Source organism: Pleurodeles waltl, chromosome 2_1 (genome assembly GCF_031143425.1).
Source record: "Pleurodeles waltl isolate 20211129_DDA chromosome 2_1, aPleWal1.hap1.20221129, whole genome shotgun sequence".
Lineage (NCBI taxonomy): Eukaryota > Metazoa > Chordata > Amphibia > Caudata > Salamandridae > Pleurodeles > Pleurodeles waltl.
The window spans coordinates 486156369-487309801 of NC_090438.1; the positions used below are offsets into that span (position 1 = coordinate 486156369).

At 44.8% G+C, this 1153433-nt stretch overlaps 1 protein-coding gene across 2 annotated transcripts; it reads right to left on the reverse strand.

The window, feature by feature from the left end:
• Window positions 1–150261: 150261 nt before the first annotated feature.
• Window positions 150262–753319, reverse strand: LOC138265741 (gamma-aminobutyric acid receptor subunit beta-4). Of its 2 annotated transcripts, none has more exons than XM_069213752.1 (9): window positions 752494–753319; window positions 751257–751345; window positions 630325–630392; window positions 373818–374038; window positions 270315–270397; window positions 208921–209061; window positions 201967–202119; window positions 198293–198537; window positions 150262–153734 (listed from the first exon to the last, which is right to left on the reverse strand). In XM_069213752.1, the coding sequence occupies exons 1-9, from the start codon at window positions 752586–752588 to the stop codon at window positions 153363–153365; spliced, it is 1467 nt and encodes a 488-aa protein (XP_069069853.1). In that variant the 5' UTR covers window positions 752589–753319; the 3' UTR covers window positions 150262–153362. The 2 variants fall into 2 exon arrangements, with proteins under 2 accessions (XP_069069853.1, XP_069069845.1); XM_069213744.1 differs by having other exon boundaries at window positions 198281–198537.
• Window positions 753320–1153433: the final 400114 nt, after the last annotated feature.

Genomic DNA, 1153433 nt, shown 5'->3' on the forward strand with positions numbered 1-1153433 from the left:
ACTGGAAATCGACGCACAGCCGTCCCTGTGTGAAAATGAAATTACGCATCGCGTGTGCTGCCTGAGAAACCGAACGCACACCCCCTTGCTTTCCAGGCATCTCCTCCTCTGTGTTTCTTTGCAGAGATTTTGAATGGGAACCAAGTACTTTGTGCTTGAAATAGACATTTATTGCTTTTGAAAGACTAAAGACACTTTATATCACTTTTACAGTGCTATGACTGCATATACTTATTACATTTTAATCGTTTTGACCTGCATCTTATCAGATAAATATTATTTATTTTTCTAAACGCCGTGTGGTGTATGTTTGTGGTGGTATACTGCGTTATGGCATGATTTGTTGCACAAATACTTTACACATTGCCATCTAAGTTAAGCCTGACTGCTCAGTGCCAATCTACCGGAGGGTAGGCACAGGATAATATGGATTGTGTGTGACTTACCCTGACTAGGGTGAGGGCCCTTGCTTGGACAGGGGGTAACCTGACTGCCAACCAAAGACCCCATTTGTAACAGGGAGTATTCATAAACAATCCCCATCAGGTGATGTCCATCCTCAAGAGGACTGAAAAAGCCAACAGCAATTCTTTCCCATCCATGCTTGGCAACTCTGAAATGTTTAATTGGTGTTTACTGATTTTCCATGAGAGGCAGTTGCATAGATGACAGGCTTTAAACTCTTTTTCAAATCTTTCATCAAGATGAAGAAACCAAACTCGGTCTCAGAGAGCTTGATTTGTATCAACTATTCTACAAATTCGTTCATGGAATGCTTCCATTATCTCTTGTCACAGACTCTCTGGAATTACAATACTGAAACCTCTCAGGATTATGCCTTCTTGAGTCATAAACAGTTCATCTTTGACATTGTTGAACTTCTGGTGTTCTTTGGCACTGTCAAGAGGTCGAGAGTTTTCCAAGACTGATGTGTAATAATGTCTTTCAGTTTTAACATGTCACCATCTTGACTCATGGCAGTGATAATTTGCTCCAACGATACGGCAGCTGGTGTGTTTGATTTCATAATGAAGTTTATGTAGGCTTCAGTTATCTTGGAAGGCGAAACCTGATATTGTATAGGCACTCCGGAGAAGTAGTCGGCATGGTTTTGATCTTTCCCTGGATGATGCATAATTGAGTAGTTGTACCCTTGCAATAATAGGCGCCAACGTTCAATGCGAGGAGGCATCTTGGCTTTTGGATTGCCAAGGATGGTCAACAATGGTTGATGATTTGTCACAAGCGTAAAAGGCTTCCGTATAAGAGCACTTGGTACTGTTCATAAGCCCATACCACGGCTAAGATTTCTTTTTAGGTTGTGAATAGGCAAGTTTAGTTTGGGGCAAACTTTTGATTGCATATGCACAATATGTCTTCAAGCATTTGGGTGTCTGCAGTGCTCGGATTGCTCATAACGCAAAAGGGCTAGTGTCAGCAACAACTTTTGTTTGGAGTTTTGGATCAAAATATGCCATTTTAGAAGCATTCTCAAAAGCTTGTTTGATCCTCTAAAAGCTTTGCTCGCATTCACGTTACCAATGAAATGAAACATTATTTTTCGTCAAGTCTCTAAATGGAGCGCTCACTGGGGCAAAGTCTTGTATTACCTGGAATAGTATCTGGCCATGCCAAGAAATAAAAATAACATGGAGTCATCTTTTTTTAAAGAGAGTTTTATTTAAATTGTCCAAGAGTAGTACAGCACACAAGAGAAGGCAGATAACTGTGCGTTTTTCTCTGTGAGCATACAGCAATAGGACACCATTCAATTTGGACACTACGAATAGCGTTCAAATAGTATCACAGAACATTCCCTCTGATACTGTACAGGTCAGAAATGATCTGTGAAATCAGTATTAATGGGCTGTATCCATACTGCATAAACATAATAAAACCCTTTTAACACCCCGGTCTTTTGCAAGGTCCTGAAGGTGGTAGCACTCATAGCTCAATGTGGAAGATTTGTAAAGGCTTACAGTGTATGCAGGTGTGGATTATAGAATTTCCTGCCGTCATTTCTCTCGGCAGACTCCCCAAACTCCACCAAGAAGGGGCTCATCCTGCTGCTCATTTAAAATCCAACAGCATAGAGGACCAGGCACGCAGGTCGTCTTCCAACTTATCATCTCTCCGAACATGCTTCATTCGTACCTCCTCTGCAATCACCCATTCAAAGACATCTCAGCGCCAGGCTGCACATGTAGGTGGCAGTGGACTCATCCATTTAACAATAATGTGTCACCTCGGGTATTGGAGGGCCATATTAAGCAGTGTCAAGAAGATTTCAAAACTCAGCGGTGTGTCAGGGAAGGATGGCACAGTTCTCACACAGTAGCTGAGATCTTAGTATACTGCAGACATTGTCCTGTATCTAATGAGAAGGAATCCTCTGCCCCTTCCTGGGTAATAAACTGGCCTCTTGGGTAGTGGTCCCCCATCATTGTGCATTCCCCATCTCTCCACCTCCTCACCTACATAAAGCCAACAATTTTTCAAAAGGGCTGGACAGCCCACAACAGCAGGTTTGGGTCATAGGGTGCTTGGCGTACCACCTTCCGGACACCTGTTCCCATATGTCAACCACCATTCATACAGTATTGGTTACTGAGCTATCCAAATCCTCAGCGTAACTTACAGTTCCTCAGGAATAATGCAGGGGTAGCCCTCAGTCTGAGCCTTCATTCGCCATGTCTTGCTCCATTTGACATGTTTGGGATACATCCCCAGAAGCTTGTCCAACATCCGCCTCCTGCAGGTTGCCATCAGGGCAAACCATTATTTTCCCTCATCTTGTGCTTTTCTCTTAGCCCTTCTATCGTCCACCACGACACCCCATACCGCCATCCTGTTCCTGGCGGGCGGCCCGCCAGGAACAGGATGGCGGTATGGGGTGTCAGAATCCCCATGGCGGATTCCCATGGGCAGCGGAAAGTCGGCGGTACACCACCGGCTTTCCGCTTCTGGCCGTGGCTGTACCGCCGCGGTCAGAATGCCCGGCGGAGCACCGCCAGCCTGTTGGCGGTGCTACCGCCGACCCCGGCCCTGGCGGTATTTACCGCCAGGGTCGGAATGACCCCCTAAGTGCCCTCTCAACTGTAAAGAATTTGGAGAGCAGTTTACGGAGGATGACCTTGGTAATGCAGTCTTCCATGAACAGCTCAGGGGAGTGTCCTTCCGCCTTCTCTGGAAACTCCTACGAATCATAGGTTATTCTGGAGGGAGCACCTTCCGCGTCCTCCACTCGATCATCTAGGTGAGCCGTCAGTCTTTGTAAGTTCATGACTGTGTCACAATGCAAATTAACTTACAGCTGTAGGGTTTCCACATGGTGCTCTGTCATCATTACACCGTCCACCATTTTACATAGGTCAGTTCATAACAGGCTGACATCGGTTGCAACAGACACAATCTTGTGAACATTTGTTATTGGAACTCTGGATCACCGCCATGAGGCCTCCAAGAACAGGGACGAGCCCGTCCCTGTGATCAGTTGCTCAGTAGGCCCACCTCTTCCTCTTCCTGGTTCAGCCCTTCTGAGGATAAGGGACATGTAGATTACAATTTTATTAGTTTGAGCAGCGTTGGATGTTTTGTTTTTCACCATGATTATAAGAATCCTCCAAAAGCTTGTGGACCATGACTTTTATACACACTGGGTGGGGGGATTGTGCACCTGAAATCCAGCTGTGAATAGGGAGAAAGTAACGGCCGAGGCTGCCACTCACAATGCCTACAGGGCAGTAAAGTGAGTTGGTAGTAAACCACCAGGTTCCAGCCCCTCCATGGAGTCAGGTCCCAGACCTTAGTCCACAGTGTGCAGGAGTAACAAACAAGTATGCCCCAAAGTCTGTGCTGGGTGAGTCTCCACGACTTCAACGTGATGGGGGACAAACGATGAGGGCTGGAGAGAAAGAGTCGAAGTCCAACAGGGAGCCCACCAAAGGGGTGGCACTTTGCCTCCAATCCACATCAGGGCAAATGCCCTCATCATCACTTCAGAGCCACAAAAACTCATGGGGACCCCCATGTGCTGGTGCCGGGGAAAAGACTGAAACCTCAGGTGCAGGGCCTCTCCAAACACTCAGGGCATGGGGCCCTTGCTGACCGGTCCTCCATAACAGGAGTGATGTAGGGCATGTCCCTCAGTCCTCTCTTGGAAAGTCAAGCACACCCCCAGGACCCACTAGGACCGATGCATTGTGGCAAGTCTCCAGGTCCTCCTGCAGGGCATCTCCTCAGGGAAGCAAATACCATTCGGCACAGGAGCCAGCCATTGTTTTCTCAAGGTGTTTAAGAATATATGCAGTGTGTTGACACGTGTGACAATTGACATAATCTATCATACAGTCCCTGCAGAAACAGGGTGAGGCAGATGGCAACCCGTGCAGGACAAGCCCCCACCCGGCACCAAGGGGACTACACCACAGGGTTTGAGCACCTGAGGTGCGGTACACGCACATCCCGGGCAGCATGTAGGCTCTTAATCCTTGACTCAGTGCCCGTCCTGTCCTCTGCTGCCCTAGAAGGGAAACCCAGAGGCACCCTGATAGATCTCCACACCAGGCTGTCACCACTGGAGCTCGCAGCTGTCACTGGATGATGATCCGGAGAGGGCCGTGCCCAAACCAAACCAGAAGGGCTCTGGTACTCTTTCACGGGTCACCACATAAATGTCATCATTGGGGTACAGGACCCTTATGTCATGGGGCCGTCCCTTATTTCGGGTGCCAGAGGCCTCTTGCATTAGCCCAGGTCAGAGTGGATATAGGCTGATGGCACCTCGTCACACTGCCACCAGGCCGCCCCTCTGCTGTTAGTCACTTTAGACTCCTGGGTTCCGTCCAAGCCCAGATTTTGCACCTCACTGTGGTGTGGGCATGGGGGTGTGCGGGACAGCTAGGACAGGTCACTGATGCAGGATGTTTAGGGATTGTGGCAGGTTTTTTTGGCTCCTGGGGAAGCACTGGCAGGCATGTGTACACAGCCATCTTGCTTGGTCATGTCCCTGACATGGAAATGTCATGTGGGGAACTTGCAGCTGACAATGCTTGCACTTTAGTTGGATCAGGTGTCATACCCCATTAGAAAACATATGGCCAACGAATTTGAGCTTTGTCTTATTGAATTCACATTTGTCAGCATTCAAAGTTAAGCCTGCATCAACCAGCAAATGACATACTTGCCTGAGAGCTTTATTGTGCCTCTTCTGTTTAGCCCCTATGACTATTATGTCATCACTATTCATGACAGGCTGCATGATACATCTAATGGCATCCTGAAGAATCTCTGCAGCTGATGACACACCAAAACTTACGGCCTGATTTAGATATTGGCTGATGAGTTACTCCGTCACAACAGTGAAGGATATCCCGTCCACCAATATCTAAATCAGGCCGTTAGTTTTTTATAACGAAATGGACCAACATGTTAGAAAAGATTGTAATGCATCTGCAGTTCTCCTCAAGTTCTAACTGATAATTTTCTTTATGTAAATCGAGGCAAGAGAAGACTTTCACACCATTCAGTTGTGTTATGTCAGCAATGTGGGGACCTGGATGTCATTCTCATTCAATCACCTTGTTCGCTTGACACATATCCACGCAGATGTGTACAGCTCCTTCAGTGTCCAATTTGGGTACTATCACTATGGGAAAAACCCATAGTGTTGGACCAGTAGAACGCTCAATGATATAATGTTTAAGTAATGACTTTTCAACAGCTTTTTGTAAATGAAATGGAATTCTTCTGGGTCTTTGCCCAACAAGATGGGCATTCTCATTAATATGCAATTGTACTTTCATAGCCTTAAGTTTTCCTAACCTATCAAAACAGAGAAGGGAGCCCGAATTAATATTTCATGATGAGCATTCATGTTGTAGTTCACTGAGATCAGTCCCATATCAGCAGCTGTGCAAAAGCTGAGTAAACAGGCACTTTGCAAAGTACCTTATAGCACATGAATTGGTGCTTGCACCTTTGTCTTCATGTGTTTCATCGTCGCTACGAATGAACATTGACTTTTCAATTGTGTTGATGCAGCCTATGTATATACTTTAGTTTTCGTTGGCATGAGTCATGACAATGGAGATTGCTCATTAAATTCCTCCTCAGGCATAATGTTTATTGATGCACCACTGTCGATCAGAACAGGTATTGAGCAACCATTTACTTTCAGTGTAATCTTCAGACAATTCTTGAGTGAGTTTGGTGCTTTTTCATGTTGACTTTTCTTTGGTATTTTTCTTCACATGTGGCTAGTCCAACATGCGAACATTTTTCTGAGGTAAACATCGACATTGCACAATCATCTTCTTTACTTCTACTTGATTCTGAACTGAAGGACTTTTTGATGATGATTTAGATGATGATTGACTATATTTGGTGTTGATTTGTTTCAGTTGGTGTTGTCACTTAGCCTTGTGGGCCTGCGCCAAACATCACTTCTGGAACGTTCAGGGAGTCATTTTGTCTTCTTGCTGTGATGCACTGACTTTTTCCTTCACCTTGCAAACCATTACAAAATGGTTCTCCATCCCACAGCGGTTCTAGTTTGTCCAATGGTGGACATTTATCTTTGTGTGGAAACAATACACACCTGAAATACAACTTATTTTTCCATGGAGACATCACCTTTTGTCCTTCAGCTTTGTGTTTCTGCCTGCTATTCGTGTTCATGACTGACTCACTTTGGGCACCTGCGGTCTCCAAGTCAGCAGCTTGTCAATCGCCATGCTCTTCAGCTCTAGCAGCCATGAGAACCTGCTCCAGACTAAGAGTTTCTATCAGAATTCCTTGTCTGATTAAATTTAACAAGCATCTCTCAATAACTCAGAGACGTATTGCTTCCTTGTCATTAAATTAATTGAACATACAGTGTTTGATGAATGCATACAGTCTCTCAACAGCTTTGGCTAAGGTTTCAACAGCACTCTGTTGGTCTTGACTTAAAATGTACATTTCAAAATCTACATTTGGTATTGGAATGAAACTGAGATCCAAGGTTTCTTTAACTGACAGTATGTAACTTGCAGTATTTACTTGATGAATCCTTTCATAACTTCACCAGCAAGATTCTTGATGTATTTGTTGATCTTCTTGTTATCTTTTTCTTCTAGTGCATCAATGAAATCATCAAATGTATCTATCAAAGCAGGCCACCTGCAATATTCAGCTTTTTGGTGATATTGAAAGGTGGTGGTTTCAGAAAAGGAGCAGCATTATAACTGTTTAAAGGGACTGGATGACTCTGAAAATGGAGTTCTTTCTGACACTGTCTGCTCTCCACTACGACCTGCTTTATTCATGCTATCTCTAAGGCCTTTCATAGTGCTGGCTTCTGGGTCATCTTTGATAACTGCAGGAAACATGAACCCTTTCTTGGTCTCCATTAGAAGGACAGCCTTTGATTCTCCCGCTCACCTCTTCAGGTATGAATGGCTCTGTAAGCACAGCTCCAGCCACTGATTTTTGGGCCAACTCACCCAACATTGTGATATGGTTACTCTCTTTAATTGGTTGTAGTAAGCAGATGATTGTTTCTTGTGTCTTTTACTTTAGGTGCCTCTTTGTACTCTCTGACACCTGGTTGATCACTGCCTAGCTGTGCTTCTGATTGCAGCGTTATTTTGCAATTTGCCATCACTAGTTGCTGCATCTTTCCAAACCTGGTTGTATCCACCTTTGTCTTTATAATTTTGTATGCACAGTAGTGCAGTACCTCTGTTTATGGCTTTACCAGCAGGCTCTTGGCCAACAATTTGTAGGTTTTTCAGTGAAGCTTTCTTTATCTTCAAATGCTGCACACTGGCTGGAGCTTTGCTTGGGCGCCACGTACGCCAAATGTAGACTCTACACTTTAAAGGAGGCACACGTGGCATAGATGAGCAATTTCCTTGGACCATGACACACTCTCAGGAAGAGCACTGTCAATCTTCGGGCTACTTATCCCTGATCTCTTTGCCAGTTGTAGCGTCTTCCCCATCTAGGGTACCCGCCAATAACTATGCCACACACGGAGCTGTATATTACATGTCTTTGTTCGTCTGTGTCATTCTAAACCTGCATTCATTTTACCACATTCTATCTCTTCTGCCACAGTTCTACAGAGTCATTCAGGAGCCAAGAGGATTCTGTCATTCATAACTCACACAACAAGCACTACAATTACTATCACAAAATAGTTTTTTCTTTTGTTGGCTTCTTTGCACATAATTCTTTGACATTTAGTTTTAATTGTTGATCTTCTAATGTCAACAGTACATGCTACCTTGATTAAAAAATCACCATTTAAGAAGAGGGAGACAATTCGACTCAGGAAACAAGGAAACAAGGGAAGAGGCAAATTAGTGATTTAGAAAATCTTTATGGTTGGAACGGCAGGTCAATGTTCATTTCCAACCCAGATATTCTTGTAGAATCTCCCACAAGTTTGCTTGGGGAATGGGTGCCTGACTTGGAAGATGCACGGCCAGTTTCTAGAAAGCTCTGGCAAAGGACTTGTTGACCCTAGTTCTGTGGCTTCCTGGGTGCCAAGCATCTCTAATTTGGAGAACTGATTCAATGAGAACAGCAGTATGGAACTACGCCCTTATCCAGGTTAGCAGAAGTGAGTGGCTAACTCAACCACCTACAGCCTACCTTGCAGCCTATTGCATGCATGATTGGAAACATATGCAGCAGAAGCCCAGAACTCACCCTGGTTCACCATTTCTGTACGGCTGGTTGCGTCTTGCACCAGTGAAGATGAGCCAAGTTAGGTTGCTTAGGGGTGCCAGTGCTGCAGCTGCAGGCCCTCCTTCCACTGCATCCTCTTATTTCATCTTGCTCATAGAGTGAACCGGTACTGTCCAAGATGGAATATTCCTCCCAGCCCATTTCATTAGAGCCTGAGGCACAATCCTTGTGACCCCATCCACTACTGAGACCCATAGCAAGAATATATGGACAATGGCCATGTTGAATTGGGGAGCTTGAAAGTCCATAGTCCTTTCATGATTTCATGTTACAAGTGCTGAGAGTGATCATATATTGACATGTAGTTTGACAGGAAGGAATAGCAGCTGTAGAACCTTATTCATTGTCAAACAGAATCCTCCTCATAGCCTACCTTTTGATCCCTGACTATGTCACTTTTAATTATCTGAAAGAATTATTTATGTGGCATTTGGGACACTATCAGTGAAGTGCTCCGATGTCTCAAGGCAAAGGGGCTTATTTACAAGTCCTGCTGCACCACCGGCTTGTCAGCTTTTAGTGACGGTCCGGCAGCGCACTCTGCAGGGCCATATTTACAAGGCCATGTAAAGCCACCATGTGCTGCTTTAATTGGCCTTGTAAATATGGATTGAAGCAATGCAGCGCAAGTTACTGTGTTACCTCGCCCTGTGAAAGGGAGGCGTGCCATGGGCATTACAGTGGATGTTCCCATGTAACACCCATGGCATGGACTCATTCTCAGATTTACAAGATTTTGTAAAGCTGGGAATGTGTCAAAAGCCTATTCCTCCCCAGGGGAGGCAGAAAGGAGGTGCAACAAAGAGAAATATCTTTATTTCTCCTTGTTTTTCCTTTTTCTATGATTGCTGCATTCTGCAACACACATAGAAAGACGAAAACACCTCTTGTGATTTTTTTTTGTGTACGAAGGTGTCCCTTCCTGCACAAAAACAATCATCCCTGCAATGCAGACACCCTTGCACCATGGTGCAAGAATGCCTGCTTTGGCACATACCAGCTAATTGTGCACCATTCAAGGTAAAAGGACAGGAATGCACAGTATCTTAGAGATAGGGTGCATTCCTGCCTTTTCTTTTGATGCAGCACAACATTAAGGCTTGCGGCACTGCCCATGCCAAAAACATTTAAATGTGCCCCCAGTATCCATGCAGCTCTCATAATTGAACACTTTGACCAGAGGCAAAAAAAAAGCGGCCCAGACTTCCCGTGACACAACAATGGCCTCAATGGTGGTGATGCAAGAATTAAAAGCTACCCATACAGAACTCTCCCTCTCCTTTTCCAAGGTTCAACTCAGCATCATTTAAAAGCGTGTCAAAACCCTGGAATGCAAAGTGGAGGAGAAACCAGACTGGGGTATTGGTGAGAGGCACTTGTAGAGAAGGCTAACTGACCTTGAGAATAGGAGATGAAGGGACAACATCATAATTTATGATCTGCCAGAGTCGGAGGACGGATAAAACCTATTGGGCTTCCTGACATCCATTTTAATGTGGCTGCAGTAAATAAGTTTCACTCAGCCACAGGAACTCCAGCAAGCACACAGAGCCAGATCGACAAGGCCTTAGCGCCACCCTAGAGTCACTTTTTGTGATGCTCTGGTGGCGTTGTGCAGTGTGCCATGTTTACTAGGCAGCCCCAAGACACTTTTGTGGCTTAACACCACCTTATAAATATGGGCCTCTCGGACGCAGTTTTCTGCATCAGAGGGGCATGTAATGGGCGTTGCTGTGGGTGATCCTCTACAACCCCCATTGCTTTTGATGCTGCCCCAGATTTAAAGATGGCTTAAATCTGTGGCAGAGTCAAAAACTAATGCCACCATGATGAGAAATTATTTTTATTCCTCCTCGTTTTTGCTTTTTCTATGAGTTCTGCATTCTGCAGCACACATAGAAAGAGCAAAAGGACATGAATGAATGTTTATCTGCAGGAAGGTGTCCCTTCCTGCACAAAAACAATCATTAAAAAATGACAATTTGCTACTTCTATGTGTGCTGCATTCTGCAGCGCAGAAAGAAGTGCCAAATGGCCATTGTAGATTGTTTATGTGCAGGAACAGATACCTTTTTGCACATAAACAATCAATCCTCTCAACGTAGACACCCTTGCACCTTGGTGCAAGGGTGTTTGCGTTGGTGCTGGCTGCTCAATTTATCACTGGCACAATCAATCAACCAATCAATCAAACATTGTGAAGCGCACTAGTCACCCGCTAGGGTCTCAAGGTGCTGAAAAGGGGGGTGGGAAGGAACTACTACTGCTCGAATAACCAGGTCTTGAGGCATTTCCTGAAGTTCAGGAGGTCCTAGGTCTGTCGTAGGTGGGAGGGGAGGGCTTTCCAGGTCTTGGCGGCGAGGTGGGAAAGGATCTGCTGCCAGCTGTAGTTCGATGGATGTGAGAGACGGCGGTGAGGGCAACCTTGGCGGAGCTGAGCGGAGCTGGCTTGAGTCGCTCATTGAGGTAGACAGGGCCTGTGTTGTGAAGATCTTTGTGGGTGTGGATGAGGAGTTTGAAGGTAATTCTATTGGTGTCTGGAAGCCAGTGTAGGTCTCTGAGGTGGGCAGAGATGTGGTCATGGCGTGGGATGTTGAGGATGAGGCGTGCGGCGGTGTTCTGGATACGTTGTAGTTTCTTCTGGAGCTTGGCTGTGGTTCCTGCATAGAGCACATTGCCGTAGTCCAGTCTGCTGCTGACAATGACGTGGGTGAAAGTCCTTCTTGTTTCAATGGGTATCTATCTGAAGATCTTGTGAAGCATTCAGAGGGTGTTGAAGCAGGAAGATGAAACAGCATTGACTTGATGGGTCATGGTGAGCGATGAGTCTAGGATGAAGCCTAGATTGCGTGCGTGGGAGGTGGGTGTAGGTGCAGTTCCTAGGGTGGCTGGCCACCAGTAGTTGTCCCATGCAGAGCGGTTGGAGTTGAAGATGAGGATCTCTGTCTTGTCCGAGTTAAGTTTGAGGTGGCGCTTCTCCATCCAGTTGGCGATGGCATGTAGTCCGTCGTGGAGGTTGGTTTTGGCGGTGGCGGGGTCCTTGGTGAGTGAGAGGATCAGCAGGGTGTCGTCGACATAGGAGACGATGTTGAGGTTGTGGGATCAGACGATGTTGGCAAGCGGTGCCATGTAGATGTTAAAAAGAGTTGCGCTGAGGGAAGACCCTTGGGGAATGCTGCAGATGGTCTTGGTGGCTTCCGACAGGAAGGGAGGGAGGCGGACTCTCTGAGTTCTGCTGGAGAGCAAGGATGTGATCCAGTCCAGGGCCTTGTGGCAGATCCCAGCGTCGTAGATGTGAGTGTATGGGGTGTGGTGGCAGACGGTGTCAAAGGCAGCCGAGAAAGATTCAGGAGGATGAGGGCTGCGGTTTCACCTTTGGGGGTTTCGCACAAGAGGAAACACAGGGATGCATCGTATTTTCGTAATACGGCCCATGCCTGAGTTTCTAAAGTGACGCAGTACGGCGCTGAAAATTTTAGAGCAGCACAATGTTGCAGCACTTTTAAGTAAATCTGGCCCACAGTCTGCCTTCCTGGCGCAATGCAAATTATAATGCCCCACAACCCATCACCATGTGTCGCTCACCCTATCAACAATTGTGAGCTATTTTGCAAAGAGCTGATCAATTGAATACACAATCTTTATTTTTACAAAGGATTCTGAATACATTTTGCTGCAGATTTTGCCTACAAACTGAATTTGATCAGCAAAAAGTTTCTTGTTCTCTGTCCAATATAAAGCATATAAAGTATCAGGCTCCTCCGTTCGGGTGGTGGAGTGTCGCCCCCCTACCAGCAGCAACCGCTGCAAATCCTTTTACATGGAAAGGATAATAAACTCTGGCCCATATTTATACTTTTTTAGCGCGGCATTTGCGTCATTTTTTTATGCAACAGCGGCGCAAACTTGCACTGTTTTTGCATCAAAACGCGGCGCAAATGCGGCACGAAAAAAGTATGAATATGGGCCTCTGTTTATTATGCTTTCCATGTGAAAGGGGTGGGGCATTGCGGGGGACAGGCAGAGGGGAGTGCACTGTGTACTCCCCTCAGAGCACATGTGTGTTTTGCCGACAGTCTCTGGCCAGCCAAACACACCTGCGTAGAGGGCTCTTTCTAGCCCAGCAACACAGTTGGGCGCTTCCAGCCCATCCTGATGAGGCTCTGAGCAGCATCAAGATTGGGCTCAGGGCAGGCTGGGATCCTGTGCATGCAGCAGTGACAGAAGAGCAGCGTCACAGAAGCAGAGCAAGTAAGTGATACATTTTATTTTTTCTCCCGTGCCCCACTGCACCCCTCCAAGCCCCCACCCAGCCCCCCCTTGCCTCCACCCAAACAAAGCCCCATGAGCCACTCCTGTAAAGCATAGATGATGTCAATGCCAAGAAGGTATTTGATCATGTGGAATGAAACTGCCTTTCCAGCACCATGTCCTAAACTGGCATTGACCTGTAATTCATCCAGATTACACAGTAGTTTTATAACTCACCGATGCCCGTAATTAACTGCAAAAGCTTCTTGTCACACAACATACCTATTTGATACAGCTAGAGGAAGGGATTACATCTTTCTATAGAGCACTTCTTGATAGACTTAGAGCCCCTCCCACTCTCCATATGCAGGTCTGAAGACATCCAGGGAATTAGAGTCTTTCGCTGGCAACCTGAAAAGTATGTGGTATGCAAACACTATACTTCTCACATTAGCTTCCTCAGCACATTTGCTGCCAGCGTTGATGTCTATGATATTGGCCTTTATTAGAGTTCTCTGGTTATAAAGTCAAGTTGACCAAAAGCAAAGCCTTACCCTTGATGATCAATACTACCAGAGGAGTCCTCCATACACCTACATTTCGGTGGATGCTCACTGTTGGACTTGCCATACTTGGCGTGGTATTCTCCCAAACATTTTGCCTTTACTCCGTCACTTTGATTAACTTTGCTGAACTAATTTTTGTTGGCATTAGGACTCTGCTTGACCCCTGCTAACCTGTGCTAAAGTGCTTCTATTCTTGCTTTAAAAGATGGTAAATTTGGACTACACATATTTGGCACATTTCATTTACTTGTAAGTTCCTAGTAAATGGGACTACATGTACGAACAGCCTGTAAATTAAGGGGCTTATTTATCCTGCTTGTGCGTTGCCCTTGCACCATGAAAGAGGGTGCAAGGGCAATGCAAGTTAAATTTATTAAGCCATGCAGGGCCACCTTGCGTGACCCTGAGTGGCTTTATAAATCTGGAGTAACACAAGGCAGCACAAATTGCTGCCCTCCTTTATTCTGCTCTGGGTGGCGTTCCATGGGTGGAGCGTGGGTGGTCCCACGCATCTACCCTTTGATTTTGGCACACTACCAGGTTCACCAACACTGGTAAACAGAAGATTGGTCAAAATGCTACGCCTTCCCAGGAAAGGCTTTACAAGGAGAAATATCTTAATTTCTTCTTTTTTTCCTCTTTCAAAGGATGCTGCACTGTGCGGAAGAAAATGAAATGCCTCTGAGGGTTGTTTTTGTGCAGGAAGGCACTCCTTCCTGCACAAAAACAATCCTGCTGCAAGGCAGGTACCCTTGCACTTTGATGCAAGAAAGCATATTGTGCATCAGTGCAAGGAAACAACAGGAATGCATTGTATCATTTTAAATATGATGCTTTCCAGCCCTTTCATGCAGCGCTGCAAGGTGGCTTGTTGTATTGCGTGTAATAATGATAAATCTGCCTGAAATGGTTATAATGGGAATCAGCACTCATTGGGCCACCCACTAAAATAGTCTTTTTAACCCTCAGGGTGCCTGGGGCGAGTGCTCACCCTTGGGCCTCCCTCCCACACACCCCAGTCAGGGGTCCTTCCACCCCCGACCAACTCTCGGCAATCTGATGACATCAACGCGCTCACAGCACACCAACGTCACCAAATGCTGCAGAGGATGCGCTGGAAGCCATTTGTTTCCAGCATGTCGAGAAGAGAGGACATTCAAAAGGTGAGTCCTTCTCTTTTGGTTTTTTTTTTGGGGGGGGAAACAGACACAAGGTGAGAGGAAAGAGTTTTTCCTTTCCCCCTGTGCCTGTTTTCAATGGATTCCTGCTCCACGATCGCAGGTGAGGCCCATGATCGTGGAGCAGGAATCCACCACTAGGCACTGGGGATCTTATGTTTGTTTATTTGGGGAGCGACCCCTTGGGCATTGTTTAGGCTGATCTGCCCCCAAGGTGGGGGAATCAAAACTCACTAGGAACCAGGGATTATGTTTTTTATGATGTTTTCGGGCAGCGACCCCATAGGCAAGGGTCGCTGCCCTGGGGGCAATATTTTTTATATGTTTCAGCCCCCCCCCGGGGCAAGAACGGGCATGTTTTTGGCCGATCTCGCCCCCCGGGGGGTCAAAATCCACTAGGTCCCAGGGATTGTGAGATGTGTGTGTGTTTTGTGTCTTTGGAGCACCCCTTGGGCAAGGGTCGCCCCTCCAAAGGTGGGTAGAAGCCACCAAGACGTCAGGGTAATTTGTTTTTGTTTCCCTTAGGTTTTTTTGTGCTGGGGTGCCCCCTTTGGTTGGGGGACGACCCTTGGCAAAGGGGGCACAGAATTGTTGGCCAGATCAGCCTATTTTTTTAGGCCCCTCTGCCCCCAAGGGGGGCAGAATCCACTTAGGGACCAAGGATTCTGTGTGTGTGTGTGTGTGTGTTTTGTATGGGGGACGGCCTCTTTGGCAAGGGTCACCCTCAAAGGGGGCACATTACTGATGGCCATTTCTGGCCCCCATGGGGGAAGATTGGCCTATTTTTTTTTAGGCCCTTCTGCCGCCAAGGGGGGCAGAAGCCACTTAGGCACCAGGGAAAATTTGTAAGTTCTTGTTGGCGGGGTGTTTGTCAACTGGCAAATATTTGTATTTGTGATTATACCAGTTTATTTCTTCTTTTTGTTCAAGTTTGCTTCTTTTGCTGTGGATCCTTGCGGTTTTGGCAGAAGTTGTCCTGCAGTTTGCATAGTTGCATGTTTTAGGTAAGTAAAAGCAATTTACTTCAAAGGAGTATTGTTGACATGCATGAATGATATGTTTATAGATGGTGTACTAAATACAGGATTGTGTGTGGAATAGTCCTTAGATTTGTGCACAATGATATGTGTGTTGTCTTATGTCTAATTTGCTGTTTTCTTTTTTCTTTTAGTTGGATATCATTGGTGATTGCTGTGTCTGTGCAGAGTAGTTGCTGGTGAGTTTAGCTTTTTCAGGCAAGTGAGTGGTATAGTTTTTTAGTACATAACTCTTTGTGATAAAGCTACACTTTGTTATAACTTATTTTAGACAGAGGTGGTTGTTGTTGGCATCCATTTGTTGTTAGAAAGGATCATGGCTAGCATCAGAGTGACGCTTAGCAGGTTGTTGGCATGCTTTTTGAGTCATCTTCTGATCATGATTATGAGACTGACTCTGCATCTGAGGCAGAGGAGGAAGTGAGAGATTCTGGCAGTGAGTTTTCTGTCTGAGGGGATTCTTCTGATGAGGAAGCCACTCTCAGTGCAGATGAAGGGCCTGTTTTAGAGGAGGACATTGATGTGCCAAGAGTGCAGCAGCCAGGGGCTGAAGGGTTTCCCACTGGAAGACCTGACACCTGGATTGCCCGAAACATGGAACAGCCACAGTTACCTGCATTTACTGGTCTCCCAGGGTGTAGAGTCAATACAGAAAACTTTTTGCCTGTCAATTTCTTTCAATTGTTTATGGACGATGTATTTTTGGAAGGGATTGTTGACCAGACTAATTTGTATGCGGAGCAATATTTGAGAGACAATGCTGCCAGACTCAGTCTAGAGCTACCCAGTGGGTTCTCACAAATCCGGAAGAGATGAAAAGGTTTTTAGGTTTGACTTTTTTGATGGGGTTGATAAGGAAGCTGTCACTGGCTTCTCATTGGTCTACTAGTTTCTTGATGGCAACTGCTAATCGTTATTTGCTTCTTCTTCAGATGCTGCATTTTGTTGACAATGCTTTAGCCTTGCCACGAGATCACCCTGATTGTGACCATCTTTTTAAGATTAGGCCTGCCCTTGATCATTTTGTAGATCGTTTTTCAGAGGTGTATGTTCCAGGCAAAGAGATAAGTGTGGATGAGTCTTTGGTCCTGTTTAAGGGGCATTTTTTGTTTAAGCAGTACATTCCTAGCAAGAGGGCACAGTATGGAATTAAATTGTATGTGCTGTCAGAAAGTAGTACAGATAGGTATCTAATTTTCGGGTCTACACTGGTAGGGATTCCAGTATTGACCCCCCCTGGTTGTCTGCCCACTTTTGGAGTTACCGAGAAAATTATGTGGGAACTTGGTAGATGACTGTTTAACAAAGGTCACCATTTGTTTGTAGATAATTTCTACAATGGAGTGCAGTTGTTCAAGGAGTTGTTTAGAGTGGACACTGTTGCTTGTGGCACAATACATTCTAATCAGAAAGGCTATCCAAGGGAGTTTGTCTGTAAAAAACTTGAGAGGGGACAGTGCAGTGCCTTGTGGAATAATAAGCTGCTAGCTCATACATTTTCAGATAGGAGGGATGTGTACATGCTAACTACCATCCATGATGAGAGTACTTCCACTGTGACTGTTTAGGGTCAGGTTGCTGAAGTGTACACACCTGCGTGCATTTTGGACTACAGTAGTCACGTGGGTGGTGTTGATAGTAGATCAGAGATTGGAACCTTACCATGCTCTTCATAAGTCTTACCTGTGGTATAAAAAGTTGGCCATACATTTATTTCATTTGGCAACTTTTAATGCTTTTATTGTGTTCAAGGATTGTTCACCTGAGTCAAGGATGAAATTTTTTACATTTCAGGAGTCAGTGATAGAGAGCCTTTATGTGGTGGAACAGGCAAGAGTTCCTTGAGTAGCAGTGGTGGAGGATGTGGCTAGATTGAAAGATCACCACTATCCAGATTACATTCCTCCCACTCACAAAAAAGACTTGCCCACTAAGAAATATAGAGTATGTGTCCGAAGAGGTATCTGGAGGGAGAGCCGGATGTACTGCCCTAATTGCCCTTCAAAGCCTGGGCTGTGTGTGGCCGACTGTTTCAGGTGCTACCACACTAAAAAAGATTTTTGGGAAATATCGTGAGTGTAAACTGCCTGTTTTATATTTTCAGATGTTCAGTTTCACATTTCTGTCATGTTTCGAGTTAGAGCTTTTGTGTTTGTAGTTTTGTACTTATTTTATAATTAGATAGTGGTTTCTTTGTTGTTTAGAAACAAAAAAAGGTGATGGCGGTGTGTGTGGAATGGTGCTTGGCTGGCGGTGTGTGTGGAGTGGCGTTTGGCTGTTTGTGTGCATGGGGTGGCGCTTGGCTGGCGGTCTGCGTGGCATGACACTTGGCTGGCGGTGTGCGTGGGATGGCGCTCGGCTGCCTGTGTGTGTGGAGTGGTGCTTGGCTGGTGGTGCCAGCCAAACATCAGTCTACACACTTCCATCAGCTAGTGTGATTGCTGTATCAGGCATGTGGGCATATGTAAGTGATGGGCCCTTGACTGGCGCTGTCTGTCGATGTGAGTGTTGTAATGTGCTGGGCCCATGGCTGGCGGTGTGAATGGTCTTGTGCATGTCATGTATGAAAGGTGTGTGAATGGACTGTAAAGTGGTTGGTGCCTTGACACGGCTTTACAGCTCACGAGCTGTGAGTTATTAGTTCTGTTTTTGGCCTTTCAGTTATTAACAGTGCATTTAATTTTTGTGAAATGTCTTGTTAATAAAATTTGATCTACTGAACCATCACTCACCCTCGTGCCAAATCCAACCAGTATGTGTGGTAAAAATAGCAAAACCTGCTCCGCTGTAATCAGGCGCTGCAGCACACCTGTGACACGCTAGGTGTCTCAGGTGGGAACCCGATGATGAAGCATGCCACCAACTTGGTTGGTGGGTGAGGGGTCTTTTTAACATAACCAAAGTGTGTTTCTTTTCACAATTGTAGTGTTTGGTACATCACAGACATATGTGGACACATCACAATGATGTATTACAAAACTACCTGTGTTTGGGGGGAAGGGGCAATCTATGCTTTTGGTCCCGAGTGCGGCCTTCATCTAGGGAAACCTACCAAACCCAGACAATTTTTTTAAAACTAGACACCCCAAGGAGTCCAGAGAGGTGTGGCTTGCGTGGATCTCCCAACATTTTCTTACCCAGATTCCTCTGCAAACCTCAAAATGTGCTTAAAAAAGCATTTTTTCCTCACTCTTCCTTGTAGGATTACCGCTCCAGCACAAATTTCCTACTCCCAAGCGATCCCCTAAATCTCCCAAGTAAAATGATACCTCACTTGTGTGGGTCCCCAGAGCAGAGCCAGGCTAAAGATGTATAAAAGAAAATATGTGCTCATCAACTTGCTGTGCTATCCGCTCAATCTCTACAGGGTTTTGGCCTTTTTCTGTTGCAGGCACCTAGGCCCTCATACAAGTGAGGTATCATTTTTAGTGGGAGACTTGGGGAAACGCTGGATGGAAGGAAATTTGTGGCTCCTCTCAGCCTCCAGAACTTTATGTCACCGAAATGTGAGGAAAAAGTGTTTTTTTAGCCACATTTTGAGGTTTGCAATGGATTCTGTGTAAGAAAACACTGCGGGATCAACGCAAGTCACACCTCCCTGGACTCCATCGGGTGCTAGTTTTCAGAAATGTTTGGGTTTGGTAGGTTTCCCAATATGGCTGCTGAGCCTAGGACCAAAAACGTAGGTGCCACCCCCCCCAAATAAACAGTTAGTTTTGTATTTGATCATTTTGATGTGTCCACATAGGGTTTTGGGGCATTTCCTTTTGCAAGCACTAGGCCTACCCACAGAAGTGAGGTACCATTTTTATCAGGAGACTTGGGGGAATACTGGGTGGAAGGATGTTTGTGGCTCCTCTCCGATTCCAGAACTTTCTGTCACCAAAATGTGAGGAAAAAGTATTTTTTTAGCCAAATTTTGAGGTTTGCACGGGATTCTGGGTAACAGAACCTGGTGAGAGCCCCACAAGTCACCCCTAGGTGTCTATATTAAAAAAATGCACAGGTTTTGTAGGTTTCCCTAGGTGCCAGCTGAGCTAGAGGCCAAAATCCACAGCTAGGCACTTTGCATAAAATAGCTCTGTTTTCTTTGGGAAAATGTGATGTGTGCAGGTTGTGTTTTGGGGCATTTCTCGTCGTGGGCGCTAGGCGTATCCACAGAAGTGAGGTACCATTGTTATTGGGAGGCTTGGGGGAACGCTGGGTGGAAGTTAATTTGTGGCTCCTCTCAGATTCCAGAACTTTCTGTCACCGAAATGTGAGGAAAAAGTGTTTTTTTAGCCAACGTTTGAGGTTTGAAAAGGATTCTGGGTAACAGAACCTGGTGAGAGCCCCACAAGTCACCACATCTTGGATTCCCCTAGGTGTCTAGTTTTAAAAAATGCACAGGTTTGGTAGTTTTCCCTAGGTGCCGGCAGAGCTTGAGGCCAAAATCCACAGCTATGCACTTTGCAAAAAACAGCTCTGTTTTCTTTGGAAAAATGTGATGTGTCCAGGTTGTGTTTTGGGGCATTTCCTGTTGTGGGCGCTAGGTACCATTTGCATCAGAAAACATCGGCGAATGCTGGGGGGAAGGAAATTTGTGGCTCCTCTCAGATTCCAGAACTTTCTGTCACTGAATGCGGAGGAAAAGGTGTTTTTTTAACCCAATTTTGAGGTTTGCAAAGGATTCTGGGTAACAGAACCTGGCGAGAGCCCCAAAAGTCACCCCATCTTGGTTTCTCCTAGGTGTCTAGTTTAAAAAAATTCACAGGTTTGGTAGGTTTCCCTAGGTGCTGCCTGAGCTAGGGGCCAAAATCTACAGCTAGGCACTTTGCAAAAACCACGTCAGATTTCAATGTAAAAATCCGATGTGTCCATGTTGCGTTTCCTGTCGTGAGCATTAGGCCTACCCATGCAAGTGAGGTACCATTTTTATCGGGAGACTTGGGGGAATACAGAAGAGGAAAACAAGTGTTATTGCCTTTTGTCCTTCTCTACATTGTTCCTTCCAAATGTAAGACAGTGTGTCAAAAAGACGTCTATTTGAGAAATGCTCTGTAATTCACATGCTAGTATGGGCACCCCGGAACTCAGAGATGTGCAAATAACCACTGCTTATCAACACCTTATCTTGTCCCCATTTTGGAAATACAAAGTTTTCTTGCTACCTATTTTTCACTCTTTATATTTCAGCAAATTAATTGCTGTATACCCGGTATAGAATGAAAACCCATTGCAAGGTGCAGCTCATTTATTGGCTCTGGTTTCCTAGGGCTCTTGATCAACCTACCAGCCGTATGTATCCCTGCAACCAGAAGAGTCCAGCAGACATAACGGTATATTGCTTTGAAAAATCTGACATTGCAGTAAAAAGTTACAGAGTAAAACGTGAAGAAAAATGGCTGTTTTTTTACCTCAATTTCAATAGTTTTTCATTTCAGCTGTTATTTTCTGAAGGAAACCCCTGTAGGATCTACACAAATTACCCCTCGCTGAATTCAGAATTTTGTCTACTTTTCAGAAATGTTTAGTTTTCCTGGGATCCAGCATGCAGTAGTGGATTGTGCTCTCTTGGAAAACTGGGAGTCACCCTTAGAGTGTCCATGCTGTTAGCACTCTAAGCATTTGGGGATGAATTTTCCTAATGTTCTATCAAAGAACCCTGGCTTCTTCCCAAACCTAGAAGAGGAATGGTTACCACCACCCCCCTTGGGAATTCTTTTGGGGGCCTTTTGAGAACTCCTTATCTTTAAGGTTTTCTCCCCCCTCTTTCTTCTGTTGGGAACCCTGATCACCTTTGTGGGTGCCCCCCCCCCCAGATGCCTTCTTGGATGCCTTGTGCCCAGAGTAGTTCATCCTGCCAAGGACTGAGGAAGTGGATGTGATACTCCACTGGTTCTGGAAGGGGCTTGGTGCCCAGAGTGCTTCATCCTGCCAAGGACTGAGGTAGTGGATGTGATACTCCACTGGTTCTGGAGGGGGCTTTGTGCCCAAAAGTGCTTCATCCTGCCAAGGACAGAGGTAGTGGATGTAAATCTCCACTGGTTCTGGAGGGGGCTTTGTGCCCAGAGTGCTTCATCCTGCCAAGGACTGAGGTAGTGGATGTAATATGCCACTGGTTCTGGAGGGGGCTTTGTGCCCAGAGTGCTTCATCCTGCCAAGGACAGAGGTAGTGGATGTAAATCTCCACTGGTTCTGGAGGGGGCTTTATCCTGCCAAGGACTGAGGTAGTGGATGGGATACTCCACTGGTTCTGGTGGGGGCCTTGTGCCCAGAGTGATTCATCCTGCTCGTGGCGGCCTCAGTAGCGTCGGAAGCTTTGGCGCTCATTGGCCTGCGGTGCAGGTGGCGGCGGTGTCCTGTTCAGCGGTGCTGGTGGCGGCGGTGTCCTGTTCAGCGGTGCTGGTGGCGGCGGTGTCCTTGGCTGCGGTGCTGGTGGCGGCGGTGTCCTTGGCTGCGGTGCTGGTGGCGGCGGTGTCCTGTTCAGTGGTGCTGGTGGCAGCAGTGTCCTGTTCAGCGGTGCTGGTGGCGGCGGTATCCTTGGCAGCAGTGCTGGTGGTGGCGGTGTCCTTGGCAGCGGTGCTTGTGGCGGTGGTGTCCTTGGCAGCGGTGCTTGTGGCGGCGGTGTCCTTGGCAGCGGTGCTGGTGGCAGCGGTGTCCTTGGCAGCGGTGCTGGTGGCGGTCTTGTCCGGCATGCAGGTTTTCGCCGACTTGCCTGTTTTTCTCTGTCCCTTCCCCACCTTGGATGGTGGCGCAGCTGTGTTCCCACTCCCAACTGTACCCCTGGAAGAGGCTTTGGTGGTAGATGTTTTGCCTCTGTACCACCGGGCACTGGCCAAATATTTGTGCTTTTGAGGTGGGGGACTGTCCTTGGTCTGGCTCCTCGGCACACTGCCTGCCCTGCTGTTTGGAGCACTCCAGAAGCCGGTTACTACTGGCACCACTGTTCCCGCAGATGTTGTGGCTGAGGTGCTGGGTTGGGACCAGGAAAGGCGGGCCCTAGGAGACTGAAGGGGTGGGGGAGGTGAGGGGAAGAGGTCAAGGTTGGACAGGAAAAGTTTTTCGACACACTGGTCTGGGTAGATGGAGGGGGTTTGGGAGTGGAGGAAGAGGTAGTGGTTGTAGGAGGTGTACGTTTGCTGTCTTTGGGAGAAGGTGCATGGGCTGGAGGCTGTTGTGAGGTGGATGGCTGTTGCATGGGTGTGTGGCTGCGTTTGTGTACCTTGGGAGGTGGGGTCACAGACACACTGGGAGAGGACACAGGGGATGTGTGAATGGTAGTAGGGGTAGTGACTGCACGTGAGCGGGGTGTGGTGGTGGGTGTGCTGGTGTTGGAGGTAGTGGCTAAACATTTAGTGCATGCATGTGTGAGTGGAGACGAGACTGGGAGGAAGGAGGGAGACAAGGAGGAGGGGGACGCAATGGAGGCAGTGGATGTTGGTATGTCTGCATGTGTATGATTCTTGCGTGAGTGCCTGTGGGATGTGTGGTGCTTATATTTGCCTGAGCTTCCCTTGTGTGTTGACCTGTGTGCATGCTGGTCTGATGGTGTGCTTGGGATAGGCTGAGGTACAGGGGTTTGGGTCTGGGTGGAGGAAGTTGGAGGGGGGAGGCTACAGACAGGGACAAAGGCTGCCATCAGTGCTGAGGCCAGAGTCTGAAAAGCTTGCTGTTGGGCTGCCTCACCAGAATGAATGCCCTCCAGGTATGCATTGGTCTGTTGCAACTGCCTCTCTACACCCTGGATGGCATTCAAAATTGTAGACTGCCCAACAGTGAGGGACCTGAGGAGGTCAATGGCCTCCTCACTGAGGGCAGCATGGCTGACTGGGGCAGGGCCTGAGGTGCCTGGGGCGAAGGAGATGCCCACCCTTCTGGGTGAGCGGCCACGGGACACACGCTGAGGGGCTGCTGGGAGGGCGGTGCTGGTAGGGGAGTGGCGGCTGTACCTGTAGATGCGGTGGGCACAGAGGGGCCCGCCACTGCAAGGGAGCTCCCATCAGAGGAGGAGTCTGTGTCGCTGGTCTCAGCTCCTGTCCCCGCCGTGGAGCTTCCCTCGCCCTCCGTCCCACTGGTGGCTTCTGACTCCATTGTGTCGCCCTCCAGGGCCATGTGGGATGCAGCCCCCTCCTGCTCTGGTGGCACTGCTCCTCCGCCTGATGATGCTAATGCACACAAGAACAGGGAGACCACAAAAAGGGGGGGAAGACAGAAGAAAGAAATGTTGTGAGCATCCAATACTGCTACCGTTGGCGGACACTACAGACACAGAAGCCCCCTGCACTATGCCGTGTACTTAGAGTTCCCTAATTAATCACAGGGACATGGGGTACAAGGCCTATGCCCGATTGCTGCACACATGGAACTCACATGAGTCTGACTAGGTGTAGTTGGCTCTGAACACAGGTGGGGTGGGGTGCCACAGGGCCTGCCTTAAGAAGGGACCTTGCCTACTAAACTCGCCCTGGCCTAGGGGAACCCACAGCCCACCTCCCCCACCCAGACACCTACAATGCGCGCTGAATCAGCAGAATGAGAGTGTTCTCACCCCCTTGGGGCTGCTGTGATGCCCTCAAGTGCTCATCCAACTCTGGATACGCCACCGCCAGGATCCAGAACATCAGGGGTTCCATGGTGCGACGGGCACCCCTCCCACATTGGGAGGCCATCCCCAGCTGGGCCTCCGCCGTCTTCTTGCTCTTGCTGCGAATGTCCTCCCATCTTTTACGGCAGTGGGTGCTCCGTCTGTGGTCGACCCCCAGGGTCCGGACTTCCTTGGCGATGGCACACCAAATATCCTTCTTCTGTTGGGCGCTAACCTACACGAATAGTACAGGGGAAAAGGAGAAGATATAACCGTCCGCACCGTCACAGTCATTGGCCCGCATCCCTACCCTTGCCATGAGGCACATGCACTCACCGTCGTATCATGCACGCCTCATTCTTATCCCCCTATTTTTCATCAACACCACTCCACACAGGCATTGCCCATTCAGCATGCTCACAGTGTACTTACCTGTTTGCCTGAAGGACCGTAGAGTAACGTGTACTGGGGGATGACACCAGCCACTAGTTTCTCCAACTCCTCTGTGCTGAAGGCAGGGGCCCTTTCCCCAGACATATGAGCCATTGTCTCTTCCAGACTGAGGTCACAGCAGCACTTGCAGTGTAGGTCCTCTCCTGTCAATGATCAGGTATCAAGTGATTGAACAGAGAGAAAATGGCAGTGACGTCCGCGGCGGTGCGTACCATCCCCACCGGCGTACATCGTCATTGGCTCCTCGGACCCATAGGGTCCAATGTTAACCAATGCAGGATTGTGCCGCGGTCTTCGACCGCCTACCGCGACGGTGTACAACGCCAGGTTATTTACCTCATATCCCCTGTCCCACATTACAGATCAGGGAGCTGCCATTTCAGGGGGCCACATGGCATTAATTCTGACTGCGTCACACATATCTAGGCCTTGCTTAAACACTAATACAGCCATATATCGATTTTCAAACATTTTGCTATAAAGTTGTGTTGACGTACCTCAGTGTTGGTTGACTCTCTGCTCGCTGTTCTCCTCCATAGAGCACGTCCGCTGGGGCAGGTGAGGAGATGGCAGCATCCTCCGGTGTACAGACCGCTGGTGGACCTGTCAACAATGGAGGAGCGACATGTAATTGTCACATACAGACTTGATCGTACCACAATCCTGGAACTGTGTGCCCAGTTGGAGCCAGACCTGATGTCAGCTATCCGCCATCCCACATGAATCCCCCCTCTAGTGCAGGTCCTGTCAGTACTCAATTTCCTAGCATGTGGGTCTGTTCAAACAACAGTGGCCATTGCATCAGGGATGTCCCAGCCTATGTTCTCCATCGTGTTGTTCAGAGTGTTATCTGCCCTGCTGAAACACATGCGTAGATGCATCGTTTTCCCTCAGGTGGAGGATTTGCCTACAGTGAAAGGTGACTTCTATGCCCTTGGACATATCCCCAACATCATAGGTGCCATTGATGGGACACATGTGGCCTTGGTCCCCCCGCAGGAGTGAACAGGTGTACAGAAACCGGAAGAGTTACCATTCGATGAATGTGCAGATGGTGTGTTTGGCAGACCAGTACATCTCCCACATGAATGCCAAATTCCCTGGCTCAGTGCATGACGCTTACATTTTGAGAAATAGCAGCATCCTTGACTTATGTGATGGGGCAACTCGAGAGGCACCGTGTGTGGCTATTAGGTGAGGACATGGACCCAATACAGTGTGAATAGTTGTCTGGGTCTGGGGATGTCCCTATGAGTTAGTGTGTGTCTAACAGTTGTCCCTCGCCATTTGCAGGTGACTCTGGTTACCCAAACCTGTCATGGCTACTGACACCAGTGAGGAATCCCAGGACAAGGGCAGAGCAACGCTACAATGAGGCCCATGGGCGAACTAGGAGGGTTATAAAGAGGACCTTCTGTCTCCTAAAGGCGAGGTTCCGGTGCCTCCATATGACAGGTGGGTCCCTAATCTACTCACCAAAGAAGGTGCCTTTTCTGCAGGAGGATGGTCCAGATGGAGGTGTTGTGGCAGCTGTGGAGCCTGTGGGCAAGTGAAGACGAGGAAGCAGAAGAAGAGGACATAGACAACAGGAACACGGTGATCCAGCAATACTTCCAGTGAGACACAGGTAAGAAGACAACACTGCCTGCTACATCTGATTTAATTCTTCTACCTCTCATGTGTCTGTCATTTTCACCCAGTGTATGGACACTGAGTTGTCACTTTCCCTTTTGATTTCACAGATATGGGTCCCACTGTGTGACCTCTGCTTTGTTTCCGCATGGACTAGAGCTGTGTGACATAGGTATGTTGACATTACATTGGATATAGCATTTTTCCACAGTTATTGCAAATACACATTTTCGAAAGCACAGACTGACTCCACATTGTTTTGAGATTTAAGGGTGTTTATTTAAGTGCTAAATAGTGGAGGGGGTTGTAAAATGGTCAGGGGTGAGGGTGGAGGGATGTCCATGGCAGAGTCCAGTCTATTAGTCTCACAGGTGCATTGTCCAAAGGGGCATAGGAAGTGGAGCTAGGGCAGTTTAAGCATGGACAGGGTGACAAAGTGGGACAGAAGGATGACAATCAGGGTGGTCTCATTTCTTGGCGGGGGTCTTGGCATTGTTCTCTGTCTTTGTCCTGGATCTCAGGGACCGCTTGCGGGGTGGTTTTCCATCTGCAAGGGGTGGGGTGCTGGTGTCGTGGTCCTGTGGCGGTGCCTTCTGTCCACTAGCGCCGGCAGAGGTGGTGGGCAGTTCATCGTCCAGGCTAGTGTCAGGGGCCCCTTGCTGTGCCACAGTGTCCCTCCTGGTGTTGACGAGTTCCTTCAGCACCCCTACAATGGTGCCCAGGGTGGAATTGATGGATTTGAGTTCCTCCCTCAACCCCAAATACTGTTCCTCCTGCAGCCGCTGGGTCTCCTGAAACTTGGCCAGTACCGTTGCCATCGTCTCCTGGGAATGGTGGTAGGCTCCCATGATGTTGGAGAGGGCCTCGTGGAGAGTGGGTTCCCTGGGCCTGTCCTCCCTCTGTCGCACAGCAGCCCTCCCAGTTCCCCTGTGTTCCTGGGCCTCTGTCCCCTGAACCGTGTGCCCACTACCCCTGCCCCTAGGTCCCTGGTGTTGTTAGGGTGGTGGGTTAGCCTGGGTTCCCTGTAGTGGTGGGCACACTGCTGCTTGATGTGTCCTGGGGACAGAGGGATGGGCCCGCTGGTGGGAGGAGCCATACTGCATCTTCAGGGCCTCACAGGAGTAGCTGGAGGAATGGACTCTGGTAAGTCAAACCTTTAACTACCATATCCCCCACCCTACCTGCACTAGAGGGGGGATGTCTGTGGGTTGGCGGATGGGTGACATCAGGTCTGGCTCCAGCTGGGCACACAGTTCCTGTATAGTGGCTCTGTCAAGCCTGTATGTCAGTATGACATGTCTTTCTTCCATTGTCGACAGGTCCACCAGCGGTCTGTACATGGGAAGATTCCTCCATCTCCTCGCAAGTCCCAGCGGACGGTGCCTAGGAAGGACAACATGGAGCACAGAGTCAATCAACCCACAGGTACCTTCCCACAGCTTGCACAGTACACGATTCTCAATGCATTGAATGGCTTGTATGAGTGTTGATGCAAGGCCTAGGCATGTGTGACTCAGTAGAAATTAAGATATGGGGTCCCTTGAAATGGCGGCTGCCTGACCTGTGAAGTGCGACAGTGGGATGTGAGGTCAATGCGCTGGCGTGGCACACCGTGGCGGTAGGCGGTCGAGGACCGCGGCGCAAAGCCGCATTGGTTAACATTGAGCGCTATGGGTTTCAGGAGCCAATGACGATGTGCGCCGGCGGTCGCGGTACGCTTAATCACTCGATACCTGATCATCCACAGGAGAGGACCTATACTGCAAGTGCTGCTGTGACCTCGGTCTGGAAGAGACAATGGCTGCTGCAACTGGGGAAAGGGCCCCTGCCTTCACTTCTGAATAATTGGAGAAACTCGTGGATGGGGTCCTCCCCCAGTATGCGCTACTCTACGGTCCTCCATACCAACAGGTAAGTACACTGGGACCATGCTTTGTGGCCAATGCCTGGGTTGAGTGGGATGAATGAAAGATGGTGGGGAGGGGAGCGAATGAGGCATGCATCAAACGACAGATGAGAGCATGTGCCACATGGCAAGGGTGGGGATGGGGGGCCACTCACATCGAGCATGCAGAAGGTGATGATTTTTTATTTTCTTCCCCTGTACATGTCACATAGGTCAGCGCCCATCAGAAAATCGACATTTGGCGTGCCATCGCCAAGGACGTCCGGACCCTGGGGGTCCACAACAGACGGGGCACCCACTGCCGGAAGAGGTGGGAGGACATCCGCCGCGGGAGCAGGAAGACCACGGAGGCTCTGCTGGGGATGGCCTCCCAACGTAGGAGGGGTGCCAGTCGTACCTTGACCCCCCTGATGTCCCGGATCCTGGCGGTGGCCTACCCCGATTTGGATGGGCGCGTGAGGACATCACAGCAGACACAAGGGGGTGAGTACAAGCACATTCTGCTGATTTTGCGCACATTGGAGGTGTCTGGGTGGGGGAGGAGGGCTGTGGGTATCCCTAGGCCAGGGCGATTTCTGTAGGCTAGGCCCCTCCGTTAGGCATGGCCCTGTGCCCCCACCCCCCCACCTCTGTAGGTTGCCTAGTACAGCCATTCATGGCCCTGTGTCACCTATGTGTGGAGTTGTCGTCCATAGGCTTGTAGGCCATGTCCCACGGATTGAGTAGTGTACCCCAAGTGTGCGGCGTAGTGCAGGGGGCTTCTGTGTCTGTCCTCTCCGCCAACGGTGTCGCCAATGCATGCACTCAACATGTCTTTGTTTCTCCCCCCCCCACTTTTTTGGTGGTCTTCCTGTTCATGTGTGCATTAGCATCATCAGGCGGAGGAGAAGTGGCATCGGAGCACGAGGGAGCTGCATCTCACATGGCCATGGAGGGCCATGCAACTGACTCTGAATTCATCAGTGAGACGGAGGGCGAGGGGAGCTCCACAGCGGGGACACGTGGTGACAACAGCGACACAGACACGTCCTCGGAAGGGAGCTCCCTTGTGGTGGCGGCAACATCCGTGCCCACCGCAACAATAGGTACAGCCGTCACCCAGTGCACCAGCTCCGCCCTCCCAGCAGACCCTCAGCCTTCGCCCCGTGCCCGGTCACCCAGGAAGGTGGGCATCTCCTTCGCCCCAGGCACCTCAGGCCCTGCCCCAGTTACCCCTGCTGCCCTCAGTGAGGAGGTCATAGACCTCCTGAGGACGCTCATTGTTGGGCAGTCTACCCTTTTGAATGCCATCCAGGGTGTAGAAAGGGAGGTGCACCAGAGTAATGCATACCTGGAGGGCATTCATTCGGGTCAGGCTGCCCATCAGCGATCGTTCAACGCTCTGGCCTCAGCACTGACGGCAGCCATTGTCCCTGTCTCCTGCCTCCCTCCTCCAACTTCCTCAACCCAGTCCCACTCCCCTGTACCTCTGCCTATCCCAGACACACCTACAGACCTGCCTGCATACACCTCAACACCCAAGGGAAGCTTATCCAGACATAAGCACCACACATCACACAAGCATTCACCCAAGCAACATCCACATGCAGACATGCCAACAGCCACTGCCTCCTCCGTGTCCCCCTCCTCCTCGTCTCCCTCCTCCCTCCCTGTGACGTCTCCACTCACACTTGCATGCACCACATCTTCAGCCACTACGTCTATCACCAGCACACCCACCAGAACACTCCGCACACGTGCAGTCACCACCCCCACTACCATTTACACGTCCCCTGTGTCCTCTCCCATTGTGTCTGTCACCCCCTTTTCCAAACCACACAAACGCAGTCAGCCACCCACCCAACAGCCTTCCACCTCACGACAGCCTCCAGCACAAGCACCTGCATCCAAAGACACCAGACTTCACTCTCCTACAACCACATCCTCTTCCTCCACTCCCATACCCACTACAACTACCCGTCCCTGTCTTTCTAAATTGATTTTCCTTTCCAACCTTGACCTCTTTCCAACAACTGACCCACCCCCTCATCTCTCAAGACTCCAATCAGCACCTCAGCCACCACAAAACCTGGACCTACAAAGACAATAGTCCAAGGATTTTGGAGTCCACCACCTTCAAGGCCAGCTACTTCTGCCAGGAGTAAAGAGATGGCCAGCCCACCCCCTGAAAAAAAGCCAAGAAAGCCAGTGCCCGGTGCGACAGGCCAAAGACAGCAGGCTCCAAAAGCACTACCCTGGCACCGTCAGCTAGTGGGGTGCCACCTGGCACACCGCCAAAGGGAGGAAAGGGCCACAGACGAGCAGGGAAGGGTGGCAAGGGCAGCACACCCGACAAGTCCGGCAGCAGGCGAGCTGCCCAGGAGGGCCCCACCAGCCCCATTCCAGGTGTGCAGGAGGACACCCACGGGCCTGGGACGGCAGCACAGGAGGGCCCCGCAAGCGAGAAGACAGATGTGCACGAAGGGCCCGGCAGCCACATGTCAGGTGGCGAGTGAAATCCATGTAATGGCCGGATCTGGTGACCTGGACACACATGTCAAGCACCGCTGAACAGGGCCCTTCAAGTCAAGCATCGCTGAACAGGGCCCTTTAAGTCAAGCACCGCTGAACAGGGCCCTTCAAGTCAAGAACCGCTGAACAGGGCACCGCCGTCTCAAGAACCGCTGAACAGGGCCCTTCAAGTCAAGCACCGCTGAACAGGGCCCTTCAAGTCAAGCACCGCTGAACAGGGCACCGCCGTCTCACGAACCGCTGAACAGGGCCCTTCAAGTCAAGCACCGCTGAACAGGGCACCGCCGTCTCAAGAACCGCTGAACAGGGCCCTTCAAGTCAAGAACCGCTGAACAGGGCACCGCCGTCTCAAGAACCGCTGAACAGGGCCCTTCAAGTCAAGCACCGCTGAACAGGGCACCGCCGTCTCAAGAACCGCTGAACAGGGCCCTTCAAGTCAAGCACCGCTGAACAGGGCACCGCCGTCTCAAGAACCGCTGAACAGGGCCCTTCAAGTCAAGAACCGCTGAACAGGGCACCGCCGTCTCAAGAACCGCTGAACAGGGCCCTTCAAGTCAAGCACCGCTGAACAGGGCACCGCCGTCTCAAGAACCGCTGAACAGGGCCCTTCAAGTCAAGCACCGCTGAACAGGGCACCGCCGTCTCAAGAACCGCTGAACAGGGCCCTTCAAGTCAAGCACCGCTGAACAGGGCACCGCCGTCTCAAGAACCGCTGAACAGGGCCCTTCAAGTCAAGAACCGCTGAACAGGGAACCGCCGTCTCAAGAACCGCTGAACAGGGCCCTTCAAGTCAAGAACCGCTGAACAGGGAACCGCCGTCTCAAGAACCGCTGAACATGGCCCTTCAAGTCAAGAACCGCTGAACAGGGCACCGCCGTCTCAAGAACCGCTGAACAGGGCCCTTCAAGTCAAGAACCGCTGAACAGGGCACCGCCGTCTCAAGAACCGCTGAACATGGCCCTTCAAGTCAAGAACCGCTGAACAGGGCACCGCCGTCTCAAGAACCGCTGAACAGGGCCCTTCAAGTCAAGAACCGCTGAACAGGGCACCGCCGTCTCAAGAACCGCTGAACAGGGCCCTTCAAGTCAAGAACCGCTGAACAGGGCACCGCCGTCTCAAGAACCGCTGAACATGGCCCTTCAAGTCAAGAACTGCTGAACAGGGCACCGCCGTCTCAAGAACCGCTGAACATGGCCCTTCAAGTCAAGCACCGCTGAACATGGCACCGCCGTCTCAAGAACCGCTGAACAGGGCCCTTCAAGTCAAGAACCGCTGAACAGGGCACCGCCGTCTCAAGCACCGCTGAACAGGGCCCTTCATGTCAAGCACCGCTGAACAGGGCACCGCCGTCTCAAGCACCGCTGAACAGGGCCCTTCAAGTCAAGCACCGCTGAACAGGGCCCTTCATCTAAAGCACCACTCCGCTGGGCCCTTCATCTCAAGCACCGCTCCGCTGGGCCCTTCAACTCAAGCACTGCTCTGCTGGGCACCGCCGTCTCTGCACCGCTCTGCTGGGCCCTTCATCTCAAGCACCGCTCCGCTGGGCCCTTCAACTCAAGCACCGCTCCGCTGGGCACCGCCGTCTATGCACCGCTCCGCTGGGCACCGCCGTCTCTGCACCGCTCCGCTGGGCCCTTCATCTCAAGCACCGCTCCGCTGGGCACCGCCGTCTCTGCACCGCTCCGCTGGGCCCTTCATCTCAAGCACCGCTCCGCTGGGCCCTTCATCTCAAGCACCGCTCTGCTGGGCCCTTCATCTCAAGCACCGCTCCGCTGGGCACCACCGTCTCTGCACCGCTCCGCTGGGCCCTTCATCTCAAGCACCGCTCCGCTGGGCCCTTCATCTCAAGCACCGCTCCGCTGGGCCCTTCAACTCAAGCACCGCTCCGCCGTCTTTGCACCGCTCCGCTAGGCACCGCCGTCTCTGCACCGCTCCGCTGGGCACCGCCGTCTCAAGCACCGCTGGCCCATTGGCAGAAGGGGCAGGCCCGCATCTGTGTCGGGCAGGGCTGCACAAAGCACTCTGGGCACCATGCCTCCTCCAGAACCACTGGAGTCTGTAATCCACTTGTGAGACTGTGGCTTTGCACTCCCCAGGATGGCACAGTGGGCAATCCACCCACTGTAGAGACTTGTGAGACTGTGGCTTTGCACTCCCCAGGATGGCACAGTGGGCAATCCACCCACTGTAGAGACTTGTGAGACTGTGGCTTTGCACTCCCCAGGATTGAACAGTGGCCATGGAGGCCCCTCGTGGATCTGGCATTGTGGACTCATCTGGCTGAGGTGCCCCCCCTTCCCTTCCCCCTGAGGTGCCTGTAGTTTTGCTATCTGATGCCCCTGCAGTGTTCTCTCCATTGGAGTCGGGTATCCTATGTGGGCTTTGCCCATGTGTTTAGGCCCATTGGTCCACGAACAATGGCTGATACCCAATTTGGACAGGACAATTTACCTATGTATATATAGTTATAGATGTTTGATATATTTTTTTACTTAGCCGTACAATATACTTCAAATTTCATGTTCATTTTATTTTGTCTTTGCATTCTTCTGGGGGATTTGGGGGTGTCACTCTGAGTTGTTGCTCTGCATTGATGTGTATGTAATTGAGGGTGAGGGTGGGTGTGTCGCGTATGTGTGTCCCCGTAATTTTTTGCCTCCCGCCTCCCCTGTGTCGTAGGTGCAGTACTCACCGTTGTCTTCTGCGCCGGTGTTCGTGCTCCTGGTAGAGGAGCAGGAAGACAATAGCTGGTAGGATGTGTAGTTCGGGTTCCATGCTGTCCAGATTCCTCGTGGAGTGTGTAGAGGTGAGCGTTTCCCGTTCGTAATGGCTGTTTCCGCCGTGTTTTTATCGGCGGGGCTACCGCCCCAGAAAAGGTGGCGGATTGGTGGGTTGTGATAGGGTGGGCGGTACATTGTCTCCCGCCTGTCTGTTGGCGGTGACCGCCGCGCTGTTTGTTTGTCCCGCCGTGGCGGTCAGAGTGTTAAAGTGGCGGGCTCTGTTTTCCATTTTTTTTACCGCCTGCCTGTTGGCGGGTTGGCCGCCACTTTAACACCGACCGCCAGGGTTGGAATGACCCCCTTTGTCTCCTTTCGAATAAATGGGTCTCTCTCTTTTTTTTCTATCCTGAGTCTTATATGAATCTTTTGCTTGAATGATGTTTTTTCTAGCCTTAACTAACGTGGTCTGCAAATCCCCCACCATCTCTTCTACTGCAGGCACTGAATCATCTTCTTTACCCAACATTACATTAGGATGTCTACCATGGTTCAGATAAAAGGGGGTGAACCCAGTGGTGGAATGAACAGCATTATTGTAAGCAAATTCAGCTGCCCACATCAACTCGGGCCATTCCTTCTCTTGATCAAATAAATTGAGTCTTAAATACTGTTCTAACTCTTGATTCACTCTCTCTGTTTGCCCATCGGTTTCAGGATGGTAACTGGTAGAGTAACGAGAATCAATTCCTAATCTTTTACTAGAGGCCTTCCAAAAGCAAGAAACAAATTGGGACCCCCTGTCTGAAACTAGAATTTTTGGGATACCATGGGCACGTACTATGTGTTGTGTAAACAACTGTGCAACCTGTGGGGCTCGAGGGATTTCTTTCAAAGGAATGAAATGCGCCATTTTAGTGAAAGTGTCTACAAAAACTAGGATAGTGTTAAAACCTTGGCTACTAGGGAGGTTCACTATAAGGTCCATAGAAACAGTATTCCAAGCATGGGGTGCAGTGGGCAAAGGTCTTAACAGACTTTGTGAAGCTGTTCTATTTGATTTCCCCCTTTGACATTTGTCACAAGTTGACACATATTGTCTTATCTGAGTTTTAATTTTTGGCCACCAAAATTCTCGTTGTATCAGATTTTGAGTTTTTTTAATTCCTTTGTGTCCAGCCAATTGATCATCATGATAAGCCTGAAGAATTTTTTCTTGCAGCTCCACAGTTGGAACATACAGTGCACCTTTAAAGTATGGAAAACCATTTTTGATTTCTCTTCCTTGGCCTTCTTTGGACCACTTCAGCATTCCTTCGAATGTTTAGTTTTCTTGAATTTCTTTGGTTAAATCTTCATACAATATGGCAGATATGAACTTCTCTTGTGGAATAATCAATTCTTTTTCTGGAGGCTCTTTAACTGCACGGTATCAATTCAAGATAGAGCATCTGCCTTCCCATTTACTTTTCCTGGTCTGAAAGTGATAACAAAATCAAAGTCTGCAAAATATAGGGACCAAAGCAGTTGCCTAGCTGTTAGAGTTCGAGCTGATTTTAAAAACTGTAAATTTCGGTGGTCCGTGTAAACGGTCACTTTATGCTTAGCTCCCAAAAGGTAATGCCTCCACTCACGAAAAGTTTCTTTGACTGCCAATAGCTCCTTATCCGCAATTGAATAATGTATCTCTGGTGGTGTTAATTTTCAAGAGAAATAGGCCACTGGATGTAATTGACCTGAATCTTTATGACGCTGGGAAAGGATACCTCCTATGGCAACATCTGAAGCATCTGCCTCCACCTAATATGGCTCATCCGGATTGGGGTGGAGCAAGATTGTAGCTGAGACGAAGGAATTCTTCAAAAAACTTAAAAGCATTTTCAGCTTTTTTTGTCCACTCAAACTTCACTCCTTTCTTCAACAATCGAGTAATGGGTGTAACTGTTTGAGAAAAATTGGATATGAATCTTCGATAAAAATTAGCGAACCCCAAGAAACTCTGGATCTCTTTGACATTGCAAGGAGAAGGCCAATGCTGCACTGTCTTTATCTTGGTAGGATCCATACTAACTCCTTCTGGTGACAAAATGAATCCTAAGAACTCAACTCGTTCCACATGAAATGCACACTTCTCCAATTTTACATAGAGAAGGTTTTCTTGCAACCTTGTGAGGATGGATCGAACATGGGAAATGTGCTCCTGTAGATTGTCGGAAAAGATTAAAATGTAATCTATATAAACCACGGCAATCCGGTCGAGGAATTCTCGTAATATATTATTAATTAAATGCTGGAAAGCAGCGGGAGCATTGCATAACCCATAAGGCATCACTTGATATTCAAATAATCCGTATTGAGTCCGAAAAGCGGTTTTCCATTCATCCCCTGAAGCCACTCATATCAAATGATATGCTCCTCGCAGGTCCAATTTGGTCTAGATTCTACCATTCTTTACTTGATCTAATAAAACTGGCACTAAAGGCAGTGGGTATCGATTCTTGATGGTAACCTGATTGAGGGCTCGATAATCAATGCAAGTTCGAAGTCCCCCATCCTTCTTTGGTATGAAAAATAGTGGGGATGACACTGGGGATTAAGAAGGACGAATAAAACCAATGGCAAGATATTGATCCAAATACTCCTTTAAATGTTGCTTCTCTGCTTCGGTCAATGCGTATATTCTGCTACATGGCAATATCGCACCTGGCTCCAGTTCAATTTTGCAGTCGTAGGGTCGATGTGGCGGCAATTTCTCAGCCTCCTTTTCATCAAAAACTGCGACTAAATCCTTATATTCTTTTGGGATTTCTGTTGTTTTTAGTGCACAGATCATTGAAGAGTGTAATGATAAAAAGGCCGCTTGGGACTTGGTGGACACTTCCACTCCATCATGAAAGCAATTCTCTTTGCAGTAAGAGGAATTCATCTTGATCGTTCTCTTGCTCCAATCAATTTGTGGATTATGTTCTGTGAGCCAGGGCAGACCCAAAATGAGTTGAAGTTGTGGAGCATCTATCAAATTAAAGATTATCTGCTCCTGATGCCCACCAAAATCTTGCATCTGAATTGGTTTGGTCTCATGGGAAATGGGTCCTGAAGAAAGATTGGTTCCATCCACAGCTCTTACTACTTCCAAAGTAGATTTCTTGATAAATCAAATACCCATTTTACGAGCGTATTTGATATCACAGAAGTTGCCCGTAGCTCCAGAGTCTATCATAACTGAGATCCCTTGAATTTCCTTCTCAAGGGTCTTAACTGATACTGTTTGTACCAAATGTGGCACTGCGGTTTGTAAGGTATTTGCCACTCATTGATCTAAAGGCGTTGTCTTGGGTTCTGCTTTCATCAGGGCAACTCCCTCTACTGATGAAGCTGGCCTTTTCCCGACTGAAGAGTTTTGGATTTCTTGGGATAGTTTTAAAAAAAATGCCCAGATGCACCACAATATAAACATAGTTGATTCACTCTTCTTTTCTCTTTTTATTCCTTAGATAAAGGACCTCGGATGGAACCAATTTGCATTGGTTCTTCTATCGTTATACCTTCTCCGGCTCTCGTATCATAATTTCTTACACGATCAATTCTCAGGGGAAATGGTCGATATTCTCTTCTCTTTTCTGCTCTTCGTTCGGTTAACCGGTGGTCAATCTGTAACACAAGATCAATTAACTCCGAAATTTTGGTGTGTCTATTTGGAACTTGTGCTAAGGCATCTTTCAATTCATCTCTCAGTCCACGATAAAATATGGCGGCTCTTGTTGACTCCGGCCAGGCAGTCTCTACAATGAGTTTATTGAAATGAGCCAGATAGGCTACTAGATCTTTATTACCTTGCCTGATTTCCAATCGTTCATTGTCAGTGGCTTGAGCTGCAGTTCGCCGATCAAATATTCTTAAGAACTCTTCCTTGAAATTTTGGAAATTATATAAAACAGGATAATTTCTGGAAATTATTGGCATGGACCATGCGGCCACATCACCCGTCAGATAAGACAATATAAATGCCACTTTGGACTGGTCTTCAGAAAACAAATCACTGGTCTACATAAAAAATACAATGAGCATTGGGTCAGAAAAATCTGCGCCTTATTTGGATCCCCACCGAAGCGCTCGGGTTGAGCCAAAGGAATAATAGGGGAAACCGCATGAATTACTTGAGTGGATATACCTGCAGACTGTGAAGGGCTAGGGATTTGTGAAAACACAGATTCATTTGATTTAGCGGTGTTCCCTAACTCATTTATTCGCTGTTTTATTTGGACTGTTTCTTCTATGGTGTTATTTAATTGTTTCTGTAACCCTTCCAAAACTGTGGCTAATGCTTGTATATCAATTCCTTCTGCCATTCTGCTCAGGAGGAAATCTGTTTTTTCCCTAAAATTAGGGTGACGGCACTTCAATCTGTCAGGATACTTCAATTCGATTTCCTAAGAAGCAGAAGATAACTTCTCAGTCCCGACCCGAGCTACTCACAACAAATTTTAATCCTTCGTGTTGAGTACCCTGGAGGGGGAAAGGGGAATGGGATTGTAGAGAGACTGCCACAGAGATGAACGTCAGTACTCAGTCTGCCTCTTCACGTCTAAGATTGTATGCAGCACCTGCAAGAGTCACAGTCGCAATTACTAGGGACATGCACCATCAGTTTTACACTTTCTACTCTTAACACTTAATTCTCTTTAATTCTATTATTTCTTCACTCACCCTGAGTTCTCTGTAGCCTTGCTTCTCTCTATGAATGATAAGCTCTTCTTAAAAATGCTTATTACTGATTCTGGAAGAACTTCTCAACCTTTGTTAGAGATTGGTTTTATGTTGCTATATATACATATATATAGTTGGTGATAATGCGTTCTCCAAATCAGCTGATGTTAGTTGATTTCTACTTTACATTAGAGAGTTTAATTACGTTTATTGCATTGGTAATTCCTGCTTGTGAAAGTTTGTTTCTCCTGTCTTATTTTGACTTCTGTCAATACTTGTATTTGTAAATGCTTGTTTATTAAAGTTCGCTTCTTCTTTCTTACTTCGACATGTGTTGATAACTTGTATTTGTAAATGCTTGTTTATTAAAGTTAGTTTCTCCTTTCTTACTTCAACATCTGTTGATAACTTGTATTTGTAAATGCTTGTTTATTAAAGTTTGTTTCTCTTTTAAACTCTACTTTGGTTTATTACCGTTACATTTGTAAATGCTTACTTGTTAACATTCATTTCTCCGTTAAACTCGGCCTTCGTTTATAACCTTGGTATTTGTAAATACTTGCTTGTTAAAGTTCGTTTTTCTTTTGACTTTGGTATCTCAAACAGGAACCTTGTAAACATAAGGTTTATTCATACATTAAACTCTGTAGCCTTGCCAAACCTCCACTGGAACGGTCTATCAAACTCCTCAAATAAACCTTGCCAATATTTATCACGTTTTCTGTAAAATAGTCTTCAAGTGTAATTTTACCTCACAGGAGTTTCTTCTATGAAGCGCACTCTCTCTCCATACAGCTGATTCCTGTCAGACCTCAGTTGAAGTGCCAAGCTTCCAGCTGGTAAGCTCGTAACCTAGCAACCAATCGATTGCAAGACTAGAACTGTAACTAACCTTCAGGACTCACGACGGCCATCTTGAATCTTCTCTTCTTGATTCTTCCTTTGAAATAAGCGCAAGATTACTCTGCATACCTTCCAGTTTGGGCTTTGCTGTCTCCACTGAGGATATCTCTTTGCTTTTCTCAAGCATTTCTTTGATTTGATTTGGCAAGTTTGTGTGGTCATGACACCAGGACAAAGACAGAGAACAATGCCAAGACCCCCGCCAAGAAATGAGACCACCCTGATTGTCATCCTTCTGTCCCACTTTGTCACCTTGTCCATACTTAAACTGTCCCAGCTCCACTTCCTATTGAGCACTTAAATAAACACCCTTAAATCAAAAAACAATCTGGAGTTAGTCTGTGCTTTGAAATGTGTATTTGCAATAACAGTGGCAAAATGCTATTTCAAATGTAATATCAACATACCTATGTCACACAGCTCTAGTCCATGCGGAAACAAAGCAGATGTCACACAGTGGGACCCACATCTGTGAAATCGTAAGGGAAAGTGACAACTCAGTGACCATACACTGGGTGAAAATGACAGACAGATGAGAGATGATGGACCATTCTCCTGCAGAAAAGGCACCTGTTATCGCAAAGCCAAGTTGTGAAGCACACAGCAGGCCACGATGATCTGGCACTCCTTCTTTGGTGAGTAGAATAGGGAACGACCTGTCACATGGAAGCACCAGACCCTGGCCTTCAGGAGGTCAAAGGTCCTCTCTATAACCCTCCTAGTTCGCTCATGGGCCTAATTGTAACGTTCCTCTGCCCTTGTCCTGGGATTCCTCACTGGGGTCAGTAGCCATGACAGGTTGGGGTAACCAGAGTCACCTGCAAATGTCGAGGGACAACTGTTAGACACACATTAACTCCTAGGGACATCCCCAGACACAGACACCTAGTCACACTGTATTGGGTCCATGTCCTCACCGAATAGCCACACGCGGTGCCTCTGGAGTTGCCCCTTCACATAAGGGATGCTGCTGTTCCGCAGAATGTAAGCGTCATGCACTGAGCCAGGAAACTTGGTGTTCAGATGGGAGATGTACTGGTTGGCCTAACACACCATCTGCACATTCATAGAATGGTAACTCTTCCGTTTTCTGTACACCTGTTTACTCCTGCGGGGGGACCAACGCCACATATGTCCCATCAATGGCACCTATGATGTTTGGGATATGTCCCAGGGCATAGAAGTCACCTTTCACTGTAGGCAAATCCTCCACCTGAGGGAACACGATGTAGCTACGCATGTGTTTCAGCAGGGCAGACAACACTCTGGACAACACGTTGGAGAACATAGGCTGGGACATCCCTGATGCAATGGCCACTGTTGTTTGAGAAGACCCACTTGCCAGGAAATTGAGTACTGACAGCACCTGCAATAGAGGGGGATTCCTGTGGGATGGCGGATAGCTGACATCAGGTCTGGCTCCAACTGGGCACACAGTTCCAGGATTGTGGAATGATCAAGTCTGTAGATGACAATTACATGTCGCTCCTCCATTGTCGACAGGTCCACCAGCGGTCTGTACACCGGAGGATGCTGCCATCTCCTCACCTGCCCCAGTGGACGTGCTCTATGGAGGAGAACAGCGAGCAGAGAGTCAACTAACACTGAGGTACGTAAACACAACTTTATTCCATAATTTTTTAAAATTTATATATGCCTGTATTAGTGTTTATGCAAGGCCTAGATATGTGTGACGCAGTCAAAATTAATGCCATGTGGTCCCCTGAAATGGCGGCTGCCTGACATATAAGTTGGGACAAGGGGATATGAGGTAACTGCGCTGGCATTGTACACCGTCGTGGTAGGCGGTGGAAGACCGCGGCGCAATCCTCCCTTGGTTAACATTAGACCCTATGGGTCCCAGGAGCCAATGACGATGTACCCCGGCGGTGACGGTATGCACCGCCGCGGATGTCACCGCCATTTTCTCTCTGTTCACTCACTTGATACCTGATCTTCGACAGGAGAGGACCTACACTGCAAGTGCTGCTGTGACCTCAGTCTGGAAGAGACAATGGCTCATGTGTCTGGGGAAAGGGCCCCTGCCTTCAGCACAGAGGAGTTGGAGAAACTAGTGGATGGGGTCCTCCCCCAGTACATGCTACTCTACGGTCCTCCAGACAAACAGGTAAGTACACTGTGAGCATGCCGAATGGGCAATGCCTGTGTGGAGTGGTGTGGATGAAAGAAAGGGGGGGGAGAATGAGGTGTGCATGAAACGACGGTGAGTGCATGTGCGTCATGGCAAGGGTAGGGATGCGGGCCAATGACTGTGATGGTGCGGACGGCTATATCTTCTCCTTTTCCCCTGTACTATTCGTGTAGGTCAGCGCCCACCAGAGGAAGGATATTTGGCGTGCCATCCCCAAGGAAGTCTGGACCCTTGGGGTCCACCACAGACGGAGCACCCACTGCTGGAAAAGATGGGAGGACATTCGCCGCTGGAGCAAGAAGACGGCAGAGGCCCAGCTGGGGATGGACTCCCAACGTGGGAGGGGTGCCCGTCGCACCATGACCCCCCTGATGTTCCAGATCCTGGCAGTGGGGTATCCGGAGTTGGATGGGCGCTTGAGGGCATCACAGCAGCCACAAGGGGGTGAGTACACTCTCATTCTGCTGATTCAGCACGCATTGTAGGTGTCTGGGTGGGGGAGGTGGACTGTGGGTTCCCCTAGGCCAGGGCGAGTTTAGTAGGCAAGGTCCCTTCTTAAGGCAGGCCATGTGGCACCCCACCCCACCTGTGTTCAGATCCAACTACACCTAGTCAGGCTCCTGTGACTTCCATGTGTGCAGCAATCGGGCTTAGGCCTTGTACCCCATGTCCCTGTGATTAATTAGGGAACTCAAAGTGCACGGCGTAGTGCAGGAGGCTTCTGTGTCTGTAGTGTCCGCCAACAGTAGCGGTATTGTATGCACTCAACATGTCTTTCTTCTGTCTTCCCCCCACTTTTTGTGGTCTCCCTGTTCTTGTGTGCATTAGCATCATCAGGTGGAGGAGCTGTGGCACCGGAGCAGGAGGGAGCTGCATCCCACATGGCCCTGGAGGGCGACACAATGGAGTCAGAAGCCACCAGTGGGACGGAGGGCGAGGGGAGCTCCCCGGCGGTGACAGGAGCTGAAACCAGCGACACGGACTACACCTCTGATGGGAGCTCCCTTGCGGTGGCGGGCCCCTCTGTGACCCCCGCATCAACAGGTACAGCCGCCACCCCCCCTTCCAGCACCGCCCTCCAGCAGCCCCTCAGCGTTTGCCCCGTGCCCGCTCACCCAGGAGGGTGGGCATCTCCTTTGCCCCAGGCACCTCAGCCCCTGCCAGCCCTGCTGCCCTCAATGAGGAGGCCATTGACCTCCTCAAGTCCCTCACTGTTGGGCAGTCTACCATTTTGAATGCCATCCAGGGTGTAGAGAGGCAGTTGCAACAGACCAATGCATACCTGGAGGGCATTCATTCTGGTCAGGCAGCCCAACAGCGAGCTTTTCAGACTCTGGCCTCAGCACTGATGGCAGCCATTGTTCCTCTGTCTAGCCTCCCCCCTCCCACTTCCTCCCCCCAGACCCAAACCCCTGTACCTCAGCCTATCCCAAGCACACCATCAGCCCAGCATACACACACCTCAACACACGAGGGAAGCTCAGGCAAACATAAGCACCACACATCCCACAGGCACTCATGCAAGCATCATACACATGCAGACATATCAACATCCACTGCCTCCACTGTGTCCCCCTCCTCGTCTCCCTCCTCTGTCCCAGTCTCGTCTCCACTCACACCTGCATGCACTACATCTTCAGCCACTTCCTCCATTACCAGCACACCCTCCACCACACCCCGCTCACTTGCACTCACCACCCCCACTACCATTCACACATTCCCTGTGTCCTCTCCCAGTGTGTCTGTGAGCCCACCTCCCAAGGTACACAATCGCAGCCACACACCCAACCAACAGCCATCCACCTCACAACAGCCTGCAGCCCATGCACCTTCACCCAAAGTCAGCAAACGTACACCTCCTACAACCACTACCTCTTCCTCCACTCCCAAACCCCCTCCATCTGCCCGTCCCAGTGTGTCCAAAAAACGTTTCCTGTCCAACCTTGACCTCTTCCCCTCACCTCCCCCACCCCTTCAGTCCCCTAGGGCATGCCTTTCCAGGTCCCAACCCAGCACCTCAGCCACAACATCTGCGGGAACAGTGGTGCCAGTAGTAACCGGCTTCTGGAGTGCGCCAAGCAGCAGGGCAGCCAGTGCCAGCCTCAAAAGCACAAAAAGTTGGCCACTGCCCGGCAGGAGAGAGGCAAAACATCTACCACCAAAGCCTCTTCCAGGAGTACAGTTGGGAGTGGAAAAACAGCTGCGCCACCATCCAAGGTAGGGAAGGGGCACAGAAAAACAGGCAAGTCGCCGAAACCCTGCACGGCGGACAAGACCGCCACCAGCACCGCTGAACAGGAAACCGCCGCCACCAGCACCACTGAACAGGACACCACCGCGACAAGCACCGCTGCCAAGGACACCGCCGCCACAAGCACCGCTGCCAAGACACCGCCGCCACAAGCACCCCGCGGCCAAGGACACCGCCGCCACAAGCTCCGCTGAACAGGACACTGCCACCACCAGCACCGCTGAACAGGACACCACGGCCACCAGCACCGCTGAACAGGACACTGCCACCCCCAGCACCGCTGAACAGGACACCGCCGCCACCAGCACCGCAGGCCAATGAGCACCAAAAGCTCTGACGCTACTGAGGCCGCCACGAGCAGGATGAAGCACTCTGGGCACCAAGCCCCCTCCAGAACCAGTGGAGATTCAAATCCACTACCTCAGTCCTTGGCAGGATGAAGCACTCTGGGCACCAAGCCCCCTCCAGAACCAGTGGAGAAAGACATCCACTACCTGAGTCCTTGGCAGGATGAAGCACTCTGGGCACCAAGCCCCCTCCAGAACCAGTGGAGAGATACATCCACTACCTCAGTCCTTAGCAGGATGAAGCACTCTGGGCACCAAGCCCCCTCCAGAACCAGTGGAGATTCACATCCACTACCTCAGTCCTTAGCAGGATGAAGCACTCTGGGCACCAAGCCCCCTCCAGAACCAGTGGAGATTCACATCCACTACCTGAGTCCTTGGCAGGATGAAGTACTCTGGGCACCAAGCCCCCTCCAGAACCAGTGGAGAAAGGCATCCACTACCTGAGTCCTTGGCAGGATGAAGCACTCTGGGCACCAAGCCCCCTCCAGAACCAGGGGAGAGATACATTCAGTACCTCAGTCCTTGGCAGGATGAAGCACTCTGGGCACCAAGCCCCCTCCAAAACCAGTGGAGATTCACATCCACTACCTGAGTCCTTGGCAGGATGAAGCACTCTGGGCACCAAGCCCCCTCCAGGACCAGTGGAGATTCACATCCACTACCTGAGTCCTTGGCAGGATGAAGCACTCTGGGCACCAAGCCCCCTCCAGAACCAGTGAAGACTGTGGCTTTGCACTCCCCAGGATAAAGCAGTGGGCAACCCACCCACTGTAAAGACTTGTGAGACTGTGGCTTTGCACTCCCCAGGATGCAGCAGTGGGCATGGAGCCCCCTCGTGGATCTGGCGTTGTGCACTCATCCAGCTGAGGTGCTCCCCTTCCCTTCCCCCTGAGGTGCCTGTTGTATTTCTATCTGTTGCCCCAGCAGTGTTCTCTCCGTTTTGATCGGGCATCTTGTGTGGGCCTCGTCCATGCATTTTGGGCCCAGTTGTCCACGGACTTTAATGGTGGAATACCTTGGACTTGTATTCTTGGTGTATATATTTGTTTATAGTGTAAATATATATATATATTTTTGATTACTGTATTTTAATAGATTACAAACGTTCAAATCATTTCCTTTTGTCCTTGCATTCTTCCAGGAGGATTTGGGGATTGTAAATGTAATGTATCAACATGTACTTGTGTGTGTGTTGTAGTGGGTGAGGGTGGGGGTGGGAGTGTTGCGTGTTGAGTGTGTGTGTCACTCTTTTTTCCCTCCCCCCTCCCCTGTGTCGCAGGTGCAGTACTCACCGTGGTCTTCGCCGCCTACTTTGATGTTCCTGGTAGAGGAGCAGGAAGACAAAGGCTGGGAGTATCTGGAGCTCGGGTTCCATGGCGTCCTGGTTCCTCGTGGGGTGTGTAGAGTTGAGCGTTTTCCCTTCCAAGTCCTGTTTCTGCCATGTTTTTGTTCGCTGTGAATCCGCCCCTGAAAAGGTGGCGGATTGGACTGTTGTAATACAGTGGGCGGAACCTTGTCTTCTGCCTGTCTGTTGGCGGTTACCACTGCGGTGTTTGTTAGTACCGCCGTGGCGGTCGGAGTTTTAAAGTGGCTGTCTATGTTGACGGTTTCCGCCACGGTCGTGATTCAATTTTTTTTACCGCCGGCCTGTTGGCGGTTTTACCGCCGTTTTAACACCGACCGCCAGGGTTGTAATGACCACAGAAGTCTTTTTGGTCCTGAGACTTCAGGGAACAGGAGGCAAGCTCTATCCAAGCCCTATAGAGCACTTCTTCACGACAGCCAGAGAGCAGCAAAGCAGCAGTGCAACAGCAAGGCAGCAGTTCTTCTTGGCAGGATGCAGGTTCTGGTTACAAGTTTCTTCTCCAGGAAGTGTCTGAGTTGGAAGGGGCAGAGGCCCAGTAATATACCCAAATGTGCCTTTGAAGTGGGGGAGACTCCAAAGAGTGGCTTAGAAGTGCACCAATTCCCCTTTCAGTTCCATCCCGCCTGCCAGGGTCCCAGTAGGGGGTGTAGCAGTCCTTTGTGTGAGAGCAGGCCCTCCACTCTCCCAGCCCAGGACGACGCATTAAAAATGCAGATGTATGCAAGTGAGGCTGAGTATCCTGTGTTTGGGGTGTGTTTGAATGAATGCACAAGGAGCTGTCAACTAAACCCAGCCAGATGTGGACTGTAAGGCACAGAAAGATTTCAGTGCAGAGAAATGCTCACTTTCGAAAAGTGGCATTTCTAAAATAGTAATATTAAATCCAACTTCACAAGTCAGCAGGATTTTATATCAACATTCTGGCCAAACTAAGTATGACCTTCCTACTCCTTTCAGATAACCAGCTACCACTCAAACAATGTATGAGGGCAGCCCCAATGTTAGCCAATGAAGGAAGCAAGCCTCACAGCAATGTAAAAATGAATTTAGGAGTTTTACACTACCAGGACATGTGAACTACATAGGGACATGTCCTGCCTTTTTCCTACACATCACCCTGCCTTATGGGTTACCTAGGGCATCCCTTAGGGGTGTCATATATGTAGAAAAGGGGGAGTTTTAGGCTTAGCAAGTACTTTTAAATGCCAAGTCGAATTGGCAGTGAAACTGCACACACAGGCCTTGCAATGGCAGGCCTAAGACAAGGCTGAGGGACTACTTAAGTAGGTGGCACAATCAGTGCTGCAGGCCCCCTAGTAGCATTTAATCTACAGGCCATGGGCACATATAGTGCACTCTACTAGGGAGTTATAAGTAAATTAAACAGTCCAGTTGGGTATGATCCAATGTTACCATGTTTAAAGTGAGAGAGCATATGCACTTTAGTACTGGTTAGCAGTGGTAAAGTGCACAGAGTCTAAAAACCAGCAAAAATTGTGTTCAAAAAGTGGAAGGAGGCAGGCAAAAAGGTAGGGGTGACCGCCCTAAGGCTGTCAGGTCTAACAAAGACAAGCTATGCTTGGTGCAAAAGTACTGCCCCTGGATGTCCCATGTGTTTGTAAGAAAAACTGATCTTCATATTGAAAATAGTTTATAGTTATAGTTTATAAAAAAGGAAATCAATAAATGATTTAATAACCAAAGTTGACCCCACTGTATGATGTGTGTAAAAAATATATAGAGGCTACGCTAAAAACAAAGCATTAAGGCCCATATTTATACTTTTATAGCGCCGCAAAAGCGTTGCAAACTTGCAAAATACAATTGTATTTTGTGAGTTTGCGCCATTTTTGCGTCAAAAAGTGGCACAAATGCGGCGCAAAAAAAGTATAAATATGGGTGTAAGTGGGATTAAAGAATGTAGCCCCAAACAACATAAGGTATCGCCCATTACAGGAACGGTATGTCAAAATGTACACACAAAAATCACCTAAAATCAGTATAGAGAAACAGCCCACACACAATCAACACTCCCTAATCCCAAAGGGAGAGCAAACTCACTGGAAAGTCCAGATGTTACAAACAACAGCGTTCGAATTCTTGAGAAACACCATATGCCTCTCCCATTTAAATGCATATACCAGTTCTATAACAGAAGACGGTGGGCCCATGGAAGCCATGGCGCATGTCGGGTGGCCATATTGGTAGAGAAATAACAACAATAGAACTGCAAAACCTGATCCTAAAATGTAAGCGAACCACACAAAAATTATTCCCAAACTGGAATAATCACAGAAAAATTTAAAACACGGCATCCAATAACCAAAGGTCAATAAACAAAGCGCAAATCAACGATTATGAAACATTCAGAGTGACTAGTGCAACACCCTAAATAGTCCAGAGACAGCTGTCATGGTTGTCAAGTCACTCCAAGATAAAGTGTGAAAAACAAATATCAAAGTGCACTAAGAGAAGTAGAGTCCCTAACAGATAACTCCAACCAATAGGAGCTAAATCATATGTTACTCAGTAAGAGAATGATTCCAGTATGAATAGAGTACGTAAAAGAAAGTAAAGACCAGCACCTGTATAGAAGATGATTGTTGAGGAAAGGAAAGGAAACACAACAGCAAGGATGTCTAAATACAAGCAGAATCATATGGGTATACATTGTATGATGATCAAGGACATACATCAGTGCATGTGAGAATGAGAGTTAATAAAGCCGGCAGATGTATGAGTAAAAACTTACAACATGCATAAGTATATCAAAAAAGTACTTTTGTTTGAGTAAGCCATATAAATAGTTTACACCAATTATTCTATATGTACATCTCAAGAATAGGCCAGATCCCAAATGAGATGGGAGAAAAGAAGATAGAAACCAATGTTAAAGAAAGACATGTAATTCCCTGTCAGCATTGAGACCTTTGTACACTTCTCGCAGTCGACAAAGTCCATTTTGCTTCACACATTCTGAGTCTGTCTATCCTATTGCCCCGTACATTATTCACAATGTGTGCTAATCCATGAAATTTAATGCTGATGACCTCCGACCCAGCATGAGCAGTATTGTATGAGTTGCTAATGGGTAGCTGATGTGGTCGTTCTTAATAGTCCTGATATGTTCTTGAATCCGTTCCTTCTGAGGTCAAATAGTGCTACCCACATCGATAAGCCCACATTTGCATATAACACCATATACCGTAAATTTGCTATTACAGTTAATGAACTGACGTATGGGGTACACTCTAGCAGAATTATATGAAAAATCAATATTCTTGTCCATGGCAAACTGGCAAACATTTCAACCCATGCATTTATAGAAACCTACAAGTGGACTTCTGTTCCTGAGAGTCATTCTCCTGCTATGAGTGACCTGGGGTGTGTTGCTTACAAATTTACACAAAGTTTTATCCAACAAAAGAAGGTGCCAGTGATTTTTCTGAATTTGGTAAATTAAAGAACTTGATGTACTGAATCTTGCGATTAGGGACATGGATTTATCACAACTGTGCTTGCTAGTTTTGAGGACCAATAGGATTCCCGGGAGATGTTAATAATCCTATTCTTAGCGTTAGATAGTACACCATCAGTGTTACCCCACTGGCTACATCGTTGTTCTAGTGAAACCAGTTCCTGGGTGAAGATTTGATCATCACTGCAATTGCGGCATATCCTCATTTTTTCCCCTAGGGGCATAGCATTGATCTGTGCAGTGGGATGTTCACTGTGAGCATGTACAATAGAATTACAAGCTGTAGGTTTTCTATATAATGTAGACATGATTTGGGACATTCATTGTACAACATAACATTCAGAAACTCAATTTGATCAAAGCTCATATGCAGAGTAAAACTGATATTGTACAGGTTATCATTGAGATGCATGTATAATCTTTGCATTAATGCCTGACCACCAGTCCAGATGACAAAAATTTCATTGATATATCTACCCCAGTATAAGAAGTGTTCCAATGCCTCCCTCAGGGGGACAAGCTTTTGAAAGTGCAGAGATGTTTCGTATTTACAGAAATATGACTTATCCCTGCACCTTCCTCTGTGCTGGCTCACAAACTGCTGCCTAGCGCCAACGCAGGCCTCCTTGCACCATGGTGCAAGGCTGCCTGCATTGCAGGGATGATTGTTTATGTGCAGGAAGGGACATCTTCCTGCAAGATCACTGCTTGTTCAAATGCCACCAGTTCAGGTGGCATGGCACTAGAGGGTGGGTTGAAATTAGATTTGTTCTGGAGGCTCACATTTATTTCTTTTTCATCACCTATCATGCTGTGCTATGTTATAGTATGCTATGTGGATTTCTAAAGCGCATGGCTACCTGAAGGCTTCCCATCGATGTTCAATTCAGGACCTATGCATGCAGGGATCATGTAAACAGGATAGGATTAGTAGGGGTATAGCAAAGCATTGAGCTGTTTCATAAACTGTGTTTCATTGTCTTGGATTCTTAGTTCTACCAGCATTTTGTTCCACAGCTCAGGTACAATATGTGACCAGGATGTGGATTTGCACTGATGATGAATCATGCCACAATGCGAAGTGGATTAGGCGTTTGTTCCACAATCATTGCATTCTTCATGAGACCGACCTCACAATCTACACTTAGTTGCCTATATCTAGTGAAGATATCAGGACTTTGCTTTTAGTTGATTTTCATGTGAGCCAGTGTTTTGGGAACTTATGGTAGATCTCAATGGAATGCCTAACAGATTCTTCTGTTCCATGTTTTGGTCAGAATAATTTCAGCATCATACCATTTTTTAGGTCAAGGCAAAATCAAGGACTTGGACTCAGCTAGTTTACTCATAGCCTCCCTAATGTCACAGAACAATTTTAGATATTCCTCCTTGGTTTTCTGATGAACATAGGTGTCTTTGGCTAATAAGATGTTGTTCAATGCATATTGTCCCAGTTTTTTGTTTCAGTGTCGTTTTTCAACCCTTCAGGCAAAGTGTTTACTGTTGCTATCTCTTGTGCCAGTCTGCTTGGTGGCACATTTGGTACAGTAAATGTTCCCTGGGATCACCTACAATGACACTGTCCATGATTCCTGTAGGATTAGGATTTCATGAATGATCAGAAACTCCTTCAGGTCTAGGTCTTCTAATTTTGGGGGAATGCTGGCCACCTTCTGTGATAGGACTGAGGTTTTCTTTCCCAATCACCTTGTCTATCATGGTATTTTATGGCCAGCTGCTAGTCAGCACTGAGTTACTTTTGTAGTCATTATGTATTCTTCATAGGTGTGTCTCCTGGGTTTATTAGGGTGCTTTGCTACTTTGAGCAACTTGGTCTTGCAGGAGTGACTCTCAAGGGACATTGTGTCTCTTGGTCTCTTCTCTTTAATGCTGGCTGCATTCATATTTGTTCACCTGTGAAGACCTTGCTTGGTAGGGGCTCCTCCTTTGCCTGTGACATTCCAAATTGCTATTCACATCTTTGAGAAAAAAATGTGTGTGCTTAGTGGTTTTCAGGAGATAATGGAAGCGGTTTACTTTGCTTGTGCCATCAAGGATTGTCTTGCCATTTGCTGTGTTGCTTTGCCAGGTCTTTTTTCCTGTTTGGAGAACATTCCATTTTACTGATCTGTCTCCTAATGTCTCTGATAGCGATCTCAAGATTTTGTTTTCAATTATTTTTTTCCTCATTGTTGATGTTTTTGGAACATTCCTGTCATTGCATAAATATGTTTTACTACATCACTTGGAGATATGTATGGTATTTGTTCATTAGCTTTGTCTGGTTTGTTTCAGGCATGTTGGGTTTGATCACCATTGTGTATTGCCACGTAGATAAGAAAATCAAGTGAAGAATTATTAACTGTGGTGGTGTTATTCTTTGAGTGACTCCACAAGTGATATCCAGATATGTAGTTTCTTTGGGTTTTCTATCTGAGCTAGCTGTCTTCTTGTGTGGACATTTGCTGTCTTTCGGTGCTGAAGGCTGGACAATTACATTGGAAATATGAACATCTCTGACCCTGCCATTGTTCCATTTGATGGTCTTACTTGTTGCATCAGTGGTATTTAGCACGTCTTTTACTCGTATCATGTGCAGTTCTGTCAATTATATTGATTTGAAAAAATAAGTTGACTTGTGGATTATCTACACAGCTATTTTTAAAAGAAAAACAACCTCTAGTTGCAATTCTTCCACCTCTTCCTTAACTTGTGCTATTGTATGACTAGCTCTGTACAACAATAGGATGTTTTTCCATTCAGTGTTTTCTCTGATGACTTATGCAGACATTGTTTTGTTAGCCCAGTTTTCTCTGTTATGTTTCTTGATTTCCTAGTTCATCTCATTTTGTACTTCTCACCTGTTTAGAGTGTCTTGTACATCTTTTTCACTATGGCTTCTCATTTTGTGGAGTTCATATGTTGCACAGTTATGTTTCGGGTCTGGGCTTTCCTTTTTGGAAAAGGCATGGTTTAAAACCCTTGGGCACGATGATCTGTCTTCTTTGTCTTCTCACAATGGCTGCCATAAACCTTTGAAGTGTTTTACTCTGGGTATGTGCTGTATGATTGTTGATTAGATGGATGAGTTGTTGGTTCAGATTGTTTAGGTATGAAAGGTGAAGTGGATGTACCTGAATCTATCATAAGGGGGGCAGACACAGGCTGTGAAAATGGTGACTCTCTCACGTTTCATCTATGTGCTGGTCATGCTCCTCTGTTGACGCCCCTTAATGTCCTGCAGCAGGTTGACAAGGGCACCAAGGGCCTCATTACAACCCTGGCGGTCAAAGACCGCCAGGGCTGTTTCAGCGATTGTACCGCCAACAGGCTGGCGGTACAATCTGGCGAATTACGACCGTGGTGGTAGCACAGTGGTTGCACCGCCGGGACCGGCGGTTTCCCACCAATGGTTGTCCCGGCGGTTTTAATCCGCCAGGGCAGCGCTGCTTGCAGCGCTGCCCAGGGGTTTACGAGTCCCCTTCCCGCCACCCTGTCCATGGCGGTAGAGACCACCATGGAAAGGCTGGCGGGAAGGGGAGTCGTGGGGCCCCTGGGGTCCCCTGCAATGCCCATGAACTTGGCATGGGCAGTGCAGGGGCACCCAGGTACAGCCCCACCCTGCTTTTCACTGTCTGCACAGCAGACAGTGAAAAGCACGATGGATGCAGCTTCACCCGTCGCACCGCCACAACACCGCCGGCTCCATTAGGAGCCGGCTCCAATGTTACAGCTGACATCCTCGCTGGGCCGGCGGGCGGAAACTATGTTTCCACCCGCCAGCCCAGCGGGGATGTAATAACATGGCCGGCGGGATTGCGGCCGCATAGGTGGCCGCTCGGTGGTGAAACCTTGGCGGGCGGCCTCTGCCGCCCACCAAGGTTGTAATGAGGGTCTAAGGCGGTCATTCTGACCGCGGTGGGCGGCGGTCGCCGCCCGCCATGCGGTTACCGCCGAATGACCGCCCCGCGGTCAAAAGACCGCGGCGGCCATTCCAACTTTCCCGCTGGGTCAGCGGGTGACCGCCAAAAGGCCGCCCGCCGGCCCAGCGGGAAAGCCCCTGCAACGAGGAAGCCGGCTCCGAATGGAGCCGGCGGAGATGCAGGGGTGCGACGGGTGCAGTGGCACCCGTCGCGATTTTCACTGTCTGCTAAGCAGACAGTGAAAATCTGTATGGGGCCCTGTGAGTGGGCCCCTGCACTGCCCATGCCAGTGGCATGGGCAGTGCAGGGGCCCCCAGGGGCACCACGACATCCTGGTTCTGGCGGTGACAACCGCCAGAAACAGGCTGGCGGGAAGGGGCTCGGAATCCCCGTGGCGGTGCTGCAAGCAGCGCCGCCATGGAGGATTCCCTGGGCCAAGGGAAAACCAGCAGGAAACCGCCGGTTCCCCTTTTCTGACCACGGCTTTACCGCCGCGGTCAGAATAGCCCAGGAAGCACCGCCAGCCTGTTGGCGGTGCTTCCGCTGCCCTCCGCCCTGGCGGTCATGGACCGCCAGGGTCGGAATGACCCCCTAAGTCCTTTATTTGAGGATCTATGCAGCCCGCTGGATCATTGGGAAACATTGCTCATAGAACATCCAGCGGTCTTGGACTCACCATTGTTGAGCACTATTGTACGGGCTTGCCTTCCACATAACTGGCCTATATGCATCCTTTTGCTCGGGAAACTCGGATGTGGGTTGCAATAGAGCAGAGTATCCTAGGTGGCTCTACAGGGCTGCGTGCCCTGTATATGCCAGGTCTCCCCCACCACTGACAGTGAATCCCATACTCGTGGCCATATCCAAGATCTGGTGCTAGCCCACAGACTCCTCTCTAAAGGCACACATATGGGGAAACTATAGCCTGTGGGTTAGAGGTGAATTGCTTAATTGAGGCTCTTGGCATGAGGCAGAGATTCACAACCAGGATCACTTAAACTCCCAACAATAGCTCAAGTCCTTCATGATGCTTTGAGATGAAGTTGGCCTCCCCTTAGCCAGCACTGGATATACACATAACTACGCTATTGCCTGATCCACAGACTGAGCCTGCAGCCCTGGGATGTCCCCTCCTCCCAGGTGCTTACCTACCTCTAACCCTTTGGACAGTTTAAGGGTGTTATGTCCGGCATATACAGTATACTGATTCAACAATTATGTTCCCTAACACTGGCAGCTCGAGGTGGAATGGCCCACTATGTACTGCACTCTATAAGTTTACTGGAGATATCTTTTGGATTCTATTCCACTCCTCTGTGCTCCTTGCTCACTAGCTCATGCTTTTCACCCCTACTACCCTTTGGTGACCACTCCTGCTGCAACCCCCCCTTGTCTATGTACATGTTTGCAGATTCTGCCTGTTTATGCTCAGATCACAGCTCCTGGTGATGTTCAGCAGAGGATGTTAAAATGCTGTAGGGCTAGAGACATCTAAACTCCTTCAGCTTGCTTGAGTATGCCTGCTGTCTCTGAGAGGAGCTGCCTTGGAGATCTGTGGTTTCTCTTTGGATCCTCAGGGCCAAAACGAGCAACAAGTGTGGCAAGGAAGCGTGGTGGGGGAATGATGTGGTACAATCAGGCACAATAATCAGGTGGACAGAATGCCACTGAGAGATACATGTGAGTGCCTCAGAGAGTAACCTGTGAGACCTGTCTTCATCAGCTATGCCTGATGCCTCCATCCAAAACGAAGGTTCTCTACATCAAATGTTGTTACATCCTCAGTAAGTCAGGCTGTTCTTAGTAATTAATAAATCAACATTGCCAAAGTACCATGTGAGGACATGATCTCTTTGAAGAATAGCAATGGGGCTCACATCTACGATTACAGCAAATTTAACTACATACAGCAGTCATATTATAGATCTTCATGCATCCCACCATTAAGAGTGAGTGCTCAAGAGGCATTTGACTAGCTAACCAATGGTCAGTTTGCACCATTTTTATAATAACGTTTCTGCACCTGTGGAAAGGCACAGTGATCACTATATCACCGCTAACGGTAAGTACTGGCCAGATAATGGACTGGTTTACAGTGTCACATGTGACCACACTTTCAGTGATAACGTATTTGTATTAGTTTTGGATTTAATGCCACAGCAAAACAGGGAGGTACGCTTACCTAAGTATATATTAAAAATGCTGAAATGTATTCAGCCAACAATTTGATGGGAGTTGAGCATCAAACCTGGTTTCTCTTTCTGAAACAAACTGCTTGCGATAATCTACTATAAACATAGTACCTTTGGGTCACAAACTCTAAACCTGTTAGTTATTCATGTCCCTTTGCTAGCCAATAGCTACCTAGTCAAACATTCCTTGTAAGGGCCTGAGAACAAATGGTATCAGGTACAGTCCTTCAGGTTTATTGTGAGGGCTCTAACAATAGCTGTAGTCCTTCTTCAGTACTTCCACAGGCCCACAGAGTTCTGAAGAGGGTGCCAGGGGTACGACATATATGCCTGCCTGACACTAGTATGTGAGTGTGGGTGAATTTTGCCCACCCTAACTCGGAGAGAAAAAAATCCCAGGACTATCCTGCCCATTTTTGCAGTAGTCCCTGTGTGCCCTATGACAACAACTCCCACAGCGCCTCTCTCTGCCATAACAGTGAAACACTTTTCCCCTTCTGCAGAGTCGGTGTGCCAACCCAGAGATGAAGCCAGGAAAATGAGCAACTGCTCCTCTGTCATCACTTCAAACCAGTTCCGGGAGCAATTCCCACCCTACTGTGATTGGAAAAATTTAAAGTTTTGTCCAGGTGTCAATCAACATTTTTCTGTTACAGGGGATACCCCTTTAAAGTTAATAAAATTCTTGGGCACTGCCCAAATAGCCATCCTGCCAGAGGAATAGAAATACCTCCCTGCTCCCAAGCCTTTTACTCCTGCTCTGGGAGCAGTTTCACACCTCATTGAGGGCTAAGCACTCAGAGGACTGCAGCTGTGAGCTAATGTAAGTTAGCCTCCAGAGGCTTTAGGCAGGTAAAAGGTAACTTTAAAAAGCACCTTTTACCTGATATGTGTTAATAGCTTTTCACTTCACTAGTGAATTGGATTTTAACAAAATTCATAGGGAGTCCAAGAATTAAATTTCTAGGTATTTACTAGCTATAGATAGCATCATTAAAGGCAATATTGCAACCCAGTTTTTTCCTATATAACAGCTGGCCTTGCTCTAGTAAAAATAACTTTTGAGGCTTTTTTTCAGTGTCAGAACATGTGTAATAATAAATTTCTTCATGTCCTACTTTTTAGTACCATGCACTTAGCATTCCGGGCAATAAGGCTTGCCTAGGCACGATTTATTAATATTAAAATGGAAGGTTTAGGTCTCAAAAGGTTTTATTTTGATTGGTCAAATTGTAGTTTTTAAATTGTCACAGTTAGTCTACAATGATAGACCTGAAGCCATATTTATTTTATCATTGTAGTAAATGGCACAAAGATGTTGCAGCCTACTAGTGGCATTTACCTTGCATGCCCTGGTACACTTTCATACCATACACTAGGGACTTATAAGTAAGTTACATATACTAATTAGGAGGAATGGCAATTTTGGCTTGTCTTAGGGGTCAGAGCAGACTGGGATTTATTAGCTGAGTCCAGCACACATAATCAAAAAACCAGCAGCACCAGTACTCAACATTTGAGATGAGCACGTAAAAAGAGGCCTTTTTCCTACACTGGCCCCTCCAGATGAAACGTGAGGAGCAACTCAGCCATTCCATTCAAAGGTATCATCTAAGCAGAAGGCCCTCTGCTTAGTGGGGTCGGTACCAGGTTCTGTGTTCCACTATAAAGTCCATACCCTGTGGTAAAATGGACCACCTCAACAATTCAGGATACTCTCCTCTCATCTTCACAAGCCACATGAGAGGTCTGTGACTAATTTGAATACAGAAGTAACTGCCAAACAGCTGGGACTTATCTTCTTAAGTAACCAACTACAGAAATGGCTTCCCTCTATTTGGCACTCCAAGCTGCTCTGTGGGGAATAGTCACTTGCTGATAAATGCAATGGGTTTGATTCTGACACTCATTATTTATCTGTGATAATGCCCCACAAATGCCATGCTCAGATGCTTCTGCACAAAAGCCTTGTTGAAATCAGGTGCCTTGAGAACAGGTGTTGTACACAGCACCTCCTCCAGGATGTTAAAGGCTTTTTGTTGCCTTTAGTTTAAATTACCTTCTTGGGCTGCTTCTTAGGGGTCAGAGCTATAATGGTGCTGTTAAACCTGGCAGCCTTAGGGTGCAGGGTGCTCTTCCCCAAACCTTTTGCCTACCTCCCTCTATTTTTCTGATCTAATTTTTGCTGGTTTTAGGACTCTATGAACTTTATCAATGCTAACCACTGCTAAAGTGCTTGTGCTCTCTCCCCAACATGGTAACATTGGCTTCTACCCAACTGACATATAAGTCCCTAGTAAAGTGCACTATATGTGCACAGGGGCTGTGATTTAAATGCTACCAGTGGGCCTGCAGCACTGATTGTGCCATACTCATAAGTAGCCCCTTAACCATGTCTCAGGCCTGCAATCGCAAAGCCTGTGTGTGCAGTTTCACTGCTACTTCGAATTGTCATTTAAAACCTCTTGCCAAGCCTTAAACTCCCCTTTTATCACATATAAGTCACCCCTAAGGTAGGCACTAGGTAGCCCATATGGCAGGGTACTTTGTAGGTAAAAGGCAGGACGTGTACTGGTAAGTTGTACATGTCTTGGTAGTGAAAAACTCCCAAAGTCGTTTTTCACTAATGTGAAGCCTGCTCCTGTCATAGACCAGCATTGGATCTGAGAGGAGTATCCTTGTCAAATTTGGTATGCTTGGAATGGTAGTGAGAAATCCTGCTTACTAGTGAAGTTGGATTTAACATTTCTATTTTATAAATGCCACTTTTAGAAAGTAGGCATTTCTCTACACTTGCTGCTCTCTGTGCTTTACAGCCTGTCCCCTATCCACGTTTAGTCTATGCTGGTTGACAGCTCCCCTTGTGCATTCCACCCAGACAGCCATAAACCAGGACACTTATTTGCATACTGATGGGTCTTCCTGGGCAGGAAGGGTGGAGGGGCTCTCACTTACACGTCAAGGGCTAGTGGTTTGACCTCACACAAAGGACTGATAACCCCCACAGATCTCCGGCCAGACTGGACTGGGTTGAAAGGGGAACTGATGCACTTCAAAACCACTCTTTGACGTTTCCCCAACTTCAAAGTAATAGTTGAGTATATATACTGGGTCTGTGACCCCTTAAATCCGACACTTCTGGATCTACAACTGGACTCCGTCAGAAGGACTGCTGTGCTGGCCAAAGGACTCATCTGGGCTGCTTTTCTAGAAGTACTGCTCTCTTGCTTGTTGCCCTGCTGCCCACTGACACCTGACTCTGGTGGAAGGACTTTATCTTCCTCCACAAGTCCTCTCCAAGGGCTTGGACTAAGTTTGCCTTCTGTTAAGAAGTCTCAGGGCCACCAAAGATTTAATCTGAGGAGAAAATCTACTGCACCGGAAAAACCAACGCACCTGCTGCAAAATTTGCAGAAAAGCCTACAGAGTCGATGCAGCAAATTTCCTGCATCACCTTCTGGATCAACACAGCACCTGTTGTCTCTTCACATTACATTTTTGGATTTCCCACACATCGTCCCTGGGCATCAAATATCCCCCGCAACGCAGTGAGGAACCAAGGCTGTGCGCCCCAAAATCTATGCATCGCCTTGCCACGAGGAAAAAATGAATGCATCATCTCTGTAGCACAGGAAAAACAAATGCTTTGCTTTACTTTCCGATGCATCTCCTCCTCTGTGTCATTATTTTTTTACACATCCCAGGTACTGTGTGTTAAAAGGCTACAACCACTGATTCATATGGATTGACTCATCTACACCTTTAAAAAGTGATATCTTGACCTGTGCATCTTGGATGGTTGGAGGTTGTTTTAATCAGATAAATAATGTCTATTTTTCTAAACTGGTGTGGAGTACTTTTTGTTGTGTTTTCACTGCGATACTATATGTGTTATTGCACAAATACTTTACACATTGCTTTCTAAGTTCAGCCTGCCTGCCTGCTCTGTGCCAAGCTACCAGAGGGTGAGCACAGGATAATTCCAGTTGTGTTGTGACTTAAACTGACTAGGATTGTGGTCCCTTCTTAGGACCATACTTATGTCAACTAAAGACCCTATTTCTAACAGATGTCACACTGACAACTCTTCTGTAGTACCTTGTTAGACCCAGGAAAGCTCTGACCTCAGTTTGAGATTTGGGAGGATCCCAAGCCATGATAGTTTGGATCTCGGACTGGAGAAGCTGCATGTGATCTTCGCCCACTTCATGGGACAGGTACACTAAAGATCTCTACCCTGTGGGCTGGCCCATGGTCTACTAGGCACTACCCTGCTAATCAGACTCTTGAAAGTGGCAGGGATATTGTTCAATCCAAAGTACACGACCTTAAATTGGAAGCGGCTCTCAATGATCTCAACTGAGCTCCCTCAGTCAGGGTAATCTGCCAGTACTCAGAAGTAAGATGAAATGTGCTGAAATACTGAGCAACCCCTAACCAATAAGGGCCAGATGTAGGAACCGGTTTGCATGGCGCAAACTGCGAAAATCGCAGTTTGTGCCATGCAAAACGGCCATCGTGATGCTCATTCAAATGTGAATGCGACTCGCAAATAGGAAGGGGTGTTCCCTTCCTAATTGAGACTCGCACCGCAATTCGCAGTTAACACCCACTTGAAGTGGGTGGTAACTCATTCGCAAAAGGGAAGGGGTCCCAATGGGACCCCTTCCCTTTTGTGAATGTTGCTAAAAAATAAAAATCAGAGCAGGCAGTGGTCCAATGGAGCACTGCCTACTCTGAAAAAATTAAACCAAATGGTTTCATATTTTTTTTGTATTGCAACTCATTTTCCTTTAAGGAAAACAGGCTGCAATACAACAAAAAAACTGCTTTATAAAAAAAGCAGTCACAGACATGGAGGTGATGTGAGTGCAGGGACTCGCTATGGGGTCGCAAACAGCGACCCACCTCATTAATATTAATGAGGTGGGTCTTTGCGACCCCATAGCGAGTCGCAGACGGTGTCTGAGACACCGTTCTGCATCCTGAATTGCGACTCGCAAATTGCGAGTCTCACTGACTCGCAATTTGCGAGTCGCAATTCATGGATTTCCTGCATCTGGCCCTTAATGGGTTGTGTGTCTGTTTTGGTGGCAGCATTAAATCCTCTGTAGTACATGCAGACCTTAGTTCTGGAGTTCCTACTTTCGGGCTAGCATAGGACACTAGCACCATTGGATTGGATGAGGGTCTACTAGAGGGCTCAATAACCCAATGAACATAATTCTGAAAACTTCATCCTTTATGATGGCCCTTGCTTTGCCTGACAACCTGCAAATTTTGTTTTTGACAAGTAAGCTGTCACCAATGTGAATGTCATGAGCGCATTACTGGGTCAGTCCAGTTGTCAATGAGAACAGTCTAGCAAACTCCTTCAACAATCGGCAACATTCTCTCTGCTACTGCTCTGTTAGTGTAGGGGGTATCACTACTCCCTTTACTGAACCATTCTTGGACTTGTGAGACAAGAGGTACAGGTTCACTCTCATCTTCCTCTCCTCCATCAGTGATCATCAGAATGGTCACATCTGTTATGTCAAAGAGATGCTTCAGACGGTTGACAGGAATCACTCTATAGGGGTATCTAGGGGTATTAATGTCAGCCAGGTACTTCAGCTCCACATCCCTTCCAGTACTGTGTAGGGCCAAGTCCATTTGCCTTTGAGGGCCCTGGGTGCCACAGATCCCACAAACCACATTTTCTGACCTGGCTGGTATGCCACCAAGCTTTCATTTTGGTCATATCTTGTCTTGATAAGCTCCTAGCTGGTCTCCACGTTTTTGTTAGCCCTTTTTATGGGCTCGGCCATGTGGGAATGCAGGCCCATCACATAGTCAACAATGAACTGCTTGGGTTCATGGAGAGGTTTCTCCCATATGTCTTGGACATTACTTAAGGGACCTCTAACATGTTGCCTATATACAAGGTCAGAGGGTTGAAGTCTACTCCCTTTTATGGCATCTCCCTGTAGCAAATAATAGGCATGGCAGTAGGACATCCCACTTTCTATGGAATTTTCTAGACAACTCCATATTCATGCCTTTTTAGGGTCTTGTTGAACCTCTACACAAGTCTATTGGATTGGGGGTCATAATAGGTAGTGAACCTGTAAACCACCTCACTCGTCCCACCTTCACGTAAGCAGACATGACATTTTTATACCTTTCTAGGATTACCTCTTTGAGGAACCCTACTTTGGTAAACCAAGCATGGTTCTGGCCACTAAAAGCACAGTTATCAATCCCTGAGGTATGTCTTCAGGGTACATAGAGCATGTTCACCCACCAGTAAGGCGAACCTGTTCTGAGAAGTGATTTTAGGATCTAGGGACCAGACATTGTTAACCATCACCCTTTCAAAAGGTGCATAGTCACAGGTAGTGGGAGCAGGTAAGCCTTGGATTACCCTTATGTTGTGCCACTGGCTTGGCAGGTGGTGCAGGAGTGACATAATTCCTTCACCTTCTCACACATCTGGTGCCAACCTGTCCCAGGGTTTGGTCCACAAGAAGTGCCCATCAAAGGGATATCATGAGGTAAGTGTGAGAGGAATGCCCTGTGATGCTGGGAGACTAATCATCCCATGGTTTCTCTAGGCCTTGAGCCCTTAGCCTCACTGTACAAGATACCCTCTTCTGATCCTTTGGGTTCCTCTGCTCTTGTTCTTCAATCTGGTACTTAAGGCCATCAAGGCTTGGCACTCTTTCTTTCTGTACTTGCCAGAATTCATCCCTGGAAGATCCTCTAGCCCATGCAACTTGGAGAATTCTGCATGGTCCCTCAGGGTAGATTCTTCTTTCTCTTTTGGCTCCAGATCTTCCCCTTAGAGGTCACTTTCCTTCTGGGCTGTGGAAAGTTTTGAGGGTGGTTTCCCAAGCCTCTTGCCCTTACGATTGGTTATGGGAACCTGGGCCATTGTTGCAGACTCAAGGCACCCTAGACTTCCATGATGGACTGTCTGGGCCCTTGTAGCCACACTCTCCCACTAAGGTAGACACAACATTACCACATTCGTTCTCTTTTTCAACTCATCACATGCAAACATTTCTAGTTTGCTTCTCCACAGACATTCCACTGGTTTGGGGGAGCTCACACCTACCTTCTTTGGCCCAGTAAACCCTCTCTACTCAAAGGTGACCATTGATATGGAATGAACTTTCACATTATTGGCAGTATAGACTAACCTATGGAGGACATCTTGGCTAACCTACTGTGGGGAAATTAGCCACTCCACCACTAAGGTCATGTTAGCTAATTTCTCCCTCAGAACCTCTACTCTAATTTGGTCCCATTGATGACTGGCCATAGTCTGTACTTCACCATGTTCGGAGGCATGGTGGACAGGTCTTTAACATCCACAGCATGCATCAGGACTAAGGTGGCTTCAGTCCTAACCTTGGGTACAGCCAGGTCAACCTCCACCTGTGGGGGACTTCTACCATCCTTGTTGGACAAGACTTAAGGGATCTCTGACATGATGCCTATACACAAGCTGAGTCTGAGACTCCTTTTTTGAGTCCTGACTTGTAGCAGTACAGGCATACCCCAGCCCTAGATGGGTCACATGATTTCTCCCTTGTACCCCTCTCACTAGGATTTTGGAAAAGGCATGGGACCTATCTTAGTAACACTTTTGGAGACCTTGTGAAAACTCCTTCTTTTTATCCTTGTAGCTCCCCTCTTTCCCCTGAAGGGGAGCTGGACTCCTTACTTTTGATCACCTCCATGGGCCTTCTTAGACAACCTAGTGTGGACCCACATATCAGCTACTTTTCCAAGCCACCTGGGTTCAATCAGCTTGGACTGTACTAGATGATAGTGTAACTCTGAATGACAATCAATCAAAATGTAATCCTTCATGATGGGATTATATAGCCTATTGCATGTAGTGGCTGTATTGCCTTTCATGCAGCCCACTAGTGCTTTTATTTTGGAAAGCATAAGTCACCATAGGATTATTGTTATGTTTTGTTGTATGTATTTCTAACGCTCTCTATCCTTCACAGGGGTACCCCGCCCCTCAGCAGGTGTGTGTGCCTAGCTCTGCCTATGGTACCTTTTGTTTTTTTCTTTTTGTATGTCACAGAACTTCTTATGGTTCTCCGCCAATGCCAGTCTTTGTTTTCCAGTGCCAGTTTCTCCTCCTCTGGTACTGTGGCTGACGGTTTGGCCTGCAGCTTCCTTGTTGGTTGGTTGTCAGTGAGCTTCATCTGGCAGCTCGCCCTTTCAAATGGGCTCATGCTGCTAGAACCTGCTTCACTCCCTGAATGGTCCCATCTTGGGACAGGTGCTCCCCTGCTCCTTTCATGCTCTTGGTTGATTCCATTTTTTCCTCCTCTTCTGTGCTTGATAGACTTCCCCCTAGGCCCTCAGGATCTTTTCATATCTGCCTTCTTGGCATTCTGTCTCAACTTCAATTGCATTTTTCTGTATTGGGTTTTCATTTCCACCACTCTAAGAATTGTCAGTGAAGCCTGATCCAACTCCATGATCATTTAAGCTTTTAAAGATACAAACATTGGTAATCAGAAATAATTTGGACCCAATAAAAATTATCCAATCAGAGACCTGATTATCGTTAAAAATATATATATTTTTTTTCAATTTAATTTAGGGTTTTGTAATTACCAACTTACTACTTGAGTGGTACCACTAAACACAAGTTTGAGATACCACTGCTGAGCACCCATGTGAGAAAGTGGATTATTAGTTGGTGTAGACAAGATTTCTACCACAAGTATTAATGTCGCTATCCTGATAAACTCAGTATAAATTTCAGTAATTTAAACTTGAGCTCAACCTCTGGTACCTATGGCACAGAGCAGACAGGCATATGAAAATATACAAAGCATTTAAAAATATTAAAACAGTTAAAAAATTGAAAACACAACAGAATAAATAAAAAAACTCCAATTAAACATAGAAACAAATATAATGGACAAAATTACATCAAAACAACAAAAAATACATAAGGGGAACCGATCTATGAATTCTTAAAGTTATGAGTGAAAATAGTGCCAACAAACATTTAGCACTAACTGAGTCAACTGGGCATGATAGATGGGGACCTTGGCACAGCTTGAGGGCAATCTCGATAGAGCATGGGTCAGGTGCATGAAGAAGGTTCAATCCTATCTGAGCCCTTCACTTTGGGACCAAAGGGCATATTTATGAGAGGCTTGTGCCCTTTACCGTGCCATGTATTGTGGTGTAACGGTCTTGGAAGCAGTTATATTTATAAAATGATGCATTTGCACAAATTTATCATCTTTTTAAGGATTGCATGGAGCAAAAGCCTTGCTGAAAGCAGCTGTGTCACACAACGTTTAAAGTATGCAGTGTAGGCATTCCCTCGCAAGATTTGACATAGCTGTAACTAATAGTATTTATGGTTATAGCAGTGCATCACACATCATTAGGTAGAACAACGCAAAGTTTGAAATGCACCAGAATTGCTTAGCATCGGCAAACCAGGTATAAGAAATGATGCAGTGGCTGTAGTATAAAAACATCAACATCACAAAACACTTTGGACAGCTCAACTATGCCATGGAGGTCATCATACTGCAACTTGGAGTAGTTAAAATATGACCAGCACTACCACCACCACCTCATGGGCAGCAAAGGAAGCAGGAGCGTGTTTGCCTGTCGCACATATCCCTCATTGGCCTCAGGGAGGAGGAGGTCATACAGTTCTACAGTCTCAAGAGGAATTGCTGGAGAAGATTGTAGCAAGTTTCCAGCCACCGACTTCAAGGCACAACAACGTCCTGCTACATATAAAACCTATGGTTGTGCTCTACATGCTGGCATCAGGTTCCTTCCAAGTCACAACAGCCAGAATGGAGGGGATCTAACAGGGAGAATGTTCTGCCTTTCTCCCCTCTATTTTGGATGCCATAAATAAACTCACACCCCAGTACCTTTTCTTCCTCAACGCTCCCCAACAATAACTGGATACCAAACAAGGATTCTATGCCATAGCTGGATTTTCTCGTTTGCAATTGGTGCCCCCTGCTGCAACATTCCATCTGCACAGAAATTGCAAGCACAAATTCTCTTTAAATGTAAAGGTCACAACACATCTTTAGGAAATGTTCATAAATGTTCTGGCTAAATATCCTGGGATTGCACATGATGCCTTCATCTTCTTCCACAGTACAGTCAATGAGCTGTTCCAGGATGGTACATATGAAAATGGCCTATTCATTGGTAAGAAAACCACAAACATACTTAATACCATCTAGTAAGTTGTAATGTATGACATAATAGCCACCTCTATGTTTGTTTACAGGTCTTGTGTCATATGTACATAGCTGGAATAACTTACTGCAAAAGGTAGACACTGTGTCATTCCTTCACTAATCCTGCAATGGAAGTAGGAAAAAATTGGCTGTGAAAAGTATTGTGTCATCTCACACTGTGCCAGTGGACAGAATCACATTTTATGCACTAGTTAACAAGTCAACACACAAATAATAGGATATACAAGTGAAGTCAATATGAGTTGAAACGGTACAGATTAGCCAACTGTGAGATGAGTGTATTTTTCAGTGGTGTATCTAGTCTTGGTAACTAGTTAAAGTTCTACTATAATGACACATGTCAAACAAATCATGTGTTCCTAAATAAGGGCGTCATTATGACCCTGGCGGTCACCAGACCGCTGTGGTCGTGGCGGTCCGACCGCCACGTTATTACAGTGGCGGAGCTGTCACAGTCCAACCGATGTCACCACCAGGCTGCGGCCAGCCTACAGCCTGGTGGTCCTGGTGGTTGTAGTCCGCCTGGGCAGCGCTGCCCTGCCGATTACGAGTCCCCATCTGCCAGCCTGTCCATGGAAAGGCTGGTGGAATGGGAGACTCAGGGTGCCCTGGGGGCCCCTACACTGCCCATGTACTTGCACTGCAGGGGCCCCCATGCACAGCCCCATTGCGCATTCCACTGCCCGAATTACGGGAAGTGGAATGCGCAACAAGTGGTGCTGTACCCGCTGCACCACCACATTGCAGCCGGCTCCATTAGAAGTTGGCTGCAATGTGAAGGCCCTGTTCCCCACGGTGCTGGAGGGTGGAAATGCTGTTTCCGCATGCCGACCCAGCAGTACAGCCATAATAGGGCCGGCGGGGTTCAGGCCGCACAGGTGCCCTGAGTGCAGTATGGCATTGGCAGGCAGCCTCCGCCGCCCACCAATGTCATAATGAGGGCCTAAATGTGTCCCACATGGCAGAATATTTTTATGTTGACTAAAGTATCAGGAGCACTAATGGAAGAGGTTCTGAATTCGATTGATGTCATGCACTGTAAGTGTAGCTTCAAATCATGTGCAAATGACAAATCAAGGTATATATGTGATACCAAATTTACAAAGTACATATGTCTCAGCTAACCCAACAGTCTAGGTCCAAACAAGCGCATAGATACCAACCCACATTGATATACTTCATCAATGTGGTAGATGACCAGTTTGGTTTCTCAAGTTGCCTTCATTCCTGCATCTCAGTCCATAAATATAAAACTGACAGTCAATTAATATGTTGTCAAATATGTCATACACCAGTAAAATGTATAGAATGAAAGGCAACCAAGGTAAGGGATCACAGTGTACTCAGGATCCTAAACTGAGCACTCTCTTGCCACATCAATGATGCCATATTCAAAGCAGATAGGTACTAAATCACCAACAAGGCAAAAGACACACATACATGTGAATTGCTGAAAATGTTGTGTATACGTCTGTAGTATAAAGTTACCTTTATCTATATCAGTTTGTCCCATATGAACTTTTGAAAATGGCCTATATTGCCCTACCCATGCGTCAATCTAGGTTCTGTGTGACACCTTGCCATACAAAAAGCATTAGCTGTTGTTTGATTAAAATTTAAAACGTTATCCATGTCATGTGTCAGAACATCATTACATGTGCTAAGCAAATAGCCATGTTAACTTAGGTAAACAAGTCAATTGCAATGCTACTATAATGTAGGCAAGGAAGGATATCACAGGTGAGAAAAAGACAAATGTGTGTTGGAGTATCAAACATGTTGCCACTGTCACTACCTACTTAGGGCTGAATACATAGATGAGATTCTGCTCATAAATTTCTAACTTAGCACACATAGTGAGTGCAAATAACATAAGCTGTTAAGAATGTTCCAACGTACTTATCATGGTTATTTACTGCCTAAACATTACAGTTAGCATGTAGAAGTGTCCTATGCATCAGGACATGGACAATATGTGTAATGTCACATAGAACTTGAAGATACATGTGTAAACCAATGGTCAACAATATCTAACACATATCTGGTAAAGGTTTTAGAAATGTGTATTAATTTGTCAGCATACATAAGACACATGGTAAGTTATGTGTAAGAAACAACGTACAAAATAATTTACTGTTGTCTTTTTACACTTTTCAGATTACCAACGACATGGGTTTCAGCCATGGCGCTTGACCCCATTGAACAATCTCCAGAGGGAGGCAGAAAAACGATATATTAGTGCACTGACCAAGACAAGGAATGTTGTTGAAAGGAGCATTGGGGTTCTAAAATCGAGGCTCCTCTGCCTCGACTTGTCAAGCGGAAGACTATTGCACTCACCCCCTGTGGTCTGTAAAATCACCTTTGTGTGTGTAGTATTGCACAATACCTGCTTATGAATAAATGTGCAGTGGGACTATGATCCGCAAAATGCTGAGGAACTGGATTAGGATGCAGACAATGATGAAGATACCTAGCACCCAATGGCTGGTGGGGGAGACAGAAACAAGTTGTGGCCAATTTTTCTGGCTAAATCAACAGCACTTGATGGAAATAGTGATAGAAATAGTGACAGCAAATATGTCAGTATAACAACCAATAAATTATTTTTGGAACTCATGCATTATGTTGTGTATGTGCAAATGATATTGTAAAAATGTAGTCACTCCATTCTTTTCAACCAGATGTAGGCCTCAGCATGTATGAATCATGCTGTCTGAGCTGTTGCTCAACATGGGGCCATTACTCCCAAAAAATAATTAATTGCAGCAAGCCAATGTGAGGCAGTCCACTGTATGAAAGGGACAGGCCAGGACTGTCAAATATCTAGATAGTAAAGAGCAATTGGACAATAATCATGATTATATTATTGCTCATTAGAGTGTGTTTCATGTAATACTCAGAGTATGATGGATCACTTATCTCCCAAAATGTTAGTCCCTCAGGCAAACTCCTAATTGTAGTGTGTCTCAAATATGGACTAGCATGCAGAAAGGCAGCATTTTGTAGGAAAAAATATCCCAGCAGATACCATCACAGATCCTGGGTGACAGTTGCGTTGTTCAAAGGCCTAGTTTCAGGTGTAGATATCAAAATGTCATTAGTAAAGAATGCATTCATGTATGTGTAGGGATCCATAAACTAGCAAAAATCTAACACCTTTCCTGGACAGATTAATGTAAATACCGTATCTGGCCACAGTTGATGAAATAAACATTTGCCATGCTTTGCACATCAATGCAAGGAAGCTCAAAGGCCTGTAACAAAACATAATAAACTGATGAAGTAGCAAAGAGTGTAATTGACCAGAGAAGTAAGACAAGGCAGATGTTTGCCAACTAACACATCACATCACATCACATCAGGAAGACAAAGATGGTTAATGTGTTAACTGTCCATGTCAAAATTCAAGCACTTATACATGTGTACAGACACAAATAAATTGAACATGGTGCTATGGAGGTGTTTTGTAGGATTTTTCCCTTGCATGGTAAGAGTAGTCTCCCCTCCCCTGAGTGCCCAACTGCATAGTTGTGTCGCTCACTGGTACTGGTATTGGTATAATGCCAAAGGGGAACATGGAATATACCTATGTGCCATGACATAGGACTGTGTCATGGATTGTACTCTGCTTGGACCTTGAGGGCAACGCAAAGACCTTCTCTCATAGCAGATTTACGCTACCACTTTCCTCAGGAGCAAGAAAGAGCTAAAGTCGGGGTGGCAGTAGGCTGTGCAGTGAAGAGTAGTAGAGAACATGACCATTTAACCCTGGTTCACTGCAGTGAAGCCTACTGGCTACTTCACTTATTCAAAAGTTCTGTTGCGGTGTGCTACACTCACCATAGCCCAACATCAGGGATCATCAAGAAATGTAAGAATGATAAAACCATTTGCAGAATGTGTGTGCCTATGCAAAACATACACAACACATAGGTTGAAATGTGGAATAGGGTGCACATGATTAATGTGTGTGTGCTGATATACTGTAATACAATTCAAAGTGAATGTAGAACTAAACAGTGTGCACAGAGTGTGTGCGCAGCATGTCAGTATGCTGGTGGTAGCATGATACATGTGGACCACAGTATAGGGCACTGAGGCGGTCATTCTGACCTAGGCGGTAAAAGGCGCTTACCGCCGGTCAGAAGACCGCCATAACACCGCCGCGGCCGCGGTAAACCGCCACAGTCATTCTGACCCGCAACTGGCAAACCGCCAAAAACCCGACATCCACAAAAGTCCGCCACACCAAAGGTCAGCGAAAAAATGTCGATGACCAAACCTCCACCGTCACGCCAACAGAAATACGCCCATACCATTCCGACTCACAAATCCACGCGGCGGTCTTTCAAACGCGGTATTCCATTGGCGGTACACACCGCCGCTGTCAAAATACACACACACATAGAAAACTCAGCCACATTGGTCAGTTTGAAATACACACACCTGATACACATACTAACACCACTCCCACACACCCAACACAATATAAAACACACACCCACATCACCCACATACCCCTACGACCCAGAATCATTGACGAAGGCTAGAGAGAGCACAGAATAGACAATCCCACAACACAGAGGCATACAACACCATCACCCACACAGAATCCACGCACCAAACACCACACACCACCACACGCACCACACTCATCACCACAAACGCCACCCCACACCTCAAGCACATCACCCCATGGCACCCCAAAGACACCCCAGGTTCAGTGACGCAGAACTCAGGGTCATGGTGGAGGAAATAGTCTGTGTAGAGCCCCAGCTCTTCAGGGCACAGGTGCAGCACACCACAATTGCCAGGAAGATGGCGCTATGGCAAAGGATAGTGGACAGGGTCAACGCGGTGGGACAGCATCCACGCAATCGGGACGACATCAGGAAGAGATGGAACGACCTACGGGGGAAGGTGCGTTCCATGGTATCAAGGCACAACATTGCGGTGCAGAAGACTGGCGGCGGACCCCCACCTACTCCCCCAGAATTTACTGCGTGGGAGGAGGAAGTCTTGCACATCCTGCATCCTGAGGGCCTCGCAGGAGTAGGCGGAGGAATGGACTCTGGTAAGGCAAATCTTCACTACTGCTTCCCACCCCCACCCCACCTGCATGCCAAACCATACCCCCACCCTTACCCCCTCCCCCATCACACCAACCCCTAGCAAAAGGCTCACCATCACAACCCACCCATCCCAACACCAAGCCCTGCATGCGACCACAAAGCATGGACACCCATCACCAAAGCATGCCCACTGCACACACACATCACCCCCACAAGCCACCCTCACAAAAGCCCCCACAAGGAAATGCCTGCACTTGGGTACACGGACACCCACCCATCACACGAAATGCCACACACAGAAGCAATAACCATACCTTTATACCCCTGCTGGACCCGAACGCCACCACACCGCCACAGAGGGTCCCGAGATGTCCATCCCACCCCCAGAAGAGGCCCCCAGTGACGACAGCAGCTCTGTCTCTCTGGAGCCAGATGACCAGCCCGGCCCATCGGGGACCTCTGGACAGTCGGTTCCCCACAGACAGCCACAGGCTACACCAGACCCAACCCCCTCTGGGAACACCAGCACAGCTCCCACCCAGCGGGCCCATGCCTCTGTCTCCAGGACACGTCAATCAGCGGTGTGTCCACCACTACAGGGCACCCAGGTTGACCCACCATCCCAACAACAACAGGGACCTGGGGGCAGTGGTAGTGGGCACACCGTCCAGGGGACAGAGGCCCAGGAACACAGGGGAACTGGGAGAGCTGTTGTGCGACAGGGGGCGGACAGGCCCGGGGAACCCACTCTCCAAGAGGCCCTCTCCTCCATCATGGGAGCATACCACCGTTCCCAGGAGACGATGGCGACGGTACTGGGCCGGTTCCAGGAGATCCAGGAACTGCAGGAGGAACGGTACATGGGGTTCAGGGAGGAACTGAGGAACAATGTGGTGACGATCTGGGTAAGGGCCACGACGATGGTCCCCATTGCGGGACCATGTGGCACCCCAAAGGGCCCCTGTCACTAGCCCAGGCCAGGAACAGCCTACCACCTCCGCCGGGCAAGTGGACAGGAGGCCCCCACACAACGACAGGCCACCAGAACCCCAGCTCCTGCAGAAGAAGAACCACCCCGCAAGCGGAACCTGAGATCTCACAAGAAGACAGAGTAGGATTGCAAGACCCCCGCCAGCCTAAGATACCCCCTGATGTCATCCCACTGTCCCACATTGTCACCCTGTCCAACTTTGAACTGCCCCTGCTCCATCCTTCCCCAGGCATATGGACAATGCACCTGTGCGACTGAGAACTGGACTCTGCCATGGACATTACTCCACCCCCACCCATCACCGTTTCCCAATCATGTACCTATATGTAGCACTTAAAATAAATCACTTATTGCACTTAAAAAAACAGGAGTCTGCTTGTATTTTCAACAAATGTATTACACATAACGGTGCAATAATGTCCAGTTACTTTGTGATAACAACATACCAATCTCAATAAGCTTTAGTCCATGGGCAAACAAAGCTGATGTCAGGCAGTGGGTCATACAGCTCTGAAAAGGGAAGGGAAAGTCACAAATCAGTTAACAGGAACTGGGGGGAAACACAGACAGTGGAGATGCATGAGGCCTTCAGTAAATGTAAAATGGGGTGGGTGATTCTTACCTGGGTGCTACTGAAAGTATTGTTGTATGACTGTATCCCTGTTGTCCGTGTCGTCCCCGTCGTCTTCCTCCTCTTCACTCTCCACAGGCTCCACAGCTGCTACAACACCACCATCTGGACCATCCTCCTGCAGAAAAGGCACCTGGCGTCGCAATGCAAGATTGTGAAGCATACAGCAGGCCACGATGATCTGGCACACCTTCTTTGGTGAGTACATGAGGGATCCCCCTGTCATATGCAGGCACCTAAACCTGGCCTTCAGGACCCCGAAGGTCCTTTCTATGATCCTCCTAGTTCGCCCATGGGCCTCATTGTCCCGTTCCTCTGCCCTGATCCGGGGATTCCTCACTGGGGTCAGTAGCCACGACAGGTTGGGGTAACCAGAGTCACCTATTAGCCACACACGGTGTCTCTGTAGCTGTTCCATCACATAAGGTATGCTGCTATTTCGCATGACATACGCGTCATGCACTGACCCAGGGAACTTGCCATTTACATGGGAGATGTACTGGTCAGCCAAACAGACCACCTGGACATTCATCGAATGATAACTTTTTCTGTTTCGGTACACCTGCTCACTTCCACTGGGGGGAACCAAAGCCACATGGGTCCCATCAATGGCACCAATGATGTTGGGGATATGTCCAAGGGCATAGAAATCACCCTTCACAGTAGCCAATTCGCCCACCTCAGGGAAAATAATGTAGCTCCGCATGTATTTCATCAGGGCAGACAACACTCTGGACAAAACCTTAGAAAACATAGGCTGAGACATCCCAGATGATATGGCCACTGTTGTCTGAAAAGACCCACTTGCCAAAAAATGGAGTACTGACAGAACCTGCACCAGAGGGGGAATCCCTGTGGGTTGGCAGATGGGGGACATCAGGTCTGGCTCCAGCTGGGCACATAGTTCATGTATGGTTGCTCTGTCAAGCCGGTATGTAAGTATGATATGTCGTTCTTCCATTGTCGACAGGTCCACCAGCGGCCGGTACACGGGAGGATTCATCCTTCTCCTTGCAAGTCCCAGCGGACGGTGCCTAGGAAGGACAACATGGAGTACAGAGTCAAGCAACCCACAGGTTCGTTCACACAGCTTGCACAGTACACGAATCGCTATGCATTGAATGGCTTGTATGAGTGGCAATGCAAGGCCTAGGCCTGTGTGACGCAGTATAAATCATGCCATGTGGGCCCTTGAAATGGCGGCTGCCTGACCTGTGAAGTGTGACAGTGGGATGTGAGGTCACTGCGCTGGCGTGGCACACCGTGGCGGTAGGCGGTCGAAGACCGCGGCGCAAAGCAGCATTGGTTAACATTGAACCCTATGGCTCTCAGGAGCCAATGACGATGTGCGCCGGCGGTCGCGGTACGCACCGCCGCGGGCGTGACTGCCATTTTCTATCTGATTAATGACTCGAGACCTGATCATCCACAGGAGAGGACCTATACTGCAAGTGCTTCTGTGACCTCGGTCTGGGAGATACAATGGCTGCTGCGACTCGGGAAAGGGCCCCTGCCTTCACTTCCGAAGAATTGGAGAAACTTGTTGATGGGGTCCTCCTCCAGTATGCGCTACTCTACGGTCCTCCAGACCAACAGGTTAGTACACAGGGTGCACGTTGAATGGGCTATGCCTGTGTTGAGTGGGGTGTATGTAAGATCGTGGGGAGGGGAGCGAATGAGGAGTGCAACGCACGAAAGATGAGAGCATGTGCCACATAGCAAGGTTGGGGAGGGGGAGGCCACTCACATTGACCAGGCAGAAAACTGATGCGATTTCTTTTACCACCCTGTACATGTCACATAGGTCAGCGCCCATCAGAAGATCGACATTTGGCGTGCCATCGCCAAGGACGTCCGGGCCCTGGGGGTCCACAACAGACGGGGCACCCACTGCCGAAAGAGGTGGGAGGACATCCGCCGCGGGACCAGAAAGACCGCCGAGTCTCTGCTGGGGATGGCCTCCCAACGTAGGAGGGGTGCCAGCCGCCAATTGACCCCCCTGATGTCCCGGATCCTGGCGGTGGCCTACCCCGATTTGGATGGGCGCGTGAGGACATCACAGCAGACACAAGGAGGTGAGTATCAGCACATTCTGCTATCTTTGTGTGCAGGGAAGGTGTCTGGGTGGGGGAGGAGGGCTGTGGCTATCTCCAGGCCAGGGCGCATGCAGTAGGCTAGGCCCCTCCGTTAGACTCGGCCCTGTGCCCCCGCCCCCCATCTCTGTAGGGTGCCAAGTACAGCTATCCATGGTCTGGCCTCACCCATGTGTGCATTTGTCGTCCATAGACCCGTAGGACTAGTCACAATAACTGAGTAATGTACCCCCATTGCGCGGCCTAGTTCAGGGGGCTTCTGTGTCTGTCCTCTCCGACAACGGTGTTGCCAATGCATGCACTCAACCTGTCTTCATTTCTCCCCCCCCCCCCATTTTCTTTGTCTTCCTGTTCATGTGTGCATTAGCATTATCTGGCGGAGGAGAAGTGGCATTGGAGCACGAGGGAGCTGCATCTCACATGGCCCCGGAGGGCCATACGACAGACTCCGAGTACACCAGTGAGACGGAGGGCGAGTGGAGCTCCACAACGGGGACCCGTGGAGACGTCAGCGACACCGACACGTCCTCGGAAGGGAGCTCCCTAGCGGTGGCGGCAACATCCGTGCCCACCGCCACAACAGGTACAGCCGCCACCCAGCGCACCAGCCCCGCCCTCCCAGCAGCCCCTCAGCTTCACTCCGTGCCCGCTCGCCCAGGAAGGCGGGCATCTCCTTCGCCCCAGGCACCTCAGGCCCTGCCCCAGTTACCCCTGCTGCCCTCAGTGAGGAGGTCATTGGCCTCCTCAGGACACTCATTGTTGGGCAGTCTACCCTCTTGAATGCCATCCAGGGTGTAGAAAGGGAGGTGCATCGGAGCAATGCATACCTGGAGGGCATTCATTCGGGTCAGGCTGCCCATCAGCGATTGTTCAACGCTCTGGCCTCAGCACTGACGGCAGCCATTGTCCCTGTCTCCAGCCTCCCTCTTCTGACTCCCTCCACCCAGTCCCAGTCTCCTGTTCCTCTGCCTTCCCATCCACACATCAGACCAGCCTGCACACACCTCTACACCCAAGGGCAGCTCATCCAGACATAAGCACCACAGATCCCACAAGCATTCACCCAAGCAAAATCCAGATGCAGACATGCCAACAGTCACTACCACCTCTGTGTCCCCCACCTCCTCATCTCCCCCCTCCCTCCCTGTGACGTCTCCACTCACACCTGCATGCACACCACCATCAGCCAGTACTTCCATCACCAGCACACCCTCCATTACAGTCCGCACACGTGCAGTCACCACCCCCACTGCCATTTACACGTCCCCTGTGTCCTCTCCCAGTGTGTCTGTCACCCCCTCTTCCAAAGCACACAAACGCAGGCAGCCACCCACCCAACAGCCATCCACCTCACGACAGCCTCCGTCACAAGCACCTGCACACAAAGACAGCACATTTGACTCTCCTACAACCATATCCTCTTCCTCCACTCCCAAACCCACTACACCTACCCGTCCCTGTCCTCCCCAAGTCCTTTTCCTTTCCAACCTTGAACTCGTTCCAATCACTGACCCACCTCCTCCATCTGGTAAGACCAAAAAAGCACCTCAGCCACCACCAGCCCTGCATCTACTGTGACCATAGTGCAGGGCTATTGGAGTCCACCAGATCCTAGGGCAGGAACATCGGCCAGCAGCAAGGGGACAGCCAGCCCCCCCCCCCCCCGGGAAGAGGACAAAGAAGAAAAAGGCCTGGCGCGACAAGCCTGAGACAGCTGCCACCAAGGACAGTAGCCTTGCCCTGTCACCTGCCACATCATCCAAGAGAGGCAAGGGCCACAGAGCTCCAGCGAAGGAGGGCAAGGGCAGCAGGGCGGAGAAGTCAGGCAGCAGGCGAGCTGCCCAGGAGGTCCCCACCAGCACCATCCCGGGTGTGACGGACGACACCCACGGGCCCAGGACTCCATCACAGGAGTGCGCCGCGACCGCAAGTTCGGATGGGGAATGAGCGGGAAGTCTTGCCCAGGTCTGGCTCCCTAGACACACAGGACAAGCACCGCTGAACGGGCCCCGCTGGGAGAAGCACCGCTGAACAGGGCCCCGCTGGGGCAAGAACCGCTGAACGGGCCCCGCCGGGCCAAGAACCGCTGAATGGGCCCCACTGGGGCAAGAACCGCTGAATGGGCCCCGCCGGGAGGAGCACCGCTGAACGGGCCCCGCCGGGCCAAGAAACGCTGAACGGGCCCCGCCGGGCCAAGAACCGCTGAACGGGCCCCGCTGGGGCAAGAACCGCTGAACGGGCCCTGCTGGGGCAAGAACCGCTGAACGGGCCCCGCTGGGCCAAGAAACGCTGAACGGGCCCCGCCGGGCCAAGAACGGCTGAACGGGCCCAGCTGGGGCAAGAACCGCTGAACGGGCCCCGCCGGGCCAAGAACGGCTGAATGGGCCCCGCCGGGAGGAGCACCTCTGAACGGGCCCCGCCATCTCAAGCACCGCTCCGCTGGGCCCTTCCTGTCAAGCACCGCTCTGCTGGGCCCTTCCTGTCAATCACCGCTCAGCTGGGCCCTTCCTGTCAATCACCGCTCCACTGGGCCCGCCGTCTCAAGCACCGCTCCGCTGGGCCCTTCCTGTCAAGCACCGCTCCGCTGGGCCCTTCCTGTCAAGCACCGCTCCGCTGGGCCCTTCCTGTCAAGCACCGCTCCGCTGGCCCCTTCCTGTCAAGCACTGCTCCGCTGGGCCCTTCCTGTTAAGCACTGCTCCGCTGGGCCCAGCCGTCTCAAGCACCGCTCCGCTGGGCCCTTCCTGTCAAGCACCGCTCCGCTGGGCCCTTCCTGTCAAGCACCGCTCCGCTGGTCCCCGCCGTCTCAAGCACTGCTCCGCTGGGCCCTTCCTGTCAAGCACCACTCCGCTGGGCCCTTCCTGTCAAGCACCGCTCCGCTGGGCCCCGCCGTCTCAAGCACCGCTCCGCTGGGCCTTCCTGTCAAGCACCGCTCCGCTTGGCCCTTCCTGTCAAGCACCGCTCAGCTGGGCCCTTCCTGTCAAGCACCGGTCCGCTGGGCCCTTCCTGTCAAGCACCGCTCTGCTGGGCCCCGCCATCTCAAGCACCGCTCCGCTGGGCCCTTCCTGTCAAGCACCGCTCCGCTGGGCCCTTCCTGTCAAGCACCGCTCCGCTGGGCCCCGCCGTCTCAAGCACCGCTCCGCTGGGCCCTTCCTGTCAAGCACCGCTCCGCTGGGCCCTTCCTGTCAAGCACCGCTCAGCTGGGCCCTTCCTGTCAAGCACCGCTCCGCTGGGCCCCGCCGTCTCAAGCACCGCTCCTCTGGGCCCTTCCTGTCAAGCACCGCTCCGCTGGGCCCTTCCTGTCAAGCACCGCTCCGCTGGGCCCCGCCGTCTCAAGCACCGCTTCGCTGGGCCCTTCCTGTCAAGCACCGCTCCGCTGGGCCCCGTCGTCTCAAGCACCGCTCCGCTGGGCCCTTCCTGTCAAGCACCGCTCCGCTGGGCCCTGCCGTCTCAAGCACTGCTCCACTGGGCCCCGCCGTCTCAAGCACCGCTCCGCTGGGCCCTTCCTGTCAAGCACCGCTGGCCCATTGACAGTGCCGGTTCAGTGTCGAGCAGGGCTTCAGGGAGCACTCAGGTCACCATGCCTCCTCCAATCACAGTGGAGTCGGTAATCCATTGGATGGACTGTGGCTTTGCACCCCCCAGGATGGGACAGTGGGCATGGAGGCCCCTCGTGGATCTGGCGTCGTGGACTCATGTGGCTGAGGTGCCCCCCCCTTCCCTTCCCCCTGAGGTGCCTGTACTTTTATCATCTGATGCCCCTGCAGTGTTCTCTCCAATGGTGTCTGGTCTCCTGTGTGGCCTTTGCCCATGTGTTTGTGCACATTGGCCCACGGACTATGGAACTTTGACGGAATGTGCAGGACTTTTTGCCTATGGATATCTTGTTGACTATCTTCATTCCTTATTTTTGTATCTTTTATATGGCATATTTGCCATATCTTCTATGGAGCTATTTATACACATATTTTTTCGAACATTTAAATTGTGTCTTTGCATTATTCCGGGGGGTTTGTGTGGTGTCACTCTGACTTGTTGCTCGGCAATGGGGTGTAGGTATTTGTGGTGGGGGGGTGGGTGTATGGCGCATGTGTGTCCCCGTAATATTTTCTCCTCCCCCCTCCCCTGTGTCGTAGGTGCAGTACTCACCGTTGTCGTCTGCGCCGGCGTTCGTACTCCTAGTAGATGAGCAGGTAGACAATAGCTGGTAGGATGTGTAATTCGGGCTCCATGCTGTCCTCCTTCCTCGTGGAGTGTGTATAGGTGAGCGTTTTCCCGTTCAGTGTCTGCTTCCACCGTGTTTTTATCGGCGGGGCTCCCGCCCCGGAAAAGGTGGCGGATTGGTGAGTTGTGATAGGGTGGCGGTACATTGTCTGCCGCCTGCCTGTTGGCGGTGACCGCCGCGCTGTTTGTCGGTCCCGCCGTGGCGGTCGGAGTGTTAATGTGGCGGCCTGTGTTGGCGGTTCCCGCCAGAGTTAGAATATCATTTTTTGGACCGCCGGCCTGTTTGCGGGTTGGCCGCCGCTTTATCACCGACCGCCAGGGTCAGAATGACCCCCTGAATGTCCTGTGATTGTACACTGAGGGGTATATTTGTGTGATTTGTCATGCAGTGCAGCAAGTCACCTTGTTGTGCTGAAAAGCATGACAGGTAAAGGGCAGGAATGTGCTGTGTTGAAAAGAATAAGATACAGTCCTGTCTTTTCTCCTGCCCTGGTGCCGTTTTGGCTGCCTAGCACCAAACTAGGCACCCTTGCACCATGTTACAGGGGTGGGTGCCTGTGTTGCATGCAGGATTGATTTGTGCATGAAGGGGCACTTTCCTGCACAAAAACAATCCTGAGAGGCACATTACCCTATCTACCTGGGCTGCAGAATGTAGTGCACATTAAAAGATGATGTAACAAGGAGAAATAAAGATATTATGCCTTGTTACACCTCTCCTAGGTATCTTTTTGGTGCATTCCCAGGTTTAACAGCTCTGGTAAATCTGGGTATGCGTCAAATCCAGGAGAGTTGTGTGGGAATTCCCATGCAACACCATGGAATGCCTCCCTAGCGTAGATCAATGCAATGCAGCGATTTGTGCTGCTTTCCTTTACTTGAGATGTTTTAAACCAATCAAGGCTACGCAAGGTGTCCTTGCTTGGCTTCATAAATCTTATTTTTGAGTTGTTTTGCACATGTTCCAAGTAGCATGACGCAAGAGTCACGCAACTGGGGTCATAAATATAGCCATGAGTGAAGAAGTGGACGGCCCACTACATTAAATGGAGGACCTTGGCTTCCTTTTTCTTGTGCATAAGACATGGCTGCCTGGAAAAAGCATGATAATTATTGGTATTACACCAGATGGAGGCAGGCAGTCCAGCAAATCATCAAACTGGGTGGGACATACAGTGGAGTATGTAGGAGCCACCCTCTCTTTGTGCTTCCCTCGGTATATGAGCATTTGTGATACATCACAAAGAAAGGGTCTGGTCTGGAGAGAGCTTGGGCTCATTAAGGAATCAGAAATCAAAAATAGTGGGGCATAGGCCCAAGGATCAATCTTGCAATGTACGTATGACTGTGGGGTCATCCAGGTGTGTACCCTTGCAATGCATGTGACAACTGATGTGTGAGCATTCAGCTCTTGATTCCTGTATTGCTGTGCTGCTATGCTGCCTGCTGTTCCCTTGGCTGGGTGATAAGAGCTGCACATGCATTCCTTGAACCCAGAGTGACTCTAAGGGGAATCTGCTTGGCCTTCTGTCATGAAGTCTCAGAGACTTAAAACCATCCATCATGCTTCAGTACCTGGACACTGCTATCTGTTACTCTTTTATCTGCCAAGTGGTGCAACCCCAGGCTCGGCTACACTGTGTAGCTCACATAGACAGATAAAAATGCCTCATGCAATTGTTTTTGTGATTGAAGGTGCCCCTTTCAGTAAAAACAAACACAAATCTGCTGGTTTGCATGCACCCTTGCACCATGTTGCAAGGTTGCATTAATTGCCACTAGTCATAACTTTGTGCACCAGCACCATAAAAGTCTGATATTGTCCTTACAGTGTTACATATGATGTACACCTTTCCATTCCCATCGCAGGGTGGCTTTGATCCACCTTGAGCCAATGGTTCCATCATTCTGTCATGGTGCAAGGGGGCCTGAGATGACGCTGCCCAGCAGTACAGCTTCAGGCATGTGATGTTCGATACCTCTGACCTACAACATCCGGCCCTGCAAGGTGACTAACTGCATCTTATACTCATGCAACCTATACATATGTGTGTCAAGAGAGTTGAATTTTTGAAATACACTGAGATGTCATAGTATTCATTATAGACTTTGGACGGTGTGTAGCTGCCCTATTTGCAATGCAATGTTTAAATATTTGTCTTGTAGGTAGACCTGTCCCATTCACCTGGGAAGAAGTCAACACCTTCCGGAATCCTAATACAACCAGTAAATGTAATGAGTACATGGTTGTAGCTCTGTGACGTCTGTGTGTGAGCCATGGTACTTATAACATTGTGATGTTGTTAGACCTGGCATCGTTGACGTGGTTTCCCCTGACTTTTTACCTTCTACCTACCTGTTTTGCTGACTTCATTTTTGCTGGCTTTCGGACTGTAGGCAGTTTTACCACTGCTGACCTGTGCGAAAGGGCATGTGCTTATTCCCTAAAACATAATAATATTGGCTTACCCACAATTGGTGTGAATAATCTACTTATAAGTTCCCAGTAAAGTGCACAACATGTGCCTAGGGTCTGTAAATTAAATGTTACTAGTGAGCTTGCAGCACTGATTGTGCCACCCACTGCAATAGCCCTTTAAACAAGCCATGTTGATCTGGCAAGTTAATCCCCTTGCCAGGCCCAAACCTTCCTTTTAATACATATGTCACCCCTAAAGTAGGCCCTTGACATCCCCAAGGGCAGGGTGCAGCGTATCTAAAAAGGTGGACATGTACTTTTAAGATTTCCATGTCCAGATAGTGAAAAACTCCTAAATTCATTTTACACTACCTTAAGTCCTATCATTCCTATAGGTTAACATTGGAATTGCCTTATTGCCTTTTAAACATGTAATTTCCAGTTGGGGAGAGATGGGACACCTAAGTTCAGTGTCTCTGGAATCACAATTTAAAATCACAACTTATGGTGAAGTTGGACTTTAATTTGTAGTTCTGAAAATGCCACTTTTAGCAATGTGGCATTTTCTTACTTTAAATCATCTAGTGCCCTCTGCCTATCTCTGAGTACACGTCTGGGTGGGTGACAGCTGGTCTCTTGTGCATTTCCTCCAGACAGCCACACACAAAGAGAGTTTTAGGTGTGACGGATGGACCATCGAAATCTGATGGCTCATGCTGGGCAGGATGGGAGGGAGGAGCTGACACGCCTCCATGGGCTGTGTCCTGTGCCCACACAAAGGGCTGCATAACCCTTGTCTGGAGCCAGCGAAGGAAGGACAGGGACTCTGTGTACTCCAAGGTCCTCTTTTTGAAGTCTCCTCCACTTTAAAGGCAACACTCAATATAAAAACTGGACTTTCCACCCCACCAAATCATTACACTTCTGGACCTTAGGACATTCTGCCAGGAAAAAGGACTGCACTCTTCTGGACTTCGCTGGACTCATACTCTGCGTTGCTTGGCCTGCTGCCCTCCTTACCTTGGAGTGAGAAGGACTGGACCTGCATCTCTACTTCCCCAAAACCAAAGGGGCTCCAAGGGCTTGCTTGCTTGCCTCCTGTTTTGAAGTTCAGGGACATCAGAGACTTCATCCAACCCTGCTACAGCTTCTGGACTATGCCAGCTGTGAGTCCTGCTCTGCCAAGAGGTGCCAATCCAGTCCTGGGCCCTCGGAAGTTGCTGTCATTGTGCTGGTCAGAACCAATGCATCTCCTTTGACGTTGATGCATTGTTGCTTCAGGAGACATCACATCGCCATTTGAGCGGCTTGACAATCATGCATTGCACACATCTGAGGGGTTCGCCACTGACACATTTGCGATTGCACGGTTTTGAACACATGCATCACCTACATCTCCAAGATCAACAATTGCGCATCAACAGAGCAGCCCTTCATGCTGATGTAACCCCACAATTAAGGTACTGTTTTTAGCTGGCTAAGGCTGATCCCTGTATCCAATCTGCACTCCATCGTGGTCGGCCTTACTTTTCAGATTTGATCTGGTCTAGTGCAACCGGATAGCCCTGGTTGGTGCTTTATGCTTCTTAGCGCTACAACTAAGTTTTTTCTTTAAAAATCCATATCTCAACTTCTGTTCATTGCCTACTAAGCTAAGCTTGCCTGCTCTGTGCCAAGCTACCAGAAGTTGATTACAGGTTGATTTATGGTATCCCCTGCAGCCCCGGACGGCTGACCACTGGTGCTGCAGCTGCTGGTGGTGGTGCTGGTGGCGGAGCTGGTGGCCATGGGGGGAAGCTCCTTCCCATCCCCAGCAGCCTTGGGTGGCTGCACCACCATGGTTGGTGATGTGGGCTCTGACAGAGTCCCAGCACCAGGCACCTTGTCCTTACTGCCTGCTTGTGCAGGCCCCTTGCCCTTCCTGCCAGCACCAGGGGATGGCTCCTTGTTCCTTTTGGCAGCAGCTGGGGATGGCTCCTTCCTTCTTTTGGCAGCAGCTGGGTATGGCTCCGTGCTCCTTTTTGAAGCAGCTGGGGGTGGCTCCTTGCCCTTCCTTGCATCAGCTGGGGGTGGCTCATGTTCTCCCTTGCAGCAGCTGGGCTGGCTCGTTGCCCTTCCTTGCAGCAGATGGGAGTGGCTCCTTGCTCCTTTTGGGAGCAGCTGGGGGTGGCTCCTTGCCCTTCTTTGCAGCACTTGGGGCAGGCACCCTTTCTGTCTGGCTGCCTAGTGCCTGGGATCATTTCCCACCTGGAGTTGCTGGGGACACTATTGGGCCCGTGGACTGGGTGGCTGAGGTGCTCGTCTGGGTTTTGACTACCCTGGCCTGACGTGAAGGACAGGGGGGAGGAGATGTAGGGAAGAGGTCAACGGTGGAAAGGAAAAGCTTATTAGGTACATTGGGCGGGAAGAGGGAGAAGGTATGGGAGTGGAGGAAGAGGGAGTGGTTGTAGGAGGTGTCTGCTGTGTTTGGGTGCAGGTGCATGTGCTGGATGCTGTTGTGAGGTGGATGGCTGTTGGGTGTCTGAGTGCTTGTGTTTGTGTACTTTGGGAGGAGGGGGCACAGACACAGTGGGAGAGGACACAGGGGATGTTTGCATGGCTGTTGGGGTGGTGACTGCCAGTGGGTTGTGTGTTTTGATAGGTGTGCTGGTGATGGAGGTAGTGGATGAGGATATAGTGCATGCAGGTGTGAGTGTAGATGCAACTGGGTGGGAGGGCAGGAGGACGAGGAGGAAAGTGACACAGTGGATGCAATGGATGTTGAAATGTCTGCATCTGGATGCTGTTTGTGTGAGTGTCTGTGGGATGATGTGTGGTGCTTGTGTTTGCCTGTGCCACTCTTGTGTGTTGTCCTGTGTGCATGCTCGTCTGCCTGTGTGGTTGGGATAGGTTGGGGTTGAGAAGAATGGGATGGGGTAGAGGAAGCTGGAGGGTGGAAACAGGGACAATGGCTGCCATCAGAGAGGAGGCCAGAGCCCGGATTGATCTCTGTTGGGCCGCCAAGCCAGTGTGAATGCCCTCCAGAAATGCATTGGACTGTTGCATTTGGGCCGCTAGCCCCTGGGTGGCATTCACAATGGTTGACTGCCCGTCAGAGATGGATCAGAGGAGGTCAATAGCCTCCTCACTCAGGGCAGCAGGGCTCACTGGGGCAGGGCCTGAGGTCCCTGGGGTGAAGGAGGTGCCCACCCTCCTAGGTGAGCCGGCATGGGAAACTCGCTGAGGGGCTACTGGGAGTGCGGTGCTGGTACAGGGGGTGGCAGCTGTACCTGTAGCTGGTGTGGGCACAGAGGTGTCCACCATCACCAGGGAGCTTCCATCGGAGGAGGTATCCGTGTCCAAACTGTTCCCTCTAGTCTCTGCTGTGGTGCTCCCCTCACCCTCCGTCCCACTGGTGCCCTCACCGTCGGTAGATTCTGCGTCCTGGGTCCTGTGGGATGCAGCTCCCTCCATCACCGGTGCCTCTGCTCCTCCGCCAGAAGATGCTAATGCACACAACACACTCACACACAGGGAACACCCCTACGCACTAGGCAATGCACTACCAGTTATAATGCTAGCCACCAAGTCATGGGGAGGGGCACATACCGCCAAATGCAGCACACCTGGGACCCACACAGCCCTGACCATTTGTGGATGCCTACGAGTTAGGTAGCAGAATTATCCCTTATGGACCCAAGACACCAGAGGACCTATGCTGCAATGTCAGGCCTGGCATAGGAGCACCCACTGACACATCCCCCACCCAGATACAACCCCACCATGCATAAGTTATAATGATGGACACTGTGCTCACCCCTTGTGGCTGCTGTAATGCCCTCAAGCGCCCATCCAGCTCCGGATAGGCCACTGCCAGTATGCGGGCCATCAGGGGGGTCAGGGTTCGACGGACACCCCTTCCTTATTGGGAGGTCATCCGCAGCTGGGCCTCCGCCGTCTTCCATACCCAGCGTATCAGGTCCTCCCACCATTTCCGTCAGTGGGTGCTCCGCCTGCCATAGACCCCGACGGTCCGCACGTCCTTGGCGATGGCACTCTATATACCCTTCTTTTGATGGGAGCTGACCTGCAGAGAAATACACACAGGAAATGGTATTAGTCACACCATCCTGCCTGTTACACTTATGGCCCACCATACCCCTTCACATCATCATTTACACACACATGGCCCAGCACACAAGCTGTACGCCACCCAGGGGACATCCACCCACCCTCTCTACACAAGGCCTTCACACACACTACTCCATGCATTCATGCCACATGCACCGTGCTCACAGTGTACTCCCCTGTTTGTCTGGAGGCCCATACAGCAGTCCGTACTGGGGTAGGACCCCATCCACAAGTCACACCAACTCTGCTGAGGTGAAGGCATGGGCTCTTTCCCCAGTCACACGAGCCATGGTAGGTTCCAGACACAGGTCACAGCAGAACATGCAGTGTAGGTCCTCTCCTATGGAAGGTCGGGTAGCAAGTGAGTGATCAGATAGAAAATGGTGGTCACGTCTGCGGTGGTGCATACCGTCACCGTCGGTGTACATCACCATTGGCCACTGTACCCCATAGGGCCCAATGTTAACCAATGAGGAGTTGCATGGCGGTTCTCGACCACCTCCCACAATGGTCACAACGTCAGAAGAATTACCACACTTCCACCTGTCCCTCCATACAGGACAGGCAGACGCCATTTCCGGGGGGGGGGGTCAGGCCATGGATCCTAACTGCGTCACAGTTCACAATTCACATTCTGGGCATATGTCACCAATAAATTGTATAAAGTCACATTATGCATTGAACTTTAGTGGTTACAATATACAGATTATGACCAGCGGCTACCTCTTTTGCCCCATAGATTGCAACCGCTGCGGATAAATAGGAGATGGAGACATCCCCCTGTGTACAGACCTCTTGGCAACAATGGAGGACAGGCACATTATCCTCACCTGCAAACTTGACTGGGCCACAATCACAGAGCTGTGTCCCCAATTGGAGCCTGTCCTGATATCTGCTATCCGTCACCCCACTGGGATCCCCCCTCTTGTGCAAGTGCTCCATACCTTGGCAACAGGTTCTTTCCAAGTGACTATGGGCTTGGCAGCAGGAATGTCACAGCCAATGTGCTCAATAGTGCTGACAAGAGTTGTCTGCCCTGATTAAACACATGTGCAGCTAGATCGTTTCCCCCCCAGGTGGAGGATTTGGCCACAGTGAAGGCGGACTTCGATGCAATGGGACATTTCCCCAACCTCACTGGGGTCGATTGATGGAACACATATTGCATTTGTCCCCCCACCCGGCAAAATGAACAGGTCTTTAGAAATCGAAAAAGATTTCACTCGAGAAATGTGTAGATGGTGTGTTTGGCGGACCAGTACATCTCCCATGTCATTGCTAAGTATCCAGGATCGTGCATGATGCTTTTATCATGAGGAATATCAGTATCCCAAATGTGATGGCCCAACTACAGAGGCACAGGGTGTGGCTAATAGGTGAACCTTGATTCCCACTCAGTCAATGTTGGTGTATGGGTATGTTGTGAGCCATAAGGAATGCCAGGACAAGGGCAGAGGAATGTTACAATGAGGCACATGGTCGAACAAGAAGGATTACTGAACGTACCTTTGGCCTCCTGAAGGCCATGTTTCGGTGCCTCCATGTATTCAGGTGGCTTCCTGTGTAACTCACCCAAGAAGGTCTTCCAGATCATTGTGGCATGCTGAATGTTGCACAACCTTGCCTTGAGACGCCATGTGCCTTTTCTGAAGGAGGAGGAGGCTGGAGATGGCTGTGTGGCAGCAGTGGACCCTGTGGACAGTGAAGATGAGGAGGCAGAGGATGAGGATGAGGACAACAGAAGTGCAGTGATTCATCAATACTTCCAATGACACACAGGTAAGACAGTGTTATTTCACATTTCATTGACAATTTCATGTTTGACATTGTGAATTCCTACTTCGATGCCCACTCACTGTATCCTTTGGCATCTCTTTTTGCAGATATTGGTACCCCACTATTGTTCCTGGTGTGTTCACAGCAGCCAACTACAGTTCTTTCCTAGGTATACATTGCTGTACAGTTGAATTGCAATGTTTAAACCTTCTTAAACGAATACATACTTAAAATATTTTGGCATACTTTCAAAGTGTGTTTATTGCAGTGCTCTGACGAAAAGGGGGAAGTGCAATGGGCTGGGGTGATGAGATAGGAAAGTCCAGGTTAGAGTCTAGTCTATTTGTAGCACATGTGCATTGTCCCAGGGGGCATAGGAAGGGGAGCAGTGGCAGTTCAAGGTGGACAGGTTGACAGAGTGGGACACCAGGGTGACATTCAAGAGAGTCTTATTTCCTGTCGGGGTCTTGGCAATAGTCTCTGGCTTCTGCCTGGATTGCAGGGAACGTTTGCAGGGTGATTCTCTTTTCCAGGGGGAGGGGTGCTGGTGGCCTGTTGGTCCGGTGGGCGGGCCTCCTGTCCACTAGTGGCAGCAGGGTGGAGGGTTGTTCAGTAGTCTGGTTAGTGGCAGGGGCCCGCTGGTGTGCCATTGCCTCCCTCATAATGTTGGCCATGTCTGCCAGCACCCCTGCAATGGAGACCAGGGTGGTGTCAATGGACTTCAAGTCATCCCTGATCCCCAGGTACTGTCCCTCTTGCAGCAGCATGTTCTCCTGCATCTTGTCCATGGTCTGGCCCAGCATATCCTGGGAATGTTGGTATGCTTCCAGGATCGCGGTGAGTGCCTCCTGGAGAGTCGGTTCCCTGGTCCTGCCCTCCCCCTGGAGCACAGAAGTTCTCTCAGCTTCCCTGTTGTCCTGTTCCTCTGTCCCCTGAATGGTGTGCCCACTGCCATTGACCCCAGGTCCATGATTATCTTGGGTTTGTGGGGTGGCCTGGGGTCCCTGTAGTGGTGGACACACTGCTGATTGAAGTGTCCTTGGGACAGAGGTATGGGCCCACTGGGTGGGTGCTATGGTGGTATTTCCTGAGTGGGGAGACTCTGTGGTGGTGTGAGACTGTGCCTGGGAACCGACTGTCTAGAGGTCCCTGATGGGCCAGGTTCGTCATCCAGATCCATGCGACCAGAGCTGCTGTCATCACTGTGGGCCTCTTCTGTGGGGGACTGGATAGTGCTGGCACCTCTTCTCCGGTGACATTGGCTGGGATACCTGTGGGGATGTAAATGCAGTGTTATTGTTTCTGTGTGTGACATATTGTGCATGGGTGTGGTGCCCTCTATGTTTGTTATTGCCCTGGCAGCTTTGCCTTGTGTGAGTTGTTATTTGGTGGGCTAGCTGATTGTCTCTAGTGTGCATGCTTTAGTGATAGGTGTCCATGCAGGTCTGTGAGTGGTGTCCATGCATTGGTGGTGCATGCAGGGCTTGGCATTGTGATGGGTGGGTTATGATGGTCAGGTGTGTGGGAAGTGGTGGAGTGATGGGAGTGAGGGTGGAGGTATGTGATGGCATGCAGATAGGAGGGTAGTAGTAGTATAGAGTTGACTTACCAGAGTCCAGTCCTCATCCTAATCCTGCCAGGCCCTCAGGATGCATGATTGCCAAGACTTGCTCCTCTCATGTTGTTAGTTGTGGGGGAGGTGGTGGGGGTCCACCACCAGTCCTCTGTACAGCGAGTTGGTGTCCTGCTGCAATGGACCCCATAGGTCTTTCCACCTATTCCTTATGTCGTCTCTTGTTCTGGGGTGCTGTCCCATGGCGTTGACCCTGTCCACGATCCTCCGCCCTAGCTCCATCTTCCTAGCAATGGATATCAGCTGCACCTGTGCTCCAAATATCTGTGGCCCTACCTGGATGATTTCCTCCACCATGACCCTTAGCTGCCCCTCAGAAGATCTGGGGTGTCGTTGTGGTGCCATGGGTGTAGTGTGAGTGGTGTGGATGAGGGTATGTAGGGTGATGTGTTGGAGTGTGTGATGTTGGGTGCGTGAGTGGTGTTTAGGTGATAGTGGTGTGGGTCTCTGGTCTTGTCTGTGGTCTTGCTGTCTCTATGGTGGCAATTGTTTGTATTTGTAAAGGGTTGTGGATAGTGTGGGTGTGTGTTTTATAGTGGTGGGGTGTGTGGTGTGTGCATGTGTGTCAGTTGTGCGTAGTTTGAATTGTCCAATGTGGTGTAGTTTTGTATGTGTGTGTATTTTGAGCGCAGCAGTATGTACTGCCAATGGTTTACCACCATTGAATGTCCGGCGTGGTGATTCGTGGGTCGTAATGAGGTGAGCGTTGTTCTGTTGGGGTAACAGTGTGGGTTTTGCTACCACCAGTTTATCACTGACCTTTGGGCTGGCGGATTTGTGTGTGTGGCTGAATAGTGACAGATTGGTGTGTGTGTGTAATAATATGGGAAGCGGATATCCATCGCGGTAGCGGTATGTTGGTGTTTGTCAGCATATCGGTAAGTGGGATTTACCGCCAATGTCATAATGAGGGCATATGTGCAGATGTCAATGTTGTTAAACCTATGGATCACCAGTAGGCCTCAATCCATGGATACAGTGTCATTTCCATGGTGTGGCCAGCTGAACAAACACATTAGTCTGTACATGGATTGGCATTGAAATCCCAGTATCATATCATGTATATCCCCATGTGTAATTTCTACAAGACATTCATACAATGCAAGGTATAAAGCCATGTTTCAGCATTGTCTAAAAGTTCACATGTGGGAATGCACAGAATTAGCAACATACATTGCAGGGAAAAACTTCACCCATGGACCAGAGAAACTTGGCAGGGCTGTACTGGACTGAATAAATTATCAATGGGCAATGACTTAACAGGTATAAGATGGATGAGTTCACATGTGAGACTGTTAGAAATTGGGTCTCTAGTTGGTAGAGGTATGCAGCATGTCCAAATAGGGACTACAATCCAAGTCGGGCAAGTCACAACACAAACCAAATTATCCTGTGCTCACCCTCTGGTAGCTTGGCACAGAGCAGGCAGGCTTAACTTAGAAGGCAATGTGTAACGTTTTTGTGCAATAACTTATACAGTAACCCAATGAAAACACCCCAAAAAGTACCCCACACAAGTTTAGTAAAATAGATATTTATCTGAATAAAACAAGACCAAAATGACACAAATCCAAGCTGCACTAGTCAAGATATCACGTTTCAAAGGTTTAAATGAGTCTTAAACCACAACAAAGAGTGATTTTTTCCTTTTAACACACAGTACCTGGGATGCCTAAAAAATAATGATGCAGAGGGTCCACAGAGGCAACGATGCAGTGGAAAATAAAGTGATTTATCAGTTTTTCTAGAGCTTTAAGGGCGATGCTTTGCTTCTTTCCACACGGCAAGGTGATGCGTCAATTTCTGGAAGTACAGCCCTGGTTCCTCAATGTAACGCAGGGATATTTTGATGCCCAGGGGCAATGTGCTGAAAGTCTAGAAAGTGCTGATAGGAAGGACCAGGGGTTGCGTCGATCCAGAAGGCGATGCAGCATTTTCTCAGCCGGGAGGCAGGCGCTGCATCCATTTCTGCAGGAGTTGTGTTGATTTTCAGGCGCACAAGATTTTCTTCTCCTTAGTGAAGTCTTTGATGACCCTGAGCATTCAGAACAGGGGGCAAGCTCAATCCAAGCCCTTACAGTGCACTTGAGAAGGAAGGCAGAGTCCTTCCAGCATAGGCAGGGGCCAGCAGGCAGCAGGGCTACAAGCTGGAGAACCGTCCTTTCAGGAAAGCAGCCCAGATGAGCCCTTTGGGCAGCCAGGCAGTCCCTCTGATAGATTCCACTTGTAGGATCAGAAGTGTCTGATTTAGTGGGGTCACAGACCCAGTATATATACGCACCCAATTGTGCTCTTGAGGTGGGGCAGACTTCAAAGAGTAGTTTTGAAGTAGTGCACATGTTCCCCTTTCAACCCAGGCCTGTCTGTCAGGAGCTCTATAAGGTTTATCAGTCAGTCCTTTGTGTGAGGACAGACTACTGGCTTTTGAAGTGTAAGTGAGAGCCCCTCCACCCTTCCTGCCCAAGAAGACCCATTAGTATGCAGATCAATGCAGATACAGCTAAGTGTCCTGTGTTTATGGCTGTCTGGGTGGAATGCACAAGGGGAGCTTTCAACCAGCAGAGACCAGATGTGGATTGGAGACAGGCAGTAAGGCACACAGAGCAGTAAGTGCAGAGGCAGAGCGATGCCTACTTTCTAAAAGTGGTATTTCTGAAATAGTGATATAGAATCCAACTTCACCAGTAAGTAGGATATCTCCTTACCATTCAAACCAAGCCAAACATGGCAGGTCTATTAGTTTCAGATCAGAAATTACCCTAAATAGCATATAAGGGAATTTCTAATGCTGGTCTATGAAAGCAGCATGCTTCACAGAAGTGAAAAATGACTTTGGGGGGGTTTCCCTACCAAGACATGTAAAACTTATAAGTACACATCCTGCCTTTTACTTACATAGCATCATGTCCTGTGAGTTACCTATGTCCTACATTAGAGCCCTAAAATAAAAGGTGAATTTAAGGCTTGGCAGGTAGTTTTAAATGCCTAGTCAAGGTAACAGTGACACTGCACACACAGACCTGGCAATGGCAGACCTGAGACATGGTTAAGGGGCTACTTATGTGGGTGGCACAATCAGTGCTGCAGGCCCACTAGTAGCATCTAATATACAGGTCCTGGGCACATCTAGTGTAGTTTACTATGGACTCATAAATAAATCACATATGCCAATTGGGTATGAGCCATTTGTACCATGTTTAGGGGAGAGAGCACAAGCACTATAGCACTGGTAACACTTTGCGTCATCCTTCACACCGATTAGTGGGAATTTTTGACTCACCTTCAGAGGGTCCTTGTTTCATGATGCATTCTACCATAAATACAGCAAATCCATGAGGCAAGGAAATGTCGCAACACAGCGCAGTTTTTTCTAAAGCATCACTGATGCAATACAGCATTTCTCATGAATATGCTCAGTGATCTTTTTTCTCAAGTCCAATACCTAATTTGGAGCAAGGCAGCATGCTGTATCTGAGAAGGGTTGCACAACATCAAACAGGCATTGCACGAGATGCCAGTGAAACCATTAGTTTAGGCAAAAAAAGCTCTGAGTGAGAAAATTAAAAATGTGCTCCCAGGGAAGCCCTCTTTCTGGTCAGATACTTTTGGCGCCTTCGCCCGATCATGTTTTTTGAGTTTGGACTTAGGGCCTGATTTAGAGTTTGGTGGCTGAGGTTACTCCGTTACAAACATGACAGGTATCTCGTCCCCTGTATTATGATTCCTTTAAGTCTTAAGGACACTGTAATATGGTGGACGGGTTTTCTGTCATGTTTGTGACAGATTAACCTATCCACCAAACTCCAAATCAGGCCCTGAGTCCCTTTTTCGGAGCTCAGATTCCTCCAGCAGGGCAAGGATGCAATGTTTAGTGGAAGAAAGCTTCAAAAGGCTGGAGAACATTTCTGTGAGGTCCTGCTGATAAGGATATTGTACTGTGGAAAAGCTCAGAGCAGGAGGAGCCTAAATCTTCAGCCCAGCAGCAATGCGAGTTGGTTGGATTCACTTGGCAGACGTTTTCTGGTCCTCCATAGGTCATTGAGTCAAAAAATGTTTAAGTCTTTAAGTCCCAGGTTTTTTAGAATGTTAAGAGTGGTACATTTTGACACAGCCAGTGGTCCTAGGACATTAAGAACAGCAATTGGGGGTCAACTCACTGAAGCTGAGGTCATCAGCAGGGTCCAAGGCAAGCCCAGTTGGAACTGGTCAGCTAGGCTTTTCAGGAAAAGGGTTCATTTTAGTATGTTGTGTCCCTGTAGCTTAACAGGATTCAACCAGGTGAACATTGGAGCTCACTTCTTTGTCTTGGGTGCAAGTCACCAAAGAAACACTTCAGGTCACAGTGTTGTAAACACACAAGAAGTGCCTCTGGTGGCACCCCTGTTCACAGTTTGTCAAGGAATCTTAGCCGTGGTCTGGTGCTTGGGGTAGACAGTTCATACCTTAGTACACCTTCTCCACACGAGACTGTCACAGAGATTGAGGAGGCAATATCCACACAATGGTAGTAGTGACATAAAGGTTTAAGTACAATTTTTGTGATGACATGTTCTGTAAATAATGTAATTTGTCAATATTTAGATTTTTGGTAACAGTTGTGATTTAATTGTTATTATAGTGTATGGATTGACACTTGACTGTGTTATTGTCTTGAGGACGCCTTTACTCATAGGTCGAAACCCTTCAACACCTGGTAATAGGAACATAGCAGCATACCCATAGGGATATAAAAGACATGCATCTGGAGAATATTAGGACCATTTTTGGGTGCTCATATACCTTCGGGCTTGGTTGCTGCTCAGGAAACATGCCAAAATCTGCTGGAGACACATTTGGAAAAAGAAGTATCAAAAACTATTCCAAAATGGCCACCAAATTCTCTGTTGATAACCCTTTTCATCATGACCTCCTTAGGAGATCACATGGAATATTATGTTTTGCAAGTGTGCAGCCTCCGGGAGTTATTTAGTTATTGTAGTTTAGTTATTAGTTATTTTTATTAGTTATTGCAGTCCCTACGTTCTCTTCTCTCTCCTTTTTTGCCTTAGTCCAATTTCTCCAGAGCTCCTAATACTCACTTTGGAGGAGATTGTAAGCATCAGCTTCGTGAGATGTGACTGAACTAGAAGGGGCTTCCAGGTGAGCAATGCTTCTTGTTGCCTCATTTGCGACGGTCCTTGGACCTTCATTTTCGTTTTTCCATTTTATAGTGACTCCAGTCACCACTAAGTAGTTATAGTTAGGACCTAGTTTCCATAGACAAAGAGATTTTTGTTTTGCCAATAACTTTGGCACGGCTTAACGAAACGATTACATTTTCAGAATGTATACTTTAGTCAGTTCAACTGCTGTCTTAAAAGTTTTGGGGTGATCTGTCAAGAAAGGGCCGGGAAAAAGGGGGGTCCCAAAATGTGTTATCCCCATTCATTTTTTCATTGGTTCTTTAGACCTGCTTGCAGCCTAAACTACTGAACAGAATTACATCAAATTTGGCAGGATGGTAGAAGCTGTACAGAAGATAATTCTTATTGTGGTTTGGTATAAATCTGTTCAGTCCTTTTGGAGTAGCTTAAAGCCAAAATATATAGATATATAGGGACATGGATCCTCTTCTGCTCCACTGTGCATCAATCAGTGGATCTATGGGCCACTGGAAGAATCTGATTGGCTGGCACAAACCTCACAGAAATGTTGCAACAATCCACAGGGCTGAAATGTGGGGGGCAATCGAGCTGATGGGGTCAGGGTAGATGTTAGACCTGGCATCCTTGGTGGCCCCTGTCTTTTTTGCCTCTGCTTTCTATGTTTTGACTGTGTGCTGGACTTTGTCTTTGCTGGTTTTGGTACTCTGGGCACTTTAGCACTGCTGACCAGTGCTAAAGTGCAATTGTGTAAATTGTATGTGTAATTGGCTTTTCGATAATTTGCATATTTGATTTATTAGTAAGTCCCTAGTAAAGTGTGCTAAAGGTGCCCTGGGAATGTACATCAAATGATACTAGTGAGCCTTCAGCACTGATTGTGCCACTCACATGAATAGTCCTGTAGACATGGCTCAGACCTGCTTCCGCAGTGTCTGTGTGTGAGTTTACACACTGTCAATTTGTCAACAAACCTTCCATTTTTGTACATGTAAGGCACACCTAAGGTAGGCCCTAAGTAGCCCCAGGAGCAGGGCACAGTGTCTGTTAAAGAAAGGACATGTGCTGATGCGTTTTTACATGTCCAAACAGTGAAATACTGCCAAATTCGGTTTTCACTGTTGCATGGTCTATCTTTCTCATAGGTTAACATGGGGGCTGCCTTTAAATACCTTTTGCGTGCTGTTTCCTTTTGGGAGCAACTAGAGATACGGAGCTTGGGGTCTCTGAACTCACAATTTAATAATACAGTCTTTGGTAAAGTTGGATTTTAGATTGTCAGTTTGAAAATGCCACTTCTAAAAAGTGGGCATTTTCTTTTTAAACTCCTCTAGACAGGGACACATGAGTCATCTGGGCTAGAGCTGACACACCTGAATGGGCTGTGTCTCCCTCACACAATGCAGTCTCCACCCCCCTGGTATGTGTCTAGGACCAGGCCTGGGCAAGGCACAATCTTGTGAACAGCAGAGACTTTCATTTGAAGTTTGCCTGCTTCAAAGGCAGAAATGGGTATAAGTAGGGGACCCAAAACACCTGATGTGTAGATTATTTCTGGAACCAAGGAGAAGAGCTGAAGAGCTGCAGGAGGAGTACTACCCCTTTGCCTGTGACTGTGCTTTGCTGGGGTGGCCTGCAGTTGTTGCTTCTGTCTAAAAGAGGGCAAAGACTGGACTATGTGGTATGTTCCTGCTTGTTAAGTGTCTCCAAGGGTTTAACTTGAGCTTGCCTCCTGTTTTGAAGTCTCGTAGCCATCAAAGACTTCGTCTGCCAGAACCTGGACTCTCTGCTGAGACTCCTACCCTGTCAAGTGGTGCCTTATCCAGGCCCTTGAAAGGTGAAGCTGGTGGAACTATCGTAGAAATTCATGCACAGGAGCTGTGCAGGGAACATTTTGATGCACCACCTGCAATGCGGCGGTAAAAACAATGTGCCACCTGCATCACGGCTGAAATCGATGCACCACCTGCATTGTGGTTGGGAAATCGACGCATCACCTGCATCGCAGCTGGAGAAATGGCTCAACAACCACTTGCAGCTTCTGAAATTGACACAAACCATAGGCAGCACAGATTCTCGTCCTTGTGCGGCTGGATTTCGCACGCAACATCGCTGGTTATCAAAACAAACATCAACCTGCCCAGACCTACTATACCATGCCATACCCAGTAGGAAGCCCTACTCACCAGATATGGGCCCTCATTACAACCCTGGCGGTCGATGCTAAAGCGGCGGTAAGACCGCCAAGAGGCCGGCGGTAAAAAAAATGGAATCATGACCATGGCGGAAACTGCCAACATAGACAGCCACTTTAACACTCCGACCGCCACGGCGTTAAAAACAAACAGCATGGAGGTCACCGCCAACAGACAGGCGGAAGACAATGTACCGCCCACACTATCATGAGAGGCCAATCTGCCACTTTTTCTGGGACAGAACCAACGCAAACCAAAAAATACAATGGAAACAGGACTTGGAAGGGAAAACACTCACTCACCTCTACACAACCCACGATGGACCAGGACGCCATGGAGCCAGAATTCCAAATCCTCCCTGCGATAGTATTCCTGCTCCTCTACCAGGAGCATGAATGATGGCAGTGATGACCACGGTGAGTACTGCACCTACAACACAGGGCAGTGGGAAAAGACACACACATGCAACACACAACAACCCCCCACTCTCACCCACAACAACATACACACTAATACATGCTGCAACATTACATTTACACCCCCCAAACCCCCATGGAAGAACGCAATGACAAAAGCCAATGAGTTGAACGATTGCAATCAATAAAAATCCATTAGTCAAAACTTGAAATAAAGCATAAACAATTATGTACACCAACTATACAAGTCCCTATAGTGCACCATTCATGGTCCGTGGACCACTGGGCCCAAAATGCATGGGCGAGGCACACACTCGATACCAGACTCCAAACGGAGAGAACACTGCTGGTTCATCAGATCGAAATGAAACAGGCACCTCAGGGGGAAGGGAAGGGGGGCACCTCAGCCAGATGAGTGCACAACCCCAGCTCCACGAGGGGACTCCATGCCCATTGATGTATCCTGGGGAGTGCAAATCCACAGTCTCTCAAGTCTCTCCAGTGGGTGGGTTGCCCACTGCTTTATCCTGGGGAGTGCAAAGCAGCGGACTCTCAAGTCTCTCCAGTGGGTGGTTTGCCCACTGCTTTATCCTGGGGAGTGCAAAGCCACAGTCCCTCAAGTCTATACAGTGGGTGGTTTGCCCACTTCTGCATCCTGGGGAGTGCGAAGCCACAGTCTCTCAAGTGGATAACAGTCTCCCCTGGTTCTGGAGGGGGCTTTGTGCCCAGAGTGCTTCATCCTGCCAAGGACTGAGGTAGTGGATGCCTTTCTCCACTGGTTCTGGAGGGGGCTTTGTGCCCAGAGTGCTTCATCCTGCCAATGACTGAGGTAGTGGATGTGACACTCCACTGACGGTGGTGCAACATGCAAGCTGCCCAGGCTCCTGGAACTGACCACCAGCCTCGGACAACTGACCACTGGGGATAGCAGCCATGTCTGGGTTGTTGCCACTGGCTCAGGATGTCGCAGGGCCACTAGCGGTGCTGGCGGCAGTGTCAGTCGCGGCGGTGCTTGCAGCTGCCTCAGTGGCATCGGTGCTGGCAGCGGTGTCAGTAGCGGCAGTGCTTGCGGCCGGCTCTGTGGCATAGGTTCTGGTGGCGGGCTCTGTGGCATCAGTGTTGGCGACGGCCTCTGGGGAATCTGTGCTGGCGGCGGCCTCTGTGGAATCGGTGCTGCCGGCGGTCTTTGTGGCTGCGGTGCTGGTGGTGGTCTTTGTGGGGGCAGTGTTGGTGGCAGGCTCAGTGACTGTGGTGCTGGTGGCAGGCTCAGTGACTGCGGTGCTGGTGGCGGCCTCAGTGTCTGCGGTGCTGGCGGCGGTCTCTGTGGTGGCGGTGCAGGTGCAGGTGGCGGTGCTCGTGGCGGTCTTGTCCGCCGTGCAGGTGGGCTCGACGTTGACCTGCCCTTGATTTTCTGGCCCTTCCCTACCTTGGATGGTGGCGCAGCTGTCTTGCCACTTTCCACTTTTGTTTTGCTTGAGCCCTTGGTGGCAGGTGTTTTCGCCTTCTCCCTCCGGGATGTGGGCAACTTTTTGACTTTTGGAGGTGGCGGAATGTCCTTGCCCTCGCTCCATGGGACACTGGCAGCCCTGTTGCTTGGTGCAGTCCAAAATCCCGCTATTGCTGGCACCACTGTGCCTGGTGATGTGGTGGATGAGGTGCTGGGTTGGGACCTGAAAAGGCGGGCCCTAGGGGATGGACGGGGAGGTGTAGGGAAGAGGTCAACATTTGATAGGAAAAGCTTTTTAGACACCTTGGGACAGGTAGATGGAGGGGGTTTAGGAGTGGATGAAGAGTTAGTGGATGTAGGAGGTGTACGTTTGCTGAGTTTGGGTGAAGGTGCATGGGCTGGAGGCTGTTGTGAGGTGGATGGCTGTTGGGTGGGTGTGTGGCTGCATTTGTGTACTTTGGGAGGAGGGCTCACAGACACACTGGTAGAGGACACTGGGGATGTGTGAATGGTAGTGGGAGTGGTGAGTGCACGTGAGTGGTGTGTGGTGATGGGCGTGCTGGTGATGGAGGTAGTGGCTGAAGATGTAGTGCATGCAGGTGTGAGTGGAGACGAGACAGGGAGGGAGGAGGGAGACGTGGAGGAGGGGGACACAGTGGAGGCAGTGGATGTTGGTATGTCTGCATGGGCATGATGCTTGTGTGAGTGCCTGTGGGATGTGTGATGCTTATGTTTGCCTGGGCCACTCTTGTGTGTTGATGTGTGTGTATGTTGGTCTGATGGTGTGCTTGGGATAGGCTGATGTACAGGGGATTGGGTCTGGGTGGAGGAAGATTGAAGGGGGAGGCTGGACACATGGACAATGGCTGCCATCAGTGTAGAGGCCAGAGCCTGAAATGCTCGCTGTTGGGCTGCCTGGCCAGAATGAATGCCCTCCAGGTATGCATTTGTTTGTTGCAACTGCCTCTCTACACCCTGGATGGCATAAAGAATGGTAGACTGCCCAACAGTGAGGTATCTCAGGAGGCCAATAGCCTCCTCACTGAGGGCAGCAGGGCTGACTGGGGCAGGGCCTGAGGTGCCTGGGGCGAAGGAGATGCTCACCCTCCTGGGTGAGTGGCCACGGGACACACGCTGAGGGGCTGCTGGGAGGGTGGTGCTGGTAGGGGGGTGGCGGCTGTACCTGTTGATGCAGGGGGCACAGAGAGGCCGGCCACCGCAAGGGAGCTCCCATCAGAGGAGGAGTCACTGTCACTGCTGTCACCTCCTGTCCCCGCCATGGAGCTCCCCTCGCCCTCCGTCCCACTGGTGGCTTCAGACTCCATTGTCTATCCCTCTAGGGCCATGTGGGATACAGCTCCCTCCTGCTCCGGTGGCACTGCTCCTCCGCCTGATGATGCTAATGCACACAAGAACAGGGAGACCACAAAAAGTAGGGGGGGGACAGAAGAAAGACATGTTCAGTGCATGCAATACCGCTATTGCTGGCAGACACTACAGACACAGCAGCCCTCTGCACTATGCCATGCACTTAGAGTTCCCTAATTAATCACAGGGGCAGGGGGTACAAGGCCTGTGCCCGATTGCTGCACACATGGAAGTCACAGGAGCCTGACTTGGTGTAGATGGCTCTTACCACTGGTGGGGTTGGGGTGCCACATAGCCTGCCTCACGAAAGGACCTTGCCTACAAAACTCGCCCTGGCCTAGGGCAACCCAAAGCCCACCTCCACCACCCAGACACCTCGTAATGCACGCAGAGTCAGATGGATGTGAATGTACCCACCCCCTTGTGGCTGCTGTGATGCCCTCAAACACCCATCCAACTCCGGATACGCCACCGCCAGGATCTGGACATCGGGGGGGTCATGGTGTGACGGGCACCCCTCCCACGTTGGGAGGCCATCCCCAGCTGGGCCTCCGCCATCTTCTTGCTCCAGCGGCGAATGTCTTCCCATCTTTTACGGCAGTGGGTGCTCCGTCTGTGGTGGACCTCCAGGGTCCGGACATCCTTGGCGATGGCACGTCAAATATCCTTCTTCTGGTGGGTGCTGACCTAGAGGAATAGTACAGGGGAAAGGATAATCTTTAACCGTCCGGACCATCACAGTCATTGACCCACGTTCCCACCCTTGCCCTGATGCACATACACTCACCGTCCGCTCATGCAGGCCTCAGTCCCCCCCGTATCTTCCATCCACACCACTCCAAACAGGCATTACCCATACAGCATGATCACAGTGTAGTCACCTGTTTGTCTGGAGGACCGTAGAGTAGCGTGTACTGGGGGAGGACTCCATCCACTAACTTCTCCAACTCCTCCGAAGTGAAGGCAGGGGCCCTTTTCCCAGACACATGAGCCATCGTCGCTTCCAGACTGAGGTCACAGGAGCACTTGCAGTGTAGGTCCTCTCCTGAGTGAACAGAGAGAAAATGTCGGTCACGTCCACGGGGTACATCGTCATTGGCTCCTGGAACCCATAGGGTCCAATGTTAACCAATGCAGGATTGGGCCGCGGTCTTCGAACGCCTACCGCAACGGTGTACAACGCCAGTGCAGTTACCTCACATCCCCTTGCCCACATTACAGGTCAGGCAGCCGCCATTTCAGGGGGGCACATGGCATTAATTTTAAATGTGTCACACCTATCTAGGCCTTGCATACAAACAGTGACAGGCACATTGCGGATTGACAAATGTGTGCAATAAATACTTTTTTTAATACCTCAGTGTTGGCTGACTCTGTGCTCGCTGTTCTTGTCCATAGGGCACGTCCGCTGGGGCAGGTGAGGAGATGGCGGCATCTTCCGGTGTACAGACCGCTGGTAGACCTGTCGACAATGGAAGACAGACACATCATTATCACTTACAGACTTGATTGTGCCACAATCCAGGAACTGTGTGCCCAGTTGAAGCCAGACCTGATTTCAGCTATCCGCCATCCCACAGGAATCCCCCCTCTAGTGCAGGTCCTGTCAGTACTCCATTTCCTGGCAAGTGGGTCTTTTCAAACAACCATGGCCATTGTATCAGGGATGTCCCAGCCTATGTTCTCAAACATGTTGTCCAGAGTGTCGTCTGCCCTGCTGAAACACATGCAGAGCTACATCGTTTTCCCTCAGGTGGAGGATTTGCCCACAGTGAAAGGTGACTTCTATGCCCTGGTACATATCCCCAACATCATAGGTGCCATTGATGGGACACATGTGGCATTGGTACCCCCCGCAGGAGTGAACAGGGGTACAGAAACAGGAAGAGCTACCATTCGATGAATGTGAAGATGGTGTGTTTCGCCGACCAGTACATCTCCCATGTGAATGCCACGTTTCCAGGCTCAGTTCATGACGCTTAAATTTTGAGGAATAGCAGCATCCCTTATGTGATGGGGCAACTCCAGAGGCACCATGTGTGGCTAATAGGTGAGGACAAGGACCCTCTACCGTGTGAATGATTGTCTGGGTCTGGGGTTATCCCTAAGGGTTAGTGTGTGTCTAACAGTTGTCCCTCAACATTTGCAGGTGACTCTGGTTACCCCAACCTGTCATGGCTACTGACCCCATTGAGAAATCCCAGGACAAGGGCAGAGAAACGCTACAATGAGGCACATGGGCGAACTAGGAGAGTGATTGAAAGGACCTTCGGACTCTTGAAGGCCAGGTTCCGGTGCCTCCATATGACAGGTGGTTCTCTCTACTACTCACCAAAGAAGGTGTGCCAGATCATTGTGGCCTGCTGTATGCTGCCCAACCTGGCTTTGTGACATAAGGTGCCTTTTCTGCAGGAGGATGGCCCAGAAGGAGGTCTTGTGGCAGCTGTGGAGCCTATGGATAGTGAAGAAGAAGAGGCAGAAGAAGAGGATATCGAAAACAGAAACAACGTTATCCAGCAATACTTCCAGTGAGACACAGGTAAGAAGACATCACTGCCTCCTACATCTCATACAATTGTTAGACCCATCATATGTCAGTCACTTTCACCCAGTGTATGGACCCTAACTTGTCACTTTGCATTTCCATTTCACAGATGTGGGTCCCACTGTGTGACCTCTGCTATATTACCTCATGGACTAGAGCTGTGTGACATAGGTATGTTGACAATACAATGGCCATTGCTATTTTCTTTAGTTATAGCAAATACACATTTGCGAAAGCACAGACTGACTCCAGATTGTTTTTGCAATTCAAGGGTGTTTATTTAAGTGCAAAATAGTGGAGGGGGTTGTAAAATGGTCAGGGGTGATGGTGGAGGAATGTCCATGGCAGAGTCCAGTTATTTGTCTCACAGGTGCATTGTCCAAAGGGGCATAGGAAGTGGAGCTAGGGCAGTTTAAGGATGGACAGAGTGACGAAGTGGGACAGAAGGATGACATTCAGGGTGGTCTCATTTCTTGGTGGGGGTCTTGGCATTTCTCTCTGTCTTTGTCCTGGTTCTCAGGGACCGTTAGCGGGGTGGTTCTCCATCTGCAGGCGGTGGGGTGCTGGGGTCGTGGTCCTGTGGTAGTGCCTCATGTCCACCACAGCCGGCGGAGGTGGTGGGCTGTTCATCATCGAGGCTAGTGTCAGGGGCCCCTTGTTCTGCCACAGTGTCCCTCCTGGTGTTCACAAGGTCTTTCAGCACCCCTACAATGATGACCAGGGTGGTGCTGATGGACTTGAGTTCCTCCCTGATCCCCAAAACTGTTCCTCATGCAGCCGCTGAGTCTCCTGAAACTTGGCCAGTACCGTTGCCATTGTCTCCTGGGAATGATGGTACGCTCCCATGATGTTGGAGAGGGCCTTGTGGAGAGTCGGTTCCCTGGGCCTGTCCTCCCCCTGTCGCACAGCAGTCCTCCCAGTCCTCCCAGTTCCCCGGTTTTCCTGTTGCTCTGTCCCCTGAACCTGCCCATTGCCACTGCCCCCAGGTCCCTGATGTTCTTGGGTTGGTGGGTTTGCCTGGGGTCCCTGTAGTGGTGGACACACTGCTGCTTGAAGTGTCCTGGGGACAGAGGTATGGGCCCGATGGGTGGGTGCTGTACTGGTGTTTCCTGAGGGGGGAGGCTCTGTGGTGGCATGTGCCAGTGTGTGGGGAACTGACTGTCCCGAGGTCCCAGATGGGCCGGGCTGGTCATCTAGATCCAGTTGGACAGAGCTGCTGTCATCACTGTGGGCCTCTTCTGTGGGGGGTGTGGACATGTCTGGAACCTCCTGTCCGGTGACGTTGGGTAGGGGTCCTGCAGGGGTGTAAAGGCATGATTATTGCATCTGTGTGTGCCATTGTGTGCAATGGGTGGGTGACCCTGTACCCCAGTGCTTACATTCTTGTCTAGGACCTTGTGTGATATTTGGTTTGGGGATCTGTGTGGGTATCTGTAGTGGACATGCTTTGGTAATGGGTGTCCATGCTTTGGTGTTGCATGCAGGGCTTGGTATTGGGATGTGTGGGTTGTGATAGTGGGACATATGTGAGGTGTTGGAGTGATGGGGGTGAGGGTGAGGGTGGGGTATGTGATAGCATGCAGGTAGGGTGGGGAATGTAATAGTTAAGATTTGACTTACCAGAGTCGATTCCTCCTGCTACTCCTGCGAGGCCCTCAGGATGCAGTACAGCCAAGACCTGCTCCTCCCATGTTGTTAGTTGTGGGGGAGGAGGTGGGGGGCCACCGCCAGTCCTCTGAACTGCAATCTGGTGTCTTGAGACCATAGAACACACCTTACCCCGTGGTTCGTTCCACCTCTTCCTGATGTCATCCCTCGTTTTTGGATGCTGTCCCACTGCGTTGACCCTGTCTACGATTCTGCGCCATAGCTCCATCTTCCTAGCTATGCAGGTGTGCTGCACCTGTGATCTGAATAGCTGTGGCTCTAGCTGTTTGAACAGAGTAAACTGACTGCCAACCACAGACCCCATTTCTAACAGTAGAGGTTTCCTGACCCCATAAGGGTGATTAAGCACTAAATAATGTGCTTGAAATGGCAAAAAATATATTTGTTTGACGTTTCATGAGATCCACAGATCCCCCCGACAGGCTGAGCGTGGCCCCTGGTGTGAATTCACATGTGGATCCGCAGATCTCACAAAATTTAAATAAATATATATATATATATATCAATTCCAATGCGATCGTTCCAGATGACGCGCTCATCAGCTGGTGCATGTGCTGGAGGGTAGACTGATCCCTCGAGTTAACTATATACAACAAAGAAGTCACACAGCACTCCGTGAATGTAATAGTTTCTTTATTCCACTGAATGTGCAAACAACCAACGCGTTTCGCTCTGGTCGAAATGCGTTGGTTGTTTGCACATTCACTTGAATAAAGGAACTATTACGTTCACGGAGTGCAGTGCGACTTATTTGTTGTAATATATATATATATGTTTGTGTGTATATTCATACAGCTATACACCTACTCCACCACCCAAACACCTTCACATCCACTTTCACACTCAGAGAGACACTGTCACATCCATTCTCACACCTACTCAGACACTCTCATATTCTCTCTCATGCTCAGAGAAGACACTGGGACACCCACTCCTACAGCTAGATAAACACTCTCACACTCACTGTCACACCCATGCACATACTGCCACATCCACTCTCACAGTGACACAGACACTTCCATACCCCTTTCAGAGCCAGAGAGACACTCACACATCCATGCTCACACCTAGACACACTCTCACACCCACTGTCACACACATAAAGACAGTCACACACCCACTCTCACACCCAGAGACATACTCTCACACACTGTCACACCCAGAGAGACACTCTCACACTCACTCTCACATCCAGGGAGACACTTAGACATTACTCTCACACCTATATAGACCCTCACACACACTCTTACAGCCAGAGAGATACTCTCACACCCATTCTCACATGCAGAGAGACACTCTGACACCCACTATCACACCCAGAGACACTCTCTCACAGACACACACTGTCATACCCATAGAGAAACTCTCAGCCCCACTTTCACATCCAGGCAGACACTCACACTCATACCTAGAGAGACACTCTCATACCCACTGTCACATCCAGACAGACACTCACACACCAGAACATGCTTTCTTAAACACTGTCAGACCCAGAGACACAGTTACACACCGACTCTCACACCCAGAGACACACACTGTCACACTCAGAGAGATACTTTCACACCCAGACAGGCACTTACACATCTTCTTTCAGATCTAAACAGACTCTCAAACACACTCTCACAGCCAGAGAGACACTCACATCCACTCTCACATCCAGGCAGACACTCAGTCTCACACCCAGAGAGACACTCTCACACCCATACTCACACCCAGAGACACACTCTCACATAACACTGTCACACCCTGAGAGACACTATCATACCCATTGTCACATCTAGGGAGACTCTTAGACACTCACTCTCACACCTAGTGAGACACTCTCACACCCACTTTTACATCTAGACAGACACTCACACATCTACACACACTCTCACAAACATTGACACACCCAGGAAGACAGTCACAGATCTACTCTCACACCGAGGCAGACTCTCACACCTAGAGAGATGGTCACACACTCAGTCTCACACCCAGAAACACACACCGGCCCCCAAAACAACTACACTGGCTCCCTGTTAACAAAGTCATCACCTCGAAACTCCAGACCCACGCATGGAAGGCCCTCCACAACGACAGACCCGCCTACCTCAACCACCGTCTGCCTTTCTATACCCCCTCCAGGCAACTCTACTCAGCGCAACTGGCCCTCACTACCATCCCTAGGATCCAAAAGAACACAGCTGGAGGAACATCCTTCTCCTATCGTGCAGACCTGGAACACAATGCCTCTCCAGCTCAGGCAGTCGCCATTGCTGGCTCAGTTTAGGAAGGACATCAAGACCTGGCTATTCAACTGACCTGAGTCCCTGGCTAGCATCTTGAAGCCCAATGAGTGATAAGTTGCGATCTATAAATGCGGCTGATTGCATGATTGACACTCAGACCCACTGTCACCTCCACATATATCCTCTCACACACAATGTTACACCCTGACCAAGACTTTTATTCTCACAGCGATACTCATGAAGTATTATATAGGTGTGACCTGAGAGGGTAAATTGTTGCTGTCATTTTGTTGTACTAGGAAAGGGTCCCGGGCTAATATGTGGGAACTGATGCAAATGAAGGGGTCAGGGTAGGAGTTTCCTGGCCACATGGATTTAAAATGAGAAAAACATGTGTAGAGAATCTCAGAATTATTTTTGTTGTTTTCGAGATCCACGGTTGGATCCGTGGATCCAAATATCATTTAAAAATGTAAATATTTAATAATAAATAGATATGTGCATGGCTAAAGCATTGGCCCGAAAAGATCCTTTGTGTTTAGGAGGTGTAGCTGATTACTACAGATGAAAGAGGATGCAGTCTCTTAAGTTATGCAGTAACACCCTGTTGCCTTTTTCTGTTAGGGTAACTCCATCATTTCTGTAGATACCATCCACTTCAAATCGTAAATTGTTGAGGTATACATACCCCATATTATGGTCTCTGAGGAATGCAGAAACAGTTTTATTAGCATGTTTCCTGCATTTGTCTATTTGTTAGCAGAATTGAACTGACTAATTCCACTTCTATCTTCGGCAAATGTTGTAAAAAACAAAGGCACTATGTAGGGAAGTGTCATTAGTTTTCCAGAGGTATCCTTCATTAGAATTTCAAAACCTACCCTTGCAATTGTGCCTAGGTCATTGCAACCACAGTGGATAATCTTAAGGTCTGGATGTTGGCAATCCTTAGTAAGTTCAACCAAAGGGAGCAATTGATACTACTTTAACCCTATCTGTCTAACCCAAGTAATATCCACATTAGATAAACTCAGGTCTCTGTCAATACCACTTTTTTGCACTCTCCCTGGCCCAAAACCAAAGCTGTGTCCCACAATCCACACTGTGAACATTTTGGAGGGAAGCTGGAGTAGCACTTGGGAGAAGACTGCAATTGAATGAGGCAGATTTGAAATTAAATGTAGTTAAAAGGGAGGGTAGAAGGTAGAATCTGAAAGAACACATTTCATTGGCTGTTATATGTTGGATTGGCTTTAGACAATTTGGAAAACAGTATTGGTATCTGTGATATGTTTATTGTGAAAGCTTCAACCACACCTGCTAAAGATGGGTTGAAAGTAAACATGCTCTACTCAGATACTGTTATGAACTTGTGACCTGCTGCAGCAGAATGTTGCAGACTGTGTTACCATGGTAACGAAGCTACAGGAGCATGAGGGGGGAGGAAACTGAAAAAGACTAGACTGTGACTTTGTAGTCACAAATCTAGTGGCAATAATTAATTAAAATCATTATTTGGTGTGGATATTTCTTTTTGCTGAAGAATTCATAGTAGCTGAATGAAACTGAGCAGTTTGTTGATAAAATGCCACAACAAATATAAATAGTGGGTTTGTGATTCCTGCAAAGAGTTTATAGAAGTTATCTAATAAAAAACTAAAGGATTTAGTTGTAATTAGAAAAGTTCTTGGTGAGTGTTTGTGTTTTCTTTCAATATACTAAACTGGCCCCTGAGCTATGTTGAAGCTAGTATATAGAATGCATTGGTTAGTCATTAAATAATTAGGAATGTTGCACTGAGTTTTAAAAACTTAAATGTGTATGGCTATACTGATATGGATATTTATATTTGCAATGTTGAACTCATGAAGCGATTGGCATATACATCTACAAATGATAGAGAATTTGTTTTACTATCACTTGTACAAAGACATGATTGAACTGTACTACTTGAAAGGCTAGGGGGCAGATTTACAAGAAACTGGTGCATCAACACTGATGCGCCCGTTTACTTGCATAGCCCCTGCCCCACCGAACAACACCGTGGGTATGTCATATTTATAATACGGAGCACCATGGCACACATAAGGCCAATAACGTAAATATTTTTGACGCTATAGTGGTGCTTTGCTCCACTAGTGTAAAAAATGTTGAGGCTACTGGAGCAAAGTGCAAGGAGGCCCATAGGTCAATATGGGTGCGTCATTTTAATGCCTGTTCTGAGCAGGCAATAAAAATGACAGCAAAAATCGCGTGGTGAAATTTTGTAAGCCTCCTAACGCTGAAACAACCCCCTTGCATACATCATGCCCGGTGAAGGCATAATGTGGCATGAGGGGGTGCAAATGAGCCACTTTTTAACCCTTTGCTTTGTGCTCCATTATGCCTTTGCCAGGCTTAATGTATATAAAGGGAGCATTCCCCCATTTGGGGGGCTGGAAAAATGGGGCAAAGAAATCCAAAAGATTTCTTTGAGGCATTTTTCTCGGCACTCTTAATGCCTGGTCAGAACAGGCGTTAAAAGGAGGAATGCCTTTGGTTTCAGTGGGCTTCAATGGGATTTGCAGGCTTAGCATCGACATTTTTGATGATAACCCTGCAAAGCTCTGAACTAGCGTCAAAGATTTTGACGCTAGTTCCCCTAACTACTGCCATGGTGTGCCGTATCTAAGATATGGCACAAACATGGTGGGAATAAGGGCGGCGCTAAGGGGCGGAAGAAAAGTGATGCTGCACTGGGTGGAGCATCACTTTTCCTAAATCAGGGCCTACATTTAGACCAAAAGTCTAACTTTACTCATAGTAAAGTTAGACTTTTCGAGTAAAGTTAGACTTTTGGTTTAAGTTGAGGCTTTTGGGCTAAACTTGTGCCAAAAGTCTAAACTTAGACCAAAAGTCTAACTTTACTCAGAGTAAAGTTAGAATTGAGGTCTAAACTTAGACTTTTGGTCTAAACTTAGGCCCTCATTACAACATTACAACCGTGGCGGTCGGTGATAAAGCGGCGGTAATATCGCCAACAGGCCGGCGGTAAATCAAAATGGAATTATGACCACGGCGGAAACCGATCAGACAGACAGCCACTTTAACACACCGACCGCCACAGCAGTATCAACAAGCAGCACGGCGGTAAACACCAACAGTCAGGCGGAAGACAATGCACCTATATAAACACTAAAGGTGTGGGATAGTGGGAACTGAGGGTGGAACTGGTTTAGTCTCTGTTCAGTGCCCGATGTCGGTTGGAATGCTAAAATCCTGAGATGGGATAGTAATGGTTGGAGACTGTCCAATCATGGGGGTGCTGTGTAGTCCTGCAGGGGAAGGGGGAAATTTCCTTTACGGACTAGGTGGTCTCACACACATAATAGTGTCTTGCTTCATCATTTGACCACCTAGCCCCACCCAAGTAAGATGATACTGCTTGGGCGGACTCAACCTCTTGGTTAAAAGAACCAGAGGGAGTGCTGAAATTTGATTGCCTGGATAATTTACAGGGATCCAGAATGGGTGAATAATAAAGTAAAATTACCGAACATGTCACCAGTGATTGCTACTCATTTTAATGGTGGTGCATGCTGGTAAGACTAAAAATAAGGGGGAGAGGCTCATTCAGAGAATAATGTCTCTTTGAGTCTATAAAAAAAGTGTATCAGACCAACATGTTTCTGCCCTCACTGAGTGCTGGTAGGTCAGGGGCATTCGTCAGGGTCGGAGCACACGTAAGAAGTGGGGTGCTCAAAGTGGATAAAATATGGCCTACCTGAACAGGTAGTTCGCGGTGGGGTAGGCCCCGGAGTCGGGGGCGATTGGCCTCTGGTCTGGCTAGTGCCGGGGGGGGGGTTTCCCTTGTAGTCACACTCACTCCAAAGGGAATACCATGGGGGGTACCTACATGCCGGAGCCAGGCCGCTCTGGAAGACAATGTACCACCTACGCTATTGTGACACACCTATCTGCCACATTTTCCGGGGCGGTACCTAGGACATCAAAAGCACAGCGGAAACAGAACACAGAAGTTAAAGGACTCACCTCTGGAGACTCAGGGAACAACCACAACGCCATGGAGCCCGAGTTGCATATATTTACCATGCTCATCTACCTTTTCTTGCATTACGAACACCAATGCTGGCGAAGACAACCACAGTGAGTACTGCCGCCTAGCACACAAGGGAGGTGGGAGGAAAAAGAGAGTGACACACACGCAACACCCCCAACACCATACACACAACCAGATGCGGTAACATTACATATCCACCCCTTACCCCTCAGGAATAATGCAAGGACAAAATGATTGGAAGAAAGTGAGTGTAATACAATCTAATAACATTAATAAGTGCATCAAAATACAAACGCATACACATATTTACAAATGGAGGGACACTGCCCAGTCCTCAATGTCCGTGGGCCAGAGGGCCACATCACATAGGCCAAGGCCCCACCTCACTCCTGCAACAACACAGAGAGAACACTGCAGCGGCATGAGGTCAAAAATATACAGGCACCTCAGGGGGATGGGAAACGGGTGTGCACCTCAGCCAGAAGATGGTACAACACCACTGGTCCTGGAGGGGGCTACATGCCATCACTCTGTCCTGGGGAGTGCAAGGCCACAGTCTCTCAAGTGGGTGGTTTGACCACTGCTTGGTCCTGGGGAGTGCAAGGCCACAGTCTCTCTAGTGGGTGGCTTCTCCATTAGTTCCGGAGGGAGTCTTATGCCCAGTGTGCTTCATCCTGGGAAGGATGGGGTGAGTGAATGGCTTCTCCACTGGTTCTGGAAGGGGCCTTGTGCCCAGTGTGATTCATGCTTCATCCTGGGAAGGATGGGGTGAGTGGATGGCTTCTCCACTGGTTCTGGAAGGGGCCCTTTGCCTAGTGTGCTTCATCCTGGCAAGGATGGGGTGAGTGGATGGCTTCTTCCACTGGTTCTGGAGGGGGCCTTGTGTCTTGTGATGCAGCTCTTGGGGAGTGCAAGTTCACAGTCTCTCACCTGGGTGTCACACCTACAGGATTTGCAGGGTCCAAGACACACTACAGCCCATGGAAGCAGTGGCGGGGCTGGTGTTGAAGCTGGCAGTGGTAGGGGGAGGCTTCGGCCCTTCCCCTGCAGCCTCAGACGGCTGCCCTCTGGGGCTGCTGGCAGTGGTGCTGGTGGCGGGCTGGCAGTGGTGGGAGGAGGCTCCAGCCCGGCAGCCTCAGACGGCTGCCCAGTGGGTCTGCAGCTGCTGGCGGCGGTGCTGGTGGCGGTGCTGGCAGTGGTGGGGGGAGACTCCAGCCCTTCCCTGCAGCCTCGGACAGCTGTCCACTGGGGCTGCTGCTGCTGGTGACGGTGCTGGTGGCGGTGCTGGTGGCGGTGCTGGTGGCGGTGATGGTGGCGGTGATGGTAGCGGTGGGGGGAGGCTCCCGCCCTTCCCCTGCAGCCTCGGACAGCTGCCCACTGGGGCTGCTGCTGCTGGTGGCGGTGCAGGTGGCAGTGGTGGGGGGAGGCTCCAGCCCTTCCCCTGCAGCCTCAGACAGCTTCCCTCTGGGGCTGCTGCTGCTGGTGGTGGTGCTGGTGGCTGTGTTGATGACGGTGCTGGCAGTGGTGGGGGGAGGCTCCAGCCCATCCCCTGTAGCCTCAGTCAGCTGAACCACCATGGTTGGTGGTGGGGGCTCTGAATGAGTGCCAGCACCAGGCCTCCTGTCCTTCCTGCCTGCTGGTGCAGGCCCCTTGCCCTTCCTGTCAGCTGACGGGGATTGCCCCTTGCCCTTCCCTCCTGCAGCTGGTGGTGCCTCCTTGCCCTTCCTAGTCGCAGCTGGTGGTGCCTCCTTGCCCTTCCTAGTCGCAGCTGGTGGTGCCTCTCTGCCCTTCCTTGAGGCACCTGGTGCAGGTACCCTGTCAGTGTTGCTTCATGGTGCCCGGGATCCTCTCCCAATTGCAGTAGCTGTCGGCACTACTGTGGCCGTGGACTGGGTGGCTGAGGTGCTCGTCTGGGTTCTGACCACCATGGCTCGATGAGAAAGATGGGGGGGGAGTGACAGGGAAGAGGTCAAGGGTGGAGAGGTAAAGCTTCTTAGGGACACTGGGGCAGGAAGAGAGTGAAGGTTTGGGAGTGGTGGAAGAGGAAGTGGTTGTAGGGGGTGTCTGCTGTGTTTTGGTGCAGGTGCATGGGATGGATGCTGTTGTGGGGTGGATGGCTGCTGGGTGTCTGAGTGATTGCGTTTGTCTACTTTGGGAGGAGGGGGCATCGACTCAGTGGTAGAGGACACATGGGACGTGTGCATGGATATGGGGGTTGGTGACTGCCAGTGAGGGGCGTGTAGTGATAGGCGTGATGGTGATGGTGGTAGTGGATGAGGATGTTATGCATGCAGGTGTGAGTGTAGACACTACTGTGAGGGAGGTGGACGAGGAGAAGGAAGGGGGCACAGTGGAGGCAGTGGATGTTGGTATGTCTGCATCTGGATGATGTTTGTGTGAGTGCCTGTGGGATGATGAGTGGTGCTTGTGTTTGACTGAACCATTCCTGTGTATTGTCTTGTGTGCATGCTGGTCTACCTGTGTGCATGGGATAGGTTGCGTTTGAGGGGAATGGGATTGGGCAGAGAAGGTTGGAGTGGGGGGGAGGTTAGAAACAGGGACAATGGCTGCTATTAGGGAGGAGGCCAGAGCCTGGAATGATCTCCGTTGGGCCGCCATGCCAGAGTGAATGCCCTCCAGGAATGCATTTGTTGTTGCATATGGCCTGCCAGCCCCTGGATGGCATTCACAATGGCTGACTGCCCAACAGAGATGGATCTCAGGAGGTCAATAGCCTCCTACCTCAAGGCAGCAGGGGTAATTGGGGCAGGGCTTGAGGTACTTGGGGCACAGGAGATGCCCACCCTCCTGGGTGAGCGGCCACGGGAAACTCCCTGAGGAGCTGCTGGGAAGCCGATGCTGGTACTGGGGTGTCAGCTGTACCTGTAGTTGGGGTGGGCACAGAGATTTCCGCCACCACCATGGAGCTTCAATCGGAGGAGGTATCACTTTCAGAACTTTCCCCTCCAGTCTCCGCCATGGTGCTCCCCTCGCTCTCAATCCTAGTGGTGTCCTCAGCGTTGGTGCATTTGGCCTCCTGGGCCCTGTGGGATGCAGCTCTCTACGTCGCCGGTGCCTCTGCTCCTCTGCCAGATGATGCTAATGCACATAAGGACAGGGTGACAAAACAAAAAGGGGGGGAGAGACAAAGGATACCCTTGGTCAATGGCGCCAACAACTCCACTATTGGCGTACACGACACACACAGGGAACGGCCATACGCACTAGGCAATGCACTAACAGTCACAATGCTAGTCACCAGCCCATAGACAGGGATACCCAACCCCAAATGCAGCAAACCTGAGACCCACAGATACCTGCCCAGTAGTGGAGGCCTACAAGCTTGGTTGGAGGAGGTTCACATCAGAACCAGACCAACATGGGCCCTACCCTGCACTGTCTGGCCTGGCCAAGGGGCCCCCACAGGCCCACATCCCCCACCCAGATGCCACCCCACCACGCACAAGTAGTATATTAGGGCACTGTAATATCCTTGTGGCGGCTGTGATGCCCCCAAGCACCCATCCAGCTCCGCCCCCAAACACCCATTCAGCTCTGGATAGGCCACCGCCAGTATGTGGGCCATCAGGGGAGTCAGGGTTCAACAGGCACCGCTTTCTCATTGGGAGGCCATCCCCAACTGGGCCTCCGCCGTCTTCCGTGCCCAGAGTCTCATGTCCTCCCACCGTTTGCGACAGTGGGTGCTCCGCCACCCGGAGACCCCCAGGGTCTGCATGTCCTTGGCAATGGCAGGCCTTTATTTGTTGGGTGCTGACCTGCAGAGAAATACATATAGGAAAAAGTATCAGTCAGACCGTCCTGCCTGTTACACTCATGGCCCACCATAGCCCTCACATACCCTTACGCACAGACATTGCCCACCATACACGCAGCACACTGCCCAGGGCCCTTCCACCCCCCATACAAGGCCCTCACACACAGCACTCCATGCATTCATGCCCCATGCATCGTGCTCACAATGTACTCACCTGTTGGTCTGGAGGCCCATACAGCATTCGGTACTGGGGTAGGACCCCATCCACCAGTCTCTCCAACTCTGCAGCGGTGAAGGCAGGGGCCCTTTTCCCAGTGACATGAGCCATGGAAGGTTCCAGACACAAGTCACAGCAGCACTTGCAGTGTAGGTCCTCTCCTGTTGAAGGTCAGGTAGCAAGTGAGTGAACAGATAGAAAATGGTGGTCACGTCCGCGGCGGTGCATACCGTCACCACCAGTGTACATCACCATTGGCCACTGTAACCCATAGGGCCCAATGGTATCCAATGAGGAGTTGCACGGCGGTTCTTGACGGCCTCCCGCAAAGGCACACAACATCAGCGGAATTACCTCATTTCCACATGTTCCTCCATACAGGACAGGCGGACGCCATTTCAGGGGGGAGCAGGCCATGGCACCTAACTGCTTCATAGTATACATAGGCACCATTTGGGCCTATACAACAATATACTGTTACATTCACAACATGCAATGTAGTGTAGTGTTTGAAAATATGGAATACTGACCAGCTGTTTACCGTTTGCCCTCTAGATTGCAACTGCTGCGGATGAATAGGAGATGGAGACATCCCCCGTGTACAGGCCCCTGGTGGACTTGGCAACAATGGAGGACAGGCACATTATCCTCACCTATAGACTGGACAAGGCCACAATCACAGAGCTGTGTGCCCAATTGGAACCTGACCTGATATCTGCTATCCGTCAGCCCACTGAGATCCACCTCTTGTGCAAGTCCTATCTATGCTCCATTTCCTGGCAACTGGCTCCTTCCAAGTGACTGTGGGCTTGGCAGCAGGAATGTATCAGCCAATGTTCTCAACAGTACTGACCAGAGTGTTGTCTGTCCTGATTAAATACACGCATAGCTACATCGTTTTCCCCCAGGTGGAGGATTTGGCCACAGTGAAAGTTGATTTCTGTGCAATGGGACATATCCCCAACATAATTGGGGCAATTGATGGTACACAAATTGCATTTGAGTCCCCCCGGAGAAATGAACAGATGATCAGAAATCAAAAGAGCTTTAACTCCATGAATGTGCAGATAGAGTGCCTGGTGGACCAGTACATCTCCCATGTCAATGCAAAGTATCCTGGGTCTGTGCATGATGCCTTTTATCCTGAGGAATAGCAGCACCCCATATGTGATGGCTCAACTCCAAGGGCACCGGGTGTGGTTAACAGGTGAACCCTGGTTCCCACCCAGTGGATTTTGGGGTATGGGTATGGTGTGGGCCCTAAGGGTTAGTGTGTGGCTAACAGTTGTCCCTCAATATTTTCAGGTGACTCTGGTTACCCCAACCTCTCATGACTACTGACCCCTGTGAGGAATCCCAGGACAAGGGCAGAGGAACATTACAATGAGGCACATGGGTGAACAAGAAGAATAATAGAAAGGACATTTGGCCTCCTGAAGGCCAGGTTTCGTTGCCTCCATCTAACAGGTGGATCCATGTACTACTCACCCAAGAAGGTCATCATGGCATGCTGTATGTTGCACAAACATTGCCTTACGTCGCCAGGTGCCTTTTCTGCAGGAGGATGAGGCTGGAGATAGGTGTGTGGCAGCAGTGAACCCTGTGGACTGTGAAGATGAGGAGGCAGAGGATGAGGATGAGGACAACAGAAGTGCAATAATATGACAATACTTCCAATGACACACAGGTAAAACACTGTAATTTAACTTTACATTGACAGTTTTGTGTTTGACATTGTCACTGGCAGGCTGAGTTTCCCATTTCTATGGCCACTCACTGTACCCTTTAGCATCTCTATTTGAAGATATTTGTGCCCCAGTATCGCTCTAGGTATGTTGACTTAAGCCAACTACAGGTCATTTCTATGTATACATTACTGTACAGTTATGTTGCAGTGTTTAAAGCTTGTTAAACAAATACATGGTTAAATCATTTGACAGACTCCATACTTTATTCAAATGGTGTTTATTTAAGTGCTAATGATTAGAGGGGGATGTGCAATGGGCTGGGGTGAAGGTGGAAAAAATTCCAGGATAGAGTCCAGTCTATTTGAATCACAGGTGCATTGTCCAAGGGGGCATAGGAAGTGAAGCAATGGTAGTTCAAGGTGGACAGGGTAACAGAGTGGGACACAAGGGAGACAATCAGGAGAGTCTTATTTCCTGGAGGGGTCTTGACAATAGTCTCTGGCTTCTCCCTGGATCGCAGGGACCATTTGCGGGGTGGTTCTCCTTCTGCAGGGGATGGGGTGCTGGTGGCCTGTTGTTCCTGTGGCGGGGCCTCCTGTCCACTAGCAGCGTCGGAGGTGGAAGGTTGTTCATCTGTTTGGCTAGTGTCAGGGGCCCGGTGGTGTGCCACTGCCTCCCTCATGGTGTTGGCTATGTCTGCCAGTACCGCTGCAATGGTGACCAGGGTGGTGTTGATGTCCTTCAAATCCTACATTATCCCCAGGTACTGTCCCTCCTGCAGCCGCTGGGTCTCCTGCAACTTGTCCAGTATCTGGCTCATCGTCACCTGGTATGTTGGATAGTGCCTCCTGGAGAGTCGGTTCCCTGGGCCTGTCCTCCCCCTGTCACACAGCAGTCCTCCCAGCTTCCCTGTTGTCCTGTGCCTCTGTCCCCTGAACCGTGTGCCCAATGCCACTGACCCCAGGTCTCTGATCGGCCTGTGTTTGTGGGGTGGCCTGGGGTCTCTGTAGTGGTGGAGGACACACTGCTGATTGACGTGTCCTGGGTACAGAGGTATGGGCCCGCTGGGTGGGTACTGTGCTGGTGTTTCCTGAGGGGGGAAGCTCTGTGGTAGTATGGGGCTATGCCTGGGTTACCTACTGTCCGGAGATCCCTGATGGGCCAGGTTTGTCATCCAGAGCCAGGCATCCAGAGCTGCTGCCATCACTGTGGGCCCCTTCTTGGGGTGGACTGGATGTTGCTGGCACCTCCTCTCTGGTGACGTTGGGTGGGGGACCGGTGGGGATGTAAATGCAGTGTTATTGTTTCTGTGTGTGTCATCTTGTGCATGGGTGTGTTGCCCTTTATGGTTGTTATTGCCCTGCCAGCTTTGCCTTGTTTGAGTATTTTGAGGGCTAGGTGATTCTCTCTAATGTGCATGCTTTAGTGATGGGTGTCCATGCAGGTCTGTGATGGGGGTTCATGCATTGGTGTTACATGCAGGGATTGGTACTGTGAGGGGTGGGTTGGGATTGGTGGGGTATGTGGGAGGTGGTGAAGTGATGGGAGTAAGGGTAAGGGTGGGGGTGATGGCATGCAGGTAGTGGGGTGAAAGTAGTAAAGAGTTGACTTCCCAGAGTCCAGTCCTCTTCCTACTCCTGCCAGGCCCTCAGGATGCATTATTGCCAAGACTTGCTCCTCCCATGTTGTTAGTTGTGGGGGAGGAGGTAGGGGTCCACCGCCAGTCCTCTGTATAGCTATTTGGTGTCTTGCTGCTGTGGAATACACCTTCCTCCATAGGTTGTTCCACCTCTTCCTGATGTCATCCCTTGTTCTGGGGTGCTGTCCCACTACATTGACCCTGTCCACAATTCTCTACCATAGCTCCATCTTCCTAGCAATGAACGTCTGCTGCACCTGTGATCCGAATAGCTGTGGCTCTACCTGGATGATTTCCTCCACCATGACCCTTAGCTCCTCCTCAGAGAACCTGGGGTGTTGTTGCGATGCCATGGGTGTAGTGTGAGTGGTGTGGGTGAGGGTGTGTGGGGTGCTGTGTTGGGGGGTGTGATGTAATATGGGTGTATAGGTGATGGTGGTGTGTGCCTGTGGTCTTGTGTGGTCTTGCTATCTCTCTTTCCGCACTTGTTTGTAGTAGTAAGGGTTGTGGGTAGTGTGAGTATGTATTTAATAGTGGTGTGAGTGTGTGGGTGTGGTGTGTTTATGTGTGTCAGGTATGTGTTATTCAAATTGTCCAATGTGGTATTGTTTTGTATGTGTGTGTGTATTTTGAGCGCGGTGGTATGTACCGCCAATGGTTTAGTGCCATTGAATGTCCACTGCGGTGATTCGTGGGTCATAATGCTTTGGGCGTTGTTCTGTTGGCGGAACGGTGTGGGTTTTGCTACCGCCAGTTTATCACTGACCTTTGTGCTGGAGGACTTGTGTGTGTGGCTGTGTAGTGACGGATTGCTATGTGTGGGTCATAATATAGGTGGCAGTAATCTGCTGCGGCGGTGGTATGTTGGCGGCTGTCAGCATGACGGTAAGCGGTACTTACCGCCAATGTCATAATGAGGGTCTTAGTCTTTTGGTCTTAGTTTACCTTTATAAATCGGGCCCTAAGTTTAGACCAAAAGTCCAACTTTATTAAGCGTAAAGTTAGTCTTAACATAGGCTTTTGGTCTAAGTTTACCTTTGTGAATGTGGCCCACTGTGATATATACACTGACACATCCAGGCATACATTGAAGGATACACTGTACTGTACTGCACTGATCCAGGTGCACACTGATGCATTGACAGAGACACTCTCATGTACACTGATGAATGTACTGAGACACCCAGTCAGAGACGGACGCATACACTGACACACCTAGGAGCACACTGCTGCACATAGTACGACAACCAGACACACACCAAGTGTCTACACGTTTGTAATAACTGTAGAGTGAGTTTACGTCAAAATGTAAATGTTGAAGAAGGATTAGTTAATGGAGTCATGGGTAAAATTGATTGAGTTTACGTCAAAATGTAAATATTGAAGAAGTATTAGTTAATGGAGCCATGGGTAAAAATGATTTAGTTTTGTATCCAACCAGAAACGAGGTTGAATACCTAGCAATCCAATTTGATGATCTTAAAGGTGTAAAACAGATAGCAAGATCTCTTGTGCATTTCTGACTTGGGAACAACCTCTACGTTCGCAGAAAAAGTTCTAATATCTCTAGCATGTCCTGTAACAATACATAACTCTCAAGGATTAAGTATAGATGCAGCAGTTATTAATATTGGTAAGACTGTATTTAAGGAAGGTATGTCACACCTTAGAAGTTTGTCTGGTTTGTATCTTATAGAGTTTGATGAGAGTAAAGTAAATGCTGATTCCAGTTGCGTACTTGAGTACAATGGTTTGCAAGGACTGTATGCTCCACATTTAGGACAGTATCCAGTTTGCAAAAAGCCTACAATCTTACCAAAACAAAAGATTTCAAAGAATCAGAGTGATGTTCCTGAGAAAAAGAAGAAAGTATTGGAGAAAAAGAATACTAAAAGTGATGCTGACATTATAAGATACCAGATATTATTTTTTTTAGAGTCACCTGCTATGCTAATGTAGTTCTCAATGTACTGTTCTGTTTACATACCCTGGTTCATGAAGTTAAACAAAGAAAGAAATACAAATATGCTCCGCACTCTTGAGCTTGTAGGAAAGCTTGTGTAGTGATAGAACAAAAACATACTCTGCATCTTCTATTAGAGATTTTGCAGGTCTGTGCACTGGATCAATACAGTTCACTCAAAACACTCAAGAAGATGCACAAGAAGTTTTGATGGTCCTAGTACATATTTTAGAAGAAGAGATGGTACCTATTGAGAAACTATTTGGAGTAAATCCTTCATGGTAGCATGATTGTGAAAATCACTCTTTAAAAACAGAAATAGATTGAAAGCCTAAATCTACCAAACTCTAAAACTGTCAGTTTTTAAAAATTGTCTAGAGATGCATCACAGAATACTACCTGCACAAAACGTAGCTCAGACTTTCTATCAACTTTCAACATCAGAAGAACTGGCAAGTATATTATCTTAATGCTATCATGATGCAAAGCAGATGGAATTAAATTGGAAACTCAAATTACAGATTTTAAATCTCTATTTGCAGTAAAACATGTACCTGTACAGCTATTGTTTTCTATGACGGGGTAACTGTTATATCTGGTTATTAAACTTTCTACATTAAAAAAAAGAACTGGATGGAAAGAGTGTAATGATAGTAATCTTTTTTTTAAATTAAATTGCCAGATTATTTTCTTCTGTTTCTGGAACCAAAGTTCTAAGGAAGATTACCACTACAAAAGTGAGATAATACATCTCTGGGAAATTTAATACACCAATAGAAGACATCATACAGCCTAACAAGGATGATGTCTTTATAAGGAATTCCACATTTTCAAATCTTCTTACTATTGGAAGAAAATCAGAAATATACTATTAAACTGGAAATATAGATCATAAGGTTTCAACCAGGACAAATATCTATAGAAGAAAAGAAGGAACACTGCTAAATATGTGATTGAACAACAGCTAGAAAATAATAAAAAATAATAATGCCAGTGATATCCTCCACTCTTCTTGTTTGGATTACCAGACTTTATGACATCATATGGCCTACCAAGGGTGATGTCTTTATAAACCTTTTTCTCTACTTTTATGATTCTTAGACGTTAATTATATGGGAAAACTATATTGTATTTCATAATATTTAACATGTATAGGTAAAACAGTTTGGTAAATATTTGTAGTGAGTGCCATACAAAGTAATGTTAATTTGAAATAACATGACTTGTAGTATTGGAGGTTTTTTTTTTACAGTCCATATGCCTCTTTCTTTCTGCCCACTGTTCAAGGATGGGTACTCTTTATTTATAGTACAAAATGATAGAAGCTGAGAACAGTGGAGAAGTGAATGTAACATGCTTAAAAATTATTTCTTATTGCTATACAGTAATACAAATTTGTTGTGTCTTGTAATTAACAATATCATTTTTATTACAGATTGTAAACATTTAATTGATACCTTAATAATATGAAAGTTTAACTTTTAAGTATGTTTTGTCTCCTTTTACACAGATTGTAGGACTTATTTATTTGAGTAATGTAGATTACTAATTACATATTTGTTCATTAAGAGGCCATTCATAAACATAACCAAGTTCAAATAGTTAGTTATAGTGATGGACGAACATAGTAATATCAATACAGCTATGTATACTAATAAGTATACACTAACACACTCAGAAAACACTTATTCATAAAGTTATACACCCAAGGAAACACTAATGCATACAATAACACACACAGAAACACACTGATGCTTACACTGACACATGCATGTACTCACCCATACAGTCAGTGACACACCTAAGCACACGCTGATTCATACAGAAACCCACCAAGGTACATACTGATACATATACTGACACACCCAGGCTCACACTGATGCACACAGTGATACACCCAGGCACACTCTCATGCATACACTGAGCTACCCAGGCACACACTGATACATACATTGAAACACCAGGCAAACACTGATGCATACACTGACACACTCTTAGGCATACACTAACATATCCTAGCACACACTGTCACTTACACTGACACATCCAGGCACAAACTAATGTATACAGTAATACATCTAGGCACACACTGATGCATACACTGATGCATTCAATGACACACCCAGGTACACACTGATGCATCCCTTGACACACCCTGGCTCACAGTGCGGCACACACTGACACACCCAGGCACACTCTCATGCGTACACTAACATACCCAGGCACACACTGGCACATACACTGACACACCCAGGGACACATTGATGCACACAGTGACACACCCCAGCACACACTGATGCATACAGTGACACACCCAGGCACATACTGATGCACTTAATGACACACCCACCTACACACTGATGCATGTAATAAGAAACTCAGGTGCACACTCATACATACACCAAGCTACCCAGACACACACCGATGCATACACTGACACACTCAGACACACTCTCATGCATACAATAACATACCCAGGCACACACTGACACACCCAGGCACACACTGATGCATACAGTAACACACCCAGACATACACCGATGCATGCACTGACACACCCAGGCACGCACTGATGCATTTAGTGACAGGCCCAGGCAGCACACACTGATGCATACATTAGCATACCCAGGTACACACTCATACATACACTGAGCTACAGAGACATACACTGATCGATATACTGCCACAGCCAGGCAAACTTTCATGCATGCAATGACATACCCAGGGACACACTGATTCATATACTGACACATCCAGCCACACACTGATGCTCACAATAACACATCTAGGCACATATTGATGCATACAGTAAAATACCCAGGTAAACAGTCATGCATACACTGACACACCCAGGCACACACTGATACATACACTGAGACACCCATTCACACATTGATACACACAGTGACACAACCAGGCACACACTGATCCATAGAGTAACATACCGAAATACGCACTAGTGCATACAATGAGACACCTACAGATACAGTGATGCATTTAGTGACACACTAATACAAACACTAGCACATGTAGACATTCACTGATGCACACTGTAACATACCCAGGCACAAACCGATACATACATTTACACACATGTTGTTAGAAAAAAAACACAGACACTTCTTTGATTAAAGGGACTTGTTCTAAGAAGAGCCTTTTTTTTTGTTTGTTAAGTTTTCTAAACTTTTTTTGTTATTTTCTTTTTAAAGGTAGCTCTAAAAGATAGGAGTTATAGAAGTAACACATAAGGAACATGCGTCAGTGTCCAAACACTAACATGCTCTCAAACGTATATAAAAATTCAAAAAAACTAGCAGCGATAGTTGTGAATGGCTGCAAAATATTATGCAACAGGTGACACTTCCACAGAGATGAGCACATGGCATTTTGCACAGCAACTGACTGTGCTTCCCAGTTCTTGGCTCACCAATGGTATTGTGACAGTTGTTCTTGTCTCTGCTTCTCCATCAGTGGATGTTGAAGCACCGTCTTCAGTTTCCCTCTCCCTCATCATCCTGGTGTAGATTCTCTTGTGGATTGTTCTAAGATGCTTCCACATGGAACTAGTAGAATGAGAGTATTTTTTCTATGTGCCACAAGAAAGGTGATTCCTACAAATATTGCAGGTAACAAAGTTTGCAGCTACTTTCTTCTCACCTGGTGCTATGATAAACAAATGTATAAATGTGTATATATTTATATATATATATATATATATATATATATATATATATATATATATATCCTCCTGACCACAGGGGGTCGCAATAGCAACAGTCATGCTCCCCACAATAATGAAGTACAAGGGCGGCACACCTAATGGTGTGAGAATATTCAGTTTATCATACACAAATGACGGAAAGCACCAATGCATTTCAGTCACAATGCTGACTCTCCATAAGAGCACCAGTTTAAGAAAACACAAGCTGCATTGTATGAGCAAATAAAGCTCTTGATGACACTTACCCTACGGCCCGCCCATTCAAATTAGCTCACCAGTTGGACCAGGCTAAACTATCTTACAGAGTGTTATACTGCATCCTGAAGTGTCAGAAAAGAGGTAACAGGGAATTACAACCAAGAAGTTTGGAGCCCAAACTCATTTTTAAGTTTTATACTAAAGAGCTGAAGGGTCTTAACATTGATGAAAACTTTATACCCATTTGTGATTAAGATTTGTTGCAGCGATGTATATATTCTTTTAATGTGTAATACTCTCTTCAACTTGTTTTTAATTGTGATTGTTTTTTATGTTTACTATTACAGAAATACATTTGGGGTAGAGGTAGACAGCACTAAGGAGTACTTGACAATTTAAGAAGATAGTAAGAATGGCTACATGGAGGGGAAGAGCCCATGTAGGTCGGTTAATATTTTTATTTATTTATTATTTATTATTTGTGTATTATGTTTTTGTCTTGGTTACGTGTATGTACAGTGGAGACATTGCCCACTGGGGCCACTATCAGATATGATATGAGCATTGGTGTACATTTTATAATTTTCAAATTAACATTGCTTTATATATTGAATGGTGATTAATTATTTGAGAAGCATACCATTGGTTAGCCCACTTGGGCTTTCATATGAAATGCCATATTTATTGAAGAATTCCTTTTGTTTACATTGTTTATGGTTTTCAGTGATAATTTTATTATTATTTGTTTGCTTAGTTATAACTGTGCTTACTAGAGAGAAACATGATAATAAGGAGCATTCACTATTATTTTCACTGCATTGCCTAAGACATTTTGACTCATGGTGCAATGGGCGATAGGCAACTATTTTCAGCATAGAAAGTATGAAGAATTCATGGATTATGGAAATGTATTAGTTGTCTTCAAGAACAAATTACAGAATTATTTTATTTCTAATATATTTTACTTCTTGTTGTAACATATGATTAATAAGTTGTATGGATGCTTGTCTTTGATTTTGACAATATCGACAAACATAAGGCGAATTAGCTTAAAATGGCAACTGCCACCTGAATCTATGCTCAGTCCTTTGTTGATACAATGCAGCTTGTGTTTCCTTAAAGTGGTGCTGTTACGGAGGGTCAACATCATGAGCAAGGCCTTCTGGAATCAAAACGCATTGGTACTTTCTGTCATTTGTGTACAATAAACAGAATTATTTTCACACTATCAGGAATGCCGCCCTTGGTCTTATTTATCGTGGGGAAAAGGGGTGATGATATATATATATATATATATGTATATATATATATATATATGCATTCAAAGGGTACATGAACAATAATACATAGTTCGGGATATCTGTATTAGAAGATGAGATTGGAGTATCCTTTGTCAAAGAAGAAACAAAAAGGAAATTGATAGACAAATATCCAAGAAAGGAAGGTATCAATAGAAGGCGGAAATGAACCTTAGAAAACAGGGAGAAGTTTCTTCTTAATCCCACCCCCCTTGAATTCCTTTGGACATTTTCCTCTGTAGCTCATTGAGGTAGTCTGAAGGGGTAGAAAGGCACTGGGAGGCTATGCCCTAATGTACAACTGGCTAGAGGAACAGAAATCTCTTCTCTGCACCCAAGCCTATGTTTCTTGATCTGGGAGCAGTCTCCACACCTCATGCTGGGCTAAATACTCCTATGGCTGCATCTGTGGACTAACGCTTATTAGCCTCCAGAGGCTTCTGGCAGGGTGAAGGTAACTTCCTAAAAAAAACCTTTTCCTTAATATGTAATAAAAATCCGAAGCCACCTGTGAATTACTTTGGAAAAGTGGAGTATTATGTGATGTGTGGGTTAGTTCTCACCATGTAACACTCTCACAATACCCCAGAAATGGTCTTCAGATTCACACTAGTAGATCATAAGCTCAGTTCTTGTAGTGTGGCAGAGAGCAGTCAGGCTTTACTTTGAGGAACTTGTTAAGAATTTCACAGCACAAATATGGACAATGAGTAATTGACACAACTCTAAAAAAAATCCAACAAAATTTATGAAAATAGGGCTTATGTTTATATAAATTTAGATACCAAAACAAATAGTATTGGTTCAGAAATACCGGAGATAGCAGTTAGAGAAAAAATAAAAAATCACTGCAGAAATGGCATTTAACGCTGCATTGAAGTTACTGGGAAAATTTCATATATAGCAAGAATGCACTTCACTAACAAGCTGGATTGAACCCTTGGGGGGTTAACAGTTAGAGCAGCTTTACCTGCAGAGTGCAGAGTGGTTCTGGCTGTCCATGTTGATGAACGGGACTCGTGTTGAAGACAATGGCAGTGACAATACTGGTGAGAAACGACCACTTGGGGGTCGAACTGTGGGTAACCTTTGAAGAGTTAAGCTAGTGCAGGCCCTGGGACCAGGGCACAACAGTTAGTTCACTTCGACCAGGTACATGGGGTCAGGGTGCAGAGGTATCCTGGCTGTCTGTTGTGCTGAATGGGGCTCGCCTCAAAGCAGTTTTATCACCGGAACGATGTTGCTGACAAGGAGATGCAAATTCTCAGCTGGGGCTGGGTTGCTGATTTCAGATGGGGGTTGCACGCTGTGCCCTGCACCTGCAGTATCTATTAAAGGTGCCAGTCACCGGGCTGGTGACAAACAAGCCCTAGCAGCAGTAAAGGTGTCTGAATCCTTTGAAAAGCAGCAGGAGCCCGAGGGAGTGAGATAGCAGCCTGGAACGTGGTGGAAGGCTGGACTACAACTTCTCAGTGGAAGACTTGGTTTTCAAAAATCCCACAGTGGGCCCAACGGCTGGTGCATATTCAACAGTCAATTTTACCTGCAATTTAAAGGGGACTAGTGTCACTGGTCCAATGTAGACTGACGGTGCTTCTGGCTTCCACAGTTGTCCCTCTGGTCAAGACTGTTGAGTTTCAGCCAAGGATGAAGGTTAATCATGCAGTTCCCAGTCTGTTGCCTCAGGGACTGAGTTTCCCTCTTTTGCTTTGCACTGATGGACAGAGTCCAGTGATGCAGAGCTTCTTCTGGTCCCTCTTTGAAGTAAGTTGATCAAATCTGAGGTTCTGGTGTCAAGGGTGTCCCGTAAGTCCTGGATTTAATGGAATTTGGCAGTGGAGGCTAGTAGCCAATGGGCAGCTAGCTCCTACAGCTAATCCACCCATGAAGTGACCACATCCAATGGGATAGGTTACCTTAAACTACCCAGAACCCTCTATTTTGCCACTTCTAAGATGGAAGAAACTAAAAGTTAGTGCACAGACCGGGCTACTCACCACAGAGGTGTGATCAGCCTGTTTAGTGGTGCGCATAGTCCTGCATACCTAATTTCTCACCTGGCCACAAGCAAATGTGCCTGGGGGCAGAAGGAGTTCTACTTCCTTGCTGGAGGACAGTGCTCATGGCTGTAAGGGGTGGTGTAGCTTTTGAAGCTCTCTGTCCTGATGGCCTCATTCACTAGTCCGGCTGAGGGCCAGGAAGTGTGACCTCCTGCTCACCTCAGCCCTTTGTTCTGACCCCTGGGAATGCCCAGGCTGCCTGGCAGGAGGTCAGAGCTTTGTCTTGGTGGCAGCAAGTGTGGGAAAAAGTGGCAGCTGCTCGGTCAGAGCATAAAGAAGGGTAGCAAACAGGTGTCCAAGCACTAGCATACCACCTGGGTGCATGGCAGCTGTCTCACAACATGAAAATCATGTTAGGGAAAAGAAGAATGTTGTTTGATACCAAACTCAACATATCTAGGTGATGGCATAATGGAGCTAGCAGCCCTGGTCATCCCGGGGCTTAAGTCCCATGTTATCCTCCTGACCATCCTGCACTTATAGTGTACCTTAATAGAAAGAATGTTGTAGAGACATAGAAGCCTGTGCATGTATATCTGTACCTTATATATAATGCACCCTGCTTTCTGGGTTACAGAGGCCTACCTTAGGGGTATTGACATATGTGCAAGGCAGTGCATGGGATTGTGCCACTCTTGATGAGGGCACAATCCAACTCAAACAGTTTACACCACTCTGGCAGTCTGCAATGGCACATCTGCCATCAGTATGTTGTGAGGGTCACTCAGGGTGGCACAAGCTTGTGATCCCTTTACCACCTATCACCTGGGTACCCTTGGTCCCATTTACTAGGGCCTTTTAAGGGGGTAAAGACTTGCCAATTATGTAATTACCAAGCTGACATAACAATTTAGGGAGAGAGCATAGGCACTGGGGCCTGGATAGCAGGCTTCCAGTACACTAACAGAGTCATAAACATCAGCATTGGGGGCAGGTCTGGGGTGTCCATGCACAAAGGGGCACTTTACTACAATTGGGCTTTTAATAAATATGATGGATAGTCCAAGAATGACATGTCTACGTGTTTTCTAGCTGTAGATAGCATTTGTTAAAGGTGATATTGCATTCCAATGTTTTCCTATGTAACAGCTTTGTGTCCGTGAAAATAGCTTTTGGGACTTTTGTAGTATAAGCACATGTGTAACATTAAATATGTACATTTTCTACACTTAAATAGCATGCACAGCTTCTTTTGGTCTGTAAGGCCTGCTTGGTGAGGATGTATTTATATTTAAAAGGAAGATTGAGGCCTGTCAAAAGGATTAATTTTGAATGGTCGAATTGCAGTTTTTTTAAAGTGCCACAGTCAGGTTCCTCTGGTAGACCTGAAGCAATGTTTACCCTGTAGTGAATGGCACAATAGGTGCTGCAGTCTACTAGAGACATTTAACTTACAAGCACTGAGTATACTTTTGTACCAATTAATAGAGGCATATATGTATGGTAAATATGCTAATTAAAAGTATAACCAATGTTGACAATGCTTTAGGGGTCAAAAACCATAAGCATAAGTCCATAAACACTGGGGATGGCCACACAAAGTCCATAAACACTGGGGATGGTCACACAAAAATAGACATTTTCCTACAGCCTCTTTTACCAGAGATATGCTAGCTACATATCACTACAGAGAGTCTACAGATATTACCATCAGAAACATGCCTCTAAACAAAGAGAAGGTAACTTTTTTAGTAGCATAGTAGCCCTAATTATGAAAGTAAAACCATTTGGTAATGTTATTACTACCTGCCTGTACTATTTTAGGTTTTGCAATAGGCTCAAAATGAGCTGCTTAGTCCTGCTAACACCCATGATACCTTAATGAAGGTAGTAAGTCACATCTAAAACTTGTCATTTTGGTGAGCAATCGTTCACTGATACAGAGTGTAAATGTCAATTTTTATTGCATGTGTCTGAAATTTAAGAGGCGATTATGCCACAGGGTTAGGTGGTACCAGGTGAAATCACCTGCTTTTTGGGAAGGAGTCACGCCTCGAGAGATCAGGAAACGCCCACTGGAATGAACTATTAGAGGTACATGCAAATTTCTGTGAATAGCATAGAGTTGTTTTTTTATAGGTTTAGGTTCAGCCCTTAGAAGCATTTGCCTTCTTTTCCATTTGCCAAATAGCATTGTCACATCCAGGCGGTAAAACAGTGACCCCTCTAGAGAGATTAATCACACCAAGCTTTTGGTCAAAACATGCTATGAAAAGACTTAAAACTATTCTTGTCACAATGGTAGCTATTACGGCTTGCTTCTTGTGGGGTTGTTGTAATGTTTACAATGCATTCGTGGATTACATTTAAATACGACACCAGTTTTGGTTTGTTGGATAAAAAATAGTTTTCTTTTAAACAGTAAATAATATATTTAATAAATTATAACATAGTATTATAACCTTATTCTCATTAAATGTAATTAACCTTTCTAAAGGGTTAATTTCAATTTGTTTTTCATTTACCCTAGAATCATTCTTCAAAGGTGAATTTTTAAATATCTTGTTGTGAGAAAGTCATTTAGAAAATAATAAAATGAAACACGAAATTGGTAAGAAAGTGCAGAGCAAAATAAAATGGGCAGGATTAATTAGGAGCTGTGATAGAAATGGGTATGATGGTCTGGTAGATACGAATAGAAGCGCAACATGACAAAGGAATGTCTCTGTTACAGAACACTATGAATAAAAGCATTTCTGTGTTACAGAGAAGCAGAAACAAAAGCATAATTCCTTTCAGTATTCATCGACTTAATTTACCACAAACACACCCACTGTGAAAACCAAACAATTATTGACAGACTTCAACCAGTTGGTTAATTTCTCCTTTCTTACCACTTTCCTATTTTGTGTCTAAGACCATAGGGGCCAAATCTACAAAGCAATTTTACAGTCTCAAAGTTCAAATGTGAGCCTTTGCAACTGTAAAAAAAAAATTTTTAAATGTACAACACAAATTGTGATTTGGTAACTTGCCACCAAATCACAATTTGGGTTGTAGACAAACACATGCCCAGCATTTGAATGGAGTGTGTAAAGGGAGTCCCTTCCAAATATTGATTCCTTAACTTAAGTATGAATATTTTGTCACTGAAATCCGGTCGCAAAACAATATTATCTTACCACGAAATCCAAATTGGTGGTCACAAGAGGGCCATAGGACAACTGCCTGCTCCAATATAACTGTTTGAAACTATTCATTTTCATTTCAAACACTTCCAGTATGGGCTGTATTTACAAAAAAAGTTAGCTTTATTTAAAAGTAGTCACAGACATGTGGATCTGCTGACCTCCAGCAGGTCACCCTGGCTCTGACTCCAACCAATTGCAGTGGGTCCCAATTTGCGATCTATCTTGTCCATTTTAATGAGGCAGGTCGGATTGTAACTCACTACAAATCGATATTTTGTGAACCAAACTATAAATACATAGACTGGTTCACAAAATATCAGTGAATTCAGTAGAAGTCAGTGTGCAAGTTATACCCACTTCTACCATATCCATTTTAGCAGATTTTAGTAGATTCCTAACAAGAAATCACAAATTCTAAAGCATTATATGATGCAATTTACAATTTCAAATTAATAATCTTTATACATCAGGTCCCTAAATCCTTACAAACAATAATTAGAGATATGTCCCACAGCTCCGCACACACTTTCAAACTGTTCCTCCAGCAGCACATAAGAATAAACATCATACAATTCATGTTCTACTGTATCACTGACAGATAAATCCATGTTCATGAAGATCATAATTTTCACTCTTGATAACCAATAGTATCCAAAACAACCACACCTTGAAATAGATCTCTAAACAGATAGATTCACACCTTTCTTCCGCTACCACCAACAAAGCCCTAGGGTACAAATCCTGAGAGCATGATACACAGTGTGTCACATTCAAAAGCACCCAATCATAAGTAAAATAAGGAGCAGTACAGAATACTCTAAGATCTCTTGCACAAAATAGATGCATGGCTGCAACATATAGTACAATCTCATCTTCAACAAACATCAGATAATGCAAAACCATATCCACAGATGAGTAATCGAACCTGCAATGAAATACCACACCATGCCAAAGCAGATTAATGCAAAACACTTCCACTGAATGCTATTGAAATCCATCTGCCCAGCTATGATCAAACACTACCACATAATAATGACATTCATCAGGATTGCAAAACCTCTTACAGGAATTCCTCCACGACAAACCCTTTAGCCACTTCCTCTCTCTTTGAAGAAGCCATGTCGAAGTGAGAAATACAAGCGACTCATGCTCAATCATATTACCCAAATCCTTGCAGAAGGCATGACAATAGTGTTAGGCATTTCAGATATAAGTCCTTCGAAAAGAAATAGTATTGGTTACTGTCAAACCAGTCATTATTGTCAAGCCACTTACAATCAGCCTTCTACCACTTATCAACTCAATAATGTCAATCATAGTTTAAAAATATTAGTTTCAATTTTACAATTAAAATATTTACCTCTTTGCTATGTTGCAATTACCTCCTTTAACCCTCCAACAGCTAAGGCACTCAACTTATCTCAGCTCTAGAGATATGCCTGTCTATCACAGAGGCATGAATGATTATTATTATAATTGAACTAATTTGTTCCTGAAAAAATAACTACATTTGTTAGTACCAAATGCACTAATCACCCCACCACTGAATAAATACTTCAAAACTCCTAGGTCAGTCAATCTTTCAAAGCGATTCAGATGCCTGGGGATCACCCACTCTTGTCAACAACGTTTCTTGGCAACAACAGTAAGCCTATTTAATGGGCAACTGGTCAGCACATTTTACCATTCCCTGACAGGTTACTGACAAATTTCATTTATATCATTACCAAAGCATCCATTTGTGGAAACTCTCATTTACTGCTATTTCAACATCGGTGCCTCTCTTCATACAAATCTGTAAGACAGCATATCTTCCATCTCTGAGAAATCCAAAATCTTGATTATAGACGGATAATCAGGAAATGCTGATGAACTCTCAAGCCCTCTACCTCACCTACACATGCATCTATTGAAAAACACCTTCACACCTCAGAAACAAAATCAAAAACTTCTTTACTGTTTACCATCCACAATAGGAAACAGAACTTGTTGCACATCCCAGATACCTCTTACAGATGTGAAGAAAGTAGATGTTAAGGCCCTCATTACAGGCAGGCACCACACCCATTGGAAGAATAAGACCCAATGTGTTTCTACAGATCTTTTTATTTCACAGATATTTTAGCTGTCGAAAACAGCAGAAATCTTCATGTGGGGCAATCAGGAATTACTGTGGGAATCAGAGTCTAAAATTAGAGAATCATCAATAATTTTTCATTTCTAAGGAGGCCCTCAATGTCCAACTTGTTATGCCCCAGATTTTCACTTTTTCCATTGTTAAAGATACCCTCAGTATCTCTAACTCCATGTCCTATGAAAATCCTCACTTCTAATTAGGGCCTCAGTAGTCCAATGAGTCACTCTTTGAAAGTAAAAGAAACATTTTCTGATTATTCTGTGACCCTCTACATTAATCCAGAAGGTTCTGCTAGGCTATTCAACTTTAGAACTGTGCCCTGCATTTCTTTTCATTCATCTATCAATGATTCTGAGAATGGGTAATTGGACAGAGAAACTGAAAGCAAAAATGCGCACCCTTTATAAAAAGAATTAAAAAAACTATCACTGCTCAAATCCACACACATTTATGTACTGTATACACTGTGAAGCAAGCTTATGAATACCTATTGGAAACTGTGTCTACCAGCAATCCTTAGAGCTTAGAAGGACAACATGTAAAAGACTAGCTGCTATTGTCGCTTTAGTCATTTAGAGATATAGTAACCTGTACAGCAAAGTATCATTTCAGTGTCATGAGAACCTAAAATGCAGGTATGAGTTGAAAGTAAGTGCCAAAGCCTAAAAGCATTGCAGTAGTGTTTGAACATGGAATATTTCTTTATTTTTTATTTTAAAGGATAAGCGCATTTCTACCTGAAATGCTGTACAAGACTGTATTGTGATGTCTCACCACTCAATCTGAGCCAGTGGTAAGCTGAGAAAGTCAATCATCACAAATTAAAATTTGAGGCAGCTCATTAGAATGGTATGGAACAATACTTCTGTGTGAGTCTCCAGGGGGCTGGATGATGTCCAAATGAGGTGGGGCACTACCATGTCTCAAATATATGATGAATTTCGTCCACAGAGGTGAAAAGAATGGAGGGAGGTAGCTGGAAATAGTATTAGCGAAGTGGTCAAAGTGAAAACTAGAGAAAGGAAATGGAGAAGTTCTGGATGCAGAAAATGATGAAGGACAAGATTCATATGACAGGCCAGCAAAGACTTAGAAAAAGAGAGGAATCTCTAACAACTCAAAACAACTAAATATCATCCTCACAACATTATTTTCTTTTACTTTTTTTGTTATATTTCTGCATTAAGGTCATATGTCTGTAATGGGGTATTTTTGGTGAAAAGCACAAAAAAGTATAGAAATATACAATTGTCCATCAGAACATTAAGCATTTAACCAGGGCTCTGTATAGTGCAAATTCCTCTAGCGTCTCATGAAGAAAAGCGAAATTTTAATTATCACATTTAAAAAAAATGTATTTTACATAATTAAGATTCCATGAAAAAAATAATACACTCTATGTTTATAGAAAGTAATATTTCCAATAAGTAACCTTTTTTTAAGGATCATCTACAGCCTGTGTTTTGAATGCAGATTTTTAATGTTGCTGCTTCACTATGTTAAGTCTCAATGAATTTCCAATCATGGAGACGTGAACATCAGTTTTCATGAATACAGCTATATATGTACTGGATGACCCAGCCCTACTGACTCCTACGCATAAGCTCCACCATTTCTGTCCCGGACAAGACTTATCATTTTAGATTTAAATGGAGTCATTCTTCCACTTCTAAAGATTTTATTAACTCACCCCACCAGGGAGTTGTTATTTCTCCTCTCTTCTACATTGTGAGGTATTTTTTGCTTATTACTTTGGTGTTTTCTTTTTCTTTCTAGATATGAAGCAATTTATGCTAACCATGAAGAACTAAAATGTGTTTTAATTATAAAATTACACTGTTTTATAATTTAGTACCTGCTTTATGGTGAATGAACACAGAGGAAGCTGACATTAAAAAGTAGGCATATAAAGTAGGTACAACTACAGCATGCCGAAAATATAACATGCCTGGTGGGAGAAACCCGGGTTGTGTAGAGTGTTATTTTTCTACAGTAGGTGATTATACTATGATGCTACATATTTTCATTGGTGTTGTGTCTTAAGTTACCTCCGTAAGGCCTCACTTCATTATACAACTCCCTGTATAACTGAATAATTGTATGAGAAAATATTATGATTTAATTGACAATTTGTTTATATGTTAATACATAGTTTCTTTAGTTGCTGCCCGTTCTTGAGAAGTTTGTTTTTCAAAATTAGACGTTGCTCCAAATTGACAAAGAATGACAGTAAAACAGAACGCATCTGCATTCAAGCCAGCAATATCAATCGATATTTTAAAATAGTTTTTCGGTTCTAGGTGAGAAAAAAAGAAGATTACTAACCAAGTAACAGCTTTCAAGTACATTTATATCAACATACATTTCCATTTGCTAAAAAAGTTTTACTTTTTTCTGAAAGAAACAAAATGAATGTTAATGAACACATTACATTATTTTGGCACTGGCATGATTTTGTTAAAAAAAACATTTTTAAATACTTAGGACGGTTTGTACAAAACTGTAAACTATTTTCAAGTTTTTCTTTTTTGATTTCCACTTTCAGAAACTGTTGCTGATAAAAAGAAAGGACTCCGTTTTTAAAGGATGCAGGAGTAAGATCGGCAGATGATTTGGATCCACCAGGAATCGATGAACCAATCCTGTTGCTTTTTAAAGACTTATCCCATTGCAGTTTGGAAAGTAAAGGTTTTGCACACCCCATTTCCCACAGTTCAATGGGGCCCAATTAAAAAATGAAATGGCAACAGATTGGTCATCAGTGTATGATCACCTAGAAGCATCTGGCAACCTTACACAAGGAGCAACTGATGAAGAAGCACTTCTTGAAACAGTAACTTCCTGCAGCAGAATGTAGATTCAAAATGGCTGTCCAAGATGGAAAGTGGCTGCCTACAGGAAGTGCCTGGTCATCAGTCACTTTATCATACCTGTAGAGTACACAAAGATGGCTCTTTAGGTCATATTATTTTATTTCTTTGATCTTTTTAGTTTCTTTTTTTTTACAAAATTCTCTACATCTAAATCACTTTGCTAGAAACATTTTCTTTACATTTGTTAAGCAGGACCTGCTCGGTGAAAAAAGACAAGGATCAAGGTCTTATTTCATGCATAAGATGCAAACAAAATGTCATAAAAATGGGTGTTGGCTTTTCTCTCTTTTTTGTTGGTGTCTATACAAGATGAAATGCAGCCACTTGGAGTGGGTTGACTTCTTTTAACAGCAGTTCATTCTTAAATGTACACTAATGTAATGAAGTAATGGTGAAGGCATTGGTCTCCTATCTTTTAAAAAGTTAATGTTTTTGGCCACATGACCCAAGTACCTCTCCTCCCCTTCATTTCGATAGTGGCAGAGGAACATAGTAAAATGACACATTAACTCAGAAAATTAACAATGTAGTACTGGCAAATTCAATGGCAACCCAACCCCAATCATGCCAGTTACTGTCCATCATCGTTACGCATGTCCACAGTGCTCAGTCTAATTATGTCTCACTAAAAGGTGCAAACTGCTCTGCTGTAGCAGCATAGGAGAGTACGCTGGCATGCATTTGAAGCTCATCAGTATGATTACGCTTGTCAGTATAATTTCAGTAACTCAACAAACAATAGATAAGAGTCAGACTTGAATGTTCTTCTGTTTCTTAGAAGGGCATATATGGCATCATATACATATATCACATAGCCTACAAACTGTCTAATATCAATGCTATAAACTGTCTAATATCAACCAAGGCAGCGATACTATTAGCTGTTGCAAGATCAGTAGCTCACACACCACAAATAACATTTAGTGTGGAGTGAGATATAGACTAACTGGAGGGTATAGTGTATTTACAATCCAGACAGCCTACATTTGTAAAGTGTGTAAAGCAAATAGAAACAATGAGATCATGAATCAAGATATGATATTATGATCTCTTTCAGATCGAGACCTGAATCAGAAACGCATGTACTGAATACCTTCATATACGTTTTCCTGTGTGCATGCTTACTTGGAAGTATATGCACAATGTTTCATTTGTAGTACCTAAATAAAAATAAAACATGATTTTCATATCAATTGAAAATAATTTCAATATAGGATCGCTCTAATGTTTAAGAAAATCAGCACTTGACTGGTTAACGTTGACTGTTGTATCAGTAAACATATGCTTTAAAGCTACTCTTATACTCCATGGTAGTACAGAAAATAATAATGATTGATGATCATATTTCCCTCTGTGCAAAAACCTGTTAGGTATTGTGGAGGTGAATACTGGAAGTGTCTTCAAAGCTGGAGATAGGCAAAGAAAGTAGATGTAAAGCATAACAACCACTCCCTTCTTTCTAGCACAGGACATGAGGGGATAGCTCCAATTAACGAGTTCTTCAGATACATTACATCAGCTCGCAGCTATTTATGTTGGTTTCCAAGGAACGTTCAAATGCAATGCCAACATAATGGTGTTTATGCATCCACTGCATAGTAAGAAAAGTGTGTCGCACTAAAATTCGCACTGTACAAACTGGTTAAAGGTGGCAATTTTTCCACTTGAATTCACATTATGTAGGAATGTAAAGTAGCTTGTTATTCACTTGCAGATAAAGGTGATTTCTCCTTTTTCCCCTTTAGTGTGTATACACTTTTGCAAGTATATTGAATTTATCCATAACAAACGTGCATTAAAAACACGGTTTAGTGTATGAGCCAAATAAACTCTTTAGAGAAAATATTAACACTGTAAAGAGTTACAATTGCCAGAGAGAAATGTTTAAAAAATATAATTCTGCCAAAGAGTGGACTAAAAGCATTAGAGAGTTGATGCCCCATCACCTCATGAATTAAATAACACAGGTGTGGTACAACACGACAATACAACTGTCTGCAAAAAAATAACATTATCATATGAAATATTGGTTAAAACAAAAATGTTGAGCTGCAGACGTATTACATGAACTGGGGGTATCTTGCCATTAATCAGTGTGGGCATAAGTGATGCATATACTCCTGGTTGGACCATTTTGGGATTCCAGTATACAAGGAGCATTGCCTTTCTTTGGATCACCAAGAATGATAGCTGTATAAAACTAAATGTGGAGGATAAATTTGATGAGCTAGGGTGACCTTAGTGAGTCTGAAATAGCTATTTACATATAAGAACATTGAGAGAAGTGCGAAAAAGGCACAGTCCCAGCAGGATAGAAAGAAATCGTGCTATCTGAAATTGTTGAACCACTCAGTCATGAATCATCAAACTATTGGTGCAGCTTGCTATGCATATATTATTCTGTGGAGTGTAGCTGAGACATGCAGCACCAGTCAGAGATGGTTGACCACCAAACACCTCAGGAGGACCAAGTGATTGGATAACTTGGTGCCTTAGCACTATATACATAGCAATTCTGTAGTATAATATATAGTTTGCAACACATAAAAACTTTATTAGCCCAGTTACTAATCTTGAGGCCAGCTGAATTTTCTACGGTGGGCTCTATTCTAAGTTATTTCAACATTTCATGCCCATCTTGGCTATTTTCTATACTTCTTCTACAAGACACACAGGAGGACAGAAACCAAGGCCTGGCTTATGCCCGATATGTTTCTCAATGCAGGCTTGTAAAAATACCAAGCAATCATGAATGGTAACTTTTGTGTAGAGGCACATAAATAGGAATGGCTCATTGACTCTCCCCACCGTCTTGATTTCCCTGAGTCAGGGTAAAAGTTATCACAAAAGTTAGAATGGACTGACTGGCACCCAAATTATGTTCACGTCATATCGAGATCAACGTTTTCAACTAAATTTAGACATCTCTATGCTAGCAAAAACTAGTGCCTTAAAATGCTATTTTGTGTGGTATTTTTTCAAACGTTTTGGTGCACACTGAATAGAGTTGATTTTTCCTGATGCACAGTAATACAAAATCAGCTTCTATTTAAGTGATGTGTACAGTATTTAATTTACACTTTTAGTGGTTCTGATTTTCATATCCGACTGCAGTCATTATGCTTTTAAGTTAATTTGAACACGTTGGGAGGCATGAGATTCATAAGAACAGCTCAGCCCTCTTTTCCAGGCTTAGGCCTACATTTACGCAACCACCCATGTAAATTATGAGTAACTAAGTAGGTTAGTGGTTAGCAGGAAGAACGTATGCTAGACTGATTTCACAACAAAATACTGCAAAAATGGTATACTGAACTCCTTATCAACAAAGATTTAATTCACAATATTAGTGATGTGTTGTTATAAAAGTGACAGTCAGCAAAGGTGGTGGGGTATTCCTGATTCAGAAAATAAAGGCTGAACCTTGCAAGCCACCCTAAATAATGACTTTCTTCAAGGTTTTTCTTCTTTTGTCCATATTTCACTATTATCTATTAGGCAATATACAAACTCATAGGGTTCTAGGTCAAAATCTAATGGTTGCAAAATGTCCGGCCCTGGAAACAGAATTGGTTCAATATTGGCTATTATGTCATTCAGACAATCCCAATGTTGCACTAAAAGTCCAGCATAGTGGTACACTCATCTCCAAATCAAAATACAAATATATAGAGATGTTGCACAGTGACTCCTGTCTCTGCAAGTTAGTCCACATCTACTCAAATGTATTGTACCTGTTCTACATCCAGTAGTTATCAAGACAGAGAGGACATAATGTCACAACAATAAGCTGGGGTTATTTCTATGTCTATATGTTTTCCAACTTAAATGCTACATACTACAAGACCCTAGTCAATCCCTTAAGTTGGCTAATGACGACACACAATTGATACATGCAATGCACATGTCTACAGTTACAGAGGCTATGAAGTTCACTTCCTTCCCTGCTTTCGTGTTAATGCCCTAACTGCTCAGCAACAGGTACAACAATTATCAGCCAAATATTTAGCAAGGTGATGGAGAGCTGGATCAATTATTCATGTAACATCCTAGATCAAATTCAACTATTTTCTGGGTAATTTCCACAAATACATTACCACCAAGAATAATGCAAAACAAAATAATTTCAAACCATATTAATTTGAATTAGACACATTGAATCTAATTGTAATTTGTTAAGTGAGATGGAGCCAGCTTTAATTTTTCTCCTACTTTTTTCTAATCCTTTTTACATGTATTTAGACATAGCAACTAGTACTACTGTTTAGGTTTGGGCTACAGTCCCAACTTCCTTAGCAGAGGTCTTTGATATGCAGCACTGCCTCTCTTTGTATATGAAACTGGGACTGTAGTTCTGCTCAAAGGAATGTAACATTTCGGTCACCTTTGAGCTCCTAAAATTTGCAGCTATCCACCACAGTTTTTTTGTGATGTAGACATCAATCTTAGTCTTCTGTGTGCTTTACATGAGCCATTCATCTTCTAAATAGGTACTCATTTTTCTAATGCTGATACTGTCAGTAAATAGTATGATTCAGCTGTTTTACTCCTTCTCTGTAGAATTTCCTTCATTCCAAAAGCAAATTTCTTGCCACCCCATGATTCTCCTAACTAGTCAGCAAATACTCAAAGTCAGTCTTTAATAAATTCTGACTATAGGTGGTTGGCTATATCCATCAATCCCTTGCCACTGGCGATTAAAAAAAACAAAGGTGTTTCAGAGTGAATATCATGTTGCATGGCATATGTTGTGGCCATAACATCAACCATGCATAAAGAGCAAGAAAGGACGGAGGAAGCCTACGAAATCCTACACTCCAGGTTAGTTCATGCAGTGTAAACGTAGCATCTGTACACTAAAGATGGGCTAATGAATAAACAAGCAAACTGGAAACAAAGATATACTAGTGCTTCACTGACCAAAGACCCTCCCTCTTCATTGACTAGTTTTTCCTCATTTGAACAGGCTGTAACATCATCACGCTGGATACAAAAATATGAAGAAACTATTGAATAACAGTTTCCCAATATTAATTCATATGCTGCCATCCGATGCACTATAGACATTTGCAAATTATTTTCTGCTTAGACGTAAGGCATAAGAACTAGGTCTTTCTAAGCAGATGCTCGCTTGAGAACATCCTCTTGTTCACTTCATTAGCTGCATCAAAACCTACAGATTATGTATTTCTCTACAACAGCACAATTCTTTAAGAAGACTATGCACCGCTCTAGAAGAACTCAATGTTTTGAGTATTTGACCATTTCACCAACATTTTATCGGAGAAATTTCAGTCTTTAGAACATCTGCCTCAATACCCCTTTTCTGTACCTTAGTTATAGGTAGAACTTCCTTTGAAAGGGCCGTGGTGCAAGGCCGTACAGTAGAAATGATTAAGGGCAGCATTATAAAATTATATAAACAGCAAGTCCCCGCTCCTGCTTATTCTAGTTCTCTTAATTAGGAGCAGTTCACAGTCCCAAGGCCTCTCTTGGATTTTGTATCAAACGTACTGAAGGCTGTCAAGCAAGAAGGAAAGAATTTGACCTTGAAATGGCTTTTTTGTCTCTAATAGTTGACATATTATTCAGTAGAACTCTCAAGTGTCTTTCATAAATAACATTTCTGTCGAATGTTAAAAATATAGTGGATGTCAAAGAACCTTTGTTGAAATGTGGAAATATTGGTTCATTTAGGACTGCTAAAAATGATCCTGTTACTCTATTTTGTAATTAAAATGTAAAAACTACTTTCAATAGGTTTTATAACAGAATATCAAGGACATATATATCATCCTGCCAAAATATTGACTACCACAAAATATATCTTCAAGGTAAATATATGCTGAGTTGATTAAATCATTGCTTTTCTTCACAATACATTTGTGGTTGATACCTTGACCACAATATTTTGACAGAACAATATTAAAAACTTGATAGTCTGGTAGAATACAACTGAGCTAACATATTTTCTTACATAATGTTATTACATTCTAACTACATTATCAGATATCTCATACAATTTCTTCAAAGTCAAATTCCTACATAAATGTCTGCATGGAGATGGCAGGCAAGTCATTTCCCAAGGAGGAGAAAATAGGTTTTTGATCACGGAAACATTGATCAAATACATTATTTAACTACAAAAAGGATGTGTTTAAAGATGTGAGAGATATTGATTGCTGATCCCAACCTTCTATCAAGAAATGCACATTGTTTGATTGTAGGCAGAATATAGCAATTGTTCATATTATTTTTCAGCAAGCCCATTTAGTTGTCTTTTAGTATATACAATTCATCATATCAAAGCCACAGGGTTTTCAGTTCTCAAATACACATACAGATTTGGACAAATATACCATTGCAGCATTCTTTGCTTTAATACTTGGTGTCTATATTTGGTTGGCATGTGTGGGAGTTTGTACAACATTCAAGCATTTGATCACTAACTGTGCTATGGATTTAAAGTGTAGCGTTCTGTCATATTCAATGGTTTGAGATCAGTCTATCCTACACTTTTATTCTAGTCACTATTCCTTGCAGCATGGACAGTCTAGAGTATATTCCAAGAACTGGACTAATAAATTAGATGTTAATTGAACAGAATACGTAGATCTTCCTCTGAGGGGACCACTGCCGACTTTAGTGTAGTAAATGTACATGAGCAGACAAATCTACTACAGGGTTTTCATTTTACGATGGAAAGCACTTAAAAAGAACCTTGTTTGGCACACCCAAGCTCTTGCCTTAAGTATAGTCTAATACCTACTATTCATACAAGCTACTTATATTTAAACAAACAGTACAAATATTTGTTCTCATAGAAGAATAATGGGCACCTTGCTTGCTTATTAATGATTATGTTAAAGGATCTATGAGAATAAGGAGTTACAGAAGTTGCAATTACATCCTTAAGCAGAAAGAGTTTTGCAATAGCTCTATGGGACAAGAACTTCAACTTGCAGAAGGGATATTTTTCATAGCAGTCTAGCTGTGATTGAGCCCATAGTCTTTCACATAAGTTTATGAAAAGGATAACGTAAATCCTTCCAAAGAGGAAAATTTTACTTAGTCTTAAATTTAATATAATGTTGTAATGTTGCACGTTTTTTCCATTGGAAATGGTGTGGAGGGCTTATGAGGGGCAATGGTTAGCCACAGCCTTGGAAATGATATATTAAAATCTCCACTGAATTAAATTATATTTGAAGCATAGGTCTGCTTCTCATTTGTCAAGGACACTTTATCTTCAAAACACAATCATTTCATGAGGTACAACATCAGCATCTGGAAAGTCTCAGAATGCTACGCTTGGGAAAACAAATAGTTTCTATGGAGTTTGAAGGGGGAAACAAACAGAAACGAGGTTTCAAGCACCTCAGACATCGGAAAGTAAGAAGTTTACTCATGACTTCAAGATTGATAAAGTGTTGAAATCAATCAGTTTTGAGGTGTATTAGTGGGAAAGATCTAAGAAACACCTTACCTTTCTAGCTGTCAGATACATACCAGGAAGGGGTAATAGATGGCATATGTGATTCAGAGTGGGGGGATAATTTTATTAGAATTTTCCTATGCCTAAATATCAATTGGCCCAATTTTTAGAGTTGTATGTATGCCTCAAAACATTTCTGAAGGTAAAACTACATTTCTTATTCACAGAATCATGAATGGTGGAATTTAACTCTCTCAACTCAGACTTGCTAGCACAGAAATTCAACAAATATGGTTGAATGTTTTCATTTGTAAATCTGGGTTTAGCTTTGGGGTTTTGATCAGTACTGGAATGGTCCGCCTGCAAATGTCAAAGAACAACCACACACGTATACCTAGGTATTTACTAATGAATTGCATGTAGTTTCTCATCCTGGAAATAGACACAAATGTACTTGTCTCAAGGGCAGTAGTAAGTGTGGCTCCAAGAATGGAAGATGAAAGAGAAGGCATTGAAAAACAAGTATTGACATCCAACGACCTATATAGAAAGGGATTGTCCTATCTTCCAGAGAAACAAAGTCTAATATGCAAATGAAATAAGCATCATAGCCTAGGTTTCTATTTATACTCCTAGTTGTTTGGTAAATTTCCAAAATGTCAGGCTTTTGCTCAAATGTAGGACTAACAACACAGGACCAAATTTCTTTTTCTTTTAATAAAATGTTATTTATGAATCAGACTCACAGGTTTCAAGCTATTTAAATACTTTCATATTTGTTAAATCCTTTCAGTACTATGCCACAGTCATTTTACGACTCCAACTTGTCGAAATGTTAAATAAAAGGCACGAGCCTAAATAAATAAGTTAATATTTCCACACTTGCCAAAGGGTGGGGGGAGGTACAGCAAGAATTAGATTCTTTTCTCCAGATAGAGCATTTATCTATTGAGAGATAGCTACTTTATCCTCCCCTTCAGCACCCATTTCTCCATCAATTTGCACAAGTGGTACATGGGGTGCCTATTCTCTGTTCCTCCTCCTCATGCTCATCAGGCAAAATATTCCAAAAATAAATGGAACCACCATTGAAAGCAGCTAATGGCAGAATATCTTTCAAATTTAAACATTCTGACCCTAAATTTCAAAACTCTTTCCTCACAATCATGGTTTTAACAAACCCCTTCTGAAAACATTGAATGAATGACTCATCTTATAGTTATTTACAATTAGAAAATCGTATACATTTTTAAATAAATGTAGTTTTTTTTTAGATTAAAAGAATGGCACTGACTTATGAATTATCTACAATTACTTCACTAATCAGCTCTGTGATGTAAGTAACCAGTTAAGATATCTAATTATTTATTATAGTGTTCACATGATTGTATGACTTGCTGTGAAAATATTTTTTGATCAAATATCATCCTTTGTCAAACATTTTCTGATGGAATATCTAGCGTTTTCATCGTTATATTATCAGAAATTATCTCAATCATTCAAAAATAATGTAATCATTCTAAAAAATATCCCTCATTCTCTCAAATAAATCTATTACCCTAAATCCAGCTCCATGATTACCCTCTCTCTACCAGCAGCTTATATTTAAGATACCCAACTGATGTGGGATGTGACGAGTGCTCCTAAGAGCATAGCACATGCCCCAGGGCGAGTACTTATCACCCACTTAGTTACCAATTGTCTTGAAGGTTCATGATATAAAAGATTGTGTTATCTTGTGTTGCAGATTATCAAAGCTCTGTATGGCTATATTTTCAACATATGAATTGTGGTGCTACAAATTTAAATTACCTACCATCTTTTTTATGTCAACATTGTGTGTAAGAGATAGTTGCTTAGTCACGATAATAAATAATGCAATATTCTAAATGACACAGGTAAAGAAAAATGTACATATTCTATGCAAGTGGGCTTGATATTTTGAATGTCAAGATGTGTTAATTGACAGCTATATTTTAGGTGTCTTTAAAATAAATGATTGCCCCTTTCATCCAGATGGCTATGTTTTCAGCTTTTTGCTTTTGAATTAAACTGTGGCTAGTTGAAGTTCAATGAATTTCAAAGTCCTGTTTCAGAGAAGATCTGCAATATAATTTGTTCCTCTTCATATATGTTATGTTATCTCTACCAAAATTCATAATCCTGAACAAGAGGATTAATAATTTAAACATCTGTGAAGATTGTCATAATTATATATAAGGAAATAAGGCAATGATGTTGCGAATAAGCCAGGATGAAATTGCACCACTCAAGACCATATTCCATTTAGATAAACTTAAAAACCTTTTCAAAAGAAAAAGATGAGCAAAATCTGAAGAATGCTATCAATTGCACAGAAAATACACTGACAAAAAATTGAGGTCAAGATGTTTTCTAATTCGCTCACAATAAGTTTTATCTCAGGTCTGCTCATTCTTCACTGAACAACAGTAAATAAATTATTAGACAGGGTTAGGCCTCTAAAGAATATAGTGTGTGAGCAATGGATAAAGTGCAAGAAGTATGATCATTGTGCAAAATGAAAGCTGCTATCTATAAAGAGTAAAGGATGTTGTCACCAACCTTCGATGTAAGATGATAGCACATGCCATTAATGCAAAGAATGGCCCTCCAGGCAAAAAGATAAAGGCAAAGAGTACTTTTAGAGATCCTGGGCTTTTCTCATCCTTTCTGATGATAGACCACAAATATGACCCCAAGTAATCAAGTCAATTATACAACCACAATTCTGAGAGTGTTCACTAGTCCATCAGCCTAGGTTTTTTTTTTAAAATTTTCTAGAGAGACTGTAATTTAGTAAAGGTTTTAACCTTACACCTCAACTTTTCAGGTACTTTGGCCCTCATTATGAGTGGTCTGGAATATCAGCTGGCATTCCCCTCCCTTCTAACCCTTCCGCAGTTAGTGATATACAAGATGGTCCACTATAACATGAGCACTAAACAGGTAAATCTGTGTTCAGTTCCTCCAATAATTCCTAATTTGTGACTGGATTTTTACATAGGGAGTTCAGCTTCTTTCGACAACCAAAGTCTCTGACTGAAAGTAAACAGATATGTAATGTGGGGCTGGGAGCTATTGATACTGGCCCCAGGGGAAGTAAGTGGCCAGTTATCATGAGGCCTTAGTTGTCCTCTAAATTGACAGTGTCTTAATATCTCCTTTCAGCTGTCAAATGGCAGTTTATATGTTAATAAATACTTTTAAAACAGACAGCGTCTGTATAGAAAGCAAAATCTCACTTTAATGCAAAATCTCACCTTCATGACTAGTATAGTATTGAGCTTCTAGTGCAACTGAGTTGCACACTTTCTATTCAATGAAGGAACGGCAGAAGATGTTGGACCACAGATAAAACTCAATCTAATTATCTGTCTAGCAGGATGTAATGATTTTTGTTAATGGTATGAAGCTTCCTTTGTGGTTCAGCTGACCTGATATTTATGGATAATAATCTTCTTTGTGTTTGAAATACTGTTTGCAAAAGCAAAATTGCAAATGTGTCTTGCTTATTACTTTTCTATTTTGAACTGATTACAGGATTTACAATTGCAACTGGTAAGTGTTGAAATTTCATAATTGTGAAATAATTTAGTTGTGTTCTAAAATGGAGATTTTTCAAAATTAGTTGATTGATAACATTGTAATAGAAATTAGGATTTGAGGAAAAAAAAGCACAAGTATTATTCCTGCTCTAATATGTCTTTTATAATTCAAGGCAGTGAAAAGTGAGGAAAAGGGCTATTATTGAATTCAGTTGATCTCTTATATTTGGATTTTATAAGACCATTGAAGTTCATAGTGCTATGAAGTTTTAAGTAAAGAAGTTTGACGTTGTCTATGAAGAACATGCATTTCTCATCAATAAGAAAACTCATTGGTTTATATGAAACTACTCTTAGGACTCTATAGAGTTGGAGTTTCTTTTAATGCACTTTTTAGAAAATTGTATACAGGTTTGTGACTCAATATCTAAATTTAACAGCTAGTCTTCTCTTTTGTCATCAAACATAAACAAATACTGTCTCATTCTGCTTCACAACCCTGTGAGCTAACACATAACTTAAGAGTTGGGTCTTAAGGTTGAAAATCTCGGGGCAAGATGTAAGAAGCATTTTTGCATTCATAAACAGCCCAATTTGCAGAAGTTGGCCATTTGCGACCGCCAAAATAATTTTCCTGATGTGCAAAGCCCAAATTGTGATTTCGTAACTTGTTATTGAATTGCAGTTTGGGTTTTGTCATTCAGTATTTGGAATAGCAGTGTTGAGGGTGTCCCTTCCTAATTCCAAATTACAGCATTATGCACAAATGTTTCACGACTGAAATACGCTTGCAAAACATTTGCAATTTACCACCACCAACTCAAAGTGGGTGGTAACCCATTCGCAAATGGGAAGGGGTTCCCAAGGGACTCCTTTCCCTTTGAAAATGGTTGGAAAAATATTTTTTAAGAGCAGGCAGTAGTCCAAAGCAAAGTGAAACTTCAAAGTCCCCATTATTTTCTTTTTAAATGCATTCCATTTTCCCTTAAGGAAAACAGGCCATATTTAAAAAAAAGATCACTTTCTTTTTTAAAAGCAGTCACAGACATGGTGTTCTGTTGACCCCAGCAGGCCAACATCTTTGTGATGGCAGTGGGTTACGAATTGCAAACCTATCTCATTTACATTCATCATGTAATTCTATTTCACCCTCTATGAATCACTAATGAAACTCAAAAGAGTTTCATACATTAAGAATAGCCATATCATAATTGCTAGTCGCAAAAAATTGCAATTAAGTGATCACTATTCCTATTTTTGTACATCTGGCCGTAAATGTTTTGAAGAGTGCTCTACATAGGTAGTAGGTAGGTAGTAAAGCAACCAACAAACAACCAGCAACTTATGCAAATTTAAGTAATGTGTGTGTGTATGTGTGTGTGTGTGTGTGTGTGTATGCTTCACAAACCAGTGTTTTGCATGGTCACATCAACTTGTTGTTGTTAGTGCTTTTAAACATGTGCAGGAGTCGACTGTAACTGCTCAGTATAGCTCAATTTGGGTTGCCTGCTCATATGTTCCAACTACTGTGGAGTATTTCTCAGGGCAACTGATTGCTTTAAGATTGTATGGGAGTTGGAAATCGTGTGCAGGTGTCCCTGCATAAATACTGAGGAATTACCCTGGAGTGCTTGCTGTCTTCTTTCAAACAAAAGGTTTAAGCACATTTTATACTGTGGCTTATACCTTGGATGGTTATAAAAACCATTACATATGTTCAGCAGTTAATGCTTAGTAACGCTTTCTAAAATCTGTTTTTCCAATCCCCATAAAAAGCTTTTTTTAAATTAGGAAATGATTAATTTGAATGCAGGTTTATATAACACATTAAAGTACAGCCAGATCAATTCCTCACGTTTCCTGGGTTGAGAGCTAAAACCAGAGGGTGACTGAGTCAATACCTGGTACAGTAGGGGACAGCATAGAAATAATCCCTATTCTGACATCAGAGAAGTCACATTGCCTGTGTGTAGATTTTGGACTGAGTTTGAATTGCTGAAGAAAAGAGGAGGCATAGGATTATTGTTACCCACATATAAGAGACACAATTTAAATAATGCTACCTAGCCACAATTAAAACCAAAATTGTCCTTACTGTTATGAAACGAAAAATTTAACGTTAGGGCCAAAATGCACTGCAGTTGAAGCTGGTTATATACTTGAACTCCCTCAAATGAATATCCCTAAATTAGTGAACAAAAGGGTATTACAAATCTACCATGTAGTGAGGAGAAAAACCTTTCCATAATTAAAGATAAGTCATTTCCGTTTACCCTGGCAAATTTGAAGTTTATTAAAATATGTCAACAGTGCCTTCCAAAGAGCAATTGAATTTGTGTGCTTGTGGTCTAATAGGTTTGGTTTTAGAAAGCGGACTGCAGAATCCAAACACATTGACTGGGAGACAGCTCTATTCTTGCTCTGTTTGACCAAATACTCCTGAGATCATGACATTTTTGGTAAAAGCTTCACCTGAATGTTATGTGCCAGTTGTGCCATCAAAGGCACCTGTAACAGGAAAAGCTGCCTAGCACAGCCAGCATGATAGAGCGCTGGGGTTTGATTTCTTATTGAACCTAATATCATTGGACTATTTGATTTGGTTCCTGCATATCATTTGTTTGGGCTCCAAAGTTCCAATATGAACTGTGATGCAGTCACATTATCTGCATTGTAGTACAATTCATCTGCCCTCCTGCCACTGTGAAAAACGCAAAAGGGTTAAAACCATAATGTGTGTCGTAGAATGCCAGAGCTAAAAAGTGCATATCTCTCTGCATCATTGCCTACACAATAGAAGAGGGTAGCTGAAAAAAAGGTAAAGGAGAAAATACACTGGCTTATCCTCTCTTAGAAAAGACTGTTCACAAGCCCATGCTTTTTTGAACAACTAAAAAGATGGACCTTCTTTGTGCTTTTAAATAGCCTGCAGCTGGAAACGATAGCAGTAAAGGATTTGCTATCACTTAGGAGATCTCTAAAAATGAGACTGATTGGCAAACTGTTCTGATGAATTATTCCAGTAGTTGATCCCAAGCAGCTGTTTTTTTAAATATGGTGGAGGTGATGTCTTACTATCTAAACTCTTAATTAATACATTGTTATGCGAAGGTGTGAAAGATCTGGATATACGGAGAATGGGAAATGTATCTGTTGTGTGGATAGGTGGGTTAGGATTTAAATGCTATGTCAAGATATGTGAACAATAATTATGTGCACACTTTTCGTATCTATATACTCAACTAAAAAAAGGAATTCTCAAGTACATGTCTATAGCACACATGAATTGAAGTTGGGTTAATCTGTCAATGTATGTGATGAGGCCTATGGAAAAGGGATACAAAATGCAACATGTTGATATTTTACCAATAAATGACGATCTACATATGGAACATGTCTTAATTAATTAAAATGAGAAAAATAGAAATCACACCAAAACATATATCCTAATAGCTGATAGAGTCAAAATCCCTTGCTGTTATTCTGTTCAGATAGTTAGAGGGAGCAGCATTTTCTCTCCTGGTTGCTTGTAGTCAAATAATAAGGATTAAAGAATAAACTATTCAAGGACCACCCAGGTCCTTATCTTCAGCAAGTTAATGCACCTAGTCAAGTTGACAAAAGTGTGTGGGATTCTGATCACAGTACAAAAGACCCCACTTACGTCTTGTAAGAGAGATGGAGTAGTCCAAATATTGTGTATCATTAGGGTAACACGCTGCTTTTGAAATATCAGCTTTCTGCAGTCTCTTGAATGCCTACACACTTGGTAAGATTTGGAGTAAGGTTGGTTAAAAACGTATTCCTAGAACCATAATGGGGATCCACTGTTTCCTATAGTTGAGGTTCTGGGATTGTTTTTACTTGGCAGAGGATACCTTGCCTTAAGTGTCTCCACATAAAGATGTCTAGCTGTGAAGTATTTGGCTGTGAATGAACTTCCATTTTTAACAAGTACTGCCAAATAGTTGTATCTATGTGTCAAGAAACACAACGAATGTTAGAACATTGAGGCTTCGGCAGTGCCAGTCTTAATTTGTATGCATGAGTAGCACTGATCTCCTCTAAATACTGTATTTTGCTTTTATTGTTTTTAAAACAACTGTTATTTGTGCATTTATTTGCTAAGGGTATTAATGTCTAATGAATGAATCTTGTTATGAATCATCTTCAAGTTATCAGTACGTTTTCCATTGCTCATTTGGGATTTTGATGAGAGTAAGCAAATCTTTTACTGTATTTCTAGCATTGTTTAGATGTGCTCCCTTAGATGCACCTCTGAATTTCCCTACATACACTACTTCATCTTTTGGTGTGCCTTTGGAACTCACTAAATACATTTAATTAAAGTTTCACTTTCTAATGATATCTTTAGGCGGGCCTCTGGAACGCTTGAGTTGCACTGTTAGAACGCTTTTGGTGCACTTCTAGTATATGCTTTAGAGGCATTTTTACAGCTCTTTTGCCATGTTTCTGGTATGCTTTAGAAATTTTGTAAGAACAGTTTTGGCATGCCTCTACTATGCTGCAGAGTTCAGAAGTATTGTTAGAATTCCTTTGACATGTCTCAGGTAGACATATTGTTAGAGCTTATTATGTTTGCCTCCTAAAGTCTATAGTTGTACAGCTACATCTATTCACTTGTGTCTCTGGAACCAATTAGATGTATTGTTATTTTCCTATAAGTGTGCCTGTGCATTGCTCCAGACATATATTTCGAGCTCTCTCAATGTGCATCTGAAGCTCTTTAGGTGTACCACTAGAGCTCCCTGGATAGCATGATTTCTATGGAATATTCAAAGTACTGACTCCTTTAAATAGGGCTCACAGATTGAACTATGATCACTTCCCTGAAATGTTGCTATTGTGGTGTGCCTTATGTCCTTGCTTTAGGACTGTGAGCTCTTGACAATTGGGTTTTAGGCCCATATTTATACTCGGTTTGTGCTGAGTTAGCGTCATTTTTTTATACGCTAATTCAGCACAAACCTAACTCCATATTTATACTTTGGTGCTAAACATGTCTAGCGCCAAAGTTATGGAGATAACGTTGTTTTCTGGACGTGAAAACCTGCCTTGCGTCAATGAGATGCAAGGTAGGCCTTCCCATCCAGAAAAGGATATGGCCTTTGCACTATAATTATCCCCCCATGCTAAAATCCAGCACAGGGCATGGGGGCCTTAAATAATGGCGCTAAGCTTGCTTAGCGCCATTATTTAACGCCTGTGTATGGACAGCTGTTAGGGGACCTGTAGGCATATTTCCATGGTCAGAGACCATGGAAAAAGCCCACAGGAGCCCTTCCCTGGTCCTAGGGACACCCCCACCCACCCACACCAGAGGGACACCACAGGATTGGGGACCCATCCCAGGTAAGTCCCAGTAAGTTTTTTTTTTTTTTTCACGCCCGGGCGACAGGAGCCATGACTATGGGGGTTGAGCACCAGAAAATGGCGGTATACTGCTTAGAGGCATATTTTTGCCTCTAAACAGTGTAGTGCCATAATTCAGCGCACAAGCTCCGGTTTACCCTATGTCTCCCCCACCCTGTTTGCATCCTTTACAAGGACACTAACAGGGCATTAGCACCGGCTAGCGCTATTCCATAAATATGGCACCTGCCCGGCATCTTGGAATGGCGCTAGCCGGCACTATACTTTTCACGCAGAACTGCGCTAACACAGTTTTGCATGAAAAGTATAAATATGGGCCATAGTGCTCACTAAGCAATGCAGAAATGTTCACACTGTAAGAATATATACTACGTTGTCAAATTCTTTAATTCAAATCCTCTTGGATGTGAGTAATAAGTTTGTTTCATAAAACAGGTAGTTTTGAGACATGATGAGTGCTGTATTAAAATTATGTGTTCAAATGCTACTCTGATATATAATATTCTACATTTATATGGCAAGCACTAAATTAGTCTATTGTATTTTTGTGAGATAAGAGAAAGTCTTGACTGAGATTTTGGGTAATTTGCAAATATGAGAAATGGCCCCATTTTGAGGTGCTCAACATTTCTTGCACCATAACTTCATAAGTACATAGCTGTCTCGAGTTTCCGTTGTCTGCTTCTTTTCTGCTCATGGGAATGCTCTTTGCAAGTCACTAGGGTGAGGTTTATTTTTGGTCAGGTTCGGTATGTGTTCACCATAGCAACTATCTCTGTACTCTGTTTACTTCCTTATGCATTGATAGCCTAATTCATTAAGGGCCTCGCACTCTTGGCAGAGGTCCCTCAGTGGCGGGGGAGTCTCTGCAATCGTGGCAGAACCTCTGTAATGAAAATTCTCATTGCGAAGATTTTGCCAAAAGTTCGGAGACTGCCAAGACTCTGTGAATTAGGCCCTTAGACCTTATCTTTCAATAACGGATGTGTACATTTAGGGGGTTATTCTGACTTTGGAGGAGTGTTAATCCGTCCCTAAAGTGACGGATATACCACCAGCCGTATTACGAGTTCCATAGGATATAATGGACTCGTAATACGGCTGGTGGTAAATCCGTCACTTTTCCGTCACTTTTGGGACGGATTAACACCTCCTCCAAAATTAGAATAACCCCCTTAATCTGTCTAGGGCAGTGTGTTCTGACTGTATGACTGAAATGCTGATGTATCATTCCTTCTCAATGGATCAGTAGCTTTGTACTCGTCTCATTTAAGGCTATAATACTAAACCCAACAATATTGTGATATTCATAAAGTTGGATCTAAGTTAGAGCCTAAGTCTAACACAAGTTCAAACATAGCCAAGAGCAGCTTCAAGCGCCCAGAGATACTCTAGGGCAAATTGAATCAAGACTGGACGAGCTAATAGTGAATGCTCATATAACCTTATTAGTGATACAGAATAAGTCAACCAATCAGTCGTGTTTCTATAGCACTTTCTGTTTACTCTACTGGCAACCAATCTACATACTTAAAATGGTAATCTGTTGGATTATAGCCACTGGATCATATATACTGTCCCAGTTGGTGCCGTTGTTTTAGTTTGCACTAATTTGTACAAAGATGCTATGTACACCACATTGCATATTTGTAAATGCTGACATTCTTTCCTCAGTTTCTTTTTTTTGTAGCAGCCAGTTATAGCAGGATAAATCGAAGCTTGAATTTGACCTAAAACAAACATTGATTTTTGCATCTGCTGCACAGCAATGACCTCGTTAAAAAATTAGTGTAAACAATGTAATGGGGTAATCTCACTGCCCCGGTCGTAATCCAGCCCCAGGAAAGCCACTGACATATTTCACCAATGTTATCTTAGATAGATAGGTGAACAATAGACATACATCCCCACCTCAGTCATTCACTTACACTGCTCCTGAATTGGATGTAATTCACCTTTCACACATTTCTCTGCATCTCTTCAAAATATTTGTCACCTTGATTTAAAACCAGAGAGATGAAAGAAGAGGAGAAGATATCAACTGAATGCATCTCAAAGAAGTGGGCGGACTTTCATCAAATTTATGAACTGATTCTCCAAGGAAGGCAGGACCTGTTAAGATCATGAGAGCTCCGTCTACCCATGATATACTCTTAAGAATTGTGTGCCAATTCCCTCGCTATGTCTGCATCATCTTGTGAGATCACCACTGCAAGGAACCGAACAGAGGTCCCTGCTTTGTTGCACTCGACTGCACCCTGATGCAGCCCAGCTATACATCATAATACTGTGTGTGAACGTCATATGTGTTGTTCTCTTTCTAGAAAAGACATTACAAATCCCCTCCTCCCCCCAAGACAACGCGCCATGGCACATACATATTCCCACACAAGCCAAGTACCTTATGTACACTTTTCTTTGCACAGAAACCCCTACAAAGTCCTGAAGGCTGAAAAAGGCAGCTTGCAAACACGCTGTGCTTTTCAATGCACATACAACCCCCCCTCCACCCCCATGCCCGCAGTGAACCTCAACGCCCCATAATTTGCCCCAAACTGCCCCATTTTTTTTAAAAAGATATCTTTGTCACTTATATTATAAGCAAGAAAAAATAAAAACATGCACTGTAACATTTCCCACCTCGTTGGATCCCTGCAGGATTCAACGAGAAGCGGGTGAGGGAGATGAAATTAAAGGAAAGTAAGGAAAAAAAACATACAAAGACGAAGATAAGTATGAAAAAAGAAAGGACAATGGTAATGTGGAGTAGATGCCAGCATACACAGTAAGTAAAGCATTGCACATTCAAATATACCCTATTTGCACCCCCATTTCTGACCCCTATTTAAAGTTATTTTTAAAAACATTTCTGTTGGATTTTTTTGTTTTTGTTTTCCCCAAGGATGAAGTCCTTCTGTAAGAAATTAAAAAAAACAAATGCATTTGCATTGAGAAGTGATACCCTCTCTGTGTTTCTGTGTGCTGAAAGGGAAATAAAATTCCAAACGACCTCCCCCCAAAACAAAAGGAAAAAAGGAAAGAAAATAAGCACTCCTCTGTCATTGCCCGAGTGTTTTTCTATCTCTTCTGGAGTTGACAGAGATGCTGGATCAATTGACATAATATAACCAGTACACGAGGTTGAAAAATCCAAAGGTGATTGGAAAAATGATCCGTGACCACTTGTCAATGGTGCTGACGTCAGTCAGGTCAGGGATTTTGAGCTTCAACTTGGAGGATCGCCGACGTAGGCGGCAGTTGGCGCGGTTGCGGTGGGCAGTGGCAGTCATTGGGGGATGGCGGTCCAAAGTGGCATGGCCAAAGCCATCCCGAGAGGTCAGCTGTTTCCGGAACTGGATTCCTGAGCTGTCAAAAGACATGACGGAATTCCTGGAGTCGCTGACGCTGCTTGCCACATCCGAAGGCATCAACTCGTTGTTCATATCTAGAGTGCTCAGTAGGATGTTACCGTAGGGGTCCACCTAGAGGAAAAAAAGAGAGAAAGAACGAGTGAAACTGTCATACAAAATAAAGCACGTCATTCACGCCTAAACAAAACTTAGGAAAGCCTTTACCTTACATAACTTTCTATACTGTTCAATTGCACTTATCAAATATTTAACTTCGATCAACACATTCTAAACTTTACAGCAGCACTTCTTCGAAGGTTCCACCTAACATTATAATTCATGCTCTAGCTTTGCTTGCTAAATAGTTAAGCTACTTCCAGGTCTGTTTTCAAGTTTTATTTCTGTTTTGCAGTAGAGTCTGCTGACCAGTCTTTACACAGTAAACATATACTACATTAAATATCCACTAAAGTGGAGCTACAACCCCAATTGTCAGATCTAAAAATGATTTTTTTAAAAGTTTATACTTTTTCTTGACGCCTTTGCAAAGTAATGTATGCGTTCAACCCATTGCAATTCTTCTGATGTTCCTGTTCAATATTTAAATCTGACTCTGACTTTTTAGTTACACTTAAAAACTAGCAACATAAATAGGATTGGTCTGTTGATAGTATTTGCAATCAGTTAACTTTTTACTTTATGAGCCTATCCTTCTAGAACAAGAGGTACATTCTCGGACGTTTCCTTATTCATTTAAATGCTAGGCAGATTCGTTGCTCTGAATAAATTTGAAAGATTTGCAAAGATAATAAGGCTTTGTTACAGCACACACTACAAATCGAATAAATTACTCTGAACTAACACAAGAGCAATACCTTTATTGAAAGGATAAAATGTGGAAAGAACCAATTGGGGTTTAAACCTATAATCTTGTGTGTTTCGAACTGGTCTTCATAGCATGTTCATTAAGCCAGCAAACTCATCTTAGAAATACAAATGTTATGTCCATAGGAGGTGTAGTTTATTACATCTAGGGTCAAAAATAGGAAGCCAATTTGCGGGCGCAAACGATGTGATTCACAAATTCAAAAGGTTTGTGACCACAAAATGGCTTTTAGCTATAAAGAATAGAAAAGCATAGCAGACTCACAAATTAGGTTTACAAACTCATTACGGTCCGCAATTGTGAAGGGGCATGTCCTAGCTGTGTTTTTGAATGGTATGTATGAATTTTTTGCAACCAGTATTGCTGTGTTCAAATATTGAAAATGCGCAGGCTCCTCAAAATATGTGGTAAAAGATTTGCAAAGGGGAAGTTGTCCCTTTTGGACCAGTTCCCCTTTTGGAATCCAATTTCTCAACCTGACTTGAGTCCAAGGGATCACTGCACTTGCCTTAATACGCTCCTAAGAAGGATGTTTTTAAAACTTCACCAGCACTTTGAAGGAACACCAGCTGCTTAAAATTCCCATCTATTTGGGAATGCAGAGAAAACAGAGATGGTGGTCTGCTGTTCATTGCAGGCTGCCATCCCTGTGCTTGTACCCACTTGCAGTGTATCTCAAATAGCGACCTGCCAAATTAATGTTCCTTAGGCAGGCTGTGTGCAGCTGAGCATTTTAATGATGCAATCTATTGATACATGGGTTGCATTATAAAATTAAAAACTGGTCGCAAAAAGTTGATGTGCAATTTACAACCACATTTTACAGTTAGTGTTTTATATGTCTAGCCTCTAGAGTCAATGTTAGCAATCGAAAGAAAAAAGTCTATTAGCTGAATAGGAACCCTTTATATTGCAAAATGTCTCTGTGTGTGCTGCCTCTGGAGCCCAGAGGCTTTAATGCCGCTTGGCAGTCCAACAAAAGTACACATTTATCACATAGAGTGTGCTCTCTTGCTTCCCTTCTTAAATGCATTTCATCTGAATGATGTAAGGAGGGAACACGCATTAAGGGAGACTACTATTACTATACTGAGGGAAAAAACTAGAAATGTCATTGTAGCCTCTTGCAATGCATAACAACAAGGAACTCTAGCTGACTTGATTCCCACTGGAGTGTGGAAAAAGTAACGTGAGAATCACACAACTGCACTCCCAATCCAGCATGGTTGGGGGTCCCACAAACAGCTCATTTATCGAGAGACGGCCCACTTTTATAGGAACAGCTCCTGTGTTGGTTGAACCAGTAGGGAATTAACGGTATGAAAATGAACATAACGCAACTGGGGTATCCCCTATTCACAAAACTCACTTGCATATGATTTGTGACTTACAGAACTTTAATGAAATATTCTATCTCTTGCTCCTGTAGAATGCCTTACGGTTATTGTCCAAGTGGCTATTGCTTCTCCCCTGGCAACTTCTTATAGATTGGCCTTCACGAGTATCTGATTAAAAACACTTCAAATGATAGAAATCCTTGCAGCCAGCGTTGTGCCATTAAGGCATCGGTTAGCTAAATTACACTCCCTCCCTCCACTGAAATGGGTATTATTTAAAAGTCTGCGTGTACGCTATAAAGCAATAAACAAGTAAGGACCGGATTCTTTCTGTAAAAAGTTCACACAGATATTGTAGAGAATGCAACAGCAGCTCATCCAGTGGCCATCTACTTTTTAATAGCTAAGATCAAGAAGACGTGGGCATTCGGATGACATGCCTTATCATTCCTCATAGCGAAGGCTTGGAATAAACATAAACTACCCTTGTACATTTGTAATGAATCCCATTAACAAGTTTAGGAAATATTAGTAAATTCAGCTATTTAGTTAACTTTAGATAGGACTGTTTAAGGTTTTCTGACGTTTTTCTTCATCAGGTGAAGGGAACTCACAATTTCTTTAGTGCCAGAAATACTCTTTGGGGCTACTATGTGCCCAACAAATAAACATTTTATTTATTTTAATTTAATTTACTTTAAATCCAGTGGTACTGACAAGGAGAAAGACAGTGGTGACAATGAAGAAGAGAAGAAGCATCAAAAGAGACATAATTGAGAAGCACACATGGCACTTCCTTGCCTGGTGACCAGCTGTCCTGTGTGCATAGATCAGAATCTATTCACGCCTGATGTCTACAAAAGTAGCAATGGTATTCAAGCCTCATAATTATGATATGAAATGGGGTTCTGTGTATATGGCAAGGAGGAGACTGAAGCATGCTTGTGATGAGATTCCTTGGGCATTTATGGATTGACAGTCATCAAGCAGTTGTGTTGCTGCAGATGCTTAGAAATATTCTAAAGGAGATGTTGACTCATAAAGACGTATCATAAACAAATTACTAACATAATTTTTTTAGCCCTAAATAACAATAGCCTGAGTTTCTTTAGGGACCACTTCTCAAAGTTGACCCCTAGAATAGTGAGGGTAAGTTCTTGTGATAAGCCTGCAACCATTCAGTCAGAATTTGCAAACACTGAGCTAAAATGTTAGGAGTTTAAAGGTTGCAGAGGTTACTTTTAAAAATGATGAAACACTTGTGGTGCCCTATTGAGGACCCAAAAATCCTAAAACAATTTCAACCAAGCCCAAATATTTACTTAGCCAACCATAGACACAGATAGGCAAACACATACAATAAGCTGCTATAAAACTAAAAGGCACACAGCATACCAAAGTAGTGAACAAAGACAAAGCTTTTCAAGACTACGACCATCAACCTAGAATCATTAATAAATGTACTTGGGTATTCTATACAGATCACCTACAGTAACAACAGATAGGAGAGAAGGTCAACAGAAATAATCTTAAACTCGAAATTGAGAGGAACCACTAGACTAGCATAGCAAAGTGGGGACAACAGCACGGACAAAATTCCAGTTTATGTTCTATTTAGCTTTTGTAAAGGATCATACAAGAGCTGACTGATGAACCATAGGTTAAGGGCCAATAGACAATGATATTGCAACCCACAGCTGTTTTGTGGTGCCTACATCACATATCAATTGATAATGGTGAACAGCATTTGTACCAGAATTTGCTTAGCATATCTTTCTCTGTGTAAGCCTTAAAACTAATTATAATACTGTACTGCCTCGCTACAAAACATCCATGTAAATGAAGGACAAGTGGTACATCCCCCAACTAGCTGTATGCAAAATACATTTTATTTAAGCTAAAATGTGAAATTCATGCAAGAACCTTCACTACCTGAAAAACGTTTGTGAGTGGGGCCCATAGTACACATCCTTATCGTTGGACTTATGGGAAATTAAGACTGAAATTTATTGACACAGTTAGAAGATTCTTTATGGGGAAAAATATTTTTCCAAGGTGGTTAAGTTTCCATGTTCCAGAAATCTAAAGGTGACTGGGAAACACATTTGATGTGGAACCTCTGGAAGACATTTTGTTGGTTCATTTTGGTATAATAACAAAAACACGCTTGAATATTGATACAGTGCGCACACTGCAACAAACGGTTAAATACTAATGTAGGACACTTATGAAGGTGTCAAAGTTTGGATTGAAGGAAGACAGCTTGTTTGAGGTGAGGATCACCTCAGGCTATTCCACATGTTGGTGGTCTGTAAAGTGGTAGATAAAATTGTGGAACAGTATACCGGAAAAAGCATTACTGGTTTTAAGGCTAGACCTTGTTCTGGTCCTTTCATAGGTTCATAATTGTCCACTTCTCTTCATCAAAGTCTATGTATTTCAGAAGTAGTGGCTTCTCAAAGTCGTAAAACTGTAGAAATCATCATTGTTCAAAACCCAGAAATTCTTCTGGAATAAGTTGGGTCATTTTCTTCAAATATATGTGCACCTTACCCACTGGACTGCTGATTATCACAATAAATTTGAGTCATTTTTGTTATCCTTTCTGTTAGACCTGACAGCCTTACGGTGGTCTTCCCCCCAACTTTTTGCCTACCTCCTCCATGATTCGGATATTGTTTATGTTGGCTTTAGGGCTCTGTGCACTTTACCACTGCTAACCAGTGCTAAAGTGATTGTGCTCTCTTCACTGAACATGGTAAGATTGATTTATCTCCAAGTGTCATATGTCATTTACTTATAAGTACTTAGTACATGTGCTCAGGGCATGCAAATTAAATGCTACTAGTGAGCCTGCAGCACTGGTTGTGCCACCCACTTAAGTAGTCCCCTAGGCATGACTCAGGCCTGCCATTGCAGAGCTTGTTTGTGCATTTTGCCCTGCCATGTTGACCTGGAAAAATAATCCTCCTGCCAGGCCCAAACGTTACCATTTTATGGCTATATGCCACCGCAAAGGTAGGCCCTGGACAACTCAGAGGGCAGTGTGAAACATTTTTAAAAGGCAGGACATGTACTTTAATATTTTACATGTACTGGTAGTGAAAAACCTTCAAAGTCATTTTTCACTACAACAAGGCCAATCACCCCCACTGGATAACATTGGGATTAATTTGTTACATCTTATAAGTGTCATTCACAATGTGGAAGAGACAAGTCTTCAAGTTTGGTGTCTCTGGAATCATAATTTAAAATCACAACTGTTAGACATGGGGTCTTTGGTTGGTAGTCAGGTTACCTCTTCTCCAAGCAAGGACCCTCACTCTAGTCTGGGTAAGTCACACACAATCCAAACTATCCTGTGCCCACCCTCTGGTAGTTTGGCACTGAGAAGTCAGGCTTATCTTAAAAGGCAATGTGTAAAGTATTTGTGCAATAAATCAAACGATAACACAATAAGGCACCACAAAAATACACTACACAGTGTTTAGAAAAATGTATAATATTTATCTGGTTAAATGCAGGTCAAAACGATCAAAGATGCAATAAATAAATGTTGAGATATCACTTAAAAGTGATATAAAGTGTCTTAAGTCTTTTAAAAGCAAACAAAGTCTCTTTCAAGCACAAAGTACCTGGTTTGCGTGAAAAATCTCTGCAAAGGGCTGCAGCGGAGGAGAAGCATGGAAACAAAGGGGTCTGCGTCGATTTCTCGGGCCGCACACTGCGATGCATCATTTAGTTTCCACTCAGGGACGGCTGTCCATCGATTTCTGGCGCTCGGTCTGGGATCCACTTTGGGGTGCGGGATTTTCAGACGCGCAGGGGACGGTGCGTGGATTCCCTGCGCTGCCAGGATGAAGTCACAGGAGCTGCGTTGATCCGGTGGGCGTTGCATCAAATTTTCTACCGTACGGCAGGCGCTGCATAGATTCCTCTCTGGAAGTTGGGCTGCGTCGTTCCACCTCAGCTATGCGTCGATCCAGTGGGCCGTGTGTCGAATTTCCAGTCGCTACTCTGGCACTGTGTTGATCTTCTCTTTGCAAAGTCGGGCTGCGTCATTCCGGTTTGGCGTGCGGTGAAATTTGCACCAGGGTGCAGGCTGTGCGTCGTTTCTGGCAGGCTGTGTGTCGATTTTCGCCGCACAAGGAGTCCCTCTTGAAGAGATTAAGGCCCTCATTCTGACCTTGGCGGGCGGCGGAGGCCGCCCGCCAAAGTCCCGCCGTCAGATTACCGTTCCGCGGTCGAAAGACCGCGGCGGTAATTCTGACTTTCCCGCTGGGCTGGCGGGCGGTCGCCTTCAGACCGCCCGCCAGCCCAGCGGGAAAGAGGCTTCCACGATGAAGCCGGCTCGGAATCGAGCCGGCGGAGTGGAAGCTGTGCGACGGGTGCAGTTGCACCCGTCGCGTATTTCACTGTCTGCGCAGCAGACAGTGAAATACATGTAGGGGCCCTCTTACGGGGGCCCCTGCAATGCCCATGCCAGTGGCATGGGCACTGCAGGGGCCCCCAGGGGCCCCGCGACCCCCCCTACCGCCATCCGGATCCCGGCGGTCCGACCGCCGGGATCTGGATGGCGGTAGGGGGGGTCGGAATCCCCGCGGCGGTGCAGCAAGCTGCGCCGCCGCGGAGGATTCAATGGGGTGGCGGTACACTTGCGGGACCCCGCCAGTGGTGCCGGTCCGACCGCGGCTTTACCGCCACGGTCGGAATCCCCATTGGAGCACCGCCGGCCTGTCGGCGGTGCTCCCGCGGTCCTCCGCCCTGGCGGTCAAAGACCGCCAGGGTCAGAATGACCACCTAAGTCTTTTTGGTCCTGAGACTTCAGGGAACAGGAGGCACGCTCTATCCAAGCCCTTGGAGAGCACTTCTTCACCTCAGCCAGAGAGCAGCAAGGCAGCAGGGCAACAGCAAAGCAGCAGTCCTTCACAGAAAGCACTCAGGTGAGTACTTTGGGCATCCAGGCAGTTCTTCTTGGTAGGATGCAGGTTGTGGTTACAAGGTTCTTCTCCAGGAAGTGTCTGTGAGGTAGAGTATCTACCCCAAGAATTGTCTACAGTGGTTGGGGGAGGGACCCTGCTTAAATACCCAAATGTGCCTTTGAAGTGGGGGAGACTTCAAAGAGTGGCTTAGAAGTGCAGAAGGTCCCCTTTCAGTTCCATCCTGTCTGCCAGGATCCCAGTAGGGGGTGTGGCAGACCTTTGTGTGAGGGCAGGCTACTGTCCTTTGACATGTAAGTGTCAAGCCCTCCACCCTCCCAGCCCAGGAAGACCCATTCAAAATACAGATGTATGCAAGCGAGGCTGAGTATCCTGTGTTTGGGGTGTGTCTGAGTGAATGCACAAGGGAGCTGTCAACTAAACCTAGTCATACGTGGATTGGAAGGCACAGAAGGATTTAAGTGCAGAGAAATGCTCACTTTGTAAAAGTGGCATTTCTAAAATATTAATATTAAATCCAACTTCACCAGTCAGAAGGATTTGGTATCACCATTCTGGCCATACTAAATATGACCTTCCTACTCCTTTCAGATCAGCAGCTACCATTCAAACAATGTATGAGGGCAGCCCCAATATTAGCCTATGAAGGAAGCAGGCCTCACAGCAGTGTATAAACAAATTTAGGAGTTTTACACTGCCAGGGCATGTAAACTACACAGGTACATATCCTGCCTTTTGCCCACGCAGCACCCTGCCCTATGGGTTACCTAGGGCATGCCTTAGGGGTGTCTTATATGTAGAAAAAGGAGAGCTTTAGGCTTGGCAAGTACTTTTAAATGCCAAGTCGAATTGGCAGTGATACTGCGCACACAGGCCTTGCAATAGCATGCCTGAAACAAGGTTAAGGAGCTACTTAAGTGGGTGGCACAACCAGTACTGCAGGCCCACTAGTAGCTTTTAATCTACAGGCCCTGGGCACATATAGTGCACTCTACTAGGGACTAATAAGTAAATTAAATATTCCAATTGGGTATGAGCCAATTCCTCTATGTTGTAAGGAGAGATCAAATGAACTTTAGCACTGATTGGCAGTGGTAAAGTGCGCAGAGTCCTAGAGCCAGCAAAAATGAGGTCAGAAAAAGAGAAGGAGGAAAGCAAAAAGTCTGGGGATAGCCCTGCAGAAAGGCCATTTTCAACAACAACTTATAATAAAGTCAGATTGATTTAAACTGTAGTTCTTAAAACACCACTTTTAGAAGGTTGGCATTACACCTGGCAGCTCTTGGCTTGGTTTCCCTGTACTTTTTGCTTCTGACTTCCTGTTTTAGGACCCGGTGATGGAGTTTGTTTTTACTGGCTTTGATACTCTTTGCACTTTACTACTGCTAACTAGTGGTAAAGTGCAAGTGCTCTCTGTCTAAAAGATATTGGTAATTGTTTTTCCATTATTGGTGCATTTGATTTGCTGGTAAGTCCCTAGTATAGTGCACCATGTCTTCCCAAGGCATGTAAATCAAATGCTACTAGTGGGGCTGCAGCACTGATTGTGCCCCCACATGAGTAGAACTGTAAATATGTCTCAGACCTGCCACTACAGTGTCTGTGTGTCCATTGTTGTACTGCCAGTTCGACCTGGCAAGTTTACCCACTTGCCAAGCCCAAACCTTGTATTTTACTACATGTAAGTCACCCCTAAGGTAGGCTCTAGGTAGCCCCATTGGCAGGGTGCAGTGTATGTAAAAGGTAGGACATGTACTGGTCTGTTTTACATGTCCTGATAGTGAAATACTGCCAAATTTGTTTTTCACTATTGCAAGGCCTTTCTCTCCCATAGATTAACATGGAGATTGCCTTTACATCTCTTTTTAGTTCATTTTCCCATTGGGAGCAGATGGAGAGTTGTAGTTTGGGGTCTCTGAACTCACAATGTAAAAATACATCTTTTGATGAAGTTTGTTTTTCCATAGTAAGTTTAAAAATGCCACTTTTAGAAAGTGGGCATTTTCTCGCTTAAAAATTCTGTGCCTCTGCTTGGCTGCTGAACAGACTGACAGTTGGGCTTTTTGTGAATTTACTCTAGACAGTGATACAGAGGTAGTGGAGGTGTGTCCTGCATATCCTGATGAGTCTTCCAGAGCTAGAGTAGGAGGGAGGAGCTGACACCTGCAATTAGAAGGGCTGTGCCTGCCCTTTAACAATACAGTCGCCAACGCCCCAGTGTATGTCTGGGGCGGGACAAGGTAGAGACATTCCAACACTACAAAGATGTTCCTTTGAAGTTTACCTACTTCAAAGGCAGAAATGAGTATAAGTATTGGACTGCTGAACCCACAGTTTTATATTACTTCTAGATCAAGAGGAACCTCTGCCAAGGAGAAGAGATTGATGCTTGAGCAGGACCTGTCACTCTGCCTGTTGCTTTGCTGTGCTGGCCTACTGCTGCTTCTTCTGCCTGAAAAGAGAAAGGACTGGACTTATCTTTCTGAAAAACTGGTTGGGACTGACCTTACCCCCGTTCTGAAGTCTCAGGGACATCAAAGCCTTCATCTGCCAGTGCATGGGCTCGTCTTCTGAGAGTCCAGACTTGCTAAGCTGTGCAAAATCCAGTCCCTGGGCCCTTAGAAGTGGAAGCTGCTAACCTTTGGGGGAAAATACATGCATTGCTGTATTTACGCCGCACGCGTCCCATAGCTGAAAATTCAACGCAATGCCTGCTGATGGCTGGAGAATCGACACAACATCTGTTCTCAACACGGACCCTTTGCACAGCATGTCGGAATTTTACACACAGTGATCCTGGGCATCAAAATCTTCAACATCACCGCACAGACCTGAGGCTGCTTGTCCAGAAATCAACGCATCCCTCCCCTGCAAGGAAAGAATCGACGCATCGCTCACCCGGGGGAGAAAGATTTGAGGCACTGCCTCACTTGCGAGTAAGGAATCAAAATATCACTTGCTTTTCTAAAGCACGCTCGCCCCAGCAGCTTTATTTCTGGTGCATACCAGGTACATTGTGCTAAAATAATGCATACTTTGATTTCTATGGATTAAGACTCTTTCAACTTTAAAAATTCATATCTTTGCTTGTGTATGTTGGATTTTGACATTTTGGTCTTGTTTGATTTAGATAAATATTGGCAATTTTTCTAAACTAGTGGGGAGTCCTTTTGTGGTGTTTTCACTGTGTTACTGTATGTGTTTATATAAATACTTCACACATTGCCTCTGAGAAAAGCCGGACTGCTTGTGCCAAGCTACCAAGGGAATCCAAGCTACCATGGGGGTGAACAGGGGTTATCTGAGCTGTGTTGCTCCCTTACCCTAATAAGAGTGAGGGTCCCTACTTGGACAGGGTGTAAACTGACTGCAAACTAGGGACACCATTTCTTACAGTTAGCATGTTCTTGCTTTATCCATTTGGCGCCAGCTGCCTATCTCTGAGTACACATCTAGTGTGTGGGACAGCTGGGCTTTGTACATTCCCTTTAGACAACCACACACAAAGGGAGCTTAGGTGTGACTTGATTTACCATCAACAACCTAGTGGGCCATGCTGGACAGGATGAGTGGGAGGGGCTGCCATTTATACCTGAAATGGCCATCTCCTATCATACACAAAGAGCTGTGTACCCCCTGTAGTGAGTCTGGAGCCTGTGATGGGAGCAAAAGCCTCTGTGCACTTCAGAGACCTTTCTTTGAAGACTCCCCACTTCAAAGGTACAACTGGGTATAAATACTGGACCTCTAATACCACCACTTCATTACACTTCTGGACCTGTGGATACTCTGCCAGGAAAAAGGACTGCAGTGGTGCTACAAGGACTGCCCCTCTGCTGGTATGCTAATAGGCAAGACTCCTGCTTTGCTGTGCTAATGTGCTGCCTGTTTCCCTCTTGCCTGGGAGTGAGAAGGACTGGACCTGCATCTCTCCAATGCAAAACCCAGAGTGACTCCTAGGGCCAGCTGACTGGTATCCTGTTTTCTGAAGTCTCAGGGACATAAAGAGTTCCAACTTACATGTATCTGCACCTACACTGCCAAGTGGTGTCATCCCAGGCCTGGACCCTTGGCAGTGAGACCTACCCTACTCGGGCCCGTCGCATCTTCACCTTTGCATGGATCGGAACTGGTGCATACTTACAGCTGAATGGTGTGGACTGGCACATCGCCTTCGGAACCAGCTCATTGCCCTCAGAATCAATGTATCCTTAACTACAGGAGTAGAACCAACTCATTGTATTTGGGACCAGTGCATCACCCTCGGAATGACACATAGCCAAATTTGCATGGAGAAAACCAACACATCACCTCAGCTGCACCCTGCATCTTCATTGATGTCAATACAACCAGGATCAAGGCACTTTTATTCAGCAGGCATAAGTGGGTCCCTGTATCTGGCCCATGCTCCATCATGGTTGGCCTGAAGTGACTTTCTTATGGTCTGGCACAATCAAACATCCCCGATTGACGCTTCTTACTTCTAAGTGCTATTTTACAGTTTACTCTTTCAAAATTCATAACTCAAGTTCTACTTATTGTATGTTTGTTGTTTTGGCCTTGGTTTATTTGTTAAATTAATGTCTATTTTTCTAACCAGGTGTGGTATGTTTTGTGTGGGTGTTTACATTATTTTACTGTTCGGAGTGTTGCCCAAATACTTTACACAGTACCCCTTATGTTACCCCTGACTGCTCTGTGACAAGCTACCAGAGGGTGAGCACAGGTTAAATTAGGGTGTGTTTGTGACTTACCCTGACTAGGACTGTGGTACCTGCTTGGACAAGGTGCATACCTCCGCCAACCAGAAACCCAATTTCTAACAATTTCTATGCTGTTTTCTTGATATTTATTCTACATTTGCCTCTCATCTTTGTTTTATGTTCAGTTTGTGCTTGCACTCGCCTAACCCATTTATCCCATTATCAATATCTATTTTGTGATTCATTAAAATGAAATTAAGTAATTTCTGCAGCTACAGCTATTGGTCATTATTTAGTGTTACTCTGTGTATTTTCTTAATAAAGATGTTCATAAATTAAATATATGAAATATTATTCAAAAAAGGGTGTTGATCACAACATTTCTGTAGAAATATCCTCTGATACACTTAAAGAAGACTGGTGAGAATGAGGTAGTATTAACATGAACTATGGTTACTCTGTTACTCACATAATGATTGTGAAAATAATCTCAAATAGTTTTGTCACCCTTTTCCACTTTGCCATCAGTTTTCTCTTCCCAGTCTCTTTGCAACTTTCTAGCAACTTTCTATTGGTTGTTGTTAGGCTTGAAAAGGGAATGGAGGCAGGAGTTCTTCTTTACTCAGCTACGCATCACAGCAAAAGTGGAAAGTATTATGACAGTGGATGGGAGCAGGAAGGAGAAAGCACTGGATGGCTTCTCTGGGTCGGCCACAATTGTGACTTTCATTGAGCTTTTCAGCAGCAAAGCTCTAACAGGACTACATGGCCTTATATGCAGGTGGTGGAATCTCACAAAAGTCTCTTGCCTGCCTGATGTGTTGGGATAGTTGAATGCAGGCATTTAGCCTAACTCACTTCACAGAAGTGGACATTTATCTACCTTCTTCAGTGAAGTTCTTATGACTGGTGGTACAAAATTTGTATTGGGAATATATGCTTTTGAGATTTTGTGGACTTTACATCCTGCAAAATAGTCACTAATCTTCACTTGCATTTCACTTGCCTAAGCACAGTTGGCAAAGTACAGAAGTCACCTATATAATTAGTTTAGAAGTGTCCATTGTTCTCTTGTGGCCCTATCAGTTATCATAACTTGAAGGTCAATTTAGTTGTCCTAGACAGTTGAGGAGCCAGCAGATACAAAACAAAGCAAGACAGACAAAGGGATATCCAAATAATCCTAAGGGAAGTGTACAGAGCAGTGAGTCTAACTATAATAGACAGGCACACTTACAAAATGTTACCTAGAATTCAGGAAACAAGTAGACACTTTGGGGCATATTTATACTCCGTTTGCGCCGGAATTGCGTCGTTTTTTTTGACGCAATTCCGACGCAAAACTAACTCCATATTTATACTTTGGCGTTAGACACGTCTAGCGCCAAAGTCCATGGAGTTTGCGTCATTTTTTTGCGTGGACACCTACTTTGCGTTAATGACATGCAAGGTAGGCGTTCCCGTCTAAAAAATTTACTCCAAGGCATGTGCGCCGTATTTACACTCCCGGGCAAAATTCACGCCCGGGAGTGGGCGGGTCAAAAAAAATGACGTACGGCCGCTTTTGCGCTGTTTTTTAGCGCCTGGGAAAGGCAGGCGTTAAGGGACCTGTGGGCTCTGAAGGAGCCCAGAGGTGCCCTCCCATGCCCCCAGGGACACCCCCGGTCACCCTTGCCCACCCAAGGAGGACACCCAAGGCTGGAGGGACCCATCCCAGGGACATTAAGGTAAGTTCAGGTAAGTCATTTTTTTTTTTTTTTGGGTGGCATAGGGGGGCCTGATTTGTGCCCCCCTACATGCCACTATGCCCAATGACCATGCCCAGGGGACAAAAGTCCCCTGGGCATGGCCATTGGGCAAGGGGGCATGACTCCTGTCTTTGCTAAGACAGGAGTCCTTTCTATGGGGGTTGGGAGTCGAAAAAAATGGCGCAAATCGGGTTGAGGCGAAAAATTTGCCTCAGCCTGATTTGCCCCATTTTTTGACGCCCAAGCTCCATATCCCCCTACGCCGGCGCTGCCTGGTGTACGTCGTTTTTTTCCACGCACACCAGGCAGCACCGGCGGCTAACGCCAGCTAACGTCATTGATTAAATACGGCGCCCGCACGGCGCTTCAGAATGGTGTTAGCCGGCGCTCATTTTTTTGACGCAAAACTGCGTTAGCGCAGTTTTGCGTCAAAAAGTATAAATATGGCCCTTAAGATTTCAGAACTGCTACGGATCTCTGAAAATCTTAATACTCTACCAAATCAACCACAGAAAAGGCCAGAGAGATTTGCTTTTAGGAACTAAAGTCTTATCTCTATTCCTTAAATGGATGAAAGCGCAAAGTTTATGTGGGAGCTCCTCTGGTTCTATGTTCTATTGCTCTGATTAGTTCGAAGTGAACCCTTGCAGTGAGAAAAAGGAGAAAAATGTGCTCCCATGTTCTGTGGCACCTGCTTCCATTGAAAATAAAGAGCTCTTATCTGTCCAAATATGTATGCTGTGTTCTTATATACTGAAATTCCAATGCAGAAGTGCACTGAGGTTTCCATTACCATATAGTGAAACTCATAATCAATTGTTCCTCTAAATGAAATCAAGCCTACCTCATACCATTTCTTGTATATTCCTCAAACTCTGGTTTGAATTTCAAGAACCATTTTATGAAATTTTTTAACAAAACACTTAAGGAACAATAATGCAAAAACAAATATAGGTGCTTGGAAGAGTTAATGAAGATTACATATACTTATAATTGTTATAAATATAGCTTTCATTATCAGAGAAGTAATTGTTTATTATTTACTATTAAAGGCTACATTTGATACACTCGCCTGTTAGCACATTGAGGGGCTAATGTTGCCCAACGAGGCCAAAATCGCAGTGCCAAATTTAGAAAGTGTTGCATGCATTGCGCCACTTTGTACACCTTTGCGCTACATTATGCCTGCGCCAGACATAATGTATGCAAAGGGGGCATCCCCCGTTAGGGAGCCCAACAAAATATTGCAAAGAAATCTAAGAGATTTATTTGCTTTATTTTTTTTGCCACTTTTAACGCCTGTTCAGAGCACACCATTGTTTTCAATCAGCCTCAATGGGCTTTACAGGATAATCCTCAAAAATTTTTAGGCTAATCCTAAAAAGCTCTGAACTAGTGTCAAAAATTGTGACTCTAGTTCCCCTAATTACCGCCCTGGTGCGCCATATCTTAAATATGGCGCACACATGGTGGCGTTAGGGTGGCGCTGAGGGGCACAAGAAAAGTGGGTGGGTGCAGTGCCACTTTTCTTTAATCTGGCCTTGAGTATCTATGGTGATAGAAAGAGGTACCTCTGATGCAAAAATATGGTAATTGGGGGAAAACAGCTTTAATCTATAGTGCGCCATTTTAAGTATCATATTTCTCATTTATCATACATGTTAATTTTGCATACATTATATAAAGATGTTTCCCTGTGAATGTATTACTGATCCAACGTTGGCATAGCCTTTTTCTTGCTACTATTGTGTTTTGCTCTAAGGTGTTCCTAGATTAAGGCTGTCATTATCACACTGGTGGTCTACAGACCGCTTTTGGCGGCACTCAGACCGCCACATTATGATCATGGCAGTTCAGCCACGATCAAACCGTCAGTACCGCTAATTTCCCTCCACTGGAGGGACTGGAAGTGCTGGCGGGATTTTGAGCCCCCTCTCCACCAGCTTTTACATGGCAGTTGCACCACCATGTAAAAGCTTGTGGAGATGGCGTGCAGGGGGCCCCATGGCCTGCCCCATGCCAAGTGCATGGGCAGTGCAGGGACCCCATTATGCTTTTCACTGCCTGCTATGCAGACAGTGAAAAGTGCGACGGGTGCTGTTGCACCCTATGCACCACAACATTGCCACTGGTTCCATTATGAGCTGGCATCAATGTTGTGGACTGTTCCCTGCTGGGCCAGCTGGTGGAAACACCCAGTGTGGAACTTGTAATGGGGCCCGCAGGAAGGCGGCCGCAATGGGTGGCAACCTGACTGCGGTTTTTCAGCCCGCCAAACTCAAAATGACCCCCTAAGTAATTTATGATTTATGAGACCAAAGTAGAGTGTTCTCTATGAATCTACACTTTTCATCCACTCAACTCATTCCCACTCATCACTGGTTATAAGCTGGAAGAGACAATTCAGGTGTGTCACAAAATGATGATTGGTCACTAGTTCTTAATGACAATTCCAAGAACACAGTTATTACCATTGATCATTTTTCAGCTACCTCAATTCTGTACAAAAGTAATTGCGACCATAGCATTTGTAGAACAGTCAACAGTGTTTGACAGTAGATACAACTCTTAGTTGACAGATCTTTTAAATTATATGAAAAAGAGGATGCATAGGTAAATAAAACAGTACAGGTTTAACAAGACACCTAAGTCACTTTCTCACCTAAAAGAAAATAGAAGGACATATAAGCTTGAAGCAAACTCTGTGAATGCCCAATTTTTCAATCCAATATAATCACCCAAAATAACTATTCACATTAGTTAATCTTAATACATAGATGGAAATCCCTCTGTTAAAGAGATCCAAAAATTACCCAAACAGAATGGCTAGCTACCGTCTCATAACACATCTATCTTGGCTGAGTAAGATCCTTGATAAATGTCTGGCCATCCAAAACAACACTCACTAATGCCAATACCAATGTGGTATTGGAAAATGCTGCAGCACATTCAAAATCCTGGAGGGTATTCACTGCATGTTGTATGGTGGCATCCCCCGCCTCCTTGTCAATCTCAATTTGCTGGTGTCCTGCAATAAAGTTGATCATTATTTGTTCTTAAGACATCAATGGCCTGAGTGGTGAGGTCCTGAACTGGTTTTCCACCTTCTTCACTAATTATAAAGAGCTGGTCTGGCTAGGAAGTTTGACTAATTACTTTATGTATGGACCCACAAGAATGCTGATGAAGTGATGGGATGGCTATTTACCAAATATGCAGACTACACACAGATTTCTTAGAGATCTTCTCTAGTGCCACATTTGTGACCAGAAAGAAAGACTGTGGAACGTGAAAAATAGAATGTTTGCAAAGTATTTCAAGCTGACCCCACAGAAATCAGAATTCATTCTTATGCAATAGTCATATCTGTATTTGTGCAGTCTCCACTTGTATGTACACAATCTTGTAGATCATCTACCAACCCTCCCATGTAATGTACAGTCCCCTGTTACTTCCTAGCTAGATTTGCACTATATAACTACCAATACATACATACTTACATCTAAACAGTGCTTCACAGATCTGCTTCATAGGTCTGCACAGTGATGACTTTGTTCCCTGTTTGTCAAATGGAGTCAAATTGTTGTGCATGTGAGTTAAATCTTTATTTAACTACCAACTCCCTTTCAATCACATAGCAGTGAAAGCAAAAGTCAAGTTTTGCACTGTAAAGAAAAACATGTCTCCAACCAGGTGTCTTCGAGTGCATTGCACACACCCTTGCGTTGTCCAGTAGAGATGGTCTCATATAAATTTTGTGATGTCGGATGATTCATCAAAAATGCGACAAATATACCCTTTATCTTATTACAAGAGCATTATATCCTATTGTAATACAGTGAATGGGATATCTGCAATGTTTGTAATGGAGTATCCTGTCCGCCGAAATATGAAACAGGCCCCCGTGTAAGGAAATTCAATGTTGTAACGTGTTCTGACAACTTTGGTAGTGTGCTATCTGATAAATAAATAAATAATGGAAGAGTTTACTTGAAGAGTTTACCATTCTAATAAAAAACACATGAGGGATTAGGCAGACATACTGATCTAAGGCTTTAATTTAGTCAAACAAATAGGGTGTAAGAAAGACAAGTGTTTTGCTGCTCCTATCGAAGCGCATTATTCCTTATGCAGGCCACTGAAAGAATGTGGCAAGCAGCAAGGAAAACCAGCGCTGAGAATGTATGTGTATACGGAGTTGGCTGGCTGGCACAGGCAATCTGTTGTGATCGGATAGGGAGGCAGAGGACTGCATCAACATTAAAAACGCCCTTTTAATTTTCAAAATAATTTGTACTGCTTTAATTCATAGTCTGTTTCCAGGTATGTGGCAGCCTAGCAGAGTGTCTGGTGGAGTCATGTGAAAGCAATGTTTTTTTCTGTTTAGTGATAAAAAAAAATCTCTCCCATGCACGTGCAACTACGAGGCAGTAGCAAAGGCGGTCAGCTTTAGGTGTATAGTGGGGTCTCAATAATCCATCCAATAAGGGCAAAGGTAAAGCAACTGGGGGTTGTGTGAATGATTTAGCTTTGTTACACCAATTTCTTTCAGAGGCAAGCTCCCATGTTTGATTCCTCGGTTCATACAATAGAAGAATGGCACGGTTTCACTATGGCTAAATCCCAAGGAATTGCTGAAGATCTTTTCATGTTTGTGAGCAGAAAGTGCTCTATCTAGTCCATTGGGCGTGCAAGTAGGGACGATGGGGCAAGGTTATGCCTTTGGAGCAGACCATCTGTTTATTTTGGGGAGTCTGGTTGACCCAGTAGATCAAAACTGAGAAAGATAGGGTGTTCTAAAAAAAAACATAGCTTGCCTCGTACATAAGTGCCTTTAAAAACATAGCTGTCATCTACTGAAAGCTACAAGGCTGATTCACAAAGGTATTTATGAGTATACGAAAAGTTCTCCTCTTCTACCCTTACATGCCTTTGAGAATTGGCTGCAAAAAAATCCAAAATTGGATTAAAGTAGGAACTTTCCAGGAACAATTGTACACAATTAACACGAACAGCATGAACTATGCCCTCTTTGCATTTTTACTAATGGGGAGTTGGAAATTTCCGGGCCAATTCACAAAGGCGTGCAAGAGTACAAAAATAGTACTCTTTTAGTAATACTTCCCTGACTTAAATCGATTTGTTTATCGGTCCTTTATGAATATGTAAATTTGAAAAGTTAGATGATCATCATTGGTATGTCTGAGATAGTTGCTGTGCTTCCCTAATAATTTCCCAGCATTTCCGAGGCACATCAAACAATTTTCAGCTCGTCATTCTTCATTCATAACTTTTTTGCATTTGGCTTCATATGCGCTCTGGTTTTACAGCGTTAATCCGCTGCTACACATTGATTTAGCAATGGTATATGGCGAAACTTTTCTTTCCTTAGTTTATGAGGTATAGATACTATTTCAGCCATAAAATTCGCAATAAATGCCAAGTGCTATTGTTAAGATATGATTTCTGTATGCATTCAAATAACCACAGAAAAACAGAGAGCGTTTAGACGGAAAAGACAGATAAATGCGATTTGAAATGAGAAACGGTGCATGCAGAAAGAAGAGATGAGCAATGTCCAGGCTACTGCCTCCTAGCCTCCAGAAGGCGCAGTATTCGGTGATTTCTAGCGATGATTTCCAGAAACAAAAGCTAATGCAAAATGCTTTGAAAAAAGCATTGACATGCGATACAAAATGCGAGAAGAGCAACAGCACACGAGACCGTCTTGAGTTAAGCTAATGTCTTGTAGCAGTTCTGTGATCAATTAAAAATCGTTGCAGGGGAGTGAAAGTCAGCGAGTCATGAGAATGACAAAACCTGCCAGCATGGCTTTGAGGAGATACTGTATTGCAGTGCTGATTCAGGGGGCTCACATAAACAGACACAGAAAATGAGTCTTAAAAGTAAAAAAGAGAAAGCCAGAATTATAAAGGACTGGAAAGGCCAAAAGTACGAACAGTAAAGACTTGGTGTGCTGCAAAGAATGACAAAAAACACCGAATGTGATGTATTACATTTCAGAAAGGCATCAGGGTACAGAGCCAGCAGTTGCAGGAATTAAGAATACAGTTCAGATGTTATGGTTTTATCAATACTACTTTACTACATACTTCAAACACCTAGGGAAGAAAATACTCATGACAATCACCACATGACTAAAACACAAATGGACTCATGATTTTCATCTGAGCTCATCAATAACCACCATAAACATTGACGACCAATGATATGAGATCTACATTGTTTCGACGATAGCACACATAACACTTATCCTAGGAAAAAAATCTAAAGCTGTATTTCCCAAACTGTGGCCTGCAAGCCGATTTTTGGGGGACCGTGAATGTCCAAGCAATACACAATGATGCCTTTAAATACTGCATTTATCTTGTCATATTTCCTGCGCTTTGAAGACAGAGGTTAAATGTCAGGCTATGGCTGATGCACCAGAGAACCGGCGTGCAAGATTACTGTACATACATGAGGCATCAGCGGTCGGATGGGAAAATCCTCAATCTCTGGCTGGATGATAGAGCGCTGCTGTGGTGGTGGCCTCCTTGCCTACTCTTCTTTAAGCACAATGCCACTGTTGCAGAGTCGTCCCTGCACTGTGGGAGGCCCGTCACCTCCACACCGGCTCTCTGTGATGGCAACCGGACTTGGCTGGTCGCTGGGCTGAGCCACTGATGGGACCTGGTATCGCCACCCCAGCTGACATGCAGGAAACTGTACCACTGAAGGCTGGGGGCTGTACCTCTGTGTCCTGTGCTGCAACGGACAGCCCACTGCACTGACTTGCGGGCCAGTGCTTGGAGATGAGAGTGACAAGGAGAGGGGGTGTGTGGCAGGGGCATGGTCACCACTCTTATGTCAGTCTCCCAGTTCATTAGATCATCGATGAGCACCCTTCCTTCTATGCATCAACGGTGGGGGTGCCCTTAGCTAGGCCCGCTGCTATTATGTTCATTAGCCAGGGTCTTTGAGGGGTTTGTGCAGCAGCTGTGTTGTGGGGATCTTGATCTGCTGCAACTACAGAGTCCGGAAGTGCTTCATCATGGCGCACACCGCAGAGCTGGCATCTCATCCGAGCTGCATGTTTGTGGTGATGAGGTCACACTTCCCTGTGAAGTCTTCCCATCTGTTCATCAGTGAAAATCACATATGTGAGTCTGCCCTGCCCATACTTCAGTTATTGGAGTGAAGGGTCTGCTCGTGCCTCTCCTTGGTTCTCTACTCTGACTATGTATGGGGTGAAATGGGACCTAATTTAGTGCCATCGCCATCAACACAAGTGTCCAGCACTCCCATCACACTGCTGTGCCCCTCCTCTCAGCCCATGATGACATTCCCTATATAGAGCTGCTTGGATTGTAGAAACTGATAGCCTGCAACTAATGGTCCCCTTCGACCTTTAGCCTGAAATTAAGGTGATTCCGGGATGCATTACACAGATCATGTGGGTGACAGCCAGTATTACATGATGGGGATGGTTGATTGTTGGAAGTGGCCCTTCTGCAGGGTTATCCCCAGACTTTTTGCCTTCCTCCTTCTCTTTTTCTGACCTCATTTTTGCTGGTTTCTAGACTCTGCACACTTTACCACTGCTAACCAGTGCTAAAGTGCTTTTGCTCTATCCCTTTAAACATGGTAACATTGGATCATACCCAATTGGAATATTTAATTTACCTATAAGTCCCCAGTAATGTGCACTGTATGTGCATAGGGCCTGTAGATTAAATGCTACTAGTGGGCCTGCAGAACTGGTTGTGCCACCCACTTAAGTAGCCACTTCCCCTTGTCTCAGGCCTGCCATTGCAAGGCCTGTGTGTGCAGTTTCACTACCACTTTGACTTGGCATTTAAAAGTACTTGCCAAGCCTAAAACTCCCCTTTTTCTACACATAAGTCACCCCTAATGTGTGCCCTAGGTAACGAGAAAATCACCGCACACCGACGCTGATCAACGCGACGCCTTCGGGGCGACCGGAACTTCGACGCACAGCCTCGCAAGGACAACGCCGCCCGACTTCCGGAGGGGAAATCGATGCGATGCCTGCCGTGAGAACGAAACTTCGACGCACAGCCTCCCAGAACAACGCGCAGCCGGAAAACAAGCAGAGGAATCCACGCACAGACCCCGGGACATCTGGTAATCCCGCGAACCACAGAAAGAGGCTGTCCACGCACCAGAAAACGACGCACAACTTCCCCGCATGAAAAATAACAAAATAATTCTGTGTGTGCAGGGGAGAAATCGACGCACACACCATTTTTCCACTTTAAACCAGGTACTTTGTGCTTGAAAGAGACTTTGTTTGCTTTTTAAAGACTTAAGACACTTTTTATCACTTTTCAGTGATATCTCTACAATTTCACATTGCATTTTTATTCGTTTTGACCTGCAATTATCCAGATAAATAATATATATTTTTCTAAACACTGTGTGGTGTATTTTTGCAGTGCTATATTGTGTTATTGTATGATTTATTGCACAAATACTTTACACATTGCCTTCTAAGTTAAGCCTGACTGCTTGTGCCAAGCTACCAGAGGGTAGGCACAGGATCATTTTGGATTGTGTGTGACTTACCCTGACTAGAGTGAGGGTTCTTGCTTGGACAGAGGGTAACCTGACTGCCAACCAAAAACCCCATTTCTAAACAGTCTAAGCTCCATTTCCATGCATGGAAAAACACCTGATCAATACCAACTGAATCTTGAACACCTGCTGAGCGGAGCCACTAGATGGACGCCGCTGAGAGCAATTAGGACAGGAGGCCCATTCTTTGCGCAATGCAGGGTAGTCTGGTATTGAAAGAATCAAAAGGCGACTCACTAGGAGTAAGAATGAATACCATTTCACATAAGTTGAAATATGTTGGCAATATACAGGAGGGGGAGCACTGCAGTTTCAATACAATGGATCATTTAACTGCAAAAACCAAAACACTCTTTAATATGGAACAAAAATGTTGATGGTTATAACGGCCAAAAAAAAAGATTTGGAAGAACGCTTCCACCACAATAATATACAAATACAGGGAGTGCTGAAGTTCACAATTATGGGTAGGCTAGAAGCCTGTGTGGAATGGATGCTAGTGCCTCTATTTGCCTTGAGTGTCTTTTCTCGTATGTTGATAGTGCAAAGGGCACAAAGATCCCTTGCTAGTAAGCCACTGCCTGGAGCATCTGCCAGGTCAATCCTCAACCGCCTCTTAAATTTCAGAGACCATGACAATGCACACAGTTTAGCTTAGAAGAGGTGCCTTCTGTCTCGTGAAGGCTTCTTCCTGTCAAGAAGAAACAATAGCAAGTGAATATTCAATATATTATGCTCTACTCTGCTTAGCTCTGTGTTTTCTACCAAGGGCAACACCATAGCTTTCAGATCCCTACCAACTCCACAGACTTCGTCCGGAAGATTCTTGGTGGTGACTTAAGGAGGAGTCAGTGACCGGTAACCTCTGGATCCTTGTCTTCCTTAGCAGACACCATCTGAAGTCTCACTGACACTACATTCTGGCATACAGAGCTGAATCAGTATCAATTGTTGTTGACTTGTTTTTCTACTTGCTACGCATTCTCTCTTCATTATTGCATTTTGATCTACTTGACTTTGACTACATGTTATTTTTTCAGCTCAATGCTTTTCGTCATCTCCATGTTCTGGTAAACTGGTGGTCTAAAGTAATCACAGTGCAACTGGGTGGGGGCAGATAGCTCGTCGTTTGGGGCACTCCAGTCCGGCAACAAGGAGTTACAAAGTCGATGCCATCCACACCCTTAACATTAGTAGATGATCCTTAACCGGCTCTGTTTTTTCTGGTGGGCAACCCCCTTGCAATGGAAACTATAGTAAATGCAATTTGGAGTACTTTCTGTTTCATTAGATCCACTATCTCAAAAATGTTGTGTTGGTTCAGTTTTCTGTTGAGGTTTGGCTACCAGTGTTGGTGGGGCGAGTGTTTAATACAAGGGAATGTTATTGACTTTTGTTATTTGCTGTTTTGTCACTGTACACTAGTCATGTTTTGAATAAATAATCCAATGCTCTGTCACTATTCCTACCCAGGCAATCCCCTTCCCATTATTGTGCTATTTGGTGAGGTCAGCTAGAGCGGGGCTGAGCAAGCCACTAGTCTGCATGACATAAAATGTAACAGGCTTCAAAACCCCTATAAGGAGAAACTGGTCTTACTGTTTCTAGATCTCCATCAGGTCCACTTTGCACTTTTGCTGGGTATTAATTCTGCCTTGCGCTCAGAGTGCAACTTCCCTTCCACATGGGCTGTACACAGGTTGCTATCATTGTACCCCTCTTATCTCTGTGGGGTAGCCATTTTAATCAAGAGAGTCCATTATCACCCATTAGGTTCCCTTACTAATGAATAGGGACACTATGCGATTACATGGGAAACATCAATTATCACTTTTGCGAATTGCTACAGCCCTAGTCTAGACAATCCTATTTTTTTTTTACTGACTTTGGGGGAAGGTCCTCTCATCCGATCCACATTCCTTAATATGGTGAGGAGATTTTAACTGCATTTTGCAAAAGAACTTCAATAGGTCTCATGTCCCTCCAAGCTACAAGAGCCTTAGCTCTGCACTCCTTATGGAAATGATAAATTAACACTATTTGGTGGACATGTGGAGATTTAGGGGCCCCAAAACAAGAAGGGAATATTTTACTGTGGGGTGCATGGTTGTTGGTCAAGGCTGTATTAATCGGCTGCTGTCTCAGGATATAATAACATAGGCACATGATATCCAGCATTTGATGTGCACCCTCTAAGATCATTTATCAGTGCAGCTGAGTCTAAGAAATCCTGGGTTTGCTCCAGCACTGTTTAATTGGTGTCGCGCACTGAGCACTCTGTCAGATACGGTTTTCGCTGATGAGCTGCAGGTTAGAGCTGCAGAGTTCCTTAAATGTAACAAGGGTACGTTAAACTAAGTGGGACATTATGTTTGGCATTTAAGGTTACCATCCAAGGTTGCCACATTGCTAAGCATGGCGGAGTCTTACGTACATTCCAGGATCACCTGACTCACACAGAGAGAGAACTCAGGTCACTGGAAATTATGCTGGCTTAAGTAAACAATAAGGCCACTCTCAAGCAGATTAGAACTCAAATAATCAAGTATGATGAGGTGGTGTTAAGAGAATGTAACTACAGGGGGAAATATGCAGATGCTAGAGTGTATGTAGAGGGAGGGAGGCTGAGAAAAGTGCTAGCTGCTTTCATTAAGTGCCCAAGGGCTGAAAATTATATCGCTGAGTTAGACAATCCACAGGGAGAGAATTGTTATGACTCTACATCGATCCTCACTCTGCTCACAGTTTTCTTTAAATTACTATATACCTCACAGTTTGCTCTGAACACTCAATGTAACAATATAATACAATGTTCAGTGTTCCAGTAGTAAAAGTTATTTGAGCTCTATATAAATAACTCCTCATGACAGTATGATATATCCAGCATAAATTTCTTGATTAAACCTGGCTAATCCTTATGTAGCACACATCATATCAGTGTTCCATATAGCAAAACAGCCACAAGTGTCTCCTTTTCTTAGTGCTTTTTTTCCAGACATCTTTAATACAAGTTTCTTGATTAGATCAGCCAATAATCCTTTTTGCGACACAAATCATATCAACGTTGCATATAACAAAACAGCCACAAGTACAGCCAACACGAGTTTTGTCATGGCAATAAGCCTGAACTTCCTCAGGGCTGAATGTGGTCCAAAATATCAATCATCAACTTCACAATCTAATAGTTATCCAGTAAGAAGTAAACATAGTTATCCCCATATGCATTATTCCTATATGCCTTCACTAGCACTATCCAATGCAAGAATGTCACAAAAAACCTTGCGAGGTGAGACTTGGGTGGCTGAGTGATACCCACAGATGATTTTTAGATAAGCCATTTACTCTAAAGGAAATCCTTGCAGCTGTTGGTACGCTCCCCATGTGTAAACCCTCAGGGTCAGGTGGCTTCCTGGCAGAGGAGATATGGCCTGTTACTATCACCCCCCCCAGCTGCTTGCAAATTATGAAGATGCTCAGCAATGAGTACTTCTCCACAAACCATTGGCCTCATTTACTACCTTTTGTCGCAGGGCTGTGCCGCACGGCTTCTTGCTGTGCTGCTCTGTGTCAACATGAAAGGGCAGGAATGGCACGTATTAATGACATACAGCACATTGCTGTCCTTTCTGCCTGTGCCAGTGCATGAATTGATGTTTAACACCAAAGCAGTTACTATGTCTGCGTTGTTGGCACAATTGTTCTTGTGCAGGAAGAGACACCTTCCTGCACAAAAACAATCAATGAAGGCATTTTCCTTTTTCTATGTGTGCTGCAAAACGCAGCTCCCCCATGACTCCCACCAGAAACGCCCATGGCACTCCTACAAATCGCAGTGTGAGGTAAGGCAGCGACTTGCATTGCCTCACTCCATATTTATAAAGCCATGAGAAAAGCCATGAAGGGTGGCTTTACATAGCCTTTTCGACATGGCTCTGCACTGTGCAAAGCCAGACCGTCATTAAAAGTGACGTTGCAGTGGCGCACAGGGGCTTATAAACAAGCTCCCATGTGTGAAGGTGTTAGCATAACATTTTTGAAGCCAAGAATGATCCCTTTACTGTGTGACTCATAACAGCCCCACTCTCTTAAATTGTAAAGCCAATACTTTAATTACATTGGTTGCAAATCCATTAACAATACTGCTACCACACCTGGTGCAACCTGACTAGTCTGGTTTTATCCTTGGGTGGTCGACTGCCAGTGATTTGTGTATGTTATGTGCTCTCCTACAGGATTTAAACCCTGATCTTGAGGCTGCTGCAGTCATTTTAGATGCCACTAACACATTTGAGGGGGGATTATCTCTTCCCAACATTTTTTAGAATGGCTATTCCTCAAACATTTCTTGGCTGGATAAGTCTGCTGTATGGCCAGCATATTGCCAGAGACTCAGAAAGAATGCTGTCTGGGTCTTTCAGATTATCGAGAGGCAATCGGCAGGGCTGTCCACCTTACCCTCTCCTGTTTACATTAGCTGTAGAGCCACAGGCTGCCCATCTCAGACAGCGTCATTCTGATTATGTACTCTGCTACACAAATCAGCACATGTCAAATTCACTCTGTGGTAAAGGTATAACCCTCGACTAACAGGAACCTAGCATAAGCCCGAGTGCTGTATTACAAGAAATTATAATGTCTGGGGCACTCTTAAGTGTACATATACACCGGGGGACCATTCAGATTGTCCCTTTAACTGACAACTTTCCACAATTTGTGACAAAGAAGTGGCTATGTGGGCCAACTATGCCATTGCAATTGTTGCTATTACTGACCAGGTTACTAGATGGCTGTCACTTTGTGGGTGAAATTACGAAACCTAGGTGTCTGGCTGGGCGTAGAGGTCTTTTTTAAGATGGTACTGCTCCTCAAACAGCTGTACGTATTTTTGAACATTCCACTTCCACTCACAACTGCGTTCTTTTCTACACTCAAAACTCAATTGGTTTGGCTAGAATGGGCAGGAAAACAACGGACCATAATGTGAGACACTTATGTCGCCATTCCATTAGGAAGGGGTCAAGGCCACAGACATGGAAATGTACTACGTGCACTAAGGCGCACTTTGCCATCCATTGTTAGCAATCTGCTCCCTACCTTCCTCATTTAGCTGTTGAAGTAGACTGTACATCCTCTGTAACCCCTCCCTCCTTCATTGAAACTCACTTTAAGAACTCTCCCAGAGTCATCTCCATAGTGGAATGCATGACTAGGGTCTTGGAGCACCTCTGCAGAAAGGTGGGTGTGAAGTTTATTTATTCCTCCTGCCTCCCACTGAGCTATCATCCCCTGATGCCAGCCAAGCACAAGCAGCTCGTGAGAGCCTGCCTCCAGACTAAGGGTCTTATCCATTGGGGCAACATTTATCAACAAATTTCTTTTCTCTCACTGATGGAATTTTCTAGGTGGCTCCCTGGAAGTTTAACCCCTTCGCTGCCAGGTCTTTCCCCCACAGGTGCTAGGCCTATTTTTGGCTATTTGAGCCAGTTCGTGCTTAGCCCCTCATAACGTTTTGTCCACATAAGCTACCCACGCCAAATGTGTGTCCTTTTTTCCAACATCCTAGGGATTCTAGAGGTACCTGGAGTTTGTGGGTTCCCTTGAAGGAGACCAAGAAATTAGCCAAAATATTGCGAAAAGTGAGTTTTTTTAAAAAAAAATTAGAAAAAAGAGCTGCAGAAGAAGGATTGTGTTTTTTCCTCTGAAAATGGCATCAACAAAGGGCTTGTGGTGCTAAAATCACCATCTTCCCAGCTTTTAGGAACAGGCATACTTGAATGAAACACATTTTTCAACACAACTTTGGCATGTTACTGGGACATGCCCCATTTTAATATCTTTTTGTGCTTTCAACCTCCTTCCAGTTAGTGAAAGAAATGGGTGTGAAAGCAATGAGGAATCTCAGAAAACTAAACATTTCTCAAACATAGAGAACATTCTAAATTCAGAAAGGGGTCATTTGTGTAGATCCTACAAGGTTTTCCTACAGAAAATAACAGCTGAATTAAAACAAATATTGAAATTGAGGTGAAAAAAACAGCTATTTTTCTCCACGGTTTACGCAGTATTTTTTTTCTGCGATGTCAGATATTTGAAAGCAATATACCGTTACATCTGCTGGACTCTTCTGGTTCCACGGATATTTAGGGCTTGTAGGTTCATCAAGAACTCTAGGTACCCAGAGCCAATAAATGAGCTGCACCTTGCAATGGGTTTTCATTCTATGCCAGGTATGCAGCAATTCATTTGCTGAAATATAAAGAGTGAAAAATAGGTATAAAGAACACCTTTTTATTTACAAAATGGGAGCAAGATAAGGTGTTGAGAAGCAGTGGTTATTTGCATATCTCTGAATTATGGGGTCCCCATGTTAGCATGTGAATTACAGTGCATTTCTCCAATAGACGTCTATTTTACACACTGTCTTACATTTGGAAGGAACAAATGTTGAGGAACACAAGGGGCAATACCACTTGTTCTTCTATTCTGTCTTCCCCTAAGTCTCCCGATAAAAATGGTACCTCACTTGTGTGGGTAGGCCTAGTGCCTGCGACAGGAAACGCAACATGGACACATCACATTTTTGCATTGAAATCTGATGTGTTTTTTGCAAAGTGCCTAGCTGTGGATTTTGGCCTCTAGCTCAGCCGGCACCTAGGGAATCCAGGATGGGGTAACTTGTGGGGCTCTCATCAGGTTCTGTTACCCAGAATCCATGCAAACCTCAAAATGTGGCCAAAAAACACTTTTTCCTCACATTTCGGAGACAGAAAGTTCTGGAATCTAAGAGGAGCCACAAATTACCTTCCACCCAGCGTTCCCCTAAGTTTCCTGATAAAAATAGTACCTGACTTGTGTGGGTAGTCCTAGCTCCCGTGACAGGAAACGCCCCAAAACACAACATGGAGACATCACATTTTCCCCAATGATAACAGAGCTGTTATTTTGCAAAGTGCCTAGCTGTGAATTTTGGCCTCTAGCTCAGACGGAACCTAGGGAAAGCAACCAAACCTGTGCATTTTTCAAAATACACAAATTTCCTTCCACCCAACGTTCCCCCAAGTCTCCTGATAAAAATGGTACCTCACCTGTGTGGGTAGGCCTAGTGCCCGCGAAAGGAAATGCCCCAAAACACTATGCAGACACATCAACATTATCAAATACAAAACTACCTGTTTTTGCGGGGGGGACACCTGTGTTTTTCATCCTGGGCTCAGCAGCCATATAGGGAAACCTACCAAACCCAAACATTTCTGACAACTAGACATCCAAGGGAGTCCAGGGAGGTGTGACTTTCATGGATCCTCTAGTGTTTTCTTACCCAGAATCCTCAGCAAAGGATCGGTCCGGGGGGCAGAAACTACTTAGGCACGAGGGATTGGTGTGTGTATGTGTGTGTTTTGTTCGGGGGACAGCCCCTTGGGCAAGGGTCACTCCCCATGGGGGCACATTATATTTGACCATATATGCCCCAATTGGGGGCAAATTAACTTATTTTTGGAAGGTCCATCTGCCCCAAAGGGGGCAGAAAGCCAACCAGAGACAAGGGAAGATTTTTTTTTCAAAACAGGAGGATAGGGGTATGGCCATACCCCCACCCCAAATAAGTGGGTAGATGGGGCAACTGGCCCAATTAATTACAACACTCTACCGGGTAGCCCAGGAGGAATCCACAGTGGTGCCCCAGGGTGCTCAACTACAATGGGAAAAAGAGTTAGGGCATGACATTTCAGCTGAGGTGCGATGATTTACCTGTGCACAAACTGAAATGATCTCATCCAGCAGTGAGGGCAGGATTATACACTGTAAATTCTTACAGTGCGCCTACTGTCCCCCTGCTCGATTATGTGTATCCAGTCTGAGGGAGGATGACTGCTGTGCTAAATGCGGTCATTTCTCCACTTGGCATGATCCTGTGCCAGAGTGGCCCTGAGCCATATTGGTGGGAGGTCACAGTTGTACTGTCCACTATGATAGATGATACAGTACAACTAGATCCCATAATCACCTTTTAAGGCTGTTTATAAAGACATAGCAGCACTGCATTGGATGTTTGCGGCCTTAGCCATCTTGATGGCGAAATAATTGGTGGTTCCATCTTGATGGCGAAATAATTGGTGGCTTGCAGATAATGTAGGGAAAAGTCCCTCAAGTTAAAACAATGTTTTGCTGATTTAGTATACTGTAGTAAAAAAATGGATTTGTATGATGAATTGTTGCCTCTAATTTCTTTTCCTTGAGACATCTGGCAGCCTCCTAACTTATATTTATTACACAAACTGAATAGTGTGATATCAGAAAGTTTTTGAGGTCAATGACGGGAAGATATATTGTGGTCATCAATGGGACTGCTGCGACGCCTATTATGGATGCTGCAGACGTGAGTGATTTACCCATGATCCCTGCCTACTTGGTTTTCGTCTAACTTGTAAGACCACAGATTTAAAATGTGCCAGTATTCATTTCCGTGACTTGGAATTTACATAACACTCTCCATGGTCAACGATTGTACTAGTGGCATGCCAGTGTTCAATATTTCTTCTTTAGTCTATATTGGTTTTTGTTTTAGGAAAACTGAAAATAAAGATTTAGAAACAAGTTAATAAAGCCAGGCTACTTCTTCTGACAAAGTGCTGCTTTTTTATATGGGGACTGGTATCTACAAACGTCTCTCATCCTTCCAGCAAGAGAAAGAATAGTAACGTGAATTATATGACTGAAGTACAGGAAGTGTGCAAGGAAAGGCTGTAGGCTGTCATCTCTTTACATCACACATCAAAATGTAAATACCTGCAAATGCATTGCCACATTCAGCAGTTAGGAACACAAACATTAATTTTGAAGTGTGATGGAAACAAAGATTTTAATAGGACCAGAATAAATCAAGACACTTTACTTGGTGCTGCACAAATGTAAATATTCACTATTCAATATACAATATTCAATGTGATTTCCACACAGTGTTATGTTATAATGATTTGTATAGTAAGTTAATCAGACATGTGTATCCAGGTGCTTGAGCAGGTGTGTAGCCTTTCCTTCAGACTCTTGCAGAAGTCAATAAGTAAGGAGAAGGCCCTGATATGCCGAGGGAGGATGTCCAATGTTTTTGGTGCAAAGGGGCGGGTGCTAATAGAGCCGGCCTTAGCACTGGTGGTCCTAGTGCAACAATCTTTTTTGGTGCCCCCCCCATTATGACCTCCCCCTCCAATTCCCTCACTACCACCTGGCAAAGGAGCCCCTCATCTCTCCATAGCCCCGCTCTCAAATACATTTCATTTGTTTTAAAGTGCTGGTACAGGATGGTTTTACAAATCCACTCAGCTATCTACATAAAATGCAGATCTGTTCTTTGCAGCAAGCATAATAACCCTCTGTGTTACCTTATAGCAAGTCAAATATAGCACTATACAAAACTCCATCTCTCTCTCTAGCAACAACATTATGACAAGAGTTATCATTACATTTTGTTTGCTGCCTGAAACCTGGATGCACAAGAAACGTTGTAGCAGATGCTTTTAAATCATACATTGTTGCTAAATATGGCTTCTACCTTGAGATCAGTGCCCCCCATCCAGGTCAGCAGTGAGACTGCACTAGTCTCACTGCCCTGAGCCGGTCCTGTGTGCGAGTAGGTGTGAGGCAAAGCGTAGGTGTCTGCGTAGATGTCTGGAAGGCTGGTGAAGGTGTATGCGGCTCAGGTATGTTGGTCCAGTGCTGTGTAGGACTTTGTATGTGTGCGTGAGAAGATTCAATCAGCTGTGCTTGTGGATGGGAAGCCAGGGAAGCTCCTTGAAGTGTTGTGTGATGTTGGTGTGTCATGGGAGGCTATGTATAAGTCTTGCAGTGGCATTCTAGGTGGTTTAAAGTCTGAAGTCTGTGTAGGAGTTACTAGGGGACCACGTCGGGTGCGTTGCCTTAGTCAAGCCTGCTTGTGATGACTGGTTATGTGATGGTCATTCTGGTGTTCTGTGCTGGACACTTGAAGATCTTTCGTAGGATGCGTAGGAGGGGGAAACAGGAGGAGTTCACTGTGCTGACTTGTGCTGTCATGTTGAGCTTGTTTTCTAGGATGATCCCCACATTTCCGTGTGGTCGGTGGGTGTGAGTGTTGGTACTACACTTGGAGGCCCATGGAGAGTTCTTATTTCTGAAGACCAGTACTTCTGTCTTGTTGAAATTTAGGCAGTTGGTTCTCACCCACTCTGCTACAATGCTCATGCAGATGGTGAATTTGGTTCTAGTGGTGATTGTTTTGTCCATCAGGGAGGGTATGAGTTGGGTGTCATTGTTCTAAGAGAATATGATGAATATGATGATACCTGTCATCGTTCTAAGAGAATATGATGATACCTTGGGATCAGCTGATGCTGGCTAGCAGTGTCATGTAGACCTTTAGTAGAGTGGAACTGGAGAATGTTCCCTGAGGGACTCCACAGATCAGGATCTTGGTCTCTAAAATGAAGGGGGCAATCCTTCGGGTACTTCCCATATAGAATGGAGCAGACCCATTTGAGTGTGGATCTTTGGATACCAATCTGTGAAGTTTTCTGATGTGCATGTTTTGGAGACAGTGTCAAAAGTTGTAAAGAGGTCGATGAGGATGAAAGCTACTGTTTCTCTTCAGGTTAGGATGGTCTGGATGTGATCAGTGGCCATGAAGACTGCTGTTTCAGTGTTGTGGATCTTTCTGAATCCTGATTAGGTGTTGTTTAGCCAGGGGTGAATCTCGAGGTGGTTTGAGAGCTGTTTGTTGATGGCCTTCTCAATCACTTCAACTGTATAGGGGAGTATCCAGATGAGAAGAAAGTTGGTTCAGGTCGGCTGATGGTGTCTTCAGGAGAGTGTTAAGGTCTGCCTGTTTCCAGTCATCTGTGAATATGGCAGATGTGAAGGACCTGTTAATGATGTAGTTGAGGGTGGTGCTGATTGGTTGAGCTCCCAGGTTGTAGACATGGTGGTGGCATGAATACGTCAGGTCACTGAGTGGTTAGTCTACTGCATTGTCTCTGGTAAGGATAGTTAATTCGGTCAGGTGACCATCTTGATTGATGATGAGTAGGTGGCAATGAGTTTGCCAAGGTCATTTTGGTGTGCAAAAATGCTGTAGATCTTTATGATTTTGCTGTGGAAGACGTTTGGTTTGAAAGGTTGTCACAGAATTTTTGAGGGGATTTGATGCTGTTGAAGGAGGCTAAGGGTCTACTGAGCTCCCTGACTATCAGTCTTGGGATTAAGTGTCAGTATCTGAACCATATTGCCATGAAACCTTCCTGGTTGTATTGTTCCATCTTGCATTAGTTCTTTCACCATTTTGTTTCCCCAGCATTTGTTGTGTTTCACCTTTCTCTTCTCTTGTGGTTTCCATCTCCTTAACCCTTCAAACCCTCTATTCTCAACATTGCTACTTGTATTTACCTAACAAATATTCTTACTGGAATTCATTGACTTCAGATTCCTGACATTTCATCTACTTTGTTGTCCTCTTGCTGCTGAGCCAGGCTGATTTTCAAGGTACCCCCTGGGGTCGTTAATGGCTATAATAATTGGAACATAATCTAAAACTTTACTCTTGGAGAAAGAGATTGAGATGCACATATCTAAATCTTTCACTCTCTCTCTATATATATGCTATATATATATATATATATATATATATATATATATATATATATATATATATATATATATATATATATATATATATAAATACATGTATGTATATATATATAAAAAACTATATATTTATATATATATATATATATATATATATATATATATATATAATTATTATTATTTTAACAGAAAGTTTAATTACTGTACGTTAATCCAACCACCACAATGCACGGCCTTTGGTATGGAGGCTTGTTGCAGGATCTGGCCCTGCAGCCAAGCCCCTATAACCACCCAACCTTGTGCCACCCACGGCCTTTGGCAGTGCCCAGCAGGGGGTTGGCTGCAGGATCTGGCATGCAGCCAAGCTCCTATAACCACCCAACCCACTAGTGTTGTTTCATTTGTGGTTTCTACTGACTGAAGTGTGTTTATGGGCACAGCACACATGGTTTATCCTCAAGCCTGCAGGTTTGTAGGTATTGAAAACGTTCTTGCAGTGAGTCACCCAGAGCCCCAGCTGCCAAAAAGAGTAAATCCATTTTCCGACCAGAACCTCTCCAAATTGATGGAGGGTAGTAGAAGGGGTTTCCACACATGAAAACATGTGCCCCATGAACACATAAAAATAAAGAACCTTTAAAAGTATGAATGCATTTTAGAATTTCGATTCCACTTGCAGAAATTTACACCTTCTGATTGACAAGTGAGCTGTGGGTAAAAGTGTGAGATCACTCAGAAATATGTGACTGTTGCAGATTCCCATCTATACTCTAGGAATGCTTTGTGAAGTCCACTAGGGTCGACAATTTTATAAAAACACAAGTGTTAGCCTAGGAGGCGTGGTGGAGGGTTACATTTCCAACCTTCAACACAAGGGTCTTGTGACATGGGCCCTATTACAAGCTGTCTGAATAATATCCTTCTTGTACATACTTCTTCAGGCAAGTACAGGTTTACCCTCTGTGTCCGTTCTAGAGTTATTGTGTCCCTATACCCCAGAACTGATCATTCAAGGCCCAGAGTACCAATTTAAATAAGTTTTTGCGTCACCACACCCATTCTGCAAAATGGGAGGAGCAGAATAAGCTTCCCCAGCTTGACTCGCTCTGCCCTGCTATTACACCCCTCCACACCCCTCCCTAGCACCACTGAACCAGGGAAGATAAAAAAACCCTGCACAATATTTTGCCCAGTTATTTCCTCCAGAAATATTTTTACAAAGTTTTTCTCTATTCCGCTTCCTAGCAACAATGTACATATCTTCCGTCTAAGTAACATTTGAGAATGCAGCACTACAGCCCATTACTAAGTGCTTTTATTGGGAGCTCTGAGATCCAGACCAGGTTCAACTGCACTCTGGGGAGGTTTACTCAGACCGCACCAGGTGCTGACGTGAACCACAAGGCAGCGAAACATGGCAAAGTGAGTCTATTGGTTGTTCTGAAGAGACAAACGCCAAATTTAGGAAGACACATTTGGAAGAAAAGCATAGCACTAGAAAGGAACAAACCATTCCATTTCAGTAACCTGTGAAGTAAACCAAGGAACAAAACACTAGGTCAAACTCTTCACACAGGAGTGGAGTTTCTTTTTCAAACATAAAATGTATTATAGCATTCACATCAGAGCTCCAGCTGTACTGCTTGTTTTAAAGAGTTGACACAATATTGTGCACCTTATTAGAGCACACCATCTGACAGTGCAAATATGCACAAAGGCTCAGTGAACACATTTGTACTGGTAGATCCCTGTATAAAAATCCATTTGGCCACTTAGGAGTGGTTTCAATTAATATTGTTGCTACAATATTGCATTTTGAGCATGTGATGAAGTGTTATCAAGAAAAATACAGTCTACATATGTACAGGTAACAAATATCACTCAATACACTTCAGGTTACGCACTGCATCCCTTGCCTGGCATGGATAAATACATGTAAATGCTACTCACTGAAGTGCCTTGGGAGAGTACAGAAAGGACCAGGATGATGCTACCCTCAGTAATACCAAAAAAATGTGGTGATGGTGCGCACTCATGAGTCACAAGAAAAGCATGCAGCTGCGGCCATTCATGGTGGTTTACTCCCTGAAATAACATGTTATTAAAGAGCGTCAGGTGGGGATACAAGGTCACTGACCTTTACCTTGATACATTGAGAGAACCAAAGTGGCGGGAGCGAAAAGTGTCCCCGGGGCAGGGGCTACCTGGAATGGCGCAGCCTGTGCGCCATCTGACAGCGGTACAGAATAACTAAACAGAGACATGAGAAAGAGACCTGCGTGATACATCCTCGATGACTGCTGTGCTGGGGGCATTTAATTAACATATTACCTCAGTGGAAGTGGCGGCCCCAGGTCTGCAGGTGGGCAGGGAAACCTCGCCCCGCATTCAAATTTACAATACCCCCAGGACCTGGCCCACCTGGGGACTTCACTGAAACAAGTGTGGAGCCCGTGCTTGTTTTTTTGGGGGAATTTTTCGCAGATCCGCAAATCTGCCACAACTCCTGCTGAAATTGTTTTAAAAAGGCTTTTTTTGTCCCAACACCAGGGTGTCTCTACTCTGGCCCCTTGTTTTTTTTAACCTTTTTCTGGGACTCGGATGAAGCCGAGTCCCATGGTGGCTGCCAACAATTCCTGATGAAAGTGTTGGCAGCCAATTAGGTCTTAGCAACAGAGCAAGTAGCTCCGCAAACCCTATCTTATGCTGAGATCTGATTGGCACTTCAACAAGGAAGTGTTGGCAGCCATGTTGGGACTCAGCTTTAGAAAAGGGCCAGGGTAAGGACACCCTGACCCATTAGCTCTGGTGCTGGGGTCGCAGAGGGACACTCCCAGAGCGAAAAAGCATTTAAAAAAAAAATTGCAGCAGGGCGTCACAGTGGATCCACTGAAGATTTGAAAAAAACTAAAATAAGCCCAGGCTCCTGTGCTTTTCTCACTAATGCCTCTGGGTGGGCCAGGTCCCGCAGGCATTGCCATAGTGAATCCAGGGGCCCTCAGATCCTTCAACAGCCCCAGAGACCGATGTCTCCCTGTAGATTTGTAAAACATAATGTAAGGGCCACACAGCCCCCTGCAGCCATGGCGACTTCCACCTCCTCAGGACAGCTGCTTGAATTTCAATGGAGAGGGGAAGCCCACCCCCCCTTTAGGCCAGAGGACTGCCCCCTCCCCAAGGAACTTCTCTAAAACTATTCCAGGGGTGCAGCCTGCCCCACTCACAGCCCCAGGGACCGACACCTCCCAGGGAAAATCTCTAAAATGAATGCGAGGGGGCTGCCTGGACCTCCCATAGCCCTGGGGACCACCAGCTTCTCATGACCAGTGTGCAAAACCAATGCAGGGGTCCACCTGCCCCGAGGCCTGGAGACTGTACCATCCCTGGGGCACATATTTAAAAACACATAGGGGGTCTGTTGTGGACCCCCAAGCCCTGGTGAACACCACCTCCCTGGAGATATTGATGTTGGAGGGAGTACCGTATTCGCCCCCCTCATGGAGCTACTGATGGCCCTGGGGATCACCACTCCCCCAGGGCCGGCTCCTGCTTTGTCCCGGCTGCCCACCTATGGGACATAGCTGTTTGCTATGACTTGGGCCGAGCTGACAGCTCCCAACAAGTTACAGCAAGCACTCTGCTAGCAGTGAGGGAGAGCTGTTAAAGCCCTCACTGCCAGAGGAGGTTTCCTCTGTTTCCCTGCCCACGGAAATGCATGCAGGGAAGCAGAGGAAACATTGCTTTCACAGTGAGGGAGCTGCTTTAGCAATGCCTGCACACACAGGAGGTGGGGAGCCAGCTGGGACCATGGGGCCTTCAGGCTCCCCCCATTGTCCTCAACTTTGCCACTAGCTGCCCTTTGTGGCACCCAGGTCACATGGCTGGGCCCTAGGGGATGGTGTCCCCGGGGTCAACATGGGCCATCAGGAGAGGGGGCCACATGGCCTCTCTCCCCAAAAACAATTATATAATGAGGGATGAGGTCCCCTGGGGCCAAGATTGGCCTGAGCCCCTCTCCAAAAAAATAAAATACATGTTTAAGGCCGTGCCTCAGGGATGGGGTCTCTAGGGACAAGATAATCTTGCTGAGGGGGGGCACATGGCCAAGCAACACAGGGTTGGGTGGTAATAAGGGCTGGCCGCAGAGCCTGGCTGTAGCCAACCCCCACTGTGCACAGACAACGGCCATGCGCATCATGGGTTGGGTTGTTATAGGGGTTGCCTGCAGGCCATGTGGTGAACTGCTGCCATACTCGGCCATGTGTGACAGTAGCTGGATTAACGTATATTGATGAAAATTACTTTATGTTAAAAAAAAACATAGAAATTCACTGAAAAAACAAAGGTACAGGGACATTATGGTTAGGAAATACAATTAAAAATAAAACATTGAAATTCACTTAAAAAAACAAAGGTTACAAGGATGTTATAGTTAGGCTGACATTTTAATCGTAAAAAAGTATCTCAGGTAACAATAACTCATGCCCTATGGTATCTATAACTAATGCCCTCGACATGCACTGCTAATTAGTCCTCAAATTACGACACTCGTGACACCACTGATAGTGTAATTTATAATATTAATGTAATAAGACAAATCACCACCTCCTTCCTTTAGGAACAAAGATTGGCACTCTGGCAGTGTTTTACCTCACTTTATTTTCTAGCATTAAAGGCAATAAAGATAGGATGGTGACCGCTTTTAGGCAAAAATGAAAGTACTTTTGTAATGTCAATGAATTGTATGGGAGAAGAATAAGCTGGGACATTATGGTACGGTGAACAAGCTCTTCTTAGCCGTAACATGTTTGTATTTTAATTTATTTTTTGCCTTTAATGCTGGAAGATAAAGTGATGTGAAATGCTACCAGAGTGCTGATCTTTGTTCCTAAAGGAAGAATGTGGTGATATATATATATATATATATATATATATATATATACATATATATATATATATATATATATATATACATATATTCACTGAAAAAAACAAAGGTGACAGGGCCGTTATAGTTAGGAACTGGAGTAGAGTTACAAAAAACCTTAGAAATTCACTAAAGTGCAAAACCATATAAATTCAGCTTTTATAGTTAGTTATTTGAAGTAACTATAACTTGTGCCATAGGGTAACTATAACTCGTGCCCTCGCAATGCATAGTTTTCTCATCAATAGTTTTACTACAAATATGACAGTGATATTATCAATGACGTCATAGAAGATATCATGAGCGAGAGACCATATCTATCTATCTCTATTTATCTATCTATATGTGTATATATATGTATATATTTATATATATATATATATATATATATATATATATATATATATATATATACATATATGTATATATATATATATATATATATATATATATATATATATATATATATATATATATATACATATATATATATATATCTATGGGGTGGGCAAAGAATTCGGTTCCTCCATGAGGAGTGCAGAGCTCCAAATAATCCTGCAGTGATGCAGAGTGAAGTTTTTTCTCTCGCTCACCAACAACGTGAAGTGTGCAAGCACAAGAAATCGCTAATTTGGTGAGCGCGAGGGAGTTTTCTCAACATGAGCATTCACTGTAGGCCACGACCGCTCATGATGAGAAAGCTGCCTTTCACGTTGAGTAAGCTGCTGCTTGAGTAGAAAATCTACTCGAGTGGCAGAAAGAAGTTAGCGCCCTCTGGCTCTCTGTGTGATGGAGCTCGCACTAATTTTATAGCGTGGGAGAAGCTCTTGTACTGAAAATCAGTGCGAACAGCGCAACTCAGAGGTCATAGAACTCCGGGTAGCGCGGCAGAGATTTTTCAGCACTTCGCAGAGTTCTGCGACTCTGCAAACTCCGCCCAGGCCTTATACATATATATATATAAATTAGCAAAAACAAACAAAAAATTAAGGTGGTCATTTTGACCACCAGGGCCGCAGTGGTGGTCTTCCACCAGATTACGACTGTGGCAATTGGGCCTGTGCCAAACCGTCACTTACACGTTTCTACGACCAGGGCAGTTGGACCCACTGGGCCAGAGATGAGCATCTCCGACCCAGCGGTCCACCCAATACTGCCGGCAGTATCACAAGTCTCCTTTCCGCGTGTAGCACTGCCATGAAATCCCTGGGGGAAAGGCTACTGGTATTCCTGTTGCCAGTAGACAACTTTCCCATCCCCCCCATCTACCCAAGATCCACCCCACCCCCTTCCCTTACAATCCCCCACCCCTCGCTCCTTGTACTTACCCCCACACCCGGTCCCTGTAGTTACCCCCACCCCAAATTCCTGAACTTACCCCCATATACACGCATGCACCCACACACACCCACAGACACACACATCCTACACTCACTCACTCGTACTCACAACACCCTTACACTCACGCACACACACACACACATGCAACACCCCCAAATCCATACACGCACAACACCCCCACTCACGCATGCACTCACTACATTCACCCCCATTGACACATACAAACTCCATCCCCACCCCTCCTTTTCTCAACATACATACACACACAAACCCCAACCCTGTCTACATGCATACACACACACACACACACCCTGACCCAGCATTCACATTCATCCACACACGCATCACCATCACCACATTTACACACAGACACACACGCAGGACACTTACCTTGTCTGCTGAGATGCTCCTCCCTGAGGGGACAGGGCCTGGCGATCCCACCTCCGGCAGCGCCCCACCATCAGGACACCACCAGGCCGTATTACTGCTCATAATATGGCTTGAGGAGTCCTTTTGGTGGGAAGGGGCTGGTGGTGGAACCGCCTATACTCCTCTGACCGCCAGCACGACTACTGGAGGATTTCTGCCCAAACTGTGGTGGAAATCCTTCAGTACTTGTAATATTGTGCGGCTTCGGCGGTCTAAGGAAAAGACTGCCAAAGACGGAATGACCATCTAAGTGTATTGCACCCTTTTGTCACTGGGCTATACTTGGGAACATTTGGGTAATATTTGTGCTACATGTGGACTATTTTATCTCTAGTGGCCATCTTGGGAAATGTATTGTTATGTAGCTCCCTAATCACCTAATTTACTGCAGTATCCTAAATAAAAAATGCTTTCAGTTTTCCACTTTGATTCCATCAAGATGGCAGTCAGATGTGCCACACGTTTTGTAAAAATTCATAATGTTGGCAGTCTAGCTGCTCATTAGAACACTTTAGTAAACTTCTGATCACCAGGGAGTTAAATGACAGACTCAGCTTGTGTTGAAAGTGTGTGTTTCAGTCTACATGTGAGACTGTTTTTATGAAATAGGCAAGGAAGATATTTGAGAACTCACTTAAAATGTGTCCTAAATTTTCTTTCTACAGCACTAACCATAATTTCTATGACAAAATAAAACCCCTCATTTTGATCCTCTCTAAATTAAATGTTTTAAGATTTACCAGTTTAGTTCAATCAAGATGGCTTCGGGTGTACCATACTTTTGTCATAAGTAAATTTGTTAGTGCTATAGTTGTTCTTTAGAATACTCTAGGAGGCTTGAGAAGAACACAAGGGAATCAACTGACAGGCTGCTCCTGTAGGACGTGCATGTTTTACTGAAAATGTCAGATTTGATTCTCATATGGCTGAGAACGATAATGTGGATTTACAGAAAAATGCTCTAATATTAGCTTCAGGAGCACATTTCATAATCTCTATAGGATAATCATGAGAAAACAGTTTTCTCTCAAACATGATTGATAGAATCCCAGCAGAAGGCTTTTTGACATGTAAGATCTCCTAAGCAACCAATAATTTAAATTGCAACTAAAATCTGTTATCACCCTTTATACATTCTCCTTTTTGTGACCCTTACACCCTGCCATTCTCTACAATACATTCCAAAGCAGTCCTATCATGTATATTGGTCCTACACTGGCTGCCAGCACTTTCTGGATAAAGTGCTGACAGCCAATCAGATCCCACCATCAAATCTGTGCTTAGACTCAGCCCACTTGTACAAATGTATTTTTCCTTTAATATCTCAAAAGCTACTCAACAGATGTATACCAAATCACATAAAGGACGCTTTATGGATCAAAGGCTATCTTTCTGCAAAATTTGGTGCACTTTCATACAGCGGTGTGGGCTTCAGTTGTGTCTTAAATCTCGACAGACATTAATATCAGAAACATGCTTTTTTGACCCACTCTCTTTTTCTCGCCCCCTCTTGACAAATCACCCTGAAGCACAACAAGACCCTTGAGGACTCTGTGTTTTGAAAATGTAATTAAGATTCATCAAACGGCTCTAAATATATAGCCAACTCAAAAAACGAAAGAGAGAGAGATGTCAAATATATATACCTCACAGACAAACCACCATACTGATGGGCGTAGCCTAAGTGCAATGTATGTGGGAGACAAGCCATGACTCCTGCATTTCACTGTTCTTTCTTGTACCCAGTTCACCGTTTTTCCTGGGGAGATTGCACTTTCCATCCTGTCCCTAGTCTTTTTTATGTAGAGGATTGGAGAATTACCAACAGAATTCATGTCACCTCCTTACCAAACCAATTCTAGAATCATGACACCATAACACAAGAGACCAGCTTCCTTTTTTAAACGCTTGAAAGACTCTCACAACTGTTAAGCCTGATTGTTGATCGCTTCGGATTACACATCTAACCTCGGAGGCATCTCACACAGTCACAACACTGAAAAAAAGAGACCACTACCAAGTAAGCAGGGTGTTGGAGATTAAAACAAATGTGAAATTGGGTGCTATCAAAAACATTTGCAATAAATATATATTTAAAAAGTACCCTAATGTAAGCCATCTTTACTTCCATGGAAACGGCTCCTGTTTGAAAGGCAAGAGAGTGCTTATTTGGGACCGTTCTCAGAAAATGTGACTATCATCTGGGTATAATATGATCTTATTGGTAAATTAAAAATATATTCTTTCACTAAATTAACCTAAATCTTTCATGTTCGTGGAACACTGACTCAAGTTAATGAGTGTGCTTTTAAGTACAATGTGTGAAGAAATAGTTAGAAATACACACAGCCTTTTAGTAGAGAACCAGTGTGCCTAGAATATCTTCTAGTGATGGGACTCAACAGTTGTATTGCATGCACACGAGCCTCCACTGCATCTAGTTGCATCCATATGTAGAAGCACATTATTTGCACTGAGGGTATTCTTCCCCTAACCCCTCATGATGATATGAAATGAGGTTCCCATTGTAAAGAAAAAAGAGGCTTACAATTCCTGTACTCCTACAGGACATTGCATGTGAAGGAATAGCTGTCAATTTTCTAAAGGATGTTCATATGATCTACTGTGTTATTGTACACCAACTCAGATCACATGTAGTTCCTTTTTTATATTAAACATCAGTTCTATAACACACACAAAAAGCACAATATATATGTTCAGTCAATGTAATTTCTCTAACAGAACATAAATGTGAAATAGTTTTAAAAGCTGCATTTTGCTGTGGACCTTCTCTAAACAAATTCCTGTTTATGTTATCCTCACTGGCCCATTCACAGTCTGTTTTTCACACTGCTATACCTTAAGTGGTTGTATTTCTGTGGACAACTGTGGGATACATAAAGACAATTGGATACTTTGTATTCCTTTTCACTTTCTGTAACTTAAATCCTAATCGTGAAGCATCATTGGATTTCTTTATAACTTGTGCATGTTTATTTCTAGATCTTCCCTAAACACTTTCTGGCATTGTAGATTATTTAATAATGTAGAATGTGGGGCATTTAACGTAGAGGTGGTTTACCCCATACTTGTGTTTTATGGATGGCTCTAAGGTTGTATGTCACTATGCCCACCTCAGGAATCCATGCAGTACACTTTACTAAACTACAGGGTGTTGTCCACAGGGCCTGACACAAAGTGTTTTTAAAGTGGCATCTGTACACCTGTGAAACTCTTTAATTATAATTATGAGTCATCAGAAGTCCTTTAGAGTATTTGAATTACTCCATGTCCACAAACCCTTCAGGGCTTTGTCACAATAATTGTACAGTGACATCAGTGATGTCTTTTGAGATGTAATTTGAGATTTCATCAATGATGTACTTTTACATGTCAAGAGTGATGTAATATGTGAAGTTATAAGCACTGTAGTGTTTTTTTCAGCGAATATTCAGTGAATTTCTAGTTTTTTTTTTTTTTTAACATGAGTTAAAACCTTAGTAGTTTACTAAAATATCACTTTAACCTTTGTTTTTTTTCAGTTTATTTCTAATTTGTTTTTAATTTAAAGTAAGATCTTATTACCAAATATAATTATAATATCACTTTAATCTTTGTTTTTTTTCTCTGAATTTGTACGTTTTTATTTAGGTTAAAGTAAGATCTTATTACCAAATCTAACTATAGCATCACTTTAACCTTTGTTTAGTTCACTGAATTAGTAAGTTTTTTTTAGTTTAAAGTAAGATCTTATTACCATATCTAACTATAACATCACTTTAACCTTAGTTTTTTTTCTGTGAATTTCAAAGGTTTTAAAAAAAATGTAAAGTAAGGTCTTATTACCATATCTAAATATAACGTTACTTTACTCTTTTTTTCCCGGTATATTTCTGGGGGTTTTGATCATTTTAACCTAATTTCCCAACTGAGTATAGTTTTTTACAGTGTGTGGCATGGGGTACGTAGGAGGGACTGGCCTCGGGCCAAGCCCTGCACCAAATCCCCCAAAGACACGGCCAACCTGTAAAGTTGCAATATAATGGTACTCTAGATGTACTGAGAAAAAATACAATATTAAATATGTAAAGGCACAGATTTGCCATTTAGAGTCACATGAAATTTGCATTTGTGAACATGAGTGAAGAAGACAAACCTGTTCTCTCACCCTCTTTTCTTCATATCTGAGTCTTTCGTTGTTGGCTTTGCTCACCCGTTCACTCAATTTCTTCTGTTGTTGTGGACCACGGCCAAAGAAAACATAGTTCACAAAAGCATACTCAAGTAAAGCCAGGAACACGAAGACGAAGCAGCCCATAAGGTAGACGTCAATGGCTTTGACGTAAGGGATCTTCGGTAGAGTCTCCCGCAGATGAGTGTTAATTGTAGTCATGGTGAGTACCGTTGTAACCCCTAAAAAGACAATTGATGTCAAAATTCTGCAAATTCTGAGATGTTCAAAAGGTTACTGCACTTTGTGTGATAATATAATTTGATAGCCACCTCAGTGTGTGGCCGTCAACTTTAATAGCAGTCTACGGATAGTACTAAAAATCATATGCCACAAACATCAAATTTCTTGTCTTTCTGACAGATTTCTGAAGAACAGGTCAGTTGAGTGTATGGAACATAAGCAATCAGAATTTACTATTCTGGCAAGTGTATATCTTGGGACAGTTGTGCAGATGATATAAGGGACAACAGGTTCCCTAATGCTCATGCGTGTCGGCTCTACTTGCAAGCTGGAGGGTAAATAGCAAAAATGTTTAACTGCCTGAGGCAAGTCTCCACCCACATATTTGTGCAACCAACCCCAAATGACCACAATATCAGGATAGTGAGCTTTGCGATTACTATGATATTTAAAAATGTGCATGTTGGTAACTCTTGCAAATGCTAACATTAAGTGGCATGGAGAGCTCCAAAAGAGAAAGAGATAGTGAGTGTGTGATAAAAAGACTTCAAGAGATGCTTAATGAGCGTATCATCTATTGTCCTATATTGTAGTCAGCAAGTGTATCTTCTGTGGTCCTATGTTGTAGGTCTTTCTAAAGGTATTTAAATGCCTGTAGAGGAAGAGTATTAGTTGAACTCCCCTCTCACTTTTCAGCAAAGCATGTACCACAGAGTACAAAAGTTGTCCAGATCTCCCATCCTTTGCTCGCTCCATCTACTAAGGAGCTCATCACAACACCAGTAGGTTTGTCTTGGTCTGATTTCTGTACTAGAAAACCTAAGCTCATGGGTTAAATCTGTGCAATCTCAGAACACAAATTTACCTTAAAATGTCCAATTCATTTTAATGTCAGAATGTTTATACTAGAAACTTTTTCCAGCTTCCCTTTCAGTCCTTACAATTTAAATTGACACTGTTTAATGTACATCTCCTGCCTCATTAGTCATTTACAATTCAAGATGGAACTGTGAATTGCTGTACTTCTTATAATGCTTACCTGTCTACTAGATGTCCTTTCCATCTTAACCGTGCGGATGTGAATGCTTGGGTGCTTGTTTGTGAAGAACGATCTTCTGAACATTTAATCTGTTTATCTATCATCTCACTCCAAATAGACAGATCCTCCGCTGCATTTCCATCTGTTCTAACCTCCCAGAATCACCATTCTTTAGCTAAGGCCCATTCTGATACATGTTTTGCCCTTGTCAAGATGGTAGGTCCTTTAGGGGAGAGCCAATGTATTGTTATCTTTCTTTTTGCCAACAATAGTCAGAACTGAGAGAAAAATGTTCTTCAGTATTTAATAAATTAAGTTGGCCTAAGTAGGCTACAAATTTAATTTATTGGGGCTAGCCTGGTTGCATTAAAAAGAAGGCTTTTAAAGGATGAACTGTGCATCACGTTCATGATTTCGTTCATACAGTATTTTCTCCTTTACTTTATTAGACGAAATGTGTTTATGTGAAGATGTTTATTTCAGCTGTGACAGAGCATTAGCTCATTGCCTGCTGCTGGAGGAACACCATACAATGTTGAAACATTCAACAGTGATATCTTCTTGTAGAATGGTGGTTCATTCATATTTTAATGCAACTATTGTTTAGTAATGCAATGTTGTCTCCCCTGTGTATTTAGCTAAAAGTGCTGATTGGTTATTTAATTAGAGAGGGTTTTAGAGCAAGTTTGTTTTACGTAGTGTAGCTTCTAAATTACGAATCGTTTGTATATCAGCAATTTTAGGTGTACAGCCCACGGTGCCACTTCATGTCATAGATATAGCATGGATTTCAGTTGCTAAAATGTTATAAGGAGTGTTGTTTTTAGAATGTGAGCCAGTGTTCTTTCCCTTTCTCTTAGAGACAAAACCCATGTTAGACTGTCATTTGATCTTATATTTAAAGTCTTCAAAAGGTTTTTCTGTAGCTTCAAGGCAGACTCTAAGTCAGTCTTCTATTGAATCAATAGTTTCCATGATTCCCTCCTGCCTTTAAACTGAGTTGCCCTGTGACTATTTGTTCTATGATTTAATATGTGTCTTAGCTAGAACACATTTGGTTCTTGCTATTAATTTGAATAGGATTCAGCTTTCATTGTATTTGCTGATTCAGATCTATTTTCATTTTGATTATTTTGAACTGAATTGACTAACCAATGCATTTTGCCTTCTGTAATGATTTCTAATAATCCTTCATGGTTTGTGGTTGAATCTTGCCCAGTGTGGATTTACCACTGTGGATTTCCTGTGAGGTGTTTGCTAGGTGGGCTCTTTGCTTTTCCTTGTAATTTATGTCAAGGGCTCTCATCCATTGGGACTCACACAGGGCAACAATCCAGGTAATCAGGCCTTTTAATGGTAAAAAGCAATGCCCCATATACAACAATGCATATTTGATCGAGACGTATGGTAGAAATCATTTAGGGGCTGATTTAGAGTTTGACAGATGGGCTACATAGAATGTAATGGGATTATAATACTGTGGACAGGCTATCCATCACGTTTGTGATGGCGTAGCCACATCCGTAAAACTCTAAATCAGGCTCTTAGTCTTGAAGCAGATTTCTCATTCACCTGCGGATCAGGCTTAGCACAGTCTTCCTTCCACCACCAGAGTAAAAACTGCAGATTATCATTTATGCCTTCTTTACGAAATACGGCTGTTTTGCTCTGCATCCTTTTTAAAAGGATTAACTACCCCCTGCCTATAATATTCTTATCAGAAAATCTCCAGCACTCAGTCATAATCAGGGGTTCAGCAGTTTGCCATCCATTGTTTAGTATAACTTAGGCACCTAAACACTAACACTGATATTCAAGCAGTTGTTGCCTACATTTATCACACGTGACACCAGAGGGGATAAAATGCATTTTCTGAGAAGTATAAGCTGGAAGTATGAGGCTTCTCTAAACCTATCTAGGCCTTTTTCTGTCACCCGACCCACTGCATAAATTCTTCTGTATTGATTATTTAATAGTTTCTGCGGAAGGTTTGGTTGAAAATATGACCACATTATCTACTATTACTATATTGCACATCATTATCTCTTTTAAGCTACAATTGTACTGATTACATTATGTTCTCACTACATCTAGAAGGGAGTAATGCTTTGAGGTCAAATATAACTGCTAGAAGAAAGTTAATGAGCATCACCTCCTTCATTGAAGATCATCAAGGATTCTTCTAAAGTAGAGTTTCTGTATTTCATATGTAGCTGTGAATCCGTACAGTACCCCTAAAGGCACCAACACTCTGTAAGGTGAGGGGAGGCCACTGGTGCTTTAGGGCCCTTGAGATATTGGGTAGGCTTGCAGCTCTTGTCTCAGACTACAAAAGATCCAGGTAGGTATTGTTCTGTGATCTACAGTGTGCTCAAGGCAAACAACTTACCTAATGCCACCCTGGCAGCAGAAGCATCATAATTGATCCAAAATGAGACCCAAGACAGAATGGTGATGAGTATCGATGGCATATACGTCTGGAGGATGAAGTATCCTATGTTTCTCTTGATTCTGAAACTCAGTGATAGTCTTGGATAAGAGCCTGCCAACCAAAAGACATTAGAAAGTATTAGTTGATTGTAGTGTCAAATAAGCCAATAAGTGACACTACGTTTATGATGGAAATGGTAGTAGGAAGCTTTTCACACTGATAAGAGTAACACTAAACAAAGTCATGCTATTGTCATGTCTCTATCAATACTTGAAAGCCTGTGTTCCTCTGGATCATCAAATAGAGATCAACTCTACTGAAATAATTATAGAGATGTGTTCTATTGTGATGATCCCTCAGCATTAATGCATAAAAGTTTAGTTTCAATGAAATAGTTAATATGCTATATGTTTAGTTCTCGATGCAACATAAGAAATCACATCACAGGTGCTGCACAGTAGCTGGAGCATAGGATTCCCTACCTCGCACAATACAACATTCAACTCTTTTACCAAGAAGGGTCACACAATAATTTCCCCACAATATACTTTTAAAGTGAGTAACAACAACCCAGACTTTACATATTTTGAACCCTTTGGTTATAATACATCAAAAGACTATAGACTTATGACACTAGATGCTCTAGAGTCTCCTTTCGCAAAGAGTATGCCTTCAAACATTCTCTTTAACTAAAACCAAAAAGTATTAGCACATTAAGCTTATTGGTTACCAGATTGTTTATTGTGGTTTGTGAAAAATGATAGTGCTTTACCATGTGATTTTGGAACAATTAATTGAAAAATGGTTATGTTTCATTAGCTTGTGGTCTACCCCTAGCTGTGTGAAGTGGAACTTCTTTTTTAAAGAAGCATGTTAAGTACCATACTATGATGCAATGTATACAATGCACAGAGAAAAGATGTATGTGGTGGCAGTGAGAAAGTGGGTTCTGACCTGTAAAATGACAATTTTTTCCAGAGTTTAGAACTTTGCTAGCAGTATATCTCCCTAATGGAGACTCACTTACTGTAAGCTTCTGTCTAAAATCTTTATAAGCTGTAACTGCCAGTGCCCATCTTTTAAAATAAATATTGCTAACTGACAGTGTTGGCCTGTTAAAATACCAATAATGCCTGCCTTTAAAAATAATGTCCTCTGCTGTGCATCTGGATTAAGAACCTTTAAGAAGGTGATGTGTGAATTCTTTTACACGCATGTTCAGAATATGTGAGAAAGACTGCTGTCTGACTTAGTCTGGAAACTGCACACAGGTAGCAAGATGGGAGATGTGACCCAGAATAAATTGTTTATGGGCTGCTAGGCTGTGTAATACAATTAGGAATGCAAAACAAACTGTTTCTCATTGTTTTCCTTTGCTGTATTATAAAATCAGTAATGTTTAAATTGATTTTACACTTCGCTTAAATTATGCTTAAATCAAACCATTTGATTGGAATGAGATATAAAGACAATTGATGTGTTTTTAAACAATTATTGGGTCCCAAATGCATATTCAAAGTGTTCTCAATGTATTCTGTTTTTGTACTTTAAGACTGGATATATTTCCTTGAGCCTGTCTTAATTGAACTCAAGGCTTTGAGCTACCATCCAGGGCCTAGTTAAATACTCTGCTTGCATTTACCCTGAACAATACATCCATCCTCACGTATTAGCCTTATCCTTGGAGAGGAAGGGGAGGAGAAAAGTCCCCATAAGTTAATTAGCTGCTTCTCTCTGACAAGTTCAGGCAAGGTCCCCACAAAAGGGACCACAATAGGGCAGGCAGACCTCTGCCACCACATTGAGGTTTGTTTGAAGTCTTTGATGGAAAATACACAGATCTGTTTGGGAGAAGTCTGGCTCAGAGGAGAGACATTTTCTAAAATTGCCTGAAGCTGCCATGTTCAAGCATTTTGTAAGTGGGTGTACAGCCAGTGACTTCTTCCAGGAAATGTCAGTCAAAGGTGGAGAGCTTATATGGCTTCTCTGGATTAGGTAGTGACTGCCACTTTCTATAAATATCTACCTCTATTTTAAAATACCAGGGAAGGACAGTTGAAAAGCAGAGGAAAAGAAGGATGATGGATACACTTTCTGTATGAGCCACTTTCTGGAATTAATGGAACTCCTGAGTTTGTACTTCTTGGACTTTTTTTGGACTGTGTCTTCAGAGCTAGTGCTACTAGCTACCCACCTCCCTTTATTAGCATTGATAGGGATGACCTGCGGGGGATTTCTATGGGCTATTCTTAGCTGTTGATGGTCTTTACGTGGCTACCACAGGCTCCAGTTGGACACATAGGAATCCCGCAAGTGGATGAAAGCCAGCGTACTTGTGGAATGAAGATAGGGAGAGTGGTCTGCACTAGGTCTGTTGGGTGCTGCAGCAGGAATAGTCCAGGTCAGGATACTACCAAACGTTAGGTCAGAAGAGCACATATAAAATTCTGTTAAGCCCACTGATGATTGAAGGAGCAAGCAGCAGTGACTAAGAATGTAAAAGATGCCTGTAATAATCAAGAAAATGGCATCAAATATTTGGGGGCTAGGTGGCTATGACACACTTATGCTAACTGGAGAACACCATTAAGAGCAAAACAAGACCATTAACTAAAGCAGTGCCTGGTGTACTGCACATTAGAGAAATCCAGTGTGTAATCTACTTAAACCTCCTCAGCAGCCATTGTGCTGGCACCCCCTGCCTTTCCCAAATATAACATGCAAGAACATTAGCACCACTACCCTATTCTAAAACTAATCACTTTTTAGTGTTGAAACAGTGATCCTAATCTCCCTGATTATCCCCTGGTCACTGGCCATGTGAGTACTACTGCACTTGGTTTCCTGATCATTGCATCAGTATCTGGGAGGAGCAATAGCAGCAAATATACCAGCTCACCCCACTGGCAATTCAAGAGCAAGTGCCTGACTAGGTGGTAGGGGCTAATGAAGAAAGCTATGAAAGCATTGTTCAAAAGCAACCATGTGTATTTCCTGGGATGTGCATGGATGGACCAAGAAGCAAGAAGTGTCACACACAGTTGTAGACATACTGGTGGATGCCAGAAACAATTCTAGAAAGAAAAAAAAATCTTGAGAGGCGCAACCACATTAAAGGTTTTAGAAACCCAAGCCTTTTTGTTAGAGAAACCTCGCATAAGACCGCGGGGCTGGTGAAAAATGTTCATATTTTGCCAGGTGGTGCTCTAAAAGGTTAGAGGAACACCAGGAGTATCAAAGTGCTTATGGGACATACCAGAACTGCGCAGGTCCCCACAAGTACTCCCCAACATGTATTCAAGAACTGCAAAACCCGAGGGCACGGCGTCACTGAACACAACAGACATTTTTGTGTTTTCCGAGCAGTTCAATGACTCACACTTTTTGTTGTATTTAAGAGGTGCATGGACCCACTGAGTTTCTGGCTCTTCTGTGGTTGCTAGTTAACATGCTTTAATGATAGACATATACCGTTCACTGAAGTGTTCACTATTCTGTATTGTTTGCTGTAGAAATTATACTTAAGCTCATAGGTATAGCTCGTTTTAGAATAAAAATAATGACATTTTCATATCTTATTGTTGAATGTATGATGACACCTTGTGAGAAAGTCAGTATCCCTGACAATTCATAACTGCATATCCTGATTTGTGTAATTATTTAGAGGTATTGCGATTTTAGGTATTAGGCATGCAAGTCTCAGACCTATGTGCTCTAGTCTGCATTTAGATTGGTATGTAGTGACTGTGACCTGTGCTTACCGTGTAGCTCTTGCATACTGCAACTGCATTTGGAGGGTGTTCCCAATATTTGTGCCACCTGCCATCTTGTATATATTTGAAGCGTTGTGCACAATGATTAGATTTGAGTGTATGAAAGTGCTTTTCCTTTCCAAAGTAAAATCACTGTTCAGACATGTATTGAGTGTTATAGCTTCTGGGTCTCTAGCCCACAGCATGTCATCATCATACAGGGGCGGCTCCTCTGCTATGGTGGAGGAGTGTTGCCCCCGCCAGCAGCAGAAGCTGCAAATCTTTTATAGTAAAAACATAATAACCTCCATTCATTATGTTTTTATTATAAAAGGGGTGGGGCCACAGGCGTGACAAGGACAGAGAGGAAGTGCCGAGCACTCCTCCTCAGTGTGCATGTATGTTTGGCCAGCCGTCTCGGGCCGGCCGGACACACATGCGCACTAGGCTTTCTCCAACCTGGCACTGCGTTGCCGGGTTGGAGAGAGCAGGCAGATTCTCCCACTCTACCTCGGAGCACCCTGGCTGGGTGCTCCGTCCAATTCTACTGCTGCTTTCATGTTACTGGCAGCATGAAAGCAGCAGTAAGACTGGACGCAGGGCAGGCTGTGAGCCTCTGCCTGCAATGCAAGATGGAGCAGAGTGGATGAGAGTGGCGCAGCACGGGAAAAAGGTACTTTTAAAAAAAAATATTGTCATTGTTTTTGGGTACCCCACCCCCCCGCCACTTGCCGCGCCGCCCCTTTTCCCACCTGCGAGCCGTGCCTGCCATCATACCTTAGACTTCCTTACTTCTCTACCGTAACAGTCAGATGCTAAAAGGGGTGCTTGGTTCCCAGTTTGTGGGTGCACAATATAGGGGTCAAAGGACAACAGAAGCAAAAGACCACCGTTGTTATCTTTGGCGCCCAATAACATCTGATTGCCCTGAAACCTTCAAATCCGGATTTCTTACAGAGACACACCATATTCAACTTAAACCTGCATCTTTCCCCAGCAGCCCTAACTTTTCAAGGAGCAAAGAGTTGACCATTTTCATTACAGACTATTATAACTCAAAGCTGCAGGGACTGGCATATTCTGGAATTCTAGAGACCGAGACATGGAATAGGGTGTAACAAAACATTTCCATTCACTCATTTATGCCATCAAAAGTCAGTAACTACAGTCTCAGTAAATTGATTATTTTTAGAAGTACAGTGAAACATCCTCGTGATCCGAAAGCTCTATGTGCACTTACTGTACCCCTCGTCCTCACTGAGCTTGTAATGTAGTGGTCCCGCTCAATTAAACAATATGGAATAAACCTGTTCACTAAGAAATACAGTTCTGCATTCTCAATAAGGCTAGGATCACTCAATCGGCTCTTGCCAAGAGCTGCAACCTTTTCTACAATTTTTTTTAAAAGTTTTATTAGTTTTGGTTGTCAAGAGGTGTTAAATTTGAGAGCACTCAGCAACGAAGAAAACTGGGTTGATAGAGTGAAACGTGTACTATAATACTTCAACATAGCTGAGCTCTCAGTGCGTGCACTGCTTCTTTGGCCCAACGTAAAATGTCCAAGCACAAACCAATTTGAACATTAACTGGTTTGCAAATTGCAATTGGCAGTGCTATTATGTACTATAAGGTTGCAATGCAAATTGTCTATTCGCAGGAGTTGCAAAATTACATGCTTAATAAATATGAATTTAGCTGGTTGAAATTTATATTCCCTTTTGATTGACTCCCAATTAAGGGATAGAGGCCTGCAACGGACAACAGCCATTCTGGTTAAAGGCACAGGAACTGCTTTTAAAAAATTGTTTCCCATTTAGGAATATTTGGGGGGCTCAGTGACCCAATACCGCTGACAGGATTACCTAAGGGTAAGTGTCCAGAGGGGATGCTTTCTTCCCTTTTGTGAACTATTACCACTCTATCAGGTGGGGCTGAAACTGATCAATATTTAGGGGCATATTTATACTTTTTGGTGCAAAGCTGCACTAATGCAGTTTTGCACCAAAACGTTTAGCACCGGGTTGAGCCATTCCTGAGCGCTAGCTGGGCACCACATTTATGGAATGACACAAGGTGATGCAAAGGGTAGGCTAGCGTAAAAAAAAAAAAATGATGTCAGCCAGGTGGGGCTGGCGGTATGGGAGAAGGGCGTTTTGCACCAAAAAATTATGATAGGCTGGTTAGAGTAAAAAAAGATTACTCTAACCAGCCTAGTATCATTTTCTGATGCAAAACCATCCATACCACATGGCTCCTGTCTTAGAAGAGAAAGGAGTCATGCCCACCACCCCAATGGCCAGACAAGTGTCCCCTGGGCATGGCCATTGTACCATGTGCCATAAGTTGGGCCCCTGATGGCACTTTAATTAAAAAAAAAAATTACTTACCTATACTTACCTCCGGTGTCCCTCTGCTGTGTGTGCGGGTGTTCCTGGGGCTTGAAGAGGGCACCTGTGGACCCATTCTATGGTGTTTATCCATGGAAATGGGTCCACAGGTCCCTTAACGCCTGGTCTGACCTAGGCGTTGGATAATGGTGCAAAGCAAGCATTGCACCATTATTTAACCCCTCCTCCCACCCGTGTGTCATTTTAGCACGGGAAGATAAATATGGGGCTATGGAGTTACTACCATTTTCTAGATGGGAACGCCTACCTTGTAAATCATTGATGCAAGGTAGGTTCACACATCTAAAAAGTGGTGCAGACGCCAATATTTTGACGTTAGACGAGTCTAATGCCAAAATATAAATATGGAGTTAGTTTTGCGCCGTATTTGCATTAAAAAAAAAAGACAGCACAAATGGGGTATAAATATGCCCCTTTGCACCCATAGTTGAAGTTGCAAACCTTTGATAAATTCCTTTACAAATTGTAAACAAAATGAACACCTCTTTTACAACTTTGTGATTTGGAAAAAATGCAAAAGCCCTTTTATGAGCCAGAATCTTTTTTCAACAAGGAGGGCTTAGTTCATTAATAAAAGCTCTTTTGCAACTGCAAACCCTGTGATTTTGTGAATCATATAGTTTGCATCCCTAAATGGGCTTTGTACATCAGACCTTTACTTATCTATGCCAAGATAGCTCCAAAACATGATTTGCTTATCCTTCATACAAGATTCACTGTGGTGGTGGTGGTTGTGGAGGTGCCACACCCACCTGTTGTAAAAACCACCTTTCTTGAGACCAGCTTTTGTTCGATGATGGTGAACTGGGGCAACTCCAGTGCTTCTACTCCTGTCACAGCAGTGTTGTCTTCTCCTTGCCAGAAAAATTCGATGTCATCCGTTGTGTAGCCATCTGAGGGAACAAAGTAAAAAGTTAATTTGGACACGGTCAAGATTATCAAACTCACTCCTTCTTGTCCTTTTGTTCACCAGTTTAGAAAATAATTTGCTACTACATCTAGTGGTATAAATTCAAAGAAAGGTAAAAACTAATATAAAGAGGAAGACTAGACATGCTAAAAGTCAACCTCTCTACTCTGAGAAACCTTCTTGTGTTAACCCACCCTTTCAACCAGCAGGCACACTCAGACAACCTTTCTTTGTCTTGCAATCAGAGTTTAGCAATAGTGCATAAGAGAAGAAACACTTGTGGTACTCAGTGTCTTCAGTAGTAAATCAAATCTCTTTATTTGATTATGAAAAACAATCATAAAAGAACACACACCACATTCAATGTGCAATCAGATAACAATAAATAGGCTAAAAGTATAAGTTAAAACACACCAAAAACATTACATTTTAAGAGAAGCTCCCCCCGCAAGACAAACTGTACCACCCACTGTCATTAGGAGAAAATAAAAAGCTGGCCTGCACTGGTGAAATCCTTGCCCTCTTAAAATAGGTAATAAAAATCTTTGCCTAAAAGGTTCATAAAATTAGCAAAACAGGGTAAAGTGCAACTGTATTTGAGGGGAGTTTTCGTCAGAAGGGCACACAAGAATACATTTTGAATCAAATTGCCCCAATGGGAAAGAAAGATTACACTTGCTGAAACCCAACCGGAACCTGATTAGGAGCGTCTCCTCCCATGCATTGTTGATCTGTGAGAGGTAGGCTCTAAGCCCCAGCAGGTCATCACCAAAGCAGTCCATCATAGATGGTTTCTCCAGTTGCTATGATTCCCTAGCAGCCACTGCTATCTTCTGGAACTCCTTCTTGGCCCAACCCTCCTCCCTTTTATTCAATAGTTTTGGGGAAGAAAATAGATTGGGTCAACCCAGACTATTAACCCTATTTCTGATAAAATTCAACCAGGGTATTTTCAATCCCAGATTGCAGGACAGCTAATCAACGATTATCCCCCTGTTAAACACTGCAGGAGTATTCTCCATATTGAAATATACAGGACCAGGGGAGCTAGCTTTACCTGGTCTTCTACAATGTCTAAGCCCAATTTTTCACGTACTGCATAGCATGGACTATTGGGCTCAACTCCAAGAAAATGTCTGCAAAAATAATTTCCTTTCAGGTGCATTACATAACGATTACATGAAGATTTCGGTGTCCACAAATGGGGGGCCATAAAAGTTAGAATGGGTAGGCATTTTAGTTAACATACCTCCAACAAGGTCAAAATTGGATTGTTGCCAACACTAGATGCGAGGTCGAAAACAGCACCCACTGAAGTGTTAAAACAAGCGCACCACTGAGAGATACATGATAATCAATTTCCACTGGCATCAAAAGTTACTCCCAGGTAAGAGTACTTGGGGACATGGATGATTATTTGTTCTTTAATTACCACTAAACCTGGCTTGCTCTGGGGCTCATCACACACCATATAGTGTGTTTTAGATATATTAACCTCTAACTCCAGGTCGTCCATATATCTGACAAAGACATCAACAGCTCCTCAAAAGCCATTCGGCGTTCGAGAAAGTAATCTACATCATCAGCATACAGCAGAGCCGGCATGCCTTTGCCATTCACAACTGGTAAGTCTTTACACTGGAAGATTAAAAAAAGAGTACAGACCATTAATATATAAAGGAAATAAAATGGGAGCTAAAACACACACTGTCAAGCACCCAGAAAAAGGTTACAAAATTCGATGCACTCACCCTCCGTGCCATGCCTGATTGAAGCTCTAACTCAGTCAAGGAGCACCTTTAAAAATCCAATATAGGACGGGGCAAACCTAGGTTATGTAAAATTCCCCAGAGTTTAGCATGGTTAACTCTATCAGATGTACTAATGAGATCCATAAATGCAAGGTATAATGCCTGTTTCTTGCCAATTGAGTACTTCTCAATTAACAAATGAAAGTTTAAACATTGTTCCTGAGTCCAAAAACCTTGGCGAAACCCATACTGTACTGGACTCATAATGACATTATCTTGAGCCCAACTCTCTACCCTGCACAAAATAATGTGCCCCAAGATCTTTATCATTAAGTCTAATAATGAGATCGCCCTGTAGCATGTAGGATCTGGTCTGTCACCTTTTTTTTTTTATAAATGGGAACTAAAGATTCGCCAGGAGTGGGAAATGCCCTGAACTGCAGCAGCATTTAGGGCCTTATTTATACTTTTTGGTGCAAAACTGCACTAAGGCAGTTTTGCCCCAAAAAGTTTTGCACCGGCTTGCACCATTTTTTAGCACCAGCTGGGCACCATATTTATGGAATGGTGCAAGCCGGTGCAAAGGGTAGGCTAGCTTAGAAAAAAAATGACGTTAGGCAGTTTTGAGTCAAAATAAATGATTCTGACCAGATTAACATCATTTTTTGATGCTCATGGGCATATTTATACTCTGTTTGCACTGAATTAGCGTCATTTTCTTTTTTACTCTAATTCAGTGCAAAACTAACTCCATATTTATACTCTGGTGCTAGACCTGTCTAGCACCAAATTTATGGAGTTAAAGTAATTTTTTGGAAGTGGAAACCTACCTTGCCTTAATGGATGCAAGGTAGGCGTTCCCGTGCAAAAAAATGACTCTATGGCCTTAACACCATATTTATACTCCCATGTAAAAATGGTGCAAGGGAGGGAGGAGGGGTCAAAAAATGGGGCAAAGCTTGCTTTACCCCATTTTTTAAGACCTGGGTCAGGGCAGGTGTTAGGGGACCTGTGGCCCTATTTCCATGATGGAACATCATGGAATAAGCCCAGAGGGGCCCTCCCTAGGCCCTAGGGGCACCCCCACCCACACTAGAGGGACTGCAAGGATGGGGGACCCCATCCCAGGTAAGTACAGGTAAGTTTTTTTTGTTTTTTTTTTAAGTGCCATAGGGGGCCCTGAAATGGGCCCCCATACATACCACCGGGTGCAATGGCCATGCCCAGGGGACCCCTGTCCTCTGTGCTGGCCACTGGGGTGGTGGGCATGACTCCTGCCTTTTCTAAGGCAGGAGTCATGTGGCATGGTAGGTTTAGCACCATAAAATGACGCTAATCTGGTTAGAGTCATTTTTTTTACTCCAACCTGCCTAAAGCCATTTTTTGGTGCTAAACCCTCTTCTTCTATACTGCCAGCCCCACCTGACTAAAGTCATTTTTTTAAACTCTAGCCTACCCTTTGCACCGGCTTGCACCATTCCATAAATATGGTGCCCGGGTGGTGCACAGAAATGGTGCAAGCCGGTGCTAAACTTTTTGGTGCAAAACTGAGTTAGTGCAGTTTTGCAGCAAAAAGTATAAATAAGGGCCAATATTTTGTAAGTTTGCGCCACTTTTGTGTCATAAAATGATGTTAATGCGGTGAAAAAAAAAGTTTAAATCAGGGCCTTGGTGCTAGATGGGTCTAGCACCAAAGTATAAATATGGAGTTAGTTTTGCACCGAATTAGAGTAAAAAAAAAATGACACTAATTTGGTGCAAACAGAGTATAAATATGCCGCAGAGTATAAATATGCCCCTAAATATGGCGTTAAGGCCATAGAGTCATTTTATGCAACGGGAACGCCTACCTTGCATCTCATTAAGGCAAAGTAGGTCTCCACTTTCAAAAAATGACTTTAACTCCATAAATTTGGTGCTAGACGGGTCTAGCACCAACGTATAAATATGGAGTTAGTTTTGCACCGAATTAGAGTAAAAAAAAATGACACTAATTCGGTGCAAACAGAGTATAAATATGCCCCTTAGTACTTTGGTAATAATAGGTGCCCACAGGGGAACATTTTCTGAAGTCACTTCTCAAGGAATAAACTAACTTCCACACCCTCTGGGGACCAAGTCTCCTGCACCATTACAATGTCAAATTGACAAATATATACCACCCAGTCCCCATTGTGAAGTTTGGGTTCATACTCTGCAATGTTCCAACAAACAAACTTGAACAAGAAATGTACCTCAGTGAGAGTATCAGATGGTGGGCAGTTTATCACACCACTTTTTGTGGAAATTGGAGTCCCACTGACCGCTGGATGATTACAGGTGGATGATAGTCAGTCATTGTTCTCTGGGCCAGACAGCAAAAAAAAAATGTTGCTGATCCTAATGGGGGTTTCACTGCAGCATCCCTAACCATAAGTGATGGATGTTACATCAACAGCTTCCCCAATGGCTGTAAATGCTTATAGAAAAACCCCAGAGGCACCCAGTTAATCACATAAGGCAACGGGTCTTGCTGACTATAAGAAGCAATTAGGCGATGTGCCAATATGTGGCTAACGCCAATTGATTACAACACAATCCTTCTCCATCTGCTTAGCTAAAGGCCCAATCCACCCTATTTTCCTAACAAATAAGATGCTCCTGTGTTCCCCTGGGAGAATATCAGAGTTTTTGCTCAGTCAAAAGCGGACTTTGCTTTTCAGTAGCTCCTTTGATTGCTTTTTCTCAGCTAACAATGGTGGCACATTTGCTAATACAGCAACATAGGGGCAACGCTCTGGAGGGAGGTTTAGCCATGAATAAGTTCTAGTAAATCAATCGGCCCCAGACCTGGCTCCCTAAAGGTGAGGTTGAGTATCTTTATTTCCCTCGGTCAAGCTACCTTTCCCATATTGCAGCGTTACAGAAATGGCCTTTCAATGTGAAGGAGGAATAGACCTGGATAGGTTATCAGAGCCCACTGGGTTGGATGGGCCACCGCATTTCTGAGGGATTGTCCACCTCAATGGGTAGACCGTTAATAGAAACCATACTCACTGGGTCAGACAAACTTCTTGTCAGTCCACCAACTTAGAGACCATGGACTCCAGTGAACTCAGCTTTACTTTCAGAGGGGCTAAACACATCCCAATCAGGACCTTAAGTTGCTTCAAGAGGTTATCTGGAATATTTTTGAGGCAGTTATCATTAAGAACAGGGATGAACACATGAAAGGTCTCAGCTTGGACATCATTAGCATTGCCAGACTATAATTCCCCCTTCTTCTTTTATTACAAAACCTTTTAGTTTGATGCTTGCTTTTTGGCAGCGGAATGTTTTCACTTGATGGTGGATGAATTGAACAGTTTACTTCAGCCCTTGACAAGGAATCATCCTGACCCTCAAAAGCTGAACTGGTACCCTCCATAGAGCTAGAAGGTCCCCCAGATGCCAAGTTAACTTGAGAGTACAAGCCAGAGGAACTTGCTGTTCACTAAGCTCAAGAGAAAGCCTTCTTTCCACCAAATCAATTTGTTTTGAAATCACCCCTACTGCTCTGGCCAGAAAAGAGTCCAAGTTTGGAGGTTCCTTCTGGGGCCCAACTGACTACTTAGCCCCTAACAACTCTCTCTTCTGCATCCTAAAAGCCGGTGTGGAGTTTATGCCTTGAAGAAAGTCTGAACCTAATGAAATCTCTCACACAACCAAAGCCATCACTGGAAGTGGAAGAAATGCAATAAATTAACCCACAGTTCGCTCCATGTTTAAGGCAAGGATAGTCTAATGACAGTCACAGCCAAGTTAATATAAACAAAGGACAGGGGAGAGCCACTCCCCAGTATGTCCTAAAATCAGCAACCAAAAAAGATGGCCCAGCCCTGCCTCAACTGGCAGCAGACGGGTGCAGACGGGCCCGCTCTTGGCCCAGTCTTCATCCAGGCATGCATCTGGGTGTGTCTCGCACATGTTCTGTGCCACATTACACAGCTGGCCTTAAATGACTCCCAAACAGTGTTCTTAGGCTTCCTCCACCTTCTCTTGCTCTCTGTGGCACTCGGGGACTTTTAGTGCAACCCGTCTGCAACTCCTTCAGTGTTCCCCCACGCCATAGTACACACCTAGCTTTAAATGATGCCCAACCAGTGCTCTGAGGCTCCTGCCTCCTCCTCCTCCTGTTCTCAGTGGCACTCTTGGACTTGTAGTGCAGCCCCTTTGCAACTCCTTCAGTTCATCCCCATGCTGCGGTTCACAGCTGGCCTTAACTGATGCCCGACCAGCACCCTGAGGCTCATTCCAGCTCCTCCTGTTCTCTGTAGCACTCTGAGACTTATAGTGCAGCCCCTCTGCAACTCCTTCAGTGCACCCACCTGTGGCACTCTGGGACTTGTAGTGCAGCCTCTCTACAAGCCCTTCAGGTAGACTTTCAGAAGAAGACATGGATTTATGTTTTTTTGAGAGAAACTTCCCCACAGAAGAGTTGTTGACTCATCAGTTTGGAGGAATCTGCAAAAATATCCAAAACATATCTGTACCCAATGTTTACTTGTCTAACTTTTAGTTGTGGCTGGGGGTAAATCCTTCTTGGTTTACTGTTGGTAGGGAAATTTCTCATTCATTGATTGTGCATTGTCACAAATCTATATGTGTTATGTTAAAGCCCCTATTCCTAACATGGATAGGGAAAACTCTGCAATACCTCATTGTACGGAAGAAGGATAAATACATGAGTGGTAGACAAGGAAGCAACAATAAATGAGCATTGCTAGATCCTAACCATCATTAACTGTTGTAGGAAGGGATGAGCATAAAAAACTGATCTTGGAGGGTCAAAACCCAATAACCTTCACAAAACTGAATCTATTCTTCCAACAGCCGACTCTGGTGAGAGCTACTGATAACCATTTATTAAGGACAGTTCTCAGAGAAAATTGATATATTTTGTATGTCTCCATAACATACACAAATATTTTAAAATAAGTCATTATACTCTTAAGCAGTTTGCTAAAAACATAGAGGGGGTTATTACAACTTTGGAGGAGGTGTTAATCCGTCCCAAATGTGACGGATATACCACCAGCCGTATTATGAGTTCCATAGGATATAATGGACTCGTAATACGGCTGGTGGTATATCCGTCACTTTACCGTCACTTTTGGGACGGATTAACACCTCCTCCAAAGTTGTAATAACCCCCCGACTGTCCTAAATGGGCTGCTTTCCATGAAAGTGATATTTATCCTTACAGTATGCACAATTCCATTATAGGTGGAGGACAGATATACAACAATCACATATGGAATCCAATCATAAATGCTTGTGGCTATGCAAGCGGCACTGTTCAGACACATATGTTAGCAATCAACGTTGGCAACTAACCACCCAGACAAAGACTGCCCACAATTAGGTCATCCTGACATTGACTGCATGGATTGCCCCCCTTCAGAACTATGACAAAATCTGAACTTCTACCTGCCTGCAAATAAAGATTATGTTATCATGTCACATGTGGAACTTTGGACAACAACTTTGGAGAGAAGAGATTGAAAAGTTACACTGAAAACCACTTAGTTCAGAGAGAAATGCAAATTTGATTGGCTTGCTAAGAAATATTGTTTTTATACAGTTTCTAAATGTACACAGTGTCATCTTTTTGCCATGCCTACCCTTTTCCATCAGATTTGGTTTAGTGCATTCTTTTCTTGGAGATCAATCAATGCAAAAGGGACAAGTCACAAACAGTTCTATTTGAGCATGTACGTACAACTTTATTTCTTTAACAGAAACAAGCATTGGCATGTGGGATAATTTGAAAAAACAGCAAAGAAAAACTATTGAAAAGTCATAAGATACGGATAAAGTGACATATTCCAAGATCACAATAATAAAAATAGTGATAATGGTTTTTAGAATTTATATGACGAAAATACTGAGTTTTAAATATTGTGGTACATGAATATTGGTAAAAAGATATTGTTAATACTGAAATATTGTGATGCAGTACACCGTTGGAAAGAATATTGTTTTTTTGGTAAATAATACTACTGTCAAGAATATTGTTGCTTTTAATTTTCATATTTGTTTGTTCAATATAGTTTTTCTAATTATATTTTTTTAATTAATTTAATGTTTGTAGTTAATATTTTAAATTTAGATCTTAGTATTGGTAATATAATTTTTATTTACTCTTTAATATATAGTTTGTAAATTAAAGTATAATAATAAATATTTTTACATGTAATTCGTTATTTATAGTGGAGTGGTGGGTTGTGGGCTTGGCAGAGTATTAGGGTGGGAAGTTAATTGAAATGTAAATAAATTATATTTAATTTTGATTCGATTTTAATTGTAAATTAACTATTTAATTGATTTTTTAATAGGTTAATTTCATAATTGTTATGGTAAGTTTTATTTTAATTTGCTAATTTTAATACATATTCTAAGTTTATTGCTTATAATAGTATAATATGAAAGCAGGTTGTTGCTTATACGCTTATTTCTTAAAATAGTATAGCATAATAGCAGGTTTGTAGGGTAAGAGGATGGGAAGTTAATTAAAATCAAATTAATTTGCATATAATGTTACATTATTTTTAATTTTAATGAACATTTTCATTTATTATTATTTGTGAAAATCATCAATTGCTTTAATGTTTATTTTGCAAAATGTTTTATGCGTATCATTATGTTTAAATGTTTAATATGAATGCTTTCTTTCTACTTTGTTATTTTTGGTAGTGGTGCATGATGGGACAATTTTTAAGTTATATTATTTTGTATATTAATTGTTTTTCCATGTAATGAAGTAATTAATAGTTGGTTATGTATAATGTCAATGGTTTACTTTTATGATGTTTTTGCTATTTACTAGTTTATTAATTGATTTGCAAGGTTTGCTGAAATTTTGAGCGTGTTTTTTAAATTTTAATTCAGTAATAATATAAATTAAATATTTTGGCGTTTATTTTTGAAATTTTGCATTTTTTCCAGCTAGGTAAGTGAATGTTATTGTAAGCTTTCAATGTTTTATTTTATGTTTTACACATGTTTCTCTTTTTATTACGGAATATAGTATTTATTTTATATGTTCTATAATTTATTTTTTATATTCTTTAGTGACATATTTTAGGTAATTATTAGGACTTCTTTTTATTAATTATAACCCTTTTGAAGTCCAAGAATTTCCCTATTGTTGCTTAGGCTGGAGTGGGAATGGTAATCTAACCCTTCCAAAGTCCAATGCTTTCCCTACTGTTACTTTAACTGGAGTGGGTATAGTAAATCTAACCTCTCTTAAGTTCAACACTTTCCCTACTGTTGCTGAGAGTGGAGTGGGAATAGTAAATCTAACCACTCCAAATTTTAATGTTTCCCTACTGTTGCTTAGACTGAAGTGGGAATAGTTAATGTAAACCCCTCCGAAGCCCAATGCTTTCCCTACTGTTACTTAGACTGGAGTCAGGATAGTAAATCTAATACCTCCAAAGTCCAAAACTTTCCCTATTGATGTATACACAGGAGTGAGTATGGTAAATCTAACCCCTCCGAATTCCAAGGCTTACACTTCAGATATTTAGACTGAAGTGGGGCATACTAAATGTAACCCTTGTAAAGTCCATCACTTTATCTACTGTTGCTTAGAGTAGATTTTTTTTTTTTTTTAATGTTTATGTATATTTTTTGGTTTAGATTCACCAATATTTTTAACACATTTTTGCACTTTACATTATTATACTTGGATATTTTTATACAATATTTTTGTCTCTTGATACTAAAGTTTACAATAAGCTTCAGGATCCTACAAAGAACTTGTGGGGAGCAAATGCGTCAAAATAAATATATGGTTTTACTGTCATGAAGGCTGTACAAAGAGCATAATAATGATAAAGGGTAAGTTACAAGTATCTTATCAATTATCACCGTAGGTATTGTTGTGTAGTTATGATTATGGTGCAGGAAGGAGTATGGAGAGATGTGTAATTTTTCCCCGTCTTTGATCTTTGTAAGTTAACTGGCACGCTTTATTCTGTATAACACTCTAGGGTAATGTCAAAGCCACTATTTTATTGCCAACTATTAGATGTACTTACAAGATGACTTGACAGAAAGTACCAAAAATTCCCATCTGGTACATGTATAGCTATAATATTTTGTGTTCATGCTAAGTATGTTGAAAATTACCTATTCTGGCCCGATTAAAATTTCTCTGAATGTGTATCGTTAGGCATTTTACAACAGCTCTCCATGCATGTTGCTTAGCAACACACAGGATACAGGGTTACAAAGGTTTACATTATTAGTAGTTAAACTCGGGAGTTTACAACAGTGCATGTATACAGGAGCCACCACAAAAGAGATTTGCAACAATAGAACAGAGGACATGAACAGTTAAAACTGAGGTAGATCAGGGTGCAGTGGTGAAAGTCAGTCTGGTTGACTGTGAACTAACCAATATGTCTGTCAAATAGGAGGAGCTTGAGGTCCTTTATGAAGGTTGCTATGTGGGTGGTTAGATTAAGTAAGGGAGGCAGAGAGTTCCAGATTCTAGAGCCACTGCCAGAGGACTGGGACATGTATTGTTCTCGCCTGAAGGTAGTGGGTTCCAGGGCCAGGGTTTGAGCCTTTCTGGAACCCCTATTTGCTCTGGAGATTTTCAGATTCTCATTTAGATAGGACACTGAGAAGGAGTGCAGTCCTGAGTGGGTAATGCAAGCGATTTTTAATTGGGCCCATGCTTCAGTGGGGTGTCATTGAAGGATTAGCAAGGCAGGGGAAATGTGGTCAAATTTCTTGAGACCTAAGACAAAGCGTACTGCAGCATGTAGTGTTGCTCTCAATGGGCATAGTTGAACTGTAGGAATGCCTGAGATAAGAGCAATTCATAGTCTAGTCTAGACAGAACGAGAGAGTGCACCACTGTTTGCAGGTCTTGTTCAGGAATCAACTGTCTGATGCCCAAGGCTGCCTAAGTTTGGTTTTGTGCACTGTTGGCCATGGCTGCAATGTGGCTGTGAAGATTAAGACAATTATTAAGGATGATGCCGAGTGAAATGGCACCCATGACAATGGCGGGGCTGCCTTCGGAGCCAAGAAAGTTGCCCATCCATTCTTGTACATGTGTTTTTGCTTCCGGGGGTGAGATCAATAGAAATTTTGATTTAGTTGGGTTGAGTTTAAAATGGTGGTTGGACATCCAGTTTTGAATTTTTAACAGTGTATTTGAAAGCAGGGCAACGTCCTCCAGGGAAGAGATTTTCAAGTATATTTAGGTATCATGAGTGTAGAGGTGGAAGAGAATCCCAGAGTACCTGAGAATCAAACATAGAGGTTTTAGCTAGAAGTTCAAGAGGGTTAGGGAGAGGATTAACCCTTGAGGGACACCATGGTGTACGCTGACTGGTCTCGAGAACGAGTTGCCCATTTTTGCAATTTGGGAATGGTTGGATGGGTAAGAAGAGAACCAGTTGAGGACAGTGCCTTTGCATCTTATGCATAGTACAAGAATACGAAGGAGGTCATGATGGTTGACAGTGTTGAATGAGGTGGATAAATACAAGATGAACAGGAGGCAGGAGTTGCCAGAGTCGAGGATTCTAAGAAAGTCCTCAACTATTTGGAGGATAACAATTTCTGTACTGTGACCCTGGCAGAAACCTGAATTGGGGGTGTCTAGGAGGTTGCTTGTTTGGATGTGTGAGGCTAGTTGGGAAGCTAAGCAACTTTGGATGACTTTGCCTAAGAAAGGGAGTGCTGAGACTGAGTGCTAGTTGTTCAGGTTCTTCAGATCAAGAAATTGCTTTTTTAAGAGTAGATTGATTTGATACATTTTTAGTCGCTCATGGAAGATGCCCTGTTTGAGGTAGGAAATGATCATGGTGGTGCAAATGAGGAGTAGGTGTGTGGCAAGACATTTGCTGATAGAGCCTGGAATAGCATCCTGATGATGGTTAGAGGGTTTTATTTTGGATGTAGTTCATTGTAGATCCTGCTCAGAGACTGTAGAGAAAGATGACCATGATTGTAGTATCTTCCATGGTACAGACTCAACCATTTTAAGGGAGCCAAAGAATTGAGGTATGGACGTCTCCAAACTTGTTTATGAAAGAAATCCATAAAGTTGTTGCAACTGGCCACAGATGGCTTAGGAGATGAAGTGATAGAGGGGTTAGTAGATTGTGCAATAACCTTGAACAGCTGCTTTGGTCTTTTCTTTGCAGAATTCATGAGGGCTCCGATATGGGAGAATTTAGCTCTAAGAATTTGGACTTTGTATAGTTTTCTCGCTTTGTGAAGCATAGTCATACTCAAGACAGATGGTGCTTTTCTCCAGTCTTTCTTGTATTTGGTAATAATCTTTTGTTCTCCATAAAGCTGTTTAGAGAAATAAGGCCTGGTGTGTTTTGGTCTGGATAATTTGCTCTTCAGGGGTATGCATCTGTAAATAAGGGATCCCATGCAGGAGTTGATCTTGTTGGTGGCCTCATCGATGTCAAGATAAGGTGAAATCACAGTTAGGGTAAGAAGGGCCATGATGGCCAAAACTTCTGTATCAAGGATGGATGTGTCTCTGAACCTTATTTTCTCTTTCTTGGGTTGCCCATATGTTTTAGTGTAAGAGCCAATTAGAGAGAATGGGACCTGCATTTGATCGGACCAGTCAACTGGGATGAGGACATATGTGTTTAGGTAGGAGGAAATGTCAATTATCAGATCAAGAATGGCCCCTTTGTGTGTGTAGATTTATGGCAGTGTTGTTGGAGATCGTTGACAATGAGAAAGGAAGTAACAGGGACCAAATAGCTGTCACCCATGAATACCCAGTGGATGTTGAAGTCACCAAGGCAGATATTGTTGTCAGAGCTTATAAGTTGAGAGGTGAAGAAGATGTTTTGACCTAGCAGTAGTAAATCACATTCAAACTAGGGTTGGAAGTATTAGATGTGGACAGTTCCACAACAAGCTTTTGAAAGACTGAAAGTGAGTTGTTCGGAGGGCTCAGCACATCAGAGAGTTTCAGTGAATATGTGCAAGACCTCCACCATGTCTCTCTTCCCTGTCGCGGTGCAAAATGGAGTAGTTGGGAGGAAGAGGAAGGTCTAGAGCATGGTTAGATGACTATGATAATCCTTATTAGTCCTTCTAAGTAAGGGTTTTATATTTTTTTGATAATTCTAACTTTGTAAATACTTGTCATTTTTTTACAGTATACCTGATGGGTGCCTTTTGGGAAAGATTATGCTCAGTACAAGGTCTGAGCTGGTCATGGTGACATGCCAACGATAAAAGTTAGAAAGCTATAGACCTCACTGATTACAAAAAAGAGCTTTCAAAAGTAGTACTAAGAAAGGGGCTTAGGTTCCATCTATGAGCTGATTCCCTTGAATATAGCATTTGATTGGGAAGATGTGTGTTTTCATTGGAAAAGAGTGCTTGTATCTCAATTTTTGGCTTGTGGGAAACCTTATGCCTAACACAATGTAGGGGTGGATGGATATTACTCTGTTGTAAAGCTTTGTGAGAGTTATTTTGTTATATGGAATCTCCTGGATACCAGTAATTACCCCCTTTGATGGCCTATGGGGACAGACAAATGCATTGTGAAAATCCTTTATAGACTTGCTTTCATTTGTAATTTTATAAGTCTAAGACTATTGGTAGCCTTGTGAGAAAGCTTATGTTCAGCACTGCAGGCCTGAATTGGTTATGCTGACAAGCCAATGATAAAGGCTCTAGGATTGATTGGTTCAGTATAAAAGGTAATATCTGATACCATAGGTTTGATCTGTTTACTATGGTAAAAATATGAAAAACACAACAGGCTTGATGTATTTATTTTCTGAAGAACGACTTGAATTCAATAGGACTGCAACAGTACATTATTATCTCACAGTAATGCACATTGTGGACAACAGGTATTTTATTACATGAAATATCACACATTACTGTAGCAGTCAAGGGTGTTCATCACCCACTCTAGCAAATTCTGAGGATAGAAGATTTCCACTGTGATAATTATTGTTAGGCCCTTTTGAGATTGGTTGTATATTATTTTGCAAACTGTTACTGCGTACATATTTAGAATTTTAAAACTGTATATACAATTTTAGACAGTTTATGCACACTAGGGTTGCATTGGGCAGTGTGTTAAAAGAAGGGCAAAAACTATTAGCTCATTGGGAAAAGTTATGCCTGATGTGATAGGATGATCTGTTTATTATAAAAAGTTATAGCAAAGCCAGTAGGCCTCATTTACCTATTATGAAAAGCAGATGTTAAAGGCCATTGATGTTTAAGACTTAATTGTGATTACATTATGCTACAGTTATATTTATGTATTTTGTTAAATTGAATATCACAGACTGCCTTAGTGAGCTAGGGGTTTGTGCTTGCGATCGTCTCGAACAAAGCAAAAGGATGCAAGACTTGAATTATGATAATCCTCATTAGTCCTTCTAAGTAAGGGTTTAGTATTGGTTTGATATCTGTAATTTTGTTTGTATTTGTAATCTTTTTACAGTATACTTGATGAGTGTCTTTTGGGAACGATTGTGCTCAGAGCAGTAGGTCTGAGCTGATCATGGTGACAAGTCAACAATAAAAGCTCTAAAGCTGTAGGCCTCAATGGTACTTGAGAAAAGGTATTACAGATGACATAGGTCTGATCTGTTTGTTTTGAAAAGTTGTTTATTGTGAAAAGTTAGAACAAAGGCTGTAGGAAATACATATGTTAAAGTGAATAGGCCTTCAAGTTTGGATTGCTTTTGCACCGATTTAAAACCTGCAAAAAGGTATTTTGTTACATCACATATCACGTAGTATGTTTGTCGGCAATGATTATGGTGTGATTACATCCCTTGGTAAACTAGAGGTAGAAGAATTGCAATGTAATAATTCTTGCTGAAATCATTTCGGAAGGTCTTGCAGGGTTAGTTGTCTGAAATGACCTTGTAGCAAAAAGTCATTCCCAAATACATAAATGCATACATATGCAAAAATGTATACATATACTCAGATAGAGGGGATTAGGGTGGCTCCTCTCCTGCCATTGGTCTGTATGAGTGTAATTTATACTTTGCTTCTATCTATATCCGCACACTGCATAAGGCATTTGATCAGCTCACTCCAGAAATGATGGCATGTGTCTGATCACTTGTGCACTTAATGCCTGAAAATTAGTATGCATCACTACTGGGACTGGTGGGCCAGTTCCTCCTTTTATAAACCCCCTTTCATTTCTTTCCTTCTCCTCTTTTTATTTTCATGTCTGGAGCACACAACAGCTCCTCAGACAGTGTTAAAGGGCCACTTGATTGCTGCAGATATTCTCTGCAGTGTGCAGCATCTCAACAATCTCTGCGTCTAAATCTGGCAACCACAGACGTACCACATAAATTTCCACAGTTAACAAACCAGCTACTTCTACTATCACTCGCTGACTTTATGCTTGTCTTTAAACCTGCGGATCGCTTCTGCTGCCTTTTGTTTAAGTCTGTGCAATAAAAATACTGCGTATGTAAATTCATGCTATTCTCTCTAATGTATCATTATTTTACCATTCAAAGACAGCAAACACATTGGTTTTAAATGTGGTAGCCATGTAGGAACTTACAAACAAACATACAATATCTACAATACCATTACAAGAGTGACACCCACTGCTATGTTTGATTTTATTTGTTATTGTAAGCATATGCCCATCTTATTTAGGCAGCTTGTTTTCTTTTTTCTATGTGTATTATTTTACTTTATCATGTATATGTTGTTGAGTTTGTGTGGTTGTTTTATTGTGGTTGTGTAAGTGGGTGAACAGCTCTTTAAACAGGCTGGTAGTGTCCGGTACTGAGTACCGGCACATTTTTACTTTGCAAGGGAGAGTACCTGCACTTCTTGTAATACTTTTAATTGGAGAGTACCAGCACTTCTCAGAAACAAGCAGGTACTCCTATACAGAGAACCAGCACTTCTATTATTCCACTTCAAGCACTGTGGGTGAATTCAAGAATGAGCCACTGGGAGTATGAATGGATAAGTGCAAAAATGACTGACAGAGGGAAGGTATTATCATTTACTGAGTACCTAAATTCATCAATGACAGAAGACAGACTTTGATGTATAAGTCAACTCCACTGGCATTGTCAATGTTTGTTTTTAAAAAATCCAGATGTATTTCATCTCTGTGTAGTTTCCAACCTTAAGTTTTGCTTATTTTAAGTAACTCCTTTGGTAATTATTGATCTGTTTAGTTCCTACATGACTATTTTTTAACTTAATTCTTTGGTGTTGCTATTCATGTACCAAATATCTCTGAGGAAAAACTTCGGACAGGAACATGTTCACTTACTAAGAGTGAAATTGCTTTGTTTAAGGCACAACTCACATCCAAATGGTGCCCTCTCGTAGAGTTTAACACTCTGATTTCCTACATGGGCAGACAAAGCCACCACTTCTGCCACCCCAGTCCTGAAATCACAAATTACAATAGGAAAGCTTCTTCCACACATGATAAGCAGAAGTAGTGCAGAGTAACTTTGCATGTAACATGCTCACTATTAAGACATGTTTCATCAACTCACATTATAAGTCGCAATGAGGTAAGCATACTTCACACATAACAGGAGCAGCAGTAGTGAATGATTCATACATACACAGAAAGAGCAGCACAGAGTAAGTTTGCTTCACATATTGCATGACTGGAAGATGGACAAGCTTTCTCTATGTACTGCATGAGTAGAAGCAAGTAGACTTGAGAAAGGAAGCAAAGCTGCTTTGGAGAAATGTGTGATCTCAAACTCAAATTGGTCCATGCATGCAAAATTAGTGTTTCATGCCCTCTTTAATGATGTTTAGGGAGGGGTTGAAATTGGGACGTTCCCACACAATCATTCTAATAATGGGTATACTGTACAACGGATTCTACCACAGTATGCAGAAACATCAGTTATTTAAAGCAGAAAAACAGATGTATATTTTGTAGCACCTACAGGAAAGTCTTATGCCTTTTCTGGACCCAGCCCAGGCCATACAGCAGGGACGCTTCCTTCCCATAGCACAAGCGCTTTTAAGACAGACCCTTTCCATACAAAGAAGATAGGGCCATATGTACCAACACATTTTCCAATAGATACAGAACGGGTAAAACCCTTTGATACATCTGGCCCATAGTCACAAGAGCAGATACATAGGCTGACATCATGGGCAGCACTAGTAAACATGTGATCCACACCCAGAAGTAGTGAAATCTTCTATCATAGCAATTGAATTGGTATGACCAGCTTCAATCACACGCAGCATGAAGGGAGAGTACTGTTTTCATACAGCACAAGTTGTAGCTAAGATTGATTTGTACACAGCAGGTGCAGCAGTAGTGTTATTGGCCTTTACCAGCTGATAGCAGACACCTCACAGACATATTTCTGCCAAGAAGCAAGGAGGTAGCACTAGGTGTGGCTTGTGCTAAGAGCTTCCAGAGAGTCATTGACGTATCACTATAAAGTGTGAGCCCATCACATCTTTGATGTTTTTTGTGCACATGAGAAACCCTTAAACTCAGCCTTGCCAATGCCAGTGCATCAGCAGATACATGCAATTGGCCCATACCAGTCGAAATTACTACCACAATTGTGAAAAGCCAGGTAATTGAAAATATCACAACTTCTCTATATGAACAGTGATGGCGTCTTCATCCTGCTAATACTGATTAAAATACTCCCTATACATACATGAGGCATGGGTCCCGGACTCACTATGCCACTGGCTTCAAGCTAGCCTGGCTGATGAAGGATGATCCCCTGACACAGGTCCCAGAATGCTTGTTTACGGTCAAGAGAGGATCTGGCCTGGCAGTTCCGGCTAGACTGGTCCCATGGGGAACAGGGTCAAGACTGATTTGCATATGGCAGGGTCCAAACTGGGGTGGCACCGTGAGCAAAAGAACTGATGGATTAAACCCAGATCTGTGACTGGGGATTAATGTTTGATTGGTTCAGCATTCCATCCAACATTTGTGTTTGTTTGCTTTTATCGTCCTAAGTGCACCGGGCATGTCCAGACATGGGTCCCGGGCTCATAATGTCACTGGATTCAAGCTAGCCTGGCTTATGAAGGGTGATACCCTGAAGCTGGTCCCAGGATGCTTGTTTCCCGTCCTGGTAAGACCTAGCCTGACAATTCAGGCTGGATTGTTCCCATGGAGAACAGGGTACAGACTGATTTGCATATGGCTGGGTCCAAACTGGGGTGGCGTGGTGAGCTAAAGAATTGATGGATTAAACCCAGATCTGAGACAGGGGTAAATGTATGAATGGTTCTGCATTCTGTCAAAAATGTGTCTTTGTTTGCTATTCCAAGACTGGGCTGGAGTTCATCTACACCTGGTTTGACTCTTCTGGTGCTGTGGTAACTCTAAAAGTGTAGCTTGTGAAAAGCAATACATAGTCTCACTCTTCTGTGGATCTTTGCTTGCATTAACATGTCCCTCCTTCATTTTCTAAACTTCTTCAATTTTGTAATAAGTATTCTTCATTTTCCAACCACTCCACCTTGTCTCTCTCACATTTTCTATTAATGTATACCAAAGTAGCAGGGATCGCCAAAGAGATAAAAGAGGTGAGGCAGAGGCAGATGCATAGCATTTTGTAGGACATGAATAGAGTTATTTTAGTACTAGCTTATGTACTACAAAATGCAGTTTGTTAATAGGAAACCTTAAGCTGTTTTCTTTATTTCATAAATGGCCCTTCAGAAGAAACGCCTGGAAGACATTTTGCTTTTGGGGAAAATGATTAACATAAAGTTGTCCTGTAAAAAATGGAAGAAACTTCTAAGAACTGACCTTCTTGCTGTGCTCACTGGGTGCCCTTGAACTATGTTTCAAAGTGTGGGCATTTTCATTTTCTGCATGCCCTTTTGCTGATACCCATGAAAATACGATCGTTCCTTCGCACTGAGCGAATGTGCAGGTGCAGGGCTGCATGAATAAGAATAAATGAGCACTGGTGGACGGCACTGGTGGCACTGGTGGAAGGGCCTATAAAAAATCTAATAGGATTTATAATGTAATACCAACCGTAACTAAATATCGACAGGCAATAAATACATTCAGGTGGCAATAACTAAAACATACTCAGGGCTGCAGGGCGATTTTTCAATAACCGGTCTTAAAATGTTTAATTGAACACCACAATGTTCCCTGCTGTGTACAGCTGAAATTGAAAATCCTGGTCCCTGTCTGCATGAACTTTCCAGTTATTCATTTATTACTTCCCCATTACAGCTTGGATAACTGGTGAGCCGCGGACCCACGTCTCCCTCAAGGTCAATTGGAAAGTCAGGGCCATGTAATATTCTTGGGAGTACAGGGCACTCAAAATAACTTACAGGAATACCTGCCACTTAACATATGCGGTGTTGCCGACGCTGGAGTGTAATCTTAGCTTTAAATCCAAGGTACTGAAAAAAAGCAATTACAGAATGACTAGCAATGACACTGTATCTCTTCTGTACGTAATTTATCGCTGCTCCTCTGAGCATCAGTAGTAGAGTGTATAAATAATGTTCACATTGGACGTGGTGCAAGCTTTCACCTTGTCCTTAGCAATAAGATGGAAAAAGCCCCCTTCCACCGGGGGAAAAGTGGTGCAACGGTAAAAAGCAAGCAAGTTAAAACACTACAGTGGCAAAATGCATCACAGGCACATGTTACTGTACAGACAACCATCAGTGGTCAGATTCATTGTAGTTTTTTTCCTGTACCTTACAGCAGCAGTGGCCATCGCAAATCTAAAGGGGACAGGGTGGGGTGGGAGGGAAGGTGGAACAAGGGGATAAATAAAAAATAAAAAAAATAATAATAAAAAAACCTTACCTTTTCCTGTGGCCGCCTCCACCTCCTGCTGTGTTGCTCCTCTGGTCTTCTTGTGGTGTGCACCAGCGCAGGCTCCACAGCGATCCTGGTGCTGCTTTCATGCTAAACCTAGAATGAAAGCAGCACCAGGATTGGTCTGAGCAGCTTGGATTGCTGCTCAGAAAAAACCCTAGGGTCTGTGCAGTTTCTCCACCTCGGCTGCTAAAAACAGCTGGGCTGGAGAAACCTAAGTGTGCATGTGTAATTGGCTGGTCAGACACGGCCGGTCAGACACACATGTGCACTTAATGCACTCCACTCCTCCCCCATCCCACAGCCCAGCCCTGCCCCACCCTGAACACGCTGCTGTCTGAGGCATCAAATAAAAGATAAAACGACAATCATCGTTTTATCTTTCATCTTCTGTCTTAGCCACGGGGACGACGCTCCTTCGCTGTTGCGAAGGAGCAGCCCCTGCCTTACAGATTTGGTACTTCTTGTTTACTCATGAATTCTATGAGTAAGTCAGGAGTGCACTAAGCTTCCTCTCAGTAATCAGTGGGGAGCCTAGAGTACTACAGGAGCAGAGTGCATCCAGGGTCAGACTGGGATGGAAGACATGCCTGGACAGCAAAACGAAAGAGCACCCCCATTAGTGACTTAGATAGCTTAAACCGTGGCCTATGCTTAAAGAAAGGGTAGTTTTGAGGTTTTAAAGACAGGCTGTATAAGTGTTTTGGAAAGTATGGAAGAATACATACATTTGAGCTTGCTGCCGGCAAAGTTTGTTGAAATATCAGGAAAATTACCAGTAAAAAACGGTCCACCCGACCATATAACGGGCCCCATCCGACCATATATTGGGCCCAAAAACAGCCCCAAAAAATGCCCACACACTTACCTGTCAGTCTATTCGTTCAGGCACTGTCTGATTGCCCTGTAGGCCAGTCTGACCCTGGGTACACCAGCTCATTGCAAAATCAATGCAAATCCTTGGAGGTTACAAATCAGTGGTGAACTAGTTTGAGTACAGTGACAAAGATGGTGGCTCAAAGAGGTGACTCATGTTTGACTTTGTGCAGAAGTTGATGGAATTTGAAATGCTGTGGAGAATGTGCTCATCATCCAACTAAGTGAAGAATGCAACACTAGACAGTTTCTGCCAGGTTATGGGGTGGGAAAGGTCCATGCTGTGAAATGTCATCAACAGTTATGGCCAAAAAGATGTTTTTAAGGAATAAACACGGATCTAGAGCTATGTGAATGATATATTATGGACTTCATAATTGAAGCAACACTCTAATATTATGTCATACTGTGCCAGTCACTGTTTTCACTTTAACCACTTTACAGGGCACATTTTTGATCACACTGTGTTCAAATCTTATACTGAGGATGCATACGTCAACTTGATGTTCAATTTATTGACTTGTCTATACTGCACATAAAACCATCAGAAAATCAGCAAATTCTATTTGACTCTCTGGCCTCATGGTTTTTATTATATGTGATGTTTATTAATTAATTTTTTGATATAATAAGTATTTCTTTTGAATGTGGAAAGTTACATTTGAATGATACTAAGTTGTCTGTATTTGCCTATGTGCATTGACGTGCCTCTCACCACTTATGCATACATTTTCTTGAAAAACAATCTCTTCATCACCTTCTTGTTTCAAGAAAGTCATGTTCTATGCAGAGCTGGGTAGCATTTAATTTGTACAGGTGTAGTTTGTGTCATTTGAAGAATTTCACATTACACTTGCTATGCAAACTTCCAAAATGTATGCCATTTCGCATGACCACACGCCATTCTATGTCAGGACCGGCGGTGAGGATTATGCTTACCTTTCTCCACTTTTATAAATAGCAGCCAAGAAAGATAACAATAACAAACTACTGATCCCACGAACACTAGAGACCAGGAAGTAAAAACAGGCATATCCAATAACATGGAACAGAATGGTAACAGCCAATCAGCATAAATGAGCCCCAATGCAGTCCATCGATAGTGTCTGCAACTCATTTTTCTTTGCTGCTCTCAGCCTAGATAAGTGTCATGTTCTGTATTCTCTTGTATTTTAACTGTTTTTGCTATATATGTACACTGTTTATTAATATTTTGCCTTGTTTATATGTTCTGTATTGAATTTCGTTTTACAGTCGCAGGAACACTTCTTTCATCTCCTTCGCAACTGCTTTTCTTTCGGTGCAACTCGCTGTAGAATGTCGGGCTCTCAGAGGGCATTTTCACTGCTGACGTGCTCGAGCTCGGGTGCTCATCTTAGAACGCTTCCCTCAGAATTGAGCCGTGCAAGGAGTCTGCTGTTGCCTGCAGTGATGCCCCTTTTTAGGTATCTGTACTATTTATTTCCTTTATTTAATAGACGCCCTGTACCACAGGATCAGTATTTCAGACATTAATTTCTCCTGCGTCCTTCTCAGTGTCTATAATTCCCAACACTTAATATTAAAGTCCCATTAACTGAAAACCTTACAGATTTGCTTCCTAATAATACAGACTGACACCCAGTCTCACCATATTAAACCATATTAAAGCCTCCTCACTGTTTAAATACAGTTATATTTATATGTAAAAAAAAAATACATAATGGAATTGAATGAAGTGGAGGAATGTTTTGATGTGGTAGATGCCTCTATTTACCATGCAGTATCTAAGACTGTTGCTCCTCTGGAGCAAAGTTTACAAATTCTGTGAGAGTGTGCTAAGTTGTCTATTGTTTTACCTCTCCCTTCAGCCCCTGTTCTTCAGAAACGTCCTGAGGGATCTGCCCCTGCAAAGCATCGTCACGCAGCAGGGGTCAATCAAGATATGTTTGAGAGAATCAAACAAGCTTTCATGTCTGATGATAAAAACCCATTTATGGATACCTACTCGTCCTTTACTTAAGATCAGTATTTTGATAATTATTTTGATCCTGATTGTTAGACTTGACATCCTTGGTGTGGTCTCCTGTAACTTTTTGCCTCTGTTTCCCAGGTTGTTGATGTGTGCTGGACTCTGTTTTTGTTACTTTGGACACTTTACTACTGCTACCCAGTGCTAAAGTGCAAGTACTCCTATACAAAATGTGTATCTAATTGGATCTCCATTACTGGCATATTTGATTTACAGGTAAGTCTCTAGTACAGTGCACTAGAGGTGTCCAGGGCCTGTAAATCAAGTGCTATTAGTGGGCCTGCTGCACCGGTTGTGCCACCCACATTAGTAGCTCTGTAATCATGTCTCAGGCCTGCCACTACAGGCCTGTTTGCAGTTTTAAACTGCCAATTCGACTTGGCAAGTGTACCCACTTACAAGGCCCACACCTTCCCTTTTCTTACATGTAAGACACCCCTAAGGTAGGCCCTAGGTAGCCCCATGGGCAGGGTGCAAGATATGTTTAAGGTAGGACATATAATAATGTGTTTTATATGTCCTAACAGTGAAATTCTCCCAAATCCGTCCTGTCCCTCTCATAGGTTAACATGGGGGCTGCCTTTAAATATGATTAAAGCGTAGATTCCCTTTGGGAGCGGATAGACATGTGGAGTTTGGGGTCTCTGAGCTCACAATTTAAAAATACATTGTTTAGTAAAGTTGATTTTAAGATTGTGTGTTTGAAAATGCCACTTTTAGAAAGTGAGCATTTTCTTGCTTAAACCATTCTATGAATCTGCCTGTTTGTGGATTCCCTGTCTGGGTCATTTTGACAGTTGGGCTGTTTGCACCTCTCTCTAGACAGTGACACAAAGGGAGCTGGGGTGTAGTCTGCATATCCTAAGGAGCCAATTGAGCTACGAGGGAGGGGAGAAGTGGTCTCTCACACCTGAAAGGGCTGTGCCTGCCCTCACACAATGCAGTCTGTAACCCCCTGGTGTGTGCCTGGGGCCTGGCCTGGGCAAGGCAGTATTTCACAAACAAGAGAGACTTTCATTAGAAGTAAGCCTACTTCAAAGGGCAAAATGGGTATAAGAAGGGCACCCAAAAATAGAGACATTAGATCACTTCTGGACATCAAGAGGAACCTCTGCCTGGAGAAGAGCTGAAGAGCTGAGGAGAAGTGCTGCCCTCCCTGTTACTGTGCTTTGTGGAGCTATCCTGCAGTTGCTGCTTCTGCCTGGTGAAAGGGGACAAAGACTGGACTTTGTTGTGCATTCCTGCTTGTGAAGAAATCTCCAGGGCTTGTCCTGGCCTGCTTCCTGTTGTTGAAGTCTCAGGACCATCAAAGACTTCGTCTGCCAGCAACTGGACTCTCTGCTGAGACTCCTGCCCTGTCAAGTGGTGCCCTGTCCAGTTCCTGGGGCTTTGACAGGTGAAGCTGGCAGACCAAGCTTGAAAATCCAAATACAGACCAACATGCGGGGAAATTTCCAACGCAACCTTCGAGAGCGGCTGAAGAAACAATGCTCCGCCAGCTCTGCAGCTGAAATCGATGCATCGCTTGCAGTGTGGCTGGGAGATCAATGCATGCGGCTGGAGAAACGACATGCTGCATCGCTGACGGAGGCTGGTAATGTCACAACCCACACAGTGCGGTTTTCCTATCACTGTGCAGCAGAATTTTTGACACAAACCTTGCTGGGCGTGGAAAAACAACGCAACACCTGCCCGGACCCCAGTGCTGCCCGTGTTGACGCATTGCTCCCCTGCAGGGAGCAAAAACGATGCACACCGGCCAGACCGGAGAAGGAGAAACAACGCACGATCTCACTTGCGGGTGAAAAATCGACACACCGCTTACCTTTATCGATGCACACTTGCCCGTGCGTGTTATTTTGATGCTACCCAGGTACTTTTCAACGCTAATAGTGTTTTACCTGTTTACATAAGAATTTAAGACTCTTTATGCTTTTTAATTAATAACTTGACTTGTGTATGTTGGATTTTGTCGTTTTGGTCTCGTTTTGTTTAGATAAATATTTTCTATTTTTCTAAACCTGCGCTGTGTCATTTTGTAGTGTTTTCATTAAGTTACTGTGTGTGTTGGTACAAATACTTTACACCTATCACTCTGAAGTTAAGCCTGCCTGCTCGTGCCAAGCTACCATGGGGGTGAGCGGGGGTTAGCTGAGGGTGATTCTCCTTTACCCTGACTAGAGTGAGGTTTCTTGCTTGGACAAGGGGTAACCTGACTGCCAACCAAAGACCCCATTTCTAACACTGATGAAGAACCTGGCCCTTCCAGACCCTGGCTTCCTTCTTCTCAGGTTCCCCCTGATTGCATCCCTGAGTCTACCAACAAGTTAGACTCGGATGACATTCTTCAACCTCGGTCTTCCGACTGGGACCTATCTGAAAAAGTTGCCACGTATGTAGCAGGTCGCATTCGGAAACCGTTGGAAAAGAAATCGTGCAATTGCCTAAGAGCAGAATGTCCTTGCTCCTTCTTTATCAGAAAAGGTTGCCGAGACCCCTGATTTAGACCCCAGAATGTCTATCTTTTTACAAAAATTCATCAAAGATCCTAAAAAAGGTATTGACAGGTCCGGTGGGCATACCAGGACAAATTATTAAATATCCTCGGTTCATTAACAAACATTTTAGAAATGGCTGATGATGCGAAGGCTTCAGGGTCGGTTATTTCCCCAGATGTTCTGTCTGGTTGGGCACAGCGTGCCGTGATTTTCCTGGGTAACGCTTAGTGAACTCTATCAACTGAGCGCCGCTGGTCTCTTTGAATTAAGGTGGACCCTAAGTTGGGTGATCTGGCAGATTCTGAAGGAGGACCTTTAGCTCATGGTGGCCTGTTTGGTGAGCCATTTATCAAAGCACTTGGGAAATTTGTGAATACCTTCACATCCTTAGACAAAGGTCAGTCTTCAATCAAAAAAGATTTTCCTTTCTGTGTTTTTTATGGGGCCAGTCGAGGCAGGGGCCGTTTATCCGGCCACCCATATTCTCAAAAGTCCTTCAGAGGACAAGGGCCCCTGTCAGGGCAACCTCAAGGCCAAACTCGATTTGCAAATTTGTACCGGACCAGACGCCGGCGTTTTAGAAACCAAGGAAACAGAGGATCATCCACTCCTACTTAGTCAGGTAAGAGTTCTCCCTTCTTCTCTTCTAAAAGTAAGGGGTCTTCTGGCAAATTGTATCCAGGCTTGGGAGTCAATCACATCACAGCGTATGCATGCATCTTACAAACAGTCAGAGGCTTTCACATAGAATTTCATGGGAACCCACACAGATTGTTTCTCCTTGACCTATTCAATTTTCCTCTCAAGATGTCGCTCTAGTGGACGCTGAGGTTGCAGCTCTGCTTTCAAAAGAAGCTATCTGTCCAATACATCCTCATCCTCGTGGCTTCATAAGCAACCTTTTCCTGGTCGAGAAGGCAAATGGAGGCCAACGGCCTGTCATAAACCTTTGCGACTTTAACGATTGGCTTGTCTATCAACACTTCAAAATGGAAGATAATTCACCTCCTTCACAATGTTCTGTTCTCTCTGGACTGGTTAGCACAGTTAGATCAAAAGATGCTTACGTGACCATTCCAATTTTCCCTCCTCACAGGTGTTTTCTCCACTTCTTTTGGCATCAACAAACTGTTGAAGGTACCACACTTTTGTTCGGTCTTTCCTCAGCTCCTTGGTGTTTCACCAAGGTTCTCAAACCAGTGTTGGAACACCTTAGAGCTCAGGGTATATGCCTAATTGTTTATTTAGATGACATTCTTCTTTTGGCCCAGTGCCCTCGAAAGTTGACTCCTCATTTGCAAATCACTATTGATCTCTTACAACGACTAGGTTTCATTATATACAAATCCAAATCTCTTCTGGTTCCTCAAAAAGCTGTTTTCCTAGGCTTCATAATAGATTAATTCTCAGCCACTTTGAGTCTTCCATCCTGGAAAATGAAGAAAATTTGCCAAGAGCTAAGACGATCCTTAGCCAGACAGCAGATTTCTTTGTGCCAAATTGCCCGTTTGGTAGGCCTTTTCTCTTCCACCACCTAGGCGATTTTTCCTGGCCCTTTCCATTATCAAACTCTCCAACGTCTCAAAGCTGTGCATTTACGCAGGGGGTTTTCTTACGCTCACATGATTTCCCTTTTCAGAAGAAGCTCGGGGGGAAATTTGTTTGTGGCTCTCCCATATGGAGGCCTGGAATAGCAGATCAATTTTTGGGTCAGCACCAGATCTAATCATAGAATCCGACGCCAGCAGATCAGGCTGGGGCACTCTTTGTGGAGAGTTTTCCACAGGCTGATTCTTGTCTTTGGAAAAACAGAGTTTTCACATAAATTGTCTGGTAATCTTAACTGACTCGTTTGCAGTCAAGTGCTGGACCAAAGACTCTATTCAGACATATATCCTCCTGAAGATGGACAATATTTCTGCTGTCCATTATATCAACCATCTAGAGGGCACTTGATCCAAAACCTTGTCAGATCTCACAACCAGTTTTTGGCAATATTACTTAGACCGTCAAATCTCTGTGACAGCAGTGTACCTCCCAGGTCATTTTAGCCAGGTGGCAGATTTTCAATCCAGACACCTTCGAGACTCCAGTCTCTGGAAGCTCCATCTAGGTGTCTTTTCCAATCTCAAAGACTTTTATGATCCCTTTTCAGTGGATCTTTTTGCTTCTAGGATAGATCATCAACTTCCCAAGTTTTACAGCTGGAGGCCAGACCCTTTAGTGGCTGCCACAGACGCTTTTCTTCAGAACGATTTTCCTACTTTCGCGATGATCACTCGCACTTCCTCTCAGATTCGATGCGAGCAGGCCAACATAGTCCTTTTCACTCCCATTTGGAGATCTCAAGTTTGGTTTCCAGTTCTTCCTGAACTTTCTTGGGATTTTCCAATCCAGCTCCCCCTATTTTGCTTCTTATTGCTCTCAGAAAACTGCATAAAGTGGTTTCATCCCCTACCATTGCACGTTGGGTTTGATGGGTAATGCAAGAGGCTGGAATTGATCTCTCTATTTTCGTAGCACATTCCACTTGTGGAGCCATGGCCTCCAAAGCGTTCACTTTGTGTGCTCATTTGGAAGATATCCTGAATGCTGCTGATTGGTCTTCGGACTCTGTTTTTAAAAGGTGTTATTTTAAACCAGTTCTTCACATGGCTCAGCTCATAGTGGATAAGCTTTAAACTAGCATAATCCTCGCCTCCGGTCCTGACATAGAATAAAAAGTTTCCTAGCTATCGTATTGGATAGTTTCAATTCTGTTAAGGACATGGAGGCGAGGATTATCCTACCCAATTGCATACATGATCCCTTCCCCGTTGCTAGTAAGTAACATCATAGTATTATTTTCAATTGATATCAGTAACAGAATATCCTGTACCTGTTTCATTGTTTTTATTCTGATGGTTTTGCCTTTCACGAGGTTTTTTATTACTACTCATTGGTTATTCTAACATTCATTGTAGTACTATTTTCTTAGGATCGGACCCGGGTAAACAAGATGTTTGAACACACTTCACAGCCTGTCTCGCACTACGAAAGAGGAGTTGCAGACACTATTGATGGACTACAGTGGGACTCATTCATGTTGATTGGCTGTTACCATTCTGCTCCATGTTATTGGATATGCCTGTTTTTACTTCCTGATCTCTAGTGTTCTTGGGATCAGTAGTTTGATATTCTTATCTCTCTTGGCTGCTATTTATTAAAGTGGAGGAAGATAAGCATAATCCTCGCCTCTGTGTCCTTTATAGAATTGAAACTTTCCATTACAATAGCTAGGAATTTTTTCATTCATGCTAATAGTTTACTGCAAATGCATGTGAATAAAACAATGCAGTTGGCTGTTTTTTGTTGTGATTTCATAATTTTTTATCTTTTTGAGGACAAAATGCAATAAAAAGTGACACGCGGACACATTACATGTCCAAATATAGCTTTAAATTGCAACTTTGCATTTTGTGTAATTACACGGAATTTTACTCACTTAATTATACAAAAGCAAATTACACAAATTTCACACACAACTAGTTCTACATCATCATGTGGCCTCCATTGTTCCTATGACGATACCAGTAAATGTTTGGCCATTTCAGTTCCTGCTGCTTCCCTCACAAACAAAAGAACTCAGTGCCAAATGTCTTCTTGATGACAATGTAGTCGACCAGTAAGAAGAAGCCATTGTGCAGTATTGAGCTTCAGTGCAGTGCGAGCAAGAGCAGGTGCCACCTTCAGATCTGCATCTTCATATTTCTGCGTTCATGCATCAATTTAGAGCTATTCAGCTAACGATTCTGTATTACTCTCGTGCATTGTGACCAGGACTCAATCAACAGTCCTGATAATGTGTTTTTCTCTGCACTACTTGATTTCCTTATTCTAAGGGAATGCGCCCACCTACTGAGACATTTTTACTAATTTGATCGTTAATTCCTGTATTCTGCTCTTTTTCTGTTTATGTTAGCATTCTGCTTACCTTTTTTAAGGGACACAAACATATTGGTATGGGCTGAGACATATAAGCTCAGCTTTGAGGTTAAACTGTCATATGCTTCCTGGTTTGTTCATGCTTAGTTGAGACAATGGGACTGCAACTCCCACTAGTAAGATTGTGAATATACACAAGAGCTTTTCTGATTTGTTCTTTGAGGAAAAATTCTAGTGGAGGTACGAACTCCACCCATATTTATACTTTTTTGAGCCGCATTTACGCAAATGCGGCACAAAACAATTATAAATATGGGACTATATTTTGTACGTTTGCGTCTTTTTTTGTGGCAGAAGATGACGCAAATGCGGCGCAAAAAAAGTATAAATATGCGTCTCACTGGAAGTACATGTATACAGGAGTGATTTCCTTTTTATGGAGTATGGACCAAAGCAATCTGCATTGGCAAGTATTCTCTACTAGTTTTTTTTTTAAATGAAACCTGGCTCTGAACTGAAGCAGATATTTAATTTGGTGTTTTTCTACTTTATTTTCATTTTGCATAAGAATCAGACAATAATGACACAGCAATCACTGTCATAGAGGACAGCACATGAAAGATAAGCATTACCGACTTGCAGTGCGTGCAGTCAAAAGAAGAATATTTCGGACAGCTTGATGAATACAGGCAATGACTAAAGGGCATTTCCCACTGTAAGTGCTAATTCCCAAACAGCATCATGCCCGGAGGCTCAATGGTTGATTCTTCATCTGGTAATGGCCCAGTAGGGCAGACGTGGGAGCGGATGTCACTTCGATAATCAGCGCTCCATTCTCCAACAGGTAGGCACAGCAGCGCCCACCATCTCTAGAAAATGATCAAGAACTTTACGGTGCCACTAAGATTCAACTTCATTCCCAATCAGATCCACAACATCATAATTCCTGGAGTGCAGAAGATACATGTGGTATGGGCCCCAAATTACTTTTTGACAATTCCAAAGTGGCATAAGATCATAATAGGCATCGGTTTGAGTAATGCATTACGCAATACCAGTATTCCATTCATGCAGCGTAGGAAGAGGACTGTTCATCCAATGTAGTGCTATTTGATACCACTCTAGTGGTAATCCTATAGCCACAAGTCAACTGCAGGCCCCTGGGATGCATCCTGTCACAGCCTAGATGTGCCAAAAGGGGTGAATCTGCCACTGCCTTTCCCGTGGTCTCCTGCAATCCCCGGAACACTGTGAGACAGAAGCACTGAATGCCTGGGCAATACCATGCCACATGTGCAAATCCAGCAGTATGCACCCTGCAATGTGGGCAGCAGGTGACATTGTGCAGGTCATACCGGAATAACTGAGCTGGGGTGTAGTACATGCGGTTAAGATATTTAAAATTTAGCAAACTATGGCAGTGGTTCAGGTGGACAGTCTGGACCACGGTGCAAAAATATGTCCATTGCTTATCAGTAATTTCTATGCCCAGGTTTTCATGTCACTCCAGCCAAACTTTGGTAACCCCCAGCTGTCGAGGCTTTTGTGCGAAATATAGGATTTAGCAATCACTTGCTGTGGTGACACCACCTATAACAGGTGAATCAGAGCCGGCAACTACAGTGTTTCAGTTTTGAATTGTCCAGTAAGGTGTGCCATGCTTGTTGTGTCTGATAGAACAGAAACTTCGCTAGGATGGTTGTGCATCACACTGGCCACTTACTTGAGCTAGGCCATGGAGAACACTCGCCTCGAACAAAATCACCCATGCACTGTATCCTGAAACCATGTAAAGCAACTGCAACCCAGAGGTTTCAACTCATACAACTCCAGTGGGATCTGAGGGGAACAGAACAGTGACTCGGTCTTTGAGTCTACCAATTTTTGCCACTGGCATTGTGTGCTGCAAGGAAAATCTATGGTATGTAAATGACGCACCAGTCTGCTGAACAGGAACTTGCGGCAAAGATAAAGGTAGTCTGCCAGGCTTTTTATCCAAGGACGGGCAAACAAGCATTGTGCAGTCGTGTAATATGCTTCAAGGTCCGTCACATTCAATCCCCCCATACCATGCAAGAGCATAAGGGTATCCCAGCACACTCTTGGCTGCTTTTCTGCCCACTCCAGGCGCACCATCAGAGCATGCAATGTCCAGAAGACTGAGCTGGGCGGTAGCATAGGGATCTTCGCAAATAAGAACAAAAAACTGAGAAGTATAACCATCTTAATGATGGTGATGGTGATGCGGCCACAGAGAGAGAGGGGCAGGCGGATCCATCAATGTATATCCTCTGTTAAGCGTTGCACTGCCTTCCCATAATTCTCGAGCATTACTGCACTTGGGTCTGAGTGTACCTTGATGCCCAAATACCAGACTGGGTTAGTCATCCATCCTAAGGGATATTCCAGCCGTACCTATATTGTGTCCACTGCAAGAGGGAATATAAGCGATTTGTCCTGGGTTAATTTGCAGTCCTAAATAACCTTCGAAGAGGACCACCTCTCTAATAACTAGTGAGAGATTATGTTCTAGGTCGCAGACATATAATAGTGAATCATCAGCATAAGTGGATACTGTCAGATTAAAGTGTTGAAAAGGCATGCTTGATGGGCATGATATTAATGCAAGGCACAGGCCAGCAGTTCTGCGATGAGCTCATACAATCGGAGAGGGAGGGGGGCAACCCTGATGTGTACCTCTCCTGAAAGGCATGGAGACTGATACTATACCGCTAATGCACCTTCGGCTCAGAGTAAAGAACCTGGATCAGCTTCAGGCAGACCTCTCCCACCCCCATGCGGTGCAACACTGAAGCATGAATCCCCACTCAACAGAGTGTCACGATTTCTCTGTGTTTATATAGATTGCAGTGGCATGGACCTCAGGGTCAATGTGAGAAATTGCACCAAAAAGGGTGCACAGATTTTATATTAAAGACCGATCAGGTATGAAACCAGATTGTTCAGGACCTACTAAGCGTGGGAGTAAAGGGGCCAAATGATTCGCGAACAGTTTCACAAAATGTTTGTGTTGGTATTTAAAAGTAACAGTGGATGGTAGGAGGAGCAGAGGCCAGCCAAATTACCCAGTTTGAGCAATGTGACCAGTAATGCCTCACTCATCGATGGAGGCGTATGTCCCTCCTTGATCATCTCTTCGAATAGGCTGACCAGATAGGGCACAAGTTTATCCTGCTGGGCCTTGAAGAAAACAATCACCACATGGTCTGTGCCTGGTCTAGTTCTGCATGTCCTTCAGAGCAGCCACGATTTCCGATTTCAAAGGGACAGAGAGGGACCATAAGGTGTTCCCTGTGTGTCACAGTAAGCCACTTCATTGTAATGTGAGACAGATAGTCCTTGCAGCCTGCTCATCGTGAGTGACCCAAGAGGGATGTAGATCCGAGTAGCAACGGCCGAAATGGTCTGCTACCTGATCTGCTCCGTGAAGAGACGTGCCACTCTCATCTTTGATCGACAGTACTGTGCTGTCTTCCTGGATGGGTCAAAGGAGGTCAGCCAGAATGATGCCCAGCCGCTCACCCTTGCCCTCTATCTGTGCTATTGTATATTTGCCCAGGTGCGTCACTTCACTTTGGGCTCAGTCACTTTGATCGACCAGTGATGTCACTCAGCAGGCCCTTCTCCGCTGTGGCTCTGTGAGAACACTTTATTCCAGAGAGTTCTGTCTCCAGTCACACTAAGCTACCACAGATAGAGCAAAGCACATACGTATACTTGGAGATGGTAATCTCTCAGATGTAGGCCATAAAGGCCTGGTGTCAAACTTCTCCACAGAACACAGATTAGTGTGAAAATATTCATCTATTGCCTGCTCAAACTCTTCGTGAAACACAGCATCTAGCAGAGAGTACTGAGGGAGTCCGCCAGGTGAACACAGGTGGCCATGGATCATCCAATTCTAGTACCAGCAATACTGGGGAAGGGTGGGATTATGTGTGCGGTAAATGTTCACAGTGTCAGACCCGAAACAACAAGCTGTGTGACAGAAGCCAATAATATATGTATGTGTGAATGTCATGAGCAGTAGAATAATGTGTATAACTTCTGCCTGTGGAAGTGTGGTTGCGCCATGTATCCACTAGTCTACGTTGCTCCACAATGACTGTGATAGTGTGTGCCGCAGCTGAGTGCTGCGTAGGTGGGCCAGAGAGCAGTCTAGGTCTGGAGACAGTGCAAAATTAAAGTCCTTGCCCTAAATCTGGAGTAGATCGCCGCACCATGTAAGTCTATCGCATAGGTCATAGTAAAATTGTGGGTCATCATAGTTGGGTCCATACATCCCCAGGAGAACTGTGAACTGATTTTTAAGGCAGCCTGCCACTACAAACCAGTCCACTGGGCCAATGCAAATTTCCTGCACTTGAACACCTAAGCCATGGCGTATCCAAATTTAGACTCAATGTGCAGAGACAGTGAAGCCCGCGGCACAGCAAGTGCACCTCATGGATGTCCACGTAAGCAGCTTGCTTCCTAGAGCTAGGTGTGTTTACTGTAGTATGGCCACATCAACATGATGATGCTGCAGGTATAATGCCACTTTGTGAATTTTTCTGCTATCACTTAACCCCCTGACAGTCCACATGAGAAAATTTAGTAATAGTTGGTGCCCAACAGTATCATCAGCATCCATCGTACTGTCAACCATTACCGCACTGTTCTGTATAGTAACAGCAATAATACTGCAAGTCTCTCCATGCAAACATCGCTCACCAGCGCTGCATAAACAGGTGAACAAAACCCATTCCCACCCCTGCCCATGTTGCACCCCAACAGTTTGTCTGACAGCCCAGTTCCAACACCAGACCCTCCCTGATCCTGTAATTAGGAACCCCAAAACAACCAATGTGGGGCACACATGGGGACAGATGCTGCCCATCAAACATCCCCGCTACGGAAAGTGACTCGAGCCACATTATAAATTGGGTGTGCTCCATTTGTTTTATACGCAGAACACAAGCTCCTAAGACCCTCTTACAGCTAAACACCAACTGCATGACTCAATCAACCTATTCGGGCCACTCCAGCCACCATTCCGATTATGTCACCTGAGCACAGATGAGACCTTAGATCTCATTCTAGACAGAGCTAACCAGTAAATCGCCAGTGGGTTTTGCATACACACAACCATTTCCAAACATGTGGTGTTAGAAATGACGTCTTTGGTTGGCAATCAGGTTACCCCCTGTCCAAGCAAGGACCCTCATTCTAGTCTGGGTAAAGGAGAATCACCCTCAGCTAGCCCCCTCTCACCCCCTTGGTAGCTTGTCACGAGCAGGCAGGCTTAAGTTTAGAGTCTAGGTGTGAAGTATTTGTACCAACACACACAGTAACTCAGTGAAAACCCTACAAAATGACACAACACAGGTTTAGAAGAATAGGAAATATGCATCTAAACAAAACAAGACCAAAATGACAAAAATCCATCATACACAAGTCAAGTTATTAATTTTAAAAGCAAAAAAGTCTTAAATCCTTTAGAAGACAGTAAAAACACTGTTAGCGATGAAAAGTACCTGGGTAGCCCCAAAATAACACGCAGGGGTAAGTATGCATTGAAAAAGGTTAGTGATGTATTGATTTCTCACCCGCAAGCAAGATCGGGCATCATTTCTCCTTCTCTGGTTGGGTGAGAGGAATGCATCGATCTGGACAAGCACTCTGTTCCAGGCGGGCGTGGCGTCTTTTTTCCGTACCCAGCAAGGTTTGCATTGAAAATCCTGCCTCACGGTATCAGCAAAATGGCGTAATGTGGGTTGAGACATTACCAGCCTCTGTCAGCGGGTGTGGAGCGTCGTTTCTCCAGCTGCATGTGTTGATCTTCCCGCCGCGCTGGAGCGTCGATTTCTGCCGCAAAGCCAGTGGCGCATAGTTTTTCAGCTGCATCTCGGAAGGTTCATCAGTATTTTCCCCGCACAGCAGTCTGTGCATAGATTTCAGTCTTGGACTGCCAGTTTCACCTTCCAAGGCCCCACGAACTGGATAGGGCACCACATGGTAGGGCAGGAGTCTCAGCAGAGAGTCCAGGTGCTGGCAGGAGAAGTCTTTGATGGCCCTGAGACTTCAACAACAGGAGGCAAGCTCAGGACTAGCTCCTGGAGATTTCTTCACAAGCAGGAGTGCAAAACAAAGTCCAGTCTTTGTCCCTTTGCACATGCAGAAGCAGCAACTGCAGGATAGCTCCACAAAGCACAGTCACAGGCAGGGCAGAACTTCTCCTCAGCTCTTCAGCTCTTTTCCAGGCAGAGATTCCTCTTGATGTCCAGAAGTGATCTAAAGTCTGTGGTTTTGGGTGCTCTTCTTATACCCATTTTGGCCTTTGAAGTAGTAACAGAATGGTTTAAGCAAGAAAATGTCCACTTTCTAAAAGTGGCATTTTCAAACACACAATCTTAAAACCAACTTTACTAAAAAGATGTATTTTTTAATGTGTGAGCTCAGAGACCCCCAACTCCACATGTCTATCTGCTCCCAAAGGGAATCTACACTTTAATAAATTTTAAGGGTAGCCCCCATGTTAATCTTTGAGAGAGATAGGTATTGCAACAGTGAAAACTGAATTTGGCAGTATTTCACTGTTAGGACATATAAAACACATTAGTATATGTCCTACCTTAAACATACGCTGTACCCTGCCAATGGGGCTACCTAGGGCCTACCTTAGGGGTGTCTTACATGTAAGAAAAGGGAAGGTTTAGGCCTGGCAAATGGGTACACTTGGCAAGTCGAATTGGCAGTTAAAATCTGCACACACAGACACTGCAGTGGCGGGTCTGAGCCATGTTTACAGGGCTACTAATGTGGATGGCACAACCAGTGCTGCAGGCCCACTAGTAGCATTTGATTTACAGGCCCAGAGTACCTCCAGTGCACTGAACTAGACTTACCAGTAAATCAAATATGTCAATCATGGAAAACCAATTTCATACACATTTTATACAGGAGCACTTGCACTTTAGCACTGGATATCAGTGGTAAAGTGGCCAGAGTAACAAAATCAGCAAAAACAGAGTCCAGCACACATGAACATCCCGGGAAACAGAGGCAAAAAGTTTTGGGAGATCATGCCAAGGATGCAAAGTCTAACACATTTTATAATACAAAGCACCCATTCACCAGGTCAGAATGAGCAATAACATCAAGGCCCATACATGACTACAAGAAATGAAGATACATTAAACATTATCTCAGACAGTATGAAAGGCAATAAGATGCCAGTCCTGCTACTCAAGATCCTGGGAGGTCACCAGTTCACTCAACTCTGATCACAGAGCTCCCGCCGTCTCCCTTTGCTTGATGAATTGCTGCAGGAGCTTTGGATCGCTAAAGATCATGGGGGCATATTTAAGAGCTCCTAGCGCCACCAGAGTGTCTGGCGCAATGCCCTGCACCGTACTTACAAGGTGACATTAAGCCACTTTTCATGGCTTAACACCACCTTGCAAATACGGCCCTTTCACAGCAACACCCATTGCATTTTGATGCTGCCTCAGATTTATGAGTTTTCGTAAACCTGATGCAGCGCCAAAATCTAACTACACCCCAGGGGTAGCATTAGCATGGCGCAACGAGGAGAAATGCTTTCATTTCTCCTTGTTTTTTTGCTCTTTCTATGTGTGCTGCATTCTGCACAAAAATAATCTCCCCCTCAATGCAGCCATCCTTGCACTATGGTGCGAGGGTTGCTGCATTGGTGCGTGGCAGCAAATTTAGTGCCTGCGCAGGGAGAAACACAGGGGTGTGAGTATTTTATAAATATGGCGCATCCCTGCGTTTAGAAAATAATGGTGCATGATGCTGCCCACCATTATTTTCTGTTTAATCTGGCCCTTGGTCTTCCTAGTGACAGTCACACAAAAGCAGGCAGGATAAAGCAATGCATAATCTAACTTCTGTCCTTAAAGGTCACGTTTAACATGGAAAAACTGTTGTCATGCCTCCTAAATTTGGAGCATATAATCTGGAAAAATTGAAAGTTCTGCACCCTCACAATGCAGTGTTTGCAGTTCTCGGGATCACAGTTGCAGTAATTGAGCAATCTGGCAGTGATCAGACGGAGTCTGGCCTCCTTATTGCCTGGGCGCTAGGGAGTGGTGGGCATGTCCCAGGATGAAAATGTCAGAAAAAGTCTCTCTGCCCAACAACTCGATCAGCAGACGTTCCAAAAATGTTTTCATGTTTCGTCATTAGTGGATTCTGCCAGGCCAACTATACGCAGAATATTACACTGGGAGCACGCTTGTAGGTCCTTAGCTTTGCTTGCAACATAGTGAGTGCCTTCTCCAGCTAGTTCTCTGTCCCCGAAACAGAGACTTGCTCATCCTCTAACACTCTCTGCTCCACCATATCCAGGCGGTCTGCACGCTTGTCCATATGCCCCAACATTTTTTCCATTTGATAGGTGAGAGTGTCAATCTTCCGGTCAATCTTGAGACTCAGCTGCATGGCAGTTTGGATTTGGTGCAGGTTGCCCCCCATCTCTGGTCTGGAGGCGTCATCACTCGATTGGGGAGCTTTCCGCTGTTCAAACTGCAGCTTTGCTTGAGTCTTATCCACCTTACCACCCATACCGACCAATGATCCCACACCTGCCAAAGGGGCTGAGCAGCACTTCAGTGGGCAGCTTTGGTGAGCAAAAGAGAAGGGCAGCAGATTGCCCCACAGGTCAGGAAAAGTATAGATACTAGTGGTGGAGGGCCCGCAGCAATAGAGTTAAAGACCTCAAGGTAGGGGGCTCAGTTCATAGGATCAAAGGCCATCCTCTACAGGTCTGTCCACGATCCTGGAGACACCAGGCCACTCGGGGGGGTCCCAGCCTGTGCATTAAATCAAGGAAGGGTCCAAGCTCAGTCTATTGTTATCTGTGCATCCACAGAGGGTGCCACACCCGGTGCTCCCCCCTCCTCCACAACTTTGTGATTTGGATGGCCCCTCACCTCATCGTGATGCTTGGCATAATGCTAGTACCCCCTTGAGGCCCCAGACAGTGTGGTCCAGTACTACACATCCACGGCTCATAATCTGGTCCAAATTGGGATCCTGGTCCGCAGTATCCATAGTGGTGATGTTTAGAGTACCACGACACCCGGCCTGTCTCTCCGTATCTCTTGTGTACAACACAGGGAATACAGGACTGCGTTCAGCCACAGCGGGGCAGGCAGAATCAAGCAGTGCCGCCCGGCTTCCTCGGTGGTCTCTCCAAAGTTGTCTAAGGGCAAAGCAAGCACAACTGCAGTGCACACCAGCTGGGTCCCAGTCTCTCAACTTCAGGATCTCGCCCAAGGCCCACCAGAGAAATGCATCCTCATATGCAGCACCCCTCCACTGGCATCACAGGCTCCAGCAACCGCAGACCAAGCTGCATCATGTCCCAGCAACCACTGGGATGCCACAGTCCTCATGCGTGCCCCTCTTTCCCTGGGGTGATGCAGATGCAGCAAGGGGGTCACCATGCAAGCAATGGGACTTTAGTAACCGGTTCAGGTGCACTCACAAGACCTCCAGTCCTCTGACAAGCAATGCAGCACACAGGCAACGCAGTCCACACAGTACACTCCAGCAGGTGACAGCCGGGTCCCTGGGGCCGATTTCTGGGGAGATTTCAGTGGATGCGATATCCATGCATCAAGCAACAGGCAGGATGGGGGCAGAGGCTGCTTCTGCTGAGTTTGTGGTACTGGATTATGAATGCGGCCGAAGGAGCTTGCCTTAAAGGTGGCCATATTAGAGCCAGGTAATCCCCGCCCCCAGGTGTTTCATTTGTTAAATAAATAAATGAATAAATACATACATTCTAGCAGGGGTCCAAAATTGTTTTTAGAAGCCCACCACCAGCAACGTTTAATGCCAGGGTTGCTGAATTCCCAGGATACCTGGTCTTGTTTCTATCTAATGTTTCTTTCTTTCACCAACAGGTTTGTTATCTTACTCGTGTAGGTTCATTTTCAAACCTCCTTTATCTCTTGGCCACTCTTTTTCTTTCTTTGTCTCTGTTGGAACTGGCCTCTCTTCAGGGTCACCCCTAAACTTTTTGCCTTGCTCCTCTTCTTTCTCTGACCTCATTTTAGCTGTCTTCGGGACTCTGGACAATTTACCACTGCTAACCAGTGCTAAAGTGCATGTGTTCTATCCCTAAAACATAGTGACATTGGCTCACACCCGACTGTCATATTTCATTTACTTGTAAGTCCCTAGTATAATGCACTACATGTGCCCAGGGTCTGTAGATTGAATGTTACTAGTGGGCTGTAGCACTGCCTGTGCCACCCACATACGTAGCCCCTTAACCATGTTTCAGGCCTGCTATTGCAAGGCCTGTGTGTGCAGTCTCACTGCCACTTCAACTTGGCATTTAAAAGGTACTTGCCAAGCCTTAAACGCCCCTTTTTCTACATATAAGTCAGCCCTAATGTAGGCCCTAGGTAACCCATAGGGCAGGGTGCTATGTAGGTAAAAGGCAGGAAAGGTACATGTGTGTTTTATCTGTCCTGGTAGTAGAAAACTCCTAAATGTGTTTTCCCCTGCTGTGAGGCCTGCTCCTTTCAAAGGGTTGCACTAGGGCTACCCTCATATACTGTCTGATTGGTAGATTCTGATCAGAAGGGGTAACCAGGTCATATTTAGTATGGCCAGAATGGTAACAGACAATCCTGCTTATTAGTGAGGTTGGTTTTTATATGACTATTTTAGAAATGCCACTTCTAGAAAGTGGGCATGTTTCTGTACTTAAAATTCATCTGTGCCTTATAGCCTGTCTCCAATCAACATCTGGGCTGGGCAGGTTAACAGCTTCCTTGTGAATTTCACCCAGACAACCACAAACACAGGATACTCAGTCACACCTGCACTCATCTGCATACTGAATGGGTCTTCCTGGGCAGGGAGGGTTGAGGGCCTGGCACTCACATCCCAAAGGCTAGTGGCCTGCACTCACACAATAGACTGCCAAACCCTGTAATGGGACCCTGGCAGACAGACCTGTACTGAAAGGGGACCTTGTGCATTTCAAAAGCACTCTTTGAATCCTCCCACACCTCAAAGGCATTTTTGGGTATATCACTGGGTCTCTGACCCCACCAAATCAGACACTTCTGGACCTTAACCTGCAACCTGTCAAGCGGAGCTGCCTGGCTACCCAATGCACTCATCTGGAATGTTTTGCTGAGAAGGACTGCTGCCCTGCTGTTGCCCTGCTGCCCTGTTACCTTTGACTTTGGTGAGAAATGCTCTCCAAGTGCTTGGATTGAGCCTGCCACCTGTTTTCTGAAGTCTCAGGGCCAAAAAGACTTAATCTCTTCAAGGTACTCCTTGTGAGCTGAAAATCAACGCACAGCTTGCCAGAAACCATGCACAGCCTGCACTGCATTGTGACAAGAAAAGTGCTGCACAGCTGAACCGGAACAACGCAGTCCGACTTCCTGAGTGAAGAATCGACCCAGCACCTGCCTTGGGACTGGAGGCCCAATTTCTAACAGTCTCTCTTCTTTTTTTCCCTTTTCTTCTTTCTCTTGCTTGCTCTGGGTTAAGGTCTGATGATTTACTGGTGCCTTTTATGTGTTTTGTCTTTTCAAAAATTCGGATGTCCTTATATGATAGCCCCTTTGGCACTTTTTGTGTCTCAGTTGTACCCCAGGCATGGACAATCAGTTCTGACCAGCATATTTATTTCCTCCATCCTTCAGCTTGCTTGTTCACATGATACAAAGGCACTACATACACAGCATTAAGATAGTGAACGATCTTATAGCAATCTCCTAGAAAATTAGCAGCTATAACTCTGGAGGCTATTACACTTGCTGCCTCTTTGCGGACTGTAAAGAATGCTGAATAGGGAGGCCTCAAGGCTGTATTGATTGAAGTAAGCCACTGTTTGACTTGACTAGGCTACGAGCTTAGATAATATTTCTTTTAGGGAATCCTGATCCATCGGGCAGCTTGATCTAGATAACGTACTCCTATCGCAGAAGTTAGTTAAATGATGCACTGTTCGACTACTATGTGCATCTTGCACTGTGTAATTAGGACAGAGCTCTTCCATTCTATTTACAAGGCATGGTTCTCTGTTGACAGGTGTCAGGAAATGCCTTCCTTGGCATGGTTACCCCCTAACTTTTTGCCTTTTGTTGATGCCAGTTATGATTCTAAGTGTGCTGGGACCCTGCTAACCAGGCCCCAGCACCAGTGTTCTTTCCCTAAAATGTACCTTTGTTCCCACAATTGGCATAGCACTGGCACACAGATAAGTCCGTTGTAAATGGTACCCCTAGTACCAAGGGTCCTGTGGCCAGGGAAGGTCTCTAAGGGCTGCAGCATGTATTATGCCACCCTGGGGACCCCTCACTCAGCACATGCACACTGCCTCACAGTTCGTGTGTGCTGGTGGGGAGAATATTACTAAGTTGACATGGCACTCCCCTCAGAGTGCCATGCCCACAACTCACTGCCTGTGGCATAGGTAAGTCACCCCTCTAACAGGCCTTACAGCCCTAAGGCAGGGTGTACTATACTATAGGTGAGGGCATAGTTGCATGAGCAATATGCCCCTACAGTGTCAAAGCCAAATCTTAGACATTGTAATTGCAGGGTAGGCATAAAGAGTATATGGTCTGGGAGTCTGTCAATTACGAACTCCACAGTTCATAATGGCTACACTGAAATCTGGGAAGTTCGGTATCAAACTTCTCAGCACAATAAATCCACACTGATGTCAGTGTGGAATTTATTGAAAAATGCACACAGAGGGCATCTTAGAGATTCCCCCTGCATGCCAGTCCGACTCCTAGTGTTAGGCTGACCAGTTTCTGCCAGCTTGCCACAACCAGGTGAGTTTCTGGCCACATAGGGTGAGTACCTTTGTCACTCTGTGGCCAGGAACAAAGCCTGCACTTAGTGGAGGTGCTTCTCACCTCCCCCTGCAGGAACTGTAACACCTGGCGGTGAGCCTCAAAGGCTCATGCCTGTTGTTACAACGCCCCAGGGCATCCCAGCTAGTGGAGATGCCCGCCCCTCCGGACACAGCCCCCACTTTTGGCATAAGTCTGGAGGAGATAATGAGAAAAACAAGGAGGAGTCACTTACCAGTCAGGACAGCCACTAAGGTGTCCTGAGATGAGGTGACCCCTGCCTTAAGAAATCCTCCATCTTGGTTTTGGAGGATTCCCCCAATAGGAATAGGCATGTGCCCCCTTACCCTCAGGGAGGAGGCACAAGGAGGGTGTAGCCACCCTCAAGGACAGTAGCCATTGGCTACTGCCCGCCAGACCCAACGCACCCCTAAATTTAGTATTTAGTGGTGACCCGGAATCCAGGACATCAGATTCCTGCAACCTACAAAAAGAAGAAGGACTGCTGACCTGAAAGACCCGCAGAGACGACGGAGACACCAACTGACTTGGCCCCAGTCCTACCGGCCTGTATCCGGACTCAAAGACCAAAAAAACAAAAGAACACAGTTCCAGTCAATAGACAAGTACAAATGTATACAGTAAGTAATAGAGTCTATGAGTCTGCTCTTATTAGAACAAGAGCCCTCACTCACCAAATGGTGACATGCTTCATCGGGCTTTTGCTACTCGTCAGGCCGGCACTGCAATGCCTGACGGGCCCCTCGTGGGGGCTCTTTGCCGGAGATCCTTTAAGTGTAAAGAATGCCGGTAGCTGAGTGCTAGTATGTGGGATTGGTATATGTGTATGTGAAAATAAAAATGGCTAGAGGTCTGGAAATATCGTATTTAATCAACCCAGACCCCTCTCATGATTAAAAACAGAGTGTGGGTAAGGATTAGAAGTAATGTCTAGTCCACCCTCAGAAACAAAAAAAACTGTCAGTCCCTGAATTGGGGGAATGTGGAGAGTTAGTGTACAGAACTAACTATACTTCTATCATCAGGGCCAGACTCAAAGAACCTGCACAGTGGCTCATCCAGTGGGACCAGCGACCTCTGAGGACTCAGAGGACTGCCCTTCATCTAAAGGACCAAGAACATCCTGATAACAGTGGCACTGTTCAGAAACTGCAACAAAGAAGCAACTTTTAAAGAGCCAGAAGCGTGAGTCTTCACATTCTACACCCAACGCCCCCAGCTCGAGTCCTGGACAGCCAATACCGAAGAGAGGACTCCCAGGCGACTCCAGTGACATGGACACCCTGAGTCAACCTCCCTACACCCCCACAGCAACGCCTGCATAGAGGATCCAGACTGCCTGGTAACAAAGGAACCCGATGCCTAGACCAAGCACAGCACCCGCAGCCCCCAGGACCGAGAGGAACCACCTACCAGTGCAAGAGTGACCCGCAGGTGGCCCTCATCCTAGCCCAGTCGGTGGCTGGCCAGAGAAGACCCCCTGTGCCCTTCCTGCATCGCCAGAGTGACCCCGGGTCCCTCCATTGTTTTCAATAGCAAATCTGACGCCTACTTTGCACACTGCACCCGGCCATCCCTGTGCCACTGAGGGTGGGTTTTGTGAGCTTGTGTGTGTGTGTCCCAGTGCTCTACAAAAACCCCTGGTCTGCTCCCTGAGGATGCAGGTACTTACCTGCTAACAGACTGGAACCGGGGCACCCCTGTTCTCCATAGGCACCTATGTGTTTTGGGCCCTCCTTTGACCTCTGCACCTGTTGCTGGTGCTGTGGCTTTGGGGTTACCTTGAACCCCCAACCGTTGGCTGCCTATGCATAGGGGACTGACGGTGTAAGTGCTTTACTTACCTGAAAAACTAACCAAAACTTACCTCCCCCTGGAACTGGTGATTTTTGCAGTGTCCACTTTTGAAGTAGCTATTTGCTATTCTAACCACAACTGTGTGTACTATTGTTTTAAATCAAAGTTCTATACTTACCTGTGTGAAGTACCTTGCATTTGATGTACTCACTTCACATTTGAATCTTGTGGTTCTTAAAATAAATTAAGAAAATACATTTCTCTATATAAAAACGTATTGACCTGGAGTTAAGTCTTTGAGTGTGTGTTCTCATGTATTGCCTGTGTGTGTACAACAAATGCTTAACACTACTCTCTGATAAGCGTACTGTTCGAGCACACTACCACAAATTAGAGCATTAGTATTATCTAATTTTCATTGTCAATTAAGTTGGGTTAGGTGCTAGCTCAAAGGATCCTCTTATAAAAGGTCTGTTTTGATATCTGGCAAGCCCTGATTGGTTCTTAAAAATGTTGCTCTGTGCCTGAAGTTTAAGGGAATACTACACTATTTGATGTGACAATGTGGGCAAAGGATTATTGATTGCAAAAGAGAAACAATGCAATTTTGGACACGGATTGGTATTTAAGGAATATGGAAAAAGAAGCAGGTGAGCCTTGAAATATTCCTGTTCCAAATTTCATTTAGACTGTGTCAAATAACAAAGGCTTTAAATGCAAATTGTTGACACATTTGTTTCTGAGAATTAGGATAATCTGAAGAAAAAAAATCATTAAACTGCCAACTGCATAATCAATTAGTGAAGCATAGATTCTTTGATACACTTCTTCAACAAGAATGGGTGGGGGTTTGAGGGGTGGGGAGCCTTGATTCAGATGAATTGTTATCCTCATTTCAAAGTTTAGAAGGTATATTTGTAAGCATCACTATTCTGAATATTTAAATCCGATGATGGTTGGCAGCATTAGTTCAACAGATTCTAATGTGGAAAATAAAGAGATATAAAGTATGACAGCTCTTCACAGGCTACTTCTACTACTATTACTACTACTACCACTACTGCTACTCTTATTACTACTACTAATAATACTAGTAATAATAATATTTTAAGTGATCTGAGTATCAAATTTTTATGATTCTAACGTGGACAAGGAGCAGAAAATAAAGAAATACAAAGTATGACAGCTCTTCATGGGCTACTTCTACTACTATTACTACTACTACTGCTTCTCTTATTGCTACTTCCAATAATACTAGTAATAATAATATTTTAAGTGATCTGAGTATCACATTTTTATGCAGGTCAAAAATTTAGAGCACTTGGGTTTGATGGCTCAAGCGGATATCTTAGCACTACTTTGTACGGAAATGACACCCAGAGACATAGCTTTTGTTTTTTTAACCTTGCCTATGATTGTTCCTTTTGATAACGTTTTCAAAAACTTGACAGACAGCTATACCTCGGTCTTAGACCTGGCATCCTTGGCGAGGTTCTCATATCTTTTTGCTTCTGCTTCTGCTTCCTGTATGTTTGACTGTGTGCTAGATTTCATTTTTGCTGTTTTTTGGTACTCTGGGGACCTTACCACTGATGACCAGTGCTAAAGTGCAAGTGCTCCCTGTGTAAATTGTGATTCTGATTGGTTATCCATGATTGGCATAGTTGATTTACTAGTAAGCACCTAGTAAAGTGCACAAGAGGTGCCCAGGGCCTGTAAATCAAATGCTACTAGTGGGCCTGTAGCACTGATTGTGCCACCCACATGAGTATCCCTGTAAATATGTCTCAGACTGTCACTGCAATATCTGTGTGTGCAGTTTTGCACTGCAAATTCAACCTGGCTAGTGCACCCACTTGTCAGGACCAAAATTCCCTTTTTCTACATGTACATCATCCTTAAGGCAGGCCTTAGGTTTTTACGTGTCCTGGTAGTGAAATACTGCCAAATTCGTTTTTCTCTATTGCAAGGCCTATCTGTCCCATAGGCTAGCATGGTTATTGCCTTTAAATGTTATTTAAATGCAGTTTCCCATTGGGAGCAGATGGAGATGTTGAGTTTGGGGTCTCTAAACTCACAATCTAAAAATATATCTTTTGGTAAAGTTTGATTTTAGATTGTCTATTTGAAAATGCCACTTTTAGAAAGTGGCCATTGTATTGAGTAACCATTCTGTGCCTCTGCTTGGCTGCTGAATACATGTTTGGGTCAGACTGACAGTTGGGCTGTTTGTGAATTCACTCTAGACAGTGACACAAAGGGAGCTGAAGTGTGCCCTGCATATCCTGATGAGTCTTTCTGAGCTAGAGTGGGAGGAAGGAGCTGACACCTGCACTTGAAAATTGGTATGAGCATTAGACTGCACACCTCTGGATCAAGAGGAACCTCTGCCAAGGAGAAGAGCTGAATAACTGTGAGGAGGAGTACTACTGCTTTGCTGTGTGTGCTTTGCTGGGTTGGCCTGCAGTTGCTGCTTCTGCCTTTGAGTGGACAAAGACTGGAGTTTGCAGTGTATCCTCCTTGTGAAGATTATCCATGGGCTTGGACTGAGCTTGCCTCCTGTTAAAACATCTCAGGGACATCAAAGCCTTCACCTGCCAGTACTTTTGCTGAGACCCCCTGACTTGCCAAGTGGTGCCACATCCAGTCCATGGGCCCCTGGAAGGAGAAGCTGTCAGAACCAGAGTGAAAATCCATGCACTGGAGCTGAGTGGCAGAAAAATTGAAACATCGCCTGCATTGGGGATAAAAAATCAACGCAGTGCCAGTGAAATTGATGCATCAGCAGCTGAGCGTGGATTCATCACTGCTGCACATCCTGATTTTCCATGCATCATCCCTCGGCGTCAAATCTTCAACATCATCGCACAGACCCAAGGCTGCTTGTCCGGAAACCTATGCATCACTTACCCGGTGGAGAAAGAATCAATGAACATCCTCATTTGCGAGTAAGGCATCAACCCATTGCTTCCTTTTTCAATGCATACTAGCTAGTGCAGCTTTATTTGTGACGCATACCAGGTACTTTGTGCTAAAACAACGCATCCATTGATCTCTATGGATTAAGACTCTTTTTACTTTAAAAAGTCATATCTTTTCTAGTGTATGTTGGATTTTTGTTGCTTTGGTCTTGTTTGATTTAGATAAATATTGGCTTTTTTTCTCAACTGGTGTGGAGTTCATTTGTGGTGTTTTCACTGTGTTACTGTATGTGTTTGTGAAAATACTTTACACATTGTCTCTGAGATAAGCCTGACTGAAACTACCAAGGGGGTGATCAGGGGTTATCTGAGCTGTCTATCTCCCCTACCCTGACTAGAGTGAGGGTCCCTACTTGGACAGGGTGTAAACTGAGTGCCAACTAGAGACCTAATTTCTAACACTCGATTTAACTAAAACACTCTAAGTTGGCATAGCTGTTCACATTACATATGCAGGCACCTGCTCAGGAGCATAGGAAGTGAGGTGGGACTTAGGATAGCCTAAAAAATGGCATCTACTCAGAAAGCGACTTATTTACAGGATTTATCAGATTGAAGTGACACTTACTTTTGGTGTTTCCCAACTAGGAATAAGGTAAGGATGGCAACAATATGAGACTCATATTAGCCTTCTTTTGACATCTTGTTCATGCTATATAACTTGTAGGGAGCAATAGTGGGTTTAACATATGTCAGTTTAAAGGAAATGTGGGCTCACTGATGCAGCCCTCTCCAGCTAGGCTCCCTGATACTTATCACACCTTAACACCGATTAGGATGTGTAAGCAAAGTGATACAATGTTTAAAATGGTATGCAGGACTTTATAGGTTGATAAGCTTATTAAATGGTTTTAGAATAACAATAATGTCTGTCCCGCTACTAAGCGAAAAAGATCCCCATATCAATATGCGATGCTGGTGAGCAAATGTGGCTCTATTACAAGTATATGTAGACCATCTGACATCCGCCCCTGGCTATATATGTTATGGTCCTCTTGTTAGCTATATGCCTTTGTTTCCTTGCTGGGCTGGTTGGAAATTAGAATACGCATCTCAGCACCTTTTGTTGAGAACTGTGATAACTGCAGAGCAGTGTTTCCTTAAGCTCCGTAACGTGATGTTAATGAGCTATGGCATTTCAATATGATTTGGTCTGGCACAATTACATTGGTATAGTGTCTCTGCATACCTCATGTGATTTTTAACTCTTTGATGGGTTTTACACCATAATTAGAATATGAATCCCCCTTAAACATAAATAGTTTTTCTTGCAGATTATCAGACCTATTATTTGATTTTGCTATTTACCTACGTGATCGTATTATATTCCTAATATGCATCCCCCATTTATTTTTATTTATTTTCCTTGCAGGGTATTAGAGACCTTAGTTCTATAATAATATTTGGATAGAATATCGAACAACATAGTTAATTACTGAAATTGAACACAAGGAATTTGCCCTAGTTGCCACATAGAGCTAAGTCTATCTCTACTTGTACACTTACTTAATGGCATGTGACACAAGGAATTTTAGATTGAATGTTCTTTCTCTTCCTCTATACAATTTTCCTTTCTTTGGGATTAATTCTTGCACTGAATAGATTTAGGGGCTTATTTACAAGGTCCTTGCGCCGCAGTATAATTGTTTTTTACACTGAGTGGTTGCAAAACGACTCCAAGTCTACAAAGTGATGCTCGAGACCTCTAGTGTCACTTTTCACCCCTGAGCAACAGCTACCAGCAATGATATATAAGGTTAGCGTTCCCAAGCAAAAAGATGTGCAACTCAGATGCAGTGAAATTTGCATTTCACTGCATCATTCTGCAATGTCACTGCATTAAAAGTTTCACGCCTGCCCAGAGCAGTCGTTAAAATGATGCAGAGCTTTTATCCTATGGGGGCCTTCCACGCATTGTGAAGTAGCATACTTTTTTTACGTTAGTCCAGCAATGCATCAGTTTAGTGCCACATATGCATCAGAATTTCTGGTGCATCTGTGAAAATGTGTGCCATCGAGCTCTGTATTGTAAATACTGTGCATCCATGGCATCATTGGGCGATCGTTAGCCAGCACAAGTAATCTGATGCACCAGAGCATCCATTTTTTATAAATGAGGCCCTTTGTCTGTTAATAATAAATTTGCTTAATGGGTTAAAATGCAACTATGCATGATTCCTAAAAGACATTTGGCACAATGAGCTCACTATCAAGTCTTTGTCACAATTGTTTTTTGAGGATGTTTTTTGGTTCAACAAGTTCCACCATTATAACACACATCCTTTTCTCTGTACATGGGTCACAAAGGTGATCATCTTCGGACTATAAAAGACTGCTATTTAAAGAAAATGTTTCTTAAATTTGCAGTCTTATCATAGCCCCAGTTTTTCAGGCACTGTGACGGGATGAAATACGTGTTGGCTGTGCCAGCCTGATATGAATGAAATGCAGGATAATTTACAAAAACTTCAGGATTCATTAAAAGACAATTAGATGTTCCAGTATTTCTGTTTTCAAATGGCTTTTTTCCTATATACCAGGATGTAACAGAGTTCAAAATTCACTCAAAGATTGAATAACAAACATATGAATTGGAAGACATGACACACAGCTAAAAAACATACTTTTTGTATTGTGTAAGAAAATTGAATATTATTTAGGATGCACATTTAACTACCTCAAGGAATAATAACATTAACTTGCTAGGGTGAACCCTAAACATCTCCTAATGAACCTGAGCTCAACCTTCCGGTCACTGTATCACAAGGCAGACTACCTTAACCTAAGGAAATGTGTAAAGTGTGTATGTGGTACAAAAACGTAATAATGGGAAAATATAAAACAATATAGATTCCAAACTGAATTAGAAAAATAAAGTACATTTTAATTAAAAAGAATGACACCCAAAACAACACAAGTTCAATAAGGGAAGCCAGCGCAATGACATTTTAAAAATGTAAGTAAAAATAGAGCTAAAAATCAGTAAGCGACAATGATATTGTGTGAATGAGGTAGACCTGGACATAGGGAATATTCCAGGCTTGACTGCAATGGAGCGTGGGTCATATACACCAAGCAGGTTTGTACTGGTCAACAAATTTATCTTCCAGTGGGGCAAGCCTGAAGCTGTGTCCAAGGAAGTCACATTGAAATCGGACATCTCTGCTGCAATGTCCCACTGATGCTCCAGAGATCTTTTGAAATTGTATAAATCCTAACTTTTCTGGATTTCCTGGAGCAGCTCCTCACTTCTAAGACTCCTAGGACTTCATGAAAAGCCCTTGGTGACCATGACTCACTCAAGCGGAGGCCACCAGTAGGGTCCAGTCCAGGTCCAGTTGGTATTGGTCAACTTATCATTTCTAGAAAAAGTCCTCTTTAGCTTGCTGTTTCCCTGTAGCCATACCAAGGGCCTTCCAACTGACCATTTGAGTCCACCTGCTTGTCCTGGGAGCAAGAGGTACTAACTTCAGTCCTTCATGGCTCATCCTAGGTGACAACAAGCAGTGTCCAATCTTCTTTTGATCTTCCATGGGTCCAGAAAGTGGTCTGAGGCAGGTTCCTTGGTGTGCAATATTGAAGGTCTGCACTACCTAGTGGGTGGAGGGACTCCAAACCAATGGGGTAAAAGCTCCCTGGGGTAACGTTACCCACTTGTTCAGCAGTTTCAGCGTGCCCTACTGTAAACAATCCCACATTAAACCATACTCCAAAATTCAAGATGGAGGAACTCTACCACCCTTGTGCAGAGCCCTTGTTTGACTTCAAACTGGCTCTGGAAGTAGCTGCCCTCCCACTGTCTTCAGAGTTGGCCTGACTAGTGTGGGCCCTTGGAACAAAGGCTTTCCCTTCATCAGGTTTCCCCTTACAGTAAACTATGAATAGTCAGTCTTCACCCTGTCCCGTTCAATGTAATAAAATTCCTGAACGCACCCCAAATGTCCTTACTGAGCTGATAGGGATTACATGTCCCACACCCAGCCCTTTCTGTCCTGAGAGCAGTTTTCACTCCTTTTTAACGTCAAGGACTCGTTGGGCAGCTGATGGCATGTTAATGTGAATTAGCCTCTAGTAGCTTCAGGCCGTGAAAAACTAACTTTCTAAATATTTATTTTCCTAAATATCTAATAAACATTCAACTTCACCACCAAATTCATTTTTAAATAAATATTAAAAAGAAATGGTCAATGAATATTCTAGCCATTTCCTGTAAAAAGTTACAGATGAAAGATTATAATCTTTAGTTTGCCATTTCCAGGATCCAGCTACAGTCCTGTCTGTAAAAATAACTTTTGAGAATGAGTCACTGGAGCAACAGGCTAATTTTAATTTTGCACGAGTTCCACTGTTATATATCAGGCACACTAACTTCTGGGCAACAATGGATACTTAGGGGTGACTTATTAATATTTAAAAGCAGGGGTTCCCGTCTTTGCCAGATGTTAGAAATTGGGTCTTTGGTTGACAGTCAGGTTACTCCCTGTTCAAGCAAGGCCTCTCACTCTAGTCAGGGTAAAAGAGAACCACCTTCAGCTAACCCCTGCTTACCCCCTTGGTAGCTTGGCAGAGCAGTAGGCTTAACCTCAGGTGTAAAGTATTTGAACCAACATGCACAGTAACTTAATGAAAACACTACAAAATGACACAACACCAGTTTTAAAAAAATAGGAAATATTTATCTAAACAACACAAGACCAAACGACAATAATCCGACATACACAAGTCAAGTTATGAATTTTTAAGGATTAAATAAAAAAATAGCGCTTAGAAACACAAAGTGCCTTGATAAGGTGTTAACACAGAGTCGTTCCCAACAAGCTGACACCAGCGGCGCCGGACACGGAGTCGCATAGCCCCCCAAGTACAGTCCCTTGGGGAAGGGTGAAATCAAGTCAATGAGCGAAGTCGGGGATCTGTGCGAAGCGCTGAATCCGCGCACTTTGAGCGGCATCAGTTACAATGTGGTGCAGTGACTTCCACAGAGTCGCGGACTTCAGCGGGGCTGCAGCGGCATCAGACCTGCGAAGGTCATTGCATTCCAACGAAGATCACAAAGTCGGTTGCAGGCGGCGTCACCGGATTCAGCAGCGGCGTCGGTCTGCAGTCGTCCAAAGTCGATTTCCTTGGATTTCCACCAGCTTTCCTTTCAAGGGCCCAGGGACTGGATAGGGCACCACTTGTCAGAGCAAGAGTCTCTCCAGAGGCTCCAGGTGCTAGCAGAGAGAAGTCTTTGCTGTCCCTGAGATTCCAAACAACAGGAGGCAAGCTCTAAATCAAGCTCTTGGAGATTTCTTCACAAGATGGAAGGCACACAAAGTCCAGTCTTTGCCCTCTTACTCTGGCAGAAGCTGCAACTGCAGGATAGCTCCACAAAGCACAGTCACAGGCAGGGCAGCACTTCTCCTCAACTCTTCAGCTCTTCTCCAGGCAGAGGTTCCTCTTGTTTCCAGAGGTGTTCTAAAGTCTGTGATTTTGGGTGCCCTTCTTATACCCAATTTCTCCTTTGAAGCAGGCCTACTTCAGAGTAAAGTCTCTTTTGAATGTGAAATCCTGCCTTGCCCAGGCCAGGCCCAGACTCTCACCAGGGGGTCGGAGACTGCATTGTGTGAGGACACGCACAGCCCTTTCAGGTGTAAGTGACCACTCCTCCCCACCCTCCTAGCACAGATAGCTCATCAGGAAATGCAGACTACACCAAAGCTCCCTATGTGTCACTGTCTAGTGTGAGGTGCAACCAGCCCAACTGTCAAAATGACCCAGACAGGGAATCCACAAACAGTCAGAGTCACAGAAATGGTATAAGCAAGAAACTGCTCACTTTCTAAAAGTGGCATTTTCAAACACACAAACTTCAAATCAACTTTACTAAAAGATGTATTTTTAAATTCTGAGCTCAGGGACCCCAAACTCCACATTTCCATCCGCTCCCAAAGGGAATCTACACTTTAATCATATTTAAAGGTAGCCCCCATGTTAACCTATGAGAGGGACAGGCCTTGCAACAGTGAAAAAACGAATTTAGCAATATTTCACTGTCAGGACATATAAAACACATTACTTTATGTCCTACCTTAACCATAAACTGCACCCTGCCCTTAGGGCTACCTTACATGTAATAAAAGGGAAGGTTTAGGCCTGGCAAGTGGGTACACTTGCCAAGTCGAATTTACAGTTAAAACTGCACACACAGACACTGCAGTGGCAAGTCTGAGACATGATTACAGAGCTAATTATGTGGGTGGCAAACCAAGTGTTGCAGGCCCACTAGTAGCATTTGATTTACAGGCCCTGGCACTTCTAGTGCACTTTACTAGGGACTTACTAGTAAATCAAGTATGCCAATCATGGATAAACCAATTACATACAATTTACACAGAGAGCACATGCACTTTAGCACTGGTTAGCAGTGGTAAAGTGCTCGGAGTTCAAAAGCCAACAGAAACAGGTCAGAAAAAATAGGAGGCAGGAGGCAAAAAGATTGGGGATGACCCTGCATAAGCAAAAAAGTCCAACACCAGGTTTAACAGCAGGTTTTAGGTTGCTGCAGTCTTGTTACACATGGTAAGCTTGAATCAATATTTTATAGGCTTGCTGTGTGGAATCCATAATAAGTGCTACAGTCCGCATGTGGCTTCCAGGACCTGGATGCCTTTTCTACAGCACATGTTAGGCAAGATGTAGGAAAGATAAATATGTCAATCAGGGATACATTAATTTAACGATTTTTAAAGGGGAAGCATAGGGACTTTACTCCTGTTTATCAGGGGTTAAGTGTATAAAGTTCCAGCACTAGCAAAAAGGGGGGCATAAAGTTGGAAGAAATTACATCACAGTTTGTAATTTCCTACAATTTGTTTTGGAATAAACTTTGGTGTGCAAGGTACATTACCAAAATGCTGAGTTTTAAACACTATGCAGCAAAAGCATTGTAGCCAGAATGGCATGATAGTGAGTATAGATATTTTAGTATGTATACTCCTAAACTTATTGTAATGCGGGCACCTACATAGAGTGTTGTCAACTCGTTATCCAGACTAAATTCACTATAACTCACATCTTCCTGATGCACTTCTTATACCCTTTCACCTGACATCCCTTATAACATGTTAAGTCAAATTATTCACAACAAGACCAATGATATCTCAAATGACATCACTTAAGATAACGTTGTGTATGGTGGAGGGGTGAGTTATGATTAATTTATGGTTGCTAGTGAGTTGACAACACTATGTTGGAGGGTGTGATTTATAGTAAGTCTTAGCAGGCTGTAAATTGTAAATGTATGTTATAATTATAAAATAACAATAATAACTTTAGGATTTCTAATATTTGTGAGGTTTTTATGTTGTTTTTGTATAGCATTATAAATGAAGTTTTCCTATCTATAGCTAATCACAACCCTTTGTTTTTTAATAGAAAAACAAATATATGAATGAATGTATTAGACGCTAAGCATAGTAAATTTATAGTTACCTTCAAATACACAGTATTTTGGTTGTTGATATTCTGGCTATGTTTTCATTGTAGCACAATATGGTTGTGCTTAATATTCTGACAAAAAACTGTGCAAGAAATGAGAAGCTTTGAAACGTATTTTCTGTGTTGGGAAGAAGTGCTAAAAGATTTCAAGGAAAGTGTAGAGAATGAAAAATATTTTTAAAACAACTATTCTACTCAGTTTGTGACATCTAAATGTAAATAAAGAAATTTCTGAAGTAATAATAAGAAACTGTGGGCCTCATTTACAAGAATCTGATGCATCAGCTCCAATGTGTCAGCTTTCTTGTACTGCGCTGCAACCCCCTAATGACACCATATGTGAGCTATATTTACAATACAGAGTGCCATGGTGCAAGTTTTCCCAGATGCATCAGAAATTCTGATGCCTCTGTGGTGCTAGACTCATGCATTGCTGGACTAGCATCAAAAAATTATGCTACTCCAGCAATGCCAGGAGGCCCCCATTGAGAAAAGTCATGTGTCAGGTTTATGCCTGCTCTGAGCAGGCAATAAAATTCTGATGCAATGAAGTTGCAGAATGATGCAGTCAAACATTGTAAATTTCACTGCGTCAATTCTGCATGGCCTTTTCCATGCGAATGCCTACCTTGCATACAATATACCTTGAGCAGGTATAATGTGAGGCAAGGCTTTAAAAACTGACAGACTGGGCCAAATTCTTCAGTTGGTAAGTGTGAAGCAGTGTAGAGCCATGCCTGGGCCACTGTTGCATCAAAAAATGACATAATGGCAGCGCAAAGGCCTTCTAAATGAGACCCTTTGATTTTACACATGAATGCAAACATGTAATATATAGAATACCTTGGATCAGATATTAAGACAATATCATGGTCATCTTGACCCATTGATATTTGGTTTATTGGCTGCTTCCTAGGTTGCAGATTTATATTTAATTAGCACATCTGTGTGTGTGTTTCCCTTCTTATAGTGCTTAGATGATTACACTCATTGATTTAAGGATTGGCTGTTTTTGACATTGAGTTATAGAAGCCGTAGACGCTGTTTGCACACATTTTATTGTTCCCTCCTTGTTTTCTTTTTTTGTAACATTTGTACTTTTAGATAGCTATTTTTAAATGGTAAAGTGTATGATGGTGCACTAGTAATTACTATTTAAACATTTTCTGTGGAGCATAAGGATATTTGTCATGCTCTTTTACAGTCCTTTGTTATTTTAATGGTGAAATATCTTGAGAGGGACATATTTTATTTTGAAACAGAGTGATTACATTGTGACCGTCTCTATTATTATATTCTATGAGTAAGGGTATAGGCGTAGTCTATTGTTGATGTACTGGGGTATTTAGTCAACTATGTATTATTAAACTTGTAACCATAAGTGTTCTTTAGTAACAGATGTATAAAACTCTCATTACAATTGTTGTGCCATTTTAAAAAGAATGCCAGTAAACTATTTACAGTGAGTCTTTATGGTATTATAAAATAAGTCAATTTATTTTTTTACCAGGCCATTTTTTAAGAACATAAACTCTTTTTTACGAACATAAACTGTGAGGTTTTTATGAAATGACTTTGTATCCAAAAACATGAATAAGAATTGGATAATGACCTGACAGTAGCCGTGGTGAAAACACAACTTTAAAAAAGCCCATCAATTCAAGGGACAATCCCATTTAGCAAAACGAATGTGTTCAATTTTGAAGTGATCACTGACAGGTATATGATTACACATCCACCTGTAATACACTGGTAACATTAGGCTTTGTAAATCTTTACTCTCTTGCAAGGGTAAAGATCACGAATTAGTATTCCCAAATTTAATGGAGCAGGAATATAAAGGATTGGGTTTCTCTGAAACACATTTTCTCTGTGAAACATAATATTCAGTTTGTAACTACACAATTTCACATGATTTCCTCAAGCCTTTTTTCCGTCTAATACAAAACCTTCACTAATATAAATTTATGGGTACATAAAGATGTATTGTTCTTAACTGTACATGAATGGTATCTAGACAATATGTGTTGAAGCTGCGTAGATGTGGAGTTAAGAAGAGTAAATCTATAGTTTTATATATATATATGTATATATATATATTATTTTTGTAGAACAATAGGATTTTGCTTGAGTCTGAAATACAAGCCACCAGAACATTAAAATCCATCCACTGAGAATCAGACATACTGATTTTAGTGACTAATATGTGCCTCTTAATAATTTTCTATGGTTGCACCTTTGTGGCTAAAATTTATTTTTATTGACCTCGTTATCAAGACATATGTATTTAGCTAACTCATTCAATGCCTTCAGGGACTTGCTGAATGAATACCTGTTAATCACAGTTCCAGTTCAAGTAGCTAGGGACCAGCTGTTGTATCTAGCAAGATACAAATACTCACTTGGATGGTCACATGAAAATAGAGCACTCTTGCTGACACTGACTGAAAAAATAATATATTGAGGTTGATGTGGGTGAGGAGTCAAACTAAAAACAAGGGTCCAAGTGCCGAAGATCTACTGGTGTGCTATTAATGTCATAAATGCTAGGAAAGCTCTTAACACAATAAAAAAATGGACTGAATCTTATTGATATTCTTGAGTACTGTGCTACAGCTGGCTCAGACTGCATGTATGATATTAAAGAAAAATGTTTTAGAGGGTCTTAAAAGATACTCAGATCTGAACACCCACACTTCATAGTAGAAAGTTTTTCAAAATCTGAGATTGTAGCTAGAGAAGAAGATCTGGAGGTTGGGTTGCATAAATTGCCAGTAGCATAATTAAACCGGTTGTTGCTGGCATGATGACTGGATGTTAACGAAGTCTAGCAGGAGATTGATCACTAAATGAGAGGGAAAGGAAATGATTTAGGATATTTTTTAATTTAATGTATTTTGTTTAAATAGAAATTATCTATTTGGGCACTTGCTTAACATGAAGCAGGAACCAACAGCTGAATGTTCAGAAAAACTCAACATTCAACAATTTAGGAAATTATACAATAAGGGTTACAAAATAGAGCACAGAAATTGGCAGCAAGGTGCAATATGTGGATGAATAAGGAAAGATCTTTATACAGTATCATTCACAAACTGTGTCAGGTAATGACTTAACAGTATAACTTTCGGGTCACTTCAAAAACCATGCTCGAGATGGTCAGATGGAGCTCTAGGGGAAGGAATTTGCTAATTCTGTGGGCACACCCTGAGAAAGATTGGGCCAAGTTTTATTTATTTTTTTAAATCTGGGGTCTCTGGGCTGAGCATTTCACCAGAGATTGTCAACTTCTCTGGAAGGTACTGATGAGATTCACTTTGAATGGTTTTGTATACCAAGTAGGCAGTTTTAAATACATATATCATCAATTGAAATCCATTCCAGGGAAGTAACAACCAGGTTGATGTTTTAAAAGGGTGATGCTCTGGAGACCAAGCTAAATCAGGGTACACAGTTGGGAATGGATAAGGACATTTTAGTAGAAACACAAAAATTATTTTTGGGGTTTATTCTGATGGCCTTGCTATCCATATTTGTATATTTTCTGTGACTTGTGAAACCTATAAATAGTTTTATTCACAGGTTATTTTGGGGGAATGAGGGAAACCTTGGCTGAACTCTGCAAGGTGGCATAGCAGCTCAAGGAATTTGGGGCCAGATGTACAACAGTTTTTGGCTGTCACAAACAGAGATTCGACCCATTTACGACCGCTAAAACAGCCTCTGGCATGTACAAACCCTTTTTTGTGAGTCAGTAACCTATTAACGACTTACAAAAAGGGGTTTATGAGCCACTATTAGGAAGGGGCGTGCCAAGCGCGTCCCTTCCTAGTAATGGGTCGCGGGGGAATATACAACTGTTTTGCAATTGGAATGCGGTCGCAAAACAATCACAGTTTACCGCCTACTTCAAGTAAGTGGTAAGCCAGTCGCAAATGTGATGGGGTCCCCACGGGACCCCTCCCCTTGCTGAATGTTAGCAGATTTTTTAAGAGAAGGCTGTGGTCCCACAGACCACTCCCTACTCTTAAAAAAATGAAAAGAAAACTTTTCATTTTTCTTTTTTGAAACACATCCCGTTTTCTTTTAAGGAAAAAGTTGCTTTATTTAAAAACAAACACGGACATGGTGGTCTGCTGCCCCCAGCGGGCCACCATCCCTGTGTTATTGCCCATTCCTAGTGGGTCACAAATAGCGACCTGCATCATGAATATTGATCAGGCAGGTTAATTGCAGCCCCTATTGGGAGTCACTAAATGTGTCTGTGACACATTAGTACATTTCCTTTTGCAACTCGCAAATTTCGAGTCGCAAAAGGAAATGAACGTACATCTTGCCCATGGTTCTCAACCCCTAATTGTCCAGAAAAGAGGAGATCTAGTTGAGTACGTGTCATTCAATACCATGGCAATATTTTAAGGTGCTCAAACAGGATGCCTTTTCCCACCAAATCGACACTAAGGTAAGATCGAAAGCTCTATGAGGATTTGAAGACATGATCCTCCTTTATCCAAACCAGTGAAAGCATTGTCAACCATTTGGTACATGATCATCTTTGCATTGTATAATCTCCTGAATATAAAATGACAATCAAATACTATCATTAAGAAGACAGAATCTTGTTTATGATTGACAGAATTAGGAGAAAAATTGTGGATTTTTACCCTAGTAAATGTATTTACTCACACTTAAAAAAATAGTTAAATGTGTCAATTGTGGGCATCTCAGGGTCTGGACTCTTACTAACGGTAGTGAACACCCACAGATTTGCAAGCTTATGCTTATACAGAAACCGTTTCCACTGGGTTTACCACCATGAAAACAATTGTAGGTATACTGCTGTCAAGAACAGTATTAAATGTTGTTTCGTGGGGGAGAGGGCAACTTTAAAATTGGTGGAGTTGTAGGGGAAGGGATTTCTCAAGAGAAATCTTTGCCCCTTTTCTCATGCTCTGCTCCTCCTTTATCATCTGTATATCCTCTCTCATAGTCCCCTAATTGTACCATAGTTTAACAACCTGTGTCCTAACTTTTTTCATCACTCGCTCGCTTTTCCACTGTAACTAGTTTGTTGCCCTTCACTACAATTCATTGTCTATTTCCATTCACATTTCTGTACTGGCAAAGATGCCAGAAGTATGCGGTACTCTGTGCTCCTACTTACCATGATGGGTGTGTGGCATTTTGGGACTGATTTCTCTTCTTTCTGCAAAGTACTGAGAAAAACAATTCAAGGTGGTGTGCTCATGTATTTTCTGTAACAACTTGAAACAAAGCAGCAGATGATACTAGGATGAACTCCTCACAATTGATGGCTTGTAAACTTTACATATAGGGAAGTGTAAATACCCACTTTGAATTGCTAGCTTGTGTTCCTTTGGAAGGATTGGAGAAGTTCAGAGATGCTCTCTTACCAAGAAACTATTAGTGCACTCAAACCATGCATAATTTTCACCTACATTGACTAAAAGCCAGTTGCTGCGAAAGAGCAGTTATTAAACATTCCATCCATTTTATGGTGCGCCAAGCAAGCCCAACCCACTTTAACTTAATGATAGCAATGGGCCCCTTAATGCCAGAAATTTTTACAATATGGCAATAATTACTACACCATGAAACATGTCATACCAGTGAAGGGCTACATCAAGTGAGAAATCCTTCAGTCTGTCAAAAAATAGGAAGTATATAAGGACTCACTTCATGGCAGTGGTGGGTCCCGCCATGCCAAAGATGTCTGCAGTGAATCAGGGGTCGCTAACATTATGCCAGCTGTGTGTATTTCATGCTAGAGATGACAACAATTACATTATATTACATAATGGGTAGGCTCGATTTCATTCTGAATTGCCCCATTAGACTAGGAGTGAGCTCCATTATGTTAGAGATGGTCCTTCTTATGCACAGGAGAGAGAGGTGGCACTAGACACTGTAGGCCCTGGAGAGGCACTTTATTACTCATAAATGCACACTGTCCCACAAGCAAAACCTGCGCGCGCACACACACACACCCACAGATATGAGCACATTCACAAGCACACAGACACACTCACTCCTCTGCAGTGCAGCACTCTCAGGCGATAAATCATCCTCAGTCAAGGCAGGACCCACTGGAGACATCTTGCTTCCTGCTTCCTTTTGCGATGATGAGGCCAATTGCCATACTGGTTCCACTAGACTGTATGGTAAAAGGCCAGTATTCTTTGTTACACTATGTGTGACCATAGGACGTGAATGATCATTATGACTGACTGAAAAATGGTTGGCATCTCCCATTATTGTTTGGTGTGACCTAGCTGCCTGGAAACACCAGGCCTCAGACCCTTCCATCCGGGACCATTTCGTGCTCGAGTGCCACTATGCTCCGTTCTTCCACCCCGGGCACGTTGATTACCCTCTTGTGTTTCTGGGGGCTTGCCTGCTCAACAATGACTAATTGAATGATTTGATATTGTAAATGGGTAGCGCTTGGTATCCTTTGGTGCTTTGTCAGACCTCACAAAAAGATGAAAATTGTTTCCGACCTTAGAATGAACCTTCATGTGAGAGGTGAATGACGGTCTTAATTATAATCCAATGGAGGCGCTTCCAATGTCTTTTTTTTGCAAGGATATGTTTCATTTAATGTGGAATGTATTGACAATCTGACAGCTACTTGCACTCTGCCTGTAATGGCTTCCTTGGCGTCATCGTTTGTTTACATTTCTACTTGCATTTCTACTTTCTCCTGCTCCTGCCCAGTAACAGCTACCCATATGTGTTCTGCATGTAATGGCTTCTGTGCCGTCATCGTTTGTTTACATTTCTACAGTGTCCTGTCCTGTATAATGGACATCTTTGTTTCCTGAAATGGAGTTAGCGGCCTTACTTGAACATATCTCATTTGGCGATGACTATGAATCGTTTTGTTTCTCAATTTACCAGGCGCTTCGGAGCTCCGTTTGGTGACATCACCTCTTCGTCTATGTGCTCTACACAATGAGAGTTGGGTGTGTTGTACCGAAATCTCGCTTCTCCCAACATACTTCGCCTTAAAAGGAAATCGCGTGCCACGAAATGCAACAGAATACATGAATGTTAAACGGTTGGCACGTCTACGTCTCTCCCCACGTCACCTCTCCCCTAATACACACATGGTACACATAGATAAAGGGATGGTGTGAGCTGAATAAACAATGAATACCCACAACTCTCAATTTCCAGCGTGCAGTTCTGTTGGTCCAGAGGGTATCTTCGCAGGTCCATCATACAAGCTGCTGTTGTCGTGATTCTGAAAGATGAAAAATAAAAGGAAGAAATCAAAGTCGGCAGCAAGAGGGGCCACTGTTTCTATAGCAACCTGAGAGAAGTGGCTGGGTGGGGGTGAAGGAGAAGCTAAAAGGGAGGAGGAAGGGAGCTCTCTTGCTGCCGCACGGCTTAAATCTTTCGTGACTCACTTCAGCAAAAGCTTTTTTTTTTATATTCATAGAAGGAGGGCGGAGGGAAACGCCAGGAGAGCAAGGCCACAAAGAAGCTGGATCAGAAGAAAAGCAAGAGGCAGGGGAGTGTGCGTTTCATTTATTGTGTGTTTGTATGTGTGTGATGCATTGCATTCCGCTGGCCGAGCGCGCAAGAATAGAAGCAAGAAAGACCAGGTCTTCTCAAGTAAGAGACCACATGCCGTTTCCATTGAAAAAAACAAAAAAAAAGTCTAAATTTCAGCATTTAGATCTGTTTTATAGTGTATGTTAATTAAATATCCAGCTGATTACCGAGCCCTGAGTTCTTACACATTTTATACCTAGCCACAGCGTTTTATCAATGGAGGAACATGTGTGAAATCAATGTGCCCGTATACCCTGTGACTATTCTGGCATCATGCTCCACTGTCTTTCCGCCATGTTCAAAAAAACAAAATGCACTTGTGGGAGGAACTTAAACAAGCACGATCCCTTTACAAGAGAATTGCTTTATTCTACTGTACGCTATACATGAAGCTACCTTCATCTACTCAATCACTATACCAACAGAATACAATAACATTAAGAAAATAGTTATGTTGGCACCGGGCGTGAATACAGAGATATCAGCGGTAATATGTATTTATATGTGTCTATGTAGTTATTTTATTTGTTATATTTGTATAGTATTATTATACTATTGACCTGACTCCGATTTGATCGTTTAATCGGTTGCTTGTTTTCATGCTATTTCCTAGTTGATTTGTTCTCACCACATTCTTCAACAGCTGCACTTTCTCTCTTTATGTTTCTCTCAGCCACAGTCCTAACCACTTCTCGTGTACACCTTTACAGTATTCTCGTACTAACTTTATGCAGGTCCGACCAGCCTGATACCAATTAGATCATCCATGTTGGTATTAAAACAAGAACCTTTACAGTCATCTCTATTGGTCAAACCATTATATAAATACCAACTTGTTTCACTTTCAATGCAGAGATGGACTATGTCGACAATTATATGTGCTGAGGGGCCCACCGTGCATAATGTTGCTTTAAATTAAGTAATTTCAGATAGTGCATTAATAGCATGAATGGTGTCACAGAACATGTCATGAAGACGTAATATTTGAGGTAATTAGCAGTGCATGGCAAGGCACGAGTTAGTTACACCAGGGCATGAGTTGCCTTATAGCATTGTTGAACAGCTTTTCTTTTTGCCCATGCTGCATATCAGCAGCAAAAGGTTTTGGCTGACCCAACATTGCAAAAAGGCAAGGCCTATTTGCTTTGCCAGTGCTAGTTTAATAATGCATTTCATTCCCAGCCGTTGCTTTGCACGGCCTTTAGCCATTTCCAGTGGAGATGGCTCCAGGTCTGGCCTGTGGCTTAGCAGTGTGTCAACTCCCCTGCAGCTAGCCACCCCATGCTATGCACGGTTGTGCGCAGTAGGGGTTGGCACAAGGAGTGTGCCATGGGCGCCCACCCCCCAGTGTTCACAACCTTTAGCCCCACTCAATAGGGGTTGTCCACAAGGCCTTCCCTACACTCAACCTATCACATGCACCAAACACCCGTTGTGCAATGTTTTGTCTTTGCACCAGGGGCATCGGTATCGATAAAAATAAATATGCTAAGAAACTTGCGTTGAATGAACAATGTAATTCTGCATTTAATACTACAATACAGTGGTCAAATTGAATGCAATTTCCATAGTGAAGAACAATTTAAGCAACCTTAAAGTATCCTTAAGGAAAAGGAGACAACTGCGTCCACACTCACAGCCCTTACTTTAAGAAAATGTCACCTCAATTCTTCTTGTTCTCTGGCTTCGATTAAGTCCCACATATGTGGATGGGCAGGTGTAATTATCACTAATGTTCTGGGGTTGGGGATTCATTGTGACCTACACGAGGCTTCGCCTGTCGTGAGTCTTGGCACTGGGCAACATTCAGTTATGGAAATGAATTTCAGAATGATAAATCAAAATTACGGAACGATAAACAACTCAAATGACATTGAGTTTTATGGCTAGACGCAGACTAGGAGGAAAAGCCCACAAGATGGGAGGATGATGCTAATGGCGTAAACAGAGTACGAGGAGGGTGAGAAACTGCATCAGCCAGGCCCTGTCTCTTTAAGAATCCTTGAGTGCTAAATTTATCTCTCTGCTGTCTGTGAAAACTGTTTGTAGAAGATGAAGCCTGGAGGAGCGCCTTTGCCACTGCCTGCCTCGCTATAAATAGACAGCGCTGTAGACAAAGGGATGCTTTATACATCCATACTGGGCTCAGAGGCAGCCGTGCACCCGCGCCTAATCGCTAGCGTGCCCACCTCTAAAAAGGACATTTATCAGCAACGACAGACAGGCACAAAATGGGAAACACGGGGAAATCCTCTGCTAAAAGAAATGCATATTATTCCACAAGCTGGGCATCCTCTCTCGCAGAGCGACACGTCGACAAATATATCAGACACAGCGCCGACTGCCTATTTTCCAGCTTCTCGTCTGAATGGCATATTGAGCGCTGGGGCTGCAGGAGTTTCCATCATATGAAAATGTGACTTAAAACTCTGAAGGAACATCAATGGATATAATCCCTCCAACAGTAGAAGGCAGAGACTTTTTCGTGGTATTGGTCTGTGCACCTTAAGATATGTAGGCAAGGGACCAGCGGCCTTGAATAGAGCAGTACACCGCCTTTCCTCTCCCAACAAATGGAAATCACTGCCTCGGACGGTTTCTCTCTGTAAACATAGGACAGAAACCAACGCCACCGAAAACTGTAGGTTAACAGGTAGCAAAATAGGGCCGAAATGAACCAGGAGAAATGGCGCACGCTGTCTGGTTGAACACAACATCTCTGTCGCTTTTTGTAGTAATTTTGGGAAATTCCACTGAAAAAAATATTCTTTACGAGAGCATTTGAAACTGTTTTCATAAAAGGCAGCTTTATATCTGCCAACGACAATAAGACCGTTCACTGCTTCAAATATCATGATCAGTTCGATTTATTTTGCTCAGTTAATGCATACATGGTTGATAGGTCAGTTAATTGCTAGCATTTTATTTTTTCACCCACCTCCTTTTACACGCCTGCCTATCCATCCGTCTACCATCCATCCATTAATAAATCCATCAGTCTGTTCTTCTGACTGTCCTTCCTTCCAGTCGTCTGTCATTCTGTCCATCCATCCACTGACTTACCCCCCTGCACATCTATAAATGTACATATCCCCACTATTAACCGAACTTATGGTTGTAGCATGGTCACTGCTTCACAAAGCTGAGTTCCCAGCAGTGTGGAATGGCCCCGAGATTTCTAAATATTGGTGATAGAAATCAACCTTTTACTGAAAAACTTGTGCGCAATCTTGCACTCTTTCTATATTTGTTGCGTTTTATGCAGTTGTAAAGCGATGGTAATATTCCTAAGGAGGATACATACGACAAGAATTTAAAACAAATATTGTCGGTTCCACAGTTAAGGGTAAGTGCAATGCCAACTCTCCCAGGCTCAGGTGTACCTGCAATATGTTTGTCTATTGTTCCAGAAGTCAGGGAATCCATATTCAGCGGCAAGCTCACGGAGCTGTCAAACTCCTGTTAACGCTTTTAGTTTCAACGTGAAGAGGAGCTGAACAATCACAATTTACTCTTAAAAAAATGATCGAAGAGCTGAAATGCCTAAAAGCTTAAATAGTACTCAATATATTAAATTGTCCTGTCTGTTGTCTTTCTTTTGTGACTATAATTGGACGTTTATTCATTTACATTCAATAACTTAACAGACATGCGCCTGATTATCAGTAAATACAAGTCTGTACTTAAGGGAACACCTGGGCAGCGAATCAGCGGGCAGACCTGGTGAAGTATGTCTGATTTGTTGCACAAACAGTTCTGCATGTTCTGCAGTTTGTGGTGTCTGGATACGCTGAAGTGTTCCATGGACTTGTGGTGGTTTGCGTGTTCACAGACCTTTCTTGATGTGTTGCCCTGGAGACGGGTGATCTGTGTTGCAGACAAACGAGAAGCTGAGGTGCATTGTCAGGCACCAGACTCGCGCTTCATCCCATTACCGCATAGAGTGGAGACGGCCTAGGATGTGGAGCCATAGATGCACTCCCCTGTAGGCGTTACCGTGGCATCACAGCCCTATCTCAGGCATAAACGCATAGATCAGGGTGTGCCTGTATGTATTCTATGGTACCTGTCTGAAAGTGCCTGTGTTCGTCCTTTGAAAAGATGATACAGGTAATTGCCTCTTCCTTTCTTTGGACCTCATTTTCACAGTAGGCCTCAACATAAATGAAAACACAATACAAAGGGCATACTCATTGATATAGAAAAAACACACATTTTAACCTTAATCAGACAGGGACTCGATTCACATCTCTGAAGAGCGTGTGCATGCAGCTGCAGTGCTTTATGGTTTTCGCTTTTCCTTTGTATGTCCACCACGACTTCTAAATATCAAATTACTTAGTCTGCCATAGTGGTGTTCATGAAGTGCTTTTAATCAAGAAACATTGTATTTAATTATCGGTATACAGCTCACTAAACATGGTCGAATAAAGGCTTGCTTGCCTTTTTAGGTATGAGTGTTGACACAGTAGCTATGAAACTTACCTATTGTATTAAACACAGGTGGAGTGGGCTTTGGGACCTCCCCTGTCAACTATTAGCTTTCTTCAACCAACCTCTTTAAGTCATGGTTTGAGACTGTTGATCAGGTCTTGGCTTAGCCCTGTAGGGTACGCATCTCTCACCTAATGCTATTGGCTGTTGGGTGTGTAATTCCACTTTTACTTGTGTGCTTGCACTGAATTGCATCAGAACCTACTTTACACTGGAAAATCTTCAATACAGTATGCCTTCCGTTACCTGTCTGTTTGTAAAATGCTTACACTGCACGTGTTACTATATTCAATCCAAACCAATTGGCTGTGTTAATGCTTGTTCTATAAATCTCGGTTTGCATTTTTGTTTTTAGCACGTAAGCTGAATCTGTATTTCTGAGTTGTGTTTGGTCTAAAGCGTAAAGACAATTAGTTCATAAATATACAGAGAAAAATAATATTAAAATCAGCAGGTGTTCTAACTAAAGAGTTTTGAGTTGATTAGCAGTACTTCAGTTAGTCTGAGGTAGTGGGCATAACATGTAAACAGAGTTGGCAGACCAGTCTTGACATTTGTGGCCATTAGCAGATGTTAGTGTTCTTTTAGTTTGTGGAACAAAATGTTATTTATTGAAATACGTTTGGCGACAATAAAAAATGCATAATATAGTGACAAATTATTTTATAGGTGCCATGTGCAAATATCAAACAACAAAGGAAGAGAGTGAGGACAATGAGCGTGGTCAATTACCTAATTTTCCCAAAGGATCTATACCACATTAGAAAGAGAGGAAACCCCCAGACTCATTGATTATTGCAAAGAAGTGGAAATTACTCCTGATTTTTGTAGCTGACTCTCACCCACATATTTCTATGTGGCATGATTCAGCATTGGGTGGACTCAAAAAACACCCTTGAGAGACAATTTTGTTATCTTTCAGTTTATTAAAAGGGCACTCTTGGCACGTTTAGAGGTTAGAGCTGGACATGTATGGAGAGGTTAATGACTTTTGGATCCCGAGGTCAACGTGCTTCAGCTAGTTAGGTCGAGCATAGCAGTGCACAAGCGCTGCTTTTCCAACATGTTGGTATGTATCTGGGCTTTTAAAAATGCCCACATCACGTCCATCACTACCACTCGTTCATGGGTTTGCCCTTCAAAAATCCTTTGATGAAATTGGTAAATAGCTTGTGTTTGTCCCTCCTTGGGGTGGTTTTGTTACCGCCTTGGCTATTGCCCCTGTTACACGGCTAATTGCACTTTTGCCGATAAGTTTGACTGCAAGCAAACTTGTTTTTCCTTTTGTGTGTCTCTTCACGCTGATGCTCATGGCGGCTGTGGCGCTTATGTGAAACTGTTTTACTTTTAATGTTCAATTTATGCAGCAAGAAAAGCCCGGTTAGGAGTATATAGCGCTAATAGCTCTAACTCGAACAAATGAGAGACCCGTTGCATTGCAAACGCTTGTTTTTAATCACCAATCAGTCATCCAGCTTTCATCAGGACCAACTTAAATAATTTTCAATTCCAGTGTTTTTGTTTGCAGTGGCCTTAAAATTATATTATGCAAGCACACCATGCAATCTCTCATGCAATGTACTGATACCAGGTTTTGGACACCAGTCAATTTTAAGGAACTGGAAAATCCCTTGGCACCTCAGGTTCATAGTTACAGGTAGTCACAGGCAGGCTGACCTCAGCATCCCACTTTCATCAAGAGTGCAGTGTATAAAAAGCTAGCTCTTTATATGATATATCAAAATGAGAATTATTGTGCAAAGAGTCCAGGGATCCCTTACTATTGGACTGGGCTTGCTTTAGCAATCCCAAGGTTCTCTTTTAAGGAGTAGCGTGGTCAAGCAGTCTTAGGCTTATCAGAGAGGAGCGTTAGACATCTTCAAATACACAGACAATCAATAAATGTGACATACTACTCAAGAAGGAGATCCACACCATTTTACAAAAATAACATTTATCTTTATATATGTTTAGGCACCAGAATCAATACAATCAGGTAAGTAAATTTTGCAAGAAAAATATTTTCAGGTTTCAAAAGTCGACAATGTATTTCGCAGAAGCGGTAATGTTATCCTATTGAGAGAAAAACAAGTACTGCATTCAGGTATAGTACAACGATTTACAGGACCAGTCTCCTGGACCTATGGTAAGTATTGGACAAGGATCAGGACCACACCAACAGGTCACACTGGGCAGCTGGGTGCAGAGGTGTAGTATGGCATCGGGTGCCCAAAGTTAGTCAATGAGGATCTGTCCAGTTGACAAGAGGCAGCAGGTTTGGACAGGGGGTTTAGTCGAGGAGAACAAACAGCTGGGTTCAAGTCTAGAGATGCTTGGTAACATGACACCATCTTAGGTCCTCTTCTCCATGAGCCAGAGGTGATGGGTGCGGAGGTGCCGTGAGGCATCGGGGTTTCTTCACCGGGAGCACTCGAGGTTGAGGGGGCCTGTGATTAGAGGCTGCAGGTGGCATCGGTTGAGTCCACAGTGGGCAAGTCCAAAGTGGGCTCTGTCTCTGTAGGGCTTGGGGATCACGTTGGCACCATTGCCCCACTACAACTCCAGTTAGGTGGTACGGGTGCAGTGGTGCTTTTCAGTGTTAGGTTTTTGCAGTCTGAAGTCTTCTCAGGTTTCTTCGGGTGCCTGCAAGAGCAGGGAAGTAGCTCCACTACCCCACTGGAGTTCCTGGGTCTTTGTTGAAGGCAGGCAGTCCTCCCGGGCTTTTGGAGGCACAGAAGCTTGCAGGATGAGTAAACTTAGGAGCAAATCAGCAGGAACAGGAGACAGCCTTACAGGGCTGCAGTCAAGTCAGGTGCTTTTTCCTCGGGCTTTGCGTTTGTGGCTTTTGAATGTCCTACTTTGTAGGTCAGCAGGAATCAGATTTCCTGGTACCAGGGTCTCCCCTAAATACTGAATTTAGTGGTATTTTGGGGAGTGAAGGATAGCAGCCGATGGGCTACTTACCCTGGGGTCACTACACGAGCAATATGACCATTTCCTGTGGGAAGTGGGCATAACCCTGTCCCAGGGTTCCGAAATCTGCACCAAAATGGTAGATTTCTAATTGTTGTGTCACGTCAGGCAGTGCACCCTAGGGGTCGGACTGACGTCAGGGGTGGACACACAACTCTCTGAACACTAGATTTACCACCTGTCCATGTGCCAAATGGGCCAGTGGGTGGAGGCGGGGCGGCATTTCTCCTTAGTTGAAGCCACATCTGCATACCAAAGGTGGTGTGCTTCTTTGAAGCCCCCTTCCTTGGAATACAGATTCACAGTCATCTTGTTGGGTGGAGTGTGTAAGCACCTCTCCCAGAGCGGGCTGTGTATCTGACCACCTGAAAGCAAAGGCTCTCACTTTTGGGGGTGAGAATTGTGTCTGGTGGTGGCAGGCTGGCTAAAACTAATTAGTCCGCACACTGGTAGTTGGTAGGTTTTCAGAGGCACCTCTAGCGTGCCCTCTGGATGCATGTATAATAAATCTGTCACCGGCATCAGTGATGGTTTATTGATATGAGGTATTTGATACCAAACATCCCTATTTTCAGTGAAGCCATCATGTAGATGGGGACCTTGTAGTGACCAGTGTCCAGCACATGTACCTAAAATTGTTTTCCTTTTCACTCACTATGTCTAAGAATCGACAAAGATATAACAGGGGCATTTCTGCTCTTGTATATATGTCCTCACATGTAATAGAATTCAACCTGCCTTAGGGCTGTAAGGCCTGCTGTAGGGGTGACTTACCTATAAAGCATGCAGTGTTAGGGGACAGGACACATAGGGGGTCATTACAACCTCGGCGGTCTTGGAAAAAGACCGCTGAGGCTGCGGGAGACAGAATCCCGCCATTGCCAGGGGTATTCCTGGCTCCCTATTATGACATTTCCGCTGGGCCAGCGGACGGTAACAGTGTTACCATCCGCTGGCCCAGCGGAAATGTCACATCAACATTGCTGCCGGCTCGTAATAGAGCCGGTGGCAATGCTGATGTGCAGCGGGTGCAGTAGCACCCGTCACACATTTCACTGCCCGAAATTCGGGCAGTGAAATGCTCGACAGGGCTATGCCTGGGGCCCCTGCACTGCCCATGCCAAGTGCATGGGCAGTGCAGGGGCCCCCAGGCGCACCCCAAGTGTCCTTACTGCCAGTCGTTCCATGGCGGTGTTTACCGCCATGGACAGGCTGGCGGTCAGGGACTCATAATCCCCAGGGCAGCGGTGCTTGCACCGCTGCCCTGGGGATTATGACCACCAGGGGGAAGCCTGGTGGTATGTTGGAGGGGTCGGCGGTATGGCCGTGGCTATAGTGCCACGGTCATAATTGCTGGCGGAACACCGCCAGCCTGTTGGCGGTACCACCGGCCGCCAGGGTCGTAATGACCCCCATAGGCTGTTTGCCATGTTCTGTTTTCACTTTTAGTCGCACCAAGACACAAAGCCTGCAATAGCAACCTCTATGTGCTAGGGGAGGATTGCCTGACAATGGCACAATACATGCTACAACCCTTAGGGGACCCTTCATTGGTACCCATGCCCCATGTACCAAGGGTACCAGTTACTAGGGACTTATAGGGGGCCAAAGGTATTTACCAATTGGGGAACAATTGCTTAGTTTTAGGGAAAGATATCTATCACTGGGGACCTGGATAGCAGAAACCCAGTGCACGTTCAGTCAAAATTATATCATGTACCAGGTAAAAAGTGCGGGTGACCATGTAAAAAAGGGGCACTTTCCTACATGAAACCCCTACTTTGTTCCTATGACTCCTGCTTGAAGCCTCTTGTATGGTTTAATCTGCTCAGCACCCTATTTGGTCCTATGATGCATCCTCTTGATGAAAGTATCACAGTGTCATGGTCTATATGGTCTATATTCAGACATTGCCAACTCAAATCTGTCTATGAGACTCTCTCCTATGTAATGATAGCTACATAACTACAAAAACAACATTGTAAAGGTACATTTATAGAAATTGAAGCATACTAATCATTATCATTTTGAGGCTCACCCCTGAAAAATATTGCTGACATGTATGAGAGGACCATCAGATTTTTGTAAACTTTAATTTTGTTTAACTTGCAATCCAGATGCAATGCACCACGGTTGATGTACCTTACAGAAAATTGTGTTTGGGGGACACTAAGGTGTGCTTCAAGAATTTCTGTTCTGGTGTCTGTTCCTAAAACCTGCATCAGTAGAAAAGACAGTTATGTGGACTGCCTTGAATGTGGGAAGGTAGATACAGGTCAACTTATAGTAGTAGAACTTTTACTTTAGTGAGCTCTAACATAGCTTAACTCATCAGGAGTAACATGGGACTAAACTGTAATTCCAGAAGTATACTAACAAATATAATAATAAAGTTCAACTGCTTGAAACAAAATTACACAAAAAGGCTTTGGGAGGGGGGCTACACACCCCCTCCCCATATTAAAAAAGCAGTGAATGTGAAATGAGCGGAGGTTCATGTGGCCTACTAATGGCTTATAGAGGGTAGGTGCATGCACCCTTCGCTAAAAAAAGAATTTAAAAAACAGCCCCGCCCTGGTCCACCATGAGAAGATTAGAACTGGACCGTGGCTTCATGGTCCCATTGGAAAAAAATAAAATTTTTGATCCTGGGAAGGAGTCCCTCTGGGATACTTCTCCATCAGGTTTAGGTGGCAAGATATCCCCATCTGCCATCCTATATTTCTTTTATACTTTTTACAGGGCAGGGACTGAGCCCCTGAGTCCCAAAATTACTGCAGCCACATCCTTGTTGCTGTGGTGGCAGTAAACCAGATCATATCTTTTGCTCAATTTCTGGGCCAAGATGTAGCTTTCTGCCACATTTGGTGTCATTCCCCCATTCCACCGCCCTGTTGGGACAGGAATGGCTCCTGCATGGCTGACAAGTTATGTTCCCCTGTCCGGAGTGCCCAACTATGAGTATCTTTTGTATACTGTTTTTTTAAATTCTGATCCCAGCCTCACACTCACACGCATGTGTGCAAATGCCAAGGATTGTCCTTTCACATGAGAGTTCCTGGACCTGCGCTAGTCCTTGGGGGTGCAGTTGCACATAGGTGTGCTCTCATTAGTTAGGTAGTGGACTACTGTAATAGGTTTAGCATGCTGACCAGTGGTGGAGTGTGCCGTGTTTTCTGAATCTGTAGTTGTGACCAGACCTTTTTTTATCTCTATCACCGGTGTGGAGGGCTACCAGCCTACTTATGTAAAATTCCACTGCTACACAGTAGCTAAGGTCATATCACTAGCATCACCATGATATGTAGCAAAACAATACTACCTTAATCAACACAGTACCCAAACAACCCTTATAGGACTTTTTGTCACGCCGCGGATGACCGTGGTGCAAGCCGAGCATTCGGCTCAGGGCGCGACAGGGATCTGTGGTGGCCCGCGTGCCACGCCCCTGCTATACTCTATTTTTCTCGAGACCCCAAATAGGGCATGGGGCCATGGCGAGTTGTGTGCGCGGCGCGCCCTCTCTATTTTCCTGGAAACCTCCCCCCACACCTCTCACTTACCTCATGAGCCTATCCTTTTTTTCTTTTTCTTCCTTTCCTCCTGTATTTATGTACTTCTCCAGCTGCCATGTTCTTTCTTCTTCCCAGCATGCCTTCTTTCTCCCTGCATGCCTTAAGAACCCTTTCAACATGGTGTCTTTTCTCTATATGTTCCTATGTTTGTTCACAATCCAATATAGTGACTTTCTACTTCCTGTTGGTCATTTCCTTTTCTTGGGTATATAAGGTGAGTGATTCTTGTTCTCCTTGCGCTGCAACACTTCCTTTGGTGGTGATCTTCGCTCCTGCTACTTTTTTCGTAGTTATATTTTTCCTCGCCTGTTCCAGCTTTTTTCAATATTATTTTCCTGTTGGAAAGACTTACCTTTTTGCTTCTTTTTTGTTCCAGGGAGTTCCTGCTTAGAAGTTTTTCCCTTTTGTTTTTTTTCCTCTGGGACTCCTTCTGGAGAGCACGGACTGCTTTTGGAGTTCCTCCGTCGGCAACACCGTGGCTACCAGAAAGGTACGCCCCTACCTAAGTCAAGGCAGAACCTGCAAAAATCAAGACCTCTCTGCACTTCCAGTGGGCCAAACACATAAATGAAGAGTAGCCTGCGACAAGTCTTAGTTATGGCTAAAATTGGTAAGTAATATTTTGAACGCTTTACTGTTTGGATGAAACATATTTGAATAGGATTGGGTATAAAACATTATGTTAAATGTACAAGGATGGTACACCATGTTAATGAATGAACTTTGGAATTTCTGTTAACAATGAGGAAATTATATTGACATCTGTATTCAATTTGGTAATTAAATTATATGTAAATATACACTGATGTAAGAGACAATCACTTTAATGTTTGTACCTACTAACTTTGTCTGCAATACGGACTGTAGATCTTTGAAACACTTAACAAGAAATAAAATAACACAACAATCAACCCTGCTGCAGCAATTCATTAGCTGAATAATACTAGTTTATGTTGTTTGAAGTATTTGCTTGTTTTATCTGTATGAAATGCTACAATATACATTTGAAAGTGCCATTATCAGTGTTCTAACCTTTGTATTACAAAGGGTCATGGGGAGGGATCATGCCCACTTCAAAGAGATACATAGGCACACCACAAACTAAACTACTTTTCTTTTGAGGATTTAAAATAGAGCAACTAAGTCTGGAGGCCATTACTTTACCTGGATGTGCTTTAAACCACTGGATCCAGTTTGCATAGAGCTAGAGCAGACAGTAATACAGATTGTAGATTGTAGAAGCTACTGGGCAAATCGAAGCAATATAATAGATGAAGCATTCAGTTTGAACAATATAGGACCAAACACTTCAACAAAACCCTTTCCTTTCTCATCAATAAGCATCTTCCAGACATTGGAGGAAGCCCTTGAGAAAGAAATGTCTAATTGGTGTGAATAAACTTCCTTAAAGAAATATATTGAAGCCGATCAGATACCTCAAGGACTACAAATCTTTCATCCACTAAAACAAAAGACCCTACCAAAATAAGACAACAGAAAACTAATCTCAAAGAGGCATGCAATAACATGATCAAACAACTAAGAGAAGGAATGAAGAATGTGACAAATTCTCCATTTAGGTTGATAAGTTAAGTAAGATGACTGAGGATGCAAACTGGGGAGATGTGACAAAGTTCAGAAGAACTTTGAAATACTCAACAGGGTGATTGATTAGTTTGAAAAAGATATCATAAGGAGAAAAATAGAAAATACTGACAGGACTAGTTGGATTACCAACTGGGACGTGTTTACACATTCATAAATAAAAATATACAAATACAACAACCTCCATAAAACACAAACAACAGAGAAAATAACATACCCCACAACCCAGCCACCAACCAGCTCAGATACAGAACCACCAGGAAGTGAATTAGAATTGCTTACATCATAAATCAGAATATAGTTTTAGATACATATTACAGAAGAGGCTAAATGGCACAGATTAGGGATAAGAAAGCCAAACACCCAAGATACAATAAATCAGCAGGAAACACATCAGACCAAACTGGCATAATAACCCATGTAAGAAGGAAGGAAAAAGAAAAGGACACAGCAAACACAACCAACTAATTGTGAAGGTTTCCAATATGAATCTCACAGAACATCAAATTCAGGTCATCAACCAGGGTCTGAAGATTTGTCCAGTGGCCTCTTGCAACCTAATGGATACTAAAACAGATTATGTCAGCATGCTCACTATACAGGATTTAGAGGAAATGCATTTCCTATCAACACTACCGAATATGGGTACCAATATGGAAGCAACACTTACTCAGGCTGCTTTTAACAAAGAAAGAGATACAACCTACACTGTGAGCAGCAATAAGGGTAAGAAACAATCCTTCACCTAACAACTACCTTCAAATAATACTATTGATACATTTTATACCACCACTAAACAGAAAATAGAAAAGGAATATATCAAATATACAAAATAAGGACATTTATACAGACAAACATAAAAAATAAAAGAACAACATGCTATTCTCACACTCACACAGGACATAGAAATCATCATTAAATAAACAGATAAGGATGGAAATGTATTTACATTACACATCAATGATTATATCCAGGAAAGGACAAAAACACCAACAGGATACTCACTTCTACAAGAAACAAACCATGAATCCAACCACACAGATCAGTTCTGAATTACAAGTTAAATTGTGAGAATGGTAAAGTCAGGGACGCCTGACATTTGAGAAAAGGAAATATTCATAGAACATCCAACAATGACAACATTTTAACTACTTCCAAACATTCACAAAAATAGTATTTACTCCTCTGGGGTGATTTTCCAGTGCTTGGGAAACTATATATACCCCAACAGCTACATCCTTCGACAAAGAACTTACCATCATACATTAAGGGCATGGGATAACATTGATTAGCAAGAAGACAATATCCAATGAACCATAAATGTTGTAAGCCTCTATATATCAGTACAACATGAGCATGGGATGCATGCCGCTAATGTTCTGTTGAGCAAGTCAGTACACTACTTGGAATCCAAAAACATGCTCTTTGAAATGTTTCCTTACTGCCAGTCTAACAATGCCTTTTTCTTCAATAATGAATACCACTTACAAATACAGAGGACTGTGATGAAAGCAAAATTATCTCCCCCATATGCCTGCTTCCTAATGTGCGAAGTGGAGAAATATTGGTTATGAGCTGATAAGTTCCAAGAGTTTACTCCACATATTATACTTTATGGACTTTACATAGAAGGCATTCTATGCATCTTGTGAGGACCATCAGGAAGCCTCAAAATTTACCTTCAACTAATAGCCATAAATGAAATGAACATCAAAACAACTACAAAATTATCAACCAAACAGAGTAACGTCTTCAAACTCACAATCTACATTAAAAACAATAAAATCCAAACTGACCTACATACAAAGGAAACTTCAGCAAATTCAATATTACAGGCTGTAAGAAAATGCCCCCTTTTGCCCTTATTGCTAGTTTTTTTAAAACTGCAAATTCAACATGTCAAAATAACATCTTTTGACAGGCATAGAACTCTCCTTTTTCAATATTAACAAAACACCCCTAAGTAGACCTTAATGTCCAATATGGCAGATACATGATATTCAAAGGTAGGACATATAAATGTTTAATGTAAAGCTTGTACTTATGGTGCCAAAGCTATTTTCACTGTAGCAGGGTGAACTGTTCCACAGGAAAGCATCAGGCGTTCATATTAAAAATAAATAATGTTATCTCTGCCAAGAACCTGCTAAAAAGTTAATTCAATTAGTTTTTAATATATTTATTGAAAACAAAATTCATAGGTAAAGTCATATCTGTGAAAATATGTTAGAAAAGGTACTTTTAAAAGTCACATTTTGCCTCCCTAAAGTCTAAAGAAGCCTATTTGTATGAGCTTCCAACTGTCAACCAGGAATAGCTCCTTGATGAGGTATGAACTTACTCTCAGAGGTGTTACAAAGGTCTTGGGAGTAAGGAGGTGTTACGTTCCTCTGAAAGGATGATCATCTGGGCAATGCCTACCCTCTCACAGGTTGATGTACCACTTCAGCCTTCCCTCTTCCCGCAGGCCTATTGGGAATGGAGTTGCCCCACAAACCAGTTTTAACTTACCACATAGGAGATGTTGCTTATTTTCCTATTCCAGCCTCTAGGGAGGGAACAAGGGCTCTGCACACGGGATGAAAGGTTCTGCCATCTTGATTTTAGGGAGAGAGGGGCACTGTGGGTTTGTTTTTCTTAGGGCACACAGGAAATGTTGTTAACGTAGATAGGGTTACTCTGGGAACATTTAGCCTATTGGTTCAGAAGGGTCCAGAAGTCACGTACAGGCTAGTGCCAGGCATAAATGTGGCACCCCTGGGCACCCTCTTAAAAACACTACTGTAGTAGTGAAGGCAGAAGAAGGATTACATCTGCTGTATGAAGAGATCTTAGAGGCTGGACCTACTCCCAATGGTACCCAGGACAAAGTTGTGGACCTCAGGGGTCAGCTGGCTGACCTCTTGTTAAGCTACAGGGACACAACAAGATAAAAGAAGCCCCCCCTTTTCCTGAAGAGTCCAGCTGACTAGTTCAAATGTGCCACCCTGGACCCTTCTGGTGGCTTCTGCTGACATGAGCCCTGACCACACAAGTGCTGTTCCTAAGGCCCTGGGACCCTTTGTTGTGTCAAACACTACTCTCCTAGGATCCTGAAAAACCTGGAACATAGAAACCCTTTAACTCTTAAGACATCCAGAGGACTGGGACAAACCTGCCATGTCAATCCAACAAATATGCATTGCTGATGGTCGTAAGATTTAGGTAGCTCCTGCTTGGAGCTTTTCCACAGCAGGAAAAGCAGGAAAATGTTGTGGAGATGCTATCGGGCCTCGTGGAGCCCCGTCCTGCTAAAGCTTTCGCTGGAGGAATCTGAGCTCCAACAAAGTGACTTATTCCAAAGGTAGAAATTTGTACAGTACAAAGACACCCAAAGTTTCCAGATGATGAGAGACCTTCTCTGGGGGCAAATATTGAATTTTTTCAGCTCTGAGCTTACCCACCAGTAGTTCATGGTTTCACCCTGACTTTGTTGACAGGTATCTGGCCTTGTGTCGGTCTTCTCAGCCACAGACGGCTGCCGTGCCCTGCTGAGAATGTTTGACTTCCATTTCAGATAGTAAAACCTCCCACTGGGAGGAAAGTGGTCTGGTTATCTAAAAATGCTTCATCACGGTCTGCTTTAAATCGTGTCTAGGTACCGTTTAAGTGCTTCCTGATAGCTGGGGTTGGCGCTTACCACTTTTTGATGCTATTTTCATTTAAAACTTTAAAAATTCACAGCGCTACTTCCCCTTATCAGATTTTTGTCACTTTGTTCATTTAATTATTCTCATTTTTTATAATTTGGAGTGTGATTTCTATTGTGTTGTTTTTTTTTACTTTGAACTGTTTCACTACTTCTAAAGGCTTTACAAGGTTTTTTAAGTTAGGCCTGTCTGCTCTGTGAAATAACTACCATGGGTTCTACTTAGGTTTACATTTCTGAAACCTTTAATGGGCTTTAGAGGAATGCTGCTATTATTGCTTGTGGTGGACTACCATCCACCCTAACTGATAATCCAATTTCTCACACAGGCTGATAGCTGTCATCCATTCAGTGTTATACAAAATATTTCAAGAGACGGAATACTAATAACTGAGAGAAATTGTGACAAAAAATACAAACACAAAATGAAAGAACTACTCAAGAGACTAGAACAAAGTCACAATTTGAGAATATTGCAAGTGAGATCCCATACATCTATTGTAGTTATCTGGTTTGTGGGACTATGAACAAATCAACACATTTAGAATGGACACCGTCAGTTTCCTACCCAATTCTCAAAATGGACACCATAGAATCACTTGAATACTAAAAAAAACATTTTCAAGCAATCCTTCCATTAGTAACGGTATGTCACCAAACCATTAGATGGCCATTTGATGAGCCAAGAACTTCAATGAGGTACTTTGCTGTTCAGAATTGTTAGACCAAAGGAATATATCAGAAACTTTCCTTGACAAACCCACTGGGTTCTATGCCTGCCAGGACTATTCAGTATGCATATTAGGATAAAACACATGCTGGATATTTAATGCCAATGGCAACATTAAAATATCAATAAGGCAGTGGATTCATTGCAACAGAACCTATGTCATATACATCATAAGCCCTGTCATAAGTTGTCCATGCAACAATCTATGTTGGAAACACAATAAGACCAATAAAAAGAGAGTCAAAAACCATTACAGAGACATACATAAATTGTATAGGGGGATGACACTGAATGGTCATTATTTAAAATGTCATGAGCATTATCAGAATTGTACATATTTTGGACTGGAGCACATCACCCACACCTTCTGAGGGTGAGACCGGGAACTGTAAATGAGAAAACAGGAAAGTGTGAATATAGTACAGCTTTGCACATTCTGTCATGGCCTTAAGAAAGATGCGGAAAAGCACTTCTAGTTGAAATAAAAAACAATAATAAAAAGGCCCCATAGCCATGCTCCCAGCAACTAAAGACCTTTCCAACCCAAAGTCCCATCAGTCTTAAGGCATGAGTTAGAGTTTGGTGGACGGGTTACTCTGTCACAAACGTGACAGATGTGCAATCCACCATATTACAAGTGCCATTTGATATAATATGATGGATGGAACATAAGTCACATTTGTGATGGAGTAACTCATCCGCCGAACTCTAAATCAGGCCTTTAATTGCAACTAGCATCCACAACTTAGAGATGATGTGGGTAACGTTATAACTCCATGTCATTCACCATGGGACTCCAACTCTGTTATGAAACTATAGAACTACACATGTCCACAGTGAAATCACCAATTCCACTATTAATTTGCGTTTACTGTTGAGTGAAGCAGCAATGGCCATAATCTCCCAAAATGTCCAAACATTTGTAACATAAGTACTAAATGCATTTTATGAACTTTAAAATACAATATGCATGCAACTGGAGTTACATGTCATGATGTGTAGCAAAACCATATTACTTTAATCAACCCCAATCACCCTTATGAGATTTGTAGATTACATTTTGAACACTTTATTATTTGATTAAATTATGTAGAGTATAGAACTTTATGTTAAATGTACAAAGATGCCACACCACATTAATGAATGAACTCAGGAGTTGTTAATATTGAGGAAATTGTATGAACATCTTTATTCAACTGGGTATTAAACTGTATGGAAAAACACAGGGTTGTAAGAGACAATCACCTCAGTTATTGCCTATACTAACTTTGGCTTCAATATAGGCTGTAGATCTGAGAACCACACACCCAAGAATAAAAGATTACAATGAGCAGCTGTTAGAAATGGGGTTTTTGGTTGGCAGTCAGATATCCCTCTGTCCAAGCAAGAACCCTCACTCTAGTCAGGGTAAGTCACACACAATCCAAAATTATCCTGTGCCCACCCTCTGGTAGCTTGGCACGGGCAGTCAGGCTTAACTTAGAAGGCAATGTGTAAAGCATTTGTGCAATAAATCATACAATAACATAATATAGCACCACAAAAATACACCACACAGTGTTTAGAAAAATATATAATATTTATATGGGTATTTGCAGGTCAAAACGATCAAAGATGCAATACGAATTTGTAAAGATATCACTAAAAAGTGATATAAATTGTCTTAAGTCTTTAAAAAGCAAACAAAGGGGGTCATTCTGACCCCAGCGGGCGGCGGGAGCCGCCCGCCTGGAGGGAACCGCCAGAATACCGCTGCGCGGTCAAAAGACCGCCGCGGGTATTCTGGGTTTCCCACTGGGCTGGCGGGCGACCGCCAAAAGGCCGCCCGCCAGCCCAGTGGGAAACACCCCTCCATGAGGATGCCGGCTCCGAATTGAGCCGGCGGAGTGGAGGATGTGCGACGGGTGCAGTAGCACCCGTCGCGAAGTTCAGTGTCTGCTGAGCAGACACTGAAATTCAAAGTGGGGCCCTCTTACGGGGGCCCCTGCAGTGCCCATGCTGTTGGCATGGGCACTGCAGGGGCCCCCAGGGGCCCCACGACACCCCTCACCGCCATCCTGTTCCTGGCGGGCGGAACCGCCAGGAACAGGATGGCGGTGAGGGGGTCGGAATCCCCAAGGCGGCGCAGCAAGGTGTGCCGCCATGGCGGATTCCCATGGGCAGCGGAAGTCGGCGGTACACCGCCGACTTTCCGCTTCTGACCGCGGCTGTACCGCCGCGGTCAGAATGCCCGGCGGAGCACCGCCAGCCTGTTAGCGGTGCTACCGCCGACCCCGGCCCCGGCGGTCCTTGACCGCCGGGGTCAGAATGACCCCCAAAGTCTCTTTCAAGCACAAAGTACCTGGTTTAAAGTGCAAAATCTCCGCAAAGGGCCGCAGAAGAAGAGATACGTGGAAAAATGGTGTGTGCGTCGATTTCTCCCCTGCACACACGGACTTGCGTTGTTATTTTTCACACGGGGAAGTCATGCGTCGTTTTCCGGCGCGCGGACAGTCTCTTTCTGTGGGTCGCGGGATTACCACGTGGATTCTTCTGCTTGTTTTCCGGCTGCGTGTCGTTCCGTGCGGCTGTGCGTCGAAGTTTCTTTCTCACGGCAGGCGTCGCATCGATTTCCCCTCTGGAAGTCGGGCGGCGTTGTCTATGCGAGGCCGTGCATCGAAGTTCCACCCACCCCGAAGGCGTCGTGTCGATCAGCGTCGGTGTGCGGCGATTTTGTCGCTGCGGAGCAAGCTGTGCGGCGAAATTTTCGGTGCACGAAGAGTCCAAATGAAAAAGAGAAGTCTTTTTGGTCCTGAGACTTCAGGGAACAGGAGGCAAGCTCTATCCAAGCCCTTGGAGAGCACATTTACAGCCAGACAAGAGTTCAGCAAGGCAGCAGGCCAACAGCAAGGCAGCAGTCCTTGGTAGAAAAGCAGACAGTGAGTCCTTTAAGCAGCCAGGCAGTTCTTCTTGGCAGGATGTCATTTCTGGTTCAGGTTTCTTCTCCAGCAAGTGTCTGATGAGGTAGGGCAGAGGCCCTGTTTTATACTAAATTGTGCCTTTGAAGTGGGGGTGACTTCAAAGAGTGTCTAAGAAATGCACCAGGTCCCCTTTCAGTTCAATCCTGTCTGCCAGGGTCCCTGTAGGGGGTGTGGCAGTCCTTTGTGTGAGGGCAGGCCCTCCACCCTCCCAGCCCAGGAAGACCCATTAAAAATGCAGCTGTATGCAAGTGAGGCTGAGTACCCTGTGTTTGGGGTGTGTCTGAGTGAATGCACAAGGAGCTGTCAACGAAACCTAGGCAGACGTGGATTGTAAGGCACAGAAAGATTTTAGTGCCAAGAAATGCTCACTTTCTAAAAGTGGCATTTCTAGAATAGTAATATTAAATCCGACTTCACCGGTCAGCAGGATTTTGTATTACCATTCTGGCCATACTAAATATGACCTTCCTGCTCCTTTCAGATCAGCAGTTGCCACTTCAACAATGTATGAGGGCAGCCCCAATGTTAGCCTATGAAGGGAGCAGGCCTCACAGTGGTGTAAAAACGAATTTAGGAGTTTTACACTACCAGGACATATAAACTACACAGGTACATGTCTTACCTTTTACCCACACAGCACCCTGCTCTAGGGGTTACCTAGGGCACACATTAGGGGTGACTTATATGTAGAAAAAGGGGAGTTTTAGGCTTGGTAAGTACTTTTAAATACCAAGTCGAAGTGGCAGTGAAACTGCACACACATGCCTTGCAATGGTAGGCCTGAGACAAGGTTAAGGGGCTACTGAAGTGGGTGGCACAACCAGTGCTGCAGGCCCACTAGTAGCATTTAATCTACAGGCCCTAGGCACATATAGTGCACTCTACTAGGGGCTTACAAGTAAATTAAATAGCCAATCATGGATAAACCAATGAATAGTACAATTTACACAGAGAGCATATGCACTTTAGCACTGGTTAGCAGTGGTAAAGTGCCCAGAGTTCAAAAGCCAACAACAACAGGTCAGAAAAAATAGGAGGAAGGAGGCAAAAAGTTTGGGGATGACCCTGTCAAAAAGCCAAGTCCAACAGCAGCCCTGCTGCATCAATTGATTAATTGAATAATTGAAAATGTATATACTATGCTGTTCTTTGACTTATCTGTAGGAAATGCTAGGTAAATTTGAAATTGCCATTAACCCTAATCTAGTCTTTACCTCCATGAGACGTCTGTAACTGCTCGCCATTGAGAACTTTTGCCTCTGCTTCCTGTGTTTTGACTGTGTATTGGACTTTGTTTTTGCTAGTTTTGGTACTCTGGGCACTTTGCCACTGCTGACCACTGCAAAGGTGCAAGTGTTCCCTGTGTATATTGTATATGTAATTGGCTTTTCCATGATTGGCATATTTGATTTACTAGAAAGTCCCTAGTCAAGTGCACTAGAGGTGCCCAGGGCCCATAAACCAAATGCTACTAGTGGGCCTGCAGCACTGATTGTGCCACCCACATAAGTATCCCTATAAACATAGCTCAGATGTGCCACTGCAGTGTCTGTATGTGCAGTTTTAAACTGCCAATTCAACCTGTAAGTGTACTCACTTGCCAGGCCCAAACCTTCCTTTTTTTTATACATGTAAGGCATCCCTAAGGAAGCCCCATGGGCAGGGTGCAGTGTATGTTAAAGGTAGGACATGTACTCATGTGTTTTACAGTCAAATACTGACAAATTCAGTTTTCACTATTGCAAGGGCTATCTCTCTCAAAAGGTAACATGGGGACTGCCTTTAAAAAACTTTTAAGTGCAGTTGTCCCTTGGAATCAGATAGAAATATGGAGTATGGGGTCTCTGAACTCACAATTCAAAAATACATCTTTTGGTAAAGTTGGTTTGTAAACTGTCAGTTTGAAAATGCCACTTTTAGAAAGTGGGTATTTTCTTACATAAACCATTCTGTGACTCTGCATGCTTGAGTATTCCCTGTCTGGGTCAGACTGACAGTTGGCCTGTTTGTAAATCTCCACTAGACAGTGACACAAAGGGAGCTGGGATGTAGCCTGCATATCCTGATGAGCCATCTGGGCTAGAGTGGAGGGAGGAGTGGTCGCTTACATCTCAAACGGCTGTGCCTGCCCTCACACAATGCAGACCCAACCCACTGGTGTGAGGCTGGAGCCAGACCCGGCGAGGCAGGATCTTGTGAACAACAGAGACTTTCCTTTGTAGTTTGACAACTTCAAAGGCAGAAAGGGGTATAAGTAGTGGACCCCAAACCCCAGATTTTTAGATCACTTCTGGAACCAAGAGGAACCTCTGCCAAGGAGAAGAGCTTAAGAACTGGAGAAGGAGTATTGCCCCTTTTTCTGTGACTGTGCTTTGGTTGGTTGGTCTGCAGTTGCTGCTTCTACCTGAAAGAGGACAAATACTGGAGATTGTGGTATAATCTTGCTTGTGAAGTGTCTCCAAGGTCTTAGACTGAGCTTGCCGCCTGTTTTGAAGACTCAGGGCCATCAAAGATTACCTCTGCCAGCACCTGTACTCTCTGCTGAGACTCCTGCCCTGCCAAGTGGTGCCCTGTCCAGTCCCCGGGCCGTTCAAAGGTGAAGCTTATAGAACCAAGGTGGAAATCACGTACAGGAGCCGTGATGGAAAAATTTTGATGCACCACCTGCAGCGCAGCTTTAATAAAAACACACAACCTGCATCACGGCTGAGAAATCGATGCACCACCTGCATCTCAGCTGGGAAATTCATGCATCACCTTCATCACGGCTGAGAAATGACGCAACACCTGCTTGCGGCTGCTAAAAACGAATCAACCTCCATGCAGTGTTTTTTTCCATTACAGTGCACCAGGATTTTGCACGCATCATTGCTGGGTGTCAAAATCAATGTGAACCTGCGCAGATCCGAGGTGCCCCATCTGGAAATTGATGCATCGCTCTCTTAGGGGAGAGAAAAATCACGCATCGTCTGCCCAACTGGAGAAGAAACGACGCACGACCTCACTTGTGAGTGAGGAATTAACGCATCGCTGACTTTTCTGATGCATGCTCACCTGTGCAACATTATTTTTTATGCAAACCAGGTACTTTGTGTAACGTTTCCATTGTTGTCTATGGATTAAGATTCTATTTTCTTAAAAATTCATAACTTGACTTGTGTATGTGGTATTTTTGTCATTTTGGTCTTGTTTGATTAGGTAAATATTGGCTATTTTTCCAAACTGGTGTGGTATCCACTTGTAGTGTTTTCACTGTATTAAGGTGCATGCTGGTACAAATAATTTACACATTGCCTTTGAGGTAAGCCTGACTTCTTGTGCCAAGCTACTATGGGGGTGAGCTGAGGTTATCTTAAGTGAGTATCGCCCTTGCCATTATTAGAGTGAGGGTCCCTGCTTGGACAGAGTGCCTGCCAACCACAGACCCCATTTCTAACATTGGTGACCAGCGGTGAGGATAGAACTTGTATTTGTGCTTGATATACAGTGATTAAGTGAACACTAGTGTTTTCAGTGCAGACCATTATGTGACCACATAATATTTGTTTTTGCTTTTTCCCTTTTCCCTTTTTGAACTTCTCTTGGGAACTCTCTGAACTACTTTTGGAACTTTGCATTTTTTAGTACTCACCAACATGTCTCGATCTGGGGATGCACCAGCTGTGGCTACAAAGACAGTGGCTCAACTGAAAGGATTTTGACTGCCCCATGAGGAGCTCCACCAGGAAGGATGAGCTGCAAAAGGCATTGAGGTCTTGGGTGGCAGCCAAGGAGTAGGGAGCACACAGAGGAGGAGAATGAGTGTGAGGAGGAGGTGCAAAGCAATCCAGGTGGTGTGTTGGATGTCTCTGCTATGCCTATGGGGAGGGTCTCCAGGGCAGGAAGCAGTGTGTCATCCAAGGTTCTAACTCCTGAGGAGCTGAAAGACAGACAGGCAGAGAGGGTGCCCCAATTTGAGCTACAGAAGCTTAAAATAGAAATGGAAGAGAAGAGGCTGGCCATTGAAGAGAAGAAGATGCTCTTGGCTCATGAGCTCAGTTTAAGAGAGCTGGATCAGAGGAGCCATTGTAGCAGAGATGATGGCAGCCGTACCTCAGTGCATCCTAAGAGGAGGGTGCACATTCCAAAAGACCTGGTGAAGGGTTACAAGAGGGAGGATGACATCTATCTGTGGTTCAAGGGGTATGAGTCTGCTCTCCACATAAATATGGTCCCCGAAGCCCATTGAAGGTTGGGTCGGTGGAAGCACTTCGAGGTAGAGGGGAGGGGCTCTCTGACATCCTCTGGGGATTCTAGGCGACTCACTTACTCTATAATGAAGGGTGTCCTACTCACAAGAAATGGTCTCACACCTGAGCAGCATAAGGAACTGTTTAGGTCCTATAAGAAGAAGGAATCCCAAACTTGGTTGGAATGTGTAGATTCTTTCTGCAGATCACTGGATGGTTGGGTGAAGGGCAGTAAGGTAACAACATATGAGGGGCTGTACAATTGGATTGCTTGGGAGCACTTGCAGTCTTTGTTTTCCAGAGTTGTGCCAGCATCTAAGCACCTAATTGACAGCAAGCTGAATGACCCAGGGAAGCTTGCTCATGAAGTGGACCGGTGGGAAAGCATCAGGGTCCAAAGGAGGTATGGGGGAGACTCCGCCAAGGGTGGGCAGGGTCCCCATCAGAAGAACTGATGTGTTGTGGCTGAGAAATCAACGCATCACCTGCATTGCACCTGGAGAAACGACGCAACACTTGCTTACGGCTGCTTAAAATGAAGCAACCCCCACGCAGCATGGTTTTCCATCACTGTGTGGCCAGATTTCCCACACATTTTCGCAGGGTTTAGAATCTACGTGAACCTGCATGGATCCAAGGTGTCCCGTCCGGAAAGCGATGCATCGCTCTCTTGCGGAACAGAAATAACAATGCGTCGTCTACCCGACTGGAGAAGGAACGATGCAGAGCCTCACTTGTGAGTAAGGAATTGACGCATCACTGACTTTTCTAAAGCACGCTCATCTGTACGGCTTTATTTTTTACACAAACCAGGTACTTTGCGTAACAGTAACATTTCCATTGTTTTCTATGCAGTAAGATTCTATTCTCTTAAGAATTCATAACTTGACTTGTGTAAGTGGGATTTTCGTTATTTTAGTCTTGTTTGATTTAGATAAATATTGGCTATTTTTCTAAACTGGTGTGATGGCCATTTTCTAGTGTTTTCACTGTATTACTGTGTTGTGTTGGTACACCTACTTTACACATTGCCTTTGAGATAAGCCTTACTGCTTGTGCCAAGCTACCAAGGGGGTGAGCAGTGGATATCTTAAGTGAGTATCTCCCTTGCAATGACTAGAGTGAGGGTCCCTGCTTGGACAGCGTGCAAACTGACTGCCAACCAGAGACCCCATTTCTAACAAGAACCAAGTGCGGAGGGCATAGTATTTGTAAGGCGGACCCCAGGATTCAAAGGCAAACAACACCTGTCCCCACAACTGTGGGCAGTACTCCCTGCTTGCCACATAGGCCCCCAAACAGGGTCTGACACACAATTAAAAAACACACAGTATACACCTGAGTTCTGGGTCAGGCTCAAAATGCACAAAACAACTAAAATTTAGCAGTTGTGGAATACAACATAACTCAATGCACTCATATCTCGCATCACCCATCATTTTTAAATCTTTCTCCATTAACTATTTCCACTGTGATTTGCAAATGTTTTTTCTTGTTCATGGCAGGAGACATAAGTTATGGTGTGAGTTGTGTGCATTCACTATCATAACTGGTGAATTCCAGTAGTTTTGTGTGTTTGACCCAGAGATATAATGTAGCTTTTAAATGTGCTTCTTTAAGTGAATTTCTATTTTTTTCAATACTGTTTGTTACCAACACCCACTATACATGGCTTTTTTGGCTAGACAAACTTAGGGGCATATTTATACTCCGTTTGCGCCGACTTTGCGTCGTTTTTTTCAACGCAAATTCGACGCAAAACTAACTCCATATTTATACTTTGGCGTTAGACGCGTCTAGCGCCAAAGTTCATGGAGTTAGCGTCATTTTTTGGCGTGAACACCTTCCTCGCGTTAATGAGATGCAAGGTAGGCGTTCCCGTCTTAAAAAAAGACTCCCAGGCATGTGCGTGGTATTTATACTCCCGGGCAAAAATGACGCGCCTCTTTTTAACGCCTGGGTCAGGGCAGGCGTTAAGGGACCTGTGGGCTCAGAATGAGCCCAGAGGTGCCCTCCCCTGCCCCCAGGGACACCCCCTGCCACCCTAGCCCACCCCAGGAGGACACCCAAGGATGGAGGGACCCATCCCAGGGAAGAAAAGGTAGGTTGTGGTAAGTATTTTTTAAAAAAAAAATTGTGGCATAAGGGGGCCTGATTTGTGCCCCCCTACATGCCACTATGCCCAATGACCATGCCCAGGGGACATAAGTCACCTGGGCATGGCCATTGGGCAAGGGGGCATGACTCCTGTCTTTGCTAAGACAGGAGTCATGTTAATGGCGTCTGGGCGCCCAAAAAAAATGGCGCAAATCTGGTTAAGACGATTTTTTTGCCTCAGCCTGACTTGCCCCATTTTGGGACGCCCAAACGTCATTTTTTCCTACGCCGGCGCTGCCTGGTGTACGTAGTTTTTTTTCACGCACACCTGGCAACGCCGGTCGGCTAACGCCGGCTAACGCCATTCAATAAATACGGCGCCCGCATGGCGCTTCAGAATGGCGTTAGCCGGCGCTAATTATTTTGGCGCAAAACTGCGTTAGCGCAGTTTTGCGTCAAAAAGTATAAATATGGCCCTTAATCTCAAACCTTGGGCTGTAGCTAAGCCCTGTGCCCAACCCACCATGGTCACCCAACCACAGCGGCGCACGGCCGTGCAAGTCGTGTTAGTATTAGGGTCTGGCTTGTGGCCAGAGCGTGCCCCAACCCACTGCACCTGACCTCTGCTGTACACAACCCCCTCTGGACATGGCGTTTGTCTCTCCTCTTGTCTTTTATTTTTCTTTCTCTTTGTCTTTATGCCTCACATCCCTTCTGTCTTTCTCACTTTTTTATTACACTGTTAGAATGTCCTGAATCACATCCGATTTGCTATTTTTTCACAAAATAAACAGTGACTTTCATGGTCATGCTTTAACTTGCTAATAGGATGCTGTTCTCTCCTTTTTTACTCGTCTGTTTCACTCGAGTTTTCTGTGACTGGGGTGACCCTCAGCACTCTGCTAGAGTAAGACCTGTCTCATGGTGCACCCCCTTGTTGTGGAAAGGTTTGTCCAACAGAATCAGAATCTATGTTTGATTTTTAATATAGAGGTAATAAATCTACAGGGCTCTTGTCCAGCCAATCACATTTGTCAAATGATTCAAATGTGATTGGCAGGAATCATAAATTACTGAATCGTGCCTTTAAATGGCAGATGTATACAAAAGCGTTTACTCTTTCAAGTCCCCCTCACATCTTTTTTAAACACATATATCTCATAAGTTACTGAATGGATTTACAAGAAACAAAGAAACACATGTTTTAAAAGGAAAGTTCTACAATCATACCACGTTTGGCAAAATCCCTTCAACAGTTTTAGATGTAGGCATGAGCAAATTACCTATGGGAGCAAAATAGGTAAAATACAACTCATTTTCACACCTAACACTTTAACTTGTTTTCTACTGCATAGAAGTGCACGGAATTTGGCAGACTAGACCAAAATTGACTAAACCTTTCATATGCCAAACACTGTGTAAATCCATCCACAGGCTGCAAATCCTAGGCAAATCAAAAATGCATTTGCAGTGCAAAGTGTGCCTGAGCTATAACGACATGGTTGCAGCATGTATATATCCGTAGCTACTTTTTTTGCATAACAAGTGGTTTGAAACCTATATTTCACAGAGATGGTATCACAGAGATGGCAGATTTCCATAACTGTCAGAAATGTCATTATTCCTGTGAAATTGGGATTTTGGCCAATGGCAGAACTTGACAATGCGTTTAAACACTGCTGATTCCAAATTACTCTACTAAGCTTCATGTATCCATTATTTAATTGGTATCTCTTCTGCTGTGTGTAGCAGGGGGATAGCCATAGGGTCTGGCCTCCTTTAATCACACCCTATTGGGCTGAAATATTCCTTCTTTGGGTAGATACCAAATTCCTACTCAATTCTAATAGTCAAGCATGAAAACTATAGTCACAGATAAAGAACTGTTCATTTTCTGGTAAAGGCATTCTTTAAATTTTTTGAAGTATCCTCTCATCTTCAGGCAAAAATACATTCCTCAGAGAAAAATAGACTTTTATGCACATACAAACTCAAAAAGCACTGTTGAGAAATTCTAAAAGCGCAGTTGAGAAGAGGTTCACTCTGTGGCTCAGAAGATCAAAAGAATGTGCACCCCAACGTTGAGTTCTCCATATGTAATTCTCGATCAATTGTTCATTTTTAGGTCCCACACACATGGGAATCATACATGTATGCTGAGGGCCAGTTCTAGGACCATACAGGGAACCCCTCAAGGATCTCTTGGCTCTCTCTAAGTTCAAGATATACCATGGTTTATATATGTCAGGTCAATGCTCAGGAAGCTGGGGATGGAAAACTTCTGGGCAGCTCTGTAGTATCTTACCTCCATATCTAAAATGGACATTAAGTCAGCCTACTGGCAGCATGCTCAGTGTTAGACCTGATAGCCTTAGGGTGTTCATCATCCAACTTTTTGGCTGCCTCCTCCCAATTTTCTGACCCTTTTTTGCTAGTTTTCGGACTCCTCATAGTTTGGCACTGCTGACAACTGCCGAAGTACATGTGCTCTCTCCCCTAAACATGGTAACATTTGCTTCTACCCAATTGGCATATGAAATGTACCTGTAAGTCCCTAGTGAAGTGCACTAGAGGTGCCTAGGGCCTATAAATTAAATGCGACGAGTGGGCCTGCAGCACTGATTGTGCTATTCACATAAGTAGCCCCCTTAACCATGTCTCAGGCCTGCCATTACAAGGCCCACGTGTGCAGATTCACTGACACTTCATCTTAACATTTAAAACTACTTGCAAGCCTTAAAAGTCCCCTTTTTCAACATACGTTACCCCTAAAGTACGCCCTAGGTAACCCATATGGAAGGTTGCTATGTAAGTAAAAGGCAGGACATGTACTTATGTGTTGTATATGCCCTGGTACTGAAAAACTCCCATATTTGTGTTTCACTACTTTGAGGCCAGCTCCACTCTTAGGCCAGCATTATAACTGCCCTTATATACTTTTAAGTGGTAGATTCTGATCTAAAAGGAGTAGCTTTCTCATGTTTAGTATGGCCAGAATGGTAATAGAAAATCCTACTTACTTGTGAGGTTGGATTTAACATTAAGTTTTTAGAAACTGCACTTTTAGAAAGTGCTGTATTAATGGGTTAGGCCAATATATTTCAGCTGGGTTGGGCCTCCTTAAAACTCATAAAACACAAATTATCCTCACTGAAATCTATAGCTATCAACTTGACATTGACGGGGAAGTAAATTAATTTTATTGATCTGTGTATTTAGTCACTTCTTATTTTATAATGTTCTATAATATTTTTTAAAAAAACATTAAACACAATTCAGAGATAACTTCTCACAAAATTACAAACATCAATACTTATTCCTATGACCAGTCAATAAGTTAATGCAGAGGTTATATTTACTACAGATATTAATGCATTTCCTCTTGCCCTTAATGTCCATTGGGGGTTCTAAAGCAGTTATGTTGAAGTAGACTTCTACAGTTCATGTAGCATTTTTGATTGTCTACTGTACAACATAACTCCAATAAAGGATCTCCTCAAGTATATCTGTCAATGCATTTCGAACCTCTTAATCCTTTTGGGTTCTCATCGGGACCCTGACTGGTTCAAATTCTGTGAAATGATGAACAAAATCAAATCAAATATAAAACCTTTCCTTCAATTCCTCTATAGAGCCAATAGTACTTCCCCTACTTTGATTTAAGTAAATTACCTCAGTCTTTTGGAAAATGTGCACATGCAACTTGTTTTTGCAGAGTTTTTTCTTTCTTTCAATAGTGACTCCTTTCTGGCCTCCCTTTTAATTTACATGCTGCAAAGAGGATTGTATATTATTATAACACTGAGCTAGTGTTTTGCTTGGCACTATGTGAGGATTGCATTCACAATCAACAGATCGGATGATCTCCACTGAGATTTAGGTTGGGTACTTTGCTTTGTTTGGATGACGGGTTTGAAATAAGAGCCAAGGAAGCACCCCTGTAGGAAGACACACCCTTCCCCATTACCTGAAGGAGAGCAAACTCACTCCCAATCTGCTCCAGGCCTCCTCACCTCTCAGTTTCGGAGAGAATGGGTCTGCACTTTAGCAACTGTAGTCGAATGAAAACAGTGACTTCAGCTCAGTTGAAATCAATACAAGTGCTTTCTGCAATCAATGCATGCCGAAGAAACAACAATGCCACGTCTTAGCCAATGGGAATGATTCAGGCTGTAGAAACTTCAATACAAATACTGATCAGTGATTGTGAACATCAGGGCTACAAGCAGACTACTGGGACACCCCGCTGCTGGGACACAGCATCTACCCAAAAAAAGAAGGGGTCACTTGAGAACAAAGAGAGCATTCTCTGCTGTTCAAGTCCTCTAAGGCACCTTTCCTTTCATGAGCTGCCTGATACCTAAAGGGACTATTGGTGGGTTCCACAGCCCAGAAGTTATTCCTTAGATATTATTGTGTCCATTCTAATAGCCTGCTGAACATTCTGTACAGTTTTGAGCTGCCTGCTTAGAATGAAATACTTTTACTATTTAAGAAAAAATACTGGTTGGACAAGATGTTTTGACTGAAGTTCTACATCTTGCTGAATTCTAAGTACCTAGTCCACACCACTAACCTGAGAAATTCTTGGACTGCTCAACTTTGCTGCTCTGGCACTGAGGAAGGCACTCTGTAACACACCCTGTGGTCCTGCCCTAGAGTGCAAGGCTACTTTGAAGAGATAATCGAAGAGCTAAAGGTGGTGATGGGGGTGGACACCCTGAGAACACCCCACTTGGTTATTCTGGGAATCCCCAATGATGTCGTCCTCCAGAGGAAACAGACACTATTTTTCATGCTGGGATTCATGGTGGTGAATCAGGATCTGGCCAAGAGGAGGGGCCAAGCTCATCTTCCAATGACATGTGGCAAGAGGTTTTGAACAGATGTATGGAGGCAAAAAGGGTGGTGTACGATGTTCACGGATGCCCCAAGAAAATCAACAAGGTCTGGGAACAATGATGCATGCATTACAGTTTTCAAAACACCATAGACAGCCAAGATGGGCATGTCAGGCCGAACAGCACATAAGGTGGACATAAGTAGTGGACAGCTGAAATACCGGAGCCCCGGCTGGTGGGAAGGGAGGAGGCGGGAGAGAGGGGTCTGTGAAATTCCAATCAGATATTATAAGACTATTTCATTTTCTCTGCAGTGAGAAATGTTTGGTGCAAAAAAGCAATAACACAAGTTCTAAAAAAAACCTTTGCTGCAGTGAGGATCAAGTACTAACACGGTCTACCTCTTGCTTGATGTCGGGTTCAGTAGTAAGGCAAAGCCCCAGGGCACTAGCAGTAAAAAGCTCTGATTGTTACAGCTTGAGACCAGGCCACCTGACACCTCTGGTACTCCTGAATAAATTGCCACAAGCACCAAGAGTTACGATAAAATGAAATCTAGAACTGAACAGCAACTTGATGGCTAAAATGAGGTTTCCATGGGTACATACTTTAAGGACCCAACCAAGAAGTCTTTCAAGCAACAGAGCGAAGCTTTGATTTGTGTGGGATTGTCTGTAGTTGTCTGGTAGTGTCAAACATGTGAAACCATAAAAGCGTTAAGCTACAGTATATGAGATGCTCTCTAGAGTGATGAACAGTTGCAAGAGGCCCAATTTCATTTCAGATGGTAACGCCATTAAATTGCTGCCTTCTTAATCAACACAATATTGCTTCACCTACACATGACCAAGAACACACACTGACACCAGGAAAGAGTGATAGAGCTAGGCTGGGTTACAATGAAGTAGAGGGACATGAAGGGCATTGTAACAACTAGATTTAAATAAGGACTATCATCAGCACCTAATCAATATTCATTACTAATCAAGCATGATGAGGATAACAATTGGAAAATGACTTCCCTTAGTTCCTATACGCTCTACTTTATGCAGTAGTAACAAGAAGTATGTTGGAGGCACCACAATTTTACAGCCCACATGGACATCTTGTTTCAGAGGGTTCAAATCTCAATGTCACAGGAGAAGTTACTGGCTATGTAGAGGTAGGCCTCCATCCGAGGATCTATAGAGATATCCAATTCAGGATACTTGAATCCTGTCCAGAGAGGACCTGGCTTGGCAGTTCAGGCCAGTTCGGGTCAAGACTGATTTGCATATGGCTGGGTCCGAACGGGGGAGACTTGGCAAGCAAATTAATGATGGATTAAACCCATATCTCTGATGTGACTGAGGGTGAGTTTTGAAAAGTTTCAACACTCCGTCCATCATTTTATTTTGTGATGTTGCCTCTGGTGTTTATCAGTCTTCAGCTGCTGCACGGATAAATATTTTTTGAAGGGATGTGTTTGATAAAATACAGGTACTTCAGAAATTAAGACCACATGGCACACCAATATATCTTGCAGCAACAGAACTGGCATTTTGCAAGTGCCCTCTTCTGCATTTCTGCATGCTAATTGGCCAGGGCGTCTCAATAAGCATGCTCGCCCAGGTATTATGACCAAGCATCTACGAATTCCTAATTAAGTATCACTTCAATGTAAAGGTTAAATACCAGCATTGTGTTTCAGCAAAATAATAAAGTATGTAGAGAGATGTCTGCCTCATATTTAGGTTTCCGCAGACAGCGGGTTATGACATATTAGTATTGCTTGTTCTTCTCAGTGGCTGTATTGATGAGGAAACTTCTTAAATTAGTATCCGAATTAAGACAAATGGGGAATTTCCAGCACTGAATGAAAACAGACCAGAAGAGAGGGGACCCCTGGCACACAGCAGGACGGGTTCTATGTTGTTAACTATCCAGCACTCTGCCGACGTAAACATGATCTCTTAAAGACATTTTGACAGCAGTGTGCATTTAAATGTAATTACTAGACTCTAAACTGAGAACATGAAGAATGGCAAACACATTTCCACGAAGAGAAGATTATGGGATCAATATTGCACATCAAGTTTATTCATCTACTTTGCGGAAAGCTGTGGGTAATTTATTTATGAAAAATGTAAACATCATCTGACTAGCAACTTGAAAGATAATTTAAGACTAAAGTAATTTTAAATAAACGTGAAATGGGAGGAGAAACATAGATTTCTGCTAGAAGAATTTGAACAAATTTGAACTTGAAGTCTTATCGTGTCATCGTGCTAAAGGTGCATTCAACGGGACTAGACATGTGCTCAAAGGTGAAAAATGAAATACAGGTAGAGAGTAAACTAATGACTTGAGGTCGGTTACCACTATTACGATTTAGTCCGAAGGATGTTCACACTCTTGTGAAAGTCATTTCATTTATACAGCTCGTGACACTTAGTGGACTTTAGAAACAGGAGTCTGTCCGGGCTCCCAAGACAAATAGGGCTCAGTTGGGCCAAGGGTTTCGGCTGCAATAAATCACTGAAGTTAAAATAAAACAGAACAAGAACATGGGTTATGTGGAAATAACAGCATTCAGCTTACCCATCTGTGTGCATGGAACAAGTGCATATGGCCTCAGGTACTGCATACATGGCTGACGATCGTGAGGCAAGGCCTTCTCCGCGTGTCTCTCTGCAACTCTGCTCACATGTGGTGTAGTGTGCTATATTTTGACAGGAGAATGATTATTCTACCAATCTGATAGAAAAATGTATCTCAAGTGGAGATGTGAGGGATAGAAAAGATACCTGGACAGGAGAGCGGGCAGGGAATCGGTAGGACCTGAGTAGTGTTGGAAGAAAAGGGAATTAGGTACTGGGAGCCAGCAAAACAGTGAACTGGGTACGAGGAGGAGGCGGTAAAGGTACTAGGAGGCGTGATGAGTGAAAGAGACGACTGGTCACCGGTAACGGGTGTGGTGGGGAACTGGAAATAGGAAATGGGCAAAGAACGAGTGGAAAACAGGAAATGGGGGTGGAGTCACTGAGCCAGATAAGAAGCACCAAAAAGACACGCAGTGGAAAGAGTTGGGGTCTGGGTTGGGGTGCAAGTGTGATGTAGGGATGAGCCCCGGAGACAATGAGCGCAGGAAGACAGTAACACGGGGCAGGAGGGGCTCAGAGATGGGCGCCGGGGTGGGAAGCTACATGGAGATGAGTAGCAAGTGGTGGAGGAAGAAGTGTATCAGAGGCAGAGCGGGGCATCGAGGTGGCTTTAGAGGAGAAAGAGAAGGAAATTGACAGGGTCGCTCTGGTGTCCCCCAAAGACTCTTCTGAGAAAGCAGCCGTGCGGTGTTGTGGAGGGAAGGGCATGGACTGAAGAGCTGCACTGAAGGCGCTGAATAGAAAACTGACCCACATTAGATGCAGCGTAGAAAATTTGCATTATGAAGTAACGAATTCAAGTTAACGCAACTAATTTATAATGTCTGTCTGTTCCATTTACTTGACACTACCATAGCTGTTTTTCGGCATGTAGCACAGTATTACCTTGAATAAAGTACTTGATAAATTATATAACCCAGTAACGAATAAAACACACAATTGAGGGCTGGTGCTTGAACAATAGGCCTCATACTGTGCCATCGATTGGACATGGGACATTACAAGATGAACACAGTAGTTCTAAACTCAACATTTACACTCAAAACAGACATACAGAACAGGGAGGCAGTGAATTTAGAGAGTGGGATGAATGTGTGCATAGTTGAATGGAAATAAATCATTGGACATATACGGTGGAAGTGTAATTGACTTATTTCTACAATTATTTAATGTTAGAAAATCATTGGTATTCAACTGATATTTGCAGGCAGTATATTGGACACTTAAAAACTGAATGTATCTGGTTATGAATATATTATCATTAATTCAATTGTGAATTAAATGTATTGTTAACAAGACATCTCCGAAAAAACAAGTTGCTACAGTGCAAGGTAAAGTCAACAGCAGAGTGCATAATGCAGTGAATAGTGAACAAAATAATGCAACACAAATATAACAAGCATTTGCAATGCTCGAGTTAGAGCTGTTAACGTAAATTCTTGACCTTTTGTTGGCACTTAAATTGAAATTGAAAAGTAAAACAGTTGACATAAGCGAGCCGATTCATAGCTCCATGGCCACCATGAGCATGAGCGCAAAGGAGAGACACAAAAGGGAAAAGAAGTTGCTCGCAGTCAAAGGTATATGCAAACGTGCAATTATCCATGCAACAAGGTCGATGGCCAAGGGGGTAAAAAAACGCCCCGAGGAGGGACAAAGTAAAGCATTTACCAATGATAACAAAATATTTTTGAAAGGCAAGCCCACGAATGGGTGACCGTGATGGGCATGTGGTCGGCGTGATCAAAAGCCCACGGATAGATTACAAGAGGCCAGAGTGCTTGCACCCTCGACCTAAATGGCTGTCCATCACACTATTCACTTCTGCCCCTTCCTGATGCAGACTCAGATGTACTGAGGCAAACTGCCATTACTCGAGATGACTTATCATGCTATTACCAGGTAGGTATAATGTGGGCTTATCCAAAATATGATAGATACTTTTGATAAAAGCATTGGTTGAAGGAATCAGACCCTTTCTCCCATGCTAAATTGTGATTTAAACTGATCCAAAATGCGATTGACACATCCAGCAACCACGCAATAGCGGATGATCCAAACTTTCTCTAGTTGTATAATTTATAATGCACTGATTTCGAAAACTCTGACAGACTGCTAACACTGCCATAAGGGACCTAAATGTCAGTCGAGAAATTCACCAGTAAAGGTGAGTAAGTGGAAGACAGTCAGGCCCATATTTAGACTCGGTTTGCACTGAATTAGCGTCATTTCTATTTTTACGTTAATTCAGCGCAAACCTAACTCCATATTTATACTTTGGCGCTAGACACTTCTAGCGCCAAAGTTATGGAGTTAACGTCGTTTTCTGGATGTGAAAACCTACTTTGCGTCAATTAGATGCAAGGTAAGCATTCCATCTAAAAAACATTGTTCTTTTTGTTTCATCTGGGTCATCAGTCTCAATAGTACTCTTAACGGCAAAGAACACCATTTTCTGGCCAGCTCATGGTTAGAAACCCTTCTTCAAGCCTTGTGCACAATGAACCCATGTGCAGAGGCATGAACGTCGAAACCCTCTCATTCAAAGCCTGAAGAGCATTTTTTCTATGCATTTCCATCAATCCCCCTCTTTCCTTGCCACTCAAAACGTTTCAGAAGAAGAAGGTACAGTTACTTTTTTTACTCTTTAGGTCTCACTTTTTGGCCATTAAAGCACTGGATTGCCCTGGAAGTTCAAAGGTCCCAGACTGCTCTAAGAAATCTAAGAAACTTATATCCCCTCAGTGTAGTAGAGAGGTGCAGAGATGTAGGCAAGAATATAGATTGCCCCGAAAGAAAAAGAACAATGATTTAAAGGCCTACACCTGGGAGGTGCTAGTTGATGCTAGTTTAGGTAAAGACAGCACATATTTTTGCACGTTTAAATGGTCCATTTTTGCGTGATGATTGGGCTCCGCAAGGTGAGGTTGCCATCACTGAATTCGATTGGGTGGCACACTTTGATAAAATGTATTCCAATCCCACCTCGCTATTGTTGGGGCAGGAGGACTCCACCCTAACTGTCCCTATGGACTTGCCGTACAATGCAATCAATCTCAAGTTTAATTTAGATGAAGTAAACAGGGCCCTTATGTTAAGCAAGGGCGGTAAGACTCTAGGACCAGATGGTATTCCGATTGATCTCTATAAAGAAAATAAATTATTATGGAGACTCATTCTAACTGTGGTGCTAGGAGCATGTTGTAGTTCAGGGTTTCTGAGCACTTGGTCAGACTCTTTAACTGTTCCTATTTAAAACAAGGGTGATCGCTTGAAGCCAGCATGCTATCATCCAATCTCGTTACTCGGTTCTTTGGTAAAGGTCGCAGGCAGAAGTATATTCAACAGGATGGCGGAGTGGGTAGAAAAAAATGAGATATTATGTGATATTTAATATGGCCTTAGTAGAGGTCTAGGGATGATAGAGCCAGGTTTAAATCTCTATTTATTAATTGGGAAGTACACACTGGGCAAGAAAGGTCATATATTTTGCCTTTGTAGACCTATCTAGTTTGACTTTGTTATTCATGACAAATTGTGGTCCATTTCAGAAGAACTAGGAGTAGGCCAATCTATAATAATGTTTATTATATTCACAGAGTAGGGCCAGAATCCACTACGACCTGAGGGGTAAATGTACTTCACTGTTTGCTGTGGAGAGAGTGGTTAGTCAGGGATGTGTCCTTGCACCTCTTCTGTTCATCCTGTATAACAACAGTCTGGGAAATGTGTTTATCCAAGGTTGCAAGGTTCTCCCTCAAATTGGACAGCTTCCAATTCCAGCTCTCATCTACGAAGATGATGCCGTTCTTATGGCTCACACCCACATGGGCTTACAACACCTACTAATTTTATGCAGGATCTGGGCTTAGCAACTCATTTGGACAAGACATTTAAAATGAAGTGTGGGAATGGTCCTGTGAGATGTCGTGACTTATTTGTCAACAATACTTAACTAAGTCTTACCACCTCGTTTTATCTGGGGGTTATGTCTTCAAAAAGTGGGACATGGAAGGACTCTTTCAATCTCAGGAAGTTAAACTTTATAAAATCCACTTCTGCACTGTTTAATTTTGCTCACAACCTCAGTAGTAAACTGATAATGAAATGTTAACTATATATATGACTAAGGGCCTCACTGCAAGTCTGACGGTCCTGGGACCCGCAGACTCGCGATGGCGGTCGGACCGCCACCAAAGCAACTGTCCGGCCTCCATATTATGACCGAGGCAGAGCCGCCACGGCCTGACTTTCGGCACAGCCAGGTTGCCGGCGGTCGACAGCCTGATGGTGCCGGTGGTCTTAATCCAACAAGGCAGTGCTGCGAGCAGAGCTGCCCTCAGGATTACGTGTCCCCTCTCTGCTGGCTTTTGCTTGGTAGTTACACTGCCATGCAAAGGCTGGTGGAGACGGGGTGCCGTGGGCCCCATGGGAGCCCCTGCATGGACAGCCCTGTTGTGCTTTTCACTGTCTGATATACAGGCAGTGAAAAGCACAATGGGTGCTGTTGCACCCAACTCACTGCAACATTGCCATCTGCCCGGTTACGAGCCGGCGTCAATGTTGTGGCCTATTTCCCATGGGCCCAGCGGGAAACTCCTACTAGGGCCAGCGGGCAGTGGCAGTTTTCTGTCCGAAAGATTTTGGCGGGCTGCCTCCGCTGCCTGCCAAACTCATAATGAGGGCCTAGGTGTGTATCCACAGCACTGCATGCGGCAGAGTTATGGGGATACAACAACACTAATTCTCTAATAGTGGAGAACACTTTCTTTAGATCTTTATTATCAGTACCCCGGAGCAGTTTGTCCCACGTTTGCCACTCAGAACTGGATTGCCATTCCTATTTCATACAGTGCAATCCTGCTCTATGTTTTTGTTGCATAAAGTATGGTCCTGCATCCATACACACTTAAACTGCAAGGTGATAGACAATTGTCCTAAAATGTTGACACCTTTTCATTTTCAGTGGCTGAAAAATGTTAAGCAGATCTGTTCAAACTTGCGGCAACCATAATGTTTTGAACACCTTTATTCATTACAGTTTATTTCTAGGAAAGAACTAAAAAAGATGTGCTTTTCAATGTTTGAAGGAGCAGTTGGCCAGAGAATTAAAAAAAAACTGTGTTATTAAGAATCTACTGACCTTGATCACTTTTGATCTGCAACCTTATCTTAAGTTTGTCCATACTAGTCATCATTACTTTGTCTTCAGTCATTTTAGATTAGATATTTTTCATCACTATGTGCTAGATGTATCAAACTTTTTTGCACTCGCGAACGGTGCGAATCGCAAAATTCAGCCATTTGCAAATGCAAAAAATGCCTTTCACAATGTATGAAAGGCATTTGCAGTGCAACTATAAGGAATCACTAAAATAGTGATTCCTTGCAACTGCAACATGAATTTGTGTGTCGCAATCTGCGTATCGCAAACTGCGATATGATTTAGTGAGTCGCAATTTGCAAATTGTGACCTAGATGTGCGAATCACAGATAGCGATCTCCAAAATCATGTCGCTATTTGCGATATGCAGATTGTAACACGCAAATTCCATCTCGCAATGCTAAGCATCAAAAATTCACAAATAGCGATTATTCGCAGAATGGCCTTTTGCACATGCAATTTACTACAAAGTGAAATCAGGTGGTAACCAGGTGCAACCTATATAAAGAGGCCCAGAATGACTCAGCCCCTTTTCCACAATTGACACACTCTACGTGATGGCCAGGAGGATGAGGATCCTGGCAGGTTTGAGGAGAGGGAGGAGGAGACAGGAGCGCATTTTCAGAGTGTGCCTAACCCTTTTTGACCAGACAGAGTAGGAGATATATGAGAAGTACAGGTTAAGTTCAGCCATGATACTTGACCTGATAGCTGGTCTACAACCCATATTGCAGTGCACCAAACACAGGACTAATAGTATACCCACCCATGTGCAGGTATTATGCTCCCTGCACCTATTAGCCTCAGGGAGCTATCAAGGGGCTATAGCAGCAGCTGGAGGGGTCTCACAGAGTGCCCTCTCACGATTTTTCAATGCATTTCTTAATGGCATGCTGAGCAAAATTCAACAGCACATAAAATTCCCCAACACCCCACAGGAATTACTACGGACAAAATTTGATTTCTACCAGAATGCCTGAGTCCCACATGTAATAGGTGCCATCGATGGGACACATGTAGCTTTCTGTCCACCATCGGCTACAGAGTATTTTTATCAGAACCGGAAAAATTCACATTCCATGAACATACAAGTAATTAGCAATGCCTCCAACATTATAACCGATCTCGTGGCCAGATATCCAGGTAGCACACATGACTCATACATCTTTCGACACAATGGAATTTACACAAGACTACTAGCTGGGGAGTTTGGCGAAGGATATCAACTGGGTAATGTAATAGTTGACAATGTTGCATTGATGTAAATGTGACGTAACGTATAACAAGTACTCATTTTACTCTCCTGTCATTCCAGGAGAAAGTCCCTACGCCATGCGGTTATTCATACTGACGTCCTACCTGAGTCCTGCAATGCCAGCTGAAAGAATGTATAATGCTGCTCACAGGACAACCCGCAGTGTTGTGGAGAGGACCTTTGGCCTGCTGAAGAGCCGCTTCAGATGCATCCACAAGAGTGGTGGTGCACTACAATACAGCCCTGAAGCAACATGCAAAATCGTGGCTACATGTGCTATGTTGCATAACATTGATACAACGAGGGGCATACCTGTGGAACCCACCGAGCGGGACTCAGATGAGAATGGTGATCCCTTGCCACCCCTTCACCCAGTAGACAGAAGCAGTGCAGCAGAGGGCAGACAAAGACGTGCTGACATCATGTGCAACAATTTCTGATGCAAGTAATGAAAATACCATGCCTATTATATGTATTGCTGTAGGTAGCATCTTTATTGCCTTGACTTCAGGTAATATATGTGTGATTAGGACATAGCTATGCACTATACACAAACAGGTGCAAGTAACAGTGTCACACTATTAGCATCATAGTATAACTGTTTTGCTGCATGTTAAGCTAGTCCACTACACCCTTCATCATCACTTCCTACGTCCATGCACTCCACTTGAGTTCTAAGTGGCCTCGTGGCACCTCTTGTAGCGGGTTCAAAGACAGTTCTGTGTCTGGTACTCTGACGCCTAGGATCCATCACAGGGGCTGTGAGACTGCTGAGGCTAGAGAGCTCCTAACTATCCCCACCACCAAGTTTGCTGTTTGTAGCACTCTGTGCTGTCTGCATTGTCTCTAAAACATAGTTATTTGTACCAATCCTTGTGCAACGCCCCGACTGCAATGTGCCATCTCCACTTGTATGCCCACAGCATGTCGTGACATCAAGGCAGTTGAGGTAGCGAGTCGATTGACAGATCTGCCGAACCCATCCAACCTGCCCATCAAATATTGATGGCACCTACGGTGGCTGACACGCTCCTGCTGAATCACAGTGCAGAGTTTTCTAATGCCGTTTGTCATCTCCTTTGTGTTTTCTGCTGCTGTTCACTGTCCCTCATGCAGCTCGCACATGTTTTCATTAAGAGACTCCAACTGCTTGTGCATTACTCCCATGTTGTCATTGTGAGACACCAACTGCCTGTGCATTGACCTCATGTGTTTACATTGCAGGCGCTGCACTTTCAGCATGGAAGCTTCAAGGCAGCCAAAGAGTGCACTGTCTGCCTGCATCGTGACACCTCCTGAGGGGAGTGGACTGATGCAGGGGCAGGGACTGCTGTCTTACTGTGATTCTAGCCTCTGAGGGTGGTGCGGGTACTTCATCCAGCATTTCATCAGAGCCCAGGTTATACTCTGGGATATGTAACACTCTTACCCTGTGTCTAGTTGGTGCACTGGTGTTTGAGTCAGACTGTGGCTGTGTTTCGTTATCCCCCACATTTCCACCTTCTGTTGCATTAGGGCCCAGAACATCTATGACGACAATGTGCAGCATGTCATTTTTGATTATTTAAAAAATAGTTTCATAATAGTATTAAATGTACACTGACATAGTATCACTGTGACTCTTTTGTGTTGTTTCTCTATTTGGCTGAACACTATCTTGCTAGTTATGTGGTAGTTTCACTTTAGGGGTGTGGACTACTACTCCCCTAAGGCATTGTTGCGTTGTATGCAAGATGTGGCATGGACTATTTTTCACACTGCATCGTGCTAATAGCTATTTTCTAGGGGGCATTTGTACATGCACATACGGGGAAACACATCATTACTGCCCTTACCTTTGCTGGTGCTGGTGCTGGTTGTGCCTGAGGTGTCAATGTCAATGACACCACTGACAGCTTCAGGAAGCAGAGTGGACTCCACCATGTCTTTCATTGGTGTGGACGGTGTCTGGTGGGTGGTCCTCCTCTGGTGCTCCTTGCCTCCTTTAGCCTGCTGGGTACCCTCTCTTTGGCATGGGGAAACCAAGTCATATCATTGTTTGCGTATCTCCTCAACGGAGCACTATGCAATGGCCACTGCGCATATTATGGTCTGGATGTCTGACCACAGTTTCCTCTTCTCACTTTCTGGTATCTGGAGTGAGTTCTTCCCAAAAAGTTTGTTTTGGTTCCTGACCACCTCCTCAGTGAGCACCTCAAATTTCTGCTCACTGTAATTGGGCTTGCGCTTCCTGTCACCTTTCTCCTTCACATTCCCATCAGTGGCCATGTTGCTGTTTGGTGCTGGCTGGCTCACAAGGCTGCCTCCCTGGTGCTGGGCTATGTCTCTCTGCCTGCTCCTGTGGGTGTGGCTCCTGGAAACAGCATGGGATGACTCACTTCCTGGTTGTGATGTCATCAGGCTGTTCACTATTTTTTTGCGATTTGGTATTTGCAACTTGCAAAGAGTGTTTGCGAATTTTAAGAAATCCGTATTACCAACTTGCAATTTTGATACATCCCATTTTGCATTTCTTAAATAGAGATTTCTTAAAATTTGCTATTTAAGAAATGCAAACCGGGAGCTTGATAAATCTGGCTCCTAGTAACTTTTCCGATTGTAAATGATTGCTCCAAAAATTTAGCCAAATGCCTAGTATGTATCTGCATAAAGCACTCTACATACCTTGCTCTTTTGTATCTTTCTCAAGGATCTTAGGAAACGTTTTATTTTATCAATTTTACGTTAACTTAACTTTAAGCAATATCATGCCATCTTTTGGTGTTACCATCTCTGTCAATTTGCTATTCTGTGGCTAGTTATTTGTGTACAGTTTTTTTACACAGAAAAAATCTGACCTAGTATGGTTTCATGATGGTGATATATTTCTTTACTGCTGTTCTTAAACCATGTATGCTTTTATGATTTTAAACATTAAACACAATAAAGTTGACTTTGATTGATTGATCTACTTAAGAAGACTGCAGAAGACAAAAAGGCACCAAAAGCTTTTTGTAATCAATCTAAAAAAACCTTGATCTTGGGACTTTATTTATACATTCTGCATATGTAGTGATCTTTCCTGATAAGGATGTGTTTAGACGTGGTCTGGGATTTTGGCCATATATAAATTCTTCGTTTCGCTTCGAAATTGTTTTATCAGTTTCTTTTTTCCAAACACTTCAAGTTTAAAGGAAAAGGCTTTCCATATTTCTATTTGGGTCAACCATTACTTATTTTAAATGTACAGAGGCATTTTGGTCCTGCTTTTTTTTGTTGCCCACTTTAGAAGTAGGTGGAAAAGGAAAGAAACAATCAACAACAATCATAAGTGAATTATTCAAGTTTGCTATTGTCTCAGTCTACGATTCCACATGTCAGAAAGTGCCATTTGGTATTCAAGGTTGTTGTATGAGAGGAGTTACAACCTCTTGAGTAGAAGCACAAGGAATTTCGACGTGAGAGATATGTAAGTCTGCTACAATGTGTGTTGTCCTGTATTTATGCTCTTCATTGATAATCATGCTGTATTTCTGCTTGTTCTCTGGAACTAGAATAATTTTGTGCTTGGTATGTTAGTATCTCAGCATCTTATCTGTGGATCTGCCTGTATTTGGTTTATTCTTGGTAAATTTGCATGTGGTGAGGACTGTGAAGAGGAAGACAGGTGGAAGAAATTAAGTTCCGGTAATCTTCACTAATCTTTGCTCATGTCTCCCTAGTTACAGTCCTCTATCACTTCACTCCTTACCCATATCCTGCCATCTTATCCATGGTATTACACACCTTATGGCTGGGTGACTGGACATTTATGGGTAAATCTGGAGGGTTCTAGAGAGCAGAAGAAACTAAAACAGGACAACAAAATTGGTGATCTTTGCATTTTAGGTAAAGGTGAAAGAGTAAAACTAGGGGACATAGGGTAAAGATTTGCCCAGCCTGACAGTGAAACTTCATCATGCAGTAAGGATTGTGAGGAGGAAGATCTAGACTAGACATATTGAAGATTATAGACAAATAACTGTGGCAGTTGCATCCATAATGCTTTTTGACAAAAATGATGAAGTGGGTGGAAAGTCAGATCACCACCCATGTGAGACTACCTAAGCAATACATCAAAGGAGTTGTCGGCTAATAATGACCTGAGTAAATGAGCAAGTGAGATACAAGGTCAAGGTAGAGGTATGAGAACATTTCAGCACAGATTGCCATGAATAATGATATCAGTTACCCAAGGATAATAGAGGCTATCTTGTTTGTGTCACATTAATTCAAATGCAACAGCTTCAAGGAGAGACTACTAAGAACAGCAGAGGCCTGCTGCATTGGAATCAGCAGAACACACCACAGAGCTTTATGCCTTTTAAGGGAGACAGAGTATGTGTCCCTTGTTAGTAGCCAAGTATTTATCTTGAGAACCTCCGGGGCTTGCTGGTATTGCTGCCAGATAGAAATCTAAACAAATCCATGTTCTGTAAGGTGTTCTACTTCAAAAGGCTTCAAATGATGGACCAACGCATTGTAATTAGCCAGGATCTTGTTAAGAAAAGGTAAAATCAGAAGTCATCTCTTTCTTCTCAACAGAAAGGACAATAGACTTCTGATTATCAAGGCTAAAACCTTGAAGGACAACTACAGTGACTTCCACAATGCCTCAGTAGGGCAGATGATGTGAAGCATATAGCTGACACTGATGAATTTCTCAGATTGACCCAGTTGAGTAAACCATACCTTTTTTGGTTGGATGTGAGAATGCCATGCGTGTACCCTGATCAGAATTTGAAGTGTAATGAGGTGCTTCTATATTTATTTTGGGAAGCAGAGCAAAGTGACTTAGAGAGAAGTAGTGAACCTTCTGCTCCCAATATGGCTCATGTTTAGGAGCAATGCAGGACCTTAATAAGACTGTTTGCACATCTTTTCTTGATCACTGTTAGAAATGGGGTCTTTGGTTGACAGTCAGGTTACCCCCTGTTCAAGCAAGGACCCTCACTCTAGTTAGGATAAAAGAGAATCACCCTCAGCTAACCCCTGCTTACCCCCTTGGTAGCTTGGCAGAGCAGTAGGCTTAACCTCAGAGTGCTGGGCGTAAAGTATTTGTACCAACACACACAGTAACTTAATGAAAACACTACAAAATGACACAACACCAGTTTAGAAAAATAGGAAATATTTATCTAGACAAAACAAGACCAAAACGACAAAAATCCAACATACACAAGTCAAGTTATGATTTTTTAAAGGTTTAAAATAAAAAGAGTCTTTAGGTAGTTGTAACACCACACTAGCGCTGCTAGCGTGAAAATGTACCTGGTTTGCGGCAAAAATAACCCCGCACGGGCGGTGTGCGTCGAAAATAACCCGGCACGGGTTTATGCGTCGAAAACAGCTCGGCTCGGCGAGGCGCGTCGAAAAAGCCAGCCACGCGACGGTCCGAAGTCCCGCGGCGCTGGTTGCGATCTCTCAGCCTTCGTCAGCGATGCTGCGCGTCGTTTCTCCTGCTCCGGGCGTCGATTCTCCGGTCGCGTTTCCAGCGGCGTCGTTTCTCAGCTGCGGAGCCGGCGTCGCGTCGTTTTCTCAGCCGCGATCGGATTCGCGTCGATCTTTTCTCCGCACGGTGCTCGGTGCGTGTATTTTTGTCCTTAGGCTGCCAGCCTCTCCTTTCAGGGTCCCAGGAACTGGAAGGGCACCACAGAGCAGAGTAGGGGTCTCTCCAGAGACTCCAGGTGCTGGCAGGAAGAAGTCTTTGCTATCCCTGAGACTTCAATAACAGGAGGCAAGCTCTACATCAAGCCCTTGGAGATTTCTTCTTCAAGATGGAAGGCACACAAAGTCCAGTCTTTGCCCTCTTACTCTGGCAGAAGCAGCACTGCAGGAAAGCTCCACAAAGCACAGTCACAGGCAGGGCAGCACTTGTTCCTCAGCGATCAGCTCTTCTCCAGGCAGAGGTTCCCCTTGATTCCAGAAGTGTTTCTAAAGTTTGTAAGTTTGGGTGCCCTTCTTATACCCATTTTAGCCTTTGAAGTCACCTTTCTTCAAAGGGGACTCACACCTTCTTGTGAAATCCTGCCTTGCCCAGGCAAGGCCTCAGACACACACCAGGGGGTTGGAGACAGCATTGTCAGAGGCAGGCACAGTCCTTTCAGATGAGAGTGACCACTCCACCCCTCCCTCCTAGCAGAGATGGCTAATCAGGAAATGCAGATTACACCCCAGCTCCCTTTGTGTCACTGTCTGGTGTGAGGTGAAAAACAACCCAACTGTCAAACTGACCCAGACAGGGAATCCACAAACAAGGCAGAGTCACAGAATGGTTTAAGCAAGAAAATGCTCACTTTCTAAAAGTGGCATTTTCAAACGCACAATCTAAAAATCAACTTTACTAAAAGATGTATTTTTAAATTGTGAGTTCAGGGATCCCAAACTCCACCTGTCCATCTATTCTCTAGGGGAATCTACACTTTAATCATATTTAAAGGTAGCCCCCATGTTATCCTATGAGAGAGAGACAGACCTTGCAACAGTGAAAACGAAATTGGCAGTATTTCACTGTCAGGACATATAAACCACATTACTATATGTCCTACCTTATCCATACACTGCACCCTGCCCTTGGGGCTACCTAGGGCATACCTTAGGGGTGCCTTACATGTAAGGAAAGGGAAGGTTTAGGCCTGGCAAGTGGGTACACTTGCCAAGTCGACTTTACAGTGTAAAAATACACACACAGACACTGCAGTGGCAGGTCTGAGACAGGATTACAGAGCTACTTATGTGGGTGGCACAACCAGTGCTGCAGGCCCACTAGTAGCATTTGATTTACAGGCCCTGGCACCTCTAGTGCACATTACTAGGGACTTACTAGTAATTCAAATATGCCAATCATGGATGAACCACTTACATATAATTTAAACAGGAGCACTTGCACTTTAGCACTGGTTAGCAGTGGTAAAGTGCCCGGAGTAACAAAAACAGCAAAACCAGAGTCCAGCACACATCAACAACCTGGGGAACAGAGGCAAAAAGTTAAGGGAGACCATGCCAAGGATGAAAAGTCTAACACGTGTCCCCCCCAGCTAAAAGTGGGGAGCAACTACCCAACCTCATGGGAGTTCTCATCACTAAGGCGGAAGAACCTGGACAGACCATCAGCATTGGCGTGTTCTGTACCGGGTCGATGTTCCACCGTAAAGTCCATCCCCTGTAGGGAAATGGACCACCTCAACAGTTTTGGGTTCTCACCCCTCATCTGCATTAACCATCTGAGGGGTCTGTGGTCGGTCTGAACTCGGAAGTGAGTCCCAAACAAGTAGGGTCTTAGCTTCTTCAGTGCCCAGACCACAGCAAACGCTTCACGTTCTATGGCACTCCACCTACGTTCCCTGGGTAGTAACCTCCTGCTAATGAAGGCTACGGGTTGATCTAGGCCCTCTTCATTCAGCTGTGAGAGTACTGCTCCAATACCATGCTCTGAGGCGTCTGTCTGTACAACAAACTCCGTGGAGTAGTCAGGTGCCTTCAGCACAGGTGCTGTGCACATGGCAGCCTTCAGGGCATCAAAAGCGTTCTGGCAAGCCTCTGTCCAGATCACTTTCTTGGGTTGCTTCTTAGAAGTCAACTCAGTTAAGGGGGTAACAATGGTACCATATCCCTTAACGAACCTCCTATAGTATCCTGTGAGACCTAAAAAGGCTCTCACTTCAGTCTGGGTCTTGGGAGGCTCCCAAGCCAGAATCGTGTCAATCTTAGGCTGTAGGGGTGCCACCTGGCCACTCCCCACCTGGTGTCCTAAGTACACAACAGAACCCTGCCCTATTTGGCACTTGCTCGCCTTAATAGTGAGGCCTGCCTTCTGCAGGGCCTCTAACACTCTCCAGAGGTGTTGCAGGTGTTCCTCCCATGTGGAACTAAACACAGCAATGTCATCCAGGTAGGCGGCACTGAACTCATCCAGTCCTGCCAACACCTGGTTGACCAACCTCTGAAAGGTGGCAGGGGCATTCTTCATCCCAAAGGGCATCACATTGAAGTGGAAGTGCCCATCGGGGGTAGAGAATGCTGACCTCTCCTTTGCCCCTTCAGTTAAGGCAATCTGCCAGTACCCAGATGTTAAATCAAACGTACTGAGGTACTTGGCAGCTCCTAACCGATCAATGAGCTCATCAGCTCGGGGGATGGGGTGTGCGTCAGTCTTGCTGACCGCATTGAGACCCCGGTAGTCCACACAGAACCTAAGTTCTGGAGTGGCACCAGGAGCAGTAGCCTTTGGGACCAAGACCACTGGGCTGGCCCAAGGACTGCTGGAGTGCTCAATAACCCTTAGGGCTAACATTTTGGAGACTTCCTCCTTAATGCAAGCCCTCACCCTGTCAGTCACCCTGTAAACCTTATGTTTAACAGGTGTACTGTCCCCAGTGTCCACATCATGTGTGCACAGGTGTGTGACTCCTGGGATCAGGGAAAACAGTGAGGCGAACTGTCCCAGCATGTGGCGACAGTCCCTCTGCTGTTCCTCAGTCAGGGAGGGGGAGAGGATCACTCCCTCCACAGACCCATCTTTCTCTCCTGCAGACAGGAGGTCAGGAAGAGGCTCACTCTCTTCCTCCACCCCGTCATCTGTCGCTAGGAGCATGGATAGCTCAGTTCGCTCAAAGTGGGGTTTGAGGCGGTTGACATGTAGGACCCTCAAGGGGTTCCTGGGGGATTGCAAGTCTACCAGATAGGTGACCTCGCTCTTTCTTTCCACCACCTCAAAAGGCCCAGTCCACTTATCTTGGAGAGCCCTAGGCTCTACTGGTGCCATGACCCACACTTTTTGTCCAGGCTGAAACTCAACCAGAGTGGCATTCTGGTCGTACCACCGTTTCATGTCCTCCTGGCTTGCTTCCAGGTTCTCCTGAGCGAGACGCCTGAAGCGGGCAGTCTGGTTTCTTAGTGCCAGCATGTAGCTAAATACATCCTGGGGTGGTTTACTAGGAGCTTTCTCCAAAGCCTCCTTCACCAGACTGAGCGGTCCCCTCACAGGGTGGCCATAGATGAGCTCAAAGGGGCTAAAGCCAAGTCCCTTTTGAGGCACCTCCCTGTAAGCGAACAGAAGGCATGGCAAGAGGACGTCCCACTTACGCCTCAAGGGCTCTGACAGGCCCTGAATCATGCCTTTCAAGGTGCGGTTGAATCTCTCAACCAGACCATTACTTTGGGTGTGGTAAGGGGTGGTGAACTTGTAGGTTACCCCACACACCTTCCACAGAGACTTCATATAAGTGGATATGAAGTTTGTACCCCTATCAGATACTACCTCCTTGGGGAACCCCATGCGGGTAAAAACCCCCATCAAGGCACGTCCCACCACGGGGGCGGTGACCGTCCTTAGAGGAATAGCTTCTGGGTACCGTGTGGCATGGTCCACCAAGACCAGGATGAACCTGTTGCCCAGGGCTGTCTTGGGATCCAGAGGCCCCACAATGTCAATTCCTACCCTTTCAAAGGGAGTACTGACTACCGGTAAAGGTTGGAGGGGAGCTTTGCATTTCCCCCCACTCTTGCCACTTGCCTGACAAGTCTGACAAGATCTACAATAAGCAGCTGACTGCTTGTTCATCAAGGGCCAGTAAAAGTGGGAGACAAGCCTCTTATAGGTCTTGTCCTGCCCTAGATGTCCTGCCAAAGGCACATCATGAGCCAAACCCAGTAGGAAGGTCCTGAAGCCCTGGGGTACCACCAGCATACGAGCTGACCCCGGCTCAGGAACCTTAGGCTCACTATACAGGAGGCCATCCTCCCAATAAATCAGGTGAGTACCTGGCGCCCCGCCAGCCGCCTGGGCTGCAGCCTGCTGCCGCAGTCCCTCAAGAGTAGGGCATTCCTTCTGCGCTGTGCAGAATACTTCCCTGGTGGGTCCCCCTTCCTGCTGCCACTGCGACAGCTCAGGGACCTCCCCCAGTTCAGCCACCTGTTCCCCTGTAGGTTCCGGGGCATCACCCTCAGGCTCTGCCTCCTCCCGGACCGTGGGAACTTCTGGGGCGGGTTTCCCGCGCCTCCTGCCTTTCCTCTTCTTGGCGGTCCCCTGGGCCACTGTTTCAGGCTCCAGGGGCTCTTGACTACCCTGATTGGCTGCCATAGACCGGGTGGATACGCATACCCACCCAGGCAGACCCAACATCTCCAAGTGAGACCTGTGTTCCACCTCCTTCCAAGGGGAATCTTCCAGGTCGTTGCCTAGCAAACAATCAACAGGCATGGTTGGACTCACAACTACTTTCCAGGAACCTGAGACCCCCCCCATTCAAAGGGAACCTGCGCCACTCTGCAGAGGCGCTCAGAGTTGTCTACTGCAACTACTTGGTGAAGTACCCGGGGATCAATCTGCTCTTCAGACACCAGGTGACTCCTCACTGTAGTCACACTGGCTCCTGTGTCTCTCAGAGCCTCCACCCTCTGTCCATTGATGGTCACCCATTGCCTGTACTTCTTAGTGTTATCAGGCACTAGGTTTCTCTGGACCATCTCACTGTCCCCTAGTGAGACAAGGGTCATTTCTGCTGGTTCCCACCCACCTGAAACCAACTCCTCCCCAAGCGCTACACTGGCCAAACCCTGGGACGGTGCACCAGTGGGTGCCGGTGTACTTTTGGGGCATTTGGGGTCCCCCCTCACATGACCCACCTGGTCACATGAATAGCACTTACGTAGGGGACCACCTGCCATTGGCTTCCCTTTGGAGAACCATGGCCTCTTTTCACTGGGGGGTTGGGAATCCTTACCCTGGGAATCAGTTTGGGGCCCTTTAGAGAACTCATCCTGCTTGCCCTTACCCCCCCCTTTCTTCTGAGAGGGACCCTGCCCACCCTTGGCGTGGTCTCCCCCATACCTCTTTTGGACCCTGGTGCTCTCCCAGCGGTCCGCTTCCTGTGCAAGCTTCCTGGGGTCAGTCAGCTTGCTGTCAATGAGGTGCTGGCGCAGCTCTGGAAAACATAAACTGTACAAGTGCTCCCAAGCAATTAAATTGTAAAGCCCCTCATACGTGTTTACCTTACTGCCCTTCACCCAACCATCCAGTGACCTGCAACAAGAATCAACACATTCCAACCATGTTTGGGATTCCTTTCTCTTGTAGGATCTAAACTTCTCTTTGTACTGCTCAGGGGTGAGACCATACCTGGTAAGTAAGGCCTCCTTCATGGCAGGGTAGGTGAGACTCTGAGCATCCCCTAAGGCCGTCAGTGTGTCCCTCCCCTCTGCCTCAAAATGCTTCCACAGGGCTGCCCCCCAATGAGCTTCAGGGACCAGGTTCATGTGGAGAGCTGACTCATAACCCTTGAACCACAAGTAGATATCATCCTCCCTCTTATAATCCCTCACAAGGTCTTTTGGGATGTGTACCCTTCTCTCAGGCTGCACTGTAGAATTGCTGCCACCATCCCTACTGGACTGGCTTCTATGATCTATCTCTTTCAAGCTAAGCTCATGAGCCATTGTTATCTTCTTCTCCTCAAGGGCTAGCCTTCTCTGCTCCAATTGGTACTCCCTTTCTGCCTGTCTGTCCTGTAACTCTTCAGGTGTCAGACCCTTGGAGGATACACTGCTACTTGCCCTAGAGATTCTCCCCTGAGACATAGCAGGCCCACCCACTACATCAGTGTGAGTGACTTGCAACTCCTCTTCCCCCTCTGGCTCCTCATCTGTGTGCCCCTCAGCTGCTTTGGCTGTCACCCAGGCCCTCAGCGCCTTTTGCAGCTCATCCTTCTTGGATGAGCTCTCAATGGGACAGCCAACATTCCTACAAAACTGCTTCAACTGAGCCACCTTGTAGCTCTCCAATTTCTCCAAATCAAAAGCAGTTTCAGCTAGGGCATCTCCAGACTGAGACATGATGAGAGGTTAAAAAAAATATGCACAGTTCCAAAAACAGAAAAGCAAGTTCTCAAATGAAGTTTCAGCAAAGTCAATCCCGGGATCAGCGAAAAAAAGAAACTGAATGCAGAGAAAAACAGTCCAAGTAAAAAAACAAAAATCACAAGACTAGTAGTATGTGGTCACGTAGTGGTCTGAGATCAAAACAGTAGTGTACACTTAATTACTGTATGTCAAGTACAAATACAAGTCCAAATCCCGACCGCTGGTCACCAATGTTAGAAATGGGGTCTTTGGTTGACAGTCAGGTTACCCCCTGTTCAAGCAAGGACCCTCACTCTAGTTAGGATAAAAGAGAATCACCCTCAGCTAACCCCTGCTTACCCCCTTGGTAGCTTGGCAGAGCAGTAGGCTTAACCTCAGAGTGCTGGGCGTAAAGTATTTGTACCAACACACACAGTAACTTAATGAAAACACTACAAAATGACACAACACCAGTTTAGAAAAATAGGAAATATTTATCTAGACAAAACAAGACCAAAACGACAAAAATCCAACATACACAAGTCAAGTTATGATTTTTTAAAGGTTTAAAATAAAAAGAGTCTTTAGGTAGTTGTAACACCACACTAGCGCTGCTAGCGTGAAAATGTACCTGGTTTGCGGCAAAAATAACCCCGCACGGGCGGTGTGCGTCGAAAATAACCCGGCACGGGTTTATGCGTCGAAAACAGCTCGGCTCGGCGAGGCGCGTCGAAAAAGCCAGCCACGCGACGGTCCGAAGTCCCGCGGCGCTGGTTGCGATCTCTCAGCCTTCGTCAGCGATGCTGCGCGTCGTTTCTCCTGCTCCGGGCGTCGATTCTCCGGTCGCGTTTCCAGCGGCGTCGTTTCTCAGCTGCGGAGCCGGCGTCGCGTCGTTTTCTCAGCCGCGATCGGATTCGCGTCGATCTTTTCTCCGCACGGTGCTCGGTGCGTGTATTTTTGTCCTTAGGCTGCCAGCCTCTCCTTTCAGGGTCCCAGGAACTGGAAGGGCACCACAGAGCAGAGTAGGGGTCTCTCCAGAGACTCCAGGTGCTGGCAGGAAGAAGTCTTTGCTATCCCTGAGACTTCAATAACAGGAGGCAAGCTCTACATCAAGCCCTTGGAGATTTCTTCTTCAAGATGGAAGGCACACAAAGTCCAGTCTTTGCCCTCTTACTCTGGCAGAAGCAGCACTGCAGGAAAGCTCCACAAAGCACAGTCACAGGCAGGGCAGCACTTGTTCCTCAGCGATCAGCTCTTCTCCAGGCAGAGGTTCCCCTTGATTCCAGAAGTGTTTCTAAAGTTTGTAAGTTTGGGTGCCCTTCTTATACCCATTTTAGCCTTTGAAGTCACCTTTCTTCAAAGGGGACTCACACCTTCTTGTGAAATCCTGCCTTGCCCAGGCAAGGCCTCAGACACACACCAGGGGGTTGGAGACAGCATTGTCAGAGGCAGGCACAGTCCTTTCAGATGAGAGTGACCACTCCACCCCTCCCTCCTAGCAGAGATGGCTAATCAGGAAATGCAGATTACACCCCAGCTCCCTTTGTGTCACTGTCTGGTGTGAGGTGAAAAACAACCCAACTGTCAAACTGACCCAGACAGGGAATCCACAAACAAGGCAGAGTCACAGAATGGTTTAAGCAAGAAAATGCTCACTTTCTAAAAGTGGCATTTTCAAACGCACAATCTAAAAATCAACTTTACTAAAAGATGTATTTTTAAATTGTGAGTTCAGGGATCCCAAACTCCACCTGTCCATCTATTCTCTAGGGGAATCTACACTTTAATCATATTTAAAGGTAGCCCCCATGTTATCCTATGAGAGAGAGACAGACCTTGCAACAGTGAAAACGAAATTGGCAGTATTTCACTGTCAGGACATATAAACCACATTACTATATGTCCTACCTTATCCATACACTGCACCCTGCCCTTGGGGCTACCTAGGGCATACCTTAGGGGTGCCTTACATGTAAGGAAAGGGAAGGTTTAGGCCTGGCAAGTGGGTACACTTGCCAAGTCGACTTTACAGTGTAAAAATACACACACAGACACTGCAGTGGCAGGTCTGAGACAGGATTACAGAGCTACTTATGTGGGTGGCACAACCAGTGCTGCAGGCCCACTAGTAGCATTTGATTTACAGGCCCTGGCACCTCTAGTGCACATTACTAGGGACTTACTAGTAATTCAAATATGCCAATCATGGATGAACCACTTACATATAATTTAAACAGGAGCACTTGCACTTTAGCACTGGTTAGCAGTGGTAAAGTGCCCAGAGTAACAAAAACAGCAAAACCAGAGTCCAGCACACATCAACAACCTGGGGAACAGAGGCAAAAAGTTAAGGGAGACCACGCCAAGGATGAAAAGGCTAACAATCACCCTGAACCTGAAACCACTGTAGACACATGGTATAATCACTGTGGAGATTCAAAGACATACAGGACATCATAAAAGTTTCAGAACTGCTAAGAAGCCAAGATCCTGCTGCTAGGAATGACTCAAAATCATATAGGTATGCCAAGTGGCCTATGTTCCTAAACAGTGTTGAAAGGCTTTAGTGTTTGAATGGACTTCTGGGTTCATCATAACTACCAAGGTTCATTTCTATGCCTTTGCTAGACATGACAGGCTTGTGGATAAGTTGGAAGATGCTATGCTAATGAGCAATTTAACATAACCAGATATTCCTAGATTGTTTTACATCCTGGTTCCAAGGGGAAGAATGCATGCTCCACTCATAAAATCTCTATGGATTCACTGCATGACCTTCATATTTACAAATGCCCTAAAACATTCTGACCTTTGCAACAGTAGGTCTTGGCTAGGTTGGACAACCAAGTTTTACTGTGTTCCGCAGCAGGTGAAAGGAAGATGTTGTGTATCTGTGAAACACATTGTGGAGAGCTAAGATGCCTTTGAACACTTTCAAGTGTTGGATTAATGTGTATTTGCCAGAAGCTGGGTAGTGAGAAGATTCAGTCACTCAATATAATGTTCCAGGTGCTGGACAGTGATATGGCTGGTACTCAGACCCTTGTAGTAGATGTCCTAAAACTCACTGGTTAGTACAACACTTTTGAAGTCATATTTTGCTCTTAGTTGCCCCTTTAAATTACAGCAGCCTAAGGAGTTCATTTAAATACACTGTCTGGATAATCTGATACAATCCTTGTGTGAAATAGCAATGCTGACAGCACATTACTTCATTCAGCCATTATCATTTAGCTAGATGCCTCTGACAAAGGAAATTGGGCCACGTTCAAGCAAAATAATGAATCTGCAGTTGGACTGGCAGAACACCTTTAGGCCCACTTCCTGGGGACCAGGACTAGGGTGGCACCAACTGATAGGTGAGGACTCAGAGATGGCAGTCCAGGTGCTGGGTTCAACGTTGTTGGAGCCTTTTGTCCCTGAAGCTCTAGTCAGGAAGCCAGACAACTAGGTGTGGAGTCTCGCTTGGGGCCTTGGTTCAACAGATGCAGGTCGAGACCTTCTCATCCAGGCAGCAAGTCAGCACGCTAGGGCAGCAGTCCTTGAGATCTGGAGTCCAGCAGAGTGGCAGTCCTTTCAGCATCTCAACAGGGTTGCTTTCTGGTAGAGTCCACAGGACTGGAAGTGAACGGAAAAGTTGGGGTCTGAGGTCTAACATTTAAACCTGGTGCTCACTTTGAAGTGGAGGAAACTTCTAAAGGTTTCTGTCCCCCTAAGGCATTAGGCATATACTTTCTTTCTATTGTAGCCCTAGCTTCTCTGAGGTCAAAATAGACTAGTGTCAAACCCTTTGTTAGAGTGCTCAGTTAGAGCTATTGTGGTGTGCAAATGTGGTAGGTGATAGCCCCTCCCCCAAACTAACTCAGCGTGGCCCACTCTCCCAACACCCAACTTCCCTTTGTCTCGCTGATTGGGAGAAATACAAAATGACCAACTGTCAACTGCATCTAGTCATGTGGCCCAGGAACAGGCTGCAGTCACTTAATGGTTAGGAGAAGAACATGACAACTTTCTAAAAGTGGCATTTTCAGAACTGAGATTAAACATTCTACTTTACCATTAAAGAGAGCCTCTAATTTTCTTTAGACACCAAATGCAACTTGTCTAAGGCTCACAAGTGGAAGTTACAGCTTATTAAAAACAAATATAGGAGTTTTTCACTATCAGTACATGTAAAACTTAAACATTCATGTCCTACTTTTTAAATGCACTGCACTCTGCCCTCTGGACTGTTCAAGGCCTACCCTAGGGTTGGCATATATATTGAAAAGGAAAATTTAAGCCTGGAAAAAGGTTTATTTTTCCAGGTTTACATGGTAGTTTACAAACTACGCACATAGGCTGCAATGGCAGGTTTGACATGTTTAAAGGGCTACTTAAGTAGGTGCACAATCTGTGCTGCAGGCCCACTAATAGCTTTTAATTTACAGACCCTGAGCACATGTAGCACCACTGTATTTGGGACTTACAAGTAAATCAAATTTGCCAATTTGTTGTAAGCCAATTCTTCCATGTTTAAAGGAAAGAATGCAAGCACTTTAGAATTGATTTGTAGTGGTAAAGGGTGCATTGGCCTATAAGCCAATACAAATAGGTTCAGTAAACAGTAGGGTGAAGGCAACAACTCTGGGGATGATCCTGCAGAAAGGACCAAGTCCAACAATATATACACGTTTTACTTACCTTAGATATACTTACCATGCATGGTAAAGGCATGCGTGGTAAAGCTATCTGTGTGGTAAAGGCTGCTTAGAAAGGGCATGCATGTTAAAGATATGTGCATCGTACATCCAGTATCTTTCATTAGCCATTTAGCAAAAGGACATAATTGAAATAGGCAGCAATCAATTGAAGAAAAGTGCGTCAGAAGCTGGTCCTTTAGAATTTTCTATCCCTATTTATTCACTCCAACCTTGATTGTGCACATGGAACAGAGGTTGTAATTCTCTGACAGAATGAGAAATGTTCCATCCTCATTTTATTGAACAGTTGCTTTTATTAACATAGTTAAGTGGACTTTCTGTAAGAATCTCCTTTTTTACCACTATTAACCCCACCCTAAAACTAATAAGCCCATTTGATTACCTTTTAAACTCGTGTCCTGATGACGGCATTTTGAAATCAGGTGAATGGAGCCAAAACATTGACAAAGAAGTACCTGGGTTCTAAATCTGGAGCTGCATATCTGATACCACTTAGTAAAAGGAACTAAAAGGACCCACCCATTTACCCACCTACTCCTCATGAAAATATGGCAGAACTTGAATATGGCTACAATTCATGTCTTTCCGAATATTTAAACTATTGTAAACACCAACCTGAACAAAACTTTGTTTCTGCTGCTATCCTGAAGGACAGGGTACAAGAAAGCTACCCTGACGTCCACCCCAGAGTCACCAAAACAGGGAGAGATTTGTTCCGCTTAAATGAGACCAGAGATAGTAGATTGAAAAAGCTCATGTTGCAGTACAGCCGTCACCGGGGGGAAGGTGGAAAAATAACCTCCAAGAGATTTCTATCACATTTTGTATTAAGCCACTGAGTGTGATCTCTATGTACAATGAAGACATACTTTGGATAAGGTGTCTCGGTTACGGCTGACCAGCGATGTGCTCTACATGGTAGCTTCCCTGCTCCCGCACTCCCTTCAAGTATAGGATTGTGCGTTCTCTTTAATCCCCCAAGTGGCTCTTTCAAGACCTTCATGGTTACACCTACGTTGTCACTATAGGATATTTCCCCACTCATAAAAATCAGTAAGACTGTGGATTAATTCTAAACTGGTTGTGGTACAACACAGTGGCCTTGACCACAGATCACTGCAACATCATCTGCCTGAGCCAAGGAATAGGGAAGAAAGTGAAAAACTAAAAGAATCCAAAGAGAAGAAAGCACAGGAATTGTACTGACAGGGTCTATGAGGCTGAGAAAGGAGAATCCAGTCCACATCGGTTGTGGTAAATAGAGAACTGGCAAATGTGCATACACGAGCAGACAAGCAGGTGTGAACGTGTTAGCTGACAGAGCAGCTACATCAATGGTTGGAAATCGATTTCTTGTTCCCCCACATGGTGGTGGGTATTCACAGATTGGGTCCTTCCTTTTATGATTAAGGCAAGCCACAGGAACGGTATTTATTATTGGTCAATAGCCTACGCAGAATGCCTATTTCAATTTACGAACTGACATAGTAGTTTTGAGTCGTTTGGGAATACAACAATTAAAGCTCACGTTTGGTTGTGAACACGTCTGCATGCAGGGCCTCTAATATGTTGGCACTGCTATTCATGTGCAACTGTCATTAAGTGAAAATTCTGATTTAATTATTGTCACAGTTTGTAACAGTGGCCAATGTCAAATGAAGCCTGTACCCCTATGCAGTTTGTATTGATCACCCAATAATGTGACTTGTCAGTAATACAAAGTCTGAAAGCAGGTACTTCTTCGTTTGTCAAAGACTTGTAATATCCCCCCTGAAGCGGGTCTGACTAGAATTCTACATTAGACCTAATAATAACAGAGGACTTCTTAGCTGCAATGGCCCATCGTTTTGTATCTCTTAAGTCCCTACATAATACTATTTAGGCAACCTGGCGTGGCTTTTCAATGTACATACTACAGTGCTTAAATTAATGCACATCTTTTAAAGAAAAGTTAATTGAAGCTTTATAAAGCCAAACCCATGATATAAAAATGTATGTCAAAACAATAAATAATTCTAGAGCTAGTCAAATGTAAGATAAGTATGTCGCTGAAAGATTAAAAATGATATACAGTACTTTTGATTGAATAACATTAAGAACATTAGTCAAAGGCAAGTCAATAGCCAGGTACAATATGAGAAACAAAGTACAGCCTCTTATCCTCAGGGTTTTTATTTATTTATGGAGAGAGAAAGCAATCAAGGCAGTGATGTTGGAAATAAAACCAACGAAGGAGAATTCCATTAGATCGTTTGGCATGATCTCAGATTAAGCACATGCTTTGTAATATTACTCATCTGACTCTTTGCAAAGAGGAAAATTCCAACTGCAAATAAAGTAGCCCTCCCTCAGAAAAATGCAGTGTCATCTGAAAAGCTCATCGGAATATCTGCCTTTGACCAACGAATAATTCAGAGGAGCATAACATTGAAGCCTAAGCACAGAAAGGGAGCACCTGCCGTTTTGTGGTGGAGAGAATTTCTACATCGCCTCAGAATTCTGTGGTGGCCTGAGTTGGTGCTCAGTGCTGGCAGCTAGAAAACAAGCATTTGCAATGTGATGGGTCTCACGTTTGCTCGAGTTAGAGCTATTAGCGCTGAAAACTCCAAACTGGACTTTTCTTGCCACATAAACTGAAAATGAAAAGATAAACAGTTTCACATAAGGGAGCCGACGGCCGCCACGAGTCTGAAGCAAACACATAAAAGGAAACAGAAGTTAGTTCACAGTGAAACCCGTCGGCAAAAGTGCACTTATCCATGTTACCGGCAAAAGTGCAATTATCTATGTAACAGGATCGATGTCATGCAAAGCGTGTGACTACTGCCCAAAGAGATCACGCTGCCTACTAAATAAAGAGAAAAAGTAGTTAAAAAACCATATGGAAAACATCGAGCCTCATATGTTTTCAGTAGTTGGCCAGTGCGCTTGAGGAGGGCTAAACACCGGAAAAGGCATGACGAATGCATGCCTTTCACTAATCAAACCAAGCAAAGTTTAAAAGGCAAGTCCACGAACAAACCAAACTGATGGGCATGGTTGCAAGCTTGTAGAGAGATAACAGGGACAGAGTGCTTTGCGCGCTCAACCCTAAACACACCGCTTAAGGCGATACTTTCATAGGCCCCACACCACAATTTTGCTGGCATCACAATGTTGCATTACACCAGTGATCCTTGGAACAGGAATACAGGCTACAACAGCATCAAAAGAACGGAATAGCTGCTGTGCATCCATAGTGAGGCTTCTGTGAGGCTGTCTAGTAGGGAATTAACTTTGCAGTGACATCATGACCCAGGAACATCCCCACGCATTCCATTGATGGACCTGCCCATGCTTGCACTATTATCAAGGGAATCTCTGGGGATTCCACTAGCACTGCTAATCAGAAGTGTTACTTATATATGCACACTCACCTCTGCTAAGGCAAACTTTGAGATTACAAATTTGCCTGTATGTGCCCAAGGCTGAACAAGGGGGCTACCACCAGCTATGAAATGACAGACACCAGAGCCCCTGCAGCACAATCCATCAAACACACCAGACCATACCACCATTGGGTGGTGACATTCACCCCCTAATCGTACCATGAAGGGGGATTGCTGAGCTGTTGGCAGAGACATAGGCATCAAAAACACTATTGGGTGTGTGCTATACTTGCAAAATTGGCGCACAGGTGATGGGAGTTTGATGGTAGGTGGCACCAAGTAAAATAAATAAATTAGAGTGAAAGATGGAAGGCACACAGGCATACACCCTTTATAAAATACACCTCACAGACACGAACCTAAACATAGACCTCGCATAGAGATACACTTCATCTATAGATAAACCTCATGCAATGGTACACCAAATATTGAGATGCCACACACAGACAACTGGTGAGAGAAAAGCTAGTGGGACAGGGATTCTCCAAACAACAGTCAGCATTGTAAATACCAGTCACTTTCTTTCCTGGTCATCATCTGGGACCATCCCTGCACATATCAATAAGTTTTTTTTTTAAATGATGCTCCGTGGTGCAGTGCGCAGCTAGAGCCTTGTAAATGAGGCTCAAAGGCCCATATTTATACTCTGATTGCGCCCGATTTGCGTAATTTCTTTGATGCAAATTCAGCCCCATATTTATACTTTGACGCTAGACCCCACTAACGTCACAATATCTCAGTGTGCGTCATTTTCTGGATGCGTGGAAACTGCCTTGCGTTAATGACATGCACGGTAGGTGTTCCCGTCCAAAAAATGACTTAAACACCTGTGTGCCATATTTATCCAACTGTGCATAAATCACGCACAGCTGGTAGGCGGAGTCGAAAAATGACACACATCCCGATTTGCATCAAAAATTAACGCCTGGGTCAGGGCAGGCGTTAAAATGGGGCAAACACACCAGTACTTAAGGAAAACCCACAGAAGCAACATCAGAGCTCCAAAAGGAAGACATGGAGGTACTATTCATCCAGCATGCACAAAATCGCAGAGCACAGGAGCATCAGCAGCAGCTTCCACCACACCAACAGAGACCCCAAAGCAACGCCGAAGGCAGGAGAGGATATTCTGGACCAGAACAACCCTTCAGGGCCTCAGGGAACATGACATCATCCAGAGGTACAGACTAAACTGGCAAGCCATACAGCAGCTGCTGCGCCACATTGAGCCAGAGTTGGCACCCAGCTTGCAGACACCCCACATCATTCCACCAGAGACCAAGCTGCTAGCTGTCCTCCATATGTTGGCAAGTGGCTCTTTTCAAATCACTGGCGCCCTATTTGCCGAGAGCCCTCATTCTCTGCCTTTCTACCCAAGGTACTGGATGCCATCATCTCCCTCACACCCCGCCACATCAGCTTCTCCAACACAGAGGAGAAGCAGCAGGAGACCAAACAGGGCTTCTATCAAATCAATGGCTTCCCACACTTGATTAGTGCCATTGACTGCACACATGTACGGATTATGCCACCTGCTGCACTGGAGCATCTATACCGCAACAGGAAGCACACACACTTCATCAATGTGCAGGCCATTGTGGATCACCGGGGATTGATCACCAACATCGTGGCAAAGTATCCTGGGAGTGTACATGATTCATTCATCTTCCGCCACTGCACCATCAATCAACACTTCCAGGATGGATGATATGGCAATGGCCTACTTGTTGGTAAGTACAGAAAGCTAGTTATATACACACTGCACAGCAACCCTGTAGGACACACAACACATACACCACTACATTGACATACGTGGCCAGGAAGACACTGAGGTTGTGACACTGCTAGTCAAGTTTGATATCCTGACCCAATGGGATACACACCTATGGACAAATGACAGATGCAAATAACAACAGATGCCACTCCAGAGCCACAGGGGACCAATTTAAACCACACAGTGACAATGACATGGCCTTAACTGGCAGTACAACTTGGAAGATGAATCTTCCAATATCACATCAATAACACTCAATCACACACCCTTCCAACTAATATGTACTGTGTAAGGGGTGTGTAATGTGTTTTGTTGCAGGTCAAACACCATGAGACACACAGCATGATGATGCTGACTCTAATGAAGGAGACATGGAATCATTGAGGCAGCACCAACATCTCACATCACTCCTGAGGTAATATTGCCCGCTACCAATAAGCAAGTGGACTGTGCTAAGAACACATATTGATGTGACAATATTGCAAAGTGCACACTGCTACACATACGGATTGAGATAATTACACATATACACAACAAAAGTACAGGCACATGGACCTTCTGACACCTAAACCTTCACCCCCACAACCAAGTTAGCCAGCTTACCTGGAGCAGGTTCAGTAGTGTAGGTTCACGTTTGCACATGACCCAACTCGGTGAGGGCACAAAATATAGGGTTGCATAGAACTTGTCACACATGGGATATATGTGCATTTTCAATTGTGAACACTTCAGTGCTGCCAACGTATGGAGATGTGTTGTACATTGTTACCTAGCCAAATCAAAGGGCCTCACTGTTGATTTTCACATGCTATTACATATGTTGAATTAGATGGGATGTTCAGCCCATATAATGCAACTGTGTTACCACCACAGTGGAATCAATTCTGTGTGTGGAAGTATCATGTCACCACCAGTGAAGGCACATGGACACATCTTTCATATGACATAATACATGGGAGGTACCCAATGAGCTGCAAGTTTACAAATATACCGCTGCTATCCGGTCAAATCAGCTAAACATCAGTTTTGATAATCAAACAACCCAATGCTGAAAGAACATCCTAGAACCCTAGGATCCCACGCGATAACAACTGCCATGCAAAGTGATAATCAAGGTGCAAGCAACATCCAAATATTTACACTCATTTTGATTAGGGTTATGGGATCCAGCCATGGATTATGACCCCATTTGCCAACCCAAGCACAGCATCAGAACGTGCCTATAATGAGGCACATCGCGGACACGGACCATAGTAGAAAGGACTTTTGGCATCCTGAAGTCCAGATTCCGGTGCCTCAACACCACCGGAGGCAGCCTCCTATATTCACCTGAAATGGTCTGCAAGATCATTTTGACCTGTGCCATCCTGCACAACATTTGTATAAGGAGGAACATTCCCCTCTATGAACTAGACCTACAAATGCCTAAAGAGGAGGAAGAGGAGGATGCTGTTCGTGAACATGAGGGGGACCATCCAAACACTGCAGCAGGATTGTGTCGGAGACAACACATTGTACAAAACGTCTTTTAACTATAGTCACCACCACCACGTTGTTAGCATATGTCATTAAACACATACCTTTATAACTCAATCATGTTCTGAGTAATTATTTATGCATCACATGATCCCTAGGAATCATAATCAGAGTTTAGCCTGATGGAGCATTGCAGAAATACAGATTAGGATACTGAAAAAGCCACATCACATTTGATGGGTATGAATGTACACCCAACATCACACACAGTGTAAATGACATATGTGCTGTCTATTTCACATGTGAAGGCCAATATTAGAGGACCACAGCTATGACACACATGCATGTTGCCAACATGGTTCATTGCAGCACATGAAACACAACTAAGACACCATCAATCGTAAGGTAAAAAAGTGTTTCATACATGAGGCAGTGGATGTGCTATCGCATTGGTAACAGGAATGTCTGACCAGATCCTTGACAGCAGTAAGTGTGACATCAGCTATCTTTGCAAAGAGCATGTGTGACAAGGAGTCCATCTAAGCTTAAAATGGATAGCACGAGTGCCCCAAGTATGACAAGCATTGCTCACATGGCGTGCCCTGCACAGTCCATCCCAGGTAATGAGTCCTGCCACTGCCATGTTTTAAGTCTCTCCCCACCGTTCTCTATGGGGTCCTGTAAATAGACTATCTGTACCCTGATAACCTTCATCTACACACACCCATACTCCCATTCTGACTCCTGTGTGCTCCCCTCTTCAGTATGGCATGCCATAGTCATAGTTCACCAGTCTGCATGGACTTCCAGTCCGATAATGCACTGCCTTGTAGTCAGTAGGACCTGTAATCAGCTGTCCATTGCTTCCCATGTGAAAGGTCCAGTTGGCCCTTTGAACTTGATTCTCAACTCCAGGACTGTGAGAGACTGAAGCTGCACACACCTGTGAGTACTTCCATGCAGACCAGCCATTTGAACCTGCCCTGCCCTTCCTGCTGCCTGGAACTGCTTCGAAGCTGCCATTTTCTGAATCTCCTTGTTGTGCATTGGCGTACAAATCACTTGTGTAACAGAGCCCTTTGGGGATTGTATAACGTTGCAGACCACATCAAAAATACAGTTTTTAGTTCCCATAGTGTTGTTCCAGCTTTTCCCAGTCAGAGTCTGCTCACTGTGTATTTACCTTGTTCATGTTTGTTCCTGACAGAGCCTGCATCCTGTTAGCCTGACTGGTTTCTGCCTTTGCGTTAACCATAGAGGGTCCCTGTGGCTACATTTGTCTCATAGATGCTTTCCATGCCCTCTCTTTCCTCATAGGGTATTGTGTCTGGTAGGTCTACAATGAATCCTCAAACATATAGTATAGTTTAATCAGTTTCCTTATAGTAATCTGTTCTGGGACATGTATTCATATAGCCTAATCTATCCCCCATCCTTTGTCTGGTTTTGCATGTATTCATTAGTGCCAAACAGTGACAGTGTGTCATGACTGTATGCATGGATTCGGTACGGTGCTTCCAGCATAACAAGGGTTGCCAATGTGTATGTGAGGACAAAACATGTTTGTGCCCTGGCAATCGACACACAGATTGACTTCTGCCGTCACCTTTTGATAGGGCTTGCGTGATGACTAGCTGTGACATTAATCAGCACAGAGGCAGTGATGTTCCCTGTTGCAGTGTGAATTTTAGAGACCACCTTGTGTACAAATGTTGTGATGAAACCTGCCTGTTTCCTATTACTGATATAAAATGTTTTTTAAGCACACCAAGCTTGCCCTGTCGTCTGCCTCATTAATGGTCTTTTTCTGCTATAGCTGGACAATCCCCATGTGTGTAGTAGATCTTTGGCTTTAGGTCAAATCTGCTTTGAATTATACTCTGTTAATTCAAGTGTTGGCTACACAGACTCATGGCTAGACCTGCACGTAACTGTGACAACATTGAGGCCAATACTGACAGAGGGTACACATGGCCACACACTTGAACTGGACACTTTTGTACAATGAACCACTGGAAATATGTGAACACATGCAGCATGGGCTGCTGGTCCTCCACAGCCACAGGAGAAACATAGGTAATGTACATGACTCAAACTGTGGTGTACCATAACTTTTTTGGATTGGAGTTGGGACTCTGTGTCACAAACACTGTACCTCCCTACCATGTTCAAATGCCTGACTCATGAGTAGTATACACACAAGTGACCATGAAGTGGTATCCAACATTCCAGTACATGTGATGGCTTACTTTTGTAACATTGCCATTATCAACCGTCCTCTATCTATTCTATGTATAGTTTGTCATGGGAGATGTTTTGTCCCCAAAGTCAGGGAAGTTCACACAGCATAAGACACTAAGGGTATGACAAACACATATCCTGACTGATGTACCTCAATGAATGGCATCTGATGGTTTCCCACAATTACAACACATGCATACAAGCACATAATGCAAAACACGTCTTGTGACGTTCACACAGAGGCACAACAACATTTGAAATAGCCAATTCACAGACATAAACACACAGGCCATATGTAGATGTTTTAAGTTGCGTAGCCTTGCTATCCTCTATTGACGCACCACCTGCTCAAACTAGGGAATACAAATTGAAATTGCAAATGTTTGGGTTTCTGTTGCGTCAGTTAAGAGTGCTAATCCGGCACAACAACATGAGTATTATGTTCCACGGTAGTGTGGTCTGCCATATGTGCCCAAACACTGCAACACACACAGCAGGCCCTAACAGCCTATCTTTGTATAGTTATAGCTCTCATATACGTAAAAAATTAGAAAAATTACACGAACACAGTTAAAGACAGATATTTTGATGCAAATGTGTCAAAAATGCTGCATTTGCGTAAAAAAATGCTGCATAGGCGTTAAAAAATGATGCTCACAGCCATTATACATCGATTGGTCCCTAGCGTTAATTCCAACACCGCACCCCATGAACTTGGTTATCCATGAAAAATATATTGATCTTTGAATGGGGGATCATTTTTAAGCATATGCGTCAATGAATATTGACACAAAGCACGTAAGCGTCATAAAATTTCACGCATCATAATCAAAACGCACCGCATTTGAGACAGGAAGTGATGTAATAGGATATCCTATTTACAGAAATGGTACAGTGGGTGTACTTTCACTTTCACTTTGCAGTCTGTGATTCTTCTAGACTTTGTGGCTGTGTTGCGAGTTGTGTCTGTCCAAATTGTGCTCTTGTCTCCTCTGTGCCATTCCAATTGTCATCTGTTGTTTTTGTAATTGTCTAAGTGATTCAGTGTAAATGTGTTTTTGTCATTTTTTGTGTCTAATTTTGTCTTTGTACTGTTGGGAGTGTCTAGTGGGTATTGTTAGTTGGAGTATTGTTTGGCTGTTTGTAGGTTCTTTAAGTTTCATTTTCCGACCTCCTTTCCCTGTATTTCCCTCTTTTCCCTTTCCTATCCCTATTATCTGTGATGTTGGGCAGGCCATGTCTGGGGAGAATGGGTGAGGAGAAGCTGATGGCTTTCATTTGGCTGGTGTGCCACTTCCTCCCCATGATGTTAGAGGCTGGTGGCAGGGTGATACAGGGGTATCACACCGAGGCGAGGAGGCTCAGGTGATCCAAGGTGCTGTTCCACCTGAAGAGGGTATTCAACAGCCAGCGCAACGACCACCAACTCAAACGTCGCTGGCCTGACCTTGTGGCCAGAAAGCAAGACCTGGTGGACCACCTGGGTGTGGTGATTGGTGGCACTGTTGGAGAGTACAAATCAAACTAATGTGAACAGTAAAATGCTCTGTAGTGACAGTAGCAGATTTGGTGACATGGTGCATACAAGGTTTGTGGATGTGTGGAATGCAAGTTGAACATACAGTGGCCCTGATTTCTACAATATTTGCTACTCATTACCGTCATTTGTTGACACAAAAGATGCACAAACTTACAAAACACAACTTGATCTTGTAAATTAGTGCTGCTTTGACGTCAATAGATGATGGTAATGCGACACAAACAAATGTTGTATTCATGGTCTGTGAGTGTACAAGGAATAAGATGTATTTCACGCGCTAAAGCAAGGAATTAATGTAGTCCCCAATTATTTGGAATACATGTCTGAACTGTATTCTTGGCCATACATACAAAGATCTTCCTAATCTCTGGTAATATCTTAGGCTGATATTTTGACTTGGTTTGTGCAGCATTTAAATTAATCATGGATGCAACAGTAATGCACACTAGATAATATCTAAATGTTTGGTGCTACTTTCCATAGCTGTAGTGTAAAAAAAGGAAGCAAATGCTACACATAAAAAAAAAAAAAATCTGCCCCTATGTTCATTGTTCCTGGGTGTTTCACTTTGCCTTGGGAACAATTGCTGGTACAGAGCTGATGCATTTTCCATCTGTGTCACTTAATAGCCAAGCAATTTTCATAAGTTAATGGGTCATCATGGGATCCCTGAACTTTGTGAAGACATGGTCACCATTTATTTGTTTGCATGATGTTGTGCAAGGGAGCCCTGACTGCTTCCATCATACATTTAAAGTGACAAAATAGTTTGCTAGTTTACGTTTGGTACACCCCTGCTGATCTAGTGCGGCATATGTACAATAGTTAACTTCTCAGTATGAAGGCTATCACAGACATGGGTGTATGCCAAGATCAGCAGACCAGCATTCCTGTGACTGCTGCCATTCCGAGGGTGCATACAAATTGAGACCTACTGCATCAAGATTGCCACAGTAGAACATTTGCTAAACTATGTATCACTTAGGGGACAGTTTCAGTTCGTTGTATAACACCCAACTTGGCATATGTAAGATGATGACTGGGGCTAATTGTGATCTATAATACCTGATATAGGTACACAGGGCTCTGAGTAACACATTTCAGGTGCAATGACTACACTTGCACCCGTGCATTCTGTCACGGATGGTCAAATTAGGCACTGTCAGCATGTATTTCTTTGTTGTTTTGATTCAGATAAATGACCTATCCATGTTTAGCATAACATTGTCATCAAGTAACACACAGGATGCCTGCCATCATGGTGTCATAGGGGGCATGTACGGCTGTGGGTACACTGGCAATGTGGCAATGGTAACCTACAGACAACGCAGTCCCACATATGATGGACCATAGGAAGCACAATAATTCCTGAACTAAACCCAACCCACATGAGCATCAAACTTTAACTGAGTGTCCCTTGACGTACAAGCCACAATACCTGAGTGACTGGTATTGCAGTGCACCTTTAATGTGGCTTTCCATTTCTCTCATAACAACAAATGAAGAAATGGAGTACCCTGTAGAAAGAATTCTGCACAAAATTGAGTAATCATGTTTATCACAACATGATTGTTAGGGCCAGTGCATGTGTGCATATGTGTGTAAATCAATCACTGGAGTGACAGGGTCAATACATGTTTGCAGTGGTGTGTCTACATGCCTGAGATGCTGCTCTATCATCTAAAATGTCCCACACAGTGATTTTCTGTTCCAAGTTTTGTACAGTGAGCAGACATTGAGCACATTTCACCCTTCCATGTGTTACAGGTGGACCAGCCCCCTACACAATTGGAGAAGTGGCTCGATTTGCGGACCAAGAAATATCCAGTAAGTGTTGATATGTTAGTTCTGTGTTGTGTTTGCAGCTGTTGTGTGATTGACTCCTGTGTGTTGGCCTCATTGCAAGGCATGATGTGCTGGCACATGTTCTGATGTGTGACTTGTCTGGCGTTTGACATTTTGTTCCATGTTTGAGTTGGACAATCAGTGGCAGGGAGTAATATTTTGGGATTCTGGTGCTGCACTATAGGCATGGGCAGGTGAACAGAGTGATATTTGTTGCTACATTTATGCCAATGATAAATTAGGAGGTGGCCATGTTCATGATTTAGTCAGCAAGTCATACCCTGATACACACAGACCAGTGATGCCGAAGTATTACCCACAGACTTGAGCCTCCCTGTTAACTAATGAACATGTAGGACTGTATGTTTGACTTCCTGGCAGCATCTGGCTCCACATGTTGTTCTATGTTTATGTAGCACCTGAATAGAATGTCATAGGTGTGCATGCAGGTCAAGCCTAGATGGCTGCTTGAATCTATGTGCTTGTTGTTGGAAAGGTATTAGTGAGATCAAATGATGTTGACAATTGTCAGCAATCAGAAAAATAAATGTGTATGTGATTATCCAATGTTTGAGTCAATCCTATTTGGCAGCCCTCCTTACCTGTGGTGGACTGACTAAACCCATGGACAGCTGTCCAAAGCTTCCTGGTTGTCCTTGATGTTTGAAAGTATGAGTTGCATGTCCATCACCCCGTGAGGCACAGGGTTAGCGTTATGAAATATGGGTACCGAGGTGTGAGGATCCCAGTGTAGAAGACAGACATGTAATTCCAACATTCATTTGTTCCAACCTAGGATACCCCCTCAAGATTAGCAACTGCATACCGTTCAGGCAATTCCATTTACAAATCAAAGATCTTGTGGGCCTTGATTGTCATCCAGAAGATATTCATTAGTTGGCTTGTCACATGTGGAGTTCTTGCAGCGTTTGTTAAGTGACTAATGGCAGAACAATGATGCACAGATCATTTAAGTAGGTACACAGCAGTTTGAGCATTGCTGGGCTGTTAGATAGGAGATGTGTAGGCTGCGTTGGCATGTCATTCCCCAGGGACATTCTATGATCTGTCCTGTGATTTGGACTGTTTAAGCTTATTTTGAGAAAGTGTTAGAATATCATCAGTAGATGTATCAAACAATAATGTCACTAATGTTTGGCTTTCTCTATTTTTACAGCTACCAACATGAATACCCATCAGATCAGGGAATTTCAGAGGCGGGCGTTGCGTTATCGCCACATACTGGATGTGGAGTCTAGGTTCCGCAATATGGCACGGCGTTATCGGCATGAGAGAGCCACAGGGGTCTGGAGGGCATTTGCCCAAGGGGGGCCATCCTTGCCCGCAACAGCCAACAGCACATGCACTCCGACCACAGTCCCACAAAGGATGACAGCCACTGTTGCAGGTCCCTCTACCTCATCAGCTCCAGGCCTTCAGACAGCAGCTCCTGCACCTCCCCCTCCAAGCACGGCACCGGCACCAGCACTACCATCCACTAGTGTCACACAGATAACCCCTGCTGCAGTGATAGACAATGCAGAATTCCAACAAATGAGATGTGATGCAACGGATGTTGCGCAGGATGGACAGGCTGCAGCAAGAGGTGTCCCGCAATAGCAGGAGACTGCGTGGAATGAAGAAGAACCTGCGGAGGGCAAACTTGTGGCTTTGTGACCCTCAGCCATGATTCCCTCCCCTCCCTCCTCTTTCCTGGTTCTTATATTTAGTGGGTTTAGTGGGCTTAGTGTTAGGTTAGAATAGGCTGTTAGTTTAGTTAGTATAAGTGGGTTGGGGGTGGAGGGGGTTATATTATTACATGTGTTATTTTTGTAGGTGGGTGGGTGGGTGATGTGGTTGGGGTTTATGTGTATAAAAAAAAAAATATATATATATATATATAACAAAAATACCAAAAAAAGAAATATTTGTTTAGGATAAGATAGTATGTGTTTAGGTTAGTATATGTTGTCCTACATGTGTCCCGTCATATAAGGGGGGTGCAGGGTTGATGTTTAGAGTGTTTAGTTAAATGTGATAGGTAAGTTTAGCTTAGGATAGTTAGGGCCAATTGTGGGTAATGTGTAGTTAGGATATGTAGGTTAGTTAAGGTGTTTCTCCTAGTTTTATTATCCTTTTGTACTGTTAAATAAATATTTAGGTACTCCTTTACAGTATGTGTTATATGCTTGGGGATCAGGGCCTTGGCATGGGTGAACAGTGTCAATTTAGTATTTGCATTTATGTACCATCCTCCATCCGAATGTCATTTTTGACATGGTTATTCACAATTCCTAATATGCAGTCACATTGGTAGCTACATCACAGCTACTTCTCAATGCCTCTGCCATCCATTGCACCCACCACTCAAGGTAACCATGGTTCCCAATGTGTCGTGAAGTTTGGATGTGTGTTTTAAATCTGTCATCATTTGAGACCTGAGTTGGAATCTTGGACACTGTGGGACGTCTGCCTGCAGCCTGATGTCCATGTGAACCCTGAAAAGCTGAATGATGTTTTGATATCATGTAGTATTGTATACATAACTCACACCTATCATTTCTGACATTGTACTCCCAGGTTACATAAATGTTCATACACTCGTACACATCCACTCCTGCTGTATGGTGTGTGTGTGTGTGATGAAAGTTTATAGTCAGAGGTCACATACATAAAGATTGTCTTGACGGGAATTTTGAACACATTGATTTCCTGCTTAAACATCCCTTGAAGCGGACTTTTTCAGTCCAACACAGCATTATACTGTTAGTTCTCAATGTACTTCAGAATTAAGCCTCAGGAAGCGCAGATGATGATACAATCCAGACCCCAGTGCATAGTTATCAGCCCACATTATTTCAACACTGTTGTACTGACATTCTATGGCCATTGACGTGTGACGTACATCACCAATCTCCTACATAGTTGATGTGTCACATTACACAGAGAGAAAGTGGTTGTGTAAGTGCTATTTATTTGAAAGTGCTGTATTGCAATATTTACATATTCCAGGATTTTGAGTCCATTAGTGTGACACATTCTATTGTGATACTACACAAGTGCAATGGGACATGTCATTGGACATGCTGGGGTGAAGTGTCATACAGTGCAGAGGAACATGAATTGTCTATAAGATAGTGAGAGACATTCACAGAGCATACTGTCAAGGTAAGCAGTTTGCTGGAGAACAGTGCATGTGAGCAGCTGTTGCAAGACTGGCATGTTGACAAGCACAGGACCTAGGATATCAGTGCTCATGTGGCATGGACTTGGACATGAACTGACCCAGTCTCTTATATTTCACATCCACCGAAATGTTACTGAGACCTAGCATATACTATGTATAGCATTGGCATGGCACGATATGGGTGTCATCATTGGTAGTGTGTACTGCTGATGTTGGGGAATGTTTGCTACATTGGATTGCACTGATGGTCCTAGCAGTGTTCCATTTCCTCTTCTGACTGTGCAGGTGTGTTTCACTAGCTAGAAACATATGTCCTCTCCCTTAATGCTGTTGTCTTAGCACTATGACACTTGAGATGTTGCATGGTGGCATTGCAGCTATTGTAACACAGGCACAGGGTAGACGCTGACAATGTCAGCGTGGGTATCACATTATTGCTGTGTACCTCATAGTGTTAATTACAATACCTGATGTTTGTAGCACCAATAGAAATTAGCATTTGACAGGAATTGCAGATTTTTATTAATTACAGGGGATTGATAACGTTGTCATCCTGAACCCTCTATTTTGGGTGTGTTTGATCCATGGGCACGTAACTGCCATTGGCTACTTGACCTGCACACACAGCAGAGGTGGTAGTGGCAACTGTTGTCAATGGTAAATACCACTTGCGGATATGCCTGAGACTGGAAATTGAGCCCTAGTGCATGTTGTGACAATACCAGCTGTTGTGTGACAGCAGGCCTGTTTTATGTTGTACCCTTCCCTCCTGGACTGGCTTTGCCTTTCCAAGATCCTTGGCATGGCAGAGTACCCCCATGCAAAGATTGTTGGTGTAGGGTTGTGCTGTGCCCCAGGTTTCCCCTGCACAGCCCATGCACCTGTGCTGTGCCCCTTTGCCCTTTCCACTACCTGATTATCATGGCTGACATGCATTGTGTAGTAGGTATGCCCCCCCCATGCTTGCAGTTAACAATTAGGCATTTTTGTTCCCCATGCCACTTACCCTGCATCTGTGTTGTATCCTGGTAGTCTGCACTGTCCTGTCCTTGAATCCCTGTGATGATCTCCTCTGGGATGACGGCTGCCACCATCTACTCCATGTGGGCGAGGGCCTCCAGCGGTGCTGGACTCCCACCTCCAGTCTGCAGTGCTGCCTTCCTGTTCCTTGCCATCTTTTCCTTGGTCCTGTGCTTGCAGTCATGCCAGCGTTTCTTGCACTCGGTGACTGTTCTCTGTACTTCTGCCACACTGTTGATCTTAGTGACAATTTGTTGCCAAATTGCCTCTCTCCTACCAATTGGCAATTTAGAGGTGACAAAAAGTTGATGCTGGTGTTCCCTCACCTCTTTCATCAGTATTTCATGCTCCTCTGCACTGAACCAACATTTCCTTTTCTTCTTCTCCCTCTCCTGGGTCTTGTGTGGGTCCTCCTGGCTGGTTCCTGATCGGTTGTCATCTTCCTGGGGTCTCTCATGGCTTCTGGAATCCATTTTGGGGCTCCTTTGAACATTTTGCTGTGTTTGCGCCGCTTTTTGACGCTATAGTGGCAAAAAAGGCACATCTCTGGTTTGCGATGTCGTAAAACGGATTAAAGTCATATTCGCCACGTTAACGTTGTTTTTCTTTACGACGTGGTGCATTGGTTTGAGTAAAAAAAAAATGACTCTAACCAGTGGTTTGCGCCGTTGAGCGTCAAAGTATAAATTTGACACCCGGGTGGGGCAAACAAATGGCATTAGCCGTCTTTAAACTTTTTGCGCAAAAACTGCGTAAGCGCACTTTTGCATCCAAAAGTATAAATATGGCCTATTATGCCTAAAAAACATCCACACAACCCTGTACCAGGGCCTGCTTCAAACATAGACTGCTGAACTGCAGACAGCACATCTCATAAAATGTCAGTAACACTCAGAGGCACTGTTCTGTGTTCTTGAACTGCGCCTGATGATCATGATCCAGCTCTGAGTTAAAATATGCGCTGTAAATGGAGGCACTTTATGAAAAACATAAGCACAGATCTTTTGTGATCCTTTGATCAAGCACAGAGCGGGGTCATGTTACATGCCCGTGACAGACTGGGTCCCATGACACATTAAGGTAACGGTGCTAAATGGCTGTTTATTCGGTATACGTAAGAGTGGAAAAACCGCAAAATTTAACAGAATAAAATAGAACACATCATAAAGAATCAACTGTGCAGCTGTCGATTTTCTCTTCTTACATTTTATTGAATGAACCAGCTAAAAATACTCGCTTAACAGACTGATTGGGTCTTCTTTAAAATGCCCCAACCCAAATGTCAGTGTAAGCTGCCAAATAATCGCTTCTCCCATTGCTAACTTCACCATTTAGAAGCAGCTATCCATCCAAGAAAACGCCTCCATTTTGATGCATTTTAGAAATATGTCAAAATAAGCATCTCTATTTTCATGACCTAAGCACAATATTAAATAATTAACTGTCATAATAATGAGAATGTGTAGCTTAATCCATTATGTAGTGGAGAAGTTTTCAGGTCACTGGGCCATACAATGCTCAAGACCCCATTAATTGTTTTACCATTCTGAATTGCGTCGCCTTTAAATCCCTCGCTTATACATTTATATCACTCACTGGAAATAATGAAGAGACTGCAACAAAGCTCGGCACTTATATGGAATCTGTGGTCATTTTTGTCGTTTTTCTTCTTTTTTCATTCAGGTTTGTTAAATCAGGTGCGATTCAAGTATTCACCATTGAATAGATAAGCATAAACAACTTCTATTACTTGGGAGACACAGAAAAGAGAATGAGCAGTATAAAAGGAAGGAACAGGCTTAGAAAGAGAAGCCTCACTGTGAGAAATGCATACACCCTGATTTGGCACACATTATACCGGTACTCTGATTTCTGTGTCATGTGCAATTTTCAGCCAAGATATTTGGCGGCATACTTGGACAAAATAAGCTGAAATGGCATTTCACCAGAACAAAAACAATGGAGGGCATGAAAACTGCAGCGTATCTGCACCAGGTCTCGTCAATTGCAACACTTGAGGGGGAAAACTAATCTAAAAATAAACCTCAGAACAACCTACCGTCAGCAGGAAAACACCAGTAAATCTTTGTTGATATCTTATAGGGTTCAATTCGGAGACACCCTAAGGCAGCGGAAGATTATGGAAGGCTAGGATGTAGGTCTTTACCCTGCACGGCCCCTTTCATCCTCTTTTTGGTTTCCTAAAGTCCTCGCCTCAGAGACAAAAAAAACCAGGAGGATGCTGGGAATGCTAACACCTTACATGGTACCCAGAAAGTGTGCCCCTAAATATCGAATCAACATTATCAATGGAACAGAATATTGAGGATAGAATATTGAAAATAAAATACAGAAAGCTAAGAAAGTACAGATTTTCTACATCCATCTCCATATATGAATATGTACATTGTACATATGTCTTTAAATTACGTAGATGTGGAGTTAGGAATAGTAAATCTAGACTTCCCCATATTCACTTACCTTTTGATGAATGGCTCCTCGATATTCCCTCCTTAATATTAATATGCCACAATATCTACCCATATTAGGTTGTCTGAGGCTTTCATTTTATCGTTCATTCCTGAAGTTTTTCCTGTTTCAGTTTTGTAAAATCCACCACACGAGTACAAATAGGTACAAGGACAGGTAGGACTAGAAGCAATGAAGATTACCAGTAAGTAATCTGGATATTGTAACAAGGCAGAGAATTGTCAGACACTTACATATACTGAAGCCTGGTAATAGAGGGGGAGAAAATAAAGATGCAGAGCCCACGGGGAGGGGCAATTCCAGTGAGATATAGCCAGCAGCTTGGGAGCGATGGATACTGAAGAATGGATGAAGGCTGGTTTAATTTAGGGATCCTGGAGACTATTTAGGGGATATGGGCATGGATGTCATTTAGGGGTTGCCAGGGGTCATAGCTGCAACCCCTGGCTTGCCCTGTGCAACCCCTGACACTGCCCTTGACATCCCTTGCCTCCGGGGTGGCAAAATCAGTGCCAGAAACACATAGGCAGCTCTTGCCTATGGACGACCGATGGACTCTACTTTCCTTGTTTTTTTGACAATTTTCTATTACACTAATAGTAAATCATGCTACTTATAATAATAATAATTAGCTGGAATATGACCCTAGCAGCTGGGGTCAATAAAAATGCTTTAAATTGTATGTTGTGTGCGTGCTTGCTGGTGAGAGTGTGTTTGTGTGAACAATAGTATGTGTATGTGTGAATGTGTGCGTGTATGTAAGCGTATGTGTGAGTGAAAGTAAAGCTCAAATGGCGTGTCATGTTACTTACACTACCTCCGGCATTTTGATGAACTGACATGCATGGGTAGGGGTACAAAAGAGTGAAACATTATTCAGAGACTTGGAGAGAAGTGATGGAGAATGTAGAGGTTGAGAATGAAGAGCACTAAAATAATATGAAAGCTGCCTTCTGGGCAAGGGGTGCCGGAATTAAATACAATGGGGACTGAATAATGGTCTGTAGCCATGGGTGAGAATGAATAAAATCAATGAAGTGTGAGGGAGGAGAGATAAAGAATCTTCACAGGATGGAGGGTAGGGGCATCAAGGCTATGACGAGGAAGTTGAAGAATCTACAGAGGGTGGCTGTAGGAAGCTTGCCTGGTGTGTGGTGGGTACCTAGGGTACTAACACCTTATAGCAAGTCCAGGTATCCCCTATAAGTGTAGTGTAGGCAGTGTCTAGAAGCCATGCTCTCTCTAGAGGTAGCTGTGGATGGGAAGCCAAGGCTTATATAGGAGACATGCAAAGCTCATGAAAATAACACTGTAGTCACACAGCACTTACACACATGAAAAAAACCACTCAGTGTTACAAAAATAAAGGTACTTTATTTTAGTGACACAATACAAAAAAGAACTAGAGAGGCACCCTCCAATAGAAGGTAAGTAACACACAAAATATATACACTAGTTATCAGCAATAGGCATAGAAAGTGATAGAAAACAGTGCAAATGCAATTAGACAATAGTGTCCCTAGGGGGAGCCCAAACCATATACTCAAAAAATGGAATGCTAACACAGGACCCCCACCTAGGTAAATGGAAAGTATAGAGGGGAGCTGGCGGTACTTGGAAACCCCAAAGTACCACAGTGCCCCCTAGCGACCAGGAGGGAAGGAGTAAATTACTAGATTTTCCCCACACAACCCAAAAGAGGTAGACTTGTGGAAGAAGAGGGCCAAGTCCAGAAGTCATAGAAGAGTCCAGGAGGAGTAGGATCTACCACCCACCCAGCTGTGAATGCAGCAGTTGGTCAACAGTGAGACAAAGACTGTCAGGAATGCAACCCTGGAGCAGGAGAAGAATTTCTGGAGGATGGGGTCGACGTCCTATGCTGGATGGAAGATTTCAGTGGGTCAGTGGCAGTGGCAAAGCAAGAATTTGCAGTGAAGCAAAAGTGGAGCTACCGAGGACCAGCAAGGTCCAGCAGGAGTCACCACATGGGGGAGTCCAAGGGGGACCCTCAGCAAGACAGAGAGTTCACAGAAGAAGAGGCAGCCCCCACAGGAGACCCACTGGAAGAGGAACCAGGAGTCACAGAGGAGCCCACGCAGCGCTACTGGAGATGGGTCCCACGCCACAGGAGAAGCAAGCAGAGGGCTGTGCATTGCAGGAAGGAGTGCTGGGACCAGGTGCTACAAGGGGCCTGAATATCCCTTGGAGCAGATGCAAACAAGCCTTGGCAGCTGCAAGAGATGCGGTGCATGGGGCACTTTCCTGCATGGAAAGGCAAGGGCTTACCTCCACCAAAGTTGGACAGCTGGCAGGGAGGACCAGGAGCACTACTCTGGACCATGACTTGTGATACAGGATCCATGAAGCTCAGAATGAGAGGAGATCCACACAGCCCGTCGTCATTGCAGTTGCTGCTTGTGGATGCAGGGGAGTAACTCTTTCACTCCAAGGGAGATTCCTTCTTCCTTCTCATGCAACTTGAGGACTTGCTGCCCTCAGAGGATGCACAGCTGGGGAAATGTTGCAGAAGCCATGGAAACAATGTTGCAAGCAGAGTCTTAATCCTGGATGCGGATCGTCAATTCCTGGAGGATCCAGTCGCGGTTCCAGTAGCTAGAAGATGAAGTAAGGTTGTAGAGGAGTCCTGCTGAAATCTTGCGAGCCAAATCTGAACACCCACCCAAGAGAGAGACCCTAAATAGCCCTGGAAGGGGGATTGGTCACCTAGCCAGGTGACCACCTATCAGTAAGTGACTCTGACGTCACCTGCCTGGCCACTCAGATGCTCCCAGAGGTCCCTGCCAACCTTGGATTAAAGATGGCAGAAATCAGGGACTCTCTTGAGGAGCTCTGGACACCACCTCTGCTGTGGTGATGGACAGGGGGATGGTCACTTCCCTTTCCATTGTCTAGTTTCATGCCGGAGCAGGGACTGGAGGTCACTGAACCGGTGTAGACTGGTTTATGCATGGGAGGCACCAAATATGCCCTTCAAAGCATACCAGTGGCATGGGGAGCCTACCCCTCCCAAGCCATGTACCACCTATTTCCAATGGGAGAAGGCATTATCCCCCTTTTCCAAAGGAAATAATTTTTTCTGCCTTCCTGGGCTTGAGCTGTTCCAGAAGCAGGAGGGCAGAAACCTGTCTGAGAGCTGCCTGAAAAACCCTAGAAGGCTGGTAGGACCAATGCAGGGGTCCTCGAAGGAGCCCCCAGAATGCATGGAATCATACTTCCAATACTGGCAACAGTATATGGGTATGATTCTGACATATTTGATACCAAACATGCCTAGGTTTGGAGTTACCATTATGTAGCTGGACATAGGTAGTGTGACCTATGTCCAGTATATGCATAAAATGGCATCCCCACACTCAAGAAGTCCATGAACATGACACTGGAGTTCATAGAGGCACCTCTGCTAGTGTAGGGGTGCCCTCACACACAGGAACTGGCACCCTGTCCTCTGGGCTAGGAAGGCCTGCCTTAGGGATGACTTATAGTGAAATATTTCAATGACTTTTTGGTGAAAAAGGGTGCCTTCACCCTTTCACGCAGGCTGCAATGGCAGGCCTGCAGAACACTTTGCATGGGCTACCCAGGGGTGGCATAGTGCATACTGCAGCCCATGGGGATCCCCTGGTACCCCAATGCCCTGGGTACCTCTGTACCACATACTAGGGACTTACATGGGGGCACCACTATGCCTAATGTGGGGTGAAAATGGTATAAGTTACCAAGTTAGAAGGGAGAGAGCATAATCACTGGGGTCCTGGTTAGCAGGATCCCAGTGAACACATTTAAACACACCGACAACAGGCAGAAAATGGGGGTAACCAGGCCAAGAAAGAGGGTACTTCCCTACCCTGGCAGATGAGGGAGGTTGAAGAATGAATGGAGGCTGTACGACAAGGGAGGCTGAAGAATGAATAGAAGCCGGAGAGTGAGGCAATAGTTAAAAGTGTATAAGATGTACAGTTTTGAGCATTAAAGGTTAGAGGGTGTGACAACCTAAAGCATGTACAGTGGATCATGCTAAGATGTATTTTCTGTTCTATGGTCTGTTATCTTTTATACTTTACTCAATGCTAGATAAACAGTGTCAATATTTGGTAAAGTACTTGGTGCAATGAAGCACACATGCAGGTCAGGCATGTACCACCGCACATAATAAAGAGAAGTGCATGTCCAATCTGGGAGACATGCAGATGGGGAAAAAAGCTTTCTTCTGATTGTCATAGTTTTTCTTTTACAATCAGTGTTTTTGTTACCCACCACTTTTACACGCAATGTGATATTAAATGTAACCCCAGAATTCTGTCAACTCTTCATAACCCTTCATTATGTATATGTCCCCGGGCTGAGCTTCAATGATTTCCACCCTCATGCCTCACCTATTGGAATATTCAGAAAATGCTAGGGATAGTCCTAAAATGGCCAGCTAGCAAAAAGACTGGAGAAAAATATTCCTCAGGCAACATCACAAAACAAAATAAAATGATGGATGGAGTGTTTTCAAACACTCCCCTCCAGTCACAGATCTGGAAGTAATCATATGTTACTTTGCTCACTACGTCACCCCAGTTTGGACCCAGCCATATGCAAATCAGTCTTGACCCTGTTCCCCATGGGAACAGTCCAGCCGGAACTGCCAGGCCATGTCCTCCCTGGACAGGAAACAAGCATCCTGGGTGCGGTCTCAGGTTACCACCCTTCATCAGCCAGGCTAGCTTGAATCCAGTGGCACAGTGAGCCCAGTACCCATGTCTGGGCATACCATAGTCACCAAGGGCGCACAAGGTAACATCACAATGAATAAAATAAAATGATGGACTGTGTTGAAACTTTTCACTCACCCCCAGTCACAGATCTGGGTTTAATCTATTGTTATTTTGCTCGCCACATCACCATCACAAAGTTTTCTCTGGAACATGTTTTTGCTTCCAGAAACGCTATGACAATGATCACGGGAATAAGGTGACTTCATTGTCAGCCCCTTCTTCCTATCCATTCTATCTGCTATGTCAGTTTTAGGTCTCGATAGAAAGGATGTTTCAGAAACGTAGAATACTGATTGTTTGGAGCTGGCCAATGGTCACAGTCTCAATTGCTTTGTAATGGTTACTTTTTGAGGATAATCTCCTGTTCTTCTCCAATATCACTGGAACAGCACATTTCTGTGAGAAGCAATCATGTCATATACCAGTGCATGAAGGACTCCCACCTGTCTTTTTCTTTACGTTCCAACATTCTTGTCCCCCATCAGTAAATCATTCATATATTGCCATGTATCCCAACCATCACCACATAAATCATTATGACTAATACATCATGGCGTCTCTAAAACCCAAAAGGCTACCTCAGTGAGTCCATCACAACAAGTCTGCTTCAAATAAAAGTGGAACTATTTGCCACAGCTGACTGTCCATCATTAACACTTATCTGCACCACAGCTTTTTACAAAGTACATTAAAGTTAGGCCCGGATCACTCTCCGTTAAAACAACACTTAAAACCACAGTAAGTCTTTACAAAGACATCATGAGTCTTTTGTTTTCTCGGAAGAGTCATTGTAAAGTACGTAAAGACATAACTGCAAAATTTGATCAAAACAGTACAAACCAGACTTCTGTTACACCTCTAGCACAAAGAGGCACATTTACAGGATTCTTAGCAAAGAACACAGGAGGATTTCGATCCCACTTCTCCAACATGTTTTTTTTTTTGGTGTATTCGCCATAACTCCGTTTCCAGCATCATCCCTATCATCATGGGTCAAACAGGAGGTTCTACGAATGGTGTTCCTCGTTTTGATCTCAGGAACTCACCTTGTCCAGAACAGAACTTCATCCTCAGCATTGAGCCAATCACCTTGTGAGTGTCTTCAACTGCCCCTACGCTGCACTATAGAGTTCACTCTGTACATGGAGCTCTATTACTCCCTTTTGGAAGTAATTGGTTCTGTAGTGATCAGTTTGCAAATGAACCACTGATTCACCTCAAGATTGCCACTTATGTGAAATCCATCCTCCCATGCATTGCCTGATTGTCATTAGCAATTGGATGTGACTGCATTAGCACCCGTTTGCATTGGGTAATAATGAACTGAAAAGTGTTACGTCATATTTGGCCTAAAATGAACAGCCCCCAAACTGGAATGTTGCTTCTTTATCTTTTTGGATGTCTCTGAGCTGAGCTATCAATGTCAATTTTTCCAATCCAAGACCCAGAAGAGGCCTAGATTTTACTCACGATATATCTCTAGGTACATTTGACAGACATACTCAGACCTATCCAATACGAACTACAATTTTAACTGTAAATAAAACACTGCCCCTCTCACTAGCTTACAAAGTCAAGTCTCTCCAAAATTCCCTCTAAAACCCAAATTAGTCTTAATCAGTGCCACATTCTTTCTTTCTACTTTAACTACAAAAATCAAGTATTTATACTGCATAATCCACAGTCTTTTTACACCATATCGAGCTCCCATTTCATGCCTGGCTTTTTCTCAAACTAAACTGCATCTTCTGCAGTGCAAGTGCCAGAAACCACTCATGAAGGGAGACATATTCACATTTAGGGGCTGATTTAAGAGCCCCTAGTGCCACATTAGCATCATTTTTTTACACTAATGTGGCCCAACAATGCCAAAATTGCAGTGGCAAATTTATAAAGTGGCGTAATGCATGCATTACACCACTTTGTAACCTTTTGAAAATCATTATGCTTGTTGCAGGTATAATGTATACAAAGGGGTGTAAAAAAATGGTGCAAAGAAATCGGAGAGAATTATTTGCGTCATTTATTTAGGCACTTTTAACGCCTGCTCAGAGCAGGTGTTAAAAGGAGGCATGCCATTGTTTTCAATGGACCTCAATTGGCTTTGCAGGATTAGCATTAAAAAAATTTATGCTAATCCTGCAAAGCTCTGAACTAGTGTCAAAAATTTAGAAGCTCGTTCCCCTACCACCATGGTGCCCCACATCTTATATACGGCGCACGCATGGTGGTATTAGGGAGGGCGCTAAATGGCACAAAAAAAGTGGCACTGCACTGGATGCAGCACCACCTTTCTTAAATCAGGGCCTTAGTTCCTCTTCTGGGACGGTGCCGGTAATCCTGAAATGAGCACAAATATTAGTTTGAGCTTAAATCAAGATTACAAATTGTTTGGTAAAATGGCACCCAATGGATAAGTCCCACATGTGATACTGACATCTATCACGTATGACTTGACCAAATACTGGGACACTCAGAATGAGCTCCACAAAACACCCAGCTTTGCACAAGATCATTACCAGGTCCTGACACTCTTAGGAAAAGCCGAGCAAACAACCAAACTTACTTACTTCACAAACTAAACACATCCTCTTCCAAAATACTTTCACTGATCTAGCCTGCCTAGATTAAAAGCAATAAATACAAATAATATTCTTTAAGTTACCCATTGAGCTTTTGGATCAAAGTGTGGCAAAGCGTTGCTCTTCACTGACTATTCTTTCAGGAATTATCTACAATGAAATGAACTTGTCAGGCTCAGGCATTTATGTTCTCTCTCTGTACCACCATGCTCTGTGACCTTTAGTGTTTTTACCCTGTACAGAAAAGATGCCTATTATAATTGCAAAGGGATTGGGTGCCCTGCAAAATTCTGTTTCTTCTATGGAAAAGCTTTCACATTAATACATGAATGAATAAAAAGTAAACAAGCACTGGCAAAACAAATAGGACTGGATTGACTTTTGAGTCCTGATTAAAACATCTTAAAAGACTGTGTGGCATTCTCATGGAGTCTTGGCATGGAATCCCTGAATGGAATGTAAGGTGGAAAACATAACAATATCCCAGGAAGCAGTATTTAGCCCAGGATTCCTCTTCAGAGAAAGAACTAATCTTTATAACTCCCAATAAATATCCTTACCTGAATCCAGCGACATACGGACTTCTTATTAACAAGGTACGGCCCCGACAACAAGCACATGGTAGGACAGAAGCCTGGACCTTGAAGTCGGAGAGGCTTCTGCTAGACAACAGTGGCTGTAGAGGATCAAGAACACAAGAGTGCTTTGGGGCGGTGAGGTGGATGACCCAGAAATGTTTTAACATTTAATGGAAGAATTCTGGATGCTGTTCGGGTCCAGTAAGTAAAAATGTTGAGAAGCAAGTGGGAAATCGGGCACTTACAGGCCGGCAAAGTATTCTGAATGCACAGTACCCTGTGTGCCCATGAGCACACAAAACAATCAGGCATGAGCTAGCTGGCGAAGTATTCTGCATGTGCAGTATCATCAAAGGACAATCATGCTTGACTCAGCAAAATACCTGCACAGACTCACGTATGAGCCAGAAGAGCAGCAACAGCCCATGGGCTAAATTGATGCACAGCAGCCTAGTATGGTATTGGCAAAAAACTCTATTGCTTATGTTTGTTGTTGGCGGCCATAGTGGGGGAACAATCAAAAACTATTAATTCTAAAAGTCATAATTTAGCAATTTGACCTTAAAGTTATTGGAGTGAATCAACTACCAGTGATGCGCACACTAAAAACATTTTGTTATATGGTGATTTAAAAATGCACAAACTATTATTGGGCGGACATGCTGATGATACAGTGATTTGCATACCACAACCGACTTCAAACAGTGTTTGATATATTTCTTACAATGTTACTAGTGTGAACTAAGCTGACAGCACACTATAAGTTGAATCATATGTGACTCACACACCTGCAAAACCAAATGTGAAATTAATTTTAAAGACTATTAAGGAATTGCACATCTGTTTTGATGTTAATAATACAGTGGTTTGCACACCTCAACAGTTTAAGTACGAGCATCAAGGATCAGTGATGCGCACACTTTAAAATGTGTTAAGAACTCGCAGTCCTTTGACAAATAACCTTTATATAAGAAACAAGAAGATTTACAGTGTAGAGTAATTCATTTATATAACAAGGTTAATTTTTGTTTTTGAAAGAGATATAGAGGATATTGTTGTGTCTGCACCTTATCTAGTCCAGGGGAGCCAGCTCTCAAGTGGGTAGAGTGGAAGGATGAATTTGAGACCTATATAGAGGATATTGTGGGTGATGTATAAACTGATTGTTAGAAATGGGGTTTCTGGTTGGCTACGGTATGCACCTAGGCCAGGCAGAACCCACCCACTCTAGTCAGGACAAGGGAGTTACACGTCCAAGATAACCTCTGCTCACCCTCTTGGTAGCTTGGCACGAGCAGTCAGGCCTAACCCGGAGGCAATGTGTAAAGCGTTTGCACAACACACACAACACATGTGACGCAAAATGTACACCACTAGGTAAACACAACACTGAGCTATGTAAAAAATAAACTGGATTGCACAAAACATAATTAGACCAAACATTACACGTCAGTAATACCCTGCTACCTTAGCAGTTGTCAGAATGTTACACAAGTTACTAATATTCTGAAAGAATAAGCAGTTGTCACATTAGAACACGTAAGTACTCAGGATTCTGCAACATAAGCAGTAGTCAGGAACTACAATAAAGAAATATATGTACTTGTCATGAACACATCATAAATATCCATAAAAGGAACATTATAGAACTTATGGCAAGTCATGAAAGCATATATCAGGAGGCCAAGCCCATAAAATGAACCTCAATACTTACATGTGCCCTCATAAAAACAGGTTTGTATGATAATTCTAGCCAGCCCAGCATAGGTAAATAAGAATTATATTATGTCTGTGACAAAGTACCTGTTTTATGGTGAAAAAGGCACTCCTAGTGCCTAGAAGAGGAAGGTAGGGCCCCTAGCGCTCCCATGCGCTAAACAGTGGCCACGTTCAGCTTTTGGGGGAGTGGGGTGGTCTGCACCCTCTCTGTTGTCTATAACGGGCCCCTCCTGTGGCTTGTGATCTCTGGAGGCCCCCCCGGACCTCCGCTGGCCCTCCAATGATGGGGGGGCAAGGGAGCCCAAGAAGCAATAGGGGCGACAGGAAGGGGTCTCCGGTGAGGCCTCTATTCCCCGTTCACCAAAGTAATGCCCAGCTAAAAATAGGAGCGTCCCGCTTCTATGGCAGTGACCGATGGTAGGGGGGACTTTCCCCTCGCCTCCCCTGAGTCCTGCTCCTCAGAGTGGCCCTGGGATCTGGAGGAGATCTCCGATGAGGTCCTTCTCCCTCCTGGGGCCGCTGCCGCACACTCGCCCGCACCCGAGGCGGTGCGTGAGTGTTTTCTGCAGCTCCCGGGCTGCAGCGGTGATCTGGTCCAAAATGGAGGACGGCTGGTGCCCCGGGGGTGCTCTATGGAGTGAGCCATGCCCTGGGGGTACTGATAGGACACGCTTACTCCAGTTACCCTTTACTTGTGCGCCCCTGGTGGAACTGGGGAGCGCGCAACGCTCGTGCTTTGTTGGAATGAAACGCCCGGGTTGCGGAGGTGATACTTGGTAACCAGAAAGCGCTTTTAAAAGCGCACAGAGCAACACTGAAGTCCCAGGCTGCGGCAGTGATTTTGGGCAGCCAGGAAGCGCTTTTCAAAACGTGCAAGACAATCTTGTCAGCCCAGGTTGCGGCGGTGACCTTCTCAAAGCGTCTGCGTTTCTAGAAAGCGCAGAGGGGCACTGCCAGTGCTCTCCTCTGGTTTTTAGAAAGAACAGGGGTCAGGGGCCACAGCACCCGGCTCCTGGAGACACAAATGAAGAAGGGACACTGGGCTGGCGAACCCAGCTACAGGCCAGCGCAAAAAGTGGATGCAAGCAGTGGCCGTTCCTCATAGTGACCAGGCAGGTCACAGGTCAGCACAGCAGCAGCAGTCCAAGGTGACTCCTGGTCAGTCCATTCAGCAGTGTCCAGTGTCCAGCTTCAGGTAAGCTTCTTCAAGGTTCAAGAATTCCCCTGTACTTATACTAAGTTTGCATTGTCTCTTACAATGAGGAGGAGAGGGGGTTCCAACCAGTTACAACTGGTTCTGGGAGTGCCCCTTCTCTCCTCCAGCACAGGCTCCAAACCTCAGTGGGGGGTAAACAACCCTATTGGGCGAGGCCAGGGCACAGCCTTTACAAATGCAGGTGCACCGCCTCTCCCTTCTCTCTGCCCAAGAAGACTATACAATATGTAGATGCACCTCGGTGACACCTCCACCCTCCCTGTGTACAGGCTGTCTGAAAAGTATGCACAAAGCCCCAACAGTCAGTCTGCCAGGACATGGATTGGAGGCAAGCTGCAAAAACACCAGAGTCATAAGCACACAGAAATGCACAGTTTCTAGAAGTTGTGTTTCTGTAATAGTAATAAAAAACACCTACACCAGTAAGCAGCATTTCTCATCACTATCACAATCATACCAAACATGCCTACACTACCCCTCATAAATCAGACAATACCCCCTAAACATAAGGCAAGGCATTTCTAATGCAATCCTATGAGAAGGCAGCACTCACAGCAGTGAGAAACCAAATAGGCTGTTTGTCACTACCAGAGCAGGTCACGCTATTAGGTACATGTCCTGCCTTCTACATACATGGCACCCTGCCCATAGAGATAGCTAGGGCGTACCTTAGGGGTGACTTACATGTAGTAAAAGAGGAGTTCTGGGCCTAGCAAGTAACTTTAGATGCCAGGTCCCTGTGGCAGAAAACTGCGCACCAAGGCCCTGCGCCACCAGGCCTGAGACAGGTTTGAAAGGCTACTTCAGTGGGTGGCTCAAGCAGCGCTGCAGGCCCACGAGTAGCATTTATTTTACATGCCCGGGGTATAGGGATACCACTTTACAAGGGACTTATAGGTAAATTAAATATGCCAATTAGGTATAAGCCTATCATACCAATTTTACAAGGGAGAGCACACCCATTTAAGCACTGGTCAGCAGTGAAAATGTGCTCAGAGTCATAATGTCAGCCAACAAAGGTCAGAAAAATAAATTAGCTATTTACATACATTGTTGAGGTTGTGAGGGAAGAAGAGTTTTGCTTAATTCGCCAAAAGTGTTACAAAGTGAGGAAGATGAAGATGAGGTAGATGTATATGAAGCTTCAATGGAACAGTTGGATTTACATTACAAGAAAAAGACTAATGAAGTAATAGCTAGACATAAATTTCTAGGAAGAGGTTAGTTAACTACCCAGTGAACTGAGTGATGCATTTGTCAGCGATTTAAGGGTAAGTGCAACTATAGATCTTTAAAGGATCAGATGATAAAGGATGAGTTAGTGCATAGAGTATGTGATGTTAAATTGCAAGGACGATTGTTGTTGCACAAAGCTATGGATATAGCTCACCAATATGAGGACATTAAATTGGGTATGAAAGATTTATCACACAGAACTACTGAGGATGTACATGTAATAAACAAAAAAGGTGCAGCTAAATCGAGTAAAGGGGCAGGAAAAGATGAGGTAATTAAACCTTATACTTTGGGGCAGGGCAAAGTCATAATGGAAAGAAAAGGTGAAGTGTGTTTCAAGTATAGGCAATAGGGCCATTTTGCTAATGACAGATCATGCCCTGTCATTGGACAAATGCACAAGTATTGAGAAGTTAGAGGTTAATTTGGTAGGGTATTTAAACCAAACATTGAAGTAGTATTGACAGAGTTGATATTTCTAAAAATAAATGTAGGTCAGATCAGAGACATCATGCAGATTGAAGATGTAATGTAGGAAGAGTATATACATGGCGTGTATGAAGTAATGGAAAATAAAAAGGATATTCCATTTTGTGTACTGGAAATTGGGGTGGTTGATACAAATTTCATGGCAGATTCAAGGACAATACACACTTTAATTGGCGTTGGATTATTAAATTTTTTTCCGAATGTAAAGCTGTTGCCATCTGATATCAAATTGATGGAGTATGGAAACACACCAATTGATGTGTTCGGTTGTATTCCAACATACTTGGCTTATAAGGGAAAAACTATTGAGGCAAATATATATGTGGCCAGGGAAGGATCTGGTTTATTAAGATGGCCACAACAAAGGGATCTAATGCATACACTTGATCCCAATCATCCTGATCAGGTGTTGGGATAGGAAGATTTAATTGACCAGTTGTATGAGGATAAAATTAAGGAGCAGGAGAATTTAGTCCCTAAAGTTTTTTTTCATCTGAATAAGGTTTGTTAAAACAATCCATGCACAAGATTGTTCTTTAGGAGGTGGCAGTAGCTAAAAATCATAAAATCATAAATGCACCCATGTCAACGAGAAAAGCATAAAAAAATAACCTGGAAAAATTATGTAGAAAAGACATAATTGAAGAAATTACATTTTCTGAATAGTTATCAACTGTTGTGGTAGTACATAAGCCATATAGAAAGATCAGGTTATGTGTAGATCTAAGAGATCTAAACAATTGTGCATGGCTGGATATTTACCTTTTACCTAATGCAGGTGAAACGTGTGCTATATTAAAAGGGTCCATATTGTTAACCATTTTAGATCTTTCTAATACATATCATCAAATTGCACTTCATGAAGATAGTAAACGTTATACATCTTTCATCACTCAGAATGAAGCATATTGCTACAAAAGGATGCTGTTTGGTCTAATTTTGGCATCCGTGGTGTTTCAGAGAATAATGCATATGTTGTTTAAGGATGAATGAAATGTAATTTATTTCCAAGACAACATATTGGTGTTTGGAAAATCAAAGAAAGAACATGCTGAAATATTGGTAATAGTTTGGAACAGGAATCTGTTTAGTTTATAATATTGGTAAACAAGGAATTTCTCCCAAAAGAAGCTTAGTCAAAGCTCTTGCAGAGGCACCTAAACCAAAAGACAAGGACCAAATTACATCAATTTTAGGTTTGGTGGAATACTGTGCCAAGTATATTCCTACTTTTTCTGATAAGACAATGGATATGAGGGAACTAATGAAGAATTACAGAATTTGTGGGGAGTAGCAGTTATAGATCTGAATTCATTAATTAAAAAAAATATATAGTATTACAAGTGCACCTGCACTTGCATCATTTTATACAAAATGTAGATCAATAATCACTACTGATGCCAGCAATGTTGGTAGAGGTGTGGTGTTAATGCAAGAACATGATAGACATGTAGTAAACATTGCTTTCCCATCTAGACTGTTGAAAGGAGCAGATATAAATTATTCTACACTAGAAAAAAAACATCAGCATGTTGGTGGGGGATGGAATATTTTGGAAAATATGTGTATGGCACGCAGTTTGAAGTAAGGACAGATCATCGTCCTTTGGTGGATTTGTTTGCCACTAAAGGATGTAGAAGAACAATGCCCAGAGTGGCAAGACAGCAGTATAAATTGCAGGATTTACATTTCCATGTGAAATATATTCCTGGTGCTAGAAACGTACTAGCAGTTTGCTTCTCAAGACTTCTTATGACAGACAGTGAAGATTCTCAGGTTAAAGACATAGATATGGAAAATGTGGTATTTATATGTGAAATTTTGGAAGGATACATTGCTGAAAGATCAATAGAAAGAAGAGAGTGAAGAAGATATAGAAATACAGTACATTTTAAAATACATTACATTGAATTGGCCAAGGAGGAATTAATTAGAAGAGAATTCATTGTTGTATTTTTATGTTGAACATGAGCTATCTGAAGAGAATGCCATATTAGTCTGAGGTGAACAGTTAGCTGTACCAAATCATTAAAAAAAAAGAATTCTGAATATGACTAATGAGGTGCATTCTGTGATAAGCTACATGAAGAGAAGAATCAGGTGTGATTTTCTTTGGTGGCCCAATTTGGATAGGGATGTTGAAGAGAAGGTGAAATCTTATATAGAATGTGCCACAAGTGACAAGTCCCAGAAGGTAATCTAGCACGCTGGAGTACCCATTTCTAGGCCCACTAGAGCGTGGGAGAGAATAACTTTAGATGTTGCAGGTCCTATGTGTTTATACCAAAGTGAAGTATTTTGTATTGCTTTGATTGACCAATTATCTGAGTGGCCTGAGGTAAAAATTGTCAATCAAGTCACGTGTAAAAATGTGATTTTATTTTTGAAAGAGAAGGTTTCCCCAAGAGTATTGTAACAGAAAAAAGCGTATAGCTAATGACAGAAGAAATAAAATTGTTTTCGTCAATGCATGAGATTGGACATATTTGTACATCTGTATATTATCCACAAAGTAATGGTATTGTGGAAAGGTGGATAAAGGTATAAAAAAAACAGCTTGCATTTGGCAATAGTTTGTGTGAAAGACTGTTAGCAAACAGTCAAGGAACTACTTTGGAGTTATTGCAACACTTCAAGAGATATGGATGAGGATTCTCCCAGAGCAGCAGGTTGTAATATGAAACAGATGTGGATGATAGATGTAATGGATAAAGTTGAAGGTAAAAGTAAACAAGCATGTGCAGTACAATGGGTCTTGTGTTTACTTGAGTTAAAGCTATTAGCGTTGTAAACACCTAACCAGACTTTTCTAGCAAGGAAACAGAAGTTCAATTTCAGTGAAACGTATCGACAAAAGTGCAATTATCCATGTAACCAGAAAAAATGCAAATATCCATTTAACAGGGTCGATATCATGTAAGGCGTTCGACTACTGCCCAGCGAGATCGTGCTGCCTACGAAATAAAGAGAAAAAGTAGTCCAGAAACCATACCGAAAACATGAAACCTCTTATATTTTCAGTAGTTTGCCAGTGCGCTCGAGAAGGGCTAAACACTGGAAAAGGCATGATGTATGCATGCCTTTCACTAATAAAATCAAGCACATTTTAAAAGGCTAGCCCACCAACCAACCAAACGGATGGGCATGACACGGATATGGTTAAAAGCCCACAGAGAGATTACACCACGGACAGAGCGCTTTGTGCTCGACCCTACAAAGGCAGCAGTAACAATGGCGGAGTGAAATGGTTGTCAATCAGGGATGTTGTAAAATTATCACTGTTTTCAAAGAGGGGGGCTGGATCCATGAGAAAAAGCCAGATCTGTAAAAGTATGAAATTCCAAGATTCCATGGAAATAGTGAGGGTAGGTAACAATGTTGTGGAATTATCCGAAGGTAATGTGTGTCGATAAGCAAAGTGTCAAAGGTGCCAAATGCTTATGACCCAGAGAGGAGATGAAAGTGAAAAGGGCTGCGTCATCTGAAACGCAAAAATCTAGCAATGAAAATGAAGGGGTTAACCATGTAGGCATTCTCCTGTATGGTGTAAAGATTATGGGGGTCATTCTGACCCTGGCGGTCCATGAGCGCCATGGCTGAGGGCGGCGGAAGCACCGCCAACAGGCTGGCGGTGCTTCCTGGGCGATTCTGACCGTGGCGGTAAAGCCGCGGTCAGAAAAGGGGAGCCGGCGGTTCCCCGCTGGTTTCCCGCTGGCCCAGGGAATCCGCCATGGCGGCGCTGCTTGCAGCACCACCATGGGGATTCCGACCGCCTTCCCGCCAGCCTGTTTCTGGCGGTGTCCACCGCCAGAACCAGGATGGCGGGAACGGGTGCCGTGGGGGCCCCTGCACTGCCCATGCCACTGGCAGGGCTTCAGTGAAAAATGTAAGTCTTTTTATAGTTTTCTGTAGTAATAAGTGTTCTGGAATTTATTTGAATTTTATTGGCAATATTTCTTATAAGTTGGTTGCTTGTACAGAATATATCCTTCCTCCACTTTGGAGTTTCCAGAGCTCCCAGGGGATAACGTCTGATATTTGGGTTTACTGACTGATAAACACACATTCAGGTCCTGTACAACAGCAACACCCTAAGTTCTAGACACAAGATGCACATGGTCTTGAACAGGGAAAGTTTCTCGATTAGAAACCTTCAACATCAAGCCAGGACAGTTCAGGCATGTTTCTCATGCGGGGGACCGATGGATAGCCTACCTAAGACGTTTTACAGCCTCAATATTGATTTCAACACATTGGAATAGTGTGATAAAGGCCTTGTGCCAGGTCTGTCCTTCACTGAATTATCACAATTGCAAATTGCATTTTCTGCATCAGTCGTGAAATAAAATATAAAAATGCCTAGCACCCTCAAGTTAGCAGAACTCGGCTTTCACCATGTGAAATTTCTGAATCTAAGTACAGCCTACGAGTACTCCATGAATTCTAACCATTGTCATTGCATACAGGGCCACACAGCCTTTGGATTTCAAGAGGATTTCCCCCCCATCACAGGACTGTGAAAAAAGGCATTATCAATTCCCTAATACTTAAAAAAATGGATATTGTAACTGCCACCTCGCTGGCCTTCTAGGAAACTACTTTCCTCGACTTGACAAAAGTACTGCATTTTGCTACCAATACCTGATGTACTTGCCAAGACAATCACTCACAACTCCTTTTTGTTGTGAAGTTGAGTGATGGTCAGATAAAATCAAGACCCCCTACAAGTTATTGACCATTCTATTTATAGTGGTTTGTAATATTTCCCCACTCTACCTCACTGACATCATGCCCTACTAAATACCTCCACCCCAGTAACATGTGATTTGCAAACAAGACCTTGCTGGTTACACTAAGACCTGTGTGGGCGGCAACACGATTCTTATCTTTCTACATTCTAGGACCCATTACAGGAATACACTGCCTCCTAACGTGCGAGCCTGCCCTACACTTGATGAGTTCAAAACAAATGTAAAGAGCCAACACACGAGACTGGACAGAAAAATGCCTATACACACATCAGGATATATTTAAGGAACGTGGCGCTGCACCCAGTGCACCACCACTTTTCTTGCGCCCCTTAGCGCCCCCCTAATGCCACCATGTGTGCACCATATTTGAAATACGGCGCACCATGATGCAGGGTAGGAGGCAAGAGCACCAACATTTTTGACCCTAACGCTGTACTGTTGAGGGTTAGCACCAAAGGTTTGTACATAAGGGCCCATTATAAATAATGATGTGCCCCCTTTTAAAGCCTTCTCTGAGCAGGTGTTAAAAATGATGAAAAAAATGGCACAAAGAAATCATTTAAATTTGTTTGCACCATTTTTCGGCCCCCCAAATGGGTTAACGCCTGGCACTGGCATAATGTGGAGCAAGGTGTTACAAAGTGGCGCAATGCATGCATTGCACCACTTTGTAAATGTGGCGGTGCGATTTTGGCCTCGTTGGGCTACATTAGCGTAAACAATTACGCTAATGTAGTGCAAGGAGGGGCTAAGACCTCTTAAATCTGGCCATCATAACTAAACTGTGAACACAGTCGATCATCAAATCCTATCATCTAAACTTTCTCTGTTGTATTTGTTTTGCTACATTCGTTTAGCTGTTAATTTTTCCCAGATAGGGTTCTTTTACAGTACCGCAGTCATTAGCTCTGTTTTGTGTTACCTATGATAGCTGTATTTCACTCTAAGTACTGTTTTTATGTCCTTATGTACAGAAGTCTGTTCGAAATGTCAGACTGCTTATGTAAATTTAAAAAATAAATAAAAAGAAAGAATAAACACTTTCTCCCCTGCAAACAAATTGTTCAGCACATATTCCTGAACTCCAACTTAAAACAGGCCAGGCCTCATTTACTACCAGACTTCAATTGATCACAATACATTTTATTTTAAGGATTGTCATTTTAAGTGTGATTTGAAATAACTAGTTCTTGCATTGCACAAATGATACAGACAAAACGCCACCCCCTTGTACAGGAATGACCTTGCTCATTAGTACATCTGAAATATATTTTCAATAGAGCACTAAGTCAGCTCCGTGTAATGATGCATTCCACTAGATTTTATAAATGACTCAAGTTTAAATTCCTTCCAAAAGATGTGTCTGGATCAGGCCAGGATTACATCCATTATCACTGACAAAGCAATGACTCAATTCAGAAGGTGGATGCATTTAAAAGACAAAAGCAAACTAGCAATCACTATGCACTCATCATAACAGTGTTGGTTTTTCGATAAATTATATAAATTGTTTCCACAGCTTTTTAGTTGTCGAACTGTCTGCTTTTTCAAAGATTGCTGCCTTTATTTTTCTGTTACACCATCTTTCTAATTCTACTTTTTTTTTTACTTAGAACCGATGTTGCTAATGGCATGACCTCAGAAATTGCATTTCCAGCGGTCATCATATAATAGAAAGAAAATTTATGTTTATGATTTGCAAAAGAAATATGAAAAGTTAGGTCCAGTGAAGGAGAAAATGTGAAATGTTATAAAACTGCCTTTCTGCTGCACCATCTGGCAAATTATATTTTGAAAGGCACAATGGCTGTTAATGAGAGGTCGCACGTTATGTAGAAACAGGTTATCAACTCTACTTGTGAACTTGCTGGCTACCTTGAAAGATGGCCTTCTGAAAGATGACTATAACTGGAATTAAGAACAAAAGGCCAAGCAAACAAATACAATAAGGCAGAAGAGCATGGAAGGGGAAGCTGCATGCAGCTACTTTCAAAGATTCATGGTATTAATATACCTGATAATGAGATACGTTCCATAGCCAAAGGTGAGCATGCCCGTAATCCACACTTCTATGGTGGTTGTAATCAAACATTATAGCACTCAAGCAATAGGCAAAGATTTACTATCCATGGGAACACTGCGTTTCAGTCTCGGGAGGGTGAAATGTTTTGAAGAAAGAAGCATAGGTAATTCTTTTCTGAACTGTAGTGAGATCACAATGGCCATCATTAGGATTTTCTCTGATGTTTATCCCTGGTGGGGGTACCACTTTGGGCAACTTCAAATAGCTGTTTCCAAAGCTAAAATCTGGATATAAAAACACCAGACCCAGTTTTATCAGGTGAGGATCTGCACTCATAAATACTACAGCTGGGGACAAGCAGGTGCTGTGGGAAAAGGCAGAGACCGAGCTCCACCTATCCTCTTCAGTACTACAGGGAAGCAGACAATGATCACCCGAGTAGCTTAGGAACAGTGGTCTCCAAACTTTGTTATGCTGAGACCCCCTGATTCCAATGTTTTGGCGTTGGGCTCCCTTCAAACTTTGAAATGGGGCAGATGGAGTTGGGGTAAGGATTACCAAATTGTCAACACAGTGAGAACTCTACTTGGCTAAAAGTCACTTTCAAGTACTCATCAGAGCCAAATTTACATTTTGAAAAACATCCTTCTGGGCTCTCTCAACAAAGTTGTATCCTGAACTCTCTATAAATTTGCATCCAAAGAAAGTCTACAAAACTCTCATTTATGAGAAACCGTACATCGACTTCCTCTGTGAAACACCCCCAGGCACCACTTGCAAAGTCCTACTCAGGCCACATTCTGCAAAGCACCATTCAGACACCACTCTACAACACACAGTTTAGGGCCCAGATTCAAAACTAAGATTGACGTCTCCCATGAAAATCTCCAACTAAAACTCCTGAGGTGTCTTCATAGGAACCATAACCAGCCCCTAATATAAATGGGAATCTACCAGCACTTCCACACAGCGGTGTCATATTTTTACTAGGAGAGTACCCATACTTCTCAGTAGTGAACAAACTCACTTTGGTATAGTGCATACCTGCACTTTTATATTTCCATTTAACACTGTCAGTACTGAAATCCCATTCTTGAAATTCAGACCAAACAGCCTCCCCCTCTAAGTCCTATCCAGTTCTTTCCCTGAAAGCCGTGATTGATGCGTCTCTTCAAGTTTATGGTTGCCACAGGGATATTTTTTAACCTCCTTGACCAGTTCAGGTAGTACAGAAAATGTGTAAAATCACCAAACGTTGGTAATGTTTCCCCTTATCAGTACATACTTTAATCTGTAACTATAAGAAGAAAGCACTTTAAAATGTATTACAGAGCTCTATTAACGATACCTGGCTGATAATTGAAGTAAATAAAGACAGAACAGTCCCGTGGAAAATGAATACAGGCTATTTTATGAAATATTCTTTTGAAATATTATGCCCAGGCCTTAGCAGAATCTTAAAACATGGTCATATGAACGGTGTTTTACCTTGGAAAAGGTGGCATCTCTAATTACATCATAATATTTCCTCCCTTCAAGCCTCATCCAGACTTCAGCTCTCTGCACACAAGTTGGCATAATCCCACTAATCTCACACTGTTTTACATTTTTACAATACATCAATTTTTGGGTTTAAAAAAAGTCTGCAGACACATATGGAAAGAGTTGCTAACTGTTTCTCAGCATAATGTGCCAACCCACCTAATTTTTGTATTGGCCACTGTACATATTGAGCATTTGTGAACTACAATACAAGCCTAATTGTCTCTAAAAAATACGTCAAAAACACACAAAGACAGTGATGCAGTACACACAATCCACAAGAGAAAAAGGTGGCTGAGTTTCTTTGTTTTGGGACTAGCTCAATCATTAAGGGTGTGTGAACTTGTGCCCCCCTCTTCAGAAGATGGACACACTTTCCAGTTTGAAGACAACTGCTCTAGAACCTTCCCACCCACAAGACACATTTCCTGACCCCCACCCAATGCCCCTGGCCCTCTCACAGACATGTAGCATCTGCTCAGAGCAGGAGATAAATATCTGCATTGAACTCCTTGGGAAAAATTGTTGTAAAGGACCCAGTAATTATGGGTCCAACAAGTTAATCCCTGTTTCGAGGACTCTAACTCTTCACCTTTGTTAACCCATGGAGAGATACTATCTGGTTACATTAATTTTGTCCTTTGTACTTTCCTATGGAGTTCAACAGAGCTTGTAATGAGGGCCAAAGTGTTCATTTAAAACCACCCATGGTCAAGTGAGACATATCTTTATGTATAACTGAACAGGCCATCCAGCACAGTCCTGCTCCATAAGGTCATTATAGCTGTATTCAAGACTTTCTGACATAAATACCAGGCACCAGTTTTCAACACCTAGACCTAAAAATATGCTCCTGTGATCTATACTTACACCTATCAACATATTCATGCAGCCCCCTTACTAATCCAAAATACACATCCCTTCATCAATTGTAAAAAGCCACAACTATACAAAGGATTAAAGTGTCCAAAGCAAACATCTTTTTCTCTTTCAGTTTATTTCTTGACACCATCCAAAGTGGTGAACACCCATCAGCCAGTCACTGGTGCTTGGTTTTCTATTTTTGTCACTCCACATTTGATGCTTTGAGATATGGTGCAGTAATGTGTTTAGAATGAGTACCTCTATGCATATAATTCCATATTTCACTTTTAACCTGAAACCTCTTTTGAGCGTGAGCCAGAAGCTCAATAACTTCAGGCAATTTCATCCACAGCATGACACCTACACATTCACATAGTTCATATACTTCGCCATACATACACAACCAATCATTTGCACTACTTCCACAATATTGCCCCTAAGAACATTTATTAGCACATTCTCAACACTATTTCATGTACAAACAGCATCTGCAAAACACTGCACCCAGCCCACTGTACTTTGGCTGGAGGCAGGGCCAGCTTAAGGGTGGCACGATTGGTGCAGAGGCTCCTGGCCCTGACCTTGGGGTCGAGAGTGCTGTGATTAGACACAACACCGCTACAAAAAGCACCTGTTGCAGAGCTCTGTGCTTCCAGCAGTTTTCCAGTAACAATAAAAATGGCAAGATAACTCTGGTGATTAAAGTTCCTGCTGGAGTGAGATCCGGAGTTTTATTTATTGCAGTTTCCACTCATGATAAAGTAGCACAGAAGGTTAATACTCCTATTGCAAAGAATGTGTACCATGCAGATCACAGAACTGTATTTTAGGTGCAAAGCTCAGTGGGTTACTGCTTTTGTCACAGAGAACCCTTTGGTACGTGGAGTTGATAAGTTGCAACTTTAATACAGCACAGTGACCTATGAACAGTCATCGAAAAGCTGTATGCAAATACCTTTGCGTAGGTTAGAACATTATGTTTTTACCTCAGACTTTCATTGTCCTAATATTGCTACAAAGTGATTATTTAGGTAGAATTACTTTATTATTGGTAAAACCAACCACTGTGGTACATTTTATATCCCAAGTTTGTGCTTCTCCAGATCAAACACTTAACATATACTGCTGACTAGTATCAGTGACCTGTGACTCCTACACCTTACAATCCTTGTTGTGCTATGTAACATTTCCTAAAAACTGATTTATAAGTATGATTCATTGGCTTTGTATGCAATGTAAAGTGCTCTGACACCCTACACTGGTATGAGTAGCAATATAAAACAAACTAAAAGCATGTGAGAGAGTAGCTATGGGGAGATTAGAGGCACTGTTGGAGTGTGGTAATGAGGAAATTTGTGGAGAATGAGGCTTTTTGGGGGGAGCAAAGATTGTCACACTGGGCACCACCAGAGCTGAAGACGGCCCTGGCTGGAGCACTTTTTCACCAATCCATCAAACAACATCTTCCACTGTAAACACAGGTCACTGCAACAATGCCTTTTGGTCCATAGAAGCATGCACTTGAATGCCTGTGAGGAGGGAAACAAGAGTGCATAGGGACCATACTAGTGGAAACACATAATGTAATATACTAACGCATACTTTTTAACTACTATGTTATGCACACAGTTATATATCTTGCTGAGGTGTGAGGACTCTGAAGCTAAACATCTAACAAAAACGGTATTATCAAAGCAGTCCTCAGTAGGAAGCTTTGATGCCACTTTAATTCTGTTATCTTTGAGCTCAACATTTTTTTTTTGATCATGCAACATTCATTCAAAACAAAGACAAAAGAACAGCAGATTTGAATAAGCTAATAAATTCCCAGCATTTCGATTAATTGCTATAAAGTCTGAGGTTCAATACTGAGGAACAATATATGTATATACAGTGGCAGGTGCTGCCAGGAAGGCTTGGTGGGGCAGCGAGCAGAGCAGGGGGATAATAAAAAAATAAAAAGACTTACCTTACCTGCTGCTAGCCCTCCGTGTTCCTCTGCTCCTGCCTCTTTAGTTCTTCTCTGCTTGCTTCCCTTCCCACCCTATCCAGACGTTTCTCTCATGCTGTTACTCAGCATGAGAGAAGGGCTAGGATTGACATGAGCGGGCTGAAATGCCGCTCAGTTAGGGAGCCTGCGTTGGTTCTCCACCCAGCTATGAAACACAGCTTAGCTGGAAAGTTCTAAGTGCGCATGTCAGTTTGGCCGGCCTAAGAGGCCTTGCCAAACGATAATGCGCACTTACAGTGCACCGACTCCTCCTCCTCCCTCTGCTGACACAGAGGATGCTGGCCCTGTCCCGCCATATACTCGACAGACTGGTAGTGGTAAGGCGGAAAAATAAAATGACTAAAAAATACTTTTATTATCAATGTATTTTTCTGCTGCCTTTCAGCAGTGGGGAGGTGCTCCTTAGCCACAGTGGAGAGGCTGTCCCTGTGTGTGTGTCCAAAGAAAAGGCTCCATCTCACATGTCATGGCCACACCCCATGAGTGTCTCAATTGTGTTTTATCCTCTAGTTCCATGTTAATTTGATTGTAACACATTTAATTATGGGATGGTCATATTTTGTGACTGTGTAAGTGAGTGGCTTATTCTGTGTTCCAAATGGGTTTCGAACTGCAGTATATCACAAACTCTCATATGATACACATTGTAATCACTGAAAAATGTGCTCTTTTTGGAACTCCATCTTGTACAGAAGGAAATGATTTACTATTGAATTGCTCCAAGATACATGGAATTTCACAATTACTAGAGGTAAAACTTTGGAGGAACTAAAAGTCTCAAAGTCTAGGCCTAAACAAGAATCAATCACTATACCCGTTGATGTATTTTTTTAAACCAGAAATTGGTCTGAGGTGTGTGAAGCTCTAGAAGCACTGTTATCACATAACTCATTCATTAACATAGCTCTGGGATAAATAATCCTTTCTCTTACTCTACTTCTGTGGTTGCATCTACACTATAATGAGCTCATAAAATGACCCTTAAATTGTTTGGCTAAGATGTGCTTTCAATCCAGTGTTACAAATGTAACAAAAATAGTAGGAGAAAGGGGGAGGAGATCAGGGACTGAAATGTGTAAAAAGAGTCTTGCCAATACAATAATTTCCTCACAGTGAGTAGGATCTTAAAGGGTGTACTGTACAAACATAAATTTGATCCTGTTGCTTTACCTATGCATTATTAAAATCGGCTCCTGACCATCTGAGTGGACCTTGGCAAACCTGCAGCCATGGAAAAAGTTAGACAATCTGACCCTACGTCCTGGACACCCATACCCACTTCTATAAACAAGGTCAGAAATAATACCCTATGTTTGGTCCAACAACAAGTGTTGTTAGTCTGCTTCTTAGTCAACTCCTTCCTGGTGCCCTCCATGCTGTTATTCTTGCTAGGTTTCAGCCAAGCCAAGGCCTGCTAATACTTTGTCAAAAGAGTACTTGCAGCCATCGATAGTCTTCAAATTTATCAGAAAGCTTATGCAAGAAACACTTGCTGCCATAGAATGTATTGCTATGTTCAATGACAATTAAGGAAAGAAACCCACAGAACACATCATGGTACCTATTACAAAAAATAGGAATAACAGGGCAAGGTCCTTCTCCCCTTGCTAACATCCTTGCTAAAGCCAGATGTCTAGCAGCAGAGATGACAAATATGACTTCACCATCCTGTGTCCAATGGAAAATGGCATTGTAAATACCTTGAATTTAGGGAGGACCATTTATCCAAAACTTTCCAAAACTCCATGGCCAGCTCCATGCATACCTAAGGTTGAGGACCCAAAAAGATCTACTCAAAACTAATGCATTCTCATTCCAATTTTGTCAAGCAGATAGACCTGCTATCCCTTTTCACAAATTTGAAGTATTAGGCTTGTATTAATCGAGGAAAAGAAGCACCTGAATATCCATGTTAAATAGACTGACAGCATTTTTCAGTTCATTCCCCCCAAACACAGTACTGCATTGGATAAGGATGGAAACCTTCCTGATGTGCTGTAATAAACAGTAATCTAGTGTAAACCTCCAGAGACAAGTTGCATTTTTTTTTTACCGCAGCGAACATAATAACTGGGCAAAAAAAATGACAGCTGGGTAAAATGTGAATAACAAGAATGTTATTCCCCTCGGGGTTCTGAGTGACATCATAAACAACGCAAGCTTCACTCTCGTTGTATATTCAATGTCACTCAAAATCCTTTGGAGAATAACTTACCCATTATTCTTCAGAATTTGCACTCAGTAAATGGAATGGAGTTTACTTTTAAATCTATATTTTGTATGATGTTCTTCTCCTGTGTGTCTCACTGGCTCCTTGGTCCGACTCTCTTCTGTTAAACCATAGTGCTTTTACAAAAAACCCAGTTTACTGCCCTTGTTTCCAACTCTATATGTTTTATAATTCCTATTTTCATTTTGGTCACACCCTTTATGAAGATAGACATGTTTTATTAGTGGGCTTCCAATCCTAAAAGCTGGGCCACCAGAGATTAGTTTAAAAGAGGCTGGTGGAGACCTCAAAGGTTTACCTATTCGTGAGCATGGTCACAATGCTCTTCATACTATCGCATCTGTTTCGTTCCAGCCATTACTCCAGCAACTATTATTAATGAGCTCTGAGGACCTTATTTACGGGGTTTTGGCAAATGGCAGCCATATTGCTGTGCTGTCCTACGGAAAAGTGAAAGGGCAGGAATGCATCATACTTAAGCAATATTGTGCATTCTTGTCCTTTCCCTCTGCACTGGTGCTGTATGGCAGCCTAATGCTAATGAAGGCACCCTTGCACCATGGTGCAAGGGTGTCTGCTTTGTATGCAGGATTATTTTTGTGCAGGAATGGTAGCCTTCCTGCACAAAAACAATCCCAAAAAAGGTTTTTCCTCTTTCTATGTATGATGAAATGCAACCACATGGAAGGAGGAGAAAATAAGAAGAAATAAAAATATTTCACTTCGTTAGGCCTCACCTCAGGAAGCATAAGGTTTTGAAGCTTCCCCGGGTTTACATGATTAAGTGGATCTGTGGTAGCGTCAAAACTCACAGGTAGTGCATGGGAAAACTCACCACAACAGCAATAGAACACCTCCCTGGTGCAAAGAAAGGCAACGTGGCAACTTTGCTACTTTGCCTTATCCCCTATCTATGAGGCCATTCAAAGCCATGCAAAGTGGCCTTGCATGGCCTTATAGACATGGTTGAAAGGTTTGTGCCCCTGTAGCTTCACAAACAGTGAAGCTCCGGCGGCACAATACTCTCATAAATAAGCCTCTAAAGTTCTAGGTGTGGGGACCAAATGTTGAAGATCATGCACGATGCTGCATTACTATAAATACTTTATCTGATTCTGTCCCATAGAAATAGTAAAGATCATTCACCAAAAACTGTTCGAGTCATCAACAAGCATTTCAGCACACAGGTTCCAATACATGTACGGCAACTACACCCCTGCAACAGGTTTGCCAAGGTAAACTGCCATCTGTGAATACAAAGATTCACCCACCTGAGTCCATACAACACAGTTCCGTCAGGGTGTAATCGTATCATCCGGTTCTTCACAGTAACCCCGTGCAGGAAGGACTTCTTGTCATTCAGGAAGTAGGTGTCAGGAAGCCAAAGCTGGTCAGCCACTCGGTTGTCCAGAGTAAGGTTCAGGGGAATAGCTGTGTAGGCAAGTCTCTTGTCGCGCCAGCTCTGTTGAAAGTACATGGTGATAGTGTAATCCTAAAAGAGGGAAATTATACTGCTGTTAGATCGACAGAAGATTATGAAAACCAACATTCGCACTTTCAGTGCATCTGACTGGCCACGTGCACTCGATAAACTCAAAACACATCTGAAAAGTATCGTATGGAGTGTGTGTTAAGTCAATCTTAGAACTGAAGACTCAGAATTACTTGGATAAAGAACACGTCATGTATATGAGATCTAGAGCTGAGGCATAATTTATATCGGAGCAAATCCCCAGTTTGCAGTAGACAGTGCTGGGGTATTTGGTTCTTCATCAATTGTCAATCAAGTTAAAAATCCGAATACAATTTTAACAGTACAAAATGTAAAGCAGTTAAGGAGACTTGGAACAGAGCATTTAATAATGAACATATAAAAAACACATTTACATCGACCAAAAATATTCGGATTCAACAAATCTGAATTCTTTTTAAGTGGGATATAGAATTGCAAAACACTACTTTCACAAATTAATTATTGTGTTCATTTGTAAAAGACAATCAACAATTAAAATATATCAACACACATGCATTGATAGATGTTGCACTTATGTACAAATCTGGACAAAAGGATATCATCTTGTTACAAATCCATAATAATGAGCTGGTCAGAAGATTTTATTCCTTGCAAACGGTCCAAAGAGGTCAGGTTACGTTTCATCATTTCTTTGAGGTACTTTATATAATAGCAGAATTCTGCTTACTACATACACTGTTTGATAAGTACAATATTATGTGTTCGCAATGCAATCATATTGTAATAGGACAAATTAAGAAAGTGTTAAACCTTTGCTCACGTGGATGATGACAAGGTGAGCTTGTCTAAGTCAATCGCTTTATCACAAAGTTACAGGCCAGTTGCGTACAATACAACAGAGTTTGTGGTCGTAATTCACATTATTTGCCAGACAATCTCATTGCACTTAAATGTTGTTCCTGTATAGTCCTCTATCACCACTTCAGAAACTTGAAAATGGTTACTTAAAGTTGAACAAGTCCCTGAAACCTCAACTTTTCACCCAGGCCTACAGTAACCTTCTTATTAGTACACTCTGAGTAGTTATGTGGTGGTTTTGAAATATCTGCACACGCACAAGGGCTAAAAGGGGAGTGTTTAAAGACCTAGGGGTTTAGTTATAAAATACTTGCACTGCTGGAGCGTCACTTTTTTAGATGCTCCAATGGTGCAGCCCTCTCAATCATATCTGAGGCATAGGCACCAAATTGTGTGCTGGTTGAAAGGACAGGGATGCACCATATCTCGTAAATATGGTACATTCCTCCCCTTTCGGTTTGGCGTAGGGCAGTGCAGCAAAAAGACTTGCAGTGTTGCCCTATGCAAAATCTTTGCAATTGAGACACCTGGGCCCTCATTTTGACCCTGGTAATCCGAAGACCGCCAGGGCCGCAGTGGGGTTCACACCGCCGACAGGCCGGTGGTGAAGACCACCACATTATGAGTGTGGCAGTATGGCCTCTCCCAATCTGCCACATCCCCGCTAGTACGGCCAGGGCGGTAGGACAGCCGGGCCGGAGGACAGCACCTCCAGGCTGGCTGTCCACTGAACAGCGGTATTAGGAGTCACCTGCCAACCAGGGTTTCTGTGGCGGTAGAACCTCCACGAAAACCCTGGTGGAAAGGCTGTCGGTGACAGGAAATTGCTTTCCTGTCGCTGGCAGACGACTTCCCCCAAACCCCACTTCCAAGACAGCACCTCCTTCCAAGACAGTATCCACTCCCCTCAGCCCCCTTCCAATACATCACCCCCCTTCCAAGACAGCACCCTCCTCCCCCGACCTCCCCACATACACGCACACACACCCACATGCACCCTTCATACACGTACTCACCAACATGCTTACATACATGCATTCACCAACATGCATACATACATGCATTCACCAACACACATATATATACACGCATTCACTCGCATCCAAAGATATGAATTCACACAAACATACCAACTTGCACTCACTTCAGCAATCACACACGCAGACATGGAAGAAAAGCTGCCAGTGACAGGAAATTCCTTTCCTGTCACTGGCAGATGATTCCCCCCATTCCCCCTTCCAAGGCAGCCTCCCCTTTCAAAGATAGCATCCCCTCCCACGCCACCCTTCCAATACATCACCCCCCACCCCTTCCGAGACAGCACCCACTCCCCCACCCTCCCCGCATAACACACACCCTGTGAAATTAACTTCAACCGCATAATGCTACAGAGATCAACATGTTTCTGCACAGCTAAAGCACCCTATAATGAGGTGTAGTGGCATTCATCATTTATGCAAAGTAAATATTTAGAAAATAGATATTTATAACCAGTAATCCACCATCATTGTGGCTGAAAGTAGCTTTGTCAGCACCCACAAATATTGGGAGATAAGCATCATCTCATAATCCCTAAGGGCAGAAAAAGCATGTCTGTACGAGGTTCCGTCTGAGTGAGAAGACAATGTGATTGGTTATGAGATTCCGCCGCCCGCCAAGGTTTTACCATTGAGTGGCCACCAATGTGGCTGCAATCCCGTCAGCCTCATTCTGAGATCCCCGCCGGCCCAGCGGGGATGTCGGCCGTAACATGGGAACCGGCTCCTAATGGAGCCGGCGGTGTTGCGGCTGTGCGACGGGTGCAGCTGCACCCGCCGTGCTTTTCACTGTCTGCACTTGGCATGGGCAGTGCAGGGTCCCCCAGGGGCCCCTCGATTCCCCTTCCTGCCAGCCTTTGCATGGCGGACTCTACCGCCATTGACAGGCTGGCGGGAAGGGGACTCGTAATTCCCTGGGCAGCGTTGCCCTGGTGGAATAAAACCGCAGGGACAACCATGGCGGGAAACCGCCGATCCCGGCTGTGCGACCGCAATTCGCCAGATTGTACTGCCAGCCTGTTGGCGGTACAATCGCCGAAACACCCCTGGCGGTCTTTGACCGCCAGCGTTGTAATGAGGCCCTATGTGTATCGTTGTGTTCGGTGTTTATGAACTCTCTCTAATACTATATTGTTATTCTCCAGCTGGTAAGAAACGTAAGACTGGACAAAGCCATTAACACAAGAGCATTTATATATTTGTGGTTCATATATCCAAGACTTTGACAATAATCCACTTAGAAGAAGGGAAGCTCCAACAAGCAGAAAACAATGTGACTGACTTGATCCCCTGAACTGTAATTGTTAGACTTGGCATCCTGTGTGTGGTCTCCCTTAACTTTTTGCCTCTGTTTCCCATGTTGTTGATGTGTGCTGGACCCTGATTTTGCTGTGTTTGTTTCCCCCGGGCACTTTAACACTCCTATCCAGTGCTAAATTGCAAGTGCTCCTATGTTTAATGAATGTGTGATTGGCTTTCCATGCTTGGCATATTTGATTTACTGGTAAGTCCCTAGTACAGTGCACTAGAGGTGCCCAGGGCCTCTAAATCAAATACTACTAGTGGGCCTGCAGCACTGGTTGCGCCAACCACATTAGTAGCCCTGTAAACATGGCTCAGACCTGCCATTGCAGTGTCTGTGTGTGCAGTTTTAAACTGCCAACTTGACTTGGCAAGTGTACCTACTTGCGAGGCCAAAACCTTCCCTTTTATTACATATAAGACACCCCTAAGGTAGGCCCTAGTTAGCCCCATTGGCAGGGTGCAGTGTACATTTAAGGTAGGACATGTACTAATGTGTTGTATATGTCCTGACAGTGAAATACTAACCAAACTCGTTTTTCACTGTTGCAAGGCCTTTCCCTCTCATAAGTTAACGTGGGGGCTGCCTTTAAATATAATTAAAGCATATATTCCCTTTGGGGTCAGATAGTCATGTGGAGATTGGGGTCTCTGAACTCACAATTTAAAAATACATATTTTAGTAAAGTTGGTTTTGAGATTGTGTGTTTGAAAATGCCACTTTTAGAAAGTAGGCATTTTCTTGCTTAAACCATTCTGTGACTCTTCCTGTTTGTGGATTCCCTGTCTGGGTTAGTTTGACAGTTGGGCTATTTGCACCTCTCTCTAGACAGTCACACAAAGGGAGCTGGAGTGTAGCATACATATACTGATGATTCATCTGTGCCGGGAGGGAAGGGAGGAGTTGTCACTCACACCTGAGAGGGCTGTGCCTACCCTCACACAATGCAGTCTCCAACCCCCTGGTGTGTGTCTGGGGCCTGGCCTGGGCAAGGCAGGATCTCACAAACAAGAGAGACTCTTCTTTGAAGTAGGCCTACTTCAAAGGCAGAAAGGTGTGTAAGAAGAGCACCCAAACCCCAGAAAAATTAGATCACCTCTGCGAAGGCCAAAGCTGAAGAGCTGAGGAGAAGTCCTGCTTTGCCTGTGACTGTGAAAGGGGACAAAGATTGGACTTTGTAGTGCATTCCTGCTTGTGAAGAATCTCCAAGGGCTTGAACTGAGCTTGCCTCTAAGACTTCCCCTGACAGCACCTGGACTCTCTGCTGAGACTCCTGCCCTGCCAAGTAGTGCCCTATCCAGTTCCTGGGCCCTTGAAAGGTGAAGCTGGCAGACAAAGACTGAAAATCCAAACATAGACTGCTGTGTGGGGCAGTTTTAAACGCAGCTGCATTGCGGCTGGAATATCTATGCAAAGCGGCTCGAGAAACACCATGCAACACCCACTAATGGAAGCTGATAATGACGCAAACCCCACGCAGCACCGTTTTGTGATACCGTGTGACCGGATTTTCAATTCAACATCGCTGGGCACGGCAAAACAACGCAAATCCTGCCCAAACCCGAGGTGCATGTCCAGATCGACCCTTCGCTCTCTTGCGGGAGAGGAGAAACTACGCAAGCTGACTATACCGGAGGAGAAACGAAGCCCGGTCTCGCTTGCGAGTGAGAAATCGACGCAGCGTTGCCCTTTTCCGATGACCACTCACCCGTGCGGTGTTATTTTGACGCCACCCAGGTACTTTTGTACGCTAACAACATTCTGACTGTTTTCTAAACGATTTAAGACTCATATTCTTTGAAAATTCATAACTTGACTTGTGTATGTTGGATTTTTGCCATTTTGGTCTTGTTTTATTCACATAAATATGACCTCTTTTTCTAAACCTGTGTTGTGTCATTATGTAGTGTTTTCACTGAGTTGCTGTGTGTGTTGGTACAAATACTTTACACATTGATTCTGAAGCTAAGACTGCCTGCTCGTGCCAAGCTACCAAGGGGGTGAGTGGGGGTTAACTAAGGGTGATTCTCCTTTACACTGACTAGAATAAGGGTCCTTTTTTGGACAGGGGGCAACCCATTTCTAACAGTAATTATGTGCTTTTTTTGTCCCCTTAATGAGTGCACTGATTCTAGGGTAGGCAGCATGCAGCGCTTTACACACTGTATAAAATAAATACATAAACAAGTAAATAAGTAAGAAGGATATGCCACATCATTGAAAGATGTGCTCAGATAGGTATGAAGGAAATCCAGATTTCTGACTTTTGGATCTAGACACATTTAAGATCATCAGGCCCACCCAGGAAGGTATTTTACAAAAAATTTGAATGGAGGGTCTTCGTTTTACTACGTGTTTGTTATTTGGATTACATTTCATTCACTTTATTTATTTTTGTGTTTTTTTTTTTAAATATTGTGGACATGGCCTGTAGAACACTTTACAACAAAGCAGAACATATCAATATCTAAAAGAAAATACACATGTAAAATTAAAGGTGTAAAAAACATCAGTTAGCCTCCCTGTGAGGAAGTGCGCGTTCCACTCATTCATTGAAAAACATAGCAGTGACACGCAGGCCCCGAGCTGGACATCAATTGTTTACGCTGGTTGAGGTTAGTCTTCACTTGACAGAAGAGTAAAGGGGTAGAAGCTTGTTAGGCCAGGTGTTGTTAAAGAGAAGAGCTTTGAAGTCTTTTTTTGAAAGTGACATGACATGAATTCATGTGCAGGCTCAGCTAGAGTGAGTTCTTTTATTTTGTGGCACTTCTGGAGAATGACTGGCTCATGAATCACTCATGATTTAAGGTGGGGGTTTCGAGGAGGGTCAATTTAGAGCCTTTAGACCTCCATTGTTTGCTGACTTTACTGGCCTTAGGAGTCTGCACACCTTGCCGTGGCTAAACAGTGTGTTCAACCTGGCCCTTTTTGCAAGATTATCCCCAAACTTTTTGCCGTCTTCATCCTATTTGTTCTGACCTGTTCTTGTTTTAGGACTCTGAGCACTTTACCACTGCTAACCAGTGCTAACATGCATATGCTCTCTGTCTAAAATGTATTGGTTTATCCATGAATGGCCTCTTTGATTTTCTAGTAAGTCCCTAGTAAAGTGCACTATGTGTGCCAAGGGCCTGTAAATCAAATGCTACTAGTAGGCCTGCAGCACTGATTGTGCCACCCACCTGAGTAGCCCTGTAAACATGTATCAGACCTGCCACTGAAGAGTCTGTGTTTGCCGTTTGAAACTGCAATTTAGACTGAGCAAAATCACACACTTTCCAGGCCCAAACATTACATTTTACTACATGTACGTCACCCCTAAAGTCAGCCCAAGGCAGCCCCATGGGGAGGGTGCAGTGTATTTAAAAGGTAGAACATGAACTGGTGTGTGTTACATGTCCTTATAGTGAAATACTGCTAAATTTGTTTTTCACTATTGCAAGGACTATCTCTCCCATAGTGTAACATGGGGATTGCCTTGAAGTATCTTTTCAGTGTAATTTGCATTGAAAGCAGACAGAGATAAGGAGTTTGGGGTCTCTGAACTCACAATTTAAAAATACAACTTTTGGTGAAGTTGTTTTTGGAATTGTAGGTTTAAAAATGCAACTTTAAGAAAGTGGGTATTTTCTTGATTAACCATTTTGTGCCTCTGCCTGTCTGTGGGATACACGTCTGGGGCAGGATAACATTTGGGCTGTTTATGCATTCACTCTAGACAGTCACAAAAAGGGAGTTGAGGTGTGTCCTGCATGTCCTGATGGCCCAACACCAGGCTGATGGGTCTTCCTGAGCTAAAGTGGTGGGAGGAGTTGACACTTGCACTTGAATGGGGCTGTGTCTGTCTTTACACAAAGCAGTCTCCACCCCCCTAGAGTGTGTCTGGGGCCAAGGCAGGGAAAGGCAGGGTCTTGTGCATTACAAAGACTTCTCTTTGAAGTTTACCTACTTCAAAAATAGAAATGGGTATAAGTACTGGACCTCTGACACCATAGAGTTAAAATGCTTCTGGACCTGTTGCTTTCTTGTGCTGGTCAGCTGCTGCCTGCTTCTGTCCTGGGAGTGAAAGGACTGGACTTGGCTTCCTACATCCTCCTTCCAAAGGTTCTCCAAGACTTGGATTGAATTTGCCTCCTGTTAAGAAGTCTCAGGGACATCAAAGACATCAACTGCCAGTGCCTGGGCTCTTTTGCTAAGAGTCCTGACTTGCCAAGTGGTGCCAAATCAAGTCCCTGGCACTTTGGGAGTGAGTTCTGGTGCAACAAGGAAAAAACTAAGGACATCGACTCCAGAGTGGCTTCAGAACTAATGCCACCCTCTGACTACATGCTGCTGTCTCCGCTGGAGCCATGGTCTCTGCTGAGTGCAATGGCTGTGACCTGCAACACAGGACTAATGCCGCCACAGTGCCTGCAAAGTCCCGCCACAATGTGAGTCTTCAGTGGTGTCTCATTGATGTCCATAACATGCCATGTAACTGATGCTTCACCTCCCCAGTATCAGTAAAGAACCAACACCTCACCAGCTCCAGCTATACCCAAATTCCCCGACTACGTGCAACCTCTTTGTTTCCTAATTGTTTTCCAAGGTACTGTACCTGGGCTCCGTGCGACTCCGTGACCAGCTCACACTCCCGCACGAGTGGCGTTGGACTGTTGCGAATGACTTCTTTAAGACGCCGTGATAGCCCCAGTTGGAGCTATCGTGTTTCCAAGCACTTTAGTAAGAATTAACCTTTGAAAATTTGTATCTTTACTTGTGAATGTTGTTTTTTGTCATTTTGGTCTTGTTTTAATCAGATAAATATTGCCTATTGTGCTAAACTGGTGTGGAGTACTTTTGTAGTGTTTTTTACTGTGTTACTGTGTGTGAACAAAGTCTTTACACATTGCCTCTGAGATAAGCCTGACTGCTTGTGACAAGCTGCCAAGGGGGCGAGCAGGGGTTATCTTAGCTGTGTGGCTTCCTTACCCAGACTAGAGTAAGGGTCCTTACATGGACAGGGTGCAAACCACTGCCAACATTTTTAACACAGTACAAAAATGCTTATGCTCTTTCCCTAAAACATGGTTAGGTTGGCGTATAACCAATTGACATATTTATTCTACCTATACATCCCTAAACAAATGGCACTACATGTGTCTAAGGTCTGTAGTTTAAATGCTACTAGTAGGTCTGCAACACTGATTGTGCCACCCACTTAGGTAGCCCTTTCAACATCACTCAGGCCTGCTATTTCAGAGCCTGTGGGGGCAGTTTTGAGTGGCCATGTCGACCTGGCAAAAAATCCTTCTGCCAGGTCCAAACCTTCCTTTTTAATACATATAAGTCACCAAAAAGGTAGGCCCTAGGCAACCCCAAGGACAGGGTGCTGTGTATTTAAAAAGTTGGACATCTACTTTTAAGTTTTACATGTCCTGGTAATGTAAAACTCTTACATTCATTTTTCAGTATTGCAAGGCCTATTTCCTATAGGATAACATCGGAGTTGCCTTATAACACATTATAAGTATAATTTCCAATTGGTAAGAGATAGATTTTCCAAGTTTGGTGTGTGTGGAATCATAATTTAAAATCACAACTTATAGTGAAGTCAGATTTTAAATTGCAATTCTGAAAATGCTACTTTTAGAAAGTTGGAATTTTCTTACTTTAGCCATTTGGTGACAGCTGCGTATATCTGCTTCTACGTCTGGGGTTGGGCGACAGCTTGGCTTTGTGTATTCCTCCTAGACAGTCACACAATGGGAGCCTATGTGTGGCTTGATGGCCCATTCATGGCAGGATGGGGGGCAGCTGTGAACAACATCACTTACAACTGAATAGGCTGTGTTCTTCCCCTACACAAAGTGCAGCATAGCCCCCTATAGTGAGCATAAAGCCTGGGCAGGAAGGACAGGAACTCTGTGCAATTCAAACGCATGTCTTTGAAGTCTCCCCCACTTCAAATGACAAGCTAGATATAAGTACTGGACCTCTGACACCATCACTACAGTACCTGGACCTGTTGATGATCTGCCAGGAACAAAGACTGCTATGCTATTGAAGGACTGCCCCTCTGCACGACTGCTACTCTGCTGAACACCTGTCTATTTGCACTGTCCTGCTCCCCTCTTGTCTGGGCATGAGAAGGTCTAGACCCGAGTCTCTCCAACCCAGAAACCATAGTGACTCCAAGGCCTAGTTTGCTGGTCTCTTGATCTAAAGTCCTACAGACATAAAACACTTCCAAGCACCCTACTCTGAAGCGGAACTCTGCCATCTGTGAGTCTACCCTGCCAAGTTGTGCCACCCCAGTCCTGAACCCTTGGAAATGGGCCTAATGTCTTTGCTCCAGAAGAACCAATGCATCCTCTGCTGCGGGAGCAGAACCGATCAACGCTGCTGCTGGGTGGGGCAAAACTGATGCATCACAGCTACTGCGTGGGTCAAAACCAACAGAACAGACTTGCATTGCCATACCTTGGGACCGGCGCATGACCTTCAGACATGCCCCTGCATGCGCTTTCCCTGGCTCAAGCTCCTTGCATCCCTCGCCGACTGCAGTCTCTGATGATGCTACCACTCTGTATTGCCGCCTTAGCCCTCATTGGATCCAACACTTCACCTCAGTGGCACAACGCATTCCTAACACCAATCCTTTCATCGCAAGCCCTGTCATGCAACAAGACCTCGCACCGCAGCCTCACTGCATCTCGGAACCAACTCATTGCATCGACTGCACAATGCCTCTTTGTTTCAAATCCACAGAATGCTCCACAACCAGGATTTAAGGTACTTAGGTTCAGCTGTCCTGACTGTGTCCCTATAGCCAGCCCGCAGTCCATCATGATCAGCCTGAACTTTTGACTTTGTCCAGGTCCAGCGCAAGCAGCTATCCCCGGTTGATGATTCTTGCTTCTATGCACTATTTTACAGCTCTTTAAAAATTCATAACGCATGTTCTGCTTCTTGGATTTTTGCTGTTTCGGTCCTGCTTTATTTATAAAACAATAAAATATTTTTCTAACATGGTATGGGGCCCCTTTTATGTGGTGCTTTCACTTTTTTACTCTTTGAAGTGCTGCACAAATACTTTAAACATTATCTTGAAGTTAAGCCTGGCAAGCTACCAGAGGGTGGGCAGAGGTTTATTTGGGGCTTGCTTTTGCCTTGCCCTGACAAGAATTGTAGTTTCTGCTTGACCAGGGCTTACACCCCAGACAACCAACAATCCAATTTCTCACAGCCGGAACCTGAGATGTTAAGTTTCCTGGAAAGGTACAAGGGTAAACAGAAGTGCATAGCTTTATGAGTGAGGAAGGCAATTTAAATTGAGCTCTTGCTTATATGGGAAGCCACTGAAGGGAGCATACAAAGGGGTAGGGATATTATCTAATTTCTTGTGCCATGTTCCTAAGTGGGCTGCCACATGTAGGACTGCTCTGAGAGGACCTAGGTGAACTTTGGGAATGCCAAAAAAGACTGGCATTCCGTAGTCAAGTCTGGAGAGCACAAGTTCCTGGACAACAGATTTAAAGTCGTGGGCAGGAATGAGGTTCCTGATTCCCCAAAGAAGCCTTAGTTGGAAACGGACACTCTTAGCCATGGAGGAGAGATTGTTCTGGAGGTTCAGACACTTGTCTAGGGTGAATCTCAGAGATTGTTCATTCTAAATGATGGAAGTGGGGCCTTCATGTCCGGGAGGAGGTGCATTCAGTCTTGGATCGCTGGGTTAGCTTTCTCTTGTGAGATGAGAGGAGTTCTGTTTTCTCTGGGTTTAGTTTGAGGTGGTTGTTAGGCATCCAAGTTTGAACCCTATTATTAGGTGGAAGAGTACTCCTGAGTTTCTGAAGGTTGTACAGAGGAATTCGAAATAGAGCTTGAAAATGCTTGGGGAGAGAATTTGACTTTTTGGGACCACTTTTTGCATGAAAACCAGTCCACCAACCTAAAGCAGCTTATTTTGTGCCTGTGTTTCAGAAGCCTACAATTGACAGCAGGGAAGGAAATATGCTGCCAACAATACTAGTCTATCAAGAGACACAATAACCATGCTTTGGTGTGTCTGAGTCTCTAGTTTTGTGCCTCACTAGATGTATACCTCGCCAGCATCTCTTGTTTAAGAAGTCTATGATTAGAGAAGCTATGTAGTGTCTAATCACTAATATATGAAATGTTTTCTTTCTTTAATTTTGAATGTATTGCCCCTTTGGCAGATTTATCATCATTGCACCAGGATGAATCATATTTAGACCGTAAGATCTGAGCCAAAAGAGTCTGAGAGTCAGAAAGTCATTTAGATTTGTCTGATTGGCAGCTTCACTCCAATCCAGTGGTTCTTTCAGTTGTCTGCAGCCTCGTAGAGAGTGGGGGGAACTAACATCTTTCTAACAGCAGAGCCTTAGCGGGCTTACCTTTTGGGAATTACCCACTGGCAGCATGCCCGCTACAGGGCTTCCAGTTACTGAGCATCAGAAGGTCTGCTCTATTTAGGACAGGGTTCCGCAATCATTTTTTACTGTTAGCTGTCACTGTGATGGGAAGGCCCACGGTGCACAAGAAATAAACAGCTCACATGCAGGAAGAAAACTCCATACACATCAGGACCAGTGTTATTTTAGTTTATTTTCAAAACAAACTCCTGCTTTGGGAGTATATTTCAGAAAACCAATTGGAACATCAAGTTGGGCCACGTTTAGTTTGAAAATTCAGGGAGGTTTAGTAGCCTCCTCAGTACTAAATGATTTATGAAAAACATTGCAGTAAAATTGGATTTAACCCCCCAAAAACATATATGCGTAGAAACTGAAAAAGAAGCATTCAATGGTGACTGACCACACTATCCCACCCAACTTCATATTATTATATATTATTACATTGTAGATAAGATCGAATTCTGCACAAAACTGACCATCTTGATTGGTACCGGCTTTTCACCAACACAACGATTTCACACCTTCACCCCAGTTCTTCCCACACTGTCCAGATCGTTTCCTTATACATTCTAAATTTGTGAGGTGATTTACATTTTTATAGTACAACTAATGAGATTCTCCAAACCCACAACAGGGAAAGCAGGGAAGCATATTTATTTAAAACTCGAACAGTATGTTGATGTTTGCTTTATTCTACACTTGAAATATCTTACAAGTCAAAGCGTTCTTCCTGGGGGAACAGGCCTAATGGAATGGCAGCTTCAGTCCGAAGTACCCCTGCTAGTCTTTTGTCATTGGCTCTTGCAGGATACTTCTCCGGGCATCTTTCACTCTTCCTTACTATCAACAACTGTCCCAGAATTAATGCACCAACGTTGCACAGACAGCGTAAAGTTCCTTCCTTCTAGGATCCAGGCCACTTATGCAGGATACGACCTACCACATGAGGTCCCAAATAGGCACTGCTACACACCAAGGGCTAAAGTAGGCTAAGTTTATGAGTTAATATACATCAGTGGTTAGTTAGAGAAGTGCTGTGCCAAAGAGGGGTTGTCTAATCCTTGAATGCAATGTCCAGGCCCTAGAGCCAGGTGAATGACGCCCTCTATCAAGGCCAGGCCAGGGGATTGGATAATTATTTATTATTAATTGGCCTCTGCATTGCATACTATTGGTGGGCACAGCTCCTGCTTGGGCATTTTAGAAATGGGGTCTTTGGTTGACAGTCAGGTTACCCCCTGTTCAAGCAAGGACCCTCACTCTAGTCAGGGTAAAAGAGAATCACCCTCAGCTAACCCCTGCTTACCCCCTTGGTAGCTTGGCAGAGCAGTAGGCTTAACCTCAGAGTGCTAGGTGTAAAGTATTTGTACCAACACACACAGTAACTTAATGAAAACACTACAAAATGACACAACACCGGTTTAGAAAAATATGAAATATTTATCTAAACAAAACAAGACCAAAACGACAAAAATCTGACATACACAAGTCAAGTTATGAATTTTTAAAGATTAAACTCAAAAATAGCGCTTAGAAACAAAAATGCTTCGATGAGATGTTAACACGGCGTAGTGACGGAGTCGTTCCCAACAAGCCGACACCAGCGGTGCCTAACACGGAGTTGTGTAGACCCCCAAGTACAGTACCTTTGGTGAAGAGTGAAAACAAGCCGATGCGCGAAGTCAGGAATCGCGGCGTCTGTGCGAAACGTTGAATCCGTGCACTTCGAGCGGCGTCGGTCACGATGTGGTGCGGCGACTTCCACAGAGTCGCGGACTTCAGTGGGGCTGCTGTGGCGTCGGGCCTGCGAAGAGCGTTGCGTTCCAGCGAAGGTCACGGCATTGGGTGCAGGCGGCGTTACCGGATTCAGGAGCGGCGGCGGTCCGGAGTCGTCCGAAGTCGATTTCCTTGGATTTCCACCAGCTTTCCTTTCAAGGGCCCAGGGACTGGATAGGGCACCACTTGTCAGAGCAGGAGTCTCTCCAGAGACTCCAGGTGCTGGCAGAGAGAAGTCTTTGCTGTCCCTAAGACTTCAAACAACAGGAGGCAAGCTCTAAATCAAGCCCTTGGAGAAGGCACACAAAGCCCAGTCTTTGCCCTCTTACTCTGGCAGAAGCAGCACTGCAGGAAAGCTCCACAAAGCACAGTCACAGGCATGGCAGCACTTCTTCCTCAGCTATCAGCTCTTCTCCAGGCAGAGGTTCCTCTTGGTTCCAGAAGTGTTTCTAAAGTCTGTAGATTTGGGTGCCCTTCTTATACCCATTTTAGTCTTTGAAGTCACCTTTCTTCAAAGGGGACTCACACCTACTTGTGAAATCCTGCCTTGCCCAGACAAGGCCTCAGACACACAGCAGGGGGTTGGAGCCGGCATTGTCAGAGGCAGGCACAGTCCTTTCAGATGAGAGTGACCACTTCACCCCTCCCTCCTTGCAGGGATGGCTAATCAGGAAATGCAGGTTACACCCTAGCCCCCTTTGTGTCACTGTCTAGTGCGAGGTGAAAAACAACCCAACTGTCAAACTGACCCAGACAGGGAATCCACAAAAAAGGCAGAGTCACAGAATGGTTTAAGCAAGAAATTGCTCACTTTCTAAAAGTGGCATTTTCAAACGCACAATCTTAAAATCAACTTTACTAAAAGATGTATTTTTAAATTGTGAGTTCAGGGACCCCAAACTCCACATGTCCATCTACTTTCTAGGGGAATCTAACCTTTAATCATATTTAAAGGAAGCCCCCATCGTTATCCTATGAGAGAGACAGGCCTTGCAACAGTGAAAAACAAAGTTGGCAGTATTTCACTGTCAGGACATATAAACCACATTACTATATGTCCTACCTTATCCATACACTTCACCCTGCCCTTGGGGCTACCTAGGGCCTACCTTAGGGGTGCCTTACATGTAAGAAAAGGGAAGGTTTAGGCCTGGCAAGTGGATACACTTGCCAAGTCGAATTTACAGTGTAAAAATACACACACAGACACTGCAGTGGCAGGTCTGAGACATGATTACAGGGTTACTTGTGTGGGTGGCACAACCAGTGCTGCAGGCCCACTGGTAACATTTGATTTACAGGCCCTGGGCACCTCTAGTGCACTTTACTAGGGACTTACTAGTAAATCAAATATGCCAATCACGGATAAACCAATCACATACACATTTTACAGAGAGAGCATATGCACTTTACACTGGTTAGCAGTAGTAAAGTGCTCAGAGTTCAAAAGCCAACAGCAACAGGTCAGAAAAAATAGGAGGCAGGAGGCAAAAAGATTGAGGATGACCCTGCATAAGCAAAAAAATCCAACAGGCATGCTAAGGTTCCTTATATAGAGGGCAAGCCCATTCCATAAACTATGCCTTCTCTCTACAATCCAGTCAGTTGAGATAGATGACAGCTTCGATTGCCCCTATGTGGACAAAGGACTCTGAGGCCAACCAAAGTAGCTTCATGGACATTTTGTGCAAGTATTTTAATCGTTGGCTGTTGTCCAGCCAGAGTCAGAGGAAGGCATTAGGTTGTTTGTGGTTATAAAGATAGGGCTGGCGCTAGGCCACATATAGCCACATCATGTAGGTGACCTCAGGTTGAAAAGTCTCCAAGGGTGTAAGCATGCTCTAGGGTAAACATGATATCCATTTTGGAGCTTTTCTTACCTGACAGGAATTCACGTGATAGAGCTGACACTTTGAAAAGGTGACACTATGTAGGAGATTGCTGTAAAGGCTATGTCTGCTTCTTTAGGTGATATTCAGAGAGGGAGGACCTGCTGCTATGGGTTTCTTCCATCGGCCTAGGTCCTTCCCAGGTCAATGCAACTTTGATGGATGGTATGTAATATGGAAAAGCCTTTCCCATCTGCTACTAGGTACCTTGCATTGCGCTCCTTCCCAATGGGTGGTGTTCGACAATTCTGCTTCCACATGCATGCTTCCTTAATAGTGTCTAGTAGCTTGAGGAAATTTCTGTTGAAGGAGCCTGGATATCGATTTAAGCTGCTGCATCCTGCAGGATTATTTATGAGTCTCCATCAGCAATGCGGTTATATGTTAAGGTCTTTCTTGCCGACCTCTCTTCGGTGCCTTGAATAACTCCTGTCTCCTCTCTCTCAGTGGACTCGGTAGTATGGATCTGCCCCACTGAAGAATTTGTCATGTGATATGTTTAGGATTCCTGTAAGTATGAGCTCCTAAACCATGAACAAGATATACTTAGAGCACCTAAGGGTTCCGGTTGCTCGTTAAGTCATGGAAGCATGACCATCGCCCTTTAGCTGTACCCGTGCAATAGCGGGAAGTAATTCTGCTACCATTTTTTTCCCAAATTGCACAAATTGTATTGTATTGTATTGTATTGTTATAGTATTTATATAGCGCTTACTACCCCTGACGAGGGATCTAAGTGCTTTTCGTCGAGTAGCACGCTACTCCGCAACCCAACAAGAATTAGTGATGGATTAGTATCGGGAAATATGAGTACAGTTTTAGTATTAATATGAGTTCATTTGAGCCGTGGATATGAGAGTTTGCTACTTAGATTGACAGGAGTAATGGAGGAGTGGAGGAGGAAAAAAATCCAGAAGTGTTAATTGGGAGTACATCCCTCATTTACTCACCTCAGGGGCTAGGGATGAGTAAAGGGGATGGAGGCGGGAAGATTCTGTGGAAGGGTTAGGGAGATCATAGTAGCATGCACAAAGACTGAGTGATACTTCAGATTACAATGCAGACACATCTTTCATTTAGCTTTCGACTACACATCAAAATGTTTATTGCTTGGCTAACATACCACAGCGTCTACCCAGATTTCAAGTACTTCCGGTCCCACTGCTGTCATGTAAATGTTTCTGCTCATAATAAAAACTGCTCGCTGTGGCGTTACTAAAACGCACTCATTGACAAGAATGAGGTCACTGCCCTTCAGCGTCTTCGCAAATTCCAGAATGAATATCCGTGCATGAGAGATGACCGTTAATCTAACCAACAGACACGGAAAACTGGGTAGCGCGATAGCCGGCATTAATACTTCAGCTTGATATTGCAGCATTTCTATTTTTACACGAAACACTAGAGGCGTTTCCCACTTACGAGGCACCTCACCCCTTTCGGGCTTCAGAATACATGACTTTAATAAGAGAAACCTTTCCCGGCTCAATTTCTCTCTGCGGCGTTTCTCCCTCTCGCTTCCCACTTCATTCCCCAGTTCATTCCTGACGAATGGCGTGCGTGCGCGGCGAATAAGGACCCAAAGAAAGGGAGAAGCGTGCAGTCATGCAATATTGATAGGTCAGAGTGCTCTTCGGAGAAGGGGGCGACACAGAAGCATTAATGGACTCGAGCTTTTGGCTGAGAGCGCAGACAAGCAGGCTGACGAGAACACTCTCCACAGTTCAGCCTGCAGCCCTGTACAAGGCGAGGGCTTGTTCCCGTCTCGTGTCCTGCCATGATATTGTATCACAGTGGAACAGAAGGCTGTGGTTGTTGCGTCAGGTACTTAAGGCAGTGGCAGATTTGTAACGTGGTTATTCTTTCAGAGATATGTAACCGTATGCAATTATTTATATCTGTGCTTCCACTACCATTCGAATGCACACCTTAGGTCTAGCATGCAAATTAATGGTAGATGGCAGCGAGACAAGGACTCTATTGCATGACATTTAGTTAGTACAGTAAAATACTAATCAATGTATTATATTTTGCCTGGTTCTGCATGCTTCGGGTGTCCGTCTGATGCATGTAGTGCAGGTGCAAATTCATGATGGTTCTCACAGTAGACTATTAGTTATATCCCACACTCAAAATGCAGGTACAGCTGACAAGATAAGAACACACATCTGGTCATCACATAGGGCTCCTAAACACTTCGTGCAAAAGCCCTTCAGTAAAGCCACACCATGCAAACCATGAATGTCCTACAGCATTGGTTCTTAACCTTCTAGACTTCTGTGGTCCCCCACTTTATCAATATTTTTAACCCGAGGACCCCCACTGAATCATTACTGGAAGTCAGGGACCCCAGCCTACACATTGGTGATGATTTGATCTGTAAAACTATACACACAAAAATATAGAAGCAAGCATTCCATCAAACACACACATAGATGATAACGCATTTTATTTGATTTGCCATCACATATAAATAAAACAAATAAAAATGGTAATTTTAATGTGAAGGTTGGAGCTTTCATAATTCAATTGAAGACACCCATTTTCCATACTACATTCTGTTTGATACACCTGCACCGATCCCACAAATCAATCTGAGGATTCTAATTTAACTTTTAGCCTCCAGTTTCAAATTCCTTGACATTTACATTGTTTTAACATTTTCAGTTGTACATATACCTACTTAGATACTTTATTAATCTGTTGATATTATTTAATTTTCTAAGAAGCCACCGACCCAATGAGGAGGCTTTGCGGGCCCAGAGGGGTCCCCAGACCACAGACTGGGCACCACTTTCCTACAGAATAGCATGTGACTCCTCCATCAAAAGTACTCTGCATGTATCCAGCCAAGACAGCAGACCAGTGTACTGGGTCAAGGTCAAGAAACAGTCAACATGTGATTGGAGAGGTAGCTTGGCTCAGGGAGCAGACGTGTACTGTTATTGTATTGTAATGTTTTGTTCTTTGAAGAGGTGCATCTTCAATTCTTTCTTACATTGAAACAGGTTGTGGTGGTTTTGATGGATACAGGGATTTTGTTCCTGGTAACTGGTGCATTGATGGAAAATGCCTGCTGTCTTTGTCTCGCTTTAACACTTCTAATCTCCAGGCTGATGGTGTCATGTCTGTGGGTGTGCCTAGCCTCCAGAGATGGTCGGCATGTCTGCAAGATAAGGGTGGTCATTGCCCGTGATGGCTTTGTAAATGATTCAGCTCACAAATTATAATTGTATTTTGTAAGTTTACGCTGCTTTTGCGTCAAAAAATTATGCAAGTGCAGCGCAAAAGAGTATAAATATGGGCCTTAATATGTAGTTTATGCTGCAAAACTCTTTGTTGCAGGAGTTGTTTCACAGCGAGCTGTTTTAAACTGCCAACCTAGCTCTGCCAATTAAACTAGTAGCAAAAGCCAAACCTTTATACTTTTATGTGTCCTAACATTTCAAATCCTCTACCGTCTTTTTTACTGTGGAAATGTTAGCAGCCCTATTGCAGAGTACAGGGTTACATGCTGACAACCCAGCTGTGCTAAGTTCTAAAAGAAACTACAGAAGTTCATACTTGCAGATATCAAAATGATTGCTGCATTAAAACCAACTTGATGCCCAAGCCACATTTAATTTAACTTTTTAAGAAACGCAGCATTTAGAAAGTTGTCTCTCTGTTGCCAAAGTCTTTCTGTGGACACTCACAGAAGTTGAGATGTTGGCCACAAGGTAGCCTTCTGCCCTCCTGGGGAGAAGTGTGAATGACTCTGAGGAGTAAAAACAATAAAGGCCTGGCACTGGAAGAGGTGTCATCTCTCCCTGGCAGGAAGCCACATGGGGTGTGATCCCAAAAGGCGAGCTTCAGAGGGGAAGTCAACTATGAAGAGAAAATGGTGATCACACAAAAGAAGTGGTGCTCTTTTGATGAGGTAGACCGGTTGGAGTCTGGGACAGAGAGAGCAAACCAGTTGTCAAACTGTTTTTCTGTGGGTGTTTAGCCCTTAGGTAGTCACACCTCTAGGGTGGGCAATCAGGCCCCACTCAATGAGAGAGAAGAGGTCCTGCCACCTTGGGACTTGGCAGAACAGTGCCCTCTGGCATACCTAGATGTCACACATTGCAGGATGTTGTCACCAGGTGGGTAGTGTCCTAGTAACCTATTGGCTAGTAACCACTCAAGCTCCTAAGGACACTTTCCAGGCATAAATATGACACTCATGACGCCCAGACCTAAGATCACATCTGGACTGGAGAGAGGACTGAAGAAAGACTGCCCTCCTAACCCCTACACCTGCCAAAGAGAGGCTACACCTAAGACTTGACTCACTTGCTGATCCATGGGCTAGCAAAGAGAGGACTGTGCTGTAGTGCCTGGTTCGTGGGAAAGTTACTCCCGAGCCCCAGACTAAAGAGGTGAACTCTAATGGTGAAGTTTCAAGTTCATTTTATTAAGTGCACAGTTAAGTAAAACCTTAACAATAAGAGCTTATATACAACCTTTACATGGAAAATAGCATAGTAACTTCTACATTATTAACAGTGAATAAAACATGATAAAATGTTAAAGAGAAAAAAAATGTAAAAAAACTGAAGTGCCATTTGTGGCCATTTTAGCCTTTAAATAAAATACTGCTATTGCCCCAAATTATAGTCCCAGGCTGCCTGATTGTTGTAATATGTCACTACTGCACAGGCTTTGTAAAGGCACTTAATCAGGGCCTTAATTTGCCACAGGGGTAAAAAAGAACAATGCACTTGTAATTTTATAACTGAGCCTAATCAGATGTTTTGTGAGCGTGCGGCTGAGCTACATGTCCGTTGCATTAAAACAGGCTAATATCGCAAGCCTACAGTGACGTGGACCCCTCTGTTTACAGGCTGGTCTTAAGATAGATCTTCTATCTTTTATATGAGTTTTTCAAATACAAATCTGGTGGACCAAGGTCTCAGGATCTTTTCTGCAGAGTGGCAAAGCTGTCAAGCTAGTACACTTCCATGGGGGTAGATGTAAAAGTGAGGGCAGGCAGCCCATACTGAACCTCATGAATGCCATTTTAAGTTGGGCATTGATGGCTATGCCCAGATGTAGCTGAGTTGCTAGCTTGATGTAAGACACCAATGTGAGCCAAGCATGCCGTCTCTGTGCTAATGCCGCTTTGTCTGGAAGCAGAGAACGGGTCTTAATGCACTTGTTGACTGTGATTTTGGTCTGGAAGTAGGAGGCAAATGTCTCCCATTGTTCTGTTCAGTCTAGTGATGTCAGGGAGTTAACAAGATAGTCTCTGGCTGGCAAGTACACCTTACCTTTAATTTCAGCCCATAGATAGAAGTGTAGTAGATGGAAGTGTAGTGTGTTGCGGCTAACTTCCTTTAGTTTGTAGCAGAGTTTAACATAAGCTCCCTGCCTTACAATGGTTTGCTTGACTAAGCTGAATTCAAGACGCAGCAGAGCTGTAGATGCATACGCTGGTAAAAGAAAGACAGCCTTGAAGGGTTTGATAATGGCTTTATCCAGATGGACAACATCTATCGCCTGTAAAAATGTACTTCCGTAACCAATGGTGGGAATTCATCTGACCTGAATTATTTTCTGCAGTAGAAAAATGGAGGATACTGTGGCTCCTTTAATGCGCCTAAAGGTGACTGTGAGAGCAACTGGTTTCTGGCACATAAGCTCCAAGTGTGATTTAAAGGAGCCCTGGCTGTTGACAAGCATGCCCAGGTACATGTATTCTCTTACCATCTCAATTTTGTCATTGTCCATATATCACTGGTGTGGACTCTGAGTTGGTTTTCCTTGGATTATTATTTTGGTCACTTGGCTACTTCCTGTTACAGCACCAGGGCACAAAAGATGAAGAAGCCCTTTCTGGCCAGTCCGTAACCACAATCACCTGATCACCATTGAATGCAGATGTGACGCCTGTATGACAAAGTCCTGACCTGAGTCTGCCAGGCCTGGGAGCATTGTCGGAGTGTAATTTGGTTGTCTAAAACGGACACTAGCCTTTACCAAACGGAACCACTGGTTTCGCTGTAGCGGGAGACCAATAGTCCAGAGGCAACTGAACATTTAGTGAACCAAAGTGATCTTCGAGAGTCATCATTCCCTGTAGCCAAAAATGACCCACCTGGACCGTGGACAGAGAAGTAGCCCCAGGAAAACTCATGTCGACCACATAGCATCCTCAGCATCTTACAGCATCTTCAACATCCTGTTTCCCTTTCATCAAGACCACGTCATTGAAGTCTATGGCTGTTCACCCAAGCCAGCTGGAACTGGTCTTGAGACAGCTTTGGTGCCCACTTAGGTAACTATCCTACTACTCCTCATTGCCTTCCATGACCTTAGCTTCCCCCTGTCAGATTTGTGTCACCCAAGCAGACAGGAGAAGCCAAACACAGCTCTCTTAAAGTTTTAAAACGTTTCCAGCCTTTGCAGTTACCAATGGTTTTTCATGTTTTAGAATGAAAAGCTGAGATTTATGTTCTGATAAAAAATCTGCATCTCTGAATCCCTCCAGTGAGTATTTTTTTCATGTTGGTGTCTAAAAATTCATAGAAATAGGACCGATTTTTTTAGTGGGTGTTGGATTTCTTTCATGTTGTTTGACTTTCTTATTTCGTTGTTTCGGTATTTCTAAATGCCTTACATGTGCTCAGTTGTTTCAACCAGACTGCTTGTAATCACAGCTAACCACAGTTGATTTAAGGTTTAGCAAACAAAGCCTGGACGCAGGTTGGCTTTGTGAGTGTATTCAATGGTGAGGTCACACCATCACATTTCCTCACACACCACATAATAGCAATGATGGTACAAACCACAGGGGTGGCTATTATTGGAGAACCAAAGGGAGTAGGCATCAATAAGCAATCCTGCTTGATAGAATATTAGAATTACAAAGATGAGAGGAGAGTAGGGGTGCCATTCAGGCGAGGATAAGTGGAAGGCTAATCAGGCCGAGTGGTTCTGACAAGGGCCTCTCCTTGCCCTAAGAGACCTCCACAAGAAAGACACGAAGGTAGATACACTTAACCTCTTCACAGACTTTATGAGAGAATAGATTAAGAATAAGAAAGTGACCTGTGAGACAGCTCAGTACAATCCGGTCGTCACGGAATGAGAGCGCAGTTCTTGGAACTACATGTTCTTTCAAATCGAAGTAGGCTTTGTTGGGTGGATGGCTTGATCTGGCCTAGGAGAAAATGTGAGGGGGGAAGGTCCAAAGAGCGAAGACTGACTCAAAGGAATTATAATGGATGGGAGTATAAAAGAGATGGCCAAACTGTCCAGCTACAGTAAAAGTTAGTACAGATGTACATTAAAATACACACGGCAACCAGTGCTGCATTCGTACAATTTGAAAATGAAATTACAAACATCTTAGAAGCACTGGTCTCATTTCAAGGGCGAGCTCATGTGTAGTATCTTTTTCACCAAGAAGGGTATCAACATGTATATTGGTATATTTGTGAGCAGCTGTGGACCTCGTTAGATTTTCAGGTGTGAATGTGTTTTTTAATTGCTGCAGATCCTGTGCATTTAGTCTTGTTGGTTCATAATAATTCACCTCACCAGGAATTATATGATGTGACTGCTTTTTACACGTGAGGATTCAAAATTTGCAAGTGGGCAAGAGCCTTACAAAACAATTGAAACAATATTTGGTTATAAAATATTGCTCAAAGATAATAATTGACATGAATGGTTTTGGCTGATTCCTTTCCTGCCTCAGGATCTATATGAATACAATATCATTGTCATTATTATCATTCAGAAAAATGCACCATAGGAACTACATGTTGCAATTGATTTCTATACAGGTTTAATCGTTGCAATTTATGCAAATAAACAACATAAGAAACAAATGGCATTTTACAAATTTTACTGTTTTTAAAAGCAAGAAGGTAAAAAACAATTCTCACTTCAGGACGAAGAGTTAAGACGCCATGTTTCATTTCAATAAAGTTTTATATAGAAATATATCAGTCATTTTTGCCCCTCTCTCGCCAAAATCAGCTTGTAAGAAACGCGCGGGGCTGCTAATTTGTTTTCTAAGTGCAATGTCCCTCTAGATGAGAAACTGAAAATATGTGTTTGAAAATTGATGTCTGAATATTGTCCCTACCCTAAAATGTGACTTCAGTGAAGCATTTTAATGGTGGGTTTAAAATGAGGATACATTTTGGAAAGGTAAGAGAGTGTGCATTCTCAAATTAAAAGCGAAAAAATCGTAAAACATAAATTATTCACTCCAAAATTATAGTTAGAAAACATGTGCACACAGACATCACTGACGTATTGGTAATTCTGACCTCTCCCTACCACGTGGCATAGAATAAATTACACATGAGTTGCATTACTTTACAATTTTACAATAAGTATTATGAAAAATTAGGAAGTTAGGGCACTCTCTTTTGCCATACGAATGTTATGTGAGTCTAGAGGAACTCATGATGCTGAAATAGATACAAATTTATTTTTCAAAATTTACAAAACAATTAATTGCATTGCGCTAATATTATTCTTGTTTTTGTTTCATTTGGTAAAACTTTCCATCACATGAATGACATGTAGGTTAACTTTATTTGACAGTTATATATTTATTTAAGTTTCATGCTAAAAGAAAATGATTTTATGCAGTTAAGAAGAACAATTATGAGGTCTGCCTCAGCTGCAACATCTGCATACTTCGTGTGATTACAAAAAACTAGAAATCATTTTGCCATCATAATTTAAAGAGGAACGGAGAAATATGCATATTATATATTTATATAACAGGATCATGGCACTGGGATAAAGTTTCATGTGGGCATGTTTTCACATATTAGATTTCAAGTCATTTTTGGTGGCAATCATAAGTCATAGCACAGTGAAAAAACTAGAGCAGGATACTACATACTAAAAAGAGAGAAAAAAATGGTTTGGAAAGATGTGTATACATGACACGACTGTTAGTATTTAAACTTCAGCACGAAGCTCACAGCTGATACGTAATTAACATATTTAACTCTATAACCATATTAAGACCCCGTCCCTTCATCTTGGTTCTCTTTTGATCCAACGAAACCTTAGCACAACGTAGGTCACAAAATATGTTGGCAAAATCCATACTAAGTTTTGCGATCAGTTTTTACTTCGCTTCGAGACCTATATACTAATAGGCTGCAGCACAGAATGTGCAGTCACCTGGTAGGGGGCACAGAATTGTAGGCCATACAGACTATGGCAGTGGTTCCCAACCTGTGGTCCGGGGACCCCTGGGCTTCCTCGAAGCCCTTTCAGGGGTCCACAAATGCTTAGAAAATTAAATATTATTAACAGAATAATAAAGTGTATGTAAACAACGTGGCTACATGGACAATTGAAAATTGCAAAACGTACTGCAAATTTCAAGGAATGTGAAGGAGGCTAAAAATGAAATGAGTATCCTCAGATTCACTTGTGGGAGCAGTGCAGATGCATGAAACAGAATATGGTATGGGCGATTTGTGGCTTTAATTGCATTTAGGAAAGCTCTCACCTTCATACTAAAAGTATTGTTTTTTTATTTATGTTTGCAAATTAAGTCAAATCTTTTATCACTTGTGTATGTGTTTGAATAATTCTTGTGTCCGTATTTTTTGTGTATTTATCTGCGTTTCAAATCATTCACAATGTGTAGGCTGGGGTCCACGGCTTCCAGTGATGACTCAGTGGGGGTCCCTGGATTCCAATAATGATTCATTGGGGGTTCCCGGGTTCCAGTAACCATAAACTGGGTGTCCACAGAAGTCAACGTTTGGAAACCACTGAACTATGGCAAAGCGTTAAGTTCAAATGTCATAACGAAAAATCTGCATATCGCATATTGTGCTTTCCTCAGTACCTCACTGTTTCAGGTGTCTGCTACAACTTTAATGACGACTTCATCAGGACCAACTGAACATCTGTCTCCTTTTGACAATAAAATAGCCTTTCAGCCTGACTACTCATGAGACAATCCCATTGGTTTGTAAATGAAGGCCCGTATTTATACTCCGTTTGCGCCGAATTAGCGTCGTTTTTTTCTACGCAAATTCGGCGCAAAACGAACGCCATATTTATACTTTGGCGTTAGACGCGTCTAGCGCCAAAGTATGGGCAAATAGCGTCATTTTTTTGCGTGAACGCCTTCCTTGCGTTAATGAGATGCAAGGAAGGCGTTCCCGTCTAAAAAAATGACGGCGACGCAAATGCGTCGTATTTATACTCCCGGGCAAAAATCACGCCCGGGAGGTGGCGGGTCAAAAAACCCCGCATTTGCGCCACTATTTAACGCCTGGGTCAGGGTAGGCGTTAAGGGGCCTGTGGGCACAAAATGAGCTCAAAATGAGCCCACAGGTGCCCTCCCCTGCCCCCAGGGACCCCCCCTGCCACCCCTGCCCACCCCAGGAGGACACCCAAGGATGGAGGGACCCACCCCAGGGACATTCAGGTAAGTTCAGGTAAGTATAATTTTTTATTTTTTTAAAATAAAATTGGGTGGCATAGGGGGGCCTTATTTGTGCCCCCCTACATGCCACTATGCCCAATGCCCTGGGCATGGCCATTGGGCAAGGGGGCATGACTCCTGTCTTTACTAAGACAGGAGTCATTTAAATTGCGTCTGGGCGTCGAAAATAATGGCGCAAATCGGGTTGAGGCGCTTTTTTTCCCTCAACCTGACTTGCCCCATTTTAAGACGCCCTAACGCCATTTTCCCCCTACGCCGGCGCTGCCTGGTCTACGTGTTTTTTTTCCACGCACACCAGGCAGCGCCGGTCTGCTAGCGCCGGCTAACGCCATTCCATAAATACGGCGCCCGCATGGCGCTTCAGAATGGCGTTAGACGGCGCTAAATTTTTTGACGCTAAACTGCGTTAGCGCAGTTTAGCGCCAAAAAGTATAAATATGGGCCTAAATGCGCAAGTCTGTTTTTCCCAAATGTGGCACAGCCTATTGTCCTCTTTTCAATCGCGCTTGAGGTGTTATTCGCCTTCTCCCATTTTCCTGTCAGTTTATTGAAAGATTAATCAAAGCAGAAAAGCTTGAATCATACGAGTAGAAGTGAACGTTTTTGGAAGGAAATAAAAAGTGCACTAACCCACCTTTTGTTCCTGCGCATGTAAAGGTTAAGTTGTTATCACAAGATGATGCGGGCCTGTAACACATATCAAGGCCGATTTTTCACACGATTCGCTGTGTTCTGTTTTGATAGCCAAAGACGAAACTTTGCTGTACAAATCAATGGGAAGCTCTGGAGGAGACTTTACCATTCGTCATTAGTTAATGTTTTCTGTGAATCGGACTTTTTAGTGAAACGGTCTTACCAACCTAAAGTGATTTTTTTTCAACCTTTTAACTAATTCATCTGAACGCAGTCACAGGTGAAAACAAGCATTGACAACGCCAATAGGTTTTGCCTGTGCGAGATTTATTGGCTTTGTTAATGTTTTTTTAGACATGTTGCACAACTGAGCTGGCCACTGTGCAACACGGCTTTAGGTAAATAAGAACAAAGCGCTATGATGCAGCCAGAATTGACCAAGTCATATCAAATGTTTTCTTTACCTTAAGCCATGTTTCATAGTGGCCTGCACTGCTCAAAAACATTTAAAAAGTCAAATAGATGTCATGTATGAGGGTGCTATTTCGCTTTGTTAATGTTTTTATTGGTGGACTGCATGGTTGCAGAGGGCAGGTGGAACTAGGAATAGAGAGCAGCAAAATATCGGACAGCAGAAGGTGGGCAGAGGGGCATGCATGACTGTGGATGGGTGGGGAAAGGAGTTTGGGGCAAGGGCATGGACCGTGGAAGGAGGGAGGAGCAGCAGCACAATAGGTGGAGGATGTGGGGTGGTCAGCAACATGAGGGTGAAGTGGGGGAGGAAGGTTAGGGCAAAAGCATGCATGTTGAGAGGAGGAATACAAAAGAGAGTAAGCTAAATTACTGACAGCGGTGGGATGGAGGATGACTGTAGATACATGCACCCATATGGAATGCATGCAGAATTCTTTTTAAAAAAGGTACCTGCAGAGGTGCACAACCAGTGAAAGGACATTGGGCGCATTCAGGAAGCCGTAGTTGGTCCATGTTCCACAGCAGGGACAAACACTCAAATTCTCAGGAAGAAGCAGGAGGGGAGCAGAAGACGGTGACCAATAAGAAGCAAAGAAATGAGAGTGATGTTGAAGACAACCAATGGAAAGTAATGGTAATTAATGGATGGGCTCTAAACCCCCTTAAAGCTTTTCATCTACAAGAGAGTTCACAAGTGACAGCATAAGTGTTGTCTAAAAGCAAAACTTAAAATAGTTGATCCAACCTATTAAAAAATGCAAGCATCATTAACACCAGGGCCCCTAGTATATAAAGGAAGTAAGAAACAAATGTGGTCTAATTTGCCACTCGTATACTTGGTTGTTTGTCCTGTCACATCGTAGGAGCCCTTCAGGATCAGACTGATACAGAAAATAGGCTCAGGCACCAAACTAAAAGTGACCCCACATTAGTGAATTAGACAGCTAAACGTTTGAGTATGGGGTTATTTTGAACTTCTAAAGAAACACTATATAAGTGTTTTGCAATTTATGGAAGACTTCATGGGTTTTAACTTGATGCAGGCAATGTTTGTTTTAAAATCAAATAAATCAATTGTAAAAACGAGCCCAGCAGATCATAAAACAGGCCTGCAAGCAGCTCAAAAACCGGCCAACACACTGACCTGGCAGTCCAGCCCTTCTGGCACTGCCTAGTTGCCATATAGGCCAGTCCAACACTGCCCTCTTTCAGTATCGTAGAATATACCGTCAATGGTAACTCAAGAAAATTGGCTGCGTCATTTTACATGGTGTGATTACCCATGAAAATGATGCACTCCTCACTTTCGGATATGCATATCCTATCATGAAACATAGAATGACAGTGCTTCTTGAAGATTGTGGTTTGTAGCTTACCCCGTAATGAGCCACCGTTTGAGCTTCTAGATGAGAGGGTCTTGGCTGGTGACTTTAATGTGAGCCATTGTTCTCAGCAAAGGGCGTGTTTTGGCTTTGGGAAAGACAGTTGTAGGTAGGCCAACCTGTTTGTAATGTTCCAACACACAATGACCTTTGGGAAGGAGACTGGGTTCCCCTGAAAGAGAGGTTACAGGCTGGGACTGCACCTATGCTAGGCCTAAGGTCCTCCACACAGACACATGAATATTCCATACAGAATACCAAAAATATGCATGGAAGTTCCCCTCCATAAATGTGTTCTCAGTGCTGGGGACTTTAAGTACATAAAGAAGCAGTGTCTACTTGGGACCTTCAGCAAAGTGCTTATCTAATGACTTATCATAACCTAGAACACACCAGATTCAAGTGAGTTTGCCTTTGGCCTAAATTAGTATACAGCTGTTGGCCATGTTGGAATATCAAAGTAAAAATCCCTGCAGAGTCCATGGTGAACCATAATGCAGGCGCACCAAAGCAAACAAGCACTGACAAAGCAATAGCTTGGCAGTCATTTTTTAAAGGTGATACCTATTTGCTTTGCCAGTGCTTCTTACCACTTAACATTCATGTTTACTCTACACATATTTTTTTTATATTTTGAGGGACTAATAAAGTGCTGTTTTTGTACAGCTCTTGCTGTCCATGCACATCCTCGTTAAAACTCTCATAATTGTATTGTATTTCACTTAGATTCAACCCTGCAGCATCTGATTTGATATAGGACATCACTGTTTGTCCATATCTACTCATAGATTCAAAGAGGCCTGGTTGGACATCTTTCCGGCCCGGGCATGACAACAAGTCTATTTATGCATTGGTAATTACATAGTGCAAACCTATCTATGAACCAATTTAGTTCAGTACATTACAGGTGGGGGCGTTGAGAGACAGTCTTACACAGCTACATTTCACTTTTTTAGGCACAGGGAGATTAAGTGATTTGCCCAGATTCACATAATGCCAGTCCTACCACTCAGGCCAGGATTCAAATATGGATCCCTGGGTTCCAAGGACAGCAGCTAACCACTGGGCCACACGTTCGCCCCTGGACCACCTCTCCAGTATCCTGGTTACAGATTAATGCCAGTACTCTCACCTTTGATAGTGCTTACTTTTCACTGTGACTGCAATGACCTGGAGAATACCTCTAGATTAAAATGTTCCATAGGCTGTGATCAGAAACTTCCTGCTTGGTACATTTAAGCAACACTCTTCAACCAATTTGTAGATTTCTGTACAATCTTTGAGTTTCAGTCCTGGTTTTTGCATAGAGTGTGTTAGACCTGACAGCCTTAGGGTGGTCACCCCTAACTTTTTGCCTGCCTCCCTCCACTTTTTGGACACTGTTTATGCTGGCTTTTAGGCTCTGCGCACTTTATCGCTTCTAATCAGTGATAAAGTGCATATGCTCTCTCCCTTTAAACATGGTAACCTTGGATCATACCTGATTGGACTATTTAATTTACTTATAAGTCCCTAGTAATGTGCACTATATGTGCCTAGGGCCTGTAGATTAAATGCTACTAGTGGGCCTGCAGCACTGGTTGTGCCACCCACGTAAGTAGCCCCTTTACCTTGTCTCAGGCCTGCCATTGCAAGGCCTGTGGGTGCAGTTTCGATGTCACCTCGACTTGGCATTTAAAAGTACTTGCCAAGCCTAAACCTCCCCTTTCTCCACATATAAGTCACCTCTAATGTGTGCCCTGGGTAACCCCTAGAGCAGGGTGCTGTGTGGGTGAAAGGCAGGACATGTACCTGTGTAGTTTACATGTCCTGGTAGTGTAAAATTCCTAAATTCGTTTTTGCACTACTGTGAGGCCTGCTCCCTTCATAGACTAACATTGGGGCTGCCCTCATACAGTATTGGAGTGGTAGCTGCTGATCTGAAAGGATTAGGAAGGTCATATTTAGTATGGCCAGAATGGTAATACCGAATCCTGCTGACTGGTGAAGTTGGATTTAATATTACTATTCTAGAAATGCCACTTTTAGAAAGTGAGCATTTCTTTGCACTTAAATCTTTCTGTGCCTTACAATCCACGTCTAGCTGGGCTTAGCTGACAGCTCCTTGTGCATTCACTCAGACACACCCCAAACACAGGGTACTCAGCCTCACTTGCATACATCTGCATTTTGAATGGGTCTTCCTGGGCTGGGAGGGTGGAGGGCCTGCTCTCACACAAAGGACTGCCACACACCCTACTGGGACCCTGGCAGACAGGATTGAACTGAAAGGGGACCTGGTGCACTTCTTAGCCACTCTTTGAAGTCTCCCCCACTTCAAAGGCACATTTGGGTATAAAACAGGGCCTCTGCCCTACCTCATGAGACACTTGCTGGAGAAGAAACCTGAACCAGAACCTGCATCCTTCCAAGAAGAACTGCCTGGCTGCCTAAAGGACTCACCTGACTGCTTTCTACAAAGGACTGCTGCCTTGCTCTTGCCCTGCTGCCTTGCTGTACTCTTGTCTGGCTGTGAAAGTGCTCTCCAAGGGCTTGGATAGAGCTTGCCTCCTGTTCCCTGAAGTCTCAGGACCAAAAAGACTTCTCTTTTTCATTTGGACTCTTCGTTCGCCGAAATTTTCGACGCACAGCTTGTTCCGTGGCTAGAAAAACGCTGCACACCGACGCTGATCGACGCGACGCCTTCGGGGCGACTGGAACTTCGACGCACGGCCTCGCAAGGACAACGCCGCCCGACTTCAGAGGAGAAATCGACGCGACGCCTGCTGTGAGAGCGAAACTTCGACGCACAGCCCGGCGGAACGACGCGCAGCCGGAAAACAAGCCGGAGAATCCACGGACAGACCCGGGACATCTGGGAATCCCCACGACCCATAGAAAGAGAATGCCCGCATGCCAGAAAACGACGCACGACTTCCCCGCGTGAAAAATAACGCCGCAAGTCTGTGTGTGCTGGGGAGAAATCGACGCACACACCATTTTTTGTCGTATCTCTTCTTCTGCGGCCCTTTGCGGAGATTTTCCACTCCAAACCAGGTACCTTGTGCTTGAAAGAGACTTTCATAGATTTTTAAAGACTTAAGACACTTGATATCACTTTCCAGTGATATCCCTACAATATCACATTGCATCTTTATTCGTTTTGACCTACAATTATCCTGATAAATATTATATATTTTTCTAATCACTGTGTGGTGTATTTTTGTGGTGCTATATTGTGTTATTGTATGATTTATTGCACAAATACTTTACACATTGCCTTCTAAGTTAAGCCTGACTGCTCGTGCCAAGCTACCAGAGGGTGGGCACAGGATAATCTTGGATTGTGTGTGACTTACCCTGACTAGAGTGAGGGTTCTTGCTTGGACAGAGGGTAACCTGACTGCCAACCAAAAAACCCATTTCTAACAGCGTGCATTATGCCCCATCTTTGGGAAAGAAAGACAACGGCCTTGTAGACATCTTTTCACATACTATATGAAGGCATACCGTTTTGGATGTGCACATTTCTGCTTCACACTGTCACCACAAATGTCACCAATGTTTTTTAAAATTTCTATTTATATGCAATGGATTAGAGGGACCATTTGGTATTGATATAATACTTGCAACATTTTTGGTTGAGTGACCACTGTTCCTCTCTGCAGAAGTTCACCCAAGGTCCCGGATGACACTCGGCTTCCCTTGTTACCTACAACTCTGCTATCAGAAACTAAGCAGCTGGGTAAATTTAAACAACACTCTTGAACCATTTTGTAGATGTTGTTGAAGCAGATATGTTAATTAGAAATTATTAATGAATGTTTATGCGTTTTGATTAACAAGAAAATGTTAGAAAAATTAAACGTAGAAAAGTAAATGTGCACGTTGAAAATGTGCCCACGAAGAGTGGCTGTCAGCTCATATGAAGTTGTACTAAAATGATTCAAAATTTATGAAATATTGAAAATGTGCAATAATAATGTAGTAATATGTCATATTAAGATGTATAACGTATGTTTTGCATTATATTGTAGAGCTAACTTAGCCGAAGTTGTGGCCTAGTTTTGCCAGGCCTCGTGCAGCAGCGGAATAACTATGTACTGTAGAGAAGCAAAAGTGTTGAACTGACCCTGAACTACTGGATGTTAATAAAGTCTGCTTAGATAGAATTTTCTGCAATGTACCGACAGACAGGAGATGAGGGAATAATGTTGCAACAAGGACTGTGAAGAGCAGGCTAGATGTACTTTCCCAGGACTAGAACAATAGAGACACTGACTGGAGAAGAAGATGCAACTTTTTCGATACCTGATGAGCCGGATGATGAGGACATCGTACAGTGAACCAATCAACGAACTGAGAACTGCGTAATCTTAGAACTTATGGATTCGTAAAATAAGCATTATTGGTTAGGTGTAATAACTAGTGATTGACTGACCAATTCGGAATTAGGGGGATGGACTGGGTAATCTTAATAAAAAGTCATGACAAGGGGGAAAAACTTCAGATGACCGATGTTAGGCGTGGACGTTCGAAGAGATTCGAGATTCTGTCATTGGGCTCATGCTCTTGAGAGCCTGATGCATTGCTGATCGATTGATGACCTGAAGACGAAGACTGACTTTGTTGCTGATCCATTCCGTGGATAGGTAGCTATGACAATGTGACTGATTAACTTTTGTGCCTTTTCTTTCTAGGTACCAACTGTGCTGTTTAAATAGTTTTCTTTCTCTTACCTAGATGTTTTCTAAATTTATGTTCCAAATTGTTTTTGAATGAAGTCCCACATGCTGATACTAATCTCGGTTAGGTAAGGTTCCTTGAGGGGACGTTGACAGTGACAAATGATTGACGAACCGATTGCTGAACTCTGCTATTAATGTTGATATATTCATCTTTATTGGCTTATGTGGTAGCATTAGAGCATATGCTTTCCCAAGTTCTGATTAGATTATGTTATTGGTGGTCACTAATGAACTAATTCTGAGCTGATTGAATAAAGTTTGAATTAACCATATGGATTAGTATTGTAACAAATAGGGAAATAAAATTGTTTAAAACATATATTGAGTTGTGGTTATTCATGATACGCTGATATAACTGACTAATGATTGATGTTTTTCTTAGTGGTTATTGATTGGTTACATTGATTATTGATAACATTGGTCACTACATGGCTAGGATACTCCATGCAAATCAAAAGGTTAATCGGCCTATACGCGTCCCCTTGTAAGTTTACTTACTAAGGACCACGCGTGCTAGCAATGCTCTGTACACGCTTTCAGCTTCAGTCCTAGATTTTGAACAACTTGCATTATTGCCTGCATTTGGGAATGAAAGACAACTTCCTTACATACCCATTTTCACACAATACATGAAGGCATACAGTTTTGGATGTCTGAACTTCAGCTTCACACTGTCACCACTTTCCATAGCTTAGCTTCAATGACCACCTCAGTCCCATGGAATCAGTTTTTAAGAAGAGTAGAAATTGATTTTTAAGTGTTATTCTGTTCATGCTGTTTCTGGGAGAAATAGGTGAAATGGGGTATGTGAGGGGGTGTTCTTGAAAGCTTACGAGATCTTTCTAATACTCATCACAAAGGTTTATGTTTAAATATGATTTTGTTTCGTAGCTTCATCTCACATTCCTCTCTTCTATGCGGGTTATTCTTTGGAATTTAGTAATGATATCAACAACCAAAATACGATTCATACATGAATCAGAAAAAGAACATGTGGCAGACATTCTATATTTTTGCTCAGAAATATGTCCAAAAGGTCTCCCATGCCGTAGGAAACGTACATGGTAGAGTAAGTCTAACAAACTGCAAGATTTTGCTTTGTTTTGGTATTCGATAAGTGTTGTGAGGTCCCTTTCTGATACCCAGTGCACTTAGGGCTGGTAAGTGGGGATGCAGGGGTTTAGAGGTGTTTCTTCATTTAGATGAGTGCTCCCATGCAAACAAGTGATTTAGGGCCATATGTACGAACACTTTTTCCCGTAGACACAGAATGGGTGAAAACCTTTGCTACATCTGGCCCTTAATGTTTCCATAGCGTAGGTTTCTATTACGAATCATGTTGAAGAGCAACAAAACTGCCTGGATTTGTCCCAGTGCACGGCTACTACTTTGAGGAGGACCATTCTACTCCGGTCAAAGGCTTGCAGACCTCAAGCAGATCCTGATGGGGTGGTGGGGCACTCAACATCCAGTGAGACACAACTTGCCCTTGGAAGTGCAGGGTGCCCTGGTGCAGTTAACTCCTGATCAGAGCATGGGTTACACAATGCAACCTGCAGTAGGGACTGGCACCAGGCAGCCACTGAATTATTCTTCGGATCCATTGGTTGTGCCTCTTGCTAGAGTTTCCTTGCCAATATTCCTGGGGATCACATAGATGAGTGTGAAGGAGCACAGCATGTCACGAACATCTCTGGTTTCTTACTTCAGTGAGCTGATAGCACTTCTATTGAGCAATAGAATGGTTCTTGTTCTTATCATTTGCGTAGCATGAGCCCTAATGAAAGCAATGAAATTGGGCCCTCACCACCTGATTTCATAGTAAAAATCATATTTTAATTAGAACAAAATGGTCCCTTCACACGTCAGGCCCCAGTGTCACTGCACCTGCTGCACTATTGATATATACGACACTTGTTCTCATCCAATCTACATTTTCAGGTTTTGTCAGTTACAGCTCTACACGCTTGTTTCTGGGCTCAGCTGAGCCTAATGTTAGAACTGAGATACACTATGCAAAATGTCCCCTTCAGAAATTAGAGTATAATATGTGTTCCAATCCGTGTTTTCTCAGCCTTTACCGAGGCTTCAGCGGCGGTGCCATTGGAAAGCGTTCTTTGTGTATTTTACTTAATAGTCTTCTAGTGCTTTCAATTCTCCAGAGAGGAGCGCGAGACATGCCACAGAATACAGAACGTTCTCTACTCTCGGGAAACCATAAATCATGCACCAGTGTGGATTACACTGTCAGCAGCTGCTAGCAGAAAACAGGCGGAAACACAAAAAGCACTGCAACTGTTGCCAGAAAAAATATTAAACCTTTCCTACCTGTAACACATTTGTAATACGGGATCGGGCACTGTTACTCTTTGACCCGTACTGTGGCAAACTCGGGTAAGGCTTAATGAGAATGTAATTGCCATAGAAAGAAAGTAAAAACTGCAGAAAATGCTTAAACCAGGCTTGTCCTTCAAAGCACCGGACACGATGCTTGGCAAGGGGTTCCTGAAGGCCCTTTATGTCAAATGCTCCCAAGGTGAGCCCCGTAATGTTCTAACTGCAGTAGCTGAATTACAAACAGAAGTCTAAAGCAAGCTCAGACTTAAATCTGCACTCATAAGTGCTCGTTTCTCATTGTACTATTGAAAATTGACCCCCAGAATTTCGTCCTAGAATACCACTACCAGAATATCGAGGGACAAAATATTGAAATGTAAATGCTATGGGGAAGTACAGATTTACAATTCCTACATCTATGCACTGTGAAAATATATGTACGAATACGTGCATATATGTGTGGTTAGGCAGATTTACCTAGTTAAGTAGACTTACCTGTCACAATATTTTGGGGATATTATGTCCTCGAAATTCTGTCTAATCAAAATGCAGAGGTTGACATTTAGGGTACACTCCAATGTTTCCGATTTGGTTGAATGGGGGAATCACCATCAATCTGTGGTTCTCCCATTCCCTTAAACCAGAAGAAACACCATCATAGCTAAAGTTGGGTCACCTGCTATAATTCCTCAGGCACAGCCGCAGCTGGCTTTCCCGTCCAAAATGACCTGCTTGCAGCTCGTCTGCCACAGGGCGACCTGCTTCTGGATTTCGGAAGGCTCGCTCTTTCAAGGCCAGGGTTTCTGACACACGTATCCCCTGGGTGCAGCTACCATGACAGGCATGGTGGTTGAAAGCAAGAAAATAAAGCAATTGCCACGAGGCACAAGGAGAAAACTCATTGCATGTCGGGAGCAATTATTTGTTTTTCTGAAGCAAACTTCCACTTTGGGAGCTTGTTTGAGGAAAACAAAAAAGGAATGCTGTCCATGACAAACAGACATGGCCAAGGCACTGAAGGCACAGCGATCCATGAGGCAGGCATGGATGAATAAATATGGAGGCTGGTCCACCATGAAGGAAACTGATGCCATGGTCTTGACTGATCTAGCATTCCGGTGAGCTGCTTACCAAAATGTAACGAAGTTGTTAGCTTTCAGTTCCTTTTGAGACTCAAGTCCAAAACATATTATTGCATTATAACCACATTGTGTTTAAAATCCATACATGTCTAGTTCTTTAAAATGACAGCATTTTCTCATTAATAATCATTGCTTTGAAAAACAAAAATGTTAGCTTTACTTATTGTGAATGCCATGTTGAAATCGTTTTTTTCAACTGTATGTAAAGCATAATTATCTAAATGTACATAATGTTACTTTCTGTTCATTTGTGATGCTGAATGTCTGGTTTTAATAGCTTTTCAAAAATCTATTAATTTTGCCAGTTATGAATGTTTTCTTATTAGCAGCTGATCACGGCTGCTAAGATACCAATGCGTCCATGTAAATAACATCTACAGACTTGTAGCAATTGAAAGCCACGAAACATAAAGACAGTGCTGGCTCACATTATAATGTCTGATGCCATTTTTGGTCTCGGTTCATGGACTATCCAAAGCAGCAAATCTATTTCTATTATCTACACTATGCAACCTTCCACTAGTGTCCAGCTCCATAGGGTGATCCACTGTACCAAGAGGAAAGGCAGGATCTTTGTGATGGCTTCGAAAAAAATGCTCAGTTTTTTTAACCAGTAGGGAAAGAATGTGGAAAACAAGAAAATACTTTTGAAAGGCATGTGTTTCTCTGAACTAGAGTACAATTTAAAACAAATTACTCATATAAATCATTTCAAGCTGTCAATCAGATGTAGTGGCTGAAGGTATTGAACAAATATGCTGTCCTTTACTGAGCTCTCTTATGATCTGGATTAAATCCTCACCATCAAGCTCTTATGCATCTCTGGCTCCCCATCAAGGAATTCTGGCACCAAGATCGCCTTTTGCAATCCAAGTACATTTCCAGTTATTCAATTATTTCACTGAAGTCATGGTGAAAGAATTTACAACTATTGTTTTCACAACTAATTTCCTTCATAGTGCATCAGGAAGTATATGACTGCTGGACACCACCCTCAGCCCTCACCCATACAAAGGTTTCTCTAATAGACTTATCAATCAATCAGCACACAAGCTGGGACTCTTACTTTCAGCACACCTGGGAAGAATAAGGCATTCTATTATAGAGAAGTTTAGCTACAGCTATTGGTACGTCCTTCAGCAATCTGTCATATCATTCATTGCCTGGTCTTCAAAAAAAACAATTGGACAACTATTAATACACTTTTCTTCCTGGACTACTGTTGCTCTGGCTCAAATATTTTTCTTCAGCATTGTGAAAGTGATTATTTCCTCCCGAAAAACATTATGGGCTCAGAGCTACTATGACTTTCAATCGGGGATGTGCCACTTTTGTGGCAAAACCATTGTGGTTGAAGCAAATCCTTTTTTGGCGTCTACTAAGCCACACAAAGACATTTTGCATGGCTTTGCGAGGTTTAGTGAATACAAATAATGCAAGGCATTACATAGGACAGCCTGGCTTTAACTTACATTGGATAGGCATTACATGGGTGGAGCATGGGCGGCTTTATTTCTCCTCATTACTTCCTCTTTCCATGTGTACTGGGTTATGCACATTCAAGTAGGCAGTTTGACGCAAAACTCCTTTCAAATACTTTGCCACAATACAAACGTATTATGCATACTTAATGTAAACACCTACATTTAGAGAATGCTCACTTGACAAAGCGAAAGTTATTAGCTGTCATTAATTACACTTAAGGTGTCAATGACATTGCAAAGTACTATTCTATCCATAATCACATACAGTAGCTGACGTTTCAGCATTTTTTCACATATACCTTTGAAAGTATCTAGCACTTCTGGTCAACCCAGGTCTTCCAAACTGTGAGTTGATCTTCTCCATCTAAATGAAGGCAAAACCATATCCTCAGATATCTTTGTAGGAATTTCTCCATTGTAAATTGCAATTAATTTAGATAAATATTGCACCTCTAACCACTAGATTAAAAAAAAAACTGTTTTCAAAATCCACCCCATCGTTTGGGGTCCTTTCTGTTCCCTGCCCAGGGCTGAAAAAATGTACTCCACTTGGAGTGTGACTCTACAGTAGAGCAGACACCTTCTATATGTGCTTCTACCTGTAAGGGAAAATTTTCACAACACCAACTAAACAGACATATGGGGATATCTGGATCAATAATGCTACATGGATTCAGGGTTACCATTGTCTACTGCGGGGAAAGCTGGATCTCAGCGGAACTGTCACATCTACATGTCTCCTGCCAGAATTAATCAGACTCAAGACTCTCTACACACCCTGTATAAATGACTGCAGCTAATGTACTACAAAGTACTTACATTTTGAATCCTAGACCAAGGTAAAAGCCACCACCCCTGGAAAGTGTAGGCATGTGACTACCCACTACAACATTCCATGTGTGTGCTATCATCATGTCATGATTTTAAAGGTGACTTGTCTATTTAATTCAGATTTTGTTCCCCAAATTACTCTGATGCCTCACTTCAGGCCCTACCTCTAAAAGTAATAAATTAGCATAATTTTTTATGCAAGTGTTGCACCACTTTGTAACCCCTTGCGCCACATTATGCCTGTGCCAGGCATAATGGATGCAAGGAGGCGGGTTCCCATGTTAGGGGGACCACAAAAATGGCACAGAGGAATCTAAGAGATTACACTGTGTCACTTTTAGCTGCTATGTTTAATGCCTACGCAGAGCAGGCGCTAAAAGGGAGCCGACCATTGTTTTCAACGGGCCCCTATGTACTCTGCAGGATTAGGCGCCAACATTTTAGCACTAATCCTGCACAGTACATCAATAACGTCAACAATTTTGATGCTATTGCCCCTTCTCTTCGCCATGGTGTGCCATATATTAAATACGGCACACACATGGCGGCCATAGGGGGACACTAAGGGGCACAAGAAAACTGGCATTGCATTGAATGCAGCACCATTTTTCTTAATTTCGGGCCCTGGTGTGCTAACTCCAGGCTGTTGATTGATGTTAGCATTGTTCTAGACAGCTGTAACAGACATGAGCCGTTCAGGCAAACCAGCTCCAGTTTTAGGAACTATCTAGTAGATAATAATTGGAAGGGAACAAAAATAATCCTAGAATCTCAAATTCCTGTTTCCCACTTGGTGGACACAACATAATGTCATGACCCAAAATGGCCTGATAAAAATCAAACCATATCACTTTATTCTAATATTTCGAAATTCAGGTAAGTACTCCTGTACCATGTTTCTGTAGGCCAAAATTCAAACTTACTTACGAACATTGCAGAAAATTCCACGTATAATGGGAGCCTAATGAATGGAATAAATATATGACCTGTAAAACAATTCCTATACAGTGATTACATCTATCTTTCTAAAGTTAGAAAATAAGCACATTGTGTCTCTATTGTGTGACTAAATCTGATTCTTGTTAACTATTTATGTAACAAAGTGAAGAGTGCAACGGCAAGGAATAGCCAAATTGCCTCCCCGGTCTCATTATGAATGGCCCGCTAATCGCCCAGTAAATTCAGTCTTCCCCTGAGAGTTACCAATTCCGGGATTCACGTATTTGTGGAAGGCTAGAGTTATGTGGGGATTATTAGGGGGAGCATGAAGCTCCCTCAAAAAGCAGAAAATACTGAATTGGTAACTTCTCATTTTTCCCTGGATTTTCATATTGGAAAATAATTGGAGAATAAACCAAGGTGTTTTCGCAGACCTCATCAGCCCTATCAGAATTCAAAGACTACGGCAGGCATCTGACGATGATCGAAGCTTTTTATCACTCTCCTGGTTTGTTGAAATCTGATTGGGTGTTCAGGATCATGGACATTCTTTGTCTTATATAAATGTCAGAGGAATGCACCCACATATTCTTAAAAATTTAGCAAGCAGCAATATGTGTTAGTCGAATTAAGGTATTAGCCTAGCATGCGTTACCATGTTTTACTTTTTAAGAAACAATAATAATATACTTAATAACTGCATCACATGATACTCAGTCAACTCTAAAACATCTGCATTCCATGTAATCTTATACCAATGCATTTTTTAAAAATCAGCATAAATAGAGGACCATAATATAAGACACTATGAAAATGTCGTAGTAATTATTGAATATAAATTTATCATATGAAAGACATTTGGGGCTCAGCATCAGGACATAACTTGCAGTGACTATGCACCAAGTGTAAAGGATGCAAACACCCAGAGAAGGATTCAGTGCCGAGCATGGGTTCCATCAATACAGACAAACAGTCCAAGCTATTGATGGTCAACTGCAACATAACATATTAGCTTCTGCCCTGTTCTGTAAGGCAGAAGAAAACATGAAAACTTTCTGCACAGACACGGAGAACCAAAACATAATGTGCTTCAGGACTAAGGCTCATATTTATATTTTTTTTGTCCCACATTTGCATCATTATTGGACGCAAAAGCAGCGCAAACACAAAATATAATTGCATTTTGTAAGTTTGTGCCGCTTTTGCATAAAAAAATTACGCAAATGAGGTGCAAAAAAAGTATAAATATGGGCCTGAGTGCCATGGAGTTCAACCAATTCTGAACACAGCTGAAGGCTGTGTAGAGTAGGGATTAAGCAAAAATGGTGGGCTGGGCGCAGTGCCAAACTGCAGGCCAGACTCTACAGTCAACCCCTACAATGCATGGCCAAAGGCAATGTGCAGCGTGGGCTAGGCAGCCATGGTGTTGGAAGTAGGCCTTGACCTCAGCTAAAGTATGTGCGGAGCAGTGGTTGGAAATCAAGTACAGCTAAAAATGTTACAATATTCACTCAAATAATCACAGTAAAAAACGAGTTATGGTTCTGGCTTCAATGCATAAAAAAATGGTGTGTTCCAGTGTGGGTCATGAAAGCACACACCACTTGCCATAACTCATTATGTCAGCCATGATTTTCTCCTGTTAATTGTTGTGGTTTGTCCATGTCATCGGCTAATAGGTGTTTTGTGCATGGGAAACACCATGAGTTATGATATGTGTTCTATGTTTTCATAACCATAACTGGCAAATTCCAGAATTTTAATGCGTTTGAAGGAGGACCATAACTCAGTTTTTAACTGATCTATCTAAAATACTATCTATCTATCTATCTATCTATCTATCTATCTATCTATCTATCTATCTATCTATCTATCTATCTATCTATGTTTACACTTGCCTGCCCATAATTCCTTGCATTTGCCTGTTTCTCCCCAATGTTTTTCAAGTGTTAGGTTTTTCTTCTTTTCTGTCCCAATTTTTTTATTGTCTGACATTTTTATACCAATGATCTCACAGGTCACCAGTTAGTTAAGGCTTTGTAGATGAAGAAGTGTGCTCTTAACCAGTTCTGTGCCGGGGACATAATGGTTACATCCCGGCACCGGAGCTCGGAGGGAGGGCTAGCGCTCACTCCGTGGGCTTCCCCCCTAATCCCCCATGGCAGGGCTGGAAGGGGAATCATTTGCCCCCCCACCCGACCCCTCCAGTGATGTCTGATTACGTCAGTGTGCGATTGCTCACTGACCTCATCAGAGGCCGCCTCCCATCGCGCTCGAAGCTCAAGCTTTGCATTTCTCTTCCGATCATGTGATGGGGGCCTGAGAGGCTTCAAAGAGATGGAAAGAAAATTCTGCTGCACTTGTCAGCCTACATTTTTTTTTTCAATCTTCCCTTTTGGACCCGCTTTGGTTCCCCCTTAATTTCGACATGTTTTTGGCTCTTCCCTGTCACAGGCACTTGGCCTACCTACACAAGTGAGGTATCATTTTTACTGGGAGACTGAGGGGAACGTTGGATAGTAGGAATTTTGTCCAGGTGCGTTGATCCCACACAGAAATGTGGGAAAAATGTGAATTTTTAGCTAAACTTGAGGTTTGCTGAGGATTCTGGAAAACATTGGGGGATCCACACAAGTCACACCTCCCTGGACTGCCTCAGGTGTTTAGTTTTCAGAAATGTCTGGGTTTGGTAGGTTTCCCTAAATGGCTGCTGAGCCCAGGATCAAAAACGCAGGTCCCCCCGCAAAAACAAGTGGTTTTGTATTTGATAATTTTGATGTGTCCAGATAGTGTTTTGAGGCATTTTCTTTTGCGGGCAATAGGCCTACCCACACAAGTGAGGTACCATTTTTATCGGGAGACTTGGGGGAGCGCTGGGTGGAAGGAAATTTGCAGCTCCTCTCAGATTCCAGAACGTTCTGCCACTGAAATGTAAACAAAAGTGTTTCTTTAGCCACATTTTGAGGTTTGCAAAGGATTCTGGGTAACAGAACCTGGTGAGAGCCCTACAAGTCACCCCATCTTGCATTGTCCTAGGTGTCTAGTTTTAAAAAATGTGGGTTTGGTAGGTTTCCAGTTGGACTTTTTTGCTTATGCAGGGTCATCCCTTATCTTTTTACCTCCTGCCTCCCATTGTTTCTGACCTGTTGCTGTTGGCTTTTGAACTCTGAGCACTTTACCACTGCTAACCAGTGCTAAAGTGCATATGCTCTCTGTCTAAATTGTATGGTTGATTGGTTTATACATGTTTGGCATATTTGATTTACTAGTAAGTCCCTACTAAAGTGCACTAGAGGTGCCCAGAGCTTGTAAATCAAATGCTACTAGTGGGCCTGCAGCACTGGTTGTGCCACCCACATTAGTAGCTCTATAATCATGTCTCAGATCTTCCACTGCAGTGTCTGTGTGTGCAGTTTTAGCTGTAAATTCGACATGGCAAGTTACCCACTTGCCAGGCCTAAACCTTCCCTTTTCTTACATGTAAGACACCCCTAAGGTAGGCCCTAGGTAGCCCCAAGGGCAGGGTGCAGTGTATGGTTAAGGTAGGACATATAGTAATGTTTTATATGTCCTGACAATGAAATATTGCTAAATTTGTTTTTCACTGTTGCAAGGTCTGTCCCTCTCATAGGTTAACTTGGGGGTTACCTTTAAATCTGATTAAAGTGTAGATTCCCTTTGGGAGCAGATAGACATGTGGAGTTTGGGGTCTCTGAGCTCACAATTTAAAAATACATCTTTTAGTAAAGTTGATTTTAAGATTGTTGTTGCTTAAACCATTTCTGTGACTCTGCCTGTTTGTGGATTCCCTGTCTGGGTCAGTTTGACAGTTGGGCTGGTTGCACCTCTCACTAAACAGTGACACAAAGGGAGCTGGGGTGTAGTCTACATTTCCTGATGAGCCATGTGTCATAGGAGGGAGGGGAGGAGTGGTCACTCACACCTGAAAGAGCTGTGCCTGCTCTCACACAAGGCAGTCTCCAACCCCCTAGTGTGTGTCTAGGGCCCGGCCTGGGTAAGGCAGGATTTCACAAACAAGAGATACTTTGCTTTGAAGTGGGCCCTCAAAGGGAAAAATGGGTATAAGAAGGTCACCCAAAACAACAGACTTTAGAACACTTCTGGAAACCAAGAGGGGCCTCTGCCTGGAGAAGAGCTGAAGAGCTGAGGAAGAAGAGCTGCCCTGCCTGTGACTGTGCTTTGTGGAGCTATCCTGTAGTTTCTGCTTCTGCCTGTTCTAGAGGATAAAGACTGGACTTTGTGTGCCTTCCATCTTGAGAGGAACTCTCCAAGGGCTTGATTTAGAGCTTGCCTCCTGTTATTTGAAGTCTCAGGGACAGCAAAGACTTCTCTCTGCCAGCACATGGAGCCTCTGCTGAGACTCCTACTCTGCTAAGTGGTGCCGGTGCAGTTCCTGGGACCCTGAAAGGAGAAGCTGGCAGGACAAGAGTGAGAAATCCACGCACAGACCGCCGTGCGGGGAAAAGATCGACGCAACTCCAATCTGTGGCTGAAAAATCGACGAGCCGCCGGCTTCGCTGCTGAAAATCTACGCTCGCCTGCAACGTGACCGGACGATCGACACCCGCGGCTGGAGTAAAGATGCACAGCATCGTTGACGGAGGCTGGTGAGATCGCAACCTGCTCTGCGTGGTTTTCGGATCATCATGCGGCTAGATTTCTGATACAAACACCGCTGGGCATGTAAAAATGGCACAAGGCCTACCAAGACCCGAGTGTGCTGACCGGATCAACGCATCGCTCTCCTACGGAGAGAAGAAACGACGCACACCGACCCGACTGAAGGAGAAACGATACAAGGTCTTACTTGTGAGTGATTTCAATGCATCGCAAGCCCTTTTTGACGAACACTCGCCCGTGCGCGGTTATTTTTGACGCACCCAAGCTACATTTTCATGCTAACCCTGTTAGCGTTGTGTTTAAAACTACATAAAGACTCTTTTTGCTTTTTAATTGATAACTTGACTTGTATATTGTGGATTTTTGTCATTTTGGTCTTGTTTTGTTTAGATACATATTTTCTATTTTTCTAAACCTGTATTGTGTCATTTTGTAGTGTTTTCACTGAGTTACTGTGTGTGTTGGTACAAATACTTTACATCTAGCACTCTGAAGTTAAGCCTGCTGCTCTGCAAAGCTACCAAGGGGGTAAGCAGGGGCTAGCTGAGGGTGATTCTCTTTTACCCTGACTAGAGTGAGGGACCTGACTGCCAACCAAAGACCCAATTTCTGACATTTACTGAGGTGCCGGCTGAGCTAGAGGCCAAAATCCACAGCTAAGCACTTTGCAAAAAACAGGTTTGTTTTCTTTGGGAAAATGTGATGTGTCCACGTTGTGTTTTGGGGCTTTTACTGTTGCGAGCGCTAGGCCTGCCCACACAAGTGAGGTACCATTTTTATCGGGGAACGCTGGGTGGAAAGACATTTGTTGCTCTTCTCCGATTCCAGAACTTTCTGTCACCGAAATGTGAAGAAAAATTGTTTTTTTGCCACATTTTGAGGTTTACAAAGGATTCTGGGTAACAGAACCTGGTGAGAGCCTCACAAGTCACCCCATCCTGTATTCCCCTAGGTGTCTAGTTTTCAAACATGTTCAGGTTTGGTAGGTTTCCCTAGCTGCCGGATGAGCTGGAGGCAAACATCCACAGCTAAGCACTTTGCAAAAAAACAGCTCTGTTTTCTTTGGGAAAATGTGATGTGTCCACCTTGTGTTTTGGGGCATTTTCTGTTGCTGGCGCTAGGCCTACCTACACAAGTGAGGTACCATTTCTATTCGGAGACTTGGGGGAACGCTGGGTGGAAGGAAATTTGTGGCTCCTCTCAGATTCCAGAACTTTCTGTCACTGAAATGTGAGGAAAAAGTGTTTTTTGTCCGAATTGTGAGGTTTGCAAATGATTCTGGGTAACAGTACATGGTGAGAGTCCCACAAGTCACCACATCTTGGATTCCCCTAGGTGTCTAGTTTTCAAAAATGCACAAGTTTGGTAGGTTTCCCTAGGTGCCGGCTGAGCTAGAGGCCAAAATCTACAGCTAGGCACTTTGCAAAAAACACGTCAGATTTCAATGTAAAAATGTGATGTGTCCATGTTGCGTTTCCTGTCGCAAACATTATGGCTACCCATGCAAGTGAGGTACCATTTTTATTGGGAGACTTGGGGGGACACAGAATAGCAAAACAAGTGTTATTGCCCTTTGTCTTTCTCTACATTTTTTCCTTCCAAATGTAAGACAGTGTGTAAAAAAGACATCTATTTGAGAAATGCCCTGTAATTCACATGCTAGTTGGGCACCCCGGAATTCAGAGGTGTGCAAATAACCACTGCTTCTCAACACCTTATCATGTGCCTATTTTGGAAATAGAATGGTTTTCTTGATATCTAGTTTTCACTCTTTATATTGCAGCAAATGAGCTGCTGTATACCCAGTACAGAATGAAAACCCATTGCAAGGTGCAGCTCATTTATTGGCTCTGGGTACCTAGAGTTCTTGATGAACCTACAAGCCCTGTATATCCCCACAACTAGAAGAGTCCAGCAGACGTAATGGTATATTGCTTTAAAAAATCTGACATCGCAAGTAAAACGTGGAGAAAAATGGTTGTTTTTTTTCAACTCAATTTCAATATTTTTTTTATGTCAGCTGTTATTTTCTGTAGGAAACCCTTGTAGGATCTACATAAATTACCCCTTGCTGAATTCAGAATTTTGTCTACTGTTCAGAAATGTTTAGCTTTCTGGCATCCAGCATTGGTTTCATACCCATTTCTGTCACTAACTGGAAGGAGGCTGAAGCATAACAAATAGTAAAAATGGGGTATGTCCCAGTAAAATGCCAAAATTATGTTGAAAATTTAGTTTTCTGATTCAAGCCTGCTTGTTCCTGAAAGCTGGGAAGATGGTGATTTTAGCACCATAAACCCTTTGTTGATGCCATTTTCAGGGGGAAAAACACAAGCCTTCTTCTGCAGCCTTTTTTCCCATTTGTTTGAAAAATCCGAAATGTTTGCTGTATTTTGGCTAATTTCTTGGTCTCCGTCAGGGGAACCCACAAACTCTGGTTACCCCTAGAATACCTAGGATGTTGGAAAAAAAGGACGCAAATTTGGTGTGAATAGCTTATGTGGACAAAAAGTTATGAGGGCCTAAGCTCGAACTGCCCCAAAAAGCCACGAAAAGGCTCGGCACAGGAGGGGAAAAGGCCTGGCAGCGAAGGGGTTAACATTTTTGTGGATAAATTCTACCCTCCCTTTGCACTCACCTAAAGACGAAATGGTTGTTCTTGGCCAAACAGAGATAACCCTAGCAATAGGTGTACTACAGGTAGATGTAATCCAACCTCCAGTCATGCACGTTCTAATGTTCTGTATCATTTTATCTAGCACAATCGCATAACGAGCATGAACATTACCATTCATTATAAAAAAACAATCAGTAGCACCCTTGTGTCCACAGGTCTTAGGACTTATTTGCATGGGTGCCAATAGCCATCACGACAGGATGCACTTTACTGCACTCCTCAAAAGGTTTAATTGACATCATATCCCAGCCTAAGGATCAAGCAGAAGGGTATCCCATTCGGGCAATAGGTGGGGGGCTAGTTTAGGGAATCTTTTGTCTCGGGGTCAATAGACTTGAAGTTGGGGTTTTCTTACAGTACTCTGAGACTATAGCTTGGTGTTTTGTAGCATTTTATAATTCCCCACCCCCCATATAAAGGAACACAATTAGGGGCCCTCAAACACAACCAATAAAAAGAAAAATACATGGAACTCAACAGTCAAAATGAAAGTGCAACGTATATGGAATTTGAAAAAAAGAGATAGAAAATGTCAGCTGAGCTTGGAGTTTTTCAAAATCTCGTCAGAATGGGGTTGCAGCTTTCAGGATGTAAATCTGTTTTCATAACTGCACAGGGGGCAAGAAATTGAAATATGTGTCAAGAAAAAGGTACAAGTGTTCTGCTTAAAGCAATTCAGAGCAAGGGTACCATTTAAGAGCCTCGTTTATTTCGCCCTGCAGCACAATACCTGTCAGCGTGCAACGACAATTTTATGCTGCACTAAATATTGCCTTTGCTGTGTTTTTAAGTATTTAAAGAGGATGTAGAACCAATGATGTTAATTTGAAACAAAATGTAGCATGTGTCAATTCTAAAATTGGATATAAAATACTACTCTCCTGATCTTTGTTTTTTACTCTGTTTCTGAAACTGCGACTTACAAGGAAAGAAACAGGGAGTTCACATTAGGTTTAAATGCCTAACTTTAGTTATAGAAAGGTTTTATGAGCTAATAGTGAACAAAGAACTACTGAACTAAATAACACTCAACCACCTGTAAGCATATTAAACTTCCCCCACCCCCTCTCTACTGTATCCCATTTCTTATTTTCTGTTCAGCACTGTGTTGTTTTACAATTAGGCTTTAATAAATTCGCTTATATACATATACATTTTATATTTCTATTATACCCTATTTTAGTCTAACTTCTGCAAGAATGTGAACATTACTTAAAACTATAAAAACATACCCACACTAGTTTTTAATATTTAGCATAACAATTCTTTAGCCATCCTTTCGCTGGCACACTTCTGTCAAGAACCATTTGTACCTAAAATATAGACACGTTTTGAGGGATGTAGGGCATTGTCATCAATAATTTTAACTCTCCTCTTTTTCTTCATCTACTACTATGTGTTAGAAAAGGGGTCTCTAGTTGGCATTGGTTTGCACCCTGTCCAAATCGGAACCCTTGCTCTAGTCATGGTATGGGAGTCACACAGCTAAGATAAACCCTGCTCACCCCATTGGTAGCAGCCTGGTGATGGGTCATAAAGATATGCAGGACACACCTCAATCCCCTTTGTATGACTGTCTACAGTGAATGCACAAACAGACCAACTGTCATCCTGACCCCGATGTGTGCTCTGAAGACAGGCAGAGGCACAGAATGGTTAATCCAGAAAATGCCTACTTTTAACTTTTAAAAGTGGCATTTTCAAACTTACAATTAAAAAAGTCACTAAAATATGTATTTTTAAATTGTGAGTTCAGAGACCCCAAACTCCTTAACTCTATTTGCTCCCGATGACAAGTTACACTTAAAGATATTTCAAGTCAATCTCCATGTTACATTATGGGAGAGACAGGTCTTGCAATAGTGAAATATGAAATTAGCAGAATTTCATTATCAGGACATTCAAAACACACCAGTACATGTCCTATCTTTTAAATAGACTGCAACCTTCTCATGGGGCTGCCTTGGGCCTACCTTAGGAGCGACTTACAGGTAATAAAGGGGAAGGTTTTGGTCTGGCAAGTGCCTGCACTTGCCACGTCAACATGACAGTTTGAAATTGCACACATAGACACTGCAATGGCAGGCCTGAGACAGGTTTGCAGAGCTTCTCATGTAGGTGACCCAATCAGAGCTGCTGGCACACTAGATTTAGATTTACAGTCCCTGGGCACACCTGGTGCACTATACTAGGGACTTACTAGTAAATCAAATATGCCAGTCATGGATAAACCAATCACCAATACAATTTAGACAGACAGTTTATGCACTTTAGCCTTGGTTACCAGTGGTAAAGTTCCTGAGTTCTAAAGTCAACATAAACAGGTCAGACAAAATAGGAGGAAGATGGCAAAAAGTTTGGGGATAACCCTGCAAACCTTTGCAGATCTTTTCTTGATACAATTATGTCAACAAGGATGGAACTAGTGATTTCATTTATGATGTCATCAGGGATATCTTCGAATATGTAATGCATGATATATGTGATTTCATCAGTGATGTGATCAAATTAGCAAATTCAGATGTTATAAATGATATCATGTATGAGGTCCCGAAAAACGCATGACAGAGGCATAAGTTCTGGTTTGCATAGCTCAACAACTCCAGGTAGATTTTAGTTATGTGTATGGTTTTCTGTGCAATCATTACCTCACTTTAATTGTAGTTTTTAAAGGGCATTTCTGGATTTATAAATATGCATTAATGGTAAAAGGAAAGACCATAATTCTTCTTTAACACATTTTCAGTCCTTTTTTCTGGGGTTTGGTGCGATGGACCTAAGAATCATACCACAGCAAAGTTTTGCTCCTCATGCCCTTAAGTTATGTGCATCAGGCTGTGAACCCCCTAACCTCTATGCACAGTGTGACTCCTGCACTTGGCATTCATCCATCCACAACAGGCTACTGATGCAGTCAACATGTGACTTTGTGTTATATAGGCTTGGCACAAGACTTGTCCTCTGGCTTCACTCAATGCCCAGCACCTAGACCTCCCAAACGAGCTGCCCCAGTTTTTTGGCCAGGCCCTGAAATTAGCCCTAAGTCCACTGAACAAACTGCAACAATGTTTGGCCATACAATGTAGAGTCAGGGCAAATGGCACTGACCTAGACCAAGCCATACATTCCGACCCCTTTGAAACCCAATACCAAGAACATTTGCAATTGGGTCTGAGTGCCTGAGGAGGTCTTTATCAAGTCATGTATCCAGCCTCATCTCAAACAAAACAGTTGTATTCTGTCCTGTTTTTGTGCTCCACTTGTCAGCTGCCTGCATGATATGGATTCATGTGAACCATGAGATATCTAGGTATGCAAATGCACTGACATCCTTGGATTAAATACCAAATATTGGTACAATAAGTATTGTCACCAGTTATGTCTTACCATATTTGCATAGCAGTTAATGCTATAATGCGCATGTAAAGAAAAAATGCATGTTCAGAGGTGATAGCAGACACTGCACTTTGTAAAGTCTATTATCAATGTTATAGCAGCATTCCCATTGTATATTTCATGTGTACCTATTTCATATCAAGTTTCTTCTTTCTTTAGCTACACCACTCCAGACTACCCAATTCACAAATCAGGAGACCTGAGGAACTGGCTGTTCGTTTGGACTTGTCTCATCTATTTCCCATTTTCTGTCTACCCTAAGTTTTCTCATTCCCCATCTATTACTTATGCTGACTGAGAGAGATTGAGGACATTGGGATCTTACGTCGTCTCTAGAGAATCGTGCTTTCTTCCTGACTTGCTTTGATTCTTTCTAATTAGGTTTGTGCTACATAAATTTATTTTTGTACTTATTAAATGGATTATCAGAGCTACTGGTTTCATTCAACCTATTTAGATACGTGTTAAAGGAGTGTACATTTTTCTACAATTTGTGGATGATGAAACTGTTAAGTAAAAAATTGAAGACAAAAAACAGAAACAAACTACAAATGTTGTCCAGAAGCTAGACAAATATGTGTTGGAAAACAATATGAGAATAAACATGGATGAATGAACAGCCTAGAAAACAAAAATATGGTATGTGACACTGAGCTATACTGGCCACTAATCCCCGCTCCAGAGACATTGACCTGAGACAAAGGTGAGGGCCAATAACATGAGCATGATTTGCCAGAGAAAGTCTTCTTAAGATTTCTACTTATATTTCTGTAGAATGTCAGTTGGTTTTTAAAGTAGCCTGTTGACTGGTCACCAGTGCTGTGCTTTTTATAATGCTCCAATATGCAGTTATTGGATTGGAAGGTGAAAATATCTTTGGTAGGCTAATTTGATAGAAATGTTGATGTTCTGCCGGATCCACTGGTAGATGGTCAAAACTATTTCATTAGGGTGAGATGCTGAAGAGATGGGACTGAAATGTTCATGAGATATTCAAGACTTGCATGGTACAGATTGGTGTAGTGAAGTGATCAACTTTAGTGAAGACACAGATATCTGGAACTCTGTGGTAGTGTGGCTCTGCCAAATGTGTCAATAGTATGAGGAAGTGCTGTGTTCCAATTTATTCCAGCTGTTTGCACAACAGTTCAGTACAATCAACACAAAATCCCCCAAACTTAGAGGAAACAGCACTGTCAGCTTTTGGACAAGTCTCCCCTTACTTGAGAAGAGCCATTAGCCATCCAATGGACTTAAGGAATGAACATGCTCTGAAGCAGATGAAAGATGGTAAGTTTATTTGCAATACAACTGTATCTTCTTTAATACGTAGCATGAAAGCACTTAAAACAAATAATGAAATGGATGAGCTAGGTGTAAGAAATTGTGTTATTGGTTGAGGGGGCAAAGCCCTTCTCAAGCAACAATGGCAATTCTTTTCAGAGTGAAGTCAAAGGGAACCCTAAATTAGCGTATGCTCAACCCTTGGGTAGCTTGGAAGAGAGCAGTGAGGCTAAAATCAGACGCAATGTATTTGTACAACAATTCAAACAGTAACACAGTAAAAACATGCCATAAAAGCAGCCCACAACAGATTTAGAAAGATAATACATGAACCAAGACCCAAGTAACAAAAATCCAATTAGCATAACCTAAGATATTACATTTTGAAACTTTTAGTAAAATTGCACCAAAAGGAGGAAAGCGCAAACTGTGGATATCTAGTTGTGCCGGACCGTGACACAGTCACAAGATCAGGCTTAGCATGATGGAGCACAGACAGGCTAAAAGGTACCAGTTAGGCCTGCTGAACAAAATACCTCTATCCTGGTTTTTGGAGCTTGGCGAGGATCTGCATAAGAAATGCTCTGCGCAGCTGAAAAGATGCCTTGGTTTCAAGATGCATTGAAACTGTGATTTGAGGTCCTGATATGTCATTATCGTAGGTTCCACTGATGAATGGGGTGGCAATGCGAAGTATGGAGCATAGAGCATTTAGGGCAAAGCGTCAGTTCTGTGGAGCTGCGAGGCTGAGATGAAGAGTCCAGAATCATTGTCGAGGCTGTCGACAGGGAATGCAACAGCCTGCACCAAGGACGGTTAGCACATCAGCGGGTCTGATGCAGCAATGACTGCAATGCAATGCAGGCCTCTGGAGGGGTCCAATCCATGTAGTAGTGGAGCTGTGTGTGTTCTGTTTAGGGTTGTACCACACAGCAGAGGAGATGAATCAGTTCTTCTGGGTCCACAGAGGCTAGCAGGGCACCTTAGGCCCACTTCCACTTCCAAGGATCCAGGACTGGGGTGGTTCCACTTGTCAAGGTAGACTTACAGATGGCAGTGTCCAGGTGCAGGTGCAAGGTGGTTGGGGCATTATGTCCCTATGGCTCATGTCAGAAGGCCAGCCAACTCCCAGGCAGGAGCACAGCAGGTCAGCAAAGCAAAGCAGCAGCACAGCAAGGCAGTAGTCCAGCAGAGTGCAGTCCAGCAGACTGGAATTCCTTCAGCAACACAGCAGTCCTTCTTCCTGAAAGAGTATCCACAGGTCCAGAAGTGTACTGAAGTGGTGGTGTCTGAGGTTAAAATGAGGGAGAAGCTTATTGAGGTTTCCTTATGAAGTCCCCAGGCATTCTCTCCCAGCCCTGGCTTCAGACAAACTCCAAGGGGTATGCAGGTCTTTGTGTGGAGGCAGGACACAGCCTATTTAGGTGGAAGTGGGGCTGTGTCTAGCTCCTCTCTCCCATCCTGCCAATGGTGGCCCATTCAGGCAAACCTAAGCACACTATTGTGTATGGCTGACTAGGAGGATTACACAAAGCCCAATTGTAAGCTACATCTAGTCATGTGACCAGAGATAGGCTACAGGAATTAAATGGCTAAGGCAGGAACATGTTACAGTTATAAAAGTGACATTTTCAAAATTATAATTTGAAATCTAACTTCATCATGTTAGGATTTTAAATTAGGATTCCAGAGACACCAAACATGAATTAGTTACCTGTTTCCCTTTGGATATTATACTTATACTTCTAGTGTCAGTCTGTGGAAGAGGTAGGCCTTGCAGCAGTGAAAAACAAATGTAAGCGTTTTTCACAATCAGGATGTGCAAAACTTAAAAGTACATGCCCAACTTTTTGAATACACTGCACTATGTCCTCTGAGCTGTCCGGGGACCTACCCTAGAGGTGACTTATATGTACTAAAAAGGATGGTTTGGGACTGGCAAAAGGTTTATTTTGCCCAGTTGAAATGGCAGCTTAAACTGCATATACTGGTTGCAGTGTCAGGCTTGAGACACTTTTAAAGGGCTACTTAATTGAGTGGCACAATCAGAGTTGCGGGCACACTAGCAGCATTTAATTTACAGGCCGCCCTGGGTGCATGTACTGCCACTTTACTGGAGACTTATAAGTAAATTAAATATGTCAATTGGTTGGAAGATAATTTTACCATGTTTAAGAAGAGAGCACAAGTACTTTAGCACTGGTTAGTAGTGGTAACATGCACAGAGTCCAAAGCCTGGCAAAACGTTTGGTGGTGACCATGCAGAGACAGCTGGGTCTAACACCGGGCATGAAGCTACACAGAAAATAGTAGAGAAGGAACAGAAATGAGAGAAAAACACGGGCAAAAGAGAGAAACTTGGGGAGAGAGGCACATAGGTGAGAGAGAGAGCGGGGGAGGGGTGGAGAAAAACATACAAGATTGACAACTGGAAAATATATTCACTCTCATGAAGGTCAGTTCCCTAAAATTGAGCAGGAGGTTTGTAGAAGTCAGCCAATCAAATAGATGGTAAAGAAGCTGTACTCCATGAGGGGGACAAATGCAAGATTGACAAGTTGAGACATGTAAACATTCAAATACGAATCAGGGAAATGAAAGTGGCAGTAAAGCCAACCAAGGGTAAGCAATGGGTGGGCTCCACATCCCTGTGTGTTTTTGTTCAGCTCACAATATGTGTTTCACAAGTAAACTTTTGCATTGTCTGGCAGCCTATGTCTAAAAAGGACCCAAGCAAGGGCCACTGGCAATGCACAGCCCAAGGGCCCATCCAGCACCTCACACGTGCTTCCAATGAAGTCAAAGCAGCATCCATTCTCAGCTCAGAAGAGCAGAAATGTGACTATAATGTGTGCAAAACACTCGCATTTCCTACATTAAAAACACAGTAGACACAACCCTCTTGGATGATACAGAGCTTTCTGGTGGAGGGCCACAACAAATCTACAACTTGAGCATTCAACAAAGTTTACGTGCTACTCCGCAGTCTCTATAACTTAATTGCCAATCTTGCATATCTTATTGCAATGGGCACAACTTGCAGAAAAAACCCTGTACACTCCACACATTGCACCATCCGGTTGGGAGAATATATCAATCAATCAGTCAAGTATTTGTAAAGTTCTGCTTGCCACACATGTGGGTATCCAGGTGCTAGGAACAGGTCTTCACTCGAAAAGCCAGGTCTTGAGCCCTTTCCTGACGTCAGTCAGCATAGGGGTGGTACGGAGGTAGAGGGTGTTCCTGGCCTTGGAGGCGTGGTGGGAGAAGGAGCGCCCTCTGGTGTGGCAGCGGGAGATCTGTGCGAGGGTAGGTGTGCAGCGCAGAGGTTTTGCGGGTGTGGTGGAAATTCAGATGTTGGTTCAGATAGGTGAGTCCCTGGTTGTGGAGGGCTTTGTAGGCATTGGTGAGAAGCTTGAAATGCATCACTTCTGGACCAGGAGCCCGTGGAGGTCTTTCAGGTGCTGGGAGATGTGGGTTCTCTTGGGCAGGTCAAGAATCAGTCTGTGACCATGTTTTGTACTGAGTGAAGTCTTTGCATGAGTTCAGTGGTGGTGCCTGCATAGAGTGTGTTGTCATAGTCAAGACGCTGGTGGTAAGGGCCCAACTGACTGTCTTTCTGTTGTTGATCGGAAGCCACTTGAAAACATTCTGGAGTGTGCATAGCATGTGGAAGCAGGCTGAGGAGACGGAATTGACCTGAGGTCTCATGGATAGCTCACTGTCTAGGGTGATGACGAGGTTGCGGGCATAGTCTTTTGGCGTGGGGGTAGGGCTGAGCTCCAACAGCCACCAGGAGTCGTTCTAGAGGGTGGTATTTTTGCTAAAGATGAGAACTTCTGTCTTGTCCAATTGAGCATGTCATTGGTGATTCCTGTCTGGTGTAGGTGATGGATGAGTGTGTTGTGGGAGATCGTGTTGAAGGAGGCTGATAGGTCAAGAAGGATGAGGGCAGTGGATTCTCCTTTATCGAGTATGGCTCAGATGTCATCTGAGGCAGCAATCAGAGCTCTCTTTGTGCTGTGGTTGCTCCTGAAACCTGATTGAGATGGGTAGAGTAGGGTGTTTCTCTTCAGGTGTTCGGTGAGTTGGAGGTTGGAGGTCTTTTCCAGGACTTTGGCGGGGAAAGGGAGCAATGAGATAGGTTGGTAGTTTTGTAGTTTGTTAGGGTCATTCAAGGGTTTTTTGAGGAGGGGTCCGACCACAGCGTGTTTCCTGGCATCTGGAAAGGTGACCGTGGCCAGTGAGGCATTGATGATTGTGGTGAGTTGGCAGCTGATCTCGATCTTTCGAGGTTGATGAGTCGGTGGGGACAGGGATCGGTGGGTGCTCCGGAGTGGATGGAGCTCATAAGGGCTGTTATGTCTGCGTCACTGAGTTGCTTCTAGGCATTAAATGGGTGGTCGGTAGTGGTGATTGGTTGGAGGTCGGGGTGTTGGAGAGGGGGGGTTAAAGTTCTTGTAGATGCTTTCCATTTTGTTGTGGAAGTGATCGGCAAGGGTGTCGCAAAGCTTCTGTGATGTGGGGATTGCATGTTTGGTAGCTGCAGGGTGGGCAAATTTCTTTGTTTGGTTGGTGCTAGTGTTGATCCAAAAGGTCAGTGCCTCCCTCTTTGCTGCTCTGATCTCTCAGTGGTAGCTCTGAGGGCTGATTTTAAAGTGGCTCTGTCGATTTCGTTCTTGCTGGTGCGTCATCTTCTCTCAGATTGTTTGCACCTGCGTTTAGTGGAGCTGAGTTCAGGGGTGTACCAAGTGGATTGCGTGGCTAGTCAGGGAGCCTTAGCTGGTTTGGTGGGAGTGACTTGTTTGGTGGCATTGGTGATCCAGTCGTTGAAGTTCTGTACTGTGTGGTGCAGGTTGAGGGGTTAGCTGAGGTGAGTGGTGGCGAGGGCAACTGCCCATTGTTGTTGAGAGACCTTGTTCCAGCTGCATTAGAGTGTGCTGTGGAGATTGGGGATGGCACGGGTAAGTCCGGAGATGGTGAAGTGTACAATGGAGTGGTCTGACCAGGTGAGGTCCGGGGTGTGGGTGCACCTGATTCTGTTGCTAGAAGAGAAAATGGGATCCAGCATGGGTCCTGCTATGTGCTTGGGATCAGTGATTAGTTTCTTGAAGCCGATATTATCTAGTCTTTCCAGGAGGTGGGTGGAGTTGGCGTCAGTGGAGTCATCAAGGTAAAAGTTGAGTTCTTTCAGGAAGGTGAAATGTTCCGATTCTGTGACAAGTGTGGTGATTAATTCAGCAATAGTTTTGCTAACTCTAGTCCATGGTCCTGGTGATCTGTAGGCGATGGCGCCTTTGATGGTTGTGTTGTTGTCGGTGTGGAGCTGAAAGTTCATGTGTTCCATGAATGGTATGGTCTGGTCGTCGGTGATGGTGCAGGAGATCAATTCCTTCTATATGATGGCGATGCCCCCTCCGTGTTTGTTAGTGTGGTTCCGGTGTTTCATCTTGTAGCCAGTGGGAATTGCTGTAGCGATGTCCAGTGTGGAAGCTGTGGTGATCCAGGTTTCGGTGATTAAGGTTACGTCAGGGGTGAGGGTGGAAATGGTGTCCCAGATTGCAGTGCCGTGCTTGCAGAGGGATCTGGCATTGAGTAAGATGCAGCTGAGTTGGTCCAGTGTTGTCTTAGACGTGGTGGCGACGCAATAGGGGAAGCTGCTGGGTAGTCAGTCCTGGCGTTGAGGTGAAGCAGCAGTGACAGCAGCTGAAAGGTGCTGCTGTCAAATTGAGCTATGCCAGTAGCAGTTGTTGATACAGCCGGGGTGAAGGGAGTGAAGGTCAGCGACTGAGTATCGGCGGCAGTCCTGAGGACCAGGGTTTCTGGCACTGGGCGCGGTCCAGACATGGACGGGCACAGACAGGCTTGCCTTTGCCGTGCCAGCAGCATGCCCTCTGTGTGGCAGTGCGATGGCCTTCATTAAATAGGTCCTGGGGGAGGGTTGTGGAGAGGAGAGAGGGTGGAAAAAAGAGTGGGAATCAGGAGTGTGGGAAGGGCTCAAACCAGAACAGTGGGGGTGCAGGACCCCAAGGGCAAAGCAGCTGACTGGGCTTCTGGGGACAGGAGACCTTGGTGCTGCTGGAGGGGGCAGTCTATGGAGGTGACCTGGCAGGGAGGCAGGTCAAGACTGGCCAGTGGTGCCCGCAGTTGGCAGAGCTAGTCCAGGACCTGCTCACTGGACATTAAATAGGTCCTGGGAGGGGGGAGGAGTGTGGGAAGGTGAGAGGGTGAGAAAAAGAAATGGAACTAGGAGCGTGGGAAGGGCAGAAAATACACAATAACAAAGCTTATCAGTGTTCTGCACTGTACTTTCTTCTGTATTATCTTCTGGAATCAAGATTCCCTATAAAGCCTTAACCACTTTAGAATCTGCTGCAATTGCTGTAATCTCATCACTGTACACCCGTTCACTGCAGGCAGCCCACTGTCTTACAGTCTAATGCTACAATAGCAAGCAGGAGTCATTCTCATATAGGAAAGCTCAGACAGTGACCTGTAAGCGTACGCAACAAACACTGCTGTTTAATACTTTGTATGATGCAGTTATACCCCCCCTCCCCCAGTTCAGTGAAGTACAGAGAAGCATGCATATGCTTGAGGCTACACTGCAATTACTTGCACATCTCCCATCCACAAGACAGATTCATATAGCACCTGCGTAGTAATGAAGTCCCTGCACTGTGTGAACAGTTGATACAATCCACTCTTTTTTTAAATGTAAATTTCAAGTAGCTAGGAATAGCAGCCGCTATCTCACCTTGCACTGGGCTACCCCAAAAAATGTCCTTGCCATATCTGCTTTCGGGGGTCTTGAAGGCCTTTTTAGGGACAGAATCTAAATGTGCCGAAAAGAGGACTGTTTACTGTCTGTGGTTTCAGCAGTTGCCCTCCCTTAATCATTCTGCAGCAAGCATGACTTTCCCGAAAAGTGAGATGGGAATAGGTGGTCACACCTAGATTGTTCTCAGATTAAAATTGTTCTCAGAGTAAAATTGAGATTAACGCCGGTCCTATTACTGCTTGACTTTCGGCGAACAGATGTATCTCATGTTTTGTTTGGGGAGTACCATGCTATACTGGACAGGAAGTGCACCTAAAGTATACTGCCTCCTTGACGCAGATTGGATGAAGACCGATGGTTGCGGACTGTTGAATAAGTAGATTTGTGAACAGGTCTTTTTAACTGCCAGTTTGGTAGGGAAAAGATGTAACACTGGCAGTGAAATATCCTCAGTGCCCAAAAATGAGACTCTTCACTCCCACTGTTTCATGTAGCAGACGCACGTGCTGTCCACGGAGACAAGATGAAATGTGAATGGTGTCTTCATGCACAACAACCTGGTGATTCCCCAGCACATGTTAATACCAATATACCCCATCCATCTGTGGAGCAACTCTTTGGGTTGCCCCTCAGAAACGCCACACATATTTCACTCCTCTGCGGACTCTGGCTGCAACTATTTTTTTCTCGTAGATACCTGTCTGAGAACAGCCAGATCTACAGCTTGGCTTGAACACTGGGTCTGGGGATCCACCCAGAAAAAAGTATACTCCTACTCTAGGGGTCAGCTTTGCGTGGAGCCGGTCCATCTAATGTATCTCACCTTACTTCGCTCGCACTCATACTGACTATCTGGAAATGACAGAAGTCCATCCAAATCTTCATGAGATGGCACCCTGACTTTGACTCATGGAAAGAAAGAACACCACAAAATAACATCTCTGTTTTTTCAGTGCCAAGAAACCAAGTAATGGGCTTTACAAAAAGTTATGTTCTGTTATTATCCCACCAATGTAATTTCTAATGATTCATTAAAGGTGGCTGAAACTTCATCAATCATCTTGAGTAGTTTCAGTGCTGAACCTTGGCATTCCTGCTCATACAGCGTCTGCAGAATTACTAGGAATCCCGTCTCCCCTGTTTGATCCCATCTATGATGAACTACGTAAAGTGTCGGTCACCAATAAGCTACTAGTGTGATACATATATTCTGGCGTGACATTACTTGATTAAGTGTAGCGCTGTGGTGGATAAGGAGTGTGTGGAGTTTAAATTTTCAGGCCTGTGAACCTTTTCTCACATGGGTGCAAAAGGGTGCCTAGTTTACAGAATTACCCATGCCATACAGTAGATGAGGAAGTCTCTGTGTAAGAGTCGAGCTTGAAATGTATGCTTTTTTAAAGACGCTTTTCCGATTATAGAACATTAGGCATGTATAAAGTAGCGGGTCAGGTGTTTTTTAGGAGGCTGAGCACTCCGGATCTCAGTGTGTGTTTGTTAGACATCACTGGCCCCAAAAGGGAATACCTAGAAATGATGAAAAGCTAAGGATGAGAGAAAGCCAGCTGCATAAACGATGCAATCTATCTAGAGAGCCAGCTCCAAAAGGGAGATACTGTCAGAGGAGGTGTGTTTAGTCTGCAGGGAAGAAGTAATAAAACACTACAAATCACTTTGTAGGGATCTCAGTAGCAAGGATTTTTGAAAAATGAAAACCTTACGATTGCTGTATAGGTAAATGTGCTCTTTAATAAAGTACTGGTGATACACCAGAAAAAGATATGAAGACATTCACACGGTCGCCTTCATTTCACATTTCATATAGTGGAATACTTCCCTGTGCTGTAGATCTGCCCACCCCGATGCTGTCATTGAGCTGCTCGTGTTTAGGGCAGATTAAAAGTTAGATTGATTGAATGATATTCAATGACAGGTTTGTTGGTAGTGATTGGATGGTGACCTAAGTACCCCAAGTTCTACTAAAGCCTATAAAAAGTTGAGATTGTACTTTCCATGGGAATAGACCATACTGTCAAATGTGTTTGATGAAACCCAGTTCAGTAGGCATACTGTGACACAGATTTACAAAAGTTGCTGCTCTGCAATGCATGAGAGGAAGAGACCAGGAAAGCACCATTACTATCATAGACTAACTTTACAACTTTTCCCTCTTCAGGTGTGTGCTGTACAGTACATGACAAATGCAAAGAGGGAAAAGTTTGGACAAATAATAGCATGCCTCCTTTTTAATGCTACTTCAAATCGGCGTTATTTTTTACTGCAAAACCATGTCTACTATTGTTTGCATCGGAACGCCTAGGTTGCCTGTCATGGAAAGCAAAACAGTACTTTGTAGCAACTTTCCAGCATAAAACATAAGTTTTGCACAGAAAAGTAAATAACAAAAAAAGCATTTCACACAGGTTAGCATCACTTTTGTGACGCCAGCCCAGAGCAAAATGCTTGTAAATCTGGGCTGACATTTTCAAACAGAACCAAAAGAATAATGAATAGGAATTTTCACACTATGCAAAGACTGGACAAGAACCAGTTTGGTCAGGGTTGCCATCATTATGAGTTAGGACCCACTTCGTGGTTGGGGCCTTTTTTAATTTAGGTAATATGAAGTTTCTTACTCAGATTTTGTGAACTGATTTTAAAAAAACTCTTTCATGTAACCCCCGCCAGAAAAACTTCAGAATTCGAAATCAGATAATATTAATAGGCTAAGATGTCATTTCAGGTGCTTTGTAAATCCTGATTGGATAAATAAAGTGGACTTTGTGCCTCTGTCGGGATTACAAGTTACACGTCTTCAACATTTACCCATTTTGCCGGGAGACATGTCCCTAAATATGAATGGAGAAAATTGTAAGAAAGAGTTCAAACCTTTGTTAAACGGATGTGCATACTGCATGTCATGGCTGTTTCTGAACTATGGAACGCGTAACTGGTAGGGAATATAATACCTGGTCATTTCCGCACCCTGCAGTATCTGTATTTTGTGGGTTTAGTGCTAATGCTCAAAATACGGGTGCACACGTAATGAGGTCTTGAATCAGGATTTTGGGCTTTGCGGTACCCACTGGGCATATGCAATTTTCTTAAGAAACACAGGCCCGTAATTATACTTTTTGACGCTAAACTGCGCTAACGCAGTTTAGCGTCAAAAAGTTTAGCGCCGGCTAACGCCATTCTGAAGCGCCATGCGGGCGCCGTATTTATTGAATGGCGTTAGCCGGCGCTAGCAGACCGGCGCTGCCTGGTGTGCGTGGAAAAAAACCACGTACACCAGGCAGCGCCGGCGTAGGGAAAAATGGTGTTAGGGCGTCTTAAAATGGGGCAAGTCAGGTTGAGGCAAAAAAATCGCATCCACCCGATTTGCGCCATTTTTAACGACGCCCAGACGCCATTTACATGACTCCTGTCTTAGTAAAGACAGGAGTCATGCCCCCTTGCCCAATGGCCATGCCCAGGGGACTTATGTCCCCTGGGCATGGTCATTGGGCATTGTGGCATGTAGGGGGGCACAAATCAGCCCCCCTATGCCCAAAAAAATTATAAAAAAAAAAAAAAATTATACTTACCTGAACTTACCTGAATGTCCCTGGGATGGGTCCCTCCATCCTTGGGTGTCCTCCTGGGGTGGGCAAGGGTGGCAGGGGGGGTCCCTGGGGGCATGGGAGGGCAGCTGTGGGCTCATTTTGAGCCCACAGGTCCCTTAACGCCTGCCCTGACCCAGGCGTTAAAAAGAGGCGCAAATGCGGGGTTTTTTGCCCCGCCCACTCACGGGCGTGATTTCTGCCCGGGAGTATAAATACGACGCATTTGTGTCGCAGTCATTTTTTTGGACGGGAACGCCTACCTTGCATCTCATTAACGCAAGGAAGGCGTTCACGCAAAAAACTGACTTTCATTCCTCATACTTTGGCGCTAGACGCGTCTAACGCCAAAGTATAAATATGGCGTTAGTTTTGCGCCGAATTTGCGTCGAATAAAACGACGCAAATTTGGCGCAAACGGAGTATAAATATGCCCCACAATATTTTCCCAAGGCATCACTACCAAATGCCTTTGAAAAGGCAGATCCTGTGGCAATTGACTATGGAAACTCCAAAACAGCACGTTATGACCTACGTAACTTGGTATACAGCACTGGTATTAGTATGTTTTGTGTATTGTATTACCACCCAAAATTAGGAACAAGACCCTGGCCCAGATTTTTTAAGATGTCACGCAATGCAGCGCAGCACCCAAAGTTACTGCGCTGTGTTGCGTGACAGGGTGAGAACTGGAGAGCGGCATATCGCCAAAGAAATGGCTCTCTCCTCCCCTCTACCTAGTTCTGGTGCAGAATTTTGCTGCTGAGCACCACACACACACTCTTCCAGTACAAAATACTATGACTAGACGAGCTCTAACTTTTTTCCTAATTTGTAGCAATGCTCTACAGTGCAGCACACATTGAAAGTCACACAAAAAAGGAGAAATGAAAATATTTCTCCTTTTAATGCCTGCTTTCCAGCAGCTTTATCTTTTGGCGCAAATCCTATCTGCTAATGCTAGTAGATAGGATTTGCATCAAAAAGCATGGATGGTTGCATGAGAACGTCCATGTATCACCCATGTAACACCCCCTTGATGCTAATTAGGGCAAAGCAGTGCTTTGTGCTGCTTTGTGTTATTCCTTCTTACAAACCACTGCAAGTACTAATTTACACTGGTTTGCAAATCTCCAAAAAGGTTTTGCATTGGGTCTGCATTAAAAAGTAAGGCAAACCCGATGTAAAAGCCTTTGTAAATCCTGGCCTCATAATGTAGCATTTTCTATTCTGTTATGAAGATGGAAAGGACAGATAAAGAAGGCACATTTGCTCACTCAGCTACCCTGGTAATAAGATGGAATGCAGTCTGTGGAGAACAACTGTATTCTGACTGTTTGGCAAGAATGTATTTTGCTCTATTATGAGGTCAGCTGTCAAGTGCAAAATATTTCAATTAGTCTCTGGGAGCCAGAGCTAAAAAAAGAAATTGAAGAAGGAGAATAAGGGCCTGACTTAGTGTTTGGCAGATGGGGTTACACTGTTACAAACCTGATGGATATCCCGTCCGCAGTATTGTGATTCCATTATATGCTATGGACATCGTAATACGACAGACAGGATATCTGTCACATTTTTGATGAAGTAACCCATCCCCCAAACTCTAGACCAGGCCCTATGTGTTGTTGGCTAACTAAATATCAGATGGAATAAGAGTTTTATGCCTAATCACTACAATATAGAGGGATGTGAATTTCAAACATTGAATAGGGAAAGAACAATTTATCTTTCACCACTGTGATTCCTCATGAGTGTTCATATTTATTGCAGATTCTAAAAAAGATTTGTGTAACTTTCCTTGTTATGATAAAAAAAAGTAGGAGGATCCAAGTAGCCTCACCAGTACGTGTCTGCAAACTCTACACTAGCTTCCTGTCTCAGTTCAAAGCCTTGCACATATAGTGCTGCATCGTTACACACTGAACACCTCTCCAATATGTTCCAAGCATGCTAAATTTCCAGTACTTTGAGGTCATCTAATCTCCTCCCATATATTTAGATGTAAACAATTTGGCTGTATTTATGTATTTACAAGATTCCTGAATGGGGAGCAGCATTCAGATGCATTTAAGGCTTGATAAAAATGGTTTGATGTTCCAGAGAGGTATGAAATCGTACCTCCTCTGTGCATCCTTCGATTTGAGCTTCACTTTAGTCCTACACCCTTTAAAAATATGCTTTGAACCTCTGTCTAATCAGAAATAAAGCCTAAGACCAGGCTAACCAATTAGTAATTCAAAGAATGGTGCTCATCTTTAGCCTTCACAAGACTTTTCCAAGGGAGGGTACCAGAATATTGAGGACTAAATATTGTCTGGAAAAACTATTGTGTTCGAAAAATGACTTGCAAAAATGTTGCCCATTTGAGTTAATAATTGAAAATGTACACCCAATGGGATGATTTATGTCAGACAATATTTTTGCCAATCATATTCTTATGTACAACCTTACAAATAGGAGCTTGGGAAATAGTTTTCTCACCTGAGGAGCTTCTTTTCCTCTGAAGCTTGAACTGACTGAAGTTAATCATTTTCAGTCTGCCACGGACTTTTTAAAAAGTTCCTCAAACAGAGTGCCAAAAAGTGTGGAACCTGAAAAGAGCAGATACATTAATAAAGATTTCTGAGGAGCGTTTGTCTTTCAAGAATGCGCCCACAAGTGTTTCCTGGCCGCTACTGCATTCCAGATGATGCAGCTGCTGCCTCTAGAAAGTCAAAAGAGACTTCGGATAGGAAGCTGTTGCATTAGTGCCAAACTCACAAACTAATCAACTCCGTTCTGCATCTGATCAGACAGCAATTGGAAGGCTTTCAACAAGGAATGATACGCTCAGGTACTTGCTAGTATTGAACAATTTGAGGCAATGTGCAGCTTTTTAACTACTGTCTTCACCTTCTTATCCACTCCTTTTTCGGAAGTAATCACCCCTTTGGAGGATAAGCTCACCATCAATGAATACACTCTCAGAGGAAAATGGGATTCCTTAGCAAAGTTTTGCAGGTGAAATCTTCGAATCGGGAATCTTAGAAAGGACTGGCAGTCAACATCTTTCCTTTCATTAGAAAGTGTTATTTTTGTGGCAGCATGTAGTGATTATGACTCTGGTTCTTTTTTATGGAAGTAACACGAAATAACACTCATACACTAAATCCGAAGCCCTAGGCAGTGCAAGGTTGTCTCCTAAATGCTGCAACTGTTCACGGAGTTCTTGACCCTGCACAAAACAACCTCTGCTATCTTCTTCATCAGCCCTGCCGGCCGCCTCTTCATCACGTTCTTTAGTCACCCTGCGAAGTTTTCGGAAGAGGTGGCCCTTGTCCGGCCACACAAGCTGCCTCCGCAGCCTGTTCAATCATACTTTGAATTCAGAACAATATAATGTTTCCCTCAGGACAGCAGCAGAACCACGCTGCTCCTCATCAGGTGAGGAGGAATGGAAATGTAGGCATTTTCCACTTTAGCCTTCATCCCTGTGACAAGTATAGAGTGCAGAGTGGAGAGACAACCGACATGTATTCTGCACTTCCTATTTACGTGGTTGCCAGGCAACCCACTCACGTGGATACTTGAGCTCTCATGAAAAAGAAAAAATATAAACAAAAGATGGAAAGAGCTAACATTGGAGACGATGTATACCAACCACCCCAGAACACACTTCAATATTTCCAACAGTGGTAAGTTCCCTCAGTGACAGCCAGACCACTAGAATAGTAACAAGGGTCGCCTGCTTCCTTAATGCATCTGCTTCACAATGATACAGACGCCCGAAGAAACGGAAATACCTTTGGGATATGAACACAATAAATAGCTATCACAGTGCCTGAAATCAAATAAAAAATAAATAAAACTTAAAATACTCACCCTCTGGACAGATATGTTTTCTGGTGCAAAAAGAACAAACAGGATATTAGTCACGCTCAAGCGTCTTTTGTGTTGGAAAACAGACAAAAAAGGGCAGCCGTATTTGTTGTTTTATAATAGACTTGTAAGCTTTGGGACCGAGAAGTCAACTCAGGCAGTAAGGACTGGGATGAGGATGATGGGCGAGAAGATAATAAGTAAAGCCTCCTTTCCCAGAAAAAGGGACAGATCACCGTTTATCTGTGGAATGACCTCTGATGAAGATAAGCCCTAAATTAACCTAAATTAACCATCAGGTATCCCAACATTTAAGACAATCCCAGACAATTATAATATCTCTGTTGGACTTTTTTGCTTATGCAGAGTCATCCCCAATCTTTTTGCCTCCTGCCTCCTATTTGTTTTTTACCTGTTGCTGTTGGTTTTTTAAATTTGAGCACTTTACCACTGCTAACCAGTGCTAAAGTGCATATGCTCTCTGTGCAAATTATATTGTTGAGTGGTTTATCCACGATTGGCATATTTGGCTTACTAGTAAGTCCCTAGTAAAGTGCACTAGAGGTTCCAGGGCCTGTAAATCAAATGCTACTAGTGGGCCTGCAGCACTGGTTGTGCCACCCACATAAGTAGCTCTGTAACCATGTCTCAGACCTGCCACTGCAGTGTCTGTGTGTGCAGTTTTAACTGTAAATTCGACCCACTTGCCAGGCCTAAACCTTCCCTTTTCTTACATGTCAGACACCCCTAACGTAGGCCCTAGGTAGCCCCAAGGACAGGGTGCAGTGTATGGTTAAGGTAGGACATATAGGCCCTCATTACAACCTTGGCGGGCGGCATAGCAGACAGTGAAAAGCTCCATGGGGCCATGGCAGGGGGCCCCTGCACTGCCCATGCCAGTGGCATGGGCAGTGCTGGGGCCCCAAGGGGCCCCATGACTCCCCTTTCCGCCAGCCTTTTCATGGCGGTTCTTAAAGGCTGGCAGGAGGGGGACTCGTAATCCCCTGGGCAGCGCTGCAAGCAGCGCTGCCCTGGGGGATTTAAACCGCCGGGACCAATGTGGCAGGAAACCGCCGGTCCCGGTGGTGCGACTGCGGTGCTTCCTCCACGGTCATAATTCCCCTGGTAGCACCGCCAGCCTGTTGGCGCAGGGTTGTAATGACCCCCATAGTAATGTGTTTTTGTATGTCCTGACAGTGAAATATTGCTGAATTCGATATTTCACTGTTGCAAGGCCTGTCCCTATCATAGGTTAACATGGGGGCTACCTTTAAATCTGATTAAAGTGTAGATTCCCTTTGGGAGCGCATGGATGGACATGTGGAGTTTGGGGTCTCTGAGCTCACAATTTAAAAATACATCTTTTAGTAAAGTTGATTTTAAGATTGTGTGTTTGAAAATGGCACTTTTAGAAAGTGGGCATTTTCTCACTTATACCATTTCTGTGACTCTGCCTGTTTGTGGATTCCCTGTCTGGGTCAGTTTGACAGTTGGGCTGGTTGCACCTCACACTAGACAGTGACACAAAGGGACCTGGGGTGTAGCCTGCATATCCTGATGAGCCATCTGTGCTAGGAGGGGGGGAGGAGTGGTCACTCACACCTGAAAGGGCTGTGCCTGTCCTCACACAATGCAGTCTCCAACCCCCTGGTGATTGTCTGGGGCCTGGCCTGGGCAAGGCAGGATTTCACATTCAAAAGAGACTTTACTTTGAAGTAGGCCTACTTTAAAGGAGAAATTGGGTATAAGAAGGGCACCCCAAACCACGGACTTTAAAAACACTTCTGGAACCAAGAGGAACCTCTGCCTGGAGAAGAGCTTTATAGCTGAGGAAGAAGAGCTGCACTGTCTGTAAGTGTGCTTTGTGGAGCTATCCTGCCGTTCCTGCTTCTGCCAGAGTAAGAGGGCAAAGACTGGACTTTGTGTGCCTTCCTTCTTGAGAAGAAATCTCCATGGTCTTGATCTAGAGCTTGCCTCCTGTTGTTTGAAGTCTCAGGGACAGCAAAGACTTCTCTCTGCCAGCACCTGGACCCTCTGGAGAGACCCCTACTCTGCCCTGTGGTGCCCATCCAGTTCCTGGGACCCTGAAAGGAGAAGCTGGCAGCCTAAAGACAAGGAAATCCACGCACAGAGCGCCGTGCGGGGAAAAGATTGATGCGACTCCGATCTGCGGCTGAAAAAATGACGCGGCGCCAGCTCTGCAGCTGAGAAAACGACACTCGCAGGAAACGCGACCGAAGAATCGACGCACGGAGCAGGAGAAATGATGCTCAGCTTCGCTGACGGAGGCTGGGAGATCACAACCTGCGCTGCGGGGATTTCGGATCATCGTGCAGCTGGATTTCCGACTCACGTACCGCCGTGCGGAGTTATTTTTGACGCACACCCGTCTTCGCGGGGTTATTTTTGATGCACACCAGGTACATTTTCACGCTAGCAGCACTAGTGTGTGTTTAAAACTACTTAAAGACTCTTGTCGTTTTGGTCTTGTTTTGTTTAGATATATATTTCGTATTTTTCTTAACTGGTGTTGTGTCATTTTGTAGTGTTTTCATTAAGTTACTGTGTGTGTTGGTACAAATACTTTACACCTAGCACTCTGAAGTTAAGCCTACTGCTCTGCCAAGCTACCAAGGGGGTAAGCAGGGGTTAGCTGAGGGTGATTCTCTTTTACCCTGACTAGAGGGAGGGTCCTTGCTTGAACAGGGGGTAACCTGACTGTCAACCAAAGACCCCATTTCTAACAATCTCCATGTGAAAGAAGATTTGCTTTAGACTTGATCTCCCTCATTCAGCTGCTGCAGCACTACAAAATGATTATTCTCTTCCATGACCATCTCTACAGTCCTGCCTCAAAGAGCCTCACTTTGTCCCTGATTCCATCACACAATGTTTTTCTTCTTCATACTATACCTCCGCCAATTTCCTCCATGTCCCAGGTATTCTAGACACATCCACTGCCCTCCTACTTTGCCCACTTTCCTTTAACCATCTCATACATTATTCCTTTGCTTACTTTCCTTTAGTTTAAAAAAACAAAAACATTTACTGCTTTCTTTCAGATATAGAATGTTAACATAGATTGCATTGCTAGTCACGTGGTATTGTTAGAGCAGGAGTTTTAATAAAAATATTAATGAATATTCATGTAATCTGAGTAATGGATTTGCGTAGAAAATGTAATAACTTAGAGAACAATAATGCACATATTTGAAAATATAACCACGTGACTGGCCACCAATGTCCACAAAGTGTACTTATTAATGGCTTATTAATATGAAATAAGGGGCTTTTGTTTGACTAATGTAGTGATATGTCATATTAAGGGTTATGCATTTTGTATTAGCTTTATAAATTGTAGGCCTTAACTTAGCGGAGGTCTTGGCCTGGTTGCACAACCTCATGTCAAGCTGTAGTTCTTAGGCATTTAATAAAATGTCTGCTTAGAGAGTTAAATTGTGATTTTCCACTGAGCTGAACAATAGTGCTTGTGACTAAAAGTCTTTCTCATGAGAACTGCTTGCTAGAAGATGCTGTTCTTGAGACTGCAACATTGTAAATGTAATGTGTGTAAGACTGACTTTCTCAGGAGAGAACAATGACCATACCGACTGGAGTATAAGCAGCAACAATATTGTTACCTGATGATGAGAACGGGACAAGAGGAGCCAATCATCGACATGTGAACCGTGTACTAGTAGAAACTGTAAATTTGAAGTTTTTGTTTTATTGGACAAAGTGTAAACATCCGATCCCCTTACCAATAGGGACTTGGGAAGTAGTTTTAAGAAGTGTAACTTAGCCGGACTACACCAAGAGGAGATGAGCTATTATCCCAATTCTTCTTGAGGGTTTACCACTATTCTTTCAAACTGCTCAAAGACTTTGCATTTTCTGAATTTGATGCTGAATCCTGATGCCTTGCTGACCGAACCAATGTCCTGATGATGAAGACTGTCACAGCTTGCTGATCCAACTGAGGATAGGTACCCTGACTATCAGATTGTTTGCTATGTCTATTTGCTTTTATTTCTAGTTACTAACCACGTTATTTTGATAGAGCCATAGTTAGAGGTTTTTCCAAATTTGTGTTGACTAAATTGTTTTGCATGAAGCCCAACATGCTGATGCTAATCTGGGGTTAGTTAGGATTCTCACTAATGAAAGTTCGGTATATGGAGTAACAATCAATGCCTTTCCTGTGCTGAATCTAAATGTATGTAATATTGTTTGCGCAATTGCTCTTGTTATTATTTTGCACTGTAACTTTAGAATGTGTAGTGGCTCAAGCTTTGATTAGGTTATGCTTCTTTAGCCGCTTTGGACAGCCAGTGTTGTTCTTATTTGTTTATCATTTGATTTTGAGTTTATCTTACGTGGCATTAGCATTGTTAATATAGGGAAATAAATATTCTTACTTTTACCTAAAGGTGTGCAATTACTGACTCCAATTGATTACTAATGCTAATTGATTATCATTGGTTATTGATTATTGATCTGCATGTACTGGAGACATGGTGGGAACATCTTAATTGTGAGTCAAAAAGTTAATCGACCTATTCCTGTCCTCTTGTAAGTTTACTTATTAGGGTCTGACGTGCCAACAGAGATGATAGCAGGCTGATGGTTTGTCTCCTTAAGAGTCCATCACATGGTCCAGAAAAAGAGGTAGCAGAGTACTTGGTCATGGAGATTGTAAATGAGAAATATCAGGTGTTCACAGAGATAGTAACAACTTGATGGTTCATCTCCTTAAGAGCCTATCATACAGTTTAGAAAGAGTGATGGTAGCAGAGAAATAACTGGGGTTCCTAGAGATGGTGATAGTTTGATAGTCATGTCTGTTAAGAGTTTATTATCACTGAGATATGGATTTAGTTTTTCAATGATACAAATTGGAGAGAAAATGTTCCCCTAAGTCCTGAAATGACTTTCCCAGAATCTTGGAGCCCGCCAATGGTTGTTTGAGGATGTTCTCGGCATTCTAGTGACAGTGTGAATGAAGTAGGTTTTGAGCTTGCACAGCTTATGCAAATCGCAGGTGAATTGTGATGTTTGTGAGGGTTTAGGAAGTTTGGTACTCCAAATGAAGTTGTAGAAGGAGTGTGAGTACTCTGAAGTGTGAGAGCAGGGAAGCCGTCGAACTTCACATGTGTGTGGCGCTTTGTGCTAAAAAATTGTCCACATGGTTGTTGATATAAAGACAATGTGTGATCTAAGACTCCGGAGTATATTGAAAAGTGTATGAGACACAGGATTTTTGTTGAAATTTGTCTGGTTCAATAGGTCGATTTGAGTGTGGTCGACAAGTCAGAGTGTGAGTCAAAGTGAGTGAAAGAAAATTTAGACTGAGATCTGGCGAGTCCTATGTGCACCAGGACAGTCCGACTGATCAGTTGAGAGTAAATTTAGCAGGTCGAATTTTGCTTGCAAAAGGGGACCGAGAAAGAAGGAGTAACTGCAAGAGTGAGAGCCATAAGTGAAAAATCCGTAAAGTTTCTGAAGCGATTGCGTTACCCTTTCCTGTAGTAAACCAGCAAATTGGGTTTTGATTTTGTTTAGTGCTCACAATAATTTTGCATTAGTTTCATGTGAATCGAAGTTTGGGAGGACAAGCCGCAAGACTTTGTCAGATGCAGTACGTGTGAGTGTGATGTCATCGAAGCGGCGCTGGGATAGGTTGGTTAGTGAGAAGGGTTACGCACGCATTGGCATCCGTCCATGAGGCCCAATTGATTGAGAAGGTGGGTGAAGAGAATTCTGGGATCCTGATTTGATTTTGAATAACATAAAGGCCAAAGAGATGAAATTCTTCAAAGCTTTAAAGAGTGTTTTAAGGGGAGATACGTACATTACAACAAGCATAGGGGAAATTACACCACCCCACCAGAAGGTACACCAGCTTATATTGTAACGGGGAGAAGGGTGTGGCGCCATGTCTTTGACTAAAGCAGTGGTGCAAAGTGACAGAGAAAGATGGGAGCTTAGCATTTCCTGCTAACAGAACATTCAATTTGAGGAGCTTAGACCATTTGAGGAGGGCGCGGTATGATCTGAAACCCCCTCCAAGACCAGCACAATTTGAGGCATTTGCAAATTGGGAGCTAGTAGCCAGACAACAACAGAAATTTGAGAGGAGAATGAGTAAGGCAGAGAAGACAGTAGCGGAGGCTAGATGGGATCATGCTCAGAAATTTTGGAGAACTGAGACTTTGCAGGGAATTAAGTTGTTGCCTCCGATCATGCAGGACAGTGGGAAAGAAGGGAGGAAAGCTAATAGAAAGGCTAATAAGAGCCATTCCAAGAGCAGGGTGGTTACAATGTCTTCGACAGTGGAGGAAGAATCAGATGATGATGAATTTATTTTACAGTTATTGAGAAATTATCTACCACCATATGCAGCACACGAGAGTGGTCAGAACACCAGTGCTGATCCTTCAGCTCTGACACAGGTTAACGGGACAGCGAGTCCAGTGCGGGTTAATACTAGCCTGACACAGAGCCCGATGTAGAGCAGTAATAATGCACCTACTACTCCAGTAGTACAAAATCAGGTTCCACAGCCAAATGTCCAGATAATTTACCCTGATGTGCCTATTGTGGAAACTGCCACAAACTCAATAGTGCCTACAGGACATGTTTTCCCAAGACCGACGTTGGTTCATTCAGAGCCGACTCCACTCTTACTGCTGCAGGTGCAGCCACAGGTAATGCGAAGATTCACGCCAATAACAGGGACACAGTCAGATGTGTCTGCACTGATGAATCAGAACATGGGAGTTACTCTCCCACAGAACTTAAGTGTCAGACCAAGCGCAGATGCTGCATCTGTACCTATTACTATAGGTCCGCTGCACAATTATTTGTGCAAGAGAAACCCAGTGTAAGGGGACAGGTAGTGCTGAATCAGAATGTAATGAGGGAGGACTTAATTAAAACATTTGAGTAGTCTCTCCTGTGGGACAGACTTTTGACTGGTCCAGATCCTTGTAAGTTCTTAGTCCGTTTTGGCGTTCCCCCGGATATTGTGATAGGATCGAACGTTAGTCAGAGCCTGAAATTATTGACACCTCAGACTCCAAATATAGTTGCGCAACAGGGACCACCTGTCCAGCCAGCAACATTTCGCTGCAGGGGTTGACAGCCCAGCAGTTGATGGACTGGTTAGACAAACTGAATACCCCGCAGAGTGCTCCTAAGGGAGAGGAGTACTTGAACTACACTAGACTAAGCATGGAAGCGAGTGAGCTCATTGAGGGAACTATAGGGGTGAACAGGTTAGAGTCCTAAACAGAAGCAGAATTGAGATATCTGTGCCCAAAGATTACGAGAGAAGTGAGCAATGTGCACCAAAAGCTAGAAAACCTGGCAGAAAAAGACGGCATTGAAATAGAGAAACTGAAACATCTGAAAAGGTGTTACAGATTAGATTTTAAGACTATACACTTTGAACACCCGAGATCTGCCGAAATGAAGGCACGTCTTGGAGAATTACTTCAAAGTGCTCAGACTTGGGGAGCATTAGACAAGTGGGAAGGCAGATGGAGAAAGAAAAGAGATAAAAGAAAAATGGATTCTGCAGAGTTAACTGCAAATGTGCAGCAGGACAAGGATCCAGTGAATTTTTTTTAGCAATGAGAGCGATTCCAGGAGGGAATTGTGTTCAGTCCCTTGGAGCAGAAGTGCCATTCTGTCACTTACAAATGATTATCCAAAACCGAGAGAGAAGCCAGTAGAATGGTACCAGCAGACAGACAGATTTGTGAAACTTGCAAAGTGCCTGTGGGAGGACTTGAACACTTTATTAGAGATAGTGGTTATAGCTGATCTGTGGATGGATGTAAGAGGAGTATTGATTGGCTGACAAAAGAACCAGAGAGAGATCATGTTATAGGTGCACCGTCTCCTGAGGTAATTAAATATTACTATAAGGTGATTGAATTTTTGAAAATGAGAATTTCACCCAAGAACATTGACTGGCAGAGAATTGACAGGACAGCGCAGGAAGCAAAAGAGTCGATACATGCGTATTATGAGAGATTGTTGCAGGCATTCAAGCATTACAGTGGTACAGAGACAATTGAGCTGAAAGACATGATTCATTTTGTGTTCAGATTTGTGGAAGGATTGAGACCTGAAATTAGACAGATGATTAAGAATCATTTGATTTGCTGGCAAGCAAAGCTGATTGATGAGGTGTTGCAGTGTGCAAAATACTGTAGTGATGAGATTGAGTTGAAGTAAAGAAAACTGAAAGAGAAGGCAATGGGGATGCAGATTAAAGCTGCACAGACAGGGATGCAGGGAAATTTTCCACAACAGCTACCACAGCAGCAGCAGGGAAACATGGTATTTCAAACAAAGATGATAAGTAGAGGTTGCGGAGGTAATGTGAGTCACGGTCCAGACTTGGGTACTGTAGACGTGCAGGGAATGAAGAAATTGTTACCTTGTCACGCTGGCAGAGCCATTGGACATTGGAAACGGGAGTGTCTGATGTTGGTGCAGGAGGGTGTTGTTCACTAAACTAATGACATCAGTTAATTCCAAAACATGAAAGGACCGAGAATGAGAGGTCCTAATCCAAATTTTCAAAAAAAATTGAATTGTTAGACCTGACAGCCTTAGGTTGGTCACCCCTAACTTTTTGCTTGCCTCCCTCCACTTTTTGGGCAGGGTGCTATGTAGATAAAAGGCAGAACATGTACCTGTGCAGTTTACATGTCTTGGTAGTGTAAAACTCCTAAATTCGTTTTTACACTGCTGTGAGGCCTGCTCCTTTCATGGTGTAACATTAGGGCTACCCTCAGATACTGTTTGAGTGGTAGATTCTGATCTGAAAGGAGTAACAAGATCATATTTTGTATGGCCAGAATGGTAATACAAAATCCTGCTGGCTGGTGAAGTTGGATTCAATATTACTATTTTAGAAATGCCACTTTTAGAAAGTGAGTATTTCTCTGCACTTAAACCCTTCTGTGCCTTACAACCCACATCTGGCTAGGTTAGTTGACAGCTCCCTTGTGCATTCCACTCAGACAAACCCCAAATGCAGGATGCTGAGTCACACTTGCACACATCTGCATATTGAATGGGTCTTCCTGGGTTGGGAGGGTGGAGGGCCTGACACTTACATGTCAAAGGACAGTAGCCTGCCCTCACACAAAGGACTGCCACAACCCCTACTGGGACCCTGGCAGACAGAATGGAACTGAAAGGGGACCTCATGCACTTCTAAGCCACTCTTTGAAGTCTCCCACACTTCAAAGGCACATTTGGGTATTTAAGCAGGGTCTCGGACTCTACCAACTCAGACAGTTCTGGACAAGATACCACTGGAGTAAAAACCCTGAACCAGAACCTGTAACCTGCAAGATGAACTGCCTGGCTGCCCAAAGGCCTTACCTGACTGCTTTTCCTCAAAGGACTGATGCCCTGCTGTTGCCCTGCTGCCTTGCTGTCCTCTGGCTCTGCTGAGACGTGCCCTCCAAGGGCTTGGATAGAGATTCCCTCCTGTTCCCTGAAGCCTCAGGACCAAAAAGACTTCATTTCTAAAAAAGAACTCCATGTGCGGTGAAAATGACGCACAGCCTGCAAGAAACGATGCACAGCCTGCATCGCAGTGAGAAAATCACCACACGCTGAGCCGGAACGACGCAGCCCGACTTCCCGAAGAGGAGAACAATGCAGCGCCAGTGTGGCGATTGGAAATTTGACACACAGCCCACTGGATTGACACAAAGCCGAACCAGAATGACGCAGCCCGACTTCCTGCGAGAAGAATCGACAAGAAATTTCCACGCATCGCCCACCAGATTGACGCAGCCCCTGCGACTTCGTCCTGCATGCCCAGGATTTCAACGCATCATCCCCAGGGTGTCCGAAAACCCCGCAACCCAAAGAGGATCCCAGTCTGCGTGCCGGAAATCGACGTAAAGCCTGCCCTGCATGAAAACTCAATAACGCATTGTCTGTGTGTGCCAGAAAAATCAACGCACACCTCCCCGTTTTACACGCAACTCCTGCTCTGCAGTCCCTTGTAGAGAATTTGAACGCACACCATGTACCTTGTGCTTGCAAGAGACGTTTGTTGCTTTTTAAGAACTAAAGAGTCTTTATATAATTTTCTAAGTTATATTTCAACGTGTACTTATCGAATCTTAATCATTTTGACCTGGTTTTAACCAGATAAATAATATGTATTTTTCTAAACACTGTGTGGTGTATTTTTGTGGTGTTATACTGCGGTACTGCATGGTTTATTGCACAAATACTTTACACATTGCCTTCTAAGTTAACCCTGACTGATCTGTGCCAAGCTGCCAGAGTGTGGGCACAGGATAATTTGGATTGTGTGTGACTTACTCTGACTAGAGTGAGGGTCCTTGCTTGGACAGGGTGTAACCTGACTGCCAACCAAAGACCCCATTTCTAGCATGAATCAAATGCAGAATTTTTAACCCATGTAACAGGTGCAAATGCCACGTGTACAGGTGACACAGTTGCAGCCAATGCAACAGCAGGTTCCCATGGTACCTAGACAGCAAATCCAAATACCTAAAGCCCCAATGGAACAGCAGCAGGTGATGCTTTCTCAACAGGCCACAGGTCAGAGGTTCAGTCAAAGAAATAACACCGTACACCAATTTCCGTTACACAGTGAGAATTGATTATACAATGATTGAGTGAGTGAAAGTTTGGATGAGGAAGAGTGTGTGCTTGTCGCTTCCTTAGAAGTAGATAAGAAAGGTCCCTATATGAAAGGAAAAGTCATGGGTCACAGAGTTTCATTCTTGTTGACACAGGAGCTACACGCTCTACAGTAAGAAGTGCAGAAGTTCCAAACTTGCCCCTTTCAGGAAAAACAGTCCAGATTGTAGGTAGCGAATCAGTATTTGACCAACCCAATTACAGTTCAGTATCCCTATTGGAAAGAGACTTGCTGTTTAAAACAAGATGCTCGAATACTTGCTCAAATGACTGAATCGAGATACAGACAAATAGTGATGATGAAGATGACCCAGCTCCTGAGACAGAATGTGAAACTACAAATGAAGAATACCTGCTGATTTATTTTTTTCCAGTGTTCACAGTGAAGGAGCTTCATCCTAATTTACAGGGAACTGTTAAAGTGAAAGAGTGGGATCTGACAGGGAAAGAGATAGGTCTGATAAAGGGAGTTGAACCAGTTGGAGTTTCTATGAAGCCAAATGCAGTTTTTCCTCAAATTCCCCAGGACCACATGCCACAAGATGTTCTTATGAAGGTCGCCCAAATAATTGCAGAATTTGTAAAACAAGGGGTTCTGAAGGAAGTGTTGAGCAGCCTATGTAATTCACTGATAATGGGTCTGAAAAAAGCCCTGTGGGAAAGGCAGCAGAAGAGCCTAGTCACATGAGGGCTTTCCCAGAAGCAGACAATTTTGAGAGACAAACAGAACAATTGCCAGACCCCGAGGGGGAAGGAGTTGAGGCGGATCAAAGCCATTGTGATCTGACTCCTCCTGAACCAGTTGCAGGTCCGTCAAGAGAAAACACCACAGAGCAAAGAGAAGTTACCAGTTCAACACTGAAAAGAACATTGACGAAGGGGCCACTGAAAGGAGATAAGTGGCCGGAGTCACAAGCAAAGAGAAAGGAAGCAGTTGTTGAGACAACAATCGAGAAAGGAATAGATACAACAATGACAGAAAAGCTAAGTGAAGGAGAATTAAATGGTGATCGAATGTTGAAAAGAAACAGAATAGAAAGTCGAAGATACGCAGGATCTGAATGGGCATTTGCAACTACAAGTGAATAGCAGAAAGAATGTTTGTCTTTTTGTTTTGATCGAGACATTCCAGGTCAATATTTTGGCACTTGAAGGAAGCTAATGAACTAAACTATTGAAACAATCTGAGAAAAGTGCTAAGAGAAAGAGACTGTTGAAATACTTTGATAACCTGATTTGACTTTGAAACCTGATTTTGACAAGCTGCTAAACTGTTTTGTGACAAAGGATCATGGAAGTGAGACTGAAAGCTGTAAATAACTGCTGAAAGAAGAATTTTGTTTTGTTTTTGATTTTGCTGCATTTTTCCAAAAATTTTCTTTTGCTTTCTCGTTCTTTACAGATCATGACTAACATTAGCCAGCAGGGTAGGAAGAATAGGTGTTGTAAGTACATGAGTACTGGTTTGGCAATTCTATGTGTGATATTGTTTGTGATATTGATTGTGAGTATGACTGTTCTTGATGAGAGCAAAGCCAACCATACTTCTGCTTTTGAGAAAACTCCTGCATTAACAGCGAAAGAGAAGTTTAGATTAGATGAAAAGTATTTGCATGAAGGTAGTAATTCCCAAGGGAAACTTTTTTCTAATGTCTTCTAACGCTAGCTGAGTGAGTATGTTGAGATGATGGATGCAAAGAATTGTTATGTGTGTACGCAGATTCCTTCATCAGTTGAAGAAGGAGTTACTTATCATAGTTTGCCTCTTACTTACGGGATACGTTGTAGTTTTTTTCTTTTGAGATTCTATAACCAAGAGTACATACAGAATTTCTACTCCAACTATGATGTTGTGTTTTCGTTTGGCCCTATAATTAGGTATCTGAGTAGAGTAGCTAAGGATAATGACATAGTATTAGTTAGAGGTTTCTTTGAACCTACATTAACATTTGGCACAGCTTATGCTCACAAGAATAACCTAACATGCTTGCTTACACCTTTAGAAAGGAGCTTCTTAGAACATATTGATGACAGGAGAAAAGCATTGAAGGAGAAGTTAGAAAAAGGTTTAGAGAAAAGGACATACACAAATTATTATGTGTATAGACAATAAAGACACAGGGGAAATTTGCTTTGGATGTGCAACACTTAGGGAAGCTTTGTATATATAGGCCTAAATCACGCACTGACACTTTATTTGTGGGAATGAGTGAATGTAGACATGTGTTTTTGTTTCAGAGTAAATGGACATTTATGTTGAATGGACAGGATTCAGCGATTCCTGGGATATAGTACATCTGTGGTCCTAATGCTTATTACCGTCTTCCAAAGGGATGGTATGGGATATGTTATTTAGGGATAGTTTTCCCAAAGATATTTCAACTAGACGATTTAAAGAAATTTCCTAAAGTGATTGAATTACATCATTTTAGACCGAGGAGACTACTTCTGGTAGAGTGGGAGATATATTTGGAGCAATGATACCCTCAGTGGGAGTTGTTCTGAATTTGATAAAGATTCAAAAGTTGTCTACTATTGTGGATAACATGCTGACAAATTTTTCAGGAGCCATACTCCTGATAGATACTGAATTAGCTGCTGAAAGACCTATGACTCTTCAAAATCGTCTTGCTTTAGACATTCATTTAGAGAAGGATGGCGGAGTTTGCAAAATGCATAATTCTAGGCATTTCTATTCGTTCAGTCCTGATAATAGTAAATAAATTAGAAGCTTACTAATCTGACTCATGAAAGTGCTGAGTTGAAAGAATTGAAAGAACCACGTGTTTGGGAGAACGTTGGCAAAGGTTTTGCTTCAGTAGGAAATTGGCTCTGAAACACTGTGAAAGGAATTTTATTGAAAATAATACAGGGAATATTAATTATTGTGGTTTGCTTCATTGGATTATGGGGAGTATGTAAAATGTGTAAAAAAATAAAATTGAAAAAGACAAAGAATAATCAGAGGAGGGAAGAAAAAAAAGGGCAAAATTGATAAGGGAAAATTTGAAAAGGGAACAAAGATTTGAACGGGTTGAAATGACAGAATTTTAGCTGATGCAAAAATTTGTGAGTGATAATTTAGTGTGATAACATATTTAGTCATCAGAGGAGGGATTATCAGAGCAGGTGTTTTAACAAAAATATTAATGAATATTCATGTATTCGGAGTAATGGATTTGCATAGAAAATGTAATAACATAGAGAAAAGTAATGCACGCATTTGAAAATATGACCACGTGACTGGCCACCAGTGTCCACAAAGTGTACTTATTAGTTGCTTATTCATATGAAATATGGAGCTTTTGTTTGACTCATTTAGTAATATTTCATATTAAGGGTAATGCGTTTTGTATTAGCTTTATAAATTGTAGGCCTTAACTTAGCGGAGGTCTTGGCCTAGTTGCACTACCTCATTTTGAGCTGTATTTCTTAGGCATTTAATAAAATGTCTGCTTAGAGAATTAAATTGTGATTTTCCACTGAGCTGACCAAATGTGCTCGTAGCTAAAAGTCTTTTTCATGAGAACTGCTTGCTAGAAGATGCTGTTCTTTAGACTGCAACATTGTAAATGTAATGTGTGTAAGACTGACTTTCTCAGAAGAGAACAATGACCATACTGACTGGAGTATAAGCAGCAATAATATTGTTACCTGATGAGCCGGGTGATGAGAACTCAAATCAAATCAAATCAAATCATTAACATTTATAAAGCGCGCTACTCACCCGTGCGGGTCTCAAGGCGCTAGGGGAAAAAGGGGGGTTATCGCTGCTCGAACAGCCAGGTCTTTAGGAGTCTCCGGAAAGCGGAGTGGTCCTGGGTGGTCCTGAGGCTGGTGGGGAGGGAGTTCCAGGTCTTGGCCGCCAGGAAGGAGAAAGATCTCCCACCCGCAGTGGAGCGGCGGATGCGAGGGACAGAGGCGAGTGCGAGGCCAGAGGAGCGGAGGAGGCGGGTGGGGACGTAGAAGCTGAGGCGTCTGTTGAGGTATTCCGGTCCCTTGTCGTGGAGGGCTTTGTGTGCGTGGGTGAGAAGTCGGAAGGTGATCCTTTTGCTGACTGGGAGCCAATGCAGGTGTCTCAGGTGTGCGGAGATGTGGCTGCTGCGGGGTACGTCGAGGATGAGGCGGACCGAGGCGTTTTGAATGCGTTGCAGGCTATTTTGAAGTTTGGCTGTGGTCCCGGCGTAGAGGGTGTTGCCGTAGTCCAGGCGGCTCGTGACGAGGGCGTGGGTCACGGTTTTTCTGGTGTCGGCGGGGATCCAGCGGAAGATCTTGCGGAGCATGCGGAGGGTGAGGAAGCAGGCAGAGGACACGGCGTTGACTTGCTTGGTCATGGTGAGAAGAGGGTCCAAGATGAAGCCGAGGTTGCGGGCGTGGTCTGTGGGGGTCGGTGCGGTGCCGAGGGCCGTGGGCCACCAGGAGTCGTCCCAGGCGGACGGTGTGTTGCCGAGGATGAGGACTTCCGTTTTTTCAGAGTTCAGCTTTAGGCGGCTGAGCCTCATCCAATCTGCGACGTCCTTCATACCCTCTTGTAGGTTGGTCTTGGCGCTGGCGGGGTCCTTGGTGAGGGAGAGTATAAGTTGGGTGTCGTCGGCGTAGGAGGTGATGATGATGTCGTGCTTGCGTACGATGTTGGCGAGGGGGCTCTTGTAGACATTGAAGAGTGTCGGGCTGAGCGATGAGCCTTGAGGTACGCCGCAAAGGATCTCGGTGGGTTCTGAGCGAAATGGAGGGAGGTAAACTCTTTGGGAACGGTTTGCGAGGAAGGAGGCGATCCAGTCCAGGGCCTGGCCTTGGATCTCGGTGGAGCGGAGGCGGGTGATTAGGGTGCGGTGACAGACGGTGTCAAAGGCAGCCGAGAGGTCGAGAAGAATGAGGGCGACTGTTTCACCGTTGTCCATCAGGGTTCTGATGTCGTCTGTGACTGAGATGAGGGCGGTTTCAGTGCTGTGGTTGGTTCGGAATCCGGTTTGTGAGGGGTCGAGCAGGTTGTTGTCTTCCAGGAAGGTTGGTAACTTGTTCTTGACGGTATTCTCTATTACTTTGGCTGGGAAAGGCAGAAGAGAGATGGGGTGGGAGTTTTTCAGGTCGCTCGGGTCAGCCGTAGGTTTCTTTAGGAGGAGCCAATCATCAACATGTGAACCGTGTACTAGTAGAAACCGTAGATTTGAAGTTTTACTTTTATTTGACAAAGAGTAAACATGCAATCCCTTGACCAATAGGGACTTGGGAAGTAGTTTTAAGAAATCTAACTCAGCCGACTGCACCAAGAAGAGATGCGCCATTCTCCCCATTCTTCTTGAAGGTTTACCTCTATTCTTTTGAACTGCTTAAATACTTTGCATTTTCTGAATTTGATGCTGAATCCTGATGCCTTGCTGACCGAACTGATGTCCTGATGACGAAGACTGTCACAGCTTCCTGATCCAACTGAGGATAGGTACACTGACTATGAGATTGTTTACTATTTCTATTTGCTTTTGTTTCTAGGTACCAACCGCACTATTTTGATAGAGCAATAGTTAGATGTTTTTCCAAATTTGTTTTAACTAAGTTGTTTAGCATGAAGCCCAACATGCTGATGCTAATCTGGTGTTAGTTAGGATTCTCACTAATGAAAGTTCATTATATGGAGTAACTATTGATGTCTTTCCTTTGCTGAATCTAAATGTATGTAATATTGTTTGCATAATTGTTCTTGTAATTTGCACTGCAACTTTAGAATGTGTAGTGGCTCAAGCTTTGATTACATTATGCTTCTTTCACCGCTTTGGACAGCCAGTGTTGTTCTTATACATTTATCATTTGATTTTGAGACTATCTTACGTGAACTTAGCATTGTTAATATAGGGAAATAAATATTCTAACTTTTACCTAAAGGTGTAGATATTCATGATTGAAAGGTCATGGCGTGTGACAATTACTGACTCCAACTGATTACTAATGCTACTTAATTATCATTGATTATTAATGTTAGTGATTGGTTATAGATTATAGATCTGCATGTACTAGAGATATGGTGGGAACATCTTAATTGTGAGTCAAAAGGTTCATCGACCTATTTGTTTCCCCTTGTAAGAATAAGGTCTGACGCTCCAACAGTATCTGTGCTTCAACATTCCTGCAAAACTGTCATAACTCTCATTCAGAAATCCCATTCATTAGAAGCAATATCTCCCTACATAACAAAGGGACTATCTTGTGAATTAAATTGGATTACATTTGGGACAGTTTCCTTAGAGTAAAATCATTTTCAGACCCTCTTCTCTTCACTTAACAAACTTTCATCGGAGGACAAACACTGAGTTGTTTGTGTTTAGTATATTGATTCCTTCCTCTTGCTTAGGCCAGAGAGTACTTTAGTCTTTATTGTAATTGGATGTAAGTGTTTCAGTTGCTCTTGTTTGACACCCTTTTTAACCATATTTTATTCACCAATGGCACAAAAGAGGACTTCCTAAAATGGATATTTGAGTACTTTGCCTGTGCTCACTTTCAGTTCCTCTTAGAGGTGTTACATCAGCAATTTAATATATGCTGAAATTTCATGATTACTCTTACCCCCTTTATCTCACACTCTTATGACTTCCTTTCTACATTCAATCCATAATCTCTCCTTCCATTCTCCTTTTATACTAATTAAGGACCAAGAAACCAGAAGGCGAGGAATAAGAAAGTGACAAAGACATTCTGTTGAAAATGGGGTCTTTGGTTGGCAGTCAGGTTACCCCTGTAAAAGCAAGGACCCTCACTCTAGTCAGGGTAAAGGAGAATCACATTCAGTTAAACCCCGCTCACCCCCTTGGTAGCTTGGCACGATCAGGTAGGCTTAACTTCAGGGACAAAGTGTTACGTATTTGTACAAAGACACACAGTAACCCAGTGAACCACTACAAAATGACACAAAACAGGTTTAGAAAAATATTAAATATTTTATCTAAAGAAACAAGACCAAATACGATGAAAATCCACAACATACAGTTAAAAATATGAATTTAGCACTTAAAAGCAAGAAAATAGTGATCTGAGGTGAAAACACTGTAAGTTAGTAAAACACAGTCGGTCGACCTCCAAGTACAGTACCTTTAGAACAAGTAGAAAACAGGCAGGTGCATGGAGTCGGGGAGAGCTGCTTTGCTGGATTTGATGTGGCCTCAGTTCCGGTGCCACTGGGCAGGAATACTGTGGCGTCGCGCAGCGATGTCGGATCCTCTCTACAGGGTGGCGGCGGTGAGGCGGCGGCGGATACGAAGTCGGTCCCTCGGTTCCAGCAGATGGGCAGTCCGGCGGAATTACAATGCTTCTGGGCGACCTCATGGGGTTGCGATGATGTCACAGGGCCAAAGGCTCTGTGATGGCATTGGATCATCACGGTCCTCGGACTTACGACACTTCAGTGTCAGCGAAGTCAGTCAGGATCAGCGATTGCAGCGACGCATGGCCTACAGGGTCGTCGGACTTCTATGTGGTCCACATTCCCTGGTGGAATCGCGGTTCTGGGGTAGCAGTGTCAGCTCCAGGATCGTCAGATTCACATTCGCACTCAGTGAGGTCCACGGCCTCGGGGCAAGCAGCGTCATGGTTCCGGGCAGCAGCGTCCTTCACAAAGCCGCACGGCGACATCCAACATCGGTAGACTGGTTTCTCTCCAGGAATTCACTTTCAGGGGTCCAGGAACTGGAATGGCACCCTCTGACAAGATAGAGTCCACAGCAAGTAGACTCAGTTCTGGTTGGTGAAACCTTTGCTGTCCCTGAGGCTTCAAAACAGGAGGCAAGCTCTACTTCCAGCCCTTGGAGTTACTTCTCAAGCAGGAATGCAACAAAGTTGAGTCTCTGTCTTCTTTCAAAGGCAGAAGCAGTAACTGCAGAACTGCAGGATAGCTCCACAAAGCACAGTCACAGGCAGGGCAGCACTTCTCCTCAGCTCTTCAGCTCTTCTCCAAGCAGAGGTTCCTCTTGAATCCTTGAAGTAATCTGAAGTCTGGGGTTTGGGGTGCTCTTCTTGTACCCCTTTCTGCCTTTGAAGTAGGCCTACTTCAAAGTAAAGTCTCAAGTGTCTGTGAAATCCTTTCTTGTCCAGGCCAGTCCCCAGCCACACACCAGGAGGTTGGAGACTGCATTGTGAGAGGGCAGGCACAGCCCAGCTAGGTGTGAATGCCCACCCTCACTTGCATTCTAGCACAGATGGCCCATCAGAATATGCGGGCTACATCCCAGCCTCCTTTGTGTCAATGTCTAGAGAGAGGAGCAAGCAGCCCAACTGTCAAACTGACCCAGACAGGGAATCGAGAAAACTCAGAGTCACAGAATGGTTTAACCAAGAAAATGCCTCTTTTCTAAAAGTGGCATTTTCAAACACACAATCTAAACACCAACTTTACTACAAGATGTATTTTTAAATTGTGAGTTCAGAGACCCTAAACTCCACATGTCTATCCGCTCACAAAGAGAATCTACGCTTTAATCATATTTAAAGCCAGCCCCCATGTTAACCTATGAGAGAGATAGGCCTTGCAACAGTGAAAAACGATTTTGGCAGTATTTCACTGTCAGGACATGTAATGTCCCACCTTTTACATACACTGCACCTTGCCACTGGGGCTATCTAAGGCCTACCTTAGGGGTCCCTAATATGTAGAAAAAGGGAAGGTTTAGGCCTGGCAAGTGGGTACACTTGCCAAGTCGAATTGGCAGTTTAAAACTGCACACACAGACACTGCAGTGGCAGGTCTGAGCCACGTTTACAGAGCTACTAATGTGGGTGGCACAACCAGTGCTGTCAGCCCACTAGTAGCATTTGCTTTACAGGCCCGGGGCACCTCTAGTGCACTTTACTAGGGACTTACTAGTAAATCAAATATTGCAATCATGGAAAGTCAATTACACACACATTTTATATAGGACCACTTGCACTTTAGCACTGGATAGCAGTGCTAAAGTGCCTAGAGTAACAAAAACAGTAAAAACAGAGTCCAGCACACATCAACAACCTGGGAAACTGAGGCAAAAAGTTAGGAGAGACCACGCCAAGGATGCCAATAGTCATGTGAGTGAGATATTGATGCTGAGTTTGTCAACTCACTCAATAATAAAATCCGATTGTAAAAATGATTTTTTTTAAACGTACATTATCGCCACTGAAGTTCAGTGTATGTAATATTGACACACAGACTTGTTGATACCAGGAAACCCTGCATGGGTTGTACTGTTTCGGGGGTAAATGCTTCAGCGATTGTAGGTAATTTACAGTAAACCAGAATATATCAAGTTTTTTTGTGCGCAGATCAAAACATTTTTCATGTAAGTAACAAATTATAGATATTTATTGCTGTCATTTACTAATGTTGCAGCACTTAGAAATAATTTAAGATGTAATTGGTAGAAAGCTGAATCAATAGCAACTAAGCAACACAACCAAGGGTAAAACGATGTCTTTGCTTAAAAATTAGTTATTCACCTTTGCAGCGTCAGACAAAGACCAATTTATACTTATATATCAGTAGTTGTCAGGGCCAGCAAAGGAAAGAAAAAGATGATTCGTCCCAGTGCCTCTCGTCTGGTAAGAACCAGTTTTTATTTTTTCAAATTACTCTTGGCCTACGGGGCCAGGGTGCAATACATAATGCTCCCTGCCATGGCAGAGGCCCTGGAGAGTTGCGTCACTCTTGCCCCCCTTCCAAAATCCTATCCCCCTAGCCTCATCCAAAGCCTAGGAAAGTCTGGTGCCCAGTTCCAACTTCTTACCACATTAACTCTGCCGAAGGACCAGATGAGGACAATTTGGCTCTGTTTGTGCTTACTGAACACCGTAGCTTCGCCATAGACAAGGTGCTGAAGGCTACATTTGTGAAAAGGATATCACTGTCGTTCGTAAGCCACCTGCTTTTCCTAGAAAAGAAGAAATGTCCATATGACAGCTGTACTGGTTCTTTTTCTCTTTCATGTGTTTTGTTTTGGGACCATTGACTCGGGCAGATGTTCACAGCTCTGCTGTCACCGGATGCATTACTCCCTCTCCGCACCTTGAGCAAGGCAGAGGGAACTAAAGGGCAGTACCAGAGCCACCCTGGCCCTTGGACGTGGCAGTTGTTTGCAGAGATGAAGGGGTACATTAAAGGCCTGGAGGGCTTGTTGAGAATATGGGGGAACACGTAACCCTTCCACCCCACATATAAAGCCAAACACCATCCTTCTTACACTGCCAAAGCAGAACCTGAATTAAAAATAGTCTTATTCTATGGTATCCTTTTCATCTTTAAGGACATCCTCTGATATAGTTGCCTATAGCCCAAGCCCCCATCTTTTTATTAGAACACAAATTTCCTTTTCTCTGGCCATATTGCTGGCTTTCAGTACACTAATGCACCGCATTCAAAATAACCTTCATTATCCTGAAAACTCTCTAATGTCCAGGAGAATTCATTTTGAAGGAAATGTTCTGCCGCAGTAAACCTGGAACAGTTTGAATTGCTAAACAAACCAGCTTTCAGATCTTAGAGTCTTTCACAGTTTTGAAAGCAGTAAACAGCTCTCAGGTGCTTTATGTGGTTATATGCTTAGAATAGGTACACAATCTATTGGATGTCATTCCTTTTATCAAATGTGTTCTCTGTGGAAAGGGAATGACTAGTTGTTTTTATAGATTGATAAATGTCCCTGTACTGCGCTTCTAAATATAAAAACAAGCAAATTTTAGGTTGGGTTTTTTAATTTTGCATATTTTTCACAATACAATTATCTATATAGTAAGTTACCTAGTGTGGTGGTTTATGCTATTATGTGTAATGAAGACATTAAAACCCATCAAGGCTAATTATAACAAGGAAAAGATTCAAATAAACACCTGGGGCTGATTGCACTGTGTCACACCTTTAAATGAATGTGCGGGTCACAAATGGGACAGTACACCTGCTTACAGTAAATGTGCAAGCCTCAGAGCAGCTGCAAAACCTCTGTATGCTGTGGAGGCAACCCTTTAGTGAAAGGCGGACTTTCTGTTTGAAGACACTGGTTCTCCTTTCACTCTGCAGGTTGCAGTTAGACTTGCAATTGAAAGGGGGGCAGTGACCCGACTGCGGGGAGGTGCAATTACAGACTGCACCCCCCTGAAGGGGCAAATCTGGGTGTCCCTGGAACCCACTTTTACACCTTTCCTCAGGAGGTATAATGACTGTATATCATCCAAATGTGGTTGTTAGTCAGTGTGCCTCCCATCTGGAATATGGCACAGGTTCAGACACAAAGTGTTTCGTCATTTACACAGGGTCACATCCCCATGCAAAGGAGGAAATGACCCCTTGAGATGTGCTCGTTTGCAATCATTGTTACAAAAGGGTCACTACAAGCACCTGTGCTTCCTTCTGTAATACCAAAGTGCCCCAGGTGATGCAGAAAATATGCTCACATGCCCATTCGTCCCCCAGGGCACTCATTGTTAAGATTAGTGCTTGTGGCAATAAACTGTTACATTCCCATACAAATTGTGATTTTCTTATGAGAGCTAGATATTTTAGAAAACTCATAGGATACTTGTATAATAATGTCTTGAATTTTCAGGCTGCTTTGGTCCTCCATAGATGTATTTATCTTATTAAACTGGGGAATTACTGCACTCGTTGGTTAATATTCATTCCTACAGGACCTCTTGCAACCTTTTTAGATAAGTTACCTACTGTTTACCTGGAGATTCTCTACTCTTCCCTTAAGGAACCCAACTAGTATAGCTATGAAAAATATCAGAATAACTTCTAAAATATTAATCTCTGTCAATTGCTTTCTAGATGGCGACCTGGTATACTTCTTGTCAAGATATCAGAGATTTAAAGTCTGAATTTAGAATTAATCCAGGATGTACATGGGGAGAAAAAGTTGTAGTGCTTTACATGTGAAGATTAAACAATGAACCAAACTCACTAAAAATTTTAACTGCGGGGGAAAGGCACCATGCTCAGCTTTGCAGTCTTGTCATGTGCATGAAATGGGTTACTATGGTCAATAAAAGCTTTCCAGAGCGAAATGTCCGTCAACAATGCAAGTAGGAAATATGCTGATGCTCATTAGCAATAACAGAAATGAGCACATTACTTGATAAAATTGAGTCAATTGTACAATGAGCAATTTGCGCATTAGCAAATATCTTTCATTTCAATGAAAGATCAGATTTTGCTCTCTCATTCCTAACACACTTGCATAGTGAATACATGTATTTCTCAAAAACTCTTACACAACTAGACACAATTGTATTCAGTCATATGTAACGTTATGCTTGATTAGCGCTATTTTTCACCAAGAACGTTTGTGCATGGGTTAGGAGGATATAGAACCTCATGTTTGCATGCCATATCGATATTTTACTTTAACCTATTGATGTTTGTGTAATTTTGTCTCACAAAATACAGCTCCTTGGGCCAAACCTTTGCAACACTATGCCATCTGGATTTCTTACTAAGGTTTGTGGTAGAATTCATAAAGTGACAACAGGGGGATCTTCAAGGAGTTTCTAAGTGCAATTTGATGCTTGTGCTTCTGGATATGTGTTGGAAATAAATTTAAAAATCAAGGTACCAGACACAGAAAGGTCTTCTGCTGTTTTGGATTTCACAAATGCCATTTCCGGATTTTTAACCCTAGGTCTTTTTAAAGGATTCATGTTAAAGCCCCAAAATGCACTATGGTGCATGATTCCATATTTACAGATGATGGAGTAAAGGGCCACGATTAAGAAATGCTTAGTGCACCATGCAGAACATTTTTAACTAATTCCTCTCTTTCATAGGTGGCTAGGAAGGAGAATAAAGTGCAAGTCTAAATGCTCACCATACTTCAAGGCTAGTAATAAAAAGGCTCCTGAATTTTACAGTCTCTGGAAATTAACTAATTAATACAATTAATATTCAAACAGACCTAAATAGTCTTTGTTGAAGATATTTAGTTAAAAAAATACAGGGGCCACAATAACCACCGCTCTCTGTAAATAATCTCTTCAGGGATGATAGATGGAATTTATAGGATGACCAACTTCTGAGATCAATTGTTAGATATGTATTGAAGAATGGTGGTATAGAAGGCCATGATGAACACCACATCATAAATTCACAATTGAGGATCTTACTCGGGGATCTGAATTACAAAGATATGACACTTATCTTCGATCTATTAGAAAATCTTGACATTTCAGAACCTTACTACTACTGCCTAATTGTAACAGCCATCATTTAGGATCAAGTGGCCCAAAAGAGTGCTCAAACTTCAAAAAAGCTGCTCTGTTGAATTTGGAGTTTTCGGTAGAAATGTGTGGGAATAGCATTGCTTGGTTGATGGATATGAAAATGTACCTCAACCCAATCTTTTCCTTGGTATGAGTCAGTCAGCTTTTTCCCTGCAGCTAATTGCAGGACAGCAGCTATTTTGGAGACATCCCTCACATTTCCGGTATAAATATTGGCCAGACTGCAGGGACAATGGCGACTGGTGACCGCAAAGAACCTTTTTTCATGCCACAATCCTCAGACATCTAAATTACTATTTAGGAGACAAGCTTCCTGAGTATATGTGATAATATCTTGGCACTGGCTGGTCTTGCCTCCTAGACTTTGGTGCAGAACAATTCATGCCTTTAAAACTGCTTCATTATTTTTACCAATGCTTTCAATAAGGTTTATAGGAACAACCTATGGTGAAAGCTGTATAACCTAGAAATAAACGAGGCCATACTATTAACCTGATTATAGGCCTACCTCACAAACCATGGGTTAGGGTGCAACTTGGTCAAAATGGGGCTCATATTTATGGAATAGAATGAGGCTTATTCTTGTAGAACAGAAACTAACTATTGCCTCAGCCAATATTGTATCCTATCCCCACTGTGATTAATGTGTGTATGCATGATTTACTTTTATTAGATAATGTTAATTCTCATCTACCTTGGATTGTCTGCTCCTCTAAAAACTTTAGCTTATGCTGATGAGCTAGTTTTTTTTAGAGGACCCTGTAGGTTTGCAGTGCATGCTAAAGGCATTACAAAATGTTAATAAAGGTTACTGTACGTGCATTAGTGTTGGTAAAACCAACATAAAGTCCTTTAACAAGATGATAAAAAATGCAACTGGCTTATTGGCAGAAAGATTACAGGCAGCAAAAGTGATCATTCAGCACAATCTGATTACATAGGAATCATCATTTATGAAAAGTTATATTTAAGGCAGCAGTTATCTAAACTTAAATTGATCTGAAGCAGAATGAAGGGTCTAATAAAAATATTCTATTATTCTTTGGCGCAATATTACCAACATGGTCCTTATGGCATTTTGGATAAAGCAAAATTATGTTCCAGACTATACATCTAATGTATGACACCATTAACCATGATGAATTGAATCCTGTGGTGGCAAATTCTTTAAGATTCATTTTAGATCTTCAAATTAGAAATGTTAGGCAAATGCACGTTGAAACCCTTTCAAAAACACATTTGATTGCTAATTCTTGTTATTAGATTTATCTGATTAATGCGTTTTTAAATTTGTTTAAATGCAGGGTAATTAATCATATTTTTTTAGCTTCTGATGCATAGCCGTCCTTCTCTGTTGTGAGAACTGTTATTAATTGAGTATAAAGTATTGTCTGCATTTAGCATACTGATGTATATCTCATGCAGAATGCGGTTGATTCGAATTTTATCCTCAGAGTGGCATGTTTGTGCACAAACGAAAGCATTAGTTCATGAAGCAAATGCCATTTTCACAAAGAGGCAGCCTACTGAGAGTCACATCACAATCTAACCTTTACAAAAGAGTTTGGGTCCAGCTCTTTGTAGTGAATACCCCTTGAGCAGCACCCTAAAGGGCATCATCGGCGCAAGTTTTATTGAACTGCCAGATTTCGGTTGCAAAACATTGATACATAACACTTCAATACTATATTATGAAGAGACGCCCTTAACACACCCCTTCTAAATACCGAATTACAAAACCCAAATTGCGATTTGGTAAAAAGTTACTATATCGCAATTTGGAATTTGGACTTTGTACATAAGAAAAATAATTTTTATAAAACCGAAAATTCTCTGTTCATCCAGCTCAACGTTCCTCATTTTGGCACGAGGGACTACAACATCAATTACTAGGTGGATGAATGACAAGTTAAATCTCAGTGTTTGTTACACTTGGCATCCTTGGCGTGGTCTCCCCTAACTTTTTGCCTCTGTTTCCAAGGTTGTTGATGTGTCTGGACTCTGTTTGTGCTGTTTTTGTAACTCTGGGCACTTTACCACTGCTATCCAGTGCTAAAGTGCAAGTGCTCCTATGTATGTAAAATATATATGTAATTGGATTTCCATGATTGGCATATTTGATTTACCTTTAAGTCCCTCGTACAGTGCACTAGAGGGGCCCAGGTCCTATAAATCAAATGCTACTAGTGGGCCTGCAGCACAGGTTGTGCCACCCACATTAGTAGCCCTGTAAACTAGGCTCAGACCTGCCACTGCAGTGTCTGTGTGTGGAGTTTTAAACTGCCAATTCGACTTGGCAAGTGTACCCACTTGCCAGGCCTAAACCTTCCCTTTTCTTCCATGTAAGACACCCCTAAGGTAGGCCCAGGGTAGTCCCAAGGGCAGGGTGCAGTGTATGGTTAAGGTAGGACATATACTAACGTGTTTTATTTGTCCTGACAGTGAAATACTGCCGAATTCGGTTTTCACTGTTGCAAGGCCTGTCTCTCTCATAGGTTAACATGGGGGCTACCTTTAATTATTATTAAAGCACAAATTCCCTTTAGCAGTAGATGGACATTTGGACTTTGAGGGTCTCTGAACTCACAACTGAAAAATACACATTTTAGTGAAGTTGGTTTTGAGACTGTGCGTTTGAAAATGCCACTTTTAGAAAGTAGGCATTTTCCTGCTTAAACCATGCTGTGACTCTGCCTGTTTGTGGATTCCCTGTCTGGGTTAGTTCGACAGTCGGGCTGTTTGCACCTCTCTCTAGACAGTGACACAAAGGGAGCTGGGGTGTAGTCTGCATAGCCTGATGAGCCATCTGTGCTATGAGGGAGGGGAAGAGTGGTCACTCACACCTGAAAGGGCTCTGCCTGCCCTCACACAATGAAGTCTCCAACCCCCTGGTGTGTGTCTAGGGCCTGGCCTTGGCAAGGCAGGATCTTTCAAACAAGAGAGACTTTCCTTTAAAGTACACCTAATCAAAGGCAGAAAGAAGTATAAGATGAGGACCCAAAACCCCTGAAAATCAGATCAGTTCTGGAAACAAGAGGAACCTCTGCAAGTAGAAGAGCGGAAGAGCTGTGGAGACGTGCTGCCCCGCCAGTGACTGTGCTTTGTGGAGCTATCATGCAGTTGCTGCTTCTGCCTGTCGAAGGGGACAAAGACTGAACTGTGAAGAATCTCCAAGGGCTTGAACTGAGCTTGCCTTCTGTAGTTGAAGTCTCAGGGCCATCAAAGACTTCCTCTGCCTGCACCTGGACTTTCTGCTGAGACTCCTGCCCTGCCAAGTGGTGCCCCTATCCAGTTACTGGGCCCTTGAAAGGTGAAGTTGGCAGACGAAGGCTAAAATCCATGCACAGACCGCCGTGCGGGGACATTTTTAACTCACCTTCCGTGACGCGGCTAATAAACAATACGTCGCCAGCTTCGAGGCTAAAATCAATGCTCCACCCTCATCGCGGCTGGAAGATTGACGCAACGCAGCTAGAGAAATGACACACAACACCCACTAACGGAGTCTGATAACAACGCAAACCCCACGCAGTGCGGTTTTGTGATACTGTGTGACCGGATTTTCAACGCAACATCACTGGGCATGGAAAAACAACGCAAAGCCTGCCCAGACCTGAGGTGCCTGTCCATATCGATGCATTGCTCTCTTGTGGTAGCGGAGAAACGATGCACACTGACCCGACCGGAGGAGGAATGACGCACTGTGTCACTTGTGAGTGAGAAATAGATGCATCGCTGGGCTTTTCCAACGCACATTCACCCATGCGGTGTTATTTTGACGCTACTCAGCCACTTTTGCACGCTAACAACAGTCTCACTGTTTTCTAAAGGATTAAAGACTCTTATTCTTTGAAAATTCATAACTTGACTTGTGAATGTTGGATATGTGTCATTTTGGTCTCGTTTTGTTTAGATAAATGTTCCCTATTTTTCTAAATCTGTGTTGTGTCATTTGTTAGTGTTTTCACTGAATTACTGTGTGTGTTGATACAAATACTTTACACATTGCTTCTGAAGTTTAGCCTGCCTGCTCATGTCAAGCTACCAAGGAGGTGAGCAGGGGTTAACTGGGGGTGATTCTCCTTTACCCTGCCTAGAGTGAGGGTCCTTGCTTGGACAGGGGACAACCTGACTGCCAACCAAAGACCCCATTTTTAACAGTGTTAAAGACAGTGAAAAAAAATATTAAAACATTTCTTAGATTTCATTGTTTTATGATGTATTACATTGTGTACTGTAATTGAAGGTTTTTTATTAGGCTGGACTACAATTAGAAAGCATTAAGCGCACCTATATATTTATAGAAACAAAGGGGCATGTTTACAAGAAAGTGGTTCAGTATAGATGATGCACTACTTTTCTTGCACCCCCTCTACCGGCACATAACAACACACTGGGTGTGCTGTATTTACAATATGGTGCACCATGGCAGTCGTTAGCACAATAGCATCAAACTTTGTGATGGTATTGTGACGCTTTGCTGCACTAACATCAAAAATAATGACGCAAGTGCAGCAAAGCACAGGGAGGCCCAATTAACATAATGGGTGTGTCATTTTAACACCTGGTCTGAGTAGGCATTAAAACTTACTCAAACAATAGCACAGTAAAATCTTGTAAGTTTTACTGCGCCATTTTTTTGGGCCTCCTAGCACCGGAATGTCCTCCTTGCATACATTATGCCTGGTGCAGTCATAATGTGATGCAAGCATTGCACCACTTTGTAAATATGGTGCATAAGAAATGTCTACCTAGTACCACATTAGCATAAAAAAATGACGCTACTGCGGTGCAAGGAGGCGCAGCGGGCTTTTAAATATTCCCCATAGAATGTTAAAGTATGTTCTGGTTTGGCAATATTTAATGATCAGTATGCAAGATGAGAAGCTAAGTTCAGAAATAAAGTGAGATTTATATGTGGCATAAACAAACCTAAACTTATAAGGGGTTGTCTTGAACATTCAGACATTTTGGCCCTCATTACAACATTGGCGGTAAGTGCTGCTTACCGTCATGCAGACTGCCGCCAACATACCGTGACCGCAGTGGTATACCACTACCTGTATTATGACCCACACATAGAAATCCGTCACTACACACACACACACACAAGTCCGCCAGACCAAAGGTCAGTGATAAAATGGCGGTACCAAAACCCACACCGTTACGCCAACAGAAATACAGTACACCCACAGCATCATGACCCACGAATCACCGCAGTGGTCATTCAACCACTGTAAACCATTGGCGGTACACACCGCTGCGCTCAAAATACGCACACACTAACAAAACAACACCAGATTGGACAATTCAAAATACACACATCTGACACACATACACACACCACACACCCATACCAATTTAAAACACACACACTACCCACAACCCTTTACGACCCAAATATTTTGGCAAGTGAGAGAGAGACAAGCCAGGAGCACCCACTGAATCTGACCCACAAAACACCATCACCCATACACCATCCACGCATCTCACAGCACACACCTCAACACATCACCCTACACACCCTCACACACACCACTCACATTACACCCATGGCACCACAAAGACACCCCAGGTTCTCAGAGGAGGAGCTAAAGGTCATGGTGGAGGAAATCATCCGGGTAGAGCCACAGCTATTCGGATCACAGGAGCAGCAGACATCTATTGCAAGGAAGATGGAGCTATGGAGGAGAATCGTGGACAAGGTCAACGCCATGGGACGGCACACAAGAACAAGGGATGACATCAGGAAGAGATGGAACGACCTACGGGGGAAGGTACGTTCTCTGGTAGCAGGGCACCAGATAGCAGTACAGAGGACTGGCGGTTGACCCCCACCTTCTCCCCCACAACTAACAAAATGGGAGGAGCAAGTCTTGGTGATCATGCATCCTGAGGACCTGGCAGAAGTAGCAGGAGGACTGGACTCAGGTAAGTCAAATCTTTACTACTTTATCTCCTACCTTATCTGCATGCCATCAGAAACAACAACCCCTACCCTCACCCCCATCACCCCACCACCTCACATATACCCCACCATCACAACCCACCCATCCCAATACCAAGCCCTGCATGCAACACCAATGCATGTACCCCCATCACAGACCTGCACGGACACCCATCACCACAGCATGCACACTAGTGACAATCACTTAGCCAAATCAAGCACAACTCACACAAGCCAAAGCTGCCATGCTAATAACAACCATTGAGGGAAACATATGGCCCACAGTGATGACAGCGGCTCTGCACGCCAGGGTCACGGTGACCAACCTGGCAAATCAGGGACATCTGGACAGTCGGTGACCCAGGCTCAGTCCCAACCCACCACAGAGCCTCCCCCTTAGGAAACACCACCACAGCACTTACCCAGCGGGCCCATCCTTCTGTCCCCAGGACACATCAATCAGCAGTGTGTCCACCACTACAGAGACCCCAGGCAACCCCACAAACACAGGACAATCAGGGACCTGGGGTCAGTGGCAGTGGGCACACGGTTCAGGGGACGTAGGCACCGGACAACAGGGAAGCTGGGAGGACTCCTGTGTGACAGGGGGAGGACAGGCCAAGGGAACCGACTCTCCACGAGGCACTCACCAACATCCTGGGAGCATACCACCATTCCCAGGAGACCATGGGCCAGATACTGGTCAAGCTTCAGGAGACCCAGCGGCTGCAGGAGGGACAGTACCTGGGGATCAGGGAGGACCTGAGGGACATCCACACCACCCTGGTCACCATTGCAGGGGAGCTGGCTGACATGGCCATCACCATGAGGGAGGCAATGGCACACCAACGGGCCCCTGACACTAGCCAAACTGAAGAACAGCCCTCCACCTCCGCTGATGCTAGTGGACAGGAGGCCCCGTCACAGGCCACCAGAACACCATCCCCTGCAGAAGGAAAACCACCCCGCAAACGGTCCCTGTGATCCAGGCAGAGGCCAGAGAACATTGCCAAGATCCCCGCCAGGAAATAAGACTCTCCTGATTGTCACCCTTCTGTCCCACTCTGTCACCCAGTCCACCATGAACAGCCATTGCTCCCCTTCCTATGCCCCCTTGGACAATACACCTGTGATACAAATAGACTGGATCCTACCCTGGACTTTCCTCCATCAGCAACCCAGCCCAGTGCAATACCCCCTACACTTATTATCACAGAAATAAACACCCTTGGAACAAAATCAAATATGGAGTATGGCAATTGTTTGTCAAATGTATTAGTTTCACAAACTGTAAACATTGCAATTCAAATGTACTGTAATATTTACATAGGTATGACCTATAGTGGGCAGCAGTAAACACACCAGGAGCCAGAGTGGGGAACAGAGATCTGAAAATAGAGATGCCAAAGGGTACAGTAAGTGGCCACAGAAACGGGGAAATCAGACTGCCATGTTCAATGTCAAATGCAAATCTGCAATAGAAGGTGAAGTTACAGTGTCTTACCTGTGTGTCACTGGAAGTGCTGTTGAATTAGTGTACTTCTGTTGTCCACATCTTCTTCCTCTGCTTCCTCTTCGTCACTGTCGACAGGCACCACCACTGCCACACGACCATCCTCAGGCTCATTCTCCTGCAGAAAAGGCACCTGGCATCTCAAGGCCAGGTTGTGCAACATGCAACATGCAACGATGATCTGGCACACCTTCTTGGGTGAGTAGTACAGGCATCCACCTGTCAGATAGAGGCACCGGAATCTGGCATTCAGGAGGCCAAAGGTTCTCTCAATGATCCTCCTTGTTCGACCATGTGCCTCATTGTAACGTTCCTCTGCCCTTGTCCTGGCATTCCTCACTGGGGTCAGTAGCCATGCGAGGTTGGGGTAACCAGAGTCACCTGAAAATATTCGAGGGATACCTGTTAGCCACACACTAACCCTTAGAGCCAAACCCACACCCATATACCTACATCAACTGGGTGGGGACCATGGGCTCACCTATTAGCCTCACCCGGTGCCTCTGGAGTTGAGACATCACATATGGGATGCTGCTGTTCCTCAAGATAAAGGCATCACGCACAGACCCAGGATACTTGGCGTTGACATGGGAGATGTACTGGTCCACCAAACACACCATCTGCACATTCAGAGAGTGAAAGCTTTTCCTATTTCTGAACACTTGTTCATTTCTCCGGTGGGGGACAAATACAATATGTGTACCATCAATGGCACCAATGATGTTGGGGAAATGTCCCAGTGCATGAAAGTCAGCTTTCACTGTGGCCAAATCCTCCACCTGGGGGAATACGATGTAGCTGTGCATGTATTTCAGCAGGGCAGACAACACTCTGGTCAGCACGTTTGAGAACATAGGCTGTGACATCCCTGATGCCATTACCACTGTCGCTGGAAGGGACCACTTGCCAGGAAATGGAGCACTGACAGGACCTGCACTAGAGGGGGGACACCTGTGGGGTGGCAGATAGCTGAAATCAGGTCTTGCTCCAATTGGGCACACAGTTCTTGGATTGTGGCCCTATCAAGTCTGTAGATCAGGATAATGTGCCTGTCCTCCATTGTTGCCAGGTCCACCAGGGGTCTGTCCATGGGGGGATGTCTCCATCTCCTATTCATCCTCAGCAGTTGAACTCTAGGGTGAAAAACGGGGGGCAAAAGGTCATATTCACACATTTGTCGCAATTAATATGCAATTTTTGCTTTACAGAAACAGTATGTGTACTCGTCAGTTGATGTGCCAAGGTCTGCTGTGACGCAATTAGGTGCCATGGCCTGTGCCCCCCTGAAATGGCAGCTGCCTGACCTGTGAGGATATACAAGTGGAAATGAGGTAATTTCCCTGGTGTTGTGCGCCGCTGCGGTCGGCAGTCGATGACCGCCGCGGAACACCGCATTGGTTATCATTGGGCCCTATGGGTTCCAGGACCAATGGCAATGTACGCCGCGGTGACGGTACGCACCGCCGTGGACGTGACCGCCATTTTCTATCTGTGCACTCACTTGCTACCTGACCTTCAGCAGGAGAGGACCTAGACTGCAAGTGCAGCTGTGACATGTGTCTGGAAGCGTCAATGGCTTGAGTGTCTGGGGAAAGGGCCCCTGCCTTCACTTCGGAGGAGTTGGAGAGACTGGTGGATGGGGTCCAACCCCAGTACACTTTACTATATGTTCCTCCAGACAAACAGGTGAGTACACTGTGAGCGTGATGAGTGGGGCATGAATGTATGGATTGCTGAGTGTGGAAGCCTCGTGTTGGGTGGGGTCTGAGTAATCCTGGGCAGAGTGCTGCATGTATGGTGGGCAATGTATGTGCGTAAGGGGATGGGAGGAATATGTTGGGCCATGAGTGTAACAGTCCGAACGGTATGTCTAATACCTTTTCTGCTGTATTTTTTCTGCAGGTCAACGCCCATCAGAAAAAGGGTATTTGGCGTGCCATCGGCAAGGAGGTGTGGACCCTGGGGGTCTTTGACAGGCAGAGCACCCACTGCCGCAAACAGTGGGAGGACCTGCACCGCTGGGCAAGGAAGACAGCAGAGGCCCAGCTGGGGCTGGCTTCCCAACGAGGAAGGGGTGCCCGTCGTACCCTGACCCCTCTGATGTTCCGCATCCTGGTGGTGACCTATCCGGAGTTGGATGGGCGCTTGAAGGCATCACAGCAGCCACAAGGGGGTGAGTAAAGATTCAGAATCAAGACTTTGCACGTGTTAAGGTTTAACTGGGTGGGGGATGTGGGCTGTGGGTGTCCCTATACCAGGGCAAACATGGCAGGGTATCTTCAATGATGGGCAAGCTCAGATGCATTCCAACCCCAATAATGTTAGTGGGCATCTACTACTGGGCAGGGTCCTGTGGGTTTCAGGTGTGCACCTAATGGCGTTAGGCATTGTACCCCATGGGCTGGTGACTAGCAATATATCCGGTAATTCATGGCCTAGTGCATAGGGCTGTTCCCTGTGAGTTGTGTACGCCAACTGTAGTGTTGTTGCTGGCATTGGCCAAGTGTATCCTCTGTCTCTCCCCTCTTTTTGTTTTCACACCCTGTTCTTGTGTTCATTAGCATCATCTGGCGGAGGAGCAGAGGCACCAGCGACAGAGGGAGCTGCATCCCACATGGGCCTGGAGGCCGAATCCACCGACGGTGAGGGCACCGGTGGGACGGAGGGCAAGGGGAACACCATAACAGAGACAGGAGGGGACACTACCGACAGCGACACCTCCTCCGATGGCAGCTCCCTGGCGGTGGCTGACACCTCTGTGGCCACCCCAACTACAGGTACAGCTGCCACCCCCATACCAGCACTGCACTCCCAGCAGCCCCTCTGCAAGTTTCCCGTGCCCACTCACCCAGGAGGGTGGGTATCTCCTTCGCCCCAGGCACCTCAGGCACTGCCCCAGTCAGCCCTGCTGCCTCAGTAAAGAGGCCCCTCTCTGTTGGGCAGTCAACCATACTGATTGCCATCCAGGGTGTAGCAGGGCATTTGCAACAAACAAATGCATACCTGGAGGGCATTCACTCTGGCGTGATGGCCCAACAGAGAGCATTCCAGGCTCTGGCCACCGCACTGATGGCAGCCATTGGCCCTGTCTCCAGCCTCCCTCCTCCAACTTCCTCTACCCAGTCCCAGTCCCCTCAACCCCAGCCTATCCCAAGCACATCTTCAGACCAGCAGTCACCCAAATCAACACACAGAAGTGGCTCAGGCAAACACAAGCACCACACTTCATCTCACAGGCACTCACACAAGCACCATCCACATGCAGACACACCAACATCCACTGACTCCACTGTGTCCCCCTCCTCCTCATCATCCACCTTCCTCCCAGTAGCATCTCCACTCACACCTGCATGCACTACATCCTCATCCACTACCTCCATCACCAGCATGCCTATCACTACATGCCCCTCACTGGCAGTCACCACCCCCACATCCATGCACACATCCCCGTGTCCTCTCCCACTGTGTCTGTGACCCCTCCTCCCAAAGTACACAAACGCAAGCACACAGACACCCAACAGCTATCCACCTCACAACAGCATCCAGCCCATGCACCTGCACCCAAACACAGCAGACTGACACCTCCTACAACCAATCCCTCTTCCTCCACTCCCAAACTTTCACCCTCTTCCCGCCCCAGTGTCCCTAAGAAGCTTTTCCTCAACACCCTTGACCTATTCCCTACCCCTCCCCCCATCCTTCACTTCGGGCCAGGGTGGCAGAATCCAGCCCAGCACCTCAACCACCCAGTCCACAGCCACTGTGGTTTCTTCAGCTACTGCAGGTGTGAGAGGCTCCAAGGAGGCACCCGTCAGCCCAGCCAGTGTGCCAGCACCACCTGCCAAGGCCAAGAAGGGTCCGCCACCTAGCACGGGCAAAAAGGGGACACCATCCAGCAAGGGGAAGGAGGCACCACCAGCCAGCAAGGGCAAGAAAAAGACACCAGCTGGCAGAAGCAAGGAGGCACCACCATCTGCCAAGGGCAGGAAGGGGCACACAACACCAGCCATGGCACTTCAACTGTCCGAGGCTGCAGGTGAAGGCCTGGAGGCTACCACCACCAGTGCCAGCACCATCAGCTGCACCACGGCCAGCACCGCCACCTGCACCGCGGCCATCACCACCACATGCCCCACCGCCAGCAGCACCACTGCCAGCAGCAGCGCCAGTAGGCAGCCGTCCAAGGCTGCAGGTGAAGGCCCGGAGGCTACCACCACCACTGCCAGCACCACCACCTGCACCATGGCCAGCACTGCCACCTGCACCGCGGCCAGCACCGCCACCTGCACCGCAGCCAGCACCGCCACATGCCCCACTGCCAGCAGCAGCAGCCCCAGTGGGCAGCCGTCTGAGGCTGCAAGTGAAGGCCTGGGGGCTACCTCCACCATTGCTAGCAGTGCCACCTGCACAGCGGCCAGCACCGCCACCTGCACAACGGCCAGCACCGCCACATGCCCCTCCACCAGCAGCACCACTGCCAGCAGCAGCAGCCCAGTGGGCAGCCGTCCAAGGCTGCAGGTGAAGGCCTGGAGGCTACCACCACCACTGCCAGCACCGCCACCTGCACCGTGGCCAGCACTGCCACATGCCCCGCCAGCAGCACCACTGCCAGCAGCAGCAGCCCCAGTGGGCAGCCGTCTGAGGCTGCAAGTGAAGGCCTGGGGGCTACCACCACCATTGCTAGCACTGCCACCTGCACTGCGGCCAGCACCGCCACCTGCACAACGGCCAGCACCGCCACATGCCCCTCCACCAGCAGCACCACTGCCAGCAGCAGCAGCCCCAGTGGGCAGCCGTCCAAGGCTGCAGGTGAAGGCCCGGAGGCTAACACCACCACTGCCAGCACCACCACCTGCACCGCGGCCAGCACTGCCACCTGCACCGCGGCCAGCACCGCCACCTGCACCGCAGCCAGCACCGCCACATGCCCCACTGCCAGCAGCAGCAGCCCCAGTGGGCAGCCGTCTGAGGCTGCAAGTGAAGGCCTGGGGGCTACCACCACCATTGCAAGCACTGCCACCTTCACTGCGGCCAGCACCGCCACCTGCACAACGGCCAGCACCGCCACATGCCCCTCCACCAGCAGCACCACTGCCAGCAGCAGCAGCCCCAGTGGGCAGCCGTCCAAGGCTGGAGGTGAAGGCCTGGAGGCTACCACCACCACTGCCAGCACCGCCACATGCACCGTGGCCAGCACTGCCACATGCCCCACCAGCAGCACCACTGCCAGCAGCAGCAGCCCCAGTGGGCAGCCATCTGAGGCTGCAAGTGAAGGCCTGGGGGCTACCACCACCATTGCTAGCACTGCCACCTGCACTGCAGCCAGCACCGCCACCTGCACAACGGCCAGCACCGCCACATGCCCCTCCACCAGCAGCACCACTGCCAGCAGCAGCAGCCCCGGTGGGCAGCCGTCCAAGGCTGCAGGTGAAGGCCTGTAAGGCTACACCACCACTGCCAGCACCACCACAGGCAGCGCAAGTGGCATCCACTGAGCAGCCATCACTTCCAGTGAGCAGTGTGTAGTGGTGATTACATGGGCTGCAGTGCGTCCTGGCCCCTGCAACACCTATCGGTGTGACACCCAGGTGACAGACTGTGACCTTGCCCCATCCAGGATGAAGCACACTGGGCACAAGGCCCACTCCAGAACCAGTGGAGAAGCCATCCACTTGAGAAACTGTGGCCTTGCACTCCCCAGGACCAATCACTGGGCAAACCACCCACTTGAGAGACTGTGGCCTTCCACTCCCCTGGACCAAGCAGTGGGCAAACCAGCCACTTGAGAGACTGTGGCCTTGCACTCCCCAGGACCAAGCAGTGGGCATGGAGTCCCATCCAGGCCAGTGATGTTGTACCATCTTCCGGCTGAGGTGCCCCCCATTCCCCATCCCAATGAGGTGCCTGTGTGTTTTTGACCTGATGCCCCTGCAGGTTTCTCTCCGTATTGAGGCAGGAGTCAAGTGTGGCCTTGGCCTCTGTGGTTTGACCCAGTGGGCCACTGACATTTTGTAGTGGGCATTGTCCCTCCTTTTGTATATATTGTATATATTGTACATACTGTTTATTGCTTTGAGAACGTATTTTGCAAAATGTATAATATTACACTCATTTTGTTTGATTCCTTTTGTCCTTGCGTTATTCCTGAGGGTTATGGGGTGTATATGTAATGTTGTTGCATCTGTTTGTGTGTATGGTGTTGGGGGTTGGGATGTGGGTGTTGCCTGTTGCATGTGTGTGCAACTCTCTTTTTCCTCCCCCTCCCTTGTGTGGTAGGTGCAGTACTCACTGTGGTCGTCTTCGCCGGCGTTCGTGTTCTTGGTGTATGAGAAGGTACACCAGCATGGGGAACACCTGCAGTTCCGGCTCCAGGGCGTTGTGGTTCTTTCTTGAGTGTCGAGAGGTGAGTTGTTTCCCTTCAGAGTACTGTTTCTGCCATGCTTTTGAGGGTGTTGGTACCGCCCCGGAAAAGCTGGTGGATAGTTGTGTTGTAATGCAGTGGGCGGTACATTGTCTTCCACCTGGCTGTTGGCGGTTACCGTCGCAGTGTTTGTTGCTACCGCCGTGGCGGTCAGTGTGTTAAAGTGGCTGTTTGTGTTGGCAGTTTCCGCCGTGGTCATGATTCCAATTTTTTTTACCACTGGCCTGTTGGCGGTGTTGCCGCCGCTTTATCACCGACCGCTAGGGTTGTAATGAGGGCCTTTGTGTTTTAGGCAAGGGGAAATTTTTTCCAATGTAGTAGGTCAAATCTTGCATAAAGTTTCTTCACATTTTTGTGGTCCTTAGCTTTGATTTGCTTTAGTCCTTATACTATAGGTAAGCTGCTCTGCTCCTGCCATGTCTTATGACAATAAAAATTCCAAAATGTATATGGAATGGGCCACAACGGTGTGCTTCTGAGTCTAATGACAATAACAAGTAAAGATGCAAGACTATCTATTGTAAACTGTAATTTCGGAAGAGAATCATTAAAGATCTCATCTTTCCACCTTATGTTCCTGATTGTCATGCAACAAAGGCTGAGACCCTAAATTTGGGATGCGGTGCATGCAAGAGTGCTGAACCTTCAAGAATGTATACCATTTTTTTGTGAGGATACTTATTTATTATACATATATATAAAATGCCAAGTTCACATCATCCCTCTGCGTTGCAAACTGTGAGTTGAATAACTAAAGGACAAAGGATTGTTGATCATCAACAGCAAACTGGACATGAGCGCAAAAGTCAATGCTAAAATGCATCCTGCTTCCACACCCTGAAGCTGTTGAAGAAGATCTTCAAATGGCTTTCAAGTAACACTGGAAAAACTGCTAATCATGCCTTAGTCACCTGCAAGTTGGACTATGGGAACATTCTCTACACCAGGATCTTCAAGCAACTTTTTAGAAGATAACACACCATCCACAAATCTGCAGCCGTACTCATCCTCAACCTCCCACATAGATATCACATCACACCACACCTCAAGGAGCAGCACTGGCTTCTGACACACAAACGTGTTCAATTCAAACTCCTCACACACACATTGAAGGCTCACACAGCTCGGCTCCACCTAGATGCACAGTCACATCTCGTTCCACCAACCACTCAGACACCTCCACTCTGCAGGACTCCTACTCTCACACATCCCACAAATACACAAAACCAGATTAGGAGGGCGGGTGTTCTCTGACATTGATCATAAAGCATGGAATGTCCTCCCACTCCATAGCGGAGCCTTCTCCTCTCTTTTTGAAATCCACAAGAAGCTGAGGACCTGGCTTTTCAATTAACCAACCTCTGATAGGCAGGGCTAGGCACACACACTTGCTCAGTGCCAGCATACCTTACCGGGTGTTAGTTCAATTTACAAATATGCATAAAATAATTGAACATAACACATTTGGTTGCTTGCAATGCAGAACAATACCTAGCTTGAATGACTCAGGTGAGAGCATTTGTCTTATCCCTACATACGTAAAAATGTAAACTCTGTTTGGTGGCCTGCTGCCTTCATCGTGGCAATATTTCATTGCTAATGAAAATAACAACGATGTCTGCGCTTGAAACCAATTGTATTGCTAACATTGAATATCACACATTTCAACAACTGAATGCAATATATGCAGTCATCCAGTTAGCTGCTGATTCAATTGAGTAACATTGTAATTGTTTTGGGATTGTCAGTGATGTGAAACGGAAGATTGTGCAATAAAATAAATTCAATAGCTCTAAGCTGGTTTGTTTATCTCTAGCGTATTTCGACTGTGGAAGGAAGCAATATAATGTAGTGATCTAACCTTCGACATGTACTGTTCTTGAACAAGGACTTAGACGTTTATATATACTGTGGCAGGAAGCGGTTGAAAGAATCAGTGCTCGCTGTACATGCACTGCATATGAGAATTGAATGGCTCTAAACTGAGCAAAATTTTCATAGTTTTCTACAATTTGAAAATCCTTGTACCTTTGGATGTGTGTGTATCCAGGAATGAAAAAAATCCAAAGGTATCCAGTACACCATATATTAGATCAGAATATATTAATAAAAGTGATTAGTAGGTCCAGGGGAAATAATAAAAAAATTCAAATTTCACATAACGTCTTTTATGTGAAATTCCCGAAATTCCATCATGGTATATATTGTAATTATGCTATATTCGTGAAAACAATTTAGGCATAGGAAGAACATGAACGACTATAAGCACAAGTGGCTATTGTTTGCACAACTTGTGTTTTTTCATAATGTTTTTATGCAAAATGCATTCTCGCATTCAAAATGGACGCAGACGCATATCATGTTAAAGTATAAGGGTTGCTGCCAGCTTTAAATATCGCATATTTTCATATAATTTTACAACATTTTGGCATAAGCTTGTGTAATTACATAAAAATAAATTACATGACTCTTATAGATCCATAAGAACCATGTGGTGGAAATCATGGCACATATTGGGAAAATAATTGGATAAATCGCAAGAGGTAAGTAGACAGTGGTCCAGATCTGGTATATTTGTGCACATTTTCTCACTAGTAGGTGAACAGTTGTTGGTTGAAAAGAGTGCTCGGGTTCTTATGTGATCGTCCTTGCAATGCATAACCTTTACTTGCCATTCTATGTCATGAGTTAGCCTCCGCACCACCTCTGGGAGTTTTTTTTAGTAGTCTGGTGTGCATACATGAATATTTAAGAAGATCATTCGAAGAAAGGCTACACTAGAATGTTAATAGTGAAACTGTATTCTTGTGACGTCAAGAAGACTGTTTTCCATGCTGCAAATACATATTTGTTTTATTTATGAAATTGCACTGTATATTTTAATAGTTTAAAAATCGCCACAGTTTAGATTTTTTGAACTCGAATATATCCTTGATCTTTTTATTGCTTTGTGTTGTAGCATTCTCTGCTTCAGTCTAGTAAATGCCCTTGTGGCTGCCCTGGCTTGTGAGTCAAGCTCAGATTACGCTAGTAAGTAGCTCGCGACAAATGAACAGTGCCTTTGCATGTTAATGTCTCTGGGGTTTACTCTGACACAATTGTAGGATTTTGCGCAAGGTTAGTTGGGGTCCAACACTGTTTATTGATTGTCCAAATTAACATGTCAGTATGATTCATGACTGGGCTAGGCCTTTTTCAGCTTTGAGCACCACAGATATTTCCGTAAAATTTATCGAAATTTTCAATCTATGGTGGGGTGTCTATGTCAAGAAACGAAGAGTAATGTGTAATTGACGCTTTACGGTGAAACTGTATCGCATATGATACAGATGAGTTCTACATCTGCAAGATTATGTGCAGAAATATGTCAGTAGAAAAAATAGTCCTGTTTCACCGTACTCTTATAGCACAACATATTACTGAGTGGAGTTCAGTTGGAAAATATTGTTGAAACTGAGCATTGGAACTTGATCCTTAGAAAGGTTTTTGCAGGACCCCAGAAGAGGGGATAAGTCAATATTTCCGTGAATGGAATGGTCAGGCATCTATGGTTCTATGCGTAGGCTCAGCCTCTTTCTGTGCACATCCTGAAAGTTAAGCAAAGATTTTTACAGTGTAGACATTTACCTACATGTTGAGCTGAATCAAATTATGCTATATTTTCAGTGCCTGAGCACTGATGCCTCTTACTTCCGTTTCCTCAATCTAAACTATCGAGTCCATTTTACTGCAGAAATGATTAGAAGCTGAATTGTATTGCTCTGCAATAATGTTGTCCATAGGGCCCAGACTTGTATCCAGTTATTGCCAACAATGTGAGACTTTTACCTTCCGGGTCAGGAGACAGCAAACACTGAGAATGCTAGGAGTATATAGAATCTAGAGCTCTGAGTACTGCATCTGTGATGGAAAGATGACCTCCCTAAACCTTCTTCGTCAAATGGCATTCAAGGTCTACATCAAATAAAGTCGTGTAGAGCAAGTATGTTATCAGAGTTGCAGTAAAGATGAGGATGCCAGCCAGAGTTGACAGTACAAAACCCTTTATCAATGACTAAATAAGAAATAACTATATTTAGGGTATAAAGAGGAGACAACCCATGAGTCTCCACTAAAAACCCAACGAGGAGAAAGACCTCCAGTCGGCAGCTTCTGATTTCATGGAGCAACTATTGCAAACATCATTGCCCTACTCTCAAGGAATCCGACCGAATTGAACTGAATTTATGAAAGTTCTTTCTGCCCATGGTATAATACATAGCTGCCTTTCACACAAAGCATTGTTAAAAAAATACAAATATTACAAAACACTTGACTCACAGACATCACGCACTATACATTAATAATAAAGTTAAAAGAAGAGTTTTATTAAAAACCCTAAGGAATCACACTGAGAGTATGCCATCAGGCATACTGGAAGCATGCGGTTTTGGTGTTGGAATCCATTCTGAAGTAGAGGGTGACGTCAGGCAGGTTTGTCGGGCAATCTGGCTCATATTGTATACCAAAAATGTCCTTTGATGGCTTGTGCTATTGTTAACTTGGGTGATTAGGAGATCAGAGACATCTCGTCAGCATCTTGAGACACTTTCTCTTTTGTCTGCTATAGTTTGTAAGAGAACAACTATTGGATTTTTATTACCAACTGACTTGAGAGGATGAAAACGTGTGAAAAAGCTATCAGGGACCAATTACCAGGAGAAGTAACACTAATTCAACCCGTGTGTCAAACTGAACTAAAACGCCAGTCAATGTCAGACTATGTAAACCCTCAGTAATTAACATCAGATTAAAGGGCACAGAAGACATATGGAAAGTCCTGGGTTACTCCTTCACCAGTGTTTTTTTAGTTGCCCACCAATTACACCACAGTCTTACACTGCTGTAGAAACACAGTCTGAGGAGCCCAGGTGAGTAATCGAATCAATATGGTTGAAAGAAGTGGAAAGGTTAGAAAACGGAACAATAGTTTATCAATGGTAATTCCAATGCGCTACCCTCATTTATAGGTAATCAGCTAAAGCAGTGGTTCCCAACCTGTGGGCCGGGGACCCCTGGGGGTCTGCGAAGCCTCCTCAGGGGGTCCGCGGCTGCTTAAAAAATTTAATAATATTAGGTCCCAGCTATCAGTAATGACTCCTTGGGGGTCCCCGTGTTCCAATAATGATTCAGTGGGGGTCCCCGGGCTCCAGTATTGATAAAATGGGGGTCCACAGAAGTCAAAAGGTTGGGAACCACTGAGCTAAAGCATCTCAAGACCTCATGAAATAAAGAGAGCCTATATGAGTGCGTCACTCCTTCTCCCGTATGAAGTTCTCCATGGTTCCATTTTGTCAGTTCCCTGTTTCTGGTCTCTTGTTCCCAAGGTAGGAGGTGAACCCCTGTAGGAAGTGTATTTAAAGCCCATGTGAATTTCTAGTTTGAGTTCCAGTGCTTGGATGTCGACAATGTTGACAGCTGTTGAGTTTCTGATTAGGATTATGAGCCAGTAGTCGTTCTCATCAGTGACCTGAAGGGTATTCTTAAGTAATTCAAGGGGAAAGGTTCTCGTGGGCTGGAGTTGAATGGAAACTACTTTCCCAATATTTGTTCCAAAGTATGCAAAGTGTGTGCCTTTGAGAGAGTTGCTGAAACTACTGTCTGGGTTTAGGATGTTTCTTTTTTAGCTGCCAGCATCTGTCCTGCTTTAGAAATAGTTGCTTGGATGAGGGAGACTTTGATGGTGCTTAGGATGGGTGTGCATTGTCTCCATTAATGCTTTCATAATTGACAAGAGTAGACTATCCTCTCCCTGCGTTGGCGGTTGTCTGGAGGGAGAGAACGTCAGTGAGCTCAGTGTGAGGCAGGAAAATGAGGCCTGACGATTTTGAGAGACTTGATGGGAGATTGGAGGCAAGGTGGATGTCTGGTAAGTACTGCTGATGTGTGTTCTATCTTGTTTTAGCTTCTCAGTGGATACGTATTTGATGTGTAGCATTTGTGAAATAAATATGAATTAATTTGAAACTTGAGGGTGCAGTGGGAGATTGATGCAATGTTTGCTTTCGTTTGAGTGTGCTTTGCTTCTATTGGAAGCCTCATTGGTAGTGGACTTGCAGAAGGTGGGTTTGGCTCAGATGTTGAGTTGGCATGTAGAGTGGAGTATTTGGAGCAGAGTGAAATTGTTTGGGGCTTTGGTCCGTCCCAGTTTCTGATTTTGCGTTTGTTCTCAGTGTACTCTTTAGAGTACCAAGGGACTGAAGCTCTTACTATGAATGTTTAGTGCTTTGTTGAAGCCCACATGACCTTAGGACTGTATTGTATACATTGGAGAGTGTTTGGATGTCAGAATTCTGCTGGCAGGTAAAGGAAAGCTTGATGATGTTTTTTCTTAAAGATAGTTCCTGGAGAAGACTTTGAAGGTATGATGTATGCTTTTCTCATTTATGTTGGCCTTGAAGTCTGGATGTCTCATGCTGTTAGAAGAAGCTTTGTGAAATGGCCCTTCAAATCCAGAGACTTCTGAGGCTTACATTGGATTACTGGAGAGGCTGTTGTGACACTGAGGTTATTGGCTTTAGACACTGTTAAAATAGTTCGCAATCTGTACAAAATTAATGATGCCTACATATAATCATACCATCTATTTAACTCCAACAAGTCAGTTAATTTACCTGACAGAAACGTGGTGCAAATACCGGCGACCCGGTCCACAAAAAATAGGAAGCACCTTGACCTACAAATGCCTGCACTCACAAGCGCATTTATTTTGAGATGTACCACAGCTTTCTGTTATGACTTGGTAGCTGGACTGTGTCTACATTATGAGAACCCTATGGATTAATGCAAAGAATTCTGTTGTTAACATGCTAATACTAGAACGTTAGGCTTTCATCACAAAAGAATGCACTGATGGCAGATGAGTTGTGGCAATAAAGAAAAAGAACAGTTTTAAAGTCATCTTCTTTCCACGCTAGTCACATAAACTGGAAGAGAAAGTGCTATCCTTTACTCTTTCCTGCTCCACCAGGGCTAATAAGCAGGATTTTGTGGTTGTGTTCCCGCTAGCTAATATTCTCAGTGTGCAACAACAAAATTGTTGCGGTTACATTTATGTCTCATGCGCAAAGCGAGATGTGTAGTAAGTCACTTTAAAATACATGTTAAAGAGAAGTATTCTGGTTCTGAGAGATATATGGTGCAGTGCTGTCATCTGTAATCAGAAACTGGGGGGCTTCTTTACAAGCGGCTTGCGCCACCGGTTAGTCACTTTTTGTGGTGCACTGATGGCACAAGCTGCAGATCCATATCTACAAGGCCACGCAAAGCCACAAAACACACAGTTCCCAGTGCTGCAGGTCAAGGAAACTGAAGTCTTTGGTGTCCCTGAGACTTCCAACAGGAGGCAAGCTCTACTCCAGGCCCTTGGAGAATTTTCTCAAGCAGGACACACAGCAAAGTTCACCGTTTGCACTCTTTTCAGGCAGAAGCAGCAACTGCAGGCCAGTCCAGCAAAGCAACACAGCAAAGGGACAGCACTCCTCCTTCAGGTCTTCAGCTCTTCTCCTGGGCAGAGATTCCCTTTGGTTCCAGAAAGATTCTAAAAGTCTGGGGTTTTGGGTCTTCTTTTTATACCCAGTTCTGCCTTTGAAGTTGGCAAACTTCAAAGCAAAGTCTCAAGTGTTTGCAAGAGCCTTCCTTGTCCAGGCCAGGCCCCAGATGCACACCAGGGGTTCAGAGACTGCATTGTGTGAGGGCAGGCACAGTCCTTTCAGGTGTGAATGACCACTCCTCCCTCCTCTCTAGCTCAGATGGCTCATCAGGATATGCAGGCTACACCCCCACCCCCTTTTGTGTCACTGTCTACAGAGGTGCAAACCAGCCCAACTGTCAAACTGACCCAGACAGGGAATCGACACAAACAGACAGAGTCACAGAATGATATAAGCAAGAAAATGCCTACTTTCTAAAAGTGGCATTTTCAAACAGACAATTTAAAAAACCACTTCACTAAAAGATGTATTTTTAAATTGTGAGTCCAGAAACCCTAAACTCCACATTTCTATCTGCTCTCAAAGGGAATCTGCGCTTAAAGGATTTAAAGGTAGCCCCCATGTTAACCTATGAGAGAAATAGGCCTTACACAGTGAAAATCGAATTTGGCAGTATTTCACTGTTAGGGAATATAAAACAAACTAGTATATGTCCTACCTTAAACATACACTGCACCCTGCCCATGGGGCTAGCTATGGACTACCTCAGGGGTGCCTTGCATGTAGTAAAAGGGAAGGTTTAGACCAGGTGTTAGAAATGAGGTCTTTGGTTGACAGTCAGGTTACCCCCTGTTCAAGCAAGGACCCTCACTCTAGTCAGGGTTAAAGAGAATCACCCCCAGCTAACCTCTGCTTACCCCCTTGGTAGCTTGGCAGAGCAGTAGGCTTAACTTCAGAGTGCTAGGTGTAAAGTATTTGTACCAACACACACAATAACTTAATGAAAATACTACAAAATGACGCAACACCAGTTTAGAAAAATAAGAAATATTTATCTAAACAAAACAAGACCAAAACGACAAAAATCCGACATACACAAGTCAAGTCATGAATTTTTAAAGATTAAACTAAAAAATAGCGCTTAGAAACACAAAATGCTTCGATGAGGTGTTAACACGGCATCGTAACGGGGTTGTTCCCAACAATCCGACGCCAGCGGCACCGGACACGGAGTCGCGTAGACCCCCAGGTACAGTACCTTGGTGTAGAAATTAAAACGAGCCAATGCGCGAAGTCGGGGATCGCGGCGTCTGTGCGAAACGTTGAATCCTAGCACTTCGAGTGGCGTCGGTCACAACGTGGTGCGGCAACTTCAACTGAGTCCTGGTCTTCAGCAGGGCTGCTGCAATGTTGGGCCTGCGAAAGTCGTTGCGTTCCAGCGAAGATCACGGAGTCGGGTGCAGGCGGTGTCATCGGATTCAGCAGCAGAGTCGGTCCGAAGTCGTCCGAAGTCAATTTCCTTGGATTTTCACCAGCTTTCCTTTCAAGGGCATAGGGACTGGATAGGGCACAACTTGTCAGAGCAGGAGTCTCTCCAGAGACTCCAGGTGGTGGCAGAGAGAGGCCTTTGCTGTCCCTGAGACTTCAAACAACAGGAGGCAAGCTCTAAATCAAGCCCTTGGAGATTTCTTCACAAGATGGAAGGCACACAAAGTCCAGTCTTTGCCCTCTTACTCTGCCAGAAGCAGCAACTGCAGGATAGCTCCACAAAGCACAGTCACAGGCAAGGCAGCTCTTCTTCCTCAGCTCTTCAGCTCTTCTCCAGGCAGGGGTTCCTCTTGTTTCCAGAACAGTTCTAAAGTCTGTGGTTTTGGGTGCCCTTCTTATACCCAATTTCTCCTTTGAAGTAGGCCTATTTCAAAGTAAAGTCTCTTGTGAATGTGAAATCCTGCCTTGTCCAGGCCAGGCCCCAGACACTCACCGGGGTTTGGAGACTGCATTGTGTGAGGTCAGGCACAGCCCCTTCAGGTGTGAATGACCACTCCTCCCCTCCCTCCTAGCACAGATGGCTCATCAGGATATGCAAGCTACACCCCAGCTCCCTTTGTGTCACTGTCTAGTGTGAGGTGCAACCAGCCCAACTGTTAAACTGACCCAGACAGGGAATCCACAAACAGGCAGAGTCACAGAAATGGTAAAAGCAAGACAATGCTCACTTTCTAAAAGAGGCATTTTCAAACACACAATCTTAAATTCAACTTTACTAAAAGATGTATTTATAAATTGTGAGCTCAGAGACCCCAAACTCCACATGTCCATCCGCTCCCAAAGGGAATCTACACTTTAATCAGATTTAATGGTAGCCCCCAAATTAACCTATGAGAGGGAGAGGCCTTGCAACAGTGAAAAACTAATTTAGCAATATTTCACTTTCAGGACATATAAAACACATCACTATGGGGGTCATTTTGACCCTGGCGGTACGGGACCGTGAGGGCTAAAACAACAGAAGCCCCACCAACAGGCTGGCGGTGGTTCCAGGCGTATTGCCGTGGTCGCACCGCCGGGGCCGGCGGTATACCGCCATTTTAGCCCCGGCGGTGATAATCTGCCAGGGCAGCGCTGCAAGCAGCGCTGCCCTGGGGATTATGACTCCCCTACCGCCAGCCTGTTTCTGGCGGTTTGCACCGCCAGGAAGAGGCTGGCGGTACGGGGAGTCGTGGGGCCCCTGGGGGCCCCTGCACTGCCCATGCCACTGCCATGCCACTGGCATGGGCAGTGCAAGGGCCCCCTGACAGGGCCCCATGCGGCTTTTCACTGTCTGCACAGCAGACAGTGAAAAGCGCGACAGGTGCAACTGCACCCGTCGCACGGCCGCAACACCGCCAGCTCCATTTGGAGCCGGCTCCCATGTTGCGGTCCACATCCCCGCTTGGCCGGTGGGCGGAAGCTTGGTTTCCGCCCGCCGGCCCAGCGGGGATGTCCAAATGGGCACCGCGGGAGTACGGCTGCATTGGCGGCCGCCCAGCGGTTACAGCTTGGCGGGCGGCAGTAGCCGCCCGCCAATGTTGTAATGAGGCCCTATATGTCCTAACTTAACCATACACTGCACCCTGCCCTTGGGGCTACCTATGGCCTACCTTAGGGGTGTCTGACATGTAAGAAAAGGGAAGGTTTAGGCCTGGCAAGTGGGTACACTTGCCAAGTCCAATTGACATTTAAAACTGCACACACAGACACTGCAATGGCAGGTCAGAGACATGATTACAGAGCTACTTATGTGGGTGGCACAACCAGTGCTGCAGGACCACTAGTAGCATTTGATTTACAGGCCCTGGCACCTCTAATGCACTTTACGAGAGACTTGCTAGTAAACAAAGTATGCCAATCATGGATAAGCCAATTACATACACATTTTGTAAAGGATCACTTGCACTTTAGCACTGGTTAGCAGTGGTAAAGTGCCCAGAGGAACAAAAAGAACAAAATCAGAGTCCAGCACACGTCAACAACCTGAGGAACAGAGGCAAAAAGTTAAGGGAGATCACGCCAAGGATGAAAAGTCTAACACCTGGCAAGTTGGTACACTTGCCGAGTGGACTTGGCAACTTAAAACTGCACACACAGACACTGCAGTGGCAGGTCTGAGCCATTTTTACAGGGCTACTAATGTGGGTGGCACAACCGGTGCTGCAGGCCCACTATTAGTATTTGATTTACAGGCCCTAGTGCGCTGTACTAGGGACTTACCAGTAAATCAAATATGCCAATCATGGAGAACCAATCAACAGTACACTTTACACAGAGATCATATGCACTTTAGCACTGGTTGGCAGTGGTAAAGTGGTTAGAGTCCTAAAGCCAACAAAAACAGGTCAGAAAAAATAGGAGGAAGGAGGCAAAAAGACTGGGGATGATCCTGCAAAAAGAGCCATTTTCAACAGGGCCTAATCTAATAAACTGTTTTGCAGTGACTGAGAATGTAATTCACATAATCACAGCCCTTGCAACTGCCAAATAGTGTGCTGCAATTCACTAACGACACACTGTAAATCTTCCTGACTTACAAATTAGCTTCTACTGAACACACCGACCAAAGAAAGGGAACATTTAAGGAATGCCTCCCTCTCCTCTGGAATTCAATAGCAAAAAGACTGACCAGATACCCAGGGCTGAAAGGGATAGTAATAGAGTTGAAAAATCGAGACTGCCCCGATGGATAGAAAAGGGGTGCTTCTGGCATTAGGGAGAATCACGGAGCGCTCTAGAAGACCACTACATGTTTCCTCCAATGCCATTCTTTCCCTGGATGCCAGGTGTCATTTTCAAAAACTGTTGCTGTCCTTATTTGCATGGGGGATCTCAAAAGGGCTCATACGTATTGATGAAGCAGGAATTTTTGTGACCTCCTTTGCATGGGCATTCTGCATTGCCACTTATTAGTATCAGTCGTACTAAATAAAGGAGGAGGTAACAAATCTGTTGGTTTAGAAAAACTCTGAGGGCCTGATTCACAAACTGCCTCTGCAGTCAAGGCGAAGGCCCCACAGTGGTGGTGGGGGTCCCACACTTGTGGCAGGACCTCCATATTGCAGTCACCCATTGTGGAGGTCCAGTCACAAGGGCGGAAACCCCACTGTGACTGTGGAGGCCCTTTGTGAATCAGGCCGTGACTCGTTTGCCATTTCACCTTTGTTCGGGAGGCCTTTAATTATTTGATGGTGGGAAAGTCACTCTCTTATGCAGGAGACAGAGGAATAGCAAGAAGGTACTATCGATCCCTGCCCCTTGGTTGAGTATTAACAGACATGCAGGAGTAGTGTGCAGTAGGTCCCTTGCAACATCGTCCCTGGTACCATTGTACTTGCTGCACCAAATAAAGCTATAGCCTTGAAAAGAGAGGTTGCAGAGCAATAAGAACCTAAGAAAACCATGTTCAATTGGTCTGTTAATGACAATATAGGTGTGTTGTTGGCCACTTCTTCTACTTGGCATGTAAGCCAATGAATTAATCAGTGAATTTAAATTGAACCCTATGCACAGTCACATTAGGAGTTGTTTACTAAGCAATATTTGCTGGGCTGGGGGCCATGAAGTCCTTCTAATGAAAAGCAAGACACGTATAATTTTGTTTAACATGTTTTCCCATGAATTAAAAAGGAAGTGTTTTTAAGATGATCCGGTGTGTGCTGTTGGATAATTGGTGAATAAATATACATAGAACCAATGTAGATCAACAATGCAGAAAGCATTCAAAATATATCCCAAAACAGAAAAGTACATTTCCAAAGAAACTTGACAATACGATATCCATGAGCAATACATTTTCATACCCACAATTCTTTGAAAACGAAGCCTCATAGTCATAGGGAATAGTGTAGGATCTCATGAAATTATTTAGTGATAAATCCTTTTCACTGCAGATCTTCATTTAAACATGGAGAACTAAGGGAAAAAAGATCAGATCTTCCCCTTCATATTCAAATATCGGGCTTTTACATCTGGATGCTCTGTGAATTAATCTGCAGACAACCAAGGTAGTAAAATGTTGGTAGCCAGTCAGCAGAACCCTTATGTTCAGTTTGTGATTTACATGTATATTTGGGGCAGGCCGTTATTCTTGAAGCGATCCATGGATCACTATTGCAGTCCTCCTTTTTAGCAGATTATAGGTGGAAGCAGACCCTACAAAAATTACAGATCTTCCCGGGGACTCGACTGCTTGTACGACATAAAAAAGAAGAGAAAAAAAATAGCTCACACCTGTTAAACATAGTGAGTGACTCCAGCACTTTTAAAGGGGAGACTGCTCCAAGCACTCTATGGTGCTGCCCACACCAATGCCCCATAACGCTTTGCAATGTATGAGATGAAGACCACATGTGAGCAGCTCACATTCCTTCCTGCACCCTGTGGACATCATACACAAGTGCTCTTGTTGTACTTTAGGGTACGAGGAGAGCGCCACACAATAAAAGAAAGCCGTATAATAGGTATGTGAGGGAATATACTGTATTGTAGAACATAAGGCCAAACGTCAAGCTGAAGAAATGTTCAAATGTGCATTCAAATGTCCATTCACAGCAAGCAAGTACAAAAAGACAAACCCTACTATGGCAAGATGAGTGCCAAAGGAGCCCAAGAAAATGTATGAGCCAGTTCACAATATGAGCCATTGCACTCATCAGCCACAAAAACACATATCAAGCCCAGTAATGATATTTTAACCTGGCATGAACATGGTACATTCAAAGAGAAATAGATTATTGATATGCCATGCAGAACTAACATTGGTCGTGGCTTGGCAGGTACAGTAAATATGGATGCTAGTGCTGGTGTGACTTAACAGGATGAGGACCTTGTTCCCAAACTTTGCACTCCTTTATTAAAGAGTATCATAGTCTACACATTTATCCAACACACGATAGATTGGTTAGGCTGTGAATGTGGCATGAACTGTGTTATGTCCTCAGCCCTTATAAGGGCTGGGACATATGTCGGGAGTATCGCGCGCCGCGCGGCAATAAAACAAATGAAAACCGGCCTTGCTTTTTAAGGCGCGGCCGAGTGCGTGCACGCTGTATTAAGCCCGTCCGCACGGGTCTTAGTATCGGAGCGTGTCTCGGTGCGAAGCTGCCGCACCCAGCCACGCCCTTCTTTATTTATAGCTCCCGGCCGCCGGCCGAGGAGCAAACCAAATGCACACTGTAACAGAGGGGAAATGCCCTCAACACATCCGGGCATTTCCCCCACCTCGTTGCGCCCCCACAGCGACACTTGAATGTGCTGGCCAGTTACGTCACTGGCCAGCGACATAACATTCCTCCCCAAAAATGCAAAACCACACAAACACCAATCTAAGTATCATCATGAAATGACAATCAATAATCACACACATAATCCCGGAGACGGGATGAAGGACAAGGATTGCCCCACAAACCATATCCAGCAGATCCAGATCGCTTAGACACTAAGTCAGTGGAGGAACCATCAGTCTTGGAGTCAGACTGGATTGACACTCTACCATCTCCACCACCAATCAGCGACCCGTTCATTGGGGTATCCGCCTCAGGCCCGTCACACACCGGAATGCTGGCCTCAGCATCTTCGATACATTCCTCCCGAAAGTCACTCTCACCATGAAACTTTTTAAACAATGACACATTTCGGGTCACTGTGTCATTTCCACGCTGCGCAACCACAGCGGATCCATGTCGTCGAACAACTCTCCACGGGACTGTCGAAAAAGGTGTACGAAACTTGCTACCAGGCAGAGTTTGCTTGAGTAATACCTGATCACCAACCTTCAGATCAGACGGTGTGGCGTTCCTTGCACGGCTGACCCTTTGATTTGACATCCGCCTCTTCTCTTGGACCACACCCCGAGCCATTCCAGGAGGACACCATGAAGAATGATGGGGAATCGCATCAATAGACGCCCTTCCAAACGCCACATGACCAGGAGCCAAACTAGTGGTGGAATGAGGTGTTTGGCGATAGTTCTGTAAAAACGAAAAAATCGCATACTCCACAGACTGGTCACTAGCCACTGCAATTCTTATCACCTTATTTAAAGTCCGCATGAAACGTTCCACCTCACCATTGGCCTGAGGCCATCGCGGAGTGATTCGGCGATGACGGGTGCCAGTAATTTTCAGGTACTCCGCAAACTCATTGCTCTGAAACGGCGGTCCATTGTCAGTCTTTATCTCAGCAATGAGACCATGAGTAGCCATTATCTTTTCCAGTCTAGCGATCACTACGGCAGCAGTGAGGGCCGGAATGATTTCAACCTCAGGATACTTTGAAAAATCGTCGATTACCACCATGGTGTGGTGACCATCGGGCAGACTACCAAAATCCAGACTCGCCGATACCCATGGGCCGGTAGGGGTTGGTTCAGTTTCAACAGGAACAGGCCTCGCTGATTCACCAGTGGCCTGACACCATCGGCATGACCTGACCACCTGCTCAACCTTCTCGTCCATGAGAGGAAACCACACCTTGGATCGAAGTCGGCTCTTGGTCTTGACCATACCCTGGTGGCCATTGTGTGCCAAGTCAATCGCCTTGCTGGTAATGGAGGAAGGGATGACCAGACGACTTCCTCTTAACAAACAGCCTTGAGAGTCAATGGTAAGCTCACCCTTTACCCCAAAAAGACTTTCCATGACGCGTCGAGCTTCAGAGTTGACTAATGGTAACTGATTTTTGATTCGGTACCACTGACCAGTCTGGACAGCCTTCATTACTTTCTGCAGACTCTCATCCGACTTGGTCGCTTGTATGATTTCTTCCATGGTCATAGGTAAGGGCCGGGAACGATCAGCTATGTATCGGACATATTCTTCAGTCTCTCTGGCTTCCTCGACCTCTACTTCGGATGCACTTCTGGGATGCCTCGATAGATAGTCAGCCGGATTTTCGGATCCCGGGCGATACTCCAACTGGCATCGATAGTCTTGCAATTGTAGCATCCATTTCTCTATTCTTGGTGGGGGTTTAGAAGCAGTTCCGTTGAACAACGGAAGCAAAGGCTTGTGGTCAGTGGTAACTACAAACGGGCGACCATATACATAAATGTGGAAGTGCTTGCACCCCCAATGTACCGCAATGGCTTCCTTCTCAATTTGCGAATACCGCTGTTCAGTGTCAGTCAGCAAACGGCTGGCATATGCGACAGGAGCCCACATTCCTTCACGTTGCTCCTGCAACAGTACAGCTCCCAGACCTTTGGGTCCTGCATCAACAGCAATTTTGGTATTTCTTTTCAGGTCAAAGTACTTCAGTACCGTGTCACTGGATAAGGCCTCTTTGATTGTTTCGAACGCTGTTTGTTCAGCAGACCCCCACTGCCACGACTCAGACGCTTTGAGAAGATTCCTCAGGGGTTGGGTCAGATTAGATAGATCTTTTATGAATCGCCCACAGTAGTTAACCATTCCTAAAAAACTTCTAACTTCCGTGACAGTGGTGGGCGGTGATGCCTCCTTAATGTCATTGACTTTCGCAGGATCAGGGGCCACTCCTTTCGCTGAGAACAGATATCCAAAAAACTGTATCCTGTCTCTCAAAAACTCACATTTTTGTCTGTGCAAAGTCAGTCCAGAATCCTGGATGCGTTGTAAGACCTTTTGTAATCTTGCGTTGTGTTCCGCAACAGTGGGAGCATGTACCAGGATGTCGTCACTGACATTTATGGTTCCCGGTAAACCCACCAACAGCTCCTGAATCACATTTTGGAATACTTCGGCCGCACTTGATATCCCAAAACTTAAACGCTTGTACCTCCGGAGCCCAACATGAGTCGAGAATGTTGTTATGTAGCGGGACTCCTGTGCTAATACTAGCTGGTGGTACCCCGACCGGAGGTCCAGCTTCGAGAACCATCTCGAATCACTTAGCTCCCCCAGAATGTCATCGATCGTAGGTGTCAAATGCCTTTCTCTTTTGATAGCCGCATTTGGGAGACGCATGTCCACACAGATTCTTACTTCGCCTGGTTGTTTGGGCTTCCGAGCTACTACAATGGGCGACACCCACGGGGTAGGCCCAGACACCTTCTCAATAATCCCAGCTTTTTCCAGATTCTCTAATTCTTTCTCCACCTGGGGCCTGAGATGGAACGCCACTCGCCGTTGGCGGAGAGCTATCGGTTGGATGGTGTGATCAATGTGGAGTTTGATCTCCCGTCCCCGTAGACACCCTATGCCATTAAACACTCCCTCGTACCTGGCAACCAATTCCGTCACCGATTCTTGGTGAATGCTGAGCGCAAATGTCACAATTTGTAACTCCTCCGCCGCCTGACAACCTAACAGCATGCCAGCCCCTCCTTCGGTCACGTAGACCTTTGCTGATATTGAGTTTTGTCCATGAGTGATCGTAGTGTAGAACATACCCCTTAAGGAGAGGGGGGTGCTTTGTCCATAGGCATACACCTTGACATTTGTCATGGTCAGAGGTGGGGTCGGGGACATCTGGCGATGTTCATCAGCCGCTAATAGATTTATAGATGCTCCCGTATCCACGACAGCTACCACCTCATGATGACCCATCCGTATCGGGCACTTCGGAAGTTGTGCTTGGCGATAATTGGTAGGTGTGGTCGCAAATAAAGAGTGAATGACATGAATCACTGTTTCATCATCGTCCATGTCACTTCCTTGCTCTGATTTTTCATGAGGGGCGTCTTCCAGCGCAACATTCACAGTTGCTGTTCGGGCGTCTTTGGACCTGCATACCTTTGCGAAATGATTCATTTTTCCGCAGCTCGCACAGATCTTTCCCCTCGCTGGGCACTCAGACGCTCGGTGTGGCACACCCCCACAGTATCCACATTGTCTGGGTCGCGGACCGCTCCCTTTTTGTGGAGTTTTCTTCCGGGGTGTCACAACCGCGTTGACGACCTCTTCTTTTATAAGACGTTGCAACGCCGCCTCCATGTGGGAAGCCCTGGCTTTCGAGAGCTCCTTTGTTCTGCCTAGTTGTAGAATGTCCGGTAGTGATTTTCCTGATTCTTCTAGGATGCGTTCCCTGAGGGGAAGGGAAGCACACCCTTGTATTAACTGTCCTCGGACTTCCTCAGTCTCATCATTAAATCTACACGTGCCCGCTAGCTCTCTTAACCTTAGGTGAAAAGCATCCAGCGACTCATCTGTCTGTTGTCTTGCCTGTCTAAATATGAATCTTTCATAATCAGTGTTTACCATTGGCTCAAAATGTCGGTTGAGGGCAGCTATGAGTGTCTTATGAGTTTTGGGTGTATCTTCCGCGATGTTTTTCACAATTTTGTATATGTCCTTGCCTCCTATATGAATGAGCAGGGCGCGTTTCTGGTCATTCGCTACATTTGTGGCTTCAAAAAACAACAACACTCTTTCCACCCATTCTCTCCACTTGGGCGCTTGTGTTGAGGGAGCCCCTTCCACCACAAAAGGCTCTACTGGGGGTATTGCTGACATTGTGGTTGGGGTGGTGTTGGGCTGGCTACTTGTTCTTGTGCTCACACTGAGGGTATATTCTTTTACTCACTGTTTCTTGTTGATTTCTCTTTCTTGCCAGTCTTGGCGAAGGTGCCTTGCTCCAAAATTGCCTTATTGCCTTGGATACATCCTGTTAAGCACTTTTCTTATGTTTTTTTTTTTTTTTTTTTTTAAGACTGAGTGCCCCACAATTCTTCCAGGATTCCTGCCCTGCCGCACGAGCACCGTAGTAAACCCACGGCCGCAGCAGGGTCCGACCCTCGAGGCAGGGTTCTTACTCCCTCGTCGCCAAATGTTATGTCCTCAGCCCTTATAAGGGCTGGGACATATGTCGGGAGTATCGCGCGCCGCGCGGCAATAAAACAAATGAAAACCGGCCTTGCTTTGCTTAAGGCGCGGCCGAGTGCGTGCACGCTGTATTAAGCCCGTCCGCACGTGTCTTAATATCGGAGCGTGTCTCGGTGCGAAGCTGCCGCACCCAGCCACGCCCTTCTTTATTTATAGCTCCCGGCCGCCGGCCGAGGAGCAAACCAAATGCACACTGTAACAGAGGGGAAATGCCCTCAACACATCCGGGCATTTCCCCCACCTCGTTGCGCCCCCACAACGACACTTGAATGTGCTGGCCAGTTACGTCACTGGCCAGCGACATAACAAACTGCAGCAACAGATACTGCACATCTCTGCACGCAGCCAACCGACCATTGACATGAATGTCAGTAAAGGCACTTTCACAGATGTTGGCTAGATTGAAAATGCAGGAAGTAATCTACACCTCTCAGTTGCAGAAAAAGAGATTGAGATGGCAGTTTAGGAAGCAGAAAACATGGAAAAGATGTCATATCACCGGCCTTATGGCAGCGACGATATGCAGTGAGGACCTCCCATCCTCGTTGCCACGATTCATGTCCAAGTGAGGAAGAAAGATGGCAGTAAAAATCTCAAATTTTTCTCTGTATTCCATGCCACTTCCATTTGATACTTGTTTCCAAATTTCTTTATTTTTCGTTTCTTCTGCTCCCTCGTAATTTTGATATGATTTTCCTCCTTATTATAAAATGTCGTTAAATATTTTTCTTCTCTATTTAAACAACATCCTGAAAATAACGATGTACAGTTGTGCAAATATGAAAAGAATGATCTTTATGAGGTATATCAATGTGTAGGCAGCAGACAATAATGGTTTACTTGTTTTTAAAAAGGTTCTGAAAGATAGTGCAGCACACACTCTTAAAGGAAAACGACAGATGCCGCAAAAACAAAACTCGCTTCTCTACTGGTCAGTAAATTCATAGCCACATTTCCAATAATGTATGCATTTTGAGGATTTAATCTTTTTTTAACGAGGCCATAAAGTAGAAAATACAAACAAAATAAAACATAAGAAAAGTATCTACATTAAACATGGTGAGCATTTGGTATTATTGTTTTTGTGTTAGAAATCCCACAATGCTTTTAAAATAGATAACTGCAGACAAAACGCGTCTTTGAAATCCTTCAAACATAAAAAAGTGGCGCCAAAACCATATATTTGGGAGCGAGTAATGTATTGTTTCGAATATACCTTGCTAAGAACGTGTCATGGTCAGTCACATTCTTCTCTGGCCTCTACCGGCCGGAAGTCTGCTTTGTTCTGTCTCTTCACCATTTAAAAGTCAGTGTTCTAGAGAGAAAACCACAGGGATGGTTCCGTTTTTGGAAGGCCATGTTATTCGTTTTCAAGCATATATGAACTCAGTGCATATTGAAAGGGTGTATGTGCTTTCTGATTATTGATACATTGAAGTCGTCTCGGTAAAGCATTTATCCAAGGTTATAACAGATTTTTTCTAACTTTGGAGCTATTATTTTCAGAGTAGTAGGGGTATGCGAATGCATGAACCAAGTGTAAGAGTATGGGTGCACTTTTCCAATACTATTTCTTCTTGGGCAATACCTTTCAAACAGAACTTCTCTGTCCCATTACACTAAGGGGCATATTTATGAACCCCTGCGAAACCAGAGCATTGCTTTTCGTGACGCTCCGGTGGTGATATGCCTTATTCACAAGGTGGCGTTAAGCAACTTTTTGTAGCTTAATGCCACCTTGTAAATACGACCCCTTCACATGCAGCCCTTTGCGGGAAAGGGGCTTGCAATGGATGTTGCTATGAGTGTGCCACAGCAACACCCATTGCATTTTTATGCTGCCTCAGATTAACTAGTTTTTGTAAACCTGAGGCAGTGCCACCGAAGGGGTAGCGTTAGCAAGGCACAACAGTGCAGGGGACAACACAGGGGTGCGCCATATTCAAATAAATGTGGTGCATCCCTGCGTTATGAAAATGATGGAGTGTGTCGCTGCCAATTTTGGCGCAGCATCGCGCTCTATAATTTTCCTTCAAATATGGGCCTAAGCTTCTTGCAGGAGGATATTTGAATAAAAAATTTCTAAAGATCTTCGCTGGACCAAGTGTCCCGAAGAAGCCATTCAAGGAAACATTGTTTCAGTTGAATTCTGCAAATTCTACTTGTTGATTGAATGGTGGTGTAGGTCCATAAGGGGGCATTTCTTTTCATTTTCTTGGATCATCTATTGCATGAATATATATCAGACGGTCATATGATTTCCACCTTCAGACTTGGATCTTTTGAGTTGTATCATATTCAGCAATACTGGGGACTCACAAGCAGGGCTGGGAATTGAGATTCTTTGGAATCAGGTTGAGTGGCATTTCAGAACTAAAAGAAGAGGCACAGCTCTGGGAGTGAATTACATGGAGGATGGCAATCATACTTCCATATTGAGACTCATCTACTTTGCCACTGCTGCAACTTATCTGCATCTACTCCCCACATATAGGGCCTCATTTACAAAGCCCCAGCGGCACACTGCTCCACTGGAGTGTCATTTTTTTATGCTCTGGTGGCGCAGTGTGCCAGCCCATATTTATAAGGCCATACAAAGCCACCTTGTAAGTATGGATCACTTTCACGCATAACAGTGTGTGAAAGGTGCTTTTCATGGGTGTTGCTTGGAGTGTTCCCATGCAACACCAATGGAACCCATAGGAATCTGACGGATTCCCAGATTTACAAGTCTGGGCATGCGTCAGATTCCTATGCCACCTCATGGGTGGCATAAGAATTATGCAACGGGAAGATATATCTTTATTTCTCCCTGTTTTTTCCTCTTTCTATCTCACATAGAAAGAGGAAAACACCTCTTGTGATTATTTTTGGGCAGGAAGCAGTGACGGCGAGTAATTTTTGGAGGGAGGGGGCGGGCAGCACACTCACACATTCATTCACACATGCACGCACATCCATTCATAACACTCATCAACAATCAAACATACACGCACACAGCAAACATTCATTTAAAAAACACACACACTTACCTTCTGCTCGGAGGTCCCCGGAGGGTTGGGACTGCTGCCTTCCCTCACTGGCTGACCTTAGGTCAGCCAATAAGGGGAGGCAGCAGAACCAGCTTCGTCACAGAGTGGGATGGGGTTAATGAGACTGCTGACCCCACCCCACTCTGTGATGAAGTGTCACTGATTGACATTCGCCCTGGGCGCTTCAGGGCTTAAGCCTGAAGCGCCCAGGTCAAAGTCAATAGGTGCCGCTTCCCCTCGTCACCGAGGGGAAGGACCTTGAGGCACCTTTGCTGAGCTAAGGAGGTCACACCCATAGGAGCTGTGACCTCTTCAACCCCAGCAACATTCAGCTCAGACAGCCAGGAGTCAGCACAAATCGTGCATGTCTCACTCCTGGCTGCCTGAGCTGAACATGAAGAGTGTCTGTCAGGCTAACCTTTGGTCAGCCTGAAGGCACTCTTCATGAGAGGCAAAATGTGTGGGGGGTGTGGCCGTTCCACCATAAAGGACAGGCCGCGGCAGGCAGGAAGGTGTCCCTCCATGCACAAAAACAATCATCCTTGCAATGCAAGCATCCTTGCGCCATGGTGCAAAGGTGCCAGCGTTGGCGCACAGCAGCAATTTGTGTGCCAGTAGATACAGTATATTTCTGCCCTTTCCTGGTGGTGCAGAGTAGCGCAGCAAGCCACTTGCTGTGCCACCCTGTGCCACATGCCTCGTAAATGAGGCCCATAGTGTGTTACATCTTATCAAACCACTAAAGGAATTCCGTGCTTTACACAGCATTGCTTCTATGTGACTTTAACGTAGGTGATCTTCATAAAAACATCCAAATATTTGTATTTCTGAATTGATTAGAATTTCTCCCTACCTGCCAACTACTATGTGGTCTTCTATGCACAAAAATAAGACTTTAGGTTTTCTGCAAATTGATTTGCAATGTGTTAGTAACACAATACTGCAATAATAAGTCCAGTTGACGATGTAAATTTAATATGGTTATATCAAGAACAAAAAAAACCCTCGCCATATAATAAAAATGTTACAGGTTTCTATAGGACCTTTGGTGGGCAACTATTTTGGGTTATTATAGTGCCAGGGAGATCATCTACAAACAATGACTAAAATGAGAGGAGCCAACAGGTATCCTTTTTAATGCCACCTGCTATAGGGATAGGGCTGACCAGGCCTACCCAACTGAATTTGTTTCCAAGTCATGTTGTGACGCTTTTTTAGCAAAAACAATAGCCCTTAAGAGATCCTAAGCCCTTCCAGTTTACTCCACAGATGGTTCTTGTCCACTGTGTTGAACATTGCCCGGAAGTTCACAAAGCACACATACTTTTTCCCAATCCTGGGCGAAGGATCATAGAGCAAATGTGTGGCATTGAATATTGGATCCAGCATGAAAACCTCTTTGTTCCCAAAGGATCAGGTAATTAAAAGTAACACAATTATCTAAATAAATCAAAATATGTTTTACACAGAATTACCACCTACCCCAAAAAGGGAAATGAACAGATTTGCAGCAGCGTCAGATCTATCTCCTTTTCTCCATCTCTTGTCCGACCTATAAGGAAGCCCGTCCAATCTGAACAACGCTACTTGTGGGCCATTTTTCAGCGCCACTAAAGTTCCTCTTTGATCAGCAGTCTCTTCTCTCCTCGGACTTTAATGACTGACTAATCTTTTCTGAAGAAACTTTTAAATAACGTTTGAGTCCTCGATCAGCCGTTTCCTATGAGCTATATAACGTGTTTAGCAGAAAGATTGGTATGTAGCGAAATATACAGCTCGAATTTCTGAGCTCCGATGTCAATCGATTTTGACTTTCTTAAAAAGTGCTTTGCACATGTCGCTTTGCTTCATGTGGCCCACTGCTCTAAATAAAATGGATGGATAAAACTGCAAGTCTCAGATTGCAAAGTAACTTTTGGATAAAAATATAGTCTGGAGCTATCACACAAGATATGAGACCACTTCGTAGGTGTGACTCCCTGTGCTTCTTGCCTTCCTGCACAGCAAACATTGATAGCGCCTCAGAGCCTTGATAAGTGAACTTAAAAGGAGACATGCCTAGGTCGATAAACCTTTGGACCACGTTCGGGGACTTCCCAGTACGAGGTGTCTCTTTGGCAATACAAATCAATAGATCAATAACCCAATCGATAATCACAATAACTAATTGTTAGAAATTGGGTCTTTGTTTGGCAGTCAGGTTACCCTCTGTCCAAGCAAGGACCCTCACTCTAGTCAGGGTAAGTAACACACAATCCAAATTATCCTGTGCCCACCCTCTGGTAGCTTGGCACTGAGCAGTCAGGCTTAACTTAGAAGGCAATGTGTAAAGTATTTGTGCAATAAATCATACAATCACACCATATAGCACCACAAAAATACACCACACAGTGTTTAGAAAAATATATGATATTTATCTGGGTATTTGCAGGTCAAAAACGATCAAAGATGCAATAAGAAAATGTAAAGATATCACTGAAAAGTGATATAAAGTTTCTTAAGTCTTTTAAATGCAAACAAAGTCTCTTTCAAGCACAAAGTACCTGGTTTGAGTGAAAAATCTCCGCAAAGGGCCTAAGTGGAGGAGATGCGCGGAAAATGGTGTGTGCGTCGGTTTTGCCCCTTCACACACGGACTTGCGTAGTTATTTTCCACGCGGGGAAGACGTGTTGATTTCCGGCGCGCGGACGGCCTCCTCTTCGGGTTGAGGGGTCTTCAGACGCCCCGGGGTCTGTGCGTGGAATTCTGGGCTTGTTGGCAAGCTCTGCGTTGTTCCGGTGGGGAAATGCAGGGAAATTTCTCCCTCACGGCAGGCGCGGCGTCGATTTCCCCTCTGGGAGTCGGGCGGCATCGTCCCAGGTCAGCTGTGCGTCGATCTGGAGGGCTGTGCGTCGAAGTTCCGGTCGCACCGCAGGCGGCGCGTCGATCTTTTCCTTGCGAAGTCGAGCGGTGTCGTCCCCGGTCGGCGTGCGGTAAATTTTTCACCACGGAGCAAGCTGTGCGTCGAATGTTTCGCTGCACAAGGAGTCCAGTTGCAAGAGAGAAGTCTTTTTGGTCCTGAGACTTCAGGGAACAGGAGGCAAGCTCTATCCAAGCCCTTGGAGAGCTCTTCTTCACCACAGCCAGGGAACAGCAAGGCAGCAGGGCAACAGCAAGGCAGCAGTTGTTCATAGAAAGCAGTCAGGTGAGTCCTTTGGGCAGTTCTTCTTGGCACGATGCAGGTTCTGGTTACAAGTTTCTTCTCCAGGAAGTGTCTGAGGTGGTAGGGCAGATGCCCTGTTTTATACCCAAAGTTGCCTTTGAAGTGGGGGAGACTTCAAAGAGTGGCCTAGAAGTGCACCAGGTCCCCTTTCAGTTCAATCCTGTCTGCCAGGGTCCCAGTAGGGGGTGTGGCAGTCCTTTGTGTGAGAGCAGGCCCTCCACCCTCCCAGCCCAGGAAGACCCATTCAAAATGCAGATGTATGCAAGTGAGGCTGAGTACCCTGTGTTTGGGGTGTGTCTGAGTGAATGCACAAATAGCTGTCAACTAAACCTAACCAGACGTGGATTGTAAGGCACAGAAAGATTTAAGTGCAGAGAAATGCTCACTTTCTAAAAGTGGCATTTCTACAATAGTAATATTAAATCCAACTTCACCAGTCAGCAGGATTTTGTATTACCATTCTGGCCATACTAAAGATGACCTTCCTACTCTTTTCAGATCAGCAGCTACCACTTCAATAATGTATGAGGGCAGCCCCAATGTTAGCCTATGAAGGGAGCAGGCCTCACAGTAGTGTAAAAAAGACTTTAGGAGTTTTACACTACCAGGACATGTAAACTACACAGGTACATGTCCTGCCTTTTACCCATACAGCACCCTGCTCTAGGGGTTACCTAGGGCACACCTTAGGGGTGACTTATATGTAGGAAAAGGGGAGTTTTAGGCTTGGCAAGTACTTGTAAATGCCAAGTCGAAGTGGCAGTGAAACTGCACACACAGGCCTTGCAATTTTAAGGGGCTACTTAAGTGGATGGCACAACCAGTGCTGCAGACCCACTAGTAGCATTTAAACTACAGGCCCTGGGCACATACAGTGCATGTTACTAGGGACTTATAAGTAAATTAAATAGTCCAATTGGGTATGATCCAATGTTACCATGTTTAAAGGGAGAGAGCATATGCACTTTAGCACTGGTTAGCAGTGGTAAAGTGCGCAGAGTCTAAAAACCAGCAAAAACAGTGTCCAAAAAGTGGAGGGAGGCAGGCAAAAAGTTAGGGATGACCACTCTAAGGCTGTCAGGTCTAACACTAATCATTAAGCTAATCAATAACCCTTAGTAAGAATCAATAAGTTGAAAACACCATGACCTTTCAGTCACGAATACCCACACCGATTTAGTTAAGTATTAGGATATTTATTTCCCTATTGGTTACAATCTAAAATCATTTCTGTTAATCTCATTAGTAATTCATCTCATTAGTAACTCTTCAGATTTGCAACTAGAACTCAATTAGTCAATGCATAGAGAATATTCATTCAGTATTAGCACGTCATTAATAAGAAGCAATTTAGCAAAGTCTCAATAGTACATGATTCAACAAAGCAAGAAATCAGTCATTTGTCTATTTGCGTAGGATATTTAAGATCACCTTAACTAACCTCTAATTAGCATTAGCATGTTGGGCTTCATGCAAAAAATTTAGCAAACACCAATTTGGAAAACATCTAGACTATGGCCTCTATCAAAAGAGCAGTTGGTACCTAGAAAGAAAAGGCAAACAGACAATTGCAATTTTGCATCAGATAGTTACTAATCCAACAGATCAGCAAACAGCCTCTGTCTTCGTCCTCAGAACATTCGTTGTTTTCATCATCAGCGAAGATAGGACGGGGCAAAGTCTCAGTATAGCATAGCTAGGGAATAAGACCTTCCCTTATATGGAGGAGAAGTAAGTATCAGGTAAGGAATAGGTAGAGGATGGTTCAGAGTATCAGGATGAATAAACGGCAAAGTCTCAAAAGAATGGCCCCCTTCTCCTTGGGTTGTGCGGTTAAATCAAAACTGCCTAATTTGCTCTTAATTCCTCATTGGATAATAATTGGTGCATCATTATCTCTGTCCAATAATTCTCCACACACTTCACCAGAGCTTTCCACAAAACATAGTTCTCATGTCGCTGATTGGCCCATGTTATTGACGTCTTCATCGGTTGGAATGTGAAGTAAGAAATGTTACACTTTACGCTCCCGTCAGTAGCTCTATTATTTTCTCCTACTCCAGGCAGCCTTGCACCTGTTACGAATTACACTGTTGCATTCAGCAAGAATGTCTCCTTGAGCAAGTCGGGTTTTATGAGAAATAATTTACTACGGCTACACACATAACTTCTGGAAAAGTACAGCTGCGTGTCCTTCAGGAAAACAGCACATTAGAAAAATACAGTTTAATATGAGACCAGGCAGCTAGGCCCAGACCCTCGCTATGCTAAGGCCTAATGATTAATGAGCAAACTCCTAATACATGACTCTAATTATGATATGCTAATATAAATTCAAAACATTAGTACATAATCAATTCAGCATTAATAACTTTCATTAGTCTTCATATACATTGGTAGCCACTTCCCGTGGGCACATTTCAAACGCGTACATTATTTTCTATGTTAACACATTTTCTATCCAGCTTCATCACACAATATATTGCAAGCTTTCATGATAATATTGCTTTTAAAGGACACACTGCAACAACATGCCTTTGTCATTTTTTGTTCTATTATGAGTCAATTCAAGGGAAGATAAAGTGCCTGAAACGACAGAAGTGAATACAACCCACTTTCCGAAACGCAAAATAATACATCAAGCCTACACAGCATATGTCTCCAATAAAATTCACATTCAGGTTAATCTCATCACAGTCACATGAAATATTTTTGATGGACGTTAAACAAAATGTGTCAGGATCCTGCCAGGGGGGCTCTTGTGAAAGGGCTGTTACAGGAATGAAAAAACGGCTGGTCTTTTTGAATTGCACTGGAGCTGCACACTGGGATCATTGAAGACATGCTGAATTGTACTTGACTTGAAGAGGTCCAGGATGCTTCGAAGACCTGCATGAAAGCAAACCCAGCACGGTGCACTGCAGGCATTGTAAGAGGAATGATGAAGCAAAAGCTACAGTATCCCCACAGGGAATTCCACTATTTCAGAAGCGGGAAGGAGACAACCATGCGTCAGCAGAAAAACTGGCGGTGACACATAGAATAAAGTAGCTTTTAGTAGATAATCTCCTCGCAGGAACAGATGTTGGAACCTCCTTGAGATGTATTCAGGGCACAGCAGCCCGAGCTTCTGCTATTTGCATGGTGTAGGGACATTGAGACAATGACCGATGTCTAGTAATTAGCTTTCTTTAACAGGTAGTGCGATAAGGCGCCTGCTACAGAGATGAGAAGAAACAACGCCACGGCGAGTAAGTACTTTGAGGTGGAAGCTTAGCACTTGCATTGAATCTTGGGCAGCAGCGCATAGAGATTCTGGTGGCAATATGAATGAGAATGACTGATCCTGATCCACTCCAGATTGAGCACGGATTATTCAACTATTGATTCTTTGAACTGGGTCAAAGAAGAATGCTCAGAACATGATAGCTGTGAAGTTGTCCTGTGTAATGTGTGAAATCTTCAGGCAGTCTTGACTTTTTTATGGACAACATTCCGCGTTCAGAGTCTTATAATTATTTTTCTTCCTATACTACGAACAAGCCAATAAAGCCTATCGTGTAATATGATGTTTGCTTGAGTGACCAGAAGACTCCTTGCTCTTAGGACATCATATGTATAGGTCAGGGATTTAATCATGGTGACAGAAACTGTCTAATCATGCAGCTATGGCGTTTTCTACCTAATTATGGGGGTCATTCCGACCCCGGCGGGCGGCGGGCGCCGCCCGACGGGCGGAGACCGCCAGAAGACCGCACCGTGGTCAAATGACTGCGGCGGTCATTCTGACTTTCCCGCTGGGCGGGCGACTGCCAAAAGGCCGCCCGCCCGCCCAGCGGGAAAGCCCCAGCAACGATGAAGCCGGCTCCGAATGGAGCCGGCGGAGTTGCTGGTGTGCGACGGGTGCAGTTGCACCCGTCGTGATTTTCAGTGTCTGCTAGGCAGACACTGAAAATCATTATGGGGCCCTGTTAGGGGGCCCCTGCACTGCCCATGCCTGTGGGTACTCATGCCTGTGGCATGGGCAGTGCAGGGGTCCCCAGGGGCCCCACGACACCCGTTCCCGCCATCCTGTTCCTGGCGGTTTTTACCGCCAGGACCAGGATGGCGGGAAGGGGGTCAGAATCCCCATGGCGGTGCTGCGAGCAGCGCCGCCATGGAGGATTCTTTGGGGCAGGGGTAAACCGGCGGGAAACCGCTGGTTGCCCTTTTCTGACCGCGGCTTTACCACCGCGGTCAGAATTGCCCATGAAGCACCGCCAGCCTGTTGGCGGTGCTTCCGCGGCACTCTGCCCTGGCGGTTTTCAACCGCCAGGGTCAGAATGACCGCCTATGCGTTTACAGTAGTCACTATAAGATTCACCTTATGATGCGTGATTTCAAGGTTAGAACAAAACCAGTTTCTAGCCGATGTGTGTTAAAAATGACCAAACACTGTTATAGTTGATATCCCCTGTTGCATAGTTTAACTGGTGGCATCTTAGTTGCTTATTGCTATATTTAGATGTTCACCTGGTACTAGTACGGTGAATCTTTTGCCCGAACACTATTAATGTGTGTTAAACTGATAAAATAGTGAAATAAAACGTACACATAATGCATTGGATTTTACTGCATAATTTGCCTATTTTTAGCACACAATTTAATCAGCTCTGCTGTAGAGTGTGAAAAAATCAATGCATTGTGGGAATTATAGTTTTGGGGCCTATTAGAAATGGGGTCTTTAGTTGGCAGAGTTATACACCCTTGCCCAAGTGATTCACAATCCAAGTCAGGGTAAGTCACAAAATACAATCCAAATTATCCTCTGCGCACCCTCCGATAGCTTGGCACTGAGAAGTCAGGCTTAACTTAGAAGGCAATGTGTAAGGTATTTGTGCAGAACTTATATCATAACACAGTGAAAACACCGCACAAAGACACCACAAATATAGATAATATTTATGTGAATAAAATATTGTTGATACGAGGAAAATCCAATGTACACAAACAAATTTATGAATTTTTAAAGATCAAATCCAACTAAAGCACCTAGAAACACAATAGCTCTGACTGGGCTATCACAGCATCGTTGACGGAGTCGCTCCTAAAAATCTAACACCACCGGTGCCGGTCATGGAGTCACACGAACCCCTAGGTACAGCATCTTTTGAAAACGAAGAACAAGTACGCCTCATGGAGTTGGAAAGAGGCGTCACTAGAGTTGGTGCTGCATCAGTCCCTTACAGTTTCTGAGGAAAGAGGCATCGTTTCCGCGCTGTGAAGCAGGTGGAGGTGTGGTGTCATTTCCGTCCAGATGCAGGGGTAGATGATGCATCGCCGTCTGCAATGCGTTGATTCCTTTTGACCCAGTGAGGTCTCTGGTTCCGGTCTGTCAGGAGGTGATGTGTCGACTTCACAGTGTCGCGATGACCCTGAGTAACGTCAGCAGAGTTGCGGTAATGTCAGCCTTGCATTACAGGCCACAGTTGTTGCGTGCAGAGAGGTCCACAGAGCAGGAGCAGGCTGCAGCATTTCTGAAGTCATTTCAGAATAGGAGGCATGCTCAATCCAAACCCTTGGACAGCACTTTTGGGGGAAGGCAGAGTTCTTCCACCACAGTCAGAGGCCAGCAGGGCACCAGGGCTACATCAGTGCAGCAGTCCTTCTCAGAGCAGCAGTCCAGAGAGTTCTTTAGTCTTCTGACAGAGTTCAGGTGCAGGTCCAGACGTGTCTGGGTTGGTGGGGTCAGAGACCCAGTTTATATACCCACAAATGCCTTTGAAGTGGGGAAGATTTGAAAGAGTGGTTTTGAAGTGCACAAGCTCCCCTTTTAGCCAAGTCCTGTCTGCAATGGTCCCAGTGGGGAGTTATCAGTCCTTTCTGTGAGGGCAGGCCACTGGCCTTTGAAATGTAAGTGTCAGGCCCCCTACCCTTCTAGCCCAGAAAGACCCAGTCAGAATGCAGATAAATGCAGATGTGACTGTGTGTCCTGTGTTTGTGGTTGTCTGGGTGAAATGCACAAGGGAGATGTCAACCAGCACAGACCAGATCGGTTGTAAGCCACAGATGATTTTAAGTGTAGAGAAATGCTCACTTTCCAACAGTGGCATTTCTAAAATAGTAATATAAAATCCAACCTCACCAATAAGCAGGATTTTCTATTGCCATTCTGGCCATACTAAATATGACTAGGTTGCCCCTTTCAGATCAGAATCTACCACTCAAAAAGTATATCAGGGCAGGCCTAATGCTAGTATATGAAAGGAGCAGGCCTCACAGTAGTGGAAAATGAATTTAGGAGTTTTTCATTACCAGGAAACATTAAACACATATGTACATGTCCTACCTGTTACCTACATAGCACCCTGCCCTATTGGTTACCTAGGGCCTACCTTAGGAGTGACTTATATGTGGAAAAATGAGTGTTTAACGCTTGGCAAGTACTTTTAGATGCCAAGTCCAAGTGGAAGTGACACTGCACAGACAGGCTTTACAATGGAAGGCCCGAGACATGGGTAAGGGGCTACTTATGTGGGTGGCACAATCAGTGCTGCTGACCCACTAGTAGCATTTAATTTACAGGACCTGGGTACATGTGATTCACTTTACTAGGGACTTATAAGTAAATCAAATATGCCAATTGGGCGTCAACCAATGTTGCCATGTTTATGGGAGGGAGCATATACACTTTAGCACTTGTTAGCAGTAGTAAAGTGTGTAGAGTGCTAAAGCCAGAAAAAACAGTGTCAGAAAACTGGAGGGAGGCAGGTAAAACATTAGGGGATGACTACCCTAAGGCGAACAGGACAAAGAAGGACTCATTATGAGTCTGGCAGGCTACGGACTGCCAAACTCGGGGTAGTGGTTGGACTGCGCCCCTCCTAGCGGTCTGACCCACAGATTATGATCCTGGGGGTTGGACAACCAGGAGACCATCACCACCACCAGGATCATGGATCCCAAAAGGTTGGCGACAGTCAAAGTCATGGTCAGCCACAGCGGTGCTGAGTACGGCACCACCATGTTGATCACAACTTCACTTTCTGCCACCCCTTTCATGGTGGGGTAAAGGCTGGCAAAAAGCCAGTGCTGAGGGCCACAGGGAGACCGCTGCACTGCCCTCGACCATGTCACGGCCAGTGCAGGGCCCCCCTTGCCAGCAACCTAGGAATTCACATTCCAAGAGTGCTTGTGTGTGACGGCATTGACCTCAGCTGCCTAAGGGAGCCGAGGCCAATGCTGCTGCACTACTTCCACCGGGCTGACTGGCAGAAACATCATACTGCGACAGGGGTGAGTCTGCTGGCTTGACAGTCGTGTTGGCGGGCCCGGCAGCAATAAAGCCAAGATCATAATCAGGCCCTTAGGTAGATCCTATTAAGTGGATTAATGCAACTAAAATCTGTGGTTTTGAAAGGGAAGCCCATTACTGCAAAAAGAGTAACTGGTGCCATTTGGTACACTACTGCTTTCTAAAATGCCTGAGCTAGCAGAAGGTGTTGCACTCTACATTGTGTTACTTGCCCGCTATGATCAAAGCTCAAAGTGATGAGATTGAGAAATGTGTAATTATAAAAACAGAAAACATTTACTTAAAGAGCAGGCAGAAATTCCAGTATTAGACGTTGTTAAATGAAAAAGGCAGATAATCAATTCAGGCCACGGCAGATAACGAGTCAAAGACAAAGACTAGTGTTGGTTGAAACCCTCAAATAGAGAGTCACTCAGGTGTAGCAGGAGTAGGGGTGATGAGCAGTGGTGAGCAGAGGCCTACCTGCTGGGAGACAATGTTATCAAAAGCAGGCTTCTCCACTAAGCTGAATAGCCAAGTACCTTATTCTTGGCAGCACCTTAGCAGGTGAAAGCAGGCTTTCTAGTACTCACACAGGAGGCACAAGAATAAGGTTACAAGATGACTCCAAGATATTGGTGACCCCATCTTTCAGTCCTTGGCTCTCCTTTTACAAATCATTGTTTTCAGGTGTGCTAGTACTATTGGCTTAGTTCACGTGAACCAGAACTACTACTCCAAAAATGCAATATGGTATTAAATTAAAGCCCAGAGCTGAATAATGATGTACTGAAGAAATAAAGTAATCTAGCAACCTTACAGGGAGTGCAGCATGTGATGCCCACTTTTGTCAGCCTTCTACTGCTCCATGATTGATGCTTTCAGTGAGGTCCTTACTGACTGAGTATCTTTTGTGGTATGATCCCAACTAGAGCACCCCAAGAAATCAGCTGAGCTGACTGACTGTAGCTGGTTAACAGCCTGCAACACAACAGGTGCTCTTGCAGGGGCATGGCTAGAGAGGCAGTCTGATTTGATTGATGTGTCAGGAGCAGTTCACCTATGGTGGAAAAACTGTTCGCACCTACCCTTCATTTTTCAATCTAAATGTTTTAGGCACCATCTACCCACAAATGAAACTCTGTGCACAAACGGTGCAGGGTGTACCTTTTGAATTTTATCACTGTATTGATTCTGTCAGAATAAGAACAAAAGTGTTCCCTTGCATCAATATTGTTGGAAATGGCCCATATTGAAAGGTTGAAAGGTTATCCCTAAACTTTTTGCCTCTGACTTCCTGTTTCTGATGTTTTTGTTGGGCTGCACTTCGTTTTGCTGGCTTTAGGACTCTGTGCACTTTACCACTGCTAACTACTGCTAAAGTGAAAGGGCATCTTGTCTAAATTGTATTGGTGATTGGTTTAGCCATGATTGGCATATCTGTTTTATTAGTAAGCCCTTAGCAAAGTGCTCTATGTGTGCCCAGGACCTGAAAATCAAATGTTACTATTGGGCCAGTGCTGATTGTGCCACCCACATGCCTAGCTGCAAACATCTCAAACCTGCCACTGCAGTGTCTGTGTGTGCAGTTTCAAACTGCCATTTCGACCTGGCAAGTGCACCCACTGTTAGGCCTAAATCTTCCCTTTTACTACATGTAAGTTACCCCTAAGGTAGGCCCAAGGCAGACCCATGGGCAGGGTGCCATGTACCTAAAAGGTAGGACATGTACTGGTGTGTTTTACATGTCCTGATAGTGAAATACTGCTAATTTCGTTTTTCACTATTGCAAGATCTATTTCTCCCATAGGATAACATGGGGCTTGCCTTGAAATAACTTTTAAGTCTAATTTCCAATTGGGAGCAGATAGAGATATGAAGTTTGGGTTCTCTGAATTCACAATTTAAATATACATATTTTGGTGAAGTTCTTTTTTTAATTATAAGCTTGCAAATGCCACTTTTAGAAAGTGCATTTTCTTGCTAAACCATTCTGTGTTTCTGCCTGTCTGCTGAATACACGTCTGGGTCAGGATGACAGTTCGGCTATTTGTGCATTTACTCTAGACAGTCATACAAAGGGAGCTGAGGTGGACCTGCATATCCTGAAGGCCCATCACCAGGATGATGGGTCTTCCTGAGCTAGAGTGGTGGGAGGAGCTGACACTTGAACCTGAATCGGGCTGTGCCTGTCCTCACATAAAGCAGTCTCCAACCCCCTGGAGTGTGTCTGGGGTCAGGGCAGGGAAAGGCAGGGTCTTGTGCACTACAAAGACTTCTCTTTGAAGTTGCCTTCTTCAAAAACAGAAATGGGTATATACTGGACCTCTGACACCACAAAGTTAGAATCCTCCTGGACTTAGGAAATTCTGCCAGTTGTGCTGACCTGCTGCTTGCTGCCTTTGTCCTGGGAGGGAAAGGACTGGACTTCACTTTCTACATCCTACTTCCAAAGGTTCTCCAAGGCATGGACTGTGCTTGCCTCCTGTTAAGAAGTCTCAGGGACATCAAAGACTTCACCTACCAGTTCCAGGGCTCGCTTGTTGGGAGTCCTGACTTGCCAAACAGTGCCAAATCCAGTTCCTGGGCCCCTGGGAGTGAGTTCTGGTGCAACAAAGAAGAAACTAGTGCATCAACTTCCTGAACAACTTCAGAAAGCGGCAACCCTCTAACCACGCACCGCTACCTGCAACGAAGCTGTGGTCCCTGCTGAGTGCAATGAAAGCGACACACCATGCAGGCCACAACGCTGCTGCAGCATCTTCGAAGTGCTACCACAGCATGAGTCCAAAGTGCTGTGTCACCAGTGTCCATGGCACCTGTCTCCGACTCTGCCACAGCATCTTTGGCTGCATGGTGTGATCCAGGCACTGCAAAGTCGTCGCCTCGCATCCTGACCTGCTGGATTCATCAACCCTGCCTTGTTGTAAGGAACTGACACCTCGCTGCCAATGCCACATCACCTCCCCTACAACCTTTAAGGAATCGACGCCTCACTCCTCGTGCCTAGCTATAAGGGACCGATGCTTCACGTCCCTGGTGGCAGTAAGGAACCAACGGCCCACCGGCTCCAGCGACACCTCACCTCCACGACACTGTGCAAAGTCTTTGTTTCCCAATCGTTTTCAAAGGTACTTTGATGGGGTCTATATGACTCCATAGCTGGACCACACTCCCTCGCGGTTGGCGCCCGACTGTGGAAGTGACTCCATCAAGCTATTTTGAAAGTCCCAGTTGGAGATATTGTGTTTCTAAGCGCTATGCTGCATTTAATCTTTGAAACTATCTTTACTTGTGGATGTTCTATTTTTGTCATTTTGGTTTTGTTTCACTCAGATGAATATTGACTATTTTTGTAAACTGGTGTGGGGTCCTTTTAAAGTGTTTTCGGTGTGTTACTATGTGTGTTTGTGTGTACAAATACTTTACACATTGCCTCTGAGATAAGCCTAACTACTTGAGCCAAGCTACCAAGTGGGTGAGCTGGGGTTATCTTAGACGTGTGAGTTGACTACCCTTGGTTACCCTGACTAGAGTGAGGGTCCCTACTTGGACAGGGTGCAAACCACTGCCAATTAGAGGCCCAATTTCTAACATATCATGGTCTGAATATAGGGAATAAAAACAAGACTCCATTGGATGCTGATTATCTAATAAATTCCGAAGGGATGACATTTTTGTACATGATATTAAGCACACTAGATTTTTGTTAAACAGTACTTAGGCCACAATATTCGGGTAAAATAACCATGATATATTTACTCTTCTGCTGAGGTAATAGTATTTCTTTCTCTCTGAAATAATGCAGTTTCTTCCTTGAGTTACTGAGGCTTAGTAGGCCTTATGTTTCATACACATGTCTCATCAGTGCCATGCACAGCCGATCATTACCCACAGGAGGTGATAGTTTAAAGACTGCAAGGACTGAATGGGCCCCAATAGCGTCCCTGGCAAAAATGTTGAAATCAGCCCCAAAATTTACCTTGCGAGTGAGCATAGCGGGCAAACTTGACGATATGACGTGGTTCTTCTAAAAAAGAAATTATAAAACATTGGGACAAATTGAAGGAATTGATTTTGAGAACATATTGCTCAGCGATGGAACATGGTGGCTCATTCAGAATGCCTGTATGGCAAGTCCGACAACTGCTCTACAGTGGTAAGTCTGAATACACGGTCTTAGGAGAGGGGCATGAGTTAGGTCACAAGCCTGGAGTTTAAGGGAAGTGGGGTTAGTCAAAAAACATTACTTTTCTTGTATTAATGCCCAAACTCAAACTAATTATCTTCTTCTAGTGATTTAATTGGGGCTATACAAACGAGAATCAATTAAATTCCTGAAAACTGTGACTGGCGCCTGGTTTTGTGTCATTTGACATTCCGTGATGCCAGAATGAATTGGTTAAAGGGACCGTCAGCAGAGTACAACTAGGTTTAAAATAATACTAGGTTTACTTATGTTCATACGGTAGAGCAAATCTGCATTCATACCTTAGTTATACACGTTGGGGCTTTAAGCACGTAAAACAAAAACTTCGTGTCGTGTTTGAAATCCAAATAAAATACATCGACTTCAGTGTTACATACCCCAAAACGTACCTCCCTAAATTCCACCCTAAAGCAAATCTCATTGACGAATTCCAAGTGACCCTGTTATGAGGTCAGAGAAATTGGCTAGACCGTAAAATCTCATTTTTCCCCAGTCCCTGCAATGAAAATGTATTGCTGCGTTGCCTAGTAACCCAGTGCAGACTCGGAATATCAACATCCCCCTCCCACATCTGATTCTCCAGGGACCTAAAACATGATGCTTAGAAATGGAAGAATATAAAGGGAGGCTCAGACCTTTTTTAACAAATGCATATCAATTTTGTATGCGGGGGGTGTCGGGAAAACATGAGGGATAGTGCGGAGAAAGAAGCAGAACTGAAGGAGAAAGCGAGGCAGAGGGGGGGAGGCAGGTTTTAGAGAGATGGGGGAACAAAGGGAAGACCCAACGAGTCGAGAGAAAAAAAGGGACTGGTAAAATAGAAAACGATATGGAGCGCATAACACAGATAAATGAAGGACAATATAGAGGAGTAAGAGAAGAGAGGAGGGAAACCAAGAGCGGGGACAGCGAGAAGGGAGAAAAAAAGGTAATAGGGCCTGCTAAACAAAGGGGTAACGACCATTCTGTACATCCCTAAAACGCTGCATCTTTCGTCACTTGATCCTTAGCAGACTTGTACATCTCTATATATTGGCGCACACAAAAAAATGTCTCTTAAAGGGTGAGTGGCTTTGTTTAATGTCTCTTTGTTTCCATGGAAGTAGACGTGACTGCTGGTATGGTTGCTGGGTCCTATCGTCTGACATAATCCACGTATGCAAGTCTGCTGTGCCTGTGTTTCTGCATGCTGTGATTTCGCCTTCAGATTTTAGGAGTGCCTAGCATCTGTTACCCTCAAACACAAGACACATTTGAAAAATGCGCTGTCCTGAAATGCGCTACCGCACTAATGAACATCCCTAGAAACAATAAGGCGTGTAACTGCTTTGGGTAGCAGTAAGAGAGGCCGACTAGACACTACTGCGTTGTGTATGAGAATGGGATTTAGCTGCAATAGGTCTGTGTAAGGTGTGTACGTATGTACCTATGTATGCTTGTAGATTTTCTGTATATATTGTACGCACTACAGTTTTCTTTTATTGTTAATGGGAGTTATTTGGAAACTTCTCATCTTACTCTGTGTTTCATTCCAAGTTCTTCATATTACGCTGTCAGACAAAATAAAGAAACAAGAAAATACAATTAAACAAATAAAAAATTGCGGGTGCCCCTCGCAGGCGGGGATAACTGACGTGGTTTTTGAGGGTGCACAGCGCAGGTGGGGATAACTGAGGTGGGTTTTGCGGGTGCACAGCGCAGGTGGGGATAACTGACGTGGTTCACCATACATTTAAGCCTAGGTCTAAGGGCGACCCTGCTGGGGCGTTGAGGCTAAATGTGGAGAGAACAAGGGCAGTTGCCTCTTTGGACCTGTTCAGGACTGGTTGGTCCTAGGGCCAGAGATGCTGTCTAATTTAAAAATTTCCAGAAAGGACCTTGATACCTTCACATCCTCCAACATCCAAACATAATATCAGCTAAGACATTCTACTCATGTGCCACAAACAAACCCTACAGATTTCAATGTCTCAACAACCACTACAAAATCACACAAACCACACCTACACACCATTCTACCCCAACTACAGTATGGCACCTTCATTCTCATATAAAACACAACTCTGTCCTATACCATAAACACATCCACACATTACAAATGTGACACAAAGCCACATTATACAAAACATTAATGCATCCAGACACACGCTCCCTGTTCATACAAAACACCAGTTCTATCCTCTACTTACTCATAACAGACCCCTTTTTATCATGAGGAAACCTATACTCAGCCATCACACCATCCACCACCACCCTCCTCCTCTTTTCACAGATTACACACAACTATAGATTCCTTGCACTGTAATTCACCACGCTTATTACCTCTTTCAGTGATCAAATCTAACACAAACAATCATAACTCTTGCCCATCCCCTATTACTAACAGCATACATTCTTCTCCAAAACACATCACCACCCCCTGTACTTTTCAAATACCACTCACCAGCAGTAAAGCACACACAACTCCTTCACAGAAAACCACTACACCAATATTTCCTCTCACTATTCCACAAAAACAAAATAACACACAATGCAGTTCGTATGATTGTGGACCTTCCACGTTTAGCCTCGGCTTCTCTTAGCCTGAAATATCTTCATTGGCTTCCGGTTGGCAAGAGGATTATTTTTAAAGCTCTTTGCCTAACTTTTAAAGCGCTCTATGGCGGCGTGCTGAACACCTGGCTGAGAGACTCAGGTGGTATCGCCCAGGGCGCGTCCTAAGATCGAACAATTCCTACTTGATTCAGGTCTGTCGAACTCGCAGAGTCAGGTGGGGAGACAAAGCCTTTACAGTGGCGGCTGGCAGACATTGGAATGCTCTACGGTTGGGCATTAGGAAAGAACATAATTTCCTGACATTCAGGAAGCGAGTGAAAATGTGGCTGTTTCCACAGTAATGTTGTTTGGCCTTGGCCGTTCCCTCTCTATTTATGTCCTCGAGTGCTTCGATGCTAAGGCCGGAGCGCGCTATATAGATATCCATATAGATACATACATACTTACTAGCACATCAAAATCAAACACACTTTCAAAAACCTTTCCATCACACCAACCCTCTAGACTACACAAATAATACAAATCCTAAACCAACTTTACTCCAAAATTCTCATTCTTCACCAACATCTATCACAAACACTCGAACACTGCAACATTCATTTACACGCCTCTCCTCCATTGCACAATGTTGAGCCTTATAATATGACCCACATTTTCCACCACCAAACCTTACCTATACTCCATCCACACTCAAAAAGCTGCACTACTTCTCCTGGACCTCTCAGCTGCCTTTGACACAGCTGGCCATGACACTCTAATGCAAAGACTCTACAAAGCTGGCATAGAGGGGACTGCTCTCAAATGGATCACATCCTAACTTCAAAACAGAACTAATGTCATCCATACTCTTCAGTCTCATCCAAACTCTACGTCATGAAAGCAGCGGTCCCTCAAAGCTCAATCATCTCACCCGTGCTTTTCAACATCTACATGATGTCATAACTGATAATGATCAATGAATTTCAACTCACATGCTATAACTATGCAGATGGCACACAAATGCTTCTTATACTGGAATGCCCCAAAGCCGTAGCAAGCTCACAAATCTTCAGTTGCCTCCGAGCCATTGATCAGTGCATGACATGGAGCCATTTCAAAGGGAATGCTTCCAAAATGAAAATACTCACATGTGGCGATTGTAAAACTTATGACCCACTCTGCGTCTGATCTGATGATCTGGGGCCACCTCCTAAACTATGTAAGAAAGTAAGAAACCTAGGAATTACCATGGGCTCCAAGATAACAATCAATGCTCAAGTGGACAAATTAGCAAGATCAAGCTTCATCACCATCGCCACACAAGGCGCAGGCTACTATCTCTCTTGTACTATCTACACTGGGTTACATGGATGGCCTCTACCATGGATCATCACTATCTACTATGAAAAAAAAACTTCACATTCAGAACTTGGCTGCCAGACTACTCCAACATGTAAAGCCGATAACTCATATCTCCCCTGCATTGAGAGCCCTACATTGGTTACCAGTTGCAAGAAGATCCACCTTCAAGCTGCTTTGTATCACCCTCAAAACAATACATGAAACAGGACTGCTTTTCATCTTGTTGGAAATGGCCCTTCTGCAGGGTTATCCCCAGACTTTTTGCCTTCCTCCTTCTCTTTTTCTGACCTAATTTTTGCTGGTTTTTAGACTCTGCGCACTTTACCACTGCTATCCAGTGCTAAAGTGCATATGCTCTCTCCCTTTGAACATGGTAACTTTGGATCATACCCAATTGGACTATTTAATCTACTTATAAGTCCCTAGTAATGTGCACTATATGTGCCTAGGGCCTGTAGATTGAGGCACAGATGTAGCAACTTCCGCATTTGCGATTTGGAAATTGCGAGTCTGTGCGACTCGCAATTTCCGAATCGCAAATGCGGATGCAGAACGGTGTCTCAGACACCGTCTGCGACTCGCTATGGGGTTGCAAAGACCCACCTCATAAATATTAATGAGGTGGGTCGCATTTTGAGACCCCATAGCAAGTCCCTGCACTCACAAGGATAGTGGCCTGCTGAAGTCAGCAGACCTCCATGTCTGTGACTGCTTTTTAAATAAAACAGTTTTTTTTATTTATTTTGCAGCCCGTTTTCCTTAAAGGAAAACGAGTTGAAAAATAAAAAAAATAACGAAAACATTTGGTTTCGTTTTTTCAGAGTAGGCAGTGGTCCATTAGACCACTGCCTGCTCTGAAAAAACCTTTTGGGCAACATTCACAAAGGTGAAGGGGTCCCCTTGGACCCCTTCCCTTTTGCGAATGAGTTACCACCAGTGTGACACTGGTGGTAACTGCGAATTGCTTTGCGACCGCATTCGCAGTCACAAAGCAATTCTGCATTGCGATGCGAGTCGCAAATAGGAAGGGAACACCCCTTCCTACTGTATTTGCGAGTCGCATTCACAATTTGCAAGTCGGTACCGACTCGCAAATTGTGAAGGTGCATCGCAGACGGCTGTTTGCAATGGCGCAAACTGCGATTTTCGCAGTTTGCACCATGCAAACAGCTTACTACATCTGGCCCTAAATGCTAAAAGTGGGCCTGCAGCACTGGTTGTGCCACCCACTTAAGTAGCCCATTTACCTTGTCTCAGGCCTTCCATTGCAAGGCCTGTGTGTGCAGTTTCACTATCACCTCGACTTGGCATTTAAAAGTACTTGCCAAGCCTAAAACTTCCCTTTTTCTACACATAAGTCACCTCTAATGTGTGCCCTAGGTAACCCCTAGAGCAGGGTGTTGTGTGGGTAAAAGGCAGGACATGTACCTGTTAGTTTACATGTCCTGGTAGTGTAAAACTCCTAAATTCGTTTTTGCACTACTGTGTGGCCTGCTCCCTTCATAGGCTAACATTGGGGCTGCCCTCATACATTATTGAAGTGGTAGCTGCTGATCTGAAAGGAGCAGGAAGGTCATATTTAGTATGGCCAGAATGGTAATACAAAATCCTGCTGAGTGGTGAAGTTGGATTTAATATTACTATTCTAGAAATGCCACTTTTGGAAAGTGAGCATTTCTTTGCACTTAAATCTTTCTGTGCCTTACAATCCACGTCTGGCTGGGTTTAGTTGACAGCACCTTGTGCATTCACTCAGACACACCCCAAACACAGGGTACTCAGCCTCACTTGCATACATCTGCATTTTGAATGGGTCTTCCTGGGCTGGGAGGGTGGAGGGCCTGCTCTCACACAAAGGACTGCCACACCCCCTACTGGGACCCTGGCAGACAGGATTGAACTGAAAGGGGACCTGGTGCACTTCTTAGCCACTCTTTGAAATCTCCCCCACTTCAAAGGCACATTTGGATATAAAACAGGGCCTCTGCCCTACCACCTCAGACACTTGCTGGAGAAGAAACCTGAACCAGAACCTGCATCCTGCCAAGAAGAACTGCCTGGCTGCTCAAAGGACTCACCTGACTGCTTTCTAAAAAGGACTGCTGCCTAGCTGTTGGCCTGCTGCCTTGCTGAACTCTTGTCTTGCTGCAAAAGTGCTCTCCAAGGGCTTGGATAGAGCTTGCCTCCTGTTCCCTGAAGTCTCAGGACCAAAAAGACTTCTTTCTTTCAACTGGACTCCTTGTGCGCCGAAAAATTCAATGGACAGCTTGCTCTGCAGTGAAAAATTCACTGCACGCCGATCCGGAAAGACGGCCCTCAACGCCACGCCTGCGGTGCGACCGGCACTTCTACGCACGGCCTGCCTGGACAACGCCGCCCGACTTCCAGAGAGGAAATCGACACGACGCCTGCTGTGAGGAAGAAAATTCCACGCACAGCCCACCGGAACGACGCGCAGCCGGATAACAAGCCTAGGATTCCACGCACAGACCCTGGGACATCTGGTAATCCCGCCACCCACAAAAGGAGACGGCCCGCATGACAGAAAACGACGCACGTCTTCCCCGAGTGAAAAATAAAGACGCAAGTCCGTGTGTGAAGGGGCAAAATCGACGCACACATCATTTTTCCATGCATCTCTCCCTCTGCGGCCATCTGCAGAGATTTTCCACTCCAAACCAGGTACTTTGTGCTTGAAAGAGACTTTGTTTACTTTTTAAAGACTTAAGACACTTTGGTGGTCATTCCAACCCTGGCGGTCCATGACCGCCGGGTTGGAGGACCGCGGGAGCACCGCCGACAGGCCGGCGGTGCTCCAATGGGCATTCCGACCGCGGCGGTAAAGCCGCGGTCGGACCGGCAACACTGGCGGTCTCCCGCCAGTGTAACGCCGCCCATTGGAATCCTCCAAGGCGGCGCAGCTAGCTGCGCCGCCGAGGGGATTCCGACCCCCCCTACCGCCATCCAGTTCCCGGCAGTCCGCCCGCCGGGAACCGGATGGCGGTAGGGGGGGTTGCGGGGCCCCTGGGGGCCCCTGAGTGCCCATGCCACTGGCATGGGCACTGCAGGGGCCCCCGTAAGAGGGCCCCTAAATGTATTTCACTGTCTGCTGCGCAGACAGTGAAATACGCGACGGGTGCAACTGCACCCGTCGCACAGCTTCCACTCCGCCGGCTCGATTCCGAGCCGGCTTCATCGTGGAAGCCTCTTTCCCGCTGGGCTGGCGGGCGGCCTGAAGGCGGCCGCCCGCCAGCCCAGCGGGAATGTCAGAATTACCGCCGCGGTCTTTCGACCGCGGAACGGTAACCTGACGGCGGGACTTTGGCGGGCGGCCTCCGCCGCCCGCCAAGGTCAGAATGAGGGCCTTTATATCACTTTTCAGTGATATCTCTACAATCTCATATTGCATCTTTTATCGTTTTGACCTGGAAATAACCAGATAAATATTATATATTTTTCTAAACACTGTGTGTTGTATTTTTGTGGTGCTATATTGTGTTATTGTATGATTTATTGCACAAATGCTTTACACATTGACTTCTAAGTTAAGCCTGACTGCTCAGTGCCAAGCTACCAGAGGGTGGGCACAGGATAATTTGTATTGTGTGTGACTTACCCTGACTAAGGTGAGGGTTCTTGCTTGGACAGGGGGTAACCTGACTGCCAACCAAAAACCCTATTTCTAACACATCTAAAATACAATCACCAAATACATTCAACAAAGAAACCTCTGCTCAAGATTTACACCCCACCTCAAAATACCAACATACAAGAAAAAGACAATAGGTGATACATCTTTCTCTGTTCAAGTGACCAAAGTAAGGAATTCATTATCTCCAAATATAAGATCTATGGATGACAATCTTATCTTCAGAAGACTACTTAAGAGTAGGCTCATTCCTACATAACCACCATACTCAAACAGCAATGGGGTTAATTAAACATGTTATAATTTGATTTTGAGTTTTTTTCTAGATATGTGTATTTCTTTGTACAAGTACATATAATAATTATTTTATCTGAAAATATATCCATACTCTTTAGGCCTGTATATTTTACGTCAGTTAAAGTGATACGTCAGTTAAATGTATATATGTATGTATTTATATGTATATATATATATATATATATATATATATATATATATATATATATATATATACATATATATATATATATAATTCTTGGGTCATTGCATATTTTCTATATAGGATGCTTGATTAGATACTTATCATAAGTGTCTGTAACTGTCACAATAAGTAAATATTATCTTAACTATTTATCTTCAAGCATTTCACTATTGAAATATGGAGAAAAGATAATATAATGTTATAAAACTAGACAAATAAATTAACATCAAATACTGTAACTCTTGATAGCCTGTGTTTATACGATACAACTTTAAATCTCAATATATTATATTCTTCACACATTTATTCCCTTAATTATGTAATCATGGATCTATATATGTACTACTTTAATCCTACTGTACAAGAAGAAAAAAATATTTAAAGAAATGTTATTCTCTGGAAAGCTTTACTCTATCTGACCATCACCCTATACCTCTAGCAATCTATCCTTTATCTCCACTCTCTGACTCATCCCAAACCCATTCAACTATTATGATCTCTAAAATAACCCTTACTAGACTCTTCCCTCCTATACCCTTCCTGGTTCACCCAAACCTCAGTTTAGGACTATGATCTCCCAAACAGGCATTCTAAGTTCTCACTCTTTTATCTCTCCTTTGACTCATCCCAAACCCCATTTAACTACTATATTCTCCCTAATCTCTTTCTACAGACTCTTCCATCCCTCACCTCTCCTTTAATCATCCCAAACCTCATTTTACTACTATAATCTCCCAATTAGCACTTCTGGATTCTTCCCTCCTCTATCCCTCCATTATTCCATTCAAACTAACTAACAGACTCACGTGCACTCCACTCAAATTAACTCATACCTTCCTATACTAATACTAATATTGCACTCATATTTCCCTATACTAATCCACCACTAATACTTTTGGGTTCCAAAGTAGCATGTTACTCACTGAAAAGCGCTTCAGCACCTCGTCAGGGCTATATAAATACAATTACAATTACAATAACAATACATTCATTCTCTGAATCAGTTGAGAGCAGAAATAGAATTCTTAGCACAGACTTAGTATCATCATCAGAAAACCCAAAGTCACCCTGCAGAGCAATCCTAAGTCCAGCCCATTAAGCCCATCTCAGCAATATCTTACAGAGTAAGCAGTGTCCAGAGTCACTCTGCCAGACAGAGCACGACCGTCAGACTCTGCATTCATGCTATGTACTATCTAAAAGGCCCCATATGTTATTGTGCAAGGGTGTAGCTTTGTTAGTAAGTTCGGGGACTGTGAGCTTCAAATTTACCCAAAATTATGCAGGTTAAAATTCATTACACTAGAAGCAGGAGAGGGCCCTTAAGGAGCAGTAGGAAGAGGAGGAGTGCGGATTTTGAGGGATGCTTATAACTCACCATTTTAAAAAATAACTATTTTTAAGACCTTTAAAACGCAGGCAAGTGTGTGTGTGTTTTGGTCTGCATGCGTCTGAAAAACTCCAAAGTGAAATCCAACAAACACCTCAGCATACCCGACTTAAAGCACCGATACCCAACTATTTACTGCAGAGTACATTTATTAGGGAATGTAACACCCCAAACAACCCCACTAAATATGCCCCTGGTCTTTTGGTCAAGATCTGGGAACCAGTAAAGTGGCGTTTCTGCCTCCTCATTATTGAACACTGCACCCCACGCCAATCTTCAATCTTGGGTATGGGGCCTTTGAGCCAGCCTTTGGCTACTCTCCACTTCACCAACACTAAAAGCAGCAAAACTAGCCCCCCACTATTCTGAGCGACATATGCGACAAGGTCTGATAATAAAATGAGCATTGTACAGGTCAAGAAGGTTTCAGCGATCTCATTGAGGATAAGTACTTAGTTGGCCCAAAATGCTTGGATTGGAGAGCAATGCCAGACTAAATGCACAAAGTCAGCAGGATGAGTGGGACAGAGAGTACACGTTGAAGTATGGGTACCATCCGTGAGGTGTAGTTGCATTGGGGCATAGTATGCTCTAATGAAAATGTTAAAGTGGATGAGCCTACTCTTCTGGTTACTGGAAACCATCCAAGTTTGCTCACAGCAAAAGCACCAGGTTTTTAATAGGAGTGGTCCACTTAAGACTCCCTCCCACCTCCCTTAGACTTCTTCGTCCACTCAGGTAGAGCATCTTTAGCCATGTAAGTCTGACTATCCAACCCTTTTGCGTGAGTGGTACGATACATATATGTGAGTGGCAGATACTCTTGTTGGCGCCAAAATCATGCTGGGGAAGGAGGCAGTTTTTTTCAATCAAGTCCAGACGAAGGCCAACAAAATAGTTTTTTGGATACCACGACCAACATCTCCAGCTCAGGTTCGTTTAGAATTGGGTCTGAAAAACTATGAATTTCAGAGAAGATGTGCCTTCATTAAATTATGCTGGAGGATGCGTGCAGCTGAGATTGGTACTCTAAACAACCTATTTTGGATGGAAATTGAGGAGCAATAGCGTCACAAGGATAAAGGCACCTGGGGTCATCATTTAAATAACTGCATTAAAGTGCTAGCTTTGCTATAAGCCTGGGACCGGAACCCGGACAAAAAGGAGTTTTTTCAGAAAGCAAACGCTCTCACTGGGATGAAAGTTGATGGAAACAAAGGATATGGTCTCTTCATGGAGACAGCAGGATCTGACACATTCCTGTTGACTGTGTGGGTACAGACAAGAGTCATTAGAACACATTTTGTGTGTGTACCCGGCTTTGCTAGGCCACAGGACATTATATCTGAAAAAATGTTTTAAGACACTGAACATACACTCATGAAGGCCGGCCATTATTAGCTGGCTTAGCGGACTTTCAATTCCGTTTTCTTGTCAAGGGACCAAATTTATGGTACAGGCCCAAAAAGAATTAGTGAATAAAGTTGAAGCCGATTGTGCATGGGCCATCATTTTATGATTAGTAAAGCTCCGAAAGGTTAGTTCCTGCCAGGAATCAGCCTTAGGTACAACTTGGATTCTCACTGAGCTTCACTCATCCACAATTATAGTGTTCGTAAGGGAGCAAGAAAGTCCTAAAGTTAAGTTCAAGACCAAGGTTGGAATCAGTGGAGAACATTTTAGCTACGCACAACTCTTTACCATGATATGTTTTAGTTTCAAATAAGCTTTATATGTTTTTATTATGGGTCTCTATTATTATAATGAGTAAGCAAAGTATTTATATTATTATGTATGTCAGAATTTTGATGGTTTTAATCAACTGTGTCAATAAACTTAAACTTGAACTTGACTTGTTGGTTCATCGGGAAAGCTGGCCAAGCAGGCAGAGGCTGCAGGTTTCAGTCTTTAAGATGCAAATAGACCCAGCATGTTGACATCTCCAAGGGAGTGAAATTCCACAGGTGATATAAATTTGCCTGCAATAAACAGGGGTCCCAGTTTTGTGAGGGTCAGATTTTAAAGTGTGGCTTGCACTGCTCAGTCCATTGTGGAGCTCAGAGCTGGGTTATTCAATAACAGCATCTCAGGGGAGTACATCACCTCACATACCAAGCACTTCGAGAGGGTCATAAACACCCAGAGTGTACAGCAAATTGACTCAATGGTGTTACATGGTCTAGGAAGAGATGTTACAAGGCACCGTGGCAAGGATTGTGTTCGGTGCACCGGTTTCTACCTAGTGCTGATCGATAGGAAGGTGAGGTGCAGCAAAGTGCACGTGAACTCAGTAAATAGCGAAATGTGGTTGGGCTGCTAAAGTGTAACATTTCGGACTGGGAACCGTAGATCCTCCCTGGCTGTATGGATGCCTCCGTTTGTCTAAGTAGACGCAAGCTCTGATAGAAGGCGAATGAGCAAGGAGCACACCGTCATGATGAAGTACTTGCCTGTTGGTATGGGGATGTTGGCAAAGAGATATAGTAATTTTGACAAGACAAGCATTTTATTTAGTGTCATTCAACCTGTCATGGAAAGCAGAAGAGTAATCTACTGATCCACCTGCTACTCCAGTCTGTCTAACAGTGGGCTATAGTCATCGTGCCGTATCAACTCTTTCCCCCTATTAATTAGGATGCTCAGATGTCGCACCGACTCCTCACACCAAGACAAGTGAGTAGTCCAGACGAACTTGCATGCGTAACCTGTGCTTCAAATGGAAATATGGAAGTGTAGGTGCTCACTTTATAGAGTATCTGTTTTCCCAGGAGAAGTGCAAGTACTCTTCCATTAAATGTATTGCAGATGTGCTGAGGAAGGCAGGTACCCTCCTCTTTACATTAATGAAGTCAGGTACTCAGCACTGGACAGAACATGCTCATTTAAAGTACTGTGCGTAACCCATCAAGGCACATATCTCTGATTTCTCCAAGTTAATTCAGAGGGTAGAATAACCTCCGAAGCAAATGACATCCTGAATAATAGGGTTTACATTTTCTCCTGGGTTCTTGATAAAGGGTAGGATCTCATCCACATACATGGAGACCAGGTACCTTCGTGAAAGAAACGTTGTACCGTGTTCAATGTGTTGTTTATTTCAGTAGTGCTGCCAAAGGCTCCATTGTGAGCTCAAAAAATCTTGGTAAAAGGGGAAACACTGAAATGTGCCTATGCATAACTTGAAAATGTCAGAAAATAGTGTTGGAAGCTCATTCTGCCTAAGACTGTAAAGAGAAATGGGCCCTCGAAGGAATCAGTGCCTTCTCTGCATCTACAACACTGATACGGCCTGCATCTCTGGCCTGATTCAATAGTTCAAGGCCGGAAATGTCCACAGCTTTCTGACTGATCAGGCAATACCAACCCCAACATTAGTAGGTTCAGTCTACTAGCTTGTGCATAGGCGGAGTTTTGTTGTCTGCATTTAGTAGTGAAATTGGTCTACAGGATCCCACCCTGGTAGGGAGCCTGCCTCATAGGCATTTTGGTAGAGCTCCACTAGTCATGTCAATGACTCTGAATTCTTTAAAGAATTCAAGCGTTAATCTATCTGAACCAGAGGCCTTTCCACCTGACAGGGTGTCTATGGCCACTGTTTTCCCCTGTTGTGTAATAGGGATAAGAAAAAGCTCCCAGCCACCTCTATCCACTAAGGACAGGCTATCTCCTCCAGAAAGTCATGGAGGTGTCCAGTGAAAGAGTCGCCCCCACACATGTGCAAAGTTTGGTAATATCCCTGAATGGTCTGTATTATCCATGCATATCTGATGATCAGCTCCTCTTCCACCACTCTGAAGGCGAGAACCACTGTTTCAGGCTATGCCCCCTTCAACAGCATCAGGCTGGGTTGATCATTCTCCCTGTATGTCGAGGCTTAAGAATTCTTCCTGAGGCACAGGATCTCAACCTCGGCCAAGTCCTTAAATTCGGCCAACGATGTGTCTAATGACCCCAACTTGAGTGGAAGCATAGAGCTGTTGTTCATCATTCAGCTCAGCTTCCAAGATCTGCAAAGGAGTGAGTAAGGATTTAAACACCCCAGTCTGTTTTGAAATCACCATCCCTGAATATAGACTTGGAATGCCTTCCAGACTGCTTGATAGGATGCTATTGAGCCCATATGTTTGCTGAAATATTCTTCTATTGCCTCAGTGAGCTCCACACTGAACACCGCATCATACAGGACCCCGACTGAAACTCCCATGTACTGTGCCTTCACAGGTGGTCAGGCAGCTCAATAGTGAATAGAACTGGGGAGAGTTGTGAGAGTGTATGAGGAAGGTAGTCAATGGATTGGACTCCAAGGGCTGTTTCAGGACTCTGGAGTCAGACACTGATTCTCAAGCGTGAAATATGTGCTGAAGAGTGATATGAATAAACTCACTTCCCCTGTAGCTCGTGGCATACATTCACCATGCTATCATGATCAAACATCTGCCACAGGGTGCGAAACGCATTGGGGGCACTGAGCCTACGCTTATTTGTACTCTTGAGCTCTGAGTCCAGAACTAGGTTAAGGTGGCCCCCCTAGATAACATTCACATTAAACGATCTGTGGATACATTGTACAATTACATCAAAAAAACCTGGGTAGCTGTGATTGAGCTATAAGAATGTATAAGCAAAACAGGAGAGTTGCACAGTAGTCCTTTTAAGTAAATATATATTTCCTTTGGGTCCAGGTAGACATAGTTGATGAAAATTTCAATGTTTTATTGATAAAGATTGCTATCCCTGCAGTAAATAAACAATAGAATGCAAACTGATTAGAAGTCCCCCATTGCAGCATAAAACTGGCTCTGTCACCCTGGGTCAAGTATATCTCCTGAAAAAACCCACCTCCATCACATGCGGTTCTAGGTATGCAATGATTAATCTACACTTTTCAAGGTTTCCGAGGCCCCAAGTGTTCGAAACCAAGCACCAAATCACCTGCATAGTGGCACTGACCCACAACAACAACAATCCTAATAAAGGGCCCTATTTCTTCCCTCACACCTCTAACATTGACACCCAATCATCGTTGATGGAAACTCCATAGGATTCCCCCAATCAAAGCAGAACTAATGCTTAACACAGACAGTAAATTGGCCAAATCCAGCTATCCCCACCCACTTATAGGCTACAGAGGCACAGCTGTACCTAGTAGCTGTGGGTGGTCTACACTGAGCCCTGAGTGCAAAGGTCTCCAGCAAAGTCACTGCTTGTGCAATATTAGCAGATGAAGATGGAGTTCATGGGTCTGGGGACAGTAGCTTCTGTTCATACAGCCATCTTAGCTGGCTGGTAGTCTCACCCCCTGTTACTGTTTGTTATGAGTGATTTGTGGCATTTTCTTTGCTGCACAAAGGAATTTGCACACATCTTGCCTATAAATTAACTTTAAGGAACTTGGGGCAGAGAAGAGGTAATTTTCTAAAAGTTGTTTTTCCTTAATATTTATTTAAATCCAACATTAATTTTGTATTGTTTTTTTTTTTTAAACTATGACAAACAGTTGTTTATTAATTTTTTTAGCAAGGTTGATTCCCAAGATATAGATGTAGTAATCAATACTGCTTTCCCATGTTTCCCTATTTTTATTATTTGATTGTTTTTGGATGCTAATCACTGTAAGCACAAGTCAACATTAAGTCATTACATTTCTGCATGTCCCACTTCTAAATACCATGCACTCTCCTCTGGGGGCAACAAGGCCCACATAGGAGTGACCTATTAATATTTTAAAGTGAGATTTTGACCTGTCAGAAGGGTTTATTTTGACAGGTTGAATGGCAGATTTTACCCTGCCACTCTCAGGCTACAATGGTGGGTCTGACACCAGGTTTGTACTGTCACTGTGGTATATAGCAGAATAAGTGTTGCAGTCCTCCAGTGATGTTTAACTTCCAGGCCATGTATACACTTTTTACCATATACTAGGGACTTATAGGCAAGTTAAAAATGCCACTTCAATCATGTTTAAATAGGAAGTGCAGGTACTTAGCTACTGGTCAGCAGAGGCAAAATGCACTAACAGCAGCAAAAATATAGGGGCCAGCAACAGGCTAAAAAATCCAGGGTGACCACAGTGGATAGATTTCCTACAAACTCTATGTTCACATTGAAATTGTAAAAGTAGTTTTATAAAAGTGAATTTTCATGTGTTTTGGGAAGAAAATGTCCCCTGCGAGGTTTTACAGACATACACTTCTACTATGTGTAACTCAACTGCAGTTTTCAAAGACATCCTGATTGTATGGTGTTTATGACAATCATACACATGCACTAAGGCCTGGGCTCTGTGAAAGGTTCTGAAATCTAGAGTGTGGCCCTGTGGTCTGTAGGGGCACCAATATTGCCTTCTTGGAAACAGGACTACTGTTTTTGTCCTGTGGCAAAATTCTGGAGCCATAACAGCATACAATTTTGGTGGCCTGTGATACAGGACTGGCCTTTTGCATCTCCACGCAGAGTGATATGGTTACACACTTCAGTCAGGTAAATTTCCACTACTGTGGTGTGTCTGGATTTTTGGGCGAGTTGTGTGTGCACACTGAGTATATATGGTGAAGGGTAGCATGACTCCTCGTTGAATGCAAGTGTTTGACTGTGAGGGCAGCCCTCCTAAACATGCAAAGCATTTTGTTGGAATTCCTAAGCTTTGGGTCTTAGAGAATGAAGGCAGGGGACATTAGTTATGCAGCCATTAACTTTGTAGCAGAAGTCTTCAGATTGTGTTTTTGTGAGCACTACCATTTGGCTTGATGGAGAGTGTGGGACTATGAAGACAATGATCTGTTTTATTGTGCAGAGGAAATTATCCATCCAAATACTGCCTCATTATTTCTCCCAGAAGTGCGAATCCCAAAGGTATTTGGCTTCCAGGTACATGTGCTCTTGCGTTAGGTGCTCCAGTTTGAGACACCCATCATCCCTACCTGCTGTGGAAAACATTACCTGAAACAAAGATTGCATCAGCGCTGCAGAAGAGGGGCAGATTAAGAATTAACCACTTTGGATGTGTTCCAGAACACTGACAATAGAATAATATCCTGATGCAATGTGACTATAAATTTCCCTCCTGGTTCTTAATTTCTCGATGACCAAACAGGCGGTGTGCCACATAGCGCCAAAAGGATTCCTGAGATACAGGACTGTTGTCACTGACAGCCAGTGTCTAATTTGACGTCACCCAGAACGTCTGAAAGAAACTACTAGATAAGCTGTGGGACTGCCTTCGTACTGGAGGATGCCTAGCCTGCTGAGAGAGTGGAGATAATTGTAGGTCTGCAGCCAGACACTTCCCAGATGGGGCTAGCCATTGTGCCCAAATGAAAGGCATGGCTCAGATATGTGGACTTGTGTGGGAGTGATGAGTTTAGTGATGAAGTGGGTCTACCTATTTACCTGATCACAGTCAAATTCACATCTGCGTGCTGCAACCAAGAAGAAGTGAAGGGAACAATGCAGGAGTCAACCTAGTGCCAAAGTGGGTAATCCTGCATTCCGAGCACTGCTTATACCATAACCTGCATGCTGCAGCAACCAAGGAGGAATGAGAGGAAGAGGCTAACCACATCCGTGGCATGGTGTCCCCACACCAGATGTACTGTGTTGGTTCTATTGGTAAGCGGAGGATTGCCAAGGATTAAAGAATAACTGGTACTTGAGGGTGGACTCTTCGCATGTTAGAGAGGGGGGTTTGCTTTGGGTCTTTTCCTTTGCTGTGGTCTGAAACAACACCTCCTGACAAGTCGCAGTCTGTCTGAGATCCTAATCAACAGTAGAGCAAGGTTGTGCCATCACAGAAATACCCTGCAGTGAAGACCTTGCACTACGGTCCACTATGGTCAGGTACATCCTACACTTTTGAAATCATGCTCAATATACACTGGGACTCTTTGAGCTTTAGAAAAAGTTACAGTGGATGTTGCCATTGACTAGGGCATAGAAGGACTGGCATATGGGACACTGACTTATATGGTACACTGCCACAAAAGTCTGCTTTTGTTAATCACAACAAGCCTTCACTCATAACAAGAGTATTCTAATCATGATAAGATTTTGCCTGTTTTCACTGTAATGCCATTTACAGAACCTTATGCCCATGAGCATATTCATGTGTGTGGTGTTGCATTTTTGAAATTGTAATATACTTCTCTTTTACAAAGATAAGCACTGGGTTGGGCAATCAATATTTCATGCTATTTGATAGCTGTTAAGCTCTAAGTCTCCATGCCACACACAGTACACCCTCAGACTCAGCTCTTCAGTGCACATCTTGTCCTGTAAAAGACTCAGAAGAAGGACTGCTGTGCTGCTCTCCTTCAAGAACTGCTACTCTGCTGCCGTTCTGTTTGAGTGAGAAGGACAACTTAACCTGTACCTTGAATTCAGGACCACCAGAGTGACTCCACAGGCTATTTGGTTGGCCTCCTGATCAGAACCTCAGGGACAGAAAAGGCTCCAACCCACTCTGAACCCTCCACAAGGACCCTGCCTGCTGCAAGTACGCCCCCCCCAAGTGGTGCCACTCCAATCATGGACCCTTGGAAGTGGACCTGAAGGTGCTCTGCTAGCCCAACTGTGACCCTAGCAGATGTGACGTAGAGTGACACACCGCTTCACAGCTCCCCATTGGAAGCACTACTGCGCAACTCATCCCCAATGCAGGACCTCAAAAGCCCCTCAAAATTGCAGCTGCAAGATGCATCCTTGATGCAGGGCCTCACATCACAGCCCAATGACCCAGAACCGCTGCTCCATGACACAGCCTCAACAAAGGACCTTTCAATGCTCCGCAATCAGGATTTAAGCTACTTGGTTCATCGGGCCTAACTTGGTCCCTATATGCGGCCCGCCCTGCACCACATTCTTCCTGAACTTGTGACTTTGTCCAGGGTGTCCAGAAAACCAAAGTTGATGCTTTGTGCTTATAAGCATTATTTCTACTTAAATTTAAACAATTGCATATCTCTGGTTCTACTGATTCGATTTTTGTAATTATGGTCTCAGATAATTTATTAAATTTTACTATATTTTCTCAAACTGGTGTGGGCATTTTCTTGTGTTGAATATTTATTTTATTATCATATAAAGTGCTGCATAAATACTTTACAAATTGCCTATAGGTTAAACTTAACTGATTTTGTGCCAAGCTACCAGATAGTTAAGCACAGGTTAATTTGGAGCTTGCTTGTGTTCACTCTAACAAGAATTGTGGTGGTTGCTTGAGTAGGGTTTTAGCCACTCAAACAGTAACCCATTTTCCTACTTGGTATTCAGGTTTTACTTCTGTAGTAGGTCAGGCCCCAGGACAGCAGTGGTAAAACGCCTCCACCTGCCCGGCTGCAGCCCCATAATCCCTGATTGCCCTGGCTTACTTGAATGGATTCTGACAATGTAGTTAAGAAATGTTGCCTTTTTTCAACTTATACAGGGACTCTATGTGGATCTGAGTCTGGACAATGTACCCCAAATGCTGATATGGCCTTTGGGGTGCTTCAACAGTACTTTGCTTTTTGCCACACCACATGACAAGTTGTTAGCTATGAATTTAGATGAATCAGAGGACAAGAGACAATGGGCCTTATTACAACTTTGGAGTCCATTATATCCTATGTAACTCGTAATATGGTAGGTGGTGTATCCGTCACATTTGGGACGGATTAGCACCGTCCTCCAAAGTTGTAATAAGGCCCAATGTCATCAACATATTTAGAGGAACTCTTCTCGAACTGTGCATAAATGTGTTAGAGGACTTTGAAGTCCATCAACTGCGAGAGGGAACATGTCCCAGAAGGTTTTGCACAAAAGAATGCTAGCGCAGCTGGATTTGGGTAAGGTGTTGCATTTAATTTTCAAAGCCAGAAGGTGAATTTGCCAAAAAGAGTCCAATGCCACACTTCAGGAAAATGTCAGTTGGGTGTATACAGAATGAGTAAAACCAGTCACTGGCTAACTTTAAGGCTTGATATTGTTCCCTAAATTGCCACAGGAGCTTAATATAAAATGCTAAGTTGAAGAGCTGTCCTGTTTGCTTTAGCCTGAAGTGAGCTCAAGATTACTTTCGGGACTGATACGGTTATCCCACTGATACAGTCCACAGAAAGAGTGGGTTCTCTCTTTCACGCAAAAGCCTTTGATGCCCTTACTGTTGGAAGAAGCAGATATTGCTAGCTGTGTTACCACTACCTCAAAGTCATAGGTTATCTAATCAAACATCACTTCAACCAACGGAATATTTTGGGTAGACCCAAAGAAGGAGTTTTATTCTGTAAAATATGTTGCCTTGATTTGCTCTGCTGGGAACATTGCAGGTACAGGAGATTGGCATTTTTACTGATGAGTTAGGACACTTGATGTGCGGAGGATCAATCATCTGAAAATTGATTTTGAACTAAATTGTAAATGTTGAGAGCCTGCCATTTTGCACCAAGAGCTGTAAAAAGGAAAATCAGCAAAAAAACTTTATCTTGGTATAAGCATGCCACAGAAACCTTAGTACTACATTTATTCTTCACCACCCTAAAGAGGACAGAGCACAATTTTAAGGAGGCTCAGTGTACTTTCCTTTGCTTCATTATTGTCTTCTCCATTGTTAGACTTTTCATCCTTGACGTGGTCTCCCTTAACTTTTTGCCTCTGTTCCCCAGGTTGTTGATGTATGCTGGACTCTGATTTTGCTGTTTTTGTTACTCTGGGCACTTTACCACTGCTAACCAGTGCTAAAGTGCAGGTGCTCCTTTACAAAATGTGTATGTGATTGGTTTATCCATGATTGGCATATTTGATTTACTAGTAAGTCCCTACTAAAGGTGCCAGTACCTGTAAATCAAATGCTACTAGTGGGCCTGCAGCACTGGTTGTGCCACCCACATAAGTAGCTCTGTAATCATGACTCAGACCTGCCACTGCAGTGTCTGTGTGTGCAGGTTTACCTGTAAATTCGACTTGACAGGTATACCCACTTGCCAGGCCTGAACCTTCCCTTTCCTTACATGTCAGACACCCCTAAGGTAGGCCCTAGGTAGCCCCAAGGGCAGGGTGCAGTGTATGGTTAAGGTAGGACATATAGGTGGTCATTACAACCCTGGCGGACGGTGTTAAAGCTGCGATAATACCGCAAACAGGCCGGCTGACAAAAAAAGTGAATTATGATCGTGGCGGAAACCGCCAACATAGACAGCCACTTTAACACTCCGACCGCCACGGCGGTACAGACAAGCAGCGCGGCAGTCACCGCCAACAGACAGGCGGAAGACAATGTACCGCCCAAAGTATCACAACCCACCAATCTGCCACCTTTTTCCGGGGCGGATTCACCGTGGATAAAAACACGGTGGAAACAGCTTTTGCAATGGGAAAACGCTCACCTCAACATACTCCACGAGGAAGGAGGCCACCATGGAGCCCGAACTACAAATACTCCCTGCGCTTGTCTTCCTGCTCCTCTACGAACACCAGCAAAGTAGGCGCCGAAGACAACGGTGAGTACTGCACCTACGACATAGGGGAGGGGGGAGGCAAAAGTCACGGACACACACACGCAACACCCCCACCCCCACCCTGACCCTCACCCACTACAACACACACACCAATGCATTTCCAAACAGCACAGTAACAACCCCCAACCCCCCTGGAAGAATGCAAAGACAAAAGGAAATGAGTTCAACCATTGTAATGTATCAAAATACAGTAACCAAATATATACAGATATATAAAAACAATCGAAAATCATACATCACGATTAGAACTGCAGGTATGCACATATCAATGTCCGTGGACCACTGGGCCCACAATGCATGGGCGATGCCCACACTAGATACCTGTCCACAAACAGAGAGAACACTGCAGGGGCATCAGATAGAAATACAACAGGCACCTCAGGGGGAAGGGAAGGGGGGGGGCACCACAGCCGGATTACAGCACCACGCCAAATCCACGACGGGGCTCCATGCCCATTGATGTATCCTGGGGAGTGCAAAGCCACATTCTCTCAAGTCTCTACAGTGGGTGGGTTGCCCACTGTACCATCCTGGGGAGTGCAAAGCCACAGTCTCTCAAGTCTCTACAGTGGGTGGTTTGCCCACTGTACCATCCTGGGGAGTGCAAAGCCACAGTCTCTCAAGTCTCTACAGTGGGTGGTTTGTCCACTGTACCATCCTGGGGAGTGCAAAGCCACAGTCTCTCAAGTCTCTACAGTGGGTGGTTTGCCCACTGTACCATCCTGGGGAGTGCAAAGCCACAGTCTCTCAAGTGGATAACAGTCTCCACTGGTTCTGGAGGGGGACTGGTGCCCAGAGTGCTTCATCCTGTGAAGGACAGACAGAGTGGATGCAGGTCTCCACTGGTTCTGGAGGGGGACTGGTGCCCAGAGTTCTTCATCCTGTGAAGGACAGACAGAGTGGATGCAGGTGTCCACTGGTTCTGGAGGGGGAATGGTGCCCAGAGTGCATCACGCTCCCTGTGACGGTCCCAGTTCGGTCACTGTCCCAGCTGCACATGGGCTAACGATGCTTGATTTGGCGGTCTTTGCCCTGTTCAGCGGTACTTTGCCATGGCGGTCTTTGCCCTGTTCAGCGGTGCTTGCCTTTGCTGTGTCTGACCTGTTCAGCAGTGCTTTGCCATGGTGGTTTTTGCCCTGTTCAGCGGTGCTTGCCTTTGCTGTGTCTGACCTGTTCAGCTGTGCTTTGCCATGGCGGTCTTTGCCCTGTTCAGCGGTGCTTGCCTTTGCTGTGTCTGACCTGTTCAGCGGTGCTTTGCCATGGCGGTCTTTGCCCTGTTCAGCGGTTCTTTGCCATGGCGGTCTTTGCCCTGTTCAACGGTGCTTGCCTTTGCTGTGTCTGACCTGTTCAGCGGTGCTTTGCCATGGCGGTCTTTGCCCTGTTCAGCGGTGCTTTGCCATGGCGGTCATTGCCCTGTTCAGCGGTGCTTGCCTTTGCGGTGTCTGACCTGTTCAGCGGTGCTTTGCCATGGCGGTCTTTGCCCTGTTCAGCGGTGCTTTGCCATGGCGGTCTTTGCCCTGTTCAGCGGTGCTTTGCCATGGCGGTCTTCGCCCTGTTCAGCGGTGCTTGCCTTTGCTGTGTCTGACCTGTTCAGCGGTGCTTTGCCATGGCGGTCTTTGACCTGTTCAGCAGTGGTTTGCCATGGCGGTCTTTGCCCTGTTCAGCGGTGCTTGCCTTTGCTGTGTCTGACCTGTTCAGCGGTGCTTTGCCATGGCGGTCTTTTCCCTGTTCAGCGGTGCTTTGCCATGGCGGTCTTTGCCCTGTTCAGTGGTGCTTGCCTTTGCTGTGTCTGACCTGTTCAGCGGTGCTTTGCCATGGCGGTCTTTGCCCTGTTAAGCGGTGCTTTGCCATGGCGGTCTTTGCCCTGTCCAGCAGTGCTTTGCCATGGCGGTCTTTGCCCTGTTCAGCGGTGCTTGCCTTTGCTGTGTCTGACCTGTTCAGCGGTGTGTGGCATGACGGCCCTCAGTGCCCAGCGGGGCTGTGGCTGCCGGGGCCCTCCAGGTCACTGACTCTGGCGGTGGTCTCCGGACCAGTGACGATACTGCTGCCCTCCAGGGCACTGACTCTGGCGGTGGTCTCCGGACCAGTGACGACAGTGCTGCCCTCCAGGGCACTGACTCTGGCGGTGGTCTCCAGACCAGTGACGATACTGCTGCCCTGGTCTCCGGACCAGTGACGATACTGCTGCCCTCCAGGGCACTGACTCTGGCAGTGGTCTCCGGACCAGTGACGACAGTGCTGCCCTCCAGGGCACTGACTCTGGCGGTGGTCTCTGGACCAGTGACGACAGTGCTGCCCTCCAGGGCACTGACTCTGGCGGTGGTCTCTGGACCAGTGACGATACTGCTGCCCTCCAGGGCACTGACTCTGGCGGTGGTCTCCGGACCAGTGACGACAGTGCTGGCGGTGGCGTCCCGGCCGGCGGGGAGGATGGCGGCCTTCTCCGCCGTGCTGCTCTAACCAGACTTTGGAGACTTCTTCTGCCCCTTCACCACCTTGGGAGGAGTCACAGCTGACTCAGCACTCCCCCAGGGACCCTTGTGAGCTGTTTTGCCAGCAGGAGTCTTCACCCTCTCCCATCGGCCACTTTCCAACTTAAGGTGCTTTATAGGGGGTGGACTGGCAGTGCTTTGGCTTCGTGTCACACTGGCTGCCCTGGTGGCCGGTGCACTCCACACACCTTTAACACGCACCACTGGTACCTGACTTTTTTTGGCTGAGGTGCTACTACGGGACCTATGAATTGTAGGGGTGGGGGTGGTGGGAAAGAGGTCAACGTTGCTGAGGAAGAGTTTCTGACGAACACTAGGACGGGTAGCTGGAGGGGGTCTGGGAGTGGAGGAAGAGGAGGTGGTTGTAGGAGGTGTAACTTTAGGTGATTTGGGTGCAGGCGCAGGTACTGGAGGCTGTCGTGAGGTGGATGGATGTTGGGTGTGTGGGTGCCCGCGTTTGTGTACTTTGGGAGGGGGCATCACAGACTAACTGGGAGTGGACACAGGGGATGTGTAAATGGTAGTGGGGGTGGTGAGTGCAGGTGAGCGGGGTGTGGTGCTGGGTGTTCTGGTGCGAGTCCTAGTGCCTGTAGATGTAGTGCATGCAGGTGAGAGTGTAGACGACCCTGGGAGGGAGGAGGGAGACGACGAGGAGGGGGACACAGTGGAGGCAGTGGATGTTGCTGTGTCTGTATGTGGGTGATGCTTGTGTGAGTGCCTGTGGGATGTTTGGTGCCTATGTTTGCCTGAGCTACTTTTGCGTGTTGAGGTGTGTGCATGCTTGTCTGATGGTGTGGATGGGATAGGCTGGGGTACAGGGGATTGGGTCTGGGTGGAGGAAGTTGGAGGGGGGAGGCTAGACACAGGGACAATGGCTGCCATCAGTGCTGAGGTCAGAGATTGCAGGGTTCGATGATGGGCAGCCTGACCAGAATGAATGCCCTCCAGGAATGCATTAGTGTGTTGCAACTCCCTTTCTACACCCTAGATGGCATTCACAATGGTAGACTGCCCAACAGTGAGTGACCTGAGGAGGTCAATGGCCTCCTCACTGAGGGCAGCAGAGGTGACAGGGGCAGGGGCTGAGGTGCCTGGGGCGAAGGTGATGCCCACCCTCCTGGGTGAGCGGGCACGGGGCGAAGGCTGAGGGGCTGCTGGGAGGGCGGTGCTGGTAGGGGGGGTGGCGGCTGTACCTGTAGAAGTGGGGGGCACAGATGGTGCCGCCACCACAAGGGAGATCCCATCGGCGGACGAGTCCGTGTCGCTGTTTGCTGATCCGGTGACCGGCGTGAAGCTCCCCTCGCCCTCCGTCCCCCTGGTGTATTCAGAGTTTGTGGTGTGGCCGTCCATGGCCATGTGGGATGCAGCTCCCTCGTGCTCCGGTGCCACTGTACCTCCGCCTGATGATGCTGATGCACAAACGAACAGGGAGAGCACAAAAAGGGGGAGGGGACGACAGAAGAAAGACAGGTTGAGTGCATGGCTTACCGCTACCGTTGGCGGACAATACAGACACAGCAGCCCCCTGCACTACGCCGTGCTCTTGGCCTCTACAGATGCAATTCTTGGGATATGGCCTACATGGCTATGAGTGTCATCTGTCCACATAGATGACACAGGGGTATGTATACCTGTACTTGGCACTCTACAGAGGTGGGGTGGAGGGTCACAGGGCCATGCCTTACGAAGGGGCCTAGATTACGTAACTCGCCCTGGCCTAGGGAAACCCTTCAGCCCTCCTCCCCCACCCAGACCCTTCCACTGCGCGCAAAGTCATGAGAATGAGACTGTACTCACCCCCTTGTGTCTGCTGTGATGCACTCAAGCGCCCATCCAACTCAGGGTAGGCCACCGCCAGGATCCGGAACATCAGGGGGGTCATGGTGCGACGGGCACCCCTCCCACGTTGGGAGGCCATCCCCAGCTGAGCCTCCGCCGTCTTCTTGCTCCAGCGGCAAATGTCCTCCCATCTTTTACGGCAATGGGTGCCCCGTCTCTGGTGGACCCCCAGGGTCTGGACGTCCTTGGCGATGGCACGACAAATGTCCTTCTTCTGGTGGGCGCTGACCTACATGACATGTACAGGGGAAGAAGAGAAGTCATTAGCAACTGCACCGTCGAAGTGAGTGGCCCCCATCCCTACCCTTGCCATGTGGCATATGCATTCACAGTCCTTCATGGTCGCAGAACTCTGCCCCCTTCCTACTGACATCCAGCCCTCTCCACCCAGCATAGCCCATACAACGTGCTCCCGGTGTACTTACCTGTTGGTCTGGAGGACCGTAGAGTAGCGTGTACTGGGGGAGGACCCCGTCCACGAGCTTCTCCAACTCCTGAGCAGTGAAGGCAGGGGCCCTTTCCCCAGACGCAGCAGCCATTGTCTCTTCCAGACCGAGGTCACAGCAGCACTTGCAGTGTAGGTCCTCTCCTGTCGAAGATCAGGTATCGAGTGATTGAACAGATAGAAAATGGCGGTCACGTTCGCGGCGGTGACGTCCACGGCGGTGCGTATCATCACCGCCGGCGCACTTCATCATTGGCTCCTGGGACCCATAGGGTCCAATGTTAACGAATGCAGCATTGCGCCGCGGTCTACGACAGTACAACGGTGTACAACGCCAGCGCAGATACCTCACATCCCATTGTCCCAGTTTAGAGGTCAGGCAGCCGCCATTTCAGGGGCCCACATGGCTTCATTTATTACTGCGTCACACATACCTAGGCCTACACTCAACACACATACAGGAAGAGTTTTGTATTTGGTGTCGTGTTCTGTGTAGCAGTGGGTACATACCTGAGAATTTGTTGACTCTGTGCTCGCTGTTGTCCTTCTTAGGCACCATCAGCTGGGACATTTGAGGAGATGGCGGAATCCTCCGGTGTACCGACCGCTGGTGGACCTGTCAACAATGGAGGAGCGACATTTGATCATCACCTACAGGTTTGACTGTGCCACAATCCAGGAACTGTGTACCCAGTTGGAGCCAGACCTGATCTCACCAATCCGCCATCCCACAGGAATCCCCCCTGAAATGCAGGTGCTATCAGTGCTCCATTTCCTTGCAAGTGGATCATTTCAAACAACAGTGGTGATGGCATCAGGGATGTCCCAGCCTATGTTTTCCAACGTGTTGTCCAGAGTGTTGTCTGCCCTGCTGAAACACGTTAGGAGCTACATCGTTTTCCCTCAGGTGGAGGATTTGGCTACAGTTAAAGGTGACTTCTATGCCCTGGGACATATCCCTAACATCATAGGAGCCATTGATGGGACCCATGTAGCTCTGGTCCCCCCGCAGGAGTGAACAGGTGTACAGGAACCGGAAGAGTTATCATTCGATGAATGTACAGATGGTATGTTTGGCAGACCAGTACATCTCCCAGGTAAATGCTATGTTCCCTGGCTCTGTGCATGACGCCTAAATCCTGCGGAATAGCAGCATCCCTTATGTGATGGGTCAACTCCAGAGGCACCGTGCGTGGCTATTAGGGGACACTGGTTACCCCAACCTGTCATGGCTATTGACCCCAGTGAGGAATCCCAGGACCAGGGCAGAGGAACGCTACAATGAGGCCCATGGGCGGACTAGGAGGGTGATCGAACGCACCTTCGGCCTCCTGAAGGCCAGGTTCAGGTGCCTCCATATGACCGGTGGATCCCTATTCTACTCACCAAGGAAGGTGTGCCAGATCATCATCGCCTGCTCGATGCTTCACAATCTTGCTTTGCGACGCCAGGTGCCTTTTCTGCAGGAGGATGGTCCAGATGACGGTGTTGTGGCAGCTGTGGAGCCTGTGGACAGTGATGAGGAGGATGCTGAGGAAGAAGACATAGACAACAGGGAGTCAGTCATACAGCAATATTTCCAGTGACACACAGGTGAGAACAATTTTTTTACTATTACATTCACTTTCACGCTTCTACCTCTATCATGTCTGTCAATTAGAAGAATTATTTGGTAACTGAGTTGTACATTTCCATTACGGTTTCACAGGTGTGGTTGTCAACGTGTGTCATCTGCTTGCATCCTTCATGGACTTGTGATGTGTGACATAGGTATGTTGGCATTACATTTGAAAACGCATTTTGTCACTGTAATTGGTAATACACATTTTCTAAATCACAGACTGACTCCAGATTGTTTTGTGGTCCAAGGGTGTTTATTGAAGTGCTAATTATTGGAGGGGGTGGCAAAATGGTGATGGGTGATGGAGGAGGAATGTCCATGGCAGAGTCCAGTCTATTAGTCTCACAGGTGCACTGGCCATATGGGCATAGGAAGTGGAGCTGGGGCAGTTCCAATCTGGACAGGGTAACAAAGTGAGACAGTGGGATGGCAATCAGGGTGGTCTCATTTCCTGGCGGGGGTCTTGCCATCATGCTCTGTCCTGTTCCTGGATCTCAGGGACCGCTTGCAGGGTGGTTGTCCGTCTGCAGGGGGTGGGGTGCTGGTGTGGTGGTCCTGTGGCGGGCCGTCCTGTCCACTAGCGCCGGCGGAGGTGGTGGGCAGTTCATGGTCCATTCTAGTGTCAGGGGCCCCTTGGAGTGCCACGGTGTCCCTCATGGTCTTTTGTATGTCCTTCAGCACCCCTACGATGGTGCCCAGGGCGGAGCTGATGGTTCTGAGCTCCTCTCTAAAGGCCAAATACTGTTCGTCCTGCAGGCGCTGGGTCTCCTGAAACTTGGCCAGGACCGTAGCCATCGTCTCCTGGGAGTGGTGGTAGGCTTCCATGATAGAGGAGAGGGCCTCGTGGAGAGTGGGTTCCCTTGGCCTGTCCGCCCCCTGTCGCACAGCAGCCCTCCCTGTTCCCCTGTGTTCCTGTGCCTCCGTCCCCTGGACCGTGTGCCCACTACTACTGCCCCCAGCTCCCTGTTGTTGTTGGGGTGGTGGGTTATCCTGGGTTCCCTGTGATGGTGGACACAGAGCTGATTGACGCGTCCTGGGTACGGAGGTATGGGCCTGCTGGGTGGGTGCTGTGCTGGTGTTACCAGAGGGGGGAAGGTCAGTGTTGGGCTGTGCCTGTGCGAGGGGAACCGACTGTCCCGAGGCCCACGATGGTCCGGGCTGGTCATCTGGATCCAGTTGGCCAGAGCTGCTGTCATCATTGTGGGCCTCTTCTGTGGGTGGAGTGGAGATGTCTGGACCCTCCTGTGTGGTGACGTTACGTAGTGGTCCTGCAGGGGTATAAGAGCATGATTATTGCATGTGTGTGTGTCATGGTGTGCAATGGGTGGGTGGGTGTGCGTGTACCCCAGTGCAAGCATTCCTGTGTGGGGGCTTGTGTGATGATGGTTGGGGGGTTGTTATGGGTATGTGCAGTGGCCATGCTTTAGTGATGGGTGTCCATGCTTAGTTGTGTCATGCAGGGCTTGTTGGGATGTGTGGTTTGTGTAATTAGTACATTAGTGAGGAGTTGTAGTGATAGGGGAGGGGGTGAGGGTGGGGGTGTGTGATAGCATGCAGGTAGGGTGGGGGATATGATAGTTAAGATTTGACTTACCAGTGTCCATTCCTCCACCGACTCCTCCGAGGCCCTCTGGATGCATGATGGTCAAAACCTGCTCCTCCCATATTGTTAGTTGTGGGGGAGGCGGTGGGGGTCCGCCGCCAGTCCGCTGAACCGCGATGTTGTGCCTGGAGACCACGGAACGCACCTTCCCCCGTAGGTCGTTCCACCTCTTCCTGATGTCCTCCCGATTTCTTGGATGCTGTCCCACAGCGTTGACCCTGTCGACGTTTCTTCGCCATAGCTCCATCTTCCTGGCTATGGAGGTGTGCTGCCCCTGTGCTCCAAATAGCTGTGGCTCTACCCATAAGATTTCCTCTACCATGACCCTGAGCTCCTCCTCGGAAAACCTGAGGTGTCTTTGGCGTGACATGGGGTGGTGTAGGTGATGTGTGCGGTGGTGTATGTGTTGATGAGTGTAGTGATGTGTGGTGGTGTGGGGTGTTTTGAGCGTGGATGTTGTATGGGTGATGGTCTTGTGTGCCTCTGTGTGGTGGGGTTGTCTATTGCTGTAGTCTCTGTCTGTCGCCTTCGTCTTCAGTTTTTGGTCGTTGGGGTTTGTGGGTGATGTGGGTGTGTGTTTTATATTGTGTTGGGTGTGTGGGAGTGGTGTTTGTATGTGTATCAGGTGTGTGTATTTGGAATTGTCCAATGTGGCGGTGTTTTGGAGATGTGTGTGTATTTTGAGCGTGGCGGTGTGTACCGCCAATGGAATACCGCGATTGAAAGACCGCCGCGTGGATTCATGGGTCATGATATCATGGGCGTGTTTCTGTTGGCGTGACGGTGTCGGTTTTGTTTTCGCCAGTTTATCACTCACCTTTGGTGTGGCGGACTTGTGTGGGTGTCTGAATTTCGGTGGATTCCGAGATGTGGGTCATAATAGCTGTGGCGGAATTCCGCGGCCGCGGCGGTGTATTGGCGGTCTTCTGCACGGCGGTAAGCGCCTTTTACCGCCAATGTTGTAATGACCGCCATAGTAATGTGTTTTATATGTCCTAACAGTGAAATATTGCTAAATTCGTTTTTCACTAATGCAAGGCCTGTCCCTCTCATAGGTTAACATGGGGGCTACCTTTAAATCTGATTAAAGTGTAGATTCCCATTGGGAGCGGATGGACATGTAGAGTTTGGGGTCTCTGAGCTCACAATTTAAAAATACATCTTTCAGTAAAGTTGATTTTAAGATTGTGCGTTTGAAAATGCCACTTTTAGAAAGTGAGCATTTTCTTGCTTATACCATTTCTGTGACTCTGCCTGTTTGTGGATTCCCTGTCTGGGTCAGTTTGACAGTTGGGCTGGTTGCACCTCACACTAGACCAGAGGTCTCCAAACTATTTAATGCCGCGCCCCCCCAGTTGAAAAATAAAAATCATTGGGCCCCCCTCAGAATTTTTCACAATTATTTTATAAACATGGCAATGTTTAAATATATCTAAACCTATTTAAACATTGCAGTTAGGTACTGTTACCTTTTTAAAACTGCAATAACATCCTCCTGCTTAAAATAAAGGCCTGTTATCTGTATAATATTTATTTTGGCCAGAATCTGGGCCCCCCCCTGGGATCACTTCAGGCCCCCCTAGGGGGGCCCGCCCCCCAGTTTGAAGACCTCTGCACTAGACAGTGACACATAGGGAGCTGGGGTGTAGCCCGCACATCCTGATGAGCCATCTGTGCTAGGAGGGAGGGGAGGACTGGTCACTTGCATCTGAAAGGGCTGTGTCTGCCCTCACACAATGCAGTCTCGAAGTGAGTGAGTGAGTGAGTGAGTGTCGGGGGCCTGGCTTGGGCAAGGCAGGATTTCACATTCCAAAGAGACTCTACTTTGAAGTAGGCCTACTTCAAAGGAGAAACTGGGTATTAGAAGGGCACCCAAAACCACAGACTTTAGAACACTTCTGGAAACAAGAAGGAACCTCTGCCTGGAGAAGAGCTGAAGAGCTGAGGAGAAGGGCTGCCCTGCCTGTGACTGTGCTTTGTGGAGCTACCCTGCAGTTTCTGCTTCTGCCAGAGTAAGAGGGCAAAGACTGGACTTTGTGTTCCTTCCATCTTGTGAAGAAATCTCCAAGGGCTTGATTTAGAGCTTGCCTCCTGTTGTTTGAAGTCTCAGGGACAGCAAAGACCTCTCTGTGCCAGCACCTGGAGTCTCAGGAGAGACTCCTGCTCTGACAAGTGGTGCCCTATCCAGTCCCTGGGCCCTTGAAAGGAAAGCTGGTGGAAATCCAAGGAAATAGTGACCGACGCCGCTCGAAGTGCGCAGATTCAACGTTTTGCACAGATGCCGCGATCCCCGACTTCGCGCATCGGCCTGTTTTCACTCTTCACCAAAGGTACTGTACTTGGGAGTCTATGTGACTCCGTGTCCGAAACCGCTGGTGTTGGCTTGTTGGGAAGACTCCGTCACGACGCCGTGTTAACACCTCATCGAAGCATTCTTGTTTCTAACCGCTATTTTTTAGTTTAATCTTTAAAAATACATAACTTGACCTGTGTATGTCGGATTTTTGTCGTTTTGGTCTTGTTTTGTTTAGATAAATATTTCCCATTTTTCTAAACTGGTGTTGTGTCATTTTGTAGTGTTTTCATTAAGTTACTCTGTGTGTTGATACAAATACTTTACACCTAGCACTCTGAAGTTAAGCCTACTGCTCTGCCAAGCTACCAAGGGGGTAAGCAGGGGTTAGCTGAGGGTGAATCTCTTTTACCCTGACTAGAGTGAGGGTCCTTGCTTGAACAGGGGTTAACCTGACTGTCAACCAAAGACCCAATTTCTAACATCCATCCTGGACTTTTTTAATCTACATAACTGTCCTTCAAAGCAGTTTTCCACCAAGTTAGTTAAATTTTGTGGAAGCTGTTTTGGATTTTGCAAGTGCCCTATAACAAATCAGTCACTTTGCACCAGTGAAAACCTGTGGCAGGAGACAATCTTAGGAGAAATTCAATATGTGGATGAAGCTTATCATTCTTTGGCCTTTAGAGTCTCTTTCCCTCTTCTGGACATGTTTTGTTATCCTGTTCCTAATTCAGTGCTCTCCATGGAATTAAAAAAGCAGGGGAGTTAAAAAACGGGCATGACCTAAGTAGCTTATCTACCAAACATTCACAAGAACAAGGCCTAAGTAATTAAAGGTACGGCCTACTAATTGTGCCCTAGAATCATGTGTTTGACAAATTCACAACCAGAGTCTTAATGAACACAAAATAACCTAAATCAACAGTCAGTAAGATATGCATGTGGCAGGTGATATAGCATTATTACCCAGGGCACAAGTATTAAAACACTTAGCAAGGTATATTTAACAGTAAGCAGCAGTAATTTTGGATTAGTCATGTCTCAGACCTGACCGGCCCAGGGCTATTTAGAGCACTGCTCAACTCCATAAATTGTACTAGATTGACACATTAGTCCTTTGGAATACGTGTCAGATCTTAAATGTGACGAGTCTGTAAAGGTGTGAACTTGAACTCCTTAAAAAAATTCCACTGGGCCAAACCTGCACCTACAGTCTACCAGGGCCACCTACTGACAGCCTTTTAGCATCCTCCAGGAGACCTATATTAATCAATTTGAAAACATTTGTATTAACATCCTAACTGCTGTATCTTAAAATTGCTATCTACTTTCTATGTATTTTTCACTGCTGACTTTTCAGTGACGTCTAACTAATAGCTTTTGTATTTTTATATCAACTATACTTTGCACAAAGAAACATATGACTTTATATCGAACCGCTTGCAGTTGCAATTCGGACACAAGACGAATCTTGGGGCATACCACTAGGTGATGGAATCATACCATTTCTCTTTATGCCAACGATTTATTGCTATATATAAAATATACATACACCATCCCTGATTCTATCGCCTTAACACTCTATTACTTAGCGTCTCTTTCGGGACTGAAGGTCAATGGGGTGAAATCATACCTATTTCCCGCTTACACCTGACATGCCCAATCCACACTTTACCCTTAATGAGGCACAAATCACCTGACAACCCCACATGTTCGGATATCTAGTCTACCATTCTGTGACAGACCTTATAAAAGGGAGCATTACATGAGCCGCCATGTCCCTACAGTCCCAAATGACATTCTGTGGTGTACTGCCAATAACGGTGACTGGACACGCCGCACTAATGAAGATGGTAGTATTGCCACGCTTACTTTACTATTTTACTAATTTCCACATATATATCGTAGCCACTTGTTTTGTATATTTGAGAAACACATACAGGAATTCATTTGGCACACCTCTCATCACAGAGTAGTCTTAGCAAAATTATGTTCACGTCTTAGCCAAGGTGAACTAGCAGTGCCCCCCCTGGAACATTACTACCTTGCTTCTCAGGCCCAATGGGTGGCCCGATGGATGCCTTCCGGTACCTAGCGACACAGCCATGCCCCACCCACCTGGAATCTAGCTGCTACCTTTCATCTATTTAACCCATGCTCCTGGTCTAGGGCTCCTGAGTCATTACTCCTGGGGGTTGCTTATCACTGCAAATGTAGGTGCTTCCTGCTCACAAGATCCCAAACTCTTAAGCACCTGTTTTGGTGATCCTTGGTACTCCTAGAGGCAACACCTTTACTCCTAGAGGCAACACCTTTATGGAGCTCACTATATGGCACGCCTCAGGCATACACATACTCGGTGACCTGTACCAGGAACAAGCCCTTCTTCCCTATGCGTTGTTGACAGCAAACAAGGGCTTGTCCTCAGGCCAGTTCCTGCTGTATAACTCCTTACTAGCCTCATTGGGAGATAGATGGGGTGATTTGTCACAGAAGCCTCCTATTCACCTCACTATCTAGTACTTCCATGTAATGAGAACTGGTCTGCACCTGATATGCTGGTTTTCCAACTCGCTATGTATCCACACTGCCTTCCCACTAACGACTCTTAGAAAGCAACGGGAAATCAACTTAACCCATCCTTGTACAGACAAACAATGAGCTGCCATACTGGAAGGCCCGGTGCAGCCTGGACCCCAACATTGTTGATCAAACATAACTATTAAGGGCCATCCCACATAACAGAATAGTGCTCTCTATATTGGGTGTGGGAGAACCACCTTTCATCGATGGACTAGCAGAAGTATCTTCTTTCACACATAACGTGAGCTATATTACTGGATGTAACAGCACTATGGGAGTAAACCTGGTGGGAGTAATGCTGGGATCCTACCAGGAGTTATTGCAGTTGTTCTTTATTACAGTTCAGATTTGTTTTTTGAAACCAATGTAAAATAATACTGTTTAATGCTCTTCTTGATCTCTCTTCACTGTACTAAACATACACATTTATTTGTAGTATTCAAGGTTCAAATTCACTCAGCTCTACTTTTAAAGACACTGTGTAAACGGCTGTCAATTTCTATGATTATTGTTCTGCCATATCCCACTGTTTCTACATGCTTAATTTCCCTATGAACGCATTCAATAATGCAATATCCGGTGACGTTAACATCTACAAGGCATTTGTATTTAAGTTCTCACTGTGATTTATTGACACCATGCTTCCTTTTTGATTTCTCACCTGAATGTATAATCACTACGATATGTTTATTTTTCTTTTTTGTTAATCAAATAAACATATGACTTTATAGTTTTCCATTGCTCTATTCTGTATCAACACTGGCAGATTTTAAATTTCTCTTTTTCTGCTGTGCTACTGAAAGGTGGGTCAAGGGTACCCCACTGAGACCTTTGACTTGCCTCTGTTTTTGAATAACTGGATTTAGGCTCCTGTAGAGGCTCACAGATGATCATTATGCCTCTAATCTCTGACCTACTTTTACTCTGCCAGTGAATTCCTAAATTGCCCCCTGGTTAAACAAGTAGGGGGTTCCTGTCCACCATGACCTAGTCTCAGACACAGAAACATTATTCAGATGACTAGGTGAGCTGAAGTAGTAACCCTTAGTGACGTTGGCATCTATATTATCTCAGGTCCACGTTCTATATCAACTGACCTCCAGAGCATCATCTGAATCCTTAAGCATTCTACATTGCAACAGAGCAATCTGGTCTGCTCCAGGGTATACACTCTCCTCCTTTATAGAGAAATAGCCAGCAACATCATCCATACAAACCTGTCTATAACATATAACTAAACATTTAATTTATATAATATAGAGTATTTAAACTGTTTGTGTCTTCATACACTACTGTTAGATGTCCACGACCTCAGTGGCTTTGAATTCTTGGTATGATTCTGACATTATTAGAAATTATGATTTCCACATTTGTTGCATTTATACTTGAGCTTCACAGCCCTGTTCAAGTTACAGATGAGAACGTCTTTTGTCTTGATGGCATTCCTGAAAACTGTTATGACCCTTGTAGGTTTATTAACTTTATTAACTTCTCATGACTTACAGAAGCCTTCTTTTAGACCAAATCACCAGCATTCATATTTAGCTTTTTACAGCATTCCGTCATTCTTAGTACTTTTTTTTCTTAACAACTTTCCTTTCTCTCTTCTGTCTCCACATGCCATCTTTTCCAACATCATCAACAGTCTTTCCTTCATTTATCTATTCAGGTCATAGAATAGTGTTGACTTTCCTCCATCTGAATAACTTCAAAAGAGCATGCCCTGTAGTACCATGTTGTGTGACCCTACTTGCACCAATCCACTTTCTCGCTTCTAACTTTCAAACTCTACCACTATATTTAGGAATTTTTATTCCATTGTTTCAAAATTTTATTGAGTCTTTTCACCACATCATTCACATCTGGATGGTAAAGTGAATATCGTTTATGAACTATGACTCTCTCATTCATAAAAATGTGTCATCACCATAGGCGTGACTTGCACTCCATTATCAGTAAACACTGACTCTGGAAAACTCTCCCTGCTAAATATTTCAGACAGAAAATTAATGATACTCTTAGTGTTCCATCCTTGGCACCAGCGTAATGAAGGAGTATCAAACTTAATGTAGCTGGTTTAGAAGTACATATTTGTTTGATCCATTCAGAAATCATGATCTGAATCATGGAACATTTTACATTCTATGATATAGCAGTCCAATCTACTCTGTTTCAAATACACTAATAGGTTAATCTTAGATGTTATTTCTTAAAAACACATGTATTTTTTTAATGTACTTCTTAGTTTAAATGTCAATGTAATCCTGAAACTGTGTCAGTCCCACTACCAATGCTGTGATGTTTATTATAGCGTATGTCAGCAATCTTGTTGCATGTCAGCCGAGTTCAGATGGCATCCTAGTGCAGTCAATTAAAAAAATATATTACTGATGAAGATACAAAACCCTGTCTTGAGTCCTAACAGTGCTAATACTTAACTGAGGTCAAAATGGAGTTTTGGCAAAAGAAAATTGTATGGAAGCTCACACAACATACTACAGAATATTTGTATTAACATTGTAGAAAAATACATACCTATCTCAAATGGACTTCTTCATTGAAAACCTGTAGATTATTGTAACAAGACAACTCCAGGAATGTATGAAATATCACAACCTACACTGTGAAGGGCAAGGGAGACCAACAAGATCAACAGAAGATATCTCAGTGAACATTAGGGCAGATCTGCTTCAGTGGTGTAACAAAGCCCCCCGCAGCCCCCACAGTGTGGGGGCCCCCTCAGCACAGTGCACCATGCAGGGGAGACAGGCCCCTGAGTGCCCCTAGTGGGGATACTTTGCTGGGGGGGAGCTCAAGTTTCGTTACACCACTAATCTGCTTATTTCCAAAATTGAGGCTCAGCAAGTCACTCTGAATTTCTCCGATCTTTACAAACCACAATCAAAGGCATTTCCCTGCAGCGAATGCAATGATCTCCCTGAAATTAAACCCAACAAATGAAAATTAGAAACACTAGCTATCTCAGGAAGTTGTATCCTGCTTTCTCTATCATCCTTCGATTGTAATATCTGTAGTCATATAGGGCCAGATGTAGGTAAAACCAGCATTGCGACTCGCAAATTGCGAGTCTGAGCGACTCGCAATTTGCGAGTCGCAATGCCAGATGCAGGATGGTGTCCCTGACACCATCTGCAAATCGGAAGGGGATCGCAAAGACCCACCTCATTAATATTAATGAGGTGGGTCGCAATTTGTGACCCCCTTGCGATTCGCATCACTCACAGGGATGGTGGCCTGCTGGAGACAGCAGACCACCATGTCTGTGACTGCTTTTTGATAAAGCAGGTATTTTTTTTTTTTTTTTTTTATTGCAGCCCGTTTTCTTCAGAGGAAAACGAGTTGCAATACACACGAAAAAATGAAACGTTTTTGTTTCATTTTTTCAGTGCAGGCAGTGCTCCATAGGACCACTGCCTGCTCTGGAAAAATGTTTTCAGAGCCATTCACAAAGGGGAAGGGGTCCCATAGGGACTCCTTCCCCTTTGCGAATGGGTTAGCACTCATTTGAAATAGGTGCTAACTGCGAATTGCTTTGTGACCGCGTTCGCGGTTACAAAGCAATTCTACATCGCGATGCGAATCGCAAATAGGAAGGGGAACACCCCTTCCTATTTGCGAGTCGCATTCCCATTTTGCGAGTCGGTAACCAGGTTATCGACTCGCAAAATGGGAATGAGAATCGCGATGTGCTTTTTGCATGGTGCAAACAGCGAATTTCGCTGTTTGTACCATGCAAAAAGCATAGTACATCTGGCCCATAGTATCTTCATACAGGCTCCCGCAGCCAGGCCCTTGAGGATGGCGATGAAGGCAGTCAATGTCTGCACCTAAAAAAATTGAGGTTTTCAGGGAGCCCTCAAGTGTTGGCAGGGTTTCTTGAGCAGAATCGACGTTCAATAGATGTATGAACTCTCGGGCCCATAATTATACTTTTTTAGCGCCGCATTTGCGCCGCTTTTTGACGCAAAAACGGAGCAAACTTACAAAATACAATTGCATTTTGCAAGTTTGCGCAGCCTTTGCATCAAAAAATGACACAAATGCGGCGCTAAAAAAAGTATAAATGTGGGCCTCAGTGTTTCTGTGATTGCTATCTACAACATATTTGCACTCTGTTTCAGTTACAATGTGCGCAGTAGATCATGCTTTTTTTGACAGTGGTGCACATAGCCCCTGCCAGGATCAAGGAGCAGATAATGCGGGTGCATACTGGTACAATCCGAGGCTGTGAACCTCTTTATTAACCTGGGCACTTGTCTTCTATCTTGCCTAAGAATTTCATGAGTAGCAACTCAGAGTCTGAGTAAAACATTCCAGCCAACATCTATAGGGTTTTAAGAATGAAGTGGATGCAGGCACGGGTATTGAACATGAGCGTTTAATACCGCTCAATTTCACAAAGTGACTCCTGGCAGGGTAGAGACCTTTTAAGATTACTGATCCATGTCTATTTTGAGCTTTCTAATTGCCCACTCAGGAAACCACAAGGGGAAATGTCTGGTCGCACAGCACAAGTGCAAGACATGTCTCCATCACATCACATCATTGTCAGTCACAAGCAATAACAGTAGTGCAATGGGTTTCCCTTTCACACCACTTTACTTGCCTCATGTTTGCTTGTGAGAGAGCATAACAGGTGAACATGTGCATATAGCTGGCTGCTACGAAAAGAGATAACATGTTCAACAGAACGGACACAAAGGATTGCATTCTTTCAAGAAGAAAGAGCAAGGCTACCACCTAGTTGGAGGCATTGCCTCCAGCCTATTGTAAAATCTATCTATCTATCTATCTATCTATCTATCTATCTATCTATCTATCTATCTATCTATCTATCTATCTATCTATCTATCTATCTATTTAACTATCTATCTATCTATCTAGATATGTGTATATATATATATATATATATATATATATATATATATATATATATATATATATATTTATATATATATATATATATTTATGTATATATATATATATATATATATATATATATATATGTATATATATATATAGATAGAGAGAGAGAGAGAGAGAGAGAGAGAGGAAGAGAGGGAGACAGAGAGAGAGATCAACCCTACTGATAAGCACCTCATTTGTTTCAACACTGCAAAGGTCATATTCACGTTTACTACAGCAGTGCAGCAAATCTGGCATGACTAAAATAGTTGTTACTGTTTCACAGATTGCACATAAAGGGGGTTACTATATCTGATCAAGGTCTTCCTGACCACCGCAGGGAGCTAAAAAAACACAGGAACTAATAAGTTAACTGATCTTGGAGAAATTAACTTGTTTGTCCTGCAACAATTGTGTTGGTGTTTATTTTTTTATTTCTCTCACATAACCTTAGACTAGAAGCTAGAGTAGGAAAATGAAAAGGTGGGCATAATTACAATGATTTGTCTGTGATTTGTGATGTAGAGGTAGGGGCAGAAATATTTCCACAAATAAAGGCACGAATGGTCATTCTAGCCCAATTGTTACAACAAACACATTTGTTTACAGGCCTTTTGGTAGTGACAAGAAGAATAGCAAGTTGAGGCGATGTTACAGAGACACTCACAGAGACACTCATATTTGCCATCAATAGACTTTAGATTTTCTAATCCTACAATTTCAGGGTCCTTTTTGTCTTCCAAAATATGCAAGTGAGCTCTGATGGAGAACACCATAGAGACGGATCTGTGGTAAGCAGCACACTCCACGATGAAGCAGACCACCTGGCATACGAGGGGGTTTGAAGTTCAGATATATCACACACCTGCCAAGGAGAGTGTAATACTGTGATGAATACTGTGATGATGTAATACATTCTGGTGCTGGGCTGTGAGCAGGAACATTCATAGAATGTTGATATTGGAAGTGTTGAACAGTTATTGTATTAACTGAAGGTGCTCTAGATGTTCGCTGGCTGTGCTGCTCCACAACGGTGTAGCCTCTACTAATAAACCAGTACTTATCTTCATCCTGTAGTCAGTGTACTTACTACAGAGAGCAGCAATCAATGAGAGACCAAACTGTCAATTGAGAAGTGTTTTTACCCTTCATATAGGATGGCTTTCAGTAGCACTTAGGGTGTATCGACAAAACAGTACCATTATCTCTTCAAGTGTACATTTACATATGTGGACTGGACCTTGAGGTAAGGATATTATGTCATGTGTTATTGTATTTAAATGTAATCTCAAAAAAGAAAAAGGGTGAGTCCACGGATTTTATCCAAGAGTTTGTTGCATGTTCTGTTAATTCTTTTAGAAGGGCATCTCACATCGATGAATCAGAGCTCTATTTGTGACCTGAAGCAATGTAAAATAAAGAAAGATCCAAAAGACGAATTAAGAAAAGAGAGGATATCATGCTCTTACCAATCAGTGGGGATCTTCAAAAAGGAGAAGTGAAGAAGTCATTTGATCTAGAAGGTGGCAGGGAGCAAAGGAAAAGGCTAAGGAACCTATCTGGATTTTGGCAGGATACTCTGACCAAAGATGACAGATTTGCTGTCCGCTTAATTACAAGTGCATAATATCCTATGGCCACACTCTAAACAAGTCTTTAAAATACTAGGCAGTCTGAGAGAAAAATATGAAGGAGCGGGATGAGCTGTGAAATAAAATATTACACTGATTGAGGGGAGAAACTGATAGGTGTTGAGTGTTTGGTGGGAGCTAAAGGCCTGACCTTTGAGAAAGAGTGAGTTATCTGGCATCTGGGGGTCAGGATAGTGCTGCTTTCATTACATTAGTCTCAGACATATTTCAATGCTGCCTGGGACATTGAAAATCCTCCAATTATTCACAATTATTGAAAATCAAAGTATGTTGACTCTGATTGGGTTTATCTGTCAGCTGCTCAGGGTTGGTGTCTCTTTTATATCCTTCCAAGCAGTCACTCCAAAGGCAAACTCAATGCTAGATGAGCCTGCGAGTGTAGACAGAGCAGTCAATTTGTGATGCCAGCTGTTTTGTGTCAGTTTGTAGTTGCATGTTACTTGGCAGGCTCTACATTGTGAGAAATTACATCACAGGAGTAACATCAGAACCTATGCATCACAGGAAGGTTTTCAGTCTTTTACATCACGGATAAAAGTATTGTTTTAAGGGGCATATTTAAGGCCCCCGTATCGCCACTGGAGCAACACTTTTAGTGACGTTCTGGTAGCGCTATGCACTGCACCATATTTAAAAGGTGGTGTTAAGCCACTTTGTAAATACGGCCCCTTGACACGCAGCACTTTGCATGAAAGGGGCGTGGAATGGGTGTTGCTGTGGGAGTGCCATAGCAACACCCATTGCATTTTGACACTGCCTAAGATTTACCAGTTTTCGTAAACCTGAGGCAGCGCCAAAATCTAATGCCTCCCCAGGGGTGGCATTAGCAGGATGCAATGAGAAGAAATGCTTTCATTTCTCGTCGTTTTTTTCTCTTCCTATATGTACTGCAATCTGCAGCATGCATAGAAAGAGCAAATCACCATTTAAGATTGTTTTGTGCAGGAAGGTGTTCCTTCCTGCACAAAAACAAACTCCCCCTCAACGCCGCCATTCTTGCACAATGGTGCAAGGATTGCTGCGTTGGTATACAGCAACAAATACAGCACAGGCACTGGAGGAAACACAGGGGTGTGCTGTATTCTTTTATATACCTGCATCCCTGCGTTTTGAAAATTATGGTGTGTAATGCTGCCAAATGTGGAGCAGTGCCACGCACCGTCATTTTTTGTTATATATGGCCCTAAGTGTTTTAAGTGATTTACCATAATGATATATATATTTATATATATATATACACGAGTAAATGTTTGAAGGGATTGCAATATAGGACAATATTACACATATTACTCATTATGTAATTTTTAATATTACAGGTTTTAATAACTGATTTTAGTACTCACTAGAAATATTTGAATCATGTAAGCTTCATCCATGTTGGATTCAATTCTTCCCTCAGACTGCATATATATCTGTCAATATTTTGAGAAATGTGTGTTTTTGTTGTGGATAATGTGTAAGTATCTAAAATGTGTTTTATGCAACAATTTGTGTTATTATAAGTTACATTTTAAATGCAAAGCACAGAATAAGTGTTAGACTTGGCCCTCTCTGCCGGGTCACCCTCAAACCTTTTGCTTTCACCCTCCTGTTTTCTGAACACATTTTTGTTTGTTTGGGACTCTGTACACTTTACCCTTCGTAAAGAGAGCTAAAGTAAGGTGCTCTCTCCTTTAAATATTGTAAAACTGGCTTACACATAATCGGTATATTTAATTTAACTGTAAGTCCCTAGTAAAGTGGTACTCTACTTACCTAGGGCCTGTAAAATAAATGCTACTAGTAAGCACTTATTGTGCCACTCACTTAAGTAGCTTCTTTAAACATGTTTCAGGCTTGCCATTTATTTGTAACCTGAAAATGTTGCACAACCAAACACTGCTGCTCATAGCTTTCATCTGTGTATGGCAGTGATGGCTGCAGGGCCTTCACCGAATCTCCCATGTGGTCAACCCCTGCTATTTGGGGTTGGCTGAATAAGCCTGACTTGTGGGAGACCTACTGTGCAACCAATACTTGTTGTAGTGGCCTTTGCCTGTGGACAGACTGATTAGCCTGTTGCAACCATTATATTTGGACAGTAGGCTTTGGCAGCAGAGCCTGTGCCTTCTTCCTGTATGGTAAATCCTTACTGCATGGGGGTTATCTGCCAGAACTATGCTGGTATCAAGTCCTGTGCGAAACCCACTTTATGGAGAAAGCCTGCTGCACACTGCCTTCAGACTTGCACAGTGGGGGATTGCTTCTGGACCTGGACTAAAGACAGGCACTGCATCCAACCTCCTTGCCATATGACCAAACACCATTGTGTATGGGCACTATGCCGTTGCATGACCCATGTAGGTGCCTGATTTTTAAAACTCATTTTTGGCTTATAGAGTACGAGATAGGTGCAGAGCCCGGCTAGCCCAGCGTCACGGGACAACCTGTGCATGGCATTCAATAGTGCACAGCTTACTTTAAGTGCATGATGTCCACAGGCAGGGACTGTAACAGTCTCTGTGGCAGTCAGCACTTAAGCAATCAAATAAGTTGTGTAGGATCTGGGTGTAGACCCTGTACCAACCCTTGTGCCACTCAACCAGCTTTCATCTGGATGCAGGGGTTTGCCATTGGACCGTTCCTGCACTGGCCCTCATGCCACTGAGCCGACTGCCCACAGTAGGCTGTGGGCACAGGGATTTAATTGTTTTCAGAGTGCCCTACCAAAAACAAAATACATTTTTAAAAACTATAGGAGACTCACCCTCGGTTTTCTGGATCAAAGGATTGAGTTCCGCAGGATTCAGTTCCTATTTTAGAGGTCAGTATCTTTCCCTCTGTCACATCACCAGATCTTCCCTAGGGTCTTATTCTGATTTCTAATCAGACAGTCCGTATGGCAAGTCCTTTGAGGAGCATGGATAACATACTGAATGAACGGGAAAAAAATCCCTTGCCAATGGAATATGTTTACTTTTCAAAATTCGAATATAACATTCACAAAGGGCACTACAAAGTAACACACTACAGTCTAAAAAACCACCAAGCACATTTTCAAGACAAGTACTATGTAGCACGATCAAACAGAAATACATTGAAAATGTCTAAAGAAGTGTAAGTACAATATGTGTCTCTTGGATGTAACCTTTGTAAAATGTTACCTAATACAGCATTTATATCAAAACAAAGGCAAATTCGTGTGTTCTTCCATCATGATATTGTTCTCAGTAATATACAATTATTATCTGTAGCACTGGATGTGAGCAATCTATGGAGGTTATAAAAGATGGGGAAGTTCCCAGCTGTACTGTCTTCTCCAGATATAAAATGTGCAAGTAAACTTAGGTGTGTAACAGGTCAACTAAGGAAATAAACTTAACTACACTATTAGCAAGTATGCAAATACAATGAAACATTGCTATTTACAATAGCACAGATGATGTACAAACACTGCAAAGGCATAGTTAAAAAAAAAAAAAAAAAAAGAGAAATATAACATGTTTATGTATATAAGTGGATGGGACGCGTTGGTGTAAATGTGGATGCTGCTGCTGTAGGGACGGCTCCAAGGACTTCCACTCTCATATTGCACTACCCCAGGAGGAGTAGAGACCACCACCTGTTGCTCCTGTGCCATGCACTTTAAAGTACCTGCTCCACTCCAGCTGCGCAGGATGCGTTGTTGTGGATGCAGCAGGATTGGCTGCAGGGACTTCCAGTCCCATATTACACTTTTCCAGGAGGGGGCTACTGCCTGTTTCTCCCATGCCACGCACTATAAAGTGGCTGCTCTACTCCTGCAGCATGGGAGGTGCATGGGATGCGCCTGGGCAAAGACCTGGACAAGAGAGGGGCCATCTGCAGTCGTCAATGTCTCTCAGCTCTTTCACTGGGGTCACACATGGATTGCTGTCTTTCAATGTCTCCAAGGAAGTAATTGTTCCTTATACATTCCTTCCTAACGTTGACCGCCTATTTCTGCCTTCCAGCCCCACTTAGAATCATGTTATTTTCTATTCTAGGGCTCTTTTTCTTACTTTATGGGGAAAAGGAAAGTTCCTATTTCCAAACTCACCCTGTGCCCCAATAGAAGGACCATAGACAACTTTCTGGCTCGAGCCATGGGCGTTATCTCCAAAGAAATTGATTTGGCAGAAAGACGTCTGTCCTTTGGCCTTGTTGGTTCAACCATCATTCCTATACCTTCTGAGGTCTTCAGGGGAATCTTTAGTGCCTCGGGATGTTGAGGAGGCACCACCTAATGTATCTGTCCCTGGTTCTCCCCAGGACTCCTGGGATCCATTGTCCCAACTGTTACGTCTCAGATGAACTCCGGCTACTAAGCACAAGCAGATGTTTAGGCATGTTGAGCACAGGGCTGATGATACAGGTGACAACATTCCTGGTACTTCGCTACCCTGATTATCAACCTCCTGGATGTTATCAACGACTCTGTAGGGGCCCCCTATTTTTCTAAATTTACTGCTGACCTTAATGAATGTCTTGTGCCGTTAGGAGAGAAACTGAACAAGCTTGATGCTGAAGCTGATAAAATCTCTATACTTTGCGAACGTTGTTTTAAGATCTCTCCAGTTGAGCATTTGTCTATTGTCACTTCTGGGGTTGGGGCTGTGTCTTATTCTCAGCCGCCCAAGTCTATTGTAACCAGCAATACTGCTCACCGTTTAGTTGGTAGTCCCCCTCGGAGCCCTACTGTCACAGTAATTCAGGAAAGATCATCCACTGCTCCTATATCTAGCCGCTCTCCTTGTTCTACTGCCCCAACTCCTAGGCTTATACCTCTTTTGCCACAGGTTAACTTTCCCCCTGCATGTTGTCCTTCTGTTGTAATCCAACAACTTACACCAGTACAGACTCTCTCAACCAGCCTATTAATAAAGCGTGCCACTGACTTGATAACAATTCAGGCTTCTTACTTAGGATCATAAGTACATCTTGATGGCCTGGCGAGTGGCATGGGTTGGTCCTACTGCAAATTTATTTCAAGGGAATTGCATTATTATTCATTTTGGACATTTGGCCATTGCAAGGAGTATCTTGGATCACCACTGGTTAGTAACATCAGTGTCTTAAACCTTGGTTTCTTTTACAGACATCTGCCAAAGGGTCAGAACCCAAAATATACTTAAGGGAAGCAAGGATTCACTCAGCCAGGGGGTTATCATAGCCCATGTCACAATCGCTTCACTCCTTTATCGGACCATAATGAGATGTAATGATGCCCTCAGCACTCCAGTGACCTGATCCGGGGTGTGACCCTGTGCAACTTCTCACAGATATTGAAGTGTGTAGCTCTGTCCCCCCAGACCATTAATGCTATATCTTCTGTTACTGTAAATTCATCTTCCAGGTGGTCTACAGTGACTTCATCCCCTACTAGCCTAGCCATTTCCAGCACCCTTTCTAGCCCTTGTTGTGGTGACGCTCTAGGCCATCTGCTGAGTATGATTTGTTGGAATGTGTTTGGGCTGATGTTGAAGTTGGGTGATGAGGACTGGCTTAACTATGTTAAAAGGTTTGACTTGATCATGTTCCAAGAAACCCAGAGGCATATTTACAAGCCTCTTGTGCTGCCTGTGTGTCACTTTTTGTGATGCACCAGTGGTGCATAGTGTAGACCCATGTCAATGAGGCCACGCAAAGCCCCTTTGCGTGGTCTTCATTGCATCATAGATATGGTGTCAGGAAACACAGTGCATCAGGGAAGCGTACCAATGGCATTGCAGTGGGTGTTCCCATGCAACACCAATAGATTTTGATGCATTCACAGATTTACAAGACTCTGTAAACCTGGGAATGCATCACAACTGTATGCCTCCCCAGGGGCAGACGCAACAAAGAGAAATATCTTAATTTCTCCTCACTGTTTCCTCTTCCTATGTGTGCTGCATTCTGCAGAACACATAGGAAGATGAAAATGCCTCTCTGGATTATTTTTGTGCAAGTGTCCCTTCCTACACAAAAATAATCCTGACAACAACACAGATACCCTGGCACTATGGTGAAAGGGGGCCTGCGTTGGTAGTAGGCAGCAATTTGTGCACCAGTGCAGGAGGAAAGGATAGAAATGCACCATATCTTGTAAATATAGGTGAATTTCTGCCCTTTCAAATTGGCGTAGGTTAGCACAACAAAATGGCTTGCGGTACTGCCCTATGCCAAGTCCTAGTAAATATGTCCCTTGGTGTGTGGAGCAACTTACGTGGGATTCCTCTCAGAGTTTCTGTGTCCCTGATGTAAAAGTGAACAGGGGTAGGGCACGTGGAGGTCTTAAGATAATTGTTAGCACTACATGTGGTTTTAGGACTCTCTCTGTGCCGATAAAGCACGCAGGGATCCAGATCCTCGGGTTGGTGCACCCCAACAATTTTACCTTTTGTATTGTTATTTCATATAATGCGGTTGGCCCTTTTCGTAGCACCTGCGATATTGATTATTCGTTTTACATCGTATGGTGTCTATGAAAAAGGTCACTCTTATTGTCTAATAGTTTTAGCATTAGAATTGGGGTGATTTTAATGCAAATCTGGGGTTTACTCACACTGTGATTCAAACTTTTCATGTTTTCCAGGATAGGGTTGCCTCTGGGGCTACAGATTTTAGGGGAGAAAGACTTTACAACCATATTCTTGAATTGTGGATTGCGAATTGAATGGAACTGTCGGGTCCAGATGATTATGTTGTCTCCACCTTCACAGGCAGGGGCCAGGGCACCACTATTGACTACATACTTGTTTTCTCATCTATGGGTAGATTTGCCCACTCTGTAGCTACTCCCACCAGTGCTTTTAGTGATCATAACCCACTTGAGTTACCCTTCCATTGTCTGCTCAGAATCCTTGTCTAAGTAGAACTACAGGCATCTCTTTACAAGTTCGGGGGTTAAGGATCAGGTGGCGAGATAGTTTTTCTTAAACATTGTAATACGTTGATTAAATCAGATCTTTCTCTTTTTATAGAGTTTCTCCTGCTACCAGATCAGTCTAGCCACCCAGTAGTTTCAGCATTGAGCTCCGAGTGTCAGCATAAAACATTCTCTATTTTGTCCTACTTTCATGGGCAAAATCTCTAACCCGAGTTGGTTCAATGGAATGCAGGGAGGCCAGTAGTTACGTGCAGCCTTTAAGACATAGGATCTCCTTAGCCAGTCGTCACGCCGAATACAAGAAAGCCATACATGCCAGAAAGGGCTATTAAACAAGAAATGTGGAATGACTGAGTTTCAGCCATTACCAGAAAGGATACCTGTGTCTTTTGAAAAGATATTAATCAGTACAAGACCTTTGAGACTCTGACGGACTGGGATCAATATAAGTGTTGAGCGGTGGATCGATCACTTTGAATCTATCTATTCATACCCAGACAACATAGCCTGTGATTATGCTGAGCTACCAATCACTTTTCCGTTGAAGATTAGATTTGATATCCTAAAGGTGTATGAGTCAGTTATAGCTAGTCTTTCCAGGAAGGCATCTGGGCCTAACGAGATCCCGATGGGCTTTTTTAAACAGAATATAGAATATTGGGCACCTGTCAGAGCTAACGTGGTCAACTGTGCTGTTACCAGCAGCCTTCACAGTTGCTGGCATACAGCAGTGATATTTCCTGTTTATAATAAGGGTTTCAGCCAAAATCCACAATGGTACAGGCCCATCTGCTTGTTAGACTCTATGGTTAAAATCATCAGGCGTGTCCTCACCAGAAGTGAGGAATGGGCAAGCCTTAACTCTATGTTTTCTCCCATGCAGTATGGATTTAGAGAAGGACTTGGCACAGAGGAGCAGTACCTTAAACTTTATCTGATCATTAATAAATATTCAACAGCCAACGGGGGACACTGCTTCTGTCCTTTATGGATTTAAGCAGCTCCTTTGACAAAGTTAACCACAGCAAATCATGGGAAATACTTCTGAAGTTAGGTGGAGATGAGGACTTGGTTGTTTTCTTGCAGGCCCTGCATAGTGGAGTGAAGGCTTCTGTAAGGTGCGGACCAGGAGGGGAATGCACAGACATTTTCAATTTACAGGGTGGTGTGGCACCCATTTTGTTTCTCCATTATATTAACGGATTAAATGCCATCCATCAAGCATCATGGAAGGACCTGCCTAAGATTAAGTCCCCCTTAGTTCCAGCTCCGCTTTACGGAGACAATGCTGTTTTCATATCACATACCCCAATGGTCTGATGGCTCTAATTAGAAATGTTGTTGCCTTTATGGCCAAATTAAATTTGGAAACAAACATTTTTAAAACTAATTGTATGCTATGTAGCCCAATAGCCACTAAAACAGACTCTTTTTGGATCAAGGGTATGTGCATCGAGCAGGACACTAACTTTCCCCATCTATGATCCTGTTTGATTCTAAATGCTCCTGGCTACCACGTTTTGTAAATTGCTGGCTGCGTGGGGGCCTTGTTTGATTTTGCTAAAAGAGTAGGCAACAAGCCAATTCAGCCTCTTTTAGAGGTTTTTAAACAAAAGTATTAACCGGTTTTATTGTACGGCTCTGAAATATGGGTTTACCCGGACGCCACTAAGGATCAGGTGGAGGAGAATTGTTTTGTCGGAGTTGTCTCCTTCCCCTATAAACCACACTTCTTTCTCACAAGGAATTGGGTTTGGACTATGTTTCTGACATGATTAACGTGGCACCCTACTTTGCTTGTTCTCCATTTGGTCTAATAGCCACACAGCTCTTAATCTGGAGATCGTTTTAGACTGCATGAGTTGTGAGAAGGATATTTATGTTCCATGGTTACATTATGTGCAATGTGTAAAGGCATAGGCTGTCAGGAGCTATTTACTTTCCCATTTTCATTGACTTAAGTGAATATTCCCAGGGTCAAAATACTTTTTGTAAAGCACATGGTGGCCTCAAGGGAAGTAGAGATACTTAGGAACTTTTACTGCATGACGAAGTCATGGTCCAAACATCACCTCAACTTGAACCATATTTGATGTGTATTATAAGGCCTTGGGGAAGAGCTCTTCTGGCCAAATTGTGACTAGGAATTATCAGGTCACTGCTCTGTTTCCCCTGGGGCCAGTACGATAATACATCTGTTTTAGTGTGCCTGTGTGATGAGTCCTCAGTACAAACATTGGATCATTTCCTTTTTTCTTGTAAATATTACGAACTCAAAACTAAAAAAAATGTAAAACCTGTTCTTATGTTAGATGAGTTTTACCAGTATAAGTCAGCTTTGTATTTCCGGCATTTGTTAGGGAACCCCTTAGTCTATTTTCATGTTGGTTGTTTTTCGATGTCAGCTGTACGTCGGCAAAGCTCGACTTTACAACTGTGTAGCTCACATAACTGTGCCTTTTAGATTCACATGCGACTAGGAAGACCTGCAGAGTAGCATTGATCTCAATGTTCTGTACCCAAACATATGCTTCATTTGAATGAACATTGGGTTGCAAGACAATAGATCCAAGTCTGAACAAGCAACCATTTAACATGCACAAAGAAAACAATCAGAAAGCATTTGTTTGTGGAAAAAAACATTTTAGATAATATTTACTTTTACACTCTTTGGCAAAAAACTAAAAAGCACACCTCCAACAATGATGATATTAAAACCCATAAACCTGATGGCATTCTTAAACCCTATGGTTGGCATAACAATTCGCATCACCATCAGTGCATACCATTTTCTTCTGGGAAGCAAATCCTTTATTTGTTTACAGAGTGTATCCCAGCTCCCCTGCCAAAGAGCAAACAGATTTTTTCAATGAACTACTGTACCTGAGTACGGCAAAACAACCCTACAGCATCCTTTTGTGGATAGGACCCAGGTAAATAACCTAAACACTGAACCATTGACCCAGTCCTGTGTCTAACAGCAGTAGCAACCTTCCCCTTGAGACCTGAGGAACATTTAAATCAGACAATGCCTGATCTCTACTGGTAAGTCATAATTACATGTTTGAATCACCAAAAAATGAGAATTTCTCACTAACTTTTACCTCCAGAATTCAACCAAATAAAATCCTAACATGATTTCCAAAACACTAAGGGCCTGATTTAAGAAAAGTGGTGCTGCTTCCAATGTAGTGCCACTTTTCTTTCGTCCCTTCACGCCCCCTACTGCCACCATGTGGGTGCTGTATTTAATATACCATGGTGCAAGATAGGGGCAATAGCATCAAAACCTTTGATGCTATTGATTTACTGTGTAGGATTAGTGCCCAAATGTTGGCGCTAATCCTGGACAGTGCACAGGGGCTCATTGAAAGCAATGGTATGCCCTATTTTAATGCCAGCTCTGTGCAGGTGTTAAAAGTAGCCACAAAAATGACACAGTGGAATCTCTTAGATTCTACTGCACTATTTTTGCAGTCCCCCTAACTGGGGAACGCCACCCCCTTGCATACATTATGCCTGTGGCAGGCATAATGTGGTGCAAGGGGTTACAAAGTGGCGCAATGAATGCATTGTGCCACCTTGTGAACATGACACAGCAATTTGGCCTCGTTGGGCCACAATAGCGTAAACAAAAATTACACTAATGTGGCACAAAGAGGTGCCATGCCCTCTTAAATCTGGACCTAAGGGCCTCATTTACAAAAAACTGAAGCATTGTCATCAATGCATCAGATTTCTTGCGGCTGCCACACATCCCCTAACAATGCCATGGATGTGCTGTATTTACAATACATAGCTCCATGGTGCTCGTTTTCACAGATGCGTCAGAAATTCTGATGCATCTGTTGGAGGTAATGTGACACATTGTTGGAGTTGCGTCATTAAACTGATCCAACTCCAGCAATGCGAGGAAAGTCCTATTGGAAAAAGCCCTGCATCAATTTTACACCTGGTCTGACCAGGCGGTAACATTTTGAGGCAGTGAAGTCGTAGAGTGATGCAGTGAAAAGTTGTAAACTTCACTGCATCATTTCTACGTGACTGCTGCCATGGGCTCGCCTACCTTGCGTACATTATAACTGGTGCAGGTAGAATGTGACAAAGGGCTTTTCAGACTGAGATATTGGGCCCATGGAGCAGTGTAGTGCACTGCTAGCGCCTCTGCTGCCTAAAAATAAAATGAAGCAGCAGCAGTGCAAGGGTCTTGTAAATGAGGCCCTAAAACTCATCAGAATTCTGCAAATACCCCAAAATGGTCACTTCTTATAAAAGTTCACAGGAGAGTAGAAAAAGCCTAGAAACAGCCGCAGGGATCTGGTGTGATAAGCAGTTGTTGAAATTGATGACTTAGAGGTGATACGTGGCAGGAGCTACGGGAACAAAAAGAAGAAACTGCCATGCCCTATGTTTTTAGTCAGGATTTCCCCTTTTCTATTTCCCACAATGCCACACGCATTCGTACTACTGCCGGGTCCTAACCCTAAACGCCCCTCCCCCCACACACGCACTTGGTGGGGGTTTACTCTACAGTTGTGTGATTTTTTTAAGTGTGGGACGGACCAAAATGTCAATACAATATGTTATGAAAAGCAATATGGATTGATCCGAGACCGCATAACTACTATATTGAAATGGCAATGAATATAACATAAAATATGAAAATACATTGAAAGTGTACATGTAGATCTCATTGCGTCCCAAAGAGTGATATGCATAACCAAATTGCTTGCACACATGTCCTGCAAATGCACATCTAAAAAGGGAAATATAGCTAGTGATGAAGCAGAACTTTTGATACGATGGCTGATTAAAGCGGCATCTTTAGAGTGTGCACATATCAGCAGCATTAACCTGCCGTGCGCATTGCTTTCTATTAAACAATTTATTTAACGGTTTTGCTAATCGTTTCAAGCCGCAGATTTGTCATGTAGGAGCACTTGGCGCTCATAGAAACAGTCGTGCCTTAAAAGTGTTTTAAGAATGAAGATAAACATTAAGCACCCACTGGCAACATTACCGGCATCAGCACCTATGTCGTGCCACAAAGAAAGTAATTAACGCAGATACATACACTTTACTCATGTTCCAAGGAACCCTTATCTTGTCACAATCACCAGCTTGAACGTATGTAAGGATAACAGTAAGCTACACATAATGCTACATAACTACATATTTTGTGGGAAAATGCAAAACTTCCTTGCTACAGCACACTTCGTTCATTGTAATGTTTCTGTTGTTGCAAAACCCATAACGCATTTGTATTTTACATGCTAGGCTAATAAAACCACCTTGCATTTACCGCAGGTTAATGTATTACCTAACTGCAGCTCCAAAGAGCATTTCAAGCACTACTTTGTCATACACCTAACACGAGCATCTCCTGAACTGCTACTTTTATGCCAAAGTGACATCATGACTCTCCCGCCATTTGACCCAGCTCTGGTGGCCAATGCAAACTCATTTCTGGGTTGGAGTGAGTGCTTGCTGGGTGCATGACCATAGGTTGGAATAAGATTGCACATCCTACTACAAGGATGAAAGTCTATGATAACCTCTGCAGCTGTATCATTTCTACTATATTTTGCTTATGCTTTCACATTCCACTGTTTTGGCAATAATGAATAGGACCCCTGATCATCAGTGATATGCAAACTCCGTATTTATTATCTCTTCCTATGACACAGTGGTCTGCACTGACAGGTGGAGACCCTTCACTGGTCTACCAATCCTTTAGTCACGATGGAATACTGCCCCCCGACCTCCGAGCCCCAAAACCTCTGTCCTCAAGATTTTGGCAGAGAAGCTGCACCCAGAAATAATGCTTTCGATCTCTATATGTAAATTAAGCCCAGTAGCCTGGGGCAGGTGGGAGCCCTTGATGTTTATTTTTTGTGTGTTTGAATATGTTTGCAAAACGTATATCTGCACATAGATTTCAATTAAGACCTTGAACATCAGAACGTGTGGGAATAGAAGACGAGGAGAAACATTCAGATCACTAAAATGATGTTTGACATTGGGGTGACCCTTAGCTGTTCACTCACATCTCTTTATGTGTGAGAATGGCTTTTTCTAACTTGGAGGGTGGATGATGACCAAGAAAATCAGCAAGGACAGCTCCACTCCCCATATTCCTACGTCCTTCCGTGGTCCTTTGTTAACACCTTCTCCTTGTTGATGAACAATTTTTCCCACTAGATCAGGCAACTGGAGGTTGTACTCGGGCTGCTGCTGCCTATTTCCTCTTGTCAGGGAAGAAACCTGAAGGCTCTGCTGAAACACTACAAACCCGCCCTGCTGCTGACCCTTCCTGTGTAGAGGCCCCGTTGAGTCCTAAAACATGAACACAGGGTCTAGAAACCCTCTCAGACCTCTCCAGATTGTTGGAGGACTCGTTTAAGAAACTATCTCTACATTTACATGTGAGCTGAGAGATGTCTTCCAGATGAGCACACTCTTTCCTTGTATGAACTGTACCGTTTTATTTTTGTTGACTCTGCTCTTTGTTTATTGGGGCAGCAGCCAGATGAGTTGCTTGCTCAGAAGGCCGGCACGGGGATGCATCGTTCAGTGTAAGTCATTTGGACTTGTCAGCTTGCACACCATTGCCTGTGAGTATGACTACAGTCTGCTGTACTTTATCATTGTAGCCGGTCTCCATTAAATGTGAATCATCTGACCCTGGACATGAGATACCACCATTTTAAGGCATTGACACCACCAACCCCCTTAAACAAGAAAAAGGTGTATCTGCCCAATGTGATTCTACTTCCCAAACATTCATATCTCGTTTCATTTTCAGGCTATTGTTGCTCTGTGTGTTAGTGTTTCTCTTTGTTTCCTCATAATTTTGACATTTGAGATCATAAGGATGCCTAATGGTAAATCTTTCTCAGCCATAAGCAAGCAACACAGCTGTGATCTTAGGTTTGGAATCGTCTGTTTTGCATTGTGTTTTTGCGATCAAGTGTGACTCCTTAATTGTGTATGTTTGCACACATTGCTTGAATCAAACCACTGATATAGTAAACTCCATTGGTACAGAGTTGTGTTTCAATGTTCAATGTCATTTATCGTTTGCAAACAATACATAATATTCATTTACAAGTGTCTTAATTTTATATTTTTATTATTGCTTATGTGTTTCTGAAAATACTTGGGAGGGGAAAAGCCTGAGACTTTCCACCGCCCCGGATGCACAGAGCACAGCTACATCTCAGCATAAGGCACTGTCCAAAATTTGTTTAAAGGTTTGTGTTTATACTGTATCATGAGCTCCTCTAGTCTGAAAATGAAGTTGTTGTTCTGTCCACATCAGTCCAGGGCATCTACCTAAGTTGACCATATATGAAACACACATAGAATTTTTAATTTGATAAAGTGGTAATGTGTGAAGCCTCAACACACATATCGGCTGTACTTGGATATTTTTGCTATCTTTGACATTTGTGTTGAGTGAATCAACATGAGGGGACATTGGAAATAAAAGATATAGGGTCAGATTCATCAAAAGGTCTTTACCCGTTCTGTGTCTATGGGAAAATGTGTTCATACATATGGCCCATGGAAACCTGAAAGTCAGCTATGCACTACATTTTGTAATATTTTTTCTCTTGTTCAGTAATTGTAATGCCTTATTAGAGTTCCTCCTACCTGTGATTTTTCTAAGGATATTTGTGTGTAAAGTAAATATTAACAAAGTTGCTATCTGTTTGACACAGATGTAAACTGTTTTAGATGTATTTTATGCAGAGAAGATTTAAGTACATCTAAAGTTCGAAATTTCCATGTGACTATATTTGCATGTAAATTATTCTAGAGTGGTGATTGTTTGTACACAAGAAAGAAACGTCTAATTTACTTAGGGATCAAACATGAGCAGGATCTTAAACCTCTTAGGGCATATGCAAGGTTGCATGGCTGCATACCAACTTCCATATTTTACTTTGAATTTAGCATAAATGTAATGCAAACCTAATAGTTTACACAAATGTTGCCTGGTTGTATGGGTGGCAGCAAATAGCTTGGACAAAACTGGGCAGGTAAATTAATGGTTAGGCCCATTAAGGCTAGACCTTTCTGGCTTTAAGACAAAACAGACTACATGAAATAGATTATTTTTTAGGACAATGGCATATCAGCAGCCAGTTCTTCCATAGCTAACAACATTTCTCCAAATGGCCTGTGTCAGATAATCCTTTTGGCGGTTTGTTGCCAATTGATGTAAATTATTCGGTTCTCAGGAGCTTTTCTATAAGTGTTAAATTCAAAATAACACATGTTAAATTAAATAAAATGCCTGTCAAGTGGACTGGTCCTGGGCCCAGTCAGCATCACCTTTGAAGTCACCCACAAATTACAGGATACACTCACTACTCACTGCAAAAATGGCGTTACTTTTTAGCTATCAGTGGAGTATTTCAATAGCAACACATTTACAATAATGTACTTTATTGCTAAACTCAAAGGAATCCACAATAAAACAGCAGTAATGTCTTTACCGAACACCCCAACATCACACACAAAGCAGATTTAAAAGCAAAAGTAGTTAACTCAATAGTAAATAATCTACAGGTGACTCTATTTTCTTTTACACTACTAGTAAGAAAAGGTCAACTTTGGATGGTGATGTGTACTCTTTAAGGATCTATTTCAGGCTTCTGCAACGAGTATCTCGTGAGCTACTAGTAGCTCTCCAGCTACCTATAAGTAGCTCCCTGGGGGACAGCCCAGCCTACTAAATTAGAAGCTTTTGCTTGGTTGATATAAAAAATTGAAAAAGCGGGTATACAAGACAAAAATGTGTGCATTTTCAGAACCCATATGCTGACGATTGGAGAAAAATGGTTGAATTTCCAAAATATATTTAAAGCTGATATTTGAGTGATACATCTTGCAGCATTAGGGGAGGCTTATTAGTCAGTATCTTGGAGCCAGGACCAACGCATCTGTTGCTGTTATATAGTACCCAGGTTGAGGCATTCCAAATTGGCAAATCTTTTTTGACCTTACAACTGGTAACCGAATGTAACCCCTAAGGCGATCACTGTTGGCAATCTTGCACATGGGCTCCACCAATGTAATCATGCCTGATGCGGTCACTATTACAACATTATTAATATTAGTAGCTCGGTACGATTTTTATTGACCATTAGTAGCTCTTATTAAGAAAAGTTTGGAGACCCCTGATCTATATAGTAACAACAGTTCAGCATTTGCAACAGTGACATAAGAATGCACCCAACCAAGGTCATCTGAAGTATTACGAGGACACTTCGAAATGTGCATATTGGGCAGGTTAAAAGAGTACATATTTTATTAATGAAAAACACTTTGTAAGAACTCCATGTAGTGGAGGCCTGTAGTTTAGCAGATTTGACTATAGTTCATGTATTGCATCAAATGAGCCGTCTTATCAACTGGTCAAGTTCCAACAGAATAGCAGTCATGACTTTGTATCAAGTAGAGCATCCTAAAACTGTTAAACCAGTCGTCACCAGAAAAAATACTTCCAGTCTAACAAATAGCAATGTTTTTAATTTAAAAAAAAGCATGTGAGAGAATATTAATAGCATAAGACAAATCAAAACATTATGTATGCACCACCACAAGAACTAGGCAGGTTCCTAATACAGTGCCATACATGTGCAATTAACTGCACACTTTCAAGGACAGCAGATAATTCTTCAAGTTGGCCTCAGATATAAATCACAAACCATGTTATACTGAGCAATTAAACCTCAAGATGGGGAGAAATATGCTTAATATAAAATGCCAATACAGAGAAACAACCATAAATGGTAAAATATGTAAAATTCAGAAGTTACAAAATCAAACAAAGAACAACCAGGGCTGCCACTGTTAGGAAGCAAACGTTCTGCAGTGCAATGCCATGTTTATCCTCCAATTATCTGAGAGCAACGAACACATTACGTTTTTTGCTGTCCGTGCTGAAAATGCTATTCTTTTGGTACTTAAACCATCTTCAGAATTACACTTGAGTTTTACAGCTCGCAGGTCTTAATCGCTTCATCTTACTGATTGTTGTATGAGTTCTCTGAGTCTCATAAAGGAAGACGATTAAATCGTTACGTGTACAGTAAGAGACGTCTGTATCCAAATTCCTACAGAGCAGTCTTTCACAATTTTTATGAATTCTTGCTTGAGCCCGGCATATTTTTTTGTATCACAGATGATTCAAGTCACAGGTGGTTTAGACCCCTTTCAGCGTTGAGGCCAGCAGAAAAATGAACTCTAATGGGATTAACTCTCAACCTCCCTGGATACTCCTCCCATATCAGTCCAGCGAAATGACTTATGTTTGCTAAGCAACTACCTACATCTGTCAAGTAAAATGCCATTTGAATGCTACACAGTGGTGGACCGCACGAGTTATTCTACTGAAAAATCGTTAAAAAAATATTGTACCAGCATAATATTGTGAGAAAAATATGATGGAGCAAAAATATCAACAAGGCAAGAATATATAGGTAAGTGTAGGTTTACTTTACTTGACTCCATGTTCACTATGTATATATATATATATATATATATATATATATATATATATATATATAGATAGATAGATATATATATATATACAGATACACACACACACACCTATGTATATATGTATATTCACTGAAAAAAAGCAAACATTACAAGGATGTTACAGTTGGGTTCTGAATTTACTCCTACAAAACCATATATATTCACCTGTTAGAGTAAGATTTATCTAAAATAACTATAACTCCTTAAAGCCCTAAAGTAACTATAACTCGTGCCCTTGCCATGCACTGCTAATTACCCCACAAATTACAGCACTCATGACATCTTTGATAACATCATTGATAAAGTCACTGTAACAGCTGCAGTAAAATTATTGATCACATACCTGTGCATGGCGGGGACACAAGTTATAGTTACCTTAGGGCACATGTTATAGTTATTTTAGATAACTCTTACTATAACAGATGAATTTCTATGGTTTTGTATGAGTACATTCAGAACCTATCTATAACGTCCCAGTAACCTTTAGTTTTTTCAGTGAATTTTTAAGTTTTTTTTAGTTCTATTACCTAACTATAACATCACCATAACCTTTGTTTTTTCAGTGAAATTCTATGTTTTTTTAAATTCTATTTCCTAACTATAACTTTCTTGTAAGCTTTGGTTGTTTCAGTGAATTTCTATATTTTTTTAATGTATAGTCATTTTCATTACTATATGTGAATCCAAGTGGGTCTGATTGGGTCTGTGAGAGGGTGTATGAGGGTCTGAGTTGGGCTGTGAGAGGGTGCACAAGGGTCTGAGTAGGTCTGTGAGTGGGTGTGCAAGTGTGTTAGTGGGTCATATAGGTAAGAGTGGGTCTGTGAGTGGGAGAAAAAGATTAAAAGAGAGAGAGAGAAAAAATAGAGAGAGAGGAGATAGATAGAGAGCTTTAAGGCTTTAATGGATGACATACCAAGGATGAGATATTTCTGCACAAATTGAAAAGAAAGATGTATTTGTCAATTAAAAACAGTGAGATCACCTTTCGGTATGAACTATTACACATATATATATATATATATTACTGGTGGTCGCTAGTAAGTAGTTATATTTAGGACCTAGTTTCCATAAGAAGAGTGTTTTTTGTTTTGCCAATAAGTTTGCCGCCGCTTGATGAATCTTCATGACATATTTAAAACATTTACTACTGTCAGTTCAGCTGCTGTCTTGAAAGTTTTGGAGTGATATGGCAAGTGGGGGCTGAAAAAAAGGGCCCCCCCAAAACGCACTTTCCCCATGCATTTTCCCATAGTGATTTTGAACACGACCACAGCCCGAACCACTGGATGGAATAATACATTTGGCAGAATGCTAGATCTTGGTAGAGGAAGCACACTTTTTGTGATTTGGTGTAAATCAGTTCAGAAGTTTATGAGATATTAGAGTTTAAAAATATAGATACATAGAGATGTGGTTCCTCCATGGATCTGGATCCGTATCCAGTCTCAGATATGCAGACCCAGGGGGAAAAGAAAGGCCCTGATTGGCTAGCCACAACCTGACTGAAAATTAGCAGTCACAATTTTGTTTGTCGCATCGACTGGGAGGTGGGAAAGGAAGAGTGCAAAAACACATAAGGGGTCAGGAAACAGGTATCCGGACCCAATAGGATACATAGAGGGGTTCCTTAGGGACCCCTCGTGGACATGAAATTGCCCAATTTTTTTCTTCATTCGATCTGTGGATCCACATGGTGGATCCATGGATCCAGAGAAAAATTGGAAAAACACCCGCCCACTGTATTCAACCTCATGCTGCGCATGTCCAAAGGCCATGCACAGCTTGGGTTTGGGTGCATACAGGAGGCTTGGCTGCCAGGCTTGGCCATGTGCCAGGCCCTGCGGCCAACCCCTGCTGTGAAACGGCAAAGGCTGTGCGCTGGGCTGGTTGTACTTACATGTGTGCGTGTAAAAAAAAAACCATAGAAATTATTGAAGAAACCAAAGGTTACAGAGACTTTCCAGTTAGGTTCTGAATGTACTCGCACAAAACCATAGAAATTTAGAAGTTATAGTTGTGGTTAACTCAAGTAACTATAACTCACGTCTTAAGGTAACTATAACTTGCACCTTCACCATGCAAAGCTAATTACTGCACATATTAGATCACTGATGACAACTTCTATGGCATCATTGATATTATTACTGCAACAGTTGCACTAAGATTATTGATGAGAAAACTGTGCAAGGTGGGGGTGCGAATTATAGTTACCTTAGGGAGCGAGTTATAGTTACTTGAGTTAAACATAACTACACGTGACCAAGGCTCCTAGTCAGCCGAAACGCGTAGTGTTAAATAAACTATCTCTGATTTGACTTCCTGAGTGTGCGGCTGTTACAAAATAACTTTGATGTTGGAATATATATATACATATAAATATATATATATATATATATATATATATGGTGTATATATGCATATATAGTCTATATATAAAGATATATATATCTACATTTCTTCATATATATGCATACATAGTATATATATATATATGTATATATATATATATATATATATATATATATATATCGTCTAGCGGATAAGTAGCTGTATAACGGTAAAACTATAAGTACTTAACCTGTCAAGATGTTAGTCTCTGATATTTTGCCCATATTATTACAGTAACATGATATTTTTGCCAAGATATTCTGACATACAATACCAGCAGGTCAGTGGTGGTGGATCAGTTTAACAGGGCGATGAAGGCCCAATATCCACTGTCCATTACAAATCCTCAAGATCACCAAAAGAAGCAACTCCATCTAATGATAAATGCAGAATCCTCAGTGCACAGATGGAAAACAATTTTATAAGTATTACTGTAATTTACAACAAACCCTTCAATATCTGCTGCTTCTAGTGATGGACGAGTAGTGTATCCTGCTTTCAGTGTTTCATTTTAGTGAGTAACAATGATCATTTTTCAGTGCTCTAAAAGTTCTCATAAGCAGTGGAAATCAGTGTTTATATATTTCAACTCCACCCAACCCTGCAACCTTATAATCCTTGTGTTTACACAACTTCTGTCACTGCTTTACATGGCTGTGATTCCAGGTGATTGAAAAATGAATTCTGGTTGGTCCGTTTTGGGTCAGCTCCTGTTGCTGTCCTCCAAGAAAAAGTAGAAGGTAGGTCGGAAGCAGTTTCTTATGCTTCTTTGGTTCTGCTGCTGTTTTGGGAATTCGCACAAAGGAGAGGTGGCCTTCTTCCTTCCTCCTAGCTTCCTCCTTCAGCCAGGATTCACAAGAGCAAGCTTTGTGATAACAGTTCTCTCTCTCTCTCTCTTGACCTTCACTGTGGGCCTCTATCATGGTGAGGATCTGGTAATGCCACCTTGAAATGCATCAGATTTCCTAAATATTGTTAGTTTTCAATTTGAAATGGACGTGCGTTTTTGTTTTGCCAAGATAAACTCATACTTGTTGGTTTAAACCAAAATCAAAAAGCCTATTGTTAGAGAATGGCCCTCTCTGAAGGCTCCTCGCAAACTTTTTGCCTTGCTCCTCCTCTTTTTCTGACCTCATCTTTGTTGGCTTTAGGACTGTGGGCATTTTACCACTGCTAACCAGTGCTAAAGAGAATGTGCTCTCTCTCTAAAACATGGTAACATTGGCTCATACCCAATGTGCATATTTAATTTCCCTATAAGTACCTAGTAGAGTGCACTAGATGTGCCCAGGGCCTGCAAATTAAATGCTAGTGGTGGGCCTGCAGCACTGATTGTGCCACCCACATAAGTAGCCCTCTAACCTTGTCTCAGGCCTGCCATTCCAAAGCCTGTGTGTGCAGTTTCACTGCTATTTCAACTTGACATTTAAAACTACTTGCCAAGCCTTAAACTCCCCTTTTCTACATATATCCCATCTGTAAGGTAGACCTTTGGTAACCCATAGGACAGGGTGCTATTTAAGTAAAAGGCAGGACATGTACTAATGTGTTTTACATAACCTGTAGTGGAAAACTCATAAATTTGTTTTTCTCTACTGTGAGAACTGCTCTTATATACTTTTAGTGGTAGATTCAGATCTGAAATGAGTAACCCTGTCATGTTTGGTATGGCCACAATGGTAATAGAAAATCCTGCTTACTGGTGAAGTTGTATTTAATATTACTCTTTTAAAAATGCCATTTTTAGAAAGTGGGCATTTCTCTGCACTTACTGCCTTCTGTGCCTAACAGCCCAACAGCCTGTCTCCAATCCAAGTCTGGGCTATGCTGGTTGGTGTTTCCGCTTGTGCATTCTACCCAGACAGCCATAAACACAGGACACTCTGACACATCTGCATTCATCTGCATACTGAATGGGTCTCTCCGGGCAGGAAGGGTACAGGGGCTCTCACACTTCAAAGGTCGGTGCCCTAACCCCACACAAAGGACTGATACCCCCCACAGGGATTCTGACAGGCAGGGATGGGTTGAAAGAAGTCCTTGTGCACTTCAAAATCGCTCTTTGAAGTATCCCCCCTCAAAGGCATTTTTGCGTGTATGTATACTGGGTCTGTGACTCTCCAAAATCAGATACTTCTGGATCTACAACTGGACTGCTTTTGATTGAAAGACTGTTGCCCTGCTTGTTGGCCTGCTGCCTGATGGACCTGGCTCTGCAGGAAGGATTCTGCCTTCCCCAAAAGTGCTCTCCAAGGGTTTGGATTGAGCTTGCCTTGTGTTCTGAAGTCTCATGGCCACCAAAGACTTCATCTACTAGCTCCTAGCAAGTTCACTAACTCCAGTGACTCCAGAACCCATGCCACTGTCCGAAACTGCACTGCTGCCTGCTCCAGCTCTGTGGACCTTGCTAAAGGCAATGACTGCAGCCTGCAACTCAAGCCCGACCGGACTCGGCCTGCAAATCAAGCCCATCATTGCCACGATGCCACTGAAGTCCCGCAGTGTGGTTTCAACACTGCAAAGTGGATATATCACTACTTACCCGACTGGACTCACAGACCCTGTCCGGTCACACGGAACCGACGCCTCACCACCGACACGCATCAGCTTCCCTGCAACTGGACGGAATAGATGCATTGTCTCCCCTGCTTTGCAGTAAGAAACCAATGCCTCACCACCGCAGTAGCCATAAGGAACCAATGTCACACCGGCTCCAGCAACGCCTCACCTCCCCAACTCCATGCAACATCTTTGTTTCATCGTTTTCAAAGGTACTTTACCTGGGGTCTGTGTGACTCCATGACCGGTGCTCCACTCCCTTGTGAGTGGTGTGAGACTGTTGGGAAGGACTCCGTCACCGACGTCGTGATAGCCCCAGTTGGTGCTATTGCATTTCTAAGCGCTTTATTGGGATTTATTCTTCAAAACTTCATATCTTTACTTGTGTAAGTTGGATTTTTGTTGTTCTGGTCTTGTTTTACTCAGATAAATATTGCCTATTTGTCTAAACTAGTGTGGAGTACTTTTGTGGTGTTTTCACTGAGTTACTGCATGAGTTATTGCACAAATGCTTTACACATCGCCTTCTAAGTTAAGTCTGCCTTCTCTGTTCCAAGGTACCAGAGGGTGAGCACAGGATAATTTGGATTGTGCTGTGACTTACCCTGACTTGGATTGTGGTCCCTACTTGGATAGGATCCATATCTCTGCTAACTACAGACCCAATTTCTAACACTATGTATAAGCAACTAACCACAGTGTGAAGTGACTATGTATAATGTTTCCGAAAATTATATTGTCATATGTAAAATATGCATGCCATATGATATATTAGAACACAGGACTGTTGAGAGCTCCACTGAAGACAATGCAGCAGCTTTGGGCTTATAATCTCTGGTATAAAACCGGAGCTCCAACATTCCAGTGTTTGTCTGGATGTTTCTCCCTTTTCAATTTAGACAGTTTAGGTGGAATATTTTAATAGCCTTAGTCCTTCTACCTCAGATTATACATGTTGTTAAAGGCCCTCACCCTTGCTATAGGCCAGTTCCGCAACTTAAATTCAGAGCTACTGATAATGGGTATAGCCCTCTGCACTGGGCTTGAAGGCAATACCATATCGTGGGATGCTAAAACAGCATCATTGAGTATGGGATGAAAAGCATTATTGAATAAAAAACAAGTGCATGAGCAGTTAGAGTAGTTCTAATAGAAAGGGGTCTAAATAGTTGTGGAATCATGAAGAAATATCTGAAGTGTGTCATTGTTAAGAAGAAAAGCAATAAAATAATAAATATTAAGTTACATTTCCTGTAGCAATCATGGTTCAACAATTTAGAACTCAAAATCAATATTTGCCTTTTGGAACATGGGAATCAACTCGCGCTTTAAGTGCTGACGTTATTCATTGACGACGCATGGCTACTGACGGGTAAGATGGCAGGAAATTGTAGGTTAAGCTTATCACAGCTCCACTGTCGTCAGTGATGACAGCAGACGTTGACAACAGGGATAATACAAGCTACAAACCCTATCACATCACAGGAGGGGGAGGGGTGGAAGAGAGAAAGCAGAAATCTACAGCTACCTTCTTTCTTACTTTTACCTTTCATATCCGTTACCCCCTCCATCTTATCAGTTTATCCTCTTTTCACTCTCCCTTTTACCACCTTCCTTCTCTCCCCTGTTTTGTATCATCTTTAATTCTGCATTTCCCTTCTTCTCTTATCCTCATTACCCCTCTAGACCTCGTTTTTACACCAACCTCTCTTTCCCATTGTTCTCATCGTCCCCACCTCGCTTTTATTCCCTAAAGCTTTTAGCTGCGCTTCCCTCGTGTCCCATCCTCTGCTCCCCACTCTGTATTGTTCTTCCCCTTCTGACGTGCTTCTTACGGTTTCACTTTTCACTCGCTCCCTTCTTCCTCCTAACCCCGTCCACGTGGCGACTCAAACACCTACCGCTACGGCAGGTATTGTACACCACATACGTACAAGGTAGAAATAAAAGATCAATCATACCAGCCATGTGTCACATCATCACGATGTAGAAAATACGTCTGCAAAAATATTAGTGGTTTACTTTTACTGGGAAAGCAGAGCCGAACTCGGTTGCAGGGTCAGCCTTTCATGCTTCTGAGCTCAATAAATTGATGACCATGAAACTGGGCAATAGAGACATCTGTTAAGTGCAATGTTAAAGAACGGCAAAACTTCAGTGTAATCAAAAATAATAATAACATAAATAATAATAAGAGTAATAGCAGTAACAACAACAACACTAATAATAACAATGATAGTAGTATATTCGTAGTAATTGTAGTAACAACAATAAAATGTATAATAGTTATTATTACTTTTATTGTAATACTATCCATCAATATTATCACAGCGCAATATATGTTTCCAGTTTGTCATGGAACTCCAGTCTTTCAAACTGTTGTCTGGTCAGACACGCTGTACATTTTCTTGCATGGAAAGTATGTCTGCAACAGCAACACAGCACAATTTCAACGAATCGACGAACCCTGCTTCGTAGTTCACCAGCATGGCCCACCAGCTGGAGGTTAGGAATTCCGGCATACTGGCAACTTATTTTATTGTCTTATGTAGCGCAAACGTGGCCCGAGGCATTAGAGCCCTTTACGTGAGCGAAGTCTGATTCCTGTTTTGCGGGCAGGTGGAGACAGTGATTTGACCAGGATCACAGGATGTGGTGCTCACACAGCAGGATTCCAACTTATTTTCCCATTCCCAGGTCGAGAGCTCTGCCCCTTAGGTCACATCTCCTCCCTCCTGCAAAGTTGCAACAGTAGCAGGATTAAAATCTTTCAGTTTCCGACTATGATAATACATATTTTTAAAAGCTGGGAACAATGTGATGTTTGCCTTAAGAAAACACAGTTTTGAAAACCTACAAAAATGAGGTCACGGTTAAATCGAAGAACATGTCTGTGGAGGAGAGATGCAGCTTACATTGAATTACTAGCACTTTCACAATATAGCAACGTGGCATCTGGGAAATTTCAGGAACGTGCAAGCAAGTTAATACTCCTCCGTATTTCCACAGAGCACGGGGCCAGATACGTGCAGCTAGAAGTACTTCAGGGATGCTGCATTCTTCAGGTCATCACCGAACCGACAGTGCTGAGAAACGGATGTGCAATCTATCCACGCCGTCAAGGAGCACAGTGTACAGAGGCACACATAGATTGGCCCCAGTGCATGTCACTACATGCATCACCACTCTGGGCCAGGCAGCACTAGTAGATGTTTAATAAAGCTCTTGATTCCAGACTTTTCTTTAGACTCTGTCTGGAAGGTGTGGCACCAGATTTTCTCCAAGCAAAGGACGAAGATCTTGGGGCCGCACTAGATCTTCTCAAAACAAAGGGCAACTGCCCTGTTTTAGCCATTGCCGTATTGGATATGCTAGGGATCTTTACTTCTCAGTGGAAAAGGACACTGATTTGGCAGAATGTAAAGTCCTTTTTCAGGCTTTACATTGTCAGTTGTCAGTAGTACCAACAGCATGATTGTTTGTCTCCATGTGGCTAAAGCAGATTAGGCTAGAGTGTGTATAGCAGAATCCTGGTTTGGAGATGCTACATTTCTTGTCCTGTCATGTACCCACCTCTTTCTGCTCCTGGCCAAGAGCCATTGCCCCTGTCTGTGTCTAGAACGAGTAACAGAAATGTAATGCCTTATAGGGCATGTTACCTTTTCCCTTGGTAAGGAAGCATCAACTAGTGAAAGTAGCTTATATCTGAGTACAAATTTGCCTGTTTAGGCATTTACTTTCCCTTTACTGTTTAACAGCTCCCTGTGGCTTATGTTGAAAAAACTGCCAAAAAAAGTATTCATCTTCTAAATTCATAAATCTGTCACTTCTCCGAAAGAGCTCACTGAGCTCAAACTTGTCTCTATTGCTGAATGCAAGGATATACCGCTTCTTCGATAGTGACCAAAGAAATCTGCAACCTCAATATCAGAAGAGACTGGAGAGCATGGCCACATTGTTTATAGAATCTATAATACGTGCTTCCAGTTACATTATCTTTAATTATTTTTCTTCATTTATGTTGTTGAGTATACTATCGTTTTTTTTTGTTTGATGTAATGTTTCGTACTGTTTACTCTGACCTTTATGGGTGAGTGATTGACTGTAAAACAAATATTGCGTTTCTGGTGCGGCCTCTTCCTCATATCTTACATTGCTAGCATCTGAGGTTCTTCAACTATAACTAGTAATTTATAATTGCTATTGTAGAGGGTTTCCTTAACGCAAGTAGTGATCCTTAGCTGCAGACTGTGGGGGCTCAATAGTCTACAACAGGATAAAAGCCGACCAACTTACCCTCTGACCCTCCACAAATCAAGAGATAGAGGGTGCTTCCAGTCTACCCTCTTCACGCCCTCTACTTGCCATTTTTAGGGTCGAGGGTGCAAGCACTCAGGCCTCTGATGCAGTGGTGGCTGGTAATTTTAGGAGGGAGGGGGCGGGCGGGAAGCACACCCACACTTATTCATTCACACACGTGCGCACGCGCACATCCATTCACAGCAGTCATCAAATATTCAAACATACATGCACGCACCAAACGCTCATTTTAAAAAACACACAACCACACACACACACTCACACACACACTCTCTCTCTTACCTTCAGCTCTTCCTTGGAGGACTCAGGAGGGTTGGGACTGCTGACTTCCCTCACTGGCTGACCTTACATCAGCCAATGAAGGAAGGCAGCAGTCCCAGCCTCCTCACAGAGTGGGATGGGGTCTGTGAGACTGCTGACCCCACCGACTATGTGACAAGGTGTCACTGATTGACACTCGCCCTGGACGCTTCAGGGCTTTAACCTGAAGCGCCCAGGTCGGAGTCAATGGGTGACGCTTCCCCTCGTCCCCGAGGTGATGGGCCCCGAGGCACCTTTGCTGAGCTGAGGAGATCACGCCCATTGGAGCTATGACCTCTTCAGCCAAGCAAAGTTCAGCTCTGGCAGCCTGGAGTCTGCACAAATCGCGCATGTCTCGCTCCTGGCTGCCTGATCTGAAAATGAAGAGTGTCTGACAGGCTGACCTTTGCTCAGCCTGACAGTCACTCTTCATGAGGGGTGTGGCCCCTCTGCCCTAAAGGACGGGCTGCGGTTGCTCTGATGTAATCTCTGAGGGCTTTTAACCACACCCATGTCACACCCATCAGTTTCATTGGTTTGTGGGCTTGCCTTTTAAAATTTGCTTGATTTCATTTGTGAAAGGCATGCATACGTCATGCCTTTTCCAGTGTTTAGCCCTCCTCGAGAGCAGCAGTAAACTATTGAAAATATACGAGGCTCCATGTTTTCCGTATGGCTTCTGGAATACTTTTTATTTTTATTTCTTACGCAGCGCGATCTCGCTGGGCAGTAGTCAAGCGCCTTGCATGACATCGACCCTGTGACATAGACAACTGCGTAACTGCTGATACGCTTGACTGCGAGGGAACTTGCGCATGGCGTGGCGCTTTAAATCGTCTCACTTATATAAAACTGTATTACTTTTCATTTTCAATTTATGTGGGAAGAAAAGTCCGGTTAGGACTTTACAACGCTAATAGCTATGAGTCGAACAATCGCGAGATCCATTGAATTGCAAATGCTTATTTTTAATTTAGATCCATCACATTGTTCTCCCCTGGATAATCTTTTGTGGACTAGCTTTTAAACACCAAGTCCTGTATTGCAATAACACAATAATTGTACATTGTTCAACTAAATCAAGAAAAGTTTTAACCAGGGTTGGATTGGCATGAAAAATAGGCCCGGGCACCCTAATAAAAAAGTGTCCCACAACTGCGGATTATGCCTTTTCGCATAGCACTGCTTCATTGTTTGAAGTAGTAACAAAATAAGGAGGGGTGTTCTCTGAAAGAGACATGTCCTAAAAACAGAAACAGAATGATCTGTCTAGCTGTCATGATCTATGAGAATAACTTTTGTTTCTTTTCTTAGCTCCAATGAGATTTAAAAAAAGCAAACATTGCCAGCTCTCCTTGCGCATGGATTTGTTCACACTAGTGAACCACAGTTGAATATCAGTGAGGTCATTTTCTGTTCAGGCCCGCTGCTCAATCTACATATACACTGATGTGCCCATAGCTGGCTGAAGTTGGCTTTTTGTATCAATGTGCCGGCCCAGCGGGGGGTGGGATTGATGACTCCTGTCTTGTTGGTGAAGGGGAGATAGCAAGGCCTCCAGAAAGACCGCTTAGACCCCCACTGGGCCACTGGTAGCATCTGAACAGGCACAGATCAATCTCAACTCGACCAGAACTCTGCCTTAAAAAGCGGCCCACGGCTGCATCTAAGACACTGGCCCATCGACCATTGCCCGAGTGCCCGCCTTACCAATCCGACCCTGGTTTTAACATTTTCACCTCTGTGGAGAATGTTTTGGCACTGACTGTAGCACTATGCACAATTAAGAAAAACCCGACCAAGCATTTTGATAAATATGTGCGCCCGAATTCAAACAGGATCTTTGATGTACCTCACCAAAGGTTAAACACATTTCTCAACAAATTGCATTCCAGCCTGTCTTGACCTTTCGTTATTTATTTTAAAGGACTGGTGCGCCAAATGACATTGTGGGCATATGTTTGCAGAGACACAGCTCCGAATTTGATCACAAAACTCTCAGCTCCGCACATGTCTGTAAGATTAATGTGTCCAGACAGGCTAGATAATATATCCACGTCATGCTACAGGACAACATTGAAACAACAAATACATACTTACTAATTGTCTTTATTTTTAGTCTTGTTCAAACCATATGAGATTAGTATCACCTTTACCCAGTATCATTACTTTGGTTTACAGGATTTGTATCTTTAAAAAAAAACTACAGTATATGTGGTCAACAACTTCAATAGAGATTGTAGTCCAGTGAGTATTTTCAACAAGTATCAAGCCATTGGTGTTTGAATGCATTGACAATGTTGTATCACCCAAGACAGGTGGTGATTTTGCAATTGACGTTTTAGACTTATCGGTGACATATTAAATGTATACAATATTTCTGTTAAAGAACCCAAGGACCTGTGAGTACTTTGAACCTCATGTTTTCATTAATGTCTTACATCAACTGCAGGGAAGGTGATTATATATACCCATCCTATAAAGAATCTAACTACGGAGCCTACCCAGCTGGTTGAAAGATGCATGGAACCTCACAAAAAAACTGTAGGGCAATTGAGCTACGGCCAGAAATAAGATGTAAGTATACTCAATGCGACTGCTTTGTCTCTTGTAATGGATTGCTTTTAAACCCTGACTCTGTAGATTAGTCCATTCTCTTCTATTCATGGCACAAGATGATTTAGGGGCAACTTAGTGAATAGTTTACTTTCACTATCACACAAAACGAACATACTATAGCATTTCTGCTGGGCCACATCTTTATATTTCTAAAAGAAGTGTATATTATAAAACAAAACGAGACAGTCAAGTTATTGGTGAACTCCTAAGTTTGCTAAAAATTGAGCTGGTGGATTTTGAGGCAATTTGACCATGTTGCATTTTTTTTATTTTTGTCTGTCTTCCTCTCTTTTTTACTCCCTCATTCTCTTTCTTCAACATATTTAAATATGTGTACCACCTACATTTTATGCTTACCCTGTGAATGTATATATTACTAATGTTAAATGTTTTTTTCTTTCCAAGGATCAAGGTAAATATGTGTAAATAGGTAAACAAATTAAAATTGATTCATGGTATTGCCCATATTTAGAAGGAGCCTGGAATGTCTATTGGCTGCGAAAAATGTACTTGCCATGTGCATCACTGATCCAACAAAAAAGTATCTCAACACCAGAGTGGAACTGTACCTCCACAAAACATCAAGAGACCAATGAGGCACTCTTGGCAATGTGTGAGACCAATTGCCCAGAGACTAGCTGAGAGCCCACCCACACCTGGTTCCTGTTGGCAACCACACTGACCAATTTTCATCCACCCTTTCAGTTGCCCAAACGAATTGGCCATGGCTCCTTTCGGAGAGCCTGTAGTGGCCCGCAGATGGCCCACATGCAGCCCAGCACAGTCCCAGTGGTCCCGTGATGACCCATCAAAGGGCCTCAAGGGAATCCCCATACAAGAGATGGTCTGGAAGCAGCTCTGCTGACAAGATAACAGGACACACCAGGGTTTCAGACGGGGGCATCTTATTGCTGCCAATATCTTCCCAGTACTCGCGGGATTAGCCTTCATGACGTGAGGATGTCTCACGAAGTATCTCTGCAGTCGACTCCACCCATGCTCCTGATGCACCAAGTTTGAATTGTTTACAACAACCATATCACTGCTAGAGCTTGAAGTGCATGAGTGGACATTGAACCAACCAACCGGCTGTCACCGAATCCAGATTCCATCTCCACAGTGTTCATGCCCAGCCACAGCTGGTTAAATCATGGATGCATGCAGAGATGCCCGGTTACTCCTAGCAGTGCCTGTCCACTCCCGTCAAGAGGACTGCCTCTCGAGCTGAGAGACTTAGTTGGTGTTTTATGTGTTTTGTTCTTACAGGTTGGACTTATTCTATTTTCAATAAAGTTTGGGTGGAATGTAGTGTCCTGCTGGATACACACATGCATTTCTGTGTGTAGTAGTTTGTCAACCACTTCCTGAGGGCTGGACTTTACACCCATCCAACACAGGCATCACCAGTCAGGTGACCCAGCCAATAAAGGGGCCCGAATGCATGTACTCGAGGTCAGTTCTCCACACTACACACTGGTGTAATCTTTTACTGCAGCATGCGGGCCCAGAAAACTCCAGGCGTCAGGGGTATTGATGTATAATAAACTGTCTGTGTGTCCGTTCATGAAAGTCTTTGATATTGTATTTGACTATCTATATTTCTTGTGCTTTGGTTATGGTTTGGAAGAGGGCGTCCAAATGCGGTACAGATACTGCTGGTGGTTGATACATATAATTACATTTTACATGAACGGAGAGACAGGATCCCAACCTATGAAACCTACAGATTAATTTTCAATAGTATTTCATTTGAACGGTCTGCAAAACTGTCAGCAGTAAGGCTGAACTAGTATGAATTGGTATGGAATTCAACTAGAGAAACATTCATAAAAAATAAATCAAGTAAGGCAAAGTAAATTGAATCTGAGAGATATTGGAAACGAAAAACTGTGAGTGAGGTCAAGAGGTGAAACAGGACATTTCTTACCTTTGGGTGATTTTACTGTATTTTATTTCCAATAGTAATTATGTAGCAGAAAATGATGTTATTTTGCAGCCAGCAGTTTACTTCGATTAGCGCATTTATTTAGTTGTTTATCAATAAAACAATTGATTTTTAATCAAACCATTTAAGGTCAAAGTTGCTAGCCTGCTCAGCTCTGTTTAATGTTTTGAAAGCCACCCTTAGACAGCAGAAGACAACCTGATGCCGTTCCAAAGTCAGAGCGTCTGACTATACAAAGCTGACATAGCATGTAATGAATTCTGTATTTACTGGACAGAGAGAAAAATACCTCTTAAATATGTCATTTTATATTTCGTTGTTCTCGTCAGAATTTCCTGGCTTTACAATTATCACCTCAACATTTAGGAAAAGCTATTATCAAATATTTTCATCTTGGATGTGAACGTTTTATACGATGACACTTTTTGTCCTCTAAACATGTATTATATACCTTGTGTAGTAGTGGCCAGAGGCCTAGATGCCTGTGAATTATTGTGATTGTACATGGCCAGATACTTGTTTGCATCTGAATTCATGTGATTTTTCAAATGTTTTCTAAAGTATGCACAAAGCAAATTGTTCTCAAATGCGTGCATTAAACTGTTAGTCTGGGATTCGAAAATTTGGTCCTGGTTAAACAGCCAAATAATCTATAGTGCATTCAACTCTTCAACTTCCTGCCTAGGCCTTTTCTTTGGGGTGAGGTTCATCTTGTTTGTTGGGACTACAGCTGACTTCACATAACTCAGCGGGTGATGTCATTTGAAAGATAGACAGAGAAGGTGTTTCCCCTACCTTTTTGCCTCTGCTTCCTGTATTTTTGACTGTGTATTGGATTTTGTCTTTACTGCTTTTTTTGGTACTCTGAGCACTTTACCACTGCTGACCAGTGGTAACGTGCAAGTGCTCCCTGTGTAAATTGCGATAATGATTGGTTATCTATGATTGACATATCTGATTTACTAGTACGTCCTTATTATAGTGCACCATGTGTGCCCAGGGCCTGTAAATCAAATGCAACTAGTGGGCCTGCAGTACTGATTGTCCCACCCACATGAGTAGCCCTGTAAACATGTCTCAGACCTGCCATTGCAGTGTCTGTGAGTACAGTTTTAAAATGCCGATTAGACCTGGCAAATGTACCCACTTGCCAGGCCCAAACCTTCCCTTTTACTACATGCAAGTCATCCCTAAGGTAGCCCAAGCCAGCCCATTGGAGAGGATGCAGTGTATTTAAAAGGCATGGCAGTTCGGGCTGGACTGTTCCCTTGGGGCGCAGGGTCAAGACTGATTTGCATATGGCTGGGTCCAAACTGGAATGACATTGGTAGCAAAAAAACGATGGATTTAGCCCCAGATCTCTGTACTGGGGTTGAATGTTTGATATTGTTCAGCCTTCCGTCCATCACTTGTTTTTTTGCATTTGTCGCCTTAAGTGGGAACAGTATGCCCAGATGTGGGTCCCTTGCTCCCCGTCCCATTGGAGTCAAATTAGCCTGGCTGGTGACGGTGATACTGTAGTGAATCCTAGTTTGTTTTAATGGGATACAGTAGTTAGTTTATCATTCACCTTGCAGACTCGTGCCCCCGTCACCCACTGACTTTTACCCTACTTAGCTTGCTCTCTTTTAGCGCATTTATTTAATTGATTCTTTCTAAGATGGCTGCCTTGTTTTGACTTAGGCCTGTGTTTTGATTTGCATTATCAGTGCCACCGCGCTAAGGCGTCAAGATCAGGCGACAAATACAGAAAAACTGTAGATGTTCACTTTAAGTACTTTCCCTCTTCATGCTGTCAAGGAACGTGTTTATACTAATTACCATCCCAAGCACGCCTTGTTATCTATTGTTTGGGAACAAACCTACATCAGAGTTCCAAGTAGATCTGTATAAACACTCCTCACTTTATCAGATAGTCAGAGGGATTCCGACCAGATGCCATTGCTGCCATCGATGCAACACATCGCCTTGACACTGACCCAGTCTTCGTGTTCCTGCGGAGTCTGAGCTAGAGACCTCATTCCAAGGCAACAAGGGTTGGGGGCTCTTCTCATAGACATGGCAATGGCAGATTGAGATTTAACCTACCTAGCTCTCTTCTAGGTTAGGGGTCAGGCCTTTATGCTCGGGTATTAGGACATATCGCACACTTTATTTATTTCGTAATATTGCAAGATGGTGGGGGTCTTTGTATTAATGACTCTTGTCTTTACCATTCTGTTTCTTGCACTGTTCATTATCCTAATCATTGCAGACCATGCAACTTATCGCAGATTGCAGTTTTACTAAAATAAACCTGGTTGAAACTTTACTGCATCTTCTTCATTGCCTGTGTGTGATTGAGACATATTGTTAATGTGAGAAAGGGGTAATATCCGTTTAACCACTACGCTCCCTGAGATGTCACACTTTTGAGTCCATGCGTAAAGGCTGCCACAAATCACCTTTGACTGTTTTGGGTTTTTGGTGAGGTGCTGCTTGTGAGCCGGAACGGTTGGGACGACAGTTGCGTTTTGTTGTAGGATTGGCATAGTCACCTACAAACATAAGTACTGTCATCCTTAAACCGGACGTCTTGCCTAGAGCAAGAGTTCAACTACGACAATACCCTGAAACCAGTCCCAGGATGCTTTTTTCCAGTCCAGGGACGATCTTGCTTGGCAGTTCAACTGGACTGTTTTCATGGGGATCAGGGTCAAGACTTTTTTGCATATGGCTAGGTCCAAACTGGAATATCATGGGCAGCAACAAAATGATGGATTTAGGCCCAGACTTCTGTACTGAGGGTGAATATTTGACATTGTTCAGCATTCCATTCATCACTTGTTCTTTTTGTATTTAAAAGGTAGGACATGTACTGGTGTGTTTTACATGTCCTAATAGTGAAATACTGCCAATTTCGGGTTTCACTATTGAAAGGCCTATCTCTCCCATAGGTTAACATGGGGATTGCATTGAAACATCTTTCAATGTCAGTTTCCCATTGGGATCACATAGAGATATGAAATTTGTGGTCTCTGAACTCACAATTAAAAAATACATCTTTTGGTAAAGGTGTTTTTTTGGGTTGTCTGTTTGAAAATGCTACTTTAGAAAGTGGAGATTTTCTTGTTTAACTATTCTGTGCCTCTGCTTGGCTTCTGAATCCACGTCTGGGTCAGACTAACAGTTAAGCTGTTTGTGAATTCACTCTAGACAGTGACACAATGGGAGCATCCTGCACATCCTGATGAGTCTTCATGGGCTAGAGAGGGAGGGAGGAGCTGCCACATAGACATGAAAGGGCTGTGCCTGACCTTAGATAATACCATTTCCAACCTCCTAGAGTATGGCTGGGCAGGGCAAAGAAGAGAAAGGGTCTTTTGAACTACAAAGATTTTCCTTTGATTTTTGCCTACTTCAAAGGGAGAAATGAGTATAGGTATTGGACTGCTGACCCCACAACCTCAGAGCACTTCAGAACACTTCTGGATCAAGAGGAACCTCTGCCAAGAAGAAGAGCTGAAGAGCTGTGAGGAGCAGTACTCCACCTTTGCTGTGTGCTTTGCTGGGTTGGCCTACAGTTGCTGCTTCTGCCTTGGAGAGGACAAAGATTGGACTTTTCTGTGTATCCTTCCTGTGAGGTTTCTCCAAGGGCTTGGACTGAGCTTGCCTCCTGTTAAGAAGTCTCAGGGACATCAAAGACTTCACCTGCCAACACATAGGCTCTTTTGCTGAGACCACTGACTTGCCAGTGGTGCCACATCCAGTCCCTGGGCCCCTGGAAGGAGAAGCTGGCAGAACCTGGGTGAAAATCCACACACCGGAGCTGAACATCAGAAGAATTGATGCAGCGTGGCTGCAGAAATGGACACATCTCTAGCTCAGCATGGCTTCACCGTTGTCGTGTGTCTGGATTTTCCACTCATTGTCCCAGGACGTCAAAATCTTCAATATCACCGCACGGACCCGAGGCTGTTCGTCCGGAAATCCATGCGAGGAAAGAATCGACGCATCGCTTACCCAGTGGGGAAATATTCTACGCACGGCCTCACTTGCGAGTAAGGAATTGATGCATCACCAGCTTTTCTGATGCACCCTGGCCTTTTGTCTTTATTTTTGATGCATACCAGGTACTTTGTGCTAAAACAACACATCCATTGATTCTTATAGGTTAAGACTCTTTATACTTGAAAATTTGATATCTTTACTTGTGTATGTTGGATTTGTGTCATTTTGGTATTGTTTGATTTATATACATGTTGGCTATTTCTTTAAACCTGTGTGGAGTCCTTTTGTTGTGTTTTCACTGTGTTACTGTATGTATTTGTGCAAATACTTTACACATTGACTCTGGAATAAGCCTGGCTACTTATGCCAAGCAACCAAGGGGGGTGAGCAGGAGTTATCTGAGCTGTGTATCTCCCCTATAGTGTGAGGGTCCCTACTTGGACAGGGTGTAAACTGAGACCCCATTTCTAACAAAAGGGCCAACTAGAATCACCTGCTAGGGGTGAAGTACTGGCCATTAATCAATACATGCAGACTTCGACTTTGAAGGAGGAGCTGTGGGCTACCAGTAGATACCCCATCCAGTGTCTCCCAGTTTTATATTTAGACAGGGCTCCATTTCAATAATTAAAAGCTCTCAACCAACTCTTGAGGCATTTTACGTCATGCTGGGACCACAAAAAGGCAGCTTTTTCCTCTGAAAACCTGGGGAAAATCCTTTCTACTTATACTGAAGGACATTGTCGGAACTGGTTGAAAACCTATACCAATGATTTACATATGGTTCAGAAAAAAAGATTCTGCATGAAGACAAAATATGCTGTGTTATACAAACGAGCCAAACTTTGACGAAATCTCTCTTAAGAGGGCTCCTGAGAGATGGAGCCCACTGACGTCACGTACAACAACTAATCACCCGTGCTGCATCGGACTTGGGACTCCTTGCAGCTGGAGCTCCATCTACAGCAAAACCTGCTCTGTTCTCCAGTGAAAGAAAGACACTCTAGTGGCTAGATTGTCTGGACTACCCCAGTGTATTCACTAGCCAGTAGTACCTGGATTCAAGGTACTCAGACCACAGTTCCAGATAGAGCCCTGCTTGCTTCTGCAACAGCAATCCGCAAGGACTACTAAGGAGTAGGGAAACAGTAGTTACTCACAAGCTTGTTATTTTTTGTAATTTTTCCTACAAGGTGATTATTTTTCATATATATGGCACCTTTTCCCCAACAGATTCTGTAAATGCCAGATAGAGTGGTGAAGGTCAGCATTATTTTTGCACATCATAGTCCAGTTCCAGTGATATTTAAATTAGAAGTGTTGCAAGTGTTTTTTAAAATCATTTATAATCTACAAAAATTGATTTTTATTTGTGATCCAAATTTTCATTGCATGCCCTTTGTCCTTTGGCATACATTATGCAAACATGAAGTGCATGCACAAATTGTAGCGATTTTACCCTGCCTATCTTAGATGTATCTGTCTGTGTGAAGTAGTAAGTTAAGTGTTCATAAATTTTGTTTTCCTGAGATACAGCCAGAAAATTGTTGTATGAATCAGATTATCGATGCACGCTGAACGTTGTTCTCCATGTTGATGATAAAGGCCTGCTGATCAAAATAATTTCTGGGTCTCAGTCAACATTTTAAATTTCTTAAACATGATACATTTTATCACATTTTTCATTCGGGTATCTCATTAACCATTTTGCACATTTATTCTGGTTGTGGTATTTTAGTGTTGGTTACTTTATTTTAAATTCATCATGTACACACTTTAGTCAGTCCATATCTTTAAAGGCATTATGTATGATTTTCCATTATATTTGCATATTGTAATAAAGAGCATTGACTAAAGTCTAGTTCACCACATCCATTGAAAATAAGAATTGCTCGCCCTACTACTAACTGAGCAGACTGATGAAGGTACTTTTGCATCTTGGGACCACAACTGAGGGAATGTGCTCATGTTGTGATGGAAGTGAAAAAGAATGGCGTGTTCGATCTAGCCTTCCAAATAGAAAATGAAATGAAAAGGTAAAGTAAGAAAAATTTAAGATACCAGAGCAACCAAAATGCATTTAGGAACACTCAGGCCATGATCATAATGATGTGTTACTTGAACCAAGTTATACCCAGCGGATGGGCCTATATAAAGTGTTCAGTTTCAGGAAGCACCTGGCGAGACATGGGGAGCAAAATAACAATGTACTGGAATGTGGCCTGAGTAATAACCAGTGGCTGAGATTAATTAAAGCATTCCATCCATCACTTTTTGTACACTTTAATTTGTCACCGTAAATGGGACTGGTATGCCCAGTCATGGGTCCTGTTCACTCTGTGCCACTGAAACCAAGTTATACAGAGCAAATGAGTCCATAACAAGGGCAAATTTGGTCTTGGGTTGCTTGTGTTGCCGTTAAGGGAGGACTTGGCTTGGCTGTCTGGGCTGGACTGTTAGGGTTGCAGCAGGTTCAAGACTGATTTGCATATTGCTGGGTCCAAACTGAGGTGGCATGGTGTGCAAAATAATGAAGGATTGGGCTGAGGCCCCAAGTAATTACCAGCAGCTGAGATTGCATCACTCATGCCAGCCATCATTTTTTGTATACTTTAGCATGTTGCCCTAAGTTGAATGGGTATGCCTAGACCTGAGTCCCATGTATGCAGTGTCACTGGAACCAAGTTACTTTCAGCTGATGAGCACATAACGAGGGTGAAGCCTGTTCTGGCTTGCTGGTGTTCCGGTTCAGAGATGATCTGTCTTGGCAGTTTAGGAAAGACTCTTCCCATTGGAGCACGGTCACGCTTGATTTGCATATAGCTGGGTATAATCTCAGGTGGCATGGTGTTCAAAATAACAGTGAATTAAGATACAACCTCAAGTAATTACCAGGAGCTGAGATTAATTCACGCATTCCATCCATTAATTTTTGGATACTTTACTGTCAGACCCCTAGGGCAGTGGTTCCCAACCTGTGGTCTGGGGACCACTGGGTGTCCCCAAAGCCTCCTCAGGGGGTCCACGACTGCTTAGAAAATTAATTATTATTAACAGATTAGGTCCCCAACTTTTACTAATTACTCAGTGTGGGGTCCCCGGATTCCGATAATGATTCAGTGGGGGTCCCCAGGTTCCAGTAATGGTAAAGTGGGGGTCCACAGAAGTCAAAAGGTTGGGAACCACTGCTCTAGGGTATTAGAACTTTTAAACATTTTCAAACCTTTTGACTTCTAAACTTTCACCAGGACCAATCCACTTGGTCTATCCAACCACGATTCCATCGCAGCTGGCCTCAAACTGTTCCTATGTTACGGTCTACTGCTTCCATAGACTATCATTGGTGCTTTGTGTTTTTATGGGGCTATTTTCACTTAAACCTTTAAAAATCATATTTTGGGTTACATTTATTGAATTTTTATCATTGTACATGAAAATGCGGGTGGACCACCCCTCCAGTTAATGATCAGAGGTTTACAGAGAAGTCACAGCTGCTGCTCTGTCTTAAGTGCGATTGGTTAATGCAGATTCCAGTCAGGTCTTTCTTTCTTGTTGGTGATGTTTTTTTCTATATTTTATGGTCTTAGTTTATTATACATTTTTGTTGTATTATAAAAGTGTTTGTGAAATTTCTTTGTGTTTTTCTGTGTTTTTCTACTGCATATGCACTGCTTAGCTACTTTACACATGCCTTTTGAATTTATCCTGACTGCTTTGTGTCACATTAACAGGACTTGAGCACAAGTTTCTTTTATTTAATCTGTGTGGCATCTAGAAGAGGGTGGCCTTATTGTTTGAGGTGAACACCCGTCCTCCCCTAAAAAAACACTTTCCTACACTCACTACAGTTATATTTCAATAGAGTTACTGAAATATCTCCTGCACTGCACTAATGAAAAGGACAATCCAGGCATTCAAGAAGTTTGTATCATGCTGATCAGAGTATGTTCAACTTAAAAATGCAAACTCACATCCACCCAGACCATCATGCATAGGACCCAGACACAATGTAAAACGCTATACTTTGTTTATGACTACCAATCCTAGATTTGTCTTCGTTATCCACCAGCTAGGCACCTAAGATCATCCAACATGGACCTTCCACTCCTCTGCACTGCAAAAAAAAGATATAGCTGCACAAAAAAGGGTCTACACTTCGGAGCACTTCTTGATCACATCACAGACTTGAGGAAGGCATAAGATTTTTTTAAAAGGGAATATATTTCTCTTCTGCTCCTTACATGTCTGGCATCTCTCAAATGTAAGTCTATGTTTAGTAGGAAATTGTTGGATATGTTGCAGGGTGATGATATGTTGGAGAATGTGATGAAAATGGCATATTGGATTATATAAACCCAGTGACTTTAAGGTGGCTACATCAATGAGAACTTTTTTTGTGTGCTTCCTGTATTTGGAAACCTAACGAAGTTTACTTGTAAATGGTAGTGGCAGTAGGATGGATTCTGTTACTGTTGCAGTATATCCAGAGTTGCCTGCATTGGTCACTATAAAGATCTTCATATATTTTAACTCATATATGAGGCCTGTGTATTTTTAACAGAACAATGAGTCACTAAAGTATTGAAGGAGCATACCAAGTATAAGGCCATCTGCCTCAAACCGCTTAACTAATAAGGGCCTTTCTTTCCATGCTTATACTGAATTGAAAGTAGTGAAAGTGCATCTGGTACCTTTCTGAGTTGCCTTAGCTTAGATTTTTTCTAACAGTAATGTTAAAAAGCTAACATTTCTTTGAAAAAATTGGCCTCTCACTTCAACTGACTTCAAGACTCAAACACTAAGGTCCAAATGTGCTAACATTTCAGTTTGTTATTACCAATTTGCAATTCGCAATTAGGAAATTTAAAACTGCCATGTACAACAGTGTCTCAGACACTGTTTGTGATTCCCAATAGGTTGCACATGGACCTGCCTCATTAATATTCATGAGGCAGGTTGCAATTTGCGACCCTTTGGGAATGGCCTGCTCTCAAAGGGATGGTGCCCTGCTAGGGTTAGCAGACAACCATGTCTGTGATCGCTTTTCAAATGAAGCATTTTTTTAAATGCAGCTGGTTTTCCTTAAAGATTAATGGGTTACATTTCAAAATGAAAAATGAAAGTTTCCTTTTTTTTTTTTTAAAGTAGTCAGTCGTCTGTGGGACTACTGCCTGCTCTTAAAAAATGTTGGCACCACATTCACAAAGGTGAAGGGGTCCTTCCAGGATCCCTTTCTATTTGTAAATGGGTCACCACCTCTTCTACGGAGTCAGTAAAATATGAATGTTTTGAGACAGCATTCCTGTCACAAAACATTCATACATACCAGTGCTATTTGGTATTAGAAAGGGTCACCCTAAACAATCCCCTTCCTAATATCGAATCAGAAAAGCAAAATGCGATTCAGTAACAAATTACAGAGGTGCCTTTTGCCGTGGTTCATGGCAAAAAACATTATCCCATAGGTCGTCTGCGATCGGAAAAATTATTGGTACATCTGGCCCTAAAACATTTGTTAAACACAACATACGCCTTTTCAAAAGGTGAAGGGTTAAGATTAACATGTACACAAAGAGTGGACTAGCTGTTTCTGCTGGTGGACAACATGTTATTAAAAATAATGACAATTATGATGTGCAATATATTTATGGTTTACTGGATGATTGCATATTTGTGAATAACCTGTCCAGAATTTTCACTGTATGATTGTAGACAGTGGTTCCCAACCTGTGGTCCAGGGACCCCTGGGGGTCCACAAAGCCTCCTCAGGGAGTCTGAGACTGCTTAGAAAATTAAATAATATTAACAGTTTAACAAAGTGTATATAAACAAAGTGGCTAAATGTACAAATCACAAATTTTAAAATGTACCGTAAATGTCAAGGACTTTGAAATTGGAGGCTAAACATTTTATTAGAATCCTCAGATTAATTTGTGGGAGAAGGTGCATCAAACAGAGCATAGTATGGTCAATGTGTGGCTTCAATTGAGCTTAGAAAACCTCCAACCTTCCTAATAAATTATTTTTTTTATTTTTTTATTCATATTTGCTTGCAATTTAATAAAATGTGTTATTCTTTGTGTATGTGTTTGATGGAATGCTTGTTACTGTATTCTTTGTGTTTTCTTTTGAGGTTCCAATCAGCTGCAATGTTTAGGCTAGGGACCCCGGCTTCCAGTAATGAATCAGTGTGGGGAGGGGTTACTCAGTTTCCAACAATGATTCAATAGGGGTCCCCAGATGCCAATAATGATAATGTGGGGGTCCACAGAAGTCAAATGTTAACAACCACTGATTTTAGACCGAAAAATCCTTCAACGTCATCTGTGCATTACAACCATCACATACTTTTAGGTCAAACGCTTTTGTCTTCATCTACACTTGACATACACTTTAGGCAAATAATGTTCACTGTTGTTACATACATTGCCCAGTTATTTTGTGAAAAGTATTTCTGCATGTTGACCTATGAAATTAGGAGCGTTTAGCTACTGATCACGGCATTTCTTTTGTTTTTCCTGCACTTTGCATTACTCAATTTAATTTGATTTGTGATTCATATCACACTGGTCTTGCAGTATTTTTGTAAAACTCACAGATAAAGAGAAGATTAAATGCAAAAAAAAAAAAAAGAAATGTTAAAATCAGTGCAATATAATTCTTCAGGTAAAACCAAACACCTTTAAGAGCAGAAAGGCAATACAAGTCGAAAGTAAAATAGCACTGAACAAAGTATAGCCTACATAGAATTTGGAGTCATGTAAAGTCCAGAGGCTAAAAGTGACAGCAGCACCCGTCAGTTGCTTACATTTGAAATTTACAATCTAAAACCAAAAAAATAATTGCCATGAAAAAACACAAGAAAAACATTAACAACAAATTAAGGAAGTGTAAACTATTTTAAGAATATATAGGAAACTGAGAGACAATTTGAAGTAATATGGGAATGTGTGTAGGTGCTCTCTTGAACAAGAGGTTCCTAAATAGAGAGAACAATTATTGCTTAATGAAATCTAATGATCTTGCCATTGTCTTTGGATATGATTGCTGGTGGTCCTGTAGGATTGCTATAGTGTAGCTTCTTGTTTCTTATTTTTCTCCTTACTTATCTTCTTCCTCGGCTCTCCCTTGGGCTTTATTTTCTCTCTTCTCTTTATTTCTCCCTTTCCCAAGATATGATCTATACATACCATTGTATGCTTTTGTGATCTATCACTGATTGCCTCGGACTTATAGAGATCTATATCTCACACCCCTCCTAGATCTATATGCTGACCACTTACTACACCATTTGCTTAAACGTACAAGTTGCAGCGTGTCATGTCGTTATTTAATTGCATGATCTCTTTTAGGCAATATGTAATCATGGTCTCTATAAGTATTCACAGTATTCTATGTATTGTAACAGAAGTGTAGTGTGGATTCCTCATCATGGCTTTACTTTATGAGAAATAACAAAGTGCCTGAAAACAAAAATATATGGGAATATGAACAATAAAAATGCTTACATGCTAAATATGATTTAATAAGAATATGAATAATTGCTAAATATGTAACAACCATTTTACAACAATAATAGTAGAATAACATTATATTGTCACATTCTTCTTATTTTCGTTAGTGGTAGTAGTAATAATAATAATAACCATTTGATAGGAACTAAAAGCTAACGACTTTAGAATAATATATTCTAGACATTTTAAAATTTATGAATTTAAAATAAATAAGTTCTAAAAGAGTCAAAAATGTTAGTTTTTTTATGGCCTCTGTGCTCTTTATTTTGGATTTGTGATTTAGACACACCATATGTAACGAACGTTATGTGGAGATTACTTCTTTGTTCAGGATCCGTGTTAGTGGATTTCTTAATTTTACTATTCTTTGTTTACATGCAGAAGGTCATGAAGAGGTAAAGTTGCCCATCCATATCAGTGAGCAGTGCAGTAGGGGAGCAGTTTCTGCCAACTGGGAAGGGTGGTTGCGTAAACAGACACGGCCCTAGCCCTACCAACATTGGTGCAGTCTCCTGCTGTACCTCCTGGTTGGCTAAGACCACGAACATGCAGTTTCAGGAGGATATGACACAGATCTTTGATACCACTTTTGTTGATGATACAAGGATACTTAGGAAGTCTGAAGGTAATTGTCCCATTCAGGGTGCTAGTGTTTCACTATGGTGGGATGTGGGCAAGAGATTTATGAAATATATTTAACTTTACTAACCTGTCTGGAAACATATCAGTTTCCAGCATTTGCCGTTTCAGGAAAATCATGCAACTACTCCTGCCCCATGTTTTATTTTAGCAGCATTCACCCACATTTGGAAAGTAACTAGGTAATTCTCTGACAGTGCTGCAGCCCATCACAGATCCTGAGACGTGGCATGGTTAGCAAGTGCAGGCAATGAACTTCAAAGTATAGATTTATAATTTACTTTGCATAGTTCTGTATGTCTAAGTAAGAAAGGCAGACACCTGTATCTGTCACTAATGCTACATCATTTCTTTATTGATGTATTAAACTATGTATTTGTTTATAGTTTAATACAGTGTATCAATGTCAGCTACAGAGTCCTGATAAAACAGTTGAATGAGCATGCTGTAGTGGAAATAAAGGTTGTGTAGAGTCCAATTGAGTATCTTGGCAGTACATGACAAAGTTTTTAATGGTGTGGGACCTATAATTGTTTCTATTTAAAAGAGTATGGAATTAGCAGTGATCTTTTAAATCTAGGGTGTATAAAAGTAATCTTAAACGGGACTATAGTCCTCAAGGATTAGAAGTGATAAGACCAATTGATGGGCCAAAGTTAGAAAGCCCCATAAGCCTAAGCAGATAAAATCTGCAAAGGCAATCACAGGATCCTAAAGCACTCCTAACCTCCACCAGTGAGAACATGCAATATACCTAATTTCTGAAAAGGTTCAAATCTACCTTTTCTTTCCTCCTAAACAAAGTGTTGTTACATCTGAATTAGAGGGTACGACAGAAAAAGAGCGAATCCCTGCAAACTTCACAAGTATCAAGAAATGTTTCAAAATCGTTATAAATCAAACGGTGGAATATAAGAACACAGGGCAGTGTGATAAAAGAGCAAGCGAAGCACAGTGCCAGATTTGTATTTCTCTATAGAAAATGTAAAGATGAGAGTGAATTTTGGTAGTTTCAAGGTTTATCAAGGACTGCTAGATGCTTATATAACATGAACTATTGTGCCATTGTTAATCCTGTGGCTTTAAGGGACAGGAGTCACAAGGGGGCATACATTGTGAGGACAATGCAGGCGAGGATGTCTAAAATCCCACGGAGGCCTCCATGCTCACAACTGCAATTGCATGCTAGAAGTCAGGTGCTCAGTGCCTCCTTCACAAAAATTGAAATTCATGACAAGAGCATGACATCAGCAACTGTACACAACATCTTTAGCACAAGATTTTATATCCAGCCCTGAGTGTCACAGATTGTAGTTGCAGTGCTGTGATGGAAATGTACTATGTTGCAAGTGTTCTTTGTATAGCGCCTCATTAATCATCACATCTCTTTAAGGACCGTAACACTTTGACAGGAAAGTCAAAAAGAAAGGGCAGAGGATCATGCTGGCAGTCTTGGATACTAGATTCTTCTTTAAAGATGTGTGGGCTTTAGCAGTCATTAGAATTTTATTTGGTTTCCCCGGAGGAAGCGGGAGAATTGAAAATCGAAACAGGAGAATTGGCCCCCAGCATATCCTGCCTCCATGTCCTTGCTTTGAAAAATGGGCCAGTTTTAACTTGTGGTTCCTTGATGAATGCCGTTATTTGCCAGCGATAAGTGTTAATCTGGTTCTCGGGATAAGAGTGTCCCTCCTCCTAGAAATTGTAAGTGCCAATTGTATGCATAATCAGTTTGTGGGCAGGGTGGGATACCAGTGAGTAACCCTACCTGCCACTGGATGTGGTCACTAGCTTTTTTTTTTTTTTTAACAAAAGGTCATTCACAGCCATGTTTTAATGTTTACTAAGTGAACCATGTTTAGTAGCTCTGTCATGTAAAATTATGAACCAGTCACAATGAGAAGTATAACATACCACGACATAGCCAATCATGATTACTTTTGCTGCCATTTGTTTAAAGTGCGGCACAAACTACTTCTTAAACAGTGCACAGAACCTACCATAAAAAAAAAAAACTTGGCAAATTGCATTAAGCAGAAATTGCTCTCAGAAGAATGCACCAATGACAGGTCTGCAGCGCCCATGTAGTGAACATAAAGCGCACCACGTGTTGCATTAAGCTTGCTTTGTTTGCTCAAGGACATACATTCTGCATCATGATGACAAGACGATTGTTTATAATATGTTAGCCAGCATCCAAAAACACAACAGAATGAAAAAACAATATTATTTTTGTATGCCCTAATGAACTGGTTTTAAAACTCTAAAAATAATCACGTGTTCACGTGTGCGTTACGTCATTCAACGAATGTGAATTACTTTGTAAATGCTACAACACCATAAAAAGGCATAAAAAAGGCAACACCCCCTTTGTGTACATACAGTATATCACTGCCGACCACTCAGCATGGAGAACTCTCAGTATCGTATTACCGCTGTTATTTTGGTTAAGCAACATCTGTGTTTCTGCAAACATCTGTGTTTCTGCTGTGGCACATTATTCATCACTTTATAGCAATGAGTTATAAATGTTGTCGTGTGTGTGTGTGGCACTTTCAACGTGAATGGCTGCCATGTATGTTTCTGTGTGGTAGGGCACAATAATTTTCAGTAATATAATACAACTCTGTGTGTGGCACATTCAACGTGAATGGCTGCCATGTGTGTTTCTGTGTGGCAGGGCGCAATCATTTTTAGCTTACACACTGAGTTTTCACGAATCCGTTTACAAATTCCTCCATGGGCACAGAGATCAAGAGCTCCTCGTCTATGTTATTAGTTACAACGTACCAATAACAAGTGCAAAACATCTGGCAGTTCTTATAGACGATGACCACAGTTGTCACATAAATTAACGGCGTGGTAAAGTTTATTTGTTCATGGTAGGGAACATCTTTCCGCTCCTCCGTCAGACCATTGGGTTGAATTGGTGATGGTGTGACTACATAACGAATACATATTGTACATGAAATAAATTAGAGGTTTTGCTGACTTTCTGAAACTGACATTTTCCTCTTGAGAAAATCGTGTTTAGATGTATTTATTATATGGATGCCAAGGTATAGATCCTTTAATCAAAAACAGAACAATAGGTCCTTTAGATTCACTGTTATTAGTCACATACCATTTCAAATGTAAGAATGAAACACCGTTTTACATACTTAATCGAGAAAAACGTATATGGATTATAGAGAGAATCGATTTGAAAGAGATCAGCTATCTATATGGTGTTAACGTCCATACCAGACTTTATCCGAAGTACTGAAATGCAGAGATATGCACTCCAAAATTAGGCCAGGAGCAGTGTAAGCGTAAATAGGATTTCATATAGAACCAGACCTACGAAAGAAGCCTGGCATGCCTTTGATTGAATCCTAATGCCAAATAAGATTTGTACTGGCGAGTGCAATTGCTACATAATATCCCATCTAGTACGACTATGCACTTTGGTGCTACATTTACACTGAAAAAAAAAAAAACCCAAAAACATTTTTTACACGAACATGGTTGTGACATCATAAGTGTGAATCTGTTTGCTCCTGTGGTGCTGCACACATTTACATCGTGTGAAATGCATGTCTGCTGATTGTCTTTATATAGCGCTGCACTTATTAGCGTTATCTCCTCCTTCTAATACTTAGGACCATACTTAGATAGGTAGAGCAGGAGCACTACTGTAAATTGACAGGGCTCCCGCTCTACCAAACATGCTGTTTGTACACTGAATTTAGTCCGGGGACACAGCAGGTTTACACCAGTGGAGCCTCCGTTGACCCCATTAGTGTAAGCTTCATACCTGGAGAAATGTCAGCCAAAGGGTGGCTAAGACACACTGTACTACTGAAGGCACACATTTTTCCAGTGTCTCTAATATGGTGCACTCCATGGCAGACAAGGGCAGGGAAAATGCTGAATGGCCGCCTTGTGCAGGGAGAAAACTCTCTCAATGTTGGTGCCATTTCTTTTTCTATTTAGAAACTACCACCTGAAGAGTTTATCTTCTCTACACAAAGATGTGCCACAGTTGCAGATCCCCTCACAAAACAGAAACTCATGACAAGCACATGTGACAAGTAGGAAAAATGGTCAGGGCTTCCAACCACCTGGGAGACCTTCCAAAAGCATCTAAATGACTCCCTTTGCCACGTCCCAGTACAATCACTAGAGTACAGATTAAATATATTGTTTTATTGTTAGGTTTCTAAAATACTGCAGACTACTGCAATTAAATTGATGAGGACCACATCCATTTCTCTTCCTTGAGCTGAGCCTTGTTTGAGCTAATCAAATATTTATCTTTTGTTACGGTCTTCCCCCACAGACCGTGCTGACATGAGTCTTGCGTTCATTTGGAATCAGGGACTTTCAATAATAATTATGTGGTACATTTTCCCTTTATTTCCACCATACAAAATGTGGGATTTAATGGCTTTAAGCTTCCATTCCATTCCTCTCCACACTTTCATTTTATAAATTGGGGTTACATCTGGTTTATCCCTTGTCCTTTTTCAACAATCATCATGCAAGAATGGATCTGTATATGGTTGACAGTGGTGATAAAAGATCAACAAATGTTCCCTTAGATTTCCACAATATGTATCTAATGTTTGACCTTGCTTCCTTATCCACGTTTATGTCACCTTGCAACAATTGAATAGCATAGTCCTCATCACTTGGAGAAACTCAGCTTACAAGATCCAGCACCAAGCTGCTGCTGTTGTTCCATTATTTCTGTGAGTTCATGCAAGTTCAAGCTATCTGCTTTTCAATGCCATACCACCTCCACAGAGCACGCGCATCATAACCATCACATTTTCTTTGATGATTTAAAAAAATCATTAATCAATACAACTATTACATATATAAAATTTACATCGATAAAATATAAATATATAAATCACTCGATGGTGCAGTTTATCCATAAATTCATATTGGCCTAGAAAATGTATGAATAAAAAAAAATCCAATGGCAAAGGGCAGATTTTAAAAAGGAGCAAATGCAAGAGCACACTAGAGGTGAACTAAGCTGCTGAAGGAATTGCAAAGCAAGCTTGCATGTAACAAAGCCAGATCTTCGTTTATTCAATAAAATATGTTACAACTTCATTGCTGTTTATGTGGAATAGAATTAGGCACAGAAAAACTCTTGTTGATTATGCATATTATGATCTCTTATTCTTTGTTTTTCACACACAAATGTATTTGCGAAATTGTTTAATAATGAATCTCTTTTAAATTAGCCTACCTTAACATCATAATAAAAAATGTATTTGCTTGTCAAAATGTTGTAGAGAGTAGAAGCCGGATGTGTTAACACTTTTGCATTCCACACCCTAAAATTCACAAAATCACAAGTCTTTCCAACTTTAAACCCACTTTGTATCGCAATAAGGAGTGGTTATGAAATGAGCACCTTCTACTAATTCTGTGTCTCAATGGTATGTATCAACAGTTACCATGTGGAAATAGCTTCAATCCATTGATAAGTTACTGACACCTCAAAAGAGCTGGTAACTAATTCCCAAAAAGGAAGCTGTCTTGCGGCCCAGCTCCTCATTTGGAGTCATGTTCAGTGCTATTGACAAGAGCATACACTGCACTAGGAGTCCATTTTATACGCCACATGATGTCTTCACACATGGGAGACATTTCTGTTTTTAAAATTGATCAGCACCTGCTATGTTAAGGGAAATGAGCTGCTTTACAAATGTTTCCAGGTGAGAATGCGAATGCAATTATGAAGGTCTTCTATCCCTTAAAGGCAAAACGACCTGCCTCATTGATGTTCATGAGCCACATTGTTCAGAGACCCCCCTATGAATTGGGAATTTGCAATGAGAATTATCAGTACATAGGCTGCACCACAAGTTGCATCCTCATCCTGAAACCTGTATGCACATATCTGGTTTGCAAATAGCGATAGCACATTGTGCTTTAGATATTGTATTGTGATGCTAAATTATGAGCCTAATATTCATGTCTCACTTCTTCTTCATGCATTCATTATTGTATGGATCTGACATAGACTGTTTGTTAGACTTGGCATCCTTGACGTGGTCTCCTCTAACTTTTTGCCTCTGTTTCTCAGGTTGTTGATGTGTGCTGGACTCTATTTTTGCTGTTTTTGTTACTCTGGGCACTTTACCACTGCTATCCAGTGCCAAAGTGCAAGTGCTCCTATGTAAAATGTATGTGTAATTGGATTGCCATGATTGGCATATTTGATTTACTGATAATTCCCTAGTACACTAGAGGTGCCCAGGGCCTGTAAATCAAATGCTACTAGTGGGCCTGCAGCACTGGTTGTGCCACCCACATTAGTAGCCCTGTAAACATAGCTCAGACCTGCCACAGCAGTGTCTGCGTGTGCAGTTTTAAACTGCCAATTAGACTCGGCAAGTGTACCCACTTGCCAGGCCCAAACCTTCCATTTTCTTACATGTAATACACCCCTAAGGTAGGACCTAGATAGCCCCATGGGCAGGGTGCAGTGTATGTTTAAGGTAGGACATATACTAATGTGTTTTATATGTCCTGACAGTGAAGTACTGCCAAATTCATTTTTCACTGTTGCAAGGCCTATCTCTCTCATAGGTTAACATGGGGACTACCTTTAAATATGACTAAAGTGTAGATTTCCTCAGGGAGCAGATGGACATGTGGAGTTTGGGGGTCTCTGAACTCACAATTTAAAAATACATATTTTAGTAAAGTTGGTTTTGAGATTGTGTGTTTGAAAATGCCACTTTTAGAAAGTAGGCATTTTCTTGCTTAAGCTTAAACCATTCTGCGACTCTGCCTGTTTGTGGATTCCCTGTCTGGGTTAGTTTGACAGTTGGGCTGTTTGCACCTCTCCCTAGACAGTGACAGAAAGGGAGCTGGGGTGTAGCCTGCATATCCTGATGATCCATTTGTGCTAGGAGGGAGGGGAGGAGTGGTCACTTACACCTGAAAGGACTGGGCCTGCCCTCACACAATGCAGTCTCCAACCCCCAGGGGTGTGTCTGGGGCCTGGACTGGGTAAGGCAGGATCTCACAAACAAGAGAGACTTTCCGTTGAAGTAGGCCTACTTCAAAGGCCAAAATGGGTATGAGAAGAGAACTCAAACCCCTAAAAAATTAGATCACTTCTGGACATCAAGAGGAACCTCTGCCAAGGAGAAGAGCTGAAGAGCGGAGGAGGAGTGCTGCCTTGCCTGTGACTGTGCCTTGTGGAGCCATTCTGCAGTTGCTGCTTCTGCCTGTGAAAGGGCACAAAGGCTGGACTTTGTTGTGCATTCCTGATTGTGAAGGAATCTCCAAGGACTTGTCCTCAGCTTGCCTGCTGTTGTTGAAGTCTCAGGGCCATCAAAGACTTCCCCTGCCAGCACCTGGACTCTCTGCTGAGACTCCTCCCCTGCCAAGTGGTGCCCTATCCAGTTCCTGGGGCCTTGAAAGGTGAAGCTGGCAGACCAAGACTGAAAATCCACGCACAGACTGACGTGCGGGGACATTTTTGACGCACCTTCCGAGACACTGAGAAACAACATGCCGCCGGCTTCGTGGCTAAAATCTATGCTCCACCTGCATCACGGCTGAAAGATCGACACATGCGGCTGGAGAAACGATGCGCAACACCCGCTGATGGAGGCTGATAACCTTCCAACCCACATAGTGCGGTTTTTCTGATACCCTGCAGCAGGATTCTCAACGCAAACCTCGCTGGGTGCAGAAAAACAACACAAAGCCTCCCCAGACCCGAGGTGCTTGTCCGGATCGACACATCTCTCTCCTGCGGAGAGGAAAAATGACGCACGCTGACCCGACCAGAGGAGGAATGATGCACAGTCTCAAGTGAGAAATCAACACATTGCTGGCCTTTTCCGACGCACACTCACATGTGCAGTGTTATTTTAATGCAACCCAGGTACTTTTTCACACTAACAGCGTTAGCACTGTTTTCTAAAGGATTTAAGACTCTTTTTGCTTTTAATTCACCACTTGACTTGTGTATGTTGGATTTTTGATGTTTTGGTCTTGTTTTGTTTAAATTAATATTTCCTATTTCATTGTTCATGCTCATCTTCAGTAATTGGAAACACAGCAGTTTAAGCATTATACTTTAGAATAATTCAATATTTTGTATAGGATGTTGATGCTCCAGACTATACATCATTAAAAAGGTAATTTAAAAAAAGACATAGATCAGAGATAAAATGCTTATGATAGGTCACTGATAATGAACTTGATATACACATTACAATTTAAGATCTACACTATGACTTCATGACCTTGATGCAAATGCAGTGTATGCATACGTATTTTGTGACTAGCAACTATACCATGTATCAGAATGGGCCATATCACAAATCATTTGACACTAGCCCTATTGCATGTTCTTGATGTCAAGAAAGGCAGTACTTGGTGCAAACACCCTTTACCACCGCATAATGAAAGTGGGTGTCTAGATTTGATAATGTTGAGAACAATGTTTGTGTATATTTTTTGTGTGATATTTTGTTGAAATTTGATAGTGAATCATTGTTGTGCTTTTGAGCTGCATTATTGCAATTTGATATTGTTGTGTTGTACTGTTGTGTTATGTTCACATTTTTGTTGTGCTGTGTCCTATTACATTTTACCATAAGTAAACAGTACAACACTCTTCTACTAATTCCTAAACGAAACTAGTTCCCAAAAAACAACTTTACTGATATTCCAAAAAATGTTTTAATTAATCATCCAAACATATCTACATATGTGTATATATACATCATTATTTTCAAACTGTACAATTCCTAAAGTAGACCATCAAACACCTATCCACTCAAAAGACCCTCAAAACACAAAACATATAAATCAACATATCAAGACTGGACAATCTAATACACATAACACAACATATAAACAAATACTGAAACATTTCAAAGACAGACCAATTCATCAACAAATATTTATAATCAACAAATATATGTTAAACAATCTCAAATTTGAATATTGAATACATAGCAAATTAAGACATCACACCCATATACCCAAACATTGTTTTAAAAAAAAAAAAACATTCTCCACAATGATGAGGGTTAACTCATAATAAGTACATAAATATTCACTAGATTCAGTAGGTTTTTATAAATCAAAGTTCACATCAAAGGATGCTTCTTCATCAATTGGTAAATCCTCCTAATTGCAAAATTGATAAATCGTCTTTACTGTGTTTTAGTGAAAGATCAGAACTGAGATCAGAACTGCCGACGTGCGTTTTGGTGGACTTGTATTTCCAAATATATTCATAATATTGCCAACCACCTTCATCAGGGCACTTCTTCACATGCTGCGCACTGCGTCGTCTTTTTTTAATCTGTGCATAGATTAGAGACATAATTACTTCTATGTCGAGAAGATGTCACATGATACAGGCTTATATTTAATCTGTACCCATGTGTAGGGGGGGCCCGTTTGCATAAGTGTGGGGACCACTCAAAACACCACTGTGCAGATATCCTGTAACATACAAAGAAAACACTCCAAACTGCGTGCTGAATAAAGAAATATAAAAACGACCCTCATCTCTGTTCTGTCTTTTTCGTGCGCAGCGCGCATGGAAGTGCACCGGCCGATCGGGGCTTTACATTCTGGTGAATAACGCGCGGGCCACAAACGCGCGGTTGAAATGACATGGACACGGGACACACAGGTAGATCGTTACGCTTCCTCGGCCGGGGGTCTTAGTCCCACCCACCTGCCGAGTCAAACACTTTATTAGCTCCCTTGCGTCACGGCGCCCATACCATCTCGCTCACATAAACAGGGAGGTTGGAACCTTCCGGCCTGCATGGGGTTTAGACATACAAAACACCCCTGTGCGCCGAGAACTGTGGGGCGCCCCCCCCAAACATAACATTTCTCCTCAACTATAAATTAACTTACAACTAAACAGCAGTGTGTTCTTCCTTGAATACGTGGTTGTAACCTTGCACACACTGACTTTTCCACTAGCATTTCGACCACCATAATACACACCCCTTACAGTGTCCACTTTACTCACACACATAGGGGGTCATTCTGACCCTGGCGGCCGGTGACCGCCAGGGTCACCGACCACGGGAGCACTGCCAACAGGCTGGCGGTGCTCCCGAGGGCATTCTGACCGCGGCGGTTCAGCCGCGGCACCTTGGCGGACGGCCTCCGCCGTCCGCCAAGGTCAAAATGACCCCCATAGTCCTTCAGCCGCTCTGGGGGTGATACGCGGGACCTCAGATAATACCTTCCTTCTCCTCTTCTTTGACTCACCACCGGCTGTCTTTCTCCACCAGCCCCTCTGCAGATAGGCTCTCCTCAACCGGGGTTGACACCCCCGTAGGTGCCAGATCTCCCACTCTGACATCCTCCCCGTTGCCGGTATGACTAGTCTCAAGTTCACTCCCCAGGAAAAACCCTGGTCGCTCTATATCTTCATCTTCTACCTCATGGCTGCGATCACTTTCGCTCCTGTGATGAATAAAATGATCTCCGTGGTATTTTTTGAAACAAGAAATGTTCCTGGTTACCATCTCGCTTCCTCGGGTGACGGTCACTAGCGTCCCCTTTACTCGAGTTACAGTCCACAGGCCCGATTCGAAAGTTGTTCTGAACTTCCCGACCAGATGTCGATTTTTCATGAGTACCACATCCCCTATACTCAGACGTCTGGGATGCGCTCTCCTTTTCCTTGACATTCTCTCATTTTGAACCTGTCTCTGTCGTAGTCTCGCTTCCACTTGTTTGTGCCTATTCTTTGATTGTCCTGATGCCTCGGTGAGGGTTTCCACCTGGGGAATCGTATCCCTTATTTGTCTTGGCATGCAGATCTGGCTCGGGGAGACACCAGTTGTACTGTGAGGGGTCAGTCGATACTCTCTCAAAAACTCAAATATCGCGCAGTCTATATTTTTCTCCCTCGCTACCGCAATCCGCAATACCTTATTGAGGGTCCTCATAAACCTTTCGGCCTCACCATTGGCTTGAGGCCATCGTGGAGTGATTTTTCTGTGGTGGATGCCATACGATGCCAGATATGCTGCAAACTCATTGCTCGAAAATGGGGGACCGTTGTCAGTCCTTAGTTCCTGCATCAAACCATGCGTAGCCATTATTTTCTCTATACATGGTATGACCTTTTCCGTGACTGTCGATTCTAAAACTTCGACCTCCGGATATTTGGAGAAATCGTCAATCACAACTAGCATGTGTCTTCCATCCGGCAAACTTCCAAGATCCGCGCTGGCTCTTTGCCAGGGCTTTGCCGAGATGGATTCGGTGATGATGGGGGGCGGCGGATCCGTCGGCCCTACCATTTGACATGCGTGGCACCTCTGTATGATCTTCTCTACCCAGATGTCTAGGTCAGGGAACCACACTTTGCTCCTCAGTCGAGCTTTTGTTTTAACCACGCCCTGGTGAGCACTGTGGGCCAACTCAACAGTTCTTTGTCTCAGGCGGTCCGGAATAACTAACCTACTTCCTCTCAGCAGGCAGTTTTCCGGCGACACGGCCAGCTCTTGCCTGACTCGAAACAAGGCCTGCATATCGTGGTTGGCTTCCTTGGTTCTTAGATTCAGATTCTGCTTCAACAAATGCCATCTCCCATCGCTTACACAGGATATTGCCAATTGCAATACCTCATCTTCCTTTGTTGCCTCTTGTATTTCTTTTAGGGATATGGGCAGTGGCCTCGACCTCTCCACTATCAACCTCACGTACTCCTCCGTACTCTCGATCTCCTCCTTTTCCCGTTCAGTAAACGGTCTTGCATGCCGAGACAAATAATCTGCTGGGTTTTGTGCCCCTGAGCGATATACCATTGCAAACTGATACCCTTGCAACTGGAGAATCCATTTTTCAATTCTAGGGGGAGGCTGTGAGGCTGTCTTGTTGAATAATGGTATCAGCGGCTTGTGATCGGTGTATACCGTGAATGGGTGACCATATATATATAGATGATAGTGGCGACAGGCCCAGTTGACTGCTAGTGCCTCCTTTTCTATGTGTGAATATCTTTGTTCCGTTTCTGTCAATGCTCGACTGGCATATGCCACAGGGGTCCAGTCACCTTCCTTTTTCTTTTGAGACAACACTGCTCCAAGACCTGTTGGGCTCGCATCCACTGATATTTCTGTTTCTTTTGCTGGGTCAAAGAAAACTAGCGTCGTCTCTGCTGATAGTGCCTGTTTTGTGTCCTGAAATGCCTTCTCTTGTGTCTCATTCCACTCCCACAGAGTGTGGGCCTTAGTGAGCTCCCTGAGGGGGGCCGTGAGGGAGGTTAGATTGGGAATGAACCTCCCGCAGTAAGTTACCATCCCCAGGAAACTTCGCACGCCGGTGACTGAAGTGGGTGGTTGTGCTGATTTTATGTCTGCTACTTTCTCTGGGTCCGGCCGAACTCCTTTTTCTGAGAAATGATACCCAAAGAAAGCAATGTCTTTTCTCAAAAACTCGCACTTCTCGCGATGCAAAGTTAGTCCATTTTCCTGCAGTCGTTGGAATACTGCCCGTAATATCTGCATGTGTACCTCCACTGTGGGTGCATGTACCAAGATATCGTCACTCACGTTTATGACTCCCTCCAGGCCAGCTAGAACTCCTCTGATTGTGTCCTGGAAGACTTCTGCTGCGCTGGCAATCCCAAAACTCAAACGTCGGTACCGGCGTAGTCCCACATGGGTAGAGAACGTAGTGATCGCTCTAGACTACAGAGCCAACATTATTTGGTGGTATCCTGCTCGTAGATCCATTTTTGAGAACCACTTGGACCCGCTGACCTCTGCCACTATATCGTCTACCGTCGGGGTGAGGTGGCGCTCCCTCTTGATGGCTACGTTTGGGAGGCGCATGTCTACGCATATGCGTACCTCCCCTGGTTGCTTCGGCTTTCTAGTGACCACTATGGGTGACACCCATGGGGTTGGCCCTTCTACTTTCTCAATTATGTCCGCCTCTTCCAGTTTTTTTAGTTCCGCCTCCACTTGTGGGCGGAGATGAAATGCAATGCGTCGGTGTTTCAGCGCGACTGGTTCTATTGATTTATCTATATGTAGCTTTATTTGGCGGCCTTTTAGGCAGCCAATTCCTTGGAAGATGTCTGCGTATTCTTCCTGTAGACTGACTAGCCCCCCGACGTGAATGCTAAATGCGAACGTCACTAATTTCAACTCTTCTGCAGTGCGGCAGCTGAGCAGCATTCCGGTTCCTATTTTGGTGACGTACACCTTGGATTGTACCTTTTCTTCCTCATGATTGATATCCATCATGAAGACTCCCGCCATTGGGAGAGGCCTGGTTGATCCGAATGCGAAGACTTGTACCGTGGTGCGTCGCAAAGGGGGGCGACATGGCATTTTATCGAAGTCAGATTGTGCCAGTATATTTATTGACGCCCCTGTGTCAATGAGGGCCATAACCTGGTGTCCCGCTACTGTGACTTGGCATCTGGGAATTTTTTTCCGGCTTGTACAGCCTGGTTTCGTTGCATGGATTATGTACACAGTGTCTTCTGGCTCATCATCATCATCCATGTCAGGACTGAGATCTGGTGGTTGTATCGCCTTGGCCCCTTGACTTGTCTTTTGTCTCTCTCCTTTTGTTCTGGTGTTTGATCGACACACTTTTGCAAAATGATTCAGCTTTTGACAATTGGCACATTGTTTCCCTTGAGCTGGACATTTTCCTTGGTGTGGGAATGATCCTCCACACATGTAGCATGATCGTTGCGCCCCTGTCAGTTTTGTTCTGTCTTTCTTTTTTGTCATGCTGTTTGATGCTATGACGTTTACCGGTTCTGTTTTTATAGTTTGTGCAAGCGCTGTTTCCATGTGTGCGGCTCTTACCCTGGACAGTTCTTTTGACCTGCCCATCGTCAGCATGTTCGCCATCGTCATGCCTGGGACCTGAAGGATGTGCTCTCTTAGCTTTGTTGAGTGGCATCCTTGGATAAATTGTGCTCTTATCTCATCATCTGGGTCAGGCAGTGTGCACGTGCTTGCTAATTCCTTTAACCTTGCATAGTATGTATCTACTGATTCATCTGAGCTTTGTTTGGCCTGGCGCAGGAGGAATCGTTCATAGTCTGGATTTGCCATTGGTTCAAAATATGCAGTTATTGCCCTTTTTAGCGTTCGGTACGTGAATGGGGGCCCTTCATCAGCTACTGTCTTGCTGACTCTGTGCAGCATCGCTCCTCCCATGTGCAGAAGCATTGGTCTTTGTCTATCCGGGTCTAGTGCAACCGCTGCAAAGTAGTTTTCTAACCGTTCCACCCATGATTTCCACTTTGCTGCCTGTGCTGATGGGGGTCCTTCCATAATAAAAGGCTCTATGACCGGGAATGTAGCCATTTTTTTTTTCTTTTTTATATATGTGTCCCCTCTTTATGTCCTTAACTTTTGTCCAACTTTTCCGGCCTTTTATTGTTGTTCCCCTTTTGTTTTCTCAAAATATGCTTTGTTTTTCTTTTCCTGTCCCTTCGACTGTCAATTCGACGTTTATTTATTTATTTATTTTTATTTATTGAAACCCAGATGTCTGTGCCCCTTCGTTCGTGAGCCGTACTCTCTCTCACCTTCTTTCTGTGCTCGGGCTGTCGACCAGTCTCCACAGGCCGTTGTATTGTCTTAGGACACCGTCTACTTTCTTTCTTGCTGAGCGCGCGTTTCTCCGGGCCTGCAGCTCACTCCAGTATGGGCATGTGGAGGATTAATTTCGCCTCGCGCTGATTTGCTTCAGCGGCTCTTTTTTTTTTTCACACCGCCGCTTTCGCCACGTGGGTTCGCCGCCTCGTCGCCAATTTGTTCTGTCTTTTGCGTGCGCAGCGCGCATGGAAGTGCACCGGCCGATCGGGGCTTTACATTCTGGTGAATAACGCGCGGGCCGCAAACGCGCGGTTGAAATGACATGGACACGGGACACACAGGTAGATCGTTACGCTTCCTCGGCCGGGGGTCTTAGTCCCACCCACCTGCCGAGTCAAACACTTTATTAGCTCCCTTGCGTCACGGCGCCCATACCATCTCGCTCACATAAACAGCGAGGTTTGAACCTTCCGGCCTGCACGGGGTTTAGACATACAAAACACCCCTGTGCGCCGAGAACTGTGGGGCGCCCCCCCCAAACATAACAATCTCCAACATAAAATCAGATAGAAAAATTATCTGACATAGAGAAATTCCATATTGTACCTGGTGGTAATAGAAATCACATGAAAAGCAAAACTGCCGCTATTCTAGGGGAACTGGAGGCCGAAGCACCGAAAACTGCACCCAAAAGTAATTTAGAGGAAAAAGATGAACACCAGTAATCACATCGCTTTAGAATTCAAAGAACCGCATTGCAGAGGTCATTTTACCCAAAGAAAGCATACATTTGCGTATTGATCATGGAAAGCTCTGTTATAATCCATACGGACGAGCCAAACTGCAATCACTATCAAGCACGATAACGAAAAGACGCTACCTGGACGCCCGATGTTAAACACTTAATAGTGTGGAAATAAATAGGGGACAATAGCTCCTCTTCGTATGCTGCAGAAATTCAAGGGAAACTGGCGGCCATCTTGGAAATGGGTAGTTCTATTATGACTAACATTGGTAAACACATAAATAAACAAATAACTGCGACCACCCACCAAACAAACACACAATCTAACATAATCACAAAGCTTACATTCAAGTAATGCCTGTAATAAACACTTAAATAAACAATTAGCTACAACCACCCACCAGAAACATAATCATCATAATCACAAAGCCTCAATTGAAGTAATGCCTTTAAAGAGTAAAGAGATCATGGCTCAAGAGATAACTACTAATACTCTGTACCTTCTTTTGTGTGGCTAAACACCACAAGAGTGACAACCTACTCACAGGGCATTATGCCAAGGTATGTCTTCGTTCAATCCACTTTTCAAGGAATCTAAAAAGAAAATCCAAAACACCTCCTTCTTTTTTCTAAGTCTCTCAGAAAACAAATCATTTCTTGCAGTTATTTTTTCCAAAATGGTCCATCTAATTTCTAATTCTTTGTGATTCAATGTAGCCCAATGTGTGACCAGGGGAGCATTGAGTTTCTGAGTTCTAATAGAAGATTTGTGTTCAGACAGTCTCACTCTAAATTCCCTTGCTGTCTCACCGACGTATCCTAGATTGCACGGACATATAATGAGGTAGATCAAATTTTTGGATCTTCAGTTAGTCATGGAGTTAAGGGCAATCGTTTTTCCGTTATAGATGACATTTTTAGAAACTATCGCTGTATCGCCGGCATGACAGTTGCCACACTTAAAATTGCCTTTAATGGGATCCATACCTGTGATTGATCTTTTTTTCATTTCTTGATGACAGGAGACCGCAGATCGAACTAAGATATTGCGCAAGTTTTTATTTCTCTTGAACGCAAAAAATGTTTTCTCTAAATGTACAGAGTCCTCGCTCGTATTTAAAATATGCCATTCTGAATTGATGATTTTACGAATTCTCTCATTTAAACTGGAATGATGAATCACACATGCCAGCCTATCGCTATTCTTATGCTTGTTACCCTGAAAAAGTGATTCACGATTGTAATATTTCGCTCTCTTAAGTGAATCTTTAATCACTCTTAAGGGGTATCCTCTCTGTAGCAGTTAATCTGAAAGGACCCCCACGTGTTCAACAAAATCTTTCATCTCTGTGCAATTCCTTCTCAAACGCAAAAACTGGGAAAAGGGAATGGCCTGTCTTTGACTCCTGGGGTGGAAACTATCATAATGTAGAAGGGTGGTTCGTGCTGTGGGTTTAGTGAATAGGGACACCAGAAGGCGCCCATCCTGATATTGATATAAACTTCTAGAAACTCTACCTGATTGTAATCCCACTTAATGGTAAATTTTAGATTATCATCACAGAGGTTTAGCCATAAGAAAAAAAAATTCAATTCTTGTTCATCTCCTCTCCAGATGAAAAAAACGTTGTCTATGTATCTACACCATAGATGGATGTTTTAAAAAAACAGAGCAATTTCATTATAGATATGTCCCTTCTCAAAAGATCCAACATATAGGTTTGCTACACTGGGAGCGCACGCAGCACCCATACTGACGCCCTTGATTTGTTGGTAAACCGTTCCATTGAATTCAAAGTAGTTGTTAAATAAAACTGTCTTAAGACATTCTAGAATGAATGCATGAAGAGGATCTGGGCCCAGATCTGCAAAAAAAGCCTTGACACAGTCAAGTGCCTGTTGTTGGGGAATGTTAGTATACAGAAACTCTAAGTCCATGGGATCACTGCCTGCTCTAAAAAAATGTTTTCACATGCATTCACAAAGGGGAAGGGGACCCTTGGGGACCCCTTTCCCTTTGCGAATGGTTTAACACCAATTGGAAACTGGTGCTATCTGCGGTTGTTTTGCAACCTCATTCACAGTCACAAAACAATCATACATACCATTTAGATTCCAGTTTAGGAAGGGTCGCCCTTCCTAATACCGAATTGCATAACTCAAATTCCCATTCGGTAACAAGTTACCGAATCACAGTTTGGGCTTTGTACATCCCAAAAAGCATTTTTCTAGTTGCAAACAGTTTGCGACTAGAAAAAAGCTTTGTACATGGGGCTTTATCTGTCAAATAGTGTCATCCTTGTTTATCTGCGAACTTGTGAACATTTCTTCTTTCATCGATACCAAAAAATCACCTGGGAACGGCCGAAGCATGTGCCAATTGTATTATCTATTCAATTGAATGTACTGCTTAGGGGCTGACGCATCATGGTCATTCATTACCTGCACTTGCATGCATTCCTTCGCAGAAATACCACACGTTTTGCAACCCTGGAACATAGATGAATGCAATGCTCAGTGTCAAATAATGGGATTTGAAATAAATTGAAGCCTTTGAAGCTAGGTGTGATAAAAGCTCACAAATGGGAGTGATGTCTAATTGCTTACAGACAATTATAGTGGGAGAAATGCCGACCCTTCACGTGCAATTTGCAGGAAGAGTGCTGCTGTTGTTTCTGTCAAACTTAGGGAACTAAGGGGTTAATAAACCCATCTTGTGATGCCTTGCCAGTACTAGTGTTCATTGAATAACAATGAAACCTATCTGGTTGCCATGGAAACTCAATCCTACAAGAGCTCTTTTATTTTTTTTTCCTGGTTTCTTCCTGAACACACAGGAAGTAGAAAATGCTGCACTGCTTTGCACACTTAGACCTTTTGAATTCTCGTTCAGGGATATGAACCCTTTACCATTACATTTGCATCTTGGTATTTATTAAAAATCTCTGGATTATTGTTAAACCCCAAAGACGCTCTGTATGTGTATTTCCAATGCGTCATGTTAACTGGAGAGTGCAGTTGCCTAGCTGCAATGAAAATACATCTCCAAGACCCTGCTGAAATACCTTCCAGCAGTCACTGCACGGTCTCTTATTTTGGCTGTGCTGCATGTTATAAATCGTTCCAGGGATGCCGCTGTTACAAAGAAAAATGTTCTGCTTCCATTCGGTGGCTGTGCCTCTTTGTTTGGAGTAGCACAGTCTGCAGCATTGTCCTGTTCTACCTTTAAATACAGCAATTCACAGACCATGAATATATGTATCCACAATGTCCTATTGAGCAAAGAAGACCCACACGCATGAGCAGAGGAGAGGTTCTTTATTTACCCTACCCCACCAACAAAACCTTCACTTCTAGAGACGTTTCAATTGCTACCTCAGACCATCCAATCCAAATATTGTAAATTCCACAGTCGGCGCCACTCAGCCTAGAAGAAGAGAGCGACTAACACGCATTTCCATTTTAAAAGAAAGAACAACAATGAAGAGGCTATTTTGCTTGTAATGTACATAACTCATGTAAAAAGTAAATAGGAAAAGAGATACTCATTCATGAGTGCCCAGCACTACCCCCCTCCTCCAAGGCAATCATTTGCATCTTTACAGTCCTTCTTTGCCCCCTTAATTTACCTCATAAGCCCCCCATACACATCCAGATCCTTCCCAAAAGGATCTAATGTGCCTTACCCTCTAAAGGGACGTAGGATACTTTCAGGGACGAGAGTGAATGAAGCCCCTGCTTCAAAAGTCTCATCTTATATCTCTCCACCATAATCAAGATCCCACTCTAAGTCTTAGTTCCATTTTACACTCGTGTTCTCGGGACAACATGTTTTATTGGCACCTCTAAGGCTGCCTTCTTTGTCAACATACCACTGCAAATTTTTTCACTTTGCCACACTCCTTGCAATTTCATCTACAGCAGAAAGACACTTATTGCACAAAATATGCATGTGGTCCTTGTAACAGCAATTTCTTCACAAAATCATCCTTTGTTCACTATGACTTCTTGATTTAGAATATAAACTCCACACTCCCCTCCCCTTAATTATACCAGTTGAGCCCTTAAATATTATAGACATCAAATCTCATTTCTGTGCTCCTTATATTTTATTGACCTATCTCATTAACTGCTCAAAACTGTTGGCTATTGATACTGCCTTCAGAATTGTAACACATTGTTCCATTTACAGGATATTTGGGGCTATCTTGAAACACTTATAATATCAACGATGAGCTGTTCCCTCATGATCTGTTCTAAAAAAATGCTCTTTTGTATTATAGATGTCAACAAAAGTTGCATATTTATGGTCTTGCTGGTTATTTCTGTCTTTCCACTACTTTCTCACTGCAAATTACTTATTACATACTTTTCTATATGCCTTCACTATTTTTTCTTTAGTGTAACAAAGAAGAATCATATGGAGAACTAGAAAATGGTTCCCTACTGCCTCCAGCCCACCAGCAGCATCCTTCCTGCTTCAACAGCTTTCATGTCCCAATCTATCTACTTACTTCCAACCACCACACTCTGCATTCCACTCAGGGTTTCATTGAGTCTATTTACGAAGACAATACTTAACAAACTCCTGTACTTAAGAAACACCTCACCCACTGGCTGCTTAGACATAATCAAAAGCATCAAATCAATGGACTTTCTTAGTTCAACAATAGCAGGGACCTTAAAAAGGACCCTAAATTCCTCTTACACTCTCTTAATTATGTGAAGGCAAAGGGATCATATGTGGAGGAACAGAATTCAACGCCCACGTTAAGTACACACATGTGCAGCATCCCTGTCTTCCTGTCTTCTGCTCAGGCATTTCCTGCACAAAAGAAGATTTCTGCATGTATTTAGCATAGCAGCCAAGAGTAATAATAAGACCATGCCCACCACACATAGATTTAATGAAACCCTGTATATGCTTCAGGGCTTAAAGCATGGCCTTTAATTGTATCCCTTTTGCACATTTTCATAAATTAAAATGTAACATAATTGCTGCTTCACTACAACCATTCACTGATCTAAATAAGTCAGTGGTCATGTCATTATCTTTCATATTTCCACTAATAATTCTTGGGACATCTTCCATTTAATACCTAGAACAATGGGGTAACATTGTATGCAAGTATGACGACTATGGAACAATAATCACTGCTTACTCTGCATTGTCTAGTAGCCTGAAGATGAAACATAAAGAAATTTGAAAAAGACTGTATGCTATTTAAATTTATCATACAAATTGTTTATTTTGACATGCTATATCATAAAAAATCACAATGCAAGTGAGCACATTATACAAATAAAATCAACACCAATGCAAATAGATCAGATACAGTAAAAAAAAGTGACAACATATTCAAATATGTGTGTAGATCCCAGTACACTAACAATAAAACAAATTAAAATAGATTAACAATATTTCTGAGAAAAACTGCCATCCCCTATTACCTTTCTTATAGATACTGTAGGAAATTGGGTCACTGGTTTGGGGAGCGTGCAAACCCCTACTCAAGCAACAACTACAACGTCTTTCAGAGTGAAACACAAGCAAACCCAAAATAATCCTGTGCTTATCCTTCTGGTAGCTTGGCACAAAATCAGTCAGGCTTAACTTAGAAGCAATGTGTAAAGCATTTATGCAGCACTTCAAACACTAATAAAGTGAAAAATAACTCAAGAAAAATCTCACACCAATTTTGAAACATACAGTAAAACTTAATAAATTGTTTGGCACCAAAATAACAAAATTCCAATGAGTAGAACCAGAGATATGCAATTTCAAAATATATGAGTAAAACTAGTGCCTGAAAGCACAAAGTACCAACTGTATTTATCTGATAACAAAACATAAAGGTTTTGCCCACATAACCCAACAAAACCTGGGCTACATATAGTGGAAAAACATAGGGCTTCACTCATAACAAACTGCCCCATCAATCACGATGTGCCAGTTTGCTTGTGCCGCCTTGCGCCCCCTAACAACACCATGGTAGAGCTGTATTTACAATACAGTGCACCATGGTGCTTGTTAGCACAGCTGCATCATAAAATCAAGACGTAGTTGTGGTGTTACGCTGAACTAGCAAAAAATGTTGATGTTAGTTCAGCAAAGCTCGGGAAGCCCATTTAAAACAGCCTAGTGTCACCTTGATGCCAGCCTATGAATAGGGTTTAAAAATGATGCTAAAATGACGCAGTGAAATTTTGTAGATTTCTCTGCACCATTCCTGCGGGCCTCCTAGCTGTGGAATGCCTATTTTTCATACATTATACCAGGTGCGGGTATAAAGTGACGCAAGGGTTTAAAAACTAGCGCAAAGCTCCCATGGCACCAGTTTGTAAATGCAGCGCTTTGTAGGGGACTGTAAATGAGACCCATAGAGTGGAATACTGTGCGTAAAAATTGACAGTTAATCATTTAAACCTCAAACAAACAATTTCTTATCACTGAGTATTCAATTTTATTAATGACCGAGATTGGTCACATTTACATAGTACACAACGCCTGTCCTTCCATAATCATCCAAAACACAATCATGATTGTAGTTCTCTGACAAAGGCATCCTGAAGAAAGTTCTGGTATGTTTCATATTAAACACCTGTCCACCAAGGGCAGGAACATGTGAAGTCAGTCAGTTCCTTGTTATTTCCTTTCAATTTTCAGAAACATGAGGCATGAAGGAAGTAATAGGGAATTTATTTGAGTGTAACACTATTTCTCTATCTTCTCTTAATCAGAAGTTAGCAATATTAAATGTCAATGGGAGAGATTGGTCTTGCAGCAGTGAAAACTGACTGAGAGTTTTATAACGTGATGACATGCAAAACTTAAGCACACATGTCCTACTTTTTAAATGCCATGCACCCCGCCCTATAATCTTTTAGGGCCTACCTTAGGGGCGACCTATAAATATTAAAAAATAGATGTTTGGACCTGATAAAAGGTTTATTTTGCCAGATCGAAAGGGCAGTTCAAAACTACAATACAGGCTGCAGCAACATGTTTAAATGACAACTTTGGTGGATGGCACACTGAGTGCTGTTTACTACTACTAGCATTTAATTCACAGGCCTTGGGTACAGGTATATCCAGTCACTTGAGATTTACAAGTAAATTAAATGTACCCATCAGGTGTAAGTCAATTGTATCATGTTTTAAGGATAGAACAGAAGCCCTTTAATACTAGTTAGCAAGGGAAAAATGCACAAATTGATGAAAGCCAACAAAAACGTGAAATTTGTGGTGACCCTGCAAAACAGGCCAGGTCCAGCACATCCCTAAATCCATATCTAACAAAAAGAAAGGGATGCTCACGTAGCACATAAGCAAATGCACCAGCTTAGAATCTACATAAATTACATCATCACAATGCTCCACAGTTTGGACTGCCAGAACAATTGCTCTTTTTCAGTTTTACATGTCTGTAATAAGGAAAAATAAATATATGTGTTCCGAAGACAAACGCTGAGACCCATGGGGGGCAGCAGAAATAATAATCTAGTCTGTGACCATGTTCTCAGTCTACATTGCAGAACTCTGATCAGAAGATTTAAAAACAGTCAAGAAGAGAGATGTTCCTGCAACAACATGCATCAGAGTGATTCCATTTTTTGAATGTGGGGAAACATATGCATATGTGCCATGTTACAGGGAAGTGTAATGTATACTAACTGAAAAAAACATTGCACTTATTAGATACAGGGCCAAGAGCTCACAACTACCTTTGTAAAGATCTATTGGAACCCCATCTGGGCCAGGTCATTTACTGGTGGGTTAATTTATATTGCCAAATTTACTACACTCAAGCAAATGTAATCCTTTGAGTGACACATTCAAAACAGTAGAACAGGAAGGACAATAGTAACATGAGAACTGTATAACTTTGAATAATTATCAAACCACTACTGAGCTGGTATTACCACTTCTAAGAAGAGCATAGTGATTGCAAATTCCAGGAATTACATATGACATCCAGATATTCCCAAGTCATCCTATCAGCAATTATATATTGACTCCTCTGGCCCTATCGATAGTCTAGACATGTGTCCAATATATTTGCTTAATCACAAGAAGAAAATTTAAGTTCTCTTATTAAGTCGTACTTTAACACAGTCTGAAATGAACCAATTATTAGACTTACTATTTTCCTGGGCCGTTACCCTATCCTGACTCCTTATTATCAGAAACCGAGAAATGCTCTCTCTCGCTCAGACATCATAAATTACTGGAAACCTTCCCCACTCATGTGCTCACCCCATCAGAGAGTATTAATGGGAGGAGAAAGCATTTTCAGAACCAAGGCAAGTGCATTATGATCACTATCAGATTTCATATCGTAGGAGCTTTTACGTTTAAATAAAGTTCCAGGGATTAAAATGTGATCAATAGTGGAAGCTGCTTTTCACATTTCAAAAGTGGGCAGACCTGGCTAATCTGAATCAAAGGTCTCTGAAGGGGCATATTTACAAGAAAGTTGGGTATCAGTCTACACTTTTCTTGTGTCGCCCCTGCCTCACATAACGAATCCATGGTTGCTCCATATTTACAATACAGCGCACCATGACGGTTGTTAGGACAATAGCATCAAAAATGTTTACGCTATTGTGGTGCTTTGCTGCACGAGCATCAAAAATGTTGACTTTAGTGCAGCAAAGCACAGGGAGGCCCATTAAAAATGCTGTGTTATTTTAATGGCTTCTCTGAACAGGTGTTAAAAATGACTGAACAAATGGTGCAGTGAAATGTTGTAAATTTCACAGAGCCATTTTTTAGGGCCCCCTGCATAAGAACGACACCTTGCATACATTATGCCTGGCACAGGTATAATGTCATGCAAGGGTTTACAAAGTTGTGCAATGCAAGCATTGCGCCACTTTGTAAATACGGCGCAGAAGAAAGGCCACCTTAACTCCACCTTAACGTAAAAAAAGGGAAGTGAGGGCAGTGCAAGGCGGGGGTTGGAGCTTGCAAATCTACCCCCAAATGTGCCATTAAAAAGCACAAAATCCAAGTGAATATGTTCATGCTTTTCTCTGCGAGTATTTATCTGCACCATGTCTTGGGCATCACCTTCTGTATATTCCAGATGTAAAACATAAAGACCCTAACCATTACCTAGATTGGCATTTCTGTCTCCCATTATTATAACTGAAGTTGGGTTAGACACACACTTCATTGTTCTATCCTTTGAGTAGCTATTGGATTTAGATAAATGCTCTAGACTGGGCACTATAGATCATCGAAAATAGTTTTTTATGATTTATTAACAAAAATGACAACCCATACTTATATTTTTAGAACTACCAACAGATCAAAGACCTAACAGAAATGAAAGTGGCAGTATAGGCCAAATCTAGGGCCCTTGGATGGATGCCACTGCTCTGAATGTATAGCAGGAACATAAGAAGATTGGTGTCCATTAAGAGGTTGTGCATTAACTGTCTAAAGGACTTACTTTTATGTGGGTGAATGCAGGACATTCACCAAAACATGATGGATGTTTTGTCCGCAATATCATGAGTGACATTCACACCAAAGCACTCATAATCACCATGTGAATTCACTGCTCGAAGCCAATGAATGTTGGTGTTTCTCGAGAGGGAGACAACAGTTATACTGTACAAATGAGGATGCTGAGATCATGATCTAGTTTCACAGCATTCAATGTTTGAAAGCGATAACGTGGGAGGTAGTTTGAGCTGAGAAGATTTCCTGATGATTCAATTGCAAATAGGGTCAAGAGCTTGCTTTGTGGTTAAAAGACAACTACAATTTTCATCCAAAGAAAAACAATTTTTATTCAAAACACAGAAGCCCTTCCAATGGCATGAAAGCTGGTTTGTATGTGTATCTATAATATTATTAATATTTAGCAGGAAATTAAATCACGAATAAATATCTGACATTGCCACAAATGTATAAATATATGCAAAATACTGTATATGTCAATAAAATCATCTTGAAGTTCACATTTGGGGATGGAAAAACAAATGAAAAAAGCAGACAACACATATTCAGCGACTTCAATGGTAATAAGAAGTTTGGGTTGCCCAGGATTCACAGAAGTGGCATCTCCACCTAGTACCTTTCGAAAGCTTGATAACTGCTGACAGGGTGCATTGTGGGTGAGCCATTTGCGTTAACACAGACCACTAGACCTTAACATAAATTTTGTATGTGAACAGCGGATATGAATAAGAAGCCACAGTGGACAGACTCACTAGCATGCCAAGAATAGGACTGTCCTATCTTTTTATGTGAAGAGACTCAGAAGTCGTCAAGACTCCACTAGTAAAATACCTTTGTGAATAGGAAACAATCATGACCTTACACAAACGTATAAGTTTACCTTTGTGATTTAGGCCCATTGTGTTTAGGTGCTTTTTAAATACCATCAATGCAAACAAACCTTATACATCCCAAATAGTGAAAATGTTCAAACAAATGAATACCCATACAACAGAGTCCACAATTGCACTGCCTGTGATAATGATTTATATGCAATGTCAGTAGTCAGTGACTTCAATTGCAATGAACATTAACATTTGAAATGCAAGGCTTTTGACTTTCTAGCTATTTTACCACAACCAACATTTATGATAGAATTCAGCTAGTGTGTAAAGCTTGTTATTACAGTCAGTCATGTACAATTGACTTCCAATTTTGTGTTTGTCAATGCCTTCTTCTAAAAGGTATTTGATGTCTTAGAACATATAACAAACTATGAAGTCCTCTGTAGCTGGACTAACATTAGTTAGCAGAAAACAACTCTAGGTGACTTGATGGCCATACCTGTTCCAAATGACTGAATTTAGCTAAGAAATTGCCTCTGTGACAAATATAACAAGTGAATGCTATAACAATCATGCTTTCAAATCTCCTGGATGGTAGAGACACCTGGGCAATAATGGTGCTAATGATGGAAAGAGGATTGAAAGAAATCTTGAACCACAGAGACCCTAACATTCTATTGGAATCCCCGAGGGAATCATCAGCATATTCATTAAATCGCTACATGTAAACAAATGCTGAGCTATTGCAAGTTCGTCAAATGAGAAAACAATAGATGTTGCTAAAGACCTACCTCCTAGCCACCCAGCATCTCGGTGGGCACAGACTAAATTACAAAAGGAGCTGTGTCCAAAGGCAACATTAAATCCTGGTTTTCCCTCAAAACCAAAGAAAAGGAAAGCCAGGTCCACTGGGATTATTTGTTTCTGTGGATATGTCGTTTTCCTTATAATTTTGAGTCTACCACACGTGTCTGATAATCCATCATCTAATGTATATTTGCATATATGCAAAGATTAACAGTCACTTTTCAGTTGATAATTGATGTTTTCCGTTGTTAAACCTGTACTAATGAGGAAACATTTGCAAAAGCAGTATTAACGTGTACTAAAATGAGAAAATTGTGAAATAATACTGCCACAGAACGTACTGCATTACTGTGCATAATGTGTCCTTTCTTGCTCAATAATTTAGTCAACCCTGAGTCATAATTTGGTCCCCCATATATGTCGTGTGCCCTAGCCGTAGGAGAAGCTCTCGCTGAAGTAGAGAAACAAGCTTCAAAGACAGCCTCCTGTGCAATAAAGAACAGAATATACTGCCCATATGGCTCCTGGTATTACTATGTGGAAGGATGGGCATACGGCAGCAGTGAAAACAACCTTTATAGTAACGTCTGGCAGCTTGGATTCCAACTTTATCAGCCAGTGCTGAAAAGCATCGCAAAGACACACATCCGTCTTGGGTGCCATTTTAGCCACTTAAATGCTAAAATGTTAAAAGTTGCTAAGCTCCGGGACTGCATGTCCGTTGCCCACGTGTTAATGCACCATCGCACAACCACCTTTCATCTCTCCATAGTTCGAGCTTCCGGAATGCCGAGATTTATTTTGCAAAGGAAAATGGCATTCTTCTAATGCAGCAAGTTAGTATCAATAATGCATGCTCACCATCCTACCTTGGAGAACTGCGGTGAAAGCGAGAAATGCAATTTGCTGGTATCCAATAACTGAAATATGAAAGGCCCTTTCATGTTGTTTTCTTTCAAAGTTGTTTAACAGAAAAATGCTTGAAGCTCTATGTTCCCCTTTCACAGCAGTCACACTCATGCCCCCGAGACAACAACTGCTCCTGCTTTCTAAGCCGGCTATTGATTTTAATGATTCCATCTTGGACCAGAAGCTGAAACAAAAAATCCCTTATTAGCTATAATTATCAGGGTTTTTGTGTTTTTGTTCCCGTGAAGTCAGCATTTTGACGCGCGACTCTTTTCCCAAATGTAAAGGTTTCTCGGCACAGGCTGAGCGTAGTCTCTCAACCATGCCAAATTCTGAATGACTTTATTAATAGGCTGCACACTCCTCCAACTCGAAGGGTGGGAGGTCGGTAAACAGCTGAGGTACTTGAGAGCCCCCCAGTAAGGTTAGCTCTGCACTCTGGCTTGCAGACACAGTTCGGGTGAGAGAAAAGTTTCTAAAACCAAAGCCGAAGTTTCAGTGTTTACCTCTGGGGGCACCATGCATTGCGAAACTCAAGCACATGCAGCAATAGATATTTAAGAATTTCCACTCGATCAAACAGCACCTGTATTGCACAGAGCTGGGCAATCTGGGTTTGATCCGGAATGATACAGGCTGGTCAGAGGGATCAGGGGCCATGTAGGGGCCTATTTTCCGAGTCGAGAAAGTGCTCGGTCAGGACAAAAATTTAGGTCGTATTGTTGGAGTGTGACGTCAACCAATCTTGACAACGCTATATGGAAACCGTAACTGACTCAAATGAAATTGGTATTAGCAGATCTGTTTGCCTCTCAGGGCTCCAGGAGCAATCACAGTATGCTAATGAAGAAGAGACTAACTACATTTAAGGAATGCAGATAAATTGCATAATATTGAGTAGGTTTACTGCTGCAATACTTTTACTTAAGGGTAGCTGCGGCCGTGGGTTTTCGTTTTCGGGATCAGGATACCATGCTCAGGTGCACCACAAATTTTAAAAAGCAAAGCAACGAATACCATTTGCCTCACAAACCCATCCATTTACTAAGGCGTTGGTGCAGCTTGCACATATTTTTTTAGACTGGCAGCTGTCACCTGACCTCATGAGATAACATAAAAAGAGCTTCTATAAGTTCTACTGAGCGAGAGGCTTAGGCTCCGCCCACGTTTGTTTTCTTGAGTATACTATTTGATTGGGCCGAAGCTGTGTGCTTCAATTAAAAAAAAGATCGTTTGTATTACACGTTTTTGCTTTGTGGGAAAGTTTATACTCCATGGTGTAGGATTATGTTAGTTAGGGCGACAAGCAGTGATAAAATCTAAAGGCCTGATCTATTCATCGAATGTATTACAAAGGCAGTAGGCCTGGCTTATTTACTGTGAAAATAACATTTGTTAAAGCCAATAGGCATTTAATGGTGGATCATAACACTGTCTTATATGTGTAGGTAGGTATTTTGTTACATGAAATCACACAATTCTATAGCAGGCAAGGATTTCGCTGTTGGACCCTTTGCTCCCCCAGAAAACTAATGATAATCCTCATTAGGCCATTTTGAGATGTGCTGTTTATTGTATTATCAACTGTTATGTACATATTTGTAATTGTATAAATGTATGCAAGATTCTGCCAACTTATGTGAACTTCAGTAGAACTGTCTTGGTAATTGTGTAAAGCCACAGGTAAAGGCTGTAGGTCCTTATTGATGCATTCATTACAGTTACGTTAGAGTTCGTAAATTTAATTGGTTTATTATGGAAAGTTCTGACAAAGTCAGTAAACCTGACTTACTGTGAAAAACATATATTAGTGGCAATACACTCCTAAGGGTGGAATAATATTACATTGTGCTCAAGCCTGTAGGCAGGTATTTTGTAACATGGAATCTCACAGATTGCATTAGTAGCCAAGATTGATGGTGGTGATAAATCACTCATACAATCCATGGGGATATAAGATTTGCACTCTGATACTCCTTATTAGCCCCGCTTAGAAGATATATATTGTTTTGGCAAATGTGATTTTATACATATTTTTAACTTTAGTGTGGTACATCCCATGGTTGCTGTGTGGAAAAACTTATGCTTAATACAGGAGTTGGTTATGGCGAGAAGCCAATTTTAAATGCTGTAGACCTAATTAATTCACTGGAAAAATGAATGTTTTTCGGTGACTGGACTGGTAAGCCAGTCCTTTGTTTTTTTAAAATCCTTTTATAGTTCAGCTTTTTTACTTTCTTCCTCGTTTATTGTAATTTTTGGAGCATATTGCATCTCCTCAGACCATGCTAACATTTCTAGACGCTCATTCCATCTGCATTCCATCTGCAGTATGCCACATCCGGCGTGGCCACTGTCTCTAAATCAGGTGACCATATTCTAATTGTACTGTCCAAAGTGTATCATTGTCTCATCATTCCAATATGTGCAATATGTTGTTTTTAAGTGTTGAATCCGTGCTGAAAATTTACAATAATGATACGCTATATACAAAACCATTTGAAGATAGTCATATGCTGCTATGTTTAATTTTATTTGTTATTACAAGAATATGCCCACCATGTTGAAGTGGCAGCATGCTTTTTCTGTTTTATTTTGTTAAATTTATCTTGCACATTTTTTGAGTTTGTGTATGTTTTATTGTGGTTGCATAAGTGGTTAAATGCAAGAATGTATCTGTGAGGTGGATGAATATATGAATAAGAGCAAGGATTAGTGACAGAGTGAATATGTGGTTACTTACTCAATGCCTAAATCTATAATTGAGTGAAAAGGCACACTCATTTGTAAGCTAGGCCTGTTGGCATTGGCAGTGTTTGCTTCCTGTGGATGACCAATCTTGGAATATTCTCAGTTTTTTAATTTAGTTTATATGCCCAGATCGGTCCAAGTTGTATGAATGTTTAAATGATTAAAGACAATATCATTGAAAACAACATTTGTTTTAAACTTGTATGCAGTCAGCACTTGGACTACTTTTCACCTCCCATCATAGGTCTATGTACACACTTGCATTTAGTCATTTTTGCATTTTGAGTGGAAGGAAAAACATATTCTGTTTCTTTCTAATATACACCCCAAAGGATTTTCTAGGTCTTATTTTTACAGTTTTAGCTGTTTGCTGGAGCTACTGCCAGACAAACATACTATATAGAGAAAAGATATCTGTGTCAGTCCCCTTCCGCCTCTGGCATGTGAGAAAGAGCACTTCAGACTTTGGCTCAGTAGGGTGTCTGTCATCTTATGATATCAGCACACATTGTATGAGTGTTTATATTTTGTTGTATTACATTTTGAAGTTATTGCTAAAGTAATTCACATCCATTATTTGTTGTTTAGCTGCACTTTGTGTTTGCACAGACACACAAACACTAATCTTAACTGTGGCACTGTTTATGGAATAAGTGATGCATTGGGAAAGTGGGGTTCCACTGGAGCAAAAATGGTGGTGTGGTGAAACAGCTGCAACATTAGGATGGTGCCTGACTCTGGCTGTGCTAGTCAGAGGTGTGTGACTGCTGGCATCAAGTGCACCCACCACTACTTTCTTTTAAGGTGGCATAGTTCAGAACAACCGTAACTAATGCTGCTCTATATTTTTTGAATCTTCAAGATTTCACAAGAGTACTGTAGAAGACAGTAAGGCACTAAACAGAGGCCTCACTGCTGAGTGTTGATTGGCACTGTTCCCCACTTTCCTTCCCCCTTTAAGGCTTCTGCTCTCTTAAGTCTCTAGCAATGTATTTCGCCATTAGTGTCTTGTGCGAGAAGAAGACAAAGGGAACCATCAAGGTTTGTGGATGTGAGGTCAGTGAGATCTGGGGTGGAACAGCAAGAGTAACCAACAGCAACAAACGTTCAAAGCTTCATGACATGCTCACTTCTGACTCTTTTCATTGTACATTTAACCACACTTCACATCAGCATTTGTTTCTATTTGAAACATTGCTGTTTGGCAAGATTGCACTGTATTGTCAGTGTCTGGTGCAGTAACCAGTAAAAGAAAAGCAGTTTTCCTTCTTCAGTCCTCTCTCCTTTCCTGCTATTTTCCTGTTTGCTTTTTTTCCCTTTATTCTTCTTTCTTCCAACAATATCTATTACTCAAGCACAAAGCCCTTTTAGGCAAAGTCTGCAAGTGAGCCAGAAAATCTGTGTAAGTAGGATGAATTAGGGGAAGTGTTTTCAGGAGAGGCAACACTAAGCCAGTCTTTTGTATCAGTCTTCCAGAGCTTTTCTATTGCAGGCATTCAAATGCAACCCAGTTAAATGAGCCTATCACCATGGTGGGAAGATGAAATCCATTGACAATGATCTATTACATTTGACACTGTCTGCTGCTTTTCCTTTTCCACTATAACAAAACACTAAGGACAGTCAGTAGCAGAATGACTATGTTTAACTTTTATGTGATTGGTCATGCAAACAGCAATTGTGTATTCCCGTGTTTACCTGGACTAACATAATATAGCTGAGCTTATTGACTTTGCCAATGCTTGCCTGGTGGAGAGGGTGTAGAATGCATTAAATAGCAACCATGTTGTTCAGGTTATACAAGTGCCAACTTTGCCAATAAAAGAGGTTCATGCAGAAAAGGGAAACAATCTTTCAAATAGTTCCAGGGACTTACCATGTTGACCTCTGAAATCTGGTCAATACTGGAAATGTGGATGCTCATTCCTACTGTCACCGGTGGCCCTGAAATAAAAGTGATAGTATTACAAGTGGGCAAAAACACACTGGAATTAGACTAGATAATGTTTTTGTGTATTTTAAGCTCAAACAGAATGAATAACTACAACAAAATGTAAAAGGAAGAGTTGAAAAAGATAAAAGGGCAAATTTCAAAGCTTCAATGCAATTGATGCAATCCATGAATGCTCAAGCGAAAAGGCATCTACACAGACACAAAAAAAAGTACAAATCACGCATAAGAAACAGCACTTGTTTAGTGGGATTAACAATACCAAATGCCCACCCAAGGCATTCCACAAAACCTCTTAACTAAGAGAGCTGCCAAATTTCCTCGCCACTTTTAAAAACATCTGCAATAACCTAGCAACAATAAACTAGACACACTTCATTCTTATATGACTACCAGGAGAAACAACTGCTCCTCTTTTACAAAGTTGAAAACATTCAAAACTAATAAACAATCTCAATCTATATCATCCGTATAAGATATAACAACCTCAGGATTTGTATATCTGCTGAAATCTCACAGCTCAGGCACTTATCTTCAGGCCCATGCCCTCCACAAATTTTAAAAGGGACTTTCAATCAACATCTGCCCCATCCCAATTAGATATATTTCAATATCTTCTCAAACACATGAAGTCTCCCAGATATATTGAAAAATGTATATATACACCAACTACTGAAACCCCCAGGACCCCAAAAGCTATAGAGTACTCTCAAATATACTTTCCTTTAGCAAATGTTTGGTGACAGAACCCTTTTCCCTGCTTTCAGCATTCATAGAAGAAAACAAACTACTCTCAGACTAACACAAATGATCCCGACCAGAAAGAGCAACCGAATTAGCCCTAATCGCAATTTCAGCTGAAATAAAAAACACAGTTGGCAAAATTGATGTAGCTGCATTACTACTCTTCGGTGGTTCGTCAGCTTTTGATAAAATACACAATGATACATTACATATTAGACTGAAAGAACTCTGCACAGATGGCATCCATCTAAATTGGATTTCTCATTACCTAAAAGAAAGGTCCCAATGAATTTCACAAGAATCTATCATCTCACCTCTACTTATTAACATATGCATCAAACCACCAGTTAAATGTATCAACTGTTTTAAACTCATCCGCTACAGCTATGTAGATGGCTCACAAACAATTCTCAAACTGGGAAACATTGCAACATCTGAGCTCAACACATGCCCTGTAAATCAACGCATGACACAGGATCACCTGAATCTAAGTGCTTAAAAATTTGAAATATTGACCACTGGTGAATTAAAAAATCCCTGATCTTTCTAGCCAGATGTACTGGGACTTATGCCAAACATAGCTGAAGATGTGAGATATCCTCACATTGTCTGTGATTCTTTGACACTTTGACACTTTCCATGATTACTGAAGTGGACAGGCTGTCTCAATCAACATATTACAAAGCGAAAACAATTAGACACATCTTTCCTCCTCTTGGACTCCTCAAAAGGTACAACCAACAGCATAATCAATCCGCTCAAAACTTGATTATGCTATTTGATTATACAACAGCATTCTCCTTTCACTATCACAAGGTCCCAAAGCATACAAAACACAGCCTTAAGACTACCTCTGAGTGTCACTATACAAACCCACATCTCCACAGTTCTGAAGGCTTTACATTGGCTCTCAATTGCAAGAACACTCTGTTTCAAACTACTATGCATCAGACACAGAGCAATAAATGGCAAAGGACCAAACTTAATTCAAAGAAAATGTAAAAAATATTACCAGTCCAAAAATCTATGCTCCAGGTTTGGTACTGTGCTGAATAATTCCTGCTTTCAAGAAGGAAAACATTGATGGCACTACATTTTCCATTCAAGCTACAAAACTATCGAATAACCTATCTGCAAAGATCGGAACCACTAAGAATCACTTAGCATTCTGAATAATGGTTAAGACCTGGTTATTCCAAGCACAATCGAACAGCTAAAATGCATAATGTTAATGTCAATTTCTGGCCTATGTGCCTACTGAGAGATGACCCTCCAGGACCTGATAAGATCAGGAAACACCAAAATCAGCAGACTTGCTTTATAAACAACATCTTACTAATTTCAGGGAGTGCAACATCTCCTGCGCGATGAATATAAAGGACCAGCTGTCTGAATATAAGATATATCTTTGTAACTTATATTGATACAATCCAGTACTAAGTCACACAAATCAATATAATCTTTGATATCTATGTAATTTACAAACAGATTGTGTCAACACTATTAACAGCCAAACAAAACAACTAAATAGGAAAAATTACATATCATCTACCCAAAAGTAACAACCCTCAACCCTTCGTTCTAATATTTATGCATCCTCAGATTACATACTGTGTCAAACTCTATACAACCATGTTCCTAAATAATCCTGCATGAAAATCAACCTTGATTCATAGCTAGTGATTATTCTCACTCTTTCCCTTTTATTGAATGGTCCTCTCCTAAGACTACATCCTTCATATACCTTAAAGCCTATGAGTGCAGCCTTTTCTGTTGCATGTCTGTTTGACTTACTCTCTGTACTACAATACAGAACATACAGATCAGGGGTCTGCTGTCACTATCATGTCTTGGAACATCGCTGGAGCAAAAACTATTATCACTGACGGATTCTCAGCATTAACCAGCTGCAACTATTCTATAATTATACTGCAAGAAACTTGGCTAGTAGATCCGGTCAATCTAGGAGGCTACTTATTACACCATGTTAGTGGCAGCAACAGGCAGCCAAAAATGCTATATGGGCCGTGCTGCCTCAACTCCTACCTACACGGAAGAGATTGGTTGCAATGGGTAAGCAACTGGTAGAGGCATTAGAGCATTTGAGTATGATGGTTTTAAATGGCAGGACTAAAGATGACATGCCGGCAAGTTATACTCATTACAGCACAAAGTCTGCAACCATAATAGACTACATGGCTGTGTCTCTCCACTTGCTACCTTGCTGAGTAAGTTCAAAATTATAACTACTCTCTACAGCGACCATTCATATCAACATATAGAACTGGACTTGAATGCCCCACATTTTCTCCCAGATGTGGTTGAACTAGGAACTATAGCATCCATAAACCTAAATCGCTTGACCTGGTCTGAGTCCTTATTACCACTGCTGTGTGAAAATATAAAAACTCTGTTTCAATCAGCAACATGTCGGGAATCGCCAGTAGTGGAAGTGTGGGCTGCCTTTTTACTCTCAGTATCCTCGCTTGGCACTGCCAGGCGTCGATCACCAGCTTACAATCAGAAGACGTCATCAAGCCTATCAGTGAAAATTCTAAAATTAAGAAAGGAACTGAGGATGCGAGCTCAGAGTAATTAAAGATAGACCATTCACAGAATCTTCATGTGCCCAAATAAAGGCTCTTCGAAAGCACTATAAAAATCAGGTATGGTGTGAACGCATTAAGCAGAAGGACAACTTCTGGCTTAAATTACTCTATAACTCTAGAAGGGCCAATTCCAGGACCTTTTGGGAAACAGTCAACAACATTGACCGGCAGTCAATAGTAATAAATTGTTCATCAATTTCTGAGAACAAATGGGTGGACTACCTGGCTAACATCGTTTTTTAAACCATCTGAAGCAAAGTTACATCTGAAGGAGTAAGCAATCCCTAAAGTTTTCTGTCCGATTGATGCTGGATACAGTGCCAAGGCAGTCTCCCGCGTAATCAGGAGGGGCAGTAGGGATGGGGCTCCTGGCCCCAACAGCCTTCCACAAGCAATATTTAAGGCCGACCCCGAGTTTTGGTCAACGTCACTGTCAATTCTTTACACTGAAGTTGAGTGTAATACAATCATCTCAGACAGTTGGAAAGGATCCATCATTAATCCGATATTCAAAGGGGGTGACAGGACAAATCCGATTAACTACGGATTGATTGCTTTAATTGATAGTGAGGCCAAATATTTTGCCACCCTAATTTTGGACGACCTGCTCAACTGGTCTAATTTAAATAACCTTGTCCCCTAAATAAAATTGGTTTCCGTAAGGGTTATGGCACAGTGATTAATATCCTTGCGCTAAGTGACATTGCCCACAAAGCAAAACGCCTAAAGAAAAAGTTACACTTATGCTTCGTGGACTTTAAAAGCGCCTTTGATCGGTTAGACAGAGCAATACTTTGGTGGAAACTGCGAAGCTGGGGTTTGCAGGAACAGATTCTAAGGAGCATTGAAATGTTATACGATAAGACTTGGGTACAGATCAAGGTATCAGATGGATCAAACATTTCAAGGAAGATACCAACAAATATTGGCTTAAAACAAGGATGCATTCTGGCCCAGCACCTCTTTAACCTTTTTATGGCGGATCTCTCCTCAAAGCTAGATGCGACCAACTCACACTCTCCAAGGATGGGTGACCTGATTATATCACACCTCTCATACGCTGATGATATTGTTTTATTGAGCCACATGCAAATGGGGCTACAGCTGCTAGTTAATACCCTGAGCGATTTCACAACAGCAAATACATTAGAAATCAATACTATGTACAAAGAACATAACTATGTCTATGGGCCTGATTCTAACTTTGGAGGACAGTGTTAAACCGTCCCAAAAGTGGCGGATATACCACCTACCGTATTACGAGTTCCATAGGATATAATGGACTCGTAATACGGTAGGTGGTATATCCGCCACTTTTGGGACGGTTTAACACCGTCCTCCAAAGTTAGAATCAGGCCCTATGTCTATAGGATGCCCCTCTAATTTTGTAAACAAAATTAAGTTGGACGGCACTACCCTGGAAGTGACTCGCTGGTATAAGTAGTTGGGGTTTGCTATAGACAACAAGGCTAACCTTGTGCCGCAAAAGCAGCATATTACGCAGAAGTGTAAAGCCTTGTCGGTCGCCTTCTGTGCTCTAGCCAAGCGGCTAAAAGGCCCTTTGTTTAAACCATTACTGCCCGTCATATTGGCCAAGTTTCTTCCAGGTATAACATATGGAAGTGCAGCACTATACAGGAAAGATGATTTGCTCTTGGATCAGCAGGAAATTCAAATTTACAAACAATTCTTTAATCTTCCCCGTACTGCCTCCCCTGCACAGGTCAGGTTAGAATTTGGGCTTAAACAACAACAGTTGGACAGGAAAGCACACACAATAAAGACCTGGTATAAAATAAGTAGAAACACTGCTAGCCCTTTAGTCGTGGATTTATGTATGAAAACAATGATTCAAAGTCAGTATACAACAGGTATTTGCAGCATTCCCTGCAAGAGACACAAATGATGCACCTATGGGAACACCAATATGTCATATCCCCTCCTGTGTCGTGTGTTAAAAAAGGAAATAGGTCTGCAATCTTTTTTAGATGATAAATCTAAATTTGCATGACGTTCACATGCCTGGTTTCTTATGCATCCTTACACCACCCTGGCTGGCTCCATCGCAATTTCTACATGTAACATTTTCAGTATACATCAAACGCTACCTGCTTATGCATCGTATAGGATCTCTACCATAGAGCGGATCAACCATCGTGGAAGAATGGGGGTGAGTCGTCTTGCAGGTTATGCAACGCCGACAGGGAGGATGTGGTCCATCTGATCTGTGTCTGTCTGGCCTTAAAAGAAGCACGTTGCCAACTAGAAATGGGATTCGTTCTTGTCGGCCAGCAGTGATGAAAATGTTTGACCCAACCGATCCGCAGACAAACTGTAGACTTGTCAAATTCTTGATTGTGCACACTAAATGCGTAAACTCGTGGCTTGGGTCCGCGAACTCACTTTAAGGATGTAGGTATGTTCTAGTAACAAATTGAAGTAGACAGATCGATCAGTTTGTGCCTAATAATTGTCTAGTCATTTTATTAATTGTTTATATTAAAGTATTTTGATTTTATTTTTTTATATTTGATTGTTTGATCATTGGCTATTTCTTTTGCTAAGATTTGAATTAATCATGCAAATAAATAAAGACTTACTCTCTGTTATACTTCAGCAAACTAATCATACCTCTCCTCACAAATCACATTCCTAGCAGTGTAACAATTTCTAACATTTTCTAGTCTATCTAACCATCCATTTTTGTCACAAAGCCACAGACTCATATGTGTGACATCTCCTTGCAATCCTACCTGTTTGTTCAGTGTTCCACCAGCATGAATTATCTTTAATAATCACATATCAGTCCTATTAACTTAATCTGCCACAAAGAACTGGAAGAAATGCCTCTATTAGTTTCCTAAGCATGCAGGTCTTACCCAATAACAAAAAATATAAAATAGCGAATAATCACTTGATTTTACCACTAACATGGGGCTAATGAGTAGTGCTCTATTCAGTACTAAGCACTTCAGTTCCTTGTGAGGGGGTAGTAAGTGCTATATAAATCCCCTCACAATACAATACAAATTCGTTTTGAAGAAAGCAGACTTGCAATCTGGTATATAATGCTACTAAACGTGAACATGTAATTTGAAAGTACACATTGAAGAGCCATGTTTATCAACCTTTAATTTATTAGAGAAATATTGTAAATGGTTGTGCCGAAATGTTTTCTTACTGGTCTCGTAAATGCTGTTTAATAGGGAATTCTATATATCATCAAGGGACCACCTAGCACACCTGCTAGAAGGCTCTAGACAGCTATTTTGGACTAGTGCCTCTGGAGTACAGGCAAACCTTGATGCTGAAAGACTAAGCCTATGAACAACTGCAAAAAAATTAAGAATGCCCTAACTACTTGCCAGGTAACTGCATTACTCAGATTCCTACTTCCTTGCTTCAATTCATTACACATGAGGCAGCTTTGTGCCAAGAGGCATCCATTCCAGTCGATTAGCTGAATTAAAGACCCCCCACCACTCTTCAAGATTGGTTAAAAAGCTCAGACTTAAACAACTCAGCTGTCCTGGCCTGTAGATGGAGGAGGTAAGGAAAGTATGAATTAAAGGGACAGAGTGTGACTCAGAATAATGCAATTAGCAAGTAAGTAATTTGATCATTACCCCTTCATTCCTCCCTCACTTGAATTCATTGCACATGAGAGCTAGCAAGCAATAAAAGCCAGATGGCTCAACCGCCATAAAGGGCCTTTATTGAAAGAAAAGTAGTATTGATATAAGGCAAAGCCATGTATTAGGCCATAGGGGGCAGTACTCTAGACTCAAACAGCTTTTAATTTCACCTCCTGTGAAATTATTGGAATGAAACAGGCTGAAGGAGATGCACGTGTTGCTACCCTACAAATTTCAGAAATTGAGGCACTCTGTAATTCTGCCATAAAGGAGGACATACCTCTATGGGACCTTCCTTGAATACTTGGAAGGGGTACCTGTCCTGAAGATTTATAGGTCAGGGCAATCAGAGATCACACCCATCTGCTTAAAGAGGTGGTAGTTGCTTTTTCACCCTCTCTTGTTGGCCCAAAATAAAAAAAAAACAGATTCAACCACTCCAAAAAAGCCACCATTTGTAAGCAATAATATAATAATAGAATGATTCACCTAGGCAAAGGGAAAAGGAACAAATGTAATCAACAAGAAGATATGAAAGCCCAAAACGGGCTTCCCTTAGAATTCTATATGACTTATCTGTCAAAATTGGGACCTAGACTGGTCGCGATGTTTGAGGCGGCAATTTGCGAGCCGGATATTGCCGGCATCCGCCCGAGAGGCCTTCATAATAGCGCTCTTAAAACCAGGGAAGGCACCGACGGATGTGGCTTCCTACCGCCCGTTGTCGATGCTCGCAACAGACTACAAGATACTGAGTAAAATACTAGTGGTCCGACTCATGCGACGCATGCCACATTTAATACACGGACCAGGCTGGATTTATATCAGGACGTCAAACGGCGCAGAATATACGGCGCCTCCTAGCCTTAATGCAAGATGATGGATATAAAAGTAGAGCAGCAGTCTTCGTTATTGATTTTAAAAAAGTGTTCAACAGTTTGGAGTGGCGATATCTGTTCGAGGTCCTCCGCAGGTTTGGGGTGGAAAACCGTTTTATAGCCTGGACTAAATTACTATATACTGACCCGACAGCTAGAGTCAGAACGGGTACCACCATCTGTGATAGCTACAGGGTGGCGAGGGGCACTAGGCAGGGCTGTCCCCTTTCCCCTCTGCTATTTGCATTAGCAATCAAGCCATTAGCTTGCAAAGCTCGGGAGGGTGGAACATACAGAGGTATCACTACGATGGATCAGACCAATCATATAGCATTATACGCAGATGACCTCCTGCTCTTCTTGAAGGATACAGAGAGCGATCTGCAGAGCGCTCAGGTGCTGGTAAACAATTTGGCGATTTCTCTGGATTAAGAGTCAATTGGCAGAAATCCAGTCTTTTTCCGGTGGAAGAGAGGTGTCTAAAATACCTGGGAGTCCCCGTATACCACGACTGCCAGAATCTATTTGACGGTAATATTCAGCGGGTACTGAGGGGTATTAAGGGCTCAATGGAGTTTTGGGCAACACTGCCCATTTCGTTTGGGGGCAGAGTAGCACTCCTGAAGATGGTAACCCTCCCCAGACTACTATATTGTTTCACGACACTGCCTGTATGGCTCCCACAGAGTTTTTTTAAAGACTTGGACTCACTGATAACGGGATTTATCTGGGGGACGGGCAGGAGGAGACTAGCACTAACAGTAATGAAACGGCCTACTGAAGAGGGAGGACTGGATGTGCCAGATTTCGAAGTATATTATTTAGCAGCTCAACTGATAGGGCAGTGGAAAACAGGTGAACTAAGGTGCAATACAGTTATTAAAAGGACATGAAACAAAGGTTAATAGGCTGCATTAGGACACATATTGTATGGTATTTTTTCAGAATCTGAGAAACACTACTGAGCCTATGGCAATTGCAGTTTCTGTGATCACATCTGAAGATAGGGCTGCCAGTAGGTTAGTCTGCTGTTCCATTGCCACTGAGAATTTCAAACATTCAGTTCCTTGTTGGTTGGCTACTGCTAAATTGTTGAAGTCTTTGGTCACAAATTGCACTGTATAAGCAGATTAAACACTAGCCTTCAATGCTAAATGCACTGCTGCAAATGACTTATTTGGTGCTGTGTTACCCTTTCTAACTGTTGGATCATTTGTAGCACAGTCCTCTGTATTTACAGAAACTCTACCTATCACGCTACATAGAATAGCGACTACTTTGATGTTGTGGGACAAGGATTACACTACTTGCCTCTGCATACAATTTCTGAAGGAAGCTAGGAACAGTCACTTTATCCAAATCCCTTCATTCACCCAATACCACATCCTTAATTTTCCATGCAAGGGGATAGCTGAAGCAGAAGGATAAGCATATGGTGGAAACAAACCCTGTTTGTCCTACTTCCAGTGGAAAGATAGAAATCCTAAGTCGTCTCTGGTGTGGACATAATATCTGGCATCTCCTCCCATCTGATATATTTCCCAGAACAAGTTGAAGGAGAAGAATCTTGGGGGCAAAGGCGAGCCAGCAGTCTTTGAACCCTTTGATTTCTTGAACTTATGTTAGGCCTGTGCCTTAGCAACTGCTCTTACAATTATCTGTTGGATCCCGGCCTGCGTCATCAGAGGTGGCATATCTCTGGAGGAACATCTGGTGTCTGTTGACTGAGATGTCCTAGCTAAGACCGACCCTCATCATCAGAAGAAGTAGTAGAATATGATCCCTCTTAGATTAACTTTTGCCTTCCATGGCTAACCAGAAACTGGTGAGGTAAGACAGTCACACTGTTAAAATCGCCACAGAAAGGTTAGTGAAATAATAATAGTCTGTCCCTGTCAAGATAAAACACAAATTACATTTGAGGATGGGTGCACCAATCCCTCATCTTCAATAGTAGGCAACTGAAAGGATAAATATTGGAGGAATACAATGCATGGTGGCGTACCCCTCCCATGTATACTGTCTCGGTTGGCGAAACAGCCCTACTTCCTCCCCTGCAACACAATGTTCCAGAGCAACTGTGCTGCTTCATTTGCATCGGAAACCCCCCGGCGACTTCTGAGCCTTTGCACTCTTGAACAGCGGCTTTAGCAAGCTCCTGTATCGACCACCTCACTGCCAGGAATTTGACGCTGCTCTGCTAGGTCCTCCAATCTTGCCCTGCAGGTGGCCAGAGAACAATCTTTAACTCCAAAACACAGTATTTTTAAAAATATGGCTCCAAAAAATGCCACCGAGGCTCTACAACTACTGGCAGGTAAGAGTGTTTCCAGGACATAAACAAAACAGGAGCGGCGAGGGGAGGACCTATTATTTCAGCTAATTTATTGGAATGGGTGTCTTCAGAAATAGAGCTGCCTCATGTGTAATGAATTACAGCAAGGGAGGGACAACAGGGTAATGTGAACTTGTGTGACTATTGAGAAAAGGTGCAAAACTGGCATTTTGCAATGGAAGGCATATTGCTCCAATGCATCCAAATAATCTTATCAGCCTCGAGTCTTCTGACACTTATGAACTCCACTTCACACATATGTCCTGGGCCAATACGCATGATGCGTTTCACTTACTCAGGAGTCAGCGCATATATTAGAGGACATAATTGTCAATGCAAGGCCTGTTGCACATGGTGATGCCTAATAGGACGTTCCCACCATAAGGTTATTCTTACCATTCTCTTGATTGTTAGTTGAACATTAGCATTTTTTTACAAATACCTAAATTGCATCCCTTCTCCTAATATCCTCTACCTGTCATAATTTAGTTGCATCAGTAGCTTAAAAGCAACTTCACATGCCTATTTACAAGGCTACAGCTCTTATCATCTATTTAAACATGAATATATTTGAGGGGCAATGCTTGCTAATCATATAGACTGACAGGCTTTCTTGCTTCTTATGTCTCTTATGTCAGTGCCATTAAAAATATACAATGTTGGAGACAGGCTGATATTATCAATGCCACTTCAGAAATAAGCATTAAAATGTAGAACTATTTAGGCCCTGAAAATAACCCAGTGCATATGACTATGTTTTATCATACAAATTTTACATTTATAGCTGATTTGGGTGTAAATAAAGTAAGGTGGTTTAATTTTCGTATGTCAAACCAAGCATGGTAGGGAAATAGTGGCTGTGTTTGCAGCTAAAACGCAGTCAACAGAAAATGTAAAACAGATATGTCTAACGTAAGCCCAGGGGGCTGAAACAATGGCAAATTTGGAAGACAAATACTGATCGTGTAAGTAAGCTCCATTTAGAATGACAATATTCAACTATATTTTAGGTGTGGTATCTTGAATCATTTGCAATGGCTCCCAAAATCCTACAATTGATTACACTCTAGTAAGACCACCAATAGGTGTTACTATTGCAATGCACATGTGTGAATACCCATTAGTAATTCTGGTGGTGTGAAAGGTCTAACTGCACCAGGCTGGTGCCATGCCCTTGAGAAAGAAATACACAACAGTGTCACTTGCATGTGGGCGGAGTGTACAGATATTTGTGCCTCATTACTTGATCACACCTATTAGCCTATTGTATCATTATTTTGACACAGGGACTTAAGCACATTGTTTCGTACAATGAGAGCAATAGTTCTATAACATCTTTGGAGCTGGGCCATGCCCACCATGTTTCCCTATGTTTTGAAGTTCCACTCCATTTTTTCTACTTAGGGACGGTTTGGGTGTCTTTGATCATAAGGGACTCCCCACCTGTTGGTCTGGTTATCCTCAGTGACAGTCTAGGACTGGTGAAAATATCATGTGGTGTTCTACCATTTGTGATCTATAGGGAATTGTATTTTTTGTGTTGCAATTCTTTATTGGAAGCAAAGTAAAAGAACAATACAGAAGGTATACAGATTGGACACTGAAGTAGAAAAGAACTTGGGGCGGGTATTACAAATTCAGCAGTCATTGAAACATCAGTGGTTTGAGACCAAGGTGCTCGAGCTGTCAAGAGTCCCTAAACCTGGGCCCCAGCTCCACAAGTAAGACTGTGACAGGGAGCATTGGCCAAGGAGTGGCTGGCAGCAAGCAATGAGGTGGTATAAAATGATCAGTGCACAGTTATGCCAAGTAACTCCACAGCGTCTGGATACCCTCACGGGTGATAAGTAGTCCTCTACAAATCCACTGATTGATTGACCATTACAGCATGCCTGGGGTACAAAATGTATAATATACTGTGAGGGCGTATGAGAGCAATAGAACTGAGGTCCATAAATTTACATCTTATACACCAAAACCACAGGAACAGTAACTGCAGGGGAGAGGGTGAGCTGGGAGGGAGGCATTAGTGCGGGCATGAAAGTGTGTGTACTACAGGACCATTAACAGGGAGGGCGTACAGGCAGAGTGCCAGGATTTGTACCCTCGGGGAGGGTGAGTACAGTCACCCTATGAGGTGTGGTAGTCAGGGGGGTGTAGCAAGGGAAACATCAGATTGTTGGGTGGGGAGAGGAGGCAGAAGGGGAGGGTAGAGTGGGGCCTACCAGACAATGGACTTTATTCCAGGGGTTTAACCTATGAGTAATCCCTTTTGTCTTCTCTGGTAATCTCAGTCCCAGGTGCATATCGGGTGCAACAAGGAGTAAGGCCTATACTTTGGTGAACATCTCTTGCCTGTCCTGAATCTTGTAAATAAGGTGTTTGTAGGTCCCAGTTCGATACATTTCCATAAGCCATTCCAAATGGGTTGGCTTTTGAAGGGATCACCAGAGCATTCTGGCCGAGAAGGCTGTTGACAATAAGCATCTCGCTGGGTTAGTCAGGTTGGGTTGGTATGTTGTGTCATGCAGAATGACTAGTTTACCAGAGTGGTAGTTAATGTGGTTCCGAGTACGGACCAACACATCCTCACCTTCATACACAGGTAGAGGATGTGAAATGTATCACAATCAGAGCTGTCACATCACCAGCTCACTGCATGGTATAGCAGACCAGCGGGGTGGAGCTTCTTGGGCATCCAATACCAGTCCTGAAGTGTCTTGAAAAAGGTGAGCTTAGTCCACGATTTCTGCACTCCTCTGCTCAGTTTCCCAATAACAGCCCTCTAGTCCTCCACTGTATAGTCCATCTGTAGCAAGTCCTGCCGTTTAATGTGCAAGTTCGCTGAGATGGGTTAGAGGTGCACTATAAAATTGTAAAACTCTGAGACCACGGCTTTAAAAAGACCCCAGTACATCAGGTATTGAACAATGGAGGAGCCAGGGAGATCCCACAGCAGGGCTCCAATAAGTCGCAGACAGCATGTCTTACTTGTAAGTATCGCCATTCTTGCATCTGGGGAAGGAGGAACAAGTCGTGCAGAGACAGAATACTGGCATTGTGCCAAATCAGGGCATCTTAATGAACATGGACATTTGTGTAAAACAGTTTGTTGGGAAGTGGTAAGGAACATCAGATTACAGTTGAAAGACGGGTGTGGCACGGACCATAGATCAGGTGGCGACTGGGGCTCCCGTGCCTGAACTGGCACTCAGTTTGCTCCCAGAGGGGCGGGACCTTGTAATTTGGCAAGACGTAGATCAGTTATGATAGAAGGCTGCAGCACAGAGCTCCACACTTGGAACACTGAGCTCTCCACAGCTTCTGTGGACATCTGTAATGGATTTTCAAGCTGCAAATCATGCAGTGACGTATATTGGCAATTGGTTACTGCACATGTGCCAGGGCTTGGAAACATAAACAGATGATTCCCCTCCAGGTTGCCAAGCACTGGATTTGATAAAGATTTGTGTGAGCCCTGGTGTGGTGCTTCTACATTATGTTGATGAATTTTGCCATTTCATCTAGTCTAAGGAGAAGTTGGAAAGCCCTACTGAACTGTTTCTGGCTTGCCCTACTACTGCTGCTTATATTGGGTGCAGGAGAGCCCAAAGCCACTATAGAAGGATTTACACAGTGCCTAGAATTCCTCTTGGCCCTGCACCAGGGACTGGAGGAAATCCACCTAAAGAACCATCTTACAAAATTGAAAGGTAAACTGAGTAGTGAACCTGTATGTTCAGTACACTTCCTCCCTGCACTTGCTATTTATTAGTTTCGTAATCCTCTCACCCTACCTTTTAGGCCACAGATTCAGCATCTGGTTGACATGTATGCTAGCCTGATTGAGACAGGCCCGAGTTTTCCCAGTCTTTTCATCCTGCTGTGCTCATGCACAATTTCCCTTATGTGTCATACGGCAGTCTATCCCCCTCACTCATTGATTATGATCATCAGTCTGATTTGCCATTGACGTAGGGTTGGTAATAGCCTCAGGTTGCAAGATATCCATATTTTTATGGCCTGTAGCCAACACCCCTAAACTAGGATATTATTTAATCTTCCTGAATAATTTTACCTTGATGCAGTTTGCATTTCCTTTGCATCGTTATTGTTACACTATTTTATCATGCCAGTGATGTTCTTTGTTTCAGATAGATATAAATGTTTGTGAATACAGTGCTCTCAAATGCGTAGCAACTGCAAGTGCTAAATGTTGACGAACATTGCTTGAGGCAGCAACCATTTTACAGGAACTGTCTTGTGTTACTTTTTGTCTCTTGTTTTGAGGAAAGTTCTGGTGTTCACGATGAGTTGGTATAGTATAGTGTTTGTACACAGAAGCCCCAGGTCTGTACTGCATTGCAATTAAATCTGCTTCTACTATTTGGGATCCCCTTTTCCCTTAAATATGTTTATATTATATGCATTACGGACGTCTTTTTTGCAAAAACCACAGTTCTTTTTGGACATGAATATATTTATTGCAAATGTGATAACTGTGTGGTATAAAACATAAGCTTAGCTTTATGCCACCGCTTTTCAGCTAAGCTGTGACACTTCTCAATAGCTACCTGGAGAACTAATGTGGATGGGATGACAACTTTCCTTTAGCAAAGCTAATACGGCTCACCTACAAGAGAGAGTTATTGGCTTAGTAAATCTATTTTAGCCATATTGTACAGCAGCACTGCTATTGTGCAGCATGAATGTAAGTTAAAAAAAAGGTGCTATGGCTTGGCCTGCACTGGCAGCATAAAAATGTTTTTTTTATTGCTGATGGGGAGAAGGACACAAGGAGGGAAGGAGCAAGGGTGTGTGGCGGGCAAGACAGATACCGGGGGTTGTGGGGAAAATGTGCTATGATGTGCGGCAAGTTAAACAATTTATTCACCACTGAAACTCAAGTGTAGCTTGTCAGTCAGTCAGTCAGTCAGTCAGTCTTCAACTGCCCTTCTTGGAATGCCAGCTCTCATTTATAACATAGAACACTACCACAATTCTAACTTACATAAATACTGTATAACATATCCTTCTCTCTTTTACACATGAATCATACTTAAAGACATACCTAATAAATAAAAAGTTAAATAAATGAATACCGACTGAAATACAAATTATAAAACACAAAGAACTCAAAGGTTACCCTTCAAAATAAGAACTATCTAATGAATTTAATAATTTAAGAGCATAGGTGGTCTACAATTTCTAACACTTCAAAATAACACTACACTTTGACTTGATACTATTGGAACTCCTGACATAAAATCACCTCCTTCACAGGGCTTGGTTACAGTATTGTCAGTTCCTATGCTGTCAGACATAATTCCTCATCAGACATCACATGAAACCACTACATTGTTCTTTCTCATCCCTCAAATTACACTCACTACCTTTTTGGTACAAAGCCACCCCTCTGTTATTCCAGTTCTCCATATTCTCCAGAATCACTTAGTGACAATAACCATGTTTTACCCTGTATGGTCCTCTGAACTTAGTCAAACCACCTGCGTGTTGACCACATCTAACCTTTACCCAATCACCTTCACCGATCTGACTAGTAGTCTTTTCTTTTTTCTTCCTTTCAACGCACCATGCATCACCCATTCCTTCATCCATGGAGGTACAAATTGTCTACCATACATCATCTCAAACGGAGTCTTAAGGGTAACATTATGCTCTGTAGTATGATAAGCCCACACCATCTCCAAAACCAATTTATCCACAGCCAGTCCGTTTGTCAGAGCCATCTGAATTGTTCCCTTGATCATTCAACAACACCATTGGCTTGTAGATTATACAGGAATGTTGATTTACACAGGACCTCAAAAAGGCCTGCATAGTATTAGACATCAAATGTGTGCCATTATCAGTTAAGATTACAGAAGAAATTCTTTACTCTATCAAAACCTCTTTTTTATCTGTGTAATAGTTAATCTAGTGTTGATTTGCTTAATGAATTTCACTATTAACGACTTCATATGATCATACTCCTCAATTCACTCATGGGCCCAATGAAATCCATACTCAGCATGTGCCATGGCTTACCTGGTTCTGTAATACGTACTTAAACAGCTTGCACACCCACTTTTAACCGGTAGTCTCCCCCTTGCATTTATTCAACTTTTGCACCCACACAGTAAATTGATCATCCATTCCTGGCCACCAATACTCACTTTTCAATCTTTTCTTTGCCCTATATTGTCCCAAGAGATCTTCATGCACACCTTCAATTAGTCATGACAGTAAACCCAGAGCTGGAACAAATCTTTCTCCTGTCTTCACCAGCAACTCATCAAACACCAACAATTCCTCCGACACCTTAATCTGATAACTAGTCTCCTTGTTGTGGGTTCATTTTAAACTCTGCTTGGGCACACATATTTTAGCTTAGCTTAGGCCTGCAGACTGTGCCTTTTCACCTACAGATGTGCTCTGATTTCATTTATTCACTTTTATTAATTTTTAGTTAGGGATGTTTTATTTTCTAATCAGCTGTAACTCTGTAAATCTGTGAAAGCATTGTTATTATTATTCTGTGCACGACATTTCATCATGTACTTATTTCCAAGGCCGAGAAGAACAGTTTGTGATAATCAAGCTAGCAATCTTCGCCACAAGAGTATGTAAACAGTCTAACACTCAGGCACATGACAATGTCAGGCCTTGTCACGGAACATAAATATGTTTCTTACGAAAGCATTGTACAGGCCAAGGGACAACAGGAAGACTATTTCGACCAGGAAATCCATCCACGCTGCATGCCATTTGACTGCTGACCTCAACCCTGTCCCTACAACCAGTCAAGGAGACAGCGGGCAAGCCCCTTTCTTCCAGGTAATGGGAGGTGGGTGATCCTCTCATGGACTAAGTATGAACAGATTGGGCTATCACCGATATGCTCTTGCTTAGGAGTTACGGGGTAGGTAAAATTCACATAGGTATGTTATTCCAAAATGCTGGGACTTTTTATTTTCTTCTTGCTGGACACCACAATCCTAATCATGTTATGTCTCAATGCCCAAACAATTGCAGCTCTTATATTTTACTGTAGGTTGCAGTCTTTTCATTAAATATATTGAAAACCACCCTGCATTGTTTCTTTGGCTTTTGTGTGCATATAATACTTTTGATAACAAGAGAAAGGGGTGAGATTTGTCACCCACGACTTCCCCTCTGAGGTCATAGAGTATCATGCATCACGCTGTCACAAATCACCTTTGCTTTCTATGTTTGGGTGGGGTGCTGCTAGCTAGCTGAAAGGGTTAAGCTGACAGCTGCCAAAGCGGTGTGAGGTTAGCTCAGCCACCCACAAACAGTGGTGCTGCTTCCCTAAATTCAGCAATGACAAGGGTCCTACAGCATCCTCTTTGCCTCAATATACTCATCCTGTATAGGATCACTATTGAATTCCATTACTATCGGCAAGTACTGAAATAAATGTTGACTTTCTTTCCTTACCAGTTAAAACATAAGGTCTTCTTCCTAGACAAATGAAAATTCAGTCCCTCTGGTGCCTCAATACATTTCTCAAACATTCTTATCCATTCCTCCCATTCATTACAAAAGTAACAGAAGTTTAACAATGGAACTATGTGTTTCTGTGTTGACAATAAAAGTAAACACTTAAAAAATATATACAAAGCTGAAATTTGTATTAAAATATACCATAAATGTAAATGATAAATTATAGTTAAATATAATTTAAACAGTACTTAAGTAGTGTGGTCTCCTGTGCACATCACTGATAAATAGAGAAAAGAAAAGTACTTCCTTACAAAGTCATCCATCAAAAACCAATGTGATGAAACACAGATGGAATGGACTAATGTCTAAAAACTGTTGTGCACATCACTGTTAATGCACACACATGAATGCATTACTGTCTAAATGCGGGTGTGCTCATCACTGTTAATGTTCCTAAACTATAATTGATTAATAATAAATATATGCAATGCCAAAGTTAGCTGGTGTGGGTATTGTTGATAACAGAGACTAATATGGCTATGCAATGCAACGGGTTTAGAATTACGTCAAGTTAGAGCTACTAGCATTGGAAACTCCTAACCTGTCTTTTGTTGTCACATTAAATGAAAAAAAAAAAAAGAAAACGATGTGCTGCGAAATAAAGAGAAAAAGTAGTCCAGAAACCAGACAGAAAACATGGAGCCTCATATGTTTCCAGTAGTTCACCGATGCTCTAGAGGAGGGCTAAACACCATAAAAGGCATGACGTTTGCATGCCTTTCATGAATTAAAACAATCGTATTTTAAAAGGCAAGCATACGAACCAATGAAAGTGACTGATGTAACATGGGCATGGTTAAAATCCCCCTAAAGAGAGATTAGAAGAGGGATGGAGCGTTTTGCGCTTGCCCCTAAAAATGGAGATAGGGAGGGCAGGTGGGAGCAAGCAACACACATAAGGGAGGGTGTGTTTGGTGAGCAAAATGGATGAGAAAGGGTGGTAGAAACCGAGAGAAAAGAGAAGTACATGAGGGAGCCAGCTGAAAAATATGCTGTATGGTAGAGTGATTAACCACAAAGGAAAAAGTAGTACATACAAAATGAGCAGTAGAAGTGTCCATGCTCCAAGGGAGGGACAACACAAAGAGGAAGGAAGCATATGACATTTGACCAACAATAATTAGGCAAATAAGAAGACCAATGAAGCCAAACAATGGTAATCAGCTGGTGGACTCTGTGCCCACAGTTAGAAGCAAAAAGCCTTGAAGAGGGGGACCATATGCTATCCAGGTGAGGCCTGAAAGGCACTTGTCTAATTTAAGATCAGAGGCATCAACATTTGAACACTTGGGAAGTAGTTATACTTGAAAACATGATTAATAGTATGCCTCTTGTCTAATGAATGTTTGCTTTTATTTTGCATGAATAGAACACGGAAGACACATTTCCCAAATACATTACTTTGTCAGAATGGGTCCACTGACTACCGTGCTAATTGTTTCCCAAAATTTAAAGCTGAATGAGGAGCTGATGAAATTTTCAGCCATAACCTTCTCCTCTGAGGCAGCCATGCTGGAAAGACATAACTGTGATGACAAAGCGTACATTCCTGTGCATATGTGATGGGCATCTCTTGTGCATGGTAAGTGCAAGGCAATTTAGTATGATATGGTAGTGTTAATTTCAAACTTTCAAGGCAGGAATTGTAGTTGCAACCAATACTGTCAATTTTCTTCCTTTTGTCTTAAATGAAGAAAACCTTACATTTCTCTTCCCACTCTTGCATCTTTTCATGCCAGCTTACAAACATGCACCCCAAGTTCAGAGCACCTTGCCAAGGTGCACTGTATGTATGAAAATGCCAACCAACGTAACTTTAAATCTTCCAAATCATTTTGCACTGCCATCTAAAAAAAATAGTTGGTGAAAGCTTGTGCATTGTAAATTGCTTACATTTAATTTGTAAGCAGTCCGATAAAACGTATCCTAAGTCTGATCCTACACCGTGTGACAGCTGTCGGCCTATCCCTTCCGGTTAGCTAGCAGCACCTTACCAGTACTAGAGGTAAAAGTGATTTGCGGCAGCCTATCTCATGACACTCTAAGACTCTGCAGGGAAGTTGTGGTAGAACAGATCATCCCCCTTTCTCTCAGTTATACGAGTCTCATACATGCAAAGACAAACAGAAGCAGGATTTGGTTTAATAGGTTTTATGAAAGCACGGGCGTTCTGTGTAAAAGGCATGAGTTGCGATTGAGGATAAAGAAGCACAACACTATTACAGCAGTGACCAAGAATGTGAAACACAGGAAGAGTCCCACCATATTGTGTGTATCTAATGTCCCAACATACACTACTGAGTTTCTACATGAGAGCAAATAGCAGTAGTAGCCCATCTAGTCACAGGAAGGAAGCCCATTCCGATACCTATGTTCATATGTAAAGAAGAGGTCTGTTAGTCTGCTGGGAGTCCTCCCACATAAACAAAGGGGAAGCACAGACTTTAAGAAGAAACTATGACAACATGCAGAATGAGGTTTCAGGCTCATTAAAATGTCCCCTTTAAGGAGGTGGGGTCAGCATGTTGTTTTATAATAAAACATCTTGTTGTTCTGAGACTGTCCTGATCTGACAACACATTTTTTACTTTGCAGGGTAGGCATTGTACTCTCTGAACCGGGAATACCCAGTAAGCTATTGTGTGCAGTCATGGAGTGAGCACATTATGAAAATGTTGTGCAAAGAAATGAATAACAAATTCTTCATGGAAGGGCTACTGATAAATATACTAAAACATCAGCACTAAAATGAAGCCTTGTTAAAATATTAAATGAAATACAATGACAAGTGACTAAGTGAGAGGGCATAGGCCTCAGACCCAAGCTAAAATAAAGGTGCCTACATAAATGCTAAAATAACCCCACAACAGTAGATCAGTGGCCTACAAAGAACGAACAGTGAGGCACAGCCTGGTAAGCACATATAGGACTGGGCCTACACAGTAATATACAACTAAGAGTTATCACTGATCAGTCTCTACATGAACACACCCTCGCTGAACAATCCCTATTTTCCAATAGACTGACAGTCTGGCCTTGCAGATAATGGAAAACATCAAGATATGGGGAGATATATACAATGTTTATTACTCAAAGAATACCTAAATAAACAGATTAATGAGGAGCTGGTTCCTATTATGGTTCAAGAAAATCCTCTTAGTGGATCCCTGTCCTGAAATTTAAGTCATGCATTGTCTTTCAATTGAAAAATAAAAACCAAAATTATTATGAATCCAGCCAATAACAATGAAACCATTGTAGGTATAGTTAAAGTAAAATATAAATTAGAAGCTTACAGATAACTCATTGAAAAAAGTTATTACTGAGTAGTCAATAATGACCGAATGATAGATCAACTCTAAAAGAAAACATAAGGTGGGTTATTTGGAGGTTGATGGATTTCAGATATCTGCCAAATATTGGTGGATGTCGTGTCTGCCCTAATTAGAGTTTATACCTGTGTATACATTCTAAATCGGGCAGATGAGACATCCAATAATGTTGGCAGATTTCCCACATCTGGCAAATGCTAAATAATGTCCCAGGTCCTCAACAAGCATTATCCTTGCATTACAGCAACGTCTAATACCAGCAGCGCAACACCTGAATCATTCAATATGCTCTCAGAAGTACACAAGCATGAAATCTTGGCATGTCCGTTGATCTTGGGTGTCAATACATTGATCAAAGCTGCATCCAAGTGAACCAAATCTATATTACACTCTAAAGTGATGAATTAGGGCCTCATTTCTAGCTGGACCTGTCCTTTTTTAAATTGTTTCAATTAGCTGTTTTCTCCTTCCTCTGCATTCACTTCAGACACTTGTAGAGTGGATAATTGGTGAATTGTCCATTGTTATCAGGGGAATTTAGATATACTACATGTTATGCTACATGATGTTATTCAAGTGCACTGTATGTGAGGATATTGTTTAATGGTTCTGAAACTATGATCAACATATCCAAAGTAAATTTAAAGAGTTCTTTTAAGATATAGTCAGAACATTCAAATTAGGCAATGCTGCCTACTAAATCTACATTTCATCATTAAAGATTACATCAAATAATTTGATATTATTATTGATTTGTAAGTAATGAGTTGATTTAAGCAGGTTATTTTGGTAACTTCCTATAATGGAAGTTATTCATCCGTGGTATGGAATCCCAAGTGACATGAGACTTTTGTGGTTGTGTAAAGAGGTGTCTAAAATGATCAATGCACCTTGTGATGATTTCACACAGATAATTCATACGTAATTTTTGTAATATGTATGTAATCAATGTATTATTACATTTATTTGAAATATTTAAGAATATGCATTCCTTTAAAATATATGTATGATACATTTATGCACAACACTTCCAAATCTAAAATCAGATTATTCAGTCATCTAACTTGTTTAAAGTTATACTTGGGATATGTCTGATAAATGTATAAAGCCAATGAACAATAAAGCAACTTCTGGGAGGAGAGATTACACTTTCTGTAACCAGTTTGCCATCTTAGCTTGAAAAGACTCCATAAGCAACAAAACAATTCTGTGGGACAGATTCATGGCCATTGTCAGGACCCTCTGAAAAAGGCTTGAACTGAATCCCATGCTATATGTTTTTGTCCACTCTGAGGCTCTCTGTATATTGTGGCTCCATGAACCAGGTAGCCATTATGCCTCCTTTTTAGGAAGAGGAGTGCAGTCTCAGGTCTGTTGTAGAGATTGATTTTGAGAGCATAGATCAACCTGAATCATGAGGAGTCCTGAACATTGGTGATGCTGCCCATTGGTAAGGATTCGTTTGACTATATTGCTTGACTGAGAGACTGGAATACCTTTGGGACTGAGGAGAAACCTTTGAGACTGTGAACAACTGCCCCATTCATTGGAAAGAGTTCTGAAGAATTAACACTAGCCAAAAAGGTACATCTTCAATAATGTAAGGATTTTATTTTTATTGCAGGCTGGAAATGTTTAGCAAACATTCATTAGAGGATTTGGGTTAACTTGTGGAACTTGTCCTGAAACAAAGGAACTGCCAGATAGAGACAGTCGCCCTCATTTACGAGGCCCTAGCGGCACACTGAGCCACTGGAGCATAATTTTTTTAATGCTTCGATGACGCAGTGTGCTAGCCCATATGTTCAAGGCCACACAAAGCCACCTTGCGTGGCTTTCCATGGCCTTGTAAATATGGACTATTTTCACACATAAGACTGTGTGAAAGCGGTGTTCCTCTGGTGTTGTTGGGGTGTTCCCACGCAACACCCATGGAACCCGAAGGAATCTGGTGCATCTCCAGATTTGCAAGTTTTGGAATACATCAGATTCCTATGATATCTCCAAGGTGGTATAAGAACGACACAATGGAAGAAATATAATTTTGCAGTACACATAGAAAGAGGAAATCACCTCTCATGATTGTTTTGGGCCAGGAAGGTGTACTTTCATGCACAAAAACAATCGTCCCCACAATGCAGGCACCTGTGCACTATGGTGCAAGTGTGCCTGTGTTGATGCATGGCAGGAAACTGTGCACCAGCACAGGGGGAGAGTACAATGCACTGTATCTTGTAGATATGGCCCATTTCTGCCCTTTCCCGATGGGGCATGTTGGCGCAGCAAGGCACTCGTAAAGGAGGCCCAGTGTCGTGTACCACTGAGAGGAGTTCCATCTCTACAAAAACATGGTCAGAATTACAGCTGGCCATACAAAGCTTTTGTCAATTACAACATACCAGCAGTACCCAATGTACTACAAAAACACCAGGAATATCAGGTCTCTCATTTTCTGCAATGCAAGCCTCAGTCACAACTCACATTAAGGTTGTGACTTTTCCCCCTTGACATGCCTGTTGAGTTCCCTGCAGGAACTGGCATTCTTCTGTTGAGAAAGGAACCAGCATCCTTCTCTTGAGATTTATAAGTGCCAAGAAACCTCAAGATTTAGTGTCTGTGAAGTGCACAAGGACATAGGAATTTCCCCGAAACTGAAAACCCCTTTTGTTTGGCTGTGCACAAGAAGAGTGAGCAGGATTTTGACATCCATATGTTAGGGGTTGTGCAGGGGGTGATTGTAAGGCAACCTGCCTGAGGGGCCTGGGCCATTTAAATTCTACAACCTGAAGTGTGCAAAACCATCAGCACTAAAGCATTAACATTATTGAATTAAACAATTTTCTAAAAGTCGAGTTAAAACCTGATCATCACTCTGTGCCTCTCTGTAATTCCAAAACTGCTTAGCCATTTGAGGCACAGGAACTTTTTTCTATGTCTACTGAAGGGAGATAAACTCTGGCAGTTCTGCGTAGCAAGGAGGGAAGCCAATAAGAACATCTAACCTCTTAATATTCAGCATGAGCTTGCAAGAGGCTCTTTCTGCAACCTCATAGAACTTTCTGTAGTTTCTGTAGTTTCCTTTCCTATTTAAACTGGTTCCAATTTGCCAATTTAATGTTGTGTTGGATTAAGTCTTGACCACCACTGGAAGTAATTTAGCATCACATCTATGTCTGCAGGGACCATTGCTAACTATAGTACATCTCCAAGCCCTATACAAATAAATTAATGTGCAAATCGCACTGCCATTTGTTTTGATCCTACTAAACAAATATCAATAGTCAACAAACAATATTCTAACTTTATTCACCAATGTTTCACCATTCTCACAAAATGGTACTGGTTTCCATGGACAGAGATTGTTCCCATTGGCTGTGACTCGTCACTGTTGTCCTGCTTTTCTTTTAGGGATTTTTCTCAAAACAATTATCCACAGCTTTCTAGTAAAATCTTGCTTTTTATTAGGTTTGTTAGGATCTTACTGCCTTCATTCAATTAGGTGCATTTCTCTTTAATTGTTTTGAATCTAGTATCCACTAACACATCCCAAGTAGCATCTGTGCTCATTCTTCTCATGGTGTGACAGGGATACTTTGTTTGGAGTCTGTAGAGTTTCCTTGACATCGCAGCTGTAGGAGCCCATCCATATAGCACGTAAAAGTAATGTCCACTCTCATTTCACAGTCTGCCATTCGGATATTCCACACATACATATTTATAAAACCATTTAAAGGGTAACTGAGGGCACATGGGACTGGTAAACAATGCTTAACGTAGAGACATGCTCGGATGAAAATGTTCTATTTACCCTATTTTATTATTTGCAATGCCTTTAATAATGTATAAGTTGTGTGACTGGGGGAGGAGTGGAAGATCTGGTTTTGCTCTATGTGGATGATGTCCTCCTCTTTTACGAGAGACCTCAAGACACCCTGCTGAGGCTTATGACCATGTTAGATATTTATGGGAAGGCTTCTGGGCTTAAATTCAATTGGAATAAATCAACTCTGGTACCCATTCGGGGGGCGTTAGACTGGGAGTGAGTGGATCCTTGACTGTGGATGTAAATGACTGGTTCCAGGCTAATGGGGAAACCTGGCCCACAGACTACAACTAACCTTGCTCCATCCTCATGGACTACTTTCTTTGTTCTACGGTTGGGCACCCCCTCAGTCTTTGCCATCAATTAAACAGCTCCCAATAAGCTGCTGCCAAGCAGCACTTCACCATATGGCAGACACGGAAGGCCTAGTGGGGTTTTGACCATAGGGCTTGATTGGCATCTCTACACTGGAAGTTGTCTGGAGGGATGGGTGCATGCAGTCCTTCAAAGAATTGACGGTGGAGTTCCACCAACACTCCTCTCAGTTCTTTCATTATATTCAATTGCCACACACTGTCGAGAGCTAGACTGGAGGTTCTCCCTGAATTCAACTCAATTTAATGCAGATTGGTTACGGATGATTTGGGTGAGGGGGCATAACTAGACTGTACAAATAACTAGTCACTAACACACCAGATCCCATGGGGTACCCTGAGAGCATGGTAGGAGGAAGACATGGGAACCAGTGAGGATGAGGAGTAGGCGGAGATGAAAATGCCCTGAAGATGCTTGCTATTTCCATGCACTTCTGCTTGATCCAGTTCAAGTACTTTCATTGGATTTACTACTCCCTGGAGCAACACTGGCACATGGGACCTTCTAGGGACTCTGCATGCCTGCAATGTAGTTTTTCTCCATGCTCCCTCTATCATGCACTGTGGCCCTGCCCAGGAGCCTAAGCTATTGGACTGCAATCAATAGTTGGTAGTTGGAACAGATGGAGGGTATAGCTCTAGGTCTCAACCCCAGGATTATCTTCCTGGTGATCATAGACATTTAGCAATGTATTAATTGTGTCCTGACAGTGAAATATTGCTAAATTAGTTTTTCACTGTTGCAAGGCCTGTCCCTCTCATAGGTTAACATGGGGGCTACCTTTAAATCTGATTAAAGTGTAGATTCCCTTTGGGAGCAGATGGACATGTGGAGTTTAGGGTCTCTGAGCTCACAATTTAAAAATACATCTTTTAGTAAAGTTGATTTTAAGATTGTGTGTTTGAAAATGCCACTTTTAGAAAGTGAGCATTTTCTTGCTTATACCATTTCTGTGACTCTGCCTGTTTGTGGATTCCCTGTCTGGGTCAGTTTGACAGTTGGGCTGGTTGCACCTCACACTAGACAGTGACACAAAGGCATCTGGGGTGTAGCCTGCATATCCTGCCCTCACAGTCTCCAACCACCTGGTGAGTGTCTGGGGCCTGGCCTGGGCAATGTAGGATTTCACATTAAAAAGAGACTTTACTTTGAAGTAGGCCTGCATCAAAGGAGAAATTGGGTATAAGAAGGGCACCCAAAACCACAGACTTGAAGAACACTTCTGGAAACAAGAAGAACCTCTGCCTGGAGAAGAGCTGAAGAGCTGAGGAAGAAGAGCTGCCCTGCCTGTGCTTTGTGGAGCTATCCTGCAGTTTCTGCTTCTGCCAGAGTATGAGGGCAAAGACTGGACTTTGTGTGCCTTCCATCTTGAGAAGAACTCTCTAAGGGCTTGATTTAGAGCTTGCCTCCTGTTGTTTGAAGTCTCAGGGACAGCAAAGACGTCTCTCTGCCAGCACCTGGAGTCTCTGGGGAGACTCCTACTCTGCACTGTGGTGCCCATCCAGTTCCTGGGACCCTGAAAGGAGAAGCTGGCAGCCTAAAAGGAGGAAATCCACGCACAGATTGCCGCGCGTGGAAAATATTGACGTGACTCCGATCTGCTGCTGAAGAAACGATGCGCTGCCGGCTCAGCGGCTGAAAATCGACACTCGCTGGAAACGCGAACGAAGAATCGACACACGGAGCAGGAGAAACGACGCACAGCATCACTGACGGAGACTCGGAGATCGAAACCCACGCTGCGTGTTTTTTTTATCATAGTGCGGTTGGGTTTCTGACGCAAGTATCGATGGGTATGTAAAAACAACGCAAGTGAGTAAAAGGTTGATAAAAATGGCTGTTTTTCACCTCAATTTCAATATTTTATTTCAGCTGTTATTTTCTGTAAGAAACCTTGTAGGAGTTACACAAATTACCCCTTGCTGAATTCAGAAATCAGTCTACTTTTCAGAAATGTTTAGCTTTCTGGGATCCAGCATTGGATCCATACCCATTTCTGTCACTAACTGGAAGGAGGCTGAAAGCACAGAAAATAGTAAAAATGGGGTATGTCCCAGTAAAATGACAAAATTGTGTTGAAAAATTGGATTTTCTGATTCAAGTCTGCCTGTTCCTGAAAGATGGGCAGCTGGTAATGGTAGCAGAGCAAACCCTTTGTTGATGCCATTTTCAGGGAAAAAAACACAATCCTTCTACTGCAGCCCTTTTTTCCAAATGTTTTGAGAAAAACGAAATGTTTGCTGTATTTTGGCTAATTTCTTGGTCTCCTTTCAAGGCAACCCACAAACTCTGGGTACCTTTAGAATCCCTAGTATTTTGGAAAATAAGATGCAAATTTGGCGTGGGTAGCTTATGTGGACAAAAAGTTGTGAGGGCCTAATCGCGAACTGCTCCAAATAGCCAAAAAAATGCCTGGCACCTGAGTGAAAAAAGGCCCGGCAGCGAAGGGGTTAATTGGTGCTTTAACGCAGCCCTTTAGGACTGAGCTTTGTTGCTGTTAAGTTTTCTGTACAAGTGAAAAGAATAAAATGTGCTATAAAAAATAATATATAGGTTGAGGCTGCTGGAAAAGAAAGGGTCATAAACCTCCAGCATATTTACTTATCATGCACTGCATAGAGTGTTCAAAGCATCATCAAAAACATTAGACAAGCCAGTATATTGCAAAGTGAGTTCCGAACGGCCTATGAAATGTCATTATGATTTGAAATGTAATTATTGAATTGCTGTGGTCAGGCTAATCAATGGGGCATATGTGTCTATTATAAAATTCATGGTAGTCTACAAGGCACTCACATTTTATTTCTACACACATGGGAGGAGGCTACTGTAAAAAAATTATAAATGTAGCCTGTAATGGCAAACTTGTTCCTCAATATAACTCATAATCTTACAAAAGATTCTGACAGGATCTGGTATGTTCTTTTGGGTTTTGTTTAAGATTTCATTTACGAAATACTACTAAGATATTCACCAGCTGTAATGTGGTTATAACATTGCAATGCAGACAACCACCATGTTCTCCTCAATGGATTCACAACTTCCTTCAAAAGACCTAAGGAAAGACTATTTTTGTAGTGCTGTGTTTCCTCTTTTTGTGATGTGAACATGACACTCTTGAAAAGAAACTGATCTTCAAAGGAAGGTAAGGACATTTGGAGCAGCTCAGGACCTCCCCCATTTCCTGCAACCAAAGACTATTAGGTGCCTTCGTCATTAGATTAGGAGAGGGCAGGAGAGGTGAGTGTTTAGGATGTTTAGCCACACCAGTGGGTGGGCTCAGCCAGATCTAACCTCCAAAATTCAGTTCCAGCCATGTTGGATTTTTGAAGAATGTTGCTCCCTGGGATTGATTTTTGCCACACTACCCAGGAAGTGGTCATCCAAGGGGGAAGTGGCTTGCCTGTGGTTGGACAGTCGGGCCCTCTGGTGCTCCTGGAAAGGCAAGCCAATGACATTGACTCAAAATCGGCTTACTGTGGAGGGTCGTCTGAAGTCGGATAGAAAAAGCTCCAAAAAAGTGACTAAGTCCGAAGGTAAAAAGTTGACCGGGACTTTCTGCGCAGCGTATCCGAGGAGGGCTCCTGGGACGATAGATCAAGATTCAGCTTTGGCCGAGATGAAGATTTTCTTCCCGAAAAATCATCTAAGTGCAAACGTAGAAATCTTCACTTCCTGTGATGCGCATCTCAAGAGGGCTCCAGGGAGGTCGGATTGGATTGGTGACTACGTCCCGCTAAAGAAAATCTTCAAGGAAAGGACTAAGGGGGTCATTCCGACCCTGGCGGTCCATGACCGCCAGGGCCGGGGACTGCGGAAGCACCGCCAACAGGCTGGCGGTGCTTCCAGGGCCATTCTGACCGCGGCGGTAAAGCCGCGGTCAGAAAAGGGCAACCGGCGGTTTCCCGCCGGTTTACCCCTGGCCCAAGGAATCCACCATGGCGGCGCTGCTTGCAGCACCGCCATGGGGATTCCGACCCCCTTCCCGCCATCCTGGTCCTGGCGGTAAATACCGCCAGGAACAGGAGGGCGGGAACAGGTGTTGTGGGGCCCCTGGGGGCCCCTGCACTGCCCATGCCACAGGCAGTGCAGGGGCCCCCTAACAGGGCCCCATAAAGATTTTCAGTGTCTGCTGTGCAGACCCTGAAAATCGCGACGGGTGCCACTGCACCCGTCGCACCCCTTCAACTCCGCTGGCTCCATTCGGAGCCGGCTTCATTGTTGAAGGGGCTTTCCCGCTGGGCCGGCGGGCGGCCTTCTGGTGGTCGCCCGCCGGTCCAGCGGGAAAGTCAGAATGACCGCCGCGGTCATTTGACCTCGGTACGGTCTTTTGGCGGTTCCCGCCAGGCGGGCGGCTTCCGCCACCCACCGGGGTCGGAATGACCCCCTAAGTCTGAAGGTGAACTTTTGACCGAGGCCTCCCGCTTGCTTTCTCTGAGCAGGGTTCCATCAAGGTCAGCCTAAAACCTTGACTTTGCCCTCGTCGAGGTGCGACCAGGTGACCAGTTTGGCGATTTTGGTTTCTAAGCACAAAAACTCTTTAAAAATTCATATCTTCGGTTCCCCTTATCCGATTTATTTGTTTCGGTGTCAAAATAAAGATACAAATATTTCCTATTTTTATAAATTAGGTTCTGCGTCAGTATCGGTGAAGGCTTCAATGCAGAGCTGCACAGTGGTGTGACAACCTGTGATGCTTTCCATAACGTAAGATTGATCCTTGAGTTAGACAGATAGAAGTACACTCTGACTCCACTTAAGCATCCAGGACCTTGAGAACAGCATTTGTGAGGGCAAGACAAACACAGAGGCCAACAGAGTTAGTACTGGACGGCTGAAAAGCAGGACAAGCCTCTGGAAGCTTGTTGTATCCCTGTAGCTCAAATAGGAGGTCATCCAAAAGAACCTTGTAGGCACCTCTGTGATCCTGGGTTCAAGGCAAGCAAGTCCATTCTTCGTTCTACAACCAGGCAGCCCTTGTTTGGATCTTCTCCAGGAGTGTTCTAATTTCGGATTTTGAGGGTGCCGCTTGTACATTCAGTGCTACACTGTGGGTGGGGCGGAGGGGTTGTGTCCATTTTGCCTAACCCTTAAACTGATTCTGGTTAGTTCTTAAATTTCCTCTGAGTTTGGCTCCAGTCTCCCTAGGGATACAAAGGACAGGCATGCTCAGGTAGGAACTCCATTTGCCAGTGACAGGGTAGTCATCTTAGATGTCAGGAAGGGTTGTGTACAGCTCTGAGGCTACCCTTTTATTGTGTAGTCAGTTCAGGGACATAGCTCCTCCCCAGTATTTTTTCAAGAAAACCCTTATCTCTTCACAACCAAGTCCTTTGCCAACTGTCTAGTGCTATAAATTGGGTCTCTAGTTGGTGCACCCTGTGCAAGTAGGGACCACAATCCTAGTCAGGGTAAAATGCAACACAGCCTAATTTATGCTGTGCTCACCCTCTGGTAGCTTGGCACAGAGCAGGCAGGCTTAACTCAGAAGGCAATGTGTAAAGTACTTGTGCAATAACTCATACAGTTACACAGGGAAAACACCACGAAAAGATTCGACACTAGATTAGAAACAAAGAGAATATTTATCTAAGTAAAACAAGACCGAAACAACAAAAATCCATCCAGTGGAAGTCAAGATATGAATTTTTAAAGATTAAGGGGGTCATTATGACACAGGTGATCACCAGACCGCCACATTATAACCGTGGCAGAGCCGCCACAGTCCAACCGCCAACACTGCCAGGATGCCGCCAGCCTACAGCCTGGTGATCCCGGTGGGCATAATCCACCAGGGCAGCGCTGGGGATTACAAGTCCACATCCGTCAGCCTGTCCACAGCGGTAAACACCACCATGGAAAGGCTGGTGCACTAGGGGACTTGGGACCCCCCTGGGGGCCCATGAACTGCTCATGCACTTGGCAAGGGCAATGCAGGGGCCCCATGCACAGCACCATTGTGCCTTCCACTGCCCGAATTCTGGGAAGTGGAATGCTCGATGGGTGCTGCTGCACCAGCTGGACCACCACATTGCAGCCGGGTCAGTTAGTGGCCGGCTGCAATGTTAAGGCCCTGTTCCCCACTGGACCGGCGGGTGGAAACACTGTTTCTGCCCGCCAGCCCAGCAAGGAAACCATAATAGTGCCAGCGGGGTTCAGGCTGCCTGTGTGGCATGATGGCAGTATGGCACTGGCGGGCCGCCTCCACCGCCCACCAATGCCATAATGAGGCCCAAAATGTGAAAACAGTGCTTAGAAGTCACTAGTGGTCAAAAGGTTACTTGAGGTTGCGGGACTAGCGCAAATCCAAATTCCAAACCCACCACGATGGAGGGTAGGCCAGTTACAGAACTGATATTACTGAATTCCTCCTCATAGCAACAATTATAAGTCTCCTTGCACTTCTCTTCCAAAATAACTCACATCACACTGAAATAGTTGAATAGAAAAGGAAAAGAGGCTATTTTGATTCAAAGCTTTAGTTTTCCTGTACACCTGTCAGAAAAGAGTGCAATGGTAGCAGTTTTGTCTATAATTCCTGGTCATAGCTAGGAGTGGGCATTACTCACGTGGTTCAGTTGAGTGTAGCCACGCAGAATTAACTACAAATTCTGCAAAAATATGCTGAATTATGCAAGAAGAGTAATTCTGCTTTTGTAGCAATTTTCACTACACAAGATTGTCTCCTCTCATCCAAAATGGATGCAGTGATGCATTTTGCACCAAGAAATAGTACTAAATGCAACAGAACATAAATAGCAGCATGAGCAGCTTCTCATCTTCAGTAAATGTGCACTATGGTTAAGATTTTCCCCCATTTAACACCCTGAGCTTAGTTCCAGTTTCTATCGCAAAATATACTTTCCCATTAAAAATGGATGCAAGGCTGCATTTTATGTTAAGATACTAGCCCTAAATACAATAGAACATACACACAATTGCACATGCTTGCTAATTGTGCTCCTGTGGATTTCTCCTAATTTACTCTTAATTACGCAAGTGGGCTTAATCAAGTGATTATTGGTAATTTAGAATCAATGAATAATGTGGAATTACTGAAATTACTCCGATTACTCCAGCATCATTAAAATTACTCCCAGGCCTAGTCATAATTGTAACTGAAAGTCATCCAGAATGGCATGATTTCTGGTCACTCCTGAACCAAATGTGATACACCGATCTAGATATTGATAGCATGTTGTGACAAGGTAGGATTGCCTTGGACCAAGAGATAGGAAATGTTGAAATAGGTTCAGCTCCCAATTTAATGAATCTCATCCACCACAGCAGCCAGCGAATTGACCACAGTTTGAATACTACAGTTCTACTCAACATATTCCCATGGCATAACTGAAGTGACATCACTTGTAAGTCCAAAAGGCCAGGTCAGAGACAGATAACACCTCTTGAATTCAGGTCCAACTCTTCAGTCTTCCTGGTGTCTTTGACAAGGTTATAAATGTACCTATAATCTACTAGTTTAACTTTGGGTAAACATGGTATTAATCACACTTTTTTTAATCAAGAAAAGACAATCCAGCTACGCTTAAGTGCATGTAGCCAATCGTTTTAAGCAAAGCTGTCTGCCTATTTCCTAAAGGCAAATTATGTAATTATTTTTTTACAGTAGCTAGAGCTGACAAGCATACCACACATGTGTGCTCAAAGCTGCACTTTACAATATATTATTTTAACTTGCATTCCATAATGTGTTGAAGAATTAAGAAGTTTTACTCTATTTAAAACACACGGAACCACAATTTTGCATCCTGCAATGGATTTTATGGAAGCACATTGAATAAGATGTTGATAGCAGTTAAGAAAAGTGGTGAAGAATGTTTATAATTTCCTTGCTAATTTCTATAATATTCATTAAATGAAAAAATATATCAGAATGTGGGGGGGGGGGCGCGCAAACTCAAAATTAAATTATATTTTAATTATCAGTTACTACAAGCAGTAAAGTATCATTAGTGATTTCTAGTGACTGGATACACTGTTACTGAGACCCTCCACTGCAAATTAGATAACATTATCCTTTAATGAGACATTAATAAGACTGAAAACATGGAAACCAATGAAATCTGTAATGAAGAGCATCAAAGCCAATCATCGTAAGCAGACAGCATGCCTTTTCTGTTCTGCACAGGAGCAAACACGGCTCAGCGTCATCGAGTGCCAGATCAAAATAGGACTTCTGTTTGTGGACACTAGCTTGCAAAGCATGCCAATTATTACTCGAAACACCCAGAGATCACATTTCAGAGACCAAATAGATTCTCTCTGTCTTAAGTGTAAGTATTTCTTTAGCAGCTGCATACTGATGGGATTGTTAGGAAGTAATCCTCCAGGACTAGCACGGAAGCCATTAGGCACCCAATTCACAAACTTGTCTGCTGTGAGTAGATGCTACTTAATCATAGAAATCTAGGAGTGTGTTAAGAGGAAGTTCAGAGGAATACACAGCTTCTCACAGAAAAAGGTTTGCACATCGATATCTAGAAGATTGAAGATATAGCATCAGAGTCGACAGAACAGCTTCTGTGTAAAGCTTAACATAAGGGTAAGAACTGTACACTTGGCATTAACCCTACGTAAAACACCCTTGTACAGTAAGGTGAAGTGAAATCGTTGAATCACTGGTATCATACTGTGAGGGGCACAGTTTCCATCAATTCACAGGTACAATGGACATATATAAATTATGTATACATTGCTAAACTTATTTGAAGTGCAAACAAGAGCACACATTGGAGTAATAGTACAGCCACATGTATAAGTATGGTTAATCATTAATTAAAACAAACTGAAAACGGGCGATATTTCGCAAAGATGAAAGGTAATCATATTGTGCTTTAATGGTATATTACCTAATTTAGAGTCGAGTGTTAGAGTTCAGTAGTAACTAAAAAATCCCCAGTGTCGGGAGGAAACAAGAGGAAACACTATCTCATGTTTCTTTTACTGTAGCAATAGTATGGGGGAGGAAATTCGGCAGATGGTTTTTAACCTGTATTTAGCATTTGCAAAAGAAAGTGGAATATTTTCATGTACCACCCAATTCTAAATCATGGCCAATCTGGGAATACGTTTTCTGGGCTCAGAAACCCAACAGACAGATTTGCTCAGCGTCATAAATAGATTTACCTCTATTTAAGGTTACATGGGTTACATAGTTGTCTCAGGAAACAGATACAGGCCCTCGAAGTATCCTTACAATATCTTGACATAGGAGGGCGGTTGCACGATTCTGATTTGTTGTAAAGATACACTCAAGAATTGACTCATTGTGCTTGATAGAAGTCCCTGATATGCAGACCGACTTGGATGTTTGGACTGATGGAGACACGTCTGGTTTTACAAACATCAGAAAGCCAGGATGAACCCAGGCAACAAGTGTCATGGGTTGCAGCACAATTTGTGCCTCAGTGAGAATGTTATTGAAAATTGGTGGCCATATGACGATTCAGTGCCCTCAGCTAAAACTCGAATATTTATACTATTACTAAAAGAAGTCCGCCATGTTCTTCACTGCTACAGTTAATATACTTGAATCTATGGGTCTGAAAATTGTTGTACGTCTAAACGTCTTCACGCTCTTACAAGGATGAATAATTAGGTTGTGTCAATAGGAAAGGTGTCTTAATCATTTCTAAAAAATTAAAGCATTATTTGAAAATATGTTCTCATGCCAAAATCGTCTTCTGTTTGGGCGTTAAAACTACTTCGTTTCCATGTTAGAATCGAATCAACCACTTTCTCACATGCAAAAATATGCAGACTTTTGTGATGACACCTACAGAAAGTGTTCTTTCCCACATGAAATACATTGTTTATGCCTATCAAATAACTACCTATACAATGATATCACAGTGGAAGGGGTGGGCTTGCATGCACTGTGGTGCTCGCTAGAATGCAGAGTGGGCTTGCATGACTTGCCAAGCGATACTTTGCCTAGCATAGTGTGAAGGCAGTGCACTGGTGATGCTGTGAGTCAGGTGGTCACTGTTGGGGGATGGCTTGTGTCATTAATTTCTTTCTGCACCTGCCTTGCTGACTGAACCCAGGAGATTTGACTAACAGGTTGTGGAATCACCAGAACCACAAATGAACTCCTTGTGCTCCAGCGCCATTGGACAGATGGGCAGTCACAGCAGATATATATGAAGTATGTGTAGGAAGTGGAAACTTAACTTAGTGATTCATTTTTCCCCACTGCACTATTTGCATTCAACATTCACACTATCTGTGGTGGCGATCTACACAGAGTCGTTGGCCACTCTGAAGAAGGGAAGGGGCTAGTGCAAGACAAGAACGATGCAGGGTCTGCCACGCTTCGCAATGGTTTGCATATACCCATAGTTTTACTTTCATCATCCCTTATTGCACATCCTCATCATCTGCTCCCTCACACCCCTAGTCTGTTGAATAGATAGAGTGATTAAGATCACATGGGGAGAGAATATTTGCAAAATCTGAACTCTCCGTAGTGTTATACTGAGAAGTAGTGGGTGATCCAGACTACCTGTTAGAGGGAAGCAGCCTGAAGAATGACACTGGAACAACTAGGGTCGTTGTCCACGAAAGCGGAACAACGCTTTCCTAAACAACGACCTTGTTTTCTTCTGCCTTAACCATGCATGTCCGGAACAACGAACATGCGTGGTTAAGGCAAAGGAAAACAGACTCGAGATCAGAGAGGACGCGGTCAGGTAAGTGGGGCTGGGGTAGGGTTGGTGGGTAGTTTTAGGGGGCGGGGTTGGGATAAATTTTAGTTTTTAGGGGCGGGGTAGGAGTAGTTTAGGTTTTAAAGGCAGGGGTGGGGGGGGTCGGGATGGTTTTAGGGCTGGGGTTGGGGTGGTTTAATGTTTTAGGGGCACGGCGGGGTGGGGGGTTGTGGTAATTTTAGAGGCAGGGGTGGAGGGGTTGGTGTGGTTTTAGGTTTTAAGGGAGGGGTGGGGGATCACGTAAATGTTAGAGGCGGGTGGGGTTTGGGGTGGTTGTTCGGGCGGGGTGAGAGGCCGTGGTAATTTAAGGGGCAGTGATGGTTTTTGGGGTGGGGGTCGCTTTAATTTTAGGGGCAGGGGTGGGGGTTGGGGTGGTTTTAGGTTTTAGGGGCGGGTGGGGGTCAGGGTAGTTTTAGGGGCCGGGCTGGGGGGTCGGGGTAGTTTTAGGTTTTAGGGGATGGGTGTGGAGTCACTGTAATTTTAGTGGCGGGGTGGGAGGTTTGGGGTCGTTTTAGGGTTTGGGGTGAGGTGGGGGTTGCGGTAATTTTAGGGGTGTGGATGGGGGAGTTCTGGTGGTTTTAGGGGCAGGGTGGGGTATCAGCGGGGTCCCATGCTGGAACCATGCATGGCATTTCACGCATGCCTTTACCAGGAATGCCTTCACCAGGAAAAATCATTGTTAAGGCATTCGTGGTAAAGACATTAGTGGTAACAATGCAGTTGTTGTTCCGACCCCATTGTTCAGGCATGCATGTTTCCAGCATGCGTGTTCCGACATACATTACCTGCTAGAACCCAAAGGAAATGAATCCTCTCCCCAGTATATGTAGTATCTTATATGAGGGCCCTGGTAATAACATCCCTAGGGATGCATACAATATTAGCAAGGAACAGCTACCAAGACCCAAAGCCACATTTTAAAGTGACTAATAGGACAGCAAGCAATGAGCACTGCCTCAGTTGGGCCTTGAGATAATTCACTTTTTCTTCAAACCTCACTACAGACCACACTGCATTTTCAGGCTGAGGCACTTACAGGGAAAAATAAATACATGTCTACTTCTCCTGGTGTGGGGAGGAAAATCTGAGTATTATGCCAGATGGGGAGAGCATACCTGAATGTTTTTTATTTTCTCCAGCGGTTAAGATATCTCCATCAAAATATAGATCATGGGAGAGGCCTTGCCTCTCAACCCCAAATTTTTTCTCAGAAGTCTAAGGTGATTATGAAAGTACTGAGGTTTTCTTTTGGCCTGCTCTTCACCACCTGATTCAGATATTCTAGAGGGAAGCTCCATAAGATGAAGGAGATTGGAATGAGAACGAAAGGAAGAGCTAAACTATCTGGAGAATTCCTACTTAGAGTAAGGAAGTATGTCTGTTAGGATAATAAAACTTTCACAAGTACCAGAGTCACCTCTCCATCCCCAAGGAATGAATGTCAGTGCAATAGCAACTATGGCTGTCTGCAATACTTTTCCTCTTTATACAGATCTGAAACAAGAAATGTCAGTTCAAATGAGAAGGCCTTGGTTACAAATGCAAACAAATATCAGGGATCCACAACTCAAAGAGAGGATCACTGTAGCTTGATCAATCAAGAAAGCACTTTCTAAGATGAAGGTGACAAGAAGGTAGGAACCAGTGCCACTCTTTGCCCAAAAGGCAACCCACTGTATTGTATTGACACAAAAAGGAAGGAAGCAAGAGTTGCTCAATTGTCTCCAACGCACCCGACATTATGCTGAAACTTACTGATGACAACTGAAACACAAAAGGATGTCTGCATATATTAGATACATTATGCACCTGAGGGATAAATTAAGCCAACAAACGTTGATGAAGCTTCGTGGAAGATTAAAGCTTCCCAGAATAATTGAATAAATCAATCTACTCCAGCCTAAAGAAATCCCCCCCTTCAGCTGAATGGTAAATTAGTGAGTAGAAGTGCCAAGGATAACACCATTAATCTCTTTACCTCTTCTCAACATATCATTGAAAGTAATCCTGCAGCATATCCAGCAGGACTCGGTCTGTGCAACTAAGACTCCCAAATAGATGTGCCACAGAATGGAATGATGACCAATCCTAAATTGCATAGCAGTCAATAGAGTCCCTGTCGTACAATAAAGATGTGTAGAAAATATGGCCAGTATGCAGCATGAAGTGCAAGGAACATAGCTAAAACTCCATGATGGTGTCCACATGTTTTACGATCCCAAACAGAAATAGAAAGGTCTGGCCTTTTGATAACCAATTCAAGGAACCCCTGATCAATAATGCATCCACAGCTACAATGAAGGAATCATAGGAAGCTCTGTGAAGCAAAATATTAGGTTGGTTAAAAGAGAAGGCTATCTACATTCTTGTCTGGGCTTGCAATTCGACATGATGTTCTTGACCTGAACATGGATGATTTTGGGTACCTGTCACCTTCACATCCCCCACAGAAAAAAACAAAACAAAATCAACAATAAAGCCCCACTGTGGTATTCAGTACCAAAGGCTGTATTTTCTCTGTTCCATCTAAAATGTGTTTTCATGTTTAATTTTGTTTTTAACTAGAGGCCTGGTGGCAGAATGCAGAATGACCTACCTTTGCATGTAATGTGGTAAAAGCATAGGGTGCCTGAAATCAGAACATGTTGCAGAGTGCTTCATAGTGCCAGACAATATCTTTTTAGACTTACTTTTAAGGATTTGTCACACATCAGGTCAGGAAATTATTAAGTTTTTGACTTCTGATCATAGGTTAGGTAAACTTCACAGTATTTTTGTTGTGAGAGTTAAAGTTCAGGTTACTGGTCAGAACATATTCTAGCAATTTAGTAAGAGCAACAGGGGCTGTGTAGATTCTAAGACATGCATAAGATAGCATCCTGTTTTAGATAAAGAATTTAAGAGGTGTTGATGATAGGAATGGGAAGTTTGATTCTGCCGATTGCATTTTAAGTAATAATGAAATACCAACTCTGTCTAAATAAGAGATTGTTATATTTTCTGTGATAGCATTTAGGCATAGTTGAGTAATATTAGTCAATTGGTGAATGGTTAAGGTCATCTCTCTTTTGAGCTCTGCTAGCGGCTCCTTGTACTTGTTGAACAATCATGGAGAAACAACAGATCCTTATTCCAAAATGTGAGAGAATTGGAGAGAAATGGAGTTTGGATCATTTAATCACAACCATTAATGTATGGTCTTGATGAATCAAGGTAAACCATTTTGAAACCTTTCCATTAACACCAAATTATCACTTCATTATGTGATGAAGAGTCTAGTAGTCCCTTGTATCAAATGCCCTTCAGCAGTCCATTAATCTGACTGCTTACACCTCGTATGTGTTGTGGATGTGAAATGAGTGATCCTGTAGAATGGGAGTTTGATTATCACATCCTGATATGAAGCCTGGTTGGTACTCCTTAGAAAGTTATTTTCACAAAGAAAAGTGTACAATGGCCACACAGTTACCAATGTTTTTTATGAATAAGAGACAAGTAATGGTAATGGTACAGTAACTCTATACGGTGGACAAACCATCAGGCGTCCTTTTCATCAGTGCTGTTATATTTCCTACAGTCAGGCTCTAAGGGAGTTCTTCTAGATATAATGAGTAACTGATCAGCTGGAGCCAGGCAGGAGACACCGAGTTTCCAATGTGGTTTGATAGTTTGAGGGAGAAAACATTTTTGGAAGAGTCTGAAGACAGTTTTCAAAATAAAGATCTTGTGGTCCTTTGGTCAGTTTTGTTCTCAGTTGAGAAAGACAGCTTTGCAGTACTTGGTGTCCCCTTTACATATATAGATTTTCAAAGGTCTTTCAGAGTATTTTAGGTGGAATTATATATCAATATTCTATGCAAGGCACCTGATTATTTTCTCTTACTGGTCAAAGGTAATCAAAAACGATGTTGACAATTATTTCAATTTCTCTCTTACTTCAACATGAGGAGCACCAATAGATCAGTAATATCTGTCATTGTGGTGTGGTACATTCCTCTACAGAGCATGCTGTGATCATAGTAGTTGCCTGAACCTGGTCACAAATATGTTTTAGATTACTGCTCCATTCTTTCTATAAAATATAGTAAATTAGAAGATATTCTCATTAGTCAAATGTAAATGGATCTTTCATTGGTGAGTGTCTGCCTCTGAGATGGCGATGTAAACATCCTCATCATAGGTAAGCCTATTGTTGCTACAACATAGAGGTAGGTATTTGATCATCAGCAGCTTCACACCATCAGTGAGTGTGGTCGTCAAGAAAATATTTAATATATGTTCAATCAGCTGAGTGTTTAAAAGGTTCTTTTCTGGGGATCAGGGTAACATCACTCATGGCTTATCTTCCCAATTGAGATGAATGAATGACAATCAGTGGGATTGGAGCAAGTCTATGATATTGCTGGCTTAACCAGATGTCTGTGAAAAAGGATTTTTATGTTGTAATAAAATACCACGTCCAGTAGTTCTAAGTCATGCAGTATGTTCAATCTGCAGTTGTGGAGCAGGTCTAGCAATAAGATATTGTAGGCCTTTAAACTGTAATTAGTATTAATTCCTAGAAGAAGTGAGATAATTTAGATGGATTTATCAGAATAGTGGTTTTTGATGGTATTCTGTGGTTATCAAATTTGAATGTCTCTGGAGGAGTTGATGACTTGCCATGGAATCTCACTGGGCCACAGATCACATGTTTAAATACTTGAATTTTGTAAAATAGAGATCATCAATCAAACAGCAATCCAGTGGTATACAGATTGCTGGGCATTGTTTTTCCCAGAATTGCTTCCTAGCAGTGAACACAAATCCTTCACTATGACAGCCCTCAGCATTAATTTCATAGGGTGTGTTCTGGGTGGTGCTTAGGTCCTAACTCATTCACGGTTTTCTGTCAGTAATGACCTTAGAAAAAGAAACTTAACTAAAAAGCGAACCACAAAGGTTCTTCCTAAACTCAAAACTGAGCCCAAGACATATGCCTATTGTTAGAAATGGGGTCTTTGGTTGACAGTCAGGTTACCCCCTGTTCAAGCAAGGACCCTCACTCTAGTCAGGGTGAAAGAGAATCACCCTCAGCTAACCCCTGCTTACCCCCTTGGTAGCTTGGCAGAGCAGTAGGCTTAACTTCAGAGTGCTAGGTGTAAAGTATTTGTACCAACACACACAGTAACTTAATGAAAACACTACAAAGTGACACAACGCCAGTTTAGAAAAATAGGAAATATTTATCTAAACAAAACAAGACCAAAACGACAGAAATCCGACATACACAATTCAAGTTATTAATTTTTAAAGATTAAACAAAAAAATAGCGCTTAGAAACAAAAATGCTTTGATGAGGTGTTAACACGGCGTCGTGACGGAGTCGTTCCCAACAAGCCAACACCAGCGGCGACAGACACGGAGTCGCGTAGACCCCCAAGTACAGTACCTTTGGTGAAGAGTGAAAACAAGTCGATGCACAAAGTCGGGGATTGCGGCGTCGATGCGAAACGTTGGATCCGCGCACTTCGAGCGCCGTTGGTCACGACGTGGTGTGTCGACTTCCACGGAGTCAAGCACTTCAGCGGGGCTGCAGCGGCGTCAGGCCTGCGAAGATCGTCGCGTTCCAGCGAAGGTCACGGCGTCAGGTGCAGGCGGCGTCACTGGATTCAGCAGCGGCGTTGGTCCTGAGTGGTCCGAAGTCGATTTCCTTGGATTTCCACCAGCTTTCCTTTCAAGGGCCCAGGGACTGGATAGGGCACCACTTGTCAGAGCAGGAGTCTCTCCAGAGACTCCAGGTGCTGGCAGAGAGAAGTCTTTGTTGTCCCTGAGACTTCAAACAACAGGAGGCAAGTTCTAAATCAAGCCCTTGGAGATTTCTTTACAAAATGGAAGGCACACAAAGTCCAGTCTTTGCCCTCTTACTCTGGCAGAAGCAACAACTACAGGATAGCTCCACAAAGCACAGTCACAGGCAGGGCAGCACTTCTCCTCAGCTCTTCAGCTCTTCTCCAGGCAGAGGTTCCTCTTGATGTCCAGAAGTGATCTAAAGTCTGTGGTTTTGGGTGCCCTTCTTATACCCAATTTTTCCTTTGAAGTAGGCCTACTTCAAAGCAAAGTCTCCAGTGAATGTGAAATCCTGCCTTGCCCAGGCCAGGCCCCAGACACTCACCAGGGGGTCGGAGACTGCATTGTGTGAGGACAGGCACAGCCCTTTCAGGTGTAAGTGACCAGTCCCCCCCTCCCTCCTAGCACAGATGGCTCATCAGGAAATGCAGACTACACCCCAGCTCCTTTTGTGTCACTGTCTAGTGTGAGGTGCAACCAGCCCAACTGTCAAACTGACCCAGACAGGGAATCCACAAACAGGCAGAGTCACAGAAATGGTATAAGCAAGAAAATGCTCACTTTCTAAAAGTGGCATTTTCAAACGCACAATCTTAAAATCAACTTTACTAAAAGATGTATTTTTAAATTGTGAGCTCAGAGACCCCAAACTCTACATGTCCATCCGCTCCCAAAGGGAATCTACACGTTAATCAGATTTAAAGGTAGCCCCCATGTTAACCTATGAGAGGGACAGGCCTTGCAACAGTGAATTTTTTTTTTAGCAATATTTCACTGTCAGGACATATAAACCACATTACTATATGTCCTACCTTAACCATACACTGCACCCTACCCTTGGGGCTACCTAAGGCCTACCGTAGGGGTGTCTGACATGTAAGAAAAGGGAAGGTTTAGGCCTGGCAAGTGGGTACACTTGCCAAGTCGAATTTACAGGTAAAACTGCACACACAGACACTGCAATGGCAGGTCTGAGTCATGATTACAGAGCTACGTATGTGGGTGGCACAACCAGTGCTGCAGGCCCACTAGTAGCATTTGATTTACAGGCCCTGGCACCTCTCGTGCACTTTACTAGGTACTTACTAGTAAGCCAAATATGCCAATCATGGATAAACCAATCACATACACATTTTGTAAAGGAGCACTTGCACTTTAGCACTGGTTAGCAGTGGTAAAGTGCCCAGAGTTACAAAAACAGCAAAATTAGAGTCCAGCACACATCAACAACCTGGGGGACAGAGGCAAAAAGTTAAGGGAGACCACGCCAAGGATGAAAAGTCTAACACCTATACTGAAAATTCACATTACAAACGTCTAAAAATGCTGATTCTGAAACAATGGAACAGTGGTCTACTTATCTGCAAAAACATTTCATAGTAGCAAAATGCCTCAGAAAAGAGCCTGTCTCTGGCTTTCTTGTCTGACCGTTGTTCCTGAATGGACAGAGTGACCTTGGCACCCAGTTAGTTCAGCTGAAGAGTTATCTCTTAAAGTCCAGCACAAAGAGTTCTGTTCAGATTGGAGGGAGCCAAGAGGAAGAGGCATTTGGTGCAAACAGAAGGTCCAGCGTCATGGACAGTTGTAGTGGTATCACAAAGAGTTTGTCATCGCTGGGGCTTCGTGTTGGTAGTCGCCGCAAGCTGTTGTTGCAGTAATGTGAAATGCATTTTTTGCATTGTCAGGCATCACAGATAGTCACTGTTTGCACAAAGAGTAGGTCTCAACAGAGCTTTTCATTGGTGGACATCACTGTTGGCACAATTGTGGCTCAAACGGGTCTGTTCCTGGTACTAAGGAGCCCAAGCTTCAGGATTTTCAACTTTTACTAGAGGAGGAGCTATCAGTGATGCCAGCCAAGGATCCAGAACATGGGGGCACATTTTGAGGATCAGAACTCACTTCAGCAGAGGCCAGCACTAAGGGTCCGGCAGGTAAAGGAAGGTCCAGGTAGGTCCAGTTGCAGCTGCCCAGCTGGGCAGATACAGGAGGTCTCTGGAAGCTTGTTGTGTTCCTGTAGCTCACACAGGAGGTCAGCTAACTGACCCTTGGAGTCACTATGGGTAGCCCAATCGTTCTTCTTCAGACAGCAAGGCAGTCCTCCTGACAGCAGGGCAGTCCTTCTTCTGACTCTTCCACAGATCCAGGAGCATTCTGATGAGTGGTTTTGAAGCTTTTCTTTTTATACCAGGTGCCAGACTTTGTATGGGGAATTCCCTGAATTACCCACAAAACTGGTCCTGGTCAGTTCCCCTCCTTCCCTGGTTTTGACTCCAAAATGTCTAGCCGTGCAAAGTCATGGGCAAGTCTGGTGGCAGCTTCCTTTCTGCGTGCTGTGGTCAAGGTCCTTTGAAATGTATTCAAGGGAGGGTGCAGCTCCTCCTAGGCCCTCTTGCCAGGATGAACCTCTCTCAGCTATACCAAGGTCCCATTGTTCACTGTTTTGAAATTACGATCTAAAATTAGGCTTTACTATTAAACAGGATTTTAAATCACAATACATTTGTGTCTAAACAGCATATCACTAGCTACTCTTAAGCTCACGTTAACACTTCTTAATTGAAATAAGTTAACCCAGTGCTGCCCTTCAGGGGAGATAGGCCTTACACCAGTGAAAAAGACTGTAGGAGTTTTTCACTTTCAGGACATGTAAAATATAAACACACAAGTCCTACTTTTTAAATACCAACCAGCCTGTCCTTTAAGCCTTTAGTGCCTACCTTAGGGGTTATTGACAAGGAATGTTTAGGCCTGACAAAAGTTTTATTTTTCCAATACTTATAGTTTAAAACTGTGCTACAGGCTGCAGAGAAAGGCCTGAGACAGGTTTTAACAGGCTACTTTAGTGTATGGCACAATAGTGCTGAAGTTCACTAGTATCATTTAATTTACAGTCTCTGGGCATATTTATTACCATTTACTAGGCACTTACAAGCAAATTAAATGTGGCAATTAGGTATTAGGTGTAACCCAATTTTACCATGTTTAAGGTGGTAGCACAGTCACTTTAGCCTTGGTTAGCAGGATTAAATTGCACTGATTACTAATCCTAACAGAAACCAATTTGGCAAAATAAGGGAGTAAAGACAAAAGGTTTGGGGCAAATGTCATGTCTAACACTCAAATGTCCTATGTTTTCTTGTATAGTACTATATTTTCATTGGAACCTCAAACCTAACAGTCAAGACACACATTTGATAACACACACTCAACATGAAGGTTGCGCTGGTGCAATAGTCAATCAGGAAAAGGTGTTTGGTCAGCCACACCCCCATGCACACAGATTTCAGTTGACAACTCATTCATGTGGTTATGATATGTGATGTTTCTCAAATACACCTTTGTTCTTGCCATGCAAAATGCAGATCACACCTAAGATGCCACTTCTATGTTTGTGATGATGTGACATGCTGTTCACTGCTCTGACCTAAGAATCTCATGCCTCACCTGTAAGAGTGGAACAACTATATAAGCATCCTTACAGTTAATCCTATCTCTCAAACCTGATCTTTTGGAACAAACACACAGCTTCTTCCTGCACTGTTTTGGGATGATCCATCCATTGAGGGCTGCGAAAACAGCATCTCAAAATGAATGTGTCCCATGCAATTTTTAATAGTGAGTAAGTAAATGTATTGTCTGATTACTAAAAATCATTACAAAGTATGTAAATAGAACAATTGGAGCACTTCTCACAAAAATACTTCAATCACAATCAGAATCAAACCATGATAAAATTGAGGCCCTCATTACGACCCTGGCGGATGTCGTTATTTTGCAGAAAAGTACAGCCAAAGGGCTGGCGATACCTTTCCCCAAAATATGACATTGGCAGTTTGGCTTTAGCCAAACTGCCAATGTACCATTCCGTCCGCCAGGGTGGTAACAGCCGCCAGGCTGGAGACTTCAGTCTCCAGCCAGGCCGCCGTCACAATCCCACCCTTGGGATTATGACTCTACCTACCGCCATGGTTTACGTGGCAAACTTACTGCCACGAAAACCATGGCGGTAGGCACTATTCCCTGGCACTGATAGGGGTCTCCCCTGCCCCACTCCCCAGAGTCTTCTCGCAACCTCCCCATCCCCCTCCTGACCCCCCGACATACATACATCTACATGCACAGACATACACACTCATACACACATGCATACCCACATCCACCCATGCATGCATACATTCATACACACACACCGCAACACACATTAGCATACATAAAAGCACACACTCATTCACATGACCAAACATACACGTACACTCACACCCATTCATGCAAACACGCATTCCACATGCCTCACACACACATGCACACACACAAAAACAGTCACACAAAAACAGTCACACACACCCACACACACACACAACACCCCACCGTTGGAGAACCCGTCTTACCTGCTTGCAAGGGGTCCTCCAGCAGTACACGGGATGCAGCGCTGCTGCCAGCAGCAGCGTCAGCCAGTGGAACACCGCCAGGCTGTATCATGTGTCATGATACTGTTGGCGGCGTTCTACTGGCGTGGCACTGCTGCTGGCAGCAGCGTCACCTTACCGCCATCCGCCGCCATATTGTGGTGGACGGTAGGTAGCCACGGCAATGGTCTTTTGGAGGCCATCACCATGGCAGTAGGCGGGATTTACCGCCAATGTCATTATAAGGGCCTAAATATTTTACTACAACCACATCATGTCTAAAAAGAGAAATTTAAAAATTCATCAAGTCTGTAAAAATTAGTTTCTAGAGTAATGTCAATCATTAAACCTTAGAGCAAAGTTGCACTGAGTTGCTTCAGTAGTTATCAGCTATTCTGAAACATTGTAAAATAAAACAATCAATTAGCTCCTAAAAACAGTTTCAATAGTAATCAACAGCAAATGCTGGTGGTAAAATGAATTCAAAAGTTAGTGTAAATTGACGCTATGGTGCTTAAGCCATCAGTGCAGTCAAGGCATTGTTAAGTAATAATAACCTCTCAAAAACAATGACAATCCAGGTCACCAAACAGTACAAGATAGTGTTGAGGTGCTTAGAGGTTATCAAATCAGTCTAGGCATTGTAACTAGTATCTTCATCTGTTGTAATGCAGGACTGAAGAATATTTCTTTAATTCAAACAAAACCAGTAGACTGCTACTTAGTAATAATAATGTTAAAAGTGTAAATATAGTAGCACCAAGATGCTAAATGCCTTCTACTGGATTCAGCAGAATGAAGTCTTCCCTTCAGGGTTGGCCAATTATGGTTCGGATTTCAACATATTATCTGCCAGGTTCAAAAACTTGACAAGTCTGTAAATTAAAGGAATTGACCGGCCCGATAAACAAAGCAGAACAGCCTCTCAGCAGGTTAACCCACCTGCTTCTAAGAAAGGTAGTTTTAGTAGAGTTTTGCATGCTTTTTGTTAGGAAAATTAGACACAGCTACAGCCAAACGGCTGAACGAAATTACACCAAATTTGAAAGAAAGCTAGAGCATGGTCCACAAAGCATGTGCTTTGTCATTTGGTGCAATTTCGTTCAGTAGTTTTAGAGAGATTAAGTTTAATATATATTAAAGTTCAGAAACTATAATTATTTCATGCCACAGAAGATCTGTGGAGTCTATAGATCGTAACATAAGATCTGTTTGGCTGCCACCACATCAACAATGATTTGATGGCAGCCTTTTTAGGACTCAGGGACTAACTACTCTGCCCTGACCAAAAGGGGAAATACATCTCTGGGGCTCCCACCACAGCCACCAATGTGGTAAATGTTGTGGGGTGTCATGGGTGGGCACTGGTGACCCTGACTATTCAAAATAAGGAATGTAGCCGGGTCCGGCGTTTGAAAGACTCAAAGATATGTTGATCTATTTTTTAGAAATCTTTAATAAAATGTTTTTATTACAATCACGTTTATTAAACATTGCAGTGCATGAATTAGTGAAATATTAAATTGATTACAATTATTGGTAATGTTTTGCAAAAGACATTGAGTCTACTGTGTATACGTTGATATGCTGACACCTTGATACAGCCAATAGGCTCACTTTGTATATTTTGGAGTTTTGATCTTTTAACAAAAGTCAATGAGTCTGTCTTAGTTAAAATAACATCCTTTATAATGTAACATCACATAGTCATTCTGCAAGGACTGCACCATCCCCACACTATGCCAAAAGCTGTGCACAAAGTGAGGGTGGGTGTAAGAGAGAGGTTGGGTGCAGGGGCCTGGCCATGTACGTACATATGTTATTCACCACTGTATTGATATAGTTAAGTCTGAGTTTCTATGGGAAGACCATCTTTGTTGCTATTTGATGAATGTGTACACAACTTTCCATAAAAGATTTCAGACAAATTGGCTTCTTCATTGAAAGTACCACAACGATCAGTCAGGTGGAAGAAAAGTGTAATATTCTTTGTTAATTCCCACAGAAAACATTGCTCTTGGACATACAAAAAGCAGCTGAATGGAATTTGGCAAAACGTTAGAATTTAACTCAGAAAGCAAGCTTTTGTCATTTGGTGGAAATCTGTTCAGCCTATTTTCAGAAATTGCTGTTTACAAAGGTGCTCTGTGGGCATGAAGGGGTTACTGCTGGTATAAAGTTAGAGGTATCTGGACTGTTGGCGACCCAATATGATCTGGTTGGCCCACTCAAATTGGGTAGGTGGATTCTGCTTGTCTGGCTATAACATTGAGAATTTGTTGTTAGAGTCATTAAAGGAAAAATGAAAGGCCATGCCACATAAAGAGGCACAGTAGGCACAGTGGGAACACTCCAACTCCCAGACCATGTAGGGGAGGCAAAAGGCTTATGGGGCCCCTCCTGATGGCCAGGAACAACAGAAAATCAAAAGCATAGAAAACAGCCCACTGGGGGTGAAGAAAATGTTAAAAGAAACTCGGTCTCCTGGCGAACCAGTCAGGTATAGGTGTGAATAACACTTTACTACTAGAGCTTTTGGAAACTCCAGGGAGGGTCAATCCCATAGGCATCCATACAAGCAGAAAATTAAATTAAAATTATATAGGGTGGGAAGAGGTGCATGTGAAGCACCCTCCACACTACTCTGTTAACTCCCTGTGGCCTGTATCAACCCAGAAGAAATGAAAAACAAAATGAGCACCACCATCTTCTTTGTGTATATGTCCCCATGGGCCCCCTATCACCCCAGCAGCCTGAAGGATTAGATTGGGTTTGTGTAACTGCATGCCCGTGCCAGTGTATGGCAGGGTGAGAATTCCAGGCCTCTAGTATCTAACACGTGCTGACTCTGGATAGGAAGAATAGTTTGTTGCTGCTCCTGCCCACAGTTGGCATAGGTGGGTGCTTGGAAAGATACCAGATCCCAGGCAACATGTGCAGACACCAAGGGCCAGATGTACCAAAGGGTTTTACCCATTCTGTGTCTATGGGAAAATGTGTTTGTACATATGGCCCCAAATTCCCAAAAGTATGCCATTACTGTGAGTGTGTTATAATTATGCCATTCCTATGAGTGTGTGGAATTAACACGAACAGCCAATATGCAAGGGGTTGTTGCTCATGCCACTTGTGTTTTCTTGCTATTTTTGCCACACAATGCATCCTTGTGCTCAGTACTGAACAAGGATTAATTTTCCTCAAAGAAAGAGGTATAAATGATGGATTTTCATTTTGCATAATTTTGCATAATTTCCCCGAAACTTCACATAATTACACAAATGCAAATTATGAGAGTTTTATACACCTGTAATTGCAAGGTGGAGACATTGATAGTAGTTTTAATGGTGGTGTACTGGTTCGTTATTGTATGTTTCTGCCTTTATGAAGGATTGAAGCCCTGACAAAGGTAGTAGGCCTACTCTTTGTCTAGTATATGTGGGGGGGGGGAATCATAATCTTAGGGTTCAGGTCTCTCTACAGATGTGGATTGATAGGACAGAACCACCATAGGCATTTCCAACTCCCTACTTGTAAATATTTGTTAATTAACATGTAGTATTAAGTAGGGTGTGTAAAATTGTAAAATAAAGTACTTTTCCTTTTTATAAATAAAATGATTGGGCAATGATAGACAATTACTTATTAGATGTTTTTGTTCTATATGTATGGACAGGGGCACTAGCAAGTGCAGGCCTCCATGAATAGGCTTTGGAGTACTCTGTCTCACAACCCTGAGAGAATGAAGTATTACAAAAAAGTGGTACTTAGTTTCTAATAGACAGAATTTTGTAACGTATTGCTTGAGAAGGACTCACATCCTTTCCAACTAATAATACACATTCTAACATAGTGGGAGGCAACAAATTGCTCTGCTCATTCCCAAAGGCTATGCACAGCAGGGTTTTTGGCACACAGTCTGGCCAGAGGTCAGTGTCTATGTTCATTCCCCCACTGCAGACGGCCAGGGCCAAGTGCAGTAGGGGGATTAGCTGCAGGTTGCCTAAGGGCATTGGGTGTATAGTCAACTTTAAATATGATGCACAATATTATGGGGCAGCCCTGTATTCCTGGGACCCTATGCAAATTAATAGGTAAGTATGAACAATGGTCGCCTCGAAAGTATAAGCCTAGACTTTCTTGTATAATCATACACAGATCTCAAGTGTTTAAAAATACAGTTAGATGTACTCACAATATTTTTTCATTAATTATATGAAAACACATTGAATTGCACAACAGGTGCTCCAACAAAACTGTGCAGTGAACATTGAAATGTGACAAATGTGAATGAATGTACAATAATGCTATATGCAAGCACATGTACAATACTAGGATCTGGTAAAAAAATATATTTTCAACAACACTACTCCAAATAAAAGTACATGGTCTACCTTATAATAATTCATATCAGTTCACTAGTGCAGTTTGTAAACGTTTCGATCAAAACAAAACAATTTGTAAAAGGGTCATCATCAAGAGCAAGGTGTGGTAGCAACCAGAACTAGAGCAGTGAATCGATGTGAATTATTGTGTAAATGCTAGTCCTCCAATGTCAGGACACTATAGGATGGGCTCCAATTGGATAGAGAAGCTATACTATGAAAGAATTAGTAGCAAATGCCTTCAGTAAATCGTTTACAGGCGGCTCACTTTTATTGGGTATTAGCCAAGAAAGTCTACTCTTATACTTCCTCTAATGGGATCATTGTCCATGCCCAACTTTAAATATGATTTTTTTTAAAACGGAACTTCACCAAAAAACAAAGGTTAAAGGGATGTTATAGTTAGGTCTTGAAATGAGATAACAACTAAAGTTAAAAATAAAGAAAACAGTAAAATTCACCACTTTTATTTCAATGAATTAACTATAATTCGAGCCCCCGTCATGCACTGCTTATGACCTCACACATTACTTCACTCATGAAGTGTTAAATTACAGCTTTGATGACATCATTAATGATGTAAACTATCATCATTGATGGCATCACTGATGATATAACTAAACAACATCCTATTGGGGGTTGTGGACTTCAAGTAAGTATCATGCATCCTCAGGACAGAAAATACACTTACTATTCATACATACATCACACCCATTCCCAGACTGAACTACTTTTTTATACCAGCCAAAATGCTCAGAAATATTGATCCTTATGGATACTCCCAAGATGTCTACTGGATCACTTCCATACAGAACTAATAATGGAATGGAGGGGAAGAGGGGCTGGACACAATGGAAAATGAATGATTGGCAACTTTCAAATAAAATTGTCCTCAAATTCCTCAAAGATAAAATTGGCCAATTTATTCTTATTAACAGGAGTTCGTCCCTCAGGTCCTCCCTGATCCCCAGGTACTGTCCCTCCTGCAGCTGCTGGGTCTCCTGCTACTTGGCCAGTATCTGGCCCATCGTCTCCTGGGAATGGTGGTATGCTCCCAGGATGCTGGTGAGTGCCTCATGATGAGCATCTGGTCAGTTTTCAACATTTCCTCAATGTACAATGCATTGCATGTTGTGACAGAAACAGTCTGTTTATGTTTATTCCCAAAATGTGCTTATGTCGGCTGTGACACAGTTAGGTGCCATGGCCTGCCCCCCCTGAAATGGCAGACGCTTGTCTTGTGTGGAGGGACCGGCAGAAATGAGGTAATGCCGCTGTCGTTGTGCGCCATTGCGGGAGGCAGTCGAGTATCGCCGTGCAACTCCTCATTGGTTATCATGGGGCCCTATGAGTTACAGTAGCCAATGGTGACGTACGCCGGTGGTGACGGTACACACCGCCGCAGACGTGACCGCCATTTTCCATCTGTTCACTCTCTTGCTACCTGACCTTCAACAGGAGAGGACCTACACTGCAAGTGCTGCTGTGCCTGTGTTTGGAAGCGACCATGGCTCGAGTCACTGGGGAAAGGGCCCTTGCCTTCACCACTGCGGAGTTGGAGAAACTGGTGGATGGGGTCCTACTCCAATACCGATTGCTTTATGGGCCTCCAGAACCAACAGGTGAGTACACTGTAGGCACGATGCATGGGGCATGAATGCATAGTGTGATGTGTGTGAAGGCCTCGTGTAAGGGGGGATGGTGGAGGGGTCCTGAGCAGCGTGCAGCATGTATGGTGGGCAATGTATGTGTGTAAGGAGATGGGAGGGATATGGTGGACCATGGGTGTAACAGGCTGGACGGTATGACTGATCCCTTTTTCTATTTTCATTTCTCTGCAGGTCAGTGCCCATCAGAAAAAAGGTATAAGGTGTGCCATCGCGAAGGACGTGTGGACCCTGGGGGTCTACAGCAGGGGGAGCACCCACTGTTGCAAACGGTGGGAGGACCTGAGACGCTATGCAAGGAAGATGGCAACAGGCCCAGCTGGGGATGGGGTGACCATCGAACCCTGACCCCCGATGTTCTGCATACTGACAGTGGCCTATCCAGAGCTAGGGGGTGAGTGCAGTTTCGAAATCTGCAAATTGCGGTGGTGGGGTGGTCTCTGGGTGGGGGATGTGGGCCTGTGGGTGCCCCTAGGCCAGGCCGGACATTGCAGGGTAGGTTCCATGTTGGGCAGGGGCTGATGTGCTCCAACCCCAAACATGCTAGTGGACATCTACTACTGGGTAGGGATCTGTGGGTCTCAGGTATGCTGCTATTGGCATTAGGTATTACTGTACATGGCTTGGTGACTAGCACTGTGAGTGGTAGTGCATTGCCTAGTGTGTAGGGCTGTCCCCTGTGTGTTGTGTACGCCAATGTGGTGTTGTTGCAGGCATTGACTAAGTGTATCCTCTGTCTCCCCTCCACTTTTTGTTTTGTCCTCCTGTCCTTATGTGCATTAGCATCATCTGGCAGAGGAGCAGAGGCACCAGCAACGGAGGAAGCTGCATTCCACATGGCCCAGGAGGCTGAATCCACCGACGCTGAGGGCACCAGTGGGATGGAGGGCGAGGGGAGCACCACAGCGGAGATAGGAGGGGACAGTTCTGACAGTGATACCTCCTCCGATGAAAGCTCCCTGCTGGTGGCGGACACCTCTGTGGCCACCCCAACTCCAGGTATAGCCACCACCCCCGTACCAGCACCGCCCTTCCAGCAGCCCCTCAGCGAGTTTCCCATGCCAGCTCGCCAAGGAGGGTGGGCATCTCCTTCGCCCCAGTCACCTCAGGCCCCAGGTAGCCCTGCTGCCCTGAGTGAGGAGGCTATTGAGCTCCTGCAATCCATCTCTGTTGGGCAGTCAACCATAGTGACTGCCATCCAGGGGCTGACAGGGCATTTGCAACATACAAATGGATTCCTGGAGGGCATTCACTCTGGCGTGGCGGCCCAACATATATCATTCCAGGCTCTGGCCTCCTCCCTGATGGCAGCCATTGTCCCTGTCTCTAGCCTCCGCCTTCCAGCTTCCTCTACCCAGTCCCATTCCCCTGAGCCCCAACCTATCCCAAGCACATAATCAGACCAGCATGCACCCAAGACAACACACAGGAGTGGCTCAGGCACACGGTTTAAGGGACAGAGGCACACGACAACAGGGAAGACATCATCCCACAGGCACTCATACAAACACATCCAAAAGCAGACACACCAACATCCACTGCCTCCACTGTGTCCCCCTCCTTTCGTCGTTCACCTCCCTCCCAGTAGCATCTCCACTCACACCTGCATCCATTACATCCTCATCCACTACCTCCATCACCATCATGCCTATCAATACACGCCCCTCACTGGCAGTCACCACCCCAACATCCATGCACACGTCCCCGGTGTCCTCTCCCACTGTGTTTGTGCCCCCTCCTCCCAAAGTACACAAACGCAAGCACTCAGACACCCAACAGCCATCCACCTCAAAACAGCATCCAGCCCATGCACCTGCACCCAAACACAGCAGACAGACACCTCCTACAACCACTCCCTCTTCCTCCACTCCCAAACCTTCACCCTTTTCCCACCCCAGTGTCCCTAAGAAGCTTTTCCTCTCCATCCTGACCTCTTCCCTACCCTTCCCCCTGTCCTTCACTTCGGGCCAGGGTGGGCAGAACCCAGGCCAGCACCTCAGCCACCCAGTCCACAGCCACTGTAGTTTTGGCAGCTACTGCAGGTGTGAGAGGCTCCAATGGGGCACCCATCAGCACTGACAGTGTGCCTGCACCAGCTGCCAAGGGCAAGAAGGCACCACCAGCTGCTAAGGGCAAGGAGGCACCACCAGCCACCAAGGGCAAGGGCAAACAGCCAGCCCTTGCAGGCAGGCGGGACAGGAGGCCTGGTGCTATGACAGGATCTGAGCCCCCACCCCCAACCATGCCACTTCAGCCATCCAAGGCTGCAGGGGAAGGGCTGGAGTCTCCCCCCACCACTGGCACCACCGCCACCAGCACTGCCACCAGCACCACTGGCAGCAGCAGCAGCCTCAGTGGGCAGCCGTCCAAGGCTGCAGGGGAACAGTTGGAGCCTCCCTCACCACTGGCAGCACAGCCACCAGCACCGCCACTGGCACTGGCACCACTGGGAGCAGAAGCAGCCCCAGTGGGCAGCCGTCCGAGGCTACAGGGGAAGGGCTGAAGCCTCCCCCCACCACTGGCAGCTCCAACACCAGCACCGGCACTGCCACCACTGTGCAGCCATCGCTGCCGGCGGATGGACTGTAGTCCTGCCTCCATAGAGTGTCAGGCACCTTGCCCATGGCAAATATCGTGGATCTGACACCCAGGTGAGAGACTGTGACCAGGCACTCCCCATGTGCTGCATCACAGGGCACAAAGCCTCCTCCAGAACCAGTGGAAGAAGGCGTCCACTCACCCCCTCCTTGCCAGGATGAAGCACACTGGGCACAAAGCCCCCTCCAGAACCAGTGGAAGAAGGCATCCACTCACCCCCCTCTGCCAGGATGATGCACACGGGGCACAAGGCCCCCTCCAGAATCAGTGGAAGAAGGCATCCACTCACCCCCTCCTTGCCAGGATGAAGCACACTGGGCACAAGGCCTCCTCCAGACCCAGTGGAAAAGCCATCCACTTGAGAGACTGTGGCTTTGCACTCCCCAGGACCAAGCAGTGGGTAAACCACCCACTTGAGAGACTGTGGCTTTGCACTCCCCGGACCAAGCAGTGGGTAAACCACCCACTTGAGAGAATGCGGTCTTCCACTCCCCAGGACATCGCAGAGGGCATGTAGCCCCTTCCAGGACCAGTGGTGTTGTACCTCTTCCGGCTGAGGTGCCCCACCCCTCCCCTTCCCCCTGAGGTGCCTGTGTATTTTCAACCTGATGCCCGCGCAGTGTTCTCTCCGTATTGAGGCAGGAGTCAAGTGGGGTGTTAGAAATGGGGTTTCTGGTTGGCTAGGGTATGCACCTCAGCCAGGCAGAACTTACCCACTCTAGTCAGGGCAAGGGAGTTACATGTCCAAGATAACCCCTGCTCACCCCCTTGGTATCTTGGCACGAGCAGTCAGGCTTAACCCAGAGGCAATGTGTAAAGCATTTGCACAACACTCACAACACATGTGACGCAATATCCCCACCACAAAGGAAACACAACACCAGATTATATGAAAATATACTGTATTGTGCACAAGGCAATTATCAGACCAAACATCACATATCAGTACTATCCTACTACCTTAGCAGTTGTCAGAACGTTACACATTAGTTATTCTGCAACCTAATAGTAGTCACACATTACACACAGGTTACTCAGTATTCTGCAACATAAGCAGTAGTCAGGAAAACACGTTATTACATCACAGCACTTGTCAAAAGAATATCATAAAATGCCCATAGTAGGAACATTAGAAAACATATGGCAAGTTAGAAAAACATATTAGCAAGCATGTCCATAAAAGGAACATTTGCATACACATATGTAAAAACATCAAACGCAGGTAGGTAATATATGAATCAAACAAAAGTCTGTAGAAAGAACTTTGGATTGCAACTATATTGGTCCTTTAAACAGTACCTGGTTGGATCAAGGCACCTCCAGTGCCTAGAAGGCGAACAATGGGGCCCGACGCTCCTATGCACAAAAGGGGGGGCCTCCCTTATACTTTGGGGTCAGAGGATGGCGACATGCACCTCCTCTCTTTTATAGACAGGCCCCTCCGGGGACCGTGATTACTGGGGGCCCCCCAGGGCCTCAACCGGCCCTCACGAGGGGGGCCAAAGCCAGCAAAAACAACTTAGGGCAGGAGGGGGGCACCACGCACCCCCTCTGGTCTAATGACAGGCCCCTCCCGGGACCCGTGATCTCTGGGGGCCCCCCCGGGCCTCCACTGGCCCTTCCACCAAGCTGAGGGGGGCACAATAATGCCCGTTTTACCTAACAGCAGAAAAGGAGCATCCTGTTCCTAACGCAGAGGCCAGGCGGCACTCCCTGCGCCTTCCCCTGGTCCTGCCGTGAAGCCACAAGAAGATCAGACCCCTCCTGGGCCCCGAGCAGACACTCGCCTGCACCCGATGCGGTGCGCGAGTGTTCTTCCAACTTCCCGGGCTGCTGCGGTGATCTTATTTAAAGGGGCACAATGCAGCAAGAAGCCTACGAGCTCCCAAAGCTCCATAAGCGCGCTGCAATCAGCGCTATGGCAGCCGCAACCACGGAGAAGCACCCCTCGTGAAGAAATGGATGCAGGGGTCAGGGGCCAGAGCACCCTGCCCCTGGGGAGCAGAATCTGAAGACAAGGTCCTCAGGTGGAGGGCCCAGCTACAGGCCAGCACAAGGGAAAGGCAGCAAGTGGCAAGTCCTTCACAGTGACCAGGCAGGTCACAGGTCAGCACAGCAGCAGCAGTCCATGGCGGTTCCTGGTGAGTCCTTTCAGCCTTTGGTGTCCAGTTCCAAGATGATTCCAAGAGTCTCCAAATTGTGGGGAAAATTCCCCTGTACTTATAGTCAGTTCTTACAGTGTTTTACAATGGTAGGGAGAGGAGGTTCCAGCCAGTTACAACTGGTTCTGGGAGTGCCCCCTCTCTCCTTTCAGCACAGGCTCCAAACATCAGTGGGGGGTTAACGACCCTATTGTGTGAGGCCAGGGCACAGCCTTTACAAATGTAGGTGTGCCCCGCCTCTCCCTTCTCTCAGCCCAGGAAGACTATTCAGTATGCAGATGCACCTCTGTGACACCTCCACCCTCCCTGTGTACAGGCTGTCTGAAAAGTATGCACAAAGCCCCAACTGTCACTCTGCCCAGACGTGGATTTGAGTCAAGCTGCAAAACATCAGAGTCATAAGTACAGATGAATGCGCACTTTCTAGAAGTGGCATTTCTGTGATAGTAATAAAAAACACACCCACACCAGTAAGCAGTATTTATTATCACCATCACAACCATACCAAACACGCCTACGCTACCCCTCATAAATCAGACAATACCCCTTACACATAAGGCAGGGAATTTCTAATGCAATCCTATGAGAAGGCAGCATTCACAGCAGCGAGACACCAAGTTAGGCTGTTTGCACTACTAGGACAGGCCATGCAATATGGCACATGTCCTGCCTTTCTACATACATGGCACCCTGCCCATAGGGCTAGCTAGGGCGTACCTTAGGGGTGACTTACATGTAGTAAAAAGGGGAGTTCTGGGCCTGGCAAGTAAGTTTAGATGCTAGGTCCCTGTGGCAGAAAACTGCGCACACAGGCCCTGCGCTAGCAGGCCTGAGACAGGTTTAAAAGTCTACTTCAGTGGGTGGCGCATGCAGCGCTGCCGGCCCACTAGTAGTATTTAATTTACAGGCCCTGGGTATAGAGATACCACTGTACAAGGGACTTATAGGTAAATTAAATATGCCAATTAGGTATAAGCCAATCATACCAACTTTAGATGGGAGACCACCTGCACTTTAGCACTGGTCAGCAGTGATGAAGTGCTCAGAGTCCTAGAGCCAACAGCGAGAGGTCAGAAAAACCAGGAGGCAAAAAGACTGGGGATGACCCTGCGTAAGGCAAAAAGTCCAACATGGGGCCTTGGCCTATGTGATATGGCCCTGTGGCCCACGACATTATGGACTGGACAGTGCCCCCTTCATTTGTATATTTGTAAATAATGTTTTGATTTTTGAAGACGTATTTCTAGTAGTTTATCTTATTACACTCACTTTCGTCAAATCATTTTGTCCTTGCATTACCCCTGAGGGGTACGGGGTGGATATGTAATGTTGTTGCATCTGAGTTTGTGTATTGTGTTGGGGGTGGGGGTGTTACGTGTGTGTGTCACTCTTTTTTCTCCCCCTCCCCTGTGTGCTAGGCGGCAGTACTCACGGTGGTCGTCGTCGCCAGCGTTGGTATTCCTGATGTAGGAGGAGGTAGATCAGCATGGGGAACACCTGCAGTTCGGGCTCCATGGTGTTGTGGTTCTTCCTTGAGTCTCCAGAGGTGAGTTCTTTGCCTTCTGTGTACTATTTCTGCCGTCCTTTTGATGGCATTGGTACTGCCCCAGAAAAGGTGGGGGATAGGCAAGTTGTAATATTGTGGGCAGTACATTGTCTTCCGTCGTCTTGGCTGTTGGCGGTTACCGTCGCGGTGCTTGTTGCTACCGTCGTGGCTGTCGGTGTGTTAAAGTGGCTGTATGTGTTGGCGGTTTCCGCTGTGGTCATAATTCTATTTTCTTTACCGCCGGCCTGTTGGCAGTATTACCACTGCTTTATCACCAACCACCAGGGTTGTAATGAGGGCCTATATTCTTAGTCAGACTCCCCAACCTTTGTGACCAAAAAGATTATAATACACAATCTTCTCCTGTCTAAATTGCCATCCGTCGGATCTTCCCATCATGGCGGAAACAATTTCAGGAGTCATTTGACACTTACCTGTGAGCAAGATACACAGCAAAAATGGAGTTCCAGTAAGTTCTTTAAACTCTATGTTGCCAGGCAAATCCCACAGATATGTTTGATGTTTGAGGATGCCTGCAATTTGGGACTTTGTTGTGAGATTTGAAGGGAGCCGCAGTGGTGTCCTTCATAAACAGGGAAAGCCACCGTTCCAATGTACCTCATATGGGCCAATTTCACAAATTAACACTGAAGCCAAAATATTGTGTTGTGGTTCTTCCTTGAGTCTCCAGAGGTGAGTTCTTTGCCTTCTGTGTACTATTTCTGCCGTCCTTTTGATGGCATTGATGGCATTGGTACTGCCCCAGAAAAGGTGGGGGATAGGCCAGTTGTAATATTGTCGGCGGTACATTGTCTTCCGCCGTCTTGGCTGTTGGCGGTTACCGTTGCGGTGCTTGTTGCTACCGCAGTGGCTGTCGGTGTGTTAAAGTGGCTGTATGTGATGGCGGTTTCCGCTGTGGTCATAATTCTATTTTCTTTACCGCCGGCCTGTTGGCAGTATTACCACTGCTTTATCACCAACCACCAGGGTTGTAATGAGGGCCTATATTCTTAGTCAGACTCCCCAACCTTTGTGACCAAAAAGATTACAATACACAATCTTCTCCTGTCTAAATTTCCATCCGTTGGATCTCTCCATCATGGCGGAAGCAATTTCAGGAGTCATTTGACACTTATCTGTGAGCAAGATACATAGCAAAAATTGAGTTCCAGTAAGTTCTTTAAACTCTATGTTACCAGGCAAATCCCACAGATATGTTTGATGTTTGAGGATTCCTGCAGTTTGGGACTTTGTTGTGAAATTTGAAGGGAGCCGCAGTGGTTGTCCTTCATAAACAGGGAAAGCCACCGTTCCAATGTACCTCATATGGGCCAATTTCACAAATTAACACTGAAGCCAAAATATTAGCATAATTACTGGCAAATCAGCTAGTGGAAGTGATTAGATCCCTAGAACATCTGGGCCACAATTATATTCTTCCAGACAGGGGAACAATACATTGTATAATAAACTTACAGGTTGAGCTTACCTACAAGGAAATGTAAGCAGAGCATATGCTTCTGCTCTTGATTGATTTCAACAAAGCATTTAATTCAGTTGAATGGTTCTTTCTACATGGGGTACTTGAAAAGATTAATTTTGACCAGCTATTCAAAGTGTGTAAACCTGCTAAACAATTCCCCATGGGCTACAGTAAGGATGAATGGAGTCACATTAAACTCTTTGGAAATAAAGCAGGACACAAGCCAGGGCTTCTTCCTCTCCAAACTCCTGACTGCCTTAGTAATTGAACCATGGCTGAATGTGTTGGGACAGATGCTCAGATTTGGGGTATGCATGGGACTAGTGATTATGAAGGCTGTATTGCATTAACAATCACCTCTAACTTTAAATACCTGGGAATTCACATATTTCTGGACCCGCACAGGTGCTGGGATACGAATATCACCCTTCCAAATCTGTCAACTGAAATTTCAGTTGGAAGGATGGGGCTGTCGCATGGGTTCTCATTATCCTCATGAGACTATTGGATTTGGGTGGCAGAATCACCTGTACTGCGGGGGACTGTGCCTGAACCCACACCAGGTGACACCTGTCAGCCTAATCCGGGTTTTCTTCAAGCTAGCTAGCAGTGCCTCATCTCCACCCAAGAGCAGGGATGATTGGGCAACTGGGCGCATGACACAAATAACTCCTCAGGAAAATCGCGGTCACTCAGATCTCATCCGTTTCTCTCAGTTACATTAGTCTCACGTATGCACGGACAATTAGAGGAAGAGTATAGTTCAATAAGGTTTTATTGAAGTAACTGCATCTTAGGTAATAAAACATGTATTGCAATAACTAGGACGATGAAGCAAAACAGGATTAAAATTGTGACAAGGAGAGTGTAACACAAAAATATTGCTAACATGGTGTCACTAAGATTGTGAAGGATAGTTCCTACCTAGGCTAAGTTATAACACAGCATATTGAGCTCTAATTCTGCCCTTCAGGTTTCCCCTGAGAAGACATCATCCCTCATACCTGAGCAAGATGCCTGTGGTCTACATAAGCACCTGCAGAGAAGCAATCAGCATACAGTCGTGGTCATCTGGCTGGAATCTCCCTCTAATGTACATGGGTCAAAGTAGTGTTTTTATAATAAAATAGCTGATGTTCCATTAGAGTGTGTATGTTTCTTGAACATGAAAGGCAAAGCGTACCACTTTTGCCGAAAACCTATCCTACTGCAGCCTTGAGAAAAGCACAGAGTGAAAGAAATGTCTTGTTTAAGATCGCAGTGTGCTGACCTAGGCAAAGAACAGCTAGCTAGAGAAAATAAAACAAGACCACCAATGTAGCTATTGTTAAAATAATAAAACAAAGCTGAATAAAATATATCTAGGTTAAAGTGCACAGCGGCAGGCCTAGTTTGCTAAAATAACATGTGTACAATTACAGCTAAAATGGCTACACAACAGAGCAATATGCCAATCTCAATGATGCGCATCCACTGGCGTGTTCCTGGAAATCTTCTTAGATTACCAATGATGTTGCCAATATTCCTGGATCAGTCATCCCAGATCCATGCTAATAAAATTATGCAAAAACAAAGAGGCAACAGTGACAACAATACTTTAGATCCACAGAATCAAGGGAGTCCAAACTTCTTATATATATAAATGTTGTATTCTTCTTCCAAATAACAGCATAAAATTCAGGAAGACAGCCAACTCATTTTGCTCATATGTCACAAGCTTCATTATGGCTTGTATTTTGAAAATAGAATACAAAGGACAATAATTCTCTTTGGATAAACAATCATGCTGTTGATATTTACTCATTTGCAGCCGGTTGGAAGGTGCATTTATTACTCCAGATCATTCACCATTTTTTGCATTCTGCAGGTCTAATAGTAGCTAAGTTCTGTTGGGCAAACAGTCTTCTTCGCTGCCCTGCAAAAGTTGATCACCAGCTACTTGTGGGTTGGTAAGACCCCTAGGTAGCCTAAAACAAGCGCATACAGTCACCATATAATTGAATTGGGATTTGCTGAATGCAGACACTACTACCAGACTTCACAACTATTCCCAATAAATAATTGGCTGTTTTCGGATCAAGCAGTAAAATTGTAGCTCAATACCACAGAGCTACTACACCTCCAGTCTCAGCTATGTGGCTACAGATTGTCCAGGGGATTGTGCTCAGTCACCACGATACCCTCTGAATGCAGACACCAAGCCCTGAGAGAGTAAAGTGGCAAGGTATGACAACGAAAAAAACCACTCTCTGGCATGATAGGTGGACCTCATTAGTGCCCCAGATGACTGGTTTCTTCGGATGGGATACTATCCAGATATCCAGGGTGATGGATGTTTGGGAGACCTCTTGTATCAAAATATTTAGCCAAGTACAGGAGGAATTTAGGTTACACAAATAACATTTCTTTAGTTATCTTCAGATTGTACACACCCTTCAAATTTCATACGTACACCTTACTGATATCTCAGAGTTCAAAACAATTGAGTCAAAGCTAGTCTTGAGCAGGCTGTGAAAAAAATGTGGAATATATAGAGCCCAGGTGATAAATATGCTAAAGCAGAAAGGGTGGAGGGAGCTGATGATACCAGCCAGGTTCATTCTTGTCCAGTTCAAATCATTTCAGAGTCTCACATCAGAATGCCTCCATAAAATGGGTAGAAGCCAAATGCCTATATGTGACAGATGCCAAAGAGAAATGGGGACCTTCCTTCACATAGTGTGGGACTGTTCGGTGCTTCAAACATATAGAGTTGGAATTCATAACATTCTCACTCAAGTGGTCAGGGGCCACCTTCGAGGGAAACCAAGATGGCACTGCTGGTGATAAACTCACATCACTGATCCCAATTGACATCAATGATGTCAACATTATAGCACACATGCAAATTTTGAAAAGTATGGACGTAGAATTGTAAAACATTTCTCCTCCATTGCACCTGCATCAAGGAGGCATAAGGATTTGATACAAATCCCTCTCTAACACTGCTATTCCATGGAGATTTGCATCAAAAGTCAAAACCCATGTACCACCCATGGAATGCCCTTGAAGCAAAGCAGCATAAAGTAGCGATGTTTGGCATTTCTTTGGCCAGCTTTTCAATGGAAATCCAGATTTGTGTTGGAAAGTAAATATCACCACAATATGAGGGGGCGGAGCTTGCCTGGCTGCAAGATGGCCACTTACTAGTGGAGCTTAGCTGGCCACGCTCTATCCGGCATACAATACTGAGGCCGTAGGGACATATGACCCCTATCGCACATACCGCCACCAGCTACTACATGCGGGGCACTGCAAAAAGTGAAAATTGTCACTTCCGGGGCACTCCTGAGATCATGGTGCTCAGGGATGTGGACGCAGCATCGGAGGCCTGGAGACAGCCCACGCGGGATGTGGCAAGGTCGGTACAGCGCTGGGGCCTTCAGAACGCGCAGAAAGACCCAGACAAGTAAGACGCTGCATGCTCCTCGCTGAGTGGCCCAAGAGGGCTTCCATAAAATAGAAACTGCTGTGATCGGCCCGATTCAGGCAGATGGGAGGTGAGACCGGCAACAGCACATCGGCACGGGAAGGGGCGCTCAACAAAGGGGCAGTGGAAAAGCTTGAAGTGGCCTGCGCAGCTTGGGGTAGGGCTGGTTCGGTGCAGAGGTCCTCAGACCACAAAAAGAGGTACCAACAAATAAGACGCTGCATGCTCTTCACTGTGAGACCACGGAGGGCTTCCATGAACTAGAACCTGCTGTGTTTGGTCCGATGCAAGCAAGCGGCGGGTGAGACCTGCGACGGAACTTCGACACAAGAAGGAGCGCACTGCAGTGGGATAACGGAGGTGCTGGAGGGGGCCCGCGGAAGGCCAGAAAGGGTGCTGGCACGACACTGAGCAGGGGAACCTGAGGCTTTCCCCTTGAGTTGAGCTGCAGTGGCCGCTCACACAGGAAGCACCCGGGGCACAGATATCACCGGGCAGAGAATAACAGAGCCCACCATCAATGCAGGGATGTAAAGGGTCAGGAAGATTGCCCCAAATATGCCATTCTGACAGGGGAATCTCCCTACAACATCACTGACATGAAGATATCCCACAAACCAAACGTGAGCCATGGGCAAAAACAACAAAAAAACAAACTAAATTGCACTTTGACCAATGCAAAACACAGAAAACCACAGGGGAGCGATTGGCGGCAACACCACCTGAGAGAGGACATGACACAGGATCACCCGAGGGATTACCATAGCAAAACATGCAGGGGTCCTGAAATCAATCAACGGGTGTTTGGCCCATCTGGAGAAAGAAATTGTGCATCTAGAGGAGGAACACTTGCTCCCAGCAGACAGACACCTCCTAGGCTGTATACACACCACAAGTTAGTAGAATTTCAAGACACAGCACTCATGGAAGTAGAACACATGGGGAAATATGCGACAGCCCATATCTATGGGGAGGGAGAGAGACCGAGGGGGTTATTCTAACTTTGGAGGAGTGTTAATCCGTCCCAAAAGTGACGGTAAAGTGACGGATATACCACCAGCCGTATTGCGAGTTCCATAGGATATAATGGACTCGTAATACGGCTGGTGGTAAATCCGTCACTTTTCCGTCACTTTTGGGATGGATTAACACCTCCTCCAAATTTAGAATAACCCCCCGAGTGCTGTACCAGGGTGCATAACATGCCCCAGTAGAAAGAAAGCCACGATTATAGCAATACAAGATGACATGGTAGCAGGATCACGGATCATGAGCAAATTGAGAATAGGTTTCGGGAATATTATAGGGGCCTCTATACATCTAAAATTGCCCCAAATTCCGACAGAACATCGGATTACCTGATGCACGTCGAAATGCCATGGTTGTCAGATGCGGATAGGGAGTCCCTTATGACACGTCTGACCACTGCTGAGCTGAGCAGGTCCTTCAAGGGTATGGCAGAGGGAAAGGCCCCAGGACCAGACGGACTAACAGTAAATTTTTATAAAGCCTTCCAGGATCCAGTGCTGCCACACCTGAAAGCAGTGTATGAAGAGATGGCAGGAGCTGGGGTGTTACCGCCCTCAATGCGAGAGGTGATGCTCATTGTGTTGCTGAAGCCTGGCAAATCTCCATTGCAATGCACATCCTATAGGCCATTATCATTAATAAATGTTGATACCTTAATCTACGCTAAAATTCTAGCGGACCGATTGGCCAAACTTATACCCAAATTGACCAAACCAAAGCAATCAGGGTTTATCACAGGCCACAATCTCACTGTGAATCTCCGCATTGTGTTCGGCACCATGCAGAACTTTAACCCTAAGATGAGAGCTGTGGCGGTCTTCCTGGACGCAGAGAAGGCCTTCAATTCTGTAGAGTGTCATTTTTTGATGGCAGTCCTCAGGAGCTTGGGTTTGGGAGATGTCTTCTTACAATTAGTGCACACTTTTTATGAAAAGCCATTGGCTAGGATGAGAATTAATGGCTGAGTATCGGATCCACTAATCATTACCAGGGGTACAAGACAGGGGTGTCCGTTGTCGCCCCTGTTGTATGCAATTGTCGTGGAGCCACTTGCATGTGTATTACGGGAGTACCATGGACATGGTGGCCTCAGATTCCAGAGATACAACTTAGTGATCTCTACATATGCGGATGATACATTACTATATATTCGAGACCCGAATCGCAACCTAGCACTGATATTGCGAGAGATTATAAAGTATGGCGCCCTCTCTGGTCTGCGGATCAACTGGGACAAATCCATTGTGTTCCCCCTGATGCCAGCCATGGACTTTCTGCTTAAGTGGAAAACAGGATCAGTTAGGTATTTAGAAATCCAAATCCACACGGACCCCAAGATAGTAATGATGGATAACTATGATGCAGCAATTAAAATGCTGACAAGAGATGTGGAGAGATGGATCAGATTGACGCTCTTATTGATGGGACGAATAGCCTTCATGAAAATGGTGGTGCTCCCGAGATTTCTATTCCTCTTCCAGAATATCTCTATGATATTGTCGAGGGCAGTGTTTGCAACCTTGCGGACCCTGCTCATAAGAGGAGCCTGGGGAGGAAAGCAGCCGAGAGTGCAGTGGCGGGTTTTGACCCTCCTGTACGACTTGGGTGGACTCAATGCACCTGATCGAGAGGTGTACTATAAGGTAACCCATGCCATGTTTCCCACACCTGGATACATGGCTCTCAGGAATTGCCATATCAAAAACTAGAACGTGAGATGGCTGCCCCAAAATTCCTTGCTCAATAGGATATTTCAACCCCCATTCCGCCGTTATGGGGAGTTTCCTTCCTTAAACACTACAGTAAATGCCTGGCATGGTCTAATGATCAAACAGGGGCTCTCCCTGTTGTACTCCCCTCACATGCCTCTGGAGTTGTGTGCATGGTATGCGTTGGGGGGGGGCGACAAAGCAGTGGAGGAAATACACAAATTAAATATTACGAAGATGGGAGATTTTTTCCAGGAGGGCAGTATGCGCACCTGGACAATTATAACAGAGCAGGTGCAGGCACCGACCCCACTTATGCAATATCACTATTATAGAGCCAGACACACAATGGATGCTATTTTAGGTGAGGAGCTGTAGGAACCACCAGAACATGCAGTCTCTCTCTAAGATTATTACAGATGCCAAACCCAGTCAGTTAGTGTCTAGACTTTATACACATTTGCAGAAGACACGTGAGAATGAAAAGGCTAGAATGGAATGGCAGAGAGATTTGGGGATACAATTAACTGACGAGCAGGATCTCCCTAAATGGCAGGCACCGCTTGATACACTTCAAATACATAAATAGGATATACTTTACACACCTCAAACTTAATAAATATGGATAGCCATAAGATGGGATCGAGGGCCGCTACTGACAGTAAAGGAATGGCACACCGACATGCTATACTGCAACACACAGACAGATACATATAATGAGCTAACACCTCCAACCAGCAGACCTAAACAATATTGGGAGGCTGATAAGAAATACCTAATTGGTAAAGAAACGGAGGAACACGAGGGAAGCGGAACTCAGGGCACAGATAGAGATTGCCCAATGGATATGCTACAAGTTTCTAATGTGCTCTGGGCGCCATAGGATGAAAAAGACATAAACTGTATCGAAGGTGGAGGGCTCAGGAGGATATCAGGTGTGTCCTCATTGTATCGTACTGCTTTTGTCTGAACTCACTGATGTAATAAGAGACACTACAGGTTGGATAGTATTTGATCCTTGGATATACACTAAAACTGTAATGTGTGACGACGTAATTGCATCTTATTTAAGAGTTACAACATAAAAGCATAAACAAAGATACAAAAAAAAAGATGGGACAAGAGGAGAGATAGTTGTCAGCACAGATGATACTTCTTGGGGAAAGCCACAAGATCCCTCTCAGCTCTTGACCGTAGAAAAGTCCACAGTGGCAGGACATATGCAGGGCCCGGTTTATATTTTTGTGGACCACCCACTAAACTGTTGTACTGAAAAAAAATATCACCACAATATGACACAGTGGGTTTGCAAACCCTGTACAAAGTGTTATGAAATCTGGGCCTGGTTTATGGATCCAGGTTCAGACACAACAAACCTTTGAAATTTGACATGGTTGCATTGCAATCCATAACTCGTGGTAACTTGCTTGAAAAAGTTGTTTTCTTCGGTGTTCATTTAGCAATGAGCACACATTAATCACTGATGTTTCATTTGTTGCAGCTTTCATAAATACATTTTTACAAAAAGAATGGCAATGGTGAAGGCCACTGGATTCACGTAATTTTGTAGTTGCAGCATTTACTGCATAATTATAGATTTACCTTATGGCCATGTAATTAAGATAACTTTGCCAAATAATTTAAGTCTCCATCCTACATAATCCTAGTAGCTGTTAGACTTGGCATCTTTTGGCATGGTTTCCCCTGATATTTTGCTTTCTTACCTCCTGTTTTAACTGTGTACTGAACTTCGTTTTTGCTGGCTTTAAGACTCTGCACTTTTTCACCGCCAACCACTGCTAAAGTGCATGTGCTCTGTGTCTAAAATGTGATAAACTGGATTTCTCCATGATTGGCATATTTGATTTACTGGTAAGTCCCTGCTAAAGAGCACTATGTGTGCACAGGGCCTTTAAATAAAATGCCACTGGTGGGCCTGCAGCACTGATTTTGCCACTCAATACAGTAGCCTTTCAAACATGTCTCAGGCCGGCCACTGCATGGCCTGTGTGTGTAGTTTTAAACTGCCATTTCTACACTTGCCAGGCCCCAACTTTCCCTTTTATTGCATGTAAGTCCCCCATAAGCTATGCCCGGGTAAGCCCCAAGGGCAGGGTGCAGTGCATTTAAATGCTTGGACATGTACCTTTAAGTGTAAGATGTCCAGATAGTGAAAACTCTCAAATCAATTTGTCACTATTGCACGGACTATTTCTCTCATAAGTTAACCTTGGAGTTACCTTAAAACATATTTTAGGAGACATCTCTAATTGGGAAAAGATAGAAAAGTGGAGTTTGGTGTCACTGTACACGCAATTTAAAAACACATCTTTTAGTAAAGCCGGTTGCAGATCTGGAAATGCCACTTTTGGAACATTGGCATTTTATTACTTTAAACATTCTGTGCCTTAGCCTATCTTTGAATACTCATCTGGGTTTAGGTGACAGCTACTCTTGCGCATTCTCACTAGGCAGCCACAACAGAGGAAGGGCTTTGTAACAGGGGATAAATCTGCATTCATCTGCATCTTGATAGTATTCCTGGGCAGGGAGAGGGGGAGGTAGTTCACACTTACATCTGAATAGGTTGTGTCCAGGCTGATTTACCCACTACTGGTACTCTGGAGCCAGGGCTGGATTGAAAGGGATCCTTGTGCACTCCAGAGAGTTCCTTTGAAGTCACAGCTACATCAAAGGCCTTTTTAGGTATAGGTACTGGATCTCTGACACCATATACTCAGATTACTTCTGGACTGAGGACATTCTACCATGAAGAATGACCGCTGTGTTGCCAGGAGAGGCAGCCACTTTGCTGTTTGCTTTGCTGTGTTGGCCAACTGCCTGCTGCTCCTTGCCTGAGTGTGGGAGGAATGGTCTTAATGCTACACATCCTGCACCTTAAAGTTTTTCCAAGGGCCTGACTGAGCTTGTCTTCTGTTTCTGAAGTCTCAGGGACATCAAAGACTTCACCTGCATATTGCTACCAGCACCTTGGCTCCTCTGCTGAGAGTCCTGCTCTGCCAAATGGTGCCAGTTCCATTCCTGGGCTCTTGGAGGTGAGTGTGGTGCTGCAAATCAAGGAACTGATGCATCAATCACCAGTGCGTCAATTGGAACAGACACATCAAACCTGCCACGTCTTTTGGAACCAACGCATCCCACTGTAGAAACTATGCCTCGCCACTGCCTGCATCAAAGCCACAGACACCACTCGCTAATGGGCTACGCAACCATCCCAACTTACAATGCAGCCCTGACTTGGCTGATGCAGCATGATGCATTACAACAGGTACACATTGCTTCTGGACATTGACGCATCAACAACATTGCCCAAATCAGGAAAGGACGCATTGCCTGCAATTACGATGCATCCCCTTCTTTGGATCAACCCATTGACGTGAGCAAGGCACTGTCAGTGGGTCTGCGTGACTTCTGTATCCGGCCCATGATTCATTGATCAGACTGAATGTTTGGCTTTGCGCTGGTCCAGCAAGACCAGATAGCCCGAGTTGTAGATTAACTTCTAAACACTGTATTTTGATTTAGGGCCCTAAGGTAACTATAACTCACGCCCCAGCCCTGGACTGTTTTTTTGTCAAAAATGTTACTGCAAATATTACATTGATATTATCTATGATGGTATCAAAGATGTCATGAGTGCCGTACTTTGTGGGTAATTAGCAGTGCATGGTGAGGGCGTGCGTTATAGAGTTATAGTTACCTTAGGGTGTATATATATATATATATATATATATATATATTGGGAGGTGGTCACCCAAGAGCGAGATCCCACTTCATCGATGACCAACAGGTTCTACGCATAGGGCCAGGCTTGCAGCCCACTGCCGAGAGCCTCTCTCTCTCTCTCTCTCTCTCTCTCTCTCTATATATATATATAAATATATATATATATATATATATATATATATATATATATATATATATATATATATATATATTTATATAAAATATCAATGCCTTGGTGCACCTACTTCGAACCCTCTGAGTGGGATTTATGCATGCAGACTTCTCTCCACTTTTGAAGAGATCGGTGCCTTTTCAGTAATCTTTTATTGAATTCCTGGTGGGTATAAAAACGTTTTACTCAATAGTAAATGTTCATTTATGACTGAATTTACCTTTGTGAACCGGACGCATAATCTATGTTTATTTATCTATGTTTATTTGAAAGCACTTGGTTCTGGAAGAAACACATTTATGCCAGATACATTTTCAGAGTGAAGGTGATGTGACTAAGAGAAAACTACAGATAACGTCAAGCCTAACCAGAAATTCACTCTTACATTACCAAAAGCCATCCGAAACTGATGACTCACATTACTGCCGTGCGTACGCTGATAGAGCTGGCACTGAGCCCCAAACATTGACTGAATGTGATCAGGAAGCCACTTTGGAAACACAGTAAGACACAACATTAAAACAGGTCTATTCACGAGGATATGTGCTTTGTTACGCAATCGAGTTAGACAAAGCTGCAGTGATTACTGAAATACAGTTATCTTCCTGCACTTAATTAAGGGCATTTCTCAATGCTGATGCCATACCTTTCGTGAAAAGCAACACGCTTCAGAATACTCATAGAAGAATCTAAAAAGAGCTGCTGGCGAAAATATCCTGATTTGATAAAACACATTTTTAGTTTCAATGATGAAACTATTGTGTATGCCTGTCTAATAAAAATACATTACTCAAGGTACATCCCAAATACGTAGCTGGTCGCATACCTTGTTATGCCTCGCGATACAGTGCACAATGAACTGGTATGAAGTATTGCAAAGGTTATTTTTATTGCTAACTCATATTTGCGTATGTACGACCGCTGGAACTATGCATGAGGACCACATTATATGAAGCATGGCGCTGCTGGGAGGGGGAAAACTCCCACAGAACCCAAAATGCTTGAAGAAATCTCCCTGCACATCAGAACTATTGTCTTTTTGTTTCACGTTAGCGACTCTACTTTTGAGAGCTTGTTTGTGAAAAGCAAACAAAAAAAGAATGCAAGACAGGCCAAAAAATAATAGCACCTGCTCAGCATTTATTTATAACAAAATTGTTAGCAAAAATATCTCCTTTCATATACATTGTGAGGCAAATTCTAAAAGCAAGTGAAATTTTCCAGTTATAGTGAGCAATTGAACCATAAAAAATCCATGTTAAAATACTAACAATGTCACAAATGAATTATGTCACCGGTGACATTTCAAAAGACATCGTTGATGACATCACATGTGGAATTACAAATTACATCGTCAATACCATCACAGGCAACATTAATTAAGAAATCACAATTGACATCTTTCATAAAACCACTGAAGGAGCTCTATGCCTGTACAACTCAGAATATGCTAGAGTCAATCTCTGAGTATGCTCTGCAGCTATGGTACCAGCAAACGGCCATGAAAAAGCCCTGGTTGCATATGAAAGATTGTTGAGGCCGAAAGAGGGACCACCTCACTCCAGATCATTAGGGGCACTTTCTCCAGCCTTGAACCTTTCACCTGAGAATCATTGTTTACAGGTTTGTTAGTCGAAATATTTGAGTGGAAAAAAACCATAAGTTCAAGGACCGGAGTGCATTAGGTTACCACACAGATGTTGAAGACTTCAAGCAGTGTCCATAATGATCTGGCGGAAGATGGTCACCCAAGAGCGAGATCCCATTTTATCATGAACAACAGGTTCTAGGCCCAGGATCAGGCATCGGATCAGGCTTATAGTACTCCTCCCCATAACCACAACGCCCATAACGACCCTTCTATTGAAACATTGATTGGCTGATTGTATGGAGAGTATTGATGAAGCTGATTTACGATCTGAATAAGGGAAACATTCTCAAATTGTTTTATTTATTGTTTGCATGTTGCTATGAAAGAATGCAATAAGCCAAGTAGTGTTGAGGCTCAGTATGCAAAGCATATATTAACGCGGACGGACCCATAACTGAGTGGAAGGTTTGTAGGTCAAAGAAGGGGACAGGAAATAGTGGCACCACCTTCCCCCCAACAACAAAAACAAGTGTAGATGTACACCAGAAGGATACTCCCAGGAACAAGGAGCACCAAGACAAAGAGCCCCAAGAGTTCTTGACCTCAGCCGGCTGAGGCAAGGTCAGGGGTAATTTTTGAATGTGCCCATGGCACACCCATGCGGGCAAATAAAGCCTGGAGGCCAGTCGGGAACCAGAGCAGCACCTGTCTGGCACATTGCGCTATTGGAAGACTCTGTTGGAATCCCCTATCTCATTAAGAACTGCCTGAAGTTGCTGGAAAGTGAGTGGGAAGCAGAGAGTGCAGCAATCAGAGGAAGGCATCAGGGAATCAGCATGGAAGCAGCTGCTGTGATTGATTTTTGTGCAGGGAGTTCGGCTACCTGAGGAAACAGCAAGGCACCAGCAAGAAATGCAGCCAACAGCGAGAACAAGGTGACCAGGAAGCTGGTGGAGTGCAGTGGCGGCTGGCAGCTTTGCAGTGGAGAGGTGGGTGAGTAAAATATTTAGTTTAAAAAAAGAAAAATAATTCAAAAGTCACTTACCTACTTGTGCAGACATGTCCTTCTTGCTCTGATCCTCTTCTTTTCCTGAGGTCACGTCCAGAGCCTGAGCTAACCTACTTACCAGTCCTAGCACTGCTCTCATGCTGTTAACCAGCATGAAATAAGCGGCAGGATTAGACAGAGTGGCCTATCTCTGTGCTCACGAGGGCACTGCAGGCTTCTGCAGGCTCTTGTAGACACGTGGCGCAGCGCTCTGAATAACCACGCGTAGACCTTGTTAGTTGCTGCCACACTCGGAACTGCGTCACCGCAGTTCCTTCTTTATTTATAGGCTCGTGCTCCATGCCCCTCCCGGACACGCCGAGCACGCTGTTAAGCACGGAGAGCCCGCATGGCTCTCCGCTCAATCTTTACATCTCCCCCATGTTTTACTCCACATGGACAGGGATTAACAAGATAAACTTAAGCCATCAACGAAAATATTATCGCACGAAAAGTTCCAAAATAAAATTGAAAGAAATATCCCAAACAACGAATAACTGAAAACACACTAACTTTTGTTTCTTAACTCCCTAAATCCTCGTGTCACTCACAGAGTCGGCTTTAAACAGCTGGAGGTCAGTTCACACTGTCTACATCGTTCTTCCCACAGTGTGCTTGCAATAACAGACGACCCCGACACTTACTTTCCAAGCAATCATATTCGACAAACAAAGTCTTTCAGCTGACTGCTCGGCACAGGATTAGGGCGCAGGTCATATCTCGTACTTGTAGTACTACCACTTCCATGTTCAAGAACAGAACTAGGCCGGGTTTGCTCGATCACCATTGGCTCAGCAACACCAGTCCCTTCTTCAGTCAATGGCGGTGAATCATAGGTCATGTCTTCGATTTCTCCTTCTTCACTAGTTGACTCTCTCAGACCAGCCCTCTTAAAATGTGATACATTTCGTGTCACTCTTTGTCTCCCTCTGGCTGCAGTTATCATGGATCCCTTTATGCCAATTATTTCCCACACATCAGGTTCAAATGACATTCTGAACTTTACTCCTCCTCGCCGACATCTCACTACCACTCGATCTCCTTCTTGAAACCCTCGATACTTAGCTCGCCGTTGGGCACTCGCCCGCAGATTAGTAGCTTCTCGCCGGTTTTGAGTGGCCTTTGCGTCTAAAACAGGAGGTTTCCATTTAGGACCTGAGGGAATACAATCACGTGGAGATACTTTGAACATCAAAGAGGAGGGAGCACAACCAGTGGTGCTATGAGGCGTTTGACGGTAAGCACTCAAAAATTGATACAGACATTGTTCACTGTTTTCCTTTTGTTCTACTCCAATCCTTAGAGCCCTGTTTAGAGTTCGCATGAACCTTTCCACGTCCCCATTTGCCTGAGGCCAATAAGGCATTATCTTCCGATGACGAATTGCTAGACCGTCCAGGTATGACCTGAACTCTTGCCCTTGGAACAGAGGACCATTATCAGTTCGAATCTCATCAGGTAGACCGAACAAAGCAAAAGTTTTTTGTAGAACTGGCCGTACATTTTCAAACGCTGTTGATGCTACAACTTCCACCACTGGGAATTTGGTATATGAATCAATCAGAACAGCAGTCAATCTCCCATCTGGGAAACTTCCAAAGTCCATGCTCACTTTAGTCCAGGGTTTCAGAGTGGCTGGTTCAGTTACCACTGGACAACTCGGAGGCTCTATTGACGTAATGATGCAGGAATGACATCTCCCTACCATCTCATCAACCTGAGTATCCATACCCGGGAACCAGACCTTAGCACGTAATCTCGCTTTGGTTTTAGCAGCCCCTTGGTGCCCTTGATGAGCCAGCTCGATCACCCTCGACCAGAGACATTGTGGAAGCACGATTCGCCTTCCCCTCAGAACCAGCCCATCATTATCGGTAGACAGCTCATCGCGCACTTTCCAGATACTCTGCATAGCCACCTTTTGATCAGGGCAGGACATGTGGGTCTTCTCTAGAAAATACTTCCACCTTTTGTGACTTAATGCTTCTTTGACATGACTCAACATGGCATCTTCTTGGGTAGCATTTACAATGTCGGTTATGAGAAGAGCATTAGGGCATGCCGACTGCACAACCATGCTAACAAAAACTTCAGTACTTTCTTCATCTTGTTCTTGATGAACATCAAACACCTGCGGAGACGGGTGTCGAGACAGATAATCTGCAGGATTATTAGCACCAGGGCGATATACAACTGTGAACCTATAAGGTTGAAGTAGAACAGTCCATCGCTCAATTTTCGGAGGTGCAAGACGTGTGCTACCTGCAAACAATGGGACCAAAGGCTTGTGGTCAGTCACTACTTGAAATTCATGTCCATACAAATACAGGTGGAAATGGCGGCACGCCCATCGAATGGCTAAGGCTTCACGCTCGATCTGTGCATACCGTGTTTCCACCGCCGACAATGCCCGGCTGGCGTATGCAACAGGGACCCACTCTTTATACCTCTGTTCCTGTAAGAGCACAGCTCCAAGCCCGACGGGGCTAGCATCCACCACCACTTCAGTTTTCCTACTGGGGTTGAAATAAGCCATAGTCGACTTATCAAGCAACGCATTTTTAATATCCATAAACGCCTGTTGCGCGTCTGGAGTCCAGTCCCAACGGTGTTGCCCTTTTTTGAGTTGTCGAAGAGGTTCAGACATGGTGGCAAGTTGTGGTATAAACCTTCCGCAATAAGTGGCCATCCCTAGAAAACTGTGAACTTCCGTTGGATTTTGCGGAACAGGCGCCTGACGGATTGCTTCAGCTTTCCGTGGGTCCACTTGCAGACCATCTTTTGAAAACACATATCCGAAAAACTCCACCGAGTTTTGATAGAAAGCACACTTCTTCTTATGAAGTGTTAACCCTGCTCAGTCAACCTTTTCAATGTCGCCCTTAGATGACGATGATGCTCTTCTCTAGTCTTGGAGTATATCAAGATATCATCACTTAAGTTGATTACGCCCGGTAATCCTGACAACGTTTTTCGAATCGCGTTCTGAAATACTTCGGCAGCCGACGACACTCCAAAACTTAGTCTCTTGTACCTTCTTAGCCCCACATGTGTCGAGAAGGTAGTAATATTCCGGCTCTCAGGCTCCAGTTCTAACTGATGATACCCCGCATTGAGATCCAATTTTGAAAACCACTGGGCCCCAGTCAGATCCGCAATGATGTCGTCCATAGTGGGTGCTATGTGCCTCTCTCTCCGGATAGCATTATTTGGCAGGCGCATGTCAACACAGAGACGAATCGCTCCAGGCTGTTTCGGTTTCGGTGCTATCACCAACGGCGACACCCAGGGGTTAGGCCCATCCACCTTTTCAATGACTCCTTGTTCTTCCAACAACTGCAACTCCTTCTCAACGACCGGCCGTAGATGAAATGGCACCCGACGATGTCGTAAAGCTACTGGAATCACGTTATGGTCTATGTGCAACTTGATGCGTTTTCCTTTCAAACATCCTAGTCCCTCGAATAATTGCGGGAATTCATGGAGAAGGCGTTCCACTTGAGTGTCATATATTTGACGCGCAAAGAACACTAGCTCTAACTCTTCAGCCGTGTGACATCCTAGCAAGATGCCATGATCCCTAGCCACGACATAAAACTTTGCCTTTGTTGATCTATCTCCACTACTTACAGCCACTTCCACGGTTCCTTTGAGGGGAAGGGGGTCTCCCCCCCCATAATTATATATTTTAGTAGCTGTCAAGGTGAGTGGGGGGGCGGGTATTAACTTTTTGAAAAGGGTTTCATCCATGACATTGACAGACGCTCCTGTGTCAATGAGTACAGAGACCAGTGTGCCATTGACGTGAACATCACTCATGGGCGGCGGTCTTTTTTTTCCTGGTTTCCCCCCGTAAAGGATATTACAAAAATGTCCTCTTCTTCATCTTCCTCCAAGACCGGACCACTCGCTGTCGCATGATCCCTTACTTCCTCCGCACTTTTGGATACAGCTCTGACATTCGTGTCTCTTCCTTTCTGTTCTCCTGGCTTGGTCCTCCTGGACCTGCACACTTTAGCAAAATGATTTGGCTTACCACAGCGGTTGCATGATTGCCCTTTGGCTTGGCACCCTGCGTTCGGTCGATGTTCATAGGCACAGCTTCCACAGGCTCTATCACTGGGTTTAACAGGGTTTTGCTTACGAGATGTTGCCTGACGTGTCTGGACAGCATCCACTTGTTCCTCTTTGACTTGAAACTGCACGAGTCGATGATGCAGCAGCTAACGACTGACCTCTCACTGCAGCCATAGCATCTGCTCGCACTGATGACAATTCATGTGACCTCGCCAGAATCAGAATCTCATCCAGGGACATGCCCTGTTGCCGAAGAATAAGCTTTCTCAAAACATTAGACCGACATCCTTGAATGATCTGTGCTCGGATCTCTTCTTGTTGGTTGAGTCCTGTGCACGAACTCACCAGTTTTCTCAACCTGGCGTAAAACATGTCCATTGACTCGACCTCGGTCTGTTGCGCCTGTCTCAGCTTAAAACGTTCGTAATCTGAGTTAAGTTGAGGATCAAAATGCCTATTCAAAGCGGTCACTGCTGCGTCAAAATCGGCTTTATCCCCTGTATCAGGGAGAGAATCAAAAAGCTCCTGTAGCTTATCTCCACCCATCAGCAGCATTACAGACCTACGCACTGCTCCATCTGTCTCTCTGGTGGCGCAAAAATAGTTTTCTAGGCGATTTATCCACAAACGCCACCTTGGCGCAGCTGTGGCTGGGTCAATCAGTTGGCTAAACGGTGGTAATGAAGCAATTGAAGAGTGAATACTATTATTTAGCTGTGCTGGGAGTTGCGGATTCCCTGGTGGTTGAGGAGGATTGGCATTATAAGCATTGTCTTGCTGTGGGGCGCTCATTTTTGCACTCTCTCAACGCCGTGTTTTGCCAGCATTAATAATGTCTCCTTATGTGTTTATCTTTTTTTTCTGAAACTGTTTTTTTTTTTTCCTTTAAACTGTTCTTTACTACTATTATTATTATGTTTTTCTCTCTGGGGGCCCACTTGGCAGCTACACCCCCTCCTTTGCACTCCCGTGGTCTTTGTCTTTGCTTTCCGTTTTTTTTTTCCTCTACGCGCCTTCCCCTTCCTTAACGAAGGCTTTCTTGGCCTCGGGGAAGGCGCGAGTCGAATTTCCTTGTCCTCTCGACATAGAGACGCTCATAAGCAGAGCGCTCTGCTGAGAGAACACACGCGTCAGCTACAGTGCGTCAGTTTCAGCTGTTTCCTCAGCAAGGAGCACACGCCCAAAGGCAGGGCGCCGTACTGAGCGATCAGCTGTTTCCTCGGCAGCCAGTACACGCCAGAAGGCAGGGCGCTGTACGGAGCGATCCGCTCCACGGGCCAATCCTCGTCTGGGGGCGGGGCAGGGCTCACCGTGTTAGGCTTCCCCGACTGTGAAGCCGAGCTGCCACCTTCTTCAGACGCGATGTGCAACACAAGGCGATCGGGCTCCACCGGCGGCCTTCGCCTCTTCACCGCGGCCTTCGCCTCTTCACCGCGGCCGACACCGCACCACGTGTTTTTTTTTTTTTTTTTTTTTTTATAAAGTGGCCGACACTACACCACGTTTCGGGTACGTTTAATCACCGCTATGCCTTCCTCCTTATATTGTCATTATTGCTAGCGCGATGTCACGGATCCCGCTCGTCGCCATTGTAGACACGTGGCGCAGCGCTCTGAATAACCACGCGTAGACCTTGTTAGTTGCTGTCACACTCGGAACTGCGTCACCGCAGTTCCTTCTTTATTTATAGGCTCGTGCTCCGTGCCCCTCCCGGACACGCCGAGCACGCTGTTAAGCACGGAGAGCCCGCATGGCTCTCCGCTCAATCTTTACAGCTCTCAACAGCTGTCTATGACAGCTGCGTTGAGAGGTTTACAGTGCGCTAGTCAGGCTGGCTGTCGCAAGACGGTGGGTCAAAGTGACGTGCACTATAAACTAGTGCACAGGCGGACCACCACTGCTGCCACTCAGCAGGCCCCATACCCGACCTTACTCTCGGTTCACGACGAGTTGACGAAAAAGAAAATGGTACTGAATTAACTTCGATACCATTTTATTTTTCGTCTTGGGGGCATTTCTGGGGGCATTTTAGTGGTGTGACTCTCCTCCGCAGTGGAGGAGCTGCCCCTGTTGTAGTGGTTTCGAAGTCACGGAGCATGGCATGGAGTAGGAAGAGGGTCCCAATAAAGCATGTGCCCCCATGAAATAGCAAGATCACAGCAGCGAGACCTGACTGAGAGCAGAATGCAAGAGCAATTGACGAAGCAGTTTGGCAGCTGGTGAGCGAAACAGCAGTGGCCACAACCAATTGAAAAGCAACCTGACTGCGGACCACTGTGACTGAGGCAAGAAGCTGCACATAGTAGTGCAACATTACTGCTGTGCCAGAGGCCACAACTGCAAGTGGACGTGCAGCAAGGAAGCAGCCCATCAGTGCACGAGCACAGGCACCAAAGCAGGGCAGCCTGATTGTTAAAAAAAAGGAAACCACAACATGGGCAACATGAGGCTCAGCTGGAAGGGGCACATCTAAAAAGAAGGTCAAAGGTCAATGAGACAACCTGGTAAGTGGCATGCCAGAAAAAGGCACAGCAAACAAATGGGGACAAACAGCAAATCAAGGAGCAACAAGGAGCAGGCAAACCAGGAAGCAGCATAGACACGATGGTGTGCTTCATAAAGAGGACAAAGAAACCAGCAGTAAAATAGGTAAGGACTGCTTCCTGCAAAAGCTTTTGATCAGAAGAGGTAGAGACCCCAATCGCACCAGGAAGGAAGGAATACAAACCAAGGAAACTGCCAAAGGAGATATAGGCCTGAAGAATTGGGCAAGCCAAAAGGATGAAAAGCATAAGGAGTAACATCAACCTCCCAATAAACAGAACAAGGCTTTCTAAAGAGACCTGAAAGGCCAAGCAAAAGGATAAGGACTGAGTAAGTGGATATATGAGATCTGCAGTCACAATGGCGATGGCAGGAACCAGCCCTAACATGCAGCTACCAAATGGTGAGCATATAAGTGCTATTGTAGGGCAAATTATCAGATTGATTGAGGACTCTGGGCTAGGGGGAATGGGAAAAGGCATATGCATTGAAGCTATTATAGAATGTGAAAAATGGAAAGACTCTCGAAAAGGGTATTTATTTGTCTGCATTTTTTCATAGAACACTCGAGGCCAACTATGGCTCATCTTTTACCTATCACAAAAGGATACCAAAGAAGCATGCATGGTTTTATTACTGTGTAACTGTATGCCACAACAGTGTCCTATTATATCACAGTAAATCCAAAGCAAGTGGTGGGCTAGTGAAAGAATCAAAGCATGGTTTGCCTTGAGAGTTTCTGAACCCCCCAAAAGCTTGTGATTTTTTGCATTCACAAACTCCTCTCTCACCCTTTCCCACCATGGAAACTGTAGGGGACTTACTTTCCCAAAGGACTGAAGTGAATACTCGCCCATTGTGGGTAGGGGACTGGGGTATTCTCGGACGTTCTGGGGTGTAGGAGAAAGGGGTTCTCCCCTGAGGAAAATGTTTTTCCACTGAAGGAAAAAAAGAGAACTTTATGGTCATAGCTGCAAGCTGCGATTTCCTCAGTGCAAATGTGTAACCTTTGTTCAGCTCCACATTTGTGAAATTGCAGACGTCACATACAATTCCCAGTTGTGCAGCTAAAAATCTGAGACTGATGCTGCTTTTCAGGCATACTACTGCAAATGTGTATGAATTGCCAAAAGTCACACGTTTACACCCTCACACAGGGCTACATTACAATTTAAATATATGCTTGTTTTTGTGATTCGGGTCCATTGTCAATACTGAGAATGAAACATTAGCGATGAAGATACATCTGGTAACCATTTTACCAAAGAGGGATTGTGCAGGATTACATTTATGAGACGTAAAGGCGGCAAAAATACTGTTGGCCTCCCAGGAGTGTTCATATGTTCATGCGAAGGAGCGGCTGGATAGAGACAGGTTCTCTGGGCCTCTGCCTGCTCCTCTCCTCCTTTTATGGTTTGGCATGATTTCTAAAGGTAAAGCTGTCCATTGGGGTCAGCTTCCCATTTGCCTACTCAACTATGGGTCAGTAATTGATCAATGGTTTGCAACTGCTAATACAGTCACAAACCACTGATACTTTCAGAACTGCAAATCTGTTCAATGTTGCCCTTTGGAAAGGATCACAAAAGGCCTTGTACAGTAGGAAAGACTTTTCAGACTTCCAAAAGGGCATTTAGCCCATTATAAAAAGCCATTTGGCAGTAGTAAACGCTTCAATTTTTCAAACTGCAGTATGACGTTCTGTAAATCGCAAAATATTAGCCTCAAGTTACTAACTCAGTCATGAGGACATCCCTCTCGCACTAAACAACCCAATGAACGCAACTATTTTTCTTTCGTGACCTGCTTTTGCTCCTTTTAACTTTCTTGTTTAACTAACGTGGCAGACTGTCTAACCACGTGGAGCCCAAACTGGCATTTACCAGTGCTGAATTAATTTTAGGACAAAAAGAGCGCGTTATTTGCAGCAACCTCTGCCTTGCAATTAAAGTGCACTCGCAACAGGAAGGTTTTTATTTCCTGTTCTTCTATATCACAAATGCACTAGTGATTGGAAAAAATATGTATATAGCAATTAGAGCAGATGTACTATCGAGTACGCTGTAATCCAAAATATCTCACTCCTGCAGAATAATATTGTCTAACGTATATATGGTGACTTGCAGTCACCCAGAGATGATAGGTAAATTCAATGCCTACTGTCACACCTTATTCGCAAAATACATTTTTCATAACTGTGACTGCATTCCCTTTTTTCTATCTATGCTTATGTGCAGGAATTCTGTTGGCAAAGTATTTAGTATCCTTGCTGTTTCAGCATTTGTACATCCAGGAGGCAAGCTTAAAATTATTTTTTCTCAAACTAACTGCCAGTTAAACGATCTTCTAGCAGGAATAATATGCTCTTTTCTAGTCATACTCTTGATAAGTCTAATACAGTCATTTCCCTGCTCTTTGTAACTCACTGATCTGTAATGAAGGAAGTTCAGCATACCATTAATTGTAGTAATAAAACCTGGTATTAATAGCAAAGCCAGACCCCAGCTCTCTATGGGAAAGGAGAATGGAGTGACAGAATGGGTCATTGTCTATCCAGTTGATGAAACATCCCAAGCAGGCAGTCTGTCCTTTCATTCACGAACCTGCGAGTGTCATCTCAAAACATGATTAAAACTCTTTCTGTAGTATGAGAAAGTTGGAAAACAAACTGCATTGATGACAGCCTTCAGTGTGTATCCAGAAAGGACTAAATTTGCTGGGCATGAACTTTTCAAACATTTTTGCTAGCATCAGTAAATGGGTTATGGTCCTGAGGATTGATAAAATGAAAAGGTTTAAATTGGCTATTTCAGAAGGGGAATAAAGGTAATTTTGTTTTAGTCCAAAGGGACATTTCCTTCTGTGACTTTGAGTCTGATAATCTGGGCATCCAGGGGAGCCAGAAACGTGTGTGCAATAGTCACCAAGACTCCAGCCTGAAGACTGGGTCAGAAGTCACACCAGTGAGTTTCAGATTACAAAGAATTGGTATGATCTTTTTGGAGTTAATTAGAGACATAGGATATGAGAGTAACAATAATTAGGGAGAGACAAATAGGTTTTGGAGATTTTGTAGTTGTCAATAACCCCTTTGGGTAGTATTATTAAATACTAAAAAATGGGTTGAAATTTCCACAGTTTCCGAGTTTGAGTGACCCCTGGGAAGCAATGCACTGGTTTAGTGTCTGAGGTAACCAGATGAAATGCCCTTCCTGCATAAATGCCATGTCTGCCTTGTCTATAATGAGAGTAGCGTAATTGTGTTTAGATGATATTATGAATTTTACAGTATTAGAGGAGACTGTGACTGCACATGGTATCCCCGAGAGCTACAGTTCCTCAAAACGCCTTTATAAGATACCCAGACCTTATCCATAATGGGCAGAAGAGAAAGACCAACAATGCTAAAATGGTATTTCAATGTCATTTCATCTTACTTTCATAGTGTGCCATATAAATGATTTTTTCCACAAATTGACCAACATGTATATTCACTAAAAAAACAAAGGCAACATTGATATTATAGTTATTTATGGTAATATCTATATATGTTTTTTTAACTATCAGAATTGCACCGAAAACAAACAAAGGTTAAAATGACATTATAGCTGGGTGCTAATGCCAGATAAAATGTAACATTTTAAACAAAAAAAGATGAAATTCACCAGCTACAATTTAGTGAGCTAAGTAGAAGGTACACTCCCACAACACTGGCTAGCATTTTGGACTCAAAGATATTAATTATCTGTAAAGCCACAACAAATAACCCTAAATCTTCATCATATACATGCACACCCTTGCTCCAGTTCTTGCTATCTTCCACCACATAGACCTGAATGAGTTGCTGAAGGTAATAAATAAGATCAAAGCTTGCAGCATTGCCCAGCATTGCACTTCAAAGACCTTTGCATCACATTTTCGCCTCACATCAGTGAACACTGTTCGCTAGGGCCTGGTCCATGACACCTTGAAGCATTCAATTATCGACCATCTTGGTGCAACTCAGTGAAGACTTCTAAATGACAATACTTTAATGTTTTGCAATTTTAGAAATAAAACAATATGGAACATTAAAACCTTCTTTGTGATTGTCATTCAGTTCCCAGACATCTACAATTGGAGGAAGGAACTAGTTGATGGATTAGCTGGTAATCAGAGGGTAAGTGATATGATTCACTTGGCCACCAAACTGTCCAACAGCTGTACACCTAATAAAACATGTGAAAGAGCTGTTGACAAGCCAAGACTCAGATCGACCATTCTCTCCTCAAATATTCAGTAGTCAACAGGGAAAATTATAAAATTGTCATTGTTTGATAGGTCCCTCCATACCTAGCAACGATGTGTCAATCCCTATTCTTAGCTCACTACTCTTACACTACTGCAACTGCCATATCTACTTGATCTACCTGAATTTCTACATATACAAAAATCTTCAAAAATAGAATAACAGTGTAGCGAAAGCTAAAGTTACGAGATGGATTTCGACATGAAAAACCAAAGCACCCTGAAAACTGCCTCAAATGCATTACATTGGTTTATAGTTTAGAGAATAGTGTCCATAAGATCTAGGAAATCAAAGGGCGAGGTAACCACTAAAGGTGGTCCCTGCTATGGACTATTTTGGAACTTTCAATCATGTTACACCACATCTGTCCACAAATTAAAGTTGACAAAAGCAAGTCCGCAGACTACTCAGGGGACAATTCTCAAACATGGATATGAGGGAACCAAGCAAAGCTAAATGTAAAAGTAAGCAAAAAGGACATTTCTAGGTTAATTAAATCAACATATGGATTAACATGGCGTGGCCTGACCTTATATTATTGCCCACTAGTTTAGAAGTAGCTTCACACATTGTTTTTTAATTGACCTAGGCTCTTTTTGATTTACTGAATGACACGAGCATTGGAGATTTTCAGGTATGGCTGCATGTCATCAGAGTACTGAATGATCATGATGTTTTAGCATTGAGAAAGAATCTGAAAGGTTTAGTGCAGAGTCTGCAATTTATGAGAGACCAGATGGAGCACTGGATAATCAGCAGAAAGAGGGATCAAGAGATTCTCATGTGGAGGATTTGGTGATGGTTGGCGAGCTGTGGACACACTTTGACTGCTGCTGATGCATTATTCATAGGTCAAAATGGGTAATATAATTTGCAGGTGCTGCATTTTGCATAACGCAGAAGTATTCAAAAACGTGATGGGTAAAATGCTTGAATTAATCCCAGCCACTGATATTTACTCTTGGCTGGATTCCAGTCCATCATTATTTTGCACACCATGCCACATCACTTTGGACACAGCCATTTGCAAATCACTCTTAACCGTTCAACACAACCTTCCAGGTCTTCCCTGAACTGGAACACAAGCTTCTCAAGACAGGATTTACCCTGGTCATGGATCTTTATTTGGGTGTAGCTTGGTTCCAGTAGCACAGTGAGCATGGGACCCAGGACTGGGCATACCAGTAACACTTAGGACATCACACTGTTGTGTTAAAACATTAACCTCAGCTGACTCTGCCCACATCCCAGTCCATCATTATTTTCCATACCATGCCACTTTACTAGGGACTTTTGACCTAGTCACATGCAAATAAGTCTTGAACCTGTTTCAACAGGAACAGCCCAGTTCGGAGTACATTTTCCATAATAACAGGTCATAGTAAACCACTAGTAAAGGCTCTAACATGTTTATTGTTGCTCCAACTAAGACATATGTTACTTAATATTTGATTGCCAGATCACCCAGATGTTTAGACATCCATAGGAGATATGTATTGGAGATTATAAACTGGATAATCAGCTTGGTCAGGAAATATTCAGATTAGTTTTAGAACCCTGATTACCTCAGCATAACATTAAATCTACAGATAATTACTTATAGGGTACTTGCTCCCAAATCCAACATAAGAATCCCTTGCCTGCATAATTTCCCCTTTATGATGGAATGTATTTTATTTTCCCTCCTGTTGGCTAGATTTTTATAGCATTCCATGTGTTGCTCCATGCATTGTCTTAGTATGGCAAGCTTTCAATTTGTTACATATGGTATTTGATTACGTCTTCTGAACGAAAAATATGTTTACACCCTTACAAATGGTCCTCCGGGTACCATTTTCACAAGGATGACATTAAAAGAAGGGGGTTCTTAACAATGTTGTTTCTTTTGTCACTGAGAATAGCACAAGTCCTTCTTGCAAACAGCCTTGTTTACTATAGGGTTTAGCCACTATGTTTGCCTTTGTCAGCAAAAGTGCAATATTTCAGGTTGGTATGATTCCATAAGTACATCTGAATTGGAAAATCAAGTCTGTGGGTGTCAGTAGTAGGTGTTCATGGGCCACAGCCATAGTAGTTGGGGTCATTTGACCCTAGTGCCCTAAGGCTCATCCCACTATGGCTCTGCGTGCTGGATGAAGTTCACCCTTTCTGCACTTGATTCTCAGGGTATCAGGGCGAGCACTCAAAGACTTCTTAGGAAGATAGTATGGGGTTAGAGAATCAAAATCAAACAGTCTAACAACAGGCACAATAATTTACTGTTCATTTTGGTGCTTGTCTTTTTAGTAAAAGGAGAAGTAACAAAACAGAATGCTAGACAGTTAGATGGGACCAACTGATTAATTAATTATCATATTCGTTGGCTCTTAGTTAAACACTACACCCTCTATGTTGTCCTTCTCCCAAACAATGATGTCCCACGATGGCTATGATGGCTTCCCCATTACACAGGATTAGGCAAGGTTATCCACAGGTGGAAGTTCACTTATCTATCACCACATACTAACTTGTAGGTGAGTTCAAACAGTTCTTAGGCCCAAAGGCCCAAAGGTATCTTCCTATTGCAGGATTATCTTTGTGCATTTGTGTGGCAGTCGTTCAGTCTTCTGACGTTGGGCCTTGCGTTATCTGCTAAAAGGAGACATGGCTTAGCTGGCACTATATGGTGCACTTAACAGACTCACAGCCCCAGCATCGCTTGACCATGGCAGGGGCCTCACTGATCACTTGGGTTAGTGGTGGGATCAGTGAGGAAGTAAGGATTGATGGGTGCTCATCTTCCACAGTAGTGACCTCCAAGCCAGGTGCGAGTCTTCCCCATCGGTGATGACAATGGTCCTCAGAAGAAAATGCCACACTTAAGCAGGGACAGCACCTGTCCTTCGGATATGCTGAAAGGGAAGCATGCTGTTGTTTGGCTTAAAGTTTACTTATGCAGTTTACCACATGAATCTTTCTCTTGGAGACCAGGTAACCCCTCACGACTAAAGCCAGTGCCAGCCAGTGTCTGTATGTGCAGTTTTAAACTGCCATGCCGACCTGGCAAGTGCACCCAATTGCCAGGCCCAAACCTTCCCTTTTAGTACATGTAAGGCACCTCTAAGGTAGTCCCAAGGAAGCCCCATGGGCAGGGTGCAGTGTATTTAAAAGGTCAGACATGCACCGGTGTGTTTTACATGTCCTGATAGTGAAATACTTCCAAATTTGGTTTTCACAATTGCAAGGCCTATCCCTTTCATAGGTTAGCATCGGAATTGCCTTGAAATATCTTTTAAGTGTAATTTCCCATTGGGAGCAGATAGAGATGTGGAATTTGGGGTCTCTGAACTCACAATTTAAAAATACATCTTTTAGTGAAGGTGGTTTTTAAATTGTGTGTTTGAAAATGCCACTTTTAGAAAGAGAGATGCAGCAGCCATCCTCTGGGACTGAAATACAAACCATATGGAGGTTTACAGGGAGAGGACAGACCAATAGGATCTAAAGTCAATGGATGATGAGATGATTAAACAATCACCCTAACACAGAATACCATGACTGTCTGTTGCTACCTATAGCAAACTAACAGTCCTGATGATGACCCCGGATAGATTGATCTACATAAATGGAGTCAAAACGTCGACATTTTGATAGTGTGGATTTTTCTTGAGAGACTAAAAAGTGACTTCTGGACCTCTGGAGTAATATAAGTCCACTTATAGAAAATCGCAGAGAATTTATGTTTTAATCACATCTTGTATATAGTGTTCAGTGCACATTTGCACAAACGGTTTTCACTAAATTCACTTTCACCGCGCCATCACTCACTATAGGAGCACCTTAATTTTGAATTCAAAATGAAGAATGACTGTGTTTTTTAGTAAAGATATAATAAAATATGAATTGTTGACAAAATTTACACATGTTTAAAGGTTGTTTAAAAATTGTTTACCAGGAAGACAAGGGTTTTACTCCCCCATTGTTTAATTGCTTACTTTTAGAAAGTGGTCTTTTTCTTGTTTATCCATTCCATGCCTCTGCTTGGCGGTGGAGTACATGTATGAGGCAGGATGACAGTTGGGCTGGTTGTGAATTCACTCTAGACAGTCACACAAAGGGAGCTGGGGTGTGCTCTGCATATCCTCGTGGGTCTTCCTGTGCTAAAGTGGTGAGAGGAGATGACACTTGTACCTCAATAGGGCAGTGTCTGTCCTTACACAATGCACTCTCCAACCCCCTGGAGTATGTCTAGGACCAGGGCAGGAAAGGCAGGGTCTTGTGCACTACAAAAGCTTTTCCTTTGAAGTTTGCCTACTTCAAAAGCAGAATTGAGTGTAAGTATTGGACCTAAATCCCCAGACTTTTAGAACATTTCTGGATTAAGAGAAGACTCTGCCAAGGAGAAGAGCTGAGGAACTTTGAGGAGGAGTAAGGCCCCTTGGCTGAGTGTGCTTTGCTGGGTTGTCCCACATTTACTGCTTCTGACTTGGCGAGGACGGACTAAACTTTGCTGTACATCCTGTTTTGAAGTTTCCCCAAGGGTTTGGACTGAGCTTGCTTCCTGTTAAGAAGTCTCAGGGACATCAAAACTTCACCTGCCAGCCCCTGGGCTTTCTTGCTGAGGACCCTGGCTTGCCAACAGGTGCCCACTCCAGTTCCTGGGTCCTTGGGAGTGGAATCTGGCATAACATAAGAAGAAACAGGCACATCGACTCTGGACGACTCCAGAACCAGCACCACTGCTCGACTCCCGGCCGCTGTTTGCACTGGAAGCTGTGGTTCCCACTGAAGTGTGACGAACGCGACCAACACCATAGGCCTGACGCCGCCGTAGCGCTTCTGAAGTCCCGCTACATCATGAGAACCGAGTGTCATGTCACAGGTGTCCATGATTCCCAACTCCTCTGTGACAGGTGTGGCCCCCACTAGTATGACCAGGACACCGCAAAATTGCCCCATCATGTCTTGACCCACTGGACTCATCGGCCCCGCCGGATCTTAAGGAACCGACAGCTCGCTGCTGATGCCACCTCACCTCCGTTCCCTCCATAAGGAACCAACACCTGATCTCCCCTGTGTAAAAGTAAGAAAGCAACATCTTACTTCCTACATAGCAGTATGGACCCGACCCCGCACCAGCTCCAGCGATGCCTCACATCCCCTCCTCTGAACCACATCTTTGACTCTGCCTTCTTTTCTAAGGTACTTCCCCATCGGTTCATGCGTGCCCATGACTGGTGCCTCACTCCCTCGCAAGTGGCGTCACACTGTTTGGAACAACTCGATCGCAATGCTGTGATAGCACCAGTTAAAGCTATTGTGTTTCAAAGCACTTCATTGCGATTTGATTTTTTAAAATTCATATCTTTACTTGCGTATGTTGGATTTTTGTTGTTTTGGTCTTGTTGTACTTAGATAAATATTAGCTATGTTTCTAAACTTATGTGGTGTCCATTTGTAGTATTTTCACTGTATTACTGTGCGTGGGTACAAATACTTAACACATTGCCTCTGAAATAAATCTGACTGCTTGTGCCAAGCTACCAAGGGGGTGAGCAGGGGTTATTTTAGGAGTGAGATTCCCTTATGCTGACTAAAGTGAGGGTCCCTACTGTTACAGGATGTAAACTGACTGCCAACTAGAGACTCCAAACACTAGGAACACAGTGAAGGCAAGGCACTCCCTTTTCCTCTCGGAGCAAGTATGTGTGCTTCTAATGATCAAGAAGATTCAGAGCTTCTTCGACTACTCTGCGGAGCAATCCCTTTAACAAATATTGTGAACTCATTTCTTGTGTCTTGTTGGGATTTTGGAATAGGGATTGTTAACTATTCAACATTGATGGGTAAAAAGAAAAGGTCATAAAACCCAAAAAAGAGTAAAAGATTCAGGTGCTTTGTGTGTAATCTTCCGTTGTCTATGAAATGTGTCTAATTCTTTATATGTGTTTTTATAATATGCAAATACATTTACGTAGTTACAATTTAGCTAAGAAATTATTTTTTTCTGTACGCTTGTTGCATTCTGAAGTTTTGTTTTGTACAGCTTGTATAGTCCTTCATGTTGAACCTCTAACACCCAAGGGAGTTTCAGCTTTTTGAAATTCTTTCCTTGGTCAAGAAGAATGTGAAAATGTGACAAAGTGGGGTTGTTTGAGTCCCACATTTATGCCCATTTTCCGAGGAGGGGATGAGGATCCACTGTCTAAGGTACTGGAACCAGTTTGGGGTACTACCCTTTCGGTTGTCATTTTCTGACTACAATGCTCACAAAGCCTTTGTACAAAGCAATGGCTCTCACAACAGGCAGGAAGGATGCTTGTTCCAACCAGGAGAATAGAAAACATGGACATAATTAAGTGTGAAGTCTGTACATCTGGCTAACATCAGCCTTTCAAAAAAAGATATCTGGGAAAGGAAATAGGGCAAGGTCTGGGTAGAATTTGCCCCACCTTTAACAATATAATCTGCTGTCTTAACTATCTTCATATACTGAATGGCAGTGCTCAGGAGCAACTAATCAGCAACCCAATTGCTAAAAGGTTGTCATAGAATTTCTAAGGTGCCCATGTATTCATCATTTCCTCATTTCAGTATCTGGATTTCCACCCTCCACCCACAGAAATGCAAGCAATACTTTTTCACTGTCTGGGAAATATGTGTTTATCCTCCAGCTTGTGTCACGTGAAACTAGGAGTCATCCAAAATGGATACCACTTGTCCCACCAATTTCCTAAAATCACACAGATTCCTGCTGTCATGTAAGTGTCTTATACACAATGTACACATTCTTGACCGAGTGAATGAATGAAAAGGTTTTGTATAGCGCAGCTGTCACTCCCAAAGGAGCATTCTGGCACTGAGATATGTATAAGGAACATTCTCTCAAGGCACTAGGGGCCATATGTAGGAACACTTTTTCCCATAGACATAGAATGCGGAAAAACCTTTGCTACATCTGGCCCTAGGTGTCACACTGCATCAGAACATTTACCTGAGTGGACCAGTATGAAAAACGTTTATTTTACACTGTCAATTCACAAATGGTTGGTGTGTTGAAACCACAGCTTTGTGTCAAGAGTTCAGAACATGGACCACAGTCCCATATTGACAAAAGTGAGCAGCCTTGGTTCACCCTTTCAGGTCATAGAACCAGTTCTGGACCTTGGTGTTACCATGGATATGTTTATGGCACAACATGCATACTAGATTAGTGTGTTAGATGAACCAGTAAAACGCCAGTATATCAGTTTCACATGAGGTGGTGTAACTCAAGGCAAGATTGCATGTTTGTATAATATGCAGGGGACATTTTTCCCATCCCAACAGCTAACTTTTAAAAAATATTGTAAAGTCTGTGAAAGTAGTGAAAGAGGAGCCACATACATATAGAGTTCCTGAAATTAGTTATGGGAGTATAATGTCTAAACCAGGAATCATTTGTTTTCAGTGTTGTTTAAGACTATATTATTATTCTGTGAAAGCCAAGCTTTGCCTGATAGTTTATGATATAAAAGAGATCCAGATTTTCTCATGTGTCTCAGGGGTTGAACCACTTCTTAGCTATGCCAGTCATGATGAGAGAAGATTGTAAACGAAAAACATACTATCAGCACATATTTGGCATGCATTTAGCAATGAATATACATCAGTAATGAAGTACATGATATAGGCCCTCATTACGACAAGACCGCCGAAGCCGCGGGCACCACAATACTGCCAGTGCTGGTGGTATGCGTGGCACCCTATTTTGACATCTCCACTGGGCCAGCGGATGGAAACAGCGTTTCCGTCCGCTTGCCCAGCAGAAAAGTCACATCATCATTGAAGCCGGCTCATAATAGAGCTGGCGGCAATGTTGATATGCAGCGGGTGCAGCAGCACCCGTCGCACATTTCACTGTCCGAAATTCGGGTAGTGAAATGTGCAATGGGGCTGTGCCTGGGGGCCCCTGCACTGCCCATGCAAGTGCAGGGGCAGTGCAGGGGCCCCTAGGGGCACCCAGAGTCCCCCTTACCACCAGCCTTTCCATGGAGGTATTTCCCGCCATGGACAGGCTGGTGGTTGGGGATTATGACCGCCTGGCGGAAGCCTGGTGGTATAGAGGAGGGGCCAGCGGTATGGCCATGGCTAATGCGCCACTGTCATAATACACTGGCGGAACACCGGCAGCCTGTTGGCAGTGTTACCGCCAGTGTTCCGCTGGCCGCCAGGGTCGTAATGACCCCATAATGTATCATACAGTCTCCCATTCTCCATTTGCTCTTAATACTGCAAGAGTTCTCTACAAGATATATATTTTGCCAATTTAGGATAGGTTTGATCTACCACGATAGGGCAGTAGACATTCTGCTGGCTCCATTATCGTTTCTGCCATGGGCAGGGGTAAGGATGCTGAAAATGGTGGTAAAAAGTGCAACATCTCAAGAGCAGATAATCCAACAACATGCTGGATGATTGGGCTCTGAAAAAACATGCAACAAATACTTGGCAAAAATAGCAGAAAAAGATGAACATCGGAATGCTGAGTGAGCCCTAAACCCAGAATATTTAAGGGAAGGGTTATGGGGCACTGTCGATGCACCACCTTTTTGGAGGTACATTTCTAGAGTTTACACCGATAGGAAACATATTCCAAACCAGGTCCAAAGTCAATTTGAGTCTCATGGAAAAAGACAAGCAACAATACGATCATTCCTGCCAAATAAATATTTATCTAAAAATATCAAAAACTGCAGCTTCTCTACTTGCAGACCTTTTCAGCATCCTTACAAATCTCCCTTGAGATAAAGAGACGATCTTGCCATTCGGCTAATTAACCATTTAAAGACCTTAACATAAGTAAAATATATACACATTCCAAGCTTTAAGGCATTCAATGAATACTTCAAAATAACAAAAGTCCTAGGGAAAACACAAGAACTTAGGAAAACCTTATCATTTTTACTTGATGATGTCCAAATGTCCCTATGGATCTTTTACAGCTCAGTGACCATAAAATACTTAATATCGGGTTTCAGGTAAACTGTCAAGAGGTACAAAAGTCACTTTCATATGTAAAAATTCTAGTCACACTTCCCCAAATATTATTAGCCGGCATCATGAAAGATGAGTAGTTGCTGAGCAGTTGCTTGAAAGTAATAAGCGATAAAACAAATATGCAATATCAGACAGGACAAGCTGAATCAAACGACAAGAATTTTAAAATGTATTTCCTGCCCATTTTACGTCACCATCAATGGAGGCAGGTATCGTAATATCTTTCTCTTTGCCTGTGGTACTTGTTGCTGCCTGGACATATACTCCAATTCAAACCACAGATGAGACTCCATCGCCCCAGTTCTTACCAGGAGCATAGCACCACAAGCTTGGAAGCTACAGCGATGCCAGGGAAGGTGGAGAAGATGCCTGTGATTCTTCCGAGGTGAACTATACTTTGTTGCAATTCTTCTACAACCTTGCTTTTCAGCTAGTCCTTTACAACCTGAAATAATTGCTCATTTTTTCGAGAAATCAATAGATTACTTTCTCTAGCCAGGTTCATTCACTTTGAATTAATAAATGTTAAATAATTTTTAATATAACAGATGTTTAAGCTTTCCTTACAAAGGTCTTGTGTTGGGTAGCCTGTGCTCCTAAATTGTTTTCAGCATTGTTCCTCAACGCTGCCCCTTGCTCAGAAAAAACAGAACATCCTTACTGAAGACCAGGGAATACAGAATTCTCTCTCTCGCTCTCTCTCTCGCTCTCTATATATATATATATGTATATATATACACACATATATTACGCAAAACTCAATGAATGATAGAAATCATTTACTGGTTGGGTTTTAATGAATAAAACATATACATTTTTACAAACCATGGCACCCTGAAAGAGTGACACGGATTTGAGTCATACAGTATTCTGTAATAAGGATTAAGGTGGTCTCATTAATTGAAAGTTCTAATTAAGTATGACGCTTTCTTATGCTATGTTGCTATCTTTAATGTAGACCTGAAAGTGTGAGCCATATAAGAATACCTTGGGCAATCTAAATGGCAAGATCTCCTCGTCAATTCAGATCAGTTTCTGTTGCACAGCTTCAAAGCAGCGCATTAACCACTTATTGCGGTATCTGCATTCAATTTCTGTTGCATAGCTTAAAAGTAGCGCATGAATCACTTATTGCGGTATCTGCATTCTCCACCTTTCCCTCCGCTTTGTTTACACACAATTTCTGGGGATGAACATCAAATACCCAAATAAGAGGAACCTTACAGACTTTGCAAAATATTTTTTGTTTGTAATTTACCTTTTCTTGCCAGTAGACCCCATTGTATAATTGTAGATGTTCTGGAGCTAGTATGAATCTAGTTATTACTGAAGCACTCTATCACTATACCATGGACGTTTTGTCAACATTACTGAATCACCTACAAAGAGCTTAATGCTCTCTTTTTTCCCACCAGCTCTTGTCACCTCATTGGTAGCGGAATTTAATACCTCAATTAGCTCATCTAAGTTGGCGATGAAGAAAAGTGGGCACTTAAACAACCTTGCTTGACCATATTTACAGTGTTACATTAAGTCAAGAGTTTACCTAGAATGAACCTGCAAAGTGGTGATTTCAGTGAATTCTGTATCCAACAGGCCTGATGGTAAGAAATTGTTGTCACTCACAGTAAACTCACCCTACGTAATTTCTGAAGTCTTTTCTCACAAACTTTACCTTTGTCACCTTCATTGACTTGCGGCATGACCAAGCATGTTATGAATATGAGGAGGGAATTTCAAAATGTAATCTGTGATTGAACCTCAGCTCATGTTTTTAACTCAACATCTAAGTATTTACTAAACTATCCTTATATACTGTGGGAATAGTAAGTTTATTTTGTTAAAAAAGGGTTTCTCATTACAAACAATATCTCGTTCAGGTAGTCATAATAAAGTCCTCGTGCGATCAGCATAACTACTGCTCTGTTTCAATTCTTCCCTTTTTAAATAAAAAATATCAAAATGGTTGTGTCTAACTAGTGCTAGCAAAGATTTGTAGACAACTTGTTTCCTGGCAAGTGCAATCATGTTACATCACAAAAACGATGGCCACCAATGCGTTTGGAGAACGTACAACTTGTTTTCCAACATGGGTAGGGTAAAGGCTGTTGTCTTCTTCAACATCAGAGCCACATTTGAAAAACAGACAATGACACCTTTCATCAGATTATAAAAAGCCAGCACTAGCCGAAAAAGTGTAGCATGAGTCTACTCATTTCTCACTTAGAGAAAGTGAACTAGAAATGTAGGGTGATCAGTGTTTCCATTTACATTTCTGCATATTTTCCCAGTGTTGTCGTCATCTTTACTGCATGATTACTTAAAATGGTTGCAGAATACACATAATATAGCAAGTTAAATTTAAAAAAAGTTGTGTATACATTGTGCTACCCGCGGAGCATGTTATCGTGGCAACTCATGATATGTTTAGGAAAAGAAACACGCTTTCAGTATTGATCATCAGCTAGTAATTCAAGAAGTGAGCCACTGTTGAATAATATTAACAATTCTTAACCTGTAAAACCGTTAAAATGAGAGCCCCTTATGTAAAAATAAAACTTGAGAAATAGGAGGTGCAAAGAAAGATGCTAAAACTTAATGAGTTCCTGGCTCATACTTATGAAATAAAATATTAATTTATAACTGTTAAAATAGTTAAAAATTGAATCAAATGGATGTGCAATTTTCATTCAGTTTTGCTTGCAGCTGTGAGATAAATTTCCCCAATTTTGCCAGTTCTGCTGGCTCCCTTAGAGTGAATACCAAAGTTCTAGCTTCAGAACAAGATCTTATGCCATGGAAAAGGAAGAGGGGTCTTAGTAAAGTGCATTGTGCATTCAACAGTACCGGGCAGCAGCTTAGAAGCATAGTAGATGGATGAATTTCTCTTTTTTATAGCCGCAGAGCCTACAACAGTTTATGTTGGTGAGAGAGCACCATTTTGTGTTCAGTTACTTTATTTTTAGGCCGAGAAGTCTGGCTAAAGCGCATTGTGTCACAAAGGCCTTACAAATTGTGCAAGCTAGATAGGGCTGAGGTGGCAGATACTATGGGCCATATTTATACTTTTTGACGCAAAACTGCGCTAACGCAGTTTTGCGTCCAAAAAATTAGCGCCGGCTAATGCCATTCTGAAGCGCCATGCGGGCGCCGTATTTATTCAATGACGTTAGCCGGCGTTAGCCGCCGGCGCTTCCTGGTGTGCGTGAAAAAAAATGATGTACACCAGGCAGCGCCGGCGTAGGGGAATATGGAGCTTGGGCGCCAAAAAATGGGGCAAGTCAGGCTGAGGCAAATTTTTCGCCTCAACCCGATTTGCGCCATTTTTTTCGACTCCCAACCCCCATTGAAATGACTCCTGTCTTAGCAAAGACAGGAGTCATGCCCCCTTACCCAATGGCCATGCCCAGGGGACTTCCGTCCCCTGGGCATGGTCATTGGGCATAGTGGCATGTAGGGGGGCACAAATCAGGCCCCCCTATGCCACAAAACAAAATATACTTACCTGAACTTACCTTAAGTTCCCTGGGATGGGTCCCTCCATCCTTGGGTGTCCTCCTGGGGTGGGCAAGGGTGGCAGGGGGTGTCCCTGGGGGCACGGGAGGGCACCTCTGGGCTCCTTCCGAGCCCACAGGTCCCTTAACGCCTGCCTTGTCCAGGCGCTAAAAAACGGCGCAAAAGCGGCTGGACGTCATTTTTTTGACCCGCCCTCTCCCAGGCGTGAATTTTGCCCAGGAGTGTAAATAAGGCGCACATGCCTCGGAGTCACTTTTTTAGACGGGAACGCCTACCTTGCATATCATTAACGAAAAGTAGGTGTCCACGCTAAAAAATTACGCAAACTCCATGGACTTTGGCGCTAGACGCGTCTAACGCCAAAGTATAAATATGGAGTTAGTTTTGCGTCGGAATTGCGTCAAAAAAACGACGCAATTCCGGCGCAAACAGAGTATAAATATGCCCCTATGTGTCATTCATATAGGATGCAGTCACTGCTATTTGCACTGGAGTATTGCTTAATTGTCCCAAGTCACATGCGCAGGAGAGTGTTTTTATCTGCCTTTTCAAGACCGTATTGATGGATATTTGTGTCTGTGCCTTTTTTATCAATTATGCTTGATCAATTTGGAGGCTAGTTAGTGCTGTAGTTAAGTATTGTGACCAAGTATTTGTCTTTATTTCAAAAATGTGGCGAAGAGCTGATTTCACAGTATTAGTTGGTGCCATGATTATTTTGTGGTAGTACTTCAAGAAAGCCCCCATATGTGCCCAATTTTGACCATCCAGGCCAAATTCTAACCTTATCAGGTTGCACCTCAAATATTGTGAAAGCTTGAACACTCTTTTGCAGATCTTCACTTGGAGCTTTTCTGTCAATGTGGTGAGTTGGCCTTGATAGGCCTTGTGCCCATAATTTAATGCTGGACAAAAAGAAGCTTTGAGAACTTGGAGAATTAGTCTGGAGGTCGGGCTTGTTTAGCTGGCATATTCTAGTTATTATGAAGTCAGCTTTTGCCTTTAGATGGTGAAGGTGAACTTTGGATTTTCCCTTTGCTAATAACCAGACCCCCAGGTAGTTGTAGGTGTCTGTACTGCTGATGGTGAGTGGCCCAATTTTCCAGTGGGAATGCCGATGTTTCAATGGCCTGCCAAAAATTATTAATTTAGTTTTTGAGGTATTCGCTGTCATTTTGTTTGCAGTGTCATAACTATGCAAAGCAGTTAGTGCTCTTTGTAGGCCAGTTTTTGAATGGTCCAACAGGATGATGTCATCTGCATATTGCAGGAGGGTAGGTCTGAGGTTCCCAATTTTTGGTGGGATCAGGTTTGGGTGATTTAATGCCTGAGACGTGTCTGCTGTGTAAAGGCTGAATAGAAGGGGTGCCAGCACACACCCTTGTTTTAACCCGTTGCTGGTGGGAATCTTCCTGCTAATAGCAGAACTCGACAGCTTGACCCTTACCCAGGTTGATGTGTAAAGTAGAATTATTTCCCTTAATAACTTGCTTGGAACTTTGGAGCTTTCTCTATAGCAGGTTCCGATCCACTGCGTCAAAGGCTGCAGAATAGTCTACAAAGCAGGCAAATAGTGGAGTTTTTTTTTTAGTGGTTGCCTTATGTATCAGAAAAGAGAGAGCCACTACATTATTTATGGTCACAGATTTTGCTCTGAAGCCGGTTTGGCAGAGGGGCACTACCCCAGTGTCTTCTACTCAGTTTTGTAATTCACCCAGGACTGAAGCAATACCTTTTGCTTTGATGTCTAATAGGGCCATAAGACGGTAGTTGGCTGGGTTGTGCCTATCCCCCTTTTTATAAATTGAATGCAGTATGGAGTCTCTCCTGGCTGAGGGTATTTCCTCTGATTCTAGGCAAGAGCAATAGAGTGCTGAGAAAACCAGGAACCAAAGCTCTTTGTCTTCATTGAAGGTTTGTGTGGGCTGGGGCCTCTGGCAATCTCATGCTTTGCAAGATGATGGAACTTTCCTCTTGAGAAGGTGCAAGCTCCAGAGCCAGAGAGGTATCATGTGTACCGGATTTAACCATTTGATATTCAGAAAAAGGTAGGTTGGCTGTGTACAGATTTTTGTCATGTTTTATCCATTCTGCTTCATTTGTCGCGTTGTTTCGAAGGTCACTCTGGCCCACCTTGTTTTTGAAGTGCCTCCATAGGTCAGCATGATTGTGTTTTTTTATCAAGGAGTAGATATGAGCATCCTCACTTTCTGCATGTTTATGTTTTAACAAACAAATCAGCTGCTTGTGTTGTTTAATGTGTGCCCCTAGCTTTGTGGTTAGCGCCATTTTTCCTACAGCATTCCTGGTTTTATTATGTTGTGCTCTCAGTCTGGCAAGTCTCTGTTTGCTTTCCATTATGGAGCATTGACGGAGAGTTTTAGTAGGACTCCGTTGTGAGATGTTAAGTGATCCTGCTTGTTGCAAGAGGGTATTGGTGATACCTGACCAGGTAACCTGGAGTGTGCCATTGCCAGCAAAATGGGGCCATTTAGTTTCATCCAAGAGCTGCATAGCCGAAATGCCACTGGTCCCCATTTTATCTGCCTAATTAGTTGTAATTCTTGCTCTCCTCATGAGGTTTCTATTAGCTTTTGTGTTTCCATGCACCTTGTACCTGTTTTGATGTTTGCTATGAGTGGATGATGATCACCAGCGTTTACTTGTAGGATTTTGAAGGAAACCAGGTGCTTGATGACTTCCTCTGAGGTTATTTATAGTGAGGTTATTAGGCAGTACCTTTTTCATAGTTTCTGGTCTGCAGCAGCTGCGGCCGCCAGGATTCCCGGGGCCTCCATGGCTGTGAGCTAATTGGGCTTAGGATCCCTGGGTTCACTTGCCGAATCTTCTCTCAGGGTTTTTTTTTAAATCTCTTAAGCGGCCCCGGGTTGAGGATCCGATTTGCCATGAAGTACCTTGCCTTCTGTTCAGTTCATCTGCGGAAAGATAGCAGGTTCGATATTTTCCAGGTGTGTAGTAGGAGATGTGGCCCTTTTAGTTGGTGTGAGCGCCTTCTTGAGCTCAGCCTAGTGTCCCTGTCTTTGCGCAAGATAAGCATTGCTCAGTTGTTATATTGACCTGCCCCTGAGGCTAGGATTGGAGGGATAAATAATGGTGGAAGTATATTCTGTGATATGATGTGTTGTTTAGGTGGCATACCGACGACTTGCTGCCGGAGCTCGCTCTGAGGGAGGTCTAAATAGAGTCTGGCTGCCTGACTGGGAGAAGGTAGAGAGGGATGCGTGTTCAGCTGGGGCTGGGGTTCGGAGCTAGGCTCTCCAGTCCCTTGCAAGCCGCACCCAGCGCTAGCCGGGACCCTTCCGCAGGGTTCTTAGGGCAAAAGCTTGGCTGAGGCTGACTACAGCCTCAGCGCCCCACACCCTGCTCTTCCTAGACTTCCCTTGGCACCCCAACCCCTTGCGCTTACCTCCGCTCCGTTCTACTCTGTTCGATCCGCTCAGCCCTGCTGCTCTGTGTCTTCTTCATCTTTTCTTTGACTCCCCTTAATCTCCACTTGATCTTTCCTGGAGCTGGGTGCAGACTGCAGTAGGTGGTAGGTTGGTAGAGCGCTGGGCGGGCTGGGTGCCTGAGTGCTGTTTTGCTGTTCCATGGGGTACGTTGCTGCCTCCTCGTCCCTTCACCACCTGCCAGCCTCTCTGCCTCCTTTGCGTTCTGGGTGACTACTATGCACCACTAGGCACCCAGCCTTCTATCCACCCACTGGCGGGTTCCACGTATGTCCTGCGGCAGCTGGAGGCCTCTGCAGAGAGCTCTGCGGAGTAAGCTGGACCATAGCAAACGAGTAGACTTCCGCCGAGGAGCGCCACACAGGCTGCACACTGCATCTGTGTCTGCGTCTGCCAGAGCACCTCAGTCAGCCAGTGTTTTACATAGAGTGTGCAAAACACAAAACGTGTAATTCGATTAATTCGATGGATCGGGTAACTGCTTGTAATGAGGGCCTAAGTGTCTCACTCTGTATTCATGCACAATGTGAAGATGGACTTATGGTTTTGGTACGAAAAACATAATGGAATTTGACAGAAAGTCTCAATCTCTATTAATTTCAGCACACCTTTTATTCTGTATGGAAGGTAAATCAGTTGCCATTGTGTTTGACCTATTAAGTGAATTTTTGCGTGGATTGTTAATGTGTGTTTTAACAGGCACAACCTGTGGTATTCCCTACATTTGCCAAAAGTAACACTGTATAAATTAAGCCCTGCAAAATTTAGAGGTGTTTCCATATAAGAAGTTGTGGTTGCATAGCAGTCTCAAGATTTTATGGCGGTAGCCTTAGTCTGTGTTGGTGGCAGTGTTATTCGAGTTCACAGTGGTAACTAATGGCTATAATATTTTTGCTTGTAACTTTGTTGGCAATCAGGATCTACTACAGCGATTGGGATGTGGCTGTGTTTTGGATTAGATCAGTTTGTTAATTTCTGACTTTCATATCTAAATCAGAATCTTTGCCTAGTGTCAAGACACTTTTATTACTCTCTTTCACCTCCTCGTCCCTGCTGTCAGGATTCACTCTCTTCCTGTTTTATATGCAGATCCTTTCTGACTTGATAGGATGTGGATATGTGAGATATGCAATGATTAACTTGTGCTTGTTGTTTCAGGTGCAGAGCACTGCCACTTATTTTTGAGGGCCAGCACTTATTTTTCTGCCTCACGCATTTACTGCAAGCAAAAGACACATATAAGAAAGACGGAGGATAAGAAAAACGAAAAAAAGCATCACAATGGGAGAAAGCAGAAAGCCGCAAGAGTGAGCTGAAGGGGCAGGGAGTGGCTGTAGATAGATTAAAGAGGCCCGAGAAGGCTCCAGGATTATGCTGCCTCAGTGTTCCATGCTCGCACATTTAATTGCAGCAGCCGCGTGTTTAAGACGAGAGCGTTGGGTACCAGAACATTTTAATTTACAAATTAAGCACTGGAGATATGTGAGAATCCACGTTTGGAACAAAATAAAAAAAATATGCCACCTTATGTACAAATATCACAGAGCACATAGCTCACTGTTACATATTTCTCTTAATATTTACCTTAATGCCAGTGTACTCCTTGGCCCTAATGCAAATCTGTATTTAGTTGCAGCAACCCCAAACTCTGTAGTTCTGGTGTCCTACATTTAATAATTAAAATTAATTTAGTGAGGCACTCACTGCATTTTAACGTGAAACCTGAAGCAATTTGACTTATCTTTTATACCTGATGAAGAGGTCAACCCCATATGAAACTGGCTATGAAAATGACCCAGACACAAGTTGTCTTTAAAAACTTTTCAACTTTTATTTCTCGGGAAATTACTTCCTTTATAAAAGCATCATATCGAGGTGGCTACGTGCCCTAGAAGTTGAAATAAGCTGCCATGAATTTAGACCATAACTATTATAATGATTAAAGGCCAATCAGATGTCTCCTTCCTCTTAGAAAGTTTTGGAAAATGGTTAGAGAGCTACTGCAATCTCTTCAGCATTGATATGGCACCTTGGATGGTAATCAGTCTAATATCTCTGATAGACATTGGGTTGATATCTCACTTGTCATTGTAGACAACTTGCTGGACCTAAAATAAAGGATGGGGTCTTTCTGGTCCTCTGTCATCTAAGTTTTTGCTAGGATACACCATGCTATTATGGTCCAGCATTACATGGAAGACACCAATTTAGATGTAAATCTGATGCGTTCTTTATTTTCCCTAAGATAACAACCATCGACGAGGGAAGCTCAGAAAATTCACATGTGAGGGTTACAAGGGTCAAACATGTGTTGACTTCCATACTGTTTATTTCAAGCCACTTATGAATATTATTAGAAAAGCAAATCTGGAACTTTAGTCACGCCTAAATGACACACATATTCTGATAAGACTGGTGAAAGTATAGAAAAGTCTCAGAGGCTTCAATTATGTATGGGTAAAATCCAGTTTTTGTTGAAAAACACTTCTATGCAACTTAATTGCAGCATGAATTGATGGTCCACAACCAACATAGGACTGTCATATGTGCTCTGCCTGCAATGTAGCACTGTTTTGCATTGAAGGTGCTCAGCCATACATGAAACAGGTCACCCACTGCACCTAGTTTTAATTTGGAGGATCGGGAATAAGTTGCTTATCAGATACTCTGTTCCTGGAGACCCTGCTGCACTTCACCTTGTTTCGTTGAAGGGCTATTGTGTTTACAGCATGAGGTTTAAAACAAGACCCACCCAGTTATCTTCTTCAACTTCCCTTCGCCCAACCTGAAGGTAGCAGGAAAATTCAGCATCACTGACTTTCATAGGTTCTCACACTTGGAGTCCACCATTTCAAAGGGTCTAGTTTAGTAGCATTTTGGCCAGTCCCAGTAAAGCAGTATAGTGTTCAGGGACCTACTATAAATCAAAATAGGGAAACAGGGAGGAATCAAGGCCCATATTTATACTTTTTTTGCACCGCCTTTGCGTCATTTTTTTACGCGAAAGCGGCGCAAACTTGCAAAATACAATTGTATTTTGTAAGTTTACTCCGTTTTTGCATCAAAACGCTGCGCAAATGCGGCGCAAAAAAAGTATAAATATGGGCCCAAGTTTCTTACTGTTCCTCGTAGGCTCACACAGTGTGCCTCGAGTTCTGTGCAAGGAACTGGGATTGAGCCCTGATGCCTCCTCGGGTAGTCCTTTTCTAGGATAGAGACCAAGAAGGTAGATTAGGTGATAGTCAGTGTATGTGCTTTTTTGAAAAGACAATTCAGAAACAGCCAAGAATGCAGAATGCAGTTTTTAGACTGTAGTTAAACTGCAGAGAGAGGTTGATTCATCGGCATTGTCTACTTTTCACTAGCTTCCGTTTGCCAAGTGAATGACATAACAACAACCTGTCCTGTGAACAATGAGTTTTAGACAGATGGCCTTTTTTCTCTTATTTAGTACGTTATGAGCCTCAGTCCCGGGAAGAAATGACTGCTCCTCATTCCCAAAGTGTGCAAAGGGCAGTTGGGAGTCAAGCTTTTCCAGCAGTACGACACAATTGAGGAATTTTCCCCTTCAAACAGTTGGGAAATTATTATTTTAAACGTTATGAAGAACCATACAAAATCTGATTGTGTCTCCATAAGAGCATATTATTTTCATAGGCATTCCCAATAGTTTTATCCCCATAATTCTCAATATTTGTAATTGATAATATGCTCAATAACATACTCAATATAGACATATATGTCTTCTTTCTTTGTGTGGTAGTTAAGCACACAGAAACCATAGAAATGGTGAACGGTGTGCTTTGCAAATAGCTATACATTAAGAAAAAACATTTGTCTGCTAGGAAAAGGTCAGTAGAACAAAACAAAGGAACTATGGCATGTGGTTGGGAATTTACATCACAGTCGCTCCCTGTGATGTAGCTTGGGTGCCTGCTCCGCATTGATTTTGTTTCATAGAAACAAGAGCGAGAGAGCAGGGAAAGAGATAGGTCGAGAGAAAGAGAATGGAGAGATGGGGAGAGAGAGAGAATCTACTCACAATTAGTTCTGGATGGGGCACAAACAATCCTTGCAATTCCCCCAGTAAATAATGCCTCTGCCGTTATTTGGCACACCATATCCATACACAAAGTTAGGGGCATATTTATGAGAGCTTTACATCATGCTTGCACCATGCAACGTAGCACATGCCTTACGCAAACCACTATGTCACATTTTTGAAGCCATTCAAACCCACTATGAGTGGCTTTGAATGGCTTTAAAAATCTGGAGTATTGCAACGCAGTGCAAGTGGCTTCATTGCATTACTCTGCACAAGTTTAGGTGTTGCATGGGTGTTCCCTCGCAACTACCATGGTTTTGATGCATTCCCAGATTTACCAAACCTGGTAATCCTGGGACTGAGGCAAAAAAATACTCCTACCCAGGAGAGGCATATTTTTATTTCTCCATATTACTTCCTCTTTCTATGTGTACTGCATTCTAAAGCACACAAAGATAGCAAAATATACATCTAAGGATTCTTTTCATGAAGGAAGGTGTTCCTTCGTGCCCAAAAACAATCCTGCACACAATCGAGACACCCTTGCACCATGGTGCAGGGGTGCCTGTGTTGGAGCTAGGCAGCCCATTGTGAGTCAGCACATGGGGAAAGGACAGGAATGCACTGTATGCCTTAAATATGGTGCATTCTGCCCTTTCCCAATGATGCAGTACAGGGCAGCAAGGTGACTTGCTGGGCTTCACTGCGCCACTTTGCCATAAATATGGCTCTTAATTTGTAGCAACAGTACAAACTGGCCACTTTCACATTAGCACAGATACTTGCAGATCAGAATATGAAATTCCCTAGGGCAAATCTGCAGTTTGCACATTTGTAAGTGGCAAATTTGCTGAAATGCAAGTCATTTTTATGCTCCCGAAATTCATCATCAAATATGACGCTTGCATTCTGATATTTAGCTTTGGCATTTATGTATGGATACAGTAAATACATCTTCACAAACTGACATCATCATTGCTGTCCTGAGCCATAAAAAAACATTAATCGCAATGAAATTGCTGCAGCTTAAAAACCTGAACGCCACATTTCATATCCACGAGACACGAACATGCTAACTATTTACGAAATTTGCTTTCCACTAAAACTATGTTCATTTGTATATCTTGCCGATTGTGGTGATATAAGATGATCAAGCACAAATATTTCAAATCAAGCCAAATGATTTCAGGGACTTTATTATTGATTATAGCTCAGTGAGGCAATGGGAAATGTCAGGCTATGAATAATCATGATTTGGAAAGTACCTGTTGGTGGTAAAGATAGGACACTGAAATTTAGGAGAGAATTATTCATCTCATCTCTGTGTAGCCACCCACGATAACAAACTCTGGGGCATATTTACAAGAAAGCGGCGCATCGGTCCCGATGTGTCACTTTTCATGTGTCGCCCCTGCCCCACCTGACGACATCATGGTTTCTCTGTATTTACAATACAGCACACCATGGCGGTCGTTAGGACAATAGCGTCACCATTTTCGGCGTTTTTGTGGCACTTTGCTGCACTAGCGTCAACATTTTTTTATGCTAATGTAATAAAACACAGGGAGGCCCATAGGTTAATATGGGTGTGTCATTTTAATGCCTGCTCCGAGCAGGCGTTAAAAATGACGGAAAAAATGGCGTAGTGAAATGTTGTGGATTTCACTGTGTCATTTTTTCGTGCCTCCCTGAGGGGGAATGCCCCCTTTGCATACATTGTGTTTGACGCAGGCCTAATGTGGCACAAGGATTTACAAAGTAGTGTAATGCATGCATTGTGCCACTTTGTAAACATGGCACAGGGAAATCGTCTCCTTGATGCCACATTAGCATAAAACAATTACGAAACTGTGGCGCAAGGAGGTGTAAGGGTCTTGTAAATATGCCCTTCTGTTTGTTGTCCCACTAGGATTAAGATGTTCCAGTGTAGAGGTTAGCTAATCCTCCATAGACACCTTTTTAGAACATCAAAAACTGAAGGTACACCAGGAGACTGGTCCATGTTGCTGCCTAATCAATCAGGTCCTCGCCAGCTTGGTTTCCTTTAACTCCTGTTTTACAGGGTCCCCATGTCTACTGGTATTATCCCCTAGAAGTCTTTTGTTGTGTGCCTGTGGAAAGGGAAGGGGAAAAGAGGGAAGGCTGAACAACCTTACGTACCACATGGATTACAGAAGCTTTATTCACACTTCACATCATCAAAACAGATGTGTCTAAAATGGACTTGCCTCCATAGTTATACATAGTCCATGGCAGGCTAATAAAAGTAGATCCTGGACTCCCCAGCAATGTTGAATGCCATGCCCCACCACCTACCAACCAACAGTTTGTGTGGGAGCATGCAAATAGAAGCCTCTCTTCCTGTCAAACAGCTGTGACATGACTGAAATAGAAAGTCTTAGGTGGTCAGCAAAGGTAGAAAAGGAAGCTGTATCAAGACTGGAATTGAGGCTTGCACTCCTCCTCCCATTCAACAGTTGTGGCACAGCAGAGAAGATGGGAAATTCCTTGCTGGTCAGTGGGAGAGCTCTGCTTTTCTACGAGGTTACCTTCTGCCTCTCTACTCTTTTTCTCCTCCTTTCTCTGCTTTGCTCTCTGCTCTTCTGTCCCTTTGTGCTCCTTTTGCTTCCCTACTGTCTTCCTGGTTTTTCTCTCACTCCACTCTCTCTCTCACTTTCGCTCTCCCCCATCTCTCTCTCCACCGCTGCTGCTGCTCCTGCAGCCCCATCCCCTTTTGCGCCCCCCCTTTTTCGTGCCTTTTTTGCCCCTGCTCCTGCCTCCTAGCTGTCCTCTCCTCCCCCCACCTCCCAACTTCATGGCGCTCGCTGTGCAGCCGCGCTGCTAGCACACCAAAGGTAAGCCCATCTGCGCCCATCCGTGCCTGGACCACGTCTAACTCCAGAACCCCAGGCTCCCGTCCCCCCCACTGCCACCACCCATGTCTTCATTACAACACCACCACCCTCCATGCCCTCAACACCGGCTGCTCTCCCGCCTTCCTTCAAACCTCCCTTCAGACCACCCGCAGACCCTTCTCCTGCCGGAACTGCACCTTCGCTAGCCTCCACGCCAGCGACCCACCCACCAAGGCAGGACGCAACCATCTCAGATGTATCCTCCTCAACACGCTCTCCGTTCACAAGCACGCAGTAGAGCTATGGAATCTACTCGACTCAGCCTCCACAGACGTCTCCTTCATGACCGAGACCTGGATGAACCTCTCCTCAGCACCTGACTTCGCCATAGCCATCCCAGATGGCTACAAGATCACCCAAAGGGACCGCTCCAACAAACCAGAAGGGGGCATCGCCATCGTCCACAAGAACACCCTCAGGATCACGACCAGCACCAAAGACACCCTCAACACCACCGAACACCTGCACTTCAAGATCCACACTGACCCAAATACCACCCTCTGAGGGACCCTCATCTACAGGCCCCCCGGCACCCAACAGCAGTTCAGAGACTCCATCACCGACATCATCAGCACTCTCGCATCCACTGACTACAGACTCCTCGGGGACTTAAACTTCCACCTCAAGAACACCAACAACACCAAGACCGCCACCCTGCTCGACAACCTCTCCAACCTCGGCCTCAAACAGCTCGTCACGACACCAACCCATTCCGCAGGACACACACTCGACCCTATTTTCTCCACCAGCAATCACATCTGCTTCAGCCACACCACCGAACTCCACTGGACAGACCACCGCTACATCCACTTCTCCTTCGAGAAACCCACAATACACCACCACCGACAACGGATACTCCACCGCAGTTGGAACAAGGTCACCAAAGACCAACTCATCTCAAACCTCTCCCGGAACCCACCCATCAACACCACGGATACTGAAGCAGCTGCCTGCAACTTCTGGCAATGGGTCAACACCAGTGACAATATTCTCACCCTAATCAAGAATCCCTCCAACAGACGCACTGACAGAAAGGCCTTCTGGTTTACCACCGAACTCCGCGATTCCAAGCAAACCTGTCAAAGACTCAAAAGAAAGTGGCGCCAAGATCAGACTCTGTACAACCACACAGCCTTCAAAAACGCCATCTGCAGACACCACCAATTCATCTGAGCCGCCAAGAGAACTGCTTTCAAAGACCGACTCAACAACAGTGCACACAGCCACAAGGAGCTCTTCAACGTTGTGAAGGAACTCTCCAATCTCAGCTCCAACGCCAATGCCATCCCACCATCCCAAGACCTCTGTGACTCCCTAGCCTCCTACTTCCACCGCAAGATTGCTGACATCCACAAGAGCTTCAGCACCCAGACCTCCCTGGCAACCACCAACACCACAGATTCACCTCTGACCAACCTCCTGCTCTCCTGGACCCCCATCAACAACAACGATACCATCAAAATCATGAACACCATCCACTCTGGCTCTCCGTGTAACCCCTGCCCTCACAACATCCTCAACAAAGCAAGCTCCATCATTGCACCCCATCTACGGAAGATCATCAACAGCTCCTTCGAGTCCGCCACCTTTACAGAGAGCTGGAAACACACCAAGATCAACACCCTCCTCAAAAAACGCAAGGCGGACCCAAAGGACCTCAAGAACTTCCGACCTATGTCCCTGCTCCCCTTCCTGGCAAAAGTCATCGACAAGGCTGTCAACAGACAACTAACCCGCTTCCTAGAGGAGAACTGCATGCTGGACCCTTCCCAATCTAGATTCCACAGCAACCACAGTACCGAAACTGCCCTCATTGCCGCTACAGACTACATCAGAACCATAATGGACAACGGCAAAACTGCGGCCCTCATCCTCTTGGACCTCTCAGCCGTGTTCACACCGTCTGCCACCACACCCTACGCTCACACCTCAGCAATGCAGGAATCCGCAACAGAGCCCTGGACTGGGTCACCTCCTATCTCACTGGCAGAACCCAGAGAGTCTGCCTCCCCCCATTCCGCTCAGAGGCCACCGAAATCATTTGCAGCGTCCTCCAGGGTTTGGCCCTCAGCCCGACCCTCTTCAACATCTATATGGTCAGCTCGCTAACATCGCCCGATCCCACAACCTCAACATCATCTCATATGCTGATGACACCCAGCTGAACCTCTCCCTCACCAAGGACTCCGCCAAGACCAACCGCCACAAAGGAATGAAGACCATTGCCGAATGGATGAAGATCAGCTGCCTCAAATTCAATTCCCACAAGACTGAAGTCCTCATCTTCGGCCCCACCCCCTCCCCATGGGATGACTCCTGGTGGCCTGCCACTTTGGGAGCCGCTCCTACTCCCACTGACCACGCACGCAACCTAGGATTTATCTTGGACTCCTTATTATCCATGACCCAGCAAGTCAACGCCATCTCCTCCTCCTGCTTCAACACCCTCCACATGCTCCGAAAGATCTACAAATGGATACACACCGAAACCAGAAGAACCTTCACCCAAGCCCTCCTAAGCAGCGCACTGGACTACAGCAATGCCTCTACGCAGGAACCACGGCCAAACTCCAGAAGAGGCTGCAACGCATCCAGAACGCCTCAGCATGCCTCATCCTGGACATCCCCTGCCACTGCCACATCACAGACCACCTGAGAAACCAGCACTGGCTCCCAATCAACAAGAGAATCACATTCAAACTCCTCACCCATGCTCACAAAGCACTGCACAACACTGGACCAGAATACCTCAACAGATGGCTCTTCTACACCCCTACCTGACATCTCCGCTCTGCCGATCTCACCCTTGCAACCATCTCACGCGTCCGTAGAACTACAACCACTGGTAGATCATTCTCGCACCTTGCCGCCAAAATGTGGAACACTCTTCCCACCCACCTGCACCAGACCAAAGACCTCCTTACCTTCAGGAAACTTCTCAAGACCTGGTTGTTCGAGCAGTAACAGCACCGCCCTCCTTCCCTCCCCCCAGCGCCTTGAGACCCTCACGGGTGAGTAGTGCGCTTTACAAATTCATGATTAATTGATTGATTGATTGCTATGGGACATGGTGACCCTTTGAAAGCTAATGCAATTCCACCTATTCAGAATCGCAATATTGGATAGATTTGTTTGGAACAGTACTCAACAACACAACTCATGATTATCACACTTTATTTCAGTTAAAACTTCTCTCTTTGGCACTGGGTTATACTGCCCCCATAAAACAGGTGAATACTATCCACGGTAAACAATGGGGAAAAGGTCCCTGTGTGACCAGAGTAGCATAAATATAAAGGTACATCATAAAATTAATGACGTTGTTCAGTTTGTTCTCCAACAACTCTGTATCATTACCTTGCCAAGAAGTGAGGCAGGTTAATTCTGACTCACATTGGTAGAATTGATAGTCAAAAAAAAATAGTGCCCCCATGAAGCTCATCTGCGTCTAGTTGACTTCAAAATCATGGGCAAAAATATGACATTTACCAAATTTTAATCATATGAGAATGTCCTAATTTATAGTCTTTGGATATGCAGTGTTTGGAATACCACAGCAGAGGTAAGTGCCTTTCAGTAACTGTCATCATCTCAAACAGACCAACACCAACATCATATTCTTGCCAAATGGAAGTTGAGCATACACAACTATTAAGCAATGAAGAATCTCTTCTGTTAGGCAGGATCAATGACGAATAAGCGTTCAGCAAACTGTGAATCCATGAAAGATATCACATAGGAGAAAAACAGCGTTAAGAATGACAGTAGAGAACTTTGGAGATTCACATATTGTGTGAGAGGGGATATGAAGTACCGTGTTGGAAGATTAAGGAGGGTGAAAGAGCAGAAATCCACTGCAGAATACCAAGTAAGTGGCCCACAGCTTCTACAGACAAAGGCGACAAAGCTAGAAGACACAAATAATGCTAAGGTGCAAAAACAAATGGGAAATGTAAGATGTTGCTGTGCATGGAGAGAGGCATATCCCACAGGGCCACAACATCAGCCTATATTTTGTAATTTTTATATGTGGTAATTTTTTGTAAATTTCAGCCCACTACTACAGGGATAGAGCCCTTCAAGCAGATTGTTGAAACTATTTGTTGGCTGAGATTTGATATAAATCTTTGGTCTCTCCCATTGACACTGCTTAATGTAGCAAGGCCTATATAGCGATGTCAGGTGCAAGGATGCACCCAATAAACACATGTATGTCAGGAATAATGGCCAATTGCACAGAATGGAGAAACTAAGGTAAACATTTATTAAAGGGCTGTGTCACTTTTGCATCATGCAACACTGTGCAAAAGTGATGTAACCCTCAAAATGCAATTTATCAATCCAAGCAAGGCCAATTTGTGTGGTTCTGAGTGACTTGACATATCCAGAGCAATGTAACACACCACAAATTGCTGTTTTGTGTTACTCTGACCCTGGGGACATTCCATGGGTGGTGTGTGGGTGTTCCCCCCACAACACCCATGGATTTTTATCCATTCCTAGATTTACCATAAGTGGCAGACCTGGGAATGCACAAAAACTGCTACGTGTTGCCAGGTGAGGCTTAATGAGGAGAAGTATGTTTATTTCTCTTCGTTTTTAACTATTTCTGTGAGTGCTGCATTCTGCAGCACACATAGAAATAGGAAAACCCCTCAGGTTATTGTTTTGTGCAAGAAGGTTCCCTTTCTTGGACAAAAACAATCCTGCTCACCACTCAGGCACCCTTGCGCCATGGTGCAGGAGTGTCACATTGGCGCCAGTTAGTACATTGTACACAAGTGCTGGAAAAAGGCAGGACTGTGCCATATAATGTTAGATATGGCACACTCCTTCCCCATTTCTTTGCACACAGCACAGAAAGGTGATTTGCAGCACTGCGCTGCATGACTTATTGGTAAAAGTGCCTCTAGGAATGTCCAACCTCAGGGATGCCTCATCAATGTTAATGCAGTGAAAGATGTAATCAAAATGAGAGTAGTGCTCCAACACCTTTAGTCTGATCAGCTCAATATATAGGGCCTGATTCTAACTTTGGAGGACGGTGTTAAACCGTCCCAAAAGTGGCGGATATACCACCTACCGTATTACGAGTTCCATAGGATATAATGGACTCGTAATACGGTAGGTGGTATATCCGCCACTTTTGGGACGGTTTAACACCGTCCTCCAAAGTTAGAATCAGGCCCATAATTGGTTCACAAGCTACACTTCATTTAAAAGAACTGAAAAACATTATTTCTTACCTAGGTTTACTAAACACTGCTAAACATTAATAATTGTGTTATGGAAGCATGATACATTAGCCAGTTTAGATGATTTTTTCACATCCCAAACTTTGCCAAATTAAGTTTTTCTCTTAGTGATTGTAGCTAACTACTCCCATTCACAGACAAATTAGCACCTGAGACCTACGTTTTCACCTAGAGAATGAATAGGAGTCATTCCAAGAATCCCTCAGAGAGAGCAACCCAGAGGGACTCACTATAGGTACTCTTGAGTCTCAAGGAGGGAACAGTTATGTCAATGAGAACGTTGTGGCCATTAGAGAAAGCTTTTTCATAGGCCGAAGCAGGATACAGAAATAGGCAAGATTGGGCTATTTCCAAAAAGAAGGCATTATTAAAATATCAGCAACAAGCTAGGAACAGGCCTCGCCATTTGACAAAGGAGAACTAAGATACTTACATGTTCTCCAAGAAATTCTACTTAGTCACTTTTACTGCTAAATTAGAGAATACAAGAAAATGTTAAAGAGAGAAAAATTGGTGACCTTGCTGCTGAAACAGAAATTTGAGTTGGATTGGCTCGCTTCATCAAAAATACTGCTGGCTGAACCCTACCGACAATGGTAATCAAAAATTCCCTACAGATTGTGCTGTGAGCTGTATGGTTACACTAGGTGGCCGTTATTAATCATACTGGTGGTAAGGATTGACCCAATGCTTTTGCACACTAATATGTCTCTTCAGTCTTTGGCACTATATTCACATAAAAAACACTGACTGTTTGCCTAGAGAAAATATATAATACTGAATCAGTATATTGTGAGGGTGATGTGATACGCTGAAATATGGATCTGATGAGGAGATGTGTGACACCTCTGTACAATATGTATTCTATTCTCTGTTCAGGTGGTCTACATTACTAGATGTACACCAGAAAAAAATTAAGGTGCTATATTTTCTTAATGGTTAGGGTGACAGTATAATAAGGTCCTGGCCTGATGGATTTCCTTGACCTTTGCTCAGATTGAGTGAAGGCAGAAGCATGTTGACTGACTCATAGTCTGCTTTACACAGACCATGCATCGCCCACCCGATTGACGCAGCTCCTGTGACTTCGTCCTGCATGCCCGGGATTTCAACGCATCGTCCCTGGGGCATCTTAAAACCCCACAACCCGAAGAGGATCCAGTTCAGCACACCGTAAATCGATGCAAAGCCTTCCCTGCGTGAAAACAACAACGCATCGCCTGTGTGTACCAGAAAAATGGGCGCACACCTCCCCATTTTCCACGCATCTCCTCCTCTACAGTCCATTGTGGAGAATTTGAACGCAAACGAGGTACTTTGTGCTTGCAAGAGACATTTGTTGTTTTTTAAGATCTAAAGACTCTTTACATCATTTTGTAAGTGATATTTCAACGTGTACTTATTGTATCTTGATTGTTTTTGACCTACATTTAAACAGATAAATATTCTATATTTTTCTAAACACTGTGTGGTGTATTTTTGTGGTGTTATTACATGATGTATTGCACAAATACTTTACACATTGCCTTCTAAGTTAAGCCTGACTGCTCAATGCCAAGCTACCAGAGAGTGGGCACAGGATAATTTGAATTGTGTGTAACTTACCCTGACTAGAGAGAGGGTCCTTGCTTGGATAGGGGGTAACCTGGCTGCCAACCAAAGACCCAATTTCCAACAAATCCCTACCAACTTTTGCTCCAAACGAAATTGTTGAAGATAACACGGGCAAGATGAGCTATGGGAAACGTACTGTTGATTCCCAATGAATGCTATTTCATACTGAGTGGTTGTAATAAATTTGGAGAGTAGGTAGTGAATGAAATCTGCTGAACCTAACAACTCTTACTTTGAAAAATGCTTCGAGCTTACTATGCTCTAGTGCCCTTTGCAGAAATATTCTAACAAGTACTGGTAAATGATCTTAATGAGCTGATTAGAAATAATTAAGTTATTTTAAAATATGCTTTTAAAAACCCTATTTTGATTTTTTTAGCTGGTATTTCATAAACCATCAATCCAATAATTATATAAAATATAAAGCAAAGTCTTGGAACCAGGGACATAGCCTTCCATGTTTTGATCCTTTATAGCCTTAGCTTCAACATATATTTTTTGGCTAAAGAAGCTACTTCTATTTTCAAGCTTCTTGAAAGAAAAATTTACTCTTTTCTCCAAAGGTACACAGAGAATTCTTTCAGAAGAAATAGATCTCTGGCATTCATACATTAATATATAGATCTCTGGCTTTCATCTGGCATTAGGAATACGTGTACAGGGCTATGAGCTAGGCGTAACGCTTTTGCCTATTGGCAAAGGCTGGAGATGACAGAAAAAGTTTTAATCTCTAAAACAGAGGTCAATATTTAACTACAACACAATCTTGGAAGATTCTTCTAAACTACTATCTCTCTAGCCCTACCAACATACTAGCATTGACCAAAGACCCCTAGTTTTATCCACATGTACAGACAGGCATGAGAGACACAGAATACAGCCCTTGAATGCTGCTGGATATATGTAAATGTCAATGTTCCATACTCTGTTACCTACAATGTCAAGGATGTATAAACCATTCATAAAAACACAGAAACATTACAGCACTCCTCTTATATCTTCAGAGCAAAATACTGATTCACGCTTCACATGATCCTCTTTCAATTTTGTTTACAAAAATGTATCATGGCCAGATTCCCTGACATTCAAGCCCTTTGTAACATTATTATACTGTGGCTTGAAATCCAATACCCTAGGATATGCTCTTCAAAATCATTCATCCAGCAGACGCCATCATCAGGTTGCATGAGCCAAGATGTTCTATTTCAGTCAAAAATTATCCTGGCCTCCTTCAAGCAACTCTCACTTATCAAAACAAGAAACTTCTCAAGGCCAGTGGCCCTTTTGACTCTCCCATGTACCCCATTCTGCCTTAGGTATTCAAAAATATCCTGAATAAAACTGCTGTTGTCTTACTGGCAAGAGACCTTCATCAACTGCTACTTAGCCTCAGACAGTTTTGCTTAAGAGCTCAATACATCATTCATAAACGTGATGAAGGAGAAGTCAAACCTTGATCCAAAAGATAAGATTGTCTATTGACCAAACTCCAAAGGCCCATTTCTTACCAAACTCATTCAAATTGCCACTTTGACCCAGGGGCCAAATTTCTTTGAAGAAAACATCATGACCTTGCATTACTAAACAGGTTTCTTACCTTCCACAATTAAGGAATTCGCTTTCATTTCCATCTGGGATAATCTGAGGACCACAGTCAATTGAACTACAGTTGCATATTATGGGCCTGATTTAGATATTGGGGGATGAGTTACTCTCTCACAACTGTAACAGATATCCCATCCACCAAAATCTAAATCTCATTATATCCTTTAGGATTTAGATATCCGTGGATGAGATATCCGTCACCATAGTGATGGAGTATCTTGTTCATCAAGATCTAAATCAGGCCCTATATCATTTGGACTTCTCATCCATATTTGACCAGTACATCACTAAAGGGGCCAAGAGATCTCTGTACTCAAGTCACATTCCTTGATTGGAAGACCTCTTTCCTCACGCAGATCCAACATTGTCTCACTCCATCTGTTTCCTTCATCTAATTTCTATACCAACAGTAGTGTTCAGCTAAGGTTTCTTAATTTTTCAACTCTTCTTGAATGCAGATATCAGCCCGTTAACTGACCTTATCAGATCTATCAATCAAATATGCTATAACTATGTGTGTTTAATACCTATATCTTCCTGACAGTATATAATGCCACAGAATTGGACTTCTGTAGCCTAGAAAAGTGCCTCAAACCAATGGATGCTACTTGACTAACAAAAACTCACTTGATCAAGAACAGAGGTCCTTGCTGCATAAGTAGGCAAAGTATTACCATACCATCATCTGGCCCCCGCAACTTGGTCCACCTCCAACTACATTGGTGTAAACAAGGATTCGGAAATGGATAATGAACTTTTATCTGTCTATAGCTTGTTAAGTACATCAAGTTACCAGGAGTGTCTTTTTACCATAAGAACACTGTGCAACATTATCCCTCATCTTAAAACTGCTCAGGGGTTCTAGGCCACCATTGGTTTGGTGCTATTACACTTATGATATGCAAATAATCTATACATTACAGAATCACTATACCTACTACATGGACTAGCCTCCATTTTGAGCATGACTCCTAGATAACTCCTACAAGTGAAAGACCACATCACATCAGCACAGCAAGTTCAACTTCGGATCAAATAGCCAAATGTAACTGTTTCAGGGCTATCAGCACCTTCCTCAAGGCCATCCGGGGGATAAAATTGTGCTTCATCTAATTAGAATATTGGCTATACAATTAAAATAAAATCCTTTATTCAAGACTAACCCTCAATCCACCCTTCAAGAAAATATATTTTGGTCATACTTCTTTCTCTGTTTACAAGACTTTGGAACACACTGCTGGTAAAGATAAAGACCATTCAGGATCACCTGAAACTCAGAAAGATGGTAAAGAGATGTCTGATCCTTACAGAATGAGTCTTACCTTGAGAGGAGGGTTATACTCTCATATAATTCAACTCTCCCAACATGTCAACCACATCTGAAGCTAGAGGACCAAGCTTCTTGGAAGGAGCACCATAAAGCCTCTGCTTGGCCATGTGCAAGATTAGCTTGAGTTTTCTGTGACACATTGGAAGCATTGATCCAGGGCTCACACTACACCATCACAAACCACACAAAAAAAACAAAAAAGCATACACAAAGATTATAAATATTCACAACACAAAACTGTATCTGTTGCTCTGCTTCGCTTCACTTCATGTGGAATTGTAGCTACCTTATGCAAAAACAAAATTGGAGCACCACTCCTGTACTTTCCCATGACACCAAACCTCTTCAAATAAAGGCCACATTGTAGACCCCTCACTCTTTAAAACAAGCACAAGAAATGTAGTGGCTGCTTACTTGTCCACCCAACTGTGTACTGGAAATGTATTTATCTAGAATGTGGCGGCTAATTGACCAACAATTAAGAGCAGATGGTACATTGCTATAGTGCTAGTTTAGGATGAAGAGAGCAGATGAAAAAAAGCCATGATGGACTTTATTTGTCAAGAATTTGAAAACGCATCCTACTGAGGCATGACCCCCTTACACAATACATTTTCAAAGATTTAAAAATATCAAAACCATAAGAACAAACACTTTTGTTATCTAAGGTTAAATGCCTTTTGGGGAAACATGTATACAGTCTCTGGATAATGACCTTCACAAATTTGCCAACCACACTCATTATTGCCTGTTCAAACAGAACTCAGCACAAAATCAATTTGACACATATCCTGCAGATTAAATAGCTTGGGCACCAAGGAACAAATAGTTAACATTATGCTTTAGATCTTTTGATCTTGGAGAATTAAATTAATCATGGAAACAAAAAAGAGTCTTCCCAGCCTGCAGGGTCTGTGATTACCACAAAGAAAGCCTATCTCACGTAATATGTTATTGTCAAGCATTTGCCATACAATATAGATTGTTTTTGCTATCAATTTTTAGGAAACTGTGAGTATGATCTGGTAAAGAAGCGGTCTACCTCTGTTTCAAGAATATGGAAGGTTTCTTCATTAGCATCTTGCTATTTGTGAATTTGTTACAAATCACATTGGAAAATTAACGAGCACACCATCAATTCATTGCCAGTAAAGAGTTAAGATTAGATAATCTGCTAGCCCCTACAAAGAAAAGGTAACTGACTATCGAAATACATTTTCCACCATAAGACAGCAATTAATTAACAATGTTGGTGATGGGCTACCTCCTATAGTAGAACTTCTTTGAAATGTAGGTCTGCATTCAATGTTGTCCACTTCTCATTACCACTTCAGGCAGGTCAGTGAACCAAGTTCATCCGAAATGTAAAACCTCACCTGAGATCAGGATCCTACGACCAAAGCTAATTTACATGATCAATATTGGACTAAACTCACTTGCAGAGCTACTACAAAGCACTCTATGGTTTTCTATACTTATTGGATGAATGTTAAAGATTGTATCAAATGAGGGCATCCATTTTTGTTGTAATGGTTTTATCTGAATAATAAAACACATTGGATCTTTGTAGATTTGGACTCTGATCCATATAAACATATTGGTGCATAGTGGAAGGTTAGGGACCAAGAAGACCCATCTAGGTCCACATCTAAGTATAATGTACTGCAAAACCAGTTTGGGACTACATTGGTGGACTCACATCTGCATATCCAGACACAGCTTTATGCAAGTATGCTTAGATATGCGCACATCTGTGTAGATGTACAAAGATCTAGACAGACAGAAAGAGATCTGGGTACAAGAAAAATACATCCAAATAGCTGAATATAGGATAACATAGACACTGACCCTGGTCTGCATAAAAAGAGCCTAGTCAATGTATCCATGGCTGGGTCTGTGTAACTAAACTGACATTGACTAAAGTGAACCTGAGTCTATGGAAGTTTGTAGAAATGGCTTTGACCTGTCTGAGCATACCCGGTCAATATGATCCATGGAGATAAGCCCAGGCAGGCTTGGGTCCACAGTGGTAAACTTAAATCTGTGAGTGCATTCAGGATAGTACAGGCAGACTCATATGTAGGTAGGTTTGGCGGGATTTCAAATGTGTGCCTTGGAGGATCCCTGTTCATAGAAAAAAGTGTATAGATATTTAAACAGAATGTCATTAGAAAACCAAATAAATTCACTAACATATTTAGGTAAAATAAGGAGTATTATTTTTTTTTTAAACCGAATTATTAAAATACTGTTCTTTTTGTAGCTGCACATCCTTCGTCCCTGTTCAGGAACTGCTCTCAACTACTCATAGGGGGTTGCAAACAACCAGATAATACAAAAACAAAGAAGGGCCCTCAGCTCATGGAAGTTGATAGACAGGAGTCACTATAGCCTTGTTATCAAGTTCAGGAGTGTTGTGTCTGTGCGAATCTCCTGCTGAGTTGAAGTTGTTTTATAGCCCTGAAATAAATGCGTTGTTACCGGTGCTGTAGTGCCCGTTGTTGGCTCAGGCAATGGCATTTTATTGAAGTGGTGCAGAAAGGGATATTGACCGAAATATTGGCACGAGCCTGGGTGAGGTAGAGGCTGCGAAGTGGTGAAGGGCTTTGAGGTGGCAGCCAGAGGTGGAGAGAGAAAGAGACAAGGGATTGTGAGAACAGGCGAAGAAACCATATCTGAATTTTAATACTAGTGTGAGCAATTAGTAGAGACTCTTATTTTGTATTTCCGATAACTTTCACACTCTTGTTTGTCAAACATTTTTCCTCGGTTCCACTGTTCCAGAGATTATACTCCTACACATTGGTTTCTCCGCGGAAGAGTTTTTCACGTGTGATTGGTTAATTGTGGGCTCACGTGGACATATATATACATATACACAATATGAAACACTGATTTTAGACTTCAGTCATACATACATAAATAAATTACATTTTACTTTTGTAAATGGTTGTCTTTTGTTACCACTACTCAGTATGTTGGTGTTCATTTGAATCCAATCATATTTTGAATCAACCCTTTACTAATTCCACACATTTACTTAATGGTCAATTCAGAAGTCAGTGAAAATGTGACAGGTGTAATTCAACTAACATCAGTAAAGGTTGATTAGGGCATAAAGATACAGAGAGTGGAACAGAGACAGAAAGAGAGAGAGGGAGAAAGAGGCAGAAAGGGAGGATGAGACTGAAAAGGAGCAGGGGAAGGGGCAAGGAGGTATAAAGAAATAGGTAAATGGAGAAAGATAGAATTGTAGGTAACTTCCTTTTCATTATTTCACTTTTTTGTTTCAATACTTCAGAAAGTATTCGTCCTTAATGTTGCTATCATTCAAATTATTTTTCTTTGTACCAGGCTACATTTTATATTGAGCAAATGGTTCCAAAAAGTTCAGACGGAGCTCAAAATGTTATTTCTGCAGATGTAATCTAACCTGCATACGAGGCAGCGTGCTCAATGGTACAGGCCTCTGGCTTTGAACAATGGGGCTAGGTTTAAATGTATGCTCTTATTATTGAGATATTTTACGAAGAAATTACACCAGAAGTTCCCTGGGTATATATTGTAAGCGTGAGCCACTCGAGTGCAGTTTATTGTGGGTTGTCCATTTGGTGTCAAGTTTGTTGAACTCAACTCCATCGATGATGCGTGAAGCCATCGTAAGTCAACTTTTTAGAACCTCTATTTACTGTAAATCAAAGTTACCGTTGCTCTAAAGGCAACATTTTAAAATAAATACATGCTGACACATAATCTTATTTAAGGAGAAAAATCGAACAGAGATACGAAGCTACAGAGATGAATTCATAGATAGATAGATAGATAGATCGATAGATAGATAGATAGATAGATAGATAGATAGATAGATAGATAGATAGATAGATAGATTTGGTAAAGGAATACAGAGTATGGTTTGTGAGAGTGCAGGTAAAGTTGGAGGAGAAAGGGAAGGAGGAAACGGAGGTAAAGACAGAGAGAAAGATACATACTGATCGAGGAGGAGTGTGCCAGAGAGACAGAAGAGAACGCGTGTATGTGTGTACACACACACACACACGGATTAATATAAATAAATGCATACATATATATGTAAAGTATACGTGTATATGTAAAGCAAGATAAGAAAAAGAGGAGAGAAAGAGACTGAGAGAGGTGAAGGAAAGACAGAGGAGATGTATAAAGAGATGTGACGGAGAGGGAATGGAGGGAGATTGAGAATAAAGAAAATGGATGTTTTTCAAATTGACAATGGATGCCAGGTGCGTGGTCTGACTACTATGGTGCTATTGGACATCTCGCGACCTATCAAGTGCATTTCAACGGAACCTCAATGTAAGAGAAAGGAGTCATACTTTACCTCCAAAATCTGGTCTGAGTCGAATGTCATACCCCTTCAGCAATTTGTCCACTGTCTTTTTCACCACAGAGATATTCCCAGACGACGGGCTAAAATGTATAAAAACAATAGAAACGATTATTCTAATCATATTTTCGAGGACAGGACCATGGAGAGCAGACAGGAGACGAGCACAGTGCGGCCAAAGCGAGTTTCACGGCGCGCGGGCTGAGCACGCCATCTCTGCCGTCGAGCTCGCGCACCTCACACGAGAGCTCCCCCCATCCCTTACTCGGGGGCCGGGCACACAGCTGCGACCTGGGCGCTGACTAGAAGGGCCAGGGGTGCGCCTCGCTCCATGTCCCTCTCTGCCCTGTGGGTATTCGGATTTCTAAGTGCTTCTGCCCTTCTTCGTCCATAGCGCTTTGAGGCAAGGGGAAGCCCTCTGCCGAGCCCATCACTCGGAGTAGGAGGGGTGCTGCCGATCCCAACTATCATTACACCCGCGAGGAACAGGGCCAGCCAGGGGTACCCCAACTCGACCAATCCAGCACCCTTATATCGTTCTGTGGAGAGGGCTGGGGTGACTGGCATCCGCATTTATAGGTCTACCTAGGGCACACATGCAAGTGTCGTGTGTGTGTGTGTGTGTGTGTGTGTGTGTATATATATATATAAATATATATATATATATATATACACAAACATATGCGCGTTAAATTCAACGAGCCCCCTTTTCTGTTTAACATAATAGCTCTATATTCAGAACTGGAGGGGGAGACGCACGACGTCTGATTAAGCAGCACGCACTCAGGCTGCATTCAAGCAGCAGCCCCCACGACCCAAAACCTGCAAAGCGGCAGCAGCCCTGCCAACAATGCCTGGCTGCCCAGGGCTGAGGGGGGCTCTCCTGTGCTGGCATGCCAGTGCCACGCAACAACCATCCTTCATAGCAGGCATGCAACAGACCGGGTGCATGCACTGTTTGCACATAATCTGCCTGGTGACAGCTCTGCAGGGCACTTTTTGATGCAGGTGTTCCCCGGAGCTCTACCTTCCATAGAACCCAAGATTTATAGAGCCCATTATCACCCCTTTCTGTGTCAGTTTCACATAGTATATCGAAATATCACGACTCCCTATGCGCCCCAACCCCCCTCAGTTCACACACACCCATAGTGAATAAAAACATGGCACAACAAATGCATGCACTAAAAACACACCAAGCGGGACCGAAGGGCTTAAACAAAACACTTACCTTTGGGCAGTACAGATGAAGCAAAACGCTGCTAAAGCAGATACAATTCCACTAAAGCTGCCTGCCCGAATTCTCAACATTTCCACAAACACCATTGAGAAAAAAAATATGGAGGGGGGAGGGAAGGGTAGATTTTCTGGAATCCCCCTCCCAAAACACCTCCTCTCAGATTTTATAAAAGTAAAAAAAAAGAAAAAATGTGAAAATTCCTATCAGTGCCAGTCAAAGAATTCGCCTCTTTCTTTCAGCATCCTCTCCGCCAGAGACATCTTCTGCCGACGAAGAATCCCTCAAGACGGATCAAACGAAATCCCCCCCGATAAAAACGGAACGAAAAAGGTGGACGAAATGTTGCCGATGGTCTTTTCCTATTCACTACTCTTCGGTTTTTTTTCCTGCTATTTCGCCATCCGGTTCTGCAGATGTTGCATGGCTCCTGCTATCCACCTTCGGAGGAGGAGGGGGAGGAGGAGGTGGAAGAGAAGGGGAGGGGAGGAGGGTGAGAGATCTAGCAATGCAATTTAATCGTAGATTTTCACCCCCTTTTTGCCTGTCCCCCTTTGATTTCACCGAAGGTACTCGTTCTTTCCCTTTTCGCTGACTCCCTCTGGCTCGCCGGTGGCTTGGTTACAATTATTCCTGAGAGAGAGATGACGGCAGAAAGAAACCAGTAGACGAAGATTTCCTACAAAATGCAGAATTGCATCTCCCGTATTGCTGTTGCTGCAGCTCCTGTACATTTGGCACCGCTCGTTGCAAAGCCTCAACTGGAAGGGATGTGGACAGACACGGGTGCTTTAGGATTTAAAATGTCCATCTAAATATACATTTAAATACAGTTTCTCAGATTGAATTATTATTCTGATGTCATATCTGACAGCATTAACCCTTTCTGGTGGGGAAACCTTAATTTGTTCTAACTTGATTCCTGGAAGGTTGGTCTTCGTACGAAATACATTGCCATCATTGAGAAGCTTTACTCTTTTCAAAATTCTGCAATATTTTCGTTTCATTTCCTCCTCTGACATCTATAGATATTCTGGTAGGCCATTTTTGCTAAATGTATAAGTAAGGATTCTTTTGCTCTTTTACCATTTTAGCTGTGTTATTTCTTTCTTGTTAGCTTGGGCTGGAATAGTTTTCGTCTAAGTGATGTCACTTCCTCTGCTTTGTCACCAATGTGATACCGTTTCTTTTGATACGGGTCCTGTCTGATGGTGTGAGGGATCTCACTCCCTGATTGTTTCTGGACTTTCTTTCGCGTGAGAGCTCGTCTGCTCAGGTAGGGTTAGTGAGTGTTTAGAGTCGCACAGCTCTACACTAAGGGATGAATCTCTTCTGAGCTGACACAATTTGAATTGCACTTCAAGATCGTTAGCGATTGCCTTGAACCGTCTCCATTTCCCTCCTCTTGCCTGGCCACCTTCAAGGCCACATTGTCCTTTTTCATCCCTTTGAACCTAGTAGAAACCCTGCAAAGAGCCCGCAACATCAAGGCTTGAAACCTGCCAAATGATCCTAACAGCTCAGTGAACTCCTTCTCATCCTACTGCCTCACATCAAACATATCCTAAATGCATCACTTTCTCCCTTTAGAAGGCATGATGATCATTCCCCTCCGCAAGAAGCCTAGACCTTACCTTAGGAACATCATACCTTACCACCCGGACAACTTTGCCCGTCTGAGCCAGATGTGGAAAGGCAGTTCTGAAAGTATCTTTATGAACATGTTAACTCAAAAAAACTGCTCAGCAACTGCCAGTAAATCTTTAGCTCTTGAAGAGACAAGGAATCCATACTGGTGAATGTTGGACTTTTTGCCTTACGCAGGGTCATCCCCAGTCTTTTTGCCTCCTTCCTCCTGGTTTTTCTGACCTCTCGCTGTTGGCTCTAGGACTCTGAGCACTTTATCACTGCTGACCAGTGCTAAAGTGCAGGTGCTCTCCCATCTAAAGTTGGTATGATTGGCTTATACCTAATTGGCATATTTAATTTACCTATAAGTCCCTTGTACAGTGGTATCTCTATACCCAGGGCCTGTAAATTAAATACTACTAGTGGGCCTGCAGCGCCGCTTGCGCCACCCACTGAAGTAGACTTTCAAACCTGTCTCAGGCCTGCTAGTGCAGGGCCTGTGTGCGCAGTTTTCTGCCACAGGGACCGAGCTTCTAACCTTACTTGCCAGGCCCAGAACTCCCCTTTTACTACATGTAAGTCACCCCTAAGGTACGCACTAGCTAGCCCTATGGGCAGGGTGCCATGTATGTAGAAAGGCAGGACATGTGCCATATTGCATGGCCTGTCCTAGTAGTGACAAACAGCCTAACTTGGTGTCTCACTGCTGTGAGTGCTGCCTTCTCATAGGATTGCATTAGAAATGCCCTGCCTTATGTGTATGGGTATTGTCTGATTTATGAGGGGTAGCGTAGGCGTGTTTGGTGTTGTTGTGATGGTGATAATAAATGCTGCTTACTGGTGTGGGTGTATTTTTTATTACTATCACAGAAATGCTACTTCTAGAAAGTGGGCATTTATCTGTGCTTATGACTCTGGTGATTTGCAGCTTGACTCCAATCCACGTCTGGGCAGAGTGACAGTTGGGGCTTTGTGCATACTTTTCAGACAGCCTGTACACAGGGAGGGTGGAGGTGTCTCAGAGGTGCATCTGCATACTGAATAGTCTTCCTGGGCTGAGAGAAGGGAGAGGCGGGGCACACCTGCATTTGTAAAGACTGTGCCCTGGCCTCACACAATAGGGTCGTTAACCCCCCACTGATGTTTGGAGCCTGTGCTGAAAGGAGAGAGGGGGCACTCCCAGAACCAGTTGTAACTAGCTGGAACCTCCTCCCCTACCATTGTAAAACACTGTAAGAACTGACTATAATTACAGGGGAATTTTCCCCACAATTTGGAGACTCTTGGAATCATCTTGGAACTGGACACCAAAGGCTGGAAGGACTCACCAGGAACCGCCATGGACTGCTGCTGCTGTGCTGACCTGTGACCTGCCTGGTCACTGTGAAGGACTTGCCACTTGCTGCCTTTCCCTTGTGCTGGCCTGTAGCTGGGCCCTCCACCTGAGGACCTTGTCTTAAGATTCTGCTCCCCAGGGGCAGGGAGCTGTGGCCCCTGACCCCTGCATCCATTTCTTCACGAGGGGTGCTTCTCCGTGGTTGCGGCTGCCATAGCGCTGATTGCAGCGCGCTTATGGAGCCTTGGGAGCTCGTAGGCTCCTTGCTGCATTGTGCCCCTTTAAATAAGATCACCGCAGCAGCCTGGGAAGCTGGAAGAACACTCGCGCACCGCATCGGGTGCAGGCGAGTGTCTGCTCGGGCCCCAGGAGGGGTCCGATCTTCTTGTGGCTTCACGGCAGGACCAGGGGAAGGCGCGGGGAGTGCCCCCTTCCCCCTGGCCTCTGCGTTAGGAGCAGGACGCTCCTTTTCTGCTGTTAGGTAAAACGGGCATTATTGTGGGCCCCCCCCTTGGTGGAAGGGCCAGTGGGGGCCCAGGGGGGCCCCCAGAGATTGCGGGTCCCGGGAGGGGCCTGTCATTAAACCGGAGGGGGTGCGTGGTGCCCCCCTCCTGCCCTAAGTTGTTTTTTCTGGCTTTGGCCCCCCTCGTGAGGGCCGGTTGAGGCCCTGGGGGGCCCCCAGTAATCACAGGCCCCGGAGGGGCCTTTCTATAAAAGAGAGGAGGTGCATGTCGCCCTCCTCTGACCCCAGAGTATAAGGGAGGCCCCCGTTTTGCGCATAGGAGCGCCGGGGGCCCCATTGTTCACCTTCTAGGCACTGGAGGTGCCTTGATCCAACCAGGTACTGTTTAGAGGACCAATATAGTTGCAATCCAAAGTTCTTTCTACAGACTTTTGTTTGATTCATATATTACCTACCTGCGTTTGATGTTTTTACATATGTGTATGCAAATGTTCCTTTTATGGACATGCTTGCTAATATGTTTTTCTAACTTGCCATATGTTTTCTAATATTCCTACTATGGGCATTTTATGATATTCTTATGACAAGTGCTGTGATGTAATAACGTGTTTTCCTGACGACTGCTTATGTTGCAGAATACTGAGTAACCTGTGGTTTATGTGTGACTACTGCTAGGTTGCAGAGTAACTAATGTGTAACGTTCTGACAACTGCTAAGGTAGCAGGATAGTACTGATATGTGATGTTTGGTCTGATAATTGCCTTGTGTACAATACAGTATATTTTCATATAATCTGGTGTTGTGTTTCCTTTGTGGTGGGGATATTGCGTCACGTGTGTTGTGTGTGTTGTGCAAACGCTTTAAATATTGCCCCCGGGTTAAGCCTGACTGCTCGTGCCAAGCTACCAAGGGGGTGAGCAGGGGTTATCTTGGACGTGTAACTCCCTTGCCCTGACTAGAGTGGGTAGGTTCTGCCTGGCTGAGGTGCATACCCTAGCCAACCAGAAACCCCATTTCTAACATTGGTTGTCAGCGGTGAGGATAGGACTTGCGCTTGCGCAATACCATTGTGACTCATTATTTCACTACAAGGATTGCGTTTAGACCATCACATGTTTGGCTTCTCTTAACTTTCTCTCTTTGGTCATTTTTCCTGTTTTCAGTTTTCACGCTTGGGTATTGTGGTTGTCACATTTGAGTTATTTGTACCTTTTCAAGATGGGGCTTACCTTTGGTTTAGAGGACCTGTCGTTTTACACACAGGAGGAATTAGAGGGGTTCTGTAGAGAGAGAGGGCTGCCCGTAGAAGGGGACCTCAGGAGATCTCTGAATTTCTTTGAAAGGTTTGTGACATATACCCAGGGAGGGAGTGTGCTTAGGGGGTACCCAGAGGATCCTGAGTGTAGCGAGGGTTCCCAATGGGAGGGCTCCCAGACCTCATCCCTAGAGAGTGGTAGAGAGACTGATCAGGAGGGTGAGAATGACCGGTTGTGGACACCAGTTGACAGGGAAGGCCCCAGTGATAGGGAGTCCCTTGCTGGGTCCAGTGTAAGAAGCAGGGCTACCTCTCATTCCTTGACGCCTGATGAGCTAAAAGATAGGCGGGAAGAGAGGGACCTGAAGTTACAGTTAGCGCGCCTAGCTGTTGATGAAAGAAGGGCTGAGGTAGAGAAGGTCTTAGTACAGGAGAGGATGGCAGAGGCGGGGAGGGCCTTTGCCAGAGAAAGACTCGCTCTAGAGCGCAGTCTGAAGGTTCTGGACTCACCAGCGCTGCAGGTGAAGTCCAGTGGTAGCAGCAATGTACAGTGCTGTAGCAAAGATGTTCCTCACATACCCATAGATCTGGTACCTAGGTTCCAAGAGGGGATGACATACGTCAGTGGTTAAAGGAATATGGGAGGGCTCTGGTAGAGCGCAGGATCCCTGAGAAGGATTGGGGAACTGGCCTAGGGAGCTTTATTTCCGAGGAGGGGAGGGATGCCCTACTGACTCAAGAAGAGAGTAACAGGGAGGGGTACTCCGCTGTAAAGAATGCACTGATTGTGAAGTATGGTTTTTCCCCTGAGGAATACAGAAAAAGTTTTAGGGGTGGTAAGAAACTGTCCCACCAGTCCTGGGAGGAGTTTGTGGAAGATTGCTGCATTGCACTAGATGGATGGGTGAAGGGTAGCACAGTAAACAATTTTGAAGGGCTGTTTAATCTGATTGTCAGAGAGCACCTGCTTCGTTGTTGTTTTTCAGAGTTACGCCAACACTTGTCAGTGTGTGAGCTCTCTGACCCCAGGGAGCTTGCAAAGGAGGCAGACTTCTGGTTGCGTACCAGAGGGTCTGGTGTGGCATTAGGGGGTGTTCCTAATGAGAGTGGTCTAGGTGTTTCCCAACCAGGTGTGGTGGGAAAGGCTTGTGTCCCAGGTAGGTCCCAGTGTATTGGGGCGGGTAAGGCACCCCATGTCCAGTCTCAGAGGAGAGGGAATGGGGTTGGGCTGAGGCCTAGGGTACCCGAGCTCCAGTCCCAGGTCCTGGAGGGTTCCATGAGTGAACGCCAGGAGGTGAGCCTAGCCTGTGCCGTAGAGCCAGCTGTTCAGAAGGATCCCATTTTGTCATTAGGACTTGGGCGGGTGGCTGGTAATGGCGTTCCGCCGGTCCTGGTGTCTGGTAGTCTCGCTCTACAGCGGAGGAGGCGGTAATCCAGGCATAGGGTTGAGAGGGGGCTGCGGGCCCCAGTGGAGAACCTGGAGGGTCAGGGATCCGCTCTGAGAGCAGAGCCCCCCAGGAATCACCTTGGTGAGACCATTTCTGGGCTGGGGGGATCCAGACTCTGTCAGATGGGCAGAGGTCAGGAGACCTGCGCCAGCCAGACTCTTGTGTGGCCCTTGGGGAGTGTGTTTCCCTGGTGGGGGGTAGCTGTGCCCCACAAGAAGTCCTGGTGCGCCAGGCAACGATTCAACCGCAGGGTGGTGACTCTGGGTTGAATGATCAGGTTCAGGGGGTAAACTCTGACCTGATGGGGAGTAGGTGTGCTCCCAAGGAACTCCTGGTGCGCCAGGCAGTGGTTCAACCGCAGGGTAGTGACTCTGGGTTGGATTGCCAGATTCAGAGGGTAAGCTCTGATCTGGTAGGGGGTAGGTGGGCTCCCAAGGAAGTCCTGGTTCGCTGGGCAATGGTCCAGTCTAGGGGTGGCGTCCCTGGACTAGATAGACAGGCTCAGGGGGTAAACTCTGACCTGGTTGGGGGGCGGTTAGTGTGCTCACCCCGTATGAAACTTCTGGTGGCTTCTCCCGAGGTGGGGAGACGCAGGACTCTGGAAGTGGGGTTCAGGGAGGGGGAAGCCCACCCCGGACCTCGGTGCAACCCAAGGGTGTCGACCCTAGGTTGGGTGGTCAGTCGCCAGGCAATGATCCTGGGCTGGCGAGAGAGTTGTGCAGGGCTGCTGTACCCGGCACCCTGGCAAGTGTGGATTCTGGTGATACCCCTCCTAGGAGAGGAGGGCGGTATCCTAGAAGGAGGGGTAGAGGGAGGAGAGCCTCACCTCTAGCCCCTGTAGAACCTATGGGTGCGGACCCTAGGTTGGTGGATCAGTGGCAGGGTAGAGCCCCTGAACTGATTGGAAGTGGAGTGGAGACAGGTTGCTGTGCACCTGAGGCTACCGCCCCCCACTCGTTATGGTTTCAGAGACCAGAGGCTCCTAGATGGCCTGGGGCCTGGTTCTGGCCATTGGCAGCTAGAGAACCCCAGTGGGTTGGTCTAGGCTGCCTGGGAAGCATTGACAGAGAGATCCAAGTGGAGTCAGGAAGGCGTAGAACTGGAACATGCCCCTGCTGTTGTGGGCCTGGGTCCTTGTTCTATCGCCCCAATCAGGGAAGTACATCAAGTTATTGATTGTTCTCCCCTGGCTTTTGGCTGGTAGGGGGTTGTGTTGGACTTTTTGCCTTACGCAGGGTCATCCCCAGTCTTTTTGCCTCCTTCCTCCTGGTTTTTCTGACCTCTCGCTGTTGGCTCTAGGACTCTGAGCACTTTATCACTGCTTACAAGTGCTAAAGTGCAGATGCTCTCCCTTCTAAAGTTGGTATGATTGGCTTATACCTAATTGGCATATTTAATTTACCTATAAGTCCCTTGTACAGTGGTATCTCTATACCCAGGGCCTGTAAATTAAATACTACAAGTGGGCCTGCAGCGCTGCTTGCGCCACCCACTGAAGTAGACTTTCAAACCTGTCTCAGGCCTGCTAGCGCAGGGCCTGTGTGCGCAGTTTTCTGCCACAGGGACCGAGCTTCTAAACTTACTTGCCAGGCCCAGAACTCCCCTTTTACTACATGTAAGTCACCCCTAAGGTACGCCCTAGCTAGCCCTATGGGCAGGGTGCCATGTATGTAGAAAGGCAGGACATGTGCCATATTGCATGGCCTGTCCTAGTAGTGACAAACAGCCTAACTTGGTGTCTCACTGCTGTGAGTGCTGCCTTCTCATAGGATTGCATTAGAAATGCCCTGCCTTATGTGTATGGGTATTGTCTGATTTATGAGGGGTAGCGTAGGCGTGTTTGGTATGGTTGTGATGGTGATAATAAATGCTGCTTACTGGTGTGGGTGTATTTTTCATTACTATCACAGAAATGCTACTTCTAGAAAGTGCGCATTTATCTGTGCTTATGACTCTGGTGTTTTGCAGCTTGACTCCAATCCACGTCTGGGCAGAGTGACAGTTGGGGCTTTGTGCATACTTTTCAGACAGCCTGAACACAGGGAGGGTGGAGGTGTCACAGAGGTGCATCTGCATACTGAATAGTCTTTCTGGGCTGAGAGAAGGGAGAGGCGGGGCACACCTGCATTTGTAAAGACTGTGCCCTGGCCTCACACAATAGGGTCGTTAACCCCCCACTGATGTTTGGAGCCTGTGCTGAAAGGAGAGAGGGGGCACTCCCAGAACCAGTTGTAACTAGCTGGAACCTCCTCTCCCTACCATTGTAAAACACTGTAAGAACTGACTATAATTACAGGGGAATTTTCCCCACAATTTGGAGACTCTTGGAATCATCTTGGAACTGGACACCAAAGGCTGAAAGGACTCACCAGGAACCGCCATGGACTGCTGCTGCTGTGCTGACCTGTGACCTGCCTGGTCACTGTGAAGGACTTGCCACTTGCTGCCTTTCCCTTGTGCTGGCCTGTAGCTGGGCCCTCCACCTGAGGACCTTGTCTTAAGATTCTGCTCCCCAGGGGCACGGTGCTGTGGCCCCTGACCCCTGCATCCATTTCTTCACGAGGGGTGCTTCTCCGTGGTTGCGGCTGCCATAGCGCTGATTGCAGCGCGCTTATGGAGCTTGGGAGCTCGTAGGCTCCTTGCTGCATTGTGCCCCTTTAAATAAGATCACCGCAGCAGCCAGGGAAGCTGGAAGAACACTCGCGCACCGCATCGGGTGCAGGCGAGTGTCTGCTCGGGCCCCAGGAGGGGTCCGATCTTCTTGTGGCTTCACGGCAGGACCAGGGGAAGGCGCGGGGAGTGCCCCCTTTACCCTGGCCTCTGCGTTAGGAGCAGGATGCTCCTTTTCTGCTGTTAGGTGAAACGGGCACTATTGTGGGCCCCCCCCTTGGTGGAAGGGCCAGTGGAGGCCCGGGGGGACCCCCAGAGATCGCGGGTCCCGGGAGGGGCCTGTCATTAAACTGGAGGGGGTGCGTGGTGCCCCCCTCCTGCCCTAAGTTGTTTTTGCTGGCTTTGGCCCCCCTCGTGAGGGCCGGTTGAGGCCCTGGGGGGCCCCCAGTAATCACAGGCCCCGGAGGGGCCTTTCTATAAAAGAGAGGAGGTGCATGTCGCCCTCCTCTGACCCCAGAGTATAAGGGAGGCCCCCGTTTTGCGCATAGGAGTGCCGGGGACCCCATTGTTCGCCTTCTAGGCACTGGAGGTGCCTTGATCCATCCAGGTACTGTTTAGAGGACCAATATAGTTGCAATCCAAAGTTCTTTCTACAGACTTTTGTTTGATTCATATATTACCTACCTGCGTTTGATGTTTTTACATATGTGTATGCAAATGTTCCTTTTATGGACATGCTTGCTAATATGTTTTTCTAACTTGCTATATGTTTTCTAATATTCCTACTATGGGCATTTTATTATATTCTTATGACAAGTGCTGTGATGTAATAACGTGTTTTCCTGACTACTGCTTATGTTGCAGAATACTGAGTAACCTGTGTGTTATGTGTGACTACTGCTAGGTTGCAGAGTAACTAATGTGTAACGTTCTGACAACTGCTAAGGTAGCAGGATAGTACTGATATGTGATGTTTGGTCTGATAATTGCCTTGTGTACAATACAGTATATTTTCATATAATCTGGTGTTGTGTTTCCTTTGTGGTGGGGATATTGCGTCACGTGTGTTGTGTGTGTTGTGCAAACGCTTTACACATTGCCTCCGGGTTAAGCCTGACTGCTCGTGCCAAGCTACCAAGGGGGTGAGCAGGGGTTATCTTGGACGTGTAACTCCCTTGCCCTGACTAGAGTGGGCAGGTTCTGCCTGGCTGAGGTGCATACCCTAGCCAACCAGAAACCCCATTTCTAACATTGGTTGTCAGCGGTGAGGATAGGACTTGCGCTTGCACAATACCATTGTGACTCATTATTTCACTACAAGGATTGCGTTTAGACCATCACATGTTTGGCTTCTCTTAACTTTCTCTCTTTGGTCATTTTTCCTGTTTTCAGTTCTCACGCTTGGGTATTGTGGTTGTCACATTTGAGTTATTTGTACCTTTTCAAGATGGGGCTTACCTTTGGTTTAGAGGACCTGTCGTTTTACACGCAGGAGGAATTAGAGGGGTTCTGTAGAGAGAGAGGGCTGCCCGTAGAAGGGGACCTCAGGAGATCTCTGAATTTCTTTGAAAGGTTTGTGACATATACCCAGGGAGGGAGTGTGCTTAGGGGGAACCCAGAGGATCCTGAGTGTAGCGAGGGTTCCCAATGGGAGGGCTCCCAGACCTCATCCCTAGAGAGTGGTAGAGAGACTGATCAGGAGGGTGAGAATGACCGGTTGTGGACACCAGTTGACAGGGAAGGCCCCAGTGATAGGGAGTCCCTTGCTGGGTCCAGTGTAAGAAGCAGGGCTACGTCTCATTCCTTGATGCCTGATGAGCTAAAAGATAGGCGGGAAGAGAGGGACCTGAAGTTACAGTTAGTGCGCCTAGCTGTTGATGAGAGAAGGGCTGAGGTAGAGAAGGCCTTAGTACAGGAGAGGATGGCAGAGGCGGGGAGGGCCTTTGCCAGAGAAAGACTCGCTCTAGAGCGCAGTCTGAAGGTTCTGGACTCACCAGCGCTGCAGGTGAAGTCCAGTGGTAGCAGCAATGTACAGTGCTGTAGCAAAGATGTTCCTCACATACCCATAGATCTGGTACCTAGGTTCCAAGAGGGGGGTGACATACGTCAGTGGTTAAAGGAATATGAGAGGGCTCTGGTAGAGCGCAGGATCCCTGAGAAGGATTGGGGAACTGACCTAGGGAGCTTTATTTCTGAGGAGGGGAGGGATGCCCTACTGACTCTAGAAGAGAGTAACAGGGAGGGGTACTCCGCTGTAAAGAATGCACTGATTGTGAAGTATGGTTTTTCCCCTGAGGAATACAGAAAAAGTTTTAGGGGTGGTAAGAAACTGTCCCACCAGTCTTGGGAGGAGTTTGTGGAGGATTGCTGCATTGCACTAGATGGATGGCTGAAGGTTAGCACAGTAAACAATTTTGAAGGGCTGTTTAATCTGATTGTCAGAGAGCACCTGCTTCGTTGTTGTTTTTCAGAGTTACGCCAACACTTGTCAGTGTGTGAGCTCTCTGACCCCAGGGAGCTTGCAAAGGAGGCAGGCTTCTGGTTGCGTACCAGAGGGTCTGGTGTGGCATTAGGGGGTGTTCCTAATGAGAGTGGTCTATGTGTTTCCCAACCAGGTGTGGTGGGAAAGGCTTGTGTCCCAGGTAGGTCCCAGTGTATTGGGGCGGGTAAGGCACCCCATGTCCAGTCTCAGAGGAGAGGGAATGGGGTTGGGCTGAGTCCTAGGGTACCCGAGCTCCAGTCCCAGGTCCTGGAGGGTTCCATGAGTGAACACCAGGAGGTGAGCCTAGCCTGTGCTGTAGAGCCAGCTGTTCAGAAGGATCCCATTTTGTTATTAGGACTTGGGTGGGTGGCTGGTAATGGCGTTCCGCCGGTCCTGGTGTCTGGTAGTCTCGCTCTACAGCGGAGGAGGCGGAAATCCAGGCATAGGGTTGAGAGGGGGCTGCGGGCCCCAGTGGAGAACCTTGAGGGTCAGGGGTCCGCTCTGAGAGCAGAGCCCCCCAGGAATCACCTTGGTGAGACCATTTCTGGGCTGGGGGGATCCAGACTCTGTCAGATGGGCAGAGGTCAGGAGACCTGCGCCAGCCAGACTCTTGTGTGGCCCTTGGGGAGTGTGTTTCCCTGGTGGGGGGTAGCTGTGCCCCCCAAGAAGTCCTGGTGCGCCAGGCAACGATTCAACCGCAGGGTGGTGACTCTGGGTTGAATGATCAGGTTCAGGGGGTAAACTCTGACCTGATGGGGAGTAGGTGTGCTCCCAAGGAAGTCCTGGTGCGCCAGGCAGTGGTTCAACCGCAGGGTAGTGACTCTGGGTTGGATTGCCAGATTCAGGGGGTAAGCTCTGATCTGGTAGGGGGTAGGTGTGCTCCCAAGGAAGTCCTGGTTCGCTGGGCAATGGTCCAGTCTAAGGGTGGCGTCCCTGGACTAGATAGACAGGCTCAGGGGGTAAACTCTGACCTGGTTGGGGGGGCGGTTAGTGTGCTCACCCCCGTGTGAAACTTCTGGTGGCTTCTCCCGAGGTGGGGAGACGCAGGACTCTGGAAGTGGGGTTCAGGGAGGGGGAATCCCGCCCCGGACCCCGGTGCAACCCAAGGGTGTCGTCCCTAGGTTGGGTGGTCAGTCGCCAGGCAATGATCCTGGGCTGGCGAGAGAGTTGTGCAGGTCTGCTGTACCCAGCACCCTGGCAAGTGTGGATTCTGGTGATACCCCTCCTAGGAGAGGAGGGCGGTATCCTAGAAGGAGGGGTAGAGGGAGGAGAGCCTCACCTCTAGCCCCTGTAGAACCTATGGGTGCGGACCCTTGGTTGGTGGATCAGTGGCAGGGTAGAGCCCCTGAACTGATTGGAAGTGGAGTGGAGACAGGTTGCTGTGCACCTGGGGCTACCGCCCCCCACTCGTGATGGTTTCAGAGACCAGAGGCTCCTAGATGGCCTGGGGCCTGATTCTGGCCATTGGCAGCTAGAGAACCCCAGTGGGTTGGTCTAGGCTGCCTGGGAAGCATTGACAGAGAGATCCAAGTGGAGTCACGAAGGCGTAGAACTGGAACATGCCCCTGCTGTTGTGGGCCTGGGTCCTTGTTCTATCGCCCCAATCAGGGAAGTACATCAAGTTATTGATTGTTCTCCCCTGGCTTTTGGCTGGTAGGGGGTTGTGTTGGACTTTTTGCCTTACGCAGGGTCATCCCCAGTATTTTTGCCTCCTTCCTCCTGGTTTTTCTGACCTTTCGCTGTGGCTCTAGGACTCTGAGCACTTTATCACTGCTGACCAGTGCTAAAGTGCAGGTGCTCTCCCTTCTAAAGTTGGTATGATTGGCTTATACCTAATTGGCATATTAAATTTACCTATAAGTCCCTTGTACAGTGGTATCTCTATACCTAGGGCCTGTAAATTAAATACTACTAGTGGGCCTGCAGCGCTGCTTGCGCCACCCACTGAAGTAGACTTTCAAACCTGTCTCAGGTCTGCTAGCGCAGGGCCTGTGTGCGCAGTTTTCTGCCACAGGGACCGAGCTTCTAAACTTACTTGCCAGGCCCAGAACTCCCCTTTTACTACATGTAAGTCACCCCTAAGGTATGCCCTAGCTAGCCCTATGGGCAGGGTGCCATGTATGTAGAAAGGCAGGACATGTGCCATATTGCATGGCCTGTCCTAGTAGTGACAAACAGCCTAACTTGGTGTCTCACTGCTGTGAGTGCTGCCTTCTCATAGGATTGTCTGATTTATGAGGGGTAGCGTAGGCATGTTTGGTATGGTTGTGATGGTGATAATAAATGCTGCTTACTGGTGTGGGTGTATTTTTTATTACTATCACAGAAATGCTACTTCTAGAAAGTGCGCATTTATCTGTGCTTATGACTCTGGTGTTTTGCAGCTTGACTCCAATCCACGTCTGGGCAGAGTGACAGTTGGGGGTTTGTGCATACTTTTCAGACAGCCTGTACACAGGGAGGGTGGAGGTGTCACAGAGGTGCATCTGCATTCTGAATAGTCTTCCTGGGCTGAGAGAAGGGAGAGGCGGGGCACACCTGCATTTGTAAAGACTGTGCCCTGGCCTCACACAATAGGGTCGTTAACCCCCCACTGATGTTTGGAGCCTGTGCTGAAAGTAGAGAGGGGGCACTCCCAGAACCAGTTGTAACTAGCTGGAACCTCCTCTCCCTACCATTGTAAAACGCTGTAAGAACTGACTATAAGTACAGGGAAATTTTCCCCACAATTTGGAGACTCTTGGAATCATCTTGGAACTGGACACCAAAGGCTGAAAGGACTCACCAGGAACCGCCATGGACTGCTGCTGCTGTGCTGACCTGTGACCTGCCTGGTCACTGTGAAGGACTTGCCACTTGCTGCCTTTCCCTTGTGCTGGCCTGTAGCTGGGCCCTCCACCTGAGGACCTTGTCTTAAGATTCTGCTCCCAGGGGCAGGGTGCTGTGGCCCCTGACCCCTGCATCCATTTCTTCACGAGGGGTGCTTCTCCGTGGTTGCGGCTGCCATAGCGCTGATTGCAGCGCGCTTATGGAGCCTTGGGAGCGCGTAGGCTCCTTGCTGCATTGTGCCCCTTTAAATAAGATCACCGCAGCAGCCTGGGAAGCTGGAAGAACACTCGCGCACCGCATCGGGTGCAGACGAGTGTCTGCTCGGGCCCCAGGAGGGGTCCAATCTTCTTGTGGCTTCACGGCAGGACCAGGGGAAGGCGCGGGGAGTGCCCCCTTCCCCCTGGCCTCTGCGTTAGGAGCAGGACGCTCCTTTTCTGCTGTTAGGTAAAACAGGCATTATTGTGGGTCCCTCCCCTTGGTGGAAGGGCCAGTGGAGGCCCGGGGGGGCCCCCAGAGATTGCGGGTCCCAGGAGGGGCCTGTCATTAAACCGGAGGGGGTGCGTGGTGCCCCCCTCCTGCCCTAAGTTGTTTTTGCTGGCTTTGGCCCCACTTGTGAGGGCCGGTTGAGGCCCTGGGGGGCCCCAGTAATCACAGTCCCCAGAGGGGCCTGTCTATAAAAGAGAGGAGGTGCATGTCGCCCTCCTCTGACCCCAGAGTATAAGGGAGGCCCCCGTTTTGCGCATAGGAGCGCCGGGGGCCCCATTGTTCGCCTTCTAGGCACTGGAGGTGCCTTGATCCAACCAGGTACTGTTTAAAGGACCAATATAGTTGCAATCCAAAGTTCTTTCTACAGACTTTTGTTTGATTCATATATTACCTACCTGCGTTTGATGTTTTTACATATGTGTATGCAAATGTTCCTTTTATGGACATGCTTGCTAATATGTTTTTCTAACTTGCCATATGTTTTCTAATATTCCTACTATGGGCATTTTATGATATTCTTATGACAAGTGCTGTGATGTAATAACGTGTTTTCCTGACTACTGCTTATGTTGCAGAATACTGAGTAACCTGTGTGTTATGTGTGACTACTGCTAGGTTGCAGAGTAACTAATGTGTAAAGTTCTGACAACTGCTAAGGTAGCAGGATAGTACTGATATGTGATGTTTGGTCTGATAATTGCCTTGTGTACAATACAGTATATTTTCATATAATCTGGTGTTGTGTTTCCTTTGTGGTGGGGATATTGCGTCACGTGTGTTGTGTGTGTTGTTCAAATGCTTTACACATTGCCTCCGGGTTAAGCCTGACTGCTCGTGCCAAGCTACCAAGGGGGTGAGCAGGGATTATCTTGGATGTGTAACTCCCTTGCCCTGACTAGAGTGGGTAGGTTCTGCCTGGCTGAGGTGCATACCCTAGCCAACCAGAAACCCCATTTCTAACAGTGAATATATGGGATTATCCTCTCAAATTGCTTGATGAAGAGTTGTGAGCAGCCATCTCCCATCTTGATAGTGATAACACCTAATACGGTTGATTAATCATTGGGAGATGGTAAAGGTCTATTGGGCTTGGAACTGGAGTGGATAAGTCTATATTTTTAACCACAACCATTGGGTTCAAATTGGTAATTCAATCCCAAATACCAATTTTCATAGGCAATGTACCCTCAAATTCCGCCATATGTGCACTGCCCCTTGTCCCTTATATTTACTCTCACTTGCCCTGTTCATCAGACTCCACGCTGTCAGCTCAGAATTATGCCAGTGACATTCAGATTTCTCAACTGCTATAAATGGGTATGTGAATTGAGGCAGCATTTTAGAAGTCCAGGAATCTATTGGTGCAGCAAATGTTTATTTGTATGAAAGGAGGGAAACCTAATGTGCAGACTTCAAGTAATACCTTTCCATCTCTGAGAGACTGGCTGTCACTCAACCACCAGCCCTGGTTGCATAGCAACATTTCCACCACTCTGTGTAACATTCCCTTTCTTAGTTAAGAAAAACATGGGGCTGAAACAAAGTGGAACAGTTTGGGTCCCACTTTGGGCCTCATTACAAGTATGGCGTCTAGACTGCTGGACTGCTGGAGCAGTCCTTCGAACGGTTCCAGACTGATGGTCCCAAGACCACTGGATTATGAGTTTTCCACGGGGCTGCCGTGACTGGCAGAGGGAGGCAGGGGGAAGTATAATTGAGCTACTGTCGGCCACGCATTCCTACTTGTCAGCATAGCAGGCGGGTGTGCCTATGCACCACATCATGCCTGCGACACTGCACGCCTGAACCCTACATTTTTGGGGGGCCCCACATTGGCCCCCATCTCACCCTCCATGGGGCTGTACCTCCTGGGGCCCCTTGTTTTGGGCCCCCTAGCTGCATGACCACCAAGCATTCCATAGGGGTGGGATCGCCATTGAAAGCTTGGCAGTCCTGCATATCGTAATAGATATTGTGTGCCCAATGCTGGGATCTCCAACATTGGATGCAGTGGTCCCCAGTGCACTGACTATGGTGGTGCTGGCAGTCCGCTGGTGGTCCGACTGCCAAACTCATAAACCGGTGGTCAAACCGCCAAATTTACTGCAGTCAGACCACCACCGCTACCATGGCAGTCCACGGACCGCCAAACTCGTAATGAAGCCATTTGATGCTCATTTTCTAGACAGGGGATATGGATTCACTGTTAAAGGCTTCAGTATCGATTTGGGGTGCTTCTTTTTCAGATGTCATTTTCAGTCTGCTCCTCAGACACAGCCTTCCTGCAAAGTTATGGTTCCATAGAATGTAGAAATGGGCTGGCTTTCATCAAGAGCGTACAAAACATAATGAAATGTGAGATATATATGCACTTGGCTGTCATCAGCCTTCCTAAACACAGACAACAGGGCAGACCTTGCATAGACACATCCTTGCCTTGAACCACAGAAACTGCAGTCCTATTCCTCACCACTACCATCTACCAAATCACAGTTCTCAGTGAGAAAAGATCAGCAGCCTTTAGATAACAAGACTTTCATTACATTTCTAAGAGAAGTTCTGTCTCCATCCTCTTTCACTTCCTTGTCTGAGACTCCACCCTCCAACCACAAGAATGTAGGCATTACACTCCACTGTCATTGGAAGCTGTCCTCATCCTCCATCTAGCATCATGATAAATTCTGGCTACCCAAAATGGACCCCCTGTCCCTAGTTCTTAGACTCACAGAGTCTTAATATCATACACTTGCTTCACACTCACTTCTCATACACATGCTCATCATGCACATCGCTTGTCAGCTTCAGGGCCTGGGGTTCCATTACAGCTGAGCTTTACACAAGAGAGGCTAGAAGACAACCCTTTCACTGACAAAGAGAAAAAGGCCTGGAGTAAGTAACTGGGTGATTATTTGGGGGGATTGGAAGCCCCAATCTGGCAACAAGTGTTGTCAGGGTGAACCACAAAAGTCACTAAATTAATCTGTGCTTAACCCTTTGATAGCTTGTCACAAAAGCTGCCAGGCTTAACTTAGAGGCAATGTGTAAAGTATTATATAGCACAAAAACAATAATAAAGTGAAAAAAACAAATCCCAAACCCATTTAGAAGAATAGAGTACATTTTAATAAATAGAATGCTACCAGAACATCAAAAATCCAAGCAGGTAAACCTGAGACATTATATTTTAAAGTGATAAGTGAAAAGAATGCCTAAAAGCCTAAAGAAACACTCACATTCATATGGTTGTGTTAGACCGGGGAAAATCACAATTTCAGGCCAAAGATGATGATGTGAGTGTTGTGTACAGGAACCAAATCAGTTCAGCTGAAAAGTTATCTTCTAAGTCCCGCATGAAGAGTTCCTTTTACGTTGGAGAAGGCCATGTGGAGCAGGAGCGGACGCTTGTTGCTGTAGCATGAAGAGCTGGTCGAGCATTGCAGGCGGTCATCTTTGTAGTGTGAATAGTCAGTCAAGCATCGCAGACGGGCATTGCTGTAGCTTTATGTTGGTGGTTGTCATTGGCTGCCATTGCTATGGCATGAGTGAGGGCCTTGCTTTTACAGTTGTGTGTCACTGTTTGTGTGAAAATCAAGTCTCAACCAGAACTCTGAGTTGGAGGTCATGATGAGCAACATAGTCTTGGTGTAACTGGGATCGTTCACAGTTGCATCGAGCCCAAACTTTAGGATTTTCAATTGTTTTTCAAGAGGTGTACCAACTGATGCCAGTCAAGGGTCCATGACTCCCAGTTTTGTCGGTAAGGGAAGTGAGTCACTTGGGAATGACAAGATGTGTCTAAGATCTGTGGCTATGTCACTAGACTGCATTTTACTCACAAGGCACCTCCTTTGCCTGAGTGCTGATGGGTAGATGCCCTTGACTGTTCATAAAGAGAAGTCCCTTCTACCCTGTTTGAGTCATTTTGTGTTTGGTTGCTGTTGGAGTGTATCCCCTTTTGGAGGGAATTCATCAACTAGATATTCCTGAAATTGCGCTATTAAACAAATAATCAATGAAAATAAATGTCGGAACATCTTTCAGAAGCCCAAGGGGCAAGCACTAAATAGTAGGTCCAAACTTGGTGGCTGAGGCCTTTCACTCCTGTTGTCCAGGGACACAGCCTACTATGGGATCTGAGCAACAGGGCTAAGTAATCCTTCAGTACTTGAGTATTAGTGGTAGCATTTGGTTCAGGAGTCCAAGGATTCTCGGGGAGGAGGTAGGTGTAGGGCAAGCACAGACTCACATCTCAAAAAAGGAGCCTTTACCTACTACACATAGTACAATTCAACACACTGTAAACATTATACACAGCCTTCTTGAGGCAAACCCATGAGTGTTACATGGGTCAGATTTCCAGTCTACTCTTCCAATTTTTGGCTAAGGGTCATTCCCTAGTCACATGGTGACATCCAAGCTTGGCCCACTAAGGTGCCCGAGTCTCAGCCGTCTTATGGAGCCTCAGTATTAAGACTCCTGAGCCCCCGTGCTAGAGCCATCAGTTCAGAGGGAATTCTCCACGGCCACCATACCCATTGGTCAATCTTACCCACACTTGCAGAAAAGCAGTTCAGAGTCCCAAGGCACCCCTTAACAGCCTGGCTGTGCTCAGATGGCAGGAAGCATTCCTCTGATGCAGTAAGTCTCTCATGGGATCAAGGGGCAGGTCCCCGATGCTCTTGGATGAAGGAGTTGAAATCATCACTCTCACACACCATGGGTCTCACTCCTGTGTTTTCCTAGCTGCAGGTGGGGTCAGGGTGTTAGCCCTCTTCCTTCTTAACAGCTCCTTCCTCCTGACACACAGGTAGGTTAGCTGCAGCAAATACAGGGCAATGGCCCTACGTTGCATAAATGGTCCTGGATTGTGCATACAAGGTAACAACCCTTTTTGAGTCACATTGCTGTCTCAGGCAGTGGCCCTTTGTCCCCCACAGTGCAGTGCCAAGGGTGGTAACACTTTACACTTTATATCCATTGGGTTCTTCACCAGGCTAGGACATCACAAACTTTGGCACATCCACTGGCAGCCCAATGGCTGCAGTGGTGCTGATGGACTAGAATCTCATACTCTGCCCCTGGATCCACGCAACAGGATTTCCACTGTACCTCACTTCACTAAACCGATCGCCTTTTCCTCACAGGACCCACTGGTCTTAAGTCAGGAAGAAGCTGTTGCTATAGGCTCCAGGTGGGGAGCTTGATCCTTATGGAAGATGTCCTCTCACACGGCATGGGAGACTGGCAGGCCCTTAGTCCCCAGTCCTAGTCACAACAAGCAGAACTCATGCTGAGATTTTCCACACTGAGGTACAGCTTCAGTTTAACAATTTGGGAATCTCAAGCTCCTCTTTTTACAATTCATTTAAAGAAACACTTGTGATTTAATGTTTATGTATTTGAAGTTCATTTTGCAGGGGTTGCTCACATATAAGTGCCCACTCTTTCGTTGTGCTCTTTCTCCACAGAACAATTTATCAAAGCAGGACAGTCTCCAATCTTGGTAACCTCAAACACAGGCCAAAGAGTGATGAGGCATTTACACCTGGATGTCAGTCTCACTGTTATGTGCTACTCATAATGATTCTCTAAGGCACATTTCCTTCAGCAGTCGCTGGTCCTGTGACCTCCTTTCAGAATCAAAGAGCTCCCATTGAAGTGCACCAAAGAGTCTTGTTCTTCCTTCTTCCAGTGTGTGTCCCACCCAGCTCTCGGAGGTATTTGGACAAATATCACAAAAAAATACAAAAATATAATGTCAAGAATATCAGGATGTCAAAAATAGCATCAACAGGAATATCAAAGGTAAAAATATCATTTTCAGTGTTTTTTTAATAGAGTTGTACAAAATATCAATTTAGAGAATATTGTAAGCAATTTTGTTTGTAAGTGTTAATCAGTATATCATTTATGGTAGTGTGTTTGATTCTGAGTTTATATTTTTCATTTGTGTGTTTAGTAAGGTAATGTGTTTGTCATGAACCTGTTGAAATTTGTATTTTTAGTTATATTAATGTTTATAAATAATGGTTTTGTAATGATTCTTAGCAGCAGTATATTGTTTTTTAGGGCATAAGGATGAGGAGAATTTAAAAAAGTGTATATTTCAAAGTAACTTCTATGTTAATTATTTGAATGCTATGCATATTAATATTTTACACATTTTAAACGTATTCTCTAATTATTTCTTTAAATGAATTTAAATGTACAGTATACATTATTTTAAATTTAAAAACATTGAAATATACAACTGTATTTAAATAATAAAAATGTTAAAAAACAAATTAGATGAACATTCACTCTAATAGAGTAAAAAATAAAACTATTCTAAAGTTTTTAAATGATAATTAAAAAAAATATGTTTTAATTTTTTTTATTTGAAAATGTGTTTTTGTATTATGATTTTGTATTATTTTTTTTTAATTATTTTATGGATTACAGTTTAAAAATGGTAGGACATATTTAAAAAATATTTTAATTATTTATAGCAATAAAATATTCTTTATATGTTAATGTTTACATATGGATATATAGGTTTGTACTTTTGGTTAGTGTGTTTTTAGATTTAATTCTAATTTATTTTATGTTCAAAAATGTGTTTAGAGTATTGCTTGTGTGTATAAAATGTGTAATTTGCATTACCTTTTGTAAAATGTTTTAGATTGCAGTATAAAATGTAAATTTAATCTCTTTAGTAACCAACACCTTCTTCAAACAGGAATTGAATTGGAGTAGGAATAGTGAATGGCACCCCTTTAGTGCTCAACACGTTACCCCAGCAGTTTGATTGGAGTGGGAAGAGTAAATGTCACAACTTTAGTGTTCTACATCTTCCTCCAATATGGTTGATTTGTAGTGGGAGTAGTAAATTTCACCCTTTTAGTGTCCAACATCTTCCCTAATAAGGTTCGATTGGAGTGGGAACAGTAAATATCATCCTTTACTGTCCAACATCTTCCCCAGTGTGGTTAGATTGTAGTGGGAATACTACATTTTAACCCTTTTAGTGTCCAACATTTCCCCTAGTGTGATTAGATTGGAGTGGGACTAGTAAATGTCACCTCTTTACTGTCCAGCACCTTTCCCCAATATGGTTACATTATAGTGGTAGTAGTATATTTCTACTCTTTTAGTGTCAAACACATTCCTCCAATATAGTTAGATTGGAGTGGGAATAGTAAGTGTTACCCATTTATTGTCAAAGAACTTCTGCTAATATTGTTAGATTGTGGTGGGAATAGTAAATGTCCCTTCTTTAGTGTCTAATACCTTCTCCAAATCAGTATAGATTGGAGTGGGAATAGTAAATATTACCCTTTTAATGCCCAACACCTTACCCAAATTGGTATAGTTTGGAGTAGGAATAGTAAGTCACAGCCTTTTAGTGTTCAACACTTTCCCCAAATTGGTTTAGATTGAAGTGGGGATAGAAAAATGTAACCTCTTTTGTGTCCCACAATGTCCACAAATTGTTCTAGATTGGAGTGGGAACAGTATTGTCCACCCCTTTAGTGTCCAGCACCTTCTTCAAATGGACATTGATTGGAGTGGGAATAGTACATGTTACCCCTATAGTATCCAACACCTTCCCCAAATAGGTATAGGCTGGAGTGAGAATACTAATTGACACCTTTTTAGTGTGCAACATTTTCCCCAGATTGGTTTAGATTGGAGTGAGAATAGTCAGTGTCATCCCTTTAGTGGCCAACACCTTTCCCAAATTAGTATAGGTTGGAGAGAGAATAGTCAATGCCACTCTTTCAGTGTGCAACATTTTCCTCAAACTTGTTTAGATTGGAGTGGGAATAATAATTGTCCCCACTTTAGTGTTCAACGCTGTCCCTATATTGATTTATATTGGAGTAATGTATACTATTTTACACCCGTTAAGTGCCCAATACTATTTTCAAATTGGTATAGATTGGCATGGGAATAGTAAATGTTACCCTTTTTCTGCCCAACACCTTCCCCAAAATGCTATATGTTGGAGTGGGAATAGTAAATGACACCTTTTTAGTGCCCAACAATTTGCCTAAGTTCTTTTAGATTGGAGTGAGAATAGTATCACCCTTAAGCCTTAAGTGTTGAATACTGTCTCCAAAATGGTTTTGATGGGAGCGTGTATAGTAAATGTCACCACTTAAAAATGGTTTATGTTAGAATGTGATTATTTACTTTTATAACTTTAGTCGCAAATCTTTTGTTTTAATGTTATTTCCATGTATTGAAAGGAGTTTGTGTTATTTTGTTTGTACTGTTGGTGTTTAGAAATGTAATAAAGTATAGTTGTATGTTTTCTGGGGCACTCAGGGCAGAGATACATATCCATAACCTTGTGATGGACTTTTCCATTCTAACAATCAATAAACATATGTTGTATTTGCAAAAGTTTGAAAAAGTCTATGAAAGCTGACAGTGTAATTCACTAAATCCATTGAAAAGGAAGTTGGCTCAAGTACAAAGAACAAATTGAGGCAAGATATGAAATGTAGAATGGAAGCTCTTTATATTGATAAAAAAAGTGTGTTCAAATTATCTCTGAGGAATAAGAAACATCTGCTATTTGAAAGGTGAAATTTGCCCTGAACACTCAATGCTTACTAAACCAGGACTTCCTTGTCAAATTATATGGCCAGGATAAACAACATAAAAGAAGATCATCAGTGTGTGAACAATGAAAAAATAAAAAGATCTGTGTTTTAGTAAAGAAAAAAACAATAAAAGAAGGGGAAAAAATTACAGAATTTTCATTGGGCGGCACATTTTTGCAGCATTAATTGTGATAAACATGCAAGCAAGGGGTAGCTACCTATATAATTGAAAAAAATGTTCCCAGGCATTGGTGCCTGAATGCAGAATTTGAAGCTCGGCATAGGATTGCTGAAGCTCATCAGAGGATTACTGAACATAAAATGAACTGAAAGGCTAATCCATTTTTGATACAGCGTGGACAGAAAATAAGGCTTTCCCTTGTTGCAAGCTTTAATGTGACACAGCAATGAAGTGGCCCTGGACCGCCAAAGGGGATGCTTGGGGGCATACCGCCCTATTCAAGAGGATGGAATAGCTTGGGCAAGATCACATAAATATTTAAAGATCATGTACTCTATCTTGCAAGGGACCCTGTCCCTCACAAGGAGCCAGTTGAAGGATCACCTTGTCCCACACGGTTGATCACTTTTTCAAAGATAACTGACTAATATTAAAGCTGCATTTTAGTCTAATTGCGATGTGTGCAATAAACATTTTAGATGTTAGAAAGCATTAGTATAGTCTAAACAAACAGTTTCTACAGTGCCAACATCTAGAGCCTTAAGTTGCAGTGAAAGTGGAAACTTAGGGAGACCCCTTGTAAGCCTTACTTATAGACAGCATTAGTCGTCTGTTGTTAGAACACCTATTGTGTAGAATGGTAATACTTGTAGTGGGCTTTGTGTCAGCCCATTGCTTCTGATTGGCTGGCTTTCTTCGATTTTATTTGTTTATTTCTTATTCAATGGTTTTATTTAACCTTCTTGTTTGTTGTTGTCACTCCTCTGAAGCAGAGACGCCCTTTTCCCATCCATTTATAAGATGATTTACATTCTTCCCTTCAGAATGTTAATTTACATTAATGTACTTTGTTATTTTGCCTTCAGCAATTCATTCGAGCAGGTGTCTTCTGGCCGTGCCCCCTCTTCGTTGTGTACTGCTGTGCACTGCCTCTGCCTTTCCATCCTAATCCCTGTGTGGTCTTCTTGTTTCCATCCCACATCCCCACCTTGTCTGTTGCTACCCCATCCCTTTCACTCCCGCTCAGCTTTTTTAAACACCTTCCAACCCTGGACTCCTCATTTCCTCCCTAACTCGTCCCCGCTCACTGCCACATGTCATTTGCATTGACTTGCTCGTGGTATCCCTACCCAGGTTCCTCAGTTGCTATATTACCACTATGCGTTTGATTGCTTTTTCTGCTTTAACCCCTTCCCCGCCACGGACGTAATGGTTACGTCCATGGCAGCGCCCGTGTGGCGCCATGGACGTAACAATTACGTCCTGCATGCTGCCCTCAGGAGAAACGCTAGCGACCTTGTAGGCAAGGGTCGCTCCCAGGGGGGTAGGGGGGTTGGGGGGTGGGGGACAAATTTATTTGAGGCCATTTCTGCCCCCCCAAAATCCACAGGTAGGCACTGTTTTCTATGAAAAAATGTGATGTGTCCACGTTGTGTTTTGGGCCATTTCCTGTCGCGGGCGCTAGGCCTACCCACACAAGTGAGGTATCATTTTTATCGGGAGACTTGGGGGAACGGTAGGTGGAAGGAAATTTATGGCTCCTCTCAGATTCTAGAACTTTCTGTCACCGAAATGTGAGGAAAACTTGTTTTTTTAGCCAAATTTTGAGGTTTGCAAAGGATTCTGGGAACAGAAACTGATCAGAGCCCCACAATTCACCCCATCTTGGATTCCCCTGGGTTTCTAGTTTTCAAAAATGCGCTGGTTTGCTAGGTTTCCCTAGGTGCCGGCTGAGCTAGAGGCCAAAATCCACAGGTAGGCACTGTTTTCTATGAAAAAATGTGATGTGTCCACGTTGTGTTTTGGGCCATTTCCTGTCGCGGGCGCTAGGCCTACCCACACAATTGAGCTATCATTTTTATCGGGAGACTTGGGGGAACGCTGGGCGGAAGGAAATTTGTGGCTCCTCTCAGATTCCAGAACTTTCTGTCACCGAAATGTGAGGAAAATTTGTTTTTTTAGCCAAAATTTGAGGTTTGCAAAGGATTCTGGGTAACAGAACCTGGTCAGAGCCCCACAAGTCACCCCATCTTGGATTCCCCTAGGTCTCTAGTTTTCAAAACTGCGCAGGTTTGGTAGGTTTCCCTATGTGCCGGCTGAGTTAGAGGCCAAAATCTACACGGTAGGCACTTTGCAAAAAACAGCTCTGTTTTCTGTGATGTGTCCACGTTGTGTTTTGGGGCATATCCTGTCGCGGGCGCTAGGTCTACCCACACAAGTGAGGTATCATTTTTATCGGGAGACTTGGGGGAACATAGAATATCAAAACAAGTGTTATTGCCCCTTGTCTTTCTCTACATTTTTCCCTTCCAAATGTAAGACAGTGTGTAAAAAAGACGTCTATTTGAGAAATGCCCTGTAATTCACATGCTAGTATGGGCATCCCGGAATTCAGAGATGTGCAAATAACCACTGCTTCTCAACACCTTATCTTGTGCCCATTTTGGAAATACAAAGGTTTTCTTGATAGCTATTTTTTACTCTTTATATTTCAGCAAATGAATTGCTGTATACCCGGTATAGAATGAAAACCCACTGCAGGGTGCAGGTCATTTATTGGCTCTGGGTACCTAGAGTTCTTGATGAACCTACAAGCCCTATATATCCCTGCAACCAGAAGAGTCCAGCAAACGTAACAGTATATTGCTTTCGAAAATCTGACATTGCAGGAAAAAGTTACAGAGTAAAACGTAAACAAAAATTGATGTTTTTTCCACCTCAATTTCAATATTTTTCTTTTTCAGTTATTATTTTCTGTAGGAAACCCTTGTAGGATCTACACAAATTACCCCTTGCTGAATTCAGAATTTTGTCTACTTTTCAGAAATGTTGCGGTTTCTGGGATCCAGCGTTGGTTTCATGCCCATTTCTGTCACTGACTGGAAGGAGGCTGAAAGCACAAAAAATCGTAAAAATGGGGTATGTCCCAGTAAAATACCAAAATTGTGTTGAAAAATTGGGTTTCTGATTCAAGTCGGCCTGTTCCTGAAAGCTGGGAAGCTGGTGATTTTAGCACCGCAAACCCTTTGTTGATGCCCTTTTCAGGGAAAAAAACACAAGCCTTCTTCTGCAGCCCTTTTTTCCCATTTTTTAAAAAAAAACGAAATTTTCACTGTATTTTGGCTAATTTCTTGGCCTCCTTCTGGGGAACCCACAAAGTCTGGGTACCTCTAGAATCCCTAGGATGTTGGAAAAAAAGGACGCAAATTTGGCTTGGCTAGCTTATGTGGACAAAAAGTTATGAGGGCCTAAGCGCGAACTGCCCCAAATAGCCAAAAAAAGGCTTGGCACCTGAGGGGGAAAAGGCCTGGCAGCGAAGGGGTTAACAAGGACCCAGTCTTTGCTACCAGGCCGGCCTTCTCTCTTAATGTGTTCGCTCACATTTTTGTATTTCTTTAACTTGAAGCTTGATGGTGGACATACCCCAACTTGGAATGGTAAATTAACAATAAATTGAGCCCATCACAGCATCGTAACACATTTGTATACATGCATGTTGGTGCAAGCACAGAGGTGTGATCAAAAGGATAGCAAAGGTTGGCAAATACAGTTCAAAGGTGAGACCTATTGGCTTTGCCGGTGCTTATTTAAGGCATGCATCTGTAAAACAAATCTCTAGACTAAGGCACTAAACTGGCCCTAATACGTCATGTCAGCAATGACATTAATACCGAGGTTAGTTACATTCTCTGAATAAGCAAGCTACAAATTCAAAAGAGAAGGTACAGTAATGTTGTGCAACCAAAATTATTGATCTCTCTCTTGGTCACTCAAGGTTGCAGGTAATTTACCTGTATAAATGATTCGAGACAGTAGAGTTAGAATTACGGGGATGATCATACTAAGAAAGGCCTCATACACTGATTAAAGGCCGAGCATTAATGGCTTTTGACTGTCAATTAAGTGATAATTTGATAATGCAGGTAATAAGGGAGACACATATTGTATGAGCTCATCAACAGTGCCACTACTGTTGCACTCAGCATGTACTATTTTATTTTTAAGATGAAAGGGAGCCATGCTTTTAATTCGTTGGAACCTACATATAAAGAACAGAAGAATACAATTTTCAGAAAGGAGCAACTTAATTCCCTGGTGACTACTGATTTTTCAAAGTAACGAGTAGTAAATGTAAGCCCCAAACTGCACTAACCAATGGAGGAAAGGGAGTGAGTCGAAGTTTCTCTAACATAGAATGGGGGGCTTTCTTTCCAACTAACGCTAGAAAAAAAAAAAGTCACTTTACTGCACAATTGTATCATAGATTTACCATAGAGACGTAGGTTACGAAGGCTCTGAATATGCACCAATGAAATATTTCAACACGTTCCTGGTGTGCCAGCTGTGCGTGAATGAACGTATTGGAGTTGTTGGTTCAAATGGCCCAAGAAAAACGTCGACAAGATGGTGGGAAAAGGGTAACATCTACGGCAAAAGTCCCATAGAAATGTCTGTTCATTAAATGTACTTTTACATGGCCATCATTTGTCATAGAATCAATCGTTCCTACTACATTTTGCTACATTTCATTTTTCATCTAGCTCCATCCATTATATTTCCCACCATATTTTATCACTGAATGGTATGGATGACCACAATGTGCTAAAAATTACCGCAACAGAATGACAGGGTCAGCATTAGGTGCACTCTCTCTCTCTCATACTCTAACATAGTCGTGCTGCATTCCCCCCCATCCACCAATTTCAGGATATGGATGAAGATCTCACATTAGGACATTAAGGACTGTAATTTGTTTTTATCAAAGTATTGTCCTACTTCAGTGTTCTAGGAATATCATGGATTTAGATCCTTCTCGTGACTAGCACACCTATCAACCATGTGCTCAGACACTTTGCTTACCCTGGACACAGGGCTAAGGGGATATTATGGGTCTGTCCCGTGTACCAGAATGAAATTTATGGGCAAAGGGTCTTCTAGCTCTGTCCTGTGGGGATGGAAGTTGCCCAAATGCTGGATATCTAACTCTGAAGGTAAAAAGATCAGCATAGGCTCTTGATTCATGGAGGATGCAGACTTTGTGTAGCCATTTTAGCTATAGTTTTAGACACATTATTTTAGCAAACTAGGCTGCTGCTGTGCACTTTAACCTAAATATGTTTTATTCGAGCTTCGTTATATTATTTTAACAATCGCCACATTTGCAGTCTTGTTTTTATTTTCTCTATCTAGCTGTTCTTAGCCTAGGTCAGCACTGGGTTCTTAAACAAGACATTTCTTTCACTCTGTGCTTTTCTCAAGGCTGCAGTAAGATAGGTTACCGGCAAAAGTGGTATGCTTTTTCTCCAATGTTCACAGAAACATACACACTCTTACGTAGGGATCCTTTCTTGGAACGTCAGCTGTTTTATTCTAAAAACACTACTTTGATCCATGTACGTCAGAGGGAGATTCCAGCCAGATGACCACGCCTGTATGCTGATTGCTGAGCGCTTCGCTACAGCTGCTTATGTTGACTACAGGCCTCTTGCTCAGGTATGAGGGATGATGTCTTCCCAAGGGAAACTGAAGGGCAGAATTAGAGCTTAACGTGCTGTGCTCTAACATAGCCTTGGTAGGAACTATTCTTAAAAACCGTAGCTACCACATGGTAGCATTATTTTAGTGTTTTACTCTCCTTGTCACAATCTAATCCTGTCATGCTTCATCGTCCTATTTATTGCAATACATGCTTTATTATCTAAGATGCATTTGCTTCAATAAAACTTATTGAACCTTACTCTGCCTCTGATTGTTCTTGCATACATGAGACAAATGTAACTGAGAGAACAGATGAGAAACAGATGAGATCTGAGTGACCACGATTTCCCTGAGGAGTCATTTGTGTCACGAGCTCGGTTACCCAATCATCCCTGCTCTTGGGTGGAGATGAGGCACCACTAGTTAGCCGGAACAAAACCGGATCAGGCCGACAGGTGACATCTGTTGTGGAATTAGGCTCGGTCTCCTGCAAAACAAGTGATTCTGCCGCCCAAATCCAGGAGTCTCATTAAGAAAACTTGTCGTGCCCTTGAGAAGGCCTGGCGCAAGGACCACACCGCTGACAACATGACCGCCCTCAAGAACGCTACACGCGAACACCACCACCTGATCCGCACTGCCAAAAGGAACTTTTTCACCGACAGACTAGACAAAAACAGCCACAACAGCAGAGAACTCTTCAGCATCGTCAAAGAGTTCTCCAACCCCAGCGCCAGCGCCAACGCCGTCACGCCCTCACAGGATTTGTGCGAATCCCTCGCCACTTTCTTCCATCGCAAGATCAGCGACCTCCACGACAGCTTCGGACACCAGACCCAACCATACACCACTGAACCCGCTTCCCCGGACATCACCCTCAACAACTGGACCCACATCAACACGGAAGAAACCAAATCCATCATGAACTCTATCCACTCCGGCGCCCCTTCGGACCCCTGCCCGCACTTCATCTTTAACAAAGCCGACGACATCATCGCCCCGCACCTCCAGACCGTCATCAACTCTTCTTTTTCTTCTGCTACCTTCCCCGAATGTTGGAAGCACGCTGAAGTCAACGCCCTACTAAAGAAACCTACGGCTGACCCAAGCGACCTGAAAAACTTCCGCCCCATCTCTCTTCTACCTTTCCCAGCCAAGGTAATAGAAAAGACCGTCAACAAACAGCTGACCACCTTCCTGGAAGACAACAACCTGCTCGACCCTTCACAAACCGGATTCCGAACCAACCACAGCACGGAAACCGCCCTCATCTCAGTCACAGACGACATCAGAATCCTGATGGACAACGGTGAAACAGTCGCCCTCATTCTCCTCGACCTCTCGGCTGCCTTTGACACCGTCTGTCACCGCACCCTAATCACCCGCCTACGCTCCACCGGGATCCAAGGCCAGGCCCTGGACTGGATCGCCTCCTTCCTCGCTAACCGCTCCCAAAGAGTTTACCTCCCTCCGTTTCGCTCAGAACCCACCAAGATCACCTGCGGCGTACCTCAAGGCTCATCGCTCAGCCCGACACTCTTCAATGTCTACATGAGCCCCCTCGCCGACATCGTACGCAAGCACGACATCATCATCACCTCCTACGCCGACGACACCCAACTTGTACTCTCCCTCACCAAGGACCCCGCCAGCGCCAAGACCAACCTACAAGAGGGTATGAAGGACGTCGCAGATTGGATGAGGCTCAGCCGCCTAAAGCTGAACTCTGAAAAAACGGAAGTCCTCATCCTCGGCAACACCCCGTCCGCCTGGGACGACTCCTGGTGGCCCACGGCCCTCGGCACCGCACCGACCCCCGCAGACCACGCCCGCAACCTCGGCTTCATCTTGGACCCTCTTCTCACCATGACCAAGCAAGTCAACGCCGTGTCCTCCGCCTGCTTCCTCACTCTCCGCATGCTCCGCAAGATCTTCCGCTGGATCCCCGCCGACACCAGAAAAACCGTGACCCACGCCCTTGTCACGAGTCGCCTGGACTACGGCAACACCCTCTACGCCGGGACCACCGCCAAACTCCAAAACCGCCTGCAACGCATCCAAAACGCCTCGGCCCGCCTCATCCTCGACGTACCCCGCAACAGCCACATCTCCGCACACCTGAGACACCTGCATTGGCTCCCAGTCAGCAAAAGGATCACCTTCCGTCTTCTCACCCACGCACACAAAGCCCTCCACAACAAGGGACCGGAATACCTCAACAGACGCCTCAGCTTCTACGTCCCCACCCGCCCCCTCCGCTCCGCTGGCCTCGCACTTGCTGCCGTCCCTCTCACCCGCCGCTCCACGGCGGGTGGGAGATCTTTCTCCTTCCTGGCGGCCAAGACCTGGAACTCCCTCCCCACCAGCCTCAGGACCACCCAGGACCACTCCGCTTTCCGGAGACTCCTAAAGACTTGGCGGTTCGAGCAGCGATAACCCCCCCTTTCCCCCCTAGCGCCTTGAGACCCGCACGGGTGAGTAGCGCGCTTTATAAATGTTAATGATTTGATTTGATTTGATTAGGATAATGAGAACCTACGCAACAACATCACCTTGAAGAGAGCCTGGGCAAAAAAGAAGAGCTAGCTACTCACAATATTTTGGAAAAGGATATCCTCAGGTCTGATGCACCCACAGGATGAAGCTTCCCATTTATAGAGAGGAGTTCAGTTGATACACTTAAGGCCATGTTTCCAAGAAATGACACATCACTCCATTGTACAAGTAATGCATCAATATAAATTGCATTACAGTATGACAGAATCCTAAGCCATGGATGCCTCATATTTACAATTTGATGCACCATGGCAGAAGGATCCTGGCTGCATGATAAAAAAATGACTCATCTGTGTGTGTCATGTCATAGGGAAACCTGATGCTTCTGCTGCAAAGTGATGCAAGGCTGACTTACAGCACGTAAAGTGACGCTAATCGACCCTGCCTCACTTTTGAGTGCGGAATGTTTGTAAAAAGAAAGGCACACTTTACAGAAGGCAGCCATGGAGCAGGGATCAGGCAACAGATGCAGGACAACATTCCCATCACCAGCCAGGGCATTCAAACAGACTGCCAGGGGAAGAGGAAGTGCAACTTTGGTGAGGAGGAGAATGACATCTTGATCACTGAGGTGACAGAGCACCAACATCAGTCCTTTGTCACCTCTAAATTGCCTCTAGGGAGGAAAGTGGCCATTTGGCAGGCCATTGTCCATAAAATCAACAGTGTGGGACAAGCAAAGAGGACAATCACACATTGCAAGAAGTGCTGGCATGATTATAGGCGGCAGACAAAGAAGAAACTGGCCAACAACCTGAAGGCAGCAATGCAAACCGGGGAGGGAGCCCAACACCCCAGGAGGAGCCGAATGCCTTGGATGAGCGGGTGGCAGCTGTCATCCCATGCAAATTGGTAGCTAGAGTACCAGGACATGACAGTGCAGCACACGAGCGACAGCCACAGGGTAAATATTAACAAGGGGCAATGTGGACAAAAAGGTTGTGTTGTGCAGTGCAACCAGGTATGACCCAGCACTCAACTGTGCAAAGCAAAGTTCAGGTCCCATTAAGTGGCTCAGAAATATCAGTCACACTGCCCAGTTACATGTGGCACAGCTCAGTCATGCTCCGTCACAATTTTCCATTGCATGTGTAAAGTGCAGCAGCAGTCCAGGTACACCTTTGTATCATGGCATACCTAGCACCGATACAAGCACCTTTGCACCATGTTGCAAGGATGCCTGCTTTGCAGACAGGATTGACCCTGCGCAAGAAAGGACACCTTCCTGCATAAAAACAATCATGTCAGATTTGTCCTCTTCCTATGTGTGCCGCACAATGCAGCACATATAAAAAAGAGGAACACAAATATATTTCTCCTTGCTATGGCTCCCCTGGGGATGTGTATGATCTTGCCGCATTCCCCGGTATACAGATCCTTGTAAATCATGGAATACAACAAAACCCATAGTCATTGGAAAACCCACAGCAACACCCATGGTACGAGTCCTGATGCAGAGTAAGGCAATGCAGCGACTTGCGCTGCCTTGCCTCACTAAGGGGGTCATTCTGACCCTGGCGGCCGGTGACCGCCAGGGTCACCGACCACGGGAGCACCGCCAACAGGCTGGCGGTGCTCCTGAGGGCATTCTGACTGCGGCGGTTCAGCCGCGGCCAGAAAGGGTAAACCGGCGGTCTCCCGCCGGTTTACCACTGCCCTTGTGAATCCTCCATGGCTGCGGAGCGCGCTCCGCAGCCATGGGGATTCTGACACCCCCTACCGCCATCCTGTTCCTGGCGGGTCTCCCGCCAGGAACAGGATGGCGGTAGGGGGTGCCGCGGGGCCCCTGGGGGCCCCTGCAGTGCCCATGCCCATGGCATGGGCACTGCAGGGGCCCCCGTAAGCAGACACTGAAATACGCGACGGGTGCAACTGCACCCGTCGCACCCCTGCAACTACGCCGGCTCAATTCTGAGCCGGCGTCCTCGTTGCAGGGGCATTTCCTCTGGGCCGGCGGGCGCTCTTTTGGAGAGCGCCCGCCGGCCCAGAGGAAATGTCTGAATGGCCCCCGCGGTCTTTTGACCGCGGTGCGGTCATTCAGCGGCGGTACCTTGGCGGACGGCCTCCGCCGTCCGCCAAGGTCAAAATGACCCCCTAAATGTCTACAAAGACATGAAAAAATCCAAGCAAAATGGCTTTGAGTGGCCTTATAGATATGGGTCAGCAGCCTGCTCTGCCATTGTGTCACAAGAAGTTTCACACTAGCAGCAGAAGCTGCATGAAAAAAGCCCCATGGACTGGAGCAACACATCATGCATGAACACCTGAACTCTATACAACCTGACGGTGATAATGCAGGCCACCTTGCACCACAAGGCCACAGTGTCTTACATGGGCCCATGCACACAAATGCACTGTAAAGGAAACAAATGGGATGCGCTTGTCAGAGGAGAAACAGCTCACCTCAAAGGGTATCAGGTGTGGGGCATGTGAAGTATCAACACATAGCACCATGCCAAGATCCACATTTATAATAGCTGGCATGAAAATAAATAGCACACAGCTGTCCTGATATGAGTGGTAAGACCACACAGGTATCAGTAGGGACCAACAGAACTCATGTCATGTACTAAGTCTGACTTGTTCAGAGTTAATGCAAGTGATGCACATCAGAGGACCATGTGTGTTGCAGCCAAAGCTAATGTATGGCCCTGGTGGTTACATGGTTTTGCAGTGCAGTGTAAGTGATGTCAGAGTAGGTTGAAATGACAGTTGTCTGAATGTGGAAACACTGCATAGCAAGGAAGTCAGAATGGAAATGTGTTCTGCAAGGAAGCTTAAGTAATTCACATGCACTGCTGTGTCTGACAGTGTCACACTTGTGTTGCAGATGGGAAGGGATGACAGAGAAGAGCCTATCGGGGTACACCATTGTACAGGTGATGTGGTCCTGGGTGAAGGTGTAGCATGTGTTGGGTGGAGTCTGAAGGGGAATAGTCCCACCATGCCACATCTGTCTAACTTGGAAGATGTGAAATAGGGATCTCTCAAGGGACATGAAAAACTAGTCTACCACCATAAAGGGCAGGAGTCAGTGATTTTTGTAGACTGAGGTGAATGTGCCCAATTATGTTGCAGACCTGGGTAGGTACATGTCACCAATTCCATCACTGCTACTATGTGGGGCACAGCTTGACACATAGCCCTCAATAATAGGCAGACATGTCAGTACATTGGCTATGGTCACACATATTGTTGGTGTTGTAGGCACATGAGAGTCAATGTATGATCTGGGTTACATCACTGTGTGGCATTTACATGTAAAAGTGAGCAGGCCTGAGTCAAAGGATGTATCATGCTATGCAGATACCCAAATAAGGCAACTATCAACTGGTGTGAGTGTCCGTGCTAGCAATCTACCTAGTGTGACAGGGCCCATTATTGCAGATTTGGCCCACAGGGCCCACTGTCCACAATGATGAAGCCAAAAGTGTATCTAAAACAAAACAAATGAGTAGACATTAATAGGAAATACATGGTAAGTGCATGACCTTACAGATTCCTGCAGTGTTGCAAGGTTGTTTGGTGTATAGAGTTGTACAGGATATGTGTTACAAAATCAACCCTTGACCACATGAATACGCAATGTGCATGCAAGGCAGCACAATAAGGCAGAGTACCATAATGTGGAGTGTGAAAGCCAGATGGCTGAATCATTACAAATGCATGACCAGACCCACATAACCTTGCACAAGGGCAGTGGACTGAATACTGGCCACAGGGAATGCAGGCACCCTGGGGATTAGGTGCAATCTGAACAGTAGTTGTGTCAATATGTTAAAATACAATCACTATAGGCACCATGAAAAACACTGCAAATCACCCTGGTTGATGTGGACTTGACCTTTGATCATACATTCAGGAATGGTAGGCCCAGTGACCCTTGTAACTGTGCTGCAATATGTGCCATGAGACACAAAAATCTGGATTGACACACAGTGGTTGTATGTAGAATGCAGAGATACTGCCATATGAAAGGCAACTACAGTGCAACTTGGACTCTATACCTCCATGTAACAGAAACTCTATGCATCATTGTTGTACTGAAAGTCAAATATTAGCAAAACAGATTACTCATGTCAATATCTAACATAGGACACCATTAACATTTCTCTCTATCCTTGCAGAGGATGTGCTTACACCTACTGAGCAGCTGCATGGCCGGGATAGTGATCTGGCTGAGAATAACAGCCTGCCAACCCTTGACCAAAACACGCTCTAGCAAATCTTGGCCTCCTTTGACACACCATCGCTAGTGGTGGGAAGGGCCAACAGCGTTGCCGGGTCACTAAAGGATCAACCCATCACCCAACAAACACCATCTGCCAGTCCATCCCCAGCCCTGGACTCTGAGGACCTCCTACTAGAATTCCAATGTTTTGTGATAGAAGTCCATCAAAAGATGGTAGATGTGGTGCAGGTGGGGATGGAGACCATGGTGGGCACCCTAGAGGCTGTCCATAGGTGCCTCAGTCCCAATAATGACACCTGGACCACCGTATGAGGCACCTACCATCTGCTCTGTTGGCTCGAACAGCCCATGGCTGACATTGCTGGTGTTATGAGGCAGAGGTACGAGCAACTGCCCTGCCAAAGTGGCATCAGCGAGGTTGTGAAACAGCTGGGGACAATCCGTAACAACTTGGAGTCCATGGAGTGGAAGCAGGACACATACATCACCACAATGGGTGCCTACCACTGCAACATTAGTGCTGTGCTGGCAAACCAGCAGGCCCTTCTCTGTGCAGTGCTGCCTCACTTGTTGGCACAGAGAAATGATGCTGTGGGCTGGGGCTCTATATCTTCAGCCCCTGATGTGTGTGATTCCACCACCTCTGTCAGCTACAGCACCCCCTCACAGGAAGCACCACAGACATCAGAGGAGGAAGATGTGGACTTCACCTCTTTCCAACCTAAAAAAGCCCAGTAGCATTTCTTTGTGCCAAATTGTCACTTGCTCTTTTACCCATTGCTGATGACCATCCCAATGTACTTCTCAACTGGTACTGTCCTCAATTTGCTCTCCCAACTATTGTTCTCACCCATTTGTGGACTGTCAGTGTAGCATATCTTCCATATTGGAAATTTGTTAATTCTCTTCCCCAAGGAAACTCTCCTGTCCTCCACATGTCCTATGTAGTGTATCCCCCATTGACTCTGTCTGGACATCAAATTGCTCAAATAAACCTTTGGGGTTGTTGCTGTAAGAACTGTGCCTGTGATCTTACAAATGTGTTCACATGTAAATAAATGTTCAACCTGTATGTTGTATGTCTGTTGGAGTCTGGACAAAGTAGACCATGGTAGATTTTCTGAGTCAAAGACACCAATTACCCCCCAAAGGGACATGTGTGTAATGGATCTATGAACAAAGCTGAACTGGCTGAGGGAAGTATATTTGGCGAACCCTGTTTGTATGTAGACTAGCAAGTAGTTACTCAAGGACACTAGCATGAAGTGCAATAAGTAGCATGCAGGCAATGAGACCCTAACGGGTGATTAGTGCGCTTTATAAATCTTATGATTGATTGATTGATTGATTGATTGATTGATTGAATGATAATGGTGAATGAAGTCACAGCACTGGTGGGGAGAGTATCCATGGATACTAGCAAGAAAACAACACTGCTGTGACAAACAAATGATGCAAGAGTGAGTGTGTGAGGAGCTGGCATCAGTGTGTGACCCTGAATTCCCTTAATTAGTTACAATGGTTTGACATCACCATCCCTACAATGCATGTCGCATGACTTACAAGCACAGAGCAACATTATGTGAATACCCATTTTGGTCTGTCTATCTATTCACATCAAGAGTGACACTTACAGTACTCAACTATGTTTGTAGATCCCTTATTTGATTCCATGCCAAACGTGACAGATTCCTCCCCATACGTGTTAACAGAGTCACATATGTCTACAAACACTTCTAGCAAAGCCTACTGCATGTATTTAACACAACTGAAGCAGATATGACAACTCCTACACAGTAAATCATGAAGTAGACTTGTATGTAGAAAAAACTTATATTTAATGTAAATATCAAACGTAACCTACTTAAAACTACCTAAACTACACTAACTGAATTATCTAACCTAAACTACACTTAAACTGCACTATGCTCCCTAAACTACACTACTTATTCTAAAAACTATCTGAAACTTATCTTACTCCACGCATATTGTGGTAGGACTCTGGTTGTAGTAACGAGACTGCTGGATGTTTGGTGGCAGCACCACCGAGCATGGGGCACTGAGGCTGATCCCACACCATGTGACAGCTGTTGGCCTAACACTTCTGGTTAGCTAGCAGCACCTCATAAATACCAGCGGTAGAAGTGATTTGTGGCAGCCTATTGTATGACACTCAGACTCCTCAGGGAAGCCTCGTCTCTCCCGAAAGGTAGAGATGATTGGGCAGCCGAGCGCATGAGATATCATAATTCTCAGGAAAGTTGTGGTCGCTCAGGTCGCATCAGGTTCTCTCATTCCCAATTCAGTCTCATATATAAATGACAATGAATGCAGTATGAGTTTTAAAGACTGGTTCAATAAAACAACTGCATTTTAGATAGCAAAGCGTGAACTGCAATAACCAGAATGACACACCATGACAATATTAAAATGGTGATGATGAGAGTGAAGCATAAGAATAACGCTATCATATTGCCACTAGAATCAATGGACTATTTTCTATCTGAGTCATAATTTGAGCACAGCATGTTAAGCTCTAATTCTGCCTTTCAGGTTCCCCCGAGAGGACATCGACCCTCATACCGGGGCAAAGGCCTGTAGTCTGCGTTAGCTTCGGCAACAAAGCATTCAGCAAACAGCATACAGTTGTGGTTCCCTGGCTGGAATCTCCCTCTTAACGTGTAATGGGACTAGGAAGTGTTTTTATAATAACACAGCTAATGTTCTAAGAAAATGCCCCTACGTAAGGATGTGTCTTTTCTACGAATGTTGGAGACTAAACTTCTACCACGTTCACCGGCAATGTACCAAACTGTAGCCTTGACTGAAGCACAAAGTGATCAAGAATGTCTTGTTTGAGAACACAGTGGGCTAAGCAAAACTGTTAGATAGAAGAAATTAAAACAAGACCGTAAAACTGGTTATTGTAAAAATAACAATGCGAAGCCAAATAAAATATATATCTAGGTCAAAGTGCACAGCGGCCTAGTGTATTAAACTAACGTGCATGGAGCTATAGCTAAAATGGCTACACAACAACACAACTGCCTTCTATTTAACAAGGCATGAATTGTGATTATGAAGATAATGAACCACAGCATTATTACAGCAGTGACCAGGAAAGTGAAACACAGGGAGGGTCCCACCATACTGTCAAAATAGTGTATCTAATATCCCTAATTTCACTACTATGTTTCTACCGGAGAGCAAATAGCATTGGTAGGCAAATCTGACAATCTGGTCCCAAGAAGGAAGCCCAATCCCCATACCTGCGTTCAGAGGTAAAAAAGAGGTCTCTTAGGGCCTGACCGCCAGCCAAGCGAGAACCGCCAGAAGACCGTACCGCGGTCAAAAGACCGCGGCGGTCATTCTGGGTTTCCCACTGGGCTGGGGGGCGACCGCCAAAAGGCCGCCCGCCAGCCCAGTGGGAAACACCCTTCCACCAGGAAGCTGGCTCCGAATGGAGCCGGCGGAGTGTAAGGTGAAAGACGGGTGCAGTTGCACCCGTCGCGAATTTCAGTGTCTGCTATGCAGACACTGAAATTCAAAGTGGGGCCCTCTTACGGGGGCCCCTGCAGTGCCCATGCTATTGGCATGGGCACTGCAGGGGCCCCCAGGGGCCCCACGACACCCCTCACCGCCATCCTGTTCCTGGCGGTCGAAACCGCCAGGAACAGGATGGCGGTGAGGGGGTCAGAATCCCCTGGCAGCGGAAAGTCGGCGGTGTACCGCCGCGGTCAGAATGCCCAAAGGAGCACCTCCAGCCTGTTGGCGGTGCTCCCGCGGACCCCGGCCCTGGCAGTTTTTACCGCCAGGGTCGGAATCACCCCCTTAGTCTGCTGGGAGTCCTCCCACATAGACAAAGAGGAAGTGCAGAGTTGTAGCAGAAACTGCGGTGACGTGCAGCACGAGATGGCAGGCAGGCTGGAATGTCCCCTCTAAGTTGGTGGGGGAAGCATATTGCTTTATAATAAAGCATGTTGTTGTTCTGGGAATTGCCCTGATGTGACAACACATATTTTCTGTGTAAGGAAGACATTCTATTGTCTAGACCAGCATTACCTGGCGAACTGTCATATACAGCCTTTGAGTGAGCACAGGATGAAATATTGTCAAATAAATAAATAACAGATTCTGTATGGAAGGGCAAGTGATAAAAATTCATAAAACATTACCACTAAAATGAAGCCTTGCTAAACAATAAGAGAAATAAAATGTTAAGTGACCAAGTGAGAGGGCACAGGCCTTAGACCCATGCTAAAATAAATGTGCCTACAAAGATGCTATAAGAACCTCAGGTCACCCTCTCCATTGTCAGTTCGAGAGTGCTAAAGTCTATAAAAATATAATCTACTACTAAAATCACATGCCTACAACAATTCGTATTACAAGCAATCTAAATATGTGCATAAAAGGAGATAAAAATGTCCATGTTGACAAGCATGACAGACCAAAATCAAGCCAAATTTAAAAGGTCAGTTTAGAAGTTTGATAAAAAAAATTCCATCAAATTCAGGCCAAATGTCAAGAATAATCATGATCCTTTAAAAAATTCCCAATGTCATCAATGGTAATTAAATCCAGGAAAGATCCCCCTTCGGGTGGTGACAAATGTATCAGGTTGTTGACAAGGAAAGCAAGGGAGCACTCATGTTCCGGTGTCTCAGCCATAACTCCAGCTGAGGCAGCAGCATCCCCTGAGCTGCCAAGTATTGAAGCACCGGGAGCCACTCGATCCACAAAGCACGACTCATAGGAAGATTCTCATAGCAACCGCAATCTCAGTGTGCAAGTCTGGTAAAGAACCCTCTTCAAGAACTTCAACAGAAATGCATCCAAAGAAGGTATGTGCTGCATAGCTAGACACACTTCCGATGCGTGTTCGAATAGGCATCTCAAGCAGTGAAAGCCGAGCTGCACACAATTCAGAACTGGTCTGAATGACAAAGATCGTCCAGGAGTGGTGGTCCCAAATACTGAATTATGTATTCACAACACAGTTCGGCTGGTGGAAGCACCATCAGTCCTCCATGTTGAGATGAGGCAGCCATTGTGAATGAAAAACAGCAACAGCAACAGCAACAGCAATAGCATAATACCACCAATTAATGCCCAAATAACAGGAAATCCCCTCAAAACACTTGAAAACATAGAGTGTATGGTTGAAGGTGTTATGCCAAATACAGAGGAAAAGGTGCTGACAGAACCAACATCCTTAAAAGAAATGTGCAAACCCAGCAGTGTTGGACATGTTAGAAATGTGACTTATAAGTTCATCGAAATGTTTTGGGAAGGTTATATTTAAAAGGGACTGTATCTCTGTGGATGATCTCACCACTTGAAGAGCATAGGTCTTGCAGATGTGAGTGCTGTTTTTTAAACAAAAGAGCTTTCAGTCTGCTTAGCTTGTTAAAACTTACATTTGAAGTAGCTATTGGAGGCCATACGTCTGCTACTTTTATCTCTTGTGTGGGGAGAAAAAGTAAATTTCTGCAACAAGTTACCATTTGGGAGACCGAAACTATGTAGGCAATTCAGTCTCCATTCCACAACAGCTATCTCCGTTCAGCATCACATAAGTCCATTCAAGAGCACCTGTCATGACTGACGAATCAAAGGGACAGGAACACACTTCAGATACAAGCTAAATTTGCAGCTGAAGCTTTACATGCCCTGTGCAAGTACAGCTGCTTACAAATCATGGAACAACTTACAGAAGTCTCACATTCACTTCTGCCAAGAAAGACCTCTTTCATGACATTGTAACATTTGGGGTAAAGGGTAGCTCCCTCACCTCTTGGATGTAACTATCTTCTAGCTTGTCAAATCTGCCTGCAGGATTGTGCTTCAAACACAAGGTGAACTGAAAAATTTAAATGGGAAGATTCATAACCCCGTATATTAACCAAATTACAGATGATATTTCCGCCAGAGTGAAAGGCAACGTTTCGATGTTTAACATAATATAAGTTGCTTCTTTCTTAGCAATAATTTGTTGCTTTCTCATCATACTAAATGCTGAAAACAAGTCCCTGGAGCTGACATGTTGCCAGAGTACATGACCACTTTTCAGAGCTTGTAACATCCAACCTCACTGCATTATGAACCTGAGTTGACTCCATGGTGTAAAAATGACATATAATTTTTTATGATGTCAATTCAAGTGAAACAATATTATTTAGGGTGCAAATTGTGGTTGGACAAAGTGTTCATGCCATTATCTACAAAGGCCCAAGCTTTCTGGAGGTTTTCCCCAATATATTTGCCTTAACCGGGTGGCAGCTTCTTTTTTTGAAAGCTTCCAAATTTCATTATAAATTTCACATGAGAAGCACTTTGTGCAAGTTTTTTCAGGACCTAACAATAAAGTTTGTAAGTCTGTGTTTTCTGACATGCTGCTAAGGTGTTCTTAGGTGGCTGCTAGCGTGGAAGATTTTAGCCATTCTTGACATAATTTGCTCACCCTGTATGTGGAGCCAATAGCAGAGTGTTGTGATGATATGTAATGAGGGTCAGGACTATTCACTCTAAAACCCCCTGTGAAGTTTACAAAACATGCAGACAGCCATTTCTGTCAACTGGCTACAATAACCATCTGTTTGGACCTGAAATCTTTTAATTAAATGTTCCATTTTATATCCACCCGCCCAGCTGTTCTTCAGTGACATTTAAAATCTTTTGCCATTTTTCAAATTTAGCTGGTGACGGATTACTGGGCGCATTTAATTCCTTAATCTTTGCTAAACCTAACCAACTTCTTTGTTGCACAATTTCGTTTAAAAATGTTATTTGCAACAAAATAAGACATGTTCTAAACAAAGCAACCCATCCCTGTATTTGCCAATTTCTAGTTCCCTATACACTCTTTAAATCAATCGACTTAATTCAATATTCATAGCCTTCAATAGCCAACTGGTAAACAAAAGAATCAGAGAAGATTAATTTGGTGTCTGTTAACAGAACTTTCTTCAATTCCATAGGAGGCAGTTTAAAATAATAAGACTCAGCATTTTTAACATCATACCCTGTAGAATATACACACTTTTCTACATTTGTTTTAGAACTCCCCATTGGTGGAGTTGGCCAATGTTCCCATTGTGGATAATTGTAAACAGTTCTCGGGATGTTGGCTTTATGTATAAAGGCGTGTCTGAAATGATGGCATTTCCCCATCATTTGCTGTTGTTTGGTAAACATCTTAACTTTATAGTATAGTATTCAAGCTCAGCAAGCATAGAATAAACTGTTTTTACATTTCAGTCATCAGAAACCACGCCAGTTGTTATTATACCATTCATAGAGACTGTGAATATATATGGAATTTGAATAATTTCCGTCGGCCCGAAATATCAAAAGTAACTTTAGCCCAAACAATCCCTTCAGGAATCCAAATAGCTGAAAGGTTCACTAGGGACAAGTCTTTGCTAACCTTATGTGAGGATAGGTGAGGCTTCAAAACGTAATCCACCGGTTCAACAGCAGAGCGTTCAGAAAGATAATGGCCATGTATCAGCAAAAAGAAAACAATGACAAAACCAATCCAAAGAAGGAAGGCAAGCACAGTTAACAGGACCCATAGATAACTCCCTGGACGAATTAGATAGTTTTAGGCTAATTGAATAGCGTATGTGCTCTTGATACAGGTGTATTTGAAGATGCTGAAGAATTTAACAAAGACTAATTGAAGTCAGCAAAATATCCATAAGCAGTTCATGCAAATACTGGAGCCAATGTCAGAGAAGAACTAGCAGATGTATCCCTTGGTGTTTCTTAGTAAACAATTTCATCCATTTGTGTTGAATTAGAGTAATATATCTCAGAATGTTGGGCATCTCTTGTCCATGATGTAGAAACAGGTACTAATGAAAGTTCATTTTACACCCTCCCCAAGCTCAGGGAAGTCTTATCACTGTTTTGAAGTGACACATCCTGACTGGCAGTGAGAAGGGTTCAGAAACTGCTCAGGAGTCCTCATGGTCCTCTGTGTAGGTCTGGCCACATGGTGTAACTTGACATTTTCAATTGATACAAAGCGGTTTTCTTTGGAACCAAGTAGCAGTGGTAGAATGACAGTTCTGGGACTGTGTATTCCCAGGATTGGAACCAGTGCTCGATATGCAGGGCCAAATTCTTTTTTTACAGCAATCTTTTCATGCATTAGATCCCCGACTTTTGGAATCCAGCCGGTGGATGTTGTTGGTGAATTCCTCATTCCCAATGTGGTGGCACATGCAAATGAATTTTCACCACAGAACTGATGTAATTCCTGCAAGACAGAGACCCGTTCATTTATGTCAAAAGGTGTGTCTGCTGTCACTGCACCAGGTCTAGCAAAATCTGGGACATAGATAGGTATGCTGAACAGAACCTCATATGGGGTGCGCCTTGCCAAGGACCTTCTGGGCAGATTATTTAGTGCTCTCTGGACTCCATATAGGTGGTTAAGCCAACTTTGAACTGTACCTAGTACCCTTGCTATGAAGGATTGCTTTAAGTCTCAGTTTTTCTGCTCTAACACCGTGTTTCCCTCAGGATGGTATGGAGATGAGAAATGGATTTGGACACCCATTGTCACCATGGTGTTCCTGAAAGCCCTTGAGGCAAAAGCAGGGCAATGGTCCGAATGGAATGCCGTATCTGTGTATGTCCTGGTGAAGATTTGCAAAACTTTAGTAACAGTATGAGCGTCAGCTGATTGTGGTGGACATACCCATAGAAATCTGGAGCAAGACTCAACAGCAATTAAGATGTATTTGTTTGCACCATCAGGTGTTAGGAGACCACAATGGTCCAGGTACACACATTGTAGTGGTTTGTTAGAAATGATGAGGGGTGTTTAAGATGGGTATTTTGCAGTGGACCCTCTTATTTGTTGGCAAATGTCACAACAAAGGACATTCTGGCCCCCATTTTGACATTGGCAGTAAAATCTGCCTACTGCCGCGGCAAGGGCCGCGAAAAGACCGTCACCGCAGCTACCAGCTGCCTGCCGTATTATGACCACAGCTGGATTTCTGCCACAAGAAGGGCAGAAATCCGGCTGTGGCCATGCCGGCGGATGGCGGTAAGGTGGCGCTGCTGCCGCCATCCGTATTATGAGAAATAAGACGGCCTGGTGGTGTTTTGCTGGCGGGCTCTGCTGGTGGTAGCATCGCTCCGCCCCACCTCCTGCTGGAGGACCTCCTGACTACAGGTAAGTCAGGTCTTCGACAGGGGAGGAGGGCGGGGGTGTTGTGTGTGTTTTTGGGGTGTATGAATGTTTGTGTGTGCATGGTTGCAGGTGTGTGTTGCGTGTTGAATGCATGTATGCATGTATGGATGTATGAGTGCTTGTATGTTGTGTTATATGAATGCGTGTCTGCGTGTATGTGTGAATGTGTGTGCGGATGTGTGTGTGAATGGATGTATGCATGCGTAGGAGCATGTTGGAATGGGTCTGTGTATGCATGTGTGTGTGTGTGAAGGGGGAGTGAATATAGGGGGTGGGCGGGTTTGGAGAGGTAGGGGGTGAGGAGTAACTGGAGTGGAAGGGGGGAGACCCCTATCAGTGACAGGGAAGGAATTCCCTGTCACTGATATGACGTACTGCCAACATGGCGTTAGGCGGGGTCATAATCCTGCAGGCGGAACAATGACGGCCACCAGGCTGTAGATGGATATCTCCAGCCCGGAGGCTGTTACCGCCATGGCAGTCGGAGTGGTACATTGGCGGGTTGGCTTCAGCCAAACCTGTCAATGTCATAATATGGCAGTAAGTACCGCCAGCCTGTTGGCAGTACTTACCGCTATATTAACGCTGACCTCCGGGGTCGTAATGACCCCCTCTGTCTGGTCTGTTTGTATATACCTAGTCCCCAGTATCATTTTTGCAGTAATGAAGTTGTAGCTGTCACACCTGCATGGGCAGAAGCAGCCCCTTCATGTGCTGCTTTTATTAGATCTAATGTTTGGTCTAGGGGGCATTACACAATCACCCACCCCTGGTATTGTTACAAATGCAACATTTTGGGCATTTAGAAGGTAGGAGTATTTGGAAAGATACACCTTCAGCAAGGGCTTGCTGTCAGTCAAAGCTTTCACAGTAGCTAGTGTGTCATCATCAAATCTCGTCCTAGAACCAGTAATCGAAGCAACAGAAGTCATGGCTACTGCTGACTTGGCTACTTCATCAGCGGAAGCGTTTCCTGCAACGTGTATTCCTACACATTAATGGGCCCTTGTATGTACTACCTGGGTATATGGAAGTGACTCCTTTAGATGTGCTACCTTCCCCCCACAGAAGTCTGTGTTTGCTGGTGTTTCCTTTTGAATTGCTGAACTCATTCTGGTGCTGGGAATGCGGGTATTCATTAAAGGACTGGACACAATAATACAAATCACATACAATGAGTGTTAGAAGGTAAGGATCCGTGTGTTCCAGTGCCAATAATAGAGCCTTATGCTCTGCCAATTATGCAGGGCAGTCCCTAAAGTTTTGTGTATATGTGTTTTGGGGCTGGAACTTGATATCCCTCACAAATGTGCACACAGCTGTACAAGCAGCAGAGTATTGCTGTTTTGTGCCTACTGCTGGTTGTGCTGAACCATCAGTGTAAATAACCATTTAATATTCATCAAGAAGAAAAATGTTTGTAGGTGTTGTGTATTCAAGTTCATATTGAAGGAACTCTTGTGTCTGAAGTTTTGGGTCAAAAACATAATCAACATCAGGGGTAGTCAGAGAGGTGGCCCAATTGTATCCAATGTGTATGTAATGCTTTTGTGTTTGGAATGCTGGCTTTTGTCACAGCCTCTGAGGCTGGTATTGGGGTCACGACAACAGTGTGCTTCTCCTGGGCTAGAGAGCTCTCTTTTATGACCGCCATCTGAACAGCAGTCATAATTTTCTCAGTGGGAGCAAAGCGTTGTTCAGCCATGGAATATAAATGTGATTTATATGCTGTTAGCACAGGTATCACCTTCATTGAGTATTACATAGGTGAACCCAATGGCACCAGCAATTACTCCGATGACCAAGGTTATTTTGTTATCCCCTGTAGGTAGCTGTTTTGCATCAAGCATGTCCTGCAATAATGCTCTGTGAAGGCGTGTGTGTTCAACCATCCAATAAATACTTAAAAAGTCCGGACATGTCAAGTCATAAAGTGGTTTTATACTGCATAATCTGGGATGTATGTTCTGACAAAATTGAAAAAGCCCAACAATGATTGTAGCCTTTGATAGTATTTATTGGTTGCAATTGTGCGCACTTTCCCTGAAAGTGGGGCACTGTCAAGCACTAACCTGTTCATCCCACGGAGACACAGGCCCTCATTATGAGTTGCCGCCTGCTGGGCCTATTACAAGATCTGCACTGGGCAGGCTGGTGGAAACAGTGTTTCCACCCGCCATCCCAGGGGGGAACAGGGCCTTAACATTGATGCCGGCTTATTATTGAGCCGGCAGCAATGTGGCGGTGCGTCAGGTGTGACAGCACCCATCGAGCTTTTCACTGCCCGTAATTTGGGCAGTATTAAGCGCAACGGGGCTGTTCATGGGGGCCCCCACACTGCTCATGTCAAGTGCATGGGCAGTGCAGGGTCCTCCATGGGGCCCCATCACCCCCTTTCTGCCAGCCTTTTCATGGTGGGGCTACCGCCATGCCAAGGCTGGCGGAAAAGAGACTCTTAATTCCCAGGGTAGTGCTGAAAGCAGCGCTTCTCTCACGGATTCAGACTGCCGGCACCGCCAGACTGTCTGCAACCTGGCAGTGCCAGCGGTCGGACCGTGGCTGCTCTGCCAAGGTCATAATAGGGCGGTCCGACCGCCCCTTTTGGTGGCGGTCCGAGCACCATCGCGAGTCTGCCAGACTCCTAATGAGGGCCACAATGTTGTCCAAGCTGCGTGCTCCCAATTCCACCTAAGTGTTGCATGCTGCCTCCCACTTAAATACACATGATCTGCACTGCAACATCCTGAGGGGGAAGGGGATGGATGAGAGAAAGAGAGAGACACTGGAGTCGCAGGGCAGGATCGAGACGCCTGATGATGGTTCTTGAAGAGCAGGCCTTTCTGTGATAAATTACACATCAGTCAAACAACTAATGTCTAATAACCTATGTATAACCTACTGTTAAACTATGATATGCAAGCTGGATGTACATGTTGGGGGTCCCCTTTCCCATTGAACCTCCTATACTGTCTATACCTACTCCCGCTGTGATCCCGGATTGTCCCTCCTCACCTCAATCAAGCCCATCTAGATGTTCCTTGACATTCAGTGGATATCTTGCATGTTCCACCTTGATGAGATTTTTTAAGATGCTGACTCACTCGACTCATAGACATTTACATAGGCAACAATTCTAAGAACAAACTCTCAAGGAATTAGATTCTCCAGATATTCATGGGTTAATCATCGTACTGTGCTAGTAATGCAAGGAATGCAATTCAGGGCCTGATTTATACTTTTATAGCATCGCATTTGCGTCTTTTGTTATGCAAAAGCGGCGCAAACTAACCAAATATAATTGAATTATGTAAGTTTGTGCTGCTTTTGCGTCAAAAAATGACGCAAATGCGGCGTTACAAAAGTATAAATATGGGCATTTAGTGTTTAAATCACACTGAAAACATAGGATTAGTATCAAAGATTACAGTTCACGTTGTACTACTATATAAACATAGGGTTAATCAATAGTGTTCAACTTCATGACTAACCAGCTTATCACTGTTACATCACAGCATCATTTTGAGCATGGCAAAGATATGCTTCAACTTTGTTTAAGCAGCAAACGCAGAATGTTCTGCATCACCATCAACAATTTGAAATAATGCAAATGCCACTTGAAGTCATTGATAAGAACAGTATTCACAGTACATCATTGTGCTAACAACAATAGTAGTGGCACATTAAACTCAGCAATAATAAACATATCCACAGTACAACATTTTTATAATAAATGTTCAATAGAAACTCCCTTCTGTGCTACAATGCAAACAACTACAATAAGTGTTTTACGTGACAAGTGGCAAACATCCCAATGACCTTAAAACCCAAAGATGTGCCCTTTTAAGTGCATCCCATCCTGGAACTTTCACTTATCAAGTTTCAAGTCAGCAAGTATCAGATTATAGGGCCATATGTATGAAAACATGAGCTTGCGAATCGCAAATAGCGATTTTTAAGAAATCGCTATTTCCGAGTCGCAATTGGCCATGTGACAAAATTGCGATTCGGAATTAGCGATTTCTTAAAAATCGCTATTTGTGGTTTGCGAGGCCCATTTACCGAATCGCAATTTGCATTATCGCAAATTGCAATTTTTTTGCGATTCGGTAAAAAATCGCAAAATGCGAGAAAGTTCGAGAATGCACACCTGGAGGAGCCTGATGACATCACCAGCAGGAAATGAGTCATCCCAGGCAGTGTCAGGTGCCACACCCAAACCAGTATCCTGAGAGAGAGCAGCCCAGCCACACAGAGCAGCACTCAGAAGGAGCAAGAACACCTGAGCCAGGATGGACACCCCAGGCCAAGCACAGGAGAAGGCTGAAAGGAAGCGCAAGCTGAAATTCAGTGAACAGGAGCTTGAGGTTCTAACTGAGGAGGTGGTGAGGAGCCATGACCGCCTTTTCGGAAAAAGTTCACTCCAGGTGCCTGAGAGTGAAAAGAGGAGATTATGGCTGGACATACAGTCCAAAATCTGCGCCATTGGAGTGGCACAGCGCTCCATCGAAGAAATCCAAAAAAGGTGGTACGACCTGCGCTCCCGTGCAAAGGAGAGGGTGGCAAGGAGACTTGCAGAGGCCAGGGGTACAGGTGGCGGACCACCAACAGAAGCACCATCAACACCATTGGAGGACCTGGTGGAGTCCACACTCCTCCCTGAAGCTGTGACTGGGGTCACAGACATCGACACCTCCGGCACACCGAGTACCAGCCAAGGTAAGTGCAATTATGTTTTGTAACTCTATATGTGTATGCACAAAAGCCCCTTAGGAATTAGCATGTAATGTGAAGCAGTGTGTGAAGTAGTCCAGTCCACATCTTAGAAGCAGCATAACAATGCATTATGGGAGTGGCAGTCCACAAACTAGTACTGACAGTAGCACAACAATGTAATGAAGTATAGTGACACCCAAGGTAACACAACACACACAACACCGTGTAGAGCAGTACCTGTACCTTTATTGCCATTTTCTGACAGATAATGTAACATACTGAACTGACATGCTGCATATTGTTGTTGCAGGTGGGCCAGGCCCAGCAGCCACACCATCTACATGTGTAGGAGAGACGGACACCCATCAGCCCTCTGATACAAACACCAGTGGGTCCCTCCACATGTCCACTGTCCGACGCAGGCCCAGGGCACTGCCACTGCCAGAGTTCAGCGGCGACTCTGATGAGCAGCAGGAAGGGCCAAGCACACCATCAGCACCAGACAGGTGCAGCCAGATTCTGGACGGCAGGGGTCATCCAACAACTGCACCACGCAGGATTGCGACGGAGTCCCGGGCACAACATCATGAGGCAGATGAGGGTCCCTCCTTATTCGGGGGCCTTGAAGCTGCTATGTTGCAGCAGCAGTGTCTGCAAAATAAGCGGATCCTCAGTTTAGACAGAAACCTGCGCATACACAACCGCAACATGATGGGTCTGCATTGCCAACTGGACGCACTCAATGGCAATATTTTACAGCTGCGTGAGGGACAGGTGCAGGCTTCAGAGGACACCAGGGACCTAACAAGTGCTGTCCGTGACCTCTGCCAGGAGCTGCGCCATGAGAGGGTTAGCCGGCGCAGACAGGAGCACAGATTCCGGACAATGTTTGCCAGCTACTGCAGGTCCTCTCACAGGATGGCAAATTCCACTTCATTAATCGCCCGTCACGCAGTGGCGGCGCAAGTGGAGGCTGCACATAGCAGCAGGGACGTTGTCCAGGGACTTGTTCAAATCACAAATGTAATAGAACAGATAATGGGACAAAGATCTGCCACTCCAAGTGAGGTAGCCTTGGGGGACACTGAGGATAGTTCAAGCCTCAGCAGTGTTGCTGTACCAGCAGCAGACACCAGACGGCGCAATGCCAGGTACAGCACTGCCACTGAAGGTGACAATAGAGGTGCCAGTGACTTAACTGGGCACCCGAGTGGTGTGCATGGGAGAAAAAAGTGACTCTTGCTGCCATTAGACTGCTGTTGCCACTATGAGGAAATAGTGCATGACTCTGGTCATTAGTTTATTTGCGTTTGTCACATCACCTGTTTCATTTATTTCTCAACCATACATTACCTGACGTAAGGTAATACATTTATATCACTGCAGGTACATTTGTCAGTGGATTTGTGTCATTCATACTCACGTCTGAAATGGTTGTGTGTGATGTCGGCACGCCTTTGCCTTCCCTCTGCTGCACTGGTCCTGTCTGCTGGCTGTAGAGGTGGTATGGGATCGTCATCCTCATCTGATTCAGTGTCACTGATTTCTATAGGTATGCCCCTGGTTGTAGCTATATTGTGCAAGATTGCACAAGTAGCCACTATTCTACATGTGGTCTCTGGACTGTACTGTAGTGCCCCTCCACTTTTGTGGAGGAACCGGAAGCGACTCTTCAGCAGTCCAAATGTGCGCTCCACCACGTTGCGGGTTGCACTGTGTGCTGCATTGTATCTCCGTTCTGCTGGTGTTGTGGGATTGAGGTAGGGCGTCATCATGTAGGTGCGCAATGCATAGGCACTGTCTCCTGGAAGGAACAGAGGGTACAATGAGTAAGTGAACCATCAGACGTCACAACTGCATAAATGCACCAGTAAACAGAGTGAAAATACCTAGTAGATATCCTTCACCAAACTCCCCAGCTAGCAGTCTTGTGTGAATGCCGCTGTGGTGAAAGATGTACGAATCATGTGTGATCCCTGGGTACCTGGCCACGAGATCAGTTATGATATAGGAGGCATTGCATATCACCTGAATATTCATGGAATGTTGGTATTTACGGTTTCGGTACACACACTCTGTGGCTGATGGTGGACAGATTGCCACATGTGTGCCATCTATGGCACCTAGGACGTGGGGGAACTGTGCTATCTAGTAAAACTCGATTTTTGTCTGCTGTATTTTCTGTGGGGTGTGGGGGAATCTGATGTACTGTTGGAGTTTGCTCAGCATGGCGTTGATGAAAGAATGAACAAATCTGGAGAGGGTACTCTGTGATACCCCTCCAGCTGCTGCTATGACCCCTTGATAGCTCCCTGAGGTGAGTAGGTGTAGGGAGCATAATACCTGCAAATGGGTGGGTATGCTGTGAGTCCTTAGTGTTCTGCGCTGCAGTATGGGTTGTAGCTCAGCTATCAGGTCAAGTATCATGACTGAGTTCAACCTATACCTCTCATATATTTCCTCCTCTGTCAGGTCAAAAAGTATAATGCACACTCTGAAAATGCGCTCCTGTCTCCTCCTCCCTCTCCTCAAACCTGCCAAGATCCTCATCCTCCTCGCCATGACATAGAGTACAGCCATTGTGGAAAAGTGTCTGAGGCATTCTGGGCCTCTTTATATAGGTTGCACCTGGTTACCACCTGGTTTCACTTAGTGGTATTTTGCATGTGCAAAATGCCATTCTGCGAAAAATCGCATTGCGACTCGCAAAACCAGCTCGCAACGCAAAATATCGCAAAAATTGCGATTTCTTATTTTTGGTCTGCGAATGCAATTCGTACATCGCAGACCACGTTTTTGCACTCGCAAAAGGCCGATTTTTGCGAATCGCACCGTTTGCGAGTGCAATAACTTTTCATACATCTGGCCCTTAGTTCTTGAATCATGCGTAGCACATCACTGCCTTTTTAAGGGATAATTCCCTCAGTCTCATCTTGTTCCAGAAGCAGCCTCCAAGATGCTGGACAGAACATGAAGATCAAAAGCAGAGGAGCAAAGATTCCTTCTCTGAAGCAGATGACCTTTATGGTAAGCAATTCACTCAGGCCAGTTTCGGTTTAAGTACCTGATGCATCCAGCCACACCCAGTCTGAGTCATAGGGAGCTGGGGGTTTGTGCAACATGTGTTCCCAAACAAGCATTGGTCTGTAACAAGCATTAGTTCCAACAAATCATTGGTCTCTGTAAACAAGCATTTATCCCTGCAAAGGGAAATGATCGACTCAGAAGCTTTTTACTGGGGCATATCTGGATTTGCAGGCCCGATAGGCGCCAGGCTCTTCCCTTCAACTGATAACTCACATCCCAAAAACTTGACACTGGGAAAGGACATTTTTGATTTCATCAAATGAAATTTGTAGCTTATCTCAGTGAAACCCATCACAATGCGGTCCATCCCTCTTAGTTGTGTGACCAGGTCATCATCTGTCAGGTAGATGTCATCTACAATAGAAAACGACTCAGGGTCAATGTTATGTAGTATAGATGTTACACATGCTGAGAACAGTCCAGGACTGTTCTTATACCTTTGTGGGAGACGACAAAATTATCTTTATGAACATAGCACACTGATGGTGGTTAGAACCCTGCTTTCAAGCACTATAATTTGGCAGAATTGTTTTTGGAAAAATCCAAGGTTATTTTGTATTTATTGTACATTAGATTGTTGATAAGTGCTTTTCTGTGTGTATTTAATCCAGCAAATGTGCGTGTGTGACTATTTAAGTGTCTGTAGTCTAAGACTATTTTGTATGAATGGTCTGGCTTAGCTGTGGGGAGCAAAGGGTTGTTCCTTGGTGATATGCAGGGTTCTATTACAACCTGGTACTAAAGTTGTGTGAGTATTTCTCTCAATGGTGCTTTAGTCTCATGTTTAATGGGGTACTGTGTTTGTGGAAGTGGTGCTGATCTTACTGGTATTGTGTGGAAGGGGGAGTCTTTGTCTCATCCAACGTGGTTGTGATAGAGTGCTGGTGCTTGTGCCAATGCCCAATCTACTGCATAAGCCTGTCTTAATTCTTCAGGAACAAGGACCGAGAAAAATAGCATAATGACATCTTGCCCTAGTGGGAGTTTACAACAAATTTTGGTAGAAAATCTTTTTCTGCCTATAGGATGTCATAACACACTGTTAATTTTTCATGCCCGCAGTTATAAAAAGTTGTTAATTGCTGTCACATCCAGAAGTTCTTGAAGATTCTGGTGAACTATTGTGACTTCTGCCACGCTGTCTAGCAGAGTCAGTGCCCATGACCTGTACTTCAGTAAAGTTCTCATTATGTGTGGCATTCTTAGTCAAAATTGCTGCAATCTTTTTCTTTTTAAATTGTGCTTTCTGTTGTGGAGTTTTCGCTTCCTTTTTTATGGAAGGTTCAGATGAGCTTTGTGAATCTTTTCTTGATTTCCTGTACTCATTTCATTGTTCGGAACGCCCACCTCTTTCACTGCATTTATACGGTGAGTCCTGGAAGGAAGGAGATTAGAGTGTATCAATATATTGGTATTTATCAGGATTTTTTCATACTATTCCTATTTCTCAAAATATAGCATTTCTGGGAGGTCTCCAAACGCTGAGATTCTCCTCGTTGTTTACATTATTTTAATTTTGTTTTTCTTTATTCCAGCATTTTCTAGAACCCTCTTCTGATTGCTTGGTAGAATCCTTATTGGATTTACCTTGAAGTTGTGGTTTACCTGGTCTGGCTCCCAGACTACCCCAACCTCTTCTAGAACAGGTCTTGGCGATTATCTTTGGCAGCTCACATTCTTGATCCTGTACAGGAACATCTGAGAGCTGTTGGCATACTGCCAATGCCACTGATTCCCTTTTAAGGTTACTCAGAATTATCGAGGATACTGTTGCAAAGTTACCCATTGATTGCATCCCCAGATCTAGGGCCGGGGCAGCCCCATATTCAACCTGAATGTGTTTCAACACTTCCAGGAGTGTTGGTGTATGTATGCAGTAGTGCAGAGTTCAGCAAACACTGCACAGCATGTTGCACAGTTGACCACTGAGTGAAACATCCCAAATGGCAAGCACATGGTGAAAATTCTGCTTTTATCTTGGGGTCCCGTATTGGGAAACACTCCTTTCAAAGTGCTAACATTTTGTGCCAACCAAAACAGAGCCTCTTCATGACATTTGGTGGGCCCTTTGCTCATAATTGAATGCACAGTAGCAGGATTAATGCCCGCTGTGGCCACATGTGTTTGTGCTGGAGCAGCCCTTGCTGTGGCGGTATTCAAAGTCTGCTTTGCAAATTGTATTAATCATCTATATATTTCTACTAAATTAGTGTATGTCTGCTATCGCCATTGTACCTAAATTAGGGTGCGTAGCCAGTTCAGGCAATTTAGGTCCGTCTTTACTTGAAGGACTTATTCTAACATTCTGTGGAACGTGTGGTAGAGTGCCATCAAGCCAATTTTGGTGTTCTTGATAAGATAGTGCTCTTTCTATATACGCATATGTTCTATATTGTGCAGGTGCATTTGGTGCAGTGTAATGATGACATGTATTTGTGTTCCATCTGCTGCTGAAAAGGTGACCCAATAGTAAATAAATTCTGCTCTGTATGCTGCGTGTGCCTCAAATGTAACCTCCCCTTCCTCTTGTGTGAGGCCATTATTTCATGTGTGTTGTGAGGGGGTTCTTGTGTTTGCTGCTAGTATGACCCTGTTTTGGTCTGCCATTTTTTAAAATGGATTTGAATTGTTCAGAAATAGAAACGCCGATTGGGGAGTTCCTTTTAAAGGTTCAAGTTCGAACAACCTACAGTGGCCAATAGTTATTATCTATGTAGCTGAGGAGGGTATTCCCTAGCACCATGGATGTCTATGTGTATGGTAATTTTGCACATACTGAGACAGAGATACTTGGCGGCACCAGGTCGTAGGATTCCTATTGTAGTAACGAGACTGCTGGATTTTGGGTGGCAGCACCACAGAACATGGGGACTGAGTCTGATCCCACACTCTGTGACAGCTGTCGACCTAACATGTCTAGCTAACTAGCAGCACCTCTTCAGTACCAGAGGTAGAAGTGAATTGAGGCAGCCCAATTCATGACACTCAAGCTACTCAGGGAAGTTGTGGTAGAATAGATTGTACCCCTTTTTCTCAGTTAGACAAGTCTCATATATGCAAATACAAAACAGAAGCAGGATCTTGGTTCAATAGATATTATTGAAGCATCTGCATTCTATGTAAAAAGGCATGAATTGCGATTATGAGGATAATGAAATATACCATTGCTGCAGCTGTGAGCATGAAGGTGAAACACAGGAAGAGTCTCACCATATTGTCACAAAAGTGTATCTTATATCCCTACCTACACTACTAAGGGCCTCATTTACAAAGCCCATAGCACAGGGCAGTGCAACAAGCAGGTTGCTGCACCACCCTGGACCACCGGAAAAGGACAGAAATGTGCCGTATTTACAAGATACAGTGCACTTCTGTCCTCTCCCCCTGTGCTGACACACACATTGCTGCCTAACGCCAATGCAGGCACCCTTGCACTGTGGTGCAAGGGTGCCTGCATTGTGGGGATGATTAAATTTTGTGCAGGAAGGGACACCTTTCTGCACAGAAACATTCACAAGAGGTGTTTTCCTCTTTCTATATAAGCCCCTTTCACCCAATGTTATGCATGAAAGGGGTCCATATTTACAATCCCATGAAAAGTCATGCGAGGTGGTTTTGCGTGGCCTTGTAAATATGGGCTGGCACACTGCACCACCAGAGAATTAAAATAAATTATGCTTAGGAGGTGGAGTGTGCCACTAGGGCCTCGTAAATGAGGCCCTAAGTTTATACTGGAGAGCAAATAGCAGTGGTAGCCCTCATTCTCTTTTCCGTTCATGAGCATGAAGCCCATCACCATACCTGTGTTCAGAGGTACAGGAGAGGTGTGTTAGTCTGCTGGGATTTCTCCCACATAGACGAAGAGGAAGTACAGAGTTTCAGCAGAAACTACGACAAGCAGCATGAGATGGCAGGCTGTCTGGAATGTCCCCTCTTGTTGTTCTGGGAACTGCCCTGATATGGCAACACATATTTTCTTTGTAGGATGGACATTGTACTCTCTGGACTGGCAATATCCAGTAAACTATTGTGTACAGCCTTGGACCCAATATGGAGGATGAAATGTCTCTCAAAGAAATCAATAACAAATTGTGCATGGAAGGACAACTGATAAAAATTATCAAACATCACCACTAAAATGAAGTTTTGGGGGGGCGTGGCCAAGATGGTGGCGCGCTAGGATGTGCCCGTCCGAGCTCTGCCGCCCTGGCCTGGAAAACTGATGTCTGGCCTGGCGGGGGAATGCCCTGAGGCCCCCCCGAAGTGATGGGCACTCCCGTGGGCTGTTGGCTGCCCGGCGGGGGCTCTGAGGCGCGCTGCTCCTGTTGGGAGAGGAGCGGCCGGCCCGAGAAGCGATCGGGCCGCGGAGTGGCGTGGGTGGCGGCCTGGGCCGCGAGGCGGGCCTTCCTCTGGCGGCTTCCAGGGCCCGGTGCCGGAGCGGCCGAGGGCCTATAGGGCTCGGTTTGGGCCCCGTGAGCAGCGGGACCGCAGTGGGGGCTTCGACCCCAGGACATACGAGCGCCTTGGTCGCGGAGGGCACCCCCGCACACAGGATTTGATCAGGGGCTGGAGGTCGACACCCCCCAACCTAGCGCGCCTCTGAAGGACGGAGGAGAGGACTGAGGCCCCGGGCGAAGATAGGTGAGGCCGTCGCTTTGCCCCAAGTTTGCTATACTCACCCACAGGGAGTTCAAGTAAGTGCGGGCCCGTGCATAAGGAGGCAGAGGCTATAAAAGCGGAGCTTCGCAAGAAGTGGCTACCATGTGCTAGGTCCAGGCGCAGTCTCTGACACGGCGACACCTGGTGATCTGTCTCAGACGGAGCTTTTGGAGAGACTTGAGGGGCTGATCTGGCGAACTGAGACTGGGCCGGTGAGCCATGGCGACGTCCAAATCCAAGCGAGAGCGCTCACTGAGAGAAATGCTGACAGGGACCCACTGATATCGGGTGGTATGGCTGAGGACTCACCGGTGACGAGACCCCTGGAGGGTCGGATGGAGATGGATCCAGAGGAGGGTTCACCGGTCACGAAGGGCTTTTTGACCTCCCTGTTTGATTAGCTTCGGAGCGACATTCAGGAGCTGCGTAGGGACATATCTCAGGAGGTGAAGGAGCTGCGAGGAGAGGTTACCTCCATGGGAGAGCGAGTTTCGCAGCTGGAAGATGGTGAGATTCCCCCTGGTGAAGAGGTGGCGGGCCTGCAACAGGAGATAGTCCGCCTCCGAGAGCAGCAGGATCTCCTCCAGGCAGCGGTCGAGGATTTGGAAAACCGCTCGAGGAGACAAAATATTTGCATCAGAGGGGCTCCGGTGGGGGCGGAAAAGGTTGACATTGGGGACTATGTGGTGGGCCTGTTTCGCTCCCTGCTTGGCCCGGACGAGACACAAGAGATAGTCCTGGATAGAGTTCATCGTGTCGGCCACGCTGGTGGCCCTGGAGACCGCCCTCCGGACATTCTAGCCTGTCTCCATAATTTTGTCCTTAAAGAAAAGATCCCACAGCAGGCTCGCAATCTTCAGCAGGTACTTTTTAGAAGGCATGAACTCCAACTATTTCACGACCTCTCTGTGTGGACCCTGCAGAGGCGGAGAGAATTTAGACCGATCACGGACCACAAGCGAACACACAATGTGTCTTACTCTTGGGGCCACCCTTTCCGCCTGGTCTTCCACTGGGAGGAGCAGCTCCGGCAGGTGAAATCCGTTTTGGAAGCAAGTCGGATCCTGGGTCTGGAGGATATATGCCAGGAGGCGAGAGAGAAGGCTACCTTGCCTATGGGGGGTCCTCCGCGCTGGCGGCGAAAGGAGAAAAGAAGGAAGCTGCAGCGCCCAACGGCCTCGGAGCTGAGGTCGGAGAGGGAATCTGTTTTGAACAGCGTGGCTGCCGGAACTTCAGCTTAGAGAAGGGGGGGCGGGGTGTCCCGAACTGCATTTGGCCTTGCTGTTAACGGCATGTTGACCGTTGATGAGGGTCGGGGCGGCGGGGGCGATGGACCTGGTTTACCAAACATGGATGGATCTAATGCCCCGTGGAGACTTTTCCTTGTGAAGATGGCATTCGAGGACTTCTGGTTGTATGCACCTGTTGTGCGTATTGGTTGAATGTTGTTGGGTTTCCCTGTGATGCTGGCTTTTTTGTGGAGATATTCTCAGGCCCTGGTGCTATAGGTGGTGTAGATTTTGGCACAGGGAGTTCTTCTTGCGAGCTCCCTTCCTTCTTGCATGCTGCCCTCTTTTTAGGATATGATTATTAAATGTACAAGCTTGAATGTCCGTGGGCTCAATAACCCTACCAAGAGGCTAGCCATCCTGTCCGCCTTAGAGAGATCAGGGAGTCATATATGCCTGCTGCAGGAATATATTTATCCCAAAATATATTTATCGTATGCACTCTAAGTGGTTCCCCAGGCAGTTCTGGTCTTCGGCACCATCAAAGCATGCAGGGGTGGCGATTCTATTAGCGCGCTCATTCCCTGGTGAAGTGGTATCAAAACTGCATGAGGTGCAAGGGAGGCTTCTAGCTATGAGAAGGAGACTGGGTTTTTTTTCCTTCACTATTGCTTCCCTATATGCGCCTAACTCCCAGCAGGAAATCTTCCTAAAACAGGCCTTGACCCCGCTGCTGCAATCCCCTGATGGTGCCATCCTGGTGGGGGCGATTTTAACCTGGTGATGGATGGTGATCTGGACCGTTCAGGTCACCGGTATGGGCAGACAGGGTCAATGACGGTGGCTGGTCGTCAGTGGCTGGGTGAGTGTGGCCTGGAGGATGTGTGGAGGAGGGCGCACCCCACATTAAGAGACTTTTCCTTTTACTCGGCAGCGACTAAGACATATGCTAGGCTGGACCTTTTCTTGGCCTCGCAGGAGTTTCTTCCCCGGGTCAGGGAGTCAGTGATTGAGCCTCGAGCCCTGTCAGATCACACCCGGGTTACAGTTGAGGTTCACATGTATATGGAGCGCGTGGGTGCATCGGGGTGGCGATTTAGGGACTCAATGCTTCAGAATGGTGCAACAGTAGAGGCGATTCGTAGGGCAATAATAGACTATCTTAGCCTTAATGACGACGGGACTACTGGCATGGCGATGCTGTGGGAGGCACTGAAGGCTGTTGTGAGGGGTGAGGTGATGTCGCTGTCCGCTAGGGATAATAAAGCAAGGAGACTACTCAGAGAGGATTTAGAACAGTGAGTGAGGGTGTTGGAGCGTTCACATAAGCACACCGCCGCACCAAGAGTATGGCGAGAGCTTGAGAAAGTAAGGAAGCAGTTGAGGAGGTTGGACTGGGACAGGGCAGAGTACGCGGTAGTTCGCCTTAAGCATAAGTACTATACGGGAAGTAATAAATGTGGGAAGCTACTGGCACATAGGTTGCGAGCGCAGCGCGTGGCGTCAATTATAAAAATGGTTTGCTCTCCCTTGGGAGCGGAAGCGCGTACGAGCGACCAAATTGCCGAGGCCTTTGCGGAATTCTATCGGGGACTATATGGGGCTGAGGAGCCCGGTAATTCAACTCCAGAGGCATCCTAGAGGGTATAGCACTTACTTCCTTGACCGAGAGGGAGGCGACTTTATTAGATCAACCTATAAGGGCGGAAGAGGTTATATCAGCAATTGCGCGCTTACAGACCGGGAAGTCACCGGGCCCGATGGTTTCTCCACGCTTTTTTATAAGACCTTCTGTATGGAACTTGTAACCGTCTTAGTGCGACTCTTTAATTCCTTTTGACATACGGGGGCTCTTACGTCTAGCATGTTAGATGCCACTATCATGGTTATTCCGAAGCCGGGGAAGGACCCCGAGGAATGCGCCTCATACAGGCCGATCTCCCTCTTGAATATTGATGCCAAACTGTTCACTGGCATACTGGCACACTGTCTCAACTATTACATGCCGGGACTTGTGGATCCCGACCAAGCGGGATTTATACTGTATAGGCAGTGTAGTGATAATACCAAGCGACTGCTTCATCTATTGGATAAAACTGATCGCTCGCGCAGGGAGGCGCTCTTCCTTTCTATCGATGCCGAAAAGGCGTTCGATAGGGTTCATTGGCCATACCTGTTCAGGGTGCTAGAGCGCTTTGGTCTGGGCCCGGGTTTTATGGCATGGATCCACTGTATCTATCAGGCGCCTCGGGTGGTGGTCCGAGTTAATGGGAGGCTCTTGTTGCCATTCTCAATTCAAAGAGGGACCCGGCAGGGTTGCCCTCTTTCGCCCCTCTTGTTCGCGCTCTATATGGAGCCCATGGCGCAGCGGCTCCGGGATAACCCTCGGATTACGGGCATGAAGTTTGGGGGAGATAAGCATATCATATCATAATATGCGGATGACGTGATTCTTACTTTGGCGGAACCTGCGACCTCACTGCCTGCACTAATGGGTGTACTAGAGGAATTTGGACGGGTCTCGGGATTCCGGATAAATATGCTAAAGTCACAGGCTATGAGCAGGTTTATCAGTGCCGAGCATGAAAGAGATTTGAAGACCCAATTCCACTTTATATGGTCTTCCTCAAAGCTCCCGTACTTGGGGGTTGAGTTAGGGTCCACGGTCACTCATACGGCGACGTTGAATTACACTAAATTAATCCGGGAGGTGCAGCGAGACTTAGAGACCTGGGGAAGACTTAAACTGTCTTGGTTGGGTAGGGTGGCGGCAGTGAAGATGACCATCCTATCACGCGTACTGTATGTGCTTCAGGCACTTCCGGTAGAACCCCCGCCACGAACGATAGCAACCCTTCAAACAGCGGTTCTAAGATTTATATGGGAGGGAAAAGCGACGCGGCTACCACGACGGGTGTTGTATCGCCCTAAGCAGGAGGGTGGACTGGCGGTCCCCTGCCTTCTACGATACTTTCAGGCAGCACAATTGCGTTTAGTCTTGGAATGGAGTCGCTCGTCTTCCGGAAACATTGGTGCTTCATGGATCAGGCGGTGGTTGGCTCTCATATATGGAAGGAGCCCTGGCTTAGGCGCCGTCACAGAGCATGGGGGTTGTACGTATCCCCGGTCACGGAAGTGTCAATGAGGGTGTGGGACCGGGTGGCCAGCAGAATGGGCTTGACGACTTTCCCGTCCACCATGACCCCCCTGGGTGCAAACCCTGATTTTAGTCCGGGCCTTCAATTGGAGGCACTGCGTCGGTGGCATGAAGGGGGCTGTAAAAGGGTAGGATATATTTTTGATGAGCAGGGGGTGATCCCCTTTGACCAGTTGAGGGAGACGTGTGGCTTAACCGAGGGTGATAGGATGATGTATTATCAAATACGACACTGGGCCCTGCTACCAGCCAACAGAACATTAATATATAGGCTGTTAACATAGTTTGAAAAATGGATTCTAATGAAAAAGGACGATAAGTGGGTGATCTCGGAGCTTTACGCTCTCCTGCGGGGGGAGACCCGTTCGCCTAAGACTAAGGGCCAGCTGAGGTGTGAGAGGGAACTGGAGAGGAAGCTCTCGGATGTGGAGTGGGAGAGCATCTTTTACAGGGCACACCACACAGCTTACAATGCAGCAGGTACAGAGACAGCTTATAAAGTGGCTTCCTATTGGTACTACACCCCAGCAAAGATTCACGCTTGGGATCCCGCTAAGTCCAGCCTTTATTGGAGGGGGTGTGGGGGTGGGGGGTCGCTTGTCCATCTACTATGGCACTGCCCTTAGCTTCATCGGTACTGGGAGAATATAATAGACATTATTGACACGGCGTTTGATACTCAGATCCCCAGATTTCCTGCGTACACTTTGCTAGGCCTGCCCAACCCTCTCACTTTCCCCCTGAGATCATTGAAAGGACGGCAGATGGCCTTGGCTTTAAATGCGGCACTACAGCTGTTACTAACCGTGTGGGGGACTGCCCAGATCCCGACAGTAACATCATGGCTCCATAAGCTTTGGTTTATCCTCGCTATGGAAAAGCTCACTTTGACTTCACAGCAGCGTAGTGGGGACTTTAAGGATCTTTGGCAACCATTCTTACAAATACTGTCTGTGGAGTTCACAGAATTGACATGTCCGGCCTATTTGAGGGTTCTGGATTTGAATTGAGCGAGTGGGAGCGAATGTGCAGTAGAGATGTATACATAGGGCCAAGATTGCATTGGAACGAGGCCTGGGACCGCTTGATTGTAGTATGGTATGCCAGCTGCGGGGAAACAAAGTTGAAGTTGTACTTAGGTTTTCTATCACTGCGCATGGAGCATGCTCTATATTAACGCAATTGTATTTTTCTGATGCATTGCATATGTGATGTTTTATCATTGAAAATGCCAATAAACAGATTTGATCCATAAAATGAAGCTTTGCTAGATATATAAAGGAAATAAAACAGCAAGTGAATAGGTGAGAGGGCACAAGCCTCAGACCGGACCTAAAATAAATGTGCCTACATAGACGCTAAAATAAACTCATAAAAATATAACATGATGTGTTAAACATCAACCACCACACCTATTCATACACATCTTTGTGCAAAAAGAACATAAACTACACCTATTTAAAAACTACATAAACATACTAAACTAAATAGATTTGTTTGTATTGTGTAAATTGTTTTTTTAAAATTAAAACACATATCCTAAACTTCAACCACCGCACACTCTAAATAACCTATCCACTACTGTACACAAGGAATGAACCAAACTCACCTAAAATATTAAAACTACCATACCTAACCTAACCTATGCTTCCACTAACTGTACCTAATATATGCTATAAAAACAGTACAATAAAAACACAACTTAAAACATGCGAAAGGGAAGAAAGGGTCCTTGTGGCCTACAATTGCTCCCCAAAGTGGCCCACAGGCTGCTGCACCATTTCAGAAAAAGTATTGCTTTGTCCACTTTGTGTTTCAGGGCTGCCACCCAGAACTTCAGGTCCAACATGTCCTTCATCACCAGTTGTCAAGAGTTGAACCATGTCCAGTGGGTTGGGATTGGGGCTGTGTCGATCCTGCGGGCTGCATGGTCGATGTGCTGGGCATTGTGGATGAGGCTCTTCCCTGGTCTGCAGCGACATCCTGGCTCGGCCTGACTGATCATGTGCTGCTGGTCTCTGTGGGGTTATGCGCCAAGTGCCGGCAGCCCTCTTCTCAAATAATTGTTTAGCCATCCTGTGGTATGGTATGTCTTGGCCATGTGGCAGATGTGCCTGCACTGCTCCAAACTGATGAGGTGGTTCTTCTTTCTACTCTGGGGTCATGTTCTCTATTGTGACCATCCATCTAAAAATAAATTTGCTCCTCCAAAATTGACAAGGCCAAAGTACAAAGGAGTTGCCAATGTCGGCTATTGCAATTGCATTGTCTGGTCAAATCTAGGTATAACCATGTAATACAGAGAATGCTTAGGAGCAATGCTATTCTGTACACATGGTATGGTACACATGTTCCTAGTAATTGATCATATGAGCTCCTTTTGCAGTCTCTAACGGGCTTAAGGCCATGACCATTAACTTAGATAAGATGAGCAATGTCTGGCAAATTCAAGTATTGCGAGACAACATTGTGAACCAAATATGGCAAAAAAACACAACTCCAGACACAGTGCCACGTAGACTTAGTATGTCCCAGGTGTTAGACACATGAATGGAGGCTGGCTAGCTAACAAACATCAAACAGAGATGTTGGATGCATCTAATAGTTGACTAAGGTAAATACCTGGATGACCATCCTATGACTCATCAAATGTAGTTAAAGCAGCCTAGCGTCTGTCTCTACATGTCAGCTATTAATGTCACATTGCTGCACATCATCACTCATATCCATGTGATGGGTGTGTGCATGCATGCTGTACATCTCACATGTACAAGTATCTTGTGATGTAATGTTAAAATTTTGGCCAAAGTGTAATCCTTGGTGACATTTTAGTTGCATGCCATTTTACGTAACACAATCAGGAGGTGGATTATGTAATGGACTTTCAAATGACAACGCAGTGCAGACATGCCTTTGGTTAAACACACTTTGGCAATTCAGGTAAGAAGACAGTTCAAAGGTATGACTATGTATTCAGTACGGAAAATGAGGCATTATACAGCATGATTGAGGCCTTTAACTTCATTACAATGTGTGAAATGCTGACATCTGGGCCAGCTAACCTTACCTATTCTGCCTTCACTGAGGTATGAATCCTCACATCTTGTCTGGAATTGACATACAAAATATTGTACATAGAAACAATGTGGACACCTCCACTGTCAGAGTCACCAGATCCTCGGGGTCTGCGCACGTTCCCAACACGTTGACCACAAGACAGCTCCAATACTCTGATTAGAATGTCACAGAGTTTAAGAGAGTCCAAGTGGGGAAAAGGGGATTAGGTAGGGAACAGCTGGGAAGGAGACCTGTAGGAAGCAAAAAGGTTAAAACACACAATATCAAGATTATATCACATTAATCATTACTAGACTATAATTCTAAGCATTGTCATAGTAGAAACATGGATAACTTAGGCATGGACTAAATAGCTAGGCCTCAAGATGTCTGGTTACCTGTGAAGGAATCAAGAAGGATTAATACAACTGTTCAATGAACCTCTCAAATGAAATGTTACACATGGATTAGAAAACATCAGAACCTTCTAGAATTACGTTTTCAAATTCAAGCATAGTGTGTTGCATAAGGACAAGAAAATAATCTGAATGAATTCTATAACACCATGACAAATGTACTTAAGGGACTTATTATACACACACAATATAACATCTAGAATTCTGGCACTTTAGTTTCTTAGAATGCAGGAACATGAATTACGCACATTGCGGATTTCCACAAGAGTATGTAAATGCCATGAAATGGTTGTGCACAATGAATAACATGAATTAAACACAAGAAATGAATTGCGCGTCTTGACGATTCGAATGTCACCACGTAAATGCCAGGAAATGGTAACACACAATGAATATCATGAATTAAGCACAAGAAATGAATCGCGCGTCTTGCCGATTCGAAGGCCACCATGTGAATGCCATGAAATGGTAGTGCTCAATGAATAAAATGAATTAAGCACAAGAAATGAATTGCGCGTCTTGCCGATTCGAATGCCACCATGTGAATGCCAGGAAATGGTAGGGCACAATGAATAACATGAATTAAGCACAAGAAATTAATTGCGCGTCTTGCCGATTTGAATGCCACTATGTGAATGTCATGAAATGGTAGCGCACAATGAATGTCAAGAGTTGTACACGAGCAATGAATAACGCGTCTTGCCGATTCGAGCGTTCAGCATGTAAATGCCATTAAAACACCAAGCGCACATTCACACGCACAAGAACCAAAATGTTTCATCATGCAAATTAGGCCCAAGAACTTGAAAGCCTTCAAGAACGGGATCGGGGGCCCAGCCCGACCTCCGTCTTACCGCCCTGACCAAGAATCACCAACAAAGTGAAAGGGCAAGGTCTGGAAGATCAAAGTAGGCCTCCGGAACAGGAGCTTAGGAAGTTGCTGGGTGCTCTGCACCGGGACCTCTGAATAGTGAGCACGTGGAGCTGGGCTGACTCCCTTATATAGAGTCGTGGCCCAGCCCACAAACCACACCAAGGCATGCTGTAGGGAAAGCTTCTAGAAGGCCCAGGAAAGGAACCACACCCTGACACACTCTGAAAGCCTGCAGCAATACATTGCAAATGAACAGTATTTATAAGCACCTTGAAAATAAGTCTTCAGGATTAAACTCTGCAATGCAAAAGGTTAAACAACAGCATATCAGCACAATGCATAAGCTACGTTATCTTGAAAGTGCTGGGTTTTTGCATTCTAGTCGCCCGTAGAGCACGCACTGCCCTGATGTTGACAGAAGGTTAACCATCCCAAGCCATGTTCAGCTATAGATCCGCTCACATATACTTTAACAGGCTACGGCATTTTGGTAATTGCTCCTGGGTCAACCAATCTATCACGTGGGCCTGCAGAGATTGAAAATACATTCACCTTAACATTAGTCACTATCTAACGCACATGCAACTTTTAAATGTTTCATTTATGATGTACCATGTCTGGAACAAATTATTCCATTGGAATTGGGATACCATGTGAACATGCCATTGCAAACATTAACCAACGTCACGCACAATTCTTGCACAACACAGTAACCATTCAGGTGACACTCACTAGTAGCATCCGGATCCTTAATGCTGGCTACCTCAGCTGTTGTGTATGGTTCGGTTCCACCTACAAGACATAACATGGTACATTGCACTGTGAATGTAGGACACATATACTGTGGACATAAGAAGCGAGGTATATTGAATTAGCTATGTAAGTCTGCGTGCTGAACATGAAGCAAATGGCAGAGTTGACATGGCTCAATGAAACACATAGGTAAGCCAGGTTGAAGTGTGCACAGATATGATGTGCCTAATCAGGGATCTGGTGCACAGATTGCAAACCAAGTACAAATACATAATTATTTGCAAAATGGCTGTCTTTTCATGTGTCTGTGCCCCTAATGATTTGACATGCTACACTTTACAAGGTATTACATTAGCCCTGCCTTTTTTCATAACTATACATGTCCATGACAATGCTATACACATCATACAGTAGCCATGCTTGTTCCTTGCCTTCACTGAGCTCAGTACATGTCAATGCTGCACAGCAAATAGACATTGTCCATACAAGCTCTGTACAGCCACAATGAGGAATTGGGAACATCTGAACACCAAAATGTATGAGAAATGTTCAGATGTGGCCTAAACAGCCTTTCAAACATTTGGACATAATTACATGTGAGCTTGTATTCATCTGTAACATAGATTGGAGCTCATTTACAAGAGGCCTGTTCCGTTGGAGCATCACCTTTTTTTTACACTCCTGTGGCACAGCGCTCTCAATCATATCTATGAGGTGATGCAAAGCCACTCTGCATGGCTTGGCATGGCCTCATAGAAAAAAGCAAGGCAAGGCAGCACAAAGCGCTGCATAGCTGTACTCTATGGCTAGGAGGCATTCCATGTGCGTTGTGGTGGCTTTTCATAAGCAACACCCATGGATTTTGACACATTCCCTGACTCACAAGAATTTGAAAACCTGGGAAGGCGTCATGACTGCTGGTCTCCCCAGGGGAGGTATAACGAGGAGAAACATCTTTTTTCTTTTTTAGTTTTACTGATTGGTATGTATACTGCATCTGTAGCACACATAGAAAGAGGATGATGCCTCCATTGATATCTCATTAATATGGCACATTCCTGCTCTTTACTTTTGATGCAGGGCAGAACAGCAAGAAGCCTTGCTGAACTGCTCTGAGGCTGAAAATTAGGAAATGAAGCCTATAGACTTTGGCACACACATTTGGAAGTCAATAGGGACGGCGCTCTGTGCATGGATTTCCTTTTCTTTAGGCTGCCAACTTCTCCTTTCAGGGTCCCAGGAACTGGATGGGCACCACAGGGCAGAGTAGGAGTCTCTCCAGAGACTCCAGGTGCTGGCAGAGAGAAGTCTTTGCTGTCCCTGAGACTTCAAACAACAGGAGGCAAGCTCTAAAGCAAGCCCTTGGAGATTCCTTCTCAAGATGGAAGGCACACAAAGTCCAGTCTTTGTCCTCTTACTCTGGCAGAAGCAGCAACTGCAGGATAGCTCCAAAAAGCACAGTCACAGGCAGGGCAGCTCTTCTTCCTCAGCTCTTCAGCTCTTCTCCAGGCAGAGGTTCCTCTTGAGTTCCAGAAATGACCTAAAGTCTGTGGTTTTGGATGCCCTTCTTATACCCATTTTGCCCTTTGAAGTAGGCTTACTTCACAAGAAAAGTCTCTCTTGTTTGTGAAATCCTGCCTTGCCCAGGCCAGGCGCAAGACACACACCAGGGGGTTGGAGACTTCATTGTGTGAGGGAGGCACAGCCCTTTCAGGTGTGAGTGACCACTCCTCCCCTCCCTCCTAGCACAGATGGCTCATGAGGATATGCAGCTTCCTTTGTGTCATTGTCTACAGAGAGATGCAAACAGCCCAACTGTCAAGCTGACCCAGACAGGGAATCCACAAACAGGCAGAGTCACAGAATGGTTTAAGCAAGAAAATGCTCACTTTCTAAAAGTGGCATTTTCAAACACACATCCTTAAAATCAACTTTACTAAAAGATGTATTTTTAATTTGTGAGCTCAGAGACCCCAAACTCCATGTGTCTATCTGCTCCCACAGGGAATCTTCGCTTTAATCATATTTAAAGGCAGTCCCCATGTTAACCTATGAGAGGGATATGCCTTGCAACAGTGAAAACTGAATTTGGCAGTATTTCACTGTTAGGACATATAAAACACATTACTATGGGGGTCATGACCGCCAGGGCCGGGGACCGCGGATGCACCGCCAACAGGCTGGCGGTGCATCCAGGCCAATTCTGACCGCGGCGGTAAAGCAGCGGTCAGAAAAGGGAAACCGGCAGTTTCCCGCCGGTTTTCCCCTGGCCTGAGGAATCCTCCATGGCGGGGGATTCCGACCCCCTTACCGCCAGCCTGGTTCTGGCGGTTTTGACCGCCAGAACCTGGCTGGCGGTAACGGGTGTCGTGGGGCCCCTGGGGGCCCCTGCAGTGCCCATGCCAATGGCATGGGCACTGCAGGGGCCCCCTAACAGGGCCCCACCAAGATTTTCAGTGTCTGCATAGCAGACACTGAAAATCGCGACGGGTGCAACTGCACCCGTCGCACCCTTTCCACTCCGCCGGCTCCATTCGGAGCCGGCATCCTCGTGGAAGGGGGTTTCCCGCTGGGCGGGCGGCCTTCTGGCAGTCGCCCGCCCGCCCAGCGGGAAACTCAGAATTACCGCAGCGGTCTTTTGACCGCGCAGCGGTATTTTGACCGCGCAGCGGTATTCTGACTGCGGGACGCCGCCCGCCAAAGTCAGAATGACCCCCTATATGTCTTACCTTAAACATACACTGCACCCTGCCCATGGGGCTACCAAGGGCCTACCTTAGGGGTATTTTAAATGTAAGAAAAGGGAAGGTTTAGGCCTGGCAAGAGGGTACACATGCCAAGTCGAATTGGCAGTGTAAAACTGCACACACAGACACTGCATTGGCAGGTCTGAACCATGTTTACAGAGCTACTAATGTGGGTGGCACAACCAGTGCTGCCGGCCCACTAGTAGCATTTGATTTACAGACCCTGGACACATCTAGTGCACTGTACCAGGGACTTACTAGTATTTCAAAGATGCCAATCATGGATGAACCAATTACATACACATTTTGTATAGCAGCACTTGCACTTTAGCACTGGATAGCAGTGGTAAAGTACCCAGAGTAACATAAATAGAAAAATCAGAGTCCAGCACACATCAACAACCAGGGAAACAGAGGCAAAATGTTGGGGGAGACCACACCAAGGATCCCAAGTCTAACAAGAGTCCCCCTCAGCTGAAAGTGGGGAGCAACTACCCAACCTCATGGGAGTTCTCATCACTAAGGCAGAAGAATCTGGACAGACCATCAGCATTGGCATGTTCTGTACAAAAGTCCATCCCCTGTAGGGAAATGGACCACCTCAACAGTTCTGGATTCTCACCCCTCATCTGCATTATCCATCTGAGGGGCCTGTGGTCAGTCTGAACCCGGAAGTGAGTCCCAAACAAGTAGGGTCTTAGCTTCTTCAGGGCCCAGACCACAGCAAATGTTTCACGTTCTATGGGACTCCACCTACGTTCCCTGGGAAGTAACCTCCTGCTAATGAAGGCTACATGTTGATCTAGGCCCTCTTCATTAAGCTGTTAGAGTACTGCTCCAATACATTGCTCTGAGGTGTCTGTTTGCACAACAAACTCCTTGGAGTAGTCAGGTGCCTTCAGCATAGGTGCTGTGCACCTGCAGCCTTCAGGGCATCAAAAGCGGTCTGGCAAGCCTCTCTCCAGATGACCTTCTTTGGTTGCTTCTTAGAAGTCAACTCAGTCAAGGGGGAAACAATGGTACCATACCCCTTGAAAAAACCTCCTGTAGTAGCCAGTGAGGCCTAAAAAGGCTCTCACTTCAGTCTGGGTTTTAGGAGGTTCCCAAGCCAGAATGGTGTCAATTGTTGGCTGTAGGGGTGCCACCTGGCCACTTCCTATCTGGTATCCCAAGTACACCACAGAAACCTGCCCTATTTGGCACTTGCTTGCCTTAATAGAGAGGCCTGCCTTCTGCAGGGCCTCCAACAATCTGCAGAGGTGTTGCAGATGTTCCTCCCATGTGGAACTAAAAACAGCAATGTCATCCAGGTAGTAAGCACTGAACTCATCCATCACAGCCAACACCTGGTTGACCAACCTCTGAAAGGTGGCAGGGGCAATCTTAATCCCAAATGACATCACTTTAAATTGAAAGTGATCCTTTGGGGTAGAAAATGCAGACCTCTCCTTGGCCCCCTCAGGCAAGGCAATCTGCCAGTACCCAGATGTTAAGTCAAACGTACTAAGGTAGGTGGCAGCTCCCAACTTATAAATGAGCTCATCAGCTCGGGGATGGGGTGTGCGTCAGTCTTACTGACCCCATTGAATCCCTGGTAGTCCACAAAGAACCTGAGTTCTGGAGTGGCACCAGGTGCAGTAGCCTTTGGGACCAATACCACTGGGATGGCCCAAGGACTGTTGGAATGCTCAATAACCTCTAGGGTTAACATCTTGGATATCTCATCCTTAATGCTAGCCGTGACCCTGTCAGTCACCCTGTAAACTTTCTGTTTAATGTGTGGACTGTCCCCAATGTCAGGGAGGGGGAGAGGATCACTCCCTCCACAGACCCATCTTTTTCTCCTGCAGACAGGAGGTCTGGAAAAGGCTCACTCTCCTCCTCCACCCCATCATCTGTTGAAAGGAGCATGGTCAGTTCAGTCCGCTCAAAGTGTGGTTTGAGGCGGTTGACATGCAGGACCCTTAAAGGGTTCCTGAGAGTCTGCAAGTCCACCAGATAGGTGACTTCACTCTTGCGCTCCACCACCTCAAAAGGCCCAGTCCACTTGTCTTGGAGCACCCTAGGCTCCACTGGTGCCATCACCCTCACTTTTTGACCAGGTTGAAACTCGGCCAGAGTGGCATTCCGGTCATACCACCGTTCCATATCCTCCTGGCTTGCTTCCAGGTTCTCCTGTGTGAGACTCCTGAAGCTGGCAGTCTGGTTTCTCAGATCCAGCATGTAGCTAAATTCATCCTGGGGGGGTTTACTAAGAGCTTTTTCCGAAGCTTCCTTCACCAGACTTAAAGGTCCCCTCACAGGGTGGCCATAGATCAGCTCAACGCAACTAAACCCAAGTCCCTTTTGAGGCACCTCCCTGTAAGCGAACAGAAGGCATGGCAAGAGGATGTCTCACTTCCACCTTAAGGGCTCTGACAGGCCCATAATCATGCCTTTCAAGGTGAGGTTGGATCTCCCAACCAGACCATTGCTTTGGGGGTGGTAAGGGGTGGTTAACTTGTAGGTTACCCCACACTCCTTCCAGAGAGACTTCATATATGTAGATATGAAGTTGGTACCCCTATCAGATACCACTTCCTTGGGGAACCCCATATGGGTATAAACCCCCACCCCCATCAAAGCATGACCCACCACAGAGAAAGTGATTGACCTCAGAGGAATGGCTTCTGGGTACCGGGTGGCATGGTACACCAAGACCCATGGCTGTCTTGGGATCCAGACGCCCCACAATGTCAATACCAACCCTTTCAAAGGGAGTACTAACAACGGGAAAAGGTTGGACGGGAGCCTTACATTTACCTCCACTTTTACCACTTGCCTGACAAGTTTGGCAAGACCTGCAATGTGCATCTGAGTGCCTGCTCATTAGGAGCCAGAGAAAGGGGGTGACAAGCCTCTCAAAGGTTTTGTCCTGCCCCAAATGTCCAGCTAAAGGCACATCATGAGCTAACCCCAGTAGGAAGGCCCTGAAAGCACCAGGGTACCACCAGCACACAGGCTGACCCAGGCTCAGGAACCTTGGGCTCACTACACAGGAGGTCGTCCTCCCAGTAGATCAGGTGAGATCCTGGCTCCTTCCCAGCCACCTGGTCTGCAGCCTGCTGCCGCAAACCCTTCAGAATAGGGCATGTCTTCTGTGCTGACGATACCATTTCTCGGTGACTGGGAACGCCGTGAGATGATTTGACCACGGCTTCGATGTTCCCGCTGATAATACTAGCACATTGAAATTAAGATTACGTGTAATGTTTCCTGCACTATTTACTCTGATATGAGAAACATAAGTTGTTCATCACACAAGATTGTTCATACCAGGAAAAGTGTACTTTTGATCACAGGACGTACCTGATTTCAAGCCCTGATGAAGTCCGTGAGAGGGATCTCTCATTGGACGAAACACGTGTTGGCTGTGGTGGTTAATTGTATATGAATCTCGAGGACGTTGTTTAATTATGAACGAACTGCTTCAAGAAATAAATTTATCCTGAACCAATCTTGGCGTGATTGCTTCCCATACTGAAGATCTGTTACATCGCTAAACTCCGAAATTTACTTTCATGAGTGCCCTGACAGCTGTTTGTTGTTGCTGTTAGTTTCCCTTGAAACATTGGAGGAGTAAGGAAGATCCTCCTGTCAGGAGCACCGTGACATATTTGATATGTGGACTTTACTATATGGACTCACTGTGAGCGCCCATTGCCTATGACCTACTTCCTAGTTGCTTTTTTCTGACAGAATGCTTCCCTGGTGGGTCTGCCTTCCTGCTGCCACTGCGACAGCTCAGGAACCTCCCCTAGTTCAGCCACCTGTTCCCCTGTAGGCTCCGGGGTGTCACCCTCAGTGTCTGCCTCCTCCCGGACCGTGAGAACTTCTGGGGCCGGTTCCGTGCCCTCTGCCCTTCCTCTTTTTGGTGGTCCCCTGGGACACTGTTTCAGGCTCCAGGGGTTCTTGACCACCCTAATGGGTTGCCATTGACCTGGTGGATATGCATACCCACCCAGGCAGACCCAACATCTCCAAGTATGACCTGTGTTCTACCTCCTTCCAAGGGGAATCCTCCAGGTCATTGCCAAGCAAACAATCTACAGGCATGGTTGGACTCACAGCCACCTTCAAGGAACCTGAGACCCCTCCCATTCAAACGGAACCTGCGCCACTCTACAAAGGTGCTCTGAGTTGTTCACTGCAACTACTTGGTGAAGTACACGGGGATCAATCTGCTCTTCAGACACTAGGTGACTCCTCACTTTAGTCACACTGGCTCCTGTGTCTCTCAGAGCCTCCACCCACTGTCCATTGATGGTCACCCACAGCCTGTACTTCTTAGAGTTCTCAGGTACGAGGGTTCTCTGGACCATCTCACTGTCCCCTAGTGAGACAAGGGTCATCGCAGCTGCCACCAACTCTTCCCCCTCAAGTGCTACACTAGCCAAACCCGTGGACTGTGCACCAGTGGGTGCTGGTGTACTCTTGGGGCATTTGGGGGACCCCCTTCAACTGGCTTCCCTTTGGAGAACCATGTCTTCTTCTCACTCAGGGCTGGGAATCTTTACCCTAGGAATCAGATTGGGGCCCTTTAGAGATTTCCCCCTGTTTACCCTTACCCCCCTTTCTTCTGAGAGGGACCCTGCCCACCCTTGGCGTGGTCTCCCCCATACCTCTTGAGGACCCTGGTACTCTTCCAGCCGTCCACTTCCTGTGCAAGCTTCCTGGGATCAGTCAGCTTGCTGTCAATCAGGTGTTGGCGCAGCTCTGGAAAACATAAACTGTACAAGTGCTCCCAAGCAATCAAATTGTAAAGCCCCTCATACATTGTTACCTTACTGCCCTTCACCCAACCATCCAGTGATCTGCAGAATTAATCAACACACTCCAACTTTGTTTGGGATTCCTTCTTCTTATAGGATCTAAACTTGTCCTTAAACTATTCAGGGGTGAGACCATATTGTGTGAGTAGGGCATCCTTCATGATACAGTATGTGAGCCCCTGAGAATCCCCTAAGGATGTCAGAGTATCCCTCCCCTCTACCTCAAAGTGCTTCCACAGATCTGCCCCCTAATGAGCTTCAAGGATCTGATTCATGTGGAGAACAGATTCATACCCATTGAACCACAAGTATATGTCATCCTCCCTCTTGTAATCCTTCACTAGGTCTTTAGGAATGTGTACCCTTCTCTCAGGCTGCACTGTGCTGTTGCTGCCACCATCTCTACTGGCTGGCTCCTAGGATCTAACTCCTTTAAGCTAAACTCATGAGCCAGCAGCATCTTCCTTTCCTCAATGGCCATCCTTCTCTCTTCCATATCTAGACTGAGCTTCTTCAGATCCAATTGGTATTCTCTTTCTGCATGTGTGTCCTGTAGCTCTTCAGGTGGCAGACCCTTGGAGGACACACTGCTACCTGCCCTGGAGACCCTCTCCTTGGACATCATTGTGGGTGACTTGTACCCCCTCCTCCCCTTCTTGCTCCTCCTCTGTGTGCTCATCAGCTTCTTTGGCTGTCACCCAGGCCCTCCTTCTTGGAGGAGCTCTTAATGGGACAGGCAAATTCTTTACAGAACTGCTTCAACTAAGCCACTGTATAGGTCTCCAATTTCTCTCAGTGAAAAACAGCTCCAACTGATGCATCTCCAGATTGAGGCATGATGAAGAGTTAAAAGTACAAAGTTCCAAATGCTGAAAAACAAGTTCTCAAATGAAGTTTAAGAAAAAGTCAATCAAGGGATCAGCAAGACGTAGAACAAAAAGAAGTCCCAAAAAGAAAAGCAAAAGTCGTATGTGGTCATGTAGTGGTCTGCACTGAAAACAGTAGTGTACACTTAATCACTGTATGACAAGTACAAATACAAGTCCAATCCCCAGCAGCAGATAACCAATGTTAGAAATGGGGTCTTTGGTTGGCAGTCAGGTTACCCCCTTTCCAAGCAAGGACCCTCACTCTAGTCAGGGTAAAAGAGAATCACCCTCAGCTAACCACCGCTTAATCCCTTGGTAGCTTGGTACGAGCAGGCAGACTTAACTTCAGAGTGCTAGGTGTAAAGTATTTGTACCAACACACAGAGTAACTAAAAAAACACTACAAAATGACACAACACAGGATAAAAAACAGAAAATATTTATCTAAACAAAACAAGATCAAAATGACAAAAATCCACCATACACAAGTCAACTTATTATTCAAAAAGCAAAAAGAGCCTTAAATCCTTTGGTAAACAGATAAAACACTGTTAGCATTGAAAAGTACCTGGGTCGCATTAAAATAACCTGCACAGGTGAGTGTGCGTCGAAAAAGGTAAGCGGAGTGTCGATTTCCCACCTGCAAGCGAGCTCATGTGTCGTTTCTCCTTCTCCGGTCGGACCGGCGTGCATTGTTTTTCCTCCCCACAGGGGAGCGATGAGTCGAGCCGGGCAACACTCAGGTCCAGGCAGTCGTTGCATTGTTTTTCCACGGCCAGCAAGGTTTGTGTCAAAAATCCTGCCAGACGGTGATAACAAACCCGCGCTGTGTGGGTTGCGACAATACCAGCCTCATGAGCCATGCAGCAAGTCATTTCTTCATGCGCGTGCCTCGATCTCCCAGCCGCGCTGCAAGTGATGCATTGATTTCAGCCGCAGGGTTGGCGGCACGCCGATTCTTCAGCCGCTCTTGGAGGTTGTGTCGGAAACTTTCACGCACTGCGGTCTGTGCGTGGATTTTCAGGTTTGGTCTGCCAGCTTCACCTGTCAAGGCCCCAGGAACTGGATAGGGCACCACTTGGCAGGGCAGGTGCTGGCCCAAGTCTTTGATGGCCCTGAGACTTCAACAACAGGAGGCAAGCCCAGGACAAGCCCTTGGAGATTTCTTCACAAGCAGGAATGCACAACAACATCCACTCTTTGTCCCCTTTCACCAGGCAGAAGCAGCAACTGCAGGATAGCTCCACAATGCGCAGTCACAGGCAGGGCAGCTCTTTTTCCTCAGCTCTTCAACTCTTCTCCAGGCAGGGGTTCCTCTTGATTTCCAGAAGTGATCTAAAGTCTGTGGTTTTGGGTGCCCTTCTTATACCCATTTTGCGCTTTGAAGTAGGCTTACTTCAAAGAAAAGTCTCTCTTGTTTTTTAAATCCTGCCTTGGCCAGGCCCTTGACACACATCAGGAGGTTGGGGACTGCATTGTGTGAGGGCAGGCATAGGCCTTTCAGGTGTGAGTGACCACTCCTCCCCTCCCTCCATGCACAGATGGCTCATGAGGATATGCAGGCTACACCCCAGCTCCCTTTGTGTCGCTGTCTAGAGAGAGGTGCAAACACCCAACTGTCAAGCTGACCCAGACAGGGAATCCACAAACAGGCAGAGTCACAGAATGGTTTAAGCAAGAATATGCTCACTTTCTAAAAGTGGCATTTTCAAACACACAATCATAAAATCAACATCAACTAAAAGATGTATTTTTAAATTGTGAGCTCAGAGAACCCAAACTCCACATGTCTATATGCTCCCAACGGAAATATATGTTTTAATCATATTTAAAGGCAGCCCCCATGTTAACCTATGAGAGGGATAGACCTTGCAACACTGAAATCCGAATTTAGCAGTATTTCACTATTAGGACATATAAAACACATTAGTATATGTCCTACCTTAAACATACACTGCACCCTGCCCATGGGGCTACCTAGGGCCTACCTTAGGGGTGTATTACATGTAAGAAAAGGGAAGGTTTAGGCCTGGCAAGTGGGTACACTTGCCAAGTCGAATTGGCAGTTTAAAACTGCACACACAGACACTGCAGTGGCAGGTCTGAGCCATGTTTACAGAGCTACTAATGTGGGTGGCACAACCAGTGCTGCCGGCCCACTAGCAGCATTTGATTTACAAATGGGCTCCTCTAGTGCACTGTACTAGGGACTTACCAGTCAATCAAATTACTTACTAGTATATCAAAGATGCCAATCATGGATGAACTAATTACATACGCATTTTGCATAGGAACACTTGCACTTTGGCACTGGATAGCAGTGGTAAAGTGCCCAGAGTAACAAAAATAGCAAAAAAAGAGTCCAGCACACATCAACAACCAGGGAAGCAGAGGCAAAAAGTTAGGGGATACCACACCAAGGATGCCAAGTCTAACAGGTTCTAAGGGTGATGTGCTGGTTTCGAGATGTGAGGTACAGAGGCAATGTGATCATGGTTGTGTCGGGTTCCGACCCATGCAGTAAAGGTGATGTGTCACTTTTCTCCAATGGCGATGCGTAATTTCTGCTCTAGGGGTGGGCGCTGAGCAACGTGCCACTGGCAGAGTTAACAGAGTTTTTGGCACTCTGTGCTCCACTTGGAGTTCGGTCAAAAACTCCTCTAGTCCCAGCAGCTGAGCTTACCGGCATGCGCACTGCAGCCCAGTTGTGGGCCACACAGCACAAGTCCCCACTCCAAAGGGTCCTGAATCACTTGGCAGGACAGACTCACAGATGGCAGAGTCCAGGTGGAGGAGCAGAGTGGTTGGAAGTTTATGTGCCTGAGACTTCAGATCAGGAGGCCAGCCGAGTAGCTCTTGGACTCACTCTAGGTTCAAGTGATGCAGATCTAGTCCTTCTCACCCAGGCAGGGGAAAAGCAGGCAGAAGTCCTTCTTCCTGGCAGAGTAGTCACAGGTCCAGGAGTGTTCTAAGTTGGTTGTGTCAGAGGTCCAGTACTAATACCCAGTTGGGCCTTTGGAGTAGGGGAGACCTCAAAGACAGGCCTTTGAAGTACACAGAAGTCCTGCCCTTCCTGCCCTGGCACCAGAATCACTACAGGGCATTACACAGCAGCTCGTGTGGGAACAAGACACAACCTATTCAGGTGTAGTTGAGGCTGTATCCATTTTCTCCCTTTCATCCAGCCCGGGTGGCCCATCAAAGCCCATCAAGTCACGCCTAAGCTTCCACTGTATGCGGTTGTCTAGGGGAAATACACAAAGCCCAGCAGTCACCCCACCCAGACAAGTGATTAGAGACAGGCAGCAGGCACCAAATGGCTAAAGTAAGAAAATGTCAACCTTGTAAAATTGCATTTTCAGAGTTGCAATTTAAAATCTGACTTCACCAAATTGTGATTTTAGATTGTGATTCCAGAGACACCAAACACAAAAAGTTGATCTTTTCCAAATTGTGAATTAAGATGTAATAAATTAATCCCAATATTATCCATTGAGAGAGGTAGGCCTTGCTATAGTGAAAAACGATTATGGGATCTTTTGTCTACAGAGACATGTAAACTTAAAAGTACATGTCCTGCCCTTTAAAAACATTGCACCCTGCCCTCTGGGTTCCCAGGGCCTAATTTAGGGGTGACCTATGTGTATAAAAAGGGAAAGTTTGGGCTTGGCAAAAGGGTTACTTTGTCAGGTTAACATGGCAGTGTAAAGCTGCACATACAGGCTATGCAATGGCAGGTCTGAGACATGGTTGCTGGGCCACTTAAGTGGGTGGCACAATCAGTGCTGCAGGCCCACAACTAGTATTTAATTTTCAGGACCTGGCACATGTAGAGCACCTTACTAGGAACTTACAAGTAAAATAAATATGCCAACTGAGGATAAGTCAATATTACCATATTTAGAGGAGAAAGCACTTTGGCACTAGCTAGCAGAGGTAAAGGGTAAAGTCTTAAAGCCAGCAAAATGAGGTCAGAAAAGTGGAGGAGGTAGGCAAAATGTTGGAGGTAAGACCACCCTAAGGCTGTCAGGTCTAACATAAATCCCCTATAAAATGGGAAATAATATGTAGACATTGGTGTAACTGCAATGATTGTACTTATTGATACACAAATTATTGGTTATTTTTGACATGTTGGATTGGTCCCCTATATTCCCCAGTGTAACTCCACATGCTGCCTGACCACATTCCTTTTTTCACTGATTTGCACATAAAGTCCTAAATTGGTAACACAAGCATACTTGTAAGGTGTATATTTCTATAGAAATCAATTACATTTACGGCGTTCTCAATACGGTTTAACTGTACAACATATTCAGCTTCACAGTTTTTTCAATTGGGATACTTGTTCCTACACCTGAAATTTGATGGAATTCAAGGAATTTTCATCACTGTGATGGTTAATGTCCTAATGCTTCTGTCCCTGGCTGCATTAGTAACTTGACTTTTGCCAATCAATAAAAGACAGTCGATGGATATGAGATGAAAACCTTTCACTTTGATTATCAACGCTCTTGGGCGACATTAACGCACACAGGAGTCCTGGCGTGTGTTCACTGTTACCACACGTTTCCAGGAATCATCAATGTTGCAAATTATTCAGGGGCAGGAAAATGCGGTGGAGGAGACGAAATTAAAGGGCTCGCTCTAAGCACAAACTTTTCAAGTGTCACATTTTTTATTCCGGTGTGCATGTTTGTAGAGCTGTATTTAATGAATTTCCGACACCTGTAAACATGAACCAAAATGTCAAGGGTAGCGGAAGTAACATGACAAGCTCTTTCACTCCAAAGACATCACTTGGGGCCAGATGTATCAAAGCCTTTTGCATTCGGAAACGGTGCGAATGCCCATTTGCGAATGCAAAAAGCCATTTGCGAATGTATCAAAGGCATTCTGAATGCAATTTTAACGAATCGCTAAAATAACGATTCCTTAAAATTGCGACCCTGTTTGGAGAGTCGCAAATTGCGACTCTCTAAATGAGAAATCGCAAATAAGGAATCCTTATTTGCGAATTCTAAAGCACATGTAAGAAGCAATTCCTTAATGCGAATTGGGCATTAAGGAATCGCTATTTACCACCAAGTTGAACTTGGTGGTAACCATCTGCAAATTTAAAAAATGCATTTAAAATGCATTTTTAAAAATTTACATGTAAAGCACAAATGCCCTTTTGGCATGTGTGCACCTTACATGTTGTAAAAAATATTTTGGGGTGCAGCAGAGGGGGCCTAAGGCCCCCAGCACCCTGGACTTTGCATTTCCAAAAATTGCGAATTCCAGTTAAGAATTCGCAATTTGGGACATGCAAAATATTCGCAAATATGGGCCTACAAGCCCATAGATGCGAATGGGGGCTGTATTGCAATTTGCGATTCAGTAATAGCATTTGCAACTTTTAAGAATTTGCTATTACCGAATCGCAAATATGATACATTGCATTTTGCAAATCAGAAATAGCGATTTCTTAAAAATCGCTATTTCCGACTCTCAAAATACATTCTTGATACATCTGCCCCCAAATCCTTTATATTTTTCCAAAAGGTGATTTCCCTTGTCCTTTGCCCCTAGCCACCTCACATGAAGTGCATCACTAAATCAAAAAAGTACAATTATCGTTAAACTAAAAATATTCAGATTTAATTTTTACTTTTATCATATGATCCCATCTCACTTTCACCATCTCACCCTCTCTCTTATCTATTTTTCCTTAGCCCTATCACCTTCAAAGATACCATTTCATCACCTCTTTTACAGATTTTGTCTCACCTCCTTTTCTTCCTCTGCCATAGTTATATATATTTTTGGCTTCCTTCCTCACCCTCTTCTGCTCACTCCTCTTTCCCAGTTCCCCTCTTAGTGTGTTGTGAGAAATTTGGCTGTTGGTTTTGGGATGAGAGGGTGGAGGGGAACCCTACTCAAGCAACAGCCACATTACTTGTCAGGGTGAACTACAAAAAGTCACTAAATTCTCACATGCTTAACCCTCTAGTAGATTGGCACAAAAGCAGTCAGGCATAACATGCAATGTGTTAAGTATTTATGAAGCACGTTAACAATAATAAAGTAAAAACGCACCACAAGAAAAATCCCACACCAACTTAGAAAAATAGAATAACATTTACTAAATTAATTGACACCAAAATGATGAAAAATCCAATCAGTAGAACTAGAGATATGTAATTTTAAAGATTTAGCTAAAAATAGCTCTAAAGGCGCAAAGCACCTACTGAGGGTACGCTGAATTAGAACAAAGTCACACCGCAAGGGAGCACAGGCTGGGCATAGGACCAAGTGTGGCCCACAGACAGTTGTACCTTATGTCCTTGGTGCACGTTCTGTGTAGGTGTTGCTGTGCGAGGTTACGTGTGGCTTTGCGTTGCATCAGTTCTAATGAAGCTGGAAGCGTGCAGTGAGACTTTGTGGTGCTTTGTGTTGATCGACATTGAGATTTGCCACATAGCTGAAAGCTTCATCAGGACTGTGTGTCACTTTGGGTCGGAGTTGGTAGATCCTTCAGTTAGGACAGGAGGAGCTTTCTTTGATGCCAGCCGAGGGTCCAGGTTCTGGGAGGCACCAACTGGGAATCAGAAACTCACTGCAGCAGAGGTCATCAGGGCTCAGGCAGGTCCATTTCAAAGTTCAGGCAGGTCCAGTGCAGCAGATCAGCAGGGAAGTTGCAGGGAGGTCTCTTGAGCTTGTTGTGTCCCTGTTGCTCAGAACAGGCGATCAGTCAGCTGACCCTTGGAGTCACTCAGCCTGGGATAAAAGGAGCAGGCCCAGTCTTCCATCTAAGCAAGCAGGGCAGGCCTCTTCTGCAGTATCCACAGGTCCAGGATTGTACTGAACTACTTATTAAATGTTCTAAGGGAACCCAATGTTATCCTTTGTGAGTGGTAGGTCTTGCAGAAGTGAAAACGAATCTAGAGATTTTTACTAGCAGGACATGTACAACTTGAAAATACATGTCCAACTTCTTAAATATAATTCACTCTGCCGTATGGGCTACTTAAGGTCTACCTTAGGGGTGGATTATGTATTAAAAGGAAGGTTTATGCGTGGTGAAAAGTTTTTTTGCCACGTCCAAATGGCAGTTTACAATTGAAGACTCATACTACAATGGCAGGCCTGAGACATGTTTTAAAAGGCTACTTAAGTGGGTGGCACAATCAATGCTGCATGCCCACTAGTAGGATTTAATTTACAGGCCCTAATTACCAGTGGAACCACTTTACCACGGACTTACAAGTAAATTAAATGTGCCAATTGGGTATAAGCCAATTTTACCATATTAAAATGAGGAAGCACAAGCAGTTTAGCACTGGTTAGCCTAAAGGCCAAAAAAAGGAAACCGGTTAAGAAAACTGGAGGGTTAAGGCAAAATGTTTGGGGATTACCCTGCAGAGGCAGCCAAGTCCAGCATATATTTTATCTGTTATTCTGCTACAACCAACTCTGTCTTTCTAATTAAATCTCTGTGATATATTCTCTCCCACTGCCATCCCTCGTTCTCTCACTCAGATCATTTATCCACTTCTGTACACATCCACTTCCCACTCTCTCACCTCTCTATCTTGCAAACTTAAATTTTTCTCTATTTCTCCTGGATTTCTTTGCACCCCCACCACACTCATCCAAGTCCCTTACAATTTGCTTTATATCTCAACTTTATCATTCTTGTTTCTGCACATGTATGTCTACCTATCCCATGCACACCAGTATCTTTCTCTGTTTCCACTCCAACTCTGCCTCTCTCACGCTCACTTCCATTCCCTGTTTCACATTGGAATGAAGGTCTTGTGTTCCCTCATCTCAAGCCCTATATCTACCCCACTAGTCCACCTGCTTCACCTTCAGAGCAAACATTTCTGGCATCCATCTTCAGGATTCCATCCTCCCCTGTTAGGTTGGTTCTTCATTAACTCCCCTCTTACTTTTGCCTTTTCCAGTCTTTATTACGGCAGTCAGGCTGGTTCTTCCTTATATCCTCTCTTACTTTCAGCTTTTCCAGCCTTTATCTCAACAATTAGGCTGGATCTTTGTTAACTCCCCTCTACCAACCTTCACCTTCTCCAGTCTTTGTCTCAGCTGTCAGCTACTGGATCTTCATTAAATTCCTTCTTACCTTCACCTTCTTCAGTTTTTATCTCACCTGTCAAGCTAATTCTTTGAGACTTTTCTATTATCTTCCCCTTTTCCAGTCTTTATCTCAGCTGTCAGGCTAGTTTTTCGTTAACACCAGTCTTACTTTAATCTTTCCAGTCTTTAGCTCAGCTGGCTAATGTTTCTGTTATTTTCTTCTCTACTGACATTTGCTTTTAATAGACGTGCTTCACACCTACCCCCTCCAGCCTGTCATTCCTTTTTCCAGCCTATCTCTCCACTGCAATATCCTATGACTTGGTTCATCCTTTCCTGCCTTCTCATCCATCGTGCACTGGAGAACTCCATTCCCCACTCCTACTGCCACCTGCTCTGTCTTGGAATCCCTTTCGTGGCCTTACTCTCAAGGTTTCCCTCTCATTAATCATTCTTCAATATTTCCACTTTTCTCTTACTCAGTCTACCGTTCCTGCTCTTCGCTTTTCATACCTTTACCTTGGCTCTCAATCACACAGGGTATTTCACTTTAGTAAATGAAACGGATACAGTCAGCAGAAGGCACAGTGGATTGGGGGTAAGGTCAGTTAGTGGTTCTCAGCATATCACGCACACGCTAGCACAGGACCTGGATTTGTTGCGCTCCATGCAACCCTACATTCCTGTCAGGCAAGCAACTCATTACGAGTGCCTCAGAGTCAGTCCTAGTGCCAGTGTCCTACTTAGCACTAATGAAACCATGGCATTGGTAACTTGGGGCAGGGGGAATTACTCTGCATTACTTGATGTGCCCTGAACGTACGAAATAAGGAATATGGTAGCTGATTTACCTGATAATTCTTGATTTCTCCATGGAGTTTCATCCAGACATTTTGGCTGTTTCCAGAAGTTGAAGTACCTGGAAAAACTGCATTGGATTCACAGAGTTACTGTGACCCTGTAATCCCAATGAGGCTAGTTTCTCTGATTACTCGTTGGGAATGCCACAAACTCTTAATAAGGCCCTCATACCCTTGTCTTCCTGGACTAGCATTTCAACCCTGTTTACCAGGTCAGACAGAGCCAGAGCGAGTGAAGCAAACTCTGCTGACATAGAGCACCGAACCGCAGAATCCTTGCAGATGGTTTATTGCTTAGCCTCAGAATGGATCTCCACATTCCATATGAATATTACCCAAATCTCTCTCTGTCTCTTTCAGGTTCTGCTAAAGTGACAGAGTCCAGCCTCATTTCAAAGTGTGCTTTGATTCCCACTAACAGGGACACCAGTGAGTGAGTACTTCAGAGTGTAAGTGCTTTGCAAAATAAATTTAATATTTAATACACACTTCAATAACTTAAATTGTTCTGGTTCTGGTGGACCAACAGAAACTTAACAAAGTTAATCAGAGGTTGATTTCCCCTCTGCTCTTGTCACAGTATTTATATCTATGTGGCTATGGGTCGCATATATATCGGGACATAAACACTTGACACCCTTCTCCATAGTGCAAAAGGCAATTTATTAGGACAGGCATGCCATCATAACATAAACATTAACATAACCGTAACTTGATTGAACACTTCAAACTTTTCACTTTGAACTCCCCTGTTTTCCAGTCTCACTTCCTTCCCCACTTCTTTGTTCACCCAGCATCACCCTTTGCACTCATCTCCTGCCTGAAAACAGGCATCCCACTCTGTCATCCTTCATCTGCTTCTTTTTCCCCGGTGGAAGGGTGGCCAGGCCCGCATCTGACCCTCCACCCTCCCCCTCTACTGCCACCCAGCTTAAACCCTCTAGGCGTTTTGCTGCCCCACCAGTGAACCCACTGCAACTCGAAATCAGACAGGCTCACTCCTCCATAGCTTCTCCCCCCACAAATTAGTCAGCAAAAAAAGCAATTACATCATGTAATGCGCATTCCCCATGTTCGACAAATGTACTCCATCATCTCTGAAAAGACAATGTTCACTCTCTTTAATCCCTTCGCGCATCAGCACTTTGATGTCCTGCATCCCACAGAACACCCGCATAGCCCGATTGAGCTTTCTCCTGGCCCGATCAATGGCCCCATGCTTCAAAGCTCTTCTCCACTTCCTTCTGGGCACAAACTCTGTTTATACCAAACAAGTCTCATGCATGTTGTGCTTCAGAAGTGCCAGATCCCTCTGTATGTTTGCAGTAGGGTGAGCCCCGATAATCGAACCAAATCATTTTCCCCTAGGTGCAATACCAGAACATCCGGACAACCCCATGTCGGCAACATTATAGTTATAAAAGGAAGCAAATTGCCCCACCTCATGCCGCTCTTCCCCCACCACAACACCTCATGTCTGCTACTCGGAAGTCCCAGTGATCGTCCGTAAACTTGCTTCTCAGCATATTTTGCCACCCAGTAAATAAACGAATGCCCAACCAGCCATGTAACCGCTTTTGCTTTCTCCGGGCCTTACACACAACCTAAAAGATAAACATATATCAATGTATGACACAAATTCCCCCCCACCCACCCATCTATAAAATTGTCTTGTCCCTGACAATACTCCCACTCAAGCCCTGACATATCTCTCGCAACACTTCAACTTTCATTCTGCCACTGCGCCAGATTCGGTCCCAATCCCAGCCTAAAGGAGCCGCCTCAGTAGCTGCACCAATCTGGAAAGAATGAGTTCCAAAATTACCCGGCTGCCTTCCGACCCGCCTCAAAGCCATTCTGATCACAGCCAACAACTGAAAAGCCATAAGCTTCTTCCCGTTCATGTGGCAAAACACACCCCTTGCCTGCTTAGAAACATGTGTCTGAAAGGAGTCCCACTCCCCCACTGGACATGCTTCCCCCTCTCCCCTTTTATCCAACCAAACCCACTTCCCCTCCCCAATTGGTCTGTCTTTAAGCGCCTCAACCAGATGCCCAAACGTGCTCCCTGCTGTCGCACATCATCCTTCCGAATTCCGCAATCTTTACACACTCCCAGCAATTCAGACACTCGGAATGCCATACAAAACATCCATATCATGCATAAACGAAAAAGTGCTACTTCATACGCATCCACACAACAAATTGGAAACACATGTAACAGTTGTACCAATAGCTTGAACGCAATAGCCTCACGCACCATCCTTCCTGGCCCTGAACGCGCCCTGTCCCACCCTTTCAACATTTTCGTCAGAATGTCATTTTTTGCCGGGTCCATACCAAGAACAACTTCCCATAAAAGGTCACACCCGCCAGTTTAACCCCAATCGTGGCTGGCGACAAACCCTTGTGAATCAGAAATAACACAAAATGCACCACACAAGCTTCAAGCACACCCCTCCCTTGCCACCAGAAATGGTCTCCATTTGCCTCAAAATCCTGAAATTCCAACTATGCTAAACGGTAACTCCTCAGAGTGGATTCAGCCAGCGACATCTCCACCAGTTTTATGACCATCACGCCCCCCCCCACTCCCAAATGTCTGCTGGAACCGCAGTGTTGTGCTCCTCTGCACCCGGTGCCAATGCACGGAAACGCTGCCACTGTGAACGAGACAGGGAATCTGCAATAGAATTGTTGACCCCAGGAATGTGTGCAGCCTTAAATATGATGTTCAAAGACAAGCAGCGCAGCATGAATCTTCGCAAAAGGTGCAGCACCCTAAGATCCCTTGCCCTCTGTCTGTTCACCAAATCAACCACTGTCAAGTTGTCAGCCTGAAACATTACAGTCCTGTTTGCCACCTCGTCACCCCACACCATCAAAGCCAGCAACAGTGGGAAGACTTCCAAAAACGCAATGCTCCTGCCCTGGTTTAACAGGTGTGCTGGCAAAGGTTCCGCGCACCACCGTCCACCCCAAAAAAGGCCAAAACCAGAGGCCCCTGCCACGTCAGAAAAAATTTGCACCTGCCACACTGTGCCGGTCTGTCTTTTCACGCTGGGCTGGCGGGCGACCGCCAAAAGGCCGCCCGCCCGCCCAGCGGGAAAGCACCAGCAACGAGGAAGCCGGCTCTGAATGGAGCCGGCGGAGTTGCTGGTGTGCAACGGGTGCAGTTGCACCCGTCGCGATTTTCAGTGTCTGCCAAGCAGACACTGAAAATCAATGTGGTGAAAACCGCCAGAACCAGGCTGGGGGGAAGGGGTCGGAATCCCCATGGCGGCGCTGCTTGCAGCGCCGCCGTGGAGGATTCACAGAGGCAGCGGGAAGCCGGCGGGAAACCGCCAGCTTCCCTTTTCTGACCGCGGCTTTCCCGCCGCGGTCAGAATAGCCCCAGAAGCACCGCCAGCTTGTTGGCGGTGCTTCCTCCGTCCCCTACCCTGGTGGTCTCGGACCGCCAGGGTAGGAATGACCCCTTGTGTCCTCTTCCCAAAAAGCCATGAAAACCCCATTAAACTGTGCCAGGAAAAGCTCCCGTACTCTGATGTCTTCTCTCAAACCTACCGTCAGCCGAATCCGTTGATGAGGAAGGGGTGTGCCAGATATCGCCAGCCCCATGCGTCTACAAAATGTCCTTCTTCCCCGTACCACCCTACATGCAAAATTAAGGTAGCCCAGGAGCTGTTGTGCCACATGCAGCTCTATCCTCTGTCTCAACCTGACCTGTCACAGGAATTGCAAGATTTCAGCAACCTTATCCGCCAGCAAAGGTGCCATGAATGCCACTGTGTCGAGCTCAATGCCCAAAAATGACAACACGCAACTAGGTCCTTCTGTCTTTTCAGGTGCCAGAGGCACCCCCAACTCCAGCGCAAAGTTCTCGAAACACCGCAAGGCCTTCCCACACGGTCCCGAATGTGGTGCCCCCACAAAAAGAAAATCATCCAGATAGTGTGGCACCATCCGATGTCCACTCAGTTGCACAAAAACCCACTGCAAGAAGGTACTGAAGGTTTCAAACAATGCACAAGAAATTGCATACCCCATTGGTAGCACCCTGTCCATGGAAATAGCCCTCCCAACTGCATCCCCAGCAAAGAGAAATCCTCAGGGTGGATAGGAAGCAGCCGGAAAGCTTCCTTGAGGTCACACTTGGCCAACCCTGCACCCTTACCGTGTCCCCTTATGAGCCGTGTAGCATCATCCACAGAGGCAAATACCACCTTGATATCATCAGGTGAAATAAAATCATAGACTGATGCCCCTTCTGGCCATGACAAATGATGTATCAAACGAAACTCCCCCTTTACCTTCTTGGGGACCACACCCAAAGGTGATACCTCCATGGGCCACCCCTAAAAGGGGCCCACAATTCTGCCCTCTGCCACCTACTTGGCCAGTTTTCTCGCTGCCACGTCAGGCATGGGCAATGCTGACTGCAAATTCTCCACCAATCTCCTCACCCGTGGCCGGTGGTAGCCTACTCGAAAACCCTGTCTGAAACCCCATTCCAATTTGCACGCCACATCCATATCTGGGTACATGCGCAACCAGGGCAGTAACCTATCCAATTTAATTGGAGTGGGAGTCCTTTGGCCCAGGAGCGCCTTGGCCTGTTCTACCCTTGGAAGATCTCCACTGCTCCGCCGGACTGGCCAATGAAAAACACTGTGTGACTGGATGTCTCCCCCCATATTTGGCACTGTCATGCTTGAATTTGCAAGGGTGCCTACAGCAAAACCCCTTGTTGAAGTTCCAACATTCTCCTGAGTTAGGTAATGGTGGCCTTGGTACCTGACCCGCCCGACTGGAGCGGGACGCTGTTGAAAAGGCCTATAGACCACTGGAAGACCACTAGCTGTATGGGTGGATGCAGCAGACTGCCAAGAAGCCATCCACTGCATCCATAGCTCCGGGTCTGCGTCCCCCAACGTTTTGTCAGGGTTAACACTCCCTCAAGTCCGAAACTCCTCATCATAGCTCAACCATGCAAAACCTCCAAAATGCATTTGGGCCTTGCGAATAATATCCATGTATTTAAACATGGCGATAGATCTGTCCGCGTATTTTTCACAGTAAATACTAGCATATATCAGGAATCCCGAGGTCCAATCATCCATGGTGATAGATACTTTTGGCCTACATGCCAGCTCCCACTCTTCCTCTTTTTAGCCTTCCTTAGCCTGAATGTCTCTATGCAAGAGCCAAAATATGTCCACATACCCATGCTTCCATATCCAAGCCTTCATCTTCTCCGCCACGTGAGACCCCAGCGGCATCGCTAAACCTATGTTGGATAGATGCTTCTTATGGGTATCCCCTTCTTTAGCATCACTTTCCTTGTCCCCGCTCACTACAGCGTCCCCCTTTACGCCCTGTGGTGACGCAACCTTCACTGTCTCTTGCTCCTACCCACTCACAGATACCGCACTGGTATCCAATGTGCCATGTAATGAATCATCCTCCACTCCAATAGAGTTATATTGGGCCCTCAGGACCCTCCACTATTGACTCTCCCAGCTCCTTATTGGGCTCCTGGACAGCCTCACTCGCCCTGATCTCACTGCCACCCACCTGGGCCCTGCTCTCTGCCACCTGGGCTTTCTTGCATTTGGCCTTTCCTTTGCCCCCCTCCCCATCCCCCCTGTTAATCTCTTCCTGCCAGCCATGCCTGAATGGCTGGCCACCGACAGGTCCCGAGGCATCTCAAGGCCCTCAGGCCCACTAGGCCTCAAAACTTCAATGGAGCTCTCAAGCCCTTTTGGTAGGCCCAAGGCATTGGGCTCAGGCGCCTCCCCAGCTGCCTCACCTGGCTGCCCCTCCCCCATCTGCACTGTCTGAACATCAGGCTCCCCGAATTCCCCACTCACAGATTTGGGCCCCTTTTTTACTGCATTTTCCCTTTGAAAAATTCCTTACCCTCAATGCCAACCAAATTTTGGGTTGCTCCCCTCCCTTTCAGAATTTTCTCCTGCCTCATCAAGTATACATTTCCAATCTTTTGCATGATGGGAAGAGGTTGGAGAGAAGCGGGTGACAACCCACAACATGTATGTTTGTGGGTGTATATAACTTCAAATGGTATTCCATTGTGGAATGCCCACTTGCTGCCCATTCCAGAACATTGGAGGTGGTTTACTCACATGAAAATCATTTTACAAGTGGAATACAACCTTTGATCATTTTAAAAGTAGGTTTGCACTTCTAAAAGATTCTATATTGTACATGGGAGCCAAATGTACATGTGCATAATTATGTGAATCAGCACCATCACCTTTTAATAAATGACTAACAAATGGGCTATCCATTTCAGGCCATAAACTATTTTGTTAGTTGCAGACATAAAAATACAGGGTTACATTCCAAACTGTTTGTTCACATTGTCATGTAATTACTGTGATGTCTGTCAGTGCTATATAATGTAGTACAGTGCCATTTTTACACACAATAATCATGTGACAAGAGAAGTGAAGCAACTTGAGCACGACACGTACTGCCTAGCAATCCTTCTGAGTAGTATGCCATTCCAAAGTTTTCTACCTCTCCTGACACATTACAGAACGGAATAGATTATATGAAAATCTGTATTGATCCCCATCCCCAAAGAGCTGTGCAGTCTGAATTACTCTGCATCTGAGCTGAAAAACTCCATACTAGGTATGGCCTTACTTGGCCTAATCACTGACTACTCCTGAGGTGTACTACGAGTCCCCTTGGCACAATAACTTCTGAACACATTTCTACATATACCTCCTCCAGTTCCCGTTGAGGAAGTCACAATTGCAGTCCTCTGTAAGCCAAAACGAGAATGGGCCGATATAATTGCCCACAGAAGCTACATAAATAATGAAATGGAGCTCCTAACAGCACTTAGATCATTCATTTCCAGTGTTTCAGTGATGAGCAACATTGATAAAACATTTGTATGTTTTTTCCTTTAATAATATTGGTGGCATCACTCGTGTACTGTATCAGTTTTCGGTTACTTCTTTTAGAAAGAATGCCATGTCTCGTGTTCTGTAGTACTTGCTGCTCCCACATGGTCAGAAATAAAAAATAAAAAAAGAATGAAAGATGATGAACAATTGCAGCGATGACAAATAACAGCCATATCAGATAATAGATAGGTATATATTTTTTGCAATGATAATTCATTAGTGTTTCAAGAAACAATACAGCTTGTGTATCCCTGTAGGGTTATGTTAGACCTGGCATCCTTGAGGAGGTTTCCTCCTAACATTTTGCCTGTGTATCCCTGTAGGGTTATGTTAGACCTGGCATCCTTGACCAGGTTTCTCCTAACGTTTTGCCCTTTTCAGACTTAATTTTTGCAGGCTTATACTCTGCACTTTACCACTGCTGACCAGTGTTAAAGTGCAGCTGCTCTGCACTGTAAACATAGTAACATTGGCTTATCCATAGTTGGCATATTTAATTTACCTGTAAGTCCCTAGTAAAGTGCACTACGTGTGCCCAGGGCGTGTAAATTACATGCTACTAGTGGGCCTGCAACACTGATTGTGCCATCCACTACAGTAGCCCTTCAAACTTGTCTCATGCCTGCCACTGCAGAGCCTGTGTGTGCAGTTTTAAACTGCCATTTTGACCTGGTAAGTACACCCACTTGCAAAGCCCAAACCTTTTTTTTTATTACATATAAGTCACCTCTAACTGAGGCCCATGGGCAGGGTGCATTGTATTTAAAATGTTGGTCATGTACTTTCAAGTATACTATATCCAGGTAGTGAAACACTATTAAATTTGTTTCTAACTACTCAAAGGCCTATCTTTCCCATAGGTTATTATTGCAGTAACCTAGAAGCAACCTTTAAGTATAACTTCCAGTTGGAAAAAGATAGAAATTTAGAGTATGGTGTCTCAGGACTCACAATTTAAAATCACAACTTAAAGTAAAGTCGGATTTTAAATTGCAGGCCGGAGAATGCCACTTTTAGAAAGTTGGCATTTTCTTACTTTAACTGTTTTATGCCTCTTCCTGTTTCAGAATACACGTCTGGGACAGATATCAGCTGGGCTTTTGCATTCTCTCTAGACAGTCACACACAAAAGGGAGCTTGAGTGTGATATTTGCAACCTAATGGCCCATCACAAGGCTGATAGGTCTTCCTGGGCTAGATGGGAGGGAGGAGCTGACACACCTGAATAGGGCTGTGCCTCTCCTCGCACAAAAGGCTGCTTAACCCCCAAGTAGAGTGTATGGAGCCAGGGAAGGAAGAAGAGGGACCTTGTGCACTTCAAAGGCCTCTCTTTTAAGTTTCCTGCATTTTAAAGGCTCAACTGGGTATAAATACTGGACCCAAACATCACTAAATTAGAGCTCTACTAGAATCAAGAACATTCTGCCAGGAAGAAGGACTGCTGTGCTGCCAGGAGGGACAGCCACTCTGCTAACTGCTGATGTAGGTGATAATTTAGTGCTGTCTCTCATGTCACAGAAGTCATCAATATGTGACAATATATACCAAAGTACTAATAGTTAGATGTATAAAGATGCACAGAAAAAGTGTTTTAAACTGTGCATTACTTTTGACTAGTGTTAGAAACCATGGTGGTATCACTTATAAATCAAATGTTTAATAAATTGTATTGGTACTATGATATAATTTAGAACCTAGACTAATAAAATGTATTGAAACAACATTGAATTTCTAATGATTAATAACTTAAGTATGTGTGCAAATATTGAGAAATGCAATTCTGTGTAATACTGATTGAAATGTAATAACAAAGTTTTTCCACTTAAAGTGAATGTAACATGAATATTATTGAAGCATTATTAATGTTAATTTCATAAGTCTGCATATTAAAATGTTTTCAATAGAATGTATTAGTTAAATGCATTGTTTTAATTCACTTGCATTAGCCTAAGTGAGGCCTGCTATGCTTGTATTTTTGAGTGTGCAGGAAATGCTGAATCATTTTCATAATGTAAGCTTTCTTTCAGACTTCGTTCCCATGAGAAGACTAGCTGTGGTAATAGACCCCTATTGTTTTAGACATAGCAAGAAATGTCCTTGAATGTGGAACATCCTAATCCATGGACTGGTAAAATATACAATTGTTTGAATCCTGTGTGGAGCTACATGGATGGATGAGGTTCCCATGACAGATCTGGGAAGATATGTTGATGTTTCAACCTGGAGTTGTGTGATCGATTGCTATTGGATGACACCCCTTCAACGTAATGTGGACTATCTCTCAGAGAAAATAAGATTGTTGTATGAACTTTTATATGTCCTTGATCACTTGGAGTTTCATCAGATTCCCACTTCGAACGACAGACAGATGCCTTACTAATGAAGAACCCTGGATGCTGAACCCCTTGGAGAGGTATCTTCCTCTCTGCTTTACCCTTTGAGATGCCCCACTGAGACTTAGACATTTTTCTTCTTGACTCCTGTAGAAGACTCTTGATCAAGCGTCTGACATGCTGACGCTTTCACTTTTCACCTATCTTTTTTCCACCTTAGTTAGTACCTTATTGACTGATATTAACTTTTTCCAAATTCTTTTTGGACATTTTTTTTGTCTTTTGTCTGCATGTGTTTGCCTCACTTATGTTAATCCTTAATTTGGCAATGGTAGGGTTTTCCCTGTGCTCAGCTAAATTAAAACTCTGATGATTTGAAATTGACTGAAGCTTGTCAAGCCTGAACAACGCTTAATTTTTGTATCACAAATAATCTTAGTAATGTTTCATATTCTTCTTATTGAATGCTGAGGTTTATTACTGTTAGTACACTTGAACTTATTTCATCACCTTGCCCAACCCTTGGTAGTTCAGTATCTTTATAATTAGGTTTTGAGAGTTGTCTACATAACTTTGAGCTTGAGTTTGTAATATATCCCCTAACATTGTTTCTGACTGGAGTTTTTCTTGTATGGCCAAATTAGTCATTCTGTGTAAATAATTGGCTTGCATTGAAATTGTGTTAATGGTTCTTCCACACCCTGTTGTCGGGTCCAACGATCCGTCGAATTCGATGAGCATTGATTCCTGCAAAGAATGAAAATACTCAAGCAGATGTATAGTTTGTCTCACAAGTGGGGGAACAATTAAAGTGTAGTGCTAGGGAGATGGGATTGACCCCATCAAATTTCCCAGTCCAAAAATTAACGAATTGTGTCCCATGGTCCATTTTGATTTGAAGACTGATGAGGTTTCAGCGTCATGTCTACAAGGGACAATTGGTAGAGTATTAATAGGATTTTGGGCTTCTCTTTTTTTGGCCTGAAGATTGCAGTAAAGTGTGGGTTTGTGAAGTGTTTTGCAGAGTTGTTGTACTCAGTTGATTGCGGCCCATTTTGGTCACTCCCCTTTCCTTTGTCCAGTTTCACGCCAGAGTAGGGCTAGGGGATCCCTGAACCGGTGTAGACTGGCTTATGCAGAGATGGTGCCCATCAAAGCTTTTCCAGAGGCTGGGGGAGGCTACTCCCCCTCAGCCCTTCACACCTATTTCCAAGGGGAGAGGGTGTAACAACCTCTCTCAGAGGAAATCCTTTGTTCTGCCTTCCTGGGACTGGGCTGCCCAGGCCCCAGGGGGGGCAGAAACCTGTCTGAGGGGAGACCCCGGAAAGGCAGTTTGGCAGTACCCAGGTTCTGTGCTAGAGACCAAGGGTGCATGGAATTGTCACCCCAATACCAGAATGGTATTGGGGTGACAATTCCATGATCCTAGACATGTTACATGGCCATGTTCGGCGTTACCATTGTGACACTACATATAGGTAGTGACCTATATGTAGTGCACACGTGTAATTGTGTCCCCGAGCTCACAAAGTCTGGGGAATTTGCCCTGAACAATGTGGGGGCACCTTGGCTAGTGCCAGGGTGCCCACACACTAAGTAACTTGGCACCTAACCTTCACCAAGTGAGGGCTAGACATATAGGTGACTTATAAGTTACTTATGTGCAGCGAAAATGGCTGTGAAATAACGTGGATGTTATTTCACTCAGGCTGCAGTGGCAGTCCTGTGTAAAAATTATCTGAGCTCCCTATGGGTGCAAAAAAATGCTGCAGCCCATAGGGATCTCCTGGAACCCCAATACCCTGGGTACCTAGGTACCATATACAGGGGAATTATAAGGGTGTTCTAGAATGCCAATCTGAACTGGTAAAATTAGTCACTAGCCTGCAGTGACAATTTTAAAAGCAGAGAGAGCATAAACACTGAGGTTCTGGTTAGCAGAGCCTCAGTGATACAGTTAGGCACAACAAATGGAACACATAGAGGCCACAAACTTATGAGCACTGGGGTCCTGGCTAGCAGGATCCCAGTGACACATATCAAACACACTGACAACATAGGGTTTTCACTATGATCACTGGGCCCTGGCTAGCAGGATCCCAGTGAGACAGTGAAAACACCCTGGCATATACTCACAAACAGGCCAAAAGTGGGGGTAACAAGGCTAGAAAGAGGCTACCTTCCTACAAGCCTGACCTGATATCTGCTATCCGTCAGCCCACTGGGATCCCCCCTCTTGTGCAAGTGCTATTCAGTTCTCCATTTCCTGGCAACTGGTTCTTTCCAAATGACAGTGGGCTTGGCAGCAAGAATGTCACAGCCAATGTTCTCAATAGTGCTGACAAGATTGTTGTCTGCCCTGATAAAACACATGTGCAGCTACATAGCATTCCCCCAGGTTGAGGATTTGGCCAAAGAGAAGGCTGGGTTTTATGCAATGGGACATATCCCCAATATAATTGGGGCGATTGACGGAACACATATTGCATTTGTCCCCAGCCAGAATGAACAGGTGTTCAAGAATTGTAAGAGTTTCCACTCTATGAATTTGCAGATGGTGTGCTTGGCGGACCAGTATAACTCCCAGGTCAAGGCTAAGTTTCCTGGATCGGTGCATGATGCCTTTTTCCTGAGGACTAGTAGAAGCATCCCAAATGTGATAGGCAAACTGCAGAGGCACAGGGTGTGGCTAATGGGTGAGCCCTGGTTCCCAACCAGTATATGTTGGTGTGCCTATGCTGTTGGCCATATAGGATAGTGTGTGACCAAATGTTGTCCCTTAATATTTGCAGGTGACTCTGGCTCCCCAAGCCTATCATGGCTGCTGACCCCTGTGAGGAATGCCAGGACAAGGGCAGAAGAACTTTCTAATGAGGCACATGGATGAACCAGAAGGATCATTGAAAATACATTTGGCCTCCTGAAGGCCAGGATCCGGTGCCTCCACCTGACAGGTGGATCCCTGTGCTAATCACCCAAGATGGTCTGCCAGATAGTGGTGGCATGATGCATGTTGCACAACCTGGCCTTCAGACGCCATGTCCCTTTTCTGCAGGAGGAGGAGACTGGAGATGCCCCTGTGGCTGCAGTGGACCCTTTGGACAGTGGGGATGAGGAGGCAGAGGAGGAGGATGTGGACAACAGAACATCTGTAATCTGTCAGTACTTCCAATGACACACAGGTGCGACAGTGCAACTTTACATTTCAATGACTTTGGTTGTATTATGTGTGGCATTGGCATGCTGGTATTTCCCACTTCTATGCTCACTTACTGTTACCTATGGCTATTCATTTTGCAGATGTTGGTGATTTGACAAATACTCCTGGTATGATCATAACAGCCAGCTACAGGTCATTGATTCTATGCTTATGCTATGTACAGTTCATTTGCACTGCTTGAACCTGTTTCAATCAATACATATTTGAAATACATGACATACTCAAAATTGATTTATATCAAAGGGTGTTTTTTGTAGTGCTAATATATAGAGGGGGAAGTGCAATGGGATGGGGTGATGAAGGAGGAAAGTCCAGGGTATTGTTCCAGTCTGTTTGTAGCACAGGCGCATTGTCCAAGGGGACATAGGAAGGGGAGCAATGGCAGTTCAAGGTGGACAGGGTGACTGAATGGGACACAAGGGAGACAATCAGGAGAGTCTAATTTCCTGGTGGGGGGTCTTAGCAAGTGTCTCTGGCTTCTTTCTGGATCGCAGGGAACGTTTGCGGGGTGGTTCAACTTCTGCAGGGGGAGGGGTGCTGGTAGCCTGTGAGTCCTGTGGCAGAGCCTCCTGGCCACTAGCGGAAGTGGAAGGCTGTTCAGATGACTGGCTAGTGGAAGGGGCCCGCTGGTGTGACACTGCCTCCCTCATAATGTTGGCCATATCCGCGAGCACCCGTGCTATGGAGATCAAAGTGTTGTTGATGGCCTGCAAGTCCTTTCTGATCCCCTGATACTGCCCCTCCTGCAGCCGCCTGTTCTCCTGCACGTTGTTTAGGATCTGGCCCATCGTGTCCTGGGAATGTTGATAGTCTCCCAGGATATCAGAGAGCGCCTCCTGGAGATTCGGCTCCCTGGTCCTGTCCTCCCCCTGGCACACAGCAGTCTTCCCAGTGTCCCTGTTGGCCTGTGCCTCTGTCCTCTGAACTGTGTGCCCACTGCCACTGACCCCAGGTCCCTGATTGTCTTGTGTGCGAGGTGTGGTGCTGGGGACAGACGTTTGGGTACGCTGGGCGGGTGCTGTGGTGTTATTTCCTGATGGAGGAGGCTCTGTGATGGTCTGTGACTGGGCTTGGGTAACTGGCTGTCTAGTGGTCCCTGATGGGCCAGGTAGATAGTCCAGATCCTGAAGACCAGAGTTACTGTCATCACTGTGGGCCTCTTCAGTTGGGGGACTGGATAGTGCTGGCATCTCCTCTCCAGTGACATTGGCTGGGGTACCTGTGGGGATGTAAATTATGTATTATGCTTCATGTATATGACATATTGTACATCCCTGGCTTCCCCTCTATGGCTGGTGTTGTCCTGCCAGGGTTTTACTTGAGTATGTTGGTGTATGATGGGATTGTTAGTTTCCCTATGCTGTGCATGCTTTAGTGACGAGTGTCCATGCAGGGCTGTGAGGGGTGTCAATGCATTGGTTCAGCATGCAGGGCTTGGCATTGGGATTAGTGGGATGTGATGGTGGAGTGTGTGGGATGTAGTGGAGTGATGGGAGTGAGGGTGAGGGTATGTGATGGCATGCAGGTAGGGGGTGATAATTGTTGAAAGTTGACTTACCAGAGTCCAGTCCTCCTCTGACTCTGGCCAGTCCCTCGGGATGCAGTATTGCCAAGACTTGTTCCTCCCATGCTGTGAGTTGTGTGGGAGGAGGTGGGATCAACCGCCAGTCCTCTGTATCACAAGCTGGTGTCTTGCTGCTATGGAACGTTCCTTCCCCCATAGGTCGTTCCACCTCTTCCTGATGTCGTCCCTTGTTCTGGGGTGCTGTCCCATGGCATTGACCCTGTCCACGATTCTCTGCCATAGCTCCATCTTCCTGGCTATTGATTTCTGCTGCACCTGTGCTCCAAGAAGCTGTGGCTCTACCCAGACAATTTCCTCCAGCATGACTCTTAACTCCTCCGCAGTGAAACGGGGTGCCTTTGTGGTGCCAGTGGTGTTACGTGATGTGTGTTGGTGAGGGTGTGGTTGGTAATGTGTTGGGGTGTGTGAAGTGTGGTATATGAGGGATGTAAGGTTGAATGTGGTGTGTGTATGTAGTTGTGGCAGTGGTCTTGGTGTCAGTCTCGTGCCAATGATTCGTAAAGGGTTGTGGGTAATCTGGATATGCATTTTATATTGGTGTGGGTGTGTGTATGGGTGTCAGGTGTGTGTTTGAATTGTCCAATGTGATGTTGTTTTGTCTATGGGTGTCCATTGTGAGCGCGGCATATATACCGTCAATGGCTTACCGCTGTTGAATGTCCGCCGTGGCGATTCGTGGGTCATAATGTGATGGGTGGTGTTCTGTTGGCGTAACGGTGTGGGTTTTGATACCACCACTTTATCACTGACCTTTGGGCTGGTGGATTTGTGGCTGTGGCTGTATTCTGTCGGATTGGTGTGTGTGTGCCATAATATGGTGAACGGATATCCCCCGCCGCAGCAGTAAGTTGGCGGCCGTCAGCATAACAGTAAGTAGGATTTATTGCCAATGTCATAATGAGGGCCGTATCCAGAAATAGGGAGCTGTAGATAAGTGGGAAGGCATAAGGGCGAAGAAGCAAGATCAGAAGAATGCAACACCAAATGGGTTGCCAGCAGGAGCAACTCAAGTTGAGGACAATGGAAAAATGTTACCCATAAGAGAAATACCAGGTAGAGGTTATATTCATGTACCCTGGAATAGGAGTGATATTTTGTCATTCACAAATGATTACCTGAGGTTGAGGGAAACCAGTGGAGTGGTACAAGCAGACAGAGAGATTCATGAAACTTTCAAAATTTCTCTGGGAGCATTTGAACATGTTGTTCGACATTGTGGTTCTGATTGATTTGTGGAATGAATGCAAAGTCAATGTTGATTAGCCTGATAGTGAGTCTCAAAGAGATCCATTCACGGGTGTACCATCGGAAGAGGTGGTAAAATAAGTATTACAAGGTAATTAAGTTTCTGAAATACAAATTGTCCCCGAAAGATATTGCTTGGCAGAATATTGACAGGACAGCTCAGGAGTCCAGGGAGTTGATCCATGCTTATTATGAAAGACTGCTGCAGGCTTCCAAACAGCATAGTGGTACAGAAACAATAGAAGCTAAAAATATGGGTCATTTTCTGTTCAGGTTTGTGCAAGGATTGAAGCCAGACATTAGTGAGATGACTTAGCCGCACCTGATTTATTGGCAGGCTAAACCAATTAATGATATCATGCGATACACCAAGTTCTATAGTGATAAGTTAGTACAGAAGCAGAAAAAATTAAAGGAGAAGTTAAAGGTGATGCAAATGAAAGCTGCACAGAAAGTTACTCAGATCCTACAGACGATGATGAATATTAGTGGAATGCAAAATGTGCCACAGAAGTTGATGTTGTTCAACCTAGAGGTAGAGGACCCAGTGTTCATATAGATCAGAGTGGAGGTGCTGTTGATGTTCAGGCTTTGAAGAGAACGAATCCATGTCATTATTGTGAATAATTAGGTCATTGGTGAGGGGAGCGTTACTTTAATAATGTGATTAACAAAGTGCAGAATATTAGAGGTGCTCATGAACATGGCATTAATAAAGTTTAAATTTAGAGAGTACAATGATCCCGAAAACAAAATGTGAATGTGTCCCCAGGACAGCAGATGTAGGTACCACAAGCCTCAATGCAGTTGTTTTCCAACTGAGTCTAAACCATATCACAAATTCAAATATGAATGAGATAGCATCACAGTTTCCTCTGATGGACCTAAGTGATTAATAATTTTCAGAAATTCTTTAAGCAGACAGCTCAGATGATGAAGACTGCATATCTGCTGCATACTTAGAAGTAGATCAGCGTGGTCCCTATGTTAATGCATTTGTTATGGGACATGATGTGTCATTCTTGGTTGACACAGGAGCAACATGTCCCGCTGGCAGAACAGCAGAAGTACTGAGATTGCCCCTTTCAGGAAAGAGAGTTCAGGTTATTGAAGTTGCAAATAAGAAGTTGATCAACCTTGTAACAGACATGTCACTGTTGTTGGAAAATGGGTTATTGGTAGGGCAGGTAGGTACCTACACCTAGCAACAAGCCACTAACCTCCACCTAGGTACAGTTAGGTCTCAGTAAATTAATGCCAGCTCAACCCTTGGTAGCTTGGCAACGAGCGTCAAGGCTTAACTTAGGAGACAAAGTGTAAAGCATTCAAATATCACAAAACAGTAATTAAATAAAACACAGGAAACAGTTTAAAAATCCAAAACCAATTTATAAAAATAGTTTATATTTTTATCTTTAAAATGACACAAAAACGATTAAAATCGGTTCAGGGGAACCGGAGATATGAATTTTTAAAGAATTATTACTTTTCTAGCGCTTAGAAACAAAAAGCGCCAATCGGGTCATCTGGTTGCACCTCGACCGGGGCAAAGTCAAACTTTCAGGCCGACCGCGATGGAGCCCTGCTCGGCTACAGGTCGCGGGAGGCCTCGGTTAAAAAGTTACCTTCTGACTTAGTCTTTATTTTGAAGTTTTTCTTCACCGGGACGAACCTGCCAGTTGAATCCGACCTCCTGGAGCCCTTGTCCGGATACGCGATGTGGGTTTCCTCGGTGGAGACTTTTACCTTCGGACTTAGTCGTTTTTTCGAGATGAAAATCCTTCGACCGGGGTAAACCTGGATCTTGATCCGACGTCCATGGAGCCCTTCTCGGATACGATGGCTGGGAGGTCCCGGTCAACTTTTTACGTTCGGACTTAGTCTCTTTTTTGGATGTTTTTCTTTACCGGGACGAACCACGAAGTCAGGCCGGGTCGCGGTTGAGGCAAGCCGGCTAGAATTTCCGCGTCGGGTCGGTCACTTTATGGAGCTTTTTTTCAAAAAATTCTCCAATCTTTTCCAAACTTCTGGGGCTTCACCCAGATGTTCTTTCAAGGTTCTTTTGGGGTCCACAGCTCACCCCAAGGGTCCAGAAGTTCTGTGATGGTCCTTGGGGGTGCGGACTTCAACTCCCAGAATGCACCTGGCGCAAACTCCTTTTTGGCCACTGGACAGTGGTCAGCTGGTCGCTTTCTTCAGGAGTTGGTGCAGGGGACTCTGGTTTAGCAATTTTTCACCTGTAGCAAACAGGGAGTCCCTCCTTGAACCAGTTGAAGCCAGGCAAAGTCCTTCTTGTGGTGAAGCCCAAGTGTGCAGCTGGTGCAGTCCTTCTGAGTGCAGGTTCCAGGTGCAGGCCAGGGGTCCAGCAGGGCAGTCCTTCTTCTTCTTTAGTTCCTTTCTTGTTGAATTCTGGAGGGGATCTGAGGTGTGGGTGCAGGTCTGCCAGTTTTATCCTTGCTCCTGGGTGAAAAGCAGGGGGGCCCTGGTTCTCCAATCAGGGACAGGGTCGTCCCCCTGTGATGACCACTTCCTGGGAAGTGTGGCAAAAATCCATCCCAGAAGGCAACAGTCTCTATAAATCCAACATGGATGAATCTGATTTTTGGAGGTTACATCTGGCTGAGCCCACCCACTGGTGTGGCTAAAAATCATAAACACACCCCTCTCCTGCCCTCTCCTATTCTAATCAAGGGGGCACCTAGCTGTCTGGGGTTGCAGGATGTGGGGGTGTTGCTGGGTGCTGCAAATGTCCTTCTCTGCCTTTGAAGACCAGTTTGGCAGCCCTCCCCCTTCCTGCCTCACCATCTGCTGAGGGGAGATTCTCTCCCCCAAGCACATTCCTTTGTGTGAAGCCTGGCCACTTCACACCTCATCAAGGCAGCCTGGCAGAAGCTGCTGCAGACTGGCCAATCAGAGCACAGCAGCAAAAACAATGCAGAGCTGAAATTGGCAACTTTTTAGGTAAAGTCTAAACTTTTTACCTGAACTAGTTATATTAAATCCAACAACTGGAAGTTGTAGGATTTATTACAACAATTAATTTGATACCAAATTCTTGGTATGCAACATTTAAGGAGACTTTAAAATTTAAAATAAAGTCTGCCCATTCTAGCCTATGAAGGCCATTTACTTCAATGAGGGAAAAACAAATTTGGCTGTTTTTACCTCACCAGGGCTTATAAATCTATTTTTATAAAGTCCCTGCTTATAGTTACATGGCACCCAGCCCTAGGGGCACATAGGGCACACCTTAGGGGTGACTTATATGTAAAAATAAGGTAGTTTAAGACTTTGGAAGTACCTTTAATTCCAAAGTCGAATTTGCATATAACTTTAATTTAAAAGCAGCCAGCAAGGCAGGCTTGCTTTTAAAATGACACTGGGCACCTCAGCAATGCACCTAGGTGTGCACCACCTATGCTGTGGTCCCTAAACCTACATGCCCTATCATATACTAGGGACTTATAGGTAGGTTAACTTAGCCACTTATAATTAGCCTAATTTGCATATCCATTTTACACAGAGCACAGGCCCTGGGACTGGTTAGCAGAACCCAGGGCACCTTTAAAGTCAGGAAAACACCAGCAAAAAGTGGAAAATGGGGGCAAAAAGTTATGGGGCCTCTGCAATCAGCCCTGTTTTCTCACAACTGTAAAATTAGGTTCATTTAAAGATGAGCACCAATTTGTAGTTTGCAATTCAAGTCCTGTAAGTTTACTTGGATGTGACCTGCTGTGTAAGCTAAACTGTTCTATTAACTGCACACCTTGAGGAATTGAAATACAGACAAATGAAGATGTGCTCTGTAAAACTGTGAAGCAAAACCAGTGTCACATTGTACCCAATGCTGACACATAATGATTTGCCCGAAGACTTAAAAGACACAGTGACACCTGAGATTTGGGATTTTTCAGGAAAATAAAAAGGACTCATCAAAGGAGTTGAGCCTATTAAAAAAAACTGTGATTTCAAATGCAGTGTATACAAAAACGCCCCAGTATAATTTGTTACCTGAGACAATTGCTGGAATAACTCCCCTGATAAATAGTTTATTTGAACAAGGTATTTTGGGAAGTCCATAAGCACAATGGAAAATACCGCATAGTTGAGGACCTGAGAAAAGTGAATAAGATTGTTGTTCCATATTGTCCAGAAGACAGCTTTACTGGCTCCCTGTAAGGAAGTGAATCGCTTTTAAAGCCCTTTGCTTAACCCATAAGGCTTCTCATTCTCAGGGATCAGGGTACCTTCAATCCGCAACTAAGTGGTACATTCCTAGCCACCATTTAAGATCGGTTGGCCTTCATTAGGTGCTTGTCCAATGTCGTAAGAAAACTAGATGGGGAGACCGGGCTTTTTCTGTGGCTGTGGCAAAGCTTTGGAACTCACTTCCAGGACACATTAGTAGGCTTGATGCTTATGTACTTTTTTGCAAGCAACTTAAAACTTGGCTTTTCTCTCTGTAGTTTGTTGTAATGTTGCTCTTGCTCTCCTCGCTCCGCTGTCAGCGCTTCAATGCCTATGGCCGGAATGCTCTTTAGAAATTCCCAAATACAGTGGTACCGAATCCTGAAGTGATATTATTCCAAATTACCTGGCCCTCATGCAGGAGAGATATAGCTCTCTTGAATCATTTAAGATAAAATGGAGATAAGGGTTCCCCAGCAAAATTACAGAATTGCAAGAAAGAAGTCCTGTACTTAGATCACCACATTGAGAAAGGTATACGGAAGGTGTCACAAGAAAGAATCTCAGCAAATTAAACGCCCAGTCACATTGAATGAAGTCTGAATATTTTTCAGAATGGTTGGCTACTGTTGCAAGTGGATTCTAAACTTTTACCTTTTGACTATGCCTTTACAGAATCTGACACACAAGGATGTATCTGATCTGGTACCATTGGATGACAACTGTATGCGTGCCCTCACAGATATGAGAAAAATATTATCCCAAGCCCCATCTCTGGGAAATCCTGATTGCAAAAAAATGTTTTTCTTTTTTTTGCTATGAGAGGAATGGATGTGCTCTCTCAGTTTTGATACAGCTGTATGGAAATGCGAGCAAGCTTGTAGCTTATTTTTCCACCATTCTTGATTCTGTGACTTCAGCACTGCCTGGTTGTTTAATGGCAGTTGCCAGTTTGAGCGTCAACATAGAACAGTGAGAAGGCCCTGTTATGGGTCATCCCCTGAACGTTTTTATTCCCCACTCAGTGGAAATTTTGTTAACCCCTACAAAGACCAATATTTAACATTTGCACATTTGACCCGCTATGAGCAAGTTATATTTGCATCCCCAAACGTTAATCTCAAATGTTGTAATGTTTTAAATCCTGCCACATTGTTGCCAAATCCTGTTGAAAATGTTAATGCCCATGAGGATGATGCAGAGCATGACTGTCTTGATGTGACTGAACTGTTCACCAAGCCAAGACCTGATATTCAAGATGACTCCCTAAATGAAAATGACTATGTTATGTTTGTTGATGGCACCTCTTTAAGAGATAATGATGGTACCTTGAGAGCTGGTTATGCAGTTTGCATGGTATCAGGTGTGATAGAAACCTCCTGGCTTCAAGTAGTCTTTTCTGCCCATGTAGCCAAATTGGTCACGCTTATCAGATCAAGCTGTGTTTCTGAACAACTTAAAATGATCATCTTTACTGATAATCCTCTGGATCCCCTATCCGGAATGTTGATAAGATTTACAGTTTGTTGACTGTATTAGAGCTGCTCGCATAAATCACCACTGTGAAGTGTACAGGACACAGAAAATCTACTGACTATGTAATCTTAGGCAATACATATGCTGACGAAGTGATGAGATGTCGTGCCCTTAGTTGCACCTTCTTTAATGGGCAATGGAGCAACAAAACAAGTGATGAGACAAGTCAAGGGTTTCTGTTAACTGCTATTGATACTTGGGGAGAAATTAAGAGATTGCAGGAAGAGGTGATAGAGGAAGAACAGCAGAGTTGGGTCAGAGCAGGATGTGTCAAAAGAAATGAGGATGGTGTTTGGGTTTCAAGCAATGGAACAACAGTGTTGCCAAATAGTTTGTTTTCCCCTCTGGCTGTAAGTAATTTTAAACACACACTAAAGCTGTCAGCGTGAAAAAGTACCTTGGGTGCGTCAAAAATAACCCCGCACGGGCGAGTGCGTGTCAAAAAGGGCTTGCGATGCGTTGATTCCACTCACGCGCAGGACCGTGCGTCGTTTCTCCTTTTGCCGGGTTGGGGCGGGTCATTTCTTCTCTCCGCAGGAGAGCGATGCGTAAACTCGGTCAGCACTCTTAGGTCCGGGCAGGCCTTGCGTTGTTTCTCCACGCACAGCGGTACTTGAGTCGGAAATCCAGCCACACGATGATCCGAAAACCCCGCAGCGCGGGTTGTGATCTCCCAGCCTACGTCAGCGATGCTGCACGTCGCTTCTCCTTCTCCGTGCGTTGATTCTTCGGTCGTGTTTCCTGCGAGCGTCGTTTCTCAGCTACAGCGCGTCGTTTCTTCAGCCACAGATTGGAGTTGCATTGATCTTTTCCCCGCACGGCGCTCTGTGCATGGATTTCCTTGACTTTAGGCTGCCAGCTTCTCCTTTCGGGGTCCCAGGAACTGGATGGGCACCACAGGGCAGAGTAGGAGTCTCTCCAGAGACTCCAGGTGCTGGCAGAGAGAAGTCTTTGCTGTCCCTGAGACTTCAAACAACAGGAGGCAAGTTCTAAATCAAGCCCTTGGAGATTTCTTCTCCAGATGGAAGGCACACAAAGTCCAGTCTTTGCCCTCTTACTCTGGCAGAAGCAGCAACTGCAGGATAGCTCCACAAGGCACAGTCACAGGCAGGGTAGCTCTTCTTCCTTCAGCTCTTCTCCAGGCAGAGGTTCCTCTTGTTTCCAGAAGGTTTTCTAAAGTCTGTGGTTTTGGGTGCCCTTCTTATACCCAATTTCTCCTTTGAAGTAGGCCTACTTCAAAGTAAAGTCTATTTTGAATGTGAAATCCTGCCTTGCCCAGGCCAGGCCCCAGATACTCACCAGGGGGTTGGAGACTGCATTGTGTGAGGGCGGGCACAGCCCTTTCAGGTGTGAGTGACCACTCCTCCCCTCCTTTCTAGCACAGATGGTTCATCAGGATATGCAGGCTACACCCCAACTCCCTTTGGGTCACTGTCTAGTGTGAGGTTCAACCAGCACAACTGTCAAACTGACCCAGACAGGGAATCCACAAACAGGCAAAGTCACAGAAATGATATAGGCAAGAAAATGCCCACTTTATAAAAGTGGCATTTTCAAACAAACAATCTTAAAATCAACTTTACTAAAAGATGTATTTTTAAATTGTGAGCCCAGAGACCCCAAACTCCACATGTCCATCCACTCCCAAAGGGGATCTACACTTTAATCAGATTTAAAGGTAGCCCCGATGTTAACCTATGAGAGGGACAGGCCTTGCAACAGTGAAAAACAAATGTAGCAATATTTCACTGTCAGGACATAGAAAACACATTACTATATGTTCTACCTTAACCATACACTGCACCCTGCCCTTGGGGCTACCTAGGACCTAACTTAGGGGTGTCTGACATGTAAGAAAGAGGAAGGTTTAGGCCTGGCAAGTGGGTACACTTGCCAAGTCGAATTTACAGGTAAAACTGCACACACAGACACTGCAGTGGCAGGTCTGAGACATGATTACAGAGCTAGTTATGTGGGTGGCGCAACCAGTGCTGCAGGCCCACTAGTAGCATTTAATTTACAGGCCCTGGCACCTCTGTGCACTTTATTAGGGACTTACTAGTAAACCACATATGCCAATCATGGATAAACCAATTACATACACATTTTGTAAAGGAGCACTTGCACTTTAGCACTGGTTAGCAGTTGTAAAGTGCCCAGATGAACAAAAACAGTAACATTAGAGTCCAGCACACATCAACAACCTGGGGAACAGAGGCAAAAAGTTAAGGGAGACCACACCAAGTATGAAAAGTCTAACAATTATTATAATTTCTTTATTCAAATCATGACATAGTGTTATCAATTGTCCTCATCATGAAACATTAGAGTAACATTGCAAAGATGAACAAAATTGAGAGAGGGAGGTTTCTTTGAGCCTACATGGACATTTGATACAATGTATGACCACAAGACCAATTGGCCTGTATTCTTAGCCCAGTAGAAAAGGAGTTCTATGGACAAGTTGAGGAGAAAAGAAGAGCTATGAAGGCTAAAATAGAAAAGGGAATAGTTTCACAAAATTGTGAAAATGATGTAACACATTCAGTGAATGGAAATCAAGGATTTCTGGTCTTAGATTGGAAACATGTAGGGAAAGTATGTATATATAGACCTAGATCAAAGACTGACACACTTTTTTAGGGACTAGTGAATGTTGACATGTTTTTATTCAAAAGCGTTTGGACTTTTATGTTGAATTGACAAGATCCCGCCATATCAGGTGTTTATGTTAAATGTGGGAATAATGCCTATTACAATCTGACGAAAGGCTGGTATAGTACGTGTTACCCGGGAGTAGTTTTTCATTCTGGAATGAGCAATCAATCTCCAGAGTCAAAAGAGGAGCTAGTGGTTCAGTGATTGTGGGAGATGTTTTTTGGTGCCATAATTCCATCAATAGGTGTGATCTTGAATGATATCAAGAAGATAAGTTATCTGCAGACAATACAGGTGCCATATTGCTAATGTACATGAAAATGGTTGCTTTGAGATCAATGATTTTGCAAAATCACCTTGCATTGCCTTAGGACCCTCATCATGGGGACGAGGCTGCTGGATTCAGGCAACAGCACTACCACATGTGGGGGACTGAGTCTGATTCCACACAGTCTGATAGCTGTTGGCCTAACCCTTTCAGCTAGCTAGGAGCACCTCACTGAAACCCAAGAGTAAAGGTGAATCAAGGCAGCCTGACTTATGATGCTCTGTGACTTCTCAGGGAAGTTGTGGTGGAACAGATCTTACCCATTCGCTCAGTTGAACAAGTCTTATGCAGGCAAAAGACATAAATTAGCAGGATATGGTTCAATATATTTTATTGAAACAACTGCAATCTATGTAAAAAATTATGGATTGTGATTATTGAGACAATGCAACACACTATTATTGTGGTGACCAGAAAAGTACAATAGATGAAAAGTTCCACCTTACTGCCATAATAATGAGTCTAAAATCCCTACATGCACCACAAAAAATCTACATGAGAGCAACCGCAGTGGAAACCCTAATCTGACCGTTTAGTCCTTGCAAGGAAACCCAATCCCTATACCTGTGGGATAGGGAGAGAAGAACTCTGTTGGTCTGCTGGCACTCCTCCCAAGTGGATAAAGAGAAAACACCAGGTTAAGCCGAATTGCAATGACACGTGCAGAATAAGATGGCACAGACAGAGAAAGAAGGAGATTGAAATGGAGACCAGGAGAAGTATATGCTATAGTACCCTTAAGCAGTTAGAGGACTACAGAAGACCTTACCTGAATAAGCCTCTGAAACTATGAGTTGTCTCATTAAAATGAGAGTTGAAGTATTTTGTGATGACCTGATTTGCCATCAAACAGAATGTATTGAAACAATATTGAATTTCTAATGATTAATGATTTAAATACGTGTGGAAAGATAGAGAAATGCAGTGCTCCGCTATTTTGACTGAAATATGTTAACAGAGTTTTTCCATTTGAAGGGAATGTAACATGAATAATAATGAAGCATTATTAATGTTCATTTCATAAGTCTGCACACTAAAATGTGTTTAATATAATGTATTAATTAAATGTATTGTTTCAGTTCACTTGCATTAGCCAAAGTGAGACCTGCTAGGCTTGTATTTTGTGACTGTGCAGAGATGCTGATTCATTTTTGTAACATGAGCTTTCATTCAGACTTCATTCCCTTGAGAAGACTAGCTTTGGTAATAGATCCCTATTGTTTTTAGACATAGAGAGAAGTGAAACAGTGTCCTTTAATGTGGATATCCCTGAATAATGGACTGGTAAAACATTCAATTGTTTCAGTCCTTTATGGAGCAGCATAGATGGTTGAGTTTCTCATGACAGACCTGGGAAGATATGATATTCCAACCTGGAGTTGTGTGATCAATTGCTATTGGATGATGCCCCTTCAATGTAATGTGGACTGTCAGAGTGAATCAGATTGCTGTATGAACTTTAATATGTCTTTGACCAAATGGACCTTGGTCAGATTCCCACTTCCAATCCAGACAGATGCTTTGCTGATGACGAATCCTGAATGTTGAGCCCTTTGGAGAGTTATCTTCCTTTCTGATTTTCCCTTTGGTTGCCCCACTGAGATGTAGAGATTTTTTCTCCCTGACCCCTGTAGAAGACTCTTGATCGAGCTTCTGACATGCTGACACTTTCCCCTTTTTACCTATCTTTTGCACACCTTAGTTACTACCTTGTTGCCCGGTATTTTTCCAAATTCATTTTGCCCTTTTTGTCTTTTGCCCAGATGTTTCCCCTCATACATATTAATCTTTAATTTGGCAATGGTAGGGGTTTCCCTGTGCTTAGTTAAATTCTAACTGAAATTGAATGATGCTTGTCAAGCCTGAGCAATACTTAACTTCTGTACCAAAAATTGTCTTATTAATATTTTGTACTCTTTCTATTGAATGCTTAGTTTTATTGGTGATTTTGTATCTTTATAATTTTATTTTGAGAGTTGTCTACACGACTTTGAGCTTGAGTTTGTAAAAAACCTCTTAACTTTATTTCTGACTGGAGTTTTCCTAGTGTGGCCAAATGGGCCATACTGTGTAATTAATTGGGTTATATTGAAATTGTGTAAATGGTTCTACCACACCCTGTTGTAGGGGCCAAATATACGTTGACTTCGATGAGCATTGATTCCTGTGCAGGATAAAAATGTTCCAGCACTGCATTGCTGTGTTGCCCATCTGCTTGCTGTTTGACCTGTTCTCTACATCCTTGAACCCAAGATTCTCAAGGGGTTTGTTGGCTTGCCCCCTGTTCTCACAGTCTCAGGGACATCAAAGACTGCCCTCAACTCTCCTGTTGCGGCTAGACTCTGCCATCTGTGAGTTATACCACAAATGCCAACATTTTGTTGAAAAATTGGGTTTTCTGATTCAAGTCTGCCTGTTCCTGAAAGCTGGGAAGCTGTTGATTTTAGCCCCGTAAAACCTTTGTTGATGCCATTTTCAGGGAAAAAAACCACAAGCCTTCTTTTGCAGCCCTTTTTTCCCATTTTTTTTTAAAAGAACGAAATTTTCGCTGTATTTTGGCTAATTTCTTGGTCTCCTTCAGGGGAACCAACAAAGTCTGGATACCGCTAGAATCCCTAGAATGTTGGAAAAAAAGGACGCAAATTTGACTTGGGTGGCTTATGTGGACAAAAAAGTGATGAGGGCATAAGCCCGAACTGCTCCAAATAGCAAAAAAAAATCCTGGCACCTGAGGGGGAAAAGGTCTGGCAGCGAAGGGGTTAATGTGCAGGTTGTAACGTCATTCCTGTAGAAAGGTGTGAAGTGCTCCTCCAGTTAATGGTTACATCAGATTCCTTTAAAAAAGTTGTGTTCTCTGCCCTGCCGTGCAACATACAATTTTATTGGCCTTTCATCCCTGCCTCACAATCATTTGTATCGAATATTTTATTAGGGTTTCAAGAATACAACTGTGATTACATTCAAAAGCGTTCATAGACCAGACATGTATTTGTAATATAAAGGAATTCCAAGGTGTATGGCCATATGGAAATAAACACTACATCTGACTGTCTTTTTCTGGCACATGTTTAAGTGTGTGCCCAGCGAGCAGGGACTTGCAGTATGCTGGTAGATATTGATGGCCAGAAGGACGTTTTTAAAATGCTGGCATTAAAAGTGGGTTTGTTGGCATTTCTGTGCCATTTCATTACTTAAACCATATACCGTTCGGTACTTTCGATGTAATTGGGAGGTGATAATATGAGGCGGGAGCAGTCGCTTATGTTGAGCACATATTTTCCTGAAAGCAGCAAACGTCCCAATTATTAGTGGGCGCCTGCCACGCAATATCAACCAATTTGAAGTTTAGACCAGCGGTTTTCCAAGACACAACTTTCATACAACCCAATACTATATCCAGCATGACCCGCTCTAGACCTCGGCAACTGTTCTATTTTTGAGTTGGAGACATTGGCGGCTTACTGATAAATATTTCAAATAATACCTCTACAAGATTTCTCCTCAAGGGACCAAGGCGGCCACTAGCCATGCCTAATTTCCACTCCACTCCACATAATTCCACTATAAACAACATAATTCCACTACATTCCAAATAATTCCACTCACCTCCAATTGCAATCCAGGCCACATAATTAGACCTCATGCCATATAATTCCAATCTGCTCAACGCCACAGAATATTGTGCCACACAATTCCATGATACACAGATCCTGGCAACATAACCCCAATGCCCGACAGATAACTTCAGTTCACACCACATTACATAATTTCGCTACATACCACATAATTAAACTCCTTGTCACAAAATTCCACTCAGTGCTACAAAATTCCACTTTAGGTCACATAATTCAACCACACTCCACATAATTTCACTTCAATCTATGCCAAATAATTCCACTCAACCCAAAACAATTATGTCACACAATTCCGTGTTATAATTCTACTACAATCTACATAATTCCATTCCACACAATGCTACATAATTCAACACAACACAATTCCACTCCATACCATGTAATTCCAGTTCCATACTGTCACTCCAAGCTACACTATTGCACTCCATGCCACATATTTCTGTGCCACACAGTTCCATGCCACATAATTCCATGGCACGTAATTCAACAAAACATAATTCCACTTCATCCCACATAAATGGACTCCACTCCACACATATCCATTATATTCTGCATAATTCCACTTCACACAACATAATTCCACGTTGCACCACATCATTCCACTCTGTGCTGCATAATGCCACTCTGTAAGGAAATGCCTCCTTGGCATGGTTACCCCCTGACTTTTTGCCTTTGCTGATGCTATGTTTTGAATTGAAAGCGTGCTGAGGCCTGCTAACCAGGCCCCAGCACCAGTGTTCTTTCCCTAACCTGTACTTTTGATTCCACAATTGGCACACCCTGGCACCCAGATAAGTCCCTTGTAACTGGTACCTCTGGTACCAAGGGCCCTGATGCCAGGGAAGGTCTCTAAGGGCTGCAGCATGTATTATGCCACCCTAGAGACCCCTCACCCAGCACAGACACACTGCTTACCAGCTTGTGTGTGCTAGTGAGAACAAAATGAGTAAGTCGACATGGCACTCCCCTCAGGGTGCCATGCCAGCCTCTCACTGCCTATGCAGTATAGGTAAGACACCCCTCTAGCAGGCCTTACAGCCCTAAGGCAGGGTGCACTATACCATGGGTGAGGGTACCAGTGCATGAGCACTGTGCCCCTATGGTGTCTAAGCAAAACCTTAGACATTGTAAGTGCAGGGTAGCCATAAGAGTATATGGTCTGGGAGTCTGTTTTACACGAACTCCACAGCACCATAATGGCTACACTGAAAACTGGGAAGTTTGGTATCAAACTTCTCAGCACAATAAATGCACACTGATGCCAGTGTACATTTTATTGTAAAATACACCACAGAGAGCACCTTAGAGGTGCCCCCTGAAACTTAACCGACTATCTGTGTAGGCTGACTGGTTCCAGCAGCCTGCCACACTAGAGACATGTTGCTGGCCCCATGGGGAGAGTGCCTTTGTCACTCTGAGGCCAGTAACAAAGCCTGCACTGGGTGGAGATGCTAACACCTCCCCCAGGCAGGAGCTGTAACACCTGGCGGTGAGCCTCAAAGGCTCACCCCTTTGTCACAGCACCGCAGGACACTCCAGCTAGTGGAGTTGCCCGCCCCCTCCAGCCCCGGCCCCCACTTTTGGCGGCAAGGCCGGAGAAAATAATGAGAATAACAAGGAGGAGTCACTGGCCAGTGAGGACAGCCCCTAAGGTGTCCTGAGCTGAGGTGACTCTAACTTTTAGAAATCCTCCATCTTGCAGATGGAGGATTCCCCCAATAGGATTAGGGATGTGACCCCCTCCCCTTGGGAGGAGGCACAAAGAGGGTGTACCCACCCTCAGGGCTAGTAGCCATTGGCTACTAACCCCCCAGACCTAAACACGCCCTTAAATTTAGTATTTAAGGGCTCTCCCTGAACCTAGAAATTAGATTCCTGCAACTACAAGAAGAAGGACTGCCTAGCTGAAAACCCCTGCAGAGGAAGACCAGAAGACAACAACTGCCTTGGCTCCAGAAACTCACCGGCCTGTCTCCTGCCTTCCAAAGAACTCTGCTCCAGCGACGCCTTCCAAAGGGACCAGCGACCTCTGAATCCTCTGAGGACTGCCCTGCTTCGACGACGACAAGAAACTCCCGAGGACAGCGGACCTGCTCCAAAAAGACTGCAACTTTATCCAAAGGAGCAGCTTTAAAGAACCCTGCAATCTCCCCGCAAGAAGCGTGAGACTTGCAACACTGCACCCGGCGACCCCGACTCGGCTGGTGGAGAACCAACACCTCAGGGAGGACCCCCGGACTACTCTACGACTGTGAGTACCAAAACCTGTCCCCCCTGAGCCCCCACAGCGCCGCCTGCAGAGGGAATCCCGAGGCTTCCCCTGACCGCGACTCTCTGAAACCTAAGTCCCGACGCCTGGAAAAGACCCTGCACCCGCAGCCCCCAGGACCTGAAGGACCGGACTTTCACTGCAGAAGTGACCCCCAGGAGTCCCTCTCCCTTGCCCAAGTGGAGGTTTCCCCGAGGAAGCCCCCCTTGCCTGCCTGCAGCGCTGAAGAGATCCCTTGATCTCTCATTGACTTCCATTGCGAACCCGACGCTTGTTCTAACACTGCACCCGGCCGCCCCCGCGCCGCTGAAGGTGAAATTTCTGTGTGGGCTTGTGTCCCCCCCGGTGCCCTACAAAACCCCCCTGGTCTGCCCTCCGAAGACGCGGGTACTTACCTGCTGGCAGACTGGAACCGGGGCACCCCCTTCTCTCCATTGAAGCCTATGCGTTTTGGGCACCACTTTGAACTCTGCACCTGACCGGCCCTGAGCTGCTGGTGTGGTAACTTTGGGGTTGCTCTGAACCCCCAACGGTGGGCTACCTTGGACCAAAAACTGAGAACTGTAAGTGACTTACTTACCTGTGAAAACTAACAATAACTTACCTCCCCCAGGAACTGTGAAAATTGCACTGTGTCCACTTTTAAAACAGCTTATTGTGTTTTATGACAAAAGTATTCATGCTAATGTAATGATTCAAAGTTCCTAGAGTACTTACCTGCAATACCTTCCAAACAAGCTATTACATGTGAAATTTGAACCTGTGGTTCTTAAAATAAACTAAGAAAAGATATTTTTCTATAACAAAACCTATTGGCTGGATTTGTCTCTGAGTGTGTGTACCTCATTTATTGTCTATGTGTATGTACAACAAATGCTTAACACTACTCCTTGGATAAGCCTACTGCTCGACCACACTACCACAAAATAGAGCATTAGTATTATCTATTTTTACCACTATTTTACCTCTAAGGGGAACCCTTGGACTCTGTGCATGCTATTCCTTACTTTGAAATAGCACATACAGAGCCAACTTCCTACATTGGTGGATCAGCGGTGGGGTACAAGACTTTGCATTTGCTGGACTACTCAGCCAATACCTGATCACACGACAAATTCCAAAATTGTCATTAGAAATTGATTTTTGCAATTTGAAAAGTTTTCTAAATTCTTAAAAGTCCTGCTAGGGCCTTGTGTTAGTCCCTGTTAGCATTTTCTTTTAGAGTTTAAAAGTTTGGTAAAAGTTTGAATTAGATTCTAGAACTAGTTTTAGTTTCTTAAAAAGTATTCCAACTTTTAGAAGCATAATGTCTAATACAGATGTGAATGTGGTGGAACTCGACACCACACCTTACCGCCATCTACAGATGAGAGAGCTAAGGTCACTCTGTAAACTAAAGAAAATAGCAATGGGCTCCAGACCTTCCAAACTACAGCTCCAGGAGCTGTTGGCAGAGTTTGAAAGAGCCAACCCCTCTGAGAATGGCAACACAGAGGATGATGATAGTGACTTGGAGGGTGATTCCCCCCCACCAGTCCTATCTAGGGAGAACAGGGCTTCTCAAGCCCTGACTCCACAAATAATAGTCAGAGATGCTGGTTCCCTCACAGGAGGGACCAACAACTCTGAAATCACGGAGGATAACTCCAGTGAAGAGGACATCCAGTTAGCCAGGATGGCCAAAAGATTGGCTTTGGAAAGACAGATCCTAGCCATAGAAAGGGAAAGACAAGAGATGGGCCTAGGACCCATTAATGGTGGCAGCAACATAACTAGGGTCAGAGATTCTCCTGACATGTTGAAAATCCCCAAAGGGATTGTAACTAAATATGAAGATGGTGATGACATCACCAAATGGTTCACAGCTTTTGAGAGGGCTTGTGAAACCAGAAAAGTGAACAAATCTCACTGGGGTGCTCTCCTTTGGGAAATGTTCACAGGAAAGTGTAGGGATAGACTCCTCACACTCTCTAAAAAAGATGCAGAATCTTATGACCTCATGAAGGGTACCCTGATTGAGGGCTTTGGATTCTCCACTGAGGAGTATAGGATTAGATTCAGGGGGGCTCAAAAATCCTCGAGCCAGACCTGGGTTGACTTTGTAGACTACTCAGTAAAAACACTAGATGGTTGGATTCAAGGAAATGGTGTAAATGATTATGATGGGCTGTACAATTTATTTGTGAAAGAACACCTATTAAGTAATTGTTTCAATGATAAACTGCATCAGCATCTGGTGGACCTAGGACCAATTTCTCCCCAAGAGTTGGGAAAGAAGGCGGACCATTGGGTCAAGACTAGGGTGTCCAAAACTTCCACAGGGGGTGACCAGAAGAAAGGGGTCACAAAACCTCCCCAGGGGAAAGGTGGTGAGACAGCCAAAAATAAAAATAGTAAAGAGTCTTCTACAGGCCCCCAAAAACCTGCACAGGAGGGTGGGCCCAGAGCCTCTTCACAAAACAATCCTGGGTACAAGGGTAGAAACTTTGATCCCAAAAAGGCCTGGTGTCGAAACTGTAGTCAGTCTGGACACCAAACTGGAGACAAGGCCTGTCCCAAGAAAGATACCACTTCTAACTCCCATCCAGCTAAAACTGGAATGGCCAGTCTCCAAGTGGGATCAACAGTGTGCCCAGAGCAAATCAGGTGTCACACTGAAGCTACATTAGTCTCTGAGGGTGGGGTGGATTTAGCCACACTGGCTGCCTGGCCCCCTAAAATGCAAAAATACAGGCAGCAGCTCTTAATTAATGGGACAAGTGTAGAGGGCCTGAGGGATACATGTGCCAGTGTCACTATGGTGACAGAGAAACTGGTTTCCCCTGGCCAATACCTGACTGGACAAACTTATCCAGTCACCAACGCTGACAATCAGACTAAAGTACATCCCATGGCTATGGTAACTTTAGAGTGGGGAGGGGTCAATGGCCTGAAACAGGTGGTGGTCTCCTCAAATATCCCAGTAGACTGTTTGCTTGGAAATGACCTGGAGTCCTCAGCATGGGCTGAGGTAGAACTGAAAACCCATGCAGCCATGCTGGGTATCCCTGAACTGGTGTGTGTCAAGACTAGGGCACAGTGCAAGGCACAGGGTGAAAAAGTATAGCTGGAGTCTGGAAAAATGGCCCAGCCTACCAAGAGACAAGGAAAGTCAGCTGGGAAACCAGCTGCAACACAACACCAAAAAGAGAACCTCTCTTCTCAGGAAGAAGTTCTGCCCTCTGAGGGAACTGAGCCTATGGAGCTGGAACCTTATCAGGTTGAGCTCTTGGGCCCAGGGGGACCCTCAAGGGAAGAGTTGTGTAAGGGACAAGAAACCTGTCCCTCTCTTGAAGGCCTTAGGCAGCAAGCTGCTGAAGAGTCCAAAGGCAAGAAAAATGGAACACATAGGGTCTATTGGGAAGATGGACTCCTGTACACTGAGGCAAGAGATCCCAAACCTGGTGCCACTAGGAGAGTGGTAGTGCCTCAGGGTTTCAGAGAGTTTATTCTGACCTTAGCCCATGATATTCCCCTTGCTGGGCATTTGGGGCAAACCAAGACGTGGGAGAGGTTAGTCAACCACTTCTACTGGCCCAATATGTCCCAGAAGGTTAAGGAGTTTTGCCTCTCCTGCCCCACCTGTCAAGCCAGTGGTAAGACAGGTGGGCATCCAAAGGCCCCCCTCATTCCACTTCCAGTGGTGGGGGTCCCCTTTGAAAGAGTGGGTGTGGACATAGTTGGTCCACTAGAACCTCCCACAGCCTCAGGAAATATGTACATCCTAGTAGTAGTGGATCATGCTACTAGGTATCCTGAAGCTATTCGCCTTAGGTCGACTACTGCCCCTGCAGTAGCCAAGGCCCTCATTGGTATCTTTACCAGAGTGGGTTTCCCTAAGGAGGTGGTTTCTGACAGAGGTACCAACTTCATGTCAGCTTACCTAAAACACATGTGGAATGAGTGTGGAGTGACTTATAAATTCACTACACCATATCATCCACAAACTAATGGCCTTGTTGAGAGATTCAACAAGACATTAAAGGGCATGATCATGGGGCTCCCAGAAAAACTCAAAAGGAGATGGGATGTCCTCCTACCATGTCTGCTTTTCGCTTACAGAGAGGTGCCTCAGAAGGGAGTAGGATTCTCACCCTTTGAACTTCTGTTTGGCCACCCTGTAAGGGGACCACTTGCTCTTGTTAAAGAAGGCTGGGAGAGACCCCTTCATGAGCCTAAACAAGACATAGTGGACTATGTACTTGGCCTTCGCTCAAGGATGGCAGAGTACATGGAAAAGGCAAGTAAAAACCTTGAGGCCAGCCAACAACTCCAGAAGTTGTGGTATGACCAAAAGGCTGCACTGGTTGAATTTCAACCAGGGCAGAAAGTCCGGGTTCTGGAGCCTGTGGCTCCCAGGGCACTCCAGGACAAATGGAGTGGCCCTTACCCAGTACTAGAGAGGAAGAGTCAGGTCACCTACCTGGTGGACCTGGGCACAAGCAGGAGCCCCAAGAGGGTGATCCATGTGAACCGCCTTAAGCTCTTCCATGACAGGGCTGATGTAAATCTGTTGATGGTAACAGATGAGGACCAGGAAGCTGAGAGTGAACCTCTCCCTGATCTCCTCTCATCAGACCCTAAAGATGGCTCAGTAGATGGAGTGATCTACTCAGACACCCTCTCTAGCCAACAGCAGTCTGACTGTAAGAAGGTCCTGCAGCAGTTTGCTGAACTCTTTTCCCTAACCCCTGGTCAGACACACCTGTGTACCCATGATGTGGACACAGGAGACAGCATGCCTGTCAAAAACAAAATATTTAGACAGTCTGACCAAGTTAAGGAAAGCATCAAGGTGGAAGTCCACAAGATGCTGGAATTGGGAGTAATTGAGTACTCTGACAGCCCCTGGGCTAGCCCAGTGGTCTTAGTCCCCAAACCTCACACCAAAGAAGGAAAGAGAGAGATGAGGTTTTGTGTGGACTACAGAGGTCTCAACTCTGTCACCAAGACAGATGCTCATCCCATTCCTAGAGCTGATGAGCTAATAGACAAATTAGGGGCTACCAAATTCTTAAGTACCTTTGACTTAACAGCAGGGTACTGGCAAATCAAAATGGCCCCTGGAGCAAAAGAAAAGACAGCATTCTCCACACCTGATGGGCATTATCAGTTCACTGTTATGCCCTTTGGTTTAAAGAATGCCCCTGCCACCTTCCAAAGGTTGGTGAATCAAGTCCTTGCTGGGCTGGAATCCTTTAGTGCAGCTTATCTTGATGATATTGCTATCTTCAGCTCCACCTGGCAGGATCACCTGGTCCACCTGAAGAAGGTTTTGAAGGCTCTGCAATCTGCAGGCCTCTCTATCAAGGCATCCAAATGCCAGATAGGGCAGGGAACTGTGGTTTACTTGGGACACCTTGTAGGTGGAGGCCAAGTTCAGCCACTCCAGCCTAAGATCCAGACTATTCTGGACTGGGCAGCTCCAAAAACCCAGACTCAAGTCAGGGCATTCCTTGGCTTGACTGGGTACTACAGGAGGTTTGTGAAGGGATATGGATCCATTGTGACAGCCCTCACAGAACTCACCTCCAAGAAAATGCCCAAGAAAGTAAACTGGACTGTAGAATGCCAACAGGCCTTTGACACCCTGAAACAAGCTATGTGCACAGCACCAGTTCTAAAAGCTCCAGATTACTCCAAGCAGTTCATTGTGCAAACAGATGCCTCTGAACATGGGATAGGGGCAGTTTTGTCCCAAACAAATGATGATGGCCTTGACCAGCCTGTTGCTTTCATTAGCAGGAGGTTACTCCCCAGGGAGCAGCGTTGGAGTGCCATTGAGAGGGAGGCCTTTGCTGTGGTTTGGTCCCTGAAGAAGCTGAGACCATACCACTTTGGTACTCACTTCCTAGTTCAGACTGACCACAGACCTCTCAGATGGCTGATGCAAATGAAAGGTGAAAATCCAAAACTGTTGAGGTGGTCCATCTCCCTACAGGGAATGGACTTTGTAGTGGAACACAGACCTGGGACTGCCCATGCCAATGCAGATGGCCTTTCCAGGTTCTTCCACTTAGAAAATGAAGACTCTCTTGGGAAAGGTTAGTCTCATCCTCTTTCGTTTGGGGGGGGGGGTTGTGTAAGGAAATGCCTCCTTGGCATGGTTACCCCCTGACTTTTTGCCTTTGCTGATGCTATGTTTTGAATTGAAAGCGTGCTGAGGCCTGCTAACCAGGCCCCAGCACCAGTGTTCTTTCCCTAACCTGTACTTTTGATTCCACAATTGGCACACCCTGGCACCCAGATAAGTCCCTTGTAACTGGTACCTCTGGTACCAAGGGCCCTGATGCCAGGGAAGGTCTCTAAGGGCTGCAGCATGTATTATGCCACCCTAGAGACCCCTCACCCAGCACAGACACACTGCTTACCAGCTTGTGTGTGCTAGTGAGAACAAAATGAGTAAGTCGACATGGCACTCCCCTCAGGGTGCCATGCCAGCCTCTCACTGCCTATGCAGTATAGGTAAGACACCCCTCTAGCAGGCCTTACAGCCCTAAGGCAGGGAGCACTATACCATGGGTGAGGGTACCAGTGCATGAGCACTGTGCCCCTATGGTGTCTAAGCAAAACCTTAGACATTGTAAGTGCAGGGTAGCCATAAGAGTATATGGTCTGGGAGTCTGTTTACACGAACTCCACAGCACCATAATGGCTACACTGAAAACTGGGAAGTTTGGTATCAAACTTCTCAGCACAATAAATGCACACTGATGCCAGTGTACATTTTATTGTAAAATACACCACAGAGAGCACCTTAGAGGTGCCCCCTGAAACTTAACCGACTATCTGTGTAGGCTGACTGGTTCCAGCAGCCTGCCACACTAGAGACATGTTGCTGGCCCCATGGGGAGAGTGCCTTTGTCACTCTGAGGCCAGTAACAAAGCCTGCACTGGGTGGAGATGCTAACACCTCCCCCAGGCAGGAGCTGTAACACCTGGCGGTGAGCCTCAAAGGCTCACCCCTTTGTCACAGCACCACAGGACACTCCAGCTAGTGGAGTTGCCCGCCCCCTCCGGCCCGGCCCCCACTTTTGGCGGCAAGGCCGGAGAAAATAATGAGAATAACAAGGAGGAGTCACTGGCCAGTCAGGACAGCCCCTAAGGTGTCCTGAGCTGAGGTGACTCTAACTTTTAGAAATCCTCCATCTTGCAGATGGAGGATTCCCCCAATAGGATTAGGGATGTGACCCCCTCCCCTTGGGAGGAGGCACAAAGAGGGTGTACCCACCCTCAGGGCTAGTATCCATTGGCTACTAACCCCCCAGACCTAAACACGCCCTTAAATTTAGTATTTAAGGGCTCTCCCTGAACCTAGAAATTAGATTCCTGCAACTACAAGAAGAAGGACTGCCTAGCTGAAAACCCCTGCAGAGGAAGACCAGAAGACAACAACTGCCTTGGCTCCAGAAACTCACCGGCCTGTCTCCTGCCTTCCAAAGAACTCTGCTCCAGCGACGCCTTCCAAAGGGACCAGCGACCTCTGAATCCTCTGAGGACTGCCCTGCTTCGACGACGACAAGAAACTCCAGAGGACAGCGGACCTGCTCCAAAAAGACTGCAACTTTATCCAAAGGAGCAGCTTTAAAGAACCCTGCAATCTCCCCGCAAGAAGCGTGAGACTTGCAACACTGCACCCGGCGACCCCGACTCGGCTGGTGGAGAACCAACACCTCAGGGAGGACCCCCGGACTACTCTACGACTGTGAGTACCAAAACCTGTCCCCCCTGAGCCCCCACAGCGCCGCCTGCAGAGGGAATCCCGAGGCTTCCCCTGACCGCGACTCTCTGAAACCTAAGTCCCGACGCCTGGAAAAGACCCTGCACCTGCAGCCCCCAGGACCTGAAGGACTGGACTTTCACTGCAGAAGTGACCCCCAGGAGTCCCTCTCCCTTGCCCAAGTGGAGGTTTCCCCGAGGAAGCCCCCCCTTGCCTGCCTGCAGCGCTGAAGAGATCCCTTGATCTCTCATTGACTTCCATTGCGAACCCGACGCTTGTTCTAACACTGCACCTGGCCGCCCCCGCGCCGCTGAGGGTGAAATTTCTGTGTGGGCTTGTGTCCCCCCCGGTGCCCTACAAAACCCCCCTGGTCTGCCCTCCGAAGACGCGGGTACTTACCTGCTGGCAGACTGGAACCGGGGCACCCCCTTCTCTCCATTGAAGCCTATGCGTTTTGGGCACCACTTTGAACTCTGCACCTGACCGGCCCTGAGCTGCTGGTGTGGTAACTTTGGGGTTGCTCTGAACCCCCAACAGTGGGCTACCTTGGACCAAAACCTGAGAACTGTAAGTGACTTACTTACCTGTGAAAACTAACAATAACTTACCTCCCCCAGGAACTGTGAAAATTGCACTGTGTCCACTTTTAAAACAGCTTATTGTGTTTTATGACAAAAGTATTCATGCTAATGTAATGATTCAAAGTTCCTAGAGTACTTACCTGCAATACCTTCCAAACAAGCTATTACATGTGAAATTAGAACCTGTGGTTCTTAAAATAAACTAAGAAAAGATATTTTTCTATAACAAAACCTATTGGCTGGATTTGTCTCTGAGTGTGTGTACCTCATTTATTGTCTATGTGTATGTACAACAAATGCTTAACACTACTCCTTGGATAAGCCTACTGCTCGACCACACTACCACAAAATAGAGCATTAGTATTATCTATTTTTACCACTATTTTACCTCTAAGGGGAACCCTTGGACTCTGTGCATGCTATTCCTTACTTTGAAATAGCACATACAGAGACAACTTCCTACACACTCCACATCATTCTATTCCACACAATTGCACTCCATGTCACACAGTTGCACTCCATGCCATAATATTGCACTTAACACAATAGCACTCTACGCCACACAAATCCTTGTCTAACAATTTCACTACATTCCACACAGTTCCACATCAACTAATTTCATTCCATGTCACATAATTGCACAGCACATAATTCTATTAAACATAAGGCCAGATTTGCAAGAAAGTGGTGCACCAGTACTGATATGCCACATTTCTTGTGTGCCCCTTGCCCCAGCTAACGACACCATGTGTGCCCCATATTTATAAAATGGTGCACCATGGCAGTCGTTAGAACAATAGCGTCAAAATTTTTTTACACTACTGTGGTACTTTGCTACACTAGCTTCATCATTTTTTATGCTAGTGTATCGAAGTGCAAGGATGCCCATTCATTTCCATGGGTGTATCCTTTTAATGCTTGCTCTGAGCAGGCATTAAAAACTATGCCAAAAACGGTGCAGTGAAATCCTGTAGATTTCACCCAGCCATTTCAGTTGGCCTCCTAACACCTCAACACCCCCTTGCTGACGCGGGCATAATGTGCCGCAAGGGGTTGCAAAGTGGTGCAATGCATACATCGCTCCACTTTGTAATTATGGCACAGTGAAAATTGCCTCCTTGAGCCACATTAGCATAAAAAATTATGTTAATGTGGTACAAGGAGGCTCCAGGGCCTTGTAAATCTGTCCCATAATTCTACTCCACTCTAGGCAACATAGTTCCACTCTACTACACATAAGCCCACTCCACTCCACATAATTCCACTCCACTTTGCATAATTCCACTAAACACAACGCAAATCCACATGCCACACAATTTTACACCATGCCACACAATTCTGTGCAACACCACTCAATTCCACGCCAGAGCATTTAATTCCGCTCCAGGTCGTATAATTCCACTCCACACCACATAATTCCAGTTCGCAACACAATTCCACACCACAACACCTATTTGCACACCATGCCACCTAATTCCACACCATGCCACATAATTCCACTCCATGCAACATAATTCATCTCCACATAATTGCACATCACACCACAAAATTGTACTGCACGCCACACAGTTGCACTCCCCACCACACAATTCCATCACATAACACAATTTCACTCAACTCCGTGTCCCATGATTTCACTCTGCAACATAATTGCACTGCACACCACATAATTCTACTCAAGAGCACATAAATCAAATCTTCTCAATGCCACACAATTCAACACCACACAATTCCGTGCCACACAATTCCACTGCACACCATGTAATTCCACACCATGCACCTAAATCTACACCACATCATTGCGTACACATTTCAACTCTGTAGATAACAGTTATCAATACTACATCCTTGCATCAACACACCAATTTATTTTAAAGAAAACAACAAATATTACTTAGACTGAGGCTCTTGACTGTATTCCTCCAGGCTACTGCACTCAATACCACTGTACTCTATACCACTGTACTATAGTCTGCAACACTGCATTCTACAACACTGCAATCTATGCCACTGCATTCTAATCTTTAACTCTGTACTCTATGCCACTGCACTCATATTGCTGCACTACACTCTATGCAACGCTGCTGTGTTCTAAGCCACTCCATTCTACACCACAGAACTTTATTTTATTAAATTCTACTTAAATCAACACTAGTCTGCACCACTCTACACTACTGCACTCTAGGCCACTGCAATATGCGTCACTACACTTTATGCCACTATACTCTATGCCAGTGCACTCTATACCATTATAATCTACTGTACATCACTATACTCTATGCAACTGCACTTTACACCACTCTACTTTGCACCACTGCACTCAATGACACTGTACTCAGCAATCTACACCTCTGCACTCTTTACCTCTACACTCAATGCTACTGCACTCTACTCCACTCTCTGGCACACACTTTATGCCACTCTACCCTATGCCACTGCACTCTGCACTGTTCTATGCTGCAGTGTACGCTATACCACTGCACTCTCCTGTGTACCACTCCAGTCTATGCTACTTGCCTCTTCCATTCAACTCTACTGCACTCTTCAGATTTTAATTCTTAACTCACACCATTGCTCTTGACTTAATAATGAAACAATAATAGTGATTTTATAGTATTTAATATAATTTTCTTTTAACACACTGTACAACCACAGTGCTGCACAACACAGCTAAAAAAGTCTTAATCAGTAGCTCTCGCAGAGGCAAGACCTATTGGCTTTGCCAATGCTTGTTATTACTTATAAGTCATCCCTAAGGTAGGCCCTGGTTAGTCCAAAGGGCTGGTGCAATGTACTTAAAATGTTGGACATACACATTTAAGTTTACCATGTCCAGGTTGTCAAAAACGATTACATTTGTTTTTCACTATTGCATGGCCTATCTCTCCCATAGGTTAACGTGTAGTTTACCCTGAAGCAACCTTTAAATGTAACTTCCAATTTGGAAAAGATAGAAATTTGGAGTTTGGTGTCTCTGGACTCACAACTTAAAATTACAATTTATGGTGAAGTCGGATTTGAAATTGTAAGTCTGAAAATGGCACTTTTAGAAAGTTTGTCATTTCTTACTCCAACCATTCTGTGCATCTGTCTGTCGCTAAAAACAAATCTAGGTTGGATGACAGCTGACAGTCACACACAAAGGGATCTTGGATGTGACATTTGCATCCTGATGGCCTATCACCAGGCTGATAGGTCTTCCTGGGATAGATGGGAGGGAGGAGCTGACACTTACACCTGAATAGGACTGTGCCTCTCCTCACACAAAAGGCTGCATAACCCCCTCTAGAGTGTCTAGAGCCAGGGAAGGATGGGCAGGGACCCTGTGCACTTTAAAGGCCTCTCGAAGTTGGTGCTTTGTTCCATACCGGTTCTTTTGCAGAGGACACTGCATGAATTCTGTAGCTGGCCTGCTCTCCATTGCGGTTGGCCTGAAAGTTGGATTTGTTCCAGTGCCTCGTGACCTCAAGTAACCTATTGACCGCTAGTGACTTCTAAGCACTGATTTTACATTTAGGTGGTCATTACAACCCTGGCGGACGGTGTTAAAGCGGCGGTAAGACCCCAAACAGGCCGGCGGTAAAAAAATGGGAATTATGACCGTGGCGGAAACCGCCAACAAAGACAGCCACTTTAACACTCCGACCGCCACGGCGGTACAAACAGACAGCACGGCGGTCACCGCCAACAGACAGGGGGAAGACAATGTACCACCCACAGTATCACAACCTACCAATCCGCCACCTTTTCCGGGGCGGATTCACCGCGGATAAAAACACGGCGGAAACAGCCATTTCAAAGGGAAAACGCTCACCTCTACCCACTCCACGAGGAAGGAGGACACCATGGAGCCGGAACTCCATATACTTCCTGCACTAGTCTTCCTGCTCCTGTATGACGATCATCAACACCGGCGGCGAAGACAATGGTGAGTACTGCACCTACAACATAGGGGAGGGGGAGGCAAAAGACAGGGACACACACACGCAACACCCCCGCCCCCACCCTCACCCACTACAACACACACACCAATGCATATCCAAACATTACAGTAACAACCCCCAACCCCCCCGGAAGAATGCAAAGACCAAAGGAAATGAGTGGAACCATTGTAATATATCAAAATACAGTAACCAATATATACATATATATATATATATATATATATATATATATATATATATATATATACACATTAAACAAAATATACACCACGATTAGTAGTGCAGGTAATGCACAAGTCATTGTCCGTGGACCACTGGGCCCAAAATGCATGGGCGAGGCCCACACAAGATACCTGACCAGAAACGGAGAGAACACTGCTGGGGCATCAGATACAAATACAACAGGCACCTTAGGGGGAAGGGAAGGGGGGGCACCTCAGCCGGATGAGTGCACGACGCCAGATCCACAAGGGGGCTCCATGACCATTGATGTATCCTGGGGAGTGCAAAGCCACAGTCTCTCAAGTCTCTACAGTGGGTGGTTTGCCCACTGTTCAATCCTGGGGAGTGCAAAGTCACAGTCTCTCAAGTCTCTACAGTGGGTGGTTTGCCCACTGTTCAATCCTGGGGAGTGCAAAGCCACAGTCTCTCAAGTCTCTACAATGGGTGGTTTGCCCACTGTTCAATCCTGGGGAGTGCAAAGCCACAGTCTCTCAAGTGGATAACAGTCTCCACTGGTTCTGGAGGGGGACTGGTGCCCAGAGTGATTCATCCTGCCAAGGACAGACTGAGTGGATGCCTTTCTCCACTGGTTCTGGAGGGGGACCGGTGCCCAGAGTGCTTCATCCTGTGCAGGACAGACTGAGTGGATGCCTTTCTCCACTGGTTCTGGAGGGGGACTGGTGCCCAGAGTGCTTCATCCTGCCAAGGACAGACTGAGTGTATGTCTTTCTCCACTGGTTCTGGAGGGGGACTGGTGCCCAGAGTGCTTCATCCTGCCAAGGACAGACTGAGTGGATGCCTTTCTCCACTGGTTCTGGAGGGGGACTGGTGCTTCATCCTGCCAAGGACAGACTGAGTGGATGCCTTTCTCCACTGGTTCTGGAGGGGGACTGGTGCCCACAGTGCTTCATCCTGTGCAGGACAGACTGAGTGGATGCCTTTCTCCACTGGTTCTGGAGGGGGACTGGTGCCCAGAGTGCTTCATCCTGCCAAGGACAGACTGAGTGGATGCCTTTCTCCACTGGTTCTGGAGGGGGGCTAGTGCCCAGAGTGCTTCATCCTGCCAAGGACAGACTGAGTGGATGCCTTTCTCCACTGGTTCTGGAGGGGGACTGGTGCCCAGAGTGCTTCATCCTGTGCAGGACAGACTGAGTGGATGCCTTTCTCCACTGGTTCTGGAGGGGGACTGGTGCCCAGAGTGCTTCATCCTGCCAAGGACAGACTGAGTGGATGCCTTTCTCCACTGGTTCTGGAGGGGGACTGGTGCCCAGAGTGCTTCATCCTGCTAAGGACAGACTGAGTGGATGCATGTCTCCACTGGTTCTGGAGGGGGACTGGTGCCCAGAGTGCATCACTCTCCCCGTGACGGTCCCAGTTGCGTCACTGCCCCTGCCGCTCATGGGATAGCGGTGCCTGAGTTGGCGGTCCTTGCCCTGTTCAGCGGTCTTTGCCATGTTCAGCGGTGCTTGCCCTGTTCAGCGGTGCTTGCCATGGCGGTCTTTGCCCTGTACAGCGGTGCTTGCCCTGTTCAGCGGTGCTTGCCATGGCGTGTTCAGCGGTGCTTGCCCTGTTCAGCGGTGCTTGCCATGGCGGTCTTTGCCCTGTTCAGCGGTGCTTGCCCTGTTCAGTGGTGCTTGCCATGGCGGTCTTTGCCCTGTTCAGCGGTGCTTGACTTGGCGGTCCTTCATTGCCCAGCTGGGCTGGGGCTGGCGGTCCTTCATTGGGCAGCTGGGCTGTGGCTGCCGGGGCCCTCATGGGCAGCTGGACTGTGGCTGGCGGTGGCCTCCTGGCCACTGACGATTGGGCTGCCCTCCTGGGTGCTGACTCTGGCGGTGGCCTCCTGGCCACTGACGATTGGGCTGCCCTCCTGGGCACTCGGGCTGCCCTCCTGGGCACTGACTCTGGCGGTGGCCTCCTGGCCAGTGACTATCGGGCTGCCCTCCTGGGCACTGACTCTGGCGGTGACTCTGGCGGTGGCCTCCTGGCCAGTGACTATCGGGCTGCCCTCCTGGGCACTGACTCTGGCGGTGGCCTCCTGGCCACTGCCGATTGGGCTGCCCTCCTGGGCACTGACTCTGGCGGTGGCCTCCTGGCCAGTGACGATTGGGCTGGTGGTGGCCTCCTGGGCAGCGGGGATGATGGCAGTCTTCTACGCCGTGCTGCTCCTCCCAGACTTTGGTGATTTCTTCTGCCCCTTCCCCACCTTGGGAGGAGTCATAGCTGAGTGGACACTCCCCATGGGACCCTTGTGAGCAACTTTGCTGGCTGGAGTCTTCCCCCATTCCCGCCGGGCACTGTCCAACTTCTGGTGCTTCACAGGAGGGGGGACTGGCTGTGCTGTGGCTCCGTGTCACACTGGCTGCCCTGGTGCCCGGTGCACTCCACATACCTCTAACAACAGGCACCACTGGTCCCGGAGATTTTTTGGCTGAGGTGCTAGTACGGGACCTATGAATTGGAGGGGGGGGAAGAGGTCAAGCTTGGTCAGGAAAAGTTTCTTAGGAACACTGGGACGGGTAGCTGGAGGGGGTCTGGGAGTGGAGGAAGAGGAGATGGTTGTAGAAGGTGTAACTTTTGTGGCTTTGGGTGCAGGTGCATGCGCTGGAGGCTGTCGTGAGGTGGATGTATGTTGGGTGGGTGTGTGCCTGCGTTTGTGTACTTTGGGAGGGGGCGTCACAGACACACTGGGAGAGGACAGAGGGGACGTGTAAATGGTAGTGGGGTGGTGAGTGTACATGAGCGGGGTGTGGTGGTGGGTGTGCTGGTGTGGGACCTAGTGGCTGTAGTGGTAGTGCATGCAGGTGGGAGTGTAGACGAGACTGGGAGGGAGGAGGGAGACGACGAGGAGGGGGACACAGTGTGGTGTGTCTGTATGTGTGTGATGCTTGCATGAGTGCCTCTGGGATGTGTGGTGCTTATGTTTGCCTGAGCTTCCCTTGTGTGGTGAGGTGTGTGCATGGTGGTCTGATGTGTGCTTGGGATAGGCAGGGGTACATGGGATTGGGTCTGGGTGGAGGAAGTTGGAGGGGGGAGGCTAGACACAGGGACAATGGCTGCCATCAGTGCTGAGGTCAGAGTTTGCAGGGTTCGATGAAGGGCAGCCTGACCAGAATGAATGCCCTCCAGGAATGCATTAGTGTGTTGCAATTCCCTTTCTACACCCTGGATGGCATTCAAAATGGTAGACTGCCCAACAGTGAGTGACCTGAGGAGGTCAATGGCCTCCTCACTGAGGGCAGCAGAGGTGACAGGGGCAGGGGCTCAGGTGCCTGGGGCGAAGGTGATGCCCACCCTCCTGGGTGAGCGGGCACGGGGCGAAGGCTGAGGGCCTGCTGGGAGGGTGGTGCTGGTAGGGCGGGTGGCGGCTGTACCTGTAGAAGTGGGGGGCACAGATTTTGACGCCACCACAAGGGAGCTCCCATTGGAGGACGAGTCCGTGTCGCTGGTTGCTGATCCTGTCCCCGCCTTGAAGCTCCCCTCGCCCTCCGTCCCACTGGTGTATTCTGAGTCCGTGGTGTGGCCCTCCATGGCCATGTGGGATGCAGCTCCCTCGTGCTCCGGTGCCACTGTACCTCCGCCTGATGATGCTGATGCACACAAGAACAGGGAGATCACAAAAAGGGGGGGGACGACAGAAGAAAGACAGGTTGAGTGCATGGCTTACCGCTACCGTTGGTGGACAATACAGACACAGCAGCCCCCTGCACCACGCCGCGCTGTTGGGCTCTACAGATGCAGTTCCTGGGATATGGCCTACATGGCTATGGTCGACATCTGCACACATAGATGACACAGGGGCATGTATACCTGTACTTGGCACTCTACAGAGGTGGGGTGGAGTGCCACATGGCCTGCATTACGGAGGGGCCTAGCCTACGGAACTCGCCCTGGCCTAGGGGAACCCACAGCCCTCCTCCCCCACCCAGACACCTTCACTGGGTGAAAAGTCCACAGAATGATGTTGTACTCACCCCCTTGTGTCTGCTGTGATGCCCTCAAGTGCCCATCCAACTCCGGGTAGGCCACCGCCAGGATCCGGAACATCAGGGGGGTCATGGTGCGACGGGCACCCCTCCCACGTTGGGAGGCCATCCCCAGCTGAGCCTTCCCCGTCTTCTAGCTCCAGCGGCGAATGTCCTCCCATCTTTTCCGGCAGTGGGTGCTCCGTCTGTGGTGGACCCCCAGGGTCCGGACGTCTTTGGCGATGGCACGCCAAATATCCTTCTTCTGGTGGGCGCTGAACTAAATGAAATGTACAAGGGAAGAAGAGAAGTCATTAGCAACTGCACCGTCGAAGTGAGTGGCCCACATCCCTACCCTTGCCTTGTGGCACATGCATTCACAGTCCATCATGCACGCAGAACCGTGGCCCCTTCCTTCTTACAACCAGCTCTCTCCACTCAGGCATAGCCCAAACAACGTGCTCCCTGTGTACTTACCTGTTGGTCTGGAGGACCGTAGAGTAGCGTGTACTGGGGGAGGACCCTGTCCACAAGCTTCTCCAACTCCTGTGCAGTGAAGGCAGGGGCCCTTTCCCCAGACGCACAAGCCATTGTCTCTTCCAGACCGAGGTCACAGCAGTACTTGCAGTGTAGGTCCTCTCCCGTCGAAGATCAGGTATCGAGTGATTGAACAGATAGAAAATGGCGGTCACGTCCGCGGCGGTGACGTCCGCGGCGGTGCGTACCATCACCGCCGGCGCACTTCGTCATTGGCTCCTGGGACCCATAGGGTCCAATGTTAACCAATGCAGCATTGCGCCGCGGTCTTTGACCGCCTACCGTGACGGTGTACAACGCCAGCGCAGTTACCTCACATCCCATTGTTCCACTTTAGAGGTCAGGTAGCCGCCATTTCAGGGACCCACATGGCTTCATTTTCTTTTTTTATAACCAAATTTCATTGTTTTTAAAGAAGATACAGGTGAAATATACAGGTAACTTACAAACTTTGGTCTATTTGACATCGACTGGACAGTTAATTCTGGTCTAACATTTCTGTGTTCGAGATACCTAGGAAGTTCCAAAGTACCATAATTTGGCAGTACAGAGAGAAAGGGAAGAGGAGCATGTGTACACATTTGTCTGAGCCCCTTTAGCTTAGCAGACCTGCCCATTTCCCCCATATTTTCTCATATTTATGGGGACATCCCCTTGATTCATACACCACTTTTTCTTGGGCTGCACACCAGTCCACCCCGTCTCCATTTCTGAAGGGAGGGACCCCTGGTGGTTTTCCAAGCGGCCGCTATGTCTCTCTTGGCCACCATAGTTGCTGTTCCGACCAACATCTTATCTGCTCTAGATCCCTCCATGTCATTCACCACTCCCAGTAGTACCATTTTGGAGGTCAATACCTGTGTTGATCCCAAGGCATTGTTCAGCTCGTGATTTACTCCCTCGCAGAACTTTCGAATCACGGGGCAGGACCATATCATATGAAAGAAATCAGCCTGGTCCTCCCTGCATCGTGGGCATTGAGCAGAACCGAGGGCACCCATCTTGTACAGTCTGTCTGGGGACAGATATGCTTTATGTAAAAAATAGAATTGTGTCGCCCTCAGCCTTGTCGACACCACCAGCATCCGGGGAGCCATCAGTGCCTCCGTCCAGTCTTCTTCCTCAAGTGGTCCCACCCACTTCTCCCATCCCTTCCTAAGGTGGCCTAGGTCCCCGGGTGCATTTGTAACCAGCATTTTATAGATCTGGGAGACACCTTTCTTCCCCATGCTGCCCATGAGTGTTTTGGCCTCGACTGGATTGAACTCCGGTACAGGGGACGTTTCTTTCAGGTGCCTAGCAAGGGCATGCCGGAGCTGGAGATATCTAAAGAATTGCTTCGGGGATAGTTGAAACTCTTGCTGCATTTCTTGAAAGGACTTCATCAAACTTCCTTTCCACACGTCCCCCACCAAGGATATGCCCAGTGTGTCCCACTTCCCGAATCCCTCCAATTTGGCTGTCTCTCTCAGCCAGCTACCGTGCCACAAAGGTGTTTGCCGGGTAACTACTTTGTTCCAGCCAGTATGCCTTAGGGCCGCTCTCCATGCTAAGAAGACCGCCTTGGTGATGGACTCCAATTCCTTGGGGATCGGAGCCCCGTATAACACATCCAGGATACGGAAGTACCCCAGAGTGTCTAATTCTACCTGATATGCTGGGTCTGACCAACCCCCGTTGAACCAATCGTGCACCACCAAGAGTTGTGTCGCCAGGTAGTACAGGTAAGGATCGGCCATGCCCAGTCCCCCATCATATACCTCTCTTCGACAGCTCCGGGACGCTACTCTATGTCTCGCTCCTCCCCACATGAAGGAGGTGGTAATTCCATCCAGTTTTCGAAACCACGAGCGCGGGATCGTGAATGGCAAGTTCTGGACCACATATAAGAGACGCGGTAGGACCATCATCTTGTATAGAGCTATACGGCCCAAAATATTCAGTGGCAAAGAGTGCCAGTGCTTAAGGTCTTCCCGTACACGAGACACCAGTGGATTGAGGTTCAGGGACCAGGATAAATCAGGGAGCAGTGCGACCCATATCCCTAAATATTTAAAACTTAGTCGGCGCAGTGGGACCACCTTCTGCCAGTCGAAGCAGTCTTGTGACCGCGTCAGAGGGACCAGTACCGATTTGGACGGGTTCATTTTGAGCCCCGAGGCCTCCTCGAAGTGCTGCAGTAGATGGAAGCCTCGGGGTCCGGTCACTCCCGGGTTTGCCATGTATAACAGGAAATCGTCCGCATATAAGGCCACTCGGTCTTCGCAAGAGAGGCCCCACCTCCAACCCTGGTAAATCGGGTCTTCTCTCAACAGTCCTGCCAATGGCTCAATGGCCAGGGCAAAAAGGAGAGGAGAGAGGGGACAACCTTGTCGGGTTCCCCGATGAATCGGAAAGGCCGAGGACAAGACTCCATTGACCCGCACTTGCGCTGTGGGCTTGGTATACAAGGCCTGTACCAGTCTGCGGAATCTTGGCCCGAAACTGGCGCGCCGGAGCACCGCAAAAAGGAATTCCCAATTAACTGAATCAAACGCCTTTTCGAAGTCGATGAATAGGAGAGCCAAGTGCTGGGGCAATCGGTGTCGTCTTTCGAGGGCCACCTGGAGCCTTCGTATACAGTGGCGCGTGCTACATCCGGTCATGAATCCACACTGATCCTGGTGCACTAGTAGGGGCATCACCCTCTTGAGGCGGGAGGCCAGCATTGTGGCATAGATCTTTACTTCACTGTTAATCAGAGATATGGGTCTATAATCTGCGCAGGAAAGGGAGGGGGGTTGGGTCTTAGGCAGTACGACAATGGTGGCAACATCTAGCCCGTCCGGAAAGAGGCCTTTCTGATCTACCTCGGCATAGAGATTCAGTAGGTGTGGGACCAGTTCCTCCTTAAATCTCTTGTAGTATTCTGGAGGAAACCCATCAGGCCCAGGAGTTTTCCCAACTCCCAACGCCGCTATAGCCTCGCCGATCTCCGATTCCGTGAACGGTTCCTCCAGTGCCCGTACGTCCGCCGTGGGCAGAACCGGGAGTGAAGAGTTTGCCAGGAACCGGTCTGGGGAGCCCGTATTCTCTGGACTTGTCGCTCGGTATAAGGCCTTGTAGAATTCAGCGAACGTTTCGGCCACCTCTTGGAGTTCAACCACCCGTTTCCCCTGCTCATTGCTTATCTCAGGGACGATTCGGGGAGCCTGTTGTTGGGAAATCAGCCAATATAGTAGTTTCCCTGTCTTGTTGCCCCAACCGTACACTCGTGCCGTGGAGGTGCGCCACATGTGTTTTGCCGCCTCTATGGATAGACTACGAATCTCCCACTGAATCAGCAAGAGGTGTCTGGTTCTCCGTTTGTTCGAGTGTGTTTCTTGCTTTGTTTCAAGAAGAGTGGCACGGGCCTCCAGTTGGGCGATTCGGGAGTCCCGGGCGTGTTCCCGTGCACGGACTAGGCCCTTAGCTGTCCCTCTCAGCACCACCTTGCTTGCTGCCCATAGGGTTCCAGGTGATCTCACCGAGCCCTCATTTATATTAAAGTAATCGCGTAACGACTCCCTCAAGCTATCAACAACTTCTTCGTCCTGTAAATACCATGCGTTTAGCCTCCATATGGGGCGGATCAGCGGGTCTGTGAGGCCCATCTTGAGCCGAACCGGCGCGTGGTCTGAGATCCCACGTGGTAGAATCTCAATGTGGGAAAGGTGACCACAGTCCCTGGCCGACACGAACACCAGGTCTATCCTGGATTGTGTACTGTGGGCTGCCGAAATATGCGTGAATTGTTTGCGTCTAGGGTGCCATGCCCTCCAGGCGTCACAAAGCCCTGTTGATGTCAACCATCCTTCCAAACTAGTGGCCAAGGCCTGTCTATGGGCTGAGGGTCCCCCGCTCGTATCCAGTCCTGGGTTTGGGACTGCGTTGAAGTCGCCCCCTATTACCGTGTTCCCAGGGGGCAGTTCCGCTAATAGTCTTGTCAGATCTCCTAGAGTCTTACGCACCATGTCCGGGGGAGCATATGCGCTCACAATGTTCATTGTCTGGCCCTCTACCGTACCTGAGACCGCCACATATCTCCCTTGCGGGTCTCTTCATTCTTGTCTCACCACCAGAGGTAGTGAGTGATGCAGCAATACTGCAACCCCTCTTGAGCCTCTCATAAACCCTGCGTGAAATACCCTGTCAAATCCCTTACGGGCTAAGAAGGGGCATTGATTCCCCATGAGATGTGTCACCTGCATCAGGAGTATATTGGGTTTATGTCTGTGAATGTAAGCAAGCACCGCTGACCTTTTTATCTTATCAAGGAGCCCTTTAACGTTCCATGATATTATGTGAGTCGTCCCCATTCCTCCCCCCTCGTCCATCCATAAACTGACCTCATTAATCCTTCCCTCGGTTCCTTCTGTGCGAACCCGGGCTGACAGAATTCAGCTCGGTCTGTGTGCATTCTTTGTCGGAGCGACCTACTACTATTATTTCCAGCCGATAGTGGAGACCATAGACCTACATTAACTATAAAGAACAATAACAACAGCCTGCTGGCTGGGTAGAACCAAACATGTCCCCCAACTCCCCGCCCACCCCATACTTCCCCCCAGAAGCATCTGTCACCCAATACCACCAGCTCATTCCCAAACATAACGAGCTGATAACTTTTAGTGTCTGAGCTATGGTGGACCCCTCCATACTTGCGGATTAAGAAGTGTTGTGTTTTGTTATGCTTAAGCATAAGCGCCGTGACCTCGTCTTGGTTTCTGGCCCTCTTGGCCCAGTTTTCCCCTCTCCGGAGGGGGGCTCACAACACTGGGCTTCGTGAGAGGTCAGTGTCTTCTGCTGTTACAGGAAGCAGTTCCCCAGAATCTCCAGGTCGCCGGTCCCCTCTCGTGTCTCTCGGTCTCCCTTCTGCCGCAGGCCCCTGGGTTGTCTCCTCTGCGGATCCTCGGGGGGAGCCCGAGATCGAATCTCCCCTCTCCTTGCGCCTTCTGGAATGAGTTCTTCGGCGGGACCCCCATGGTCGTCGCGACCGGCTGTTCCCCTGCTGCCCAGCGAGTGCCAGCCGCCGCTTCTACCCACCAAGGCCCATCGGGACCTCTTCAGTTAGCCATTTCCAAGCCTGATCGGGGGATTCAAAGAAGTAGTTCTTGTTGTTGTGAACCACCCTTAGTTTGGCTGGGAAGAGAAGGTGGTACGGCACCTCCACCGCCCTTAGCTTTTGTTTAACTTCTGTGAACGAACGGCGTTGAATTTGAACGTCTTTTGTATAGTCTGGGAACACCATGACTTTGGTTCCATCACAGTGCAGGTCTCCTTTTGATCTTGCCGCTTGGAGTATCGCATCCCTGTCTCTGAAGTTGAAGAGTCTAAGGATCACTGGCCTCGGTGGGGAGCACGGGGGGGTCTAGCCTGCAAGGCCCGATGGGCGCGTTCAATCGCAAACCAGGGTGTCAGCAGGTCTCGGGGCATCCAGGACCGGAACCAGTCTTCCAGGAATATAGCCAGGGAGGGGGCGACGGTGTTTTCGGGCAGTCCCAAAATTCTGCGGTTGTTGCGGCAGGATCTGTTTTCGGCATCTTCAGCCCTTCGGTATAGTTCTGCTGTCCGGGTTGTTAGCGTTGACACCTGTGTTTTGAGGGCAGCCAGGTCGTCCTCCACCGTGGAGATTATGGACTCCGTCTCCGCAATCCTCGCTGTCGCATTGCGAAGGTCCTGGCGTTCCCAGCCTGCTTCCCTTCGCCACTTTCTGCCTTTCGGTCATCTTTCAGGGCTCCACCGGGGCCCGTGGCGAATTGGTCGATGCGCGTCTGTTCCGCAGCGGGCGGGTTTGTCTATCTTTGCCCACTTTAACTGCCTTCTGGGACCTGCTTGTGGGTTGTCCCCTTACAGCGTTTCTCATCAACTTCTGCCGGAATGCCCACTTCTGCCGGTGTGCCCACCTCTGCCGATGTGTCTTTGGCCGTGCTTCCCCTCTCGTGGCACAGATTAGGGGGCGGAAAGGGGGGGAAACACTCCTCACCTTTGACCACTGTCTCCTTTCAAGCCAGCATCCCTAGTAGGGCCTGCTCCCCTCCTCGTCCGCCTAACACTGGGCCTCCCGGCGTCCGAAGGTTATTAGTCACGGAGGGGGTGGGAGGAGAAGAAATCGCTCCCTCCGTCTCTCAGGGCCCGGCGTCTTCTCCGCTGTGTCTTCCAGGAGGGGGGGGGGGCCCTGGAGGTGCATCCCGGGTCGATGGAGCCAGGGGCAGCAGTCACTCACCAGCGCGGGGGAGGGAAGAAGCAGGGAGGCCACCGCGACGTGTCCTCGTCCTTCGGGGCGCTCCCTGGTGCTCGCCGGGCCGTCGGATACGCCCCAGCCTATAGGTGTTGTATGTGGTGATAAGTGTGGTGATATGTAGTGATGTCTGGTGTTTTGTGCGTGATGGTGTTGAATGTCTGTAGATGGTGGTTTCTCTCTCTGTGCTTCGTTCTCAATTGTTGTCGTAGGGGTTTGTGGGTGATGTAGGTGTGTGTTTTATATAGTATTGAGTGTGTGGGAGTGGTGTGTGTATGTGTCTCATGTGTGTGTTTTTCGAATTATCCAATGTGGCTGTGTTTTGGAGATGTGTGTGTATTTTGAGCGCGGCGGTGTGTACCGCCAATGGAATACCGCGGTTGAAAGACCGCCGCGTGGATTCGTGGGTCGTGATAGCATGGGTGTATTTTTGTTGGCATGACGGTGTCGGTTTTGTTTTCGCCAGTTTATCACTGACCTTTGGTGTGGCGGACTTGTGTGCGTGTCTGAATTTTGTCGGATTTCGGGATGTGGGTCATAATAGCTGTGGCGGATTTCCGCGGCCGTGGCGGTGTGTTGGCGGTCTTCTGCACGGCGGTAAGCGGCTTTTACCGCCAATGTTGTAATGACCCCCTTAATCTTTAAAAATACATATATCTACTTCTACTTATTAAATTTTTGTCATTTCATTCCCCACAGACACAACTAAGACAATTTTTATTTTAAATCTGAACAGGCTCTTGTTATTAACAGTAATAAGTTACCCTCAGGTATGTTTTGCAGATCGCCTTTTAGAGCTATGCCTAAATATTTATTTCCTTTGGGAACCCATGTCACATGAAAACTCTATATTCTAGTGCGTGGTGTAGCAGAAAACAATGGCATCACCTCAGTATTTCCCCAAACCACCTTGTATCCTGAAAAATTTAAAAGCACATCAAGAAGTTAAGTATGTGCAGGAAGGGATTAACGTTGTTTGATCACTGTCGTTAGTGTATTATCCACATACAGAAATGATTTGGTTGACCAGCTCCTGACGAGATACCCTGATTATCTGATGATGATCTAATGGCAATGGCCAGAGGCTGCAAGAGCAACAGTAATGGGGAAAGAGGACATCCCTGTTGAGTGCCTCTTTGTATACTTATAGTTCAAGACAAAAACCCCTGCAGTAAATCTGTGTTACTGCTTCGTGATAAAACCATCAGACTTTGTCCATGAAAATCTGACCCAAACCAAATTTGCTCATGAACTTAAATAGGTAGTGCCGTTACACCATGTTGAAGGCCTTCTCTGCCTCCAGTGATACAGCCACCACCTCCACCTCTAAGTCCCTAGACTCCGGTAGAAGGTGAGTAAGGGCTCCTATGTGATTCCTTGATAAACATCCAGGCACCAAACAAAATTGGGATGGATTTTTCAATGAGGACTAACAGCTTTGCTAGTATCTTGAGATGAACATTGATATGGGAAATGGACCTATAGCTCCCACAGTCCACTAGGTCTTTCCCCTCCTTGGGCAACAACATTATAATGACCTTGTTAGACATAGGACCAAGCGACCCAGAGGTCTTTTCCTCTTTGAAGGTCTGATAAAGCATTTAGGTCACTTGTGATTTGACGGACTCGTAGAAATCTCCAGGGAATTGATTTTCACCTGGAGATTTATAAGTGAATAGGCTTGATATAAACTCATCTATCCCTACAAAGAGATCGCCCCATCTGATAGTCCTTTTCCATGTGCTGACAAATTAGGCATACACATGGAATCTAGAAATACCCTCTCAGTTTACAAATCTACATCCTGATGTAATTTGTATAGTGACTCATAAAAGGATACAAAAGCTTCAAGGATGCCCTCCGCATGTGTAAGAAATTTAATAGTTTGTGTTCTGATCGCCGATACAGTGATTTGTACTTCTCTTTGACAAAGTTTAATGTCTAGCATCTGTCCTGCCTTCTCACTCCATTCACAATGCTGGCATTTGAGTTTGATAAGGGCTTTTTTCGGCTGCTGAGGTGTATAGATTATTATAAGCAATTTGTTCTGCTTCTAAGAGGCAACATAACTGGAGAGAGGGATGCAAGTATATTGAGATGTGAGTGTACGGTACACTATAGGCTTTTCCTCTTCATGGAGACCTTTTGTTCCCTTCTAGTCAAGTCCTTCACATGTAAGTCTCGCCATAGTTCCTTAACTGCAACCCACTCTAGCTGGATGGAAGAGACTGATTGCTTGTTCTCAGCCCTGTAAAGTGATACATGAGCATTCAGCATGTGCTTTTCCTCTGAGAGCTAGTATTTGGTGGCCTTTAGTCTCCTAAGTCTGGCGAGGGGAGGCCTGCAACTTATGGTTATGTTATTTGGAGTTGGGTCTGGTAGCCCACCAGACAATATGTCCAACTGAAAAGGAAATGATAATAAAGCACTGCGGGCCAAGAAGTCTAATCACAAAGAAGTACAATGTGTTTAAGAAAGAAATTAGAAGTTCTTGCCTATGGGATGTTCGAGCCACCGTATATACATGAATGCATGATCAGAAATTACATCTTTCTAGATTAATCCTGGCACTGCATCTGTATATTGGGTCTGGGTCAGGGCTAGCTTCCAGTCTTTACCCACAATCAGTTTGGTTTTGCAATTTCCCAAAATACACAAAAAATCTGGGCTATAGGAAAGGACTTATTATTAATGGGGGCATGCACTGAGCCTATGAAAAGTGTTTGAGCAACAGTTTTCTGCTTAGAAGAACATATCTGCCCCCTGGACCGGACCATGTCTTTAGTATTTTAATTATAGAAATGTTTTTTAACTAAAAGCAATCCCTGACTTTCTGGAAGTGTTAGCTATGTTGAAGCAGATATGCTAATTAAGAAATTATTAAGGATGTTTATGTGCTTAATAATAAAAAATGTGTAGAGAAATTTATCGTAGAGAAAATAACGTGCACGTTTGGAAATGTGCCCTCGGGGTATGACCGCCATGTATACGAGATTGTACTAATATAACTGAAACTGTATAAAATAATGAAAAATATATGAGGAAAATGTAGTAATATGTCATATTGAAATGTATGCCATATGTTTTACTTCAATTTGTAGTGTTAACTTAGCCGAACCTAAGGCCTAGTCTTCCTAGGCCTCGCACACAGAAAGCAGAAACAATAACTGCGTTTGCAAGAAGCTGCCACAGCCTGTCCTTGACTCACCCGATGTTAAAGTTGCTTAGCTAGAATTTTCTGCAGGATACCGGTGGACAGGAGATGATGAAGACAAATTGATACAATTATGTGTAGAGTAGGCTAAATGTACTTTCCCATGACTTGAACAATGAAGGTACTGACTGAAGAGGAACATGCAACAATTTTGATACCTGAAGAGCCGGATGATGAGGACATTGTATAGCGGACCAATCCACATCTTGCGAATGGGCTGATATTGAAATTGGTAGATTGGTAAACAAATACTATAGGTTAAAGTCATATCTGCTGACTAACTGACCAATTAGGAATTAGGGGGATGGACTGGGAAACCCTAATAAAAAGTCATGACGAGGGGCTAAAACTTCAGATGCGGGAGAATTTAGGAGATGCGGAGGGATGCGAGGGGAGAATTGATGACGTCAGGAGACGCTTTCCGAGGTTCTGTCATTGGGCTTATACTCTGTTAGACTGATGCGTAGCTGACTAATTGATGACCTGAAGATGAATACTGACTTGTTGCTGATCTATCCTGGATAGGTAGCTATGAAAATGTGACTGACAAAATTGTGCCTTTTCCTCTAGGTACCAACTGCTCTGATTATAGAATTCTCACTGAGATAGATCTTTTCCAAATTAATGTTTTTCTCTAAATTGTTTTGCATGAAGGCTCACATGCTAATGCTAATCTTGGTTAGGTAGGCTGGTAAGGGTGTCGTTGAAAGTGACAATTGACTGATGAGCTATTTGCTGAACTCTGCGATTAATGCTGGTATTCTTGGCTTATGTAGATGCATTTACGCATATGGTTTCCTTCAAGTTATGTTGTGATGTTTTTCGTTAATGAATTAACAATTGAGTGGATTGAATAAAGATTGAACTAATGGATAATTTAGAATTGAAATCAATAGGGAAATAAAAATTGTTTAACTCTTTACCAAGTTGTGGTTATTCACGAGTAGATGGTTTTTGAGCTGTTTTATCATAGAATGTTTCTTGATTATTTGATGTTAATTATTGATTCAGTGGTCACTGCATGACTGGGATACTCCATGTGATTCAAAAGGTTCATTGACCTATACGCGTCCCATTGTAAGTTTACTTACTAAGGACCAGGCCCGCTAGCAGTTTTCGGTAGCAGCTTGATGGTTAATTTCCTTGGAGAACTAGTTATGTGGTGATTACTGGTTATGAGGGTAGTTTAAGTTAGGATTAGTTGTCCGTATTTTATGAGGTTTGAATTTTATTTTTCTGAAATGGCAATTGTAGCAAAGACGATGTCCCTTTAAGCCTAGAAATGACTTTGCCAGATCCTAGATCCTGCTAGCAAAGATGGGTATGTTCTCGGCGTTCTTGTGATAGTATGAAAGTGGTAGGTTGTGCTTGCACAGGATTGAGCAAATCGCAGGTGAATTGTGATGTATGTGAGGTAAAGTAGGGAGTCTGTGTACTCCAGTTGAGGTGAGTAGGAGTGTGCGTACTCCGCAGTGTGAGAGTAGGGAGGTCCTTGAACGTCATACATGTGTGGCGCTTTGTGCTAAAAAATTATCCACATGGTTGTTGATGCTGTACGGACCCTGCGTGGTCTAAGACTTCAGAGTATGTTGACAATTGTAGGAGACACTTGGTTATATGTTGTGATCTGTCTGTTTTAGTAGGTTGATCGGGCGTGGTCAACAAGTCGGTGTGTGAGATAGATGAGTAAAAGAAAATTTTGACTGAGATTTGGCGAGTCCTATGGGCACCAGGACAGACCCACTGATCTGTTGAGAGTGAAATTTTGCGGGTCGAATTTTGCTTGCGAATGTGGGAGACTGAGAAAGAGGAATAGCTACATGAGTGAAAGGGCCATTAGTGAAAATCCGTATGGTCTCTGAAGCATTAATGTTCCTTCCTGTAGTAAACCAGCAGGTTTGTTTTAGTTTTTGGTTTTTGGTTCAAGTGCTCGCAATAATCTGCATTAGTTGTGTGAGTTGAAGTCTAGGAGGACAAAGCCGCAAGACTTTGTCAGCTGCGGTGTGTGAGTGTGACGTCAGAGTGTGCTGCACTGGGATAGGGGATTGGCAGCCGTCTGTAAGAGGCAATTGGTTGAGTAAGCGGGTGAAGGGAATTTTGGGATTAAAAGTAATTTCATTATTGAATCAAAATAAATACAACAGAGAAAATGAAGTTTTTCAAGGCATTCAGAAGTGCTATGAAGGGTGATACTTACATTAAGGCGTCAGTGGGGGAGCCAACTCCACCGGAAAATTCTCCAGCTTATATTGTGATGGAGGAGCGAGGTGTCGCACCGTGCCTTTGGTTAAATCAATGGTGTAAGCTAACAAAGAAGTTAGGAACCTTAGCATTTCTAGAGCATGGAACATTTAATTTGAGAATTTGGGATGAATTGCAAATGGCATTATATGAGATGAAGCCTTTACTGAGGCCAGCACAGTTTGAGGCTTAAGCGGTTTGGGAGCTGGTGGCCAGACAGCAACAAGAGATGAAATTCAAGAGGAGAATAAAGAGAGTAGAAAGATCCTTAGCTGAAGCTAGGTGGGATTGGGAACAGAAAAGGTGGCGAACACAGACGCTACAGGGAATTAATTTGTGCCCTGCAATCACAGAGGAAGACGAGACAGAGAAGGAAAATAACGCTAAAGAGAGTGAGAGTGCAGAGACAAAGAAAAAGCCTTATGTAGACGATGAGGACTCTGATGTTGATGACCTTATTACACAGTTGTTGAGGGCTCAACCTCCACCCTTTGGGAGTTATTCAGGGGGTCTGAGTTCTAGTGCCGCTACAACTGCTCCAGCACAAGCATCGGGAACAGAGGGACCAGTGCAAACAGATAGTGGACAGATACCAGGGGTAGTACAGAGTACATCTAATACAGGGACAACTACTGTGGTCCAAGCGCAAATGCATCCACCATCAATACAGAGAATTTATCCAGATGTGCCATTCCTTGAAACGATTTCGAACTTAGTGGTGCCATCGGAGCAAGTGCTTCCAAGGCCAATGCTAGTTCAGACAGAGCCGACTACAATGTTATTGCCTCCGGCAGAGCCACAAGGTTTGCCGAAGTTTACACCGATAACAGGAACACAGTCAGACGTTACACCAGTCATGAACCAGGCGATGGGGGTAACTTTTCCACAAAGTGCGAGTGTCACAGCAGCTCCAGATGCAATATCGCTATTGATTACTGCTGGTCCAGCGGTACCTTTATTCGCGCAAAAGAAAGTGAGTGCAGGAAATCAGAATGAAATATCACAGAGTCTTGTGTGAAGGGGAGTGAATGATCCTGTGCAGATGATGTCATCTGTGAGTCAGACTTTTAATGGATCCAGAACGTTAATGGATCTTAGTCTACTTGTAGCACTTCCAGATGCAATTAATGCCCGAATGCGAGTCAAAGTTTGAAACGTTTGACGCCGCAAACTCCAGGTGCAGTGATGCAACAGGTACCAGTACCAAATGCAAGTAACCTCTCATAACAGGGATTATCAGTACAGCAATTGAGTGAATGGTTAGACAGTCTAAACACACTTCAAAATACATCCAAGGGTGAAAAACTGATAAATCGTGTGAGGTTAACTACAGAAGCAACGGAGCTAGTTGAGTAAACAATGGGCGTGAACAGGTTAGAATCCTACACAGAAGAAGAGCTGAGGTATCTGTGCCCCAGAATTACAAGGGAAATGAGTAAAATACATCAGAAATCGGCAGAGCTGGCAGAGAAACATGACATCGAGATTGAGAAAACAAAGCATTTGAAATGCAGTTAAAAGTCAGATTTTGAGGCGAAGGATTTTGAGCATATGAGATCAGCGGGAATGAAGGTTCACTTGAAAGAATTGTTGCAGAGTGCTCAGATCTGGGGAACATTAGAAAAGTGGGAAGGTAGATGGACCAAGAAGAAGGATAAGGAAAACGAGATTCACAAGATGGGTCTGAAGATGTTCAGAAAGAAAAGGAATCAGTAAAGATGCTTCTGATGAGAGAAATTCCAGGAGGGCAGTTTGTTCATGTCCCATGGCACAGGTGTGATATATTGTCATTCACAAATGATTACCAGAAACTAAGAGAGAAACCGGTTGAGTGGTATCAGCAGACAGACAGGTTTGTGAAACTTTCTAAATGTTTGTGGGAAGACTTGAACACATTGTTGGAGATAGTGGTTCCAGACGATTTGTGGGTTGAGTGTAAGAGAGCGGTGGATTGGCCAACAAGTAAACCGGAAAGGGATAGAGTAACGGGTGCACCCTCACCTGAGGTGATGAAACATTACTATAAGTTGAGTGAGTTCCTGAAGACAAGAATTTCTCCTCAAAAATATTGATTGGCAAAGAATTGATAGAACAGTTCAAGAGTCTAAAGAGTCAATACATACCTACTATGAAAGATTGTTAAAGGCGTTGAAGAGTCCATTGGTAAGGAAGTAGTTGAGCCGAAAGACATGTTGCATTTTGTGTTCAGGTTCACCGAAGGTTTGAGACCAGAAGTAAGACAAATGATTAAGAGTCATTTGATTTGCTGGCAGGCAAAGCCGATTGATGAGGTGTTGCAGTATGCAAAATACTGTAGTGATGAGATCGAATTGAAGCAGAAAAAGCTGAAGGAGAAAGCAATGGTGATGCTCAGACAGCAGCTCAGACAGGAGTACAAGGAGCTTTAGTACCACTTCTGCTGCCACAGCAGAGAACTATTATGTTCCAGCCTCAATTAAGAGGCAGAGGTCATGGAATGGACATGATGCGTGGCCCAGAGTTGGGTACTGTGGTTGTTCAGAATGACGTGCAGGGAATGAAAAGGATGTTACTGTGTCATTTGTGCAGAAACGTGGGACACTGGAAGCGGGAGTGTCCATCGATGGCGCAGGATGGTGTCGTTCAGCAAGGAGGTGATGTCAGTACATTTCAAACTGTGAAAGTCCCAAGAATAAAAGGATGTATTCTTAATGTCCAGAATTTCCAACCCGTGCAGCAAGTGCAAGTGCAAGTGCACAACTAACACAGTTGCAACCAATACAGCAGCAGGTTCCCATGGTACCTAGACTGCAAATGCAGATACCTCAAGCCCCGATGGAACAGCAACAGGTGATACTTACTCAGCAGGTCACAGGTCAGAGGCAAGACAGAAGTAATGACACAGTACACCAATTTCCATTTTACAGTGAGGATGAAATAAACGAAGAATGGATGAGTGACAGTTCGGGTGAAGGACCATGTATGCTTGCAGCATCCTTAGAAGTAGATCAGAGAGGTCCTTTTGTGAAGTGAAAGGTGATGAGTTACAAGGTTTCATTTTTGGTGGACACAGGAGCTACACACTCTACAGTAAGAAGTGTGGAAGTCCCGAATTTACCTCTTTCAGGCAGAACAGTTCAAGTTGTGGGAGTTGAGAATAGACAGTTGACAAACCCAATCACAGAGCCAGTGCAGGTTGAGATCGGTAATTACCAGGGACTACATAGGTTTGCAGTATGTGACTCGAGTCCAGTATCCCTACTGGGAAGAGACTTACTGTGTAAGACAAAATGCTCCATTAATTGTTCAGACACTGGAATAGAAGTGCAAAGTAATAGCGATGATGAAGAAGAACAGGTGGCTGGGACAGTGATCAACAATGCTAGAGGGAATACACATTAATTGAGCTTTTCCCAATGTTTACTGCGGAGAAATGCATGCGGATTTACAAGGAACAGTGAAGGAAGATGTCTGGGACCTGACAAGTAAAGAAGTGTTTTTGATTAAAGGAGTGGAACAGATTAAGATCACTTTAAAGCCAAATGCAGTGTACCCGCAACTTCCACAGTATAACATGCCACAATATGTTCTAATAAAGGTAGCGCAAATAATTGGAGATTTTCTAAAACAAGGAGTTTTGAAGGAAGTGTTAAGAAGTTCATGTAATTCACCAATAATGGTCTTAAAGAAGCCATGTGGGAAAGTGCATATTGTACTGAACTTGAGAAAACTGAACAATCTGGTGGTGAAGTGTTGTCCTGTGGTGCCAAATCCAGCAGTGATATTGTTTCCGATTCTTTGCAATGCAGAGTGGTTCATAGTGGTTGACTTGTCACAAGCTTTCTTTTCCGTGCCTCTTCATGAGGATAGTCAGTTTCTTTTTAGTTTCAAATTCCTAGACAGAGTCTACAGCTGGTGCAGGCTTCCACAAGGGTATAGGGACTCACCATCACTGTTTAATCAGATCTTGAAAAAGAATCTGGAGTCATTGGAACTACTATATCGATCGACTCTAGTGCAATACATTGATGATTTGCTGATCGCATCCAGAGCAAGGGACGAGTGTAAGTATGACTCGATTGCCCTGTTGAATCATTTGGGAAATTCTGGACATAAGGTGTCACCTGTAAAACTGCAGTATTGTCAGAAATCAGTAAAATACCTGGGACATCAGATTGAAAAAGGGTTAAGGAGAATCTCCAGAGAAAGAATTACCATGATATTGCAGAGAAGTCCTCCAACTTCGCAGAGAGATGTCAGAATGGTTCTGGGAATGGTGGGGTACTGTAGACAGTGGATTCTAAACTTTGCCGAGATTGCAAATCCCCTATAGCAGTTAACACATAAGGAAGTTACAGATCCCATTACCTTAGATGTAGCTCAGATGAAAGTGTTACCTGAACTGAGAGAGAATTTGTGCAGAGCTCCAGCATTGAGAATGCCTGATTACACAAACCCATTCACATTGTTTTGTCATGAACGTGATGCTTGTTCTTTGTCTGTTTTGACAAGGTCCATGGAGGAGCTTATCGCCCAGTAGCCTATTTTTCAGCTACCTTGGACCAGGTCGCAGCAACTTTACCAGGTTGCCTGCGTGCAGTCGCCGCAGTTGGTCAAAGACTTTTTCAATGTGAGGGAGTAGGCATGGGGTATCACATTCCATTGAAATTTTACTGACAAGGACGAAAATGCAATATTTGACTGGTGCAAGACTGACGAAGTCTGAGACAAGCATATTGGGTGCTTCAAATGTAACATTGAAAAGATGTACAGTGCTAAATCCAGCGACATTGCTTCCAAGTGATACTGTTGAAATTGAAAAAGAAGAAGAAATTGAGCATAATTGTCTTGAGATAACTGAGCTGTGGACAAAACCAAGACCTGATAATAGAGACACGCGTTTGGAAGAAAATGACCAAATTGTTTTTGTTGATGGTTCATGTCTCAGAGATGGAACAGGGACATTGAGAGCAGGATATGCACTATGTACAATTACAGGCACATTAAAAGCTTCTTGGCTTCGAGGTGTACACTCTGCACAAGTGGCAGAATTGGTGGCTCTTACTAGAGCATGCCATGTTCCTGTGAGACTGAAAGTCACAATCTATATGGACAGTCAGCATAGATTTGGAATCGTTCATGATTTTGGTCAATTGTGGTCGCAAAGAGGTTTCCTGACCTCAACTGGTACACCAGTGAGAAATGGCGACAAGATAAAAGAGTTGTTGTACGCAATACAGTTACATGAAGAAATTGCAGTGGTAAAATGCAGTGCACATCAAAAGACACAGGATTACATTTAATTGGGAAATGGATATGCAGGTCAAGTAGCAAGGTTTTGCGCATTGAACTGTATATCGTTTAAAGAAAAGTGGGAACTGATGCCTGAGGAAGAGAATAATTGCACAAGTTTTGCCTTAAAAGTGATCAATACTCTGGAGGCGTTGAAAACATTGCAAGAAAATGCAGATAAGGAGGAGAAACGACTCTGGGTTAAGTTAAAGTGTGTCCAAAGACCTGACGAAATTTGAATTTCTGAAAAGAGTCAGATGGTGTTGCGACATAGTTTATTGTCCCAGATGGCCAGCTGTTACCATGGGCAGGCACATATTGGAAGGGATGCCATGGTCAGGTTGTTCAAGGTTGATTGGTTCAATTCTAAATTCAGAAAAGCAGCAGAGGCAGTGTGTTATCGATGTGTAATTTGTCAGCAACTAAATGTGGGAAAAGGGACAGCAGTGAATTTGAGCCACATTGGAAGAGCAGGAGGTCCATTTAGAAGAATGCAATTTGATTTCTTTGAGATGCCTGCATGTGGTGGTCTGAAGTATGTGTTGGTGATTGTGTGCATCTTTAGTCATTGGATTGAAGCATACCCCACACGAAGGAATGACAGCCTTACAGTAGCAAAACTGTTGCTTAGAGAGTTAATACCACGGTTCGGATTTCCGATCTCTTTAGAATCAGATAGGGGAACTCACTTCAATAACGAGGTGATCAAACTCTTGTGTGCAGCATTAAACATAGAGCAGAAGTTGCATTGTAGCTATTGGCCTGAAGCATCAGGACTAGTGCAACAAATGAATGGTACATTGAAATCAAGAATTGCCAAGATGTGTGCCGCTACCAATCTGAAATGGCCAGACGCATTACCTTTGGTGTTGATGTCAATGAGAATCATACCTGACAAGAAGACAGGGCTGTCGCCCCATGAGATCCTCATGGGCAGAGCAATGAGATTGCCAGCAATTCCAGCCAATGCACTTGTCAATATTACAAATGATATGGTGTTGGACTACTGCAAAAGTCTGGCTGATGTGGTTTGCTCTTTCTCTCAGCAGGTGCAGGCCACTACCCTGCCACCCATTCATGACCCAGATCACAATCTGAGAGCTGGAGATCGGGTCATCATTAAGAAACATGTTCTCAAGACCTGTTTGGAACTGCGTTGGAAAGGTGCCTACCAGGTGGTGCTAACAACTACGACAGCTGTAAAGAAGAAGTGTTGCTTCTATTTTCTGATTCTTTACAGATCATGGCTGAGTTAAATAACCAAGTTAGGAATGTTAGGTATTGTAGGTATTTGAGTGTTGGAGTAGCAATTATGGGTGGAATAATGTTTATAATAATGATTGTGGAAATGTCTATTCATGATATGAAAATGGCTACTATTGTTTCTGATCCTGAAACTACTACACTACCAGCTTTAGAACGTTTTAAGTTAGATGAGAAATACTTGCATGACTATACTAATGCTCAAGGAGAGCTTTCTTCTAATGTATTCTATCACTTGCTGAGTGAGTATGTTGAGACAATGGATGCAAGGAATTGTCTTGAGTGTATGCAAATTCCTTCCTCAGTGGAAGAAGGGGTTACTTACCACAGTCTGCCATTAACATATGGCATAAGATGTAGTTTGCTACTAACATGATTCTATAACCAAGAGTATATACAATACGTTTACTTCAATTATGATTTAGGCCTTTATGACAACATTGGCGGTAAATGCCACCTACCGCCGTGCTGACGGCTGCCAACATACCGTGACCGCGATGGTATACTGCTATGGGTATTATGACCCACACAGAGAAATCCGCCACTATACAGTCACCCACACAAGTCCGCCAGCCCAAAGGTCAGTGATAAACTGGCAGTACCAAAACCCACACTGTTACATCAACAGACATACACCCACAGTATCAGGACTCACAAATCATGCAGCGGTCTTTCAACCGCTGTAAACCATTGGCGGTACACACCACTGCGCTCACAATACACACACACTTACAAAACTACACCACACTGGACAATTCAAACTACACACACCTGACACACATACACACACCACACCCACACCACTATAAACCACACATCCACATTACTCGCAACCCTTTACCATTTCAAACAATTGCCAACAGAGAGTGAGACAGCAAGAGCACCCACACAACCAGAGCAACAGAGCACCATCACCCATACACCATCCACGCACCTCACAGCACACACCACAACACATCACCCTACACATCCTCACACATACCACTCACACCACATCCATGGCACCCCAAAGACACCCCAGGTTTTCAGAGGAGGAGCTAGGGGTCATGGTGGAGGAAATCATCCAGGTAGAGCCGCAGCTATTCGGATCACAGGTGCAGCAGATGTCCATTGCAAGGAAGATGGAGCTATGGCGGAGAGTCGTGAACAGGGTCAACGCCGTGTGGCAGCACCCCAGAACAAGGGATGACATCAGGAAGAGGTGGAACTACCTACGGGGAAAGGTGCATTCTGTGGTTGCAAGACACCAGGTATCCGTAAAGAGGACTTGCAGTGGACCCCCACCTCATGCCCCACAACTAACAACATGGGAGGAGCAAGTCTTGGCAATCATGCATCCTGAAGGCCTCGCAGGAGTAGCAGGAGGACTGGACTCTGGTAAGACAAATCTTTACTACTACATCCCGCACCCTACCTGCATGCCATCACAAACTCCTACTCCCACCCTCACCCCCATCACTCCACCACCTCACATATACCCCACTATTACAACCCACCATTCCCAATACAAAGCCCTGCATACAACTCCAATGCATGGACACCCATCACAGACCTGCATGGACAACCATCACTAAAGCATGCCCATTAGAGAGAATCACCTAGCCCACAAAATCCCCACGCACACAAAACAAAGCTGACAGGGCAATCACAACCATACAGGGAAACACATTCATGCACAAGATGGCACATGCAGATACAATAACACTGCATTTACATCCCCATAGGACCCCCACCCAATGTCACCGGAGAGGAGGTGCCAGCAACATTCAGTCCCCCCACAGAAAAGGCCCACAGTGATGACAGCAGCTCTGCATGCCTGGATCACGATGGCTAACCTGGCCCAACAGGGACCTCTGGACAGTCGGTTACCCTGCCTGTGGTATGGGACTCTGGACAGTCGGTTACCCTGCCACAGTCCCATACCACTATAGACCCTCCCCCCTCAGGAAACACCAGCACAACACCCACCCAGCGGGCCCATACCACTGTCCCCAGGTCACGTCAATCAGCAGTGTGTACACCACTACAGGGACCCCAGGCAACCCCACAAACCCAAGACAATCAGGGACCTGGGGTCAGTGGCAGTTGGCACACGGTTCAGGGGACAGAGGCACAGGACAACAGGGAGCAGGGAGGACTGCTGTGCGACAGGGGGAGAACAGGCCCACCGAACCCACTCTCCACAAGGCACTTACAGGAATCCTGGGAGCATACCACCATTCCCAGCAGACCTTGGACCAGATACTGGCCAAGTTGCAGGAGACCCAGGGGCTGCAGGAAGGACTGTACCTGAGGATCAAGGAGGACTTCAAACACCTCCACACCATCCTAGTCACCATTGCAGGGGTGCTGGCTGACATAGCCAACACCATGAGGGAGGCAGTGGCACACCAATGGGCCCCTGACACTAGCCACACGGAAGAACAGCCCTCCACCTCCGCCGGCACTAGTGGACAGGAGGCCCCACCACTGGAACAACAGGCCACCAGCACCCCACCCCCTTCTGAAGGAGAACCACCCCGCAAACGGTCCCTGCGATCCCACAGAAGCCAGAGAACATTGCCAAGACCTCCGCCATGAAATAAGACTCTCCTGATTGTCACCCTTCTGTCCCACTCTGTTACCCTGTCCAACTTGAACTGCCATTACTCACCTTCCTATGTCCCATTGGACAATGCACCTGTGATACAAAGAGACTGGACTCTAACTGTACATTCCTCCACCATCACCCCAGCTCATTGCACATCTGCCTCAACCTCTTAGCACCTAAATAAACACCCGTGGAACAAATACAAGTCTGCAGTCTGTCAATTGATTGAAATATGTATTAGTTCAACAATCTGTAAACATTGCAATTCATATGTACAGTTATATAAACATTGGTATGACCTGTAGTGGGCAGCAGTAAACACACAGGAGCCAGAGTAGGGCACAGAGATCTGAAAATAGAGATGCCGAAGGGTACAGTAAGTGGCCATAGACATAGGGAAATCATGCTGCCATGTCAAATGTCCAACAGAAAACTGCAATGTAAAGTGAAGTTACAGTGTCTTACCTGTGTGTCACTGGAAGTACAGCTGTATGAGAGAACGTCTGTTGTCCACATCTTCATCCTCTGCCTCCTCTTCCTCACTGTCCACATGCTCCACCGCTGCCACAAGACCATCTCCAGGCTCATCCTCCTCAGGAAAAGGCACCTGGCATCTCAAGGCCAGGTTGTGGAACATGCAACATGCAACGATGATCTGGCACACCTTCTTGGGTGAGTAGTAAAGGGATCCACCTGTCAGATGGAGGCACCTGAACCTGGCCTTCAGGAGGCCGAAGGTTCTCTCAATAATCCTCCTTGTTTGCCCATGTGCCTCATTGTAACCTTCCTCTGCCCTTGTCCTGGCATTCCTCACTGGGGTCAGTAGCCATGAGAGGCTGGGGTAACCAGAGTCAACTGCAAATATCGAGGGACAACTGTTAGACACACACTAACCCTTAGGGACAACCCCATACCCATACACCAACATATACTGGGTGGGGACTTTGGGCTCACCTATTAGCCACACCCGGTGCCTCTGGAGTTGGGCCATCACATATGGGATGCTACTATTCCTCAAGATAAAGGTGTCATGCCCAGAGCCAGGATACTTGGCATTCACATGGGAGATGTACTGGTCCGCCAAAAACACGATCTGCACATTCAGAGAGTGATAGCTTTTTCTATTCCTGAACACTTGTTCATTTCTCCGGGGGCAAGACAAATGCTAAATGTATACCATCAATGGCACCAATGATGTTGGGGATATGTCCCAGGGCATAAAAGTCAGCTTTCATTGTGGCCAAATCCTCCACCTGGGGGAATACGATGTAGCTGTGCATGTGTTTCAGCAGGGCAGACAACACTCTGGTCAACACGTTGGAGAACATTGGCTGAGACATCCCTGATGCCATGGCCACTGTTGTTTGGAAGGAACCACTTGCCAGGAAATGGAGCACCGACAGGACCTGCACTAGAGGGGGGATACCTGTGGGGTGGCGGATAGCTGAAATCAGGTCTGTCTCCAATTGGGCACACAGTTCTTGGATTGTGACCCGATCAAGTCTGTAGGTAAGGATTATGTACCTGTCCTACATAGTCACCAGGTCCACAAGGGTTCTGTACATGGGGGGATGTCTCCATCTCCTATTCATCCTCAGTGGTGGAACTCTAGGGTGGAAAACGGTGAGCAGGGAGTCATATTCACACATATGTTGCAATAAAAATGCATTTCCTTTACAGAAACAGTATATGAATTTGAAAATCAGTTGATGTGCCAATGTCTGCTGTGACACAGTTAGGTGCCATGGCTTGTGCCCCCCTGAAATGGCGGCTGCCTGACCTCTGGGGAGAGACAAGTGGAAATTAGGTAATTCCGCTGGTGTTGTGCGCCGTTGCGGTCGGCGGTCAATGACCGCCGCGCAACTTCGCATTTGTTATCTTCGAGCCCTAAGGGTTCCAGGAGCCAATGGCGATGTACGTCGGTTGTGACGGTACGTACTGCCACAGACGTGCCCACCACTTTCTAACTGTTCAATCACTTGCTACCTGACCTTCAATAGAAGAGGACCTATACTGCAAGTGCTGCTGTGACCTGTGTCTGGAAGCAACAATGGATCGAGTGTCTGGGGAAAGGGACCCCGCATTCACTTCGGAGGAGTTGGCAAGACTGGTGGATGGGGTCCTACCCCAGTATACTTCACTCTATGGTCCTCCAGACAAACAGGTGAGTGCACCTGTGAGTATGATGCGTGGGCCATGAATGTATGGAGTGTTCTGTGTGTATGCCTCGTGTAGGGGGGCTAAGGGGTCCTGGGTAGAGTGCTGCATGTCTGATGGTCAATATCTTGCGTAAGGGGATGGGAGGGATATTGTGGGACTTGAGTGTAACAGTCTGGACGGTATTACTAATCCCTTTTTTCTATGAATATTTTCCTGCAGGTCAGCGCCCATCAGAAAAAGGGTATTTGGTGTGCCATCGCCAAAGAAAGTGTGGACCCTGGGGGTCTTCGACAGGCGGAGCACCCACTGCTGCAAACGGTGGGAGGACCTGCGCCGTTGGGCAAGGAAGGCGGCGCAGGCCCAGCTGGGGCTGGCCTCCCAATGAGGAAGGGATGCCATCGTACCCTGACCCTCATGTTGTTCCGCATCCTGGCGGTGGCCCATCCGGAGTTGGATGGGCGCTTGAAGGCATCACAGCAGCCACAAGGCGGTGAGTACAGATTCAGAATCATGACTTTGCGCGTGTTAAGGTTTTACCTGGGTGGGGGATGTGGGCTGTGGGTGCCCCTAGGCCAGGGCGAACATGGCAGGGTAGGTCCCTTGTTGGGCAGGCTCTGAAGCACTCCAACCCCAATAATGTTAGAGGGCATCTACTACTGTGAGGGGTCCTGTGGGTTTCAGGTGTGCAGCTCATGGCGTTAGGCATTGTACCCCCTGGGCTGGTGACTAGCTGTGTAACTGGTAGTGCATGGCCTAGTGTATAGGGCAGCTCCCTGTGTGTTGTGTACGCCAAAGGTAGTGGTGTTGCTGGCATTGACCAAGTGTATCCTTTGTCTCTCCCCCCCTTTTTGTTTTGTCACCCTGTCCTTGTGTGCATCAGCATCATCTGTCAGAGGAGCAGAGGCACCGGTGACGGAGGGAACTGCATCCCACATAGGCCTGGAGGCCGAATCCACAGATGGTGAGGGCACCAGTGGGACAGAGGGCGAGGGGAGCACCACGACAGAAACAGGAGGGGACACTACAGACAGCGACTCCTCCTACGATGGAAGCTCCCTGGCGGTGTTGGACACCTCTGTGCTCACCCCAACAACAGGTACAGCCGCCACAGCCCCTACCAGCACCGCCCTCCCAGCAGCCCCTCAGCGTGATTCCCGTGCCGCTCACCCAGGAGGGCCTGTCGACGACTGTCAGAGGAGCAGAGGCACCGGTGACGGAGGGAACTTCATCCCACATAGGCCTGGAGGCCGAATTCACAGATGGTGAGGGCACCAGTGGGACAGAGGGCGAGGGGAGCACCACGACAGAAACAGGAGGGGACACTACAGACAGCGACTCCTCCTACGATGGAAGCTCCCTGGCAGTGTTGGACACCTCTGTGCTCACCCCAACAACAGGTACAGCCGCCACAGCCCCTACCAGCACCGCCCTCCCAGAAGCCCCTCAGCGTGATTCCTGTGCCGCTCACCCAGGAGGGTGGGCATCTCCTTTGCCCCGGCACCTCAGGCCCTGTCCCAGTCAGCCCTGCTGCCCTCAGTTTGGAGGCTATTGACCTCCTGAGATCCCTCACTGTTGGGCAGTCAACAATTCTGAATGCCATCCAGGGTGTCGAGAGGCATTTGCAACACACAAATGCATACCTGCAGGGCATTCACTCTGGTGTGGTGGCCCAACAGAGAGCATATCAGGCTCTGGCCTCCGCACTGATGTCAGCCATTTTCCCTGTCTCCAGCCTCCCCCTCTAACTTCCTCTACCCAGTCCCAATCCCCTCAACCCCAACCTATCCCAAGTACACTTTCAGACCAGCATTCACCCAAATCAACACACAGAAGTGGCTCAGGCAAACATAAGCACCACACATCATCCCACAGGCACTCACACAAGCACCATCCAGAAGCAGACATTCCAACACCCACTGCCTCCATTGTGTCCCCCCTCCTCCTCCTTGTCCTCCCTCACAGTAGCTTCTACATTCGCACCTGCATGCACTACATCCTCATCCACTACCTCCATCACCAGCCCCCTTACTGGCAGTCACCACACCCACATCCATGCACACGTCCCCTGTGTCCTCTCCTACTGTGTCTGTGACCCCTCCTCCCACAGTACACAAACGAAAACACACACCGACCCAACAGCCATCCACCTCACAACAACATCCAGCTCATGCACCTGCACCCAAACACAGAAGACTGACACCTCCTACAACCACTGCCTCTTCCTCCACTCCCAAACCTTCACCCTCTTCCCGCCTCAGTGTCCCTAAGAAGCTTTTCCTCACCACCCTTGACCTATTCCCTACCACTCCCCCCCCCACGTCCTTCACCTCGGACTGGGGTGGCCAGAACCCATCCTAGCACCTCAGCCACCAAGTCCACATCTGCTGTGGTTTCTGGAGCTCTGAGAGGCTCTAAGGAGGGACCCATCAGCCCAGCCAGTGTGCCACCAACACCTGCCAAGGACAAGAACGTTCAGCCACCAGGAAAGGGCAAAAAGGAGAGAGCATTCAGCAAGGAGATGGAGGCACAACCAGCCAGCAAGGCCAGGGCAAAGACTCCAGCTGCCAGAAGTAAGGAGGCACCACCATCTGCCAAGGGCAGGAAGGGGCACAAAACACCAGCCTCAAGGAGCACCGCCACCAGCAGCAGAAGCCCTAGTGGGCAGCTGTCCAAGGCTGCAGGGGAAGGGCTGGAGCCTCCCCCTACCACTGGCAGCACCGGCACCTGAACCGGCACTGCAACCACTGTACAGCCTTCCCCGTCGGCGGATGGACTGTAGTCATACATCCATGGTGTGTCATGCTTCCTGCCCACAGAAAATCGTGTGGATCTGACACCAAGGTGAGTGACTGTGACCTTGCACACCCCATGTGCTGCATCACTGGGCACCAACCCCCCTCAAGAACCAGTGGAAGAAGGCATCCACTCACCCTATCCTTGGCAGGATGAAGCACACTGGGCACCAAGCCCCCTCCAGAACCAGTGGAAGAAGGCATCCACTCACTCTATCCTTGGGAGGATGAAGCACACTGGGCACCACGCCCCCTCTAGAACCAGTGGAAGAAGGAATCCATTCACCCTATCCTTGGCAGGATGAAGCACACTGGGCACCAAGCCCCCTCCAGAACCAGTGGAGAAGCCATCCATTAGAGAGACTGTGGCCTTGCACTCCCCAGGACCAAGCAGTGGGCAAACCACCCACTTGAGAGACTGTGGTTTGCACTCCCCAGGACATCACTGTGGGCATGGAGCCCCCTCCACGAGCAGTGACGTTGTACCATCTTCTGGCTGAGGTGCTCCCCCCTTCCCCCTCCCCCTGAGGTGCCTGTGTGTTTTCGCCCTGATGCTCCTGTAGTGTTCTCTCCGTATTGAGGCAGGAGTCAAGTGTGGGCTTGGCCTATGTGTTTTGGCCCAGTGGGCCACAGACATTTTGAGTGGACATTGTCCCGCCTTTTGTACATATTGTATATTTGGTAAATACTGTTTTTGAATTATGAACGTATTTCTAACTATTTCTAATATAACACTCATTTGAATCAATTACTTTTGTCCTTGCGTTATTCCAGAGGGTTACGGGGTGTATATGTAATGTTGTTGCATGTGTTTGTGTGTATGGAGTTGGGGGTGAGGGTGGGGGTCGGGGTGTTGCGTGTGTGTGTCACTCTCTTTTTCCTCCCTCCTCCCCTATGTGCTATGTGCAGTACTCACCATGGTCGTCACCGCAGCCGTTGGTACTCCTGGTATATGAGCAGAAACACCAGCATGGGGAAGACCTGTAGCTCGGGCTCCATGGCGTCCTGGTTTTTCCTTGAGTGTCGAGAGGTGAGTGGTTTCCCTTCAAAGTACTGTTTCTGCTGTGGTTTTGATGGCGTTGGTACCACCCCGGAAAAGCTGGCGGATGGGCGGGTTGTAATGGAGTGGACTGTACATTGTCTTCCGCCTGGCTGTTGGCGGTTACCACTGCGGTGTTTGTTGCTACCGCCGTGGCGGTCAGAGTGTTAAAGTGGCTGTCTGTGTTGGCAGTTTCCGCCGTGGTCATGATTCCATTTTTGTTACCACGGGCCTGTTGGCGGTATTACTGTTGCTTTAACCCCGACCGACAGGGTTGTAATGAGGGTCTTAGTGTTTTCATTTGTTCCTATTATTAGATATCTGAGTAAAATAGCTAAAGAGCATGATATAGTATTAGTTAGAGACTTCTTTGAACCAACATTAACGTTTGGTACCGCATACGCTCACAAGAATAATTTGACATGTTTACTTACACCATTAGAAAAGGGCTTTATAGGACATACTGATGACAGGAGAAAGGCATTGAAGGAGAATTTAGAGAAGGGATTAGAGAAGAGGACTTATAAGAATGATTATGCTTATACTGCAGCTTTAGATGCATTACATGTAGGGAAGCTTTGTATATATAGGCCAAAATCATGCAGTGACATTTTATTTGTGGGAACGAGAGTGTAGGCATGTGTTCTTGTTTCAGAATAAATTGACTTTTATGCTGAATAGTCAGGACCCTGCGATTCTTGGGATTTACTGTAGTTGTGGACTTAATGCTTATTACTGTCTTCCTAGAGGATGGTATGGAACATGCTATTTGGGGATAGTTTTCCCCAAAATGTATCAGATAGATGATTTAAAGAAGTTTCCAAAAGTGACTGAATTACATCATAAGTGACAGAGGAGGGAAACCTCTTCTGCAATTGTGGGAAATATTTTTGGTGCAGTAATTCCTTCTGTAGGAGTTATTTTGAATGCAATCAAGATATGAAAGTTGTCTGCTATTGTGGGTAACATGCTGGCGAATTTTACAGGGGCAATACTCCTGTTAGATACTGAGTTAGCTGCGGATAGAGCTATGGCGCTTTGAAATAGGCTTGCTTTAGACATACTTTTAACGAAAGACGGCGGAGTCTGTAGGATGATTAATGCTAGGCACTGCTGTTCTTATATACCCAATAATGATGAGGAGATAAAAGACGTACTAACTAACTTAACTAATTCAAGTGAGGATTTGAAACAGTTGAAGGAACCAGGGGTTTGGGAAAAGGTTGGAAAAGGATTTGCTTCTTTAGGTAATTGGTTTAGTCAAATTTGGATAGGGTATTATTAAAAATTATACAGGGAATATTAATTGTGATTGCTTGTGTATTAGGACTATGGGGCATATGCAAATTATGGCAAAAGATACATTTAAAAAGGTCCAAAAACAATCAGAGGAGGGAAGAACAACCTAGGGGAAGAATATATAGGGAAAATTTGACAAGAAGGCAAAATACATCAGAAACAGAATTGTAAAATGATAGTAAAGAAAGATGTGATGACATATTTAGTCATCAGAGGAGGGACTCTTGAAGCAGATATGCTAATTAAGAAATTATTAATGATGTTTATGTGCTTAATAATGAAAAATGTGTAGAGAAATTTATCGTAAAGAAAACAATGTGCACGTTTGAAAATGTGCCCTCGGGGTACGACCGTCATGCATACGTGATTGTACTAATATAACTGAAACTGTATGAAATAATGAAAAATATATGAGAAAAATGTAGTAATATGTCATATTGAAATGTATAAACTATGTTTTACTTCAATTTGTAGTGTTAACTTAGCCGAACTTAATGCCTAGTCTTCCTAGGCCTTGCACACAGAAAGCAGAAACAATAACCGCGTTTGCAAGAAGCTGCCACGGCCTGTCCTTGACTCACCCGATGTTAATGTTGCTTAGCTGGAATTTTCTGCAGTATACCGGCGGACAGGAGATGATGAAGACAAATTGATACAATTATGTGTAGAGTAGGCTAAATGTACTTTCCCAGGACATGAACAATGAAGGCACTGACTGAAGAGGAACATGCAACAATTTCGATACCTGAAGAGCCGGATGATGAGGACATTGTATAGCGGACCAATCCACATCTTGTGAACGGGCTGATATTGAAATTGGTAGATTTGGTAAACAAATACTATAGGTTAAAGTCATATCTGCTGACTGACTGACCAATTAGGAGTTAGGGGGAGGGACTGGGAAACCCTAATAAAAAGTCATGATGAGGGGCTAAAACTTCAGATGCGGGAGAGTTTAGAAGATGCGGAGAGATGCGAGGGGAGAATTGATGACGTCAAGAGACGCTGTCCGAGGTTCTGTCATTGGGCTTATACTCTGTGAGCCTGATGTGTGGCTGACTAATTGATGACCTGAAGATGAAGACTGACTTGTTGCTGATCTATCCTGGATAGGTAGCTATGAAAATGTGACTGACAAAATTGTGCCTTTTCTTCTAGGTACCAACTGCGCTGATTATAGAATTCTCACTTTGATAGATCTTTTCCAAATTAGTTAGGTAGGCTGGTAAGGGTGACGTTGACAGTGACAATTGACTGATGAGCTATTTGCTGAACTCTGCTATTAATGCTGGTATTCTTGGCTTATGTAGATAAATTTACACATATGGTTTCCTTCAAGTTATGTTGTGATGTTTTTCATTAACGAATTAACAATTGAGTGGATTGAATAATGATCGAACTAATGGATGATTTAGAAATGTGATCAAATAGAGAAATACAAATTTTTTATTTACTGAGTTGTGGTTATTCATGAGTAGATGGTTTTTGAGCTGTTTTATCATAGAATCTTTCTTGATTATTGATGTTAATTATTGATTTAGTGGTCACTGCATGACTGGGATACTCCATGCAAATCAAAAGGTTCATCGACCTATACGTGTCCCCTTTTAAGTTTACTTACTAAGGACCAGGCGCAGTAGCAGTTACAATCCTTTGTTATGTGATGTTTTGTCATCACAGCCCATGCAGCAACTGCTGACCACGCTTTCCACCCAATACCTCTTCCGTTTCTCAGCTTCAAAGAGTGGGATATGTGTTCCTGGAGAAGAACTATACTGACCCTATTATGGTGCAAGTAATTCAGTATATTTTTCCTCCTGGTAAAATTTGTGAGACCCTTTACATTCATGGATAAAATCTGATTTGGGACAGTCTATGTGCCCGTCTGAGCCATTTGGCATCTGTTGTGGTCAGCGGTAATAGGCAAAGAGATAAACGGGGAAGAATGAAAGTGGTAAAGAGAACTAAATGAAGGGACTGTATGACACTACCTGGGCCTGACTTGTAGATATAGCCTGAAATAGATCATCTGGGCATTGATCGCTGGGATGACGGATCTCTATTTCCTTCCAGTAGTTTTTCCACTAAACTTGACTGTAACTGAAACCTACAGGTACCACTCCATGGCCTGGTCCCCGGGGATGCAACTCAAGCTTTTGAGAACATATTGACAATAAAAAATCACCAAATTGTGGAGTGAATATGTGAGGCATAGGGGAGCAGACAAACATACATGCAAGGAGCAAAATTGAGTATTAAGGGTCCTAGGAGACCAGCTCACCCTTTCCAAATAACATCTACAAATAAAGTTAACATGAAAGATTTTAACCAGTCTTTACAGGTATACCTCCCATTGAACCTCCTTTTGCAACGTGCCTTACCGGTTTGTCATCTTGTGCATATTCACTGCTTTGCACTGTTCTAACATCCACCAATGATTCTCCAATTGTATCTAGAAAGTTGGTTAGCTCATCCAGGTCATCAAATTCATATGTGTGCCAATTCAGAGACACAATCATACTTTCTCAGTCCAACAGACCATATTTTATATTGCTTTTTCTCAGTTTAGACTGAAGCACAAGGAATTTCTACTGCTTAATAGCAGTAGCATAGGAAAAACTACTGTCATATATACAAGTAAGACACTGGGTCTAATTGGGCTACAATTTTGTTTTGGTATCTGCAGGATGAGCTTTATGTGCTCACTTCACCATAGGCATGCAATAAATGATCTGTGTTTATGAGTATTTTTGTTGTGTCTGGATAGGAGTCAATGAGTGAATGCAATAATATCTCCCCACACTGTCTCTTTCAGTATTCAATAAATTTGAATATTATCCCAGTGGGTTCGGTCTTCTAACTCAGTTACTTAGCAGTGCAGCCACCACATTTCAGGGCCCCAGTCTGGTTCCTGACCTACCATATTCTCTAAATCATCTATTCATTTGTCTATTGCATTCAGGCAGCGATGAAAAGCTGTGAGATCAGTCTGGAAAGATTTAATTTCCACGGATAGCTCAATCATAGTCTCACCATAAGTAGAGACCTTTAAATTGATAACCGTAATTTCTTTTAGAATGTTGTCCATTGTTGCCCCAGCATTGTAGTAGACTTTTGTGGTTGATGAAAATTAAGGGCTTCAGCAAAGGTCAGCTGTCTGGAGGATTTTGATACAGCCATGTGGGCTGGTGATATAGCCTTAGCACTGTACTCAGATGATTAGTTTGAATGTATAATCATCAGCAGAGGATTCATAAATAGAAGACCACAGAGCGGTAATGTTCACAAACACGAAGCCATCAATACATGCAAGGGCTAAAAGACAAGTGAAGGTACATTCTATCTAGTGAAGATGTACTAGTATAGTCCAGAAGCCAAATCATGTAGTCATTGGTTAGGAACAATACAATGCAGAAGTGGGCCAGTAACAAATCCCTTGACCATTCTTCCTCCACCCCTCTCTCCAGTAGACTCTGTGCATTGGAATTGTCAGTCACTTTGATCATTTCACCTTATCCAAACAGTAAGCCTACCTTTTTTACCCTATGTTCATAAGGGTGAATCATGCTGCTCTATAAGAATCTATAAAAGAGACCACCTGGAGAGGGAAGGGACGGAAAGGGGAAGGCATAGAGAGAGGGATTGCTCACCAAGCCCACAGTGGTATCTATGTGCCCTGGTTCCCTTCTCAACCATACAACCAATCCTTTAATAATTCAGTGACACAACAACTAGGTAGCTAGTATCCCTGTGCTTCACAATATTTTGCCTATATTCACAATGTTATCAGCTATTCACAGTCATAAATTGCATTTCAGGGATGGTAATGGTTCACTAACCATAAATGTAGCACAGTAGCTCTTGACAGTACTGGGTTGATGGGCATAAATATACTCTGTAGTGCAATTTGACTCAGCATTGTAATCCTCAGTATACCCCCATGGACATCATACCACCCCTAAATGCACGTCACACCTGTACAGTGCAGGAACACAAGGAAGCAAGCCAGTCTGTGCGTATTTGGTCCCTGTTAGACCTTTCAGCTCTTGGCATGGTTTTCACTGTCTTTGTGATTCTGACCTCCTGTTTTTGATCCTGTGCTGAACTTAGTTTTTGCTGGCTTTAGGACTCCGGGCACTTTGCTATTGCTGATCAGTGCTAAAGTGCAAATGGTCACTGTGTGAATTGTATTGGAGATTGTTTTCTCCATGACTGGCACAACTGAGTTACAAGGAAGTCCCTAGTAAAGTGCACTATGTGTGCCCAGGGCCTGTAAATCAAATGCTACTGGTGGACCTTCAGCACTGATTGTGTTACTCACATGAGTAGCCCTGTAAACATGCCTCAGACCTGCGACTGCAGTGTCTGTGTGTGCAGTTTTAAACAGTCATTTCAACCTTGCAAGTGCACCCACTTGCCAGGCCCAAACTTTCCCTTTTACTACTTGTAAGTCACCCCTAAAATAGGCCTAAGGGAGCCCTATGGGCAGGGTGCAGTGTATTAAATGATAGCACATGTACTGGTGGGTTTTACATGTTGTAAAATATTGATAAATTCAGTTTTCAGTATTGCAATGCCTATCTCTCCCATAGGGTGACATGGGGATTGCCTTGAAATATCTTCAAAATGTAACATCCCATTGGGAGCAGACAGAGAAATGGACTTTGGAGTCTCTGAACTCGCAATTTGAAAATACATCTTTTGGTGAAGTTGGGATTTGAATTGTAAGTTCGAAAATGCCACTTTTAGAAAGTGGGCATTTTCTTGCTAAACCATTCTGTGCTTCTTCCTGTCTGCTGAATACCTGTCTGGGTCAGGAGGACAGTTGTGCTGTTTGTGCATTCACCCCAGACAGTGACACAAAGGGAACTGAGTTGTGCCCTGAATATCCTGATGGGTCTTCCTGAGCTGAAGTGGTGGGAGGAGCTGACACTTGCACTTGAATAGGGCAGTGCCTGTCCTCACACAAAGTAGTCCCCAACCCCTTGGAGTATGTTTGGGGCCAGGGCAGGGAAAGACAGGGTCTTGTGCACTAAAAAAACATTTCTTTGACGTTTGCCTACTTTGAAGACAGAAATGGGTATAAGTACTAGACCTCTGCCACCACATAATTGGAATCCTTCTAAACTGGGGACAGAAAGAAGAGCTGGATGCTGTAGGAGGGACTCCCACTCTGCCTGTTGCTTTGCTGTGCTGGTCTGCTGGATGCTGCTTCTGTTCTGGGAGTGAAAGGACCGGACTTTGCTTTTCAGTGGTTCTCCAAGGGCTTGGACTGAGCTTGCCTCCTGTTAAGAAGCCTCAGGGACATCAAAGACTTCACCTACCAGCATCTTGGCTCTGTTGCTGAGAATCCTGACTTACTAAGTGGTGCCAAGTCCAGTTCCTAGGCCCTTGGGAATGAGCTCTGGTGTCCCCAGGCAGAAACAAGTGCATCGACCTGCTGAATGACTTTGGAACCAATGCTGCTCTATGGCCTGTGCCGCTGCTGCATCGGAGCTCTCATCCCTGCTGAGTGCAACAAATGCGACTGATGCTGCAGACCTGATGCCGCTGCAGCACCTCTGAAGTTCTGCAACAGCACTAGTCCAGAGCTCCGTGTTACCGACGTCCAGGGCACCGTATTCTGACTCCACAGCAGCACCTGTGACCCCCATGGTATGATCGCGACACCACAAAGTCGACACCTCACATCTTGACCTGCTAGATCCATCAAACCCTCCTTGTTGTAAGGAACAAAAGCCTTGCAGCAATGCCGCATCACCTCCACTGCAACCATGAGGAACCAACACCTCATCTCCCCTGCCTACCAATAAGGAACCAACACCTCAACTCCTTGGCGGCAATAAGGAACCAATGCTGCACCGGCTACAGCAACGCCTCACCTTGCCGACTCGGGCGACATCTTTGTTTCCTCTCCATTTTCTAAGGTACTGTAACCGGGATCCGTGCGACTCTGTGACCAGCCCACACTCCCTCACAAGTGGCACCGGACTGTTGGAGATGACTCTGTCAAGATGTTGTGATAGTGCCCGCTGGAGCCTCTTGGGCTTCTTAGCGCTACACTAAGATTTCATCTTTGAAAATTCAAATCCTTGCTTGTGTATGTTGGATTTTTGTTATCTTGATCATGTTTTACTTAGATAAATATTGCCTCATTTTTTTAGCTGGGGTGGAGTATTTTTGTGGTGTTTTCACTGTGTTACTCTGTGTGTGTGTGTGTATAAATACTTTACACATTGTCTCTGAGATTAGCCTGACTGCTTGAGCCATGCTACCGAGGGGTGAGAAGGGTTTATCTTAGCTGTGTGACTTCCATATCCTGACTAGAGTGAGAGTCCCTACTTGGACAGGATGCACATCACTGCCAACTAGAGACCCCATTCCAAACAGTTTCCTGCTGAGGAGTGTGATTATAGTCTGAGTTTTGCTTCAGCACACATTATTTGTTATTGAAAAAACTTATATTAGTAATGTGCACAGGTTTACTCTTAAATAAAGCATATGCAAAATGCAAATCTTTTAGTAGGTATTCATAATTGAATGTTATAGGCCTGAATGTAAATAAAGTTTTGAGTAAAGTTAGCCTAACTGTCGATGCCATGTTAAATGGAAAATAATTCATTAATATAGAAAAGCCTGATCTTCACATTGAAAAAGCTGTTTGTGTAAGATGTTTTTCTTCTTTCTTGCATCTGTTGCATCTTCAGAAGCCTACTATTAGCTAGTGAAAGTTTTGAACCATAAGAACACTGCTGTAACCTCTCAAGAACCAATGCCTTAAAGTCTATTATGCTCTGGTGAGAGCATAGGGGGAGTGATCTTCTTCCCAGGAGTCTGCTGATATTCTATCGGTGGAAGAAGAAGAAGAAAACAAAAGAAAATAATGTTGCAACATAGAATTTGTGTGTTTGTATTATTGTGTGTTCCTTGTGTAGGCAGGGCAGATCTCAGGAATTCCTTTCTCTGATATTTTAACTAGAAACTCATCTCAGATCTCTTATACTTCTCTACATGAGAGGTTATTTAGCTTATTTCTATATGTCAGTTGAATTATGACTGTGAATAAATTTCCAGTCTGATTTGCAAAGGCTTTGCATATTGATCTCTCTCTCTCATCAGAACTTGTCGTTGTGTTAAGAAACCCACAGCAAAACCCATGGAGCGCCTTTCTGATGCAGAGTAAGGCAACACTGCAACTTGCGCTACCTTGTTATGCTACATACCTATGAGGCCATTCAAAGCCACACCTCGTAGATTTGGTTGAGAGGTTTGCTTTGCTGCTGCATTACTAAAAGTGATGAAACGGCAGTGTAAGCCTCCCAGAAATGGTTGTGCTGGTCTCTATGGCAAAGTGGCAGTGCCAGAAGGGCTGGTCTGACAAGTTAGTGTGTGAGCTGTATTTTAACAATTTTCAGTCTGTTTTACGGTCTGGATAGATGTTTGTTTTTTTACTGTTTATTTCACTGATATTACCACACATATTGCCTACAGGAAGGACAAATGCATGCAGAAGGTCACACCTTGCAAACCAGCCATACATAGGTTGTCTCTGTCAGTTTAAAACAGACCTGTTTTGCAAATGTGGGACACTTTTTTAGCTATATGATTTGCTAATGGGGGACATTTTTATTATGGTGTACTGACCTATTTTCTGTCCCAGTCCAAGCCCGAGACAGTGCATGAAGATCTCCACGAGGCTGGGTGCAGCATGGATTGGGGGATAACCCATACAGAAAGGCCGTGATGGGTGAACCTGCATTGTTTTTGTTTCTCTGTGTTGTTTTGCTGTGGTGCACAGCTCTCGTTTGCATCAACAGCACCCTATGAAGGGGCACAATGGCGCAAACTAGGCAGTACATTCCAACCACTGTCTGGCACTCATTGAGAGGAGGCTTTGTTTAAAAAAGCAGAAAATTCTAAAATTGAACTAAATTGCCCTGTTAAGATATTTCTAGTAAGCATTTTAATCATTCAACATTACACAATATTTCCCATAATCATCTGTTTGCTAAGACTTTACCCAAGTTAAATCAACAGAGCCAATAATCTAGGAGCTTCATTTAGACACTCTCTAGTGACTAAAAATTAAGTTAGAAAATATTTCAAAATGACACTTTTAAATAGCAGGAAGCCAGAACAATATGATTTTTGCAAAACATGGCAATACAGGAGGTTCTTTATTCACACATTGAAGGGTATGTGAAAGTGAAGAGCTTTGGGAAATTTCTCATTATGATGGTTAATGTCTTAATGCTTCTATCTTCTGCTCAGCTGAGTTAACTATGAAACATTTGCTAATAAATAAGACAGTTGATGGACTGGTGATGAATACCCTTCACTTTGACTTTCAAGTCATGAGCTCCAGCAATGGTGACACAACTTCTTCAGTGCTGTAACTGTTACCTCCTGTTTCCTGGAATCACAAATGATGAGCTTTGTCGTGTTTTTCTGTTTCACGGTGTAATGTTGGTGGGAACCCAGTGTTATGTTGTTGTTTTATTATGTTATGTTATATGTTATGTTATGTCATGTTATGTTATGAGCTTTGCAATTGTGTTAGTTGGGAACAATACCCAGCAATCTTTTTCTCAATAAATGTGACACAATTGTGGAAACAAGCACTAATTGCAACTGTAAAAAATGACTCAGCAAATGTACAAAAGGTATTGTACACACTGTTAGAAATTGGGTTACTGGTTGAATGGGTTGTGAGCCCTGGTCAAGCAGCAACTACAACCCTAGTCAGGGTAAGGCACAATCATACCACAAATTAATCTGAGCTCACCCTCTGGTAGATTGGCACAGAGCACTCAGGCTTAACTTAGAGGCAATGTGTAAAGTACCTGTGCAACACTTCAAACAGTAAAAGAGTCCAAACACCACACAAATGTATCCCACACAAGACCAAAATGACGAAAATCCAAACAGCAGAACAGGAGTTATTCATTTTTTAAGAATCAACTGTAAAATAGCACCTAAAAGCAGAAAGCACCAACCGCTGCTATCTGGTTGCCTGGACTAGGTCAAAGTCAAAAGTTCAGGCTGACAGTGATGGAGCTTGGGTTAGATACAGTCCCAGATGTGTCCCGCTGAAGTTTTGCCTTCTCAAGTTTTGTGCCAAGAGTTTGGTTCACGTTGGAGAGGGTCGCGAGGAGCAAGGAGAGTGTCAGGGATGGTAAGAGGTGTGGTGCGAAGAGCAGGCTCGGTGTCACGGAAGGGTGGGTTGGAGCTTTGCATTGGTGGTTGCATGTGGTCTGTTGATGCTGCTGTGCAAAGAGATGGGCAGGTTATGTCTAGTACTGAATTTTGGCATGAGAGGCACAGTTTTAGTGCAACAGCATCCGATCTTGTCATGAAGAGGCCAAAAGCTTGATTTAAAGAGCCTGTGAGCCACACAAAGGGTCTGGGACCTGAAAGGCACCCCTTAGGGGTCATGAACTCACTGTATCTCGGTTCAGGAGTTGTTGGGGAGCCTTTCCTGTCCCTGAGGCTCAGATCAGGAGGCCAGCAGACTAGCCCTTTGAGTTACTCTGAGGTCCTGGGTTCAAGATGAAGTTGCAGGCATTGTTCTTCTTCCCCAGGCAAGAGGGCAACAGGCCAGCACAGCAGTGCAGCAGTTCCTTTAGAAGAGCATTCCATCAGAATGGCAGTCCTGTTAGCAGCACAGCAGTCCTTCTTCCTGGTAGAGCATCCACAGGTCCAGAAGTATACTAGAGAGTTGGTGTCTTCGGTCCTTCACATTTATGCCTTTGAAGTGGGGAGAAGCTCCTAGAGACATGCCTTTGAAGTGAAGAAATGCTCTGCATTGCCTGCCCTGGATTCAGGCTAACTGCAGGGGGTATTCAGCCTGTTGTGTGGAGGCAGGACCCAGTCTATTCAAGTGTAAGTATGGCTGCACCCAAGTTCTCCTTCCCATCCTGACATCCAGTCACACCTAAGCTCCCATTGTGTGTGGCTGTCTTGCGGGAATACACAAAGCCGAACTGTTCCCCACACCCAGTCATGTGACCTAGAGACAGACTGTAGGCAACAAATGGCTAAGGCAAGAAAATGCCAATTTTTAAAAAGTGGGATTGTAATTTAAAATCTGACTTCACTATAAATTAGGATTTTAAATTAGGATTCCAGTGACACCAGACATGAACTGGCTATCTCATCCTATTTGGAAATTACACTTATAAAATGTAGTAGGGCAACTCCAGTGTTATCCCATGGGAGAGATAGGCCTTGCAGTACTGAAAAACAAATTTAAGACTTTTTTTTTACTACCAGAGCATGTAGAATTTAAATGTACATGTCCAATGTTTTAAATACATTGCTCCATGCCATCTGGGTTGTCCAGGCTCTACCCTGGGGGTGACGTATATGTATTGAAAAGGACAGTTTGGGCATGGCAAGGTTTATTTTGTCAGGTCGAAATGTCAGTTTAAACTGCACACACAGGCTCTGCAATGGTAAACCTGAGACATGTTTAAAGTGTTACTTAAGTGGATAGCACAACCAGCGTAGCAGTCACTATGGCATTGAATTTATAGTCCCTTGGCAAATGTAGTGCCACTTTACTAGGGACTTACAAGTAACTTAAATATGCCATTCGGGTATATGCCAATGTTACATGTTTTAAGGAGAGAGCACAAGCACTGGTTAGCAGTGATAAAATGCACAAACTCCTAAGGTCAGCAAAAACACAAAAAACATATTGTGCCATGATAAGGCTGCGTGTTTCCTAAGCACATTCGAGGCTTTGGACACAGATGCAAATATGGAACCAGACTGTGTAAAATAACTGCTTAGAGAGAAGATATAAAGTTGATGGTAGAAGATTTTGGTAGTGATTTTGAGGCATCTTCAAAATAGGTGTCATGAGGATGCGGCCTAGAGATGAGAAGTACAAGGTTTCTATATATAGACTCCATTATTACCATGAATATTTCATATATGTTTGTTGCACACCTCAGATGAGTATGTAATATCAACAAAGTGATACACAATAATATGAATTAAGAGGTAAAATGATATTTTTTGTTATTTTTTTCATTCTTCTTTCAGTGCGAATAAACACTTTGCCCTCATTCTGAACATGGCGGTAATGACCGCCATGCCAGCGGTGGCGGTCATTCCCACCAACGGAATGGCGGTCCAGACCGCCATATTCTGAACACAGTAGTGAAGTGGCTCCAAAGCAGCCAGTTCACTACTACCCACCGCCAAGCCAGAATTGACCGTCGGGCCGACGGTAGGCACTTTCGACCCGGCGGTGGAGGCCGGACCGGTGGTGGGATTATGATCCCATTTCCACCAGGGATTTCCTGGTGGGGTATGGCAGAAAGCATATAGGTGACAGGAATTCTTATTCCTGTCACCTGTATGTAACATGCCCTTGCCACTACCCCCACCCACCCCCAAGCCCCTAAAACCGTCTCCCACCACACCCCCTAAATCCCCAAAACAGACCCCTACTCCCTCCTCCCCCAAATCTCCCTGTAGGCCTCCCAGCTCCCCCCTCACCATCCCCCACCCACCCCCTCCATACAGGTCCCCCTCAAATGCCAACCCCTCAAATCCTCATGCACCCATACACCTACATGCACACACGCATTCATACACTCAGACACTCATCGTCCCCTTCACAAACACTTATGCACACCCCCATCCACTCACACACTCACGCACACACACCCTTCCCCCTTTCCCTCTCAGACAACACTTACCTGTTCCGTGGCACTGCTTCAAGAGGGAACGGGCTCCTTGAATGCTGCTCCACCAGAATTGCCGCATCTCCATATACCGCCATGCCTATGACTGCATCATTATAGGCGTGGACTGACGTGGCAGTGAGCGTGGAGCAGCATTCACCCCCGCCACCGATCGCCAGCATGGCGCATGGCGGGCCTCACTGCCATCAATGGTGGTGAGGCTCCATGCGTCGGAATATGGCGGCATGCCTCCCGCCGCCACTGGCTTCCGTTGACCGTCAGCATGGTCGGCAGCAGGCTATCACGCCATGTTCAGAATGAGGGCCTTTGTCATTGATTGAGGTAATGATTGTTCATGCTTTATAGTTATACCATGCAACAGTAAACATGCATTTTGTAATATGTATAGGACATTTTCAAATAAAGTGTATAAGTGTATGTGTATTATATATATATATATATATATATCTTTAGTGAACCTAAATATTTAACATTGAAGTAATGTGATAAGGTGATAAGAATCTATACCTTAAACAGCAATTTACTATACATTCTTATTTAGAAGATATAACTCAGTGTGTCATCGACTCAATGTTAGTTGTGGAAGATATTAAGATTTAGAGCATGGGTAATGGAAGGCCTATTAATCAGGTGCATGTACTAGTGATTGTAGCTGGTATCATATGTTCCGGCCCTGTATTTATCAAGGTTTTGCATCACCCTTGCAGCACAAAAGGGCACTCAAGGGTGACGCTAAACCCAAAAAAGATTTACCAAGCCATACAAGGCCACCTCGCATGGCCCTGCATGGCTTGATAAATCTACGGTAATGCGAGGCAGTGTAAATTGCTCCTTGGCATTACTCTGTGGCATGGAGGCGTACCATGGGTGAAGCATGGGTGTTCCCAAGCATCGACCGATGCATCCAGCCACATTCCCAGATTTACCAATACTGGTAGACTTAGAAATGCACCAGAATTGTATGCCTCCTCCCCAGAGGTGCGACAAGGAGAAACATCCTTATTTCTCATTGTTGTTTTCTCTTTCTAAGTGTGCTGCAGAATGCAGTACGCTTGGAAAGTGAAAAATTCTTCTGAGGATTGTTTTTGTGCTCGAAAGTGCCCCAAAAATAATCCTGTTTACACACCACGGTGCAAGTGTGCCTGCGCTGATTACACATTCCGTCCATCATTTGTGTTTGCTTGCTTTTCCTGCCCTAAGTGCACCCGGTATGCCCAGACGTGGGTCCCGGGCTCACTATGCCACTGGTTTCAAGCTAGTCTGGCTGATGAAGGGTGATATCCTGAAACCGGTCTCAGGATGCTTGTTTCCGGTCCAGGGAGGACCTTGACTGGCAGTTCAGGCTGGACTGTTCCCATGGGGAAAAGGATTGAGACTGATTTGCGTATGGTCGTGTCTAAACTAGGGTGGCATAGTGAGCAAAAGAATGGATGGATTAAACCCAGATCTGTGACTGGGGTAAAATGTTTGATTGGTCCCATATTCCGTCCATCATTTGTGTTTGCTTGCACTGGTGCTAGGCAGCAGTTTGTACACTAGCGCAAGTAAAGAGCAGGAATGTGCCATACAATATTGAATACTGCATCTTCCTGCCCTCTCCCTTTCAGGCCGCGCAGCAAGGTGGCTTGCTACGTTACATGAAATATTGATAAATATGGGCCTTATTTAATATAAGTTTCCAAAGGGCTTTAATTTCACTAATTATTGAGACCCTGAGTCCACAACGTACATGTCATCTGGTAAATTAACTCTGAAATAGGAGGTAAGCCATTTAGGTAGCCCTATGGCAGAGTGAGCACATTAGAGGATAATTTATTTTTATTTAGAAACAGATAAATAGCATGAGGGAAACTCTTGAGACTCAATCAGTGAGTCATTTAAGTGAAGTATGGGGGTGAAACATTAAGGTCTCAGTGATATTAAAAAAAATAGTAATTCAAGCTAATATTAGAAAAGTTGAAATTAAAAATAGTTAAAAGCGAAAATTATTACCAAAGAGGCAGCTGTGCAAGGATGGGTATTGCAACTGGGCAGAGAAGAAGGTAGATAATTACATGATAGTACAAAGGCTGTAGTTGAAACTATTATAATATATGTTGGAAAGAGAGCGATCTATAAACGGCAAGTAGATCATCATATGCAAAATGTCCTAAATGCCCAACTGTATACATTTTTCTCTTAATTTACTCAGCGGTATTAATCTTGTACCTCTCCACAGCAACCCATTATTTTCAGACAATTCATCCTTCACTGTCTAAAACCTCAACCCATCCTCACTCAATTTTTTTTAGAATTCCATCCTCTACTGAGCAATTCCCTTATTTCTTGTAAAATCTCATTTTCATCCAAAAAGACCACCACTTATCTTCACTGACCATCATACCGGAGATCTTGCATACCTTGTAATCATCTCTGTCCCAAAGCACTTTCTCCAGACCAGAATCCTGCTCTATTTGCTTGGGGCTCAACTGTGACAAACAGTCTGCAACCTTATTCTGCAGTCCAGGGATATACACCACCCTGAGCATGTAGTCTTGTAAAGCCACTATCCATTTACAGATTCTACTTGAAACAGAATCCACAATTATTTTTATAAAATATCTCTTTGAGTAGCTTATGATCTGTTCTCACCTCAAACTCCACCGTGCAGGGCAATTTCTTCAGTTTTTCTATAGCCCAATAGATACAAAGATCTTCACGTTCAATTTCAGAATACTTGTTTTCCGGTCCCCGCCAAACTTCTAGAAATAAACATAATAGTTCCTTTTATGCCATTCTTAGCTTGTTTCAGCAGTACACCCAACCCTTTAGAGCCACCATCGGTGATCAAAATGGAACAATCCCTGACAGAAAAGCTTTGCAAGGAAGAACCATTTATAAGGGCAGATTTTACATCCTGAAATTCATGTTCACAGAAAGAAGACCAAACAGACTTAGGGGCATATTTACACTCTGTTTGTGCCGGATTTGCGTCATTTATTTTACACAAATCTGGCACAAACTTAACTCCATATTTATATTTTGGCGCTAGACATGTCTAGAGCCAAAATACTGGAGCTAACGTCATTTTTTGCCTGTGGAAAACTACCTTGTGTCAAGGAGATGCAAGGTAGGCATTCCCATGCAAAAAGTGACCAAAGGCCCTGGTGCCTTATTTATGCTCCCGTGCAAAAATCACGCACGGGAGGAGGAGGGCCTTAAATAATGGAACTACGCTTGCTTAGCGCCAATATTTAATGTCTGGGTCAGGGCAGGCGTAAGGGGACCTGGAGGCATATTTCCATGGTCAGAGACCAAGGAAATTGCCCACAGGTACTCTTCCCTGTCCACAGGGACACGCCACCCACCCCTACCCTACCCACACCAGGAGGTCACCCACGGATGGGGTACCCATCCAAATGTATGTCCAGAAAGGTATTTTTTTTTTCTGTCCAATGTCGCTCGGGGCCATGACTTGGGGCCTCCTGGACGGCGCTGGCCCCAATGGCCAGGCCCAGCGGACATTTGTGCCCTGGGCATGGGCATTGGGGTGGTGAGCATGGCTCCTGTCTTTACTAAGGCAGGAGCCATGTCCATGGGGCTTGTGCGCCAGAAAATGGTGCTACACTGCCTAGAGGCAATTTTTTGGCCTCTAAACAGTGTAGCGCCATAATTTGGCGCACAAGCCCTGTTTCCCCCTACGCCTCCCAGGCCCTGCTAGCGTCCTTTCAAAGGTCGCTGACAGGGCCTTAGCGCTGGCTAGCATCATTCCTTAAATATGGCGCCCGACTGGCATCTAGGAATGGTGCTAGCCAGTGCTATCCTTTTTGCCGCAAACCTGTGTTAACGCAGGTTTACAGGAAAAAGTATAAATCTAACCCTAAATGCCTTTTTAGCACAGACCTCATATTTTGGGTGTGGCTGGCAAAAGATGACACAAACTTGTTCTAATATTCGGCCATCCCAAGAAAAGTTATTAAGTCTTCCTAAACTTCTGGAACATGTAAATTGTCAATGGTTTTAACCAATTGCTCTTAAGGTCTCACACCCTCTTGAGTCTATCCTCAGTGTACAATCAAGCTCTTCTTGGTTAAACCCATAAACCAACACATTGTTCTGATAGATTTTCACCCCTGAAACCTCATCTAGCACATTTTCCATTGCTCTTTGAAAAACTGGAGCAGCAGAGTTGAGTTCAAATGATAATCTTGTGAATTTGAACAACCGAAACAGACAGTTTAATGAATGTGGTCAAATCCAGAGGGTCTTTATCTACTCTAATTTGGGGACATGCCACCTTTAAATCTAGGGTTGAAAAAACACAAGCTAATTGTGTAAGCATCTATGAGATATTCGGAAAGGGGTTCTTGTCTTCCATCACAGCTCCACTGAGAGTTCTGAGGGTCAACACATAGACATATATCTCCGAAGGCCTTGTGGACTTGCACTACAAGCACCACCCATTCTGTTGTCTCAGTCTTGACAATTATCCCTTCTTTTTCTAACTTCTCAAGTTCAGTCCACATGTTTAATTTTAAAGCAAGAGGAACGTTTCATACTTTTCAATGAAACGGGCATCCCAACTTTTCCTGAAAAAGTTCCTTGAACAAATGACACAGCTCTTGTTGTACTCCTTTTTCACTTTCTTTGACCTCAGCTACTACATCAGGCAAACGTTTCAAAATGATACTAGGTTCACATTTAGGATTTAGCATGACTCGTAAGTATTTTAGGTAAAACCAACTGATGATGATCTGCATGATATATATATCTTTTCAGCTGTGAGGCGTCTTTTATATTCTAGAACACCATTGAAATAACCTAACAATTTAATGGGTTGTCCACCATAGGCTTTTGGGCGGATGTCAGATTTGAAGAGGTTGAACTTGCCCAAAAGTCTACATGTATAGAAATCTTTTGGTATTAGTGAAATGTTTGAACCTGAGTCAAATAATATGTCAACAATTTTCCCATTAACATTTACTTCATCAACAGAACTTTTTATGCTATGTTATCCCACTTGAAGAACGACTTCCGCACAATGCAAATCATAATTTTCAACATCATCTCCTGAACTACATTAAACACCGTTACATTCTTTACCTTTTTATTTTTGTTCTTATTTTTAGACTTGCAACTTTTAGCAAAGTTTCCAACTTTGTTACATAAATGAAACTTAAACAAAAGAGTAGTGCAGTATTTGTGGTTAGCCAGGTGGTTAGAAGCACGAAATCCGAAGCATTTCCCATTACAGAGTTTCTTCAAAAGAGAAGATAAAGCCAGGCAACTCTTGTCATTGGCTGAATGGTCAGAGGAGCCACACCTAAAACACCCCACAACAGATTTCTCTGAAAGGATTCAACATGTTTCAACATGGCTTATATACTACATGAATTTTCTCCAATGGCAGATTATGGTCCTTCCTTATAATATCAACACAGGTTAATGAGCATTCAATTTTCTTTGTAATTAACAATACCTTGTCAAGTTTATGATCATCTTTCTGCCACAATTCATATTGAACTTTCTCAAAATTACATCCGAGCATGAACTGGTCATGGACACGTTCTTCTAAAATGCCTTCAAATTGCAAGCTGCTGCTAGCTTGTGTAAGCTTGTGACATAACTTTCCACTTACTCTTGAGATCTTTGTATTCACTTACTGAAATGATACCTCTCAAGCATAGTACTCACCTTTGGGAGGTAATGCCTATTAAGTTTATTAATACAGATATCTAACTCATTTAACCCCTCTGCTTCACTCTCCTCAATGTCCGGAAGGTGCTTAAATACTTCTTGCCACTCTGGGCCCATGCAGTGAAATAGTAATGAGGCCTTCTGTTTGGCACTTCAGGTGCCACAGACAGGTGCATACTGAAAGACAATACTATGCAATGCAATAGACTACAGCCATCAGGGCACAGATGCTTATTATACAGTCTTCACAATTAGATCAATCTACCTAAATAAACAAGCTACTGTTGTTGAACCATATACGGGAGTGTCTGGTGTGCCTATCACCGCTGATGTAAAGTAGGCATACAATCCTGTCACAGGTGTGCCTATCATGATTGTTAGAAATTCCACACTCTGGTGCTGAAATGTACCAAAGACAGAGAAAATTAGAAGTGCTACCACTTACTGTGAGTTATCAGGCACTTTGTCACAAGGTGTGCCCATCACTGAAATGTACTACCAATTTTTCATCAGGCACCATACCACTAGATGTGCCTGACACCAAGTTAGTCTCTTCAGGTATTGCGTGCATCATGGTGATGAAGAGGTGAAATGTAATAGCCACTTAATATCAGGGTGTGCCTATATAACTGTTATCGCTGAGTTCATAAGTGCGTCACATGCCATAGACAATCATTGAAAATACCCCAGCTCATTAAAATGGCTACCAGCGAGTTGCGTTATCTCTGTTTCTTAGGGAAATAGGGCAGCTTCCTCCTGCTTTGTTATGTTGAAGCCATAGATACATCCTAAACAGTAAGGACACTGCTCAAGTGCTGTGGGCATTTGAAGTGCAAGAGGGTTCAAACATTTGAAGAGATAACACATGTAGTGAGCTCCTGACAGCACGTGAGAAATGAGAGAATAGCAACTGTAAGATTCTTTTGAAGCATGCAAAAGTATTGCGCAGGACGCACCGGTTAATGGATCATGTGGCAGTCTGATCAGCAGGTGCTAACAAGGACGCACAAAATAAAATAAAAGTACACTACCTTTAAAGTAGTGGTCATGGGACGTTTCTGCAAGGTCCTTACTGTAACCCATAGAAATACTATTAGTATCTCCCGATATCTGAACTGTGCAAGATTCTTGACTGCTGTGTAGGTTTCAAATCATCACCAAATGTGGTAAATGAAAGCCAGTCACCGAGAGAGCTCATCAACAAATGTATTAATTTCAAATACAAAAGTACATGTAAACGTCCCAGTTACCTCTTGAAAATGACCAAAACTCCATATGCTGAACTCCTCAAGATACATTCTACACACTACATTCTAAACCCTAAGCATAAGTGAGATACACCATAAACATAAACATAATACCTAAGGAACATAATACTTTAGGATACGGCAGCAATAGTTTGAGAGTGGCTCTAATCCTTTGCAAGCACCTATGTATCCTACTACTTATCCGGAGTACTCTATGTCATCTATTATGGATGTGCAAACTAGATTTACTTGCTGGTATCATGGTAATAGTCTTAAACCTGAAATGGTTAATAGATCCTTTTGAGTGTCTCATTTTTAGGATTCCTGTTTGATAATGCATATTTTATTTCCCCACCATAACAACTAAGAACTTGGAGTGTGATAATGAAAGGAATTACAATGATTAGCTGTAGCTTCAACTTTGAAGTCAAAATTGACATAGAATTATGACTTTAGAGAGACTGTCCACTATATACATAATAGTCTGTTTATGATATCTACTAAATGTAAGACAAGGGACAGTGTTTGCTATAAACATTAAAAATACCATTGTGTCTTTATAAAGGCATGTTTATTATGTATAAGGCATTACATGAACGTTTGTACAACCATGTTGGAAATGTCCTTTCTGCAGGGTTATCCCAAACAGTTTGCCTCTCTCTTCCTATTTTTCTGAACCTCTTTTTGTTGGCTTTAGAACTCAGTGAACTTGTCTGCTGATAATCAGTGCTAAAGTGCATGTGCTCTCTCCTCTACTACTTGGTATAATTGTTTTACACCTGTTTTGGCTTCTTTAATTCCCCATGTAAAGTGGTATACAATCTACCCAGGGACTGTAAATTAAATGCTGCTAGTTGGCCTGCAGTGTTGATTGTGCCACCCACAGAAGTACCCTGTCAAACTTGTCTCAGGCCTGCCACTACATTGCCTGTGTGTGCAGTTTACTGCCACACTGACTTGGCAAGTCCAACTACCTGCCAAGGCCTAAACTCCCTTTTTGCTACACCTAAGTCACCCATCTGGTAAGCCCTGGCTAGCCCTATGGGCAGGGTGCTGTGTATTTAAAAGGTAGGACACATGTCTTTATGTGTTACATGTCCTAGTAGTAACAAACAGCCCATTTAGTTTGTCACAACTATGAGTGCTGCTCCTCTCGTACGATTTCATTGGAAAGTACCGTACATATGTCTAAGTGGTATCTTTTGATCTATGATGAACAGTGTGTGCATGTTTGGTGTGTTTGGGAAGGCAGTGAGAAATCCTGCTTACTGATATGGGTGGATTTTGTTATTATCATTGTAGAAATGAAACTTTTAGAAAGTGGGCATTTCTCTGTGCGTGCAACTCTTGTGTTTTTCAGCCTGACTCCAATCAACTTGGGGCAGAGTGACAGCTCCACTTAATGCATTCTTTCCAGACAGCCATCAGAGGGGCTGGGTGTGACAGAAGAAGCATCTGCATACTGATAGTCTTCCTGAGCTGGGGAGAGGGAGGGTCATTCACAGCGTACATGTGAATAGGCTGTGTCCTGCCCTCACACAATAGACTGATTACCCACTACTGATGTCTAGAGACAGGGCTGGGTTGAAAGGGTGCTGTGCTTCACTTGAAAGGACTCTTTTGAAGTTACCTCTTGAACAAAGGTGTTTTTGAGTAGAAGTAGAGGGCTCTGCCCCCTGATTTGGAGAGCACTTTTGGAACTGGAACTGAACCTCTGTCAGAAAGACTGCTTAATTGCACAAAGGACTCATCTGGACTGCTCTTTTGTTTGTTTCCATGCTGCCTGGTGTCTGCATGGTGGCCCAAAGGACTCATCAGGACTACTGGTTATGCTTGTATACCGGCCCGCCTGACCCTGTGTGCCCCCCAAGTGTTCTCCCAGGGGCCAATGTGGGATATATATCCTTGGGACATTCTGGCCCCCTGCGTGTCCTCTAGTTTATTGCAGCCAGCACAGGGCACAGGGCATGCCTAGGATCTACCTGCATTTTTTTGGGTGTATAAGTACAATGCTGTCTGTTCAATAAAGAAATTAGTGAGTGGAGAGCACTTTTCTTTCCCCTTCCTCACGAGTTGCCCAGCACATGAGGTGCACTTTTCTAGTGTTTGAATTAGCGAGTGGTGAGTATGTTCTGCAAACACTTTGCACATGACCTCTGGGGATAAGCATGACTGCTTCATGCCAAGCTACTGATGGTAAGCTCAGGTTATCTTTGGCATGTAACTTACTCATCCTGACTAGAGTGACTAGAGTGGTGGGGTCTGCCTAGCTGAGGTGCCTACCCTAGCCGACTAGAAACCCCACAATACCTTGATGGGCTTTCCTGCTTAGGTGATAGAGTGTGGACATTGGCCCGCAATTGGAGGTGCAGCACTTGCCAGTTTTATGCCACTCTGTTAGAAATGGGGTTTCTGGTTGGCTAGGGTATGCACCTCAGCCAGGCAGAACTTACCCACTCTAGTCAGGGCAAGGGAGTTACACGTCCAAGATAACCCCTGCTCACCCCCTTGGTAGCTTGGCACGAGCAGTCAGGCTTAACCCGGAGGCAATGTGTAAAGCATTTGCACAACACACACAACACATGTGATGAAATATACCACAAAGGTAACACAACACCAGATTATATGAAAATATACTGTATTGTACACAACGCAATTATCAGACCAAACATCACATATCAGTACTATCCTGCTACCTTAGCAGTTGTCAGAACGTTACATATTAGTTACTCTGCAACCTAGCAGTGGTCACACATAACACAGAGGTTACTCAGTATTCTGCAACATAAGCAGTAGTCAGGAAAACACGTTATTACATCACAGCACTTGTCATAAGAATATCATAAAATGCCCATAGTAGGAACATTAGAAAACATATGGCAAGTTAGAAAAACATATTAGCAAGCATGTCCATAAAAGGAACATTTGAATACACATATGTAAAAATATCAAACGCAGGTAGGTAATATATGAATCAAACAAAAGTCTGTAGAAAGAACTTTGGATTGCAACTATATTGGTCCTTTAAACAGTACCTGGTTGGATGAAGGCACCTCCAGTGCCTAGAATGAACAATGGGGCCCCCGGCGATCCTCTGCGCAAAACGGGGGCCTCCCTGATCTCCTGGGGTTAGAGGAGGGCGACACGCACCTCCTCTTGTTCATGAACGGGCCCCTCTGGGGACCGTAAACACTGGGGGCCCCCCTAGGCCTCCACCAGCCCTCTCGAGGTTGGCCCAGGTCAGGGAAATCTTTAAGGGGGGGGGCACCACGCACCCCCTCCAAGTTGAATACGGGCCCCTCCAGGGACCCGCGAACTCCTGGGGTCTCCCGGGCCTCTACCAGCCCTCACACGGAGGGGAGACTCCCAAAAAATACCACTGGCCCACGAGGGGGCCAACAAGAGAGCCGGCGGCACGGGCGAGCCTCTGGTGAGGCTGCCGCCCGGCCCCCAAATCAAAGGAGAGCCCTCCAGGGCTTGGGCAGGCGAGGGAGAGGCGTCCTCCTCTCCCTCCTGCTCCGATGACGCTCTGGCCCAAGGCTGGGCCTGCCGGTGCCCCGGGGGCGCTCCTCGGAGCGATCCCTACCCCGGGGGCACCGCTAGGAGCAGGCTTGCTCCTGATTTTTTCCGCATTGGTTTTCTCGTGCCCCGGGGGCACTGAGCTGAGCGCGATCCTCGCGCTCCGAAGCAATTAAACAACCCGGCTGCGGCAGTGGAGTTCCTGGACCAAAAGTAAAGCGCTTTTCAAAGCTCCAGGACACCTCTACAGCCCGGGCTGCGGCGGTGATCTTTTCAGCCAGAATCTGGTGCCTTGAAGAGAAGAGAAGAGCGCTCTCTCAGCGCAAAGGCAGCACTCCCCGTGCAGGGAAAAGTTCAGGGGTCAGGGGCCACGGCACCCTGCCCCTGGGAACAAGGAAGCAGGAAGGAGCACAAGGCTGGTGGGTCCAGCTACAGGCCAGCACAAGGGGTGCAGATGATGGCAGTTCCTCCTAGTGACCAGGCAGGTCACAGGTTAGCACAGCAGCAGCAGTCCAAGGCGGTTTCCTGGTGAGTCCATTCATCAGCGTTCTGTGTCCAGTTTCAAGTTCCAAGAGAGTTCAAATTGTGGGAAAAATTCCCCTGTACTTATAGTCAGTTCTTACAGTGTTTTACAATGGTAGGGAGAGGAGGTTCCAGCTAGTTACAACTGGTTCTGGGAGTACCCCCTCTCTCCTTTCAGCACAGGCTCCAAACATCAGTGGGGGGTTAACGACCCTATTGTGTGACGCCAGGGCACAGCCTTTACAAATGCAGGTGTGCCCCGCCTCTCCCTTCTCTCAGCCCAGGAAGACTATTCAGTATGCAGATGCACCTCTGTGACACCTCAACCCTCCCTGTTACAGGCTGTCTGAAAAGTATGCACAAAGCCCCAACTGTCACTCTGCCCAGACGTGGATTGGAGTCAAGCTGCAAAACACCAGAGTCATAAGCACAGATAAATGCGCACTTTCTAGAAGTGGCATTTCTGTGATAGTAATAAAAAATACACCGACACCAGTAAGCAGTATTTATTATCACCATCACAACCATACCAAACACGCCTACGCTACCCCTCATAAATCAGACAATCCTATGATAAGGCAGCACTCACAGCAGTGAGACACCAAGTTAGGCTGTTTGTCACTACTATGACAGGCCATGCAATATGGCACATGTACTGCCTTTCTACATACATGGCACCATACCCATAGGGCTAGCTAGGGCGTACCTTAGGGGTGACTTACATGTAGTAAAAGGGGAGTTCTGGGCCTGGCAAGTAAGTTTAGATGCCAGGTCCCTGTGGCAGAAAACTGCGCACACAGGCCCTGCGCTAGCAGGCCTGAGACAGGTTTGAAAGTCTACTTCAGTGGGTGGCGCAAGCAGCGCTGCAGGCCCACTAGTAGTATTTGATTTACAGGCCCTGGGTATAGAGATACCACTGTACAAGGGACTTATAGGTAAATTAAATATGTCAATTAGGTATAAGCCACTCATACCAACTTTAGATGGGAGAACACCTGCACTTTAGCACTGGTCAGCAGTGATAAAGTGCTCAGAGACCTAGAGCCAACAGCGAGAGGTCAGAAAAACCAGGAGGAAGGAGGCAAAAAGACTGGGGATGACCCTGCGTAAGGCAAAAAGTCCAACACACTCTATACCCAGTTGAATCCATCTGTCTATACTCTCAGAACCCACTATGTCAGCCCACTGGGAACCCTTCTCTTTGCCTATGGACCCCACCTGTGAAGCACCTAACTTTAATCTGCTCACAGATGCATTTCAATAAGCAAACAGCACCACCATGGCCAACAAATTAATGTGGCCCATGCCACCCCATGGGTCTGACTTCTGCCCCCAACCCGAGGACAACTCTGCATATAAGGACAGCAACCACTAGAGGGCACTGACAGTTGTCAGTGTCAAGAGCCACTCACTAGACCATCCAGGAGTCTCTGTCCTTCCTGGTTTCTCAGGCGGGGGTCCACTCTCCACTCCATCTCCTACCAGTTCAGGTGTCTCCTGAGACTGGTCCTCTAGCCCAGGGTCTGTACCTCCAGGCTGGACAGGAGCCAGGGGTGATACTTTCTTCCCCTTGCCCCTCCCTATCGAGTTCTGTACCATCCTTTTGGGAGTGGCACCCACAGATTCTAGAAGTGTCAGGGCACTTGTGTCAGCTCTCCTGCTCAGCTCTCCCACCAGTTCAGGGGAGCTAACCTGTGACTGGTTCCCCAACCCAGGGTCTGCGCCCTTGGGTTAAACAGGGGCCAGGGGAGAGTCCTCCCTCTCTCTGGCCCTCCTTCTAGATGTTCCACTCCCTCCTACCAGGAGTGGTACCTCTAGAAGACAAAGTGGTAGGGATACTTGTGACAGCTACCCTTCTACCCAGGGCTGAACAGGAATTAGTGGAGAGTTCTTCCTCCACCTCAAAATCCTTCATCTGGACTTCTGTACGCTCCTCTGTGGAGTGGTACTGCCAGATACCAAAAATGGTTGGACGCTGGTTTCAGTAACCACACTAACTTCTCCTGACACTATAGCATCCCCCTCAGTGTATGGCCTCCTGGTACAGACTAAGTTCACTTCATGGGGCCCCCTGGGGATACTCTCCAGGCTCTGAGGCTGGGCATGGGGTTTCCTGGGATGTCTCCCACCACCACTGCTCCTCCTACTCTTAGAAGGGACATGGGGCCCTGCACCCACTACAAGGGGATCTGTCTGGGCTACTCTGAACCTTCCCCACCTAAGGTTGGGAGGAACCTGAGCCTCTCCCTTTAGGATCACTCCCAAGCGCCTCACAGACCCTCTGGCACTCAACAAGAATTCTTCTTCCTTTGCAAGTTCCCTGGGACCTGAGAACTTACTCTCCAACAGCCCTAGGAAACAATGTAACACCTACTGTCTGATAACCAGATTTTACAGCCCTTCACAACTGTTTGCTGTTCTACCCTTCAACCATCCATCTAGCGTTTTGCAGAATTCCTCCACACTAGATTCAGTATTGCTGCCACAACTGGAATCCACCTGCAGCACAGGTGAGTCCAGAACTGTAAACCTATGCTCAGGGGTCCGTTTCCTTCCCTCAATTGCAAGCTTTTCCCTGGCAAAGGCCCTTCCAGTCTGTGCCATCCTCTCCTGAGCTAAGATTTTTTCAGCCGCTAGCCTTCTCTCCTCTACAGCCAGCTTACTTGTGTGGGTGGACTTTTTATTACCTTTGTAGAGATGCCACTTTTAGAAAGTGGACATGTCTCTGTGCTTTCCTGCCTGACTCCAAACCACATTTGGGGAATAATGACAGCTCCACTTGGTGCATACTTTCCAGACAGACATCACAGAGGAGGGGCTGGGTGTGACAGAAGTGGTATCTTCTGATCTATGAGGAATACTATACCAATAGTGTTTGGAATAGTATTCAAACACTATTGGAATAGTATTCCTCATAGATCAGAAGATACCACTTAGACATGTGTTAGGGCATTTCCAAAGCAATCATATGAGAGCAGCAGCACTCACAGTAGTGAGAAACTAAATAGGCTGTTTGTCACTACTAGGGCATGTAACATATAAAGGCATATGTTCTACCTTTTACATACACAGCACCCTGCCCATAGGGCTACATATGGCCTACCTTAGGGGTGACTTAGGTGTAGCAACAAGGGAGTTTAGGCCTTACCAAGTAGTTTGACTTGCCAATTCAGTGTGGCAGTAAACTGTGCAGGAATCCTATAAAGTAGCAGGCCTGAGACAAGTTGAAAGGCTACTTCCATGGGTGGTGCATTCAGTGTTTCAGGACCACTAGTGGCATTTAATTTACAGGCCATGGGTAGATGGTATACCACTTTACAAGGGATTTACAGATAACTTATTTAAGCCAAAACAGGTGTAAATCAATTATACCAAGTTGTAGGGGAGAGAGCACATGCACTTTAGCACTGATTAGCAGTGAAAAAATGCCCAGAGTTTTATCGCCAACAAAAAGAGTGTCAGAATAATAGGAGAAAGACAAAACGTTTGGGGATAACCCTGCAAAAAGGGCAATTTCCAACAAGGCATCTTTGAAAATGCATCTTAGCGGGCTTGGGTAGAAGGAGTGGGGATACCAAGGAGAGGAGTGGGAGATGGCAGTTGATATGGGTGATGAATGCAAGGAGCTATACCAGATAAACTATTCAAAGTGAGCAGCTGTAAGTAAATTAGTCCCTAGTTCAAGTGTCTCAGTTCTACAATAACAAGGGAAAAGAATGAAGGCATATCTCTCCTAGCAAAGTGACAGCAAGCAACAACAATAATCCTAAAACAGGGCTTGAGTAAAGGTTTCTTGCAATAGCATACAATGCAACAAACCTGGTCAAACAGAGACTAAGATAGATGGAAAGACAAATGAATTACTAACAGATATCGGGTACCAGAAAAAGCCAGCCAGAAGTCATTCAATGCTGCAAGGTCCAAGAACTTGCCCAAAATATGCTATAGACCACAGATCTTATTATGAAGCATCCATGGAATGCAATGTGTGTACTTTTGGGTAGCAATTTACCTCTGAGTGGTACATAAGGTGTCCTCAAATTTCCTAGAATACATATTTTTGCCACTGCAAGAGAGGTGGAAATCCATCAATGCCAATGTGGAGTCATATCTCAGACACATCATACAAGTGTGAAATTTTGGCAGCTGACTGGAACACGTCTCTGCTGGTGCTAGATATATTAGACCATTTGGAGGACCAGCATTAATATGGATGCAAGTAAATTCAAAGTATATGTATTACGTTGCAGTGCACAGTACAACAGTGCCAATAGGAGAGTCCAAAAATAAACCTCCAGTTTTTAGATGCTCTGTGGTCCAGTCTCATTCATATAGCACCTTGATGTAACACAATTTGAGTCTAGCTTCATAGAACCCCTCATCATACAGTTTAGAATAACGTTCCAAGTTTAGAGTCAAGTAAAGGCCAGATATTGCTCATCTGTGTAGGCCAGATGTAGTCAAGCAGTCTAGGATTTGTGAAAATTACAGTGTGTACATAGCCAGATCCAACACCCTACTCATGCAGTGTGAATATTGTCTGCAGGCACAGTATTCTGCTGATTCAAAAAACTGACACCTTAGTACATTTTATAACTGGGGAATCCCAAAAAAAAACATTGATGGTGATCAGGCGTGAGCTAAATTCTTGATGACTAGACAAGATGAAAAAGATGTCATCAATGAACAGCATCTCCTTCAGTTCACCAGCAGATGTTGGTGTTCCATGAATAGAGTCCAATTGGCTATGGGAGGCAGACAGTGTTACAGTTCTAGGTGAAATAACAATGGGTACAGGGGTTAGCCTTGCCTTATGTCTCTCCTTGTCTCAAAATGTTTGGGAAAAAATCCTCTGCAGTTTATCTGTTCCATTGACTGAGAACAAAGCCACATGACCTTGGAGATTAACCTTTCCACCAGGTGGAACCTAATCAGACTTCAGAAGAGATGTCCCCATGTGTTGCAGTTAAAACCTTTTTCTTTGTTGATGGATCCTCTCATCAGAGTCATGTCTAACCTGCCTAACAGGTCATAAAGTGCATGTGCATTCTTCCTAAAACATCTTCCAGGTACAAATATAGCCTACGAGTAAACAATGAGATTTGGAATCACAGACTGTAGCCTGTTGGCAGAGACCATTAAAATTATTTCAACATCAGTATTATTTTGTGAGATGGGCTTGAGGCATGTTTTGCTATGTCAGATTATGGTATATAAAATGATTGTCTTACATAAATAGTGCGTCCCAAATGTTGTTACCAAAATATCATTCATTTGGTTGTAAATTTTCTATTATTAACTCCAATGCAGTGATATTTGTGTAAACTATGTTTAGGACACAATATTAATGCTGCATTATATGCTGAGAAAGATATTTCTATTCCACATTGTTGCATGCACAGTACAAAGGATCTTTACCTGGTTAGGTATCAAGAAGATCGCAGTTTGAATAAAATGCAGGCTTAAGGTGGCAGACTATTCAAAGTCCTTAATCAATTGTGTGTTAACAACGAAGCATGATTTTTGTTGATCTCTTAAAATTAGATCAGAAAACAGTCATCACCTGGGCATCCCTGAACGACATGTCGGTAATGGCTATTGTGATGTTATCACAAAACATTCCCGATCCCACTACCTACTGATGTACAAGAAGAGGTTTGTGGAGCAAGACATTTTCTAAGAACTTGCCTTCCACTTACTTAGTGTCAAACAATGTGGAAGGTAATGTCTCTAGGCAAGAGCATGGAGTACCACGCTCATTAAATGCAGCTGGAATAATACATTAAGACTTCCTCTGCTGAATTTGACCATCACAAAAATGTTCTCTCCTTGTTCTCCATTTTACTATCCTCACTGCATATTCTGACAGGGGTTGGGGAAGTGGATGAAGAGCGAGCTCAGCTCAACTTTGCTCCTCTCTAGCTCTTTTAGCATTGATTTTGCTTTCAGTCAGACTTTGCTTTTCAAGTCTATGCCTCTGGCATTTGGGAGTGCCTCTCATCTTCTTGCATCACAAACAGGATTTTACAGCTGTCCCACTATTTGGGCAGAGGATAAAAAGCCCTCATTGTCATCAAGAAATTTCCTTGATGTGATCTTATAGCAAGTGGTTTTTTTTTTGGAGGGGGGGCTATAGGGTCCGGTAGCTGCTCCTATTTATTCTCCCTTTTCTGGTAAAAGGGGCCACATTGCACAGCTCAAGTGCAAACAGTACAAGGGAGTGAACTGACAGCCCACCTTTCCATACTGTCCAGATCTAAAGACTCTGGATTGTGGAACCATTTATGAGAAAAGAATAAATTCTGCCACAGATGCAGTAGTTTTGTGACAGATTAGTCCCTCTCCACGAAGTGTCTGAGTCTTCAAACTTCGAGTGTTCTATACCTTCCCGTAGGACAGCTATGTTCAATTAATTGGCAGTGTCAGGGGCACCAGATTTTTGCAAAGCAGAATCTGGAGCAAGGTTCCACTAACTTCTTAGGATCAAAGATGTCTTTCTGCATCCAGTAATAGTTGTAAACAATTGGAATGGAAGAGAGTCTTGGGTCCAGTCAGTGCACACATCATGCCTACAACCAGGGTAGTTCATGAAGACAAACCTGCTTTCATTGTCAGTCCAGGATTTAAAACCCTTAGCAGCAGAAATGTTCTGAAAAGGATGTCCGCTGTACAAGGCTTCAATTGGAATTAACAGACACAGATGTGTAGGTCAAAAGTAAAAAGGTTATTCCAGACTAACCCATTCTCAATGTAATTTTTTGGATTCTATTTGTGACTGATACGTTTCTTGAAGAAGGGAAATGTGAATGAATTAAAAGGCAAAATTGTTAGGAAGGGGCAGTGGTTGCGTGTACTTCAAAAACTCTGTATGGGAAATCAAAATGTAAGGAATATTATATCAAACAGGTAGTGGGTTGAAAGAAGAATCACAATATAGGTGTGGTGAGGTGATGCAGGGAGGGCAAGGTGTTACAGTTATACTGAACAGAATCTGTGAACTGTCCCTTGGTTAATGCCAGACTCTCTAAGTCAAGATGTAGTGTAAATATGTGCACTTAAAAACTATGGGGCCAGATATAATTAGAAATTATGCAGCTCAGCACAGAAATGCATTGTGTGAAAGGGAGACAGAAACACTGGGCCATATCTATACAGTTACAGCACTGATGCTGTGATCTCCTGTGCTGGAGCACATTAGGCTGCTTTGCACTATGCACACATCCTTGCACAACAGTGCAAAGGTGTCTGTGTGATGTCTAACATATGTTTTATACTAGAAGTCAACCTTTCCTGTTCAAAATCCTTTGCTTTGAACTTTGATTGTGTGAGTCTTAAACATGACTCCTGAACTGATGAGGCTTCCTACTTTGGCTCAAAGCCCTTATACCTTTTTAGTAAATGGAATGGCAAAACCCAAAGGTGGGTACATGGGAATGCCTATGTATTACCCAGAGTATGGCCCCTCGAAACAAAATAGGGCAAAAACCTATTTTGTGTAACCATAGGGCTACTTTCCAGGGTAAATCAGGATTTGATGCTGGAAAGTAAATTACAATCCAAGATTTTGCACTGCTTTGAATCACGTTTTGTGACACAGCACCAGTGCAAGGACCTGGAACATCTGCCCTGGGTGCAAATGAAGAAACAATTCAAACGCTTCAGTAATTGTTGGACTTGGCCCTTCCTGCAGGGTCATCCCCAGATTTTTTGCCTTCACTCCTCCATTGTTGCTGAATCTGTTTTTGTTGGTTTTAGGACTTTGTACACTTTACCATTGCTAACCAGTGCTAAAGTGCTTTCTGCTTAAAACATGTTAAAACTGATGTATACCCAGTTGGAATATTTATTTTACTCATTAAGTCCATAGTAAAGTGGCACTACTCATTCCACGGGCCTGTAAATTAAATGCTTCCAGAAGGCCCGCAGCACTGATTGTGGCACCCACTTAAGCAACACTTTAAATATGTCCCTGGCCTGCCATTGCAGTCTGTATGTGCAATTCGAAACTGCCATGTTGACTAGACAAAAAATAATTTTGCAAGGCCCAAACTTTCCTTTTTAATACAGGTAAGTCATCCCTAGGTAGGCCCAGGGCAGTCCAGAGGGCAGGGTGCAGCGTATTTAGAAGTTTGGACATGTACCTTTACGTTTAACATTTCCAGTAGTGAAAAAAACTCTTGAACTCGTTTTACACTCCTGCAAGGTCTACCTCTGCGTCAAGATAACATTAGAGTTATATTATTACTTTTATTAAGCTATTATTTCCAAACGGGATCAGGTAACCAGTTCATATTTGATTTCTATGGAACTGTAATGAAAAATCCTAACGTATGGTGAAGCCGAATTTTGAATTACAATTGTAAAAATGCCACTTTTAGAAATTTGGAATGTTCTTGCCTCATCCATCTGGTGCTTGTAGTCTGTCTCTGGGTCACATGATTGAGTGTGGGTGGCAGTTGGGCTTTGTGTATTTCTCCTAGACAGCTACTCACAATAGGGAGAGTAGGTGTGCCTGAATGGCCCATCACTGGCAGAATGGTAGGGAGTAGCTGGGTACACACAGCCCCACTTACTGTTGACTAGGCTCGGTGTTGCCTCCGCACAAAGGGATGCATATCCCCTGTAGTTAGTCTGGAGGCAGGGCAGGAAGGGAGGAAGCCCGTACACTTCAAAAAGAGTTTCTAGAAGCTTCTCCCACATTCCAGAGGAAGGGCACCAAGTATAAATATTGGACTTCAGACACCACCTTTTCAGTACACTTCTGGACCTGTGGACACTCTGCCTGGAAAATTGACTGCTGTGCTGTTTCAAAAACTGGTACTTTGCTGGGCTGCTGCTCTGAAGGAACTGCTGCCCTGCTGTACTGACCTGCTGCATACCACCCACTTGTCTGGGTGAGAAGCACTAGACCTGCATGTGTTAAACCAAAGACACCAAAGTGACTCCAAAGGCTAGTTTGCTGGCCCCCTGACCATAGCCTAAGGGACAGAAGGCTCCAACAACCTTGAATCCAGCACCTGGACTCTGCCTTCTGTGAGTTCTACCCTGCCAAGTTGTGACACACCAGACATGACTCATTGGAAATGGGTCTGAATGTGCTCTGTCCCATCTGTGGATCCAGTAGAACTGATGCATCTCCTCCGCAGTATGGCACATCTCCAAAATAACCAGTGCATCCTGCTTGCTGTTCAATACATCACTTTCTGAACTGATGCATTGCCTCTGCTGTAAGGGTACTTCTGATGCAAAGGACTACACATTGATCCCGCAACTGCATTGGAATCACCATCTGTGCAAAGCTTTCCAAATACAGGCCCTCTCATGTCCCTGCACAACACATCCTTGATGCAGCACTTTCATTGCAAGCCCTCATTAATGGCATGCAGGACCTCGCATCACAGCTCTGCATCACCTTAGAACTGATGCATCGCCTCAGCTGTGCAACACACCCTCAACGTTGAACCTCACAATGCTCCACAAACCAGAATTTAAGGCACTCTTGTTCAGCGGGTCTAACTGTGTCCCTGTAGTTGGTCCACGCTCCATCGCATTCGGCCTAAACTTGGGACTTTGTCCTGTTCTAGCACAATGAGATAACCACAGTTGGTACTTTGTGCTTTTTAATGATATTTCACTGAAATAGGTTCTACTGACTGGATTTTTGTCATTTTGGTCTTGAAATGCTCCATACCTTTGTAAATGTGGAGCATTTCTTCTCTCTTCCTTTCAGACAACACAGCACAGCAATTTTACTTGGTGTCATGAAATATGAGTAAATCTGCCCTAAAATGCATCAGTACTTTGAGAAGTGGGTAATGCTTTTCTCTACGAAGCCTGGCTCCAGTATAAATGCCTGTGTCAAAAGGAGAGATGATGGCACTCACAGAAAAGATGTAAGCCAAAATGGGTCGCAAGTGACTACCAGAATTTAGAGTACAAAAGGTTTGCGAAGAGGAGGTGTTGTGAGGGAAAAATAAAACTAAAGGTTATCAAAGTAGGTGCAAGGTGCATGTAGTAAAGGTAGACATATAAATGTGATCCGTGTTGCAATGGACATACAGAATATAATGGGGTTGTCTATAGGGAACTTTTCTATATATCTCAGGGGCTTCAACAGTCGTTGAGTTGATCACTATTGGGGTAATCAATGATTCTGGAAAGCAACTTAGGCCCATATTTATGAGAGGCTTGCACTGCAGTTGCATCACTTTTAGTGACACTGTGGCATTGTAAACCTAGCACATCTTCGAGGCCACGTCATGCCACTTTGTTTGGTTTTGAATGGCCTTAATGAAAAAAAGTAAGGCAAATCAGCACAAATCGCTGAGTTGTCTTACTCTGCACCAGGGAGGTGTTCCATTGGCATTGCGGTGGGTTTTCCTATGCAACACCTATGGATTTTGACTCATCCCCAAATTAACAAGAGCCTGTAAACCTGGGGATGTGTCAAAACTTTATGCCTCTCAAGGGGAGGTGGAACAAGGAGAAATATCTTCATTCTTCCTCGTTTTTTCCTCTTTCTATATGTGCTGCATTTTAAACCACGCATAGAAAGAGTAAAAAGCCTCCTGGGATTGTTTTTAGCGGCGGAAGGTGTCCCTTCCTGCACAAAAGCAATCCTGCCAACAACACAGACACCCTTGCATCATGGTGCGGTGGTGATAGGCAATCAAAACTGTGCCAGCACATTTGGAAGAGACAATAATGTGCAATATGGCATCGATATGGCGTATTCCTGCCCTTTTCTCTTGACACAGGGCAGTGCAGCAAGATGACTTTCTCTGCTGCCCTGCACAGAATTCTCATACATCTGGCCCTTAATTTACCTTTTTTTTGGTGGTACATGTATTGTCCCATTCCTACTTGTTTTATACTGTCTGCTTATTACATCGCCACCAATAAACATATATACAATCAACACAACCTGTATATAGTTACTTATAGCAAAACAGTCCCTATAAATATTGAGTTGAATTATCTCTAAATTATTTGTAGAAACAGAGTCTACCTGGTGATAGCTCCTCCGCTTTTTCAGTCTCAACCCATTTGGGAAACACAGTCTGGCCCACAAGGTTCATGGTCCCAAGCTAACTGAGAGTACAAATTTCAAAACCAAATGGAGGAATTCCACACAAAGAAGTAGTCAATGCATTCTGGCCCTCCTCAGAAGGTTGAGTCAAGGAATTCAAACATATATTTCTTAGACCTTAAAAGAAGTATGTACATTGTTACTACCAACAGTGGATCATTCCACAAGTCACACCAATCAAAATGTGGTACATACAAATCAAGGCATGCTGAAATACCACGTAGTATAGCTCTTCATGCTCACAACTGGCAAGTGGCCCTATGTTGTGTAAAAAAGGAGAGTGGCAGAAGAAGATTCTGTCTAGGTGCTCAAAAGACAACGGAATGGTTGAGGACCAGGGGAAGCTCCTTCACAATGGCTGAACCAGCAGGTGCAGGGAGAGGTGGGGCTGGTCCATGGGAGGGGGAGAAGGAGGAGTGGAGTTGGTGTGCACTAAATGCGCATGTCAGTTGCCAGCCAAACTGACATGCACACTTAGGTTTCAGAGAAAATGCACAGACCCCAGGGCAATGTCCGAGCAGCAGAACAAGTCACTCAGACCAATCCTGATGCTGCTCCCATGCTAGGTATAGCATGAGAGCTGCACCAGGATTGCTGGGGGGCCTGTGCTGGTGTCCCAGGTACTGCTGAGATACCAGCACAATCGCAGGAAGAGGATTGAGTTGGGTGGTGGTGGCTGCAGCAAGTATGTTTTTTAAAATATTATTTTATTTCCTCCATCCCCCCTACCTCCTACCCCTCTCTTTGAAATTTGTGGCAGCCGTCACTGTTGAGAACTTGTTGCAACCAAAAGGTTACACCGTCACCAAAAAAGGTCCATAAAACTCCGGTCTAATGGGTCAACTGAGCGAATTTCTAAAGGTGCTGTGCCAAAAATATGGCATCTCAACTTATAATTGTGGAATTACCTTACCGTCACAGTATGGGGCAAACAGGCAAAAAACTTCTTACTCCTGCAAAAAATCCCTCATACTATGTATATTTCTTATGATCAGGAATGCAAGGGGTTATTCAGGCATTCTCATTTTTGTTTTGAATGTGTTGCAATGGAAGCATTCCAATGATGGAAAATGGATTAGCAAAGTAGACATGGGAAAATTAACACATCTGTCTAAAACTACCACTCAAAAAGGCTTTTCTACAAGAGGAGCAATTAAATGGAGTGGAATATGATGTTTCAGGCAATTTAAAACATTCACTGGGGCTTTTTGAGGGCACCAAAAACCCCCAGCTAATTTCAACTGTCTTGAATTACATACATCAAGGTGAACCATCTTTATTTATCTTTATAAATAACACAAGCTGATAACAGACTACATTTTCAAATAGTAATACTATTGAATACAAGCATGTGCCAAGCCAATTGGTTGTGCCTATGTGAGATCAATTGGCTTTCTCAATTTATTTAGACATGCTGCTGTGAAACTGCTTCAAATTAAGAAAAAAAAGAGCTATGACATGGCCAGCCTTGACTGCCGCATAGCAATTTTTTTATTAAGCATGTTAAACAGCAGCCCAGCTTCTGTGCTAGGTGTTAAAAAAAAAGCTCAAGAGGGACATCATAAAGGAGGCTTGTGCAACAGCAATGGTAGAGGGAAAGCAACATGAGGGAAGAAGGGGAGAAAGGAGCAATAGGGGAAAGTGGGAGGAGGGCACTATGGGATAAAGGAATGGGAAGTAGTGAGAAGAAATAGTACCTGAATCACAGCGCAAGCAGTGAACTGGCGCTAATTATGTTGAATCAATCTCTGCTTGTTCCATGCCCCACATAAAGGAACGGAAGCGACTGTTGGCCTGGGCTGGCAAACAAGGAGTTAGCATAGAAAAGTGAGAACAAGGCAAATAAATGGTAGGGTCTACGTGCTTCAATGTACACAATATGTTTCACAAATGAGAGCACATGCAGCACATGCTCTGTCACAGGCTTGACCTAAAAAGAGAATCAGTTCATAGAATTAAAAGACACTTAATTCCACCTTAAATATCGAACTACATCTGGGTGACACTTTACCTATCCCTTCCGCTGTTCTCAATATGGCAAACAACACTTCTGAAGATATGGCACAAAACACATCCTAAGTGTTGAACATATGACTAATATATTAATTATTCCATCTGTCCTCTTCTTTGAACTATAATGTAATGGGAGCTTCATTGTCCACAAAGGCTTGTGTCTCACGACTCTTCAGTTACCCGGAGACAGGCATAGGGCATCATTTGAAGTAATGTGCTGATGCACATACATGTAGTGCATCAACATACAGAAGACCCAGCCATGTTGACAGACACAATTAAACACAGTACAAACTGTGACTGGATATCTGCAGTCTGGAGTAGAGGTGGAACGGCAAATGGTATGTACAGGTTAAGGGATTGTCCAGTAAGGGAAACATGATATCCCTATGATGAAGACTTTCCAAATTAGAAAGCGGTCCTAACTAATCCTTTTACAAATATCTGAGCCTTACGTCCTCTATAAACTCTGTCACAGACCTTGGAGCCTAATATAATCCTAGATTTGGGACCAGTCACTACGAATGATGAGACACGCTACACGTTGTGTAAAATCAAGTTTGTGTGGGGTGAGTGTGTTGGTGGCTAATGAATAACAGGGGCATCTCCATAGAACATGCAGCATTGCTCCATTTTCTAGAATGTGTAAACAACAACACACTATATTACGGTGAACATGTAACAATCAAGAACATACACTGTTTGAGTTTATACAGGAATTGTGCTTATGCCTCATTGGAATTTACTTTCATGTTATTGCTTTTATCATTAGTTGTCATTGTACGCTACACACATTAACATAATGGCACTAGATAGGTAGAAAGGATACACATGGGTAGTTAAGCTTGTAAAGAATGCCACAGCCTTTTGGATGAGATAGAAAGTCACATCTATACTGACCAATACACATAAAGATTTCACTACCTAATCCTGTAGTTTTTTATCCTTTAAAAGGCAAATTTAATCATAATAAAAGATTATCCAAGCTGTGCATGAAGATAGCATTAACTCAATACCTCTAGAACCTATCATTATACTTGCATTGCAAAATCAAAAAAGAGCTCTTTGTGAACCTGCCTCACAACATTTGTTGATGGTGAAGACCAACCCAAATGATAGGGCATGCTACCTAGCATGAGTGTTGAATCTGCATCCTTTTTAAGGAAACCAATCTACTTGAAGTAGTTATCTTTAGTTTGCAACACAAGGAGAAGCAACTAATGCCACATTTCCCTTCTTCAGCCTTGGTACGTTTAGTGCTTAAATGTGTCTGTTGGGAGGATGTAATACTGTAATTGTCTTACTTCTGATTATTCCCCAAAGCATATACCTAAGAACCTAGCTATACCTTTGAATGCTGCAAGACTATGATGTGTTCAAGGTCAGTGGTCTGTTGCAAGGGTTGCTCTAGTTCTGCAATAGGTATATCACTATTTGACCTTCTAAATTGTTTTGTAACATTCAAAGTTAGCATGTCTTAAGAAGTCTGTGCTAAACTGAAGAGCTTTAATTAAATTGAATCGCCTTGATGTCTGACGATTACCTCAATAAAAATGGACTGTACTCTTTAAGTGAAAGAAGGTCATCTCACTGAATACTGATACGTATTCTACTCCTTAAATGAAGACTAAAATAGGAATTAAAAATGAAATGACTGCACCTACCACTATATTAAGGGGTCTTACTGGTGATGCATGCCTGTGAGAATTTAAGTGTTGCTAAGTCTGGATGGTACCACAATCTGTGTCAATGTTATATTCTCTTTTCCAGTGGTTGTTAACTGTTCAGGACGAATAAGTAACAACAGTTTCATTGTCAATAGTTATTGTTGAGAATATTTGAATTCGGAAGTTGTGAAACTGTATTAAACAATACTGAGGCTTGTGGAAGAGTAGTTGTGTTTAGAGTATCTCAATCACTGCTGTTATGTTTACTATACATTACACATGTGGGCCCTTTTTCTTTTCACATCTCGTCCATCTGCATGTCTTACTCCTCATCTCTTTCTTCTTCAGCACATTCTTTTCACTCTCTCCTGAATGCACTTCCTTACATCCCCTTCACCATCCCCCAAACACACAACACACCCACTCATCTGTAACCACTGAATTTTCTTTTCCTTTCATCTTGTCAATATTTTTTCAACTGCGTACCTTTTCACACATAATTTCAGTTGTAACTGCAATATATGACCATTGGTCTGTGTGCTCTTCAGAGAGGTCTAGGACTGGATAATCATGTATTTTGAGCACCTTTTTACCCACAGAAGGAAATGTGAGAAGCATGCACTGCCTTCAGCCTCCACCCTAGAGCTCTCAAACCTGGCCAGTTAGAAATACCTGAAGGGGACTCAATTTGAAGTATGCACTATACAAGAGCAGTATGCTACCTGTTAGGTCTAGGAAAGGTTTTGGTAAATTAAACCTGAGCTCAACCCCTGTGTTAGTCATGTTAGCCTTGGGGTAGTCTTCCCCCAAAACATTCTTCACTTTATAATTTTTATGAATTTGTTTTGGTGGCATTAAGACCCTGCACACTTTACCACTGCTAACCAGTTCCAAAATGTTTGTGTTCACTCCCTATGACATAGTTAAGTTGGCTTACACCTGACTATTGCATTTAATTTATTTATAAGTCCCTAGTTAAATGGTCTGTCATATATCCATGGCCTGTAAATTAAATGCTACATGTGAGCCTGCAACATTATTTGTGCTGTGCTGTGCCAGCCACTTAAGTAACCCCTTAAAAATGTCTCAGGTTTGCAGCCTCTATGCAGTTTTAAACTACCAGTTCAACTTGGTAAACTACCATACTGGCAAACCTTAAACTCCCTTCTTTTTATTACATATGTCTCCCTAAATAGACCACAGGGCAGGGTGCATTATAATTAAACATTTGGACATGTACTTTTAAGTTATACATGTCCTGGTTGTGAAAAACTCAGACATTAACTTTTTACTACTGTAAGCCCTACTTCTCTCATAGGGTAACCTTGGGCTACCTTATTACATTTAAGAAGTGCTAACATTTGATTGTTACCAGGTAGGAAAGTTATATTTTGTGTCTGAGAAATTTTAATTTAAAAGTCGCTTTAATGGAAAAGTCAGATTTGAAATCACAATTTTGCAAATGCCACTTGTAGAAACTTGGCATTTTTCTGCCCTATCAATTTGGTGCCTGGAGCCTGTTTCTGGGTCACATGCTTAGGTGTGAGTGGTAGGGGAAACATCTGGAACAACGAACCCGGAACAGCGATTACGTTGTTAACGCAAGTGGAACTACGCATGTGTTAACAATGACTCCCTTTCTCTCTACCTTAACACGCATGTACTGAACAACGCATATGCATGGTTAAGGCTGATAAAAGGGAGAGTGCATCGGGAGAGGATGGGGTCAGCTAAGTGGGTCTGGAGTTAGTTTTTAGGGGTGGGGTGAATTAAGGACGGGGTCTGGGTAGTTTGGTTTTTTAGGGGCGGGATGGGGTAGTTCTGGTTTTTAGGGGTGGGGGATCAGGACAGTTCTATTTTGGGGGCTGGGGGATCGGGTAGTTTTGTTTTTGGGGTGGGGGTTGGGATACTTTTGTTTTTGGGGGTGGGGTGTTGGGGTAGTTTGGTTTTTTTGGGGGTGGGGGATCAGGGTAGTTTGGTTTTTGGTAGTAGCGGATCGGGGTAGTTTGTTTTTTGGGGATCGGGGATCGGGGATCAGGATAGTTTGGTTTTGGGGTTGGGGGATCAGGGTTGTTTATTTTTTGGTGGTGGGGGATCGGGGTAGTTAGGTTTAGGAGGTGGGAGTGGGGAGGCCAGGGTAGTTTTTTTGGTGGGTGGGGAATCAGGGTAGTTTGGTTTTTGGGGTGGGGATTGAGGGAGTTTGGTTTTTGAGGGTGGGGGGATCAGGATAGTTCTTGTTTTTAGGGGCGGGGGATCGGGGCAGTTCTGTTTTTGGCGATGGGGGTTTAGGGTAGTTCTGTTTTTAGGGGTGGGGTTTGGGGTAGTTTTGTTTTGGGGCTGGGGGTCGGGGTACTTTTGTTTTTGGGGTGGGGTCAGGGTAGTTTGGTTTTTAGGGATGGGGCTCGGTGTCGGGGTACTTTGGCTTTTGGGGTTGGAGTGGGGATCGGGGTAGTTTGATTTTATTGGTGGGGGATCGGGGTTGTTTGGTTTTTGGGGTGGGGGATCGGTGTAGTTAGGTTTTTCAGGCGGGAGATTGGGGTACTTTTGTTTTGGGGTGGGGCGGGCTAGTTGGGGGATCAGGGTACTTTGGTTTTTGGGGGTGGGGGATTGGGGTAGTTTGGTTTTTCGGGTTGAGGGGAGGGGGATTAGGGTAATTAGGTTTTTGGGGGAGGGGATCAGGGTAGTTAGGTTTTTAGAAGTGGGGTGGGGGGATCAGGATAGTTTGGTTGTTGGCAGTGGGGTATCGGGGTAGTTTTGTTTTTAGGGCAGGGGAGGGGGTTGTTGTTTTCAGGGCAGGTGTGGGAGGTTCAGAAATGGTTTAGGGCTCAGGGTGGGTGGGAGGTATCTGGGGTAGTTTTGTTTTAGGAGTGGGGTTTGGGGTAGTTTTAGTATTAGGGGTGGGGTACGTCTGGGCTTTATGGCAGGTGAGGGGTCGCATGCTAGAACGATGCATGCCATTCCCACACATGCCTTTACTAGGCATGCTTTTACAATGAAAAATTGTTGTTAAGGCATGCGTGGTAAAGGCATTCGTGGTAACATCACAGTTGTTGTTCCGACTGCATTGTTCAGGCATGTGTGGTTCCAGCATTCGTTGTTCCATCATACATTCAGTGGTAGTTGGCCTTTGTATATTCCTCCCAGACAGTCACACAATAGGGGGATTAGGTTTCTCCCACTTTAAAGAAAGCACACAGGATAAATAGGAGACTCTGAGACCAACTCTTTAGTTCATTCCTGATGTTGGAAATGGCCCTTTTTGCAGGGTCATCACTAAACGTATTGCCTCCTTCCTCCTATTTTGTTCTGACCTGTTTTTGTTGGCTTTAAGACTGTGGGCATTTTACCAATTATGATCTGTGCTAAAGTGCATATGCTCTCTGTGTAAATTGTATTGGTGATTGGTTTATCCATGATTGGCATGTTTGATTTACTAGTAAGGCCCTAGTAACGTACACTAGAGGTGCCTAGGGCCTGTAAATCAAATGCTACTAGTGGGACTGCAGCACTGGTTGTGCCACCCACATGAGTAGCCCTGCAAACAAGTCTCAGACCTGCCACTGCAGTGTCTGTGTGTGCAGACTTGCACTGTCAATTCCACTTGGCAAGTGTACCCACTTGCCAGGCCTAACCTTTCCATACATGTAGGGCACCCCTACGGTAGGCCCTAGGTAACCCTATGGGCAGGGTGCATTGTATGTTAATGGTGGGACATGTACTGATGTGTGTACATGTCCTAACAGTGAAATAGTGGTAAATTTAGTCATCACTTTTGCAAAGACTATTTCTCTCGTAGGTTAATATAGGGGCTGCCTTTAAATAACTTTTAAGTGGAGATTCGCTCACAATTTCTTTTTGAGACTGTTAGTTCTAAAATGCCACTTTTGGAAAGTAGGCATTTTCTTGCTTAAACCATTCTGTGCCTCTGCCTGTTTGTGGATTGCCTGTCTAGGTCAGTTTGACCGTTGGGCTGTTTGTGAATCCCCTCTAGACAGTGAGACAAAAGGGAGCTGAGGTGTAGCCTGCATACCCTGATGAGCCATCTGTGCTAGAGTAGAGGGAGGAGTGGTCACTTACACCTGAATTGGCTTTACCTGCCCTCTCACAGTGCAGTCCCCAAACCCCTGGTGTGTGTCTGGGGATTGGCCTGGGCAATGCAGGATCTTGTGAACAACAGAGACTCTCCTTTGAAGTATGCCTACTTCAAAGGCAGAAAGCGGTATAAGTAGTGGTCCCAAAACCCCTGACTTTAGATTTCTTCAAGATCACTTCTGGAACCAAGATGAACTTCTGCCAAGGAGAAGAGCTGAAGAGCTGAAGAGCTGAAGAGGAGTGCTGTCCCTGCCTGTGACTGTGCTTTGTTGGGCTATCCTGCAGTTGCTGCTTCTCTCTGTGAAAGGGGACAAAGACTGGACTTTGTGGTATATTCCTGCTTGTGAAGAATCTCCAAGGACTTGAACTGAGCTTGCCTCCTGTTTTGAAGTCTCAGGGGCATCAAAGTCTTCCTCTGCCAGCACATTGACTCTCTGCTGAGACTCCTGCCCTGCCAAGTGGTGCACTATCCAGTCCCTGGACCCTTGGAAAGTGGAGTTGGCAGACAAGAGCTGAAAATCCACAAACAGAACACTGTGTGGGGAAATTTTGATGCACTATCTGCAACGCAGCTGATAAATGACGTGCCGCCGGCTTCGCAGTTAAAGTCGATGCTCCACCTGAACCGTGCATCGCAGCTGGAGAAACGGCGCGCATACCTGCTTGTGGCTGCTGATAAAAACACAAACCCCATGCAGCGCAATTTTCTAACACTGTGCGGCAGGATTTTCCACGCATTGTCCCTGGGCATCAAAGTCAACCCGACTCTGTGTGGATCTGAGGTGCCCCGTTCGGAAGTCGACGCATCACTCTCTTGGGAGGGAGAAAAATGACGCATCGCCAACCTGACCAGAGAAGGAACTACGCATGCCTCAGTTGAGAGGAAAGAATCGATGCATCGCTGCCTTTTCTGACGCAAGCTTGCCTGCTTGGCTTCATTTTTTACGCTAAGCAGAAACTTTGTTCAAAATCATCATTTCCATTGTTTTCTATGAAGTAAGACTCTTATTTTATTTGAATAGTCATATTTTAACTTGTGTATGTTGGATTTTTGTCGTTTTGGTCATGTTTGATCTAGATAAATATTGCCTATTTTTCTAAACTCGTGTGCTGTCTATTTTGTAGTGAAGCCTGTTCTGAGCCCCACAGGTCTGCTCTGCTGCGTGAAACCTGCTCTTCTGCTTGAATCAAGGACTTCTAGAAGTGACTCCAAGAGCTAGGTGGCTGGCCTCCTCATCAGAGCCTCATGGAGAGTAAAGGCTCCAATCATCTTGAACCCGCATCTGGACCCTGCCTGAGTGAATTCTTGCCCTCCAAGTGGTGCTTCTCCAGCCCTGCTCCCTTGAGAGCAGTGATAAATGTGCTCAGATAGCTAAAATCCACAACTTGGGACATAGACCGTTTTTGGCTGAGAGGAGATTGGCACCTACCTGCTCATCAATTGGCCCAAGGTGCATCAACAGTTGGCCTGACTTCATGGCATCTCCATCTACGTTTTTCTCTACAGCAGCAAATCCTGTTCAGGGACTCCGCACAGAAAGGGTATCTGGACTTGTGAAGCCCTTGTCATCTACAGCCTGCAGCTTTGAATCCATTGGACATTATAAACTTCCAAAAAAGAGAACATAGAAATCTTCATTGAGGCCTCATCCACCAGCTCCCCGATGACAATGCCTCCTCCTTTGACACCGTTTGTTGCTTTCTCCCACTGAACTTTACCCATTTAGACTTTTTTTTACAGAATTTCTTCTAAGTCAGAGTTGAAGTCAAAACCTGGCCCAATCCATTTTCTGTACCCGCACAGCCTTTCATCATGGTCAGCCATAACTTTTGACTTTGTCCCTGTCTCGCGTGACTAGATGTCTGCGGTTAGCGCTTTGCTCTTGAAAATAAGTTTCATGAGTCTTTACTTTCTTGACATAAAAAGTAAAGTGGAAAATGAGCAAATACACCACTTTATATACTTTATACACTAGATCAACAGCAAGAAATACTTTTTTGAAAAACAAAAGTCACCACCAATACATTAAAAGATAATCTCCCTTTCAGCCAACCTTTGCACCTGTGACACAACTGTGCGAAAAGACTTGATTACTTTGCTAAAGCTAGGAAACTTTCAGAGAAACTCAAAGCCCAGGCGATTTCCAGGATACTCATTAAATCTTTGAAAAGGGCATGGTACAAAAACAGAGATGCTTTATTACAAAAAAAATCTCAATGAAAACTCCCAAACTAGTGTGTGTCTCAATGTTCGGAACCCATTACAACAAGATTAGGAAAATCATACACAGGTATTGGAATCTACAAAATAGTGATTTCACTTTTCATGAGAAGCCCTTGTTTGCGTTTAAACGCAGCACCAATCTTAAGGACAGACTGTCAAAGCTTATTCCGAACCAGTTAAATCATCTTTACAACTAAGCTTAAATTTTCCATGTTACTGTCATTTTTAAACGTGGATGATGCATGGCCTGTAAAACGTGTCATGTACTTGAGTCTTTCACCATCAATGGACAGTCTTTCACTATAAACCACTTTTCCAACGGTAATTCTGTAAATGTCATATATTGTATTCAGTGCCCGTGTGACTTACCATACATTGGGAAAACTACTCACTCACGAGACGTATTTTACAACACTAATCATGTATTAAATGTAAGAATAAACATGCTCCTCTCATTGAACCTTATGTCAAATGCAATCTCTGTCCCCGAGAAATGAAGTGGTGGGTAGCTGACATGATTATACTAAACAAAAGAAACAACAACATTGATCACCTACTTATGATACGTGAGAATAATAGGATATGGAAGGTCAACAGTGTTACTCAAGGGTTGACCATTGCTGTTGAATTATCAGCATTGGCTACCTTAAAAAATCATTTTTACTTCTGGACATCAGTTCATAGAGCTGATTAGGCTTGTAACCATTAATTGTTCAAACTATACGCTCTATTTAACCTATTTTTGAGTCTGTATTTACTTCATTGTAAAGCACGTTTTTTAAAGTTTTTTGATTGGTCGAAGTTCTGATTTGTTTTAGGATTGATCATGAATACTCATGTGGGCCCATGTGGCATTTGATGACTTTCTATACCCACTATACAATTTAGTTATTTTTATTTTTATAAATAATTGTGATTATTGAATAAACATTTGTGAAGGTTTATGTAACTTTTAGAGACCATAATTTCAGGATTTAATATCCTACAGAATATGTAAATTATTGATTGTATGCATTAGTCTTTCTTATTTTTGAACCTAGGAATATCCTTTCAGATACATATGCTTTCTTGTTTTCCTTTTCTAGATGGCGGCCGTTGTGAATTATGTAACAATAACGTTCTTTGGCACATTATCAATTTTATATCGAGATAAGCTTTGCTTTTGAATTCTATTCTCTAACAGTTATTTACTTTTCTAATTCAATTTTTTTAGTTTCCATGCTCGAGTTTGAATGTGGACATGTTTTCAGTCCCCTGTTCTTAATAATATGGTGGCCATAGTTAGTATTTGCAGTTAACAGCCATCAGTGTACACCCCTCCATATTATGAACAATAAGGTTGGCAGTCTAGATGCTTCAGTATAATTTATGCATGCATGCTGATCTCGTGATATTTTTTAAAGATGTGTTGCGCTCCGGCATTCAAGGACACCACATTTTGCTAGTTAGCTATTTGCATACCGAGATTTAGTTGTAGGAAGTGATTTTAATTCTCACTCGAGCAAAACGGCCCATACAAACCTTATTGTTGTTATTGGTTATATTTTTGTTTAGTATTTCTTTTAGCTCTCTAACTAATTGCTACCATTTTGAATCACTATGACCTGTGATTCTCCATGACACGTAATATACACTGAGTGCCATATTTTTAAATATTTCAGGCAGTGCAACACAGCAAGTACTTGCTGCACTGTGCTGAGTGAAAGGGCAGGAATGCGCCAAACTTAACACTATATGGTGCATACCTGTCCTTTCCTAGCTGGCGAACTTTTCACTGCCTAATATGAATGCAGACACCTAATAAGTAAACTTACTAGGGGACGCGTATAGGTTGATTAACCTTTTGACTGGTTTAAGATGTTCTTACCATAGCTCCAGTATAGAAACAATAAACAATACACGATAGTCAATAATCATTAGTCAATTTAATAATCAATAATCAATGGAGTCAGTAACTGTCACGCACCATGACTGAAAGGTCATGAATAACCATAACTTTAGTAAAAATGTAGTCATTTTATTTCCCTTATATTAACAATACTAAAGTCATGTAAATTAATCACAAATAAATCAGACGCGTATAAGAATAATATTGATTAACCAAAAAGAAGCAAGAAAAACAACCTAATCAAAGCTTGAATCACAATACATTCTCAAGCATCAGTGCAAATCATTAATAAAGTCAGCTTCAATAATGTTCCATAATCCCTATAGTTCAGCAAAATAGTTTGTCAATCATTTGTCTCTGCACATTTGTCAATCGTCATGTAGATAACCTCAACGAACCCAAATTAGCATCAGCATTTGGGGCTTAATGCAAAACAATTTAGAGCATGAATTTAGAAAATATCTAGCTAAGGAAAACTAATCAAGACAGAGCAGTTGGTACCTAGACAGAAAAGGCATAAAATGCAATTCAGTCATTTTGTCATAGCTACCTATCCACGGTATGGGTCTGCAAACAGAATCAGTCTTCATCCTCAGGTCATGAATCGTTCAGCAGCACATCAGGCTCGCAGTCAGAGAGTATGAGCCTAATGACAGAATCTCGAGTCTCTTCATCTCAATATTGCAGTAAATCTGAATAAGGTCTGAAGTCTTTTCCCTCTGTCACGTTGTTATATCGAAGTCACCCAAACTATCCCCTAATTTCCAATTGGTCAGATAAACATGTGTTATTACTCTACGCAATAGTTTTCTTATACAAATCTATGAATTCTAATATTTCTCCATTCACACAATGTTGATTGGTCTGCTTTACGATGTTCTCATCATCCGGTTCGTCAGCTATCAATTTTGTTGCATCTTCTTCTACAGTCAATGTCTTCATTGTTCGCGTCCTCGGAAAGTACTTCTCACACATATTACACACGATTGGTACGCTTTTAAGGATACTGTCTTCTGCTAGTCGGTTCTCATGGAAAGCTTCTGCTAAGCATTTTATTACAAAGAAGAGCATTTCACAGTTAATTCACTCTGTCAGCATTTTCTATTAAACGTTAAGAAATACAGCTTCTGCATGAGGCCTAGCAAAACTAGGCCAAGAGACTCGCTAAGTTAAGGCCTACAATTAATAAGCAAGAACATGTTTCATGACTCTCAATATGACATATTACTACATTAATCTAATACATTTTCAATATTTCATCCGTATTAATCATTTAATTAATACATTTCGTGAATATTGGTGGCCATTCTTCAAGGTCACAATTTCATTTTCTACATAAGTCATTATTCAAAATACATAAACACTCATTACAATTTCTAATCAAGACATCTGCTTCAGCAATCTCTCCTCTGATTACTAAATGTGTCATCACACCAAATTTACCACCCACAATAATTATAACTCTATTTCTTCAATATTTTGTCTTCTCTTTGAATTTTCCCTATAGATTCTTTCCCTTTTCTTTTCTTCCCTCCCCTGATTCTTTTTAGACCTTTTCAATTTAATTCATCTGTACAATTTACATAATCCCCATATTCCTAATAGACAGCCCACGACAATTAGTATTCCCTGTATACTTTTCAACAATACCCCATTCCAAATACTACTAAGCCAATTAGTCAGAATAGTAAGTAAGGGCCATATGTACGAACACATTTTCCCATTGACACAGAATGGGAAAAACCCTTTGCTACATGTGGCCCTAAGTCTCTTATCTCTTTACTATTGTTAGGTATGTAAGAACAGCAATGCCTAGAGTTAATCATTTTTCAGACTCCGCCATCCTTCGCTAAAAGAATGTCTAAAGCAAGATTATTTTGAATCATAGCTCTATCCGCAGTCAATTCAGTATCTATCAGGAGTATAGCTCCTGAAAAATGTGTCAGCATGTTATCCACAATAGTAGACAACTTCCGAATCCTTATCACTTTATTGTAGGTTCAAAGAATCCTCAAAATAATACTATGTCAGTATCCTTAGCTACTCTACTCAAATACCGAATAATAGGAACAAACAAAAACACAACATTGTGATTGGAATAAAAATACTGAATATACTCCTGGTTATAAAATCTTGTTATTAACAGACTACAACTCATTCCGTATGTTAATTGAAGACTATGATAAGTGACTCCTTCCTCGATTGATGAAGGAATCTACGTACACACAAGACAATCCTTTGCATCCATCGTCTCAACATACTCACTCAACAAAGATAGAAAACATTAGAATAAAGTTCTCCCTGTGCATTAGTATAATCATGCAAATACTTCTCATCCAGCTTAAACCTCTCTAAAGCTGTTAATGTGGTAGTCTCAAAACAGAAGTATAGTTGGCTCCTTTCTCATCAAGAACAGACATTCCCACAATCAACACTATAAACAAAATTCCACACATAATTGCCAACCCAATGCTCATATATCTACAGCATCCCTCACCTGCTTATCAAAATCAGCCATGATCTATAAAGAAGTAACTTCAAAAACTTGCGGCAAAAATAAAAAATAGACAACTCTTCTTTCAGCAGTTCAGTTTCACTTCCGGGAACCCTTCTTCTTGTCAAAATCGGTTAGCAGCTTGTCTTTTCTGGTTAATTTCAGCAGCGTCTTTCTCAAAATGTTTTGCAGGTTGTTTCAAAAGTTCAGCCCCTTGATGTTCTTCACCTCGAAATATTAGCTTGGAACTTCCCGATCAAAACAAAAAGACATAGGGCCTGATTCTGACTATGGCGGACGGCGGAGGCCGTCCGCCATAGTCCCGCCGCCAAATGACCGCACCGCGGTCAAAAGACCGCGGCGGCCATTCACACATTTCCTCTGGGCCGGCGGGCGCTCTCCAAAAGAGCGCCCGCCGGCCCAGAGGAAATGCCCCTGCAACGAGGACGCCGGCTCAGAATTGAGCCGGCGTAGTTGCAGGGGTGCGACGGGTGCAGTTGCACCCGTCGCGTATTTCAGTGTCTGCAAAGCAGACACTGAAATACTTTTTGGGGCCCTCTTACGGGGGCCCCTGCAGTGCCCATGCCATTGGCATGAGCACTGCAGGGGCCCCCAGGGGCCCCGCGGCACCCCCTACCGCCATCCTGTTCATGGCAGGTTTCCTGCCATGAACAGGATGACGGTAGGGGGTGTCTGAATCCTCATGGCGGCGGAGCGCGCTCCGCCGCCATGGAGGATTCCCCCGAGCAGCGGAAAGTCGGCGGGAGACCGCCGACTTTACGCTTCTGACCGCGGCTGAACCGCCGCGGTCAGAATGCTCGTGGGAGCACCGCCAGCCTGTTGGCGGTGCTCCCGTGGTCGGTGGCCCTGGTGGCCACCGGCCGCCAGGGTCAGAATGACCCCCATCAACTCTTGTTGCCATTCATTTGTAGATGCACACATAGCTATGACTTGCTATTCTCTTTCTTTTCAACTTTCGTTCACCATTCAGCTCTCCTTCCCTTAGTTCTTCCTTTCTCATAGTATCTACTTCTTCCTCTATTGTTAGTTCGACAACCACCTCTTTTCTTTTCTCCACTTGAGATTAAGGCCACTCGTCTCCTTTTCTAGAACCTTCCATCAATATTCTCTTCAGGACTGAACTTAAATCCTTTTCTTTCTCTCTGGTGTTTTCTCTTGATGAACCTGCTCAGGAGGAGTCGGATCACCTTGACTTTGATCCAGCTCAAATCCTTCCCCTTCTGGTTCTGGTACTTGCTCTGTTTGCCTCTCAGAATCATCTACTTCTGGGAGAACCACCTCTGAACCATGCTCTCCTGCTGTGTCAGTTGAGATAGGTTCCCCAGCACCCTACTGGAGGTCTCCACCTTTGTCTCTCACAGGAGTGATGGAACCGTCCTCAACAACCTCAGACACACCTTCAGTTCTTCCTTGCTCCTTTTCCAGTGCTGTAGTTTGTCTCACAGTTGTAGGTACTCTCAACAACGCTTCTTCATGATCCAGTGGACATGCCACTTTCTTCCTGTGACTCGCGTGAATCCAGCTCGGGATCCAAGCACACTTCACAGCTGTCGTAGTCGTTAGGACCACTTGATATGATCCCCTCCAATAAGGCTCCAAACACGTCTTGCGCACGTGCTTCCGGACAACAACACAGCCACTTGCTCTGAGGATGTGCCCTGGATCGTGGATTGGTGGCAGTGTGGTGGCCCCCACCTGCTAAGAGAAAGAGCGGACTACATCAGTCAAACCCTTGCAGTAATCCAACACCATATCATCTGTAATGTAGACAAGTGAATTTGCTGGAACTGCTGGCAACCTCATTGCTCTGCTCTTAAGGATCTCATGGGGTGACAATCCTGTTTTCCTTTAAGGTGTATTTCTCATTGACATCAACACCAAGGGCAATGCATCAGGCCATTTCAGATTCGTAGCTGCACACATCTTTGCAATTCTTGACTTTAGAGTACCATTCATCTGCTGCACTAGTCCTGATGCTTCAGGGCGGTAACTACAATGCAACTTCTGGTCAATGTTCAATGCAGCATACAATAGTTTAATCACCTAATTATTGAAGTGCAGTCCACTATCTGATTCTAAAGAGATCAGAAATCCAAAGCACAGTATCAGTTCTTTAAGCAACAGTTTTGCTATTGTGAGAATATCATTTCTCCATCTAGGGTACACTTCAATCCAGTGACTAAAGATGCACACAATCACCAACACATATCTCAAACCTCCACATGCAGGCATCTCAATTAAATCCAATTGCATTCTGCTGAATGGACCTCCTTCTCTTCCAATGTGGCTCATATTCACCACAGAGGCCTTTCCCCGCATTTACTTGCTGACAAATGACACAACAATGGCAAACTGCTTCAGCTGCTTGTCTAAACTTGGAGTTAAACCAATCGATTTTGAACAGACGAACCATAGCTTCCATCCCAATGTGTGCCCGACCATGATAGAACCTTGCCATCTGAGACAATAGACTATTTGGCAAAACCAATTGACCCACCTCAGATACCCACAATTCATCTTGTCTTTGAACACATTTCATTTTACTCCATGAACGTTTCTCCTCCTTGTCAACATTATTCTGCAACGATTGTAACTCTTCCATAGTGTCGATCACTTTTAATGCAAAACTCATCCATGTTGTGTCTTCTTAAGGTAACAGTTCCCACTTGTCTTTGAATGATATACAGTTCAATGCACAAAACCTTGCGACTTTATCCGAATATCCATTCCCCAGTGACACGTAGTCATGTGACTTTAGATGTGCACTGTATTTCAGCACGGCAATTTCTTCCGGCAGTTGAATTGCATATAACAACTCCTTTATTCTCTCACCATTTCTCACTGGTGATCCAGTAGAGGTCAAAAAACCTCTCTGCAACCACAACTGACTAAAATCATGAACTATTCCAAATCCGTATTGACTATCCGTGTAGATAGTAACTCTCAAATGAGCAGAAACATAGCACGCCCTAATAAGGGTGACCAACTCTGCTATTTGAGCAGAATACACACTTTGAAACCAGGAAGCTTCTATGGTACCTGTAATTGTGCACACAGCATATCCTGCTCTCCATGTCCCTGTGTTGTCTCTCATACAAGAACCATCAACAAAATCAATTTGGTCATTTTCTTCCAATCGAGTATCTAATGTCAGGTCTCGGCTTTGTGCACAACTCAGTTACCTCAAGACAATCATGTTGAGCATCTTCCTCATTTTCAATTTCAGTAGCATCACTCGGAAGTAAAGTTGCTGGATCCGCACTGTACATCTTTTCAGTGTCACGTTTGGTGCACCCAAAATACTCTTCTCACACCTAGTCAACCTAGCACCAATCAAGTATTGGGTTTTCGTCCTTGTCAGTAAAATCTCAATCAAGTGAGGGACCATTACAGTCAGGGGATATCCCATTACCACGCCTTGACACTGTGAAAGACTCTGACCAACTGCGGGAACTGCACGCAAACAACCTGGTAAGGCAGCTGCAACTGGGTCCAAAGTAGCTGAAAAATATGCTACTGGGCAATGAGCACCTCCATGGACCGGGGTCAAGATAGACAATGAACATGCACCACGCTCATGACAAAACAATGTGAAAGGTTTCATGTAGTCAGGCATACCCAACGCTAGAGCTCTGCACAAACTCTCTCTCAACTCAGTGAACGCTTTCATTTCATCCTGGTCTAGCACTATGGGATTGTGACATCCTTATGAGTCAGTCTCTGCAATGGTTTTGAAATCTCTGAAAAATTTGGGATCCTTTGGTGACAATAGCCCACCATTTCCAGGAACATCCCAACATCTCTCTTTGAAGTCGGGGGACGTATCTGCAGTATCATTGTGATTCTCTCTCTGGATATTTTCCTTTACCCTTTCTCAATTTGGTGACCCAAATACTTCACTACCTTCTGGCAGTACTGCAACTTCAGTGGTGACACATTATGACCATACTTTCCAAAATGATTCAACAAGGCAATTGAGTCATACTTGCACTTGTCCTTCGTTTTCAATGCTATCAATAAGTCATCAATGTACTGCACCAGAGTCGATTAAAAAGGTAACTCTAATGTCTTCAAATTCTTTTTCAGGAACGGGTTAAACAAGGAAGGTGACTCCGTGTACCCTTGAGGAAGTCTACACCAGCAGTAGACTTGCTCTAAGAATTTGAAACTAAAGAGAAATTGACTATCCTCGTGAAGAGGCACAGAAAAAAACGCTTGGGACAAATCAACCACGGTGAACCATTCTGCATCACATGGAATTTGGAAGATTATTACAGCTGGGTTGGGCACTATGGGACAACACCTGACCACAATATCATTTATTTTTCTCAAATCCTGAACAATTCAAACCTCCCCACATGGCTTCTTCAAGCCCATTATCACTGAATTACACGGACTGCTCAACACCTCCTTTAAAACTCCCTGCTTCACGAATTCTGCAATTATCTGGGCCACTTTCATCAGGACATCTTGTGGCATGTTGTACTGGGGAAGCTGCGGAAACACTGCATTTGGCTTCAAAGTAATCTTAATCGGCTCTACTCCCTTGATCAAACCCACTTCTTTCCCTGTCAAATCCCACACGTTCTCTTGCACTGTTCCCTGCAAATCAGAATGAAGCTCTCTCACTGTGAACATTGGGAAAAACTCCGTCAAGGGGTACTCCTCATTTGTAGCTTCACACTTGGTTTCTGGAGCTGGATCTTCCTCGTCATCAATATTTCTCTGGGTCTCAATTCCATCATTTGAACAAGTAATCAAACACCTTGTTTTACACAACAAGTCCCTTCCCAGTAGGGATACTGGACTCGAATCACAGACCACAAACTTATGTAGTCCATGAAAATTACCAATTTCTACTTGTACTGGATCTGTAATCGGGTTTGTCAAATACTGATTCGCTACCCCCATGACTTGAACTGTTCTTTCTGAAAGAGGCAAATTCGGGACCTCTGCACTTCTTTCTGTAGAGTGTGTAGCTCCTGTGTCCACCAAAAATGAGACTCTGGTCCTCATTATGAACATGGCCGTCTGGCCCGCCATACCGGCGGTGGCAGTAATTACCGCCACGGCATGGCGGTCCACACCGCCATATAATATACGTGGCAGAACTGTCACTTTTGTAACTCTGCCATGCCAGGCTTCTGCCACTGGGCAGCCTGGCGATGGCGGAGTTACATATCCGACAAGGCAGAGCTGCAAGCAGGGCTGCTGGATAATGTTCCAGGTTCCACCAGCCTTCCCCTGGCGGTTTACCCCGCCAGGGAAAAGCTGGCAGAATGGGTGCCTCGGGCCCCCCAGGGGCCCCCATGCACATCCCCGTCATGCATTTCACTGCTCGATTTATGGGCAGTGAAATGCGTGACGGGTGCTGCTGAACCCGCCACACTGCTACATTGCCGCCGGCTTCATGTGGAGCCGGCGTCAATGTTCAGGCTGTGCATTCAGCTGGGCCAGCGGGGCGGAAACACTATTTCCACCCGCCGGCCCAGCTGAATGTTCATTATGTGGGGGCGCCGTGGGTTTTGCGCGCTGGGGGTCTTTTGTTGACCGCCAGCGCCGAACCTGGCAGGTTTTCCTGCTGAGTTCATAATGACCCCCTCTGTTTCCCATCACCTTTTCGCTCACATTGGGTCCTCTTTGATCTACTTCCAAAGAAGTTGCAAGCACACATAGCTCCTCGTCTGAACTGTCATTCACCATTTATTTCATTCTCACTGTGTAACGGGAATTGGTGCACTGTGTTACTCCTTCTGTCTTGTCTCTGACCTGTGACCTGTTGAGAAAGCATAATCTGTTGCTGCTCCATCGAGGCTTGAGGGATCTGCAGTTGCTGTCTTTGTTCCAAGGGAACTTGCTGCTGCATTGGTTTCAACTGCGACACTTGTGCACGGGGTATTTGCACCTGTTGCAAAGGCTGAAAATTTTGCATCTGATTGGCATTATTCTGGAAATTTGGATTAGGGCCCCTTCATCTTGGTCTTCTCACATTCTGAAATGCATTGGCGTTGTTACTTTGCTGAACAACACCCTCCTGCATCATCATCGGACACTCCCGCTTCCAGTGTCCCACGGCTCCGCAGATGTGACACAGTAACAGCTTCTTTATCCCTTGCACATCATTCTGAACCACTACCGAACTCAAATCCGGACCACGATTCATATTGCCTCCATGACCTCTACATCTCATCTGAGGCTGAAACATGACATTTCCCTGCTACTGCAGCATCTGTTGCACAAACGTTTCCTGCACTCCTGTTTGAGCTGCCTTAACCTGCATCACCATCGTTTTTTCTTTCAATTTTTTCTGCTTCAACTCAATCTCATCACTACAGTATTTCGCATACTGCAACACCTCATCAATTGGCTTTGCTTGCCAGCAAATCAAATGAGTCTTAATCATCTGACCTATCTCAGCTCTCAGTCCTTCCACAAACCTAAACACGAAATGCAACATGTCCTTCGGCTCAATTGCTTCCTTGGCTCTGTACTCCTTGAATGCTTTCAACAATCTCTAATAGTACACATGTATTGATTCCTTTACTTCCTGCACTGTCCTGTCAATCCTCTGCAATCAATATTCTTGGGTGAAATCCTCATTTTCAGAAGCTCAATCACCTTATAGTAATATTTCATTACCTCGGTAGATGGTGCACCTGTACTCTTATCTCTCTCGGGTACAGCTCTCTTACACTCAACCCACAAATCAGCTGGAACCACTATCTCCAGTAAGGTGTTCAATTCTTCCCACAAACATTTCGTGAAGTTCACAAACCTGTCTGTGGGCTTGTACCACTCTACTGGCTTTTCCCTCAGTTTTGAATAATCATTTGTGAATGACAGAATATCACTCCTACTCCAAGGGACATGAACACAATTTCCCCCTGGGATTTCCCTCATTGGTAAAATCGTTACTGGGTCCTTGTCCTGTTGTACATTTTCAGTCACTTCTAGTGAATCTTGTTTCCTTTTGTCTCTTTTCTTTACCCATCTGCCTTCCCACTTCTCTAATGCTCCCCAAACCTGAGCACTCTGCAATAGTTCTTTCAGGGGCGCCTTCATTCCGGCTGACCTCATGTGTTCAAAATCCTTTGCCTCAAAGTCTAATCTGTAACTCCTCTTCAGATGCTTTGTTTTCTCAATTTCTATGCCATGCTTGTCTGCCAAATCTGCCAATCTCTGGTGTACCTTGCCCACCTCTCTTGTGATCCTTGGGCATAAGTTTCTCAACTCTGATTCTGTGTAGGACTCTAATCTATTCACCCCCCTTGTTTACTCAACCAGTTCACCCGCTTCTGCTCCTCACCTTTAGAACCATTCAGTGGGGTATTCAGCTTGTCTAACCATAAAGTCAACTGCTGTGCTGTCAATCCCTGTAATGAAATGTTACTCGCATGCACTGGTGGCACTTGTTGTACCACTTCATTCGGTGGCTGTGGTGTGAATAGCTTCAAGCTCTGATCCGCACTAGGTCCATTCACAGCATCGGGAAGTGCAACGAGTGGACTGAGATCCAACAATGACCTTGAGCCATCAAAGGTCTGACCCACGGAAGAGACTACCTGTACTTGTTCATTTGGTCACCTCCTCATTAAACTCTGAGACATCACTCCTTGCTCGTTCACAGTTGGTTTCTTCTGTGCAAATAATTGTACCGCTGGACCAGCAGTAATCGGCAGCAATATTGCATCTGGGGCTGCTCTGGCACCTGTACATTGTGGGAGAGTAACTCCCATACTCTGATTCATTACTGGAGCCAAGTCTGACTGTGTCCCTGTCATTGGCGTAAAACTCGGCATCCCCTGCGGCTGTGCCTGGGCCACCAAAATCGCGGTTGGCTCAGTCTGGACCAGCAGTGGTCTCGGAACCACTTGCTCCGTAGGCACCACTAATTTCAAAGTTGTCTCTATAATAGGCATATCAGGATAAATTCTCTTTATCGGTGTCGGCTGCATCTGTGCCTGAACTACTGAAGCAGTCAGCACATTAGGACCACCCTGCACCACTCCCTGAATCTGGCTAGCATTAACCTGTACTGGACTCACTGTCCTCATAGCCTGTGCCAGGGCTGTTGGATTACCACTGGTACTCGGACCACCCTCATGCACCGTATACGGTGGTGGTCGGTCTCTCAATATCTGCGTAACAAGATCCTCAGCATCTGATTCCTCCTCCACTATGAAATATCTTTTTGCATCCTTACTCCCAGATGGACTCCTATTAGTTTTTCTAGTCGCTTTCCTTCCTTCTGTCTCATCCTTCTGTGTAATGGCAGGGAACATTTTAACTCTCTGCAAAGTCTCTGATCTCCATCTTTTCTGCTCACAATCCCATTTAGCCTCCGCTAAAGACTTCTCTACCTGTCTTATTCTCCTCTCAAATTTCATTTGATGTTGCTGCCTAGCTACCAACTCCCAAACTGCCAATGCCTCGACTTGTGCTGGTCTTGGAAGGGGCTTCGATTCATATAGCGCCACACGCAATTGCTCCAGAATTCTCAAATTGAGCATCCCATTCTCAGGAAACATTAAGCTCCTATTTTTCTCTGTCAACTTGCACCATTGCTTTAACCAAAGACATGGCACGACACCTCGCTCCTCCATTACAATGAAAGCCAGTGTCTTCTCCGGCAGTGTAGACTCCCCTATATTCGCTCTAATGTAAGTATTTCCCCTAAGGGCACTTTTCAATGCCTTGAAAAACTTCATCTTTTCTACTTTTTGTGTATACAAAATCAAATCAAGGAATTACTTTTACTACCAAGATTCCTTTCACCCACGTTCTTGACGAATTGCCTCTCACGGACGGCTGCCAATCCGTGCGCGACCCTTCTCACTAACCAACCTATCCCAACGCAGCTCCAATTACGTCATACTCACAAGTACTGGGACTGACAAAGTCTTGCAGCTCGTCCTCCTAAGCTCCAATTCACACAAAACGAATGCAAAATATTACGAGAACTAATAAAAAACCAATAACCAAAAAACAAATCTGCTGGTTTACCTTTAACCAAAAAACAAATCTGCTGGTTTACTACAGGAAAAGTAACACAATCGCTTCAGAAACCTTAAGGATTTTCACTGATGGCCCTTTTGCTCATGCAGCTATTCCTCTTTGTCGGTCTCCCAGATTCGCAAGCAGAATTTGACCCCCAAATTTAACTCTCAACTGATCAATTGGTCTGTCCTGGTGCACATAGGACTTGCCAAATCTCAGTCAAAATTTTCTCTCGCTCACTTAACTCACACACTGATTTATTGACCACGCCCGATCAACCTACTAAACCAGACAGATTACAACATATAACCAAGTGTCTCATACACTTTTCAATATACTCCGGAGTCTTAGACCACCTAGGGCCCGTACATCAACAACCACTTGGGCAATTTCATAGCCAAAGCACCACACACAAGTGAAGTTCGACGACTTCCCTACTCTCATACTGCGGAGTACGCATACTCCTACTAAAACTTCATCTGGAGTATGCACACTCCCTAAATTCCCTCACATACGTCACAATTCACCAGCAATTTGCATAAGCTGTGCAAGCGCAACCTATCTCTCTCACTCTATCACTAGAATGCTGAGAACATACCCAACACCACTAGCAGGATCCAGGATCTGGGAAAGTCATTTCTGGACTTAAGGGAACAACATTTTCTCTACATATGTCATCTTTGAAAAACAAAATCCAAATCTCAATAATAGGGAATTCTCAACTGGATCAATCTTAATCTATCACCATAACTAGGAACACCTGTCACTCTGTTCTGGATACCTATGACAAGCTCTGAAAAGAGAATAACCATTCTCCGCTACCATAACTGTTAGCGCCTTGGTCCTTAACAAGTAAACTTACAAGGGGACGCATATAGGTCGATGAACCTTTTGACTCGTTTAAGATGTTCTTACCATAGCTCCAGTATAGAAACAATAACCAATACACTATAATCAATAATCATTAGTCAATTTAATAATCAATAATCAATGAAGTCAGTAACTGTCACGCATCATGACTGAAAGGTCATGAATAACCACACCTTTAGTAAAAATGTAGCAACTTTATTTCCCTTATATTAACAATACTAAAAATATGTAAGTTAATCTCAAATCAAATCACACGCGTATAAGAATAATATTGATTAACCAAAAAGATGCAAGAAACACAACCTAATCAAAGCTTGAATCACAATACATTCTCAAGCCTCAGTGCAAATCATTAGTAAAGTCAGCTTCAATAATGTTACTTAATCCCTATAGTTCAGCAATATAGTTTGTCAATCATTAGTCTCTGCAAATTTGTCAATCGTCATGTATATACCCTCAACTAACCAAGATTAGCATCAGCATGTGGTGGTTCATGCAAAACAATTGAGAACATGAATTTAGAAAATATCTAGCTAAAGAAAACTAATCAAGACAGTGCAGTTGGTACTTAGAAACAAAAAGGCATAAAATGCAATTCAGTCATTTTGCCATATCTACCTATCCACGGTATGGGTCTGCAAACAGAATCAGTCTTCGTCCTCAGGTCATCAATCAATCAGCAGCACATCAGGCTCTCAGTCAGAGAGTATGAGCCCAATGACAGAATCTCAAGTCTCTTCTTCTCAGTATTGCAGTAAATCTGAATAAGGTCTAAAGTCTTTTCCCTCTGTCACGTTGTTATATCAAAGTCACCCAAACTATCCCCTAATTTCCAATTGGTCAGACAATCATACGTTATTACTCTATCCAATAGTTTTCTTATACCAAATCTATGAATTCTAATATTTCTCCATTCACACAACATTGATTGGTCTGCTTTACGATGTTCTCATCATCCGGCTCGTCAGGTATCAATTTTGTTGCATCTTCCTCTACAGTCAATGTCTTCATTGTGTGCGTCCTGGGAAAGTACTTCTCATGCATATTACACATGATTGTTACACTTTTAAGGACACTGTCTTCTGCTAGTCGGTTCTCATGGAAAGCTTCTGCTAAGCATTTTATTAAATGATGAGCATTTCACAGTTAATTCACTCTGTCAGCATTTTCTATTGATTTCTAAGAAATACAGCTTCTGCATGAGGCCTAGCAAAACTAAGCACAGACACTCGCTAAGTTAAAGCCTACAATGAATAAGTAAGAACATATTTCATGGCTCTCAATATGACATATTACTACATAAATCTAATACATTTTCAATATTTCATACGTATTAATAATTTAATTAGAACATTTTGTGAATACTGGGGGCCATTCTCCGAGGTCACAATTTTGAATGCGCACATTATTTTTATACGTTATTCATTTTCTACATGTCATCATTGAAAATACATGAACACTCACTAATAATTTCTAATCAAGACATCTGCTTCAGCACACCCTTGCATTACATAGAAAGGGTGGGGCAGCTTTCTGCACTAAAACAATCCTGAGAAGTATTTTCCAGAATGCAACACAAGTAGAAAGAGGAAATAATGAGAAAAAATTAAGAATATTTCTACTTGTTATATGCCTTATAGCATGTTGATGCATTCTCAGGTTTATCACTAATGGTAAATCTGGGAATGCACCAAAATTAATCGGTGGATGCATGTGAACACCCACGCTTCACCCATGGAATCCCTCCTTAGGGAAGAGTATTGCATGGCAATGATTCGCGCTGCCTTGCGTTATTCTAGATTTTTCAAGCCATGCAGGGCCATGCAAGGTAGCCTTGCGTGGCTTGATAAATCTCACTTAGGTTTTGCAGGGTGCAAGGGTGACACAAAACCTTCATAAATCTGGCCCTCACTTTGATAGGTGAGTTATCAACTCATAGTTACTGAACTTTTGGCATCTAAGTATAGTTAGTATGCCTAGTTAACTTTGATAGTAATTTATTTTCTTAGATTGACCTAACCTCATTATTTAGTCCTTACTCTTGGCTACTAGATGTAAGTATGATTGTTTCCTCAGAACGTTATTGGGTTAAAACTAAGTTAGTGATTAATAGTAGGTTTGCTCTATGGCAATCCCTCTGGTGACAATTGGGTCGCTTACCATAAAATATAGAGTCACTATTCAGTCATCACTTGTCCACATGTGTTTACAGTGACACATGTGTACCAATTTAAAGTTTCACAGGCACCTATTTATTGACAAGGGTATTTCTTAATTTTTGTGTATATTTTGCTACTAGATCAATTGTTCTACTTGTTTCTACTGAAAATTTCCTTTAATTATCCCGGCTCCGAAGATGGTCTGACGTATGGCTTACATTGGAGATCAAAGCATCAATGTTGCATCCACTTCTTTTATATAATGTTTTGGAACATCCTCCTAATTGCAGATTAACATATTTAATGGACTGATTACATGAATCAAAAGTGGATTGTTTATGCATTGACCTATGGTTTTGTGTATTCAATCTTGATGAGACCTTCACATGTTTAATGTATTATGGGTTTATGTGTTGATGAACCCTATGTTTCTTTAAGATTCATATAAAAATTCTTGTTCATGCTATATGCCTGTCCCTCCTTTGATTTATACATATGATAATAGGACTTTGTTTGATCAATTCTTTCTTGATTCATTTATATTGTCAATATTTATGGGACCCACAATTATTTTTTTTCTCGAATTCACATACAAATGATTCCCTTTTAAGCTTAGTACCTTTATTTTGATATTTTAGGCACTGGTTTTCACTATAAAGTTGACAATTTCCTAAATCTTGTTCTACTGATTGGATTTTTGTTGTTTTGGAGGCAAATCATTTTTTTAAATCTACGCTATGTTTTTTAAATCTGTGTGGGATTTTTCATGTGTCGGGTTTTCACTTTGTTACTGTTTGTGTGCTGCATAAATATTTTATATTTTACACATGGCCTCTAAGTTTAGCCTGACTGATTTTTGCCAAGTTTCCAGAGGGTTAGGCCCAGGTTAATTTAGTGACTTTACTGGTTCACCAATACAGGGACTGTGATTGTTACTTTATGAGGGCTCACACCCTCCTCAACCAACAACACAGTTTCTCACACCCTGGTAGCGACAGCACAGAGGAGACATATTTAAATTAAGAAAATATGTAAAGCACTTAGAAGTACCAAAACAGTTAAAAAGTAAAAAACACAATAAAAACCACACTCCAACTTACAAATATAGAAAATAATTTAATGAACAAAATCACTCCAAATTGATACATATCCAATATGGGGAACAGGAAATATGAATTTTTAAAGTTTTAAATAAAAATAACACCAAAGAACACAAAGAGCCAACCATGGGCAACTGGTTGTGGTAGACCAGGAGAAGGGTAAAGTTTAAGGCCAACCACGACGAAGCATAGGTTAGATACATAGGTCGGATTGGTATTGGTTGGAAATCTATCTTCATGCTTAGAACAGTTTCAAGAAGGTAGAGTCCTCAGGGAGGCAAGATTTGGCAGGCTGGGTCTGAAAACTGGCTCGTCGACAATGGGTTGATGAAGGATGAGGTTTTGGTGAAGCAGTCAATGAAAGAAAAGGTCATAGATAAAAAAAAAGTCTGGAGTTCGCTCCCAGGAAGTCATCCCATTGATTGGAGGCTGATCGACATCAGGGAACAGTACACTATGACCACAACTAAGGATTCCAGAACACCAGAAAGTGTCCGGGGGAGGGCCAATTGAAATTAGTCAGCTGGTTTTGTTCAGGAAAGTGGGCTTCATGCAGCTTTTGTGTCCATGCATCTTAACAGGAGGTCACCCAGCTGACTATTGGAATCCACTTCTTTGTCCTGAGTATAAGTGGGAGGAGGTTCTACCTTTCTTGTTTCCTCCAAGGTCTCAACAGCTGATGCAGTCCTTCTTCTGTCTTCCACAGGTCCAGTAGTATTCTAAAGAGGGTGCCCAGAATTACCACATTTATGCCTGGCACTAGCCTATGGCTGGGTACAACTTCTGCTTAACTAATAGGAAAGGTTCCCAGGGTTACCTTCACCCACTTTTCAGCACTTCCAGTGTATCCTATTGCAAACAATCGCGGAGTGCCCCTCTCTACTGAAATCCAACATGGCATAAACTTTCTTCCCCAGTTTAGAGCTCCTGTATTCACCCTAGAGATTTGGCCAGGGAAATTAGCAAACCCCTTCTCTGTGGTCACTCATAACCAGTTCTGGGGGCACTCGTCTATCACTGGGTCTAGTGCCTGACTAGCTAGGGAGATAAAGGAATAGGTAACCCCCAGGCGTTACATCTGCCTGTGGCAGGGTAGGTCTCTTTGAAGTTAATAAATCTCCTTGGCACTGCCCAAATGGTCATCCTCTCAGAAACGCAGAATACTTCATCACACCCAAGGCCTTTGTCTCAGCTCTGGGAGCAAATTTAAATGTCATCAAGGAGCTAATCATCAGTCAAATATGTATTGCAAGTCCAACTTTACCAATGACTTGGTTGTGTAATAAATATTTTAAAAAGTCGAAGAATGAGATTTTGTTACTGATTCCTCGATTAAGAAAACATTATTTAGTTTTAATATTCAATTCCAGTGCTTTCCTGTGGAACAGCTCACCCTCCTTCAGTAGAAATATCTCCTGGGGCCTTGTCACTGAAAGGATGTTTAAAATTAAACTTTTACATGGCCTACTTTTAAATACTATGCACCCTGTCCTATTAGAAGTGAAGGTCTACTTAAGTGTGGCATTAATATTTAAAACAAGGGTTTAGATCTGTCAAAAGGAGTTACTTTGACAGGTTGAACTTGCAGTTTTCAAACAGCACAGACAGGATAGAGTGGTAGTCCTGATGTCATGTTTTGCATGATCACTCTAGTAGTGGCACAATATGTGCTGCAGTCCACTAGTGACATTTAACTTGCAAACCATAGGGACATATAGGTAAGTTAACTATATCAACAAGGAGTATACCAATCTCACCATGTTTTTAGAGGTCAGAGCACAGGCACTGGGCCCGGTTAGCAGAGTCCCAGTTCACAGAGTCTAAAAAAATAGTAACAGAAGTTAAAAAAAATATGGGGGGGATTATCTAAAAAGAGTCATTTTCCTGCAATAACATCATGAAAATAGCTACCAATCTTATAGATTGTGAAATTAAGTAAAACATGTGAAATATAAAACAGTAGCTAAATCGCTGACATGGGTTACCTTAATGTTTTTACATTATTTTTTCAGAAATCAATCAGTGTTTTTCCAGTAAAGTTAATGACATGAACATAGGACCTAATCGGGACCCGTTTCAATGCTTGTTTTTCATTACTTACACGTCTGAGACCAGCAGAGGCCCGGCTCACTTAAAGTCCTCACTCACCTCCTCTTTCACAGTCTCGCTCACTCGCAATTACTCATGCTCTTACCCTCTGCCTATGGAGTGCTTGAAATGTGATGCAATAGGTGCTTTTTTCCCATCTCAAAAAAGCACAGCCTCAATTTCTCATTAAACACTTTGGGGGTCATTCCAACCCTGGCGGTCGGTGTTAAAGCAGCGGCCAACCCGCCAACAGGCAGCCGGTAAAAAAAATGGAATTCTGACCCTGGCGGGAACCGCCAACAGAGACCGCCACTTTAACACTCCGACCGCCACGGCAGGACAAACAAACAGCGCAGCGGTGACCGTCAACAGACAGGCGGGAGACAATGTACCGCCCACCCTATCACAACCCACCAATCAGCCACCTTTTCCGGGGCGGTAGCCCCGCCAATAAAAACACGGTAGAAACAGACATTACGAACGGAAAACGCTCACCTCTACACACTCCACGAGGAATCTGGACAGCATGGAACCCGAACTACACATCCTACCAGCTATTGTCTTCCTGCTCCTCTACCAGGAGCACCAACGCCGCCGCAGAAGACACCGGTGAGCACTGCACCTACGACACAGGGGAGGGGGGAGGCAAAAAATTACGGGGACACACATACGCGACACACCCACCCTCACCCACAGCTACATACACATCAATGCAGAGCAACAACTCAGAGTGACACCCCCAAACCCCCTGGAAGAATGCAAAGACAAAAATAAATGATCCTGAAATTTGAAGTATATTGTACGGCTAAGTAAAAAAATATATCAAACATCTCTAACTATATATACATATGTAAATTGTCCAGTCCAAATTGGGTATCAGCCATTGTTCGTGGGCCAATGGGCCTAAACACATGGGCAAAGCCCATACACGATACCCGGCTCCAATGGAGAGAACACTGCAGGGGCATCAGATAGCAAAACTACAGGCACCTCAGGGGGAAGGGAAAGGGGGGCACCTCAGCCAGATGAGTCCACGACGCCAGATCCACAAGGGGCCTCCCTGGCCACTGTTCAATCCTGGGGAGTGCAAAGCCACAGTCTCACAAGTCTCTACAGTGCAGTGGATTGCCCACTGTGCCATCCTGGGGAGTGCAAAGCCACAGTCTCACAAGTCTCTACAGTGGGTGGGTTGCCCACTGTGCCATCCTGGGGAGTGCAAAGCCACAGTCTCACAAGTCTCTACAGTGGGTGGGTTGCCCACTGTGCCATCCTGGGGAGTGCAAAGCCACAGTCTCACAAGTCTCTACAGTGGGTGGGTTGCCCACTGTGCCATCCTGGGGAGTGCAAAGCCACAGTCTCACAAGTCTCTACAGTGGGTGGATTGCCCACTGTGCCATCCTGGGGAGTGCAAAGCCACAGTCTCACAAGTGGATTACAGACTCCACTGGTTCTGGAGGAGGCATGGTGCCCAGAGTGCTTCATGCAGCCCTGCCCGACACAGTTGCGGGCCTGCCCCTTCTGCCAATGGGCCAGCGGTGCTTGAGACGGCGGTGCCCAGCGGAGCGGTGCTTGAGTTGAAGGGCCCAGTGGGGCGGTGCTTGAGACGGCGGTGCCCAGCGGGACGGTGCTTGAGACGGCGGTGCCCAGCGGAGCGGTGCTTGAGTTGAAGGGCCCAGCGGAGCGGTGCTTGAGATGAAGGGCCCAGTTCAGCGGTGCTTGAGATGAAGGGCCCAGCGGAGCGGTGCTTGAGTTGAAGGGCCCAGCGGAGCGGTGCTTGAGATGAAGGGCCCAGTTCAGCGGTGCTTGAGATGAAGGGCCCAGCGGAGCGGTGCTTGAGTTGAAGGGCCCAGCGGAGCGGTGCTTGAGTTGAAGGGCCCTGTTCAGCGGTTCTTGACTTGAAGGGCCCTGTTCAGCGGTTCTTGACTTGAAGGGCCCTGTTCAGCGGTTCTTGACTTGAAGGGCCCTGTTCAGCGGTGCTTGAGTTGAAGGGCCCTGTTCAGCGGTTCTTGACTTGAAGGGCCCTGTTCAGCTGTTCTTGACTTGAAGGGCCCTGTTCAGCGGTGCTTGACTTGAAGGGCCCTGTTCAGCGGTGCTTGACTTGAAGGGCCCTGTTCAGCGGTTCTTGACTTGAAGGGCCCTGTTCAGCGGTGCTTGAGTTGAAGGGCCCTGTTCAGCGGTTCTTGACTTGAAGGGCCCTGTTCAGCGGTTCTTGACTTGAAGGGCCCTGTTCAGCGGTTCTTGACTTGAAGGGCCCTGTTCAGCGGTTCTTGACTTGAAGGGCCCTGTTCAGCGGTTCTTGACTTGAAGGGCCCTGTTCAGCGGTGCTTGACTTGAAGGGCCCTGTTCAGCGGTTCTTGACTTGAAGGGCCCTGTTCAGCTGTGCTTGACTTGAAGGGCCCTGTTCAGCGGTTCTTGACTTGAAGGGCCCTGTTCAGCGGTTCTTGACTTGAAGGGCCCTGTTCAGCAGTTCTTGACTTGAAGGGCTCTGTTCAGCGGTTCTTGAGATGGCGGTGCCCTGTTCAGCGGTGCTTGAGATGGCGGTGCCCTGTTCAGCGGTGCTTGCCTTGGCAGTCCTTGCCATGTTCAGTGTTGCTTGAGTTGGCGCTCCTTCATTGCCCAGCTGGGCTGTGGCTGGCGCTCCTTCATTGCCCAGCTGGGCTGTGGCTGGCGGGGCCCTCCTGGGCAGCTGGGCTGGGGCTGGGGCTGGCGGGGCCCTCCTGGGCAGCTTGGCTGGGGCTGGTGGGGCCCTCCTGGGCAGCTTGGCTGGGGCTGGTGGGGCCCTCCTGGGCAGCTGGGCTGGGGCTGGCGGGGCCCTCTTGGTCAGCTGGGCTGGGGCTGGCGGGGCCCTCCTGGGCAGCTCGCCTGCTGCTGGACTTGTCGGGCGTGCTGCCCTTGCCACCCTTCCCTGCTCGTCTGTGGCCCTTTCCTCCCTTTGCCGGTGTGCCAGGTGGCACCCCACTCCCTGGCGGTGCCAGGGTAGTGCTTGTGGAGCCTGCTGTCTTCGGCCTCTCGCGCCGGGCACTGGCTTTCTTTGCTTTTTTTGCAGGGGGTGGGCTGGCCGTCTCTTTACTCCCAGCCGAAGTAGCTGGGCTTGAAGGTGGTGGACTCCAAAATCCTTGGACTATTTTCTTAGTAGGTCCAGGTTTTGTGGTGGCTGAGGTGCTGATTGGAGCCTTATGAGATGGAGGGGGGGGTCAGTTGATGGAAAGAGGTCAAGGTTGGAAAGGAAAATCAATTTAGTAAGACAGGGACGGGTAGTTGTAGTGGGTATGGGAGTAGAGGAAGAGGATGTGGTTGTAGGAGAGTGAAGTCTGGTGTCTTTGGGTGCAGGTGCTTGTGCTGGAGGCTGTCGTGAGGTGGATGGCTGTTGGGTGGGTGACTGCCTGCGTTTGTGTGGTTTGGAAGAGGGGGTGACAGACACACTGGGAGAGGACACAGGGGACGTGTAAATGGTAGTGGGGTTGGTGACTGCACGTGTGCGGAGTGTTCTGGTGGGTGTGCTGGTGATGGACGTAGTGGCTGAAGATGTTATGCATGCAAGTGTGAGTGGAGACGTCACAGGGAGGGAGGAGGGAGACGAGGAGGAGGGGGACACAGAGGAGGAAGTGGCTGTTGGCATGTCTGCATGTGGATGTTGCTTGTGTGAATGCTTGTGTGATGTGTGGTGCTTATGTCTGGATGAGCTTCTCTTGGGTGTTGAGGTGTGTGCAGGCTGGTCTGATGGTGTGTCTGGGATAGGCAGAGGTACAGGGGAGTGGGACTGGGTTGAGGAAGTTGGAGGAGGGAGGCAGGAGACAGGGACAATGGCTGCCGTCAGTGCTGAGGCCAGAGCGTTGAACGATCGCTGATGGGCAGCCTGACCCGAATGAATGCTCTCCAGGTATGCATTACTCCGGTGCACCTCCCTTTCTACACCCTGGATGGCATTCAAAAGGGTAGACTGCCCAACAATGAGCGTCCTCAGGAGGTCAATGACCTCCTCACTGAGGGCAGCAGGGGTAACTGGGGCAGGGCCTGAGTTGCCTGGGGCGAAGGAGATGCCCACCTTCCTGGGTGAGCGGGCACGGGGCGAAGGCTGAGGGGCTGCTGGGAGGGCGAAGCTGGCGCGCTGGGTGGCGGCTGTACCTGTTGTTGCGGTGGGCACGGATGTAGCCGCCACCACAAGGGAGCTCCCTTCCGAGGACGTGTCTGTGTCGCTGGTGTCACCACGTGTCCCCGCTGTGGAGCTCCCCTCGCCCTCCGTCTCACTGGTGAAATCAGAGTCAGTTGCATGGCCCTCCATGGCCATGTGAGATGCAGCTCCCTCGTGCTCCGATGCCACTTCTCCTCCGCTTGATGATGCTAATGCACACATGAACAGGAAGACCACAAAAAAAGGGGGGGGTGGAGAAACAAAGACATGTTGAGTGCATGCATTGGCGACACCGTTGGCGGAGAGGACAGACACAGAAGCCCCCTGCACTACGCCGCGCACTTGGGGTACACTACTCAATCCGTGGGACATGGCCTACAAGCCTATGGACGACAACTCCACCAATAGGTGACACAGGGCCATGATTAGCTGTACTAGGCAACCTACAGAGGTGGGGGGCGGGGGTACAGGGCCATGCCTAACGGAGGGGCCTAGCCTACAGAAAATGCCCTGGCCTAGGGATACCCACAGCCCTCCTCTCCCACCCAGACACCTCCAATGTGCGCAAAATCAGCAGAATGTGCTTGTACTCCCTTGTGTCTGCTGTGATGTCCTCACATGCCCATCCAAATCGGGGTAGGCCACCACCAGGATCCGGGACATCAGGGGGGTCAAAGTACGACTGGCACCCCTCCTACGTTGGGAGGCCATCCCCAGCAGAGCCTCCGCGGTCTTCCTGCTCCCGCAGCGGATGTCCTCCCACCTCTTCCGGCAGTGGGTGCCCCGTCTGTTGTGGACCCCCAGGGTCCGGACGTCCTTGGCGATGGCACGCCAAATGTCGATTTTCTGATGGGCGCTGACCTATGTGACATGTGCAGGGGGAGAAAGAAAAACAAACATCACCTTCTGAATGCTCGATGTGAGTGGCCCCCCATCCCCACCCTTGCCATGTCGCACATGCTCTCATCTTTCGTTTGATGCATGCCTCATTCGCTCCCCTCCCCACCATCTTTCATTCACCCCACTCAACCCAGGCATTGGCCACAAAGCATGGTCCCAGTGTACTTACCTGTTGGTCTGGATGACCGTAGAGTAGCGCATACTGGGGGAGGACCCCATCCACGAGTTTCTCCAATTCTTCAGAAGTGAAGGCAGGGGCCCTTTCCCCAGTCGCAGCAGCCATTGTCTCTTCCAGACCGAGGTCACAGCAGCACTTGCAGTATAGGTCCTCTCCTGTGGATGATCAGGTATCGAGTGATTAAGCAGATTCAAAATGGCGGTCACGCCCGCCGCGGTGCGTACTGCGGCGGTGCGTACCGCGACCGCCGGCGCACATCCTAATTGGCTCCTGAAACCCATAGGGTTCAATGTTAACCAATGCGGCTTTGCGCCGCGGTCTTCGACCGCCTACCGCCACGGTGTGCCACGCCAGCGCATTGACCTCACATCCCACTGTCGCACTTCACAGGTCAGGCAGCCGCCATTTCAAGGGCCCCCATATCTTAATATCTACTGCGTCACACATACCTAGGCCTTGCATCAACACTCATACAAGCCATTCAATGCATTGAGAATCGTGTACTGTGCAAGCTGTGGGAACGTACCTGTGGGTTGATTGACTCTGTGCTCCATGTTGTCCTTCCTAGGCACCGTCCGCTGGGACTTGCGAGGAGATGGAGGAATCTTCCCGTGTACAGACCGCTGGTGGACCTGTCGACAATGGAAGAAAGACATGTCATACTGACATACAGGCTTGACAGAGCCACTATACAGGAACTGTGTGCCCAGCTGGAACCAGACCTGATGTCACCCATCCGCCAACCCACAGGGATCCCCCCTCTAGTGCAGGTGCTGTCAGTACTCCATTTTTTGGCAAGTGGGTCATTTCAAACAACAGTGGCCATTTCATCAGGGATGTCTCAGCCCATGTTTTCCAAGGTGTTGTCCAGAGTGTTGTCTGCCCTGCTGAAATACATGCGGAGCTACATTGTTTTCCCTGAGGTGGGCGATTTGGCTACAGTGAAGGGTGATTTCTATGCGCTTGGACATATTCCCAACATCATTGGTGCAATTGATGGGACACATGTTGCTTTGGTCCCCCCCAGCACGAGTGAACAGGTGTACAGGAACAGGAAAAGTTATCATTCCATGAATGTCCAGGTGGTCTGTTTGGCTGACCAGTACATCTCCCATGTAAATGCCAAGTTCCCTGGGTCAGTGCATGACGTGTACATCATGCGAAATAGCAGCATCCCTTACGTGGTGGAACTACTTCAGAGACAGTGTGTGTGGCTAATTGGTGACTCTGGTTACCGCAACCTGTCCTGGTTACTGACCCCAGTGAGGAATCCCAGGACAAGGGCAGAGGAACGGTACAATGAGGCCCATGGGTGGACTAGGAGGGTGATCGAGCGGACGTTCGGCCTCCTGAAGGCCAGGTTTAGGTGCCTCCATATGACAGGTGGATCCCTAATGTACTCACCAAAGAAGGTGTGCCATATCATCGTGGCCTGCTGTATGCTTCACAACCTGGCTTTGCGACGCCAGGTGCCTTTCCTGCAGGAGGATGGTCCAGATAGTGGTGTTGTGGCAGCTGTGGAGCCTGCGGAGAGTGAAGAGGAGGAAGACGAAGAGGACGACACAGACAACAGGGAAACAGTAATACTGCAGTATTTTCAATGACATACAGGTAAGAATCAACACAGGCATTTTACATTTAATTAAAGTCTCCTGCCTCTCTACTGTCTGAGTTTCCCCCCAGTGTATGTTGACTGAGTTGTGACTTTCCCTTCCAATTTCAGAGATGTGGGCCCCACTCCGTGACCTGTGCTTTGTTTCCCCATGAACTACAGCTGTGTGACAGTGGTATGTTGTCATCACAATGTAACTGGACATTTTGGCACGGTGCTGTGTAATACATTTGTTCAAAAATACAGGCAGACTCCAGATTATTTTTGTGCAATAAGTGTGTTTATTAAAGTGTAAAATTTTGGGAAATGGTTGCAATTCGGTGATGGGTGATGGTGGAGGAATGTCCATGGCAGAGTCCTGATTTTCAGTCTCACAGGTGCATTGTCCATATGCCTGTGGAAGGTGGAGCAGGGGCAGTTTAAGGTTGGACAGGGTGACAATGTGGGACAGTTGGACGACAATCAGGGGGTATCCTTTCCTGGCGGGGGTCTTGGCATCCTACTCTGTCTTCTTCCTAGATCTCAGGCACCGCTTGCGGGGTGGTTCTCCTTCTGCAGGGGGTGGGGTTCTGGTGGCCTGTTGTTCTTGTGTCGGGCCTCCTGTCCACTAGCGCCGGCGGAGGTGGTAGCCTGTTCTTGGTCCATGCTAGTGACAGAGGCCCTTAGTGGTGCCACATGGTCCCGCAATGTGCTGACAATCTGATTGAGAGCCACAACGATGGTGCCCATTGCGGAACTGATGATTCTGAGTTCTTCCCTGAACCCCATAAACTGTTCCTCCTGCAGTACCTGGATCTCCTGGAACCTGGCCAGGACCGTCGGCATCGTCTCCTGGAAGCGGTGGTATGCTCCCATGATGGAGGAGAGGGCCTCGTGGAGAGTGGGTTCCCTGGGCCTGTCCCCCCCCTGTCGCACAGCAGCCCTCCCAGTTCCCCTGTTTCCCTGGGCCTCTGTCCCCTGGACCGTGTGCCCACTACCACTGCCCCCAGGTCCCTGTTGTTGTTGGGGTGGTGGGTTAACCTGGGTGCCCTGTAGTGGTGGACACACCGCTGATTGACGTGTCCTGGAGACAGAGGCATGGGCCCGCTGGGTGGGTGCTGTGCTGGTGTTCCCAGAAGGGGGTAGGTCTGCTGTGGCCTGTGGCTGTCTGAGGGGAACCGACTGTCCCGAGGTCCCCAATGGGCCGGGCTGGTCATCTGGGTCCAGGGAGACAGAGCTGCTGTCATCACTGTGGGCCTCTTCTGGGGGTGGAATGGACATTTCTGGACCCTCCTGGGCGGTGTCGTGGCGTTCAGGTCCTGCAGGGGTATAAGAGTATGGTTATTGCTTCTGTGTGTGCCATAGCGTGCAATGGGTGGGTGCCCGTGTACCCCAGTGCTGGCATTCCCTTGTGGGGGCTGTTGTGACGGTGGTTTGGGGGGGATGGGTATGTGCAGTGGGCATGCTTAGGTGATGGGTGTCCATGGTTTGTGGTCGCATGCAGGGCTTGGTGTTGGGATGGGTGGGTTGTGATGGTGAGACATTAGCAAGGAGGATGTGTGATGGGGGTGGGGGGGTAGGACGGGGTATGATTTGGCATGCCGGTGGGTGGGGGGGATGAAGTAGTTGAGATTCGACTTACCAGAGTCCATTCCTCCGCCTACTCCTGCGAGGCCCTCAGGATGCAGGATCGCCAAGACCTGTTCCTCCCATGTTGTAAATTCTGGGGGTTGAGGTGGGGGTCCGCCGCCAGTCTTCTGCACTGCGATGTTGTGTCTGGATACCATGGAACGCACCTTCCCCCGTAGGTCGTTCCACCGCTTCCTGATGTCGTCCCGATTTCGTGGATGCTGACCCACAGCGTTGACCCTGTCCACTATTCTTTGCCATAGCTCCATCTTCCTGGCAATGGTGGTGTGCTGCACCTGTGCCCCAAAGAGCTGGGGCTCTACCCGAACTATTTCCTCCACCATGACCCTGAGTTCAGCGTCTGTAAACCTGGGGTGTCTTTGGGGTGCCATGGGGTGGTGTGGATGAGGTGTGGGGTGGCGTTTGTGGTGATGAGTGTGGTGAGTGTGGTGGTGTGTGGTGTTTTGTGCGTGGATGTTGTGTGAGTGATGGTGTTATGTGCCTGTGAATTGTCTGTACTAGCTGGTGGTGTCTCTCTCTGGCCTTAGTCAATAAATGGTGGTCGTAGGGGTTTGTGGGTGATGTGGGTGTGTGTTTTATATTGTGTTGGGTGTGTGGGAGTGGTGTTTGTATGTGTATCAGGTGTGTGTATTTCAAAATGTCCAATGTGGCAGTGTTTTGGAGCTGTGTGTGTATTTTGACCGCGGCGGTGTGTACCGCCAATGGAATACCGCGGTTGAAAGACCGCCGCATGGATTCGTGGGTCGGAATGGAATGGGCGTATTTCTGTTGGCGTGACGGTGGAGGTTTGGTCATCGCCAGTTTTTCGCTGGCCATTGGTGTGGCGGACTTTTGTGGATGTCGGGTTTTTGGCGGTTTGCCTGTTGCGGGTCAGAATGACCGTGGCGGTTTCCCGCGCCCGCGGCGGTGTTATGGCGGTCTTCTGACCGGCGGTAAGCGCATTTTACCACCGAGGTCAGAATGATCCCCTTTATCTCAAAAATGCACAGTCAACATAAGTCAATATTTTTTTTTCACTGCAGCAGTCTTTTTTAATGTTTAATAGGGATGTATTGGCTTTTCCAATGCTTGTTATGTATTTCTCGCTCTACTTCACCCTCTCTCCCTTTCTTTCTGCCCCTTTGTCTCTCCCACTCGACTGCAAAGTATAAATGCAGTCAAAGATGGAGGCATTGATAAACGTCGCTTCTCAGTCATCCATCTTAAACCAAATGCTCGCTTATTCGATTTCTTTTGACAAATCGTTTTAATTTCGAAGTTTTAGATTAGATTCAGATTCTTCACTTTGACATGCAAGCCCCTGAAAATCTGATTGAATGTACTGCAGTTAACTTCTTCATTTAATCAGCACATCAGCACAATCAGCACATTTCGGGAGTCTGACATAATGATTATTTTTTTGGCACTTCGAACTGAAGCAACATCATATATGTATTTACATTACCAGTGTACTACTTTGAAAATCAAGATGCTTATCCTGTTCCTTAATTCCGCAATGAATAGTGTTTTCTGGCACCACAACTCCAGCCTTCCTTTCTTCCCATAAATGCCCACCCTTTGCAACAAAAACATGAGACAATGCGGGCGCACATTGGTCCCTGAACTTATTTACGAATAAACAATAAATGAAGCTACAGTCAGGAAGATATCACAAACCACTAACTGAATAGGAATTTCACAATAGGAAAGTGGGCAACAAAAACGCGAACTAGCAGAATTAACAACATCAGGCACAAAATCAAACAGAACGAAATTGAATACAACTTCGAGAGGACTCTCACGGGAAAAGGTGAAATATCTATTGAGCAACTCCGCAGCTGTGGGAGAGAAACCAGTGCCAAAAAAGCGATCTATAATTTGTAGGAAATATCCGAAAATGAGAAATCACTACAGGCACGAATGGAGTTTTTCCTGGAAATCTGGCAAACATCTAAAATTGAAATTAGCTCACAAACACAGGAAGCACGTCATTGTGGTAGATACAGATACAAGTAATACAAAAATAGGCACCCAGATTAAAACTTTGAAGCACAGCATACCAAATCATGCTCGCCTTGACTAACAAATGTTGTAAACGTTTACAAGGGACTGAGCAAATACTGGTAGATGACCAGGGAAAAAGTTATTCCCTGAATGAAACAAGAAAGTCGCAAATGTACCTAAAACAAGCCGAATCACAATTACTGCAGCTATCGTAAAGGAGAAAATCAGCTTAGTGGAGATCTTCACACAAAAAATGAACATTTCATCCCAAAATCAAGGGATACCCGTTTATAGTGGCAAAACTATGTACCAGCCTGAGTACAATTAAGCATCACAAAAGGCTTGCGAAGAGAATGCCAAAAGTCATTACACCAGAACAGCTGCAGTGAATACATTTTAAGAGCCGGAGGCAAAGTGATGGTTTTCTATTGGGCGCACCAGCTTTAAACCACAGGAGTTGATTCTGAATGATATTTCCCTATAAACAATGGGAAAATTCAATTTTTTTCTTGAAATGCATGTGTGATGGTCCAATTAGTATGTTAGAGGAAGATCCAGTGACACATTTCATTCGTTTGGCTCTGCTTCAGTCTCCATGCTCTCCCTCCCCTTTCATTCCCTGCACATTCTGGCTCATTTTGATAGGAAATATTTGGGGGACAATGTACAACCAATGATAAAGGAAGGTTGTGTTAAGGAGGGGTAAGCAGTAACTAACTGTGCAAAATGTGTTTTGTGTTGAGCAATGCCACCACATTTCACATAGCAGTGAACTTGTTTGTCACATCGCATCCCGCTATTTTGACGCATACCTGCCCGTGTTGGTTTGATTTGAGCTGACCTTGGAATCATTAATTACATTGATTGGACTGGCCCACCCTAGCTATCAATTAAAACTGTGGCACTAATCAGCAAACACACTTCCTTCCTCAGTCAATGATGCTGACACATACACTGAAGATTGGTTTCTGGAACATCAAGTTCAGGATTATTGTGGCACACTAATATTATGGGCAAAATATTGATGAACAAAACATTGAAAGTTAGGTACATATAGGAAAGTATAGGGAACTGTTCATTACTCCACATCTATATGCCTTGAAGACATAAATATACACATATATCTGCTAGAGCATGTGCATCCTTCTCAGGGATCAACCCCAATAAGGTCAACGAATGTTTGGATCCTGCATAAGATGTAGTAGACCTTACAGCACAATTTCAAAATCAATCAACTAAATTATACAGTATGACCAAGGTGGCCATGCAAGGAAAACTCCAGTCAGGAATAAAGTTAAAGGGTTTACTACAAACTCAAGCTCAGTGTCATGTAGACGATTCGCAAAACAAAATTATATAGATACAAAATCACCAAGTGTTGCCCAAAGAGACAAAATGAGTTAAAACGTACTGACATTAATAAAACTAAGCATTCTACAAGGACAATGCAAAACATTAACAACAGAATGTGAAATACGGATAATAAATGTTGTTCAGTTATAACAAGCATCTATGCAATTTAAATCAGCAAATGTCAATTTTGCAGGGCACGGGGTAATTCTACTACTAACGCTACCAGTGACCAAATTAAGGGATTACACAATGGTGGTACACATGTGGGCAAAAGACAAAAAGGGCAAAAGGTAATCTCGGACAACAGGGTAATAACTAAGGTGGTCAAAAGATATGTAAAATGGGAAAGTGTCAGCATGTCAGAATCTCGGTCAAGAGTTTTCTCCAAAGAGTTAGGAAGGAAATCTCCAAGTTTCAGCAAGGCATTTCAAGGGGTAAGACAGAGTAAAGGTCCTCTCCAAGGGGCTCAGCATTCAGGAATTGTGGAATCTGTTGTTCCAAAAGAAAAATCTGTATCTGACCAAATTTCAACTGGTCATTGGTAAATCAAAGTTCATACCACAATCTGATTTGTTCAGGACAACAGTTCATTTGACGTTGAAGGGGGAATCATCCAATGGCATTCGATCACAAGACTCCAAGTTGAAAGAATCACATTTCTTTCCACGTCTGTCATGAGAATGCCATCCATCCAGGTGGCTTCAAACAAGACTGAAACAAATGTTAAATTTTGCCTGTCCACAGTCCAGGATTTTCCACATCCAAGGCCAAATACCTACATCTCACTATGTGTAAAACAGTAGAAGTCTATTACCAAACTAGTTGTTTCATTAGAATGAAATCTGAAAGAAATATTCATATTAACAGAATGATTCAGCATTCCTTAGAAAGTCACAAAATACAGGACTAGCAGGCCTCACTTAGACTAATGCAAATGAGTCAATACAACACATTAAATATTACATTCTAATAAACATATTTTAATATGCAAACTCATAAATTCAACATTAATAATCTTTATTAATATTCATGTTACAATAACTTTATGTTAATACATTCTATTTAGTATAACTTAGAACTGCATTTCTCTATTCTTCCACACATATTTAAATCATTAATCATTAGAAACTCAACATCTTTTCAATACACTCTATTATTAGGTTAGAGTCTAAATTATAATATATTACCAATAAACCATTCTGACATTTAATTAACCCTTGATATTTCCAAGGTTTGTAACAATAGTCTAAACTAATGCACATTTAAAATGGCAGCTCAGTGCATCACTCTACAATCGGCTAATAGTATTTTGATTAACATAATACATAAATTATCACATATGGATGATTTCTGTCAGGAGCAGCACTAAAGGTTTGACTACAACAGTCCCACCTTTGTGGGCGAATCAAGCCATCACAAAATACTCCAACTCTCATGTTGAATGAGACAACTCAAAATTTCAGAAACTTGTTCAGGAAAGGTCTGCTGAGGTCCACTAACTACTTGATGCTACTATATGTTTATCCTAGTCTTCATTTCAAGCTCCTCTATTCTCTGTCTATTCTTTGCTCTATTCTCGTTCAGCTTCTTGACTAATTTATGAAGACCAACTGCAAGTAGGGCACATAAAGTCATTATCAATAGCCATCTCAAAATAGTTCCACAATTCTTCTGCTTAGATTTCAACACCATTTTCCAGTAGCTGAAAAACCACTCCCTTTGGTTCCCTGCACATGTCACGGTTACCTCTTTCATGTCCTATTTCAAGTCAGTAATGTTTGCAATGTACTTTCTTATCCCTTTACTATTGTCAGGTATGCAAATGCAACATTGTTGAGCATATCATATCTTAGAAACTTCACATTTCTTTACAAGAAGAATGTCTAAAGCAAGGCAATTTTATCAAACCATTGATCTCACAATAACTATTTCCGTGTCCACTAATGTGGCACCTGTAGTGCTTCAGTCTTCAGAAAAACTATTCCCAACCAAACCTGCCTTTCAGCAGCTTATAATAGGCATTCTTTCATATATGAGATAAACACTTGGTATGCCGGGGTCTTGTCCACTCAACATGAAAGTCTGAGCAATCTTGAACAAAAACACATGTCTACATTCATTAGTTCCTTCAAAATATGTGTCAGTCTTTGATCGAGATATATCTATACATAACTTTGCTACATGTTGAAAATCTAAAGCAAGGAATCCTTGATTTCCAGCTACTGTGTGAGCTTCATCTTTTTCAACACTTTCTAAGTGTATTCCCTTTTCTATTTTAGTTCGGATAGCTCTTCTCCTCTCTTCAACTTGTTCAATTAATTCCTTCTCTACTGGGCTACAAATGCAGATCAAATTGTTGTTGTGGGCAGAAACTGTACCAAATGTCAATGCAGGCTCAAAGAAACCTCCCGCTGTGTCATTTGTTTTGGTTTTTGCAATATTGCTCAAGTGTTTCATGATGTGGACAATTGAAAACAAAAGATCACATTTTGAATCTAATTATTGACAATAATCCTGCTGATACAAACGTGTTAGTGACAGGCTAAAGGAAATTCCACAGGCTACTCATAAACAATGATATGTGATTCCTTCACTTACTGATGAAGGCAACTGTGTGCCAACGTAACAATCTCTACATTGCATGGTATCTACATACTTATATAGTAATGTATAATGCACATTTGCAGATAAATCACCTCTAAACCATCAGTGTGTAAATATTTCTCATCATTTTACAGGGCATTTTGATCTTCAATGGGGTTTGCTATATTAGGGGCACTTGTAAATGTAACTTTCTCTGCATCATTTGCTATGGGTAGACTCAAACCAATAAGAAACAACTTGATCATAATAACTGTCACTATCACTAAACCTATACGTATGCATTTGTTACTTCTAAGTGATTTGACTCCATGAGTTCTCTAAATTTAGACCAAAATGTTTGAATTAAAAGAATCAAAAATCAAGAATGAATGCAGCTTTAACACATCACTATCTTTTTCAGTCCTTTATACTTGTGAGCAAAGCAATAATCAAAATGATCTCTTTAAATGTTTAAATTATTCACAAAAGTTCCTTAGTCCAGAAAGTTCATCAAGGGTTTTCTCTACTTGCAACTGTTCAAAGTGTTGTACTAAATGTTCAAATGTCTCCAATAATGGCACAGCTCATTGTCACTAGCAATCACTTCCTAAACGTAATGTCTTTGTTTATCCAATGGCAATGAGATTTCAAAGTTTAGTTCCACCGCAATTTCAAACTCAAGAATATTGAACTGGATTCAAATTGTTAAAGCAAAAGGTTGCAAATCCCTTCTCCCAGTCATTTGCAGTAAAATATGTCTATTCAGGAGCTGAGTATCTTTGGCTTGGTACTCTCTTTCTCGTTGGCCTTCTGTTTACTTGAACCTCAGCATCACTGTCACTTTGACTCAACTTTTCAGTCACTTCAGAAAAAGTCGGAGGCACTTGTACAGCTGACTCTGAGTGGTCTTTAGGCCAGTTGTCTACAGGTACAGCTCTTTTATCTACAGCAATTAGTGCTTCGTTAGCATCCAAGCTTGCATGAGTCAACTGATTCTGCCTAAACCCTTCTGTACCATCCGCTGTTGTTGACTTGCTCAGACTCCCATCAGACTGCACTTGCCCAGTCTCAAAGGCTTGGCTTATCTGATCCCTCTTACTCAATGTAACTGACCCTTCTGGAACAGGTGCTGTATGACCTAGGGAACCAGGAACTTTGTGAGTATGGCTTGCACTTACCTAGTTAGGGAGACCAGCACACTACACCGTAGTGGTTACCAAAACCACTTCTTATCCATGACCTAATTGCCTGGACATAGGTCATGGCAAAGCTCCTGCTGCAGCTGTGCTGTAGTTTCTCCAACCCAATGAGACAAAGAATGAACCACATAGCTAATCCTTTGCAATAATCCAGCACCAAGTCATCTGCAATGTTCACAAGTGCATTTGCAGACACTACTGGCAATCTCAAGCACTCCCGTGATAATCTCATGAGGGGACAACCCAGTCTTTCTGTCAGGTGTACTGCACATACACATTAAGACAATAGGCAATGCGTCTGGCCATTTCAAACTGGTTGATGCAGATAATTTTGCCAATCTGGACTTCAGAGTTCCATTAATCTGCTCAACAAGTCCTGAAGCCTCTGATCTGCAGCTGCAATATAATCTTTGCTCACCGTGTAATGCTGCACACAACAATTTCAGGACTTCACTGTCGAAGTCAGTTCCTCAGTCTGACTCTAGAGAAGTTGGAAATACAAATTGCGGTATCAATCCCCTGAGTAACAGGTTTGCTACTGTGAGACTATCACTTCTCCAGGTTGAATAGGCTTCAACTCAGTGTGAAAAAAATTCATACAATGACTAAGATGTAGCCCAGTCCATTGCACACAGGCAGCTCTATAAAATCCAGGTGCCTTCTGTTGACTGGTCCTCCTTATTTACCTATATGACTCAGTGTAACAACTGTGCATTTTCTTACATTCATCTGCTGGCGTGTGACACATCCGTGGAACACAGCTTCTGCAATCACTCTGAATCTGTGGTTAAACCATGTCTGTCTACACATTCTGATCATTGCGTCTCTAGCTATATGTGCCTGTCAATGATAATATCTAGCCTTCGGTGACAACAAGGTATTTGTCAAGGCTGCTCTTCCATCACTTGAAACCCAAACATCATCTTCATTCCCTTTGATACATTCTGCTCTAACCCAACTCTGCTGCTCTTCCTATGTCACTTCTTCCTGCAATCTCTTAACTTCTTCTCACGTATAAACAGCAGTGAACAGGAATTTTTTACTTGTGTCACCATTTGTCTCATTATTCCACTCTCCATTATTAAGGAACAGTATCAGACTTAATCTGTGTATGTATTGCTCAAGGTAACATAGTAAGTCTATGCACTGCACACTTGACAACAGCAATTTTTGCTTTCAACAACTTGTAAATCTTATCACCATTCTGATAGGGGATCCAGAGGAGGTCATGAACCCTCTCTGGGACCACAACTGTCCAAAATCATGAAGGATAACAAAACCATACTATCAATGAAGAGCGTCACTTTAAGCTGTTGAGAAACACAGCATGCTCTGGTAAGAGTGATCAATTTGGCTACTTGGCAGAAAAGACTCCTTGAAGCCAGGAAGCTTCTATTACACCTGAGACCATGCAAACTGCATAACCAGCTCTTAGGGTACCATATTTATCTCTTTACCAAGGCACCATCAACAAACCTAACGTAGTAATTTTCATTTAAGGGGACATCATGAATGTTACGTCTTGGTTTGGTGCACAATTCACTCACATTGAGGCAGTCATGCTCAACCTCATCCTCATGGTCATTTACATATTCAACAGGATTTGGCAATTATGTAGCAAGATTCAGAATGTTACACCTTTTGATATTAGCATTGGGACATGCAAAGATAACTTGCTCAGATTGGGTCAAACGCGAACTGGTTAAGTATTGAGTCTTGGCTCAGGTTAACAGAATTTCCACTGAAAGCGGAAATATAATATTGCAACATGCTGATGCTCAAAGCAGAGACTGCCTCTAGACAACTGGGCAGCTCTGAAGCCACAGGATCAAGTGTGGCAGAAAAATAAGACACAGGCTTGTTTGCATTTCCATGCAGCTATGTCAAAATTAAGACAGCACATCCATTCCTCTCACAGCAAAACAAAGAAGAACATTTGTTATAATCAGGCATTCCCAGAGCTGGGGCTTGGCACAGGCTTTCTCTCACCTCTTTAAAGGCACGCATGCAGTTGTCATCCAATGGTACCAGATCGGACACAACTTTGTATGTCAGCCTGTTTAAAGGGTTTGCAAAAGGGAACATTTTGGAATCTACTGGGGACAGTAGCCAACCAGTTCCAAAAACATTCAGACTTCTTTCTGTGTGACAGGGGATTCATTTTAATTCTTGTTGAAATTCTTTCTTGTGACACTTTCCGCACACCTTTCTCAGTATAATGACCTGAATACAGGACGTCTTTTTTGCAATACTGTAATTTTGCTGGGCAAACCTCATGTCCATTCTCTCTTAAATGATACAAGAGACCTATTGTGTTTCTCCTGCATGCTCCTCTAATGCTTGATGTAACAAGCAGACCATCTATGTACTGCACGAAGACTGAGTGATAGTGCATCTTAAGGGACTTCAGATTCTTTTTCAAGATCTGGTTGAAAATGGATGGTGACTATATATAACCTTTCAGGCATTCAGCACCATGCCAAAACATGCCTGCCAAATTTAAAAGTGAAGAGGAATTGCCTTTCCTCATGTAATTGTATGGAGAAAAGTGCTGGAACAAATACATCACTGTAAACCATTCTTCTTTTAATGGAATTTGGAATAAAATCACTGCAGGATTTGGTACCACAGGACAACATGGAATGATAAACTCATTCACTTTTCTTTGGTCTTGGATTATTCAGTGCTTTCTATTGGTTTTCCATACTCCTAGATTAGGCGAGTTACATGGACTTCCCACAATCTCTTTCAAAGTACCTTGTTCAATGAGAATATTGATCAGGGGAGTTATTCCTGCAATTGTCTCAGGTGTCATGTTAGAGCGGGTGTTTTTTTGCGTACTTCATTTGGCTTCACTGTTGTTTTGATCACTCACTGCCTATGATAAGTCCTATTTCTTTTCCAGAAAAAATCCCAAACTTCCTTTGAATCTTCAAGCAAACTGTTACACGTCAACTTTGAGTACAATGTGATACTCGGGTAGTCCTTGACCATTTTATAGGGCCCATCTTCTTAATTTTTTTAAATTTCAATCCCTTGGATATGCATCTAGTAGAACAGTTTAGCTTACACAGTAGGTTGCGTCAAAGTAAACATACAAGACTTGAATCGCACACCAAAAAATTGGTGCTCATGAATGAACCTAATTTTACAGAGACAGATTCTGTTATACGGTTGGTAAACTGCTTATTTTTGACTCCTATGACCTGGATTCTCTTTCCTGAAAGAGGCAAATTTGGCACTTCTGCTGTTCTGACAGTGGAATGTGTAGCTCCTGTATCAACCAAGAAGGACATGTCATGACCCATAACGTTGGCATTTACATAGGGACCACGTTGATCTACTTCTAAAGATGCTGCTAGCATGTCATCCTCATCATGTGAACTATTAGCTTGAAGAATGTTCATCATTCTGGTCCATCAGGGGAAACTGTGCTGCTATCTGATTCACATTTGTAATTTGATTTAAATTCTGTTGAGAAATAACCATTTGCTGTTGTGACTTCAGGGCTTGTGGTACCTGCATCATTTGTCCCAAGGACACTTTCACATTTTGCACTCAGGGTCTTTGAACTCTTTGGGTTTGAAACTAATTATTGCCTTGTACTTGTGCAACTCCAGTATTCTCTACCTGGATATTCACATTATTGAAGGGACACTTCCTCTGCTAATGTCCAAACTTTCTGCACACATAACACAGATTGGTTCTCTTTGAAGTCTAGACATCAACCACACCTCTGCTTTAATCTACTGTGACACTACATCCTCTACCCCTAGGCTGGACAACATTCATGACCTGCTGTGGCACTTCTTGCATTCCAACAGTGTTCACCATCATCTGCGCTGTCTGACTAACTTTCTGTGCAGCCTTCAATTCCATTAACATTACCTTCTCTTTCAACTCCGTCTGTTTCAATTCAATCACTACAATACTTTGCATTCTGCAGAATGTCATCAATTGGTTTGTTCTGCCACCAAATCAAGTGCTGCTGAGTCATTTCGCTTATATCTGACTTCAATCCCTGCACAAACCTAAAGACAAAATGACCCATGTCTTTAGCCTCTATTGTTTCTGTATCACTATGCTGCTTGAAAGCTTGCAGCAATCTTTCTTAATAAGTATGAATCAACTCCTTTGACTCCTGTGCTGTCCTGTCAATCTATTTAGGGGATACTTTCTTTTTCAAAAACTCGATCACCTTATAATACTTTTTCATTACTTCTTCACATGGTACACCTGTAACTAGATCTCTTTGAGATTCACAATTCGGCCAATTGACATTCACCTTGCATTCAGTCCACAAATCAGTCAGAACCACTATGTCAAACAACGTATTCAAGTCTTCCCACAGGGATTTTGAAAGTGTTACAAATCTCTCTGTCTGCTTACACCACTCCACTGGTTTCGCTCTCAATCTCGGGTAATTATTTGTGAATGACAAAATATCACTCCCTCTCCAGGGTACATGAAAATAACTTCCATCTGATATTCCTCTCCTGGGCAACATCTTTACGTTGTCCTCAGCTTCATTTACTTCTCCTGGAGGCACATTAGGCTTCGCTTTCTTCTGATCTCTTTTCTTCACCCATCTACCTTTCATTGCAGCAGATCTCATGTTGGCTATATCTTTTGTACGAAATTGTGCAACTTTTCTTTAGGGGGTTGATTTCTCGAAATCCACATCATATTTTTCTGCCACTTCAGCTAATCTCTCATAAGCCTGTCCTGCATGTTGAGTAATGTCTTTGCACACAAACCACAGTTTATCGTCTGTGTAAGTTTCCTAATGGGTTGTGTCTTATGTTGCGAACATATTTTTATTCAATTGTAATTCCAATCTCAGCACATTCACTGGTCCATCTCTCTCTGGGGTCGCTTCTGCCCTAGCATTGCAGTTTGCCAATCAGTCAGTTGTTGTGCAATGAAACTTCGCAAACTGATTTTATTCTGTGAAACTCCTGCTCTTCAAGGTCCTGCATTCTGCTGACTTGAGGTACTAAAGTTTGACATGTTCTCTGTTGTGTTAAAGGGTAGTCCACCTTGTGGAGCGCCACAATTTACATTCAGGCTCTGATCAGGTCTGGGCACAAAATAAGGTGGGGATCACTGAGGAAATCCTGTCTGACTTGTCATTTTATTTGGATCTGCAATTCGTGTAGAGGTTAATGGTCTATCAAGGGGAGCTTGTCTCTCCATCTCCAATTTATTAAACTATACCGGTCTCTGCATGCCAATTGGTGATATCCCAGCTGATGTAACTGGTGTATCTGGAACTAACAGAACATTTATTGTGTATGAATTGCTTCCAGATGTACCTGAAACATACAAAGGAACAAAGGGACCTAGAATCACAGGAACGGTTAATGCTTCTGGATCCATGTGATTTTTCTGACTCTGATGAATTGGCCTTCCTACACTCTGTGTTAAGACAGTACTGAAACTTTGTCCCGTTTGACTCGTGTTAAGATTTGACATTGACTGAACTGGACTAAACATTGGCACAGGTTGATTCGGAAGACAATTTTCTACAGGCGGATTCACATAGTGTGACTGCACTGTCTGGTCCACATTAGAATACGGCACAACCTGGCTCATAATGGGATTTGATATGGGCTGAATTTTAATAACACTATGAACTGATTGATTAATGTCAGGAATTTGAGTTACTGAATTTGTAGGCATACTTGGCACTATCGGATTTGGGTTCTGAGCAACTGGAGCAGTGGGCACATTTGGGGTTACATTTTGTTCTGCTTCATTTCTTACTCCTACCTCAACTGATTGGTACGGAGGTGGATGCTTCATCAGGATTTGATTTTTAAACTCACCATCTTAATAACTCTTATATGACATTATCTTTTGATACTCAGCTTCTGTTGTCTGCTCTGCATTTTCTGTCTTTTTCCCAGTATTAGTTGGAGGTGGAGCTCAGGTCATACTTGGGGATGTTGAGGTTGCCAGATTGGGCGTGTGTGAGCACTCGGTCCATGGCAGCCAGACAGAGTGATCAACCAGACCTGGAACGTGAAACAGTGGCCCAGGTGACTGCCAAGGGAAAGGGCAAGGGGCGCAGGAAACCTGCCCCAGAAGTTCCTACGGTCTGGGAGGAGGCTGACCTTGAGGATGATGCCCAGGTACCTACAAGGGAGCAAGTGGCCAAACTGGGAAACCTACCTGAGCTGACCCATTGGCAGCAAGAAGGGGATCCCACCAGGAAGGAGTTCTGCGCAGAGCAAAGGTGTGCCCTACTCTCATAGGTCTTAGGCATCATGCCAAGGACTAGGCAGCTGGTGCTAAGCCCAAAGATCACCTGATATATTGGGAGAATGATCTCTTGTCTAGCCTGGGCAGCCCATTTGCTGGTGGTACCACAGCACTTCAGAGCCTTCCTACTGGGTTTGCCTCATGATGTGCCTCTGGCAGGTCACTTGGGGCAGGGCAAGACCTCTGACAGGCTTGTCACCCACTTCTACTGGCCCTAAATGAAAGAAGATTTTGGTGCATTCTGGCCAGTGGCAAAAGCGGAGGGAAGTGTAACGCCCCCTCCAACCCTTTCCTTTCGTGAGCACCACTTTCGAGCAGGTGGGTATTGACATAGTATGGCCTCTGGACCCCAAGAGAGCCCTGGGCAAGTGGTTCATGCTGGTTCTGGTAGACAATGCCACCAGGTACCCAGAAGATATCCCTCTGAGGACAGTGACGGCGCCCGTTGTGGCACGGGCACGGATGGGGATCTTTACCCTAGTGGGTTTCCCCAAGGAGGTGGTATCTGAAAGGGGTACCAACTTTATGTCCGTGTACATAAAGGCCATGTAGAAGGAATGTGGAGTGAACTACAAGTTCACCATGCTGTACCACTACCAAAGTAACAGGTTGGTTGAGAGATTCAACCAAACCGTGAAAGGCATGATTGGTGGTTTGTCAGACTCCATGAGGCGTAAGTGGGATGTGCTCTTACCATGCATTATCTTTGCCTACCGGGAGGTACCACACAAGGGGTTGGCTTTAGCCACTTTGAGCTGTTGTATGGGCACCCAGTCAGAGAACTTCTAAGTCTGGTGAAAGGGGGCTGGGAGAAAGCTCCTGGGAAGTTACTCCATGATGCATTCAGTAATATGCTGGCCTTCAGAAACAAAACTGCATGCTTCAGGAAGCTTGCACAAGTGAACCTAGAGGCAAGCCAGGAGGACATGAAACACTTGTACGAATACCACTCTGGTGGAGTTTCAGCCTGGCCAGAAAGTGAGGGTCATGGTCCCAGTAGAGCCTTGTGCTCTGCAGGACAGTTGGTCAGTGCCATTTGAGATGCAGGAGCGCAAGAGTGATGTCACCTACTTGGTGGGCTTGCAGACTCCAACAAACCCCTTGAGGGTTATACATGTGAACCGCCTCAAACCCGACTTTGAGATGTCTGAGTTAACCATGCTTCTGGCTACAGATGATGGGGTGGAAGAGGAGAGTGAACTTCTCCCTGACCTCCTGTCTGCCAAGAAGCAGGATGAGTCAGTAGAAGGTGTGGTCCTTTCCCTTTCTCTGACTCTAGATCAACAGAGTGAGTGTTGCCAGTTACTGGGACACTTTGCAACTCTATTTTTACTCACTCCAGATGTCACCCATCTATGCACGCATGATGTGGACACTGGGGACAAGCTGCCTTTGAAAAACAAGGTTTACAGGTCGGCTGTTATAAACAGGGTCTCTAGTTGGCAGAGGTATACACCCTTGTCCAAATAGGGACCACAATCTTAGTCAGGGTAAGTCACACACAATCCAAATTATCCTGCGCCCACCCGCTAGTAGCTTGGCAATGAGCAGTCAGGCTTAACTTAGAAGGCAATGTGTAAAGTATTTGTGCAATAAATCATGCAATAACACAGTGAAAACACCACGAAAATACACCACACAGGTTTAGAAGAATATAGAATATTTATCCGAGTAGATTAAAGTAAAAAAGCTCAAGATTTGATTAATACAAGTTGAAATATCACTTTTGTAAAGATAAGATGAGTTTTATCATTGTCATAGACAGTCAGTGGCAGTAGTTCTGGTAATGTCCATAAGGAAGTTACAACCTTCTTTTCTGTAGCTGTCAATGGATCTCCCAATTCTGTTACTAGCATTTCTTCAGTTGCTGATGAGTACAGGCAGGTAGAATCACATTCTTGTTCTGACAGACGTTCTTGTCATTATGGTATGTAACCATTCAGATCATTTACAAGTATGGAATTGGTATCTGAATACATTAAGGCATCCAAGGTAACATAAACAATGAAGCCTACACCTCAGCCTGGGACATCTGGTCAGGCTGGTGTATGTAATGGAATAACACCACTGTTTTGTTGTTTGTCGCAGTGGATCTTTTATTTCTCAAAGTCCTTATCTTAACATCAGAATTAGTACTGTGCTATAAATAGCTAGAAAACAGTGACTTCATCTTGACATCACAAAGTGGATCATAAACTGGTTGGGGAATACACCTTAGTACATAGGCCATTGAATGGGATTATATTTTCAAACTGTCATACACTTCACTTTGGCATGTAAATGTGGCATTATAACTGTTTCAGTCATGAGAGAACAATGATAAACGTTCATTGAAGAGGTTGTCTGCTTAACTTGGCATGTTATTATGCTTGGTTTCTTTTAGGAAATTTTCTGATGTTTCCTTAATGCATTTTCCATCAACAAAGGTCCATTTTAATGTCACTAGACATACTTAAAGGCCTTCACGGCTATAGAATTCACTGCATTTCCTTTACATCTAAATTATTTGCAGTTAGGTGTGTCAAATAATTTGTGTATGTTACAGAAGACCTGAGAACTCTGTCCCTTCAGTTACTGATTTCTATATGCAAGTCCTACATTCCAATGTCTTTGACTATCTTTAGCCTCTGGGTAAAAGGGTTGATGTACCTATCAGCAGTAGATACAAATTTGTTTGAAGTCCATTCGGCCAGGGGTGCTATGGCCTCAAAAGCCTTTTGGACCTGTGCTAGGTTAGAGGACATTCTCAGGTCTTCTGATTGGTCTAAGGTTGCTACATTGTGACGTTTGGTCATAATCCATTTCAATTTGCTGCATTGGCAGTGGTGGATATGGCTTGAATATGCGTAATATTTTGTAATCAAATTGCAGATTCTCCTAGTCAGTTGCTAAAGGAGTGTCCTTATTATGTCAAAGACTTAAAGAGGCAAATATTTTCCCACTTCTTGATTTGCAGCCTTCCCTAGTTGTAGAATCATAACAAGTTAATTTATTTCTTAGTTCTGGTGTGGAGTACCCAAGCAGTATCCTAAAACTTCAGAACAGATCCCATTGAGAAAGGGGAATTTGCTGCACAAGGATGATATTTCCATTCTATGCAAAAATAAAAGAAATAAGAAGTCTTTGGGTTCACTTTGGGATGCCTTTTTTTCAGTATTCTTTTGTTTTCTGCAGAGACACAGACCACAGTCATCAAGAAAAGAGGCAGCTAATTAGCGGCAGTTCCTATTTATGCATGAGGTTGTTCCTTCTCTTTGTTTGTACTTCCTGCTCTGAAGTGCAGAGCTATTCTACGTGTACTGGTACTTTGTACTACTAAACTTAAACAGCAAGGAGAATGATTGGATAATATGTACCTTCATGCCTTTAATAAAACCAGGACACTCCTTGGTAAACTGACTAGGAAAATCTGCAATTTTATCCCCAAATGTTTTTCAGAATTAACTTCTAATAGATTGTATGGCATGGTGATTCTCGAAAGGTATGTGCAATATTCTTTTTGCTTCCTGCATCTTCAACATTCACTATTTTTCAGTTACACCATTTTACACAATTTGGTGGGCCTTCGGGTACTGATGTACAATTTGAAACTGGGTTAATTTGAAATTAGGTTCTCTGATCCCTTCAATATGACTGAGTAGCACTTGGATTCCCTACTTGTGAGAGTCTGCTACATGCTTGTTCCATATTTGGTTTTGTAATATAGGAATAGGAATCCAAGGATGGTTAATCTACCATTTTAACATAAATGACCAAAAATATTCATATTAAATCTCCCGATTTGCCTTGGATACGAGTAGGCAGTGAGCTGACATGACCCAGTCTTTAAGCAAATTATGTATTTACCTTGATGTATCTACTTTAATGTGCATTGTACTACCTTGGAAATGAGTGGTTAAGAATAGTATGGTGTTGATACTTCCAATAATTACAATAATTATTATATATATATATATATATATATATATATAAAATGCATATATATATCTCTAAAAGTATAGGATTGAGCACATCCAATAGCCAGAAAACAAATCCTTCTTACTCTAAAAATCTTAAATTTTTTTGCTAATACAATTTTCCTACCAGACTAGACATTAATGTCACCAGGAAGATCATCATTGTCAAATTTCCATTATTCATAATCCTCCTCTCCTTCCTGAGGTCCTCAAACTGAATTAGCTAAATTGTTCACTACTTCTTATTAACCAACACCACACTTCTGATTAGAACTGTTTTGAGATGTGTGATGAAACGTTTTTCCTTGCCAATCTGGCACAGAATCAGAATACTCATGACCTTCTATCGCAACCTCACACAAAATGTGTGCTTGAGAGGAAGCAATGGGAATTACTTTGTTTAATTTCCAGCAACCTTTGTTTTTCAATAGTGCCAAACATTTTCCACGCCTTTTACATCAAAGGAGGTTTCTGAAATTTAGATGATCCTTTAGGTTCAAAGTTTGTTTTTGTATTAGCACCCAATCACCCATTTGAAAATGTTCTCTTTTACCTCAAATTGTTTATCATAAAACATTTTTGTTATTGCCTGTGATTTGTTAACAGTTTTCCTACCTTAGGAAACATCCTTTACGGTAGCACATTTGGCTCAATTCATCCATGGAGGAAATATTGTAGAAAATCCAACTCTTTTCTGCAACAATTCAAAAGGTGTTGCACTAGTGGTGGAATGAGGGGTGTTGTGATAACTGCAGATTTTATACCATAAATAGCCACTTGCATTTTGACTCCAAGAGACGGCAGTTTGAACCCCTTCTTTAATTATCCTATAGGCCCTTTTCACTAGCCCATTATAATGCATTTTATCTATCCCCAGCCAACAATAATGATTGGGTAAGATCTTCTTTGTGGAAAATAACCCACAATGACCCTCGTAAGCAATTGTAATAAGTCTTTTCTTCAGGTTTTCCAGTGGTACAAAAAGACCCTCTCAGAATAATATCAGATTCAACAGTTAATTCCGGTAACACATGATAAAACTCTTGATGATACCTGAAGCACTTCTAGAGATGTTGTGATCTCCAACATTGATGATCCTAATGAGCTCTTGATATTTATTATTTACCAAGCATGCATTGTGTCTTCAAGGGAACTAGCTGCATTATTTAATTGCTTCCAAGGTTGCAACTACACATTTATCCTGTAAAATGTTGTCATCATTTACACTGTCACCATACTGTATAGTGAGTCTAGATAAACAGCCAGACCAAACATTCAAACTTCAGGCTGATCTCAAATTCAAATTTCTGTACGGATGTAATCAACCTGACCAATCTAGATGACGACTTTCCAACACCACTGTCTCCCATGAGATACACTAACGCTTTATGGTCTGTAGAAATCCTGAATTTCTGACCCCACAAGTGCATTAGAGCCTACCTCTTGATGATGCTGTAACTTGATTCAACGCCTTCAAAGGCACGGGATATGACTGCAGTGGGCCTCTCTTTACCATCCACTCTCTGACAAAATATGGCACCTATACCAATAATACTCGCATCCACAGTAAATTCACATGGATCACCTTGAACCAAAGGTTTGAAAGCATCACACAGTCAAATCAGTTCTTTTACCCCCCTCAAATGCATTAATTTGTTCCTCCTATCAGCAAAACTTTTCTTTTTTTCTCAACATTTGTTTTAATGGTTCAGATATCATACCAAAATGACACACAAATGTAGCATAATACTCACTCAGTCCCAGAAAAGAATGTAAACTGCCCTTATCACTCAATCAATCAATCACCTGTGAGGGCATCTAGGTGCTGATCCTATCAGTAGGAGTGGGTGCCTCTTTGATCGCTTTAACTAAAGATTCTTTGGGTTCAATGCCTCTCTCAGAAAAGTGATGGCCCAAATATTAAATTTCACTTACTATGAATTACACTTAGGCCCTCATTATGACTTTGGCGGTCTTGTAAATAAAATGCCGAAGCCGCAGGCGCCACAATACCGCCAGTGCTGGTGGTATGCGTGGCACCCTGTTATGACTTTTCCACTGGTCCAGCAGATGGAAACAGCATTTCCACTAACTGGTCCAGCAGAAAAGTCACATCAACATTGTAGCCGGCTCGTAATGTTGATGTGCAGCGGGTGCAGTAGCTTCAAACGTGCATTTCACTGCCCGTAAGTCGGGCAGTGAAATGCGCGATGGGGCTGTGCCGTGGGACCCCTGCACTGCCCATGCCAAGTGCATGGGCAGTGCAGGGGCCCCCAGGGGCACCCCCAGCCCCCTTACTGCCAGCCTTTCCATGGCGGTGTTTACTGCCATGACAGGCTGGCGGTTGGGGACTCCTGCCCTGGGGGATTACGAACACCCGGCTGAAGCCTGGCGGTATCCTGGCAGGACCGGCGGTATGACAGTGGCGAATGCACCAGGGTCTTAATACGCAGGCGGAACACCGCCAGCCTGTTGGCGATACTACCGCCAGTCTTCTGCCGTCCGCCGGGGTCATAATGACCCCTCTACTCTTGTGCACTGTTGTACCGGGATCCTGAAGAATAAACACTTTATTCAAGATCTCATCGTGCTTAGCCATAGCTGATGCAAATATGAGGACATCATCCTTATAAGTAATGCCCCTGGCATACCCCTAAAAAAAACATACATAAGCCTCTGAAAAACACTGGCAGCTGTCACTAAACTAAATGGCAGTCTAAGATACTTAAATGCTATGCAAGGTTTAGTGAACGTTGTAAGACGTTGTGAATGATTTGTCAATCATCTAATCTGATGGTAAGTAGCTTAGATCTATTACGCTAAAAATACATAAAGCTCCTATTTGTGCAAGCATTTCTTGTATTTTTAGAAGCGGATGACATTCAGCAGCAATGTTCTTTCTCGATGATGGGAGAGCAGCACACAAACTGATTTTACCATTTCTCTTTTGTACAATCACAATACTTGACACCCATTCTGAGAATTCCACAGGTGAGATAATCCTATCTTGACACATTTTATCCGATAAGGTCATCCAATAATTGCTGACATTCAAAGGTACACTTCTCACTTTATGCATTATGGGCTTAGAGTTTTCTTTTAACATAATATAATGTGAAAATCCCTTCAATCACCCAATTGCTTCTTCAAATACTGATGTGTAATCCTTCAAAAGTAACTCAACGTTCTCTACAACAACATTATCAATCTTCATCAACAACAGAATCCTGAGGACCACATTCACCTGTTCTGAGTCTTCCTCTACCGTGTCTGGATCCAACAGAACTGGTGTGGAAGATCCCACTTTAGGAATGATACCCAATCCCGCTGATCTATCCACCCAAACACGTCCTTTGCCATCAACAGCTGTGTACACTTTCTTCCCATGAATGATACTGTGTCCTCAAACCATCCCATCATTTTAATTTCAAAACCACTAAACGCCTTTGATGAAATGTCACACTCATTCAATCTTTTCTCTTCCTAATATTTCCTGAAGGTAGACTGATCTAAAATAGTAATGGGCGACCCTGCATTTGCCATAACTGACTATTCAACTCCACCAATACCTATACTTCATAACGGTCCTTTACTTGTTCCCTGTTTTTCTACTGTAATCATTAGAATAAAGTTCTTGAATTTGTGCTGACATTTGCTTACCATACCTTCCTCATCACTGTGCACGGTGGAAACAGTTGCATCCTACTTATAATTATTGTTCATTCCCCAACTTTCTTTTGATCAGCATACTTTGGATAAGTGACCTACTTTATCACATTTTAAACATTTACTTTTGGGAGCAGGGCAGTTGGTAGCATTCCCTAAATGAGTTTGTGAACAACAGCAATAACAATAACTTGTTCTACGTTTTCCTTTTCCCCTTTATATTCTCTGTTATCATCCACACGTATAGTTCATATGCTTACTTCATCTCTGTTGCCAGTACTAGACAAAACCTTGAATGAAATTATGGATCTCTCAAATAGCTTGGCAATACCAATAAGCTCACACAAAGAAGAATTACATGTACATAACAGTCTCTCTTGTATTTTCTTACTAAAGCAACGTAAAACTAATTGTTGATGTACGTGTCTATATTGCTGCAAAAATCATAGGTTGCTGTTCGAATTCTGAGATTCGCTTTGTATTTATCAAATGTTTCTTCGTTTCTTCACTGTCTTGTTTCTGAGAATAAAATGAATCTCTCAATGACTACGTTAAGTTCTTCACTAAATTGATTTTCCTATTGCATAACAGCTTCACAATAGTCATCAAAAGGACCATCCTCAGGCTGTTCTGTCTCTGGTAAATGTTAAAAAATGCCCTGCACAGCTCCACCCAAACAGCTTAACAAAAGCACTTTTTTTCAGGATGTCAATAGCCAAGAGGTCATTTTCAAAATTTCTATACATAGTACACCATTTGACTACAGGTTTACCTGAATTCTGGAGAAAAGGTTGTGGTTAAGCCACAGATTGTTGTGAAGCCCTAGATATAGTACAATTTTACAAATTGCTGTAAAGCAACAACGTAAAATCCTTGCCTCAATACTAAGTCGATAACAGCTGCAGGTTGTCACTCAAGAAAACAAATATATTTCTTATATAGAGTGGAGTATGCTATCAAAGGATACAAACTTCTAAAAATAGACACCATAGACCTTTAACGTGTTACTTTCAGTACGTGGGACTTATACTGAGCTCAGAAAACATCAGAAATAACAGGACCTTCACAAAATGGCCACTACATAACAATTCATACTCTTTCCAGACTGAGTAGAGCTCGCACAGACAACAGAAGTACTAATTCATTTTTTTGAACTGCTGTGGCATAACCTTTTGTGCTCTTTCTAAGGTGACTAGAGCTTACACAGACCTCACTGATCACCTGACCTGCTTAGTGAATGGCCATTTGAATTGCTCTTGACTATGCCTGAATAGTTCAGCGTGGCATATTTTCAGAAGTGATGGCTCTATGCTGCCCCAGAAATCCTCTTTGCAATGCGAGTTGCAAGGACACAGACTCTGAAAAGCACTGAACCCGATGACCAGGAATTCCTCTGAATGTAGCGGCTCCATGCTGCTCTACTAAATGACTCCAAACGGGACTTCAATACAGGTGAATACCACAATAACTTGTGACTATCACAATAACTCATCGCAGATATGTACGTGACGTTAGACACAACAAACAACAAGCAGATATGATTAAATACTTAAAGTTTAGCCAAATAAAGAAGCCCCTTGCCGGTCACCCCATCCTCTGTCCGCCAGATCGTCAAACATCTCCAACTCCACCTCTACCAAACATCCAACCGTCGACTTCCACATGCCATGTCCACGAGACAACATGCATCTGAGTGAGGCAGGGATGCTAAACTAACCAGCAACATAACCATTACAACATGATAAACATATTTATAAAATAGGATACAACAGTAATTTGTAATATGGTGGACGGGCTATCTGTCATGTTCATGATGGAATATGCTTTTCACTTAAACCTGACTCAAGCCCTACTTCTTTTTAGCACATTCCTAAAACAAATTACATTCATCTCCCCATGGAGAGGCATACCAGTGGCCATAGGGAGCATGTTGAGCAAACTCAAAGCTGTAATTTTGTGGATACTCACAAACATTCCTGATTGCTGTATACACTCAAAGTGGGTAGGTCAGGAATATCAAAGGCAGAAAAGAATATTCTAACAAGAATATCAGGGGATAAAATATGGAAAGGCAACTATGTATACATTTTTTATATGTAACTCCACATGTATGTACCTTGGTGATATATATCTTCAAGGTACATAGATGTGGACTTAAGAATGCTAAATCTTTACCTCCCTCAGTGCAGTTATCTATGCAATATTTAGTCACTTGATATTCATGGGATAGTATTCTGTCCTGTCAATATTCTGCCTTCAGTATTCTGAAGTACAATCCTGAAAGGCTCAGGTAAATTTAGCTTGAAAAATGTTGGTGTAAATGCTTAAAGCTGGAAAAGTACCCAAATGAATCTATCCATTTGTTATGGTTGTGTGGGTGGTACATTGTTAGACTTGACAGCCTTATGGTGGTCTTCCCCCAAATATTTGCCTGCCTCACTCAATTTTTCTGATCTTGTTATTGCTGGTTTTGGGACCTCGCACACTTTACCACTGCTAACCTGTGTTAAAGTGCCTGTGCTCTCTCCCCTAAACATGATGCTATTGGGTCATACCCAGTTGGCATTTTTAATTTACCTATACGCCCCCAGTAAAGTGCACTATCTGTGCACAGGGCCTATAAATCAAATGCTACTAGTGGGCCTGCAACACTGATTGTGCCACCCACATAAGTAGCCCCTTAACCATGTCTCAACGCTGCCATTGCAAGGCATGTGTGTGAAGTTTCACTGCCACTTCGACTTGGAATTTAAAATTACTTGTCAAGCCTTGAGCTCCCCTTTTATTACATATAAGTGACCCCTAAAGTAGGCCATAGATATCCCATGAGGCAGGGTGCTGTGTAAGTAAAAGGTAGGACATGTACTTGTACGGTTTACAGGTCCTGGTAGTGAAAAACCCACAAAGGCATTTTTCACTCCTGTGAAGCCTGATCCTCTCATAGGCCAGCATTAGAGGTGCTGTTAAGTGGTACTTTCTGATCTGAAAGGAGTGGCATTGTCACCTTTGGTATGGTTGGAATGGTAGTGTGAAATCCTGCTTACGGGTGGCGTTTAATTTAAAATCACTATTTTAGATGTGCCACTTTTAGAAAGTAGGCATACCTCTGTACTTAATGCTCTCTGTGTCTTACAGCCTGTCTCCCACTCATGTATGGTCAGCGCTGGGTGACAGCTCCCCTTGTGCATTCCACCCAGACAGCCTTACACAGAGGACACTCAGCTGCATCTGCATACTAATGGAACTTTCTCGGCAGGAAGGGTGGAGGGGCCTTCACTTACACTTCAAAGACTAAAGGCCTGTCCACACACAAAGGACTGATAAAACCCTGCAGATCTCCAGGCAGTCAGGACTAAGTCAAAAGGGGAACTGGTACACTTCAAAACCGCTATTTGAAGTTTTCCTCCACTTCAAAGGCAAATTTAGAAATATAAATTGGGTCTGTGACCCCACCAAATCAGACACTTCTGGACCTACAATTGGACTCTGGCAGAGGGACTGTTGTGCTGTACAAAGGACTCATCTGACTGTTTTTCTGGAAGGACTGCTCTTCTGCTTGTTGCCCTGCTGGCTGCTGCCCCCTGACTCTGCTGGAAGAACTCTGCCTTCCCTGACAAGTACTCTCCAAGGGCTTGGACTGAGCTTGCACCCTGGCCTGAAGCCTCAGGTCCATCAACGACTTTGGTCCCCATTACAAGTATGGTGGTCAGCTGACCGCCGCGGTGGAGTTGGCGGTCGCACCACTGTGGGCCCGGCGGGGAAGACCGTCAAATCACAAGTACTGGGAAGGTACCTGCAGAACACAGCCAAGTTACCATTTGGCCTGCCACAGTGGAGGGGCCAGCGTAGCTGGCAGAAGCCATCTCAAGGCCGGCAGTCAGGCAGTATCCCACAACCACATTATGAGGTTGCACACCGCCAGGATTTCCGGGGCAGATCCACCGCCACCAAAAGCCTGGCAGAAACTAACAATATTAAGGGGACACCCACCTTCAGGAACACAGGCACATTCGTAGGCGCCATGGCACGTGAATTGCAACTCCTCCCAATGCCCTACCTGGCCATGCTTCTCCCAGACCTGCGACAATGACCAAGATACCAACCATAAGTTCACAAGCACACACTGAGGGAATGATGTTAGTACACACACACATGACACGGGAAGCCACACCCACAATCACACACACAAACTCCCATACCAACATGTCTACAGATGTGCATACACCCCAATACCCACAATCACCACACATACATATAGAAGGGAAGCCAGGGCTAGTTAGGTACCATCGATACCAACAGTGTTGTGCCGATTATATGTTATAAAAGTTCAAATTTTAAGTAAAACAATTAACACAGAGGCTTGGGTTTGACAGGAGGAGCAGAGGACGGGCCTTCACTTACACTTCAAAGACTAAAGGCCTGTCCACACACAAAGGACTGATAAAACCCTGCAGATCTCCAGGCAGTCAGGACTAAGTCAAAAGGGGAACTGGTACACTTCAAAACCGCTATTTGAAGTGTTCCTCCACTTCAAAGGCAAATTTGGGAATATAAATTGGGTCTGTGACCCCACCAAATCAGACACTTCTGGACCTACAACTGGACTCTGGCAGAGGGACTGTTGTGCTGTACAAAGGACTCATCTGACTGTTTTTCTGGAAGGACTGCTCTTCTGCTTGTTGCCCCTTCTCCTTCACCATATTATGCTGATGCACACAAAGACATAAGAGGACAGGGAGGGAGAGAGGGATAGAGAGAGAGAGCGAGAGAGAGAGAGAGAGAGATAGACAGGGTGCAATCAGTGAATGCCAGCACAACAGTAACACAGGGTAGAACATCAGCACTTGATGCCATGCCATGATACACTATGCCCACCCCTGCACATCCTACAACTAGGAAACACCATGGGGAAAACCACAACAATGCACATGTCAACCACTGATGGTTTGACTGATGCAAACATCTACATGAGGAGTCGCATACCAGCAACACCTGCCCAGTACCTGCCCACTACCCATGGCTGTTGAGACAGTCATGTGATGGACTGTACACCCAACAGAATCCTGCATGGCTAGTTGGCAGGCTTAATTGGCTCTGCCAGCTGATTAAGGTCTTGGGATCCAGCCCTGGCATAGTGTTTGGCAAGGACTAATCACAATGGCCTGACACCCCAGTCCAATCATCCTGTTGCCATGAGCTGGCAAACACATCTAACTAGTAGGTGGCCACACTGTTTTAAAATTGGAGGTAACTGCTCCGCTACCACTGACTGTATGGCATTACCCACACCTGTGATGCCAATCCTGCCCAGATGGACACTGTCCATAGTGGACATCACTGTAGCAAGCACCCACGCCACAGCTACTCAATGGTGACCACTCAGAGCCACTGTGGCAACACATGTAGCAAGTGAGAGTGGGTACTTACCCCCATGTGGCTGCTGTGCTGCCCTCAGAGGACCGTCCACCTCAGGGTAGGCCACCGCCAATATGCAGGCCATTAAGGGGGGTCAGGGTCCGATGGGCACCACTCCCTAGTTGGGAGGACGTCCCCAGCTGGGCCTCCAGGGTCTTCCGGGCTCAGCGTCCCAGGTCCTCCCACTGCGTTCTGCAGTGGGTGTCCACCGGGCATGGACTCCCTCGGTCCGCACTTGCCTGGTGATAGCACGCCAAATCCTGTTCTTTTGATTGGCACTGACCTGCATGGGAGACACAGACAGAAGGACACAGTCATGTAGAGTGGTATCCCTGGGACAGCAGCGGACAGCACACATCGCACTTCCACACCCATACATCGTCACCCAACATAGCCTTAGGCCCCTCACTCATGTCCATGCTCCAGTCACATTGCCACCCACCATGGTCCCCTTCCCCATGCGCAAAACTAACATACAGAACAATGACATTGGGCTCACCTGCTGCTCTGGTGCACCATACAACTATCCATACAGGGCCGATCCAACTCTTCTTGGGTGAAGGCTGGGGCCCTGTCTCTGAGACAGAGCACATCAATACATGCAGTGAAGGTCTTCAGTGCGCAAGCATCAGGAGTCAAGTGAGCATGAACACAGGAAATGGTGGTCACAGCCCCGCGGACATCACTGTCCCACCAACGGTGATCACCATTAGCTCCTGCCTCCCATAGGCGACAGTGTTAACCAATGGTGAGTTGCACTTCGGTCATGACTGCCTACAGCCATGGAAGTGTTATGCCGGAGGGATGAGCTCACTTCCACCTGCCCCATATATGCAGGACAGGCAGCTGACATTTTACATGTCCAATGTGTGTTTTGGGTGAAATGTTAGTGCGTCATGGGTGACATTTGGTGACCTGTGGACACATCAACACTGTCTACACAGTCCATGGTGCACAACATAATACCTACTCTCTTCTGTTCCTAGGTACGATGTAAGGTTGAGGATGAAGAATGCACCGGGGTACAGGTCCCTAGATGACCTTGACACCCTGGAGGAGCGTCACGTCATCCAGACCTATCGCCTGAGCCGTGAGACCATCGTGGAACTAGTGGCCCAGTTGGAGCCGGATCTGTTACCTGCGATTCACCATCCCCATGCCATCCCTCTCACAGTGCAGGTGTTATCAGTCCTCCACCACCTTGCCTCAGGCTGCTTCCAGGTCACAGTAGGCCTGGCAGCAGGGATATCGGAGTCCAGGTTTAGCAACGTCCTGAGGGATGTACTAGGCAGCTTGTTCAAACATCTAGGTAACTACATCTGGTTTCCCCAACGTGCAGATTTGCCTACTGTCAAGGCTGCGTTCTACAAACTGGCACACATCCCTCATGTCATTGGGGCCATTGATGACACCCACATTGGCCTGGTGCCACCTATGAGGAGTGAACAGGTCTATAGGAACTGCAAAAACTTTCATTTGGTTAACGTGCAGGTGGTGTGTCTCGCGGACCAATACATCTCCCAGGTGACAGCCAGGTTCCCAGACTTTGTGCAGGATTCCTTCATCCTGTGGAACAGAAGAGTCCCACACATGATTGCACCACTTATGAGGGACCGGATCTGACTCGTCGGTATGTACCCCTGCATATGTGTGCTCCTCAGTGCTCTACACTCTTGTGTCCATGCCCCATTGCCCTCCCGATCTTGACATGCCCCTTACCTTTGTGCACACAGGTGACTTTGGCTATCCCAATCTGCCCTGGCTCCTGATACTCATGAGGCATCTAACTACAGATGCTGAGGACCATTATAATGAGGCCCACGGTCGTACCAGATGGGTCATGGAGAGGTGTTTCGGCCTGCTGAAGGCCAGATTCCGGTGTCTGCATATCTCCGGGGGTACCCTGCTCTACAACCCACAGAAGGTGTGCCAGATCATTGTGGCATGCTGCGTGCTGTACAATCTGAACCTGAAGCGTCACATCCCATTGCTGGATGGAGAGGATGAGGTAGCTGTACCAGTGGCTGAGGAAGGGGACATGGGGTGTGATAAAGAGGAGAATGATGAGGATGCAGCTGACTCCTGGGCAGAGCTGATTTGAAAGTACTTCGAGTGAGATGCAGGTATGTGTCAACTGTCTGATATGTGTCCTCTACGACTGTCTGCATTGTCCCTGCTACCACCTGTTGTCTGTAACCACTGGTATTGGTTGCAGCACTGCCTCTGGCTGGGTTGGGAGGGGCTGTCACATATGCCCATAAATTAGGTAGTGAAAGTGTACAGGTCAGGCCTATAGTCAGGCAGCTGTTGTGCTGGTGCGCTAGTGCCACCAACGTGCATGTACAATGTCCCCTGAGCTGCCAGTTCAAGTGCTATGTGTGTGCCACACAGGGTTGTTGCATCTGTGCAGCATCTATCCTGGGAGTCAACATTGGGTGGCAGTGCTACATTGCTGTTGGTGGCAGTGGGTATGAGGTCAGGTCTAGTGCTGGGTGCTGGGTGCTGTGAGGGTGGTACCATTGGGTTGGTATGTGTTGTTTTTGTGTGTTGGAACGGGAAATATATTTGTGGACTTGACTGCCATATCTTCCTTGGATACCTCTTCCTACAGTGCATTTGTGTTGACCTGGCATCTGTGACTCCTACAGTGATTGTTGTCCCTGACTTGCTCTACTTTCAGGACATTGTAATGCTGTACCTGTTACCCCCCTTGACACATATCTCCAACCATTGGCTGCTCCACAATAGACCTCCCTGCATTTTGCTCCCACCTCTGTCACCCTCCTATTCATGTTCTGGGCGATGGGTTGCCAGTTGCACATGTATTGGCTACTCCATTCGTACTCATGACAAATAAAGATGTAGACAGTAACTGTGCTCAATGGTGTTTATTTAGGATGGACAAGTGCAAGGGGTGATGACTGTGGTCATGGCTGATGTGGGTAGTCCAGGTCCAGTATAATGGCCATGGGAAAATGGAGAGATGAGAGTGGACAGTTGACATGGTGTCTCAGTCACACACAAGGGAGAATGTTCAGGAGAGGGTCACTTCCTGTTGGTGGTCATGGTTTTGGCATCATACCCGGCTGGATGTCTAGTTGGAAGTCCTTGCTTGTGTCAGGGTTCCTCAGCTACAGGGGCAGGGGTGCTGGAGTCCTGCGGGCCCTGTGCCGGGGCCTCATACCACTGGCTGCCGCTGACGTGGAGGGCTCTGATGGGATGTGGCCAGTGGAAGGGGTCTGCTGATGAGTGGTGGACTCACGCATGATGGTGGTCAGGTCCTTGAGCACCCATACTATGGAGGCCATGGTGGCATTGTAGGCCTGCCACTGTTGCATGGCCTCCTGATGGTATTCCCCCTGCAGCCTCTTGGTCTCCTACACGGTAGCGAGGATCTGGGCTACTGTGTCTTGGGTCTGTTGGTATACACCTAGGACTTGGTTGAGGACCTCCTGGGTCAGTTGGTGTAGCTGCCCCGGGCCTTGGCACATGGTTCCCCTCCAACTAGCCCTGGCCCCCTGTGCCTGTACCCCTGGCACAGTGTGGCCACTCTCAGTAGCAGCCGGGCCTTCATTGTTTGGGGTGTATGCCCTTGTCTCTGGCCCCTGTACTATAGGGCACACCTCTGACTGTGAGGTCCCTGGAGCACAGGTTTGAAGTTCAGGGGCTGTGTGAGGCTGGCCTGGTTTGTAGTGGGTACCTTGGGTACTTACACCTTATACCAGGTCCAGTTATCCCTTAATAGTGAAGTAGTAGTGTTCTAGCAGCTTAGGCTGATAGAGGTAGCTATAGCAGAGCAGCTTAGGCTGAAGTAGGAGACATGCAAAGCTCATGCAACACCACTTATAGTTACAAAGTACTCATACACAAGTAAAGACAATACTCAGTGTTACCAAAAATAAAGGTAGTTTATGTGGGTGACACAGTACCACAAATATCTTAGAGGCAATACGCCTTCTGGAGGTAAGCATTATACACATTATATACACTAGACACCAAAATAAGGTAAGTAATTAGAAATAGGATAGTGCAAACAATAGGAAATGCTATAGAATGCAATGGGAGAAAATAGGTCTTGGGGCAACACAAACCATACACTAAGAAAGTGGAATGCGAGTCACGAATTCCCCCCTAGACAAGTGTAGTGTGTGCAGAATTGCTGGGAGAATAAGAATACAGTAAAGGTAAGTAAATTACCCCACCCCAGAGCCCAGAAAAGTAGGAGTAAAGTACTGCAAGTTTCCTTAGGACACACTACACGTCGTGATTGGGATTATTGCAGGAACCAATGAAGTCTGCAGACAACAAACAGTGGATTCCTGGACCTGATGACCTGCAAAGGAAGGAGACTAAGTCCAGAAGTCGAAAGAAGTTCCAGGAAAGACAGGAGTCCCTGCCAACCCAGGAGGGGGTGCAAAAGAAGAGTCCCCGGTTGGACAAAGACTGCAGAAATGCACTTCAGAGAGCCCTTAGAGCCCAGGACACTGGGACAAAGGAGGTGCAAAATGCAGTTGGTGCAGCACTACAAAGGAAGGTCCCCTGCCGCCAGAGAACAACTCAGCGAGTTGAGTGTCGCAGGATAGAGTGCTGGGGACCTAGGCCAGGCTGTGCATGAAGGAATTTTGCAAAGAATGCACAGAGGCCTCAGGAGGCGAAGAAGACACGGTGCACAGGGGTCGTTCTGGGGGAAGGCAAGGTCTTACCTCCTCCAAATTGTGACAGCAGGGCCTCAGGACAGTCTGTGTGGGTGGGGTCCACCGTCTGTGTTCCAAGGAGCACGCTCGTTGCCAGGAGAGGAGTCCAAGAGAACTGGTCATCAACTTACAAGGTGCTAGCGTGAGCCTGGGAATGACTCCGTCACCCCATGGGAGACTTCTTTGGTCTTTCTGGTGCAGGGTGAAGACAGGGAGTCCTCAGAGCATGCACACCATGGAAACTGTTGCAGTTGCTGGCTGGAGCTGAATTTGCAGAAGAAAAGTATCCCTTGTGTATACTTTGTCACTGTTACAGCGGTTCCTGGAGCAGGCTGCAGTTGATCCGAGGTCAGAGGATGAAATAGTAGTTGCAGAGGATTCCTGCTAGAAACGTGCAAGTAGAATCTGAAGAGAACCCATAGGAAAGACCCTAAATAGCCCAGAGAGGGGGACTGGCTACCTTATCAGGTAAGGACTTATCAGGAGGGGTCTCTGACGTCACCTGCTGGCACTGGCCAATCAGAGCTCTCCAGAGTGCCCTCACACCTTGAAAAGCAAGATGGCTGAAGTCTGAGAAACACTGGAGGAGCTCTGGGCACCACCCCTGGGGTGGTGATGGACAGGGGAGTGGTCACTCCCCTTTCCTTTGTCCAGTTTCGCTCCAGAGCAGGGGACAAGGGGTCCCTGAACTGATGTAGACTGGCTTATGCAAGGAGGGCACCATCTGTGCCCTTCAAAGCATTTCAGAGACTGGGAGAGGCTATCCCTCCCCAGCCTGTAACACCTATTTCCAAAGGGAGAGGGTGTAACACCCTGCTCCCAAAGGAAATGCTTTGTTCTGCCTTCCTGGGAATGAGTTGCTCAGATCCCAATAGGGCAGAACCCTGCCTGTGAGGTGGCAGCAGCTATATCTGCAGTGCAAGCCTCAGAGAGCTGGTTTGGTAGTACTAGGGGTCCACAGTGGAGCCCCCAGGATGCATGGAATTGGCTCCTCAATATCAGATTTGTAGTGGGGGGGGCAGTTCCATGATCTTAGTCACCTTACATGGCCATATTCAGAGTTACCATTGTGAAGCTACATATCGGTATTGACCTATATGTAGTGCACGCGAGTAATGGCGTCCCCGCACTCACAAAGTCCCGGGAAATGGCCCTGAACTATGTGGGGGCACCTTTGCTAATGCAAGGGTTCCCTTACACTTAGTAACTTTGCACCTAACCTTCAGCAAGTGAAGGTTAGACATGTAGATGACTTATAAGTTACTTAAGTGCAATGGAAATGGCTGTGAAATAGTGTGTGTACTATTTCACGCAGGCTGCAATGGCAGGCCTGTGGAAGGGTTTGTCTGAGCTCCTTATGGGTGGCAAAAGAAATGCTGCAGCCCATAAGGATCTCCTGGAACTCCAATGCCCTGGGTACCTAGGTACCATATACTAGGGACTTATAAGAGGGGTCCAGTGTGCCAACTGAAATTGTCAAATGAAGTCACTAGCCTACAGTGACAAATTTAAAAGCAGAGAGCAGAAGCACTGATGTTCTGATTAGCAGAGCCTCAGTGACACAGTCAAATACTATACACACCACACACAGTAGGCCATAAACTATGAGCACTGGGGTCCTGACCAGCAGGATCCCAGTGAGACAGAGAAAAACATACTGACATTCAGGTAAAAATGATGGTAACATGCCAAGAAAGATGGTACTTTCCTACAGGGGCTAGCTGTAGTGTTGTTGCCACATGGCTGAGTTGTCTGGTGTGTCTGCTGTTGGTGGACTGTCCAGTGTCCCCAGATTGCCCAGGCAACTCGTCCCCATCCAGACATCCAGTGGGGCCTTCATCCTGGGGAGAGCTGTCTGACCCTGGCATCCTCTGTAGGATGGAAGTAGCAGGGGTACCGGTGGATGGAAATGGTAGAGATTAGGGGCCTTATTTATACTTTTTGGTGCAAAACTGCTCTAAGGCAGTTTTGCCCCAAAAAGTTTTGCACCGGCTTGCACCATTTTTTAGCACCAGCTGGGCACCATATTTATGGAATGGTGCAAGCCGGTGCAAAGGGTAGGCTAGCTTTAAAAAAAATGACGTTAGGCAGTTTTGAGTCAAAATAAATGATTCTGACCAGATTAACATCATTTTTTGACGCTAAGGGGCATATTTATACTCTGTTTGCACAGAATTAGCGTAATATTTTTTTACTCTAATTCAGTGCAAAACTAACTCCATATTTATACTTTGGTGCTAGATCCGTCTAGCACCAAATTTATGGAGTTAAAGTCATTTTTTGGAAGTGGAAACCTACCTTGCCTTAATGAGATGCAAGGTAGGCATTCCCGTGCAAAAAAATGACTCTATGGCCTTAACACCATATTTATACTCCCATGTAAAAATGGTGCAAGGGAGGGAGGAGGGGTCAAAAAATGGGACAAAGCTTGCTTTGCCCCATTTTTTAAGACCTGGGTCAGGGCAGGTGTAAGGGGACCTGTGGCCCTATTTCCATGGTGGAACACCATGGAATAAGCCCAGAGGTGCCCTCCCTAGGCCCTAGGGGCACCCCCACCCACACTAGAGGGACTGCGAGGATGGGGGACCCCATCCCAGTTAAGTACAGGTAAGTGCATTTTATTTTTGAAAGTGCCATAGGGGGCCCTGAAATGGGCCCCCATACATGGCACCGGCTGCAATGGCCATGCCCAGGGGAGCCCTGTCCTCTGTGCTGGCCACTGGGGTGGTGGGCATGACTCCTGCCTTTTCTAAGGCAGGAGTCATGTGGCATGGTAGGTTTAGCACCATAAAATGACGCTAATCTGGTTAGAGTCATTTTTTTTACTCTAACCTGCCTAAAGCCATTTTTTGGTGCTAAACCCTCTTCTTCCATACTGCCAGTCCCACCCGACTAAAGTCATTTTTTAAAACTCTAGCCTACCCTTTGCACCGGCTTGCACCATTCCATAAATATGGTGCCCGGCTGGTGCACAGAAATGGTGCAAGCCGGTGCTAAACTTTTTGGTGCAAAACTGAGTTAGTGCAGTTTTGCAGCAAAAAGTATAAATAATTGCCAATATTTTGTACGTTTGCGCCACTTTTGTGTCATAAAATGACGTTAATGCGGTGCAAAAAAAGTTTAAATCAGGGCCTTGATGCTAGATGGGTCTAGCACCAAAGTATAAATATGGAGTTAGTTTTGCACCGAATTAGATTTAAAAAAAATGACACTAATTCGGTGCAAACAGAGTATAAATATGCCGCAGAGTATAAATATGCCCCTAAATATGGTGTTAAGGCCATAGAGTCATTTTTTGCACAGGAACACCTACCTTGCATCTCATTAAGGCAAAGTAGGTCTCCACTTTCAAAAAATGACTTTAACTCCATAAATTTGGTGCGAGAGGGGTCTAGCACCAAAGTATAAATATGGAGTTAGTTTTGCACCGAATTAGAGTAAAAAAAATGACACTAATTCGGTGCAAACAGAGTATAAATATGCCCGTAGGTGTGTAACTGTAGTTGTTATGTCCCTGTTGTGATGCATGCAGTGATATTGACTTGCTTGCCAGTGATGGCAGTGACAGCTGCTGCACTGCAGACATTGATTTGGTGTAGGGGTTTGCTCATGGTTTCCATGTGGCCTGGGGGATGTGGATGGTGGTTGGTATTGCTGTCATTGCCATGTGTTGGGACGAGGTTGTGGCAGCTAGTTGGTGTGTCTGTGGTATGGTTGTCCATGCAGATGTCCCACTGTGCAGTGAGTCTGTGGTGTGTTGCTGTGTGGGTTGTGCTGGATTGCGGGAGCTGTGGTTCTCCACATTGTGTTGTCATCCGTGCATTAGGAGTGAGTGATTGGGGATGGTGGGAGTGGGGTGGTGTGGCATGCAGAGGAGTGGCATGGGGTGTTTGCAGAAGGGTAGGTTGTAGTAGGTTGGAGGGTGGTGGGTGGTGGGGAGGCATGCAGGGCAGGGTTTTTTGGTGCTTGTGGGGTATTGTTGACTTACCAAAGTCGAGCCCTCAGCTGATGGCAGTCAGACCCTCTGGTTGCATGATGTCCATGACCTTCTTCTCCCAGGATGTCAAGTCTAAAGGAGGAGGTGGGAGCCCACCGCCAGTCTTGTTGATGGCTATCTGATGCCTGGATGCCATGGCATGGACCTCCACACTGAGGTCATTCCACCTCTTCCTGATATCCTCCCTTGTGTGCATGGGTAGGTGCCGACTGCGTTGACCCTGTTGACGATCCTCTGCCATAACTGTTTTCGGGGCATATCAATGTTTGCTGTACCTAGGCTCCCATGAGCTGTGGCTCTACTCTGATGATCTCGTCCACCATGACCCGCAACTCATTGTCGGTGAACCGTGGGTGCTTATGTAGTGACATGTTGTGGGGTGGGTATGTGGTGTGCATGTTGGGTGCAGTGCAGGGTGTGTGGTGATGTGGAGGTGTTTGGCTGTGGGTGCTGTTGGGCTGTGGTGGAACTGTGTACAATGTGTGAAGTGTGATTGTCTTTGTTGTGTTTGGGGTTTGCTTTCAGTCAAGTGTGTCTGCTCGTATTTGTCACTAGTGATTGTGCCTGTGTGTGTGGGGGTGTTATATGGTGGCATGTGCATCTGTGCGTTGTGTGTAGTTGAGTTTCAGGTATGGGATATTCGAACTGGCCAATGTGGTGTTGGCTACTTTCAGTGGTGCCTTTTTATACCACCGCGGTGTGAACCGCCAATGGTTTACCACCATGCATGTACTGCTGTGCTGGAGCTTGCCTCTAAATATGACGGTTGATCTGGGGTTGGCATGGCGGGACCAGCTGTTGATCAGTCATTCTTTCACTGTGGGTGAGCCTGGCGATGTTGGTTTTGTGTCTGTTGTTGGGTGGGTTATGTTTTGTGACTCGTGATCCAGTGGTTGCTATACTGCCACCACTGGCAGCATTGTGCCGCCATTTTGCATGGGGGCCTTGCCCGAAAACTGCCAAACTCGTAATGAGGGCCTTTATCTGGAGGAGAAAATCCACAGCGCCTGAAAAACTGACGCTATGCCTGGAAAATTCAACACAACGCCTGCAGAATCAACACAGCACCAGTCTCGCTACTGAAAAAACACTGCATCACCTGCTGGATCAACACAGCACCTGTTGCCTCTTCACAACGCCATTTAGATTTTTTCACACACCAACCCTGGGCATCGCAGTGAGGAACCAAGCCTGTGCTCTCAGAAATTAACGCATGACCTTGCAGTGTGGAAATAAACAATGCATCTCCTTCACCGGACGGGAAAAAAGGGCACATCACTTTACTTTCTGACAAATCTCCTCCTCTGTGGCCCTCTGCATCATTATTTTCAATGCATCCCAGATACTGTCTGTTAAAAGGATACTGCCACTGATTGTTAAGGATTATGACTCATCTAAACTATTAAAAAGTGATATCTTGACTTGCTCAAATTGGATTTTTGTCGTTTTGTTCTTATTTTATTCTGATAAATATTATCTAGTACCTAAACTGGTGCAGCGTACTTTTTGTTGTGTTTTCACTGTGTTACTGTATGAGTTAATGCGCAAATACTTTACACATTGCCTTGTAAGTTGACTGCCCACTCTGAGCCAAGATCCCGGAGGTTGAGCACAGGATAATTTAGGTTGTGTTGTGACTTACCCTGGCTAGGATTGTGGTCCCTACTTGAACAGGGTGCATACCTGTGCCAATTAGATTTCTAACATACATAATTTAAAGGAAAAAGCATCCTCCATTTGGGAAAACGAAAGAAGACAGTACGTTTTAATGACAGTCAACCAACAGATGTCTACCTGCAGACATCAAAAGTATAGCTATGATTTTCTTCATTTTCAAGCTATGCTTTTGTGAATCAGAAAACAATATAGTTGAGAATTTTGTAGGAGCAAGTCTATGAAACGTAGAAGTACTTTTTTGTGACTCAGCAATTGCATGGTCTTACAATCAGAAGAGAGGAATTTAGGGCCAGATTTACAACAAAGTGGTTCATCGGTACCAATGCCGCACCTAATGACACCATGGTTGCATTGTATTTACAATATGGCGCACCATGGCTGTCGTTTCCACAATAACGTCATAATTTCTGATGCTATTGTGGTGCTTAGCAGCATCAGCTACATCAATTATGGCGCTAGTGCAGCAAAGCACTAGGGAGGTCCATAGATTACTATGGGTCCGTCACTTTAACACCTGCCCTGTGGAGGTGTTAAAAATGACGAAAAAAACTGACGCAGTGAAATCTTGTAGATTCTGGCCTCCTAACTGGGGAACGCTCCCCTTGCATACATTATGTCTGGCGTGAGCATAATGTGGCGCAAGTTGTTACAATTTAGCACAATGCAGGCATTGTATCACTTTGTAAATATGGCACTGGGCAATGGGCTCCTTAACGACACATTAGCGTACAAAAAATATGCTAGTGTGGCACAAGGAGGTGCAAGGGCCTTGTAAATCTGGCCCTCCAGTGCCAGATTTACAAGAAACAGATGTAGCGCTTTGCTGCGCCAAAATCAGCAGCTCCGCGCTGCTCAAGTTTTGAAATGCAGGGCTGCACTATATTCACAAGACTATGGCACAGCCATGCATTTCCCCCTGCGCCATTGCTAAATTAGGCAGCCTGCACCAACGCAGGTATACTTGCACAGAAAACTGTGTCGGAGGGGCCCTTTTTTGCAAGAAGGCGTAATGCCACAAAAAGTTGTGTTACACCTCCTTGTAAATATGGAGCAGTGATTAGCGCCACCTGAGCGTTGCAAAAAGTGAAGCTCTGGTGGTGATAGGGCCTTGTAAATTTGGTCCTTAATATTTTAGATGTGCATTTTTTATTCAGGCATGATGATTTTAAGTCAGCTTTTGCAGCCTGTCTCCTTGCCTGTAATATTTTTGTTAGTCAAACTCGTAAGGTAGGGTGCCAAATAAGATAGTGCACAAAAGGGCTGGATTGATTATTTTATCTCCATAACCAATGGTACATGACAGTGATTTAGTAAGTTGTGAAAGTGGTTTTATTACAAATGATTGATGATGGATTCTTAGATGAGAGGTGGGTGAAATTCTCTGTGGAATTTGGTGTTTGCTAATTTGCATCATGAATGTGGACATGAGCAGAGATACCCGAAGGTTCTCTCCTGAGGGACGCAATAACACGGGAAAATAATGGTGTCTTATGAGACACTGTGGTGGGTTTAGCAATTGTCAGATGCTTCTGGCAGAATGGACAATTATAAGAATGTTTCGAATAAATGGATGATTAATGATTGCATTGATGTGTACAAATGTATATGCTGTTGGATTAGTGACTGAATTGCGTGTCTGTACTTATTTATATTTTTATACATCCTCGTTTTTTGAATGAGCGGGCCCAGCCATGTATCTGCTTCAGATAGCTGCTTGCAGATTCCTGCTTGTTAATAAATGTGTAGTCACGTAAACATAGGCAAGACAGACATTTTTACCCTATCACTAAAGTAAGTTGTGCAGTATTTGAGACTGTGCCGTGCCAATGATTAATGTTTCACAAGGTTCTCCTAAATGTTTACATGCATTACAATCTTTGTGTCTTTTATTCCATGCCTGCATTGTGTGTGAGGCCGCATCTTTGGAGCAATGACATTAAATTGCATTCTCTGGGGTTTGGCACTCGGAGTTTGGTGTCTGTGTCTGGCGTTCACTTAAATGTTGATTTATTAGTTCAGTCTCCCTCATCGCTGACCTCTGACTCTTGTAAAAGCAGGAAGATGCAATGGGAATGATTATACTCATGAAGAGTGTCTGATTTCTCATAAAGAGTTACCGAAGAGAAACAGTCGAGATGTTAAAGTAATACTGTCTTCTTTCTTGCCCTTAAAGTAAATGTTAGTCTCATTTAAACACAGGCGGGCAACACGCTCGCTTACCAGGTTGGCAAATGTCCTTGCCAGTGCGCTCCTGATTGAGCACTGCCAGCCACATCTAGAAATTCCCTCCTGTTTGTATAGATCTCTATGATGAAAATGCATCCTCTGCACCGTCACATGCACATTCACCTCTGGTGAATGCCCAGCTGGCAGCCATGTTTATTTGGCACGCTCAACATTGTATTTTGCTTTTTAGAACTGAATGCCATAAATGGAGGTTTGTTGCAGAAAATCAAACAAAAATATCCCTTACACTACCTCAAGGGTTTGTAACACATCCACCTCAGTTTCCAGTGGTGGAAACCCAGCATTTCCCCCCCTTTCAATGGGCAGTGTAACCGCGCGTCCAGCTTGCGGGAATACAGCCAATTTATGGCACTATCACCATTTCGCCTTATTCTAAATGAGGCCATTAGCTTCTTTTTCTTGGGTTTAGCTACACACAAGTGTTAGTCAAATTTTTGAACAAGTGCTATAACTTAACTGTCGGTGGTCAGTATGCATCTTTTCCTCTCTAATATGACCAGACCTTTGCCAGGCTTGTCACCCACTTCCATTGGCCTAGAATGAGGGTAGCCTCAGATACTTTCTGCAGGGCCAGCCCCACCTGCCAGGCTAGTGGGAACACAGGGAAAAGGCTTAAGGCCGCCCTGATCCCACTCCGGGTCATTGGCACTCCCTTTGAAAGGGTGGGCATCAACGTCATTGGTCCCTTGGACCCCAAAACTATCTTGGGCAACAGGTTTATTCTGGTTTTGGTGAACCATGCCACCCGCTATCCAGAGGCAATCCCTCTGAGAACAATGACCGCACCGGTGGTGACCAGAGCCCTGATGGGAATATTTACCCGTGTGGGATTCCCTAAGGAAATTGTGTCTGACAGAGCACTAACTTCATGTCTGCGTACATAAAGTCCATGTGGGATGAGTGTGGGGTGACCTACCGGTTTATCACCCCTTATCATCCTCAATCCAATGGGCTTGCTGAGAGATTCAGAGGTGTAAGTACGACATCCTCTTGCCATGCCTGCTCTTTGCTTATAGGGAGGTGCCCCAGAAAGGGTTGGGTTTCAGGCCCTTTGAGCTTCTCTATGGTCACCCTGTCAGGGGATCGCTGAGCACAGTGAAAGAGGGCTGGGAGAAAGCTCCCAAGACACCTCCCCAGGATGTAGTCAGCTACATGCTGGCCCTCCGCAACCAAACCCAAAGCTTCTGGAAGTAGGCCAAAAGTAACCTTGAGGCCAGTCAAGAGGTGATGAAGGAGTGGTATGACCAGAAGGCCACTCTGGTCGAGTTCTCACCTGGAGACACAGTTTGGGTAATGGAGCCAGTAGGGCCTAGAGCTCTCCAGGACCGCTGGACTGGCCCATTTGAAATCAAGGAGCGGAAGGGGGAGGCCACTTACCAAGTGGACCTCAAGACCCTTAGACAACCCCTAAGGGTTCTCCACCATAACCGACTCAAGTCTCATTTTGAGAGGTCTGAGGTCAGTATGCTCCTTGTGACAGATGAGGGGTGTGGAAGAGGAGAGTGAACCTCTCCCTGACCGCCTCTCTGCCAAAGAAGGTGATGGGTCAGTGGAGGGTGTCAATCTCTCTGACTCCCTGACTCTAGATCATAGAGGAGACTGCTACGAGTTGTTGGAGCAGTTCTCTTCCCTGTTTTCCCTTACTTCTGGACTCACTCACCTGTGTGTCCATGATATTGACACGGGAGACAGTCCCCCCGTAAAGAACAAAATGTACAGGTTTTCAGTTAAGGTGAAGGCCAGCATCAAGGAGGAAGTTGCCAAGATGTTGGCCCTAGGGGTTATTGAGAAGTCCAGCAGTCCCTGGGCCAGCCCTGTGGTGCTGGTACCATAGGCTACTACACCCGGTGCCAAGCCAGAACTCCGGTTCTGTGTGGACTACCGGAGTCTCAACTCAGTCACATGGAGTGACGCTCACCCCATCACCCAAGCTGATGAGCTCGTAGACAGACTAGGTGCTGCCAAATTCCTCAGTACTTTTGATCTCACATCAGGGTACTGGCAGATTACCTTGACTGAGGGGGCTAAAGAGAGATCTGCATTTTCCACACCTGAGGGCCATTACCAGTTCCGGGTGATGCCCTTGCGGTTGAAAAATACCCCTCTACCTTCCAACGGTTGGTCAACGGGGTCCTAGCTGGCAAGGATACCTTCTGCGCAGCCTACCTAGATGACATAACCGTCTATAGTTACAGCTGGGAGGAACACCTGCTCCACCTCAAGGAGGTGCTTCAGGCTCTGCAACAGGCAGGCATGACCATCAAGGCTAGTAAGTGCCAGATTGGGCAGGGTTCCATGGTGTACTTGGGACACCTAGTAGGTGGTGTCAAGGTGCAGCCACTGCAGGGCAAAATTGAAACAATCAAGGCCTGGCAACCACCTAGAACACAGACAGACGTGAGAGCCTTCTTAGGCCTCTCTGGATACTACCGTAGGTTTGTCAAGGGCTATGGATCCATTGTGACACCCTTGACAGAACTTACTTCCAAAAAGCAACCTAGGTTGGTGAATTGGACAGAGGCTTGTTAGAAAGCCTTTGACTCCCTGAAGGAAGCCATGTGCACGGCCCCCATGCTCAAGGCACCTGACTACTCCCAAGAAATTTATTGTGCAGACAGACGCTTCAGAGCATGGCATAGGGGCTCTTCTAGCACAGCTAAACGAGGAGGGCCTAGACCAACTGGTAGTCTTAATTAGCAGAAGACTATTACCACAGGAACAGAGGTGGGGTGCTATTGAGAGAGAAGCATTTGCTGTGCTCTGGGCACTAAAGAATCTGAGACCATACGTGTTTAGGACTCACTTTTGGGTTCAGACAGACCACAGGCCCATCAGATGGCTTATGCAGATGAGGGGTCCATTTTCCTACAGGGGATGGACTTTACGGTTGAGCATCGCCCGGGGATTGACCATGCCAGTGCTGATGGTCTCTCCAGATACTTCAGCCTTAGCGATGAGAGCTCCCAGGAGGTTGGGTAGCTCTCCCCACTTTCAGCTGGGGGGAACACATGTTAGACCTGACAGATTTAGGGTGGTCACCCCTAACGTTTTACCTGCCTCCCTCCACTTTTTAGATACTGTTTTTGCTGGTTTTAAGACTCTGCACACTTTACCACTGCTAACCAGTGCTAAAGTCCATATGCTCTCTCCCATTTAAAAAAAATTATAACATTGGATCATACCCAATTGAACTATTTAATTTACTTATAAGTCCCTAGTAAAGTGAACTATATGTGCCCAGGGCCTGTAGATTAAATGCTACTAGTGGGCCTGCAGCACTGATTGTGCAACCCACTTAAGTAGCTCCTTAACCTTGTCTCAGGACTTCCATTACAAGACCTGTGTGTGATGTTTCACTGCCAATTTGACTTGGCATTTAAAAGTACTTGCCAAGCCTAAAACTCCCCTTTTCTACATATAAGTCACCATATACATATGCGCTAGGTAACCCATAGGGCAGGGTGCTGTGTAGGCAAAAGGCAGGACATGTACCTGTGTAGTTTACATGTCCTGGTAGTGTAAAATTCCTAAATTCATTTTTACACTGCTGTGAGGCCTGCTCCCTTCATAGGCTAACATTGGGGCTACCCTCATATACTGTTTGAGTGGAAGCTTCTGATCTGAAAGGAGTAGGAAGGTCATCTTTAGTATGGCCAGAATGGTGATACAAAATCCTGCTGACTGGTGAAGTTGGATTTAATATTACTATTTTAGAAATGCCACTTTTAGAAAGTGAGCATTCCTCTGCACTTAAATCCTTCTGAGCCTTACAATCCACGTCTGGCTGGGTTCAGTTGACAGCTCCCTTGTGCATTCACTCAGACACACCCCAAACACAGGATATTCAGCCTCACTTGAATACATCTGCATTTTGAATGGGTCTTCCAGGCTGGGAGGGGGGAGAGCCTGGCACTTACATGTCAAAGACAGTAGCCTGCCCTCACACAAAGGACTGCCGCACCCCCTGCTGGGACACTGGCAGACAAGATTGAACTGAAAGGGGACCTTGTGCACTTCTAAGCCACTCTTTGAAGTTTCTCCACTTCAAATGCACTTTTGGGTATTTAAACAGGGCCTCTGCCTCGAACAAATCAGACACTTCCTGGAGAAGAGAACCTGAACCAGAATGTGCATCCTGCCAAGAAGACCTGCCTGGCTGCCCGAAGGACTCACCTAACTGCTTTCTGTGAAGGACTGCTGCCTTGCTGTTGCCCTACCGCCTTGCTGCTCTCTGGCTGTGGTGAGAAGTGCTCTCCAAGGGCTTGGATTGAGCTTGCCTCCTGTTCCCTGAAGTCTCAGGCCCAAAAAAACTTCATCTCTACAAGAAGGACTCCTTGTGTGGTGAAAATTGACGCACAGCCTGCCAGAAATGACGCACAGCCTGCACCGCAGTGAAAAATACATCATACACCGAACCGGAACGACACAGCCTGACTTCGCAATGAGTAGATTGACGCAGCGCCAGTGTAGCGACCAGAAATTCAACGCTCGGACCTCTGGATCCACGCACAGCCGAGCCGGAACGATGCAGCCCGACTTCCAGAGAGGAATCGATGCAGCGCCTGCCGTGCAGTAGAAATTTCCACACAACGCCCACCGGATCAAAGCAGCCCCTGTGACTTCGTCCTGTCAGGGCCAGAAATCCACTCATCGTCCCCGGGGCGTCCGAAAACCCTGCAACCCGAAGAGGATCCACGACGAGTGCCGAAAATCGACTTACAGCCATCCCTGCATGAAAACTAAACGACGCATCCCTGTGTGCGGCCCGAGAAATCGACGCACACCCCCTTGTTTTCAACGCATCTCCTCTGTGGTTCTTTGCTGAGATTTTGAACGCGAACTAGGTACTTTTTGCTTGAAAGAGACATTTATTGCTTTTAAAAGACTAAAGACACCTTATATCACTTTTACAGTGATATCTCAACATATACTTATTGCATTTTAATCTTTTTGACCTGCATCTTATCAGATAAATATTAGATATTTTTCTAAACACTGTGTGGTGTATTGTTTCGGTGCTATACTGTGTTATTGCATGATTTATTGCACAAACACTTTACATATTGCCTTCTAAGTTAAGCCTGACTACTCAGTGCCAAGCTACCAGAAGGTGGGCACAGGATGATTTGGATTGTGTGTGACTTACCCTGACTAGAGTGAGGGTCCTTGCTTAGACAGGGGGTAACCTGACTGCCAACCAAAGACCCCATCTCTAACATGCTGCCTTAGGATCCTGTGCTCGCACATTTAATTGCAGCAGCCGCGTATTTAAGAGGAGGGTTTTGGGCACCGGCACGTTTTTATTTACAAATCAAGCACTGCACAACAGTGCTGTAATCTAACCACATGGTGTACTCTGAGTGCCCTGTTGATATTTATTCCAGCGTCTTCTCTGGAGCGTGCTTGTTAAAAAAAAAAGTTTGTGAGATTCCATCTATTATGTGTCCCTGTATTTCAGTATTTTGGAATCTCCAGTTTTTAAAGTCCAAATGCCTTAGTTTGTTTTGATACAAGGATGACTAAATTTCCCACTTAATTCATTCACGTCATGCCTTTTTGATATGTAGAATAAATAGCTAAAGACCAAATTCGCCAAAGCCAAAATAAGAAAAATTATTCATGCCATTAAATATTGGTATTTAATGACTGAATCATGGCTTTATCAGCAAACCAACAACGTTTCTAGGTTTAGCCTTTTATTTCTGTATAATTGTAGGATCTAAATTGTTTTATTTAAAACACAATTGGCTGCTTGTTTTAGAACTAATTTTATGCATTTATTATGATTTGTTTATTGTAAAGAAACATATGCCCTTGCTATGCAATTTAAATACTTAACAGTGCCCGCTGCAGCCCAATGACAATAGGCTGGTCTGGTCTGGCAGGTACTGCAACCTCGTCCAGTGTTGTACACTAGCTGCTGGCAGCTGATCCGGTCCAATCACGTACAAAGCTGACTTTTCATGAGGAGTTCGCCTGTGGTAGTAAACCTACTGCCTAAAAGAACCAGCAATGTTCAGCACACATGATAATTGCAGCCGGCGGTAGGGAGTGGTCGCTGAAGTTTTTTTCCTCTGGAGCCAAGCCCATGAATCAGCCATAAACATTGTTCCTAAATAGTGTTACGCGCAGATCCCTATAGCTACTTTGGAAGCTGCCAAATGTATTTTTTTAATAAAGTATTTGACAATGTGCTGTAGATGTGATACCGCAACACCAAATACAGCTACAAACTAGAGGACGCATGGCAATGCATTTGTGCAATGGTGGCGCCGCAAATCTCAAGGGAAGGGTGGGCGAGATGTGGATAGGGGCGGGGAAATTTTAACAAAAAAATGTTTTTTTAAAAATGAGCACGATTACGCTGTGTGAAACCCAGTGAGATCGCATTGCGTTAGACATAAAAAGAAAAGGTAGTCCAGAAGCCATGCTGAAAACATGGAGCCTCGTATGTTTTCAGTAGTTGGTCGGTGCGCTCGAGGAGGGCTAAACACCAGAAAGGGCATGACGTATGCATGCCTTTCACAAATGAAATCAAGCAGATTTTAAAAAGCAAGCCCACGAACCAATGAAGGTCACAGGTGTGACATGGGCTTGGTTAAAAGCCCACAGAGAGATTACAACAGGGGCCAGAGTGCCAGCGTGCACTCGACCCAAAAAAGGGAAGTGATATTGGATGTGTGGAGCCACAAGGCATCTGAAGAGGGCAGCAGATGCCCAGGGGTAGTGCTGGCAAATCTGTTCCTACCCTCATCAGGCTGTCAGTGTCCCTCTTTGGTTGTACACCCACCACTGTTGGTTTGAGCTAAGCCCTCGCAACCTGCAGGTGCATGAAGTTCAGCATGTGGTTACCTGCACACAGGTGCAAGTAGACCTCAAGTAGAGAATCTTTTTTTCAAGTAACCTTTTTCTATCAAATGATAACTACTTGGGGAATGGGAGGTGGGGGTGACACAGACTGGGAATCAGAAAGCAAGATAACTCAAGTGTCCCATGGCTTGTGCCACCCACACCCCTGAATGCTGGGAGCATTAATGGTTTAGTAGTATCTAAGGGGTAAGTATTTGCTTACAATTTCACTGGGGTGGATGACTGTGGTGCAGAAGGTACATTTTACATCAAAACTATAGAAATCTATGTTTGTCTTTAGAGAAGCTACAAAGGAGAAAAGTGAATGCTTACAGCAAAGCCAAGAGAGTTGTGGCACCTAGCTATTAACACAGCTCAAACCATTGTGCATTGTGGAGATTAAGTTAATGCAGCCCTGCCAAGTGCCATGCATCAGGAGTTAGACAAATTCATTTTAGTGCTGGTGTGCGCATTACTGCATTAAAATGCCTTATGCATTGAAAAAGCTACTCTGCACTGAAGGGATAAGGAGAGCATTGGCATCCTCTCACTCTAGGAGGTGCACATTTAGATATACAATCACATTGCTGTGTGTTATAGTCTGCTAAGCTTGTAATGCATTCAGTACACACCTCTGTTGTTCTCTGCTCAGCCAGTGTTTGATGTCATTGAACGATGGTGAGTGACTTTAGGACTGTGACAGAGAAAGCTGGCTGAGCAGAGAGGTTGCTGCTCCTGGTGGGGTTTCCCTGTTAAGTAACTTGTCCTGTACTCCTTATTAAGTAACTTGTAACTTATCCTGTAACCCTTTATATAAATCTACAACCTCTATCCTACATGAACTGGCTACCTGACTCCTACTTCCCAAGAAGGAATCTTTGATTTCAACACTGATGACAAGGCTGGGGCTCTCTACTCTCCTGACCCCCAGCCCCTCCCCCCCAGATTTTGCTGGCCAGACTTATTGTTGATATTTGAGTTGACAACATTCAATAAATATGTAGCCGAGTAGGGGCAGAGGGTAGGTGTTTAGTTTTTCTTGCCAGGCAGCTGGGAGATTCAGGCAAGCAACACTATGTAATAGCAAAAGCACCACCAGCATTGGCCAGTCAAGTCACTGTCCGAAACAGCTGAACTTGAACATGTGTGGAGCAACAGTTATAGCCTACGTGTACTGCAGTCTGCCTGCAGCTGCAGAAACCCAGGGGCCCCACCTCACCAGAATGGCCAAAGAACTTAGAAAACTCCCCAGGCACTTTTGGAGTCGCATAATACAATAAGCCACCACTTTCTGTCTCTGCAGTCAAGTGCACTGGTCTGATCTCTGAAGCAGGTGTATTAACCACACTAGGCCTTCCTTCCAATTAGTTACACTGAAACCCAAAAGCAGTTTTTTTTAATGATGGCTTAATCTGAGCACCAGTGCCCAACCACCTGTGGAATGAAGCACTGTAGGAACAGTGTCAGCCACCGAGAGAGAGCCATATACATGCCCTACGAACCTCAGAGACACTGCCCTATTGCTGTACAAAAGAAGTAAAGCACTGTAGAATATGCAGCGTATTTACAGACCTTCCCTCATCTGGCTCATCATTTTTCAGGCCATTTCAACTCACTCTCTTTCCCCTCCCTTGACTTCCACCCTCGTCAAGGCTATTGATGAGAGTCATGAGGAAAGCACGCCCAGGAAAAGGATTTTATTAAATATAAAGTACAATGCTGGAAGGTGTGGGTGACTGGCAGCAGTTTACTTGTCAGAATCCTTAGGCTGAGAAAGACAAGGATCAGGTGGCAGTACTACAATGAGGTGCACACATGACAACTTCAAGCAGCCTTTTTAAAATCTAAACATGGGTAGCCTGTAAGGAGAGCTTCCCTGAAAAGTTGGTACCACGGATATCATGCCATAATAATAACAAGCATTGACAATGCCACTGGGTCTTGACAATTCGAGAGCTATTGGCGATGTTAATGTCAATATCTTTTAGTCATGTTTTATGGAGTGGACACTGCAGGACATCTGGGTGGGGAAGGGGCAATCCCTCCTCTAGTATTGGCAACACTTCTCCATATCTTGATCATAAGGGCAGGTGTTGAACAGAGTCATGTCTATGCTGGAGCTTTAATTTCAGTGAACAGTTCCTAAAGTCACTACCGGCTCAGAATTTCAGTGGACAGTCAATTATCACTTTTTTAAAGAATGTATTTTGTCCCGTAATTACTAAGGACAAGGGCCAAAGCATCACAAGCGCATGATGTCACACATCTATTTTTTCTACCGCTCCTTCTGAATACCATAGTGGCTAGGTCCATTAGAGGACTGGTCCTTAGCTGTGATGCTTCATCACTAGACAGTTATGCCACGTTGTCTTCTGTGTGTCATGCACAGTTACATCAATGGGTGGAGACCAAGAGGGTTTTTCAAGAAACTTAAGACTACAACTACATAAGTGAAGGTGCAGATAAGTGAGGTGGCTCGGAATTTATGACAGTCCGCAAGCAGTCAATTTGTTGCAAGAAATGGAAATGATGTAAGAAAAACAGAAATAGTAAAAGGAAACCAGATTCAAGTTTCTGTGTGGGCACATCCTGTGATCTTGGGCAAATCACATAATTTCCCTGTTAAAACAAAAGCGAACGTTCTGTTCCTAAAAATTATTTTTGAAAGAATGGCACAGCACGAGAAATGAATGAAGAGACTAATTAAGAGCAAAAGTACTAGAAACAGGACACGGAGGATGGAGCGAGTGAACAGAAAACACAAGCACTCATATGGAGTGCTCAGAGTCAAATGAAAAAGTTGTTCACAAAATGGGAAAAGTGGACGTTTATAAGTACTTTGTCCCTGCTTTGGGGGAATGTGTAACACAGGAGAGGCATGGCACATTAATGCCCTAGACAAATGGTAACAAAAGATTTCGGAGAGACGAGTGAGCGAGCAAATTGAAAGCCCATGGGCAGGCTGAAGCCCACAGATAGAACACTACACATCTCCAAGAGACAGTTCATGCGTGCTGTCTAGCCGAGACCTAAAAAAGGGGGCGTATGGGTAGTGACCATCCATTTCAGAGCTTTTGGATTTGTTTCAATGCCTTTTCTAGAACTTCTCAAAGTGCAAATGTAGGATCATTTCTTCTTTTTGTCTCCTTGTATGAACTTCATTCCTTGAGTTTCCTTACATCATTGTGTCACTCAAAGTGTCATGCACTTAGCAATAGAATGTTACAGGCCCAATGAAACCATGGAAATGTCACTCATAAGTTTCCTGAAAATTTGGCAGTTATGTTAATGTTTAGGCGACTAGAATCGACTACTCCACAATCAACATAAATGTTACTACTTACCTGTCTCTTCTTGGCAGACTACTATTAGAAACTGTTACATGTACAGAAGTGCAAAATGTTTCCTCGTTTAAGAAAATTTTATGCAGACTTTGACACATTTTAGTCTTGTTGAACAGTGTTTACAATGCAGGTCATTTTGACCTTGGCGGTCTTTTGTCTAGACCGCCGAGGGACCGCCGTGCTGAAGACCGCCAGTGGTGGCGGTTTTCCGCTTGGCGTATTATGACTGTTGGCAGCTCTCCGTCCTTTTTCGGATGAAGAGCCACCAACAGCCATACTGGCGGTCGCGGAGAAGTGGAGGTTGCTCCACCTCCACCGCTACGTCAACAGAACACTGCCCACCGAATCACGTCCTGTGATTCGGCGTGGCGGTGTTCTGTTGACGGTGTGGTGTAGGCAGAGCATCTCCCATGGATCCCGTCCCCTCCTGGAGGATCAACGGACCAGGTAAGTTGATCGTCCGTTAGGGCATGGGGTGGGGGGGTGTTGTGTGTTGTGTGCGTGCATGGGGGTGTGCGTGTGTATGTAGAGGGGGTGTGTGAGTACATGTATGCTTGCGGGGGTGTTGTGTGTTTGGGAGTGAGTGCTTGTATGTCTGTAGGAATGTCTGTATGGTTGTGTGCGTGTATGTTTGAATATGGATGTGCATGTCTGACTGTGTGTGTGGATGTTGGCATGTATGTCGGTGTGTGTGCGTGTATGTGTGTCGGTGGTGCCTGCGTGCGTGTCGGGTGTGAATGAGTGATGTGATGTTGGGGGTAGGGGTGGGGAGGGGGGTCCTGCCACCTTTGCGGGCTGGCAGGGGTGGTGGGGGGTGTAGGGGAGGGAGTCGGGGTGGGGGTGGGGGTGGGGGAGACGCCTATCAGTGCCAGGGAAGGAATTCCCTGGCACTGATAGTGCTTACCGCCATGGATTTCATGGCGGTTCCAAACCGCATGAAAACCATGGCGGTCAGCCGGGTCCAAATACCGCCGGCGGTACAGTGACGACCGCCAGGCTGGAGACCCAGGTCTCCAGCCCAGCGTTCTTCTCCGCCCTGGCGGGCGGAACGGAGAAGCGGCGGATGACCATGGCGGTAACCGCCATGGTCATAATTGCAAAAATTTGACCGCCAGCCTGTTGGCGGTCTTACCGCCGCTTCTCCGCCATCCGCCAGGGTCGTAATGACCCCCAATGTCTTCAAACAAATGTAAGTCTATTTCTAGGCATATGTCATTAGCTGAGAGCACACATTAGACGATTTAATAATGCCTCAAAGCTTACAATATTAAAATATGGTTTCTAGATCACACGTTTGCATAATTAAAAATACATAGTTGGTTCCTAGTATACGTCAAATGAACCAAGTAATTGATGTTTTTCAATATTTTGTAGATTTTTAGAATCAATGTCTTGTTTTGTCGGACAAAACTCCATGTTGATTTTGAAATATTGATTCCTCCTTCAAAGTGTGGCATACACCACTCTGGCAGCCTCCAATAAGTGAAACGTTGCAGGAGGGATTTGTCGGAGTTCCTGTCTATGAAGAATGCTTATCATTTTGATGTTCTCTGCAACCTATATGCAAGGTCTTGCTGACAAACAGCAGCTACTCTTATTTCCTACGTTATTTAAATATATATGATTTATATTTATAGCCACGCAGCTTTGTGTTTCGCTTTAGGTCATCCTAGTTTTTTTAATATCCCCAGAAACACATTGGTCTGTAAGTTTGGATGCAGTTTGGTAACAGTATATAAGTGCATGGCAGCGATTAGAACAGAAATACATTGCGTAAACTCTGTTTTAATAGATGAAGTTGTGTGTGTCATTCTTGTCAGAAACAATCTGCATTATGAGGATTCGCTAAATTTTTTAATAACGGAATTTCATTGCATGATGTGAGGCAAATTATAAGGGTATTTGGAGAGCCATGTCAGTGTCTCAAGTCTGACTTAGTGGAATAGGCCGCATCATACAGAGGTACATTTTCAGAGCTCCTTGTGCTGCCTTCGTACATGGGTAGCAGCGCATGGTACGAGGGAAAGCCCTGTGAATGTTTTAACCCCTACAGTGAGGGCGTGGGTCACTGGCTGAAGCCCACACTACCTCTCTTGTGCGGGTCACAACCAGTGTCCGACACCAGGGAGGAGGTTAAAAAATCCTCTGGTGCAATGCAACAGAGGATTTTATTTTTATTTACCCTGGGAGATGCAGAAGAATTTCCGCGTCTCCCACCGCCCCCCCACCCGCTGTGACTTCAGGGCGCCACAAGGCGCCCTGAAGTCACATTTTTCCCCACGGGAGCAGCGGAGGAGCAGGTAAGCATCCTCTCCCTACTCCGGTGCAGAAAAAAGCCCAAAACGGCCTCTCAAGATGGCAGGGAGGCATCGATGGAAAGGGGAGAGTCTCTCCTTTCCATCAATGCCTTCCTGGAACAGTTTCCTGGCCATGGATCGCAGCACAGCTGCGATCCATGTCCAGGAAATGCCCCATGGCACCAAGGATCTTGTTTGGGTTGTTTTAAATAAAAAAATACATACGTTTGAGTTCTTCTGAGGTGCGATTGCGCCCCCCAGATAATAAAATAAATGTTTAAGAAAAATTATGACGCGGTAGGCCCTTCGAACACCAGACGACCCCTGGGGCTGAATTTTATCGCAATTGTTTTCCCTGGGGGGGCGAGCACGCCCCCCAGGGAATATTTAAAAAGAAAAGAAAATGTTGAGGGCTGACCCCCTATGGGGCAATTTTTTTTATACGTGTGATTTTTTTTTTTTATACATGTGTGCTTTGCCACGATCGGGAAAGCCCCAGGGAAAGAACACATGTATGAAAAAAAAGTGATGTAGAAAGTCAGTCTCTCTCTCTCTCTCTCTCTCTCTATATATATATATATATATATATATATATATATATATTTAACGAGAAACAACTCTGTATAGATATGTATATATATATATATATATTTTTTTTTTCAACATGTGTTGTTTTTCCTGGAGCCACAATCAGCCCCCCCCCCCCAGGGAAACCACACATATATTAAAGTGATATATATATATATATATATATATATATATATATATATATATATCCACTCCTTCATAAAGATTATAACCTTTATGTGGGCAATAATTTCTTTACAGGAGTAGAACTGTTCATTGAGCTCTACAAAGCTGGTACTGTGGCCTGTGGTACAGTTTATTGTAATGGTAAAGGATTCCCACAGGAGCTCGTTTTCAAGAAGCTCCAGAAATCTCAGAGTACTGCATTGTGTTCCAACGAACTGCTTGCAGTCAAGTTCTTGGATAAGTGTGATGTATACGTGCTCATCACAATTCATGATAAGAGAACTTCCCCCATCACGGTTTGGGGTCAGATGGCCGAAGTCCACAAGCCCATCTGTATACTTGTTTACAATAAATTATGTTGCTGTAAAGTGTGCTCAAAGCATGGAAAGCGGCAGGAGAGTCGCTATTACAGTCCCTAGTGCCCATCTCAATCAGGCCTCTGTGTCCCTACTTGCTTTACATTGTATCATGCTAAAGCAAAGTTCTGGGAAATCGGCTGAGGTGGAGCTGCCATTGGGTAATCCTTTCAGTGGCTGTGCATGGATACTGAACGTCCATGGGCCACTGCTTTGTTAGGCAAGCAGCCATAGAATTTTACTTCATCTACTTCAGGAAATCATGGACTTCCTTATGGCCTGCTTGAGACCTATATCCACCGTCAGAAAGTGGTAGGTGTTCTGCTCAATTAACGTGCATTATAGTCCCCATACTGCACATGCTAGTGGACAGAACATATGCCACATTGTCATAGAGTACCCTGTGTGGCAGAATGTTAAAAGCATGACTACATTTTGAAGTGCTTGTTAGGGAACTTATGTATGCTACACAAGGACCATAATGATTGCCAACGAGAAACAGAATAAGTGTAATAAGTCAATCAAATGTCCTGTCGGACATATTCCCCAACATTTCTACTTGTTTGAAAGTGTGCAAACTCAATTTGTAGCTTCACTTTCAAAACCAAAGTAGAAGTGTTGGTGAATGAGTCCCGCTGGATATTTGTTTGACTTTTTACTTTAGAGACCTTAGGCTTTCTTCACCAGCATGTCTGCCTTAGCTTCAACTGTAGATATGCTCGCTCATTTCGAGGAATAGGCACACCAAGGCATACTCGGACACCCCCAACTTGCATCCACAAACAATTGTAGGTTCACGTGGCAATTATACAGGATTAGTCAGGACTCTGATGAGAACAAAGACATGAATGGGTAAGGAAAGCTTATGGTAGGTGTGCCTTCATAGGGATATTGCACAGGTAGAAGGCAGATAGTAAAGGTAGTACAGATGTACATCATCTACACCTATGGATTTAAACCCATTGGTGCCATCCCAGCACTGAAGGACAATGACACGTATGGGTCAGTGTTTGACCTGCTTTTCATGTTCATCCTCCATCAGAACTTAATAGATGTTCAGTTTGCTGTATGTTAAATGCATTACAGTCACAGCACTGCACATAATGTTGGCTGGGACCTATGCTACGTTCGCATGGACTCCCCTGTGTGCCAAACACTACCTTTTTCATAGCCTATGACCTTATCGTTAGGGAACACCAGGAGAATTCCCCAGCATGTCTCACTTAGTTTCAAAGGTAGATATGCTCATTCAGTTCGAGGAATCGCTTTGTACATCAATACTCGGACACCCCCAACTTGCGTCCACAAACTGGAAGGAGTTGGATTTAGCACAGTGAGTGCATCAAAGGCACATGAAAAACATGTCTTCCTGAGCCTCGGGTGGCTGTCATGGAAGTCATTAGTAAAGGTTCATTATGCATGCCTTCGGTAATGTTCAGGAAGAAGGAGACGGTCACTTGACAGGTGGTAAAATGCAATCAAACTTATTCCGTCCTGTGGTGTATGAATGTGATGGGCCCTTGTCTGGCAGCGGTAAGCTAATGTGAGTGCAGTGATTGGTTGGATTAGGCCCGTGGCTGGCAGTATGAAAGGGTTGTTTGTTGTGCGTGAATGGTGTGTGAATGGAGCATAAAGAGGTTGGTGCCTGGATGTGGCTTTCTGACCCACCTTCAGAAGGCTTGGTTTCAATATTCAGATACTTTGATAAGTATTCATGCTTTGAAACCGTAATTTCTGGAGGTGCTAAAACTAACCAGTGTGAGTGGTGGATTAACTTTAACATACTAGTACCAGGGGAGTCCAAGGGTGCAGGACGTGCGTGGCTCTCACCATTTTTCCTTTACCCAGAACCCCATTGAAATCACAAAATTTGCTTAAAAAATACGTTTGCCTTGCATTTCAGCGAGCGGAGGTCCTGGAACCTGTAGACAGCCACACATTTTCTTCCACTCAGCATTCCACTAAGTCTCCAGTGAAAAACTGCCTCACTTTAGTGAGTGGGCAAGTGACCACAACAGGGAAGTACCCAAAACGGATTGTGGAGACATCAAAATTACCTACCACAAAACAGACTCGTTATGTAAGACAGTCACCTGAGTATTTGTTCCTGGGCTCAGTGGCCATATAGGGAAACCTACCAAACCCAGATATTTGTGAAAACTAGACATGCAAGGCAGTCCACGGAAGGGTGGCGTGTTTGGATTTCACAAAGTATTCTTACCAAGAATACCCTTCAAAATTGAAACATTGTTTAAAATCACTATTTTTCCTTGCTTTTTCATCACAGAAATTACAGGAATGTGCAGGGATTAACAAGATTCCTATCACCTAGTGCTTTTCCACTTGTCCTGATAAAAACACAACACCACTTGTGTGCCTACTGCCTGCGTCAGGAATCAGGACTTGGGAGAATACTGGGTAGAAGGAAGTGTGTGGCTCCCCTCAGATTCCAGAACTTTGCTTCACCAAAATGTGAGGAAAAAGTGTTCTCTGTGCCAAATTTTGAGGTTTGCAAAGGATTCTGGTTAACAGATCCTAACGAGAGCCCCACAAGTCACCCCATTCTGAATTCCCCTAGGTGTCTGTTTTTCAGATTTGTCCAGGTTTGCCAGGTTTTTCTATGTGCCGGCTGAGCTAGAGGGAAAAATCCACAGCTAGGCACTTTGCAAAAGACAGCTCAGTTTTCTTTGGGAAAATGTGATGTGTCCATGTTGTTTAGGGGCACTTTCCGTTGCGGGCACTAGCCTACCCACACAAGTGAAGAACCATTTTTATCAAGAAACTTGGGGTAGTGCTGGGTGGAAGGAAGTTTGTGGCTCCCCTCAGATTCCATAACGTTGCAGCACCGCAATTTGAGGAAAAAGTGTTTTTTGTGCCAAAGTTTGAGGTTTGCAAAGGATTCTGGGTAACAGAACGTGGTGAGAGCACCACAAGTCACCCCATCCTGGATTCCCAGAGGTGTCTAGTTTTCAAAAATGCACAGTCTTGGTAGGTTTCCCTAGGTGCCGGCTCAGCTAGAGGCCAAAATCCAGAGCTAGGCACTTTGCAAAAAACAGGTCAGTTTTCTTTGGGAAAATGTGAAGTGTCCACGTTGTGTTTTGGGGTCTGTCGCGGACACTAGGCCTACCCACACAAGTGAGGCACCATTTGTATCAGGAGACTTGGGGGAATACTGGGTGGAGGGAAATTTGTGGCTCCTTTCAGATTCCAGAACGTTCCATTACCGAAATGTGGGGGAAAAGTGTTTTTTTTGCCAAATTTTGAGATTTGCAAAGGAGTCTGCGTTATAGAACCTGGGGAGAGCCCCACAAGTCACCCCAATCTGAATTTCTCTAGGAGTCCAGTTTTCAAAAATGTATAGGTTTGCTAGGTTTCCCTAGGTGCCGGCTGAGCTAGAGGCCAAAATTCACAGCTCAGCACTTTGCAAAAAATAGGTCAGTTTTCTTTCAGAAAATGTGATGTCCATGTTGTGTTCTGGGGCATTACCTGTTGCAGGCACTAGGACTACCCACACAAGTGAAGTACCATTTTTATCGGGAGACCTGAGGAAACACTGGGTAGAAGGAAGTTTGTGGCTCCCCTCAGATTCCAGAACTTTCCATCACCAAAATGTGAGGAAAAAGTTTTTTGATTTGCCAAATTTTGAGGTTTGCAAATGATTCTGGGTAACAGAACTTGGTGAGAGCCCCACAAGTCACCCCATCCTGGATTCCCACAGGTTTCTAGTTTTCAAAAGTGCACAGGTTTGGTAGGTTTCCTGTTAGAAATGGGGTCTTTGGTTGACAGTCAGGTTACCCCCTGTTCAAGCAAGGACCCTCACTCTAGTCACGGTAACAGAGGGTCACCATCAGCTAACCCCTGATTACCCCCTTGGTAGCTTGGCAGAGCCGAAGGCTTAACTTCAGAGTGCTAAATGAAAACACTACACAATGACACAACACTAGTTTAGTACAATAGGAAATATTTATCTAAACAAAGCAGACCAAAATGACAATAATCCACAATACACAAGTCAAGTTATCAATTAAAAAGCAAAAAGAGTCATTATGTAGTTTAAAACACACACTAACACTGTTAGCGTGAAAATGTACCTTGGGTGTGTCACAAATAACCCCTCACGGAGGAGTGTGCGTCAAAAAGGGCTTCCAATGCGTCGCTTCCGCTCACAAGCCGGACCTTGCGTCGTTTCTCCTTTCGTCGGGCCAGGGTGCATCGTTCCTTCTCTCCGCAGGAGAGCGATGCATCAATCCGGTCAGCACTCTCGGGTCCGGGCAGGCCTTGCATTGTTTTTACACACCCAGCGGTGCTTGCATCGGAAATCCAGCCGCACGATGATTAAAAAAACACACAGCACGGGTTTTGATCTCCGAGTCTCTGTCAGCGATGCTGCGTGTTGTTTCTCAAGCTCTGTGCATCGATTCTTCGGTCGCGTTTCCAGTGAGCGTCGATTTTTAGCCACAGATCCTGCTGCACGTCGTTTCTACAGCTGCAGATCGGAGTCACGTAGATCTTTTCCCCGCACAGTGCTCTGTGCGTTGATGTCTCACTCTTGGGCTGCCAGCTTCTCCTTTCAGAGTCCCAGGAACTGGATGGGCACCACAGGGCAGAGTAGGAGTCTTTCCAAAGGCTCCAGGTGCTGGCAGAGAGAAGTCTTTGGTGTCCCTGAGACTTCAAACAACAGGAAGCAAGCTCTAAATCAAGCCTTTGGAGATTTCCTCTCAAGATGGAAGGCACACAAAGTCCAGTCATTGCCCTCTTACTCTGGCAGAAGCAGCAACTGCAGGATAGCTCCACAAAGCACAGTCACAGGCAGGGCAGCTCTTCTTCCTCAGCTCTTCAGCTCTTCTCCAGGCAGAGGTTCCTCTTGGTTTCCAGAGGTGTTCTAAAGTCTGTGGTTTTGGGAGCCCTTCTTATACCCAAAAATAGGCCTACTTCAAGGTAAAGTCTCTTTTGAATGTGAAATCCTGCCTTGCCAAGGCCAGGCCCCAGACACTCACCAGGGGGTCGGAGACTGTATTGTGTGAGGACAGGCACAGTCCTTTCAGATGTAAGTGACCACTCCTCCCCTCCCTCCTAGCACAGATGGCTCATCAGGAAATGCAGACTACACCCCAGCTCCCTTTGTGTCACTGTCTAGTGTGAGGTGCAACTAGCCCAACTGTCAAACTGACCCAGACAGGTAATCCACAACCAGGCAGAGTCATGGAAATGGTATAAGCAAGAAAATGCTCACTTTCTAAAAGTGGCATTTTCAAACACACAATCTTAAAATCAACTTTACTACAAGATGTATTGTTAATTTGTGAGCTCAGAGACCCCCAACCTCCAAATGTCCACCCGCTCCCAATGGGAATCTCCACTTTAATCACATTTAACTCCCTTGGTGCCTTGGACGAGCTGGTCTCGTCCAGGCACACGGTTCCAAAAACATGGCCGATCTTCACCCTGGGGGGTCGAAAACCACTAGACCACCAGGGATTTTATTTTCCTTATGTTTTTGGGCAGCGACCCCTTAGGCTAGGGTCGCTGCCCCGGGGGCAATAATTGTTTATATGTTTCGGCCCCCCCGGGGCTAGATCGGCCATGTTTTTGGCCGATCTCGCCCCCGGGGGATCGAAACCCACTAGGCGCCAGGGATTGTGTGGTGTGTGTGTGTGTTTTGTGTGTTTGGGGCACCCCTTGGGCAAGGGTCACCCCCCCAAAGGGGGAAAGATTAGTATTGGCCATTTCTGCCCCCGTTGGGGAAAGATGGGCCTATTTTTTTAGGCCCATCTACCCCCAAGGAGGGCAGAAACCACCAATACCCAGTGATTTATTTTTGTTCCCCTTTTTTTGTTTTGTGCTGGGGTGCCCTTTTTTGCCCCCTTTGGCAAGGGTCGGCCCCTAAAGGGGACACAGAGCTGTTGGCCAGATCAGCCAATTGTTTGTACGCCCATCTGCCCCCAAGGGGGGCAGAATCCACTTAGGCACCAGGGATCCTCTGTGTGTGTGTGTTTTGTGTGGGGGGTGGCACCTTTGGCAAGGGTAGCCCCCCAAAGAGGGCACATTACTGATGGGCATTTCTGGCCATCTTGGAGGCAGATCAGCCTATTTTTTTTAGGCCCATCTGCCCCCAAGGGGGCGCAGAAGGCACTTAGGCACCAGTGATCTTGTGTGTGTATGTTTTGTGTGGGGGGGGCGGCACCTTTGGCAAGCGTCGCTCCCCAAAGGGGAGCACATTACTGATGACCATTTCTAATCCTCTTGGGGGCAGATCAGAGCCATTTTTTTTAGGCCTATCTGCCCCCAAGGGTGCAGAAGCCACCAAGACATGAGGGGATTTTTTTTTTTTGCTCCCCTTAGACTTTTGTGCTGGGGCACCCCTATTTTCCCCCTTTGGCAAGGGTCGCCCCCCCCCCCCCAAACAGGGTACAGAGCTGTTGGCCATTTCTGCCCCCCAAGGTGGGCAGGAGCCACTTAGGCGCCAGGGACAATTTCTAAGTTCTTGGTGGCGGGGTGTTTGTCAACTGGCGAAGTATTTGTATTTGTGATTATAGCAGTTTATTTCTTCTTTTTGTTCTAGTTCAAAGCATTTTGCTTCCTTTGCTGTGGATCCTTGCGGTTTTGGCAGCAGTTGTCCTGAGGTTTGCATAGTTTCATGTTTTAGGTAAGTGAAAACAATTTACTCCAAAGGTTTATTGTTGACATGCATGAATGACATGTTTGTAGGTGGTGTACTAAATGCAGTATTGTGTGTGAAATTGTTCTTAGATTTGAGCACAATATTTGTGTTGTCATATGTCTAATTTTCTTTTTAGTGGGATATCATTTGTGATTGCTGTGTCTGTGCAGAGTAGTTGCTGGTGAGTAGCTTTTTCAGGCAAGTTAGTGGTATAGTTTTTTAGTACATAACTCTTTGTGATAAAGCTACACTTTGTTTATTACTTATTTTTGTGCTGGTTGTTGTTGGCAATCCATTTGTTGTTAGTGAGGATCATGGCTAGCTGCAGAGTGACCACTCAGCAGGTTGTTGGCATGCTTTTTGAGTCGTGTTCAGACCATGATTATGAGTCTGACTCTGCACCTGAGGCAGAGGAGGAAGTGAGAGATTCTGGCAGTGAGTTTTCTGTCCGAGAGGATTCTTCTGATGAAGAAGCCACTCTCAGTGCAGATGAAGGGCCTGTTTTAGAGGAGGACATTGATGTGCCAAGAGTGCAACAGACTGGGGCTGAAGGGTTTCCCATTAGATGACCTGACACCTGGATTGCCCCAAACATGGAGCAGCCACAGTTACCTGCATTTACTGGTCTCCCACGGTGTACAGTCAATATGGAAAATCTTTTGCCTGTCAATTTCTTTCACTTGTTTATGGACGATGTATTTTTGGAAGAGATTGTGGAGCAGACTAATGTGTATGCGGAGCAATATTTGAGGGATAACGCTGCCAGACTTAGGCCTCAGTCTAGAGCTACTCAGTGGGTTCCCACATATCTGGAAGAGATGAAAAAGTTTTTAGGTTTTACTTTTTTGATGGGTTTGATAAGGAAGCCGTCACTGGCTTCTTCTTGGTCCCTTGATGGCAACGGCTATATTTCCTGCAACTATGACACATAATCGCTATTTGCTTCTTCTTTGTATGCTGCATTTTGTGGACAATGCTTTAGCCAATGTCACCCTGATTGTGACAGTCTTTTTAAGGTTTAGGCCTGTCCTTGAACATTTTGTAGATCGGTTTTCAGAGGTCTATGTTCCAGGCAAAGAGATAAGTGTGGACGAGTCTTTGGTCCTTTTCAAGGGGCGTTTAGTTTTTAAGCAGTACATTCCTAGCAAGAGGGCACGGTATGGGATTAAATTGTATATGTTGTCAGAAAGGAGTACAGGATACGTGTATAATTTCCGGGTCTCCACTGGTAGGGATTCCAGTATTGACCCTCCTGGTTGTCCGGCCACTTTTGGAGTTAGCAAATAAATTGTGTGGGAACTTGGTAGATGACTGTTTAACAAAGGTCACCATTTGTACGTTGATAATTTCTACACTGGAGTGCAGTTGTTCAAGGAGTTGTTTTGAGTGGACACTGTTGCTTGTGGCACAATCCATTCTAACCGGAAAGGCTATCCAAGGGAGCTTGTCTGTAAAAAACTTGAGATGGGACAGTGCAGTGCCTTGCGAAATAATCAGCTGCTAGCTCTGAATTTTTCAGACAGGAAGGATGTGTACATGCTATCATACCATCCATGATGAGAGTACTTCCCCTGTGACTGTTTGGGGTCAGGTTGCCGAAGTGCGCAAACCTGAGTGCATTTTGGACTACAATAGGCACATGGGTGGTGTTGATAGAGTAGATCAGAGGTTGGAACCTTACACTGCTCTTCGTAAGTCTTACGTGTAGTATAAAAAGTTGGCCCTACATTTATTTCATTTGGCAACTTTTAATGCTTTTATTGTGTTCAAGGACTGTTCACCTGAGTCAAGGATGACATTTGTTAAATTTCAGGAGTCAGTGATAGAGAGCCTTATTTTGGTGGAACAGGCAAGAGTTCCTAGAGTAGCAGTGGTGGAGGATGTGGCTAGATTGAAAGATTGCCACTTTCCAGATCACATTCCTCCCACTCCCAAAAAAGACTTACCCACTAAGAAATGTAGAGTATGTGCCCAAAGAGGTATCCGGAGGGAGAGCCGGATGTACTGCCCCGATTGCCCTTCAAAGCCTGAGCTGTGTGTGCCCGGCTGTTTCAGAAATTACCACACAAAGAACATTTAGGGTGAATACCTTGAGCGTAAACTGCCTATTGTATATTTTCATATGTTCAGTTTCACGGTTGGCATTATTGTCATGTATTTAGTTAGAGCTTTTTTGTTTGTAGTTTTATACTTATTTTATAATTAGTTAGTGGTTTCTTTGTTATTTATAAACAAAATAAAGTGATGGCGGTGTGCGTGGGGTGGCGCTTGGCTGGCGGTGTGCTTGGGGCGGCGCTTGGCTGGTGGTGTGCGTTGGGTGGCGCTTGGCTGGCGGTGTGCATGGGGTGGCACTTGGCTGGTGGTGTGCGTAGGGTGGCGCTTGGCTGGCAGTGTGCGGGGGTGGCTCTTGGCTGGCAGTGGGCTTGGGGTGGCGCTTGGTTGGCGGTGTGCGTGGGGTGGCGCTTGGCCGGTGGTGTGCATGGGGTGGCGCTTGGCTGGCAGTGTGCTTAGGGTGGCGCTTGGTCGGCGGTGTGCGTGGGGTGGCGCTTGGCTGGCGGTGCCAGCCAAACATCATTCCACACACTCCCATCAGCTAGTGTGACTGCTGTATCAGGTATGTGGGCGTATGGAAGTGATGGGCCATTGAGTGGCGCTGACTGTCGATGCGAGTGTTGTAATGTGCTGGGCCCGTGGCTGGCAGCATGAATGGTCTTGTGCATGTCATGTATGAAAGGTGTGTGAATGGACTGTAAAACGGTTGGTGCCTTGACGCGGCTTTACAGCTCACGAGCTGTGAGTCATTGGTTCCTTTTCTTGCCCTTTCAGTTATTAACAGTGCATTTCACTTTTGTGAAATCTCTTGTTAATAAAATTTTATCTACTGAACCATCACTCACCATCATGCCAAATCCAACCAGTATGTGTGGTACAAATGACAAAACCTGCTCCGCTGTAATCAGGCATCGCAGCACACTTGTGACACTCTTGGGGTGTCATTCCGACTCCGGCGGGCGGCGGGTGCCGCCCGCCGGGCGGAAACCGCCCAAACACCGCCCGCGGTCAAATGACCGCAGGGAGCATTTTGACTTTCCCGCCGGCCCAGCGGGAAAGCCCCAGCAAAGATGAAGCCGGCTCCGAATGGAGCCGGAGGATTTGCTGGGGTGCGACGGGTGCAGTTGCACCCGTCGCGATTTTCAGTGTCTGCTATGCAGACACTGAAAATCTTGTTGGGGCCCTGTTAGGGGGCCCCTGCAGTGCCCATGCCAGTGGCAGTGGCCCCACGACACCCGTTCCCGCCAGCCTGGTTCTGGCGGTGAAAACAGCAGACGTAACGGTATATTGCTTTAAAAAATCTGACATCGCAGAAAAAAATTACAGAGTAAAATATGTAGAAAAATTGCTGTTTTTTTCACCTCAATTTCAAATATTTTTTTGTTTCAGCTGTTATTTTCTGTAGGAAACCCTTGTAGGATCTACACAAATTACCCGTTGCTGAATTCAGAATTTTGTCTACTTTTCACAAAAGTTTAGCTGTCTTCGATCCAGCTTTGGTTTCACACCTATTTTTGTCACTAACTGGAAGGAGGCTGAAAGCACAAAAAATAGTTGAAAATGGGGTATGTCCCAGTAAAATGTCAAAATTGTGTTGTAAAATTGGGTTTTCTGAATCAAGTCTGCCTGTTCCGAAAAGCTAGGAAGATGGTGATTTTAGCACCACAAAACCTTTGTTGATGCCATTTTCAGGGAAAAACCCACAAGCCTCCTTCTGCATACCTTTTTCACATTTTTAAAAAAAGAAAAACTTTTTGCTGTAATTTGGCTAATTTCTTGGTCTCCTTCAGGTGAACCCACAAGGTCTGGGTACCTCTAGAATTCCTAGGAAGTTGGAAAAAAATGGACACAAATTTGGCGTGGATAGCTTCTGTGGACAAAAAGTTATGAGCCTAAGCGTGAACTGCCCCAAACAGCCAAAAAAAGTCTTGCCACCTGAGGGGGAAAAGGCCTGGCAGCGAAGGGGTTAAAAGTGGCATTTCTAAAATAGTAATAACAAATCCAAATTTACCAGTGAAGAGGATTTATCATTATCATTCCAATGATATCAAACATGATGCTGCCACTCCTTTCTAATCAGGAATTACAGCTTTAAATGTTCTTAAGGAATTCCCAATGTTGGACTATGAGAGGAACAGGCCTAACAGTAATGAAAAATGTCTTTGGGAGTTTTTCATTACCAAGACATGTAGAACCTAAAAGCGCATGTTCCACCTTTTACGTACGTGGCTCCCTGCCCTATTGGCTATCTAAGGCCTACTTTATGGGTGAGTTGAATATAAGAAAGGGGAAGTTTAAGACTTGGTAAGAGATTTTAAATGCCACACAAAGTGGCAATGATCTGCATACACAGGCTCTGCGGTGGAAGGTCTGAGACATTTTACAGGGAACAATCAGTGAGGCAGGCCCACTAGTAGCAATAAATTTACAGGTCCTGGGTGAATGGTATACCACTTTACAAGGGACTTTCAAGTAAATTAACTATGCCAATTGTGGACACACCCATGTTGCCATTTTTAGGGGAGACGCACATGCACTTCAGCACCGGTTAGCAGTGGTAAAGTGCTCAGAGTCCTAAGGCCAACAAAAAGATACAGCTACAAACAGGAAGTGAAAGGCAAAAAGTCTGGGTTAAGACCAGCCTAAAGATGCCAGGTCTAACAGGGGACATATTTATGAAACAAATCATGCAGCGCAGCAAGTCACCTTGCTGCACTGTGTGATTGGGAAAGGACAGGAATGTGATGTATTCACCATAATAACTCAAAGAATCACGTCTATCTTTTTAAAGTGATGCTGGTTTGAAATTGCACTGTTATGGGTGCACTTTCAGTTGTATTCTGAGGTCTGCGGTCAGGCTAGGGCTCAAATGGGGACTGGACAATTCAGAAATGCAGTCCATTGTGGACAAACGTACGTCCCAAAGCTTTGGTAGGCTACACAAAGCATCTACAGCAGCCTTGAAGGCATAAGTATTACACAGTACCTCCCAAGTAGAAAGGTGGGTGTGGCTGTCTCTACTCGCCGGGAACGGAGCAGGGTTATTTCTCCTCCTGTTGGTGTCGCAGGCAGGGTTGAGTTGCCTGTTGCTTTGCAGACGATGTGGCACGCTCCAGCAGTGTGCCCCAAAGGCTGTTGTGTTGGATGGAAAGGCACAGCCACACATGATGGTCGCACAGCAAAGGCAGACACAACTGCACGATCTGCGCACCACAAAGGCAGATGACAGATGCACTTAATGAAACCAAAGCAGCTGTGCATATGATAAAAACATGGCAAGAGCAGTCATGACTGCCCGATCAGCACACCACAAAGGCAGATGCACTTGATGAAACCAAAGCAGCTATGCACACTCTGATCTCATGGAAAGAGCAGCCACAACAGCTTGATTATTTCAAAATAAGTCTTTTAATGCACTGAGGCTTCGGGGAGCAGGAGGCAAGCCAACAAGCTCTCAGAAAATCTTGATTCCAGGATGTAGAGATAGGCTTAGTCCTTCTCACTCCAGAAAGACGCAGCAGGCAGCAGGCCAACACAGCAAAAAGTGGCAAAGTGGCAGTCCCTCCTGGCAGCACAGCAGTCCTTCTTTCTGGAAGAATGTCTTTGATTTCACAAGAGGTCTGATTTGGTGGGGTTCGGGGTCCAGTACTTATAGTCAAATGTGGCTTTGAAGTGGGGGAAACTTCAAAGACACCTTTGAAGATCACATGGTCCCTGCCCTTCCTTTCATGGCTCCAGACACTCTACAGGTGGTTATGCATCCCTACCAGAATATCCCCTGCATAATGATGGGGTAAGCCCTACATATACTGGCCTTGGCAGTCATTTTCTGCTGGGGTAAAGAATGGCAACGAATCAGGGCCTTGGGACTATTCTTCATAGGGCATTTGTTCAGTGTGATATAGAGGTGTTGAGTTGGCCAAGCTTAAAAAAACACAGAGGATTCTCATCTAGCTCTGTGTTTTGTCTTTACTAGGGGGTTTTCTTATTTAGCTATTTTGCTTACTTGTAATGACAGAGCAGGGAGAGACAGAGTCAGAGACAATTAAGTGAGTTCCAGAGATATTCATTGAAGTTAGTGTAGTAATGCAAGGTCAATAGATGATGCGTTTGTTTGACTACATGGACATCATTGACAGAATAGCAATATGTCTATCTCTAGCAATGCTAACAAATAATTAATGTCATATATATTCTCTGCCAAAGCAGGCCAATTCAGGGTGTGGGATATTCATTTACAACCACAAATTTGCAGTTTTTTGGACATTAAACCACATCCAAAACCAGCACCCAGCACTGTGTAAAACGAGCAAACTCCATTTTCATCTCTCATCTAAAACCTCCCTTAATCCAAAATGATTATTAAAATCAAAATGTTGTCCACTTACTGCTCTCAAACTCTCTGTCTTGGACCTGCAGAAGAGATCAGGAATATGTTTCTTGCATTTACAGAAAAGTGGGACTGGGGGCCCAATTACGACCCCGGCGGAGGGGATTACTCCGTCCCAAATGTGACGGATATCCCACCCCCCGTATTACAAGTTTCATTGTATCCTATGGAACTTGTAATACGGCGGACGGGATATCTGTCACATTTATACGGAGTAATCCACTCCGCCAAGGTCGTAATTTGGCCCTTAGGCATTGTTGAATCCCTGGAGGACTGCAAAAAGGTTCTTAGACCACTCATAAAAGGTACAACCTTGGTGGGCAAGATTTCCAGGTTTCTATCACTCACAGTTTTCAGAGAAAGGTTTCAGTGGGACCTAACATTGAAGGCATGTGGTCTTTTAGAGTTTAAAAAAAATTGGAACTGGGCAAGGTGACAAAGTGATCTATGCAACTACAGAATATGCGTTTTGCATCAAAACCAATGGCTGCGGCAGGAACCAGTCTCCACAAATCTGACTTTAAGGGACATTCTGCAGCTGCAATACTCTGCCTGACCCTGCCGGAGAATTTTAACTTCCAGAATATTGAATAAGGCCCACATTTAAGGAAAAGTGTCAAAGTGCAGCACAGCAAACCTCCTTGCTGCACTGCACTAAGTCACTTGGAAAGGGCAGGAATGCACCATATTTGATGCAAGTATTTAATGCATACATTGCATTCCTGTCCTTTTCTCCTGCACTGGTGTTGTTTTGGCAGCCTAGTGCCAATGCAGGCACCCTTGCACCATGGTGCATGGGCGCCTGCATTGCATGCAGGATTGATTTTGTGCAGGAAGGGGCATCTTCCGGCATAAAAACAATACTGGGAGGCTTTTTCATCTTTCTATGTGTGCTGTAGAATGCAGCACACATAGAAAAAAGAAAAAATGAGAAGTTAAGATATTTCTCCTTGTTGCTTCTCCCCTGGGAAGGTGTTAGGTTTGGCACATCCCCATGTTTAGCAGGTCTTGTAAATCTGAGGGTGCATCAAAATCCATGGGAGTTGTGTGGAAACACCCAAGGAATGCCCATGGACTGCCTCTCTGGTTAGAGTATGACAACACAGCGATTTGCACTGCATTGCCTAACTCCATATTTTTGAGACCATTCAAAGCCATGAAAAGTAACTTTATGTGACTTAACAAATATGACTTAGTGGTTCGCAACACAAATGTGCTGATGTTGATTTATACAGAAATATGGCACAACCAAATCACATTGTTAAACACACTTTTACACAGTATAGGAAATTTGATTAAAAACCACTTACACTATGTCAATATATAGATGTAAAATCGTGTGTGAAAGCACAAGACACTTTGTTAATAATACACAAATTACAAATCTTTAAAATACTTTATCAGTAGTTCACACAGTTTAGTACGCGAAGAATAATCTATTTTCTCCTCTCCAAATAATTTAGTAACAGTTCACTAAATGTTAGTTTCTTTGTCACATATTATAGTAATTTCTTCACTATTTGCTTCATTATATTTTTATGTCTGATATCTTTATTGAACATACCGGGGTATATTCATACATAAATTAAGAATGAGTATCACAAGTATCTTTGATATCATTAAGAGGAGGTGTAGTGCATGTTAATTATCCTTTAAGATCTATGGCTGAAGATCGATAGCTCATGGTAAACGTTTATACAAGATTCAACATTTAAGAAACAACTTAGAGTTTATTAGTGCAATTTATATAGGTCTCTGATATATTGGTTATACACTCATGTCTTAATTACAGTATTTAGCAAACATTGCGGGTAGCAAAGCTTAATTGTTCATTATAAAAAGACCAAAAAAGAGAGCAGACCAGAACTTCTTGGCTTGTCAATTTTGCCAGCTCCTTCAACTGAAATGGGGTGAATCAATATACACAATAGAATAGAATCCTTTGGGATCTGCTCCAGAGCATTGATTAATGTGCTTGCCAGAGTTATCTTGTGGTTCAACTCCTCTGACAACGGGTCTTTTTTTTTAAATAATTCAAGAGACACATTGAATCGGAGATCAACTGTGCACCCAACTCATATCTTCAGTTAGTCACATTCTTTTTACCGATATGTGAAAACGCTATGATCCTTATTTTTGGCAACGTCTGCATGACAGTGCCTTCTGCATTTCAGTGCCTCTTATACATTCGTATACAAAGTAGCCAAAAAGCAGTAATTGTAGAAGACAAAATGCATAATTTTAGGATGAATAAATATTGTAATGGGAACGGAAGTAATACATTTTAAATGAAACATGGAAATGCTATTTCTACATTAAATATCTTTTAAAGTGTGTGATGTTATAATTTGCAGATATTAACTATTTTTATTTGGGTGTTTTGTCAATTTTGTAAGAGTTCACAAAGTCAAAATGAGGTATGATTGATTGAACTGGATGAATGATTCTCCAGATTCTTGGATGAGTAAATAGATGTTTTCGTTTTGAATAATTTTTTGGAGTTATCTCACACCATTCAGTCAGAACTCACAGCCATGCTCTGATTGTATATCGAATTTGGCAACGTTCTTTGAAGTTTGTTTCAGATCTCCTGAGGCTACTTCGGTATCAAATTGCATCTTTTTACCCTTACTTACTCCTGTTGTCCCTTTGGTCAACCATGAGCAAACTGTGCTTGAGCGTTCATATGGATTGGTCTACCCAATCTAAATGTATAGCCTAACAAACTTTTTAATTTTGTTAGTAAATTTTGTTGTTCCAGCGCTAACATAAAATGAGAGATTACACAATGAACAACCTTGTCTAGGGCCACAGGATAACTGACTGCTTTAATAACTTATCATGAATTTTATTTGAGACTCTTGGAGAGCAATTTAGCATTTTTGTGAACCTAAGTCATCTATATTCTGAAGCTGTATTTATTCAAATGATGAACAAACATTGTCAAAGAAAATTAATCAGTCTCGCTTCGGACAGTGAAGCATTTTTGCTGGTGACTGCTGAGAGAGGAACGTGGTGAGGCGCAAAGACGTTGGGAGAGTGATGATTGTGGGAAGAAACAAAAGGATCAATGAGTGAGGTCTGGGAGAGAAATCACGGCAGGCAAGCAGGGCCACATAGAGCCAGGACAATCACTTTTAAATGATCTGTTTAGCCTTCACTGAATAATGAAAAATAAGCCAAATTATCATTTACTTACTGAGTGACCTTATAGTTTTCATTCATTTAGAGACTGAGGGGTAGATGTATGAAGCATTTACGGCTCGTATATCTGTCACAAATGGGCTAGCAACTCAAAATGTGGCTATTTGTAATGTACGAAAGTCATTCACAATATATTTGCGATGCAACTTTTTCGCGAATTACTAATTTTTGCGACCCTAAATTGTGAATGCCAACTGTACAATCTGTAATTGTGACTGGCAAAGAGTATGCTGAATGCTGTTGCAATTAGTGACTAGTCACACAAAGCCCATTTGCACATGCAATTTACCGCCAATTCAAATCAGGTGATTACTGTGTGCAAACTTTAAAAGCTGGCACAGAATGCATAAACGATTTTCACAATGTCTGCATTGTATGTGATTGCGAGGAGGATACAAATAATGGCTGCTTAGCAGAAGAACAGGCAGAGACGGGAGAGGATTTTAGGTCAAACTGAACTTTTTGATAAACACAGCCTAGGTAGAACTGTAATACTGGAGATTATCACACTTTTAGAGCCACATCTAGAAAACAGTACTCTGAGCAACCATGGTATCCCCACTCATGTTCAGGTGCTGTGCTCTGTAACGTTTTGGCCTCTGGCAGTTACCCAGGTGTAATTGCTGTTGCTGGTGGAGTGTCTCAAAGTGCTCTTTCGTGTTTTTTTTCTGCAGATTTCTAGATGTCATGCTTCTCTGGATCAGCCCTACCTATTCCTACCCAGAAATGCATGGATAATTCAAAGCACAAAATTAAAATTTTACAGGATTGAAACTTTTCCCCATGTCGTAGGATGTTTAAATGGAAAACATGTTCCTATTTGTCCTCCATTTCATCTGGAATATCTATTTAGAAACAGGAAAAATACACATTCCCCCAATATTCAAGTAGTGGTGATGCAAACAACTTAATAACTGATAATGTGTCACAATACCCAATGAAGCACCCATGACTCCTTCATGTTAGGCACAGTGAATTATACAGACGGATGAAAGAGGGGAGTTTGGTGATGGTTATTTATTAAGCAATAATAGTAAATATAATGACACCTTTGTTTGTGGTAATCAAATAAAAAGTGAAAGAAAGCTCAGATATTTGTTTATTTAAGGTGTTTGTTTCAGGTGACTAATCCCTCGAATTTGAAACCATACCTTTCCCCATACCCCAAAATGAAAAGTGATATCATACAGCACATCGTTGCACAAGGGTTGTGACTGAGAGGACATTTGGGCTGCTGAAAACTCATTTCCAATGCCTACATATTAGTGGTTGTGCCTTTCGATATGCTCCAGAAACAGCCTGCAAAATAGTGGAAAATAGTGCCATTATATGCAATATTGCGACTAGGAGAGGCCTACAGATCACCTTGTCGGACTCTAACCTGGAGGATGAAGATTCTGTTCAGCAGCCTACAGATGAGAGGAGCGCAATGAAGGGGAGTTGGCGATGGGTCCACATTGCCCACAATTATTTTTCAAGGTAAGTTGTATGTGAAAGTACATCAAAAATAAAATCTGCAACGCTTGTTTGATTCTTCAGGTTGCAGCTGGTTTTCCATTTTAGTGTCCATTTTGCTTGATTTTTGGCCAATTGATTGGCCACATTTTTGATGCCAAATTAAATTATGTATATTCTGTAGTTGTTTGTTCACTATTTTTATCTGCTTATGTTGCAGACACTAAATATACAGAATGGAAACATCAAGGTCAACAAACTACTAGGCACTTTCTGCTGTAATTTCAGACTACGATGCTTGGTTGCTATGAAATGACTCTAGCCGCTGACTGTGAGCACACACTGGGACTCGCTGCAGTTGTGGCCTCACAGTTGGTTGCAGGATTGTACTGTCAAGCTGTTGGATATCTTCCTCATCCACTGATGGTGTCTGTGGGGAGTATGAAACACTGCTAGAGCAGCCATCAGGTGTGGTTGACTGAGTATTTCTATAGGATCTTCCACCACCATGTGTGAGTCATCCTGTCCCTCCACATTAGTGCCATCATTGTGTTCCTCAGGCTGCTCCATTTAAAGGATGGACTTACAATTAACTTTGATATGAGGGAAAATCATTTCTTAAATATTGCTACCATTTGATAAATTCCTAATACTGACTAAAGTGAGTGAATTTTTGACAGCATGTCCCATAAAGCACTCTGATGGTCTTTTACAACGTAATAAAAACTCTGTATTATGTTACATGATTAATGCACGTTGAAGACAGCTTAAGGTAACAGATGTTAAAATACAAATCTTTTTAGCCTAACTTTGGGATGTTGCAGGTGCTGTTATATCAACATTTGCAAATCCCATAACTGCCTCTAGCTCCAAGGTCCACCATGGGCTCCTCTGTAATGGGTAGGGGACATTAGAGGGGCCACCTTCTGTAGCCTGGGGCTCACTCCACACTCAGCAGTGTCTCAACCTTCTCCTTTGTACACAACTTGAGGTCTTACCACCTCTTCTTAGTTTCCTCAACGGAGCTATGGGTTCCCCCCCCACAGCATTGATTTAATGTTTCATCTCCTTCCAGATTTGTTTTCTGAGACCCCAAGACAGTAGTAGATGATCTTTCAAACAGGTGATTATGGTTGGTGCAGCAGTCCTCTGTCAGAATCTCAAGTTCTTTTCCTGAAAACTTTAGTTTTCTTTTTCTTCCCTCTACCTCCTTCTCTGGGTCTTGTTTGCGTTTACTGGGGCTAAAAGATGTGGCTTGCTGGTCCAAGTCACAATTAGTACCACCAGCTGTTCAGAAGGTCATTTTCAGAACCAGGCAGTGCTTTCGGTGTTGGCAGGTCCATTTGCAATTTGCAATCTGAGTAGCAAACATGTAATCTGAAAGAATTTAGATTGGAATTACATAAAGTGAATATATGCTTGCCTTCACTAATTAGACCAGTAGGGGAAAGTTATTCTGCAGAGCATAGAGAAAGGCAGGAACCAAGCATGTGGGGTCTTCTTCCCCTGAGTAGTTTTCAGAATGTGGAGGCTTTGCCTAGTGTGCCTCATTATACTGAATATATCTCTAGACAATCTATGCTTGTTACTGTGAGAAAACAGGGCTGATTGCAGAGGCCCCCTAACTTTTTGCCCCCATTTTCCACTTTTTGCTGGTGTTTTCCTGACTCTGATGGTGCCCTGGGTACTGCTAACCAGTCCCAGGACCTGTGCTCTGTGTAAAATGGATATGCAAATAAGGCTAATTATGATTGGCTAAGTTAACCTACCTATAAGTCCCTAGTATATGGTAGGGCATGTAGGTTTAGGGACCACAGCATAGGTGGTGCACCTGCTGAGGTGCCCAGTGTCATTTTAAAGGCAGGCCTGTCTTGCTGGCTGCTTTTAAATTAAAGTTATATGCAAATTCGACTTTGGAATTAAAAGTAGTTCCAAAGTCTTAAACTACCTTATTTTTACATATAAATCACCCCTAAGCTGTGCCCTATGTGCTCCTAGGGCTGGGTGCCATGTAACTATAAGCAGGGACTTTATAAAATAGTTTTATAAACCCTGGTGAGGTAAAAACCGCCAAATTTGTTTTTCCCTCATTGTAGTAAATGGCCTTCATAGGCTAGATTTAGGCTTTAATTTTTAAAGTCTCCTTAAATGATGCATACCAAGAGTTTGGTATCAAATTAATTGTTGTAATAAATCCCACAACTTCCATTTGTGGGAGTTAATATAACTTGTTCAGGTAAAGAGTTTTAAACTTTACCTGAAAAAGTTGCCAATTTCAGCCCTGCATTGTTTTTGCTGCTGTGCTCTGATTGGCCAGCCTTAGCAGCTTGGCCAAGCTGCCTTGATGAGGTGTGAAGTGGCCTGGCTTCACACAAAGGAATGTCCCTGTGGGAAGGAATCTCCCCTCAGCAGATGGTGAGGCAGGAAGGGGGAGGGCTGCCAAACTGGTCTTCAAAGGCAGAGAAGGACATTTGGAGCAACCAGGAACACCCCCACATCCTGCAACCCCAGACAACTAGGTGCCCCCTTGATTAGATTAGGAGAGGGCAGGAGAGGGGTGTGTTCATGATTTTTAGCCACACCAGTGGGTGGGCTCAGCCAGATGTAACCTCCAAAAATCAGATTCAGCCATGATGGATTTTTAGAGAATGTTGCCTCCTGGGATTGATTTTTGCCACACTTCCCAGGAAGTGGTCATCACAGGGGGAAGGACCCTGCACCTGATTGGAGAACCAGGATCCCCCTGCTTTTCACCCAGGAGCAAGGATAAAACTGGCAGACCTGCACCCACACCTCAGTTCCCTACCACATCCAACAAGGAAGAACTACAGAAAAAGAAGGACTGCCCTGCTGGACCCCTGGCCTGCACCTGGAACCTGCACTCAGAAGGACTGCACCAGCTGCACACTTGGGCTTCGCCACAAGAAGGACTTTGCCTGGCTTCAACTGGTTCAAGGAGGGACTCCCTGTGTGCTACAGGTGAAAAATTGCTATACAGAGTCCCCTGCACCAACTCCTGAAGAAAGCGACCAGCTGACCACTGTCCAGTGGCCAAAAAGGAGTTTGCGCCAGGTGCATTCTGGGAGTTGTAGTCCGCACCCCCCAAGGACCATCTCAGAACTTCTGGACCCTTGGGGTGAGCTGTGGACCCCAAAAGAACCTTAAAAGGACATCTGGGAGAAGCCCTAGAAGTTTGGAGAAGTTTGGACAACTTTTGTAAAAAAGCTCCATAGAGGGACAGACCCGCCGCGACAACTCTAGCCGGCTTGCCTCAACCGCAACCCGGCCTGATTTGCTGGTTCGTCCCAGTAAAGAAAATCTCAGAAAAAGAGACTAAGGGGGTCATTCCTACCCTGGCGGTCCGAGACCGCCAGGGTAGGGGACGGAGGAAGCACCGGCAACAGGCTGGCGGTGCTTCTGGGGCTATTCTGACCGTGGCGGTAAAGCCGCGGTCAGAAAAGGGAAGCCGGCGGTTTCCTGCCGGCTTCCCGCTGCCCCTGTGAATCCTCCACGGCGGCGCTGCAAGCAGCGCCGCCATGGGGATTCCGACCCCCTTCCCGCCAGCCTGGTTCTGGCGGTTTTCACCGCCAGAACCTGGCTGGCGGGAACGGGTGTCGTGGGGCCCCTGGGGGCCCCTGCAGTGCCCATGCTACTGGCATGGGCACTGCAGGGCCCCCCTAACAGGGCCCCACATTGATTTTCAGTGTCTGCTTGGCAGACACTGAAAATCGCGACGGGTGCAACTGCACCCGTCGCACACCAGCAACTCCGCCGGCTCCATTCGGAGCCGGCTTCCTCGTTGCTGGTGCTTTCCCGCTGGGCGGGCGGGCGGCCTTTTGGCGGTCACCCGCCAGCCCAGCGGGAAAGACAGAATGACCGCCGTGGTCTTTTGACCGCGGTACGGTCTTCTGGCGGTTCCCGCCAGGCGGGCAGCGACCGCCGCCCGCCAAGGTAGGAATGACCGCCTAAGTCCGAAGGTAAAAAGTTGACCGGGACCTTCCAGCCAGCTTATCCGAGGAGGGCTACAGGGACGTCGGATCAAGATCCAGGTTTACCCCGATCAAAGGATTTTCACCTCGAAAAAGAGACTAAGGCGGTTATTCTGACCCTGGCGGTCATAGACCGCCAGGGCCGGGGACCACGGATGCACCGCCAACAGGCTGGCGGTGCATCCAGGCCAATTCTGACTGCGGCGGTAAAGCTGCGGTCAGAAAAGGGAAACCGGCGGTTTCCCGCCGGTTTTCCCCTGGCCTGAAGAATCCTCCATGGCGGCACTGCAGGCAGCGCCACCATGGGGATTCCGACCCCCTTCCCGCCAGCCTGGTTCTGGCGGTTTTGACCGCCAGAACCTGGCTGGCGGGAACAGGTGTCGTGGGGCCCCTGCAGTGCCCATGCCAATGGCATGGGCACTGCAGGGGCCCCCTAACAGGGCCCCACAAAGATTTTCAGTGTCTGCATAGCAGACACTGAAAATCGCGACGGGTGTAACTGCACCCGTCGCACCCTTTCCACTCCGCCGGCTCCATTCGGAGCCGGCATCCTCGTGGAAGGGGGTTCCCCGCTGGGCGGGCGGGCAGCCTTCTGGCGGTCGCCCGCCAGCCCAGCGGGAAACTCAGAATGACCGCCGCGGTCTTTTGACCAAGGTACGGTCTTCTGGCGGTTCCCGCTTGGCGGGCGGCTCCCGCCGCCCGCCAAGATTAGAATGACCCCCTAAATCCGAAGGTAAAAATCTCCACCGAGGATTCCCGCATCGCGTATCCGGAGAAGGGCTCCAGGAGGTCGGATTGGACTGGCATGTTCATCCCGCTGAAGAAAATCTTCGAAAAAAAGACTTACGGGGTTATTACAACTTTGGAGGAGGTGTTAATCCATCCCAAAAGTGACGGTAAAGTGACGGATATACCACCAGCCGTATTACGAGTCCATTATATCCTATGGAACTCGTAGTATGGCCGGTGGTATATCCGTCACATTTGGGACGGATTAACACCTCCTCCAAAGTTGAAATAACCCCCTAAGTGTGAAGGTAAACTTTTAACCGAGGCCTCCCGCGGCCTGTAGCCGAGCAGGGCTCCATCGCAGTCGGCCTGAAACTTTGACTTTGCCCCGGTCGAGGTGCAACCAGATGACCCGATTAGCGCTTTTTGTTTCTAGGCGCTAAAATACAATAATTCTTTAAAAATTCATATCTCCGGTTGCCCTTATCCGATTTTATTCGTTTTGGTTTCATTTTAAAGATAAAAATACTGTATAATCAATTTCATAAATTGGTTTTGGATTTTTAAACTGTTTCCTGTGTTTTATTTAATTACTGTTTTGTGATATTTGAATGCTTTACACTCTGTCTCCTAAGTTAAGCCTTGACGCTCGTTGCCAAGCTACCAAGGGTTGAGTTGGGTTTAATTTACTGAGACCTAACTGGACCTTAGTGGAGGTTAGTGGCCTATTTCTAAGTGTAGGTACCTACTTGCCCTTACCAATAACCCATTTTCCAACAGTTTCGAAATGGTACCTGTAAAAAATGCAGTTGTTGGTTGACTGTAGTGTGAGCCCTTGTCAAGCAGCAATCACCATCCTTCTCAGGGTGAAGTTACAAGCAAACTCTAAATTAACCTGTGCTCAACCCTTGCACAGGGCAGTCAGGCTTAACTCAGAGAAAGTGTGTGAGAAATGTGTGCAATACTTCGTGATGCAGTGAAAACATACCTGAAAAGGATCTGTCACCAGTTTAGAAAAATAAAGTAATTTGTAATAAGTGAAGCAAGCCCAAAAAAACAAAAATCCTATCATTAGAACCAGAGACATTAAATTTTAAAGATTTCAGTAAAAATATATCCAAAAAGTATAAAGCGCCAACTGTAAATATCTGGTTGTGCTGGACTGGGACAAAGCCACAAGCTCAGGCCGACCATGATGAAGTGCAGGTCACCTACAGGGACCCAGTTCCACCTGCTGAACAGAGCACCTTAAATCCTGGTATACAGAGTGTTGCGAGAATCTTCATCAAAGGTGTGTTGTGCAGCTGAAGCTATGTTTTGGTTCTGCAATGCGGTGAGGTGAGGTTGAACTGTGAGGTACTGCTTCATCATTGAGGATCCCATTGAGAGCTTATGATGTGAAGTTCGGCGTTGAGAAAGCGTTGTGCAGTCGTGGTTATGCATTGGATCTGGGGAGCTGTGAGGCTGCGGTGTGGAGTCTGGCATTGTTGAGGATGCCATTAATGAGGGATGCAAGGGCCTGCGCCAACGATGCATCGTGCAGTGGAGGTTCTGCTCAGGGTTGCACTCACAGCAGAGGGGGTGCATCAGTTCTGGTGGGTCCACGGGGGCTGGCAGAGCACCTTAGGTCCTCTTCCAAGGGTCCAGGACTGAGTTCGCACCACTTGGCAGGGTAGACTCACAGATGTCAGAGTCCGGGTGCTGCAGTCACAGTTGTTGGAGCCTTCTGTTCCTGAGGCTCAAATCAGAAGGCCAGCCAACTAGCCCTTGGAGTCACTCTGGGGTTCAGAGTAAAGCAGATACAGGTACATTCCTTCTTACCCAGGCAAAAGGGCAGCAGGCTGCAGGTCAGCACAGGAAGCAGCAGTCCTTCAGAGCAGGAGTGGAGTGGCTGTCCGTTCAGCAGTACAACGGCCCACCTTCCTGGCTGAATATCCACAGATCCAGAAGTGTACTGAGGAGTTGGAGTCAGAGGTCCAATTTTTATACGCAGTTCTGCCTTGAAAGTGGGATTTAAATGCATAGGTATACTGCCTTCTTGAACCTGACTCCAGACTAACTGTAGGGAATATGCAGCCCTTTGTGTGGAATATGCAAAGCCCAACTGTCAACTACATCTGGTCATGTGACATAGAGACAGGCTGTGGGCACCAAATGATGAAGGCAAGAAAATGCAAACTTACTACAAGTGGCATTTTCAAAATTGTAATTAAAAATCTGACTTTACAATTCACTACAATTCCAATGAAGCCAAACATGAACTGGATGCCTGTTCCCATTTGCAAGTTGCAGCTTAATAAATGTAATAGCATTATGCTATGGGGTAGGTAAGCCTTGCATTCATGAAAAACTATTTTAAGAGTTGTTTACTACTAGGATAGATAAAACTTAAAAGTCATGTCTTTTTAAATACACTGCACTCTGCTTTCTGGCTGTCCAGGGCCTACCCGAGGGATAACATATGCATCTCAAAGGAAGGCTTGGGCCTGGCAAAAGGTTTATTTTGACAGGTCAAATGACAGTGTAAACTGCACACACAGGGTGCAATGTAAGGCTTGAGACATGTTTAAAAGGTCTACTTAAGATGGCGGCACAATTAGTGCTATAAGCCAACTAGTAGCATTTAATTTACAGGCCCTGGGTACATGTGGCACCTCTTTAATAGGGACTTGTAATTCAATTAAAAATGTCAATTGGGTATAAGCTAATATTACCATGAACGTTAGCAATGGTTAGCAGTAGTAAAGTGTGTAGAATCCTAGGGCCTTTCAAACCTGTCTCTGGCCTGCTAGCACAGTTTACTACCACAGGGACCTGACATCTAAATTTACTTGCTAGGTCTGGAACTCCAATTTTACTACATGTAAGTCACCCCTAAGGGAGGCCCTAGCTAGCCCTATGGGCAGGGTGCTATTTATGTAGGAGGCAGGACATGTGCCTAGTTGTGTGACCTGTCCTGGTAGTGACAAACAACCTATTTGGTATCTCACTACTGTGAGTGCTTCCTTCCCAAACGATTGCATTGGAAATGCCTTACCTTATATCTAGGTGGTATTGTCTGATCTAGGATGGGTAACATAGACATGTTTGGTATGGTTGTAATGGTAGTGGTGAGAAATGCTGCTTACTGATGTGTGGATTTTTTTAATTACCATTACAAAAATGCCACTTCTAGAAAGTGAGCATTTCATTGTGCTTATAACTGGTGTTTTGCAGCTTGACTCCAATCCACGTCTGGGGCAGACTGACAGCTAGGCTTTGTGCATACTTTTTAGACAGCCTGCACACAGGAAGGGTGGAGGTGTTACAGAGGTGCATCTGCATATTGAATGGTCTTCCTGGACTGAGAGAAGGATAGGCGGGGCACACCAGCGTTTGTAAATGCTGTGTCCTGCTCTCAAACAAAGGGCTTGTTTACCCCCCACTGATATATGGAGCCTGTGCTGGAGGAGAGAGGGGACACGCCTATAACCAAGTAGAACTTGTTTGAACCTCCTCTTCCCCTTTTGTAACAGTTGTGCAAAATTAGTATAAGTATAGGGGTTTTTCCCCATGTTTTTAGGCATTAATGGACTACTGAACTGGACACAGAAGTCTACTGGAGGGACTCACCAGGAACATCCTTGGACTGCTGCTGTTGTGCTGATCTGTGACCTGCTGGGTCAATCGGACGAACTGCCACTGTCTGCAACTCTTGTGCTGGCCTGTTTGTTGGACATTGCAGCCCAGTGCTCCCCTTTCTGTCTCTTGGGGCTGGGTGGGATGCCCCATGTCCCCTGCACCCTCCTCTTCAAAGCCGGGAAGCACTGAGGCCCTTCTACCTCAGGAGTATATCATTTTCCAGTCCTGGTGTTGAGGGAAGCGCTGGATTTCACGTGGGCATCTAACGCTGGCGAGCTCTACCTTCTGTTTTCCCCTTGGTCCACCAAGAGAAAAACAAATTGATCCCCCCCTGGCGTGGTGGGTGGCAGGAAGGAGTAGGCCCAGCTGCCGATGGCAGCAACTTTCTCTGCACAACAAAACGTGCACTTGGTGCGGTGACCTGGGGGTACAACCCGGCACCTCCCATCACTGAGTCACCTCCACATGCCAAACCGTACAACCAAGCCTGTCAGGGCCAAGGAGAAGCAAGAGGTGAGCAACAGCAGCTGAGGCGCAATTCGGATCAGAGCACGGCCTGCCAGACCGGTGAGAGCTGCACTCGGGCCGCACACCTGGAGAAGCCGAGCCGCAATGCGTGTTGTGGCCTGCAGTGGGAGATTCCTTCTGTGACTGTGGGAGGATATTGGTGCTCCCCCCTTCAATTTCTTGAATATCTTTCTGTGGGGACACTTTGAGGATGACTGGCAGGATGGGAGAAGGAATCCTCATCCGATGACCCTTTCCCTGCAGAAGTCACCCATTACCGTAATTGCTGATACATGTTGTGTTTGGTCTAATGATGTTTTGTACAACACAGTTTATTTTGATATAACTTAGGGCTGTGTTTCTTCTGTAGTGTACATATTGTGTCACATGTGTTGGGTGTGTTGTACAATCGCTTTACACATTGCCTCTGGGTTAGGCGTGACTGCCTGTGCCAAGCTGACTAGAATAGGTGGGTTGGTGGGTTCTGCCTGGCTCAGGTGCAGACCCTAGCCAACCAGAAACCCCATTTCTAACAGTTAGAATATACAGGGAATTGAAAGAATAGAAACATATGAAATTCTAAGCAATTATCAAATTGTGTTATCACAAGAAAACTAGCTGCCGGAGAATGGAACTGTTGAGGGCTTGGTAATAATCCAAAGCCCTAGATATATTTGAGGCAGCAGCAGACTATCAGTAGTGTTAATGATCCTTATTTTCACCAACATTTTCATAAGAATCATAGAATTGATGAGGTCCCCGTAAGGTTCACAAATTAATATAGTGGAAGTACATGTAAAGAACATAGAATGGCAAGTTTTAATGCTAGTAAGCATGAACATTTATACATATAAATAATTATAATTGGGGTAATTGAATTAATGAATTGGAAAGTGTTTTAAATGATGCTCTATTGAATTATTCCAAACCAATCTCGGTCATGTTCCGTGACTTTAATGCAAGGCTATTGCCTGCACAAATGGACACTTTACTACAGATATTGTTAGACCAATCTAATGTACCAGTTGCTGTATTCCTAGGAGGGGCATCTTCAAAGAAGGGCATCATGCTGGGGAACTGGCTGTCCAAACTGAGTCTAATTTGTTTGAACGGGTGCCTGGACGAGGATATACAGACTGCACAGTCCTTTCACACTGGCAATCACAGCTGCCCAACTGATTCTATTTTTGTATTGGCATAACAGATTGGGGTTTTTGAGTCGTTTAATGTTCTGTGGTGTAAAGGGAGTGCTCATTAGGTGGTCCTGGTGACTTCTAATTTTGGGGAAGCTCCGGCACTTGAAAAAGTTTTACCTATAACCCTGAGTTATCCCTGGCAATTTTCCACAAGCCTACACCCTCAAGATGTCCGTTATCTAACCAATTCGCACAACAGTATAGGTAAGGCCAAACCACAGTCAGGGGCATATTTATGAACAGAAATGCGCCACTGTTGTGTCTGTTTTTAATGCACCGGTGGCACAGTCAGTACACAATATATTTACAAGGCAACACATTAGAGCCAATGCATAATTTTTCTATGCCTGCTTTGGAAAATACCTGTGCCAGAACTGCCCTCGCCACTCAGATTTTGAAATATGCAAAGTAGGTGTTTCCTTGTAAATTCTAATGTAAAGCTGATTCTGTCATATTTATGGGTTTCTGAAAAAGTGATGCATTGTTGGCAAGCTGTTCGCAGTCTGTAATGTGTCAAAATTCCTGCACATCAGCAACCTAGATGTAAGAATGATGCAGTGGTTCTGGTACATAAAGACAACATGCACAAAACAGTTTGGCAAGCTCAGCTACGCCATGGACGTTCTCATTCTTCAACTTTGAGCAGCAAGGAGACCCCAAATACCACCAGAGGATAAGGAATCGTGTCTGCCACCAGAGAATTTCTCTCATTGATGTCAGGGAGGATGAGATTGTCATGTATGATAGATTCAGGATGCCTGCTGAACCAGATTGCTTCAAGACTGCAGCTACCAACTGATTGGTCCACCAATATCCCTCCACAGGTCAAGTTGATGGCCCACATGCTGGCATCTGCTTCATTTCAGACCACAACAGCTAGAGCGGCAGGAGTATCCCAGTCATTTTTCTCTAGATTCCTCCCCTCTGTTCTGGATGCAATCATGAGCCTCAAACCCAGTCCCTCCTTTTCCCCAAGACAAAACAACAACATCTGGACACAAAGAAAGCTTCTATGCTATTGCTGGGTTTCCACATGTCTTGGGATCTTTGGACTGGACACATGTGCAACTTGTTCCCCCCGCTGCAACATCATATCAGTACAGGAACTGGGAGCACACATACTTTATCAAGGTACAGGTCATCACGGACCATCAGGGGATCTTCACAAATGTGCTGGCAAGATACCCAGGGAGTGCGCATGATGCATACATATTCATGCACACCATCATAAATGACCAGTTACAGAGTGGGCAATATGGGAATTGCTACTTGTTGGTAAGCAAAACTAGAAGTACTTTACAGACCTACTAACAGTAACAAAGGAATGAGATATTAGCCATCTCTGTGTCTGTTAATGAGGATAGGGCCATATGTCTGATGGGTGTCCTTTACACTTGCACAGTGCATCATGGTACACGTGTAATGCCAGCCCCCAACTCACACATGTCAATACAAGCAAAGTCACTTTCTTTGTCTTTGAATCGTGTAAAGGTATAGAGTAATGCAACACCTGCTAAAGTACAGTGTAGCATCAGTGTGTGCAAGGGAGGAGTTCAATGGACGTTCTGGGAGTGTCTTCATGCAAGTGCCATGGTTCATGAGGCATGTTATGTATTCCACACCAGGTAAACTTTGGAATGTGGCAAACCAATTCGGTCCCTCAGGTGATAGGCAACAGAAAAACTGAATTAAAGACAGCCAAGTCATTAACACTTCCTATGCATGCTGCCACCTGTGGCAAACATACATAGGTGATCATGGCCCTGAGGGTACATTATGTGCAGGAAGATGACTCCTCTGCACAAATACAATCCTGCATGCAATGCAGGCATACAAGCACCCTGGTGCAAGAGTGTCTGTGTCGGTGCTAGGCATCACATTGGCCCATATTTATGTGCTGCCCTACTCCGGGGCATCTTCCTGCACAAAAGCAATCCCGAGAGGTGTTTACCTCTTTCTGTGAATGCTGTAGAATGCAGCCTACATGGAAAGATGAAAAAATTGAGAAATTAAAATATTTCTCCTTGTTACGCCTGCTTTGGGGAGATGTAAGGTGTTGGCACTGTCTTACCACACATCTGTGAGGCCATGTGAAGCCATGCAAAGAAGCTTCTCGTGTCCTCATAGATATGGGTGAGAAGCTTGCACTGACGGAGTGCCCAAAAAAGTGATACTCCAGTGATCCAAGCCTCTCATAACTATGCCCCCTTTTTTACCAATGTAGCGAGGGAGGTCAGGGATGTGCTGTATGGCCTAAATACAGCGCACAACTGTCCTTTCTCTAAGATGCAGTTCAGTGCAGACAGATGACTTGCAGCACCTCACAGTGTTGCTTTCTCTAAAATCTAGGCCTTTGTGTCATCTGTACATAGTGGCAACAATGCACTACCACATAAAAACAATGATCTGACACATTGAAATGCACTTACTAATCTCTCAATGGCAGTAGTGACAGAGCATCAGTGAGTAGCAATATGTCATTTCACTCTGTGTGGATGGATGAAACCATATCACCACATCATCAGCACAGGTTAAAGACTCATTAATGAAATCATGTAGCAGCACAGAAGGCAATTATGAGTACAAAGGCAACACAAGATCAAAAACTGAGGTGAGTATTTCCTGTATGTTGTACAAACACCTGCTATCAGTCAAAGTTTCACAAGGTCAGTGTTATGAGAACAAGTACTGTGAAAATGGCTGTAAACCTGTATGTTGCCCAAGTGTCAGGACCAACACAGGAAAGGAAGAAGTGTGTTGAAAGGCCATGTATGGCATGCCATGTAAGTGTAGTCCTCAGAGATGTGTAAATGTCAATCCTGGATAACATTGTGAGACCAACAGTACAAAACACACATATATCGTAGCAACACTGAGAGTGTACGTACACAACTACATTTAGCTTGATGGTTGAAATGGCTGTGGTAACCAATGCGATGGCTCACCTGTTACATGGAGTAAGTAGGCCAGATGTAAAGCACATTTATCCAGCAATGTGAAACTCACTAAGTCTAACACAATGCTGCCAAACATGTAATACATCAGTCACTGCCTTAGATTCAATTTCAACCTGGACAAGGCACTACAGTGTATTCGGGATACCAATCTCAACATACATTTGCCACAGCAATAAGGCCAAAATCAAAGCATAGAACTACACAATCTCCTACAAGTCAGCATCATACATATGCCTGTGAACAAAACATATGTAATGTGTCTAAATGTGAAGAACACAGCTCCTTGTAACAACATCAGTGTGTCCCACAGAAAGCTGGCCCACATTTCATTACATATGTGTCTATCAAAATGCACCATGAGATCTTCCCTGGCAAAAATCAATAGTTGAATGCTGACAATAAATAACATTACACTACATGTACCATGTTTGACCTAATTGATGCATCAAAATCACATGGCAAAGTTAGAGAACAATGAAACAGCTGTGCCGATGTCATGTAGGCCACCAACCAGATCTGTAGTTGAGCATAAACATATGTATGTGACAGTATTAATCAAGTTGGTAATGTCACAACCTACGTAGGGGGGAACAACTAGATGCACTTCTAAACAACAATCTGTCACCTCCCACATGTTGTAAGTGCGCAGAACATAGAGTGATTAGGAAAATTTCAAAATACACATCACAGCAAGCTACTGTCTACACATCAAAATCTGGATGTAGAAGGGTACAACCATGCTTATTACTTGCTATTGAACAGGGAAATGGACCAGAGATGTGTAAACCTATGGACAACTGTAAAAGTACCACATATTCTGAAAAACCATAGGAAAAGTGTATGAATCATTCAGTGCAAAAGGCACATGTGGAGAGGAACATAGCCGTAACAGAGAGGAAGTCCATTTTCTTTTGTAATTTCTGTTTACCTTTCAGCTGACCAAGGTTATGGTCACCAACCATGAGTCATGCCCCCAATAGTGCAACCCCAGACCGAGTAGGAGGGAAATTCTAACCAAGCACTGGTCAAGACCCGCAACATAATGGAGAGAAGATTTGGTGTGCTGAAGTCCAGGTTCAGATGCGTGGACATCTCAGGGGTTTGATTGCTCTACTCTTTCCATATAGTCTACAAGATCATATTAGCATGTGCTCTTCTCCACAACATATGTGTAAGGACAAATATCCCATGGGACATGGACCAAGATGCCCAGGACCCAATGTAGGATGAGGATAGAGGAGAGATCTAAAATACAGTGGTTGGGAATTGGCGACAAACCCACAATGTGCACATTTTGTTTCTTGAGTGACATGTGCTTTGATGGACTGAATGTCCTAACATATTAGGATTGGTGAGCGTGTAAATAAAAGTTTGCATTCATTATTAGTCGTGGCATGCAGGTCACAGTCCCAGTAAACATCAACTCAGCCACATCTTGTCAACTAGAAGTAGGCCTCAAAATGTAACTATCATGTCATCAGACCTGTTGACCAACATTGTGCCATGCCTCACATCTATCATTGGCACACATACAGAACTGCTCTGTCAAGCAGTGTAATACAATAAAGAGACAGGTATTGTTGGATTTTTTTGCCTCCTGCCTCCTATTTTTTCTGACCTGTTGCTGTTAGCTTTTGAACTCTGAGCACTCTAACACTGGTAACCAGTGCTAAAGTGCATATGCTCTCTGTGTAAATTGTATGTAATTGGTTTATCGATGATTGGCATATTTGATTTACTAGTAAGTCCCTAGTAAAGTGCACTAGAGGTGCCAGGGCCTGTAAATCAAATGCTACTAGTGGGCCTGCAGCACTGATTGTGCCACCCACATAAGTAGCTCTGTAATCACGTCTCAGACCTGCCACTGCAGTGTATGTGTGTGCAGTTTTAACTGTAAATTTGACTTGGCAAGTGTAGCCACTTGCCAGGCCTAAATCTTCCCTTTTCTTACATGTCAGACACCCCTAAGGTAGGCCCTAGGTAGCCCCAAGGGCAGGGTGCAGTATATGGTAAAGGTAGGACATATTGGCCCTCATTACAACTATGTTGGTCGGTGTTAAAGCGGCGGTAATACCGCCAACATGCCGGCGGTAAAAAAAAATAGAATCACGACCATGGCGGAAACCGCCAACACAGACAGCCACTTTAACACTCCGACCGCCACGGCAGTAGAAACAAACAGCTCAGCGGTAACTGCCAACAGACAGGCGGAAGACAATGTACCGCCCACTGTATTACAAGGCACCAATCCACCACCTTTTCCAGGGCGGTACCAATGCCATCAAAAGCACGGCTGAAACAGTCTTTGCAAGGGAAACCACTCACCTCTCGACATTCAACGAGGAACCAGGACGCTAAGGAACCCGAGTTACAGGTGTTACCAATGTTGGTTTACCTCCTCTTCTACCAGGAGCAGCAAAGACGGTGGCAACCACCACGGTGAGTACTGCACCTAGCACACGGGGGGTGAGGAAAAAGAGACACAAATACATGCATCAACATTACATTTACACCCCGTAACCCCCTGGAAGAACGCAAGGACCAAATGAAATGATTGTAACGAGTGTAATCATCGAAAATCCAGATAGGGAAACAGGTCTGTAAAAGATCAAAATATAAAAATATGTACAGCAACTACATAAGTCCGGATAGTGTTCCATTCATTGTCCGTGGGCCAGTGGGCCCAAAATGCATGGGTGACGCCCACATATGATAGCTGCATCTAAACGGAGAGAACACTGCTGGGGCATCAGGTCAGAAAATAAACAGGCACCTCAGGGGGAAGGGGAGGGGGGCACCTTAGCCGGATGAAGGGACGGCGCTGCTGCTCCACGAGGGGGCTCCATGCCCAATGATTGGTCCTGGGGAGTGGAAAGCCACAGTCTCACAAGTCTCTCAAGTGGGTGGTTTGCCCACTGTTTGGTCCTGGGGAGTGCAAAGCCACAGTCTCACAAGTCTCTCAAGTGGGTGGTTTGCCCACTGTTTGGTCCTGGGGAGTGCAAAGCCACAGTCTCACAAGTCTCTCAAGTGGGTGGTTTGCCCACTGATTGGTCCTGGGGAGTGCAAAACCACAGTCTTTCAAGTGGGTGACATGTTCCACTGGTTCTGGAGGGGGCTTTGTGCCCAGAGTGCTTCATCCTGCCAAGGACTGTGTTAGTGGATGCTTTTCTCCACTGGTTCTGGAGGGGGCTTTGTGCCCAGAGTGCTGCACATGGTGTGTGGCAGTTCCCATTCCCTCACCTGGGTGTGTGTGCCATGAGATTTTCTGGGAACAGTTAGCATGATACTCCATGGAGTCAGAGAGACACTCCACCCTGCTGCGACTTTGCCTGCCAACTGCTGGTACTAACAGTGCTGGTTGTGGTGCCTCATGTAGTCTGTGCAGGGTCTAGGACCTCTCCTGCAGCCTCAGATGGCTGCCCACTGGGAATGTTGGACATGTCGGCTTAGGTGGCACTGTCTGTGCATGTCACAGTGCAGGTGGCGGTGGTTGCAGCGGTGTCTGTGGCGGACATGCTGCCGGTGATGCATGTAACAGCACCTGTGGAGGGAGACAGCAGGACGTCTCGTGCAGCCTCAGATGGCTGCCCATTAGGGATGATGCTGGGGACAGATGCAGAGGTAGCAGACATGCAGGTGTCGGTTCAAGTGGCCGTGCAGGTGGCCGTGCAGGTGGCAGTGGTTACGGAGGTGTCTGTGGCGGAAATGCTGCCGGTGGTGCATGTGTCAGCACCTGTGGAGGAAGACAGCAGGACGTCTCGTGCAGCCTCGGACGGCTGCCCACTGGGGATGATGCTGAGGACAGATGCAGAGGCAGCAGCCGTGCAGGTGGCTGTGGTTGTGGCGGTGGCCCCTGCCGTACAGGTTGCTGTTCTGTTTAGCAGAAGGGGTGATACCAGTCCCTCACCCAGAGGCTCTCTGCCCTGAGCTGACTTCCATTTAGCCTTGTGTCCCTTCCCCACCTAGGAAGTCGCTGCTGGTACCTTGGCACTGTCCAGTTTTGTCTTGGAGGAGGCCTTGCTGGGTGGTTGGCGTGGCTTTTCCCTATGGCATGTGGGCCCCTTCTTCACCTTGCAGGTGGCGGAATAGGGTGATCCTTGGCCTCGCTAGGTGGCACACTGGCAGCCCTGATGGGTGCCACCCATGATGTTACTCGACTTGCAGGGACCACAGTGCTCGAGGATTTGGTGCTGAGTTGGGATCTGGACATCCTGGCCCTAGGGGAAGGACGGGGGGACCTGTAGGGAAGAGGTCAATGTTAGCCAGGACACACTGGGACAGGAGGATGAAGGGGGTTTGGGAGTGGAGGAAGAGGTAGTGGTTGTAGGAGGTGTACGTCTGCTGAGTTTGGGTGAGGGTGCATGGGCTGGAGGCTGTCGTGAGGTGGATGGCTGTTGAGTGGGTGTGTGCCTGTGTTTGTGTAGTTTGGGAGGAGGGCTCACAGACACACTGGGAGAGGACACAGAGGACGTGTGAATGGTAGTGGGGGTGGTGATTGCATATGAGCGATGTGTGGTGATGGGCGTGCTGGTGATGGAGGTAGTGGCTGAGGATGTAGTGCATGCAGGTGTGAGTGGAGATAAGACTGGAAGGTAGGAGGGGACATGGAGGAGGGGGACACAGTGGAGGCAGTGGATGTTGGTGTGTCTGCATGGGGATGGTGCTTGTGTGAGTGCCTGTGGAATGTGCGGTGCTTATGTTTGCCATGTCCACTCTTGTGTGTTTATGAGTATGCATGTTGGTCTGATGGTGTGCTTTGGATAGGCTGAGGGACAGGGGATTGGGCCTGGGTAGTGGAAGTTGGAGGGGGGGAGGTTGGACACAGGGACAATGGCTGCCACAGTGCTGAGGCCAGAGCCTGAAATGCTCTCTGTTGGGCTGCCAAGCCAGAATGAATATACTCCAGACATGCATTTGTTTGCTGCAAATGCCTCTCAACACCCTGGATGACATTCAAAATGGTTAATTGCCCAACAGTGAGGGATCTCAGGAGGTCCATAGCCTCCTCACTGAGGGCAGCAGGGCTGACTGGGGCAGGACCTGAGGTGCCTGGGGCAAAGGAGATGCCCACCCTCCTGGGTGAGCAGGCACGGGAAACACGCTGAGGGGCTGCTGGGAGGGCAGTGCTGGTAGGGGGGTGGTGGCTGTACCTGTTGATGCAGTGGGCACAGAGGTGCCAGCCACCGCAAGGGAGCTCCCATCAGAGGAGGAGTCGCTGTCGCTGGTGTCTCCTCCTGTCCCCGTCGTGGAGCTCCCCACGCCCTCTGTCCCACTGGTGCCTTCAGACTCCATACATTCACCCTCCAAGGCCATGTGGGTTGCAGCTCCCTCCTGCTCCGGTGCCAATGCTCCTCCGCTAGATGATGCTAATGCACACAAGGCAGGGTGACAAAACAAAAAGGAGAGGAAAGACAGAAGAGACACATGGTCAATGCCTGCAATACCACTACCGTTGGTGGACACAACACACAGGGAGCAGCCCTATGCACTAGACCATGCACTAACAGTTCAGGGGAAAAGCACATGCCCATGGGGGACTCTGCCTAGACCCATTTGATGCACACCTGGAACCCACAGGAGCCTGACTAGGTGTAGAGGGCCACTACCACTTTTGGGTTTGGAGTGCCACTGAGCCTGCCTAACAATGGATCTACCCTGGCATGTCTGCTCTGACCTAAGGGAACCAACAGCCCACTTCCCCCACCCAGAAACCTCATAAAGCGCGCAGAGTCAGCTGAATGAGACTGTACTCACCCCCTTGTGGCTACTGTGATGCCCTCAAGCACCCATCCAACTCAGGATATGCCACCGCCAGGATCCGGTACATCAGGGGGGTCATGGTGCGATGGGCACCCCTTCCATGTTGGTAGGACATCCTCAGCTGGGCCTCCACCATCTTCTTGCTCCAGCGGCACAGGTCCTCCGATCTTTTGCGACAGTGGGTGCTCCGTCTATGGTAGACCCCCAGGGTCCGCACTTCCTTGGCGATGGCCCGCTAAATACCCTTCTTCTGGTGGGCTCTGACCTAGAGGAAAAGTGAAGTAAGAATGGATGTTACTCCCCTGTCTGGTTCTTCTTACTCATTGGTCACAAACCTCCCACCCTGGCTCAGAAAAACATACACTGACCATCCTCACATGCTGGCCTCTGCCCCCCGTATCTACCATCCACGCCACTCCATACATTCATGTCCCATGCATCATGCTCACAGTGTACTCACCTGTTTGTCTGGAGGACCGTAGAGTAGCGTGTACTGGGGGAGCACCCCAGCCACCAGCTTGTCCAACTCCTCTACAGTGAAGGCAGGGGCCGTTTCCCCAGACACTGTAACCATTGTCACTTCCAGACTCAGGTCACAGCAGCAGCAGTGTAGGTCCTCTCCTGTTGAAGGTCAGGTATCAAGTGAGTGAAGAGATAGAAAATGGCGGTCACATCCGCGGTGGTGCGTACCGTCACCGCCAGAATACATCGTCATTGCCTCCTGGGACCCCTAGGGCCCAATGATAACCAATGCTGAATTGTGCAGCGGTCTTCAACCGCCTACCGCGACGCAGCACAACACCAGTGCAGTTACCTCATTTCCCCTTGTGCCTCCTTACAGATCAGGCCATTACAGGGGGGCACATGGCAGGGCAACTAACTGCGTCACAGTGCTTTTGGCCTGGAATACGGACAGACAGCGCCACACACCGTTTACATCACGATTGTTCTACACACCCTTGTGCAAGCAATTTGGTGTATGACTCTCTGCTCACCCTTCTCCTCCATAGGGCACTTCCGCTGGGGCAGGTGATGTGATGGCGTCATCCTTCGGTATACAGACCCCTGGTGGACCGATCGACAATGGAGGACAGACACATCATTATCACCTACAGACTTGATCATGCCACAATCCAAGAACTGTGTGCCAGTTGGAACCAGACCTGATGTCAGCTATCCGCCATCCCACAGGAATCCCCCCTCTAGTGCAGGTCCTGTCAGTACTCCATTTCTCGGCTAGTGGGTCCTTTCAAACAACAGTGGCCATGGCATCAGGGATATCACAGCCAATGTTCTCTAACGTGCTTTCCAGAGTGCTGTCTGCCCTGCTGAAACACATGCGCAGCTACATCCTTTTCCCTCAGGTGGAGGATTTGCCCACAGTGAAAGATGACTTCTATGCCCTGGGACATATCCCCAACATCATTGGTGCCATTGATGCTACACATGTGGCATTTGTCCCCCCGCAGGAATGAACAGATGTACAGAAACCACAAAAGCTACCATTTCATGAATGTGCAGATGGTGTGTTTGGCAGACCAGTACATCTCCCATGTGAATGCCAAGTATCCTGGCTCAGTGCATGACACTTACATTTTGAGGAATAGCAGCATCCCTTATGTGATGGGGCAACTCCAGATGCACCGTGTGTGACTAATAGGTGAGCCCAAGGTCACAATACAGTTGACATAGGTGTCTGGGTATGTGTGAGTCCCTGAGGGTTGGAGGATGTCTAACAGTTGTCCCTCGATATTTGCAGGTGTCTCTGGTTACCCCAACCTGACATGTCTACTGACCCCTGTGAGGAATCCCAGGACAAGGGCAGAGGAACGCTACAATGAGGCACATGGGTGAACTAGGAGGATAATTGAGTGGACTTTCGGCCTCCTGAAGGCCAGATTCCGGTGCCTCCATCTGACAGGTGGATCCCTATACTACTCACCGAAGAAGGTGTGCCAGATCATCGTGGCATGCTGCATGTTGCACAACCTGGCTTTGCAACGCCAGGTGCCTTTTCTGTAGGAGGATGGGCCTGATGGTGGTCTTGTGGCAGCTGTAGAGCCTCTGGACAGTGAAGAAGAGGAGGCAGAAGAAGAAGATATAGACAACCGAAACAACATCATCATGCAATACTTTCAGTGAGACACAGGTAAGAGACTGGCACTGCTGATCTCATATCATACTACTGTAGGACATTGCATGAATCTGCCATTTTACCTCTGTGTATGGACCTTGACGTGTCACTTTGGCTTTCCATTTCACAGATCTGGGTCCCACTTTCTGCCTTCTGCTATGTTTACTGATGCCCAACAACTGTTGAACATTGGTATGTGAACATGAACACTGACATTGCTATTTTTCAGAGAGGTTGCAATTACACATTTTTGAAAGTACAGACTGACTCTAGATTGATTTGTGATTCAAGGGTGTTTATTTCTGTGTTAATAAGTGGAGGGGGCTGTGTAATGGGCTGGGGTGATGGTGGAGGAATGTCCATGGTAGAGTCCAGTCTCTTGGTATCACTGGTGTATTGTCCAAGGGGGGATAGGAAGTGGAGTAATGGCAGTTCAAAGTTGTCAGGGTGACATAGTGGGACAAAAGGGTGACAATCAGGAGAGTGTCATTTCCTGACGGGGTCTTGGCAATTTTCTCTGTCTTGTTCCTAGATCTCAGGGACTGTTTGTGGGCTGGTTCTCCTTCTGCAGGGGATGGGGGTGCTGGTGGCCTGTTGGTCCTGTGGCGGGACCGCCTGTCCACTAGCGCCGGCGGAAGTGGAGAGCTGTTCATCATTCAGGCTAGTGTCAGGGGCCCGTTTGTGTGCCACTGTGTCCATCATGGTGTTGGCTATGTCTGCCAGCACCCCTGCAATGGTGACTAGGGTGGTATTGATGGACTTCAAGTCCTCCCTGACACCCTGGTAGTGTTCCTCCTGCAGCCGCTGGGTCTCCTGAAACTTGGCCAGCACTGTGCCCATGGTCTCCTGGGAATGATGGTATGCTTCCATGATGTTGGAGAGTGCCTTGTGGAGAGTGGGTTCCCTGGGCATGTCCTCCCCCTGTCGCACAGCAGTCCTCCCAGTTTCCCTGTTATCCTGTGCCACTGTCCCCTGAACCGTGTGCCCACTGCCACTGACCCCAGGTCCCTGATTGTCTTGGGTTTTTGGGTTTGCCTGGGGTCCCTGTAGTGGTGGACACACTGCTGATTGACGTGTCCTGGGGACAGAGTGATCGGCCCGCTGGGTGGGTGCTGTGGTGGTGTTTCTTGAGGGGGGAGGTTCAGTGGTTGTTTGTGACTGTGGCAGGGGAACCGACTTTCGAGAGGTCCCTGATGGGCCGGGCTGGTCATCTTGATCCAGGCGTGCAGAGCTGCTGTCATCATTGTGGGCCTCTTCTTTGGGGGGACTGGATATGTCTGGCACCTCCTGTCCAGTGACATTGGGAAAGGGTCGTGTTGGGGTGTAAATGCATAGTTATTGAATCTGTGTGTGCCATCTTGTGCAATGGGTGAGTTACCCTAAACTCCTGTGCTTGCATTATTGTGTTTGCCCTTGTGTGATTAGTGATTTTGGGGCCTGGGTGGGTATCTGTACTGGACATGCTTTGGTGATGGGGCTCCATGCATAGGTGTTGCATGCAGGGATTGGTATTGGGATGAGTGGGTTGTGATGGTGGGGCATATGTGAGGTGGTGGAGTGATGGGGGTGAGAGTAGGGGTAGGAGTTTGTGATGGCATGCAGGTAGGGTGGGGGATGTAGTAGTAAAGATTTGACTTACCAGAGTCCAGTCCTCCTGCTACTCCTGCGAGGCCCTCTGGATGCAGTATTGCCAAGACTTGCTCCTCCCATGTTGTTAGTTGTGGGGGATGAGGTGGAGGTCCACCGCCAGTCCTCTGTACTGCTACCTGGTGTCTGAATACCACAGAATGCACCTTCCCCCGTAGGTCGTTCCACCTGTTCCACCTGTTCTGCAGTGCTGTCCCACTGCGTTGACCCTGTCGACAATTCTCCGCCATAGCTCCATCTTCCTAGCAATGGAGGTCTGCTGAACCAGTGATCCTAAAAGCTGTGGCTCGACCTGGATGATTTCCTCCACCATGACCCTTAGCTCCTCCTCACAAAACCTGGGGTGCCTTTGAGGTGCCATAATGTGGTGTGGTTGATGTGTGAGGTACTGATTGTTGTACTGTGTGATGTGTTGTGTTGGTGTGTGTTTCTTGAGGTGCTTGGATGTTGTATGAGTGATGGTGTTGTGTGCCTGTGGATGCTGGTGTTGTGTTTGCTATTCTCTCTCTCTGTGCATCTTCAAATACATTTGTTGTAAGGGGTTGTGGGTAATGTGGGTGTGTGTTTTATGGTGGCGTGAGTGTGTGGGTGTGGTGTGTGTATGTGTATCAGGTGTGTGTATTTTGAATTGTCCATATGGTTGTGTTTTGTAAGTGTGTGTGTATTTTGACCACGGTTGAAAGACCGCCGCGTTTATTCGTGGGTTGTGATACTGTGGGTGTAGTTCTGTTGGCGTAACGGTGTAGGTTTTGCTATCGCCAGTTTATCACTGACCTTTGGTGTGGCGGACTTATGTGGGTGTCTGTATTGTGGAGGATTAAGAGATGTGGGTCGTAATACCTGTAGTGGATTTCTGCCACGGTATCTTGACGGCCGTCAGCATAGCGGTAAGCGGGATTTACCACCAGGGTTGTAATGAGGGCCATAGTAATGTGTTTTATATGTCCTGACAGTGAAATATTGCTAAATTCATTTTTCACTGTTGCAAGGCCTGTCCTTCTCATAGGTTAACAAACATGGGGGCTACCTTTAAGTCTGATTAAAGTGTAGGTTCCCTTTGGGAGTGGATGGACATGTGGAGTCTGGGGTCTCTGAGCTCACAATTTAAAAATACATCTTTTAGTAAAGTTGATTTTAAGACTGTGTGTTTGAAAATGTCACTTTTAGAAAGTGAGCATTTTCTTACTTATTCAATTTCTGTTACTCTGCCTGTTTGTGGATTCCCTGTCTGGGTCAGTTTGACAGTTGGGCTGGTTGCACCTCACACTAGACAGTGACACAAAGGGAGCTAGAGTGTGGTCTGCATTTCCTGATGAGCCATCTGTGCTAGGAGGGATGGGATGAGTGGTCACTCACACCTGAGACGGCTGTGCCTACCCTCTCACAATGCAGTCCCCAACCCCGTGGTGAGTGTCTGGGGCCTGGTCTGGGCAAGGCAGGATTTCACATTCAAAAGGGACTTTACTTTGAAGTAGGCCTACTTCAAAGGAGAAATTAGGTATAAGAAGGGCACCCAAAACCACTGACTGACTTTAGAAACCCTTCTGGAAACAAGAGGAACCTCTGCCTGGAGAAGAGCTGTGGAAGAAGAGCTGCCCTGCCTGTGACTGTGCTTTGTGGAGCTATCCTGCAGTTGCTACTTCTGCCAGAGTAAAAGGGCAAAGACTGGACTTTGTGTGACTTCCATCTTGAGAAGAAATCTCCAAGGGCTTGATTTAGAGCTTGCCTCCTGTTGTTTGAAGTCTGAAGGACAGCAAAGATTCTCTCTGCCAGCACCTGGAGTCTCTGGAGAGAGTCCTACTCTGCCCTGTGGTGCCCATCCAGCTCCTAGGACACTGAAAGGAGAAGCTGCCAGCCACAAGGAAATCCACGCTCAGAGCGCCGTGCGGGAAAAAGATTGACACAACTCCGATCTGCAGCTGAAGAAATGACGCGCCACCAGCTCCACAGCTGAGAAACGACACTCGCAGGAAACACGACCGAAGAATCGACGCACGGAGCAGGAGAAACGACGCGTAGCATCACTGACGGAGGCTGGGAGATCACAACCCACACTGCGGGGTTTTCAGATTATCGTGCAGCTGGATTTCCGACTTAAGTACCGATGTGCATAGAAAAACAACCCAAGGCCTGCCCGGACCCGAGAGTGCTGACCGGATCAACGCATTGCTCTCCTGCAGAGAGAAGAAACGACGTGCCCCAACCCGGCGAAAGGAGAAACGATGCACGGTCCGGCTCGTGTGTGGAATCAACGCATCGCAAACCCTTTTTGACGCGCACTCGCCAATGCGGGGTTATTTTTGACGAGCCCAAGATACTTTTCGCACTTACAGCGTTAGTGTGTGCTTAAAGCTACTTAAAGACTCTTTTTGCATTTTTACTGATAACTTGACATTTGTATTGTCAATTTTTGTCATTTTGTTCTTGTTTTGTTTAGGTAAATATTTCCTATTTTTCTAAACCTGTGTTGTGTCATTTTGTAGTGTTTTCATTAAGTAACTGTGTGTGTTGGTACAAATACATTACACCTAGCACTCTGAAGATAAGCCTAATGCTCTGCCAAGCTACCAAGGGGGTAAGCAGGGGTTAGCTGAGGGTGATTCTCTTTTACCCTGAATAGAGTAAGGGTCCTTGCTTGAACAGAATGACTCTGACTCTTGAAATTCGGCCTTTTTACATCACAAGTTAACATTTTTAGATTGTCCTTTTTACACATACTCAAGTGTCTTTTTAGCTTATCATTATTGACATTTGTATACATATGCCTTAGGTTGCATTTTAGTAGCTTTTATATACTACTGGGCTTTGAACCACCTGTGAACCAGCAAGGGGATGGTGTTGTGTAGCCACTTTAGTTATAGCTCCATATACGTTATTTTAGCAAACTATGCCTGCCACTGTGCACCTTACTCTAGATATATTTTATTCAGCTTTGTTTATTATTTTAACAATAGCCACATTTGTGGTCTTGTTTTATTTCTCTCTATCTAGCTGTTCTTTGCCTAGGTCAGCACTGCGTTCTTAAACAAGACATTTCTTTCACTCTGTGCTTTTCTCAAGGCAGTAGTAAGACAGGTTGCCAGCATACGTGGTAAGGCTTTGTCTCTAGTGTTCATAGAAACATACACACTCCTACGTAGGGATCCTTTCTTGGAACATCAGCTGTTTTATTACAAAAACACTTCTCTGTCCCACACACGTTAGAGGGAGATTCCAGCCAGATGACCACGACTGTATGCTTCGCTACAGCTGTTCATGCAGACTATAGGCCTCTTTCTCAGGTATGAGGGATGATGTCTTCCCAGGGGACCCTGAAGGGCAGAACTAGAGCTTAACATACTGTACGCTAACATACCCTAGGTAGGAATTATTTCAATGACTCTAGTGACAACATGGTAGCATTATTCTTATGCTCACTCTCCTCGTCACAATTTTAATTCTGTCATGCTTTATCATCCTGGTTATTGCAGTACATGCTTTATTATCTAAGATGTAGTTGCTTCAGTAAAACCTTATTAAAAAACATATACTGCCTCTGATTTTCCTTGTATGTGTGAAACTAATGTAACTGAGAGAAATGGATGGGATCTGAGTGACCACGATTTTCCTGAGGAGTCAATTGTGTCATGAGCTTGGCTGCCCAATCATCCCTGCTCTTGGGTGGAGATGAGTCACTGCTAGATAGCCGGAGCAAAACCTGGATTAGGCCAACAGATGTCACTTGTAGTGGGTGAGACAGTCCCCCACACCGCAGGCAATTCTGCCACTGAAATCCAGAAGTCTCATTAGAATATTGAGAACCTATGCGACAATGTAATGCATTGATATGTTATTTATAGTGGTACTCTGGATTCTTTGCACTTGTCTGGCCTACTCCAGTTGGACTCGAGATGCTAAAACATTACCCAAACTAATTGAGCAAAGACATGTTCTAAGGTGCATTGTGCATGAGGCACACATATCGTATCCGACTCAAACACCAGACAGCAGATGTGTCTGTACCACAACATTCCATGGTGGAAGATGGCTAGTTTAGTGTGTTAAATACATTTGGGCCATCATTCACAGGTGTCATACCGGCCTAATGCCACACCTATCACATCTATCCAGGTAAATGTAAAGCGGGATGCCACATACACATACACTGAAGACTGGCTGAACCTGACAGTTTCTTTGCTTTCCTGAGTGTGTATTGTATCTGTAACACATCTCATTGCAGAAATAGGGAACTTTGAATTACGTCAGATAATGGGCATAATGGTAAATACAGTAGTGTCTGTCATAGGCAATGCAAAGCAACATATTTTAGCAAACAATGCCTACCACAGCTACCTACATTCAGCACCAATGCATTGATTAAGCCTCAGTAGAATGTGTTGTGCATTATTCATGCATTGGCTATTTTAGTGCGGATGCAGCAGAAAAAAAAACACATTTGTGAAAAGCAGGTGGGATACAGCCAGGAAGTGACACATTTGTGTGGCAGGCTGCAAACTAGGAAGTGTGATGTAACGTTCACTTTACCTAACTCTCTGTTAGTCTGTGCTTGGTGTAGGAGGTTGTTTGTGAGAGTCTGACAATACAGTGTGTGTTTCGATAGTGTGAGTGTGTGTATTGTCCCTGCCCCATTCACATATTGTCTTGTGTCATTGTTTTGTGCAGTCTTTTGTATTGTCAGGTTTTGTCAACTGGGGAAGCTATAGTCATTAGGGAGTTATTAGTTAGGTGGGTAAGGCAGTTTTGGTTTGCTAAGGTTTTGGGATTATGTTTGGGAGGGGGGTAGAATTGTACTGAGCCACAGCTGGGAGGCCTGATTTGGCTCATTTCTCTCTACCTATCTTGGATGATTGTGGGTGGTGGCCGGGTGAGCCAGGGGTACCCAGCCAAAGACAAGAAGGACCGATGGGAGCTGGTGTGCAGGTAAACATGACTTCAAGGTGTCACACACAACCCAGCAGTTGAAGCATAGATGGGAGGATTGTATCTTGAGAGAGGCTGACATAATTGACTACCTGTGACTTGAAATTGGTAGACCTGCTGGTATGTATGTATGTTCTGTACTCATATTGTGATGTAACTTCATCTGAAATGCTAAACATCAAAAATGTACTTCTGTTGTGTATTGCTACTTTATTGGGACATACAGCATGTATGTCAGTCTAAACATATATGAGGATATGAAGTAAAATAAGGGACCTTAGGCCCTCATTTCAGGGACTTTGCCATAGAGCTCCCCAGCATTTTACATTGTTCGCCTGCCCTACACCAATGTGAAAGTGCAGGAATGCACCGTATTTAAGCAAGATGGTGCATTCCTGTCCTTTGTGCCTGTGCTCTGGCTATTTTGGCAGCCTAGCACCAATGTATGCACCCTTTCAGCATGGTGTAATGGTGCCTTTGTTGGAGACAGGATTGTTTTTGTGAAGGAAGGGGCACTTTCCTGCACAGGCAGAATCCTACACAGCGTTTTTCTCTTTCTATGTGTGCTGCAGAATGCCCATGGAAAGAGGAAAAAAAAGAGGAGAAATAAATATTCGCCTGTATAGTCCTTAAATCCAAAAGGCTTACAGATGTGATGCTTCCCCAGATTTATATCACTTTGTAAATCACGGACTGCGTAAAATTCCATGGGTGTTGTAGGGGAACACCTCCCAGGCTCAGAATAAGGTGGTGCAGTGATTTGCACAGAGTCGTCTTGCTCATGATATATGAGGCCACTCCAAGCCACCCTGGGTCGCTTTGCATGGCTTTACAAACCTTCATAAACCTTCATGCGAGCCCGGTGTGATGCATGTACCATTTTATGTGTTGCAAAAGTAGCTCGTAACTAAGTCCCTATGTGTTCTCCAAAGTACAACACACATGGAAAGAGGACAAAATGAGGAGAAATCAAGGTGTGCCTCTACAGGGGAGCCATTAGGTATTTGCACATCCCTAGCACACATGCAATCACATCCTTGACACATGTTCCAGGCACTTCATGATTGTAACATCTGAACTCCACCATCCAACCTGCTCAGGGCTACAAACTAACTAGATGGGTACAATTAACTGGGCATATTGCCATATGTGTGTTAGTGCAGTTGTGTACTTCTGAAGTACAGGGATATTATATTTTAGTCAGTAAAAATGTTAACGTGTGGAAAAGCAATTGCTAAAATGCTATGTGTTCCTTCATGTTTCATAGTTGGACATCTTCCATTCTCATGGTGAGAGGTGCAAGAATTCCAGGACCCCAATGCCACCAGTAAGTGTGATGGGTACATGTACATACTATTTTGATGTCTGTGTATGATTGATGAAGAACTGAGCAGTTGAATGTGTGGTGGGCAGAAATACTCAGCTACCATCATTGAGCTGTCAGTCTGTGAATATGCACAGAACTGGCCCAAGATTTGTTTGCGACTGCTCATGATCGAATAATTTTGAGATTGTAGGGTGTATGTAAGCAGACCCACAGAAAGTATATATCTTTTAAAATGTACTTTGAGTGGCTTCTCTATTGTCATGTGGCTCAGGGCAAAGTGGGCATCATCTGGCACACGCTTTGCATGTGTTTCACGCAGACATATTACCTTGAGCAACAAATGGAACAAACCATAGGATATTGAGACAATGTATGTGGTGGCACGGGGAATTATGTTTTGGTTAACATGTCTGGGCAGGGATCAGATGTTAAAGTCCCAGTTTGTGTGGGAAGCTCGGACAGATGATGTGCATAAATGCTACACAGCCATTGTTAAAAAGCATGGACAGGAAAGGTGAGTGGAATCTGATTCACACACATTGTGATCCTAAAGCACATGTCCCAACTAATCTCGGCCTCATGTGGTCAGACAGGCAGCATGGTTTTAGGAACTCCAGATGACATATGTAAGTTTCACTGACCAAAATGGCGGTCAAACATACATGTTGTTTTACGCATTATGGGCCTTATGTTTTGAGAGCCGTGTGTCACTTTTGTACCATCTAAACTGCTACATGCATGACGCAGGGCTCTCAATCCAATTTTTGAAACCACACAAAGCCACCCTGCATGGCTTAGTGAAGACTCATGAACCTTGAGTAAGACAACACAGCACAATTACCTGTGTCACCTTACTCTGTGCCCCAAAGGTGTTCCATGGGCATTGTGGAGTGTTTTCCCACACAATGCCCATGGATTTTGATGCCTCACCAGATTTACTAAATCATGATAAGCATGGGGACATGCAAAAATGGTCATCCTCCCAAGGTGAGGCCTAACAAGGAAAGTTTGTTTTTATTCTCAAGTTTTTTCCACTTTCTTTGTGTACTGCATTCTGCAGCATGCATTGAAAGAGGAAATTGCCACTTAGGATTGTTTCTGTGCAGGAAAGTGTCCCTTCATGCACAATAAAACCCTGCATTCAATGGAGGCACCCTTGCACCATAGTGCAAGGTTGTCTATGTTGGCGCAAGGCTGCTAAAATGATACCAGTGCAGGGAGAATTGACTGGAATGCACCATATTGCATAGATATAGTGCTCTGCCCTTTCACTCTGGCATGTAGCAGTGCAGCAAGGTGCCCTTCTGCACAACCCTATGCCACAATCCCTTAAATGAGGGTCTATATGTTCATAGAAAACAGATCTTTCCCTGTAGCAGGGTGACAACATGTATGCTGGAATACGGCAACATGTATGTCAGTGGCACCTGGGTTGCTATCACTATATAAATAAAATAGACTAAGGTAGTTTCAGCATATGTTTCATATGATAGAGGTTTAATTTTATTAGTAGTGTGCAAAGTAGGGGATGTCTATGTAGTGACAACATATTGGCCATGTGTTTATCCCCATTGCTGGTTTTGTTTGGGTCAGCAATATTTTATATGTATTACAATGTCAGAGTATGGCCCAAATTTAAGAACAATTATGCGAAACTGCGCTAGGGCAGTTGTGTGACAAATAAATTAACGCCACTTAATGACATTTCCTTGCGCCATCCATGAGCCATAGTTAGAAAATGACGCACAATAGTGCTAAGGAAAGCTTAGCATAAAAAAATGACGCTAACAATTGCAACACATCGTAACGAAAAATTACATTAATGCTGTAAAAGAGGCGTTAGCATGATTAGAGGCACTTTTTTATGCTAATCGTGTTAGTGCCATTTTTGCAGCATTAGCATAAAAAAAAGCCTGCAACAATGACCCAAGATGGACAATTCAGGTCAGGAGAGATCCCAGAGAGACCCAAATCAGCCCAGTACAAGCTAGAATGTACCAACAAAATCACAGCAGAAGGGGAAAAGGAAGTGGAAGTGTTGTTTCAGTGTGGAGGAGAATGGGGAACATCCTTTTTTACGACTTTTTTTTTACGAAAGTCGTGGTTAACGAAAGCGCAACAATGCTTTTTTTAACCACGACTCCGTTTTTTTGTGCCTTAACTACGTATGTTCTGAACAACGAACATGCGTGGTTAAAGTACAAAGAAGTGAGTTGGCGAAGGTAAGTGGTGGGTTTAGGTTTTGGGGAGGGGGTGGGGGGTCAGGGGGTTTTAGGTTTTGGGGTGGGGTTGGGGTTGGGGGGTGGGGCGTTTTTGGTTTTGGGGAGTGGGTGGGGGGTCAGGGGTTTTTAGGTTTTGGGGTGGGGTTGGGGGGGTGGGGCGTTTTGGGTTTTGGGGAGTGGGTGGGGGTCAGAGGGTTTTAGGGTGGGGTTGGGGGGGTGGAGCGTTTTTGGTTTTGGGGAGTGGGTGGGGGTTCAGGGGGTTTTAGGTTTTGGGGTGGGGTTGGGGGGGTGGGCGTTTTTGGTTTTGGGGAGTGGGTGGGGGTCAGGGGGTTTTAGGTTTTGGGGTGGGGTTGGGGTGGTGGGGCGTTTTTGGTTTTGGGGAGTGGGTGGGGGGTCAGAGGGTTTTAGGTTTTGGGGTGGGGTTGGGGGGGTGGGGTGAGGGATGTAGGGTGAATGGTGCCTATTGCTAATCATTTTATCAGGAATGCCTTTACAACGAAATATCGTTGTTAAGGCATTTGTGGTAAAATCATTAGTAGTAGCAACGAGGTCAGTGTTCCGACCTTGCTGTTAAGGCAGTAGTTGTGTTTGAAGTCGTTGTTTCGTCGTACAGTCGGTGGAGAATACCATCTTTGTGAGAGGTGACGGAGCACCACCATCAGCTGTTTGTCACCTCCAAATTGCCAATAGGTAGGACGGGGGCCATGTGGCAGTCAGTGCTCGATAAAGTCATCAGTGTGTCAGAGGTAAAGAGGACTGTCATCCATTGTACTAACTAACTAAAGAGAAATTGGCCAGGAACCGAAAGGCAGCACTGCAGACTGGAGGACTTGGATGACCAGAAGGAGATGGTGGCAGCTGTCATCCTGAAGGAGCTGGTTACCAGAATCTTAGGACAGCGCAGACTTCCAAGACCTACCACAAATGCAGAGTAAGTTGCAGTGGGAAGAAATCTTGAAACTAACAAATGTCAGAAGGGGGAGGCACATAGGACACACTGAATGCATGCAAAATGGTCACATTGGGACACAATAATATCCAAACACTTCTAATACACTCACACCTTCCCCCCTATATGCACAGACCATTACCCAACCCTCACATCAATCCGTTCACTTTTGCAACTTAACCCCCTGCCCATGTGTAACACTCACTGGGCAACAAGTACTACGCTTGTTGCACAGGGTGGGCCAACAAGAACCGCAAGACGCCTCCATGCACCATTGGGAATGGCCACAAAAGTTTTCAGACACAGCATATGGGGCATGTCTGTGATCATCATCTGTGCTGCTGTACAAGTAGCATCTGTGTCACTAAGTAGCAAGGTTGCCTCTGTAGTGGGAATGGTTGGTGCCATGTACAAAGGGAACCCTTCATGCATAACATCAGCTAAAAGTGATCTCACCATGGACCTATATATACATACCCTTACTGCTACATTAGCATCATACCAATTGATGCCAATGTGGACTAAAGCCGCCCATTTCCCTTGTGCTACATTAACAAAGTCACACAATGCATGCATAGATCCACTTTGTACATCCTTGCACCACAAAATGCCTGTGCCATGTACAATGTATGCAAGGAAATATTCCTTAACAGGGACCGAAGAACAAATGGGGCGGACTTTCCATAAAGATTGTACTGTGCTACCTGGTAACCTTATTTGTTAGGCCTGCCGAAGGCAGATGTGAAGGTGACACAAGCATTCTAAGCAATTGACCTCCTTGTGCTTTGCTGCACTAGCGCCATCATTTATGGTGCCAATGCAGTAAAGCACCACAATAGTGACAGAACTTATGAGACTACTGAACACATATCCACCATGGTGACCAGTAATGTAAATAAGATGCTTCCATAGTGTTGTTGGCTAGGGAAAGCGGGCTGCAAGGAAAATTGTGGTTTGGGATCAATGTACCTAATACACAGACAGTTTGCCCACGTGTGATGCACAAGGCAACACACAATGCACAACTACAATCTTTGGAAATGCAAACTTGCCACACATGCACTTGTCACTCCCATACCACCCTTGAGTTCCTCGATTACACTGAACCAAATACAGATGTGCAATATTTGTGAGTGCATCAGAAGGTGGGTGGGTCACACATGTGTTACATGGGAAGATCCCAACTATACAAATGGAATGCCTAATACATGTAGCTAGGGGTGGGAGGGGGGCATGAGATTTAGGACAGGATAAGATATGCAAGGTGCCTTGCCTTGGCATGTTAAGTATGATCTACTATTACCCACTACTGGAATGTAAGTTTAAAAATATGCATTGGTAGAGCACTATGATGTCTGTGTCTTGATACTGTGGCACAAATGTACACATTTAAGAAGAAATATGTAGTGCAACAGCTCAGCTTGCTGTGCTGTGCAGCATAATTTCAAATGTGGATGTGCAGTGGTCACAAATGGTCAATGCATTCCTTTATTAACCTTGGTTATGGGAAAACATAAGAAGGACAATACCAACTTTGCCACACAAACTGCATGGTGTAGGGGTGTCCCTCCTGCCGGTCCTAATGCACAATGCAGGAAGGTACACATCCTGAAAATTCAACTAACAGGAATGCTATCTGCCATTTACAAGGATTGATGATGATTGCAACACACATTGAAAGTGGTCAACCATAGCATTACAACAATGTCAGTCCCCAGTACTACATCTGCAAAGCCACCCCTAATGTGGTGTCCCAACATGATGCATCCACACATCACTTTGAGTCATGTGTTTAGCATCTTGCACCTCACAGTGTAAACATGAACCACCTTGTGCATGTGCGCAAACAGGAAGGTCTACCCTCCAGCAAGACAGCACTCATTCCAGAAATGCAGGCATCATTGCACCTCTGTAACAAGGAAAATTGCAATGGATCGATGAGTGTTGTACTGCAGGAAGGGATCAATTCCTATCTGAGAAATGCACACATACACATGAGGTGGTTGAATCTCACAATAGGTGGTGCATGATGCTGGACACATGACTCAAAGTGGCTAGGATAACGCTTGTGGACAGCTCACACCCTTCCATCACTCTAACAACCCACGTAGGGTGGCAGGGGAGTCAGTTACTTACAGAAATATCTTTTAAAACCAAATGCAATTTATTCTGTACATCTCCATTTGTGGTGTGTGCGCAAATCCCTAACAATGGCCATGGCATGGATATGTAACACAGTCAAATCAATGAAAGGGGTACATATTCAGAAGACCATGATCAGTCAATCAAGGTGGGGGCAACACACTGGGAAATGTGGACTGGCAGATTGTGCCAATGGTGACTCAATAGAAATGATTTTCAGGTGGCACAGTATGCCACTAGGGGTCCATAAATGTGTGCCTTGATGTGTGAGGAGTCAGAACCATGTCACTGAGCCACCAGTAGCAAGCAAATGATAGCTCATGTCAACAGCTACTACAGTCCAATATTGACCTTTCATTATCCAATTGCAGAGGATGAAGGCGTACCTCCTGCAAAGCTGCCTGGCCTCGAGTTTTCTGATGATCTGGATGACCAGCTGCTGACCATCAATGCTGATCTCTCCAGGAATTCCTGGGTTCCCTCCAGACACCATATCCAGTCACAGGGAGGACACCCAGCATTGTGGGGTCTCCATATGAACCACCCAACCACTAACACACTGCACCAATTAGTCCAGCCACAGCCCTGGACCCTGACATTACCTTTCAGAGGACATAGGTAGGAGTCCACCGGGAGCTGGCACAGAAGGTGTGGGTGGGGATGAGACCATGGAGGGCAGCCTAGAGGGAGTGCAGAGGTGTCTCTGCCAAGTAAGTGCAAAAAGAACAGATGATGGATGGAATGCTGTCTAATGCAAACATTCACCCCCAGTCACAAAGATATGGGTTTAATCCATCGTTTTTTTGCTCACCATGCCACCCCAGCCATATGCAAATCAGTCTTGACCCTGCTCCCCATGGGAATAGTCCAGCCCAAACTGACAAGCCAGGTCCTCCCTGGACTGGAAACAAGCATCCTGGGACAGATTTCAGGGTATCACCCTTCATCAGCTAGGCTGGCTTGAATCCAGTGGAGTAGTAAGCACAGGACCCATGTCTGGGCATACCCTTCCCACATAGGGCAACAAATGCAGAGAAGACCAGATGATGGACGGAATGCTCCACTTTTTCTGCCACCCCCTACCACCACATAACTCCACCATGTGTATGCTGTATTTGACATACAGTGCACCATGGCGCATGTCAGGACACTAACGTTGTAAACTATGACATTATGGTGGCACTTTGTATGCTTTGCACCATACATGAAGGTGTCAAAACTGCTAAGTGAAATTAAGCACATTGAAAACATTGGGAGTGTGTTTTAACCGACCTGCCTTAGGCACACATTCAAGTTAGCTCCAAAAATGGCACAGTGGAATATAGTAGATTTAACTGCTCAGTTCTTGTGTGCCTCCTACGGCCTGAAAACACCCCTTGCATTCATCATGCCTGGTGCAGGCATGATGCGGCACCAGAGTTAAAAGTGCCACACTGCTTGCATTGCACAACTTTTGACATATGGGCCCTCATGACAACCCTGGCGGTTGGCGGAGAAGTGGCGGTCTTACCGCCAACAGGCTGGCGGTAAAAAAAATTGAATTATGACCATGGCGGTTACCGCCATGGTCATCCCCCACTTCTCCGAACCGACCGCCAGGGCGGAGACGACCGCTGGGTTGGAGACTTGGGTCTCCAGCCCGGCGGCCGCCACAAGACCGCTGGAGGTATCACGACCCGGCTGACCACCATGGATTTCATGGGGTTGGACACCGCCATGAAATCCATGGCGGTAAGCACTATCAGTGCCAGGGAATCCCTTCCCTGGCACTGATAGGGATCTCCCCCACCCCCCACCCCGAGTCCTTCTCCAACACCCCCCACCCTCCTGCCACCCCCCAAAGGTGGCAGGAACCCCCTCCCCACCCCTACCTCCGACATCACTACACAGACACACACCCAACACGCATGCAGACACCACCAACGCACATACCGCACACACACGAACAAACATGCCAACAGACACACCCACAGTCATACACGCTGTTAGAACTGACAGCCTTAGGGTGGTCACCCCTAACTTTTTGCCTGCCTCCCTCCACTTTTTGGACACTGTTTTTGCTGGCTTTTAGACTCTGCGCACTTTATCACTGCTAACCAGTGCTAAAGTGCATATGCTCTCCCCTTTAAACATGGTAACCTTGGATCATACCTGATTGGACTATTTAATTTACATTTAAGTCCTTAGTAATGTGCACTATATGTGCCTAGGGCCTGTAGATTAAATGCTACTAGTGGGCCTGCAGCACTGGTTGTGCCACCCAGTTAAGTAGCCCCTTTACCTTGTCTCAGGCCTGCCATTGCAAGGCCTGTGGGTGCTGTTTCACTGTCACCTCGACTTGGCATTAAAAAGTACTTGCCAAGCCTAAACCTCCCCTTTCTCCACATATAAGTCATATAAGTGTGGGTGAAAGGCAGGACATGTACCTGTGTAGTTTACATGTCCTGGTAGTGTAAAACTCCTAAATTCGTTTTTGCACTACTGTGAGGCCTGCTCCCTTCATAGGCTAACATTGGGGCTGCCCTCATACAGTATTGGAGTGGTAGCTGCTGATCTGAAAGGAGTAGGAAGGTCATATTTAGTATGGCCAGAATGGTAATATCAAATCCTGCTGACTGGTGAAGTTGGATTTAATATTACTATTCTAGAAATGCCACTTTTAGAAAGTGAGTATTTCTTTGCACTTTAATCTTTCTGTGCCTTACAATCCACGTCTGGCTGGGCTTAGCTGACAGCTCCTTGTGCATTGACTCAGACACACCCCAAACACAGGGTACTCAGCCTCACTTGCATACATCTGCATTTTGAATGGGTCTTCCTGGGCTGGGAGGGTGGAGGGCCTGCTCTCACACAAAGGACTGCCACACCCCCTACTGGGACCCTGGCAGACAGGATTGAACTGAAAGGGGACATGGTGCACTTCTTAGCCACTCTTTGAAGTCTCCCCCACTTCAGAGGCACATTTGGGTATAAAACAGGGCCTCTGCCCTACCTCATCAGACACTTGCTGGAGAAGAAACCTGAACCAGAAACTACATCCTGCCAAGAAGAACTGCCTGGCTGCTCAAAGGACTCACCTGTTTGCTTTCTACAAAGGACTGCTGCCTTGCTGTTGGCCTGCCGCACACCCACATTCAGACATACACACACACATCCATACAGACATACACGCACACATCCATACAGACATACATACAGGCAGACACGCACACATTTCCAAACACACTACACCCCGCATGCATACACGCACTCACACCCCCCACTACATACTCACACGCACACCCCCATGCACGCACACAACACACAACACCCCCCTCCCCTAACGGACGATCAACTTACCTGGTCCGTTGATCCTCCGGGAGGGGACGGTATCCATGGGGGCTGCTCCGCTGCCAGCACCTGGTCAACAGAACACCGCCACGCCAAATCACGTAACGTGATTCAGTGGGTGGTGTTCTGTTGACGGGGCGGTGGAGGTGGAGCAACCTCCACTTCCCCGCCAACCGCCAGTATGGCTGCTGGCGGCTCTCCATCTGGAAAAGGACGGAGGGCTGCCAGCATTCATAATTCACCGAGCGGAAAACCGCCAGCACTGGCGATCTTCAGCACGGCGGTATCTCGGCGGTCTTGTGAAAAGACCGTTGAGGTTGAAATGACCCCTATGGTGTGTAAATACTTGCCTCCATCAGCCACACTACCTTAAAACATTATGACACTAATGTTGCAGTGGGAGGTGCTAAGTCCTTCTTACATTTGGGTCCTCGTTATGTCACTCTGCACATACATGACTGAAGGAACACACACATCCATGACTACCTATACTTCAACGTCATGTTTGTCATCACTTTAACATTACTTTGCAAATTTCCACAGTTGTCACGCCCATGATGGACATAGACAGTTGTGCCTGGGACACATAAACCCTTGTACCATTACACATGTGTGTTTTGTTTTCAACACTTGAATATCTATATGGAATACAAAAGGTACATGGAGAGGAATGTGCAAATTGTCAGCAATCAGTGCATTGCTGACCTCTCATGAATGCAGGTTGGCTGAGACACAGAACTTGCTGTCCTCACATTTGTCATGACATGGTGAACTAATGCTTATATCCTACAGTCAGGCAAATGCAAATAAGGATGTAGCTATATATAAGAGGTACTTACCAACAGTTCCGCCAACCCGAATAACAAGGTGATCCAGGAGATCCCTTTCACATGTGATGTGGTTTTCCCAATGGTGCTTCAAAAGGTGGTCAGTTCGCGCTACCAAGAAGATGCATCTCAGCTGGTACAGCACCTTGCCCCAGAGCAGCTTCCGTGCCTCTGTTGGGTTGCCCGTAATCACATGGCCACCCATATCCACCGTGTTTGGGAGGTAGTGGAACACCAACCAGATGAACCCTCCCTGTTCATCTCCAGTCATCCTCTGTGCCCTTCCTTTCCAAGACATGTTGCAGTTTCGCTCCACTGCAACCTAAATATCCCCCCAAAAAATAAGAAAAATAGAATTCCCCAGCTAACCCCAACTATCCCAACAAACTTAACTATCCCAGAACAGACACCCGACAATACTCACACATTAATAGGACAAAACATTTACATAACAATAACAACAAATGCTAGGTGACAAAGACAGAAACAGCACACAGCACAAAAGACTCAAAATCTACCACTCCTCACACCAGCAAAAGCACTACACAACATCTCTCAAGCACAGACTGCAAGACTGTAAAGTAAAAGTGAAAGTAAGATCACTTTTCCAAGTGTTCAGCAAGGAAGTCCTATTACATCACTTCCTTGGCGTATGTGTTATATTTTTTGATATGAGTTTTTTTTATGCATGACGGCCATGCATGAATTTTTGTATGAAAGCTAACAGGGCCATTTACTTTAGACGTGTGGGTGCGAGGTGTCATTTTCTGTATTTGTGATGTTTGAAGTACTTCGGTATGCGTCGATTTTATTGACGCATGACGGCTATGCGTGCAGTTTTGTATGAAGGCTGACAAGGCATAACCATTTAGTTTAGACGTGCAGGTTTGAGGCATCATTTTTTATATTTGCGATGTATGTAGAACTACTGTATGTGTCACTTTTTTATGCATGATGGGCATGCATGGATTTTAGAGGGAAGGCTGACAGGGCACTCAGATTCACATTCCTAGTTACAGGTGCTATGCATCTTTGTTGTTTGTATGGTAGGGCAACATATGTATGCATGAGTATTTCACTGTGTAACAGTAACATAGGAATGTGTTTCCATATGTTTGTAGGTATGTATGATGCATTGGGAGGACTAGTACTGTTTGCAAATGTGCATGTGTATGAAGGCTTTTCCACATACATGTTTACACATATGTACAATGTGGGTTCTGTGAGTGTACATATGTGATGACATATGTACAATGTGGGTTCTGTGAGTGTACATATGTGATGGAACTCATATTGTAGGTCTACCACAATGTAAAGTCAGAATTCCCAATGTTCGTTATACAACACAGCATGAGATAGGATGGGCCCTGTGCAAAACATGTTCATGCATATGATACCCCTGTCAAATGTTTGGCAAAGGATACTGTTGACTAAGGCTGGGTTATGATCTGGTAACCCATGACACTGCAAGTACAAGTGTGTGTCACACTTTGTTGTGTTTTAAGGGCCAGACTTCATGCTGCACTGCAACACATGTAACGTATAGTTCCCCATGCATGCAAATTGTTGGAGATGGTGTGCTGACGTGTGTCATTGTTGGTATGTATGTGACATGTTTGTGTGTGAAAAGATATGTTTCATGTATGATAAGTAATGCATACTGCAGTGGTGTGTTTAGGGATGTGACAACTACCAATTCTCTATTCCAGTATGGATATATGTAGGCCATTGTCTCAAGGCTGTGTATTCATGCCTGTGTTTACTATATTTCCCTCTGTGGAAACACATGTACTGTTCATATGAGTTTGTAAGTAAATATGTGACACATACACATTTTCATATGTAATTTGTTCTCTTTTGTCCAAACGCAAATAGATGGCACCAAGCCTGGTCCACCTAGGTGGGACATGTGTGCTAAGATATAGCATATACACTTGGAATACACGACTCACCATTTTTTTTATAGACCAAGGCCCTCATTACAACCCTGGCGATAAATGCCACCTACTGCCGTGCTGACGGCCGCCAAAATACCGTGAGCGCAGTAGTAATCCGCCACGGGAATTATGACCCACACATAGAAATCCGCCACTATACAGACACCCACACAAGTCCGCCAGACCAAATGTCAGTGATAAACTGGTGATAGCAAAACCCACACTGTTACGGCAACAGGAATACGCCCACAGTATCACGACCCACGAGTCACTGAGGTGGTCTTTCAAGTGCAGTAAACCATTGGCAGTACACAACACCGCGCTCAAAATACACACACACTAAAAAACAACACCACATTGGACAATTCAAAATACACACACCTGACACACATACACACACCACACCCAAACCAACATAAAACACACACCCACACTACCCACAACCCCTTATAGAGAAAAGAAAGAGAGCAAGCACAGAGAGACAAGCAAGGAACACCCACTCAATCAGAGGCACAGAACACCATCATCCATACACCATTCCCGCACATCACAGCATACACCGCAACAATTCACCCCACACATCACCCCACACATCCTCACACATATCACTCACACCACATCCACGGCACCCCAAAGACACCCCAGGTTTTCAGAGGAGGAGCTAAGGGTCATGGTGGAGGAAATCGTCTTGGTAGAGCCACAGCTATTCGGATCACAGGTGCAGCAGACGACCATTGCAAGGAAGATGGAGCTATGGCGGAGAGTCGTGGACAGGGTAAACGCTGTGGGACAGCACCCAAGAACCAGGGATGACATCAGGAAGAGGTGGAACAACCTACGGGGAACGGTGCGTTCCGTGTTTGCAAGACACCAGGTAGCCGTACAGAGGACTGGCGGTGGATCCCCACCTCCTCCCCCACAACTAACAACATGGAAGGAGCAAGTCTTGGCGATCATGTATCCTGAGGGCCTCGCAGGAGTAGCAGGAGGACTGGACTCTGGTAAGGCAAATCTTCAATACTATCACCCCCCACCCTACCTGCATGCCATCACAGACTCCTATCCCTACCCTCACCCCATCACTCCACCACCTCACATATACCCCACTATTACAACCCACCCATCCCAAAACCGAGCCCTGCATGTAACACCAATGCATGGATCCCCATCACAGACCTGCATTGACACCCATAACCACAGCATGGCCAATAGAGAGATTCACCCAGCCCTCACAATTACCACGCACACAAGCCGAAGCTGACAGGGAAATCACAACCATACAGAGAAAACACACCCATGCACTAGATGGCACACGCAGATACACTAACACTGCATTTGAACCCCCACAGGACCCCTATTCAATGTCTCCGGAGAGGAGGAGCCAGCTACATCCAGTCCCCCCCAGAAGAGGCCCACAGTGACGACAGCAGCTATGCACGCCTGGATCAGGATGACCAACCTGGCCCATCAGGGACCTCTGAACAGTCGGTTCCCCTGACACAGTCCAAACCCACTACAGAGCCTCCCCCCTCAGGAAACACCAGCACAGCACCCACCCAGTGGGCCCATGCCACTGTCCCCAGGGCACATCAATCAGCAGTGTGTCCACCACTACAGGAACCCCGGGCAACCCCACAAACCCAGGACGATCAGGGACCTGGGGTCAATGGCAGTGGGAACACGGGTCAAGGGACAGAGGCACAGGACAACAGGGAAGCTGGGAGGACTGCTGTGCGACAGGAGGAGGACAGGCCAAGGTAACCCACTCTCCAACGAGGCACTCTCAAACATCCTTGGAGCATACCACCATTCCCAGGAGACCATGGGCCAGATACTGGCCAGGTTGCAGGAGGGACAGTATCTGGGGGTCAGGGATGACCTCACAAAAATCTACATCTTTCTGGTCACCATTGCAGGGGTGCTGGCTGCAACGGGCAAGACCATGAGGGAGGCAGTGGCACAACAAAGGGTGCTTGACACTGGTCAAACCGAGGAACAGCCTTCCACCTCTGCCGGCGCTAGTGGACAGGAGGCCCCACCACAGGACCAAACGACCACCAGCACCCCACCCCCTGCAGAAGGAGAACCACCCCGCAAATGGTCCCTGCGATCCAGGCAGAAGACAAAGAACATTGCCAAGAACCCCGCCAGGAAATAGGACTCTCCTGATAGTCACTCTTCTGTCTCACTCTGTTACCCTGTCCACCTTGAACTGCCATTGCTCCCCTTCCTATGCCCTTGTGTTCATTAGTATCATCTGGCGTCGGAGCAGAGGCACCAGTGATGGAGGGAACTGCATCCCACATGGCCCTGGAGGCCGAATCCACCAAGGGTGAAGGCACCAGTGGGACAGAGGGCGAGGGGAGCACCACGATTGGGACAGGAGGGGAGATCACAGACAGTGACTCCTCCTCCGATGGAAGCTCCCTGGCGGTGGTGGACACCTCTTTGCCAACCCCAACAACAGGTACAGCCACCACCCCCCCTACCAGCAGCCCCTCAGAGTGTTTCCAGTGCCTGCTCTCCCAGGAGTGTGGGCATCTCCTTCGTCCCAGGCACCTCAGGCCCTACCCCAGTCAGCCCTGTTGCACTCAGTGAGGAGGCTATTGACCTCCTGAGATCCCTCACTGTTGGGCAGTCAACCATTCTGAATGCCATCCAGGGAGTCGAGAGGCATTTGCAACAAACAAATGCATACCTGGAGGGCATTCACTCTGGCGTGGCAGCCCAACAGAGAACATTTCAGGCTCTGGCCGCAGCACTGATGGCAGCCCTTGTCCCTGTGTCCAACCTCCCCCCTCCAACTTCCTCTACCCAGACCCAATCCCCTCAAACTCAGCCTATCCCAAGCACACCTTCAGACCAGCAGTCACCCAAATCACCACACAAAAGGGGCTCAGGCAAACATACACACCACACTTCATCTCACAGGCACTCACACAAGCACCATGCCCATGCAAACACATCAACATCCTCTGCCTCCACTGTGTCTCCCTCCTCCTCAACGTCCACCTCCCTCCCAGTAGCGTCTACACTCACACCTGCATGCACTACATCTTCATCCACTACATCCATCACCAGCACGCCCATCACAACACAGCCCTCACGAGCAGTCACCACCCCTCAACCATGCACACATCCCCTGTGTCTTGTCCCAGTGTGTCTGTGACCCCCCCTCCCAAAGTACACAAACGCAAGCACCCATCCACCCAACAGCCATCCACCTCACAACAGCATCCAGCCTATGCACCTTCACCCAAACTCAGCAGACAGACACCTCCTACAACCACTCCCTCTTCCTCCACTCCCAAACCCTCCCCATCTTCCCGTCCCAGTGTGTCTAAGAAACTGTTCCTGGCTAACATTGACCTCTTTCCTACGCCTCCCCGCCGTCCTTCCCCTCGGGCCAGGGTGTCCAGATCCCAGGCCAGCACCTCAGCCACCAAGTCGGCGGACACTGTGGTACCTGCAACTCCAAGAGGATCAAAGGGGGCACCCGTCAGGCCAGCCTGTGTGCTACTGACCTCTGCAAAGGACCAACCCATTCCACCACCTGCCAAGGTGAAGAAGGGAGCAGCATGCAGCACGGCCAAGGAGCACGACCCACCCAGCAAGGCCTCCTCCAGAACTTCAGCTGCCAGTGCCAAGGTTTCAGCAGCATCTGCCAAGGTGAGGAAGGGACAGAAAAGCCAAGGCAAGGCACCCCAGGCTTCTGGGGCTGCAGGTGAGGGCCTGGTGGCCACCATTAGAACCGATAGCCCTGCCACCTGTACCGTGGCAAGCACCTCCACGAGCACCGCCGCAAGCACTGCCGCAAGCACTGCCGCAAGCACCGCCACCTGCGCTGCCACCTGCCCCTCAGCAGCCACAACAACTGTCAGCAGCAGCATCCCCAATGGGCAGCCGTCTGAGGCTGCAGGAGACGGGTTGGTGCCTCCCTCCACTACTACCAGCACCTGTACCACGGCCAGCACCGCCAGCATCCCCACCGCAAGCACAGCCACCTGCACCACCACCTTCCCCGCCGCTGCCACAACAACTGTCAGCAGCAGCATCCCAAGTGGGCAGCCGTCCGAGGCTGCAGGAGACGGCCTGGAGCCTCCCTCCACCACTACCAGCACCCCCACCAGCACCGGCACTACCACCAGTTTGCAGCCTTAGTCGCCACAGGATGGAGTTTGGCCCTGCCTCCATGAAGTATTGTGCAATCTGTTCCCTGCAATTCTCGTGCCTCAGACACCCAGGTGGGGGAATGTGATCTGCCACACCCCAGGTGCTGCATCGATGGGCACAAAGCCCCCTCTAGAAAAAGTGGAGAACTGCATCCACTCACCCAATCCTTGGCAGGATGAAGCACACTGGGCACAAAGCCCCCTCCAGAACCAGTGGATAAAGGCATCTACTCACCCTATCCTTGGCAGGATGAAGCACACTGGGTACAAGGCCCCCTCCAGAACCAGTGGAGATATACATCCACTCACCCTATACTTGGCAGGATGAGCACACTTGGCACAAGGTCCCCTCCAGAACCAGTGGAGAAGCCATCCACTAGAGAGACTGTGGCCTTGCCCTCCCCAGGACCGAGCAGTGGGCAGACCACCCATTTGAGAGACTGTGGCTTTGCACTCCCCAGGACCAAGCAGTGGGCAGAGCACCTATTTGAGAGACTTGTGAGACTGTGGCTTTGCACTCCCCATGACCAAGCAGTGGGCAAACCACCCACTTGAGAGACTTGTGAGACTGTGGCTTTGCACTCCCCAGGACCAAGCAGTGTGCAAACCACCCACTTGAGAGACTGTGGCTTTGCACTCCCCAGGACCAAGCACTGGGCAGAGCACCCACTTGAGAGACTTGTGAGACTATGGCTTTGCACTCCCCAGGACATCGCTGTGGACATGGAGCCACCTCGAGGAGCAGTGGCGTTATTCCATCTTCTGGCTGAGGTGCCCCCCCCTTCCCCGTCCCCCTGAGGTGCCTGTGTGTTTTCGACCTGATATGTGGGCATGGCCCCTGATTTTTGGCCCATTGGCCCAGGGACATTTGCAAAGGACAGTGAATGGCCTTCTGTACATTTTGTGAATATTTGTATATACTGTTTTTCTATATTTGTTAAGTATATCTGCATATTTCAAAATAACACTGATTTAAAGCAATTCCTTTTGTCCTTGCGTTCTTCCAGGGGGTAACGGGGTGTAACTGTACTGTTGTTGCATGTGTTTGTGTGTATGGTGTTGTTGGTGAGGGTGGGGGTGTTGCGTGTGTGTGTCACTCTCTTTTTCCTCCTCCCCTCCCCTATGTGCTAGGTGCAGTACTCACCGTCGTCGTCACCACCACCTTTGATATTCGTCGTGTATGAGGAGATAGACCAGCATTGGCAGGACCTGCAGCTCGGGCTCCATGGCGTCCTAGTTCTTCGTTGATTGTCGAGAGGTGAATGGTTTCCCTTCCAATTCCTGTTTCCACCAAGCTTTTGATGGCTTTGGTACCACCCCGGAAAAGCTGGCGGATTGGCGGGTTGTAATGGTTTGGGCGGTACATTGTCTTCCGCCTGTCTGTTGGCGGTGACCGCAGCGTTGTTTGTTGCTACCACCGTGGTGGTCGGTGTGTTTAACTGGCTATGTGTTTTGGTGGTTTCCGCCATGGTTGTGATCCCATTTTTTTTACCGCCGGCCTGTTGGTGGTATTACAGTTCACTGTGCACAGGCAGCAGGCAGGCCCCTGACTGTGTCTAGAGTCGAAGTAGCCTCCTCTTGGGATTAGGGTTGTTGGGGGGCTAGGCTGCCATCCTCAAGATCTGCAATGCAATGCATAGTCACCTGCAGACATACACCTGCACATTTGTGGTCCCATGGCCAAGTTTGTTTTATTAACTTTGAGGTTGTTAATGTCAGGTTTGCCCTAATATTTACTACGGACTTCCAACTTGTTTGTGCTGGACATGTCTCATCATTTGCTATGGTTTGCCAGGACTTGGCATAGATAGGTGAGACCATTCTTCTGATGCTTGGTTAGGTCATTTGTAGATTGTAGAACTGGGTCATAGCGGCAGACCCAGGCTACAGAGACTGTCATTTCTCACTTGCTTCTATCACACTTGTTTGTGCAGGCCAAGCACATAGTTGCAGTTGATGCCAATGTGACTGCAATATGTACAGACCAACACAATCTCTGTGAATATGTGTCTGGTGTTAAATGGAAACAGTTGTTGTGTTGTATAGTAAACATTAGTCTATGTGTGTTCCTTCACACACTTTTAGAGCATATTTTGTCAGGTATGCTTCTAAAATAATTGCTGCCATAATTTCTGCAGATTACCCTTAGTACCCATCTTCATCATGAATATTGTCCCTTCATTCATGCACAGCATACTAAGCCAGAATTGTGTACTTTGTAGATGGACATAGCTTCGTCTCCAGGCTCAGCAATATTTGCCCTTGCATTTCCAGGCATTGCTAGATCACATGACTGACCCCCCACACATTACAAGATTCCAACCAGAGGACTTGTGTAGTGCCTGAGTGATCTCTACATATTGCATCTCAAAGTGACATAAGGGAGTCTCTCAGCTGTCCTTCAACATCATTTATTCAACATGGGCATGCACTCACATCTACATTCTACAACCTTTGTCAAATTCATTATGAGTATATTTAGATTGTGTGATTACTCATGAAAGCTATGAGTAGAGAATATATGACATTCAACCGAATATGTGACAGAACAACTAGGTCCTAAACAACTATAGCCTAAACCACTACTGCTAAACAACTAAAAAGTCTCTACAACTAAGTACTGAACAACTACTGTCTGAACAACTATTGTGTCTGAATAACAATTGCCTGAACAACTAATATATATATATATTCTAAACAACTAATAAACCATAAAAACCAAAAGGAAAACCTTACCTTAAAATTAGTTGTTCAGGCAATTGTTATTCAGGCACAGTTGTTGTTTAGACAGTAGTTGTTCAGTACTTAGTTGTAGAGACGTTTTAGTTGTTTAGCAGTAGTGGTTCAGGCAAGTAGTGGTTTAGACCTAGTTGTTCAGGATGTTTCCCCATTCAACCTATCTGTGTCCTTCATCACACGTACAATTTGGCAAGGGTCTGTGACTTGTTTAGACATTGCTTGACTTACATGCACATTTCAAACTGGATTGAGTGTGAGAGACCTAGTCATTTAGCTGTTTTGGTTCCTGTATGGCACTCTTTCTTGGTCAAACATGTGAGTGCCACTGAGGAGTATATTTTCTGGTATCACCTGTGATAGTGACATTCAGACTTGCTTGGTTACATAGCAGACACAAACCTCCCATTGTAGGTAATTGCTATCTTTTCCTACCTAAGCCATACAGCTCTACAGCAGTCTTCAAGTGTATTTCCAGGATTGCTGCAGTCACATGTCAAGTCAACACACTTATGTGATATGTGTGTGACAGTGTACATTGTTAGTGGTACAGACTATGCCTACATCTAACCGACATATTCATGTGGTAGTGCATTATTTTAATTTGTTCTTAGTTCCTGACTATGGCCCTCATTATGACATTGGCGGTAACAGTTCTGCCACACCGGCGATGGCAGTCGGACTGCCGCCAAGTCGGCGGTGCAGACCGACATAATACGACCACGGCGGTCAACCCACTAAAACTAAGCCAGTTTGCCGCCAGTACCGCCAGTGTGGCCAGACCACCACCGACAGTGGTTGCCATCGCCAGGCCGGTGGTAGCCACTGCATTGCCACCCTAATACGACACTGCAGACCGCAACAGTTACCAGGGTGGGACGCACGCCACCCAAAGCCTGACAGAAACACCAAGTAGAAAAGGACCCACTCACCTCCAGGGACACAGACGATTCAGCTGAAGCCATGGAACACCACCTTGAGATCTTCCTAGTGCTCTTCCTTGCCTTTCTCCTCTATGGCCTCCGATGCCATCGGTGAGTACGCCTGCTGAGCACACAAGGGAGGGAACGGGAGAGTGACACACCCACTCACAACAGACACACCATGCATGGACTCCAGGGTGCACACACGTTCACACATGCAATACAACACGAGAAACGAGACACACACAAACACAAAACACAGGCATGCCAAACACACACGTCACATACACACACCCCGGATCACAACTACACAACCACACCAATAGCACCAACAAGCAGAGACACACAAACCAATATAAAGACACAATACAACATACAATGCCCAAATTCAAGTAAGAACAGTGAATCTGAAGGAAAAGATGCCTAGAAATGAACATTTGACAGCACATGAGAGATGGATGGAAACTCACCAGAGAACAGAAATACTCGCCAACTGTATGTGAAGTAAACCAACAGGAATCCTGTATTGTAAACATATATTATTGCCAAATGTAAGGTAAACAAGTACCTAAAGCACCAAGGCCCGAAGGCCAGTCCAAAGTCCAATGGGCACAACTGTGCCTGTCAAAGGCCCCAACTTGACTCCTGACAGCCTAATGGCCTCCACAAGGTGAGGCATCAATGAGGCAGGCAGGTACCTCAAGGGTCTGTGGGTGGGTATTTGGGTTTGGGAGGGGGATCGTTGGTCTTTGACTTGGGAGGGGTGGGGGTTTCAGCCTTGCTCTGGACAGAGGGGAAGGGGCCTTGGATCCATGTTTTGGGCCAGTTTTCTTTTTGGGGAAAGGGGACGGCTTCTTCACGGGTGGTGGGGCAGCCGAAGTAGAAGGGAGGTCATGGGAGGACTTAGAGGTGGAGGGATTTGGCTTGAGGAGGGAACCATGAGGGCGAGGGGCAACACGGGGTGGGACAGGGTCAAGGAACAGATCAAGGCGGGCAAGGAAAAGTTTCTTAGAAACAAAGGAGATGGATTGGGAAACAGGTTTGGGTGTGGAGGTAAAGGGAGTGATCGCAGGACGTGTAGGTGTGCTGGATATGGGGCAGATGTATGCAGAGTATGTATGTGTGAGGTGGAGGACTGTTGAGTGTCTGAGTGTGGGCATATCTGTGCCCTTGGCAGAGGGGTGGAAGAGAGGGTGGGAGTGGACAGATATGTCATGTGAAGGAATGTTGGGGTGGTGCCTGCATATAAGGGGGGTGTGCTGCATGTGTGAGTGATGGTGGTTGTGGTGCATGGGGTGCATGTATCAATGTCTGCTGTTGTGGTGACTGAGGTCAAAGTGGTGACAGGGACTTGGAGTGAGGATTCAGTGCTAGCAGGTGTGAGTGGTGATGTGACAGCAAGGGAGGAGGTGCTGGGGGAGACAGGGGAGGAAGTGGCTTATGTTGTGTCTGCTTTTGTGTGTTGAGTCTGTGCATGTTTCTTATGTGATTTGTGGTGCCTGAGTTTGTATTGCCTGTTGATTTGGGTGAGTGCTTGTCAGTATGTGTGGCTTGGGTGGGAGAGGGGAGAGGGCTTTGAGATGGGGCACAGGTAGCAGGAGGGAGGACTGGCTGCCTTCAATGAAGAGGCCAGAGCCTGAAATGATCTTTGTGGGCCAGTCAAGGCACCCTGAATGCCCTCCAAGTAAGCATTAGTCTGCTGCATCTGGGATGCCAGGCCCTGGGTGGCATTCACGATGGTTGACTGCCCTACAGAGATGGACCTCAGGAGGTCAATAGAATCAGCATTGTGGCCAGCAGGGCTGACTGGGGCAAGGGCAGAGGTGCAAGCGGCGAAGGAGAAGCCCATCTTCCTGGGTGAGTGGGCAGGGACAACTGGGTGGAGAGCCGCTGGGAGGGCGGTGCTGGTAAGGGGGTGGCGGACGAGGATGGTGCTGGGATGGTCCCAAAAGGTGTCACCACTGCCAGGGAGCTTCCATCGGAGGAGGAATCTGTATCAGTGGTATCTGCTCCAGTCTCCCCCATGGTGCTCCCCTCGCCCTCCGTCTCACTGGCCCCTCAGCTTCGGTGGTGTCTGCCTCCTGGGTCCTGTGGGCTGCAGCCTCCCCACTCGCCAGTGCCCCTACTCCTTCACCTACTGATGCTAATGCAAACAAGGATAGGATAGTACATATAGGACGGAAGGGGTGAAAAAGATGGGAGCATGGGGTCATACCAATCCTCATTGCACGTAGGTACATTCCAACAACATGACTCTTGAACATTCCTGAATGCACTCTCTACAACGTCAATGGAGATTTCCCTACACCCACTGTGCATGCTCTCTGATGTGCATACACAATCATGATTCCACTACAATTACACTCAGGTAGTACTCTACACTGTTAGGGCTCTTGTATACAGGACCAGTACTGTGAGAATCCTGTCAATGAGTGACATTTGTATAATGTCATAACTACCCATCTGATGGACGCTGACCTGCATGGGAGACACAGAAGGAGAGGCACATTAATGTAGACCCAACAACCTACGACATTCAGAGGCCTTACTAACAGTACACATATCAGCATCGTACATGACTTCATACTTCCACAACATTCCTAGCAGTCATATCCATAGGCACACCCTCCATTGTAACATCCTACATACACGTACTATAACACACTTACATATCCATGTAGTAAACATACATATCCACAATGCGACCCACCTGCTGTTCTGGAGCCCCATATGGCTTTCTGTACAGGGGTAGGACCCCATCCACAAGTTTCTCCAGTTCTTCCAAGGTGAAAGCAGGGGCCCTATCCCCTGTAACAAAAGCCATTGTGGCTCCCACAAAAATGGCACAGCAGCACACTCAGTGGAGGTCTTGTTGGCTGGATATTCAGGAGTCAAGTTGGATACACTATAGAAAATGGCGGTCACAGCTGCAGCGGTCTGCACTATCACCACAGGCAGTAGTCGCCATTGGTCCCTGAATGCCATAGACATCAGTTTTAACCAATGAGGAGTTGCACAGCAGTTCCAACCGCCTACCACCATGATGGCATACACTGGCGGAATGAGCTCACTGACATCTGTCCCCAGGCATGCAGGACAGACAGCAGCCATTTTGCACTACAACTGTAATGAATACATACATTTATTGCATCACTTCTCATTCCCATAATGGATATGTGATGAGTTAGACCCTGGGACAGTGTAAACTATAATTAGGCAGCATGAACTTGGAGTGTGCACATAGTCTAGAAATGGAAACATGACAGTGTGGGAATAAACTTACATATTGATGGTGACTGCACAGTAGCAGTGACAGACAAGCATCTCACTATTGTCATCCATTGTAAAACCCAGATGTATGTGCAACTAACATGGGAATTACAGTGCCTCAGTATACTGAAGTCTGCTTTGCATGCAACAAGTGGCAGCATATGTGATGTTGAATCACCATTTGTCACCCTGTAGTAGGATGCATGAATAGTAATCATATACATACTTGTGTTGTATGCCATGTGTGGATGCCGACCACTGTGGAGGGTGAGGCATGCACCTGTGTACCAGCCCCTGGTTAACTTGGCAATGAATGAAGAATGCCACAACATCTCCCACTAACGAATTAACCATGCTTAAATCAGGGAGCTGTGTACACAGTTTAGTCTGATCTGCTGCCAGTCATTCAATAACCTACAGCCATACTTTCAACTGTGCAGGTGGTACCTGTCCTCCATTTCTTGACCACTGGTTCATTCCAGGGGCCAGTGGAAATGGGAAGAGGCATGTCTCAACCTATGTTAAGAAATGTGTTGAGGAATATCTTGTCTGCCTTAGTCAAACATATGGACAACTACATTCAACCTCACAAACCTGTAGATTTGGCCAGTGTGAAGGCTGATTTCAATGCATTGTTATGTATCCCTCATGTGATTGGGGCCATAAATGGCACCCACAGTGCATTAATACCACCTAGGGCTGATGACCAAGTGTACAGAAACCGTAAGGACTTTCACTCCATGAATGTGCAGGTGGTGTCATCCTGCTTGCCTCTGCTGGAGGTGAGGGCTGTACTGTACTGTGTCAGCAGGTGAAGGTGCCTCCTGGGCAGCCTCGGCTGGAGGTGAGGGGTGCACTGTCTCAGCAGGTGAAGGTGCAGCATCTGCAGGAGGAGTGGGCTGCACTGCCTCAGCTTGAGGTGCGGGGTCCGTGACCACTGGTGGTGGTGGTGTCATCCTGCCAGCCTCTGCTGGAGTCGAGGGCTTCTTCCCCTTCATGGCAGACATTGAGGGCTTCTTCCCCTTCATGGCAGGAGTCAAGGGCTTCTTCCTCTTCATGAGAGGAGTCGAGGGCTTCTTCCCCTTCATGGCAGGCGGTGTGGCCTCCTTCCCCTTCATGGCAGGAGGTGCGGCCTCCTTCCCTTTCATGGCAGGAGGTGCAGCCTCCTTCCCCTTCATGTCAGGATTTGAGGGCTTCTTCCCCTTTCCCTTCCTGGCTGGTGTAGTGGGAACCACCACTGTCTTGCCTCCACGACTAGGAGGTACCTCCACTGTCTGCGTGGACTGTTTGGGTGAGGTGCTTGGCTGGGTCGTTGGACCCTGCTCTTATGGGCAGGACGGGGGAGGGGGAGGGAAGAGGTCAAGTTGGGCAAGGAAAAGCTTTTTAGTGACGATGGGATGGGAACAGGGAGGAGTGATGGGAGTGGAGGTTGAGTGAGTGGTTGTTGGAGGAGTACATCTACTGGGTTTGGGTGGAGGTGCATGCTGAAGTGAGGTGGATGGGGTGTCTGAGTGCTTGCATTTGTGACCTGAAGGAGGAGGGGGGAAGACAGGGTTGGAGAGGACACAGGGGACACGAGCATGGATGTTGTGGATGTGTCTGCTAGTGAGGTGTGTGTGCTGCTTGGTGTGGTGATGCTGATGGTGGATGTTGAAGCAGTGCATGCAGGTGTGGGTGTGGACATGACTGTGAGGGAGGTGGAGGAGGAGGGGGAGAAAGTGGAGGCAGTGGATGTGGTTGTGTCTGCAACTGTCTGGTGTTTGTGTGAGTGCTTCTGTGTTGAAGTGTGGTGCCAGTGTTTGACTGTGCTACTCATGTGTGTTGTCTTGTGTGCATGCTCGTCTGTATGTGTACATGGGATGGGTTGGGGTCGAGGAGACTGGGAATGGGAAGTGGTAGATGGAGGGGGAACGGTAGAGATATGGACAAAGGCTGCCATGTGAGAGGATGCCAGAGCCTGAATCAATCTCTGTTGGGCCGCCAATCCACTGTGGATGCCCTCCAGGAATGCATTCCATTGCTGCATCTGGGATGCCAGCCCCTGGATGGCATTCACAATGGTTGACTGCCCTACAGAGATGGATCTCAGAAGGTCAATAGCCTCCTCTCTCAGGGCAGCAGGGCTCACTGGGACAGGGCCTGAGGTGCCTGGGACGAAGGAGATGCCCACCCTCCTGGGTGAGCAGGCACGGGTAACTCGCTGAGGGGCTACTGGGAGGGCAGTGCTGGTATGGGGTGGCGGCTGTACCTGCAGATGCGGTGGTCACAGAGGTGTCTGCCACCACCAGGGAGCTCCCATCTGAGGAGGTATCTGAGTCTGTGTTGTCACCTCCTGTCTCCGCCGTGGTACTCCCCTCGCCCTCTGTCCCACTGGTTCCCTCGGAGTCGGTGGACTCTGCCTCCTGCATCCTGTGGGATGCAGCTCCCTCTGTCACAGGTGCCCCTTCTCCTCCGCCAGATGATGCTAATGCATACATGGACAGTATGACAGACGATAAAGGGCAGAGAAAGAAAGACAACACTGGGTCAATTACTGCACCATTACCACAGTTGGCATACACAGCACGGTCACACACCGGGATCCGGATTGAGCACCTTGCATTGCGCTGCCATTGATTTGGGTAGATGCCAGAGCAAGATGAGGGCCAACTCCTCCTGGGACCCACTAAGCCCTGTCTGACATGGAATGCAATCTAGCTAGCTTGTTTTCCCTTTCAACCATTACCCTGGAGCTGGATCAAGCCGAAATGTCTGGCCTGGCATTAAGGGGCACCCACTAACCGACACACATCACCATGATCCCATGCCACCTACAATTAATTGTTGTAACAGCCCCTGTACTCACCCCCTTGTGGCTGCTGTGATACCCTCAAGCCCCCATCTAGCTCTGGGTAGGCCACCGCCAGTAATCGGACCATCAGCGGGGTCAGGTTCTGATGGGCACCCCTTCCTTGTTGGAAGTTCATCCCCAGCTGGACCTCTGCGGTCTTCCGTGCCCAACATCTCAGGTCCGCTCACCATTTCCAACAGTGGGTGCTCTGCCTGCCATAGACCCCGAGGGTCCAGATATCCTTGGCGATAGAATGCCATAATCCCTTCTTTTGATGGGCATTGACCTGCAGAGACAATACAAACGGGAGGACACCATTACACATACAATCCAGCCTGTCACACATATGGCCCGCCAATCCAGTTTCCTTCACCACTGGCAAATGCATCGCCCGGCCCATACCTTGTACACCACCACATGACATCACCCCCCCATGGCATGATACTTGCAATCACATTCATTCTTCCCTTACTTACCTGTTGGTCTGAAGGCCCGTACAGCAGTCTGTGCTGGGGTAGGACCCCATCCACCAATCGCTCCAACTCCTCCGAATTGAAGGCAGGGACCCTATCCCCTGTCACACGGGCCATGGTAGGTTCCAGACACAGGTCACAGCAGCACATGCAGTGTAGGTGTTCTCCTGTTGAAGGTCAGGAAACAAGTGAGGAATCAATTAGAAAATGGCAGTCACATCCGCAGCAGTGTACACCGTCACCGCCGGCGCAGATCCCCATTGGCCACTGTACTCCATAGAGCGCCATATTATCCATTGAGGAATTGCACAGCAGTGCCAGACCGCCTTCCCGCCACGACGCCCAACATCAGCGGAGTTACCTCACTTCCACCTGTTCCTACACACAGGACAGGCGGTCGACCACGTCATGGTGATGGACAACCAACAGATTAACCTTTAGTGCTTCACTACCTAGATTTGCACATAGCTTGTCATTCCTTCTGTCCCATCACATAAACACAACATGTATACTGAGGTTGTGGTTCCATTGTTCAAATTGTGACAGCCTACTCACTCTTGTACCCCTTAGATACCTACTGCTGTGGATGAATGGGAGGAGAAGACGAACCCCTGTGTACAGACCCCTTTTGGACTTGGCTACACTGGAGGACAGGCACATTATACTGACTAATAGACTAGGCAGGGCCACAATGACAGAGTTGTGTCCACAATTGGAGCCTGACCTGATATCAGCTATCCGTCATCCTACCTAGATCCCTCCTCTTGTGCAAGTGCTATCAGTGCGCAATTTCCTGGCAACTGGTTCTTTTCAAGTGACAGTGTGGGCTTGGCATCTGACCTGGTCAGTGCACTTCTCTGCCTCCCCTGACTCCACCTGGTAAGTAGAGACCCTCACTCCTCGCTCCTCTGAACTCCTGACTCCTGTCAGGAATTCAAGGCCATCCTCTACCTGCAGGTTTCTGTCTGCGCCTCATCCCTGGTGTCTAGTGGGAGAACTCTGCTTTCCCACTATGCTACCCTCTGTCTCTCTCCTTCTTTTTTTTGCTTGTCTTCTGTTCTGCTGCACTTCTGTGTCTGTGTCTGCTGTGCTCCTTTTGCCCTCTGCCTCTCTCCTCCTAGTTTCTGCTGCCCTCCTGTCTGCTTCAGTTCTGTGTCTGTCACTTGTTGTGCTCCTTTTGGCCCTCTGCCTCTCTCCTCCCATTTTCTGCTTTGCCCTCCGTTCTGCTTTCACCTCTGTCTGTCACTTTTTGCCCTCTTTTCTTCGCGCTCACTTTTCCCCGTTTTTCTCTCACTCCACTCGCTCTCTCTCTCACTTTGCTCTCCCCATCTCGCTCCCCCTTCACTGCTGCCCCTGTGGCCCACCCCCTCCTCTCTCTCTTGCGCTGCACTTCCGCCACTGCTGCCCTGTGGCCCGCCCCCTTTTTTGCTCCACTTTTCGCCCCCGCTCTCGCCTCCCAGCTGTCCTCTCATCTCCCCCACCTCCTTACTTAAGGGCGGCCGCAGCGCTGACACGCCAAAGGCAAGCCTGTCTGGGCCTGTCTGCGCCTGGACCATGCCCAGCACCAGAACCCCTGGCTCTCACTGCCGTCATGCACGCCTGCACTACGACACTGCCACCCTCTGCGCCCTCAACACCTGCCGCTCTCTCACCTACCTTCAAGCCTCCCTACTGACTACCTGCAGACCCTTCTCCTGCTGGAACTGCACCTTCACCAGCCTCCACACCAACGACCAACCCACCAAGGCAGGACGCAACCATCTTAGATGTATCCTCCTCAACATCCGCTCTGTCCAAAAGCACGCAGTAGAGCTATAGAATCTACTCGACTCAGCCTCCCCAGATGTCGCCTTCCTGACCAGTCCCCTCCTCCTGCAGAAAATGCACATGACATCTGAGGGCCAGGTTGTGCAACATGCAGCATGCCACTAATATCTGGCAAACCTTTCCGGGTTAGTAGCACAGGGATCCAACTGTCTGATGTAGGCACCTGTACCTGGCCTTCAGGAGGCCGAAGGTCTGTTCGATTATTCTTCTGGTTCACCCATTTGCCTCATTATAAAAGTCCTCAGCAGGGGTCAGCAGCCACAATAGGTTTGGGTAGCCAGAGTCACTTGCAGGTATTGAGGGACAACATTTAGCCTTACATAATGCTATGGGTATAACAGTTGAAGGCATACACTGACTACCGCCGCGACTGCAGTCTTTTGGCAGTCTCCAGCATGGCGGTCTTTGGGAAGGTCCGCCAATGTCATAATGAGGGCCTATATTCCTAAGTTTTTGACATCTGTTGTGGTTTAGTCATGATCTCTGAGATGTGGGTGAGTTAAATAGGTATGTTATAGTGAAAAGAAGTACGCCATGTGAAATAAGAGTTCAAGTGATTTATTTACAAATTGTATTTAATTGAAATTGAAAAGGTTGTGCACAATTTGGTCTCTTCTGCATGCTCCAGCATCAGAGTTTGGTAGTTCCCCATCCTCCTGTTGTGCAACATTGTCCTCATCCTCCTCATTGTAGACATCTACCTGTTCATCCCAGGGGACAATGGTGCATACCCAGATGTTGTGCAAAATTGCACAGACAAGTATAATTTTTCACACAAGTGGTGGTGCATATAACATGCTTCCTCCTGTTAGACTTAGGCACCTATACCTGGATTTCAGCAATCCAAATGTCCTCTCCACCACATTCCTGGTCCTTTTGTGTGTTTCATTACAAGCCCGCTCAGCATTAGCTTGTGGATTTCCATATGGCAGTCATGAACCGTGGCTGGATGTCGTAACCTTGGTCCGCTGCAATGGAATGTGAGAAAAAGTGTCAGGCATGCATATAAGTTAATTGCTATGTGCCATGGCACATATTTATTTTCAGTAGAGTGGTGATTGAGACTTGCATCTAATATTGTGTATGGTCCTGTTTGAATGCATGCTTACATTGGTGTATGGTGGTGCATTTCCAGTAATGGGTTGTGCCTCAGGGATGTGGTGATTGTTGATTATTTTCTGGTCTGACAGTTCACCCATGCAGAATATGTGTGGTGTTGTCTATATGTGTCACTTAGTCCCATTACTTTAGAACTGCAGAAGTGTGATGTTTGTGTAACTTGTACCTATTTTGTGTGTTATGTGTCATGAGACAGGTGTTGCACCCTGCCTATTGCATGCGAATGCCACCCCCTTTGGCCTTGAAATACCTCCCTTGCAAAACGTTGTGGTGTTGCCAATTGCTGGCTAGCTTTCATATGAGAATGTGGTTCATATGCACCATTTGCACAGGTGTATGGGATGTATTGTGATGTATGAAATGAGTTTCCAGACACCTGAAGGGCAGGACAGGGCATGAGGTACTTTTCAGCGCTTCCCTGCGTCACCCCTCAAGCCCTGCAAAGTTCCTAGCCTCCTTATTATTGTATATTTCTGGCCTCTACCTGTGCACTGGCAGTAGTTCAGCTTCCACAGTTTAGTGTTGGCACCCTTGTATCGTGTTAGAGAGATGTGGGATTTACGGGTATGATGGTTGGTTTGCTGTGAAGTGTCCATTCCCACAAACGATATATAAATGATTGTGATGTTCTGTTTGAATGTGTGCTGCACTATGCACACACTACACAAGGGAAAGGTGAACACAATGAGTATATCATGTATATTTTGGTGATGTGTAGATGGTTATGCCACCAATAGGGTGGCATTATTTGTTGGTGCTGCCTCAGGTTTCTAGAGGATGGTAGATGTGGGGTTGTGCCAATATGTGAGTTGTTTGACTGTGGCATGGCCAATGCAATACACATAACTGAGCTATTCCATGCTAAGTGTTATTATTGAAGAATCTGTATTTTGTTATAAACATGAAGACACATGTAGTGGTTTGACGCCAGCTTTTGAATGCAAGGAGGACATTGCTCCAGAAGTGCATCATGTAAAGTGCCAGTCAGGTAGTAATAAGAACTTGTACATATGGGCGTATGTGACGGTGATGTGCATTGAGTGTGGGGTAGTGAGGCATGTGGTATATGTGTTGTTGTCCACGCATCTGTGTGTTCCTGTCCATATGTGTGAAGTGTGGTGTATGTATTGTTTTTCCCACATGTTTAGTGTCTTGTCTATGTTATGAAGTGTAAGCTGGCTGACCTACGAGTAGGCCATTGCCATATTGTCCATCCTGGAAGCATTGATTAATTGTTGAGTGTCTGAAGATGTAGGCATCATGGACTCAGCCCGAATATTTCTCAAGGATGTTGGTAAATATTCCACAATGGTCCACATTGGCCTGCACATTACTTGAGTGTGTGTTTCCTGTTCCTGAAAAGGTGTTTTGTTGCAGCAGGAGGGACAAGTTGGACATGTGTGCAGTTCTGTGCACCCAGCACATGCGGGAACCCAGCAATTTGGTAGAATCCTTGTTTGCTCTGCCACTGCAGTTGATGGGCGTTGGGGAACCGGAAGTGGTGGGGTGTGAGGCAGGTGATGGCATCTAGGACCATAGGGAGGAAGGCAGAAAGGGATGGTTGTGATACCCCACCCACCAGAGGTCAGCATCTGGAGGACAGCCAGGAGTCTGATCATGGGTGGTATGGTAGTAGTACTTTCCACTTTTGCTGTGATGTGAGGCGCAATGTGGTGGAGCAGCTGTACGATGGACTCCCTCTTGAGACAGTACAGTCTGATGACTTCTTCATCCCTGAGGCCAAGGGTGGATGCACATGTGTAGAATATTCTCTCCCTCCTTCTGCGCTGACTTTGTAGCTGCAGTGGTGGTGTTTACGGTTGCTGCTGTGGTGCTGGTGGCCCTTGGCATTGTGGCTGTCATCTTCAGGTGGCAGCAAGCTGTAGGAGTAACAGGTCCACGTTGTCCAGTTGCTTGTCAGAGTTCTTCTGTGTGTTTTCCTTATGTAGTTGTGGGTGAGCGGGCCTTTTTTTAATACCTGGTCCCACCGCACGTTAACATTTTGACGCTAATCGGAATTAGAATCATTTTTTGTGCTCTGTCTCAGACATGTGTTGTTTTTCCGCCGGCTTGTAGATATGGCACTAGTGGGCTAGCATAATGTTTTAGGAGGGAACGTCTACCTTGCATATCATTGTTGTTAAACACCCAAGATGAGGAGGCGCTCCTAAAAAATGATGCAAAGTCAGGAAATTTGTCGCTAGACTACTCCAGTGACACTATAAAAATATGGTGCTGGGTTAGCGCCGCTTTTGCATTTAAAAAAATGGCGCAAAGGAGGTAGTCATTAGATAGGTTTAGATAAGGTAAGTTTTAGGTTTTTTTTTATTTGTATAGCTTTAAGATTTTTTATGGTAATAAGGTGTTAGTGGGTGGGGAGTTAATGTTTAGGCTTTGTGGAAATAAAAATATAATAAAAAATATAAATACCAGATTTCCATGTGTAGATAGTTCATGTACAGGTGTAGTGTCTGTTTGTATTGTGTGCATATGTGTGTTAACAGGGGTGGGGGATTTATGTTTAACATGTCTGTTGAGGGAAATGTGTAGTGTATATTATGCTAGGTTAAGACAGGTTATGGTAGTAAGTTAGTGTAGGATAGGAAGGTTAAGTTAGTTGAGGCGTAGATTATATCTAGTAAGGTAGGTAGGATAGATTAGGTAGTTTTAATTATTGCAAAGGACAATTTCTTATATAAAAATCTTTTTCTACTTTCAGAACTGTGTAATGGTTTGCTAGGTTGGACTTGTCATTTTTGTTTAGTTTTGAGAACATGATGGTGGGATTCCCTACAGTGTTTGTAGATATGAGTAACCTTGTGAAACGCCTATGGCCAAGAGCCAGTCAATGTTGCAATGGAGTCTCTTAAGGGATCTTCAACAATCTTTGGGCCCCTACAGAGTTTTCTGGAGTTTCCTGCCTCCCTGCCCTGGCCCATCATGTCTGGGGAGACAAAAGACTTGTGTAAACTCCTTTGAGGGGTGCTGCGGCAGGGTCTTTCTGATGTGCAAGTATGGTAGGTGACAGCTCCTTCCCCATATCAAGTCAGATATTGCCCATCCTGTCAACACCTATTCTTGATTTGTCTCACTGGCTGGGAGTAATACACAAAGACCAACTCCTAGCTATACCTAGTCAGGATACAAGCTGCAGGCACCAAGTGGTTAGGACAAGAAAAGGCCAACTTCCCAAAAGGGGTATTTTCAGAATTGTGACTTAAAATCCATCTTTATCGTTAAAGAGGGTTTTAAATTACAATTCCCTAAAACCAAATACGACTTTCCTACCTGCTCCCAACTAAAAGTTATCACATATTATATAAAATAAGGCAACCCAATGTTGTCCAATTGGAGAGACAGGCCTTGCAGTAATGAGAAATGAAGAGGTTTTCACTATTCAGACATGTAAAAGTTAGAACTGCCTGTCCCACTTTGAAATATAGTGCACCCTGAAACATGGGCTATTTAAGGGCTATCCCAGGGGTGACTGTCATGTATTAAAAAGAAAGGTTTAGGCCTGGCACAAGGTTTATTTTGCCAGGTGGAAATACAAGTTTAAACTGCACACACAGGCTGCAATGGCAGGCATATGCTGTGTTTAAAAGGCTACTTAAGTGGGTTGCACAAACAGTGCTGCAGGCCTACTAGTAACTTTTAATTTACAGTACCTGGGTATGTGTTTAAAAGGCTATCCAAGTGGGTGACACAATTGGTGGTGGAGACCCACTAATAGCATTTAATTTACAGACCCTGGGTATGTGTAGCACCACCTTACCAGGGACTTACAAATAACTTATATGTTCCAACTGGGTGTAAGTCGATCTCACTATGTTTAAAGAAGAGAGCACAAGCACTTTAACACAGGTTAGCAGTGACAAAATGCAGAGTACTGAAAGCCAAAAGAAATAGCTCCAGGAAACAGGAGGGTGAAGGCAAAAAGTTTGGGAATGACCCAGAAGGGAGGGTAAAGATCAACATGACCCCCCTCGAGCCAAATGCCATGTTAGACTAATCAATACCATGATGGGGTTCCTTGCTTAGATGATACAGAATGTACAGTGGCCCTCTATTGTAGAGGACCTTGCCAGTTATTTGTCCACCTAAACTCAGTTGGATCCCTCTTTCTACACTCTCCTGAGCCACTGGACTGACTCATGAGGAACCCTTTTACTCACTTGTGGACTTCCCCTTGGAAAACCCTAACCTTAACTTGCTCACAGATGCATCCCAGTAGGCAGACAGTACCATCATGGGCAACAAATTGACACATCTGTCCCCAAACCAAGGAAAACTCTGCCATAAGGACAGTAACCAACAGAGGCCAATGACAGATGTCAATGGGAAGAGCCGGGGCCCAGGCCATTCTGGGGTCTCTGACCTCTGAGGTTTCTCAGATTGTTAAGAACTCTTCATCTGCTGTCCTTCCCATCTGTCCAGGGTGGTATCCTGTGACTGTTTCTCCATCCCAGGACCTGTACCCTGAGACTGACTGGAAGTCGGGATGTGAGCCTTTCTTCCCACCATCATGCCATTTGTGTTCCCGAACCCTCCGGTGGGCAGTGGAACCCCCAGAAAACTGAGCTTGCAGGGCACCTTTGGTGACCACCCTTCTCTAACCTCTGACAATAGGGGGCAACTCATTTCCCAGAATACAATAAAAAAACATCCGATGACTAACTATGACCCTTGTCTAGGTCACCTACGCATTCCACCCCAGGATACCAGAGACATGGGGCTAAAAAAGTCCTGCCCCTGGGCCTGAATAACCCTACACATTTGTCCAGTGTAGTGCTTTGGGAAATGAGCCATGATCTGGCTAAATTAACAGCTCACTGCCTGAGTCTACTTCACAACTAACAGAGACTAAGGAATAGTCTATCACCCCACCCCTGGGGTCTTCTTGACCCTAAGTCAACATTGACTACATCTCTAGAGGTCCCACCAGTGGGTAGTTTCTTAGGACAGACAGAGCCTACCTGCTAAGGGAAAACGAGCTGCACTACAAAAAAAAACGAAACCTTTAGTTTCGGATTTTTCAGGGCAGGGAGTGGTCCCTTGGACCACTCCCTGCCCTGAAAAAATATTTTTGGGTGCAATCACAAACTGGAAGGGGTCCCATGGGGACCCCTTCCAATTTGCGATTGGGTTACCATCCACTTGAAGTGGATGGTAACTGCGATGCCATTTGCGACTGCATATGCGGTCGCAAATGGTATTGCATCCCAATGCGACTCGCAAATAGGAAGGGAACACCCCTTCCTATTTGCGAGTCTGAAATGCATTTTGCAGGTCGGTAACGACTCGCAAAATGCATTTCTGCATTGGGATACGCGTTTTGCGACTCGCAAACGGCAAATTTTGCCGTTTGCGAGTCGCACAACGTTTTGTATATCTGGCCCCAAGTGTCTGGAATTTTCCCTGATGAGAGCACCAGTTAAACTAATATATGTGGAACAGAAGAGAAAAATTGAACAGTGACGAGAAGCTGTCAGTGTGCCAGGATACATACCCCAAATAAGGTGAAGTAATATGTGCTACACTTTACAGGATTATTTGTGGCAGACCTCAGTGGTGACAGTTGAAGTACCATTCTTACCTGTCAAAGATTTTGTATACACATGCAATGTGATTGCCAGGATCAGGGGATGACAGATGTTTGGAGTAGCAGATGCAATATTGCAGTTAATCTGACTGCTCTTTGGTCATAGGGGATAAACATAGTCATACATGTAAATCAATACAGAAAGCATACCCTAAGGCATTCCTCAAACGTGGAGGTGCACACATGAGAACACCCAGACACTCAATCAACATGGACACGTAATTGTCTACAACGAACAGGATTTATTGGTACTTAAAAAAACACTTTTAAAAAAACCTAAATTAGACACTATCCTACATTAAGCTAACCTATATTAATTTATCTAAAATTAACCCCACAGCTATCTATCCTAATCTAAGCTTATCTTATACATTAAATGCCTCACACTAAACATTTTCCCTCATTCCCCTTAAGAGACAAGATACTAGAAGGACAACATTAACTAAAGCTACACATACACTAACTTAAACTATGGCCCTCATTACAACCCTGGGGGTCAGTGTTAAAGCGGCGGTAATACCGCCAACAGGCCGTGGAAAAAAAAATGGGATTACGACCAACATAGACAGCCACTTTAACACTCCGACCGCAACGGCTGTACAAACAGCGTGGCGGTAACCGCCAACGGACAGGCGGAATACAATGTACCGCCCACCCTATCACAAGTTGCCAATCCGCCACCTTTTCCGGGGCGGAACCAACGCAAACAAAAAGACGGCGGAAACAGTACACAGAAGGGGAAATCACTCACCTCTCCACACCCCACGAGGAACCAGGACACCATGGAGCCAGAACTTCATATCCTGCCGGCGATGGTCTTCCTGCTCCTCTATCAGGAGCTTCAGAGACGGCAGCGACGACCACGGTGAGTACTACACCTACAACACAGGGGATGGGGGAGGGAAAAGAGAGTGACACACACACGCAACAGCCCCACCCCGAACCTCACCCACCACACCATAAACACAAATACATGCTGCAAAATGACATATACACCCCCCAGCCCCCTTGAATAATGCAAGGACAAAAGGAATTGATTTGAAGGATTGTAATCAATAAAAATCCAGTACTCAAAACTCTAAATACAGTATATACAATTAAGTACACCAACTACACAAGTCCTGATAGTGAACCAATCATTGTCCGTGGACCACTGGGCCAAAAATGCATGGGCGAGGCCCACACATGATACCTGACTCCAAATGGAGAGAACACTGGAGGGGCATCAGATGGAAAATAAACAGGCACCTCAGGGGGAGGAGTAAGGGGGGCACCTCAGCCTGATGAACGCATGACGCCACTGCTCCACGAGGGGGCTCCATGCCCATTGATGTATCCTGGGGAGTGCAAAGCCACAGTCTCTCAAGTCTTTTGCAGTGGGTGGGTCGCCCACTGCTTTATCCTGGGGAGTGCAAAGCCTCAGTCTCTCAAGTCTCTCCAGTGGGTGGGTTGCCCACTCCTTTATCCTGGGGAGTGCAAAGCCACAGTCTCTCAAGTGTCTCAAGTGGGTGGGTTGCCCATTGCTTTATCCTGGGGAGTGCAAAGCCACAGTCTCTCAAGTCTCTCAAGTGGGTGGGTTGTCCACTGCTTTATCCTGGGGAGTGCAAAGCCACAGTCTCTCAAATCTTTTCAGTGGGTAGGTTGCCCACTGCTTTATCCTGGGGAGTGCAAAGCCACAGTCTCTCAAGTCTCTCCAGTGGCTGGGTTGCCCACTGATTTATCCTGGGGAGTGCAAAGCCACAGTCTCTCACGTCTTTTGAGTGGGTGGGTTGCCCACTGCTTTCTCCTAGGGAGTGCAAAGCCACAGTCTCTCAAATCTCTCAAGTGGGTGGGTTGCCCACTGCTTTATCCTGGGGAGTGCAAAGCCACAGTCTCTCAAGTGGATGCCTTTCTCCACTGGTTCTGGAGGGGGCTTTGTGCCCAGAGTGCTTCATCCTGCCAAGGACAGAAGTAGTGGATGTGTTTCTCCACTGGTTCTGGAGGGGCTTTGTGCCCAGAGTGCTTCATCCTGCCAAGTACAGAGGTAGTGGATGTGTATCTCCACTGGTTCTGGAGGGGGCTTTGTGCCCAGAGTGCTTCATCCTGCCAAGGACAGAGGTAGTGGATGTATCTCTCCACTGGTTCTGGAGGGGACTTTGTGCCCAGAGTGCTTCATCCTGCTAAGGACAGAGGTAGTAGATGTATCTCTCCACTGATTCTGGAGGGGGCTTGGTGCACAGAGTGCCTCATTGGATGAATGACCACTGGGAATGGCAGCCATGTCTGCGGTGGTGCCACAGGCTCAGGATGTCGTGGGCCGCTGGCGGTGCTGGCTGTGCTTGCGGCGGTGTAAGTCGCGGCGGTGCTGACTACGGGCTCTGTGGTGGTGGTGCTGGCTGCGGGCTCTGTGGCAGCGGTGCTGGCTGTGGGCTCTGTGGCATCGGTGCTGGCTGTCGGCTCTGTGGTGGCGGTGCTAGCGGCGGGCTCTGTGGCGGTGGTGCTGGCTGCGGGCTCAATGACAGTGTGGCTGGTGGTGGGCTCTGTGGCAGCGGTGCTGGTGGCAGGCTCTGTCGCGGCGGTGCTGGCTGCGGGCTCTGTGGCAGCGGTGCTGGCTGTGGGCTCTGTGGCGGCGTTGCTGGCGGCGGGCTCTGTGGCGGCAGTGCTGATGGCGGGCTCAATGACAGTGGTGCTGGCAGTGGGCTCTGTGGCAGCGGTGCTAGTGGCGGGCTCTGTGGCGGTGCAGGTGGCGGTGCAGGTGCCGGTCTTCTCCGCCGTACAGGATGGCGTCGATGTGGACAGAAGGTGTGACACTGGTCCCTCAGTCGGTGCCACCATGCCGTCTCCTGACCTGCCCTTCAGTTTTTGGCCCTTCCCCACCATTGATGGTGGTGCAGCTGTCTTGCCACTATCCCCTTTCGTTTTCCCTGACCCCTTGGTGGCAGGTGTTTTCGGCTTCTCCCTCCGGAATGTGGGCACCTTTTTCACCTTGGCAGGTGGTGGAATGCCCTTGCCCTCGCTCTGTGGCACACTGGCAGCCCTGATGGTTGGCGCACTCCAATAGCCCGCAGTTGCTGGCACCACTGTGCCTGGGGATGTGGTGGCTGAGGTGCTGAGTTGGGACCTGGAAAGCCTGGCCCTAGAGGACAGACGGGGGGAGTGTAGGGAAGAGATCAGTATTAGCCAGGAAAAGTTTTTTAGACACACTGGGACGGGAAGATGGAGAAGGTTTGGGAGTGGAGGAAGAGGTAGTGGTTGTAGGAGGTGTACGTCTGCTGAATTTGGGTGAAGGTGCATGGGCTGGAGGCTGTTGTGAGGTGGATGGCTGTTGGGTGGGGGTGTGCCTGCGTTTGTGTACTTTGGGAGGAGGGCTCACAGACACACTGGGAGAGGACACAGGGGAGGTGTGAATGTTAGTGGAGGTGGTAAGTGCACGTGAGCGGTGTGTGGTGATGGATGTGCTGGTGATGGAGGTTGTGACTGAAGATGTAGTGCATGCAGGTGTGAGTGAAGGTGAGACTGGGAGGGAGGAGGGAGATGTGGAGGAGGGGGACACAGTGGAGGCAGTGGATGTTGGTATGTGTGCATGGGTATGGTGCTTGTGTGAGTGCCTGTGGGATGTGTGGTGCTTATGTTTGCCTGAGCCACCCTTGTGTGTTAAGGTGTGTGCATGGTGGTCTGATGGTGTGCTTGGGATAGGCTGAGGTACAGGGGATTGGGTCTGGGTGGAGGAAGTTGGAGAGGGGAGGCTGGACACAGGGACATTGGCTGCCATCATTGCTGAGGCCAGAGCCTGAAATGCTCTCTGTTGGGCTGCCTGGCCAGAATGAATGCCCTCCATGTATGCATTTGTTTGTTGCAAATGCCTCTGAACACCCTGGATGGCATTCAGAATGGTAGACTGCCCAACAGTGAGGGATCTCATGAGGTCAATAGCCTCCTCACTGAGGGCAGCAGGGCTGACTGGGGCAGGGCCTGAGGTGCCTGGAGCGAAGGAGATGCCCACCCTCCTGGGTGAGCGGGCACGGGACACACGCTGAGGGGCTGCTGGGAGGGCGGTGCTGGTAGGGGGTGTGGCGGCTGTACCTGTTGATGCGGGGGGCACAGAGGGGCCCGCCACCGCAAGGGAGCTCCCATCAGAGGAGGAGTCACTGTCACTGCTGTCACCTCCTGTCCCCGCCGTGGAGCTCCCCTTGCCCTCCGTCCCACTGGTGGCTTCAGACTCCGTTGTTTTTCCCTCCAGGGCCAAGTGGGATGCAGCTCCATCCTGCTCCGGTGCCACTGCTCCTCTGCCTGATGATGCCATTGCACACAAGAACAGGGAGACCAAAAAAAGGGGGGGGGGAGGCAGAAGAAAGACATGTTCAGTGAATGCAACACCACTACCGTTGACGGACACTACAGACACAGCGGACCTCTGCACTACACCATGCACTTATAGTTCCTAGATTATTCACATGGCCATGGGGTACAAGGCCTATGCCCGCTTAATGCACACATGGAAGTCAGAGGATCCTGACTAGGTGTAGATGCCACTAACCACTAGTGGGGTTGGGGTGCCACTGAGCCTGCCTCACAAGGGACCTTGCCTACCAGGCTCAACCTTGCCTAGGGTAACCCACTGGCCACCTCCCGTACCCAAACAACTCGTAATGCGCGCAGAGTCAGATGATTGTGACTGTACTCACCCCCTTGTGGCTGCTGTGATGCCCTCAATCGCCCATCCAACTCCGGATACGCCACCACCAGGATCTGGAACATCAGGTGGGTCATGGTGCGACAGGCACCCCTCCCACGTTGGGAGGCCATCCCCAGCTGGGCCTTCGCCATTTTCTTTCTCCAATGGCGAATGTCCTCCCATCTTTTCTGGCAGTGGGTGCTCCGTCTGTGGTGGACCCCCAGGGTCCAGACGTCCTTGGCGATAGCACGCCAAATATCCTTCTTCTGGTGGGCGCTGACCTAGAGGAATAGTACAGGGGAAAAGGATAATCTTTACCCGTCTGGACTGTCATACTCATTGGCCCACGTTCCCATCCTTGCCCTGACGCACATACACTCACTGTCCGCTCATGCAGGCCTCAGTCCCCCCACCCCATGTATCTTCCATCCACACCACTCCAAACAGGCATTGCCCATGCAGCATGCTCACAGTGTACTCACCTGTTTGTCTGGAGTACCGTAGAGTAGCGTGTACTGGGGGAGGACCCCATCCACTAACTTCTCCAACTCCTCCGAAGTGAAGGCAGGGGCCCTTTCCCCAGACACATGAGCCATCGTCCCTTCCAGACCCAGGTCACAGCAGCACTTGCAGTGTAGGTCCTCTCCTGTCGAAGGTCAGGTATCAAGTGAGTGAACAGACAGAAAATGGCGGTCACGTCCACGGCGGTGCGTACCGTCACCGCCGGTGTACATTGTCATTGGCTCCTGGGACCCATAGGGTCCAATGTTAACCAATGCAGGATTGCGCAGCAGTCTTCGACCGCCTACCGTAATGGTGTTGAACGCCAACGCAGTTACCTCATATCCCCTTGTCCCCCCTTACAGGTCAGGCAGCCACCATTTCAGGGTGCCACATGGCATTAATAATAACTGAGTCACACCTATCTATGCCTTGCATACACACAGTAACAGGCACATTGTGGATTAATAACTGTGTGCAAATGACATTTTGTAATACCGCAGTGTTGGCTGACTCTCTGCTCACTGTTCTCGTCCATAGGGCATGTCCGCTGGGCCAGGTGATGAGATGGCGGCATCCTCCGGTGTACAGACCGCTGGTGGACCCTTCGACAATGGAAGAGAGACACGTAATAGTCACCTACAGACTTGAGCGTGCTACAATACATGAACTGTGTGCCCAGTTGGAGCCAGACCTGATGTCAGCTATCCCCCATTCCACACGGATCCCCCCTCTAGTGCAGGTCCTGTCAGTACTCCATTTCCTGGCAAGTGGGTCTTTTCAAACAATAGTGGCCATTGCATCAGGGAAATTCCCAGCCAATGTTCTCTAACGTGTTGTACAGAGTGTTGTCTGCCCTGCTGAAACACATGCGCAGCTACATCCTTTTCCCTCAGGTGGAGGATATGCCTACAGTGAAAGGTGACTTCTATGCCCTGGGACACATCCCCAACATCATAGGTGCCATTGATGGGACACAAGTGGCCTTGGAACCCCCCGCAGGAGTGGACAGGTGTACAGAAACCGGAAGAGCTACCATTTGACGAATGTGCAGATGGTGTGTTTGGCCGCCCAGTACATCTCCCATGTGAATGCCAAATTTCCTGGCTCAGTGCATGACACTTACATTCTGAGGAATAGCAGCATCCCTTATGTGATGGGGCAACTCCAGTAGCACCGTGTGTGGCTAATAGGTGAGGACAAGGACCCTATACCCTGTGAATAGTTGTCTGGGTCTGGGGCTGTCCCTATGGGTTAGTGTTTGTCTAACAGTTGTCCCTCAATATTTTCAGGTGACTCTGGGTACCCCAACCTGTCATGGCTACTGACCCCAGTGAGAAATCTCAGGGCAAGGGCAGAGGGACGCTACAATGAGGCACATGGGCGAACTAGGAGGATTATAGAAAGAACCTTCAGCCTCCTGAAGGCCAGGTTCCGGTGCCTCCATATGACAGGTGGTTCTCTCTACTACTCACCAAAGAAGGTGTGCCAGATCATCGTGGCCTGCTGTATGCTGCACAACCTAGCTTTGCGATGACAGGTGCCTTTTCTGCAGCAGGAAGGTCCAGCTGGAGGTCTTGAGCAGCTGTGGAGCCTGTGGACAGTGAAGAAGAGGAGGCAGAAGAAGAGGATATCGACAACAGAAACAACGTTATCCAGCAATACTTCCAGTGAGACACAGGTAAGAAGATATCACTGCCTCCCACATCTGATACTATTGTTTGACCTATCATTAGTCTGTCATTTTCACCCAGTGTATGGACCCTGACTTGTCACTTTGCCTTTCCATGTAATAGATGTGGGTCCCACTTTGTGACCTCTGTTATATTTCCTCATGGACTAGAGCTGTCTTACATCGGTATGTTGACATTTAAATCGACATTGCTAAATTCCATAGTCGTTGCAATTACACATTTGTGAAAGCACAGACTGACTCCAGAATGTTTTGTGATTGATGTGTGTTTATTCTTGTGCAAATAAGTGGATGGTGTTGTAAAATTGTCAGGGGTGATGGTGGAGGAATGTCCATGGCAGAGTTCAGTCTATTTGTTTCACAGGTGCATTGTCCAAAGGGGCATAGGAAGTGGAGCAAGGGCAGTTGAAGGATGGACAGGGTGACAAAGTGGGACAGAAGGATGACATTCAGGGGTGTCTCCTTTCCTGGCGGGGGTCTTGGGAATGTTCTCTGTCTTGTTCCTGGATTTCAGTGACCGTTTGCGGGGTGGCTCTCCATCTGCAGGGGGTGGGGTGCGGGTGTCGTGGTCCTGTGGCGGTGCCTCCTTTCCACTAGCAACGGCAGAGGTGGTGGGCTGTTCATCATCCAGGCTAGTGTCAGGGGCCCCTTGTTGTGCCACAGTGTCCCTCCTGGTGTTGAAAAGGTCCTGTAGCACCCCTACAATGGTGACCAGGGTGGTGTTGATGGACTTGACTTCCTCCCTAATCCCCAGATAGTGTTCCTCCTGCAGCCGCTGGGTCTCCTGAAAGTTGGCCAGTACCGTTGCCATTGTCTCCTGGGAATGATGGTACGCTCCCATGATGTTGGAGAGGGCCTCGCGGAGAGTGGGTTCCCTGGGCCTATCCTCCCCCTGTCGCACAGCAGTCCTCCCAGTTCCCCTGTTTTCCTGTTCCTCTGTCCCCTGAACCGTGTGCCCACTGCCACTGCCCCCAGGTCCCTGATTTTCTCGGGGTGGTGGGTTTGCCTGGGTTCCCTGTAGTGGTGGACACACTGCTGCTTGACGTGTCCTGGGACAGAGGGATGGGCCCACTGGGTGGGTGCTGTGCTGGTGTTTCCTGAGGGGCGAGGCTCTGTGGTGGCTTGTGCCAGTGTCAGGGGAACTGACTGTCCAGAGGTCCCTGATGGACCGGGCTGGTCATCTTGATCCAGTTGTGCAGAGATGCTGTCATCACTGTGGGCCTCTTCCGCGGGGGGACTGGACATGTCTGGAACCTCCTGTCCGGTGACGTTGGGTAGCGGTCCTGCAGGGGTGTAAAGGCATGATTATTGCATCTGTGTGTGCCATCATGTGCAATGGGTGAGTGACCCTGTACTCCAGTGCTTGCATTCTTGTCTAGGTCCTTGTGTGACATTTGGTTTTGGGTCTGTGTGGGTATCTGTTGTGGACATGCTTTGGTGATTGGTGTCCCTGCTTTGGTGTTGCATGCAGGGATTGGTGTTGGGTTGTGATAGTGGGACATATGTGAGGTGTTGGATTGATGGGGGTGAGGATGAGGGTGGGGGTATGTGATGGCATGCAGGTAGGGTGGGGGATATAATAGTTAAGATTTGACTTGCCAGAGTCCATTCCTCCTGCTACTCCTGCAAGGCCCTCAGGATGCAGTATTGCCAAGACTTGCTCCTCCTATGTTGTTAATTGTGGGGGAGGAGGTAGGGGTCCACCGCCAGTCCTCTGAACTGCAATCTGGTGTCTTTAGACCACGGAACCCACCTTCCCCCGTAGGTCATTCCACCTCTTCCTGATGTCATCCCGTGTTCTGGGGTGCTGTCCCACTGTGTTGACCCTGTCGACGATTCTGCACCATAGCTCCATCTTCCTAGTAATGGAGGTGTGCTGCACCTGTGATCTGAATAGCTGTGGCTCTACCCTGTCGATTTCCTCCACCATGACCCTGAGCTCCTCCTCAGAGAACCTAGGGTGTTGTTGAGGTGCCATGATGTGGTGTGGGTGATGTGTTTGTGTGTGAGGGGATGTGTTTGTGTGTGTTGTCTGAGGCGCTTGTATGTTGTGTGAGTGATGATGTTGTGTGCCTGTGGATGCTAGTGTTGTTTCTGGTGGTGTCTCTCTCTGGCCTTCTATTGCAATTCTGGTAGTAAGGGTTTGTGGGTGATGTGGGTGTGTGTTTTATATTGGATTGGGTGTGTGGGAGTGGTGTGTGTATGTGTATCAGGTGTGTGTATTTCGAATTGTCCAATGTGGTTGTGTTTTGTAAATGTGTGTGTATTTTGAGCACGGCGGTGTGTACCGCCAATGGAATACCGCGGTTGAAAGACTGCTGCGTGGATTCATGTGTCGTGATAGTGTGGGCGTATTCCTGTTGGCGTGATGGTGGAGATTTTCTTTTCGCCAGTTTATCACGGACCTTTGGTGTGGCGGACTTGTGTGGGTGTCTGGATTTTGGCAGATTCCGAGCTGTGGGTCGTAATAGCTGTAGCGGAATTCCGCCGCCGCAGTGATGTGTTGGCGGTCTTCTGCATGGCGGTAAGCAGGATTTATCGCCCGGGTTGTAATGAGGGCCTATATCCTAAGCAAATATATATTTTTTGTAAATATTTTTATGGAGTTTAGTTTTAATATAGAGCCTCCCACCAAACCCACAAAACAAGATACTAAAACCCACCCCCTCAACTATACTTACTCTATCCTACAACTAAGCTAATCTATGTTACCTAACCTATCACTACCCATTTAAATCCCAATAAAACTAAATACAAAATACAACCGTGTAAGGGAAGGAAATGGGAGGCTGTGCATTTACAGGATTACAGCTTCTTAGCTTCTTTTTACAATATTTCAATAGTTTGAAATTGAGAGCATTGTCCTGCTCCAGTTTGTCCAACCTAGCCATAATGGCTGCCATGTCCCTCATGTCCCCCTCAAAGTTGAAGGATGTGGCTGCTGCAGGTGGCTGTTGTGGTGCCTGTTTTGCCATAGGTGCTGTGGATGTAGAGGGGTTGGACCAGCTGAGGCACCCCTGACTCTTCACGTCGTGCCCGATGTGCTCTGCACTGTTGCGCCCTGTTTTGGAGGTTCCCCATGTGGGAAGGCAAGCCAAGGACCGATCACTTTTTCCAATGATATTTCCTGGATGTCTGTCGGTACCCTGCCTGTACATCCATGATGTGGTGGAAACAATTTGCCCTCCTATCAAAAGCACACTTCTGTGCTGTGGCCATAGTGGCAGCTAAAACATGAGGAGAACCTGGCATCAAAAACTGCATTGGGTAGAGGTAGAACAAACATGCAATGTGCACAGCATCCTCAACTGACACATGTTGTCCAACAGATATTCCACAATAATGTCAATTACCAAATACAGACTAAAATTCTTACTAGCCATCTACGGTATCATGTTCATGTCACTGAGTTAACGGCTATGCATTGTTAACCATTAGGACCCATTGGACTAGAGCCTCCTTGCGCCACATTTGTTTATCATACTTGCAAGGATCAAGTGGCCCAACAAGTCCCAAATCCCTGTGCTATAGTCACAAAGTGGTGCAATGCATGCATTCTACCACTTTTACACCCCTTGTGCTACATTAAGTCTTGGCCAGGCTTCATGGATGCAAGGTGGGGTCCACCCAGAAGGGGGGAAAGAAAAATGGCACCGAGAGTTCCAACGCATTATTTATGTTTCCATCGGTTAACACCTGCTCAGAGCAGTCATTACAAGGGGGCACACCATTGCTTACAACTGGCCCCTATGTACAGTATAGGGTTAGTGCCCATATCGTTTGCCCTAAGCCTGAACAGTACATCTATATTATCTACAGAGTTTGTACCTATTGCCCACTACCCTGTGGCATAGTGTGCTAAATTTCTTATGCGGCACACACATGGTGGCGGTATGGGTGCCCTAAGGGGCACAGGAAGAGTGACACTGCACTGGGTGCAGCAACATTTTTCATTCTTATTGAACTACCTGTGCATATGCATGTTTTACATCTCCTATCTACCAGGTGTATACTCAACATCCATATTATATACACACGTGATGTGGCCAAGCTCACTCACAATTATGATGGGTAGATCATGTTGGTTAAACTGTGCACATCTTGTTTGCTACAAACCGTAGACATGTCCCACACACATCTGGAGCAGAGTTGAAATCTCATTGTATACACAAATGACTGTTGCCCAGCACAATAAGGCTCCTTGCATGCCTGCTGTCTCTCTTAATTTTGGAAAAGTAGTGAGGCACCGGTGGTGCAAGTGTCTCCTTGATAAGCCCCCTATAGACCTCAATACATGAACATCATATGTACCATGTCGTGAGGAAATTAAAGCAACATGTGGCACACAGTGCTATAAAATGTGCTTTCGTCAAATATGTTGGCAATCAGCATGCGAATCGGATAAACAGCACCTCTGACACATATCTTGACTGAGGTCACTGTGTATGTGGGCATGCTTTACCTTTCCTAACACCCACAATTATATACATATTTATCATAGCAGCACACATTGGCACTTGTGTAAAAATCAACTTTAATCTACATCCTCAACATTGCATCAGACATGATGTCAATACCCCTACTCAGATGATGTTATCTTATTGGTCGCACATGCCATTTCAACATTGCATTGCAAACATCACAACCTCTTACACAAAAGCCTGGAATGACACATGTGACGCACAAGGTGGTACTTACTGGCTGCATCGGGTCTTCAAACTGGGACACCTCTCAATTTGTTTAGGGTGGAGGTCTACCTCCAAGATATGACAGGGACACATAGCTTTGTGATTTCTGAACATTTATGAGCCTGGACAACTGTTACACATTCAACTTGTTGACCTGAGTAAACAAGTACATTTTGTGTTACGACTGAACAACTGCCAACCATTACATTTCTGTCTGTAAGACAAAGGGCCAGATTAAAGAGGCCCTGGAACCACCAGAACATCACATTCCCTGATGCTCCTGTGGTGCTTATCACCGCAACCTACGTTGAAGGAGCTGTTATGCTGCTTTTTGTAGCGTAACGCCTCCATGTATATTTGGGACAGCATGACACAGTATTCTGCATCAGAGGGGCATGCAATTGTTGTTGCAATGTGCGTCCCAGTGGAGCACCCATAGCTTTTGACCCTGCCCTAGATTTTCAAGACATCGTGCTTACTGCTAGCACCATAACAGTAACATCAGCCCAGGGGTGGTGTTAGCATGGCAAAGAGTTCAGGAATGCTTTAATACCTACTTGTTTCTTGCTTCTTATATTTGTGCGCCATTTGAAGGTGCACACAGTAGAGGTAAAATGCCATGGATGTTTGCTTATGTGCAGGTAGGCGTCCCTTCCTGCATATTCACAAAATCATATAACAGATGTTTTGGCACTACTATGTGGGATGCATTCTGCAGCACACATATAAGTGGCATATCACCATTGTAGACATTCAATGTCCAGGAAGGGATACCTGACTGCACATAGGCACTCCCCTCAACACTTTCATGTGTCCAACTATGTCAATGTTGGCACTGGCTGCTGAGTTATGTGCAGGTGCAGACACAGGCCTGTCCCGTACTCTAGGTAATATACAGAGCAGGCCTGTTTTTAAAATCCAGCGCAATGCTGCTGATGTTGGCACAGCACTGAGCTGCACCTGTTTCTCACATATGTGGTTCATAGTTATCACACAAGAACATGCACAGATTTAGGTGGCAGACATATGTACACGTTTCAGATACACATATATAACAATGTAGGGGGACAGGATAATGGCCATTGGTTAATGCATTGACTCCTGTAGTTGATCTATGTGAAGAACCATTTAACCACTCAGATGCTTGCCTGTTTTCAATCACATAGCACCACTACTAAGCTCCATCATGTGTAACTTATGGCAAACCATGGTGGATGTCAGGACACTGATGTTGGGAACCCTGTCAGTATGGTTGCAATTGGCATGTTTAGTACCATACACAAATATGCTGCATGTGCAAATTGGAAAATGGCTTCTTGGTGACAAAGGAGAAGTCATGTAATCAACAAGCCTAAGGCAGAAATATAAGTTGACTCCAATAAGGGAACAGGGTAACCAAGTTGATGTTAAAGCTATTTTTTGGGATCCACCTACAGCAGGAATACACAGCTTGCATTCCTCAGCCTGGTTCTGTGGAAATGTGGCACCAGCCTTTCACACTGCCACAATGCTTGCATTGATAACATTTTCACATATGGTTAGGTAGTAGTTGCCTACATTGACAACATTACCTTAAAAAAATTAGACACAGATGTAGCATCATGAGGCACTCACTCCTGCTAACATTTGTGTAACTGCCATGTCACTCTGCACATACATGACTCATGGCACACACACACCCATGACCGACAATACTCCTGTGTCATGTTTCCCATCATTTCATCTTTACTTACCCCATTTACACAGTTGTAATGACTATGATAGTCATGTAATTTTGTGCATGGGAAACATGTACCCTTGCACCATTGCACATGTATGTCTGATAGCTGACGCTTTATGGTGTATATGTGATACACAATGTTCACAAAGAGGAATGTGCAATTTGTCTGCAACTGGTGCATGGCTCAGCTCTCTTAAATGTTGTTTGCTTCAGACAATAAACTTCCTGTCCTGACTCTTGACAAAACAAGCTGCAGTCAACCATATGTCCCCCTGTCATGTACATGCAAATGAGGAGGTTGCAGTGCAAAAGGAGTACTTACCAACTGGTCCACCAATCCAAATCACCAGGTGATCCAGTAGATCTGTCTCTTGTGCACCTTGCCCCACTGTAGCTTATGTGCCTCCATTGGGTAGCCCTGGATGACCTGGCAACCCATACTCAACATTATGGGGAGGTAGTGCTTGACCAACCAGATGAACCCTCCCAGTTCATCTTCACTCATTCTTTTCACTCTCCCTTCCCCCATCATATTGCAGTTTCCCTCCACTGCAAATAAAATAGCCCTAGAAATAATCAAACATTACCTCCCCTAACCCCAAATACCCCAACAGACCACGCTACCCCAAGAAAAACACCTGACAAAACAATTACTATGAAAGAACAAAAACACTATAAAAGACAGCAAAATTACAAAATTGACAGGAAAGCAAAAGGACACAGCACCAAACTCTGAAAAAAACACCACTTTCGACCAGCACCAGCTACACACACCCTCTCACAATCACAGACAAAAACACTGTAAAGTAAAAGTGAAAGTGAAATCACCATACCATGTTTGCAGCAAGGAAGTCCTGTTTCACCACTTCTTGGGTGTGTGCGTCACGTTTTCTGATATGCTTCGTTTTTTTGATGCATGGCGGTCATGCGCAATATTTTTTCAATGAAGCCTGACAAGGCCTGTTGGCTTGCAATTGATGCTCAGGGGCCAGGCGTCATTTTATTGATTAGCGATGTATGGAGAATTGCCGTTTGAATGAAAAATGTTGATGCATAACAGGAAAGAATGGGTTGTTTTTCACATTTAAGCTGCTGACAAAGCCTGTCGACTTGCAATTGACGCTCAGTGGCCAGGCGTCATTTTATTGTTTAGCGATGTAGGGAGAATTGGTGTTTGCGTAAAATTTTTTGATGCAAAACTGGAATTCATGGATTTTGTTGGAATTGCTGACAGTGCACTCAGATTCACATTTCTTGTTACAGGGGCTATGCATGTATGTAGTCAGTATGGTATGACTACGTGTGTGTGCATGTGCATTCATATTTGTAACGGTAACATCGGAATGTGTTACCATATGTTTGTATGTGTGTGTAATGCATGCAATGACTGACATCGTTTGCATATGTGCATGTGTTGGTAGACTTTTTCCACATACATGTTACCACATGTGTATTGGGAGTGTACATATGTGATGTAACACATAATTGTGGGTCTACCACATTGTCGTGTCTGGTTTTCAAATGTACATTTGACAACACCACTTTAGATATGATAGGCTATGTCCAATACATGTTCATGCATGTGATACCCTTGACAAATCATACTCATTGGATGCAGTGGACTACGACTGCTTTGATTTCACGTAACCCATGGCAATGTGAGTACGTTTGTCCACTATGTGGTGTGTTGTATGGTTCAGGGTTCATGATGCTATGCTACATTTGTAACATATGGTTCCCCATACATGTATGATGCAGGAGATGGTGTACTGATATGTGTCAATAAAGGTCAGTATGTGACGTGTGTGTGGAAAGATAAGTTTAGTGTAATATGTGTAGAGAATACCAAAGCAGCGTGTTCATGGGATATGAAACCTCTCAAATCTATCTCCAGCATGGACATAGGCTGGCCATAGTTTTATGGTTGTGCGTTCATATCAGTGCCACCTATGTTCCCTTATATAGGAACATATCTGAAGATCATATAAGTCTATGTATGATCATGTGGCACATATACACTTTCTTTAGTGGAAAGTGGTCTTTTGTGCATACTTCAATACATGATACCAGGCCTGAACTATTGAAGTAGTATATGTTTGTTTTGACTGTTACATATTGTAATAATGTAATAGTATTTATATGGCGCTTACTACCACTGACGAGCCGTCAAATCGCTTTTTGGTGAGTAGCACGCTACTCCAGAACCCAAAAGGAATTAGTGGTGGATTAGCATAGGGAAATACGAGTACAGTTTTAGTATTATTATGAGTTAATTTGAGCCACAGATATGTGAGTTTGTTAGTTAGATTGACTGGAGTAATGGAGGGGTGGAGGAGGTAAGAATCCAGAAGTGTTAATTGGGAGCTAATGGTAATAGGATTTAGGCTTGGGATGAGTAAAGTGGGGATGGAGGAGGGAAGAGTCTGTACAAAAGGTTAGGGAGGCCATGGTAGCAGGGTGAGATAAATGAGGGAGAATTTAGTATGGTTGTTTGGGAGATCATGGTAGTAAAGTGAGGTTTGGGTGAGTTAGATGTGGAATGGGAGGGAAGAGCTTAGGCAGAGTTACTTAGGAGATGAAAGTAGTAGAATGGATTTGGGATGAGTCAGAGTGGTAATGGATTATAGATTGATAGAGACATGACATATGGTGATGGGTAGACAAAGTGTGATATAAAATGAGAGCAGAGATTCATAGGTATCTAATATAACAACTTATCTAGGAGTTATGCAATGACCTACGAACATGTTAAGCATAGATTAGCATACACACATATATATAAATATACATACACACACATACACACACACATACATACAAATATGAATACACACACATATGCACACATATATGTACATACATATTCATATTTAAACCATGAGTAAATATACATTAGTTAAACAGGTTTAAAGAGAATGAATGTAGTTTATTGTTATGACATAGTAGCAATACATATTTTCTAAAGAACTATATATAACTAGAATATACGCATAATCAGATAAAAAATATTTATCAACACAGGAATATGCAATCTATGGCTGTTTGAATAGGGTGGTTATGAAGGAAAGAACCAATTCTTAAGTAGTTTTCTGAAGACAAGATAGTTATCTGTGGCTCTGATAGTTGGGGGTAATGAATTCCGTAGTTTGGCTGCTTGAACGGAGAAGGATGTATCACCTATAGCCTTTTCTTGTATGGTCGTGTTCCAAGGTGGGGTGCCAATCTTGAGCAGAGGTTTCTTTGTTGAATGCATTTGGTTATTTTCTTTTTGATAAAAAGCATCCCTGTTCCATGTATAGCTTTGTGGGTGATACAAAGCAGCTTGAAGGTGCATCTTCTGGCAACAGGTAACCAGTGTAGTACTCTCAAGGCAGGGGAGATGTGGGCTTGTGGCTTTACATGTAATAGTAGCCTGGCTGCGGAGTTCTGAACACTTTGTAGTTTTTTTAATAATAGATAGAGATGATCCATGGTAGAGGCCATTGGCATAATCCAGTTTGGATAGTACAAGTGAGATAGTAGCTTGCACCTTGTGTGGAAATCAGAGGTGGGGGAAGATGCGTCGTAGAGACTTCAAGATGATGAAGCTTGTCAATGCTAATTTATCCACTTGGGCATTCATTGTTAACTTGAAGTCCATGATGATTCCAAGGTTTTTAACTTCCTTGGATAATGGAGGTGGTGGTCCAAGATCGTCAGGCCAGGCGCACAGTGGGTCATAATTTTTCCAGTCACCACATATGAGTATTTCTGTTTTGGAGGCATTTAGTTTGAGATGGCTCCAAGTCATCCACTCATCAACGGCTCTGAGGCAACTTAAGATTTCAGAGTTTTCAATGTTTTGGGGGCATTCTAATTTAAGTAGTATTTGTGTGTCATCTGTATAGTTGTAGCATGTGAGATGAAAATCATTGATCAGTTCTGGTAATTATATCATGTAAATGTTGAAAAGCAAAGGTGATATGATTGTTCCTTGTTGGTCCCCTGCTTTTGTGAGGTATGGTTTGGATGAGAAGGGGGGCGAATAGATGATATTCGTTATTTTTTTAAGGTAGGGTGTCATCCAGTCGAGGGCAGTCCCTTCTATGCCGGCTTCGTGGAGTCTTTGAATTAGGGTGTCATGGTCAACTGTCAAAGGCAGCCAAGAGGTCCAAGAGAAGTAGTGCAAAAACTCCAATGTGGTCAACTGTGTTTTTAAGATTATCCCAGTTTGCTATGAGTGCCGATTCAGTGCCTCTTCCTGGGCGGAATCCAGTTTGGAAGTCTGAAAGTATAGAATTGTCTTCAATGAATTGTGACATCTGGGCGAATGCTGCTCTTTCTATCAGTTTGCCCAGGAAAGGTCCATTTGTGATTGGTCTGTAGTTGTTTGGGTCTTGTGGGTCTAAGTTTGTTTTCCTTAATAACGGTCTAATGTATGCCTTTTTCAGGTCTACATGAAAAGTTCCAGTAGTTAAAGAGTTGTTGATGATTCTTCTTGTAGGTGTGGCAGTAGAAGTAGATAAAAGAATGTTCTTGAAGATGTGTGGTGGGCAAGGGTCAGAAGGGCAACTGGAAGGTCTGCTTGCTTTGACCAAATCCTTAAATTCACCTTGGGATATTTGTTTGAAGGACTGTAGAGGCTGGGTTTGTTTATTCTTAGAGGGTACTTTAGGAAAGGGGTGGTGCTAATGGTTTTCTTCTGTTTTAAATAGGAGTCCAATGTGTCTGCCTTGGTTGTGTAATGCATTGCCAGTTTGTTTGTGAAATCTTGACTAGTGGGATGACTTCCTTCCATGCATGTAGGTTTTCGAAATTCATTGAGACTTTTATAAAATTCTTTGGTTGCAGATTTAGCATTTTGAATTCTGTCTGAGTAGTACCTTTTTTTTTTAGCTTTTTTGATTGATGATTTGTATATTCTGTTAAGTTTGTGTAGCTGCAGTTTGTCTTGACTGTTGTTTGTTTTGAGCCATGTCCGCTGCAATTTTCTGATTTGTTGCTTTATCTTTTTAAGTTCAATAGCATACAACTGTATTGCAGAGATACTGTCAGGCAATGATGGCACCCTAGACTCTTGACTGTGTCAAGAGTCAATGTAGCCTCAGGAGGGGAGTTAGGGGGTGTAGGGCAGGGATTTACCTTCATCATGATTGCTCATCAGCAGTGCATTGATCAGTCCCCTACAGACAGACACCTACACAACGGTGATCCCATGTCCTGGCAAGTTTTGTTTCCTTTGGGGTACATGATGTCAGACTTGCCCTACCATGTACAGGGGACTGGCTGCTTGTTCATGTAGAACAACTATTTTGCATGGTTTGACACAAATGGTTATACATTGTTTGTATTTTCCATATGAAGCTTGGTTAGGGCATTTATACCTAGTGTAACTTGCTTATATTTTCTGACCCAGGGGACAGATTAGGGCCCTCATTATGACACTGGCGGTAAATCCTGCTTACCGCCACGCTGGCGGTCGCCATCTTACAGTGTCGGCAGGTATCCGTTCACCATATTATGACACACACACACACACCAATCCGACAGAATTCAGACACAGACACAAATCTGCCAACGCAAAGGTCAGTGATAAAGTGGTGGTATCAAAACCCACACTGTTACGCCAACAGAATAACGCCCATCACATTATGACCATGAGTCACCACGGCGGACATTCAACAGCAGTAAACCATTGGCGGTACATACTGCAGTGCTCACAATGAACACCCACAAACAAAACAACACCACATTGGACAATTCAAACAACACACACCTGACACCCATACACACACCACATCCACATACCCACACCACTATAACACACACATCCACATTACCCACAACCATTTACGAATACAAATGCCACCAGACTGACACAACTACTTCCACACACCACATACATCCATACATCCCTCAAGCACCCCACTTCACACACCCCAACACATCACCCAACACACCCCCACCAACACACATCACATAACACCCATGGCACCACAAAGGCACTCCTGTTTCACTGAGGAGGAGATAATGGTCATGGTGGAGGAAATTGTCAGGGTAGAGCCACAGCTATTTGGAGCACAGGTGCAGCAAATATCAATAGCCAGGAAGATGGAGCTATGGCGGAGAATTGTGGACAGGGTCAACGCCATGGGAGAGCACCCCAGACAAAGGAACGACATCAGGAAGAGGTAGAACGACCTACAGGGGAAGGTACGTTCCATAGCAGCAAGACACCAGCTCGCTATCCAGAAGTCTAACGGTGGACCCCCACCTCCTCCCCCACAACTCACAGCATGGGAGGAGCAAGTCTTGGCAATACTGCATCCTGAGGGCCTGGTCAGAGGAGGACTGGACTCAGGTAAGTCAACTATCTACTATTATCACCCCCTACCTGAATGCCATTAGCATACCCTCACCCTCACTTCATTACATCCCACACACACTCCACCATCACATCTCACTAATCCCGATGCCAAGCCCTGCATGCTGCACCAATGCATGGACCCCCTCACAGCCCTGCATGGACACTCATCACTAAAGCATGCACAGCATAGGGAACTAACAATCCCACCATACACCAACATACACAAGTAAAAGCTGGCAGGGCAACACCAACCATAGAGGGGAAGCCAGGGATGTACAATATGTCATACACATTAACCATAACACATCATTTACATCCCCACAGGTACCCCTGCCAGTGTCACCGGAGAGGAGGTACCAGCACTATCCAGTCTCCCAACTGAAGGGGCCCACAGTGATGACAGTAACTCTGGACTTCAGGATCTGGACGACATACCTAGCCTATCAGGGACCACTGGGCAACTGGTTACCAAATCCCAGTCACAGACCACCACAGAGCCTCCCCATAAGGAAACAACACCACAGCACCCACCCAGCGTCCCCAAACCACTGCCCTCAGGTGAGGTCAACCATCAGTGTGCCCATCTGTACAGGGACCCCAGGCCACACCTCGTGCACAAGACAATCAGGGACCTGGGGTCAGTGGTAGTGGGCACACGGTTCAGGGGACAGAGACACAGGCCAACAGGGACACTGGGAGGACTACTGGGTGCCAGGGCGGAGACAGGAACAGGGAACCAACTCTCCAGGAGGCGCCTTCTGAGATCCTGGAAGCCTATCAACATTCCCAAGACACGATGGGCCGGATCCTAGACAACATGCAGGAGAACAAGCGGCTGCAGGAGAGACAGTATCAGGGGATCAGGGAGGACTTGCAGGCCATCAACAACACCCTGATCTCCATAGCAGGTGTGCTGCCAGACATGGCAACATTATGAGGGAGGCAGTGTCACACCAGTAGGCCCCTGCTACTAGCCAGTCATCTGAACAGCCTTCCACTTCCACTGCCGCTAGTGGCCAGGAGGCCCCATCACAGGAATCACAGGCCACCAGCACCCCTCCCCTTGCAGAAGGTGAACCACCCTGCAAATGTTCCCTGTGATCCAGACAGAAGCCAGCGACATTTGCCAAGACCCCCGCCAGGAAATGAGATTCTCCTGATTGCCCCCCTTGTGTCCCACTCAGTCACCCTCCCCACCTTGAACTGCCATTGCTCCCCTTCCTATGTCCCCTTGGACAATGCACCTGTGCTACGAACCGACTAAAACAATACCCTGGACTTTCCTCCATCATCACCCTATTCCATTGCACTTCCCCCTCTATATATTAGCACTACAATAAACACCCTTGGATATAAATCGATTTCGAGTATGTCATACATTTCAAATATGTATTGATTGAAACAGGTACAACCATTGCAAATGAATTGTACTTAGAATGAGCATAGAATCAATGACATGTAGCTGGCTGTTGTGATCACACCAGGAGTATTTGTCAAATCACCAACATCTGCAAAATGAATAGCCAGAGGTAACAGTAAGTTGGCATAGAACTAGGAAATACCAGCATGCCAATGCTACACAGAATACAACCAAAGTCAATGAAATGTAAAGTTGCACTGTCTCACCTGCGTGTCATTGAAAGTACTGACAGATTACAGATGTTCTGTGGTCCACATCCTTATCCTCTGCCTCCTCATCCTCACTGTCCACAGGGTCCACTGGTGCCACAGGGGCTTCTCCAGTTTCCTCCTCCTGCAGAAAATGGACATGGCGTCTGAGGGCCAGGTTGTACAACATCCAGCATGCCACCACTATCTGGCAGACCTTCTTGGGTGAGTAGCACAAGGACCACCTGTCAGATGGAGACACTGGAACCTGGCCTTCAGGAGGCCAAAGGTCCTTTCAATTATCCTTCTGGTTCACCCATGTGTCTCATTATAACATTCTTCTGCCCTTATCCTGGCATTCCTTACAGGGGCAGCAGCCATGATAGGTTTGGGTAACCAGAGTCACCTGTAAATACTGAGGGACAACATTTAGCCACACACTATCCCATATGGCCAACACCATAGGCATACAACAACATATACTGGGTGGGAACCAGGCTCACCTATTAGCCACACCCTGTGCCTCTGAAGTTGGGCAACCACATTTGGGTTGCTGCTGTTCCTTTGTACAAAGGCATCATGCACCGACCCAGGATATTTAGCATTGACGTGGGAGATGTACTGGTCCACCAAGCGCACCATCTGCACATTCATGGAGTGGAAACTCTTACGATTCCTAAACACCTGTTCATTCTGGCGGGGGGGGGACAAATGCAATATGTGTTCCTTCAATCGTCCCTATTATATTGGGGATATGTCCCATTGCATAAAACCCGGCCTTCACAGTGGCCAAATCCTCAACCTGGCGGAATGCAATGCAGCTGCACATGTGTTTTGTCAGGGCAGACAACACACTTGTCAGCATTATTGAGAACATTGGCTGTGACATTCCTGCTGCCAAGCCCACTGTCACTTGGAAAGATCCAATTGCCAGGAAATGGAGAACTGATACCACTTGCACAAGAGGGGGAATCCCAGTGGGATGATGGATAGCAGTTATCAGGTCAGGCTCCAATTGGGCACACAGCTCTGTGATTGTGGCCCTGTCCAGTCTATAGGTGGGGATAATGTAGCCAAGTCCACCAGGGGTCTGCACACAGGGGTATGTCTCCATCTCCTACTCCTCTGAAGTTGTAGGTATCTAAGGGACAAAAGAGTGAGGAGGCTGTCACAAACTAAACAATGGAGCAAAAAAGTAGTCCGCAATCTGTAAACATGTTATGGGACAGTGTGATTTGTCAAGTATGTGCCTATTTATCCTGTGATGCAGCATTATTCCATAGGCCTGCCCCCCCTGAAATGGTTTCTGCCTGTCCTGTGTGGAGGGACAGGTGGAAATGAGGTAATGCCGCTGACGTTCTGCTCCATGGTGGGAGGTGGTCGGGATCCGCCATGCAATTCCTCATTGGTTAATAATGTACTATAGGGTACAGTGGCCAATGGTGATCTACGCCATTTTCTATCTGATTCCTCACTTGTTTCCTGACCTTCCATAGGAGAGGACCTACACTGCATGTGCTGCTGTGACCTGTGTCTGGAACCTACCATGACCCGGGTGACTGTGAAAAGGGCCCCAGCCTTCACTGCAGAGGAATTGGAGAGACTGGTGGATGGGGTCCTACCCCAGTACGGACTGTTGGATGGGCCTCCAGACCAACAGGTGAGTATACTGTGGGCACGATGCATGTGGTATGAATGTATGGAGGTGTGTGTGAAGGCATTGTGTAAGGGGGAGGGATGTCCTCTTGGCTGGGTACACGTTGATTGCTGGGCTATGTGTGTGCCAATAGTGATGGAAACAGGTATGGTGGGTCATTCGTGTTACAGGCTGGAATGTTTGTCTAATGGTGTTCTCCTGTCTGTATTGCCTCTGCAGGTAAGCGCTCATCAAAAGAAGGGTATTTGACGTGCCATCGCCAACGAGGTGCTGACCCTGGGGGTCTATGGCAGGCAGAGCACCCACTGTTGCAAACGGTGGGAGGACCTGAGACGCTGGGCAAGGAAGACCACGGAGGCCCAGCTTGGGATGCTCTCACAATGAGGAAGGGGTGCCCATCGAACCCTGACCCCCCTGATGGCCTGCATACTGGCAGTGGCCTATCCAGAGCTGGATGGGCGCTTGAGGGCATCACAGCAGCCACAAGGGGGTGAGTACAGTGGCCATCATTGAAGGAAACGGCTGGAGGGGTGGTGTCAGGGTGGTGGTTGTGTGTCAGTGGGTGGCCCTAGGCCAGGCCAGACATAGCAGCGTAGGTCCTCTGGTGGCTAAGGGTCTGAAGGGGAAACACTGCCTACCTAGCTTGTTAGCATACACTACTAGTCAGGGCTGCGTGGGTCCCAGGTGTGCTGCAGTTGGCGGTGTGTGCTCCTCCTCATGCCTTGGTGGCTAGCAATATCACTGGCAGTGCAATGCATAGTGAGTATGCCTGTCCCCTGTGTGTGAGGGTGCTGTGTACACCAAAGGTGGTGTTGGTGCAGTCATTGACCCAGTGTATCCTTTGTCTCTTCCCCCCTTTCTTGTTTTGTCATCATGTCCTTTTGTGCATTAGCATCATCTGGAAGAGAAGCAGAGGCACCAGCGATGGAGGGCCCTGCATCCCACAGGCCCCAGGAAGCTGAGTGCACCGATGCTGAGGGCACCAGTGGGACGGAGGGTGAAGGGAGCACCACAGCGGAGACTGTAGGGGACAATACAGACTCTGATACCACCTTCGATGGGAGCTCTCTGGTGGTGGCGGACACCTCTGTGACTACCCCAGCTACAGGTACAGCTGCCACTCAGAGTACCAGCACTGGCCTCCCAGCAGCCCCTCAGCGAGTTGCCCATGCCCACTCACCCACTAGGGTGGGCATCTCCTTCGCCCCAGGCACCTCAGGCCCTGCCACAGTGAGCACTGCTGCCCTGATTGAGCAGGCTATTGACCTCCTGAGATCCATCTCTGTAGGGCAATCAACCATTGTGAATGCCATCTAAGGGCTGGAAGCCCAGATGCAGCACTCTAATGCGTTCCTGGAGGGTGTTTACAGTGGATTGGTGGCCCAACAGAGATCGATCCAGGCTCTGACTTCCTCTCTGATGGCAGCCATTGTCCCTGTTTCAACCGTCCCCCCTCCAACTTCCACTTCCCAGTCCCATTCTCCTCAACCCCAACCCATCCCAAGCACACTGCCAGATGAGCATGCACACAGGACAACAACCAAGAGTGTCACAGGCAAACACAAGCACCACACTTTATCCCACAGGCACTCACACAAACACCATTCAGGTGCAGACACAACAACATCCACTATTTCCACTTTCTCCCCCTCCTCCTCCTCCTCCTCCTCCACCTCCACCTCTCACCCAGTTACGCCCACACACACACCTGAAAGCCCTACATCACCATCCACTACCTGCATTATCACGATACCAAGCAGAACACACACCTCACTGGCAGACACCTCCCGTACATCCATGCACATGTCCCCTGTGTCCTCTCCCACTGTGTCTGTGCCCGCTAAATTACACAAACTCAAGCACTCAGACACCCAACAGTCATCCACCTCATAACAGCATACAACCCATGCACCTGCACCCAAATCCAGCAGACAAAAAACCTCCAACAACCACTCCCTCATCCTCCACTCCCATTACTTCTCCCTCTTCCCGCCCCAATGTCCCCAAAAAGCTTTTCCTTTCCGATATTGACCTCTTCCCTACTCCTCCTCCCGTCCTGCACGTATGGACAGGGTATCAAGGACCCAGCCAAACACCTCAGCCAAACAGTCCACAGGCCCAGTTTCAGCGGCACCTACTTGTGGTGGAAAGGATTCCAGACCACAAATACTGAAGGGGAAGGAGCCTGCACCAGCCAGCAAGAAGGTGAAGGAGCCTGCACCAGCCAGCAAGAAGGGGAAGGAGTCTGAACTAGCCAGCAAGAAGGGGAAGGAGCCTGCACCAGCCAGCAAGAACGAGAAGGAGCCTGCACCAGCAGCTGTCACAGAGCCCCCACCGCCAGCTGTGGTTGTGCAGCCCTTGGAGGGTGCAAGGGCTGAGCAGGAGCCTCCCACAACCACCACCACAGTGCAGCCCTCAGAGGGTGCAGGGGTTGAGCAAGAGCCTCCCACAACCACCACCACAGTTCAGCCATAGGAGGGTGCAGGGGCTGAGCAGAAGCCTCCCACAACCACCACCACAGTGCAGCCATCGGAGGGTGCAGGGACTGAGCAGCAGCCTCCCACAACCACCACCACAGTGCAGCCGTCAACGCCGGTGGACGACATATGATCCAGCTTCCATGGGCTGCTGTGCGGGCTGCCATCACCAGAACCAGTGGGCAAGATACCCACTCCAGAGACAGTGGCCTTGCACTCCCCAGGACAAATCACAGGGCATGTTGCCCACTCCAGATCTAGTGGGCAAGTCACCCACTTGAGAGACTGTGGCCTTGCACTCCACAGGACCAAGCACATGGCATGTTGCCCCCTCCAGAACCAGTGGGCAAGTCACCCACTTGAGGGACTGTGGCCTTGTACTTCCCAGGACCAAGCAATGGGCATGTTACCCCCTCCAGAACCAGTGGTCTTGTTTCCGCATCCGGCTGAGGTTCCCCCCCTCCCTGAGGTACCTGCCTATTTGCCAAATGATGCCCCTGGGTGTGTGTTGTTCATGTGTGTGTCACTCTCGTTTTCCTCCCTCCCTTCCTTGTGTGCTAGGTGGCTGATCTCACTGTCTTCGTCTTTGCCGGCACTGGTGTTCGTGGTGGAGCATAACGTAGAATATCATTGGAAAGACTTGCAGTTCTGGCTCCATGGCGGCGTGGTTCTTTGCTGTGTCTCCAATGGTGAGTCCTTTGACTTCTGAGGTCTGTTTCCGCCAGGCTTTTGATGGCATTGGTACCCCCCCGGAAAAGGTGGTGGTTTGCCATTTCATAATATGCTGGGCAGAACTTTGTCTTCCGCCTGGCTGTAGGCGGCTACCGCCATGGTGCCTGTTGTTTCTGCCCTGGTGGTCAGTGTGGTACATTGGCTGTCTTTCGGAGATATCACCGCCACAGTCATAATTTGGCAGTAGTTACCGCCAGCCTGTTGGCGGTATTACTGCCACTTTATCACCAACTGCCAGGGTTGTAATGAGGGCCTATGTCATCTGTCACTGCTGTCTGTAACAATAGTATGTGATGGGCAATTACATTGTTGTGGTTGCAAACATGAATGGGCTATGTACTGACCGAGACAGTCTCTCTGAATATATGTCTGGTGATCACATGGTAACATTGTTGTGTTGTACAGTCAGTATTCGTCTATTTGTGTTCTTTCTTCAACATTAACAGCATATCTTGTTTGGAATTGATTTGGTGCTACATTGCTGGCATTGTAGGCTGCTTACCCTTTGTACAAATCTTCTACTGCAACAATGTCCAGTCATACATGGACAAGATGCTAAGTGAGGCTTCTATACTTTGTAGATGAACACATCTTCTTCTACAGGCTATGTGATAGTATCCCTCCCATTTACAGGCTTTACTAGATTACATGACTTATACACAAACACATGACAGTACACCACCCACAGCACTTGTGTAGTGTCAGAGTGACCTCCCCATGTTGTATCTCCAAGTGTCTGAGGGAGTCTCTCAGCTGTTTTTCCAAATCCTTTGGTGCACATGGATATTCACTTACATTCACAGACATTCCACACCTCAGTCACTTTCACCAAGAGTGTATCTTGTTGGTGTGTGGAGTCATCTCAGCCATGATTATGTGAAATGCCAGATGCAACATTTCTATCTCCTTCACCCATACAATTTTTGATGGGTCTGTAACATGTTTGGCTATTGCTAGACTTAAATGGACATCCAAAATCAGATTGGCATGTGAGAGATCTAGACATTTTAGGGTTTTGCTCCCAGTAGGTCACTTTCTCTTAGTCAGACATGTGAGTGTCAATGAGAGTTGTGTTTTCATATGTTGTATGTGATTGTATCATACAGACTTTACTGGGTTACCTTGCAGACATAAGCCAACCATTGTAGGTTATTGCTAACCCTTCGCTACACTACACCAGTACAGAAGTCTTCACAGGTATTTCCAGATTAGCTGCAGGCATATGTTAAGACAACAAAATTGTGTGACATGTGTCTATGAACATACATTGGAAGTGCTACAGACTACATTCCACCCACTCATTCAAGTGGTGGTGCATTTTCCCAGTTTATTGAACATCCCTGGCTATGGGGCATCTGTGTGGAGAGTGGATCAGCACCCATTGCTGTTCAACTTGTCTTGCAGTCCGTAGCACACGCCACAGCTAACATCTGTGTGCTATGTTTGAGAGACAGCACACCATGCAGCAGGGTTGGGGCCAATAGCGCTCACGGTATGTAACGCCATTGATATACGGTGCAGGGTTAGGGTCAAACGTTTGGCCCTAACCCTGACCAGTACATGATGGTCCATTGATACCAATGGTGTTCCTCCTTGTCACACTTGCCCTGTGCTGGCGTTACAGCTACCAGCCTGAGATGTGGCACAGTTTAGTCCCTTACTTTCAAGAAAACCATTTTGAAACAGTCCCTACCATATGTGCGCCCCCCTTGCATGCATCTTGCCTGGTGTAAGCATGATGTGGTGCAAGGGGTTGGAATTGGCGCAATGCAAACATTACACCACTTAGTATTTCTGTTGCGTGAATCTAGGCCTTTAGGAGTCACATTAGAGTCACATGAGAATGACTAATGTGACTCTGATGTGTGGCATGGAGGCTCTAGACCCTCTTATCACAACCTACGCTCTAACATTCTTAGTAACTGTTATGTTTTTTTCCAGCTCTCTGAGGTATGAGCAACTTTCCAATGGTATATGAAGCAGATAATGAGTACGCCATGGACAATCTGGTGCAAAGTGATTTGACAGTGATACTTACAGGGTAATTTTTGCTGTACAGTGTCTAGGTGTAGAAGTTCAGTACAATTTGTTATCTCCTGTAAATTCCGGCAGCAGTGTTTTGTTGGTCCCTCCTCCCCCTGTGCTGCACCATTGTCATCTTCCTCCTCATTGGGGACATCCTAGGGGACATTGGTTCGAATACATATGCTGGGCAAAATTGCATACACAAGGATCATCTTGCATACCATGGGTGGTGCATACAACAGGCTTCCTCCTGTCAGGGCCAGGTACCTGAACCTTGACCTCAGGAGCCCAAATGTCCTCTCTACCACATTTCATGTCCTTCTGTGGCCTTCATTGTATGCCCGCTCCTCCTCCGTTGTTGGGTTGCCAAAAGGGGTCATCACCCATGGCTGGATACCGTAACCTTGGTCGGCTGCAAAGGAATGTGAGAACATGTGTCTGTCATGCATATTTGTTGTTTCATATGTGCCATGGCAGATGTTAGCTTTCAGTGGAGTGGTGACTCAGACTTGCATCTGGTATTGTGTGTGTTCCTGTTTCTTTGAATGGTTGCATTAGTGTGTGGTGGTGGACATTACTATCATGGGTTGTGCCTCAGGGACCTGGTGATTGCCACATTAAATCTGGACTGACAGTTCGACCATGCCAAATATGTGTTTTGTAGTCCATATTAGAGTCTGTGTCCTAATGTTAGTGGAACCTACCACCTCCTTGAACTACAATAACTTAATTTGTATCAACACTATGGTAGCCCTATAAGACCAAACCCAGGCCACCTTGTTTCTATGTAGCACTACTCATGCAGTGCGACACTTAGTGACCCTATGTGGCAGCAGATTATGCCTGTGCATAACCATGTGTACATGGGGGACATTCATACAATAGGAGGACTAACAAATTTGGTGCAGAGGATTCTCCAAGGTTCCTAGACATGATTTATCACAGATACTTTCAAAACCTGCACAGAGCAGCCGTTAGGAGGGGGCACACCATAGTTTTGAATGGGTCCCTATGTACTGTGCATGAAATAGCGAGTTATGTTGTCAGTATTCTTATAAAGTCAAACTACAGCATCCATTATCTTGACACTGTTGCACCTACTCTGCGCCATGGTGCTCTGTTTATTGTTCACGGGGCCCACATGGTGGCAGTAGGGTGTAGCAAGGGGGCACAATTACAGTGACATGTGGACCTTAGACCCTTCACTTTAGACCTGCAGAAGAGTGATGTTCAGGGACTTTGAAACAATCTTGTGTGTTGTGTGCCATAACAAAGGTGTTGTGCCCTGTGTGTAGCATCTGCATCCTACCCCTTTTCCCTTGGAAAAGCTCCCTTGCACAAAGTTTTGTTGTTGCCAATTGCTGGCTGGCATACTATCTGCATGTGAATCATGGACACAGTATGGCACAGTTGTATGGTATGTTTAGTGATGTATATATGCGTTTTCAGACACCTGTGTGACAGGAGAGGGAATGATGTGTTTTTCTGCAGTGCCCTGCATCGCATGACCAGTCCTGCTAAGTCCCATGTCTCCTCATTCACATGCATCTCTGGCCTCTCCCAGTACATTGTCAGTAGTCCAGCTGCCACAGTGCCCTGTTGGTACCCTGGTATTATGTTAGGGAGTTGTTGAATTACCGGGTATGATTGTAGGTGTGCTGTGAGATGTCCATCACATGGTCTTTCATGGCTTGGATGGCATTTGATATTGGTGCTGTCGGAGGCTTCTACACCATGACAAATGTGTAGCTGTGCCTATATGTGACTTTCTTTATGTTGACATGGTCAATGCAATTCACATAGTTGAGCTATTCCGTGTTAGGTGTTATGTGTTTGGGATTTATATTTAGTTGTCAACTAGAGGGCACTTGTAGTTTGGGGTGTAGTGTGGCATGTGGCATATGTGTTGCTGTCTGTATATCTGTGTTCCACTGTCCATGTGTGCCAAGTGTGGTGTATGTATTGTTTGTGTAATGATTGGAACGGTGGCTTTCCTATGAGTAGCCCATTGCCATATTGCTCATCCTGGAACCGCTCATTGATGGTGTAGTGCCGGAATATGTAGGCATCATGGACGCTGCCGGGATATTTGGCTAGGATGTTTGTGAAGAGGCTACGGTGTTCCACAATGGCCTGCACATTTATAGAATGGCTGTGTTTGTGGCTCCTGTAGAATTGTTCTGTTACAGCAGGTGGCTCAAGTTGGACATGAGTGCAGTCCATTGCACACAGCACATGCGGAAACCCAGCAATTTGGTAAAAAAAACCTTGCTTGATCTCATGCTGCAGTTGCTGGGTGTTGGGAACCAGATGTGGTGGGGTGTGAGGATGATGATTGCTTCTAGAACCTTTGGAAGGAAGGCCGAGAAGGATGGCTGAAAGATACCACACACTTGTGTCCCAGTTGTCTGGAACAATCCTGACATCATAAGCATAGGGAGGACAGCTAGGAGTTTGGTCATGGGTGGAATAGTTGCAGGAGTTTCCACCCTTGTAGTGATGTCTGGCGCAATGTAGTGCAGCAGGTGTACAATGGACTCCCACTTCAGATGGTAGGTTCTGATCATATCATGTTCCCTGAGCACAAGGATGGTTGTGAGCTGTTGAAATATCCTATCCCACCTTCTGCGCTGCCGTTGACGGTGCTATGGTGGTGTTTGGGGTTGCTGCGGTGGTGCTGGTAGGACATGTTGTCATTGCTGTCATCTACAGCATGTGCCAAACTGGAGCATTAACATATCCAAGTTGTCCAGGGGGTTGCCAATGCTCCTTCTGTGTGTTTTCCTTATGTAGTAGTGTGTGGGCCTCAATTTAACGCCTGGGCTGACGAGGCATTGAAATTTGATGCTAATTGGACTTTGTATAATTTTTTGGGACCAGTTCTTCAACGTGGATCGTTTTTGCATTGGGCAGTATATATGGCGCTGGAGGGCTAGCGTCATTTTTTGGAATGGTATGTCTACCTTTCATGTCATTGTCACTAAATGATGCAAGGTGGGGTGGCGCTTTCAAAACATGATGCTAACTCTGACATTCTTTTGCTAGATGGGTCTAGTGACAAAATATAAATATGGCACTAGGTTAGCACCACTTTTGCATCAGAAAAAATGGCGCAAAGGCGGCGCTAAGTTTTCTTAAATATGGCCCTCAGTGCCTTGTTGGAACAATCAGGGAACTCTACGAAAGACTGATTTGGCAGTTTCTGACTGTACCTAAATCTCATGTGGTATTTCTCTGGGGTGGATCCAAAATTGGCAAAAAGCATGGCTTTCATGGAGGCATACTTCATCTGGTCTCCTATCAATAGCATGAGCAGGGTGTCCCTCCCCACTGTAGGCATGTGCTTCAGGAGACGTGCCCCTCAATACTCTTCTGAAACCCTGTGTATCCTAGGGCTACTTTATAGGCTGAGAACCACTTGTCAATATCATCCACCACCACCAGCTAGGCACAAGGTCTTTAGGAATGTAGACCTCCGTATCTTTATTGGAGACTGCTGTATCACTGCCACCCTTACTGGTGGACTCTGCCTTCCTGTCTCTGATGTACAACTCTCGGATGCTCCTTTCATGGGACAGTCGATCCAAATCAGGTTTTCCCTCCATGGAGTGTTTCTTTTCAACTAAGACTCTCCCAGCCTCAGCCTTAGCCTTTCTCTCCTCTGCTTGCCATTTTAGCTTCGCCAGCTGCAGCTTAGGGCTCTCTCTCAGTCTTCCTATCTTCCATCTCCTCTGAGGGCAGGCTACTGGAAGATATACTGTTCCCTGTCTTTGTAGGGGGCACCACTCCTGTGGGCATAGTGCCCCTCATCCTGGGTGCTGTAACTCAAGACCTGTGCCCAGGTCCTCCTCTTGCTACTCCACGTCATTGTTACACCTGTCAGCCTTAGGGTGGTCTTTCCCCAGAAATTTTGCCTCTCTTCCATTTTGCTGGGCCATTTTTGTTGGCCTTTGGATTCTGAGCACTATATCACTGCTAACTAGTACTAAATTGCATGTGCTCACTTGTTAAAACATGGTAATATTGGCTTATTCACCAATTGGCATATTTAATTTACTCATAGGTCCCAAGTAAATTGCACTACATGTTTCCCGGGCATGTAAATTAATTGGTACTAGTGGGACTGTAGCACTGATTGTGCCACCCACTTTTAAACATGTCTCAGGCCTGCCACTGCAGAGCCTGTGTGTGTAGTTCAAACTGCCATGTCGGTCTGGCAAAATAGGCCTTTTGCCAGACCCAAACCTTCCTCTTTGCTAAATATAAGGCACCCTAGGGTAGGCCTTAGACACACAAGAGAGCGAGTGCAATGTAGGCAAAGAGGAAGGTATGCAGTTTTTAGCTTTATAAGTCCTGGGAGTTAAAACATTCATTTTTCACTACTTCAAGGCCCATCTCTCCCAATGGATAACACTGGAGTCGCCTTATTACATTTTATAAGTGTAGCTCCCAAATTGGAAGAGATCATCCCCTCTTGTTTAGTGTCTCTGCAATCACAATTTAAAATCCTAACTTAAGATGAAACCGGGTTTTAAATTGCAACTTTAAAAATGCTACTTTTAGAAAGTTGTCATTTACTTACTTTAGCTATTTGGTGCCTACAGCCTGTCTCTGGTCACATGACTGTGTATAGTTGGCAGCTGCGTTTGTGTATTCCTCCTAGACAGCCACATACAACAGGAGTTTAGCTGTGATGTAATGGGTTATCCTGGGCAGGATGGGAGGGAGGACCTGGACACAGCCTTATTTACATCTGCATAGGATGTGTCCAGTCCACACACAAGGGGCTTAACAAGCCTGTATTGTTACTCCAGCCAGCTTTGGCCCAGTACAGGGGAGGAAGGGAATTCCTTGCAATTCAAAGCCACTGTCTAGGAGGTTTTTCCGTGTTTCAGAACCGGAGCACCAAAGTATAAATACTGGACCTCAGACACCACCACTTCAGTACATTTTTTGACCTGTGGAAACTCTGCCAGGAAGGAGAACTGTTGTGCTAATGAAGGCATGCCTTCCAGACTGATGTCTTGCTGAACTCTTGCTTTGCTATGCTGACCTGTGACTGCTGTCCTCTTGCCTAGGAGTGAGAAGGACTGAACCTACATCTCTCCACTCCAGAACTGAGTGACCCCACGGCTAATTGAATGGACTTCTGATCTGAAGTCTCAGGGATATAAAAGACTTCCAACCACCCTGCTTCTGCACTTAGACTCTGGCATCTGTGAGTCTGTTCTCCCAATTGGTGTCACTCCAGTTCTGGACCCTGAGGTGTTTGCTCCAGCAGAAGCGACATATCCACTGCTATGGGCGCAGAACCAAAGCATCGCCACTGTTTCGTGTTTCCGGTGCATCGCTGCTAATGCATGGCTTAAACGATGCAGCAGACTTGCATTGCTGCATCTTGGAACCAGCACATTGCCTTCGGAACCACCACTGCGAAATGCTTTCCCCAGCACAAGGTCCTTGCTTCTCTTGGCAATGGCAGCCCCGATGGTTACGCCGAACCTCCACATTGCCGATATTGCATGGGTCTGACCCAATGCATTCCCTTGACTGTGCCACACATCCTTATCACTGGCCTTCGGAGCGCAAGGCCCATCAACAGGGTCCTCGATGTTGATGCATCAGGATCTCGTACTGCAGGCTCATCACATCTTGGAAGTGATGCATTGCCTTGGCTGTGCCTTGCATCTTTGTTTCGGATCCATGCAATGCTCCACAATCAGGGTTTATTGTACTTTGGTTCAGCGGGTCTAACTGGGTCCTTCTAGCTGGCCCGCACTCCATCACCGTCAGCCTGAACGTTTGACTTTGTACCAGTCCTGTGTGGCCAGATATCCCCAGTTGGCGCTGCTTTCCTCCAAGCGCTGTTTTACAGTTTGTTCTTTAAAAATTCATCACTCAAGTTCTACTTATTGAATTGTTGTGGTTTTGCTGTGTTTTATTTATTCAACAAAATTCTATTTTTCTAACTTGGTGTGGCATCCTTTTTGTGTGGTGTTTTCATGGATTTACTGTTTGAAGTTTTGCACAAATACTTTAGAGATTGCCTTCAAGTTAAGCCTGATTGCAACCAGAGGGTGAGAACAGGTTAATTTGGGGTTTACTTCTGCCTTAACCTGACAAGAATTGTGGTTTATGTTTGACCCGGGATCACACCCCAGTCCACCAACAACTCGATTTATAACTGTCATTTTCCCCTCCTGGTCCTCTGCTGCTACCAGTGTTTGATGTACTTTTGCCCAGGCCCTCAGAGCTGTCTAGAACTACAACTTCCCAGTGTTCCTTCTGGCTGAAAGTCCCCGTGCTTACAGAATTCTTTAAGTTCAACCACAGTGTAGTTATCCTGGTTGGCAAGCACAAATTCCATCCTTGCAAATGTAGCCACAGGCATAGACAGTCAGGTAGAATTTGGAAAAAGCAAAAGAGCAAATCAAGGAGAATTTAAAAGAAACTCAAAATTGTATCAAATTATTTATGTGGTGATTTAGTGTTAGGCAAAATCACTGTATGGCACTGCACAAACACATGTACATAATTCCACCACTGAATAGACCTGACAGCCGTAAGGTGGTCTTTCCCCAAACGTTTTGCCTGCTTGCCTCCAATTTTGCAGATTTTTTTTTGCTGGCCTTAGGACTCTGTGCACTTTACCACTGCTAACCAGTCCATTGCTAAAGTGCTTGTGCTCTCTCCCCAAAACATGGTCTGATTGTTATTTTCCTAACTGGCATATTTCATTTACCCATAAGTCCTTCGTAAAATGCACTACATATACCCAGGGCCTGTAAATTAAATGCTACTAGTGGGTCTGCAACATTGAGTATGTCACCCACTTAAGTTGCATTTTGAAACATCAAATCAAATCAAATCATTAACATTTATAAAGCGCGCTACTCACCCGTGCGGGTCTCAAGGCGCTAGGGGGGAAAGGGGGGGTTATCGCTGCTCGAACAGCCAAGTCTTTAGGAGTCTCCGGAAAGCGGAGTGGTCCTGGGTGGTCCTGAGGCTGGTGGGGAGGGAGTTCCAGGTCTTGGCCGCCAGGAAGGAGAAAGATCTCCCACCCGCCGTGGAGCGGCGGGTGCGAGGGACGGCAGCAAGTGCGAGGCCAGCGGAGCGGAGGGGGCGGGTGGGGACGTAGAAGCTGAGGCGTCTGTTGAGGTATTCCGGTCCCTTGTTGTGGAGGGCTTTATGTGCGTGGGTGAGAAGACGGAAGGTGATCCTTTTGCTGACTGGGAGCCAATGCAGGTGTCTCAGGTGTGCGGAGATGTGGCTGTTGCGGGGTACGTCGAGGATGAGGCGGGCCGAGGCGTTTTGGATGCGTTGCAGGCGGTTTTGGAGTTTGGCGGTGGTCCCGGCGTAGAGGGTGTTGCCGTAGTCCAGGCGACTCGTGACAAGGGCGTGGGTCACGGTTTTTCTGGTGTCGGCGGGGATCCAGCGGAAGATCTTGCGGAGCATGCGGAGAGTGAGGAAGCAGGCGGAGGACACGGCGTTGACTTGCTTGGTCATGGTGAGAAGAGGGTCCAAGATGAAGCCGAGGTTGCGGGCGTGGTCTGCGGGGGTCGGTGCGGTGCCGAGGGCCGTGGGCCACCAGGAGTCGTCCCAGGCGGACGGGGTGTTGCCGAGGATGAGGACTTCCGTTTTTTCAGAGTTCAGCTTTAGGCGGCTGAGCCTCATCCAATCTGCGACGTCCTTCATACCCTCTTGTAGGTTGGTCTTGGCGCTGGCGGGGTCCTTGGTGAGGGAGAGTACAAGTTGGGTGTCGTCGGCGTAGGAGGTGATGATGATGTCGTGCTTGCGTACGATGTCGGCGAGGGGGCTCATGTAGACATTGAAGAGTGTCGGGCTGAGCGATGAGCCTTGAGGTACGCCGCAGATGATCTTGGTGGGTTCTGAGCGAAACGGAGGGAGGTAAACTCTTTGGGAGCGGTTAGCGAGGAAGGAGGCGATCCAGTCCAGGGCCTGGCCTTGGATCCCGGTGGAGCGTAGGCGGGTGATTAGGGTGCGGTGACAGACGGTGTCAAAGGCAGCCGAGAGGTCGAGGAGAATGAGGGCGACTGTTTCACCGTTGTCCATCAGGGTTCTGATGTCGTCTGTGACTGAGATGAGGGCGGTTTCCGTGCTGTGGTTGGTTCGGAATCCGGTTTGTGAAGGGTCGAGCAGGTTGTTGTCTTCCAGGAAGGTGGTCAGCTGTTTGTTGACGGTCTTTTCTATTACCTTGGCTGGGAAAGGTAGAAGAGAGATGGGGCGGAAGTTTTTCAGGTCGCTTGGGTCAGCCGTAGGTTTCTTTAGTAGGGCGTTGACTTCAGCGTGCTTCCAGCATTCGGGGAAG

What these genes read in the sequence shown, in the direction of transcription:
- LOC138265741 (XM_069213744.1), bottom strand. Translation starts at nt 752,588, where the DNA reads ATGGTGTTTGTGGAAATGTTGAGAATTCGGGCAGGCAGCTTTAGTGGA. An exon ending in TGCTGCCAGGGTGGCATTAG is followed by an intron (nt 198,538 to 201,966) that starts GTAAGTTGTTTG and finishes TTGTCTTTTTAG; the next exon opens with GGGTTACAACGGTACTCACC. An exon ending in AAAAGAGGGTGAGAGAACAG is followed by an intron (nt 153,735 to 198,280) that starts GTTTGTCTTCTT and finishes TTTTTCCTCTAG; the next exon opens with GTGGACCCCTACGGTAACAT.